Below are 1,153,433 nucleotides of genomic sequence, written 5' to 3'. Positions count from 1 at the left end.
GAAAGTTATAATGCTGCTTTATAGTGCAATGATCAGACCACACTTGGAATACTGTGTCCAACATTGGTCTCCCAACCTAAAGAAGGATATAAAACTGCTGGAGAGGGTGCAGAGACAAGCAACGAAGCTAATAAAAGGTATGGAGAACTTGGAATACAAGGAACGACTTAAGAGACTGGGATTGTTCTCCCTTGAGAAAAGGAGACTGCGAAGGGATATGATCGAGACTTTCAAAATACTGAAAGGAATCGACAAAATAGAACAGGAAAAAATTATTTACAATGTCCAATGTGACACGGACAAGAGGACATGGATTGAAGCTAAGGGGGGACAAGTCCAGGACAAATATCAGGAAGTTCTGCTTCACGCAATGAGTGGTGGACACTTGGAATGCTCTCCCAGAAGAGGTAATTGCGGAATCCACTGTTCTAGGATTTAAAAGCAAACTAGATGCACATCTCCTTACGAGAGGCATAGAGGGATATGGGTGACTAAAATTACGCCTGGCTGTGCCTCCGCGTGTGCGGATCGCAGGACTTGATGGACCGAAGGTCTGATCCGGAGATGGCAGTTCTTATGTTCTTATCACCATAATTACTCATGTAAACCGCTGTGAACTTCATGGAGGTATTAGCGGTATACAAATAAAGATTGTATTGTATATCTGTGTAAATTGATCCTAGTCTTTAGCATCTGGCTTGTTTTTCCAATGTAACACCCTTCTTTACAGTTTTTGCATTCAATGATATATACCACTTTAGAAGATGAGCATGTGAAGGATCCCTTTATGCTGAATGTTTTTCTCATGTGAGTAACTGTGGGGTCCTGTGAAATGTGTTGACATAGTTTATCGTTATCATTTATTAAACCTGATATACCGCCTTAGTTGCAGCATAATTCAAGGCGGTTTACAGTTTGTTATATTGCAGGGAATGTGTGCCATACTCTTCTTTGTGAGTTTGTGTTGGGAGTTTGTTTTTCACTAGTTTTTGTTTCAGATTCAGTGGCTGCCGGAAGACCAGGATGGGTGGCGCTGGGAATATTTCTTTCAGCCATTCATCTTCCTGGAACATTGGCTGTAGATCTTTTATCATTTTTCTCAGGTTTTCTAGCTCTGGATTGTATGTCACTACCAGGGGGATTCTCTCTGCGGTTTTCTTGTATGAGTAAATCTCCCTGGTAGTGACATACAATCCAGAGCTGGAAAAACTAAGAAAAATTATGTTTATGTTTTGTTTTATTTTATTTCTATATATTACCTTTACAAGTGGACTAACGTGACTACCACACTATTTTACAGTAAGATTGGAAAAATGTATGATTTCAATGTCAAACCTATGTTTAAGGAGGTGAGGCAATTGTTAGAGAACTGGTGGAGCTGCCATTTGCCCTGGGAGAAAAGTGCAATTAGTTAAAATGATACTTCTACCTAAATGGCTATATCTGCTGGATTGTTGATATTTGTTTTGAGTTTCCTGCTGAACTACTGACATGATCACAATGGGGCAAGGATAGGCTTGTTTAGCTGCTTGTCAAAAATTTTGACTATGACTGAATGCTTTTGCTTTCTTTGCCTCCCAAAGAAGCTCTGCTGGCCCCATATGCCCATGGGGCAGAAAACAAATGTATACAAATGAGGATTCAGCCCATTCAAGCCTGCAATCATTTGGTTTGTTTAAAAGTACATGAACCCATTCATTGTGCTATTCCATTCATCAGAAAATTAATTGTTCCAGTGAGCTGCTGAAGGGCTGGATGCTGATATATCTCCGTCGAGTTTTCCAGTAGGTAAACCTGGTGCTACCCACTATTCCCTCTTAAGTTGAGCAGGAGTCCTCCAACTGCATTGCTGCCAATGGTCAGTGGTGCTTCAAAATTGTATTTTCAATCACTAGGGATGGGCAGGTTCCCTAGAGTCCTGCAGAGCTTGCCTATCCCTCACTATTGAAAATGGGATAGTGAAACAGCCCCCCCTCCCCCACAGGCAGGACTGTAGATGGAGGACTCCTACTCAATTTAGGGGGAACAGTGGTGCCACTTTCTGCTGATGCTGGTTAACTGGGAACAGACCTCTCAACAAACAAGGTAAGTTTATGTTCTGTTTGGTTGTCTCAAAACCAAGTTTCAGGCAGAGCTACTGATCCTTTAAATGCCCTCTGTCAGACTTTAACATTTGTAACTCTGCCCATAATTCCCTCTATTGCTCCCTTTGTTACAGTTCCAAAAGACTTATCCAGTCTGGTCATAAACGTGACACAGGCTCAGTTTTATCCCAGAATCCACAACAATTTTTCTTTTTCCTGAGCACATATCTCATGTGTGGCAGCCTAGAAGCTGTTCTTCCAGCCTCACTGAGCTCACAATATAGACTTTCTAGTCAATATTCAGCTGGCAGCAGTCAGCGTTTTTTTAAAGTACTGCCTGCTATGACTATCTTACACTGGGATATTTAATGCAGGGCCATGTCTGGGTGCTTATATTGAATATTCAGGCATGACTAGACATCTGCTGGCCACTGGTATTCAACCAGGACATGCATAATAATAAGAATAATATAAACCACCATAGGCTTCCAGTTAATGCAGTATGTAATAATAATAATAAACCTCATTTCTATGTACTGGTTTACAATAAAATGATTCCCAAACTGAAAACTAGAAATATGTCACAGTCTTGACATTTACAATAACCCTTATAAGTTACTTAAGAAAGTTCCATTCATTAGGAAATTTAACAGTAATTCCCTTCATGTAAACATTTCTTAAAAAGCCAAGTTTTGAGCTGTTTTCTAAAACTGACTGTGAGGGAGTAAGGGGTTCTCCCTCACTAAGGTTGCAATTATACCACTCGGTAGCAGGAGGCGCTAGCCTAAGAGGGGGGGGGGGAGTGAACTACATGTCCCAGAATGCACTGAGCTTTGCAGATTAGAACTGAGCCACAAGAAGAAATTAATACAACCCTGCTGAGTCAAAGAGATGGGATTCAGATATATGCCCTAGTTTAGAGTGATTCCAAAGAGATCCCAGAGAGACCCCTGAGGAAGAAACTTCTCTGAGCAGAAAAGTCTCAGGGAAAGAAGGCTTCCCTAACAGAGCCCTAGGAAGGAAGAGACTGAGGCCTAGGTACTCAAAACTTTAACGCCGTCGCTAAACTGTTTTCCGGCGGTTTAGCCTGTATGCAGTTTAGTGACAGATTATCAAATGGGATTATCTCCCTCTTTAGCGAGGTTTCTAGTAGTCTCCGATACTGATATGCAAATGGGCTCTTCAGCATTGAAATGAGCCCTCCAGTGGATTCTTAAAAAATGAAGAGCCATTTTTAAAAAGCGGCATTGGTTTTTGGTGGCTGAAAAAAGTGACTGGGCCAGGGATGCCGGTCAGTGTCAAGACTGCTAGAAACCTCACTGCCACTAACCTGACCCCCCCCCCTCCCCCACTGCAGTGGGAGAGATGCCTATTTTTTTGGCCCCAAAATCTCATCCTATATTTGAGTATATACGGTACCTAAATAAGTAGTATGGAATGGGATCCTGCCTTCAGGTTTATTCAAGACATGATATACTACCAATCACAGTATACTGTACAGTATATCTGTTTGTGAAATCGATTACGGTACAGTTGTTTGCTGAGATCCTCAGTAATCTCTGGATCAGGACATGATAAACACTTTTCCTGAAGTGGATTTCTCCCAGGGCAGATATGTTTCTGACAGCCTTGAACTGGAAGGGACTAGTCTTTTGTTTTGGGGGGAGAAATCGAAATGCAGACTTGAAACAGATTCATTCGACTTTTGCCCATGACAGGTCTCTTGTATGCTTTTCAGGGAATGGAAGGGGGCTGAGTGTAAACTTATAATCAGTTAAGAAAAGAACTGTCCCTCCATTTTTTTTTTAATTCTCAGTAAAGGAATGGAAAGTAGAACCTGAATAGAGCTTCTCTTCAGTGTTAACAGTAGGGAAAATATCCTCAACAATAATTTAAGGAATTTTGCAAGAGCATATATCCAAGAGGGTAGAGGTCAGAGAACAATGACAAATGTTGTCTTGGATAAGAAGTGATATCCTAAATGCTCTACAACTAACAAATGGGCAGTGTGAGCAGGAACAGTGCATTCTGGAAGGACCTATTGGGTTTTTCCTGCCATTAGCTCCTCTTATGTTTAGTGTTACATCAAAAAGTTATCTTTAAGCATCACTTTTAGTACCAGTAGTTTGCATTTAGGGAAAAACAGTGCCGACCTGTTTTCTTTGGGCCTAAGATTTAACTATATTAGGAGAATAAATTGAATCTCATTCTCGGTTTGAAAAGTTTGTAAAGAGGCCCTGAGCTGCTCAGAATTAGTTTGGATTAGAGTAGCCCTGCACAACATAGGGCCCGTGGGCTACATGCGGCCCGATATGGCTCTCACTGCAGCCCGCGTCAGGGTGATCTCCTACTGTCTGCCCATCCACCCGCTTCCTGGTAAATCTTTGGGCAGCTGCTGCATCAATGAGCAAGCCTACCCCGGAGCACTTTATTCTACTTCCGGGACAGGCCTGTGCTGAGCAGTGGCTGCCTGAAGACTTACAAATTGGAAACTTCCTGCTGCTCTCGCGTATGCCAGGACTCCTACCTTCTGCTGCTGTCGTGTATCTGCCGGGACTCCTGCCTTCCTCGTCTTCTCTCCCCACTCCAGGACCAGCAGTAGCAGCACAACAGCTGCTGCTAGCATTAGTTTAGACGTGGTTCCATCAGGCAGCCTCGGGGCCTTTCTTAGGCCAGCCTGCTTTGATGATGCAAGGTGGGCCGGCCTAGCAAAGGCCCCGAAGCTGCCTGATGGAACTGTGTCTAAACTAATGCTAGCGGCAGCTGTGTTGCAAAGTTAAAAGCACACAGTGAGCTGCCACTAGGCTAGAGAGAGGAGAGGTATTTCTGAACAGGGGAGGGGGGAAAGGGAAAAGAGGAGAGTTACTGCTGGACAGGGGGGAGGGAAAGGGAAGGGAGAAGAGGTGCTGCTGGGCTGGCAGAAGAGGAGGGAAAGGAAAGGTGCTACACAGTGGAGGGGAGGGTGAGATGGTGCATGGGGAGATAGCATGTTGGGTTGGGGGGTGGGAAGGAGGGATGCCACCCAAGGGAAGAGGCAAGGACAGAGAGAGAAAGCATGCAGGAGGCAGAAAGTGTTGGATTCATGGAGAGGGTGAGATGGATGGAGAGGACAGAAAGGAGGAAAGGAGAAATGTTGTACTCAGAGGAAGGGGGAGAGGATAGAGAGTGAAAAGTTGGACTTATGGAGGGAGAGAGAGAGAGATATTGGTTAGAGGAGGGAAGGAGGACAGGAGGAGAAGCATGCAGGAGGAAGAGAGAAAGAAATGTTGGACTGGTGGAAAGGAGGGAGAGGGGCCAGAAAGGAGGAAGAGAAGGAAGATGGACTGCAGGGGGCGGAAAGGAAGAAAGGAGAGAGAAATGTTACACTGAGGGGGGAGGAGCGATGACTAAAGGAAGGGAGAGATACCAGACCAGACCAGGGAATGGAAGGGAAGGAGGGGAATCTGGTAGCACTATAGAAATAGTAGTAGTAATAATAATAATAGTAGTAGTAGAGAGAGATGCCAGATTATAGAAAGGAGAGGAGAGAGATGCCAGACTGGGAAGGGGGGAAAGGAAGGAGAGAGATGTCAGACCACTGGGAGAATGGAGGGAAGGAGAGAGATGTCGGACTACGGGGGGGGGGGGGAGGGGGAAGGAAAGAGATGTCAGACTACAGAAATGGGGAGGGAAGGAAAGAGAGATAGGAAGGGAAGGTAAAAAATGGAAAAGTAGATTTTGAGAAGAAAGCAGAAAAATGGAAAAATTGAATGTTAAGTTAATGCCAAAGATGGATGCAGGGCAGAAAGTGAAGAAGGAGAGAAAAAATGGATAAGAAGGCTCTGGAAACATAGTTAAAAGCACAGAAAAACAAAGTCACCAGACAACAAAGGTAGGGAAAATGATTTTATTTTCAATATAGTGATGGAAATGTCCCAGTTTGGAGAATTTATATCTGTTGTGTGTATATGAAAAATGAAAGGAAAAAATTGCATTACAATTAGTAAAGGGGGCAGGATCTGGAGCAGAGCTTGGGTGGGTTTAGGACAGAGCTTGGGAGATCTGTGGATGTCGACGTGATGATGTCATGCACTCACATGATGTCATCACGGCAACGTCCGCACACTTCCAGATGCCTTTAGCCATGGCCACTACCTGTAGCCTTTGCTATATTTTCTGACTTCATTACGGCCCCGGATCATTTTTGAGTTATGCAGGCCTGGATTAGAGCCATATAATGGGGTGCTGAAAAGTTTTCAGCCCAACCAACCAACTTCCTAAATTCTGAGCGTTATTTTGTCACTGTAGCTGAAAAGTGTGTCATCTTATTACGTTAAGTGCCAATTTGCAGAAATGAAATTCTATTTTTTTGACATTGTTTCAGATCATTGAATCATATCCATGTCATTTTCGTCTTGGTTGGGCTGAGAACTTTTTAGCATCCCTTCGTAGTTCATCATTGGATTTAATGGAATATGTTATCAGGCTTCTTATCCCTTTTCAAACATGCCAGTGCCTTCTGATGATGTCACAAACATCTGGAATGGGGTGGAGAATGCTTATTGTATTGATTGCTGTGCAAAGTAATGACAAGAATCCAAAAACTTTTGGCTACACTTCAGAAAGTGCTTAATTTCATTTGAATATCTTCCAAAGGATTTATAAAGCCATGCTGCCTATAAAGTTATATGGGGCGAGAAGAGGAGGGAAATTACATAAATATAAACATAGGAAATCTGTTATTTGATTTTTAAAAAAATTGCAAAAGTCTCAGCTTTATGAAGATGCTTTTCATTAACAGCCGATCTGTGTGTGACTTTGAAGGCTTTTTTAGTTGCATGTTTAGCTGTGTTTAAAACAATGATTCACGCTGATCTTCTTGGAGTCATATGACAGTTGTGCAGTTTCATTTTATAGTGTTCATTTTACTATTGAACATTGCATTGTAGTTCAGCACTTCCTTGCCTGGGTCTTCCATGTGGAAAAGTATTTTCTCAACCACACCTAGATCACACTGACCTGTGCCTCATAATATTGCTTCACTGTCTTTGCTTTTATTTATTTATCATGCTCCTTTAATGCTTTCTTTTCATTTTTTTGAAGCAAGCTTTGATGTGAAACATAGAAACATGATGACAGAAAAAGGCCAAATGGCCCATCCAGTCTGCCCACCCACAGTAACCATTATCTCTTTCTCACTCTCTCTCACTCTCTTTCTCTTTCTCTCTCTCTCACTTTCTCTTTCTCTCTCTCTCACTTTCTCTTTCTCTCTCTCTCACTTTCTCTTTCTCTTTCTCTCACTCTCTTTCTCACCTCTTTCTCACTCTCTTTCTCACTCTCACTCTTTCTCACTCTCACTCTTTCTCACTCTCACTCTTTCTCACTCTCACTCTTTCTCACTCTCACTCTTCCTCACTCTCACTCTTTCTCTCTCAGATCCCACATGCCTTTCCCAGGCCCTCTTGAATTCAGACAGTCTCTGTTTCCACCACCTCTTCTGGGAGACTGTTCCACGCATCTACCACTCTTTCCGCAAAAAAGTATTTCCTCAGATTACTCCGGAGCCTATCACCTCTTAACTTCATCCTATGCCCTCTCATTCCAGAGCTTCCTTTCAAATGACAGAGGCTCGACTCGTGCGCATTTACGCCATGTAGGTATTTACACGGTGTAAATACTGAGACTAACACTTTTGACTTCAGGGACGGCGAACAGAATCCAATTAAGCAGCTGATGTCAACTTGCCAAAGGCAAAAAACTTTTGAAACAAGAAAATCTATGAGCTCTTTAAGCAATCTTTGTTGTCACACGCTTAGCATTGCTAATCACTAGACAGTCATTGCCATTTAGAGTTAATTAATGTGTTCTTAAATACAACATGAAACAGGGCAAAACAAGATTCCAATTATAGGCTACAGACTGTTGTCGATTGTTAATGTAGAAGCACGGGGAATGAAATAGCCTCCCTAAATTTCATCATGCACTCCAGCTTGAAGTGCTGAAAAATAACAAAATCTTAATTTAACTAGAAAATTGTAGCAACAAGGCATGAAAGTAATGGAATGGAACAAAGGACATTCTTTATCATTCCATTACACACGCACATATCTACCCCATAAAAAAAATATAAAATAAAGCTCCATCCCTCCTCCAATGATGGCTCTCCCTGAAGAATTGGCACTGGCACCGTGAATTGACCCTTCCCCCCGCGGCAGCAAAAATAGCAGGAGGAATGCCCACTTCCTCCTGCCATGCCGACCCCACCTTCCCCCACAAAAGAAAATTAGCAGGAGAAAAGCCCACTCCCTCCTGCCAATGGATGCTCCTCGAACCCCCCCCCCCATACCTTTAGCTCAGTCGCCTAAGGCCCCTCCCTCCTCCTTCCAAAAGGTACGGGGGGGGGGGGAGCTCAGGGAGTATCCATTGGCAGGAGGAAACGGGCATCCCTCCTGCCAATTTTCTTTCACGGGTGGAGGTTTGGCATGGCAGGAGGGAGTGGGCATTCCTCCTGCCATTTTCGCTACAACAGGGGGGGATAGGTTCACAGTACAGGTGCTGGTTCATCGGGTAGGGCAGTCATTGGCAGGGGCAGAGGATGCTTTCTTTATTTTTTTTGTAATGGGGAAGATATTGTACATGTGTAACATGCATAACATCTGTGCCCATAAAAAAGAAAGGGGGGCTAAACAGGTAAGTGACTGGTGTTGGCCAGTCGCTTTTTTTGGATCGCTAAAAACGATTACTTTTTTTAGTGCATCCGGAAGCCATGTTAGAGCATCAATCGCTCTACTATTTTGCACGGCATTTTAATATTAATGAGCTTATTTGCATGGTCGGATTTGGGAATGAGCGATCGTGCAGAAAATCACGTGGTGAGCCGCTTTCTGCATCGGCTCGGCAAATGCGATCGCCACTAAAACTGTCAAAACAGTTTTAGCAATGATCACTGGCTTTAGTGCATCTGGGCCTCAGTGCACTAAGGAATCTGACCCTATTTGTTATAATAAGCATATTGGTGACTCTGTACTGATTTATTGTTCTTTTTCAATAAAACAGACTTAACATAAAATATCTTTTTGTCAATGTATCATTGTTGAGTGTGAAAATGTAAAAGTTATAGTTATAATAGCAAGAAATTTGCTCCATTAAGCAAAACTAATAGCACATTTTAAGAAAAATGGAGCTTTATGTAATAAGTGGCTTTGAGGGACCCCAGGATGGGCTTTAAAATTGCTTTAAAACTTATTTTCTGATTAACCACAATCAAATTCATGGGAACAACTTTAATTCACACAGTTTTCCAACTTTTGGTTTTTCTGGACCATCCTACCACTGCTGCTTATATATATACCACATGATCCACCCAGAGTACTAAGATCTACAAATCAACATCTATTTTTCAAACCCTCATTAAAAATTATTACTCATCATTCAACATCATTTTCAGTGACCGTCCCCACAATTTGGAACTCTTTGCCTCTACACATAAGATCGGAAACTAACTTAGAGAAATTCGAAGGTGCACCAAAATGATTCCTGTTTAAAGATGCTTTTGAACATTAATATCTCTTACTAAATACACTGTTGGATATTTATCCCTTTCTTTTCTCTTTCTTGTCTCCTCTTATCTTCTACTTCCTTCTTCCAAAGAGGTACAGCAGCAAAATATACGCTTCCCTATTCCTTTCGTTCTTTCCATCGATGTTATCTTTTCTTGACTATATTGCGGTCTTGTTTGTTTTTGGTCTTTGTAGTTAGATTGTATATGTCTTTGTTCTAAATGTTTTCTAAAAAGACCCCTGAAAGAACACTGGTATCATTCCCATTTGGTAACAAACCACAGGTGAAATCATCATTTTAATATATTTTTCATAATTATATAAGGAAGGGGGATATTATTATATTTTATGAGGGTTATTTATAAGATGTCAAGTGTATTTGAAAGTGAAATTGATATTTGTATTTATTGTACTTAATTTAAGATATGAAATGAATAAAGTATTAAAAAAAACTAAATGTTTTGTATCCCCCATTATATCATTGTATTTTCACCTAGAATAATCAAATTTTAAACAAACTATGGGTAGGGTTACCAGATTTTGCATCCCAACCCCAGCCCTACGCCAGCCTCGTCTCTTCGGGCCAGGTCTGGATTGCATCTGCGCATGCACAGATGCGACACGACGATGTTACGTGCATGCCGTGACTTCACTGCGTCGCATCCACTCCTGCGCTGATGCACGCCACACTTGTCCCCAATCTTACCAGCTTTTCAAAACCCAAAGTGCTGGGTTTTGAAAAGCCGTCTGGACGCCTGGACAGTCCTCTGAAAAAAGGACATGTCTGGGTAAATCTGAACGTCTGATAACCCTACCCCCGGGTGATGATCCACGATGTGAACCACTGTTTCCTCTAAACTGAGCAGGAATCTTCCACCTACAGTCCTGACAGTGGGGAGGTGGGGGGGGGGGAGAGAGGGGGAGCGGGGTGTTGTTTCACTATCACGTTTTCAATAGTGAGGGACGGGCAAGTTAGGAATCCAGGGAAGTTTCAAGTTTATTAGGTGTTTATATACCACCTATCAAGGTTATCTAAGCGGTTTTAAAATCAGGTACTCAAGCATTTCCCCCTGTCTGTCCCAGTGGGCTCACAATCTATCTAACGTACCTGGGGCTATGGAGGACTGAGTGACTTGCCCAGGGTCACAACGAGCAGCGCAGGGTTTGAACCCACAACCGCAGGGTGCTGAAGCTATAGCTCCAACCACCGCACCACATGCTCCTGGGTTTAGGTCTGGTGAATTTGCAGGCCAGAGGTCTGGACCAATGAAGCCTGGGGTCTCCCAATGTAGCAGTTCTATGGTGTCCTTTGCCAAATGTGCTAGGGCATTGTCCTATTGGAAGATAAAGTAATCTCCCAACATGCAACAGATTGATGACAAGAGCTTCTGCATCAAGAGGACGTACCAGTAGTATGTGCCATTGATATTGACCCAGGATCGATGAAGAAAAGTTCTGTGAAACCGAGTTTCAAGACTGCAACCAAGACCATGACTGAAGGTTGGGCAGGTCCGTAGTAGGCATTTGATATTGTAGCCGGCACGCTCCAGGCAGAGGGCCTGGGAATACTGGCCACAATTAAACTCTTGTGAGTCGCTGCGTGCCTCCCAAGGATAAGTTCTTTCAGTGTTTAGTGAAAGGGACAGCCTCCAAACAATAAGTTCAATGCCAAATAAAGAATGGTTTTTAATTGTTCAAACCCAAAAAAAACACAGTAACTTGCTTGTCAGAATTAAAATGGCCAAGCCAACGAGCTTCCCATACAAGGTATACACAATGTTCAATAAATAGTCTCTGGTTGAGAAACCAAAAGAGTCCAAACTTAAACAAAACTCTCTTCCTCAGAGGTAAGTTTTCATTTAACTCATTGTCCAGGTGGAGTTCATTACCAAAGGAAAAACTTTTCCACCAAAACAAAGCTACAAGACAGTGTAAAAATACTGGCTTCTTCAGCGACTGAAGGCTGGAAAGACAGTGTGCACCGTGTGGTCTTGAATCGCCAGAAATTAGGCCCGCTATCCCACCACATAACACGGGGCTAACCCCACTGTCTTAGCATACCATAGTACACTTGATTCAAAAGGGAAAGCGCAATTAAGCTTTCAAAAAATAGACAAACAAAACTTCAAAATAAAAGTCCTTGCTTAATTCAGCATAGTACAAATCCACTCTTTAACATGAGTTAGAATAATTTAGTCTGAGAAAAGTTAGTCCAAAACAAACTTGCCATAAACTTCAGCAACATTCAAATACTTGCTTTTATGAGGCAAACTTCCATAGGAGCATTCTCAGGAGTCAGCCCAACACTAGCTTCAGGGCTTGTTTCCAACTCCATGTCACATGGTTCCTCTTTCAGACTGGAAGGTGATTCTTCTCCAGCTTCTACATACTCCATGGTCTCAGGAGCTCCCAGCCCTGAGCCTTGTGACCTTCCCTGCTGCTGTTCCTCCCTGTTCTGATTTTCTAGGAGCCTAGTCTTTAGGGAGAGCAGCTTGCAGCCCCGCCCCCAACCCTCAGATGGAAAGGATTTCCGGTGATTCACCTTGTGATCCAGAGGGGGATGGGAACCTAGCACTGCTGCTCTCTTACTCCCTCTACAGGCCCTAGAAGGAAATTCGGTCTGAGAGGCAGAAAATGGGGAATAAGACAGATTATGGACAGTGTCTGGATTTGCACTGGAATCTGTGCTAGGGACACTCCTAGCAGGCATAGTCTGCTTATCACAACATTAATCTCATGCTTCAGTGTTGTTGAAGGCACATACATGGGATCATTCTGTGTGTTAATTGGTAGAGCTACTGTAAATATATTGTTATCTGTAAACCAGATGAAGCTGATGCTGATGCTGTGCTTTGGGTACTTGGTCAAAAACTGTTTGCACTATTTCAGGTGTGTGTCTTTGTTGTGTAAAGTTAACTCTTGGGCATGATACTTTTTAAGACACTTTAATTTCAGATTGTCATGAATTATCCTAACCTGGCTTATTCCTGTTTCTCTTGCTATTTGGCAAGTGGTTTGTTGTGTTCGCGACGTGTCCTCCTGGCTCGGTACAAGATCACGTACAACGTCAATGTGCTCTTGCCTGTGAATCGAGCACAGTTATTCACTATCTGGCTTACGATTCACAATGCCTGTTGCTCGGATCTTGCATAGCAGCACGTCACGGCTGATCTTTTCTACACTCGAAACTTTATCCTTTCTGTCACAGACTCTTCCCTCTGGAACGCAATCCCATCTCATCTTCGATCGGAAAACTTACTTGATAAATTTAAAACCAAACTAAAAACTTTTTTATTTCAAGATGCATACCAAAATCCTGGATAAGATCCTTTTTTCATTCAATTTTAAATTGCTCACAACAACCGCTTTTATGAAGTGAACCCCTTCCCTCTCCTTTTTGTTCTCTCCCTTTCTCTTCCTACCTCCCTTTTATTTTTATTTTGACTTCGATGTAATTTTAAATCTTCCCCTCCCTCATTCCTCTCGTATCTACACTGTCTTCCTCTTTGTCTTTGTCTGGTTTTTATGTTTCCCCATTTTAATTTTTAATGTATTTTTTTATTTGCAATTTTTTACCTCTAACTTTCGGAATTGTAAACCGTCCAGATATCTGTTTGATGGTCGGTATATCAAATTGTAAATAAACTTGGAAACTTGTTCCAACCCTTCTGTGGAAACTCTTTCAACAATTGTCGACTGCCGTAACCTTTTAGCAGTGCTAAGTTCTTTATCAGAATTCAGTCTTCTGCAGTGAAAACCATTTTGATGCAGATTGTTTACAAACTGTCGTCTGCTTCTGTGCATATCCCATCGCAACAATTAATTTTCACAAGGTAGTGTTGTGGTACGGTGGGCAATATTTACAACATTTTACATCAACTTCATTCAGGACACGACACACTAAATTTCATTAAGAATTGGCCGGTTTCTGTGGAAAATATGACAAAAAACATTTTGGTGTGGTTTTTTTTCGGTTCACAGTGTATATTGTACTATATCAATATGTTTACTGTTATAAAGAGAAGTTATAATAGACTTAATTTTATTCCTCCAATAACAAATGGTGCTTTGCTTAACAAGATATTAATTGCTGTGACTAGATCAGGCTGTTTTGATTTGGCTGTGAATATCTTGAGTGACTTTGGGAAATCATTGACCTCCATAAAAAACTATGATATCAGTCACATCTGATTGGCCAGAAATACACTATAGCATTCTAATTCAAGACTGCTGCTGCAAGTGAAAAAAAAAATAGATGTTTAAATAAGTAGCTTGTGGCATAATTCAAGGCCAGCTCTATTTTAGATAGAATATGGAAATTAGAATTGATATTTCCAGGTCAGAAAGTGTACAATTCTGGTATTATTTTAGAAAACGATCTGCTGGTGCTGAAAAGCAGCACTTCACAAAGACACACAGTCAGAATACAGCAATTTACACTTGAAGTGCTGCCATTATACTTGTTAGTTGGTATTTCCCAGTGTACACTTCAAAGTGCTGCAATTTTTCATGTGTTGCATTCAGGTCAATACTTATTTTCCTGCCCCCAGAGGGTTTACAATTTTAAGTTTGTATCTGAGGCAATGGGGAGTTAAGTCCATGGTCACAGGGCACCAGTCACATTGGGGTCTGGCCAACAGTGACATAACCACAGGTGGGCTCAGGCAGGGCCATAGCGAGTTATGTGCTAACCGAAGACCTCCCCTCAATGGTGACAAAAATTCTGCTCTCCACCTCGGCAGACTGTAACAACTTCCTCAGCTGCCGACACCAGCCTTTAGTTTCAGTGCATGCACAAAAACGAAGCATTTGTTGGTGGTTCAGGAAGCTGCCACAGACTGTCGAGGAGAGTAGCATTGTTTGTGCCATAAGGTGGGAGATCTTCATCTGGCAGGGCTTAGGATCCCTGCCAGCTCAAGTACATTTTAAAAGTTGAATGGGGTAGGGGAGGGGCAGATAATGGGAAGAGGGAGGGGACACTTGGTGCCCAATCACTTCTTGTATAGGCCCACCCAATATCTGTCTGTCAACAACCCAGCTAATCAGGCTCCCCTGGCTCTCACCCTGCTGCTCTAACCCTTAGTCTACTGCTCCACTTACAAATACGTATATTGCCACATACAAACCTACCACCAGTCAACAGTGTAGGTGGCCACAAACCAGGCGCTAATGTTGTCAACAGAAACAAACTTTATTAAATCAATAGTGTTATAAAAATGCCTTGACACGTGTCAAAATTGAAGTTCTGTTGATAAATCGTTATAAGTGATGCCAAATTGACACTATTGCTTTTCTGTTTTCTTCTTTACATATACAAACCTAAACATATAAATGCTGATAATTATCAAGAGGCCTCAGTCTTACTTATTGTCAAATTGGAGGGGGAAATAAGCACAGGGGAGAAGGGAAAGAACTATTTTAATTGTTTCTGTTAAAGATTGGTGCAAACAAGCACTTTTTATAAATATACATGTGCATGAGAGCAACTGTAAATCCTAACACTGATATGTTGGGACATACGAGACAAGTGCATTCCCTTTCTGAAACTGGGAATAAACATTTGTGGCAGATTCAAGGATTTTCCCTCCCCCATTCACATATTATATCCCTGGGCAGCAGGGGATGCTAATCAGAAAGAAAACGGACTACATGTCCCAGAATACCACTAAACCATATTGACTGATTCACCTTTATTAACTTGGTTATTCATGCCATACACAAAATTTTAATGGATTAGTTAGACATTATTTCTAGCATTTTGTCTATCAAAAGTGCCAAACTAAATAGCCTGTAGTTACATGGAGATGCTCTGGAGTCCTTTATGAAAATCAGCAATATATGAATTACCCTCTAGTCCTCAGCTATAGAAATAGATTTATATGATAGATTACGGATTACTTTGTAGCAGACCCACAATCTCATTTGCGTTCTGGGGTAAATGCCATCTCACTGTAACATAGTAAAAGATGACAGAAAAAAATCCGAATAGTCCATCCAGTCTGCCCAACCATACATGCTCCATAAATTAATCATTTAATTTAAATGGTCCTTTTTCTTAGATATTTCTGGGCCAGAAACCCAGAGCCCTGCCTGGTAGTGTGCTTAGGTTCCATCTACTGAAGTCTCCGTCAAAGATCACTCGAGTCCAGCCCATCTAAACCATCCCAGCCATCGAAGCTCTCCCTAGCCCGTCTTCAACTGAATGTCCCTATATGGGACACAGACTGTGCAAGTCAACCCAGTTCCTGGCCTTAGTTCCTTCAATATATACCCATATATATACTCCAGTGAATTACTAAGGGTACTATTTAGTTTGCCAGTTTGCTCAAGTACTTTTCCCAGATTCAGAATGATTTGAGTTCCTCTGCATCATCAGCTATCATGAATGGTTCCAGTATGACTCTCTCTCTAATAGTCACCACCTTAAAGACTGAAGCAAAGAATTAATTGACTTTTTCAGCTTCCTCCCTCCTGATTCTCTAGTAGCCCAACTGACTCCTCTTCAGGTTCTTGTTGCACTTGAAAATGTTATTATTATCTCTTCTCAAATTCTCTCTTGTCTGTTTTATTAATGTGTTATATCCAGTTTGCTAGAGATTATTGCACTGAGGATTTCTGAGGGAGAAGAGGGAGTTCTGTTGGTTTGGATGTGCCGACTGGATAGGTTGTATGACCTTTTTTGCTGGCGGGGAGTGGAGGAAGTGGCCTAGTGGTTGGAGCTGCTGCCTCAAAACCCTGAGATTGCAAGTTCAATTCCAGCCTGCTCCTTACGAGACTGTGCAAGTCATTGAACACTACATTGCTCCAGGTACCCAGTTAGATTGTGAGCTTGCTGGGACAGATAGGGAGTTAATAAATCCATTTTATAAGATAAAACCTTTATCAATACAAAAGGAACATAATAGAAAATATCAAAAGCCCCTCCATACCCTCACCAAGACTTCTTGAATGTGATTTTTGGAATATAAGAACATAAGAATTGTTATACTGGGACAGACTGAAGGTCCATCAAGCCCAGCATTCTGTGTGCAACACTGGCCAACCTAGGTCTCAAGTACCTGGCAGAAACCCAAAGAGTAGCAACATTCCAGAGCTCAGATTGTGATGTCATATTGCCTCATTCCACCTATGCCTAAGAACCAACCTCATCAGTGATGTCACAATGTCTTGATTGTCTTATACTTGGCTCACATAAAAATATAAAAGCTGCCATATTGGGACAGACTGAAGGTCCATCAAGCCCAGTATCCTGTTTCCAACAGTGGCCAACCCAGGTCCCAAGTAACAAAACAGATATGCTACTTATTGTAGGAATAAGCAGTGGATTTCCCCAAGCCATCTCAATAATAGCCTATTTTTACAAACAACTATACTAGAATAGATTAAATGAAAAACAAAACCAAAACTGTTCCAATGTTCAAAACCTCTAAACAGGTTCTCCAAAATTTCCTGGGATCTCCTATTAGCAACCCTTTTGTGTTTGCTGGGAGGTGAGAAGCTGATATGCACGGACAGGGAGAGGGACCTTGGGGTGATAGTGGCTGAAGATCTAAAGGCAAAAAAACAGTGTGACAAGGTAGTGGCTGCTGCCAGAAGGATGCTGGGCTGTATAAAGAGAGGAGTAGCCAGTACAAGAAAGAAGGTGTTGATGCCCCTGTATAGGTCATTGGTAAGACCCCACTTGGAGTATTGTGTTCAGTTTTGGAGACCATATCTGGCAAAGGACGTAAGAAGAATTGAAGCGGTCCAGAGGAGGGTGACAAAAATGATAGGAGGCTTGCGCCAGAAGACGTATGAGGAGAGACTGGAAGCCCTGAATATGTATACCCTAGAGGAAAGGAGAGACAGGGGAGATATGATTCAGACGTTCAAATACTTGAAGGGTATTAACGTAGAACAAAATCTTTTCCAGAGAAAGGAAAATGGTAAAACCAGAGGACATAATTTGAGGTTGAGGGGTGGTAGATTCAAATGCAATGTTAGGAAATTCTACTTTACGGAGAGGGTGGTGGATGCCTGGAATGCACTCCCAAGAGAGGTGGTGGAGAGTAAAACTGTGACTGATTTCAAAGAAGCATGGGATGAACACAGAGGATCTAGAATCAGAAAATAATATTAAAAATTGAACTAAGGCCAGTTCTGGGCAGACTTGCACGGTCTGTGTCTGTATATGACTGTTTGGTGGAGATTGGGCTGGGGAGGGCTTCAATGGCTGGGAGGGTGTAGATGGGCTGGAGTAGGTTTTAACAGAGATTTTGGCAGTTGGAACCCAAGCACAGTACCGGGTAGAGCTTTGGATTCTTGCCCAGAAATAGCTAAGAAGAAAAAATTTAAAAAAATTTAAATTGAATCAGGTTAGGCAAACTGGATGGATCATTCGGGTCGTTATCTGCCGTCATCTACTATGTTACTATGTTTTGCAATAAACCAGTCCAGATCCCTTCAGAAACTGAGGGGTCCTTTTACTAAGCTGCAGTAAGCAAGAGCAACAAAGCAAAGCACTTATGGGAACATTCCTTATTTATTCCATGCAGCTGAACTGGCACCCATACTGCTTGCTAAATTAAAAAAGTAAAAAAAATGGAAGAATGAAGCAGAGGCCAATGACCTATGAACTTGAATCCACAAATCTTGCCACTTCCAGGCCGATGACTGTGGAGTTTCCTCTGACAAACCACGCTTACCCAACCAGGACATGAGCACAGATTTGAACTGATAGAAACATAAGTACTGTCCTACTACTAATCATTTCTATAGTGCTACTATACATAATCATAGGGTTACCAGACGTCCGGAAAAAACCCAGACATGCCCTCTTTTTAGAGGTCTGTCTAGATGCCTGGAGGGATTTCCAAAACATGGAGGTTTATCCAAGTTTTGGAAATCCCCGAGTTTAGGGCCACATCTGGAGACCCTCTGCACGTTTGGATGTCGATGCGATTATGTAATATGCATGCGCACATGTGCGTGATGTCATCACAATGTCCGTGCATTCGCAGAGGGCCTCCAGACCTTGGAGAAGGAGACAGGAGGTTCGGCTGGGGACAGAGCTAGGGCTGAATGGGGCATGGCTGGGGGTGGGACCGTGGGGGGGGGGTCCAGATGTCTTTTTTTTTTTTTAGAAAGGAAATCTTGCAACCCTACATATGCAGCACTGTGCATATTATATACAGGTAGCTGTCCTTAGTAGGCTCTGTGCTGCTCTGATGCTCATATGAACTCTATGACCGTTGGAGCAGCACAGAGCGTTCAGCGCCGGGGTTACTTTAATACTTTGTTCAATTAAGTGGTGAAATTATCAATGTGATCAATTGCTAACATGTGTTATTCTACTGTTATTCCTAGTTATTAAGGACAAAGAAAAGGACTGCAGACAGGTATACAAGACACAGGCAAAATTTATTATGAACAAATAAACAAATTGTTGCGTACAAATAAACCACTTATAGCAATATGGGACCCAACACGGTCCGTGTTTCGATCAACACGTCTTCCTCAAGGTCCCATAAAAAGGTGGTATCAAATAAACGTAACAAATATGCCTGATCTGTATACGGTGTATTGCACAAACGAAACATGCTGCTGAAGAAAGCTATTAGCAACTAGGTTTCATTGAATGAAATGGGACCTGTAGTAAAATAGCATGAGTTAGTTCTACAATAATGCATTTTAATGGTAGCCCATGTTAATAACAACGACTAAGATTTTGAAATAAAAAATATGTATCATGAGGCAGCGCATGCATCATCCACCAAATATCCATCAGACAGATCTTGAATGAACCTCTGCTTGCACTTTGAGCATTTATCAGTGACAGGATCCAGACAAATGTTAAAATTCTAACCTCCAAAATTATGAGAAGATGCTGAAAAGTTCTCAGGTCAACCAAGAAGGGAATGACATGGAGCCATGAAACTTACAAGTTATTCCCCATATTCACCCCTAAGTTCAACACACTTGGCACATTGTATCTGAAATTTCAGTAACACTTCCAAAAAAATACTCTGATGTCTGGTCAATGAAATGCTGCTCTACTGCTGCAATCGCTTCTGAATCACTTGAAAAAAACTCTTTCAAACTCTTTTTAAGGTTTGGAAACAGAAAATAGAAAGGATGGAACAACATCTGGTGAGTAGGGTGGATGGTCTATGTACTGAAACCACAACTGCATCAGATCATCCATTGTTTTGTCAGCCCTGTGAACAGGTGCATTGTCTTGCAAAAAGAGAACTCCTTTCCATGGCTTCCCTCTTCTTTTTCTTCCAATGTCTCCTTTAATAGGCACAGCAAGTTACAGTAGTACATCTGCATCAACCGTTTGTCCCCTTGGAAGATAGTCAATCATTACAACACCTTCCTGATCCCATGACCTTTCCAGCTGACTTTTGGGTCATGAATTTCCTTGGCCATGGAGAACCTGAGTACCACCATTGCATGGACTGTTGCCAAAAAGTTGGCACCAGCTCACTGAAAATGCTGTAAAATTAACTTGGAAGAGACCACTCAATGTCATTTCTCATCAGCATTCCAACATTTGGGTACCCTCTTGGCTGACAGCTCTTCTGCATACCCAGCTGCTCGTGGATTACATATCCAACACATTCCCTTGGATATCTGTAGTGTCTCAGCAATTGTTTTATTCAATATTTGCTGATCTGCCAAAATGAGGTTATGGACATGGTCTACAATTTCAGGAGCTGACACCATTTGAGGCCTCCCAGACCTTGCTGCATGTTTGGTCTCAAAATCTCCATGTTGAAAGTTTGCAAACCACTTCTTCACTGTAGAGTATGATGGGCATTTTTGCATCATACATTCATGGATTTCTTTTGGAGTTTTCTTCAGCAGGAATAGAAACTTCATGACGGCTCGGAGTTCCACACTTGACAATTCCACACTTTTTGCTGTCATGGTTCAATCAATGATCTGAACAATGGCAAAACAGAGCATTACGATTCTGCAAATCGGCACTTTTCAGCTACAGTGGCAAAATAACGCTCAGAATTTAGGAAGTTGGTTGAGCTGAGAATTTTTCAGCACCTCCTCGTATTGAGGCATCCCCTACCAGGGTCAAGTGTGAAGCCAAAAAAGCCATTGTGGATCATCATTGTGGCGCAGTGGTTGGATCTACAGCCTCAGCACCCTGGGGTTGTGGGTTCAAACCCCGCGCTGCTCCTTGTGACCCTGGGCAAGTCACTTAATCCTCCATAGCCCCAGGTACGTTAGATAGATTGTGAGCCCACCGGGACAGAGAGGGAAAATGCTTGAGTACCTGATTGTAAAAACCGCTTAGATAACCTTGATAGGTGGTATATAAAATCCTAATAAACTTGAAACTAAAATAAGTATCATCTTCACAATTTGCACTACAGAGATCTCATCACCCTTGAGTCAGCATATGAAGAGATGATCTGCCCATGCAAAGCTATAGATAACAGAATAGCTACCCTGTTTTTTGTTTTTGCTTTTGGCTGCCGACTACAAGCGCTTTCCTTGACCCATCCTCTTTTAAGCTTCAAAGACACAGTCTGCCTACTTTATCGGTGTGGGCTACCTTGTTATTTGCCACTAACTTGTGCCATTTTACCACAGGTACCATTTTCTGCAATAAGACCTAGTTACTAATAACTGGGATTAACATTAAAATAACACATTATAACAATAACTTCCCCCTTAATCTGTCTGATCAATGTTCAGCTGGCAACAGCACTTTTTAAACACTGACTGCCAAGGCAGAATTAGGCACAGGCAATAAATATCTGGGGCCATGTCAACATGTACTGGCTGCTGAAGCCTATACAGGTACTTGCTGATATTTACCTGGGATCTGCATGAGATACTTATATGGGCCCCAGCTGAATATTAACCAGGATTTGCACAAGGAGATGCCTTCACCACATCCGATTCCCTTCTTCACTCCGGATCTCAATTCTCTTCCCCCCCCTTTCTCAGAAGACAAATTGAGTCCCCCTCAGAGCCTCTCCCACCTCCCATCAGCCACTCCTCCCACCCCCCGGCCTACCTGTAATATTCCTGGTGGTCTATGATGCTTATTTGCTCATCAAAAAGAGAAGCGATGACGAAGGAAAATCCAGAAAAGGGGAAGGATGTCGAACACTCAGCGATAGGTTATTCCAAAGTATATTTCATTGGAGAACAGCACTGTATCAAACAAGTGGACTCGACACCAGCAGTGTTTCGGCAATCCTGCCTTTGTCAGGAGTCTATAATAGCTGCTCTTTTTTCTTATAAATGCTTGTGTGGACACAAACAGAAAACGTGTGAATCATATGTGGCTACGGCAAGCTTTTGAGTCATAAATGGTCATTTTTGAAACCGCAAAAAAGCCTATTTTGTTTTTTAAATGATCTTTCTAGATGTATTCATCCTTAGTGTGTCTATCTTTTTTTGACTGTTTTCGAAAAATACATCCAAACAAAAAATGAACAAAACAAGTTATAGACATTTGGGAGGAGTCAGCATTTGTAGTAGACTGACTACACAGACATCTCAGCAGAGCAGTGGGGTACCTTAGGGGACACTGCTGTGAACTTCTCATAAAGGGTCCAGGTACACATCTTACCATAACCCCCTTATGGTAAGCCCGTCAAACCTACTAGACCTAACTGTACACTGCAATAGCCCTTATACCTATAGATGGGTACAGTGGGACCTGGGTGGGTTTTGGTGGGCTCACACTCGCCACTACAAGGTAGCAGATAGAGTGGGATGTGGGCCTGGATTCCTTACTCTGGAGTTCACTGCACTGACCACCAGGCTTCTCCAGAGACCTGCTTGCTGCTCTAACAGGATTGGCCATAATATCTGCAGCTGTCATACAAGCAGGTATGTGCAACTATTTCATTTACATCTTTGTGGGGTGGGAATGTATCAGTGACCATTGGGGGAGTATGGGGGGGGGGTATCATGCTTCCATCCCTTCAATGGTCATCTGGTCAGTCTGGGCATCTTTTTGGCACTTAATTCATTTTAAAAACAGATCTAGCCCCAAACGTCCAAATTGTGCCCTGGACGTTTTCAAAAATGTTTGATTGTGGCGGAAAAACAACCAAGTCATAAGTCTGACCTAGTCCTGCCCACACCATACCTCTAAACACGCCTCCTTGAGGTTTAGATGAACAGCATTAAAAAAACAAGTCTAGAAAATAGGTTTTGAAAATAGCGATTTAGATGGTTTGGCAATAAAAATGTCCATCTGACGCTTTATACTACTTTTTGGACATTTTTCTCTTTAGTAAATAAGCCCCATGATGTTTCCGAAAGCTTATTTTTATTTTTTACTATACTGGGGGTATGATTTCTGTATTTCTGGAACAAGTACCGTAGTTGTGCTTGTAACATTTGGTTAACTAAGAAAATAAAAGTTTCAAATTTAATTAATTTTAATATATCAACCATCGACGTGCACCTGGCCGGTTTACAATGCTAAAAATGAAAGGTTAAAATAAATTTTTGTAGGGGGGAATGTGAACTTTATATAGACAAATTACAAATATGAACATAAGCTTGAGGGTAAAGGGGGAGGGGAAAGTTAATAATTACATCATTAAAAACAAATTAATTAAAGGGAAGCAGCGGGAGAGGATAAAACACCAGGAATGGGCATCGCTTCTTAAAAAGGGTTCGTGTTTATTTTGCAGACTGTTGGAAAGGAAATATTTAGACGCTATGGTATGCGTCTTGGAATAAGAATGTTTTTAGTATAGTCTTGAATTTGTCGAATGAATTTTTGAGGCGGAGTTAAGATGGCATGGCGTTCCATATAGTTGGAGCTACAGCGGAAAAGTTAATTTTTCTAGTGTAGTAGAATTCTTTGATGGAAGGTATGGTCAGTAAATTCTGATCAGCCGATCTAAGGATCCGGGGAGGGCAAAAGGGGATGATGAGTTTATCAAGAAAAGATGGGAGACGCGAAAGAAAAGAAGCCACATAATCTCATAAAGATCATAATTGCTTATATATATATATATATACTAGTCGTTAAGCCCGTTACATTAACGGGTGCTAGAATATATGTGTGTCTGTCTGTCTGTGTTTCTTTATCTCTCTCTCCTTGGCCGCTGTCTGTGTCCTGTCTCCCCCCCCCCCCCCCGCCCCGAGCAAAGCTGTCTGCCTCCAGCACACCCCTCCCCCCAAAGCAGCCTCCTTTCCCTATGTCCCCCTGTATTGATTCCCCTGCTTACCCTCCCTGCATCCCGGCGTCTTCTGGCCTGCTCCAGGCCGCGATCGTAGTGTTAATTTTCATTTTTTTAAAAAAAGCTGTTTATGTGTATAAAACAGTGGTATCAGTAGATCCTAGTATCCACTAGTAAATACCAAGGGCTCCTTTTACGAAGCCGCGTTAGCGGCTTTATCTCACGCACATTTTTAGCGTGCGCTAACCCCCGCGCTAGCCGAAAAACTACTGCCTGCTCAAGAGGAGGCGGTAGCGGCTAGCGCAAACGGAAAATTAGCACGTGCTATTAGGCACTTTAAACCGCTAATGCGGCTTCGTAAAAGTTGCCCCAAGTGGTTAAGAGCACTGCTTTCTGAAGACTCATGGTACCAATGTGATTGTCATTTGTGCTATAAAGTTCCAGCTTGGAAGGCTCATGTCTTTAGAAAATCTCCACGTCTGGTTTTCCTCTAAAAAAACAGAACTGCCTGACTCATTGAAATATTCACTGAAATATTGCCAGCAGGTCAGCCTGTAACCTCAGTGGTACTATTTTGGTTCAGTCTCACAATTTCGGTCTGGGAATTTTTGTGACTGGGAAATGCTAAGCCCTTCATTACCAGCCCCACCCTGAAGTTTTGTATAGCTGTAAAAAAGAAAAAGGAAAGTAAATACTCTTTCAAGATTATCCTCGGCAGTGCAGCTAAAACGCAAAAGTACACTTATTGAACAAAAAGGGGTTAATTTTATAAAGAATAGGCCGAGAGATGTACTCACATGAAAGTATGTGCTACCTAAGAATAAACGTGTGAAAGAATGATCAGGGAGAGCCAGGGTTCAAATCCCACGGATGCTCCTTTTGAACTTGGGCAAGTCACTTAACCCTTTTTTGACTCAAGTACGAATTTAGATTGTGAGCACTCCAGAGACAGGAAAATATCTACTGCACCTGAATGCAATTTGCCTTGAGCTACAGCTGAGAAAGATGTCAACTAATATCCAATCTTATCAAATACACATGTACGCACTGGAAAGTAAGTAGAACTGGAGTATGTACATGCTATAAAAAGCACATATATGCACCAATTCTTACTAGCACATAAAAGCACAAGTTTACACTAACCTTGAGCAAGCGTATATTTATATTTATCGCTGTGGTATTCAGCCTATGCCTGCTAGGTCTGTCCCCCATTGCAGTGCACAAACCAGAAGCAGATGCACTAGAAACAGCTCAGTTTAAACCTCAAACTGACCATTTTGAGGACTTTTCTTCTTTGGCCTCTAGAGGGAGCAGGAGAGCAGATTTGCCTCTTCCACATCACACACACAGCTCTGGCTTAGTTCCCAGCAATCATGTGCAGGCTGAAACTAGAACCAGCAGGAAAGCCTTTGCACCTGAGGGTTTGGGGCATGGCTGCAGGCTTTTACTCCAGAAAGCAGAACAGTTAGACAAGCAGAGAGAAAAGAAGGAGCCTCAAGGAAGGCAGGAATGCTCAGGGCTGAGTGTTGGGTGGCAGTGAACCACTGGAATGCATGGACCTGGTAGAGGCTGGTTCAGAGCAGCTGGGGCCTGGAAACCAGGAAGTTCAAGCCATGGAGCTGGAGCCGGAGCCATACCACAAAATGCCCAATGGAACACTGCCTATGGAAGTCTGCTGCAGTAAAGGCAAATGAGTTAAAATTGCCTTATTGTTTGGCTGGAAGATTTTGCCTCAGTTTTTGCTTTGGATTTACTTGTGAAGAACTGAATTTTTTTTTTTTTTAATAAGCTTACTGAATGCTTATTGCTGTGTAATCCTGAGAAAGGTGGGATGCTTGGTGGAATCTGAAAGACCTTTAAAAGAACTATTTGGTGGAGTTTTCTGTCCCTCTGTGTGGGGGAAGGGCTGTTAATAGTCCCAGGAAGTGGGGACTGCTCTGTGTTTTTCTGTGGTGGGTTTTTGCATATTTTCTGTGGTGGGTTTTTGCATATTGAGACCACACAGAGCATACTCCCTGGCCAGCAAGTCATATACTGGGGCCTAATGCCATACCACTAGTGCAGGCTGAGTGATTTGATATCAGCTCAAGAAACTGTTTTGGATAAATTCAGAAGTGCTTTAGAGATAAGCTGTGGCGGCTTTGAAAAGCCAGACCTGTGAATTTTGAATTTATTTTGAATATTGAGAGACTCAGGATAAAAGAGTTTCAATGAACTTTATTGAACAGCAATAACACAAGGACTTATGTGCTTGGAACATTTTGACAGTATTGCTCTCTTTTTGAACCTTGAACTATTTAAACCTATTTGCAAGGCTAGTTTAAATGTGTTGGGGGGGTTGCCTGAATAAACTAGGTCTTTGCTTTATAAAACATACTTACCTGGTGCTCTGGTGTTTTTCTGCGGTTGCCTTTTCTTTTCCTTGTGTAGCCCACAGCAGCTCACAAGAGTTTTCTCTTGACACTTGTGCCCTAGGACCCATTGTCCTGAGGCTGCCGGTGACATCGCTTAGAAGTTTTATAGGTGATATTATCAAATTTTAAATAAGCCTGAAACCTGGATGTATTTTTGTGCTGCTGCAGCTGAATCTAGAAGCCTGTTTTACAAAGGAATATACAACCTATATTGCCTATATAATACACTCATTAAAAAAAAAAAGCCCTGAGCACAAAAAACTCAATATCTAAAGAAGAGAAACCATCCAAAAAGACTTTGCTTTCAGAGCATAATAACCATTCCTTTTTCAAAATCATCAACAAAAGAAATCCAATCATCATAAACAGAATAAACAATCACACTTATCTTTACCTCAGGCATTGGCAGCAGCCATGTGGGATGAGCGCACTATGAGGAAAGGAAAAAAGGGGTTCTCATAGGGAAAGTTTTTGTAAAAATATGTGTAATTCATCCTTCCTCTATTTTATTGTGTGTACTTTTTTTTTTTACTATGATCCACTTAGATGTAAGAGGATTACAGATTTTTAGAATAAATAAATATACATTTGCTGATTTTCACCAACTCATAGAGGCACAAACTTTCTGCAGCTTTCGGGGAGGTAATAATAAAACAGATGTAATGCATGCTCCTAAGTATCTTTCCAATCTAGATGCTGAAGTTACCAGTCCTAGGAAAACCTTCCCTTACAACAGCATATGAAATGACTTTGTATACATGGGGGAGGGGGGGGGGAGCAATTTCATATAATTGAAATATGAGTATATAAGTTAATATTCAGAGAAATATGAGTATATAAGTTAATATTCAGCTGCCATGGTCAGTGGTTTTCTTTTAAATGCTGGCTGCAATGGTCAAAAAATAGCCAGATCTTCAGTGCTGAATATCTGAATAAGGAGGCCAGCACCAGTGGCAACGCTCAGTTTGCTATTTGGATAATTTAGGATGGCCTGTTATCTGTCCTAACTTATCCTGCTAAATTAACCATATAGCAGAATGAATGTTGCAGCTTTCCAGATAAGTTCAGGGACCTCTCTGGCTCTGCCATGTAAAGAGGAACAGCAGCTGCTATTATCCAGAAAAGGACTTCTGAATATCGATCTGATAGAAAATGACAACAAGAAAAGACCATATGGCCTATCCAGTCTGCTCAGCCACACCAACTACTAAGTTCTACAATCCTTTTCTTTTCCTTAGAGATTCTCTTTGCTTGTCCCATACTTTCTTGATCCAAATACAGTCCTTGACTCCCCCACCTTCACTGGGAGGCTGGTCCAAATATCTACCAACCTTACCATAAAGTAATATTTCCTTAGCTCCCGAGTTCTTCTTCATCCTCATCCTGTAACTTCATACCCCAAGACTTCATTTTCACAGAAAGGTGTAACCTCCTGGAAGTACTTAAATGTTTCCATTATATCTTCTCTCCCATCTTTCTTCTAAAGTATTCCTGTTTAAACCTTTAAGTCTGTGCTCATATGTTTTAGGATGAAAAGCATTGATCATTTTAGTACCCGTCTTCTGAGCCAAATCCATCCTGTTTATATCTTCTTGATGGCGCAGTCTCCAGCAGTGGCGTAGTAAGGGGGTAGGGGGATGTTGGTCTGCCCCAGGTGCAGGCACTCATTCTCTTCTGCACCCACCACTCCTTCCCTGACCCCCCCCCCACTACTGCATGAGTGCGCCCCTTCCTTCGCACCTCTTTAAAGTTCCTGGCGTGAGCAGCAATCCCAACCTGCAGCTCATGCCAGCGTTGGCTCTTCCTCTGATATCACTTCCTTGACCCGTGTCTACCCAAATCCTTTTCTTGGGCGCTAATCTCCAAGGTGGACCCTAGCAACTGGTAAATGATTTGAGTTATTCTTCCCAATGTGCATCACTTGCATTTGTCCATATTAAATTTCATCTGCCGTTTGGACGTCCAGTCTTCCAATTTCCTAAGGTCTGCCTATAATTTTTCACAATCCGCATTCGTTTTAACAACTTTGATCAGTTTAGTGTCATCTGCAAATTTAATCACCTTACTCATTGTTCCAATTTCCAGATCATTTATAAATAAGTTAAATAGTGCAGGTCCCAGTACAGACCCCTGTGGCACTCCACTGTATATTCTCCTTCACTAAGAAAAATGACCATTTAACTCTACCCTCTGTTTTCTATCCAATAAGCAATTCCTAATCCACAACTGAACCTTTGCCCCCTATCCCATGACTCTTTAATTTTGTCAGGAGCCTCTCATGTGGAACTTTATCAAAAGCTTTCTGAAAATCTACATACCCTATATCAACTGTCTCACCTTCTATCCACATGTTTGTTCGCACCTTCAAAGAAGTCAAGTAAATTGGTGAGACAAGATCTCTCTCAGCTGAACCCATGCTGACTGTCTCATTAAATTATGTTTGTCTAAGTATTCTACAATTTTATTTTTTATAATTGTTTCTACCATTTTGCCCAGCACTGAAGTGAGGCTTACCAGTCTGTAATTTCCTGGATCTCCCCTGGAACCCTTTTAAAAAATCGGTGCAACATTGACCACCCTCCGATCTTCAGGTACTACAGACGATTGTAGCGACAGGTTACAGATCACTAACAGCAGGTCAGCAATTTCATGTTTGAGTTCTTTAAGTACTCTGGGATGTATACCATCTGGTCCAGGCGATTTATCACTTTTTAACTTGTCGATTTGGCTTAGTACATCTTCCAGATTATCTATGGCATTCGTCACTCCTCCAGTCATTAGACCAATTGCAATAATGGAAGTGTTGTCCACAGCTCCTGCCATTACTGCTCTCTCTCTTTTTCTCTCTACCTCTGCTAGTCCTCCACTAAGGATATCTCAGCTATTCACTATTGAAGCTGTGGCACTTTTCAAAGCATTTGCTGCACTACACAACTTTGGCCAGTCTCAAATTAAGCATAGGCAACATAGGCAAAATCCTAGGTTGCCAGATTTTAACAATATTATTATTAAGTTTTAAAATTTGTTATACCACCTAATCAGACTTCAAGGCAGTTTACGAAAGTAAAATACATAATCAAATGAACAGGAGACAATATCATAATAGAATACGATAATACACAGACACGACAGAAACAATAGCATAAAGGGAAGAATTACAATGTTTAAAGAAAAGGAGGAAATAGGGAGGAACGAAGGGAAGGGAAAACAAAACAATCAGCGATCATGCAGGATTAAAATGCCCAATTCTGCTGCTCTGAAGACCATGCTCTATGATTTCTGTGTGAGAAACTTCCCCTCCACATCACTCTCTAGCTATGCTTATGGGGGGGAGGGGGGGTGAGGAGGGGGCCAACATCTTAGACCAAAACCTGTCTCTAGCCCATCCCTGCATCTTATCACATCCTGTAAATGCAGTTTACTTTTCTGTATCCAGTCACTAGTTTTATTAAAAAAATAAAAATAAAAAGAGTATCTGTTTTAACTTTGGTTCGCAAGGTGTTAACATTTGTAAAATGTTGCTTTGCAGAAAAGAACCCCTTTGAGTAGCCACTTGAGACTTTGAAAATGGAAAACACTGCAAGATGGCGGTGATTCAGATGTTATTATTCAGAATTCAACATTCTCATAATGAAAGAATTTGGACCAGTTAACTGTTAACATGGAGAAAAAGAGCAAACTTTACTTTGCTGTTGTGAACAATTCTATTGGTACTAACTCTTGAACAAATGTTTCCAGCATATCCAGGGAGGGCTAATTTGTGTTGGGTTGAATACCACCTTCCCCCCCCCGATCATTTCAAAAAGTTAGCTCCCATGAAGAAATATATGGGCTATATTCCATTTTGATTGTGGGAGTATAGCTCTGCGGATGACACTGCTGTGCTGCAAATGCTGTTCCTGTTGCCTTTCTCGGGAGCAGAACGTTCTTGTGATAGCTTTCAGATGTTCATTTTAGGGCAGTTATTCCTGTGCTCGTAGAGCCCTCTGTGGAATTTCCTGTGCAGCCCCTGGGTGGGACTCGGCTTTCTCCAAGGACTCTCTCTCGTGCGTCATCTCATGAGCGATATGTCAGTTCTGAAAATATTCCATGGACATTTCAAGTGAAAGCTTAAAACTGGGTTTCTGTTTCACCCCTTTCTTGTGTGTCACCTTATAAGCCTAAATAGTCCCATTCTTCCAACATGTCACATTGATAGGAAAGCTTATTATTTAGCTCGTTTTTGGAAAATACAGTTACAAGCAGGTTGGAAATAATTGCATGTTGCTGCCGCTGCTATGTCTAAGACCATGTGGTAGAATTTCCATTTTAATCCTCCCCACAGTGAAAGGTTTATGATTCCACAAAATGTTCAGTAAGTTTAAATAAAATTTGCCATACTTTTGGATGTAAAAACTGAGCAGCGACATTTGAAAGGAAGTAGGCACTTCGTTTTTGTTTTGCTTGTTTTTAATTCGATTTAGGGCAAGGGTGTCCAACCTGCGGCCCTGTGAAGTATTTTGTGCGGCCGCGGTCGAGGGCGATGCAGTGTTTTCCTCTGCTGCCCCTGGGTGTTTACCGTCTTGCCAGCTCCCTCCTCTGTCTTGCTGCAGCGTTTGCGCAGCCCCAGAAACATTTTTTTCAGCCAATGTGGCCCAGGGAAGCCAAAAGGTTGGACACCCCTGATTTAGGGTATATTTTATCACATTTTTGTATTGGCCCGACCCTAATGTCTCCCTTTTCCCACCTCCCGCATGTGCAGAAGTCACTGTAACTATGGCTTGAATCGGCCAATGACTCGGTTCCTTACATAGCAGCTGTTCACTGGGGAGCTTTTTTTTTTTTTTTTTTTATATAACAAGTCATTGGACAGTGAAGGTTCACCAGGGTTTTGTTTCCAGCACTCTCTTTACAAAGCTCTTTCTTTCTCTGTCTGTGTAGCTCTTTCTCTCGCTAACAGCCATAGCTCTCCAAGAGGGGAGGGCCACACTCTCTCACACACAGAACCTTCAGTGACTGCAGGCATAATGCGCTCTGTTCGGATTCATTTCCTCCAGGGACTCGCTGATCAATGCTCTGATCTGACTTCCTTCTGTTTTTAATTTTTTGGCCAACTGTTGTTTTAACAGCTGTTAGGGGTTTGTAATCCCTTGGGTTCTGTAGAGCTCCTGAACTTCCTCTCCCTCCGCCTTTGTTCACTGTTTCTCGAGAGGAAGAAGGACAGAGCGGTTAGAGGTCAGAGCACAGGACTGGCTGTTAAAACCAAGGGGTTATGATCTCAGCTCTGCCACAGATTCCTTGTGTGTCCTCGCACTAGTGAGTTAATCTTTCTCAGCCTGCCCATGTGACATAAAAAAAGACCCGGTAATATAGTGATAATGATATAATACATCTCTGTTTTTATGTCTCTCTACTATATCCTTTCAAGAATTTGTAGTGTAAGTGGTCTAACATTTCAGTCAGTTCATTCCAGATATGGCTCCATGGCCTTGCATAAGTGGCTATCTCCTGCTGAATATTCAACTTGCCAGCTAGTCCGGTGACCGGCCATGACATGCAACATAAGAAGTTGACTGACTAAGACCCACAACCAGATAGAACCTCTTAAAAAGCAGATCTATTTTTGGCCCACTGGCCTAGCGAGGGTGAGAGGTGCCCGGGTCAGCAGTGCCCCTGCGCGTGTGCACCCCCTTCCCACATATATCTTTCTTTCCCGGTGCGAGCAGCATCACCAACATGCTGCCTGCATCAACATCAGTTCTCCCTCTGATGCCACTTCCTAGGTGTGGGACCTGGAAGTGATGTCAGAGGGAGAGCCGATGTTGGCGTGAGTAGTAGTTGCTGCTCACACTGGCAAAAAGCTAGAGGTATGGTAGGGGAGGGGGTTGGTATGGTGGTGGGGGGGAGAAGTGAAGGCACGCGCACGATAGGGGGAAGGAGTGGGAAGGCGCAGGGGACAGAGAGGTGGATGGGTGCAGTGCCCCCACATAGACGGTCCCGGGGCAGACCACTACCCCTTTACTCCACCATTGCTTTGGCCATTAGCCTTAGCTGGCCAGCCAAGATGAGAATCAGCTTGGCCAGCTAAGTGCAAGCTGCTGAACTTTGACCCGGATTTTCAATGCCAGTGGCCAAATACAGCTCTGGCATTGAATATCTGGGATTGCTACCGACCACGGGAGGTAGCCAGGCTGCCTCCCTCAGTTTCAATGCTTGGATAATTGATGCTCACCAGGGCCAGCCATTGATTCTGAGCAACAAGATAGCAATTCAAGCTTGGCTGTTTCATGTATAAGGCCCTGTATGGCCTCCTACCAAATAGTATGTTGGAAGTATTTGAGCTTACCTCCCCGGCCAGCCTTTTGATGCAAGAGTTTTATTCAAATTTGGTTGCATATGCTTTAAAGTATTATTCGGTTTAGATCCAGCTTATCTTGTCTCTCATTTTGAATTTCATAGAACAAACGTGAATACACGCAAATCTTACTGGTTTGCATTTCCATCACCTACAGCTTGTCGTTATACAAGATTTTTTGATCAAACTTTAGCATTCCAGGCTAGTAAAATGAACACCTGGTGGAGGATCTTAATTCCTTAAGCTCAATCTTACCATGCTTTTAGAAAAATACTGAAAACTTGCTTGTTTGATAAATTCATATCTTAATTTTTTTAGTATTGTATTTATGATATGTCATGTGGTGCATTTATAAGATTCGCTGATTGACCAGTTTTTCTTTTTATGTAAACCGCCTAGAACTCATTGGTATGGCGGTATACAAAGATAAAGTTTATTATTATTTTGCATTCCAAATCCATTTTCTCCTACCCCTCCCTGCAAGGAAGGTCTAAAAATGCTTAAGTCACAAAATTTATCCTACCAAGCAGCTCACTTAAGCCGGGAACTATTCCTCATCATACATGCATTTTAGGTGAAACTTAAAAACATACCTGTTCAATTAGTTCTAGCAGAGCATTAATGCCCGTGCTCTCGCCGCGAGTCACTCACATGCTTCCCCCAGATGGCTGTAAATGCTCAGATACATCTAATACTTACTATGTCCTACCCAGCCCCTTGCTACTTGCACTTGGGTTTTTCATAAGTGTATCTGATGCTGGCCTTGTCTTGCTCCTAAGCTGTTTATACCGCTTATGTACGGTCTTTAGTTAATTTTGTTAACTGCATCAAACTCCACGGTGTATCGCAGCATACAAATAGAAGTTTGTTATGTTATGTTCTAATTTCTGGTTCTGAATATCAGTAGGGCCTGGATAATTTCTGGCAGTGCCTTATCCCCCCCCCCCCCCCGGGATATTCAGTGGCAGTATCCGGGAATGTTCCAGTGCCGAATATCCAGGTAGAAATATTAAAGCTGCACTCAGCGTTTGACATCAACGCTGACCGTGGTGTTTAAATATCAGAGGATATATAATACCAGTTATTATGAACATTATTTTTACCTAAGCAAAAAATGCTGCTAATGAGGTACCTGCATAAGGGTTTGAGTCTCTGCTTTCCTCAATTAGCTAAATGCAGTGGTAGGCTTATCCCAGAACTAGCAGGTCTTGAGGTCGTATTCATCAACAAGATGTTGCTTTTTCCATTATCATTACAAATGATTCTTTTATCCTTCATGTTGCAATGTGAGATTAAAATTATTACTTATTTTTATAACATTAGATATATGCAGCACTGTGTACACACATGGAAGAGACTGTCCTTGCTCAACTGACCTATATTATATTTAAGGCAGACAAGCAGGACAAATAAGAGATCATGGGAATGATTAAAACAATATGGGGCTCATAATCGAAAGAGAAAAACATCCAAAAACCGGCCTAGGTCGGCACTTGGACGAACATTTCTCAAAAACGTCCAAGCGCCAATAATAAAACCGGGTTTTGGACGTATTTAAAAATGACCTAGGCCTTCATAGTGCCGCTCAATGTCCAAAGCTAAACGGGGCATTTCAGGAGGCGTGTCGAGGGTGGGAGTTGGGTGGGAAGTGGGCCAGCTTAGACTTAGTCGTACAGCATGTATAACCGAAAGTTTAACAACAGAGCCTAGAGGGAACTGGACGTTGTGACTTAGACCAGTGGTTCCCAACCCTGTCCTGGAGGAACACCAGGCCAATTGGGTTTTCAGGCTAGCCCTAATGAATATGCATGAAGCAAATTTGCATGCCTATCACTTCCATCATATGCAAATCTCTCTCATGCATATTCATTAGGGCTAGCCTGAAAACCCGATTGGCCTGGTGTTCCTCCAGGACAGGGTTGGGAATCACTGACTTAGACCATGTAAAACATGGTCTAAGTCATAAAAATCCACCTAAACTCACCAGATAAGCACTGCAAACACATAACACAGACCCCCCACACACTACCCCAGTGATCATCATCCCCCCACCCCCATAAAAATTTTATTCACAGCTTTAAATTTCAGCCTCCAGACCATCATCACCTGTCCGCCTGGCATAGAAAAGCCTAGTCCTCCAGCCTAGAGGCAGCTTAAGTCATCTTGGGGAAGGGTTAGGGACTCATGGAGAGGAGGACCCATGCCCATAAGCCCCTGTAATCACTGAATTGATACTGAAATATGTGCACTGCCCTATACACCCCCAAAACCCTTTTTTACTGGCATATAAGTGGCTCCTGCAGCCATATGGGCTATTGGGGTGGTAGATAAGTGGGTCTAGGGGATTCTGGAGGTGGTTTGGGGGGCTCACCATCACCTATAAGGGAGTTGTAGTGAGGAGAAGCCATGGTACCCTTTTTGTGAAGTTCACAGTGGTACCCTGTAAGGTACCCCACTATTTAGGTGGCATGTCTGGGTGTGCAGTCTATCACTTTGCAGACCTCTCCCACGTCCAACAGGACTTGTTCTAGGCGTTTTGGACTTGGACAGAATGTGGGACGGAAATGTGATATAAAGATAGACGATTTAGTGGCTTGGATGATCAGAAAGGCAGGAAATATAATTAGGCGATTTTCGAAAGTAAAAAAAAAGTTGGACGTATCTTTCGAAAATGTGTCTTAGGCTCTTTTTAACTTTGGACGACTTGCGATATGGACATAGACGTCCCTTTCGATTATGCTCCTCCACGGATATTGAACAAGTGAATACAGAGTTAAGATTTAAAAGTTGCCTCCAAAAGGTGAATTTTTAGCTTGGATCTGAATAAGGCCAGATATGGAGCATGACATGTTGACTCAGGAAGTCTTTGCAAGGTATATGGAGTAGAGAATTACACGGTGACTGTTTCCTGTGAAAAGCTGTGGCAAACCCACAGGAATGGGGAAAAAATTTGACCATTTGCCGCTGGTTCAGAAACAAGGCTTTTCACCACCCCATGGGTGCGTTAAGGGGCCTTGTTCCTGCAGGATGACTGCCGCAAGTCACCTCCCTCCCCGCCTCCCCTTTCTGCCAGCAGCCCCCTCGCAATCATAAGAACATAAGAATAGCCTTACTGGTTCAAACCTATGGTCCATCAAGCCAAGTAGCCCATTCTCACGGTGGCCAATCCAGGTAACTAGTACCTGACTAAAACCCAAGGTGTAGCAATAATCCATGCTACCAATACAGGGCAAGCAGTGGCTTTCCCCTTGTCTTTCTCAATAACAGACTATGGACTTTTCCTCCAGGAACTTGTCTAAACCTTTCTTAAGACCAGCTTCGCTATCCGCTCTTACCACATCCTCTGGCAACTTGTTTTAGAGTTTAACTATTCTCTGAGTGAAAAAAAATTTCCTCCTATTGGTTTTAAGAGCACTTCTCTGTAACTTCGAGTGTCCCCTAGTCTTTATAATTTTTGACGCATGAAAAATCGATCCACTTATACCTGTCCTACTCCACTCAGGATTTTATAGACTTCAATCACATCTCCCCTCAGCCGTCTCTTTTCCAAGCTGAAGAGCCTTAACCGTTTAGTTTTTCCTCATACGAGAAGAGTCCCAGCCCCTTTAACATCTTGGTTGCTCTTCTTTGAACTTTTTCTAGCACCACTATATCTATCTTGAGATAAGGAGACCAGAATTGAATGCAACAGGTATAGCAGCCCCTCTCGTAATCGCGGGTATGGTAATCTGCCACTGCCCCCCCCCCCCTTGTTGCAGGTCAAACAGCCTTCCTCCCTCCCTCCCAATCACGTGTCCAACATAAAAATAACCCCCCCCAACCCCTGCCGGGTCAGCCCCTTTGCACCTCCTGCCTCGGGCCTACCAGCCTCTTAGAAGCTTCATCAACGAAGAGGCAACATCGCAGGCCTACTCCTGGATCTTCCTCTGACTGAGTCCCTCCTTCTAATGTAACTTTTGGTTTCGCATGTTTGAAGGCAACAGGAACAGCTGCAGTAGAATATGTTAAGTTGAGGATATGATAAATAGAAAGGCTAGCATCGGGAGAGACAGAGCTGAGTAGATAGATGGAAATGGGATCAGAGAAACAGGTAAAGAAGACATTCAGTTTTCTCCTCCTATGATTTTAGAAGAAGAAGAAAGGGTGGCAGAGATTTAAAGAAGGAGGTGAGAATAAAATGGAGAAAGGTGAGATGAAAGTGTCCTGGTGGAGAACCTAGGATTAACCTTGTAAATCTTGTCATGGAAGCCATAGTCTGGGCAGAAGATGAAAGAGGATGATTGCAGTTGGAGGCCCTTTGACAAGAGTTTAGTGTGGCAAAGGGAAGATGAGGGTTGGAAGCAAGAGAGTTTTTTCAAATGAATATAGCATAATAGCAATGTAGAAGAAGATGAACAAGAATTTGAAATGTATAAAGTCAGCAAGGGCACAGGATTGAAGCCATAGGTGTTCTGTAGAGCTGGCAAAGGGCATAAATAATGGATTCTGAAGGTCAATCAAGGTGGGTGCCTTAAAGCAGTGGTTCCCAACCCTGTCCTGGAGGACCACCAGGCCAGTCAGGTTTTCAGGATAGCCCTCATGAATATGCATGAGAGAGATCTGCATATAATGGAGGTGTCAGGCATGCAAATCTGCTCCATGCATATTCATGAGGGTTATCCTGAAAACCCGACTGGCCTGGTGGTCCTCCAGGACTGGGTTGGGAACCACTGCCTTAAAGGACAGGGAATGGAGGTGTCCAAGCGGAAGAGAATATTGTATTATAGGAAGAGACTGTCTCATTGAAAGACTTGAATAACATAGTAGATGAGAGAAGCAATGAGACAGTGATGAACAGGGTACAAGGGTCAATACACATAAATTCCTAAATGTGTTGGTGGTGATTGAACGAGACTATGAAGGAGGGTGGTCAAGTATAAAAGCTATCAGACAATGGTTAGAGGGAGAGAACTGAAGTGAAGAAGTTTGAGAGTGAGCAGCTGGGGAACAGACAGTGGCCATGCAGGGGAGTATTGGTAGATCATAACTAGAAGCTGGATGAGGAAGTTAAAGCAACAAACTTTGAGGAATAAGGGTCAGAGGGGGAAGGGAAGGGAAAGACAGTTCAAGAAAGCAAGCAAGCTAGGATCCAAAGTCAGTGAGAAAAAAAGAAGGGGACTTAGGTGATAAGTGATACATGATAGTTTCTGAAGTGGAAATAAAGCGAATAGGTATATGGAGTGGACTTTAAAGGAATAAAAGGAGTGAGATTGAAGTGGAGGAAGGGATTGAACCTACAGCAGGAGAGAGAAGTAGACGTTTAAATATATCACAGGCCGTATTGAGGTGGAGGATGATATTTTCTTTCTTAAAGGTCCCTCGGCCACAAGAAAATCAGGCGTGGGAAATTTCATGGCGACACCAGGAAGTATTTCTTCACCGAACGGGTGGTTGATTATTGGAATGATCTTCCACATCAGGTGATTGAGGCCAGCAACGCGCCGGATTTTAAGAGGAAATGGGATACACATATGGGATCTCTAGGGGGGTAAAATCAAGGGGGGGTAGGTCATTGGAGTGGGCAGACTTGATGGGCTATGGCCCTTTTCTGCCGTCATCTTCTATGTTTCTATGTTTTTTATGTTAGATGCAGTGGCGTAATATGGGTGAGCGGCACCTGGGATGGTGGTGCCTCCCACCCCTTCCCTTTCCCCATACATTTTTACCTTCTCTGGCATGATCAGCAAGCCCACATCAGCGTTGGCTTGCCCTTTGATGTTACTTCCTAGGCGCAGGTCCCAGAAGTGATGTCAGAGAAAGCGTCAGCAACCTCGCGCCAAGGAAGTATAAAAATGTACGGGGGAAGGCAAGGGGTGTGCATGCGCGGCAAGGAGAGGAGCGGGATGGTGTAGAGGAGGAAGGATGCCACGCCCATAGGAAGACCACGCGCAGGGCAGACTGCCCCCTCCCCCATGCACCCCGTACTACGCCACTGAGTGGATGTTCTTTACTCTTTGGAATGGATGATGTTCTTTCTTCTGTCATTATTGGAGTTCTCCTTTCTAACTCATTTTAGAATTGTTTTATTGTAAACAGCCTTGAATTAGCCTTAAAAAAAGGCAGTATATAAGAGCATAAGAATAGGTATACTGGGCCAGACCAATGGTCCATTTTTAGCCCAGTATCCTGTTTCCACAGTGGCCAAGCCTGGTCACAAGTACCTGGTAAAAACTCAAATAGTAGCAATATTTCTTGCTGCTAATCGCAGGGCAAGCAATGGCGTCCCCCATGTTTGTCTCAATAGTAAACAATGGACTTTTCCTCCAGTAACTTGTCCAAACCTTTTAAAAATCCATCTTTGTTAACTGCTGTTACTGCATCCTCAGGAAACAAGTTCCAGCGCTTAACTATTCTTTGAATGAAAAAATATTTCCTCCTATTAGTTTTTAAAGTATTTCCCTGTAACTTCTTTGAGTGTAATTTTTGATGGAGTAAAAAATCAATTCACTTTTACCTGTTCTACACCACTCAGGATTTTGTAGATTTCAGTCATATATTCTCTCAGCCATCTCTAAGCTGAAGAGTCCTAACCTGTTTAGTCTTTTCTTATACAAAAGGAATATTTTATTTATAGATCACTTACACCCTAAGTGATTTACATGCGGGTACTTTTCCCTATCTGTCCTGGTGGGCTCATAATCTGATTGATGTTCCTGGGGCAATGGTGATTTGCCCAGGGTCACAAGGAATAGCACTGGGCTTGAACCTAGAACCTCAGGGGGCTGAGGCTGGAGCCCCAACCACTAGGCCACTCCTCCACTCCCAGTGCAGATCCCTGCGGCACTCCACTATTCACCCTCCTCCATTAAGAAAAATGACCATTTAATCCTACTCTCTGTTCTCTGTCCAATAACCAACTCCTAATCCACTACAGAACATTGCCTTCTGTCCCACGGCTCTTTAATTTTCTCGTGAATCTCTCATGAGGAACTTTGTCAAAAGCTTTCTGAAATTCTGGACACGCTATCTCAACTGGCTCTCCTGTATCCACTTTTATTCATACCTTAAAAGCAATGCAGCATATTGGTGAGGCAAGACCTCCCTTGGCTGAACCCATGCTGACTTTATCCCATTACACCATGTTTGTCTACGTGTTCCATAATTTTATTTTTTATAATAGTGTCCACTATTTTGCCTAGAACTGAAGTCAGGCGTACCGGTCTATGATTGGCTAGATCACCCCAGAACCCTTCTATAAACAATAAACACCACTCTTGTGCTCAACAGCGTGAAGTGTATGGGAGAAAAAGTAACCTTTATGACAAAGGGCTGCACCTGAGCCACAGTCCTTCAGTTCCCTGACACACATATGCTCTCCCATATGGTATTGAATCCAAACATATTCCGCATCCACAAGAACCTCCAGCAACTTTCCTAGCACTGGTGCACAGCAGAGTACATTTCCCCTTAAGGCAGGGGTAGGGAACTCAAGAGCCGTATTCCAGTCGGGTTTTCAGGATTTCCCCAATGACTATGCATGAGATCTATTTGCATGCACTGCTTTCAATGCATATTCATTGGGGAAATCCTGAAAATCTGACTGGAATACGGCTCTCGAGGACCGGAGTTCCCCATCCCTGCCTTAAGGCATAACGTACAAAAAAAAAAAAGAAAGTCTGATTCTACTGTCTCCTCAGCTCATGTAGCGTAGCCAGACCTCAGTTTCTGAGTGGGCTGGGGATGGACTGGGTGGGCAAGGACCAAGAATTTTCTCTCTAATCACTACTCCCTCCTGCAAATAGTGAAAAATGAATAACTTGGCTGGTAGGCATCCCCAAGCCCTGTCAGCTAAGGAGACTTCTTCCGAGCCCCCTCCAAACTGTCTCGGCCCAAGGCAGTTAGCGGCACATTTCCAGCCTCTGATGCTGGCAGCCCCCTCCGTGCATGCGCACTTCAACCAGCACCCCCTCGCATGTATGCATGGAGGCTGCAAGTTGAAATGAGCATCTGGGCGGGACTGCCAGTTTCTGCAGCTGGAAATACACCACTGACTACCCAGGGATTGAGATGGCTTTGGGGGGGGGGGGGGGGGGGGGGGTGCAGGGAGGCTTTGGAGAAGACTCCAGTTGGCAAAGTTTGAGGATCCCTCCAGCTAAACTAAGATGTGCGCTGCTGTTGAGTACTGCGCTGTTTATAGGTGTCACTAGGCATTATAGAGGTAGGTGCCAGTATATTAGGTCAAGTTTTACCTGGCCTAATTTACCAGTGCCTAACTCGGTTGCCTAGCGACACCTAAGTTTACCACACCTGCCCCTTACTACGCTTACGGCCTCTTTTACAAAGCCGCGCTAGCGGCTGCTCTGCGCTAATGGCCCCGAAGCACATAGAGATTTAAAGGGCTTGGGGGCGTGGCTTTGTAAAAGAGGCCGTTAGTTTTCACCCACAGATATCCATGCACAACCTTATCTGTCAAATTTTAAAAATTGTTTTTTCAATGGTTTGATCAATGGCCATGCCATTTAACCAATTAAAGCCGAATTGAGTTGCGTGTGAATTTTCATTAGGTGTTGCTAGGCGTTCTTGATTAGGGCGCCTAGCAGCACCCAAGCTAGGTGCCTTTAATAGATTCATGCCCTTTGGGTAGTAATAAAAAAAATCTCAACAAAAAATGTCGCTCAAGACTTTCAGCAAACTACTCCTGCAGCACTAGCTTCCAAAACTCACAAAAGGACCCAAGAAAAGTCAGCATCATAAATATTGCACTGGGCTCTAGACCATCAATGCACATTTTGGGAAAACTGAACACGCCAGATTGCTTAAGAGAAAATTCATGCTAAGTGAATAACTAGTATTGGTCATGCCCACAGTAACACAGATAGACCCTTACTAAATACTGAATAAGTGAAAATAAAAATATATGCAATTTAACTGAAACCGCAAGGCCACACTCTGCATGCAGTACAACACCAAAGAAATAGAAACAGCGATGTATTTTCCACATTCTTTGCAAAACATAATGATAGAAGATCTAAATTCCCCCCCAAAACCCTCTACAAATGAAAAATCAGAAAGGCATCATATGGTGCAAAAATACGACAGCTGATTGAAAAGTTATGAGACTGTTAAGATCCGCCCACATACTCAAACTATCTTTCCCCTCGTTAAAAGGTGTCATGTATGCAGGTAAATTAGGGAAATCCCTTTTCTTCAAATTCACTGAGCTTTGGAATAACCTCCCTGCCCCGCTGCGGAATCTGGGCTCATTCCAATTATTCCAAAAGCATCTGTAAACCTGGCTTTTCTCCAAAACGTAAAGCTATCTATTTAAAATGTAAAGCTAGCTATCCTCTTCATAACCTCTAATTTCTTATTATGTCCTTTCCTCATTTATTGAATTACCTGTAAACTGTGTCGAGCTCTATCTTTATGGAAATGATGCGGTATACAAACTTAAGGTTTAGTTTTAGTTTAGACTGCCTCTGTTTTTCTTTCCAAGAAGTAGACAAAGCAACGCTGTGCTGGTTCTTGTGAAGCTCATACATTGACGTTTCTGAACCTGCAAATGGACTGCCATAGTTTTCATTGTTGGGTCACAGTGAGAGGAAGAACTTTGTATTTTTCTTCACAGCAGATGAGGAAGATTTGTCTTCCAGAGGTGTGCGATTGAATTTTGTGTTAAACTTGGAAGAACAATAATGAAACTCTTTAAATGTTATGGCAAGCATACGGTGGTGAAACAATTGGCCATGCTGCAAACTTATGGGATAGGTGACAAAGTTCAGTTGTGGATTAGGAATTGGATATCGGATAGAAAAAGGAGGGTAGGGATAAATGGTCATTTTTCTCAACAGAGGAGAGTAAATTGTGGAGTGCCATAAGGATCTGTACTGGTATAGGCGTTGGAATGGGGGGGACCACAGGGGCCGTGGCCTTGTCCCAAATTGTCACTTACTCACTTACTTTTATCCCTGGTGGTCCAGAGAGCAGTGGGCAGGAGCCCGCTGCTAACCTGGTCAGTCGTGGCTGGTTTCTTTTGCTGCTGAGCAGCAATGAGCAGGAGCGCGCTTTGGCACTCCTCCTCAGCAGCTTCTTTGACTGGCTCCTGCGAATTCTCACAATTCATGAGAATTCATGGAAGCCAGTCAAAGAAACTGCTGAGCGCCGAACAAAAGCATCAAAGTGCACTCCCACTCATTGCAAATCAGTGACAGAAGAAACCAGCCGTGACTCACCGGGTTAGTAGCGGGCTCCTGCCCACTGCACCTCTGGACCACCAGGCCAGAGGAGGTAGGATGACGGAGCAGGGTGCAGAGTCTGACGGGAGGGGACTGGGTGCAGAGTGGAGGAGGGGAGCAGGGGTACAGAACCTGGCAGGGAGAGGCTTGGTGCAGGAGGTAGGGAGTTGGGAAGGCAGGGAGGAAAGATGCTCAGGGGGTTGAGAAAGACAGATTCTGCACATACTTGGAGAGGGATGAGAAGGACAAATGCACGGGCTGGGGGAGGAGAAAAGGAGGAAAAGAGAGATCCTGCAGAGACGTAGTAGTGGGAAGGGAGATAAAGAAATGCTGCCGGTGGGGGAGGGAAAGGAATGGAGAATTGTTGGACATAGGTGTGTGGCGTGAGAGGGAAAAAGAGATGATGTATATGGGGAAAGGAAGAAAGAGGGAGAATTGTTGGACATAGTGGTGGAGAAGAGGGAAGGAGAAATGTTACACTGGGAGGGAGGAGAGATGCCAGACCACAGGAATGGGAAGAAGAGAGAGAGAGATGCTAGACCACAGAATGGAAGGAGTGGAGAGAGAGAGATGCCAGACTGCAGAAAGGAGAGGAGAGAGATGTTATACCTCGGGAAGAGGGAGGGAAGGAGAGAGAGAGAGATGACAGACCATGGGAGAGGAGAGAGATTCCAGGCTATGGGAAAGAGAGGCGAGAGATGCCAGACCATATGAGGGGGGGGGAGGGGAAGACAGAGATATTTTAACATGTTTAATATTAATTTTTATTAGTTATATATGTTTACCCTAACTTTCTAATTTTTAGCTGTACATCGCTTAGAATCTGGAATAGGCGATTAATCAAATCTTATAATAAACTTGGAAACTTGGAAACTTGGGAGAGGGATGAGATAGTAAATAGGGATGTAGAGGAAGGGGAGACAGAGGGAGGAGATGGTGCTCAGCGATGGGTGTGACAGAAAAGAGATAAGAAGAAATGCTTCTTATGGATAGATGGGAGTTGGGGAGAAGAAAGAGGGAGGAGATGGTACACATGGATAGAAGGGAAGGCATGGAAAAGTAGATTTAGAAAAAAAAGCAGGAAAAAGAAAGTTGAATGTTAAAAGTTAATGCTAAAGACGGATGTATGGAGTCAAAACAAGACCTGACTATACTGGAACCTAGTGCTGAGAGAGTGAAGATGCTTTATAAGGTATGCTCAGAGAAGTGAAACTCTGAAGAGGGGGTGAAAACCCTCTCTTAGGGTAAGAGTTTACCGTCCAATCATTGCATAGGTAGTTCAACGTCACTCTCTGAGAACTAGTTAGTAAAAATATGAAAAAATTCCTATTTCAATACTATATCAATGTGATGTAAATTCAAAAATTCTGATATGTGATAAATCTCACTGGATCATAAGTATACTTGTCTTTTAGAAATAAACTTATGTCTCTAGGGGTCTCGATGTGGCCCCGTTTCGTGGTCTGCTTCAGGAGACCCAACAATCTTTAAAGCACTCTGTAGGCTGTAATGAGCTGTAATAAGCTGTGAAGCATTTCATTGAGAAAATTGTTTGCAGGATCAATGAGATGATCTGAAATACAAAAGTTTCTATCAGTGCATAGCACAGACAGTACTATAAAACAGCTGTGCTATGAATAAGTGAAAGCTTACTGACTAAAATGGCAAAAGGAAGACAAAAAACTGTAAATTCAAGGACATACCGATTGCAGGAGGTATTCAAAGGTTCCAGGCAACAAAGGACGCTGCCGATCCCGCCAAAACTTAACCCGATGCGGGAGGGGGGAGGGGAACCTCCGTGCAACGACGCGATGACGTCATCATGCCGGTACACGAAGGAAAATTCTGATGAATGATGTAAAAATGAATGAGCCTCTGTCAAAGTAAAAAACATTGAAAATACATGCATACAAACTGAAATTAAAGAAAAGCAATCCATTCTATTTTGTTGTTCAACCCATGCGGGGATAGTGTGTTCAGCTCATATATCCATTTTTGCTCTCTTCTCCAGAGCAGCTTAGCCACATCACCTCCCCTCGTGGTCGATATGGTGTCAATTACTGAGTATCTCAGGTCAGACGGGTCATGTTGGAATTGAAGCCAATGGGAGACCAAAGGGGCTTCTTGTATGTTGGTTCTGATCCTGCTGACATGTTCACTGATCCTGATCTTGACGCTGCGAGCTGTGCACCCTATGTAAAGTAAGCCACAGGGACATTGTATGATGTATACTACTTGTTTAGAAGTACAGTCTGTGTTCAAGGGGGTGTGTCTTCTTTTGATGTTAACATGCATCTGTTGTAGAGGCACACTGTACTGACACATTTTGCAACGTCCACACGGACTGTGGCCCCCTGTGGTGTGAACAACATTTGTAGATCTATTGATGAATTGTGAATGAACCAATTTTTGCTTTAAATTCTGATTTTTGGAAAATGCAAAGCGGGGCAGATCTTGAAACTCTTGGTGATATTGCAAGATATGCCAGTGACGTTTGATGATATGCTTGATTTGAAACGCAAGATGTGAATAAGGTAAAACACAAACCAAGGGTTGTTCTTCAGACTTCGGACGAGCCTCAAGTAACAATGAACAATTAGCATATAGTCCCCTCTTGTAGGCTTTATGAATAACTGAAGCAGGATATCCTTTCTCCTGAAATCTCTCCTTCATAACTACTGCTTTAGAGATGTATTCATTCACAGAGGTACAGAGTCTTCGGAGCCTTAAAAATTGCCCGACTGGGATATTGTTCCTCAAATGTCTTGGATGGAAGCTATCATACTGTAAGAGGTTATTACGGTCCGTAGGTTTTTGATATATGCTGGTATGGAAACTGCCCTCACTTAGAAAAATGTTAATGTCCAAAAAAGGAACCTGATGATGATCTTTGGTCATAGAAAAATGTAAATTGACATCACAAGTATTGAGCCATGCAAGAAACAAGTCCAATTCGTCTGCAGTGCCCGTCCATACTCCCAAAATATCATCGATATAGCGTTTCCAGAACAGGAGGTGTTTCCAATGTACAGACGAATACAAAAATTTTTTTTCAAATTTAGAAACATAAAGGCAGGCTACGGATGGGGCCATTTTGGCCCCCATAGCTGTACCCTTAACCTGTTTATAAAAAGTGTCTCCAAATTGAAAGTAATTCATGCTCAGTGCAATAAATGCAAGTTGTATCAAAAAATTAATTCTGGAATCGGGAATAGCCGATGTCTGAAGTTCAGCTTTAATAATATCAATAGCATCCTTTTGGGGCACATTTGTGTACAAAGCTGTAATGTCCAGAGTGAAGAGTATGGCGTGATCAGGGACATTAGTAAAAGTGGCCAAAAAACTGATCAGTAATTGAAAGTAATTCATTGATGTTGAAAGTAATTGCATCCTTTTGGGGCACATTTGTGTACAAAGCTGTAATGTCCAGAGTGAAGAGTATGGCGTGATCAGGGACATTAGTAAAAGTGGCCAAAAAACTGATCAGTTTTTTGGCCACTTTTACTAATGTCCCTGATCACGCCATACTCTTCACTCTGGACATTACAGCTTTGTACACAAATGTGCCCCAAAAGGATGCTATTGATATTATTAAAGCTGAACTTCAGACATCGGCTATTCCCGATTCCAGAATTAATTTTTTGATACAACTTGCATTTATTGCACTGAGCATGAATTACTTTCAATTTGGAGACACTTTTTATAAACAGGTTAAGGGTACAGCTATGGGGGCCAAAATGGCCCCATCCGTAGCCTGCCTAGTGGCTGAGAAAATAAAGGCGAAAGAGTTGGCGTTCATGAAATATAAAAAAACCCAAGAAGAGGAGAGCAGAAAGGACTACAGGGTGAAACTGAAAGAAGCCAAGAGAGAGATACGTTTGGCGAAGGCACAGGCAGAAGAACAAATGGCTAAAAATGTAAAAAAAGGAGATAAAAATTTTTTCAGATATATTAGTGAAAGGAGGAAGATAAAAAATGGAATTGCTAGGCTAAAAGATGCTGGGAACAAATATGTGGAGAGTGATGAGGAGAAAAAAAAATGTGCTAAACAAATACTTCTGTTCTGTGTTCACAGAAGAAAATCCTGGAGAAGGACCGAGATTGTCTGGCAAAGTTACACGAGAAAATGGAGTAGATTCTGCGCCGTTCACGGAGGAGGGTGTTTATGAGCAACTTGAAAAACTGAAGGTGGACAAAGCGAAGGGACCAGATGGGATCCATCCCAGGATACTAAGGGAGCTCAGAGAGGTTCTGGCGAGTCCTATTAAAGACTTGTTCAACAAATCTCTGGAGACGGGAGTGATTCCTGGGGATTGGAGGAGAGCGGATGTGGTCCCTATTCATAAAAGTGGTCACAAGGATGAAGCAGGAAACTACAGGCCGGTGAGCCTCACTTCAGTTGTTGGAAAAATAATGGAAGTGTTGCTGAAAGAAAGGATAGTGTATTTCCTTGAATCTAATGGGTTACAGGATCCGAGGCAACATGGCTTTACAAAAGGTAAATCGTGCCAAACGAACCTGATTGAATTTTTTGATTGGGTGACCAGAGAGCTGGATCGAGGACATATGCTATATGTAATTTACTTGGATTTCAGCAAAGCCTTTGATACAGTTCCTCATAGGAGGCTGTTGAACAAACTTGAAGGGCTGAAGTTAGGACCCAAAGTGGTGAACTGGGTCAGAAACTGGCTGTCGGACAGACGCCAGAGGGTGGTGGTTAATGGAAGTCGCTCGAAGGAAGGAAAGGTGACTAGTGGAGTCCCTCAGGGTTCGGTGCTGGGGCCAATCCTGTTCAATATGTATGTAAGTGACATTGCTGAAGGGTTAGAAGGAAAAGTGTGCCTTTTTGCAGATGATTCCAAGATTTGTAACAGAGTAGACACCGAAGAGGGAGTGGAAAATATGAAAAAGGATCTGCAAAAGTTAGAGGAATGGTCTAATGCCTGGCAACTAAAATTCAATGCAAAGAAATGCAGAGTAATGCATTTGGGGATTAATAATAGGAAGGAACCGTATATGCTGGGAGGAGAGAAGCTGATATGCACGGACGGGGAGAGGTACCTTGGGGTGATAGTGTCCGAAGATCTAAAGGCGAAAAAAACAGTGTGACAAGGCAGTGGCTGCTGCCAGAAGGATTCTGGGCTGTATAAAGAGAGGCGTAGTCAGTAGAAGGAAGAAGGTGTTGATGCCCCTGTACAGGTCATTGGTGAGGCCCCACTTGGAGTATTGTGTTCAGTTTTGGAGACCGTATCTGGCGAAAGACGTAAGAAGACTTGAGGCGGTCCAGAGGAGGGCGACGAAAGTGATAGGAGGCTTGCGCCAGAAGACGTATGAGGAGAGACTGGAAGCCCTGAATATGTATACCCTAGAGGAAAGGAGAGACAGGGGAGATATGATTCAGACGTTCAAATACTTGAAGGGTATTAATGTAGAACAAAATCTTTTCCAGAGAAAGGAAAATGGTAAAACCAGAGGACATAATTTGAGGTTGAGGGTTGGTAGATTCAGGGGCAATGTTAGGAAATTCTACTTTACGGAGAGGGTGGTGGATGCCTGGAATGCGCTCCCGAGAGAGGTGGTATAGAGTAAAACTGTGACTGAGTTCAAAGAAGCGTGGGATGAACACAGAAGATTTAGAATCAGAAAATAATATTAAATATTGAACTGGGCAGACTTGCACGGTTTGTGTCTGTGTATGGCCGTGTATGGAGGATGGGCAGGGGAGGGCTTTAATGGCTGGGAGGGTGTAGATGGGCTGGAGTAAGTCTTAACAGAGATTTCGGCAGTTGGAACCCAAGCACAGTACCGGGTAAAGCTTTGGATTCTCGCCCATAAATAGCTAAGAAAAAAAAAAAAATTTAAATTGAATCAGGTTGGGCAGACTGGATGGACCATTCGGGTCTTTATCTGCCGTCATCTACTATGTTACTATGTTTATGTTTCTAAATTTGAAAAAAAACTTTTGTATTCGTCTGTACATTGGAAACACCTCCTGTTCTGGAAACGCTATATCGATGATATTTTGGGAGTATGGACGGGCACTGCAGACGAATTGGACTTGTTTCTTGCATGGCTCAATACTTGTGATGTCAATTTACATTTTTCTATGACCAAAGATCATCATCAGGTTCCTTTTTTGGACATTAACATTTTTCTAAGTGAGGGCAGTTTCCATACCAGCATGTATCAAAAACCTACGGACCGTAATAACCTCTTACAGTATGATAGCTTCCATCCAAGACATTTGAGGAACAATATCCCAGTCGGGCAATTTTTAAGGCTCCGAAGACTCTGTACCTCTGTGAATGAATACATCTCTAAAGCAGTAGTTATGAAGGAGAGATTTCAGGAGAAAGGATATCCTGCTTCAGTTATTCATAAAGCCTACAAGAGGGGACTATATGCTAATCGTTCATTGTTACTTGAGGCTTGTCCGAAGTCTGAAGAACAACCCTTGGTTTGTGTTTTACCTTATTCACATCTTGCGTTTCAAATCAAGCATATCATCAAACGTCACTGGCATATCATGCAATATCACCAAGAGTTTCAAGATCTGCCCCGCTTTGCATTTTCCAAAAATCAGAATTTAAAGCAAAAATTGGTTCATTCACAATTCATCAATAGATCTACAAATGTTGTTCACACCACAGGGGGCCACAGTCCGTGTGGACGTTGCAAAATGTGTCAGTACAGTGTGCCTCTACAACAGATGCATGTTAACATCAAAAGAAGACACACCCCTTTGAACACAGACTGTACTTCTAAACAAGTAGTATACATCATACAATGTCCCTGTGGCTTACTTTACATAGGGTGCACAGCTCGCAGCGTCAAGATCAGGATCAGTGAACATGTCAGCAGGATCAGAACCAACATACAAGAAGCCCCTTTGGTCTCCCATTGGCTTCAATTCCAACATGGCCCGTCTGACCTGAGATACTCAGTAATTGACACCATATCGACCACGAGGGGAGGTGATGTGGCTAAGCTGCTCTTGAGAAGAAAGCAAAAATGGATATATGAGCTGAACACACTATCCCCGCATGGGTTGAACAACGAAATAGAATGGATTGCTTTTCTTTAATTTCAGTTTGTATGCATGTATTTTCAATGTTTTTTACTTTGACAGAGGCTCATTCATTTTTACATCATTCATCAGAATTTTCCTTCGTGTACCGGCATGATGACGTCATCGCGTCGTTGCACGGAGGTTCCCCTCCCCCCTCCCGCATCGGGTTAAGTTTTGGCGGGATCGGCAGCGTCCTTTGTTGCCTGGAACCTTTGAATACCTCCTGCAATCGGTATGTCCTTGAATTTACAGTTTTTTGTCTTCCTTTTGCCATTTTAGTCAGTAAGCTTTCACTTATTCATAGCACAGCTGTTTTATAGTACTGTCTGTGCTATGCACTGATAGAAACTTTTGTATTTCAGATCATCTCATTGATCCTGCAAACGATTTTCTCAATGAAATGCTTCACAGCTTATTACAGCTCATTACAGCCTACAGAGTGCTTGAAAGATTGTTGGGTCTCCTGAAGCAGACCACGAAACGGGGCCACATCGAGACCCCTAGAGACATAAGTTTATTTCTAAAAGACAAGTATACTTATGATCCAGTGAGATTTATCACATATCAGAATTTTTGAATTTACATCACATTGATATAGTATTGAAATAGGAATTTTTTCATATTTTTACTAACTAGTTCTCAGAGAGTGACGTTGAACTACCTATGCAATGATTGGACGGTAAACTCTTACCCTAAGAGAGGGTTTTCACCCCCTCTTCAGAGTTTCACTTCTCTGAGCATACCTTATAAAGCATCTTCACTCTCTCAGCACTAGGTTCCAGTATAGTCAGGTCTTGCTTTGACTCCATACATATATTTGGACTGACTTTTTGTTATAAATATTTTCCCTGAGCAGTGTGAAAGACGGATGTATGGCAGAAAGTGAAGGAGAGAAAAAGAGCAAAAGGATAAGGTAGCCCTGGATACACAGTTAAGAGCACAGACAGAAGGACATGCAGCCAGAAACTGGAAAAGATGGTTTGAAAACCAAAATCACCAGGCAACAAAAGTAGGGGAAATAATTTTATTTTCAATTTAGTGATTGAATTGTGTCAGTTTTGAGAAATTACATCTGCTGTCTATATTTTGCACTGTTCAGGAAGAAATGCATTTGTTTCTATTTCTCTGGGGTTGTATTGCATGCAGAGTTTTGCATCTTAGGGTTTTGTTTGTATTTATTAATACTTTTAGTTTGTGGTCCTGTATTTGCATAGGGGTTATCTGTGTTCTGCATGTGTGACCAAGGCCAGGTGTTCTGGTAGGAATGAATGTTGAGAAACATACAGTGTGCTTTGCGTAGTTTAATTTTGTGGTTAACCATTATGTATTGGTAATAAGATTATATTGTGTGTATATATGAAAAATGAATGAAAAAAGGTATTACAATTAATACTATTATGGGGGCGGGGTCTGGGGTAGAGCTTGGGCAGGTCTGGGGCGGAGCTTGCGGGCCTCCACCCCCAAACAAAAAAGTGTTCCACTGCCTAAGTGTACTGAGACCGTTGCTATTTAACTTATTTATAAATGATCTAGAAATTGGAACGACGAGTGAGGTGATTAAGTTTGCAGAGGACACTAAACTGTCCAAAGTTGTTAAAATGCATGCGGATCGTGAAAAATTGCAGGCAGACCTTAGGAAATTGGAAGACTGGGGCGTCCAAATGGCAGATAAAATTTAATGTGGACCAATGGAAAGTGATACATATTGGAAAAAATAACCATAATCACAGTTACCGGATGCTAGGGTCCACTTTGGGGGTTAGTGCCCAAGAAAAGGATATGGGTGTCATTGTAGACAATACAATGAAACCTTCCGCCCAATGTGTGGCGGTGGCCAAAAAAGCAAACAGGATGCTAGGAATTATTAGAAAAGGGATGAGTAACAAGACTAAGAATGTAATAATGCCTCTGTATCGCTCAATAATGTGATCTCACCTTGAGAACTGCATTCAATTCTGGTCTCTTTATCTCAAAAAAGATATAGTGGCACTAGAAAAGGTTCAAAGAAGGGCGACCAAGATGATAAAGGGGATGGAACTCCTCTTGTATGAGGAAAGACTAAAACGGTTAGGGCTCTTCAGCTTTGAAAAGAGATGGCTGAGGGGAGATATGATTGAAGTCTACAAAATCCTGAGTGGAGTAGAACGGGTACAAGTGAATCAATTTTTCACTCCGTCATAAATTACAAAGACTAGGGGACACTTTACGAAGTTACAGGGAAATATTTTAAAAACCAATAGGAGGAAATTTTTTTCCACTCGGAGAACAGTTAAGCTCTGGAACACGTTACCAGAGGTTGTGGTAAGAGCGGATAGTGTAGCTGGTTTTAAAGAAGGGCTTGGACAATTTCCTGGAAGAAAAGTTCATAGTCTGTTATTGAAAAAGACATGGGACAAGCCACTGCTTGCCCTGGATCGGTAGCATGGAATGTTGCTACTCCTTGGGTTTTGGCCAGGTACTAGGGACCTGCATCGGCCACCGTGAGAACGGGCTACTGGGCTTGATGGATCATTGGTCTGTCCCAGTAAGGCTATTCTTATGTTTTCTCACAGACACATCTTCCTCACCTGCCAGGATGAAACGTACGACGTTCATTCTCTCCCTGTGACCCAACAATGAAAACTATGGCAGTCCAACTGCAGGTTCAGAAACGTCGATGTGTGAGCTTCACAAGAACCAACAAAGCGTTGACACATCTACTTCTTAGAAAGAAAACAGAGGCAGTCTCATTACATTTCAGTCGTCCCTCGTATTCACTATAGTTGATGTTTGTCACCACACTTCTTATGGAGAAGGTTCTCTACCCATTCTGTGCAAACTGCAGGCAAATGGATGATCTCTCCTTTTGGAACCATTCTTTGGCAAGACATTTTTTTTAGACTGCTGTTTGCCAGGAAATACCTCGTAAACATATTTGCAGCATGTATTTGGCAAAGGTCCTTGGCAAGCAGAAGGCCTGGCCTTAGCCAGAAAGGGTGTGAACTTGTTTTTCAATGTTTCGCCATGATGCTGCTTATGGTATTTGCAGGATCAATTCAGCAGACTACTCATTAAACGGATTATGCTGCATTAGCTGAAAAGGGCACACACTAGACAATGTTTTCACACCGTGTTGCTTGTTTATAGCATCTTTTCAGGGAGCTCCAGTAACAGGTGGCAAAGGATATGCAAGAATTTGCTAGCGCTCCACTATTTTACAGTATTTGTATCATCTGCTTAACAAGTCCCTTGCAAATTGATTGTACTACTGTAGCTGTGAATGATGCATGTGTGTTTGCCAGTGGTTCGTTATTATGTTGCCTAATAGTATTTGCAGAACCTGTTCAGCAAAGCTTCTTGGTAAACCATCATCTGCTGCCTTAGTTGTGAAGGTTGTGTTCTTGATTCTCCAACCTTCACTGCCGTAATAGCCTAAGGGTTAGTGCAGTAGTCAGAAAACCCAAAGACCCAAGTTCAATTCCCACTGCAGCTTCCTGTGCCTCTGAGCAGGCCACTTAACCCTCCATTGCCCTAGATATAAAGACCTTTATGTAATCTGTTTGACTGTAACCTCAGAAAGACAATATAGTAAAATCTTGGATTGCAAGAGACTTGGGGGTAAATTCTCTATTACTGCGTTTATTTTAGGCGTGCTTTAGGCGTCTGATGTAAGTGAATAATTACGGAGTTAAGGGTCTTAATTAATGTTAATTGGGAAATAAACGACACATAGACGTCCCTAAGACGTAGTTGACGGACTGACGTCTATAGAAAGCATAGTCCCGTCTCCAGCTCTGGATGTGGGCGTTCCGTGGGCGTGCCAAATGGGGACGCTAGATGAGCGCTACCTGAGCGAGCAACTGCGTCTAAATATCGTGTATTATGTAGACGTAAGAAACCTTGGTCTAACTTGGATTTCAATGCCGTTTCAACTATCGTAATTGCGGCTCTTTGTTAGACGCGAGGCAGACGTCCGCTGTGTTTTTTCATCAATAATTCCAATAGTGAGTTTGAATAGGTAATTTTCATCTTTTCTCTGTCCTAATAAATATAATGACACCTAAGCAGTGATGAGAGGAAACCTTTCCTCTGACAGCAAGATGACATTTGTGGATCACCTGGTTAATGTGGGTCTACATGGTGGACTTTGCCATTTGTAAGGTGCACATTTCCTTTTCCAGGCAAACCTATTTTCAACTTACCATGGCTCGGACATCCTAAGCAGTGATGAGAGGAAACCTTTCCTCTGACAGCAAGATGACATTTGAGGATCGCCTGGTTAATGTGCTCTCATCACTGCTTAGGATGTCCGAGCCATGGTAAATTGAAAATAGGTTTGCCTGGAAAGGGAAATGTGCACCTTACAAATGGCAAAGTCTACCATGTAGACCCTGTTATAAGAGCTAATAGGAAAAAACTAGGACCTTATTAAAATGAGCAAAGATGAGTCGAACCGAGGAGTTTCAGAGGTCAGAGCTCGGAACAGGAGCATTACCGTGTTGAGCTACAAATGCTTTCTTGTGCTTATAGCAGTTTGGTGAGACAAAACACTGCAGTTGTATATTATTGTTTCTTCACCATTTCAGAAATGTATACTTTACCATGATATAAACTAACAAAGTATGCTATGTTTAAAAGGAGAAATATAAGATGAGTTGAACTCAAATTCTTAGCATGGAAGGGGGAAAAGTTTATTTTTCTGCTACACAGCAAAGTTGTACAGTAATGTTATATTCAACTCCTATAAGAAGTGGAAAGCATCATCAAAGTGCACCTGGAAGGTAGATATGCCACAAGTAAAATACAGGCTGGGATTTGAACCCTCAAAGGCCGGAAGATTGGTAGAGAGTGCCTTTCCTCACTGACCTACAGCTCCAATGCCGCTGGTTCCCTTGTCATATCATATCTTAGTGAAGTGCTAAGGGAAAAGGAGTTTAGCTATAATGTCATAGTAGGCTGAGACAAAAGAGTGGTAGCTCAATGGTTAAAAGCGCTGCTTTCACTGAGCCCCAAACCCATATTCCCAAGTGTGCTTGAATGCATGTGAGGTCTGTCCCAGTAAGGCTATTCTTATGTTTTCTCACAGACACATCTTCCTCATCTGCCAGGATGAAACGTACGATGTTCATTCTCTCACTGCCTGTTTCTATTCTGCCCATTTATTCCGTTTCATGGTCATTACAAAAAATATTTTTTTACATGGGGGGGTGTCAAAAAATGATGGGCCCCGGTTGCCACATACCCTAGGTACGCCACTGACTCAGAGACAGATGCACAAAGCTCTGATAAAAAAAAAAAAATACCAGATCTGGAGTGATTTTCTATAGCAGGTGCCTGGTGCCTGCTCAGAAGAGCTAATTAGTAGGCATAACTCTTCTGAGCAGATCCAGTAGTTCCCAGGCTCACCTGTCTCTTGCCTGCTGCCCAAACTTCTACTGATTGTGAAATTTCTTGCTGCCAGTGTCACCACTCTCCCCAGCCTGTAATCAGCTGAGCCAGCACAGAGCAACAATCAGCTGAGCCGGCAGGGGAAAGAGTGCTAGCTCACCTGATTGTGGCTCTGCTCTCCTCCCTGCTGGCTCAGCTGATTGTGGCTCTGGGGTTCATTTGCGCACGGGACGAAGCTGCGCCGACTGTATAATAAACTTCTACCCTGGTATAGTTTGGTACACACTTTGTGTTCAGGCATAGTTTTGAGGGTGGTCTTCATGCAAATGCCTCTGTACTAAACACCCATAAAATTTATGCCCTCCTAGCTATCCTTCTAAGCCTCTCCTCTACATAAAGGAGAGCAGTTTTAATACACCAAGCCTTTACCAGCTTCTCCCCCCTAAACCAATGTGTGGATTAGTGAAATTTGGTGCATAACAATGTTCTGGCATAAAAAGAGAACTGATTTTGCAGTCTATGCTGTGTGTGCCACACTTGAACCCACTGTTCTAGGTGAAGACCAATGTTGGTGTTAGTTCGCCTTTTGATGTCACTTCGTAGGCATGGGTCCCGGAAGTGATGTAAGAGAGAGAGCCGATGCTGATGTGGGCAGCAACCTCATGCCAGGGAAGTAAAAAAGGTAAGAACATAAGAATAGCCTTACTGGGTCAGACCAATGGTCCATCAAGCCCAGTAGCCCGTTCTCATGGTGGCTAATCCAGGTCCCTAATACCCACCAAAACCAAGAAGTAGCAACATTCCATGCTACCGATCCAGGGCAAGCAGTAGCTTCCCCCATGTCTTTCTCAATAACAGACTATGGACTTTTCCTCCAGGAATGAGAAACCAAACATGTCCTTATAGCCTTATACATTGCTAAACAAAACATAGCATAACATAGATTCTTATATACCACAACTACTTCACGGTTCTGTGTGGTTCACAAATCATGAAATACTAACCAACATAGTATGATTGCAGCAAATTAATCAAACTATTTGCCAAACAAAAATGTTTTTCAACATTTTTCTAAAAGCCAAATAGGACGTTTCTTTCCACATAGCCGCCTGGTATGCTAACATTTTACCAAAGAATCATCTATAAACACATCCCTTTACTGATGGAAAGTCAAAGAATCGTACTTTGCGTAAATGTTTTCTATTTACAAGAAAAATCTGCCCACAGATAAGCAGGAAATTATAGTTGCCTCTTCTACTCTGCCAAAAACAGATAGGGGCTTATAATCGAAAGAGAAAAACATCCAAAAACCGGCCTAAGTTGGCACTTGGACGAACATTTCTCAAAAACGTCCAAGCGCCAAAAATAAAAACGGGTTTTGGATGTATTTCTAAACGACCTAGGCCTTCATAGTGCCGCTCAACATCCAAAGCTAAACGGGGCGTTTCGGGAGGCGTGTCGAGGGCGGGAGTTTGGTGGGACGTGGGCTGGCTTAGACTTAGTCGTACAACATGTATAACCGAAAGTTATACAGCCCAGGATCGATGGAACTTGGACGTTGTGACTTAGTAAAACATGGTCTAGGTCACAAAACCCCACCTAAACTCACCAGATAAGCACTGCAAACACATAACACAGACCCCCACACACTACCCCAGTGATCACCAGCCCCCCTCCTACACCCCCATAACAATTTTATTCACAACTTTAAATTTCAGCCTCCAGACCATCATCACCTGGCCGCCTGGCATAGGAAAGCCTAGTCGTCCAGCCCAGAGGCAGCTTAAGTCATCTTGGGGGAGGGTTAGGGACTCATGGAGAGGAGGACCCATGCCCATAAGCCCCTGTAATCACTGCATTGATACTTAAACATGTGCATTGCCATATACACCCCCAAAACCCTTTTTGATTGGCATATAAGTGGCTCCTGCAGCCATAATAGCTATTGGGGTGGTAGATAAGTGATTCTCGAGGATTCTGGAGGTGGTTTAGGGGGCTCACTGTCACCTATAAGGGAGTTGTAGTGAGGAGAACCCATGGCACTCTTTTTGTGAAGTTCACAGTGGTGCCCTATAAGGTACCCTGTAAGGTACCCCACTATTTAGGTGGCATGTCCATGACTTTGCACACCCCTCCCACGTCCAACAGGGCTTGTTCTAGGCGTTTTGGACTTGGACGGAAAGTTGGATGGAAATGTGGTATAAAGATGGACGATTTAGTGGCTTGGATGATCAGATCGGCAGGATGTATAATTAGATGATTTTCGAAAGTAAAAAAAAGTTGGACGTATCTTTCGAAAATGTGTCTTAGGCTCTTTTTAACTTTGGACGACTTGCGGGATGGACGTAAACGGACTTAGACATCCCTTTCGATTATGCCCCTCATATCCTCTCAGTCCCTCCTGAAAAGACAGATTTCTATGAAACGAATCCAATCTGGACTGGACTTCTCCACCACAGTATCCATTATGCAGATTGCAGTCATCAGGCTGTTCTTCCTTCCTATAGAACATTTTTGTACAGGTATAGAATATGTGTTGGTTGGACATGGTTTCTAAGAATCAAAGGCTTCCATAACAGAATATTGTTCCTATTCAATTCTATCTTCTTCTTATGACAACAGTAGAGTACCTATGAACTTTCCCATCCAAGACCACATATGTCCTATTTTATGTTTAAATTTGTTTTTTATTAAAGGTCAATAAATGGCAATATGCAAAAAATACCAACCAAACAATGTACAATGCACAAGAAAGCCCCCATCCCCTTCCAACCCCCCCCCTGGAACAGCCACTGGTAAACATGCCAGTAAATAATCAATCAAGCAAACGAGCTTTCGCTACAGGAGACAGAGTAGAACAAAAAGGTCTCCAACAACGGAGAAATAAAATACCTTTTTTGGAATGCAAATCGAGAATAGCCTGTCGTTCATAACCAGCCCAATAAATCATTTGAGTCCGCCAGTGTGAGACAGTAGGTGTCTGCGGAGACAACCAACATTGTAAAATAGTCTTTATACCCACCAAGATAGCCCTTTGAACAAAAGCATTCACCCCTGGCTTAACTGGGTCCAGTGAAAATTTCAAAGTGAAGAAAAAAGTCGATGTCTGTGTCCAGGAGCATTTCCACAGGGACTGAATTAGAAGTCCTATGCGCCGCCAGTAGGCTTGAATACCAGGACATAACCAAAACATGTGTCCGAGGGTTGCCCTGGTAGCAGCGCATCTAGAGCAGCCTGCAGAAGGACTAATATGGGCTTTATAGGCTCGTGCAGGTGCAAAATAAGCGCAAACCAAGAATTTATAGTATCGCTCCCTTTCAATCGCTGCCACCGGGATAGTCGATCCCAATTTAAAACTCCGCTTTAACATGGATTCTGATACTGGTATTTGTAGATCCAAGGACCAGGAACCAGCCAAAGTTGTATAGTCCAATTCCCCAGCCAGCTCTTGCAGAAAACGATGGTAAATACGAAGCGGTGTGGGAACTTGCGCTGTTAAACAGAAAGCTTCTGATAATGTTTCTTGTACAGTTTCTAATAAGGCCTGTCGGGGGAGAGATTGAACATAATGCAGTAGTTGACCATAACTCAACCAATCATTAGCAGTTAATATATGAGCATCTAACAATATCCGAAATGACTGGAGTGTGCCGTCAGTTTGAAGTACTTGAGACAGGTAAAACACCCCCCCCCCTGAGCCCACTGAGAAGGGGCCCCCAGGTCAAAACCGGGAGCAAAGTCAATATTACCATGAATAGGCAGACATGGTGTCACATCCGATCTAATATGTAGTTGCTTGCATAATCGTTTCCAAATTTTCCGTACAGGGACTAGTAAGAAATCCCCATAATGTTGAGTACGCAAAGGCAATGTCGAGACGTGTAGCAAATAGCTAAAGTGAAATGGAGCAAATGCAAGGCACTCGACCCTGGCCGCCGAGAAATGGGAGGTCCCACAGAACCAGTCATTCATGTGTCTAAGTTGGCATGCTATATTCAGTCTCCCCAAATGTAACAGTCCTATGCCTCCCTGAGACACGGGTAAGGAAAGTGTACGAAGGGGAATCCGAGAGCGTTTACCACCCCACAAATACCCAGATAATGATTTATGAAGAACACAAAGATGATGATATTGTAGCAACAAGGGCAATGTCTGCAATAGGTATAACCATTGGGGAATGACCATCATGTTGTATAGGGCTATCCTGCCCAAGAGGGTTAAAGGATAAGAGCGCCAAGCTCGAAGCCTCTGTCCTGTCTGCTGAAGTAGGGGAAGAACATTAATCGTGTACAGTTGAGTTAAATCCTGCGGAATCCAAATCCCCAGATACCGTAAGGACGTAGAAGCCCATTCCAATGGGAAGGGACCCCGCCAAGAGGTCCGAATCTCCTCCTGTAGGGGTAGGACTAAGGATTTCTGCTTGTTTAAGATAAGACCAGAGAAAAGATGGAACTCGTCCAGTATCTTAAGGACTCTAGCCAAGGACTTCTGAGGATGAGCTAGCGTCAACAAAATGTCATCAGCAAAAGCTAATACCCTTAGTTGGGATGAGCCCTCCGATAGTCCAACTAAGATGTCATCCCTCTGAAATGTTCGAAGGAGGGGTTCCAAGTATACCAAGAACAGTAAAGGCGACAGCGGGCAACCCTGGCGCGTCCCCCTGCCAACCTCAAAGGACGATGTAAAAATCCCATTTACCAAGATTGATGCCTTAGGGGAAGAATATAATGCTCGCAATGCGGCCAAAAAGTGCCCTCCAATGCCCACATAATCAAGAACCGAGAACAAATAGGGCCAGAGAACCTGATCGAATGCCTTGGCCGCATCCAGGCTCACCAATATGCCCTTAGTGTCAGATGTTTGCGCTCTGGCCATAGCCAGAAGTGCCCGACGAACGTTAAGAACAGAGTGGCGGCCCTGAACAAAGCCAACCTGCGCTGGAGAAATAATGTGAGGTAAAAGAGGTGTCAACCGATTGGCCAAAAGTGAGATAGGATCTTTATATCTACATTGAGCAAAGATATGGGTCTATAGGAGTCGACCTCCTCGCTAGGTTTGTTCGGTTTTGGAAGCAATGTGATAGTAGCAGAGTTCGCATAATCTGGAAAAGCGCCAGTCTCCATCACCTCCTCATAGTAGGACATCAAGGACTCACAGAGCTGGGGTGAAATCATCTTATAGAATTCCGCCGAAAACCCATCCGGGTCCGGGGCTGTACATGAACGCAAAGTCTTAATGGCTTTTTGTATCTCTAAGCCCTGTAGGGGTCTGTTCAAAGTCTCCCGCTGTTGTTCAGTGAAACTAGGCAAGCCAGCGTCTACCAAATAATCTAAAACGTCCGGGCCAGAATATGGTCCAGGATCCGAATAAAAGGTACAGAAATGTCGGTAGAACGCGTCCGCAATGTCCTTCGGTGTGGTATGAAAAGTAGAGGGGCCATGCCTAATTTTCGAAATATATCTAGAGTCATGCCAATTCTTGGTTAAAGAAGCTAGCATCCGGCCCGGTTTATTTCCGTACCGGTGGAATTTGTATTTACGATAAATAAGAGAGCGTTTGGTACGATCGTGTATTAATGTATTAAGAGATACCTGAGCTGAGTGAAGTTCTTCCCACAATGCGGCATTAGGGGTACATAAATCTGCCTTCAAGGAAGAACATTTTCTCTCCAAGCTAACAATGCCCGCCGATATGCGTTTATTTCGTGCCGCTATAAAGGCGATGATCGCCCCCCTAAGGACAGATTTAGCAATTTCCCAGAACAAGCACGGGTCATTATGGTGTTGTGCATTATACGGTGTTGTGCATTATTCGTCAGAAAATCCTCCCAACAAGCCCGGAGGTAATCCCCAAATCCAGGGTCCTCGTGAAGATAAGATGGAAATCTCCACCGACGAGCTCCCAGAGGCCAGGTCCACCCAAATAGGACAGTGATCCGACACCTCCAGGGGACCGATGGTAGCCTCAGAGACTCGGACAAACAGAGATTCCGAAATCAGCAAATAATCTAAACGGGAGAAGGACCCGTGGGCACGCGATTGGTGTGTATAGTCTCGTTCCATTGGGTGGAGAAGTCTCCATGGATCTACCAATCCCAACGATTGACAGAGAAAGGGGATACCTTTGTTCGAATTTTGTGTGGACAATACTGAAGAGCCAGAGCGATCTAGAGAATTGTCCATCACTTGGTTAAGGTCACCCGCTATAACCAAGGGCAGTGAGGTGTCCCGAAGACCTAATGACACCAAAGTATCAAAGAAATCCTGGGAATAGGTGTTCGGCCCATATACAATCAGCAGCCGGAAGTCTGTGCCCTGCAAGGAAATTTTTAAGAGCAAGTATCTGCCTAAAGGGTCTTCAGAAAGTAACGTTACAGAACATTGTAGCCCTTTGCATATCAATATACATACCCCGGCTCTTTTCCCGGAGGAGGAAGCCGAATAAACTGAGCCCACCCAGCCCCTCTGCAACTTTTGGTGTTCTTCCCGGGACAATTTAGTCTCCTGTAGGCATGCCAAATCTGCCCTATGATATTTTATCTGTTTCAAGAGTTTAGTGCGTTTCACTGGAGATGAGATCCCCGACACATTCCATGACAGGATACGGAGGGAGTGATCACCCAGGGTCAAAACACCAACAACATGAAGTATCATGCCGCAAGTAACCGACACCCGGGCGCCCAGCCCCACCCGAGTTAACAGTAGAAAACCAAACACCTTTATACTGACTCCTATAGCAAATAATAAACAGGCAAAGATGAGTAAACAATATCCCAAATATCATGTCAGTAAGCTGTTCCCTACTCGTCTCCCCCCCCCCACCCACACCCCAAGAAAACCCAAAAATCATATCCCGGAAGGAATATGCAAGAGGTCCAAAAATGGCGCCTCACAGGACCCCACCCCTCCCACTATAAACAGAAAATCAACAGTGCTTCTCCCGCATAAAACTATAAAAACACTTCTGTGGTTTCCAACTAAATGGTTGCAGGATCCACCGACAGGTAGAAACAGCGCTGCCCTCTGACTATTCTCATGGAGGATCTGATGATGGTTGCAAAGTTTTATTTATGTAATCAGCAGCTGCAGAGGCCTCGGTGAACACATGCCAGGAGCCCCCATGGTGGATCTTCAAGACCGCTGGGTAGATGAATTGAAAACGATGTTTATTCTCCTCCAATTTAGAACACAATGGATAAAAGGCTTTCCTGCGTTCTGTGAGAGCTGCTGAATAGTCCTGGCTTATCCGGACAGCAGAGCCCCGAAACTTCAAGGTATCGCGTTTAGCACGATACTGCCGCAAGATCTCCATTTTGTGTCTATAGTTGAGGAATTTTACAATCACCACCCGGGGCCTGGAATCTCTGGCTGGGCGCGGCCCAAGACGATGCGCTCGTTCCAGGCATAGCAGGCCCAAGGACGCTGTGTCTGGAAATTCTAGCTCCAGCCAGCCCTCCATCTCAGCAATCAGGTGAGTATCCGGTATGTTTTCAGGCGATTCAGAAGATTCCCTCGGCGAGAACGATTCTCCAAATCATCCAGTTTAGCAGCTTGGAGTTGAACCGATTCCTGTAAGGCCGAGAGGTGAATTTAGGGAGTCCTCTGCTGCAGAAACGCGTTGCTCCAGTTCGGTGGTTCGGGCCGTTGTGTCGGACATAAGCTGCTCCAACCGGGTCATCTGGGTCGCCAAAGCATCCATCTGTGGGCCCAGGACCTGTGCTACCGCCGCTTTCAGTTCCAGCAGTGCCGCGGCCGAAAACTCCGTAACCGCCGTTCCGGAAGCGGCCACCATCTTGCCCGCCCCCGGGCTCGCACGCTCCTTATCTTTGCGCGCTGGTTTCATGTGCGCCGCCTCCTGGGACCGGGTTATATACCTGTCCATAAGATCCCGGGTCTGCTACAAAGTGATCCGCGGCGGCGTGTGAGCCGAAAACCGGCAAAAAGTGCGAGGGGAGGAGCGGGGTCCCGGAGCTGAGCAGGAACACGTCCTCACTCGCTCATGGCGTCAGGTGACCTCATGTCCTATTTTAAGGTTAAAGCAAGGATCTGTAATAATGGTAGCTTGTATGTCTTGGACAGTGTTGCAGTTTGTAATCTCCTGACAAGAGGAAGGAAGGTAATTCTCTAAAGCAGGGGTAGGGAACTCCGGTCCTCGAGAGCCGTATTCCAGTTGGGTTTTCAGGATTTCCCCAATGAATATGCATGAGATCTATTTGCATGCACTGCTTTCAATGCATACTCATTGGGGAAATCCTGAAAACCCGACTGGAATACGGCTCTCGAGGACCGGAGTTCCCTACCCCTGCTATACATGTATAAATTGCACACGTCAGTTGGTGATATGCCCATGACCTACCCATGTGGACCTTTTTAGAAAGCTTAGGTGCTAATTTATAGACTAACACCTGTGAATACCTGCCGTTTCACCCCCATCTTGGTGAATACCTACCATTATAGCCTGGAGATTGCTAACGTCAGCGCACTTTATAGAATTAAGGCGTATCTTGTTTAGATAAATGTATTCAGCAAGCTATGCTATCCTATTGCTGTTTTCAGAAATTAATTATTTGTTCGATAAGTTTATTACTTAGTGAGTTTTATTATTGAAATTCTATTTTATAAATATTTGTATTTTTTACTGTATTATTGTATTTCACTGATTGTCCAGCTCTTTTTAGTGTAAACGGCCTAGAACTTTTGGTTATGGCGGTATAGAAGAATAAAGTTATTATTATTATTATTGTTAATCATCCCTTTTCTATTAATTCCAAGCATCCTATTTGCCTTCTTGGCATCCAATAACTATGATTTCGATTATTCTTCTCAATGTGCATCACTTTGCATTTGCCCACATTGAATTTCATCTGTCATTTGGATGCCCAGTCTTCCAATTTCATAAGGTCTTCCTGCAGTTTTTCATAGTCTGCATGTGTTTTAACAACCTTGAACAGTTTAGTGTCATCTGTAAATTTAATCACCTTGCTTGTAGTTCTAATTTCTAGATCACTTATACATAAGTTAAATAGTACCAGTCCTAGCACAAATCCCTGTGGCATACCACTATTTCACCCTCCTCCACTAAGAAAAATGGTCATTCAACCCTACCCTCTTTTTTCTGTCCGATAACCTCCACAACAATTTAACCCCTAACCAAACCCAGTTATAAAGATCCACTGTTAAGGCCTAAATGCTGACCTCCTGGGTTAAGCATCAATGTATGGTAAAAACTTCTGAGCCAATCTATGCTTTAATCTGTTTATAGTTCAGCATTTTCATAGTGATAGCAGTGCTGAATTTTCATGTTTGCCATCAACATTTCCCTTCTCTGCCTTATTATTCCAGCAGCTCAATGAATGTGATATTTGCTTTGGATCGTATGGCAGACCTTTCATCTTAACATTTTCACCACATGAAAACATATGCATCCAGGGCCACATTTATTGTGACTGAAGAAAAAGGATTCATCTGTGAACAACGATTTTATGCTAATGACAGTCCTGCGCTGCTGCCTGCCAAGACATGCTACAATAAGCACTTCTCATGCTTTTATTGTTTTATCAAAGTGGAATTAGATAGATATTGTTTTACAATCATTTCATTTGTGAGCTGGCCTGTGTGAATCTAATGTTGCTACTATCATTCCTAAGATAGTTTTTTGTGTGTATGTGCAATGTGTATATCCATTTGGAGGATTCCACCTGCATGCTGAAAGAACTGTGACTCTAGCCAAGGAGGAAGAGGTTACTGTAGCCACAGAGGTCTTGTTTTCAGCATATAATAGACTGTTGTTGCCGCATATCTCCATCCTGAAGATAATTATTCTCTTCTTTTCTGGCACAATGGGGCAGAGCATATTCTTCCAGTAATGAAAATAATGAGCTGGTTTGTACACACGGTACTAGAATAAATTGCAAATCGCCTCTGCATCCATTATTTTCACATGGCGACCCTTGGGTCGATGATTGCCTCGATTCATCTAGGCAAGTTCCTGAACCTCCTTAGACCTATCTGCATATCCCTATTGGAGATCATCACGAGCGGTTTCTCCACTTTTCTGTGCTTGGGTGCCATTTTCAGGTTTCAAAATTGTATCTTCTGAAAACTCTTTGAATTCCTTACATAAACTGTGTGATGACAAAACAATTCATAATTAGTTCTCACAACCCAGAAACTGTAGACAAATAATCCTTCACAAACCAGTCCATTCTACCTCTTTATTTAAATCTCTAGAGATCATTGTCCTCCATTGAAAAAATAACCATTATTCTTTCCATAACAATAATTGCAACGTACCCCCCAGCTCCTTTTTAAGATTAATACATTCCAAAACTGTAAATCACAATTTCTTGCGTTCCATTTTGGCATTTTGCCAATATTGGGAAGGGGTAAAATGCGGACCTCATGGACCTTGCGAATCTAAAACTGCACGTCCTTAAAAAGCTGAGGTCTGTGCCCCTTTCTGGCTTGACAGACCTCGATGACAATTGAGCTCTGACGGATCCTTCTCACATGCCCATCGTATATTCCTCATGGCTGTAATGTATCCACATTATCCTAGAGTTTTCAGGGGTCCTTGTTTATGTTCTGTATTGGGTATGTTGTCACCCTTTTGTTTTGTGTTTTTTTGCATTTAAATTCCATAAAGATACCCAGACTTAAACAAATGAGTACCCGCGCTTGCTAACATCCTGCTAGCTGTCATTATCTGCTCCATTTCTTCCCACTCCTTAGATCGAATTCAGCGCGAGCCCTTCTGAGGCTGCGGACCTGGGAGAGCAGGGGCTGCAGGTGCCAGGGGGAAAGAGAATCAAGGGTGGCGTGTAACGATAATAAACACATGCATCGGCGCCCCCAGTCGGGGCAGAGATTGGGTGGCTCAGAACAGGTAACGGAAGCAGTTCCCTCGGCTTGGGCAGATTTCATGGACTGGGGGGTGGGGTGGGGAGAGCCCTAGAAAAGCGAGGCGGACAAAACTTTTCCGATCCACCTTAAGCGGTGGCAGTCGATTCCCCCCCCCCCCCGCTGGGATTCTCCCCCACTAGTGACGCGGCGAGGGTTCCGCGGTGAAAGTTGCTGTGTCGGGGCAGGAGCCTCACGTGCACCTCGCATTTGCATGCATCCTCCTCCGCGTGAGCCTCATTAGCGGATCTGATGGATCCGTCAGAGCTCAATTGCCACCGAGGTCTGTCAGAGCCAGAAAGGGGCACGGACCTCAGCTTTTTAAGGGCGTGCGGTTTTAGATCCGTGAGGTCTGCGTTTTACCCCTTCCCGCCAATATTCAAGCAGCAGTGCTTCCTTCTTATTTAAACATAAATTACTCATATGTTCAGCAATCCTAGATTTAACTTTGTGTTTACTGTGTCCTATATAATAAAGACCACATGGACATGTAATACACTTCCCCCTCCATACGAGAGGAGTTCCATCCCCTTTATCATCTTGGTCGCTCTTCTTTGAACTTTTTCTAGTGCAGCTATATCTTTTTTGAGATAAAGAGACCAGAGCTGAACATAATATTCAAGGTGAGGTCACACCATTGAGCAATACAGAGGCATTATAACATTCTTAGTCTCCAGCTTACCTTTTTCCTCATTTTGTGTTGCATAGACCATCAAGAGAAACTAGAAACTTCTACTTATTTGCTTATCCAAAAATTAATGGGTGTAGATATAAGACCTTCTTAGATAGGACCCTAGCATTTCAAGCTGGTAGGCAACAATCTTGGTTAGGTAAATGTATTCAGCAAGCTATGCTATCCTATTGCTGTTTTCAGAAATTAATTATTATTTGTTCGATAAGTTTATTACTTAGTGAGTTTTATTATTGAAATTCTATTTTATAAATATTTGTATTTTTTACTGTATTATTGTATTTCACTGATTGTCCAGCTCTTTTTAGTGTAAACGGCCTAGAACTTTTGGTTATGGCGGTATAGAAGAATAAAGTTATTATTATTATTATTATTGTCAATCATCCCTTTTCTAATAATTTCAAGCATCCTATTTGCCTTCTTGGCATCCAATAACTATGATTTCGATTATTCTTCTCAATGTGCATCACTTTGCATTTGTCCACATTGAATTTCATCTGTCATTTGGATGCCCAGTCTTCCAATTTCATAAGGTCTTCCTGCAGTTTTTCATAGTCTGCATGTGTTTTAACAACCTTAAACAGTTTAGTGTCATCTGTAAATTTAATCACCTTGCTTGTAGTTCCAATTTCTAGATCATTTATACATAAGTTAAATAGTACCAGTCCCAGCACAAATCCCTGCGGCATACCACTATTTCACCCTCCTCCACTAAGAAAAATGATCATTCAACCCTACCCTCTGTTTTCTGTCCGATAACCAGTTCTTAATCTACAATTGAACACTGCCTCCTATCCTATGAGTCTTTAATTTTCTCAGGAGCCTTTCATGAGGAACTATGTCAAAAGCCTTCTGGAAATCTAGATACACTACATCAACCAGCTCGCCTTTATCCACATGTTTATTCACACCTTCAAAGAAGTCAAGCAGTTTGGTGAGGCAAGACCTCCCTCGGCTGAACCCATGCTGACTCTGTCTCATTAAATCATGTTTATCTATATGTTCCACAATTTTATTTTTTATAATTGTTTCCACTATTTTGTCCTGCACCGAGGCCATACATACCGGTCTGTAATTTCCCGAATCACCCCTGGAACCCTTTTTAAAAATCGGTGTAACATTGGTCACCCTCCAATCTTCAAGTACTACAGACAACTTTAATGACAGTTTACAGATCACTAACAGCAGATCAGCAATTTTATGTTTGAGTTCTTTCAGTACCCTGGGATATATACTATCCGGTACAGGTGATTTATCACATTTTAACATGTCAATTTGGCTTAGTACATTTTCCATAGCTTCTGTAATTTGACAGGTTCTGTAGCTCCCTCTCTCCTTTCCCCACCTCCCAATTCTAATCTTCCCCTGCTGCCCAATCCTTCTTCCAAATCCCTATTTTTGATCTTCCCTTGCTGGCCTTTCCTTTTTCCAATCCCCCTATCCCCCATTTCTGATAGGAGCAATGGATGGAATGCGCTTGGAAGAAAGAAAAGTGAGCAGTAGAATGCTTCATGGACTGATTATGTTTAATGTCCTTGTGAAAGATATTGCTGAATGATTGGAAAGAAAAGTTTGGCTTCTTATGGAGGACAAAGATTTTAACAGAGTGAACACCCTGGCAGGGCTAGACAAAATGAGAAGTGATCTATAAAAATAGAAGCAGTTAAGTTTTAATCTGAAGAAATATAGATTAATACATTTTGGATGCAGAAACGCAAAAGAACTGTATGTGATAGACAGGAAGAGGCTGTTGTATATGGACCAAGAAAGGGATCTCAGGGTGATATGTTTGGAGATCTCAAGGTGAGGAAAAAATGTGACTAGGCAGTGGCCAAAATCTAAAAGATGTTAAGCTGTATAGAGAGGCAAAACTAGCATAAGGGAAGAGATGATAATACATCTGTACATGCTGGTGAGATCCCACTTGGCGTACTGTATTCAGTTTTGAAGGATGTATCTCAATAAGGATAAAAAGACTTGACATAGTTCAGAGAAAGATGACCCACAATTGCGAGGGGGGAACTGCCAAACCTGCAATTACAAGGGGGACTGCTGGACCCATGATCGTGAGGGGGGCTGCTAGCTAGAAGGGGAGGTGGGGAGGGAGGTGACTTGTGGCAGTCATCTTTTATTGCAGGAACAAGGCCCTTTCCCACATAAGTTCCCAGTCTCCTTTACAGAAAAGGCTCTTATTGTGCATCCTATAGGTGCCTAATTGTAGGTGCTCCGTTAAAGAATTGGCCCCATAGTGCTGCTGAAAATTCTTACACAACAAGTAGGTATTCTAGCCAATTAACCAATGATATCCATAAGAACATAAGAATTGCCATACTGGAAAGACCGAAGGCCAGTATCCTGTTTCCAATAGAGGCCAAACCAGGTCCCAAGTACCTAGCAAGGTCCTGAGTAGTAAAACAAATTTTATGCTGCTTATCCTAGGAATAAGCAGTGGATTTCACCAAGCCATCTCACTAATGGCTATCCATACAGCTAAACGATTTGATCTAGGTCAGAAAAAAGGCCTGTGCAAAATTAAACTAAGTTATACTGATAGCAGCTGAATATCTTTGTGACCAGTCAGACTCCATGCCTGCCTTGGTCCCTCTGGTTGCCCTAGTGTCTACCAGGGAAGACAGAGAGAAGCCCAGGTGAGAGCAGGCTTAGTCAGAGCAGGGCAGGCTTAGTCAGAGCAGGGCATGGCTTCCCTCTTGAAAAGCCTGTGGATTTCAGTAAGCTGTGAGGGAAGTTAGGGAGGAAGCTTAGGGCTCTCCCTAAGGAAGAGTTGGCTGGCTTTAGTGAGGGTAATGCCTGTGACCCAATGGAAGTGGAAGAATCTGGATCCTACTCCTGATACCAAAACATTGTAGCCACCACCAGAGCCTCAAAGCAGGATTCTTCAGTGCCCCTAGTGGTTACAGCCAAAATTGCACGAGCGTGTGACCCAGAAAGGATTCCAATGCCTCGTATGGATGGTGGGAGAAGTTTGTTGCCAACTGGGAGGGATTTTTGGATAGCTGGTTTTTTTCTGCTTTTCTAAAGACAAACTTTAGGCACTTCTCCTAAGCCCAGCAGTGCTGTATAATAGCTGGAGGCTTTCTTATTTGAGACTGTTTGGATGTTGGATTATTGCAGCAGTGGAGCTGAACTTACCTGAGACCTGCTGAGAACATTATTGAAAAGAAGCTGTGTGGAGGTTAAAACCTCAGTGAAGATTGAATTGGGTGTAGAAATCCTGAATGATACCCAGGTTTGTTTTTTTTTGTTTTGGAGTATTATTTTGCGAATTGCATTGTATTTTTGTTTGGCCATTTTGTTTTCCTTTGCTGGAAACATTCTGATTTTAAATTATCTTTGGGAATTGGAACCTAGAACTTTGTGCATTGTTTGTTTTACTTGTATTATTGCAGTCCCTGCAGGGTGACTCCTTTCTGGGTCACACGCTCGTGCAATTTTGGCTGTAGCCACTCGGGGCACTGAAAAATCCTGTTTTGAGGCTCTGGTGGTGGCTACAACTTTTAGCTCAGAAGTCATATGTTTACTTAGTGCCAATTAGTGTGTGCCGAACACATGAGAATAATTTAAACTCCACAGCTAGCATTTAAGAGAGCACCAATCCCTTCATAGTTTAAGTGAAATAAGGAAAATAGTTTATTTCTTTCTCAGGTTAGAGGGACCCTAAATGGCATGGTCTGGTGGCATTTCCTCACATGTCTCTTCTCCTTACTGTAATGTTAACATTTTCAGCAAGATTAACTTCAAACTAGATAATGTATATCATAAAGGCACTTCAGCGCTGCTAGACTTTGTTAAAGAACACAAATCATAATTGGATGACCACATTCAGATGAATTATGTACAGTGACTTGTATTTCACTGATCTCTGCAGTAGACACATGAACTCAAGGCCTTTCTAACAGAGAGACACAGGCTAGATCAACAATGAAGGCCATCTGGCTTCTCTATACACAACATGTGGAATTCTCATATGCCTCTGCAGTGGAAAGCAGTAACAGCTGTTAGGGCTAACTATTTCTCCAGTCTTATGGAAATCCTTTAGAAAAAGAAATAAATCTAGCCATCAATTCTGTTTCAGACCAGTATACTGTATCTTCAAAGCAGAAGGTAAAATAATCTTTTTATTTTGTAGCTACTCAATATATTTTTTAAGTTGCCATGTGGGGGCTATGCTGCTTCCCCTGATCCTCTATTTGTCTCTTGCTCCAGCCTCCACCTTCAATAAATATTCAGTATCTTTTATTTCCAAGTGTGGTTTTGCACTTTTGAATGGGAACATTTATCATGTGAAGCTGACCCATGTGGCTCTCATGGTGGTGGGATTAGCGTCTTTTGTACTGTGAATAACAGAACTCTTTTGAAAACAAATGCAAATAAGGCAGTCATGTTGTTGGTTCAGGCACCTGTCTTGCATAAAGTGGAACTTTCGTGACCTCTGATCTTGAAGATCTCAGTGCCTGTGAAAAGGCTCTATTCATAAATAGTTATGGCTCTGTACTGAACCAATTTTAGAGAATCAGTTTTGCATCTTGAAGCAACGTGATGTAACTTCATGTTTTGTTAAGGTAGATATTGAAAATGTTTTTCTGGTTAACTTTGGAAGTTACCTCACCTAGCTGACAGTCTAAATTTTTAGTAGCAAAAAAAGTCATAGAACTCACTAAAATTTACCCAGATAAATGAGGTGGGGCTGGAGTAGGTGTGGTTTAAGTTTGGATGATCTGTGTCTTAGCCAAGTAGAAAACAACTTTTCCAGTTTAATTTAAATTGGATATTCAGCCTGTGTGGATATGGTCTAATATACCATACAAAGTAAACTGGACAAAGCTGTCCAATTAACTTTTCCAGTCAGCAGCTCTTAACCATAGACTTCATGAACCCTAAACCTAATGAGGAACATTTTATTGCAGGGTGCCTAGGTTAAGAAGCCAAGTAGATGCCTACTTAGAGGCATTTTTCAAAGCACTTAGACTTACAAAGCTCCATAGTAACCTATGGAGCTTTGTAAGTCTAAGTGCTTTGAAAATGAGCCCCTTAGTTAATATTTTATAAAGATGCACTGGGGCCTTCTTATTAAAGAACAGTAAAGTTTTGAGCACAGTTTCTTAATAAAAGTCATGCAAATTCTCTCCTGCAAACTTTTACAACTCACGTGTTCTCTCACAGAAACACCTCCTGCCTCTTGAATTCCCACACATCACCCTATGACAGGGGTAGGCAATTCCGGTCCTCGAGAGCGGGAGCCAGGTCAGGTTTTCAGGCTATCCACAATAAATATGCATGAGATAGATTTGCATCTCAAGGAGGCAGTGCATGCAAATCCATCTCATACTTTTGAAAGCTAATCTGTTTAGCTTTGATTGAAAGTGTTGATTGAAAGGTTAAACTACTACTACTATTAATTATTTCTATAGTGCTACCAGATGCACGCAGTGCTGCAGAGTCACAAAGAAGAAACAGTCCCTGCTCGAAAGAGCTTACAATCTAAACAGCCAAGACAGACAAACAGGATGTCATGGATACAGTTAAGGGGAATGGTTAATCAGCGGGCTGGGTTGGAGGGCAGAAGAGTAGAGTTAAGAATTGAAAGCTACTGTATTTCAAAAAGGTGGGATTTAAACAAGGGAAGGAAGGGGCTTGACGGACAAACTCGGGTAATTTATTTCAGGCACAGGGGGCAGCTAGATGAAAGGAACAAAGTATGGAATTGGCAGTGGAGGAGAAAGGTAAAGCTAAGAGCGACTTATCTGAGAAACGGAGTTCTCTGGGAGGTATATAAGGAGAGAGAAGCGAAGAGGGATATTGAGGGGCAGCAGAAATAACACATTTGTAGGTCAGCAATAAGATCTTGAACTGTATGCAATGGCAGATAGGGAGCCAGTGAAGTGACTTAAGGAGAGGGGTGACATGAGCGTAGCGAGGTTGGTAGAAGATGAGTCGTGCCGCAGAGTTTTGCACAGATTGCAAGGGGGAGAGGCAATATTGTGGGATACCAGTTAGAAGTAGATTGCAGTAATCTAAATGTGAGGTTACGAGAACTTGGCCAAGGGTCTGGGTAGTGTGCTCAGAGAGGAAGAGGCGAATTTTGGTGAAATTGAAGAGATAGAAGCGACAGGTCTAAGCAGCTTGTTCTTAACTATTCTACCTCACTCATGATTTATAAACTTCTATTCTCTTTCAGTCATCTTTTCTCAAAGTCTAAGAGCCCTAGTCTATTTAGTCTGTTTCTTAAGGGAGGTATTCCATCCCCTTGATCATTTGTGTTACCCTTCTTTAGTTTCACTAAATCCTTTTGGAGAGGGGATGATTAGAAGAGTTAATGCTGGTGGGCATTGATGAGAAGCCTGCAAGATGGCTTCTTGAGAGATCTCTGTATGAACTTTGCTATAGAATACTGTATATTACCTCCATAATTGCCCCCCCCACTCCAAAATTTGCATTGTTCTATTTCCCCAAGTGAATCGCAGAGTCTTCAGTTAATATATAGAAATAAAACAAAACATATAAGACATAAGGTGATACCTTTTTATTGGACTAACTTAATGCATTTTTTATTAGCTTTTGAAGGTAACCCTTCTTCAGATCAGAAATATGCAAATGTTGATAAATTGCAGTACATATAAATGAAACATAAAAGCATTTCAATGACAGTATCACAGGAATAGAGAGGGGTGGGCAAGGTGAGAAACAGGAAGGGTTGGGTGAGTGAGTGAGAGATAGAGATACAGATGGGTAATAAGAAGATGACAAAGCAATATAATTTCATGGTTTTTGTAATACAATAGAAAACCAAAGTCTTTGTTAAGTCCTCTCTGGTGGGTGTCAAAATATTTTATCAGCTTGATGTCAAAAGTCTCCAGCCCACCCCAACACACACACATACACACACAAAAAAAAATCCATTATACTCAGCCGAGCCACATGATTACATTACATTAGTAATTTTTATTCCGCCATTACCTTGCGGTTCAAGGTGGATTACAGAAGAGGATTTCTGGACATGTCCAGAGGTGTTACAGCATAGAACGGGTTGCTTCAGAGGACTGAAATGTTTCATATGGTGTTAGTTAGTCTTCATGGATTTCTTGAACTGTAAATGTAATTCCTAGTTTTTAATTTTTTCCTTTCTTATGTACACCGCTTAGATACCACCATATCTGTGCTGACCGAAGAGACAGAGATAAACACCTCAAAACATTGACTGTATCTTTAAAAAAAAAGGATACAACTCCAAAATAATCTCCAAGAATATCGTCTCCTCCCTTGAAATACCCAGAGAAAACTTATTGCAGTACAAAAATGAACAAGCCATAAACAGAATCCCCCTGGTAGTGACATACAATCCAGAGTTGGAAAAACTGAGAACATTAAAAAATATATATATATACAGCCACCACTTCAGGAGGATGAATGACTGAAAGAAATATTCCCAGCTCCACCCATGCTGGCCTTCCAACAGCCACCTCCTCTGAAACAACAAGAAATAAAAAGCAAACTCTCACAACAAGCTCCCAAAGAAGAGAATGGAACGCGTCCCTGCAATATAACATGCTACAAACTAAGCCAACACATTTCACAAGACCCCACAGTCTCTCACATGGGAAAAACACTCAGCATAAAGAGATCCTTCACATGCTCATCTTCTAATGCGGTATATATCATTCAATGCAAAAAGTGTAAAGAAGGGTGCTACGTTGGCAAAACAAGCCAGATGCTAAAGACTAGGATCAATTTACACAGATATCATATTAAATATTGCAATGCCAACCTGAATATCACCTGTCAGATGACACTTCAGAAAAACAGAACACTGCATCAATGATTTTATGGTGTGAATACTAAAAGGAAATTTTAAGACAATCCAGGAATGTAAGACCTTTGAAATCAAAATGATAAAATATTTTGACACCTACCAGGCAGGACTTAACAAAGACCTTGGTTTTCTAAAGCATTACAAATCATGAAATTATACTGCTTTGATACCTTCTTCTCACCCATCCATATCTCTCTGTCTCTTGCCCACCCCTCCCTCTTCATGTGAGACTGTCATTGGAATGCTTTTATATTTCACTTATATATTGACATTTGTCAACATTTGCGTATTTCTGACCTGAAGAAGGGATACTTTTGAAAGCTAATCAGAAATGCATTGTTAGTCCAATAAAAAAAGGTATCATCTTATTTATTTTATGTTTGATTTTATTTCTATATATTATCTTTAAAAGTGGACTAACATGGCTACCATACCATTTTACTCAGGGCTCCTTTTACTAAGGTGCGCTAGCGTTTTTAGCGCACGTAGGAAATTACCGCACGCTACGCTTCTAGAACTAACGCCAGCTCAATGCTGGCGTTAAAGACGTAGCACGCGCGCTATTCCGTGCGTTAAAGCCTTAGCGCACCTTAGTAAAAGGAGCCCTCAGTGTCTTCAGTAAAATCCGGCAAGATGAAGATTCCTTTCACTGTTAACTCTTTAGAGTAAAATGTTCTAAACATGAGTCTTTGACTATGGTTAAATGGTGGCTAAGGAAAAGGAGGAAGAGCTCTTTAAAGCTATGTTTATGGAGGAGTTAATCTCAAAGAACTGTTTTCTATCAACATAGAGGTCCATTTATTAAGCTGCGTTAGGATGGTTATTGGTTATGGGGATGAGGAGGAGGATGTCATCGGCATAAGATAGAACAGTTTCGTCTTCCATTTTGATGTGTCCTACCGAGATGTGGCAGGAAGATATATGGGAAGAAAAGCAAAAACCTCCCAGACCCCAAGAAGTAAAACCAGATAAGGGGGAGAGATAAGAGCAGGAATGGTCAAACTACACAACACAATCTGCAAATAATTTTTATATATACACGGGAGAACCCTCAGTTACACAGCCACCTACTGGAAACTCCCAGCAGTACAGGCTGTCACTTGGCTTACACCCAGAAGAGAGCTAACTGTGAAACATCCCCGGGCTCTACTCCGTGTTTTTTAGTGATAAAGTGCACCCAACAGTGCTAAGTGTGAAAAAAGATATAAATAAATCAAAAAAACACACTCTACCATTTACTGCAATTGTCTCTACCCCTTATCCGGGGGGCCAAAATATCAAACGTCCATATCCAGCAAAGCAAAAAATGCCAACAGGAAGTACTTAGCTTTCCGTGGAAACAAACAGCCAGCAGATGTCTTAATTCGTCCGACGGGACTCCATTTCGGGGGTGCACACCCCCTTCCTCAGGAACAGCTGGACTGCGCTGTGACCCTCTAAATCATCCGGCACAGCTTAGATTGACAAAGCGGGAAATGGCGCTGAACCGAACAGAATGCCTCCAATTTAAACTGCAGACACTGGAACAACATTGAATGAGCGAGTCACATGACTCCCAAGAACCACAGGGGAAGGAAAAATCACTTGACCCCAGGTAAGCTGCAAAAATAAACTGCAAAAGAACTACAAAAAGATGTTGTATTAAAAACCAAAACAAAAGAAAAGAATAATGATGGTGAAATTAAAAGGTATATTGCCATTCAATGTAGTCATTGTGGCCAGTAGGGGCCAACGCTTGGAGTTCAAAAATCCAATACTGCTCCCTCCGTTGTAACCAAGATAATTTGTCTCCCTGATAATTCTCATAAACCTGTTCAAAGATAGACCAGCGTAGATCTTGGAAAGTGTGCCCCAATTGAATACAGTGAGGCACTAACGGAGAGCTCATCGATTGTGTGTTAATACGTGAGCGGTGCTCAATAAGACGAGTCTTGATCTTTCTTTGAGTACGGCCCATGTATACCATATGGCAGGAACATGTGATAACATATATTACCCACATAGATTTACATGTGGTGACCGATTTGAGGGTATATATTTTATGGGTCATAGGATGTTGCCATGTATTGCCCTCAATGGTAATTTTGCAAAGATCACAGGTATCACTACACTTTGAGTGTTGTCCCTCCTGGATGATATTACTACGATCTGCTGTGTATTTGGAATATTTTTAGCACGAGAATATGCTATGCGGGGGGGTTCTTGAAAGATGGAGTGGAGCTGGAGAATATGCCAGTGTTTCCTGATACTTTGGGCAACAGCCGCAGCTTGATCTGAAAAGGACAACACACAGATGGTTTTGACCTCTTCTTGAGATGGAACCGTAGAAAGCAAGAGGGTCATGTTGGCATACAAAGCTCTGTTGTAAGCGTTGTGAAGAACTCGATGCATATAACCCCGCTCCTTGAATCTGATGTAAAGTTTCCGAGCTTGAATACGAAACTCATCAAGATCCGTGCATAGCCTCCGAACACATAAGAACTGACTTATAGGCAATGATTGTTTGAGCTTGGTGGGATGACAGCTAGTGTAGCTTAAATAATTATTAACCTCCACAGGTTTTCTATATACAGTAGTAGTTAAAGTGTGGTTTGACTTGTAGACCCATACGTCCAAAAAGGATATTTGATGTTGATCGGACGCCATTGTAAATCTCAAATTGGTGTCCAAAGAATTAAGCCAGTCCACAAAATGATTTAACAACTCTGGGGGGCCCGTCCAAATACAAAAGATGTCGTCAATAAATCTGTACCACACTTTAATGTATGAAAACCAAACCGATGAGTACAAATGATGTTCCTCAAATCGTGAGACATATAAATTGGCGATGCTAGGGGCAGCAGCAGTGCCCATAGCCACGCCGTGTGTCTGGAGGAAAAATCGTTGGTCAAATTGAAAATAATTATGATTCAAAACCAGCTGCGCTAATTGGATGAGTAAGTCAGCTCTAATACAGTCGTGATAAATATCCTGCATGAAAATTCTAGAAATGAGTTCTAAAGCAGCAGTTTGAGGTATGTTGGAATATAAAGATTCCAAATCCATTGTGACCAAAAGATAGGTATCTCGGATGTCTGTAATCTGAGTAACGCATGACAGAAAATGAGTAGTGTCCTTAAGATAAGACCTTGCTTTGATGACTTGGGGTTTAAGAAACCAATCTATAAATTTGGACAAAGGCTCCAGAACAGTGCCTCTTAGAGACACTATGGGTCTACCCGGTGGGGGATTGATATTCTTATGAACCTTGGGGACGATGTAAAACGTCGGGCGGTGCATAAAAGACCGTTTTAAAAATCTTTTTTCCGTTCCAGTTAATTGACCTTCATCATAAGCTTTATCTACGATGGAGGCAATGGTGCTGATAAGGGAATCGGTAGGGTCCCCAGAGAGGATAGAGTAATAACGTGTATCTGACAGATGTTTACTGACTTCAGCAGTATATTGTTGATTGTTTAAAATGACAATCAAGCCACCCTTATCGGCGGGCTTAATCACACGTGGAGTGTCTCTGCCTAAAGCCAGTAATGCAGCACGTTCACGCGTGGTCAAGTTAGAATAGCTGCGCGATTTAGTACCGAGAGAGCCTTCAAGAACATGCAAATCTCTCAAAATTAACTCCCTAAAAGTATGGAGAGCAGGGTCTAAAGGACCCGGAGGGAGCCATTTAGAGAAAGGTCTAAATATGGAAGGATCCTCAGTATCAGGCTGCTTCTGGAAAAATAGCTTAATCTGAAGAGATCTAATAAACCGTTCGATGTTACAACGTGTGGTAAAAGCGTCATATCGCGTGGATGGAACGAACGAGAGCCCTTTATTCAACACCTCTAGTTGATCAGTGGATAAGGGTATCCCCGATAAATTGTTAACTAGGGATTGGCTGGACCGAACGATCGCGTTTGAGGACGTGTAGGTAGATTCGGACTGGGATATTGGCCTCTGTTGGGCCCCCTGCCTCTCTGCCTGCCTCCCCTTTGTCTCCGTTGCCTGCCCCGACCCCCCCTGGGTAAAAAAACCAGAGATTTAGACCTGGCACTGGGATCTTCCGTGCCGCTACTGGAGCCTGAATCCAAATCAGTAAAAGAATGAACTGGTGGTGTGTTATGTTCCGTTTCTTTAAAGGTCAGCCATGAGTAAATGTTACCCTTCGCGTAATCATCTGCATCGCGATGAAATTTTTTCATTTTGGATGCACGTGTTTTGGTTCTTAATTGGTCTAATGATTGTTGAATGGCCGGAAGGCTATCTTGTAATGCCTGAAAAGCCTCCGGCTCTTTACATATTTCTTCATGGATTTTATCTGCTTGTGTGGACACTTCTTGAGTAACTTCCTGAATCGTGTCAACTATGAGCATCATTAGGTCAATGGAGCATTTATTCAAATTGATCTCCACAAGTTGAGTATCAAAGGACAATAGAACAACAAATGATCCAGTGTCCCTATGTCAAGATGACAATGCTAGCATCTAATAGATTTAGAACCATCTAACTTCTGCAAACGAACTGGGTCCAAAAAGTTCTATGTAACAAGAAAAACCAAGTTTGTCTCATAGATGCTGACGCTGTACATCTCATCCTACAAGTATTTATTTAAACTATTTATAGACAGCTCTATCCAATATTCCTAGTCAGTGTACAAATTTTCGATATGACATCTAAGTCCGAGTTTGCACATTTTGCGACGTATGTCCAAAAATCGGGTAGAGAAAATGGTCATTTTTGAAACCGCAAAAAGTCTATTTTTTAAAATGACCTTTCTAGACATGTTCGCCCTTAGTGCATCTATCTTTTTTGACCATTTTCAAAAAATAAAACATCCAAACAAAAAATGCACAAAACAAGTCATAGGCATGTGGGAGGAGCCAGAATTTGTAGTAGACTGGCCACACAGCCATCCCAGCAGAGCAGTGGGGTACTCTAGGGGACACTGCAGTCCTGGGGTAATTTTCAAGGTGAAGTGACATGGTTGTTATATTTAGGAAGAGCATAGAGATAAATATGAGTTAAGAACATAAGAATAGCATTATGCTAGAGCCCGTGTATTTGGAACCCACATCACTTGAGAATTTGTGGAGAAGGATTTACTCGTGGGTTTCTCTCAATTATGTTGTATCATGTTATATATCGTGGTGGAGGAGACACCACACAATATATTTCTGACTTTTCTTCCTTGGAAATTGATACAGTAAAAGAAATAAGCTGCACACATCATTAAAATCCAGTGTGCTGTATTTATTCTATTTGTGCTTTAGAGAGACTTCTCTGTTTCTAATATTTATTTACCACTTATAGTCTAAGTGGTTTATATTTAGGTGTATAGCGGTATACAAGAAATAAATTATTATTATTATTATTACTTCTTTTTTTTTTTTTTTAATCTTTATTCATTTTGAAGCCATAAATAAGTGCAACATATTATACAATCATATTACACTATAAAAGCACTTAAGTTCAATCAAAATTGTAATCTATGACAAATAGATATATCACCCCCCCATACTCATATTCAAAAATTGCACTCAAATTAAAGAATTTAAAATATTTCCCCCCCCCCTAGACGTGCATGAACAAAGGGCAAAATCAACAATCACTCTTTGCAAAATTTTGTCAATGGTTCCCAAATCATCAGAAACTTCTTATAATGTCCCTGTTGTATAGCCGTAGTACGTTCCATTTTAAAGACGTGACACAGAGACTCCCGCCAAAAGGTATAGTTCAATCGATCCCAGTTTTTCCAATTCTGTAAAATAAGCTGTATGGCAACCCCTGTCATAATAAAGAGAAGTTTGTTACTGTGAGATGATATTTGGCTTTTAGCTCTCATCAAAATGCCAAATAGCACAGTGTCGTAAGTTAGTGCCATTGGATTTTCCATTACTTTGTTCACCTGATCCCAAATGGATCTCCAAAATCGAAGTATCAAGGGACAATAATATAATATAATAATTTTAGGTACGTCAAGCATTGTTCCCTCTCTGTCCCAGTGGGCTCACAATCTATCCAATGTACCTGGGGCAGTGGACGATTAAGTGACTTGCCCAAGGTCAGAAGGAGCAGCACAAAGGTTTGAACCCACAGCCTCAGAGTACCAAGGCTGTAACTCTAGCCACTGCACCACGCTCAGAAACGTTTATCCAGCTGCTATAACTGCACCAGTCATGTGAGCTTCACCTCAGCAGCGTCTCCGCGTGGAACAGCAAGCTAATAATAACAGATGGTGACCTAAACACATCATAACTCTAGTGAGAAGTCAACAACCGTACACAATTTTTCACATCGCTACCTTTCCGTTTCTTGAAAGATGTACGAAAAAAGTAGACATATAATTGCTTGAATGAGCCTGCAACGTAGTAACCCATTTCAATGGAGTCCATGGATGTAATTCAACAATGTGTAAGTGCTTAATGTGCGTCGGGGTCCAAAATCTGGGAAAGCTTACCAAAGTTCACAGTTAACTCATGAGAACTAGAAGTCTGCTAGCTGGATTGTGATAACAATGTTTATTCATTAAAAAAAAAAAAAAAATCTAAGTAGCCTAAACTATTATGCAGGATGCTGAGCACAGCTGTTTCAGAAAGTTTATGTTTTGGTTTTGGTTTGTGGTGGGGTACATTACCAGAACTATTCAAAAAGAAAGAAAAGGTAACATAAATACTGTACAGATTACTCGATTCTTTTCTCATTCACCAGAGCTTTATGCTGCTCACTCATTGCCATGGATTCAACGTCTGTCTGTGGCTGTTTTCTAGAATATATCAAGAGCTAATGAATATGAATAGATGTGGTAGACAGTCCTGAAAAGTATGTGGACCAGTGACGTCGGTTTATAATCTGTATCACGCTACTCCCAATGCAGTTGAATTACACATAAATAGAACTAAACTAAACCTTAAGTTTATATACCGCATCCTCTCTATGGAAGTGGAGCTCGGCACGGTTTACAAGAACTTAAAATATAAGAAGAGAAAGGAAAAGGTTTACATGAGCTTATATATAGAATGGAAGAGTAAGGGGGAAACAGAATTACATGTTAGAGAAGAGCCAAGTTTTCGGTTGCTTGCGGAATAGTTGGAGAGAGCCCAGGTTCCGCAGCGGGATAGTAAGGTCGTTCCAGAGACCTGTGATTTTGAAGAGAAGAGATTTTCCCAGTTTACCTGCATAGAGAATACCGCGTAGAGAGGGGAAGGATAGTTTATATCTTTTATTATATTACATTAATAACAATAATTCTACTCTGACTATTCTTAAGAAATATGTTATACTTTTGCTATTTGTATTTTGTACTTTGCTGATTGTCCAGCTCTCTTCAGTGTAAACCGCCTAGAAATCGCCTGATTGTGACAGTATAGAAGAATATGTTATGTTATAAATCAGTGGTCTCAAACTCAAACCATTTGCAGGGCCACATTTTGGATTTGTAGGTACTTGGAGGGCCACAGAAAAAAATAGTTAATGTCTTATTAAAGAAATGACAATTTTGCATGAGGTAAAATTCTTTATAGTTTATAAATCTTTCCTTTTGGCTAAGTCTTAATAATAATTTTGTAATTTATAGCTAAAGAGACATATGATCAAGAAACTGTTTTATTTTACTTTTGTGATTATGATAAACATACCGAGGGCCTCAAAATAGTACCTGGCGGGCCGTGAGTTTGAGACCACTATTATAAATACTCTTGAAGTTCAAGTTAGCTAAAAAAGCTTCTTCCTAGAAATTCTTAGTGAGTCTCGTAGTGTCCTCTAGACCAGTGGTTCCCAACCCTGTCCTGGGGGACCATCAGCAAGTCGGGTTTTCGAGATAGCCCTAATGAATATGCATGAGAAAGATTTGCATATAGTAGAGGTGACAGGCATGCAGATCTGCCCCATGCAGATTCATTAGGGCTATCCTGAAAGCCTGACTGGCTGGTGGTCCTCCAGGATAGGCTTGGGAACCACTGCTCTAAACATCATTTGACATCTCCTTGTGTGCTATGTGCCTTCAAGATGGTTTTAGTCATTTTGGATTCTACAGCCTTGGAGTTTTACCCACACTGATATTTGAATAAGACCTGCTCTATCACATATTGCATTTATTACCTTTAGTAAATCATACCTAAATAGGATAACCATCATATATTGGACCCCCGAGGAAGGCTATCTTTAGCCAAAATACAGACTGTGTAGGGTCCATATTGTCTTCATTTTATTCATTTTCATTACATACCAGCACTATTGTTTTTTGTATTTTTTGGACTATGGATGTGGATCTTTGCATATAGCAGCTACACTATTTGTATCCTTCTTGGATTATTTGCTACAATAAAATTTGTCATCTAGACCAGGGGTAGGCAATTCCGGTCCTCCAGAGTCACATGCAAGTCAGGTTTTCAGGATATCCACAATGAATATATATGGGATGGATTTGCTTGCACTGCCTCCTTGAAATGCAAATCTATCTCACGCATATTTATTGTGGATATCCTGAAAACCTGACCTGCCTGCAGCTCTCGAGGACCAGAACTGCCCACCCCTGATCTAGAACATCGGCTCAACAGTCTTTTTTTGTTTTGGACTCTAGATATCATTCCCACTATCAGTGCCACTTTATTTAGACAGTCTCTGGAAGGATAATGAAGGGAATAGACTAGTAGATAAAGACAGGTTGTTCACCCTCTCCAAGGTAGGGAGAACGAGAGGGCACTCTCTAAAGTTAAAAGGGGATAGATTCCGTACAAACATAAGGAAGTTCTTCTTCACCCAGAGAGTGGTAGAGAACTGGAATGTTCTTCTGGAGTCTGTTATAAGGGAAAACACACTCCAGGGATTCAAGACAACGTTGGACAAGTTCCTGCTGACCTGGGGGCTGCCGCGTGAGCGGACTGCTGGGCGCGATGGACCACTTTTCTGACCTAGCAGCGGCAATTCTTATGTTCTTATGATACTATTTGCAGATAAGTCTCTCTTTGCTGTAGGTGGTCAGGAATTTCTGCAATAAGGAGTTAGGTCCCATTTGCATACAGTGAATTCTATCTGGATGCCAACTTTGAGCAAAATGTGACAAAAGATATGTGCAGCTGTTCTTTCCATATGCAGATAAAGGGAGCTCTTGTAACAGTGCAGTTGTTTGTAATAAAGAAAAAAAAATATGTGTCGGGGATTTCCATGTTTCCCATGAGTCACCGGAATCGTTTGACTCCAATCACACCATCACTTCAGCATCTGGCCTCTGCCGTTTTGGGACCATATTCAGCGAGAGAGTGTTTATCAACAGTATTCAGCACTTGGCTTTACATTATGAGATGATCAACTTCCTTAACTATTACGGTTCTCAGCAGGAAATGAAGCAGGAGAAAAACACTTCCTTCAAGGATAAGACCTGCCAATTCATTTGAGTGATTTGATTGTACCATTAGCAACTCTAATGTTCCGTAGAAATGAAATGCCACTAATTACCCAAGACCTGACTACTTCCATTCAGTACAGGTACAGCTATAGTAATTCCTCCACGACAAAAACAAAACACCCTCAAAAACAACAAAAGATATTTAGTTCTACCTCAATACTTCATAGAAAATACAGCCCCAACAAAAGTAGTGTTGCACTGATATTAGATTAGTAAGAAACAGATTGATTCTGGTGTCCAGGAAGTGAATCCTACTTCCCAACTTTTTTGAAGCACACTGCTTTCTCCCCATACGTGTCTTATTTACTATCAACAACTTGTGTTTCTTTCCCCATCTTTTCCTTTTGTTTAATTAATTTTCCTATGAACTGTTTTCCTACCTTCTTCTACTCTATGTTTATAACCTAACTAATTTATTTTTCTCAAGTACTTTAGCAAGAATGTGAGCCTTTGGGACAGTCAGGGAACTCTAAGTACTTTCTCTTCATCTTAATTAATCTTACTTATTGCATTTCTTCTGTTTCTACTGTAAACCGCTTAGAACCTCACGGTACAGCGGTATATAAGAAATAAAATTATTATTATTATTATTAATATTTTTGTCAGGTTAGTTCTATTCGTTTGTTTTGTTTCCCCCAGAAATTTCTAATTTTATTGTTTTGTACATCGCTTAGAATTTTGAATAAGTGATTAATCAAATTTATAATAAACGTGAAACTTGACTAAAAGACTTTCCTGTATAGCTCCTGTCATAAAATGAGTGAAAAGGTGTGATGGCCCTATTAGTCCACTCGTCAAGGTAATATGTAGAAATAAAACACAAAGGGAAAAAAAATACCTCTTTTATGGGACTAATTTAGGGATCCTTTTACAAAGGTGCGCTAGCGTTTTTAGTGCACGCACCTGATTAGTGCGCGCTAGCTGAAAAATTACCGCCTGCTTAAAAGGCGTGGGGCATTTTAGCGCGCGTTAAGCGTGCACTAAAACCGCTAGCGCACCTTTGTAAAAGGAGCCCTAAATGCTAATGCGTCCATTATAGTCTATGGCCGTGTTAGCGTTTAGCATGCGCTAAAAAGGCTAGCGCGCCTTAGTAAAAGGACTAATGTGGTCACTTTCTGGGCTGTTCTTAAGCCTGTGTAGATAAAAGGCTCAAATAGCTAACACAGCATATGTGTCTGGACAATTTAAAGGCTCCTTTTACAAAGCTGTTATTTTACACTCTGTTATTTTAGGCATAAGTATAGAGAAGGGTGACAAAAATGATGGGATGACTTCCCTATGAGGAATGGCTAAAGCAGCTAGGGCTTTTCAGCCTAGAGAGATGGTTCAGGGGAGATACTTTTTTTATTTATTCAATTTTCTATACTGTTCTCCCAGGGGAGCTCAGAATGGTTTTACATGAATTTATTCAGGTACTCAAGCATTTTCCCTTGTCTGTCCCGGTGGGCTCACAATCTATCGAATGTACCTGGGGCAATGGGGGGGAGGGGGATTAAGTGACTTGCCCAGGGTCACAAGGAGCAGTGTGGGTTTGAACCCACAACCTCAGGGCGACGAGGATGTAGCTTTAACCACTGCGCCACACTCTCCCCAATGTGATAGAGGACTATAAAATATCAGGTGGAGTTTCTAGTGTTTCTAATAAGCGATTCATCAAATGTTAATTAAACTTGAAACTTGAGTGGATTGAGTAAATGTGAATCACTTGTTTACTTGTTTCAAAAGGACTAGAGGTCATATAATAAAACTACTAAGTAGATTTAAAACAAACTGGAGAAAATATTTCTTCACTCAGTGGGTAATTAAATGCTGGAATTCATTGCCAGAGAATGTAGTGAAAGTAGTTAGCTTAGCAGGGCTTAAGAAAAGTTTGGATAATTTCCTAAAAGAGATGTCCTCAAGCCATTATAAAGATGGCTTGGGGAAATCCACTGCTTATTCCTAGGATAAGCAGCATAAAATCTGTTTTTCTTCTTGGGATCTTTCCATGTACTTGTGACCTGGGTTGGCTACTGCTGGAAACAGGATACTGGGTTTGATGGACCGTCAGTCTATCCAAGTATGGCAACTCTTATATTCTTAAAACAAAAAGAAAAACCGTGGTTACGAGGTACTTGATGTTAGAGTTTATTATGGTAATACCTCACAAATACTCCAAATAGAAACATGATGACAGATAAAGCCCAAATGCCCATCCAGTCTGCCCACCCGCATTAACCATTATCTCTTCCTCTCTCTAGTCTAAGAGATCCCATGTGCCTATCCCAGGCTTTCTTGAATTCAGGCACAGTCTCTGTCTCCACCACCTCTTCTGGGAAACTGTTCCATGGATCTACCACCCTTTCTGTAAAAAAAAGTATTTCCTTAGATTACTCCTGAGCCTATCACCTCTTAACTTCATCCTATGCCCTCTCATTCCAGAGCTTCCTTTCAAATGAAAGAGACTCGACTCTTGCGCATTTACGCCTTGTAGGTATTTAAATGTCTTTATTATATCTCCCCTCTCACGCCTTTGCTTCAAAGTATGCAGATTGAGATCTTTAAGTCTGTCCCAATATGCCTGATGACAAAGATCACACACCATTTTAGTAGCCTTCCTCTGGATCGACTCCATTCTTTTAATATCTTTATGAAGGTGTGGTCTCCAGAATTGCACACAATATTCTAAATGAGGTCTCAGCAGAATCTTATACTGGGGCATCAATACCTCCTTTTTCCTAGTGGTCATACCTCTCCCTATGCACCCTAGCATCCTTCTAGCAGGTGCAGGTAAAGCGATATCAATCTATACAGATAACACAACTGTATCTTCTCCAGGGTGAATAGCTCTAGCTGCTTTAGCTTTTCCTCATAGGGAAGTTATCCCATCCCTTTTATCATTTTTTGTCACCCTTCTATGTACCTTTTCTAATTCTGCTATATCTTTTTTGAGATGCGGAGATCAGAATTGCACACTGTATTCAAGGTGTGGCTGCACCATAGAGTGATTCAAAGGCATTATAACATTTTCATCTTTGTTTTCCATTCCTTTCCTCATAATTCTAAACATTCTATTTGCTTTCTTAGCCGCCACCACACATTGAGCTGAGGGTTTCAACATATGCTCAACGATGACACTAGATCTTTTTTTCCTGGGTGGTGACTCCTAATGTGGAACCCTGCATCACGTAGCTATAGCTCAGGCTCCTCTTTCCCCCATGTATCACTTTGCATTTGTTCACATTAAATGTCATCTGCCATTGTGATACCCAGTCTCCCAGACTCACAAGGTCCTCTTGCAATTTTCACTTTCCTCTTGCAATTTAACAACTTTGAGTAACTTTGTCATCAGCAAATTTAATTACCTCACTAGTTATGCCCATTTTTAGTTCATTTATAAATATGTTAAAAAGCAGAGGCCAGCTAGCCTACCTCTTCAAAATGGGCCTTCCCTTCCCCGGTGCATCCTGGGATGCACAAGGGAAGGGCCTGAGGCTCTGATTGGCCCAGATACCGCTAAGGCCTCTCCTATGGGGCATCCAGGCCAAGCTTTTTCTGCTTGTAAAGTCTATTTTAAATGCTGGAAAGAACTTTTACAACTGCATACATGCGTCAAGTGTACATGCATAAAAAGTATACGTCTATGTTTACATGATCTGCCTGTAGGGGTTCCTAAAGGCATAGTTGTAAAATACATGCATATTTTATAAAATGTGTGTTTTGAATAGCGTAAATGTACATCATTATTTGTGTTCTAGTTTATTTATGAGTTACAGTAAATCACTCTGGTGCCTTAAGTGTAGCATAGAATATAAAGTAAATATTAAAATAAAATAATGGGGATGGATCTGAAATAAGAATTAGCACCAATAATGGCAAATGCAGTATGATTAATAAATGTTTAAAGGAAGAAACCTATCCGGACTAATTAAAAAGGGCTGTAGTTAGACCTTTGAAGAAGAATGGGAAACTAGTGAGAAATCTGTAGACAGTTCATATCCTGTTTCCTCTCTTTTGTTCTTGACCAAGATTTATGAAAAATTAGTATTCTATCAGTTACAGGATTATTTGGAGGAGCATCATCTATTGGATGATTTCCAATTTGGATTTTGTCCAAAATATTCTATAGAGACATTGCTGCTTTCAGTTTGTGATTAACTTAGAGCAGGGTTTGATAGAGGGGCTGACTATTTACTGGTCATACTTGAAATTTTGGCTGCTTTCATACTGTTCATTATGCACTGTTACTTGCTCATTTGAGATCAATTGGCATTAGAGGAAAAGTTGGTTTTCTTCTCTATCCAATAGGAGTTTGAGTTCAATTAGGTGATGATTTTTCTTCTTAGATGTGTCTCATTTCCGAGGTTCCCCAGGGATCAGCACTCTCCCTAGTTTTCTGTTTAATATTTACATGATCCCCCCTTCAAAGATTGTTTTTCTGTCTAGGAATTCAATATAGACTTTATGCAGACAACATTCAATTTGTTCTTCCGGCATCTGCATAACAAAGTTACAGTCAAAACTACACAGGAGGAAAATAACTTCAAAAATCAAACAGCGTGAAAAGATTCAAGAAAATAAACAAAAAACACTCTAGTATAATTGCTGTAACTTCTTAAAAGTCCTCTTGAAACTCCATATTCCTTATACCTTAATCAGTGGATAGATTGTGCTCAGAGACATGGAGGAAAAAGGGGACAGAAAGTCCCCCAAAAACCTCACCACCCAATCATTGCAAAACTTCCACCTTAACACACTTTTATATGTGCATGACTTGAAAGATTGTATTATTGAAAACGTACTTATCTTTTGTGTATAGTTCTTTGGCCTCGATGTGCCACGTTTCAAAATTTCTTCAGGAAGCCAAATGGTAACAGCGAAAGACTTAAGTCTTCCAGAATGAGTGTCAGTTTCTGGTCTAGCTTGCAATTCAGCTTTTAGTGAACTTCTGATATCTGCTGACAGCAGCTGACACCCATTCTGGAAGACTTAAGAGTCTTTCGCTGTTACCATTTGGCTTCCTGAAGAAATTTTGAAATGTGGCCTTAAAATATATGATCACATAAGCCCCTATTATCTAAAGCTCCATTGGTTGCCATTCGAGGCTAGAGTTTTGTTTATATTTGGTTGTATTTGTTTTAAAATTTTATTTGGATTGACTCCAACCTACCTCTCTTCCCACTTTTATGTTCCCATTGGTAAAAGCATGTCATAGCAAGAGATTCTTAGGAAAAACTTTTGCATTTCAGGCTGGTGCAATGAATTCATGTTGGAATGTTCTTATTTCCCAAGCTCAGTCTTATTATCTATTTCAGAAAATTCTTAAAACTTACCTGTTTGATAAATATGTGACTTAATTGCAATTTGTATTTTCTGAGAAACATTTGATGCTTGTGTATGTAATTCACTGTTTGTCTAGCCTCTGGTTGTGAACCACCTTGAACTGATGGTTTGGCTGTATATAAGAATAAATTATTATTATTATTATATGTGATAGAAAAACTGAGTCACACAATTTCAACCACTCACAATAAAAATAAACTAAAACACATATTCTATTCAGATACTCATTTTGAAAGTTTGTACTAGCTTCCTATTAAGTGAAGGATAACAAGTTCAAAATTCTAATACTCATTTTTGAGATCCTGAGTGCTCTGGCTTCTGTTTTACTTGCTCCTACTTTAAGGATTTACCAACCTGAACTGCGGATGGAATAGTTTATACATTTTTAAAAATAAATAAATCTGAGGGCCTGTTTTATAAAGGAATCCATACAAAACAACCAATGCACTAATATGTGACTAACTGCCAAAATAAAATACAAATCTGTCAAAAATGGAGAGAAAAAGAGACTTCTGTGGCCTCAAATCAAAGCAACACAGACCTCAATGAAAAACATGTACTCCGTCTTTCTTTAAAGGGTCCAATTGACAAACATGAGTCTCAAAAAAACTCTCCATTTGAGAAGTCTTTACCACAGACTTTCACTGAAACTTCCTCAGGTTTTTACTGTAAAGCAGGGCAGTGGTGTGCCAATAAGGGGGGGAGAGATAGAAGTGGGCAGTCCGCCCCGAGTGCAAACCACAAGGGGGTGCTACCAGGGTCGGCATCATGGTTCAGGAACTTCACTGTTTTGCTGGTGTCAGGACCTTCCTCTCTGCTGGGTCCTGCCTTCGCAGAAGCGGGAGAAAAGCCCAATGTCAGCAGAGCAGCGAGTTAAGGCAGCTAACAATGAAAGAATGCTCTACCTTTTGTAGCCCACCAGGGCCTTCCCTCTGTCATGCCGCTAATGATGTAACAGAGAGAAGTCCTGGTGGAGCAGTCTGCAAAAAATCTCACTGGGGGGTGTTGTATAGGGGGATGAGAGCAGGGCTGGCAGTAGGACCCCCATGGCTTGGGGGGGGGGGGCGCGCATCGGCATGCCTTTCCCTTTCTTTTGGCGTCAGCCCGCCATCGCTCTGTCTTTTGTGTCCTGCTGACAAACTGACCAAAAGCTGCCCGCAGACTCCTCTGTGCTTTCTTTCTGCTGTGGTCTGAGCCCAAAAGGAAATAGGAAGTTGTATTATTGGGGGTGAATGGAATACGTGGAGGAGGCTACGAGCAGCACTTTGGTCAGTTTGTCAGCGGGATGGAGAAGACAGGACGATGTCTGACCGAAGGGGAAAGGCCTCTGGACCAGCTAGCTTTTTTTTTTTTTTTAAGTAGAATAGGGAAGGAGTTTAAAAAAGTTCCAGACTGGGGGTGGGGGAGGTGACATGAAGAGGAAGAACTTGAGGGGCCCAGGAAAATGAGATTTAGAAAGATGGTGAACAAAGGCCGGGAGGGAGAAAAGGAGAGAAGTTGGACGTGGAGTGGTGTGGTGTGGAGGGAGAGCCATTTGAAGGGAAGACAGTTGGGAAGAGAAAGGGATAGATGGTGGACCTGGGGAAGGGAGGGACAGATATAGGATGGGAAGGTAGGGTAGTTGGGAAGAGAAAGGTGGAGATAGTGGACGAGGGAGGGAGGGAAGGAGATAGGATAAGAAGATGCTAAAGTTTGGGGAGAAAGGATAAGAGAGCTACATGCCTGATGGGTGGAGAGAGGGAGGGGGATTCTGAAAATGATGGAGCCATGTGGAAGAAGTCAAGAAGATGAATGAGACAACAGTGAGAGAGATGTGAGTATAGTAGTAGAAATGTACCGTAGATAGAAACAGGAGGCTGGTAAAGAAGTGAGATGGGAAATGGGAGAGCTAGAGCAAGAGAAATGGAGATGGAAAGTTGGTAGGTAGCAGCTAAAAAGTAAAAAAAGGTGAAATTTGAGTGGATGGAGAGGCAGAAAAGAAAAAAAGGTGGGAAAAGCTAAAAAGGAATGATCTATATTTCAAAGGTATAGAGAGGGATTGAAATAAGACATGAGTGAGGAGAAGAAAAGGTACATGGACAGCAATCATTGGGAGAGAATTATCAGAAGACACAAGAAAACAGAAGTTACAAAATGGGACCAACATGATGGAAAAATAAAATGTCCAGACAACAAAGCTAGAAAAAGTGTTTTAAATTTATTAACCGGAATATGTTAGCTTTGGGATAGCTTTTGTGTTCAGTGGTTTAGCAGACAGCTGATGGGGGAATGGGGGAGGATGGAGGGTGGGCAGTGGCCCTGAGCCCAAAATGGATGACCACCAAATTTTCTCCCTGTCCTTCCCTATGCCCCTTGTCCAAATGGAAAATATAAATAACTAAGCAGATGGGGTTTCCCAAAGCCCTGGTGGCAGATGACCTCTTCCTTCCGTCCATTAGCCAGAACTCTCCAAGCTCTGCAAGTGGCAGCTCAGGGACACTGCTGCAAGCTGCAGAGCTTTGAGATTTCTGGCTGCCAGACCAGAGAAGGTGGTCTTTAACTGGTAGCGCTTTGGGATCCCCAGCAGCAAGGGAGGTGGCTAATTTTACGAGATTCTGGACCCAGAACCCCTATGTGTTCAGTACAATAAGAAACCCAAAAACAAAATTAAAAAATTCACAACCAACAGTTACAAAAATCAAGACAAAAATATTCTTCAAAATGTAAGATTGGATAAATGGAAAAATTATGTTCTTACCTGTTAATTTTCTTTCCTTTAGACGCAGCAGATGAATCCAGAGACTAGTGGGATAGCACATATCTACCAGCAGGTGGAGATAGAGAAACTGATTAACAGGTGGTCCTATTGGCAGGCACTCTTTCCTGTATCTTCAGTATCACTCCTTGCCCAAGCATCCGGAACCAGTAACATCCTTAGTATGTAAAAAACTTCTTTCCCATAGCACCTTTCAAAGAGAACCATACTGAACACAACTACCAACCCTAAGAAAACATCCCAAATCTTGGAACATAAACCGACCTAAACATCCACAAAGGGCTCTGGATTCATCTGCTGCGTCTAAAGGAAAGAAAATTAACAGGTAAGAACATAATTTTTCCTTCCTTAGCAACGGCAGCAGATGAATCCAGAGACTAGTGGGATGTAGCAAAGCAATCCTCAATCAGGGTGGTAAGCAAACGCCGCCTCCACAATAACCGAAACACCAAATGCAGCCCCCACATGCACAACCACTGCTAACCTGGAAGGCATAGAGAACCTACAAGTCTGGAAGATCAAGTAGCTGTATAACCAATCTCCTTTAAGGAAAAAACCTCTGGACTGAGTCCAAGGAGTCCTCACTCAGGCAGAATGGTCATGAAGGTCTTCCGCCAACCGCTTCCTTGCCATCAAGTAAGTGGAAAGAATGTCCTCCTGGACCCTGTGAGCAATGGAGGCATCGGACGTCGCCATAGGTTCGTAACTTCCCACGAAGAAAACAAAGAAGTGATTTAAACAATCAAAACCTACTGATGGCGACAAACGCCACGCACCTGGAAGAAACACAATGAAGAAAAGCTCGCCTCCCCATGTCTCTTTCCCAGAAGAAGAAAGGAAAAGTGAGAGCGGCAAAAAAGAAAGGACACCAAATTAGAAGAAAAGTGGTACTGACCAAACTGACACCCCAGAAGTTTGAAATCAGAAAGAGGAATCCCCGCCTTACAAGGCCTGCAACCCAGAAAGCTGCCGAGCTGAAGCCATGGCCACAAGAAACACCATGCTCAAAGTCACAGCCTTTTAGAGCCGCAAAAGACAAGCTTGAAACGGAGCCGTTCGTAAACCGCGAAGAAGTACCTGACGACTGTACTCCAGACAGGGCTTCTTAAGGGGTGTACGACTATACTGTACACCGATTAGGAACTGAACCTCATGAAACATAGAAGTAAGCGAAGAGAAAGATACCTAGGTTATGCAACAAGCCAAGATTGCCACTTGAAGCTGAAGGGAATGGAACACTAAGCCCTTGGCAGTACTCTACCGCCCAAAAAAGAAAGAACATAAAACATAGAAGCCTGGAAAAAAACCAATGTTGAGAAGTACCCAAGAAAGGAAAAGCCCCCCCCCAAATGGGAGTATAAGCCACAGAAGAAGATGTTTGTATCGCCTGGAGGGTAGAAGAAAGAACCTGCTTCGCATAACCTTCACATGTCAGCCATGACTCACCAAAATCTAGGTCATAATTCCAAAGTAAGACGAATATCCATGTTGATCGGACCCTAGGTGAGTAAATCCAGAGACACCGGGAATCTCAACAGATTGGCCTTTGAAAGCCTCATCAGATCCACATAGCAAGGATGGTGCAGCCAATCCGGAGATTCTCTAAATACTTAATCCAGAAAGTGAGCATGAGATGGCAAATCCAATCCTCCGTCCAGGGAAAACACTCAAAACGAAAAAGAGAAACCAGAGGTGAGAAAGAAGCAATGCTGCTACCCCCTGCGGCTGCTGAAGAAACCAGGAATCTGTGAATTTCGAGATGAGGCCATGAGGTCTAGGCTAGGAGATCCAACCTATATACAAAGAGCTGGAATACCTGAGTGAATAGTTCCCAAGCTCCAGGATGTAGAAGAGTCTACTACTACTACTATTTATTATCTCTAAAGCGCTGAAAGGTGTACGCAGCGCTGTACATTTAAACATACAATCGACGGTCCCTGCTCAGATGTTGAGGTGAGAAAGGCCAGCTAAACCCTTTTCCTGTCCAGGAAAACTATGCACTGACAGAAGAGGAAGTTCCACCCATCGAAGCAGAACCATTACTTTACTCGCCAACAGAGGACATCAGGTACTTTCCAGGCTGCAGAGACATACCACCGTAAGAGCACTGGCCAAAAAGACCATCATCGTCATTCCAGAAGAATGGTCAGAAATTCCTGAAGCGGCAGCCTGACCATGCTGCAGTCTAGAAGAATGAACAGTGGATTTTTATACATTATTTATATACTATAATGTGTAATTTTGCACAGCTTGATTTTTGCACATTAATTGAGGGTGGTGGAGGAAGGCCAGTGATTGAAACTGTTGTCCACATTGGCTGAATGGCCATTGGGCTGGTATGTGAAAACGGGCATATGGTCTGAGGCCTTTCCTCTCTGCCAACAGTCATCTAACCTTTTATGGAATGTGTTAGATAATTAATGTATTTATCCAGTGTTACATTTTGAAGAATATTTATGTCTTGATTTCAGTACAAAAAGTATTTATTTATTTATTTATTTAGATCTTTATCCCGTCCACCCAGTAGCTCAGAACGGTTTACAAGTAAACATTCACAATGGAGTGAATTGGACATACAAGATTATACAGTAGATTTAAATACTTGTACATACGAGACTGTGCAGCAGTTTAGATATAGGGACTATACAGCAAATTAAGAACAGTAAGTTAAATATAAGTAGTTTAGTTTAGAAACAAGTTATTTGAGTATAGGCTGAGAGTGGACTATACAGAAATTTAGGCACAAGATTAGAATGGAGAAAGAAGGGTAGAGGTGGGGTTTAAGGGGGTTGGGTGTAGACTGAGGGTGACCTTTAGTTGAAGAGGAGGGTCTTTACCATTTTCCGGAATGTCATTAGTGAGTTCTGTAGTCTGAGTTGAGGAGGGAGTTGGTTCCAGAGTTGGGGAATGAAGAGGCTGTAGGAGCGTTTGTGGGCGGTTTCTGAGAGGAGGGACCTTCCGGGGGGAATGCATAGGCGTATCTCCTTTTCTGAGCGGAGGGTGCGGGTGGGGATATAGAGGGGTAGCTTGGATTTTATGTAGGAGGGGGTGGTGGCATAAATTCTTTTGTGTGCTATTGCCAGGGCCTTGAATGCACAGCGTTGGCTAATTGGGAGCCAGTGTTCAGCGCGGAGTGCTGGGGAGATGGGATCATGGTAGTTGAGGCTGTGTAGAAGGCGGATAGCTGCATTTTGGACCCGTTGGAGGTGCTTGAGATCTTTTTTGGTTATTCCATTAAATAGGGAGTTGCAGTAATCCATTCTGGAGAGGACATATGCGTAGAGGAGTTGGGCTAAGTCAGGTGTGGAGATGTAGGGTTTGATCCTTCTCAGTTGGCGAAGGTAGTAGAAAGAGGTAGAGACTACTTGGGATATGTGGGTGGATAGGGATAGGTGTCCGTCTAAGGTTACTCCTAGGCTGCGTACTTGATCTGTTGCCGTTAGTAGAGTGGAGTCCCATGATAGTGTTGGGCGTGTGTATTTGGTGTTTCTTTTCCTGATCCATAAGAGTTCGGTCTTAGAGGTGTTCAGTTGTAGTTTGTTGTTTGTCATCCAGGTTTTCATGTCAGAGAGGCAGTGTTGGAGGTTAGCAATTTGGGACGATCGGTTTTCGCCTAGAGGGAGGAGCAGCTGGATGTCATCGGCATAGGAGTGGATTTTAATGTTGTACTTCTGCGCTATATCAATGACAGGTCTGATGTAGAGGTTGAATAGGAGGGGGGATAGAAGGGCGCCTTGGGGAACACCATATTTGATAGGCTTGGGGTTAGATTTGTGCATCCCTAGTAGGACAGTTTGGGTCCTTTGGTGGAGGAAGGAGGTGAACCATTGGAGGGCAGAGTCCTTGATTCCAAGGTCATAGAGCCTGGATATGAGGAGGTGGTGGTCGACCGTGTCAAAGGCAGCACTGAGGTCAAGTAGGACTAGTACATATCTGTTTTTCTTTCTCTTGCTGAGTTTAATTTCTTGGAACTCCCAGTTCTATATTTGGTAAAGGTCTGTGTTTTGTGTGTGAAAAAGTCATTTAAAGTTGTTTTTATGTGTGGTAGTAATCGCAGGAGAAGAGAGCAGAGGGAGGAGGCAAGGAGAAGAGAGGATCAAGAGTCCCCTCCTTAATTTCTGCCCTGGGCCCCAACATGTCTACAACTGGTCTTGGATGGGAGGGAGAGATGGAAAACTGCTACACAGGGGGATAGGAGGGAGGGATAGAAAGCTGCTGTACATGAAGGGGGAGGGGGAGAGGAGAGAGGAAGAATTGTCACACTGCTCTGAGTGCCGCTGTTGAACTCTACAGGTTCATACTGTTCTGAGCGTTGAGGTTTATCTCCATAAGAGTGAATCACACTCAGCTTTTGCAAGCAAAGTGTCCCCTGAGGAAGGCGTCTTCGATATGCCAAAACTTGTATTCTTGTTGGGACTATTGGTTTAAATAAAGTCTTGATCATTGGTTGAAAAGATTACTACCTTGCCTTTTGTTAAACTGTCTACATACGTTAGGTGCACCACTGCTTCCGTGACATAGGCCAGCGACTGAGACAGAGTCTTCATGGCAGAGCCAGGTTTCAGTTAGTGCAAGTAAATGGAAAGAATGAGAGATAAAGAGATCATGAATGTAAGTAATCTTGCTGGAGATGGAATGTGCATTCCACAGGACACATGAGAAAGGTGAAGAAGAAGGTTAAGAGGACAGGAACAGCGATAAGGCTGGAGGTTGCGGTGAGGTCTGCACGAGTACAGAGAGAGTTGATTAGGACGACCAGGATTGGGGTTGATTTCCCCTAAAGTGAGCAAAAGTAGGAGCAGGAATCTGTGGAGCAGAGTAGGAGAAGTGTGATGATGACGATGCCAGCAAGATGCAATCAGATAGGATGGGGAGGGTTGAATGAGGGGGAGATACTGTTGAAGCCTTAGAGCTGTGAAGAAGGTGAGTGTTAGAAGGAATGATGAGGTGGTGAATTCAGAAAGTGGTCCATGAGGAATTGAGAAATGCAGTGGTTTGAGGTGAAAGGAGAGATTGGGTAAGGTCAGTAACAATAGAAGAAGGTGTAGTGAAACCATAGACTAGGAGAGGGAAATGATATCTCTGGAGAGGTAGATTTAGATGGGTCAGGGATTGCTAAGGTCTGATTGGTGAGAAGAATGGATGTGTTACAAAGATTACTTTGAAGTAGCAGTTATAAGTACGAGACAGTGAGGAGAGGGAATGGGAGTTGTGTGGGCATGCCAAGTTTACACTTAAATTTCCACCAGAAATTGATTTTATTTTCATTTTTATTTAAAGTATTACTGTATTTCTTTGATTTTTTTTCCTAGTTGCTTGATAGTTCTGGTTGCTTGAGTTCCGGTTACCAGAGAGTCTACTGTAATCATATGCAAAACCAGGTCAAAGTTGACTGACTATTGGAGTAAAATGAGCCAAATGTTTGCAGACCTGAGCCTGGATTTACATCCGAATTAGCTCCTTTCTAAGTTAGAAACCATATAAATGTTTTCTCAAGTTTCTAGTTAGTAAAATCTTGTTTGAAAACCAAGTATACTATCTCCATTTCTTAGAAGGATTTTATTCTATGGTTGTAGAGGGAAGGAGTAAGGCTGTTCCCTTACATAGCCTTAAAAACAGGAGATTCGCCCACATAATCACCTGGGACAGACTTGGCTAGTGCAGGCAGCCTGGAAGGTTATAGGAGCCTGGGAATGTTTAACATCAAAAAAGTAATTACAGCCCACCAAGAGTAGAGGGAATTACACAGGAAACGTGAAGACTAACCCTTTCGTGGCCCAAAGAAGGAATTGAAAACTTGCACTTTCTAAAGAAGGAAGATGTCTAATAAACCAGGCAATAACCAATTGTAACCAGGCAAAATTATACAGCAGGAAAAAAAAGCTGAATATTTGGTCTTCGTCATTGCTGTTATGCACTCTGTAATATTAACTTACAAATTGAAACGTGGCATTGCAGCAAAAGCAATGTTATTGAAGTGCACCATTTGGAAGGGTGTGCAGCCAACAGGCAAATCAAGGATCTGGGAACGTGGTCTACGTAGGTGGTCGCCAGAATGTGTTCTCTTAGTGTGCACTAGATCTGAAGGGTTTTTCTTTCATCAAATATATTAGCCAGAAAAAGAAAGACTAGCTCTTCTTCTCTGTCAGTTAAACGAGGAGTACCTCCCAGTTTCTAATGTAGTGACTTGCTGCAGTGAGTTAAATAAACATTCAGACCTATAAAGCACTGGAGTAAATTTAGGTGTAGAGCATTCCAGGCAAAAGCAAAAAAAAAAATTGTGTAGATAATCTTAACTGGCAGCTGAAACAATAAAAACATTAAGGTCCCCCTTTTATGGTTCCATTTTTTTTTCTCATTCCTAAGGTATTATTTGTGGCTAATGTTCTCAAAAGCTCTTTTTACATAGTCACCCTTGCCATCAAGAAACTACGGAGTTGATATTCAGCATGGTTTAAGCAAGCACAAGATGCTCCTACTCGCTTAACCCACAGAGCATTAAGTGGCAGTTTGAGCAGTGCCATTTAATATCAGCTCTGACCACTGTAGCACTGTTCATTTAGTGTCAGAGCAGTCCATGGGTAGTTCATTGTCTAATTAAGTAAGAGCATAGTTAGGCCATCATAAAGGCTGGGCCTAATTGGGCATAGTGGTGTAGCAAGGGTAGGAGGTGTCCCCCACATCCTCCATTCCCCCTGCTCCTTCCGTGCCCCCTGCCCCCATGGCACACTCACACCCTTCCCCCTCCCCATACCTCTTTAAATCTTCACCAGCGTGAGCAGTTTCTCCAGCCTGCTGCTTTTGCTGGCATAGGCTTTCCCTTTTAAGTCAACTGTAACCCAGAAGTGATTTCAGAGAGGAGCTGGGATGGTGCAAGCAGTAGGCTGGAGAATTTGCTCATACTGGTAATGATTTAAATAGATATGGGGAGGGGGGAAGGGAGAGTGCAAGCGTGGCATGGGGCGGAGCCAGGGAGGTGCCAGTGTCCCCACCAAGATGGTGCCCAGGGCGGCCCCCCCTCTTACTATGCCACTGACTGGGCATCAGATCAAAAATCAGCCACTGACTGATTAACTTCCAGGTGACTGCGCTTACCTATGTAAGTCTCTTGTCTGCACACCTAGGCAGTTGCCTGGTGTATGCCCTGGAAGCTGGGTGGAAGGGGCAATCATCAAATTTGTTGGTTTGGGACTAGGGGCAGGACTAGGATTTATCCTGGGAGGCTACAGCAAGCTGCACTAGATTTTTACTCAAATAATTCACTCTAAGCAGTTTTTCTGTCTGAACCAAACTTTACTGTCCTTTAAATAATGTAGGTACAGTATACTTTATCTTCAATGATCAAGTAGTACAGTTCTTTGCTCCTCTCTCCAGACACAGATGAAAATGCAATAATGGTTACTTTACTCTCTGGCAGTGTTCAAATCTAGGCTAAAAGCCCATTTTTATAAGGCTGCTTTTAACTCCTCTTACCAATGTCTGTTTCATTACCTCTGAGAGAAATTCCCTAACCCTATTTGTCCCATTTGTTTTTCGATTAGATTGTAAGCTCTATCAAGCAGGGATTGTCTCTTACATATTTAATGTACAGCGCTGCATATGTCTGTCAGCACTATAGAAATGATAAGTAGCAGTAGTACTTCCCTTAGATGGTTAAACCTATTCACCAGAATGATGAGGGCCTTTCGAGCATACAGTTTAGGATATCTAGTGTTCATATTGACAGATATTAAACATATAGCAGTGCTCAGTTAGTATTCACTTAGGTTTTCCCAATCTGCAATTGTTGGGAGGTGGCTCCAGTAAATAAGAAGGGAATAAATACCCTTCAGCCCTGTATTGTATAGATGGAAAATGGCACACCTGGTTGTTGTAGCAGAAAGACAAACTGACCTCCTGCTTCTTTCCTGTAGGATTTTGTATGGATGGACAGGTTCCCCATCCCTGTCCACTACAACAAGGCAGCAACTGTTTTAGTTCTGCTTCTCGTCCCTGATCCTACTTGAACCCTTGCTTTTCCGGCAATTGCCTTTAAAGGCCAGTCTGTGAAGGTATGAACTGGCTGATTCTTTCAGTCAGGCTTGTGCTTCAGTCATATGTGAAGGGTGAAGGGACCTCCCTGCAGTTGCAAAGCCAGAGTCAGAAAATGAACCTAAGACAAAGTGGGATAGCAGAGGGAAGGGTTCCCCTGCTACCAGAACCTTCTCTCCTAACATGGTAAGGCCCTCCCAGGCTTCTTTCAACTTCCAACATCTTCCAGAATTTTCCTATAGTGCATCCTTCCTTAGACTAGCTGGAGCCTTTTCTAACAGGTGCAGGATGTAAAGAGTTCAGCAAGAGGCCATAGAATAGGCCTCAGAAACAGTTCTGAAATAACTTGCAGGGCAGGCATCTCTCTCCTATTGGCTGGCTGATCTCTCTTTACTACCACAGCCAGCTGTAAGAACACACTGACACCAAATGGACTTTTAGGGAATAGCAATGAGAATTCAGGCAGATTTACCCTGCTGAACATCTCATAATGTTATATCTAGAAATTTAATACTAGAGCCTGGGCATGATCAAGCACTGAAAATTTGGGCTTAATCCAGCCTGCAGCTGTGAGCGGCTTAGAAACTGCTGTCTGCCACTGGCTGAATATTACCCCTTAAGTAAACTAGGGTGTTGCTGTGTTGATTCTCATTTTTCCTTCTACGTATACACCACACTGATATATGGATGGTTTATTAGAAAATGAACACTGAAGGAACAGATCTGGGGGAGGAGACATTAAATATTTGCTTTACAGCAAGACCTGAATATCTTGACATTTACCCTCCAAACCCTTCTTCCCCCTATGCACTGCATAAAATGTGAAGAGAACCCACTGTTAGCAACAAAGATTATAGCCAGGTTTACTTTAATCACCTCTTAGTGTTTAAATCACCTGCAGAATTTATGTAAGGCAGCTTTTCCAACATAGAATATATTGCCCAATGAAATGAATTTTTAAAAATAATTATTCCTGAAAATATTGAGAACTATCCTTGACGAAGCATGATAATATAGCATGGTCATGGTTGAACTTCTCTTTTTAAAAAAGTTGTACCAGCAAAAAAAAAAAGTTACAGTGGTAGTTAAAAGAAATTAAATCCCTAAGATCTCCCTTTTTCATTCTGCTTATTTCATTCCTGAGGAAATATTAGTATTTAAGGTTTATGATAGCTTCCCCCTACATAGCCTTTCCCACCGTTTCAAATCTGGGTAAATTGTGAAGCTGCTGTGCCGTTCTTTATGAGAATGCCATATGTGCTCTGTGCTATTGTAAAGCTATGAATGTGGCACGAATAAGCGAAGCCTGAACTTTTTTTTTATTACACATACAGCCAGGTGAAAACAATAAGACAAATAATACTGGATGACATAAGGTGACCCAAGAACAAGGCCACAATTGGAACCAAGAGAGCAGAGGAAGGAACAAGCAATTAAATAGTTTGAGCTATCAGTACTCTTGCTCAGTAACAGGCATTGATTCATTAAACCCAGCAGCAAGATTGCTCAATTCATCATTACAAAGAAATAAAATAACTATTAGTCTTCTGATTGAGTACCCTGCTACCAAATCTATGAAGTTACCGGAAATGGCCAGGCAAGGTAAAGAGTCCTGAGATGTGAAGGATGAACCACAGAGTTCAGCTAGGCAGCAATTTTTCACTATTAGGATGTATGTTAGGAAAAAAAATAATAAATTTAGACTTGATTTTCTGAAGTAGTCTGTGAAAACTGTAAGGCTGTTTTTAAAGCAGTTCTGCATGCTGTTTTAGATTCTTTAATTTGTATTTTATATTTCTTATCTCTTCATTACTTTTTATTCTTTCAATTTTTTTAGGGCTGCATTTCAATTAAAATTTGTAATCACGATTAATCACATGACTAATTGTGCAATTAAAGGTATGATTTTCCCCCTCCCCCACTGCATCTCCTTTAGACTTTGGACAATGACTTGCCTGGAGTCACAAGGAGCTGCAGTGGGGAAAAAAACATACCTCTAATCGTGCAATTAATCATGATTAAAATTTTAAACAAATGCAGAAATGTACATTTGCTGCACTATTGCCTACGCTCATAATAATGTGCTCTATATCACTAGTGTTAACTTTGTGTACAGGCAGTACTCGTAGCTTTTCAAAATGATGTTTTGTATATTTATTTATCTATTGGGATTTATTAGTTGCCTTTTATGAAGAGATTCACATAAAACATGCATGCAGCCTTCCAGTAGGCAAAGGGTTAACAACAGATTATAGTATTCAGACTCCATGATCTTTCCACTTCCTTTTAATAGGCTGATAAGTTCTCCTCCTGACATTGAAAGGCACATCAGTGTTGGCTGAATGTGATGAAATAAGCAGATAGAAAAGGAAAGCAAAGGAACCTATGTACAGCCAGCAAAGGAATGCTGTGGATAGATTCCAGGTCACTTTGGATCACTGCTAGTCATTCAAGTCACATCTGTTTACTTGGGTCAACTCTGGTCACTTCAGTTGCCTTTGGCCAAGCTCTGGCCACTCAGGCAATCCTTGGTCATGCTCTGGCCACTCAGGTAGCACTCAGCCACGCTCTGACCAATCAGGGATAGTTTCTGGTCCTTCAGGCTTACCAGTGGTTAGGCTTACACACACATTCCTCCCACCGAGGTTTGCCTGTGAGTCAGGTCCTGTGAGTCGAGTTCTGATCTTTATTAAAGTTTCCCTTCAAGATTGTATATAGTTTGGTATGGAGGTGGTGTCTTCATCTGGCCCTTTCCAAGTGTCTCCAAGGAATCTAATGCATTCCTGGAGGATCACCTGTACATGAGCTCAAATGGAGAGAAGCCTAAGGAAGCTTGGGGGCACTTCTTGATATGTGAACAAGAGATAAGGGACTGCTTTGTCCCATTCAACAATGTTCTCCCCGAGGCATTTTTTAAAAATCATACTTAGTAACGTCTAGTTAAATTGTTCGACCAGATCATCAGGCAACAGTATTCAAATGCTTGATCCCAAACATCTTGAAGATTCCCTCTAAAGTCTTTGATAAGAGATTTTACCCTCTATCGATCAGTGTTTCATTAAGGAATCCAACCTGACAAAATTCCTGGGCAACCATGTTCTAATCATTGATCCTCGCCACCTCCATAAAGCTTAAAATGTACAAACTGCAGCACTGTATTTTAAGTGTGCAAAAATGCAAATCTTTAATTATGCAAAAAGTTTTTTTTATAAATTGTATTTTTTAAAAAACATTTTCTTATATATGCACTTGCATAATATTCATTAGCCAGCTGCCAAGGCCACTTATTCTCAGATTCAACAACATAAGAATCAGCATTATAAGATAAGTGGCCTTGGCAGCTAGCTAATGAATATTATGCTCTTTTGAATATAGAAGAAAGTGTTTAACAAGTGCAAATATAAGAAAATATTTTTTTTTTAAATACTATTTATAAAAAAACTTTTTGCACAATTAAAGATTTGCATTTTTGCACACTTAGGGCTCCTTTTACGAAGGTGCACTAGCGTTTTTAACGCACGCACTTGATTAGCGCACGCTATAGTGCACACTAACAGAAAAACTACCGCCTGCTCAAGAGGAGGCAGTAGTGGCTAGCATGTGCGGCACTTTAGCGCACGCTATTCTGCGCGTTAAGACCCTAACGCGCCTTCGTAAGAGGAGTCCTTAAAATACAGTGCTGCAGTTTGCACATTTTAAGCTTTATGGAGGTGGCGGAGGGTCAATGATTAGAATATGGTTGCTTTAGCTGAACAGCAATTCCAGCTGATTTGTATGCATCAACAACCTTTCTGAGATCCTTTCTCCACAACTCTTGGGGCTTATTTATTGATAAAGTTGATTGACTACTAATAGTGAAAATTCATTTTCTTAAAATTTTCAGTTTTTTGGTTAATTTTTGTCTAAGACCCACTTCTGGTTTTGCACTTTGATTTTTGGATTGTGGTATCTTTCCTACTATTTTATATCCATAGCCACTCTTTCCAGTGGATTATGCATAGGCAAGGAAATGAGTGGGTCTTTCTCGGGAGTCTTCTGAGGCACCTTTTGGCATTCTGTACAGGAACAACAATAATCGAATACATATTTTGTAAATTCTCGGCCGCAAGAATCATGCTGTCAGTCTGTCCCTGGTTCAGCCATATGACCAGCCAATGTAATGTATGGGGATGGGACATGGTAAGCAGGGGGTTTCTAAATACTGTAGAAATCATAATCTGTCTTATTTCCCCATCAGTGCTTTCATCTTTTATGACCCCCATGTAACAGATTAGGAAAGACTTCATAGTGTCCAGAGAGTTATTCTCTATTCTATTGGCCTTCTCCCAGAAGTCCTGCAGAAAGGGATTGTTTTGTTGCTCCTGGGGAAATTGATTTAATCTACCCAAGATGTTCTCTTTTATGGTTTCTATCTATTTTGAAGGGACCAATACCCTCCATTTCTCCTTATGTCTGGTGGACCTTGATTTCCTGTCTTTTTCCTAGTTTGCCTATCACAGCTTGGTTAAAGAAGGGGGAATATGTCTCTTAACTGGAAAGGGCCTGTTTCGTCTGCCGGGTAGGTTTCTGCTTGCATGGAACCCTGACTAATCTGGCTGCTAGTGTCTCTTTCATCCCCTTCCAGTCTCGTCCCAAAACGAATGTAAAGGACAATTTCTCTACTATTGCTACCCTTAAGGTTTGGGCCTTTCCAACTGTTTTTTTTTTTAAATCTTAATAGTATATGTATGTATCAACTTTACATCCCTGTGTATGCAATGGACATAAATGGTCCCACTTTAAAAAACCTTTTGCCCTCCCAATCCCCAATTTCTGGGCCAACAGACCTGACATTAGGGTTTGATTACTTTCCTTGTCTACTAAAGCAACTATATCTACACTCCTTTTTTTAAGTCTGCTGTCCCTTCTCTTGGTCTGGAAATACTTCCTGTCCTGCCCCCGAGCACTCCCCATCCTGCCCCATCGAGCACTCCATTTGTGGGTAGTTTCATTGGAAGTGGCCTATCTTTCCTCACATGAAATATCTTAGAGGGGGGCCGCAGACTTGGGCCCAATTTTTTCCAAGGGATTCTCTCCTCCCTAGGTTAGGGCCTTTGTCCCTTCTAGATTCTGGTAATTTCTCCATCTCGTAGTTCCTCCCATATTCTTGGGGTCTCATGGGCCAGGATTCCCTGTTCCCATGGACTTCCCAGGGTCTGTTTTCTCCCACCCCTTCAGCTTCAAGGAAGTACTCTGCCAGCTCAGTGACCTTGCTTAGTGATGCCGGGACCTGTCAGGAGATCCAGATTTACATGGGAAGTGGTAGAATTTTAAAGAATTGTTCTGGGACCACTATACTTCTTGCATGGCTCTCCATTCTGGCTCAAACCAATGTGTAGCCCAGTCCAATAAATTCTGGGCAACAGCCCTGGCCATTCACCTTTCTGGAATTGTTTTGTTTGGAATATTCAAGTGACACTCCCAGATAATCTTGTATTGCTGCCTTGAGCTATTGATAGTCTAATGCCTTAGAAGCATCCAATGCCCTATAGGCTGCTTGGTCAGTTAGGGGGCTAACCTGATGGCCCATTAGTCAGGTGGCCATCTGGCTATGGTGGCTATTTTTTCAAAGGTTGCCAAATAGACTTCCGGATCATCCTCCACCCCCAATTTGGTCAGTCTGAGGGTTTTGGTCCAATCTCCTGACTCCGCATTAGGGAGTAAATTCTCTATTAGTACGTCTAACATAGGCGTGCTTTAGACATCCAGCAAACGCAAGTGTCAATCAAACGGTACTTAGGCGTGCGGTAGATGTCCCTACAACCTCTTCGCGCAAGATAGACGCAGGTTTCTGAAACGTCATTAAGACGTCTCCAATGGACCCGTGATAGACGTGGGTACGGTTGTTTTTTGTTTTTTTTTAGATTATACTTTATTTATACTCTTTATTATCACTCATTCAGCATTGTAAGTATAGGATGATGAAAAAGATAACCAAAACACAGTATACCATTTTATAAACTATATATTAGTTGATCTAGCAATATCAGTGAGGTAGGGAATGGCAGACAGAGAACACTGCTGTGTTGTATCTTTTTCCTCTAGGATATCAGAATTGTACAGTTTACCATTAATACAAGGAAAAAAATATGTTATGTTTCAAAGGAGAACTAGAAGATGAAACGTACCGAGTGGGTGTTGAACTTACATTATCAGTATGGAAGGTGGGAACCGGTAGATGTATGCTATACAGAAAGCTGTACAGAAATGTCATACTCTCCTCCTATTAGAAGTGGAAAGGATAGGACTTTGAACACCATATAAACTTCGTTTAAGTTCCACAAAGACTGGCAGGAAAGGCACCCTAAGTCATCCAATAAGCTTTCTCTCGATTTCCCAGAGACATTATTTCAGAGAGGATAGTTTAGAAGTGATATCTTGCTCGAAAGAACACTCTCCTGGTCTTAAAACATTGCAACAATCAGCTCATTCTTCAGAACAAAGGTAAATCCCATAACTTACACTGGCCCAACTTAGAAACAGAATCAAAACACAGATTAGACCTGAATGTGGCTTCTAGTTCACAGGAAGAGGAAGTAGCAAGCAGCACAATGCTGACCTCATTGTGACATCATCAAGGTGCACCTGGAAGGTAGATATGCCACAAGTAAAAGACAAGCCAGGAGTTGAACTCACAACCTACAGATGATCAATATAGTGCTTTTACTCACTGACCTACACCTGTGTCTCTGGTTCCCCTGTCATAGCATACCTTAGTGATGTGCTAAAGTATACTCTACTTAGCTATCATATCATAGTCAGTTGAGGCAAAAGACTGGTAGCTCAATGGTGTAAAGCACCGTTATCACGGATGCAACACCCATATTCTTAAGTATGGTTCAATAAATGTAATACAGAGTCAAAATTATGCTATTTATTTTATCAAACCCAAGCTCAACTTTGTAATGTATTGTGTATAGTCTCGCTAATGTGTTTGTGATGAAAATGAGATGCGATAGGTGTATATCCTATATAATAAAACCCTAGCCGCGCATGCGCACATACCTGCGTGCTTCTGTGATCTCTGCTCTGTGATCAGTAGGTCTGTGGCCAGCAGGAGTGCAGATGCAGCAGCCAGGCGACTCCCCCCTCCCGCCCTCACTCACCACCAAAACCACCACCGCCAAAGCCTCCTCCTTCTGCCCAGCCGGGAGGAGGGCTCCGAGTCGCTGAAGACTGTCCCAGATCAGCTTACACAGTCCCTAAAAAATTAACCTTTTCATCTGAGGCGCGAGGCTGCGGTGTCCTTCCTCCCCGGCTCACTAAGGTTTCATCTTAAGAAATTCAAATGCATTGTTGAAAATGCAAGTGACTATTCTCTGTCATCCTAGACCTCCTGCAACACCCCAACAACACCCCAACAACACACTCCTGCAGCATAAACCCCTCATGTTATAATCAAGTAAAAGACAACCCGGGAGTTGAACTCATAACCTATGGATGATTGGTACAGCGTGTTTACTCACTGAGCTACCAAGCTACTTAACTGTAGCCCTAACCCTAACCATAAAGTAGCATCTGACGTCATAGAAACCGTTAGAATTTTGAAATCGTTTTGGACGTTCATTGGGTGTTCTCAGATCAAATACACCTGTAGATACTTGCAATGATTACCCCTTGTCAAAGCTTGTACCTAAAGCCATTTCTGGAGACTCCCATTCCCAAGTCCCCAACATAGCTCAGTGCTTAAAAGCACTGCATGTATCTTTCAAAGGTCAGAGGTTCAAGTCCTGACTAAGATTACCAAAGACATAATATTTTTTTTTTTCCACCCACCCAAACATGCATAGCTAAGCATGTGAACCTCACTTCCCAATCTTCATGTATTTAATTTATAACTTGTCATTGTGTTTGGGGGAGGTGAAGTTTCATTAGGTTTACATGGTAAGCTTCTAAGCTTGTACCTAAAGTCATTTCTGGAGACTCCCATTCCCAAATCTCCAACATAGCTCAGTGCTTAAAAGCACTGCATGTATCTTCCAAAGGTCAGGGGCTCAAGTCCTGATTAAGGTTACCAAAGACATAATATTCTTTTTATTTTCCACCCACCCAAACATGCATAGCTAAGCATGTGAACCTCACTTCCCAATCTTCATGTATTTAATTTATAACTTGTCATTGTGTTTGGGGGAGGTGAAGTTTCATTAGGTTTACATGGTAAGCTTCTAAGCGTTGTGCTATACTTTTTTGTATAACAGCGATATCGGCGTGCTTTAGGGTGTAATCAACAGTGTTGATGTAGCGCGGAGCGGCCGCTGCAAGCACGCCCAAGCGGCACAAAAACATCATCGCGTTTTTTTGCGTTGTGACGTCATAGAATCGCCCATTCTTCATACGCAGTTATTTCTCATAAAATGGCTGCCAGAAGACAGCCAAACTTTTCCACCCAGGACTCCAGGCTGCTGGCCAGGCTGTTTCTCTCCCGGGAGCACCACTATTTTGTAGTGCCTGGCCATCGCAGGTCATACCTGCAATTCAGGGACTCATGGACCCGCCTGACCCGGCGGTACAATCGTAGAGCCTCCTGTCCCAGGGAAGTAAGTATTCCAAGTCAGGCCCTCACAATTAATCATGTAAAAAGTAATTATGATGGAAACCTGTCTCGATCAAATTGGTCATGTTTTTTGTGATTCCTTTTTAAAACTACAATTGTGCATAATAAATATTTTACATTGAATAATAAAATTAAAGAACATCCCAAAGGAGCAGTAGTAGGATTTCAAAGACAAATTCAGCTCCTACAAGGCATCTATTCCATTCACAACATGCACACAACTAATTTTTGTGTCACCAGCATCGCATTTGTAATAGAAACATCTTGAAATCAACTTTGCCAAAGGAAAACAAATATATTAAAGTGCTGCTATGTCATTTCAAATACCTTCAACTTTCCTGTATCAATCTGCTGGTCTAGGGAGATAGTGGCATGACGTTTAAAGTGACAGCGTCAGTACCCTGACGTCAGGGGTTTCAAGCCATGCTGCTCCTTCTGACCAAACTATTTTATTGCCCCTGCTGCATGATTGTAAGCTCACCAGGACATGCTGTAATGTGGGGCAGTGCTGATAGGCTACAGCCTCAGCACCCTGGGGTTGTGAGTTCAATCCCACACTCCTCCTTGTGATGCTGGCCATGTCACCTCACCCCCCCACCCCCCATTGTCCCAGGTACAGTAGAGAGATAGTGATGCCTCCAGCACAGAAAGGGGAAAATGCTGGAGTACGTGAATACATTCATGTAAAACATGAGGCAGAAGGGGGTGGAGGCAGGCAGCAAAGCGGATAGGGGCTCTTGGAGGGCAGCATACTCCATTTTTATGTGCTTATAGAGGTCAATACTTAAGTAAACATGTTATGCCACAGTGCTAGATGGCACTCATCATATCCCTCCCTCTCTGTTCTTTCTCTCTCTCTCTATTATCCAGGTTGAGGATCTCAGGAAAAGGGGGCGGCTGCTGAGGCGCCAGGAGCGGGCCTTCCTTGAGGGGGTGAGGGAGGAATTGCGCGCTGAAGCCGGTGAGTAATGAGTCCAGCGTGTGTTTCTTTGTGATCAGCCTACCAGAATAAATAGATGAAAATGCTTGAGTAGCTGTAAACCATTTTTAATCATAAAATCTGCAGTAAAGCTGCTATTGTGATATCATGTCACAATGGCGTTATGGTGTTCTACTTGCCTCACTTACTTACGCTACATTTTGATGTTTACAGTGGAGTAGGTGCTTTGCATCCTGTTATTAGCATTTGAAGAAAATAACGTAGTAAAGAATGTCATGTTCAAAAGTGTTGTGGACATATCTGACTGTATCCTATTTCTCTCTTGTCAAGCAGCAGCGCAGGCACCCCCTCAGGAAGCCCCGCAACTAATGGAGGGAGCCCCACCCTGGTCCTCGGCGGAGGAGGAGGAGGAAGAGGAGAGGGAAGAGGAGGAGGAGGCCTGGCAGCCCTCAGGACCACCCACACCGCCTGCCCCACCACTGCCCCCTGGACCTCCACCACCTGCCCCACCACTGCCCCCTGGACTGCCTGCCCCACCACTGCCCCCTGGACCCCCACCGCCTACCCCACCACTACCTCCAGGACCATCACCACCATCCCCTGTTGGACCTTCCCCTTCCCCCACCCTTAGCCCTTCCCCTCACTCTCCTGCCCTTCCTGTTCCCATCCCACCCCCTTTCCTTGCTGTTCCCCCCCAGGAGCAGCCCGACCAGCCTCAGGAGTGTGTGGTCAGGGAGATAGAGCCCTACTCTGCCCTCTTGGAAGAGGTGCAGGTATTGAGAGGGTGTGTTGAGAGGATGGAACATGCCCTCTTGCGGCTGGTAGCCGAAAGAGGGCATGGTGCCAGCAGCCATACACCCTCTCAATAACTGCACCTCTTCCGCCCCCCTCACCTGAGGTAGCTCAAGCTGCTCTTGGGGGGCACCCACCCTCTTTCCCTGCGTTATGTGTTATGTAAATAGTTATTTTGTTCAAAGGTTTAAATTTAAAAAAAAGTTTTATATTTGAATAAAAAAATTGTTTAAACTTTCCTGTGTGGTTTTAACCTTGTAGCATCAGCAGTTTAGTGGACAGAGTCCAAGGTAGATAGGGGTTCAGGAGGGACTGCTGAATGGGCCCTTTTCAATATAACAACAAGGTGACATATAGAAAGTTTGACAATCTTTATTGGGGTCTGTCATTCATTCTATTACCTGCTAGCCACTCTGATGTCAAATCCTTGCAGAATCTAGGAAAGCAGCAAGTGAATGCAAGGGTATATGCAACTGTAGGTAGATGACGACATCTCAGCTATGATGTGCAAAGTAAGCCAGTCCCTGTTCCAAAGTAAATGGCTACATAAGGAAGAGAATATAAGTCACTGTGGTAGATTTGTTGTTGAGGAATAGGGTTACTGCTAGTAAGAGTTGGCTCTCAGTACCATGGTCAGATCATACTCTTATCACTTGGCAACTTGAATCTCCTCGACACCAACATCTTGATCAACAAACAACTAATAACTTTATTACCAGCGATTTCAATAAAATAACACTTTCCGATATTCAGTCTTCTTTTGACTTAAATCTTAAAGATTTTTCTTCCCTTCCAATCACTGAACAATTCCCACTCTGGGAAACTTCTACCACATTCCTACTAGATTCCTTGACTCCAAAATCTGATAAGAAGCCCACCTCTAATCAATGTTCTAAAAAAAACAAAACAAAAAAACAACAACATCACCCCTGGTACAATGAAAAATTAGCCCTTCTCCGACGCCAACTTCGGTCAGCCGAAAATAAATGGCGTAAGACACGCCTTAACAACTACCTAATTCTATTTAAAGAACAATCTTACCAGTATAAAAAAACTATTCTACAAACAAAAAAAGACTACTATTCCAAGCTCATTTCAACTACCCGTAATACATCTACCCTCTTCAGTTTAGCACAGTACCTTTCAAAATATTCCAAAAAAAAACAAAACCCCCCTATCTCTTCTTTACCATCAGCAATAGAACTTTCACAATTCTTTGACACAAAAATCAAAGATATAAGATCACTATTAGGTCCCTCATTATCTATTTCTTCCTCTCAAATTTCAGATAACTCAATACAGCTACCTTTTAGCTCCTTTGCTAAATTCAAAATGCCCTCTTTATCTCATCTATTTCTTATATTACAATCTCTTAATTCCTCTAATAATTCTATGGAAAGTATTCCTCCTTTTCTACTCAAAAAATTCTATTCCTTTTTCGGGCCATATCTGTGGGAAATGATTTCCAAATCTTTCTCCGATTCCTCCGTTCCATCCGCTTGGAAAACAGCTCTTGTCTTCTCAAAGCTTAAACAATACAATACAGATCCTACCCTACCTAAAAACTATCGCCCTATAGCCAACCTACCTCTAATCTCTAAACTTACTGAAAAAATTATTCACTCTCAATTAACAGAATTTTTCGACAAAACTCACGCTCTTCATCCTTGTCAAACTGGATTTCGCTCTTCATACTCCACGGAACTATCTTTACTAGGTCTTATTTCAACTATACACTACTATCATGAACATCAGAAATCTGTTATTTTAATTTCTCTAGACTTATCTTCAGCCTTTGATACGATTGACCCTCCTCTTCTTCTGTCCAGATTAAAAGACTGTGGTATCACAGGCAGTGCCCTTTCCTGGTTTTCATCCTATTTTCATGAACGCTTCTCCAAAGTCCAAGTAAAAAACGAAACCGCTCCAACCATACCACAAACATTTGGAATTCCACAAGGTTCTATTTTATCTCCCTTACTTTTCAACATATTTCTATCTCCTTTTCTTACTTTGGCACAGTCTATAGGATTTACAATATATGCCTACGCCGATGATATACAGCTTCTTCACCCTATCAATACCTCCAACATCTCAGACATAAATCAAATAAATAATAAATTAAATACTATAAGTGACTGGCTATATTCAAATAAACTCTCACTTAATGTTGAAAAATCTTGCGGGCTTCTTCTACCAATAAAAAGATCTGAATCACTTTTAGGAACAATATCAATCAAATCTCGACCTCTCCAAATGGAAAACAAAATAAAACTCCTTGGCGTTATACTTGACAGTGAACTTACTTTCCATGACCACATAAGTTCGGTCGTAAAAACTTGTTTTTTTAAACTCCGTACCATTAGATCATTATGCCCTTTACTAGACACTGACTCAATTAACATACTGATACATTCTCTAGTCATTTCCCACCTAGACTACTGCAATTCTCTTCTAAATGGACTTCCTCAAAAAGAGCTCCGACGTCTTCAATTAATACAAAATTCTGCTATAAAACTAATATACAAAAAAGGAAAATTTGAACATGTTACTCCTCTACTCAAAGAGGCCCACTGGCTCCCTATCACTCACCGCATAACCTACAAAATCATTCTACTCTCATTTAAAATTAAACATTCCCATCAACCACTATTCCTCGATAAATTACTGATTCCACAATGTTCCCCTCGCACACTTAGATCTACTGACCAAAAACTCCTTTTCATTCCTTCTCTCAAAGATTTCTACTACACCCGAAAAACTAATTTTGCAGTAACCGCTCCTACACTATGGAACTCTCTTCCACAATACCTTCGGGACGAACAAAATCTAATTAATTTCAAGACTGGCTTAAAGACCTTCTTATTCCAAGACGCTTATGACCGTCCCTAGATCCCTTTCTCTCTTTTTTACTTCGTTTTTTTAATGCGAGTAAGTAATCGCTCCAACAATGCTACCATACCCCACTTGTTCAACCCTTCCCCCACCCTTTCCTATCTTAACTAACATATGTAACTTCTCCCTTCCTTCCCCTCCTATCCTCACTTTCCAGTTAGTCTAGTTAATGTCATTTTCGTTCACTTCATTGTATTTAATTATTATTTACTTTTACTATATTTTGTAAACCAGCCAGATATTCATTTGATGGGCGGGATATTAAAAAATTAATAAACTTGGAAACTTGGCTCCACCCCAGGAGAATCCAAATGAGACATGTGGGTTTTTCTTCCTTTCACGGAAGGTGATGGAAGTAAAGGCCAGATACCTCAATCTATCCTCCTGGTTCTTGAGCTGCACTATTTTGGTTAAGCAGGTGTGGAAACCACAAAGATGCTCACAGCTACACTGCTCTCAGTAATACAAAACCCCATCTGACAATACTGCAGGAACAACTACAGTTGCCTGAAAACAGAAAAGAGAAGAAGCTGGTTTACACAGGTTCACAAACAGGGGGTTCAACCCCCAAGGTCCATATCTGTCCTCCCTTCCCTGAAGCAAAGTGTTAACCTCATTTATGTTGAGCTGCTTAGATGTCACTGTGGTATAGTTGTTAAAGCAATAGCCTTAACTTACTGGTTTGTTGCCTTGAGAATGAATATGACTGTTGGGCAGACCGGAAGGACCACATACCGTGTTTCCCTGAAAATAAGACCTACCCGGAAAATAAGACCTAGTCCCGGGATTCGCTGGCAACTCTTCAACCTGGCCCCCCCACGCACTGCGCAGCTGAACCCATGCTGGCTGTCCATCCTTCCTTCCCCACCGACCGTGTGCGAGCCCTACCTTCAACCAAGGCAGCGTCGGGCTGGCAGCACTTTAAACAGACTGCTTGGCCTTGTCCGTCAGGGATTTCACTCTGCTGTGAAGGATGGAGGGTCAGCAGGGGTTTGGCTGCAAGGTGGGGGCGATGCTCAAGGGTTTTGTTGCACAAGGGTTGGGAGGGAGGGAGGGAAGGATAGAAGCTGGGCAAGGGTTATGCTGAACAGGGGGAGGGGAGGGGAGGGGAGGAAAGATGCTGCACATGTGGGGGAGAGAAAGGAAAAAGGAAGAAATGGGGTGAAGGAGAGGAAGGAAGAAATGATCTTGTGCATATATCCCGAAAATAAGACCTAGTGCCTTTTTTGGAACCCAAATGAATATAAGACAGTCTTATTTTCGGGGAAACATGGTAGGTCTTTCTCTGCCGTCATTTAAACTAAACTAAACTAAACCTTAAGCTTATATACCGCATCTTCTCTATAAATATAGAGCTCGACATGGTTTACAAAAATTAAAAGGAAAGTACAGTGGGAGTTGGTGGTAAGGGGAACATTTACTATGTTACTTCCTTAGGCAGAAATGGGAGACTGGATATTGCACAGTAAATCAGAGCTACGGAACTGGTGAACTTGATTTTGAAATCATTTTATTCTATATCTTACAAATAAGTCTTACAAAAGTACTCTCTAGTGGGGTATTTTTTTCCAGACCCTAATGTTATATGAAATCCCAGTGCATTAGCAACTGACAGTTGAAATCGGCACTGTGTTTTTCCCCTGGCAACACCCTTTCCCATTTATCCTGAGTTTGCCAAATGGCTCTGCAGTTCCTGGTATTGACTTTCTGTGCTTACGTGCAGTGTACTTTAATGAGGTTTGGCCTGCACTCAGTACAGCAGCACTTTTCAATTTAGAGCTAACACTCTTATTTCCTGTCATTCCGATCTGATCCTAATGCTCCTATTTGTGCATTTCATTTTCTTGCAGGTGGTCATCAGAAATGTGCTATTTTAATTTTTCTCTGCTACTACATGTTAGTAAGTTTTTTTAAATTAAACTTTTTAGGTAAAATAATGTAGATGCTGACGGGTGTTTAGACTTAGATCCTAGTAACTACGGGCTTCATCCACTCATACTCAGGACCGTAAAATAAATTTACTGTAATTCATCAGTCTTATCGTGCAGCCACAGAACTCAAAGATGAAGGACAAGAAAGATAGTAGAAGCCATCTAGTTTGTTCATTTTACTTGTTATAATATAAAGCTTGTGTACTACAATCTAGGAAAGCAAACTAGTATATGCAACTTTGTAGGCTGTCTCCTGCTTAAAATTGTGCAGTATATTATCAGTTTTATTAAAAATAATGATCTCCACGACCTTTTTGCTAATATGTGTTGTCTCTTGACATCACCAACATCTGGAATTAGAAAGAAGACGCCCAAGTGGCATGCTTACTGCATGAAATCAGCTTGAATTAAGGACAAGAAGCAAATATACAGTACTTCTTTTGCACTGCCTCATTGAAAAGCACTGATGCAGCACTGCTTTGTAAAATTCAGTAGAGGACAGGAAACAAGTCCCATCTTTTAGCGCGCGCTAAACGCTAACAAGTCCATAGGCGATCATGCACGTGTTAATTCGATTAGAGCGCGCTAATCGGTTAGCGCATCTGAGTAAAAGAGGGCCAAAATCTTTGATTTTTGTATGCTATCAAGAGGGGCATTATAGCAATTAACTTCCTTCATAACTTAATACCTGTAGGTAGAAAAGATTATCAAAAATAGTTGTATGATACTACTATGAATTAGAAACATAGAAACATGACGGCAGATAAAAGCCAAATGGCCCATCCAGTCTGCCCTTCCACACTATCCACTATCTTCTCCTCTCCCTAAGAGATCCCACATGCCTGCCCCATACTATCTTGAATTCAGATACAGTCTCCACCACCTCCACTGGGAGACTATTTCATACTTTCTGTAAAAAAGTATTTTCTTACATTACTCCTGAGCCTATCACCTCTTAACTTCATCTTATACCCTCTCCTTCTGGAGTTTTCCTTCATTTGTACTCAATCTGTAGCATCTTTTAATCATTGTAAACCGCATAGAACTTCACGGTCCTGTGGTATATAAACTGTTATTATTATTATTATTTGGAAATGACTCAACTCCTGTACATTAATGCATGGAGATACTGAATTGAAATGTTTCTATCACGGCCCCTCTCTCCCATCTTTCTTCCAGCGTAAACATATTAAGTTCTCTAAGGGGTCCTTTTATCAAGGCGCGGTAGGGATTTAATGCGCGGAATACCGCACGTTAAACCGCCTGCCGCACTAGTCGCTAATGCCTCCATTGACCAGGCGTTAGTTTTTTTGCTTGTCGCAGGGGTTAGCGTGTGATGAAATGTCCGACGCGCTAACCCCGCTAGTGCGGCTTGATAAAAGGACCCCTGAGTCTGTTCCCATTTGATTTATGACAAAGGTCAATAACCAATTTTGTACCAGCCCTCTGGACCGACTCCATTTTATTTATATTTTTTTGAAGGTATGGTCTCCAAAAATAATAATAATCAGTTTATATACTGCAAGGCCGTAAAATTCTATGCGGTTTACAATAGTTAAAAAAATAAATAAATAAAAGAAGTTGAATAGAACTAAAAAAGTTAAAAGCCAATAATTAGAGACACTGAAATGATCAAAACAGTGCATAATAAAATTTTTACGAATTAGCTGCCTAAATACTTTGAAAACAGATGTTTTTAGATGTCTCCTAAATTCCCCATAAGTGTCAGTAAGCAAAAACAATTGTTCTAAATCCTTACCCCATAACGCTGCTTGATATGAAAAAAGATTTTGATGATTTTTTTAAGTTTACATCCTCTAACAGGCAGAAAAACTAAATTCAGATGTGAGTTTCTCTTATGTCTGTTGGTTGCAAAAGAGAAAAGCTCAATTATATATTTGGGAGCTAAACCAAACAAGGCCTTAAAACAGAAGCAACCAAACTTAAACTTAGTACTCGATAGGAGGGTGTTACGTGATCACATTTCTTCGACCTAAAAATCAGCCTGACCGCCGCATTTTGTACTATTCACAATCATTGCATATTCTTCTGGGAAATTGCCAAATAGGCAATATTGCAGTAATCAAGCTGGCTTAGTATAAGAGACTGTACCAAAACTCTAAGGGCTCCTTTTACTAAGCTGCGTTAGGGCATTAACGTGCGGAATAGTGTGTGTCACAATGCCCCGTGCGCTAGATGCTAATGCCAGCATTGAGCTGGAATTAGTTCTAGCCACGTAGCGCAGGGTTAGCTTGCGCTAATCTGCTGCGTGCGCTAAAAACGCTAGTGAACCTTAGTAAAAGAAGCCCTAAATGATGAAACATCAAAATGCGCCCTAAAGAAGCTTCCAAAGAGTAAAGAAACCCTTTCTGACCAGTCTACCTGGTCCAGTATTATTCCCAAAACCTTAATGGTAGATTGACTAGGATAGCTTATATAATGGCATTATCACCTCCCTTTTCCTACTGACCATTTCTCTCCTTATGCACCCAAGCATCCTCCTTGCTTTGACCATTGTCTTTTCTACCTGTTTTATCACCCTAAGATCATCAGACACAATCACCCCTAAATTCCGCTCTTCTTCCGCACACAAAAGTACTTCGCCTCCTATACTATACTGCTCTCCTGGAATTTTACAGCCCAAGTGCATGACTCTGCATTTTTTTAGCATTAAATCTTAGTTGCCAATTACCAGACCATTCTTCAAACTTCATCAGATCCCGTTTCATATTATGCACACCCTCCGGGGTGTCTACCCTATTACACACAGGTGTCAAACTCAAGGCCTGCAGGCCGAATCTGGCCCACCTGGCCATTTTATACAGCCCACGGTGTGATGCAGCTTTTTCATTGCCGTCCCTGGTGTTATCTTCTGGCCAGCTCCATCCTCCTCACTGTCACAGTGTGCACAAAGCCGAGGGCAGCAGCACTTATGCGCATCCTGCACCTGAACAAGAAGCCTTCTATCTGATGTTGCAGTGTCAAAGGGAATGCTTCTGGATGAGGTGCGGGAACATGTGAGGAGCCGCCACCCGCGGCTTTGTGCACACTGCGGCAGTGAGGAGGAGGGAGCCAGTCAGAAGATAACACCGGGGGCGGCAATGAAAACCCCACATTGCACCACAGGTCGCATAAAACGGCCATGCGGGAGCCGGTCAGAAGGTAAAACACCTGCCAGAAAGAGACACCTTGTTGAGGCACAGCATGGAAGGAGGGAAACAACAAAGGCAGGAGGAATGATTTTATATTCAATTTAGTGATTGAATTGTGTCAGTTTTGGGAACTTACATCTGCTATCTATAATTTGCACTGTTCAGGAAAAAATGCATTTGTTTCTTTTTCTCTGGGGGTTATACTGCATGCAGAGTCTTGAATCTTAGGGCTTTGTTTGTATATATTAGGGGTTATCTATGTTCTGGTAGGAATGAATGTTGAGAAGCATATAGTGTGCTTTGTGTAGTTTAATTTTGTGGTTAACCATTATATGTTGTTAATAAGATTATATAGTGTGTGTATATATGAAAAATGAATGGAAAAAATGGTGTTATAATTAGTACTATTATGAGGGCGGGGTCTTGGGTGGAGATTGGGCGGGATCTGGCCCGCGACTTAGCCTGTGCTTTGGATTTCGGCCCCTTATGTGACTGAGTTTGACACCCCTGCTATTACAAAAACTCTCATAAAAACACAAAATAATACTTCACAGAAAAACTATAATAGGAGAATATACAGACTGAACAAAAATTGGAAGGAAAAAGTCTCAAAGTTCAGTAGCAATTATTGACTAGGATTGATGAAATAATGTAATTGGCTGAAAAAAAGCCATCCTTATTTGTATCAAGTCTCAGTAGCAAAAACAAAATATGAAACTTATCTTAAAAAGTAATATTTTCTGGAAGAGCAAAAAACTTCCATTGTTCTACTTTTCTGTGTTGAAGAACTCAAATCTAATAGTCCAGATTCAATGAGAGCCAGTGTTTTATTTTACAGTGTTAGGAACCAAAGGTCTGTATATTTCTGAAACAAAGGGAAAAAATGAAATTCAAGCATGTGCATTTCAAAAATAATAAAGCCTTCTGAGTAAATAAATAAATAAATAAATAAATAAATAAATAAATATATATATATATATATATATATATATATATATATATATATGTACTGTATATCCTTTGGAGATGAAGCAACTAGATCTTTTTGGAGGCCAGTATGAATCTACAAGAAATGCTGCTTTTTTCTTTCTTGGTCCATAACAATAGAATAATTTGCTTCCATCATTTTAATCTGAACTTTTGTTCCCCATATGTAAATCTTTTTAATTGACTCATTTTTTCAGCTGGGATTTGGTGACTCTGCATCAGCTACAGGTTGCAATGGGACAATGTGTTCTTTCCTGTAATCACTGGGTCTAGTTCCCTTTTTTAGTGTGTTATCTCTGTGTGTACTACTCCACCCTCAGTATGATAGTGATGTATCCTTTTTTGTCATTCTTTTCAATATTCTGTTTTACTGTATTTTTATAAGTTTTGCAGAATAGACAGTGTATGAGTATCAAGCTAGTAATTAAACATAAACATAAATATATCCTATATTGTTTTCAGTTCTTTTCTTGATAATTCATAACATACTGGGGGTAATATTCAGCTTGTGGTGGTCAGCTATTTTTAATCATTGTCCACCATCAGTGAAATGCCTGGAAATTCAATCTTGGGTAATGCTGGAGGGGATAGACACAGAGGAGCAATGCTAGACATGAAGGCATATTATCACAGAGGAGCAATGATGGGCATGAGAGGAGGATATGGCCATAGAGAGATAATTCTGGACACAGGAGACACAGGGGAGATGCTGGAAATGGGGGGAACATAGGGATATGGGTGATGCTAGACTCCAAGGGGTAGATAGGGACGCAGAGAGATGATGCTTTGCAAGGGTGGGAGGATAGAGACACAGAGGGGTGATGCTGAACATGGTGACAATAGGGTCTCCGAATGGTGATGCTGGAGATGGGAGAGCCTAGGGACAGGGACACAAGAGTGATTCTGGCCACTAGGAGGAGAAGGATACAGAGGGTTGATGCTGGACACCAAGGCTCCGATTCTGCAAAGTGCGCCCAATGGCGTCTAAGTGACAACTGCTGTTTAGGCATCTGATTTAAGTAGTTAATGAGCAATTTAAAGGAATTAACAAGCATTAATTGAGACTTAGACAAAGTTAGGCGCTAGCTAGGCATCCTTAGAATATAGTTGAGAGCAAATGAATGTATCTGATGCACAATGTTGACCTCATTGTGAGATCATCAAGATGCACCTAGATGGCAGATTGTGAACAAAAACTTGAACATGTTTTGGGTATCCAAACATCATTTGGATTTGACTTTCAGAGGATGGGAGAGGTGCCATTAACTGTTGAGCCACAGCTACTTCCTTTGAGTTAGGGGTTTCTTACCATGAGAGCTTAGGATATCCTAGCCATGGCAAGATCAAAATAAGTGTGCCTGCAAACTGTACAATGCTGATGAAAAACAGCAAAGTCTACCATGTATACTCCTATGAGAGCTAATAGGAAGGTGTTAGGAAGCTGTTAAAATGAGTGAAGGTGAGAGGGGAATTTGAACTGGTGAGCTTGAGAAGATGGACAAGATACAATAAGGTGCCTTAACTTGGTGAGCCACAAATGGCTTCTTTCTGTAAGGAAAGAAGTTTCCTACCATGACAGCTTAGGATGACAGTCCTAGCCATGTGAAGGTGAAAATACATTTGCCTGCAAAGGGAACTGTGCTGATGAAAAATGTCAAAGTCCACTATCTAGATTCTCTTATGAGAGCTAATCGGAAGCTGTTAGGAAGTTGTTAAAATGAGTGAAGGTGATGGTGGGATTTGAACCGGTGAGCTGGAGAGGATAGAGGACATGTATTAACTTAGTGAGCTAGAAATGCTTTTTTTGTGGTGACTGTGATATAATTCCTAAGCAGATGATACATAGGCAGGTCAATAAGCTATGATATGACAGGGAAGTGAGATCCACTTGATTAGAAGTTGATGTAGTTCAATGTGTTAAAATCCTGTGCTGATCTTGCAGAGGTTGTGAGTTCAACACCCAGTGCATCTTTTAATTGAGGCATTCTACCTTGCAGGTGCACCTTGATGATCTCACAATGAGGTCAGCATTGTGCAGCTGCACACCTCCATTTGCAATGAAGGAAAATGCATTTTAAGGTCTGTATCTGGTTTTTCTATTTTTAAGCTTTGAGAAATGAAGTAATTTCTTTCTTTGCTTTCAAGAAACAGCTGATTGCAGCACTGGTTGGTGAAAAAAAGGAGTGCTGTAATTAGTAAATCATATTGCTGTTTGGGCAGAAAAGTACTATGTTTTGCATGCAATATGTTTGTATTGATGTGCCCTATTGATATGGAGGCTTATTAAATCTATTAGGAGGGGAAAAAAGAGGAAAAAACATATTCCTGAACTCTATGTAGAAAATATCATTTCGGAAACCCAAAGTACGCCTAGGTTTCACCCATAGAAAGTCGCATTCAGCACAAGCTAAAACCACACTTAGACTAGCTTTTCATTCGCCTACAATTTCCACGATGTATAGACGCGGTCTACCTCCCAACTAGCGTCTATCTCAAGCCTATCTCTAACCACGCCCAGGTCACACCCAAATTATGCCCATGTCTACATACTTAGACGCGACTTTTCATGAGAACGCTTACAAATATGGAGACGTGTCTGAAAACTCACGTCTACCTCGCGTCTACATTTTAAGGATGCTTAGCTAGCGCCTACCTTCGTCTAAGTCCCAATTAACACTTGTTAAGACCCTTAAATCGCTCATTATCCACTTAAATTGGACACCTAAATGGCGGGCGCCACTTAGGCGCCATTAGGCGCACTTTGCAGAATCTGAGCCTAAATGTTAAAAAACCCATAGGTATAATTTCATTAGCGTTCACTAAGTTTTAGTGAAAGGATCCCCTAAGTTTGTACCTAAAGCAATGGAGGATTAAGTGACTTGCCCAAGATCATAAGAAGCTCCAGCGGGATTTTGAAGCAAGCTTTGTTGGCTGTCAGCTTGGTGTTCTAAGCACTGAGCTACTCCTTCACTCCTTATTTAACAATCTGTGGTAATTCGGTTTTTTTTCCCCCCCAATAGATGCATTGATGTATAGGATCCACGTTAATATTTAGGACAGTGGTTTTTTTTTAGGTAGGGTTCATTTCTATTACTTTTGGGCCTGGTCAGGTGTGAGGCAGCGACAGAGAGAGGCCTTTTAGGAAGGAGAGGTAGAAGAGATAAAGTATAGGGGTAATGAAGTACAAAGAGGTGAGTGTGGAATTAGTTTGGTTTTAGAAAGACAAGAGAGAAGGAATAGTGTAAAAAGGGGTTCAGAGGGGTAGAATTTGTGATACAGAGAGGAGAGTGTAAGGTAGCAATAAGGGAAGAGAGACTTGGTCAGAGTCAGAGCAGGATATGGGGTAATAGGAAAGGAAGAAAGAGTGGTGGGCAGAGTAAGGGAAGCTCAGAGTACAAGAAGGGATGAGAGAGAGAGAGGTATAGGGTGGAGTCAGGATAGGGAGAGAGAGGGTATGGCAACAGGAGGGGAAGAGAAGGCAGTGGGGATGAGAAAGAGGCAGAGGAAGTGAGGGACTGTGGCTGTGTGTGAAGGGATGAGAGATATAACTGATGGGTAATGCAAGAGTAAGAAAGAGAGGGAAGCTGTTGAGTATAGTTTTTAGGGGAAAAGAGAATTTGGAAGGGATTTGGGGGGTGGGGGGAGTTGAGGGATGGAATCTGTTTTGTCTTGGTCACTGAGTCCCACTGTCTCCATTGGGGGGTGGGAACAGTTATGCTGGGGCTGCTAAGACTTCTTACTTTTATTGGAGTGGGTTTTATGTTGAGGTCACCAAATCCCTCTTGTTGACCTTCTTTGGAGTTGGAGGTGTTAAATTGGGCCCACCATGATCCTCTTGGTGTTCTTGCTGGAGTTTTTCTTTTTAATAATTTATATTTTGCTTATCCTACAATTCTATGTGGATTACAAATTATTCAGGTACAGTACTCTCCCGATATTTGCGGGGGTTCCGTTCCAGAAACCCCCGCGAATCTTGAAAAATCACAAATACGGTTTTCAGTAGAGGAGACAGAAGAGGGCAGCCAGAGCGGCAGGAGAGAGCAGCCAGAGCACCGGCGAGTGAAGGAAATCACTTGCGGTATGCTCCGATCGCCTCTTCCTGCACTAAAGTCGGGCCTCACCAATCAGGAGCTGCTTTGACACGCAGCTCCTGATTGGTGAGGCCCGACTTTAGTGCAGGAAGAGGCAGTTGGAGCACACCGCGAGTGATTTCCTTCACTCGCCGGCGCTCCGGCTGCTCTCTCCTGCCACTCCGGCTGCCCTCTCCTGCCCGGTCATTCGCGGTCAGAAGATACCGTGAATGACTGGGACTGCGAATTGCTGACCGCGAATGACCAGGGGAGCACTGTACTCAAGCATTTTTCCCTAACTGTCCCAGCGGGCTCCTACTTTATCTAATGTACCTGGGGCAATGGGAATTAAGTTGGAGGTATTGTGTTTGGGCTACAGAGCCCCTCTTGTTGTTTTTGTGGAGGTGGCCATTGTGACCCTCTTGTCGTTCAACACACTTACTGAATCCCCTGTTTTAAATGTTTCCACACACCACTGCTATTGCCTCTGTGTCTCATGCCTACCTGCAAGTAGTGTTAGGCAAGTTTCAATAAAGATGGATGAAAATCCTTTCTGCCAAAGTAGAAAATTTCTTCACCCATTGAGTTTAATTGGACCAAATGAAATAAAACAAAGATTTTCAGGATCCAAAACCAAATGCAAGGATAATTGATCTGAAAATGAACAAGACCAAATATGTTTCCCATGCACATATCTACCTTGCAGAATGGATAGGAATGTGTGAACAGATTAAAGAGACCAGTTTGCTTTATCCTATGGTTCTATTTTACATTTACTGTAAATTCCTCCCAAATAACTGTTTTTTGTAATAGTTCAGGATTTGTTTTATATTTTCCTGCACCAAGTTCTTATTTGCACTTTGTAAGCTGGATACAACACTACAAAAACTACCTTTATAAATGCCGAGAGCATTTGAAAACAAAATGTTATTAGGATTAACTTTTACTTTTACTTTTAAGACCAGCTTTTAATGATGCTGAATCTAATTTCTCCAAATGCATCTTACTAAAAGAATTTATATAATTTTCTTTATGCATGTGGTTGAAAAATCTGTTACAAATTATGATGGTAAGAAAATGTTCCAAAGTCTTCTGATATACAATAGACTATTTAAAGCCTTCCAGGAAAATCATCTAATTTTCTGATCATTTCCTAGATAAGAAGGAACATTTTTAAATAGGTTTTCTTTAAATATTTCTGTGATAAGTGAGACAATCCCTTTCATATTATTTTCAGAGCAGCTGAGAAAATGAACTTGATGAGAATGTTAAAATATTATTGCCTGACAAATTGCTAGCACATGGATTTCTACAGCTTATGTTATTGTAAAATAATATTAGCTTTGGGCAGTATGCATTGTGTTTATTATGTTAGTGGTAAGGAAAATACTACAAAAATAATTCACAAATATACAGCAGCAAAACTGTTGTTATTGATTGAATGTTTAGAATAAAGACTTGTAAAACACTGATTCTGTAACCTTCTCTACCACTCACTGTGACCCTGAAGGCTCACGTGTATGCAGAAATCCAAAAATTGAAAATAAAATGCCTTGTCTTATCAAATTGAGTACATGGGCTGGAGATGCACTAAAAGGCTTTCCCATTTTGTTGGATTGGGAAAAAAGTTAAATACATCCTAGAAAAAATGCAACATTAACCCCCCCCCTCTCCTTTTACAAAACCATGCAAAAGGTTTTTAGCGCTAGCTGGTGCGCTGAATGCTCTGCCCTGCTCTGACGGTCATAGAGTTCCTATGAGTATCGGAGCAGCGCAGAGCATTCAGCGTGCTGGCCGGTGCCAAAAAAACTCTTGTGTGGTTTTGTAAAAAAAAAAAAAAAAAAAAGGGGGGGGCGGGTGTTTAAGGGCTTCTTTTACGAAGGTGCACTAGCATTTTTAGTGCACACACCGGATTAGTACGCGCTAGCCGAAAAACTACTGCCTGCTCAAGAGGAGGCAGTAGCAGCTAGCGCGTGCTATTCCGCATGTTAAGGCCCTAATGCGCCTTCGTAAAAGGAGCCCTAAGGCCCTGATTCTCCAAAAGTGCGTCCCGATTTTAGGCAGCTGTAGGCTTCCTAAAGCTGTCTAATCAGCCAATCGGGATGCACGTTTTTTTAAAAAAATGCTCCCCAGGCAGGCCTGAAGGCGCCTCCGGGACCTAGGGAGACCGCAAGACGCCTAAGCTCGCCTAAGGGCCTTAGGCGAACCTAGGTGGCCCTACGCGTCTCCCTAGTAGAGGAAGAAACCTTAAAATGTAGGCCAGCAAAATGCTGGTCTACATTGTAAGTAGACGCAGCCGCTATACTTATCGCGGCAAGAGACCTCTCTGCCGCTATAAGTATAGCGGGCCACGGTCTGTCCGATCGGATGCCCCCCCCTCCGACACTACTGACCGCCCCCCCCCCCGACACTACCAACCGCTCCCCCCCGACATTACCGATCTCCCTCCCACCCCGACACTACCGATCACTGGCAGGAGGGTGCCCAAACCCTCCTGCCAGAAGATGCCCCCCCCGACAATATGGATCGCTAACAACCCCCAAACCTCCAAACTAACCTGTTCTTCAGGCCAGACGGTTCTTGCCTGTCCAGCTGGTAGGCCCGCCTCGTCGAAATAAGGCGGGCCCGCCCCTTCCCGGCCCATCCCGCCGAAGCCTAAGGCCTGATTGGCCCAGGCTCTAGAAGCCTGGACCAATCAGGCCTTAGGCATAGCGGGTCCGCCCATCCCCACTAAGTCTAAGGTCTGATTGGCAGATGATGGCATATATTGTATTAGAACATCCTTGGGATATACCTAGCAGTTAGGTTTTAAGGAAACCCACAAGTAATAAGCATGAGATAGATTTGCATCAAATGGAAGTAGTGCATGCAAATTTATTTCATGCATTTTTATTGTAGGTTTTTTTTAAAACTTGACTGGATGTGACCCGAGGACAGGGTTGAGAACCCATGCTCTAGAGCAATCGACTCGCGTTGCCTTTGCGTTCTCTCTGTTCCCTGATGTAACAGGCCAGCAGCAACTATGGCGCCGGGCAAGCCAGCCTCTCTCCCCCCAACTTCAATTCTGACGTTGGAGAGGAAGTTCTAGGCCAGCCAATCACTGCCTGGCTGGCCTGGAACTCCCTCTCTGACATCAGAATTGACGTCGGAGGGAGGGGAAGGCTGAGGCATCGGGAAACAGGGAGAACACGGCGGCAAAGGCGGTAGTGGTTTGGGGGCCTGTTTCCAGACGTCGGCGGTGGCTTGGGTGTGTGTTTCCAGATGACAGCCCTGATGGTGGCTTGGGGAGAAAAAAAGGAAGACGGAAAGACAGAGAGGCAGAACGGGGAGACAGAAAGACAGGGAGGGAGAACGGGGAGACAGAAAGACAGACAGGGAGACAAAAAGAAAGAAAGGGCGGGGCAGGGAGACAAAGAAAGGAAGGGGCAGGGAGAGAGGAAGGAAAAGGGGGAGGGAATGGAGTGTGTTGTGTGGCAGGGGGCAGACAGGGAGAGAGGAAGAAAAAGTTGGACTCATGGAAGGACAGAGATGTTGGTTGGGGAATGGAATGAGGTCTGGAGGAGACGAAGCATGCAGGAGGTAGAAAGGAGGAAAGAAATATTGCATGCACAGTCAGAAGAAGAAAGTGCAACCAGAGACTCATGAAATCACCAGACAACAAAGGTAGGAAAAATAATTTTATTTTAAATTTAGAGATCAAATTGTGTCCATTTTGATAATTTATATCTGCAGTCTATATTTTGCACTATGGACCCCTTTTACTACACCGCAGTGGCGAATTTTAGCGCAGAGAGCCTATGAGCATTGAGAGCAACGCGGGGAATTCAGCGTAGCTCCCTGCGTTAAAAACTTCTATTGCGGTTTAGTAAAAAGGGAGAGGGTATATTTGTCTATTTTTGTATAGTTGTTACTGAGGTGACATTGCACATTTTAAAGCCATCTGCCTTGATCTCTTTGAAACCCCCCCAAAATTATAAATGATAATTAATATTTTCTCTGCGTACAGTGTGCTTTGTGTTTTTTAAAATTTTGTTGTTGATAGATCATTTTGACTTGGTCATTTTAAAAATAGCTCGCAAGCAAAAAAATTGTGAGCACCCCTGTTCTAGAGTATTCTCAGATCCATCATTATATGACACTACCAAGACCAGGGCCAACATTAGGGGAGGGGGCAAACAGGGCAGTTGTCTGGGGCCCACAACTCCAAGGGATCTCCGTGGGCCGGCATGGCACCTCTTCTCTCCTCCCCATCTGGCAACTTCCTCACTTTCCAAGTTTCACTTTAAATGCCTTTTGCTTTGCAGGGTGTTGCCAATATGCTTCCTGGGGCCTCCTCTGTGCTTTTCCTCTGCCACAGTCCACCTTACTCTGACTTCCTGTTTCCACCTGGGTGGACCGTGGCAGAGGGAAAGCGCTGAAGAGGCTCCAGGCAGCATATTGGGGATTGCTGTCATACCAGCTACACCGTGCAAAAGGCATTTAAAGAGAAATTAGGAAGGTGAAGGAGATGCCAGATGGAAGTAGAGAAAAGGGGAAGCCATGCTTGCCCACTGGGGATCCCCTGGAGTAGCTGTTTGTGAAGTAGATTGAGGGAGGGGTTCAAAGAGAGGGGTAAATGCTGAACTGGGAGTGGGGAGAGGTGAAGGTAAAGATAAAAGGGGATAGATTCCGAACAAATGTAAGGAAGTTCTTCTTCACCCTGAGAGTGGTAGAAAACTGAAACGCTCTTCCGGAGGCTGTTATAGGAGAAAACACCCTCCAGGGATTCAAGACAAAGTTAGACAAGTTCCTGCTGAACCAGAACGTAGTCTCAGTTAGGGTACTGGTCTTTGACCTAAGGGCCGCCGCATGAGCGGACTGCTGGGCACAATAGACCACAGGTCTGACCCAGCAGCAGCAATTCTTATGTTTAAATGATGGAGAGGGAAAGAGATAGTGAGGAAGGGAGGGAGGGAAGAAAAAGGGAAAGGTATTAGATCCAGGGGTGCAGTGAGGGAGAGAGATGGGATGGGAAGACATTGGATGGGAGGGCAGTTAGTTAGAGAAAGGGAAAGATTGTGGACCCAAGGGTGATGGGGAGGGAGGAAGAGAAAAGGAAATATGGTGGAATGAGGGTTTTGAGGAGGAAGATTGAGATGCTGACTGGGGGGGCATTTGAGAAGACAGAAGAAAAGTTTCAAGTTTAATAAACATTTGATTTATGGCGGTACTTGGAGAGACTTCCCAGGGAAGGGACTTGGGAGTTCTGATAGACAAGTCGATGAAGCCGTCTACACAATGTGCGGCGACAGCGAAAAGGGCGAACAGAATGCTAGGAATGATAAAGAAGGGGATCACGAACAGATCGGAGAAGGTTATCATGCAGCTGTACCGGGCCATGGTGCGACCTCACCTGGAGTACTACGTACAGCATGGTCGCCGTACATGAAGAAAGACACGGTACTACTCGAGAGGGTCCAGAGAAGAGTGACTAAGATGGTTAAGGGGTTGGAGGAGCTGCCGTACAGCGAAAGATTAGAGAAACTGGCCTCTTCTCCCTCGAACAGAGGAGATTGAGAGGGGACATGATCGAAACATTCAAGGTACTGAAGGGAATAGACTTAATAGATAAGGACAGGTTGTTCACCCTCTCCAAGATAGGGAGAACGAGAGGGTACTCTTTAAAGTTGAAAGGGGATAGATTCCGTACAAACATAAGCAAGTTCTTCTTCATCCAGAGAATGGTGGAAAACTGGAATGCTCTCCCGGAGGATGTCATAAACACCCTCCAGGGATTCAAGACTAAGCTAGACAAGTTCCTACTGAACAAGGACGTACACTGGTAGGGCTAGTCTCAGTTAGGGATGTGGTCTTTGACCAAAAGGGCCGCTGCGTGAGCGGACTGCTGGGCATGATGGACCACTGGTCTGACCTAGCAGCGGCAACTCTTATGTTCTGTTATCTTAATTCTAAGTGATTGTACAAAGTGTAATAAAATCAGGGGGATTCAATAACAGCCGAGTAACATATTACAAAGACAGGGCAAACTAACGGGATACAAGAAGGAAAGTGGTGAATTACAATAAAATTAAGAAAAAGAGAAAAAAGAAGGGTAAAACAGGAGGATGGGGGGTATTGTTCATACTGCCTGGAAATTCAAAGAGGAAAGAAGGAGTACTCATGTTAATGCTCGAAAGCATCTTTAAATATGAAACTTTTTAGAGAACTTTTAAATTTATCTAAATTTGATTCTTCCCTGAAATTGGTGGGCTTGGGGATGGTGGGGAGGGAGATGCTGGATGGGGGGTCAATCTGGAAGAAAGAGAGAAAAGTTGGAGCTGGGGATGGGAGGGAAGAGAGAGGGAGAAATATTGGGTAAGGGGTAGAAAGGAAGGAGAGATGCAGCATCTTTCCTTCCTCAGCCCATTGTTCATCATCAAAGGGTGAAGGTAGGGGACAACAGAAGAGAGGGAATAATGTTGGACTATGGAGGTGAGAAGAGAAAAAAATTAGAGATGTGTCCATGGGCGGTGGATATGTGGTCAAGGTTTGAAGAATGAGGTTACCCCAAGTCATCTATTAAGAAAGCCTACAAATGGGCACTGTATGCTCAGAGATCTCTGTTGTTACAACCTTCTAACCATCAGGGTACTCAATTTCAGGGGCACTGACTTCGCACGCATGGGAGATTTCGTCTACCAGATGCTGCAGGTTCAAGAAGTAACTGATAATGTGGAAGCTATGTGGTCAACCTTGAAATCGATCCTACATGAGGCAACTATCCGCTACATAAAATCGGTAACCAAACAACAAAGAAAAAGGAAACCCCAATGGTTCACAGATGAGGTATCATACCTCGTCAAGGAGAAGAAAAGAGCATTTCTATCATACAAACGCATGGGGGAAAAAGAAGCAAACATTGAATACAGGACAAAGTCTGCAGCGGTCAAAACAGCATTCAGGGAGGCCAAACTTCGTATGGAAGAAACTCTAGCGAAGAACATCAAGAAAGGGGACAAATCCTTCTTCAGATACATTAGTGACAGGAAAAAGAACACAAACGGGATAGTACGCCTTAGAACGCCAGACGGGAATTATGTGGAAACTGACTCCGATAAAGCCAAACTACTGAATGATTACTTCTGTTCAGTCTTTACCTGCGAGGCACCAGGGCACGGGCCTCGGCTGGATGCAAAGCAAAGCATGGATGACCCATTTCAGAAGTTTGAGTTCACACCAGCTGATGTTTACAAAGAACTGTCAAGACTCAAGGTGAACAAAGCCATGGGGCCGGACAATCTGCACCCAAGAGTGCTCAGAGAGCTATGCGATGTTTTGGCGGAACCGTTAGCCATGCTCTTCAATCTCTCCCTAAGTATGGGGAGAGTCCCCCTGGACTGGAAAACTGCCAATGTTGTTCCTCTGCACAAAAAGGGTTGCAGAGCGGAGGCTGCGAATTACAGACCAGTAAGTCTCACATCAATAGTGTATAAACTCATGGAAACTCTACTTAAAGGGAAATTAGACACGATATTGGATGAGGGGAATCTGAGGGATCCCTGTCAACATGGATTCACTAGGGGCAGGTCATGCCAATCCAATCTTATCAGCTTCTTTGACTGAGTGACAGGAAAGCTAGACTCGGGAGAGTCTCTGGACATAGTGTACTTGGATTTCAGTAAGGCGTTTGACAGTGTCCCACACCGTAGACTATTAAACAAGATGAAATCGATGGGGTTAGGTGAGAAACTAACGGCATGGTTCAGTGATTGGCTGAGTGGAAGACTTCAGAGGGTGGTGGTCAATGGCACCCTCTCTAAGACATCGGAGGTGACTAGCGGAGTGCCGCAGGGATCAGTCCTGGCACCATCCCTTTTTAACATATTCATAAGGGACTTGACCCGAGGGCTTCAGGGAAAAGTAGTGCTGTTTGCCGACGCCGCCAAACTGTGTAATATAGTAGGTGAAAGCGATCTCACGGATGGTATGGCGCAGGATCTGATCAAGTTGGAAAACTGGTCCTCAACATGGCAGCTGGGCTTCAACGCAAAGAAGTGTAAGGTGATGCATCTCGGCAGCAGAAATCCATGCAGAACATACACCTTGAATGGAGAAACACTAGCTATGACCTCAGAAGAACGGGACTTGGGAGTAATCATCAGTGCAGACATGAAGGCTGCCAAACAAGTAGAGAAGGCCTCATCCAAGGCAAGGCGGATGATGGGATGTATCAATAGAAGCTTCGTCAGCCGTAAACCTGAAGTCATAATGCCACTGTACAGAACCATGGTGAGACCTCATCTGGAGTACTGTGTGCAATTCTGGAGGCCACATTACCGTAAAGATGTACTTCGAGCTGAGTCAGTCCAGCGAATGGCCACTAGGATGGTCTCCGGACTCAAGGGTCTCTCATACGAGGAAAGACTGAGCAAGTTACAGCTCTACTCTCTAGAGGAGCGCAGGGAGAGGGTTGACATGATTGAGACATTTAAGTACATCACAGGTCATGTCGAGGTGGAAAACGACATATTCTTTCCTAAGGGACCTTCAGTCACAAGGGGGCATCCGCTCAAACTCAGAGGAGGGAGATTTGGTGGTGACACCAGGAAGTATTTCTTTACAGAAAGGGTGGTGGATCACTGGAACAAACTACCGGTGCAGGTGATCAAGGCCACTAGCGTGCTCAACTTTAAGAATAAATGGGACATCCACATGGGATCTCTTCATGGGTCGAGCAGCACTCTGACTTAATGGGGTGGGACAGTAGAGTGGGCAGACTTGATGGGCTATAGCCCTTTTCTGCTGTCATCTTTCTATGTTTCTATGACTATGGTGTGCATTTTACAGAGGCTGCCACTGCAAAATGATAGGCCTTTCCCTTCCCGGTGCATCATGGGATGCATGGTGTAAGTGCATGGAGATTAACAAACAGCACAGACATCCTTAAATTTACAATCCCTCCTGGAAGGGACCTTAGGTGTTTGAGCCACTTGGAGCTCCCCCTTGTATCCCAGGGTGCATCAGGAAGGGGAAGGCCCACCATTTTGCAGTGACGACCTGCGGAGCAGGGGGACTGGGCATCCCTCCTGGGGACTGGGCATCCCATCAAATTACAAGGTAGGGGAGAGGTTCGGGGTGTGTGTGGGGAGGGGGTTTCAGGGGGCAGGAGGCATCCTGTGGCAAGAGGGAGTGGGCATCCCTCCTGATGAATTTTTTTCAATGAAGGGGAGCGGAGAAGAGGAGGAAATGGCACAAGGGGGAGGGGTCCACTGGCAGGAGGGAGTGGGCATCCCTCCTGTGATTTTGGATGGCATGGGGGTTTTTATGGTGGCAGGAGGGAGTGGGCATCCATCCTGTCTCTGGGTGTGTTCCTGTTGTAGGGGCAGCCATCATCATTGGTGGGTTCATGGACCCGTGGTTGTCATCAAGGGGGTGCAGTGCCTCATCATTAGGGGGGTGACGCGACTCTTTTTTTTAATGGGGCAGATGTGCGTGTGTAACACACGCACAACATCTGTGCCCATTAAAGAAAAAAAAAGTATGGTATGCTATAAATATATTAATTTCAGGGCTGAACTAAGGGTAGTATAGGTAAGCAACTGGTCTTGACCAGTCGCTTTTTTCAGATCACTAAAAGCAATCACATTTTTTTGTGCATTGGGAAACCATCTTAGATCATCATTCGCTCTATTAGTTTACATGGCATTTTAATATTAATGACCTTATTTTCATGGTCAGATTGGAGAAAACCATGCGGTGAGCTTTTTTGTGCATTGTGTAGGCATATCCAATCGTCTCTAAACGGTTTAGTGACGATCACTGATTTTAGTGCATCTGAGTCTCAGTGGCAGCATTTCAATCATTCATAACCAATTATTCCTTTTGATTATGTTTCTGTTAAAATAATTTCTTTTGATCTATGATTAATACAGCTATCCATTGTATAAACAATAAAATAAACAGTAACATGGTAATATTTGAACAGTTTAATAAATTGTTCATTCCAATTATATCATTTTGCCATATCTGTACTGCTAATTTAAACTGTTTAATTAAGCATGAGATAATAAAAATAAATAGCTTGATTGAACAACTCCATTTGAGTAATCTGTAATGAATTTAGGTGTAATTTAAAAATAGAAAAGGAGAAGCTTATCTTATCAAAATCACATGGTTCTGTTTACAAAATTGGTTTATTCAGGTTCACGGTACTTATTTTAATGGAATGCCAATCAAAAGTGCCGTAATTGGTTTCAGACCCTCTCTGTCTCCAGGAGTATAAGGGTTTCTAGATTTTTATGTCTACTTAAGGCTCGAAAGCGACAGAAGAATTAATATCACAACATTTAGAATAGATCATGTTTATACTCGTAGTTTCCCAACCATTACCTTGAAGAACTGTGTGTAGCACTGGAACACCTACTACGTAAACCACTTAGTGGGGCAAGGAAAAATTAGGTTAATTGGGTTCACACTTCCTCTGCCAGGCATTAATTTCATCTTCGGCAAGAAGAAATTATTTTCTTCATTATAGGAGCTAGCTTCCAAATTATAAACTGAACCTATCTTTTTGTATCTAACTTGGGGCGTTTCATGAACTGCTTCCGTTATATATATATTTTTCTTTTGTTCTGAGCCTTTAATCAGTTTGCTCTCTAACTCTGGAGACGGTTGCTCTATGACACCCACCTGCAGGGAGGAGTCCTTAGCCATTATGAATGTTTCCTCTTGCTGATCTCATGCATGTTTTCTTTTTCTCTGCTATTTCAGTGCTACAGACAGTGATGAGCAAAATCCCCTTTCATGTTGGCTATGTTGGGATGACCCTGCTTACCTTTTAACCTCAACCTTTTCCCCCAAGCTTATATTGTTCTTGTACAGAGGTTTTATCAACTGGAAATCCCTCTGCAAATGTGTAATGGGTAACTGGGAAAGAGATTTCAATATTTTTTCCTTTCCCCAGGTCCCCTGCATTTCAGTCGTTTGGATAACGATCTTTACATAGAGAGCTACTCCTCCCTCCCTTTTGACCATCTCTGTCCTTCCTAAAAAGATTACCTTATATCCCAGTATGTTTGCATCCCATCCATGGGATTCACTGAACCATGTCTCATGTGATGGCAACAATATCCAGGTCTGCTTCTAACATCAGATCTCGCATTTCATGAACTTTGTTGCTTAGACTGTGGTCTTTACTTTCCAGCTATTTTTTTTTCAGTGGTAATCTCCTTTTTTGTATAGTTTTTTTTGTTTTGTTTCGCTTCCTGTTGCATTGCTAAGAAGTGAGTAGCTAATATTGTTTATGTTGCAATCTATGCTACCATCACATCTTGTCTTTTGCTGGGGGTGGCCTCTTTAATTGTCCTTCATACATACGCCACTGCACCGCAATTGTGAATGAGTAACCTTGAGACATTTCACAACATTCACAGACTTGTTTCAACATGCTTGCTACTTTTTTCATACTCAGAGAGCGTAATAGGGCAGAGTACGGTACTGGGGTTCAAGAAAAGATTGGACAATTTCCTGCTGGAAAAGGGGATAGAGGGGTATAGATAGATGATTACTGCACAGGTCCTGGACCTGTTGGGCCGCCGCGTGAGCGGACTGCTGGGCACGATGGACCTCAGGTCTGACCCAGCAGAGGCATTGTTTATGTTCTTATTTCACCCCTTGTAGAAATGGCATAGTGCTGGAATCTGCACCCAATTTTTGGCACAAGGACTTACACCAACTGAAACCTAGTGTAAATTCTGATGCGTAAATTAGGCACAGATCCCTCCCCCCAAGTTCTATATTACTGTTTGCATCTGTAGTCCATTTTCACTTATAATTGTATGCTGTTCTGTGCAGGTCACCCATCATGTCTTTTAAGAATGCTATTCTGTTATGATGGTTAACTTTATACAATCCTTTAACTCATAGTTATAAACATCCAAATCCAACAAAATACTATGAGAGATAATGTAAACTCTTAATAGCTTGGGATATTTTTCAACCAAAAGTCTCAGTTACACCCCCTCCTCCGCTGCATTAGATGTTTAGCTGGGAGTTTGGGTGGTAAATCCTCACCGGCTTTTTTGATCAAAACGCCGTACTTTTAGTGGTGAATTTTATAGGTCTTTAAATCATTTCATTTCAGGAATAAGCAATATAGAAAAACTGCTCTGAGCACAGGGACTTATAAAATTCACCACTAAAAGTACGGCGTTTTGATAAAAAAGCCGGTGAGGATTTACCACCCAAACTCCTAGCTAACCATCTAATGCAGCAAGGAAGGGGTGTAACTGAGGCTTTTGATTAAAAAATATTCTAAGCTATTAAGAGTTTACATTATCTCTCATAGTATTTTGTTGGATTTTAAGAATGCTGTGCACTAGGGAAAGTGATTGGGGCTTGCATACCACCTTTTTATAGTTTTGCAACCACACTCAAAGTGATTTATATACAAGTACTTCAAGCATTTTCCCTTTCCGTCCCAGCAGGCTCACAATCTATCTACTATACTTGGGGCAGTGAGGATTAAGTGACTTTTCCAGGGTCACAAGGAGCCGTGTGGGTTTTGAACCCACAACCTCAAGGTGCTGAGGCTGTAGCTCTAACCACTGCGCTACACTAGGTTTCCTAAGGTTTATTACATTGGTCTCAGTGGGATCACACAGAAAAAAAGATGGAAGGGGTGGTTGTGTATGTGTGAGAGAAAGAAAGAAGGAAGAAAGAACATTAAAGGACTGAGGGGCCAATTCAGAAAGCTAGAATGGGCAAAAGCACAGTTAACATTTTTGGTACTGGTCGTATGATGGAGAAAGGATTTCAGCATAGTAGTTAACTAGCATGGTAGACCTCCGCACATAGCATATTAAAATGTTTGAGAAGATAGCTATTAACTAAAATACAGCAATGAAGAGAGGCTTTAAAGTTATGACCCCCCTGACCAGAACTCTCTGTCCCAAAATAGCTTTTTACATCAGCCTCAAATCTCTGGTAGTCTAGTGGCCCCCCCCCTTTCTGCTAGATTAGAAACATGACAGCAGATAAAGGCCAAATGGCCCATCTGATCTGCCCATCCACAATAACAATTATCTCTTTCTCTCTCTTAGAGATTCACAGCCCAATCCAATCTCCCCAACTCCTGCTTTAAAAATAAAATTCTAAGTTGTAAAGCAGCATCGTCATCTCAAACTCAATCCCTGGAACCCCAAGCTCACCCCTTGGGGAATATCTTGAAGAGGCAGAAGTGATGCTCCTTTGCTCCTGCCATCTTAGAAAATTGCAGCACTTGACCCCACTCAATGGAGGCAAAGTCACTCTGCCAAATAATGATGATCACGTATTTAGTAGTCTAGGCCCAGCCTTCCAATAAGAGAAAATTGCATTATTTGACAGACTGACTCCCCACTAGGTGCATCCCATTTTCCAAGATGGCAGAGCTGGAAGCAGGAGCAAGTAGGCATTGTCTGGCGCTACCTCATTTAGAATACTGCGTACCGTTCTGGAGACAGCACTTTCAATAAACAGGATGGAATAGGTCCAGAGGGTGGCTACTAAAAGTGGTCTTTGTCATCAAAGCATATGGGGACAGATGCAATGATTTCAATATGTATACTTGAAATAAATATGAACTAATCTGCACACAGGTGATTATAACACACACCTTCTAAAAAGTGTGAGAGTATTATACTTAAAGATACTACAGGGGCCAGTGCAATGATTGAGAATTGAGCTGTATCAGTGGTGGGCTAAAATTGAGTTGACTCAGGGTTTGGGGAAGGGGGCTGCTGGACTATCAGGGATTTGGAGACTGATGCAGACTGCCAGTGACATTTAAATAAAATGCCCCCCTTCCTGTCAATGCATGAGCGGCCATTGTCTCACACACTGACAGGAAGGGGGACATTTTTCAATGAGCTGTGGAATACTGCGATGATTTTTTAAAAGCATTATTTTACATGCTGATTGAATACTGCATGCTGTGTATACATTTTTTGCAGAAAACACGTGTTTGAATCTACGCTGTCTGGTTCTAACATGTTAGTTTTTGCATTGACCCTTGAAAAAGGTAAGGAGAGGGAATAAGCAAGGACAATAGTGACAATCAGAGAAAAGGAAATGCTAACAAATCTCCAACAGACACCTCATCAAGCACCATATCAAAAATGACAAGCTTCTGAGAGTTTGTATGTGATACACAGCAAATGTAAATGCCAACATTTAAATCTGGTTTCTTGATCATACAGTATATGACCCTTCAGAAATACAAAGCGCATGTATAATCTGAAGGAATGTCCTGACCACACCTACTCTGCAGATGTTTATAAGCATGCACAGGGTAGACCACAGCAAAATACTGGCTTGGGAGATTTTTTTTCAATTCCAACCTATCCCTGCCCAGCCTAGCCTTTCTCTTCATTTTATCTCCCTTCTGGCAGCCTATCCTGTCCTGTGAAGGTACAAAAAAGACACAGGCTTCTGAATTAGTGAAGGGCTCAAGGTCCTGCATATTTGTTTCTATTTCCTCTTTGTTTCTTCAGGGACAGTGTAGTTTTCATGCACATGCCAACTCTCAGCAGCATTCAGCCCAACAGGATATGCTCATATGCCAATTTGCCCTGGAATGTACATCACGCCAGCCATATGTGAGAGAAGGGCCGTGTCTAAAATCACTACTTTCATGTATATTCCAATTGACATGGATAAGTCTGCTACGTACATGTATAAATGACGTGCAACTGTTCCAAAATCGCCTCCAAAATCATTGATATAATAAGCAACAGTTAACAGGGAAAGAGTATTGGACAAACTGAGTGTATATCAATGCCAACACAAACAAATTTGGAGGCAGAATTGCTTCGAATCTGCAATTAACCATGTAAATGTGTTTCGTGTTATCAGATCTCACTTTGTCAGAGCCCTGCTGCCTTTGTATGATTAGCATAAATGCAGGTGCAAACAGCATTTATGTACTTTGATAGGAAACAGTTGGAGACATCTCACCATGGGACACAACACATTCAGATTGTGTACATCTGTTCAAATTATGTATCCAAGCCCAGAGACATGAATGCAAGGATGGAAACATCTGTCCCGAGACCATTTGCCATACAACAGATGCTAACATCTTTATTTATGCAAAGAGTTTGTGTGATGAGCTGAGCAATGATGGGAAAAAAAGTTTGACAGAGATATTTCAGGTGTGGACAAGAGAATGGAAGCTAGCTGGTTTTACTTAGAGCAATAAAGGTCATAGAAACTGAAAACCAAGTATTTTTTCTCAAATGAATTTTTGCAGATATAACCAATCACTGGCGAATACTCATTTTGGTGCCTCAAATGTTAACATGTTTCTGGGTATATTGGACCTGCTGGCTCCAAAAATGGCATCAGTTTTCTCCTATCAGCTCTAGATTTTGAGATAAAGAACATGTGCTATATGCCACTCTTCTCTCTGTTCGCCCATTAAAAAATCAGGATATTTTAATGTAGTGTTTAAATTACTATCTTTTAAGCATGAAGGAAACATTAAAAATTAAAAGAAAAGTGTACAACATGAAAATCTACTTATTTCATACCAAAAGCACAAGTTTATGATACAAACTTTCCAGTCATTCGACACACAAGAAGCTCCTCTTGTAAGACTTCCGAAAGTGGGATCTGCCAGGACAGAACCGCATAAGATTCCATCAATAGTTTGCCATCATGCATGCATCTCATCTTCCTTGGTACCTGGCTTCCATTGTTTTTATGTCTTGGTGAAATATTTCACCCTGCTCTTCGCTTAAGTCACCAAGGTTCTCTGGAAAGCGATCTAAGTCATTGTGCAGATAATGGATTTTAACACTCACGTTATAGCCAAGCCTGTTGAAATGAAAGAGCATATCCTCTACTAATTGTGTGTAGATGTCTGTCTTCTTGTTGCCAAGAAAGTTTTTCACAACAAGAACAAATGAAGACCAGGCACATGATTCGATTTCATTCATTGATGCTATGAAATGTGGGTCATTTATAAGTTACCTGATCTGTGGACTATTGAAAATTCCAGCCTTCAATTTTTCCATGGTAAGTCCAGGTACCATAAGCCCTATGAGGTTCATAATCAAAAGAAAAATACATCTAAAAACCAACCGGTATTTGGACGACATAAGGGCCAGGTCGTCCAAGTACAGACAATTGAAAGCTGACCTTAGCTATGTCCAAACCCGCAACACGTCTATCTCAGGTCATACAAAATGGGGCGTTCTGTGGGCATGTTTATGGTTGACACGTACAAGTATGATAATGGAAACCAAAGCAGTTTCTCCTGTACATTCTAAAATCCGCCTACATTTAGACCTTCTTTCAAAGCGTATAAGCTGCTACCTAAAGTGTGTTTGAGCCACTAGCAATCCAGTACTGCTAGTCTGAATCTGCACAGGTGGGGAGATACATTGGCAGCGTTTGTGTACTCGTCCCTATCTCTATCTCTACATGACCTGGCCTGCTTCTTTTGTTCACCCATTTCTCTCCCCACATCTCACGGACACCTGTCACTGCCACATCCCTCCTACCTCACAACTGCATCTGCACATTTTTACCTGCCTTCCTACTTGCTTACCTTGCTCTCTGTAGCTGTGGTATGTCTTGTCAGTATCCTGTGGCAGGAGCTGCACAGTGACTGATGAGTTTCCCACCTGTCTTTGTCTTGGTGGTGGTGGCGGCTTACTGAGGACTGCTAGGATAGCAATTGCCTGTGCTTTGTTTGGTAGATGGTAGTGCACTGCACCTCTGTCTGAAATGGCTGAACTGAATGCACTGGTGGTAGCAGAGGTTGTGCTGCAGGAGGAAGAGAGGGATCATGAAGGGCCGCATCGGAGACACCACCGCAGGAGAGTCTTCAAGGCTCGTAGCAGTGTCTAGATACCAGTCTGATAAGGCCACTGTACTGGATATCTGTGTGCAGTTTAAACCCCTCCTGCAGGCACCCACACGTAGAAACCCCATACCTGTTTACCTCAAGGTCACTGCTTCCCTCACCTTCCTAGCCACTGGGAGCTTCCAGTCGGTCCTAGCAGCCAACACAGGACTCACCCAGCCTGCCATCTCAAAGTGCTCAAAAACTGATTCAGATGCCTTGAATGGTCAGGGGGCCAGTTGCTTTACCCACCTGAGAAGGTGGCTCAGATATTCATGGCCTGCTGCATGCATCATAACCTTGCTCTCAGAAAAAGGCAGCCACTCCCAGAGCCCCCACAGCAACACCATCAACAGCCACCAGATGTAGAGGAGTCTCCCCCCCTCCAATTCAAATAGCTGACCAGGGTGCATTCCAGGAGGGGGTCAGCACTAGGCAACATTTAATTCAAGCAAACTTCTGTGAACTGAACAGCTTATCCAAGGCAAATGACTTACAGTAAAGTTTCAGTGAAATTAACAGCTTTATTTGAACATGTTGTAATCACACCAAATGCACACACCCCCCCCCAACACAAGTTAGCAATAGCAGAATAAAAATAGTCTAACTGTCTGACTTTTTGGAGTGAGAAATATATTTATTTTAATTCTTATGGGTCTGTATTTTTGAGACAGGTACATTGATACTATCCAGCTTGAAGGTGTTATCACCATTTTTCTGTTCTTGCTCCTCCTTTCCTCATGGAGAATTAGTTAGGGTGGAATTATCCATTTTTTAAATGACCCTGAAGGATGGGATTAAGGGGAACAGCAGTACAGTATTCTCCTTTAATTTATGTGTACCCCAGATGATGTGGAGATAACTGAAACACCTGACCCTTGAAAGTAATCCTGGATACTGTGAAGCAGGACTACCCTAACAAAATAGCCTTTTATTCTGTTACGTCCCTTCTGGATTCCATACACTAGGCAACATAGCAAGGGAGGGACAGAAGAACCTGCCCTCAAACTCAACGTCCCAAAAAATGGCATCAGAATGCGCTGCCACAACTCAGTAAAACCGGGCAACAGTATGAAGAGAGGACCAAGAAACTGCCTTGCAAATTTCATCAGGATGAATCATGTGAGATGTCCCCCAAGACACAGCCACACTTCTCGTCGAATGCTGTAAATGAGATTGGAGGCTGCTTGCCGCGGGTGACGGAAGTCGTGGAAATAGCCATTTTAATCCATTCAATGATTGAGGACTTGGACACTGGCGTACTGCAGTGAGGCGCAGCAGTGAGAACAAAAGGGTGATCAAACAGCCTGAACTCAATTGTCCTTTCCAAATAAAGAGCAAGACCCTCCGGACATCCAAATTGCGGAAGATCTGATCTGTGAACTCTGACCTGTGGGATGAAATATTGGCAACTTAACTTGGAAAGCTGAGACCACCTGCGGCAAGAAGGCAGGTACAGTATGGACAAAAACACCAGCGTCTAAAACACAGAGAAAGGGTTTCTGCACAAAAGAGCAGAAACTCCAAAATATACCGTGCTGAGACAACGGTGACCAGAAAAACCATCTTTCAAAGGGTGCCTCACCAAGGCCTTGTAAAATGTTAAGATTCCAAGAAGGGAAAAGAAGATGCAAAGGAGGACGAAGACGAAGCACCCCCCTGATATATCTGGTCACATCTGAAAGAGCAGTAAACACTCCTCAAAAATTGCATGTGGCTGGTCTTGCTCCCTCAAATAAATGTTGGAATTGTAAATCGTTATCAGGTACCTTGCTACATATGGTATTTGAATGTTCCTCATTAAAACGATTTTGGACAGATGTCTGGTCCATTTTCCAATTAATATTCCAATTACATTCTGATTTATCTTCAGATATCATAATACTAAAATCAGAGGCTCTAAAACATGCAAGGCCTCTAACTAGAACTTTCAGGGAGGCCACTGCCAGACTTCTGTCTAAGCCAGGACTACCTAACTGGGAGCCTTCTTAATCTCCACTCGATTCCTGGCACCCAACTATGAGAAAGCCATAGTAGAGGGAACTTTGAGCGCAAGAGTCGAGAAAACTACCTCCAAATAACTGCTCATCAAGGCTGAGCGCTCAAGTCATGCCGTAAGAACAAAATGCTGAGGGTTCTTCATGGACACCAGTCTCTGACTGAACAAATATTAAACAAAAGGGAACCGGAGCATCTTGTCCCGCTAAAGACTTATGAGAACCGCATATCACGGGCGGCAAGGCCAATCCAGATTCACTAGAGACACCAGGCTGGGATGCTTGGCTGTCTGGCGGAAGACCCGACCAACCATCATACAGAAACTCATGAGCCAGCTAGGGCTAAACCAAGGCATCCGGCCGTAGCTTTCACACTGTTTTTCAATTGAAAAGGCGCCCGGCCTTCGAGATCTCTGCCGAAATCAACAAGACACTCTGGAGCAAACCCCAGCTCTTGTAAGAGCATATGGAACGGCTCCTGTGAGAGGAATCATACTTCTGAGACCAGGAACTATCGTCCAAGGAACACTGCCAGAACACAGTCGACTTCAGCCCCATGGGCCACCAAGAAAAACAGAAGCTCTTCCACCAGAGGAACACCGCCGAGCTTTCTGGTCCAAGAGAGAGAGCATCAGAGCACCCTCATGAAGTGCATATGTCACCGCCGTGGCATTGAAGAAATAATAATAATAACTTTATTTACATATACTGCAATACCACAAGCAGTTCAAAGCGGTTTACAGAGGAAGAGACTGTATACAGAAAGCATTACAAAAAAACTTACACCGCTGGTCTTTCTGATGGGGCTGGAGAGCGAGTAGCACCATCCAAATTTCTTCTACCCAGAACATTTGGCAGGCAGAGATAGAGTATGCTGACACCTTTGCCAAAACTCTCATGAGGTCATACAATGCATCTGCCATATAATCTGTCCCAACCATCAGAAGTTGAGAAGGGGGATCCACTGCTTCATTCTCTAGGGTGCACAGTTGAGAGAGGTGCATGCCAGAAAAGACATCGCCAAAACAGCCTTGATAACTAAAGTTTCCTGAGGACCACATCCACCCAGTGGTCCTGCATGTCCTTTAACACAACACCACTCTCACTGGGAAGAGACGTACGTTTAGTCACTTGCGCCACCAAAGAATCCACCCAAAAGCTGCTGACACTCCTATGCCACAGGATATAAGCAAGACATAGCCCTAACAATTTTCAGAAGCCCTGCGGAGAGTCAAACTCTTCGAAGACCAAAATACTCATATCAGAGTGCAAGGAAAGGGTAGCTCACTGGGAGAGCACACCACAGAGCCAGGAGGAACAAGTGGCTGGCTGAGTGACTAAATTAAATTCCTGCAATGACTCAGAAATAAGGTCCGGCAGAGCCGCAAACTTAAATAATCGCAGGAAAGTAGAATCATGCACAGAATCTAAGACCCTAGAAGAATCCGCAGATCCAGTGCACAACCCCTGATCTCCCACTCCAGGAAATGCTGTACCTGCAAATAAGGGATCAGTCAGTGAAATATCAGGATCTGGATCCCCCAGATCAAGATCAGATAGTGCAAAAGTCGCAGCAGACTGAAGTGAGGCTGTGCCAAAAAGGCACCACACCACTAAGATGCTGCAAAGGCGGATTGAGACTGTTCACGGGAGAACACTTGTTTTGAAACTCTGACCACAAAAATTTCATAAATTTAGAAAAAAAAGTGTCCGGCTCTTGGAGCAGAAAGTCACCCTTAGATGACTTGCATTTGTTTCTTAGGTAGCGGAGGGTCCACAGCCTGGCTGACAGAAGTACCAGCTGTGATAAGCCCCAAAAGCAACGACGGCCATCCTGCTGGGCTAGCTGAGCATTTGGTCACCTGTTTCAAGGATGCTCTAAAAGTCCTATATTTGCACAATCCTGGCAAGAGTCCACAAGAACAGTCTAAGGACTCCATCACAGCAGGTTTCCAGGCAAAATTTGTAGTTTTGAAGAATAAGGGAACTTTAGAAAAAAAAATTACTAAAAATCAAAGATGGCCGCCTTTAAAAAATTAAAGCCCATATCACCATATTTTTTCACACTTCTCAAACTGTAAAAATGGCAATTTTAGGATTTTTAAGGAGGGGGAAAGCAGGCGAACATCTAGAAACACTCAAACCCCTCTTTTCCACCTCAACCGATGTCTCTCACAGGCTGCTAGCCTGTGTACTCACTGTGACCTGAGAGGATCTGTGCTGCAGCCTGCTTTCAGCTCTCTCACGGTAGTTGGATGAGAAATTTAACTGCCTCAATGCTGGGAATGCTTCTACAATGCTGATCTTTGGGCTGCCAGTCAGACTCCAATGTTTAACTACACTTCCACCCCTGCAGACCAACGGATGCGCACCGGGGCGGAGGAGCGACGATGCAGCCGACACCCTACGAGACACCGCCGAGCCTCCTAAGGGCGCCTAACAGCCTGTGTTCGACTTCTGATTAACAGTAGGTGAGACCACTTCAGGGATGGCCCTGAGCTCTAGAGAAAACTATGTAGGTTAGTGCTGCCCGATTCACGATTCGAATCGGTTCACCGATTCACTTCGGATGAATCGATTCGAATCGGTTCAAAACAAAAAAAAAACACGGCTTCCTGATTCGCCTGACCCTCCCCCCTCGCCCCCTAAAACAGGAGTGGCAGCTGCCGCACCTGCTTTAGAAGGCGAGGGGGGAGGGTCAGTCGGGAAGTGCTGCTGTCGGCTACTCCCCCCCCTGGCATCCGGCTCCCACCCCCTCGGCCTTCCGCTTCCCCCCCTCCTCTGACGTCAGAGAAGGGGCAGGACCGCGATGGAGGACCCATCTCCGAAGCGGTACTAAGATCGCTAACACCACGATCTTGTTTGCAGGCTGTTCTGGCTGGAAGGTAAACAGTGTGGGGAGGCCAGGGGAGGAAGCGGAAGGCCAGGGGAGTGGAAGCCGGACTCCGGGGGTGTGGAGAGTGAGCAGTCCTTCGGGGTGGGACAGGCAGGCAGGCCTTCAAAGGGGGGTGGAGAGGCCTTCAGGGGTGGGATAGGCCTTCAGGGGGGGAGGCAGGCCTTCAAAGGGGGGAAAGGCCTTTAGGGGGGACAGGCAGGCCTTCAGGGGTGGGATAGGCTTTCAAGGGGGGATAGGCTTTCAAGGGGGGATAGGCCATCAAAGGGGGGGACAGGTCTTCAAGGGGGGACAGGCCTTTAGGGGGGACAGGCAGGGGGGATAGGCTTTCAAGGGGGGATAGGCCTTCAAGGGGGGGGACAAGCCTTCAAGGGGGGGAGGCAGGCCTTCAAAGGGGGACAGGTCTTCAAGGGGGGGACAAGCCTTCAAAGGGGGGACAGACCTTCAAGGGGGGACAGACCTTCAGAGGAGGGGGCCCTGGTATAGAAGTACACGGAGGGAGGGAAGGGGGGTTCAAAGAAATGTGCATATGCTGGACTTTGGGGAGGAAGAAATGGGTCTGAAAATAGAGGAGAGGGAGCGAGGGAGAGAGATGATGGACAATGGGATTTAGGGAGAGAAGTTGGACGCAAGGAATGGTGTGGAGGGGTGATAGAGATACTGGATAGGAGGGCAGTTGGGAAAAGAAAGGGAGAGATGGTGGACCCTGGAGTGTTGGGGAAGGAAGGAGAGATGAAAGGTAGTTAAGAAAAGGTGGATCTGTGGAGGGAGACGAAAAAAAAGGAAAGATGCCAGACCTCCTGGGGAGGGAAGAAAAATGGAAGGGGAGGACAGAGATGGAAGATGGATGGTTAGCAGGGAGAAAGAAGAAAGAAGGAGACCCTGGCAAGCAAGTTATCAGAGCCTGAGACCAACAAAATTTGAATAATGACCAGACAATAAAAGGTAGAAAAACTAATTTTATTTTCTGTTTTGTGATTACAATATGTCAGATTTGAAATGTGTATCCTGCCAGAGCTGGTGTTAGACCGCAAACGCGAGCTAGGATTTAACAGAGAGAGGAAAAGTCTTTTTTGTTTGTTTATTTTGTTTATACCACAGTGCCAGTGTGGTTAGGAGAAGGCAAAGAGGGTGAAGAGGCTGTAAAATAAACCCACCAGGGTGTTTGAAAAAAAACAAAACACCCAATTGGGCAGGAAAATCGAATCGAATTGAAAAACCAATTCAATAGGCTGAATCGAATCGAATCAAATCGAAATTTTTTTTCCTGAATCGGGCAGCACTAATCCTGACACATCCTGTGTTTCTGACGGGGGAGGAGTGCAGGGAATGGATGTTTCCTATCTTATAGGTGGTGAAGGGTGCTAAATCCAGATAGATACAGCCCTTCCTGGTGTCAGAATTGCAAGATCCTGACACATCCTGCAGGATCCTGGCAAGTCCTGTGCTTTTGATGGGGAAGGAGTGCAGGGAATGGATGTTTCCTGCCTTATAGGTTGTGAAGGGTACTGAATCCAGATAGATGTAGACTTTCCTTGTGTCATTATTGCAAGATCCTGACACATCCTTCAGAATCCTGTACTTTTGATGGGGAAGGAGTGCAGGGAATGGATATTTCCTGCCTTATAGGTGGTGAAGGGTGCTGAATCCAGGGGTATACAATTCTTGCTAGGGTCAGAATTGCAGGATCCTTTTGATGGGAGTGTAAGGAATGGATGTTTCCTGCCATATAGGTGGTAAAGGATGCTGAATCCAGATAGATACAGCCCTTCCTGGTGTCAGAAATGCAGGATCCTGACACATCCTGCAGGATCCTGGAAGGCCCTGTGCTTCTGATGGGGAAGGAGTGCAGGGAATGGATGTTTCTTGCCTTATAGGTGGTGAAGGGTGCTGAATCCATGGGGATACAGCCCTTCCTGGGTCAGAATTGCAGGATCCTGCTGGATCCTGGATATCCTCCAGGATTCTCCACATCCTTCAGGATCTTGGCAGGTCCTCTGCTTTTGATAGGGAAGGAGTGCACGGAATGGATGTTTCCTCACTTATAGGTTGTGAAAGATGCAGAATCCAGGTGTATACAGCCCTTTTTGGGAGATCCTTCTGGATACTGGCAGATCCAGTGGTTTTGATGGGGAAGAAGTACAGAATATGGATATTCCCTGCCACTGTACCCCTCATCCCTTCACTTCACTTTGTCTACTATTTATTTTGCTTCTTTCTGGAACATATTCTATGCCTCTTTAAGTCCCCCACAATCACTCCTTGCAGCAGCTTCCACTATCTTACCAACCATTTAGGTCTGCTACTTGCACCAACTGTTTTGACTCATTTTCTGTCATTCTGCAGGAAGTCCCATGCTCTTATGTTGACATCATTGGTCGTTCTCTGCCAATCCCACCCACAGAAGAAAAGTACTGCATCATAGGGGGCGGGACTTTACAGAGACGTGTGAAAGAGCATAGGGATTCCCTATTGAAAGACAGCCTGCTGCTGTCATAAAAGAGCATTCCATTCTTAAGGTGGCCTGCCCGAGATCCTGGAAATCCCGGTTTTACCCAGACCCTAATTTACCACAAAGATCAAAAATCTCATTTTCTTCCTACATTCCGTTTCTTTTTTAAACGCAAAGCAAATAACAGTAAAAAAGCGGAGTAGGAGAGAGGATGTATGTCTCAAATAGCCCTGCTATACTCTTTTCCCCCTAATACATTTTCAGAATTTTTTTTCACAATTTATATATTTCACATACGACACTTCGAAATTATTCTTTGTGAATACCACAGCAGTAAAATCGCAATATTACTACTGTAGTAAAAACCCACTGCAATTTTGGCAACCTGCTCGTTTCACTATGTATTTTGGAAAGCTTAAAAAAAAAAAAAAAAAAAATTTCCAGCAAAGTAAACTGCTTCTGTTTGGGATGGGTAATATTTAATACTAAAAGGTCATCATCTTTCCTTCAACAAATCTGCAACCAGCAATTCGCCCCTGAGCACAACACAAAGGTCAAGCGTCACCTCGGAAAACCAAACCAAAACAACAGAGCGTGAGCACGCCGGGGACACAAAGAGCGGAAGTGGCTTGAAAAGTTCTCGCGATATTTGTGAATTGAGTGCACGCGGGACCTGCAGCCGTCGTCGCCACTTCGTCATGGGGGCGCGCGTTCTCCTGGCAGCGGAAGAGGATGGCGCGTTGGTGGGCGTAGTGCAGCCGAGATCGTGGTGAGCGCGAGCGCTAAGGTTGCATACGAGTCGTGTGACTCGTCTGTTGTCGCCGGCGGGGGAAGGCCATTGGCGAGGAAGCAGTTGTAGGCTCAGTTTGATTTTGCTGCCGCTGTTGGCAACCCCTTCTGGGTCGGGGGTGCTCGCTCGGCTCCCTCCAGTGTCATGTAGTGAGTCTTCTGTCTAAAATTTCTCGGCCAGTGCCCCTCCCCCGCCTTTCACCTGCTGTTGCGAGTCAGCGGGGCAGGGCCGCCGTATTTTCCCCTCAGTGTTTAAAAAAATAATGCCCTTTGATGGAGAATGTGGGTGGGCTGAGTCAGTGGGCGTAACAATAACAAACCATTAAAAAAATATATAAGCGTTAATTGAAAAAAAAAAAAATTATTTCATCCTATTTCCAATTGTGGTTTATTTGCCTTAAAAGTGACGTTTTAAAACTGTTCTGAATCCGTTTTTTTCTTTTTTTTTTTTTGCATGTTAATCCTACAGAGAAAATTGTGGTCCAAAAAGCTATGTTGGATCAGCAAGCCCAAGAAATTTTTGCTGGAAAGAAAGCAGCCCCAGGTACATGATATGTTTTAAGTTACATTGAGAGTGGCTGATTAGAATTCAGATGTGTTACAAATGTTTTATGCCCCCCCCCCCCTAAACAAAATACCTTATTTATACAAGTAACTGCAAGGCTGGAAAAAATAAAGCAGATACCAGTTGCCACCCCTCAGCTGACCCAACCCAATTATCTCCACACAGCTTTATTTGTGGGAAGAAGCAGATAATTTAAAATCATGTATATGGCTCAAATCTATCCTCTTTTTTTTTTTTTTCCTAATTTTCTTCCTAGTGTCCTGTCACTTCCATCCTTCTCTCTACATCTTAGTAGAGAATGACACGGTGGCTGTTACCCACGGCTAGTCAGCCAAAATGGTGAGGGCGGAAAAAGTGCTCACTGCGGGTACAGGGACAAGGCCATCCACCACCCTGTGGGGCGGCGAATGGCCTTGTCCCCGCAGTTAAGGGAAGGAATGCGCGCGGCCCCCTCCCTCCTTCCTACCTACCTGAATCTATCTATCTCCCTCCCTCCCCCTTACCTTTGCGGCGCATTTTGAGTAACTTTCACAAAGCCATCGAAGTCTGCAAGCAGTAGCGTGCATGTGTGGGCGGAAGCTTCTCCTCTTGACACAACTTCCGTCCACACACGTACGCTACTGTTTGCAGACTCCGACGGCTTTGTGAAAGTTACTCAAAACGCGCTGTGAAGGTAAAGGGGAGGGAGATAGATAGATTCGGGTAGGAAGGAGGGAGGGAGGCCGAAGGGCGGTGAGGTGGCGAGAGGAAAGGACAGGCGCTGAAGAAGGGTAGAGAGGAACAGACGCTGAAAGGACATGGGGAAGACAGAGTGGGGAGAAGACGCTGAAGGGAAATTGGTAATAGAGAGTGGGGAGAAGATGCTATAAGGGAAGAAGACAGAGATGCCAGACAATGGGAGAGTGGAGGGAAGAAGATGGGTGCCAGACCAATTGGGGGGTGGGGGTGAAGGGAGAGGCACAGTCCAGAGCAAATGGAAGACGCAGAGAGAAGACAGACTGGATGGAAGGAATTGAATGAGAAGATGAGGGAAGCAGAAACCAGACAACAAAGGTAGAAAAAAAATTTATATTTATTTATTTATTTTTTTGCTTTAGGATAAAGTAGTATATTAGTTGTGTTTATAAAAATTTATAAACAAAGCTCTGCCAGCTGAACATCTTTTTCTCTAGTTCAGCAGCCAGAAATTTGATTTATAAGGAAGAAATAAGCTAAATATTGAAGTGCTGAAGCTTGTAAGGATACTACGGGGACGGGGCAGGGACGGTGGTCACGGGGACAAATTTTTTCCCTGTGTCATTCTCTTCAACTTTGATCCTCTATCTTCTCAGAGCTATTTTCTCAGCTTATCCCCTCTATTTGCCCTCCCTCCTGAGTCCCATACAGTAGTTCTCCCTGTCCTCATTTGTTTCTCTTTCTTAAGCCCACCCCTTTTTGTATTACAGCCCACGCACGCATACCCTCACTGCACTTCGGCTTGCACTACTGATTTCAATTCTGTTCTCCCTTTCACAGCCCGTCTCTTCTCTTGAACTTGTCTCCATTCACAATCCATGTCTTCCAACTCTCAATGCCTATTCTTCTCCTTCTTCTTCAGTTTCACTATGGTATTATTCTCTTCTGTATCCTTTTCCCCCTTTCTTAGCCAGGATTCCTTCTTTTGGCTATAATACTGCTGTGAGAGTCTAGGGGAGTTATCTTCTAGCCAGTACCCACTTTCTACCGCTAGCCTCTCTTCTTCAAGTCCCTCTAACATTCCCACCAACAGTTCTCTTGCATCCCTCACATGTTCTCTGCCCCTCCATGCAACCTCTCCCCACCCCTGTTTTGTCACCCTTCCCCCCCTGTTTTGTCACCTTTCTCACTTTGCCATTCCTTTCCCTGCAATTTACTCCAAATCACTTCTTTGCTTGGCTGCTTCCTCTCACCTCCTGCTCTCTGCCGTGCTCCAGTGCATGCTGTTCCGGTCTCGTCATCATTGGCTCACTTGCCACGTACTGAATTTTCATTGTTTCAGCTGGGACACAATGAACCAGTCACAAACGACCTGAGTCCCTGAGGTCATTTGTGATACAGAAGAACCAATGAAAGAAAATCAGGAAGTAAGCTAGCACTGCAGTGTGGAGAGGAGAACTGATGATACGAGTAGCAAACCTGCCCAAAACAAGCCCAGTTCCAACAAAAACTAGCCCATGAACCACTGAATATGTTGCTGTCCCAGTACATCCATCCAAGAACCCTGCAGGTTCATTATTTGATTGAATTTGATCCCCCTTCATTTTGACTGAGCAAGTAAGCTCCTTCATTTTGACTGAGTAAGTAAGCTAAACAGAGTTGGTGACTATGCATCTGCTCAAAATGTTATCTTAACTCCACCTGTATCTGATTGTCTGTAGCAAATCTTGACACAATGTTTATTCTTTCAATATTTGGATAATTGAAATGAAAAATCTAGGAGTTCTCAAAATATGCAAATTCTCAATTCAAGGTAAAGGACCAAAAAGTTAAAAAGGATGAGAGAGAGTGACATTAGTCAAATTTTGCAACCACACATACAGGTTGGAATTAAATAATAATCGTAGGTCAAGAAACTCTACTACAAAATTGAGCTCTCACTTATCCCCCCCCCCAAAAAAAAAAATAAAATAAATTTGTCACAGTAATTCTACAGCCAACATGGGAAGACTCAAAATATCAAAATAACACTTATCTTCTTGATTACTCACTACCAAATGTTCATCATGTCAAGTCTGATCAAAGCTCAAATTTCCCAAAAGGGGCACCCCTGTTTTGCTCTAGCTGCTTCAGGGGAATCATCGTGTCTTAATCTCAAGGCTGATTCCAAAATGGCTGCAGAGATAGAAAAAGCCAACATTGTGTTTAAAGACTCACTATAGTAGTGTCATAAAACCACACACCAGTCATATTTAGAAAAATAAAGCAATATGATTAGTAGATAATTTTTTTAAAAATTTATATACTTTCTATTCAGTAGCAATATTCAGCCCATAAGTTTATACTGTATTCTGCCTGGCTTTCAAGATCATTCATGGCATCCTTCTGCCCCTAATCCCTCTATTCTTCCTCGCCCCGACACCAACTACCACCAGATCTGCACACAGACATAAACTATCCTTCCCCTCTCTACACGGCATCCTCCACGCAGGTAAACTGGGTAGATACCTCCTCTCCAAAATCACCGGCCTCTGGAACGATCTCACTGTCCCGCTGCGGAACCTGGACTCCCTCCAACTATTCCAAAAACAACTGAAAACCTGGCTTTTCTCTAGCATATAATAATCTCTTCTCCTGATTGCATCCCCTCTTTTTATGCTTTGTAAACTCTTTCTCTTCTCTCTTCCCATATTTTTTAAACTCTGTAAACCGTGTCGAGCTCCACTTCAGTGGAGAAGATGCGGTATATAAACCTAAGGCTTAGTTTAGTTTAGTTTATTCAACCAAAAAGTCCATTTTGTTCTTTTTGCCTTCAAAAAATACAACAATGCTCATGGAACCCACCTTAAGGAATCAAAAAGAATGGTTAATATTTTTTTACAATGAGGAACCAAAGGTTCAAACAGTTTGAATATTGATACCAATGTTCTCTAGGGTAGGTGAGGTTTGCCCCGCATAATGGGGTTCTTTTATTAAGGTGCATTAACCGATTTAGCGTGCAGTAAATCCTAAGACATCCATTATATTCCTGTGGGCATCTTAGCATTTAGCGCTATGCTAAATCGGTTTGCACATCTTAATAAAAGGACCCCAATATAATCCATAGGGCATATTGCCAATCATATAATGTATATTTGATAATCAGTTGCAAAGTGTAAACTTGGCTAATGTAGTAATCATATGATGAACATTGATAGAAAATATTCATTTGAAGATAAGTGCTATTTTGGCCGCGTCTTCTATGTTGGCTGTCGAATTACTCTGAAGAATAAAATATTGTTGTCTTTTTAATAAGTGAGAGCTCTTCTATTTTGTATGTAGAGGGTTTTTTTTTTGTTTGTTTTACATCTATGACTATATAATTCCAACTTGTGGTTGTGAAATTTTTGACTGAGGTGTTTTTCTTTACTTTGACATTTTGCCTTGAATTTAAGACTTTGAATGTTTTGGGAAGAGCTAGCTGTTTTATTCTGACTCTGAGTAGCAATTTTTTTTATATTTATCTACTCAATTTATCTTTTTTTGTGTGACCTGGTAGGCGACAGTTTACTTACCAATATTCTTTTCTCTTCATGTGTGCAGTCCTTTGGATAGAAGTTATGTGGTACTATTTCCTGTTGAATTTTTATTCTGGTAGACTCAATTCATTCTTTATCATATAGTTCCACCCAATTATAGAGATATAGGGCTCCTTTTACTAAGCTGTGCTAGCGTTTTTAGCGCATGCTGAAAATTAGCGTGCGCTAACCCCTGCACCAGCTTTATAGAGGTGTTAGCGTGTAGTGCGTGCTAAAACCGCTAGCTCAGCTTAGTAAAAGGAGCCCATAATTTGTATTATGGTAAATGTCCCATGATTTAGCCTCCTCCCACCAGGTCTCTGAGATGTCTATTATATGTATACACTTCCACCTCCGTATTCGTGAATTCCTTATCTACGGATTCGCTTATTTGTGGCTTTAAACCTAAAAATACTTTTTCTTTTTTCTGGCTATCATAAGCCCTGAAAGCCCCCCCTTAAGCCTTACCTGGTGGTTTTCGGCACAGGAGCGATCTTCCCACGCTCCTGCCCCGTGCAGATCGCTCACAGAAAATGGCTCGAGAGACTACAGGAGCTCAAGGCAGCCATTTCCTGTGAGCAATCTGCACGGGGCAGGAGCGTGGGAAGATCACTTCTGCCTGAAAACCCACTAGACCACCAGGTAAGGCTTAAGGGGTGGCTTTCAGGGCTTAAAATAGCCGGGGGAAGCGGGGCTTAGGGGCAGAACCGGACCGAATATTATTCGCGGTTTTTTAATATTTGTGGCCCGGCTCTGCCCCTAACCCCCGCGAATACGGAGGGGGAAGTGTATCTTCATTCAGGGCCAGTGTGCGTTTGATTTAAATCATGGTCTTCCAAGTTTATTTAAAATTTGTTAATCCGCTTATCAAATTTCTAAGCAGAGTACATAGGCTATAAAATTGGGTTGTACATAATAAAATAATACAGATAGACATACTTTAATGTATATTCAGAAAGGAGGGGAGAACTACATTGGTAAATAGGACAGAGAGACATATAGGCTTAACACGGGAGGTAAAGGGATCCCAAGTGTTAGAAGGCTTGAAGATAAAGAATTTACAGATCAAAGGCATGTTTAAATATAAGAAAGTTTTTAACTTTGACTTAAAGCGGTCTAATGTTGTTTCTTTTCTTAGAGATTGGCATAGAATTCCAGAGTTGTGGGACCATTATTGAAAAGATGGTTGAGCGAGTTGTATTTATGTAGCATAATGAGGGAATCAATAGCAAGTGTTGGGTGTTTGAACGGAGGGATCTTGTAGGGGCATATGGAATGAGGAATCTATCTATAAATTCAGGGCAATTGGTTGCCCTTGCTTTAAATAGAAACATGATGGCATATAAAGGCCAAATGGCCCATCTAGTCTGCCCATCCACAGTAACCATTATCTCTTTCTCTCTCTAAGAGATCTCACATGCCTATCTCACTCGTTCTTGAATTCAGACAGTCTCTATCTCCACCACTTCTTCTGGGAGACTGTTCTACGCAACTATTACCCTTTCTGTAAAAGTATATACTTTGATTATTCTGAAGCCTATCACCTCTTAACTTCATCCTATGCCCTCTCATTCCAGAGCTTCCTTTCAATTGAAAGAAACTCGACTCATGCTCATTTACGCCATGTAGGTATTTAAGGAAATTGTCAAAGAAATTACTTCACGTAGGTATTTAAACGTCTCTTATATCTCCCCTCTCCCGCCTTTCCTCTACAGCAGGAGTGTCAAATGTTGATCCTTGAGGGCCACAATCCAGTTGGTCTTTCAGGATTTCCCCAATGACTATTCATGAGATCTACTAGCATATAATGAAAGCAGTACATGCAAATAGATCTCATGCATAGTCATTGGGGAAATCCTGAAAACCCAACTGTATTGCGGCCCTCGAAGACCAAAATTTGACACCCCTGCTCTCAAGTATACATATTGAGATCTTTAAGTCTGTCCCTATACACCTTATGATGAAGACCATGTACCATTTTAGTAGCCTTTCTCTGGACCAACTCTATTCTTTTTATATCTTTTTTGAAGATGCGGTCTCCAGAATAGTACACAATATTCTAAATGAGGTCTCACCAGAATCTTATTCAGGGGAATCAATACCTCCTTTTTCCTACTGGCCATACCTCTTCATATACACTAAATCCTTCTAGCTTTCGTCATCATCTTTTCAGCCTGTTCGACCACATTAAGAGCATCACATAAAATCACACCCAAGTCCCGCTCTTCTTTCGTGCCTTTCTTAGCATTAAATTTTAGCTGCCAAGTTCCAGGCCATTCTTCAAGCTTCGCTAGGTCTTTCTTCATGTCATTCACACCATCCGGTGTGTCTACTCTATTGCAGATTTTGGTTTCATCCGCAAAGAGGCAAATCTTACCTGACAGCCCTTCAGCAATATCGCTTATAAAAATGTTAAAAAGAACTGGCCCAAGAACCGAACCTTGAGGCACACTACTGGTAACATCCTTTTCCTCAGAGCAATCTCCATTGACCACTACCCTCCGTCGTCTTCCACTTAAGCAGTTCCTGACCCAGTCACTTTGGGGCCCATCCCAAGAGCACTCAGTTTATTTGCCATCTGTGTGGTACATTGTCAAAGGCTTTGCTAAAATCTAAATACACCACATCTAGCACACCCCCTCTATCCAATTCTCTGGTCACCCAGTCAAAGAAATTGATCAGATTTGTCTGACAATACCTAGTGAATCCATGTTGCCTCTGGTCCTGTAATCCACCAGATTCCAGAAACTTTACCATTCTCTATTTTAAAAAGCATTTCCATTAATTTGCTTACCACAGAAGTAAAATTTACTGGCATGTAATTCCCTACTTCTTCCTTCCACTTTTGTGTAGAGGGACCACATCCGCCCTTCTCCAGTCCTCTGGTATCACTCCCAACTCTAGAAAAATATTGAAAAGGTCAGTCAGCGGAGCTACCAGAACTTCTCTAGATTCCTTCAGCATCCTCGGATGTACGAGTACATCATCTGGCCCCATCGCTTTGTCTTTCTTTAATTTAGCTAGCCTCTCATGAACACAACCCTCTGAAAATTGATCAGGGTCTACCACTCCACCATCCCTATTCACATTTGTCTTCTGCAGTCCTGCTCCCAGATCTTCAGCTGTGAACAGAAATATTTGTTGAGTAATTCAACCTTTTCTTCTTCAGCTTCTACATATTCTGACCCCTTCACTTTTGAGTCTCATAATGTTACTTTTGTACTTCTTCCTATCACTGATATATCTAAAAAAATGTTTTGTCTCCCCGTTTTACCATGTCAGCTATTTTTTTCTTCCATTTGTATCTTTGCTTTCCTGACTTCTCGACCAGCCTCTCTTAACTCTTCCAGATATTTTTTGCCTGTCATTCTTTTTCTTTGATCTTTTGTAGTTTATGAAAGCTAACCTCTTATTCCTTACCTTCTCAGCTACCACTTTTGAGAACCAAAGCAGCCTTCTTTTCCTCTTACTTTTACTTACTTGCCTCACAAAAAAATTTTTCACCTTTACAGTAAATCCTTTCAGTTTTGCCCACTGCATTTCTACTCCTTCCAGATGTTCCCATACAGACAACAATTCCTTGATATAATCTCCCATCCGAACAAAGTTAGTTTTAAAAAAAGTCTAGAACCTTTACTTTTGAATGAGCCCTCTCTATACCCATCTTAATATTAAACCGTACCATGCAGTGATCACTGGATGCCAGATGATCACCAAGTATAACATCAGAAACACTTCCCCATTTGTAAGCATTAAGACCAGTATGACACCATCCCTCGTGGGTTCCATTACCAACTGCTGGAACAGTTCTTGTAGAAAATCCAGGATCTTTCTACTTCTAGAAGACCCTGCAATAGGGTTAAATCAATCAACATCTGGCATGTTAAAATCACCTATTAGTAAAACTTTTCCTTTTTTAGATATATTCTGAACGTCTACTATTAAATTTCTGTCTACTTTTTATTTCTGTGAAGGAGGCCTGTATACCACACAATGTAAATATATTTACCATTCCCTCTTTCTAAATTGATCCACAGTGCCTCTTCCTTGCCCTGCAGATCCTGCAATTGTATGGCTTTAATATGATCTTTAACATATATGGTACTCCCCCCTGTCTTTCCTGAACAGATTATAGCCCAGTATAACTACACCCCAGTCATGGTTCTCCATGAACCATGTCTCTATGATCACCACTATATCCAACTCATCTTTTTCCATCACTGCTTCTAGATCCAGAATTTTGTTTCCCATACTTCGAGTATTAGTATATACTGCTTTCCAGACATTTTCCCCTTTTTCCATCCATGTAGAGGTATTCAGTGATTTAGCTGAGGGCTTATACTCACCATGTGGCTTTGATCACCCTTCCCCATCACTTCTAGTTTAAAGCCCTCTTCAGTAGATTAGTCAGCCTGCCGCCAAAGACACTGCTTCCCTTCTTTGATAGATGTATACCACCCCTGCTCAACAGCCCTTGGAAAAATCATCCCATGGTCCAGGAAGCCAAAATGCTCTCGAAGACACTATCCACATAGCCACTCATTCACTTCCAGGAAGCGTGCTTCTCTGACCTGGCTCTTACCCTCGACAGGGAGGATGGATGAGAATACCACCTACACACCTGACTGCTTCACCTTCTCTCCCAGAGCCAGAAAGTCACTTTTGATATGTTTGCAGGGGGTACCTGGCAGTATCATTAGTGCCAGTGTGGATGAGCAGCATCGGATAATAGTCATCAGGCTTAATGAGTCTTGGTAATCTCTCTGTAACATCTTGGAGTTTAGCACCAGGCAGACAGCATACCTCACGGGACATCATGTCTGGTCTGCAGATAGATGCTTCTGTACTCCTTCTGTACGCCAACCACCACTACTTTACGCCTCCTAGTGATCATGGATCCAGAAATATTAGGGATTTTAAGCTTTGGTCCTTCATCTCCCAGGGATGCTCTCATTTCCTCCACTTCCAGGGCAGCATACTGGTTCTTCAATTCAAGGGCAGGTGGTGTAATAGTACCAATCTTGCAAGATTTCATAATCTGAGTCCAGTTGTCTTCCCTCAGCACAGCCTCTTCCCCACTGCTAGAAATCTTTAAAACCTCATGAACCATTTTATCGATATACCTCTCATTCTCACGGATGCTTCTCATTCTTTCCACCTCTTCTCTCAATTACTATACTTTCTTAATGAGGGATTCAAGCTGAAGACAGCTGGCAAATGGAAACACTCCCTCTGCCTGGGTAACATTTTCTGTCTGCAGAGAAACAAGCTGTAACCTGAGCAGCAACTTTGGTGACATGATGTTTCCCAGCCATAATGTGTTTGTAGAAGTAAACTAAACTAAACCTTAAGTTTGTATACCACATCATCTCCACAATCGTAGAGCTCGGCACGGTTTACAGGAAATGGTGTAGAGAAGGAACTCCAATGAGGGTAATAAGACAGTGAAGAGAAAGTTTAGAGGGACTTAGTATAGCAAGGAGGAGGACATATTACATTTTTGAGAATAGCCAGGTTTTCAGATGTTTTCGGAAAAGTTGGAGGATGCCCAGATTCCGAAGTGAGGCAGAAAGGTTATTCCAGAGTTCAGTGCATCTGAAGGAGAGGGATGAACCTAGTTTTCTTGGATGGGATATGTCTTTTAATGAGGGGAAGGATAGTTTGAATTGTTGGGTGGCTCTGGTAATGTTGGGATTCGAGGAATTCCAAGATAGTGGGAAAAGGGGAGGAAGGATACCATGTAGGATCTTGAAGGTTAGGCAGGCGCATTTAAAGTTGATCCTATGAAGGTTAGGCAGGCGCATTTAAAGTGGATCCTAGAGACTACTGGAAGCCAGTGAAGTTTGGACAGGAGTGGGGAGACATGGTCAAATTTACTCTTTGCGAAGATTAGTTTTAGCCGCACCTGGAAGAAAAAAGAAAGAACAGAAAAATCCTACCAAAGCGGTGTCCTGTTCTGGTTGACTGAAGAGCCCAAAAAAGCTCCATTTTGGGGTGGGCGAGTAGGAATTAACCTCAAGTGTCACCTCTGGAGTCTAATCTCTAAGAAAGTCTTTAGGAGTAATATTTTATATGTGACTCAATAAGAAATCAGCAGCCAATGTTAATTGATCAGAAGTGGTGTCACGTGGTCAAATATTTTTGCTTTTGTGATAAGTTTCATCGTTGTATTTTCTACAATCTGCAAGCATCTAAGTTCCTTTTTTGTTATTTCTTTGTACAGTGTATTGCAATAGTAGAACCTCGAGATGAGTGAATCAAAATGTTAACTGATGAAGGTTCAAGGAGGTTTGTAAGGGAACATATGATGTGTAGCTTATAAAACCTTTTTTGTACTACAGCATGGATCTGTTGGTGGTAAGTTAGTTTGTTGTCAAAGATGACACCAGGGAGTTTAATGGATTTTACTATTTGAAGAGGAGTAGATTCAATGTTAATGGGAGTATTTAAAACGAGTCCTTCCTTGTAGGGAAAAAGCATCGTTTTGGTTTTAGCGATGTTCAGCACCAACATGTTATTTAACCATTTGCTTATTTTTTCAACTGTTTGGTTGATGTCTTGAATGTCGTCAGGATTATCAGGATCTATCGGGTGGATTAACTGGATATCAGTATATGCATACATCATTAATCCGATTGATTGTCCGAGAGTCAGTAGGGGTGACAAAGATATTGAATGGAAAAGGCAATAGGATGGATCCTTGGGATATACCATATTCATTGGTATAATAATCTGATGATGTGTTATTTATTGTGACTTTAGAGGAATGGTTGGAAAATATGAATTGAACCAATCGAGCTCTTGATTGCTGATTCCTATTGATCTGAGTCTTTGTAGTAATAGGTTGTGGTCTATGGTATCAAATGCTGCTGAAAGGTCCAATGAAATATGTAAAACAGATTTGTGGTGATCTAGATCAGTGTTTCTCAACTCGGTCCTAGAGTACCCCCTTGCCAGTCAGGCTTTCATGACATTCACAAAGAATATGCATAAACTTGATTTGCATACACTGCCTCCATTATATGCAAATTTCTTTCATGCATATTCATTGTGGATATCCTGAAAACCTGACTGACAAGGGGATATGCCAGGACCGAGTTGAGAAACACTGATATAGATAGGTCTAACCATGAGCATTTTATACTATTAAGGAATATACTTTGGAATGATTTTGTCTGAATCTTGTTTGGTTTGGGTGTAGAACTTTTGTTTTTTCTATGAATTCTGAAATTTGGCTGAAGACAATTTTCTGTTTGGTCGATAATCGGATTTATCAGTTGTTTTTTTCCTTAAAGTCTTTAATTATGGGATGATTGGTTGCCTCTTTCCATGCTTTGAGAAATGTTCCTGATGTTAGACTGGTCATAATCAACTTGTGGATATAGATACCAAAGGTAGAAAAGTAACGTTTCTTTCTTGCTGGTATAATCTTATTCTGTTATATATGCACAGTAATCCGTACTGTAGTTGTTGAATCCCAATAGCCACAAATCTGCAGAAGGGTGTCTCTCTCCTTCTGCAGTGGAAAACAGCTCCCTCTTCAGTTTTTCCTTTTCTAAGTGAACTTAGAAGGTAGGCTCTGCTTCTTTTTGAGTATTTTTCCCATCATATTTCAAATTTCTTTGTGACTTCAGTGCTTGGATGTCCCCTTTTTGTGCTTACTCTGCTAGGGAAAGGACGCAATCCCGCATGGCCAGACTATTGCTCCCAGATCAATCTCCTTGGAGTACCTGTGGAGCCAGCCTGTGTAGTATCCCTTAGGAGCTTGGGGGTCTGTTCTCCTGGGAGCTGCTCGCCTACTAATTTATCAGACGCTGAGTGCAGGCTGTGTGGCCCTTCAGTACGAGCCCCCTAGCTATTGGGAAGCTGGCTGCATTGTTTCTTCCCCCCCCCCCCGTTGTTTCATGCAAATTTTCAGGGGTGGAAGTCCGTGGTCAGGGTCTGTCCGACCAGCAACCAGTAGATCTCCATCAACAGTCAAGTTCCAGACAGTCTTTGAGGCAGAAATCCTTTCTCTAAAGGCAGGCTGTTGCAGGGCAGACAGGCACCAGAAGTCACAGTGAGTACTCCCATTATTCATTATGGAGAAGTTTGTGTGTGTTTAGGGGGGGGCCTAGAAATTTTGTTTTTGAGGGGTTAGGTTCCCCACCTCCAAAACCCTAAAATCACTTTTTTTATTTTTGATTTGACCCCAACGGCCCTGTCTGTGGTGCAAATTTTCTGATGATGTCCATCTTGGATTTTTAGCAATCTTTTTAAACTTATTTTTTTCTGCCCCAAAACTGCTTGTTTTGCTCAGAGATCACCTTATATGGATGCCCCAGACCAGGTTAACCCCAATTCCTGCATTTTTTGCGTAGATTTACTGGCTCAGGAGCAGCCGTGTTCCCCGTGCCACAGGACATGAAAGGAAGGGGCAAGAGCTTTGGGCTTAGCCCCTATTCAGTCCTCCAAGGCCTTGGAACCCCCCAAAACCCGGAAGGTTTGGTCTACGGGGAAAGAAATCTCACTCAGAATTCATGAGCAGCGTCCACGGTGGTGGAAGAAACTTTAATTCAGTCTTTTGTTGCGCCATGATCCGGACTCTTATGGACAAAAATCTCCAGCTTTTAATGACACAGGTGGATTATGTGGCTGATGATCTGTATGTCCTTTTCAGAGTCTTGAGCAAAATGTCAGTTTACTCCATTTTCTTCTGCAGGATGCTATGGATCAAACAGTAGGTGGGGGATTCCTCCTCGAAGGCGACCCTGAGTAAACTGGCATTCAAGGAATAGTTAATTTTTGTGAAAGGCTTGGATGATCTTATGGCCAGTGTGCAGGACTGTAAGGCAAAATCCATGCCCAACACCAGACCTTAAGTGTAATTTTCAGACCTCCAAGCACTACTGCCAGTTCTTTGGGGGGGGCGGGGCCTTCAGGCCAAAAATCATTTCAGAACTCTAGACAAAGATTTTAAAGGGCCAGGCACCTCCAGTCTTCAGGATCTCACTCAGCCACAGCTCCCAAGAAGCAGTTATGATGCTACAATGTCAGCCAAGCCACCATGTATCAGAGGGAGCTGTCTGCCTATTTGGGAACATGGGAAGAGATCACCACAGATCTCTGGGTAGTGGAAATTATTCGGGAGGTGGTACAAGCTCGAGTTCTTTCATCCCTTCCAAGACCTTTTTATAGACTCCCCAGCAGGGAAGCCAGAAAAAGTGGCCAAAGTCAGAGCGAACATGCAAAGATTACTGACGCTGGAAGCCATAGAGCCCGTCCTAGAGGAAGATTTGGGCTCCAACAGATACTCAATATACTTCATCGTGCCCAAGAAAGGCTCTGAAGACTGGAGGCTTATTCTGGGCCTCAAAGCGATGAATGCGGCTCTCGGGATATGTTTCTGAATAGAGGCGGAAAGGTCGGTGACTTGCATCGGTGGCCACAGGGGAATTTCTTGCCTCCCTGGATCTGACATAAGAACATAAGAATAGCCTTACTGGGTCAGACAGTGGTCAAGCCCAGTAGCCCGTTCTCACGGTGGCCAATCTAGGTCACTAGTACATGGCTAAAACCCAAAGAGTAGCAATATTCCATGCTACCAAATCAGGGCAAGCAGTGGCTTCCATGTCTTTCTCGATAACAAACTATGGACTTTTACTCCAGGAAATTGTCCAAACCTTTCTTAAAACCAGCTATGCTATCCTCTCTTACCACAGCCTCTGGCAATGCGTTCTAAAGCTTAACTATTCTCCGAGTGAAAAAATATTTCCTCCTATATTTCCCTGTACTTCGAGTGTCCTCTAGCCTTTGTAATTTTTGATGCAGTGAAAAATTAATTCACTTGTACCCGTTCTACTCCACTCAGGATTTTGTAGACTTCAGTCATATTTCCCCTCAGCTGTCTCTTTTCCAAGCTGAAGAGCCCCAACCTTTTTAGTCTTTCCTCATACGAGAGGAGTTCCATCCCCTTTATCATCTTGGTCGCTCTTCTTTGAACCTTTTCTAGTGTCGCTGTATCTTTCTTGAGATAAGGAGACAAGAATTGAATGCAATGCTCCAGGTGAGGTCGCACCATGGAGTGATACAGAGGCATTATAACATTCTTAGTCTTGTTAACCATCCCTTTTAAAATAGTTCCTAGTATCTTGCTTGCTTTTTGGGCCACCGCCGCACATTGGATCTTTGATTCTGGCGGCAGGCTCAGCTGTCCCACCCTAAGCCTGAGGGACTGCTCTATTATGTCCCACAGGTTCAAGAGTAGAGTATCTGTCATATTAGAAGGAAATATTAGGTTCTTACCTCAATAATCTTCTTTCTAGTAGACATAAATTCTATTCCTGAAGCCCGCCTTGTCAACTGTAAATTTGCCTGCTTCTTGCCCCAATAAGGTCTGACAATTCAGATATCTTGTTTTTTTTGGTCTACTGCATTGAAATATCCAAGGGGTTTTGGTCTGCTGCATTGAAGTATCTATACAAATCTCCCACACTCTTGGTGCAGTTGCGCTCAAGTTGGTGACTTGTTTGTTTTTTTCATCTTGTTATATATTGCAAATGTTTGAATTTGGTTATATGTTGCTGATATGAGCAGAACAGACATGTTTCTGGGGAGTGTCCTGTACTAACTCAAATGTATGTCCTATTGGAAACACCCGGGGAACCCACCGAGACACTACAAGATACACTCACAGCATTCATACACAGACCCACTCGCTCAAACCTCAGTCAGAAAAAACAAAAAATTGTGGAGAAAAAGCCTCAGTTTGACTTCATCTGGCAAAAAACTCCACTTAAAGACCATAAGCAAGTGAGGTCCAAAATGTGTTATTCAAAACAGCTGTGAGAAACACAGTAGTAGCCCTCGTAGGAACCACCACAAAAATTTAAGCATGCCAAAAAATTCAAAGCATTCAAAGATGTGAGCACAGTATACAACACACATCAAAGTCTCAAATACAGTCAGTGGTAAGCAGGATAAACACAAACACTTAGCTGCAAAGGGTGTCCAAGCTGTCTTCCAAGCACCCAAACGGTGACAGCCCACTCGGCCCCGCAGCCACTCCTGCCCGACGGAGAAATCACCGTTTCTCTGAGCTGCGTCAGGGGACAATTCCAGCCTACTACACCAGTGACCGATGAGGCTTTCCCAGTGCTCAAACTGCACACATCCAAAACACGTGAAGGCTCAGGCGTGGGATTACTCTGCAACGGACATCTTGAAAAAAGAAGTCCAAACTCCGCCCCATCCCAATCAAACCAATCCAGGGTCAGCTTCACCCGAAGAACGCCGCCCCTCTATCCGGGCATTCAGCTCAGCTGGATGAATGGTCTGCAGATTGTAGATCCACCTCTGTCCCCTCTGACGCAGCTGACGTCTCCAGTCACCACGCCTCACTGAACAGGGGAAATGTTAAATTACCGCACAGCATATTAAAAACGTGTTGAGCTTCAAGGCAGTGCACCACCAGGGGTTCCTCCACTCTCCTGGTATGTATACAAGACTTGTGCTCCAGCAACCTGATCTTTAATTTCCTTGAGGTCTGTTCTATGTATAACATAGAACAGGGGCAAATGATGATATAGATAACCCCCTTTGTAATACAGGACATCTTGCTCCCGAGTTGGTACTTATATCCAGAGGCTGGATGCACAAACTCCGTGGTGTTTATCATCATGGAGCACACTGAACAACTCTCACAACATTGGTGACCCCTCTCCTCATTCTGAACACCCTCCACATGTGCTGTGGGCAACACATTAGGACTCAAAATGTCACACAAGTTTCTATTCCTCCCACATGCGAACAAAATCCTCATCTCCTGGAAACAGGGGTGGATCCTTAAAAGCCCAGCAAGTGTCTGTATTACCCGTTTCACCCGAGGGGACATCTGATTAAATTTTGAAACATTAGTTTGTTCACTCCAGTATTCCAGCAAGGTCTCCCTATGATTGTAGAAAGCCCTTCTGGCTGCTCTCGACACAATAGTATCTGGGTATCCTCTCTGGTGAAACCTCTCCATCAGTGTGCTTGACTGGTGCTGATATTCAGCATTAGAGCTGCAAATACGACAGTATCTAAGAAACTGGGCAATGGAATGCTCGTCTTAGAAGAGAAAGGGTGCATGCTGCTAATTCAAGAAGGGAGTTGCGATCAGTCTCTTTCACAAAAACGTGGTGTTAAAGTGGCCCTTCTGGATTTCCAATCTAACATCCAGAAACGAGATCAGTGTCTGATGATATGACATCTCAAAGCGCAAGGTGGTATGACAGGAGTTGATGTAATCTCTAAACTGGAACAGCTCCTCCAGGGATCCACTCCAAAGACAAAAAATATCGTCGATGAAGCGGGTCCACCCCAGGATCTCTTTATAAAATGTAGATGAATAAATGAACTGCTCCTCAAACTGTCCCATGAAGAGATTAGCAACCGTTGGGGCAAAGGTCGCACCCATAGCTACCCCAGATAGTTGCATAAAAAATTGATTCTCAAACAAAAAATAATTCTTCATGGCTAGAGCACACAAGTCAATCAGGAAATCAGGTGGAATCAACCAGGGACGTGGAAGTTGACATAATGCTTGAAATAACACTTCAAGCGCCTCATCTTGAGGAATTGAGGTATATAGGGCAGCGACATCAAAGGTCACTAAAAAAAGTAATCCCTGATACCTTACAGTCCCACTCCTCCAACAGTCTCAAAAAGTGAGTAGTGTCCTTTAACAGAGATCTCACATTCAGCAAACATGGTTGTAAATGAATATCAGCATACTTACACACCCTTTCAAGCATAGAATCCCTCCCCAAAACAATAGGCTTACGGGGGGGGGGATGTTACTAAGATTTTTATGAATTTTAGGGAGAAGATAGAATACAGGTACCCTAAAGTGCCTACATGTAAGAAAACTGTATTCAGCAGCTGTCACAAAACCTAATTGTTTGCCCTTGTTCACTAACTCCAACAATAACCCAAAAATCTCCATTAGATGGGTCCTGTTGAAGGGCTAAATAATGTTGTTCTTGCCCCAACTGAGCATAAGCTTCAGCCAGGTACTGTCTCTGTCCCCAAATTACAATAGCACCTCCCTTGTCCTCCCTCCGACCACCGATGTAGCAGAGCGCAACCTAACTACTGCATCCCGCTCAGCCCGGGTAAGATTATGATGAAAACAGCCATCAGCCCTTTCCACCACCTCCATATCCTTTAAAACAGCCAGGCGAAAAGCAGTCAATACAGGACCAGGGGGGGTCCAAGCAGATCTATTCCTCACAACCGAGCGGTCCAAACAGAACGTCCGATTGCGAGAAATAGAGACGCAACTGAAGTTTCCGGATAAAAATCTCTAAATCAACCCAGAACTGAAACGGAGAATGTTTCTCCGTCTGGACGAAAGACAGTCCTCTTCCTAGATTTGTTTGGAGTGTCCTATACCCCACCCTCTTATGTTTCCTCTCCAGGGTTGACTGTCTACTTTGTGGTCTAGTGGTCTCAAACTCGCGGCCCAGCCGGGTACTATTTTGAGGCCCTCAGTATGTTTATCATAATCACAAAAGTAAAATAAAACAGTTTCTTGATCATATGTCTCTTTAGCTATAAATTACAATATTATTATTAAGACTTAGCTAAAAAGGAAGATTTATAAACTATAAAGTTTTACCTCATGCAAAATTGTCATTTCTTTAATAAGACATTAACTATTTTTTCTGAGGCCCTCCAAGTACCTACAGATCCAAAATGTTGCTGTGAAAAGGATTTGAGTTTGAGACCACTGTCTTACCCAAAGGTAAGGAAGGAGGAGCAAAAATAATGCAAATGAAGCTCCATACAGGAGTTCTCGCGAGAAGAGGTCGACTAACCACCGGTTCAGGAGCAGAGTGTATGTCTACTAGAAAGAAGATTATCGAGGTAAAAACCTAATCTTTCCTTACAGACTAGTAGTTCCTGACATGGAAACTCATCATACTTATGTCAGTCCCTTTAAGCCTTTCACTACATGGTATTTGTACATGTGCATGGGGGACCAGAGAGAAAATATAAACTAAGAGTGTACATTGACGTATTTAAGTGCTTTCTAAACCAGCTAATGGGTTATTGCAAGAGCGGTTTTAAATTACAGTGGTGCCTCACACAACGAACTTAATCCGTTCCAGGAGCAAGTTTGTTATGTGAAACGTTCGTTGTGTGAAACGCGTTTTCCCATAACAATACATGTTAAAAAAAATAATTCGTTCTGTAGCATAAAATATGCTAAGATGACATAAAAAAAGATAAATTTTTGGTTATTATTTTTATTTAGATACATCTAAAAACATAATTGTTTTTTAAAACAACACACATTTTTTAAATTTAAAGACAGACTAAGTAGAGTCTAATTTTACAGTGAGAGAGGGCAGAGTCTCAGCGGCAAAAACTGGGACTTAACTGTTCATTTTTTTTTTTTTCTACCGTGTTTCCCCGATGATAAGGCAGGGCCATCAAATAAGACAGCCCCCCCTTTTTAGAAAAAAATGTAAAATAAGGCACCCCCCCGCAAATAAGCCACCCACCGATACCTGCGCTTACCCGAATCGGGTGGTACGGTGGGTGACTCCGTGTGGTCCCTGGCACCCCCGACACGATCGGGGCAAGAGGGAGCTCAAGCCCTTTTGCCCCCCCGACTCCCCGACACGATCGGGGCAAGAGGGAGCTCAAGCCCTCTTGCCCCCCCCGACTCCCCGACACGATCGGGGCAAGAGGGAGCTCAAGCCCTCTTGCCCCCCCCGACTCCCCGACACGATCGGGGCAAGAGGGAGCTCAAGCCCTCTTGCCCCCCCGACTCCCCGACACGATCGGGGCAAAAGGGAGCCCAAGCCCTCTTGCCCCGCCGATTCCCCAACTCCCCGACAATATCGGGCCAGGAGGGAGCCCAAGTCCTCCTGGCCACGGCGACCCCCTAACCCCACCCTGCACTACATTACGGGCAGGAGGGATCCCAGGCCCTCCTGCCCTCGACGCAAACCCCCCCTCCCCCCAACGACCGCCCCCCCCCAAGAACCTCCGACCGCCCCCCCAGCCGACCCGCGACCCCCCTGGCCGACCCCCACGACACCCCCAACCCCCTTCCCCGTACCTTTCTGTAGTTGGCCGGACAGACGGGAGCCAAACCCGCCTGTCCGGCAGGCAGCCATCGACGGAATGAGGCCGGATTGGCCCATCCGTCCCAAAGCTCCGCCTACTGGTGGGGCCTAAGGCGCCTGGGCCAATCAGAATAGGCCCGGGAGCCTTAGGTCCCTCCTGGAGGCGGGGCCTGAGGCACATGGTCGGGTTGGGCCCATGTGCCTCAGGCCCCGCCCCCCAGGAGGGACCTAAGGCTCCCGGGCCTATTCTGATTGGCCCAGGCGCCTTAGGCCCCACCAGTAGGCGGAGCTTTGGGACGGATGGGCCAATCCGGCCTCATTCCGTCGTTGGCTGCCTGCCGGACAGGCGGGTTTGGCTCCCGTCTGTCCGGCCAACTACAGAAAGGTACGGGGAAGGGGGTTGGGGGTGTCGTGGGGGTCGGCCAGGGGGGTCGCGGGTCGGCTGGGGGGGCGGTCGGAGGTTCTTGGGGGGGGGCGGTCATTGGGGGGAGGGGGGGTTTGCGTCGAGGGCAGGAGGGCCTGGGATCCCTCCTGCCCGTAATGTAGTGCAGGGTGGGGTTAGGGGGTCGCCGTGGCCAGGAGGACTTGGGCTCCCTCCTGGCCCGATATTGTGTGGGGAGTTGGGGAATCGGCGGGGCAAGAGGGCTTGGGCTCCTTTTTGCCCCGATCGTGTCGGGGAGTCGGGGGGGGCAAGAGGGAACCAGGCGGAGAGAGGGCAGTTAAGCGCAGTGCCTGCGCGGAAGGATGCAGCTCGGGCGACTTCGTTGTGTGAAACGAAGTTCGTTGTACGGATCAAGACATAAAGTTCGTTGTGCGCAGCGTTCGCTGTGCGAGGCGTCCGTTATGCGAGGCACCACTGTATATAGAAAAATTAAAGGAATGCCAATTAATTGAAAGGACAGAAAATACAAAACAGATGACAACAAGGAATGAGAGCAGGTCTTAGCTCTCAAACAGGACAGGGTGCACTAATTATACCATAAAGGAAAAGTTTTATTGATCAGAGTTTAACTGTACTTTTCCTACATACTAGATAAATTTTCTTATTTGTATATGTTAATCTTAAACATTAGCTTTTTCTTAAATACCTGTATGTTTTATTTGCTGCAGATGAAAAACTTGTCTCTGGAGCATTACATGGGAGAAAAGGTGTACAGAATAAAATCCAATTCAGGAACATTGCTCCAAAACTTGATCCTACAGTTATAACATCAGGAATGTTGTCCTGCCACCTAACCTCTCTGCCTAATACACATAGTCAACCAGTTTCAGGAGTAAATGCTAAACCTCTTGTTGTGCCAACCCAAAATTATGCACTGATGCAAGTTGCTGGTCAGGAAGGAACATTCTCTCTTATAGCTTTGCCACAGATTAGCTCTGCAATGGCAGCCCAGCAGATCCAGCAGCCTAACAGATCCCTTTCAGAAAATCTTAAATTACCAATTCCAAGATACCAGCCTACAAGACGCAAGAAGAATGAAAAGAAAACAACTCGGAGCTCCAATTTAGATATAGCAAGCAATTTTATTACATTTTCTCAAACATCTACACAGACTCATCTATTGGCTACTACTCCTTCTCTCCAGTCTGAAGTCATTTCTAACCCAGATGTATCTGAACAAGTGATACTAATAGACCCTGGTTCAGCTGAAATCACAGTTACTACCTTACTTACTGAAGGCTTAGAGAAAGCTGAACCCCCATCACTAAACCAAACAGAAACAGCTGAAGCAAGGAGTTCAGGTTCAGTTATCTTAAAAGAACTCTTCTCTGAACCACTCAATGCAAATAATTTTGTGAAAAACAGTCTGGATAAAGTGGATCATAATAGGAGTACATCAAATGATTCTGCTGTAGAATGTGAGAGATCCCAAGAAAATTGTGTTGATTCCACAAATATTACGGTTCTGTCACCATTAGTTTTTGGCAATGCAGTTCAATCGATTCCATCAGCAACACCGAAAGGAAAAATTCCCATTTTGCCATGCTCAAAAATGAAAAGTGCAGTGTGTTCAAAACCTATTCAAAAATCTAATATTGTGGATGTGTCTGCCTCCTGGTCAAAATCAGAATCTGGCAAATTAACATCATTCCTGAAAACCTCAAATATAACCACTAAGGTTTCAGATAAGCTGCTGGCTCTGGCTCTTGCACAAATCTCCAAACAAACAACATGTGAGAGTGTGTGCTGTCCAGCCACAAAATTTGATATGAACTATCTTAAGAAAATTAGTAGTAGTGCTGCCAGGAAAAGAGGAAGAAAAAGAAAACTACCTGATGAAGTCTTGGCTTTTCATGCTAAAAGAAAAAAGTACGTTAAACTGAGAGAGAGCAAAAATAGCATTAGAGTTGATTCTCAAGAACCTAAGGCAGCGACTTTAAAAAAATATCGGAGCATTATGCCCAAGCCTGTAGTTATTGAGGCTTTAACTGCACCTGTTGTACAAACTCAAACTCCTCAGTATATGGAGCAAAAGTTGGTATGGAATAATTTGCCAGCAAGCAAACATTTTAGCTGCAAGCAAAATGTTGGTACAAAAGTAGGCAGTGTTTGCCAAAACCTGTCTGCTGTGTCAAAGTTATGGCATAAATGCCATGTGTGTAGTCATAACTTTCAGTTCAAACATCATCTCCAGGACCATATGAACACACATACAAACAGAAGACCTTACAACTGTAGATTGTGTCACAAAGCATATATGCACTCTGGAAGTCTCAGCACACACATGAAGCTCCATCACAGTGAAAGCAGACCCAAAAAATTGATGCACTGTGCGTTCTGTGCTAAAGTATTTGGACATATAAAAGTATATTTTGGGCATTTGAAAGAAGTTCATAGGGTTCTCATTAGCACAGAAACTTCAGTAGTTCCACAGGAACAGCATGAGGGAAGTGAGAAAACAGTATTAAAGGTGGAAGAGGAAAGCATCATAGTAGAAAGGTGAGTGCATGTATTTGTGTTCTACTTCATAAATATTCTTTCAGATTGTAATTTTCTTTATTATTTATAGATGATGAAACTTTATAGACAAGCAAACACTTGTTTTAAGAAAAGCAAAGCTAAATACAGAAATATATAAAGAAAGAGAATTACTCTTCACATATTAAGAAAACTTAAGCTCCTGATTAGACCATTCAAATCAGAGGGACAGAGCAGCATTAAGGAATATAGGCAGTCCTTGGTTTACGAACGAGTTATGTTTTTAAAGGTGTTCTTAAGTCAGATTTTTATGTAACTCAGAACTTGTAAATTTTAAGATTTTTGCTACTTACCTCTGCTCCCAGCTGACAAAAGGGCCAATTGCCCTTATTAGTGTTCCCTCTAAGGTGCAACATGCACAACCACATACTGTTCTTAATGTGGCCATGTATCATTCCTGAATCTGCTAAAGGAGAAGTGTAGGAGTATATGCCACTGGCAATACTGCTCAGTGAAATCAAATGAAGCTGCAACTGCGTTCTTAAGTATGCGTCGTACTTAAGTCGGGCATATGTAACTTAGGGACTGCCTGTACACTGGAGCCACTTAAATAAGCATAATTAAAAAGAAAAAGACTATTAACATCATAAATCCGTGCTCAGTTACTACTTTCTGCATTAATGGTAATCTTCATGTCCAAAAATCCTTTCAACTGATCGGGCTCTGAAAACATGTATTTAATCCTTAAATATTTTAGCAAACATTTACTGGGGTAAGATAACAAAAAGGAGGCTCTAAGATCTTTAACGTCTTGTTGTTGAGAAGAGGAGACTGCGAGGGGATCTGATCAAGACTTTCAAAATACTGAAAGGATTCGACAAAATGGAGCAGGGAAAGCAGTTATTTACAATGTCCAATGTGACACGGACAAGAGGACATAGACTGAAGCTGAGGGGGGACTGGTCCAGGACGAATATCAGGAAGTTCTGTTTCTCGCAACGAGTGGTGGACACCTGGAATGCTCTCCCAGAGGAAGTAATTGAAGAATCCACCGTTCTAGGATTTAAGGGTAAACTAGATGCACATCTCCTTAAGAGTGGCATAGAGTGATACAGGTAAGTGTAAATTAGATGCACATCTCCCTTGAGAAGCATACAGTGATATGGGGACTAAAACTATGCCAGGGTACACCTGGCGGGGCCTCCGTGTGTGCGGATCACTGGACTTGATGGATCCAGAGTCTGATCCGGAGATGGCAATTCTTATGTTCTTATGTCTATAGGAAAAAAAAAAATTTTCCTTCTCTCCTGAGTTTTTTCATTATATCAGGAAACATCCAGATCTTCTGATCATAGAAAAGTTCTTTTGATTTCCTAATTATCTTAAAAGATTGTTCAAATCCTGTTCTATGACAAACATTACTAACAGTGTTGATCTCTCCAATTGGTCTCATTGAGAATTCTTAAGAAAGTCAAATTATTTAAATCTGGTATTGCTTCCTTTGATGTCTGGATATTCTGTGCTTCTTTAAAAACAAGTGGTATAAAATGCAGCGGTCAGACTGATAATGGGAACGTCGAGATATGAACATATTACACCTTATCTTCGACAGTTACACTGGCTGCCAGTTGCATTTAGAATTCAGTATAAAGCAGTGATGATTTATCATCAGTTCTTATACAGTGCGATCCCTCAATTCTTTAAGAACAAGATGACTAGTTACAACAGAAAAGATCATTGCGCTGCTGAGGGTGAATGTTAATCCAAAATACATGGAAACCTTTTGTTGTGCAGGGGTAAGATTGTGGAACTCCCTTGTTGGGCAAATATGGAAATGTAGTGATAGGAGCACATTTAGAAAATTACTTAAAACACAATTATTTCTTTAAGTAGTGATTTTCCCTGTTTGCTGATTTTCCGAAGGATTTGATTATCTGTGTTCATTTGTTTTATTTGTTGTAAAATTTTATGTATTAAACTGTTTTGGTTTAAAACAGTATAGAAATTTTTTAAATAAATACATTTTTTTCGCTATTTGCTGGCATATTCTGGAGCTTTTTTCAAAGATGAAGGTATATAATACTGTTTAATGGTGGAAATTGATTGGGGGAATATTTCAAATTCTCTGTCAAATATTCCTTAAAGGCATCTCCAGATGTAAGCCCTACAAATTTGGGAAAGTTTATTAAGCGCAGATTTAACTGCTAATTAAAGTTCTCAAAAAATTCCAGTATTTTTTATGAATTACAAGGTTATCTTGTACCAAAGTTGATAGAACTTCTCATACAGCTTTTACCTCTTCCTTAACTTGTTGAATTTGTAAAACTGTATCTTAAGAGATTCCACATTTTCTTATAAGTCAATTTTACTTACTAGTGTTGATCAGTCTATTGTGTTTTTAGTCATGGAAGCTTCCATACACACCAACATCCTCCAAATCCCATTAAGCATTATCCCACTCGGAGGCATAGATGGAACAACACCTTCACCGACTGGATTCAAAGCAGTAATGGAATCTAGAAGGGAAGTCTTCTCTAAAGGCTTAGCAATAACACCTTCTGTAGTTGACACCACTGCTGACTCTTCCTTCAATTCTGCTGGACAAGGAGGTTTCGTGCAGACTTGGAGAGATAAATCTAAGGCCCACTACTTCAGGTGCTCCTCCTCTTGAGATATTCACAGGCTCTCCAACTCTGGACCCAAAAGCAGGGTCCGCAGCAACAAACCTCTCAAATTGTCTGTTGCTGTGGAGTGGAGGTTCGACTGGCAGAGGCTCCAGCCTTCACCACTCCCAAGAGACAGCATTGCGGCTCATGTCACAATCCTGATTCTGCCACCTCCCGGATTGTAATTTTCAAAGGGGATATATATGCATTAGCTGTTACTCAGTTAAAAACCTGTTGACTTTGTAGCCCATTGTTTTCTAACACTGCGGAGCTTGGCAGTAAAAGCATGTCTTAATTTGTTGGCTCTGTGCTTGTCAGCTGAGCAGTGTAGGGGCCATTGAGGACACTCCTTGAGATTGCACATGCTTGCTGTTGCATATATGCACAATTTGCTGACCAGTCCCAAAATCACAAATTTTTGAACATGTGTTGCTCCCCTGGGCCATTTTTCGTGCTAAATTCGCTGCCACATCCCAATTTGAAATGAAAAGCCTCTATCTGCCTCGAAACCCCTTGATTTTGCTCAAAAACAGGTGTGATGGACTCCTCTGGCCAAGATTCATTGGATTCATGTCAGATTTGCTCTGGATTGCTGTCTGAGCTCGTGTCTGCAGAGGCCATCTAGACTTCCTGGGCAAGGATTTCCCCCTGAATTCAATATGATGTTTGAAGCTTACATGATTAATAAGGGCACATGAAACCCTCAGGGATCATGGCCATACTGGCAACAGGGGGGGGGAGCACAATTCCCCAGCAACAGTGCCTTGCGCAAGACAGTGAAGTTTAGTCTGAGGAAGACTGGGATGAAGAGGGAGCTCTATCAATGCCTTTACTGTCCCAGCCGGAGTTCTCTATAGCAGGTGTAGCCTATTTCACGCATCTACCACCCTTTCTGTAAAAAAATGTTTTCTTACATTTCTCCTAATTTTATCCTATGCCCTCTTCATTGCAGAGCTTCTTTTGAAATGAAAGAGATTCGCCTCATGACATCATATCTCCCCTCTCCCACCTTTCCTCCAACAGAAAGGGAACTGGGCAGAAGCCCAGGAATACTGTGGTAGTGATGACCTGCCCTGCAGCGGCACCATGGGTATGGAAACTGATATTTTGGTATCGCTTCATTGATGGGGGAAGTCATGCCAACTGCCCCTGAGCCTGCATTGGCCCTCTGGAGACCTACCTTATGGTCCTGGTGCTCTAGTGGCCTCCGGGAACAGAAAAGAACCCCCACTCTTTCTTGCCCCTTGCTTCTGCTGTAGCCGCTGCTAATGTTATATTCAGAATGTCTACCGTGACTTCATGGGGCAGCCTCGCATTGGTTCTCAACACTTCTCCAGTACAAAGTTTTGCCCTTTGGACTGGCTTTGGCCCCTTGAGTCTTCATGAAATGTCTAGTGGTAGTTGTGACAGTCCTTCGCACATGGCTGTTTCACGTATTTCCCTAATTAGATGACTGGCTGATCAAGGCTTCATCATTACAAACAGCTCAGCATGCCATCAGATCAACAATTTCTCCTTTGGATCTCCTCAGGTTTGCCATCAATTACTAAACATCATATCTGCACCCTTCTCAGGTGCTCAAGTTCATCGGGGCACTCCTGGATACTACTCAGAATTAAGCTTTTCTACTGAAACAGAGAGTAAAGGGGATGGGATTTGATACAAAACTTTTACTTCTGCTTAAGCTGACGTTAGATAGGAAGGCACAGGGAAATGCACGATATGAGCACTGCTTAAAGATTTTAAATGATAGTATACTTGGCAATGTCCATACCAGGTTTCTTGAATGACATCACCCATGTGAGAATATATGCCTGCTGTTCTCAGAGAACATCTGCTACAGTTAAGTAAGTATCTTTGCTATTTTAAAATAAGCAAAGATTTTAGATTGTACTTTTCTAAGTTATATCACTTATTAAGAAATCAAAGTAGCTTAGTTTTACTCTTTAGGAAAACACAGTAGCACAGGTTAGCTGATTTTTTTTAATGATTTTAATATGTATTGTCTTATTTTAGGTAAACATTGTTGACGAGAATAGTCAGTATGTGGTCATACAAATAGCATAGTTTAGCCCTTTTAAGAAAGTTAAAACACAGCTCAGTAGTTTATTTGGAAACATATATAATAGGTTTTTAAAAAAAATTCATTCTGATAAGTGCATATACGGTAATTGGCAAGACATTACTTAGTAATGCTGTTAACACTCTACTTGAAGGTTAGCAATAAGCCTGTTAAACTCTTAATAAGAGAATCTAGTGGAAAATGCTGTTGGAGGAGCCCCAATGTTTTTTCTATGTAGATCAGTGTCTCTCAAACTGTGTGCCACACAGCAAGTGCTGTGCCACGAGAGATTCCAGAATTTTACTTTATTTTTAAAATTCCCTTTATAAACATACTCTAGAATAGATGACATGTATGTCGCATACGTGAGAGTTTGTCAAATGTTATTAGCGTCTTGTGTGCATAAGGATACAACCGCCCAGACAAGCATCATTCTTTGACATAATTTGAAAATTAATGGCAAGTGATTTTATTTTTTATGCAGTAGTTATCCTAACTTGGGCAACAAAGCAAAAAAAGGCTTTGTTACCGTTTGGATCTTCTTATCTTTGTGAACTTGGATTTTCAGCTCTGACAGAAATTAAATTTTAAAAAAAGAAAATGATTGGAGATGATGGATGATGAAATATGTGTTTACTTGTCGACTATCGAGCCACATTGTGAGTTAATTTGCGCTCAAAAACAAGCATATCCATTGCATTAATTAGCAATTTTATTCTTCATCGTTGTTACAATTACCCATACATAGCCTAAAGAGCTTTAAATAACTCTCAAATTTTATTTTTTGTTGGTTTTGCAATTTTATCATTTCAATTATAATGTGCTGTGAAAAACATTTGCTCCGTTTAGTGTGCCAGAGCTAAAAATGTTATAGATTATCTCTATTATAGCTGTTTACATGTAATTTGATATGTAATTACTTTGTTTTTTGTTTTTTTTGGGGGGCGGGGGGTGATAGGGAAGAGAACTTCCATGCTGAAGAAGAGATGTTTCATAATCCAACAGATGACATCAGACTGCTAATCAGATGTGGACTGTGCCAGATCACAACACCCACTTTCTCTGATATGAAACTACATTTATTTTATGTCCATGGGGAGAACATACAGGGAAGTCTAAATGAAGGCAGTCTTCAAAACAGTAGAGGGTCTCAGGAGGAGCTGGTCAAACATGTAGCTCACTATTGGAAACAGCTGAATGAGAGACGAAATTTTTGTGTGTGTGGCAGCCATGAGGATGAGTTTTATTCTGTTTCAAAGCTGAGGAAGCACCTATATCTCTGTCATCAGAATAACAGTGGCATGTTTCCTGTGAGCAAGGCCACACAGTCAGGAAACCAGATCCAAGTAACGGAACTTCAGAATGGCTGTCTTGCCACACAAAAAGAGGAAGTTCACTTCAGGTGTAAATCTGGCTTCAGTTGTGTCTTGTGTAAACAGATACTTTCAGACAAAAAAGAGCTGTTACTTCACTGGCAAAAACAGCATAACTGTGAAGACCCTTCTTTCCTTTGGACTGTTTTTAGTTTATTCTTTAAGTAAAATAATTGAAGTTTACCACTGTCAAAATCTGTTACACCTGGGTATTTTTTTTGTCAGAGTACAATGTTTTAGTATTTTATATAGTGGAAAAATTCAGCCCATAAAATTTAAATGCTGCTGATTATTTTATTGATAAATGGCTCTGCTTGTATGTACAATTGAAGTTTCATTTTCAGCAAAGCAGAAGCTTTTACTTACCTTCAGATGACATATATGGTCATTACAGATTAATATTACCATCTAGAAATACATTTGAAAACATTTACCTGTGGCCTCTTTATATATGATCACAAAACCTGTTGAAAAAGACAACATTTTATTTTGCCTACTTAACTGTATGTAGGCTTGTATAATGATGAATTGGCAAAGATAAGAACAAATATTCTCCATTTATGAAGGACATGAGCAATGATAGTTCCAACTTCTTGCCAGTCCAGTATCAGTACAGTTTCTTGAGGGACAGTCTTTGGTGGTAAAGGATAATTTACTTTCAGTCTCAACCAAATGAGCATTTAACATTATTTTATCTACATTGAAGTAGCTATCTGAAGGTTGCAGTGGTTATTTTTCTGATGATATGGGAACTAGTTAGTTTGTAACACCACAAGTCAAGGCAACAGTTTTCAGATGCTAATGATGTTTGGTCATTCCCACACTGAGGCATTTTATTTATGCCCCTATTCCCAACATTAAAGTAAGCATTTCCTATAACTTAGCAAGACATCTACTGATTTATTTTTTATTAGGAAATTGATATCTGTGTATAAGAAATGCTCTTTAACCCCTCTATTTAAAATAAAATACAAATGTAGATTTATAGCAACAAACTAGATATACCTGGAGCACTTTTAAAAATAATTTGTTTTAATAGCAGACTCAAAAGAAAGTGGTTCATATCGCTATAATTTTACATAGATGGGTCTAAATATATACAGATTTTCTGCAGTTTCCTTAGGATTTGTATCATGTGATTTCCCTAATGTTCATTTTGCATCTTTATATTTTGGTTTAATAAAAATATTTTTGCAGGAAAGTTAGTTTAAAATAGTAGCTGATGGCAGTTAAAAGTAGAAACAGCCCATCTAGTTTGCCCTGTAAAATTGTAAAAAATGATAAATTTCATTCCTTGAGTGTTTCCTTCATGTCTTGGAAATGCAAAAAGTTATTATTCGCTATTTTGAACTGAAATACTCAATGCATGATTTTCATCATCTTTAGAGATCCCCACACATCTCTTTTTGTGTTCCAGTAGTGTTTAAAAATGGAGGAATCTATTTACTATGGTGTTAAAAGTGCATTGCTAGAAAACAAACTCCACTGATATTGGTGAAAATCATGTTAAAATCCACCTACTAGTGCACTATAACAACATATTAATAGGTGGCTTTTACTTAGATTAGTAAATCAGCCTCAGAAAGATGGTCTTTAGTGATATAAGGCCACTGTTACATGTTAAAGGTTAATTTCAGTAAATGATGCTGAAAATTAGGCACCTGGGTAATTCACTCTCTGTGCTATTCTACAAAGAGCACTTTGGGCTGAGCACATATTCTTATGCCCTGCTTTCATTATGAGGATATACCAATTGAAACCTGGTGTAAATTCTGGCATGTGACTTGGTCACACAGCCCCCACATTCTATAGCCCCGCATGCAATTCTTAGGCATGCATCTGACCTGTTCATGTTTTCCCATAGCAATGCCCCCTTTTGGGTTATGCGCGTGAGGATTTGGGTGCACAGTGTTATAGCACTCATCCACATGCACAGTGTTATAGCACTCATCCACGTGCAAAATCCAAATTAGAGCCAATTAACATCAATAATTTATTAACAGCTAATCATTGATTGATATGGCTTGTTAACTAATTTGCTCCCCTTTTACAAAACCATAGCGCCGGCCACGGCAGTAACAGCTCCAATGCTCATAGAATTCCTATGAGCATCAGAGCTGTTTCCGCCATAGCTGAAGCTAAAAACTGCTACAATTTTGTAAAAGGGGTGAGGTTATTTATGTGTGAATCTAAAGATTGTGCACAATTTTTGGCACCATTTATAAAATCTGGATTGTAGATTCCCATTTTTCTATCACAAATAAAAATGTTATTTTCAGTTTCTTTGAGGCTGCTCTGGATTTTCAGATATCGGTGTGATGTGCTGCAGCCTTCATTTTAAGTAGTGTTTGCTTATAAATATTGAATTTTTATTTTTGGGGGGAGGGAGGGGGTGGACTTAAAAAATAGTGTGTTTTGTCTAACATATCAAATTACTGATAGAAAGGAAGTTTCCTGTTACCATTTGTCACTCCAAGATGGTTAAATACATATATTATTTAGAAGAATGTTGAAAGATTTTTTGAAGTTCAAGAGAATTTCTTAAGTTAATTTGTGTTACAGGTTATTTGTACAAGAAGATAGAAGACTAAGAAGCTTTTTCCATAAGCAAGTCATTACTGTTCAAATACAGATCTGTGTTGGTACTTTTGATAGTTTTTCTTTTTGTTACCAAGAATTATTTGGTTCAATTGTACTAACTAATTTAAAGAAATATTCAAATACTTAGTGAGTTTAAATATTTAAGTGCCCAGTGCTTCCAAAGAAACCATTCTTGAATAGTCAGCAAATACTTATTGCAATTAATTTGTAATGATGGTTGATAGGATGATACAGTAGCTCTTCATCATAGTTTAGGACTCTGTTTTAACAATGCTATTGAGTAACAAGTAAGTACACTTGTAAAGGCCCTATTTTAGGTATATATTTGAGTATTCAATGTCTTTATTAGTTTTACAACATACCTGCATTGTTTTAAAATGTCAAAATGATCTTACATTTTTTTTTTGATTTGTTTCACAAATCAGAAAGTGTTGCTATCCATTATAAAGTTTACAGAATACAGAGCTGCTGTTTTCTGATTAGTTTCATCATTGAGCCTACCTTACCCTCCCCCCCTTTTACAAAACCATAGCGTGGATTTTAGCGCCAGCCATGGTGCTAAAACAGCTCCGACGCTCATAGGAATTCTGACAGTGTTGGAGCTGTTACTGCCGCGGCCAGCACTAAAAACTGCACTGATGTTTTGTAAATGGGGGGGATGGGGTTTAGTATCATACAGAGAAAATATATATAATTCTATGAGAGGTAGGTGCAGCATATTCACAAAAATAGAAAAACCCTGGTTTATATCTGGTGAGTTTTTGGACAATAAAAATCTCATATGGGTTAAGATGTGGTGACGATCATGCAAATCAGAGACACCACTTCACAACTGCACTTTAAAAGTTCAAAAAGATTCCACAGTTTTAAATTGAAAGGTCTTATAAATCACAAAATTAATTTATCTTGATTATTTAAATATTATCATTAGTCCACAAGTAAGAAGGTTCCAGCATGGTCTATTTCGCAAGCTGCTTCAGGAAATCTGCTGTACAGTCCTAAACAGGCAAAGGAACAGTCTTCTCACAACCTCAATAAAATATTAAACTTTTATTTCAACATACTTAATTGACTAAAATTTATATAACTCAACACAGCAACATATATTTTTCTTTAGGTACAATCATGGATGGAATACCTCATGTCTTATTGCTCACAGCTAAACAAAGCCATATTATTTTAAATAATTCATCCTTAACATTGAACATATTTCCTGTCATTTAGGGCCCCTTTTGCAAATCTGGTAGTGATGCTGCCATTGTAAATACACTGAAGCCCATAAGAATTGAATGAGCTTCGGTGCATTTACCGCAGCTGCATCGCTACTGTGGCTTTGTAAAAGGGGTCCTTAGGTTTTGATTTGAGCACTTATGGTCATTCAAATGCTTCACCCAGATATCTGCCAAATATGCTCACCATTCTACCTCACAATTCCAACCCATTAGAACTGTAGTTTACCAGTTATATATCCAGTGGCATTCAAGAAAGAATGGATAGCTATTCATATGTTTAGCTAAAGATTTTTTTTTTAATCATTATTAAGCCTGCTGATAAAGGGAGTGGTAAATTATCCTTGATAACTCAAATATATGTTGTAGAAGTATCAAGGCAGTTAAATAACATATACAGGCAGTCCCCGTTTTACGAACATCGGACTTACGACGGACTCGTACTTACGAACGGTAGTCCTGCTCTACCTTTGGTGTCCCAACGCACCCCTCTCCCTCCCGAGTCCCAGTGTGCTCCTCTCCCGAGTTCCAACATGCACCTCTATCTCTCCCCTCCATTCTGTGCCCCAAGTACATACCTCCTTCCGGTGGGTGTTTACCTCCTGGCTGGCTCCTTCCTCCTTCCAGCAGCAGTTTCTATGCACAAAGCTGTGGGCAACAGCTCCTATGTATGTCCTATGACTGAGCCGGAATCCTTCCCTCTGACATGGGAGGAACTTCTGGCTTAGCCATGGGTTGCACATAGGAGCTGCTGCCGGCGGCTTTGTGCAGAGAAATGACTGTGGCTGAAAGAAGGAGGGAGCCAGCCAGAATGTAAACACCTGCTGGAGGGAGGCACGTACTTGGGGCACAGAATGGAGGGAGGAGAGAGGAGGATACGTTGGGAGTGGGACATGAGAGAGAGGGAACACAAACTTCAGACAGGATGGAAAGAATGAGGGGGAGGGCATGAACTTTGGGACACAGAATAGAAGGGGGGGAGCATGAGCCATTGGATGGAAGAATGGAGGGGGTGAGGGAGGGAATAGAAAGGGAGAATTGAGCGTCTGAGTGAGGGAAAAAGAGAGTACACATGGGGAGATGAAAAAAGGAGAATTGTTGGGCATTGGGAGGGATGGAGAATTATTGGATGTGGTGGGAGAGGCATGAGTTAGAAATGCATGGGGAAGAGAGACAAGAGGGAGTAATGTTGAATGTGGTGGTGGAGAGGGAACAGTGAGATGGATGGAAAGGGATGCAAGAGGGATCTCAAGGTGGGAAGAATACTAGGATCTGAGTTACATACAAATTCAACTTTAAGAACAGTTTAAAAAACGGAATCCTTTAACCTGGGGACTGCTTGTAGTATTATCAGCAATTAACCAAGGATCCCATTCAATATTCGTTAGAACGTGTTGTAAATGTTCTAGTAGCTACTTTATGACAATACAAAGAAAGGGATCAACTAATACACAAAGAAACTAATATCACCAAAAGAGTGTACAAGCCTACAAAACTGGGACCGAATGTTCTTTATTGACAGAAGATCAGACACTGCCAGTGTTTAGGTCAATGGCCTGCATCAGAGGTCTTTAAGATAATCTCTATATGTGATTCACACAATAGACTATCTCAGTATGAAGTGATGCTTGTGTTTGCGTTCAACATACGTCAATAAGCAAAAAAGTACCACTTCATATTGAGATAACCTTCTCTATATGTGATTTGCATGAAAGACTATCTTAAAGACCCCTGATGCAGGCCATTGACCGAAACACTGACAGTGTCGGGTCTTCTGTCAATAAAGAACATTTGATCCCAGTTTTGTAGGCTTGTACACTCTTTTGGTGTTACTAGTAGCTGCTTAGAAATGAATGTTATTGCAAATAACAAAATTTTTTGGTTAAATATCTTATTGTTATTTGTTCCAAAGTTTCATAAGTCTTTAATAGCTCCTTCTGGTTAATCAATAGTATCAAGCATTGACCCTAGTTTAGAGTAGTTATCAAATTTTTTTAGATCAATATCTGACCATGTGTGTCAAAGGGTAAATCATGTGTAAAGGATTTCATTGAGATTAACTTTTTCCACAGTTGTGATTTTTAAGATGTTTGTATACTGATATTTGTGAATTTAAACAGGCTGGTGAAATGTGTACCCAATTTTTTGCTAGAGGATGTCCATAATCTGTTTAAAAAAAGGATTTTATGCACAGGCTCTTCTTGTCATCATGACAAGAATGCACCATTTCTCTGATGTGTGAACTTCTCTAATAAGGCATTTGCTGTCCAAAATAATTAAAAAGTAATGGCACATATCTCTTCATTAAGCGTTCTTAATTCTCATTTTGTACTTAAATATGGTAGGAATTTGAATGACATCTTAAATCTTTTTTTTTTTTTCCTTTCAAACAAGAGGTGATATTTATTTGGAGGTGGGGAGAACGTTGTTATCGCCAGTGTGGAAATTGTTTGACCTTTTAAATATTCTGTTGAGATAGATGCAGTGAAATATCTAGGTTACCACTACAATACTGTTTATACCACCAGTTGACTGCTTGTAGTACTTGGGGGAAGGTTATATATTTAATCACGTGTCCATGCCAGTTTTTGTACATTGGATATGCTAAATAACCAATGTGCATCTGATTTTACAGTAGAACATTTAAGTCAGATTACATGTTCAGTAACAAATTACCTTTCCAGGCAACATTTATTGAGTGATTTTGGAGTTTGTTATTTTGGATGTACTTTCTTTTAAATGGCAAAACAACATTTTGCAAATGTTATAGTAAAGAGAACAATGCTGGATATGTAGGTAATGGCCAACCATGGTTCTAACAGGTTGGAATTGTGAGGTGGGCATATCTGTAAAATAGCCAGGTGAAGTATTTGAATGACCAAAAGTGCTAAATTAAAAATCTATATAATATAGTAAACATGTTCAGTAATAAAGGTGGTTTTTTTTGGTTTGGGGTTTTTTTGGGTTTTTTTTAAAACCCACTATCCCCCTCTTTTATGAACGTATAGTGTGGGTTTTAGCATTGGTAACTGCTCTGATGCTCATAGGAATTCTGTGAGCGTCAGAGCAGTTACCGCCGCTATGCGTTCGTAAAAGAGGGGGATAGTGGGTTTTTTTTAGCTGTTAGAAGTAAGAGGACATAAATGTATCCCATGCATGCCTTTTTATTTAAAAAAAACTTATATTCTGCTTATAGCTTGCCCCTAAAGAAAAATATATTGTGTTAAATGCTATATTTTTAAGTTTTGTTGAAAATATTTTTGCTTGTTTGGGGTTATACAGTGGGTTCCCTGTGCTGGAACCCTCTTACTTGTGGACTGAAGAGTATTGTAAATGATCAAGATAACTGAATTTTATGATTCATGTCATAATCTTAAATCTTTAAAATTGTGGAATTTTTTGAACTTTTCAAATACTGTGATTGTAGCAATTTCTCAGCCTATTTGAACACAAAAAATATATCTTTAAAATATTTTTATTCAAAATAAAGATGTAAATTGTGAAACATTTTTCTAACTATAGTATCAGGAAAATTAAAAAGTCCGGTTCATTGTGTTTTCCAAATATGGATTCCCCTACAATATATAGATAGTTGTGAAGTGGTAAGATGGATTTTCAGCTTGCCTCTGTCCATATAGTAGGTGAAAATCATTAGATAGGAACGTTATATATTGATGGCAGCCAGTAAATATTTAACTACTTTTGACATTTGGCTTCACTGTATCTTGAAATATTTTCACTTTAAAAGTACCAGAGAGCAGTGTTGGACGGAACACCTGCAGCAGACTGGTAGGAAAGTATTGGGGGAAGGATTTTTATGTATTCATGTATGCCTTGGATGTTTTGATACCTCATAGATCCTTTTATCTGATAAGTTACCAGCTTCTATTCTAAGTTTTGCTGCTTAATTAGCACCTACACTTTTTCAGGTTCAGTCCTATCTCTGTATCTTGCAGTATAGTGTATGAAAGACACAGTATAATGTATGAAAGACAATGTAAGTTGTCAGGATGTGGGTTTTGACAGGAGAATGTTTTAATTGCCCAAATGTTATTTGCCATGAGGTTCTGAATGTTAATATGTAGTCATGTTTTGGGTTTCTAAGGATAATGGAGTGTTGAAGTTTCTCCATAATTCTGTAAGGAAAATATTTAAAAGGAAACTATTTTCTTCAAATAACTTAAAGGAGCAATAATAAAAATAACAAACCCATAAAGTTTTGCTTTTTATAAATTTACTAGTGTTTAAGCCCGTTATATTAACGGGTGCTAGAATATGTTTGTCTTTCTTTCTTTCTTTCTGTCTCTCCCTGCCCCTGTCTCTTTCTTCCTGTCTCTCTCCCTCCCGCTGTCTTTCTTTCTATCTCTCTCCCTCCCGCTGTCTATCTTTATTTCTGTCTGTCTCTCTCCCTGGCCCCCTTTGTCTGTCTGTCTTTCTTTCTGTCTGTCTCTCTCTCCCTGCCCGCTGTCTTTCTGTGTGTGTGTGTCTTTCGTTCTCGTGCGCTGCCTGCATGTCTTTCTGTCTCTCTCCCTGGCTCCCTTTCCCTCTCCCCCCCTTCCCTGTGCAGCAGCAGCATTGCCCACCTTTCCCTGTGCAGCAGCAGCATTCCCCCCACTTCCCTGTGCAGCAGCAGCATTTCCCTTCCCTGTGCAGCAGCAGCGTTCTCCCCTTCCCTGTGCACACACCCCTTGCCTGCTCCCCCTGTCCTGCAGTAGCCCTTCTCCCTTTCTTTTACCTCCCTCCTGTCCAGCAGCACCCATTCCGTTCTCCCTGTCCTGCAGTAGCCCTTTTCCTTTCCTTTTACCTCCCCCCCGTCCAGCAGCACCCCTTCCCTGCTCCCCCTATCCTGTAGTAGGCCAGCCATCAGTAGCGTTTCTCATCCCCCCCCTCTCCTCCCGGGTCTCTCACAGCCTCTTACGCGCTGCAGATCAAACTGCCACAGACTCCACCGCCACGCACGCGCTGCACATAGAACACGGCCACGGAAGCAGAAATCACAGTGGCAGGGATCACACCGTTTCAACTATGCATGCGCGGGTAAGGGTTTTATTATATTAGATGCAGAATAAATGTCTGGGAAATTCCATGTTTAGCTTGCTCATTTGTTTTCTATTTATTCTAGCCCTAGCCCACAAGTTTTTGATTTGCATGTAATTCCTGGACATTTCACCATTCCTTTCTTAAACCCCTTTCTGTTTTGAAATATTTTTTTTACAGTTTTTACCCTTGAATAAATTACTACAAGGCCAGAACTGTGTAACACAATAGACTTAGGACTTGATTATTCAAGGTGGGGGGGGTTCTTCCCAAGGACAAGCAAGATACCCCCTCTTCTACGAAACCGTGGTTTTGTAGAAGAGGGGGTTAGTCCTCATAAGGAAATGACATCCAGGCTGCAGAAAAAAATAAGCTAAGCTGGTTATGTTGGTGGTGTTGCCCAGGGACCACCTTGGTTCTCTTTATTATGTAGAGACCAATACTCTGTTTTTGTGGGTTACAGTAGTTGGTGTAATTGTTTTCCTCTTTTTTTCCCTTAGAAAAGCTACTTAGATGTTTCAAGCTGTGAAGTCGTTCAGAGATAATATGTCCAATAAAATCATCATTACCGAGACAAATGATAAGCTGTGTGTGAATAAGCAAGGAAAAACGGGATTATACCTTTTTGTTGGGACACTTAGGGTGTGGAATATCTTGCAAGAGATGACTTCGCAAACATGAATGTGGCAGCAACAGACAATATTCTAATGAACAAACATGGCTCAAATTCTGTAACCACATTCTCTCAACAGAGCAATAGAAAACAAGATATTCTGTGAGTGGGGGACATTAGAATAGATCAGTTTGGGTCAGATTCTAGTAATGGGGCCATAAATTAGGTGGCATTAGGTATCCTAACCCTGCCTAACTTAATTGATTTAATGGGTTAAATTGGTGCAGTAATTGTGCCGATTAAAAAACCAATTAAAATGCCATTAAAAAATTAAATGGAGCTGCTGTTCGCCCGTCTAAGACAGCACCTTACATCACCTGAGGCCACTATGGACTTGGTTAACGCTGAAAGTGGCCTTAGGCACTTCCTTAGACACACAATTCTTGCAAAAGGTAGGTGCTGGAAATGTAGGCCTTTAAAACCATGGTCTACATTTCCAGTGCCTATATTTCATATAGCTGCAATTCTGCAAATGGTGCTATTGCATGATTGACACAAATGGAACCGTATTGGGAGGCACCATTTGCAAAATTCAGGCCTTTGTGCCTTCTCTGAATAAAAAGGTTCTTAAGAATAGGTACCTGATGCAAACTAGCTGCAGATGTCTTCTCCATAGATTAGGGAGGAGGTCTGATTTTGTCTAGTAACAAAGACTTCTGAATCTCAGGAAAGTCTAGGGAACTATGATACTCATAGGTTCTTTGTCGACTAAGACAGATTTACTGTATATACTCAAATATAAACTGACCCAAATATAACCCAAGGTGACCTTTTTCCCTCCTAAAAGGAGGAAAAAAGGTTGACTCAAATATACGTTTACTGAGATTAGAAATTTGGGTGATCCTGGTGAGAGTCGGCAAGATAAGATTTAACAGTATTTTTAAAACTAAATATTTTTATTAGTGCAAAAACCCAATTTATTCAAGACTTTTTCTTAAGGTAAAAAAGCCCAAAACACAAAATCTTCCAGCAAAAGACTAGGCCAGTCTGAATAATCTTTACTTTCCATGACTGAATACTAGCCGGTTTCACAATGTCTCTCTCACTTTTTACTTTTTTTTTTCCAATTTAAATCATAAATCAAAAATGGGCAGTACAATATGGCAGAGCAAACAAACCAAAACTGCAGACTTGTACACGGTGCAGGCAAATTTTATTGTCAAAATAAAATTTGCCTGCACCGTGTACAAGTCTGCAGTTTTGGTTTGTTTGCTCTGGTCTGTTTTTTCACTGCAGACGAAGTTGGACCTCTGGTTCTTTTGTTGTTTTGTTGCAGTACAATATGGCAACAGCACTCTCCTTTTTATCTCAGTGACTTTTAAATTTTTGTACATCACAGAATGTTAATATCTTGCTTTAAGATCACAATCTGAAAAAATGACTTCTGATCCTGAAATGTACAGTACAACCGCCCTCTCACAAAAATAAAAAATCAATTTTCTCCTGTTTTATATTCTGCATTACTGTAAATCCATATTATTTGTCTTCAAAATCACAAGTATCTGAAATAGAACTTTAATTTCTTTTCTTAAAATTAATATGTCTTTGAACTCATTCCCATGCTGCCCAAACAAGAAGAGGGGTCCCATCCTATTCTCCAGAACTCGTCTCAGTTGCTAACCCTACTCAGACTTTAGGATCCCTGCAGAACCTGCATTGCACTCCCAGCATTTCAATGCCTCTTTTCCACAGGCCCAGCACTGGCAGGAACGGTCCATGTTAAGAATGCGGCTACCGAACACACGTGTATTTGAAAAAAAAAGTATCCCCCACCTCCCCCTGCTCACCTGTCACACAGAAGGGAGAAGAGAGGACCGTCAATACAACAAAGAAATGAAGGCTTCCCTCTTTAATTCTGTAGGTTGTTCGAAGAAGGCACTCAGGACTCCAAGAACAAATCTGTAGAGCCACAACTGCCGATGATGTATGCAATTCAAGTGTGAGGCCTTGAGCACTTACACTTGCTCAAGGCCTTCGGCTTTTGCCTTTGAGATTTTTGGAGGGAGATGGAGCTGGAGGTGCCAGGATTTAGCTTTGAGAGAGCCTTTAGACAAGGGGTGCCCACACTTTTTTGGCTTGTGAGCTACTTTTAAAATGACCAAGTCAAAATGATCTACCAACAATACAATTTTAAAAAAACCACAAAGCACACTGTACGCAGAGAAAATGTTAATTATCATTTGTATTCGGAGTTTTTATCAGAGGTCAAGGCAGATGACTTTAAAATATGCAATGTCACCTCAGTAACAACTCTACAATAATAGACAAATATACCCCTTCCCCTTTTACTAAACCGCAATAGCGGTTTTTAGCGCAGGAAGCTGCGCTGAATGCCCTGCACTGATCTCAATGCTCATAGGCTCCATGTCCTCAAAACCACTATTGCGGTTTAGTAAAAGGGGCCATAGTGCAAAATATAGACAACAGATATAAATTTTCAAAACGGACACATTTTGATCACCAAATTGAAAAAATAATTTTTCCTACCTTTTTGTCTGGTGATTTCATGAGTCTCTGGTTGCACTTCCTTCTTCTGTAAAGCCAATATTTCTTTTTTACTGCCTTTCTTTCTCTCTCCCCCTGCCCCCCTCTTTCTTTCTGCCTTTCTTTCTCTCTCCCCCTGACCCCCCTCTTTCTTTCTCTCTCACCCGGACCCCTCTTTTTCTGCCTTTCTCTCTCCCCCTGCCCCCCCAAGCCATCGTGCCAATTTCTCCACTTCCCCGAATCTTTCCCTACCCCCAAGCCACCAACACGATTTCTCCCTGCTGCTTCCCCGGGCCAGGCCTGGCGCGTACAAGCGCCGTGTCCACAAGACTTCACTTCCGACATCAATTCTAACGTTGGGGAGGAAGTTCCAGGCCAGCCAGGCAGCGATTGGCTGGCCCAGAACTTCCTCTCTGATGTCAGAATTGATGTCGGAGGTGAAGTTTTGTAAGTCCGGTGCTTGTACGCACCAGGCCTGGCTTAGGGAAGCAGGGATAAAAAGATCACAAAGGCAACGCGATCGCCTCACGTTGCCTTTGCAATCTACTGGTCAATCGTGATCGACCATTTAGGCACCCTGCGTTAGAGCTTGCAGTGTTGGAAACCTCACTGAGTGCCATGTGCACATCCCTCCCCAGACCCGGAGATTCAGGAGATTTCAGACATCAAGGAGCAGCACTTGATGCCAAAGTTGCTGCCAATCCTGTGACCTTGGATGGATTGCTTCAAAATGGTGAGTTTGTTCCTTAAGAAGAGTCTTCACTGTGTGCTGATGTAAGTCCATAGGGAGATAAAATTGGAATAGAGCTGGCTTCTTCTAAACATGAAGCAATATGAGGCGAGCCTTTAATTTTCACTGGAAAAAGAATAGCCTCTGATCCAGAATCCATTTTCTTAAAGGAGATTTGGGCAGCTTTGGGAACTATGGACAAGTCCCTGCTAAAACAAATTGATAAATTATTGGCAGGACCTGACTCATTATCTGTCAGAGTGGTAACTGAGGGGGAGATATTGGTTAAACATGAAGAAAATATTAAAGAACTAGAGTCTACAATGAGATCTGTGAAAATGGTTCAGAGTGAGATTATTAAAGATAAAATGAGAATGCATAATAAGATTGAAGCACTTGAGTACTTTGAGCATCATTTGAATCTGCATTTTTTTGAGCTTCCCAAAGTCTCCTATAATTTTTAATCATTGTCTATCTTGAAGAAGTGTTTTAATGAGGTGCTTTGGGTACCAATGGATTCCATGCCTCCTATTACCAGAGCTTACTTATTACATTGATGGAAAGAATCAGAGACTTGTGCAGGTCTGGTTGAGGAACTCTTGTAGGAACTGGTTGAGGCAGTTTGAGATGGCGGGCTGGGTGAGTTCTGCATTGGCTGCTAGGATAGACTGGAAGTTCCCAGTGCCTAGGAATGTGAGTGAAGGGGTGACCTTGAGGTGGACAGGTATGGGGGTTATTGCTGCATGTGCATGCCTGCAGGAGGGATTTTAGCTCCTAACAGAAATACTGTATAGCTGCCCTGTCAAAGCAATTAAGTTTGAAATGAAGTTTCATCAGAGTGAGATCTATTTTTGAATGTAAAAGTGAACAGAAATCAGGATCAAATTTAACACTTCAGTTTATACAAAAGACACTGATCGAAACACTTTACTTCAATACTTAAGCATGCATCCCACACAGTTAAAGACTAGTTTGCCGTTTTTGCAATTTGAATGTACCGACGAATATGTGGGTCTCTTGATGATTATGGTATTCAGTCTCAAAAATTGAAACAGAAGGTTTTTTGATCAGGGATATCCAAGATCAGTAGTATGGAAGGCAGAAAAGAGAGCCCGATGTAACCCAAGGGAAAAACTGTTGGAATACAGGAGTTCTGCTAGAAATATTCAGAATTTTACATGTGTATTGCGTTACTCTCCAGCAGCCCCAATTATAGGGAGAAGTATTAAAAAATATTGGAGAGGGTTACAGGGTCATCAAAATTTCAAGGATATTGACTGTATGATCGCATACAGTAGGGATCTGAATTTGAAGGATCATCTGTGTAACTCGGATGTTTGGACATTGCCCTATGAAGGAGTGCGAGGTCACTTTAAGTGTGGCAGATGTGGAATGTGTGAAAATATGTTGGAAGGAGCTGAAATATTGATCGTCCTGCGTCAACAAGTATTTTTGAAAAGACTGTGACATCTTGTGTATCTGCTGGTGTCATTTATATCCTGATTTGTCCCTGCAGTCAGCACACACCACCTCCTGGAATGCACTCTGGTCATCTTTAAGAGAGGGGGGGGTTACTTACCCTCTGCATATATGACTGGGTTGTTGTTTTTTTTAGAGGGGCTACCTTTCTAGAGGGCTAGGTTGTGGAGCATGCAGCAGGTCATATAGCACAAACATTTTATCTATATGTTATATAGGACAAACATCTTGGCCCCTTAAAACACACTTGTTTGAACATCGGTATAATATTAATCACAAGCAGAAGGTAGATGTATTGTGTCAGCATTGTATCCAGGCAGAGCACGGTTTTCAGAATTTACAATGCACGGTGTTGGACTCATTGTCTCCTTCTCAGTGGCGGAGGGGGGGGGTGGGGGATGGGCAGAGCCTGGCAGCGGCGGCCTGCAATAATTTTTGGAGGGGGTGTATTGTAGGCTTGAATATAAACTGGGACCTCCATTTTTGGGCCAATTTTTTTGGCCCAAAAATCCCGGTTTATATTCGAGTATATTCAGTACCATCAAAAAGAACAACACAAATACAAGGAGATTTCAAAACAAAATTGGCTCCCAAAACATTCGCTCTTGGTCTACAGGCCAGGAATGACTGGTGCCTTTTTTATGTATCTCTAGATAAATCAGGAAAAATCTGAATACATGATCCCATAAACTGCTGATTAATATTACAGAAATATAGACGTAAAACATTACATTACATTAGTGACTTCTACTCCGCCTGTACCTTGCAGTTCTAGGCGGATTACAAAAGAGCTAACTGGACATTTCCAGGATAGTTACAATTTTTGGTTACAAGTGAGATAAGAAAGCTGGATATTTCCAGGAGATATTGCGAATTAGATAACAAATAAGAATTGGACATTTCTAGGCAATATTACAAATAGGATAACAACTAAGAAAGCTGGACATTTCCAGGATCTTTACATTTTAGGGAACTGTATTCTCATCCAATTCCAAAGCAAATGTTGCAATTAGAGTCAGTCTCTGGGTCACTATTTGAAGAGATGATTTAAGAAAGTCAGTAAAGTTCACACCAGCTCTTCTTGTTTCTTTCCCAGAAACATATTGAGCTTTTATAATCGGTGGAAGGGCTTTATCCGGTATTCTAAGAACCTCTTTAAAATAACATCTTACCAAGTCCACGGACAATATCAATGGGGACTTGGGAAATTTTTTTTAAAAAAATGCAAGTTATTCCTCCTTAACTGGTTTTCCAGATACTAGACCTTCCACTGAGTTAAGATCTTATCTTTCACCAATACCACTCCCAGGTTTTGTACTCATGTTGTGGGCGTAGCATAGAGTGATACAAGGGCATTATAACATTTTCATCTTTGTTTTCCATTTCTTTCCTGATAATTCCTAACATTCTATTTGCTTTCTTAACCTCTGCCGCACATTGAGCTGAGGGTTTCAACATATCGCTGTATTTCAAAATAGATATAGCGGAATTAGAAAAGGTACAGAGAAGGGTGATGAAAATGATAACAACTTCCCTATGAGGAAATGCTAAATCGGCTATGGCTCTTCAGCTTGGAGAAGAGATAGCTCAGGGGTGATATGATAGAGGTCTATAAAATGCTGAGTAGAGTGGAATATAGAATAACATATAGAATAACGTTTAAAATCATATTACTAACATTCAAAATTCAACAATCACATGAGCCGTTATTCTTGGATCGACTACTAATACCTTATTCCTCACTTAAGACACTAAGATCGACGCAACAAAATTTATTAACTATCCCTTCTTTGAAAATAATTGGGACCAGAAGAGCAACCATTTTTTCAGTACTAGCCCCTCAACATAATAATAATAATTTGCCAATCTATTTACGTAACAAATCATCATTAGACAAATTTAAACATAGCTTTATAAAGATGCATTTAATATATAGACAGAACATTCTAATAAACATAACACCTAGTCCCCAAAGAATTAAACGAATAGGACGTCAATTTGAAATTATAAGCGTTTTTCTAATCTTACTCTTCTTATTTTTCTTTTCCTTTAAAAGGCCATTAATATTTAAACTGCTTAACTAATCCAAACATTATCTTCATATTCTGAAAGATTTCAAAAAAATTAAAGTATTTTTAATCAATTTTTATTATATTCTTTCTTAAATGACCCCTTCCTTGTGTGCAAACCTTAAATGTTTCTTTTTTTCTATAAATTGTAATTCTACCCATTGTTCCAGTTTGTATTAATTTATAATAGAACAAAAATGATCAGTATGTATTATTTTATCTTATTTGTATTTGTCATCCCTGCCTTTTTTCTATATATTAGAAATATGTAATATGCGTTGAAATGTTGGATATTGCATAAAAATCAAAATTTATTAAACTTGAAACTTGAACTTGAAAGGGTAGATGCAAATCGCTTGTTCATTCTTTCCAAAAATACTAGGTCTAGGGGGCATGTGATAAAGCTACTAAGTAGCACTTTTAAAACAAACGGGAGAAAATATTTCTTCATACATTGTGTAATTAAACTCTGGAATTCATTGCTGGAGAATGTGATGAAATCAGTTAGCGTCGCGGGGTTTAAAAAAAGCTGGGATTCTTTCCTAAAAGAGAAGTTCATAGGCCATTATTGAGATGGCTTGGGGAAATCCACTGCTTATTCCTAGGATAAACAGCATAAAATTTGTTTTACTACTTGGGATCTACGTAGCTAGGTACTTGGGACCTGAGTTGCCGCACTGAAATCCCTGAAATCTCTCTGCTCTCTGCGAGCCAGTGGTTTTAACCCGCGGGTTTAAAGCGGGGCTGCACTACGGCATGTTCTGTTCCGTGTTGTTCCAGTTTGGCTGCAAAGTGTTTTCTGTTCTATTGAAATTATTCCTGCAGTCCACTCGTGGGGCCAGCGAGTGCAGCCACCCCTCTCCCTTTCGTTTTGACCTCAAGCTTGTGCGAAGAGCAAGCGCATGCATTGATCACATCTACAAGCAAAGAGGATGGTCTGCGCATGCGTCTGCATCGCTCTGCAGTGATCTGTGAGGTCACAAAGGGGCATGCATCCGATCACTTCATTTGCATGAGGACTCTGTAGTGAATCGGTCACCCGGCAAGAAGGATCGCCCAGATCGGTGAGTTTAGTGAATCTAGGCCTATGTGGCTGGTCTAGTACAAATGCTGGCCCCTCTTATATTACAATGGCTTGCTCTGTGCATTTTTCATTTGCCCGTGTTTGTTTTCAAAAATGGTTCAAAAAGGTAGATGCGCAGAGCACATTTTCAAAAAAACCAAGATAAATGTTTTACAGTTTTAAAAATGGTCATGTTCGCTACTGAATTTTTGTACATCTTCCGCAAAACGTCTAAGCTTGGATTTAGATGTCATATCAAAAAATGTCCCTCGATATCACTTAGCGCTCATTGATGAATTTCCCCCTGTAATTGCCTGAGCAGGTTTTTGGAGTTAAGCGTGTGCACATCAGACACTCATGAATGTTGCAACAAAAACTCTTTGTTCAAAGGTAAAAGTCTTAAAATGGGCCTATTGCTTACAGGGCCCAAGATACTGTTTGTGGCTAGTGACTGCCAAGCCCCAAACACACATTGCATTAGTCTTTCTGTAGTCAGGCATCATGGTCAGGCCCCAGAGCAAAATTCAGCATCAAAAGTTGCCCTACCTTAGCCAAGCAGAGAACAAAGGGCTTACCTTGATATTCTTTCTCACAGTCCTTCTACTTCCCCTGGCTTGTACTCAACCCTTAGCTAGGGATTATCCAGCTTCACACCCAGGCTTGCCCTCACTCAGCCTTCTACACATAACATTAAAGTCTTCAAGTAATTGACAGGTGTCTCACCTTACCAGTTTTTCTCACAATCGCTTGAGGGCCACTCTGCTTCCCTGGGCTTCTCCTTAGTCCACAGCTAGGGAAGATCTCTCCTTCTGGAGACCTCTTGCTTCAGGGCCTCCCTGAATGATTCCACTCTAGGTCATATGAACTCTTCGCTGCCAGAGTCACACCCCCATGACACAGCAGGATTGCCCTGCTATCCAGTGGTGCAATAGCAGTACCAGGAAGCTAGCACCTCCTGCTATATAGTGGTTTAATTGCAGTATTAGTGAGGGAGAGCCCCTCACTCCCTCACACTCCCTAAATTTTTTTTTTTTTTTTAAGATTATTTAATAAAGGAATCATGAATTTTTAGCAGATAATTGATGTTTTAATAATATTCTTCCTGGTTTATTTCCAGCCTCTTCAATCTGCACTGAGCTATTAGGTATTGTGCAGGATATAAGAGCTAATGTTTATTGTGTTTCTAATTCTTCATTTTCACAAAGTTCTGTTATTACAGAAGGGAAAGAAAAACATTTTCAGCACAAGGTAAACCATAGTATAAAGCAGTGGTCTCAAACTCAAACCCTTTGCAGGGCCACATTTTGGATTTGTAGATACTTGGAGGGCCGCAGAAAAAATAGTTAATGTTCTATTTTAAAAAATGACAATTTTGCATGAGGTAAAACTCTTTATAGTTTATAAATCTTTCCTTTTGGATAAGTCTTAATAATAATATTGTAATTTATAGCTAGAGACTTTTTTATTTTACTTTTGTGATTATGATAAACATACCAAGGGCCTCAAAATAGTACCTGGCGGGCCGCGAGTTTGAGACCACTGGTATAAATGTTCCCTAGCCTGAATAAATGGTCTTCACATACATACAGATATTTGTATTCTTTGTCTGCAAATATATGTACCTGATTTGTAACCCATTCTGAGCTCCTTTGGCAGGATGGGCTAAAAAATCAAATAAATAAATGCATTTCTTATTCATTGGACAAAAATATGAGAAATCAGTTCTTCGGGCAGTTTGTTGAGTAAACAGGCCTTGTTTTGCCACACCAAGTAAATTGCTCCATGGATTTTTCCTTTTTTTCCATCAGCAAATTCAGATGAAACAATAAATGATCCATTTATTTAATGTAGCAGTCATCCCACTTTCAGTGCTTTGCTAGATACTTGAATTATTTATGGTCAGCATCGCAATTGCAGGTGGGATTACATTAATATATTTTGTCCACAGTGAGATTATAAATGTGGCTTTCTTTCTTTCCTTTTTAATCATTTTTTTATTTGTGAAATGGTGAGCATATGAAAAAGCAATCCTATTTCCTGATAATATTAATGGTAAGAGACCTCTTCAGAATGGAAAACTGTAGCATGGTTATTGCTGAAAGAGAAGGCTCCCTATTTCAGGGACTACAAAGTGTTCAAATTGCATTCTCTCTAATGCAATGAATTATTTGCGCTAGAGCTACAGCATAATGACAAACATCACTTTATATAAAATAAAGTTTCAAAGTGCATGTATGGCTAAGTAAGTCAAACAGTGTCAGCCAAGCAGATGGTGTAGTGGACCACCCAAGGTGAAGCATTAGTTAAGGCTGACTAAACCCTTCTGGGGATTGGCAAGACTCCACCATAAAGCTCAGACTCTTGTAGAAATGCCGCTTTGCCCCATAAAGGTCTGATTGCAACTCAAAACAATCTTCAGGCAGCTCACAGTGAGTGAAAATTATATCTTCTCACATAAGATGGTAGCGGTATAGCATAGAAAGCGGTATAGCATGGAAACATTTTTTTTTCTGACTAAGCCTACCCCATATTATTGAAGCTCTTTAGAGTGGTAGAATTAATGTCCTCAAACCCCTGAGCTTATATGATGCCAATTCCTGAACACAGTGCAGACTCGGCGTCTTATTTACAGTTACATAGAAACATAGAAACATAGAAAAAGACGGCAGATAAGGGCCGCGGCCCATCTAGTCTGCCCACCCCAATGACCCTCCCCTATTTAACTTTCTCCAACATTCATCGGAAATTGTTCCCCATAAAGGAAACAACATTTTCTAGGTTGTACTGCATTGTCTTTTTAGAAGCAAGTAAAAAAGCCTGACTAGAAAGCTAATTTCCTCTGTGATTCTGGGAGCTCAACAGGTGAATGTCCTTCGGTTTCCACCTCTAGGCTCCCAAAGAAAGCCTAAACGAAGAACCTCTAGAGCAGTGGTCTCAAACTTGTCGCCCGGGGGCCACATGGGGTCTGCCAGGTACTATTTTGCGGCCCGCAGTCTATACTAGTGCTGTTTATACTAGTGCTGCCCGCTCGTTGCAGCGTCCTCTGGCTTCCCCCCGGCCTCCTGCTCTTACCTTCAGATAATTACTGCAGCCTGCAGAGAGGATTGCCAGTGTTGTAGCGATCCTTGCAGGCTGCTGTCGTCCTTAGCATCACGTTCCCTCTGCCACGATCCTGCCCCTGACATCAGAAGAGGGGCGGGATTGCGGCAGAGGGAACGTGCTGCGGAGGCCAATGGCAACCTGTGAGGAATGCTACAGCACCAGCAATCCTCTCTGCAGGCTGTGGTAATTAGCTGAAACTAAGACCGGGAGGCCAGGAGGGAAGCTGGAGGACGCTGCAAAGAAGGGGGGGACTTGAAGACCTTCGGGGGGGGGGGGGGGAAGGGGTAGATGGATAAACTATTAAGAGTTTTACCTCATGCAAAATTGTCATTTCTTTAATAAGCCATTAACTATTTTTTCTGTGGCCCTCCAAGTACCTGCAAATCCAAAATGTGGCCCTGCAAAGGGTTTGAGTTTGAGACCACTGCTCTAGAGCACAGTTCTTCAACCACCGGTCCATGGACCGGTACCGGTCAGCAGGAAATTTTTGCCGGTCCGCGCAGGGCCGGCAAGATTGACTCACTTCAACTTCCTGCCGGTCCGCGCAGGGCCGGCAAGATCAACATCTGAAGTCTGCGCTGGGCCGGAGAGATCTTGGGGAGCCTCCGACAGTGGCTTTCTCCCCTCTCTGCAGCTCTCCTTTACTTCCCAGCGCAGCGATTCACGAAGGCAGCCTCGGGGCTTTTGCTGAGTCGCGGCTGCCTCTGATGATGCAACTTCCTCTTTCCTCAGAGGTGGCGCGACCCAACAAAGGACCCGAGGCTGCCTTCCTGAATCGCTGCGCTGGGAAGTAACAAGAGCTGCTGGGAGGGGAGAAAGCCACTATCAGAAGCTGCTGGGCAAGGGAAAAAAAGGGACAGCTGCTACTGGAGAGGGAGAAGGAGAAGGAGAGATGCTTCTGGGAGGGGAGGAGGGAAAGGAATCTGGGAAGCTGCTGGGCAAGGGAAAAAAAGGGACAGCTGCTACTGGAGAGGGAGAAGGAGAGATGCTGCTGGGAGGGGAGGAGGGAAAGGAGTCTGGGAAGCTGCTGGGCAAGGGAAAAAAGGGACAGCTGTTACTGGAGAGGGAGAAGGAGAGATGCTGCTGGGAGGGGAGGAAGGGAAGAGAGTTACTGCTGGACAGGAGGAGGAGGGAAGGGAGAATGAAAAAAGGAAGGAAACAGCTGGCAGAGGGATTAGAGGAAGGGAAGGGGAGACACAGGCATGAGAAAGTAGAGAGATTGATGATAGGAAGGGGTCAGTAGAAAAATAAGCAGAGAGGGACACCGATGCTAGATCTGGTTTAGGAGAGATAAAAATGAAGAGAGCAGTGAAGCTGGAATGAATCATGTAAAAAGGAGAGAGGGGGCACAAGCTGGATGGAAAGGGGAGAGGGGCATAGAAAGAAAACAGATACCATATGGAAGGGGGAGAGGACAGACAGTGGATGGAAGGGGAAGATGCTGGATTGAAGAGACAGAGAGGGCAGACGCTGGAAGGAAGAGAGTGAAAAGAAGACTGAAAGCAGAAACCAGAGATGACAAAAGGTAGAATAAAATAATTTTATTTCTATTTTGTGATTAGAATATATCAGATTTGAAATATATATCCTGCTAGAGCTGGTGTTAGACATAACTGGGGACTGCAAAACCCAGGCAGTGCTTCTTTAGCTTCCAGCTGGCTTAGGACGCTCTCTGACCAGGGGGCAGTTGCCCTAAAACTATTCCTGTCATGTGTGACTGCAGTATTCTGTTAGCATGATATTTCTGTGTTGCATTCTGTAATAATTTGGCTTGTTCAGTTTTCTTGATAGTAGAGGGGATATATTTGAAGAGGAGGGGAGACAGGGGTTTTGTTGATCCTTGCTCTGAATTATTTGTATTTATAAAATGACAATTGTACAGAATATTGTTTCTTTTTATACTTTAATAAAATACATTCAATATAAAATCATAACCGAGGCTTGTGTGGATGGGATCAGATGATTTGTGGGGACCGAGTTCGCGGAGATGGGGCGGAAACGGGGTTTTTAAATTTTAGTCCTAGTAGTTTGCCGGTCCACAAAATAATTCTTTTTTTTCTGCCGGTCCACAGGTGTAAAAGGGTTGAAGAACACTGCTCTAGAGAGTATTACAGAGGGAAATTCTTTAAAGGGTGCCTATTTTGAGGTGCCAGAAAATGACCATTTGGAGTCTATTCTACAAGGAAAAATAGGCGAATAAGACAAAAATACACCTATATTTAAACTCAGTCACTTATGCCTAGATTGTCAAAGAATGAATTTTGTAATATTTTGCAATGTAAATGTGTATTCTATTCATAATCTGCCCAAAGTCCACCCATGTGATTGACCTCCTGCAAAGTACAAGTACATGTCATCAAACATTAGCACATACTTACATAGAACATGTAGCAGGAAAATGGTCACTTACAAGTGTATGTTTCAACATTTATGCACAAAAAAACCCCAAATAACTTAAGCTACTTTTCTTAGTCTCAAAGCAACATTTACTTTGCAGCATCTGAGGCGTTTTCTCCTATTTAGTTATAATGGCTTGAAGTTAGTTTGCAGTTAAATGTTCATGAGGTGATAAGGTACTGAGCATTTTCCACCAGTGTACATTCAAACTGGAAATATTGTTTTGTTTTTTTGTGGATTTCTTTTCCAGTTCCTCCAATTTTTGTTGTTCAACATTTATGCATGCATGGTTTTAATACCGACTTTATGTACCTATTGTACATCTAAGTGGCTCCTTATAAAATTACCCCCTAAATGTATGGAAGCATCTGATCACACTATGCCATGATTAACTTGGTAATTCATCTGCCTAGTGCAAAGATGGTAAAGCCTCACATGTTGCCCAGATAATACTTTTAGACATGCTGGGGAAAAGCTAGCTGTCTTGGTATATGTGAGTACGGTTCCAATGGCAAAGGAAGGTGCAACAGTTTTTTGAAGCCAAGTTCAAGATTTTAGGTAGAAAGTTGAAATTCAAAATCTCTAGAGTAGGATTACCAGAAATATTCCGTTTCACACATAGGATTCCCAGACAAGGCAGTAGGGGTGAGCTGTTGTTAGAAATGACATGGGACTTGTCAAAAAAACATAAATGTCATTTCACATCATTATAACCCCCAAAATGGATAGGAGAAATCAATATGCCATTGTATAGATCCATGGTGAGGCCCCACCTGGAATTCTGTGTGCAATTCTGGAGGCCGCATTATCGCAAGGATGTGCTGAGACTGGAGTCGGTGCAAAGAATGGCCACCCAGATGGTCTCGGGACTCAAGGATCTACCATACGAAAAACTGCTTGACAAATTACAGCTATACTCGCGCGAGGAGCGCAGAGAGAGGGGGGACATGATCGAGACGTTCAAGTATCTTACGGGCCGCATCGAGGCGGAGGAAGATATCTTCTTTTTCAAGGGTCCCATGACAACAAGAGGGCATCCGTTGAAAATCAGGGGCAGGAAACTACGAGGTGACACCAGGAAATTCTTTTTCACTGAAAGAGTGGTTGATCGCTGGAATAGTCTTCCACTACAGGTGATTGAGGCCAGCAGCGTGCCTGATTTTAAGGCCAAATGGGATCGGCACATGGGATCTATTCACAGGGCAAAGGTAGGGGAGGGACATTAAGGTGGGCAGACTAGATGGGCCGTGGGCCCTTATCTGCCGTCTATTTCTATGTTTCTATGTTTCTATGTTTAATATAGCAAAAAAGAAAACCCTATAAAATATATAGCCAATAAAAACTATAATCAAAATACTCCTAGAATTGGCTAAATCCCCTTGTGCCTGAACTCATTGCAGTTACAGACTTCTGGCTTAGGCACAAGGGGATTTAGCCAATTCTAGGAGTATTAGGAGAAATCAAAACATTTGTATCATGTTGTCTTCAGAAAATAAAGAAGAACACCAGATTCATCTGGTGTGATATAACATTAGCTGTGCTGATGTCACCAGCTGGTAATATTTATTGAATGATGGTGTGGGTAAAATGGGAGGGGGACAGAGGGTGAGGGGAATATACGAGGTGTTGTCAAGGGTCTGTAGAATAAAGATTGACAAGTTTATAAGAGGAGGTAAGAAAGGGTTAATAGAGCTTGTAAGAAAGAAAAATGATTAGGGAGGTTTCTAAGGTGATGGGGGTGGAGCAGTCACATGATTGGTTGGATGTTGTGGCAGGCTGGAGTGAACTCTGTGAGGAAAGGGGAACAGTAGAGTAGTCTCTTCAGGAAAATATTATTCCTCCCTCCCTCCCATTTGTGCTGGTGTTATGTTTTGTGTCAGTGCTGTGGGGTGGGGTGGGGGGTGTACATGTTATATATCGACTTGGGGGGTTTGGTGGAGCTTATGGGGTTGGGAGGAGGTGGTCGTAGCTTTGGGTGGGGCGGAAAATGGGGTTTGGCCCAGTTGGATCTGGGAGATGAGCAGTTAATAAATTAATAAATGTAACACCGTATGCATATACTGCTGCGAGGGGAAGCATGGCCTTGTGTCACTGTGGATCATGTTTGGGGGGAGGGGAAGCATGGTCTTGCATCACCGTAGGTCATGCTTGGGGGGAGGGGAGGGGAAGCATGGCCTTGCGTCACCATGGGTCGTGTTTGGAGGAATGTTATAAATTTAAAGACTTAACGGGAGCTAGTTTCGACACCGAATAGCTCCCTGGGGATGTGTGAAATATGCATTGGGGGTTTGTTGGTTTTTGGACACAGATTGTATTGTAAGTGGAGATAATATTCAGATAGATAATAAAGCTGCGGCCAAATATTTATTCCAATAAAACTGAGTTGTGTGATTATTGATTGATTAGTCTTTAAGCCCATTATATTAACGGGTGCTAGAATAGATTTGTGTGTCTGTCTTTCTTTCTGTCTCTCCTTGGCCGCTGTATGTCTGTCTGTCTTTGTTTTAGTGTCTGTCTCTTTTAATCTGTCTCTGTAGCCCCTGTCTTTTTTTTCTGTTTGTCTCTCTCTCCTTGTCCAAATTTTTTTTCTTTTTTCTTTAAATCTCTCTTTAAACCCCTGTTTTCTGTGTGGTTTTTTGACTGTCACCTTCTGTCTATCTCTTTGGCTGCTGTCTGTATTTCTTACTTTTGGCCTCTCTGTCTGTGTTTGTTTTGGTGTTTGTCTCTTTGGCTGCTGTATGTGGATTTTTTTTTTCTGTGTCTCTCTCTCCTTTTGTCACCTACCTTTTTTTGTGTAATAACGGAAGTTTCACAGAGTAAGTTGTTTGAATTATTTCCCCTCCATTTCCCTCCCCCCACACTACTTCCCTGTGCAGCAGCAGCATTTCCCCTACCCCCCTTTTCCCTTCCCGCGGTCTCGACAAACCTGCGACTCCAGCAGCGTCTGCAGCACTCTACACACTCTGCTTTGGGGCCTTCTACTGCCCTGATTTGCTCTGCTGCATCTCTGATGATGTCATCAGGGACATGCCAGAGTAAATCAGGGCAGTAGAAGGCCCCGAAGCAGCGTGTGTATGGTGCTACAGGCTGCTGGAGTTGGCAGGTTTGGAGGGGGATGGGGGGAGCGGGAAGGGCCTAAGGGAGCCGGTCGGATCGCGGGAAGGAAGGAGAAACTGATTAGTCTGTACTGCCAACTCTCAGCTGTGCTGGAGCTGGATGAACCTGAAGCCGCGAGTGTGGGGCCGTTTCTGCAGCTGTGAAGTGGAGAGGTGGAGAGCAGGGAGGCTTGTCTGGCGCGGCTTCATAAAACAGGCCCTTAATTTTTTTGTTGGCGTGAAAGGGAGTTGGGGAGGAACACTGGCAATCCTATGCTGTATCAGGGTTCTTTTTTTTCTTTGTAAGCGCAGAAGTATGGTCATATAAGCATGCTGACGCTGGAAATCCTGTTTTCTGAGGTGCTTGCAAGGGAATGATTTCACAATGCATGCATACTGTTACAAACTGGATCTGTCAATCAGTGTGTAGTAGGGTTGTTGTTTTTTTTATAAGCTGACATACAACATTATCCCCCTCTTTTACTAAGGTATGTTAACCGTTTAAGCACACGCTAAATATTAGCACTGTGGAACGCTTTACCTCTGACCCTGACACAAGAAAAGAATCTCAACAATTTTAAATCTAATCTTAAAACATTTCTTTTCAGAGATGCTTTTGAGATTTTTTATTTTTTAATTCAAAAACCTCAGACATCAGGCCTTACATTAAAGATCCCCTTTTCTCCTTTTGTCTTTTGCCTCCCCTTTCTTTTATTTTAAGCAATGTATCCCCCCCATTTGACAATGTGTATCATGTTATGTCTGTATCGTAACTGTGAATTTGTTCCCTTTATTTCATATTTTTAAAACTTTTTAATACTTATCCCACTTTGGTTTCAAACTACAGGCCTATCTCGCTAATCAATGTTGATGGAAAACTTTTAGCTAAGACATTGGCTTTACGCTTAGCTAAGGCTCTCCCTTTTATTATTGATATGCACCAAACGGGATTTGTTGCTAAAAGACATTCCTCCAATAATACCAGATTGGGCTTTTCATATGTTAAATTTAACAAAAGCCATAAAAGATCCGGCTTGCTCTGTCTCTTTGGACATGGAGAAAACCTTTGATCGGGTTGAGTAGACTTTCATGTATCAAGCATTAGATTGGTTTGGTATAGGTTCAGGATTTATACAAATGGTTCAGATGTTGTATAGCTCCCCTTCTGCAAGATTGTATATTAATAATAATTTATCAGAGCGTTTTAATTTGCAGAGGAGGGTTAGACAAGGCTGTCCATTATCTCCTTTGCTTTTTGATATTGTATTAGAACCCTTGTTATTAGCCATTCAACAAGCAAAGGGGATACACGGTATTCCCTGTACAGATTGGGAATATAAAGTCTCTGCATATGCAGATGATATACTGCTTTATTTGAGAAATCCAGAAACTACCATTCCATGCTTGCTAGAGTTGATAGATAAATTTGGAAAATTTTCAGGGTATAAGATAAATTGGAGTAAGTCTGAAATTCTTCCACTTAATGTGCATTGTACTAAAGGCTTATTTGATTCTCATTTGTATGGAAGGAAGATGGACTAAAATATTTAGGTATTAGGATAAAAAATACACTGGAAGACACAATGAAAGAGAATGAAAAATTTTTTGTTTTTTGTTTTTTAAATTCTTTATTCATTTTTGCATGTTACAACAAGTGTAGCAGTTAAACTCATATGCACTTAAAGATACACACTTGATTAACTCTCATATATGCTTTAAGTATAATGTTTTATAACAAATTAATATTCTGTAATATTTTAATAATTATGTAAGAAATCTAATATTTAAATTATTCTTATTGAATAGAATAACCTCCTCTCCCCTCCCCTCCCTACTCAATAATACATAAAAGTATCATTACTGTAAAACTATTCAGGTAGTCCTGTATTATGAAATAACAACAAGTAAAGCCCACCCATTTCCCCCCTAATCAAATGAAAAATTTTTATTAAAAAAGTAACAGAAATGTGCAAGCAATGGAATCCTTTACATCTTTCTTGGTGGGGGAGAGTCTAAACTATTAAAATGATCGAACCATCCCTAGGAAGCGCAGGGTGATTGTCATAGGAGATTCGCTACTGAGGGGCACCGAGGGACCAATCTGCAGACCAGACTTGCAATCAAGAGAGGTTTGCTGTTTGCCAGGGGCCAAGATCCGGGATGTAACCGCTTGCCTGGATAGACTCATCAAACCTCAGGACCACTTCCCCATGATCCTTATCCACGTCGGAACAAACGACACCGCCAGGAGCACCCAGGATAGCATACCAGCAGATTTCAGAGCCCTGGGTGAGAAGCTGAGGAGGATGGATGCACAGGTGGTCTTCTCCTCGATCCTCCCTGTAAGGGGCAAGGGCAGAGCCAGGGAGGATCGCATCCAGAGGACTAACGACTGGCTGCGAGATTGGTGCAAGGAGATGAACTTCGGGTTCCTGTAACATGGAGAGACACTACTAGGACTACAGGGACCAGATGGACTACACCTGACCAAAAGAGGGAAGAACGTCCTTGGACACCGACTGGCCCGCCTACTTCACAAGGCTTTAAACTAGGTATGTTGGGGGAGGGTACAAGCACAAACACAAACAACCTATCTGACGAGATATGTCATCAGTATTTCTCTGAGACTGGGGTAAGCAAACACCGCAATTCTGGGCCTGGGAATGTGATGAGTAAACACATTTCTAATTATGGGGCGAGTACACACATTTCTAAGTCTAAGGTAGGTTCACACTGTAATTCCGGGTCTAGGGAGGGTACACACATTGCAAGCTGTACTAAAAGAATTAAAGTAGCTCAAACAGTTATTCCCCCACAGAGTACAAACACTTTTGAACCTAGGGTAGGTACACTTTGTAATACTGGGTCTAGGGAAGGTACACAAACTACAAGTAGTACTGAAAAGGTCCACGCAGCTCAAGCAGGAACAGTCCCAGGGAGGCATAGCAAACATGCTACATGGAGGGCTATGTACGTCAACGCCCATAGTTTGGGCAACAAGATCCTGGAACTTGAGACTGAAATGAGAAACGCTGACCTGGATGTGGTGGCGATATCTGAGACCTGGCTCACCGACTCCCATGGGTGGGACATGGTGTTACCAGGATACAACCTCCTTCGCCAAGACAGGGAGGGCAGAATGGGAGGTGGTGTAGCATTATACACTAAGGATGATATTAAAGTCACCAGAATCACAGATATCAGGCACACAGGGGAATCCCTTTGGGTAAATTTGGCCAGGGGGAATGACAAATGCCTGTATCTTGGCATAGTTTACAGACCCCCAAGGCAACAGGATGACATAGATATAGAACTAATCAGTGACATAGAGAATATCACCTTGCGTGGGGATACAGTGTTGTTAGGAGACTTCAACATGCCTGATGTGGATTGGAACACACTTTCCTCTGCATCCAGCAGCAGCAGGAGACTATTGAACTCCATGAAGGGAGCTAAACTGAGGCAACTGGTATTGGAGCCAACGAGGGAACAGGCAATACTGGACCTATTGCTTACAAATGGTGGAAGTGTCACTGAAGTCTCAGTGGGCGACAAGTTGGCCTCCAGCGACCACAATATGATATGGTTCAAGCTCAGGAAGGGTTTCACCAAAACTAACACATTGACCAGGGTCCTTAGCTTCAAGAATGCCAACTTTGAGGGTATGGGGGATTTCATCCATCAAGCACTACAAAACCAAGCAGGAACAGATAACGTAGAGGAACTGTGGTCAACTCTGAAAGCTACCATTCAGGAGGCGACAAATCGCTATATAAAATCAGTGAGTAAACGGCGTAGGAACAATAAGCCACAATGGTTCTCTGCGGAGATCTCGGACCTCATAAAAGAGAAGAAAAAAGCGTTCATCTCCTACAAACATAAAGGATCTCAGGACTCTAGAGATGTCTATTTGACTAGGGCAAGAGCCGTCAAAACAGCAGTTAGAGAGGCCAAAATCCAAATGGAGGAAACTTTAGCAAAGAACATCAAGAAGGGCGATAAATCCTTCTTCAGGTACATTAGCGACAGAAACCGCAGCACAAGCAGGATAGTACGCCTCAAGAAACCAGACGGGACCTATATAGAAGCAGACTCGGAAAAAGCTGAACTGTTAAACGAATACTTCTGCTCGGTATTCACCCGCGAGGCGCCAGGTTCCGGCCCTCAACTACAAAAAAAGGATGGATCAGTAGACCCGTTTAGTAACTTCAAGTTCACAACAAGCAGTGTCTACTGTGAGTTGTCAAAACTCAAGGTTAACAAAGCAATGGGGCCAGACAACCTACACCCCAGGGTCCTCAGGGAGTTAGGGGACGTCCTGGCGGAACCACTATCCGTGCTCTTCAATCTCTCCCTTAGTACAGGTAGAGTCCCGTTGGACTGGAAAACGGCTAACGTCATTCCACTCCACAAAAAAGGTTGCAGGACAGAGGCTGAGAACTACAGACCAGTGAGTCTCACATCAATAGTGAGCAAACTAATGGAAACTCTAATCAAACATCAATTAGATATGATCCTGGACGAGGAGAATCTGCGGGATCCCCGTCAGCATGGATTTACCAAGGGGAAATCCTGCCAATCCAACTTGATCAGCTTCTTTGACTGGGTGACGGGGAAGCTCGATGTTGGAGAGTCCTTGGACATTGTATACTTGGACTTCAGCAAAGCATTTGATAGTGTCCCCCACCGCAGGTTATTGTGCAAAATGAGTTCAATAGGATTAGGTGACACTTTGACTAAATGGGTTGGGGACTGGCTTGGTGGTAGGCTTCAGAGGGTTGTGGTAAATGGCACCCCCTCTGTAACGACGGCAGTGATCAGCGGAGTGCCGCAGGGCTCGGTCTTGGGCCCAATCCTTTTCAATATCTTTATAAGAGACTTGACTGAGGGGCTTCGCGGCAAAATAACGTTATTCGCCGATGACGCCAAACTGTGTAACATAACAAGCAAGAGCACAACGGACAATATGAAACACGACCTACTCCTATTGGAGCAATGGTCTTGGACCTGGCAACTGAGCTTCAATGCCAAGAAATGCAAAGTCATGCACCTTGGCAGTCAAAATCCATGCGAGACTTACACCCTAAATGGTGAGATCCTAGCAAGGACTGTTGCAGAACGGGACTTGGGGGTAATCATCAGTGAAGACATGAAGGCTGCCAATCAAGTGGAGCGGGCTTCATCTAAGGCTAGGCAGATCATGGGATGTATACGTAGGAGTTTCGTCAGCCGCAAGCCTGAAGTCATTATGCCATTGTATAGATCCATGGTGAGGCCCCATCTGGAATACTGTGTACAATTCCAGTTGCCTCATTACCGCAAGGATGCACTGAGGCTTGAGTCGGTCCAGCGAATGGCCACCCGGATGGTCTCGGGACTCAAGGATCTCCCGTACGAGAAGCGGCTGGATAAATTACGGCTATACTCACTCGAGGAACGCAGAGAGAGGGGAGACATGATCGAGACGTTCAAATACCTCACGGGCCGTATCGAGGTAGAAGAAGATATCTTCTTTTTCAAAGGTCCGACGGCGACAAGAGGACATACATGGAAAATCAGGGGCGGGAAATTGCACGGTGACACCAGGAAATACTTTTTCACCGAAAGAGTGGTTGATCGCTGGAATGGACTTCCACTTCAGGTGATCGAGGCGAGCAGCGTGCCTGATTTTAAGAAGAAATGGGATCGTCACGTGGGATCTCTGCACAGAGATAAATAGGGGAGGGTCATTGGGGTGGGCAGACTAGATGGGCCGCGGCCCTTATCTGCCGTCTTTTTCTATGTTTCTATGTTTCTATATTGCCTGTGGTTTGCTATCAAATGAGTATGATACCAGTTTTTTTTCAAGGGTCCTTTTATAAAAAGTTAAATGATATTCTTACAAAATTTGTTTGGCTGGGTAAAATGCCTAGAATTGCTTTAGTATCTTTACAAAAACCAATTGTGGGGTAAATTTTCCAAACTTTTATAGGTATCATCAAGCCTATATTTTACATCAGGGTATGTATTGGGTCCTCCCAGAGCTCATGGAAAATACCCCAGATTGGTTGTATTTGGAATGGCGACTCATGTTTCCTTTACATTTATCTCATGTTATAAGAGAACAGAATATTGATGGATACATGGAAAACATTGCATTATATCAGTAATTTAACACCTAACCCAATACATAAATCAACAAATCAATCTATATGGCTAAACTCCAAGATTCAAATTGGCGGATTTAAAATCATATGGAAGCATTGGATTATTGCATGTATACAGACTTTAGATGATGTTATTTTAAATGGTAAACTGCTTGATTTTTCACAGGTGCAACATAAATATGGTCTTAACAAATCACAAAGTTTTAAATAGTTGCAGCTGAAGCAGGCTATTCAGAAGTGGTCCCTGAATGGAAAAATCTTAATAATCAGTATAGTCTGGAATTCTTATGCTTTCAGGCGGATTTCTTGGGACACCAGGCCGCACAGTAGTATAAATTAATAACTGGATATATGAATAAAAAAAACCAAAGAATGGTCTTAGAGACATTTGGAGCATTGAGATTAAGCATCATATTTCTGCATCTCAATGGTCACGAATTTGGTCTTGGAGAATGAGATGTACAATGTCTGCATCTATGAGACAAACTTGGTTCGTTTTGTTACATAGAGCATTTTGGACCCCAGTTAGATTACAAAAGTTGGACAGCTCTAAGTCTAATAGATGCTGGCATTGTAATCTGGAAGTAGGGACTCTGGATCATTTAATATTCTATTGTCCCTGCATCATGGCCTTTTGGAAATCAATTTGGTCTCAAATTAATTGTTTATTAGAGAACCATGTAGCTCTATCATATGATACAATTTTATTCGGTACCTCAATGAGAATAAAAAGTCAAATTTCATCAAGTAATAATAAACTTTTATTGATAATGACAGGAGTCGCCATTCAACATATCACTAGGAATTGGAAAAATTACACTAGATTTAATTACATCTTCTGGTGGAATTCGTTGTGCCATATATACAAAATGGAAAGAACAATTGCAATACAAAAAGGGAATTATAATAATTTCAAAAAGATTTGGGGGCCATTGATAATTTGTTGTAATGATTAGACGCCATTTTACACTGAAAGTACATTTATAATTATGGGGAAGGGGGTGGTATATAGTTATACTACAGTTTAATCAATATTATGAATGTAATGTTTATATGATATTTTTGATTACAATATTTGTGGGAAGGGTGGGTGGTGGAGGGAATAAATTTATGTATTTAAGATGATAATAGAAGTTCAAGTGATGTGTACAAGTTCAAATGATGTAATATTGTATACTTGATGTAAGATGAAAAAATGAATAAAGAATTTGAAAAAAAAAACTTTTTAATACTTTGTATAAAATGGAAACTGCTTTGCTTATAAAAGCGGTATATCAAGACCCGAATAAACTTGAAACTTAAATGCTAATGCATCCATAGAATATAATGGACGTGTTAGTGTTTAGCGCACGCTAAAACAGCTTATGTACCTTAGTAAAAGGACCCTTATAAGTGGAGGCATCTCTTTGTGTGTCGGATTCTGAGGAAAGGCAGACCATAGGAGAGGGGACTAGAGACAAAGAGAATTTTTTTTCTTTACAAGAGTCAGAAAGAGTAATGCAACTATTTGTTTAAGTTGTATGCTTGAATCAGTGGCAGTCAGATGACCAGTGTCTGTGCATGTGTCAGGCAGCACAAGGAGCCTTCAAAATTGGGTAGCATCAAATGTTTATTGAAGGATCTTTGATGCTACCCAGTTTTGAAGGCTTATTTTGCTTCTTGTTGCTTGCACTTTGGATTCCCTTTCCTTAGTCTGCAAGATTTAGGAAATTAAGGCATTACATTCAACTCTATATATGCATTTTTTTAAATTCTATTTTGTAAAAAACAGACAATAATAATCTGAATAGGAAGCCAGTATATGAAAACAATAAAGATATATATTTAGATAGATACATACACACATTTTCTAAACCTGAAAATTAGCCCTTTCCCTCACTCCATCCTCCCAAGGTCTGACATCTATCTCCTCTCCTTTCCTTCCCTCCCTCCCCCTCCCCTACCTTCCCTCCCCTCCCCTCGTATGGCAACTCTGTCTCCTTGCCTCCACCCCCATTTTCTGGCTTCTCTATCTCCTTCCCTTCCATTTTCCATCCTCCCCCTCCCCCTGTGGTTTGGTATCTGTCTCCTGTCCTTTCCTCCCCCAGGTCTGGCATCTCTTTGTTTTCTTCCCTTCCTTCGCTGCTCAATTTAAAAGAACATTGGTGGATTTCTTTAGCTTAATACCCTTGCCCCCATGGGGTTGAATGAAGATCTGGATTGGATGGTGTATGATATTTTTTCAAAAAAAATTTTCTTTTAAATTCAGCATTTTAGCACTTGGGAGACTGAATGAAATCAACGATCGGGAATACTTTGATTAGAATGAACATCACATTCTGAAGATCACCATTGCTCTTTTCTGATTGGTTCTTTGTACTGATGACGACAGGAACAGCTGTTATTTAAAGAGCAACATTAGCAGACAATGCAGCCATTATGAATTGAGTGCAATGTAAGTTAGGTAAGCAACATTTCTCTGTGGGTTTTGTGGAGGTAATTTTTGGTGTATACCTTAATGAATTTTGAATGTTCAGTGAGATATTTTTTTATAGGAGAAAGTTGAGAAAATATTTTTATTATTTCAGTTATGCTGCAAAAGCATACAGCCTCGACCCTGATGAAGCTATTGAAACATGAATTTGTGTTGGGAGAGGTGTTACTGATCAAAGATTTTCAGATAAGTTTTAAAGTATTTAAATGACCTTGAATGTAAAGTTAAATGAACTCATGGATGATGAACGATTAATGAAGAGAATATGTAAAAAAGTGGATCAATGAGGAGTTAAGCTGGAGGATTCAAAGTTACTGTATCTAATAGCATTAAATTGCAATGATATGCTTCTTAGAACAGTATTTATACATTGATAATATGTGTTGGTTGATTGGTATATGTTAGTATTTAGCCATTCAAGCTCTCAAGAATGTATTGCTCAATTAGCTGAATTGGCTTGACAGTTTGATCTCCTCTAGGAGTGAATTAAAATATTTGTGGATTTTGTTTTCATTTAGACTCATGCTTAACATCTAAGCTCAGGACTATTGTAAATCTTTCCTAGTTTATTTTATGTTATACAAGTTGTATTTCAAAAACACCTACTCAGTTCATTGCAGATTACAAAATAAGAAAAGCTGAACCAACAATTGTTCAGGAATTACAATATAAGGGCTCCTTTTACTAACCTGTGGGAACAGCTTCTTACCGCGGGCCGGCAAGGTAAATGCTCCGACGCTCATTCAATTCCTATGAGCATCGGAGCATTTACCTCGCTGGCCCAGGGTCAGAAGCTCCTCTGTGGTTTAGCAAAACCCAGTGTAAAATTATCTGACAGCTCCACCGTAAAAAAAAAACACCAAACAAACCCAACCACTTTACAAATCATTCCAATCACTAAATTTTCAAAATAAAAACAATTTTAGAATCCTTCTGAACATTAAATAATTCCCATTAGATCAGAAAAATAGATAAAGGGATAGAATTCCATGCAAAAACAGCCTGATAAGACAGTGAGGATGTCAGCAACATTACAGATGCAATTTTCCTTACTGAAGGACAGCATTGTAATGATTGATCATGCAGACCATAAGAATTACAACTAGCTAAAGGGTGTATTAGATCAGCCACATATGGCGGCATTTCTCCATATACTTTTTTAAAGGTCATTATGTACAGCTATAAATTGGACGCTGGCTTCTATTGCAGTGGTCTCAAACTCGCGGCCCGCCAGGTACTATTATGAGGCCCTCGGTATGTTTATCATAATCACAACAGTAAAATAAAACAGTTTCTTATCATATGTCTCTTTTCCTATAACTTACAATATTATTATTAAGACTTAGTTAAAAGGAAAGATTTATAAACTATAAAGAGTTTTACCTCAAGCAAAATTGTCATTAACTATTTTTTTTCTGAAGCCCTCCAAGTACCTACAAATCCAAAATGTGGCCCTGCAAAGGGTTTGAGTTTGAGACCACTGTTCTATTGGGAGCCAGTGCAATTCAAAAGGCGTGGATGATAGCTGTGCACTGCTGTGCAGCCGTGTAGAGCACAGAACTGGATAGGATCTGCTATTTTCAGTTGCTACTTTAATCGCCTACCCTGAGGCATGTTAGGCAGTGGCATCCAAACCCAAACCAAACTGCAATCTAGCTGCAAAAGTATCTGATCCAGGAATTTATTTTTTTAAGCCTTATTTTTTTTTTTTCCATGACAGCTTTTCATTTCCTGCAATGTAGAGCTGGAAGATTTGCTGGAATACTGCATGGTTTCACTTTACAGAGAAAATCAGCTGCAGTTGTGAGAAGATAGCCCACTGGCTTAGCATTCAGGCGAGAAGAGAGGGGCCGAGAAACACAAGGACTAGGAAAGAGATGGATCAAAAGGAACAAAGGGAGAAATCGAGCAACGCCGTGTGGTCCTTCTTTCTTCTCACTTTGCCCTCTCTGTTGTGTGCCCTCTGCTTTTTCGATTCCGCAGAGCAGCTAATGTGTCTCTGGCACTTCCTGATTTGTGCTCTGTGTATGATGTAGTGAAATGGCTGGCTGCCCACAACTTGTTAAAAGGTAAGGGCTGCAGTCCATGAGGAAGAAGGGGAGGGAGTGGCATCCCACAGCTGCGGCTCTTTCTCTAAAAGGAAATATGCCAATTGAAATTTCAAAATGAGGTCATGGCTCTCACATTCAGACTAACAATGGTAGAAGCAGGTTTCCCTCAGAGGGTATGCAAAAGTGGCAGAGAGAGCATTGGCATTATTGCTATTTTGAGAGCTTTAGGGGTGGGAGGGGACAGATGCGGAATGTTAATTACTTTTCCAAATATGTTTTCTCCCTATCCTCTGAAAAAAACCTTCTCCATCTACACTTATCCATAAGGTAGAGATATTAAATTTATAAGTCAAATAAATAGGAAGCCTACAAACTCTGCTATTACTAATGATTGCCTGTTAATTAAAATAATAATAGGTGATGCTTTTTTATTGGACTATCTTAATACATTTTTATTAGCTTTTGACAGTTTAAATTCTCAGGTCAGGACACTCTGTGATGGAGAGGGATCCCTGAATACCCTGATATAATGAGAAAGGTTCAGATCGCCTGTGGAGAATGCCACAATGCGTCTGTTCTCAAAAGGTAGCCCAGTGAAACTTGTAGCTCCTATATTACCATTATTGTCCTGCAGTGACTATACAAACAGTTGCTCGTGAAGGACTTCTGAATCCTTTAAAGCAGAGTCCCACAAACTTTCTGAAGCTGCGGCACACTAAACTCAGTGCTGCAGCTAGAGGGCAAATGGAAATGCGCGGACACCAGCGCAATGATGTCACATGCATGCGAAAAGTTATCACGTTGATGTCCATGTATGTGCAGAGCCTGCTGTTACTATGCTGGGGTGTGTGTGTGTATGCAGGGGGGGGGGAGGGGTGCTGGGGGAGGGGTGCGGAAAAGAGAGGCACTGGCTGACTGCCTACAAGATGTGCCTCTCAACAGGAGAAGCGCATTCTGTAAGCAATCAGCTGGTGCCGGTGCCTCTTCTCCTTGCCAGCATCTCGTGGTACACCTGAAATCTCGCTGCAGCACAAAGTTTGCTTTAAAGGCTGTCAGCAGGTTACAACAAGAGTTATAAGGTCCCAGAACAGTCGGTGAGAACAATAGCTTGATAGCAAGTGACTTGCCTGAGGAAAAGCGCCTTAAGGATGGAATCTTTTCAGCTCTATCTTTTCCATCTGTGAATACAAACATACACTGCAGTGCAGTGGCATACGTGGCAGAGCGAGAACCCAGGGTGGGGCTCCTTCTCCTTTGACCAGAGAACTCTCCTCCTCCAGGCAGTGGGAAGGTGTTTGGATCGGTGGCAGAGTTGTGAATTTGCCTTCATGTGGCTGTCAGCTCTGCTGGTCCCCCGTCATGGAACAGGAAGTTGACAACTGACGGGGCAGGGGCCGGCAGAGCCGACAGCCACACACAGATGGACCGCAGACCTGTGACTGCTCCAGCACCCTTGAGCTCACTGCACCCGGGTCATACTGACCCCCACCCCCACCCCGCTCTGGGTACACCACTGCTAAACACAGATGCTTTTGAAGCACGCTATGGAAGCACGCCTACAGTGGTGTTAAGCAGTGGCATAGTAAGGAGAGTGTGTGTGTGTGTGTGTGTGTGGGGGGGGGGGGTGGTCCTCCCTGAGTATGGTCTTCCTCGGGGTGCTGGCATCCCTCCTGCTCTCCATCCCCCATTCCCACTCCTCACCCCTGCCACGTGTGCACCCCTTCCCTTCCCCCATACCTTTTAAACTTCAGCATGAGCAGCCACGAACTTGCTGCTGCGTTGCTCTCTCGAACGTCACTTCTGGGAAGCACCAGACTTTTTGCATAAAATATCTTTTTATCAATGTATCATTGCTAAGTGTGAAAACATAAAAGTCATAGTTATTCAAGTTAGACATGTATTAATTTTTTTTCTTTATTCAAGTATTTATGTACCACTTATGGCTTAAGGGGCTCATAATAATAATAATAAAAAAAAACCCGTCTAAAAAGTGGCCTAAATGGGTACTTGGACAATCAAAAAGCCTGATTGTCCAAGTACCCATAATCAAAGCTGGTTTTAGACGTATCTAAAACTAGCTTAGGCCTTTCCCCTGCCTCTAAACGCACAGAGAGAAAAGAGGCGGTTTTAGAGGAGGGGAAAGGGCGAGCGGTGGGCGGGAGGTGGGCCGACCTAGACCTAGGCGTGCAGCAGGTATAACCAAAACTTTAGGCAGGTTGCCTAGTCGGCACTTATACGTTTTGACTTAGACCAAGTCAAAACAGGTATAAGTGCCGAAAAGGGGCCGCTAAGCTGATCATGGCTGCTGCGATCAGCTCAGCGGCCCCAGCAACCTGCCTACCCCCTACAGCAATGATCACGGCAGGAGAGATGGCTCATCTCCCCTGCCGTGATCCACCCTTCCCCCCCCCCAATGATCAGGGCAAGAGGGAGACCAAGCCCTCCCGCCCCACGGCACCCCCAATGAAGATCGGGGCAAGAGGGAGCCCAAGCCCTCCTGCCCCATGGCACCCCCGAACCCCCGATGAAGATCGAGGCAAGAGGGAGCCCAAGCCCTCTTGCCCCGCAGCACCCCTGAAACCCCCCCCCCCCCCCGACACGATTGGGCAGGAGGAAGCCCAAGCCCTCCTGCCCTCGACGCAAGGGCCCCCCCCGAATCCCGGATCGCCCCCCCGCTAACCCGCGACCCCCCCGCCGACTCCCCCTCCCCATAACTTCAAAAAATTTGGTTGGACGGACGAGTGCCAAACCGTCCGTCTGACAGGCCAGCCATCCGTTGAATGGCTGGCCTTAGGACCTGATTAGCCCAGGCGGCTCAAATCCTGCCCACAGGTGGGGCCTGAGACGCCTGGGTCAACTGGAATAGGCCCAGTAGGCTTAGGCCTCTCCTGTGGGTGGGACCTAAGGCATATGGGCCGGGTTTTGCTAATGGACATTTTCCCTACTTCTACTTTCAACGTTTAAGGCCTTAGGCCAAAAGGGGACTTACACGTTTTTTTTTATTATGCCCCTCCACGTGATTTACATTCAGGTTCTCAAGCATTTTCCCTTTCTGTCCCAGTGAGCTCACACTCTATCTAATGTACCTGGGGCAATGGGGGATTAAGTGACTTGCCCAAGGTCACAAGGAGCAGCATGGGATTTAAACCCACAATCTCAGTGCGCTGAGGCTGTAGCTCTAACCACTGCACCACAAGGGAAGTTTTCAAACAAATGCACATCCTTAGTAATCATCTGTAGAGAAAAGTTGCAGAGCAGCTACTACTATTACCGTAATTATTTCTTTAGCGCTACCAAGACACACGCAGTGCTGCACAGAGTCACAAAGAAGAAAACAGTCCCTGCTCGAAAGAGCTTAGTTAAGAATAAGAAGCAATCTTTTCATTACTTTTCTGAGTATATCTTTTATAGTGGTGGTTTAGGCATAGGAGGGCCTGTTGGGCAAAGGCCCACCTACGTTTGGTCCATATGGTTGGTGCTGCTGGTGAAGATGCCCTGTGCCCAAGGCTCCCGGGACATCTGAACAGTGGAGAATTCAGCGGTATGCTTCTTGCCACCAACACCAGCATTTCCTGCACATGCTCAGACGGCAAAGGGGGGGGGAGGGGCTTGGCAGAGGATATCAGGAGTTGGTAGGTCTTGGGCATCCCCACCAGCCAAGGTATTAATTTTAGCATGAGGGAGAGACCGAGAGGAAATGCATGGGCCCATCTGAGCCCACCTAGAAATGGAATTCTGGCTACAGTACTGTTTTACACTGGAATCACTAGATCAGTGGGACCTCGGCCACTTGTATTTTCAGGATTTCCACGAAGAATATTCATAAGATAAATTTGCATGCTGACTTAATACTACTACTACTTATCATATCTATAGCGCTACCAGACACACGCAGCACCGTATTTTAAACAAGTACCTACAAATCCAAAATGTGGCCCTGCAAAGGGTTTGAGTTTGAGACCACTGGTCTAGAGGAATACAACTAAAATGGTTGGTGGTCTACATTATAAGATGTACGGGGACAGACTTAAAGATCTAAATATGAACATAAGAACATATGAATTGCCATACCGGGACAGACCAAATGTCCATCAAGCCCAGCATCCTTTATTCTAACAGTGGCCTACCCAGGTCCCAAGTACCTAGAAAGGGCTTGCAATCTAATTCCGACAGACAAACGGGACCAAAAGGGTGAATCAATCCAGCTGCTCGGGTAGGGAATTAGAAAGGGAGTGAGAAGGCAGATAGGGTAGGGGACTTCCTTACCTTTTGCTTATTCACTGTGGCTATCCTGAGAACCCAACTAGATGAGGAACTCCTGGGACAGGATTGAGCACCATTGAACTCGTACATCCTTAGCAGTTCATTCCAAAGAAGGCTACAGTTGGATTAAGCCAGTGTGCATTTTAGGCTGGAAGCTCTGTGTATATAAAGCCTAGTAAACTGCTACAACCTGTAAAGTTACTCTCTCCGCCCAGGAGGATTCAGTTAAAAATTGAAAGTGAAAATAAATTCTGAAGTCGAACTCAGACCTAGAAGCAGGAGCTTAGAAATATTCTGGAAGACTTCATAGAGGCAGGATAAACCAAGATGAGAGAGCCAAACTAAGGGGTGTGCACGCCGCTATGTTTCATTCCAGTGAAGGGAGGGGAGGATTCAGTTGTTTCATTTCATTCCATTTTCTTTTCAATGCTAATTTTAATATCGTTTCATGTTTAGCCCCTGTTATTTGTAACTAATGCCTATTATTTGCAAACATCATATGCAAAGCCAGAGCATAAAAGCAGTCAAATTTCATTAGGTTTGTTCCCCCCCCCCCCTAGTTCATTTTCAAATGAAATGAAATAAGCTTGCTTTATTGCATTTTGGATTCATTTCAAAATTAATGCACGTCCCTAATTTAATCAGTGATGTGTGAAACTATTCTGTGGAGGCTTATGGACTGTTTATATAGAGTTCAGAGCTAGGTGCGTTATTATTCTTGTGGTGCGTGGTTTTATTATATATGGCTACTGTGTTTCAGTCTGTAAATATATCTAAATATCAAAGTGAACTGTATAGTGATATCTTTCTTTCTGGACTTAGGAGAGCTGAAAAACTTTAAAAAAAAAAAAAAACCCTCGGTAAAGGTCCCAGTATACACCAAAACTCTATATAAATAAAGATCTATAAATAATCAGCAATTGTGGTGGAACAAGATAGCCCTTCTGCTCTGCTCCTGAGGTCTAATTAGGTGTCACTCGGTTAAGCACCTGATATGAAGTCTTATTAAAGTCTGTAATTCATTTTATATTTCTTTAAAATAATAGACCAAATAATTGCAAATGCTGCAAGACAGAGGAAAACTATTCATTATTTCAGAAGCTGAAAAGAAACCCCGTTATACGTGCAATACGTATTCATCTTTCTTTGTTTTGGCATACTAATACCTTCAAAGACCCTAATTCAAACTACCACAACCAGACACAGGAGAACCCAGACACCATTCACATACCCTCCAATCAGAGACATCAAAGGGAAAAAACTGTACGATGGCCTTCTAGCCACACAGGCAGCAAAACTAGACCACCAACTCTCCAGTCGCGACCCCAGACTACAAAACTTTCAGAAAAGAAATAAAAACCCTGCTATTCAAGAAATCCATGAAGACTAACACACACCGTATGAAACATTTCAATCCTCTGAAGCAACCCGCTGTACTCGGTAACACTTTTGGACATGTCCAAAAGTAATCCGCCTTGAATTGCAAGGTAATGGCGGAATAATAATCACTAATGTAATGTAATTCTTTTCAAAGGAAAGAAGATGCTTGGATTGCATGTATAAAAAAGGAATTCCTGGGAAAGGGAATGGGATTTGATATACCACTTGGACAAGGTGTATTACGCGATTTACAATCAGGTACTTAAGCATTTCTCCCTCTCTGTCCCAGCGGGCTCACACACAAGTATCTGCCCTTCCATCAATCCCTGTAACAAATACAGTAAACAAATCATTGTCAACCTGTAACTCAACCCGCCAACCTGTGACAACCCCCCCAAACCCTAAAGCAAACATCTACGCCCTACACCCCAACCCCCAGCGGGACAGGGTGGGTGGGCAAATAATATTTTCTACACTCCCTTCCTTCTACCTTTATTACCCTCTCACCACTACCCTACCCATCCTCACCTCCCCTGAATTTCCAAACTAAATAATTCCTCACAGCTCCTCATTCCCGCCAAACGCCCCACCAATCACAGTCCAGCAACATTCCACCAATCAAAATCTAACTTTTCCCCAACAACTACCCCCACCACAGACAACTGCCCTTCTCATCCTTCCCCCCCCAAAAAAAAAAAACCTATCTTCTCATAACATACTCTTCAAATGGTTCAGCCAATGTTACTTGCCCACGTCTTAATTCATGCGCCCTTTTTCCGGTTGTCCCAGTAAGAAGGAAATGTAGGCAATGCCATCTTTAATCGCGGAGCCACCGACGAGAGGTCTGAAACCAGCTCCCGCTACCACCGCGTCTCATTCTCTTTCCCACTGCCAGATGCAAAAGCAGACTCAGCAGCACCGCAGCTCCCCATCACGAACCCGCCCGCCTCGGGCTTCTCCCGCCAGTCCATATCACTCCTTTTTATCAGAAACTTCATTGGTTACCGATAGAGTCTAGAATTTTGTTTAAATTCTCTTGTATTTGTTATAAATCAGTTTTTTGGTATGTCACCTGGATATCTTGTTCCTCACTTTTCTCTGATCACTCTAACAAGAATACACGAAGAGTGTACCTGTTTACATATCCCCCTATAAAATCTTGTCGTTACAAGAAGTTCTTTGAGAGAACTCTCTCATTTCAGGTTGCTAAACTGAATGCATGGCTTGGAAAAATTATGTTAGAGGCTTCTTCCTATTTTGATGTCAGAAAACTGTTAAAGACACAACTATATGATAGGTTGGTATCTTAATGCATCTTGTTTTAACTTTAATAAGTTTTTTTCTTATTTTAACCTGATGCATTTTATCTGCTTGTACTTTTTATCTGCATTGTATGTATTAGCTCTACTTTTTGTGAACCGCCTTGAACTTTCCCGGTATGGCGGTATACAAGAATAAATTATTATTATTATTATTACTATAAAAAGCATTTGCAATAAGCCATTTTTTCAGGCGCTACGCCTGTGTTACGACTAAGCACACTTTTCTTAGCACCGCTGCCTCTTCCCTCTCTAGGATTGCATGCTATGAATTCCTGCTGTCTCCCGTGGATTCTGTAGCACTGCTCAGCTACTCGACATCCTGAACTAGATTGTAAGCACATTGTCATTTTAATATGCATGTATTCCAGTCTCATTAAAAATAAACTGCTGGTAATGTGCCAGGCTGTGGTATATAATGATGTTGTTTAGGAGTAACAGTGTCATTTGGTGCTGTTGACATTTTATGAAATTAACATAATAAACATAATTGGTTCAAACAGCTAAGTATAAACAGATGGTGAAAACATTTTGGCAGGACCTGTTTGTCCAGGATTACATATATGTTTAAACAATCATTCTGAGACCCGTGCTACAGATGCGCTGTATATTCCTTTCTGTCCTGCTTTCCAAAACATGACATACTGGTACTTCTGTTTATTTTTCCATTTGAAAATGAAGGGCGGGGAAAAGGCAAATGGGTGAAGATTTTGTAATTGTACCGTGAACAGAAATGATTTGCTTTGTTATGTTTCAGATAAATTTCAGGCAAAGGTCCAGGAGGATACAACCTAACACAAGAAAGAATAGTTGGGATGACACTAGAACTAGCATCTTTGTATACTGACATACATGCACCTGTTTGGCTAAACAGTCTGTCGTTAAGATTAGCTGCTACGCAGATTATATTTTTCCACCCTTGCTTGCACGTCTTCAGTGTAAAAGGATTCCAGCTGAGCTGTAAAGACTTCAAGCCCCTAAGCTCAGATAGAATTAAAATTCAGATTTTCTCTTATACGTATCTAACTCAGAGGTATTTTTAATATGACAAACATTTTCCCTTCCCCACCCAAAAAAAACCCAATTTCTTATTGTTGAGCAAAATAAAAACAATTCACATTACAGTTACTTGTTCAGCGTTTGAATTCTTTTTATTGTGAATCTTCATAGTATCTGAATATCTCAGTGAAAAAGGATGACTGATGTGGTATGACACATACATAGGAGCTTCCATTATTGTGCTTTGTACAGTGAAATGTTTAGAAACATGATGGCAGATAAAGGCCAAATGGCCCATCTAGTCTGCCCATCCTAAACTAAACTAAACTAAACCTTAAGTTTGTATACCGCATCATCTCCACAGAAGTGGAGCTCGACACGGTTTACAGGAATTAATATAGAAAGGAACTCCAATGGAAAGAAGTAGGGCTTAGTAAAAAGAAACAAAGAGGGGACTTAGTATAATGGAGAGGGAGGGAGTAGTAACCATTATCTCCTACACTCTCCGAGAGATCCCACGTGCCTAACCCAGACTTTCTTGGATTCAGACACAGTCTCTGTCTCCACCACCTCTTCCGGGAGACTGTTCCACGCATCTACCACCCTTTCTGTAAAAAAGTATTTCCTTAGATTACTCTGGAGCCTATCACCACTTAACTTCATCCTATGCCCTCTCATTGCACAGCTTCCTTCCAAATGAAAGAGACTCGACTCGTGCGCATTTACATTACATAGGTATTTAAACGTCTCTATCATATCTGAGCTACATTGACATATGTGTACATAACACACAAGCTCCTCGTGCATCTCCACCAGGCATTGCTACAGTTGCTGAGGTTTGCCACATCTAGTACCTCTTGACAACTCGTTTGCTAGAAACGTTCACTAGCGCTTCTGCTTTACAAAACTAAAACGAGAAAGTTTAAATCCTTTACTTTTTTGTAGTAGGGAATCAAGTGTCTTCAAGAAGTACCCAGACTACAAAGATGCGCTTATGCTTGCCTGAAAAAAGACCAGTATGTGAGGCAAAAGGACCTTTGAAATTCACTTGAGGTCAGGAAATAGCAAAATAGGGCTCTAATGCCAGAACACTGTTCTAGTGTGACAGACACCCTATTCCTGAACCTGTGGGTAGCCAATTCCTTCTCACAAGAATTCTTAGAGAGCCTCTTAAGCATTCTTTTGCTTCCCCTCCCATCCCTCTGCAATGTCCTCCAATTGCCCAGTTGTCTCTACAAATGAGATTGTAGGAGCTGGTTTATTCTGCTCATGTTTATTTTTCAATATGGGTTTTTTGGACCGTGTGTTAGGTTTTTCGGTGCTGCAGAGGATCCCAATCTTGGGACATCTCTGCCTGTGGGAGAGCGCAAACTCTGAGGTCGACTGCTTTGTAGTGCACCCCCTAGAGAATGACACGGAACTCAATTTCCCCATCCCCTCCCTGTGAGTTTTGTCACTGTCCCGTTCCTGCATGTGCTGCCATAACCACACAAGAATTGCCTCGGCTGGGCCAGACCAGTGGTCCATCGTGCCCAGCAGTCCGCTCACGCGGCGGCCCTCTGGTCAAAGACCAGTGCCCTAACTGAGACTAGCCCTACCTGCGTACGTTCTGGTTCAGCAGGAACTTATCTAACTTTGTCTTGAATCCCTGGAGGGTGTTTTCCCCTATGACAGACTCCGGAAAAGCATTCCAGTTTTTTACCACTCTCTGGGTGAAGAAGAACTTCCTTACGTTCGTACGGAATCTATGCCCTTTCAACTTTAGAGAGTGCCCTCTCGTTCTCCCTATCTTGGAGAGGGTGAACAACCTGCCCTTATCTACTAAGTCTATTCCCTTCGGTACCTTGAATGATTTTAAAGTGTTTAAGGCTTGCAGGAATGGGGCAGAGACAGGAAAAGAACTCAAGGGCACTACCAGTTCGTGGGCTCAGGGACTGTTCTCTTGTGAACAGTGCTCATCCCAAGTTCATCTGCAGTGGGCTTGAGTGCAGACTAAGTGGTTGTGTAGTGTTTTTCCAGGATTGGGACTGACTGCTTCCTCCCCGTTCATGTGTATGAGGTCTAGTGGGAGGTTGAGGTATCTGGCCAGTTTGTTGGGCCCGAGAAGTAGACCGGATTTATGGCTTGTTGAGGCAGTTCTCCCTGTAAGCTGTTTGCAGCTTCCACACGTGCACGTGCTATATTAACATTCACAGGGAATTTAATTCGGCTACAATCACAGGAGCCAGGCAGGAAGGGACTATCCCTGTCAGCAGTAGAAAGGTCTGATTCAGGAATGGTTGGTCCAAGAGATCTTTGCATGACAGCAATAACAGGGTCATATTTTCAGAGCAATGGGCAAAAATAAACAATATACAGGGGGACAGGCAGTCACAACAGGTTTAGCAGGTGAGGCAGTATCACCTGCAGGGCACCTGAGCTGTTTCTGGCAGCCACACAAATGACTGGAGTTCCTTATGGATTGAAATGAAGATATGTGAACCAATATTTACTCCTGGGGGGGGAGGGGTGGGGGAGGATTTTATGCAAAAACTCTGAAAATTCTGTTTTATTAAAATTTTATTTCTACTAATAAAGGACTGGACCTCCCTGCCTCAGATCTGACACCCCCTCAACTTTCTTCCTGCACAGGCTAGACACCCCCTTCTTGCAGACTCGCTTCCCGATTTGGCCTGAAACCGACATTAGGCTTAATCCCCAGTTTTCTCAACGATGGAAACTCTCCAGGGCCACCAACAGGTGGGGGTTCCAGAATATTTCTAGGGAATATGCATCAAACTATCACTCGTTGTGGGCAAATATCAATAGAGCGTCAAACTTTAGAATGTAATTAACAATTCTATTGAAGCTCAAACTGTAGAGCCACAATTTTGCGTTCAATATCAATCAAAAACAGATACTTCTCTAAAAACATTTATATTTAAAAATAGTTTTATTATACAGTATATCTCTCATCAGTGCTATATTAAATATCCACTGTAATCACAATAATTAACAACTTTCTTCAACACTCTTCTTCCTCTAAATTCAAAATATACCTAATTGTGAAATTCAGTGCCAGTTCATGTGATGTCAACAGTCCTGCAAAGGTTTTATTACAAACAAGCATAAAAGCCTGTGATCTCCAGTTTCACCATATTTATCAAATGTTCTCAAATATCTTCATAATATGGTATCCTCAAGAGCAATTCCAGATACTGATTTCCAACCCGACATAAATCTGTTTCACTGCTTCTTTATCAGGAGGTGAAATTATGGCGCAATACCATTTTAAAATCTTTTAAGAGCATAAGAATAGTCTTACTGGGTCAGACCAATGGTCCATCTAGCCCAGTATCCCATCTTTACGGTGGCCATTCCAGGTTACTAGTACCTGTCAAAACCCCAAATAGTAGCAACATTTCATGCTACCAACCCAGGACAAGCAGTGGCTTCCCCCATATCTGTCTCAACAGCAGACTATGGACTTTTCCTCCGGGAAATTATCTTAACCTTTTTTAAAACCAGCTATGTTATCCATTCTTACCACATCCTCTGGCAATACATTCTAAAGCTTATCTATTCTCTGAGTGAAAAACATTTCCTCATATTTGTTTTAAAAGTATTTCCCTGCAACTTCATCAAGTGTCCTCTAGTCTTTGTGATTTTTGATGGAGTAAAAAAAAAAAAAAATCGATCCACTTGTACTCATTCTATTCCAATCAGGATTTTGTAGACTTCAGTCATATCTCTCCTCAGCCATCTCTTTTCCAAGCTGAAGGGCCCTAACCTCTTGAGTCTTTCATCATACGAGAAGAGTTCCGTCCCCTTTATCAACTTGGTCACTCCTCTTTGAACCTTTTCTAGTTCCGTTATATCTTTTTTGAGAAAAGGCGACCAGAATTGAACGCAATACTAAAGGTGTGATACAGAGGCCTTACAACATTCATAGTCTTGTTTACCATCCCTTTTCTAATAATGCCTAGCATATTGTTTGATTTTTTTTGGATGATGACACACATTGAGTGAAAGGTTTCAGTGTATTGTCCACAATGATATCCAGATCTTTTTCTTGGGCACTGACCCCCCAAGACAGACCCTGGCATCTGGTAACTATGATTTAGGTTATTCTTCCCAATGTGCATCACTTTGCATTTGTCCACAATAAATTTCATCTGCCTTTTGGACACCCAGTCTTCTAATTTCCTAAGGTCTTCTTGCAATTGTTCACAGTCTGCATGCAGTTTAACTGCTTCTGATGTACCTAAAAAATTGTTATTATGAAATGTTGCCTCTTTGGCAAGTTTCTTCATATTCCTTTCTAGCATTCTTTATCAATACTTTGCATCTAACTTGCCAAAGCTTATGTATCTTCTTACTTTCTTCATTTGGATCCTTTTTCCATTCTTAGTTTAAAGGATGATTTTTTTTTGGCTCTAACAGCCTCTTTCACTTCACCTTTTAACCATGCCAGCTCTCATTTTCTCTCCTTTCCACCTTTTGTTAATATGTGCAATACATCTGGTCTGGGCTTCCACTTTTGATCTCCAGTTGCTCTTAAAGCCCAACTACTACAACAACATGCATTAAAAGACATATTAACTCACTTTAATGCTAATACATATTAATTGAAATCACACAATATTTAAAATTAAATTATCTTTATCATAACATTTTTCTGGCTCAAATATCAGGGACAGGAAAACCTGTCAAAATGCTGCCACTCAACCCAACCGCCAAAACACATCAACTTCTAATGCTACTGCACAATCGCTATATGATTTTTGGCATAAAAAAATGGGATCATATAACCCCCTACTATCAAAAACTTAATTGGCCACCCCTAGAAGCAAGAGTGCTATTCAAATTTGCCTGCCTTTGTTTCAAATCTATTCTCGGTATGGTCTCCCATTTTAAATTGGAGAACTCTACCAGGCCTTCACGCAGAATTCATATGTTCAGCCACCCTATAATAAAAACCTGCCGATACAAAAGATTCCATGACAGAACACTAGCCTTCCAAGCAAGTCAACAAAACGGCTGGCTAGGCATCATCATCAAGCACTCCTCATCCTATCTTAACTTGAGCAGCCAAGTTTGCTCATGGGTGGATAAAATGAATATGACAAATGGCACATGATGTAAAAGGTTCCAAAATATTATTTTTTATTAATTATTCATATTAATTCTCAAAAGGTTATTACGTCACCGGGAGGTCTTTACAGACGCCAAACACTGGCATTCTGACAAAGATCTCAACTCAATAATTCGTTGATCCTCAATATGTATCTTTTGTTCTGCATTTGCATCATTACTTGTCAGCCAATCCATTAACAGAGGCTGTCCTTAAATTTGGACAAAGAACTTCCTTTTAACATGGAATAAAAGTTTCAGAAATCATATTTTTGTTTACATTCATTTCTGAATATACATAACCATTTTAAAACATAGCCAAAACTTTAAATATAAACTGCTGCAAAGTTCTTGTCCCTATCAGCATCATAGGAAAAAAAGGAGGAGGGGCTGTTCCCCCTCCTGCTCTGTTCTTTACAAGAACTGACAGTTTCAAATTTCACACAAACTCAGAAACCCCAGATGTTGCCTCCCAGGCTCCCTTTAAGTTTCTTTAGGTTGCAAATATATAAAATATGTTTTTCAAAACCCACTCTCATGTTTGTATACCTTCACACATCATTCATATATCATTCATTCGGTCATTCGTTCGGGGCCCCTTTCATCCACAGATCCACACCATATATTTCATTCATATTTAATGCAAGAAAGCTTTTCTTTTATGCCCAGTATTGGAATGTAAAATCAAGCTATCCAGCCCAAGCACATCTGGTATCAATTAGACGCACGAGGCTTAAGGCAGGAAGCTGAACAAAGAACAGACAGAGAGAGACAAAGGCCGAACACAAAATGGAGTAAAGCCAAGCAGAGGCCACAGAAAGACAGAGAACAAAATGGAGTCATTAATATTTCTATGTATGTATGTTATGCATTACCTAATTTCCTCTATGATTCTGGCTTAATAGCAAAGTACATAAAGAGAATATTATTATGCTTTTCCTTAATATTAATCTATAGTGTGTTTTTCTGGCCTTGGCTACATCCATATTCAGGTTTTTATTCACCAACTTTTTGTACGCTTCTATTGGGCGTGGCCTTAACTAACACATATGCTTGTATCTAACTAGAGTTACCCAGGACCATACGAAAAGCAGGCGCTTTTGTAGAAAAACTCCACAAAATACTCCACAAACACATCTTATTCATTATCCATTCCATAGCGCCCCCTAGAGTGCCACTTCAAACTTCAGAAAACAAGTTAAAACCAACCTGTTTAACCGATTTGTAACCAAGAACTCTTAAACCTTCTCCTGAACTCTTATTCACATGTACTCGATATCCCCACATTGTGACTTTATGTAACCTAAGGCCATTGTAACTTCTTCGACTTTATATTGTAACTACTTCAATCACTTTATATTGTAACTACTTTGCTGATTGTCCAGCGCCTCTTGTTGTAAACCGCTTCGAACTATCATGGCTTTGGGGGTATATAAAAATAAAATTATTATTATTATTATATACTGTCCCTGATTGGCTACTAAAATTTAAAGTGACAGCCACTTGATTTATTTGTGTAGTCCCCCCAGTTCAACTGTGTTCCACTCATAAATTAACCTCTGCTCCCTCCTAAGTAATATAACTGATATATCACTACCCTAGGTAAATTCATTTGTTGGGGTACCAAAAACCTTAAATCCTCTACTTTATGCTGCAACTGTGCCAATGTTGAACTAATGTCACCTCCCTTTTTTTTGAAGCTTGATATTACTGAGGTGCTGCACTATACTTAGCTTCACTGCTTTGTTTGTTTGTTCTATATAATACTGTGTAAGGAACAGCTAATGGCATGCACAACTTGCTTTGTAGAGCAGTCCGTATAATAAGTATTTATATAAAACATTTTTCTTGTGCTAGGATTTCTAATTTGAGCTAGCTCTACAGAATGTTTGCAATACACACATTCACCACATTTATGATGCCCTTTATCTTGTGTTATTACAAGGCTTTTGATCCATTTCTGCCATATTTTTGCCTCTCATATATGCAAATCTCGGTAAAGATTGTAATTGAGAATGCAGTTCCCCCCCAATATTTCTTAATTATCTGATACCTTTTAATTGCTTGTAAGGAATAAGGTAACACACAGGTTATCGTGATATCATTAAATGGTTTGAATAACCATTCTCTATGGGTATATTTAGCTCTCCTATAAGCCTGTCGTACCACTTGTACAGGATACCCTCTCTGTATAAACCTCTGAATCATTTGCTCTGAATGTTGTTGAAAATCAGTTTGTGAAGAACAAATGCATTTTAAGTCTTTAAAATTGCCCTACGGGTATTGCGGACTGTAGATTTTCTAAATATGGAAGTGCACAAACTATTATTCTTGTATTTAATATTTATATTCCCCAAATTTACGGAACTTGAAGAGCCCACCAAATGTAAAAATTCTACTAATGACTCATCTTCACCTGTCCAAATGAAAAAAAGATATCTATAAATCTCTTCCAACATAAGCAAATGATTAGTAGAGAAATATCTGTTTTTGATTGATATTGAATGCAGAATTGTGGCTATGGAGTTTGAGCTTCAATAGAATAGTTAATTGCAATGAATATGCATGAGAGATCTGGATGTCGTCTATCTCTATAAGGGGTATCCAGAAAAGCTGACCTGTTCCTGACCCTGGAAGGCTAGGTATGAAAACAAAGGCAGTAGTGCATTTTGAAAAGATTTTACAGCTACTCGCTATAAAAGACGAAAGGGATGCACATCTCAGAATTGCAATGCCCTGAGTATTTTCCACTGTGCTGAACCTTGAGCACACACACATAAGCCAATGTTCAGCTAGCAGCCAACATTTTTTAAGTGTTGACCACTGCCTGGTAAATTAGCCCCAAATGCTAGGTTTAGGTTTATTGACACTTGATATACAGCTATTCATAAACAAGTCTTAGTGGTTTCTGGCATTAAATATCCAAGTCTTCGGCAAGTTATATGGGTGCTGGTCAATATTGAGTACCAGAACTCACATACAGGCTGGATTAACATTATATTTGGCCCTAGACAAACATATATCTGTGGGCCCCGTACTGGGATTTCCCTTTCTCTCAATTTACTTCTTTTCTCACTCTTGCTTCCTCTTCAGAAGTACCAGGCAAAGCCTATCTGTGGGCGTTGTGGCAGTAATACTTTGTGATTGAGCAAGAGGACCCTCTAAGCGCATGCCTCAAACGGAGAGGCTTAGCTGGAGAGCTGCCAAATCACCCAGGTCCAGGAGGCAGATTCTGAACTAATCCTGGATTTCTGCAACTCTAGTATGTCATGAGAACAAGAACCAGAGAAGGTCTGTATGAGTCATTTTCACCCTCCATTGCCTCTACAAAGCTGATGTACCATGGGACAATGTGTCAGGTAAGTATTTACAAAGAGAGGACGAGATAATGATTACTGCAGATGGGCAGACTAGATGGGCCATTTGGCCTTTATCTGCCATCATGTTTCTCTGTTTCTATGAGAGTAAAGCTTCACAAATGGAGGTAGCAAAATTTTTTAAAATAAAAATCATATTTTTTGGTGCTTATGAAAGAAGGCAGTATTAGATAGGGTTACCAGATATCCAGGTTTCCCTGACATGTCCTCTTTTTGAGAACTATGTCAGAAGTCCGGGTGGCTTTTTAAGTTTACAAATTTTGTCCAGGGAAACCTGACATCTAATAACCCTACAGCAGCTCAAGTTTCAAGTTTTATTAAAAATTTGATAAAACGCTTATAACAAATTTCTAAGTGATTTATATTAATAAAAATAGGCATCTAGAGACATATAAGAGACAAACGTAAGCCATGACTAACTTGAATCTATGGTAAAGGGTAGAACTACAATATGATTTATATTGCTTCTTTTCTAAGATGGGTTGGTAAGCCATTCCATAATTGGGGAGCGGTAAGTAAAATATATATCTGCACACCTTGTATTAATGACCTTTAGTGGACGGATTGAACGGAGATGTTGGTTTGTAGATCTTAGTGTCCTTGGAGTGGCGTATGGAATGAGAAGCTTATCCAAGAATAGTAATTTTGACTGTCGAATTTTAAAGGTGCAAGACCGAAGGGTTAGGACTTCGATGGGAAGATAGGACTCAATGGGAAACCAAGGTGGCAAGGGGGCCCCTTCTAGTGATTCAGACAGGTCGTGACCTGTTTGGGCCGCCGCGGGAGCGGACTGCTGGGCAGGATGGACCTATGGTCTGACCCGGCGGAGGCACTGCTTATGTTCTTATGTTCTTATGACTATTTTAAAAGTAATTCTATGGGGAATGGGTAACCAGTGAGCATTTGTAAGAGGTGTGACATGATCAAATTTTCTTGAATTTGTAATAATTTATATTGCCCTGTTTTGGATTATTTGTAAACGTCTTATTTCTTTTTGGGATATGCCTTTATACAGGGAATTGTGGTCAAAAATGGCCAAAAAAGTTAGGTGTCCTAAGGTTGGATGTCCTGATGGCCAAGACTTCTAAACAGGCGATTTTCGATAAAAGAAGATAGATGTCTAGTGGTTTCAAAAATTGATGTTTCCCCATCTCGACTTTTGGACGTTTTGCGGAAAACGTCCAAAGTTGAACTTAGATGTCCTGTCAAAAATAGCCCTTCACTTGTACACCAAAGTGGTTCAAGTTAGGAGTGTTAAGTGCCATTGTCAGAATCCTCAGTGGCACTATCCATATAGGATAGTAGGTTTATATGTTTAGTGGCTGCCACAATACATATAAAACCCTTTGAATATTGGGTCTTAAATTTATTTGCAATAATAATACATCTCCAGCCTTGTATGCGAGTGCTTGACCAGCACCCACATAATTTATGGGTTTGCCGAAGACTTGAATATTTAATGCCAGAAACCACTAAGACCTGTTTATGAATAGCTGTATATCAAGTGTCAATAAACCTAAACCTAGATTTTGTGTCTAATTTATCTGGCGGCCAAAATGTCTTAAGTAATAATAATAATAATTTTATTCTTATATACCGCCAAAGCCATAATAGTTCGAGGCAGTTTACAATAAGAAGTACTGGACAATTAGTGAAAAACAATACAAATCATCAGAAATACATACAGGATAAAAAGATTAAAAAATTAAAACAATGAATCCTTAGGTTACAAATCAATCAAACAACTGCGTTTTTACTAGTTTCCTGAAAATAAAGTAAGATGGAGCATGCATAATAATATTACCCAGCCAGTCATTCATTTTACCTGCCCGAAAAGCAAGAGTTCTATCCAGAAATCTTTTAAAATGACAAGTAGGCGATTTAAAAAAAAAAAAAAAAAATTAAAAAAAATTGGGGCGTCTTGCGGTGTTGCTGGTTTTGAAAACGGCCAATTCTCTGCCTTTGAACTTAAGATATCCTATCAAAAATGCTCCTCATTATCTCATAAACTATGTGTGTTTCTTGATTTGGCTCCATGGCGTTCCTCCTGTTTAATTGCTGAATCCTTGCTCCCCTCTTGATTCTTGGTAAAACTCTATAGCTATCTCCCAGGTCTCAACCTGGCTCCGCGAGCTGGATTGCTTGTTCCTTTGCCACTGGTGCAAGCAGCCCAGAACACAGTAGCTTAGTATGAGTGCATGCTTCTATGCCCTGGGCTGCTGGAATATGTTTTCATACTCAACATGTAATCTCTAAGGCTTCAAACTGTAATCCTCACTGGACTCCCAGAGCTCATGGTAGCAAAGAATCTCATATAGACTCTACAGACAAATGGTGGCCATTGACCTAGAATCTGTGCATACCACGGGAAGTGCTGCAATGCAAAAGGGAATAATAAAACTGTCCCAGAAATCAAGAATGCACTTGGAACCAGGGAGAGAAGATCAGGGAAATGATCTATCACAAATTGAAGAAAAGGAAGTCTCACCTGTAGAGGAGAGTGAGAAGTGGGAAGCAGTGAAAGGATGGTTAGGGAAAAGTACATTGGAGCTGACTGGGGGAGTGTAGGGAAATAGAAGTCAGGGTCAAGGGGAAATGAGAAGCAGAACAGGCTAAAAAGATTTAAGGAGTTAAACAGGAAAAGAGCTATTAAACTCTCCAACCTCAAATATAAAACATAAAATTATGCCTCTGCAAAAGGAGAAAAAATGAAAAAGCATAGAGGAAGTAGGGAGGGGAGAAGAGGGAAGGAGGAGCGAGAAAGAAAAAGAAATGAGGGGAAGTGAAAAATCTTGAGGGAAAAGAGTGTGGTGTAGATGATGAGCTGAAGGAAGAGAGGGACTAGGTAGAGAAAAGTACTATGAATGGCTAGGAAGGAGGGAGAAAGAATATGATGCTGACAAGATATGAGGGGGGAGAAGAGAATGGCAAGACCCTAGCTTTTGATTTGTCCTTATTACCTGCCCTTTTCTTGGCATTTAGATTTAGGCTGGTCATTCACTACCAAATGCATTTTATTTTTCCTTTTTTTATTTTTCTTTGCTGACTGAGGGGAAATTTGTTGTGAATTATAAGTTCAGTACCCCAATAATTTTCCAAAGTTAGTTCATAAGGTTGCGAACAGTATATAAAGCCTGTTTTTACTTTTACTGTACTTTTACCAGCTCATCACAGGCCACATCTTTGCAGGGGGATTCCTTCCACCACCTTCTCTTCCCTTCTCTCAGAATTTTGGAGGGCTAGCTCTCTCTTAGATGGCCCTCATTTTCACTTCTCTGCTATTCCTATATGATAGCAATGGAAGAGATGACTCATGGGTACTATTCTTCTAAACTGAACTAGATCCAAAGTAAAAATCCAAACCAGATTTGGTTTTCTGCAGGAGACAGAAAAGGAGGCCGTGGCGCAGTACCAGTGAAATTGGGCCAATAAAATGTGTCTGCTATTACTTAACAGCACATTCTTTTGACAGAAAATTGTTACTCAGCCCTCTTCTTGGTGGATTTTCCTGTATCCATAAAACAGAGAAAAATATTTATGTGACAGAAATCCTGAAAGCATCTGCACTAACTGGTCAAGCCCAGAGAAAGAGAGCGTACATTTAATTTTCTTCCGAGTGAAAACTGAGTGGAGACTCTCCTGTGCATAAGGCATGGCACTCTGTGGCAACGCAGGATGATCGGAACTAAACCACCACACTCCTGTACCATCTCAGTTCAGAAGGTGCATGAAGGTTATTTGAACTGGTTCGTGTAATTTATGCAATCAAAACTAAAATGGGCTATTTTTAAGCTATAGTTTTTATGGGGTCCATTTACTAACCCCCCTCTTTTACAAAAGCCGGCAGCATTTGCCGAAGCGGTAAATGCTCTGACGCCTGTAGGAATTGAATAGGTGTCAGAGCATTTGCCGTGTGGCTTTGTAAAAGGGGGCCTCTGCTGTGGTAAAAAGTGGCACTAAAGCTATTTTTTGTATTAATGGCCATGCACAAAAAAAAAAGGAGAAAAAAAAACCACTTTACACAAAATATCGATAAAAACGAAAAGAGCAGAGATGACCACAGGTATCAAGCTAGAAACAAAACTTTAATCAAAGTACAATATATACTTCAAATTAAAATATCAGGGGTCCAACACTTCATTAAAATAATATCTCAATTTAAACTGATAGACCCGTGGAGAATCACTCATATGGATGAACGTGATTATACATTTTATTCAGCGCCACACAACTCATACTCTATTTCCTTATAAGTCAATCTCTTGTACAACATACTCATTCTTCTGACATAAGAGAGATTAGTGTATCAGATCATGCTCCAGTGTTACTATGCCTCAACATCACATAACCAATGGAGGTTTAATGGAACTCTGTTACAGGATAATGATTTTAAAACACACATTATCAAAGCCATCACTGAATATTTCTCCATTAATAAACCCGAAGATGCAAACTGGATTATGATATGGGACGCCTTTAAAGCCTATATATTGGATGTAATTATTTCTTAAGAACAAAAGAATTGCCGCTGCTGGGTCAGACCTGGGGGTCCATCGTGCTCAGCTGTCCGCTCACGCGGACGCGGCAGACCTCTGGTCAAAGACTAGCGCCCTAACTGAGACTAGCCCTACCTGTGTATGTTCTGGTTCAGCAAGAACTTGTCTAACTTTGTCTTGAATCCCTGGAGGGTGTTTTCCCCTATGACAGACTCCGGCAGAGCGTTCCAGTTTTCCACCACTCTCTGGATGAAGAAGAACTTCCTTATGTTCGTACAGAATCTATCTCCTTTCAATTTTAGAAGGTGCCCTCTCGTTCTCCTTACCTTGGAGAGGGTGAACAACCTGCCCTTATCTACTAAGTCTATTCCCTTCAGTACCTTGAATGTTTCGATCATGTCCCCTCTCAATCTCCTCTGTTCGAGGGAGAAGAGGCCCAGTTTCTCTAATCTTTCACTGTATGGCAACAACTCCAGCCCCTTAACCATCTTAGTCGCTCTTCTTTGGACCCTTTTGAGTAGTACCGTGTCCTTCTTCATGTACGGCGACCAGTGCTGGACACAGTACTCCAGGTGAGGGCACATCATTGCCCAGTACAGCGGCATGATAACCCTCTCCGATCTGCTCTTGATCCCCTTCTTTATCATTCCTATCATTCGGTTTATCCTTTTCACCACCGTCGCACATTGCGAGGACAGCTTCATCGACTTGTTGATCAGAACTCCCAAGTCTCTTTCCTGGAAGGTCTCTCCAAGTACCGCCCCGGACGTCCTGTATTCGTGCATGAGATTTTTGTTACCTACATGCATCACTTTACACTTATCCATGAGGAACCTCATCTGCCATGTTGATACCCATTCCTCGAGCCTGATTATGCCATGTTGCAGATCTTTGTAATCCCCCTGTGTCTTCACCACTCTGAATAACTTCGTATTGTCCGCAAATTTAATCGCCTCACTCGTCGTACCAATGTCTAGATCGTTTATAAAGATGTTGAAGAGCACGGGTCCAAGCACCGAGCCCTGCGGCACCCCAATTGTGACGCTCTTCCAGTTTGACTGTTGTCCATTTACCCCACTCGCTGTTTCCTTTGCTCCAGCCAGTTTTTAATCCACGTGAATATTTCACTCTCGATTCCATGGCTCGCAATTTTCCGAAGTAGTCATTCATGAGGAACCTTGTCAAACGCCTTCTGAAAATCCAGATACACAATGTCTTCCGGGTCGCCCCTGTCTATCTGTCTGTTTACTCCCTCAAAGAAGTGCAGCAAGTTCGTCAAACACAATCAGCCTTTGCTAAAACCGTGCTGACTGGTTCTCATTAGCCCGTGTTCGTCAAGGTGATCAATGATGCGGTCCTTTATCAGCGACTCTACCATCTTTCCCGGTACCGAAGTCAGACTCACTGGTCTGTAGTTTCCTGGATCTCCCCTTGAACCTTTCTTGAAGCTCGGCATAACATTCACCACCTTCCAGTCTTCCGGAATCTTTCCCTATTCGATCAACAGATTGGCTATTAGTTGAAGCAGTTCAGCTATAGTCCCTTTCAGTTCCTTGATGAACCTCGGATGGATGCCATCCGGTCCAGGGGATTTATCGCTCTTAAGCCTATCAATCTGTCTAAACACCTCCTCTAGACTAACCGTCAATCCTGTCAGCTTTCCGTCTTTGTTTCCAGCATATAGCCTGATGGGTTCTGGTATGCTGTGTAAATCTTCTTTGGTAAATACAGTTGCAAAAAATGTGTTCAGTTTGTCAGCGATTGCTTTGTCCTCCTTTAGCACTCCCTTTATTCCATGGTCATCCAATGGTCACACCGCTTCCTTCGCAGGTTATTTCCCCTTAATATATCATAAGAACGGCTTGAAGTTCTTCGCTTCCTTGGCTATTTTTCCCCATAGTCCCTTTTGGCCCCTTTTACCACCTTATGGCACCTGCGTTGATGTTGTTTGTGCTTGTTCCTGTTTTCGTCCGTTTTTGACCTTTTCCATTCCTTGAAAGAAGTTTTCATGTCTCCTTCACCTCTACAGTGAACCACGCCGGTTCTTTGTTCTTTTTCCTCTTGGATACCTTGTTGATGCACAGTATATATAGATTTTGCGCCTTGACTGTGTCTTTAAAAAGGGACCAAGCTTGCTCTAGTGTTTTTACAGTGTTTATCCTCTTCTTAATATTCTTCCCTACCATGAGTCTCATCCCTTTGTAATTCCCTTTTCGGAAGTTCAGTGCCGTAGCTGTTGTTTTGGACCGATGTTTCTCCCCTGTATCCAGATCGAAGTGGATCATATTGTGATCGCTGTTTCCCAGAGTCCCTTCTACTTCTACATCTTGTGCCGGTCCTTGTAGGCCATTTAGAATTAAGTCCAGAATTGCATTTCCTCTAGTATTTTCCTTGACAAGTGGTTCCAGGAAGCAATTGCCTACAGCATCCAAGAACTTGGTCTCCCTAATGCAGCTGGAGGTGCCTAGGTTCCAGTCTATCCCTGGATAGTTGAAGTCACCCATGATAACTGTGTTGCCTCCCTTGCAGTTGCGTTTAATCTCATCCGTCATTTCTCCGTCAATTTCTTCAGACTGCTCTGGGGGGTTGGTAGTAGATGCCAATCTTCGTTTCCAGGCCATTTGTTCCCGGAATTTTGACTCATAGAGACTCTAACTTATCCGTCAGTTGTGGCGTGTTCTCTCCAGTAGATTCAATTCCCTCTTTGACTTATATGGCAATGCCCCCACCTTTTTGGGCCACTCTGTCTCTGCGGTATAATTTGTATCCCCGTAGCTCAGTGTCCCAGACGTTTTCCTCAGTCCACCATGTTTCTGTGATGCCTATGATGTCAATGTTATCTTTTTGTGCCATAGCTTCTAATTCACCCATCTTATTCCTAAGGCTCCTTGCGTTCATGTACATACACTTGAGTTTGCGGCCTGTTCTTTTCTTGCATTTCCTTCCCTCTTGTGTCCTTTTCGATCTGTCTTGCCTGTGATCCAGTGAGTCTTTCCCTCTATCTTCTTGTACGGTATCCTCCAGGTATACCGGTTCCCGAACCATCGACTCTCTCTCTCGGTCGACTGTCGGCTTTTCCCTTCTTCCTAGTTTAAAAACTTCTCAACTTCTCTCTTGATGTTGCTTTCAAGTAGTCTCGTTCTGTCTCTGCTGAGGTGGAGTCCGTCCTTCCTGTATAGCTTGCTCTTCCCCCAGAATGCCAGATGTTCATCAGAATGTTTGCTGGTCTTGTAGATCCTCCGCTGGAACTTTAGACCACATGATTTTCTACTGTGATTTAGTCAAAACCTACTGGATGCGAATTTGGGAAACCATTTGCAATATCACTGGCATTCAGGAAGAGTTAACCCTGGCTATTGTGATATATGGAAAATACGGTTTGGAAAGTATCATCAATGACAATAAAGCTAAACTACTCAAAAGTCTTTTACTTATTGCCATTAAAACTATACTTACCAACTGGAAAAATACTTCTAACTTGTCTTATAATGTATGGTGGCACAATGAATGTATGATTGTGAATTATGAAAGAACTTATGCTGAAAGAAATGGCCATATCCATACTTATGAACAGATATGGCTTCCTATTACCCAATACTGTGAGTCTATGAAATAACTGGCAATGTTTTCTGACACTAATTTGGATTTATGTTACCATAGGAAACTATTCTGTGTACTGTATGTATATATCATAACAGACTGTCATCTGATTTGTTCCATTTTGATTGTCAATGGTTGTGACTTTGTCTTTGTAATTGTTAATAAGATGTAATTCTAATAACCAATAAAAAATATTGACTTAAAAAAAAAAAGATAGGTGAAAGGATATAAAAAACCCACTGTGAGAATTTAAACGCCAGCTCTAAATGTTTCCGTTCCAAATTGCAATCTGAACACGTTCTGAACGTGTTTAAAGCGCAAGTAAGCAGTAAGAGCTTCATGTACTAATCCCCCCCATACTTTTACAGAACTGTAGCGCAGTTTTTAGTGCTGGCCGTAGGAATTCTATGAGCGTCAGAGCTGTTATCACCATGGCCAGTGCTAAAAAAACCCACTATGGTTTTGTAAAAGGGGGGGGGGGAAAGGGATTAGTGCATGGTAATTTAGCTGCGTTATCTAGTTAGCCCACTCTGCTACCTGACATGTCCCTCGAAAATATATATATTTTTTAGCATGCAGTAAGTATGAACACATTTGGCAGTTATTTCAGGATGCCTGAGTGGAGTAGAACGGGTACAGGTGGATCGATTTTTCACTCCATCAAAAATTACAAAGACTAAGGGACACTCGATGAAGTTACAGGGAAATACTTTTCAAATCAATAGGAGGAAATTTTTTTTCTCTTAGAATAGTTAAGCTCTGGAACGCGTTGCCAGAGGATGTGGTAAGAGCGGATAGTGTAGCTGGTTTTAAAAAAAATTTGAACAAGTTCCTGGAGGAAAAGTCCATAGTCTGTTATTGAGAAAGACATGGGGGAAGCCACTGCTTGCCCTGTATCGGTAGCATGGAATGTTGCTACTCCTTGGGTTTTGGCCAGGTACTAGTGACCTGGATTGGCCACCTTGAGAATGGGCTACTGGGATTGATGGACCATTGGTCTGACCCAATTAGGCTATTCTTATGTTCTTATGTTCACATCCCAATTTTAAGCTGCATTAGGTGCGCATTAGCGCCCAATGCAACTTAAGAAAAGGGTACCTATGTTGGTTGTTATTTTGCTTTCGCATTAGAGCTGCTGCTGAAAAAAAGGTGTCAGCTAAATCCAAACTAATAAATAAATGAAGTCAACATTGAAACTAGTGAAGAGAAATATTTCTGCAGTTCATCATATATCAGGTAGTGGAAGCTGGATTAATTGCTATACCTGACTTCTTTCCAGAACAAGATTTAATTTAGGTTTCCATATTTTAAAAGCTCGCTTTTAATTTCCTAATAGCTCCTGAACTGACACAAGCAAAAATGTTCTTACGTGGTTGATTTCAGAGGAACGAGAGGAGCTGGGTTGGCTTTATAACACAATGGGGATGATGTTGAACGTGACTTAGCTTGCCAGAAGCAGCCGGATTTTCTAAATGGCGCTGCTGTCAGCGGCTGCCGATCGTGGGTCAGTCGTGCGATGGCGCCATTTAGAGAATCGCACCTCTGGCAAAGATAGGGGCTGAAAATATAGGCCAGAGTTTTCTAGGCCTACATTTACAGCATCTTCTTTTGATGTGAATTGCGCCTCCGAAGGCGTCTAGTGGCGCCTAACGCGACTTCCAGCATTAGCCACACCTATAGTGGTGTTAGGTACCTTAAAGTGCCTATGTAGGTGTGATTCCAGTGCTTTGAATTTTTACTTATAGTTGAAAATAGCATTTCCCTCTTAACCTAGGCACCGTTTATAGAATTTCCTCCAAACAGCTTCTGGGTGGAAAAATCACCTGTTCAAGGCTATCTGCTAACTTTCAGTGGCACTTAACAGTTACTGCCACTTAAAATGACCAGTTAGTGCTTATAGCAGAGCCATTTTTTGGCAGGGCATTCCAGGGGCAAAGTTGGCACTTGGCCAGTTAAGTAGCCAAGGTCATCACATAAATAGGACCACATAAAAGTCAGTCCTGTCTATGTGGCATTGAATTTCTTGGCATAATGTCTGTGGCAGTCAGCAATTGGCTGAGCGCCGCTGGCTGAATATCAGCACCGATAGACATGGCTCCTTTTCCTATGGGAGGGGTCTTAGGTGCCTGGGCCAATCAAGCCCTTAAGTCCCTCCCTGGTGTATCCCAAGATGCACCGGGAAGAGGAAAACCCACCATTCTGAAGAGGTGGGCCTGCTGGCCAGAGTTTAGGCATCCCTCCGGCCAGCTTTGCTTATAAAGGTACAGGGGGTGGGGGTGTCATGTGTTTAGGGAGGGTGCCAGCAGGAGGGAGTGGGCGTCCCTCCTGCCGGGGATGTTGGAGAGGGGGGGGGGTGCCTGCAAGAGGGAGTGGGCGTCCCTCCTGCCGGGGATTGTTTTGGGGTTTGTGGCAGGAGGGATTGGGCATCTGTCCTGCTTGTCGACTTACATTCGGTTTGGGGGTTCCCTGCAATGGTCGCACAGCTGATCATGGCAGGGAGATATCATTGCCACGATCAGTTTTTTGCTGGCCTACATTTCAACCACCTATCATGGTCCTAGGGAGACACCTAGGGCCGCTTAAGCTCGCAAAACCATGCCCTCGCCCAGTCTTGGGCAAGCCTAAGCATCCCTAGGTGACTCTCTGCACCCGCAACAGATACCTACAGTATAGGTAGCCTGCCTCGGGTGGTTTATTTTAGAAAACGTTCAGACTGATTGGCCGGTTAGACAGCAGTAGGACACCGACCGCCACCAACAATTGGGACACCATTTATAGAATTTGGCCCTAACTACACAAGTGACAAAGCACAGTAAGTATCCAGCAGTAACTTGAATTTGTAGTCCACACCCATTTTATTGCCTATAACCTGTCCAGTTCTTGTCCCCTAACACAGCATGCCATTAAATTGTGAATTAGTGCACTGTCAAGCAACTACAGTAAAAGTTACTGAGCTATTGCAGTAACAGCACACACAAATTTGCCCATTGACTGCTTAATGTATGTTAGTAAAAGATTCCTATAATCTGAATTCAAATCCCCCAGTAGTTGAGGCCAGCTCAACCCACGTGCACTAAAGAGATGATGCACTCAAGATGTAGAAAGGAGGGGAGATAGCGGTCACTGGTGTGTTCTGCTTTCATGAGAACAAATAGCACTGATCCAGTGTAAAGTCCCAGAACTGCATACTGTAAATATGCCAAAGATGGACACATGAAAAGAAAAAGACAGAAAAAAAATAGACACGTCACCTGATGCAGCAGAACAGAGAGATTTTTCTGCCTATGGTGGGGATGGTGCAAAGGTAAAATTTGAGGGAAGTGTCAGGTCCTGAAATGTAGAGGATTTCTTGTCCAGAAATCTGACTGAATCCATGCAGCAGCCTTAGGACTTTCTATAGTACTTGACTGCCATCTGTTGCATGTCATAAAACCTTTGTAAAGAATATGATTAGCTGCAACATGGATGACCTGTGAGATCATCCACACATGCGTGGCCACTGCGGAAACGATTGTAAAACACAAAGCAGAAATATTCCCACAGGATATTCCTGTCAAGGAAGCAGGGTTTTTTTTTTAAAGTATGGGGGTCGAGTTACTACTGACCTAACAGCAGAAGCATCTGAAACGACTCAGTTTTTTAAGACAGCTTTTATACATCGAACTGTGTAAGAATTAGAAGTTGTTGGGTTTTTTAAAAAATTTGTAGCTGTCTTTGTATTTTGAAATTCACAAGAATTCTCAGCCTTGCAAGTACAATCCTTTGTTGTAATTACAACTACTTATTTAGATGTTATTTTAGATAAACGTGGCATGACTACAATATCTGATAAGGGCGAGAGAAGTAACGATGCTTCCCTAATTCACAAAACTAAGAAATATTTACCTCCATCCCATTACTTTGTGGCATCTATTCCCCTGGCAATACCCATGTTCTGTGCATAAGAATAGATTGCACAAATCAGTCTTAATTAACCTACTTAGGCCCTCTTTTACTAAGCCTGGATGGACCATTCGGGTCTTTATCTGCCATCATCTACTACGTTACTAAGCCACGGTAGAGGTTTCTACCGCAGCCTGGGTGCTAAATGCTCTGATGCTGGTTAGGTGCTCCCTCCCCGGATTAGGTGCACCCCTTTCCCACCCACCCCATAAGGCAATAGAGGGCTGCACCAGTCTCCCACTCACTTCTGTAGGCTCCCTCAGGCCTACCTAGGGTTACAATATGTCCGTATTTACCCTGACATGTCCTCTGTTTAGAGGTCTGTCGGGTGTCCGGTTGGATACATACACAATTTAATTGCTTAACGAATCATTAACAATCAATAATTGGGTGCTAACTAATTATTGATATTAATTGGTGACAATTATAAGCTGCACATCTAAATTTCATAGTGCGCAACCCAAAAAGAAGGCATGGCTATGGAAGGGGAATGGGTATGTCAGGAGTGTTCCCCCCAAAATTATGCAAATCCCTACAGAATAATGGCTCAGCGTGCCTAACTTGGGCATCCAGATTTACACCAGGTTTCAGCAGGCATAAGTTTGGCACCCAAAGTTAGGACATGGGTTTGGCACTATAAATGACGCCTAAAGTTAGGCGCCTAGATCAGTGCGCCTAGCCGATCTTGGTGCCTAACTTAATTGTTTAAAAGGTTGAATCAGTGCCAATAATTAATCATTAGGACCTCGTAATTGACGAAAAAATTGCACATAATTACAGTAGATGGTAGGGGACATGATCGAAACATTCAAGATATTGAAGGGAATAGACTTAGTAGAGAAAGAGAGACTGTTCATCCTCTCCAAGGTGAAGAGAATCAGAGGGCACTCGCTAAAGTTAAAAGGGAAAAGATTCCGTATAAAGGTAAGGAAGTTCTTCTTCACCCAGAGAGTGGTAGAAATCTGGAACGCTCTTCCAGAGGCTGTTATAGAGGAAAACACCCTTCAGGGACTCAAGAAAAGGTGGGATAAGTTTCTACTGGGACAGAACATACACAGGTAAGGCTAGACTCAAATAGGGCACTGGTCTTTGACCTATGGGCCGCCGCGTGAGCGGACTGCTGGGCACGATGGACCACTGGTCTGACCAAAAACCAAAAAAATGACCCCAAAATATCTACCGAGAAGAAAATCCAGAAGAAACCAAAAGAAACTCTGTGGAATGACGATGTTCCTTAATGGACTTTATTTGAAAATGTCAAAGTTCCAAAGGTACACTAAAATCATCCACATAAAAGTAAAGTAATCCACATAAAAGCCTTAAAGGACCTAATCCGCTAGGGATGCAGGACCCAACATGGTCCGCGTTTCAACAAAAAGTCTTCTTCAGGGGTTCCTGGGGGTCCTATAATGGTGAATACGTGGGAAAGCTAATATGTGGTGAGCCGGAAGTGAGACACTGCTTGCATCTGCAATGGATAGGCCTGGTCTGACCAAGCAGCGGCAAATCTTAGGTTCTTATGTTTTACAGAATCATGCTAAGTGCCATTCTGGTCAGTACTGATTTTTTAGGCACCATAGATGGAATTTTGGGGTTAGAGAATAAACCCCCTCCCCTCCATGTGCCTATCTTGAATAGACAGGAGAAACACTGTGGGTTCCTGCTCCAGAGTATTGCCACTCAAACATAACGAAGATTGCACTAGTTTGGCAGGTCCTCTGCAATAGATGTCCTTAGATTTGGAGGGAAGTAAGAAACGGAATGTTTTGATGAGTAAAAGGAGGATATCTCAGAGTGAGGTTCCCCTAACACAGAAAGGAGAGAGGGGAACTAAGCCCACTTTAGCTTAACCTAGGCCCTATTTTGTAACTAGGATCATCAGGGAGATCCTGGAGATATGAATGGAATAAACTGCAGTGTTCCATTCTTAGAAGGGAAGGGAGGTGGAACTGAAGAGGCAAAGGTGAGTAACCCCCTGTACAGTGGCACAGTAAAGGGGGGGGGGGTTTGGTAGTTGGCCCGGGCACCATCTTCCTCAGGGTGCTGGCACCCCTCCTCCTCCACCCCCTGCCACGTGTAGGCCCCTTCCCGTCACCCATACTTTTTAAACTTTGGTGCATGCAGCCACCAACTTGTTGCCCACATTGGCTTCGGTGCTCTCTTTGACGTCACTTCTGGGACCAGTTACAAAAAGTGTTTTGATAGAACCTTGGCCTATCAAGCGGGTAAAGTCCAAGCTTGCATCCTATTGCACTTTCAGGAAATTAGTATAGACCTATTTGTTCAAGAAATTTGTTACTTGATTAGTGACTACATCATAGCATTCACACTATAATAGTATAAAACTGTATACAGTACTCCCCCGATATTTGCAGGGGTTCCGTTCCAGTTTTTTGCCTGGGAGAGGGCAGCTGGAGTGAAGGAAATCACTCGCGGTATACTCTTCCTGCACTAAAGTCAGGCTTCACCAATCAGGAGCTGCTTTGACACGCAGCTCTTGTTTGGTGAAGCCCGACTTTAGCCCAGGAAGTCAGTCAGAGAATACCGCAAATGACCAGGACCACGAACGACTGGGGGAACACTGTATTGTACTGTTGCTTCTCATATGTTCTGTATTTCATCACTGAATTGTTTAGTTCTCTTATTTTGTGAACTGCCTAGAACTCTTTGGGTATTGGCGGTATAGAAAAATAAAGTTATTATTATTAAGTTATTAAATATGGAAAACCTTTGGCGCAATAGCCAGGCAAAGCCTTCTTGGAGCAGTGGAAGGCATTGTCTACAGGGCATAGCAACTCATCAGCTTTCCTCCTCCCAAATCTATCTGACTTGTAACCAAACAATTCCTGGCTAAGGCACCTTGGTAGCAGAAACCCATGCAGAACCTACACTCTGAATGGTGAGACCTTATCCAGAACTGTGGCAGAACAGGTCCTGGGAGTAATCACTAGTGAAGATATGAAGACAGCCAATCAAGTAGAGAAAGCCTCATCCAAGGCTAGACAAATGCTGGGTTGCATCCTGAGAAGCTTTGTCAGCTGAAAGCCCGAGGTGGTAATGCCGCTGTATAGGTCCATGGTGAGACCGCATCTGGAATACTTTGTACAATTTTGGAGGCCACACTGTCGGAAGGATATGCTAAGAATGGAATCGGTTCAACGATTGGCCACCAAGATGATCTCAGGGCTCAAGGATATCCCATATGAAGAATGTCTAGGTAAGTTGCAGCTTTACTCTCTCGAGGAACGCAGAGAAAGGGGTGACATGATAGAGATGTTCAAATACGTTACTGGTCGTATTAAGGTGGAAGAAGACGTCTTTTTCCTTACAGGCCCTATGGCGACAAGAGGGCATCCGCTAAAACTCAGGGGCGGGAAATTTCATAATACACTAGGAAGTACTTCTTCACCGAAAGGGTGGTTGACCGTTGGAATGATCTTCCACTTCAGGTAGTTGAGGCCAGTAACGTGACTGACTTTAAGAATAAATGGGATCAACACGTGGATTCACTTCAAAGAAGAACTTAGAGGGGAGGGTTATTTGAATGGGCAGACTTGTTGGGCCAAAGGCCCTTTTCTGCCGTCATATTCTATGTTTCTATGTTTCTACTGTTAATAGATAAATTACATATTTTCTTGACTTCAAAAACATATTTTTCAACAAAGTAGCATGAAACAAGTATTAGAGATTAATATGGGTTGTACTAATCTTTGTAGGCACTTCTTAAAATTTATGTGACTTTAATTCAGCTACATTAGAAAGCACCAGAAAGCAAAACAATGATTACCCCTGAAGTAAAGAATCCCGTGCTCGTTTCTTTCCCGTTCTGCAGTCCTGCATGTGCCTTTTCTTTGGAATATATATTTCTAAGGTCTCCCTCTTTCCCAGACTTTTGCTTGCTTGTATCAACAGTGGTACCCAGTGGCCAAATGCATCTGGTGCATGTGTTTTCTCCTGGTTTCTTTGCATGCTGTTAAATTACGAGTATTCTACTGTAAAGGAACAGAGGTATAGTGATAGCAAAGAGAGGTTTGTAGATCTAAGTAGTCAAATAACTGCCACTACTACAAGAAACTAGCAAAAGATCTCTCGAGTACCATAAGTATAAAAAAAAATATGTAGCGATCCCGGCAGACATAGGGATAATTTTATAACGGGACTGCTATGTTGGAAATCCAAGATGGTGCTTATTTTATCACTGTTTATATAGGCAATGTGGTAGCCCAGTAGTGCACAAATTTATGTCTATTTTGAAGATAGTGAAATTGTGTGCATGTGTTCTACATATGTGGCTATATATTTTATAAAGTATACATGTACATTGCAGCTCCACACACCCCCTCAAAGAATGCCTAGGTGTGGTCTACGTAAACATGTATGTGGGCTCTCAGTGCATGCGCTTTTTATTTATTTATTTGATTTTCAGCCCATCCTACCAAAGGAGCTCAGAATGGGTTACAAATCAGGTACTCAAGTGCTTTCCTTATCTGTCCCAGCAGCCTATCAACATGCACCTCCATACTGTCTAGGCTTTCAGGGATCGAACTGTTATCTGTCTTGGAGCATTTGCCTCGCAGGAGAAACCTCTACCACGGCTTTGTAAAAGGAGCTCTTAATGTTACCACTTAGTGCAATAGTTTTAAAGTGGTTTATAGCAGCGGTTCTCAACCCTGTCCTGGAGGACCACCAGCCATTCATGAGAGAGATTTGCACATAATGGAGGTGACAGGCATGCAGTTCTGCTCCATGCATATTCATTAGGGCTATCCTGAAAACCTGACTGGCTGGTGATCCTCCAGGACAGGGTTGGGAACCACCGGTTTACAGAACTAAAACAGGATTCGGTACAGTAGCTTAAAATGATACAAAATAAATCACACTAAAACATACTAAATAAATTCTACTAATAAAACTCAATACAGTAATTCAATATAATACAAAGTAAATCACAGAACATTTACAATAAAAACATTTTTAAAAAGAGATATATAAAATATGAAGAACCAAATGAAACCAGCTAGATTGAAAAAGCCAAGTCTTCAAAGCCTTTCAAAACCAAGATAGCTTAATAGTTAGAAACATAGAAGATGACGGCAGAAAAGGGCCATTGCCCATCAAGTCTGCCCACTCTAATGACCCACCCCCCTGACTTTACTCCCCTAGAGATTCCACGTGAATGTCCCATTTTCTTTTAAAGTTCAGAAATATTAGCAGGTAAAATATTCCACAAAGATGGACCGCCATAGCAAAAAAGCTTTTTTTTTTTTTTTTTTCCTCAGCGGAAGTTAATTTAACACCCTGAAGGGAAGGAAGTTGCAGTAAACAATGCCGAGATGAGCGCGGAAGATGACAATCTTGTGTATGTAATTTGTACAATCCCCCTCCTTTACTAACGCGTAGCGGGGGCTTTAGCACCAGCAGTGGCGGTAACTGCTCCAATGCTCATAGGAATTCTAGGAGCATCTGCTACCGCCACTGCCAACGCTAAAACCTGTGCTCCGCGTTAGTAAAGGAGGGGGTAAGATACAACAGTGTCTTTAAATGAAAAGCTTTAAGAATCAATGCACAATAATTTGAATGTTTGGTTTTTAAAAAAAATATCTTTATTAAATTTTCCAACTACAATTGTGCATACAAATAATTCATATACATATAATATTACAAGAAAAGCACAATAAACTTACATATAGTAATAAGCAATGATTTTCCCCCACCCTCCCACCTATTAATCAAGAAAGTAGATACCCACAAGAAACTATTTAAAAATTCTCCAAAACAATTCCAGTACAAACCCCTCCCCCCTCCCTCCCACCCTGGATGTGTATGTTTAAAGATCAGTAAAATAAAGTCAGTTATCATGCCTTACAAAATTTACGGTGTCTGCATCTATGAGACAAACATGGTTTTTCTTATTACATAGAGCATTTTGGACCCCAGTTCGTTTACAGAAATTAGATAGTTCAAAGTCTAATAGATGTTGCCAATGTCATCTTGAAGCTGGGACTATGGATCATTTATTATACTATTGTCCCTTGATAATTAAATTTTGGAGATCTATCTGGGATCAAGTGAACAATCCAGTGGCATTGATGTATGATACCATCCTATTTGGTATGTTAATGAGAGCTAAAAGTCAAATATCTGCTAGGAATAACAAACTTCTCTTTGTAATGACAGGGGTTGCCATACAACTTATTTTGAAGAATTGGAAGAATTGGGATAAGTTGAATTATACTTTCTGGTGGGGATCCCTTTGTTATACTTTTAAGATGGAGCGTTTGATGGCTATACAGCAGGGAAGGTTCAGGAAATTTATGGATGTTTGGGAGCCGTTGACTAAATTTAATAATTTGAATGTTATTCCGCCAGAAACTGTTAGCCAGTGCAAGTCCTTCAAGCATGACATAGCACAACTAGTTCTGTTTTGTTGGTTATTAGACAAGCTGCTATTTTCTGGGCCAGTTGAAGCCTTTTCAGACTGGTTTTTGTATGACCTGCATATAAGGAGTGGCAGTCCAGCCTACCGGCGACAAGGGCATGGACCAGTCTTAGTTGAAAATAACAATTTTTACAGCATTACTAAACTGTTTGTCAAATTCCAATAAATAATCCCAGAGTATGAATTTATTTCTCTTGAGAAATAGGTTTTTCCTGTAATATGGGTGGCACAGTTAATGAATGACTCCTATGAGAAAGCCAAAGCACAGTTGATATGCCTGTGTTGAAGAGCAAATCGTGCTCAGTTAACCACTTAGCCAACAAGTCTAACTTGCAGTTTAAGTCAGACGGCACCTGAAATTGATCAGCAAACATGTGGAACTTGTATTCCCAACTGTCTAAAACAGTGGTTCCCAACCCTGTCCTGGAGGAACACCAGGCCAATTGGGTTTTCAGGCTAGCCCTAATGAATATGCATGAAGCAAATTTGCATGCCTATCACTTCCATCATATGCAAATCTCTCTCATGCATATTCATTAGGGCTAGCCTGAAAACCCGATTGGCTTGGTGTTCCTCCAGGACAGGGTTGGGAATCACTGGTCTAAAACAGTGATTCCTAACCCTGTCCTGGAGGAACACCAGGCCAATCGGGTTTTCAGGCTAGCCCTAATGAATATGCATGAGAGAGATTTGCATATGATGGAAGTGATAGGCATGCAAATTTGCTTCATGCATATTCATTAGGACTAGCCTGAAAACCCGATTGGCCTGGTGTTCCTCCAGGACAGGGTTGGGAACCACTGGTCTAAAAGACCGGCCAAAGGTATCAAATACATGTTGAAAAGCATCAGGGAAAGGAGTGATCCTTGTGGAACTCCTTTTTCCAGAATCCATTTTTCAGACTTATCCCGATTCCAATATATAAATTGAGCATGGTTACAAAAATAAGATTTAAACCACTGCAAGACATTAGAATTGATGCCAAATCTATGCATCAGATCAAGCAACTTGAAATTAGAAGCAGTATTGAAAACAGGAGTTAAACCTAACTGAATCCACATAGCATCATAACCTTGGTTGCTCTTGACAAGAATATCATCAGCAATGGACAGCAAGAGAGACTCCATGCTATGATGGTATTTATAACCAGGCTGACATTTGTTTAGAATTTGCCTTTTTCCCACAAAGCTCTGGTGCCTCCACTGACTGATCTTTTCAATTCTTCTCTAGATTCGGGAGTTGTACCGGAGGAATGGAGCTCAGCAGATCTATTGTCAACTACTAAAGCTATATTTATATAGCAAAATGAAATACAGCAATTGAGTATTCCATTATATAATTGAGTGCTGGATGCTGACTAGCTTTTAGTAACTGTTTGTTTTATGGACGTTTGTTACTTTTATTATGTATGTAATTGTTGTGATCCGCAGTATATAAGGTGGGATACAAATGAATAAACTATAAACTATAGTCCCTCTCCACAAAAGTTGAAGTAAGGAAGAGGTAGGGAACTATAAGCCAGTAAGTCTGACTTCTATGGTAAGTAAATTAATGGAAACACTTTTAAAACAGAGAATAGTGATGTTTCTGGAATCCAGTGTATTACAGGACCCAAGGTAACAGGGTTTCATTAGAGGTAGATCTTCCCAGACAAATCTGATCAATTTCTTTGGGTAACCAGAGTTGAATCAGGGCCGGCGTTAAGGGGGTACAAACAGGGCAGTTGCCCTGGGCCCCAAGGCTCTAGGGAGCCCTTTGAGCTGGCATATCCTCCCCCTTGAAGGACCTGCACCTCATTGCGGCTGCCGGTCCACCCCCCTCCGACGTACTTATTCCGGAGCAGAATCGGCAGCCGTGCTGAAGTGCAAGAAGGTCCCGCAATGACTGCATCTGCCGGCTCTGCTCCAGAAGAAATAAGTGACGTTAGAGGGGGCGGACCAGCAGACGCAGTCATTGTGGGAACCTTGCTGCAATTCCCTGCGTCTGCTGGTCCACCCCCATTTAACGTCACTTACTTCTTCCTGAGCAGAGTCGGCAGCTGCAGTCATTGCAAGACCTTGCTGCATGGCATTGGTTTGGAGGGAGAAAGGAGCATGGAAGGTTGGTGGAGGGAGAGAAAGGGGGCAGGGTGGTATAGAATTGCTGTGTAGGGAAAGGGGAGAGAGACATAAGGGGGAAGGATACTGTATGGAATTGGGTTGGTGGGAAAGAAAGGGGGCAGATGCTGATGGAAGTGTGGGGGGGGGGAAGGGAGAGGAGAGAGTGAAATGCCAGACCATGGGGGTGTGGGAGAGGGATGGGAAGGGGAGGAGAGAGATGCCAGACCATTGGAGGAGGGAAGGGAAGAAGATGGATGCCAGACCAATGGAGGTGAAGAGAGAGATGGAAGGGGGAGGCAAACAGTTTCTGGAATGGGCACAGAAGGAGAGAAGATGCCATATAGAAGGGGCAGAGAGAGGTTAGATAGTGGATGAAAGGAAGAGAGTGACAAGAAGATGAGGAAAGCAGAAAACAGAGAAGATGAAGATAGAAAAAAATTTTCTATTTATTTATTTTTTTTGCTTTAGGGGACATACGTCACTGTTTCTGTGGTATTGCATTGTATGCAGAGTCCAGCTTCTTGGTGGTTCAATTTAACCTTTGTCTAGGCATTTCTATTTTATCCTCCTTTTTACAAAAAAATGATGGTCTCCGGGTGTCACATATGAATGAAGAAGTCATTTAAAATTGTTTTATGTATATATGGTAGTAATGGTGGATATGGAAATTGGGAGAGGGGCCCCCTCCTTAATTTTTGCCCTGGGCTCCAGTATGTTTAAAACTGGCCCTGAGTTGAATAGAGGGTGGGTGCTAGATGTGGTATATTTAGATTTTAGTAAAGCCTTCAACACTGTTCCACACAGGCATCTAATAAAAAGACTGAGTGCTCTTGGTATGGGCCTCATAGTGATAGACTGGTGTAGGAACTGTTTGAGTAGAAGGCAACAAAGGGTAGTGGTAAATGGACTCATTCTGAGAAAAGGGATGTTACCAGTGATGTGCCACAAGGTTCGGTTCTTGGGCCTTTCTGTTTAACATTTTTATAAGTGATATTGCTGAAGGGCTGTCAGGTAAGATTTATCTCTTTGCAAATGATACAAAATCCGCAATAGGGTAGACACTCCTGATGGTGTGGAAGAACCTAGTAAAGCTTGAAGAATGGTTGGGAAGTTGTCAGCAGAGCATGGTCCTGCATTTGGGCTTCAAAAACCAGAGCGTTTCACAATGCTTTGCTGCCTCGGGGTGTAGCCGCCAGTCGATCCTCTTTGGGGAGCTCAAAGCAAACTCAAAGCATGCTCTCCTGAAACGCCCCAGGAACACCTGAGAGACGTTTGTTTTGAGCTCCACGAAGAGGATCGACTGGTGGCTACACCCTGAGTCAGTAAAGCATTATGAAACGCTCTGGTTTTTGAAGCCCAAATGCAAGACCAGGCTTTTCTTAGCATTAAAGCTGGCCATCATTGTTGCGCCAATCCTCTGCATAAAATAAGTCGTTTTTGCACTATTATCGGCTCCTCGTTCTTTGCATTGCACAGAGTCATTTTGAATTTGGCAAAAAGGAGGGTGTTTTTAATGCCCATGAGGTTTTGTTGGGGCAGGCCTTGAGCCGCTGTGGTGGCTGGCTTGTGCTACATTTTCTGAGGCTTTTTCCTTCTTTTTTGCATTTAAATTAACTCGTGTAGGCTAAGTTGGTTTGGTTTGCGATTGCTGGATTCTGGTGAAGTCTCCATTTATTGCACTATATTTGGTGAAAGTGTTATGTTGTAAATATAGAGATCTCACATACCGGAGTGCATACCATATCAGAAATTCTGTGCTCCCAGTGCCCGTGATTGGCCAGGCCATTTAGGCAACCCCTGTAGCCCACTCTAATATGTTTACAGGTTAACTCGCTTATAAGTGGCTATCTGGTTATTTTCAGTGGCATTTAACCAGCTAGTGCCGCTGAAAATGTCCAGTTAGTGCCAGACTGGAAGCTGGCTATGTCGAGGGTGTTCCTGTGGAGTTTCAGGTGTGGAGTATTTTAGGGTTAAGTGACTTGCCCAAGTGGCGGTGGGATTTGAACTCAGGCTTCCCTGATTCTCCACTTGCTGCTCTAACCATTAGGGTATAGCTAATACAGATAACAAGTACCAAATAAACATAAACATATATTCCAAATATATTTGGTTACTCAACAATAAACTAAAAGCTGGTACATCCAAAGGCTGGTGGCCATTTGGCAATGTACTAAAATAAAATTGATAAACAAATCATTTTATGATTGCCCATAACCACAGGATTTATGTTACAATGCTGCTGAACGCATGGAGGGGCATTTTCAAAACATGCGTCTAAGTCCGACATATGGAGCTAGAAGTCAAAAGTTGGCAGTAAGAAAATGGCTATTTTTGAAAGGCAAACCACTATATGTCTAGAAATAATTTTGGGCGAAACTCCTCTATCTGGATGTCCAGGCCATTGAGATGCCCAGACCACCAGGATGTTGATCTTTATGCCACATTTTTGACCAAAATTTTGTCCAAGTCTGAAATGCCCAGAACAAGACCATTTGGACATGGGAGGGGCCAGCATTGTGATGGACTGGCCACCTAGACATGGCAACAGAGCAATGGGGTACCTTAAAGGGTACTGCTTTGAACTTCACATAAAGGGTGCCAGATAAACATCTCACCAGAACTCCCTTATAGGCTATGGTGAGCTCTACAAAATGCCCCTAAAAACCACTCTATCCACCTGTCTACAACCCCAATAGCCCTTATGGCTGCAGATGGCACTTATATGGCAGTAGAGTAGGGTTTGGGGGGTTTGAGTGGCTTATGGGACTTGCTACTCTTCTCAATGGTTCACTAGCCCACCCACCAGGCTACTTAAGACACCTGTCTGCAGCTCTATACCAGGTGATGATGTTCTGGAGATATGTACAGTCAAACCTCGGTTTGCGAGTAACCCTGTTTGCGAGTGTTTTGCAAGAAGAGCAAAACACTCAGCAAACTTTTGACTTGCAAACCGAGTGTTGACTCGATTTGCGAGCACCCCCCCCCCAATAACCGGCATTGCTTCCCCCTGCTCGCAAAGGCCCCCTCGCTCCAACCAGCACCCCCCCACTGCGCGAACCGGCCCCCCCCCCGCCAGTACAACTTAAATTTACCCACCTCCCCGTCTAGTACCAGCACCGGCACGCAGGCACAGCTTGTGTGCCTAGAAAATCTTCCAGCTTCTGGCTTCGGTTCATAGACAAAGCGTGCCTTTGTCCCGGCGCGCTTTTGACCCGACACCTCCGGCTTCTGCCTGCCTGCCTTGAGCATGCATCTGAGCATGCTCAAGGACTTCTAATTCTCCCTCTCGCCAAGAATCTCGGCGAGAGGGAGAATAGAAGTCCTTGAGCATGCGCAGATGCATGCTCAAGGCAGGCAGGCAGGCAGAAGCCAGAGGTGTCAGGTCAAAAGTGCGCCGGGACAAAGGCGCGCTTTGTCTATGAACCGAAGCCGGAAGATCTTCTAGGCACACGAGCTGTGCCTGCGTGCCGGTGCTAGACGGGGAGGTGGGTAAATTTAAGTTGTACTGGTGGGGGGGGGACGGTTCACACGGTGGGGGGGTGCCGGTTGGAGCGAGGGGGCCTTTGCGAGTGGGGGGGGGAGCGATGCCGGTTATCGGGGGTGGGGTGGGTGGGAAAGTATCAAAGCGAGTTTCCATTATTTCCTATGGGGAAAATTGCTTTGATAAACGAGCATTTTGGATTACGAGCATGCTCCTGGAATGGATTATGCTCGTAATCCAAGGTACCACTGTATATACATTTGTATTCTGATCTTTGTGGGTCAGTGAGCACTAAGAGAGTGTCTTACATGCATGCCATGGTTATCTAGTCAGTTTGGACACCTTTGTGGCAATTAGACCCTTCTAAAACAGGTCTCGTTCCAAATGTATGTTCCATCCACTGCAAGACATCCATGTCTAACCCACCCTTGAGACCGCCCAAAGCCCACCCATAACACGCCTCCACCATGCCCATCTCGTGCTCTGAACATACAGAGGCTGGAACACCTCACTAGACATATAGAAAGATGATTTTGATTATCGGCACGTGGACGTCCTGGCGATTAGGACGTCCAAGTGCCAATTTAGGATGCTTTTTGGTCGTCTATGTTTTTTTTGATTATGAGCCTGGGTCAACAGAAAGAAGCTGGACTGGGAAGCTAGAGCTGATTGAGAACCAAATGTTAAAATATCAGCATATATTTCCAGAATCTGCAAATATTGTTCCGTTTATTTTTTTTTTTTTTGGGGGGGGGCATTATTTTTATTTTTGGCACATAATTCCCTGGAGTGTTTTAGTGTGCATATTACCATCCATAACAGAGGTTCTAGCAGAGGGGGAGGTGGCTGAAGGCAGCTGGTACATTTGCAACTGAGCCACATAGTGAAAAGATCCTTCTCAGCTATGTTCAAAAGTGCCTCTACTGTCCCTTTAGTGCTGATATGTGTTGCCCCACCCATAACTTGCCCTGCAGACTGCATTCCACTTTATCCTAGCTCCCCTAGTTTAGCCTCCCCAAACAGCCGAGTCACTCACTCACCACTTTATAGGAAAGACTAAAAATAGAAGAATGTCCTCATGGCTGGGTTCCCACAGAACTGGGTTTTGTTTTCAAGGCTGCAAGGGACATCAGGCACAGCCAACTTGCTTCGTAAGAAATGATTCTCCTAGAGCAGTGTATCGCAAACTGTGTGCCATGGCTCACTAGTGTACCTCCTGAGATTTCAGGAGTGCCGCGGCACACTGGGGAGGAGGAGAGGTGCCGGCTGACTGCCATAGGACATGCCTCTCGTGGCGAGAGGCACATCCTGTAGGCAATCAGCCGTCGCCAGCGCCTCTCCTTCTCTCTGGCCCTCTTCCTTGCTGGCACCCCCCTCTGGTGTCTCAGGGCCCGTCTGAAGAGCCTTCGCGCATCACGGCGATGCCCATGCACTTCCGGGCGCCTTAAGCTGCAGCTACCACCTTTAGTGTGCCGCAGCTTGAGAAAGTTTGCAGGACACTGTCCTAGAGCAGTGTTTTTCAACCTTTTTACACCTATGGACCGGCAGAAATAAAAGAATTATTCTGTGAACTGGCATCAGTCCATGGACCAGCGGTTGAAGAACACTGGGCTAAGTTGTGGGCCAGACCCCACCCATCTCTACCCAATCTCCACCCCCATAATAGTACTAATTGCACCTTGCATGTCCCGTGCCTCATCTGGAAGCCTTCCCTCTGACGTTGCAACGTCAGAGAGAAGGCTTCCAGATGAGGCACGGGATGCCCATAGGAGCCACTGCCCGTGGCTTTGTGCACTGAATCAGTTAGGAAGAGGGAGCTGGCTCAAAGATAATGCCACATGGATCGCACCGTGGACCGGCGGTTGAAGAACACTGTTTTGGGCCTGATGCAAGTGCTGGCCCTGTGGACCGGCAGGAAATTTCTGTGGACTGGCACTGGTCCATGGACCGGTGGTTGAAGAACACTGTCCTAGAGGAACTAGAATCGAGAGAGGAGCTACGATTTATACTGCAGCAGTCATAGAGCTTTAAATAAACCCTGAGCATGCATGTCACATGGAAACCTATTCAGCAAGTGATACTATTAGCCCATGGCTGAAAGCGGTAATGTTTTCAACGGAAGAAAACTGGGACATGATGAGCAGAGCCATGGAGAAAGAAAGAGAGTGACTGGACTTCAAATGAAGAAGTAGATTGCGTGAGTCTGGTTGAAAGACCAGGCTATAAGACTTGTTGAGAAATACCAGGAGTGGCTGTCAACTAAAGAAGCATAAAGTGAGCGTGTGCGTGCTCTCAGCCAGGCTTGCAAACTAGAGGTCTGTAAAGTAAAACAGATTTTGGGTAGGTGAAATTTCCAAGTCTGGAAGAGTGTGAAAGATTTGGTGCCTGGGAGAGAATTGCAGAACAGTTTTTAAAAGTAGACCAGAGGATCTAGAAAGAATAAAACCTCAGATCTAAAAGCATTCAAAACTGCCATTATGTGACGTGCTCGCCAGTGAAACAGACATTCTATATGTAGTCTGTGAAAACGTTAATTCTTTCCCCTTCATTCTGTAGTTTGCTGCCTATATTTACACAAGTGCACATGAATAGAATAGCAGCACTTACTGTTACAGTCATAGGCAGCTGAATGGTTTTTTATTTGGGGGAGGCAAAAGCTCCGCCCTAGACCCCACCCCAGACCTGCCCAAGCTCCGCCCCAGACTCCACCCAAGCTCCGCCCCAGACTCCACCCACCCATAATAACAGTACTTATAAATGCCATTTCTTCCATTCATTTTTCATATACTGTACACACAATATAATCTTATTAACAATACATAACGGCAACCACAAAATTAAACTACACAAAGCACACTCTTTTTCCCCTTCCCACCCCTGCATAGCATTTCTTCCTCTCTGCTCTACCCCCATATGCAATGTCTCCCTCTCACTGTCTCTCTCTCTCATTCCCTCCCTTGCTGCAAAGGGAGTGGGGAAAGAGAGAGAGAGGGATCCAGGGTACATCTCTCTAGAAAATGACATGGGGACAAATTTGTCCTCATCCCCGTAGGAACTCCTTTTCCCTATCCCATCCCCAAGAGTCTTGTCACTGTCCCTGTCCCATTCCTGTAAGTTCTACCTTAACCGCACAAGAAGCCAGGCGGCAGGGTGGCATTGAGAAATCTGTTCCTCCGCCCAGCAATGTTTATAAGAAAGCCCTTTAGAGGGTTTTGTTAAACAGTATGTGAGATAGTGTGAATGACCTGCCAGACAAATGGAAGGGAGAGAGGGTGGGAGGGTGGGAGGTGGGGTTTGGGTAAGGGAGAGATGGGGGGGATAAGATATTGATGTGTTATCATTAATAATTTCCTATTGTAAGTATAAATATATGATATAATATTTGTTTGTTTTATTTTGTAATGTGTTAAAATTGAATAAAGATTGAACTAAAAACAAAAAAAGAAATGTAAAGTAGATGCATGGTGGAGGTGAGGTGGGGATAGGGGGTGGGAAGGAGTAGATGCTGAGGAAGGTTCGTGGCAGAGAGCCGACCAGCATGTACACTGGCCGGCAGCAAGTTGCCACTACCAGGAGAGTGCTGACAGTTGGCCCCGTTACCACTGGGAATTTTTGGGGAGACCTTGGTCCCCCCATATCAACGTCTATGGTTACAGTTACATGTGTAACTGCAGGTTGGGCACTAAATGGCCAGTTAGATGGCGATGGGATGCCTACTGCCACCTACAATTGGGACACTGTTGTGAGAATCAGGCCCATATTCTGTAATGAAATTTGGGCTCCCAGATGTCATTATGGAATTAGCACTCAGCAGCTTCATCTAGACGCCAAATTTGAGATGCCCAGTTATAAAATTGCCTCTTTTGTATGTGATTCGCAAGGGAACATATATTGTACCTGTCTGAATATTGGGAACAACAATTACTACCACTACAACTAATCATTTCCACAGTGCTATTAGACATACACAATGCAGTACACATTATCTGCAGGTATTTTCTCTGTCCCTAATGGGCTCACAATCTAAGGGGGTCTTTTACTAAGACGTGCTAGCCGATTTAGCGCATGCTACATATTAGCGTGTGCTAAATCCGCTAGTGCCTTAGTAAAAGACCCCCCTAAGTTTTTGAACCTGAGCCAATGGAGGGGTTAAGTGACTTTGCCCAGGGTCACAAGAAGCTGCAGTGGGAAGTGAACCAAGTTCCCTAGGATCTCAGTTCTCTGCACTAACCATTAGGCTACTCCTCCACTCCTCCAGGTTTGCCTAAAAGACGGGAAGGCAGATTTGCAGGCCTGTCATCTCTATTATATGCAAATCTGCCTCACTCATATTCATGAGGGATAGTTTGAAACCCGACTGGCTGGGGGTCCCCCAGGACAGGTTTAACAACCACTGGGGTAGGGGACTATAGAAGGAATGACATCAGTCCCCTCGTAAATGCCTACCTGAGCAATATGTATAGATTTACTTTTTGTCCTACGTGTCTGTCTTAATTAGATTGTAAACTCTTTCAAGCAGGGACCATCTCTTAAGAATTTAATGCACAAAGCTATGTGCGTCTGGTAGCACTATAGAAATAATAAATAGTAGTAGTACTATAATATATACTGTTATCTGAATATTTTTTCCATTAATATTGTCTCTTGGCTATGTCCACATTAGTAATGTAATGTAATGTAATGTAATTTATTTCTTATATACCGCTACATCCGTTAGGTTCTAAGCGGTTTACAGAAAATATACATTAAGATTAGAAATAGGAAAGGTACTTGAAAAATTCCCTTACTGTCCCGAAGGCTCACAATCTAACTAAAGTACCTGGAGGGTAATAGAGAAGTGAAAAGTAGAGTTAGAGGAAAAATAAAAATAAAATAAACATTTTAACAAGACAGCATTGATCTAAATACTTTGGGAGGTAGAAGAGAGGAGAGAAAGGAATAGAAGCAGAAGGGGGAGACGTTGAACAGTAGAATTCTGGAGAAATTTAAATGATAGAAATAGAACAAAACAAAGACAAAATGCAAAACAATAGATAAGATTAAAGATAAATCATAAGCTGGAAAGAAAAATAAAATAAAACTTTGTCTTCAATCCACGGTTTCAGCGTCAGTGATGAAGTGGAGCAAGTAAGTTTAGGAGGAGCGATGACGTTTCCAGAAAAAGGGCTTCTTTAGGGAAGAGACTTGACCGACAGTCCCAGGATGTCTATGTCTCCTCCCCTGCGATGTTCTCCCATCCATGCATTCCCTCCCAGACACACTACCCGTGCCCCAGCCGCTCCAAGGAAGCTGCCCCAGATGAGGCCCACGGTGAATGCAGGATTCTCTCCTCTGCGGGAAAGCCGCCCGGAGCCGACAGTCGATCTTCATAGCGGATTGCAGGGGGGGAACATTAGTCATGTTGTATACCATTTTGCCACAATAGAGGAACTTCAACAGAAAAGGGCCACAGCTGATCGAGCAACTCCCAGCCCAGGGACCGCCAAAGAATTACCACCCTGCAAATGCAGCCACCCCTCAGGTTCATACGGTTGCAATTTCCACAAAAGAAAAACCTGGACCCAGACCTGCTATAATTTTAAAAGCCAACATCAAAGCTGTAAACTGATGTGCTCCTTTTCATCAGAACTCCCTGCAGTCGTCATGCTGATAACAAGCAAATCACAAAAACAACAGGAACAACTGGATAGGGGTCTGAGAAGATTTTTTTTATATATAAACAGGGATATATGGCTACACTAAATTATCTGCACTTTTTATTTAAAAAAAAAAGATCAAAGAATAAGATCAAAGTAAGCAATAGGAACCAGAGGAGGCAAGCTGGTACCAGTAATCTGATTTACACACACACACAAACATAGATATAGATATATATATAATATAGTTGCTTTTAATGTCACTTTTAATAGCCGCTGCAAAGGAATGGCCCTTGTATTCCCTGAGCTAACTTCAAAGTATTCTTCCTCTGCATTGGTTGTGCTGTTTCATGCGTTAAGACAATGAAAACTGTGGAAATGCTAAAGCCAACAAAACCTAAAGCAAAGCCCAGCCCTGCAGCTAGAGACCTTTTTTGGCAAGAAAAATATTCTTGCATCTTGGAACAAGAAAATTATGCTGCATTTTTATGCCGTGTGTCACGCAGCTAATTCCCAACTTATTCTATCAAAACTGAGGGCAAAGAGAGGTCAGGATTGTCCCCATTTTATTTCAAAATGTTAACATATAGCATTGCAATATTAGTGACATGTGGCTCATTTGTAAGCAGGAAGTAAGCAGGAAGCAACCTCCCCCCAAGTAACATTCAGTGCTATTTTTCCTCAAAACACGGAAAGTCCATTTGAAGCTTTCAAAAAAATGAGCAAAATAAAACTTTATTTATATATCATTTTTTATTGAGATCAGATAATATCTAGAAATAAACCTAAACAAAGGGAATAAAGATGATATCTTTTTTATTGGACAAACTTACCTGCTCTTTTACTAAGCCACACAGTTGAAGGTTGTGCGGCAAATGCTCCAATGCTCATTCTATTCCTAAGGGTGGCAGAGCATTTACGGCATGCACTCAGCTGTGCGGCTCGGTAAAAGAGGGGATTAGTACATTGATTAGCTTTTAAAGTTAACCCTTCTTCTTCCGATCAAAAAAGAAGCAAATGTTGACAAATACCATCACAGTATATATAAGAGAAACATAAAACCATTCTAATGATAGTCTCCCAGGAGAAGGGAGGGGTGGGCAGGTTTGAGAGAAAGGTCCAGATGCACCAAAGCTTTCCATGACAGTAAGGCTTATTAAAGCAGTCTTACTGTCATGGATAGCTCCTCTCCCAATGCACAAAAGGGTTTTCTGTGGCTGCTACCAATGGTCCTAGCAGCCACCGTATTCGAATGAGCTGTCCTTGTAATGCACTAAAGAGAACGCCTCCCGTTCAACGAAGAATTGGGCCATAATTTACCCGTAGCTGTTGTCCTTGTGTTGTGCATGCGCATAACATATGCACAATAGCTAAGCCCATCCTCTATAATAATCCTCTAAGCGCGCATGCGCACTTAGGAGGCTATGCTACCTGACATCATGCTGTGTCCCTCCGTGGCCGTATTCTATCTGTGGCGCGTGGCGGCTTGAAGCGCATGCGCTGGCTGGCAGCACGGGCAGGAATTTGACCGGCGGTGGCAGTTTCACATCAGATAGCTGAGAGGAACGGCTGGAGGGTGTCGTGCGGGTGCTGCAAGGGGTCCCAACCAGTGTTCCCTCTAAGCTGCGCTGGCGTGCGCTGGCGCACAAAATATTGCCTCGCAGCGCACAATGTCACGTCACAGCGCACGGCGTACGGAGATGGCAGGCCGCGGCGAGAGGAGAATCGGGCGAGTTGGTGCTGGCGCCCGATATTTTTAGCGCACGGGGAAAAAATTTTGCTCACACCACCCGCCCGCTTAGAGGGGACACTGGTCCCAACCTGGTAAAAATTCACAAATGCTCAGGGAAGTGGAGGGGGAGAGGGAAAAGGGCTGCTTTGGGGGAAGGGGGGGGAGGCAGACAGCAATCATGCTTTGCTCGGGGGGGGGGGGGAGACAGAAGGGGGCCACGGAGAGACAGTCAGGCATGGCACAATAGAAAAATATAGGCAGGCAAGGGCCCAGAGAGAGACAGAGAGACATACAGAAAGAAAGACAGGGGGCCAGGGAGAGAGACAGACAGAAAGACTAACAGACAGACAGCAGCCAAGGAGAGAGGCAAAGAAAAAAAGACATACAGACAGCCAGCGTCCAAGAAGAGAGAGAGAAAGGAAAAAAAAACCCCAGACAGCGGCCAGGGAGAGAGAGAGAAAGAAAGAATGACACAGAAAGAAATACAGACAGACAGCGTCCAAGGAGAGAAAGAGAAAGAAAGAAAGAAAGACGGACACACATATCTATTCTAGCACCCGTTAATGTAACGGGCTTAAAGACTAGTATAAAATAAAAACCCCAAGAGTCTTAATTTTAATGGGCTCAGCTGTTATATGTGCATTGTGTGCTCACACAACACACACACAGCAGCTGGTGGGGGGGGGGGGGGGGAAGAGCCCCGCCACCCCACCCCCGCCGAGCCCCACCACAGACAAACCTGGTGATCTAGTGGGCTGGGCTGGATCAAACCCTTCAAAGGATCTTCAACGGCTGGGATCCCCACCCCAAAATACACTGGGCTGACCCCAAGACCCTCCTCCCCCATCTAGATGAATCATTGGTCTGACCCGGTATGGCTATTCTTATGTCCTTATGGCATTGCTTGGGGACACTCCTTGTTTACACTGCTCAGTTTGTCAGGTAAATGTTACAACAAAGGTGTTTGTTCATCCAATGTTGGGAGATAAATATGAACTTAGCTTTAAATAAAGGAATTATACAACTTCAGAGTGATATAAGGAGAAATTTTATAGATAAACCATTAGTTGAACACAGGCTGGATAAACAATATAAATTTGATGAATTACTCTTTATTGTTTTATATAAGGTCAGTCCACATTGGAGAAGAGGTGATATTGACAAAACCTTACTACAGGTTGATCAGAGATTCATTTTTAAGTATGATACTGTGACTCCAAGAGGTCTTAATCAGGAAACAGATTTAGCTGTCTTTTTATGAATACCAATGTTTTACATTAATGTTTATGTGATATTTGTTTTAGATATATGTGATATATCGTTATTTATTTAATAATGTTTTGCTGTATAGAATTTTTTAAATTAAGTTTTGAACATTGCTAATTATTTACTAGCTATGTTTCATGCCTTTATTTATTTGTTACACTCTTATGAGTACGAGTGCATTGCAGTCTTTTATCACACAGTCGGAGGTTTTAAAACTTGGTCTAAATCAGGGGTGTCCAACCTTTTGGCTTCCCTTGGCCGATAAAAAAATTTTCTGGGGCCGCACAAACACCAACACTAGCTGATGAGCAAAAAAAGGTTGGGCAGGTCCCATATTTGCAATCACTAATATAGAAGATGTACATATCTAATAATAAACCTTCATTAAAGGGACACTGTGGAGAGGAACCCCAAAAAGCAGTAATGCTTACCCTGACTGAGTGGTCCTTCATGTGCACCGCTGACAGTGGGAGCAGCCACAGGCTTCTGCATCCCCACTTAACTGATCCCTAGAACCACGATTCATTAGTATTAGCTTGTCAATTCCACTCAATTTGTACTATTTTTAATCATTGTAAACCGCATAGAACTTCACTGTCCTGCGGTATATAAACTGTTATTATTGTTATTCTGATGAGCAGGGATGCACACTCCTGGTTCTCTCATTTATTTCTATTACAGCTATGGTGAGCCTCTTCAGAGGTGAGCCTCATCAGAGCGGGGATGCTGAATCAGCTGTCAGCAGCACTCGTGGATGATCGTTCAGTCAGGGTAAATATTACTGCTTTTTTGGGCCTCCCACTTTGAGCTTAAGCTCCTTCAAAATGAATATCTCCCCTGATGTAGCTAGTAGGGATCCCCAAGACTCAACAACTGATAGCCAGCTCCTCCCCCTCCAACTTCCCAAATTTTGCAACTGGCAGCAATATTGCAGAGTGGCTACCTTCCCTCCCCCCCCCCCTTGGCTTTCATGCATGCATGGAAGCAGGGGCAGCTTGAGGATATTGCCAATGGCTGCAATGCTTGGATATTTTGAGTTGCCAGAATGGAGGAAGATGTCTTCAGTTGGCAGGACTTGGGAATCCCCACTAGCTCAAGTATTTATAAATTGCACTCAGGCAGGGAGAAACTTTGGTGCCCATCCACTAATTTTGGGCTCCAGTCCCTCCCCCCAATCAGCTATATATGACTATACCACTGAATACAAAAACAATTGTGATGCACATATCCCAAAGCTAACATATTCCAGTTAATAAATTAAAAATTAAACAATTTTTTTCTACCTTGTTGTCTGGATGTTTTGTTTTTCCAACATCTTGGTCCCAGCTTCTCTTTCTGTTTTTTGTCTATCATCAACTAATTCTCTTTCCAGTGTCTGCTGTTCATTTCTTTTTCTCCTCCTCTCGTTCCATTTCCTTCTTATGCCTGTCTCCAGCGTATTGATTTTTCCCTTTCAGCTTTCTTAACTTTTTTTTTTCTTTTTTGCCTCTGTCCACTCAAATCTTGCCTTCTTTCTCACCCTTCTTCTTTTTAAATGTTCGGCTACCTCTCAATTCTCCATCTTCTCTCAGTCCCTAGCTCTCCCATTTCCCATCTCAGAGGGAACGCTTCCGGGTCAGCCGCATTAGACACGTAGGCACCGCTGCCTGCGGCTTTGAGTGAATGCTGCAACAAGACGGAGGAGGGAGCCGGCAAGATAGTAAACACCCGAGGGCAGCAGAGGAAAACAACGCATCACCCTCGAGCAGGCCGCACAAAATACCTCATGGGGTCGCATGCAGCCCATGGGCCACAGGCTGGACACCCCTGATCTAAATTGTATTGCATGCATTCCTGGCTTGGTTTCACATTATCTTCAGACCTCTAATATTTTGATGCTCTGATGATGTCATCAGTGTCCATGGAATGCAGAGAAGAGGGCCGTTAAAATGCATAGATTTAAAATTAATTTTTTTTATAATTTCTAAGTTTATGTGAAGCATTTTAAAAGAAAAATAGCATTTTGAGGTTAGCAAGCGGTATAGTTTTTAATTCTGCCTTCAGTTTTTACAAATCACAATTTTTAGAGTCACCACAATGTTTTTAAAGTGATTTCTGCAGCTTTTACACCCCCCTTTTTTTTGAAGCCACGTTAGGCTTTTTTATTGCCGATTTTGGCAGTAAAAGGACTCTAATAGAATTCCTATGAGTGTCGGAGCAATAAAAAAAGCTTAACACAGCTTCATAAAAGGGGCCTTTTTGTAATATAATGTAGAAATATTTGTACCATTTTTATACTCCTTAAATTTAATAATGTTTGGAAAGAATTCTGAATGTTTTAGTCCTGGCCTCTGACCTGTGTTGAGAGGTATAAATCCACCAGCTGAAACAAGCATGGCAGATTTACTGGTTTCTCCCTGTGAGTTGAAATGCTGCCAATAATCTGTTTCTGCTCCTTTTTTGAACATTGTTTGGTTTCAAGATCTCATCAGGGTTTGTTGTGAGTTCTGCAGTTTGTCTTTATTTAGTAGGTCCTCAAACCTGATTGGTTGAGGCTTGAAGTGAATGAGAGACTAACTGATTTTCCCACCAAAATTCAAATTGCTGACCAACAGACTTTCCTGCCTCATTCACTTCAAGCCCCAACCAGCCAACTGCAGACCTCACAGCATTCTCTGAAGAAAGCCATAACATGATGGCTGAACCAACATTTCTACCTGACAAGACGCAGATGCCAGCAGCAGAAACCCTGAGAGAACATATAACCCAGCTTCACAGGAAGAACATCTTTAAATCCACCAGAGACACTTCTATTCTATGGGAAAAGAGACCAACTAACTTTCCCACCAAAATTCAAATTGGTGACCAACAGACTTTCCTGCCTCATTCACCTCAAGCCCCAACTTATTATATAAAGATAGGGTTACCAGATGTCCGGATTTCCATGGACATGTCCAGGTTTTGAAAAGCCTCCTCAAATCATGTCAGGCAGGGAGGAAGTCCGTTCATGAGCAGACTTCCTCCCTGCCTGACAAGAGCAGGCAGCTGGGGGGAGGGGGGGGCTAGGAGTGGGATTAGGGTGTTATAGGATGGGGATGGGTGGAACAGGGTAGGTCTGAGGGTGGGTCTAGGGGTTAAAATCACGGGCTCCAGTTAAAATTTAAAAAAAAAAAAAATCTATGGCGGCCCAGAGGTCCAGTAAAAGTGTTTTTTAAAAAAAGAATGCGGCTCCGACGGGCATGCGCAGACCATCTACAGATGGTCTGTGCATGTGTGGGGATCGCAGAAAAGCGATTCGTGCAGGCAGATGGGGGCGTTCCTCCAATTGCTCCCATCTGCATATTTTACTTTGCTGAATTTGTCAGACCTGCCCGGATCGGGCCTGATCGGGCAGGTTGGTGAATCTGGCCCATAGCCAGGAAAAGAGGCTATAATTATTTATAGCAACAATTCACAGTTTTATGTTCAAGTGATTGATTTCTTATAGAGCTGGAAAGGACACCAAGAGATTATCTAGGCAAGGTCTCCTGAGCCTAGATTAACCCAAATACTTTTTTCAGATCTCCAAGAAGAGACTCTACTACTTCTCTAGGTAATTTCTAAATCCCATTGTTAGACAGTTCCTCCAGGAGGCATTTAATCTAATCATATCACCAGCAGTTTAAGAGAACAAATAGAAGAAATGTTGCTTGCATGGTTATCCTGAAATGTTGTGCTTTGCCACTTTTTAAAGTTTCCCTTTATTGGAGGGGGAAAAAAAAGTTAACTAATGAACTACGGAGCTCAGACTGATATCCTTAAGACAACACAATGATTTTGGACCTTAAGACCCAATGCATTTTACTGCACAGCTAATGAATGCTTAAAAGATGTAACTATTAAACAGAACATAGAGCATATGTGAACTCAAACAGTTGCTTTCAAGTGGGTAATGTTAATGTCTCACTGTTTGTGGAGTGACTTTCTGTCTCCAGAGGCTCTCTAGACATCTGGAGAGATCTGATTTGCATACAGCCCTAAGAATCTCTTACTTTCCAGAATACTGTTCGGGTAAAACTTATGAAGATGCTTTCTGGGACCCCCCCCCCTAGGTTCTTACCTTCTATTTTCTGTGAATCAGTAGGTGAGCTGGATGTGTTAATTGGGTCTGATTAAGAGCAAATTACAAGACAGTGAGAGCCAGTCTGATTTGCAGTCTGTGGCCTAGATTCATGAAGCTTATTGATCGTGTCCCGACCAATTTGCGACCCCGACCCGATTCACTAACCTTCCTCCCGATCCGATCCGCACATGCAAATGAGGGGAAATGGCATCCAAAAGTAGGAAAGCGATTCACTAAACAAATTTAGGAACTCTGACTTGGCTGGCCGATCAAAAAAGAAGCAACTGCCGAGGACCAATTGCTCATGTCCTTTCCGACTGTCCTGCTCTCTGCTGCCCTGAAATCAAACATCTCCCTTGTGCAAAAACCCCCTTGGCTTGGTTTTAACCCGTGGGTTTAAAGCGTGGCTGCACTACGACGTGTTCTGTTCTGTTCCAGACTGGAACAGAACACGTCGTAGTGCAGCCCCGCTTTAAACCCGCGAGTTAAAACCACGGACTCGTGAGTAACCGGCAACCTTCGTTGGTGCGTTTCTGTTATTCTCCGGGCATAGGAACAAGAGAAATTCCATTGCTTGTAGGAGTTGAGAGAAAGAAGAACCCCATGCATCTCTATCGTGAGCCAGATTGCATGCACGGAAGAAGTGTGTTCTGTTCCAGCCCCCCCCCCCTTGTATTGACCTCGCTTGTTGTGTGGCGAGCCAGCGTATGTGCGGACCGCATCTACAGGCTAAGAAGATGGTCTGTGTATGCATCTGGATTACTCTGCAGTGATCTGTGGGGTCGCTGTGAGGCATGCCTCCGCTCGCTGAAATTTGTATGAAGACGCTTTGTGAATCAGTCACCCGGAAAGACTCGGCCACGGATCGGATCGCTTAGGTGAGTATAGTGAATCTAGCCCTGTGTTGCTGCGGCAGAAAGCTGTTAGATCAGGCTCATCCAACCTTTGTCTATCAGGGGCCACATTTTATATTTTGTAACATTCAGAGGGTCGAAACATGCACCGTTGTAGTTTGCCATATGCTTTGTCAACCAGTGGCAAAATACATGTCATCCCCTCCCAGCCAATCTCTCTCTTTGTCTCATCTATCCACAGTTTTCATGCAGTTGACTTGCTCTCTCTCATGTCCCTTCATCCCCTACCCCCCTCCCTTACCCAGTCTCTTTCCCTTCCCCTTGTTTCAGCTGCAGAATAAACAATGGACTTCCTGGTTTTACAAGTCTGAGCTGCACGGTGCCGGAAGTTCAGGTTGTTCTCATGGTTTCAAGTTTTACAAAAGCAATCTAAACTTCCCGCACTGCTCGGCTCAAACTTAGAGGGAAACAGGAATCTTGCTATAAGTACCACATGAATTACCAAGCTTCTGAGGGCCAGAAAAAAGGCACACGGAGGGCCAGGTTATGGCCCCAGGGCCATAGGTTGGACAAGCCTGTGCAAGATTATGTTGACTGAAGGGATGCCAAAGTCTGCTGCAGCCTGCAATGCATAGACTGCATTTAGACTTGACAAACAAATGTCGGTTCCTTTGCCTTGTTTCCAACTTATGTACTAGTATATTCTTCTTCTTCAGACTACAGTCTTTTCTCCTCTCCACTGGGCCTCACCAGTCTGCGTACGTTTTTTTGAAGGGGGTGAATAAAGGTGAGCCAGTTGATGTGGAGGGCTGAAATTAGATGTCACCCTGATGATGGACAAAGTCTAATAGCGATAATAATAATAATTTTTTAAAAACCATCAAAAATATATGGCGTTTTGAGAATCACAGAGATAAACGGCCATCAAATTAGCATCCACAGATGGCATAAATCGTAGTGCAGAAAACCTTTTAACACATAGCAGCATGCAAACTGTTAATTAAAGGCATGCTGCAGTCCATGATAGCCTTCTGCATTGGCCCCATAATATGGTAGAATTTTTTTTCCATAGGCCCTGAATGGCTTTGGTAGGTTTTGCAATGGTAAAGGTGAGCTTCATTTTTCAGTAGTAGCTCAAGGTGAATTAGATTCAGGTGGGAGGTATTTTCCTATCTCTGGAGAAATTAGGGGGTCCCCTGATGGTGTGAATTACATGAGGAAGGACCTATGGAAGCTTGAACAATGGTTTGAAATTTGTCAGCTAAGATTTAATGGTAAGAAATGCAAGGTCATGCATTTGGGCTGCAAAAACCTGAGGGAACGGTACAGTTTAGGGGGGTGAAGAACTTTTGTACACGAAAGAGAAGCGGGACTTGGGAATGATAGTATGTGATGATCTTAAGGTGGTCAGACAAGTCAAAAAGGTGATGGCAAAAGCTAGAAGGAGGCTAGGTTGCATAGGGAGAGGTATGGCCAGTAGGAAAAAGGAGGTATTGATGCCCCTGTATAAGACTTTGGTGAGACCTCATTTAGAATATTGTATACAATTCTGGAGACCACACTTTCAAAAAGATAAACAGGATGGAATTGGTCCAGAGGAAGCAGATCTGAAGCTGGGTACTCATTTGCCAACCTACTAAAAATATTGATAAATCATTTTATAGTTTCCAGTAAGTGCTTCTGAACGTGTTGCATAGTGAGGGTAGAGGGCTCCCTTCTGCCCCCCCTAATGCACCACCTTCTGATCATCCCTCCCCTCCCATAAAATCCTGGTGGTCTAGTGGGCTGGATCAGACCTCCCTCAGCTCAAGAACCCTCCCTCCTAACACCCTCTTCCCAGTGCATCCTGGATGCACTAGACCCCTCCCAGTGCATGCTGGTGATGCACTAGGAGGAGCCTAAGGCCCCTCCCCTGCCTTTTTGTTGCTTTGGCATTTCAAAGCTGACATTTAAAGTGGTGGGCACTGGAGGATTAAGTGACTTGCCCAGGGTCACAAGGAGCAGCACCAGGATTTGATCTCATAACCTCTGGGTACAGAGGCAGCAGCTCAACCAGTGAGCCACAGCCCTTCCTCCATAGAATACTGCAAATATTGTTCTATTTAATATGTTGCATTATTTTGGTGCATTGCTTCGATTTATTTTGTACAGTTTCATACTGTGTATTGTCGCACCCCCGATACAGGGTTGTCAGAATGGATACCGGGCAGTGCGCAAAAACACAGTCCCTGGCGTGCCTTCACGGGTTGAAGGCCCTGCTGGTGCTAATATGAGGAGCCAAAATAAAGTTCAGAACAGCCTGGTTCTCCTCAAAATAATAAGTCTTTAATGCACAACCTAGCTTAATTCAGCCATGTGCTTAATGCTCAAAAGTTTAAGGCAAAACAAAAGAAACAAATACAAACAAAACTTGGTCTTGCCCAAGATTACACTCAGCCTTTCCTCAGGTAAGTATAACAGTCCTTAGTCAGCTTGTTCACACCAGAAAAGGATAACTGCAAAAACAGGAGTGGATTAACTAGCACAGTCCTTATAGCAGTTAATCCTAAAAGTTCATTGCTCTCAATAAAGCACACTGAGATTGCCTGGCTTCAATCAGGCCTCTCCAACCAGCTTCAGTAAACTGGGGAAGACGGGGAATTGCTGAATCCACCATTAAATGCTTCCAATCAATACTGGCCCCACAATCCCAGCCCAAGGATCTTCTGTGGATTCTCCCCTCAATTCCCACTAACATTCAGTGGCACAGTTCTCCAAACAGAGGAAAGAAAAACAAAACATACTTCCTCTGAAAGTTTGCACAGCCCCTCAGTAGTGAGCTTGGTAATGCTCACTCTCCCAGCACAAGTCTCAGCATTCAAAAACAAAACACAGTCAGTAATCCAAAAAGCCAAAATCAAACTTAGCTTAGTTCCATGGGCGCTTCCTCAGGTTCCAGGTAAGTGTCCATCTCTTTCTCAGACTGAGAGCAGACCGGCTGGTTCACCAAGGGGACAGCTTCCAAGTCTTCCATCTCAATATCATTTGTTGGCCAAGAGTCTCCTTCCACTGCTGGATCCAGACTGCCTCTTCCCAACTTGCTCTGCTGGCTTTTACCAGACCTGAGAAAGCCACGCCCTAACCTGAGTGGGGGATGGGCTGGCTTTTGCTGAGCCTTCTGTTGCTGCTCAATTAGCCTCAGCAGCTGAGTGCTAGCCTGATTAAGAGCCTGCCTACTAGGGTGCATTTTGCTAGGGGCTGCTCTAGGCTTAGAAAAGTTACTAAACTCATTCTGCCTCCCCTCCTCCCAGGGCTCCTGTTCTTGGACACTCTCACAAGGTCTAGAGTCTTGCTGTCTGCTGCTGGAAGTGCTGCCACATTGATCAGCTCTCCTAAAGTTTAGAGGTTTATGTCTTTTTCCTGGCACAAACCTAACTTCAGTGCTGGGTTTGTGACAGTATTCAGTATATACATTGCCATCAGTATGAAAAGTAAGAGGGAGATATAGCTGGTGCAGCTGCGTCAGAAGCATAAAGTAAAACATGATTCCCAAACTTTTTCTATGGAAGAACCTCTAAAATATTTTTCATATACCACAGAACCCCAATCATCCCCACTCCTCCAACACAGGGAGTTCTCCTTTCCCAGAACTGCATGTAGGCCCCCAGGCTTACAGTATTGTCAGTGGTCTAGGGAGGCAGAATTGATTCCCATTGCCCTGCCCATGACGGCTCCACTGACAAAATGGCTGTTGGGACCTCCCAGGCAGTGGTGGGACAAGTAATATATTACAAAGCAATATCTTATGGTTTGTTAATATAATTTAATACACTTCCCCCTCCATATTCGTGGTTTTTGTATCTACGGATTTGATTATTCGCGGATTTAAAACAAAAAATGCTTTTTCATTTTTCAGGCTATTTTAAGCCCTGTAAGCCTCCCCCTCCCTAGCGGGTTTTTGGGGCAGGAGCGATCTTCCCATGCTCCTGCCCCATGCAGATCGCTCACAGGAAATGGCTCGAGAGACAATGGGAGTTCAAGGCAGCCATTTCCTGTGAGCGATCTGCACAGGGCAGGAGCATGGGAAGATCGCTCCTGCCTGAAAACCCGCTAGACCACCAGGTAAGGCTTAAGGGGGTGTTCCGCCACTTATTTCTGTCAGATGGGATGATCAGTGACACTCAGAAAAGCACACAGACAATATAAAAGCATAAACAATAACCCTTTATTATATATATATATATATATATATATATATAAATATAAGAATAAAATAGCTTCACTGTGATCCCAGGCAACGATCATCCTTCACAATTGGGAATCCCTGCAATTGATAGGTGGGTGGACTGTCCCATGGTTGCAACGTCTTGGATTCTCATGTTAGGGGCAGAGTCCCGTCCTTATATAGGGTGAAAACTGCTGAGTTCATAGTTATACAGCTGATCCTGCAGTAACCAGCGTCCTTCACTATGATTCAGGCACACCCGGTCCTGGTCTTTTGTTCTTTGTTTTGGCAGCACCCAGGTCACGGAGGTCAGGATTCACATAATCCTGCTTCTACAGACCACTCAGTGGCCATTAATTTACCTATACTGTCATTCCAATCCGGAATGGAGGGATTGGGAGCCTGCTCCTCAACCCCTTGTTTTCTGGGTAGCTTTTCTGACCACATTGATCAACCCTACTTCTGGTACCAATATGTTCCGCCACTTATTTCTGTCAGATGGGATGATCAGTGACACTCAGAAAAACACACAGACAATATAAAAGCATAAACAATAACCCTTTATTATATATATATATATATATATATATATATATATATATATATATATATATATATATATATATATATATATATATATAAATATAAGAATAAAATAGCTTCACCGTGATCCCAGGCAACGACCATCCTTCACAATTGGGAATCCCTGCAATTGATAGGTGGGTGGACCAAAGGACTGTCCCATGGTTGCAACGTCTTGGATTCTCATGTTAGGGGCAGAGTCCCGTCCTTATATAGGGTGAAAACTGCTGAGTTCATAGTTATACAGCTGATCCTGCAGTAACCAGCGTCCTTCACTACGATTCAGGCACACCCGGTCCTGGTCTTTTGTTCTTTGTTTTGGCAGCACCAAGGTCACGGAGGTCAGGATAGCAGATAAGCAGACTTGTTGCAGAAACCAGCTGTCTTCATTCGGACACCTGGTCAATCTGGTTTTACTGTCCTTTTTTTGTTGTTTTGGCAGCACCCAGGTCACGGAGGTCAGGATAGCAGATAAGCAGACTTGAGGAGACATGTCACGTAGTATGCTGAGTTTCAGTTACCCCCTGGCCATAGGCATAACAGGGGGGCTTTCAGGGCTTAAAAGAGCCGGGGGAAGCGGTGGTTAGGGAAAGAACCAGCCAGACTACGGAGGGGGAAGTGAATACCAAATAGTAAGAGAAAGAACCCACTCCAAAGGACATACTATTTGGCAAAGAGGCAACTACAACCTCTCCACAGTGAAATTGCTATGGACTGACCACTATTTAGTACGCTTCAGCATAAAACAACCAAACAGTAAAAATCAATCAGAAGCCTCTGAAAAGAAACCAAAAATGGGATGAAGCTTCATAGACAGTACCAAATTCAAAACCAGACTGGAGACCCACCTCAAAGAAATCAAAACCGATAGCACAGACCTCACAAACGGCTAAGACCCTGGGATGAAGCACTGGACTGCAGTCTTGAGGAAGTGGCACCGTTAGAATTACGCAATCCTAACATAAGAAAAGATGGATTCACCCCCTCAGATGAAATCCTGAAACTTAAGAGAAAACTTGAAAGAAAATGGAGGAAATCGGACAAAGACGAGGAGACTAGAAAAGCCTGGTACGAAATCAACAGAACCTATATTACGAAAATAAAGAATACCTCTCAAAAAAGATCCTCGAAGCTGGAAACTCAACAAAAACACTATAGGTAAAAAAACCAGAAAGAGACCACCACCACTAAATGCTCCCTAACCAGTAAAGAATGCTCTTTGAAAAAAATTCAGATGTACACTGTCGTACCCACTTCTTCACAGCTACTTTCACCTCATCTGTGTCATCAAATTGCTTTGCCCAGAGACAGGGTTCCAGATCTGGGCAGTACGGTGGATGGAGCACCACTGACCAGCCCAATTTGCTGATTGCCTGATTTACATAGTAAATGACTTCAGATAAATATCTGAACGGTCCATCCAGTCTGCCCAATAGTCATACTCATTATATATTCACATTTAAGCTGTCTTTTCTTTAATATTTCTGGGCAATAGACCATAGAAGTCCAACCAGTACAATCTGTAGGTTCTCACTGCTGGAGTTGTCATTGAAGTCCACTCCAGCCTATCCTAACAATCCTGTCAATGGAGCTTCTATCAAATCCCTCTCTAGCTCATCCTAAACCAAATCACCATATATGAGACACAGACTTCAGGATTGCCCAGTACCGGTCTTAGCTTGTTTTATACCATTAATTTTCTAATTAAAGATTCTATGTGTTCATCCCATGCTTTTTTTTTTTAATTCTGTCACTGTGTTTATCTCCACCACCTCCCTCAGGAGGGCGTTTCAGGCATCCACCACCCTCTGTGAAAAAGAATTTCCTAACATTACTTCTAAGTCTGTCACCCCTCAACCTCAATTCATGCCCTCTAATTTTATCTTTTTTTTTTTTTTCCTATGGAAATATTTGTTTCTATAGTAATACCCTTCAAGTATTTAAACGTCTGTATCATATCTCTCTGAAGGTTGCCTGGAAGGATGGCGTCTCAGAAAGTGGCAGAACTGAGTTTCAGGCCATTCTTCCAGAAATTAAGCCCTTCTGCAATGATTGTGAAATCCTTCTACTATAAAACTTGATTTCATGCCTCCAGTTTATAACATGATACCCTGGTTAAGGGGCTGGAGGAGTTGCTCTACAGTGAGAAATTAGAGAAACTGGGCCTCTTCTCCCTTGAAAAGAGGAGACAGAGGGGACATGGTCAAAACATTCAAAATACTGAAGGGAATAGATTTAGCAGATAAAGACAGATTGTTCACCCTCTCCAAGGTAGGGAGAACGAGAAGGCACTCTCTAAAGTTAAAAGGAGATAGATTCCGTACAAACGTAAGGAAATTCTTCTTCACCCAGAGAGTGGTAGAAAACTGGAACGCTCTTCCGGAGGCTGTTGTAGGGGAAAACACCCTCCAGGGATTCAAGACAAAGTTAGACAAGTTCCTGCTGAACCAGAACGTACGCAGGTGAGGCTGGACTCATTTAGAGCACCGGTCTTTGACCTGGGGGCTGTCACTTGAGCAGACTGCTGGGCACGATGAACCAGTGGTCTGATCCAGCAGCGGCAATTCTTATGTTTTTACTCACATAACATATAATTTTGAGACAGCAGCCACTCTAAGAGGTTAGCCTAATAAATCTTGGAAGTTCAACAAGCTGTGTAGCCGAACCAGTCCCTTCCCCATTTCTATTCTCTCCAACCACTTTAATTTTCTATTTTGTATTATATAAATTAATCAGAGGGGGCCAAATGTAACAAAATGTTTGATAGGAATGCTGCACTGTACAATCCCTTTTTAGATTAACTTGCACTTTTGTTTAGCTGTTGAGTTGTGCCTGCTAAAACAAATATGAAACGTGTTTTCTTGCTTTTGTCAAGCTGCTCGGCAAACCACTTGGCATACCTTTAAAAGGGGAAAAAAAGAAAATCAGACAGCTCTCTTGATTAGTTTGAGGCACCATCTGCTGGCAGGATCTGGTAATACAGCTAGGCATCTGCCTTCAAACTGTAATCAAACTTTACACTTTCTTTTAAAATAATGCACATCAAAAGTAATCTTCCATGAATGTGATATGTTGATGTGTATACTGTAGCTTGATGTTTCAGCACATAGGAAAGTAGAGGCAGACTAAGGGTTTCTCCATTAAATTCAAGCAAAACCTCTTCTGTTCAATAGGAGCAGATCATGATGGTTTAGGTATGGATCTGTGTAACAAATGGAGCATTAAGGGCGTTAGTTACTATATCATTAACCTGTGGTAACTCAGAACCACAAGCTAGTAATTCCTGCAGTAGATTAATGCATGGAATCAACTCCACAAACTGCATTATTTTCCTCCCCAGGAGCACAAGCCACACATTACATCAGGGCTACTCAAATGGGTCCATAGGTCAGTCAGGTTTTCAGGATATCTCTAATGAATATGCATGAGAGAGACTTGCATGCCTGTCACCTCCATTCTATGCAAATCTCTCATGCATATTAATTAAGGATATCCTGACTGGTCCGCAGACCCATTTGAGTAGATCCACAAAACAGAAAAAAGGAGTGGAATTAAATATCGACCATAAATACTCCCTCAATTATTTAGCTCCGAAGAGTTAACACGTATATATAAGGTCATATATAAAAGGAGGAGAAGATTCCAATCTGTCACCAAGATTAGATCTGAAAAACAGATTATAATTTAGGGAGATACCTCATTAGCATAAAAACCTCCTTCTTAGACCCGATTATAAATAATCAAAATCTTTTGGTGACCGGTTGGACATAGCGCGAGTAAACAAATGATTGAAATGTAGTTGTTAAGGCACTTTCCCCGTCCTGATGAAGATACAAAATGCGTTGGTGGGGCATAGTGTAATAGCGACATTGAACAAATAAGCTAAGTTATTGTTCTTTAGGGGAATGAAAAATTAGAAAATCCATCGAAATGAATGAAATGACAAAGAACCAACATGGAATAGATAATTTATGATGAATTTATGATGAATTGAAATCCTAGAAATTATTTTGATACATACTATTAAATTATTTATTTATTTATTTATTTATTTATTTATTAAGTAGTATATGAAATAGTATGAAGAGCAGAAATATTAAGCAAAGACAGTAAAATATAACTTAGAAAAAAATATAGGTTAATAAATACATGATTGGGCGAGCCAGTGATGATTGCTGCCACACTGTACTGCATGACATGATAGCGGACAGGTGGCATTCTGCGATTCCCCACGTGTGGTTTAAATATAGTATAAAAGGCATGATATAACTTTAAACAGTATTTGAAGTTATTTAGATGTAGGTTTGAGTGTTTATATAATTTAGAGCAGGAGAGAGCAACCTCAGTGCTTGAAGGTCACAACCCAGCAGTTGAATAGCAGACAGGAGGCGGATGGGGTGGTGTCCTCCTTCTCCTTCTTTGCCAACCCCCTGCACCCTCCTCAACGTCCCTTTCACGCCACACTTGCGCCCTTTCTTCTTACCCCTGTACCTCTTAAAATCTTTGCCAATGCAAGTGGCTTCTCCAGCCTGCTGTTCATGCTGGCTTTTTCTCCAATGTCACTTCCTGGCCCTGCGACCCGGAAGTGATTTTGGAGGGAGCCAGGCCAGCCCGAACAGCAAGCTAGAGTAGCTGCTCATGTTGGCAAAGATTTTAAAGAGGTACAGGGAGGCAGGGAAGGGAGGGTGCAAGTGTGGTAGAGGGGGTGGGGTATAGAAGTGCCAGCGCTCTCACCAAGATGGCGCTCGGGGCAGTCCAGCCCCCTGCCCCCCCCTTACTATGCCACTGCAACCCAGTCAAGTTTTTAGGATTTCCTCAATGAATATGCATGATTTCTGTTTGCATACATGTGGAGGCAGTGCATGCAACTAGATCTCATGCATATTATTGGGAGAGAGTGTGGCACAGTGATTAAAGTTACAGCCTCAGCACACTGAAGTTGTGGGTTCAAGCCCATGCTGCTTCTTGTGACCCAGGGCAAGTCCCTAATCCCCCCATTGCCCCAGGTACATTAGATAGAGTGTGAGCCGACCGGGACAAACAGGGAAAAATGCTTGAGTACCTGAATAAATTCATGAAAACTGTTCTGAGCTCCCCTGGGAGAATGGTATAGAAAATTAAATAAAAACCTGACTGTGTTGTGGCATCTGAGGTTGCTGATTTAGAACCTGTGACAACTCCTCCCTCAATAACAGTCCCCACTCCATGAGAAATACAATCCCTCCCCCCCCTCCAGAAGAACACTCTTTATTCTCCTAAAGATCCACTTGGACCTAACTACTGCCACTTTCCTTAGTGTTTAGCAGAGGGGCACAGGAACAATCTCCAGTTGCTACTGCCTTCTAATCTCCTGGCTGTAAACGGCGTCATCAACCCCCTACTGGTGGTTTCATGGTACTAGTAACAGAGGTCAAACTATCAAATACACCAAGGATTATAGCAAAAGATCTGGGGATCTGTTTGGGGGAAGGGAGAATTTGAGGGCTGGGATCTTTGCTGAGAGCAGGAAAATTTGATGATGTTCTGGGAGATCTGTATTTCAGGGGAGCACTGATCAGAGGATGTTTGTTGGAAGGAAATAAGGGGAAGAGAAATACCTATGGGCCCATGAATAACACAGGTTGCATTAATAAGGTTCTTAGCATCTCATTATTATAGCATGCACAGGAGTATGCTAATGTGTGTTACAGTAAAATAATATAGTTTGCTAATTACTGTGTACTAAGTGGGATATAATGAGGCCTCCTATTGCAATTGTTAGGTCACTTACCTACTATACTCACAATCTGAGTTCAAATCCTGCACTAGGATTTAGGTCAGGTAGCCCAGAACCGATAATGGGTCAAAAATATTGGATGAGTCGTGTGGGTTATAGGTCAGTGTCTATAAAATTATATTTATTTACCTGCTTTCAGGAGCTTGCTTTGCTCTCTGGAGATTAGTGATACTGATGATCGCTGTAGTGTGTTCTTGTGGCTTGGCCCTCCTACAAAGCCCATTGAGCCATGGCGGGGAAATGGAGTGCTGCTGCTACTGGAGACCTGAGCTCTGTTGCCTGCTTCAGAATGTAGCTGCCTGCAACTGCAGGGAGACAATTTACTGCGGATCCACAAAGCTGCCATGGGAAATGCCTGCAGAACTTAGATGTGCCGGAAGGGAGAAAAAAAAACTGCGATGAGATTGAGCAGGTGCAGCCCAATCCCAACGCGGACTCCCCAGTAAAAAAAAAAAAAAAACCCACCTCAAAACCCCTCCAAAACAGTTGTGAATTGGTGGCTGTGTGCAGCTGTGCAGGACTGGAATGACTGCAGGTAGGAATCTGATTGTTGGTCTGAGCTGAGACTGGGTGGACCTGGGCGGCCCGGGCCTTTGTGTAAGAGTAGTGAAATATCAGTCAAGATGCCTAAGAATGACTGAACTATCTCAATCGTGGACATCAGACAGTTTGTATAATGCTCAGAGTGAGCTCCATTTACCACTCCCTTTTTGTCCCCTCCCACTCAATGAGCATTCAGTGCCCATACCTAGGGTTACCAGAAGTCCGGATTTCCCCAGATATGTCCTCCTTTTTGTGCATGAGCGTGAGGTCATCGCATTGATATCTATGCATGTGCAGAGGCCCTCTAGACCAGTGGTTCCCAACCCTGTCCTGGAGGAACACCAGGCCAATTGGGTTTTCAGGCTAGCCCTAATGAATATGCATGAAGCAAATTTGCATGCCTCTCACTTCCATCATATGCAAATCTCTCTCATGCATATTCATTAGGGCTAGCCTGAAAACCCGATTGGCCTGGTGGTCCTCCTGGACAGGGTTGGGAATCACTGCTCTAGACACAGCCCAGAGCTCGGGGAAGGAAACATGAACTTTGTGAGGGGGACAGAATGGGGCGTGGCCAGTATAGAACAGGGCGGGGCCAAGTGCCCTCTGGTTTTTGTTTTTTTAAGAGGAAATCTGGTAACCCTAGGAGGAGCAAGCTTGATCCTTTTGGGGGTGGGCAATCTGGAGCTGGAGAGGGCTGGAGACTATCAGGTGTGGAGGAGTTAAAAGTCAGGGAGGGGAGCCTGTTCTGCCAGCCTCATGCAAGCAGTGCTATTTTAGTGGCCCAGGCGCAAGGTGGCTTGCAAGCAGTGTTCTTCTTTTGCTATAAGGATTTAGCAACCTGTGGGACTGAAATCTCACAGGTTGCTGAAGGTACAGTAAAAGAGGAGGAGGATAAACAGAGCTCTCTGTCCTCTTGCACCCACCTCAGCTGTTGGCTATCTAGCACTTCAGTCAGTGTACACAGTGATGTAATAGACCATTCTTAAAACTGTCTTGCCATTGGTTAGTATCTCATCACCACTGACTTCATTCTTCAACAAAGTACACTTAAGACACAGAAATTTACATACTGATAATTACAACCATATGCAAATTTCTATATCAAAATTAAGAAATTAAACATCACAAAACATTTACCATCTTGGGGGTTTCTTTTTTTTTTTTTTTTTTAATGTGATCATTCAGAGAGACTTTGCATTCCCACATACTGCAAAATCTGCCTCCTCAGCTGAAACCTCTGCTCCAGTGCTCCATGAAACAAGCCAGACTTGCCTTTAGAATACTTTCAGAATGCCCCAGTACAATAAATCTTCACCTAATGTTTAATAATGTTAATTTCTTCCTTCTATGGCTTTGCCACATACTTACATCTGTGATTTATCTTGGTCAGTCAAAGGATCTGGAATCCAGAGTCACAGGCATTTTCTTACATTTTGTAAGAAAGGCCATCTCATAGTTATTCTTCTTGCTCTCTGGTGGGGAATCAGGTCCATATACTGTACATCAGTGGTCTCAAACCCTTTGCAGGGCCACATTTTGGATTTGTAGGTATTTGGAGGGCCTCAGAAAAAATAGTTAATGTCTTATTAAAGAAATGACAACTTTGCATGAGGTAAAACTCTATAGTTTATAAATCTTTCCTTTTGGCTAAGTCTTAATAATAATATTACAATTTATAGCTAAAGAGACATATGATCAAGAAACTTTTATTTTACTTTTGTGATTATAATAAACATACTGAGGGCCTCAAAATAGTACCTGGCGGGCCACATGTGGCCCCTGGGCCGCGAGTTTGAGACCACTGATATACCTCTCTTTTCCTCACCTTCAACAGTTCTTTACAAAAGTGGCAATGTTGATGTCATAGTACACACACGTCTTTGGAGTGATGGACTTTCATTGAATGCACCCTCCCCCCCCAAAAAAAAAAATGCTGTGAATCTTATTTTGAAAACACAAAGGAGTCCTTTAACTATGTAGCACTAAAAAGTGGTTAGTGCTATACCCAGCATATTTCTATCCTGCGCACTAAGGCCACTTTTAGTGCAGTAGTAAAATGGACCCATTTTCCATTACTTTTCTGTTAATGGCCATGTGCTAATTTTCCTATTAATAATTGAGTGCTATCAATTACTGGAATTAATTGGCAACAATTTGGATTTTCATGCACACCTTCTTATGCACTACTATATAAAGACGCACAACTGAAAATGGGGCAGTAAAATCTGGCATTATGCCTTGGTAACTGCAAATGTTTGCACATTTTAGTAAAAGGCCCTTACGATTCTAAGCATCCCCCTTTTATAAAACCGTGCTAGCCGCTGCAGTAACAGCTCCAACGCTCATAGAATTCCTATGTGCATCGGTAGCTGTTACCACCATGGCCAGCGCTAAAAACTGCATTACAGTTTTGTGAAAAGAAAATAAAAGGGAGGTGGCGGTTAATGAATGAATACTTTAGTGGGAATACAGAGCAATTATGATGCTCATTTCTACAAAGCCTTGAAAATTATAACTACTCATTGTCATTGGAATTAGAGAATGACACAATGACAAAATTCATCACCGTCCCCGTCCACGCGGATAACCGCGGGAAATAATCCCATGTCATTTTCTAGTGTCTATTTCATCCTCAGTCCTTCTACACCAGCATTCTTCAAAGCAAAGCTTGAGGGTCAGTGGTTTTGGCCATTCATACTCTGATTCTTATGTGAGCCAAGGATAATGAAGCCATTGTGACATCATTGATGTGATTGGCTCTTAGGCACTGGTGGAATGAGGCATTTTGACATCACAATATCTGCTCTGGATACCAGAGACTGTCATTCTGTAGTGTCTGTTTCAATCTCAGTCCTTCTACACCAGCATTCTTCAAAGCAAAGCTTGTGGGTCAGTGGTTGTGGCCATTCATACTCTGATTCTTCCCTCTCTCCTTAAAGAATGACATGAAGATGGTTTCCCGCGGTTATCCGCGGGGACAGGAACGGTGATGAATTTTGTCACCATGTCATTCGCTAATTGGAATCTCCAACAGTAGATTACTAAGAAGTCACGGAGCAGTGACCACACTGTCTCTTGCTTTGGTTGGGCTCAAATTTGTCAAACCTGCAGCGCTTCCCAGAAAAAGAGCAAACTAAAATGGGTCACAGCAAAGGGATATTGAACTAATTACGAAGAGTTTATTGAGAAGCTTTTACTTGAGCTTTATCACAAAAGACGCATTTAATGTTTACACCAGATATTAGAAACCAAGATATTTTTATTCTAGTGTTATAAAGTACAATAATTTTCTTAATCCATCCTTAGAATGCAGACTAATATTTTTCTGTATAGAAACTGTACACAAACACAAGGCACTATACATATGTTTTGGGGATATTAAAGTATAAAGGTCGATTTGCATAGTTTTGCAAGAAACCCATGCCATAAATACAATGCTGTTTTCAACTTAGCACCTGCCAGAGCATTGAAAACAATGTATTACTTATTGCAAAGAGAAACGCTGCAAGATGCATATATAGATCCATGGCATAGCTTAGAACCTACTGCCTTCATCGTCTGCTCCAGTCTTACTCTGTCACAAAAATCTTAAAAAGTGAATACACGTTGCAACGTTAATACTTATTCCATACTTGTTTTATATAAATATATATTCTTCTGTAATTCACAAACAAAAATAACACTTATAAGAGAACCGACTGAAGACAGGCAAGTCTGCAGGAAGAGGACATACTTGCAGGAGCTTGAACTACTGTTTAAGTGCACAAGGAGAAGAAATATCTCCATTATCCTCTGAGTCAATATAACAGCAATGTGTGCATAGGGCTCTCCAGCACATTCACGATGCTATGCAGCTGAAGAGCAGGCAGTATCGGCACTAACCGCGAATTAGGCCAGTTTTGGTTCTGAATCTCCTCCCAATGTAATGTAATTTTCCGGTACAAAAGGTATTAACCCGTAACACCAGTCTTTAAATGACGTCTAATTAGCTAGAACAGTCCTTTTGCTTTCTTGATGTTCACTTGTTTCCAGGAAGGCAGAGCATTGTACTCTTCTCTCGTCATTTCCAGAGCTTTCTGAAGTTGAAAAGGAACATTACATTACTAGCATTCTGCAAATACTGTAAATTTATATGCAGATCTCAAAATCAAGACAGGCAAGCGATCTCTTGAAAGAGCATTGTAATAATAAGATACAACATTCAACATCTTGCCTACAAATATATATTTTTTTAAAATAGAAAGATTTTCAAGCTTTCCGATTTCCGATTCATATGGAAGCCAGTGAAGTTTGGCCAGCAGCGGAGATACATATTCAAATTTGTCCTTATCAAATATCAACCTAGCCGCGGCATTCTGAATCAGCTGTAGTCTTCTTGGTTAAACTTAAATAAATTGAATTGCAATAGCCTAATCGTGAGAAGATAGATGCGGTATATAAGCTTAAGGTTTAGTTTAGTTTAGTGAGAGAATAATAGATTGAACAAGAACAGAAAAATGCTGCTGATGGAAACAGGACCTGACTTTTCTTAGCATATGAAGGTTGAAAACACATTTTTTTAACTAGAGAGTTAATTTGTTCATTAACCCCCTCTTTTACTAAGGTGTTCTAGCTGATTTAGTGCACGCTAAACGCTAATGCAATCATAGAATATAATGGACGCATTAGTGTTTAGTGCGCACTAATATTTAGCGTGCGCTAAATTGGCTAGCGCGCCTTAGTAAAAGGACCCGTAAGTGAGAAGTATGATAATAACACCCAAGACTTTCGGCGCTCAAATTTGGACACTATTTATAGAATCTGGTCCTAAACTATTTAGGTCCTAAAATTACACAGCATATACAAAGGCATGGATTAATGAGACTAAGCTAATATGGATTTAGTCAAGGAAAATCTTGTCTCACCGATCTATTATATTTCTTGGAAGGGGTGAATAAACATGTGGATAAAGGTGAGCTGGTGTATCTGAATTTTCAACAGGCATTTGACCAAATATCTCATAAATGGCTCCTGCGAAAAATATAGTACTGGGATAGAAGGAAATGTCCTAGTGTGGATTAAGAGCTGGTTAAAAACAGAGTAGGGTTGAATGGTCAGTATTCTCAATGGAGAAGGGCAAATAGTGGGGTTCCCCAGGGGTCTGTGCTGGGACCGCTGCTTTTTAACATATTTATCAATGATCTGGAGATGTGAATAACTAGCGAGGTAATTAAATTTGCTGATGACACAAAGTTATTGAAAGTTGTTGAATTGCAAGAGGATTGTGGAATATTGCAAGACTCGTTCTCCCTACCTTGGAGAGGGTGAACAACCTGTCTTTATCTACTAAGTCTATTCCCTTCAGTATTTTGAATGTTTCTATCAAGTCCCCTCTCAGTCTCCTCTTTTCAAGGTAGAAGAGGCCCAGTTTCTCTAATCTCTCACTGTACGGCAACTCCTCCAGTCCCTGGTTGACTGGAAGGCAACAGAGGGTAGTAGTCAACAGAGATCGCTCTGAGGAAATGGATGTTATCAGTGGTGTGCTGCAAGGTTCAGTTCTTGGATCAGTTCTTTTTAATATTTTTGTATGTGATATTGCTGGTAAGGTTTGCCTCTTTGTGAATGATACCAAAATCTGTAAAATTTAATGCTAACAAATGCAAGGTAATGCAAAACCCTGAGGGAATGGTGAAGAACTTTTGTGCATGAAAGAGGAATGGGATTTGGGTGTGATAGTATGTGATGATCTTAAGGTGGCCAAACAGGTTGAAAAGGCGATGGAGAAAGCTAGAAGGAAGCTTGGGTGCATAGGGAGAGGAATGGCCAGTAGGAAAAAGGAGGTAATGATGCCCCTGTATAAGGCTCTGGTGAGACCTCATTTAGAATATTGTTTACAATACTGGAGACCACAAATTCAAAGAGATATAAAACAGGCTAGAGTCGGTCCAGAGGAAGACTATTAAAATGGTCAGTGGTCAATATGTATACTTTAGAAGAAAGGCCTAGATAAAGACCATATTGCATCTGTTAACAGTGTGCAAAATGATTTTATGTTCTTAGTTTGGGGTTTGGTAAATTATAGGGTGTTTCACGGCCTTAATGTCTCTAGTTTAGAGCCTTTAGCTGCAGTAAAATTGTAAAAGGTGAGCAAGTCATTCTTTCTATTTTCTTCTAATTTACCTCAAAGTCTTCATTGGAGAGGTAAATTTCAAGCCTCAGTGGATCAACCCCCTCTGGAAGAGGCCTGGCCAAAAGATCTGGCAGGGGATACAGAGTTTTACAGAGTTTGGCTAACACATCTTCCACAAGGATTATACGATTACATACTTCTGCATCCTAAAAAAAACCAAACACAAAACAGACCACAAGATGTGTTATTCACATAATGCTATTAATAAGCTAAAATACTAAGAGGGTGATTCTATAACTTGGCACCTCCAGTTATGTCACATGCTGTAAACCAATTTGATCTGTATACCAAGATGTCATTATAAGATTCTAACAAACCCAAATTGACATGCCTAAATTTAGATGCCATTTATGCCAGGCCAATAGTGGGAATAAATGGGTATACCTAAGTTACAGCTGCCAACTGGGTCCTGGGTTTGTTCCAGTGCATGCTGGGATTTGTAGTTTTTCTTTTCTTAGGGAATGCAATGGGGAAATCAGGACTACAAGTCCCTGCATGCAAGGGGACAAACCCAGGACTGGGAACCTGGGGCCAGTTGGCAGCTTAGCCTAAGTGCACTTTGCAGCATACATTATTTATAGCACGCATGGCCAACTTCGAACAGGAAGTGATCCACTTTTTCCGGCCAAAAGTTCCGGTGATCTACCACCATGAAAATTATGTTTCAAATTAAATTTTAAACCAATAAAGTTGGAGGATTCCCTCCCTCCATTTTTAATGAACCTTCTATCATTTACTTGGATGTGATCAGCTGTTAAGCAAATTAAGCAAAAACAAAACAGAGAGACGAAGATCCAGTAAGAACTGCGAGAGGAAATGGAAAGTGCATTTTTTCTTAAAATTTTACCGAATAATAACTTTCTTTAACTGTCTTAACTTTCTTTAACTTTTATTGAGTAATTTGTGTTAAATTTAGGTCGAGTATTGATCCAGGCTGATCTTGCACAATCTTTAATATTTCGCTCTGGCTCATTAGTGAGACGTCTGAGAATGCATTTCATCCACCAGCTTTTTGACGTTAGGTGAACATTGTGTGAGGGCCAGTCTCAGGGAATCCTGGAGATGTTCATCTGTCATGCTGGAACGTTGGGTACTCTGTCATTTTCAGATGGGAAAACACAGATTCACACAAATAAGTTGAACCGAAACTGGAGTGTACAGCTTCACTGCATCTTCTCAAGTTGGGAAATTTGTCTCTAGGCACTAGCTTCCAAAACGATTCTTGCTCAGTACGGGTCTTGAGAAAAATGTCATTTTTAAGGGTTAATATTTCGTTTTCAAGAGATGGCTTGTTCAATGAGTAATTTTTACTGATAGCAGCTGAAGTTTCTTTCAACAGGAAAGAATACCGTATTTTCACGCATATAACGCGCGCGTTATACGCGTTTTTACCTACCGCGCATACCCCTCGCGCGTTATATGCGTGAGCGCGGTATACAAAAGTTTTAAAACATAGTTCCCACCCCGCCCGACGCCCGATTCACCCCCCCCAGCAGGACCGCTCGCACCCCCACCCCGAACGACCGTTCGCACGCGCTCCCACCCGCACCCGCATCCACGATCGGAGCAAGAGGGAGCCCAAGCCCTCTTGCCCGGCCGACTCCCCGACGTCCGATACATCCCCCCCCCGGCAGGACCACTCGCACCCCCACCCCGAACGACCGCTCGCACGCGCTCCCACCCGCACCCGCATCCACGATCGGAGCAAGAGGGAGCCCAAGCCCTCTTGCCCGGCCGACTCCCCGACGTCTGATACATCCCCCCCCCCGGCAGGACCACTCGCACCCCCACCCCGAACGACCGCTCGCACGCGCTCCCACCCGCATCCACGATCGGAGCAAGAGGGAGCCCAAGCCCTCTTGCCCGGCCGACTCCCCGACGTCCGATACATCCCCCCCCCCGGCAGGACCACTCGCACCCCCACCCCGAAGGACCGCCGACTTCCCGACAATATCGGGCCAGAAGGGAGCCCAAACCCTCCTGGCCACGGCGACCCCCTAACCCCACCCCGCACTACATTACGGGCAGGAGGGATCCCAGGCCCTCCTGCCCTCGACGCAAACCCCCCTCCCCCCCAACGACCGCCCCCCCCCAAGAACCTCCGACCGCCCCCCAGCCGACCCGCGATCCCCCTGGCGACCCCCACGACCCCCCCACCCCCCTTCCCCGTACCTTTGGTAGTTGGCCGGACAGACGGGAGCCAAACCCGCCTGTCCGGCAGGCAGCCAACGAAGGAATGAGGCCGGATTGGCCCATCCATCCTAAAGCTCCGCCTACTGGTGGGGCCTAAGGCGCGTGGGCCAATCAGAATAGGCCCTGGAGCCTTAGGTCCCACCTGGGGGCGCGGCCTGAGGCACATGGGCCCAACCCGACCATGTGCCTCAGGCCGCGCCCCCAGGTGGGACCTAAGGCTCCAGGGCCTATTCTGATTGGCCCACGCGCCTTAGGCCCCACCAGTAGGCGGAGCTTTAGGATGGATGGGCCAATCCGGCCTCATTCCTTCGTTGGCTGCCTGCCGGACAGGCGGGTTTGGCTCCCGTCTGTCCGGCCAACTACCAAAGGTACGGGGAAGGGGGGTGGGGGGGTCGTGGGGGTCGCCAGGGGGGTCGCGGGTCGGCTGGGGGAGCGGTCGGAGGTTCTTGGGGGGGGCGGTCGTTGGGGGGAGGGGGGTTTGCGTCGAGGGCAGGAGGGCCTGGGATCCCTCCTGCCCGTAATGTAGTGCGGGGTGGGGTTAGGGGGTCGCCGTGGCCAGGAGGATTTGGGCTCCCTCCTGGCCCGATATTGTTGGGGAGTCGGCGGTCCTTCGGGGGGAGGGATGTATCGGACGTCGGGGGGGGGGCATCAGGCTTTCAGGATGGGGACAGACCTTCAAGGGGGGACAGTGCACGGAAGTCAGGGGGGGTGAACGGAGAGTCGGAAAGTCAGGGCGGGCGAAAGGAGCGTCGGGCAGCATGCGCGGTATACCCGTGAGCGCGGTATACCAAAGTTTTTGTACATATCATCGTGATTTCTGCGCGCTATACCCGTGTGCGCGTTTTATACGGGTGCGCGTTATTTGCGTGAAAATACGGTACTTGCAAACAGAGGCCTAAGACTGCAGCTTGAATTCATAAAATTGCACAAATAAACACTAACATTTGTTTACAATCTAATCACTTTAAAAAGTTGGGAGTTTTATGAATTCTGCAAGTCATTATTTTAAACAAACACACTGGTGTGTTAAAGGAGGCAAAATTCACTAGACATGTGTATAGTTCATTTTCTATTTTTCCCCCAATGTTTTCCCCATTTGGTGGTTTTCTTTTTTTCTTTGCCTCATTTTGCAGCTTTCAGAGAAGTTTGCTATGTGCCTAGTTGACAACATGCTTAATTTGTAAATCAGTGTGAATTAAATTAATTAAGCGTGCACTAACATTTTTCAGGCACACTAACGTGCATTTCTGAAATCAGGTTTCAGTACATTTACAAGAAAATACAACGATGGTTAATTGTTTTAAAAGATACCCAGTGACAGTACAATGCATAGCATCAGGAACAAAACTTGCTCAAGGAACAAAATCTGCTCACTCTTTCAGGTTGGAATGAATTCACAATCTGTTGATACTCCAACTACAAGATACTAGATGGAAGTGCTCAGCAATTATCTAAACTTATTATAACCAACCGTCTGATTTCCAGCAGGTTTTCATAATGAGAGCTTGTTATGCCAGGAGCTGAGGCCTTGGTTTATTCCTGTACCAAATACTCTATATAAATTACTGTGAACAATACAACTTCAATTTGTTGTACCCCAGGACAAAAATGATGTTTTTTTAATTAACAAAAATATACCAAAATTATATCAGCATTGTGTTCAAAGATCATGTTGTTCGTTGTAATGTTTTTCTACATTTACTAGATATAATTAAGCACAGATCACCACTGAGCTAGGTATTTATGAGCGGCTAACGTCCTATCTGACTCACTCACAGGCGCTCGCTGCAATTACCTGTTAAAATCCGATCATTTCTGTATTTTTGGGGTGTTGGTACTGTATGTTTAAAACATCAATACAGTGGTGCCTCGCATAACGGACGCCTCGCACAGCGAACGCTGCGCACAACGAACTTCAGGTCTTGCTTCCCACAACGAACTTCGTTTCACACAACGAAGTCGCCCGAGCTGCATCCTTAACTGCCCTCTCTCCGCCTGGCTCCCTGTGCAGTGGCGCTACATATTTTAAACCCCCCTGCCGCCGCTGCTGCATATTTTTAAGCCTCTGCCGCCACCGCATATTTTTAAACCTCCCCCCGCCGCCACATATTTTTTAAAAAAAGCCACCACTGCTGCAACTTTAATCTCACCCGCTCACTCGTAACTGGTGGTCTAGCAAATTTCCCAGCCAGAAGCGCAGAGATCAAGAGCAAGCCTTCTGTGCTACTGCGCTGATCTCTGAATGGCTACAGTCAGCTCTCGCGGGACTCACAAGAACTAACTGCAGCCATTCGGAGATCGGCATGGGCCCACACAGGCGTGCAGAGGAATTGCTCCTGATCTCTGCGCTTCTGGCCTGTACGCCACTGGCTGGGAAAGATGGGAGGAATTAAAAAAGGTACCGAGGGGGGATGATTAAAAAGGTACTGGGGAGTATGTGGGGGGTGATTATAATACACAGCAAGGATCAACAAAACCCCTGTCTCCCCTCCCCTTCACATATAGAATGCTACACAGAAATATCATGCTAACAGAATACCGCAGTCACACATAGCAGGAATAGGGTTAGGGGAGTGCAACTAGGGCAACTGTCCCCCCTGGTCAAAGAGAGCCGTAAGCCTCTGCCTGGACTTTGCAGTCCCCAGTTGTGTCTAACACCAGCTCTAACAAGATAAATTTATCTTTTTTTATGTCATCTTAGCATATTTTATGCTACAGAACGAATTATTTTTTTTTACATGTATTGTTATGGGAAAACGCGTTTCACATAACGAACTTTTCGCATAACAAACTTGCTCCTGGAACCAATTAAGTTCGTTGTGTGAGGCACCACTGTATTCCAAACTGTTGCCAATTACTGAAACTGTGTATTAATGCCCTATGTTCCCACTGTTTAAATATCCATACTTTCGATCCACAAACTCCATGGATTTAGCTAGCAACAAGTTTCATCCTGGGGGTGAATCTGATGTTTGGCATTCATGGATAACCACAGCCCTCATGCCTCCACCCTTTAAAAAGCAAAAACATTTTCAAGGGAGGTTCGCTACACAGTAGTTTGTCAGAGCTTGGTAGAGAGAATATGTTGGCCTACTCAGCCAGCACAGTTGCTCTCACATAGGGTTACCAGACAACCTGAGCAGGTCCTCTTTTTAGAGGACTATTTGGGCTCCCAGATGGGCTTTTCAAAACATGGCATTTGTTCGGGTTTTGGAAAGCCTCGACAAACTTCGGCCACATAAGGAGGGCCTCTGAGCATGCGCGGATGACATCACACACATCTGTACGTGCTCCAGGGCCCTCCAGACGCGACCTAAGCTCATTGCAGAAGAGAGAAGGTATGTGGGGGCGGGGCTGGAGGCAGAAATGGGCGGGGCTATGTGTCCAGGGTTTTCCTTTGTAAAATATGGTAATCCTATTCTCATATGAGACTCCATCTCTTCCCCTGACAAAGGCCTTTAGACTGTGTCCTAGGCTTGCTTGCACTCTCTCTCCACTTTTTCTTATCTCTGCAGACAGACTCTCCCAGGCATCCACTAGCCATACCTGTTCTGTTATCTGAGCGACGTCTTCCCTGTGTTCCCAGCTCGGGAACATATTTGTAAACGTCAGTGGTTCCAGACCAGCATATATTAGGTAGGATTTTGGAGATTTCTTTATATTTTTCCCTGAAAAATGAAGATGCATAAAGAAAACATACAGCAAACCTTGGCAGTTTTCTAAGTTTTTTTCTGATTAATGATTAACGTTATCACCATTTAGGATTTTAGTTTTTAATTTTGGAACTAACTACTTAAGTGGATATGGCTGGTAAGTATCTACAAACTGGCAATGCTTGAAAGGGAAAAGTATACATAGTTTCCCATCCCCCCCTTCTAAAACCACCACACAAGTGCAACCAGAAAACACAGGCAGACATATTTACACCTATTGGGAAGCAAACAAATGCATATGTTTATGTCCACATGCAAAATATACATGTATATTCCAAACTCTGCCTCTGGAAACACATGTAGGATCCCTCTCTGCTTATATGAGCACTTAAAATACATGTATGTGTCAGCAAAGTTTGCATAGAAAGTGCTTTCTGCCCATAAAAAGGTTTATTAGTTTGACAGACTACCTTTCATCACTGACAACAAAAAATTGTTCAGGGTCAGCTAAAAATGATAGAAGATGGCACAAAGACACAACAAAGTCAACCAGAAAAACACAGGGGAAACAGTAAACCTAGCAAATTGCAACAAATAAAAAGTATAAAATAATATGGACATAAATATAAAACAAATAACAGGAGGATAAAACTCTCTAGTCCTGAGAAAGCCGTAGCCCACCAACCATGGGCTCAGGCCCATCAAGCGGTAGCACACCCTTAAGGTAGCTGGGGGGGAGGGGGTCTCTGTTTTATGTTGAATCTTATCTTATTATCTATGCCAGTGTCTTACTGGAATAGGGTGATCAAGCATCCGTCATCACATGGCAGCTGCACATGCGTGGACTTCCTCCCTGCCCGACAAAAGCAGGCAACAGGAAGGGGGGGCAGCACGGGACTGGAGGGCGGATCTAGGGGGGGGTCCAGATTTTCCATTTGGAAAAATCTGACAACCCTACCTTGGAAGGAGTGGAAAATATGAGGGATTTTGTGAAGCTGTAGGAATGGTCTAGAGTCTGGCAACAAAGATTTAATATTAAAAAATTTCAGAAAAGAAAAGATTGCAATAGAAGAAGACATTCTATTAAAGTATGGTCATTATAGCTAAAATTAGGTTTTATTAGTACTGCTGCTTCAATAATATATACTCCAATTGCCAAAGGATTGACATTTCTATTACCATTTGACATATGTAGATTAATGTGGCCTCACTAGAGGCACGCCACATCATTTCTAAAGCAAGTGATGAAGGTTGCACGTACAACACTGGAGTGTGTGGCGTAGGGTTAGAGCTACAACTTCAGCACCCTGAGGTTGTAAGTTCAAATCCCTCGCTGCTCCTTGTGACCCTGGGCAAGTCACGTAATCCCCTCATTGCCCCAGGTACATTAGATAAGAGTTTGAGCCCACCGGGACAGATAGAGAAATATGATACAGTACATGAGTGTAAACCACTTAGGCGATAAGTGTTATATAAATAATAAAATAAATAAATTAGTGGTTAAAAGAGGCAGCTGAGAACCAGGGAAGCCAGGGTTCAAATCCCACTGGGCAAACCACTTCACCTGTGTTATCTCTGGGGAAATACCTGGTGTATCTAAAAGAAACTTTCCTTGAGCTATCACTGAATGTGCCTGAGGGGTGGAAGACTCAAGAGCAATGTAAGGAAATTCTTCTTTACGGAGAGGGTGGTGGATGACTGGAATGCGTTCCAGAGAGAGGTGGTGGAGAGGAAAACGGTGACGGAGTTAAAAAAAAAAAAAAGTGTGGGATGAACACAGAGGATCTAGAATCAGAAAATAATAGTGGTGGAAAACTGGAACGCTCTTCCAGAGTCTGTCATAGGGGAAAACACCCTCCAGAGATTCAAGACAAAGTTAGACAAGTTCCTGCTGAACAAGGACGTACGCTGATAGGGCTAGTCTCAGTTAGGGCACTGGTCTTTGACCAGAGGGCTGCCACATGAGCGGACTTCTGGGAATGAAGGACCAGTGGTCTGACCCAGCAGCGGCAATTCTTATGTTCTTAACTAAGGCCACTACTGGGCACGGTCTGTGTCTGTATATAGCAGTTTGGTGGAGGATGGGCTGGAGTGAGCTTTGACGGAGACTTCAGTGGTTGGAACCTAAGCAAAGTACTGGGCAGAGTTTTGGATCCTTGCCCAGAAATAGCTAAGAAGAAGAAGAAAAAAAATTAAATTGAATCAGGTTGGGCAGACTGGATGGACTATTCGGGTCTTTATCTGCCGTCATCTACTATATGTTACTATGTACTATATGGGTTCCTCTTTCCTACATGTCTCACTTTGCACTTCCTCACATTAAATGGCATCTGCCTTTTGGATGCCCAGGCTCCCAGTCTCATAAGGTCCTCAAGTATCAGAATATATAAGTGAAATATATAAACATTCCAGTGATAGTTTCATACGGAAAGATGGAGGGTAAGAAAATAGGGTGCGGTGGATGGTGGATCAGAGGAATGAGGCATACATTTACAATTTTATCACATAATTTACATTTTAGTGAAACATCTTTTACATTTGGGAGCTGTCTTTTATATATTTTCCATCAGTATGGCTTTCCATTTTATCAGTTTATTCTTGGATTGTAAGAATAAGTTATTTTGTTTAGTTTTTTTAAAGAACTATACCCCTAATGCAAGCATCTGCTGAAACGTCAGTACTGCATTCCCTCAATAAAATTATATGCGCCATACAGGTGTCATAATTATTTTTTTTCCCATCTTGTTGACCACTGTGTTTATTTTTACCTCTCTTTATGACCATAAACAAACTTTAAGAAAATGATTAAGCTCTAGATCACAGGTGTCAAAGTCGGTCCTCGAGGGCCGGAATCCAGTCGGGTTTTCAGGATTTCCCCAATGAATATGCATGAGATCTATGTGCATTCACTGCTTTCAATGCATATTCATTGGGGAAATCCTGAAAACCTGACTGGATTACGGCCCTCGAGGAGGGACTTTGACACCCCTGCTCTAGATAGTAAGGATACAGATATCAGTACAAATGGCATATCCAAAGGTATCACCTTTACAATACTGAAGTACTGTCTCCATGGCACATTTCCTGTCTGTATCCCATCGAATACGCGCAGATCCAGTAATAATATTTTCTGCAGGCCACCAGCCTTGCCAAAGGTACACTTCATGATGATTATCAACAAGGAATAGTGCTACAAGTAAGAAAAAAAATAATTACATATACAGTACATATTTTTATCTATACTAATTGGTTTGATTACACTACAGCTTTGTCTGTTCATCAGAGGATAAACAATTTAGTCACAATCATCCTCATTCTATAACAGGTCGCCTAAATTTAAGTTGTGCAACCCACTACTATAATGATGTGCTTAGCTCGTAATTGTAAGAAGGGGTGCATTCCCAAAGGAAGGGTATGGCTAAGGCAGAGAGGCAGGACCAACATTTACACTCTTAACTTATAGAATACTACGACTTATACACAACTGTTGCATTTAAACCTGGTGTAAATGTTGGTGTTTATGATAGTATTCCATAACAGCATATATGTGCACATGTGCCATTAAGGAGTAGACTGATAGTCCATATAAATTAGGCACATATATCATGCTGTATCAGAGGATAGCTGGAGAGCCGACAGTTCTATTCCATTATCTTGGTTTATTAGCAAAGGTTGGGGTTTTCATGGGGCCAGTTCTGTAACTGAGCGCCACAATTTCTGCAGACTGGCCAAGGCTCCAAAACCTTCTAGGAAGCTCTCAGTCCCTCCTGGATCCATTGCAATCTTTCCTAGACTATGGCATCAGGAAAACAGTGAGCTAAATGACTAGGGAACATGATGAGACCAGCAGAAGTATAGTCACATGGGCCTGGGCCCACCCTCTTTAACTTCCTTTCAGAAATTTCTTTCTACAAAGTGGCAGAGAGTCCTACTCGCTGCCTGCAGCCGACACGGAAGTCTTCCCTCTGTCACAACTTCATGTTTCTGCCTTGGAGGAACAAGGAAGAAGGAAGACTTTGTGTTCAGCCACAAGTCGCAAGGAGACATTATTGTTACTGTCCCTTTGAAGGAAGAAGCTTCTGAAGGGAGGGAGAGAGGGAGATTCAGGGCCACAGAGTTTCTCTCTCTCTTGCTAGCTGTCAGGTGTACACCATTGCTGAGTGGGCCTCAGCCTTTGGAGAACCTCGTTAAGGTAGACTGAGGTGGGGAAAGGAATGCTATGGGAAGGCTGGACAATGGGAAGTAGAATTGTAGGACATGTAGGACATGTGGAGTGAGGAAGAGATGCTACAAGGAGGGAGAAATGTTGAACATGGCAGTGGAGGGGAGAGGGAAATACTGAACCTAAAGTGCAAGGAAGAGTGGAAGAGGGAGATGGTATACAATGGGAGAGGGGGAGGAGGGAAGAGGGAGAGGTGTTGGATATGGCAGTGGAGTGAATAGTTGGAGAAATGCTGGACCCAGGGTATGAAAGAGAGGGACAGAGATGGAGAACAATGGGAGAGATGCACAGGAGGGGGAGGGGAGAAAGGAGGAAATTTTGGATCTAAGGGTAGACGAGATTGAAGGAGAGAGGCTGGACAATGGGAGAGTGAAAAGTGAGAGAAATGCTGATCCATGGGGGAAGATGAACAGGAGGGAAGAGAAAAGGGACAGGAAATTGCTGGGGTTGGGAAGTGGAGTGAAAGAACAGGAAGATAAGGCTATTAGGGAGGGGACACAGAGGGAGCAGATGCATAAGGGAGAGGCCGGCTTGTATTGTGTTTTAACATTTTATGTATGATATGCAGATAAAGGACAGAGCTTGCAGGAATGGGACAGGAACAGGGACAGAACTCATAGGGACCGGAAGGGGACAGAGATAGATCCTGTGGGGAAGGGGACAAATTTGTCCCTGTGACATTCTCTAGAGCAGTGTATCATAAACTGTGTGCCTCCTGAGATTTCTGATGTGCTGTGACACACTGGCAAGGAGGAGAGTCGTCCATGCTAGCTGACTGCCTACAGGACATGCCTCTCATGGCGACAGGCATGTCCTGTAGGAAGTCAGCCAGTGCAGATGACTCTCCTCCTGGCCAGCGTCTCTCCTCCTCTCCCCGCACCTCCCGGATCCCTCCTTCAGCGGGCCACGGTCAGATAGGCCTCCGCGCACGCGCGTGACATAATTACATCGACGTCCATGCACTTCCATGTGCCTTCCGGCTGGATTTAGTGTGCTGCCAGCCAGAAAGTTTGCAAGACACTGCTCTAGAGGGAACTTCAACTCCCCACAGCATCCTCAAAGTCACCTTCACAGGCGTGATCCATTTGACTTTGAGAGACTTAATCTTCCCTTACCAGTGCAATTCAAATTAACGCTGATAGTTTATGAGTGATAACTTAGGTGGCCTTCACCAACCTCTGACTAGAGAGAGATCAAAAGAAGAAATTGAAGGCCAAACTTATTCATGCTCAGAAATTCGGAATACATCTGCTCCCTAATCATTGATGATCTTGTCATACACAAATGGCTCTTCCTGGATTCCAGACAACAGCGTCTAGGTTCACTCTAACTTTAAGCAGCAGTATTCTGATCATATTACATTTCTCAAATCTTGTGTTAAAAACGTATCTGTTCACATTAAGAATGAAAACACATACCTGGTTGGGGTGCGGTGTAAAGATCTTCCTGCAGGAATGGCATAGAGTTGACTACAGTAGGATCCCTTGATGGGTACATATATTCTGTGGCTGTGAAGTCCCCAGATGAGCTACTGAGTATGAAGAGGCGAGGAGTGAAGTTGAATTTTCCAGGATCTAAAGCAATATATAAACAAAGTAAATTAATAAGCCAGGTTTTTACTCTTGCACTTCCTAGTTAACATTTCATTAAGAAATATTTACAACAGCTGCAGAACGATGACAGGGTTTTTTTTCTTAATTATAAGGTTTTGAAAAATATGTAATAAAGGTTTATTTCACAAATTTTGAAATATGAAGTCTGATAATCAAAACAATCACCACAAAAAAAAAAAGAAATTATGGACAACCATCTTCCTCTCTTTGTGCCTCAGCACATAATGGTGTAATTTTCTTCAGGAGTCTCTCTCTCATGCTCTTCCCCCTTGTCTTTTTCACCAATTTGTACCAAGGTCTGCAGGATTATTCATAGTCTGGTAGGAATCTGAAAGGAGTTATAAGGTCACTGCTTTTCCTATGATGGAAGGTTTTGCCTTTGAAAGCTCATCAAAAAAATATTAGTAAATAGGTAAATCCAATAAAAAGGTATCTTTGTGTACATTCTCTCCTTATCCCACCCCATTTCACATAGGCCACCTTTTAAGCCCTTAAGCTTGATTTGAACTAATGATCCAGAGGTGAAAGGTCTTGTAATGCCGTAAGAATTCCCTTAAGTCATCTAGATCACACATAAGGTCAATTTTCTGGTTTAGGCAGACTGGAAAAAAAACCCAGCTGGCAGAAGTATGAAGGAGTCAAATAATGTAAAATGTTTTGCTGGAGGGACCAAGATGGCGACATCGACCAGACATTGAGATCAGGCTCTCTCTGCTTCGGGAGTTCTAGTCGCAAAAAAAAAAAAAAAATGCCCCATAAGAGGAAAGGGAGCATTAAGGCACCAGCTTCTTCGACGCCGATGCCCCCAGCTTGTCAGCAGACGATTGAGCAGTTGTTACGTGGAATCTGCATCCAGCGAGGTGAAGTTACTCCGGCGGTGGGGGAGAGTAGAGAAGGCTCCAGCCCACAAGGAAACGAGATCTCACTTTCACCTCCCTTCACTGAACCTCCTACCTGCCCGGCCGACTCTGCTGCTTTGGCAGTAGGAACAGAAAGTGTTGCTGAAGTTGCACACCGAGTTCCTATGGGGGAAGCGCCTTGAGCAGATGAGCTTCTGCCGATGATAACTAACATTGGGGAGCTTATCCCCTCCGGTGAGGTGAGGCTAGCAGCGATTTGGGGACTGCTACAGAAGATGGACTCTGAGGCAACGAAGACTTCTACAGAGGTAAAATTCTTGGCTAGTAAGATGGACGATTTAACCAAGGCCCTGGAATATTCAAATACTGAAGCAAAAAAAATCTTCAAGGAAGTTAAAGCAGAAGTGAAATCCCTTGTGGATTTTAAAAATACGGCAATTAAAGATTTAACGACTCTACATCGTAAACTTGACAATAAAGAAAACTTTAATCGAAGGCTGAATGTTAGGATTTTGAATTTCCCCAAAGTACCCGGGATATTAGCCTATGATATGTTCAAGAAATATTTAGTGGAAATCTTAAAGTATACCTCGGATAATATACCTCCTTTAGATAAAGTTCATTATTTGCCTTGTTCACCTAAAAAGCGAGATACAATGGGGGGGCCGGAGAACAGACTCCACAATTGGACCTAAATAATATTTCAGCCATCTTAGAGGAATCTATTACAGATACGACTCCAAGAATGACTCTTTTGGCTTCTTTCATTTTCCAACAGGACATTGATTCCTTCATGAAACTTTACTTTTGTATTTCTAAAGAACTGTTTTATGGAAAAAAGATATGGGCATTCCTGGATGTAACTAAGGTTACCCAGGAAAGGAGGAAACTTTTCCTAGCTATGCGACAGGACACTAGGGCTTTGGGGGCGTCCTTTTTGTTCGCATATCTGTGTAAATGTATTGTTAAATATGCTCAAGTTAAGTATGTCTTCCTTCAACCAGAGAAGTTAAGATCTTTTCTGGAGCTGAAGAAAATAGCTGCTGCTCTATAGGTGATAATTTGAATTAGAATGCAGAATGTTATGTTATAGCCTTTCATAGTACTTTTTTTTTCTTCAACATGATTTATTAACTTCCTGTTTACCTGCTTAGCCCCCCTCAACAGCTTTTTGTGGTCTAAGAAAGCATATCTATATTGCCTTTTTATTTTTTTCATTTCTTGTAAAATGTGATGTTGAACAATTGAACATTTATTCCTGCTGTATTTTCCTAAGCATGATGTACTTTTTTGTAAAGTTATAAAACTGAATAAATAATAAAAAAAATAATAATAAAAAAAGTTTTGCTGGACTAAGTGCTCATGCCCTCTAATTCTATAAAGCTGCTTGCCCAACTTGCGACTAGCATGAAAAACAGAATTTACACTGGTCAGTTGGTGGGTTCAGAACAACGACAAAATGCCCAAATGCAGTCCCTAAATCTCCTCTAGAGTGAGGTCACAAACAGAGACCACCCTCGCCAGGAAGTCCCAAGAACTAGCTGGGCTTCTCAGTGGGGTTTCTCAGGCTTCTGGAAATGGCTGGAATCCTTGTCCTGAGTTCCTCGCAGTTTGTAGAGGTGCCTGCCTTTCTGGATGTTATCTGTGGTTCCCATGGAGACCCAGTTGCATGAGCTTTTTTTCAAACTCCCTAGGTCACCAGACAGCTCTAAACTGCATATGGCTGCCCTTCATACACCAATATACAGCACTGATAAACTCCAAGCTTGTATCTCTGGGAAACAGATGCATCCCTAAGCTCCTCACTAGTGCATACTATTTGCTCAGGCTACATTTGCATATACAATGTATAGACTAGGGTCAGTTATGTGCATCTAATTGATGTTAACAACCAATTATAATGGTATAAAAGATAATACTATCCACTAAAGGAGGTAAATATGATTTATTTTTTCAAACCAGGTTTCAAAATTGTCCTCCCCACCCCTTTTTTAAAAAATAAATAGAAGAGACACTCATTACTCCCTCTGAAGACCGCAGATACTTTAATGTCAAAGACTTATAGCATTTTAAAACCAATGTTTTATTTTTGTTATAGAAGAGAAAGCTATCACCAGAGGGAAAAAAGGCATTAAAAAAACCAAGCATGTATCTATAGTTCACTGCAGCAAAATGACCTCTTGAAGGCCCGATTATACATGTACAGACAAACTAGCATTTTGATCCCTTCAATCTGTGTTATACACTATTTCAGTCAATAAATCGTATATATGTGTACAGCGAGGTGTAACATACATTAAGTTACTGCTGATAACGAGAGAGGCCGATATGCTGATATTTAGGATTCCAAGCACATTACCTTGCAACATACAGTCGTATGCCTTTCGATCTCTTCTTCCAAGGGCGTCCCAAAACCCTAATGGCTCCGACCCTTCATCGCATTCGTGTATTGTCACTTTGCTGCTGCTGTGCAGTCCTGCTTCCAGAGGACACCTGCCATAAAACAAAGACGCCTTGTCATTAGCAATTACAAGAGCCTGAAATGCATTTAGAACACGTTTGATCATGAAAGAATACTAGAAACTCACACTACTACTACTTATCATTTCTATAGTGCTACACACCAAAACATGGACAAGACAATCCCTGCTTAAAAGAGCTTATAATCTAGTTATAACAGCCAAACTGAACAAAAAGGTGCATTTATACACAGTGCTCAGGTAGGGGAATTACAGAGGGAATGATAGGACGGATATGGGTGCTTGGCGGGTGAGTAGGCATTAGGAAACTAATCTAATCATTCCTCTTGTATACCGCATCATCCCCAATACAATGGAACTCGATGTGGTGTACAAGATTTAAAGACTAAGCTAACAAAACATTGAACAGAGAAGTCTTTGTTTACGAAAAACTGAAGAACTACTATATTTTCTTAAATTTAACGTAGATCATTCCACAAAGCAGTAAAGAGAAAAGGAACAGAATGAGAGACCAGACCCTTAGACTGAATAACTTTAAAAAATGGAAAAGCTAATGAATATAAAGAAACAGATCTATGACTACTATCTCTCGTTGCATGGAATATCAAAGAAACAATTAAATTACTTAATTGGCCATACATTATTTTATAAACTAAACATACACATTTGAATTTCACTCTAGATCAGAGTTCTTCAACCGCCAGTCCGCAGAAAATTCCTGACGGTCCGCGCAGGGCCGGCGAGATCGGATTAGTTAAGTAGTATCAGGCGGGTCCCCGAGCTTTACACTAGCTCATCATTTAAGTGCTAAACTCTTACAAACATGCACTGTCTGTCAATTCTACCAACCAATTACAGTTGAGGGGGGGGCAGATGAGCCTGTTCCTGCCACGCCTTCTTCTCCCCTTCCCAGTCTTTTGAGCTTTGAATCTAGAAGGAGCGACACGCTTACTTAAGCGCAGCGTCTGCCTAGCCTGTCAGACAGTCAAGGTAGAGGGGAGGGGCAGGTGAGCCTGTTCTTGCCATGCCTTCTCCTCCTCCCGGCATTTCGTAGCTATGACGTTAAACACGTTGAGGTTTGAAGGACTGAATGTCGGGTACGTCAGACGGCCAAGATGGCAACCACCGGTGGGACTTGCAACTTGGCCGGAGTGAAGAAGACTCATTTTGGGCATCTTCGAGGCGGTGTTTTTGGTGAGTGTGCTATGAGGGGACATTCTTCTGGAAGGCTCGGTTGTCGGCCACCTCTCGCTCTCTCCCTTCCCCCACCCCAGTCTGCTCCGGGGGCGGTAACCGCGTGGTTACCAAGTGCCTCCATACATGGCAGTTAGTTGCTGCGGCTCGGGCTGCTCGTGCGAGACCTTAGATGCATTTGGTAGACACTTCTCTTCTCTTCCTAAATGCGTCCGTGGTTCTGGGAAATGGTATGTCCCACTTTGGCAGGTTGGGCAGGGCGTTGAGTATCATAAAAAAAAAAAGCGGTCGTTGAGAGGAAAGCATGTGTCTTGTGTCCCTGTTAGTACTGCTGAGGTCGTAATTTTGATTGCCCTGGGATCTTTCAGCTTTGTAATTTAAAAAATAAGTAAAAAGAAAACTAGTTCCTTCTAATGAGTGTAGTGCTTTGTTTCGCTTGTTGTCAGTTTACGTTTAATTTGTGGGGACCGAGCTCGCGGAGATGGGGCGGAAATGGGTTTTTTAAATTTCAGTCTTAGTTTGCCGGTCCACAAAATAATTATTTTATTTCTGCCGGTCCATGGGTGTAAAAAGGTTGAAAAACACTGCTCTAGATTGTACAGGTAGCCAATGTACAGTTTTCAACAAAGGAGTAACATGTTCAAATCTATTTTTATTAAAAAAAAGAAAAAAATCAGTCTAATCAAAGTATTTTGTATCAGCTGAAGATGTTTCAGATTCCCTTTACCAATGCCATAATAGACTGAATTACAATAATCTAGTTGGGCTAGAATAATTGAGTGAACAAGAATGGCAAAATGGTTTTGGTAAAATAACATAAGAACTGATTTTAATCTGCATAAACTTCAGAAACGTTTTATGATCAGATTGCTTATCTATTGTTGGAAAGTTAAACTAGAATCTAATATGCCTACTATCCTAGACGATTTCTCAATAGATAAAGCTTCATCAGGCCCCAAAATGAGATCCCGAGAAATTACTTTAACAATCTATCACTGTGCTTCTTTTTAATCTTTATTAAATTTTCAAGGCTAATACAAAGTACATAAAATTATACATACATTAATAATCAGAATCAGCACTTACAATCCATCAGTAACAATATAAAATTAATTACCCCCTCCCTTCCAGTACATTCAATCAAGGAATAAAACAAAGTAGATAACCCCCCCCCCCCCACCCTTCCCTGGATGTGCTTCAAATTATTCATCAGTGCATTCAGTTAACAGAAGACTGCCTTTTTTAATTATTTTTAGACTACAGTAGCACTGGCAATGCTTTAGGCACAGATTACTCACTATCAAAATGGGGAGAAAAAATAAGTTACTTACCAGAGGTAATCCCAAAATAGCCACCTAAAAACATCTGTGTAAACACCTCTAGTGAAAAATGTTTTCCAAATATTACAATTGCAATACAGTGGTACCTTGGAATCCAAACTTAATCCGTTCCAGAACCCCGTTCGAGTTCCAAGACAATTTTTCCCATTGAAAATAATAGAAACTGGATTAATCCGTTCCTTGGTCCCACAAACTCAGATTTTCCAATAAATTTAACAGTAAACACACTGGATTTGGCAGAGACAGTAAGATCGTGCCCACGTGGCAGAAACAGCAAGATCGGGCCCATGTGGCAGAAACAGCAAGATTGAGTCTCACTGGCAGAGACAGCAAGATCGGACCCACGTGACAGAAACAGCAAGATCGTGCCCCTCTGGTATAGAGAGCAAGATCGGGCCCCCCTGGCATAGACAGCAAGATCAGATCCCCCTGGCAGAGGCAGCAAGATCGGGTCCCCCTGGCAAAGGCAGCAAGATCGGTTCCATGTGACTGAAACAGCAAGATCGGGCCCCTCTGGCATAGACAGCAAGATCGGGCCCCCCCTGGCATAGATAGCAAGATTGGGCCCCTGCCGGCATAGGCAGCAAGATTGGCAACGTCAACTGCAAGCGGTGCTCAGCCCAAAGCTTCCCTCCCAGGCGGAAACAGGAAGCTGCGTCAGAGGGGAAGCTTTGGGCTGAGCACCGCTTGCAGTTCCTGTACGTTCGGATTCCAAAGCAACGTTCGGATTCCGGGACAAAATTTAATTTAAAAAAAAAGTTCGGATTCCAAGTTGTTCGAGTTCTGGGGCGTTTGGATTCCGAGGTACCACTGTATATGTTTTTTTTGTTGAATATGTGCTCAGAGACAGAAGTTAGCTTGACTTTGTCTGCTGATCACAGCGCATAATATAATAATTGCACATGAATCTTTTTTTTTTTTTTTCTTATTGCTTTTCTATTTGTGCTTCAGCATTAAATTATTTTATAAGGAAACAATTTCTTTCACTTAACTTATGCATCGAGGGTCCTGAGAAGGATCATGTTTTGAAAGACTGCTTTAGGGAACCCGGCTCATCTTTTCTGAGATCCATATTGTGACATTTCCATTCCTAAGGAGGAACCTGTCAGGGTTAAGTCCTGTACTAAATTCATTCCCCGAGGCAGGAATCTGGTTGAAAGTAGAGCCTCGGAGGTTGTTGAGGCCAGGGCTGCCTATTCTGAGGAGCATGAGCATGACCATGACCTAGAACTCATGCTAGAGCCAGAGCCTGCTAAGAGAGTAAGCTCCCTTAGGAAATTCAATCAGTTCTCCAACAGCAATATACCTAATGAACTGAGAGGGAGCCAGAGAGCATTCAAACCTGTGCCCCAGCCACGTAAGATAGGGAGTGGTTTTAACTCCTTAAAACAGCTCTCAAAGGCGGTGAAGCAGGCAGCACAGGAAGACCTTGCAGATAGGGCTCTTCTGGCCAGGCAAAGGCAAGGCACAAGCCAGGAACCCATGGAATGGGAAGGCTCCACACCCCAGGGGACTATAGAGCTGGCAGTTCCAGAGGAATGCATGGACACAGCAGAGTTTGAAATGCCAGAATCTGAAACCTTGGAACCAATGGACGCGAGTTTGGCAGTTTCTTGCCAATGATTTAATTTGCTCTTTTTGAATCTTTTTTGTTGGGACAATTTACCAAGGAACTGTTTGTTTTTTTTGAAAAGTGTTTTGTGTTGCACAGCTGTGAGGGCTGGGCTGAAAGAAGTGCTGGAGTTGTGCACAGCACTAATTAAGCTGCTACACACCAGCTGTGACTGAGCCAGGAGAAAGCTGGTGTAGTTTTCCTTTTGTTGGCTGTATTGCAAGCCAGTGACTTACAGGATTGGGGAGGGTTCCCCGAAGACCAAGGGTTGGGATTTTGCGGGTGCTTGGAAAAGCCATTATTGAAAGGGGACCCAGCAATTCTGTTCCCAGTCTTCAGAGGCTGGAGAGTTGCTGTATCCTACAGAGGCAAAGTCTATAAAAATGCATTTATCTGAAGTTTCATTTTGAGGATTTATTGGGTGAAAGCCTGGTGAAGAACAGAACTATATTATTATTGAAAGCCCAGGTCTCCAGGAATATGTGGAAAGTGTTTCCTTTGTTTTTTTGTTGTTTCTGGTTTGAAGCTGTGTGAAGCTGCCAGAAGAATACCTAAAACTTGTGCTTACTTACCTGGGACAAAACTTAAGTTTATTTGCTGGACTACAACTGGCTTCCATGAACTGTTTGTAGAAAGAGAAAAAGCCGGTGAAGTAGTTTTTGTGGTTTTTTTTTTTGTTTTGATAGATTAAACTATTGGTAATGATCTGAGCACGTGTTGGCTTATTATTATTATTGTGAAGCCAAGGAATTTAGGGTCTCCCCCCCTTTGGGAGCCGCGCCAGGGTCGTGCTGCCACCTGTTGGCGGTCTCCCGCAATTTCCTTGCGGGCCCGGCAGGTGACAATATGCAATGAGAGACTGAAGGTCTCAGAAAAGTTGAATTGGATTCCCTGAAGCCGTCTCTCAATACATAGGCCATGTTGGGATATCTAGCTGAAAAGTCCAAAAAGACACATAGATGCTTAAATGCCTTTATAAAAAAAGGTTCCCAGGACTAGCTTCAAAAATGCATAAATGCAAACGCACAAATTTATACTGGATGTAATAAATTAGTAAGTGTGCCTATATACTGTAGGAGCAGTTCTATAACTGGGCACCATGATCTAAGGCACCTAGATGCAGAGCACTGAATGCTAATGGGGGAAATCTATAAATGGCATTCAGAAATTGACACCAGAAAAAAATAGGCGCTAAATGCTCCAAGATGAGATGCAGAAAAGGACTTTTATGATGTTTCAGGACTGCATATGTGCATACAAAGCTATGTGCCCATAAAACCTGCTTATTTGTACATGATCTGTGCCTAGGTGTTCCCAGGGGTGTAGTTTAGGTAGAGTGGAGTCACAGAATAGGACAGCATTTCTATAAAAGCCTATTTATGCTTATAAAGTCCTGCTTTATTCACAGAAATGGCTTTTAAAATTGTCTTCCCGTTCCCTAATCGGTGAAAAGTGCCTACATTGTTTGCAGTGCAAGAACATAAAAAAGCACACCACATGCAGATCAGAAAATGCCAAACCGTCTTCTCTCCGGCCAAATGCACCCTTTCAAATGCTTCATCTACATGCAGCTAGACATAATCTGTGCTGTTCAATAATGCAACATCTTAATCTATATTGAGGAAGAAATGGCTCTCAAAAAAATCCATAATGAAGTCAGGTGCTCGCAAATTTCCAAAATAAAGGCCCCGGATACTTACTGCTCTTTAATCTTGTTGGCTGCATTTCTTCCTACCTCCTTTGTATGTCTTTGAGCCTTGCAGCCATGCCACAGGTAGATGAGGGCTTTGGTCACATTGAGAAGAATCATGGATGTCCTGGACCTCAAGCTGCTGCAATGACAAGCAACCTCAAGGAGATTGCCTTCTATGGAAACTTCCCCTCGTACACAGTACAACCTCCAGTCACCTGCAGGATGCCGGGGGGGGGGGGGAGGGGGAGGGTCACATTTTTATCATCACTTCTTAATCTAAACCTCTAACATAAGAGATATTATTTCTTAAACATCATAATTTGTACTAAGCATCTAGCACTCTTTAGAGAACCATCACAGGTAGCCTATAATATATCAGTTTCTAATACACAAGCCTATCCCCCCAGCCCTCAAATCTCAGAATGGTCTAAACCTATTTTCATAACCATAAAAGGAGCCATCTGACTGGGCATCAGCAGCCCTGGGGGAGAGTCACCAGTCACACCCATATGGCCCATCCACTATACAGAGCTGGAGCCTGCATTAGCAACTGAACCAAAGCTCATCATTAATGCTTGACTTTTTACAAAGCTGCGGTAGAGGTTTCTAACCTCAGGCGGGCCTATGAGCGTCAGAGCATTTACTTCGCTTGCCTGCGGTAGAAACCTTTACTGCGGTGTTGTAAAAAGGAGCCCTAAGCATGCAAAGCATTAATAATAATTAGCACGGGCCCTATCTCTTTCCCTTAAAGAGTAATCTTGCGCAAAGAAGGGGCAAAACTAAAAGTCAAACAATTACTTTGAGTATTTTCTTCCTCTTCTTCCCTTCGTCCTGAATGCACAATCATTCCTCCCTGGAAACACTGAAAGAAACATGGCGGTTCTTTCCCTTGAAGAACTTGTACCTGAAAATTCAAATCATCCCGTCACACACTTTTCATTATTTATTTTCCCTCCTAATATTTTCACACTGAAAAGCAGCTTGTGCTCCATGAACTCAGCAATACGAAGGTAATACAATTAACATTTTCCCTTTAGTTTTATAAACTTGCAAGGACAAAGTTCTGCAACCAAGTTATAGAATATTCTATTTATTTATTTTTCTATACCATTTTCCCAAGGGAGCTCAGAACGTTTACATGAATTTATTTAGGTACTCAAGTATTTTTCCTTGTCTTTCCCGGCGGGCTCACAAGGTATCTAATGTACCAGGGGTAATGGGGGGATTAAGTGACTTGAAAAATTACAAACAGAATGCCAATCTTTGCTTATCTTTAAATGATGAAGGCAGCAAAAGGCCTATTTTGCTGGCAATACCAGCTTTATCAAGGGTTCAAATTAGCTGTTGCATAATTTAAAAAAAAATTTTGCACAGTAAAGATTGACATTAGACACAAGTTTTAGAGAAAATTGAATAAAAAGTTTTAGATGGAAATAAAGAAAGGAAGAGGAGGGGTTTTTTTGGGGTTTTTTTTTTAGAATCAATGAATGAAACGTGGAACCTTGTCGGTCTTGGCTGAGGTTTATTCCTGATTACCAAGCAGGTTTCCGAGATCCTTTTCCTCTTCCATTTATATACTCAAGCATTGATAAGTGAGATTTGTTTGTATTTTTTGGAGTGTTTCCGTTTATTTATTTATTTAAAAAAATTTCTATACCGTTTATAACTAAACGGTTCACAAAGTTACATACATAATTTAAAAACAGAATCATCATGACATACAAATAATTCTAAAAAATCATGTTAAAACATTATTAGAAACTAAAACCATAATAAGAATGATCGTGAACAGTTCATCAGCTTTGCCAAAAAAGGCAATTATTAACTAGAAGAAAGCATCTACAAATAGCTGTGTCACAAGGAGCAGGGTGGGATTGAACCCAGAACCTCAGGGTGTCGAGGCTGTAGCTTTAATCACTGCACCACATTCTCCCCTAATGCCAGTTATGTACACAATGGCCAGTTATGACCAAATTGTGCATGCAACTTAGGGCTCCTTTTACGAAGCCGCATTAGTGGCTTTATCGCACAAACTTTTTAGCGTGCGCTAACCCCCGCGCTAGCCGAAAAACTACTGCCTGCTCAAGAGGAGGCGGTAGCGGCTAGCGCGGCTGGCAAATTAGCTCACGCTATTACGCACGTTAAACCGCTAACGCGGCTTCGCAAAAGGAGCCCTTAATTGTTTAAAGAGCCAATCGGCACCAATAACTGGCCACTAACAAGCAATTATCGGCACTAATTTACACCGGGATTTAGCTGGCTTAAATGGTGGCGCCTAAATTTAATCACAGGACCGGACACTTAAGTATATTCTATAAATCAGGCCTAGCTTTAGAAAATAGCACTAAGCGTGCCTTTTTTTTTTCAGTGCTAATTTTTGCAGCACCATATATAGAATTTGATCCTGAGTGAGCAAAATCCAGCGCATGAGGGGGGGGGGACCCGGGAGGGGCATGCCTAGCACTTATGGGTTGTAGGTGCCTAACTGCTACATTTAGACGTGAGCATTTATGCCAGTCGTTGAGCTAGCTTAAGTGATTGTGTCTAAAATTGTGCTAGTATTCTATAATGCCAATCGTGTGAACAATTCTCATTGTAGAATCCAGGTTCAGTGTGCATCACTTCGGTGCCTGTCTTTAGGCAATCTACAGAGAACTACCCCGTTTATGTTTAGGTGGGAACAAAAATGGCTGAACATGGCAAATTAAACTGTGTTTATTAATTGATTTTGCAAGGCAGCAATAGATCCTGTTATTCGAGGATCACACAGATATATAAATGATCATTTCCCTCTTCTAGAGGACTCGGATCTGTTGAGAAGCTTAGCCATTCTCTGGCGTTTAAACTGGTAGAAATTTGGAACAACCTTCCAGATTCTGTAAGAATGATAGGTCAGTTGCAACAATTTCGAACAGATCTAAAAACTTGGCTGTTCACACAATTCCTTAGGGCACCTTTTTATTAAGGTGCAGTAGCATTTTTAACTCACGCAGGATTTTAGCGCGTGCTATACCCGCGCTATGCTTCTAGAACGAATGTCAGCTCAATGCTGACGTTATGGTCTAGCGCGCACGGCAATTCAGCGCGTGCTATTCCATGCGTTAAAGCCCTAATGCACTTTGTAAAAGGAGCCCTTAGTGGTTTGCCTACTGAAGTGATGTACCAATAGCCTTTTTACTCTTAGTTTTATATTCCATCACATATACTGGTTTCAGTCATTTCTGAATTCACTGAAGCGATGCACTAATAGCATTTTTAGTTTTTAGATTTATATTTTACCATATATTCTGGTCTTAAATACTTGTGAACCGAGTTGAGCTCGGACAGGAGATGACCCAATATATCAGGGGTGTCCAATGTCGGTCCTCGAGGGCTGCAGTCCAGTCGGGTTTTCAGGATTTCCCCAATGAATATGCATGAGATCTATGTGCATGCACTGCTTTCAATGCATATTCATTGGGGAAATCCTGAAAACCCGACTGGACTGCGGCCCTCGAGGACCGACATTGGACACCCCTGCAATATATAAACCGAAGACTAGATTAGATTAGATAAGGAATACAAACTAGGGAGACTGCAAGCTCGGAGAAAAGTATCTTGTGACAAGAGAAGAGAAACCAGTTTTAGTTCTAGAGATGTCTAGGGCAGAGCCTCACATACAGTTTATTCAGCTAAAAAAAAGTGCAGAGTCTCTTCAATTGCACACTGCAGTCTCTCAGACTCGCTTTCTCCAGTTCCAAATCCATGACTCACTCTGCTGCTCTTTGGGCTGCAGCCAAACACAGAAAGAACAGAATAAGCCAGTTCATTTTCCTGTTTTTGACCTGATAGTTTCCCCCTTCTTTATTCTTCTACAAAAGTCAGAACCAGGACTGTGAAATAACATCCTGAGCCCTCGTTTGCAGTTATTTAGAAAAGATTCTGAACTGACTGATCCTTTTCTTTAACAGCAAACAAATTTTGCATGTCCTGAGGTCAGGACGTCTTAATTCTGAACTCTCTCCTCCATGTAAAATGGGGGCCATATTTTAGCTTCCCCCGCCCAACAAAAAACAACAACAAACAACCAACTTATTCAGGTGGGTTTTGGGTGTTTTGTGGGTTTTTTTTGGCAAATTGAAGCTTGTGAAGCAAATTGTATACATTACGTTGCTATGTGCTATTTAAGAGCGACTTGACATGATTTTGTGGCTTATTCCATTAAACTGTTAACTAGACTGACATTGCTCAAAATGTGAATGAAATTTTGGTCTTTGCAATGTTCCGTTCAGGTACTAAAATGTCAAATAGTGATTTTGGGTGCTTATTTTCTAAGATCCATATTCAGAAAGAAAATAAGTCTTCCAAAAGTAGAGATGAGAAATGAACTACTATCTTAAGTGCAGCCATCTTGGATTCCCCACCCCTTTGAGGCTGTTTTTAACCCCTTATTTGCCTATTTAATACACATGTTGTTTAAATCAATCCCATTATGATACTCCCTAATCTCTTCTTTGTCCTGTTGTCTGTCTTAAACAGATTGCAAACTTTGTTGAGCAAGGATAGTCTTTGACATATTTCTATACAGTACCGTCTACCATACAAATAAGTTGGAGCAGTTGTAGGAATGTTGCCTTTTTTAAAAAGGCTTTCCCCACTAGTGTCCTGTTATAAAACTGGGCCCACTATGTATATAAATGCAATGAATCCTTACCTGTAGGGTACGCATTCTAATTGGATGCCTACAGCACTGGAAAATGAAGTGATTTACCACATGACAGAGTGAGTGTCTGCTGCAGAGCGAGGATGAACTCAGGTTGTCAATGTATTACATAGAAACATGATGGCAGATAATGGCCAAATGGCCCATCCAGTCTGCCCATCCACAGTAACCATTCTCTTTCTCTCTCCGAGAAATCCCACATGCCTGTCTCAGGCTTTCTTGAATTCAGACACAGTCTCTGTCTCCACCACCTCTTCTGGGAGATTGATCCACGCAACTACCACCCTTTCTGTATAAAAGTATTTCCTCAGATGACTCCAGAGCCTATCACCTCTTAACTTCATCCTATGCCCTCTCATTGCAGAGTTTCCTTGCAAATGAAAGAGACTCAACTCATGTGCATTTACATCACGCAGGTATTTAAATGTCTCTCCTCTCCCGCCTTTCCTCCAAAGTATACAGATTGAGATCTTTAAGTCTGTCCCCATACGCCTTATCACGAAGACCACACACCATTTTAGTAGCCTTCCTTTGGACCGACTCCGTCCTTTTAATATCTTTTTGAAGGTGCGGCCTCCAGAATTGTACACAATATTCTAAATGGGCTGCTCCACTGACATAAACGATACAGAACTGCCAGCTCTTACCTGGGCTCCTCTCTCTTCATCCAACTCCACAGTCATCAGGGCCGACGTCCCTTTCTCGCTCACAGTCGAGTGCCGCCCTTGCCAGAAGAAGTAGGCGCATTTGTCTTTTCCGGCAACTCTTACTTGCTCTGCCTTCTGCCTGTGTCCAACTGGAAAAACAATATGCACAGCAGAGAGAAAGAGACCTAAAGGATATTGCTGTAAGAAGCGGAATAAAACTTAAATTTGGTGCATGATCTAAGTATCATATTACTTTTCTACGCTCATGCTGTCTTTTTTGAAGGTAACATTGCGAGTTAAGAGTGTGATGGAGCTTAACACATATGACATGCCTCCTTTTTAAAATAAACTTTCTACCCAAACATGCCCACTGCAGTTAACTGGTGAAGGTTTCAAGTCAAATTGAAACTGCTACAGTCCGGAGACAGACTAAACAGGTCTAGGGGCAGGGTGGGTGCCCATAGGAAGAGCAAATCAAATGTAAGAAGCTGTAGAAAAGAAAACGATAAAATTTTACATTTAATCACGGTAACCGCCACAAAAAAATTAACCCCCTCCTTTACTAACGCGTAGCACGGGTTTTAGCGCCGGCAACGGCAGTAACGGCTCCGATGCTCATAGGAATTCTACGAGTGTGGAGCAGTTACCGCCACTACCGGCGCTAAAACCCGCGTTACGCATTAGTAAAAGAGGGGGGTAAGTTCTGCTACCATTTTCCACATTTTATCATTCTTCGGCAAGATAACCAGTAAGTTGGCTGGTTGTTCCTGTGCAAAAGGAACAGCATTTAGGTCACCTGTAGGCAAAATCCAGCAGGCCATGTCCCTAAAATTTACAGCTTTAAGAAAGTGATTGCAGTAGAGCAAGAAAACGCAAGGCTGAAGCCCATCTGGAATCGCCTCAGTCCAGCTGGGTTTATTTAATGGCGTGCAAAAACAGATAAAAATCTAACGCTAACAGCATGAGGACTTTAAAAGGACGGAAGGCTCTGTTCACGGATGCTGTCAGAAAAAAATATTTAAAAAGCACAAACATTTTATTGTATGAAAACCAGTCATAAAAGAGTGGCTGCCCAAGTATAAATGCCCAATTTGCTTTATTCTAGGCGGTTTACAACTTGACATACAGAGAGTAGGCTTATAAAATTAACACGTAAATCAGCAAAACATAAGAACATCCAAAACAACAAGGCATCAACATAACATTAGCACAGAATGAAATTAGCCTATTGAACATCACCAATATGAAAGCAATGATACAAAATCAGTCAATGAACAACGGCCTCCTTAAATAAACTAAGATATTTTCTAAAACGATTTCATCTGTTGGGTAGTATGCAAAGCCAACAGTAAAGCATGCCATAAAATTGGCCCTGCAAGTCAAAATAGAGAGGAACGATATTCATCCAATCGAATCTGATGAAAAGAAGAAATGTTTACAAAGCGTTTATCCAGAGACTGCATACAGGGCTCTGGACAGATGGAAGACTTTCAGCAGAGAAGCTCAACGCACAAGTCCAGCTCCATTATTCAAAGCTCAAGTAACTAATAAGAACATAAGAATTGCCACTGCTGGGTCAGACCAGTGGTCCATCGTGCCAGCAGTCCGCTCACACGGCGGCCCTTTGGTCAAAGACCAGTGCCCTAACTGAGTATGTTCCGGTTCAGCAGGAACTTGTCTAACTTTGTCTTGAATCCCTGGAGGGTGTTTTCCCCTATAACAGCCTCTGGAAGAGCATTTCAGATTTCTACCACTCTCTGGGTGAAGAAGAACTTCCTTACGTTTGTACGGAATCTATCCCCTTTTAACTTTAGAGAGTGCCCTCTCGTTCTACCTTCTTTTCTCCTTTCAATTTTATCTTTTATATAGGTGATGGTTTTCTCCTACGCACTTTATTTACGGGTCCTTTTACTAAGGTGCGGTAGCCGATTTAGCACGTGCTAAATCAGTTAGTGCGCGGTAAAACACTTAGGTCTCCTTTCACTAAGCTGTGCGCTAAATTTCCACGCATGCTAGACGCTAACGCCAGCATTGAACTGGCATTAGTTCTAGCCACGTAGTGCAGGTTTAGCGCATGTGGCAATTCTGCGCGTGCTAAAAACACTATTGCAGCTTAGTAAAAGGAGCCCTTAGTGCACCTTTGTAAAAGAGGGGGTTTGAGCCCATCTGGGACAGGGAGGGTAGTTCAATGTACCTATTCTATTTAGTTCTGTAAACCGCTTAATACTCATGTACAAGCAGTATATCAAATACAATAAATACAATACAATACTTTCTCTGTCCCTTGTAGGCTCACAATCTAAATTTTTGTACCTGGGGCAATGGAGGGTTAAGTGACTTGGTCAGGATCACAAGGAACCATAGTGGGAATCAAACCCAGTTCCCCAAATTCTCAAACCACTGCCTTAACTATTAGGCTACTCCTCCACTCACTAGTGTACAGGCAGTCCCCGAGTTACAGACGCCCGACTTAAGTACGATTCATATTTAAGAACACGGTCGCTGCTTCATTTGATTTCACTGAGCAGTATTTCCAGTGGCAGAGACTCCTACACTTCTCCTGTAGCAGATTCAGGAATGATGTATGGCCACATTAAGAACAGTGTGTGGTGGTGCATGCTGTACCTTAGAGGGAACAATGATGAGGAACAGTTGGCCCTTTTGTCAGCTGGAAGCAGAGGTAAGCAGCAAGAATCTTGAAATCTACACGTTCTGAGTTACCTACAAATCTGACTTAAGAACAGCTTTAAAAACGTAACTCATTCTTAACCTGGGTACTGCTGTATAGAAATAATCAAGCTATTGTGACATCACTGATGAGGTTGGCTCTTAGCCATTGGTGGAATGAGATATTATGACATCACAGTATCAGCTCTAGAATGTTGCTACTCCTTGGGATCTTGCCAGGCATGCTGTACCTTAGAGGTAACACTGGTAGGGACAGAGGTAAGCAGCAAGAATCTTAAAATCTACAAGTTCTGAGTTACCCAACTTAAGAACAGTTTTAAAACATAACTTGTTCTTAACCCAGGGACTACCTGTACTGTATTCTGTCAGCTGTGTGCTTAAATGGAAGCCCCACACATTTGAACAGCCCCCTTGCATTTATCTGCTCTGCTACTTGTGTGTGCCCTTATAAAATAGGCAATAGAATGCAACAAACATGGGCAGAACAAAAAAATGTCTAACCAAGATTTAATGTTCTTTTGTTAAAACATGAGGAAAAGGACCTCAAACACCCAAACTACGGGTTCGGGTGTTTGAGGTCCTTTTCCTCACGTTTGAACAAAAGAACGTTAAATCTTGGTTAGACATTTTTTGTTCTGCCCGTGTTTGTTGCATTCTATTGCTCATTTGGCTACGGGCAGTATATCAAGCTTCCACTTTGGTTTGAATAGATTGCCCTTATAAAATGGCACTCGGCTGCACACACCTGTAAGTGTCCGGTTATAGAATTGCCCTTATGGTGGGGTACCGTATGTCATTCAAGTTTGCGCCGTGCTTCTACAGAGAACACAAAGGAAAAAGGAATCCACACAAGAAAATAATCACTTGTTTACTAACCTGTAGTGCTCACCATGTACTTCCATTTCACCACATACGTGTCCCCCTCGTGAAACTGTCCAATACTCTGTTTAGGAAGTCGACTATAATCAAATTCGAGTATGTGCCAAACGTCCACCGAAGTGGAGACAATTTCAAACTGTCGTGAATCATCTCCTTCAATGAGTCCATAGCCACGGCCAACATTCAACCCATCCAGGACAGTGCCAACAGCAGTTTTGGGAACTGGTACCATCAGCATGACATCGTATGGCTTAATGTCACTTTTCTGCTCTTCCTGTAGCAAAAATGTAGGACATACTTATTTCTACACCTATTTTACATAAATAACACAACTGTTTTCTAATTGTAGCAATATTAAATACTAGTGTTTAAGCCCGTTACATTAACGGGTGCTAGAACATATGTATGTCTATCTTTCTTTCTGTCTGTGCTTCTCCCTGCCCCTGTCTCTTTCTTTCTTTCTATCTCTCTCCCTCCTACTGTCTGTCTTTCTTACTGTCTGTCTCTCTCCCTCTGGCCCCCTGTTTGTCTGTCTTTCTTTCTGTCTCTCTCCCTGTCCGCTATCTTTCTATCTCTGTGGCCCCTTGCCTGCCTGCCTTTCTTTGTCTTTCTCTATGGCCCCCTTCTTTATCCTCCCCAAAGCAATCCAAGATTTCTCCCTGGCCCCCCAGCACACCCCTCCCCCCAAAGCAAAGCACGTTTGCTCCCTGGCCCCCTTTGTCTTCCCCCCCTCCCTGTGCAGCAGCATCATGTCCTCCAACTCCACTTACTTGTGAAGCAACATTGACCTACCCTCATCCCACTTCCCTATGTAGCAGCATTCCCTCCCCCTTTATTAAAGATATAGACACACTCCTTCTTGCCTCATTCAACCTGTTCAGCCTCAGCTCTCTATCCCCTCCGGGGCCGATTTTGTATATTGGGTACCATGGGAGGTGATCGGGGCTATCGGAGGTGGAGCGGCATGCAGGGCTACTTTTGGGATTGGCCGTTTTTGCAGCGTCGGATCCTTTGCTTTGGCTGGCCGACTTAGGCCTGTGCGCGTCGTGGGCCTGGAGGAGCCGGTCAGGGCGGTGCTCCCATGCGCAATGGGTGATCGGCCATTTTTCGAGCGTGGGTTCTGGGGAAGGACGGCAGCGGCAAACTTACAGGAAGGGAGGCTTTATCCTTCAGACGGCAAGAGCTGCCGCGGCCGACAGGCTCCACGCCGCCGCGTGCATGCGCACTCCTACCTGCGGGTCCCTACAGTTCACGGAAAACGGGAGCACGCAGGTGGGAGTGCGCATGCGCGCTTAGGACTTTATTATATTAGATTTAAATGTTTGTTGTAGACTATTCTCAGTGTGGGGACGCTGTATGCCAAATAATTGAATCTGTTAATACAATGATTAGAAGACTAACACACTAAGAGACCTCACAGAAAAAAAAGCAAGCAACTGTAGTGAGCAGTTTCTATTCTAGCCAGTAGCGATATTCAGTCCAAAAATCTGGATAAAACTAGGACAGCAAAACGGCCGTGCTAACTTTATCCGGGTAACTATCTGGATAGGATCTGAATATTGCCACTCTCTGGAAAGCATCATCAGTCAGCACTGAACCCAGATATTCATCACTGGTACCTATCCATTTACTGACACAGAAAAACTAGATTTAATTTTAATTTAATTAAAAAAATTTCTTATGTTCCGCAAATCTACAAGTCTAAGAATATAAGAATTGTCGCTGCTGGGTCAGACCAGTGGTCCATCGTGCCCAGCAGTTCGCTCCCGCGGTGGCCCTTAGGTCAAAAGATCAGTGCCCTGAGTCTAGCCTTACCTGCATACGTTCTGGTTCAGCAGGAACTTGTCTAACTTTGTCTTGAATCCCTGGAGGGTGTTTTCCCCTATAACAGCTTCTGGAAGAGCGTTCCAGTTTTTTTCCACTCTCTGGGTGAAGAAGAACTTCCTTACGTTCATACAGAATCTATCCCCTTTTAACTTTAGAGAGTGCCCTCTCGTTATCTCTACCTTAGAGAGGGTGAACAACCTGCCTTTATCTACTAAGTCTATTCCCTTCATTATCTTGAACGTTTCAATCATGTCCCCTCTCAGTCTCCTCTTTTCAAGGGTGAAGAGGCCCAGTTTCTCTAATCTCTCACTGTACGGCAACTCCTCCAGCCCCTTAACACTTCTCAAAACATTCAGAAATACATAGTCAGTGCTTTACACCTGACATATTAAAAACATTTTCTATCTCATAAGAATGCCTGAGCAAACATATGTTTTTAAAGATTTTCTACAAGTACTTAGAGACTGAATGAATCTCAGTTCCTTTGGGAGTGCATTCCATAACTGGTGTCCCACAACCATAAAAATTGAGTCTCTGTACATCTCAAGTCTTGTTTGTTTAAAATCTGGATCATCAAGCAACGCCTGATTACTTGACCATAGAGGGCGTCCTGACACATGAACCTTTAAGGTTACAGCCAAACAAAGGGGTTGTTGTTCATGAAGAATTTTAAAGATCGCCAAAATCGTAAATTGGATATGCTAATAAATGGGCAACCAATGTAATTGTTTAAGAATCGGTGTAATATGCCCATATAGAGGGCACCCTGAAATTAACCTAGCAGCAGCATTTTGAGCTATCTACATAGCTCTTAAATCCATTTTTTGGAAAACCAACAATGAGTTACAGTAATCAAAATGTGTATATATATCCTATATAATAAAACCCTAAGCGCGCGTGCGCTCTTAGGGTTTTGTGTTCCCTGCTGCCATGGTGTGTGATCCGTGGCCGTGTTCCATTTTAGAACCCGGCGGCAGGGAACACTTTGGCCACTCCCCTCCTCCCGCCCTCACTCACCAACCGCTGCTGCTGGAGGAAGCGCAGGCAAGCTCTCTCCCAGCAGGCCAGAACCGCATCATCGTCGCCCGATTGCCAGCCGTGGTGGCCGCCGCTGCTGTGAAACTGCCCAGAACCTCTGCCGACGCCGCTCTTCAAAGGAGCCTGGTGAGGATAGCGGCCACCTGTAGCAAACTTCGCAGGCCGCTCAGCACCTCAGTAGCACGTTTCCTCTGACGTACGTGATCACGTCAGAGGGAACTTGCTATTGAGGTGCATAGCGGCCTGCGAGGTTCGCTACAGCTGGCCACTATCCTCACCAGGCTGCAAACGAACATGCTTAACAGGTAAGGGGTGCTGATGGACCGGGAGTAGGGAAGAGGGACAGGGGGAGCATGGAAGAGGTGCTGATGGACCGTGGGAAGGGAAGAGGGACAGGGGGAGCACAAAAGAGGTGCTGATGGACTGGGAAACAGGGAAGAGGGACAGGGAGAGCACAAAAGAGGTGCTGATGGACTGGGGAGCAGGGAAGAGGGACGGGGGAGCACGGAAGAGGTGCTGATGGACGGGGGAGCATGGAAGAGGGACAGGGGGAGAAGGGAAGAGGTGCTGATGGACGGGGGAGCAGGGAAGAGGGACAGGGTGAGCAAGGAAGAGGTGCTGATGGACGGGGGAGCAGGGAAGAGGGACAGGGGGAGCAGAGAAGGGGTGCTGCTGGACATGGGGGACATAAAAGGAAGGGAGAAGGGCTACTGCTGGACAGGGAGAGCTGGCGAGGGGTGGTGGTGGATAGTGGAGGAAAAAGAGACAGAAAGAAAGACAGACAGACACATCTATTCTAGCACCCATTAATGTAACGGGCTTAAAGACTAGTGTGTGTGTGTGTGTATATATATATGCCTATACGACTGTTTGAAAACTGACCAGACTCAACAATTCCTTCAAAAGTTGCAACAATTTCAGCTTCAAGAATATTTTCTGAATAACTGATTTAACATATGGCTTCATAGATAGCGAAGAGTCAAGAAATACTTCAAGTTATTTCATTTCTCCTAAAATAGGGATTTCAGTATTCTCAAAAGAAAAAAAGATGCAGGAAAATGAAAATTCAGTTTACCTTAAAGCAATAATACCTGAGTTTTTGTTGGCGTCAACTATAATTTATTAGCAAAGAGCCAATTGTATTAAGGCATAATGTCAAAAATGAAAATGGAGCAGAAATCAACCCATGAACTGGCATTTAAATAGAAAAACCAAACCAAAACAAAAAACATTGACTCAAACATGTTTGTGTGTTTGTAATTCCAGTTACCCATAATAACCTTTTGTTTTTGATGTATATATGGTGCATCTAAAAACATATCTATAGTAATTCTCTTCTCTATGGACTCCCCCAAAAAGAACTTCGACGGCTGCAACTTATTCAAAATACCGCTATTAAACTCATTTACAATGTCGGCAAGTTTGAACATGTCACTCCTCTTTTTAAAGAGGCTCATTGGCTCCCCGTCACTCATCGGATACTTTATAAAATCATACTACTTACTTTCAAAATCAAACACTCTCACCTGCCCCTATTTCTTGATAAACTTTTAATCCCCCAAAGTTCTTCTCGTTCCCTAAGATCATCTGATCAAAAACTCCTTTTCATTCCTTCTCTAAAAGAATCCTTTTACACCAGGAATACTAACTTCGCCATAACTGCACCCACATTATGGAACTCTCTACCCCAAATTCTTCGGGACGAAATTCAATTACCAAAATTTAAGACTATTCTTAAAACTTATCTATTTAAAGACGCCTATGCCAAATCTTAATCTTTTCCTCGTCCACTTGTTGTTTTCTTTTTCAATCCAATTATCATCCTAAGAGCATATCACTCATACCAGGCACCCCGCCCCCTGTGTTATATCCCTTCCCTCTATCTCATTTCTCCTAAGATTATGTAACTTTTTCCCAACCTTCCCACTTACCCTCACTGTCAGGTCTGTCCATACGTCTTAAATGTTTCTATTTTTCTCACTAATCTCTCTAAACACATTTAAATACTTCTTTCTTTCCTATCTAAATTTTATTGTTAACCGGTCAGATATTTGTTTTATGATCGGGGTATAAAAAACCAATAAACTTGAAACTTGAAACTTGATATCTTATTTTTCTGACTTTCTCTTATGTATAGAATGGGCTCGTATCAGGCGATAGCAATGTCATCTTCCTTGCATTGCTACATTGCAGACTGCCAACATTTCCTCACTAATAGTGATAATTCTGCTTTGTTGGTCAACATTATTCTCACTTCCCCTCCCCATTGCCCTCCTAAATCTTTCTTCTCCCATTGCATTTTAACAGGCGACCACAAAAACTTAAGACATTTCCAACACAGCATCCTATCGACTCAAGTCTACATGGACAGACCCTTTTCCAAGGGATAAAGGGGAAGAACAGTCCCAATTTCAAGCTGCTTCCAACTAATGTGTTTCAAGCAGGCCAGCACAGCATAGCTACCTGTGCATGGGGAACCATCTGAGATGAACCAGTTTTATGTAATATATTACAGAAATATTTTGCAATGTTAACTAGCCAGCAGTGGTGTAGCGAGGGTAGGAGATGCACTTCCTCCCACCCCGCTCCTTCTACACCCCTACACCACACTCACACTCTCTATTCCCACCCCATTCCTCTTTAAATCTTTGCCTGCTGCTCATACTGACTTTCCCTCTGACATCACTTCCTGGCCCCGTGACCCGGAAGTGATTTCAGAGGGAGCCAGGCCAGTGCGAGCAACAGGCTAAAGTAGATGCTCGTACTGGCAAAGATTTTAAAGAGGTATGGAGGGAAGAGAGGGCATGAGTACGGCTTGGGGGTTGGGGGGTGGAAAGGTGCCGGCACACCCATCAAGAAGGCACCGGGAGTGGTCTGTGCCCCTCTCCCCTTACTACACCACTGCTAGACAGTAAAGCTTGGGGGGCAAATTGAACAAGGGAAGTTGTAATCCTTTGTCCATTCTATCAGCTTTTCATGCTGCCTCTCCCCTTCCTCATCAGCATAATTCAACCTACTCCAGCAATGAAAAACTACCAGAAACCTAGTGCAAGTACCATCTGAGGAAGATCATCTTCGTGCAATGCTTTCTCGGCTGGCTTCTTCATTTCAGTCCAGTCGAGGAATTTCTCTTTGAACAATATCGTCTCGTTGTGCTCAGTTAGTCTGCCGAAGATGGCCCAGTCAGGCCGGCCCTGCCCTTTCCTGTGCAGTTTCAATAGAAAGAAAAGGGATTAACACAATATGAAAAACTGAATCGGACATTTGATAAAAATAAAAGATTTACTCTGTACAGATTCCTGAGCATTCACTACCCCAGGGCAATACACACATGGGTATATATTTAGACACATCCAAAACTGGGAAATACCGCTGCAATTTACAGTATATGATGATTCAAAAGAGAAAGCTGATGGCCTCTTTATATTTTTTTACGCTCATATTTGTGTTCCATTCCTACTCTCTATATAAAGTACAACACACGCAGCATACTCTAGGCTAAAGATAACCTGACAAATATTGACACAGTTTCCAACTAAAGTGGACAGTAGCCAGCACATTACAATAATTTTATCTTGGCATGGAAGAGAAACTCCCCTTACCCCAGCACTCATGCCCCTGCATCATTTCCACTTTAACCCCCGGGGGGACTACAGACAGAGTTTATCCACACTGTGCTTCCTCTTAACAGGAGATGCTTATTTCCGCTCGTTTTCAGGGAACAAAGTCTCTCCGAGCTCCTTTAACATGACAAACATGAACAATAATAAGCTGTACACACCCGAGCTATATAGGAAAAAAAATCTACTGGCCAATATTCAAAACTATTTAACTGGCCAGGAATGGCTCCAGTCCAGTTAAATGGCATTTTAGCACCTAACAGCAGATATTCAGTGGTAGAAAACCAATTACACTCCTTCCTTCATATTCGCGGGGGTTAGGTGCAAAATTGGCCCGTGAATAAAAAAAATAATTGCAAAAATGGGAAATTCTATGTTTCTGTGTTCTATTGAATAATCATTGGGTGGGTGGGTGGGAGAAAATGGTTGGTTATGTATATTTGTAAGTTGAATGTGCTTTTATAGACTTATTATATGTTATATATTTGTGTATTGCACTATTGAAGTTTGGAAAAACAATAAAGAATTAAAAAAAAAAAAAAAATTACAAATAAGTTTAGGGTCGACTCTGACCCACTCCTGCCTCCCAGACCTCTCCACTTACTTACTTTTTAAAGCCTGGTGGTATAGTGGTGAAGCGGGGCAAGAGCAATCTTCCTAGGCTTCTGTTCCATGCAGAGCTGTGAACAAAAATGGCTGCCATGAGTTCCTGCTGTAGTCTCATGAGATCGCGGGAGCTCATGGCAGCCATTTTTGTTCATGGCTCTGCACCGGGCAAGAGCGTAGGAAGATTGCTCCTGCCCCGCTTCACCACTAGACCACCAGGCTTTAAAAAGTAAGTATGTGGAGAGGTCCAGGAGGTGGGGGTGGGTCAGTGAGGTGAAAAAAACAAATAATCAAAGCCGTGCGTGCCGAACCCATGAATATGGAGGGGGACCTGTATCTCCTACTGAATATCTGTGGTTAGTGGCTAGCAGCTAACCGGCTATAACCCGCAACATGGCCAGCTAGGCACAGATATTCAGCACCAAACTGTCTACGTTTAGCAGTTAAACTAGGCTGTATAAAAACAGGTTTATTTTTAACCGCTAAGCACTTAGCCGGTTAGTTCTGAATACTGGCTTAGCTGGATAAGTTGCAGCAGTTAAAAATGAAACTGGATATTCAATGCTGGTCACCAGATATGGTTTGGCACGAATATGCCAACGTCGGGCAGTCCTCATGCAGCCTGACGCTGGCTGAATAAAAGAGGGTAGGTACCAACTGTGGTCCTCAGGAGTTCCTGAGAGCAACGTTTCCTACCTTGGTATAAGAGGATTGCATTCTCCGGGGTCTAAAGGATTGATGTCACAATTGGCATAGTCAAACGTTCCGTTCCACAGGTGCTTCGCTAGCTGAAAGGCCACTTTCCTTTGTGCCAGTGTGACCTCTTTTCCATGCCACACATACACTTCACTGCCAAAATCAAACACCAGAACCTACAAAAACATAATCAAGGTTGAGCGTAAAAACTCTCAACTGCAAAGTTTCAACCAAAACTTTTTTGACCCAGACTCCTCCCCCTTCTCCCCCCGAAAAGTATGCCAAATGTCAAGGTCATTTGCCAGAAAGCACTTTCATGGTTTAACATGTGGCCCAAGCCATGACCTAAACTCACTGCACTCTTCTCTCCCTAACCTGCAAGTGACCTTTCCCTCACTTTCTGTGACTAAAACCATGGCCAATACCATTTTTTATGACATTAGTGGAAATAAAGGCCATAGCTTCATTTAACACGAATAACCACAAATTACAATAAGAATCCAACTTTTTAACATAACCAGATATTGAAAAAGCTCAGCAAAAGGGTACTTGTATGCCTTATAAATGCAACTCTAAACGTGGTGGTATTGCAGAAATATGACAGGTCAGCACAAAATATGTAATGGGCTGTTGCAAACTAATTGCTGTACTATGTAGTTTATTTACTTATTTTTAGCATTTATATACCACTAGGTGGTCTACATTCAGGTACTCGAGCATTTTTCCCTATCTGCCGCAGTGGGTTCACATTCTATCTAATATACCTGGGACAATGGGGGATTAAGTGACTTGCCCAGGGTCAAATGGAGCAGGGTGGGATTCAAACACACAACCTCAGGGTACTGAGGCTGTAGCTCTAGCCACTGCGCCAGACACTCCCACCCAAATGTTAAGTGACTTGCCCAGAGTCACAAGGAGCTCCAGTGGGAATCGAACTCACAACCTCAGGGTGCTGAGGCAGCTGCTCTAACCACTAGGTCACAACAGCACAGTTATCTTACCTCCTTGCCATAGCCCCTCCCAAGCGCTACCTAATGCACCGCAGGCCTAGATTACAAACGCCATCCCAGATCTGTTCCCCTTCCCTTAAGAATCTGAGCTTGCTTCAATGCAACAACTAGTATCCATCTGCTACCTTGTTTAAAAAGCACCTCCTTTTAGATTCCTTGTGAAAGAGGCAAGCGGAACCTTACTTGGGCCCATCTTTCCACCCTGCTGTGCCAGCACTTGTTAAGAAGCTGTCTGCAGTGTCACAGTTAAGATAACAGGGTCTATGTCAGCTCGGTGTTACCCATCTGGAGGAGGGGAAGGAGTGTGTCATTTACTAACTAAGGGCCGGATGCACAAAACTCACTGTTCGTTGGGTAACGATCATCTTTAAACCAGTTTTAACAGGTTTAGCGATGAAGTATTGCATCTATCGATGCATAAAACAGCAAATCACGGTCTTTTCTGTGGTTTGTAGCAGCCTTCGATAATCGTATGTAAATATATTACAAGCTCATCAATATTAATGTAATGTAATTTATTTCTTATATACCGCTACATCCGTTAGGTTCTAAGTGATGCCCAACATGAAGCTTGGAAATAAACAGGAGAAAATGCCTTCACACCAGTGAAGAGCAAACACAACAAAGGTGACCAATTGGTGTTCAGTCTCTTTTATTATGATGGACTCGACATGATCGTGTTTCGGCCCTTAAGGGCCTGCCTCAGGAGTCTTGTAAAATCAATTTGTGCAGACGCTGTTCATCAGAGCTGCAGTCTACTAAACCATGTGTTGAAAAGTTTATGAGAATTGCACAAATTGATTTACAACAATACTCCTGAGGCAGGCCCTTAAGGGCCAAAACACGATCGTGTCGAGTCCATCACAATAAAAGAGATTGAACCCCAATTGGTCACCTTTGCTGTTGTGATTGCTACCCAAAATGAAGCGCCATTTTTTAATGCTCCGAAATCTCCAACAAGTCTGGAGGTGATGGCAGCGTTAAAAAAAAAAAAAAAAAAGCCCTGAACAGCAGCTTTTTTTTTTTTTTTTTTTTAATGGGCATAGATTTTGTCACACACAATATCTGCCCCCATTAAAAATGTAAAAAACTTGTGACAGGATCACTCACAATGGCCCACAAGCCCCGAAGTTAAAAAAAAAAGTCAGCAGGAGGGAAGCCCACTCCCTCCTGCTTTAGCTACCTGGACCCTCAACACCCCCCCCCCCATTAAACGAAAGAGCAGCAGGAGGGATACCCTCTCCTTCCTGCCACTGGGACCTCTCATGAATCCCCAATACCCCACCTTTAGATTAAAGAGTGGCAGGAGGCCCCTGTGAACCTCCGACACCCCCTTAACCTTTGACACTCCACCCTGACACCCCCTGAATCCCCACAACCCACCCTGTATGTGCCAATCATTTTCTCCGACAAATGATCAGATGGGATTACGGTGGAATTTTTGGAAACTCATTTGCATGCAAAATTGTTTGAACATCAATTGCCGTTTTCAAATCGGACAATTAATTGGCCCCACAGCAACCCACATGATCTTAATGATGATTTTTGTGCATCTGGCCCTAAGTATGCTAATGCTGTTCTATTCACATGGATTAACTTTTAAGTTAAAGTCCCCATCTGGTCTATTAAGGTACCAATTTTCATAACTATGTATTTCAATGTGAAATCTGTGGGTAGCTACCTGCAAATTTTGTACAACTGAAAAGTAAAGTAGGGAAAACACACACATTTTCCTGTTCAAAACTGTACTAGAAAATGTACCATTTCCCGTGGGTACATTTTCCATGAAAAATAATGCAAATAGCTTTGAAAATGCAATCACAATTTTTTTCCCCATAATCATAGCAGATCTCAGACCACCTCTACAAAAATGCAACTAAAAGGTTTATCCACATATTGGGTGGGCAATATTCAAATGGACCTTTTATACACATAAGTAGCTATTTACATGGATAAATGGCTTTTGAAAATTGTCCTAACAGATTTGAAGTCGGTACCTAAATCCTCATGCCTTATAACCTGCTCCCTGTTATCTTGATGAAGTAACAAGTTTCTCTCTCTCTTCACTCATTTAACATCCCACTGTATTAATCCAGGAATATCATATTTTCACGCATAACACGCGCGCGTTATACACGATTTTACAAACCGAGTATAACCATGCGTGTTATATGTGTGAGCGCGTTATACAAATTTTTTTTTCCAGTGCGATCCGGCATCCCCCCTGCGAACCGGCATCCTCCCCCCCGCTCGCGTCACCCCCCTCCCCCGCGAACCTACATCCCCCCCCCAGCACCACAAAGACATCGGTCGCTTACCCGATTGGGCACCGGCACCAGCACCAATGCACAGGATGTGCCAGTGCCCGAAGATCCTCCCTCGTTGGGCTGGGCTGGGCTGGGCTGGGCGGTGCGAGGGAGATCCTCCCTCTTCCCTGTGCCGGGCTGGACTGGGCTTTGAGCATTTGCGCATGTTCAAAGCCTTCTGGTCTCGCTCTCTCCGAGATTCTCAGATTCAGAATCTCGGAGAGAGCGAGACTTGAAATCAGTTCTTCAGTCACCTTTTTCAGGGCACGAATATATTTACTACCTGATCCCAACACATTCTTCATTCTAAGCCAATGAACCTCTGCCTCGTAAACTGATATTTCCAATCTCTCTCCATATTGTCTTGATCTTTTTTTGTTCTGAGCCAAAGTATGAATAAAGGGCCTGGAATCCACAGTATAATCCAAGATGGCCATCTTTTCATATGTTAGGTATGATAGGTAAAGCTATTGAAATCCTAAAATGAAAGATTATACTGGATGCTACAGAACTATCTGGCATCTTAACTAGACTGGCTGAACATTCCTACCTCCCCTTGGAAAAGTAAGGCAGTCTCTTTCAGTTGAACAATTTGACAGCAGAGTTTCACATTAAGTGAAAGTGTGTGAGGTAGTCTTTTGTTTTAATCTTGGCAACTCATAGAGGTTTATGCTAGCCCAGTAATCCTCTTGGAAATTCTAACTGAACTCAAATAACAGTATATCTTGTTACAGATATCCACTTATTTATTATCTATGTAAAACCCCATTTTTTGGTTTCATTCAATGAAATATATCAAACCACCATGATGTTGTTTAAAAATTCCTTTTTGCAGATTTGCAGACCGATGGTCGCAGCATAGAAGGTCCCATACAAGCATTTTTTGCATTTGGTCAATTTATAGGGAGAGGCGGCCACTTTTCACAAATCCCCCAAAGAAGATCTGTGTAGGATTGAAACGCCCTCACCAACAGGGATCAGGAGTTTGAATCCAACATACTAGCATGGGTGGTGGCTGGTTCCACCCAAGATAAGTGTTGCCTTCTTTCCTAAAGGAATTTTTAAACAACATCATGGTAGTTTGATATATTTCATTGAATGAAACAAAAAAAAAAAAAGGGGTTTTGTATACATAACATAATAAAAGGGTTTTTTCATAGATAATAAATATTTTTAGTATTTGTGGATAATCAGTTTAAATGGTGGGAAGGAGGGTTAGAGCATAAATGATTACAATATCAAATTCAGGATGCGGATCTGGAATGATATATAGATCATAGGAGGTCCTATAATCTGATCATCCAACATGTTATGATATGCTCACCTCCAATCCCAAGTGAGAAATTTAAATAGATCTTTTAAATGCAAACTCTAACTAATAGAAAATGACTTTTTGATAAATTCCGCTAGAATTTGTGTGAAATAGAATCAAAGTAGTAGCTATTGTCTAGCACTTCTAAGAAATCTTTAAAGTTCTGGCACATAAAGTCCTACATAAACATCGTGTTACCCATATTTTTCTATATAGCTTATATCAGGTGAGATGGAATTTTAGGTCTAATCTCTTCAATAACTCCTTGAGTTTTGGCCTGGTACTAGTGACCTGGATTGGCCACCGTGAGAACGGGCTACTTGGTTTGATGGACCATTGGTCTGACTCATTAAAGCTATTCTTATGTTCTTAACACATGTATACGAGTTTGCAAATGGAGAAACAGAAAACTCTCCATTTTGTCACACCATAAATGTGCACTTTTCAACTTATTATTATGTTTTTAAATATTTCATCAAAACTAACATACAAAAACAGCATGCATCACACTTAGGAATGAATTCTATAAATGGCACCAAAAAATCCGCACCAACTACAAATCACGCTAAGCACTATTTTATAAAAGGTGTTCAAAGTAAGGTACCATTTACAGAACTGTGTTTACGCCGGGAACTGCACCTAATTTTAAGCGTGGCAATTTACACCAACTAAACCCTGGTGTAAATCATCACACCTAAATTAGGCATGGATCTCCCTTATTCTATAACAGTGCATATAAATTAAACACTCCTGATATGCCCATGACCCTCCCCCAACCACATCCCCTTTTTGGAGAGATGCATAAATTTTAATGGATGTGAATTAGCACTGATAATTGATATTTAGAGCCCATGCTATAGAATGGTTTTGCTTTCTTTGTTGATAGTAGGGGCCATGGATGGTGTCCTCAGAAACCAGGAGTATGTGAAGCATCTCATAGTCACTTCAGAGTTCTTTAGACTGGAAACGCCACACAGGATAAGGCCATTTTTGCCTATGTATTTGTTTCAGCTGGTAGTCTAGCACACTGATTTTCAACTGCCGGTCCGCAGAAAATTTCTGCCGGTCTGCGCAGGGCCAGTGAGATCGAGTCAGCAGTTAAATTTCCTGCTGACTGCGGTAAGTGTTGGCAGAAGGCTGCTGTTCCTCCCAGCCTCGGGCGGTCAAGACAGGCTGCCAACGTCGGGGCCTTCCCTCTGTGAGTCTCGCCTGTTCGGAAAAAGGAAGTTGAAACAAATAGGCGGGACTCAGAGAGGGAAGGTTGCGACATTGGCAGCCTGTCTTGATCGCTGCCCTTGCCAAGTTGCTGAAGAGGGCCACGGGGAAGCTGCAGGTGGAAGGGACAGAGCTGCAGGTACAGATACGGGTTGAAGGGAGATGGTCAGCATGCGCAGAAGCAAGATCCTAGGGAGCCTTCGACAGTGGCCGTCTCCCCTCCCAGCAGCTCTCATACTTGCCAGGGCAGTGATTCACCGTCAACTTCCTCTTTCCTTAGAGGCGACAACGGACCCAAGGTTGCCTAAGTATATCGCTGCTGCAGGCAAGTACTAAGAGCTGCTGGAAGGGGAGGAAGCCATTGTTTGAGGCTGGGAAGCTGCTGGATAAAGGAAGAGCTGCTACTGGATTTGGAGGGAGGTAGAAGGAGAGATGCTGCTGGGAGGGGAGGAGGGAAAGGGATGGGAAGAGAGTTACTGTTGGATAGGGGGAGAAGGAAAAAAGGAAGGTAACAGCTGGCAGGGAGATTAGAAGAGGGGAAGGGAGGAAGGGGTCAGGGTGGAATGGAGATATCATATGAGAGAAAGGGGAGAGACAGAGGAATGAGAAAGAAGAGAGAGATTGATGCTGGAAAGGGGGGCAGCAGAGAAATGAGAGAGGGTAAAGATGCTAGATCTGTTGTAGGAGAGATAAAAATGAAGAAAGCAGTGAAGCTGGAATGAATGATGTAAAAAGGAGAGAGGAGGCACAGGCTGGATGGAAAGGGGAGAGGGCATAGAAAGAAGTCAGATACATATGGAAGGGGGAGAGGGCAGACAGTGGATGGAATGGGCAGATGCTGGATTGAAGAGACAGGGCAGACACTGGAAAGAAAAGAGTGAAAAGAAGATGAAAGCAGAGACCACAAAAGGTAGAAAAAAATAATTTTATTTCTATTTTGTCATTAGAATATATCAGATTTGAAATATATATCCTGCTAGAGACATAACTATGGACTGCAAAGCCCAGGCAGTGCTTCTTTAGCTTCCAGCTGGCTTAGGGCTCTCTCAGACCAGGGGGCACTCCCCTAACACTATTCCTGTCATGTGTGACTGCAGTATTCTGTTAGCATGATATTTCTGTGTAGCATTCTGTAATAACTTGGCTTATTCAGTTTTCTTGATAGTAGAGGGGATATATTTGAAGGGGAGGGGAGACAGGGGTTTTGTTGGTCCTTGCTCTGAATTATTTGTATTTATAAAATCACAATTGTACAGAATATTGTTTCTTTTTATACTTTAATAAAATACGTTCAATATAAAATCATAACTGTGGCTTGTGCAAATGGGATCAGATGGTTTGCGGGGACCGAGCTCGCGGAGACGGGGCGGAAATGGTTTTTTAAAAATTTCAGTCTTAGTAGTTTGCTGGTCCACAAAATAATTATTTTATTTCTGCCGGTCCACGGGTGTAAAAAGGTTGAGCACTGGTCTAGCAGTTTATTCATCCAGTTTTAGATTATTGTAATGCTCTATAACTGGGACTTCCTAGACCAGGGGTGCCCACGCTTTTTCAGCTTGCGAGCTACTTTTAAAATGACCAAGTCAAAATGATCTACCAACAATACTGTACACAGAGAAAATGTTAATTATCATTTATATTCCGGGTTTTTTTCAAAGAGGTCAAGGTAGATGACTGCAATGTCACTTCAGTAACAACTATACAAAAATAGACAAATATACCCCCCTCCCTTTTTACTAAACCGCGATAGCAGTTTTTAGTTCAGGGAGCTGTGCTGAATGCCCCGTGCTGCTCTCAACACTGACAGGCTCCCTGTGCTAAAAACCGCTTTTGCGGTTTAGTAAAAGGGGGCCATAGTGCATAATATAGACAGCAGATATAAATTCTCAAAACGGACACATTTTGATCACTAACTTGAAAATAAAATCATTTTTCCTACCTTTGTTGTCTGGTGATTTCATGAGTCTCAGGTTGCACTTTCTTCTTCTGACTATACATCCAAAATTTCTTCCCTTCTTTCAGCCTACTGTATGCTTCCTCTCCTACAGACTTCATTCCCTTTCTCAACTTTTCCTTCCTCTCTTCCTGCCCCCCTTCTTTCTGTCTGTCTTTGTCTCCCTGTCCCTTTTCTTTCTTTCTCTCTCCATGTCCCCTTTCTTTCTGTCTGTTTCCCTTCTTTCTTTCAGTCTCCCTGCCTGCTCCCTTTCTTTCTTTCTCCCTGCATTCCCCCAAGCAACTGCCGCTGCCATAGGGGAACAGGCCCCCAAAGCCACCGCCGCCCCAAGGTCTTTTTGCTTCCCGACGCAGAAGCATTGGGCCGACTAGCATTCCTCTCTCCGACGTCAATTCTGACGTCGGAGAGGAAGTTCCAGGCCAGCCAGGCAGCGATTGGCTGGCCCAGAACTTCCTCTCCGACGTCAGAATTGACATCGGGGAGAGGAAGGCTGATTGGCCCGGAGCTTCTGCATTCTGTTTACGGCGTCGGGATGCAGGTAGAACGCGAAGGCAACGCAAGTCCTATAACGGAGCACGGGATGGGCTCCGTGATTGACTCGTGTTGCCTTTGTGATCTATTTGTCGATTGCGATCGACCTTTTGGGCACCCCTGTCCTAGACTATGATTGTACCACCTTCAGGTCATCCAGAATGCAGCAGCACATCTGATTTAAGATTCCTTGATGATTTACTGCTTATTGGAAAAACTACATGGACTCCCAAAGGAATCAAGGACCAACATTTACACATGTAAACTACAAAATACTTTAATTTACACCTTTTTGCCTGCTACTGATATGGCATATCTGAGAATGCCTAAATGTAGGCATGTCAATGCCAATTCTTACTACTATTCTTTAATGAAATGCCAGTATAGAATTAACACACAGCATGCTGCATTTACATGCTTAAATTGTGACATCCAGTTATAAGAACTGTCCCCTTGGAATGACCCTGGGCAAGACATCTGACCTTCTGTTGCTCCAGTTACTAAAATTTAGACTAGGGAAAATGAAAATGCATTATATATAATAAAATGTAAACTGCTTTGGTTGTACTACAGAAAGGTGATATATTAAATTCTATTACCTTTAGCACCAAAAAAACCATGGCTTGATGTTCCAATCAGCATCTAGCACATGACCACTTATTTGAACTGTAGATGCATCGTGAGATTTTAACCTCTGGTCCTCGAGATCTACTGGCAGGCCAGGTTTTCTGGATTATCCACAATGAACATGCATGAGAGAGATTTGCATACCAAAAGGCAGTGCAAGCAAATCTCTCTCTTGCATATTCACTGCGGATATCCAGAAAACCTGGCCTGCCAGTAGATCTCGAGGACCGGACTTGGGCAGCTCTGCTTTAGATGGTGTGGGAGTTGTTTTCAAAGCCACTTCTACAAATAATTGCTTTATCCACAGAAATGAGCCTTTAGAATAATTACAAACCTACAGTATATACACTATACCAGACATGGGCAACTCCGTTCCTCGAGGGCCGGAATCCAGTTGGATTTTCAGGATTTCCCCAATGAATATGCATGAGATCTATTTGCATGCACTGCTTTCAATGCATATTCATTGGGGAAATCCTGAAAACCAGACTGCATTCAGCCTTCAAGGAGGGACTTTGGGAACCCCTGGAGTAGACAGTCACAAGGATGTTGTCTTAATCCCCCAAAAAATCCCTCGGCTTTCTGGTGATTGTGTCAATACGATAAAACAACTGTTTGCAGCCTCCCTGGTCCTGAAGCCCAACTCCAAGTCATAGAGCTATACAACAGGCCTAATCAGGATACCCAAGGGCCTAACCTGCAAAATTCTCAATTAGATATGAGAGTTCTATTATAATACACAGGAAGTGAAGTTGCATTTATATAATGCAAAATCTTGCAGAAAAGCGGCCATATTACTCACCTCCTTTGAATGGAGCAGAGAGCATCGTGGCATTTTCCCCCAATACTCATCAATGGGAACAAGTTTGTCATCCACTAAACGGTAAATGCAGTTTGTTTCTATTATTGCACTTTCGTAGTTTTCGTCTTCTTCAGGGCGTCCAGCATCTTATTTGCACAAAGAAAAAAAAAAAGAGGAAAACTTGAAAACTTGCACTTGCCCTCCTTTTCCTAATGGTTATAATGTCACGAACACAGCCAGTCAACACACTCTGAAGCTTCACGCCCCAATTACAAGCACAGCTAGGACACATTCATCAGAAGAGACTCAGGAAATGATTTTACAACTGCATTATCAAAATGTAAAATCTGGTCTGCTCTAGAAAATTTTCTGGCTATTCAACAATGATCTCAGCATATTAATCCATGCGTCAAGGTTACATTTATTTCTCCCCGTTTAATATTGTTGCATTGTTTGTTATTTATATTGTATTTTTGCAATGTATCTTTTTCAATAAAACTCAATAAAAATTCATAGACAAAAACAACTGTGCATGTAAAACATACGAGATCATCCATTCCCTGTATGGGCTTTGCTCAGTTTTCAAGATGGAAGAGGCAATATTTATAGTAGAAATAAAACAAGGTGATACCTTTTTTATTGGACCAATTTAATATACAGTGGAACCTTGGTTTGTGAGAATAATTTGTTCCAGCAGCATTCTCATAAACCAAAGTGCTCGTATATCAGTGGTCTCAAACTCGTGACCTGGGAGCCACATGCGCACCCGCCAGGTGCTATTTTGCAGCCCACAGTCTGTACTAGTGCTGCCCGCTCTTTGCAGTGTCCTCCGGCTTCCCCCCTGGCCTCCCACTCTTACCTTCAGATAATTACCGCAGCCTGCAGAGAGGATTGCTGGTGCTGTAGCGATCGTTGCAGGTTGCCGTTGTCCTCAGCCGCACATTCCCTCTGCTGCGATCCTGCCCCTGACGACAGAGGAGGGTCAGGATTGCAGCAAAGGGAATGTGCTGCGGAGGCCGATGGCAGCCTGCAAGGAACACTACAGCACCAGTGATCGTCTCTGCAGGCTGCGGTAATTAGCTGAAACTAAAACCGGAAGGCCAGGGGGAAGATGGAGGACGCTGCAAAGAGAGGGGAACATGCAGGCCTTCAGGGAGGGGGGGGGTGAGAAGTTTATAAACTATAAAGAGTTTTACCTCATGCAAAATTGTCATTTCTTTAATAAGATATTAACTATTTTTTCTGCAGCCCTCCAAGTACCTACAAATCCAAAATGTGGCCCTGCAAAGGGTTTGAGTTTGAGAACACTGTCGTATATCAAAGTGAGTTTTCCCATAGAAAGTAAGGGAAACTTGCTTGATTCATTCCACATCCCCACTCCCCCCTCACGAGGCCACTAGCGTTGCTCGCTTACACCCCACCATATCCCAAAAAGACCCCCACCCTCGAGGCCACTGGTGCGCGCTTCCACCACACCCCCGAGAACCGGCTTCACACATCCCCCGCCCGCGGGCTCCCACCCCCGAGAACCAGCATCGCTCGCCCGCCCAAACCCTTACTGCGATCTGGCACCGGCACCAATCCACAGGACATGCCGATGCCGGAGAAGCCTGCCGGTTGCTGCTTATCTCTGCTGGGCTGGGCCTTGAGCATCTGCGCATGCTCAAGGCCTTCTGGCTCCCGCTCTCTCCGAGAATCTCATTAGAATCTCGGAGAGAGCAAGAGCCAGAAGGCCTTGAGCATGCGCAGATGTTTAAACCAACAGGTTTGCACACAGAAAGGTCAATACAAGAAAAACCAAGAGGACAAATCTTCACCATGAGCAAAACGGACACAGCAAAGATATAGTAACCAGATATATTGAAACCATATACAAGATGGGCATAACCCTCAAATCAATTGCAAAATGCACCAACACAAAATGGGAGCTAAAGCTCAGTCTACTGGAGGAAAAAAAAACAACCTCAATGATAATCCATTCGCTCAATAGAAGAGATTGGACATAACTTACAGACTTTCAATAATTGGTCCAAAAAAACTCCTATTTATCAATCATTCAACATTTTAACTTTTTAAGATTTAAACATCTTAATGTATGTTAATTTTAATTAGTGCCAATAATTGATTAATAACAACCAATTATTGATGCTAATTTACTTGCACATACCCAAATATCTGCATGCATTTTTAGCACATATATAGAATTGGGCTGTTAATATGCAATCTGATTCAAATGATCAAAGGTGTTCCAAAAGAATTTACCTTGGTAAGCTGTCTGGCCACTCAAGAGTTTCCAAAAATCTTTGGCTGCATGGGTATGAGTGTTTATTCCTTCTTCTATGGGCTGCACATATGACGCTCTGCAGCCCAGTTCTCTCTTTGTCTGAATTAAAGATGCAAGTTCGGATGCCTATGAAAGTTACATAATTATCTCAGCGGTGCCCATTAATCTTCCAGATATTTTTACACATTTATTTCTAGCCTTCTTGCAAATAGTGCTAAGGTGAGGTACAGCACAAACACCACAAAACATAACATAAAAATGATGTGTAAACTTTCAAAACATCATAACACATTTGCTAAAAAAGCAAAGAGTAGTTTATGGGGCTATATTCCAAAATAATTAGAAATCATAAGCAAGGTTTTAAAATAGCTCTTACACATTTTTCCACTAAATGAGCTCAAAGCAAGGACAAGATAGATTACAAATAATGTCTCAACAATGAAAATGCAATCATAACAGAATCATAGAATACAAACATATTAATAATAATACAATAATATAAAAAGATAATCATAATACAATACTCTGGTTATTTGTTTCTTTTGATATTTTAGATATAATTTGTGTAGGATGATATGCCCTTTAAGATGTATTTATTCTGTTCTGTGATGTATGGTCTTAATGTTTTATGACGGCATATTATGTTATGATTTTACTATTTATTTGTCAAACCTTTTGAATTAGAAAATGGAAAAAAGCCACCAAGGACCATCCAGTTTCAGGAAATGAGTAGAAATTTATTCTTGGACCTGACATGAGTCATGTTTCAGCGAAAATCGCCTGCTTCAGGGGTCTGCCAGGATTGAAGAACCCAATATAGGTAATCAACAGTAATGAACACTTTTTGAGATATAATACTTTACAATTTCTTATACTCCACAAGATTCAACAAGGATTCATTGTGATTTACAATAAGATCCCTAGATATTCATTGCTATTACAATAAGATTCTAAGTTATAACTGAATGTAACATATAAGAATTATAAACAGGAGATGAGAATTACAAAGAGAAGAGATATACCTTTAACAATCTCCTGAAGTGATAATGAGAAGGGAGCTGATGGGCCTTGATATTCAAAGATAGTCTTGAATAACTTTTTCCGGTGAACTTGTCAAGGAGAGGGGGGAAAGGTAGCTTAAAGCGTTGTGTTGTTCTTGGACTATAAAAAAAGTTTGTGACCTTAACAAAGTATCAGCTACTAGTCCATTAGAGTTCTCTCCATATATGGCTTTATATACCATACAAGCCATCTTGAACTGAATTCTTATTTTCATTAGTAGCCAATGTAACTCTTCCAATAGCGGACTAACTCTCTCAAATTGACAATTAAAAAATTAGTCTAGCTGCTGTGTTCAGAAGTAGTTGAAGTCTCTTATGCTCCTTTTCTGTGATACCACAGTACAGAAAATTGCAGTACAGTAATCTAGATATGGGAGTAAAACAACCTGTACAACTACCCTGAAACTGGTCTGGCTCAGGACAGGTCTTATTGTTCTTAATTGTCTCAGTCTGAAGAAAAAAAATTTGAACAAGGAATTAATCTGGTCAGCAAAGGAATCCAGAATGACACCAGTACTTTCAATCTTTTCTTAATTCTAAGTTCCTTTCCTGTAGTCAACACTAGTTCCGTATGTGGTGGCGAACTATAATCACCAAACCAGAGCACTTCAGTGTTTAGTTTGTTGTTTAAGGAAGTTTTTCTGTGTCCACATACTCAGATCTTCAATAATCCTTGTTAAGAAATATAGTATTTCTTCAAAGGATTCTTTGGCAACCCAAATGAGAAAGATATCATTTGCATAAGAGAATATGTGAACTAGAGAAAGGAGAGATTCTTACCCAAGGTTCTTAAATACCCATTAAACAAGGAAGGAGAGAGGGGAAAGCCTTGTGGTGCACCACAGAAGGCATTCCAGTTTTGAGACTTCCTGCCGTTTTTTTATTACCTCATATAATCTATTTCCTAAGAATTCTGAGAACATTTTAATACTGCTCCACGTAAGCCTAATTCACTCAATTTTAGAAGTAATAGTGAATGGTCCACTGCATCAAATACGGCTGAGATGTCAAACTGTAACAGAACAAACTGTTTATTTTTATTTAGATAAGACTTCGCCTTTGATGTTAATTCAAGCAATAGGTCCTGAAGCCATATTATCCATCTGCCTGGCTTTGAAAATCTGATAATTGTGCAGTAACACAGAATTCTAACAATTTTGCAGCTACTAGCCTGAAGTTTTCGACTTTAGTTAATTCTAATTCTAAAGCCTTAGGTATAGGAGTTAGCGCAATAGTTGATATTGTATTAGAGTATATACCCTGTTCCAAGCATATATTAAAGTCTGTCAACCACAACAAAAGAACATGCTCCACCATATCTGCTAGAAAAATATCTAGGTAGCAAAGTTTTTTTGAGGGTCTTCTTAGCCAACCAGACACTTCTTCTGCAGTAATATTAGAGAATTCTTCCAACATCTATCAGCTGAGTTATAGCCATAATGATTGCCATTTTCTAGGTGAAACAGAGCATGAATTTATCTCAAGGCGTGCTCAGAACAGTCTGACTTATTTCATCTCAAGAAGTGTCCATTACTGTTGATTACCTATATTAGGTTCTTCAATCCTAAGGCAGGTAATTTTTGCTAAAACACAATCCGTGTCAGGTCCAAGAATAAATTTCTACTTATTTCCTGAATCTGGATGGTCCTTGGTGCTTTTTCCATTTCCTATGAGCGCTGTACTCAGTGGCGTAACTAACATATGTGACACCCGGGGCACATCATTTATTGACACCCCCCACATCTGTATGAAAAACATGATTTTTAGTAACAATCCACACGTCACACATGAGTACCTAGGAAAAGGCAGCATTGATGTACTGCAGTGAGCAGTACATCAATAAACCCATTGTAAAACTAAACAAGCCAGACTAGTACAGATCAATCCTACACAGCCAATCCTAACAGAAAACCATGTCTTTTCGAACACACAGAACACAGAAAACACCTTTGCCTAGTATGTAATCACAAACTAACTCCTCCCCCTTTTACAAAACTGTAGTGTGGTTTTTAGCCACGGTGGTAACAGCTCAGATGCCAATGCTAAAAAAACGCTCTACAGTTTTGTAAATGGGGAGATAGAATAAAAATACGTAGACAAAGCACCAAGAAGCACCAAGAAGCTGGACTCTGCATACAGTGCAACATCACAGAAACAGCGATGCACCTCACCTAAAGCAAAAAATAAATAAATAAATAGAATTTTTTTTCTACCTCGTCATCTCTGGTTTCTGCTTTCCTCAACTTTTTGTCACTCTTTTCCTTTCATCCACTGTCTACCCTCTCTCTGCCCCTTCTATATGGCATCTTCTCTCTTTCTATTCCAGTTCTAGAAACTTTATGCATCCCCTTTCCATTTCTCCCTTCACCCCCATTAGTCTGGCATCCATCTTCCTCCCTTCCCTCCTCCAATGGTCTGGCATCTCTCCTCTCCTCTTCTTCCCTTCCCTCTCCCACACCCACATGGTCTGGCATTTCACTCTCTCCTCTCCCTTCCCCCCACTTGCATCAGCATCTGCCCCCTTTCTCTCCCTCCAACCCAATTCCATGCAGTACCCTTTCCCCTTATATCTCTTTCCCTGCAATTCCATCAGCATCTGCCCCTTTCCCTCCACCACGCTTCCATACCATTCTGACCCCTTTTCTCACCCTTCACCATGTTTCCATACCACCCTGACCCCATTTCTCACCCTTCACCATGATTCCATACCACCCTGACCCCTTTTGTCATCCTCTACACCCTTCCACCACCCTGAACCCCTTTGTCAGCCTCCACACCCTTCCAAACCACTCTGACCCCCTTTGTCACCCTTCACCATGATTCCATACTACCCTGACCCCCTTTGTCACCCATCACCATGATTTCATACCACCCTGACCCCCCCTTTATCACCCATCACCATGATTTCATACCACCCTGACCCCCCCTTTATCACCCTTCACCATGATTCCATACCACCCTGACCCCCATTTATCACCCTTCACCATGATTCCATATCACCCTGACTCCCTTTCTTACCCTCCACACCAGGGGTAGGGAACTCCGGTCCTCGAGAGCCGTATTCCAGTCGGGTTTTCAGGATTTCCCCAATGAATATGCATGAGATCTATTTGCATACACTGCTTTCAATGCACATTCATTGGGGAAATCCTGTAAACCCGACTGGAATACGGCTCTCGAGGACCGGAGTTCCCTACCCCTGCTCCACACCCTTCCATGCCACCCTGACCTCCTTTCACCATCCTACTATGCTCCTTTCTTTCTCCATCCTAAAGGTCCCGCGATGACTGCTTCTGCTCCGGATGGAAGAGGTAAGTGACGTCGGAGGGGGCTAGGCCGGCAGACACAGTTAGTTGCGGCAAGATCCCGCGATGACTGTGGCTGCCGGTACACCCCCCCCTCGATGTCACTTACATCTTCCGGAACAGAGGCGGTAGACGGCGCAGTCATTGCGGGACCTTCAGTGCAGCTGCTGACCCTGCTCTAAGTACAGCAGCCGCGCTGAGGTGCTGTTTAGAGCAGCGCAGGAGGTTCCGGATCCGGCCGGCTGTGCACCCCCTTGGAGCGTGCACCCAGGGTGGACCGCTCTCCCTCACCCCCCCCCATTGGTAAGCCACTGGCTGCACTTTGACCCTCTCCTACATTGCAAACCTTTTGGATTAAGCAGGCAATAAAAGCAGTATTGGAAACAGAAAAATGTAATATTTCCCTCTCTATTCATAATCTGGCTTACTCTCCGATTTGTGGTCTGATTGGGGATTTCCAGATGTTAAGCAAATTTGCTTCTTTTGATGTATTTTTTGAACTGCTTTTTTTCCTTTTACTGATAACCACATTTTTTTTCTGATCAAGGATTTTGCTTAGAAAATTTATAAATGTAATTGTGCACATCTTTAATTAACAAGAAATTAAGAAAAAACCAAATCAAACAATTGAAAAGTCTGCAAAAATCTCTAAAGCCTGCAAAATCTTTTTTTTTAAAGATTTCTCTTTGAAAAGAATGTTATAATTGCAAAATGCACAGGAAAACTGTTGTATGTGCACTTTATAATGTTTGTTAATGTTTCCTGCTGTGAAAATGTATTAAAGTAGTAGATACTGAAATGGGTTAAGCAAGCAGGAGACTCCCATCCACTTATATATCATCTCCAGACACTCAGTGGTACTTAACACCACAGTGCCACTGAGGAATATCTCCTCTGACTACTGCAACACTGCCACAACCCAGGGTGGTCCTTGAGCAAATTCAGGAAGCAACAGTCCCTTATGAGATACTGGCGTTATTCAGTGCTGGTACTTCCATAGCTAAATGGGCAGATAGGCCTGCCTTTTATGCAGTCCCATCCTAGTTAGTTAAGCCAATGGTGGCACTGTATATTGGCCCGCACTCGCCTATCTTCTGGGTCCTTGAATATCCATGTTAGATTCAGCCATGATAACCGTGGGTGTTGTGAAGTGAAGTGAACAGAGTAACCACCAAACCGATCAGGCTGTTTTGAGCGATTAATGATTTGTTTACTTTGACCTGAACATTTTCCTTATAAGAGGACAATTGTGATATGGTGTTCTGCATTGGGAATCAGACCCCTGGGCCAAAACACGTGTCGGGTCTTGACTGTGAATAAAGATATTGAGCACCATTGGTCGCCTCTTTTGTTTTCCTTTGTTCTACTGTGACGAGGTAGAATCTCCTGTTTGGGTGTATTACATAAAAGGACTGCAGCCTTGTGAGATATCTTCATGTTCCAGGACACCAACCTTTGCTTTTTCGATGACATTTGCAAACTCTCCAGTCCACAGGAAGCAGTGTTGGGGAGTTAACAACAGGAAACAATCTCCACTGTTTAACGAAGAAGCCCTTGGCTCAACTAATCTGGTTTGAACATGTCTTCTTCCTAAGGGAAAAAAGTGGGAAACCCTAAATGGTAAGAAAATAAATATAGCACATGCACAATAACCACTGCCTGTTCATTTTGAATAAGTCACAATTGCAGTAACAAATGCTACTAAAATTTCCATTTTCCACTGAGCAATAATTACATTATACTGTATTACAAATATTCTTGTATTCTGCACTGTGAGATTCTATGTGGACAAAACTCTGAGAATACACAATTAATGGTAAATAATAATAAAAAAAAGTTCCATGACTGGAAATATTTCTTAAAAAGAAATGTTTCTAAAACCTTTATAAACAATGTATAATTTTGTACTCTTCTAACCAATGCTTAGTACATAAAACCTAATGTAAAATCAGAATGGAGTGGAAGTATATCCCCTTATGGTCTGAGATTCGTGTTAGGTTCTGCTATTAATTGGCAAATGAATCAGTCCCGTCATATAAGTAGGAGCATGACCATACAGTATTTCAAAAATCACAGGGCAAAATTTAAAGGATACCTGAGCTTCTATGGAAGGGTAGTCCAACGTCGGTCCTCGAGGACCACAATCCAGTTGGGTTTTCAGAATTACCCCAATGAATTTGCATGAGATCTATTTGCATACACAGCTTCCATTATATGCAAATAGAATCTCATGCATATTCATTTGGGAAATCCTGAAAACACAACCTGGCCAGGGCCTCTGTTTTATGGGCAACCAATGCAATTCCACCAACAATAGGATAATTCTATCATACTTATGAGCTGAATAAACTAAATGGATTGTTGTATTCTGAATTGTTTGTATTTTCTTTTCTTAAACAAATTCTTATGGACTCCCTGCATCTAAGATGTTTACTTTAATCAAGGTGAGACAGCAATAAGCTCTGTACCACTAGATGGAGCAGCAATACTTTGACACAATAAATTGCGCAATATGTAGTTAAAATGAGAAGTAATCCTATAAATAGGCATCCAACATTGGTCTCCCAAGCTAAAGAAGGATATAAAATTGCTAGAGAGGGTGTAGAGACGAGCAACAAAACTAGTAAAAGGGATGGAGAACCTGGAATACGAGGATCGACTTAAGAGACTGGGATTGTTTTCCCTTGAGAAAAGGAGACTACGAGGGGATATGATTGAGACCTTCAAAATACTGAAAGGAATCGACAAAATAGAGCAGAAAAAATTATTTACATTGTCCAATTTGACACGGACAAGAGGAAACGGAATGAAGCTAAGGGGGGACAAGTTCAGGACAAATATCAGGAAGTTCTGCTTCACACAGAGAGTCGTTGACACCTGGAATGCTCTCCTAGAGGAGGCTATTTAGGAATCGACCGTCCTAAGATTCAAAAGCAAACTAGATGCACATCTCCTTACGAGAGGCATAGAAGGATATGGGTGACTAAAAATTACGCCAGCTGTACACCTGGCAGGGCCTCCGCGTGTGCGGATCGCCGGACTTGATGGATCAATGGTCTGATCCAGAGATGGCGCTTCTTATGTTCATCTCTTTTTAGGTGCCCCATTGCCAGGGGAGCACCTATCTGGGTGCCCAGATGCTGTTACAGAACACTAGTGTATGTCAACCTTGGCATGCCTAAATTTAGGCATGTCCATATATACCATATCTATGGCAGGTGTAAATGGGTACACTTAAATGCAGCAGTTGCACGCTCAACTGTATGCAACTGCTCTTGTACATGCATTGCAGGTTACACAGAATTCAGCTGTTCGGATGTTGATGGATTTTGACCTGATCTCACCTATACTGAAGCAACTTCATTGGCTTCCAGTCCAATTTCGCATAAAATATAAGATAATAACATTGGTACAACAGGGGATATATGGAAAATTGCCCAGATACTTTAATTAAATCTTACACATATACAAGCCAGGATATACATTGAGATACGAAAGTCGAATGCTGTTAGATGTGGGAAGATGCAAAGAGGTACATTACGTTGATGCAGCAAAATCCTCTTTTTCAGTGGCTGACCCAGTTATATGGAATGATATGCCTGGGATTTACGTTTATTATTTATTTATTTAATCATTTATATACCACTTATATCCTAAGTGGTTTACGTTCAGGTACTTTATCATATTTCCCTATCTGTCCCGGTAGGCTCAAACTCTATCTAGTGTACCTGGGGCAATGAGGGGATTAAGTGACTTGCCCAGGGTCACAAGGAGCAGTGAAGGATTGAGGTTTGGGAAATTGTTAAAAACTATAAACTTGGAGAGCTTTCTGTGTCATTATTACAGATTATGGGTGATGTAAATGATGTGGTATTTGGATAATGTTCGTTTGTTCAGCTGATTACAAAGGTTTTATTGTAAGCCGCCTAGGTTTTAGACAGATAATATTTTTTTAAATAAATAAATAAATAACTATTAGATACACCTCTAGTCTGCCCTTGTTCCTCCCCATGCCAGTGCTTCTCATCCCAGTCCTTGAGGAACACCAAATCTGCATGTGCATACATAGATCAGTGATGTTCTATAATTGCAAGGGTGCACCAGTCTTTGAGGCACACCTAGTCCCATCAGGTTTTCAGGATATCCACAGCGCAGTGCATGCAAATCTATCTCTTTCCGCGAAACACTGGTTTAATTAATAAGGAATGAAGTTCAGCTATATATGTTCGAAGTGGGTTTTTAAAAATTTTTCTACGTTTTCATTTCTTTGCCTTTACCCGGTACTTACCAAAAGACAAAAGTTTTTATGTCAATGATGACAGGTTGGTAAAGCTGATTATGTATGCTTATTAGAGAATGACACGGTGGCGGTTTAGCCGCGGGTAACCCGCCAAAAACGGGGAATGAAAATTAGCAGCCTCTGCGGGGACGGGGACAAGGCCATCACTGCCCCGTGGAGCGGTGAATGGTCTTGTCACCGCAGTGAGGCATAAAGGATCGTGCGGTCCCCGCAGCGCCCACCCGCACGTCGGCTCGATCGTTTAACCAGCTTCCTCTCTCCACCTCACCTTAGTTTGCCGGCTTTCTTTTTCGGCGACCGGAACGCTTTCAAAAGAGCCGCGCATGCGCGGCTGCTCAGTATTCAATCTTCTGCTCTGACCCAACCGGAAACAGGAAGTTGTAGCAGAGCAGAAGATTGAACTTTGAGCAGCCGCGCATGCGCGGCTCTTTGAAAGCGTGCCGGTCGCCGAAAAAGAAAACCGGCAAACTAAGGAGAGCTGGAGAGCAGTAGCGTACCAAGGGGGGGGGAGGGGCGAAAAAGGTAATGGCACCAGGCCTTGGAGCACCGAGGCAGACCACTTCTCCCCCCTCCCAGCTGAACCCTCGCTGACCCTCCTATCTCTCCCCCCCCAGTGAACCTTTCCGACCCTCCCAGCGAAAGCAGCAAACCTCCCTCCAGTAGCGTCGGCTTTCTCCTCCCTCTGCCGCATCACTGATGACGTCATCAGTGACGCGGCAGAGGGAGGAGAAAGCCGCGAAGGAGGTTTGCTGCTCTCGCTGGGAGGGTCGGAAAGGTTCACGTGGGGGAGATAGGAGGGTCAGCGGAGGTTCAGCTGGGAGGGAGGAGAAGCGGTCTGCCTCGGTGCTCCATTACCTTCTTCGGGCAGCAGCAGCGTTTACAATTTGCTGCTGTTGCCGGCTTCAGGCATTGTTCTCTGCCGGGTCATGCCTACTTCCTGTTTTCATGAAGACAGGACCCGACAGAGAGAAAGGCCTGAAGCGGGCAACAGCTGTGAATTGTGAATGCTGCTGCTGCCCGATGAAGTTCAGGACATCAGGACATCGGGGAAGGAGCAGGGAGAAATCGGCTGCTGGCTTGGGGGTGAGGGTAGGGAAAGAATCATGGAAGTGGAGAAATTGGCACAATGGCTTTGTGGGGGCTAGGGGGAGAGAGAAAGAAAGGAAAAAATAAAGAGGGGTCAGGGGAGAGAGAAAGAAAGGCAGAAAGAAAGAGGGGGACCAAGGGGAGAGAGAAAGAAAGGCAGAAATAAAGAGGGGGTCAAGAGGGAGAGAAAGAAAGGCAGAAAGAAAGAGGAGGGCCAGGGGGAGAGAGAAATAAAGAGGGAGGCCAGGGGAAGAGAGAAAGAAAGGCAGAAATAAAGAGGGGGGCCAGAGGGAGAGAGAAAGAAAGGCAGAAATAAAGAGAGGATCAAGGGGGAGAGAAAGAAAGGCAGAAAGAAAGAGGAGGGCCAGGGGGGAGAGAGAAATAAAGAGGGAGGTCAGGGGGAGAGAGAAATAAAGGCAGAAATAAAGAGGGGGGCCGGGGGAGAGAGAAAGAAAGGCAGAAATAAAGAGGGGAGCCAGGGGGAGAGAGAAAGAAAGAGGGGGGGGGCAGGAGAAGAAAGAAGAAGGATCAGAAGAAGGACCTGAGACTCATGAAATCACCAGACAAAAAGGTAGGAAAAATGATTTTATTTTCAACTTAGTGATCAAAATGTGTCCGTTTTGAGAATTTATATCTGCTGTCTATATTTTGCACTATGGCCCCCTTTTACTAAAACGCAATAACGGTTTTTAGCGCAGGGAGCCTATGAGCGTCGAGAGCAGCGTGGGGCATTCAGCGCAGCTCCCTGCGCTAAAAACCGCTATCGCAGTTTAGTAAAAAGGGAGGGGGAATATTTGTCTATTTTTGTATAGTTGTTACTGAGGTGACATTGCATAAAGTCATCTGCCTTGACCTCTTTGAAAACCCGCGGAATATAAATGATAATTAACATTTTCTCTGCGTACAGCGTGCTTTGTGTTTTTAAAATTTTATTGTTGGTAGATCATTTTGACTTGGCCACAAAGGTAAGGGGGAGGGAGGAAGGGAGGGGAGCTGCAGAAAGACATCTAGTAATCCTTGCAGGCTTGACTGTGCAGGGAATTATTTTTGTAAAATCATGTTTTGTTATGTGACTGGCATTATCTAGACTTTAATTTCTATGAATGAATAGAATGAAAATGATATAAAATTACTTGCTTGCGGGGACCGCATGTTCCAGCTCACACAAGGAAGGAGGGGGTGAAAGGGAAAAAGTTTCTCTTCCTTGAAAATAGATTCTGAAGTGACCTCATCAAAGAAGACCAGCGCCAAATGTACAAGAAATCCCTTAAACAATGTCAAAAGAGCCCAAAATAGAAAACTGCTACTGCCTTGAGACTCCATTATTGAAGGAATCAACTTGAAATCACAGAAGAGACAGGAAAAGGTTAAATGCCTCATGGAATCCTCAGGTACAAAACACAAACCAAATTGTGAATGAAATCAGAGCAGACAGTAAGAATTATAAAATTGATGTCATTATCCATCTGGAAAAAAAGGCGTACTAGAAATAATGCCTCAGCAATACAATTTTCAGAAGTTCTATTTTCTCATGGTAAGGGAGAAGAGAGACTGCTAGTGATCGTGGGGGGACTGATAGAAGATATGAAAGAAGGGTGGTAGAAAGGAACAGATGGTAAAGGAGGGAGGGAAGGTGGTGGTGGAAAGGAATAGAACAGACATTGAAAGAGGGTAGAGAGGAACAGGCCCTGAAAGGAAATGTGGAAGGCAGAGTGGGGAGAAGACGCTGGAAGGGAAGAAGACAGATGCCAGACTATGGGGGAGCGGAGGGAAGAAGATGGGTGCTAGACGGGGACAGTGACGGGGCGGTGAATGGGATGGCAGTGGCAGTGACGGGGCGGTGAAAGGGATGGCGGTGACAATGATGGGGCGGTGAAGGGAACGGCGGTGACGGGGCGGTGCAGAGGATGGTGGGCCGGGGACGGTGCAGTGACGGGGACAGATTTTTTCCCCGTGTCATTCTCTAATGCTTATCTGAAACCTGAGGCTTTTTCTTTTGTCTATGGTGATAACTTGGATGTAATGTTTTACTTTATTTAAATGGAGAATGGTTGTTTTTGTTTTTTTGTATTGGTATAGTTGCAAACAAAAAAGTCCACATAAAGATCAACAATGAAGAAATAGAAATGGTTGACAGCTTCGTTTTCCTTTGGTCCCTCATTAATCACAGTGGTAGTTCTATAGCAGAGATCAAGTGTCGATTAGCATTGGGGTGTGCAGCCATGGTGAGCATGGACCAAATATGGAAGTGCAAGGATGTCTCAGTCACCATCCAACAAAGACTGCCCACTGCCTTTGTGTTCCCAATTGTGACATATGGCTGTGAGACATGGACGTTCATGAAAGCAGATAGAAGAAAAATTGACGCCTTCAAGCTGTGGTGCTGGAGAAGACTTCTATGAATCCCATGAATAGCTAGGATCACCAACAAAGATGCTCTTGATGATATAAACCCAGAGTTGTCCCTGGAAGGTAAGATTACCAGACAGAAACTGACCTATTTTGGACATGTGATGAGGGTGAATTCACTAGAAAAGGAGGTGCTACTTGGAATGATCAGTGGTAAAAGGAAGCAGGGGAGACCAAAGGCCCATTGGCTGTATACCATCAAGAATGACACAGGAATGAACATCAAGCAATTGAAAGAAGCCGTAGAAAACAGGGAAGCATGGAGAGGACTGGCCTACAGGGTATCCAAGGGTTGTACATGACTGAATGGACAGCAGTAGTATAGTTGCAAATCTATCTCCTATTGTGGATATCCTGAAAACCTGATGGGATTAGGTGTATCTCAACAACTGGTGCACCCATATAATTATAGATGAGAAAAACAGTAAAAGAGAACTGTGATGCTCAATCCCTTTATTGTATCATTTAAGACTTGACACATACATGTTTCGGCCACTATGACCTGCACCAGGAGTCTCAGTCTCACAGTCTTTTAGAGTATGCTTCATTTCTAAAAATATAATCTACCAGCAACTTTCAAGAGCTAAATGAAGGGGTATTTAATCCTCTACTTAACACAAGTCACGGTTCGATCCAACATGATTAGGACTAGTGGAGCTTGCCTAACATGCTGCCATGAGCACTACAGAACCATTACTGCACTATAACACTGGCATTTGCATCACCCCCTCGCATTCATACCTGCCTTTACAGTTCTACTGAAAAATTAGATTTATTGTACGGCAAAGTAACTGGCCGCAACTTTATTAACAAGAATTTTTAAAACATGGTATCAGTTTTCTGTTCCTCCCCCCAACCCCCAGCTAGTTGATGCTGACCTATGTAGCTGAAATCATGAACTTATCCATTAACTCCCCCTTAAAGGCCTGCAGTGATCCCAGCCTTTGCCATAACCCACTGTGGTGACACACGCAAGCATATAAATAGCCTAGTAACTTCCAAACCTTTTCTTGCTCCCCAAACACCCAGCTAAATCTGTGATAACGATGGTGTTTCTTACTCTCTAGTTGTGACCCTATGCCCCATAGCCAAACAGGAGGACTGGATATGGGCAAACATTTTTATCCATACCAATCTACCTTTCTAAACCTCACCCCTCACCATTAACCCTCCCAGAATTCTTTGCACACCCAAATCTTCTCGCTAGCACGCGTCTCACACCTTTCCTTTGCTATACCAATTGATCATCAACTGTTACCTCATCCTTCACAAACCAAACCCCCCTACATTCTCGCCCTCTTATTTCTTAATCCTCTTACCTTCCATCCCTTCTCTCTTTTTATATAGAATTCTATATTCAAGAGTGGGCTCCGCCATGTTATAAGACCTCAGTCAAAACACTGAGGGCAGTCTTTAAGGCTCTGGAAGGGATCATCATAGGTCCAAAGAGTAAAGAAAGAACTTTTCACTTGCATAGGAAAAAGTATATCATGCTATATGTATCCTATCTCTTTACTTTCCTATCTTTCATAAAATATTTGTATTGTAAACTATTTAGATCTGTCATAGGCTAAAGCAGTATAACAAGTTCTAATAAAACTCAAACATATTTAACAGCACCGTCTGCCAAAGGTGCCAATGCAGAAAAACCACTCTGAGCAGATTTTGGGATAGTTTTCTTCTACCATTCGCTTTTAAGCCACAGTCGTACCTTTAATTTGCAGCAGCATTAGTTTCTTGTATGGTACGGCACTGTTGTTGGAACTCTGCTCCGTTAGATTTACGCTTCGTAAACTGACATTGCTAAAGTTCTCTTTGCTTGCCAGTCCAGCAAGTGCAACCTCTGAGAAATTTGAGTTTTTGGAAACTGTAAAACAAAAAAACCACAATAATAATACTAAAAGTAAAAAACAACAACAACCAAAAATAAAAACCTCTCATCGTACAAGCGTGTAGGCTTCTCCTGCAAAATTCCCAGGATACAATGAAATGTGAACTTCAAAAGTAGTGATTAGTCACTATTGGAAACAAGAGACTGGGCTAGATGGACCATTGGTCTGATCAGTATGGCTGTTCTTATGAATTACAAATTTTCTGGTGTGTCGTTTTTTATACTGAACATTAAAAAAATGAGTAGGTGGAAGTTCTGACTGGCCTAAATTATAAAACTTGCTGAAAGCTAAATGTACAAAATGGGCCTACTATTCATGCTAGAACATCCAGTTCTGTCTGGGTTAGAATGGGAAAAAAAATTGGTGATTTGAAAACTTTAATAAAAAAAGCTTGCTTTTAAAAAAAAAAAAAATTTATATTGGAGTTTACATTTTTTAACAAAGCATTTTAAGAAAATAGTACTTAGCTCAGATATCACATATAGTCATCATAACTTCTAATTACACTGTGTAAGCATGCTTGTTAAAGATTAGTATCTGGAGATGAGACATAATAGACCTGATCTACGGTCTGTAGCCTCTTTAGCGGTTGATTTAACCCTCTATTTTCTCCTAGGCATTGAGATAGCTAGTTGTTCCCCAACCAAGCATCCTTCTCCAAAATCTCAAATTAAGGAATACCCAAGGATACCCCTTTTATGTCACATTGACTGCCAGGCCTAGAATAAGGACAATCTATGTTCACCACTTTGGTGATGGCAGGGGTGGGATGTGGTAGAGGGAAGAGATCTACTGCTGGATTGGGTGCCCCTAGGTGATGTCATTTGGTAAAATATGCCCCCAATTTGTCAGAAAAAAGGACTGCTAATACAGTGACTGTGCAGGATGGAAGATTACAAGAGAGGTGAATAAATCCTAAATAGTTGCAAATAAGAGCATATAAGTCCAAATAAATGTCAATTATAGCGGAGTTGGAAGTTCAAAGGAACAGAAGACAACTACTAAGCGAAAGTAATAATAAAATTGTCCTTATGAAGCACTGGACCATGTTATCCTTGTGTGATTTTGCGAGGAAGGTACTTATATTTATGGGGGGGGGCAGACGGAGTATTTATTTATTTGGTTTTATATCCCATCCTCCCAGAAGAGCTCAGAACTGGTTACGAGTTTATTTACATAAAGCATATTTATACAAAGTGATGGCAAACACAGCATGGCAAAACATTGTCTGACAAAGATGGCAAAACATAGTTAACAAAGCATAGTAAAATATAATATGACAAAATATGGTGTGGTGAGACACAATATGGCGAGCATAGTATGGCAAAACATAGCATGGCCAATATGGTATTACAATAAATGTTATGCCCTGTAAACAGATTAAGGGGTTTTTCCCTCCCCCATGCAAATATTATACCCCTGGGCAGGAGGGGACACTAATCTGAAAGAGAATAGACTACATGTCCCAGAGTATCCTGAACTTTGGGGCTTAGTGTTGAGTCACAGGGGTGGAACTCACAGGAGAGAGCTATTTCTACCCAGGCTGGGTACATACTAGGGAGATCCCTGAGGGAGAAAAGAGGAATTCTCAAGTTTTCCCTAGACAAAGGCGGAGACAGTACCTGGGAAAATAGAATGATGCCTGTAGTAGCTGACTGAGGTAAGCCACGGCTATATTTTTGGGTTAGTGTGAGGCAAACATTAAAGCAAAATGCTTTTGTTTGTGTGCTAATTGTTCCTAGCAGGCCAGGTTAGCCTGCCAAACCATGCTAGTTTACCATATATGGTGTTTCTTGAAGATTTTTTTTAGCTTCTGCTGCAGAGAAGCTAACCAGGGGTCTGTAGAGGCTGGGGACCTCATTACAGAAAGTTGGGGGTTTTTTTTTGGAACAGCCTAAGGAGATCAACTCTGGCTGAAGAGAAAGGAAATTTATAACACGTATTTAAAGAATAAATGAATATAATCGTAAGGGGCAGAAGAAAAGGATGGAATTTTAGTTTATATGAAACCAGAAATTGAATGGGGAGAACAATAATAGAATGATACTTTCTGTGGAAGAAAATCTCCAAAGAGCCGCAAGACCTGCTGGAGTCATAGACATGCTTTTCTGAAAATTACTTATCTCTTAGATAGCCTATAAAATCATGTCTCTGAAAAGCACAAAAGCTACCGGGAATAATCACCCCTGCAAATCCTACTTACACTTTTCTGCTTTCAAGCGCTTGGATTCCATAAATGCAATATTTAGTCGCTGTTCTGTGTATTCTTGAAGGATGTCCTCCCTTGCCGCCAGCATTTTAAGGGGGTTCCCAGAAGACTGCACATTGCGGGTAGGTCGCACTGAACGCCTGTGCTCAGCTACAGCAGAAGTTAATCTAAATGAGCAAAACACAGGTTTTAGAGATTTTGCTGAGCTCACAATACATCACAGGCTTTGTTTACTGGGACAATAAGATTTCAGATACAAAAAAACAACGGTAGTAAGGCATTTGCAAGGGCCAATGTAAGAGAAAATAGTTGCCATAGGCAAACTATCCCCTTTGAGCCACCCTCAATTAACATTTAGACTCTTTCACCCACTCCACTTGAGAATTTGATAAACTGAATAATGACCATCCCAACACCTCCACTCCCACAGGAAGATACTGAAATGCATAATTGATCATCAATTTTAACTATTAAGCTATATTTCCTACATATATAAGATGAAAGTTCTTTTCATAATCACTTGTATAACCAAATAAGAGGTAGGCAACGATGTATACATTATTATGCCAATAACAAGCTTTGCACTAATATAGATGCCACAAAAAATATCTTCAATATGACATCTCACCAAGCTCAAATCTTTGAAGATGTCTTCAGAATCATCTGATGGTGTAAGAAGTATAAAAATCAATATTGCAACCCAAGCCTGAATAGTTTTACTACTTCTCTATAGCAGGGTGCTGCAAACTTTTTAAATCACACGATGCACAAATTTATAATATGACTCAAGGGTGCTATATCAATAATGTCAATCTTCAAACCAGATATAAACTTTTACTATCATTTGCTTTGCAACCCTATATTTTTCACTTTTTCAGGATCCTCAGCACCACCACTCAGAGCTCAAACAATTCTCATTGCTCTAAGCTTTATGTGCCAGCTCGTCATCGGGTCCTTTTTCTGCTTATTTTCATATATATAAACTTATTTGCTTTTGTATGCTCTACTCATTTTGTTTTTTGTCATTATTTAAGCATGAACTTAGTTTATCTTGTGGTCTCTGGCTAGGGGAACATCACGCCAACATGTTTAGCTATTAAAGCTTTGTCAAATGTAATGTAATGTAATGTAATTTATTTCTTATATACCGCTACATCCGTTAGGTTCTAAGCGGTTTACAGAAAATATACATTAAGATTAGAAATAAGAAAGGTACTTGAAAAATTCCCTTACTGTCCCGAAGGCTCACAATCTAACTAAAGTACCTGGAGGGTAATAGAGAAGTGAAAAGTAGAGTTAGAGGAAAAATAAAAATAAAATAAACATTTTAACAAGACAGCATTGATCTAAATACTTTGGAAGGTAGAAGAGAGGAGAGAAAGGAATAGAAGCAGAAGGGGGAGCCGTTGAACAGTAGAATTCTGGAGAAATTTAAATGATAGAAATAGAACAAAACAAAGACAAAAGGCAAAACAATAGATAAGATTAAAGATAAATCATAAGCTGGAAAGAAAAATAAAATAAAACTTTATTATTTAAGGCTTACTATTTAACCGCCAGAAACTGCGATCACTCTGTCCTCAGATATTTTAAAGCCATAGCACACTAAATGTGGGACTGCGGCTGGAGGGCATCCGGAAGTGCGCAGACGTCGACATGATGACATCACGCGTAAGTGTGACATTATCATGTAGACATCTGCGCATGCGCGGCTGTGCTCCGGCCATAGCCCTGCGAATCTTATTGCTGCTGGTGGTGGGATTCTGGAGGGAGAGGTACGGAAAGCAGGAGAGGCACCAGCGCCGGCAGACTGCATATAGGAAGTGCTTCTTGCCGCGAGAGGTGTGTCCTGTAAGCAGTCAGCTGGTGCCAACGTCTCTCCTCCTCGGGCGTCTTGTGGCACACCTGGAATCTGCCGTGGCACACAGTTTGCGGTACACTGGGTTATAGCCATCAGCAGGACAGAGAAATCTCTCTTCCCCACATAGCTTACAATTTTCTACACAAACAAAGCTTCAGCTGCTGATGTCTGTGTGTTCTAACAGCTTCTTGTGTATAAATTATTTAGGAAGGAGAAAGATAGAAATAATTAAGTGTCTATCCTATTGTGTAGTGCTATCATTACCAGGTGACATCACATAGGTGCTATACTGGCAGCAGCAAGATAGTGCAACAAGGGAGAGGTTGAAAGCATGGAGGCAGAGGGGATACACCTCTCCCAGCTGCCTCACCCCATCCTTGCCGGGTAGATGTGTGCAGAAGTGCAGTTAAATGATGATGGATAATTGCCCATTATGAAAGAGGAAAGAAAACAGATCTGCTTCAGAAAAGAAAGAAGATACTCATGGGAGACACGGTTTCTTACTTTGGCGTGCCAGAGTCAAAAATAGCATCAAAGTCATCATCCATTTGAAAGGACAATAAGGTGGAGGGGTAGTCTACGGTTGGGTAAAATCTGGCAAAGGTTTCGTCATCATCTGGCTTCATCACCTCTTTCACCGATTTCCCCGTGACTGTCAGAAGGGTATCTTGCATTCCAGCTGTAGATTATAAGCAGAATACAGCACACATGGGAAGGCTCAATATGACATTCTCCAGTCTACAGAGCAATCCAAGTACCTACTAGTGCTGCTAAGTTTTTACCACTAGACGTACACAGTGGTGGAAAAAGGTGGACAACAAAGAGTCTCTGCTCTAAACAGTCTGCATACGAGAAAAATAATTAGTTAGCACCTAAGACATCCACAGTTAAAATGATCAGGTACTTCCGTCCAGTGCAGGTAATTTGAGAATTGTTGTGTGCGTGCGTGTGTGTTGTAAGACCAGATGTACTTTTTATCTGCAGGCACTGAACCAGCCCTTAGAAGCATATGCACATGTTTGCTTTGAAACTAGCCACAAGCACAGTAGCCATACAAGCTGGCTTTCCATCATACCTCTCCTCCTGTATCATCCCCTATATCCCATCGCATACCTTACGCTCTGTACATGATCATCAGCTACTCCTTCTGGCGCCATTCCAAGCACAACTTGCCTCTACATCAGAGGTATCAAAGTCCCTTCTCGAGGGCCACAATCCAATCGGGGTTTCAGGATTTCCCCATTGAATATGCATGAGATCTATTTGCATGCACTGCTTTCATTGAATGCTAATAGATCTCATGCATATTCATTGGGGAAATCCTGAAAACCCGACTGGATTGCGGCCCTCGAGGAGGGACTTTGACACCCCTGCTCTACATGCCCTTGGGATCAGGATGTGACATCAGAAGAGAACCGAGGCCAGCGTGAACAGCAGGTGGAAGATGCTGCTCGCACTGGCAAACATTTCAAGACGTATATGTGTATGGGTGGGGGGGGGGGCGCGGGCGCACAGCACGGCAATGCAGGGTGCCACTGCTCTGGTAGCTGATCTCCCTCACTAACATTACTGTTTAGTGTGTAAATGCAAAGGCATGTACACAAGTGTGTCTCTGGAGTAAAGTTTCAAGTTTAATAAAAATTGTACACCGCCTATCAGTCTTCTAAGCGGTTTGTACATAATAAAATAGGGTAACATACATTAAAACATACAGGACCTACTAGAATGATAGGATTAAGGTAAAGAATTACATTATAAAATAGGAAAGAGAGCCATATAGGGGAAATACAAAAGGAAGGGAGATACCATCTGATAACTGAAGCAGAAATGAAGATGTTTCATAAGGTAAGTGCATTAGAGGTTGAATGCATCTATTAAAAGAAACATTTTTAGTTTTCATTTGAAACGATCTAGCAAGGGATCATCCCGTAGTTCTGGGGGTAATGGGTTCCAAAGAGATGGGGAGAGAAAGTAAAATGAGGAAAATGGTAAATAAGAAATTTAGAAGAGCAGCTGCAAAGGCCAGAAATTTACATCAGGCACGTATGTTATTCAAAAATACCATCCTGGAAGCCCAGACTAGATATATTCCATGTATTAAAAAAGGAGAAAGGAAGGCCAAATAAAAGCTGGCATGGATAATAAGTGAGGTGAAAGAAGCTATTAGATCTAAAAGAAAATCCTACAGAAAGTGGAAGAAGGATCCACCTAAAGATAATAGGAAACAGCATAAGGAATGACAAATCAAATGCAAAGCGCTGATAAGAAAGGCAAAGAGCGGCCTTGAAAAGAAGATTGTGTTGGAGGTAAAACATATAGTAAAAAGCAAGAAACTGAGAAAAGAATCAGTTGGGCTGCTAGATAACCAAGGGGGTAAAAAGGACACTCAGGGAAGACAGGACCATTGTGGAGAGATTAAATGAATTTTTTGCTTCAGTCTGCACTGAAGATGTGGTAAAGTGCCAGAAATGATATGCAGTGCATAAGAGGCACAAAAACAAACAAATATAACACTGGAAGATGTAATGAGGCAATTTGACAAATTGAGAATAGCAAATTGCCTAGATTGGATGGTATACATCCCAGAGTACTGATAAGAATTGAAAAAATGAACGTGCAGAGCTACTGATAGTAATTTGTAAATCATCTTTAAAATCCAGCATGGTATCAGAAGACTGTAGAGTAGCCAATTTTTAAAAATGATTCCACAGGCGATCTGGGAAATAATGTAGACTGGTAAGTCTGACATTGGTGCCAAGCAAAATGGTAGTGACTAATATAAAGAACATGAATTAATGAGAGCCAACATAGATTTAGTCAAGGGAAATCTTGCCTCACCAATCTACTACATTTCTTCAAAGGGGTGAAAAAACATGTGGATGAAGGTGAGCCGGTCGATATTGTATATCTGGATTTGCAAAAGGCATTTGACAAAGTACCTCATGAAAGACTTCTGAGGAAATTAGAAAGTCATGTGATAGGAGGTAATGTCCTATTATGGATTAAGAATTGGTTGAAAGACAGAAAAGAGAGTGGGTTTAAATGGTCAATATTCTCAGTGGAGAAGGGAAAATAGTGGGGTTCCTCAGGGGGTCTGTGCTGGGACCGCTGTTTTTTTAAACACATTTATCAATGATCTAGACACAGGAATAACTAGTGAGATAATTAAATTTGCTGATGACACAAAGTTGTTCAAAGTTGTTAAATTGCAAGAGGATTCAGAAAAATTGCAAGAGGACATTGCGAGACTGGGCATCAAAATGGCAGAAGATGTTTAATGTGAGCAAGTGCAAAGTGATGCATGTGGAATAGAGGAACTCGACCAATAGTTACGTGATGTTGGGTTCTGTGTTAGGAGTCACTGCCCAGGAAAAGGATCTAAGTGTCATCATTGAAGTTATGTTGAAACCCTCAGCTCAATGTGTGGCAGCTGCTAAGAAAGCAAATAGAATGTTAGGAATTATCATGAAAGGAATGGAAACCCAAAGATGAAAATGTTGTAATGCCTTTGTATCGCTCTATGGTACAGCTGCACCTCAAATACTGTGTGCAGTTCTGGTCACTGCATCTCAAAAAAAGATATAGCGGAATTAGAAAAGGTACAGAGTAGGGCAATGGAAATGATAAAAAGGAATGGGATGACTTCTCTATGAGGAAAGGCTAAAGCCGCTAGGGCTCTTCAGCCTAGAGAAGAGATGGCGTGCAGAGATATGCTAGAGGTCTTCAACCGCCGGTCCGTGGACCGGTGCCAGTCCGCAGGAAATTTCTGCCGGTCCCCGCAGGGCAGGCAAGATTAAGGTGACCATAGGTCCCGTTTTCAGACCTCCTGTCCCATTGTCCCCACACACATGTCCCTCTCACTGCCTTCCACACTTTGTCCCCCCCCACCCCCAAAGCCAGCCTGCCTGCAAGTCTACCTCTCTCCCTCCCTGGCCAAAGGCAACCTGCTTGCCTGCCTACATCCTTCCTTCCCTGCCGCGCAAAAAAAACAAGCCTCCCTCCTTCCTTTCCCCGGGTCGGCTGCTATCTTACCGCCCTGCTGCTACTGCTACTGCTAAAGCCGACAGGAAGTCTTCTTTCTATCGTCAATTCTGACATTGGAGAGGATGTCCTGGGCCAGCCAATCACTGCCTGGCTGGCCCAGAACGTCCTCTCCAACGTCAGAATTGACGTCGGAAAGAAAATTTCTTGTTGGCTTTAGCAGCAGCAGCAGCAGGGTGGTAAGATAGCAGCCGACCCGGGGAAAGGAAGGAGGGAGGCTTGTGTTTTTTGCGCGGCAGGGAGGGAAGGAGGTAGGCAGGCAAGCAGGTTGCCTTTAGCCAGGGAGGGAGGGAGAGAGGTAGACAGGCAGGCAGGCTGGCTTCGGGGGTGGGGGGGACACAAAGTGTGGAAGGCAGTGAGAGGGACATAGGAAGGAGGCACTGGGGGCACTAAAGACATGGGAAGGATGCACTGGGGGCACCAAAGACAGGAAGGGGCACTAAGGACATAGGAAGGAAAGAGGGAGGGAATAGAAAGGGACAATTCTTGGGCCTGAGTGCAGAAAGAAAGAAATGAAAGAAAGGATACACAGACAGAAGGAAACGCAACCAGAGACTCATGAAATCACCAGATAGCAAAGGTAGGAAAAATGATTTTATTTTCAAATTAGTGATCAAAATGTGTCAGTTTTGAGAATTTATATCTGCTGTCTATATTTTGCACTATATTTGTCTATTTTTCTATAGTTACTGAGGTGACCGAGCTCGCGGAGATGGGGCAGAAACAGGGTTTTTAAATTTTAGTCCTAGTAGTTTGCCGGTCCACAAAATAATTATTTTATTTCTGCAGGTCCACGGGTGTAAAAAGGTTGAAAAACACTGGTCTAGAAAATACTGTGTGGAACGGGTAGATGTGAATCGCTTGTTTACTCTTTCCAAAAATACTAGGACCAAAGGGCATGCAATGAAGTGACTAAGTAGTAGATTTAAAACAAACTGGAGAAAATATTTCTTACTTAATGGGTAATTAAACTCTGAAATTTGTTGCTGGAGAATGTAGTGAAAGTGGGTTAGCTTAGCTTAGGAAGAGATAATGGTTACTGTAGATGGGCCATTTGGCCTTTACCTGCCATCATGTTTCCATGTTTCTATTAACAGGGTTTAAAAAATGGTTTGGATCATTTCCTAAATGAAAAGTCCATAAACTATTAAGGGGAAATGGAAAGGGAATGGGGACTTGTATAGCGCCTTTTTGCCGCTCTGGCATTTCGAAGCTGACATTCAAAGCGGTGGGCACTGGAGGATTAAGTGACTTGCCCAGGGTCACAAGAAGCAGCACCGGGATTTGATCTCACAACCTCTGGGTGCAGAGGCAGCAGCTCAACCAGTGAACAACAGCCCTTCCAATCCATTGCTTATTCCTAGGAGAAGCAGCATAAAATATGTTTTACTCCTTGGGATCTTGCCAGCCTGTCCATTCACAGTATCCACTATTTCCTCTTCTCCCTAAGAGATCCCACATGCTTTTCCCACACTTTCATGAATTCAGACACAGTCTTTGTCTCTACCACCTCTACCGGGAGACTATTCCACACATCCACCACTCTTTTCTATAAAAAAGTATTCCTTAGATTACGCCTGAGCCTATCACCTCTTAACTTCATCCTATACCCTCTCACTGTGGAGATTTCTTTCAACTGAAAGAGACTCACCTCATGCGTATTTATGCCCGTAGGTATTTAAACTTCTCTATCATATCTCCCCTCTCCCGCCTTTCCTCCAAAGTATATATATTGAGATATTGGGGTCCTCTACTACATAAGATTTTCCTTATGACGTAGACCATTTTAGTAGCCTTCATTTGGACCAACTCCATCCTGTTTATATCTTTTTGAAGATGAGGACTCTAGAATTGTACACAATATCCTAAATGAGGTCTCTCCAGAGTCTTATACAGGGGCATCAATACCTCCATTTTCTTACTGGCCATTCCTCTCCCTATACACCCAAGCATTCTTCTAGCTTTCTCTGTCACCTTTTCAACCTGTTTGGCCACCTTAAGATCATCACATACTATCACTCCCAAGTCTCGCTCCTCTTTCATGCACAAAAGTTCTTCACCCCTAAACTGTACTGTTCCTTTGGGTTTTGCAGCCCAAATGCATGGCCCTTATGCAATATCGCTTACAAAAATGTTAAAAAGAATGGCCCAATCTAATCTGAATCTAATCTAATCTGAATTTCTGGATCACTCTTATCCAATACTGGTTCAAGGCAATTTACTATTTAAGATGCCCAAAGGTAGGGAGGGAAGTACAGTATTAGATACATCTGATCAGTTGGAACCGAACCTTGAACCACACCACTGGTAACATACCTTTCCTCAGAGCAATCTCCACTGACCACTACCCTCTGTTGCCTTTCACTCAACCAGTTCCTGGTCCAGCCCATTACTTTGGGACCCATACCCGGGGCATTCTGTTTATTTATTAGACACCTGTGTGGAAGTTACAATCCATCTTTGCTTGCACACTTATGCCAATATTCTATAATAGAATTTGAGTGATTAGATGCAATTATAGAATACAGCAGACCCTCAATATTTGCAGAGGTTAGGGGCAGAGCTGGCCCGCAAATATTGAAATATCGCAGATAACTTTCAGGGCCGGCTCTGACCCACCCCTGGTTCCCTCCTGTGTCCCGGACCTTTCCCAGACTTTACCTGGTGGTCTAGTGGTGATGCGGGGCAGGATCAATTGTCCTACGCTCCTGCCCCATGCAGAGTCATCATCAAAATGGCTGCCGCGAGTTCCCATTGTAGTCTCGAGACTACAACGGGAACTCGTGGCAGTCATTTTGATGACGGCTCTGCATGGGGTAGGAGCGTAGGATGATCAATCCTGCCCTGCGTCACCGCTAGACCACCAGGTAAGGTCTGGGGAAAGTCTAGGGTGCAGCGTTTCTTTAAAATAATAAAAAAAAATTACGAATAACCGAATCTGTGGGTACTGAAACCACAGATTTGGAGGGGGTAACGTAGTTGCTCACCACACAGCATTGAAGTGGTTAACAGGGGGCACTCAGTTCTAGAATTGCCCTCCAAGTGTTTAGAACCACCAACCTCCTGCTGTGTGAAAGTCAGGGCTGAATTCATGGATGTGAATGGCAACAAGAAACACAAAGAGTGTGTGTGGAGGGGAGGGGGAAGGGGGTACTTTTTAAAACAAACCTCTATTATGTAGCCTTCCCAAGAATGATTCCAGACTATCCAGCTTTTTATCAGATTCCAAATGCATATCTGGCCTGGCTTCAATATCTTAAAAGAGAAAAAAAAAAAATTGCAAGTCAAAATGATAAAAGTCGAACTTCATAAAGCTTCCTACCTTGCTCAGTTGCCTACCTTCTAAAGGTTTTGAAATTGGTGTGCTGCTTTTGATTCTTTGAGAAAGAGGTGATGCTACAGGTGTTATGGTTCCAGGCGTTGCCAGCCCTGAAAGATAAAAGTGATGGTTTGGGTCAAGGTGATAGTGCTAATATGTGATTTCTCAACAATATTTGATTTCTCAACAATGACAAATGTTGAAATATCAAACTGGATGATGTATCAGTGTACAATAATTTAATATACATAAAAATTCTCATCATGATCCTTGTTCCCACATTTTGAGTAGAAAAATCCCAAACAGTGTAATATAATTGAGTTGGCAAGGGGGGAGAAAGAGAAAGGGAGTGAAAGGGAGATACTGAATGAGGGTGGGGAGAGGACATGCTGGGGAGAAAGAGAGAGAGAGGATATGCTAGATCGGGGGGAAGAGTTAGTGAAAAAATAGGGAATAAGATGGAAGAATGGATTGCCAAGTGAGGGAAAGATGGAAAGCTTAAGTAGATGCAACAAAAAGGAGGATACTGAAGACCAGATAAAAGGAGGAGTGAAATCTGAAAGGATAGTGACAAAGAAAAATAAATGATAGCTGAAGGTTGGGGGGTGTTGGGGAACTCAAGGGGAGGAAGTGAAGGCAGGAGACAAGAAAGGAAATTGGCAAATAAACCAAAAACCATATATAGAGTTAAGAGGAGACAGAGAAAGCAAAAAACAGAGAAAATGAGACTAACAAATTAAAAAGGCCATACAACAAAGGCAGAAAAAAAAAATCTCTTTAGCAAATGGAATACAATGCATAAGTTCTGTAAATTTACATCTACCATCTTTACATTTTACAGAGTGAGAGGGAAATGGATCACTGTTTTCTATTTTGCTGGTGTTGTACCAAATACTGGCATCTTGGGATTTCAGTTTAATGTTTGTCTACATACGGTATTTTTATTTTTAGTTTGTGGTTATTAATGCTTGGTGAAGGTTTATCCATACTGAGCATACACGGCTGAGGCCAGGTGTTCTATTGGCATTGGATGTCTGGGTAGGGATCGGTAATAATCCTGCTTGTTTAGTTTTCAAACAGGTATTGATGCTCTTGAACCCACTACACTGATTACGGTTTTGCCTGTTCCTATGGGTTTTGTTGTGCAACTCTGGTTGATTTGCTCTATAGCTTCTGAGTGACTTTTGTAGTGTTTTATATTACTTCACAGGCAGGCAGCTTATACTGAGATGATACTAACATCTGATTTTTTGTATTATATGGCGAGTTCTCTGAGGAAATGTCCTAGTTATACTCTGCATCCTCTGCTGGTGGAATGGCCACAGGGATTTCCGAGGTTGTAAAATATGTACTTTAACAACCTAGTACATAATGACAGGGGTTAGTATGTTTTTAAAGAGCCACAGACTAAACCCCCCTCCCCTTTTATGAAGCCACATTAGCATTTTTTTTATTACCGGCGGCAGTGGTAAAAGCTCCAATGCTCATAGGAATGCTATGAATATTATGAGTAATGGTACAATTTGGATGTTTATGGCTATGAGTTAAAAGATTGTATAAAGTTTACCATCATAATAGAACATAGGAATTCCTAATGTGACTTCATTTAAAAAAAGGGGGGTTGTAAATTATTTTATTTCTGTTATAATAGAATTTATATTTTGAAAAATGATACCAGTTTATTACTGTTTTATTTTTTAGGAAAAAAAATATAAGCTTTTAAAAAATATATATCTTACTATTGCTCACTAAGTGGGTATCTGAGGTGTTTGGTGGGGATTGTTTGTTTAATATGAATTTCATCGTATCCCAGTTTGCTGGGGTAGTAAATATAGCTCTGGGTTTATTTAATCTTGTGGCTTTAATGGTGTTGAAATCTTGGGGGGGGGGAGGAGGAGTTATTTTGACCAGTACATGCAAATCCGTTTAATTTAACCGACTGCCAATTAGCGAATGCTGCTATGCCAATTATTGCTGGGAAAGGTATACTGAGGATGTCCTTTCTTCTCAGAACTGGATACACCCAATGTTATCTTAAAACCCTATACAACCCAATTTATCTACCTCATTTGTTAAATCAGCCCAGGTCTCCCTAGGTTATTTTACTACTAGATCTATAAAAAAATAAATATGATCTAATTAGGGATCTTATTCAAGTTAAAGGTTTGATTTGGAATTTGTAGTAGAATCCTGGTTTGATGAAGGCACTGCTATTCAGAAATTAGTGTGTCCATCTCTCAACTTTATTCATCGAAATCTGACTCCATTATGAATAAAGGTCTAGAGGGGATTTTCCTAAAAGTTAAAATGTCATCATCTACCTCTGGGCTCTGGCTTTGTAATAATTTATTGACCTCCCGGGATAATGTTGCCGATGATTTGTGTTCATTTATACTTCAGGCAGCGGCACTGACTAGCTCCACATGTACAGTATAGTAGGTGCATTTAATGTACATTTAGAACAGCGTCTCACAAATTTTCTGGAGCCATGGCACAATAAACTTGGGGCTGAGGCTGGAGGGCCTCTGGAAAAATGCGGAGGCCCTCCAAACGGGGTCCTGAGCTGCCAGTTGGGGGGGGGGGAGGTTGCTGGAAGAGGAGAGCCATGAAGAGGATAACAGGTGCCGGTGAGGAGGACGTGGCTCTTGCTGCGAGAGGGACGTCCTGTAGGCAGCCAACCGGTGCCTTTCCCTCCTCACCAGCATCTCGTGGCACACAGTTTGCGATACACTGATTTAGAAGGTGATACAAATCCTGAGATCCAATCCTTTTTGTGTTTTTTTTTAGATGAACTTGAATAACTACTCAGAACATTGCAGGACAGATGCAATTAGTTTATCAAAATCTTGGTTGGAGCAGCTGAAACAAACTTGGAGGACTTTTCTAATCATCTGGTCATACCATTTGTTGCAAGAATTTATTATTCCTTTCACTGCCTCTGAAATGAGAACTGTGCAGAGGTATGATGTCAACCAGGGGAAAAATAGATTTTGGAAGTTTCTGGGACAAGGTCAGTTTACACCTAGAAAAAAACACCTGTTCCCTCTCCTGCCAAGCAGTAACTTACTGGAATGATTCAAGATAGCTCCAGTTCAGGAAAGGAAAACACTTTACCATCCATCTCAGTTTAAAAAAAAAAAAGATCTGGGATTAACTTGCGATACATGTAGGAATTGTTGCCTTTGAAAAAGTCTTGCAGGCGATTAGAGAGAATTTGCATAAAACCACGTGAGGAGCAAGCTAGGGAGAACAGATTTATAAGGATTTAATATGACCTGAAACATTATTTTTCTCAAAAAAATTAAGGAGCACTCCAATTTATCACATGAGATTTTTAAACTGATAAAAATTGTTTACTCTTTCTTCACAGCCTGCACAGGAGCTGAAATTAACAACTCAAGCTACTGCGTACTTTTGTCAATCTTAAATGGCTAAACCTCTTGACAGCTATTCCAAATTCTTATTAAAAAGTGGCTACTCTAAGGTTTAAGGTTCAGAGTTACATGAGATTTGCTTAGCAAACTAGTTCTGGTCCTCTTTGTACAAACTGATTTTCCTACTACCTGTCAGCTGGTGTCTAAATTTGTTAAAGGTTCTTGTACACTGGACCCATGCCGAGCAGATTTGTTTAATACTATGCCAGAGGTTTAGTGGCTTTACGTAAAGGCCTTAATTTACTGCTGCATGAAGGATGCTTTCCAAAACCCTAGGAGGTATAGTGTTAGTTTCCCTGCTGAAAGGAGATAATCTGGACAATTATCGACCAGTAGCAAATATTCCCATGACAGCTAAAATCAGAGGCAGCAGTTGCTACTCAAGTTTCAGAATTATTTAGAGTGTCAGCGACTCTTAAGAGTCGATGCAGTCAGGATTTTGCCCAATTTTTAATACAGGGACAGTTTGGACTGGATTCCTTTCAGAACTTAGATTAATTTGGATGAGTCACCAGATTTTTTCAGTGCAACTGGATCTTTCTGCTGCATTTGACCTGGTAAATTATGATGTTCTGTTTGCCAAACTGTCAGAGGTTGGGTCGTCAGACAAGTCTCTGACATGGTTTTCTGGGTCCCATAAAAACAGATCTATCCAGATCCATTGGTAAACTCTGTCCTCCTCCTGGTGTATGACCCATGGGATCCTCCAGGGTTCACTCTTTCCCCATGGTTTTCATGTTCACTTCATGTTTGGGAGCTAAATATTTTTCTTATGTGGATAACACTGTACTGTTGTTTTTATGGTCTTTTACCTTGAAATTGGTTTACTCTTTTATGAATATGGGTTTTGATTGACTATTTTATTGGATGTGTTCTCAAATCAGTCCACTACATTGTAAACTACAACTATTACCAAAATTGGCTGGTGTAGAGATCCCTATTTGTGATGAAACTGAATTGTTTGTTAACCCTGAATTTATCGGGATACCCATTGTCCTCTCAAACAGTGTGACTTGTAAATCATTTCTTAAACTTAAAGATATTGCACTGAATTCAGGTGTTTTTAGGCCCCTACTCTTTTTCAAGTTGTTATTCAGGTTACGTTTTTGTCAGTTATTGATTATTTTAAGGCCGAGATAGGCAAACAATCGAAAAGATTCTAAATTATATATAACGTGTAACCAAACTGATATTCGAGGTATCCAAGTTTATGCATGTCCCCGCCCCACCCACCCATTTTTAAAGTTTAACTTCACTGGCTTCCTTGTAAAGCAAGAACCGAGTTTAGATTATTTATACCGACGCACCTACTTCAGATGTACGAAGACGCATAGCAACGCCTAAGCACACGTAAAGCAGGCGGAGGCATGGTTTGCATCAGAAGTTGCCTTATGCATGCTTAGGCATCACTTTGCATTTCTGGAGGCGCGAGATAGGTGTCTGAAATGTAGGCCTGCAAAAAGCTGGTCTACATTTCACGCGCCTATATAAAACTGTATGCGTAATTCTACAACACGCGCCTAGCTGTTGATTGACAACCGTGCGCCTGCACACCTACAATGTAGGAGCACTAAGGTGGCATTGTGTCTGACTCCTTCTTCTTTGCTGGTTTTGCATGGGGGCAATCATTATTACCCTGCCGAGAGGGGGGGAGGAGGGACACCTAAGATCTGCGTGGGTATGGTTTGTGCTGGAAGTGACTAAACTAAACTAAACCTTAAGTTTATATACCGCATCCTCTCCATAAAGATAGAGCTCAGCACGGTTTACAGGAACTTTAATATAAGGAAGGAAAGACATAATAAGAATTAGTGATTATAAAGAGGGTAGTGAGAATTACATTTTTGAGAATAGCCAAGTTTTCAGATGCTTTCGGAATAATTGGAAGGAGCACAAATTCTGCAACAGGGCAGGAAGGTTATTCTAAAGCACAGTGATTTTGAAGAAAAAAGATTTCCCCAATTTTCCCACATAGATGACGCTTTTTAACGAGGGGAAAGATAGTATAAGTTTTTAGGTGGATCTAGTAGTGTCAAGTTTCGAAGAATTCCAAGATAGAGGAATTAGGGGAGGAAGAATGCCATGAAGGATCTTGAATGTTAGGCAGGCACATGTAAAGTGAACCCTAGAAATTATTGGAAGCCAGTGAAGTTTTGACCGAAGCAGGGAAACATGTCCATAGGTATCCCTTTGCGTCTCTGTAGGCACGAGACTGGCACCTTAAATGTGGGTCTTTAAAATGCTAGCCTACATTTAAGGCGCCTATGTTACAAAAAAAGATACGATTTTGGACACGGTGCCTGCTGGTGATTGACACGCAGCAGGCACCACTTCTAGAATTAGGCCCTTAGTAAAAATGTGGCTATTTTTAAAATTTTTGTGAGAATCTCAGACCATTTTTTGTAACAAGTGATTAAAATCTCAGATCAAAATGCTGAGGCAAGCTGATTTTTCATCTCATGAGTTCATAAGCAGTCTGCAAAAAGTTACATGTATTAACTCCTGTAACTATTTTTTTCTTTTCTTTACATAAAAGGAAGGGCTTTCAACTGTTTTATTATAACAAACCGCAAGTATTTTTTCCTGCCCAGCAAACTGCTGTAAAAAAAAACAACCTTCTAAATCGGCAGTTAGTTTTGCTTACGTCGGTTGCTAGGACTGCGAATACATTTTCTTCAATGTCGGTGCAAGGGAAAGAATCTGCCAAGTGTCCCTTACTTTCGGAGGCAGCTGGGGCAGGGCTCGCTGTAGGCTCCTTTTGTAAGTGGGGAGCCGAGCTGAAGGGAAAGCCAGCAGCTACTGCAGCGCGAGTATTCTTTTTCACACGGAGGCTGTTATTTGGCTGGAGTTTTTTTTCGGCGCTTCCCTTCCCGCCCCTTGAGGTGTCACCTCGGCTCCTCTTGATCCCCGGCAGTGTCGGAAGCCTTCTCCGACGCTGGTGCGGCTCATGAGAGGAGCCGACAGGAGAGCAGGATGTCCAGCGCTGGGGTCCATGGTGGCTCCGTGCTCCGTGCTTAGCCGCGGTGGCCTGCAGCTGCTGACAGCCGCCACGGCCTGCAGCCGCCGACAGCCGCCGGGGCTATTAGGCTTCCACCTCTGACTTTTGTCGGTCTGGTCTGGCCTGCTCGCCTTGCCGTATTTTTTTTTTTAGTTGAAACACGCGGCGGTGGCTCCTCTCATGATCCCCACCTGCGTCGGAAGTCCGACGCAGGCGGGGATCGTGAAAGTAGCCACCGCTGCGTCTTTCAACTAAAAAATGCAATACGGCAGAGAGCAGGCCAGACCGCAAGCCACGCATGCGCACTTCCTATGGGTTGTTACAGCTCACGGAAAACCGCCGTATGCATAGGAAGTGTGCATGCGCGGCTTACCGTTTTATTATATTAGATTGTTTGCTCTAACAAAATTCATTCAAACCTCATTTTTTGATTCTGGCAACTTTAGTCACATTATCTGAAAATGTGTGTTATCATAATGCTTTCTAGGTATTTAACTTAGTAATTGTGTATTTTATATATTTTTTTAATTCATTATGGGGTAAGAACCATCTCATCCCTCACCTCAGGGATAACATTGTTTGAGTTGCCCCTGATCATAGGATTTGATTTTCTCACTATTTAACCTTGTGCAATACATTGAACTACCTAGGACTTGTATCCTATGGCAGAGGTCTCCACGCTTTTTCATGTAAAGGGCAACATTGTGAATATGAGAAAGCTTTGAGGGCCACCAAAAGATTTCAAGTTTACAAAACTACTAATTTTTCAAACTGCCTTGACCTGCTTGTTCAGACTGGGTATTAAAAATTAAGACTAATATTAATCCTACAGCATTTCAAGAATACAGTGGAACCTTGGTTTACGAGCATAATTCGTTCCAGAAGCATGCTCGTAAACCAAATTGTTAGTATATCAAAGCGAGATTCCCCATAGAAAGTAAGGGAAACTTGCTTGATTCGTTCCCCCCCCCCCGAGGCCAGCAGCACTGGTCTATCCCCCCCGAGAATCAGCATTGCTCCCCCCGCTCACGAAGGCCCACCCCCGCAATCCCCTCCCCCCCGTGATCTGGCATCCCCCCTGCGATCTGGCATCCCCCCACCGCGATCAGGCATTCCCCCCCCCCCCCCGCTGCAATCTGGCATCCCCCATGCACCCATCCACCCACCCAAACACATCACTTACCCTCCATCTGGCACCGGCACCAACGCACAGGAGATTGAGTGCCAATGCCCAGCTAATTTGGCAGCCAGCCTTTAGATAAATTCCCCCGACTCGCATTTCTGCCTTGATGTACAGTGGTACCTTGGATTACAAGCATAATCCGTTCCAGGAGCATGCTCGTAATCCAAAATGCTCGTTTATAAAAGCGAGTTTCCCCATAGGAAATAATGGAAACTTGCTTTGATGCGTTCCCCCTCCCCCCCCGAGAACCGGCATTGCTCCCCTCGAAGGCCTCCCCTGCGATCCGGCACCCCCCCCGACGCGATCTGGCACCCCCAGACATGAATTCGCAGGCCTTGAGCATGCGCAGATGCTCAAGGCCCAGCAGACGAGGAGGCTGATCTTCGGGGTGCCCAGATGAGGGTAAGAAGTGGTGGGGGGGTGCCCAATCGTGTGGGGGGGTGCCCAATCATGTCGGGGGGGGTCCCGGATCGTGGTGGGGGTGCCCAATGGTGTCGGGGGGGGTGCCGGATTGTGGCGGGGGGTGCCGGATCGTGGGAGGGAGGTGCCGGATTGCGGGGGGGGGAGGGGGGCGCTCGTAAATCGAGCCATGCTCGGTTTCTGAGGCACCGATTTTGCAAATGTTTTGCTTGTCTTGCAAAACACTCGCAAACCAGTCCACTCGTAAACCGAGGTACCACTGTACTTCTAAAACACTTCCAGGAAAAATTTGATTAATCTTACCGTGCTACTGTAATTTTGAAAGTTTTTGTAATATCGCTGTCTGTATACTGTCTCTTCCTCAGTAAACCGCTCTGAACTGTTTGTGGTATTGTGGTATATTATTATTATTAGAAAAGCATCGACTACCACTGGCTGGATAGGACAACCAGCTCTTCACCATCTTTTCTCCAAAAACAAAAAGAAAAATAGTGCCCTAACCTATTCAGTGCAGCTATCAATACAAATATCAGAACTGAACATATAGATTAAGCGCAGCTGAAAATCAAGCACAATCGAATAATCTAGGTGGCTACAGCACATGTAGAGCAAAGCAGATCTGTACCATTAAAACAGTTAAATCTGTGGATTTCTGTACAGACCTTTCTTTACCATTCGGCCAGCGACGGTGAACTGCGTAGAATCATTGGCAGCTCCTCTGCCTTTTGCTTTCCAGGCCTCCTCCCTAACCGTAATCAGCTGCTTTCTCTCCTCTATAGTCATGTGTGTCTCGTGGGCATCTGGTGTCCTCTGTTTAGAAAAAGCAAAGGTAGTGGATAAACCCTGATCTTGTTTAATAAAAGTACTAAGACGACAAATTAGATGACATTTAAAGGGCAAGAAATGAGTAGTAGTTAGCAGGCTGGAATAAAATCCCTAAGGTAAATCCAAAAGCCCCAGTATTAGGCATCCCTATGGAATAGCATTATGGACTTGAAAAACTCAACACTTCTCCTAGTCCTGCACTTCATGTTTCTGGAACTGAATCCTGCCAGTGGTAGTTTTCAGGAGGTTATGCCAGTTTGCTGACCTGGAAACTTGTCACTCACACAGAGCTTTTCTTAAGTTGCTTCCTCTTCCCCAATACAACTGTTAACCTTTTCTTATGAAAATGACTACTGCTATCTACCCAGTTCAATAGCACATGAGTGAATGAGTGAGAGAGAGTGAGTGAGAGTGAAAGTGTGAGAGTGAGTGAGAATGAAAGTGAGAGAGAGGGTGAGTGAGAGTGTGAGAGTGAAAGTGAGAGAGAGAGTGAGTGAGAGTGAGAGTGTAAGTGAGAATGAAAGTGAGAGTGAGTGAGAGTGTGAGTGAGTGAGAGAGAGTTGTAGTTTTCTTCTCAGCTGAGGCATATATCTCTTGCTCAGTAAGGTAGGATGCTGACCAAGGCCCATACAGAACAGGAGCTGACAGAAACCTTCATACCAGTAAGGGAAAACTGGAGGAAGTACTAGTGCTGTGCCCACACCTAGGGTCTCCAAGTGTTCTGAAGGACAGAACACTTAAGTGCCTTTTTTTTTCTGACCCTCGAGCTCAGGGCCAGCTTTGTCAGTGAAAATTAAAATTTCCCTTCCAACCATCAACTCCTGCTATCACATAACTCTGGCACTCCCAATAAAATTACCAACACGCCAAAAATAACAATCCAACCAATCAGCAGTAAAGGAGTCAGATGACAAAACAAAGGGAAACACTGCAGAATCGATGTACAAGGTATAGCAGTCTTATCTTTATCAAAGAAAATGCAATGTAGCTTTTCAAACAAATGGTCCTCTTGTGCGAGTGCATGGGACCCAACACGGTCTTTCGTAAAACACTCCTTTGTCAGGGATCCTAGGGGGAGAAATGTGTTGATGACGAAGTGAAAACTGAATGAATGTGAAAATAAAATTGAAATGAGTGTGAAGTGATATAAACCTATATATGATGACTGACTTGTGGAAATTTTTCTGAATGATAAAGAAAACCAAAGTAGTATAGAATAAAGGAAAGGAGGGAAGAAAACCACCTAAAACATACGTAGATCTAAATGACCATTGTAAATGGCGAGAGTGAACCTGTATATTGTCCGTCACTGCTCTGTTTTTCACCCTCAATTATTCTTTTGAAGACTCACCCTCGCCATTTACAATGGTCATTTAGATTTTGGAGAGGCAGGCCAGCTGGTCAGAGGGAGTAGGGGGTTGGCTGTGTTTCTTGTGTGTTGATTGGCAGCAGGAGAGTTTGGGGGGGAGGGTTCGTTTATTCTGCGCATGTGTCCGTCACTATAACCAGTGATGGACACATGCAAATTTTGCGAGTCTTTGCTACTCTCCACCAACCTCATTTGTCTGAGCGTTTTTTGCAGAATGACTCTTTTTTTAAAAAAAATCGGTACTATAACGGCTGGGACAGCAGCCTGTCAGTTTTTAACACTTTTTTTTTTGAGAATCTAGCTCTCAGTAGGACAACTCTTGCGCTCTTATCTTCCTCCAGTGAAACCATGCCAGTTTAGATAATGCATAATAAATTTATGATACTTTACTGGTGTCAGCAGAGAATGGAGGCTATGTACCTCTATTCATTGCTTTCCAAGCTACAAATTCATGTTTGTTTACTAAGCATTAATGGCTTATTTGATGCTTATTTGTAAAATTTAAACTTGTCAAAACAAACATTAGCAAACAGCCAATGTCATTTCATTCTTGCTAGCACCGGTATGAGGCTAAATAAATGAACTCCTTTATACAGTTTAATGAAGTGTTTCCCCAAGAATTAAAATACATCTGCTTATCCTTTCCAACAACAGAAAAACCAAGAGGACACTCCATGAAATTAATGACCCAGCAGATTAAAAGGAATATAATTTTTTTTGGTGGAGGAGGTGACCCAGTCAGCTAACATAACAGGTTCAAAAGAGGTTTGAACAAGTTCTTGATGGTACGTTAGATAGATTTTGAGCCTGCCGGGACAGTTAGGGGAAAATGCTTGAGAACCTGAATAGAAACCATTGATAGACGGTATATAAATGACTAATAATAGCCAGGTAGAATTGGCAGAGTCACTGCTTATCCCTGGAAATGACCTTTAAGAAGCAGGTACACCAGACCGTCCACTGCTGGAGACAGGATGTTGGGCTTGATGGACCTCAATCAGACTCGTGCATAACTGTTTTACGTTCTTCTGTAATTCTTCTCATTTCTTCCCAAAGTACTGCAGATTTTTGTCAGTATTTTAATGAGAGATTAAACCTTACTATTAGGATGTGCATAGGCAAAATGTTTTCAGTTTGTATTTTGAAATTTTTCTTGATTTTGGGGCAGTTTTTCTTGGTTCATTTCACACATTCTTGACATACAAATTTAACATGTGTTAGGACAAATTGATTTTATGCATGTTAAATCCATTTTGTGCACACTAATATTTTTAAGATGTGCCAAAGAACTAAGGGCATGCTAATCCCTACTTACTATAACTAAGATTCAAACTGTTAATAATAAATAATAATAATCAATGTATATATTGCAGGACCGTAAAGTTCTATGCTGTTTACAAAAAATTTTAAAAATTACAATTAAGAGAAAAAGTTAGATAACCAAATAATTAGAAATAATACTATAATGATCTAGATGGTTCATTGCAATATCCTTGCCAGTTAGCTGAGAAAGTGAATGATTCCCCAAAATTCAAAGGAATCTGGGGGTCCATTAGATTCTTTTGTTAAATAACTTTAATAGTATTCTTGAACCTGCCAAAATAAAGATTTTCTATTCTACATACAAATCCAGAAAGGGAGGGAGGGAGGGAAGGGGGGGTTGTTTATTTTGTGTTTCATGTATAGTATATAAGTGCTTTTAAGGAATGTTTTTGATGGTTAATTTGTTGCGCTTTTTGTGAGATATTTTTATAAAATCAATAAATAGTTTAAAAAAAAGTGGCGTGAAGTGTAAGATTTTTTCATGGTGTGCTTCCAAATGCAAGGTCTGGATGACATTTCACCTTCAGTCTCCAGGGGTGTCGCTCATCACAAGTCAAGGGGCTTGCTTCTTTCATACTAGGATCACTGACCTTAGAAGGCAAAGAAACAGAAAATAGGAGCAGGTGAGGTAGCGAAAGAAAAGAAAGACATCGGTGGTAAATCAAACTCAAAATAAGCAAAATAAATATATTAAGGCAGCAAAAGAAACACAGGAAAACACTTCAGAGCAGCAGCAGCAGCTTAGCAGATGAAGAAAGCCTTTGTGTTATAGATTTCCCACCATCCCCACCAAGGTCCTCTAAAGCAGGCCCAGATTTTAGACCATCTGCCTAGACCAAGAAAATCTGAACCTACCAAATATTAGTGCTGCCCGATTCAGGAAAAAAAATTTTGATTCAATTTGATTCGATTCAGCCTATTGAATTGGTTTTTCGATTCGATTTTCCTGCCCAATTGGGTGTTGTTTTCAAACATCCTGGTGGGTTTATTTTATTGCTTCTACACCCCCTTTGCCCTCTCCTACCCACACTGCCGCTGTGGTGTAAACAAAATAAAGAAACAAAAAGGACTTCTCCTCTCTCTGTTAAATCCTAGCTCACGTTTGTGGTCTAACACCAGCTCTGGCAGGATACACTTTTCAAATCTGATATATTGTAATCACAAAACAAAAAATGATTTTCTACCTTTTGCTGTCTGGTTGTCTTCTGATAACTTGCTTCTTTCTTCTTTCTCCGTGCTAACCATCCATCTTCCATCTGTGTCCTCCCCTTCCATTTCCATTCCTTTTCCCTGGTCTGGAATCTGACTCCCCCCCCTCCATGCCCTGACATCTCTCCCTCCATGGTCTAGTATTGCCTTTCCTTTCCCTCCCTCCCTAGTCGGCATCTCTTTCCTCTCCTCTCCCTTCCTGGGCTTCCTTATCCCTCACTTCCCTCTCTCCCCAGTTGGGTGCAGCAACAGCATTTCTCTTCCCCCTTCCCCTCTCACTCTCTTCTTCCACTACTCTCCCCTCTTCCCCCATCCACTCTCCTCCTCTACTGTTCTCCCCTCAGTCCTGCTGCAGCTTTCCCTCTTCCATTTTAAGTCTCCTCTGTTCCCAATCCAGCAGCACCTCTCCCTCTCATCTCCCTCTTCCACTCAGCTCCAACAGTACCTCTCCCTCCCCTCTACTCCCATTTCCCCCACCAACTAGCTGCAGCACCTCTCCTTTCCACCCCCAGGGAAAGCAGTACCTCTCCTCTCTGACTAGCAGGGCTCCTCTCCCTTCCCTTTCCCTCCCCTCTGACTAGAAGCAGTACCTTACCCACTCACCTCCCAGGTCAAGCTGCATCACTCCCTCCTCTCCTCGCCTCCTAGCAGCCCCCCTTCCTCTTGTCTCCCAGGTCCATTGGCACCACACACCCCTCCCGATTAACAGGCTCTCACCGGCTTGTGGATTTCCTGGCCTGACTTGGCACAGCCTGAAGTTGTGTTTGACTATGGTAAAGAAAGTACAAAAGAAAAAAAACCAGGCGATTTTTCAAACCCTCCCCGTAACACTAGCCTGTATTAGCAGCTGCACCGCTCTCCTTCCGCAGCTTTAGCGAGTCAATTCGCTTCTGCAGCCTCAGAGCCTCTGCTAGGCCATCCCGCCTCTGAGGAAGAAGGAAGTTGCATCATCAGAGGCGGGACGGCCCAGCAAAGGCTCTGAGGCTGCAGAAGGGAATTGATTCACTAAAGCTACGGAAGGAGAGCGGTGCAGCTGCTAATACAGGCTAGTGTTAAGGGGAGGGTTTGAAAAATCACCTGTTTTTTTTTCTTTTGTACTTTCTTTACCGGAGTCAAACACAACTTCAGGCTGTGCCGAGTCAGGCCGAATCCACAAGCTGGTGAGAGGGTTTAAAAAAAAAATGTTTTGAGTGGCAGGATTCGTGAGCGCGATGACAGCAGGGCACGGGGAGGTTAGGCCCCGAATCGGAGAGGCCAATTTTAAAAAAATACACATCGATTCGAATCGATTCAACCAAAGTGAATCGGTGAATCGATTCGAATCGGAAATCGGGCAGCACTACCAAATACCCATTCCAAAGAGAAATCTGCTGTCATTTGCTTTAGATTTTTGGAAAATCCTAGTGCTATCTGGCATCCCTCCTCTCCTTGCTAACATGACTTCCCCAAAACTAAGCAGGCAAGCTATATGTATGCCAGAGAGGTCTTTTGCCCTGCTTGGCCACCCCTCCCCAGGGTGCCAAAAATCTTAAACCCAGCCCTGTTCCAAAATTCACTAAGTAGATCCAATTATCAAGGTGCCCAAAATAACCAATCTTCACTGCTTGATAGAACAAATAAACATGATGAAAATTCACTGTGGATATCCCGATTCATTTGAGACTCAATTACATTTGAGTATCCTTGCTCTAGCTATTAAAAATGTATCTTTGAAATTTCAGATTTAAAAAAAAAGACTGCATAGATGCCAGACACCCAGTGGCCAAGGACGAGAAAGAAAAGCTACAGATAACCCTTCAGTCTGTTGTAAGGCTGATCATACAGTGCTTCAGGTTACCTGGTCTGTGCTATCCAGCTGATTAGCTTGTGCTAGTATTTAATATAAAATCTTCCACACCCCGTTTCATTAAGAGATTCAAATGCCCATATAGGGGGCTTTAACATCTGAAAAGGAAATGCTTAGCCACAACAGCTCTTGCCAAGCTTCAGGCTCAGGTGTTTCTGCAGTTCAGCTTTTATTAACTGTCCAAGAGAAAAAGTGGCGGAAAAGCGTTATAAGTAGGTCAGCGCTCTAGTGAGGCCCGGTAAATGTCGGCATGCTTTTCCTCACCTGATTAATGGGTACAAAATACTGGCATGTACGAGCAGCAGGTAGTGCAGGAGAATAAGTGGAAGCATAGACAGGTTCCTAGAGACAGGGGCAAAGGCAATGCGAGAGAATTAAAGGGAGCAGTAGAGTCTGATCCTGCAAAGATCTGTGCAATCTCCAGAGTCGAGATTTACCCACGGAAACAAAGCCCATGCCGAAGACATGCCACCGCAGGTGCCTGAGTGCCGTTTCATGCAGTTATTAAACCAATTAATAACACCTGTTGCAGAATTAAAGGTGAAAAGGCCGATTAACCTTTTTGGGGGGCAAGTCTTTATTTCTAAATTAAGAAAAACATTGAGATTTTGTCCCTCCCAATCATGCCATGCTACTAAGATATGAAACCAATGCTTCAACGTCAACTTCTTGTCAACTTCTTTCTGCTAAGTTTATAGAGGTCAAAACAGAAAAGTGCTTCCAGTTGTTTAGCATTAATAAAGTCTCAGTACAAAGCCAGAGAGGATTCTCCGAGCCGCTTTGACACAGACAGCACGCAGACATCTAATCCAGAAAGATCAAATTTGAGCACTACATTTGATTTTTTAGCAGACAGCAATAAGCAGGGAAATCACCCGCTCCCCCAATCCAATTATTTCCCTTTATCCCAATTGCTCTTTTAGTAGTCAGTCATCCCTGCTCCTTCCTAAATGATCACACCCACCAATCAGGGATCCCTTTTTTAGCCCCGGGGCTGGCATGGCACCTCCAACCAAGATACACGCCCTGACGACAAGGTTAGAGCAGCAATCGCTTTTCCTCCCGTCCTCCATAGACCTGCGTGTATCACTACCACTGCGGGAATAAACTAAAAGGGAGGCTTTTACTAAACTGGGGTAAAAAGTGGCCTTAGCACGTGCTTACATAGACATTGTCATATTCATGATCACTTCAGACCATTACCAAGTCATCATTGGTCCTCCAATATTTCAATAGTTTTGATGCCAACTTTAAAAAACGTATAATATGAATTTTAATTTTACTTTATAAAGTTTTTGTTTAAAATTCTGTAACAATAGCACTTACCTTTAGCTGGAGGCTGTTTGGCACTTTTTGAATGGCTACACATGCTTATTGATACTGAATAAAAAAAAAGTTTATAAAGTAAAATTAAAATTCATATTATACGTTTATTAAAGTTGGTATCAAAACTATTGGAGGACCAATGATGAATCGGTAATGGTCCGAAGCGATCATGAATATGACCATGTCTAGGTATTACTCTGTCTGATGATCTTCTTTTGAAAATTGAAATAAGATATATCATTTTTTGATGTCTGTCCCATAATTACTGACCATTGTTTGTGGGTGCAGCTTTAAAGGTTATTGAGATCATTTTATTTTAAAATTACTGCAGGTCACCATAGCATGCCTCGTAGCAAGGCGTTTCATGCTGCGGTAAGCACGTGTTAATGCTTACTGCACCTTGGAAAAAGGACACCCAAGATAGAGAATGACATGGGGGAAAATTTTTCCCTGTCCTCGCGGGAACTCCTTTTCCCTCCCCATGAGTTCTTTTCCTGTCCCCGCCCCATTCCTGCAAGCTCCGTCCTCATCTGCACAAGCTTCAAACACTTTAAAATCATAAGTGTTTGAGGCTTGCACGGTTAAGACAGAGCTTACAGGAATGGGGTGGGGACAGAGACAGTGACAAGACTCATATGGACAGGACAGGGAAATTGAGTTCCTGTGGGGATAGGGACATATTTGTCCTCGTGTCATTCTCTACCCTAAGAGTTAGAAAAGGGAAACAAGCGAGTGCTCATTCTTTCCTTTCTGCCACCATTCCATTTCTCAGCATAGCTTTTGCTCAAAGAAACCCTTTGGAGGCATGACACAGCAGCTAAGGGAAAAAAAAGAAAGACATACAAAAAGAACCAGGAAAAGCCCCCAGGAGTGCCCCATCGCTGTAACTAAAGCCTTCATTGCATGGCATGGCTTACCCAAAGCTGATTACACATGGCACTATCATCTTTAATTCCTCCTTCTTCCTACAGGTTAAAACAAATAGGAAACATTGCCAAATGCTAGAAAGGTGTACAGTGAGGTACGAGAGAACATTCACATTCCAGGAGTTAGTATTTCAAGTCTTATTAGGACGACAAGCCTGCAAAAATCACACCCACACACTCAATGGGACACATGCCAATATCTTCCCTAGACGATGAAGCCGGAGCATTACCATGGCAGAAGCTCATTTTCTGTTCAGAGTCACCTACATAAAACAATTTTCCTACAGGGATGTTTTGTGTGCGTCACCCTGACAGTTCTACAGACTACAAGCAGCAGGAAGCTCCCTTGAAATAAATAATTTCATGCGCATCGTCAACATGAGCACGTGTGTGAAATTAACAAAAAAGGTGGTGCTTACTACAGTCAAGAGCACAGTGGACGGGAATGTTGGGCTCAAGAATTTTTACAGAGTAACCCAGTTAGGGAACATAAGTTGTAAGCTACAGAAACTATTTCATTTTGACAATGAGAATACAGCTCCAGGTCCGTTTCCTTTTTAAGGAGATTGAGATCTTTGGCAAACAGTAAGCCACTAAACACAGTTGGACACTGGTCACCCTTAACTTCTTCCAGTTAGTTTTAAGGCCAAGTGTCTGACAAGGTAGGATTAAAGCATAGGCAAACTAGGCACATGCCTAGGGCACAGATGTTTAGGAGGGGCCCTCCAAGATGATGACTGAATTGCAGACCACAGCCTTATATTAACTCCCTTAATGTTTTAAGATGTGTCAACAACTTCAAAACTAGCAGGTGTAGACTTAAAACCACAAAGGCTACCTAGTCCACATTGTAGATTGTCCAGTAAAACCATCTTATTAAAAAGGCGGCCAATTCCAAAACTACCACCATCATCCTATATCCTCTACAGGCCCTACAACCAACGCCATATTTTGGGTGCACCAAAATACAAAAAAGTACAATACTATGGTCAAGGACATATAAACACCTTAAACATCTAAGCATTACATCTTTCTTGGTGGGGGAGAGTCCAAACCATCAAAATGATGATTCTGCCTGTAGTTTGCTATCAAATGAGTATGTTGCCAGTTTATTTTCAAGGGTCCTTTTATTAAAAAAATTGAATGCGATCCTTACAAAATTTGTTTGGCTGGGTAAAACTGCTAGAATAACCTTATTATCTTTGCAAAAACCACAATCGGTGTGTGTGTGTGGGGGGGGGGGGGGAATTTCCAAATTTCTATAGATACCATCAAGCTTTCATTATGCGGCAGGATATGTATTGGATCCTTCCTGAAGTCTTGGAGCATCTTCTAGACTGGTTGATATTAGAATATCAACTCATGTCCCCATTACGATTGTGCCATATTTTGAGTGTCAAGCTGCCAAGGATTTATAAGGAAAGTGCTGTTTATGATTTTAATTGTAAGTATGCAGTGATGTACTTTCTTTTTTATTTTGAATTGGGAGGGGGGAATGTTTTGTAGTATTTCTTTGATCGATTGTAAGTGCTGTCTTGAAATCAATTGTATGTACATTTTAATGCACTGTTTTTGAATGGAAAATCAATATAGATATAAAAAATAAGCAGTTTACAGACAAATATATGTACAGATATAGATATGTTTTCTGAGACATTTCTTTTTCTAACTGTAAGAGCGTAAAATTTAGGAATCAAAATCTATAATATATGCATCCCTTTTCATCCACTTTCTCCTACCTAACTGCAAAGTTATGAGATGAAATGCTTTAGTCTCTCAAAACTGAGGTAAACTATTTGTTTTTTTCATCATAAGTTGAAAACATTTCTTTTTACTTTCAAAACTGAGGTAAACTATTTGTTTTTTTCATCATAAGTTGAAAACATTTCTTTTTACAGCTATGATGGCTTTTAAAGTTGGTAAATTCTCTGTTAGTTTGTTGTAAGTTAGATAATTTCCTTGTTTTACTGAATGATTGTCTATTTTTTGGTGATCACTGTAAAACCCCCCAGAAATGGCCGCTCTTTATCTTTTGTGCATCTGCGCTGAACTAAATTATTTGGTTTCTGAAGTATAGAATGTATTGTATTTACAGTGGTCACCAAAAATAAAGTAATTCCATTCCCTTTCATGGAAATGTATATTCTAATTAATTTGTACATCAGCCCCTCTTTTCTCAGACCAGCACTTGCACAAACAGAGAAAAGTATCAGGCCAAACGCTTTTCCCTAAAATGGCCACTCTCACCTTCTTCCTAAGTGTCTGCTCGATCTCCTGCAGCTGCGTCACCTTGCTCAAGTCCTGCTTTCTGTTAAGTCGGTTCTTCCAGTCTTCCTCGCCACTCTTCTTCAGCAAAGCCAACCTAAGAAGGTAGAAAAATGCCAGTCATGCCTGCTGCCATGTAAAGCAATTTGCTGTTTGCTTGTGCCGCATAGAAACCGAAAAAGATAAACACATGCAGACAGATAATGTAAATACATTGTACAACAATTTGTAAACTTAATAAAATTCTTCAGTATAAATCCTAGCAGAGGTGCGATCTCGCTGGCTGTAAAGGGTTACATTAAGAACGAGATACTTCATTGTCGGACTGCACTGGGTTTATCATATGAAAACCTTGCCACAGTTCCTTGGGGGCAAAAAAGACATTTTTTTTTTCAAGTTATCAGCAGGAAAACAGTACTGCATATTTCTAAAACCTCATGCATAGAGGTCGCCTGTGGGCTTAGAAAATAAATTTCTCTACCATGTAATGAGAATGTCCACTGAGCACCTATTCATTTATCAAAATCAAACCTTTAACCATGCAACATTGAATGAAATTAGGGGGCAAACAGGTCACATTAGTTTTTATATGTGCATTTCTCAGTTTAATAGCCTTATAAGAGGCAGTTTACACCAGAAGTTACTCTTGTGATCACCATTAAATGCTCTCTGTGGCTTGGGACACCCATCTCAGTTCATGGGTACAACCTGGTACCAGATCTTAATTATTCATTTACTCTGTGGCATAATATGTTTAAGTAACACTGTTGAATATACTTTTAAGTTAAGCTTACTTTTTTTGCTGCATTAACTTATGCATATAAGCTCTCCGGTGTATGACTGGATATATTACCACTGTCTGCATAACTTTTGTGCCAGTTCCTCCCCTCTAAACCCCAACCCCTTTGTCTATAGATAAATGCCTGCACCAGCGGATTTAGCTAGCAACATTTATGCCATTGCTGCCCCTTCTGTGGTAAATGGCTTGCAATATCAGGCCCTATATTTTTTTTTTACAATTCATTGATACCTCACCTTTCTGACATGCTATCAAGTTATTCCGTGGAAGGTGTGGCTCACTGGTAGAGCTGTTGCCTCTGCACCATGAGGTTGTGAGATCAGATCCCAGCGCTGCTCCTTATGACCCAGGGCAAGTCACCGAGTAAGCTTTGCAATGCCAAAGCCACAAAAAGGCGGTATACAAGTCCCCATTCCCTTATTCTGCTAGGGACAGTATGCACACTGCCAGTACTGAGCTGGCAGGCTACAGCTGAACACTCAAATGCTCTCCTTCTGTCTTCCCTCCCCAAATAAATTCCTTATCACTCCGGGAAAGACCCAAGCAGTTTGTATTTTTTAAAGCAAACTTGAAAGTTAGCTCCATTCAGGAGCTCAGGGTTAAATTCTTGTATTCCTCACTAGCTTTCCCAAAAACAAAAACCAGGAATAAAATAGGAGGCCTTAAGTACAACGTAAACTATATTGTATGAGGAAGTATGGAAATAAATGTGGTACACAGAATGCATAAGAAAGCTGGCTGCAAAATTACCATATATACTCAAATATAAGTTGAGATTTTTAGGTCAAAAAAAGGCCCAAAAATGGGGGCCTCAGTTTATATTCGAGTCCTCGGGTCTGCCCTGCCCTGTTGCAGGCCTCTTGTGGGCCCAGCAGTGAGCTGGGACAGGAGCAATCCTTCTCGTGTCCTGTCCTGGCCAACTCTAAACCACCCCGCCCCCTGCAGACCTTAAAATCCTGGTGGTCTAGTGATGAAGCAGGGCAGGAACAATCTTCCTATGCTCCTACCCCATGAGAGTCATGATCAAAAATGCCTAACTGCGACGGGAACTTGTGGCAGGCATTTTTTATCACGGCAGGAGCATAGGAAGATGGTTCTTGTCCCGCTTCACCGCTAGATTACCACGGCTTTAAAGGTAAGGTCTGCAGGGATCAGGGAGGTTGGAGGGAGGCGGGGTGGTTTAGATTCAGCCAGGACAGGACACTAGAAGGGTCGCTCCTGTCTTGATTCGCCGCTGGACCACCACAGCTTCAGGCAGGCCCAGAGTGGACATCGGGGGAGGGAAGGAAGGAGTGCTGGGTACAAGACAGGACACTTGAATATAACCCCCACCCCCGGTATATATTCAAGTTAACATTTTATCCTCCTTTTTTGAGGGAAAAAAATTACCTCAGTTTATATTCGGGTCAGTTTATATTCGAGTTTATATGGTAGTTTATTAAATACACTCATGTTTTGGCCAACTTCACTGTGAATTAGTTTAAGCCCATAAAGAGTAACTTCTACTACTACTTACACACAGTTCCCACTCTTTTCCAGTATCAGATAAACTTTGCTGTCAGAGCATTCAAATTTCCCTTTATTTTTATCTATATATAAACTGTGGCTTATAACTGGAGAGAATAATTCCAATAAACCCAAGGCCAAATTTTTCAGTAGCACTTTGTGCTTCATTCTCATTCTTATTATGAACACTCTTCCATAGCTCAGCCAAATCCTTAAGACGTCTGTTTCTTTCCACATTCCAAATCAGAAAAAAAAAACCCTTAAGCCAGTGTAAATTTAAAAAAAAAAAAAGTCCTGTTAATCTAGTCCTGAGGCTTCATTTTGCCCCTGTTGTTTCATTACCTTTCTCTGATTGACATGGCTTTGGTGGGTGAATCGGGAGAGTCTTCGGTTCCCGGAATTTCAGACTTGCTCTTAGCAGCAGAGATGAGCTCCAAAGTGCTTGTATCGCTTATCCTCCTCGTCTGCTCGAAAGTCTGCTGCTGCCCACAAAATGCCACAGCTGCCGCCTGAGGCATGCTCTTGGTTGTCGGACTGCCATACAGTTCAGCGGTAGGCTCCACCACCTCTGCTCATTGAAAGTAAAGTGCAGCATTAGCAGAGTGTGCTCTAAATTACCACATGATAAACATTTCATACAGTCATGCTGTTGTTAACCCTGCACTAAACTAATGTTCGCTCTCTAGAATTCAGAGGAGGAGATTTTCTTTTCTTTTTTTTTTTTTTGCAGTTTTGCAATATATAATACACACCGTTATAACCATGGACAGCTAATATTATGGTTAAATTATCATTTAAACTACTTCTCCATCGCAGTATTTAGCACATATGCACATTCACTAACAGAAAACAGCAGGAATTTTATGTGAGCTCCTAAGTATTATAGAGCCCAAAAGCTAGAAAGTAACCACCACCGCTGATGAAACATTGCCAGCTCCTGTTAGGAGCTAAACCAGTATATTCCTCAGTTTAAAGAAGCCTGCTATCCTGAGCCCCAATAAGATCAAGGTTGGGGGAGAAGCTATGCTGAGCCAAAGCTCCAGAGTAAGACTTTCCCTGATTTAGGAGATTTCAGGTGGGGGAAGGGAAAGTTGCCCTTTACAAACACCGAGAAACACCTGACATCTGGTGGCCAAAGGAGGTTGGGTGAGTCAGGGCACACCCTTAAAAGCCAGGCACTTAAATTCAGCTCTTGGGATTCAGGAGGGGAGGAGTTGGCCAGCACAACTGCCTCCAACATCCCTCCTGATGTAGCACCCCCCCTCAAAAAAGACAAAATAGTATTTGTGGCGCCATTGTCCTACCCAGGGTAAAAGTGTGAGAAATCCTGGTGTGCAATGTTAATGGACTAATGGTGTAGTCTGACAACAAGAACAATAAGAAGAACAATAAAAGGGGGGAGTGGATAAGATGGCGGCATTGACCAGACGCTGAGATCGAGCTCTCGTCTCTGTTAACTTTGGACGCTAAAGAAAATTATGCCACACAAGAGGAAAGGGAGTGTTAAGGTGCAAGTTTCCTCGACGCCTACACCCCCGATACGCCAGCAGATGATTGAGCAGTTACTGCCTGGAATCTGCATGCAACTTGGCGGAGCTAGCCCTGCGGTAGGAGAGGGTAAAGAAATCTTGCTCTCGCCTTCAAGCACCGAACCACCTCCTTGTCCGGCAGAAGCAACTACCTCAGGGAGTGGGAACAGACAGAGCTGCCGAAGTTGCACCGGGAGTTCATAAGGAGGACACGCCTAGGGCAGATGAGCTTCTGCCGATGGAAGTCAGCAATGGGGAGAGAACCCCCCTCTAGTGAGGTGACCCTAACAGCAATTTGGGGCATGCTCCAAAAGTTGGACAAGGCTACTTCTAAGACATCAGAGGAGGTAAAATCTTTGGCTATCAAGATTGACAATATTTCCAAAGCCTTGGAACATTTGAATATTAAGGTAAAAAATACTATAAAAGAAATGCATTCAGAAATCTATGTGCATGTACTGCTTTCAATGCATATTCATTGGGGAAATCCTGAAAACCCGACTGGATTCGGCCCTCGAAGAGGGACTTTGGAGACCCCTGAGTTAGAGTCTCTATGGGTCAAAATTCCAGGAACAAATAGATTGGAAACGAAGATTGGCATCTACTACCGACCCCCAGGGCAGTCCGAAGAAATTGATGGAGAATGATGGACGAGATTAAACGCAACTGCAACGGAGGCAACGTAGTTATCATGGGTGACTTCAACTATCCGGGGATAGACTTAAACCTAGGCTGCAGCAGGGAGACCAAATTCCTGGATGCTGTAGGCGATTGCTTCCTGGAACAACTTGTCAAGGAAAATACGAGAGGAAATGCAATTCTGGACTTAATTCTAAATTGACTACAAGGACCAGCATAAAGTGTAGAAGTAGAGGGGACACTGGGAACTATTGATCACAATATGATCCGCTTCAACCTGGATGCAGGGGCGAAACACCGATCCAGAACGACTGCCACGGCACTTAACTTCCAAACAGGGAATTATGAAGTGATGCGACTCATGGTGGGGAAGAAGATTAAGAAGAGGATAAGCACTGTAAAAACGCTAGCGCACACATGGTCCCTTTTTAAGGACACAGTCACCAAGGTGCAAAATCTATATATACCGCGTATCAACAAGGGATCCAAGAGGAAAAAGAACAAAGAACCGGCGAGGCTCACTGTAGGGGTGAAGGAAGTGATCAGAGAGAAGACTTTGTTTAAGGAAGGTCAAAAATGGATGAAAACTGGAAAAAGCACAAACAGCATCAATGCAGGTGCCATAAGGCGGTAAAAGGGGCCAAAAGAGACTACGAGGAAAAAATAGCCAAGGAGGCAAAAAACTTCAAGCCATTCTTTCGATATGTTAAGGGGAAACGACCTGAGAAGGAAGTGGTGGGACTGTAGGATGACCATGGAATAAAGAGAGTGCTAAAGGAGGACAAAGCCATCGCTGACAAACTGAACACATTTTTTGCGTCTGTATTTACTGAAGAGGATATACACAACATAATGGAACCCAACAGGCTATACACTGGAAACGAAAGACAGGAAACTGACAGGGTTGACAGGTAGTCTAGAATAGGTATGCAGGCAGATTGATAAGCTTAAGAGTGATGAATCCCCGGGACTGGATGGCATCCATCCGAGGGTCATCAAGGAACTGAAAGGGACTATAGCTGAACTGCTTCAACTAATAGCCAATCTGTCGATCAAATTAGGAAAGATTCCGGAAGACTGGAAGGTAACGAATGTTATGCCAATCGTCAAAAAAAGTTTGAGGGGAGATCCGGGAAACTACAGACCGGTGAGTCTGACCTCGGTACCGGGAAAGATGATAGAGGTGCTGATAAAGGACCGCATCATTGATCACCTTGACGGACATGATCTGCATGGCTTCAGCAAAGGCAGATCTTGCTTGACGAACTTGCTGCACTTCTTCGAGGGAGTAAACAGGCGGATAGACAAGGGTGATCCTGTCGACATTGTATATCTGGATTTTCAGAAGACGTTTGACAAGGTTCTGCATGAACGACTACTTCTGAAAATTGCAAGCCATGGAATCTAGGGTGAAATACTCACGTGGATTAAAAACTGGATGGCAGATAGGAAACAGAGAGTGGGGGTAAATAGACAATACTCAGACTGGAAGAGCATCACCAGTGGGGTACCACAGGGCTTGGTGCTTGAACCCGTGCTCTTCAACATATTTATAAACGATCTGGAAATTGGTACGACGAGTGAGGTGATTAAATTTGCAGACAATACGAAGTTATTCAGAGTAGTGAAGATGCAGGGGGATTGCGAAGATCTGCAATGTGACATAAGCGTGCTCGAGAAATGGGCAGCGACATGGCAAATGAGGTTCAACGTGGATAAGTGTAAGGTGATGCATGTCGGTAACAAAAATCTCATACACGAATATAGGATGTCCGGGGTGGAACTTGGAGAGACCCCCCCCAGGAAAGAGACTTGGGAGTACTGGTCGACAAGTCGATGAAGCCGTCCGCGCAATGTGCAGTGGCAGCGAAAAGGGCAAACAAAATGCTAGAATGATAAAGAAGGGGATCACGAACAGATCAGAAAAAGTTATCATGCTGTTGTACCGGGCCATGGTGCGCCTTCACCTGGAGTACTGCGTCCAGTACTGGTCGCCGTATATGAAGAAGGACAAGGAAAAGAGAAGGAGAGGGGACATGATTAAAACATTCAAGATATTGAAGGGAATAGACTTAGTAGATAAAGACAGGTTGTTCACCCTCTCCAGGGTAGGGAGAATGGGAGGGCCCTTTCTAAAGTTGAAAGGGGATAAATTTCATACGAAAGTCAGGAAGTTCTTCTTTACCCAGAGAGTGGTAGAAAACTGGAAGGCTCTTCCAGAGGCTGTTGTAGGGGAAAACACCCTCCAGGATTCAAGACAAAGTTAGACAAGTTCCTGCTGAACCAGAACGTACGCAGGTGAGGCTGGACTCATTTAGAGCACCGGTCTTTGACCTAGGGTGTGCCATGTGAGCGGACTGCTGGGCACGATGGACTACTGGTCTGACCCAGCAGCGGCAATTCTTATGTTCTTATTTACAAATAACTGCATTTTGGGTAGTTTTCTAAAGCTGCCCTTTTCATGACATTTGTGTAATTGACTGACAAGTGAGTTTCTACGGAAGGTCATATTACTGGTCTCAACATATCTTGTGCTAAAATTTGTTTTTAATAAGGCTGAGATTTCGGAACGCAGAGATCTAATTGGTAATTAATTGGTCATCTTGCTCTTACATAATTCTGGTATAGTACCATAAAAGAATTGATGACAAATCATTACTGCTTTGTACTGGATTCTAACAACAACATCTTACCTGACACCGGGATCTTTTGTTTTACAATATTCTCTGAGTCAATCGGCTCTTCCGGCAGTTGCACGTCTTTAAACCCCAGCCTTCTTGGCAGAACATCTTCAGACACTTGCTGTTCCCTCAGTTCACCATGCCAAAGCAATGCTTGTGCTTCAACAACCTGCCTAGACAACTCCCGGTCCTCCTCTTCCTCCTCAGTTATTCCACGAACAGGAAATGCGGTTTCCCCCTCAAAGGAGCCAAACTTTCTGCTGCTGCCTTCAGGCGTTGGGACTGTATTTGCATCTCCCAAAACATGCACTTGTGGTTCTCTTTTGCTTTCAAAGTCTTCCAGTGGTGGCTGCCACAGGTCTGGTTTCAGAATACCTTTCCCTGAGAAGTCAGGCTTTTCTGGGGAGGGGTGAGACACCACAGAGGGCTTCCTGGGAATACCAGTTGCCAATGACCTAGCAGTATGCAGATCCCCGGCGTACGAAGGTGAAGCTGTGGATGCCAGAGTTGTTATGGACGTTACAACACTGGGTGACAATGGCATGACCTTTCCACCTCCACTCTGAAACTTTTCACGAGACAATGAAACACAGGAAAGAAGAAAAAAAAATTTGATCTCTTCAAAGATCTAACAAAAACAATCATAAGCATGTTAATTTTAAAAAGTCCAGCCTGTAAAATTAAATACCTACTAATAAAAATTAAATGACTAATTAACATTGTCACGTTCATAGAGCAAAATATTGCTAATATAACTGACATTAGTTCAACTGAATGCTGAAAGCATAAATGAGACTAACAAATTCCTCTACTTTCCCGAAAAAGGCCAGTCTCGATACTGAACTTTGTTTTGACAGGTTTGGCTTGACTTTTGGGACAAAAAACACTGCAGGCAACAGATTCAAAGCCTCAGATGGGTACTGTCATGTACACTGAATGACTAAGCCCTAGGAGAGGGCATGAAATTACCGTATGCCAAGCTAGTAAACTTTTACTGGCAAAGGCAGAAAAAGTGAAGCTATACCAGGTTAAGAATCTCTCTGTATTCTATAGTCGGACAACAGTCTTGTGTAATACTTAGAAAAGAAGCAAAATAGATTGAGAAGGGTGTATAGTTCCTTAACTGACAGATGCTTATTTGAACTCTACATTTGTGGTCCAAATGAAATGAAAGTATTAAGGGCTAGAAAGGGTAAAAATAATTACAGATATTTAAGAATGATTTAACAATGGCAGGAAGTATCAAAAGGCAGGAAAGGACATATTCTGGAAGGACAAAGGTTTGATAAAGGCCTTAAAACAGGTCTTAAAAGGCGTTAACAAGAAATAGAGGAGCTGAGTTTTCTAACAAACCTACTTTATAATTATAGCTTTTATATATAATCTTACCAAATTCTCATTCAAATGGGTAACTTAGAAGCTCTGGTATTGAGTGTGTGTGTGGGGGGGGGGGGGGGAGGAGGGCAAAGAAGAGAGAGCAAGAGTTTGTATTTATGAGGAGTACATCAAGGATTAGTGGGTCAAGAGTGTGGGGGGCGGGTGGGCAGTATGAGAACAAAGAGTATATGTGTGAGAGAGGAATGAACAAGAGGCAATACAGATCCAAAAGAGTCTTTCAATATAAGTCCACTGGGGAATATTAACAATAAAAGGATGATTCTGTGTCAGTTGGTTTAAACCTTTATAAGAGGTTATATATGTTCATTTTAAACACATAAGCAGAATTCTAATTCCAATACTTTACAAAATGTGGCATACAACCGTCGAACATCAGTTACAGTATTTAAAGCAACCCAGCCCGAGTACAAGCCACTTAGCCCTGGATTCTCTAGGTAGGCGCTCAAGCTCAGTAAAAAAAAAAAAAAAAAAAAGCCGTTTAAAGGCAGTTTCAAGGCACCTACCGTTGCCTAAAAATATCAGTGCTGGAATCATACCTCTGTAGGTGCTTTAAATTGCCTAATGCCACTGAGGGTGTGGCTAACCTAAAGCATCTACATTTCTGGCGCCTTCCTTTGCCAGTGGCATGATCATATGATTTACACACGATCCGACCTGAAATATTTCTGCAGTTATGGCTGCTCGATGTGCCACCACCATAATCCTAGAAGTCAGCTACAAGTAACTGATAAATATAAAACCTTTCCCATCAAAGGTGTGTGGCCAGTGCAAGCTGCTGGCCTATGTAACTACCCACTGGATTTCTCTCACAGTCACAAGATCTTCTGCTCCTCCCCCACTGAACACATACCTGCTCAACTTCAACAAATGTGACTGGTTGTGTTTGGTAACGGGCGTTCAGCCTTCTCTGTCTTATATCTCCTCTGTTCCTTGAGCAAACTGTTCTCGTTACAGGCTGTGACAGTTTGTTAAACAAGGCCATTTTCTCTGCCAAGCTCAGGGTTGAGGAGTCTGGCTCGACCGGCTCACTCTCCTGCTCACTGGCTTCTTTACCTGGCTTTGGCTGTTCCTTTTCTAGGGATTTTTGGTATGCAGATGCCTGCAGACTTAAAAATATCAAAGTGAAAATTAGAGCCCTACAGGAGAGCTGGTGTCCTGTTCAGCTATGTTCAGAAATGCAGGGAATATAAAGCAATGACTGAAAGAAACAATGCACAAATACCAATGCCAAATCAAAATGTGAGCAGATCACTGAATTACACAGGTGACCAGGAGCTGTGTTAATGAGATTAGATGCACATTTTCTGAACACAATTATTGTTATTTCTAAAGACAAAACCAGTGAAAAGACTCATAAAGGCAAGAGCACAAACGATATATAAAACATGCTTCTTCAAACTCATCTCTCACAGCTCATAAAAATCACTTTATGTAAGTAGGCAACACCATGTTGAACATTCAGTTAAATTAATTGTACAGGCATTTCACTGTCCCCGGGGAAACAGTAACATTTTTTTGTACCACTATAAGCTGAACACACATTTGGTTTTAGCTAGAAAATTAAATAGGACTTTGCCACATGAAAATGGTACATATTATATAATCTAGTGTGTACTTACACAGTCCAGGGGTGGACATTTATTCCTACTCAGAAGCACCTGGGAAGTGCAAAGTAGGCACGATTTCTGCCGTTTGCCCTCTTAAACTGGGCGACGAGATGGCAGATGAAAAGAAATGTAAATGAAAATGTAGAGAAATGTAAAGTCTTGCACGTAGGAAACAGAAACCCAAAGTACAGCTATACAATGGGAGGACTGGTAATGGGTGAAAGTACCCTAGAGAAGGACTTGGGGATAATAGTGGACAAGACAATGAAACCGTCGGCACAGTGCGCAGCGGCCTCTAAGAAGGTGAATAAAATGCTAGGTATTATCAAGAAAAGTATTACAACCAGAACGAAAGAAGTTATCCTGCCATTGTATCAGGCGATGGTGCGCCTGCATCTGGAGTACTGCGTCCATTATTGGTCGCCATACCTTAAGAAGGATATGGCGTTACTCGAGAGGGTTCAGAAAAGAGCGACACGATTGATAAAAGCTATGGAAAACCTTTCATATACTGAAAGATTAGCGAAACTGGGGCTCTTTTCCCTGGAAAAGCGGAGACTTAGAGGGGAAATGATAGAGACTTACAAGATCATGAAGGGCATAGAGAAAATGGAGAGGGACAGATTCTTCAAACTTCTGAAAACTACAAGAATGAGAGGGCATTCGGAAAAATTAAGAGGGGACAGATTCAAAACCAATGCTAGGAAGTTCTTCTTCACCCAAAGGGTGGTGGATACCTGGAATGCACTTCCAGGGGGTGTGATAGGACAGAGTACGGTATTGGGGTTCAAGAAGGGACTGGATGATTTCCTGAAGGAAAAGGGGATAGAAGGGTATAGATAGAGGATTACTAATACAGGTCCTGGACCTGATGGGCCACCGTGTGAGCGGACTGCTGGGCACGATGTACCTCTGGTCTGACCCAGCAGAGGCACTACTTATGTTCCTATGCAATGAATCCGTTTTAATATTCTTTAATTAATACTGAATGTCAGACATCCTAGTAATTTAAGTACAATTTAGGAGTGTGTACAGTATGTCAAGACTCTTAGAAGTCTAAACTCTCAAATGTAAACTTCAAGAAGATCCCACCCCCATAAAACTGTTATTTATGGTTGCATACTCTTGATATTTCTAGCATTAAACTCCTTGGGTCAGGATGCATAAAAGTCTTAGGCTTCTATCAAGCCATCACTTAAATAAGAGAGAATTTATCATCATCATTTCTCTGGTCTTATACACTCTCCTTCATCACAAAGAACGTAAAAGATATAAAGGCAATTTTTTAATGCTGGAACAAGACAAGACACAAACAGCTCACGTGTTTTCCTTGTTTCACTAATAGCTAGGGATCGTGATTGCATTATCTGCTCTGTGGAAAGAGCATAATTTTTCTCTCTCTCTACGTGGGGAGATGTGTGCCAGGCATAAACAGAAAAAGTTCATTGGTGTTAAGATTAAGATTTATATGCCATTCACATAATGGTTTCTGAATTGTAAAATAAGCATTACAGGACATATGATGTCTGAAAATCAAATACTTTCACCACTGGATTTTGGGAAGCTATTCTCACAAAATAAAAATATTTTTTTTTATGGCGGTTAAGCCTGGTTTTTAAGTCTAAATCAAATTATTTTGAATTTCTGTTGCAATTTGGTTAAAGATGGCAGGTATTGGTTTATTCAATTTGCTCCAGGGATTCAAGACAAAGGGGTCCTTTTACAAAGGCGCGGTAGCGGATTAACGCGTGGAATACCACGCGTCAAACCGCCTGCCGCGCTAGTACCTAACACCTCCATTGACGAGGCGTTAGGATTTTAGGCTGCCGCGGGGGTTAGCGCGTGATGAAACGTCCGACGCGCTAACCCCCCGTAGCGAGCCTTGATAAAAGGAGCCCAAAGTTAGACAAGTTCCTGCTGAACCAGAACGCACGCAGGTAAGGCTAGACTCAGGGCACTGATCTTTGACCTAAGGGCCGCCGCATGAGCGGACTGCTGGCCATGTTGGACCACTGGTCTGACCCAGCTGTGGCAATTCTTATGTTCTCAGGTATTTGAAACTCTCTGGTCACTGAAGAGTAAGATGCAAATTTTCTCCACATAGATCTGATATCTCCTTTGAACAGAAGAGGAAAAATCTGAATGGGGAGATTCAACAGAAATAAGTTGCTTATTGTTAAGGCTCAGTTCATTCATACAGTATTTCTTATTTTGGACCACCAATGAAAATGTGGACTAATAGTATCATTGTATTACTAGTAAGAACATAAGAACATAAGCAGTGCCACCGCTGGGTCAGACCACAGGTCCATCCCGCCCAGCAGCCCAACAGGTCACGACCTGTCTGAATCACCCCTTGGTTTCAGTACCCTACGATCCCTTTGTCCCTCAGGAATCCGTCCAATCCCTGTTTGAATCCCTGTACTGTATTCTGCCTGATCACTTCCTCCGGGAGTGCATTCCATGTGTTCACGACCCTTTGGGTGAAGAAAAACTTCCTTGCATTTGTCTTGAACCTATCCCCCTTCAGTTTCTCCGAGTGCCCCCTCGTACCTGTTGTCCCTCTCAGTCTGAAGAACCTGTCCCTATCCACCCTCTCTATGCCTCTCAGGATCTTGAAGGTCTCTATCATATCTCCCCTGAGCCTCCTTTTTTCCAGAGAGAAGAGACCCAGCTTATCCAGCCTCTCGGCATATGGGCAGTTTTCCAGCCCTCTTACAAGTTTCGTTGCTCTCTCAAATTTCTAAACACTCTGTCTGGTCCCTACCATCATTCCAAAATATCTCTCAGCGCAGCAAATAGGGTCTGACAACTCTATCAATGGAGGCATCGTGCGGAACATGAAAGAGGCAGACGTAAGTTAATTTTCTCATTTGGCTTTTCATCTTAAGACTAAAAATGTAATAAGCAGAAAAGAAAACATATGAACAAGAAAGAAATACTAGAAAAAGGGCTGTTGGGAGAGGGGTTGAGACAATAGGAAAAAAAAAAAAAAATAACCAGATTTTTTTTCCTCACCAGCATTCAGGAAAATTTGAGACAGACTGCACAAAAGCTAGCTGATTGAATATACTGTACATCGCAGAAAGAGAGCTGCTATTGATATCACCGTTAGTAGTGTTGTTGATCCAGAAATGTTAAGAGTGGATAACATAGTGGTTTTAAGATGGGTTTGGACAATTTCCTGGAGGAAAAGTCCATAGTCCTGAGAGGAGGAGGAAGATGGAAAGAAGGTAAATCATGGAAAGTTCTGGCATGGAAAGATCCTTGTAAGTCCTGACATTAAACCAGGTGAAGTGGGATAAGGAAAAACCAGAAGCTCACAGAAACTTCTCTCTCTCTCCCTGCAACTGGTATCTATTTCTGCAGCTGATAGAAACAGTAGATTAACTGTGAAAAGATATTTCACACCATTTACCAGAGAGCATGCAAACATGGGGAAATGCCCTGTTTTTAAGTTAAGTTAACTACTGTATCAGTGAAACTTGAGAAAAAAGCAACAGGTCCTGATGCTGTGGTTTAGCACCAGGGCCCACCCAGCCAGATATCATGAAAAGATAAACACAGACCATGGTCCGAAGATAGAATTCTCAGAAGATAGAATTCTCAAGAATTACCACCTAATAGCAGGTATCAGAAATGTGTTACAGTTGGGAGGGGGTTTGATGCTCGGAAATGCTTATATGATATAGGGAAGAGGCATTTCAGGGAAAAGGTTAGGTCTTACGGTAAACAGAGCGAACGTATAACATGACGCAGGTAAACCAGCCAATAAATGAATGTAGTTAGGCAGTAATGTATAGGGAAATAACCAATAAGGATGTATCATGTGATTTAGGACAACGTGGTGTTGGCCACTAAGAAATGTATAAAAAACAGGCCTTTAAGAGGAAGTAAACAGAACAGACATCAGAGGACCCTCAGGCCTGAGGATCACATTATTCTGTTACGCTATATGCTAATTACTTTATTGCTGTAAGCTGTTATTGATTGACTAAATAAATATATACTTATTGAAATCAGCATATAACGTGTGAGGTCTCCTTGGAGGTAGGCTTGGACAGCAGCCTACTTCAGTCCGTTATTGAGAAAGACACGGGGGAAGCCACTGTTTGCCCTGGATCAGTAGCAATGGAATGTTGCTACTCCTTGGGTTTTGGCCAGGTACTAGTGACCTGGATTGGCCACTGTGAGAATGGGCTACTGGGCTTGATGGACCATTGGTCTGACCAAGTAAGGCTATTCCTATGTTCTTATATTCAGGTTCATAGGCCATATGTCTTTGTTATCCCAACTACAAACAATTGCAAGTATCTCTCATTTTCCTATCTGTGGGTCTAAAGATGGCTGATATGGCCAATCTGGGGCTATTGGTCTCTGCTGCTGTTAATGCATGAAGGAGTCTGTAGACCCTGTATGGTTAAGGGTAAACTTGTTGCTGCTACTTCCAATTTTCTACTACCTGTCACCATTTTATGGTTTTGCAGGGTATGATCCTCATAGTGCTTTCTTCATCAATGGCTTCTCAAGGCAGCAATTATCTCATGAGCCGCTGTTTATGTCATACTTCTTTATACCTTTCCTGCCATCCTCTTGAACACGCACCTTGACTGACCTAGGAATTGAACGCTCAAATGACATAGCCTGCCTAGCAAAGCTGTTGCAAGATGACCGTGCCCAATGCCTACGCTTTGAGAGAAGACAAATGATTGTGGATATCTAATTGGATTTTGAGGACCTTAACTCCCGCTCTTTGGTACCCTGTCCCTCTTTATCTTCCTAGCTCCTTTCCTATAACCCTTCATTGTAGCTCCTTTTCAACCTAACCCTGTAAACCGTGCCGAGCTCTATGCTTGTGGAGATGGCGCGGTATACAAACCTAAGGTTTAGTTTAGTTTAATTAGGGCAACATTAATGGTACTGCTCCAGCATCTTCAAGTACCTCTTGTATGTGGTTCACATCTTAGTGGGGGAGAGTGTGGCACAGTGGTTAAAAGCTACAGCCTCAGCACCCTGAGGTTGTGGGTTCGATCCCACGCTACACCTTGTGACCCTGGGAAAGTCATTTAATTCCCCCCCCCATTGCCCCAGGTACATTAGATAGCTTGTGAGCCCACCAGGACAGGCAGAGAAAAATGCATGAGTATCTGAATAAATTCATGTAAACTGTTCTGAGCTCCCCTGTGAGAACAGTATAAACACAACCTTACTTGGACTTATCTTTAAGGGGGTGAATCATTTTATGAGAATCATCATCTGCACAGTATTGTGAAAAAGGTGAAAATGATGTTAAACTGTGGAGGGCCTCCACATTTAATCATCTACAGTGCTTCTCAGCCGACACGAACAAAAAGCTTTCATGGAGGTCAAAGGTAACCATAGAGAGATTTAAGCTGTCTGATATTTCTTCTGCAGCTGGCAAGGGATTGGAACTTGTATACCGTCTTTTTGTAGTCATACAACCACACTGGTTTAGATACAGGCACTTCAAAGCCATGAAAATTGTGTTGACTGCACTTTCTGAAGGTCTAAACCATTTTGGATTTGTAGGTACTTGGAGGGCCTCAGAAAAAAAAAGTTAATTTCTTATTAAAGAAATGACAATTTTGCATGAGGTAAAACTCTTTATAGTTTATAAATCTTTCCTTTTGGCTAAGTCTTAATAATATTGTAATTTATAGCTAAAAAGACATATGATCAAGAAACTGTTTTATTTTACTTTTGTGATTATGATAAACTTACCGAGGGCCTCAAAATAGTACCTGGCGGACCACGTGTGCCTCCCTGGGCCACAAGTTTGAGACCATTGGTTTAAACCTACACTTACTGGAAGTACTCTTCTCAAATAATTCACCTCTTCTCCTAATGGACAAATCAAACCATAGATAGAAATGGAGGACAGTTTACATTTTCCTAGCTTGGTGTGGTGTTCCTCTGGAGCCTTCTTATCCCCTCTTCTGTTTAATATTTAAATGTCACCTTTAGTTAGTGTTTTAAGTGATATGCACTGTTGGTGGATTTCTCCTGGTAGAATTCTGGGCAAAAATTTTAAAATTCTGTGCACAATATTTCAAAATTCTGCAAAATTTATTTGTAGTGTTTCACATAGAATTCTCCTATCCTGAGGCCTGAAGTTTCTTCCTGCCTTTTCCTCTCTCAGGTTCCAGCCTCCTCAGTTCCCTCTCTCACTCCAACTGCAGTTCTGTCTCCCTCTAAATCCCACCCCTCTCTCACTCACACCCTGAATCTCCCTACTTGGCCCCCATAGTCTGGCATCTCTTTCTCCCTCTCTCCACTGGCTAAGAATCTCTTCCTCCCTACCCACCCAGTTTCTGGTCTTGTCATTCTCTCTCTCCCACCTCCCAACCCCCCTTTGCGGGTCCAGCATCCATGTCCCCTCACCACCTCCCTCGCTTGCACCCTGAATCCCTTCCCCATGGTCTGGCATAGCTCTGTCTCTCGTATGGGGACAGACTTCAAGATCTCAATCTGTATACTTTGGAGGAAAGGCGGAAGAGGGGAGATATGATAGAGATGTTTAAATACCTACATAATGTAAATACGCATGAGTCGAGTCTCTTTCGTTTGAAAGGAAACTGCAATGAGAGGGCATAGGATGAAGTTAAGAGGTGATAGGCTCCAGAGTAATCTAAGGAAATACGTCTTTACAGAAAGGGTGGTAGATGCATGGAACAGTCTCCCTAAAGAGGTGGCGGCAACAGAGACTGTGTCTAAATTCAAAAGGGTGTAGGATAGGCACGTGGGATCTCTCGGAGAGAGAAAGAGATAATGGTTACTGCAGATGGGCGGACTAGATGGGCCATCTGGCCTTTATCTGCCATCATGTTTCTATGTTTCTTCTCTCTACTATCAAGCATCTCGTCCTTCTCACACACACACACACACACTCCTTTCTGGCTTGGGTTTCCTTCTCATCCCCTTTCCCCTCTACTTACTGGTCCATCATTCATGCCTCCCCTCCCCTCTCACTGCAGGTTTAGCATCCATGTACCCTCCTCCCCCAACTTTCAGTCCAGCATCCATGTCCCCCTCCTCTACCCCCCCCTCCCAACTTGCAGTCCAGGACCCATACCTGCAGGCCTCCCAAAGCAGCAGCAGTGGTGACAGCTGGCTGGCAGAGGCAGCGCTGTGAATAGGCTGCTCACAGCTGGCCCTGGCAGGTCTTCTCTCTGCAGTATCATCCATCTACAGAAGTGATGCGGCAGAGGGAAAGCCCTGCCGGAGCCGGCTACATGCTGCCTGTGCATGCTACCGCCACTGCTGCTTTTTTGGGAGGCTTTAGGTACGTTGGATCTCACTGTGAAGGGGTGGGGGTGGGTCAGTCGAAGGGACAGAGACTAAACATGAGTGGGGGAGGAGGAGGGGACAGGAACAGAAGCAGAACTGGAGGTTTCTGCAGAATTCTGCGCAGATGGGTAATTCTGCACAAATTCTGTGCTACACAGTTGCGCAGAATTCCACAAGGAGTAGGGGATGAACAGACTGAAGTTATGGCGAGGCAAATCAGTTGTAGAATTTTTAGAACTAACTACTCTCAGACATGGAATGGCTGAAATTCCCAAGAAACTATATCTGTTAGTTTCTAGCATTATTGAATTCTCAGTTTACTTGAGACAAAATTGAAAGACATTTATGTGATAGAGAAGGGGGAAAAAAAATCATTTTACCAATATATTAAAAAGCAGAAGGCAGCATAAAGAAAGATAATAGAAGTTAAACAAGGAAGAGCTCAAAGGACCAACTATGAAAACATGGTGAAAAAAACATAAAGCAAACTATTATCCTGTTATAACCCAATATCATTTAGTAGTTATCACACAAGGGGGGGAAGCAACCCAGCAACCTTAATATACTGCACTGCTGTCTCCTGCATGACCATGCATTCATTTGCACAAGTGACATCATAGGCACAGCAAGGTTAACGCATTTCCTGCAATAAGTACTCTGTCAGGACAAAATACATAAACACAATGAAAACTATCATGCAGTTGCAGAAACAGCTGATGCCCTGTGCCTTAGAGAAAAGAAAAAAAACATACACAATAATTTTGCCATCTTAACTAAAGATATGCAAAAGGTATTGTTGGTTCTAAGAGATGCTTGTCATCAGAACTCATTTCTGCAGCACAGCATGCAAGCCTGCCTTCTTCCACCCCTCCCCCCAGGAGTACCTGGTACGCTGCACCGAGCTCTGAACTACACTGGGGATAGGTATTCCTGCCACTACAGTGTGGGTAGTCACAATAGGAGGAGGAGGGGCAGGTTCACTTTAGAAAGAAAATGCAAAAAGGAAACAAAGAGAAAGGAGAAAAAGAATGGAAAAAACACAATTATGAGTTTGAGTTAAAGTCCAAATCACAGACTTGTAATGAGCAAAGTATTCACCAGCATTATGTGAAATCAAGTTGGAATATAATAGTAGATGGTTTAATATGTTGCTCGTCAATGTATGCTTTTGTACAGGGAAGGGGGGGCATGCAATTACATGGTGTATGTAAACCTTCCCCCCCCCCCACTCCATCCCACCCCCGAGCACAAAATAATAGAGTAAATCATACAAGAAAGGGAAATATGAAAAATAGTTCACAGCTGGGAAATATTTTTACTTATTCATCATCTAAGGAATATATTAGCTAAAGGTGAGGACAGCCCTGAAACAAAAAGCTGTGGGAAACCTCACAGCCAAAGAATTGGCAGTAGTAGCTCTTTCTGCAGCAGGAACTCCCCCCCCCACAAAAAACACACACACAATCAGCAAGCCAGTGGGACCTAAATCCCTACTGGCTGAAGAGCAGATAGCTCTTGGGGGGAGTTAATCGGTCACAGTCAAGGGAAGTCTGGTCTCACCAAATTGCTTCATTTCTTTTGAAAGTGTGAATAAAAATGTGGATAAAAGTGAGCCAGTTGACATAGCGCATCTAGATTTTCAGAAAGCTTTCGCTAACGTTCCTTATTAAAGGCTCCTGAGAAAATTTTTAAAATCATGGGATAGGAGCACCCGGCCAATCTAAGGATTGGCTGGGTGCGTGCAAATTTTTTTCTTATGTGAGCAACAAGTTACATAAATTGTTTTTTTGTGTAAGCAACAAGTTCTAAAAACAATTTTCCAGATTTGCAAATATTTTTGTGAATGACCATGTAAAATCTGTGAGTGACCAAGTAAAATCTTTGAAGCTCCTAGAATATATAAGCAATTGCTCATGTCCTCATCTTAGAGGGAAACCCCCCCAAAACACTGTGAAGTGATGATGTTCCTGAAGTGGACTTTATTAGAAATATAAAAGTTCCAAAAATACAATAAAGCAGGGTAGGGAACTCCGGTCCTCGAGAGCCGTATTCCAGTTGAGTTTTCATGATTTCCCCAATGAATATGCATGAGATCTATTTGCAAGCACTGCTTTCAATGCATATTCATTGGGGAAATCCTGAAAACCCGACTGGAATATGGCTCTCGAAGCCCGGAGTTCCCTACCCCTGCAATAAAGCAATCCACATGAAAATAAAATGATCCACATAAAAACCTAAAAGACCTAGTACGCTGAAAGCATAGGACCCAACACGGTCCGCGTTTTGACAAAACAGTCTTCTTCAGGGGTCCTATAAATAATGAGGTACATTAGAGTGATGTGCAAACAGTTTGAGGCAGTCTCTGTGATGGTGAATCTAGGGATGTGCGTGACATCACGTACAAAAGTAGTGTGGTGCAAAAGGGCTGGTGGAGTGATAAAGTGATGAAGTTAAAATGAGTTGGCGAAAGAATTTGGCAATTGTGAATAAAAAGAAAATAATGAATTGGATGACACAGATGAAAAGATGGAGAGTGACTCCAAAGTCTTAATGCGTGTAAATAGTAAAAATATTGTGATCAATACAAAATGCAGAGATAGGGGAAGAAAAACTCTAGTGAGATAAAGATGGTGACCATAATGTAATATATATATATATAATATATATTGTAGAATAAGGAAAAAAAACTGAAGAATTGCTCTCAGTCCCCTCATTAAAAGTCATAGGCACTAGGCGAAATGATATATTTTCTGTAAAAGCCCCCACATTGTGGAACTCCCTTCCAAATTTCATTAAAAACGAAACTGACCTCGTTGTTTTTAAGAAAATTTTAAAAACTTACCTATTTCAAGACGCGTTTGACATATGAAATACCACCTTTTAGGTCTAATATTCTTTCTAACCCTTTATTACCCGATGTGTTCTCCCTTCGATGTCAATTTCTAACAAAGAACAAGATTGTAACTTTTCCCCTTCCCTCCCACCCCCTCCTGTTCGTCTAATTTTGTCTGTCTTAAGAGTAATTACTGTAAACTAATTGTATTACCACATTCTGATGGTTTTTAATACTGTACATTGCTTAGATGTTATTATAAGCGATTCATCAAATAAAGGTCAAACTTGAAACTTGAAACTTGAAGAAGAGGAAAAGAAAAGAACTACCGTACAGGACAACATACGTACCCTGAAAGTCCTATGGTGGTAGATATGTTGAAAAACGAATTGGTCCAGAAAAGACATAAATTAAAATGAAAATAATTAAAAACCTTATACAAAACATCCAAATCTAATAAAAGAATAGATAGGTTAAAATTAAAATTCATTTTGGTATTCAGAACACAGCCCTTAGACTAATTTACTCACTCGGAAAATTTGACCACATCACCAATGCCTACCTAGACTCACACTGGCTACCGATTCGAGCCAGAATTCAATTCAAACTATACTGTCTACTCTTCAAAGTAATTAACGGTACTGCACCCACCTACCTAGATGACCGCCTAAACCGTAACCTTCCAACCAGAACAAGAAGAACACTGACATCATTCGCATACCCACCACTCAAGGGTACTCACCGCAAAAAGCTTTACGATAGCCTCCTGGCAACACATGCTGCAAAACTCGAACCCTCCATCACCAGATTGTTAACCACAACATCAGACCTCAAGACATTCCGTAAAGAAATCAAAACACTGCTGTTCAAAAAGCATATACAATCTACCTAACCTCCCTCACCCCATCCCCCAAGAAACCAAAACACTGCCGTCCAAAACACCTTCCGATGTTACTAAGTCTTTACTATCATTCTGTTATTAAGTCTCTATCCTCAAACTGTATTCTCTATTGTCATGTACCATCCTGGAAATGTCCAGTTCTCTTCTTATGTAATCCGCTTTGAACCGCAAGGTACAAGCGGAATAAAAATCACTAATGTAATGTAATGTAATGTAATGTATTATTTAGTATCCCTAATTTTTAAATTTGTTTTTATGTAATTTTTATATTGTACACCGCTTAGAAACCTGATTATGCGGTTTAAATTTTTTTTTTTAATAAACTTGAAACTTATCTAAAAAAAAGGGGTTAAAAACATAAATCTATCCTCACTTGTAAAAAAAATTGGAAAAGCAGACACTACACTTTTCAATTTACAAGGCGCATTTTTATCTTGTCCGTCTATGATTCATTTGTTAACAGTTCGCTTGGCTTCAATAAGATTTCTTTTTTACCTTTCCTCTTCATGCATTACATCTTTACCTATGCTCTTTTCTCCTACTCCTTTAATGATATTTTAGGGCTCCTTTTACTAAAGTGCGCTAGCGTTTTTAGCGCACGCAGGAAATTACCGCGCGCTACATTTCTAGAATTAACGCCAGCTCAATGCTGGCGTTAAGATCTAGCGCGCGGGGCTATGTAGCACGCGCTATTCCGCGCGTTAAAGCCCTAGCGCACCTTAGTAAAAGGAGCCCTTAGTATTTTTTCTTCTTAAATAGTTATGTTACAATGTTTTGAAAGATGGACTTACGGCCTTATTGTAGTGTCTGCTTTTCCAATTTTTTGACAAGTAAGGATAGATTTGTGTTTCTAACCCCTTTTTTTAGATAAGATTATAATAAATGAATTTTAATTTTAGCCTCTCTATTTTTTTATTAGATTTGGGTGTTTTATATATGTTTTTTAATCATTTTAATTTATGTCTTTTCTGGACCAATTCGTTTTTCCACTTATCTACCACCATAGGACTTTCAGGGTACATATGTTGTCCTGTACAGTAGCAAAACATGTCCCAATTAGATTGAAAAGTTGCTAGGGCTCACGCATTAGCAGGACTTACGTGGCTGCGATGACGACTTCCTCAGTAGTGACCGGCTGTGTACGCGACCTGTCCTGCATGCGACGCATTCGCCTCTCTATTGCCGCATTTCTGGAGTGTGGCTTGGGAAGAAGTTTTGTCTCCAAGGATTTCTCCATTTCCTGAAGTCAAACACATTTCACAAGTGTAAAGAAATTTTTTTTTTTTTTAAAAAGGAGAAAGTTGCTGCTTTGCAGGACTCCAGCAGATCGACTGATGCAGGTTTAAAGACTGTTTTGCATTCGGCATACCTCTAGCTTTACAATACTTAAAGCACTCCCAGAATATGTAGTTCTCTGACTGGTCTATGACGTATATAGTAATTCAAAGTCTGATCACAGAGTTTCAGGTTTTGCTATTGAAGATGTGCCAACGGAAGCTGATATTTGCAAAACAGTGATACATGAGAACACAACAGACCCATTAGAATAAATATATTTCAGATAGTAGTACATCATAGCAACTTGTATAACTATACAACACTGTCCTGTGAATGAATTCACAATGAGCCCACTGCACGCTGCATTCAGGCCCTGGCTTGTAAGCAACTCATAGCCACAGACCTGGTTAAGACGGCCTTTTTGCTATCCTAACTTTATGCCCTTACTTAACCAGTTAGTGGACCAAAGGTTGGCATTAACTGGTCGAGTTGTCACTCTGCCCAAACTCTACCCCGAACCATAGTGTTTTGGTCTGTGTAAAACGCACCGAGAAGACCGTTCTTAATTGGTTCTAGTCTGAGCCCCCTAGTCTGTTGTGCTATTCAACAAACTGAATTCACATCATCTTATATATATATAATACAAACATTTTAATGCTTTCTAACTGCACAGAACATGCACTCTTCACTTCACTTCTGTGTTCATTTGCCGTACAGTCCAAACATGTACATCATAGAGCACATGTGGCCTTATCAGACCCTGTAGGGCCTCTTTTCTTTTGCCACTTACTGCCTTTCCCTATAAACTACCTCCCCGTACATTTTGCCTCCAGTCAACTAACTGCATACATTTTTATTAAACTACAAAGGCCTGTTAGGTCCACTTTGTTGCCTCTATCTCATTTCTTTCCTCTACATCAAAGTTCATCCCAATGGGTTGTATTTCTCTAATGCATCTGATGCGCAAAGAAGATCAATAAATCATTAGATTCTCAATATTCTAAAGCAGTGTTCTTCAACCACCGGTCCATGGACCGGTGCTGGTCCACAGAAATTTCCTGCCGGTCCACAGGGCCGGCATGTGCATCAGGCCCAAAACTGTGTTCTTCAACTGCCGGTCCGCGGTGTGATCAATGCGTTGTTAATAAGATTATATTGTGTGTACATATGAAAAATGAATGGAAAAAATAGTGTTACAATTAGGACTATGTGGGCAGGATCTGGGATGGAGATTGGGTAGAGATGGGCAGGGTCTGGCCCACGACTTAGCCCAGTGTTCTTCAACCACCGGTCTGCAGACCGATGCCGGTCCACAAAATAATTCTTTTATTTCTGCCGGTCCTTAGGTGTAAAAAGGTTGAAGAACACTGTTCTAAAGCACTTTTCCATATAGCAGTTGTCATTCTATGGATAAGTTCTCTATAGCAGCACTATTGTTTATTGCTTAGACTTGATATATCGCTTTTTCCACTAATGAGTCAATGTGGTTTACATTTCAAAATTTAACCTATAAGAACACCATTAAAATCGGATAAGAAAAAGCCACATTCATTCACTTCAGACAACAAAATACCTGCAGGTCTTGTACTGCCCACATCTGGGTGTGATAGGGATGTGTCAAATATTGTCTAAATCGAGTTTGTCCAACGTCGGCCTTCGAGGGCCGCAATCCATTCGGGTTTTCAGGATTTCCCCAATGAATTTGCATGAGATCTATTTGCATGCACTGCTTCTGGTCTGGCAAGGACCTAGGTTGGACAAACTTGGTCTAAATGAAAGGCTATATGGAAGAGGTGGGCTTTCAGAAGGGACTTGAATTTAGGAACGGTCTGTTCAAGGTGTAGAGTAGGTAGAAGGTTATTCCAGAGTTTGAGGGCAAGACTAGGAGAATATCGTCAGTATAGAGAAAACCACTAGGAGGAAATGTTTTTTTCACTCAAAGAATAGTTAAACTCTGGAACTCATTGCCAGAGGATGTGGTGACAGTGGTTAGTTTAGTTAGGTTTAAAAATGTTTTGGACAAGGGGCGGGAAAGGAGGCGTGTGGGAGGGGCGGAGAAGAGGACGGGGGAGGGGCGCCAACCTTTTACTAAGGTGAGGTAGCCGATTTAGCACATGCTAAATGCTAACACGCGCCAATGCGCCCATAGGATATAATGGATGCGTTAGCATTTAGCGCGCGCCTTAGTAAAGGGACCCCTATAAGGGTAACTAATAGACTGAAAAAGATGTTAAAGAGAATTATAGATTGCTGGAGGGGCTGTGGGGAGGTGGGTACCTACTTCCATATGTGGTGGCAATGTGGGAGGGTGTGTGGGTTCTGGACTGGGGTTTTCTCTCGAGTGTCCCAGATCCTGGATATCCAGATTCCGGTTGATTGGCGTCATGCCTTGTTGTTCTGGCACCAATTGGATCTGGCTTGGGGGGGATTCTCTGTTTTGCAAGTTGGCATTTACTGCTGCTAGACTGGCAATAGCCTCCTTGTGGAATCAACCGCACCCTCCCACATGGGACATGGTGGAGCAACGCTTGCTCAATTGGCAGCTTCTTTACCATTTAACGGCCCTACGGCATGGCAAATTTCATGGCTATGCTCACATTTGGCGTAGATTTCGGGCTTCTGTGGGGGTTTGTGGCAGGGGTGGCTTGGGGCTTTGAGTTGAGCTTGGGGCTGGACTGGAATGACTGGGATTAGGGGGAATTTATAATCATCTTTCTCTTCCATTTTTGGTTTGCGTATAACATTGGATGCATCTCAATCTATTGGTTGCTGTGGGTTTGGTGTTTTGTCCCTGGGGGGAGGGGGAGGGGGGTATGGGCTGTGTTCTGGTGGGTGTTTTAGTCTGTTTTTGTTGGACTGTAGGGATTGCATATGTCTTTGCTCTGGGCTTCACTTCGGACGTTTTCTGGAGTGGGGTGTATTGCTTGTTGTTTTATTGTTATTGCATCTCCTATGTATATGTATTGCTTGATGTGTTTATTGTTAATAAAAGCTTTTATTTAAAAAAAAAAAAAGAGAATTATAGATAGCAATGAACCATGGGGGACACCACAAGACTGGAAGATGATGCGGAGAGATGAGTTACTATGAAAGTTCTGCCAGAAAGAAATGAAGAAAACCAAGACCAGACAGAGCTGGAGAGACCTATTTCAGTTAGGCGAGAGAGTAAGAGTTGGTGATCTACTAAATCAAATGTGATAGATAGATCTAACAAGACTATCAGAGTGATTTTACCTGAATCTAGTGGCAGGCAGCTTGCTGAGAAGGGTGGCTAGGATGGTGTCTGTGTTATGTAATGGACAGAAGTCAGCCTGGAAGGGATGAAGCACAAGTGAATGTGCGATATGAGAAGAAAGTTCCTGGGTGAAGTTAGAGACTGGTCTATAGATCTAAAGAGGCTTTTTTCAGCAGTGGATGGATGGACTGTCAGCAGCCAATTAGCTGGTGGCTCTGCATGGGCAGGAGCTAAGGCAGGTTGCTCCTGCCAAAGTTCACCGCTGGACCACCAGAGACTTAATAGGTACACAGAGAGTGCGGGAGGGAGATAAAAGTTGTTTAAAGTCGGCCAGTGCAGGAGACGGGAGGGATCGCTCCTGTCCTGGCCCACCAGGTCTTACCACAGGCCCAGCAAAGGCCTGCAACAGGTTCGGGAGGGGGCGGATCAGCGCTGACCCAAATATAAACCAAGATCCCCATTTTGGGGCCATTTTTTGGGCCCAAAAATCTCAGTTTATATTCGAGACGGTATGTTTGAAGCATTAAAAAAATATATGAAAAGAAGTGTAGAAAAAGACTTTTCTATTTATAAGATATTTAATAGAAAGTTTTTATGCCTAAGATAAGAACTATTAAGCATTGTGACAAAAGAGTGCTAAAGATGTATTTTTTTCCGAGGCTATTTCCTCCTATTATTTCAATATGATATACACAGAGTAATTATAATTTTTGAAGCATGCTTAGTATATTTTGTGGAAAACTGTGCCAATCTGAGGTATTATCTTTGATACATCTCAAACCTCTCAGTTATATTTTTTACCACTAGGGATTAAAAAAAAAAATTCCTGTTACCCTGAAAAGCAGCCGTTTTGCAGCAACGCTTAGTTTAGCTCGATCATCCATCTTTTCCTCATCTGAAAGCAGAAACATTGAAAAGTTAGCACGGGGGAACAGAGCACTTAAACAAAGATTACTGTGCAAAAGATTTCAGGCTAAGTGCAAGTAAAAACAGAAGTCTAAATTTTACTCATCAGATTAAAAAAAAAAAAGACAAACCACATCTCATCAGAGAGTTGACAGGTAGCATAATACAGCAAAATAAGAAGCAGAAGTTACTTTTGGATCAATATCCAGACATCATGGTTAGCGTTTCTTTTCAATGCTAACTGCGGCGGACATAAACTATCCAGACATTCAGAGTCATATCTGGATAAAGCTATCAGCACAGAACTTATTTAGACAGTGGCAATATCTGGATAAGTTATCCATATAGCAAACTGAATATTGCCCAAATCTAGAGAAGTTTCAGAACTACCCTGGTTCTGCCCTCTCTCTGCCTCAACATTACCACACAGGACAGAGGTGCCCTGCAAGAATATTTATGGGCCCTGTCTGGACCATCGCTCTAAATATCCCGGTTATCTGGATAAATGCTTTGAACACTGACCTGTTTATTTGAACATGAAACAATTATTTTACTGAAATACAGCAGGTCTTTTTGCCTAATTAATAGTAACATAGTAAATGACAGCAGATAAAGACCCGAGTGGTCCATCCACTCTGCCCAACCATATATGCTCCATAAATTAATTTAATTTAAATGGTCCTTTTTCTTAGATATTTCTGGACCAGAAACCCAAAGCCCTACCCAGTAGTGTGCTTAGGTTCCTTCTACTGGAGTCGCCATATAGTTTTAAGACCCACACAGTAATAAACAGACATAACTTCTATACACTGTCCGTGGACTTCATCTCTATCCTTACCCTTCGCTTATCTCTAAGAGCATGAGTCATCAATATAAAATTTTCTTGATGTGAGTTGCATTGATTCCATATAGAAAATTGTGGGATACAAGAAGTTGTATTGTATTGTATAATGTATGGGAAGGGGCATTTTCCATAAGAAAGGAAATTCAAGGACTAGGATATGGAGCTGTAGGAGGAAAGTTCAGAGGAAACATGATATAGTAGACATCTGAAAAGCCTACTACAGACAGCGCCATGAACCTGTATTGGAAAAGTGCGATTAAGATATCCTGATTAGATTAGATTACATTAGTGCAGCACCAAAATGAAGATGGTAGCTCAAGTTGATTGAAGTAGAAACAAAGCACTTTGATAACAGCAGGAAGCTGATGACAGGTGGAAAAAATGAGAAAAGTTGAGTGTTTGAGAAGTTGCATGGAAATTTAAAGGGACTAAGTGGGAAGCATGCATGTCTATAAACAGAAGACGGTGGTATAGCCATATCAGACTTCCAAGATGGGTCATTGTTATACACCCAATATTGATGAGTAGAGAATGACTGGATGTTCAGAGACAGCTTCACAGTTTGAGTGTTACTACCAAGTCTGGGTGCAAGACTTGGAAGGAGACCAAGAGTTGGATTGTAGAAACCAAGAGAAAAAAGAAAAACAATTATAATCAAATGTTTACAGGTGACAGCTGAAATTCCGTAGTGGGGTTAGAAGGGATGGTTTGCTTTTCTGCAGATGACAGTGAGACATGCAACACTGTGGCATAATCAAAACAAGATAAGATCTGAGAAAATCTGAGGCATGATTAATTGATTGGCCATTAAGATTCAATATAAAACAAATGCAAGATCATGAATTTGGGAAGCAGAAATCTAAGGGCTCATCACACAGTGAGATCTAAGGTAGAGAATGACACAGGGACTGTCCCCATCTGCACAAGTCTCAAACACGTATTTTATATTCAACTATTGTTTGTAAATCACACATAGAGCCTTACATGTCAATCTGTCAGTCAGGTTTTCAGAATATCCACAGTGAATATGCATAAACTTAATTTGCAAACACTGCCTCCAATGTATGCAAATCTCTCATGCATATTCATTGTGCACATCCTGAAAACCTGACTGGCAAGGGGGTGCTCCAGGACCAACTTGGGAAACACTACTCTAACCTACTGTAGGCTTCATACTATAAAAAAAGAACCAGGGGTCCTCAAATCCAATCCTTGAGGTCCAAGACTCAGCCTGGTTTTCAGGATTTCCACAATGAATATGTATGGTATTTACATGCAATGGGAAGCAGTGAATACAGACAGATCTCATACATATTGATTGTGGAAATCCCAGACTGGGTTGTAGACCTCTACCATAAAATCACCCCCTGAGAGGTTAATGGCTCCATTAATGGCAATAAATATATCAAGAACCATGAACTGTAGTTGGTGTTTAATCACTGATTACTACAAAGCACCCATCTTTCGTTAACAGATGCACAGGGAGGAGGGGGAAGAGTATATAAACAGACTCGCCTTCAACAGCTGGCACTTCAGGGCTCAAAGGAGACCTAGTGAAGATGGAAAAATGAAAATATGTATTAGATGAAATCAAGCTACAAAGACTTAGCCAAAAATACATTTTTCATACAGTGATGCCACGTGACAAATTAAGCAAACCATCAGATATTTCGAACACCGTTCCAAATATCTTCTTATTTACTAAATGCAGTGTCACAGCAGAAAAAGTAAAGCACGAGACATGCCAGTTGCACACAAACCTTACAGAAACAACTAGAGGAGTGAGTGAATGGAGCTGTGATAAGACAGGGCACCAGCAGCTCTAGAGTACTTACCATTAACCTACACATTGATTAACACTTTTGTCACAATCCAAAAACTGTAGACTCACTCAACCAAACTTGACATGCAAAAATCATAAAACACTTGGTCTATTTTTGGTACACGGATACTGGACTCAATTGATCACATATATAAGCTAATGCATCCTTAATACACCAAGTAAACAGGAAGCAAAAGAAGAATGTTTGCCTTCTAATGATTGGTGTGGTTATCTACTAATGGGCTGCATCAGTAAATGATATAACGTATCTTATTTTGACATGGCTGCAGTATTTTCTACTTAAGGTGTATGAATATGCTATATAAAACACTGTACAGGTTAGACATCTTGTTTGGGTCTTCACAACTCATACAGCAGTCCGCTTTTATAGGACTTTGCCAATCTTGTACTGTGTTATAGCGTCATTAACCCTGGGTAAAAGCGATCGCCTACTTCTACACACGTAAAAGCACTTATGTGAAGCAACAGAACACGTTGCACAAACACGAGGGCCTACCTATCTGATTCTTTTCGCTCTGCTGAGGTTATAGGTTGAGTTCTAAACCTCTCAGAAGTCTTTCTACTTTCACCAGGTGCAAAATAGCGCCTTGGCCGTCGAGGACCTCTTTCCCGGTCAGTGCTGGCAGACATATCAAAACCTGATGTAGGCTTTTCAACCCGAGATTCCCTTTCAAACCATAGCATATCACAGAAACGCAGAAAGAGAAAACAGAGAAAAGAAGTAAAGTATACAATACAGATATACAAGCATGTCAAACCAATTCACTGTAGCTACCGCAGTCCTCACTCAGCATGCCCATTCCAAGCAAAGACAGGCTAGAGGAAAACCATTCTCATTATGACAGATCCTGGTGTTAGCAAAGCATGAGGATTGCAAGATTTTGCTCATTGTATTAATAGCCTCCTGTGTGTTCTAGCTGCTAGCTAAGCTTTGTGAATTAATACAGGAAAATCCCACAACAAACACTGACATTATGTGTCAATTGACAAGGCCATGCAAGTGTCACACTCAAATATTTTGGAAACATCACCTACGGGTCAGTTTTCCTGTCAACATTTGCTGTGTTCAGAAAGGTACTACGGAGTTGAGCAACAGAGACTTTTGTGTTGAGCATGCCAACCTCGCCATTGGGCAGGTGTGCTTCAGAACTCTTAAATTCCATTTCTTTCTTCAGCTCCGGTTCCTTACTTTTAAAAACCTCAAGTTTTGGAGAACCCATGTAATCAGACAGTGAGCGAGTAAGAACTTTATGCTTCATTGTGGACACTTCACGGGTGAGACCTCTGGTCTCTCTTGCCTTGGCGAGTTGAGATACAGATGTATTTTGTAGGTATGTCATAGGTTCATTTCTTGGCTTGAAGACAACAGATGAATTACTTGTAAATGTGTTTTCTTCATGACCTGTACAGGAATCATCATTGATCCTTTCCAGTCTACTTACATCAGGTGGCAGGACTGCTTCTCTGCTTTTTAAAAGACTGCGTTCGCCCACGACTGGATTATCCAGTTTAGATCTAGGATTCTGATGCAAATGAACATCTTCTTCCACTTCAGCCTCCCCGGCTGCTGGGAATTTCTTTACAGAGAAGATGCTGGCTGGTTCTACAGGTTTACTCAATGAGGCACTCTCTGGCTTGTCCAGTGCCACCGTCTTAGTGGTATGTAGAAGGTCAGAAGGTTGAATGTAGCCATAAATTGGTTGACGAATGGACGTAACTGGTTTGGAAACCCTATCGAAAGCTGAAGTTTCAGACTGGAGAGGTGTGTGGTAAATTGGCACTGCGTGATATTTAACTGGTTCCGAGACAAATTCCGGACTTCCATAAATGCCTTCCTCCTTCACCAGTCTCTCTCTAATTTTTACTCTTTTGAAAAAGGGAAAAGGATTAAACAGCAATCATCAAGAGCTGTTTAGGAGAAAAACTGATTGCCCTTATTCTTAAAGCAGTGGTACCTCACAGTGCTGAGTTATCTCAGTGTCTTCTCTCATACACAGTAGTGTATTCCTTCTCTCTGAATTTCATATTTAAAATGTTTCCCACTAGAATTTAGAGCTGCCAAGCTTCTTTTTCTGTAGAGCTACATTTTTGATAGATTTCGGGCCATACCCTTACTGCTCAGCCAATAAGAATGGATATTCTAATATGATGAACTACAAATTGGAAATTTGTCTGGATTGTTTGGTCTGCAGAATTACTTACTGCTATTATTTACTTATTCTGGATCAGAGTAGGAGGCACCATTGCTTTAAAAAGAAACATGCCCCAAGTTAATGCACAGTTTAGAAAATAGGTATAGAATGTCATATACAACAAGGTTCTGTGTTTTGCATACTGCCTGTTCTTCATGGTTATATCAAAACACAGGAAGCACAATTTCAATACTTAAGATATGCAAACCAGCCTAGAGCGTGTCAGCTAGCACCGGGAAATCTTAACACATTTTCTTAGGAAAAATGTATGCAAAGCTGAAGAAACTGCCTTTCTTTCACAAGACAACAAACAGCCACAGATCTTCGAATATACGGAAGCCTATATTCACGACTTACACACACAAATTGAATAAAATGTTGAAAACCCAGTTTAAGAAAGCCTGGATTCACATGAATAAAATGGCAATACATGCATATGGCAAGGGGCACGGATTGGTCAGGGGGACGCACATCTATGACCACTGATCAACATAGATTTACAGCTGCTTCCAGTTACTTATAGGTTTTGTAAAAGTGCTAAGCGCTGTACTGGGGGGGGGGGGGGAGGAAAGAGTGGATTAAAGAAAGCTGCCCCCTTATGTCCCATGTGTTCTCATGTCCCCCCCCAAAAAAAAATGAAGCATGCTGAATGATCGCAGGTTCTATGCTTACCTTGGGAGCATTTAGGCATGTATATTTCCAAAGGAGTTGACATAAATATCTAAGGGCTCCTTTTATCAAGGTGCGCTACGGGGGGTTAGCGTGTCAGACATTTCATCACGTGCTAAGAAAAGACTACAAAAATCTTAAATCAGGGGCAATCAAGTAAAAACATGGCTGCGGGCATGTGGAGTCAAGGTATCCAAAAAGGGTGGCCAAATAGTGAGCAACACTCATCCTTGCTTTGCATCCCAGTCTGACAGATGCATGATCTCCATAGTCAGAAGGGTATAAAATGGGAGTGCCAGTGGCCCTATCCAAAGAAAAAGTAGAACCTTTGGACCCGAGAGAATTGCTACCTAATATTGGTGTTTAAGGCAAATGTTTTGTATTTAATTTAGTGTTAAGCTTTTTTTTCTGCTGGAGTGCATTTTATTTATTTATTTTTAGTATTTATATACCATTTATTACCTAGGTGGTTTACATTCAGTTACTCAAGCATTTTTCCCTATCTGTCCCAGTGGGCTCACACTCTACCTAATAAACCTGGAGCAATGGGGGATTAAGTGGCTTGCCCAGGATCACAAGGAGCAGTGTGGGATTTGAACTCACAACCTCAGGATGCTGAGGTTGTGGCTCTAAACACTGCGTCACACGCACTGCAGTTTTTTCTGGTTGCTGGTCTGCTGAGACCTTGGTCAGTATAAACTGTTGTGGGAAGTTTAGAGAATCTGAAACTATTTGTGGGGGGCTGAATGTTCTTTTGAGAACTGAGGGTCTGGAGCCTTGGGAGTGATCTATTATATTGAAACTAGTGTTTAAGCCCGTTACATTAACGGGTGCTAGAATATATGTGTAAAATTTCTTTTTTTCTGTCTCTCTCCCTCCCGCTGTCTATCTTTCTTCCTGTCTGTCTCTTCCCTGCCCCCGTCTTTCTTTCTTTGTTTCTCTCTCTCCCTGCCCCCTCTATATTTCTCTCTCTCCCTGCCTCGTCTTTCTTTCTGTGTCCCTGTAAGTCTTTCTTTCTTTCTTCAGTGGCAGCGCTGTAAACAGGCTGTTCGCGGCCAGCCCCAACAGGGCCTTTCCTCTACCACATCCGAAGTGATGCGGCAGAGGAAAGGCCCTACCAGGGCTTGCCGCGAACAGCCTGTTTACAGCGCTGCCATTGCTGCTTTGGGTAAGGAATGGGAATTGGCAGGTCAGGACTGCTGCCACTGCCCTGAGACGCTTCCCTGCTCAGCAGTTCCACTGCGCTGAGACATTTCCCTGCTCGCCGTTTCCTGCTGCCACTGCATTGAGATGCTTCCCTTGCTTGGCGGTTCCTCCCTACTCGGCGGTTCTATTCTACTGCGCATGTGGAGGTACGTGCTGAAAACCACCACCCGCACACGCACTGCTATTACCATGTCTCTGCCTACTCTGCCACGGAGCTACGGATCACGGAGTTAGGGATCACGGAGGTAGGAGTGCACATGTGCGCTTAGGGTTTTATTATTACTGATTCTAGGAAGTTCTGTGGTACAGAGCTGTTTCCAGTTAGTATTCTCAGAAGTCAGAAGGCTTAAATTTCTAAATAAATAAATTTATAATTGATCAGTAACACTGTTTATACAACAAGATGGGACTGAAGAAAACAAGATGGGAGAGAAGAAAATTGGTCCTGTGCTTTCTTCTGAATGGATAATCTAATCTAATCTAAAACTTAAATTTATATACTGTATCATCTCCCGAAAAGGGAGCTTGACTCTGTTTACATAACAAGTTATAAACAAGATGAATATAGTTGGATTAGACAGAGATTAGTTTGTTCAGAAAGAGCTTTCTACCATCTATAGAATTCCCTACCATCTTTGGGCTATGTCCATTCGGTAAATGAGGTAATTTAAACCACCATATGTCTGTTGGAAAATGCTGAAACTTTAAAACACCCTTTGTCCACCAAACCTGCATCTCCAAATCTGTATGTTATTTCCCACCAAAGTTTATCTTGTGTATACTGTGAATGTACTCTTGTAACCCGTTCTGGGCTCCTTTGGGAGGATGGGCTAAATAAATATAGTATCCCTTCTATCTATAGAATTAATTTCAGTATTCTTTAAGAGAAGTCTCTAAGAACCGTTGAAATAGCTATGTTTTGAAGGACTTACGGAAAGTTTGGAGAGAGAAGAGAGTTCCAATACAAGAGGAAATTTCATTCCAAATTGCTGTAAAAGTGTATAAAAAAAGAACGGGAAACAGGAGTCCTAATGCTAGGAGTCCTGGACTACTGTTACAGTAGTCTACTATAATATACTATTCCTGTCATGCCCTAACATGCTAAAACAATTACAAGCAGTCCAAAATGTAGCTCTTAGATTGATATACTCGCTGAAAAAATACGACCACATTACCTCAGCTTTCCAAGACTCACACTGGCTCCCAGTACAAGCACGCACACAATACAAATTCTACTGCACCCTGTTCAAAGACCTAAATGGAAATGGACCAAGCTGTCTGAATAACCGCCTAATCAGGAATATTCCCGATTATATTCACAAATGTATCCTAGATTATCAGCTTCTAAATTACTTTTTTTCCATTTGTGTTCTAGCCTTTTACAACCTTGTTTTAATTCCCGATGATAAGAATACCACGATGCTTTTCCAAGTTTATTTAATCTTTGATATATCGTTTATCAAAACATACCTAAATGGTTTACAATTATCAAATATTATTAAAATAAAATAAAAGTAGAAAATAAAAATAGAGGGGTTAACAAAACATTGTAGACTTACAGGTACAAAAAGGAATAAGAGGGAAGGGTGAGAGAGATTAACTACATAAGACACTGTTTTAGATGTAAGAGGTACCAAGGAGTTAAAAATTATTTGATTCCTCTTTCCAAGCATTCCAAATCTCTTCCAGACTACAATCTTTAGGAAAATGGGGTAAGAACGACAGTAATTGAAACCAAAAGATTTCCATTGTTAATCTTTTTCCTCACGGTTATTGTTTTCTGATGGGAAATATCCTTAAGTTTTGATATAAAGATCAGTAGATTAAAGTTGCCCACAAAATGGTCAGACCAGGGTACTCTTTGCCATCCTATACTATCTTCCTCCCCGAGCCAGGCCGGGCACGTACAAGCACCAGACCCACAAGACTTCACCTCCGATGTAAATTCTGACATCAGAGAGGAAGTTTTGAGCCAGCCAATCGCTACCTGGCTGGCCTGGAACTTCCTCTCAAACGTCTGAATTGACGTCGGAGGTGAAGGCTTGTTGGCCCGGCGCTTGTATGCGCCAGGCCTGGCTCGGGGAAGCAGGGAGAAATCGGTGTGGTGGCTTGGGGGAGAGGGATAGAGAAAAAGAATCGGGGAAATGGAGAAATTGGTACAGGGGGGGCAAGGGGGATAGAGACAGAAAGGCAGGCAGGGGGAAACAGAAAAAAACCAGAAATAAAGAGGGGGCAATTGCGATGGCTTGGGGGGCATGGGGAGAGAAAAAGAAAGGCAGGCAGGGGAGAGAGAAAGAAAGACAGGAATAAAGAGAGGGCAGGGAGAGAGAGAAAGAAAGAGAGACAGAAAGAAAAGGGGAGGGGGCAGAAAGAAAGAACTATTGGATTTACAGAAAAAGGAAGTGCAACTAGAGACTCATGAAATCACCAGACAAAAAGGTAGGAAAAATGATTTTATTTTCAATTTAGTGATCAAAATGTGTCTGTTTTGAGAATTTATATCTGCTGTCTATATTTTGTACTATGGCCCCCTTTTACTAAACTGCGATGGTGGTTTTTAGCATTGGGAGGTGCGAGGGGCATTCAGCGCAGCTCCCTGCACTAAAAACCGCTATCACGGTTTAGTAAAAGGGGAGGGGGTATATTTGTCTATTTTTGTATAGTTGTTACTGAGGTGACATTGCATATTTTAAAGTCATCTGCCTTAATCTCTGGGGAAAAAAACCCCCTGAATACAAATTATAATTAACATTTTCTCTGCGTTGTGTGCTTTGTGTTTTTTAAAATTTTATTGTTGGTAGATCATTTTGACTTGGTCATTTTAAAGTAGCTCGCAAGCCAAACAAGTGTGGGCACCCCTGAGCTACAGTATCCGTTCTTACCATCTGCCATCATTTGCTATGTTAACTGGAAGGATGAGAGTAGCATCCATAGGGACATTAAAAAATGAGGGAAAAGGGACTTGAGTTTGGTGAGAAAGATTCTCTTTTGGTTGTGTTTTAATAAGATGGAGGCAGTGGCTAGGCAAACTATTGGAAGCATTAAGCATACCCTGAAAGCATAACTGGTATGTATGTGTGCACAGGCCAAAGTTTTTCATTTTGTTTCATTTCCTGGATCATTTGCAAGGTTTTGGTTTGTTTTTTTTTTGCTTGTTTGTTTAACTTATTTTTTTTTTTGTTGGGGGGGGGGGGTGCAGTGTTGTCAGTAGAATATACTGTACTGCTAAGCAATAGGGTGCACTATTGACAAAGGAAAAAAAAATTGGATCTTGTTCCTGTTGTTTTGGCTTAAAAACCAAAATGAAAATGGTAAATGACACCAACATTTCCCATACAGATTTCTCTTATTGGTTGTAGCCCTCAAGGACCAAAACTAGATATCCCTGATATAGACTAAAGAGCAATTATTAATCCATAAGCTAAGCTAACTTAGAAAACACTGAATAACCAAAGCCTGTGTGATCAACAAATGCTTATTCATTAGAGCTCAAGCAAATATAATCACCTAAGGAATGGATCTTAATCTCAGTCGGCTAAATAAATTACATTACATTACATTACATTACATCAGGGATTTCTATTCCGCCATTACCTTGCGGTTCAAGGCGGATTACAAAAGGTTAGTTTAAGGACAGAATTACAATGAATAAAGAATTACAGCGTTACAGAATGACAGAATTATATGAATTGTAGAGCATAGCTAGAGAGGTAATATGAAGATCTTGAGGGCTTTTAGTGGTTGTGTTGTTATTTCTGTTTTAGGAATTTCTTGAAAAGTGTGGTTTTTATTTCTTTTCTGAACGTCTTATAGTCTGGGGTGGTCATCAGAAGGTTGGAGATTTGGTTATCCAGTCTTGCAGCTTGTGTGGCTAGGAGGCCGTCATGTTGTTTTGTTCTTTTCACTTCTTTGGATGGGGGGGGTATGAATGGGGAGTGCGTTTTTCTGTGTCTGGTGCTGGTTGCTTGGATGAGGCGATTATTCAGGTATGATGGGCTGTCTCCGTGTAGTGTTTTAAATAATATGCAGTAAAATTTAAATTGGATTCTTTCTTGGATTGGGAGCCAGTGTGAGTTGATGTAGGCTTCAGTGATGTGGTCGTGTTTTTTCAATGAATAGACGAGTCTTAAGGCTGTATTTTGGATTGTTTGGAGTTGTCTTATCGTAGTCGCCGGACATGGGAGGAAGAGAATGTTACAGTAGTCCAGTATTCCTAGTACTAGTGATTGTACTATAAGTAGGAATTGTGTGCATTCAAAGAATTTTCGGACTTGTCTCAGGTTTCTCATGATTGCGAATGATTTTTGAGTTGTTTTGTTTATTTGTGGCTGCATTGTGCAGCATCTGTCTATGGTCATGCCTAGTAGTTTTATGGTTGTTTGGATGGGATATTTGGTTGCGTTTATGTCTAGGATGGTTGTGGTTTGGATCCTGTCGTTTTCTAGGAGGATGAATTTGGTTTTGTCTTGGTTGAGTTTAAGTTTGTGATTTTCCATCCAGGTTGTGACTGCTTCCAGTGTGTGGTGAAGTTCCTCTGTCATGGTATGTTTGGAATGATCGTATGGGATGAGGATGGTGATGTCATCTGCATAGCTATAGGATGTTATGCCTAGATTATCCAGATGGGTTCCTAGAGAGGCAGTGTATAGATTGAAGAGGGTGGGGGACAGTGGAGATCCTTGTGGTACACCGCATGGGTTTGACCAGGATTCTGATTTTTCTTTGTTTGATTTTACACTGTAGGTTCTGAGTTTTAGGAATCCTTTGAACCAGGAGTATACTTTGTCTGAGATGCCTATTGCATCTAGTATCTGTAGAAGGATGTTGTGGTCTACTAGGTCGAATGCTGCCGATAGGTCCAGTTGTATGAGTAGCATTTTTTTCCCTATACTAAGTTGTTGTCTGACGGTATCCATGAGGGAGCCTAGTAATGTCTCTGTGCTGAAATTTGTTCTGAATCCTGATTGCATGGGGTGTAGTAGGTTGTGGTCCTCTATGTAATTGGTGAGGAGTTTGGCTACTAGGCCTTCTGTTATTTTGACATATAGCGGAATTGAGGCTATAGGTCTATAGTTGGAAGGGAGGTTTTGTGGTGCCTTTGGGTCTTTTTGGATTGGGGTGATGACAATTTCGCTGAGGTTGTCCGGGAATGTGCCCTCTGTGAGCGTGAATTGGATCCATTGTAGAATTATGGTGCGGAACTTTATACTAGAGGTGGTAAGGAGATATGGGGGGCAATGGTTGAGGTCACAGGAGGCATGGCTGTATTTTTTGTATAATTTGTTAAATTCTGGCCATTTTATGTTTGGGAATTGAGACCAAGTTCTGTCTGCTGCGATTGCTTCTTTTCCTGTGGGGTGGATTGTGATTGGATTTTGGTTGGATGGGTTGAGTATGAGTGTGGCTCTGGTGTTGGTGATTTTATTCTTGAAATGTTCTGCTAAGATGGTGGGTGATGGTGGAGGTGTGTTGGTGGTGGTAGTGTATGGTTTGGTGTCTGTTAATTCTTTTAGTATTTGGAAGATTTTTTTGGAATCTTGTGTTTCTGTGCCTATGAGCTTGGTATAGTAACTTTTCCTCTTGTCTTTTAGTAGATTTTTGTATTGTTTGTTGATTTTTTTCCAGTCGGTTTTTGTTTGTTCTTGATTCTTTTTTCTCCATTTTCTTTCTAATCTTCTACACTGTCTTTTGAGTTGGAGTAATTCATTATCAAACCATTGGTCTGATTTCCTTCTGATTCTGGTTTTGGTATGTAGGGGTGCCAGATTATCAAGTATGTTGGCGGATACATTTTTCCAGTGGGAGATGAAATTTTTTGGGTCGCAGTCTTGGATGGTTTCGTCTACCTTTGACCAGAAGATGGTTGGGTCGATATGTTTGCGTGAGGTATATGTGGTTTTTTTTTGTTTGAGGTGTGTGTTTGGTTTTGGTCCAGTTGATGTTGAAGTTAAAGATGTAGTGGTCTGACCATAGTGATGGGGACCATGTTCCGTTAGGAGTTTGGATTTCTTGATTGGTTGGTTGGTGAGTCATGAATGCTGCAATGTCCAGTTGATGACCTTTTTCATGAGTGGTTTGTGGGTTTAGGATCTTGAAGGATAATGCATTGAGGAAGGATAGACAGTTGTTTGCTGGTGTGGAGGTTTGATCTTCTAGGTGTAGGTTTAGGTCTCCTAGTATGAGGTTGTAGTCAGCTGTTAGTGAGTTTTGATAGATGAAGTTTTCAAATTCGGGCTTCACTGTGGTCCAGTTTCCTGGTGTTATGTAGCAGAGCAGGCAGTTTAGAGAGTTTTTTAGTGTTGTGTTTGTGAGTTGGCACGCTAGGAAATCCAATTGTGGAGTGGATACTTTCTCGAGTATGTTTAGAGTTATGGTGTTCTTGAATATTATTGCTAGACCTCCTCCTCTTTTTTTCTCTCTGCAGGTTACTGTTATTTTGTATCCCGGCGGGCATACTTCTTTTATTCTAGGGTCTGTGTCTGAGGTTAGCCAGGTTTCAGTGAGGAATAAGCAGTCAAGTTTTTCTGTTGTTATCCAGTTTTTTATGTTTTCTGTTTTGGGTCCTAGAGATCTGATATTGACATAGGCACATGTAAGGGAGGTCGTGTTGGTCTGTGGAATGTAAGTTGTTTCCGGGTATATGAGTGGGCAAAACTAGTCCTGCACACAATGCCATCTTTTATAGAGTTCCTCATGTTCTCAAGAATTCAGAAGGAGACCACATCAGCGCCAAGTCTACGGAAAATCAAATGTCTGGCATTCTGTTTCCCACAGTAATTTGTACACAGGACAGGCTTCATTTAACTTTGCCCCAAATGAGTGAAAAAGCCTTCCAGCTGTGTTTCAAACCCATTTGGTCAAATTAGCTGAAGTTCGATCCAATCTGTAGGAAAAGGCTATACACAGACACACCAGTTACGCTTTCAGGGTCTACTTAATGCTTGCTTGTAATAGGACCCATGCTCCTTGTGAATAAATCACTTTCAAATGAAGCTGATTCCACAAACCAAAGCAAAAAAAAAAACAACCAACAGATTGTGACTGCATTCAAATGAAGTACGTAAGAAAACTGTCTAAGTGTTCTAGGTAAAAGGGCAAGACTAACAAAACACGACACAACATTGTACACCAAGCTACATAAGATCTCCCACCCCATTCGTTAGAATTCTGAGAAAATTCACATTCCAGCATATTAAGACTACACATTTTTCAGTTCAGATTATGAGTATGCATTTAATTTGCAATGGGTACACTGGGCATTTTACCTTAAGAACATAACAATTGCCGTTGCTGGGTCAGACCAGTGGTCCATCGTGCCCAGCGATCCGCTCCCACAGCGGCCCTTAGGTCAAAGACCAGTGCCTTAATTGGGTCTAGCCTTACTGCGTACGTTCTGGTTCAGCAGGAACTTGTCTAACTTTGTCTTGAATCCCTGGAGGGTGTTTTCCCCTATAACAGCCTCCGGAAGAGCGTTCCAGTTTTTTACCACTCTCTGGGTGAAGAAGAACTTCCTTACGTTCGTACGGAATCTATCCCCTTTTAATTTTAGAGAGTGCCCTCTCATTCTCTCTACCTTGGAGAGGGTGAACAACCTGTCTTAATCTACCAAGTCTATTCATTATGCTCTTTCGAGCAAGGACCGTCTCTTGCATATTTAATATACAGTACTGCATGCATCTGGTAGTGCTATAGAAATAATAAATAGTAGTAGTTATAGCTGGAAGAATGCAAGGACATTTTTTGATCATTTAGAGCAGTGTTACGCAACCCTGTCCTCGGAGCACACTCAGCCAGTCGGGCATGAGATAAATCTGCATACCATGGAGGCAGTGCATGTAAATCTTTCTCATGCATATTCATTGTGGATATTCTCAAAACCTGACTGGCTGGTGGTCCTCTAGGACAAGGTTGGGCCAGGGAACTGCTCAAAGAAAAGACAGCAGAAATTATGCAGCTTAGAAGACTGCAGGTAACTCGGAGCATCAACTGCAGCTAATGTAAACCTTGATGTGGAAATATCTTAATAGAAAAGGTACAAGGATCTCTAGAGCAGTGGTAATGAACCCAGTCCTCAGGGACCACCTGGCCAGTTGGGTTTTCAAAGTCTCTGTCATCCATATTCATTGTGGATATCCTGAAAGCCCAATTGGCCAGGTGGTCCCTGAGGACTGGGTTCAATACCACTGCTCTAGAACATTATAAAAGCAATACCTTACAAAACAAGGACAGTTTCTTTAAAATTCATTTTATTTCCATTGCAAAAAGCATGATAATATCTCTGAAGTCTAAAGTTTAATGATCTCTGTAAGGATGGAAATGGAATTCAAGGCTTTGCTTGCTGAAACCTGCAACTCTTAAGGGAAAAGGAAGGGGAAGGGGTTTTTATATATTGCTTGGACAAGGGGTATTATGCAGCTTACAATCAGGTACTCAAGCATTTTCCCTATCTGTCTCAGTGGGCTCACAGTCTATCTAATGTACCCGGGGCAATGGAGGATTAAGTGACTTGCCCAGGGTCACAAGGAGCAGAACCCACAACTTCAGGTTGCCAAGGCTGTAGCTCTAACCACTATAAAATTAAAAAAATCCACATTTGTGATAGAAGGACCTTTCTATCACAAATGTGGATTTTGTATTTTAAAGGATTTGTTGAATAAAATGAATGAATGAATTAACTTATTTATTTAAATTTCTATCCCGTTCTCCTGGGAGCTTGGAACGGGTTACAATTGACATTCACAATAAAATTATAGGACAAAGTTTATAGGTGGTTGTAGAAAGACGGGAGGGGAGCAAAGAGGGAGGGAGAGCAGAGGAGCTAGGAGCAAGGAGAAGGCGGTCCGAGGGGGATGTTCACTTGAAGAGGTGAGTCTTCAGTGTTTTTCAGAAGGTCATCAGCGAGTCTTGTGATATTATCTGGGCAGGCAATTGGTTCCAAAGATGGGGGACGAAGTGGCTGTATGAGCGTCTTGATGCTGTTTCCATTTGAAGGGATCTTCCTACAGGGATGCATAGTCGTTTCTCAGCCTCAGAGCGGAGAGGATGGGCAAGAATGTGTTGAAGTAGTTTTGATGTGATGTAGGCAGGGGTGATTTGGTGGAATCTCTTGTAGGCCATCACGAGGACTTTGAAAACATAGTGTTGGAACTGTCCTCTTTTCTCCTGTGGAGAAATTTGGGTCATCTTCTTTTGTTGTGACTCTACCACTGTGCCACACTCTTAAATGATGTTTTCATTCCCACTTGAACTTAAATCCCCCCAGATTTTCAAAATTATACAATAAAAAATTCTAGCCATAATTGTATTTTCTGAAAGATTATAGACTTCATAGTGAAATGTCGCACATTAACAACAGCCATTTAAGAATATTGATGTAGCAATCTGATTATTTTTTAAGGTATAATTTTCCCAAATGTTTCATGATGGTACTTTTTTTCAGGTGTTGAGTGAATGCTCACAGAATTGGACCAAAGAAATGAAATCCTCATAAAACAGTGTTGTTATATTTTGGATGGGCTCAGAAGCAATACCATGAGGAAGGTCACCAGTTTTATCACCAAGTAAGGTCTTTACTCAGAACTGGCAAACTGAAAAGTAAGTGTGTGTAAATGAGTGAGTGAGTGTCCAGCCTCCCCAGTTCCCTCTCTCAATCCTATTAGTTTTCTCTCCTCTAGCTCTCAAAACATACCCCAACATCCGTCTATCCCCAAGATCTTCCCCCTGGATGAAATACTCCCACCTCTGATCCTCTCTCTTCCCCTCCCATATGGCACATCCTCAAGTTTTATCCCCATATACAATGGCACACTCTCCGCTTGCTCTTCCTCTCCACTTCACTCACCATCATGCTGCACCACAGCCTTCTCTGCCTCTTCCACACACCAAGGCATTCTTCTCAACCTTGCTTTCTCCCTTCCTTTGTGGTAGGGTTTCCAGATATCCAGGTTTCACTGGACATGTTCTCTTTTTGAGGATTTTGTGGGGAGTCCAAGTGGCTTTTTAATTTTACTACTTTTGTCCGGGGAAACCGGACATCTAGTAACCCTACAGCATGGTCTTCATTGCAAGGTCCATGAACCAATAGCAGCTCCCCTCCCACCAGTGAGATCTGGTGCTTGTTCACCATTCCCGTTCCTAGCAGTGCTGCTCTAACACTCCCGGCCACTGGCAGTCGGCAACCCAGAAGCTTTTCCATTGCTACTGCTTCCTGTTCTGGCATAGACAGGAAACAGTAAAAGAGAGAAAGTTTCTGGGTCACCGAAGGCAGTGTGTTTACTTCACTCACACTGCTGGTGGCTCGAAGAATTACAACAGCGCCACTGGGAAGAATGGTGAGCAAGCACTGGATCCCATGTGGGGGGGGGGGGGAGGAGGGGGGGAATAGCATAGGCAGGGTAAGAGAGATGCTGAACTATGGGGAAGGGGAAGAAAGGGGGCAGAAAGAGATGCCAGACCACGGGAGGGGGGAGGGAAGGGAAGGAGACCACTGGATAGAGGAAGGGGGGGGAAGAAGAAAGATGTCAGACCAGGGAAAGGAGGGACGGATTCCAGAATAGGGGAGAGGGTAGGTGGGGGGGGGGGGGGGTAGGGAAAGGAAGGTGATAAACAGGGATGTAGGGGAGGGATAGGAAGGACATGGTGCACAGGGTTGGGGGGATACGGAAGGAAAGAGGGATAGAAGAAATGCTGTTTATGGATAGGGAGAAGAAAGAGGGAGATGACGACACACATGGATGGTGGGGGAGGAGATAGTGTGCATGGATAGATGGGCAGGGAAGACATGAAAAAATAGATAGATTTGAGGAGGAAGCAGAAAAATGGAAGAAAGTTGAATGTTAAAAGTTAATGCCAACGATGGACGTAGTCAAAAATGTGAACTGACTTCACATTACAATAGTAATCTATCTGTGGTGTGATCAAGATTTTTCAAGTTACTCAGAGGCATGAAACTCTACAAGGAAGGGATATACCCTCCCAAGAATGATACAGAGTTTACCTTCCAATCATTGTAACTGTTTCAATAAAGATCACACTTCAAGTTAGGATACAAAAAGTGATAAATAAAGAATGTATCACAGTCTTTCAAATGCTTCAATGTATCGTGGTTTTCTTTTCTTCATAAACTGTATCAAATTAACATCACTGAAGCTGGATGAGCTATAAAATAATAACTTAGCTTTATGAAGGGTTTGGGGTCCTAACGTGGCCCCGTTTCGCTTTCTTCCTCAGGAGACCCGATCATAAATTTAGTAAAAGTCCTTTAAAACTTTGAATAGTATTAGAATTGGTGATGTGTAAATACTCCGCTGCTAGAAAACGCTCTCACTTCACAAAGTTATTTTCAAACTTCAGCTTCAGTGATGTTAATTTGATACAGTTTATGAAGAAAAGAAAACCACGATACATTGAAGCATTTGAAAGACTGTGATACATTCTTTATTTATCACTTTTTGTATCCTAACTTGAAGTGTGATCTTTATTGAAACAGTTAATATGATTGGAAGGTAAACTCTGTATCATTCTTGGGAGGGTATATCCCTTCCTTGTAGAGTTTCATGCCTCTGAGTAACTTGAAAAATCTTGATCACACCACAGATAGGTTACTATTGTAATGTGAAGTCAGTTCACATTTTTGACTAAAGCATTTTCTGACTTCTAGTCTTTACTAGTATTACCCCTGTGATTTCAGAAAGAAAAACGATGGATGTAGGGCAGAAACAGCACATGGATAAGGCGGCCTTGGAAACAGATTTATGAGCACAGGATAAAGTACTGAGAAAAGATGAGCAGAAAAATAATATCACCAAAGGTAGGATAAGTGATTTTATTTTCAATTTAATGATTGAAATGTGCCAGTTTTCAGAATTTATATCTGCTGTCTATTTTTTTATACTAATCAGGAAGAAATGCATTTCTTTCTATTTCTCTGGTGTTATACTGCATGCAAATTCTGGCATCTTAGGGTTTCATTAGTGTATATTAGGACTTTTAGTTTGTGGTCCTGTATTTGCATATGGTTTATCTATGCTCTGCACATGTGACCAAGGCCAGGTGTTGTGGTAGGAATGAATGTCATGAAGCGTTATTGGTGTCATGGCCCCAAGAAGGAAGAAATTTGTTGGCAGTTTGTCCAGGTTCTGGAAGGCCCCAAGCTCGAGGCTGCGACTGGAGGGCCTCTGTGCATGAATGTATGTCGACATGATGGCATTACATGCATGTGTGCATCAGTGTGATGTCATCACATTGACATCCACACGTACACCGAGGCCCTCTAGATTTAGTCCGGAGTTCATGGAAGGAGACATAAAGTTCATGTGGGGGTGGCGCCAGGGGCAGAATAGGGCAGGGCTGGGGGTAGAACAGTGTGGGGCTATGTATTCTCATATATATATGAAATCTGCTAGCCCTACCATGTGGCACCCTCTATCCCTCAACCAGTCTGCTCCAGCAATATCAATCTCTCAATGTCTCTTACCGAGCTTCTCTGCCTTCCTTCTCTGACCTGATCACATGGCAAGAAGGTGGCGGTAGTAGTCCATGTCCTTCTCCTTCCTCAGCCTAGGCCCGACTGTAGAGTCAATCAGGCAGGGGCGGATAACACAAAGCCCCAGCCTGTCTTTCTGTTTCAGCTATCATGTTTTAGCATAGGGAGCAGTGGACACACTTTGCATATACCATCAGCCACTGAGCCTGGAGTCTACTGCACCTTGCACCCTTTTGATGTCACTTCCTGCTTCCACAAGGGCAGTATGCAGCAGAGAATAAGATCCAGGCTTTGTGGCCGAAGGGATATGCAAATCGTTCCCACTATTGTTGCCCACTGCTTTCAATGCTTACTAAAATACAGATGTTCATTAAGGTACTAGGAGGAGGTTCTGAGAGCAAGACAGAGGACAGGCTACCAGAACTGGACAGTGGGGGGTTGGGGTGAGGGGAGTGAAAGAGAGAAAAAGACTTGGGGGGGGAGATAAGATTGGGGATATTTTGGAAATCATGGGGAAGGGAGGGAGGGCAGATATGTCAGATCATATGGGGTGGAAAAGGGAGGGGAGAGACAGGGATATAATACTAGCCTGCCTCTGGGGTGGGGGCTGGGATAGGAAGGGGTGTAGGAGGAAAGAAAGAAGAGAGACAGGGACACAATACATGGGTAGGGGGGCATTAGGGACAAGACTAAAAACAGTGTGAGAACGAGGTAGGGACACAAAGAGGAACAATGCTGGAAAAGGAGTAAGATAGGGGAACAGAGGGCCAAATGTAGGAAAAGAAGTGAGGTAGTGGCAAAGAAAGGCAAATGCTGGATACGGCAAAAAAGATAAAGGAATGGAGGGGCAATTCTGGACTGTGACACGGAAAAGAAGATAGCAACTCCGTGGGTGGTTTGTTTTCTTTTCTTAATTTATAAACTGAAATATGTTGGCTTTGTGAAATGTGTATTACAAATGGCTTCGTAATGTGTTCAGTATAAGAGGAAATATTTATTTCCGTTGTTTGTTTGTTTTTTTTCATCCAGTGTTGCCAAAGTTTGACTTCTTTGGGTTCCCAGTTCATTTTATGACTTCCTAATTCCTATTTCTAATTTTGTGATTCTTTGATGTGTATTTGGTGAGGATCTATCTGTGTTTGCCCTGTTCTGTTGTGGTAGGTGTATTGGTGTCCTAGGGCTCAGCGTAATAGTTGTTGTGTTCCTACATATTCACATTCTACTGTTGGATGTATTTTTTTTTTTTGTATTATTTCACCATTTGTCTCGTAGTGAAAAGACTTGTGTTGCTATTGCTCAGATGATGGAGAATCTGAATGTTTTTATATGGTACTTTCCATGGAGAAATTTCCTAGTTCTGATCTGCATTTGTTGCTGGAAGGAGGTTGGATTTTTGTGAATGCGGAGCCTGTTAACATTTAACTCATAAGAGCTGTTATACTGGGTCAGACCAAAGGTTCATGAAGGTCTGCAGTGTGTCACATCATAAGAACGTAATTGCCATACTGGGACAGAGGGCCCCAGAGAGTAGCAAGACTGCAACACAGCAGTGCGGGCTGGTGGAGCTTAGCTGTGTCATCTCACCCCCCTACTTGTCCTGTTTGTGCGATTAGATTGTAAGCTCTACTGAGCAAGGACTGTCTCGTCAATGTTTTAATGCACAGCGCTGCATACGTCTAGCAGCGCTGTAGAAATAAGGACTTTCAGGCAGGATAATTCTATAAGGCATCTAAAAAATAAAAAAGGCATCTACTTTAGACAAACAACATAAATGTGTGAAAATAAGAACATGTGAACATACGAATAGCCTTACTGGGTCAGACCAAAGGTCCATCAAGCCCTTTCTCACAGTGGCCAATCCAGGTCCCCAGTACCTGGCCAAAACCCAAAGAGGAGCAACATTTCAGAGTTGAGATTGTGATGTCATAATGCCTTATTCCCCAGTGCCTCAGAGCCAACCTCATCAGTAATGTTACAATGGCTTGATTGTCCTATACTTGGCACATGTAAGAGCATAAGAATAGCCTTACTGGGTCAGACCAATGGTCCATCAAGCCCAGTAGCCCATTCTCAGGGTGGCCAATCCAGGTCACCAGTACCTGGCCAAAACCCAAGGAGCAGCAACATTCCATGCTATCGATCCAGAGCAAGCAGTGATTTCCCCCATCTCTTTCTCAATAACAGACTATGGACTTTTCCTCCAGGAACTTATCCAAACCTTTCTTAAAAGCAGCTATGCTAGCCGCTCTTTCCACATCCGCTGGCAACATGTTCCAGAGCAGTACTATTTTCTGAGTGAAAAAAAATTTCCTCCTATTGGTTTTAAAAGTATTTCCCTGTCAAGCGCCTGCAAATAATTCAAAATGCCACCATCAAGCTTATCACAAATTCAAATAAATTCAATCATGTGAATCCTCTGTTACAGAAAGCACATTGGCTGCCATTAAAACATAGGATCTTTTACAAAATTTCTTTATTAACCTTTAAAGCACTACAAACAAAAGCACCTGAATTTATTGAAAAATATCTTATTCCTTACGAAACCTCACGCATCCTTAGATCTACAGACCACGGTCTAGTAACCGTTCCCTCATTGAGAATAATCAGTACTAAACGTCAGGACCTTTTCTCAGTAGTTGTCCCCCAACTCTGTCCATTCTTTTGAGAGAAGAAAAAAAACCTAGACCGCTTTAAAGGCCTTCTCAAGACTCATTTATTTAAAACAGCATTCTAACTTAGACCCGGTATTTTTCTTCTTTCCCATTTCTCTTTTAAACTTCCATAAGAAACAATTTTAAGCCACCCCCTGCCTCTTGTATTTTCCTTTATTGTTCTCCTTTACTATTTCAATTGTATTTTCTCCCATTTACCTTTTGTCACATGTTAGTTATTGTGTTAAAATGATTGTCATAATCTTTGGTATTTTAAGAATGTTAATTTTATCCCCGTTTTTTCTTATTTGTAATTCACTTAGAATTTCTGATAGACAATGGAATCAAATTCTAAATAAAACTTGAAACTTCAGAACCAGCTGCAATGGCTGACAAATTCACGTGTACAAATTTACATCTGTCTTAAGAACATAAGACTTGCCATACTGGGACAGACAAAAAGTCCATCAAGCCCAGCATCCTGTCTCTAACAGTGGCCAACCCAGGTCCCAAGTACCTAGCAGATCCCAAGTAGTAAAACAGATTCTTATGCTGCTTATCCTAGGAATAAGCAATGGATTTCCCCAAGCCATCTCAATAATGGCCTATGGACTTCTCTTTTAGGAAATTAGCCAAATCTTTTTTAAACCCTGCTAAGCTAACTGATTTCACCACACTCTCCAGAATTTAATTACATGTTGTGTGAAGAAATATTTTCTCCGGTTTGTTTTAAATCGTCAGTCAGGTATGTCCCAGTTGCAAAAAGAATAATTAAGCCCGAGAGCTTGTCTCGACGGGCGACCCTAACGCGGGGCTGGGTGGCCCGCTGAGTCGCCCGTTGGGCTAGCCAGGCTAGAGGGAGGCAGAATAGAAAGTTTTAAGAGAGCAGGGGGAGGGGGAGGGGGAGGGGGCGGTCCATGGTCGATGGATCCCTTTTACCCTTGCATTGGGTTGTCGCGGCCGAGGGGGATTGTGGGTGGGAGGGGTTAAATAGGAAACGTGCTTGGAGGACCGAAACGGTTTGGTCCTCCGAGACAACTTTGCTAACCTCGTGCGGGTCCGTGTCTGAGTGCGCGGCCTACTAATTCGGGTCGGGTTGGATTTGCTGCGGGGCTTCCTCTGTCGGTGCATCGTTTGGGCTGCTCGATGGCGCGCACTCCTCCTGCCTCGACTGTGGATGCAGCGGAGCTGTCCCTCTTGGCGGGCGACTCCTTTGATGAAGGAGAATCTGCTCCGGTGAGTGCGGCTGCGGGGGTGGGTCGAGCATTGCCTCCCAGGCGATCCCGTTCGGCCGCCCGAACGGCGATTGCGCTGGAGGTAGGGAGGGAGCTGCCGTTAGTTCGAGGGTGCGCGGGTTCGACCCGCAGGGGTAGGGGCCGACTTCCTGGGTCGGGTCCACGTGGTGGGGCCGCAGCGGGGAGGGCGGCAGCGGTTTCCTTGCCCATTGCGGCTCCGGAGCCCAGGGAGGTGTCTCGGGAGGCCGGGGAGGTGCCTGATGCGCACGTGGAGGTCCGGCCAGTTGTGAGTGCTCCTTCGGGGGGGTATGTGTACGGAGCGAGTGGGTTTCCGGGGGCTCACATTCTCCCGTCTACTTCAAGTGCATTTAGTGGCCCGCAGAGTGTCCCGACGGGGGGTTGGTCCCCGTGGGGTATGTGGGGATCACCTTGGGCTATGGGTCCGTGGGCCTCGGTCCCCCCTTCTTTTCCGGTTATGGGACCTTCATCTCCTTGGGGACCGGGTTTTGTTGGGGGCTCGGGGGAGGGCGGGATCCGTGGTGAGGCTACGGGGTCTGCGGGGCTAACTTACCCTCCTGCTGTTCAGGTTGCTGGCCCCTGTCCGGATTTCTCCCCACAGGTGGTCGCCGATGGACGTGTTGCCATGGCCGGGCCATCTTCTGCGGGACCAGTTCGAGAAGGCCAGGCGGGAGCCGCGCGGATGAGCGTTGAGGACCCTGCCCGGACTGCTCAGCGTCCTGCTATGGCGGTTGCTGCGGAGGGCGCCGCTTCTGAAGATATTGATGGCGGACGTGGACGTGGAGATGACCGGACTACGGGTAACATGGCCCTAGGGGCTGGGGTTACTAGCCGGGGTAAGAGGGGGAGAAAGAAGGGTAAGGGTAAGAAGCGCCGTAGGGACAGGGATTCTTCTTCTTCCTCTTCCTCTTCTGTAACATCCTCTTCCTCTTCTTCGTCGTCTTCATCTTCTGGGTCCCAGCGGCAGGTAGCGAGTGGGGGTCTGGTGCAGGGGGGTGATGATCGGGGGGCACCGGCCTTGGTTGCGCTGTCGGAACTGTGGGAAAAGGTCCCGCGGTCCCTGCGACGTAAAATTAGGAGGCGGACCTGTGTTGATGTCTTCGCGCTTCTGGAAGGTCGGGTACGCAGTAGGAAGAAGAAGGGTAAGAAGGAGGGTGGGAAACCCAAGGCGGGGGTGGTGTCGCGTAATGTTGTCAACTGGACGCGCGCGTTTTTACGGTTGGCTAGTGTCTGGGGGAGGGAGAGGCCTCAGGACTATGGTCTTCTATTGGCGTACGCGGACTCCGTCTTGGACGCGTATCAGCGCTTCGGGGGTTGGGCGTGGCTGAATTACGACGAAGCGTTCCGTGACAAGATGGAGGAGAATCGGCATATGTCCTGGGGTACGCAGGACATTAATCTCTGGCTCACCCATATGGCGAAGCCGGGAGGTTCGGGTCCTGGACCTTTGGGTAAGCAGGTTCAGCCGTCGGGAGGTGGGGGGCGTTCCTTTCGTCCGCCCGGGAATGCTGGTGCCGGAGGAGGTCCAGGCCTCTGCTGGCAGTTTAATAAATCTACCTGCTCCTTTACAGACTGCCGTTTTCGACATGCCTGCTCCATGTGCGGTCAGGGTCACTCGGCACTCAAATGCCCCAAGAAGGGAGCAGGTGTCCCTCCTCCCCCGGTTAAGTGAGGCGGGGTCCCATGGGTTGCCCACTCCGGTTACGGTGGGTGCCATGCGTCCGTGGCTGGCTCAGTATCGGGATGCGAGGGCGGCGGACGTTTTATTGGGGGGGTTTAGTGAGGGATTTGTGATACCGTGTGTGTTGCCTTTAACTAATGTTCAGGCTTCTAATGCTTCCTCAGTGTCTCATCTTCGGGAGGAGGTTCGCCGGAAGTTGTCGGAGGAAATCGAGCTGGGACGGGTGGCGGGGCCTTTTCGCGATCGCCCGTTCCCGGTGATGGTACTGTCCCCCCTGGCTATCATTCCCAAAAAGGAGCCGGGTAAATATCGCTTGATTCACAACTTGTCCCGGCCGGCTGGACGTTCTGTGAATGACGGCATACCGCGTGATTTATGTTCGGTCCGCTATGCGTCCTTCGACTGTGCCCTCGGTCTCATTCGTCGGGTTGGCCCTTTGGCTCTGTTGGCTAAGGTGGACATTGAATCGGCCTTTAGGTTGCTGCCGGTTCACCCGTCCTCGTATCCTTTGTTGGGTTTTAAGTTTGAGGGAGCCTTTTATTTTGATAGGTGCCTGCCTATGGGATGCTCCATTTCCTGCGCCTTTTTTGAGTTATTTAGTTCCTTTTTGCACTGGGTCACGATTCGGCGTGCGGGGAGGGATTCGGTGGTTCACTACTTGGACGATTTCCTTTTTGTTGGGGGAGCGGCTTCTGGTGATTGCTTCCTTTTGAAGTCCACTTTTGAGACCATGGCTGAGGAATTTGGTATTCCGTTATCTGTAGATAAGTCCGAGGGTCCGACTACGTGCCTCACGTTCCTGGGGATTGAGATTGACACCGTTGCAATGGTCACCCGTCTTCCGCAAGGTAAGGTGCAGCAACTGTTGGATTTGCTATTGTTGGTCGGGGGTGCCCGTAAGCCAACTTTGCGATTGGTACAGTCACTGTTAGGGTCTCTTAATTTCGCCTGTCGGGTCTTGCCCATGGGTCGCCCCTTTTCCCGTCGTTTGGCGGCGGCGACTGCTGGGGTTCGTGACCGCAGACATTTTGTGCGGATGTCGGCCGGGATTCGGGCTGATTTGCGGATGTGGTCCCTTTTCATCGAGCGTTTCAACGGTTCGCTGCACATTCAACTGCCTGAGGTTACTAATCTGGATCTCGAGCTGCAATATGATGCGGCGGGTGGGGTTGGTTTTGGTCTTTATTTCCAGGGCGATTGGTGCGCGGCGGCTTGGCCGGAGGCTTGGAAGTTGGCGGGCCTTACCCGTAATGTCACGCTGCTGGAGCTTTTTCCGTTGCTGGTGGCTTGTGAGTTATGGCCAGGCAGGTTGCAAGACAGGCGTGTTGTGTTTTGGTGTGACAATATGGGGGTAGTGGAGGTAGTCAACAGGCACAATGCAAAATGCTTGCGGGTGACTGCGTTGATGCGCGAGCTCGTCGTGCGCTGTTTGAAGCTTAACCTGTTCATTCGGGCGCGCCACGTTCCTGGAGTGCAAAACAGACTTGCTGACGCCCTTTCTCGTTTTCGCTTTTTGCAGTTTCGTCAGCTGGCGCCGGAAGCGCAGCCGGAGGGATTGCGGATGCCGGAGCATTTGTGGAGCCTGGTGGGGAGCGGATCTGGTATGTCTTACAACGCTCGGTAGCTCCGTCTACATGGGTCCGGTACAACAAGGGTTTCGTAACAGTATCTGGCCTTCTGCAGTCTCGAGGATGGACCCCTGGACCTGTGACCGAGATGCTGTTGGCTGACTTCTTGGCCTCGTCCCAGCTTCGGGGTTGCTCTCGGAGTGCGGCGGCGGGTCATCTGGCGGGATTCGCATTCTTTTGCAGGGCCCTCGGGTGGTCTTGCCCTTCGTCAGGGTTTTTGCCACGTCGGATGCTGGCGGCTTGGGGTAGGATGGCTCCGCGAGTTCCTGACTCTCGTTTGCCTATTACCCATGCCTTGTTGGTTAATCTCGTCAATGTGCTGCCTCGGGTGACGAGATCCGGTTTTGAGACGTGCTTGTTTCGGGCTGCTTTCTCCTTATCATTTTTCGGAGTGCTTCGGGTGGGCGAGTTGCTGGTCCACCCGTCCGATGTACAGGGCCTGCGTGGCCTACTGCGCAGTCAGGTGTGTATCTCTGGTTCCACGTTGCGAGTCTTCATTGCTCGTTCGAAGGCGGATCAGCTGGGCAGGGGGCGTACGTTGATCCTGCATCAGGTGGAGGGTTGTCCGTCTTGCCCCGTCCGATCGCTCGATGCCTATATGGCGATCCGTCCTTCCTCTGCCTTGGCGTTGTTGGTGCATGAGGATGGTGCGCTTCTATCACGGTATCAGTTCCTGGCGGTGTTGCGTCTCGCTTTGGGTGTGTGTGGGGAGGACCCGGCTAGTTACGGCACTCACTCGTTTCGCATTGGGGCGGCCACCAGTGCGTTCGCGGCGGGGGTTCCGGACGCGGTCATTAGACGACTGGGTCGGTGGTCGTCGGAAGCATATCGTGGCTATATTCGCCCGTCGAGTTCCACTCGTGTTGATTCGCGGTTGGGGGGATTGGAATAGCAGGTAGCCGGTTGGGGCATGGGTTCAGGGCAGTGATATGTTGCGGGTGGTAGGGAGGGGGGGGGGTGGTCCCTGCATGGCTCCCATTTTACTAACTTTCGGATACTGGTGGTCTGTGTCTCACAGCGGGGTTTCCTTGCAGGTGCTGTGCAGCGGGTCCTGTCTGTCTGGATTATCGGGCATTCCTTCGTCCACTGGGCCGGGGAGCGTGCTGTGGTCCGGCCTGATGGTCGACACTTGGGCCTCGGACATCGCGGCGTGTTTGTCTCCTGGTGGGGGCAGCGGGGCATGCGTTGGCACCAGTTGCTCCCTCTGCTGAATGATCTTCGGAGGCGCCCTCGTCGTCCGGATTTATTGCTTCTTCACTTGGGGGGCAATGATGTTGATGCTCTTAGTGGCAAACACCTTATCGATATGGTGATTGGGGATTTGGGAGTGGTCCAGGGTTGGTTCCCCGAGGCGCGGTTGGTCTGGTCTGATATCATTCCTCGACCCAGCCGATTGGCGTCTCGGCGGTGGACCAGGGGACTGGTCAAGGTTAATAGGCAGGTTGGTCGATGGGTGGAGTCCCGGGGTGGTATTCAGGTTAGACATGACTGGGTGGATGTGTCTTGCACGGGGTTGTTTTATAGGGATCGGGTACATTTGTCCGATATTGGTTGTGATTTGCTTTTAGATGACTTCGCCTCATGTTGTGAGAGAGTGTTGGTCTCCTAGCCGCAGCTCTGTTCCTTGTGGGGTGGGGCCTGTAACTGGTTACTGGCCTGTGGCGGTATCCCGAGCTACTGGCTAATGGGGCTCATCAAGGGATGAGCGGTGGGCCGGCTGGGAGCCGTGCCTGGTGGGTCGGTTGACCCTGGATAATGGGGCATGTGTGGGACATGCCACCCCTCAGACCCTAGCTTAGATGGCGGGGTCGGGGGCCAATTACTTCTCATGTAGCTCGGGATCAGGTAACAATGGTGATACCATTGTTATGGGGTTTTTTGTTAATGTTTTAATTGTGGCTGTTAACTTATTATATTTAATTGTGTTAAATGTTTCACGAATATGTTATTATTCAATAAACAGGGCTGCGGCCAGGTGTTTACCAACTAGGTGTATATTGTCTTATTGGGATTGGGAAGTGGAATGCTGGTGGGAAGGGGTGGGGTTTAAGTGTAACAGGAAGCGGGTCACTCCAGGTACCGCTGTTATAATTAAGCCCGAGAGCTTGTCTCGACGGGCGACCCTAACGCGGGGCTGGGTGGCCCGCTGAGTCGCCCGTTGGGCTAGCCAGGCTAGAGGGAGGCAGAATAGAAAGTTTTAAGAGAGCAGGGGGAGGGGGCGGGGGAGGGGGCGGTCCATGGTCGATGGATCCCTTTTACCCTTGCATTGGGTTGTCGCGGCCGAGGGGGATTGTGGGTGGGAGGGGTTAAATAGGAAACGTGCTTGGAGGACCGAAACGGTTTGGTCCTCCGAGACAACTTTCCCGCCCTCCCGCCCTTTAGTTTCGGGGTGCGTAAGGTTGGTTGGGTAGCGGTATCCCGAGCTACTGGCTAATGGGGCTCATCAAGGGATGAGCGGTGGGCCGGCTGGGAGCCGTGCCTGGTGGGTCGGTTGACCCTGGATAATGGGGCATGTGTGGGACATGCCACCCCTCAGACCCTAGCTTAGATGGCGGGGTCGGGGGCCAATTACTTCTCATGTAGCTCGGGATCAGGTAACAATGGTGATACCATTGTTATGGGGTTTTTTGTTAATGTTTTAATTGTGGCTGTTAACTTATTATATTTAATTGTGTTAAATGTTTCACGAATATGTTATTATTCAATAAACAGGGCTGCGGCCAGGTGTTTACCAACTAGGTGTATATTGTCTTATTGGGATTGGGAAGTGGAATGCTGGTGGGAAGGGGTGGGGTTTAAGTGTAACAGGAAGCGGGTCACTCCAGGTACCGCTGTTATGAGAACCACTGTTCTTTTTTTTGTATTTTTTATTTCAAATAATGTTTACTCAGAAACATAACATTCTTTGTGAATTACATGATCAGAATCTATCTTTTACATATGGGACTGATCTTTATGGACAATTGGAAAGAAAAATATGTCTACAACCATTCCAAGACACGTTCACCATGTGAATTGTTGCTTTATGATCAGCACTATTCTGAATCTTTCATCCCACTAAGCACAGGGGCTTTTAAGTGCCTGACAAGTTCAAATCTTCCCTTTCTTTTCCATTTCAGGGAAGGAAGCATGCCACCAGTTCTACAGATACTTGTAGAAGTGATTCAGAATTTAAGGCCAGAATGTCTGACATGGTGACCTTTCTCAGGGACTGCATAAGGCTACAATAATTATGAGGCAGAGGTGCATATAGCTTTCTTCAAGGACCATAAACAGATCACGTTTTCAAGAAAATGATAATCTGAAAATTAGCCAGGTTCTTACACTTATTTGAGAAGCCCTATTCATGATTTACAGGTGTGAATCTCAGCAAATTTTAAAAAGCTAGAATTCACATGTGTAAATCCGTAATGCATGCATATGGTGTAAAAGGTGTGGCTTGGACAATACTACAGCCAAACCAAAAAAATGCACATGCATGTCCCATATCAGAAGGGAAATGCACATCTAGGATCACTATGATTAACATTGGGATTTACAACTGCTTCTGGGTACATATTAGTATAAAAAGCCTTGCATCAAACTCTGCTGAAAGTAGTGGCTACAGTACTTTACTGGTCTCAATCTAACCAATTATTGCATGCGTTCCTTCTATACTATCTATAGGTAAGGCAACCTATTCACTCTCTTGTTTTTGGAGTGGTGGGTCCTCAATTATGGAATACCCTCCCAGATATTCTTCATCAGATTGCCTCCTTTTTATTTTTTCAAAAGTGTTTAAAGACTTATTTTTTTTTTTTTCAGAAGGCTTTTCAAAATTTTTGATAGGGAGCTGCCTAAGTCCCCTTTTGGCCTAAATGCTGAAAGTAGAAGCAGGAAAAATATCCATAAAAAAAAACCCCGTCCAAAATGAGGTATTTTTTGAGAATGGCCTACCTCTACGTTCAGCTGTTTAAACGCCCAGACCATCACTACGTCTACACTTACAACACATTACCAACCAAAAAACAGCCTAATTCCCAAACACCCTAAACCAGACCTTTTAGGTGAAGGATGGGCCAGTCCTTCGCCTAAAAGCTGGATTCTGTAACCGGTGTCTGTCAAAAAGAACACCGGGTACAAAATGCACCCCCTCCCCCAAGCAACGATCGCGGCAGGAGAGATGGCTCATCTCGCCTGCCGCGATCCTCTCCCTGAAGTGCCGCAGGTCAGGGTGTGGGGGATTGCCATCGTGGCAGGAGATAGCCAATCTCTTCTACCGAGATGCGATCCCCCACCCCCGATCCGATCTGGGCAGGAGGGAGCCCAACCCCTCCTGCCCCAATGCACTCCCCTCCCACCCACCCCTGATCGGATCCGGGCAGAAGGGCACCCAACTCCTCCAGCTCCGGCGACCTCCCCCCGAACAGATCCAGGCAGAAGGGAGTCCAAACCCTCCTGCCCCGGCGACTCTCCCCCCCCCCCCCCCCCAAACCGATCCGGGCAGGAGGGAGCCAAACCCCTCCTGCCCATGACGAACCCCCTCACGACGAACCCCCGATTGGCCCCCCCTGAACCCCGCGACACCCCTCTCACCTGGTGACCCCCCCGACACCCCCCTTATCTAAAATCCGTTGGACAGACGGACGAGTCCCAAGCCCATCCATCCGGCAGGCTCACTATCCGCCGAATGGCAGGCCTTAGGGCCTGATTGGGCCAGGTGCCTATGGCCCCGCCCACAGGAGGGGCCTTAGGTGCCTGGGCCAACCAGAATTGGCCCAGTTGCCGTAGGCCCCTCCAGTAGGCGGGGCTATAGGTACATGGGCTGGGTTGGCCCCAGTTTACTTAGAAATGTTGGTGCTGCCATTGGGTGGTTCGGGGGAAGAAACCCCCCCATACAGAGGGAAGTGTAATTTTTCCCTTTTTTAGGGAAAAATTACATTTTCCTCTCTAAGTGTGTGTGTGTGTGGGGGGGTGAACCCCCCCCCCCAGCATCACCAACATTTCTAACACAAACCCTCGGAGCGCTTTAACTTGAACTTTTACTCCAGCGCGTTGGCATCCTGCAACGCATTTGTCTGAGCTCCTTTGTCCGCGCGCTTTAGTCCCATCACCCTAAATTTGCAAGGCGTCAGACGTCTTCACTCCCAGCTTTACACTGCTCTTATGAAGAAAACAACCAGAGTGAAACAAAAAGAGGAAAACACTATTGAATATTCTTTTGCTGCAAGGTATGTTTTCCATTTCAAAGCGATCTGTTCATTAAAGATTTTTGGTAGTAATTTTCAGATGCACAATATGAATGCAAAGAGCGCTCCTTTGAATAATACACACTTCTAAAATGCAAGTCACTTATATCAGTCATGGATTTGCAACTAATAAGGCCACTTGCAAACAGGATACAATAAAATGCCATAATTACCAGTTGCCTTTTTTTCACATTTTACATTCCAAAGTTCAAAACGTACTGCATGCCTCAAAGAAAAGGGAATCAAGTGTACTTGACCGATTAAAGGATAAGATCAAAAGCCCTCTGGGAATCAAGAGTGCTATACAGTTGTAAAGAACAGTTAGCCACGGTTTTAGTTTGTTTCACAGAAACAAGTAACGGTTTGGTTAGTTGCAAATATAAATTAAAAGCATATGCTGAGGATTAGGTGGTGCTTTCGGAAGCCGTTTGCTCGAAGGACCCAAGTTTGGGCTGCACTAGGGTTAGAAAAGGGAAAGGTGGCACAGTGTTATGAGGGGGCAACAGGAATGATGTGATTATCAGCCGCAATCCAGGATACCTTGAGGGCCAGTTGATCATAGAAGGCGTGTCCCCATCTGAATCTTTCTGTAGAGACCACTCAGACTTTTGCCTCCCTGTGCTGTTATACAGAAGATAAAACTTCAACAAATGGTCTTTCCAAATGTCATCGAACATCAGTTCCATTCAAAACATAATGCATGTACCGAAGCGTTATTAGAAGACACATTTCACACAAAAAAACCCCAAATCATTTCCAATAAATAATTATTATTATATTCCTCCCAAAAAAATTGAATCTGCCCAGGAGGTGGACCATCTGGCCACACCAGAGGTAAATTTGACTGAATTTCTTGGAGATACACAGGATGTGATCCAGAGTCGGTCCACCCTGGTGATAACATGCATGAGCGAGATGGATAAGATGTTATTAATGAAACTTTACTTTAAAAACAGGTTAATGAAATTTTGTGGGGATTTAGTCAGGATTTTTCGGGATGTCTCTAGAACCACTCAATTGAGAAGGAAAGAATTTCTGAAGTTGAAGGATAGAGTTTTGGCCCTAGAGGCATCTTTTTACCTGAAATTTCCCTGTAAATGTTTGGTTAAATTACAAGATATTGAGTATGCCTTTTGGGAACCTGTACAGCTACAACAATTTTTAGTTGCGAGAGAACAGAAATGAGTTTGTCTCATCTGAGCTGAGAATATGAGGAGAATTAATTTAAAATAATATCCCATTTAGTAAGGAATGATTCAAGGTTCTTTAGTGTGAACTGAGAATTATTGTCCTTTAGTTTTCTTGAATTTATTTGATTAGAAATAGTAATATGTGCTCCCCATTAATGTGGGCTTAAAAGGAACTATGTATGTATGATTTGATTATGTATTGTTTGTGTGATTTTTCCTTTTTTTCCTTTGGAATTATTGGATATTGTAATGTATTCAAAATTATAAATTAAAAAAATTTTTTTAAAAAAAAACCCCAACTCACACTTTACAATAATCTTGTAAAATAGTGACCAACATTAGATTAAGGCTTTCAGGAAATCCCTCCTTCGCACTGAGCAAGTCATTATTTTATATGATTGCTCATATCTGATTAAAATGGTACAGAAAATTCAAGGTTATATTATGATGAAACATACCATACAACAGGGGCGTCCAACTTCATCCCTCGCCAGGTCAGGTCTTCAGGATTTCCCAGATGAATATGCATGAGATCTATTTGCGTACAATGGAAGCAGTGCATGCAAATAGATCTAATGCAAATTCATTGGGGAGATCCTGAAAACCTGACTAGATTGTGGCCCTCGAGGACCAACGTTGGACAAACCTGCTATACAAAGTCACAAGGAGGACACACACAACCGTATCAACAGTGCAAAGCTGGGACTAACCAATGTATCTGTCCATTCAAAATTCACCTGCTGCTGGTAAGCAGATGGGGTAACATAGAACTAATATATCCAAAACGGGAGAACAAGTCAACATTTCCAGGTTAATTTCAACACAAGTCTCTCACTCCCAGAATAATGTTTAATTTTTCATTTGGCTACTGATTTTAAGTGCTGTTAAAGTGTAAAATGTTTGTAAAATATGTTGCACTTAAAGATTTAAAAAAATACTATTTTTATTTTTATATTGAAATGTCAATTTAAAAAAATGATAAATTAAACATTATTCTGAGATTGAGAGACTTGTGTTGGAATACAGAACTGACAGAGGGACAGATGTCCAAATGTAGCAGGGACATGCGTCCATTTTCTGTAGGTCCAACGTATATGATGTGGGAGCCCTGTCTTCATCCCACCTACGCACTGCCTGCCCTCCCCCTGCAAGCATGTGCTATATCAGTTATGTGCGTATTTGCAGAAAAGCGCCAAGGCGCCCTACAATATTCCTAGCATTTATACATGTTTAACTGTGGGCTTCTGGGTAATAGAAATGCTCTTTATATGTTGAGGAAGGGACATCTGTCCCTCTGTCAGTTCTGTATTCCTGTCCTGTTCTTATTTTGTAATGAATAATAATGTGATTTAATGTAGAATGTACTCTTCTTTATTACAATGTGGAGGGCGTTTCCTGCCCGTAGATGGGGGGGGGAGGGGACTGGCCTTTTTTTTTGTGTGTGTGTGTGGGGGGGGGGGGGCGTAATTTTGCAGTTTGGTGTTAGGAAAACCTGCCTAACAATGGCAGCCCAATGGAGGGAGCTCACGGAACCTCTGAGGTAGGGTTACCAGATGGCTGGGAAAACATGGACATGTCCTCTTTTTAGAGGACTGTCCGGATGCCTGTAGGAATGTCCAAAACCCAGCAGTCTGTCTGGGTTTTGGAAGTCCCTGAGCTTAGGGCCTCACCTGGAGATCCTCTGCACATGCTCAGTCGTCAACGAGATGACATCATATGCAAGCGCATGCACGTGATTTAACTGCATTGCCATCCATGCATGCGCAGAGGCCCTCCAGACGTGGCCCCAAGCTTGGGGAGGTTTGTGTGGGAGCAGAACAGGGTGGCGCCAGGTGCCTTCATTTTTAAAGAGGAAAATTTGGCAACCCCACTCTGAGGAACAGCAAGAGGAGCTACTTCTCTGGATGACCAACTAGGCCTCAGAGAAGGAGGTAGTTTCTCTTCTAGGCCGAATAGATTTAAGGGAGAGAAATGAAGGTGTACAGAACCTAGGGAGGGTCTGAATGTAAAATAAGTAGAATTTTGGTTACTGAAAGCATAGAAGTTAATGCTACTCTTGCATGGTAGGTTTGCTACATATTTTTTTAAGTTAGGATTTTTTTCAGGTTTTGTATTATTTCTCTGGTAGTGGTTTTGAATTATTTTTCTGGTAATGGAAAGATTTATATTGCTATTTCTAGGATAGCATGAGAAACAGAATGAACACATATGTGTTGGTATGTTTGTCTACACAATTTTTTTGTATTGTTACTTCCATAGAGAAAATGTGCTTGTTATTGCATTACATTAGTGATTTTTATTCCGTCATTACCTTGTGGTTCAAGGCAGATCACAGATGAATTGTCAGGACATTTAGATGTACATAAGAAGTGGTCTGGATATTTCTAATTTGCAAAGGAATGAACCGTATTGCAGGTGATGTTTGAGGTAGATCTAGGTGTGTTAGTTTGGTTTTATGTATTTTTTGAATAGTAGAGTTTTGGTGTTTTTTTTGAAGGTTTTGTAGTCTTTGGTCAAAGTCAGTAGATTGGAGAGTTGGTGGTCTAGCCTTGCTGCTCGGGTGGCTAGGAGGTTGTCGTACAGCTTTTTCCGTTTCACATTTTTGGTTGGAGGGTGCATGAATGGTGCATGGGTTCTCCTGTGTCTGGTTGAGGTGGAATGATTTAGTCTGTTGTTCCAGTAGGTTGGGCTGTCTCCGTTTATAGCTTTGAATAGTAGGCAGTAGAAGTTGAAGAGTACTCTCGCTTGTATTGTGAGCCAGTGTGAGTTGCGGTATGCCTCTGTAATGTGGTCATATTTCTTCAGTGAGTAGATAAGTCTTAGGGCTGTGTTTTGTATTGTTTGTAGTTGCTTCATCATGGTTGTTGGGCAAGGGAAATATAATATGTTGCAGTAGTCCATTAGACTTAGGATTAGAGATTGTACCATGAGTTGGAACTGTTTCTTTTCGAAGAATTTTCGAACTTGTCTTAGGTTTCTCATGACTGCGAACAATTTTTTTATTGTTTTGTTGATTTGTGGCTGCATGGTGCATCTTCTATCTATCAGCACTCCCAGGAGTTTTAGAGTGGGTTGGATGGGGTATGAGATTGATTTTATTACTAGGTTTGTTGCAGTTGGTGTTTTGCTATTTTCAAGGAGGATGAAGTTTGTTTTGTCAGGATTTAGTGTCAGTTTGTGTTCTTTCATCCATGTTGCTACTGTATCAAGTATTTTGTGTATTATGTCTACCATGGAGGGCGCTGGTTGGTCGAAAGGAAGTAGAATTGTGATGTCGTCTGCATAGCTGTAGGGGGTAAGGCCTAGTTTGTCTAGGCAGGCGCTGAGAGCAGCAATGTATAGGTTGAAGAGTGTGGGAGATAGTGGTAATCCTTGGGGTACGCCGCAGGGATTTGACCATGGTTCTGATTTTTCCTTGTTTGTTTTAACTCTGTATGTTCTGGATTGTAGAAATCCTCTAAACCATGATAGTACCTTGCCAGTGATTCCTACTGAGTCAAGTATTTGCAGGAGGATGTCATGGTCTACCAGGTCAAAAGCTGCGGAGAGATCTAGTTTAATAATCAGCATTTTTTTGCCTCTGCTGAGATGTTGTCTAGTAGTGTCTATGAGTGATCCTAGCAAGGTCTCAGTGCTGTAGTTGGTTCTGAAGCCGGATGGAGTAAGTTGTGGTTTTCCAGGTATAAGGTTAAGATTCTAGCTACAAGGCCTTCCATTAGCTTGACATAAAGTGGTATTGAAGCTATGGGTCTATAGTTAGAGGGTTGATCTGTCAGTCCTTTGGGGTCTTTTAGGATCGAGGTGATGGCGATTTCACTGAGGTCTTGTGGGAAGAGGCCGTCTGTGAGTAAAGTTTGTATCCATTGCATAAGGAGGGTGAAAAATAGTGTACTGGAGTTTTTTAACAGGTGTGGTGGGCACTGATTGAAGTCACAGGCTGTGTGACTGTATTTATTATAGTTTGTTTAGGTCTGACCATTGTATAGGTGGGAAGTGGGACCAGGTTCTGTCTGCTGTGACTGATTCTTTCTCTGTGAGGGGTGTTGTGGTCTCCAAGGTGTGTAGGTGTTCCATTAAATGTGGACCTGATAGGTGTGATTTTGTTTTTGAAGAATGTCGCTAAGAGGGTGGCTGAGGGCAGGGGGTATCATTATTGGTTAGGTAGGGTTTGGTGTCTGTGAGTTCTTTTAGTAGTTGGAAGAGCTTTTTCATGTCTTGGGCTTCTTCTCCTATTTGCTTTGTATAATATGTCTTTCTTTTTTCTTTCAGTTTTTGTTTGTATTTTTGGTTTAGTTTTCTCCATGCTGTTTTTATGGAGTCTTGACTGTTTTTTCTCCATTTTCTTTCTAGTTGTCTGAATTGTCTTTTGAGCAGAAGTAGTTCGTTGTCGAACCATTTGTCTGATTTCCTATAGATTCTGGTTTTTGTTTGTTCTGGGGCTAGCTCATCTAGGGTTGTTGAGCTTAGAAGGCTCCATTGTGAAAGGGGGGGTGAGGGAGTTGTGCATGCAGTCAGGTATGAAGTGTGTCATGCATGCGAGCATTGACTGTCAGGTGTGTTCCTACTGAAAAAAGGTTGAGAACTACTGCTCTAGAGGCATATTTTAATTAAGTCCAGGGTAGAGAATGACCAAAATCAAACCTGCAGCTAAATTTGCTGTGTGGTTTTAGCTAAAGCCAAAACTGGCTGCTAGGGTCTGGACCCTGCATTGAACGAGGCCTCCACCCTGTGCACAGAGCAAGCTCCCATTCCCTCCCTTCCTCTCCTCACACGCACAGAACAAGCTCCCATTCCATTCCAAGCTACCCATAAGCCCCCACCACCACCCCCGAGCCTAACCTTCATCCCCTTGTGATCCAGTGGGTAGTCCGGGCAGGAGTGATCCTCAGTCACTCCTGCCTATGCTGGTTCCAATCCACTATAGATCACAGCAGACATTTTGACAGCATGAAAGAACATGAGCAGTAGCAACTGAGAATTACTCCTGCCCTGACCACTCACTAGATTACAAGGAGGGTAGGCATATGGATGGGTCTGGTAGGGAACATGTTCTTTGAGGGGTGGAGAGGGAGGGAGAGGGATTCTATTAGTCGGGGGAGGTGGGAGAGCTACAAGATCCAGTATAAAGTTTCAGTTTCAGTTCCAGCTGAAAATGCACCAGCATGTTCGACCTAAACCAAAATAAAGTGAAACATATTTGGGGACAGTTTTGGTGCCAAAGCCTGAACCGAAATTAGATGGACTCTAGTCCAGGACATAGTATCAATCTGGTACCTAATAAAAGATGAAATTTGGATGGTGTTTATTTCTAGGCAATGAACAGCCTTTTGGGGCATCTGCCTCACTTTTCATTTTTTTCTCAGTTTCTAAAAATACTTTAATGTACCCTTTGTGCAATCCTCAACCAACTGAAAGGCTATCTATCTATCTATAAACTACATAAAAAAGTGAAAAGTGAGGCAGATGCCCCAAAGTGCTGTTCATTGCCTAGAAATAAACACCATCCAAATATGATCTCATAACAAGTATCATATTATCAATGTCGGTAATTCTCTCACCAGTACGGACCACAAGGATTCCCCTCCATTACAGTGCTGAGATAAATTACTTTATCTTGCCACCTTTTATACACTCCAACTATTTCTATAAAACTTGGTACTGAAAAATATTAACATCCATATTACTATAGCTTTAACTAGTTAACAAGCCAACAAAACCCAAAATAGTTAGCTTAGTGGAATTAACAGAACAAGATAAAAACCAAACTCGTTCTTTAGTAATCTCATGCTGCTGTAATGACTACTGAAAAGACATCACAATGTCTTTTTTGGGTAGTGGGAAACAATGCAGCTGGATGTGCATTCATGAATTCTGGGAGACATAATGGCCTAGTGGTTGAAGCAGTGACCTAGGAACCTGGAAGCCAGCGCTCAAATTCTAATGCTGCCATGGTCTCTTCTTCTGACCATGGGCAAGTCACTACATCTCTCATTGCCCCAAGTACCCTGTTTGATTATAAGCTCTTAATACTTATCACTATCATACCATACTAACAACCTTTTCTGCAGATGTTGCAAACTTGGGACCCAACGTCCCTCCTACTGCAGGCTTCACGTTGTTCTAATTACTTAGAATGAAAGAACTACCCTATATACTTGAATATAAACTGATCTGAATATAAATCGAGGTGAACCCCCTCAAAAAGAAGGAAAAATAGGAGGAAAAAAGGAGGTTGACTCGAATATAAACCAAGATTAGAAATTTGGGTGATCCTGGTGAGAAAATCTACAAAGACTAGACATCCTTGCCATAAGATTTTTCAGTGGAATTTCTATCACAAACTAACAGTACTACTTCTACTTCCTTGGGAAGTCAGAGGGATGCTACCACCTGGCAGTCAACTTCCAGGCTGAGAGAGCCAGAACATTTAAGAGTGGAGTGCAGTGTTCTTCCCTGATCTTGAGCGATTATCATAAGAGGGAAATACCCAAGAGAGAGAGCCTAGCAACAATCACAGCATGAATATAAAAGATCAGTGAGGGGCCATTTTGCTGCAGAAATTTAATCAGTATGAATGGTTTCGAAGTGAACACTAGAGATACCCTTTCAATCTGATTTACTTTGTGCTCTCTTGAAAAATGACAGGGTGCTAAAGGAAATGGTCCTGTCAACAAGAAGAGGGAAAAGATGGAATAGAATCTTTTGTATATTTCAGAATGGATTGACTCAGAATTGTTTTATATTTCCATTCGTTAGGAAAGGGATGGTTAATAAGACCGAGAATATTATAATCCCTCTGTATCGCTCCATGATGCATCCTCACCTTGAGTATTGTGCACAGTTTTGGTCGTTGTATCTCAAAAAAAGATATAGTGGAATTAGGAAATGTTCAAAGAAGAGCGACCAAAATGATAAAAGGGGATGGACGCTCCTCAGCTTGGAAGGGAGACGGTTAAGGAGGGATATGATTGAGATCTACAAAATCCTGAGTGGTGTAAAACAGGTAAGAGTGAATTGATTTTTCACTCTTTCCAAAAGTACAAAAACCAGGGGACACTCAACGAAATTACATGGGGATATTTTTAAAACAAATAGGAGGAAATATTTTTTTACTCAAAGAATAGTTAAGCTCTGGAACTTGTTGCCAGTGGAGGTGGTTACAGCGGTTAACATAGCTAGGTAAAAGAAAGGTTTGAACAAGTTCCTGGAGGAAGAGTCCATAGTCTGCTATTGAGACAGACATGGGAGAAGCCACTGTTTGCTCTGGATCATAATATTTGCATGGAATGTTGCTACTATTTGGATTTTTGCCAGGTACCGTTAGATGGACCATTGGTCTAACCTAGTATGGCTGTACTTATGTTTTATATATATATATATATATATATATATATATATATATATATAAAAAACATATATACATATATACATATATATACATATATATATATATATATATATATATAAAACATAAGTACAGCCATATAAAAAAGTGAAAAGTGAGGCCCAAAGTGCTGTTCATTGCCTAGAAATACCATCCAAATATGATCTCATAACAAGTATCATATTATCAATGTCGGTAATTCTCTCACCAGTACGGACCACAAGGATTCCCTTCCATTACAGTGCTGAGATAAATTACTTTATCATGCCACCTTTTATACACTCCAACTATTTCTAGAAAACTTGTATAAAAATAACCTTTCCATCAATAAATTAAAAACAAGTAACGTTGAAATCATCTTACAGACAACATAACAGTATGAAATAATAAAAAAATATTTAGAAGGAACACACACAGCTGACAGATTCTGATGTTTAGATCTGGTTTGGTAAAAATGTACAGTGCTCCCCCGGTCATTTGTGGTTGGCAATTCGCGGTCCCAGTCATTTGTGGTATTTTCCAACTGCGAATGACCGGCGAGTAAAGGAAATCACTCGCGGTATGCTCCGACCGCCTCTTCCTGCACTAAAGTCGGGCCTCACCAATCAGGAGCTGCGTGTCAAAGCAGCTCCTGATTGGTGAGGCCAGACTTTAGTGCAGGAAGAGGTGGTCGGAGCATACCGCAAGTGATTTCCTTCACTCGCCGGCGCTCCGGCTGCTCTCTCCTGCTCTCCGGCTGCTCTCTCCTGTCTCTCCTGCTAAAAACCGTATTTGCGGTTTTTCAAGATTCATGGGGGTTCCTGGAATGGAACCCCCGCGAATATCGGGGGAGTACTGTACACTCAAATATGATCAAAAGTCCCGGACAACACTAATGGTTTGTTACTTGGATTGCATATTTTGTTTACCAACTAACATATATTATGTAATCTCTATGCTGCAATTTAGTTGAAGAAACATTATTTTGGCTTCTTTGATATATTGTAAACACAAAAACGCAGTAAAAAAAAAAAAAGTTGAAGCTACCATGCATTCATTGTGAAAACAAATGCACGGTAGCTGCAAAGACTGTGATTACGTGCCAGATTCTGTAACAGCGCCATGATCGGCAGCTGCTTCACAAAGCGGCGCTGATCGCATGTCAATCACGCAATGTCACTATTTGCAGAATCGCAGCTTAAGTTTAACATAGGCACCGGTAATGTAGGACAGGGTTTTAAAGGCCTAAATTACAAGAGCCTATGTTACACGTGAATCTCATCTACAGAGGTGCTCAATGGTGCCTAAGGTCACATTTGGCCAAAATCATGCCTAGTGTGACCTTAAGCGCTGCTATGAGCCTCTGTAGACGCGGTTCTGGCACTCTTTTGGTAGGCATCTGCATGCACCTACATATATTTTTTAACAAGTATTTAATTAGGTTTAAATGATACAGCCAATTATTGCACCAATTAAAACCAAATAAATTAAGTTAGGCAGCAATATGGCACCAACCACCATCTAACTTACAGCGTCACTTCAAGAATTTGAATCTGTGTTTGGGACATACCCAACATCTTCCTAGAGAGTTAGTTTGGAGAGAATGCTTGATCTTGACGTATTGCAGATAAAGTGGGTGCACTAATACCCCCTATTAAGTAATCTGTGTTATCTACCCCAGTACGTTACCTTGTACTGGGAGGTACAGTCCCTGCCAGTTTCCTACCCTATTCCATGCTAAAAAAAAAGCCAATAAAGCAAGCAATATACTAGGAATTGTTTTAAAAAAGGGATGTTTAACAAAACTAAGAATGTTATAATGCTTCTGTATCGCTCCATTGTGTGACCTCACCTGGAGTACTGCATTCAATTTTGGTCGCCTTATCTCAAAAAAGCGGAATTTGAAAAGGTTCAAAGAACAACAACTAAGATGATAAAGCGGATGGAATGCCTCTCATATGAGGAAAGACTAAAGAGGTTAGGGCTCTTCAGCTTGGAAAAGAGACAGCTGAGGGGAGATATGATTGAAGTCTACAAAATCCTGAGTAGTAGAATGGGTACAAGTGGATCAATTTTTTACTCCCTCAAAAATTACAAAGACTAGGCAACCCTCGAAGTTACAGGGAAATACCTTTAAAACCAATGGGAGGAAATATTTTTTCACTCAGAGAACAGTTAAGCTCTGGAATGCGTTGTCAGAGGATGTGGTAAAAGCAGTTAATGTAGCTGATTTTAAGTAATACAACAACATACCAACCATAATGAACAAGACAAAAAGCAGAAACAGTCAGGTCATTCGCGTTTTCCTTCACGAAGACCCACAGAAACCAACCCCCCCATACCACCAGAATCCCCACCCCCACCCCACCCCACCCCACACACACCAGTGTCAAAAGTTCAATAAAGAACTACGAGCTCTAGGGGACAAGCCCTCCCAAGATGGGAAATTCTTAATCTCAACAACGTTGATGACAACTACTTTATGAAGAAAATTGAATTATAGAGAGAGCATATAGAAACATAGAAACATAGAATATGACGGCTGAAAAGGGCCGTCGGCCCAACGCGTCTGCCCACTCAAAAGAACCCCTCTCCCTTAAAAGAACACTCCCCTAAGCAATTCCCCGAAGTGAACCCACATGTTTATCCCATCGCTTCTTGAAGTCAAGCACATTGCTGGCCTCAACTATCTGACGTGGAAGGCCATTCCAACAATCAACCACCCTTTCGGTGAAGAAGTACTTCCTGATGTCACCATGAAATCTCCCACCCTTGAGTTTGAACTGATGCCCTCTTGTTGCCATGGGACCCGTAAGAAAAAGGATATCTTCCTCCATCTTGATACAGCCTGTAAGATATTTGAACATCTCTATCATGTCTCCCCTCTCTCTGCGTTCTTCGAGAGAATATAGCCTGCTTAGACGCTCTTCATATGGGAGATCCTTGAGTCCTGAGACCACCTTGGTGGCCATTTGCTGGACCGATTCCATTCTCTTCACGTCTTTTTGATAATGTGGCCTCCAAAACTGAACACAGTACTCCAGATGAGGTCTCACCATGGACCTGTACAATGGCATTATGACTTCAGGCTTTCGGCTGACAAAACTTCTTCGGATGCAACCCAGCATTCGTCTAGCCTTGGCCGAAGCATAGGTAGTATCAGTATTCTATTCTTATCAACGTTAAACATCAAAAAAATGGTTATAGTCCATATGTAAACCACTATTTCATTCAAAATATAAATTGACACATTTGAGTATAAACCCAAAATAAACCCCGCCTTGGAGAAAACCTAAAAATTCTTCATAGAGTTCACCACCACAACTAGTAACTAAATAGCAAACATGAGGTAGAAGCATCAGACTTTTGACTGTAAAGGGATCGTGAGGCCTCTTATAGCTCCTGCTAATGCAGTACCCACTTCACCGATCCTCATAGCTATCTGGGTTTTTGCCAGGTACTAGTGACCTGGATTGGCCACAGTGAGGACATGCTACAGGGTTAGATGGACCATTGGTCTGACCCAGTAAGGCTATTCTTATGTTCTTAATGAACTTGGCAAATTAATTACCGATTACCAGTAGCACATGCTACATGCCAAGTGTCAAACTTGCATTGTAAGGGCCTGATACTCTATATAGTACCCAAAAATTCAGCACAGACTAAGATGGCACTTAACGCTGTTCTATAAAAGCAGTAAGCCATATATAGAATTGCACTTAGCAGCCATGTACATCAACATTTAGACACACCCATTTAGATCAAGGAAAACCAGGCTTAAATACCTATGCCTAAGTTGTGCATGGATCGGGCATATTTTATACCAGTATGCTTAAGAAATGCTCACTATCCATTCATGCTCCTCCCCTGGCCACACCCCCTCTTGAGATTTATGTACTAGAACTGACGCACACCACATTATAGAATGTGCCAAGCTGTACACATAATTTCTAATTAGTTTCAATTAGCAGAAATTATGAGGTGTTAATTGACAATTATCAGCACCAATTGGTCTTGTAAAACACTTAAGTTGTGCAATGTATACAGAATTTGGGAGTAAGTGTTAGCATGGCATGTGCTAAGTTAGTACGTGCTATTCACTAGCTAAATGCCTAAGGCACTTTAGTTAAAGGTCCCCATTGTTTAACTGGAATGCAGTGTTTTTACCTAAAAAATGCTACAGGTGTGTGTAAATTGCATGCTATTGAAATATGAACATATATGAACATTTACTTTGTCTCATAGATGCTGACGCTGTACATCTCATCCTCCAAGTCCAAATCTGTGGTCATTGAGTAGCAGAAATATGCTGCTTTATCTCAATGCTCCAAATATCTTTTAAACTTGTACCACTTGGCAGCCTGGTGCCCTTGGAAATCTGCCTGGCCCGGCAAGCTATACTGATTTTGTAAGTTGCGCCAATCAGGGAACCCTTTCTGAATGGCCTGTTTCAACTGCAACCATTTATAAGCTTGAGACTTTGATTTGCCAAATGATTATTGCAGTTGTAATAAATTTAGCATTTTCCCATTTGAGATCACGTCATCTAAAGCAGTGATTCCCAACCCTGTCCTGGAGGAACACCAGGCCAATCGGGTTTTCAGGCTAGCCCTAATGAATATGCATGAGAGAGATTTGCATATGATGGAAGTGATAGGCATGCAAATTTGCTTCATGCATATTCATTAGGGCTAGCCTGAAAACCCAATTGGCCTGGTGTTCCTCCAGGACAGGGTTGGAAACCACTGATCTAAAGTACGTATGCCTGCCTGCAGCCAATGTTTCCAGAGGATTTTAGACTCGCCGATTTGTATCTTGGAGTTTAACCATAGAGATTGACACACGGATTGCTGTTTTGGAGTAGATGTTAAATTATTAATAAACTGTAATGTCTTCCAGGTATACAGAAGAATACTTGTTTTTTTTTTGTTGTATAGAAGTTTTTGGACCCCTGTTCGTTTGCAAAAGCTAGATAGTTCAAAGTCCAATAGATGCTGGCATTGTCATCTTGAAATAGGAACACTGGATCATCTGTTGTTCTATTGTCGCTTGATACTCAATTTTTGGAAGTCTATATGGGGGAAAAATCAACATGATATTGGAAGCTGCAATTCCATTGTTCTATGACATGGTGTTATTTGGAACTGTATTAACACCTAAGAGTCCAATTCATGCAAGCAAAAAGGTTATTTCTCATTGTGACAGGAGTTGCCATGCAGCTAATTACAAAAAAATTGTAAAAACTGGGACAGACTACATCATGTCTTTTGGTGGGAAACCCTGTGCCAATTTTATAAATATGAGCGAATGAACTCGGAACAATTGGGGCACTATAAAAAATTTAATGAGACTTGGGGTCCATTAGCAAAATTTGTAAAAACTGATCAATAGTATAAACCTTTAATTTCAGAATGAGTTTCACACACATCCAGGGAGGGTGGGAGGGAGGGAAAGGGGTGTGCGATATGTACTTATATTGTTATTTGTTAGATATAAGTGCTGTTTACTGTACCAACTGTTTGTATATTTTATTGCACTTTCTGTCTATTAGGTGGGGTTATAAGTTTAAAAAAATAAATGAATATATGCTCCCAAAGTAGATTTTGCGACGCCATTTGGGGTCATGAACTATAGTGCTCATAGTGGTGGTTTAGAACATTCTTCTATTAGATATGTAATCTGTTTTGCAAATTCCATGGTCCTTTCTGCCACCAATTATAACCTTCCTGTTTCCAGAGAGATCAAAATCAGAGGTCCAAGAAGGAACATGTTATGACAGGGGGCTAAGGGGGGGAGGGGGGAGTGTTAGCGCTGGTCAGGCTGCATGTACTTTGCATAGAAAATGAACTGCAGACGTCTCAAAATTTGGCAGCAGGTCATCTTTTATTCCACTGTACATGGAAATTGTATTAAAAGAGGCCTTTCAAGAAATTCCTCAACAGCAGGAGAGTAAGAGCCACTTCCCTCACCAGCTCTCTAGAAAACAAAATAGCTTTCTCCGCTACACTAGACACCTTGAACAATTGCAACAGGTGTTTCCAGAGTCTTGTTTAATATGAATTCTATAGTATAAAAACAAAACAAAAACACTTTCATTATATGAAGAAATATGGAAAGAAGAGTTTAGTGATTCCTTTTTACTGGACAACTTAATGTTTCTGTGACAAGCTTTTGAGAGTTATCCTCTCATCAGTCAATTAAGGAACAGTGCATTTATTTATTTATTTTTTACAGAGGTTTATGAATTGCCTCTATGAAAAGATTCACCTAAGACAGTGAGTTCACTGGGTAAAACAGTATATATAAACCAGCTTTGTTTTAAAATTTGAAAAGGTATTTGGGGGATATACTGTAGATGCTCTATGGGCTTATGAGTTATGACAACTTAAATTTTTAGATTTCTTTGGTATATTCGAGATAAAAAAAAAAAAATGATAGAGCTAGGTTAGGAGTTTTAGGTGAACTTCCAAGCCTTGCAAACCCACTCCCCAATACTATGACTCCCAGGCAGCTTTTTTCTCTATGATAAGGAGAGCTCGGTGATTGGATCACATAGGAGCAAACTTTTGAAAATGATGGGGGATGCTCAACTCATAAGTTTCCCCTTACCCAGCAAAAAAAAAGGAAAAACAAAATACACCTGGTAGTGAATGGCATAAGCAGCGGAATGCTTTTTTGTTTGGGAGGCCCCAAAGCTCCGGCCTAGACCCTCCCAAGCTCCTCCTCAGACCTTACTCCCATAATAATAATACTAATTGTAAACACCATTTCTTCCATTCATTTTTCATATACACACAATATAATCTTATTAATAATACACAATGGTAACCACAAAATTAAACTACACAAAGTGCATTCGTTTTCCCATCCCCACCACTGCACAGCATTTCTTCCTCTCTCCTTCATTCCCATGTGCAACGTCTTCTTCTCTCTCACTGTCCACCATCTCTCACTCTCATTCCCTCCCTTGCTGCAAAGGGAGTGGGGAAAGAGAGAGAGGGATCCAGTGTGCCTCTCTTCCACCCCTATTGCCACATCCAATATTTCTTCCTCTCTTATTCCCCGGACTGGTGTGCAGCATCTTTTGCCCCTGCCCACCAGCCCCATGTCCAACATTTCTGCTTCTAACACCCCTCTCCAGCTCCATGCCACATCTCTTCCAACATTCCCTCCATCAACATGTCCAACATTCCTCCCTCTTGCATCCATTTCCATCTGTCCCATTGTTTCCTCTCCACCACCACATCCAACATTTCTCCCTCTTATCTCTCTCTACCTCACTCCTCTCCCATCACCATGTCCAATAATTCTCCTCTTTCTTCCTTTCCCCATGTACACCATCTCTTTCCCTCTCACTCGCACCCATGCTCAACAATTCTCCCTTTCTATGCTCTCCCCTACCTCAGCATCTTTCCCCCATCCTTCCATCCTATGTCCCAAGATCATGCCCCCTCCCTCCCTTCTGTGTCTCAAGTTAGTGCTTCCTCTCTCCTTTCCAGCCTTTGTCCCAAAGTTTGTGCTTTCTCTCTTGCTTCTGTGTCCTAACATGTCCCCTCTCTCCATTCTGTGTCCCAAATTCATGCACCCCTCCCTCATTTGTCCCAAGTTCACACTTCCTGCTTTCCTTGTTTCAATGTGTCCCTTCATCCTGTGTCCCAACATGCCCCTCCCTCCTGTGACCCAATGCACCTCTCTTCCTCCCTTCCTTCTGTGTCCCAAGTTCATGCCCCCTCCCAAGAGTGTGTACCTGTGGCCTGGCTGGCTCTAAAACATCCAAGTAGGTCTCCTCCTCTTTCTTTCCAGATGCAATTCTTTCTTCACAAAGCCACAGGCAGCAACAGCAGAGTATGGCCAAAGGTCCTGGTGTGCTCCCAAGTATGATATCTCTCATCTCTCCTGGTCCCCAGTCCATATCCCCTCTGCCTTTTCCTAGCCATGTCTTCTTTAACCTTTTCTGCTTTCCCCGAGTTGTCCATCTCTCCCTCCCCCTTCTGTCCCACTTGTACCCATTCTACTCCACTCAGGATTTTGTAGACTTCAATCATATCTCCCCTCAGCCATCTCTTTTCTAAACTGAAGAGCCCTAACCTTTTTAGTCTTTCCACATATGAGAGGCATTCCATCCCCTTTATCATCTTGGTCTCTCTTCTTTGAACCCTTTCTAGCGCCACTATATCTTTCTTGAGATAAGGAGATCAGATTTGAATGCAATATTCCTTATGATATTGGACCATGGAGTGATACCATCCCTTTTTTTAATAATTACTAGCATCCTGTTTACTTTTTTGGCCACCGCCACACATTGGGCGGGAGGTTTTATCGCATTTTCTACGTTCTCAAGTTGGCTCGGCATTCAGCAAATCAGCACTTAGTGCAGTATTCCACCAATGACGGCCTTTGCCTGCCCTCTCCCCACAGCCATGCAGGAGGAGACTGGCAGTGTGTGAACTGGACAGTCAAGTACAGGGTGAGCACACACTCTCACACCAGGAAGGAAACTGCAGAGAGAAGTTGTGTATCGTATTTACACTGAAGAGACTGCAATCCCCAGAAGGTAAGTGAAGTGATATAGAGAGCCCAAGTAGAAAGGTTTCACTTTTTTTCACTTGCAGCGAATATGCCAAGGTTTTTTTTAAAGTTACCTCAGTTGATATCCTCAACACCATTAAAAAGTTATAAAGGAGAAAAAGACATGTTGACTTGCTCTCTTTGGCTGTTCTCCAAGCATACTCTTAGATGGCTTCAGGTTCTTGTTCAACTCACACTATTTCTATTTTCTCCATTTCCATTTATAATTGAAACGGCTGCCTCAGGATGTGCAGATTCTCAGCCGCTCGATTCTCCTCTGCTCCTCTGATAAGATGGTGCCCAAGATAGTCCATTAGTAAATACTGTGTGGCCCTCAAGGACCAAGGTGAGGCCGCATTGGAGCAGAGGAGAATCAAGCGGCTGGGAGTCTGCACGTCCTGAGGCAGCCGTTTCTGGCGAAACGCTGGGCACTGCACTGATGTGATATTTACTCCATATACCTACTTCAGCGGGGGATAAGTATATTTTTTTCTTTATGCGTGCTAGAACTAAGATAACATTGATTTTATAGCGTTATAGCATAAATCTTTGTGTCTCTCCGTGCATTGCTTAAGGCTTAGACAATCCTTAATGTGAAAGGTTTTTTATGCCGACGAGGAGATTAATTATATAGGTAATTTTCCTACACTTTGGTCTACTCAAGGTGGTGTGGGTGGGGCTCCGAGGCTTTTTCCCTTTGCATAAGGTCTTTAATATGTCTATTTAGGCTTTGCATGGACAGGGATTGTGGCACTCTTCCTTTTTTGTCCTCCATTCCAGAGAGTGTGTTATTGGGTGGAAGGGTGTTGTAGTTAATATAGGTAAAATTGTCATGACAATAAAGTTATCTGAATCTGCTGGGCTTGCAGTGGCATAGTAAGGGGCGGTGGCACCCCCTGCGCGCTCCTCTCCATGTCCCCGCTCCTTCCCATCTCCACTCCACTCTCATGCTCTCCCTTCAATCCTCCCCGTCCCTTTAAATGTTTGCCAGCATGGGTGGCTTCTCCAGCATGCTCCTCGTGCCATCGTTGGATTTCCCTCTGATGTCACTTCCTGGCTCCATGACCCGGAAGTAATTCAGGGGGGGAACCAGGCTGGCGCGAGCAACAGGCAGGAGAAGCTGCTCGTGCTAGTGAAGATCTACAGAAATATGGGGCGGAGGGTAGGGATGGCATGGTGCGGTGGGGCAGAGAGATGCCGGTGCCCCACAGAGCCTGGGGCAGTCCGCCCCCCCCACACCCCCGATTTATGCCACTGTGCACTTGCTTTCCCTATTGGACAGGCTACAGAGGGAGGCAGGAGCAGTACCTTGGACACAGAACCACTTCCTTCCTGCCCCAGATCTCTAGACTTACAGGGAAAAATATGGGGTGCTCAGGCACCCACTGAGCTGGTATCTACGGGCTGGATGGAGGTTAGAGTAGGGTTACCAGTCGTCCGGATTTACCCAGACATGTCCTCTTTTTTTTGAAGAGGATTGTATGGGCGTCTGGATGGCTTTTCAAAACCTGGCACTTTATCCGGCTTTTGAAAAGCTGTTGAGATCGGGGGGCTGTCTCGAGTGCGGATGTGGCGTGTTGATATCACATGCCTGCACGCAAACATGCAACATCATCACGCCGCATGTGCGCAAGTGCAGATGCACTTCAGACTCAGCCCGAAGAGACGAGGTTTGCGCGGGGATGGGGTGGGGAGACAGAATGGGACGGGCTGGGGGCAGAATGGGGTAAAACAGGGCGGGGCCACGTGTCCTCCTTTTCTAGACACAAAATCTAGTAATCCTAGGTCAGAGGATAATTTTATAAAATGGTGCCTAAGAGCGTAAGAAGGTGTTATTTTATTTTGTAAAGTAGACACCTACTTCTCTTTATAAAACACTAGGATAAGTAGCTTAAAGGCAGATTTTTGAAAGGAGGCACAAATTGGAATTGGGACTTCTAGGTCAGGTCATGGTAATTCCTACTAGTATTTTGGAAAAGTTTTTACCAGCATAGTGTCGAGTCTTTTGTGAAATCCCTGCAGGAATGGAAACGTACATGCTGGCTTTATGCAAAAGCCCTCTTTTTTTTTTTTTTTTGCAATTGTCAATGTCTTACAATATCAACAGGGTCAACATGGTGTGTGTGTCATTTAAAAAAAAAAAATTATATATATATATATATATCTTGTTTCACCAAGCTGTCAAAGAGCCCAGTATTGCGTTTTCTTGTGTTTTTTGGGGTGGGTGGGAACACAACCTACTAATAATACCTGAACTACAGCACTATACAAAATGAACACTCCTTTCTAGAACAGATCAGATGTCCTCGGGAACAGGCATAAATCCCAATGTTGATCTGGGAAAGGAGGGGGGTGGGGTGGGCAGACAAATATGCATTCCCCCTCTGAAATGGGGAATATGCAACAATTATGTATTCATAGTTTGTATCTGCATATTCCTGCTTTCTAAAAATCAGTATTTAGATGCACATACAATATACATTCTTAAATGCTGGTTTATGCCTACCCAAAAGTGAATAGGGTTTCCCCCCACTCAAATCCTGCCATAATGCTTACTTAAAACTGCAGGCTCCGATACTTACAAGAGCTCGAGAACAGGTATAAATGTGCCAACATTTGTCAAGGGCATGTGCAAATTATTGTATTTCAGAATCGACATGTGCACTCACTCTGCCTGTGCCCTGCCACGATTGTGTCCCTAGTATCATCTACTAGCAAAGTACACAACATTATATGGACAGGTGTATTTTTCCACAAGCTGGTGTTTTTTTTTAGGAAATTTATATGCATATGCGATCACAGACACATGTACATGACTAAAATACCTTCAAAGAAAGCATATACATTACTGCTTTATGTACATAGCTACTTATACAATTACCCTCAGTATTAAATTTTTATGACTTTTGTCATCTTACAACCACATTGCATGGTCCTTTTCTACTAGGTGGGGCTATAAAACAAATCAGTTATATGATTGATATCTTACTCTTTCAGCTTCCCCTCCTGCTTCATCAACCCTCAATCTCTCCTACAACAGCATTAAGTCCTTTGTAACCTTGAATGGCTTCTACTCTTGCATATGAAGCCATGAGTTGCTTCCCCTCCCCCCCAATATATAAGCCTGGATTTGGTCAGATCTGTCAGCCTGGCACTGGCCAGGAGACTCTAGTTGCTTGGCTAGCTGGCACCTCAAGTCTTTGATTCTAAACTGTTATGTTTAAGCTAAGCCTGCCAAAGCTGGATAGTTTACTTTTCTTAAACTAACTTATTAAAATGTTATTCTAGCATCAGAAACATTTTTTCCAATTGTAATGTATTTTTCTGCCAAGTAGTATATCTGCTACCTAGACAGATTCCCAGGCCTTGAGCCAAGGAAGACAAGAAGAACTCCTGAAGAATACACTGGAGTGTCCAGGATGAGGATTGTTTTCAGTCATACCACTATTAAATTCTCATGAGTGGCATATAGATATATAGTCTGTTATTCCTGTTGTGTGCTTAGATGTAGACAGCGAACCTTTGCTGAAAATGCAAAATCTTTATGGACAGAAAATCCTCAGACTGTGGTTTTCCTAACAGACATATGGAGAAGAGTTTAAATTTAGCTTCCAAAGATGAAATACTAACCTGAGGTTTCCATCAATCTCTCATCTCTTTCAAGTGGCACACAACTAAATAATAAAATGGATGGTCTCCAGTAATAATTCTCTTTTTAGTAGCATTCCTTCCAAAATACATTGGGTAATAAGTACTGTGCATGAATACAGCATAGCTTCTAAAAGCCTGTTTCAACTAAAAGTCTAGTGCAAAGATATCACTTATAGCCTATTTGTTGGCCTTTGCATCTACGCACCTAAGCGGACTAAGATAGCAACCACGTAACTTAATCCATATGCAGATCTGGCTACATCTCCCATAGCTTGCTTATGATTACTGGAAAATATTAAGGAGCTTCTTTCAATTATCATCAATTACAGAATATAATATGTAAAGCTTACCCTTGTCTGATGTCACTGTGATCGCTGTGCACGTAACTTGGTGAAGGTTGCTTTGGTGGCGTAAGTGAAGCCCTGCGAGGCTGCTTTGGTGATCTTGGCACTTCATCAGCGGAAGGCTCTTGCCCACCTATAGACATGGGTGGAATGTCTTGGGCCTGTCCTCCAGCACTGAGCTCATGCGCTCTCTTATTGTTTTCCAGGTTCTGCAATACCTCCATCTCTTGCAAGTGGTCATTTACATGAAATCCATATTGCTTGGAGTCGTAGGACAGTGTGCTCTTTGGTTCCTTCCTCTCAGTCCTCAAAGAGAGGAGGTAGCTGAAATCTTTGCTTTCATCCTCTTTTTTGTCATGTTTTACTCCCAGCTTTTCAGAAGCATTACTATCCTTCCTTGGCCGTGTATATTTGGATAAATATTCAGAATCGACATCAGAGTCAAAAGCAATTCCATACTTTTCTGCAAGTTGACGTCGTCTTTCTGCTTTGTATCTAGCTATTCTTTCTGCTTTTGACTCGAATTCCTGAGTATCCATAGCACCAGTAGCATAAGACAGCTCTGTGTGACCTGTAGGCTCTGCTCTATTCTGTGATCTCTGCTGAGCTTCTATGGATGAATCGGATATCTCCTCCTCTTCATTTGATCGTCCTACAACAAGAGATTCATGCTGAGAAGAATAATTCTACACAAAACACTTTTATGTTTACTGGTAAGGTCAATATTCAATAACTGAAGACACATTTTGAATAGAAAGAACAAATAGAAACGTGCCAGCAAGTTCTGAAACAGACTTGATTGTCTGGTATGACATCATATAGCAGAGTTTGGTAGTATTTTACAAGAAAACCCAGGGCATGACAACATTTCGCATGGACCAAGAAGGAAAATGAAAACAGATGAGCTCAAACAAAGCCTGTATTTGTAAGTTTGGGTCAGTCTGTAAAGCTTATAGTCAACAAACAAGGAAAGAAAACCCCAAAAGGTTCCACAGTAAGTTGGTAAATCCAAGAAGCAAAAGAACTGTGGATAAGATATTCCTGAAGCAATCTTTTATTAAGTTAATCGACTGTAACAATATATTGTTCACAAAGCAGAATCCAATGTAAGGTGGTATGGACCCAACACAGTCCGTGTTCAGGCTAGACCCCCTTCCTCAGTTAAATGGATATGGATAATATAGAACCAACCAGTCTGAAATCAATGCAGGAAAAGTTCCTCAAAAGATTGCTAGCACTTCTGAGGAACTTTTCCTGGTTTATTTTGGACCAGTTGGTTCTATATTTAGAGATTATCCACATCCATTTACCCACTTGGACCCCTGTAAAACTCATAGGAAATAAAAAATGCTTCTCCACATGCAACTCTCCAAGAAAAGGACAGCAAATAGGCAGATATCTGCCCTAGACAGGACTTTGAATATTATCATCAAAAGTGTAGAAGGGATTTCCTGGGAGCTATAGCGAAAGATATAAGGCCACTGTTTATAGTCTAAGTACCAAGAGAACCATTTAGATTAGCTGCATGATGGGATAGCATCAGAATATACTGTAGCGTTACTAAGCATAAAGAAAAATGAGGTACTGATGCCTACTAAGTCTAAGGTCTGATTGGCCAATCAGGCCTTAGATTAAGTGGGGATGGGCGGACCCGCTATGCCTAAGGCCTGATTGGTCCAGGCTTCTAGAGCCTGGGCCAATCAGGCCTTAGGCTTCGGCGGGATGGGCCGGGAAGGGGCGGGCCCGCCTCATTTCGACGAGGCGTGCCTGCTTGCTCGACGTGCAAGACCCATCTGTAAGAACAGGTTTGGTGGAGTGGGAGTTGTTAGCGCCGGGGGGGGGGGTGCGTCTTCGGGCAGGAGGGATTGGGCACCCTCCTGCCAGCGACCGATATTGTCGGGGGGGGGGTCGGTAATGTCGGGGGGGGGGGGCAGTCGGTAGTGTCGGGGAAGGGGGTGCGTCTTCGGGCAGGAGGGTTTGGGCACCCTCCTGCCAGTGATCGGTCAGGGGCCACGGCCCGCTATACTTATAGCGGCAGAGAGATCCCTTGCCGCGATAAGTATAGCGGCCGCGTCTACTTACAATGTAGACCAGCATTTTGCTGGCCTACATTTTTAAGCTTCTCATCTACTAGGGAGACGCGTAGGGCCGCCTAGGTTCAGCCTAAGGCCCGCCTAAGGCCCTTAGACGAGCTTAGGCATCTTGCGGGTCTCCCTAGGCTCCCGGAGGCGCCTTCAGGCTTGCCTGGGGAGCATTTTTTTTTTTAAAACGTGCATCCCGACTGGCTGATTAGACAGCTGTAGGACGTCTACAACTGCCTAAAATCGGGACGCACTTTTAGAGAATCAGGGCCATACCGTTCAAGTCTGCCCAGTACTGGCCTTAGTTTTTCAATATTTACTATTATTTTCTGATTCTAGATCCTCTGTGTTCATCCCACGCTTCTTTGAACTCTGTCACTGTTTTCCTCTCTACCATCTCTCTTGAGAGCGTATTCCAGACATTCCTTACATTGCTCTTGAATCTACCACCCCTCAACCTCAAATTATGTCCTCTGGTTTACCATTTTCCTTTCTCTGGAAAAGATTTTGTTCTACATTAATACCTTTCACGTATTTGAATGTATGAATCATATCTCCCCTGTTCCTCCTTTCTTCTAGGGCAGGGGTAGGCAATTCTGGTCCTTGAAAGCCGGAGCCAGGTCAGGTTTTCAGGATATCCACAATGAATATGTACGAGATGGATTTGCATGCACTGCTTCCTTGAGATGCAAATCTATCTCATGCATATTTATTGTGGATATCCTGAAAACCTGACCTTGCTCCGACTCTCAAGTCTGGAATTGCCTTCCCCTGTTCTAGGGTATACATATTCAGGGCTTCCAGTCTCTCCTCATACATCTTCTGGCGCAGATAGAAGTTTTTATTTTAAAATTGGGAAATCCAAGATGGTCATCATGGCAGCAATTTTAACACTGAAAATGGTCTGTGAGAGTTAAATAAGGAACCTTGTCCCTAGCCACAGAAACCTTTAAAAATGATTTGTAAAAGTGACCAATGTTATCCTGTACTTCTTTACAAGTAAAAAATATCAAAACATTTACTTAAGTACAATAATTATTTACATTTACTTAGTTACTATATAACACTGCGAGTAATGCAGTCTCTGAGAACTCTTTTCCCCAGGCCAGCAACAGAACCAGTAGATGCTATGGCTAGTTCACTAGGAATGAACAGGGAGAAATATAGTGTCAAAGGGTATATGGATTAAGTAGACACAGATGTGCAAGCAAGCAAAACTAAAGAACATGGAGAGTTTGGTTATTTATGGTTATGAAATACTGTTAGACCATTTATCACTCAAGTTGCATAAAAACTTTGACATAAAATATACTCTCTGTGCATGATCAAATGAGCAGTAGGTTCATTTGCAATGGTGGAGTGAAATCACAGAAAAGTCTTAAATGAGATTAAACAGCCCTGACTTCATTGCTTACTGAGGACCAACTCCTCAAAAACAAAGTACCTCAACCACATAGAATGGGACAGAAAAGAAAAAAAAAGTACAGTAAATTACCTTTTTGCCAAACGTTATCTAAGAAGGCTGCAACTGAAGCAATAACAGAATTTAATTCAATGGACCAAGTTCCTGATTGTTATTTTGCATAATATTTCCCTAGAGGTGTGGAGGGACATAATCAAAAAATATGTCTAAGTCCGTTTTGGGCCTAAGTCGCTAGTCGTGCAAAGTCGGCAGTGTCCAAAGTCCATTCTCAAAAAAATACGCCCCCAATTTTTTTTTTCCCTGAGAATCATCTAATTATACGTCCAGCTGTTTGATCTCCCAGACTGCTAAGTCATTTATCTTTATACCCCATTCTCATCCAAAAAATCACCTAAGTCAAAAACGCCTAGAACAAGACCTTTTGGATGTGGGAGAGGCCAGCAAAGTGATGGACTGGGCACCTTACAGGGCACTGGTGCAAACTTCACAAAAAGGGTGCTACATAAACATCTCACCATAACTTCCTTATAGGGAGCCCCCCAAAACAACCTCAAAACCAACTAGACCCACCTGTCTACAACCCCGGGTGCTACATAAACATCTCACCATAACTTCCTTATAGGGAGCCCCCCAAAACAACCTCAAAACCAACTAGATCCACCTGTCTACAACCCCAATAGCCACCTGTGTGCTGCTCTACTAGGCTTTCCTATGCCAGTCGCAAAGGTTTTTTCATACTTAGCATACAAACACAGCATTTTCCACCAAATGTTATAATCCAATTTAGAGAAATCTTTCCAATTGATTAATATAGATTTAACAGTTATCATTAGTAAGTTTTGGTAGGCTACCCGGTCCAACACCAAGCAGGCCAGTTTTGGAACATGACAGATTTTGCACATAACCTAATCCTCTGAGTCATGCATCAGTTGAGATCTCTTTTTTTCTTTTTGCCAAAAATATACACCCCAGGCTCAGCATTTTTCAATTCTGATATACCATTGATACTGTAGCAGCAATTAATGTGAACATAATACATAATAAAAAGGAAGTATCTAGATTCATCCAGTCTGCTTAGAAGCCTTTCCTGTTCACAATGCTAGCCACAGAACATGAGCATCTGTAAGATTTCTTCTTATCCAGAATGGTCTTCTCTTTTCTTCCACTATACTCTGTCTTGGGTAGAAAAGTACACAAGACCCTACTTTCATCCCTCCAGAAACTACCTTCCCCATTCCTAATTACAAGGTTCTGTAACCTAAATCAGTGGGTTTCAAACCTGGTCCAGGAGGCACCCCAACCAGTCAGGATTTCAGGATATCTGCAATGAACAGTCAGGAGAGAGATTTACATGTAGTGAAGGCAATGCGTGCAAATCTCATGAATATTTGTTGAGGATATCCTGAACACCTGACTGGCTTGGGCGCCTCCAGGACCAGGTTTGGGAACCACTGAGCTAAACAAAGCAATACTGGAGTGGTTGTTATCCAAACATCTCACCACCTAGGTACCCTGCTTAGCCTAACAAGCAGACCACGTTATGCCCTTTTACTAAGGATTAGTGCGTCCTATCAGATAATTATGTGTGTTGACTGTGCAGGGTAAAAAAATTTTTAAATAAATAAAATTAGTGCGCGCTAAGTGCCATGTGGCCCAATGATATAAAATGATGTGCAGCTTTGGGACACTTTTGTTGTGATGATTGGTCTCCCTGCATCTCGTTTTCCTTTGCAATAGGAGGTAATGTCCTATTGTGGATTAAGAACTGATAGAAAACAGAGTAGAATAAATGGTCAATATTACAAAGTAACACAGTAGATGATGTCAGATAAAGACCCGAATGGTCCATCCAGTCTGCCCAACCTGATTCAATTAAAAATTTTTTAAAAAAATTTTTCTTCTTAGCTATTTCTGGGCAAGAATCCAAAGCCCTACCCAGTACTGTGCTTGGGTTCCAACTGCTGAAATCTCCGTTAAAACCTACTTCAGCCCATCTACACTCTCCCAACCATTGAAGCCCTCCCTAGCCCATCCTCCACCAAACGGCCATATACAGACACAGACCGTGCAACTCTGCCCCGTCTGCAAGTATAACCAGTACTGGCCTTAGTTCAATTTTTAATATTATTTTCTGATTCTAAATCATCTGTGTTCATCCCACGCTTCTTTGAACTCAGTCACAGTTTTACTCTCCACCACCTCTCTCGGGAGCGCATTCCAGGCATCCACCACCCTCTCCGTAAAATAGAATTTTCTAACATTGCCTTTGAATCTACCACCCCTCAACCTCAAATTATGTCCTCTGGTTTTACCATTTTCGTTTCTCTGGAAAAGATTTTGTTCTACGTTAATACCCTTCAAGTATTTGAACATCTGAATCATATCTCCCCTGTCTCTCCTTTCCTCTAGGGTATACATATTCGGGGCATCCAGTCTCTCCTCATACGTCTTCTGGTGCAAGCCTCCTATCATTTTTGTCACCCTCCTCTGGACCGCTTCAAGTCTTTTACATCCTTCGCCAGATATGATCTCCAAAACTGAACACAATACTCCAAGTGGGGCCTTACCAATGACCTGTACAGGGGCATCAACACCTTCTTCCTTCTACTGGCTACGCCTCTCTTTATACAGCCCAGCATCCTTCTGGCAGCAGCCACTGCCTTGTCACACTGTTTTTTTCGCCTTTAGATCTTCGGACACTATCACCCCAAGGTTCCTCTCCCTGTCCATGCATATCAGCTTCTCTCCTCCCAGCATATACGGTTCCTTCTGATTATTAATCTCCAAATACATTACTCTGCATTTCTTTGCATTGAATTTTAGTTGCCAGGCATTAGACCATTTCTCTAACTTTTGCAGATCCTTTTTCATATTCTCCACTCCCTCTTCGGTGTCTACTCTGTTACAAATCTTGGTATCATCTTCAAAAAGGCACACTTTTCCTTCTAACCCTTCAGCAATGTCACTCACAAACATATTGAACAGGATTGGCCCCAGCACCGAACCCTGAAGGACTCCACTACTCACCTTTCCTTCTTCCGAGCGACTTCCATTAACCACCACCCTCTGGCGTCTGTTCGACAGCCAGTTTCTAACCCAGTTCACCACTTTGGGTCCTAACTTCAGCCCTTCATGTTTGTTCAACAGCCACTTATGAGGAACTGTATCAAAGGCTTTGCTGAAATCTAAGTAAATTAAATCTAGCAAATGTCCTCGATCCAGCTCTCTGGTCACCCAATCAAAAAATTCAATCAGGTTCATTTGGCACGATTTACCTTTTGTAAAGCCATGTTGCCTCGGATCCTGTAACCCATTAGATTCAAAGAAGTACACTATCCTTTCTTTCAGCAGCACTTCCATTATTTTTCCAACAACTGAAGTGAGGCTAACTGACCCATAGTTTCCTGCTTCATCCCTGTGACCACTTTTATGAATAGGGACCACATCCGCTCTCCTCCAATCCCTAGGAATCACTCTCGTCTCCAGAGATTTGTTGAACAAGTCTTTAATAGGTGTCGCCAGAACCTCTCTGAGCTCCCTTAGTATCCTGGAATGGATCCCGTCTGGTCCCATCGCTTTGTCCACCTTCAGTTTTTCAAGTTGCTCATAAACACTCTCCTCCGTGAACAGCGCAGAATCTACTCCATTTTCTCGTGTAACTTTGCCAGACAATCTCAGTCCTTCTCCAGGATTTTCTTCTGTGAACACAGAACAGAAGTATTTGTTTAGCACATTTGCTTTTTCCTCATCACTTTTCACATATCGGTTCCCAGCATCTTTTAGTTTAGCAATTCCATTTTTCATCTTCCTCCTTTCACTAATATATCTGAAAAAATTTTTGTCTCCCTTTTTTTACATTTTTAGCCATTTGTTCTTCTGCCTGTGCTTTTGCCAGACGTATCTCTCTCTTGGCTTCTTTCAGTTTCACCCTGTAGTCCTTTCTGCACTCTTCTTCTTGATTTTTTTTATATTTCACGAATGCCAACTCTTTCGCCTTTATTTTCTCTGCCACTAGTTTGGAGAACCATATCGGCTTCCTTTTTCTCTTGTTTTTATTGATTTTCTTCACATAAAGGTCCGTAGCCATTTTTATCACTTCTTTCAGCTTAGACCACTGTCTTTCCACTTCTCTTATGTCCTCCCATCCTAACAGCCCTTTCTTCAGGTACTGTCCCATTGCATTAAAGTCCGTATGTTTGAAATCTAGGACTTTAAGTATTGTGCGGCCGCTCTCCACTTTAGCCGTTATATCAAACCAAACCGTTTGATGATCGCTACTTCCCAGGTGAGCACCCACTCGAACATTAGAGATACTCTCTCCATTTGTGAGGACCAGATCCAATATCGCTTTTTCCCTTGTGGGTTCCGTCACCATTTGTTTGAGCAGAGCCTCTTGAAAGGCATCCACAATCTCCATACTTCTTTCCGATTCCGCAGACGAACATTCCAGTCCGCATCTGGCAGGTTGAAATCTCCCAAAAGCAGAACCTTCTCTTTCCTTCCAAACTTTTGGATATCCACAATCAGATCCTTATCAATTTGCTGCGATTGAGTCGGAGGTCTGTAGACTACACCCACGTAGATAGAAGTTCCATCTTCTCTTTTCAGAGTGATCCATATCGCTTCTTCCTCTCCCCAGGTCCCTTGCATTTCGGTCACTTGGATATTGATCTTTACATAGAGAGCTACTCCTCCACCTTTTTGACCATCTCTGTCCTTCCTAAAAAGATTATATCCCGGTATGTTTGCATCCCATCCATGTGATTCACTGAACCATGTCTCTGTGATAATGACAATATCTAAATCTGCCTCTAACATCAGGACTTGCAGATCATGAACTTTGTTGCTTAGACTGCGAGCATTTGTGGTCATCGCTTTCCAGCTATTTTTCAGCGGTAATCTCCTTTTTCGTATGGATTTTTGTTTCGTTTCACTTTCCGTTGCAATACTAAGAAATGAGTTGCTGATATTGTTTATGTTGCAATCTTACTACTATCACATCTTTTCTTTTGCCGGGGTGGTCTCTATAATTGTCCTTCATACATACACCACTCCCACCTTCTAGTTTAAATGCCTAGAAACATATTGTCTAAATTTCTCTGCAAGGTTTCTTTTTCCTGATGTAGTAATATGTAGAATAACTTATAAGGTGTCACCCAAAGTGGCTCAAAGGATTCAACCTATTATATATGCCAAAACATACCACTTATTAGGGACAGGCACCTACTACCATCAGCTATTATAGTGTCTTATAAGAACTAAACTCAGGAAAAGGCCTCAGAATCGGAGCCTACGCACAGTCTTGAACACAGACTGAAGTTGTCAGCGTAGTTTTTTTAGCTCCTTAGCTCCAGTCATAGGCCAAAAACCTGAGAATGTGTATTAGTATTTTTTAATAATTTTTATAAATATTTTTAATAAATAATTTTAAATATTCTAAGTAACTGAATGTTATTTTAGTAGATGCAACTATTCCTAAGTTTTGAAAAAACTAGCAACTGAGCACTTATCTCAATCTTCTTTCATGTGCTTCAGTATTGCCTCAGCTTCAAATGATTCATTGTTTGCTGTTAGATTGCTGCCACTGCCGTTTCGTGGATACACTACTTTTTCCACTGCTTCAGGGCCACCGGCAAAATCAATACAACATTTTGCTCTTTCACCCAGACGCCGAACCAAGACAGAGAGAACGAGGCGGCCAGGTTCTCTCTGTCTTGGTTCGTTCTCTCTGTCTTGGTTCGGCGTCTGGGTGAAAGAGCAAAATGCTGTATTGATTTTGCCGGTGGCCCTGAAGCAGTGGAAAAAGTAGTGTATCCACGAAACGGCAGTGGCAGCAATCTAACAGCAAACAATGAATCATTTGAAGCTGAGGCAATACTGAAGCACATGAAAGAAGATTGAGATAAGTGCTCAGTTGCTAGTTTTTTCAAAACTTAGGAATAGTTGCATCTACTAAAATAACATTCAGTTACTTAGAATATTTAAAATTATTTATTAAAAATATTTATAAAAATTATTAAAAAATACTAATACACATTCTCAGGTTTTTGGCCTATGACTGGAGCTAAGGAGCTAAAAAAACTACGCTGACAACTTCAGTCTGTGTTCAAGACTGTGCGTAGGCTCCGATTCTGAGGCCTTTTCCTGAGTTTAGTTCTTATAAGACACTATAATAGCTGATGGTAGTAGGTGCACTGTCCCTAATAAGTGGTATGTTTTGGCATATATAATAGGTAGTAATATGTAGCCCATCAGTGCAATATAGCTTCTTGTCCTTTCATGTATTTCCCCATCCTCCTATGTACCTGAAGCCTTCTTGATGACACCAGGCTTTGAGCCATCTATTAAAGTCCTCTGTGTTTTTCACTCTTTGCTCTCCCTTTCCATATGCACGCAGTATTTCAGAAAAAACTAAAGTCTTTACAAAAGGTTTCAAGCCCTCACCAAGCTCTTGAAAAGCTTTCTGTGCTGCAAGTGTGGAGTTGTTGGCCAGGTCATTTGTTTCCAGATGGATAACAACATCAGTGTTAAAATCATTAGTTTCTTCCTTAATTATAGTCTGTATTTGCCTGGAACTCCTGGTAGCTGAGGATCCTGGAAGACATTTCACTATTTTGTTCTCCTCACCTTGTGTTCCACAGTTAATGCCTATGATGATGGAATCCCCCAACAGTAACAGTTTTCTGTTTTTGGCTTTTTTATTTGTGCTTAAGGTGCGCTTGTTCTCTTGAGTTACCTTCATTGGTTCCAGTCCCACCTCCCTTCTGTTTTCTTGAGTATTGCAGTGCACTAGTGAAGCGAAGGAATTCTCTTCTCTTGAAGAAGGGGAATTCTGTTCTTATGAAGAAGGGGAAAGTGGAACTTCCAAGGAGTCTGTGCTGGGGCCACTATTTTAAATATGTTTATAAATAATCTAGAGATGGGATTAACTACTGAGGTAATTAAATTTGTGGATGATACACAGTTGTTCAATCACAAAAGAATTGTGAAAAATTGCAAAAGGACCTTGCAATACTAGGCACTAAAATGGCAGACATTTAATATGAGCAAGTGCAAAGTGATGCATTTGGGCCAGAGGAGTCCAAACAATAGCTACATGATTCATCATTCCACATTAGGAGTCACTGCCCAGTAAAAGGATCTAGGTGCTATTATTCAGTGATGTAGTGCAGTGAACAACTAGAGGTTTGGGGGAAGGGAAGAGGGCATGCATGAGGCAGAGGGGATTGGGGAAGGAGCGGGGGAGGGGGTAGAAAAGAGGGTGGGAGAGGGGATGCCACTGCCCCAAACCCTCTCACCCTCGCTAAACCACTGCTATCGTTAATAAGTTGAAATTGAAACCTTCTGCTCAGTGTGCATCAGCAGAAAAGAAAGCCAATAGAATGTTCAGAATTATCAGGAAAAGAATGGGAAGACAAAAATGAGAATGTTATCAAGCCTTCGTATCCTACCATGATGCAACTGCACCTTGAACACTGTGTAGAATTCTGGTCACTGCATCACAAAAAAGATACAGTAGAATTGGAAAAGGTACAGAGAAGAATGGCAAAAATGATAAAGAGGATGGGATGACTTCCCTATGAGGAAAGGCTAAAGCAGCAAGGGCTCTTCAGCCTGGAGAAGAGACAGATCAGGGGAGATATGATAAGAGGTCTATAAAACACTGGTAGACGTGAATCACTTGTTTTACTTTTCCAAAAATACTAGGACTTAGGAGTACGCATTGAAGCTACTAAGTGGTAAATTTAAAACAGACCAGAGAAAACATAATTAAACTGTGGAATTTACTGCCAGAAAATGTGGTGAAAGCAGTTAGTTTAGTAGGGTTTAAAAAAGGTTTGGATAATTTCCTAAAAGAAAAGTCCTTAAGCCATTATTAAGGTGGACTTGGAGAAAATCTACTACTTAGTTCTAGGATTCTTCTTCTTTAGGTGCCATCGACTCATGCTCGAGTCCCAGTGACTTGATGAGTTAAGATCTAAAAAGAAATCAGTTTTGTACTAGTCCAGTAAGGTTCTCCAGCGTCATCCCCATGGTTGTTTTCAATGTGTCCAGCCATCTGATTGCAGATGGCTCTTCGTCTGCTTCCTTTGATCTTCCCAAATATGATGTCCTTCTCCAATGATATTTCTCATCATCATCATTTCTAGGATAAGTAGCATAAAAGTTGTTTTACTCTTTTGGATCTTGCCAGATACTTGTGACCTGGATTGGCCACTGTTGGAAACAGGATACTGGGCTTGATGGACCTTCGGTCTTTCTCAGTATGGCAACTTTTATGTTCTTAGTGAATGCTTTTGTAAAAGGGCCTCAACTCTAGGACCTCTAGTTAATTACAGATAGACCAACCCAGCTGCTAGTTTGATTTTATTTTCACAATATGATGTCTCCTAGGTCCTATGTGTAGTCTACCAGACAAGCCCAGCTTTGTGAGCATCTGTGTGTTCACTAGAATTTCCAATCACTACAAAACATGAAGCTTGCTGGGGAGACCCAGCTGCCAATTGATTCTGTCATCACAGATTGTCAATATAAACTGGTAATGTGAATGCCTCTGTCACCACTAGGATTAACATTTCAGCCTAACCTCGTCATATTCCTAATTACATTTCAAGTATCCAACAAAAATGACTCTTGCCCATGAAAGCTGATGCCTGAATAAACTGATCAGCCCATTAGATCACACCAGCCTTCTGTCATTTTTGTTACGCTAACATGGCCACCCCTCTGGTACCTTTCGGTGCTGAGTGCTACATTAGATTCCTCTGCTTATTCACACACAAAATTCAATCATTAGAACTTAAAGCTTTGAACAGGGTTAGACCAAAGTGTCTGAGTGCCAGGACTTTTACTTTCTTTTATGAGGACTTAAAGATCACCCCAGGAATCATTTATAACTGTGCTGCTGCTAAGATGGAATAAGAGAAGACTTGGTTCTTTCAGCAAGTTTTTAAATAATGAGCCATTCATTTTAGTTATTTCAGATTAGGATATTAAGCTTTTCTTTTTGGGGTAAAATGTTTTATTTTACTATTCCTTTACTATTTGTTTTATTTAATTATCGTAATGAAGATTAAAACATTAAATATCTCCTGTTTTTGATTATTGCACCCGCTTCCATTCTAAAAGCAACATGGAATAAATCTGAAAAAGTAAACTGCATATCATCAAGCTTAGTACCTTTTTTAAATAGTCCCATTTCATTTTTCAGTCATACAAATGATTTTCTGTAAGTATCTTTATGATAGTTTCCTCACAATATTCCTGTAAAGATAGGTTTCATGTACAAAAGGCTATTTATATGAGGCAATGAGCTCACTGAAGTTTAGACAAGCATTTTTGGCTCCTTGCCATTAGCTTATACTGACATCATGCTGTGAACATACCCTTATTCTACTGAATTCCAGATGTACCCAACACCATCAGATTGATTTTTCTTGTCTGAAAAATGATAAAAGAGTCTCATGCGTATTTTGATGAAACTGATAATGTAGCAGAAGATTGTGGTAGGCTACAACCTTGCTTAAAAGAGGTTTGAGAAATGCTGACAGAGGATAATGTGTTTCTAGGCTCCATTTGTCAAACTTGGATCCTATGTAGTGATGAATTAAACCATATAGTTTTATTAAGAATCAAACTGTTAGCAATTGCTGGGGACAGAATAGCTATTTTGGAGAGATCTAATCTTTTAGAGACATCTGCATGTCTGACTTGAAATTTCAGTTGGCCACACAGGATAGAATAACCCTGCAACTGGGGGCGCTGGTGATGGTAATGAAAGAGAATAGCTTCTGCTGAACCCTGAAAATAAAGGTTCAAAATACCTCTAAAAGAATATCAATTTCACCAAGATCATCCCACAAGTTACCTTATATATGGTCAGCTCAAAGCGTTCCAAATTGGAGTTAGGTTGCCTGATGCTAAATATGAGTTATCAATTACTTAGCAAGCCTGCAATTGATAAAGATAAACATGACGCTGCAATGTTAGCTTAGGAAGAAATATATTAGAACAAAATAATGACTTGCAGCATCTGTTAAACAAACCTATAGAATTAGAGACACAGCTGCAATCGCATGATGTGCAACTTCAATTAGTGGACTGTGTCTAAAACATGGTGGACCTAGAGTGCAATTATGAAGATTTAAACAACTGGAGCTGCAGGAACAACATAAGAAATTTAAGTCTAATAGAGGGCTTTGATATATCTGAACCAGATAAGTTTTAGAAACAATACCAAAATGTCTGGATCTGGCTTTCAAAATGACTGTTTAAGCTACAATGGGCCCATTGTGAATGCTGATCAAGTATTACAAGATGGTGATTTCCTACTCGCATTAAAAAAAAAAATTGCTGGGTCATTATGGCATGCTGAACATTAAAATATATAGTGCAAAGCCAATTGTCAGGTTGATAATTTGTTTTACTGACCCTATATGCTCGTAATGTAGCTAATATTGAGAGCTGGGGGAATGAATCTGTAACACTGGGGAGCAACTACAGTACAACCTCCTATATTAGGCAAGAATGCAGACAAAATTTATAGCCACTAAGGCTAGGGGCATCTTATGCAATACAATGGAGAAATTTGAGCTAGCGGTTATATGGAGACGGCAATACCCCTTGTATTTGGACTATACTTATTTCTCTCCAAGAGCTAATTCCAACAGTATCCTCCTGCAATATTATCTGATCATGCCAGTGTTTATATTACAATCAATCAATCAAAGAAAATGGGCAAATCTGCTGGAGATTCAGTGCATGAATACTGCAGGAGGAGGATTTAAAAGATATGATCAGGAATAAACTGGCCTCCTACTGAAACATCCTTTGGGGGCAGAATCATAAGCTACTCTATCTCCTTTCATAGGAAACAAAGAATAGGATAAAGAAAATTGGGAGTTTGGAAAGAATATCACCAATGGCAACAGGTGAATGTAGTGCAGGGAAGACTTCAATAGCTAATTATTTACAGCTTCTAGCAAACTGAGGGGCTCCAGTTTTCTGTATCATGTGGGGGACATTAAAGAATGACGCGGGGATAAAATTTGTGCCCATCCCTGCAAGCTCTATCCTATCCCCAGCTATCTGATAGGGCTCACTATATGGAACCAATCCATCACCAAGACGTCTCTGCTACCAAAGACGCCAAGAGCCACTAAGGGTAAGAGAATGGTTTGTGGTTTGTGGTCTTAGCTTACTGTCATTAGCCTGTAAAGGGACATGTTTGATTCTTAGGTACATGGTCTATAAGCATAAATATAATCATTACATGTCCTCCTGCTTGTTTTATTTGCTAATTATTATTATCCTATAATAACTAAAATATATTTCCACCTTGGCAATTTCCTTCATACATGCATACAACACTTGAACCACTAGAGCCAAAAATAGGTGCATATCATAGCCATAGCAAACGTGACCAGGGTAATTACTAATCTGAGTGGTTTTCTGACTTCTTTATGTGCCTACCATATTTTTCCGCTCCATAAGACACACCTGACCATAAGACGCACCCTAGATTTAGAGGAGGAAACCAAGCAAAAAAACATTCTGTTCCTGGTTCTCCCTGCCAAGCTCTGTGCCCAACCCCACGCTTCTTGACAGGCTCTGTACCCTTTCCCCCCTATGGTGGTCCAGTGGCTAGCAGACAGGTAGGGACAAGGAACAGGGCAGGCATAAGATCATAAGAAGCCAGTTGGGTTGGTCGTTCCCATTGAGTTGTTCATGTAATGTGATTTAAATACTTTTTGAGGCAGTTGTGTGTGTAAGACAGAAGTCTAACACACACAAGAAATCCAGCACCCTGTTTCTTATGAATTTTTTTATGATTCCATACACTGATTGTTTCCAATATACAAGTCATAATGCTGGTTCCACTTTGGGTGAAGTGTATTCTTCACAGTGTATGTAGAATGGAACTGCCCTGATCTATCAACTACCACCTTGGTGAATGATCAGGAAGCCGGAAAAAATCTTTTTTCACCAAGTTCTTTTCACATAGTACTTACTGTCAAGCGCAGCTTGATGGGCCCGTTCCTCCTGGAGCCCTGGTTAGACATGTCCCGCCTGCTGCAGGGGCTGAGGCAAATGCGACGGGAACAGTGGTGGAGGTGGCTGAGGCCCGGATGTGCCTCCCAGCGCTGCCATGGGGGGAGGAGAATGGGAGGCCAGAACCCCCCGCCACCACTGCTGTTGTAGCCACTTGCTCTCTTGTCAGGGCTGCGCAGCCATGACAGGATCCTCAGTGGTTTCCAGTTTCAATGGCGGCTGCTGCTCACGCTCGGCCCACAGGGAAGCTTCTGCTCATGTGGTAAGCAGGACTCGGTGTCTACAGCTGCCTCTCTAACGGCACAGCAGCACACAAGGCTGCCTGCCAGGTCCCGCGCCACTTCCAATGAGAACAAAAGCAACGTGGGACCAGGCAGGCACGCTTGTGCACCGCTCTGCTGCTAGAGAAGGGGAGAAAGCCACGTCAGTTGACCAGGCAGGAAGACAGGCAGCCTTGTACGCCGCACTGCCGCTAGAGAACAGCTGCGTCCAGTGAGGGAGGGTGCCAGAATTAAAATAAGGTAACTGGGGGGTGGGGATGGGCGGTCTGGGTATTCGCTCCATAAGACGCACCCTTATTTCCACCAATTTTTTTTGGGGAAAATAAGTGCATCTTATAGAGCGAAAAATATGGTAAAAATGTCATAATGCCTAGCTAAAAGGGGACATACAGATGGGTGAAGCATGGGCATGTCTCTCAAATTCTATATATAGCATCCACAATATCAGTGCAAAATAGAACAGCATGATTCTACAAAGTGCACATACTCTTTATAGTATCGTGCTTAGCGGTTATGTGGAAAAATGCATCCTTGTGAATGTAAATTAAATTACAGTGAGCAGCAATGGATCTTTGCTTTAAATACAGTGGAACCTTTTGGGTTAACCCAGGAAATATAGTGGATGTCCCTAGTTTGAATTCTGATTCGCTATTTAGTATCTCTGATGTCAGTGAAGTGGGAGGATTAAATGTAGGACTAAAGAACGCTGCAGCCAGAGGGAGAGACGCTAGAGTTGCGAGGAGCACGTTGAAGTTTTTACTCATGGCGGTGAACAACTAGAGGTATGAAGGAAGGGAAGGGGGCACATGCGCAGCGGAGCGGGATCGGGGAAGAAGCGAGGGGGTGGAGGCAGGGGAGGGGCACCTCTCACCCTCGCTACACAACTGGTGCCAAGATACCATTATACTTGTAGAATTGAGGCGAAACACACAGCACAAGAACGCCTAAATGGAGGCAGCAATTATAGAACTGTCCTGTGTGCATTTGCCTTGGGATTCTTACACCCAGACTCCTGTATTGAAAACTGCTCATTTCTTGACCAGTTTGAGGTGGTCACCAGTGGCATAGTGAGGGTAAGTGGCGCCCCTCCCCCCACTCCTTCCCGACCCTTCCCTGCCATGCGCCCCTCTTCCCCGTACCTTTTTAATATTCCAGGCGAGAGCAACAGCACAAACTTGATGCGCGCATCGTGTCGGCTGTCCCTCCAATGTCACTTCATAGGCGCAGGGCCCAGAAGAGGCAGATACCGAGAGAGGCAATACGAATGAGGGCAGCAAAAATTAAAGAGGTATGAGGGAAGGGGGGGGTTAGGGAGGACGGACAGGTGCCTACGCCCTTTACAAAGACCGTGCCCGGGGCGGACTGCCCCCTTCCCCCTGTAACCCTCTTATATTTTAAAAAAAGTTGAGGCTCTCTTTACATGCCATCAAGAGTGCGTTACTAATCAGTCAAGATGTGAGAAGAATATGGGATGAGAGGCTTAAAACAACAATTAAAAGATTTTTTTTTTTAGTTGGTGCACATTTGTTGAAGTAAAATTCTTTCAGCTTAAGATAAACAGAACCAAACCACAAGAGGTGAATAAATATTTGAAAGAACAGTCTGGCAATTTGAAATGAAGGTATGGAAAATAAAAAATGGATATAGCAGGCCTTCTATTCAGATGAAGCGAAGCAGTTTTATGATTAATGTGGCAAAATGTTTGAAAGTAGCATTACACCATTAAACAAAAGATAGGCTTGCAGAAGTGCTTGCAGGTTTTGACATGACCAAACGTACAGTTTTCATTAAAAAAAAAAAAAGTGGAATGCTTGCAGGTCTATTCAGATCTTACCTAAGTGTGGGTTAAAAGAGTCTGTAGCACGCATATACCTCGGTGTATCCTCTTCCATTAAACGATGTGTAACCAATCCTGGACAGGTCTGTAACAGGATGGGCTGACTGTCATTTTCAATGCCTTCCAAACGTCTGGCTATCCTCTCTTTTCTGCATTGTATACAATGTTATATACAAATAAAATTAAACCAGAGGGACATCAAGCAGCATTTATTATTAAGAGTGATTAAATAAAACAAGGCCATACGAAATTTTCAGGGGGCACCAAAGTAATCTTTACCTACCTTTTCATTTCCAAATTAAAGTTCTTGTTTGGTTCAAAAAGTTTTCTTAATTCTGAAACTGAGAAAGAAACCAGGGTTACAATATAAAATAATGATTTGCTGGGTGGATGAATTTTGGAAATAATGACAAGTTTTTTTTTTGTTTAAAAAAATAGTCAAAGCTTTGAGAAGCATTTCTGCATCCCCAAAATAATGGGACATCAGAAAGTCTTACCCAATACAGGTGACTGAAGAAAATGTTAAAAACTCAATTGTTAGTGCATTCCCGTGTTAGGGTTTCTCCCCCCCCCCTTTTTTTTATGAGAGCTGTTTGCAATCATGTTTTTATGTGGTGTTTAACTTGTTATGATTGCAATCTTTGTAAACTGTATAGTTAATATACAAATTTTTAAATAAATAAAGATATAAATTATAGGTTTATCATTTTACATATTTTCATTTAAACAGAGTTCCACAGTCCTTGCTTTCATCTTAGCTTCTATCACTACTTGGTAAGCAGAAAAAATCAAGAGTCAGGTACAACTTCACTGCAGAAGTTTGGAAATTTTAAAAGTGCACAAATGAGCCATAATATAGCTCTTAAATATGCCTTCAAGGACTCGTGAGGACCTCCCTATGTGCATACTGCACATCTGCTGAATGAATTTCAAAGCCAGTTAAGGAGAGACATGCATCCATAACCAGGGCTTCTATTCTTAGGTATTTATAGTTTGTTGGGTTTTTTTTTTTTAATTTAGGTGTTTGTTCTGTGGGATCTCTTAGAGAGAGGAAGAGATAATGGTTACTGCGGCTGGGCAGACTGGATGGACCATTTGGCCTCTATCTGCTATCATGTCTCTATGTTTGAGAGTATAACAAAATATATCAGTGTATTGGTGTTCTCACCACAGGGACTATTCATTCACTGGAAAGTCTGTAAGCATTATATTATCAGTGTGTCAGCAAAGCACTGGGATCATGACCCTAATAGAATTGTGAAAAACAAAGAGGTTATGATCACCAAAAGACATCCCCATCCTGACTGATAAAAAGCTGGATGTCAGATAAATCAGGTATAATAGTAAAAGAAAACACCACTAGAAAAGCATTGATTACAGAGGGGTCGGTGCCAACCGATTACTTGGTAAATTATGTGGAGGGAGAGAGGGAAGATCCTAAAGTACTAAGAAATTAGAATCATGAAACCATTAAATCCTCAATCACATTTAATGTTCTTTAATTTGTATGCAAACTTGCTGATTTCAGCAAATACATGCTAATTTCATACCAGTTTACTGTACAGTTCCAAAATTGCAAAGTGCTTTATAAATACAACCACTGAAAAAAACAGACTTCTCTTTCTCTTGAGTTCCCAGGAGTGTTGACCTCTAATGAGATGCTTTGTGATATGACGGGACAGAATCAAAAAGTCTCCCCTGACCCAGCAGAAGGGAAGAAGGGTAGAGGCTGCTCATTCACAGTCTTCCCCATTTTGGGTTTTTGTCTTGTTCATTGTGATATGACGGAGCATCAAACTGAGCAAATGAACAATCGTTATGTGCTTGACAGAAAAATCATTCTCTATAGGCTGCCTGGGATGTGTATTTAGACAACCTAAATGTAACATCATTCAGCTACGCAGATGACATAACTATTCTCCTCCCCTTCGAAATCCAAGACCACACCTCAACAGGACACCTGGAAATAATTCTGGATGAAGTAGAAAAATGGATGACAAACCACAAACTGAAACTAAACTCGGACAAAACCAAATTCCTAATGCTAGAAACGGACAAAAACCCATCCATAACAGACCTAGAAATTAAAGCAACCAAATACCCAATCCAGACCTCACTCAGAATCTTGGGAGTGCTGATAGACAGATGCTGCACTATGCAGACCCAAATCAACAAAACTACCCAAAAAGCATTCTTCACAATGCGCAACTTAAGAAAAATAAGGAAATTCTTTGACAAAGAACACTACAGGATAATTGTACAATCCCTGGTACTAGGTCTCGTGGACTACTGCAATATCCTTTATCTACCATGCCCCACAAACATGATCAAAAAACTTCAAACTGTTCAGAACACAGCCCTTAGACTAATTTACTCACTCGGAAAATTTGACCACATCACCAATGCCTACCTAGACTCACACTGGTTACCGATTAGAGCCAGAATTCAATTCAAACTATACTGTCTACTCTTCAAAGTAATTAACGGTACTGCACCCACCTACCTAAATGACCGCCTAAACCGTAACCTTCCAACCAGAACAAGAAGAACACAGACATCATTCACATACCCACCACTCAAGGGTACTCACCGCAAAAAGCTCTATGATAGCCTCCTGGCAACACATGCTGCAAAACTCGAACCTTCCATCACCAGATTGTTAACCACATCATCAGACCTCAAGACATTCCGTAAAGAAATCAAAACACTACTGTTCAAAAAGCATATACAATCTACCTAACCTCCCTCACCCCATCCCCCAAGAAACCAAAACACTGCCGTCCAAAACATCTTCCGATGTTATTAAGTCTTTACTATCATTCCGTTATTAAGTCTCTATCCTCAAACTGTATTCTCTATTGTCATGTACCATCCTGGAAATGTCCAGTTCTCTTCTTATGTAATCCGCTTTGAACCGCAAGGTACAAGCGGAATAAAAAAATCACTAATGTAATGTAATGTAATGTATTCACATGCCTGTCTCACACAAAATCAGCATTCTACAACGTTAAAACAAAATATATATATATATTTTTTGAATCTTTATTAAATTTTCAAAGCTAGCAAAAGTGCAAAACAATATACATACATATATTAATAATCATAATAAGCACTTATAATCAATCAATAACAATACAGAAAAATAAAACCCCCCCTCTTCCATCCAATTCTCATCAGGGAATAAAACCAACGAAAGAGATACCCCCCTCCCATGGATGTCTGTGTGCTAAAACAACGAAAAATAAAATAAAAGACAACTATAACAAAACCACAAACAAAGTTGGGTTGGCCACTTTTGGAAACAGGATATTTGGCTTGATGGACCTTTGGTCTGTCCCAGTTTGGCAACTCTTATGTTCTTAAGTTCTTAGCCATTCATAGCAAGTTGGGTTTTTTTTTTTTTCATTTTATATAATCACGTGATCATCCTACAGTTCTTCCAGGATGCTTAGCTCATTTACCTTCAACTATTCTTGCATCCCGACTTAAGAACTACACTTCTCCCTCCGTATTCGCGGTTTCAGCAATTGCGGCTTCGATTATTCATGTTTTTTAGCTTGCTGGCTCCTCCCCCCCAAATTACGCCAGCTTGCATAGAGAAATCGCTGATTCCAAGCGTTTACAGAGAAAATCGCCCATTCCCGGCACTTTCTTGACCGTGTTTTGCCTCTCCTTCAGGAACAGGCCAGGTCTCCCACCATGTTATTTGCGGTTTCACCATATTCACGATGGTTTTTCATAGAAAACAGCGAACGTATGAAAAAGTTATTTGCAGTTTTTCCGTATTTGCGGGTCTGTTAATCCCCTATCACAGCGAATACGGAGGGAGAAGTGTACAGCACTGCATTCATCAATTTAAAATAGACAGACCGAGTTCTACCAGTATCTCAGAAAAAGTGTAGAAGTGAGTCTCAGAATCGGTATATTGACAGGATAACAAGTCACGCTGCTGTGAAGAATGAAAATATCAGTAGTCATCAAAAGATTAAAAACATTGTACAGCTTTCCCATATGACAGGGCAGTCTTCTGCCAAGAGAGGGAGGGAAGGAAGGCAGCTGTTTTAACTGTAGCAGCCCCTGCTAGTCAATAGGTGATACAGATCCCTTGGAGCAAGCGTGGACAACATGTCAATGAAAATTGCAAGAGTTACTGGCCAGCAAGGATGAAAAAATAAAGGAAAATAATGAAAGCCTAAACCTGGATCACCAAAACCAAAACATACTGCTAGACATGTCTGGCTCAACTTCAGCTTCTCCTTCTAGCAAAATGTTTATGTCAGTGCTGGCAAAAATAAGGCTTTACATCCTGGGACCAATAATCAGGAAACCCATTATATGCAGTCTGCTTCCCTCCTCCAAACATGACCAAGCTGTCTCACATTTCAGAACCTGAAGCTCTGGAGAGGCACAGAAGTTCATGCACATATGGCTCAAAAATGAGGACTTCTTTTATAGAAACACCACCATTATTTAGTAACTTATACCCCAGAGAAAGTAACTTTTTTTTTTTTTTTTTGCAGGTGGTAAATCTGCCATCATTTTACTTTATGCTAAGCATAACACAGACAAGACTTCTTTAACAAAAGTAACCCTCGTAGCCAGTCTGTCAGACAGCAATTCATCAGTTCTGTCTAGCAACAGCACATTATCACCTTGGGCATTGAACTGTAGGGGGTATCACAGGGATCCATTGCATTACCTTTCTCATTTAATATTACATTAGTGATTTTTATTCCGCCATTACCTTGCAGTTCAAGGCGGATTACATAAGAATTGTCATGAAATTAGGTAATACATGATGGGTAATTTGAACATTTTAGATTTGACAAGGAGTAGATAGTATAGTAGGTGGAGCTTGGGATGGAACTGGTCGTGTTAAATAGGTTTTATGTATTTTTTGAAGAGTAGGTTTGTTTTTTTTTCTTTTTTGAAAGTTTTGTAATCTGTGGTTGAAGACAGCAGATTGTTGAGTTGTCTGTCTAGTTTTGCTGCTCTGGTGGCCATTAGGTTGTCAAATAGTTTTCTTCATTTGACATTTTTGGTTGGCGGGTGTATGAATAGTGAGTGGGTTCTCCTATGTCTGGTTGAGTGTTTCGATTGATGAACACAAGATACTACAGTATATCTATGCTGATGATGTGCGGCTACTCATACCCATTGAATCAGATTTACCTACAGTTTTAAGTAATCTGACTGCCTAACAGTATAGAAACAGAGAAAATAACATAATAGTATTTTAGCATCTTAGTTTACCAGATTTTATACTTGTTATAATAGGTAGGTGTGTGTGTTACCCTTGATTACAATCTAACTATGAAACATCATGCTGATATTGTGATTCGGAAGGGTTTCTCCATGCTGTGGAAATTGCATACACTGAGATCCTATTTCGAAGTCCCAATATTCAGATCTCTGGTTCAGGCTTTAATTCTGAGTCAACTCAATTACTGCAACATAGTATATCTTGCAGGAACCAAGAAAAACATCCAAAGAATGCGAATTAATCAGAATACGGCAATTAAACTTATATATAATCAAAGGAAGTATGACTATGTTACTCCACTGTATTGAGCGCTGCATTGGCTCCCAGCGGAGGTGTATTTAAGCTAGGCTGTTTCAATTATAAAGTCGCTACTAGTCAAACTCCACAATATCAGACCGATTCATTTGTCTTTTCAACTCGGAAAATCCCTTTAGTTAGTGGATGGAAGTATAAAAAAATTTCATGAGCAACAACTTTCTTTTCAAGTTGCATTGCCATAATAGTGACTTTAAGAATCTTTTCCTAACATCTTCAATTTAGAAAGCAGTTGAAAATGCAACTTTTCAAAAAATTCATAGGCAACTAATTCTTTAACTATTTCATCCCGTACATATTACTAATCTTTTGTAAACCGCATTGAACTACCTGTCTAGAAATTGATTTATTGTATTGTATTGTGTGCGAGTGATTGTGTGCGTGTAATTGTGTGTGCGTTATTGAGTGTGTGTTATTGAGTGTTTTGACCTTTCCTGTTTATTTATGGCATTTCTTTCCCCATGTTTTTAATATTGCAGGACGTTCTCACCTATTGCATTAATGAGATATTGAGTCACTATTAAGCATAAACATAAAAGGCCATATGGCCTATCCAGTCTGTCCATCAATATCATTCACTATCTCTTCCTCCCTTAAGAAATCCTACATGCCTGGCCCAGGCTTGCTTGAATTTAGATACAGTCCTCATTTCAACCACCTCCACTGGGGAGGTCGTTCCACGCACCCACCATCCTTTCTGTGAAGAAGTATTTTCTTAGATTACTTTAGAGTGTATGCTCTCTAGTTCCAGAGCTTCCTTTCAGTTGCAAGAGACTTTTCTCTTGTGCATTTATGCCATTGAGATATTTAAATGTCTCAATCATATCTTCTCTCTCTCATCTTTCTTCTAAGGTAAATATATTGAGGTCTATGAGCAACTCAGGAATGGGCAAAAAATAAACTCTGTCTGAACCCAAATAAAACACAGCTTCTGCGGGTTCCTAACAGTGGACTCGTTTTTGGATAAGTCCACTCCCATGGTTCAACATGCTAGGCAGGACGGAATTTGCATTATTAAGTTTATGTGCAAACTTAGCTTGGAAGATATGTGGAGGCTGTTTAATCCTGGTGGACTGAATTACACTTTTTTTTTTTTCTTATTTACATAGATTTTATACTAGTATATATCTTTGGCTATGGAGACAGCTGATGTACTTCAGTTAGTGGGGCTATGATAGAGCCTAGGGGTAATGGGTATGGTCAGACCATGCTCCAATATTGCTGAAATTGGCTCACTGGTGCCATTCGGGAGAGTGCTGTTGGGGGAGGTTTGCATCCTTCCACAGTTGAAAAACAACATATGCAAATTTTTTTGCCACTAATGACACAGAAGCAGTGATTTCAGTTGCACTTTGGGAAAGTTTTAAAGCTTATATGAGAGGTCAATTACAGTGACGTACCTAGCATATGTGACACCCAGGGCCCATCATTTTTTGACACCCCCCCATCTGTATGAAAAACATGATTTTTAGTAACAGTCCACACGTCACACAAGAGTGTACCTAGGAAAAGATAGCATCTTACATACTGCAGTGAGCAGTACATCAGTACACCCATTGTAAAACTAAACAAGTCAGATTAGTACAGATCAATCCTACACAGTCAATTCTAACAGAAAACCATGTCTTTTCGAACACACAGAACATAAAAAACACCTTCGCCTAGTATGTAATCACAAACTAACCCATCCCCCTTTTACAAAACTGTCGTGTGGTTTTTAGCCATGTTGGTAACAGCTCAGATGCAAACACTAAAAAATGCTCTACAGTTTTGTAAATGGGGAGATAGAATAAAAATACGTAGACAAAGATTAAACTGAAGCACCAAGAAGCTGGACTCTGCATACAATGCAACACCACAGAAACAGTGATGCATCTCCCCTAAAGCAAAAATAAATAAATAGAATTTCTTTTCTACCTTATGTTCTCTGATGTCTGCTTTCCTCATCTTCTTGTCACTCTCTTCCTTTCATCCACTGTCTACCCTCTCTTTGCCCCTTCTATATGGCATCTTCTCTCCTTCTATTCCCCTTCCAGAAACTTTATGCTCCCCCTTCCATCTCTCCCTTCACCTCCATTGGTCTGGCATCCATCTTCTTCCCTTCCCTCCTCCAATGGTCTGGCATCTCTCTCCTCTCCTTCCTTCTTCCATACCCCCATGGTCTGGCATTTCACTTTCTCCTCTCATTCCCCCCACTTCCATCAGCATCTGCCCCTTTCTCTTCCTCCAACCCAATTCCATGCAGTATCCTTCCCCCTTATGTCTGTTTCCCTTTTTCCCTGCAATTCCATCAGCATCGGACCCCCTTTCTCTCCCTCCACGCTTCCATACCACACTGACCCCCTTTTTCACCCTTCACCGTGCTTCCATACCACCCTGACCCCCTTTCTCACCCTTCACCATGCTTCCATACCACCCTGACCCCCTTTCTCATCCTCCACACCTTTCCTTACCACCCTGACCCCCTTTTTCTCCTTCCATCACCCTGCTATGCTCCTTTCTCTCTCCATCCAAATCAGCAAGGTCCCACGATGACTACTTCTGCTGCCTCTGCTCCAGAAGAGGTAAGTGACATCGAAGGCGGGTTGGGCCAGCAGATGCAGGGAGTTGCAGCAAGGTCCCACAATGACTGCGGCTGCCGGTCCGCCCCCCCCCCCCCGACGTTACTTATCTCTTCCGGAGCAGAGGCAGCAGAAGTAGTCATCGCGGAACCTTCCTGCACTTCAGCGTGACTACCGACTCTGCTCTGGAACAAGTACGGCAGCCTTGCTGAGGTGCCATTTTGAGCAGTGCAGGAGGTTCTGGACCCGGCCGGCTGTGCCCCCCCTTGAAGCGTGCACTGTCCCCTCTCCTTGGTACGCCACTGGTCAATTAAAATCTAGAGGCTCTTATAGGACAGGGTTCATTAGGTGTGTAAACTGAAGCTGGAACATGCTCATAAGCAACATCTTCATTCAGTTGGAGTAAAGGAGGAGGGACCTTAAAGATCTGGAACTGGAGGACATTACTTGGGCGATGCACAGAATACAGCAAGTCTATTTTGAGTGGGGTGATAAAGCAGGGTGCCTCTTAGCTCAAAAACTGAATAAGTGCCAAGCTCACAATCTGATCTTAACTACTCTCCCCTGAGGATTCACAAGTGATGACCGCATTAGATCGGTCTTTGTTATTACCAGAGTCTCTATTTGTCTGAATATGAGCCCAATGAGTTGGAGATTAACCAGTATTTGCAGCATGTATAGAGTTGCCTAAGTCAGGGGGAGATGAAGCAGCTGTCCAGGCCTATTGAGGTTGATAAGACAGTTTCAGTTATTGTGTGCCTTCCAGCTAACAAGACTCCAGGACTGGATGGTTATACTAATCAGTTTTATAAAATGCTTGCCCCCCTTATGGCTGAATCCTTGACTTGCATGTTCAGTTTGCTTCTAGCAACTGGGATACTACAACTCTCTCTATGGCAGGCTGGTATAACTATATTAAAGACTGGACTAATGTGCACTATATCACCCTATTCCTTTGTTGGGATGGATTATAAGATCTGTGAAGGGATATTGGTGGCTCACTTTCAGAAGTATCTTTCTGATCTGACCCATGGTGGTCAGGTTTTATTACATAAGAACATAAGAATAACCTTACTGGTACAGACCAATGGTCCTTAGTCACACTCCTGTGCTCAGAGATTCTGGTTTTAAGTTTCCTATTAGGTTCAGAAACATAGTACAGATCCCTGGGGATGCCTGAAGACATGTACCATGAACTTTCAAATTCTCATATTCCTCTAGCTGACCAGTCCTAGGATCATACTCTGCAATATAACAAGATGATGGAGTCGTCGTCTAATAGTTAGTGCAGTGGACTGCAATCCTGGGGAACTGGGTTCAGTTTCTACTGCAGCTTCTTGTGATCCTGGGCAAAATCACTTAGGGCTCCTTTTACGAAGGTGAGCTAAGCATTTTAGCGCATTCACCAGATTAGTGCTCGCTATAGCATGCGCTAGCTGAAAATCTACCACCTGCTCAAAAGGAAGAGGTAGCGGCTAATGCGCGCTATTCCGTGCATTAAGGCCCTAACGCACTTTTGTAAAAGGAGCCCTTAACCTTCCATTGCCCAAGGTACAAAAATTTAGGTTGCGAGCCCACTGGGGACAGAGACAGTACCTGTATATAATGTGTACAGTTCTGCATACATCCAATAGTGCTATAGAAATGTTTAGCAGTAGTACTGTACCGTAATTAGTTTGGCTCCTTACTAAATTTGAACAAAATTGTATATTCTGAGGGGCAGCTCTACATAGAGCAATGTCAAATCTCTTGTGTTCATTTTGTAGCTTTCTAAAAACAATATCATATTTTGACAAGAAAGGGAATATTTCAATTATTACCTTTTGGAAGGACAGCTAGCAGGTTGGCATCAATATCGTTTTCACTATTGCAGCGTTCTTCTTTGACTTCAGGTGAAAATGCTTTCTGAAAACTGAAATTAAGCCACGCATTATCCAATTTGTAATTTTTTTTCCCCCTACAATATTAAAAATAGCAAATCTTTGGAACAGCGAGACATTCTGGATATATCTGCATCGTGTGGAATAGCAAAGTTGTAAAGACGAGCCCTTTGAGAGTTATGCAGCACAGTTTGCGGGAAAAAATATTTTGAGGCCTGGAGGAAGGTTTTGGTAATGCCTTTGGCTTCACCCACAAAGTTATTCACCTTCACTTATACCAGTGGTTCCCAAACCTGTCCTGGGGGACCCCCAGCCAGTCAGGTTTTCAAGATATCCCTAATGAATATGTATGAGAGAGATTTGCATACCTGTCACTTCCATTATATGCAAATCTCTCTCATGCATATTCATTAGGGATATCTTGAAAACCTGACTGGCTGGGGGGTCCCCCAGGACAGGTTTGGGAACCACTGACTTATACCCTGAACCCAATAATCCCCAAAAATATTCGATCTGGCATCAATTAGCCAGCAACTAAGAATTCCATCCTCTCCCCAACACTGAAGCGCAAGCAAGTTGAGGTCAGCTGCAAGATCTTTAATATGCTGCTACAAAGCACACCTGCTCTTTGCCTCACTTGTTACCACTAGTTTCACCCTCTTGTCTCCACCTCCTCTCACCCTATCAAAATCTTCCTCCCCTGAAGCACAGTTTCTTTCTTTATTTAAAAAAATGTATATACCGCCTTTAAACAAAGAAGTTTCCATAAAAATAAACATACATAATTGCTTAGTATAAAACAAAATTACATTTCTAAATTAAAGCTAAATTACAGTACCAAATAAAATAAAAAAAGAAAGAACCCACCCAAAAAAATACCCCATTTGCTGGATTATGTCAAAGATACTGATGTTTATGATATCAGACATACCTCGTTAATAACCAGGCAAGGCATAAGAAAGGTGAACACTGAAGGGAACTAAGTAGACATTGTGAATACCCTTCTACTCAAGATGGTGGAGAAATAAGAAGAAATTACAAAAGAAACCCCCCCCATAACAAAAACAAACTGTCCTGGATAAGGAGAAATCTTGTAGGCAGTTATATTGGCAGCTGAGATGAATTCCTTAGCAGTATCAATGGTATATATGGACAGAACAGATAGGCTGGATGGTCTTTTTTCTACCATCACTTGCTATGTTATAGTCTCAACATGGGCAGTGATGGCTGAAAATGACCAACCTGTCATTGCCTTCCATAACCAATCGCAAGTGTGTACAGAAACTCCTCACAGGACTGGTTCAATTTGTAGACCAACACTAATTTAACCATCTCCTTTAACTGTAACCCCTACCTTGGCATCCTGTGTCTGTCTTGATTGTTTAGATCAGGGGTGGGCAACTCCGGTCCTCGAGGGCCGGAATCCAGTCGGGTTTTCAGGATTTCCCCAATGAATATGCATGCGATCTATCTGCATACACTGCTTTCAATGCATATTCATTGGGGAAATCCTGAAAACCCGACTGGATTCCGGCCCTCGAGGACTGGAGTTGCCCAGCCCTGGTTTAGATTGTAAGCTCATTCAAGGAGATCCATGCTCTAATCCTTGCCTGAAAGTTGTGCACTGATGGCTTTGGTATTATGCTTGAAACAGAAGCTGTGAGCAAACTTTATGCAAGTAGAACTTGCAAACCTTTTGCATTAAATCAGGCAGAGCACACCAGACGCATGCGCACAAGGCTCTGTGCTTAGGGCAGCTAGTACTGAGCAGAAAAATGTGTTGGTTCACATCGGTATATATTATTCTGTGTGTACAGGTTTTGTATTGCCAATCTTTATGTGCAGAACACCACCGCAGCACATATGCACATATGTGCCGATACAAATTTTTTTCTGCTCAGACCTCCAAGACCTTATAGCTGCCTTCAGGGCAGAACTGCCACCTTCCCCATTCTTTTTTTTTTAACCCATGCTCTTCCTAGAGCCCCCCCCCCCCAAAAAAAAAAAAATTTTTTAAAATATTGGCAGGTCTCTCATGTTTGCAGTAAAAAGAAGCTCTGGAATGAGAGGCCATAGGATAAAATTAGGAGTAATCTAAGGTAATACTTTTTTTTTTTTTTTTTTTTACAGAAAGGGTGGTAGATGCCCAGAACAGTCTTCCCAGAAGAGGTGGTGGAGACAGAAACTGTGTCTGAATTCAAGAGGGCCTGGCATAGGCACGTGGGATCTCTCAGAGAGAGGAAGAGATAATGGTTACTGCGGATGGGCAGACTGGATGGGCCATTTGGCCTTTATCTGCCATCATGCTTCTATTAAATTCTCCCAGACGCTACTGCAGAAGAATAAGCTATCTCTAAGCCACCTCAGTATTGGCGTTAAAGCCACAGCATGATGTTCAGCTTTCCATGCATTTCTCTGCATCAGGACCGAACAGTTAAGAGCCTCATTACCATGATTTTAATATGCTACACACTGGTGTCTAATGCAAAGCTCCAAACAGGGTGTTAACTTTTGTGCAAAACCCTTTTGTGCATCGTTCACCCACAAAATTGGGCATCAAGTGCCTGCACAAGCTTTCTGTCACATTACCATAATAAGGGTACCAGGGCTAGCCCTTCTCGACTTGATAAGACTTAACTACACAATTAAGAATGAAATCATGGCTGCCTAAGCTTTCCATGGGAACTGGGCAAAATGACAAATGCACGAGCCCATCTTTTCTACCACCATTCCTCCCTTATAAATAAGCCTTAACTTACTTTATGACTTACACAGCCATGTAGGTATTTAGTGTGCATTCTATGTAATTACACCAGAGGCAGCTAATTGCTTTTCCCTCTTCTAAATCAAAGTCCTGTTTGTTGGTATCCAATTGTGTTTTACTTCCCTTCCTCGTTTGGTACTACAGTAAATCAGGAAGCTCATTAGCTAGCGAGCCTAGTAATTGGATATTAAACGACACCATGCTCCCATCTGGTAGTTTGATCAAAATATTTTCAGAAGACTCTGTATTTACCAGGTCTTTATTTTAGTTTCTAAATAGAAAAACAAACAAACTCTATAGTCAATTTCAGCAAGTAAAGCTGTGTTTTATGCCCAAAACTAAGGGCTAGATTCACTAAGCAAACCGATCGTGTACCAATTGGTTTGCGACCCTTTTGCGACCCAATTTTCCTCCGACCCGATTCACTAACCTCTGTGCCGATCCAGTTCCGATCCATGCATGCAAATGAGGGGAAACGGCATGCAAAGCAGGAAGGCCATGATTCACTAACAAAAAGCAGGCACACCGACTGGACTGGCTGATCCAAAAACAAGCGACTGCTGAAGACCAGTCGCTTGTGCAAAAACCCTGTTCTCAGCCCCGATTCTCCTGCCTTTTGCCGCCCTGTTCAGCCCCGATTCTCCTGCCTTTTGCTGCCCCTACACTCTCCTATTCTGCCTCCCTTCCCTGCAGCGTGAGCCCTTGGTTTTAACCCACTTTAAACCCGCGGGTTAAAACCATGGGCTCGCGAGTAAAAAATAAATAAAAAAGCATGGACTGCAAACGCATGCGCAGACCATCTACAGGCAAAGTAGATGGTCTGCGCATGCGTCGGGATTGGTCTCCAGCGATACGTGTTGTCGGTGGGGGCGTGCCTCCGATCGCCCCCATTTGCATGCAGAGGGTTGGTGAATCAGTCGGCCTGCCTCGGATCACCCATGGATCGGACACGGATTGGAAGGTTAGTGAATCTAGGCCTAAGTACTTATAAAACTGCATATACAATGTGTGAGTAAACATACAGCTTTACCTTGAGGACTGGAAAGGCAGAGGTGGGGGAGGAGTCTGAATTTATGTACATATCTTTGAAAACACATATGTAGGCACGTAACATGACCCCAAATCAGCAGGATATAGGATTACAATTTATAGTGGTAAAATCACCCCCCCCCAAAAAAAAATAAAAAATAAAAATAAAAAATGTATAGCTATGCATAGAAAATCATATTATTAAAAGCTTCTCTGTCTGGAAATTTTTATTAATGATCCGAAATATGAACCTGAAATTAGCCTAAGTTCTAATGTACAGGGAAGGATGGCAGAAGCATGAAACAGGCTTACAAAGGATCAGGCACAACAATACCCTGCATCAGAAATTAGAATTCCACAAAGAATGGAACACAGGGGGCATTCTGCTGAAGTTCTGGCCCAGTTGGCAATCGTGTAAGGTCTTGCAGGACTAACAGTAAGGGGAAACTGGCCTTGCAGTCATCATCTGATCATTAAAATAGCCTGGGGTGAGTAGTGATAAAGAATCAAGAAACCCACCAATAAAAATGAGGCAAACTGATAAATGAAAGGAAATCTCTATTAGACCGGAACAGAAACATGTGAATAGTATGAAGAAAGAAGCGGCATAAATCAGGAAGCTAAGTTGTGCTGACTGCAGTGTGCACAAAAACACAAAGGTATTTACTGTACTGTAACTTACAGCACTGCAGATTTGCACAAAACATATCACCACCATGTACCGTATTTTCGCTCCATAAGACGCACCGACCATAAGATGCACCCTAGATTTAGAGGAGGAAAACAAGAAAAAACCCATTCTGAACCAAATTCTTCCTGCCAGGCTCTGCACCCAACCACACACTCCTTGCCAAGCTCTGCATCCTGTCCCCCCTCCCTGCCAGACTCTGTACCCTAGCCCACCCCCCTCTTTTGGTCTAGTGGTAGGTTGGGGGACAGGGCACAGGGCAGGCAGGGACAGGGCACATGGCAGGCCAGCTGACCTAGTAGCCTAGTGACAGGCAGGCAAATCCCATACCCCATGTACCCCTCAGTACCTTAAACCATACCCCAGACCCCACATCCATACCCCCCCATATACCCCCAGTACCTTAAAATATCCCTCCATGCCCCCACGCAGCCTTTTAAACACTCCCGTATCTTTTAAATCATACCCCATACCCTTTAAAACACCCCCACCCAGTACCTTTTGAATCATACCCCCTGTACCTTTTTAAAAAAAAAAAAAAAAAACCTGTACGTTTTAAATCGTACACCCACTCTACCCCATAACCTTTTTTTTAAATCCCTCCCTCCTTCCCTCACTAGACGGCTCTCATACTCAGGTCAGGAGCACGGCTGTCAGAAGCAAGCATTATGCACTCCTGCTTGGGCCTGCCTTTGCATTCTGAATGGCTGGCGTCAGTTCTCGCGAGTCTTGCGAGAACCGACGCCACCATTCAGAAAGCAGCAGCGGGCCCAAGTGGGAGTATGTAATGCTTGCTCCTGACATCTGCGCTCCTGACCTGAGTACGAGAGCCATCTAGCGAGGGAGGGATACCGCTGGACCATCAGGCTATTTAAAAAGGTGCCAACAACAGCGACGACGACCATGCTGGCGGGGGGGGGGGGGGGGGGGGCGTTTTGAAAGGGTGCAGTGGCAGTGCTGAGAGGCAGAGGGGGGTGTTTTAAAAAGGCGCAGCAGTGGTGGGAGGGTGTTTTACAGCACTTTTGGGTGGAAAAAAAGTGCATCTTATGGAGTGAAAAATACAGTATTTTACTGTACCATAGTTCATAATAGATATGCTTATCATTACTTGACCATGTTTGCTCTGGGCTAATGCAAGAGTATTAGAAATAGAGAAAATGAACATAATAGCCTTTCTGGGTCAGACCAGTGGTTCATCTAACCCAGTATCCTGTCTTCACGGTGGCCAATACAGGTCACTAATACCTGGCAAAAACCCAAATAGTAGCAACATTTCAGGCTACTGATCCAGGGCAAGCAGTGGCTTCCATCATGTCTGTCTCAATAGCAGACTACGGACTTTTCCTCCAGATAAAGACCATATGGCTTATCTAGTCTGCCTAACTAAGCCATCTACTGTTCCCTCTTCTCCTTTAGAGATCCAACACACTTCTCCCCAAGAATTCAGATACACTTTTTATCTCCATCACCTCCACCGGAACACCATTCCAAGCATTCACAAACTTTTCCATGAAAAAGTATTTTCTGAGGTTACTTCTGAATGTATCCTCTTTCACCTTCATCCTATGCCCCCTCATTCCAGAGTTTCCTTTCAATTGAAAGACTCACAATATGCATATTTATGCCACGTAGGTATTTAAAGATCTTTATCATATCTCCCCTCTCCCAAAGTATACATACTATGCAAACCAGGGCTATAACCTACAAAAATGGCTTCTGCTTGTGTTTACAATACAATATCAGTAAGAAGCCTTTTGGGCAATTTCTAATAAATTTATTGTCAATCAATCAGTTTTTCAAGCTTTTTAAATTACATACATTTATAAATAAATGTGACTGATGTTTTACTTTACGAAACACAGCGGCTTATCCACCAATGGAAAACAGTAGAGCCTAGAGGACTCAACAAGGAAGAAGAATGGCACGCCTTGTGACTTTTTAGACACGGGTGATTGTAACTCAGATTGAGGAAGGGGAGGTTCATATAAACCAGGCCTGCACAACTTCGGCCCTTGCCAGGCCAGGTTTTCAAGATTTCCCAAATGAGTATGCATGACATCAATATGCATAGAATGGAAGCAGTGCAGGCAAATAGATCTCATGCAAATTCACTGGGGAAATCCCAAAAAACCGACTGGATTCGGCCCTCGAGGACCGGAGTTGTGCAGGCCTGATATAAACCAAAGAATGGAAGTGTGGTAGTATTTGTCTTTTGGCTCCAGTATGGGAAGTTGACATGGAGGCTTTGAAACTCATGTTGATGCAGCTATATGATAAAACAACAGCATGACTCGGTAAATATTAAAAAGTTTTATTTGCATTTGAGTTGATTTACATGATTTAAGAAAGTATTAAGTATGAATGAGTCCACACTGGTAAATTGATATTTATTATGTAGATGAAATAGTGCAATGAAAACCCGAAGCAGTTGCAGCTCCTGAAGACGCTGGTTCAGCGAAACACAGTGTGGTGTCACCATAGTGCGGCGTTGAGCTGGCTGAAGAAAAATTTTCATTAAGGATTGGAGTGGTGGGGAACCAGGACATCAGTTGCAGCTATGATCATTGGAAATTTTATCACTGAGGCAACATACAGCATACAATACTGAGACATTCGGGAACTGTTAGTGGCAAAGTGAAAGGAGCAGTGGTTGAAACAACTTAAATCCACTCCGGGTTTTCTATCTCATTGGGGATCTTTTTTCTTGAATTTCTCCTTTGAGTTTTATAAGAAATATATGAATTTATTTATGTGTACGGTGTGGTTATATAAATGGTATTTATAAATGTATGTAATTTTAAAAAGCTTGAGAAACTGATTGTTTGACAATAAATATATTAGAAATTGCCCAAAAGACTTCTTACTGATATTGTAAAGTACACATACTGAGATCATTAAGCCTGTCTCCATATGCCTTATGTCGTAGATCACTGACCATTTTAGTAGCCCTCCTCTGGACCAATTCCATTCTGTTTATATCTTTCTGAATATGCGGTCTCCAGAATTGTACATAATATTCTAAATGAGGTCTCACCAGAGGCAATCATCGTAATCTCATCACCATCCCTCCTGAACAAGGCTGTAAACACACAATTAGACACAGGCAGGCCAATTTTCATATTTCAGCATATCACATCCCCCATCCCCAGTTCCATTTCTCCCCCTATCAATTCTCACCCCTCTCCACCTTCCAAGTGTACCTTAAATCAGGCCTTCTCTTTGTCCCTAGCAACTACAGCAATATCATTTACTACTTGGGTGCTCACTTAGATTATAAATTCATCTACATATTTGATTGATTGATTTGGGATTTATTAACTGCCTTTCTCATGAAGAGATTCACCCAAAGTAGTTTACAATACATTGAACGGTTCATAGTCAGTCACGTGCGAGACACCAGCTTGCCGACAATCGAGTGCTGACAATTTGGCGCAAGACAACAGCGCGCCACGGAAAAACTTAGTTTTAAAGAGCTCCGAAGCGGGATGTGAGTGGGAAACCCACCCACTTTACTGCATAGTGTTCGCGCTGCTATTGGGGGTGGGGGTTGGGGGGTTGGAGCCCTCCATTATAGAGAAAATGGAACTTATATATATATATATATATATACACACACACACACACACACACACTTCTCATAATTATTTTTTAAATTCTACTGTGTGCATAATCAAAAGATATAAATTATGTATTTTTAATCTCAAAAGACTAAGGGCTCCTTTTACGAAGCCACGTTAGCGATTTAACGCGCATAATAGCGTGCGCTAAACTACCAGCCGCGCTAGACACTAACGCCAGCATTGAGCCGACGTTAGTTCTAGCCACATTGCGCGGGTTTAGCATGCGTTAAAATGCTGCGTGCGCTAAAAACGGTAATGCAGCTTAGTAAAAGGAGCCCTAAATCCCAGAATTTTTACAGCTAAGACACTGCACAAGTGCTAAGAATACAAAATCAGCCAGTACTTTATTGATATGAAGCAGAGGAAATGATGACCGATTGGTCCTGCAGAGCCCTGCTGTTCTGCCCACTCCAGAAGCTTCCCTTCAAGTTTACCTCATCTCAGGTTATGCTCATCCCATGTCTTCCTGAGATCTGTTATTGTTCTGGTTTCAACCACTAATGTGTAGAGATTTCATATATCCACCATCTTTTCTATGAAGGCACTTGTCATTATCGCAATCAAAGTGTTATGTCTGCCTCCCCATAATTACATCCTTACTTTCAACAGCTTGCCAACTCTTTCAAAACCAAAATTCCTGTCCAACAGCACTTCTTGCTATTTCTCTAGGCTACAGTACTTTACACATATCTGCTACTCTCAGTCAATCATGCTGTCAAACCACACCTAGACTACAGAAAACCCCAATTATGATGTACCTCAAAGATCATAGTTGCCGCTTTTTCAGTATTTGGAAAGGCATCAGACTGAATATTTGCTAAAACTTCAAATCTGTTTGACATGAGTACTCAACATCTGCGTTCTGCTCATCCTTCTGCTTATTAATGTTGCATTTCATAACATCGATTGACCTCTATGCCCCTTTTAACCTTGACCTGGTTTTTATGACCACTAGATAGTAGTTGCTGCATATACTAGCTCCTCTATAGTATCTGATGTCATGTAGTGATCTGACTCATTTTCCTCCAATTGCCTCATGATCTATCTGGTTGCCGTATTGCCTAGCAGGCAAGTGCCATGGGATTTAATGAAGGTCTTTATGCTAAAACTTTTGCCATCAATTGCTAAGTTAATCAGTTAACACAGCTGAACAATCGGTCATCATGATTTTGCATTACGATGCCAGCGTTTCCATTGTCTTTTCCCAGCCGCTGCTTTATTTTTCAACCGTGGCTTTTTAGATCACCCATCAATATCAATACTTCATGTTTTGGGACTTGGCTGATGGTGTCTTATACCATGCAGTAGAAGCTGTGCAACTTCTGTAGGTGCATAATCGACTTCCATGCTGAGTTACATCTTGCTGTAATTAGTCTTTCAGTAATTGGTTTCCATTCTATTATTATCTTGGCTGTAGCCGATGACAAGAAGAAGGCAACAGCCTGAGAGTGCACCCTATCTTTCCTTCTGAACTGTATTATTGTTCCATCGCTAGACCTCTTGTTGAAGCCTATCTGTCTTATTTCACTTATGCCAGGGATGTCAAGGTGATACTGTTTCATTCCCTTAATCACAGACAGTAAAACTACATGTTGAAAATATGTAGAAAAACAAAGGAACTAGATGACACCTAATTGAATACAAGGCAAGAAAAGAGAAAAAGAAAAAATGTATAAGGAAGCAAAAGTAAATACAGTCATTAATAAAAAAAACTGAAAAGAAATTATATTTCAGCAGCAAGTTAGCAAGATATAGAAGAGAAAAAGGTGCAAGATGAGATATGAGAAGATGGATTAAAGAAAAGGCTCAAAAGGCAGCAACAGCAGGCCTAAAAGGAGATTTGAAAAGTGTGTTGCACAATCAATACAATACAATCTTTATTTATATACCACCAATACCTCCATGAAGTTCATAGCAGTTTACAGAAATAATTATGAAGATACAAATTATTAAATAGTATTACAATATTTAGCCATTATTAATAACAAATTCTTGAGATAGATAGTTCGTAGGTCTTTTTTGAAAATCTTAAAATTAGACTGTTGGTTAATAGTCAGTAATGTTGTCCAAAGTTTTGCTGCTTGATAAGCCCATGTGGAGTTAAAAGATCTATTGTATCTTATATTCTTAATGACTGGATACCAAAAAGTGTTAATATTTCTCAGATTCAAAGATGGATTATTAGAAAAATTAAAGAGTTGAGGCATATAATGTGGAGTTTCTCCAAAATGTATTTTAAATAGTATACAATAGAATTTATAAATTATTCACCCTTCTATAGGTAGCCAGTGCAGTTCACGTAGGTATGGTGTAATCTTATCACTTTTCTTCAATCTGAAGATTAATCTAATGGCTGTATTCTGTAGAGTTTGGAGGGGGGGGGGGGGTTATTATAAATTTCAGGCAATCTACGAAGGTGACATTGCAATAATCAGTAATCATAAGAATATAAGTATAGCCATACTGGGTCAGACCAGTGGCCAATCCAAGTCGCAAGAACTCGGCAGAAAGCCAAATAGTAGCAACATTCCATACTACCAATCCTAGGGCAAACAATTGCTTTCCCATTGTCTGTCTCAACAGAAACTTGTCCAAACCTTTTTTAAATCCAGCTGCGCTAACTGCCATCAAGAGCAGAAGGAAGAAATGCACTATCTATTAAAAATAACAGTTGAAAAAGTCATTACACACTAAAATGCCCAACACTGGGAAGAACATTTTAAGGAAATACTAACCTGTCCAAAGCCTGAAACAGTATTAGACCAGCTGAAACGCTGACAGAGCTACATATAGCAGACACCACAACATTCACAATGGATGAGAATCAAAGTTTATAAAGGGGCTACAGAATGGAAAATTTCCAGGATTAGACATCTGTATAGAACTTGAAGAGAGAATTAAATCCAATGACAGAATGGCTACTATGATTTGTAATGCAGGAAACATATCAGATGATGGGAAGAATGGTATAACAGTAAAGCTGACAAAGAAAATGAGATTTATTGGAGAGGGATTGTTATCTGTATCTGAAAGAGTTTATAGTCGAATGATACTTAGCCAGCTTAAGGCTCAAGTGGACAAGTTACTATAAGAACAACCAGCAGAGCTCAGGCCTAAGTAGATATTTTATAAAACAATTCTCGCATCGATACAAAGTTTTTCCTCTGTTCTTGAGTTTCTTCAGTAACATCAGGATGTATCCAAACTTTTTCTCCTCCGAGTGTCCATAAGTTTTTAAAGAATATTCTCAAAATCATATTCAAATCTTGCTCAAACACAAATAACACCAACAAAGTAGCCCATTCAGTTTTGTTCCATAATAGCTTGTTCCGAAATAGCAGATATATTTTCAAGCTCAATCTGGTCTACTTCTCTGCTTACATTCTCCCTAACCTCTTGCTGGCATTTCTTAGCTGGTAAATAGTATATCTTGTTTATTGGAAGAATAGTTTCAGAGGTAAATTTTAATTTTTTTTTTAAATTAAATACCTCTTGAATAAGTCAGTAAGCAAGGTTGTGCCAGAATTCACCTTTTAGGAAGTCTGGTAATAGAAGACAACACTGAAAAAGAAATGAACAAAATAAATAAATAAGCAGCATCTGGAAGAATCCAAGATGGTGACAGTGAACAGAGGTTTCAAGTTTCAAGTATGGCGTAGGTCTGTGGTCTCTTATTTTCCTCTCTCTCTCTCTTCATTACTTGAGATGTGGAATGAAAGGGCAGTCAGCCAGGCAAACCAACGCAACCCATAGCTGTACCCTTGCCATGTACCAAAAGCATTTGAGACCTGACTTGGAAAGCAATCTGGAGGTCCAGGTGTCATCTTGCTTGGATAGGAACCTATTAAGACCAGTCCTATGGGACAAAGCCACCTTGAGCCCGGACAGAAAAGCCACCCTATACAGCTTAGAGCCATGAGTCCCCCAACCTCAAAATGGTGGCAACTTCCTATGGAGGTTGAGAAGTATGCAGCTGGAGGAATTAGTGCATTGGCACTTGGATCATCAAGGGAGACCAAAACATCCGAAGATCATAGCGTAGATGTGGACAAACAGCTTCATAAGGAGGAAAGCAGTTTCAAGGCTCCTGAGTTCAGGATTGCAGTTCTGATAAGCCAGTCAGTTTTGGAGTGCTACAATTCCTGCATCAATTAAGGAGAAACCAGCAGTAATGCCCTTGGAAACAATTTGATTTGCAATATCAGACTTGGGTAAGACACTTATTAGAGCACTTAATTCTTTATTTTCTCAAGTTATTATTACAGAGCAGCAAATTGAGATTGCTAGAATTAATTCTGAAAAGTTTACAACAAACCAAGTCTATTCAAAAAAAAAAATAAATAAATAAGATGCTAAAACTGTGTTAGTTACTGACTTATCCTGGCAACTGACTTCAGTGAAGGCCACTCATACTTAAACTATAATCACCTCGGCAATCTCACTTGCCCTCTCAGCTGCATTTGAGCTAGTTAATCAAAAATTATCATTTTCCCGATTGCATGACACAGGTGTGACTCACACCGTCTTGGGGCTATATTCACTAAGCAAACCGATCGTGGACCAATCAGTTTGCGACCCCTTAACAAGCAAATTTCCCTCCGGCCTGATTCACTTACCTCTCCTGCGATCCGCTTCGAATCCATGGATGCACATGAGGAGAAAGGCATGCAAATTGGACAGCGACCCGATTCACTACACAAAATTTCACATCGGACAGGGCTGGCCGATCAACGGAAGAAGCGACTGCTGGGGACCAGTCGTTCAGTGGTTTCCAACTGCATATCCTGCTTTCTGCCCCAACTCAAGCACAAATCTCCTGCCCCAAAATCCTGCCACCCTGCACTGCCCCGAAGTCCTGCTCTCTGCCCCGAAGTCCTGCTGCCCTGCACTGCTCTGAAGTCCTGCTCTCTGCCCTGAAGTCCTGCCACCCTGCACTGCCCTTCTCTGCCCTGCGAGCCCGTGGTTTTTAACCCGCGAGTTTAAAGCAGATTAAAACCACGGGCTCACAGGGCTCAAAACTACTAAAAAAAAGTTTAAAAAAAAAAAAAGATTGCGGGTCCGATGGACCAAAAGTTGGGAGCAGGAGGGGTGCTCGGTCTCTCCTGCTCCTTAGGCTCACCAACCCCTCGGCTGGGCCGGGCCCGACACCCCCCCCCCCCGACATCCAAGTTGGGAGCAGGAGGGGTGCTCGTTCTCTCCTGCTCCTAGGCCTCCCACCCCCCGGCCTGGTCCTGGTTGGCCCAGACGGTTGGGCCCGGCCCACTCACCCCGGTACCTGTAAAATAGATGGGAGCAAGAGGGGTGCCCGGTCCCTCCTGCTCCTTGGACAAGGCTCCCCAACATATTTGGGAACAGGAGGAGTGCCCGGACTCTCTTCCTGCTCCTACGCATTACCAAAATCTTCGGGAGCAAGAGGAAACTCCTCCTGCTCCTACTCTGCTGCCCGCTGCTGCCCAATAGCAGCCTTAGGCCCCGCCCCAGCACATCATCTGATGCGCAGGGAGAGGCCTAAGGCACTGATTCGCTGAGGCACCTCAGGCTCCTCCCTTTGGAGGGGCTGGGGCACCTCAGCCAATCAGGGACTTCCTTAAGGAGGAGTCTAAGGAAGTCTTTGATTGGCCAAAACAAGGGTGCATTTCTATAACAGCACTGCGATACCAACTCTTATATACCATGTGGAAACCTAACCAGTAATGAAAACAAACTAGATGGTTTTGATTCACACAGCTAAGCAGAGTCCTACATATCAAGAAACAAGAAAAAGTTTAAAATGGAAGCGATATATAGTCAACGACACAGCCATCAATTGGTAAATACTAAAGCAATGACAACAGATGGTTGGAGCACCTACAAGGTATGGATAAACAGGGCGTGCTAAATTTGCATTGATTGCCTGTTGAGGCTCGTGTTAAATTTAAGTTTGGGTGTTTTTGTTATAAAGTTCTTTTTGGTACGGCTCCTATTTATCTTGTAGATTCATTCTCCATTATTGGATCCAAACATCAGGAAGGTACTCATGGCTTGTTTAGCGTTCCTTCAACTAAAGGATGTTGGTATAAAAAATTTCATCACCATCTGCTTGCTTAACAAGTGGCTCTCTGGGACAGGGAACTAAAACATCTGCTTCGTTGTTCTAAGTCTTATTATGATTTTGGAATGGAATTGAAAACTCTTCTGATTAGTATTTAACTAATCTGTTCCTTTTGTATGGTATTTTTAAACTTTATGTAAACCGCATTGACCTTTTTGGTTATGGGGTATAGAAATGAACTATTAGATTAGATATTAGATACAAAGGCAAGTCACGAACTGGAAACAGGAAGGCCAGACTGACATGATGTCAAACTGGTAGAAAGGACCTTACCGGGCTGGATATCAGTTGGTCAGAAACAGTTGACAAAATACAAGACTGACAAGTATGGAAGACGCATTTGTCTGCCTTATGCATCAACGGGCTAAAGACAACATAATAATCACCAAGAACCTAAAACTTTATAATTCAAGCTATAAAAGTTACTTGGAAAAAAAAAAAAAAAAAGGATGCACGGCAACTGATGGCCACTGTGAGGGCCTGTCCAGCTTTGGTGCGCAATAGGTCCCAACTCCCCTTTTCCTTTTAGGATGACAAAATGAGTGCCAGTACCATCAGAAAATGTCCAGCACAGCTACTGTTTTTAAAAGGCAACAACTCGCTTATTTTATTTTATTTTTTTTTTTTAAGTGCTCCCTATTAACCAAACTAGAACACCCCAAAGCTGTCCTGCCAATTTCTTGGACCTGCCTTCACTTTTAAAGACAATGTTGAGTAGAAGGGTCAAGGGCAATAATCAGCTCTAAATACCAGCAAATGTCATCTATTGTGTGCTGGAGATGGACAACACTGCAGTAACCCGACACTCGCTTGCACGTTGCACTACTAGGGATCTTCAGCATAAAACGGATTGTAATCTACATTGTTGGTCCATAACTCACAAAACACAGCTACAGCAATACACTAACAGCAACTAGGATGAAAAACGGCAGGTATGGATGGATTTTGCTTCCACCCAGTTGTTTACGGGAACAGAGGGGAAATTTAATAGAATCTGAATGTCTTTTACCTTCTGAAGGGATAGAAAGTTTTTCAGAGAGGAATATATCTGAAGATTAATGAGGCAATCTGCACTATGGAAGAAGAAGGGATGATGTAACTCCACCCTCTCCTTTCTCCTGGAAGAGATCTTGTCATTAAAATCACTGAAGCCTACTCAAGAGCACAGGGCATCAGGAGGCGACACATATGAACAAGGCCAGAAGGCACTAGTTTAAAAAGTTTTACATACGTTTATTTTATTTTTAGCATTTATACACTGCTTTTAGCCTAAGCAGTTTACATTCAGGTACTCAAGTATTTCTCCCTATCTGTCCCAGTGGACTCACAATCTGCTTAACGTACTTGGGGCAATGAAGTGTTAAGCGACTTGCCCAGGGTCACAAGGAGCAGCACTGAGCTTAACCTGCAACCTCAAGGTGCTGAGGCTGCAGCCCTAACCACTAGAACAGAAAAAGGTGGAAGTCCACACAGCAGTATAAAGATGACTCAGGAAAGTGTATAATTGTTTATTTAAAAATTTTTTTTTTTTTTTTTATAACCCACATATATATATATATATAAAAAAAAAAAAATCCAACTGGAACAGTATACAAAAGAAGTTGTAAAACTGGACCCGACACGGTCCATGTTTCAACGGACGCTACCTTCTTCAGGAGTTCATGTATCTTCTATGTGATCCTGTTTGAAAATAACTTACTTCTCCTTTCACAAAACCGCACCAAGAGGTTTTTAGTGCCAGCCAGCGTGCTGAATGCTCTGCACTGTTCCAACGGTCAGAGTTCCTATGAGCGTTGGAGCTAGTGCAGAGCATTCAGCACGCCGGCTAGCGCTAAAAACCTCTTGTGCAGTTTTGTAAAAGGGGGGAGGGGGGTTAGCTTGTTAAACCAATTGTGGCAATTACCAGTGATACAAGCTAAGTTATTTTCAAACAGGATAACATAGAAGATACATGAACTCCTGAAGAAGGTAGCGTCCGTTGAAACATGGACTGCGTCAGGTCCAGTTTTACAACTTCTTTTGTATACTGTTCCAGTTGGATTTTTTTTTTTTAATATGTGCTTTTTAATATTATTTTAAATAAACAATTCTACACTTTCCTGGGTCATTTTTATACTGCTGTGTGGACTCCCCATCTTTTTCTGTTTTGGTTTCTGCTCTGTGATGGACTCAATCCCCGCCCCCCTTTTTTTGGGGGGTGGAGCTAACCTCTAAGCCACTCGTCCACTAAGCCATCTCTCTTAGGAAATGCCCTTTAGGCATACTATGTAATAGCACTCCTCTTTCAACATCGTCAGCTCCTGATTTGTGGAATCAGAAATTTCTGCTTACCGCTAACTTCACCACAGCCTATAAATTCAAAGTCAAAATGAATTCAAAATTTGTTCAGATCTTTCTAGAATAAGGTGCGTAATCTCTCCAGAGATACCATTTAGTACAGGTTACATGTGTAGAGTTCACGTGCACGTCGGCAGGGAATAACTGATCATAAGGACACAATAATAATAAACAATACTGTAAGCAAATTAGATAGTTCCAAAGTTTTGAAATCAAACAGGTTAACAAAATGAAAAAAGGTCTCTCACCTGAATGCCTTTCTCTGAAATAGTGCTGAGGTTTTCAATCTTACTGAAGGCTCTCTCCTAAAACCTAAAAGAAAACAAAATATGTTGAGCATTTGGCGCATTTTTTGTTTGCGAGTTAATATATATGTTAATATATATGAGGATTCTGCTTTGTGACTGTTATATTGCTACAAGTGATGACTTAATAAAAGACTGAATCAGGAACATCTCTTTTACAGCTCCTTCTGTTTTATTTCTTGTTTTTTACCATTTCACTGTGGAAGTCTTGAGTTTTCCCTTGTTTGTTGCAAATAATAATACATCATTCTTATATTCAGCAAATAATCATAAAAAGTTCAACACTGATCACAGACTAAAAAGACAAGGACATTTACCTTGGAATTGCAACATTATTATTAAAACAAATTAAAAGTCCCAATACATATCATATTTTCTTAGTTACATATTGCAAAAACAAAACTGTCGTCTTCAACGCCTTCCTAAAACGTAAAGAATTTGTATAAGAAGTTATTTTTGTAGGTAGAGCATGCCACATTTTTGAAAAAGAAGAGACCAAAATCTTCAAATATCTCATACCCCTTGGGCTAGGAATGGTCAGTCTTATCCAATTTCTACAAGGTCTGACAATTAAGTTCGCTTAAGTTAGCAGCAATGTATTAAAAAACTCGGTAAGGTTTCAAACCTTGGTGTATCAGTGTCTCCCAACTGAGTGTCTTCCTGAGTGGCGTTCAATATTGTTGCACATTTTTGTGTGCCGTTGCAGAAATGTCAGAACTTGAATTACAGCAATGAACAAACATTAAATTTCTTGTTAAACCTCAGACTAGAAGGAAAGGGTTCCTGCAATTGAGACAATCCGTACTGTCTTTGGGTGCTAAATTTCAGCTTAGATATTCCTGTAAATGTTTGATCCTTTTGGATCAGCATTTATATATTTTTTCGACCCTCCTCAGTTACGGTTTTTCCTAGAGGGGAAAGGAGCAATCCCTCCCAGTACCTCTACATGGACGTAATCCTTAAATATAGTAGAAGATGTAATACCGCCTTATTGATATAGTTGTTTTTGTATATTACCTTGATATCTATCAGATCCCACGATAGAATATGAATTGTTTCTCCATAATGTGGACTTTTTTTTAGAGAGAGATTGTTAATTTCATATGGATTTTTATTTATCCTTTGATTGTATTTCCTGTTTAATTGTGTGCAAATCTCTCTCTTTTCTTTATATATATATACTCGAATTGTATATTTATAAATTAAATTAATTAATTAAAAATTAAAAAAAAATTCCTGTTAAACTTAGCAAGTGTGGAAATAAAATCAGGGACATGTTAGTCCAAGTTTATAGGGATAATGCCATGAAGAAAACAGCAGTGTACAAATGGATTAAACCAGTGTTTTTCAACCTTTTTACACCCGTGGACCGGCAGAAATAAAAGAATTATTTTGTGGACCAGCAAACTACTAAGACTGAAATTTTTTTAAAAAACCACATTTCCGCCCCGTCTCCACGAGCTCGGCCCCCGCAAACCATCTGATCCCATCCGCACAAGCCTCAGTTATGATTTTATTTTGAAAGTTTTTTATTAAAGTATAAAAAGAAACAATATTCTGTACAATTGTCATTGTATAAATATAAATATACAGAGCAAGGACCAACAAAACCCCTGCCTCCCCTCCCCATATATCCCCTCTTCTATCAAGAAAACTGAACAAGCCAAATTATTAGAGAATGCTACACAGAAATATCATGCTAACAGAATACTGCAGTCACACATGACAGGAATAGTGTTAGGGGAGTACCCCCTGGTCCGAGAGAGCCCTAAGCCAGCTGGAAGCTAAAGAAGCACTGCCTGGGCTTTGCAGTCCCCAGTTATGTCTCTAGCAGGATATATATTTCAAATCTAATCTAATCTAATCTAATCCTTAGGTTTGTATACCACATCATCTCCACGTTCGTAGAGCTCGACGCGGTTTACAGTAGGAGAAATAGGAAGGAACTACAACAGAGGGTTAGAGGTAGAAGTGTGAAGAAAATTTAGAGAAAATTTAGAAGAAAATCTGATAAATTCTAATGACAAAATAGAAATAAAATTATTTTTTTCATCCTTTTGTTGCCTCTGGTTTCTGCTTTCATCTTCTTTTCACTTTTTTCCTTCCAGCGTCTGCCCTGTCTCTTCAATCCAGCATCTGCACGTTCCATCCACTGTCTGCCCCTTCCAGAAACTGTCTGTCTCCCCCTGCCATCTCTCCTGTAGACCTCCCCTTTGGTCTGGCATCCATCATCTTCCCTCTGTTCCCTCATGGTCTGGCATCTTTCTCCTTTCATCTCTCTTTCCCTCCCCCCTGTGGTTTTTAGCATCTCTCTCTTCTCATTTCCTCTGCTCAGATCCGATATCTCTGTCTCCTTCCCTGTTCTCTGGCATCTCTCTCTCTTCCCTTTCCTTCTCTGGTCTTCCTTCTTTATTTTCTGCCTCCATCTAAATTAAATTATTTCTTACTGTGCAGTCCTCAGTTTCCCTCTTTTCACTGTGTCTACCCACAGCATACCATCCCTTTTCTTTACCCCTCCACTATCTCACTAACTCTATCTTCTTCCCCATCCAGCATATGTCCTTTTTCTTTATCCCTCCTTCCATCCAGTATGTGTTCTTTCTCCACTTCCATTCAGCATTTGCTCTCCCTTCTCCCCATTTCCATCATCTGCCCTCTTCTCTCTCCCCCTTATCCCCACTTCCATCATCTGCCCCTTCTCTTTCTTTCCCCCACTTCCATCATCTGCCCTCTTCTCTCCCCCCTTCTCCTCACTTCCATCATCTGCCCCTTCTCTCTCTTTCTCCCCACTTCCATCATCTGCCTCCTTCTCTCTCTTTCCCCCCACTTCCATCATCTGCCTCCTTCTCTCTCTTTCCCCCCACTTCCATCATCTGTCCCCTTCTCTCAATCTCTCCATCCACCACAGGCCCATCTCTCTCCCTTCCTCTCACCTTTCTTTCCAATTTTGGCAAAAAGATCGGCAATGCCCCCCTCCACCCCCACGATGACACTCAAGATCGGCAATGGGCCTCCTTCTCCCCCCGGCATCAACAGCACTTCAGATCAGGTGCAGTCCAAAGCTTCCCTCTGACTCGAACTGTCTGGGCAGAAACAGGAAGCTGAGTAAAAGGGAAGCTTTGGGCTGAGCACCGCGTTGCCGATCTGAAGTGCTGTTGATGCCGGGGGGAGAAGGAGGCCTGTTGCTGAACTTGAATTGCGTCGTGGGGGGGGGGGGGGCGCCGATGCCGCTCATCACCGTTGCAGCCCAGATGCTGCCGAAGGCCCCAATCCGTTCTTGCCAGCCCTATGTGGACCGGCAGGAATTTTCTGCGAACGGACCGGCGGTTGAAGAACAGTGGATTAAACGTTTTTCTGAGGGAAGAGAAAGTGTCACTAATGAAAAAAAGTCAGCTAGCCAATAATGAACAGAACTGACGAAAACATTGCAAAATTCCAACGAATTGTGCATCAAAATTGTTGGCTGAATATAAGAAGCATAGCCAAACCAAGTAAACATCGCTAGAGAAACAGGAAAATCTTAACTAAAAATCTTGGCATGAGAAAGGTCTGGTAGCGCTATAGAAATAATTAATAGTAGTAGTAATAGTAGTAGTGTGTGCAAAAATGGTCCCAAAGAGCTCACCGATGAACAAAAGCAAAGGAAAGTCGAAATTTGCTAAAACCTTTTGGAGAGGCAAAATGATGTTTTGGACTATGTCAGTGGTCGGCAAACTCATTAGTCAAAAGTGCAAAGATCAGCAGTACAATGATTAAGATTTCTTTTGCAAGCCAAATTTCTTTTCAAGAACCATGTTTTTAGGAGTCGGTTTAAATTAGCTACTAACATTAAATAAAACCAGATATCATAATAATAATGATCTTATTTATTGACATAAAAAAATATTTTTCTACCTTTTGTCGTTTCTGCTTTAATCATTTTGTCTTCACTCACTTCTTTCTAGCCAGCATCTGTCCTCTCTCTATCTTCCATGCAGCATCAGCCCCTTCCATGTCTGCCCTCTCTCTCTGCCCCTGCCAGCCACTGTTCGCCCTCTCCTCGTTCCATATGGCATCTTCCTTCTTTCTATGCTCGTTCCATAAACTGTCTATCTTGTGCCCCTTCTCTCCTTTGTACATGATTCATTTCAGCTCTGCCACCTCTCCATTTTTCTCTGTCATCACCCCCTCCCCTATGCTCTGGCATTTCTCTCATCTCCTTTCCTTCCCACACCACGGTCTGGCATCTATCTCCTTCCCTTCCCTGATTCCCAGGCATCTCTCTCCTTTCCTTACATCTCTCCCTTCTCATCCATGCTCTGACATCACTTCCTTCCTTTTCCCTTAGTCTGACATACCTTCCTCCTTCCCTGCATGCCCTGGCATTTCGGTAACCAGAATGTTCCTTTTTAGAGGGGCCCCAACACGGCAACTGTTCTCACAAGCTGCCAGCAGCTGCCCCAAAGTTTTTCTTCTGCTGCAACTTCCGTTTCCAACAGGGCAGATCAGTGCAGAGGGAAAGCTTCGGGACAGTCACCAGCAGTTTGTGAGAACAGCTGCCATGTCAGGGCCCCTCTGAAAAGGAAAAGTTAGGTGTTTAATAAAGAAGTTTAGACCGCAGGACCCCCTCATCTGTGGGGCCCAGGACAGCTGCTCTGTTTGCTTTTCTGTTAAAAATAAAAATGTCCAACTGATGTCTTTTTTGGGCTTTGCTGGATCAGGGACAGAACTACTAATCTTCTTTTGTCTTACAATTGTGAGACAAAAGATTAGTATTTCTGTCTCTGATCCAGCACAGTTCAAAGAAGGCATCAGTTGGACATTTTTATTTTTAACATAAAAGCAAATAAGTGGACAGCACATGAAAATAAGAGAAATAAGAGAACATTTTTTTAGATCCACAGAAGATGATTCTGTTTCCTAAATAAAAATAATTTTTTTTTGAGGGGGGGGGGGAGGGAATGGGGAGAAATGTCAGGGGTTCTCAACCCAGTCCTACCTACACAGTCCGGTACCTGCAGAGAGGAGCTAACAATAACTGTCGTTTTCAAGTGGGTTTTCTCTTTCCCACCACTCTCCTTCCACCCGACAGAGGAAACTCCTAGTAAGTCTGCGCAGCACAGCATGTAAAACAAAGCGCATGCACTACGTTACACTGGTGACATAACTCGTGCGGTGATTAACCATTAAAAGAAAAGGGGGGTTCAATAGGAGACACTGCCGAAAGAAGGTTATATTTTAAAATCTTCGGTACTTGTTGCTGTATCCTAACTCTCTTTGTTTTGCCGGGAGCCAGACCGTGAGTATTGTGCAGACAAACTGACCTGCTGACACAGCCAAAGAGGGAGGAAGGAAAACTGTTGAATTTCTTGGGGGAAAGATGAGGAGTTCCGGCCAGCAGGGGAGGGAAAGCTGGACAGTACGGGGGAGGAGGAGCAGTAGGGAAGGCAAGCGATTGCTTTCCCCCCCCAGCCAAAATTTTCCTTTACAGAAGGGCCCCAACACAGCAGCTGTTCTCACAAGCTGCCGGCGGCTACCCCAAAGTTTTCCCTCTGCCGCAACTTCCCATTTCTGATAAGGCAGATCGCCATAGAGGGAAAGCTTCAGAGCAGCTGCCGGCAGTTTGTAAGAATGGCTGCCATGTCGGGGTCCCTCTGAAAAGGAAATTGTAGGTGTTTAATAAAGAAGTTTGGATCGCAGGGCTTTTGGGCCCTAGGCACTTGCAAAGCCGCACTCAAGTGACTAAAGAGCCGTATGCAGCTCGCGAGCCGCGGTTTGCCGACCACTGGACTATGTTATCACTGGTGATGAAACATGGGTGCACCAATACGACCCTGAAACAAAGCATCAGAGTGCACAATGGAAGTCAGCCAATTCTCCATGATCAAAAAATTTCTGCCCGTCCAAATCAAGAGTCAAAATGATGTTGATAACCTTTTTTGATATCAGAGAGATTGTTCACTATGAGTTTGGGTGTCAGGTTAAAAGCGCGCAGGGACAAAGGCGCGCCCAGACAATTGAGTGCAGCGCGGATGTGCGCGCCGCTCAAAATTAATGTTTTTAGGGCTCCGATGGGGGGGGGGGCGTGGGGGGAACCCCCACTTTACTTAATAGACATCGTGCTGCATTGTGGGGGCATTGTGGGGGGGTGTGGGGGGTTGTAACCCCCCACATTTTACTGAAAACTTCACTTTTTCCCTGTTTTTAGGGAAAAAGTTAAGTTTACGGTAAAATGTGGAGGGTTACAACCCCCCCAAACCCCCCATAATGCCGGCGCGATGTCTATTAAGTAAAGTGGGGAGGGTCCCCAACAAAACCCCCTGTCGGAGCCCCTAAAAACACTAATTTTGAGCGGTGCACGCCCCCCGCGCTGTGCTCAATTGTCTGGGCGCGCCTTTGTCTTTCGCGCCGTTGTCTATGAACCATGAATTTGTACCAACTGGACAAACAGTTAACCAAGTTTACTATTTGGAAGTGCTGAAAAGGCTACATGAAAAAGTTAAGCCAAAACAACCTGAACTTTTCACCAACTCGTGGCTCTTGCATCACGACAATGCACCAGCTCACACGGCACTGTCTGTGAGGGAGTTTTTAGCCAGAAAAGAAATTACTGTATTGGAATACCCTTCCTACTCATCTTTACTTGTTCCCTTTGCCTTTTTTCTATACCCGAAGGTAAATGAAATATTGAAAGCAAGGCATTTGATGACATTCAGGACATCAAGAGTAATACAACGACAGTTCTGACGAGCATTCCAGAAAAAGAGTTCCAAAATTGCTTTGAAGGGTGGACTAATTGCTGGCATTGGTTCATAGCTTCCCAAGGAGAGTACATCGAAGGTGACCATAGTGATATTCAGCAATGAGGTATGTAGTACTTTTTCTAGGATGAGTTCAGAAACTTAATTGTCAGACAGTAGAAGACCTTTTACATGTTTGATTTGTGACTTTGATCCAATCATTCATATAAGCAGGAGCTATCCTAGATCACTCACATGTTGGCCAGAGAATTAAGTGATCTGCATTTTAATCAATTAACTGTTCATGCCTGTGTCCTTAAAATCAGGACAGCCCCATCTCAATAAATCAATATAAAACCACCCATGTAAGCAGTAAAACTCACCGCACTGCAATTTATTTACAAAAGCTCATTCACATCAATGTTACTTTGTTAAACCAAATGGAAATGGAGTTCAAAGCTTCTTAAAATAATAGAAGGGCAATCTGGATGAGCACCAGATTCACATGATATAAGAACAGCTGGGAAAATTGTTCCTATGGAAATCACCCACACCCGCTCCAGACCAAACTGTACCGAGTTTAATCAAAATCACGTGTGTGTGTGAAAGTTCTGACAATTACAATGGTACATGACTTCTCATGGGTTTGGGCACGCAATGTGCTGGTCTAGTAGGAAAACCACAAGTAGATGACGTGAATAAAGCTTGTAGAAAAAAAAAAACAAAACACACAAATGCAATTTTCACCGCTTTGGAGACAAAAGGCAAAAAGTGCATGCTGTGATGCATAGTCAGTCCTGACTAAGGCAAACAATTAGAAGAGTACAGAGAGGTCACATTGTGCACTGAAGAAAGGGGTCACACAAACATAGAAAAAAAGCAAAAATAGATCAAGCAATGAGGTCAGATGGGATGCATATTCATTTGGGAGATTTGGGAGTTCTCACCTTTCCAATCGTGCTCATGTCAGCTTAGAGCACTATAATATTCACTTAGGGAGAAATTCTAGAAATGACGCCAAAAGACGCCTAAATGCAGCCAACTATGATGAACTAGGCCACACAAAAATTATATGCAGAAAAATGTGCCAACCTCCTCACAAACCCTCCAGAAAAGTAGACTAGCACTGGGGTCAAACAGGGAAAAAAGCAGGGTACCAATTCATCCTGTGTAAGTAAGCATCTGAGCAAAACCTCAGTTCAACAGCAAAGGGATACCTGATGTGCCTGTGTGCAGAGGTCCACCACTTTAAATGTGAACCGAGTATCAAGATTGATATTCCAGCCCTCTACAATCTCTTCTTTTTTCCCCCGAAAGGCCTTTTATAATCAACACATCTGTTTATCTCTATCCTTGCCAGACTGACTGGGGTCTCTCAAGTAGTGCTGCCCGATTCAGGGGAAAAATTTTTGATTCGATTCAGCCTATTGAGTCAATTTTTTGATTTGATTCACTTTTCCTACCCAATTGGGCGGTTTTTTTCAAATGTCCTGGCAGGTGTATTTTGTAGTCTTCCTACCCACTCCCACCCCCCTTTGCCCTCTTCAACCCCACACCGGCGCTGTGGTGTAAACAAAATAAAAAATACTTTTTATTTCTCTGTTAGGTCCTAGCTCATGCTTGCTGTTAAAAACCAGCTCTGGCAGGATACACATTTCAAATCTGACATGTAGTAAGCACAAAATAGAAAATAAAGTTATTTTTTTCTACCTTCCACTGTCATATCCAACATTTGTTTCTTTCTCACTGTCTACCATCTCTCTTCTCCCTCCCTCTACCTTGTTCCCTGGGTTAAACCTCTCTATTCCCCTCCATGCAGCATCTCTCCCTTCCTCCCCTCCTTTATCATGTGCAAAATTTCTTTCTCCCCATGCACCATCTCTCCCTGCCCTCCACCCTTTGTCCAACATTTCTTTCTTTCTCTCTCTCTTTTCCATGCATGTCTCCCTCCCCTCCACCATATCAAGGATTTCTTCCTCATCCCCTTCTAACTCTTTGCTTCATCTCTCCCTTCTTCTCCTCCACCCCAATTCTTCCTCTATTTCTTACCCCATGTGCAGCATCTTTCCACAACTCCCATCCACCTGAGCAGCAGCTTTCCTCCTCTCCCACCCATTCCCCTGTACAGTAGTTTTTTATCCCTCCCTCCCATTCCCCTGTTCAGCAGCACCCCAGCAACCCTCCCACTGTGAGACCTGAGATACCTCAGAGGACTCCTAAAACAGCAGCAGCAGTGCTCTAAATGGGCTGCTTTGCAACCTGCCCCGCTAGGGCTTCCCTCTACAGCATTACCAATAACATCATCAGTAATGCAGCAGAGGAAAAGCCCTGACGGGGAAGGCCGCTAAACAGCCCATTTAGAGCACTGTCGCTGCTACTGTTTTAGGAGGCCTCAGAGGTATGTCAGGTCTCACCAGGACGGGGGTCACTGAATTGGTGAGTTCGATTTTCTCAGACAATGACTCAGTTCAAATCAATTCACCAAAGTGAATCAGTGAATCGATTCAAATTGGCAAATCAGGCAGCACTACTCTCAAGCTGCCTAGTCCCAGTTATTTCCCTGGGAGGCAGAAGGGAACAGCAGCTTTGAGCACTTAACCCCCACCCCCCTCTACTACCAAGGGCTGATTGAAAAGTAACGCGACTGCCTCTGGGTTTTTTTTTCCCCAAAGAAGTAGATGTGGCAACATTGTGAAGCTCAAACATCAACCTTTCTGAATCTGCAAGTTCTTTCTTATAGTACTGCTTACTGTGTTTTGGTTATTGTTTTACTTGATTTGCTCATTTTTGTTGTACTTCATTTGATAGTTAATAAAGATGATGTTAAAAAAACAAAAAAAGGTATGACAGGGTGGGGGGTGTTTTATAAAGGTACTGAGAGCACACCTAACTTTTTGTTGATTTTGTTTTCTCTCCGTTTGCTGTATCTTAATTGTAGTTTAGGGGGGGGGGGTGCTGGTACGGAGTTGGGTATTTGCCTAGGGTCAAATATTCTCTTGTTGGTTTTCTCTAACCCTTGGGAGGGTGAAGGGTGGTTTTTCCTCAGGGACCATAAGAGTCCAGGTCCTTGATGGGGTTAATAGAGTTTTTGAATATTTGGGGTGTATGGGGTTTGGGAGGGTGGGGGGATTGAAGTGCTCTTTGTATAACATAAAATTATGATGGTTCTTTCACCACATTGTTATTGTTGCTTTCTGGTTTCTTGTGGCTTTGGTTGTTATCCGGCTCTGTTGTCATTTATTGGATTTGTTTTACCATCAATAAAAATGTTTATACTTAAAAAAGATTGTGGGGGGGATTTAAAAAGGTACCAGGGGGGGGAAGGAAAAAATTGTTAGTCAGCTGGGATGGATCCCTCCTATCCCAGCGTACCACTAGACCACCAGAGGTGAGGGTGGGGTTACAGGGCAGGGAAGGGGGGACAGGGTGCAAAGCCTAGCAAGGAGTGTGCAGAGCCTGACAGTGCACAATTTGGTTCAGAATGGTTTTTTTTCTTGTTTTCCTCCTCTAAATCTAGGATGCGTCTTATGGTCAGGTATGTCTTATGGTGCGAAAAATACAGTATGTACTATTTTTATTCTTCTGTGTGTATTCATTATGTACATAATTGTGGTTTTTGTTCCCCGCTCTGGAAAACAGTGGGTTATAAATTAATAAACTAAACTAAATACAAATGTGTAGTAAAGGAGGGGGAGCTCAAACTCCATGACAGTGATTGGCTGGAACCGATTCATCCACCTAAGCTGACCTAAAAACTACAAACCCTAGATTTGCCACAGTTCCATGTCAAGCAAGACTGTACACATTGCTGAGTGTGGGATTTTATGAAGGACTGGGATTGGTGACATGCTTTTAACACCTCTACCCCTCCCATTCATTTGCAAACCATCCATCATACCTTTAATGTATAAGTTATACAAAGTTCCTTCTATAGATTCCCTAGACTCTGAGCACATTCAGACTCTAAATGTCCATTTTCTAACCTATACAAAGTCTAAGAAAAGGAAACAATTCAGGTCTATACTACTGCAAAAGAGAGGGAAAGTGTCCAACCAAATGGACCTTATGACACAAAGAATATGATGGCAGATTAAAACCATATTTATGTGCAGACTGAAATGCTCCATTTCTAGCATATTTCTGGTCTGAAAATAGTAATATAGAATCCTTAGTTCTAGTATTATATACATGCGTTCTAAAAATGCCCACAACACTGGCATCCAAAAGTACAGGCCCTACAATCACACACTTTTTAACACGCATGTGATGATGGCCTAAAGGAGGAGGAAGAGAGGTGGGGAGCAGCAAGTCAATTGGTGGGGGTGACAGGGGCATGACAGGGCAAAAGACAATTTGCAAAGAGTGCCCAGAGAAAACAGAAACAGTAAACATTTAAACAAAAATTTAAAACCCACATTAAACCAAGAAAAATGTATTTGAGAGGCCAACTGGGATGATGCTCTCAAAATAATTTAACATTCTAAACCAAAATTAAGGGTATGTCTTGACCCATTCCAGACATTTTAAAATTTGATCCAGGCAAAACAGATGCAGTACACATGCTTTTGGTTTAAGATAGGCCACCAGAGGGTTATTTTTATGTTTTTTCCTTACTCTGGTCAAGATGACTTGCCACACTCACTTGTGCTTCTCAAGTGCGCATTTTCACCAAAAAGAGTTTAAAAGGAAGTAGCATAAGATCCAAAAGCCAAAATGATTTCCATTAACATATATGAATTAATTAATTAATTAATTAGACCACGTTATTGTGTGCTTATATTCAGTGACGTACCTAGCATATGTGACACCCGGGCCCATCATTTTTTGCCCCCCCCCTCCCATCTATATGAAAAATATGATTTTTAGTAACAATCTACATATCGCACAACAAGAATGTACCTAGGAAAAGGCAGCATCTTAAACACTGCAGTGAGCACTAGAACACCTGAAGAAAGCACTAGAAGTACCTGAAGAAAGAGCTGTTAGGATGGGAGGACATAAGAGAAGTGGAAAGACAGTGGTCTAAGCTGAAAGGAGAGATAAAAATGGCTACGGACCTTTATGTGAAGAAAATCAATAAAAACAAGAGAAAAAGGAAGCCGATATGGTTCTCCAACCTAGTGGCTGAGAAAATAAAGGCGAAAGAGTTGGCGTTCATGAAATATAAAAAAAACCAAGAATAGGTGAGCAGAAAGGACTACAGGGTGAAACTGAAAGAAGCCAAGAGAGAGATACGTTTGGCGAAGGCACAGGCGGAAGAACAAATGGCTAAAAATGTAAAAAAGGGAGATAAAAATTTTTTCAGATATATTAGTGAAAGGAGGAAGATAAAAAATGGAATTGCTAGGCTAAAAGATGCTGGGAACAAATATGTGGAGAGTGATGAGGAGAAAGCAAATGTGCTAAACAAATACTTCTGTTTTGTGTTCACAGAAAAAAATCCTGGAGAAGGACCGAGATTGTCAGGCAAAGTTACACGAGAAAATGGAGTAGATTCTGCGCCGTTCACGGAGGAGGGTGTTTATGAGCAACTTGAAAAACTGAAGGTGGACAAAGCGATGGGACCAGACGGGATCCATCCCAGGATACTAAGGGAGCTCAGAGAGGTTCTGGTGAGTCCTATTAAAGACTTGTTCAACAAATCTCTGGAGACGGGAGTGATTCCTGGGGATTGGAGGAGAGCGGATGTGGTCCCTATTCATAAAAGTGGTCACAGGAATGAAGCAGGAAACTACAGGCCGGTGAGCCTCACTTCAGTTGTTGGAAAAATAATGGAAGTGTTGCTAAAAGAAAGGATAGTGTACTTCCTTGAATCTAATGGGTTACAGGATCCGAGGCAACATGGCTTTACAAAAGGTAAATCGTGCCAAACGAACCTGATTGAATTTTTTGATTGGGTGACCAGAGAGCTGGATCGAGGACATATGCTAGATGTAATTTACTTGGATTTCAGCAAAGGCTTTGATACAGTTCCTCATAGGAGGCTGTTGAACAAAATTGAAGGGCTGAAGTTAGGACCCAAAGTGGTGAACTGGGTCAGAAACTGGCTGTCGGACAGACGCCAGAGGGTGGTGGTTAATGGAAGTCGCTCGAAGGAAGGAAAGGTGACTAGTGGAGTCCCTCAGGGTTCGGTGCTGGGGCCAATCCTGTTCAATATGTATGTAAGTGACATTGCTGAAGGGTTAGAAGGAAAAGTGTGCCTTTTTGCAGATGATACCAAGATTTGTAGCAGAGTAAACACCGAAGAGGGAGTGGAAAATATGAAAAAGGATCTGCAAAAGTTAGAGGAATGGTCTAATGCCTGGCAACTAAAATTCAATGCAAAGAAATGCAGAGTAATGCATTTGGGGATTAATAATAGGAAGGAACCGTATATGCTGGGAGGAGAGAAGCTGATATGCACGGACAGGGAGAGGGACCTTGGGGTGATAGTGTCCGAAGATCTAAAGGCGAAAAAACAGTGTGACAAGGCAGTGGCTGCTGCCAGAAGGATGCTGGGCTGTATAAAGAGAGGCGTAGTCAGTAGAAGGAAGAAGGTGTTGATGCCCCTGTACAGGTCATTGGTGAGGCCCCACTTGGAGTATTGTGTTCAGTTTTGGAGACCGTATCTGGCGAAAGACGTAAGAAGACTTGAGGCGGTCCAGAGGAGGGCGACGAAAATGATAGGAGGCTTGCGCCAGAAGACGTATGAGGAGAGACTGGAAGCCCTGAATATGTATACCCTAGAGGAAAGGAGAGACAGGGGAGATATGATTCAGACGTTCAAATACTTGAAGGGTATTAACGTAGAACAAAATCTTTTCCAGAGAAAGGAAAATGGTAAAACCAGAGGACATAATTTGAGGTTGAGGGGTGGTAGATTCAGGGGCAATGTTAGGAAATTCTACTTTACGGAGAGGGTAGTGGATGCCTGGAATGTGCTCCCGAGAGAGGTGGTGGAGAGTAAAACTGTGACTGAGTTCAAAGAAGCGTGGGATGAACACAGAAGATTTAGAATCAGAAAATAATATTAAATATTGAACTAGGCCAGTTACTGGGCAGACTTGCACGGTCTGTGTCTGTGTATGGCCGTTTGGTGGAGGATGGGCAGGGGAGGGCTTCAATGGCTGGGAGGGTGTAGATGGGCTGGAGTAAGTCTTAACAGAGATTTTGGCAGTTGGAACCCAAGCACAGTACCGGGTAAAGCTTTGGATTCTTGCCCAGAAATAGCTAAGAAAAAAAAAAAAAAAAAAAATTTAATTGAATCAGGTTGGGCAGACTGGATGGACCATTCGGGTCTTTATCTGCCGTCATCTACTATGTTACTATGTTACCAACACATACATTGTAAAACTAAACAAACCAGATCCTGCACAGTCAATTGATCCTGTACAGTCAATGCTATCAGAAAGCCATGTCCCTTTCATACACCAGACAGATACACCCTCGCCCAATATGGAATAATCACAAACTAAAAATAGAAATATGTAGATAAAAGTTAAACTGAACTGCCAAGAAACCAGACTCTGCATACAATGTAACACCACAACACCACAAAAACAGTAATACATGTCCTCTAATACTGTGCAAAATATTAAGACAGTAGATATATATTTGAAAAAACTGATACATAACAATCACCACTTTACAAATCTATATATATAAAATCGGAGGTATGTATGTGTGTGTGTATGTGCCGCGATCACGCAAAAACGGCTTGACCGATTTTAACCAAACTTGGTATGCAGATCCCTCACTACCTGGGATGATATGTTCTGGGGGTCTCGTGGCCCACCTGCACACGTGGGCGGAGCTACAAGCATAAAATCAGATTTCACCCATTCATGTCAATGGAAAAAATGTAAAAAGCTGCCATTCTCACAGTAATTCAAAAACGGCTTGACCGATTTGAACGAACCTTGGTATGCAGATCCCTCACTACCTGGGGTGATATGTTCTGGGGGGTCTCGCGGCCCTCCTGCACACGTGGGCGGAGCTACAAACAGATCATCAGATTTCTCCCATTCATGTCAATGGAAAAAAATTAAAAAGCTGCCATTCTCACAGTAATTCAAAAACGGCTTGACCGATTTGAACGAAACTTGGTATGCTGATCCCTCACTACCTGGGGTTATATGTTCTGGGGGTCTCGCGGCCCACCTGCACATGTGGGCGGAGCTACAAACAGAACATCAGATTTCACCCATTCATGTCAATTGATAAAATGTAAACAGCTGCCATTCTCACAGTAATTCAAAAACGGCTTGACCGATTTGAACGAACCTTGGTATGCAGATCCCTCACTACCTGGGGTGATATGTTCTGGGGGTCTCGTGGCCCACCAGCACACGTGGGCGGAGCTACAAACAGAACATCAGATTTCACCCATTCATGTAAATGGAAAAAATGTAAAAAGCTGCCATTCTCACAGTAATTCCAACTACCTGGGGTGATATGTTCTGGGGGTCTCGCGGCCCACCTGCACACGTGGGCGGAGCTACAAACAGAACATCAGATTTCACCCATTCATGTCAATGGAAAAAATGTAAACAGCTGCCATTCTCACAGTACATCAAAAACGGCTTGACCGATTTGAACGAAACTTGGTATGCAGATCCCTCACTACCTGGGGTGATATGTTCTGGGGGTCTCTTCACCCAAGAATTTATATGTTCTTGCTCCTGGAGGTGAAACTAAAAATGTTGTTTATAATCAAGTTTTGTGTTAGTTGTATTGTATTCATTTTGTCAAATATTTCACATTATAATTTGAATATTGTACTTTTTATAAAGCTGTAAAAAAATAATTTCATTCACCACTATAAAGTATCTTTATTTGAATCCATTTACAGTGTTATTGCTATAATTAAATACCCGTGCAACGCCGGGGCATCAGCTAGTTAACAAATACAAATAAAACAAATAATGAGAAAAAGAAAATACAATTTTATTGGACTAATCCCCGTAAGCTCGGTCCTCATCCCCACAAACCACCTGATTCCATCCACACAAGCCTTGAATTGTTTTATACTGAACTTATTATATTAAAGTATAAAAAGAAACAATATTCTTACAATTGTCAATTTATAAATCGTCTTCTCCCCACTCTCTCTTCCCCATTTTCCTTCAGCGTCCTCAGCCCACTCTCTCCACTTTCCTTCAGTGCACGCACATAAAAACAAGCAAGTAATTTTATATCATTTTCATTCTATTCATTCATAGAAATTAAAGTCTAAATAATGCCAGTCACATAACAAAACATGATTTTACAAAAATAATTCCCTACACAGTCAAGCCTGCAAGGATTACTAGATGTCTTTCAGCAGTTCCCCTCCTTCCCTCCCCCTTACCTTCGTGGCCAAGTCAAAATGATCTACCAACAATAAAATTTTAAAAACACAAAGCACACTGTACACAGAGAAAATATTAATTATCATTTATATTCCGCGGGTTTTCAAAGAGGTCAAGGCAGATGACTTTATGCAATGTCACCTCAGTAACAATTATACAAAAATAGACAAATATACCCCCTCCCTTTTTACTAAACCGCGATAGCGTTTTTTAGCGCAGGGAGCTGTGCTGAATGCCCCACGCTGCTCTCGATGCTCATAGGCTTCCTGCGCTAAAAACTGCTATTGCGGTTTAGTAAAAGGGGGCCATAGTACAAAATATAGACAGCATATATAAATTCTCAAAACGGACACATTTTGATCACTAAATTGAAAATAAAATCATTTTTCCTACCTTTGGTAATTTCATGAGTCTCTGGTTGCACTTTATTCTTCTGACTGTGCATCAAATATTTCTTCCCTTCTTTCAGTCTCCTGTATGCTTCCTCTCCTCCAGACCTCATTCCCTCCCCCAACTTTTTCTTTGTTTCATCCTGTCCCCTTCTTTCTTTCTTTCTCCATGCCCCCTTTCTTTCTGTATGTCTGTCTTTCTCTCTCTCCGTGCCCCCTTCTTTCTTTCTCTCTCCCCATGCCCCCTTTCTTTCTCTCTCTCTCTTCATGCCCCCTTTCTTTCTCTGTCTGTCTTTCTCTCTCTCTCCGTGCCCCATTTCTTTCTTTCACCCTGCCCCCTTCTTTCTTTTTCTCTCCATGCCCTTTCTTTCTCTGTCTGTCTTTCTCTCTCTCTCCATGTCCCATTTCTTTCTTTCTTTCACCCTGCCCCCTTTCTTTCTTTCTTTCTCCCTGCCCTCCCCCATGCCACCGCCATTGGGAAACATGCTGCTGCCACCGCCGCCGGAGAAAGGCTGCCACTGGCCATCGGAAACAGGCAGGCGCCGAGTTTGCCCTGCTTCTCTTCCCCGCGGGCCGACCAACTCTCGCTGCCCGACGTCAATTCTAAGGTTGGAGAGGACTTTCCGGGCCAGCCAGGCAACGATTGGCTGGCCCAGAACGTCCTCTCTGATGTCAGAATTGACGTCAGATGGCTAGAGTTGGTTGGCTCGCGGGGAAGAGAAGCAGGAAGGGAGAACTCGGCACCGGCTTGTTTCTGATGACGGCAATGGAAGCCTTTCTCCGGCGGCAGCCTATTCCCCGGTGAGTGGCCAGTTGTGCACCCCCTTGGGCCGTGCACCCGGGGTGGACCGCCCCCCCCCCTTGGTATGCCACTGCTTATATTAAATATATATCACCCTTGCAAAGGCTTTGGCAAACTTCATCAGCGTCTGGAAATCATATATTTGTCTATTTTCTCCTCTGAAATTGCACAAGACATAAAACCATATAAAATCTTCTCTGAAGCAGTCTGGAAGAAGATAGACTATTTCTCAATATAATAATAAATAAGAAAAAAAATTATAATAATTTAATCCAAACCCAAGAATCAGTTCCAAGAAGTTGTCACACATCAGTAGACAATAAAGCAGCTACATACTAAGCTAATTAAAAGCTTTGTTTAACTGCCAGTGGAGGAGAAATGCCCTTTGAGAAAATTATGCACTGAAGCTTGTTAGTCATGACCGCAATTAGAAGCGGCCACTGGATTTTAGGCATCCAGCACACAGGGATGTATTTCAAGCTAGCACAGCAAAGCAATTATTTTAGCACCCTTACCTGGTTCCTCAGGATACTTCATGGTTCTTACATAGCCGGAAACCTGTGGATTTCTGAACATGGTTGCACTACCAAAATATTTCAGCAAATTTAAAAAATAACTTCCTGTTGTTTTTTTGTTTTCTGTGGATTTTTTTTTTTAGTGGCCACAGTCCTAGGCCTTTCTTGGCAGCATTGTGCAAAAGGTTTTTCGTAAGAGGACTGGAGCTGTCAGGCTCTGGCGTCTCAGGGAGTACAGTAAATGCTTAGCAATGGGCTGCAAACTGGGGCAGCTCACACAGTAATCAGATTACAAGCAGAAATTAGGCACACAAAACGTTAAAACAGACTGGAGAACAGCGACTGGGAGAGTTACAATACTGTGGCTTCAAACCTGGACAAATCAATCCATATTCTAACAGAGAAAAGAGAAAACAGGCACAATATTCAACAAGAAGGGAAAGCTTCTCTTTATCTCAACCTCAGCTAATCAGAAAAGTACAAAGATTGTCTGAACAGAAAGTAAAACCGGATTCTGAACTGCTAATAGTACTTCAACCAGTCAAAGCATTCCACTGCCCATTCTGCTTATCTAATAAGGAGTCAGAAGAGAGACTCAACAGCCAAGATTTATGGGCAACATCTGAGAAGAATTATAAAGAAAGAAAAGAACTGATATATGAATGGACCAAATACTTTTAAGACATAAGGTGTTAGGTGAGCTGCATCTTACAGTTTTACAAGTAGAGATTTCCAGCTGTTCTAACCTATAAAAAGCAAGTTTCCAAGATTTTATTGTAAATATGTATTTTACTTTACACTATACAGTTACTTTGTACAAAATATTTAACAGGTTGAATAGTTGCAGGACAGATTTAAGTGTGGTGGGAAATCAGAGAAAAGATAGCAATAAAAATTATGCTACCCGGATAGTAATTGTCTTTCCTTGAGCTTTGCCAGACCAGTCTAGCTAAGAGCGATTGTGTCTCTCCGCTCCCCCCACCACAAGATGAAGGCAGAGTAAAACTGTATGGCTTCTGTATATAGGTCTCATACTAATACCCTTGCAGGGCCACATTTTGGATTTGTAGGTATTTGGAGGGCAACAGAAAAAATAGTTAATGTCTTATTAAAGAAATGACAACTTTGCATGAGGTAAAACTTGTTATAGTAATTATAACGAGTTTTACATCATGCAAAGTTGTAATATAGTTTATAAATCTTATAACTATAAGTTTATAAAAATAAATATAATAAAACTTTCAGCTGTGTATAGCTGACTTATAGTCATAAGATTTAAAAACTTATAGTATAAACTTTATCATATAAGTTTAAACTATAAGTTTATAAATCTTATAATTATAAGTCAGTTATACACAGCTGAAAGCAGAGCAGAAAGTTAAAAACTATCAAAGTATTAACTGCAAGAGACAAGATTTTGGACCAACTATTTTGAGGCCCCTCGGTATTATAAAGAATGATTCTTTATGGAAAACTTGTGCCTTAAGTAACCGGCGGTCACGTCCGCAACCACCTTCAGCTCTCACCTCCTCCAGCACCGGACACATGCACAAGCTGTACTGCCTTCAATGGTTACCTTACGTTCTGGAACGTTGCCCGCCTCTCTGCTGTAACCTCACGCAAGCGCTTTCCTGTGTCTGCACGTGATTGGCCTCCACCTCACAATCGCTTACAGATGCAGGAAAGTGTTTGCGTGAGTTTACAGCAACCACCAGACGTGACTCCTGGACAAGTTTCCCATAAAGAATGATTCTTTATAATACTGAGGGACTCAAAATAGTACCTGGTGGGCCGTGAGTTTGAGACCACTGCTATAGGCTGTTGCAGCCAGCAAATCAGTTAGTATTATTGTATCATAGCTACAAACTGTTTCCTCTTGCTTTTACAGGTGATGTTCTCCATCAATTCCAAATCCTCCTTTCTTCCCTTTGAATGCCAGTTCCTAGATAAAAACAATATGCATCCCCCTCTTTTTTTATTATGCCTTTCAGTTAATTAAGGCTGAGCCACTTAAGATCTCTGTCAAGTACTTCCCCAAATGTCACGGTCTTCTGTGGCGTGTTCTAGTCTGGTAGGACTCAAGAAAGTTAAGTGATCATAAGTTAATTTTTTTATTTACAGAATTTATACAATACCAATCCTGACAAAATTCTGGAACATCTCATCCCAACTTAAAAAAACTGATAAGAGCCTAATACCAGAAAACAAAGCACCATTTCATAACCTTGCAAATCAAATTTCTATGCCACCAATAAGAATCACCATATTGCAAGATTTAGACAATGCAGGCTAAATCTACTTCTAAACTGAAAAAAAGTTTTTAATTTTCAATTTTTTTTTGGGGGGGGGGAGGGGAGCCAAAGATCAGACTCATTTCTCAGTGCCAAAAGGAGCAATTTCACATCACTGGTGCACTCCCTGAAAAAATTCATGATTGCCAACAATCCAACTGCTTCCATGATCTAGGGCAGGATGGGCAACCTCAGTTCTCGAGAGCTGCAACTTTGTTGGGTTTTTAGGATTTCCCCAATGAATATGCATGGCATCTATTTACATTCACTACCTACATTGTATGCACAAAGATATCATGCATAATCATTGGAGAAATCCTGAAAACATGACAGGGTTGTGTCCTCAAGGACTGAGGTTACCCATCCCTGATCTAACTAGCTAAATTTTAACAAACTGAGTTGTTGATACTAAACAACTCTTTCCCTAAACTGCGCAGGTTTATCTGTATTTAGCACTAGAACCAGCAGCTTAAAATTATTTCTGAAATGGACAAATGCAAGTCAGCATATTTCATTAAAGTGGCAGATTATTTTGGAAAGAGACACACTCTTTCCTGAACGTGTACAAAGGTTCATGCATGCAGTCAGAAAAGAGCACACTGTTAAGGATATTGCTCCCCTCTCCCCCCAAAAAAATCCCACAAATAAGAAGCCTTGAACAAAAGAAACATTCCTATAAGTGACAAAGGAAAATACAAAAATGAAAGTTTTCTGGCAACACACCCCTTACTGAAAGCCAAACAAGAAGAAATCACATCATTATTCTTGAGAATTATCTGCAATGTAAGGTGGCAAGACAACATTTCAATACAAAATCTTTGATAGGTGTCCAATTTGGAGCATGTCAAATGAAGAACATCAGAATTCCCAAATACAGGATGAGGCCAAAATGGCTATTTGCTGGTGATGCTCAGCCAATTTCTGGAGTATTTCTATATTTCCCAGTTTTATCTATTTTACCTAGGCAGCCTTTATCATTTTTGTTGGTTTTGTGCCATTGACCCACACTTGTTAGGGAGAGTCAAGTGATGTGCTGGGCTGGAGGCAAGCGGTCTCCTTTCATGGCTAGTAGAAAAATCTCTAACTCCGAGTTCATGATCCCCCTCACCAGCAGATATGAGGAGATCAGAACTTTTTTGAGGCCTCAGCAATATCTTTAAGGGCATCATGGCAGGGGCTGGTGTCTCACAGCAGCTCTTGTGATGGTGAAGGCAAAGAAGGAACAATTGCTCACTGGCTTGTATTATGGAACAAGGATGGAGAATTCAGGCATGTAATTTCTACTAATTGGATTGGATTTATTGCACTTGAAATACCGCTAAGACCAATATATTTAGTGGTTTATAAAACTAATTCGATGAAATTACTGTACAATTATAATACAAGATATCTCAGTAAATAAATACAGTACAGTTGCAAGATCTCTCAATAAAAAAGTAAAACAAAGTGGGAATGGGTTAATTTCTTCAGTTTCTATGACATCTCAGAGTTCAATGTTAGCCAGATCCATAATATTGTTGAAAAAGGATGGACTTCAGTTGTTTACGAAAAATATAGTAAGATACCCCCCTCTTTTCCGAACGCATAACGTGGGTTTTAGCGCTGGACGCGGCAGTAACTGCTCCAACGCTCCCGCCCTATGCGTTCGTAAAAGAAGGGGATAGTCCATCCTGAAAGCCTTCCAGCAGTGAATTCCAGAGACAGGAGAAAGCTCTTTTTGGAGTGGACTCCAGTTTGACTTCTTTTGAACCAGGCACCCTAAAATGGTCTCTTTGCAAAGAACGCAAGGATCTTCCTGGGGAGTATTTGGACAACTTCTTGATTAAATATTCAGGGGATGAAAGGTGCCATGTTTTAAAAACCAGACAAAGCATCTTAAATTCGATGTGCTTAGTTACAGGCAGCCAGTGCAGTTTGAACAAGACTGCGGTGATATGATCATTTTGATGCACAAGCTATAAGCCTAGCAGCTGTGTTTTGAATCAGCTGTAGATGATGCAAATTGACCTGACTTGAACCTAAAAACTGTTCATTGGTGTTGGAACAGTATCTTCTTGTTCCACTTACTGTTGAGTAGAGGAGCATGGAGCCTGGTAAAGGGAGGTACAGCCTTGAGAAAATCGTTTGGTGAAACATGTCGGCCAAGCTATCCCTGAAATGATGACCACATAAAAGATAAGTCACTAGTCACTTTAATATAACCCTAAGCTGGACTATATATTTATTTTATTTATACTATAAAACACATTTGGAGAGGGCTAAGCTTTTATAATATGCCCCGATGAGGAGACAGCACTTAAAGCCTAAGACAATGAATGTTATGAGTCTCAGGTGGTGTTTCTGAGGGTCATTAGAAGCAAGCTGATTAAGCATAAAATATTTGAATGAGAACAGTAAGTGGAACAAGAAGATACTGTTCCACCACCAATGAACAGCTAATAGATTGCTCTCATTATAAATAATAACAGATATTGATAAATACTGTATTGAACCTAAAAACAGCACATCTTTGGATTGGCCCCTATGTACCTGGTCTCCCACTTCAATTTGGGTTGCACTATTAGGCCCACACGTAAAATCCACATATTTACACACCCAACAATAAAGGCCTGCCATTACAAAATATTCTTGGACAGAACTCTAACCTTCCAGGCAGGCAGACTAAACGACTGGCTGGGTAACATTATCATGCTCTCCTCATCCTATCTAGGTTTTAGAAAATTAGTAAAAACGAAACTGTTCAACCGATTTGTCACCCAAAAAATTTGTTGTTAATTATCTCTCATATTCTGTATACTGAATTCATTGCTTCTACACTGTAACTATGTCGCTGACTGTCCAGCCTTTCTTATTTGTTCTTGCATTCAATGTACTTGTATTCATTAATTCTATATTGCAACTATATCGCTGACTGTCCAGCTCCTCTTATTGTAAACCGCCTCGAACTACCATGGTTTTGGCAGTATATAAGAAATAAATTATTATTATTATTATTACAACAGTCTAAACAGCTTGTAATAAAGGCATGGGTCAGTTTAATGAGATTCTCCGAGGTCAGAACTGGCTTTAACTACTATAATAGTCTCAAATGAAAAAAAATAAAAAATGATTTTACGATATATGACTTATTTGAGGTTCAAAACTCATTTCTGAATCACAGCGAACCCCCCAACGCTGTAATTTCAGTTTGCCATCTATCTCTGGTAATGTTCTCAAGTCAAGAGTTACTATGAGAAATCCACATTGTTGTAGACTTTTCCACATTTAGAACTAGATGATTCTCTGCAAGCCAATTAAATAGATGATTCAATTTGGCATTAAAATCAGATATCACCTGCTCCTGATTTTTATCAATGAATACCAGCAGTTGGACGTCATCTGCAAAGTTGTGAAACCTGATGTCCCAGGTGACTAACAATTTTGCTAGAGGAACCAGACACATATTGTAAAGCAGGGGTGTCCAACCTGCGGTCCCATGAAGTATTTTGTGCGGCCAGGGTCGAGGGCGATGCAGTGTTTTCCTCTGCTGCCCCTGGGTGTTTACTGTCTTGCCAGCTCCCTCCTCTGTCTTGCTGCAGCGTTTGTGCGGCCCCAGAAACATTTTTTTCAGCCAATGCGGCCCAGGGAAGCCAAAAGGTTGGACACCCCTGTTGTAAAGAGTTGAGGATAGCAGTGATCCTGAGATATTCCTGGAATGACTGTGTCCTTAGTTGACAGCTATTTCAGTAAACTGAGCATGAACCGTTGGAAAAAGAGGTGAACCATTGTAGAACTGTAGAATTCAAGCCCACTTCTTTATGTGTCTGTAGCACTTTCAAATGGGAGACAGCGTCGAAGGCTGCCATCAGATCGAGTTGCACTTATAGGGCATCGAAGCCTGACTCTGCTTTACACAATATTTCATCTGTCATTTCTAGTAGTATGGACTCTGTATTAGGATTACTCCTGCAACCTGATTGTTGAGAACGAAGAATTTGATTTTCTTCTAAGAAATCAGTAAGTTGTCTCGGAACAACCTTTTCCACCATGTTCACTAGTAAGGCAAGTTGGAGATTGGCCTGAAGTCTGTATAGTCATTGTCACTAAACTTATTATTTTTTTTTTTTGAGTTTCAATGGCTTCTTGCAGGCAGTCTGGAACATTTCCTGTACTCAATGATGTGACCAATAAAGGGGGGCCATAGTCTTCCTACTTGCAGAAAAAATCTGGAAAGGAACCAAGTCTAGCTGAACAGCAGATGAATTGATCACACTGACAATCTTCTCTACTTCCAGAGCTGAAATGGTTTTAAAATGGTCCCATCAATGGAGAACTATGGGAATTTGTATTTGCAGGTTAACTGCTTCCTCTAATTTTCAAAGACTTTATATTGTCTGAGGTCTTGATCACTAACAGAGAAGGAACTTTCTCAAAAGCAGACTTGTACGGTCTGTGTCTGTAGATGGCCGTTTGGGGGAGGATGGGCTGGGAGGGTGTAGATGGGCTGGTGTAGGTTTTGACGGAGATTTCGGCAGTTGGAACCCAAGCACAGTACCGGGTAGAGCTTTGGATTCTTGCCCAGAAATAGCTAAAAAGAAAAAAATTAAAAAGATTTAAATTGAATCAGGTTGAGCAGACTGGATGGATCATTCGGGTCGTTATCTGCCGTCATCTACTATGTAACTATGTTAAAGTATGTAAGAAAGCCTGTGACAGTCAAGGTACTCCCTATACTGACAAGTTTTTTTGAGGGGGCATCGACTAGATTGTACATAACTTTAAATATGATGAGAATTATGTCTGACTTCTATTAGTTTCTTATTGATATATCCTCTCTTGCTTTACAGTACCTCATCGTAATAGTGCTTAGCTTTCTACATCGTAGTCAAAAGTCTTCAGTTGGACTTTTTTGCCATCCATGTTCCAGATGGCGCAGTTGCCCACATAAGATAGAAAGACATGAATAGAACCATTTATTTATTTAACTTGTCAAGAAAAGTGATCTACTTATGGTCCAGTTTCTTGTCAGCTATAATTGACAAGACTCTGGACCATTCAGAAATACTAGCAGAGAGATCTAAAGACTCAAAGGATGGAATTGCACATTGGACAATGTTGATAATATTAGTGATGGTAAGATTTTCCTATGGGCAAGCAAAAGAATAGTTAAGAGCGGTGAAGCAGGGTGCATGCATGAATTGGGATAAGCAGAATGAGTGAAAAGCTTTGAGACGTTAAGTAGCTCCTGATGAAGCAGTTGTGAAATGGACGCTCCATTGAGCATTGCTATCTGTCTGAGTCACTGCTGAGATTTAAGATAAATTGAAATAAATCCCAAATCAACCATTGTTTCAAGAAACGCTCTCTGATGACTATTCATTCCTCAATTACTTGTGAAGTTATAATCTGTGAGATTTTGCTAAAGGGGTACTACTTAGGACTCAGTTTATCAACTACGAGTTTATATAGGAGAACTCTGGCTTTGTTTGTGTACATTAATGCAGCTTTCTAAGTAAGAAATGGAATCCTCTCACGTCTTGCGCTCCACTGTCTATGAACCGACTACAAGCAAGCTCAAGAGGTTATTTTGTAATATTGGCAGTGCATTTCAGATGCTACAGGGTGCTAGGTTTCACGTTAGGAGTCGCCACCAAGGAAAAGGATTTAAGTGGGTTCATAGACAGTGGAGCGCAAGATGTCAGCGCGCTGACAATCCAGCACTGACAATTTGGCGCAAGACAGAAGAACGTGGGGGAAAAAGTAATTTTTAAAGAGTTCCGACGGGGGGTTTGGGGTGGCAACCCCCTCACTTTATTGGTTAGTGTTTGCGCTGCTGTTGGAGGGGGATTTGGGGGGTTGGAAACCTCCATTATAGCGAAAACGGAACTTTTTCTGGTCTCCTTATCTCAAGAAGATATAGTGGCGCTAGAAAAGGTTCAAAGAAAAGTGACCAAGGTGGTAAAGGGGATGGAAGTCTTCTCGTATGAGGAGAGACTAAAATGGTTAGGGCTCTTAAGTTTGGAAAAGAGACGGCTGAAGGGAGATATGATTGAAGCCTAAAAAATCCTGAATGGAGTAGAACGGGCACAAGTGGATCAATTTTTCACTCCATCAAAAATTACAAAGACTAGGGGACACTCGATGAAGTTACACGGAAATACTTTTAAAACCAATAGGAGGAAATTTTTTTTCACTCGGAGAATAGTTAAGCTCTGGAACACGTTGCCAGAGGATGTGGTAAGAGTGGATAGCATAGCTGGTTTTAAGAAAGGTTTGAACAAGTTCCTGGAGGAAAAGTCCATAGTCTGTTATTGAGAAAGACATGGGGGAAACCACTGCTTGCTCTGGATCAATAGCATGGAATGTTGCTACTCCTTGGGTTTTGGCCAGGTACTGGTGACCTGGATTGGCCACCGTGAGAACGGGCTACTGGGCTTGATGGACCATTGGTCTGACCTAGTAAGGCTATTCTTATGTTCTTTTTGGATTCTAATTATATTTTTTTGTTTATATATTTTTCAGCATAAGAATGAGTTCTTCTCTAATTAGAAAGTTCACATGCTTCACAGCGTTAAGGATTGGATTGGATTTATTACGCTTAATATACCATTAAGACAAATGTATTAAGTGGTTTACAATACTACAATTTAAATAAAACTACAATTCAACCACATCACAGACATCAACTGAACAAGAGGAGGAGGTTTTTGTTACAAAACTCACGGTGCTGAAGCTGGGTTCCCTTTATGGCTCAACTTTCTTTGACTTTCGGCATTAAGAATTTGAATAAAAATAGGCTTTTTATGAACCGAAGCAGTTAGTTAGATTCTTGACCAATAAAGTCTTTGAATCCTACAAGGATGAGGTAATGGAGAGGCTAATTGCACATGAGCTGCTAACAAGTCTGTTTTCTTCTTCTTGATCAGGGATACTTAGGGCCTCTTCTACTAAACTGCGCTAGCAGTTTTTAGCGCAGAGAGCCGCGTTGAATGGCCTGCACTGCTCCCAACGCTCATAAGAACTCTATGAGCGTCAGGAGCAGCGCGGGCCATTCAGAACGGCTCCCCGAGTTAAAACCGCTAGCGCGGTTTAGTAGAAGAGGGGGTTAATGTCTTTTTCCTGAAACTGAGGATTCCATCTCCTTCCTAGCCTCTGTGGACTGTATGTGATCTTTGCTATGGTTTGTTTTCTGGAAGATGTGTGGTTTGTGAGGCTGATTTGGACATTCTGTGCCGTTTCCTGTACAACAACTTAAAAATAAATTAAAAATAAAAAAAAATAAACGAATATAAATTTTTTAAAAAACAATTTTCCTCAATTTAAAAGTGGGCATGGATCATGGGGAGGATACTATTTTCAATTCAAAGATACCCTTGAGCCTAAACTTAATCTGGAAGACAGCCACCAATAGCATGGTCAGATGGAAGCAACTACCACTTGGCCACCTGAAGACTGGAAGCCAAGTATACACAAGCAAAAAAGGAAAAGAACGAAAGAGGGTGAAGGGCAGCTCTGTATCTCCAACGCAGATTTCCAGGTAAAGGATCGATATATAAAGTCAAAGGAGTTGCTATAAACTTGACGTGAGATTCCAGATGAACTGTTAATGACATCTGAAAAAGGCACAGGCTCCTGAAAGTTGAAAACAGAACATTTCTTAGAAATCCAATTAAAAATGACCACGACCTGCAAAGAACAGTTTCCAGAATTAGTACAGCTGCCAGGTAAGTAGATAACTAAGAACATTTAAAAAAAAAAAAAAAAACCCTTACATTTTGGAAAGTAAAAAGTTGGAAACAGAGGAATATGGAAAAAGATCAGAGGCAGTAGAAATCAGACAAGGAAACGGAGCTGAGCTGAATGTAGGTTCCAAATCGGACAAAATCATTATTCCAGGCACGATCCACACGGCATCCTGCAAAATCTATGACCTCCAAATGTGAAATGCCGGTGGCACGGTTTTTGATGAATTCAAAAGCAGAGTATCATCACGAGGTAAGCGTACATTATGTCTCGAGTCACTACCTTCAAACAAAATAGGAAAAGGATAAAGAAAAAACTTATTTAAGCAAACACAGTGATCTTCAGTGCACTGGGCAAGGCACCTTCCGTGTTCGGCGGCTATTATCTCATAGTCTTCTTTCAGCATATACAACATGGGAATGTGGTATTCTCAATTTGCTCTCTACATGACATATAGCCTTTCATCTAGTATAAGCATGAGTTCATCTTTCTAATGTGGGATGCGTTTGATCCTATTTATGGCCCTTTCATCGCTGCTGTGTTAATGGGTAAAAGTCAAGTTGGAGACATCCACACTGATCAGCCACTAGCAAGGCTGATTCATGTAAATTTAAATAGAACTTGGCTCACATTTACTGCAGGTATACAGGAATAGGTAACTACAGCTACTGATCACTAGGACAAAACATAAATCCAGCTCATTGGGCCAGACCAATCCAAAGGTCAGGCTATTAGTGAATTTTCCACTTGACAATATGTTTATAAATGGGACTTCATAAAGTTTTTCACAGACATACCTTTGGACTAAAACACAACACCTTGACAGATCTGCACCAGAATCCAAAGGGAAGTTAACCATTTACTTCATCATCAAATGAAGGAAACATTTTCCTGACATCCTAACATCCCCTGAGCATCAGTCCACATCCTCAGATCAAGACTATGCCCAAGGCTATCAGCTCCCTCAGTGGCATAGCAAGGGGGGGCAGTCTGCCCCGGACACAGTCTTCCAAAGGGCGTGGCACCCTCCTCATCTACCGCCCCCCCCCCCAGTTCCTCTCCTTACCACTTGCGTGTCCCTTGCCTTCCCCTATACCTTTTTTTTTTACTTCCTCGGCACAAGGTTGCTGCCCACATTTGTATCGGCGTTCTGACGTCACTTCTGGGACCTGCGCCTTGGAAGCGACATCAAAGGGTGAGCAGACACTGATGTGGGCACGCTGCTCACACCAGAGAAGTTAAAAAGATACTGGGAAAGGGAAGGGGGAGTGCATGTGGCAAGTGGGGGATGGGGGGTGGGCGAGGAAGAGGTGCCACCGCCCTGGGCGCTTCTCACCCTTACTAAGCCACTGAGCTCCCTGATCCTACTTTTTATCTGAACCTATTTATATCAGAGTACACATCACAGCAGGCCGAAACCAAGCAAACTCCTGTGCCAGATCTGCCACCATAACGAGGCGAGCAATTGTGCTAGACGGAGACACTGCTTCTCCTGATGTGAGCAGTAATAGCCACAGCAGGGAGGGCGGTGGGAAAAAAAAATTACAGCTAGCACCTTCCCTCGCCTCTTAAACTTCCTTTCTATAACAGGAGCACGGGAATGACAGCGTGCTGGTGCGAAATCATTACAGCTGTGAATGACAGCGTGCTGGTGCGAAATCATTACAGCTGTGATCTGAAGCGCACTCAGGGAGGATCTGCTCTGCCTGGTGCCAAAATCCACGATAGAAACATAATGGCAGATAAAGGCCAAATGGCCCATCCAGTTTGCCCATCTGCAGTAACCATTATCTCTTCCTCTCTCTAAGAGATCCCATGTGCCTATCCCAGGCTTTCTTGAAATCAGACACAGTCTCTGTCTCCACCACTTCTACCGGGAGACTGTTCCATGCAGCTACCATCCTTTCTGTAAAAGACTATTTCCCTATTTCCTTAGATTACTCCTGAGCCTATCACCTCTTAACTTCACCCTATGCCCTCTCATTCCACAGCTTCCTTTCAAATAAAAGAGACTTGACTCGTGTGCATTTATGCCATGTAGGTATTTAAACGTCTCTATCATATCTCCCCTCTCCCGCCTTTCCTCCAAAGTATACAGATTGAGATCTTTAAGTCTGTCCCTATATGCCTTATGATGAAGACCACACACCATTTTTGTAGCCTTCCTCTGGACCGACTCCATCCTTTTTATATCTTTTTGAAGATGTGGCCTCCAGAATTGCACACAATATTCTAAATGAGGTCTCACCAGAGTCTTATACAGGGGCATCAATACCTCCTTTTTTCTACTGGCCATACCTCTCCCTATGCAACCTAGCATCCTTCTAGCTTTTGCCGTCACCTTTTTAACCTGTTTGACCACCTTAAGATCATCACATACAATCACACCCAGGTCCCCCTCTTCTGTCATGCACATAAGCTCTTCACCCCCTAAACTGTAATGTTCCTTTGGGTTTTTGCAGCCCAAATGCATGACCTTGCATTTCTTAGCATTAAATTTTAGCTGCCAAATTTCAGACCATTCTTCGAGGTTCACCAGGTCTTTCTTTATTCACATCATCTGGTGTCTACTGTATTGCAGATTTTGGTATCATCTGCAAAGAGGCAAATCTTATCACATCTAGCACACTCCTTCTATCCAATTCTTTGGTCACCCAATCAAGAAATTGATCAGATTTGTCTGACAAGACCTACCCCTAGTGAATCCGTGTTGCCTCCGGTCCTGTAATCCACAGGATTCCAGAAACTTCACTATTCTCTGTTTTAAAAGTGTTTCCATTAATTTGCTTACCACAGAAGTCAGACTTACCGGCCTGTAATTCCCTACTTCTTCCTTACATCCACTTTTGTTGGAGAAGGACCACATCCGCCCTTCTCCAGTCCTCTGGTACCACTCTCGTACTCTAGAGACTCATTGAAAATGTCAGTCAGCAGAGCCACCAGAACTTCCCTAAATTCCTTCAGCACCCTCGATAATTTGTAAAGAAAGGTTAAAATATTTCCAAATTCTAGGGGGGGATGGTTAAAAAAACATAAGGAATGGAAATAAAGATTTCTTCAACAAAAGAAAGAAACTGAATCATTAGAAGGAAAAGGAGAACTTTTGTGTTGAAGGCCTGCGAGAAATAATAAGCTTTTAACTGGACCTTGAATCTTGAGAATGAAGTTTCTGTTCAAAGATAAGGGGGGAAGAGACTTCCATAAAACTGGTGCCATAACCGAGAATGATGAATTTCAGTGAATGTCAAGAAATAGTTGCCTAGAGGAACGGCTAACAGGTGCTTCTGGGAGGAGTGAAGGGTTCCCTGTGGGGAGTACTAAACCGTAAAGTTAAACAAAAAGGAGAGAAGACCTGATTGGATCTGAAAAGAGAGAATATTCTATTTAAAAGGAATATGAAATGCAACCGGAAGAATGTATTCTGCTTTAAAAAAAAAAAACCAACTCCACTTCACTGGACTAATATAAATAAAAGCTTCCTCTCTTTATGATTTATACTCACTATACAAAAATAGAAGCTTTGCCTGAATAAATATTTATTATATCAAAACATCATTATCAACACTTCACGTACAATGTAATTAAATGGATCCACACTACACATGTAGACGATAAAACTATTAAATCACTAAAGCTTTCATAGCAGTAGTAGAAAACCTGGAGTCTTTAAAGTCCCTCTCAACAGTACAATATTTCATGATGATTTTCAACTCTTTTGTTACTTGTTTCTCTCCTTAGATGAAAACTCCTGTCATGGATATAGCAGGACAAAGTTGGTAAAATGCCTTCTCTGTTTTTTATCCAAACTGTGACCAGTCAGCCCAACACAGCACCATGTTTCGCTATTCTAGCGTCTTCAGGTTTTCAAATCTCAACCATCTATATCAGTGGTCTCAAACACGCGGCCCGGGGGCCACATGCGGCCCACCAGGTACTATTTTGAGGCCCTCGGTATGTTTATCATAATCACAAAAGTAAAACAAAACAGTTTCTTGATCATATGTCTCTTTAGCTATAAATGACAATATTATTATTAAGACTTAGTCAAAAAGAAAGATTTATAAACTATAAAGAGTTTTACCTCATGCAAAATTGTCATTTCTTTAATAAGACATTAACTATTTATTTCTGAAGCCCTCCAAGTACCTACAAATCCAAAATGTGGCCCTGTAAAGGGTTTGAGTTTGAGACCACTGATCTATAACATAAACATTATTTTACTATGGGATCCATTTTTAACGACACCTAACCCTTTAATCACCCTAATAGTATCCAAAATTATTTGAATATAAATACCTGAAATCCTTTATGTCATCAAATATCAACAGCAGCATGGGTTCACAAGCCACCGCACTCTCTTGAAAGGAACCAACACCATATTAACCCTTCTCACTATAAGCCTGCTTTTAAAGGGCCTTAGCCCCTCCCCCTACCGGGAAAACCTTTCTAATCCAACCAATCACATCAAATGCCACTCAATTTCTTTAAGACCAGTGGGTTCCATAGTACCCTATTGGTATATCATTCTTTGCTCTTTTTGTATTACAACCTCCGATACATTGCCCCCCATGTTGAGGCATACCTGTATTAATACTACAAACTTCACATCCTCCACCCTATGTCCCACCTCCACCCAGTGACTGACCAATGGTGTATCCAACTTAACCAGCCTCAGATTACTAAGATGTTGAGCAATTCGCAGTTTTACTTTCCGTACAGTTTGACCTATATACCACCTATCACAGGGGCACACTATGCCATATACTACATGATGGGTGTTACAATCTGAATAGGACCTCAGCTTGAACTCTCCTCCCCCCACCCCGTTGAAAGCACAATCACCCGGTTACATTCAAGGGCATGATGACAATACACACAGGCATTACATTTATTTCTTATTTCTAATCTTAATGTATATTTTCTGTAAACCGCTTAGAACCTAACGGATGTAGCGGTATATAAGAAATAAATTACATTACATTACATTTATGATGCCCCATAGTTAAATCACACTGGGGCATACCATGCCTTTTAACAGATACCACTTCAGCCAGGTTTCTTCCCCCAGGTAAAAGCAAACCGGGGAAGATCTTGTAGAACAGGGTGAAGACTTAAAATGGACCAATGGTTTCTTATTATTCTGCAAAGTTGCTGAGCTTGAGGAGAATGGGGCAATACAAAGGTGAATTTTATTCTCCCTGTTGCGGGATGACCTTTTCAAAAGCCACTCTCTGTAGGTATATTTGGCCCATTTGAAGGCGCTATTAATGACACGATAGAGATACCCCCTGACTTGAAACTGCCCACCCATTACCTGGGCTTGCCTGCAGAACTCATGAGAATCCGAGCACAGCCGTTTCAACCTCAAAAATTGTCCTACGGGCACATTGTTTTTTAAATTCTGAGGATGGTTGCTCGTATAGTCTGTTTGTTTCCTAAATATTGTTGTCTTGAACTGGTTATCAACTGCAGTTATCTGTAAATCCAAAAATTGAATCATTGTATCAGACACCGTGGTTTGGAATGAGATATTAGTGTCACAGTTATCTAGATAGTGAAATAATTTCTGCAACACTGTGACGACCCTAACCAAATCAGCAGCATGTCGTCAATATACCTCTTCCAAGCCATGATGCCTGCCTGATAACTAGAATTCAGAATATATCGCTGTTCAAATTTGGCCGTGTATAGGCACGCAATGGACGGAGCCACCGTCACGCCCATTGCGACTCCTTTTGTCTGCAAATAATATTCCCCTTTGAACTCAAATAATTACAGCTGACAACCAGCTCACCAATTTCTCCCCAAAACTTTTTTTAAACCTTCCGTAACCTCCAATTGAGATACTACTTCCTTCACTACCTCAATAGCCTCACACTAGGGGATATTAGTATAGAGGGTTGTAACCTGATTCAATTCATGGATTAAAAGGGTGGAAAATTCTTTAAACGAGGGTATTTGATGCACCTCTTCCTGGAGATAGAAATCAAGATATTGAGACAAAGGCTGGAACAACAGCTCCCTGCTTGATACTATAGGCCACCCGGGGGGAGGGGGGGGGGGCCCTTAGGCTCAAATGCACTTTGGGAATGAAATAAATACTGGGCGTAACTGGATGTTGAACTGCAAGATATTTATGTTCTTTGAGGGATATGACCCCCATTCTCTCTAGCTGTATTTAAACACGCTAACACTCAAGGCCAACATTCATGCTCAGGATTACATTCCAAGGCCTGAAATTATTCATGCTCTGAAAGTTGTCGATGGGCTTCCTGATCATATGCAGCTCTATCAAGTACAACTAAAGCCCGACCTTTGTCGGCCCTAATGACAACAATAGTGTTGTCATTCTGTAACTGATTGTTGACTCCTCGAAAGGTTTCTATAGGTCACCTATGTATTAGCCTCAATCGCCTCAAGGTCTCATAGTATAGTACGTTGAAAAGTTTCTATTATAAGGTCATTGGGACCCAGTGGGAGCCAAATGGACCTGGCCCTGTATTTATCAAAAAAACTCTTTATCTTCAATATTGCTGGGAACCCTATCGTTATCTCCAAAATGAACCCGTAACCACAGTTTTCTAAAGAACTTATATAAATAAGTACATGTCATAAATGCATCACAAGAGTGGGTCGGGACAAAAGAAAGACCACACTGGAGCACAGATTGTTCCATGGAGGTTAATTCCCTGCACGATAAATTTATTATATTTACTGATTCCATGCTTGGCATCTCAGTCAGGCAGTTTTGGGGCGATCTATCACTCCCTTCTGGCCCTGTTTTTCCAGTAACCATAAAAAAACCGGCAGACATTTTCTGCCCCTGATTACTACTGGATACCCCACTGGAACTATCACTGGATGGAAGCTCCTCCACCGAGGACACACTGGAGGAGTTTATATACGTGACTTTTTTACCCACTTGTTGTTATAGTCAAATAATTTTGGATACTATTAGGGTGATTAAAGGGTTAGGCTTCGTTAAAAATGGATCCCATAGTAAAATAATGTTTATGTTATAGATGGTTGAGATTTGAAAACCTGAAGACGCTAGAATAGCGAAACATGGTGCTGTGTTGGGCTGACTGGTCACAGTTTGGATAAAAAAACTGAGAAGGTTCATCTAAGGAGAGAAACAAGTAACAAAAGAGTTGAAAATCATCATGAAATACTGTACTGTTGAGAGGGACTTTAAAGACTCCAGGTTTTCTACTACTGCTATGAAAGCTTTAGTGATTTAATAGTTTTATTGTCTACATGTGTAGTGTGGATCCATTTAATTACATTGTATGTGAAGTGTTGATAATGATGTTTTGATATTATAAATATTTATTCGGGTAAAGCTTCTGCTTTTAAAAAAGGGATAACAAGGTCATATTTTTAACAGTGATAAAGAAGTTTCACTACAGTGTTCTGCACGTGCTGTAAATCTGTGAAGCTTATGGTTCGGGAGACCTACGAGAATGGAATTGCAATAGCCGAGTTTGGTGAGTAGCAGGGAGTGCAGAATATGGAAGGAATCTGTGTGAAGTTTCAAGTTTCAAGTTTATTAATATTTTGATATACCGACCATCACAAGTATCTGGTCAGTTTACAATAATAAGAGATAAAAATTATTAAAAAGTTGTACAAAAAACCCCAAAATATAAATAGGGGGATAAGACTTGATTATGAAGGGTATGAGACAAAATAATAATAATAATTTTATTTCTTATATACCGCCAAAGCCATAGTAGTTCAAGGCAGTTTACAACGAAGAAGGGCTGGACAATCAGCGAAAATGGTACAATGGTACAATAGGTGGCAGAGAAAAAAAAGGTTTTTAAATTACATTGTATAAATAAAAATAAAATGAGGAGAGGAGGGGAGGATAAAACAAGAGGAAAAAATGGGGTATCGCTTCCTGGAAGCGTTTTTGTTGTCCCGTTTTTATTTGGGACCTCAGTTGGAGAAGTGGGCGAATGGAACGAATGCGACAATGTAGAAAGATGAGGAAACCACTTTGGAAATGTGGGAGTGGAAAGATAACGTATTATCCAGTACCAGTTTGAGGATCTTGGTGGATGCTTGTAAATTTGAGCACCTTCCATAGAGAAACTGTGGTGGCCTTGGGAATGGAGTTCCAGAGGAGAAAATCATTGTAGCAGTTTTTTGCGAATTGATTTTTAGTTTATTTGCTGTCAACCAATTGGCTACATTGTCTAGTTTTTCAGAAATGAGAGAAAAACTAAAGGGGGGGGGGGGGGGGATGGGAAAGAGTCCAGAGTTATAATGTTTAGATTGTTTCCAGTGAATGAGATATGCCACCTTGTGTCTTTCTGTACAAACATTTTCTACAATCAGCACTTTGCAGCCTGTTACTAGATAAGAAGCCATTTCCAATTGTCTCTTACACCATTTACAAATATGTGTTGTACCAGTTTTTCCCATGCTCACTGTGAACTACCTTGTTTGCAATCTCCTGCAACTCTCTCTCATCTTTTTTTTTTTAATTTTAATTTTTTATTAATTTAACATATCTTACAAGTAAATCTACTTGTTACAGAAATTCAGAATCGTATCCAAACTTAAGCAAGACTTAGAAAAGCAAGATTAAACAATAAAAGAATTCAATTCTTCATTAGACCTCAAAAATTAAGAGAGAGAAAAATAATGGAATATTAAAGGGAGAAGATTATAAGAATTAATTCAAGGTATAGGCAATAATACGGTTACATCCCTCAGTCTTCAAGTTTTGGAGCCTCCTCCCTCACCACTGATTAACCCCTTGAGGTCCAAAAAAGATCTTAAATGGTCCAGAATGAATAAAACATATTTTAGACCCAAGTATTTAACAATACATTTACAGGGGTAGACCAACATAAAAGAAGCACCCAGCCCCCTCGTTTCATCTCTCATAGTTAGAAACTGTCTTCGTCTATCCTGTGTAATTTTAGTTACATCAGGATATATCCATATACGTTGTCCACGAAAAAGAGTTGCAGATTTCCTGAAAAACAGTCTCATAATAGCATTGAGGTCTTGTTCGAAGGTGAAATTTACTATCAAGGTAGCTCTCTCCTTGACCTCAGTAAAAGAATTCTCCAGGACAGCTGTCAAGTTTTGTAATTCATTTTCAGTAACTACTTTCTCACCAAGAGGAATACCATTAGGTGTAGGATTCTTTTTGAAACCGGTAAGAAATATGCTTAATTTATTGGTGGAATCTGGTCAGACGGAAAATTCAAATTTTCTATCAAGAGTTTGTTTTTTTAAATCTCTGTCTCCGCTGGTATTTTTGGACAGTTGAAAACTCTAAGATTCAAATGGCGGTTGAAATTTTCAAACTGTTTGATCTTGCGTGCAAAACAAGTTTTGTTCCTTAACCACCAAAGAAATAGAGTTTTTTAAAGTAGTAAATTCAGTTTGTATTTTATCTAGACATTCCTGTTTAACTTTTTCTACTGTCAAAGAGAAAGCATCACTTTAGCCACTAGTACCTCAATGTTTTGAGCTGTTTTCCCGAATTTCTCATCCATTTTCTTTATGGCCTCAAAGAGTATCTCAAGTGTAATGCCAGGACTTGCTGCAGGCACTCCAGGTCCCACAAAGCTCTTCTTCGGGTCCTGGTCTCCAGCAGAAGGTGTAGCTCCTCCAAAACTCAGCTCCGGGATTACCTCCTCCTCTGTCCTGGGGCTGTAGTCTCCGCTCTGCATCCCTGCTGGGCATGGGGGGTGCAGAAATCATCGGTGGAGATAAAGATGTCAACAGTTCCATTGATTCAAGCGCTCCCTTGCTTGAATTTTCAGCGGAAATCAATCCACGCTGGGATAACTGAGGTTCAGCAGAGGTCTGCCACCCAAAGAAATGCTGAAGCATCGGCTGAGCTGGGGAGGATGTGAGAGCCGAAGTTTGCATGGCTCTCACAGTTCCCTTCCTCTTCGTATGAGGAATACCGGTTTGTAAAAAAGGGAAAGAACGAAGAGAAACCACAGGACAGCCTGAGCGTCACTAAAAGTTAAGGTAATCAATCAAGGAAATCGGAGTGATCAGAGCTCTGCTAACTGCCATCCGCCATCTTGATTCTCTCTCTCTCTCTCATCTTTAAGGTTTCAGTCCATCTCTTCTTAATCATTTATGTCTCCAGACTTGATCCATATAAACTATTTCCCTTCTATGCTTATGTATGTGCCACTCGTTTTTTCTGATTTGCTAATCCACCTCTTTAAAGAGCTTTTTCTCCTGTTTTGCATATTGGTTCCATTCCTGTATTTACAGGTGGATTCTTGCTCATTCCTTCTCTCACCGGAATGCCTGTCCAAGCTTAATGATGGAACTATATGCAAACCATTCCGAGTTCCTCTGGGAGAACAGTATAGAAAATTGAATAAATAAATAAATAGATTCTGGAAGAAAATATTAATTTCTGTAAGGTGACTAGAGTGGAGATTGAATCATCAGATAGGTCTAGACAGGCATGAGTTTAAAGGATGTTCCTCCTTGATGTGTAGTGATACTGGTAAAATGAGAACAAGGAAAAGTGTTCAATGTACAGCATTATTACTAATCTCTTCCTAACCTTCTAACACAAAATGTTTCCCTCCTGATTACAACATGAATGGCAATTTATTTTCTTATTATCTCTTTCCCCAGTTTCAAAGGAAGTTAATACATTTTAGCACCTACAAATCTCTGTAACAATGGGTCAATTTAACAAACTGAACAGTAGCAAATCACCTGGACCAGATGGTATACAACCCAGAGTGCTGATAGAATTGAATAATGAACTTGTAGAGCTATTGTTAGTAATTTGCAATTTTTCTTTAAAATCCAGCATAGTACCAGAAGCCAGTTTTAAAAAGGGTTCTAGAGATGATCCAGGAAATTATAGACTGGTGAGTCTGACGTCGGTGCAGGGCAAAACGGTAGAGACTATTATAAAGAGCAAAATGACAAAACATATAAGTAAGCATGGATTAATGAGAAAGCCAACATGGATTTAGTCAAGAGGAATCTTGCCTCAACGATCTACTGCATTTCTTTGAAGGGATGAATGAACATATGGATAAAGGTGAACCGGTTGATATTGTGTTTTTGTATTTTCAAAAGGCATTTGACAAAGTACCTCATGAAAGACCTCTGAGGAATTTAGAAGATCATGGGCTAGGAGGTAGTGTCCTATTATGGATTAAGAACTGGTTGAAAGGCAGAGAGAGAGAGAAAAAAAAAAAGAGAGTAGGTTTAAATGGTCAATATTTTCAACTGAGAAGAGTAAATAGTGGGGTTTCCCAGGAGTTTGTACTGGGACCGATGCTTTTTAACATATTTATCAGTGATCTAGAGATGGGAATAACCAGTGAAATAATTATATTTGCTGCTGACACAAAGTTGTTAAATCACAAGAGGATTGTGAAACCTTGCAAGAGGACCTTGTGAGACTGGAAGACTGAGAATCAAAATGGTAGATGACGTTTAATGTGAGCAAGTGTAAAGTGATGCATGTGAGAAAGAGGAACCTGAACTGTAGCTACGTGATGCTGGGTTCTATGTTGGGAGTCACTGCCCAGGAAAAGGATCTAGGTGTCATTGCTGAGGATACGTTGAAACCCTCACCTCAATGTGTGTCAGCAGCTAAGAAAGCAAATAAAATGTTAGGAATTATCAGGAAAGGAATGGAAAGCAAAGATGAAAATGTTATAATGCCCTTGTATCACTCTATGGTATGGCCATACCTCGAGTATTTTCTGCAGTTCTGGTCGCTGTTTCTCATAAAAGATATAGTGGAATTAGAAAAGGTACAGAGAAGGGTGATGAAAATGATAAAAGGTTTGGGATGACTTCCCTATGAGGAAAGGCTAAAGCGACTAGGGCTCTTCAGCTTGGAGAAGAGAAGGCTCAGGGGTGATATGATAGAGGTCTATAAAATATTGAGTGGAATGGAAAGGGTAGATGTGAATCGCTTGTTCACGCTTTCCAAAAAACACTAGAAGACATGAAATGAAACAACTAAATAGTAGATTTTAAACAAACTTGAGAAAATATTCTTCACACAATGGGCTCCTTTTACTAAGGTGCGCTAGCGTTTTTTTAGCGCGCGCAGATTAGCACGCACTAATCCCGCGCTACATGGCTAGAACTAACACCAGCTCAATGCTGGCATTAGCATCTAGTGCGCGTGGCTTTGTAGCGCACGCTATTCCGCGCGTTAAAGCCCTAACGCAGCTTAGTAAAAGGAGCCCAATGTGTAATCAAACTCTGGAATTCATTGCTGGAGAATGTGGTGAAATCAGTTAGCTTAGCGGGGTTTTAAAAAAAGGCTCGGATAATTTCCTAAAAGAGAAGTCCATAGGCCATTATTGAGATGGCTTGGGGAAATCCACTGCTTATTCCTAGGATAAGCAGAATAAAATCTGTTTTACTACTTGGGATCTGGGTTGGCCACTGTTTTAAACAAAACATTGGGCTTGATGGACCTTTGGTCTGTACCTGTATGGCAATTCTTATATTCTTATTGGGGGGGTTTTAAATGACATTTTATGATATACAGCACTTTGATCTGCTCAGTATAGGGAGGCTGATGTACAAAGCAATGAAAATGAAAAATGAAATGCATTGCAAAGTGTAACATTACGACAAAATGCAACAGTTGCCAAACAGGGAAATAGGATATATGCGCATAAATGGACTAACGTTGAGTGTTTAAAACGTTGTGACAGCACATGGCTTTCATCTCTAACATTATATCTTAAACCAGAAAATGTCTCAAACCACTGGAATGTTTCTTTTTTTTTTTTTTTTTTAACACAAATAAAATTTCAGTATAAGTCACTAGTAGGTTCCAGTGTATAATCACTCACATAAGCAGTTCATAAGTATTTATAATATACTCATAGCATGTGAGAAAATGAAACCCTTCTGCACAAAATCCAAAGGAAAATATATACTTCCCAGACAGGCGTATGGAAAAAAACTTATAATTCTACATAGGAAATCCAATCACGTTTTAAAATTCTCCAGCCTCTTACAAATGCTATTCCACCACGGCCGAAACAGATGTGCTCTCCACAGAATACTGGATAAAATGCTCAAATACACCAATACACCCCCCCGGGCAGTCTTAGCAAGACTACTGAACCAGATTCCACTCTGACCATTTCCTTAAAATGTGGTCAGAGCGAGATCTAGTTACACCAACGCCTTTAACAATCTGGCAGACTCTAAAACCTCTCGGCACATTATTTACACCAAAGTATTTACAAAGTTAAGTGGATATCAGAAATGTATGTAAGAGCGGCCTGCCCAATTTAATGATATAATGGCCTGCGATAAAATAGAATGATATGGAGTAGCGGGAAAGAAAAATGCCTTCCTGGAGCAGCTGGAGAGGCGAAACATAGCGTTATGTCGAAGGCTTTTTGAAACATAGCGTTATGTCGAAGGCTTTTCAAAACATAGCATTATGTCGAAGACTGGGGCTCTTCTCCCTGGAAAAGCGGAGACTCAGAGGAGATATGATAGAGACCTACAAGATCATGAAGGGCATAGAGGAAGTAGAGAGGGACAGATTCTTCAAACTTTCAAAACATATAAGAACAAGAGGGCATTCAGAAAAATTGGGATAGATTCAAAACAAATGCTAGGAAGTTTTTCTTTACCCAGCGTGTGGTGGACACCTGGAATGCACTTCCAGAGGGCGTAATAGGACAGAGTACGGTACTGGATTTCAAGAAAGGATTGGACAAATTCCTGCTGGAAAAAGAGATAGAGGGGTATAGATAGGGAGCTACTGCGCAGGTCCTGGACCTGTTGGGCCGCCACGTGAGCGGACTGCTGGGCATGATGGACCTCGGGTCTGACCCAGTGGAGGCATTGCTTATGTTCTATGTTCTTATAGTGTTATGTCGAAGGCTTTTCGAAACATAGCGTTATGTCGAAGGCTTTTCGAAACATAGCATTATGTCGAAGGCTTTTCGAAACATAGCGTTATGTCGAAGGCTTTTCAAATTAAAACATTGAAGACTTTCTGAAGGCTCCTTGTGATGAAAAATATTGACTTCAAGTCCCTTGAAAAGATAAGTCTAAGGGCTCCTTTTACAAAGGTGCGTTAAGGCCTTAACGCATAGAATAGCATGCGCTAAATTGCCCCCCCCCCGCGCTAGCCGCTACTGCCTCCTTTTAAGCAGGCAGTAATTTTTCAGCTAGCACACGCTAATCCTTTGTAAAAGGAGCCCTATGATTTTCATTTTTTGGATAACAAAAGAGGAAGAATTTTATAATATTGTACTATGAGAAGAATTTATAAGATGCTGTGCTGAAATAATATTTATGAGGTTTTGAAAAAGAAAAAAATACAGATCAATGAATATGTGCACTGGATTTATATTGATCTATGTTTGGATCAGAAAACTCTTAGGGCTCCTTTTATCAAGGCACGCTACGGGGGTTAGCGCATCGGATATTTCATCACGCGCTAACCCCCGCGGCAGCATAAAATCCTAACGCCTCGTCAATGGAGGCGTTAGGTACTAGCGCGGAAGGCGGTTTAACGCGCGGTATTGCATGCATTAAACCGCTACTGCGCCTTAGTCATCTGAAGTGAACAATACTGTTTTGGAGACTTATTGATGCAAATACTAGTTAGAAGTTATAGGCATTTTACACTGCCCAAATTAATGGCATCTATCAGCAGAGAAGCAGAATTTGAAACCCGATTTCCTGCTTTATAGCTCAGCATTTTAAGCAATGAGCCACTCATATACAACCAGGTTCCAGGATATTTTAATAATGTGGTGTGATATACTGAAGTGGGCTTGAGCACGGGTGAGTTCTTGCTCTCATTCTGAACGGACATCCCAGCAGGAACAATCTTACGGCCTCTTTTACAAAGCCGAGCAGCAACAGCCCCGAAGCCCTTTAAATCTCTATGGGCTTCAGGGCTGTTAGCGCAGGGCAGCCGCTAGCGCAGCTTTATAAAAAGAGGCCGTTAGAGGCTTTCGTCTGCTCAGTTTCAAGGGCTGAAAGGCAGGACAGTTTGGAATAATGGTTTATAAATATGTTATAGACCCAGAAAAGGAGTGGGGAAGGGACACGGCAGACCAACTGCAAGGATAATTAATTTATTGAAAATATATAAACAGTTAAAAAATATATAACATATACAAAAAATAGGAAGCCTAACAGAGAGTCCTTTGATCCCTTTTGTACTGGACTCCAACACGGTCCATGTTTCGGCTTGAACAGCCTTCCTCAGGGGTATATAACTGAAGTCCAGTAGATGGCACCAAAGTACAGGTTATAAAACCAAAAAGGAAAGCTCTCAAAGCACAATTTAGACTAGCCTGCTGCTCAACGCGGTTCCAAAGAAACACTGCTATTCAGTTCATGTGGAAACGCCTGATTGGATGGGAAAAATAAATCGAATTAAAAAATAGATTCAATAGGCCAAATCGAATCAAATCGAAAATTTTATCCCTGAATCGGGCAGCATTAGTATATGTACACCATATTTTCCTACACTCCCCACCAGGAGAGACTCGGACATCAGAGTATATTTATATGTCAGTTGTTTATGTAGCCTATTCATGCTGAATTTACTGTAGACGTTTGGTAGTAACTTTGCTCTGCACTGAGATCACAGGAATATGTATTTGCAAGAAATGAAAGGCCATGCATTTGGGCTGCAAAAACCCGTGGGAATGGTACAGTTTAGGGGGTGAAGAACTTATGTGCACGACGGAAGAGGGGACTTGGGTGTGATTGTATGCAATGATCTTAAGGTGGCCAAACAGGTTGAAAAGATGATGGCAAAAGCTAGAAGGATGCTAGGTTGCATAGGGAGAGGTATTGATGCCCCTGTGTAAGACTTTGGTGAAACCTCATTTAGAATATTGTGTACAATTCTGGAGGCCGCACCTTCAAAAAGATATAAAAAGGATGGAGTCAGTCCAGAGGAAGGCCACTAAAATGGTATGTGGTCTTCATCATAAGGCGTATGGGGACAGACTTAAAGATCTCAATCTGTATACTTTGGAGAAAAGGCGGGAGAAGGGAGATATGATAGAGACGTTTAAATACTTATATAATATGTAAGTGCGCATGAGTCGAGTCTCTTTCATTTGAAAGGAAACTCTGTAATGAGAGGGCATAGGATGAAGTTAAGAGGTGATAGGCTCCAGAGTAATCTACGGAAATACTTTTTTTTTTACAGAAAGGGTGGTAGATGCATGAAACAGTCTCCCAGAAGAGGTGGTAGAGACAGAGACTTTGTCTGAATTCAAAAGGGCCTGGGATAGGCATGTGGGATCTCTCGGAGAGAGAGATATAATGGTTACTGTGGATGGGTAGACCAGATGGGCCATTTGGCCTTTATCTGCCATCATGTTTCTATGTTTCATCTAATGGACTACATATGCACCACAGTTCTATCTAACCATTCCCCACGCTACATACACACACACGCTATCCAAAATGTTCTCTCCCACTCCATCTCTCCCCCCCTGCCATCACCTTACCCAGTGGCTGTAACAAGTTATAAAAACCTCCTGAAATAGCACACATCCCCACGCATAATGTAAGATCTCCAAAACCACCGTGGAAAGCATTCTTGGAGCCATGCCGCTACATGTTTTCTCCATTTGTTAGATTTTCTGTTATTTAGAACTGTGGTGCATGTCAATCTCCGATTTTCTTTCAGAAGGCCAAGTTTAGAATTTCAAGGATGAGTCCAAAACCAAAAGCAACATCTTGGTATTTTCTGTAGATAAAGCCCTATAATCCCCATTGCTTTAGCAGGTCAGGCAGTCAGAAGCTGCAGAATGTTGACAGATTGGGAATGGGCAAGAGGGGACTGTGGTAGCCAGCAAAAATAGATGGCACGTTTTGACTCGTCACCAACCTTTAAAGCCACTTCCTGACTCTGCCTATATTATCCGACCAAAACTCCATACCCCCTTCAACTGGTACTCATATGCACTTTCCTCTGAGATAAATCATACCCATGCACCCCTGAGGAGAGGGGTAAAGCTGATTGGGACTATTAATAGGATGATATATAGGGGAGAAGGGTAAGAAAAAAGTTAGAGGAAAAAGAGGGAGTGAAAGATTAGAGAAACTGGGCCTTTTCTCCCTCAAACAGAGGAGATTGAGAGGGGACATGATCGAAACATTCAAGGTACCGAAGGGGATAGACTTAGTAGATAAGGACAGGTTGTTCACCCTCTCCAGGATAGGTAGAATGAGAGGGCACTCTCTAAAGTTGAAAGGGGATAGATTCCGTACAAACGTAAGGAAGTTCTTCTTCACCCAGAGAGTGGTAGAAAAATGGAATGCTCTTCAGGAGGCTGTTATAGGGGAAAACACTCTCCAGGGATTCAAGACAAAGTTGGACAAGTTCCTGCTGAACCAGAACGGACGCAGGTAGGGCTAGTCTCAGTTAGGGCGATGGTCATTGACCAGAGGGCTGCCGCATGAGCAGACTGCTGGGCACGATGGACCACTGGTCTGACCCAGCAGCGACAATTTTTATGTTCTGGGATCAGGCAGGTATATCCCTTGTTCCTCCAGAAGGGATACCTAATATATTCCTCATAACTACAAAACACAAACACACAGTATTCTTCTGCGATGCAACACATACCCTCTGTAGCCTTAATTCATTTATGCATAGCATAAAAAATATCAAAATGACTTTCCAATAATTTTCAATGCTTTGGCAGACAAATTCCTGGTCTATATGTTATAAGAACCCCCAAAGCTCCCTTCTATAAATGTATGTTAGAAAACAAGACCCAAGTCATTTCTCTGCATGCATTCCCCATTGTTTTCTTTGACAGTATATACACATTTTTTCTCTCTCTTTCTTTTTTTTTTAAATATCTTGTCAAAGCTTGCCAGAAATGTTTAAAGTGCTTTATGGGGTTGAGTTAAGCACACAACAAATTTAGGCAGTTAATACACTGCTCTAATTGTACCATATTACCTACCAACGCCTGGAAAAGATTTGATATGTAATGTAATATAACTGCTTTCATCCAATGTTACTAAGACTATACTCATTCTGTTACTATGTCTTACCCTAAATGTCATGTACCCTCCTGGAAATGTCCAGCTTCTTCTTATGTAATCCGCTTTGAACCGCAAGGTACAAGCGGAATAGAAATCACTAATGTAATGTAATGTAATGTAATATTATTCAGCTGTTATTTCCGCACAGAGGAAATGCTACAATTCTTCTCTTTGAGGGACCCTTTCACTAAAGTTTAGCACATGCTAATTGCCACATGGCCTAGAGGTATAAAATAGAACATGAAGCATTTAGCACACCCTAATTCTATTAGTATGCACTAAGCTTTAGTAAAAGAGCTCCAAGAAAATAAGAAAAAAAAAAAATCAACTAATGTTATTGGCAAAACATTTTAATGTATTTGTTAGCTAGGCTTCCTTAACTATTTCAATGCAAAAATGAGCTACCGCATTTTTCGCTCTGTAAGACGCAGTTCTGGGCTGATCTGACACTACTTAGCTCAGCCGGAGGGAAGGGCAGGACCGACTAAAATAAGATACAGGGGGAGTTTGGTGGGGGAGAGCCCTGCCTGCCTGATGCCTCGGGGTGGGAGGCCCTGCCTGCCTCAGGGTGGGGGGCCCTGCCTGCCTGCCTGTGGCTAGACCACTAGGCCTGCCTGCCTGTCACTAGGCCACTAGGCCTACCTGTTTGTCACTAGGCCTGCCTGTCACTAGGTCACTAGACCTGCCTTCCGTGTCCCTGCCCACCCTGTGCCCTGTTCCTGCCTACCACTAGACCATCAGATGGGGAACAGGGTACAGAGCCTGGCAGGGAGGGGGATAGGGTGAAGAACCTGGCAAGGAGTGTGAGGTTCGGTGCAGAGCCAGGCAGGGAAAATTTGGTTCAGAATGTCTTTTTTCTTGTTTTCCTCCTTAAATCTAGAGTGTGTCTTATGGTCAGGTGCATCTTATGGAGCAAAAAATACGGTAACAATGAAGTCGAATTGTGTTGTGGGACAGTGGGGGAGGTGTTGATGTGTCTAAACAGTGGCGAGAAAGCAGAGGAGTCAGACAAAAGAACTGAGAGAGACGGAGTGAAAAGTTCTTGTTAATAAGTTAGAATACTAATGTCCTTAAACAAATCACTTTGTTTTAGAGTATTTGACATCCTTGTAACAATACAGGCAAACAAAGAATGTCTGCAAATGCTTAAACCCAGATAGAATACTGCTGGAAATACTTAAATTCAGAAATGCACAAATCGAGGAGCACTACCCAAACTATTTAACTTGATCCTACCTCTCTGGCATGAGGCATGTCTAACACTACAAACCTCTAACCATTGGGATACCACTAATCTTAACAGTCAGAGGATCTGTGCCATGGCGTAGCGAGGGAGGTCGACCCCCCAGAGCGGAGATGCCCAGCATTGCCACCCCATGCGCCCCCCCCCACTCTTCCCTGCCACTTGAGCACCCCCCGCGTTACCTCTTGGTCCCGCAAACATAAGAAGGAAGCCGAGGCCAGCGCGAGCAGCAAGTGGAAGATGATGCTTGTGCCGGCGAACATTTATAGAGGTACACGGGGGGCAGAGAGGAGGAGAGGCACCAACGTCGGTGTGTGTCCCCCCCACCTTATTACGTCGCTGGATCTGTGTGCCAACAGTAGCACTGTACAGAACACTACAGAATGGTTTAAATAAAAAAGGTCCTTTTACTATGCTGTGCTAATGATTTAGCATACGCTAATTAATTACAATGGCCTACATGGCATTTAGGGCTCCTTTTACGAAGGTGCGCTAGCGGTTTTATTGCATGTACCTGATTAGCGCACGCTAGCCGAAAATCTACCGCCTGCTCAAAAGGAGGCGGTAGCGGCTAGCTCATGCGGCAATTTAGCGTGTCCTATTCCGCACATTAAGGCCCTAGTCTGCGTGCTTATTGTTAGCGTCTAAATCCATTAGACACACCTTAGTAAAAGGACCCCTAAATTTCTTAATGAACACAACAGTCTGTGAGGAAATCTAAACTTACTGTGCCTTTAACATTCATCGCTAAACCAGTTCTAACTGGTTTAGCATACAAGCATTTTAGTTTCTGATGCACAAACTGGCTCTTTGTGGTTTTTTTCCCGTGTCCCTTAGTAGCCTCCAAGAATAGTAGGAAATGAAGTACACAAAGCTCATTAATATTAAAATGAGCACTCCGGATGACTTACAAAATGAAGAGCCAACCTTTAATGCTCAAAAATTACCAGCAGGTCTGGAGGTGCCGGTAGTGTTGAACCGCATGTGTTAAAAAGTGTTTGCAGCAGGCCTGGGGCTGCCGATTGCAGGAGAGGTGGACGTTTAAAAAAAAGAAAAAGAAAAAAAGTATAGGATACATGCATCTCTGCCCCCCCCCCCCCCACCCAATGACGCACTACAATAAGACACGCCTATGATTTGCTTGCCTACAATAGCTTTTCCTGGTGCATGTGCACATTTTTGTCTTTTTCAATGAACCATTCTGCGCATCTGCCAGTTGCTTTCTCCATCGACTGATCAGATGGTATTTCCGTGGACCTCATTTGCATGCGGTTTTTAGAGCATCACTCATCATTTAGAAATCAGAAAATTTAACAACACTACAACAGCTCATAGAATTTTAACAGTACTTTAGAGCATCGGGGCCCAGGTTCCTTCCAAAGCACCCTTGGGGAAAATTCTATAAATGGCATCTCGACTGTAGGTGGTGGTAGGTGTCCTACTGCTGTCTAATCAGCCAATCTGGATGCACATTTAATAAAACCACCCTAAGGCAGGCAGCCTACATTGTAGGCATTTTCTCAAGCCTAGGGAGATGCGTAGGACCATCTAAGCTCACCCAAGGCTAGGCGTGGTTTCACCTGGAAGTGGCCTTAGGCAAGCTTAGGTGGCCCTAGGTTTCTCCCTAGAGCCACAATAGGTGTCTGAAATGTAGGCCATCATCCCTCCTGCTGTTGATCTTCAGGGAGGGGGGGGGGGTCTAGCAGGAGGGACTGTGCATCCCTTCTGCCGATCTTCGGGGGATAGCGGCAGGAGAAATTGGGCACTCCTCCTGCCAAGGACATTTGGGAGGGGCTTTAGGGGTTCTGGCAGGAGGAACTGGGCATCACTCCTACTAGCCGACTTCATGACTGGGGGGGGGGTCCTGCCGTGACCACTGAGCTGATCACAGCAGGGAAATTCCCTTGTAGTGATCAGCTCAGCGGCACTGTGATTCTCTAACTGGCACCTGTGATATGGACACCAGTTAGAAAATTGGGGTGGTTAGGTGTCTGTCCAACAGGACAGAAGCGATTCTATATAAGACGCCCATATGTGATTCTCAAAAACCGCTTAGGCGGCTGCCGAGACCGGGTGTCCAGCCCCAAATCTCTAACCATATCTGATTAACAAATGTGTTAAAACATAAATAAATAAAACACCTCTTCAGGGAGAATATTTGCATTTTTGGGTTTTTTGTTGTTTTTTTTTACATCACGAAGTACTTGATTCTATCTAGCAGCTTGGCCTCTACTTTCAACCACTGCAAACTGTAATGGGATTGAATGGAATGGAACAGGATGGCAGTGGGGGGGGGGGAGGGGGGGAGTCCTATGATGTTAAAAATATCTGTCATGTTTACAAGTTTATTGTTATGGACTCCTACTGAAAATAACACATACTGAAGAGTAAGACGATTAAGAATGAGTGATGATTTTCATGTTATGTGGAGTTGTTTTTTTTTACAGACCTAGGTTCTGGAGGAAAGGGAGGTGGGCTCCAACACCCACAGGATTTTCACAGGTGCCTACTTTTCAAAATAATTGAGGATGCGAAACCAAAAGGACATTACCTTTCTTTGTACAGACAAGGAGTTTGCTCAATTTTAGGGGTGCTGAAACACCCATAGCATCCACAAAACACCTATGATGGCTTTCTGTAAAAGACCAAAAAAGCCTTCAAAGCAATTTCAAATTCTTCATGAGTGAAGTGGTGTATGTGGTCTTAAAAAGCATATCTCCTTCTGTAGCAGACCAATCATAATTCTTTTGTAATCCGCCTTGCTTGAACCGCAAGGTAATGGCAGAATAGAAATCTCTAATGTATTTATAGAGCACATACTTTGGCTTGAGATAATCTGCACCTAAAAATTTTAAACTGGCTATTAAGACACTGCCTGAAGGGGCCGATGCTCAGAACTGTGTCTATTCCTTACTCCTCAGCTCAGGTCCTGAGATCCTTGAATGATCACCCTATGGCAGTGGTCTCCAGCTTTTTTCATGTCAAGGAGTGCAGTGTGAATATATGAGAAACCTCTGAGGACCACCAAAAGATTTCAAGCTTTCACAAAGTACTAATGTTGCAGTGGTTAGAGTTACAGCCTCAGCACCCTGAGGTTGTAGGTTCTAACCCCACGTTGCTCCTTGTGACCCAGGGTAAGTCACCTTAATCCTCCACTGCCCCAGGGACATTAGATCGATTGTGAGCCCACTAAGACAGCTAGAAAAAAAAATGCCTGAGAACTTGGTTGTAAGCTGCTTAATGCACCTTAGCCACCTTGACCTGTTTGTTCAGAGTGGGTATTAAACATTGATTCTACAACACTTCAAGGATTCATTTTAAAAATCCACTTTATTTTAGATTGCCAACAGTAGCAAATTCCATAAATGAGACAAGCTGAGTAACACAATTCCATAAATGAGACACCTGGTAACACACTTTAAGAGATTATTTGCAGTTACTATACCAAGTGGGCAAGATTGAAATTAACGCATTTACAGGATTTGAGTAGCCAATTGTTTGAGACGTGCAATGCAGGCCTTCAAGGCCACACATTGTAGACCATTGCCATATGGTACTGCCAGAACCATAGTTTGCACAGGGCTTTCTTTTCTTGCTACACCATCACTATAGAATTCTATGCCATTACCTACATAAAATAAACTCATTTATTTTAAAAATTTAATAGTACACACATACCTACGCAGATTACATCATTACACATATGAATCAATAATACAGCACATAAGACTCAGACAATAATAAAATCACTGTACATTCCATACTCCCACACCCTCAAAAATCTTGTACAAATAGGTGTGTTTTCAACAGTTTCTTGGCCGCCAAGTGGTATAAATTAATATCTGAATATTTGAATAAAAAACCTAAAACAAGCCTAAAAGACATTTGGAGCATTGAAATAAAGTAGCAAATTTCTGCTACTCAATGGCCACGGATTTGGATTTGGACTTGGAGAATGAGATGTACAGCGCCAGCATCTATGAGACAAACTTGGTTTTTTCTGTTGTATAGAATTTTTTGGACTCCAGTTCATTTGCAAAAGTTAGACAATTCAAAATCTAATAGATGCTGACACTGTCATCTTGATGTAGGCACACTGGATCACTTGCTATTCTATTGTCCATTGATACTCAACTTTTGGAAGTCTATTTGGGGTAAAATCAACCTGATAGTGGAAGCTTCGATTCCATTGTCTTATGAAATAGGTTTTAATAAAGTCCCAAATAACACTAAGAGTCCAGTTACTGCAAGCAAGAACAGACTTCTTATAATGACAGGGATAGCTTTGCAGTTGATAACAAAAAATTGGGAAAACTGGGACAGACTGAATTTCAACTTTTGGTGGGAAACCCTGTATCAATTTTATAGATACGAGAGAATGAATTCAGAACTGGGACATTATAAAAAATTTAAAGGAACTTGGGGTCCATTAACAGAATTTGTAAAAACTGATTGAACAAATAAGCCTTTGATTCCTTATTGATTTTCACACACATCCAGGGAGGGTGGGGAAATGTACTTTATATTATTATTTGTTTGGTTGTAAATGCTGATTATTGTATTAATTGATTATATATTTTGTGCACTTTTGTATGCGATTTGAAAATTAATAAAGAATTTTTAAAAAAAACAATTTCTTAAAATTACATTTAGACACACACTGCCATAATCATCCCAAAAGTATTGAAAACTTGGTTATTTGTACAGGCTTTTGCTTCCTGGTTTAGTGCACTGTTCACACCATCAATCAGACACATTTACTTTAAAAGGGTTTATTATGGAAGAGGGCCATGCTATTTTTTTTCTGTGATTGCTCTAGTATGAAGGTGTATCTTTCCTATTTTATTAGATACTTTCTTTACTTTTATTAGCTTGCAAACCGCTTTGCCCTACTAGACAGTTTAAGTGTAGCGTGATTTGCAAATATCTACCACGCTCCGTACACAAATTGGTCTCTCTGTATACTATCTACCACACTCTGTACTTAAATTCTCTCTCTTTTCCCCTCCCCCTCCCCGTCTTTTCCTTTCTCTTCCTTTCTTTCAAGGTTTAATAAGTATTTTGTATATAGTATATAGTAGATTGTGTACTTTTATTCCCAATTATTATAGTAGTGTTGGAGGTAAATCATTTAAGTGCTTGACATTATGGACTTAAAGTAAAAATAATTTCTAACTGGAATTCTGAAAAGTCTGGAGTCCACCCCTGCTTTATACATCTTATCCAGGTGCTGTGCTAAAAGCACCTATTCCAAAAGACATGGCCAGACAGAGGCAGCTAAGGCGAATACACAAAAGCATGGACCCCTGCCGTGCCCACTGTCTGCCAGAAAATCTAATCAGATATCACCGAAATAAAGACTGCCCTGCTCTGTGAGGTACTACTTTATGATTGGATGTGGGATAGAGAGCCCTGCATTTTGATGCATCCTGGGAATCCTCCCCACATCTATAAAGCATGGATACTATGTGGGGTCCACTCTCTCCTTCCTCACTCTTGCCATCTTCCTTTGGACCAGTACTGGACCAAGTTGCAGCCTCTGAAAACATGTGCTGTTCTGCAAACATGTGCTCGGCCTTCTAAGGACTATATCAACCACCATTGTGAGTAACTTTGAACATTGAATCTTAAAGAAACTTTGTCTGTGTATGTCTGTTAATTCTTGCTTGAAGATCCCATTTGTAATTACTGCTTACCTGCTTGATTAAAGTTTCTGTTTGCTTATATATTTTCTGTGTCTTAGTCTTGATTAAGTAATTGTTATTACAGAGCTGTTTTAATCAAGCGAGCTAACTCCCCCCTCCCCCCCAATTAACAGTGCTTTAAAATATATATCTCTCTAAGCCAGAGAGGATATATATTATTGAAGAATAATAATAAGTATTAGAACATATTTTAGTAAAGAGAATGTGGACAGTAATTATAACGTAACATAAGCAGCATAGTAAGTTTGGAATAACCACAGTAATTGAATAAATAAATAAAGTAAACAGTACTTACTCCATACTACAGCAACAGTGCAGAAATGTAGCTCATCAATGCTCAATGCTAACGACGTGTGCATTATTTAATTTAATGTGGTATCTTATAAGCCACTAAATCTCTCAAAGGATTCAAAGCGGTTTACAAAACAATTAAGATCATAAGAATTGACATACTGGGTCAGACCGAAGGTCCATCAAGCCCAGTATCCTGTTTCCAACAGTGGCCAAACCAGGTCCCAAGTATCTAGCTAGATCCCAAGTACTAAACAGCTTTTATGCTGATTATCCTAGGAATAAGCAGTGGATTTCTCCAAGCCATCTCAATAATGGCCTATGGACTTCTCTTTCAGGAAATTATCCAAACTTTTTTAAACCCCGCTAAACTAACTGATTTCACTACATTCTCTTGCACGTTGTGTGAAGCCATATTTTCTTTGGTTTGTTTTAAATCTACTACTTAGTAGCTTCATCGCATGTCCCCTAGTCCTAGTATTTTTGGAAAGAGTGAGCAAGCAATTCACATCTACCCTTTCCACTCCACTCATTATTTTATAGACCTCTATCAAATTACCCCTGAGCCGTCTTTTCTCTAAGCTAGAGAGCTCTAGCCACTTTAGCATTTCCTCATAGGGGAGAAACAGAGAAACATGATGGCAGATAAAGACCAAAAGGCCCATCCAGTCTGCCCATCTGCAGCACCCACTATCTCCTCCTCTCCCTAAGAGATCTCACGTGCCTGTTCCACGCTTTCTTGAATTCAGACACAATCTTTGGTCTCCACCACTTTATTGTATGTCCTCTCATTCCACAGCTTCCTTTCAAATGAAAGAGGCTCGCCTCATATGCATTTATGCTACATAGGTATTTAAACGTCTCTATCACATTTTCCCTCTTTCGCCTTTCCTCCAAAGTATACATATTGAGGTCTTTAAGTCTGTCCCCGTACGCCTTATGCCTGGCACATGCACACATGCGCAGCTCTTGTGTGCATGCCCATGCAAACCTGGAAGGGAAGCACACATCAGTGCTCTTCTTCTGTGATTTTAAATAAAAACGTTTCAAATTTTTTTCACTTGAAAGGCTTATATTAAGAAAAGAAAGCAGACGTCAACATATTCATTCACTTCCATATTGCTCGGAGTCGCATACATTTGTTTCCAACCAATAACACATAGAGGTTTGCACCGGCTTCCTTTCACTTCCAAAACAAATCAAAAATTGCAGAATTTAGTCAAAAACTCCAAAAGAAATCCTCTCTCCAAACCCCTTAATGCCACATCTGAGCTGCTGGTAAGTGCTCTGTTCTCTGAGAGAATCCTTGGAGGGAATAACAAATGATCTCAGTTAACGTCTGTTTGGCTACATTTAAATACAATTGTGGTCATGTTCTCTTAGGCTTCCACGGCTGGCACCGTGATTGCTGTAGTTGTCTGGGTTTCGCCACATCTGGGTAGATAGAACCGATGTTTCAGCCATCATGTAGCTTCTTTCAGGGCGTTCTGGGAGGTCTCTTATATGAGATTAATGTCAAAATGCAGACCTCACAGTATACCCTGAAGAAAAGGCACAGCCTGATGGCTGAAACATTGGTTCTACCTACCCAGACGTGGTGAGACCTGGACAACTATTTCTATTTCTTGCTTTCTTGGGGAACACCTGTATACAAGGATTGTGACCAAGCTTTTGTTAGGACCAAAGCATCGGCTTTAAGAGCCACTTTCAAATATTTCTATATATTGATTGTTAGTACCTTTAGAACAGTGGTCTCAAACTCAAACTCTTTGCAGGGCCCATTTTGGATTTGTAGTTACTTGGAGGGCCTCAGAAAAAATAGTTAATGTCTTATTAAAGAAATGACAATTTTGCATGAGGTAAAACTCTTTATAGTTTATAAATCTTTCCTTTTGGCTAAGTCAATAATAATATTATAATTTATAGCTAAAGAGACATATGATCAAGAAACTGTTTTATTTTACTTTTGTGATTATGATCGACATACTGAGGGCCTCAAAATAGTACATGGCGGGCCGCATGTGGCCCCCCCGGGCCGCAAGTTTGGGACCACTGCTTTAGAAAAATCAAATGGATACCCTCAATCAGATTTTCAGACTCCTGAGGCAGGCCCATTTGGGCCGAAACACTATCGTGTCGAGTCTTGATATTAATAAAAGTGACTGGGCACCAGAATCTCCTTCGCTGTTTGTTTCCAACTTTCCGAGACCTGGACAACTACAACAATCAATTTGTAAGGTTATCAGATTTTACTCCTGTTATGATCCGGACCCATGGCCTTGCCCGCAGGCCTGTCCAGTTTCACCCAGCCCCGCCCCATTCTGCCCAAGTCACGCCCCAGCCTCGCCCCCTCAACCCTGTTCTCATGCTCGGAGTTGCTTCAGAAGAGAATCTGCGCATGCGCGGGAGTGACATGATGTCATATACATGCGCACAACATCGACGCGTTGCATTCGTGCACATGCAGATACCCTCCCAACGCGGTCCCGAGCTGGAAGCTTTTCAAAACCAGGACAAAGTGCCGGGTTTTGAAAAGCCGTTCGGACGCCCAGACGCGTCCTCTAAAAAGAGGACTTGTCCGGGTAAATCCGGGTGTCAGGTAACCCTATAAATTTGTGGTCCTGTTCGGTGTGCATGTTATTTCCTACACCCTCTGAACATTCTGCACACATTAACACCAGTGTTCGTCTGAAGTTAATTGCCTCTAGTGCCAGTGTTATGTTCTGAGCATAGGGGCCTAAAAGACATACAAGCCCCACTACAACTACTACTAGAACTGTTTGATTGCACTATTCAACTAATCCTTCAACATGAGAGTAAGGTCAGGACTTGTCTTTAAGCAACTCTATGCTACATTCATTAGAACTCCCAAAGAAATTCTATACCTTCAGTTCTGCAAACACATACTCCAGAACCACAGACCCCCCCCCAGTCCCACTCCTACAAAAAGCACCACCACAGAATTAGGATGTTTCTCATTACTACTCACCCAACTAAATGAATATTTTGAAGTTAACTTAACAGCAATGACAAAGACTCCTCCACTGCCCGACACTCTAAAGTCACAAAACCAGAAAAAGCAGCAACCCTACCCTATTAAACCAATAGTAACACCCAGAGCTCTAAACAGCTAAAAATCCTGGCCTATGAAAAGGTTTGCACTGCAGCCAGCCCTAGACCACTTGCACACTTCCTACGGGGAAGGGCAGATTGAAAAACACAACCAGCTGTGCTGCTACAGATTCCTATGCTAAAACTATACACTAGTAGAATACCTCACCTGATTCCCACTTGCCAAGCGCAAAGAGGTCCAGAACGAGTGACCTAGGCTAGAAACCGAAATATGCAGACTACAACTAAACAGTACCTGAAACCACTAAGAGTCACACTCTGCATGCAATGCAACTGGGGGAAAAAAGAAACAGAAATATATTTCCTCATGCATTCTGCAAAATATAGGCATCAGGAGATATGCATGTCCCAAAACTAACAGAGAAAATCAAAGACTTACCCAGGAAAGGAGCAGGAAAAACTCTGTATTATCTCAAGGGGAAAGAAGAGAAACAGCAGCTTGCCATCCGGCAACAAATGTGACTTGATCAGAACCTGTGTGTTCCTTTGTTATTGTCCTGTCTGTATCATCTAATATATTTTAGTGTTACTATCATTATTTTGTATATTATTTCATCCCACTTTAACCAGAATAATGTATTAAGTTTGGCAACACATACGAGTATAAGACTGTCATGTCAAAGTTCTCTGAACCATCTAAATTTCAAAATATTAGTTCCAATATGCTTTTGATGGTTTTTTGTTTGTTTGTTTGGTTTTGATTTTTTTTAAATTTTTTTTATTATCCTGATCTAAAAAGCTAGTCACAGATATATTTATTCCAACAAACAGGTACTGCCCACAACTTAGCTATTTGATCTTTATTTCTATATATCCAGGTGAACACACAACAACATACACTTTTCCTAATTTAAAATTTAAAGAATGCTGTCAGCTTCATTCTGGAAGAATATGCTCTTGTTAAAAGCATCAGTAATGAGCTTTTTCTAGATCTTTCTTCAAACAACCTTTAGAAAAAAATGTTTGATGCTATTGTGAGGTATGACACACTAAAGGATCCGTCCATTTGACAACATTCATTTATAGTTTCTTACCTGGTACTGTCTCTTATCTTAGCACTGGGACTAACGACTAAGAACATAAGAACTGCCGCTGCTGGGTCAGACCGGTGGTCCATTGTGCCCAGCAGTCCGCTCACGTGGCGGCCATTAGGTCAAAGACCAGTGCCCTATTTGAGTCTAGCCTTACTTGTGTATGTTCTGTTCCAGCAGGAACTTATCCAACCTTGTCTTGAGTCCCTGAAGGGTGCTTTCCTCTATAACGGCCTCCGGAAGAGCGTTCCAGATTTCTACCACTCTCTAGGTCACATGTGTCAAACACAAGGCCCGCGGGCCAAATCCGGCCCGCCAGGCCTTGCAATGTGGCCCGCACCGCGCTGTCATCACTGCACGCCGCTGCGTTCCATCACAATGACGCGCGGTGACATAGGAGGCTTGTGATCTCGCCGGCCGTACTTACTATCTATCTCCCCCCATCGACCGCCCCCCCCCCAAGAACCTCCGACCGCCCCCCCAGCCGCCCCGCGAACCCCCTGGCCGACCCCCACGACACCCCCACCCCCCTTCCCCGTACCTTCCTGTAGTTGGCCGGACAGACGGGAGCCAAACCCGCCTGTCCGGCAGGCAGCCAACGACGGAATGAGGCCGGATTGGCCCATCCGTCTCAAAGCTCCACCTACTGGTGGGGCCTAAGGCGCCTGGGCCAATCAGAATAGACCCGGGAGCCTTAGGTCCCACCAGTAGGCGGAGCTTTGAGACGGATGGACCAATCCGGCCTCATTCCGTCGTTGGCTGCCTGCCGGACAGGCGGGTTTGGCTCCGGTCTGTCCGGCCAACTACAGAAAGGTACGGGGAAGGGGGGTGGGGGTGTCGTGGGGGTTGGCCAGGGGGGTCGGAGGTTCTTGGGGGGGGGCGGTCGATGGGGGGAGGGGGGTTTGCGTCAAGGGCAGGAGGGCCTGCCCGTAATGTAGTGCGGGGTGGGGGTAGGGGGTCACCGTGGTCAGGAGGGTTTGGGCTCCCTCCTGGCCCAAACAACTAGCGGGGGGGGGGGCGCCAGGGCCAGGAGGACTTGGGCTCCCTCCTGGCCCGATATTGTCGGGGAGTTGGGGAATCGGCGGGGCAAGAGGGCTTGGGCTCCTTTTTGCCCCGATCGTGTTGGGGAGTCGGGGGGGCAAGAGGGCTTGAGCTCTCTCTTGCCCCGATTGTGTTGGGAGTCGGGGGAGTCGGCGGTCCTTCAGGGTGGGGGTGCAGGTGCGTGCGAGCGGTCCTGCTTGGGGTGAATCGGACGTCGGGGGGGGGGGGGAACTATGTAAAAAAAATACACAGCAGAAGCTGCCAGTTCCTGGCATAAAGTGTAGGCATAAAAATCGCAGCAGAATCTGCTATCTGTACCCAGCCAGGCATTTATTGATTGACTTTTTCATTCTAACGCAGATTTCCAATAAACTACATCTTTTACTGCCAATATTGATCCCAAAATGTCCAGGAAAAGAAAAGTTGACGGTGAAGGCAGACAATTTAATGACAAATGGGAAAATGAATACATGTTTGTGCTTAGTGAGGGCAAACCAGTGTGTATATTGTGTTATGAGACAGTGTCGGTGATGAAAGAGTACAATATACGTCGTCATTTTGACACCAAACATAATGTTAAGTATGGCAAATATACTTTGGAAGAAAAGCATAAAATTGTTAAAGAACTAAAAGGCAAACTACAATCACAGCAGCAAATGTTTACAAAGGCTACAGCGAAAAAATGATGCTGCAGTGAAAGCAAGCTTTATAGTGGCTGAAGAAATTGCCCGTACTTCAAGGTGTTTTTCAGAGGGTGCCTTTTGAAGCAATGCATGCTAAAAGTGTGTGAGAAAGTATGCCCAGACCAGATACAGAGTTTTCAAACTGTCAGTTTGTCAAGAAACACCATTGCAGACAGAGTTCAAGAACTCTCAGGAAATCTATCATCACAGCTGGCCGAACAGGCATGCAGTTATCTCGCTTTTTCACTTGCTATCGATGAAAGCACAGACAACACTGATACAGCGCAGCTGTCCATCTTTATACGTGCTACGAAGACCGACCTCTCTGTCACTGAGGAACTTTTGGATGTAGCTGCCATGCATGGGACGACGACTGGTAGAGATATATTTGAGGCTGTGGAGAAATCTATAAATAATTTTAAATTACCCTGGGAAAAGTTGGTGGGGCTAACTACCGATGGCGCACCTTCAATGTGCGGAGAAAAGAAAGGCTTGGTTGGACTAATGAAGGAAAGAATGCAAAAAAGTCACTGCCACACACCCTTGATTACTTATCATTGCATTATCCACCAAGAGGCTATGTGTGGAAAAGTTCTGGACATGAATGACATAATGACCACAGTCATTAAAACTATTAACTTTATAAGGGCACGTGGCCTGAATCATCGCCAGTTCCAGCAGTTTTTACAGGAGGTGGGTGCAGAGCATGGAGACGTGCCATACCACACAGAAGTAAGATGGCTGAGCAAGAGCGCAGTCCTCAAAAGATTTTTTGAGCTCAGAGAACAAATTGCTCTTTTCATGGAAAGTAAAGGAAAGCCCTTGCCTGAACTGTCGGATCCCGCCTGGCTATGTGATTTTGCTATGATATGTGACATATGCGAGCATCTCGCCCAACTGAATCTGAAGCTGCAGAGACGCAAACAAGTCATCACGAAGATGTCTGACATGATCACAGCATTCCAGCGTAAACTTCAACTATGGAAGTCCCAACTGGAACAGGACAATCTTGCCCACTTTCCCGTTTGTTTGAGTATCTCAATCACTATTTCTGGTACTTTTCCTTGCAGTCGGCTGGCTACCAAAGTTAGCCGTTTACTAAGTGAATTTGAGCGGCGCTTCTCTGACTTTAGAACACAGCACTCAGGCTTTGACATCTTTGCCAATCCTTTTACAGTTGATGTCAACAATGTGCCCCATCACCTTCAGATGGAGATAATCGAGCTTCAGTCTGACAGTGGCCTGAAATCAATTGAGGACTTCTACCCTCTACTGCCCCCTGACTCAATGCCAGAGCTCCGACTTCATGCTGCCCGTATTCTATCCATGTTCGGGAGCACCTATCTTTGTGAACAGATGTTTTCAATAATGAATCTGAACAAAAACAAGCACAGATCACGCATTACCGATGACAACCTCCATGCTGTTTTGCGGGTTGCTACAGCCCAAGAAATAAAACCGAACATTGACTCATTGATACGGGGAAAACGGTGTCAGACATCTAGCCAGAAAACAAAACAATGAGCATTTTAGGTACAGTGGTGCCTCGCACAGCGAACGCCTCGCACAGCGAACGCTGCGCACAACGAACTTTATGTCTTGATTCGTACAACGGACTTCGTTTCACACAACGAAGTCCGGGGTTCCTGCGGGGTTGGATCGCAGCGGGGTTGGTCGAGCCGCGAGGGTAGTCTCCTTCTCCTTACCTGCCCTGTCGCTGCACACAGCCGAACGGAAATCTTCCCGATGTCAGCGCTGACGTCGGAGGGAGGGCTTAAGCAAAGCCCTCCCTTCCTCCGACGTCAGCGCTGACATCAGGAAGACTTCCGTTCGGCTGTGTGCGGCTGCGGCAGGGCAGGTAGGAAGAAGGCAATGGCGAACGAAAGAGGGGGGAGGGGGCGGTCCGCCCCGAAGAATGTGCACAGCTGGTCAGGTCCCCCGATCGACCGACAACAGGCCCGGCCGACAAACCTCCCTGCCCTGTAGCCGCGAATCTAAATTACCTCTTACAGCAGCTTCAATAATCCAGCTGCTGTAAGAAGGTAATTTAGATTCGCGGCTACAGGACAGGGAGATTTGTCCGACCGGGCCTGTTCTGTTGTCGGTCGGGTGCAAAAGCGCCACAAAGGTGGAGGCAGGGAGGGAGGAAAGGTGGAGTGGAGAAGAAAAGGACGCTTAAGGGGGAGAAGGCCGCTGAAAGCACATGTTGGAGCAGGGGATGAGAGGGAGGGAGAGAAGGGGAAATATTGGACAAGGGCAGAAGGGATGCTAAATCATAGGGTGACAGGCAGAGAGAACAACAGGAAAAAGAGTGGAAGCAATCTTGAACCCTGAGGGTGAGGGCAGAGAGAGGTGGTGAGATGATTGATCATGGGGAGAGGGACAAAAGGGAATAGAGATGGGATAGGAAGATAGTGGAAGTAAAAGGACAGGGAGATGTATGTTTTTAGATGTATCTAAATAAAAATAATAACAAAAAATTTATCTTTTTTATGTCATCTTAGCATATTTTATGCTGCAGAACGAATTATTTTTTTTTACATGTATTCCTATGGGAAAACGCGTTTCACATAACGAACGTTTCACATAACAAACTTGCTCCTGGAACCAATTAAGTTCGTTGTGTGAGGCACCACTGTACATTCCAATATTACTGTTTTGCTTCATACCAATATTACTGTTTTGCTTGATAGCATGTGAGTTGGTTAACAGCACTGTTAAGGAAAAGATTGTTCCACTCATTTTAAATTCACATTTCTGGTTAACATTGTCAGTTTATGACTGTTCAGTAAACCATTCGGCCCGCGATTTAGGCTGGATTTTAGATTTTGGCCCCTTCTCTGATTGAGTTCGACACCCCTGCTCTAGGTAAAGAAGAACTTCCTTACGTTTGTACGGAATCTTTTCCCTTCTAACATTAACGATGCCCTCTCGTTCTCTACTAAGTCTCTCTTTCTCTACTAAGTCAATTCCCTTCAATATCTTGAATGTTTCAATCATGTCCCCTCTCAGTTCTTCTTGCCTCCCTCCCTTATCTGATGATATCATTTTCTGTCTAACAGATATTGGAGAAGGGATTGAAAGGTGCATGGCATTAGGCCCCCTAATATTTCACCTCAGTGGCCAGCTATTTTGAGGTTGGAAATTAAAGCAGGAGATGAACCATTAGAATTTTTATCCATACCCCAACTATGCTAATGCAAATTTATTTTTATTTCCTGACAAAATCAGCCCTTGTTGCTACAATGTTTTCTGAATAAGAAAGTCTCACTGGAGGCTGTAATGTTGACTTTTGCCAAAGCAACTTCAGGATGTGCAACCCTCTCCTGGACAATCAGCGATTACATTTGCCATGTACACAGTGGAGGGCAACTAAAATCCTAGTTTTTGGTTCTGGCTAACAAATCTGCGGCCAAAATTAGCTGCTCAGTTTCAGATAAGTTGTAAGTTGAATGTGCTTTTCTTGACTTGTTATATGTTCTTATACCTGCGTGTTGCACTGTTAATATTTGAAAATTAATAAAGATTAAAAAAAAAAAAAAGTACCATGAACTTATGCTTTCGTATCAAGACAGCAATTTGGGACAAGGATTTCAAGCCGTTATTATTTGTTTCATTTTCATATTTAGAATTTAGGAGACACTTGAAAACCTATTTGTTTTCTACGTTTTTAGGTAATTAATCTGCATTCAGCTATTCCATTTGTTGTATTTCAATTTTAGTCTTTTGTAAACCGCATAGAACTCTCTGTAAGGTTATGCGGTCTAGAAATTGATTTTATGTTATGTTATCACTCCTGTTCTGATTCCATTACACCCCACCCCCCAGGAATAGCTAGATAGGTGTGGGGGGGGGGAGGGGAGGAATTAGCACCACCAGCTTCTTCAAGAAGTGGTAGAGCGGCACTGAGACTTTACAGCGCAATGATCCCAGGATGCAAAAATACTGCCAGCACAGACAAAGCGCATGTTAAAGTATTATAATGCGCAATATTAATACTAATATTAATACTAATATTAATACTAATATTAATACTTTAACACATAATAAGGGGAAATGATGCATGTTTTAATGATATCCCTCCCTCGCCCAAGCATGTCTAATCAGCGCATCGTATAAAGTGGCTCTTCAACCAAACTCACATAGGAGCAGTTTCCTCTGCTGATCTTACAGCTCTTTACACAGTCTCCCCTGGTTCTGTCTCTAGGCACCACAGCCCCAGTGCTTTCCACTGGACAATTCTTTCAGCGAGGGATAAAATGTCTCTCTGAATAGGTCCCACCAAGCTGCATGCTTGCTGTTTACTTAAACCCTCTAGCTGCTGCAGTGCTAAACTTAGATCCTGACTCAATGTCAGATTCCACAGGGGATTATTTCATGGTGAAACTTGCTGGTTGCTATGTGCAATCCCTCGAAAAGACAACCTGCTGCAGACGATATTGAGGCCTTCTCTGGGTACTCTTTCTAAAGGGGATCAGAAACAAGCATTCCCTTTAGGGACAACAATTTATCCTCGTTTTTAATATTTGAATACAATAACCCAATAGGTAAAATAAAAAGGGGAGACGCTGAGGGAAGACTGATTAATCTTTGAAATATTTTGGGCGCAATCTATGGGCTCCTTTTATGAAGCGACATTAAAGCATTTTACCGCGAGCCAACGAGGTAAATGCGCTCGAATTCCTACGAGCGTCAGAGCATTTACCTCGCCAGCCTGTGATAAAAATGCTCTAAAGCTGCCTAATAAAAGCCAGCATATATAATTAAAGGGAAAATAGTTTATCTTAAAAAATAGAATAAAAAGACAAAGACAGGATAGTTTTAGGGTGAGAGAAAAAAAAAAGAAAAAGTTCCCCTACCACTGAATTTTCCAATACTTTGTGCTTTCAAAGGTGAAGAGTTTGGGGATTCTCCTAGACTATCATAGTAAAGTTGTTCCTTCTGTAGTAACCAAAGAGCTAGGGGTAGACAGATTAGACATGTTTGTGCCTACTGTACTTGCATCCTCAGGGCTTTTATTCTGATGTGCAGGCTGTGGGTCCTACCCCATCTGGATTACTGTAACTCCATCTATTTAGGCCTGCCAATAGTTAAGGACTTCTTTTGAAAGCACTTACTATAGACACACAAAGGTCTGGATGCACTAAACATAATCGCTAATACCAACTGGATCGCTGTTGGCCGGTTTTCTGGCCAATTGCAGAAGAGCGATCGATATACCAAAAAATCTGCATGCAAATGATTCACGCGGAGGCTAGAGTCTCTCTTCTCCTATTGATCAGTGTGAGAGTGACTCACACATGCGCAAAGCAAGCAAAGGGAAGCCTGAACAGCTGAGATGCAGGGGAAGCCCCGAAAGCAGCTTCTTGCTATTCAGCCATTCGGGGCAGGAAACCATTTTTTTTTTTTTTTTTTTTTAATAAATCTTTATTGATTTTCAAGTAGTAACAGTGCATTACATATGAAGCTGAAGATATAACAAATCAAGAAAAGCATTTTGAACTTACCTTTAATTGAAAGTAATATTTTCCTCCCACTCCTTTATTTAATCAATAATAAAAATGCAATTCTTCTTCCAATAACCCATTCTTATTTAAAATAGATGTTAAACGTGTGTTAAACACGCATATCTGCCCCATATAAAAACCCCTCTCCTGATATCCCAGCACCGGGAACCAACTAACCCCCCTCCTCTTCAACTAATAATCCAGCCGCTATCAATCCCTCTGACCCCTCCTTACCAACCTCCACTAATTGCCACTCTTTCCCTATTCCCTAATTGAATCCTTTCCCTATTCTCCCCTAAGGAATTCCCTCTGAATGCCCCTTCCCAAGCAGACCGTAAGACACCACTCTTTCAAGCTAGGGCTTAAGATACTACAGTGTCAACTTTTCTAACCAATATAATCTCCCGATATACCCCCCTCCAAGATGTCCTCTAATCACTCTTCTTTCAAACTTGTACTTAAGTTGCTGTATTGTCATTTATACTGTCCAATGTAATCCACTGTGAACGTTGACTTGTAACCCGTTCTGAGCTACTGAGAGGACGGGATAGAAATCAAATTAAATAAATAAATAAAATACACACACAAAGCAGCGAAAATGGCAGGAGGGATGTCAACTCCTTGGATTTAGCGCTGATTGTGGCTGGTTCTACCGTAAGATAAGTGTAGCGTTCTTCACTATCGTTATGGCGACATTCAAGAAACCAGCGTTTTGATAAAAACAAATGCTATATAAGAAACTAGCGATTATAAGTTTTTTTAATTAAAAAACACAGATTTACACCATAGATCATGTTTTAATAACACAGATAGCACATATAATTAATTTATAGGGTAGGAGGAGTGAACATATATGATTAAAAAATGGTTCAACGGATGCGGACCTGAAATGATATTTAATCATAGGAGGTCCTGTGATCTGAGTTCCCAAACTTTATGATACGCTCATCTATCTTAGTAATATTCGGAGTTTAAAAAGAGATTTTTTATGTCAAGATATTGTGGGATAAAAATCATTTTTGGATAATAAGATTAAGGGCGCCTTTTACAAAGCCGCGTTAGCGGCTTTAGCGCACGCTAACCCCCACACTAGCCCCCAAACTACCGGCAATTATTACATTTTCTTGAATAATGAGATTATGATACTTCTATAATCATCCTATTACCCCTTTTTTTCTCTAGCAAGTACTTGTTGGAAAACAAGATACCAAGATTGATGGACCCTTGGTCTGACCCTGTATGGAAATTCTTATCTTACCATTCAAGTGCTAAATTTTATGCTGCTATAGACACAATGATGATTCAGAAAGCTTTCAGATTTTAGCCTATTAAAATTAGAATAAATCCACAAGAAAATATTTTTCATTTTTTTAATATTTCTTCTCAGTTTAGTTTTGATGCATCCTTCCTTAACTCTAAGAAGCATACTAATCAAAGTTCAGTGCCAGCAGAGTACAGGATCACTAAGAATCAGAAGCAAAAGCCGAGAGAGACCATAATCAGCAAACCTCACATTTCACAAGACGTGCCATAAACTGGAGGGAGTCCAAGCCCTTGGTCAGCAGGCCTCACACAGACAGCTGTTCCAGAACCCCTGAGTCGCTGCCTGACCGAGGTCAAGAGACCCAGCTGTGAACTTTGTTTTCATTTTTTGGCTACACAAAGTCTGGGAATCACCCACAAGTGTATATTACAGACCAGCTTTTACCAGGATTTTGATCCTTCAGGTTTTTGTTTTTCTTTCTGCAGAAGATTACATGGTTTCTGGTTTTCTTGGAAGGGAAAGAGAGTAATTTTCAGATCTTTATACTGTCCACAGGATGCATAATAAAAGGATCCCTTTAGATATCAGTTGTTCTGCTGTTCAGTTTGTGGCATGAGAAGATGCCTCCTCACTTACAGTATTCAGTACAGAGCCTCAGGATTCTACCCCAGAATCAGCAACATATCCATGTAATCATGTAGTCTCTTCTATATTGTATGACAAAGTGAGGGCAATCATTCAAAAAACAGTTGAAATATAGGGAACAGACATCACCAGACTTACCTCTCCTTTTTACAAAAGTACAGGAGAGGTTTTTAGCGCTATGACTGTTGGAGCAGTGCAGAGCACTGAGCGCACTTGCACTGGCCAGCGCTAAAAACCTTTCCATAATGCTTCTCCAGCCCTCCCTCTGTGCTGTTTCTCCAGCCCCCTCCCCTCCTGATGTTGATTCTTCAGCCCTCCCTGACCTCCGATACTGCTAACTGCCCCTCACTACCTCTTTCTCCAGCTCCCAAGTCCTCCATCTACCTCCTTCTCACTGCTGTAATTGGATCTTTGAGCAGGCTGCAGAGGCAACAAGGTAAGTCTGATGCCATCAGCCTGCCCTGGAAGACACCTCTCTGCAGTGACTTCCTGTTCACTCTTAGGTGGGACCTGCAGAGAGACAGCTTCTGGGGAAGCTCAATGGCAGCAGGCTCACCTCCTTGCCACTGCCGGCTGCCCGAAGATTCAATTACAGAGGCTGGGGAGGAGGTAGGTGGGGAGTCGAGAAAGCCGGCTAAACCCGGGCAGAACCCCTTATTTGAAGAAAGCCATCTGGACACTCAGACAGTCCTTTAAAAAGAGGACATGTCTGGGTTTTTCTGGATGTATGGTAACACTAGCTAGATCTTGGAGAAACAGGAGACAGTGACTTCCTAGAACTTGGAAAGCAAGAAACAACAACAAAGGTAACTCTTGGTGCCCAATCACTTTATTATGTAACAAGACTCGACACAATCATGTTTTGGCCTGAAGGGGCCTGCCTCAGAAGTCTGAAATGCTGATTATAAAGAGACACTCATAAGCGGTCAATGCCTGCATTTTAATGTGTGTCTGTGTCATCAGATAAAAAGTAAGGTGCTACTATGAGGATATTGTAATGCTTAGCAGCAGAGAACACAATCCTGGTTCCAAAGTACACCGCTGGGCCATGAGAACTCGAGGCTGCCACTCAGTGAGGGGATCAGCATGGAGCAGGTGTGCAGAAAGCTCACTACTGCCTGGTACACTGCTGGACCACCAGGGATTCAAAAAGATACACAGGGGGAGGCAGGAGGGAGGAAAAAAATTTTTAAAGAACATAAGAATTGCCGCTGTTGGGTCCATCGTGCCCAGCAGTCCGCTCACGCAGCGGCCCTTGGTCAAAGACCAGCACCCTAACTGAGACTAGCCCTACCTGCGTATGATCTGGTTCAGCAGGAACTTGTCTAACTTTGTCTTGAATCCCTGGAGGGTGTTTTCCCCTATGACATACTCTGGAAGTGCGTTCCAGTTTTCTACCACTCTCTGGGTGAAGAAGAACTTCCTTATGTTCATACGGAATCTATCCCCTTTCAATTTTAGAGCGTGCCCTATTGTTCTCCCTACTTTGGAGAGGGTGAACAACCTGTCCTTATCTACTAAGTCTATTCCCTTCGGTACCTTGAATGTTTCGATCATGTCCCCTCTCAATCTCCTCTGTTCGAGGGAGAAGATGCCCAGTTTCTCTAATCTTTTGCTGTACGGCAGCTCCTCCAGCCCCTTAACCATTTTAGTCCAGGAGGGGGGTAGGTGGGCAGGCGCTGACCCAAAAGCCAAGACCCCCATTTTTGGTCCAAAAATCTCACCCCAGTTCTCTTTATCTACCCTGAATTTTTTTGGCCCAAGGTTACTGTGAAGGAAGTATGAAAGTCCAGGAGGCTGGTGAAGTAAACAAAAATCTGTACCTCATAACTTAGTTTTCCCAATGCTCCTCCCTCATCACTACCTCATACAGAAGAGTTAATCTTTCTCAAGCCAGCAGAGAGGGATCATCTCAAAATTCCAGTCTGTTATCCTTGATGTCACACCTATTACCCCAACTGCAAGTAAACTATGGTATCAAGGACTGTGAGCAACTGGATCTTCAAAACATAACTGCAAACATAGAAGGGGGAAATTTATAAGCGGGTAAAGCCTGTTCTACATGTGGAAAGGGCTTTTAAAAAAATGCACGACTGCATACACTCGTAAATGTGCACAGGAATGCACTTATATAAATAGACAGATTTACACTTTGGGCCTATTTTACACAGCTGCGGTAGCGATTCCCGCGTAACAAATGTGATGCAGACCATTCAGTTCCTATGGGCTGCATCTCATTTACTGCAGCTTTGTAAAAGGAGCTTTTTGTTTGGAACAGGGTAAATATATCCCAAATTCTGAGTGCATTTTTATTAAAATGCACATAAGAGTTTAAGAGGTCCCTTTACTAAGTAAAAGGGACTCTATGTTACCTTTACAAAAACATTTGAAAATATAAAATCTGCAAACGGCTATTACATTTTATACTTAAATTTATAAAATAGGACCATCACATTTACAGGGAGCTCTCTATTTCTTTAGTCAACACCAAACAGTTTATTTTTTCAAATTTGTATTCAGTCTTTTATGATATAATTAAGGAAAGCTTAACTGCTTCTGTTGAAAAGCAAGCTTTACTTGAACACTACCCCAAGGCTGGCAGTGTTTCAAACCGTTGTTTATGTCAACCGAAGCATTACAGATCATTCAGGTGGCTTCTCATAAGAGTTGCCATACTGGGACAGTGAAGCCCAGTATCCCGTTTCCAACAGTGGCCACTCCAGGTCAAAAGCCCCCCCCCCCCCCCCCCCCCCAGCAAGGTCCAAAAGAGTACACCAGATTTTGTGCTGCTTATCCTAGTGGATTTTTCCTAAGACCATCTTAATAGCAGCTTAAAAAGGGTCCACATTTCGCAATGCTGCTTTGTCCTTCCTATCTGAAGGAGTGAAACAATGGAAACATCAAAACATCAGGCAAAGATGTGTCATCCGAGAACTGTGTAGTGTAAGGAGCGTGCATGTTGTGCACTCCTAGGACGCCATCGCGAAAGAAAAAAAAACCCCACAATGAGTTCTTCTCATTGAGTTTGTGCTGCTGGGAAATTTGGAACCCAGGTGCTGTGAGGGCTTCTGTTTGGTCTTAAATTATAGGAGCTTTTTGTTACTCAGCTGTTTTGTGTCATTTCCTGGCCTTTTACATAAAGGCCAATTTTTTTAACGTGATGACATCCTTTTAGAATCTGAGTGCAGGGCACGCCCTGTACCACACAGCCTTTTGTATCAACCTTTCTGCCTAATTAGTTTCCTCTTTGGTCCTTCATAAAAGGAAGGCCGTTTTGTGTAACGTGGACCCTTTTTTAAGGAATGATGAGGGAATTAACTGCCATACTAACCTTCAAGTAGACAATTGTTCAAACACCGCCAGAGTCAGGAGATAGGGGACATTTCTTCAACAGCAACAGATCAGGGTTAAAAAATTTTTTTTTAAAATACTTTTGTAATGTAAACAATGCATATTTTATTTTTAAACCCCAAAATCCCTAGAATCACTGCACTTGGACTCATGATTACATTATTTGGGGTGTGTTATGCAGACAACAAAACAACAGTTTAAGAGAACTTATATGGGTCGAAAGTTGTTTTTTTTTCTTCAGGTACACGATTTACTATTAACTTATTTTTTCCTTCATTTTATACTTTGACATTTCACAAGTGTGTCCTTTCTGAACTTATCCCCCCAAATGCTTAGTACACAGGCCTTCCCTTTCGTGGTTTATACGGGAGGGTCTGGAAATAATGAAATAGTGGCACTTGATAATCAGCCCTCCTAATTCCTCCCGATGGCAGCTGAAATGGCACAAGTCACCCTGTCAATATAAACTAGAGCATGACACGGGGACAAATTTTTCCCCGTCCCCGCAGGGATTCAATTTCCCTGTCCCGTCCCTGAAAGTTTTGTCACTGTCTCTGTCCCATTCCTGTAAGCTCTGCCTTTACTGCAACAAGCCTCAAACACTTATGATTTTAAAGTGTTTGAGGCTTGAGCAGATGAGGACGGAGTTTGCAGGAATGGGACAGGAAAAGAACTCGCCAGGACGGTACGGGAAAATGAATTCCTAGCGTCGACGATTCGGAAGAAGGTATCCCATGAAGATACTAAGGGGAAAAAAGGCTGGGAAGAAGCAAGGGACAAATTACAGGAGTCGACTAACCCAGAAGAGGAAGTTAGAAAGAGTGCAGCAAAAGAGAAGACACCAAGGATCGAAGCACAGGGAAAGGTAGTGAAGACAACAAAATGCCAGGACCTAAATTGCATATATACTAATGCAAGGAGCCTAATCAACAAAATGGGGGAACTAGAGGCTTTGGCCAATGCAGAGGACATAGACATCATTGGAATCTCTGAAACATGGTGGAATGAGGAAAGCAAATGGGATACAGCACTGCCGGGGTACAAGCTCTATCGCCAGGACAGGTCAGGACAGAAAGGAGGTGGAATAGCCCTATACATAAAAGAAAGCATACAATCGACAAGAATGGACACAGTGGAGATGACCAACAAGCTGGAATCGCTATGGATTAAAATACCGGATAGGAAAGGACATGAAATAAAGATGAGCCTATACTATCGTCCACCCGGGCAAACCGGAGATATCGACAGAGAAATGGAAACCGAGATGAAGCGAGAATGCAAAAGTGGTTACACAGTTATTATGGGAGACTTCAACTACCCCGGGATAGACTAGAAACTTGGAAGCTCCAGATGCGCTAGAGACACAGAATTTCTGGAGGCTACACAAGATTGCTTCATGGAGCAGCTTGTTAGAGAACCGACGAGAGGAAATGCCACTCTGGATCTAATCCTAAATGGGTTAATGGGCCCTGCAAAGGAAGTGGAAGTAGTGGGATCGTTGGGAAACAGCGATCATAATATGATCAAGTTTAAAGTTGAAGTAGGAATACCGAAAGGAAAGAGAACCATAGCAACAACTTTCAACTTCAGGAAAGGAAACTATGAAGCAATGAGGGAAATGGTAAGGAAGAAACTTAGGAACACTTCCAAGAAATGGCAAACGGTAGAACATGCCTGGCTTTTTTTCAGGGACACGGTGAGCGAGGCGCAAAATTTGTACATACCCAGATTCAGAAAGGGGAGAAAAAAGAGTCGAACAAAAGACCCGGTATGGCTGACTAAAATAGTGAAGGAAGCGATAGGCAATAAGAAAAATTCATTCAGGAAATGGAAAAAGGACAAAACTGAGGGGAACTGGAAGGAGCACAGGAAGTATCAAAAAGAATGTCACCGAGTGGTTCGAAAAGCCAAAAGAGAGTATGAAGAGAGGCTAGCCAGGGAGGCACGAAATTTCAAACCATTCTTCAGATATGTTAAAGGGAAACAGCCAGCTAGGGAGGAGGTGGGACCGCTGGATGATGGAGACAGGAAGGGGGTAGTGAAGGAGGAGAAAGAAGTCGCAGAAAGACTTAACATGTTCTTTTCGTCTGTATTTACGAACGAAGACACAACCAACTTACCGGAACCTGAGCAATTCTTCAATGGAAATCAAGCAGAAAAATTAACATCCATGGAAGTGAGCCTTGAAGATGTGCGCAGGCAGATAGAAAAACTAAAAACTGACAAATCCCCGGGTCCAGACGGAATCCATCCAAGGGTTCTGAAGGAATTAAAGGAGGAGATAGCGGAACTACTGCAGCAAGTTTGCAACCTATCCCTGAAAACAGGTGTGATACCAGAGGATTGGAAGATAGCCAACGTCACGCCCATCTTCAAAAAGGGATCAAGCGGTGACCCGGGAAACTACAGACCTGTGAGTCTGACCTCGGTTCCGGGGAAAATGGCAGAAGCGCTGATAAAAGAAAACATCGATGAACATTTGGAAAGAAACGAACTTCTGATACCAAGCCAACATGGTTTCTGCAGGGGGAGATTGTGCTTAACTAACTTATTGCACTTCTTCGAAGGAATCAACAAACGGACGGACAAAGGAGACCCCATAGACATCGTATACCTAGATTTCCAAAAAGCCTTTGACAAGGTGCCTCACGAGCGTCTACTTCGGAAGCTGAAGAACCATGGGGTGGACGGAGATGTGCATAGATGGATCAGAAACTGGTTGGCGGGTAGGGATGAAGGGCCACTACTCGGACTGGAAGAGGGTCACAAGTGGTGTTCCGCAGGGCTCGGTGCTCGGGCCAGTACTATTTAATATATTCATAAATGATCTAGAAATAGGGACGACGTGTGAGATAATAAAATTTGCAGACGACACCAAACTATTCAGTGGAGCTCGGACTAAAGAGGACTGCGAAGAATTGCAAAGAGACCTGAATAAATTAGGGGAATGGGCGACGAGATGGCAGATGAAGTTCAACGTTGAGAAATGTAAAATACTGCATATGGGAAGCAGAAATCTGAGGTACAACTATACAATGGGAGGGATGTTATTGAATGAGAGTACCCAGGAAAGGGACTTAGGGGTAATGGTGGACATGACAATGAAGCCGACGGCACAGTGCGCAGCGGCCGCTAAGAGAGCAAATAGAATGCTAGGTATAATCAAGAAGGGTATTACAACCAGGACGAAAGAAGTTATCCTGCCGTTGTATCGGGCGATGGTGCGCCCGCATCTGGAATACTGCGTCCAATATTGGTCGCCGTACCTTAAGAAGGATATGGCGATACTCGAGAGGGTTCAGAGGAGAGCGACACGTCTGATAAAAGGGATGGAAGGCCTTCCATATGCTGAGAGATTGGAGAAACTGGGTCTCTTTTCCCTGGAGAAGAGGAGACTTAGAGGGGATATGATAGAGACTTATAAGATCATGAAGGGCATAGAGAGAGTAGAGAGGGACAGATTCTTCACACTTTCAAAAAATAAAAGAACAAGAGGGCATCTGGAAAAATTGAAAGGGGACAGATTCAAAACGAATGCTAGGAAGTTCTTCTTTACCCAACGCGTGGTGGACACCTGGAATGCGCTTCCAGAGAATGTAATAGGGCAGAGTACGGTACTGGGATTTAAGAAAGGATTGGACAGTTTCCTGCTGGAAAAGAGGATAGAAGGGTATAAATAGAGGATTTCTGCACAGGTCCTGGACCTGTTGGGCCGCCGCGTGAGCGGACTGCTGGGCATGATGGACCTCAGGTCTGACCCAGCAGAGGCATTGCTTATGTTCTTATGAAGGAGAAAAATTTGTCCCCCCTGTCATTCTCTAACTGCAAGCTTTGTCCTCATCTGCACAAGCCTCAAAACACTTTAAAATCATAAGTGTCTGAGGCTTGAACGGTTAAGGCAGAGCTTACAGGAATAGGGCAGGGACAGCGACAAAACTCGTGGGGACGGGACAGGGAAAAAATTGGCCCCGTGTCATTCTCTAGTGTAAACTCTCCCAGTTCCTACTGCACTCAGCCCTTCAACTGGTAAAGTAAAGCAGCTGCATCTGACAATGACCCAAGATAAAAGTAGGAATTTTTTCTTGACTGGTTTGAACATCATTTTAACAATTGCTTTTTCCACTCCTATTTCAGGTTTAATGAGCACTTTCCCAGAGTACGTAGGAGGCTTCAGTAGGGTTAAGTTTTACTAGCACAATATGGGCTCCTTTTACTAAGGTGCGCTGGCGTGATTAGCGCGTGCAAACCCAGTGCTAAACGGAAAATACTAATGCAAGCTCTATGGAGGCGTTAGTGTCTAGCACGTGCGTCATTGTAGCGCGCGCTAAAACCGCTAGCGCACCTTAGTAAAAGGAGCCCTATGTGATTTCGTCAAACAAAGTTTTTATCAATCCCTATGCATTTCTAAGTACCTGATCTTCCATAAAATAGTTACTGGCTCTCTTGCTCCCTCTCCAGGCTTCATTTTTTTTCTTATCTTCTACAAGACATACACTACTCCCTCCGTATTCGTGGTTTCAGCATTCCAGGGTTTGATTATTCACGGTTTTTAGCTTGCTGGCTCCTCCCCCAAAATTACATCACCTTGCATACAGAAATCGCTGATTCCAAGCGTTTACAGAGAAAATCGCCGATTCCCAGCACTTTGTTCACCCTGTTTTGCCTCTCCTTCAGAAACAGGCCAGGTCTCCCACCATGTTATTCGCGGTTTCACCATATTCACGATGATTTTTAATAGAAAACAGCAAATAACATATAAAAAAAGGTTTTTTGCGGTTTTCCAGTATTTGCGGTTCTGTTAATCCCCTATCACAGCGAATACGGAGGGAGAATTGTACTGTGCATCTAATTGTATATTTAAAAATAACAATGTGACATTATAACCTTGTTTAAAAAAAAAAAAAAATTAGGGCATTCTTGAGCAAGCTGAGATTATCCTAGGCCCAATAGTCAAAGGACTTATTGCTCCTAAATTGGCCTTTCTGAAGATTTGCCAAGGCTGAGTACCTAAATTTATACTCAAATTTTTACTAAACTCAGATTCAGAAGTATAAAAACCGGTAGCAACAGGGGCAAATTTAGGGCAGGGGAAAAAAAGTTAGGAGCTTAGCATTAGGCTCATAAACCTATATTAATCCCCTTTTTACCAAGCCAACCATTCTAATCTTATGAGCAGTTCGGCATTTAGCTTGCATATTTCGACAGCGCAGCTTGATAAAAGTGGTGTTATGCTTCTGCATTCAACTGAAAATTGAGCAGAAAATTAGGAGCTAAACTTAGCTTACTTTTATTTTTTTTTTGGGGGGGAAGGGATGGTGAGAACAACAGATCCCTTATCTATAACATAGCTGTCCTCTAATTTACAAAGATCCAAGGAACTGAACTTAGCTTTGAAGGAAATACTATTACAAATTCAAAAAAAACCAAAAATCAAACATCAAATATCATTATCTTAAGGATTTAATAATGTTAGTTACATATATGAGGTCTGACAATTAAGTTCATGAATCTGTCACTGTGTGCTTGGCAGTGCTGTACAAACAGCTCAGTAAGGTTTCATAACCTGGGTATACAAGCGTATCACAGCTATGTTCGTGCCAACGTCTTGCTGAGTGGCGTTCATTTCTGTCGTTATGTGTTTTTGTGTGCCATTGCGAGAATGTTGGAGCTTGAATTAGAGCAACGGACAAACGTTAAATTTCTTGTTAAAATTGGCAAGAGTTGAAGTGAAATCAGGGACATGTTAGTCTGAGTTTTATGGGGATAATGCCATGAGGAAAACGGCAGTGTACAAATGGATTAAATGTTTTTGTGAGGAGAGAGAGGTCAGGGTGAGCAGAACTGATAAAAAAAAAACATTGCAAAAAATTTGTTGAATTGTGCATCAAAATCGTCAGCTGACTGTGAGAAGCATAGCAGATCAAGTAAACATCAATAGATAAACAGTTAAGAAAATCTTAATTGAAAATCTTAGCACGAGAAAGGTATGTGCAAAAATGGTCCCTCGTGTCTCTTGCATCATGACAATGCACCAGCTCACACGGCACTGTTCATGAGGGAGTTTTTAGCCAGTAAACAAATAACTGTATTGGAACACCCTCCCTACTCACCTGATATGGCCGCCCAATGATTTTTATCTTCACCCGAAGATAAAGGAAACATTGAAAGGAAGACATTTTGATGGCCTTCAGGACATCAAGGGTAATATGATGACAGCTCTGATGGCCATTCCAGAAAAAGAGTTCCAAAATTGCTTTGAAGGGTGGACTAGGAGATGGCGTTGGTGCCTAGTTTCTCAAGGGGAGTACTTTGAAGGTGACCATAGTGATATTCAGATGTAGGTAGGTATGTGTGTGTGTCTAGGTTTAGGTGTGTGTGAGAGTGGGAAAAATGCTGGACCTAAGGGGAGAGTGCAGGAGGGAAGAGAGAGGGAGATGATGCTAGGCTATAAGGGTGGAAGAAGGAAAACGCCAAGAATGGTAGAACCCCGTGGGGGAGGAGAGGGTGGCAAGAAAATGAATGACAGGATAGATATTACAGATGGTAGAAATATGGTAAGGGGCGAGGAGTTACATTGGGGGTGAAAGGGAATGGAGGGCTGAGAAAGGACTGATGGGGAATGGGAGAGAAGATGGAAATTTGATAGGTAGCTGAAAAGTGAAAAAGAGAAGGGTAAGAAAGGCAGAAAAGAGCCAAAAAAGGAATGATCAATGTCAAGATGTAGTTGTAGTGAGGGAATAGACAGCAGAGAAGAGAAAAGACAAATGGATAGTAGCCGCTTGAAGGAGAATTAGCAGACGACAGGAAAGCAGAAAAAAGAAACTGGAACCAACAAGATGGAAAAATAAAACATCCAGACAACAAAGGTAGAAGAAAAAATTTTTATTTTAAATATTTTAAATAGAATATGGATAAAAATTTGTAAAAAAAATTTGTTTAAATTTTGCCAAATAAACTTGCAGAATTTGCTAATTTTGTGCACAGGATTTTGAATTTTTTGCGCAGAATTCCACCAGGAGCAATTATTGCAGAAAAATATTAACTACTCCTTCCCTCCCCACTAACTTGAATGCCAGTAGAAATCACTAGGACGCAAACTGCCTAAGATTTTACACAGCAGCAGTAATGTTCCTGTCACCCTCGATCTAGATTTTCTAGACTAGGTAGCGGAGTTTTATTGCGTAAGGATGAAATGGCTGATGAGCTGTTGCTCCCCCAATTTGTACCAGTGTTTTAATGACTGAATACATCACAGCTGTGCATGCATTAAATTCTCCACGAGATACTTAGGGCTCCTTTTACTAAGGTGCGTTAGCGTTTTTAGCGCACGCATGAAATTATCGCATGCTACACCACGTGGTAAGCTTCTAGAATAACGCCAGCTCAATGCTGGCGTTAAGGTCTAGCGTGCGCTATTCCGCGCGTTAAGGCCCTAATGCACCTTAGTACGTGGTGCAGGTTTTATCACATGTGGAAATACGGCAGCTTCAACTACAGGCCTCATTGAAAAATCCACTTTTTGTCACTGCCCATTACCCTGTAAGCAAGTCCAATGTACTTCATGACAATGCATCCTTTCCCAGCTTCCTTCTAAGATTACAAATAAAGAAACACAAAACAGAGATACACACAGACACACAAAAATCTGACTAGTGAGTAACTCATTCCAAGAAATGAAAACAGACCTACCTTTCTGAAGTTCCATTTTGTAGTTCACAGTTTGAGGCCCAGACATGTCTCAGTCTCCAGAGTTTGCACAGGGTTACTTATAATCACAGTGCCGCAGCAACCACCCCTTAGATTTCTGCATCATTTGAAACTGCACGTCCGTGCTTCACTTAGCAAACCGTTCACAATGCTGTCTCTGGCCGGAACAAATGAGGCCTTTGTTTCCCCCAAGATCTGGGAAAAGTGTTTCTTTTTGTCCAAAACATACAGCAAAAAAAACACATTAATCTTAAATCTATATAAAGTTTCTATAAGTACTAGAATGGTTTCAGGCAAAAGAAAAAGTTCCCCACATAACTAATTCCCTTCATGTGGCTCAGGGTATAGGACCCAGGGAAGGTCTCAATGGTGGGCTTAAGAGCTCAGTCTCTTGTCTTCCCAGACATGCCTTTATTTGGAGACAGAAAGTCAGCAGAGCTGCTTTCATAAATGGTATTCAGGGGAGAGAGGCCAGCTAAACTAGCTACTACTTGGTCAAATGATTGGCACCTTGGCACAATTAATAGGGCTCTGAATTAGCATGGTTAATCATTTGGCAAACTAAGAATGATGGATCATCCAGCATCACTTCCCTTCAAGAACACACTCAGTCAGAAACAGGCGTGTGCCTGTGTAAAAGAGGAGGGCTACAGCAAAAAGTACCAGCTATCTTACTCCTCTTTCTGACCTTCAAAGTGTACTTGCTCTGCAGCGCCTCAGTATCTCTCCTCTCTTATTGCTCCCTATACTCCCCTCCAGGAACTCTGCTCGTCAGACAAGTCCCTCCTCTCTGTACCCTTCTCCTTTCACAACTCCCGGATGGTGTGGCTCACTGGTAAAGCTGCTGCCTCTGCACCCAGAGGTTGTGAGATCAAATCCCGGTGCTGCTCCTTGTGAACCTGAGCAAGCCACTTAACCCTCTAGTGCCCACCACTATGAATGTCAGTTTTAAATGCCACAAAAAGGCGGTATGCAAGTCCACATTTCTTTTCCTTCTGCCTTGCTGCACCACATGCTTGGAACAACCTGCCTGGCTCACTATGTCAGGCTCCATCTCTGGCGGTATTCAAAGCCAGACTGAAAGCCCACTTATTTGAAGCTGCATTTAAACACTGACCCAACCTACATATCAAATTCACTGACTAAAACAGACCACCCTATCTCTCTCTGATATTCCCCTCTGTAAACGCTATTACAATCTCTCAGGAAGCTCCAATTTTCATGTATTCTTTACCCATGGAACTTAAATTAGTATGTAACTTTTCTATTTTAGGCTTCTTGCTATTCGCTGACTGTCCAGCCTTCTTTCAATGTGAACCGCTTAGAAGTCGCTTGACTATGGTGGTATAGAAAAATAAAGCTATTATTATTATCTGTCATTCTCTTAATCGTCCCTTTCCCCACCTTTTGGCCCCCTCTGTGTGTCTGTCATAATTAGATTGTAAGCTCTTCTGAGAAGGGACCGTCTCTTGCTTGTACAATGTACAGCACAGCATGCAACTGATAGCACTATAGAAATAATAAATTGTTGTTGCTGCCATCTTTAAACGGCAAATTTCCCCGCCCTCTTGTTTACTTATCTTTTCTTGTGGTCCTCTGTTTCTTTAAGGATCCTTATTTTCATATACTTGGATTGACCAAAAGGTGCACGCCTGCTTTTTAGCCTATGTTTTTATCATGCACCCTCCCCGCCCCCCCGCCCCCATCATGGAGAAGCTCCTACCGTTGTCCTGCTGCTTCCTCTGCCGGCGGTCCCAGCCCTTCTGTGAGCCCTGCGCTGCTTCCTCTTCCGGCGGTCCCGCCCTACCTCTGACATCAGAGAAAGGGCGGGACCGCCGGAAGAGGAAGCAGCACATGCGCAGGGCTCACAGAAGGGCCAGGACCGCCGGAAGAGGAAGCAGCAGGACAACGGTAGGAGCTTCTCCATGATGGGGGGGGTGGGGAGGCTGTGGGGGTGCGAGCGGTCCTTCGGGGTGCGAGTGTGAGCGGTCCTTTGGGGTGGGAGTGCGAGCGGTCCTGCGGGGTGAATCGGATGTCGGGGGGGGGGGGGGGAAACTATGTAAAAAAAAAGTTGTAAAATGTGCTCACGCCTATAACGCGCATGGTTATGCACGGTTTGTAAAATCGTGTATAATGCGTGCATTATATGCGTGAAAATACGGTACTTTTCCAACTATCAAGCCCTGTTGATACAAGAGATTTTTCGATAGATTGCTCGGTTTCCAGGCAGGTACAATGGATCAATGGCTAAGTACCATTATTTCTCAAGCTCATTCATATATGTCCTTTAAGAAATTACTAAAAACTGATTTATTCAGTAAATTCGTAAACTGACATCCCAGATTACTGACTGGCAATATATAGATTGATCTTAAAGCTAGTATATTTTTTTGTGGAATTTTACTGTTTTCTAGTACATTGTATTTTATTCACCTATCGTATAGTTTTAGTTCAATTTTTTAGAATGATCCATTTTATTCACCGATTGTATAATTTTAGTACTGTATGTGAACCGCCTAGAACTATGTGGTAGGGTGGTATATAAAAAATAAATTATTATTATTACCTTGAGTTACTTGCATTGACTAGGGTGCTAATGATCAAACACGAGGCACATATTTAATGCCTGCGCAATAATTTATTTTAAAAAAAAATTATCAACCGCCTATTCTTAGGCGGCATTTCAAAAGTAACATTCACCGAATGGAAACAGACTAGATTTATACAAACATCTCAAACTACAAATCATTCCATGTAGACGGTGGGCTCACAGATCCTAAAGCCAGCATTGAGCAAAACAGCTATTATTAGAATGCCTCTATTTAAAAAAAAATGTACTTTTAAGCATTTTTTTTGAACTTCTGAATATCAGATAGAGCCCTTTGCGGTCCAGTTAATTTGTTCCACAGAGTTTCTCCTCTGATGGAGGCTCTCGTACTCTCAGAATGTATTTCTGAAAAGTCCATCAGTGACAATTGTTATCGCACCCTCAGATCTCAGAATCCAAATTCAAAATGAAAATTAAGGAATCAGATTTAACTGCTAATACTGTTATGTAAATATTCATCCTAATGCTGCTGCAAAATCCAGGGGGGAGCAGGGATAACTGTCAACCTTTCCTGTATTAACACTATTTACCCTTCAAGCAGAAGGGTGGCTAAAACCAAATAGAATGTTAGGAATTATTAGGAAAAGAATGGTGAGCAAAGTCGATGTTATAATAACTTTGTATAGCCCCTTGGTGTGACTACACTTTGAATACTGTGTGCAAGTTTGATCACTGCATCTCAAAAACAATATAGCGGAATTAGAAACGTAAAAAGAAGGACAATAGAAATGGTAAAAGATGGTACGACTTCCTTATGAGGAAAGGCTGAAGAGACTAGGGCTCTTTAGCTTGAGAAAGAGACAGATGAGGGGAGATGTGATAGAGGTCTATAAAATACTGACTGGAGTGGAAAACGTAGACATGAATCACTTGTTTAATCTTTTCAAAAATACTAGGACTAGGGGGCACCCAACAAAGCTACTAAGTAGTAAATTAAAAAAAAAAACAGAGAAAATATTTCTTCATTCAACGTATAATGAAACTCTGGAATCCATTGCCAGAAAATGCAATAAAAGCAATTAGCTTAACAGAGTTTTAAAAAGGTTTGGATAATTTCCTAAAGCAAAGTCCATAAGAGGGACTTGGGAAAATCAACTGCTTATTTCTGGGATAAGCAACATTAAATCTGGTTTTACTCTTTTGGGATCTTGCCTGGTACTTGTGTCCTGGATTGAATAATGTTGGAAACATGATACTGGGGGGCTTGATGGACCTCCAGTCTGACCCAGTATGGCAATGCTTATGTTCTTCTGAGGATACAGCTAAATTTAAAACACTGAAAATAACCTAAGGATTTTATTTATTAAGCTTGCTACACTGCCTTTCAATAAAATATGACAAAGCAGTTTACACACAAGCTATTATAGGAAAATGATAGAATATATGAATACAGTTCCAACGACAGGTACAAAGAAGGAAAGGACAGGATTTATTGATTATACACCACCACATTGTGTGGTCATTTGTTTTGAAGATCTGGCTAAGCCAGACAAAATAAGTATGTTTACAATGCTGCTTTAATTTTAAAAAAGTAGCTTTCAAATGCAGATCACAAGGGAGAGAATTCCAAAGGGAAGGTGCAAGAAAAAAAGGCTGAGTGTTGAGCAGAATCCAATTGGGCATGTGATATAAGAGGGACAAAATAAATAAGCAACTATTAGGTAGTTAGTGTATGAAGAATTAACAAAGGAAGACAAATAAAGAATAAAAGGTCATGGACTTGATATACCGCCTTTATATGATACAACCAAAGAGGTTTACATACATACTCTGCAATGAGAGGGCATAGGATGAAGTTAAGAGGTGATAGGCTCTGGAGTAATCTGAGAAATACTTTTTTACGGAAAGGGTGGTAGATGCGTGGAACAGTCTCCCGGAAGAGGTGGTGGAAACAGAGACTGTGTCTGAATTCAAGAGGGCCTGGGATAGGCACATGGGATCTGAGAGAGAGTAAAAGAGAGTGAGAGTGTGAGAAAGAGAGTAAAAGAGAGTGAGAAAGAGAGTGAGAGTATGAGAAAGAGTGAGAGTGAGAAAGAGAGTAAAAGAGAGTGAGAGAGAGTAAAAGAGAGTGAGAAAGAGAGTGAGAGTGTGAGAAAGAGTGAGAGAATGAGAAAGAGAGTAAAAGAGAGTGAGAAAGAGTAAAAGAGAGTAAAAGAGAGTGAGAATATGAGAAAGAGTGAGAGTGAGAGTGAGAAAGAGAGTAAAAGAGCGTGAGAGAGTGAGAGAGAGTAAAAGAGTGAGAAAGAGAGTAAAAGAGCGTGAGAGAGTGAGAGAGAGTAAAAGACTGAGAAAGAGAGTAAAAGAGAGTGAGAGTGTGAGAAAGAGTGAGAGAATGAGAAAGAGAGTAAAAGAGAGTGAGAAAGAGTAAAAGAGAGTGAGAATATGAGAAAGAGTGAGAGTGAGAAAGAGAGTAAAAGAGAGTGAGAGAGTGAGAGAGAGTAAAAGAGTGAGAAAGAGAGTAAAAGAGAGTGAGAGAGTGAGAAAGAGAGTAAAAGAGAGTGAGAAAGAGTAAAAGAGAGTGAGAAAGAGTAAAAGAGAGTGAGAAAGAGAGTAAAAGAGAGTGAGAAAGAGTAAAAGAGAGTGAGAAAGAGAGTAAAAGAGTGAGAAAGAGAGTAAAAGAGAGTGAGAGTGTGAGAAAGAGTGAGAGTGAGAGAGTAAAAGAGAGTGAGAGTGTGAGAAAGAGTGAGAGAATGAGAAAGAGAGTAAAAGAGAGTGAGAGTGAGAAAGAGAGTAAAAGAGAGTGAGAAAGAGTAAAAGAGAGTGAGAGTGTGAGAAAGAGAGTAAAAGAGAGTGAGAGTGTGAGAAAGAGTGAGAGTGAGAAAGAGAGTAAAAGAGAGTAAGAGTGTGAGAAAGAGAGTAAAAGAGAGTGAGAAAGAGAGTAAAAGAGAGTGAGAAAGAGAGTAAAAGAGAGTGAGAAAGAGAGTAAAAGAGAGTGAGAGTGTGAGAAAGAGTGAGAGAATGAGAAAGAGAGTAAAAGAGAGAGAAAGAGATTAAGAGAGAGAGAGAGATAATGGTTACTGCGGATGGGCAGACTGGATGGGCCATTTGGCCTTTTTCTGTCATCATGTTTCCATACTATGCAGGTAATTTTTCTGTTCCTTCTGGGCTCACAATCTATTTTTGAATCAGGGGCAATGATTTGATTCAATTAGTTAATATACTGCTTAATACAATAACCTCCCCCCCTTTACAAAAGCATAGAGTGTTTTTAAGACAAGCCACAGTGGTAACAACTCTGATGCTCATATAATTCCTGTCGTTGGAGCTGTTACTGCTGCAACCGGTGCTAAAAACTACACTATGGTTTTGTAAAAAAAAAATAAAAATAAAATGGGGGGTGGGGGGGCGGAGTAAATGTTTAAAGCGGTTCACAAATATAAGACATTTTAACAATAAGCAAATATAACAAAATCAACTAAAAATCAAATATAGAAACATAGAAACAGAAAATGATGGCAGAAAAGGGCCATTGCCATCAAGTCTGCCCAATCCATTAACCCTTCTCTAACTACCCTCCTAGGGGTCATGCTCTGATGGCATCACCTCTACACTACCCTCGTAGAGATCCGACGTGGGCATCCCACTTTTTCTTAAAGTCTTGCACACTGCTGGCCATGATCACCTGTACTGGGAGCACGTTCCAGTGGTCAACAACTCTTTCTGTGAAGAAGTACTTCCTGGTGTCACCATGAAATTTGACAGGTTAACAAATTTTAAATGGAGCATTGTGACTTGCCCAAGAAGGAATACCACTGTGAAAAACCTTAGATGTGAGCATCGTTGGCAGAGGGAGTAACGCTGCGTTTTCCCTACGAATACGGTGGGAAGCTTACAAAACTACACTTCGGGGGGGGGTGATTAATTATGTTGCAGGGAGAGTGAAAGTAGGAGGAGGAGATTTTGCAGTTGGAGCAGGGCTGTTTAGGGTCGGGGGGTTCAGCTGGTTGCAAATTTTGGGGTAAGCGCTTGGTGCAATTTAGTAAAGAGGCCCCAAAGTTTGCAAAATGGGCCTGTTCTGCTCCCACAGTTCTGTGTGCATGTTTGCAATGAGGGGATGATTTTATAAGAGCACCTTGGCATGCTAAGTATTAGTATTATTATTTTGTTCCAGCCTAGTTCTTCCTCTTGATAAAGAAAGTTAACGAAACACGGCCTGTGTTGAGGAGGAGTGAAAAGACCGGTTGTATTGTTGCTTTTGTGCTTATGCTTTGGGACATTGCTGAATTTCTCATTGAATCTGCACCTGCACTTTATTGACTTTTGATGATTTTCGGACCAACTGCACACAAGCTCTTTGCACTCCATATACTTTCTGTGCGTGTTTTTTGTCCCGCTGGATGGCTTAGGATTTTCACAGATGTTATTCAAGCCGAAGTTTGAATCATTTTGAGCTAAGTGACTTATGAACTATACAATCATTCAATGAACAGAGTGAGTTCCTTTGTCTGTCTCGATATATATATATTTTCTAAGCACATTGTTTGTTTATTTTGTGTGTGTATGTTTTTTAATGAATTAATGATGTTAGTAATAAAATGCTAAATATATTTATAAATTATATTACATATTTATAGTGTTTTATTTTGTTACATTAACATAATGTCAGAATGAATTTAGAGTGTGATTTTTAGAGAGGATTCTTTGTGGGGGTACATGCTAAGTATTAGTTCCATAATGACCTCTGGGGACCCCGATTCCATTCTAGAATGTATTTATTTTAGTATTTATGGCCTCAGTGGTTTACATTCAGGCACTCAAAACATTTTTCCCCGTCTGTCCCGGTGGGCTCACACTCTGCCTAATGTACCTGGGACAATGGGTAATTAAGTGACTTGCCCAGGGTGGCAAGGAGCAGCGTGGGATTTGAACCCACAACCTCAGGGTGCAGAGGCAGTAGCTCTAACCACTGTGCCACGCGCTTCTACTGTACTCGTAAGTCAGCATTAAGCACCAACATTTAGGCAAGCCCACTTATACCATGTAAATTTAAATACGTGAACCTTAGCTTACAGTGACATGCAGAAAAGTGGGACCTGCCAAAGTGTATGACCCCCCCCCCCCCCCTTTGAATTTATACACTAGGTGAGCTTGGAGTATATTATAGAATACTACTGAGCTCTCAGCTAGCACGTACCCCTGAATAAATTCATGTAAAAACGTTCTGAGCTCCCTGGGGAGAACGATATAGAAAATTGAATAAATATGCACTTTAGCAGTCACATGTGCGTTACTATTCTACAACTTATTCATTAGGGCTATCCCAAAAAACCCCGACTAGTCTGGTGGTCCTCCAGGACAGGGTTGGGAACCACTGTGCTAGAGAAAGTATCCTCTTCACAGATGCCACATATCCTTCTTTCAACAAACCCTGCATCTTATTCAGTCAACAGACATCCCCATTCCCACTAAGTTTAACTTCAACCACTGCAAGAGTTTCGATCCATCTCTCCAGTCACTCGAACTCCACTTCGTCAGCATCCAGCTCCGAGGACTCATTCTGCCTGGACAGAACTCTTGTTTTCCCAAGTATCAGCATGCAATAAGTTATCAGTTTCAACTATGTGCCATAAACAGCTGGAATTAAGAAAGCGAGTCTTCCTTTGAATGCTGGATTGCTTAAGCTGGCTGTTTAATAAAATGCATGGAAACTTCAATTGTTTTGAAGAAGTGAGTGAAACGGTAATCTGCTGAGAAAAGGAAGCATTTGCATAGCCCAAAACCATCATGTTGGAACATTCCGCTGCACTGTTGCTGCTGGAGACAGAAATGACCGTCTCCGACTGCTCTGAAATTCAGATGCCTAGTACGCAACAGGAAATAACCACCTTTGTTTCAAATGGTAAACAAGGGTGAAAATATGAAAGACCAGCATAATTTTGAAGATGAATTATATAGTGAAACAAAAATAACTCTGAAGGAGAAATAAATATGCTTGAATCTATTTTAAAAAAGGACTCGTTTCATTTCAAAAAGTAAAAGGTAGCTTCTTAGGGCTCCTTTTACTAAGCTGCGCTAGCGGTTTTACCGTGCGCTACAATGCCGCGCGTGCTAGACCCTAATGCCTCAATTGAGCTGGCGTTAGATTTTCCACGTAGCGTGGGGGTTATCACGCGCTAATCTGCAGCGTGTGCTAAAAACGCTACCATGGCTTAGTAAAAGGAGCCCTTAGTTTTTAGGCAAGATGATAGAAAGGCTCTATAGATTGACATGGGGACAAATTTGTCCCTGTCCCCATGAGAACTCATTACCCCTGTCCCATTCGTGCATGCTCTGCCTTAACCTTGTAGGAATTGGACAGGGGCGGGGGATAGAGAGATCTTGTGGGGATGGAGAAAATTTGTCCCTGTGTCATTAGTACTAGAGAATGACACAGGGACAAATTTTTTCCTGGCCCCACGGGAACTCATTTCCCCGACCCGTCCCGGCAAGTTCTTTTCTTGTCCGTGCCCCATTTCTGCAAGCTCCGTCCTCATCTGCACTAGCCTCAAACACTTTAAAATCATAAGTAGCAACATTCTACAGCTCAGATTGTGATGTCATAATGCCTCATTCCACCAATGCCTAAGCTCCGTCCTCATCTGCACAAGCCTCAAACACTTTAAAATCATAAGTAGCAACATTCTAGAGCTCAGATTGTGATGTCATAATGCCTCATTCCATCAATGCCTAAGCTCCGTCCTCATCTGCACAAGCCTCAAACACTTTAAAATCATAAGTAGCAACATTCTAGAGCTCAGATTGTGATGTCATAATGCCTCATTCCACCAATGTCTAAGCTCCGTCCTCATCTGCACTAGCCTCAAACACTTTAAAATCATAAGTAGCAACATTCTACAGCTCAGATTGTGATGTCATAATGCCTCATTCCACCAATGCCTAAGCTCCGTCCTCATCTGCACAAGCCTCAAACACTTTAAAATCATAAGTAGCAACATTCTAGAGCTCAGATTGTGATGTCATAATGCCTCATTCCACCAATGTCTAAGCTCCGTCCTCATCTGCACTAGCCTCAAACACTTTAAAATCATAAGTAGCAACATTCTAGAGCTCAGATTGTGATGTCATAATGCCTCATTCCACCAATGTCTAAGCTCCGTCCTCATCTGCACTAGCCTCAAACACTTTAAAATCATAAGTAGCAACATTCTACAGCTCAGATTGTGATGTCATAATGCCTCATTCCACCAATGTCTAAGCTCCGGTCCTCATCTGCACAAGCCTCAAACACTTTAAAATTATAAGTGTCCGAGGCTTGTGCAGTTAAGGCAGAGCTAACGGCAAAACTCACGGGGATGGGATGGAGAAATTGAGTTCTGTGGGGAAGGGGACAAATTTGTCCCCATGTCGTTCGCTAATTAGTATCTGACCTATCATTCTAAGAGCATAACTTCAATTCCAAAAAGTTTATACTTTAACGAAAAGAAGAAAAAAAAGGCTAGTCATGCTAGTCACAGACCTACCACCAAATTGAGGCAGAGGCCTCCAAATTGTGTTACAGATCATAACCGCAAACTCAGACTTCAGTGACTCAGCATCTGCTTTTTATTCCCACCGTGCTGAGGTTACCCTGTTGAAAGTAGAGCTGGTAACGCAGAAAGCCAGTCCAGCAGGCAATTTATACTCATTGGTTAGGCTAAGCCTCATAACAATCTGATAAGCATCAATTTTTGAAGAGAGAAATTAAGTTTAAATGTCTTTATTGAATTTCACAAAATACAGTAATTCAATACAACAATTAATCTAATGACATTAAAGCCCTTCCCCCTCCCCCCAACAAAATTGTAAAAGTAGACGAATTGGGAGTACAAACCAGAAAAAAATGTCAATTAGCACGTATCCTACAATAGTCATCTAAAAGAGCCTAAACCCTCTTAAAATATAGAACTGGACATCGCCTAACAGCAGCTACTTCTTCATATTTACACGCAAGACAGACTCCCGCCCACCATGCAGTTCTTTCTGAAAAGAGAAATCAAATGAAAGAAGTTTTATTTCAAAATTATGGGGAAAAGGGAATTAATTTAAGAAAATTCTATGTGACTGGCATCAATTTATCATCTTGCTTCCTTCTGCTTCATGTTAACTTTCAGCATAAAAGGAATGAAACGGGCACAGAAGCCTTTCACGTTGAAATTGAATGGAATACTCTACAGGCCGATCAGATCATGACTGGTATCCCCCACCCCATCCCCAATATCTATACAGATTAAGCCGTTAGGGGAGAGGTCCGAGTTTGCGTCTGCTGATTACCTGACGTTAAGAAAGGGTGTACAAGGAAACAATTTATAAAAGAGTGGCCCTGCTATGGCGAAAAATATTTTTAAGTTTTCGGTAAAAACAGAAGTGCTCTTGGGTATAATTTAGGAAAGAGCTAAGCATGAAACAAGCCATTAGGGAGTTACAGACTGTACATAAAAGTCGATCAGCCAGAGAGAGAAAACTGTATCATGGCCTCTGGCAGTAGCTGAGATGTTTTTCCCATGGAAGTTATTTAGTATAAAGTAGGAAGGATGGAGATTGGGTGAAGATGAAGCAAGGGAAGGGGGAGAATGCATAAGCTGGGTAGAGCAATGGAGTAGGAAAATGAAAGAGATCCAGGAATTGGGAATGGTTATTTTGATTATCAAACTGATGTTCTGTTAACTGCTAATTTGGATTGGAAATGCATATTATACACGAAAAAAACAAAAAAACTAATTCATGATAAAGTTATTGCATTATTTAATATTAATTCATAGGTCAATGCATATCAAATATATGTAACGTGCACTAATTATTTTTAAAAGCACAAACAGATGTACATACCTATTGCTTGTATTTTTTTGTTTTAATTTTAGGGCATGCTAAGGTTTAATGATTTCTGTACATTTACTACATTTTAAGAAAATCACTTAAATGATATGACAAGGTTTTCATTAACTTTATGTATCATTCCTAATGGAGGATGGCACAAAGGCCCAGATTCTGTAAACGGTGCTGTTATTGGTGGCCGCCCAGAAAAATGGCGCCATTCGCATGTCAATCACGCAACGGCACCATTTACAGAATCGTGGCCACGTTGAAAGTAGGTGCCGCAAATGTAGGGCCAGGGTTTTGCAGGCCTACATTTCTAGCGCCTACTTTCAATGAGAATCACGTTCATAGTGGTGCCTATCTCCACTTTAGGCATAAACCGTGCCGACTTTCAGCGTAGACGCTGGTAGGCACCTCTATGGACAGGAGATGGCCTCCATTCTTTGCCAAGTTTCCAAGTTTATTAAAATTTGATATACTGCTTAAAATTTGTCAAAGCGGTGTACATTATATTAAAAAATATATATAACAGTTGGGAAAATATAATTAATATTTAAGACCGAGACAAGACAAACTGAAACATAAAGGAAAGAGAGGGAGAAAGGGATGACACGGTTGGGGGAAGGAAGCTATGCTCTTCCTTATTTATTTTATTTATTTATTTTTGTAATTAATCTAGGACGGAAAGGATATCATATGTCATAAGGGTCCTTAAATAAAAAAGTTTTTAAGTTCATTTTAAATTTGTCAATATTTTCTTCCTCTCTTAGATAGAGTGGTAATGAGTTCCAATGTACGGGTGCAGTTACTGAAAAAATACGCTTACGGGCGGTGTCTACATTTACGGGCAGGTGCCTACAATTTTCTTCTAATTTGTTTTTAAGCAACACAGTCAATTACCACAGCATTTATCACCAGGAGTAGTACTTGCCTCCCCGATCTTCCTGCTCTGCGGTTTCGCCGCCGTAAAGTTTCAGAACCTTAACAGCTAAAACAATTAAATTAGGCAGTGATTGGCTGCCTACCACCAACCAACTTAGAGTGCCGTTACGAAAATCAGGGCCAAAAGGTTTTTAAATTGAATTTTTTTTTTAACTGCCTCTACAGGAGAGTGCTAGAACTAGAGCACGCTAAATGCTAACGCGTCCATAGACTAACATGCACGCGTTAGCGTTTAGCGTGTGCTAATTCGATTAGCATGCGCTAATCGGTTAGCACACCTTAGTAAAAGAGGGCCTTAGATTCACTGTAACCCAATAAAGAAATAGCATTCATATCATACCAAGAAAAATGTTATGTAGAGAAAAAAACAGCAGTTTTGAAAGTCGTCGCAATTACACACATACATTTGTATGCGCACATGACACTCCATCGGGTCACAATCTCTGCACTAGATACTGATATTTCTGCGGCTAATGCCTTACTTATACAATAATCTGTGCACGCATTAATGTGGCAATTCAGTGCGCTCTTTCACTTTTGCATACTTTGCATCCATTAGCTTACCGCTACCAGAAGTAAAACTTTTCTTTTAGCGCACGCATTAGGAAACCGTGCACATGAGTTATTACAACTGCCCCCTCGGATAGCAATAAAAAGCATTTCCAACTGTGTTGATCTGCAGCAGATTTTAAATGTTCTTCCCTTCCTACCCCGCTTTATTAATTGTAAGCACTGAAGTGTAGCTTTTAATGCATCAAATCGGAATCAGATCTTAAAACTAAGACATGCACTAAAATTTCTTCTCCCAACCATTTGGAATCCGTATTGGAGTAGTGGGGTGGGGGGGGGGGAGAGAGGGGGAGAGGAGCGTAGTTCCATCCTCTGACCTTTGCTTGGAATATTACTAGAGAGAACGCAGACTTGAAGACTAGGAAAAGTGCCAGCTCCTCTTAAAACCCGACACGGCCCTGAATGCACAAGAGCTGATACGTTACAAATCAGGGGTGTCAAAGTCCCTCCTCGAGGGCCGAAATCCAGTCGGGTTTTCTGGATTTCCCCAATGAATATGCATTGAAAGCAGTGCATGCGCATAGATCTCATGCAGATTCATTGGGGAAATCCTGAAAACCCGACTGGATTCCGTCCCTCGAGGACCGACTTCGACACCTGTGCGTTACATAAACCAGTATCAAAGTACCAGAACAACATATAAGAAATTTCAGTAGGGAAGCTGAATGCCCAAGCATTGCTTCCAGATGAAGCAGACGGAAAGATTTCATCTGCTCAAAGGGGATCCATTGTTTCGCACTTCACTGTTGTAAAACCAGCATCAGTCAACTGACATGTTAACTATACTAACGATATCGTTTTTATAAAGCTGGAAAAACAGCACTCAAGTTAATTGTCAAGTTTCTTATTAATTATTACACACCACTTGAGGCCAAAAGGATGCTGCCTCCCAGGGTAAATTCACTTTCTTATTTGTATTTCTTTGAGTACAAGGTATGTGGTACAGAGAATGACACGGGGACAAATTTGTCTCCGTCCACACAGGAACTCAATCTCCCCATCCCATCCCCGTGAGTTCTGTCCCTGTCCCATTCCTGTAAACCAGGGGTGTCAAAGTCCCTCCTCAAGGACCGCAATCCAGTCGGGTTTTCAGGATTTTCCCAATGAATATGCATGAGGTCTATTTGCATGCACTGCTTTTATTGTATGTTAATAGATCTCATGCATATTCATTGGGGAAATCATGAAAACCCGACTGGATTGCGGCCCTCAAGGAGGGACTCTGACATCCCTGCTGTAAACCCTGCCTTAACCGCACAAGCCTCGAACACTTATGATTTTAAAGTGTTTGAGGCTTGTGCACATGAGGACAGAGCTTGCAGGGATGGGGCAGGGGCAGGAAAAAAAAACTTACTGGGACGGGAAAATGAGTTCCTGCGGGGACAGGGGAAAATTTGTTCCCATGTCATTCTCTAGTATAGACCTCACAATCACACCGGTTATCTTGGCAGAGTTCAAATCAGCAAAAGCATAAGAAAGAAGATGCAGTAAACAGTAGCAGGTCTCAAAGTCACATGACTTACTGGTGTGCTGTATCTCTCACATCTAGCTTTCAGGGTTTGCTCTTCTACTCTTCGGCTACTCTAGGGATAGGCAAATCCGGTCCTCGAGAGCCACAGGCAGGTCAGGTTTTCAGGATATCCACAATGAATATGTATGAGATGGATTTGCTTGCACTTCCTCCTTGAGATGCAAATCTATCTCATGCATATTTATTGTGGATATCCTGAAAATCTGACCTGCCTGTGGCTCTCAAGGACTGGAATTGCCTCTCTTGGGCTACACCAAAGCTAATTGCCACACAGAATGGAATGAAGGGCCCTGTATGAAGCAGAGATGTATCCATATAACACTAGGGAAAAAAGTGGTCCCAAGTGTTGTAGGAGGTAACAAGAAGGAGACCGAAACATACAGCACTCCAATACCTCACTTGTTGGCATCAGCAGTAGCCACTAGTACTGCCTGATTCACGATTCAAATCAGTTCACTGATTCACTTCGGGTGAATCGATTTAAATTTGAAAAAAAATCAGCTTCCCGATTCGGACCCTCTCCCCTCACCCCCTAAAGCAGGAGCGGGCAGCGCTGCTCTTGCTGACCGCTGTCGCAACTGTTTTAGAGGGCGAGGAGGGAGGGTCAGTCGGGAAATGCTGCGTCTGACTTCCCTCCTGGCCTCCCCGAAGGACTCCCCCCCCCCCCCCCGAAAGACTGCACACACCCCTCCCCGGGAAGGCCTTGTGGAGGGGCGGGAACGCTGCAAGGGAAACAGCTCAAAGCAATGCAGTGCAAAGAGCTGTAACCGCGATCTTCGGCTGAAGCTGTAAGGTAAACGGTTCAGGGAGGCCACGGGAAACATGGAGGCCTTCCCGGGGGGGGGGGGGGCAATCCTTCGGGGGGCCAGTCCATCGAGGGGCAGTCCTTCAGGGGGTGGGACAGGCGTTGGGGGGGGTGCAGGCCTTCAAGGGGTGAACAGGCTTTTAACAGGGAACAGGCCTTTAAGGGGGGAACAGGCCTTTAAGGGGGGGGACAGGCAGGCCTGGGGGGCAGTCCTTCAGGGGGTGGGACAGGCCTTGGGGGGTGCAGGCCTTTAAGGGGGGAACAGGCCTTTAAGGGGGGGACAGGCCAGGGATGGTGGCATAGGCCTTCAGGGAGGACAGGCAGGTCTTCAAGGGGGGGGACAGGCCTTCAGGGGAGGGGGCCCTGGTGTAGAAGTACACGGAGGGAGGGAAGGGGGGTTCAAAGAGATGTGCATATGCCAGACTTTGGGGGGGGAAGAAATAATGGGTCTAAAAATAGAGGAGAGAGATGATGGACAATGGGATTTAGGGAGGAAAGGAACAGAAAGGGAGAGAAGTTGGACACAAGGGATGGTGTGGATGGGGGACAGAGATACTGGATAGGAGGATAGTTGGTAAAAGAAAGGGAGAGATGGTGGACCCTGGGGTGGTGGGGAAGAAGGGAGAGATGCTGGATGAAAGGGTAGTTAAGAAAAGGTAGATCTGTGGATGGAGACGAAAAAAAAGAAAGATGACAGACCTCCGGTGGAGGGAAGGGAAACGGAAGGGGGAGGACAGAGATGGAAGATGGATGGTTAGCAGGGAGAAAGAAGAAAGAAGGAGACCCTGGCAAGAAAGTTATCAGAAGACAACCAGAGCCTGGGACCAACAAGATTTGAATAATGACCAGACAACAAAAGGTAGAAAAACTAATTTTATTTTGCATTTTGTTATTACAATATGTCAGATTTGAAACGTGTATCCTGCCAGAGCTGGTGTTAGACCGCAAACGTGAGCTAGGATTTAACAGAGAGAGGAAAAGTCTTTTTTGTTTGTTTATTTTGTTTACACCACAGCGCCAGTGTGGTTAGGAGAAGGCATAGGGGGTGAAGAGGCTATAAAATAAACCCACCAAGATGTTTGAAAAAAGCACCCAATTGGGCAGGAAAATCGAATCGAATCACCAATTCAGTAGGCTGAATCAAATCGAATCAAAAAATTTTTTTCCTGAATCGGGCAGCACTAAGAAATGCTGTCTTAATAGTGATTTTAAAAAAAGGAGGCTGAATCCTAAAGTGTCATAAGAACATTTAGCAGCCCATTCGGGCTCCAATATTTTAGGAACTGTACTACCCTAGAGAATGCTACCGCCGTTGGGTAAAAAGACAGCAGCAGATCATAAAGCACCTCTCCAGCCTACATTTAGGCTAGGATACACCACATCCAAAATAGAATTAAAGAAATCTTTTAACCTTATAAAATTTGCTTCCCTTTATATGAAGCATCCCCACACAGAATAACATGCTTTTTCTCCATCACTTAAGTCATCAAACTTAGAAGCTGCAGGCCAGATTGGAATGTTTAGGACTTTGGCTTCTATGTCTATGTCTGGTAAATGTTTTTCAGGATGTAATAAGGTCTGGGGTCTTAGCCAATAGAGTGTCACCACAATCACATATGAAGTGATTTTTCATAGTGTTGGGTTAAATCCATAGCAACTGCTTAACTCTCTTATGAACGAAAGTGCACAGCGTTAGATCTATTAACATGCAGCAGTCAAATCCTTATTAAGCTGTGAAATCTGTTGCCAAAGGACATTGGCCATAGCAGTCCTTTTGAGGACATGTCCATGGGTCCAGACGGCTTTTCAAAACCCGGCATTTTGTCCGGATTTTGAAAAGCCTTCCTCAAAATTGCCATTGGGCAGGAGGGCAACGTGATGACATCGCATGCATGCGCTGTCATCACTTCGCATGCCCAGATGCCCTCCTGCCCGACTAGAGCAGGCAGAAGGGGGCAGGGCTGGGGTTGGGACAAAGGTGTCCGGATTTCCCCAACGGAAAATCTAGTAACCATACATAGTAGCTAACATTGGGGGTTCAAGAGGCCTGAACCAGTTCCTGTAGGAAGAGTCCATATAAGTATAACCCGGACTTGGGAAAGCTATTGCTTATCCCTGGACCTGAGGTCTAAGAACCAGACCTAATTTTTAGGATCTGCTAGGTAAGGATGATTTGGGCTGGCCACTGTTTGAAGACCAAATACTGGGCTTGGAAGGACCTTGGCCTTAGCAGAGTTTTTCCAACATTCTTTTGTCACGTGCTTACACCAAATCAGATCTTAGAAGGATACCAAACAACAAAAAAGTTTTTAATTTCAGGACATTCATGCAACTGGCCTTGGGATATCACAAGAGAAAACCTCAGCCACATCAAAAGATTTTTTTTTTCTAAATAAAAAAACTCAATTATTCATAATATATTTCTGTGTTTCAGCTTCTAAACAGCCTCTAAAAGTTGTTTTTTTTAAAGTATAAACATCAGTCATTATATGAGGGCTGTCCTGAAAGCAATGCTAAAGTGGCCATAACTTCTTTTTATTAACTGATATAAGTAACTCTTCCTCAGTACAAAAAGTACTACCCAAATATACTCTCCATCACATTTGTGCCATTGTTGAACCCAACTCTTGAATCCTCTAAAAAAATTCAGACATGCACTGTTGTACCCACTTCTTCACAGTCACTTTCACCTTGTCTGTGTCATCAAATTGTTTTCCCCAAAGATTATCCTTCATTGGACTGAAGGGTGCAAGATCCAGGCTGTACAATGGATGGGGGACCAATAACTAGCCCAATTTGCAGATCGCCTGATTTGTTGCCAAAGATGTGTGTGGTCATGCATTGTCAAGGTGAATGTGTATCGTTTCCAGATTCTTGTTTGGTCTCTTCCTCCTAATGGCTTCTCTAAGCTTCCTGAGTGTCTCACGTACCACTCGCTGGTCATGGTACGGCCACGTTTCAGAAAATCATAGATAATCACATCCTTGTCATCCCAAAAAATAGTCACCATAACTTTCTATGCTGATGTTGGCTCTTGAACTTCTTTAGCCTTGAAGAGGTGTGACACCATTCCATGGACTGATTCTTCATTTCTGGATGTTTCTACTTTGTATGTTGCATGTACACTGCTTTGGTTTAAAGCAGTATATAAATTTTTAAATAAATAACGATACACCTATGGTTTATCCTCTGTCATCAGATCAGAAAAACAGTGTCTTCATTGGCTTCAAATGCTTCTAGCAGATCAGAGTAGACTTCCATCCTTCTCTCTTTCAAATCGGGTGTCAACTGCTGAGGTACCCACTTTGCACCCACTTTCTGATACCCTAAGGGCCTCTTCTATTAAATTACGCTAGCAGTTTCTAGAGCGGGGAACCGTGCTGAATAGCCTGCGCTGCTCCCGACGCTCATAGAGTTCTTATGAGCGTCGGGAGCAGCACGGGCCATTCAGCGCGACTCTCTGCGCTATAAACTGCTATCGAAGAGGGGATAAGTCTTAATAGAAGAGGGGATAAGTCTTCCACCATCTTCTGTATGGCATTGTGACCACAGTCCAATTGTGCAGCAAGTTCATAGATTGTGATTCATCTGTCTGCATGAATCAATTAATCCACTCACTGATATGTGTCAGTAGTTGCAGTTGATGGTCTCCCACTGTGTGCTTTGTCCTCAATGCTGGTTTTCCCTTCTTTAAACTTTTTCATCCATCTATGCACATTGCTCTCGTCAATGGTGCCATCTCTGTAAACATTCTGTAGCCTTCTGAGGATGTCGGACAGCCTGCACCCTTCCATCAAGAATTCAATAGTGGCAAGTTGCTTCTGCAATGAATAATATTATTATCCTATTATTCTTATTATTATATCCTATTATTATCCTAATATTATTATCCTATTATTATTATCCAATGAATAATATTATTATGAATAATATTATCCTATTATTCATCTGCAATGAAGAAAAAGATTCTAAAATGCCTGTACAAAGGAAGAGTTACTCTACCAACATAGGCAATTTGAATGACCCATGCCAATTAATAAAAAAAAAGTTATGCCCACTTTTGCATTGCTTTCGGTAATATACACACGCAAGCTACCACTTCATCACTGTGTAGAGAAATAAGGAAGCTCTATCCACTACAATACACAATCATGTGAAAAAAAATTTCTTCCCTTCATGTTTTCCCTGATTATTATTGCACCTGTGTCACACTGAATGATTTTTGATCTTTAAACAAAATGTAGCATTAGATTAAGGGGACCTAATTAAATACAAAGAGCTCTTTTTACTAAGCTGCAATAGCGTTTTTTAGCACGCGCTAAACCCGCGCTACGTGGCTAGAACTAATGCCAGCTCAATGCTGGTGTTAAGGTCTAACGCGTGCGGCAATTAAGCGCGTGCTAAAACCGCTATCGCAGCTTAGTAAGAGGAGCCCAAAGAGAAAAACTTAAAAACTGCATTGAGGAGCAAAGTTATTCAACATTCATATTACCTATGTGAAAAAGTAACTACCTCCTAAACTTAACTGGTTGCATCACCTTTATTTATTCACAATTTGATATACTGTACCACAATAAATGCTTTCTATAATTTGATATCCGCCTTTCACATCACTATTCATGCATCTTATAGAAGTACAAACATAGGAAAGCAAATAAAGACTATGGGCTCCTTTTACAAAGGCGCGCTAGTGTTTTTAACGCATGCACCAGATTAGCGTGTGTTATAGTGCGCGCTAGCCGAAAATCTACTGCCTGCTCAAAAGGAGCAGCTAGCGCACAGGGCAATTTAGCGCGTGTTAAGGCCCTATGGGTCCTTTTACAAAGGCGCGCTAGCATTTTTAATGCACGTACCGGATTAGCGTTTAGTAATTTCGAGTTTACACCCAGCAGTGTCTACTGCAAGCTGTCAAAGCTCAAGGTTAACAAGGCAATGGGGCCTGACAACCTACACCCCAGGGTGCTCAGGGAGTTATGTGATGTCTTGGCAGAACCGCTATCCGTGCTATTCAATCTCTCCCTTAGTACAGGTAACGTCCCGTTGGACTGGAAAATGGCTAACGTCATTCCACTTCATAAGAAAGGCTCCAAGATGGAGACAGCAAACTACAGACCGGTGAGTCTCACATCAATAGTGAGCAAACTAATGGAAACTCTAATCAAACACCAATTGGATACGATTATGAACGAGGAGAATCTACGGGATCCCCGTCAACATGGATTTACTAAGGGGAGATCCTGCACATCCAACCTGATCGGCTTCTTTGACTGGGTGATGAGAAAGCTGGATATTGGGGAGTCCCTGGACATCGTATACCTGGACTTCAGCAAAGCATTCGATAGCGTACCACACCGCAGGTTGCTGAGCAAGATGAGTTCTATAGGATTGGGCGACACGTTGACGAAATGGATTGGGAACTGGCTTGAGGGTAGGCTTCAGAGGGTAGTGGTGAATGGCACCCCCTCCGAAACGACGGAGGTGATCAGTGGAGTGCCACAGGGCTCCGTCCTGGGCCCGATCCTGTTCAACATCTACATAAGAGACTTGGCAGAAGGGCTCCGAGGTAAAATAACATTATTCGCTGATGATGCCAAACTAAGCAATGTAGTGGCCAAGAGTACAACAGACAAAAATTCAATGCCCGACAACATGATGCACGACCTACTACTACTGGAGCGCTGGTCTAGGTCCTGGCAACTCAGCTTCAATGCCAAAAAATGCAAAGTCATGCACCTGGGCAGCCAAAATCCATGCAAGACTTACACCCTAAATGGCGAGATCCTAACAAGAACAGAAGCAGAACGTGACCTAGGGGTGATCGTCAGTGAGGACATGAAGGCTGCCAATCAAGTGGAGCAAGCTTCCTCCAAAGCAAGGCAAATCATAGGTTGCATACGCAGGAGTTTCGTCAGCCGTAAGCCTGAAGTCATTATGCCATTGTATAGATCCATGGTGAGACCACACCTGGAGTACTGTGTGCAATTTTGGAGGCCGCATTACCGAAAGGATGTGCTGAGACTAGAGTCGGTCCAGAGAATGGCCACCCGGATGATCGCGGGTCTCAAGGATCTCCCGTACGAAGAAAGGCTGGATAAATTACAGCTCTACTCTCTCGAGGAACGCAGAGAGAGGGGAGACATGATCGAGACGGGTCGCATCGAAGTGGAAGAAGATATCTTTCTTCTCAAGGGTCCCAAGGCAACCAGGGGGGCACCCGTGGAAAATCAGGGGAGGGAAACTGCACAGTGACACCAGGAAATTCTTTTTCACTGAAAGAGTGGTTGACCGCTGGAATAGTCTTCCACTTCAGGTCACTGAGGCCAGCAGCGTACCTGATTTTAAGGCCAAATGGGATAGACACGTGGGATCTATTCGCTGAGTTAGGTGGGGGAGGGTCATTGCGGTGGGCAGACTAGATGGGCCGTGGCCCTTATCTGCCGTCTATTTCTATGTTTCTATGTTTCTATAGCACGCGCTAGCTGAAAATCTACCACCTGCTCATAAGGAGAAGCTAGCATGCGGGGCAATTTAGCGCGTGTTAAGACCCTATGGGTCCTTTTACAAAGGCACGCTAAGCATTTTAGCGCATGCTAAATATTAGCGCGTGCTACCCACCCGCTAAACGCTAATGTATGCATGTTAGTCTATGAGTATGTTAGCGTCTAGCGCACGTATATTTAGCGCACACTAAAATGGCTAATGTGCCTTTGTAAAAGAGGGGGTATATGGCCTAGTCTGCCTACCCATGCCATCTACTATCCTCTCCGTTTCCTTAGAGATCCAATATTCTTATCCCAAGCTTTCTTAATTCAGATATATTTTTCATCTCTACCACCTCCAGCAGGAGGCCATTCCATGCATTCACTACCTTTTTTCTGTGAAAAAGTATTTTCTAAGGTTACTTTAATCTATCCCCTTTCACCTTCATCCCATGCCTCCTCATTCCAGAGCTTCCTTTCAAATGGAAGAGACTTGCCTCATGTGCATTTATGCCACATAGGTATTTAAATGTCTTCGACATCTCTCTCCTCTTCCACTTTTCCTCCAAAGTTTATATATTGAAATCTTTAAGTCTGCCCCTATATTCTTTATGATGAAGACCACCGACCATTTTAGTAGCCTTCCTCTGGAACAGGGGTAGACAATTCCGATCCTCGAGTGCTGGAGTCAGGTCAGGTTTTCAGGAGCTCCACCATGAATATGTACGAGATGGATTTGCATGCACTGCTTCCTTGAGATGCAAATCTATCTCATGCATATTTATTGTGGATATCCTGAAAACCTGACCTGGCTCCGGCTCTCGAGGACCAGAATTGCCTACCCCTGCTCTGGAACAACTCCATCCTGTTCATATCTTTTTGAAGGTCTCCAGAATTGTACACAATATTCTAAATGAGGTCTCACTAAAGTCTTATACAGGGCATCTTTACCTCCTTTATCCTACTAGCCATTCCTCTCCCTAGGCATCCAAGAATCCTTCTAGCTTTTGCTGTCACTTTTCCTACCTGTTTGACCATCTTAAGTTCATCACATACGTTCACACCCAAATCTCGCTCCTCTTTCGTACACAGCAGCTCACCCCACTATTCTTTACAGAAATGCTTTAATTCAGACACTTCGTAGGTTTTCATGCTTGTTTCAGGTCCTGCCTTAGTATCTCTATTAGGTTCAAGGTAAGACTGACTAGGCCAATCCAAAACTAATTTAGATGTGGACTTGCTTTTGTGTTTTAGATCATTGTCTTGCTGCATAACCCAATTACGCCTCAGAATTTTCTGGTCAGGTTAGAATTCATGGCTTCTTCAATAATGGCATGCTTTCCAGGTGCTGAGGCATCACGCCATGTGTTGACTGCTGGTGATTTCTTACTGTTGAATGCTGTATTTGCTTTATGTCAAGTATAATAGAAAACAAGAGTCTAAATCCCACAAAACAGAAGACAATGAAGAAAGTGGGAATAAAAGTTGGGACAGGTCACTGGAGCATCCAAAGAGAATAATGCATTGTAACAAGATGATTTGATGTCCCAATAGCAATCTTTATTGACAAATGGTGTGTAGACCAGACACAGTCTGTGTTTCAGCCCAAATGGGCCTACCTCAGGGGTGATAAATGATATCTACAAAAAAACATATTTAATACACAAATAGACAGTAATGAAAAAAACCTTAAAAAAAGGCATGAACATAAACACTTAAATTTGGATTTCGCTTTCATTGTAGAGGTGCTGATCTGGCTTCATTTCTGAAAACTGTATAGAAAACCAGAAACCAATAAAATAGCAAATAGTAAAAAAAACAATTTATAAACTGATAAAAGATAGAATGATAAATTGTATGTAATAATATAAACAAATTGATAAAAGCAATGATGGGTAAGTGTAAAAATGAGTCTTCTCATGGGAAGCGGCGTGGGACCAGGCAGGCAACCTGGTGCGCCACTATGCCACAAGAAAACAAAAGAGGAAGCAGCTGCATCAGCCGGCAGTTCTCAGAGGAAGCAGCGGGAACTAGGCAGCCAGACAGCCTTGTACGCTGCTCTCAGTGAGGTGCCACGTCCAGAAGTTAAAAAAAAAAAAAAAAAGGTACGCGCGGGGGGCGGCGGAGGAAGTGGGCCAGGGCCTGCCTGCCACCTGCCTGGGGGGTGAGAAGGGAGAGGCCGGGGCCTACCTGCCTACCCAATTAAAAATAGGGAGGGAGGAGGGAGAGTCCGGGGCCTGCCTGCTGCCTGCCTGGGGGGTGGGGAGAGAGGAGGGAGAGGCCAGAGCCTGTCTGCCTGTCCACCTGCCCTGCCAAATTAAAAATAGGGAGGGAGGATGGAGAGGCCGGGGCTTTCCTGCTGCCTGTCTGCCGGGGGGATGGGGGAGGGGGGAGGAAGAGGCCTGCCTGCCTACCTACCTACCTACCCGTCCGGTGCCGTCCCTACCTGCCTACTTGTCCTGTCCCTGCCTAACCTGTCCCTACCTGCCTACCAGTCACTAGGCCTGCTTGCCCTGTCCCTGCCTACCACTAGACCACCAGGGGGGAACAGGGTATAGAGCATGGCAGGGAGGGGGGACAGGATGCAGAGCTTGGCAAGGAGTGTAGGGTTGGGTGCAGAGCCTGGCAGGGAGAATTTGGTTCAGAATGTTTTTTTTATTGTTTTCCTCCTCTAAGTCTAGGGTTCGTCTTATGGTCAGGTGCGTCTAATGGAGCAAAAAATACGGTATACATCTCCCAAAATATTTTTTACTTATTTTAAAATATATTGTACACCGCTTTGACAATTTTTAAGTGGTATACCAAATTTCAATAAACTTGGATTAAACTTGAATGTTTGATAGGATAACATTTTTGTGTTTGTGTGCGAATAAATCAAAGGATTCCCAAGAGTGACGGAACACTACATTTCCCACATTGTTTATATCCTACATCTTTGATTGTTCAAATTAGAGAATGACACGGGAACAAATTTTTCCCTGTCCCTGCAGGAACTCAATTTCCCCGTTCCCGCACATTTTGTCGCTGTTTCTGCCCTACTCCTGTAAACTCTGCCTTAACCGCACAGACCTCAAACACTTAAAATTGTAAAATGTTTGAGGCTGGTGCAGATGAGGATGAAGCTTGCAGGAATGGGGCAGGAAGAGGAAAAGAACTCACCGGGATAGAAAAATGAGTTCCCGCAGGGACGGGGAAAAATTTGTCCCTGTGCCATTCCCTAGTTCAGATCAACCTGTTGAGCAACTGGAAGAAAGGAAGGTACATGGTACAAGTTTGTCTTTTAATATTTTTTCTTTTAAGTAAGCCACTGTTAGGCACTTATCCTTAAAACATGAGTGCCCCTCTAAGATATGCCTCCATATGATTCTTTGGATATCTGTTAAAATTTCAGTGTGCAAATGATGCCTGGTGATCTCCCTCTTTTTTTCTTTCTTTTAGTAAGTCTTTGGCCATAGGATAGATTCTGTGGCTTTCCTATATACTTTAGTCACAAAACAATATGTGTCTTTTCTAATCTTAAAATCCAAAAAAATCAATCTCTTGGTAATGTTGTGTAATCTTGAAAGTAAGATTAGGATTCCTAGTATTAAGCCAGGTAAAAACATTTAATCCAGCTAAATCACCCTACCATAATAGGAAGATATCATCTACTGTATATATATGTCTTATAGAATTTAATATTGTCCTTAAAAGGATGGTCTGACAAAAAAGGTTTTCTCCAAAGTGGGCTACATATAGACTTGCAATGCATGGAGCTTATATTTGCTCTTATCTCTATGCCCTTGATTTTTTGGTAAAAAGAATTCTGAAACATAAATAAAGATTGCTATTGGAAGATCAAGTCATTCTGTATATTATTCCCTTTTGATGCTCCAGTGACCTGTCCCAATTTTGCTTTATGTCAGACATAATGGGACCTGTGTTGTCCACAGAATTCTACCTCTGAAGGCTTGTCTGCTCGTAGGTTATTATCCCAAAAGGCTTGTGTATTCATCTATGTGTGTTTTTACAAATGTGAGACAAGCATTGATGCTACTTTTGTATACCAGTGGTCAAATCTTCTAAAGTCAACTGTTTCCAACCAGTATCAGTGATTTCAAATTTTTTTATTTTTTTTTTAAATTCTTGCTTCCAAGCTATTTCAAAATGCTCTGCCACAATTATTCAGTATTAAGACTAGCATTAGTAGAAAAACTGTGGAGGGGTTGAGCCCCAGAAGTTCAATAACTGACTCTTGTTGGTGCATTACAAGCTTTCAAAAGGTAATACATATGCCCTGAAAAGTCAACGTAATTCAAATTTTTGTCAAAACTAAGCTAACTCGCCAGATGTCCTGTAATCACTCCATATTTCTTGAGAGAAGTGCTGTGGCAACCGTGTTAGTTTACTTTTCAAGCTTTGTAGAAGTAAAAATAAACAAACCAAAATTTTATTGGACTAACTAGAGTAAGGTTAGATTATCTTTCAAAGGTAATCCTTCTCTGACGCTAATCTTCGAAAGCTAATCTAATTATGCTCAAATTAGTCCAATAAAAATGGTATCACTTGGATTCTTTTTGTCTTGTTTTATTTCATTTTATTTCTACATATTATTCATATTTCTTAATATAGAAGCCATTTAACATTTGGATGCATTTTCAAGCTTGTAGCAGAAGTCTAAAACACAGTATCTTGATAAATGGGAGATATGTTAAGCCAGAACACTGCACTGTATTAGTTTCGGTCAAGAATTACATCATGAGGATTTTTTCAAAGAAAATTAAGGGTTTCTTTTTTTGTTTGTTTTTGGAGCTCTCATATTTACATTCTCAACAGTTAAGAACACCAGATTCATCTGGTGTGATATAACATTAGCTGAGCTGTCACCTGCTGGCAATATTTATTGAATGGTGATGTGGGTAAAATGGGGGGGGGGGCAGAGGGTGAGGGGAATATATGAGGTGTTGTCAAGGGTCTGTAGAATAATGATTGACAATTTTATAAGAGGAAGTAAGAAGGTGTTAATAGACAGAGCTTGTAAGAAAGAGAAATGATTAGGGAGGTTTCTAAGGTGATGGAGTGGAGCAGTCACGTGATTGGTTGGATATTGTGGCAGGCTGGAGTGAGCTCTGTGAGGAAAGGGGAACAGTAGAGTAGTCTCTTTAGGAAAAGATTATCCCTCCCTCCCATTTGTGCTGATGTTATATGTTTTGTGTCAGTTGCGGGGTAGGGGGGGGGTTTACAGGTTATATGTGGACTTGGGTAGGTTTGGTTAAGCTTATGGGATTGGGGGGGAGGTGGTTGCAGCTTTGGGTGGGGCGGAAAATGGGGTTTGGCCCAGTTGAATCTGGGAGATGAGCAGTTAATAAATAAATAAATGTAACACTCATTTGCGATACCGCTGCAAGAGGAAGCGTGGTCTTGCGTCACCGTGGGCCATGTTTGGGGGGAGGTGAAGCATGGCCTTGCGTCACCGTGGGTCATGTTTGGGGGAATGTTATAAGTTTAAAGACTTAACGGGAGCTAGTTTCGACATCGAATAGCTCCCTGGGGGGGGGGTGAAATATGTATTGGGGGTTTGTTGGTTTTGGGACATGGATTGTATTGTAAGTGGAGATAATATTCAGATAGATAATAAAGCTGCGACCAAATAGTTTATAACTGAGTTGTGTGATTATTGATTGATGGTAATTAGCTTTCAGTTGCAGGTGACGGGAATGCAAATGTTAATGTTATTGTGTTTTCGCTTTTCAGGGCAGTAAATATCTAGTTGTAACATCTACCCTCTATCTATATACTAAAGAGAGGTACACAATGGCATGTTTAAGCTATGTTTAGTCCATTAGCCAACAAGCATATGTTAATGAGATTTTATTTTCAATTTAACTTCAATATTTGTTCTCTCATTTACAAAATTAAATGTCATATCATTCCATCCATTTTTATTTATGTTTTTGTATCTACAAATTCTAAACAACTTAAGGCTAAACATCCATATTAATATCCATATTAATAAAACAGACCAAGCCACTTATTTCCATGCTCTAAAAACACCCAACTAAACTGAATTCATCAAAAGACAGTTAAAAATAAACATTCTACCCAGAAAAGTACCAAATTCATTTCTTTTCCCTTGATACATTCCGTTTTCCAATATAATAAGCAAATTATCTCCCATCATGAACCAATACTATTCATTAACAATTTCAGTGGTTAAATGATCAACCAATGCCCACAGGAATGCTTGTCTTGTATCCCTTTTAAACCCCTCCCTTTTCCCTCCTATAGCCTCCAAGAATTTACATCCACATTCACTCCCTTCTTCTAAGCAACTGTTCCTTTCCACTTTGTTGTAAGGCCAATCTTTCATCAGCAATCCATTAAAGATTCTTCATATACTAGTTAAGTGGTATTGAACCCTTAAGACCTAAATTTAGGTCAAAGGATGAATGAGATGATGTAAAACGCTAATGGAATCAGTGGGCCATAAACTCTCCTCAAAAGGTACTAGAAGAGTGCATTTTTCTATGTTATTGAGCAGTAAATCTATTTAATACTTTCTAAAAGAAATCACACACCTTTTCCTGCTGTTTATTAGCTGTATCTAATCCACTTAACATTTTTAACCTGAATAGCATCCTGAAGACGACCTTCATTCTGTTCACCTATTTCTTTCATACTTCCCTCCTAGTAAGCAAGACTTCTCAGTTCAGTCTCCCTTCTCCAGTGTCATAACAACACTGACCTTCAGCAATCTCTGGAATCTCATAGATTAGTTCCACACAACTGCAGTAACCCACAGGATCATGATGACTTCAAAGAACATAATGTGGAGGATAATTTTAGAAAGATTTTCCAATCCATCATGCTTGTTTAATGTGTAACATATGAGGGTATAAGAATGTGTGCCAACAAGATGAAATTTGGTTATTACACATGCCATCCCTAGTCACTCCTGAAAATGGTTACACTGTATGTGCTTACTTTATAAGAAAAATAAAATTTGTGTGCTACTGGGTAGAGTTCTGGGTGGCTATTTTATAAAGGGAGGGAGTCTATAAGAAATTACCACTCACCCTTAACTGCACTCCCTCACAGTTATACAGCCATCTTAAAAGGCAGGCCGTAGAGAAGGGAAGAAATAATTCAGTAGGAGCAAAGCAAGGAGCCTGTGGTCAAGCAGGATTAAAAAAACAACAACAAACAAACCTCTCAACACAGATCAAACAGAGAGGCCCAGAGGAGAGAAGAATAGTCCACCACTGTAGATGTGTAAGCCGTAGAAGTTCTACTTAGATAAACCAAGTTTATCTTACAACCCTGTGGAACTAAGGACCAAGCCTGGTGCCACTGTGCTGAATACTGGATGACAGAATTTTAACAAGCCATCTGTGCTGCCTTTAGAGAGAAAGACTAAAGCATACTGTGGCCCTGCCAGAACAGGCCAAGGACACCATTATAAAGAGCAAAATTACAGAGCATATTATAAACATGGATTAATGAGACATAATCAATATTGATTTAGTCAAAAGAAAATCTTGCTTCACCAATCTACTATATTTCTTCGAAGGGGTAAATGAACTTGTGGATAAAGGTGAGCCGGTTGATATTGTGCATCTGGATTTTCAAAAGGGCATTTGACAAAGTACCTTATGAAAGACTCCTGAGGAAATTTGAAAGTCATGGGATAGAAGGCAATATGCTATTATGGATTAAGAACTGCTTAAAAGATAGAAGACAAAGATTAGAGTTAATGGTCAATATTCTCAATGGAGAAGGGTAAATAGAGTCTGTGCTGGGACCACTGCTTTTAACATTTATTTATAATCTAGAGAAGGGAATAACTAGTGAGAAAATTAAATCTGCTGATGACACAAAGGTATTCAAAGTTGTTAAATCACAAGAGGATTATGAAAAATTGAAAGAGGGCCTTGCAACACTGGGCATCAAAATGGAAGAGGCTCCTGAGAAAATTAAAGAGTCAAGGTTGGGGTGGAGGTAGTTGGGGGGGGGCTGTTACCCCCGAATGTTGAGATAGCCTGGCTGTCACTTTTTTTTTTTTTTTTTTGTCAGTGGTGGGGGGGGGGGCATTGTCAGTGGTGGATCTCTGGGCCAGTACCGGTAGTTAGGATCTAGGGGGTCTAAGAATCCAGATTCCCAGGTTCCTCCTTTATGACCGTGTAGTATGGCCTTCTGGATCTATGATATTTTGGCTTGTGTAATGTATGGGGGGGGGGGATTGCTGGAGGGTGTGTGGGCTGGTTTTGTGATGTATTTGATGCTCGTTTGTTGCACTTTTGTGTGCTATATAAAATTTAATAAAATGTTTCAACACTAAAGAGTCATGGGATAGGAGGCAATGCTCAGTTGTGGATTAGGAATTGGTTATCGGATATAAAACACAGGGTAGGGTTAAATGGCTATATTTCCCAATGGAGAGTAAATAATGGAGTGCTGCAGGGATCTGTTCTGGGACCGGTGTTATTTAACTTATTTATAAATGATCTGGAAATTGGAACGAGTGAGGTGATTAAATTTGCAGATGACACTAAACTGTCAAAAGTTGTTAAAAAACGCATATAGACTGTGAAAAATTGCAAGACCTTGGGAAATTGGAAGATTGGGCATCCAAATGACATGTAATTTAATATGGACAAATACAAAGTGATGCACATTGGGAAGAATAATCCAAATCATAGTTACCAGATGCTAGGGTCTACCTTGGGGGTCAGCACTTAAGGAAAAGATAATAACTAGTCTCTATTAGGTTCCCCTAGGAATACTCTGTCTTGCTTGGTTCCCTAGTGAAAGACTTTACACTTTGTAGAAATGTAAACACAAATGGAAGATGAAATTTAATGTGGACAAATGCAAAGTGATGCACATTGGGAAGAATAACCTGAATCACAGTTACCGGATGCTAGGGTCCACCTTGGGGATTAGCGCCTAAGAAAAGGATCTGGGTGTCATCCTAGACAATACGAAGAAATCTTCCGCCCCATGTGTGGTGGCAGCCAAAAAAGCAAATAGGATGTTAGGAATTATTAAAAAAGGGATGGTTAACAAAACTAAAAATGCTATAATGCCCCTGTATCGCTCCATGGTGCGACCTCATCTGGAGTATTGCGTTCAATTCTGGTCTCCTTATCTCAAGAAAGATATAGTGGCGCTAGAAAAGGTTCAAAGAAGGGCGACCAAGATGGTACGTTGTGATTTTTGCGCTTCAGAGTTGTTGTCATCATTCAGCTAAGTTTGTCATTTTTGATTTTTGTTGGGGAGTCAGCTGACTCGGTTCAGGCTGGGGCCACTCTGTGGTTTCACTTGGTTTTCACTGCAGTTTATTTATTTAATTATTTGATTTGTAATATTTTTCACCCTTGATTTATTGCACCCATCGGGTGCCCTATGATGGTGTGCGGGTGGGGGTATGTTACCTCTACCTGACTTGTGAAGCGTTGGAGCTTGTCTCCTGTCGCTGCTCGTTCACACTGAGGGCACCTAATATAGGGTATTGTCCTGTCCATCGTCACGTTGTATTACGTGGGGTGTTCAGTTTGGTCCCCGAGTGGCCCCTCCTGAACCTTTTGACTATTCTGCCTTTTTGTGGTTTCTAGTTTAGGTTGTAGCAGTCCTTTTGGAGTGTTTTTTGCGTGCCCTGTATTGATAACATGGAATATTGCTACACTTTGGGTTTTGGCTAGGTACTAGTGACCTGGATTGGCCATCGTGAGAACGGGCTATTGGGCTTGGTGGACCATTGGTATGACCCAGTAAGGCTATTCTTATGTTCTTAAGTAGTACCACTATAGAAATAGTGTAAGTATTACAGTAATAGAATAAAAAGATTGTGGAACAGAAGATAGGATGTTTGTACCAGTTTGTAGTTTAAGCAGCATCCAAATAACTTAAAAGCAATAATCTTAAAAACAATCCACAAGGGATGTATGTAGTCACAAGTGATCCACAAGATAAAAAACAAATAGAGGGGCATAATTGAAAGGGATGTCTAAGTCCGTTTACGTCCATCTCACAAGTTGCCCAAAGTAAAAAAAGCTTAAGACACATTTTCGAAAGATACGTCCAACTTTTTTTTCATTTTGAAAATTGTCTAATTATACCTCCTGCCGATCTGATCGTCCAAGCCACTAAATTATACCACATTTTCATCCAACTTTCTCTCCAAGTCCAAAACGCCTAGAACAAGCCCTGTTGGATGTGGAAGGGGTCTGCAAAGTGATGGGCTGCACACCCAGACATGCCACCTAAATAGTGGGGTACCTTACAGGGCACTGTTGTGAACTTCACAAAAAGGGTGCCATGGCTTCTCCTCACTACAGCTCCCTTATAGGTCATGGTGAGCCCCCAAACCACCTCCAGAATCCCCTAGACCCACTTATCTACCACCCCAAAAGCCCTTATGGCTGCAGGAGCCACTTATATGCCACTACAAAAGGGTTTTGGGGGTGTATAGGGCAGTGCACATGTTTAAGTATCAATGCAGTGATTACAGGGGCTTATGGGCATGGGTCCTCCTCTCCATGAGTCCCTAACCCACCCCCAAGATGGCTTAAGCTGCCTCTGTACTGGACGACTAGGCTTTCCTATGCCAGGCTGCCAGGTGATGATGGTCTGGAGGCTGAATTTTAAAGTTGTGATTAAAATTTTTATGGGGGTGGGGGGGGGGGTCATTGATCACTGGGGTAGTGTGTGGGGATCTGTTTTATGTGTTTGCAGAGCTAATCTGGTGACTTTAGGTGGGTTTTTGTGACTTAGACCATGTTTTACCTGTTCTGAGCTCCTGGGAGAACGGGATATAAATCGAAAGAAAGGAAGAATTGCCATTCTGGGACAGACTGAAGGTCCATAAATCTCAGTATCCTGTTTCCAACAGTGGCAAACTCAGGTCCCAAGTACCTAGCTAGATCCCAAGTAGCAAAACAGAATCTATGTTGCTTATCCTAGGAATAAGCGGTGGATTTCCCCAAGCCATCTCAATAATGACCTATGGACCTTTTAGGAAATTATACAAACCTTTTTTTAAATCCCACTAAGCTAACTGATTTCACCACATTCTCTGGCAACAAATTCCAGAGTTTAATTACACGTTGTGTGAAGAAATATTTTCTCTGGTTTGTTTTAAATCTACTACTTAGCAGCTTCATCGCATGTCCCCTAGTCCTAGTATTTTTGGAAAGAGTGAACAAGCGATTCACATCTACCCTTTCCACTCATTATTATTTTCCACTCCACTCATTATTATTTTGTGAAGATGGTGGATGCCTGGAATGCGCTCCCGAGAGAGGTGGTGGAGAGTAAAACTGTGACTGAGTTCAAAGAAGCATGGGATGAACACAAGGGTCTAGAATCAGAAAATAAGATTAAATATTGAACTAAGGCCAGTACTGGGCAGACTTGCACGGCCTGTGTCTGTGTATGGCCATTTGGGGGATGATGGGCAGGGGAGGGCTTCAATGGCTGGGAGGGTGTAGATGGGCTGGAGTAAGTCTTAACAGAGATTTCGGCAGTTGGAACCCAAGCACAGTACAGGGTAAAGCTTTGGATTCTTGCCCAGAAATAGCTAAGAAGAAAAAATTTAAAAATTTAAATTGAATCAGGTTGGGCAGACTGGATGGACCATTTGGGTCTTTATCTGCTGTCATCTACTATGTTACTATGTTACTATGTGAAGTACCCCGATTAGGATCTCTATATAATAGCCAGGGGGAAAAAGCTGGAAGTATAGGTTTGGTTTATTGGATCATGATCACAGACTACAATAAAATCTCAGGAAATGAAGGAATGACAAATGCCCCTTATACAATGGGCGATTTAGATATTCCCAGATTTTAATTACTGTGATTTGACTGCAGCTAAGTGTAACCATGGGTTACAAAAATAAGTTTGAATTATGTTATAGTTTATAGGGCAGAAGATCTGATAGAAGTTTTTATTTTGAAGTGAAAAGTTTTGTTTGTTAGCTGGGTAATTAAATGCTGTATTTGCCTTCCTGAGAGTGAGAATTCTGGAATGTTATGTCTGCATCAGCTCTGATGAGATCACGTAGCAGTGAGCAGGGCAGGTCAGGATTCTATAACTACGAGAGAGAGGAAAAAAAAAGAGTTGGGAAGAGTTCAGTTTTGAAAGACAGGTTGGTCTGGGGTTTGTTTGAGAATAGTTTAAAATACATCAGGGTTGGAAAAGTTAGGGAATTTCAATTATTTTTTCTTTTCCATGGGTAGTTAGAGAAAATTAAAGCAACAAACATATTTTTCAGGGTGTTAGGGTTTTGCTCCCTTTGATTTCTTTAAGTTAGGAAGTAGGTTTGCTGATGATCAAAACTGAATCTCAAAAGAAGAAAAAAGAAGCGCTGGTACCCAATGGCTGTGAAAAATAAACAACGGAGTCCTGTAAGAAAATTTGCATTTGAAATCTGTGAGAAAAATCTTTTGAAAGGACTAAATTCTATGAGGAAAAGTTTATTTGGGATTTTATGTTAAAGTTATTTGGATATATATCTTTTAGAATTGTAATAATAAAATAACAAAAACTCTTACTTCTTGTAATTTTTTTTTAAAGGTAATTTTAGATTTTATGTTTAACTTTTCCCTCTTAAGAGATTGAAAATAGGGAGTTTTAAAAGAGGGAGGGGTTACATAAACAAACTCTGCCTGCAGCACTTACTGAACAACAAATAGATTACTGGTAGAAATTCAGGTAAATTTTTCAGCCTCTCTGTACTTTTTCTTTTTAACATATGAACTATTAAATAAACCTGCAGAAAGCAAAATACGGATTTTATTTTCATTTTACATCCTGGTGAAGAAACAGCTTCAGACTTAAACTTGAGTGACAGCGTTCTATAATAAATGCCTGGAATAATTAGAATGAACAATGATGTACACTAGAGAGGGTGTAAGAGGTAACAAGGTCATGATAAACATTTAAGTACTTGGCTGCTACAATGCTGAAAATATTTCTGTAGTAAATTTTCAGCATGTTACATGCAATAAAAGCAAGAAGCTGACTCAGCTTATTCACCAATTATTTTCCTCTTCATCCCCTGTCTGCCAACACTCCATATTCTTCCATCAAACTTCCTGCTGTGACCTGAAATCTATTTCATAGGAAGGCGACAGACAATGAAGGGCCATCAAGGAGGATATGAATGTGAGGAGTAAAATTTATAGTCATGGTACTCCAAGTTTCCTTGAAACTTTTTTATGGAAGAAAAAATAATTTGCTTTTTATAGAGCCATAAAAATAAGGGCTCAAAAGATCACAGTATAAAACCAGAATAACCAAGTTAAGCAAACAAGGATAGAGAAGACAAGAATTTGCAATGCATAATGGGATAAAAAGGAAGCCATTGTCAAAGAGATGGTTCATCCAATATTTGATGTAATGGGTATCCCTGTAAAAGTCTTGAGCTTGTATTTGGTACAACAAACTCTTAGCTCAATTCTTTCAGGTACAAAAATATTGGGGATAAAAACCTTATATATCTTAGTAAAAATGTATTTAAAACATATTGTAAACTAATACATTAAGTGGAGGAGGAGCTAATGGCTAGTACAGTGGCCTAAGATTCAGGTTCAATTCCTACTGCAGGTGATTCTGGGAAAGTCACTACCCTCCACTGCTCCAGGTACAAAATAAGGGCCGGATTTTCTAATATCACCAGTAAAATTCAACAGGCCGCTATCACGGCCGTAAATGTAACCGTGCAAGCAAATGAGGTTCTTGGAAGCTCACAGGGGGTTGCCAAATTTATATGAGATGAGTCGCTGGTGATGGCGATCAGCACATGTGCAGAATAGTCCACAGAAAGAAACATAAATGTGTGCATGTGCCAGGAAAAGCTACGCCATAGGCACATACTTCGTGGGTATGCCTTACTGGAGCGCAATAAATGCACACATCATAGGCATGTGTCACATGTGGCTGAAGTCGTTAGGTGCTCGTGCTGCAAAATATTTAAGTATGTATCCTTTCTTACCCGCTTAGGATTTAAGCAGGATAGAAATTTCTAAAATACATAAATAAATAACTGAAATAAATAAATAAAAACTCAATGCTTTTATAGAAATTTCCTTTCGTGTTAACTTCTGACTCTTGTATTTGAAGTAAAGAATCATTTGGTGATTGATTTCTAGTCAAGGGTTTTCATTCGTTTATGTGAATAGTGTATTTTTTTTTTATTTTATCATGAGCCACAGCCAGAAACATACCTGAGGCGCGCTTTCACAGTACCGGCACCCTCGGTCCAGCTGGTAAATTTTGGTGGTCAAAAGCCAATGCCGCGCTTGGAGAATTACCCGGCGATAAGAGAATCATCCGGGGTGTTTGTTTAAATACTAATGAGCCCATTTTACTACCATTTTAATATTATTGATCTCATTGTAATACATTTGCATGGCCGAGTTGGAGGCTGCTAGGAAGCTCGGAAAAGACCACGGCGAGTCGTTCCGATAATCAGGCGGTAAAATCCTGCCACACTAAACTGTGCTTGTTAACCGTGTAACCGTAAGTTCAACGCGGTTTACAAAAGATTATAAAAGTAAACATGATACAGGGAATAGAATAAATTAATTAGTCAAGTGCTTGTGTTCCAAAATGTTTGCAGGAGTAAGCCGTGAACAGTAGTTTTCGAAATTCTTTATCATGAGAAGCTGCTTGAAACGCTTAAGTATGATTAAGAAATTTCTTGCTGAACAGAAGGAAATGGGAAGTTTTGAGAATCCGGCCCCGAAAACCTATATACAATATACAAACAGCTTTGATTTAACTACAGAAAGGCAATATATCAAATTCCAATCCCTTTAAAGGACAAGGAATAAAAAGCTTGGTTTTAATTCCCCTGCAAATATTTTGTCACTGTTGTACGTATTCTTGCTTGAAAATGCTGCATCCTGCCCTCTCTCTGCTTTAAGAGGGTGAGTGGTTAACCAGTGGATTGACTCTGTTAGTGCTTTTTAAAAAAATCTCCTCTTTGCTACTAATTGTTTTGATTCAGCATATACAGAGGTTTATTTTTGATTTTTTAAAAATCTTTATTAATTTTCAAACTTTGTCAGTGCCATACGATTAATTTCGACATAAACACTATGAAGAAGGCACTTTAAATACACAATTAATACATAAAACAATCATTGCCCCCCCTCCCCAAACTAATAGATGAAGACATATTATGGAATTAAAATATTATAATTAAGTAACTTTAGTAATCAGAATACCTTTCCCTCCCCCCACCCACCCTGGATGTGAAAGGAAATCTAATACAAGGAGAGATACATGACGGTTAGTGCGATTCAACAAATGCAGTCAATGGGCACCACACCCTATTAAATGTATTACTCCCAAACACTCCACATTCATTCTTTCATACTTAGAAGTAGTGCAAACATTTGCCCACCAAAATGTGTAATTAAGTCTGTCGTAATTCTTCCAGTTTCGCGTAATCATTTGGATAGCTATTCCCGTCACAATCAAGAAAAGACGGCTTTTATATTTATCCAAAGAAGGCTTAAGATGTAATATCGTACCACAAATTATAGCTTCATAAGTTAATGGAATTGTTGATTCAAGAATCAGATTAATTTGTTACTTCCAGAAATTAAGTATCAATGGACAAAAATAAAACAGATAAGCCAAAGTCCCTATGCCAGCATCTATTATACAGAGATTTAAAGATGCTCCACATAGTAACATAGTGCATGATGGCAGATAAAGACCTGAACGGTCCATCCAGTCTGCCCATAAGTTATATCCATTTAAAAAAATACATGATTAGATGATTATCTTGTCTCTTCTTGACATAAGTTTCTTTTCTTATTTCCTGAACATGTGTATTCTTCAGCTCAACATATTAGCTCAGTATTTTCCCAATGCAGAAGCCATATTATCATCGTCATCAATAATAAATAAAATCAGTTCTGTATCCAAAATGAGTATACATAATATTTTACATAGAATGTGCACCATAGTCATAAGAAAAGGCATGCTGAGTTGGTACTATGGGGGGGGGGGGGGATTAATATGAGAATGAACCTGCACACCTCCATTAAGATTTTAATGATACCTTGTTTTTGATTTACAGATTACTTCCCTGAAAACTATCCTGCCTTGTTATCTATGTTGCAATCTTGAACTCTGGGCTTTGTGTTGTATATAGCTGTCGAGGCATGCCCCTCATTACAGACATTTCGTTTCTGCAATGCTCACTAACCTCAACCCTGAGGATTCAATAAAGTTGATGCAGAATTGACTGATCTACTATGGCAATCCTCCATGAGGTGAAAGCATGACTTTTAAGGAACAATGATGCCCTCAAATCTCTAGCATGAGGCCCTATGCATTACCCAGGCTTTCAGCCCCTAAAACAATCATTTAAGCGCCATATCCTCAACTTGTCAGCTCAGATTTTATAATTAGTGTTCAATCAAAATTTTAATAAACTATGAATCACACTGGTCAGCTTGGAGAAAAGATACAATACAGCTAAGTCGGTAATTTCTCCTGTTACAAACAGGGAGAGAAAAAGTTAATTTTTTTGTTTAAACTCCTATGGCTATGTTTTGTTTAGGAATGTACAGCACATTTCAAGTCGGGTGCAACTTATGAGAATTTGTGCATGACACTTTTGACTTTAAGATAAGTATATTGAATTTTTAAAACAATTTTAATGGTGTTTGATAAGTTCATGTTATTAAAATAAAAGTTAAAAGCCCGATGATTAATATGGGGAAATACTAATGAGCAGTCAGAGCTCTTTTTTGGTCAGCAATGTAAATTGCAGAAAGCTCACTCTCCCTCCCCCCTCCCCCCCGTTTGAGATCTCAGTAAATGTACTCAAACAGCAGCAAAAAAATTTGTGAAAAGTGTCATTCTGTAAAAGGCACTCCAAGCTGCACACCATTTATAAAATAGTACGTACAGCCGATTTCCATTCCAAAACTTTGGGCGTCAGGATTTACACCAACGGAAGCCCAGGGTAAATCCTGGTGCTTAAGTGAGGTGTGGATCCTCGGTATTCAGTAATGCTGCAAGCATCTCTAGTGGCTGCCCTTGACCCGCTCATACCCCTCCTATGGCCATTCCCTCTGCACTCTATAAGATCTGTGCATGGATCTTTATAAAACAGTGCTTAGCAAGATGCATGCACAACCTCAAAATGTTGCCAATTAACACGAATAATTAATTGATAGCACTTAATTATTAGCATCAGTTGGCTTATTAGCTACTTTAGTTGTACATGCATTTCAAGACAGCGTACAATTTTGCACATGGCAATTTGTGAGCCATTTACCGAATCTGGCCCTTAATACTTCAAAAAACCAAAGTGCTGGTTTCTTGGTTCAAAATAGATAAACTAGTGTGATCCCTCCAGTTAGACCACTCGGATATGCTGAAATAAAAGATCAAAAAAAGCCAACACATTATTGGAATAACTTCATGTGTGTCTGTTGCGGCTTAGAGGAGAAAGGCTCTTTTCTCTAAGTGAAAAAAAAAATGTGAGGATGGGCATTTACATAAGAACATAAGAGTTGCCATACAGCAGTGATTCCCAATCCTGTAGTGGAGGAACACCAGGCCAATCGGGTTTTCAGGCTAGCCCTAATGAATATGCATGAGAGAGATTTGCAAATGATGGAAGTGGTAGGCATGCAAATTTGCTTCATGCATATTCATTAGAGCTAGCCTGAAAACCCAATTGGCCTGGTGTTCCTCCAGGACAGGGTTGGGAACCACTGCCATACAGGGACAAATCAAAGGGCCATGAAGCCCAGTATCCTGTTTCCAACAGTGGCCAACTCAGGTCCCAAGTACTTGGCAGAAACCCAAAAGAGTAGCAACATTCCAGAGCTCAAATTGTGATGTCATAATGCCTCATTCCACCAATGCCTAAGAACCAACCTCATCAGTGATGTCACAAAGGATTGACTGCCTTATACTTGGCTCACATAAGAACATAAGAGCTGCCAAACTGGGACAGACCAAAGGTCCATCAAACCCAGTATATTTCCAACAGTGGCCAACCCAGGTCCCAAGTAACTGGAAAGATCCCAAGGAGTAAAACAGATTTATTTTGCTTATCCTAAGAATAAAGCAGTGAATCTCCCTAAGCCATCTCATCTCAATAATAGCTTATGGGCTTTTGTTTTAGGAAATTATCCAAACCTTTTTTTTAAATCCTGGACATGAAGACTGGGGATATGGCCTTCATTCAGCCTCAGATGTAAGGCAACAAGCTAGGGAGGGAAGGACGGTTTATGGTGGATATCTACTATTCAAGTTCTGGCAGACTGTGGGGGTCTGGAGAACAGGAAAACATCACATGCAAGCCCCTATAAGTTCAGTGCCCGGAAACAGGAAGGGGAGATAGTTGGAGAAGCAGATTTGTGACACATTGTACAAGAACAGACAGCATATATTCACCCTATGGAGTGTGTACTGTGCATCTTTCATAGTTAGATTGTAAGCTCTTTCAAGCAAGGACTGTCTCTTGTGTGTTTATTGTACAGTGCTGTGTATATCTGGTAGCGTTATAGAAATAGTTAAGTAGTAGTAGTAATGTTCTGGGAAAAGGGGATCTTTAACAAAAGTACCCTCCATTACAATGGAAAATACATCATCTCTAGGTGAAATCTTTTATTAAACATTCAGAGCCATCAAGAGAAGGCCTAATAATATTCATTTCACCAAAAAACTATGGTGTGTTTCCATGTTATACCCTTGAGAGGCATTGTGAGCTAATGCCGGGATATACACTGTGCCATGCTGTTAGCAGTGTTTCCCTCATTTGAACACTTAGGCCCTGATTCTGCAAAGTGCTCCAGATTGTAGGCAGCTGTAGGCATCCTACAGCTGTCTAATCAGCCAATCGGGAGACACATTTTCTAAAAATAAAATGCTCCCCAGGCAGGCTGCCTATATTGAAGGCACCTCCAGGGAGCCTAGAGAGACCTGCAAGCCCGCCTATGCTCGCCCAAGGCAGGGCGGTAGCCTTAAGTGAATCTAGGCGGCCCTACGGGCCTCCCTAGCAGAGCGGGAGATGCTTAAAATGTAGGCTAGCAAAATGCTGGTCTACATGGTAAGTAGACGCGGCTGCTATACCTAATCGCAGCAAGGATCTCCCTGCCGTGATTAGTATAGCGGCCGCGGTTACAGCCGCCAGTCTCCCCCTCCCCGACAATCACAGCAGGAGGGTGCCCAAGCCCTCCTGCTGACAAAATCCGCGATCGCCGGCAGGAAGGTGCTCAACCCTTCCTGCTGACAGAACCCCACCCACCCCCGAAGATCGCCAGCAGGAGGGTACCCAACCCCTCCTGCCGGACCCCCCAATGGACCCCCCCCCAAGGATCGCCAGCAGGAGGGTGCCCAACTCCTCCTGCCAGACCACCCCTAATGAAACCCCCCACCCTGGAAACCCCCCCCCCCCCTTGGGCTTACCTGCAAGCTGGCCAGACGGCTCCTCGCACCGTCTGGCCAGCAGGTCTGCCTCTGTCCAAATGAGACAGGCCCGCCCCTCCACTGTCCAATTCACAGGATCTTAGGGCCTGATTGGTTCAGGCACCTAAGGCCCCTCCCGCTATAGAAAGTTTCCCCTGTTTGAGATCTCAGATATGCTGGGTGTTTTGCTGGGCTGTGATTATAAGTACCGATTTTGCAATCTGATTTTCTTTAAAAGCATTTCTTGTTCTTTAGCTAGTAGACTAACTAGACAGCTTTTCAGCTTAAATTTACCTAGTCAAAGTTTTCTGTTTATACTTCTGCTTTCCTTTTTATTCAACTGCTCTGTCAACTGTACTCAATTTTTCTAAGTGTGTTTCTTTTTGTTAAAAAAAAAAAAAAAAAAAAGAAAGTAATTAATCGGACGGATCCCTCTCATAGAAGAGGCTACTTTAATTACATATTTCATAGACCTGTGCAAAGAAATAGGCCTTAAGCTACTTCTTATAAAGTAGGTATATCAGATATCAATCGCAGGTATGTCGCAAGGCAATTCCATTCCTCCAGCCCTGTAAACGTTTGACCCTCCTAAGAGTCGAAGGAATCAAAACGGAGGCATGCAGATTATGCCCAAAGCAGGTAGTGTTACTTCTCTACGGAAGCTGTGAGGAAAAGAAGCAGGCTGTTTGTCTACTTAAACATGAGAATGAAAATGCAAGTCATTCTACCTCTGCGTTACAATGGAGTGGCAGGACATGGCAGACTTTACAAAGTAATTGCAGATTTGATTCAACTATGTTAAATATTTGTTTGGAATCAAATTGGACACATCTGTGTGGCAGCAAAACAGGGCCCACTTTTGGACTTATGAGTTATGTAATGGTAGTGACACTTTGAATTCTTACCATAGGACAGTTAATGAAGGATCAGTGACAGCCTCCATAGAACCTAAAAAAAGTTGTCTACAGGTACTGTGAGTGTGCATTGTTCAGGGAGAGGTATACATTATATAATACGAGAGCGAATAGAACATCTTTTTGGTTGGAGAAGCCAAACTAATACATTTCCAACCCTGACCCCAAGCTTTCTAATTGCTATGCTGAACTTGGCAAAATGGATAATCTAATGGCCAAGTGGGCTAACCCATTTGTCACACCCTTTGAGATATCTGAAATGGTTGGCTCAGTTGTCCAAGTGATCAATGGGAGTAGCAGCCCAAAAATCTACAGAAATCATTAGCTTTAACTTAATCCATTTGGCCACAGGTAAATAATGTCTTGATGTACTAGATCTAAAATGCCACAAATTGGCAAAATTGAGGGGTAACCTACTTGTCCGTAGACCATAACCCTAGAGATCTACCCTTTTCTGCTACTTACAGGGTACAAGATAAAGAAACACCAGCTTGAAACTACCTTTTAAAGACTGGTACTGTCAAATCTAAATTCTGGACAACACACACACACCACCAAAGAATTTGTTGTCACAACACAGTGATGAGTTCCACTGTTCAATGATATCACAAAGCCTTCATCTTCTAATTTTAGAATCTGTCTTGAAAGTCAAGATCATAAATAGATATTATTAGGTCACAGGACTGTGAAAACTAACATATGTCACCAAAAATCAAAGACGACTATGGCACTGTACAGAATTGAAACTATAAAAAGGACTTTGCCACATTCAAAAGCAAAATAAAGATTAATGTCTCCTAGTACAATCCCTAATCTTGGGAATGCTGGATTATTGCAACATCTTGTACCTACCATGTCTGGCATCAGTGATAAAAGAGCTGTAAACTGTACATAATACAGCACTAAGATGAATCTTATCCATGAACAAATATGACCACATAACACCAGCCTACCTACAAAACACATTGGCTCCCAGTTCTGAAATGGTAAAATGAAAGAACCTAGTGAGCTGTGATGAGAGAATTTTAATCTATCACACACAAAAAATATTTTCCACAGCAATCGAGAACAGTCAAGTTATAGAATAGATTAAAAATCAATACATCTCACAGTATGAACTCAAAATAGGACAAAAAGTGCCAGGGCTCAGCCTGGGACTAGTTGTCCCCAAAGGCATAAAATCCTGCTACCCATTCTTCCTTACCCTTAAGTTTAATATTCAGTTCACTTCATACAATATTTTAAATTTAAACACACTTATCCTGTTGGTGCTTTGTAAAGCACATTGGTTACCCATTACCCATCGTCTCACCTATAAAATACTCCTACTAACCTTCAAAACAAAAAAAACTCCAAACAACCAGCCTTCATTGACAAACTTCTGATCCTCCAGGGCACTCCAATCCAACAACCAAAATTTACTAACCATTCCATCGATACGTGAACTTTGCTACAACAGTACTCGCAAATCCATTTTCTCGGTCCCTGCACCATCTCTGTGGAATGCCCTCCCAATGGATCTCAGATTAGAAAACTCTCTAGAAAAATTTAAAACTAAACTCAAGACTTTTCTTTTTAAAGATGCCTATACTCTCTAATCCCAGTTTGCTCAAATAATTCTCTTACAACTCTCCAAAGTCATTTGGAAAATCAAAACGCTTCTTTTGAAGCAAGCCCTACCCTAATATATTTCTCCTTCTCCACTTGCCTCCCTTTTATTTTTATTTTCATCTAGATGTATTTACTAACTTACCTTCCCTTCCCTCCCCCTCGTCTCATGTATGTCAGTTTGATTCTGCCCCCATACTTTTTAACTCTAGATATGATATATCTTTTATTTTGACATTTTATTTTTAAATCTCATTTTATTGTAAACTGTTTAGATATCCGACTGATAAATGGTATATCAAAAATAAATAAAGAAACTTAGAAATTAGAAACTAATTAATTTATTAGAAAAATTAACTAATCCTCCAGGATGGTCCACAGAACACCTATCAATCTATGTTGATTATTTTTTTTTCATAAGTGTATTTTATATAAGTGTATTTTTTACATCCATTTAAAGTTTACTTTTCCCTATATTAGGGATTTCCATACAGTTCTTGTCTGGATTCTGTGAAGTTTCATCAATCTCAATTATTGTTACCTTTAAAGTGAAATCGCTTTATACCATTATTCTACAGGATGAGGCTTTGAAAGTATTTGAAGATTTTTAAAAAAATGATATTCCAATGAACGTGACATTCCCCCATCTTTTTTGAGGGAATTAGAATCTATTGTCATGAAGAAGAAGAATTATTTTTATCATCAAACTATTTTTCCAACAAATTTCACTATGGCCCCTTCAATTGCCAATCTGTTTATGAGTGCTTTTGAAGAAGAGTGGACAAAGAACATATCATATCATATCTGAAAACTGGGGCTCCGATTTATAGATGATATTTTGGTCCTATGGTCAGGGTCAAGGGATCTTGAAGATTTTTTTTTTTAAATTGGCTTAATACTAAGCATCCATCTATAAAATGTGTGATGATAGCCGATAGTATAAAGATTTAATTTCTAGGCATTTTCTTTGTGAAGGAAGAAACTAATTTGAAAACTACGGTGTTTAAGAAAACTACTGACAAACACATTTTTACGTTTTAATAGCAGTCATTCACCCTCTTTGAAAAGAAGTCTCCCTTTCAGCCAGTTTCTGCATTATCGCAGGATCTGTTCCGATATGGAAGATTTTAAAATGCAAGCCTCTGGACTAAGGGATTGTTTATTAAGGAGGCCATATTATATTATTAAGGCTGCCTATACGAGGACAACATTTTTTTGAATTAAGAAATATTTATTGCATGGCCCTTTGAACAGGAAGCATGGAAGACCACTGTGGTTTTAAAGTATGCTCCTGGGATTGAGAAAGTGGTGCGGGTTTAGAAGAAACATTAGTAAGTCCCATCCTTTTCAGGATAGAACCCGGAGAGTAACATTCTAGAGATCACAATTTAGAAGTCATCCTCTGCAACACCAGGAACGTTGAGAAGTTAAAGAATGATTTTGGCTGTAACAGACGTTGTGGAGCAAACATTAGAATTGGATGGCTAGTTTATACATCCTGTTATCAATAAATACTTTCATTTGAGACACAGAACCATAACTGTTGTTCGGACCATGCAATTTATTTACTTGCTTGCCTATGTCTAAAAAAAAGCGTATGTGGGTCAGACTTTTTGCCAGAGAAGAATTCAGATATGTGAACATAAAGGGCTCCTTTTACAAAGGTGCGTTAGGGCCTTAACGCACGGAATAGCGCATGCTAAATTGCTGCACGCGCTAGATCTTAACACCAGCATTGAGCTGGCGTTAGTTCTAGAAGCATAGCGCGGGTTTAGCGCGTGCTAAAATCCTGCATGCACTAAAAACCGCTAGCACACCTTAGTAAAAGGAGCCCAAAAGCTACTTAAAATGTAACAGAGTTGAAGAGCCTATTGTCCAACACTGCAAGGTCTGAATCATGTCTTTCTGGGTCTAAAATGTGTAATTGATGTGGCCCCCCCGAAGATTTTTGGAGGAAGGGACTGAAAAGCACCTTCCAGTTTAAAAATCTAAACTTGAGTGGCACCATTTTTTCTAAGAATGAGGGTTTCCTTTAAGTGTCCATGAAGGGAAGGCCATTTGTCTTTGAGAAGGTGTGACATCAGACGCGACACATATAGCAACCCATTTTTGGGCGGGAGCCATGTTTGTTCGAAAGATTGAGCATTGATGATAACAAGTGAATATTTGAACACAAGTTTTGGTAAAGTGAGGTTTTATTGGCGCTCTGGGTAGTTGTAGGGTCCCTCTAGTCCTGTAGCAACAGAATTAGGAAAACACCATTTTTTTTCAACATTATTCTTGAATGTAGCACTAATGGAAGAATTTTCTGTACTCTGCATTTTCTAATTTTGAAGGCACCAACAAGATTAATGTGTTACATTTAAAGTACTGTATGACGTGAACTGAATTTTAAACTTTTTTTTTTTTTAATAGTAAGGAAGACTGGATAGGAGATTTTTATGCCTGTGAGAGGGCACTAAGAGGTCTGTGATGACAACTGGTCCCAGGCTGTCCCCGCTTTACCTCCTATTTTAAGTTTATAATAAGAGATTAATTGAGTTTTCATCCATTCTGTAATGTGACTGTTCTCGACTGCTGTGGAAAATATTTTTTTTGTATACGATTGGAATGTGTTCCACAAGTTTCTGACCATTGTTAGAAATTTAATCCATCTGAAAATGGATGGCGTGTGGTGTCCCCCAGAGGCTGATTTTGTCATCATTTCTACTTAACATTTGTTTAAGACAACTAAGAGACATCAGACAGTTTGGGCTTAGGTTTCAGCATTTTGTTAATGATAATTATATACTTCACTGGAGCTGAATGCGAACTCAGGAATGGAGGTTACTAATGAATGTCTGGTAGAAGAGTGGTAGTGAGCCACAATTAACGAGCTGCAATCATTCAGAGGTCTTGGCAGCAGATAGGCTGACTCTTTTAACGGAATAAAATCTGGTGATAAGTGGAGATACACTAACTACATCATCAGAGGTTTGTAACTAAGATCCTATTTTGACTCTGCCCTTGACTGACTCCCAGATAGTCAGGGCACCAAAAAGCCTTTTTTCAGGCAAAGCCAAAAATCAAATCATGTTTTGGATTGGAAACACTGAGTGACCGATTCAAGCAATTGCAACATCCCAAATTGATTGTTCCAACTCCTTTTGTGTGTGGGCTGCCAAAAAAAAATAAAAGAATGAATGAATACAATTTGTTTCAAATCATGGCTGTGCAGCTCCAGCTGACGTACAACCAGATAGCATTTCTCTAAGCCATGAGGCAGTTGCACTGCCTACCTATGACTTTTAGGATTCACTGGATCAATCTATTGTGTTTGGTGTTCAAAGCCCTGGGTCCAAAGTACTTCTGGGAAAGTTTGTATCCGTACACGCCAGTTCGGTGTTTTAGATCTAGCCAAGATGTCTGTCTTGCGACTCAGACAGTTAAATAAGCCTGACTCCAGACAGGATAGCTGAGAGAAAATTCCCATTTCTATCTTTCTTTTTGCTTGCTGGCAGGTACCTATTTCTAGTGTTAAAAACCGTTTTGGAAATTAGAGTCTGTTGCTAGATTTAACATACTTTTCTTTTTCTCTTCTTTTTTTTGTGCAATTTATTCTATTGTGGCTAGATAAACATCTCCTACTAGGATTTAAACACAAGTTATGAATTCCCATCCATCTACCCATCCCACTTCCTGTTCCTCTACATACATTCCTTAAATATTGTGATAAGCAGGCTTTCCTATCTTCCTACTGTAGGAAATTTAATGTGGAAAAATGCAAAGCGATGCACACAGGGAAGAATAATCCAAATCATAACTACCTAAGGTCTACCTTAGAAATCAGCAATCAAAGAATCAGATCTAGGTGTCTTTGCTGGAATCTTCCACCTAGTGTGTGGTAGCAGCCAAAAAAGTAAACAGAGTGCTAGGAATGATCAGAAAAAGACCAAAAACAATATAATGCCTCTGGGACTGGTGCTATTTAACTTACCGGTATTTATAAATGACCTGGAAATTGGAACGACGAGCGAGGTGATTAAATTTGCAGATGACATTAAACTGTTCAAAGATAGGTACCCACTTATGTGCATCAAAGGTGTCAACAAATTAACAATTAGGTGCTATTCTATAAGATAGCACCTAAGTGCCACAGGATCTAACTATAAGTGAGATGCATGCAACAAGGCAAACCCCAGGATTAGATCTAACCATCCTGTCAGCATGGCATGAAGATGTATTTTTTTTGTGAACCTTTCTTGATATTCAACTGACTTACCACATATATGCAAATATAAACCCATCTGAATATAAACCAAGAACAATTTTCCCACTTTTTTGGGGGGGGAAAAATGTTACCAAGAATATAAACAGAGGGTTTATATTCCAGCACTCTTCCCCTTCCCTCCCTCTTTTTCTGCCTCCACCCCCTCTAAACCAGCAGAACTCACACTAACTTATATCTTCCCTTCCCCTCCCCCCAAACAAATGAAACCCTCTTCTGGGCTTACTGATAGGTCTTCCCCAGACCTAACATACTGCCCAGGTGGTCTAGTGGTGCATTGGAGCGGAACGATCCCCACTCGCTCTGGACCAAGCTACTTCTGTAACAGCTGCTGTGACCTCCAATAGCAGTCTTGTGAACTTGCCACTGGAGATGTGGCAGCCATTTTAGAATCGAAGCCGGAATGGGCACAAGTGATTTATTTATTTTTTTGTGACTGCTTTAAGTATGTTTTTAAATGTAATGTTTCTAGATATAGTTGGGATATAAATTAAAAAAAATAAGTCTTTCTCTGCCTCCACCTAAAATTTTCACCATTCTTTGCTACCCCTCTCACGCCTCCTGAACACATCAATCATCCCTATCCCTCTCTCTTCCTATTGCTGTTCCTTATGAAATTTGTTTGCCCTCGCTTACTTCCAATTATCTGCCCACTGAGGCCCAATCATAGCTCCAGGAGTGCTGACTTTATATCCTAGCTACAAGTGCACAACTGCCATCTGCAGCAAAACTGGAAGCAGCTTCCTCTCCCCTCTTTGACTGATCAGACAGGCCCCATATGTCTTCGTAATCCATGCAGTTAGCACACTGCGGGGGATCATCTAAGAACCATGCATGTTAAATAGGCCTTGCAGTACACAACACATGATAATGGAGAAAGGGAAAGGGTATGGGACTTATATAACGTTTTTGTGTGGTTACACATTCAATGCATATATACAGGTACTTATTTTGCACCTGGGACAATAGAGGAATAAGTGAATTACCCAGGGTGGTAGTCTAAGGCAGTGGTTCTCAACTAGAGAATGACACGGTGACAAAATTCATCACCGTCCCCGTCCCCGCGGATAACCGTGGGAAACCATCTTCATGTCATTCTTTAAGGAGAGAGGGAAGAATCAGAGTATGAATGGCCACAACCACTGACCCACAAGCTTTGCTTTGAAGAATGCTGGTGTAGAAGGACTGAGATTGAAACAGACACTACAGAATGACAGTCTCTGGTATCCAGAGCAGATATTGTGATGTCACAATGCCTCATTCGACCAGTGCCTAAGAACCAATCACATCAGTGATGTCACAATGGCTTCATTATCCTTGGCTCACTGACCCGCAAGCTTTGCTTTGAAGAATGCTGGTGTAGAAGGACCGAGGTTGAAATAGACACTAGAAAATGACATGGGATTATTTCCCGCGGTTATCCGCGGGGACGGGAATGGTGATGAATTTTGTCACCGTGTCATTCTCTATTCTCAACCCTGTCCTAGGGGACCCCCTAGCCAGTCAGGTTTTCAAGATATCCCTAATGAATATGCATGAGAGAGATTTGCATACCTGTCACTTCCATTATATGCAAATCTCTCTCATGCATATTCATTAGGGATATTTTGAAAACCCGACTGGCTGGGGGGTCGCCTAGGACAGGGTTGAGAACCACTGGTCTAAAGATTTCAGTACCCTCAACAGTGATTTTCATTTTAACTTCACCTATAAAAGTTATGATTTCAGAGGAGATGAATGTGGTCTGCAGAGCTCATGATCATCAATCACCTTTTGATAATTGTTTTGCCTATCCAAATGTTGCACTGGCTCAGGTCACCAAAGCTCAAGGGCACCAAGTCTGCCTCGCTGGCTCGGCCCTTCAGAACAGCAAGTGTGTTTTGCTGTCACCACTGTGCTCACTTCCCTGTATGACCTCTGCACTGCTGCAGTTTGAATGTGAGAACAGGTAATTCCTGTTTTTGCATTTAAGCCTGAGGTGGTGCAGGTGGCTGAGCATTGACTAGAGCATAGTAATGACAGAAAAATGGCATGCTATCACTCCCAGTAGATTCAGTGCCCAAAGGGCATTGATAGAGACAAGTTGGGGGGAGGGAGCAGAGCAACAATAGGCTCAGGACATTCGAGCCCATGCTGATGGACAAACTTAGATCAACATCAGACTCTAGGTGATCACAATATATTGAAATCAACGATATGAGAATTCAAATGCATAAGAAAATTAAGAAACTGGGGGGTTTGTATAAAGGTGGTGACATTAGCCGCAATATATGTTTAATAAACCCAGCCTGCAACTTCTACCCTTGTCTGCAGTTTTTTCTTTGTTTGGGTAGACTCTACTTTGAGTATACAGGGACAGGTGTTGACTGTGATCAGGTCTGCTTTCTTCCAGATGCGAGTGCTTAATAGATTAAAAATGATGTTGCCACACAATGATTTTAGAATTGTTCAAATTGTTATCATTCAAAAATTATTATTTTATTTAAAAAAATTTATATACCACAGTTTCCATACCACATACATAAAATCTTGTTTCCCTCCGATTATCACAAATAACATAGACATGTCTAAACAACATCCTTAAATCGTCCCTGTTATAATAGGGATAGAACACAAATTCAATCAATTCAGAATTACAAGCAAGCTTTAAATTATACATTAATGTCAGAAAAATTAGATTATTGCAATACATTGTGTCTGGGGATAACAGCTATTAGATGTAAAGCTTTGCAAGTTGTTCAAAATGCAGTAACTCGGTTGATCTGTGGAGGCGGCAGATTTGATCACATCATACCTTTATTGAAACAGCTTCATTGGCTTCCAGTGAAATATCACATTGTTTATAAAATTCTTCTGCTGATCTTTAAAGTGACAGACCTTAATATCCCCTGGTATCTGACTAAAGCGTTTAAAGCAGGGGTGCCCAATAGGTCGATCGCGATTGACCGGTAGCTCGCCAAGGCAAAGTGAGTCGATCACCCAGGACTTGCCTTGGCGATCTATCGGGCCGATCAGACTTCCTCTCCCTGACGTCAATTCTGCCGTCGGAGAGGAAGTTCGGGCCAGCCAATCGCTGCCTGGCTGGGCGGAACTTCCTCTCTGACGGCAGAATTGACGTTGGGGAGAGGAATTCTGTTTGGCCTGAAGCAGGGAGAGCTTGGGGTGGCGGCTTTGGGGCCTGTTATCCATTGGTGGCGGTTTGGGTCCTGTTCCCCGATGGCAGCGGCAGTGGCAATGGCTTGGGGAAGGGCAGGGAGAAAGAAAGAAAGGGGGCAGGCAGAGAGACAGAAGGAAAGAAGAGAAACAGAAAAAAAGAAAGGGGGCATGAAGAGAGAAAGAAAGAAAGGTCAGGGAGAGAGGAAGAAAAAGTTGGGGGAGGGAATGAGGTGTGGAGGAGAGAAAGCATACAGGCTGAAAGAAGGGAAGAAAGATTGGATGCACAGTCAGAAGAAGAAAGTGCAACCAGAGTCTCATGAAATCACCAGACAAGGTAGGAAAAATGATTTTATTTTAAATTTAGCAAAGTGGAGGCAGTATTACCACGGTTTTCAAAGGAATTTGCCCAAATAACTTAATAGTTAACTGGGTAAATTCCCAGAGATGAAAACTTCCCTTCACTTACTATGCACAGTTCTGAATTTATATCTGCTGTCTATATTTTACAATATGGTCCCCTTTTACTAAACCGCAATAGTGGTTTTAAGCGCAGGGAGCCTATGAGCGTCGAGAGCAGCGCTGAGAATTCAGCGCAGCTCCCTGTGCTAGAAACTGCTATTGTGGTTTAGTAAAAAGGGAGGGGGGTGGGTATTTGTCTATTTTTGTATGGTTGTTACTGAGGTGACAGTGCATAGAGTCATCTGCTTTGACCTCTTTGAAAAACCCCCAGAATAGGAATGATAATTAACAATTCTATGCGTACAGTGTGCGTTGTGTTGTTTTTAAATTTTATTGTTGGTAGATCATTTTGACTTGGTCATTTTAAAAGTAGCTCGCGAGACAAAAAAATGTGGGCACCCCTGGTTTAAAGTATATCAACCAGGCGAAGCCCTGAGGTCAGAGGGAACATTGCAGGTAGTTAGTGAAAGGTTAATAAGTGTACATTATGCAAAAATGAGGGTATCAGTAATCTCAGTGGCAGTGGTACTATTATGGAATAATCTGTAAGGGTCACTTAAGATGCTCTGATATTCAGAGATTTTTTTTTTTTTAAAGTATTTAAGACAACATTATTTGTAGAGGCCTTTTCTCAAAAGTCATTCAATTTTAATAATATTATTGGAGAGATTTAGGGCATTAACGGGTGGAGTAGCGCGCGCTACAATGCCGCACGCGCTAGACCTTAACGCCGGCATTTAGCGCCCGCTAAAATCCTGCGTGCGCTAAAAACGCTATCGCAGCTTAAATATTAAGGAGCCCTTAATATTTATTAACATTTGTTATATCGTTTTTAAATTGTGTATGTACTTTGTGAACGGCTTAGATCTTAAGCGGGGGTATGAGTTCTTAAATAAATAAGAACAAGCAAGCAACCTCAGTGTTTTCTGGATAAACCATCTGAAAACTAAAGTCCTAAAACAGTGCACTTTTATTATATTACAGAGTAAAATGAAAGGCAAGATGAGGAAGAGAAGCCTAACCCATTCCTGTACACACATGGGGATAGCAGCCTGCCACTTATATTTCATCTTCATTTTATGGTGGGAATTTGCTACGAATGTGTGTGTGTGTGTGTGGCATATAATTTGGAGCCATTTCCCTGAATTTGAAAAGAGTATTTGATCTATTTTTATTTGCCCCCTGGCTCCTTTTCAGCACGACAGGCAAACCCAGCGCCAGTCTTATGGAACCGCGCCTATGCGCGACTACTTCGTAGTTCCTCCATAAAAGTAAGATTACAAATTTCTGCATGCAACAAGGTAAACCCCAGGATTAGATCTAACCATCCTGTCAGCATGGAGCTATCTGGTCACCCAAAGTTTCATCATCTCCTAAAATTATCTTTAACTCCAGTTCAGGCACAGCACCTGTTGTCCTTCCCTCTCCCACACTAGGGCACTGCTAATAACCAGCCAACTTTTATAAGGGCCAGCTCAGCTCCATAGTACAGACTAAAAGAAGGCAATTTCGGTGCTTGACTGGCAACAGACAGACTATTTACTTTCTTAGTAGGCGGCTACAGTCTAAAACTATTGTACCAAATTTATTAGTGGTACCACTGTTTTGCCTCTCACTGCATGCCATCTTCCAGTTCTGGGCAGAGTGCCATCACTTGCAATGTGGTTGTTAAAAACAGAAGGCCACTTAGCCCTCTGCCTCTAGGCCCAGGCAGAAACAGAGGCGTGCAGGCCTTGAGTGCACAAACAGGTCAGGTTATCAATATGCACGAGATTGATCTACATACAACAGAGGTAGCATCCAAGTAGTTCACTCTCATGCATATTCAATAGTGATATCCTGAAAATCAGGCCCTATTTGTAGCACTTGTATCTCTGCACCAGGTCATTTCTCTTCAAACACTGCATTTTTGCTGTCAAACAAATCATCAATAAGTTATCAAAAAAATACCTCAGATACCAAAACACATGAGGGGCATGACTTTTCTTTTGATGGAGAGCTGTCGTACTTGAGAACAACATAAAAATCAGGGCTGTGGAGTCGGAGTCGGAGGAAATTTCGGGTACCTGGAGTCGGAGTCAGAAGTACAAAAAACTGAGGAGTTGGAGTCGGAAGATTTATCTACCGACTCCATTTTTGAACTTGGCATACCAATCACGAGCGATTCTTTCAGCTATAGCACCCACTATATACACAGCAGAAATGTTGCGAGCAGCTTCTGCGGCCTTAGAACCGTGATTAAAAGCAAAAAGAAGGTGGTGTCGAAAATGCTCATTTCTCTCAACTTGACATTCCATTTTAACGATCTGAAAATTAACCAGTGCTGTGGAGTCGAGGAGTCAGAGTCGGAGGAAATTTCGGGTACTGGAGTCGGAGTCGGAGTCTGAAGTACAAAAAACTGTGGAGTCGGAGTCGAGGAGTCGGAGTCGGAGGAAATTTCGGGTACTGGAGTCGGAGTCGGAGTCTGAAGTACAAAAAACTGAGGAGTCGGAACATTTATATACCGACTCCACAGCCCTGATAAAAATACAGCACATTAAAAGCTTTGATCATCAGAGCATAAAAATAACTATTTCCCCCCCGCCCCCCAACTCCAAAAGCTTGATTAAGCCCATAAATACCAGTCATTTAGGACAGAAATGGGTAGCAGATAATGCACCGAACAGTACTCATTAAACTTCTACCTGTGCGAGCACACTTAAGTCAAGGCAATATCTTAAGACTGTAGCCACATAAATGGATTACCCAGTCAGCTCCTCATCAGATGTGCCAACATGAATGCCACAGACAGAATAGCATCCCGGTGTACCAGCCCGGCACAGGCAATGGGTGTACTAGCCCAGGAGATTCACTGTGCGACACTGCTTCTGACAGGAACTATCTTTCATTATATGAACTCCGATGCAAAGGCCTCTCAAATCAAATCTACACTACTACTATTTATTATTTCCATAGTGCAGAAAGGCATACGCAGCGTGAATACATTATCCAGCACCACAATCGAAGAAGGTTAAAGCTTGCACTAAGGTCCTTTGGTCTCAAGATGCACTATTTCTTGCCGTTTTCAAGCACTAGAAGCTATTACTTTAGAAATTATAAACACGGGCCTGCATTCTCAAGTGTCTGAAGAACTTAAACCTGTTTTAAGCGCTCTGCATCGGACCTCTCAGTTTTGAAAGGTTCCATCGCCGCACAAGCTGCAGGAGTCTGGTTTCACATTTGTATTTGCACTTCTGAAAATAAATCCTTTGCACGTTAGGTACTTAGCTTAATCTAACAGGACTGCTAATTTACATTGCATTGAGAAAACTAGAGCTCCTCTTCTGGTTTAGTCGGCAAGGGATAATAATAATAATAATAACTTTATTCTTGTATACCGCCATACCCAGTGAGTTCTAGGCGGTTCACATTAATTAAACATGGTTACATGCAGTTAAGTATTAATTGGACAGATTTACATTATTTAAACATAGTTACATGCAGTTAAGTTTTAATTGAACAGATTTACATAGAGTTAAGTGTTAAATTAAATAGGGATGCAGGCAACGAAGTAGATGAAATTGGGGGGTAGGACAGAGTGGATGTGGGGGTGGGGGCGAGATAAAAAAAGGGGGGGAGGGGGGTTCTTTGAGGAGGGGGCAATTAAGTGTCGTGGCGTTGGAAGAGGTGTGTTTTGAGTAATTTTCTAAAGCTGAGATAGGTTGGAGCCTCGAAGATTAATTGGGCTATCCATGGGTTTAGTTTGGCAGCCTGGAAGGCGAGGGTTTTGCCGAAGAATTTATTGGAGTGACAGAGTTTTAGGGAGGGGAAAGCAAATAGCTGGATTCTGCAGGAGTTCTTGTTTCTGTGATTCAGGAGGAAGTGTGGGTTGATGTAGTTTGGGGCTAGGCCGAATACTGTTTTGTAGCAGAAACAGGCGAATTTAAATAGGACTCTGGATTCCAATGGTAGCCAATGAAGTTTGTGGTAAAAAGGGGTAACATGTTCCCATTTTTTCAGGCCGAATATAAGGCGGACAGCGGTGTTCTGGATCATTCTGAGTCTTTTGGTAGTTTTCTTCGTGGAGCTCAGGTAAATGATATTACAGTAGTCCAGTATGCTGAGAATGGAGGATTGCACTAGGAGGCGGAATATATCTGGATAGGAAAGCTCAGCAGTAAAATTCTTCCAATCCACTTTGGTGAGCCACCCCTTAGTCACTTTGGTATAGAATAGGGTTCTCAACCCAGTCTGGTTTTCCAGATAGCCACATATTTACATACAATGGAGGCGATACATGCAAATTTCTCTATTCATTATGGATATTTCAAAAACCAAACTGGCTTGGTGTGCCCTGAGGACTGGGTTGAGAACTCCAGATATATAGTACCTTTTATGATTCAATACTACATATTGATAAGGAAGGGTACATTTAAACACTCAACAGAATATACAAACACTGGGTCTAAGAAAACACTTAATTTTACCAGGGTGTAACTGCACAGACCTGGAAGCACCCACAGACTTACTGGAAGTTTTCTTAGAAGAGGATCTGACTATAGCAATTCTTACATTCTTTATGATTAACTTCAAGTATAAGGATTCACAAAGGAAGGCAGTTTGTGATGTGGGATTTGGAACTGGGCAGCTGATTTGTTACATGGAGCTGAGAATATAAGAATTGTCACTGCTGGGTCAGACCAGTGGTCCATCGTGCCCAGCAGCCCGCTTACGCGGTGGCCCTCTGGTCAAAGACCAGCATCCTAACTGAGTATGTTCCGGTTCAGCAGGAACTTGTCTAACTTTGTCTTGAATCCCTGGAGGGTGTTTTCCCCTATGACAGACTACGGAAGAGCGTTCCAGTTTTCTACCACTCTCTGGGTGAAGAAGAATTTCCTTACGTTCATACAGAGAGGGGAGAGCCTGTCTAAACCCACCAAACCTGGACAGACTCCTATAATTTAAAAAACCCGTCCGAACAACCCGAAAGTCCTCTAAAAAGAGTTTTAGAGTCTTCCTGGACAAATGAGCAGTTCACTATAGTTGCAAAAGCCCTCTCAAGTATGAAAGGGCCTGATCTTCCAAAACTCGGTCAGCACAGTCAGGCGAGGAGCTAGAAAGAAACTGGAGATAACTTAAGCCCAGGGATAGTAGAAAAGAAGGAGTGGCAGGACAAAAACTGTTACAGCTTTTTGGGCTTATTTGCACTCTCCCCTCCCCCCAACCTCTTCCTCTGGCTTCCAGTTTTCCCTTTTATCTTCCTTCTCCTCCCTGAATTAAGTACTGTACTGACCTCCTTATCTCCTGTCTCCTAGCCCTGAGCCAACACCAGATGCAAGTGTCAAATTTCAGATTTTTTTTTTTAATCCCAGGCCTTTAAGGCAGAATATGGAGAGAAATGTTACCATAAAAATGAAGCCTTCATGTAGTTTATACAATTTTAACAGTGTGATTTATAGTTCAAACCTGCTCAGTTTAAAAGGTCCAGCACAAAATATACATTATTATACAGCAAAAATGCATTATAATGCATTAAATGCAGTATAATTACAACTATTGTTTATATACTGCAAATACCTGTGCAAAGTTTATTGCAGTTTACAGTGCTGAGTGGAGACAATCCAGAATAACAAATAAAATGCCTAATCTTAATTTAATTCATCTTTAACACATATTTACTAAGATATCTTCAATGCCCTTTTAAAGAAGTAATAAGAACTGGCAAAAGTTGCAGTTTACAGCCTGGCATATTTCTTTCCTTTCATATCTGGAAACTGGAATGGGGATTTTGTCCTTAAATGATACTTCCCAACTAGAGAATGACACGGTGACAAAATTCATCAACTTTCCCGCCCCGCGGATAACCGCGGGAAACCATCTTCATGTCATTCTTTAAGGAGAGAGGGAAGAATCAGAGTATGAATGGCCACAACCACTGACCCACAAGCTTTGCTTTGAAGAATGCTGGTGTAGAAGGACTGAGGTTGAAATAGACACTAGAAAATGACATGGGATTATTTCCCGCGGTTATCCACGGGGACGGGAACGGTGATGAATTTTGTCACCGTGTCATTCTCTATTCCCAACCACCAAAAAATATGGTAAATAGGTCATATACTCCCCCTCTCTTTCACAAACCCATAGTGCGGGTTGTAGCATCAGCTGTGTCAGAGCTGTAACAGCTAGATCTGGAAAGGCCCCTCGGTCTCCTACCCCCCCCTTATTCCACACACACCCAAGTCTCCTACCATATATATCCTTAAATAAATCACGCAACAACAGTTTGAAAAAATTCGAGTCGCAGCTCTGTTTATTATAACAACAAATAACAAATTATACAACCATCAAGCTACCACACAGTAACAAAAACAGCTTTTTGGCCCCGTGACCCCACCCCTGTCAGCAAGGGTCTGGGGGTGGCAGGTGCTTCCCTGCCCTTTCGGACGGGTCACCAGCCCACCTGGGACCCGCTTTCGAACCAGCTGCCCTTCTGCCGCTCATCTCCAGATGTGCCCCGGCTTTTGGTAGCTCTAACCCCGCCTACGACTCTTGCGCTTTCAAACTGGGAACCAACCAAAGCTTCACAAAAGGGAGGGAGGGCGGGAAAAAAATGTCTCTGAGGACCAGACAAGCTCGACCTCTGTGGCTGTCCACTATACAAAATTACAAACCCCGCCCCGCATTCTATCCCCCCACCATCAATCCCTAATTCCCAAACATGGAGGGGCAGCACTTCCCCCAATCGCGAGTCCTATCTATTCGCCTTAACCCTCTTCCCTGCCCATCAAGAGCCAATCCTGATAGGTCGCCACGAGGGCCCTCCAGCCCCATGTTACACACGCCCATCGAGACTCGCTCTCGGGCTAACTTTTACTGCCATGGCTGGCGCAAAAAACTGTGCTACGGTTTTGTAAAGAGGAGGAGGGAGAGAGATAGCTTGGCGCATCTCCATAACAAATTTTAAACAACAAACAAAAGAACTTAAACCATATTCTGGCTTCTACTGGAAGCTAATGCAACTTCTTCAAATATGGTGAAATTCTATTTTCCTTTCGTCAACCAAAAAGTACAAAACACAGCAATCCAATTGAATGTTTGCAATCTATGTAGCAAAGTTTGGGGCAATCCAAATAAACGATGTTACAATAGTCTATCAATGACAAGAATAAAGATTGTACCAACAATCAAAAGTGATGTCCTCCAAAAAACTTTCCGATTCCCCTTAATTTCCAAAATAGACCAAACAACTTTTTAAATCACTAAATTAATAAGATTCCAAAGATAGATTTCTATCTATATGAACACCGAGAATCAACTATTATAAATTTTATTTTATCTCTATTTTCAGTTGGAATTCTTCCATCCATTGATCTATTATACTCAAAGTTAACAATATCACTCATTACACTTCTTCTATAATAAACTTCTCCCTCCATATTCACAACTTCAGCACTCGCGACTTCGGTTATTTGTGTTTTTTGACAGATGGCTCTGTCTCCCAAATGACATCATCCTGGAGTACTGAGAAAGTTCATCATGTTTTGTTTTTTTTCGGCGTGGTCTGGCAGACGGCAAGCCGGCTTACCTGGCGCTATCGACCCCGAAGGAGGATCAGGCGGTGTCGATGTGGTCGGTGCCGATTTAGGCGGTGCCGTCGACGTCGGGGCCTGATCCATGGTAGAACCGGTACCGAAAAGAATATTTTGCTGTATTTGCCGGTTCTTAAGAGTGCGTTTCTTGAGAGTAGCACAGCGGGTGCAGGTGTCAGCCCGATGCTCTGGACCCAAACACTGAAGGCACCAGTTGTGTGGGTCAGTTAAAGAGATCGGGCGTGCACACCGCTGGCACTTCTTGAAGCCCGGTTGAGGGGGCATGAAGGGAAACACGGCCTCCGCGAAATCAAACCCGGAGGCTTGGATGATTACAACAGGCCCCGCTGGGGCCGGCTGCAAAAATAAGGAAAAAGACACGAAAAGAATTTTTTTTTTTTTTTTTTTTAGAAGAATGAAGTCGAAAGACAAAAATAGAACCAAAATTGGATCAAAAATCGCGAGCGGGAAGGCAAATTGAGAGTTTTCAACGGCCGTTGAAAAGCACATGCGTCTTCTTCGCTCCGCGGAAACGAAGAAACTGGAGACCACGCACTCCTCCGTCGGGCGGGAAGGCACCCGCGCATGCGCGGTGCGGCCAACTAGAACTTTCTAGTTAAAAAGGTCCGTACCGGGGCTCCGTCGGTGACGTCACCCATACGTTAAGAATATGCTGCCTGCTTGTCCTGGGATAATCACAACTTCAGCACTCGCGACTTCGGTTATTTGTGTTTTTTGACAGATGGCTCTGTCTCCCAAATGACATCATCCTGGAGTACTGAGAAAGTTCATCATGTTTTGTTTTTTTTCGGCGTGGTCTGGCAGACGTCAACATCAGAGAAAAGTGTGCAGAGATAAAATTTTAGCACTTGCTTCAGTGAGGTGGGGCAAAGTGTGGCACAGCAGTTAAAGCTACAGCCTCAGCACCCCAAGGTTGTGGGTTCAAACCTACGTTGCTCTTTCTGACCCCAGGCAAGTCACTTACGGCCTCTTTTACAAAGCCGCGCTAGCAGCTGCCCTGCGCTAATGGCCCCGAAGCCCATAGAGATTTCAAGGGCTTCGGGGCTGTTGTCACGTGCCAGCCGCTAATGCGGCTTTGTAAAAGAGGTAGTTAATCCCCCCATTGACCCAAGCACATTAGACACTGGGACAGAAAGGGAAAAATGCTTGAGTATCTGTATAAATTTATGTAAACCATTCTGAGTTCCCCTGTGCGAGCAGTATAGAAAATTGAATAAATAAATACATTTATTTATTGATATTTATTAACTGCCTTTTCATGAAAAGATTCACTCACAGCCGTTTACAATACAGTGAACAGTAATCAGGTACTCAAGTAAGTTCCCTATATGTCCTGGCAGACTCATAATCATAACTTTGGTACCTGGAGCAATGGAGAATTAAGTGATTTGCCAAGAGTCATAAGGAGCAAGCTAGGATCCAACTCACAACCTCAGGGTCCTGAAGCACCTGCTCTAACCACTAGGCCACTCCTCACCTCAATTACAGACCAAATAGTTCACAGCAAGCAGAGAAAAAGCCAGTAGGATAGATATCTGTAGATTGTGTAAGAAAGAGTTAGAAACTGTTACTCATCTATGAAGTGAAGTTTTGATGGCAGAATATCTGTATAAGGAAAGGCACAATAAAGTGGCCCATTCATTGGAAACTTTGTAAACATTGCATCATTGCTGAACTGGAAAAGCACTAGGATCATGAACTTAAGAGAACTGTGGCGACTGAAGAGGGACACCTGAGGCCGTCACATTCCAGTGGATAAAAAGCTAGATGCAATGAAACTGCACATAGTAGTTAAAAAGAAAACCAGAATGGCACTGATCAGAAACTCCCTCACATCAACATACAACTTTATCCTAGGTGATCTTAACCTGCACCTTGAAGACGAATCTTCCAATCAAACAGAAAGCCTCCTCTCATTCCTCAAAACCCTATCCTACAGAATCCTGGATGCACAAACCACACACGAGAAGGGCCACCAACTCGACATAGCAGCCTTCATGTCCCAACAACCCACCACACCAGAAATTCACACCACAAACGGAACATGGTCACGTGCCCTTGAAAATCAACTGGACACAGGGCAAAACCAAACAAAATAACCAAAGCTTAACATACGAAGCACACAAAAAGATAGAACAACCTAAATTCTGGTACAAAGTAGACACCATGATCCAAGATGGAAACCCCAAGGACTTCATTAACCACTGGCACACCCTAAGTACATCCATCCTAGAAGACATGACACAACGGCAAAAAAAAAGAAAAAAACAACAACCCAGAATCTGCAGATGCTCAGACAAATGGTTTGACAACGAACTGCTGCAACTCAAACGACAATGCAGACATCTTGAAAGAGAATGGAGAAAAAACAACTGAGAACACACAAAAACAACCTGGAGAACATTGAACAAACAATACAAACAAAAGAAAAAAGAAAGTCATACTACACCAATCAAATAGGCACAGAAATCCAAGACACCAAAAAAAAAAACTTTCAAACTACTAAAGGAACTCACAGACACCAAATCCTACCTGGCCACCAAAACCGCCCCTCCCCCCACAGCTAACCAACTGGCTGAATTCTTCAGAAACAAAATCTCAACAGCTAGAAGCACCTTCACTGGGACCCCAAACCACCTCGACGAAATCTCGATACCACCTATGGAAAAAAAGAGTCCTACACAGCAGACAGAAACTGGTCAGACTTCCCAGACATACAATGGCTTGACCCAGACAGACTCTACAAAAAATACAATCATGTGGTTTGCAATCTCAACCACTGTCCCCCATACTTGTTAAAAGCTGCCAGCACTAGATTCCACACCCACCTCATGTGATGGATTATTTACATGCTCACAGAGGGCCAAATCATCATAACCTGATTCTGAAAGACCCAAAGGGAGCTAAGGATCAGGCATCCAATTACAGACCTATTGCCTCAATATCACTATACATAAAGCTAATGGAAGGCCTCATAGCAAAACTTCTCACCGAATACTTACAAAACCACAACATATTTATTTATTTATTTAGATTTCTATCCCGTACTCAGAACAGGTTACAAAAGGACATTCACAGTGTAGGAGGAGGACATGAAGTTAAGGACTGGGACTACAGAGGGCAAAAGTATTAAAAAAGGAAGAGGGGATATTGATAGAAGCATACAAGGAGACAGTTTCTTAACTATATAGGGGTGAGAGGATGCAGATAAAAGCTTTCAAAGGAGTCAGTTTACAAGGAGCCTGTATCTTTGGTAAAAAGGAAGGTCTTTGTTGCTCTCCGAAAGGCCATTAGCGAGTCCAGTGATCTGATCTGACTAAGCAAAGGATAAAGTGGCTGTATGAGCGTTTGCTTGCTGTTTCTAGATTGTGAGATCTTCCTGCGGGGATACAGAGTCATCTCTCCGAACCTGAGCAGAGGGAGCGATTGGGAAAGTATGGTTGTAGTTTGGCTGCTATGTAGGTTGGGATTTTCTGGTGGAAACTTTTATGTGCTATTACTAGGGCTTTGAAAGCACAACGTTTATTGACTGGTAACCAATGTGCATCACAGAGCGCTGGAGTAATGGGGTCACGGAAGTTGAGATTGTATAGGAGACGGATTGTCGAGTTCTGTATCCTCTCACAATCAGGCTTCAGAGGCAACTACAGTACAGAAACATTACTAGTCTCTCTCCTAGACACAGCCAAACACCACCTAAGCAAAGGCGAAAAAAATGCTGCTCATGCAACTCGATCTCACAGCAGCTTTTGACCTAGTAGATCACGACATCCTACTACAAACACTGGAGGCAATAGGAACCACAGGCAAAGTCTACAATTGGTTTGAAGGATTCCTCTGCTCAAGAAGTTACAGAGTTAAAGCAAACAATGAGCAATCAGAATCCTGGATCAACCCCTGTGGAGTTCCCCAAGGCTCCCCAATATCTCCTACACCTTTCAACCTTTCACACTTGGCACATGCTTGGACAAACTAGGCATAACTTCATAAAGCTATGCAGATGATATCACCATCCTCCTGCCTTTTGACCAAACCACCCACAACACAATGAACACATTGCGCTCGAAACAGTGTCACAATGGATGAGAGACCACAAATTAAAGCTGAGCCAAGACAAAACCAAATTCTTACTTCTAGAAAAAAACGCAAAACCCCAACCATAACAAATCTAGAAATAAACTCCATCATCCCATACAACCCAAGCTAAAACTGCTGGGAATAATGATAGACAAAGGCTGCACCATGCAACTTCAAATCAGCAAAACGGTAGGCATTCACAACCATGCACAACTTAAGGCAAATCCAAAAATACTTCAACAACGAACAATTCAGACTCATAGTACAAGTGCTAATCCTAGGATTCCTGTGGCTGTAACATACTATGCCTGTCATGCCCCGCCAACATGTTAAAACAATTATAAACAGTCCAAAACAATTTTCCCTCTAAGCTGAGCACATGAGCGATCGCTCACTATTTTCAGTGGCGCCGCTCATACGTTTTCTCATGTCGCTCAGCTCGTGTCGCGGGCGGAGGTGAGAGGAAGCGGCGACGGCAGACTGTCCTGCTTGCCTTAGTGTATTTTAGGTGGAAAGATGCAGTGGCGACTCCTCTCAAGATCCCCGACTGCATCGGACTTCTGATGCAGGTGGGGATTCGTGAGAGGAGCCGCTGCCACGTCTTCAGTGACGTACCAAGGGGGGGGGGGGCGGTCCGCCCCGGGTGCAGCCTGCCCCGGGTGCAGCCTTAGGGGGATGCACAGCCGGCCAGGTCCGGATCTAGCTGGCTGTGCAACCCCCCTAAGGCTGCCGTCGGAGAGGAAGTTCAGGCCAGCCAATCGCTGCCTGGCTGGGCGGAACTTCCTCTCCGACGGCAGAATTGATGTCGGGGGAATGCTGGTCGGCCCGACGGTGGGAAGCAGAGAGCTTGGGGCAGCCACGGCGGTGGCTTTGGGGCCTGTTTCCCCCGATGGTGGCAGCAGTGGCTTTGTGGAGGGTATGAAGAAAGAAAGAAAGAAAGGGGGCAGGCAGGAAGACAGAAGGGAAACAGAAAAAAAGAAAGGGGGCATCAAGAGAGAAAAAAGAAAGAAAGGGCAGGGAGAGAGGAAGAAAAAGTTAGGGGAGGGAATGAGGTCTGGAGGAGAGGAAGCATACAGGCTGAAAGAAAGAAAGGAAGAAAGATTGGATGCACAGTCAGAAGAAGAAAGTGCAACCAGAGACTCATGAAATCACCAGACAATGTAGGAAAAATGATTTTATTTTAAAATTTAGTGATCAAAATGTGTCTGAATTTATATCTGCTGTCTATATTTTGCACTATGGCCCCCTTTTACTAAACCGCAATAGTGTTTTTTAGCGCAGGGAGCCTATGAGCGTTGAGAGCAGCGCTGGGCATTTAGCGCAGTTCCCTGCGCTAAAAACTGCTATTATGGTTTAATAAAAAGGAAGGGGGGTATATTTGTCTATTTTTGTATGTTTGTTACTGAGGTGACAATGCATAGAGTCATCTGCCTTGACCTCTTTGAAAAAAACCCAGAATAGGAATGATAATTAACATTTTCTCAGCGTATGGTGTGCTTTGTGTTTTTTAATTTTATTGTTGGTAGATCATTTTGACTTGGTCATTTTAAAGTAGCTCGCAAGCCCAAAAAGTTTCTATTTATTTATTGCTTTAGGAGACATATGTCACTGTTTCTGTGGTGCACTGTATGCAGAGTCCAGCTTCTTGCTGGTTCAATTTAACCTTTGTCTGTGTATTTCTATTTTATCCCCCCTTTTACAAAACTGTGGAGCGTTTTTTAGCGCCAGCCGTGGTGGTAACAGTTCTGATGCTCAGAATTCTATGAGCGTCAGAGCTGTTACCACCGTGGCTAAAATCCACACTACAGTTTTGCAAAAGGGGGAGGGGTTCATTTGTGATGACATATTCCATACTAGGCGAAGGTGTTTTCTGTGTTCTGTGTGTTCGAAAGACATGGTTTTCTGTTAGGATTGACGGTGTAGGATTGATCTGTGCTGGTCTGGCTTGTTTAGTTTTACAATGGGTGTATTGATGTACTGCTCACTGCAATATATAAGATGCTGCCTTTTCCTAGGTACTCATGTGTGACGTGTGGTTTGTTACTAAAAATCATGTTTTTCGTACAGATGGGGTGGGGGTGTGCCAAAAAATGATGGGCCCCGGGTGTTACATATGCTACGTACGCCACTGTATGTAAAGATACCAGAAAGCTGGCGAAGCAAAAACTTTAAGTAAATTGTTATTCTTCTAAGTTTTGAGTATTTAACCCTCCCACAATCTCACGGGCACTCGTCCTCCGCGCCTGCTCATAAATTTGTGGAGTATGCAACTTGTCGCTCATGCATATTTTTTTTTGCATACATCTCATCAATCCTTAGAGGGAACATTGGTCCAAAATACAGCCTTAGACTGATATTCTCGCTGAAAAAAATACAACCACATTACCACCGCTTTCTGAGACTCACACTGGCTCCCAGTACAAGCACGCATACAACACAAATTCTATTGCACCCTAATCAAAGCCCTATATGGAGATGGGACTAAGCTATCTGAACTACTTCTACAACTATTTATTTTTTCTTTAGTGCTGAAAGGCGTATGCAGGCTGTACATTTTAACATACAATAGACAGTCCCTGCTCAGAAAAGCTTGCAATCTAATTTAGACAGGACATTTCAGGGTTAGGGAGTTGATGGTAGAGGAAATGATACAGTGGGTCTAGGTATCTGACAGCAGTGAGTGGGAGTTAAGAAGAAAAATACAGCCAGACCAAGGAGGACTCAAGCACACTTTACCCTCCCCCAATCAAAGGCATGCAAAGCAAAAAACTATATGACAGACTGCTAGCCACCAGAGCAGCAAGACTAGACCGCCACTTCTCCAATCTGCTGACCACGATGGCCAACTACAAAATATTCAGGAAAGAACTGAAAACTATACTATTCAAGAAATATGTCAAATGATCTAACAAACGTTATCGACCCTCCCCAGAACCCGACGCATACTTTACCGATCAACCTTGTAATCTCCCTGGGAATGCCCAGGCCAATTCTTGTTGTAAACCACCTAGAACTGAAAGGTACTGGCGGGAGAGAAGGCACTAATGTAATATCATATGGAAAGAGAAAAAAGAAGATCCTCAAGTACCAAGAAATGCAGACAGAGCCCAAGAAAAGTTGGCAGTAAGATACAGAAATATTTCCCATCCTTTTGGGTGCGACAGGCTCAATTTAAATGGAATTTTTCTACAACCTGGATAGGCTGCCTGTACACATTATGTCTTATGAACTCCAGGAATTTTTTTTTTTTTTTAAAGTACTTTGGCTTGATGCAAGTACTAAAGCAATCATTAGTAGTACATTTGTGAGACTGAGGTCATACTGCATATATCCTGGGGCTTAGGAGTGAGGTTCATTACTACTCTGGTATGTGCAAAACTAAACAAAAAGGGAGAATATTCCAAAAGGACTACTGCAACCAACCACTCGGTCTCAATGTGAGTCTCTGGTGACAAGTGTGAGCTAGAACACTAATGTGCAAAACTAACTCATTTGGAGACATTTGCTTCACAGTAATTGAGCATTTAAGAAATGATGCATTTTGCCACACAGCCATTTCCTCTTTAGGCTCCTTTATTTTCAGTTTGAATAAAGATGCTTTCCAAAAAAACAAAAAAGCCCCTTATTTTACAAACCCCCCCCCCCAAAAAAAAAAAACTTAGAAAATTAGGATGAAAAAAATAGCATACATGACTGGCATTCAACATGCAGAACTTTGGGCTCCTCTCCAATCCAAGAACCAAATCATCAACCACACATCCTTGCACGATTCCTGCATCTCTCCACCTTTACAGGAAGGAAAGTTGAGTGCCAGCTCATTCTTGTGCCAACCCCAACATTTACTCAGAAAACTGGGATTCTTTTGTTCTTATTTTTATGAAGGGCCGCTGAAAAGTTCTCAGCCCAACCAAGAAGAGAATGATGTGGAGCCATGAAACTTATAAGTTATTCCACACTTTTCTTGACACACTTCATTTTAATGATATGAAATGAAACACAAATTGGTACGAAAAGTGTGGAATACCTTGTAAGTTTCATGGCTCTACATCATTCTGCTCTTGGTTGGGCTGAGAACTTTTCAGCGGCCCCTTGTATTGTGATGTCATAATGCCTCATTCCACCAGTGCCTAAGAGCCAACCTCATCAGTGATGTCACAATGGCTTGGTTTCCCTATACTTGTGTCAAGAAAAGTGTGGAATAACTTGTAAGTTTCATGGCTCCACATCATTCTCTTCTTAGTTGGGCTGAGAACTTTTCAGCAGCCCCCTCAAACCAATCTATGTATTATAGTAATGAAAACATTTAGGTTGAAAACAATTAATTGAAAATAAATAGTTCTCTTTTGCATGCACCTTCTACTGATCAACACTAGTAAATATTTCCTGCAAGGTGCCTCCTAATCCAGAACTTCACTGTTATATACTGCGTTCCAAATGTTAATGGCTCTGCGCTTCCATCCATTCCACATTTAATAATGAACGTGCTCGTCATGAAACAGCCATATAACCATGGTATAAAATGAAGTCAATACTACACATGCAGAGTTTAGGGACCTCTGGTGGTAATACTGTGCAAATAATCCACCTAAGACTGAAAGCAAGATCTTAGACAGAGCTAAAAGCTGAAATCATTTAGATATACAGTCCCTCAAAAACAGAAAATCTCCATATCTTTCTACAACACTCTGCCATATAAAAAATACAATTTAAAAGTAAGAGCTTGCTACAGTGACCTCACAACAATCTGTCTGTACAAGGGGTAAATATAGAAACACGATGGCAGATAAAGGCCAAATGGCCCATCTAGTCTGCCCATCAGCAGGAACCACTATCTCTTCCTCTCTCTAAGAGATTCCACATGCCTATCCCATGCTTTCTTGAATTCAGACACAGAATGTCTCTATCACCTCTTCTGGGAAGCTGTTCCACAAATCTACCATCCTTTCTGTAAAAAAAAGTATTTTCTTAGATTACTCCCGAGTCTATCACCTATTAATTTCATCCTATGCCCTCTCATTCCAGAGCTTCCTTTCAAATGAAAGAGTCTTGACTCATGCAATTTATGCCACATAGGTATTTAAATGCCTCTATCATACTGTATCTCCACTCACCTGTCTTTCCTCTAAAGTATTAGATATTGAGATCTTTAAGAGTGTCCCCATATGCCTTACGACGAAGACCACGCACCATTTTAGTAGCCTTCCTTTTTTTTTTTTTAATATCTTTTTGAAGGTGCAGTCTCCAGAACTATACACAATTCTCTAAATGAGGTCTCACCAGTGTCTTATACAGGGGCATCATCCTTCCAGCTTTTGCAATCACCTTTTCAACCCGTTTGGCCACCTTAAGATCATCACATACAATCACACTCAAGTCTCGCTCTTCTGCCGTACACATAAATTCTTCACCTCCTAATCTATAGTGTTTCTTTGTGTTTTTGCAGCCCAAATGCATGACCTTGCATTTCTTAGCATTAAAACTTTAGCTGCCAAAATTTCAGACCATTCCTCTAGCTTCGTGAAGTCTTTTTTCACGATATTCACACCATCCAGGGGGTGTACTCTATTGCAGATTTTGGTACCATCTGCATAGAGGCAAATCTTACCTGACAGCCTTAAGCAATATCACTTATAAAAATGTTAAAAAGAATAGGCCCAAGGACACAACCTTGAGGCACACCACTGGTAACATCCCTTTCCTCAGAGCGATCTCCATTGACCACTACCCTCTGTCATCTTCCACTCAACCAGTTCCTGTCCCAGCCCTTCACTTTGGGGCTCATCCCTCACTTTCAAGTTTCTTTATTTTTGATATACTTTTACTACTCTTCCTCCTTGCCTACCTGGAACCTTCTTAATTGAATCCTCTCAATCAAGTGCTTCCTTTCCTCCCCCCTTTTTTAGCCGCAAAGCGCCACTATTCCATAACAAGCTTAATGGTTAAAAGAGGCTTTCAGTGCCAACCCTAGACATGTTCAATAGTCTAGCACAGTGGTTCCCCTACCCTGTCCTGGAGGATCACCAGGCCAGTTGGGTTCTCAGGATAGCCCTAATGAATATGCATGGAGCAGATTTGCATGCCTGGCACCTCCATTATATGCAGATCTCTCTCATGCATATTCATTAGGACTATCCTGAAAACCTGACTGGCCTGGTGGTCCTCCAGGACAGGGTTGGGAACCACTGGTCTAGCACAAAGGGTAAAGATACCTCCCTGCCCCAGTACCTCTGTATCGCCAGTAACCTCTACAAGTGGTTTTAACTAGCAAGAATGTGACGCATCCCAGACATGCCATTTTCAGGATAGATTTTTCCAGGCCAGCAGACAGCAGAGAAAGTTAAAAGCATAGACAGACAGAATGTGGCAGAAACCAGATACTGCTGCATGCCAAAAAAAAATACCCTGCCCTTTTTTTTTTTTTTCCCTCAGCACCAGACAATATAGGGGAAATTCATCTTCATGTTGGTAGATGAATTGAGAAATGCAACAACTTGTCATTTTTACATAGGATTAAGAGAAAAAAAAAAAAGCCATGCATGAGCAAAGGAAAAACAGAGAAACTGAATCACCATACAGAAGTGAAAATTTTAAGGTGAAAGCTGAATGACTGACGAAATGCAGAGAGAAAAGCAAGATAAACTAACCCAGGAAGCAGAAGAAAGGACAGCACGCAAGGCAGAAGGAATCAGACCCCGATGCACAATGCTCTGATACCATGGTAAAAAAAAAAAAACCCAAAAAACCTACGGTGGGAGCGATTTTTCTTGACCGGGTGGAGCAGTCCCGGTAAAAGGGGGAGGAACTATATCTTGCACTTGCTCAGAAGAGCAATCACTAGACACATCTATCGCCTCCTGCCTGCAGCTGCCATGCTCCTTCAAGTTTAAGTTACAAGTTTCTTTATTTTTAATATATCGTTTATCATACAGGTATCTAAACGGTTAACAATAAAAAAGAATTTAAAAATTAAAAAATAGAAATAAAAACATGTCTAAGCTAAAAGGAGGGAAGCACTTACGCATTGACGTACGTACATGATACGAAAGGGGAAAAAAACAGGGAGAGGAAAATTATTAAATACATTGAGATGGCGGATCCAGAGCCGTGATCAGTGAGCTAGCAGAGCAGCAGCTGCTGGATCAGCTGATTTACGGCTTCCCCTGCCGGCTCCGGAGCTGTGATCAGCTGAACCAGCAGCCCCTGCTCTCCCAACAAATTTTTTTTTTAAAAATGGATGCTGCTTTTATGCATGTGTTTAAAATTTTGCCCCCGTAAAAAGGGGGGCATTCCGTTTTGTAAATGGCAAGGAGAACTCATTTAAATACTTATGAACTCCTTGTGATGCATTTGCATAGGGTTCTCGGTGGCTGCTTGGAGGATCGGTAGCAGCCACGGAGAACCCTTTTGTTCTCTGGGAGGAGAGTTTTCTGTGGCAGCAAGACTGCTTTAAACAAGTCATGCTGTCACGGAAAGCTTTTGTGCATTGGGGCCTTCGGTCAGCAAAAGTTAGGAGGAGGAGTTTAAATCTGATCTGGGGAATCTGAGGAAAAAGGTTGGTAGCAACTGTGGATTATCAGTTTAATAGGGGTGTATATGGCAATAAAATAGAATTGGTTTGTGCTCCTTTTAAAAAAAGTAATTTCCAGATTTCCAGGCTTTTGTTCATATTTGTTTCACATTTCTTTCTTTAAGCACATACAGGGAAATTAAATAACAAGCGCCTAAACTTAGGCGTTGGTAGGCGCCCTGCCGCTGCCTAAGTTAATTGAAAAATGCCATCAGAAAGGGCAAAAGACGGAAGTGTTGAAGCGCCTACCAACACCTAAATAAAAGGCGACTGGCAACGTGGCTGGTTAGCCACTTTAAGCTGTGGAATGCCAAAGTAAGCACAGTCAACGTTGGAAGTGGAGGTCTTTGGCCCAATCAGGGTCTTAGGTCCCTCCCTGGCTGTATGAAGAGGCGAGTCTGCCCGCCAGAGGGTGTAGGCATCCCTCCAGCCGGCCTTACTACAAAAGGTATGGGGATGGGGGTGTCGGGGGGGGGAGGGGTTTGAGAGTATAGAAACATAGAAACATAGAAATAGACGGCAGATAAGGGCCACAGCCCATCTAGTCTGCCCACCCCAATGACCCTCCCCTACCTGCCCACCCCAATGAATCATGGGTTCAGGGGGGTGTCAGGATGGGGAGGTTCGAGGGTTTCAGCGGTTGGGGCGGGTCATGGGTTCAAGGGCCTGCAGGCAGGAGGGAGTGAGCATCCCTCCTGCCTATTGTGGTTGGGGGAGGGGGTCCCCGGCCAAAGCCACTCAGCTGATCATGGAAGGGTTTTTCTCCCCTCCCCTATCAGCTGAGCCAGCAGGCCTCCCCAAAGCCATGGCTTCAAGGAGCACTGCCAAGAGCCGATCAGGGATAACTTCCCCTGCCACAATCAGCTTATGGCTGCTGTGGACTGACTTTAGGATCCCATGGTGGCTTAGATAGCCAGCTAATATGTAGGCCCGGGTTTTCCGGGCCTACATTTCAGCCGCCTATCTTGGCTGATTTTAAGTGTGATTCTGTAACCGGTGCTGTCGAATGATTGATACATGATAAGTGGCTACTTTTAAAGCAGACACAGACAGACGCCAGTTATAGAATCCGGCCCATATTGTATATGTGAACACACTTTATATTTTTAGGAGCCCAAAAGTACCAAGCTCGTGCTCACAACTGTCCACCCCTATCAGTTCAAGTCACTTCTTTCAATGCAGTGGACCCAAACAGAACAATATCTTCCTTCTGAAATCAATATGGAGGCAGTCTAAATATAAATGGAAAAAAATGTGAAAGGACAGCTAAGCACAATATTGGGGGGGGAAAAAAACCCCCAAAAGGAACAAATCTTCTAATTTCTGCTTTACTTGGGGGCCTGCACTAAGATGGCATCAATATTGCAAAATCCCACCCATAAAATTTCTGAATACAGACAAACCAGACCTGTATACAAAGGAAGATGCCATACTTCAATCCTAAATAAATTGAGAAGCTGTTATCATTCAAGTGTAATTTAATAGTTCAGTGAGCATATGATTGGTAGAATGCCTTTCTCCAGAAATTAGTTCATATAACCAAACAGATAGATCAACTGGTTCAAGAGAGAATAAAGCACCACAAACTGCAAATAATACAACTATACTAATCAAACTATTTAAAAAAGAAGAAAAGAAAAAAACAACCCTCTGGTCTCCAAAAACAAAGGAATGAACATTTTCAAAATTATGTGAATCTGAGGGATCTATTAAAACCAATGAGGATAAACAGGCAAGAATACTTTAACAAGGAAGTATGCCCCACTGGCATCAACAAATCAGAAAGAAGAAATGTCAAGCTGAAGCAGGTTCAGGAACTCATCCCAACACGAGGCTTTGAGCAGTCGCACAAATATACACTTACTTTGAAATTCCTGTGAAAACGCTTGCTCTCCCAAGGAAAAGTGGTCGTCACAGTTCTAGTTGGATTCTGTATATCCTCTTTCCCCAAACAAAATTTTCAAAACTTCTGTAGCAGCTTTGGAAAATATATATATATAAGCTAACTTACACTAGCTAAAAAAAATTGTGCTCTCTTTACTGGCAGAACAAGACTTCCAGGTGCTAAAATGAACAAACCATGACACATATTACCCAAGATCAACATGCAAGCATGGCAGCTACATCGGCTGTCAAGATGATTCAAAGCTGGCTAATATTAGAATGGTGCTTTCCTGTAGAATATGCACACCTACAAAAAAAAAAAAATTAAAAAGCTAGAGCTATATTCCAAGCGCCACTTTAGAAAGCCTCAAAGGAAAAGGCAGAGGAAGTTTCCTTTCAAAAGTTCCCAGTCGGATGATGTCCCGAGTGCTGTAGTTTCCTGCTCTGTCTTTGGCGTTTTCATCCATCACTAGATTCAGCCACATGAAAAAGTAGAGCTTCACTTTAGTCTCGAAGGACTCCAGGCCAAATGCAGAATGGCAACCTCGCATAACACCAACCTTTTATGGTTGGAAGAGTAGAGCTTTGATACAGCTAATCTACCATAAATAGCTCTTGACACTGAGACGGATCAGATCAGCTGTTCCAACAACAGCTCCAGCCTGTAGTCTCTTGACCTGCAATTGCTGTGTCCATTTGTTAAAAAAAAAACAACTAGAGAGGTCTATACTTCTAGCAAGCCGCTCATCACAAAATCCCAAGAAAAGTACCAACATGACTTCCGAGGATTTTTTTTTTTTTTCATTTAAAACAGTAAGAATGACAAAATATCACATGAAAGAACAAATTACTGCAAGCGCTGAAGGCTACATAGTAAGAAAAATGTCTGCTTTAGGCTCTAAAGAGATTCAAAGACCGACAATCATGACAGTATTTACAGTCTGAATGTTACATTAAAGATCCAGAGCAAAAATAACACAGATATAGTGAAAATTCAATAGTGTCAGTATATAACTCTTTCGTTTTGTGAGATAAGTTGATTTTTTTTCCATCTATCTTTAAAGCTTTGATTCTTGTTTGCACCGCACAGAGCCAATTTTATAATGTCGAGGATTGGTTTTTTTTTTTGTTTTTTTTTTAATGCCTATGAGGTTTTTAGCCTGAACACCTTAAATCCCATCTGTGGATGGTGGGAGGGTTTGTCGTCTGAGGCTTTTTCCACCCTTGATATACTAGTCCTGGCCTGTGTAAAAGCACAGCTTTTTACTTTGCACTATCCATGTGAAAGAGTTATATACTGACATTAGAAATCCATGCCACTCAAGGCTGGTGCAAGGGTATGAAACATCCTGTCCTTCAGCCTATCTCCCTGCACCTCCTTCCTGTTAAATTATTGCTCAGATATAGAGCTTTCTGTCATGGCAGTGGTGGCTGGTGCACAGCACCTCCCTTATTTCTCTGCAGCATCTGCCATTATCCCAATCTCTCTTTCTCCAAAACCTGCATTAGTTTTATTCCCCATTATTTGCCCCAATTTGTTCCTTATCTGCTCCTTTCCTTGGCATCCATCCCCTTTAATTAATCGCTTAATTGGTTGATTCATTAAATTCATTTTATATCCCATCCTGCCCAGACCGCTCAGAATGGGTTACAAGGTAACATACATTAAAATAAACAAATGAGATACAGACAATTAAGGCAATACGGGCAACAGTGGCATTCCGTCTAGTACAGTTATTCATCCTAAATTATCAGGCACAGAAAGTCCTCTGCATTTGCTGCCACCCCTTCACAGCACCTTTCTTCCCTACCTCATCTGCCACTTGTCTCTCTTATCCATCTTTCCTCTTAGCATCTGCACCCCTCCCCCTCCTTTCTGCCTTCATTACTTAGGTCAACTTAGCCTGCACCACTGCATCCCATCATAACAACAGACAATTCCCCCTGCTGATCTCAGGGTACATGAGATATGCATTGTGAAATGCTGGCCCTGGAGTTTTAAATATGCTCGCAAAGCTGGTGGGGCAGTGAGGAGCCACGGCAGAAGCCTCTTGTGCTCTGGCTTCTGGTGGCTCCTTTCATCCTTCAGCTAAGTAACTCCTTCCTGTGGATCCCAGCAGTCACACTGTGCAGTCTTGCAGCACCTCCTGCTAGTTTTTCTACTAGCATCTAAAGTGCTGTATTTTTGTTGGTGCAATGAAGGGTTGAGTAACTTGCCCAGGATCACAAAGAGCTACAGTGGGAACCGAACCCACTGCACTAACCATTAGGCTACTCCTCCACTCCATGAAGTAATACATGTTAATTCATAGGTTAATATGCATTACACTGACTGATGCGCACTACGTTTTTAAGGAGCACTAACAATTCAAATACATACTGAGAGAATGTAAATCCCATGACCATTAGTAATTGGCAAACAGCAGTGATGGAATGAATGCTGCCATAACCGTCCATCGGTAGCCTCAAACCAATAAAAGATTGACAACACAGTGCATTTTATATTCCTTCAATGATAATTTAATATGCTGAAGTATCATACTAAGAAATTGGGCCCTTCCCTTCTCCCCACCCTATTCCAAAGCCCTCCCCCCTCACCTCTTAAAATGTAAAGGAGTCGCTGGCACAAGCAGCAATTCCCTCGACACTGCTCCCCTGCTGCGGTCCATCCTGTTTCTGTTTGGGCAGACCTTAGTAGAGAAACAGTGCCGAGGAATCCACGAGCAGCACCAGGATTTGCAGCCACACCGGCAACCCCTTTGAATTTTAAAAGAAGAAGGGGGTTTTGAAACGGGGTATGAAGAAGGGAAGGACATCCTAGCCCAAGACAGCCCCCTGAAGCTGTGAGGCTCAGGGCAGTTGCCTGCTTGCCCCTCCCCCCTAAAGCCGGCCCTGTGTGGATATCCTGAAAACCCAGACTGGTTGAGTTTGTTCCGAGAACTGGGATGAGAATCCCCATTATAGGCTGAAGATCAGATTTGTGGTGTATAAAATTCAACGTCACCAATTAAGATGGATTCTTGCCCTCAAAATTTATATTTCAATAGATCCGTCTGTCTATACGTCAGACTTTGTCATTTTTGCCCTTACTGACTAGCATGACTAGTCCCTTGTGAGCTATTTAATATCAACAGATTAAAAACAGAAACCTAAATTTATACTTTTATATCATTAATATTTAATGACAGGTAATATGTCTAGTTTTTTTTTTTTAAATCAAGTCTGCTAGTATTTAGTTAAAAAGAAATAATATTTCAGAAAACTTCAATGCCTTGAACACATAAATCTACAATTACTATCAAAATATGAAGTACACAATACATAAGAACATAAGAAGTGCCATCTCCGGAACAGACCCTAGGTCCATCAAGTCGGGCGATCCGCACACGCGGAGGCCTCACCAGGTTTACCCTGGCATAGTTTTAGTCCCCATTTCACTCTAAGCTTCTCATAAGGAGATGTGCATCTAGCTTACCCTTACTTATGTCACCTTATGCCACTCATAAGGAGATATACATCTAACTTACCCTTAAATCCTAGAACAGTGGATTCTGCAATTACCTCCTCTGGGAGAGCATTCCAGGTGTCCACCACTCATTGCGTGAAGCAGAACTTCCTGATATTTGTCCTGAAATTGTCCCCCCTTAGCTTCAGTCCATGTCCTCTTGTCTGTGTCACATTGGACAATGTAAATAATTTTTTTCCCTGCTCTATTTTGTCGATTCCTTTCAGTATTTTGAAAGTCTGGATCATATCCCCTCGCAGTCTCCTCTTCTCAAGGGAGAACAATCCCAATCTCTTAAGTCGTTCCTCGTATTCCAAGTTCTCCATGCCCTTTATTAGCTTCGTTGCTCGTCTCTGCACCCTCTCGAGTATTTTTATATCCTTCTTTAGGTATGGAGTACAATGAATTAAAATCATAATAAAGCCAATCCAATTAATACATAACAGGATGTCAAGCTAGTATATATTAGCTTGCCATTGCTCAAGTATTTTAAACCTTCTATGCACTTTATAAGTATCCTAATTACATTAAGGCCCTCTTTAACTAAGGTACAGTAGAGTTTTCTACCACAGCCCAAGGTGCTAAATGGTCTGATGCGTTGGAGCATTTAGCGCTCCAGGCTGCAAAAGAAACCTCTATGGCAGCTTAGTAAAAGGGGGCTACATGAGCAGTCATGAAGGTGAGACTTACCGATTAATTTAATCTAATCTAGTATTTTTGAGTCGCGCATACCTAAACCGGCTCTAATCCATGTCTAAATAAGATAATCCTTTTCTTACGACTCCATCGATCTTTTTCATGACAACTAGCCAAACATTTTATATGATTGAAGGGAAGATCTCAAACAAAAGTATGAAAATAAAAATGTCTGCCCTTCAGATTTCTCAAGTACTTAAGGGGGAGAGGAGGCATCAAAAATTCCAAGCCAGCTGTGATTCCAGTAACTCAAAAGATTACACAGTACTAGGTCAGGGGTAGGCAATTCCGGTCCTCGAGAGCCAGAGCCAGGACGAGGTTTTCAGGATATCCACAATGAATATGTAGGAGATGGATTTGCATGAACTGCCTCCTTGAGATGCAAATCTATCTCATACATATTCATTGTGGATATCCTGAAAACCTGACCTGGCTCTGGCTTTCGAGGACCGGAATTGCCTACCCCTGTACAAGGTGAAAGACAGGGAATAAAGGCAGTGGTGTCTACATTTCCAGTGAAGACTAGAAGACATGGTGATGGACAGATAGATCCTAGAAACTGAATTACTGGCAATTAACCTAGCTGTTTACAAGTAAGGTTTGAACTATGATGCCAAGAATTATTTTCCTTAGGCTCACCTTCCAACACATGATTACAGCACTTCCGTTTACCACCAGAAAATAACAACAAAAAAGCCACAGGGATCATTATCCTGGGTAAGGCCAAAGCTCCATCAAGCCCAGTATCTTGTTTCAGATACAGTTGCCAATCCAGATCACAAGTACTTGGCAATACCCCAAACAGTAGTAAGATGTTATGCAGCTCGCCCTTAGGGACAAGCAATGGTTTTCTCCAGGTTTACCGTAACCCTTTATTTGGCATTGTTGCTCAGAAGCAACATGTGTTTCTATGGCTCATATCGGAGATCTGCATCTCCAAATGCTTGCTACCTTAGGACTGTTGCTCTCATTCAACACCAAGTTACGTAAAGCAGCCATGTCACCATCTGCCAATTAAAGGGTTAACGACAGTTTATGGACTTCTTTTCTCGGAACTAGTCCAAGGTTTATTTTAAAGCCACCTACGCTAACTGCTTTTACCACATCCTCCACAACTAATTCCAGAGCGTAAATCTGTGGCAAATGAAAAAATATTTTCTCCTATTTGTTTTAATCGTACTGCTTTGTAACCTCATGGCTGACCATTAGCCTTTGTACTTACTGAAAAAGTAAACAGTCGAGGCATATTTATCTGTTCCACTCCGCTCAGGATTGCACAACTACACAGAGCAACATTTTAAATGCAAAAAGCTCCTCTGCAGTAAAAGAGAAATTACTGAAGATAACCTGAGGGCTTTAGCTTATGAAGTCATGATGAAAGAATGAGAAAAGGGGACACTTAAGGGATACAAAAGACAACTTTAGACCAGAGTTTCCCCAACTGTATCCTGGGGGGAAGGTTTTAGTATATCCACAAAGATAAATTTGCAAGATGTGAGACCCAGTGCATGCATTCTAGATAGTCCAAAAATCCAACTACCATGTTTCCCTGAAAATCAGACCTACCCCGAAACCGTGTTTCCCCGAAAATAAGACCTACCCTGAAAATAAGCCCTAGCATGATTTTCAGGGTAGGTCTTAATATAAGCCCTAGTTAGTTCGATCCCAGAAGCCCCTCCCAAATGTCCCCGACTCCATCCCTTGATTCGCCAGCAACAGCGATTCACCCGCCCCCGTGCAGCAGAACTCCGTTGACCCTCCCACCTTGAGACCGACTTACCTCCCCTCCAAACAGAGGCATCAGCAGCATTCTAAACAGGCTGCTTCACGGTCTTCTCCTGCCAGTTCTTTCCCTCTGCCGCATCATTGATGATGTCATCAGCAATGCGGCACAGAGAAGGCTCCAGTGGGAGAAGGCTGTGAAGCAGCCTATTTAGAGTGCTGATGATGATGCTGTTTGGAGGGAGGTATGTTGGTCTCACAGTGGGAGGGTCAGCAGGGTTCAGCTGCGTGGGGGGGATGGGAGGGAGGGATAGAAAGATGCTGCTCACGGGTTCTCCTGCACAGGGGGATGGGAGGGAGGGAGGGATAGAAAGATGCTGCAGAGTGAAGGCACAAGGGGATGGGTGAGAGGGAAGGAAAGATGCTGTACTTGTGGGAGAGAGAAAGGAAAGAGGAAGAATTGGGGTGGAGGAGAGGAAGGGAGAGATGATAATTGTTCATGGAAAAAAATAAGACAACCTCCGAAAATAAGCCTTAGTGCATTTTTTGGACCCAAAATTAATATAAGACAGTGTCTTATTTTTGGGGAAACACAGTAGTTATATGGACACAAGTTAGGTCTGGGCAGCCATGATTTAGCCCAGTTTGTATTTTCAATATTTTTCTTATTTAGACACCTGTCAGCCCTGCCTTAACTTGCTGGCCTTACCAATGTCAGCAAAGGCCTATGGGAGATCATATCATTCATGTCTGACCTTAGGGAATGTCAATGAAAACAGCCTTAGCCAGCCTAAATTAAATCAGTGCTTACAGGACCTTGCAGCTAAGAGGTGCTAAGAGGTGTTAATGTCTGATGCTTAGGATGGACAGCTTAGGATGTACAATGGGTCCAGGTACACAGATAGTTAAGGTAATCAGAAACCAGTGTCAGAGGCATACTTGAAATTACATTTGACTCCAGTCTGATCTTCTCCAGTCTCGCACACCTCACTCACCTTCCTTATCAGATCAGTGAAACTAACCATTGTTTCAAACAGTTTACAAAAGATAGGGATACTTAACTTCAATAGATTTTATTGAAGTTCAATAGATTCTATTTTTTTTAGAATAAAACTCCAATCTATAAAAAGCCCCCTCTCAACATCACCCCCCCCCCTTCTTCTTGCTCTCCCTGGAACATCATGTTTCTCTGTCTCAACATTACCCCTTTCCTGTCTCTCTTTCCCTAGGATTCTTTTCTTTGTCTGTTCTCTCTCATTCACAAGAGCACAGAAGCAGTCTCTGTATTTGTAAAACTTATTCCTTAATTGTAATCTTTATGAATCTTGCTTTCTGTAATATTAAACCTACTTCTATATTATATTCTTTATGTAATCACTTCTGGCTGTGCCTGTCATTTGATTTTACTTCCTAATGAATCTTCTGCGAGGGTATTGAACCCAGGACCTAGCGGATTGTAAGGCCGCTTCACATTACCTCTTCAAACCTTATAACAACATTCTACAATTTTGCACAATGGGCTTGTCTTCATGACAAACATACTAACATACTAGTAAGGACATTAAATAAGGGCCAAGATGTCTCGTCAGTCTGACGCATACATCTACCCTTGGGCACAGGCCCATATAAATTCCAACTTGCAATTCTACAGCAGCTCCTCCATTGCCCATGCCCGTTACCTAAGCTCAATCATTTTCCTAGATCTGCCTTCCATATTCTACATATTCAACTCTCAAAAAAACAGACACCCCTTTCCCGTGCCTCGTCCCCAGCAGTCTCAGAATGTAACCTCTTATCCTAAACCCTTTCCCATGATGAGCGTTTACTTTTAGGGTCCAATTTATACCTTTAGAATGTAATTCTAAAACCACTTTTTTAAATATTTATGGAAAATCTTTATTTAGAATGTATCCAGAAAAATGAGGCTCAAACAGTCCAATACTACAAACATTGTCACTTAAGGAGGAATTCATTAAGGGACGCTATGAGATTTAGCACACGCTAATGATTAGCGCATGCTAAATGCTAAAAAATCTATTGCAATATAATGGGCATCTTAGCATTTAGCTCACACTAATTGTTAGCATGCACTAAATTGGTTAGCGCCCAATTCTCTCTTTAATCCATTAACCATTTTTATGTATACTGATCTCTCATAGAAGACCAACCAATTCATCTCCTCTTTATATTTTACCTGTGCTGCCTGCCTGTCAACCTTTAGCTGTAACCTTTCAAGAAGCAAGGCCCACCTCTTATGAATATCTACAGTGCTGTGCATGACTGGAAGTGCTACACATGTAGGGTCAAACGGTTCATAGACAAAAGCGCACGCCGACAAAGGCGCGCCGAGTCAACTGAGCGCCAAAGAAAAACAGTGTTTTAAGGGGCTCCAACGGGGGGTGTTCGTGGAGAACACCCCCACTTTACTGAATACGGATTGCGCCGGCGTTGTGGGGGGGTTGTAACCCCCCTCATTATACGGGAAACCAGGGCTGTGGAGTCGGTAGATAAATATTCCGACTCCGACTCCTCAGTTTTTTGTACTTCAGACTCCGACTCCGACTCCTCAGTTTTTTGTACTTCAGACTCCGACTCCGACTCCAGGTACCCGAAATTTCCTCCGACTCCGACTCCTCGACCCCGACTCTGACTCCACAGCACTGGTTAATTTTCAGATCATTAAAATGGAATGTCAAGTTGAGAGAAATGAGCATTCTTGACACCACCTTCTTTTTGCTTTTAATCAAGGTTCTAAGGCCGCAGAAGCTGCTCGCAACATTTGTGCTGTGTATATAGTGGGTGCTATAGCTGAAAGAATCACTCATGATTGGTATGCCAAGTTCAAAAATGGAGTCGGTAGATAAATGTTCCGACTCCGACTCAGACTCCTCAGTTTTTTGTACTCCTGACTCCGACTCCGACTCCTGGTCCCCGAAATTTCCTCCGACTCCTCGACTCTGACTCCACAGCCCTGCGGGAAACTTCAGTTTTTCCCTGTTTTTTTTAGGGAAAAAGTGAAGTTTTCAGTATAATGGAGGGGGGTTTACAACCTCCCAAACCCCCCACAACGCCGGCGGGATCTGTATTCAGTAAAGTGGGGGGAGGTCCCCCCTGCACCCCGTCGGAGCCCCTTAAAACTCTGTTTTTCTTCGGCGCGGGCTTCCACCTTGCACTCAGTTGTCTGGGCGCACCTTTGTCGGCGTACGCTTTTGACCTGTCACCGGGTCAAACACCTCAGTGACGACAATAAAAATCTAAACACAAGAGTCGTGTGGAAGAGAAGCCACCAACCAGGAATACGTCATCAAACAAAATCTTTATTAGGTCTGGACTCAACACGGTCAGTGTTTCAGCACCTATGTGCCTTTTTGAAGACTCAGCCACTTACCTTTAGTTTCATGTTGTCAAGCTTTATTAAAAATTTAATATACCACCTATCATACTTCTAGGCGGTTTTACATTATAAAACATTTTAAATAAGTAGAGCTCTAAAAGGGGGGAAACAAACATGAGACCAACAAGATTGACTTACGCAAGAGGGTAGAGGGTTAGAAATCCATCATCAGAAAGAAAGCAATCCAAGGAAGGGAAAATACGAGAGGGAAAGAAATCTCATCCGAAAAACCTGAGCTAGGAGGAATTTGGGAAACTAAAGCAGAAAAGATTTAAGGATTAAAAGCATCCTTACAGAGGAATGTTTTCAGTTTTCCTTTGAATTTGTCAAGAGAGTTTTTGTTGCGTACTCGATGGTTATGTAATTTATAATATGCAGTTTTTTTAAATAAAATGTTGTACACAGTGCAACTGAGTCGATGGTTAGCCGAGAAGAATTGGCCAAAACAATTGCCGTGTTGAGTCCAGACATAATAAAGATTCCACTTGATGGCATATTCCTGGTTGGCGGCTTCTCTTCCTTGAGATGTCAATAAGTTAATACACAAGGCACTGCCATATCACTGCTTCACTACCTCAAGAAAGAGTATTGGACAATTTTACCTTGAAGTCTCTCTCCTGCTCATTGCATATTGACTTGTCACTCACTACTCCCTTGGATTCCTGTATATTTTATTAACTTGGACAAGTCAAACATGAGATCACTTCTTGAGCTTTTCTTCAAGCTCTCTCTCATTCTCATGTCATCTGCAGAAAAGCCAAACCTAACTCCTCTGTAATACAGTGGTGCCTCACACAACGAACTTAATTGGTTCCAGGAGCAAGTTTGTTATGTGAAACGTTCGTTATGTGAAACGCGTTTTCCCATAGGAATACATGTAAAAAAAAATAATTCGTTCTGCAGCATAAAATATGCTAAGATGACATAAAAAAGATAAATTTTTTGTTATTATTTTTATTTAGATACATCTAAAAACATACATCTCCCTGTCCTTTTACTTCCACTATCTTCCTATCCCATCTCTATTCCCTTTTGTCCCTCTCCCCATGATCAATCATCTCACCACCTCTCTCTGCCCTCACCCTCAGGGTTCAAGATTGCTTCCACTCTTTTTCCTGTTGTTCTCTCTGCCTGTCACCCTATGATTTAGCATCCCTTCTGCCCTTGTCCAATATTTCCCCTTCTCTCCCTCCCTCTCATCCCCTGCTCCAACATGTGCTTTCAGCGGCCTTCTCCCCCCTTAAGCGTCTTTTCTTCTCCACTCCACCTTTCCTCCCTCCCTGCCTCCACCTTTGTGGCGCTTTTGCACCCGACCGACAACAGAACAGGCCCGGTCGGACAAATCTCCCTGTCCTGTAGCCGCGAATCTAAATTACCTTCTTACAGCAGCTGGATTATTGAAGCTGCTGTAAGAGGTAATTTAGATTCGCGGCTACAGGGCAGGGAGGTTTGTCGGCCGGGCCTGTTGTCGGTCGATCGGGGGACCTGACCAGCTGTGCACATTCTTCGGGGCGGACCGCCCCCTCCCCCCTCTTTCGTTCGCCATTGCCTTCTTCCTACCTGCCCTGCCGCAGCCGCACACAGCCGAACGGAAGTCTTCCTGATGTCAGCGCTGACGTCGGAGGAAGGGAGGGCTTTGCTTAAGCCCTCCCTCCGACGTCAGCGCTGACATCGGGAAGATTTCCGTTCGGCTGTGTGCTGCGACAGGGCAGGTAAGGAGAAGGAGACTACCCTCGCGGCTCGACCAACCCCGCTGCGATCCAACCCCGCAGGAACCCCGGACTTCGTTGTGTGAAACGAAGTCCGTTGTACGAATCAAGACATAAAGTTCGTTGTGCGCAGCGTTCGCTGTGCGAGGCGTTCGCTGTGCGAGGCACCACTGTATTACTAACAAGATGATGAACAAAACTGGCCTAAGGACCAATTCCTTATTTACGCCACTAAATAACCTTTTTTTTCCTCAGAGTGAATTCATTTACCACAACTCTCTATTGACCATCACTCAAACAGTTGCTGTTCGGAAAAAGATCAGTGTATCTGTTACAAGTCACAGTGCTCCTGACTATGAATCGCTCCATTGGTTTTCAATTGTGCAGAGAGTTAAGTTTAAGATTTGTTAGCTTTCAAGGGTTTGAAGGGGGTGGACAGAGTATTTCCTCTCCTTTGATTGACTCTTCTATGCTTGAGTGTTCTTTGCAGTCTTCTTCTGCTTCTTTGCATCTCTGACAGCAAGTACAAGTAACAGTTGTCTGTTACGTGAGCTTCTCCCTGTTTTCCAAGTTTCCAAGTTTTATTAGTGCTTGATAAATCGCTTATTAAATACCTAAGCGATGTACAATTCAAGTAAAATAGAAATACAAATACACTGACCTTTAAATTATAAAAAAAAACATACTGGGTTAACACACATGAAACAAGAGGGTAGAGGGGGAAAGATCATGGAACTCTTTACCTCAGAAGGGAAAGGGAGGGATGGGACTTGTATAACACCTCTTTGCTGTCACAAAATGAATTATACAAATGTAACTGTACTTAGAAACATGAGCCATATAATGAAACAAACATCAACAATAATGGCATTTTAAGGCTCCTTTAACTAAGGTGCGTTAGGGCCTTAACCCGCGGAATAGCATGCGCTACATTGCCGCGCGTACTAGACCTTAATGCCATCATTGAGCTAGCGTTATTCTAGAAGCGTACCACGTGATAATTTTGTGTGTGTGCTAAAAACGCTAGCGCACCTTAGTAAAAAGAGCCTTTAATTCTACCCCCCTACATGCTCTCCCAAGCAAATGGTCAGATTCCTTCTTGGAAAGTCCTTCCATAAGCGATCCAATGACAATCACTGTGAGAGCCTCTTAATTTTCACACCACCCATCAGAACAAAGATCCACAAATCAAATATTCAGATCATTCAATAAAGCAGAACACACTCATATTGCTGCAATGCTCTAAAAAGGAGGGGGGGGCAGAGTTTGTAAATCTCTTCTCTGCTTAACAACCCATATTTTCAATAGTAAGTCTCTGGATAAACAAAGGAGCAGAGAAGACCAGACCTTCAAACTGAAGCTTTTAATGTCACCAATAGGAAGTGGAACAAGAAAAACGGACCTGACATGGGCAATGTTTCGGCTACAAAGCCTGTATCAGGAGTCCTCAGGTTGTCCACTCAACAATCAGACAATAAAAATAAGCCTATGGAGCAATCATATTAAAGGAAAACTAAACATCCAAAAGCACAGTCCGTGTTGGATCCATTTATCTTGTTCTGCTTCCTATTAGCGACATTAAAAGCGCCTTTCTTTATCTATTTAGTTTTGTGGAGAGTTTTGTTCTTAACATAGAAATATGATCTATTTATATCAGATTTACCTTTTCCTGGAGCGGGAGAGGGAAAGGGGCCTGCTTTGGGGGAGAGGTGTGCTTGGAGGCAGACAGCTTTGCTTGGGGGGGGGGAGACAGAAGGGGGGCCACAGAGAGACAGGGAGGAACTGGAGAGGGAAAGGGGCCTGCTTTGGGGGAGGGGTGTGCTTGGAGGCAGACAGCTTTGCTTGGGGGGGGAGACAGAAGGGGGGCCAAGGAGAGACAGTCAGGGAGGAAGTGGAGGGGCAGAGGGAAAGGGGTCTGCTTTGGGGGAGAGGTGTGCTGGGAGGTAGATAGCTTTGCTTGGGGGGGAGACAAAATGGGGGGCCACAGAGAGACAGTCAGGGAGGAATTGGAGAGGTAGAGGGAAAGGGGTCTGTTTTGGGGGAGGGGTGTGCTGGGAGGCAGAGAGCTTTGCTTGGGAGGGGAGACAGAAGGGGGGCCACGGAGACCCTGTCAGGGAGGAATTGGAGGGGTAGAGAGAGGGAAAGGGGGCTGCTACGGGGGAAGGGGTGTGCTGGGAGGCAGATCGTTTTGCTTAGGGGGGGAAGATAGAAGGGGGGCCACGGAGAGATAGTTAGGGAGGAACTGGAGGGGGAGAGGGAAAGGGGGCTGCTTTCTAGCACCCGTTAATGTAACGGGCTTAAACACTAGTATCATAAATTTTATGTATCACTGGATGCATTATTGTATCACTTGCACATTAGCCAGTGACTGTTCTGCTATATTTACATCCTAGATATTGTTATAACATCTACTTTACATCTGGTGTACACTCCTTCTGTTCTCGTTTTTTGAATGCCAATAAAAATTTCTTGAACTTAAAAAAAAAAAACATGATGGCAGATAAAGGCCAAATGGCCCATCTAGTCTGCCCATCCGCAGTAACCATCATCTCTTTCTCTCTCCAAGAGATCCTACGAGCCTATCCCAGGCCCTCTTGAATTCAAATAGAAAGTCTCTCCATCCTCAAAAGATCTTGCAGCTGATTGTGCCAGTGTATTAAAGTTGGAGGAGAAGTCTAGAGCCACTGAAGCAACATACGACGGGGTTTTTTTGTATTGTTTGACTAAAAATCTGCTTTATCAATTTTTCAATGGTATTTTGTACTCTACATAGGATGTCTATTAAACGATGCAGGATATTTTTTAAAATATACACCTGAATTTATTCCTTTGACAAGCACAATTAAATTTCTAAAGCCAGATGCAAGGACTGAAAGGCATATATTTCAAAATAACACAAGGACATATTAATGCAATGTGCTTGGATGAGGGATTATGGGAATCTTTCTTGGTGCTCCAGTCAAGTAGTGGAACAGACACCCTTGTAGCTCCAACAGAAAGCAAGTCCTCTCCCACCCTCCATCCCCAGAGAAGGCAATAATCTAATAGCCCCCCCCCAAAAAAAAAGTGGAAGGGGGCAGTAGCTTTTATATTACATAATTATAAAGAGGCTTTCTTATGCAATAAAGATAATATGCAATCCTCACTTTTATTCATTAAACTCAAGATCCCACCCAAGAGGTTTTGCAGTGGTTGTTTAGAAAATGCAAAAAGAAAAGAAAAAGACAAAAATGTATGGATTTTAAAAATATTATATAGCATTGCAAAGACATTGAAATGCTCAAGTACCCTCACATTTCTCCTATCCCTACCATGAAACTCTTCAGTTTTGCATGCACTGCAAAACCTCTTTGCCTCCATGACATAGTCCACGAGTATAATAATAATAATAATAAAACAGACTTTCCAGTGCTACACAATAAAACCACAAAATGTCCAATGCAGAGCCCAAGATTTTACTCACACTTTTGGATGCTTTTTTTGTTTTTTACATAACTACATTTTGTGGTATTCGACATTTGGACCCCAGAAGGTGATTATAGCCGAAACATGGACTATGTCAGGTCGGTATCACAATTTTTATTGTGTGTTATATGTACTGACTTACATGTACTGACTATTTTGATTTCATCACTTGGACTAGTTTTGTTCTGTGAATTATTATTGCAATTAAAATTTTTACATCAAGAACTTCATTTCCACAGTACTGTTTTGGCTTCCCCTTGGTGGTCTGTGGAACCTATTGGTGCTTATTTTGTTGCAGAACACAAAAGAAACCATTCATAACATTAAAACAAAACAAGACAAAACAAAAATGGTTTTGTAAATTGTTTTAACTACACTTCTCCCTCCGTATTCGCGGTTTAAGCAATCATGGTTTCGATTACTCATGATTTTTTACTTGCTGGCTCCTCTCCCCCAAATTACATCAGCTTGCATAGAGAAATCGCTGATTCCAAGCATTTACAGAGAAAATCGCCGATTCCCTCTCCTTCAGGAACAGGCCAGGTCTCCCTCCATGTTATTTGTGGTTTCACCATATTCACGATGGTTTTTAATAGAAAACAGCGAATAACATATGAAAAAGTTATTCACGTTTTTTCTGTATTTGTGGTTCTGTTAATCCCCTATCACAGCGAATACGGAGGGAGAAGTGTAGAATGCTAAGTTCTACATATTACGTATATTTTTATTCTAACCCAAAAGGACCTGGAAGGAATTACAGAAAAGGGATCAAGAACATAAGAAGTTGCCTTCACTGGGTCAAACCAGAGGTCCATCGTGCCCAGCGGTCCGCTCTCGCGGCGGCCCATCAGGTCTATGACCTGTGAAGTGGTTCCTGACCACTTCTATAACCTACCTCTACTTCTATCTGTACCCCTCAATCCCCTTATCTTTTAGGAACCTATCTAGACCCTCCTTGAACCCCTATAGCGTGCTCTGGCCTATCACAACCTCCGGAAGCGCGTTCCATGTGTCCACCACCCTCTGAGTGAAAAAGAACTTCCTAGCATTTGTTCTAAACCTGTCCTTTTTCAATTTCTCCGAGTGCCCCCTTGTACTTGTGGTTCCCCACAGTCTGAAGAATCTGTCCCTGTTTACCTACTCTATGCCCTTCAGGATTTTGAAGGTTTCTATCATGTCTCCTCTAAGTCTCCGCTTTTCCAGGGAGAATAGCCCCAGCATTTCCAATCTGTCAGCGTATAAGAAGTTTTCCATACCTTTTATCAGTTTAGTCGCTCTTCTCTGAACTCCCTCAAGTACTGCCATGTCCTTTTTGAGGTACGGCGACCAGTACTGGACACAGTATTCCAGATGTGGGCACACCATTGCCCGATACAGCGGCAAGATGACTTCCTTCGTCCTGGTCGTGATACCCTTTTTAATGATACCCAACATTCTGTTCGCTTTCTTTGAGGCTGTCGCACACTGTGCTGATGCTTTCAATGTTGTGTCCACCATCACCCCCCAGGTCTCTTTCAAGGTTGCTCACCCCTAGCAATGATCCCCCCATTTTATAGTTGAACATCGGGTTCTTTTTCCCTACATGCATGACCTTGCATTTCTCAGTGTTAAAAACTCATTTGCCATTTTCTTGCCCAGTCTTCCAATCTCATTAAGTCCCTTTGCAGGTCTTCACAGTCTTCTGTGGTTCTAACCCTGCTGTAGAGTTTGGTGTCGTCCGCAAATTTAATAACCTCACAGTTCGTCCCTGTCTCCAAGTCGTTAATAAATATATTGAACAGGAGCGGTCCCAGCACCGACCCCTATGGCACTCCACTCATGACCCATTGCCATTCTGAGTAATGGCCCTTTACTCCAACCCTCTGTTTCCTGCTTGCCAGCCAGTGTTTGATCCATCGGTGGATATCCCCTTGCACCCCGTGGTTCCACAGCTTCTTTAGCAGCCGTTCGTGGGGTACCTTGTCGAAGGCTTTTTGGAAGTCAAGGTAAATGATGTCTATGGATTCCCCTTTATCCATCTGACTGTTTATTCCCTCAAAGAAGTACAGCAAGTTCGTGAGGCATGACCTTCCCTTGCAGAAGCCGTGCTGGCTTGCCTTCAGCTGCCCATAGTTTTCTATGTGATCGCAGATGGTGTCCTTAATCGGTGCTTCCATCATCTTTCCTGGAACCGAGGTCAAGCTTTTCTTGAAGATGGGCGCGACATTTGCTATTTTCCAGTCCTCTGGGATCTCCCCGGTTTCTAAGGATAGGTTACATATTTGGCGAAATGTTTCTGCTATTTCGTTTCTCAGTTCTTTTAGTACCCTTGGGTGGATGCCGTCCGGACCTGGTGATTTGTCGCTCTTCAGTCTTCACTTAGGTACAAAACACCTCTCCAAAACTTTTAACACAATGGGATGAAACTAGACATGTGACATCAAATTCAAAACCATGCATATTGGACTGAGAGTTCCACAAAAAACGGCACGATGCATATCTGTGAGACGAGGAGATGTTCCAGTAGCACAGAAGCCAACTGACAATGAAATAAGAGATTTCATCCTTTCAAACTCTCCTAATCAGGGATGTAGCCAGACACTCTCCTAATCAGGGATGTAGCCTGAGCCCAAAGTGGGTGGGCACAACAACCCTGCTCCCTGTCACCTGGCATCTCTCCCCCTTCCGCCTAGGCAATCAATGGGGGTCATTTAACTCCATTCCCCTGACCCCTCCTGGTATCTTTAGGTCTTTGCTAGTAGTGAGTGGCAGCTCATTCCTCTTGCTTGCACTGGCTCTGAACCTTCCCTCTGATGCTTACATATAGACAAACACACACAGGGATTACAAATAATTTCCTAGCTCAGATGCATCACATTTTAAAGTTTTTAATGAGATGGATATTTAATTTTCTATGCTCTTGTTTCCATGAGCCATACTTTTCATGCTTTCTCCACTTGATAAGGTGGTTCCATTTTACAGAAGGAAGGGTCACAATGGTTCCGCCTTCTCCAGGAAAACGAAAGGAATTAAAAACATATTATACACTTGATGCCACTGTTCCCCCAAAGAGAACCCATAACATGCTTAGTAAACATGAAATCATTCCAGATAATCTACTTAAGGCACACTTAATTCATGGACTATACTATCAATTTATTATACAAGTTCTTGTGTGAGAGTAATTCAGCAATTGCCCAATTGATATCACCTCTTTTGGGCAATTGAGGCACAATTAAGTCATCTAAATTTAACTGGCCTTTATAAAAATATGAGTATATCAAATATCTACCAAAAGGGAAGCATGGATGTAGAAGTGTAAAAATTACTGACATACATACAATTTTGTTACAAAACCAAACTAATTCTTCCATGCTGTTAGAGAAGAGCAAAATCTGGATAAATTCAAAGGTGGATTAAAATGTTTCCTTTTTAAAGACGCCTTCGAACATTGACCTTTTCTTTTCTGATTTTCTGGTTCCAACAGTAAACAAGTCACTCCCTTCCCTCCTTTTGTCATTCCCTTCCCTCTTTTGTCTTTTCCTTCAATGTTATCTTTTCTACAACTTATTGTAGCTCTCCCCTTTTACCTCTCGTTTAATTGTTCGTTAATACTATGTCTTGATTGTATAAGTCCAATGTTTTACTTTTGTCCTCCCCTTTTATTATTGTAAAACGCCTAGAATTTCAAATAGGCATTTAATCAAATTTTAAATAAAACTTGAAACTGAACATGAATCTGAAGTACAAGGTTCTTTATTACAAAGTAAAAACTTGTTGCGAGGTCTGAAGAAAGCCCAGATTTCTCTCATGCCTTTTTTTTCCATCCCAGTCAGTAGTAATTCTTGACAAGCTACTTTCACGCACAGTAGATATAGCATTTTCTGTCCCTAGAGGACTGACAATCTAAAAGGAGCCCTTCAACTAAAATGCAGCTAAATGAAATTTAGACTTAGCACATGCAAATGCAGGATGTTCCCATGTGTTAAGCCAAAATCTACTGGGGCACTTTAGGGCACTATTTTCATATTTTCAAGTCATAGCTGAATGTTTGAATTAACATGTGATATGTGGATAAAGTTAATAAGGGAGTGCCTGCCATCTCCTATTTAGAAGGGGCTTTAACCAGTCATAGTACATGGGCTTGGGTGCATCTATGAAGCTCAAAGCTATGCCATTGGCAGTTTCATTACCAGCCGGGTCTACTACTACTATTAATTATTTCTATAGTGATCTCTATATTGCACTATACCAGAGGTAGGCAATTCCGGTCCTCGAGAGACAGAGCCAGGTCAGGTTTTCAGGATATCGACAATGAATGTGTATGAGATGGATTTGCATGCACTGCCTCCTTGAGATGCAAATCTATCTCATACATATTTATTGTGGATATCCTGAAAACCTGACCTGGCTCCGGCTCTCGAGGACCAGAATTGCCTACCCCTGCACTATACAGAAGGAAATGTGAGGGGGCACTTTATGCAATTAATTGTGCGATTAAAATTTTTAAGCGACGTACAGTCCTAATGCCAACACAAGTTATACTTCTGCAAAATCACACATACAGCACAGGTCAAACTAGTACAGCAGTTTCCTTTGCCCACGTTTGATGCATTTCCCTCCCCTAAATGTATTCTATACCATTTGCTCTCATTCACGTCATACAAGTTCTTGTGCTCTTTCGCCGTTAAGTCTTACATAATCTTTATGGTGTTTAGTTAACCTTAGCTTGGAAACTATCAAAGCTTGTTCTTTGAGATTTATTTTTTTTTTCTGAACCACAACCACTTGTATGCCAGCCAGTTATTTTGATTTAGTTTCTTCCTTAAACTATTGACATGACAAACAAACACACCAGAAAAGGAGCAGAGAATAGTGAAGCAAGTCTGATTAAGAAGAAAGGTGCAGCGCTTAAAACGCAGATAATCCACGCACTTTTGTTTAGGTAATCCAGGGTCGGATTGCACCCACTGCCGCACACACTAAACTTTCAATGCTCTCACGCCTTTGCAGAGGCAATGCCTGGCAACGACAACCAAAAAGTCAAGATTAAACACATCCCTCAGATCCTTGTTTGCCTTCAGCGTGATTTTCAGTTGCTGTTAAGAAGCCAGAAGGGAAATTATTTAGCAAAGCTTTGCTCCGGTATTTGTCCTAGTCGGTAAACTGAGATGGCTTCATCAACAACCTTGAAGCAATTCTCGTATGGGCAGGGAGCAGCTGCTCTGTTCCCCCAAACCCTTTCTCCTACTCTGTTCCCCAAAGACCCAGTGCTCATTTAGAAATTCTAATTATTGCATCTTATAACCAAACAAAACCAAAGTTTCATAGCCAGAGTTAAGCATCCTTTTCTGCCATTCGAAATAATACTTTGCAGTGCGTTTTGTTGGCTCTTATCCTTCCATGGTCTTCCTTCTTATGCCCCAGTTTAGCCTCTTGTCCTCCCCACCCTGCAACCACTTCTGGATGTGGTCTGGCAGCAGAGCTATGACAGTGAACATCAGATGCCAGATGCTGCTAATACATGGCCAAGATGTAGCAAGAAGAAGCAAACAGAGATAAACTGAAATTCAAGAAAGACATTGAACCATAAGACAACAAAACAGCTACAGATTACTGGACTTAAAAAAAGTGACTTAGAGATGGCATTTTTATTTATTCTGCAGAGTTCTGGGTAATTTACAACTTCACAGTTTTCAGGCATTAACTACCATACACACTATAAGTCGAGAAATTTTGACTTCAAAATCCCATCAAATGTCACCACTATGTGTGACTATTCCACGGTTTTATAATCAAATATATTTTATTGAGCAAACAAGAATGCAACAATGCAACACAACAAAGTACAAACCCAGCTCAACAGTTTTGAAATATCCCCTAAAGAGCCCCATCCCCCCATTCCAACTCAAACAACCCTCCCCCCCCCACACTCCCACCCCTGGGTCCTCCTTCCAAATACACAGCAGCTAAGGATTAGAAAAGAAAGTTAATGCACCAATCAACCAAAAGGAATACAATACAAGAATCAACAGTTAAGTACCCGTATTCCACGGTTTTAAAGGATGACAAAATGTTGCATGGAAGAATTCTCTTTTACACATATATAGAAAGACTATAATGCACTAAGGTTTTTTTTTTTTCTCAATTAAAAAGTAAGCAACTTACCTTGAATATTCTTTTCAATTACGGTAAGTCCAAACACTCTTCTTTAATGTTAATGTGGAAAGAAACTCATGATATCTTCCACCGACATAACGTTACACTCCAACCACGCTCTGCCCTCAAGGATACCTGTGCACAGATGGCAAAAACTGAGGCAAACTTTCCACATGTGTGCTTTTTACAATTTTATAAAAGCTCTTTTCTGCAGGAAAAATATTTGCTCCCTGATAGTCCAAAGTTATCAGTTCTCAATAGCATGAACTGCTCATCACTGCCTAAATGTTTTGGTTGGAGGATGTGAAGTTCATGGCTCTAACAATGACATAACTATCTGCACCTGCTAAAATATTTTAAATGTGATCAGAATTTGTTCACTAGGTTCTATAGCAGACATGGGCAACTCCAGACCTCGAGGGCCGGAGTCCAATCGGGTTTTCAGGATTTTTCCAATGAATATGCATTGAAAGCAGTGCATGCAAATAGATATCATGCATATTCATTGGGGAAATCCTGAAAACCCGATTGGATTCCGGCCCTCGAGGACCGGAGTTGCCCATGTCTGGTCTATAGCATGACCGAACCAAGGATCTCAAAATTGGCCACTTGATTTCAGCATAAATCAAAACCATAATTACGCCCCCCCCCCAAAAAAAAAACAAAAACAACCCACATCTGACCAAAAAGTTCCCCTTCTGAGCCAAGCTGACTCCCTCCCCCCCCCAGGGGTAGACTCCCTTCTCCTGCAATCACAGGCTTTTTCAGCCAAAGTCCAAACCCAGATGTGAAATTCAGTCAGCCTTTGCTGTAGTCCAAGTACTTAATTATCTGGAAATCAGTAGAAGCAAAAACAAGACTGATCAGTGCTCAGTGTTCATGGAACAGTTTCAACATTATACATCCAGAGCACAAAGGGGCCAAGTCCCAAAGCTACCGCAGGCTGCAACATGCAGTTTATCTGCTTGATAATGGTTGCAGTATGTAAAAAAGGGTTTCTTTGCAAGGTTAGTCCTGCAGTACAGAGCACACAACATATTAAATTGTAAATATAAATAACTTATTAGCTACCATACTACTGCCATGTCTGAGAAAGCATAAAGACCCCCCTCATCTGCATCAGCCTCTATCTCCCTCCCCTCTGTCTGACCCCCTGTCCCATCAACATTAAAAAAAGAGTCCCTCCAGCACCCTATCTCACACTAACAAAACCAGTACCCCTCCCCCACCGCTACTGACAGCGACAGCTCCATCTCTTCCAACTTGAAAAGTTATCAAAGACCCCCCCTAGATAAATATAAATATAAAAGAAGTCTCTTATTAATTATAACAAGTACAGCTATACAATTGATTACACGTAACTGAAAAAACTGTGATCGTCTCAATTTTACATTCTGGTGGGCAAGTTTATGTCAAATATATAAATATGAAAAAATGAGAGCTGATCAGTTAGGGAATTTTAAAAACTTTAATCTAATATGGGGTCCATTGGCATCTTTTGTAGATTTAATATAATTATACATTTGTTGTTAGAAGAATTGCACATTCAGGGAGGGGGGAGGAATATATAGGTTATAATCAAATATTATTATGGATGGGGGCAGGGTGGTTTATAAGTTTAAAATATGTCTAAGTGGATAAATGTGTAATTTTATGTTTAAATTATGTAGTGAATTATGGAATTATGATAGATCTATAGATTCTTGAATGATAAAGAATAATTTGGGTGTGAGGGTTATTGGTCTGTAAGAATATTGTAATATTTTAAGTGTTGTCTATAGTGTAAATGTTTTATTTATTGTTCACTTATTGAAATTATTTTAAAATGAATAAAGATTATTAAAAAAAAAAAAAGTTATCCTGCTGACTAATGGTACTCTTCACACTGTACTTTAAATAATTGCTCATGTCTACTGATACTCTTCCCAACCACCCCCACCAAATTTTTGGGGGAACTCTGTGGTGTCTACTGGGGACCCCTCATTCACTCACCCAGGCTCTCCCACCATACCTGTACCTTACATATGGTAGAAACAATGCCCATTTGCTCTTGCCTCCAGTGCCATCATCTTCAAAACAGCAGTGATCAGCCCTGAGCCATGCACCCTGGGATGTACCAGGTAGGTCTAGTCTGCCATATATGGGAAAAATTCCCAGGATGCACCACATGGGGCAGGGCATCACCATTTTGACGATGATGGCAACCAGAGGCAAGAGTGAGTGGGCGATGCTCCTGCCTCATTCAAGGTATGGATCCGAGGTATTCCCAGTAGACACCAGGGACATTTTTTTGGTCGGGCAGATAGGTACCACTCAACCATCAAGGGAACTCAGATCAGCAAATACACTAATATTAGAGACTCCCTCTTTTCATAGGTTCAAATTAGAGTGTTATAGAAAAACTCTGTTCCAGGTTGCAGGACCTGTGCTGTGGAATGCTCTTTCTTCTGAGGTTTGCGCTATTACATCTTTTCAATCCTTTCAAGAAAGAATTAAAAACAACATTATTTCTGAAAGCGTATGGAATTTAAGTATGGACCTAATTGGAGGAGGTATTTGATATTAGAAGGTAGATAACAGACTGTTTGATTTAGGATGACTTCATTTTTATGCACTGTAGTTTTTATTAGATATGTTTGTGTTATTGGAAACTGCAAAGAATTTTGGATCATAAGGTATATAAATAAATAAATATTTAAGTCTGTATGAAGAGAGGAAGACCAGGGCCCAGTGCAAACCAATCAGCACTTTTTTTCTTGTTTTAAATATCACCCTTCCTGTCAGTGCCTGAGCCAAAATCACCACTCAGGCACTGACAGGAAAAATAATATTTCACAAGAAGGTATGGATTACTGCCACAATTTTAATGTAGCGGCAATTTGCATGCTCACAGCATGTGGTGGTATTTTTGGATCACTAATTTTGCAGTAGAGCTGCACCGAGCCAGCTATACCATGAGTCTTTCTGCATCGGACCTAAAGTCCGAATGCAGTAATATCTGCATACTCCATCATTCAGTCAGAGATGCATCAACTAAAGACAATCAATCGGATGCTGCAGAGCGAATTTGAAGGGGGGACTCGTTCTTTAAAAAGCCTTCGAGCGAAACATGTCGAGCTGACAGGTCCTCACCCGACATCTAAGGGAAATTAAAACAATGCTCATGAGGGCTAAAGCACTGCTGAAGCTAAGTACAAAGTTTTTCTTCCTTTTTAAAAATTAGAATACGTATTTATGCATTTGGAAATAATACAAAGGCTATACGTAATGAGCACAGAGCACTAAAAAATAAAAAAAATAAGTCTGATGAAGACAAACACGCCGATTGAGTGACCGAGCCTAAAAACTATTTGGCTGCTGGTTGACATATTCTGAAGACTTTTATATACAAAAGAATTGATTACATTGAATACTTTCAAAAATATATCACAGACGCTGTCTTTGCTATAGTGATTTAATATTGTTGACAGCAAAAATGATTTAGGCTAAGTTTTAATACAGTTAGTCAACAAGAACAAGAGCATGGCACTAGTATTTAAATGGAGTAAGTCACACTAAGACAGAGAAAAACCAAACAAAAGCTATCAGGAGAGCCAGTACAAACAAAAAGCATCACAGCTGTTTCCTCTTACATAACAGCTGCAATACATTCCTATAAATATCGAGGGACCCAGTTAAATATTTAAGTTTTTGGGCATCAAAGAATTCCAAAGTCTCTGCACTTCAGAGTATTTTACATAATTATGGAAATAATTTAATTAAAAAAAATCCACACATGCATATGCAAAACTCTCCAACCATAAAGATGATTTATGTTATTACCTGATCACTTTCTTTCCTTTAGTTACAGCAGAGGAATCCAGAGATGAGTGGGTTGTGACCATCTACCAGCAGGCAGAGATGGGGAGCACCAAAACTGAGCTCTGTTCATACATAGGACAGTAGGCTCACTGGTCAGCCGGTATTCTTCGGAACAAAGCAGCAGGATGAACATGAAAATTCAGTAGCAAATTACTCCCTCCTCACAGTTGCCGAATCCACATTCAAGCTGTCCTCTGGACCAATCACTATGCAGCAAAGGCAAAACATAAAGGAACATAAAGGGTGGAAACCAGCATCCATCTGCTGTGACTAAAGGAAAGAAAATGATCAAGTAATAACAATTTTTCTTTCCTTGCCATCAGTAGCAGACAAATCCAGAGACAAGTGGGATATAGCAAAGTCGTCTTTAGTAGGGCAGGATCTTGAACATAATGTAAGAAGAAGATATCAATCTGCTATCCCCAAGGAATTGAAGGAAGGGCTAAATGAGAATCACCATCTCCAAGAACAACCTAAGGAATGCCACACCAAAGGAGATGTACCTGGAAGGAATCATTTGCCCCATTTCAGGAAGCAGCAGAAACAGCTCACGGGTTCCCCAGAGACAGCTGCTCCATGAGGCAAAGATCTAAACCACGAGATGAAGCCTGCCAAAGTTCGGTGCTGCCCAAGCAAGAAGAGGAGACAAGGAAGCACACTCCATGATGGAAAGGATGAGAAGTGTCCAAAATCTAGACAAACATCAGAGAAGATGATGCATACATTCCCCCTAGGGATAGAGCTCCACCATAGATACGCACTCAACAGCCAAGGAAGGCACCTCGCTTGACTGCCAATAAAGAATGTGCGTTCGAGAGATGGCCAAAGCCAGCTCAGGGAATGCGCTCAACGCTGGAAATGGAGCAGCTCTCAACAGCCCATGACCAAGCTGTGCTGTACTAAGGAGTCCCACACAGTCCTAAGTGATGGCTCAGTGCATGACCTATAATGATGGAGCAGTGCAGGGCAAGTAGCAGTGGAGCTACTGCCAACTGGAACCACTTCCACAACCAGCGATGGAACCACAACCAGAAAAGGAGCTGTACAGACAGCCCAATGAAGCCATGTTCTATCCCCAGAGAAGGGGTGGTATCAAGCAGGCAGCTGGAGCTACTATGTACATTCAGAGGATGAACCATACCAAACCAAACCAGCAGCTGGGGCAGCATCCCACATCCCAAGATGGAGGTGTGACAAACTGGCTGCTGGAGCAGCGGTCTACATACAGAGATGGAGCCGTGCTAACAGGCAGCCAGAGACGCACTCTGCATCCAGAGATGGAGCCATGCCAACAGACAGCCAGAGCCGTGCGCAATATCCAGAAATAGAGCTGATGCCAACATGCAGCATCCAATAATGGAATTGCATCAGACAGCCAGATGTAGTTGCACTCTACATCTAGGATATGGAGCTGTGTTGAACAGACAAAAGGTGTCCCGCTCTACACCTAGAGACAGAGTTCATCCAGAAATGGAAACCATATCGAGAAAGCAGGAGGCACCTTTTTATACATCCAGAGATGGAGCTGATCCATAAATGAAGCCAGAAAGGTAGGAGATGCCCTGCTCTACATCCAGAAATGGAGTTGATTCATAGATGGAGCTGTGCTGAACCTCTACATTCAGAGATGGAGTGGATCCATATATGGAGTTATGCTAAACAGGCAGGAGGCACCCCATTCTACATCCCTAAATGGAGGTGATCCATCCAGTCAGGTGATGGAGCTGAGCTGAATAGACAGGAGGTACTATGTTCCACAGCCAGAAAAGAAGCCTATCCAGAGATGAAACTGAACTGAACCAGCAGAAGGCACTATACACTACTATCAAAATGGCCCCTATGCCAAACCGGCAGGAGGCGCTATGCTCTATCATCGGAGACAGAGCTATGTTACAGAGGTGAGGTGCTAGGGCCTATCTACAGGGATGTAACTGCCAAAGAGGCAGGCGGTACCAGGGCTGAGCCATACGGGTCCGTCAGGAGGAGCTACCACCCCCTTCAGCAAAGTCATTATGCTGGGCTGGCAACGAAACAGCCGTCATGCCCAGAAGTGGAGACATATCAATGTCCAGAGGCCAGAGCTGTGCTCGGCACCCAGAGCTGCGCAAAATATCCAGAGATGGAGCCTGTGATGTTGTTCAACTCCTTGCAACAAGGCCTCACGCTGCAATGGGTCTGTGTGATGCCAGTGGCAAAGTCACTTGTTTAACACCTCACTTGGCTATCAGTTAATCACCTCACCGTGTTGGCAAACTGTTCAGCAGTATGGAAGTTTGGATCTTCAGACCACTTGTCCACTGGCTTTGCCAACCTTCACTGGCAATACCAAGAGTATGAAAACAATAAATGTGACTCAGGTCCAACCAAGTCTCCCAGTGATGATAAACTTGGTAAACCAAGAGCATCTTCAGCTTCGTAGGTGTTTCAACTTCTAGTCAACATGCTCAGTTACTAATGAAATGTGCTACTGTATTTAGAAACTTAAAAAATATACCATAGTACCATAGTAAAACTCTAACACTGTTTTGAATAAAAGTGAACATACACTTATGCGCTACTAGGTTTATACAGGTGCTGGCACTAGATGCAGCAAGTCATTCTTGCCCACGCAAGTTCAGAACATACCTAGAACTCGAACTAAGTGATGTTTGAGTAAAGGTGTGGGCACTCACAAGCATTTCTCAGGCAGCAGATCAGCTGCCGATGTCATACTTGCTCAGATAAGCCCAATCAGCCCTGTGATAGTCAAACATTTAGTTGTTCTATGTATTTGTTTGATTTCTATATGACATCATAATCCAGAAATTCTTTCACAAATGTCTTGTCAGATTTACTTATATTTACATGTTTAATATAAATAACCTGTAATATGCAGATGATACAACACTCATTACCAGCAGCAAAGAAGACATGCTGTATCTACTGAGAAAAGTCAAAGCAAAAAGTCATAACATGGGATTAGAACTAAACACATCATTATGTTTTTACAAATTTAGTCAATGGGCTCCAAATTTTATTAAATAGCTCATTAAAACCCCTACACTCTGCGTTAATTCATTCGTATCTGTATGTAGTACACACATTCACCCATCAAAATGTATAATAATAAATTCTATCATGGTTTTTCCAATTACTTGTAATCAATTGAATGGCTATACAAGTTTTATACCTGTTAGGATCATAAATAGACGACTCTTATATTTATCTAGAGTGGATTTCACATGTAAAATTGTTCCAGAAATTATAGCCTCATATGACATTGGAACATTTGAATCTGGAACTAAATTTATTTGTCCCCAAATTGACTTCCAATATATTAATATAAACAGACAAAAATACAACAGATGATCCAAAGTCCCTATATCAATATGACAATGGCAGCATCTATTAGACTTAGAACTATCTAATTTATTTAATCGAACTGGGGGTCCAGAAAATCCTATGTAACAAAAATAACCACATTTGTCTAATAGATGCTGACGCTGTACATTTCAGTCTCCAAGTCCAAATTCGTGGCTGACGAGACACAGAAATATACTGTTTTATCTCGATGCTCCAGATGTCTCTAAGACTATTTTTGGGCTTTTTATTCAAAAATCCAGAAATCAATTTGTACCACTGAGCAGCCTGATGTCCTACTAAATTAGTTTGGTAGCAAAGGATTTGCAGGCTAAAATATGTTTTAAAATTTTTCCATTCAGGGAACCCACTCTGAATAGCCTGCTTCAACTGCAACCACCTATATTGTTGAGATTTTAAAATTCCAAATGACTGTTGCAATTGTGAAAAATCAAGCAGATTTCCATTAGACATAACGTCATCTAATGTCCGAATATCTGCCTGCATCCATTTCTTCCAAGTGATCCCAGCACCGCCTATTTGAATCTTGGAGTTTAACCATAAGGACTGCAAAGTAGACTTCATTATGGGAACATCTGTTAACTTATCAATAAATTTAATTGTTTTCCATGTGTCCAATAAAATCACATTATCCTTAGCGTATCTAAGTATTTTAATACTTAATATATGAGACAGTCTCATCGGGGACATGATTTTCCACTCAAGATATAGCCAGTCTGGGTAATGTTCTAAGAGCTCAGGGAGGATCCAATACATACCTTTTCTTTGGTTTATTTATCTTTACATATCCAGGGGGTAGGGGGGGTTGGTGGGAGGGGAATAATATTGATAGTGATATTTGGGTAACTTTATTCTTCATTTGTGTTATTATATATTAGGATATTATTATATACAGGAAAATGAAATTATTGAATGATATTTATGTTACCTGTATAGATAATAGTGTAATATGTGTAATACCTACTGTTCTTTCATTTGTATGACACTGTTTTTTGATTAAAAATCAATAAAGAATTTAAAAAAAGAAGAACTAAACGTAAACAAGACAAAGATCAAGCTCAAAATCTTCATAATGAAACATAGAAACATAGAAAGATGACGGCAGATAAGGGCTACAGCCCATCAAGTCTGCCCATAACATTGACCCCCTTTTAAGTCTACAGGCCTCCTTAACTCTACTGACCTGCTCTATTAAGTCTATATCCTAGCGACCCTATTCATTGGTATGACCCTCGCAGTGATACCTATCTGTCCTTATCTGCCGTCATCTTTCTATGTTTCTATGTTTCATTATGAAGATTTTGAGCTTGAAGGTGATAGAATAGAAGTTGCAAAGGATTCAATCTCATGGGCTCTTTCGTAAACAAAGAAGCAACTAGCAGAGAAGAAATACTCCGCAGAATAGCACTCCTTTGCTTCATCCCACTCATCTCTGGATTCATCTGCTACCGATGGCAAGGAAGGAAAAATGGTTATTACCCGATCGTTTTCTTTCCATTAGTCACATCAGATGAATTGGTGACAGGTCAAAAGCACGCACCGACAACCCAGTGCAGACAACTGAGTGCAAGGCGGAAGCGCACCGAAGAAAAACAGTATTTTAAAGGGCTCCAACGGGGGTTCTGGGGGGGGGGAACTCCCCCACTTTACTTAACAGAGATCATGCCGGCATTGTGGAGGGTTTGGGGGGTTGTAACCCCCCACATTATACTGAAAACTTCACTTTGTCCCTAAAAGAAAGAGGGAAAAAGTTAAGTTTCCAGTAAATGAGGGGGGGTTACAACCCCCCACAACGCCGGCGTGATCTCTGTTAAGTAAAGTGGGGGGGTTTCCCACCAACACCCTCCATCAGAGCCCCTTAAAATACTGTTTTTCTTCAGCGCGCTTCCGCCTTGCGCTCAGTTGTCTGCGCTGGGTTGTCGTCGCACCTTTTGTCGTCGCACGCTTTTGTCTATGAACCGATGAATCCAGGGTCCCACCCTTTATGTTTTGCCTTTGCTCCATAGGGATTGGTCCAGAGGACAGCTTGGATACGGATTCTACAACTGTGAGGAGGGAGTAATTTGCTACTAGATTTTCATGTTTATCCTGCTGCATTGTTCCGAAGAATACTGGCTGACCAGTGAACCTACTGTCCTATGATTCACGGTCATTCGCACGCGGGACAAAGCTGCACCGACATTTGAGCCCAGACAATTGGGCGCAAGACTCCAGTGCGCCGCCGGAAAAGTTAATTTTAAAGAGCTCCAAAGGGGGGGGACCCCCCACTTTACTTAATACTGTTCACGCTGCCGTTGGGGGAGCAGTTTGGGAGGTTGGAACCCCCCCCCCCCATTATAGAGGAAACTTAACTTTTTCCCAATTTTTTTAGGAAAAAATTAAGTTTTTTGTATAATGTCGGAGTTGCACCCACCACACACCCCCAACATCAGCCAATGGCAGCGCGAACAGTATTAAGTAAAGTGGGGAGTTCCCCCCCAACACCCCCCGTTGGAGCTCTTTAAAATTAAATTTTCCAGTGGCGCGCTGGAGTCTTGCGTGCAATTGTCTGGGTCGAAATGTCAGTGTGGCTTTGTCTGGCGCGTTTTTGTCCCGTCACCCTATCTTATATATGACAGAGCTCATTTTTGGTGCTCCCCATCTCTACCCGCTCATCTCTGGATTACTTTGCTGTGACTAAAGGAAAGAAAATGATCAGGTAATAACATAATTTTTCCTTAAGGTTGGAGAGTTTTGCATATGCATGTGTGGAATTTAAAAAAAAAGTATTTTCATAATTATGCAAAATACTATGAAGTGCAAAGACTTTAGAATTCTTTGATGTGAAAGCTGGACACTATGGAAACAAGACAGAAAGAAGAATGACTCTTTTGAGCTTTGGTGCACAGAAGGATTTTGTGTGTGCTGTGGACCGCCAGAAGACCTAACAAATCAATAAATATACTGGACAAATTGGCATATGCTATATCTCCAGTTAATGCAGATTGATCGCATGTATATTCATTACAGATATCTTGAAAACCCATCATCTAGGGCTCCCTGCAGGGCAGGTTTGGAGACCACATTACCGGAAAGATGTGCTGAGAATTGAGTCGGTTCAGCGAATGGCCACCAGGATGGTCTCGGGGCTCAAGGATCTTCCGTATGAGGAAAGGCTGAATAAATTGCAGCTGTACTCACTTGAGGAACGAAGAGAGAGAAAAGACATGATTGAGATGTTTAAATATATCACGGGCCGTATCGAGGTGGAAGATTAAATCTTCCTTCTTAAAGGACCCTCGTCCACAAGAGGGCATCCGCTGAAAATCAGGGGAGGGAAATTTCATGGTGATTGCAAAAAGTATTTCTTCACCGAAAGGGTGGTCGATCATTGGAATTAACTCCCGCTGCAAGTGATTGAGGCCAGCAGCGTGTCAGATTTTAAAATTAAATGGGATATTCACGTGTGATCTCTAAGGGGGTAAAATCAGGGGGGTGGGTCATTAGAGTAGGCAGACTTGGTGGGCTGTGGCCCTTTTCTGCCGTCATTTTCTATGTTTCTATGTCTTGCTATGGAGAAACCAGTGCAACCTAGGAAAGGATGAGGGGGAAGAAAGTGGGGGATTAAGAGATTCCTAGTCCCACCAAAACAGCTGAACAAATAAGTTACGAGTCCATTAACTATGTGACTCTGATTTATCTAGCAAGACTATAAAGATCAAAGACACTTTGATAACTTTGTTTAAAAAAACGAAATGATTTTCATTCCTTCCATAAAATACTTTGCACCACACCAAAGCTACTACCAAGCTGAGAACCAAATGATCTGTTTCATAAGCTACAGAATTTGCAAGCAAGTGAAAGTCTTTGATGAATCTTATGAAGAACAGAAAAAAGGAACCAAACCATTTACTTATGCAACCTGTAATAATAATTTTTTTAAAAAACCACCATACATTTGTTATATTGACATAATAGTAAAATGAGGTAAATTTGGAGAGAGGCAAATTAAATCCTAATACTGTAGTATTATGCTCCAGAAAAAGGTGGATGGATTGAGACATCTGAGTTTTACTTCCATGCACTAACCCTATCCCTAAGTTCCTTCAGTACCCTCAGATATACACTTTCTGGCCCCCATTGCTTTGTCCACCTTCAGTTTCACTAGCTCATCATGAACACAATCCTCTGGAAATTGATCAGGGTCTACCATACTTCCAGCCTTATTTGTGTTTGTTTTCTGTGGTCCTGCTCCCGGCACTTCAGCTTCACAGAACAGAAATATTTGTTAAACAATTCAGCATTATCTTTATCCGTTTCTACATATTTCTCCCTTTCACCTTTTGAGTCTCACAATACCACTTTTGCATTTCTTCCTATCAGTAATATATTTAAAAAATGTCTTGGCCTCCAGTTTTACCATATTGGCTATTTTTTCTTGCATTTCCATCTTTGATTTCCTGACTACTCTACCAGCCTCTCTTAACTTTTCCAGATATTTTTGCCTGTCTTCTTCTTTCTGCAATCTTTTGTAATTTATGAACGCTATCCTCTTTTCCATACCTTCTCAGCTATTACCTTTGAGAATCAAAAGTGTCCTACTTTTCCTCTTACTTTTACTTACTTTCCTTACAAAATGGTTTGTTGTCCTTACAATAGCTTCTTTCAGTTTTGCCCACTGTTTTCCTACTTCTTCCAGATGTTCCCATTCAGACAACAATTCCTTGATGTAACCTCCATCTGAACAATGTTAGCTCTTTAAAGTCTAGAACCTTTACTTTTGAATGATCCCTCTCTACACCTATGTTAATATTAAACCACATAATGCAGTGATTGTTGGATGCCAGATGATCACCCGCTATATCAGAAACACTTTCCCCGTTTGTAGGCACTAAGTCCAGTATGGCCCCATCCTACATGAGTTCCATTACCAATGGCTGAAACAGTTCTCCTTGTAGGTAATCTAGGATCTCCCTACTTCTTGAAGACACCACAATAGGGATACTCCAATCAACATCTGGCATGTTAAATCATCTATTAGTAGTATTTCCCCTTTTACAGCTATAGTTTGAATGTTTACTATTAAATCTCTGTCCACTTCTTTTGCCTGTGTAGGTGGCCTGTATATCACACCAATGTAAATACATTTTCCATTCCCTCTCTCCAGACTGACACACCATGCCTCTTCCTTACCTTGTAGATCCTGTAACTGTGTGGCTTTAATATGATCTTTAATATATAATGCAACTCCCACTCCTTTTCTTCCTACCCTGTCTTTCCTGAATAGATTATAGCCCAGTATAACTATATCAAATCATATCCATCATAGTTCTCCGTCAACCACATCTCTGTGATCGCCACCGTTTCCAACTCAAGTCTCTACCATCACAGCCTCTAGATCCAGATCCTTGTTTCCAATACTTCAAGCATTAGTATATACTGTTTTCCAGACAATGCTCCTTTTTCCATTTGTGTAGAGGTATTTAGTGATTCAATTACCTGAAGGCTTATGCTTATCTGGGGGCTTTGATCACTCTGTCCAATGATTCTAGTTTAAAGCCCTCTTTAGTAGTTTAGCCAGTCTGCTGCTAAAGACCCTTCTTCTCAGCAGCCCTTGGAAAATCATCCCATAGTCCATGAAGCCAAAACACTCTTGATACCATCCATGCAGCTACTCATTCATATCCAGAATGCAAGCATCTCTGCCTTGGCCTTTTCCTTCAACAGGGAGGATCGATGAGAACACCACCTCTGCACCCGACTACTTCACCTGCTCTCCCACAGCCACAGTCACTTTTGATACATTCAGAAGGGTACCTATCAGTATCATTAGTGCCAATATGGCTCAGCAGCATCGGATAACAGTCAGGCTTGATGAGTCTTGGCAAGCTCTCCTAACATCTTGGATTTTGACAGGCAAACAGCATACCTCCTGGGACATCATGTCTGGTATGGAGAAGAACACCATCAACTACCACTACCTAATACACCTAGTGGTCATAGATCCAGCAACTTTGGCGATTTCAAGCTTTGGAGAAAATAGATAAAAGAATGAATTAAAAAACACATTGTATAATCATGAAGTTGTGAAGGGGGCGGGGGGGCGGAGAGACATGAAAAACAGCAGCTAAAGCAGCAAAACATATCCTGCCACCGGACAAAAAAAAATATCTAACCCTAGACAGACTGCCACTAAATTGTCACTATCTTTTATTCTTCCAGCTTTTTATATTACTTTGGCAACAAATACATGAAGTAGTTCTTAAATCAAAGTTACAGAGTTGAGGGGGGAGGGGGTAAGGGGAATTACAAGAATGCTCAAAGGACAGTGATAGAGCTATTGCATTCATTGTATGAAAGGCACTTTAAGGCTGAGCTGGGATCAAGCATTTCTTTTTAAAGGCTGCTGCTGCCAGCTGCTGCAGAAAAAGCAGTATGGTCGCATCAAGTAGTTCTGCCATTAAAAAAAAAAAAAGTACAAGCCTGGTTTAGAGAGTAGATGGGAGGTGATAAAAAGATCACAAGGCTCATTTCAGCTCCAGATTTTGCCATGATAACTACAGCAAACATGTTTAGATTTTTGTGTTCAGGACAGCAGAGAAAATGTTAGACAGACAGACAAATGGCTTCTCCTGGGCACAGCAATGAGGGTCAACAGAACATCTTTGGTGGCGCATCCCCTCTATGCCCCTCTTTGATTTTTGAGAATCTACCTGCATTTGCCTCTATGCTATTGAAACCCCAAATATCTTCAGATTGTCATTTTCTATAAGCATAAATCCACAGGTCATAGAGAAGAGAATCAAGGCGTCGGCAACTTGACCAGCTTTTGAGATGTATGTTTCAGTATTTCAGGTTCCAAGTATGTCCTCGCCCACAATTGCTTTCAGGATAAACCGATTGGAGCTTTCACTTCAGACTGTAATGACATACTACCATGAACATTTTGCAAGACCCTGCAGAAGTGTTCAGGATACCACAGTGTCCAAACAATGGGGTGCAAGGTCAGAGGTGGTCAAGCTTGGAAGCGTGTGCAGAAACCGTATTTTTTCCATTCATTTTACCACAAACAACTTCATAGGAAAGAAGTAGATGGAATTCCTGAGGGACAAAAGATAAAGAGCTGCCATGAAAGCAGATTTCCAATGGAATTGTTTCAAATAATGGGTCAAATGGAACTATTTCACAAGACAGCCACTTTCTTGAGTAAAACTATGATTTAAGTCTCTTTTTGCCACTTATCCGAAGCTCCTAAAAATGTTAAGTTACAAACAATGTACAAAAGTTAAAGTAATTATGAGCTAAGTTCATGAAAGATCACCAGTTGCATTAATAAGGTTAACCAGACAGCACAATGCTCAGTGACCATCTTCAATTCTGAACTAGTGTCCCAGCTCCATGAGCTACAACACTAAGGGATCCTTTTACTAAGGTGCGCTAACGTTTTTAGCACATGCAGGATATTACCACTTACTACACCGCGTGCTACATAGCTACAATTAATGCCAGCTCAATGCTGGCGTTAAGGTCTAGCGCGCGCTATTCTGCACATTAATGCCCTAACACAGCTTAGTAAAAGGAGCCCTATGTATCAAAATTTTATTTTATACTTCTCCCTCCGTATTCGCGGTGGTTAGGTGTGGAACATAACCGCGAATACGGAAAATCACAAATAACTTTTAATGTTATTTGTGATTTTTTTGTAACAGCCACCATTAATATATTGAAATCGCGAACAACAAACAATGATCATATTTGTGATTTTTGTGGTAAACAAAGTTATTTATTGCATAATAATACAATAGTGCACAGTAATAAAAATACAGTACTTTATATTTCTTTGCACTATCTCAACAAGGTATAAAAAAAATTCAATACTGGAATATATAGTACTAAAAAAATACTCAGGCAGTGTCTTCATCCTCATCATCCTGAGAAGCAGCAATTTTGAAAGCTGGGAAGCAGCAATTTTCTCTATGCATGCTGGGAAGCTGGGAAGCAGAAATTGTGAAAGCTGGGAAGCAGTGATTTTCAGGGTGAAAGCTGGGAAGTGCCAAACTTTTTATCAGTACAGTACTTTACTCATGATATAATTTGGAGGAAGGAGTCAGCATGCGAAAAATCGCAAATAAGCGAAACCGCAAATGCTGAAACCACGAATGTGGAGGGAGAAGTGGTATTTCTGTTCCTGGGTACTAAACCGGATTGGTTGGGCCTCGAGGTGAATGAGGCAGGAAAGTCCGTTGGTCGCGAACATTGTAGATCCGGTTTACAATATCAGTGGTGCAGCTGATGAGAGAAACCCATACCACCCAAACCAAAAAGAACTCAATGGCTTGATCAGAGATCTTGGTCTCATCAAGTCTAATGCCAAGCTTTTGACATCTAGACTCAAGCAGTGGAACTTGTTGGATGAAAGTGTGCAAGTCATAGATCGGAGGAAGTGCCACCACGCTTGTTCAACTTTCATCACCCGTCAAGACAGGCTCTGCTTCTGCCACAATGTGACCAGTTTTGAGGCAATTGTTATTGCCTGTAATCTGAAAGAGTGGCATTTCTTCACTGACAGCTCATCCGGGAGCATCAAAGCCGTGCTGCTCTATAACAGGAACAAGCACCCGTCTCTTCCACTGGCTCACTTAGTATACCTCAAAAAGGATTACAACAGCATCAAGACCTTACTAGGTGCTAAGTACAGTTGGGAGGTCAGAGACTTGGGTGGCTTTCCTAATGGGTCTCCAAGGCGGTTTTACCAAGTTTCCCTGCTATCTCTGCCTTTGGGACAGCAGGGACACAAAGACGCACTACCAAAGGTGGGACTAGCCACAGTGGAATGAGTTCTCTATGAGGAGAAGCAGCATCAAATGGGAACCACTGGTGGACCTCCAGAAGGTGCCGATGTCACCACTGCATATCAGATTGGGCCTCATAAATCAATTTGCCAGAACGCTAGATAAGGAGTCGGCAGCCTTCAAGTACCTTCAAGACATCTTCCCTAATCTGACCGAGGCAAAGGTCAAAGCTGGTGTTTTCATCGAACCACAGATAAAGACGACACTGGAGTGCAATGAATTTCCCAAGAAGATAACTAGGAAAGAGAAAGCAGTTTAGAATAGCTTTGACAAAGTGTTTGGGGGAATCCTGGGCAATTACGTGGAGTTGGTTGAGAATCTGTTGAAGAATTACAGTAAAATGGACTGTGAGATATCTCTCAAAATCCATGTCCTTAATGCTCAGCTTGAGACGTTCAAAGAGAACATGGGAACATACAATATATAGAACCACCAAAATAAACCAAAATGACACTGGATATAATCTCTTTTCTCTATTTTTCTCTATTTATAGACGGGGACAAGCCTCAGAATATTGAGTATTAGATTTTCACCCATTCAGGGTTCTTTCAAAGAAAAAGACATTTCTTTTCTCTTACTCACATTCACATCACAGGCTTGAACCCATCCTCCCTACCTTTTTTTTCTAACATTAAGTATAAATTTTAACAGAACAGGAAATAATTTGAGGGAGCCACATCAGAACTGTAGGGTGGATGGTTCAGCTTCTGAAACGCACATTTTCGGATGGTAGCCTGTGATTTGTCGTGATATGTGCATCGGCACATTGTTGTGAAGATGCAGCACACCTGCAGTGAGTTTTCCTCATCTTTTCTCCTTGATTAACTCCCACAAAGCAATCACTGTGTTGATGTAACTCCTCCTGGTTATGATTGACTTATGTGGCATGAACTCCAGAAGCAAAAGTTCTTCATTGTCCCAGAAGACAGTTGCCATGACCTTGCTTGAAGATTTTTCTGTTTAGAACTTTTTTGGGGTGGGGGATGACTTGTGCTTCCACTGCATTGATTCCATTTTGGACTTAGGATCTCTGTGATAGACCCAAGTCTCATCTCCAGTCACCAAACAATGAAAAAAATTCACTTGGTCTTCACAGAGCATATCCAAGTTCTCCTGACAGCACTGGAGTCTCGTGGCCTTCTGACATGGCATCAGCATTCTTGTAACCCATCTTGCACTAACCTTGGACATGCCTTACTTTTTATGAATTATTTTCTAAACTGTACCTGCTGAGATGCCTATTTCTTCAGCTATTCAGGAAACCTTAATTCATCTGTCCGAAAAAATTAAATCCTTGACCTTCTTGCACATTTCTGTGGAAGTTGTTTCTACAGGTCTTCCAGTGTGAGGGTCATCTTCAATGAACTCTCTATCCCACTTAAACTGCTTGCTTTAAAATTTTAATTTGTAGGATGATAGGGCAGACTTACCATAAGCCGCAGTCATACGTTCATGGAGCTCCTTTGGCTTTTTCCCTTCTTTTGTGAGAAATTTTATCACCGATTTGGTGCTCCAAATCTATCAGCTTCTTACTTGATTCGCACAAGGACTCTCCTGACATCCTGTCTCTTGGACTGTTAGACTTGCAACTATGCATACTCAGATAGACAAATTATTGAACACCCCTTATATGTTTCTTGTTATAACTTCACCTTGCGTTGTTACACCACTGACTCTGCAATGCTGCACTCACAAATAGACAATCTAATCTAATCCACAACTTATTAATGGCACTTTACCAAAAAAGTTCAAGGCGATTTACATTCAAAGAGGCCGTAAAATCTATGGGAAAATACAAAAATAATCAATAATTAAAATATCATCATAACATGAATATTACAACAAGTCATATAAAAAAGTTTTCAAGTTTGTATGAAACCTTAAGGAACTGATATCTGTCCTCATGTAAACAGGTAGATTATTCCAAATTGTAATGGAAGAAATACAATGATGGTAAGACAGAGAAGAATGAAATTAGGAAGAAGGGAGGATTGCATCGACGATCTAGCTTTTGCTTTTATTTAATTGTACACTACTCGCAAAGGTGTCTCTCAAGCAACATATCAAATATGAATAAAAATGTGCTATTAGACAAAGGGAAACACTTTCACGGGAAAAATAATGAATGATGTCAAATATTATGTGTAGACAGTACTGCTTTAGTCATAGGGAGAAAGTTCAAGCTGAACTCGAGGAAAAGCCTCAGATAGGGGCCCTCCCACCGCCACAATGGTGGATAAAGGTGGTTGGGTGATAACCTCACTGGCAAAAACCTCTGTTAACTCCCAGTTATAAATGACTGTAGGCAGGGCTGTCTAAGCTTGATAGAAGAAAAACTTTTCTACTTATCTTTCAATTGACCGGTACACCGACGATGGCCAGCGTTTCACTAACTTGCTGCCTCAGGGTGTAATCAAAGTCCGATCAAAAAACTGAAACCAGAAAAGAATTATATCAATATCTGGAATTGAAGCAAACTTCTCATATATTTACAGAAGCCACTTTGACATACCTTTTAGTAGGACGCCGCAACGTCTCAAGCGATCGTGGCTACGTTTTATAGATGATATTTTTGTGATCTGGGTGGGCTCTAGAGAAGAATTAAATCAATTTCATGTGCGGTTAAACTCTAGGCATCAGAAAGTTGAATTCAGCATGGAGTGTCATCCTGATTCCATATCTTTTTTAGATGTCAAGATTGTCCGAGACAGAGGTTCCATTCGAACCACTGTCTATAGAAAAAACACGGATAGAAATACTTTCCTCAGTTTCTCCAGCAATCATCCAGCAGCGCTGAAACGTAGTTTGCCCACGTCACAGTTCTTTCGTTACAGACGTTTGTGCTCCAACATGTCAGACTATAAAGCTAATAGCAAACAGCTATATACCAGGTTAACAAACAGAGGTTATCCCTCCACTGTATTGAAGAAAGCTTACAAAAGAGCAAAATTTATGAATAGAGATCTTTTATTTACCTCAAGCAATAAGGATAAGGAAGATGAAGATGACATTGTCACATGTGTTTTAGAATATTCTCCTAGTACTAACTACATCACCAGAATTTTACGTAATCATTGGGACATAATGGCATTACAACCCACATTCAGAGAGACCCATTTAAGAATAGCATATTCCCGGCAAAAAAACTTTAAGGAACTTTTAAGCCCGTCGGATATTACAGAACCTGTTTCAGCTAGAGATCAACCTGCAGGCCATTTTAAATGTGGTAAATGCTCCACTTGCTCAATCACACGTGAACTTAAAGACAATTTTGTGCATCCAAGCTCAGGACAAATATTCGAGCTCAAACATAATACCTCATGTAATTCGATCTTTGTGGTATATGTTTTTATGTGCCCCTGTCCAAAATTGTACGTGGGACAAACTATCCGTCCCTTTAGAACACGAGTGACAGAACATAAAAGTTGTATTAGAAATAATCGACTTCAAGCTCCCATGGTCACACATTGTTTGGAATACAATCATGATTTTACTGACTTACAATGTTGTGTCATTGATCACATCAGGGATAATTGTGTAGATAGACAGCTACAACTCTTACGGGCCGAACAAGCTTGGATTTTTAAACTGAACAGTGAAGAACCCGACGGGCTAAATCAAAAACTAGAATGGAACATTTTCTTTTGATCTATTGTGAACCTAGGATATTTTTTGTTGTCAGCTCTTTATCACATACCTCATCTAAATCATTTAAAACATCGATTTAAAATAAAAGATATAAAACACAAAATACAAAATTTAAAATTAAAACTCAAGCTTTCATCGAGCGGGGTTTTTTGCAATTTTTGACCGCGGCTCTTTTGAGTCAGCTGTTCAGTCAGCTGTTCTATTACTCAGCCACCTCCCGGGGGTTTGACGTCATTCCCCGGGAGTTCATAACCCGGCACAGTCATGGAGTAGCCATCTTTTTCGATCTTTGGATCGCTTGAGACGTTGCGGCGTCCTACTAAAAGGTATGTCAAAGTGGCTTCTGTAAATATATGAGAAGTTTGCTTCAATTCCAGATATTGATATAATTCTTTTCTGGTTTCAGTTTTTTGATCGGACTTTGATTACACCCTGAGGCAGCAAGTTAGTGAAACGCTGGCCATCGTCGGTGTACCGGTCAATTGAAAGATAAGTAGAAAAGTTTTTCTTCTATCAAGCTTAGACAGCCCTGCCTACAGTCATTTATAACTGGGAGTTAACAGAGGTTTTTGCCAGTGAGGTTATCACCCAACCACCTTTATCCACCATTGTGGCGGTGGGAGGGCCCCTATCTGAGGCTTTTCCTCGAGTTCAGCTTGAACTTTCTCCCTATGACTAAAGCAGTACTGTCTACACATAATATTTGACATCATTCATTATTTTTCCCGTGAAAGTGTTTCACTTTAATCCTGATTTTTTCACGGCTCCGAGTATTTGTGCTATTAGACAAAGGGAACATGAGTGTACACATAACACAGTCTGTTCCATGAATAAATGAAGTAATTTTAAAACTTAGCCAATACCCATCATGCATGCTCCCTTTGCAGTTATGCACCACAGCCTTTGTATACTAAGGGCTCCTTTTACAAAGCCGCGGTATCGGCTTTAACGCACGCGACGTTTAATCACGAGCTAACCCCTGCGCTAGCCCAAAAACTACCGCCTGCTCAAGAGGAGGCGGTAGCGGCTAGCGCGGCCGGCGGTTTAGCGCGCGCTATTACGCGCGTTCAACTGCTACCGCGCCTTCGTAAAAGGAGCCCTAAGTTTTTATAATAGTGACCAAATGCTGTTAGGTGCGTTAACGACAAATTAATGGCACTTAACTCCAGTTATTAGTGATTGTGCCAATTAACACCTAATTTGCCAATTAATTTACGATATGAGAAAATGCTAGCAGAAAAAAATAAATGAATCGCAAAAATTCATAGGAATCCATTAGATTCTTTTGTTAAACAGCTTTAATAGTACTGTGAACCTGCCATATTACAGATTTTATATTCTACTTACAAATCCAGAGAGGGGGGAGGGGATTGTTTATTTTGTATTTCATGTATAGTACATAAGTGCGTGGCGCAGTGGTTGGATCTACAGCTTCAGCACCCTGGGATTGTGGGTTCAAACCCCGCGCTGCTCCTTGTGACCCTGGGCAAGTCACTTAATCCTCCCCAGGTACGTTATCCCCAGGTACGTTATCCCCAGGTACGTTAGATAGATTGTGAGCCCACCGGGACAGAGAGGGAAAAATGCTTGAGTACCTGATTGTAAAAACCGCTTAGATAACCTTGATAGGCGGTATATAAAATCCTAATAAACTTGAAACTTGAAACTTTTAAGAATGTTATTGATGGATAATTTGTTACACTTTCTGTAAGATGTTTTTATAAATCCAATTAATTAAAAAAAATAAAATGAACTTATGCACACTACAAGAATTATCCTATAATCTGTGCAAGCAATTTTGGGCTAGATTCACAAAGGACACCGATCGTGTCCCAACCACTTTGCGACCCGATTGTTCCCTGACCCAATTCACTAACCTTCCTCCCGATCCGCACCCGATCCGATCCACACATGCAAATGAGGGAAAAGGCATGCAAATTTTGAAAGGCAGCGATTCATTAAACAATTTCTGGAACTTGGGCTTGCCGATCAGAAAAGAAGCGACAGCTGAAGACCAGTCACGTCTATCCTTGCCAACTCTCCTGTCCTTTAAAACTACAGGCTTGCAAAGCTTTTAGCAAAATATATAAAAAAAGGGATTTTTCCTTTTTAATATATTCTGCAAAACACATTGAGAGTCTGTGGTTTTAACCTGACAGCGCCCCCCCCCATCCCTGAACCAAAAAAAATGTTCCCTGCACTGAAATGCCTCACCAAACCGATGCCTGCCATCGCCACTGCCATCAGGCCCACTGCTGCCCACCCACCTCCTCCCTGTGCAAAAATAAATATGGCAGGAGGGATGCCAACTCCCTCCTGTCATTGCAAACCCCCACCGCACAGATGCACATCGCCGCTGCCATCGGGCCCGACGCTGCCCACCCCCTCCCCTCGCACACACAAACAAATGAATATGGCAGGAGGGGTGTGGCCTACGGACGCAGTTCATCAGAGGCCTGGAGCAGGAGGGACTGAGCACCTCTCCTGCTCCCAACTTTTTAAAGGTATGGGGAGGGGGGTGAGCTCGTCCTGGCCGGGTTTGCGATGGCAGGAGGGAGTTGACATCCCTGCCATGTTTAATTCATGTGCATGCACAGGGAGATGGTGGGCAGCGTCGGGCCCGATGGCAGCGGCGACAGGCATCAGTGCGGGGGGGGGGGGCATTTCGGTGCGATAGGGAATTTGCGAAGGCAGGAGGGTGTTGGCATCCCTCCTGCCTTTTTGTCTTTGGTGGGGCTGTGTTTATGTGTGTGTAGGGGGGGGGGCATTTTGGGGGGTTTGGGGAGGGAGGAAGCACTTTGTCGGAGGGGGGCTTTTTTATTTTAAATCGAGCAGTTATTTTGCATGTGTAATACAGTACATGCAAAATATCTGCTCGATTTTAAAAAAATTTTACAAAGCCAGCAGAAGCCCTGACAGCTTCTCCAGTCACTACTGTCAAGGCTCTGCTCAGACTCAATGGGGCTTTTGAGACAGAATGTGCATGCAAACTTGATAGTTAATCAATTGCTGTTTTAAAATCAGCCAACACCGATTGACTCACTATCCTTTAGTGAATCTAGCCCTCTGTATACTAAGTGTGAAAATATGAATGCAATGGTAAGAGGTTAACATCTAGTACGACTCAGGTTTTTACTATTATTTTAAAACGTACTCTCGATTTCAAAAGAGAAATATAATGTCAGACTGACAAGACACAAATTCTTGCTTTGCTGGCTCATCTCAGTTCTTAGGGGAAAATGTCATTTTTCTACACGGAATAAGTTGGATAAAGGGGATTAGTTCTTAATCCTGTTTTATCTGCATTTAAGTGTCAAGTCTAGGGCACAGAAGCAATGCTGCATATAAATCAACGTTTTTTCCAGTGTTACTTGACAAGATTTTACTGGAGTGCTTACCAACACAAAACAGGTCATTTGTCACCAGCGTCCAAGTCTTTTTTTTTTTTTTTTTCTTTTTTCCATGGTTCTAGTTTCCTTATTCCCATGTCACCATGGTTCCTGTCTCCTTGGAATTACATTACCCATTGACTTTCTGGCCCACTCTGGATCCCTATTAGACTAATGTGTTCTAGCCAAAGGAGCCAGTAAGGAAGCCACTCAGCGCTGAGCAGCAGCGCCAAATCACGCTCATGCCGCTCAGCTGAAGAAACCATCTGCGCACCCAGTTAGTAGCGGGGCAGGAATTCGGAAAGCTTGCTCCTGCCCGCTGCACCTCCACCAGGGATTGGCAGAGGAATGAGGATAGGGCACGGAGGAGGAAGGCAGAGCCTCGTGGCGGTGGCGGGCTGAAAAATTCTGGTAGGGGACGTTGGCTTAAATATAAACCAGGACCCCCATTTATGGGCCAATTTTTTGGCCCCAAAATCCCAGTTTATATTCGAGTATATATGGTAAGTGTTTGCTGATCCTCCTCTAAGATACACTTACGGTACTAGGGTTCTTCTTTTAGGAATCTCTTCTTTGAAGCAAAGCTGCAAAAGACTGAGAATACCAAGGCCAAGAAGGACATTTTGATCTCTTAGCACACACAATTAAAAACAATATGGACCGCCCAGGTCAAAAGCTCTGAAATGAAGCAAATTAAACTTGTTTGGGTTAAATATGCCACGAGAGATCTCCATCTTCTCTTCTACCACAATTGAGTAACATTTAAGCCAGAAAACGTCCACTTTATTTGGAATTCATGATACACTCACTAGGGATGTATGTTGTTTATAACAAAATGTCATTTGTTGATACCAGAATGTATATCAAAGAAGGCACACTTTTCCGATCGTGCACTTATGTGCAACGGTGACTCTTTGCACACAGAGCAAACTTGTGTGTGCACTCTCATAGCATTCATTCTGGAACAAATTTTTTTTTTAAAAACCCTATTAACACTAACACTAATTTTCTGGCTGCCCAAGCTTATACTCCACCGGCAAAGCTCATGTAAAAAGTCCTGAAGAATTTACTGTCTGCTGATCTGCTTTAACCATGGTCCACTACGCTAATGAATGGACGAGCATCTCTCTGTGACAGCACATAACCCTTGTTATTCGACTGTCTCTTCCAATGTGATTCCCAACTAACCCAGCTATATTTACAAGGAAATTTTATATTTAACAGGCATTCTAAGGGAACAATGGAGTTTCTCACTAAACTGAGCTAGGAATTTCCCCATTCAGTAGAACAATCATTGGCATAGGATATACCAGCCTCCCATTTCTTCTGCAGGAACACTAGGGATTTATTTTTTTTTAGCACTTTGTTCATCTGTCATCCCTAAGACCTTTTACTCCCTTTTGGTAAGACATACAGCACTCTTATCTCCAGCTTACTCATACTGCTAGAGATAAAAATCAGTCATTTACTCACACTGCTGGGAGTTAATTCAGGAAAAGTCCTTTTGGGGGGGGGGGGGGGGGGAATTCCATTAAAGTAGAAAGCAAGAATCTCTCTAGGGCACGGGGTCCAGCTAGACACATTTCATCCATTCCATACTCATCTGGCTCTGGATTGTCCTCACTTTGGTGACCTCAGAGCAGCTCTTTGCTTTCCGTCTTCTTTAAACTGTGTTCCTGAACTCCTGGAGCATGCCCAGATCTACCGTACTCACTTACTACACAAAGGGGTCTCGATCAATAGGGATGATGCAAGGCTGTATACTGGCATTCACCTCACTGCCAGGTTTCTCATAAGACAGCCACTGTTTCAGATGCTGTCAAACTGGTTTAGCAATACTGTACAAATTATATTAGGCCTGAAACTATAGCATACATACAATGGACAAAAAAAAACATTGATGAACTTTTGAACAGAAGCTTTGCAGTGTCAGGAAACACCGATCCAGTCAACAATTCCATATGTATCGTGTTTATATATAGAGCCCACCTGCCTTTAAATATTAAATTTTGAAAAAAGTCACTGGAATCCATTGAACAACTAAAACAACTGGCATACAAAGTACCTTTTAAGCTTAGTAGAATATCGCCCTCCAACAGAAGTTATTCAATAAATTAAGAATTGATTTGTATTTGGGATTCTAGTCCATCTCCATTGTAGCAATTCAGATTCAGATGTGCCTTACGAGCCTATTAGATTTTTTGGGAAGGTATTTAAAACCATATAGAAAGGGGCGAGTCAGTTAAAACAGAGGCTCGTTTTCTTTTTTTTTCTTTTTTTTATAATTCTTTATTCATTTTAAAAATCTTACAACAAGTGAATTACACTTAATAAAACAATTTTCGTACATCACTTGTATTTACATTCATATATACCTATTTGTCTTAATATTACCCCCTTCTTTTCCAATAATTCTATTTCATATGATAAATATTCCCACACTCATCCCACCCCATCCCTATCCCACATATCTATTATCCATGTGCTAAGATATCTGATCATTAGAGTAACTAGTCAATGGCCCCCATATTTTATTAAAATTATGAATATTCCCTTGTTGTAACGCTATCATCTTTTCCATCTTATATATGTGACACACTGAATTCCACCAAAATGTATAATTTAATTTTGTATAATCTTTCCAATTCTGAGTAATTTGTTGCATGGCGACCCCTGTCAATATTAATAATAACTTGTTATTATTTGCAGAAATCTGACTCTGAGTTCTCATTGCTGTACCAAATAATATTATTATGAAACTCTTTTTTATTGGTAAATAGAATAACAACTCACAACCACAGAATACAGAAAAGGATTGTAACAGTTACAAGAAAAGTCAAAGGAGGTCACCTCCCCCCAAAGAGGACTGGACTCTGATGTCCTCTCAGGGAACAAAGAAACCCAAACACCCCCCCACAAACCCATACCCCCCCCCTTCCCCCCCAAACCCCTCCACCCCCCCAGCCCCAACAGAAAGAATCCCAGGTCAGACAGGTGGAGCAGAGTACAATTGCAACCCATTTACAATTCGACTACGACTTCTTGGCGGCAAACTGTCCAAGTATGGAAGCCAAGTACGAATAAAGTCACTACTCTTTCGGCGAGAGGAACAAGCCAGCCGGGCCTCCCAACACATCAGCTCATGTAGTTTGTTCCTCCAATACCAGAAGGAGGGAGGAACATCGGCCAGCCAATGGTTCAAGATACACTTCTTCCCTAAAATATAACATTTACTCAAGAACAACTTTTCAGCGGAAGAAAAAGCAGAAAATGCAGGGAAGTAAGCAAACAACATGTGGAAAATAGAAAGAGGAACAGGAACCTGAAGGAGATCCTGCAGGAAGGAGGCCAGAGCCCCCCAGAAACCCTGTATACTCTCACAACTCCAAAAGCCATGAAAATAAGAGTTCACTTCAGTGTTACAGGTGAGACAAACCTGGGTATCCACACAGCCCATATAGAAGGCCCGGCTCTGGGAGGTATAGGCCCGCAGCAAGGTCCTGTAATGGCACTCTCGCAGCTCAGCATTTGAGACTAGGGCCGGAATCCGGCGTATAGCGTGGAGCAACCAACCTGCCTTAAGCTCCCGCCCCACATCCCTCCGCCAAGCCTCCAAAACCAAGGAAAAGTCATGGGGAGGCTCCAGGGCTACAAGCCGCCTTTGAAAAAAGGAAACTGAAATCTGAGGCTCCGGATCCTCCCCCCCCTCCAAAAAAGCTCTAAACCGTAGCCCAAAGGATAAAGAGAGAGAATCTCTAGGAAGCGAGCGCACATAGTGACGCAGCTGACAATGCGCGAAATCAAGCCCTTGAGAAGGAAGACCCCCCTGTCGCAAGTCAGCGCAGGATTGCAGCTCCCCGTCATCCCGCAGAACCTGAAAGAGAAATTCACAGCCCTTAGCCCGCCATCTTCCGAAAACTGAAGGCCCGAATCCCGGAGGGAAAGAAAGATTACCGGCCAGGGGCAACAACACACTAACCCGCGAGTCCTGATGCCACATGGGAAGAATCCGCCGCCACACCTCCCAAAGGGGGCGAAACAAGACACTACGTCTACCAGGAGCAGGTACCTCCACCAACCGTGCGTGCAAAAGAGACACAAGGTGGGTAGGATAAAAATAATCGCGCTCGAAGGAGATGTCCGTATACAGAGCGGTACCCAAAGTCCAATCTCGAATATGCCGCAATAGACAAGCCCAGTTATACAACTTAAGATTCGGCACCCCAAAGCCACCCCGGTCCCACGAACCCACCATATAGCGCCACCGTAGCTTAGGCTTGCGGCCTCCCCAACAGAACCTCGAAAGCAAAGAGTAAAAAGTCCGTATGTCCCGCTGCAAAAGACACAAGGGAAGCGTCTGCAGGACGTACAACCATCGAGGAAAGAGCACCATCCGAAAGAGATGCACTCTTCCCATCAAGGAGAGCGGCAACTCCCGCCAAGCAGCCAGAACCGATCCCATAGAAGACAAGAGACGCGTAACGTTCAACCGGTAAAGTTCCCGCACATCCATAGAAAGCCGAATTCCCAAATAGCGAAAGGAAGAATCAGCCCATTTCAAAGGAAAAGTCCCTCCCCAAGACGCCCGGAGCCCCGCCGAAGAGGCCAATGCCTCAGATTTAGTCAGATTCAATGCAAACCCAGAAAAGTCCCCAAATTCCCGAACACTCTCCAAGAGAGTAGACAAGGAGCGGTGTGGATCAGACAAAAAAACCAAAAGATCATCAGCAAAAGCTGCCACCTTAAAATGAGTGGCACCCAAATGAAGGCCACAGATGTCCACATTAGCTTGCAGCTCCCGAATCAACGGATCCAAGTAAAGAGCAAAAAGCAAGGGCGATAAAGGGCAGCCCTGGCGGGTACCCCTCCGAATCGGAAAGGAGGCCGAAAGGTCCCCGTTCACCGAGATCTGTGCCGCTGGATCACTATATAGCGCTTGGAGAGCATTGAAAAAGAAAGGGCCAAACCCGTACGCACGAAGCACAGCAAAGAGGAACCCCCACCCCACTCGATCAAAGGCCTTTTCAGCATCAAAACTAACAAGTAGGGCGGGGGTGCCCTCCACACCAGCCTTCTCCAAAGCCAACAGAATACGACGAATGTTTTTAGACACCGGTCGAGCACGTACAAAGCCCACCTGCTGGTCAGACACCAACGAAGGCAACACCCGGGCCAAACGATTGGCCAGCACTTTAGCCATCAATTTCGTCTCAAAATTCAGCAAGGAAATGGGTCTATAGGATTCCGGCAAAACCGGATCCCGATCCGGCTTGGGAAGAACAATAATCTGCGCAAGATTCAAATAACGAGGCAAAAAACCTTTAGCAACGCTCAAATTAAAAATCTCCGACAAAATCGGGGCAATCTCGGAAGCGAGCAACTTATAAAACTCCCCTCGAAAACCATCGGGCCCCGGCGCCTTGCCCAACGGGCACGCATGAATCACACTCTCCACCTCCTCAGCAGTAAGAGGACAGTCCAACATATCAGAGTCAAAAGTCGAGAGGCGGGGCAAATCCAAACTATCCAAATAGACCTTACCATCAAGGAGGTCCGGGTCAGGCGAATCATACAAAGCGGCAAAAAAATCACGTAAAATACGACTAACATCTCCAGGCTTATGGTGTAGAACCCCCCCCGAGTCTCTCAACGCCGCCACACCGGACACCCCCCGATGAGAACGGGCCAACCGAGCCAACAGCCGGCTACTCTTATTGGCAAACCGAAATAGTTGGAATTTATAGTGATCCCGTGATCTCATCGCTCCCCGATGTAAGAGCTCATTCAAATCCTGCTGAGCCTCCAAAAGCTGCGTCCGGAGCTCCAAGGAGCCACCACCAGCATACTGTCTCCGCAAAAGCAAAACCCGACGCTCCAGCGCCAATACTGCCCGGTGCCGCAGTTTAGTTTCGTGGGCCACAAACGCCAAGATCTCCCCGCGCAATACGGCTTTCGCAGTTTCCCAATACAGGATAGGATCGTCTCTATGCTCCAAATTGGTATGCTGGAAATCCCCCCACTTACGCAACAGAAAATCATGAAATCGAGTATTCCGATATAAATGACAAGGGAACACCCACCGGGCGCCACCCCCTCTAGAGGGCCGCTGTACCAAATAATATAGTGTCATATGATAGTCCAACATTTTCATTTTCAAAGCACTTAGACACAAAAAGTATCTTTGGTTTCTAGGGTACTTTGTATTTCAAGTTTTTTTTAAATTTCTTATACCGCCTAATCAGAATTCTAGGCGGTTTACAAAGGTAAAAAAAATACATATGAAGGTAAATCCATCCATTAAAACATAGTAAATTAAACATAGACAATGAGCTCCTTATACGAAGGTGCGCTATGGGTTTTACCGCATTCACTGGATTAGCATGCGCTAGCCAAAAATCTACCGCCTGCTCAAAAGGAGGCAGTAGCAGCTAGTGCGCATTATTCCGCGTGTTAAGGCCCTAGCGCGCCTTTGTAAAAGGAGCCCAATGTCATTTATAAAAACCAAATTATGCAAAATGCCTTGCTACACAAAATACATCCGTGCTCCACCAAGGCATTTGCTCCCTTGCATTTATGTAGTCTAACTGTGGGAAAGGCAACACTAATATTTTGTGAGCAAGCCTCACAAAATTTGTACACATGCTTCGTACAGGATAGTTTTAAGACTAAATTCAGTAAATAGTGATCAATAAAGCCACACAGTGTTATTATATAAATGGCGCTCCAAGTTCTGTGCAAAAGACCAAGTACGCAGCCTGGGAATACTTCTCAATGAAAACCTTTCACTCTTGTTACATCTTTTTCCTCGTTCTACTATCTCTGGAAGCTCTCGAAAATAAGAAGCTACTTCTCCGAAACTGACTTCACCCAACTTCTCTATGCCTTCGACCTGTCCCGTATGAACTACTGTAACACACTATTCAATGGATTGACAGAAAAAAATCTCCAGTGCCTACAACGCGTACAAAACTCCTGAAAAACCTCCACACCCACAATTCCGTCTCAGAAGCATTATCATCAGCACACTGGCTACCCATTACCAAATGTTGTATCTACAAGAACCTAGTAATAACATACAAGTCCCTATACAACATGGCACCCAGCTACATATCAACCAAACTTCCTCCATATATCCCAAACAGACCACTCCACTCCCAGGAGGAAACACATCTGCAAATACCTCCTGGTTACGCCCTCCAGCTCCAGAGCGCAAGACGCCGTTCCTTCTTCTACTTCCTACCAAGTTATTGGAGTCAACTGCCTCCTCACATCAGATCCTTCAGGAAAGCAATAAAAACTTGTCTCATCCCATAAATCCAGTCACTCTCTTCAAACCATATTTATTATAATATACGCTGAACTAGATCCACTCTGGTTGTTAACTGAAGATGGAAATAACCGTATGTTAACTTAAAGACCAAATTGTATGATAAAGTTGACTCTGTATATCTAACATTACTATACAAATGTAAATTCATAATTGTTTGTCTATATTTTAATAATAATAATAATAACTTTATTCTTGCATACCGCATTACCATGGAAGTTCTATGTGGTTAACAGATGAAGAGACTGTACAGTTACAGCGAAGTTACAATTTCGTTGATGTTACATTTACATTTTAGACGATATTCGGTCAAGTTACCTTTACATTCTAGACAATAAATATACAGTGAAGTTATTTTGGCAGCTAAGTTATATGTTCAGAGTAGTTACATTTGCTATAAGTTCGATATAGCGGCACTACAAATAGCAGTGTTACATGAGGCGGTAAGGGTCTAGGGGGGAGGGTCAGAAGAGAAAGGGGGAGGAGGGAGGATAAATCAGAGGAATTTTATATATGCCAACCTTGTTACCCTGTTTTGAGTTCATTGGGGAGGACAGGATATAAAACCAACCAAATAAATAAGAGACTTGTCCTACTGTGCATTGCAAAGTAGTTAAAGATGGAAAACAGAGAAAGAGATTATATAATCAGTTTCTCCCCCCCCCCCAAAAAAAAAAAAAAAAAGAGGTAAATAGTAGTGCTGCCCGAGTCGCATTTCGAATCAATTCACTTCTGATAAATCGATTTGTATTGAGAAAAAAAACAAAAAAAAAACAAATTTACCAATTTATCGGTCCCCTTGCTAGAGACCTGTTCGGGCTTTCCCTCTGCCACTGGAGTCCTTCCATCTAATGTAACTTCCGGTTTCTCCTCTCCTCCTCAGGCAGGCAAAAGTGGCAGTAGCGAATGTGATTCACTACCCTACCACTACTCCAGGGCATCTTCTTGCCATTCAGCCGCACATGCGGAAACAGGAAGTTTTCACTGAGGGCGAGCAGCAGTTGAGAGAAGACGCAAGGAGTGGCGGCAGGAGTGAATTGCTAAATCACTACCACCACCGGCAACATGTTGTAATGTCAGAATAAAGGTAGATGGGAGGAGAGGGAGATGGACTTGGGGGAGTTGGTGGACTGGAGAAGGAGAGATGGGGAGAAGATGGATGGGCAAGCGATGAGGATGAAGACACTGCCTGAGTACAGTATTGAATAAATTTACTCTTTCAAACAGAGAAACTGAGAAAAATGAAGACAGATAAAGGCTATTTGGCCTATCCAGTTTGCCCTTTCATGTCATCTACTATTCTTTCCTCTCCCTTAGAGATCCTAAGACTAGAAGACAGTCTGTGACACTACCATGTTGCTTGTGTAAATAAAATCACTGAACAATTAGGTTGTGAAATTTATGCCAGAGAACACATTCAAGGTAGCATAGATGGCTGGAAAAAGTTTTGATAAGTTTCCAGATAAAACAGAGGCATCCTTAAGCAATTATTAGATATATAAACTTCAGAAAAATCATCATCAATCCCTGGGAGTGAGCGTCAAGATGTATATGTCTACCCCTGGACATTGTAGGTTGGACTAGCCATTGTCAGAGACAGATGGACCTTTGGTTTCTCTTCTAAACAAAATAGAAAAATAAGACATTAAAAAAAAAAAAGACTAATAATATGCAAAAAATAAAAAAATTGGGGAGTGAAGCAAAGGAGTTTTCCCCTGGCTTCTAAAGAATTTTTGGCTGGCACCCAGGTCTTAAAATAAATAAATAAATTCCAGCTTTAGTTGTACTCATGTTTCCCAATAGCCAACATTTCAGTTCCCATTCTGCTGAAAGTTCACTAACAGAACCAAAACGCTTATTGGGAAATGTGAGCTATAACTGACTATATTCTCTTTCCATACTGCCATGCCAGAATATTTCAATGCTCAAAATTTGATAGATATTTTTTAATGATTTAATTTCGATTGCAGTTTGCTACAAAAAGAACTTGAGCTGCTTTTCTCAAAACCAAATATTGAAAACGGTTCGTTTAATTCCAGCCTTTTACACCATATTTTCCAGTCTAAGTCATTCTAAAGTGGTTAGACATTTCTACTTAACCAAGATTAGTAAGAAAAAAAGGCAAGCATATGACATCTTCAAAAATTAGAATACTTGGGTTGAAAAGAACATATTTACAAGTTTGTTTACTGTACATTATACAAAGCCACAACTTTCTCAGTTGATCATGATGACCACACAGCCAGTCAGGTTTTCAAGTAATCCACAAATGAAACACGGATTTGAGTGGCATATACTAGGGACCCATACATATCCTTTTTCAAGCATGCTCATAAGTTGGCTTCCCCTACTTTCCAACTCTCATATCTTATCACTGTCATCGCTCTATGACAGCTGTTTCCAGTGGAGTCTAAGATGGCTGAAAGTTCAGTTTTATATACGCTTCAAATGTAACCTCAAGCAGTAGATAATCAACTGGTCCAAATCCCAGCCAAATCCTTTACAGGGCCTGTTTCATCTTTCAGCAAGCTTTTGGACCTTGGCAAAATAGTAGTCCGGCGCGCTAAGGGCAAGGTCGCTGCCGTAAAGTGATACTTAGCAAAACACTGCTTGCTCCTTCTGGGACTGAAAGTAACTGCCATTTAGAGGGCTGCCTAAACTCAGACAGTACAACCTACTACAGCAGCCAGATTTACTCTAATCTGAGCCCAACGAAGTAAAATCATTATATTTACTGCACAACTACCATAAGCATTTTATACTTTATAATTACAATCGGGGTCGGTGTGGGGGGGGGGGGGGGTCAGAGCTGTTACCACCGTAACTGGTGCTAAAACCACGCTAGTTTTGTAAAGGGGGGGGTTAGACAAGATGGCAAAACATAGCTAAGAAAGCATGGTAAAAAATGAAACGATGAAACAGCACGGTGAGCATGGTTTGGCAAAACAGCATGGCAAACAGTTTTACAAAGAATGGTTAATATAGTATGACATGGCTTGGCAAAATGGTAAGGCAAGCGTGCATAACAGACATAGCATGGAAGACATGGAACGGCAAACATTGTGTGGCAACCATGGCTTGAGATTGTAGCATAGCAGACAGTGTGGCAGACAACATGGCATATAGTATGGTATAGGATGACATTGGTGAAACAATATAATGTAGTGTGGTAGAACATTGTATGATAGAATGTGGTATGGTCAGATATAGAATGGAGATATAGAATGGAGCTCATCGGCTTGTGAGACACAAGATAATAGAGCATTTAGGGCCCTTTGTCAGAGGGTCCGGGACATTTGGATTGGCACAGGATCAGGGGAAGAGGTGTTTTTTTTATAGCTTTACTGAAGTTCAGTAGGCCTTCTTTTTTTATGTTCAATCATCTTTATTGACATTTATATTTTTATAACAAACAACCAGCAATAATGATTTTATGCTGGTAGGTAGTTTGTTCCAGAGGCATGGTAGGTAGTGTCAGTAAGATCTTTTTCGGACATTCTCAAGGCAGAGGGCGTGTCCCAAGGGCATATGTAGTACCTGAATGTAAACCACTTAGGATATAAGTAGTATATACATAATAAAATAAAGATAAATAAATAAATTCAGGGCATAGAGCGGCAGTTTGGATGCTATATAAGCTGGCACAATGTCATGGAACAGTTTGTAGGCCATCAGTGGGTCTTTGAATATATATATTGTTTGTTGATCGGCAACCAGTGGGCAGCACGTAACGCCGGGGAGATCAGGTCTCATATGTGGAGATTCTTCAAGAGTCGGATGACGGTATTTTGTACTCGCTGCAGTCAAAGGAGGTTTTTTGCAGTAAGCCCATTTAGGACCACCCAAACCTACTTGATCATCATTACAAGGTTCATGTTAAAAAAAAATGGCAGTGGTGGCAAAGAATGGTTGTTTGGGGTGGGTGGGGGATAAAAGCAAGACTGGTACTTAGAGGGGGAGGGGGGTCGACAGACGCAGGGACCACTTGGGAGTGAAAACTCCACGCTCAAAAAACTTCAGCACTGACACTCAGCAATCTGTGTTTCAAAGGAGGTCAGCAATTCTACACTGACCGAGCAAAAGTACTGTATGTTTTGAGAAACACTTTCCCTAAAGAAATATTTTAAGTGATACGGTTGAGCCACCATTGGATTTTAAGCTAAGTGTTTTAAAAGTACAAATTTTTTTGCAGAGCTGCATTTAATTGTGAATATCAGGCGTTCTTTGACACATCAGTTTAATATAACAGCGAGGGTATTTTGGGACCAATGATTTAATGTACAACCCCAGTCAAGACACAGATGATACAATTGTGTCTGGGTTTCTGGAGATCCCTCTTCTTCTCAACTATTATTACATTTAATACAACTCTACCTTTAGAAATTATTTTCGTAATTGCCCATTAGGTACTTCAATCTTAGAAGAGAAAAATATTCACAAAAGAAAACAACTGGAGAGGCAGCGTTTCCTAAACCTGCTCCGGGAACCTCCCAGCCAGTCAGGTTTTCAGATGTCCACAATGAATATTCATGAGAGAGATTTGTATGCACATCTCTCTCATTAATATTCATTGTGGATATCCTGAAAACCTGACTGGCTGGGGATCCCTGAGAATGGTTTGAGAACCATGTTAGAGATTTTGCTATTGATGTAGATTACTGCAAGCTGTGATCCGGGGATGTTTTACTGATTTAATTCTTTTGCACCTGTGTGTCATCGGCTACATTTTGTATATAGTACTCCCCCGATATTCGCGGGAGTTCTGTTCCAGGAACCCCCGCGAACCTTGAAAAACCGCAAATACGGTTTTTCATGGGGGAGACGTGGGGATAGGCAGCAACATAGCAGTGGCAGCCACTGCCCGGTCCGTCAACGAGTCTGAACAGAAAAGCACCCGATTCGGGCACCTCATAGGAGGCACATGCGCTCCAGCGAGGAATCTCGGACCAGCTGTGTGTGCACGAGGCAGGAAATCCAGTGGTTGAAGTCACTTCCATAGGTGTTTTTAGTGGGGGAGACAGGAGAGAGCAGACGGAGCGCCTGCGAGTGAAGGAAATCACTTGCAGTATGCTTCGACCGCCTCTTCCTCCTGATTGATGAGGCCCGACTTTAGTGCAGGAAGAGGCGGTTGGAGCATAACACGAGTGATTTCCTTCACTCACAGGTGCTCCGGCTGCTCTCTTCTGACTGATCATTCGCGGTCAGAAAATACTGCGAATGACTGGGACCACAAATCGTCGACCGCGAATGACCGGGGGAGGACTGTATTTTAAAGAGATGCTACTGACAATGTAATTGTAGATTAAAAAAAACAAAAAAAAACTACCCTCCTTAACACATTCTATAAAATGTAAATATTTGCAAATCTTTCAAATAAACAACAAAAATATTTCAGTTAGTCATTCATGTTTGGCTCCTAACACTAGACAATCCAGCTGAATATCAGGTCCATCTGTTTGTTTAGTTTTTTCTTTTTCTTTTGAGACCAGCTCCTCTCTCTGCTTTAAGATTTTAAATAAAAAATTTCAAACAAGCTTTAGTTTCAAAAAAAAAATTAAAATAACCAAGCCTTCCCAAACTTAAAAAAAACATGGAGGCAGCAATAGTTTGTTCTATTACAAGAGCATTATCCCTTCAAAAAATCTGCAGACACACACAATTCAAGATTCTAGTCTGCTGTGAAAAAATATAATTAGAAATAGCTTTTTCTTCAGCTCAGTAAAACAGACAAATATTGTGAAACCAAAATCAGAAAAGAGAGCTGCTTAACCACAAACCTTGACTGCATCAATTCAGTCCCTCATTTACTTTCATATCTTCTTCAGCTGTATGGATAGAATAAAAGTCAGTACGTCACTAAACTACAATGAGAAACACCTAAACAGTGTCACAAGATAGATGCAAACCTGACACCCGTCACTTACTGTGGCTTAGAAATTTCTGAAGTTTGGGCAGTGAGAGACCCGGTATTGTTATCTTATGGGCAAATGCTATATACAAAACCCATCTCTCTCATTTTAGGGTAATAAATATACAAATATGAAATTCTTTAAATGGCTTTTGTATATTAGAATGTAGGGTTATTTGACTTCTTTTAATGTCTGGTTTCTGCTTCATGCCTCACTTTGGCTTTCTTCATAAGGAAGAAAATATAATATTTAAATGGGGGGAGAGGGGGATTTGTCAAGCAGTGTTAGGGTTTCATGCATCTTAACATACATTAAAGAGAAGGGGTAAAACGCGGACCTGCCGGACCTCGCGGATCTAAAACCGCACGTCCTTAAAAATCTGAGGTCCGTGCCGCTTGTAGTTAGTTTCTGGCTCTGACAGACCTGACAATTTAGTGCTGACGGATCCGTCTCAGCATAGGGAGGGAAAAGTATTAGGATCTGTCAGCGCTACAATGTCATCGAGGTCTGTCAGAGCCGCGGACCTCAGATTTTTAAATTTACTGGGGCTGCAGGAAACCGGTTTAAAGAATTTGTTTTAGAGCCCCTCCAGCACTAGTCTCTGGCTCTGACAGACTTCGGTGACATTTTAGCGCTGACGGATCCTAATACTTTTCCCTCCCTACGGTGAGATGGATCCATCAACACTAAATTATCACCAAGGTCTGTCAGAGCCAGAAACTAACTACAAACCGCACGGACCTCAGATTTTTAAGGACTTGCGGTTTTAGATCCGCGAGGTCCGTCAGGTCCGTGAGGTCCCCGTTTTACCCCTTCCCCACATTAAAGGCCCCTTTAGCAAAGCCACAGTAGCTATTCCCATTCAGCAAATATGATGAAGCCCGTTCAGTTGCTATGGGCTGCGTTGCATTTGTAGCGCCTGTACTCGCTACCATGGCTTTGTAAAAGGGGGCCCTAAGGGAATTAGCATGCATTAAAGACTAATAGCCCATAGATATGGCACTCCACACCATCTGTTTCCCCACGTGTGTGTAACTATCCTAACCTTCATTCTCCTCTCTCCCTTTTTCATGTGCCCTGTGGAATGCTCATTCTGCCTCCAACAAACTGCCCTACATTCATGACCTCTTTATCTCCCAGTCCCTCCACCTGCTCACTCTAACTGAAACATGGATTTGCCCTGAGGACTCCACTGCAGCTGCTGCCCTCTCCCATGGTGGCTACCACTTCTCCCATACACCTCATCCTATTGGTTGAGGCGGAGGTGTTGGGCTTCTTCTCTCTCCTTATCTTCTCCCTCCTCAATCCCACAGCCTCTCATTTGAAGTCCACTCCGTGCGACTATTCACTCCTCTACCTCTGTGGATAGTGGTCATTTATCATTCCCCCCAACAAGCCCCTTTCCTCCTGTCTCACTGAATTTGACTCCTGGCTTTCAAGCTTTCATGATTCATCTTCTCCCTCCCTCATTTTGGAGGGTTTTAACTTTCACCCTGATGATCCCATCGACACATATGCTTCCAAGTGTCTTACATTTGACCTTCAGCTATGCTCCATTACCTCGACGAAGCAGTTTTGAAAACCAGCCCAATATAAAAATGACCTATGATCACAATACTTACAGGAAAATTAAAATAATCCAGTAACTGTACTGTTAACTCTGGATTATTGTAATATTGTTTATTTGGGGCTACCAAAAAAAGATTCTATTAAGGCTTCGATTAGTTCAGAATGCAGTTCGTTTCATCTTTGGTCTTAAGAAGTATGACCATGTTAGTCCTTTTTATGCAAGACTGCATTGGCTGCCTTTTAAGGCCAGAGTATTTTTTAAGTTTGGGTGTATCTGTTATAAGGCTCTTTTGGGTTTATTACCTTCCTATTGGGTTTCTTACCTGAAACTGTTTAATTCATTAAAATGTACCAGAAATTCAGGTATGTTCCTCTTCCCTACCCCAATGGCCTGTCGCTATAAGACTTTTTTTGGACAGGACATTGGAATATCAGGCGGGAAAGTTGAACTCCTGAATGATTATTCAAGCCTATTCTTATCTTACATTTAGGAAATTATTGAAAACTCACCTATTTGATAAACAAGAATGTTGCTATTTAAGAAGGTATTTTTTTTATAAGGCTCTGTATTTTAAATGTATTTTTATCTGATGCTGTATTTAATGGATATAGTAGTTATAATAGTTGTGTTTTTTTTAATTGTATTTTTTAACTGAAATGTTTCAGTTCTTCTGTTGTGAACTGCCTAGAACTGCTGTTGGGGCAGTATACAAGAAAATAAAATTATTATTATTATTATTATATTGATCAGACGCTTCAAAGCTAATAAGAAACCTAGGACTTTTGAACACCATCTCACTGTGAGCTATAACATTCTACTGAATTTTTACCTCATCATCATCTGTCAGTGTGAAGGGGGGGAAAAAGAAGAATATCACTGGAATACTTATTAGAAGAAAGGATAAGTGAATCATATCATCCTTGATTAATCATTTAGGCCTGACCTGAGGAAGGATGCATCAACTCCTGAAAGCTAGCCAAGAAATACATTATTCCTCGTTAAACCTTTATTAGTATGCTTTCATGTACATTATAAAAAGGTAATATGGTTTCCATGCTGGGCCTTTATCACAATTTTGGCAGCACTCCTCTGAACTACTTCTGCTATGTATCCCTAAAACCCAAGGTCACCAGAAGTAGTGCTGCCCAATTTGCGATTGGTGAATCGATTCGAATCGGTTTACTATTATTGTTTGAACCTAAAATACCAAGTGGAGTGGATTGGGTAGACATGAATCACTTGTTTACTCTTTCCAAAAATACTAAGACTAAGGAGCATGCAGTGAAGCTACTAGGTAGTAAATTTAAAACAAACCAGAGAAAATATTTATTTACTCATTGTGTAATTAAACTCTGGAATGTGTTGCTTCAGAATGTGGTGAAAGCTGTTAGCTTAGCAAGGTTTTAAAAAGATTTGGATAATTTCCTAAAAGAAAAGTACATAAGATGAACTTGGGAAAATCCACTGCTTATTTCTAGGATAAGCAGCATAAAATCTGTTTTACTCTTCTGGGATCTTGCCTGGACACTGGTTTTAGGCCAAAGGAGGACTATTAAATACCTAAATCCTGGACCTCTAGCAACTTCAAGCCTACAGCACTTTTTGTTTCATATTCATCCCCACCCCACTGAGGTAGCCCAGGAAATTGGAAGGACGCCATTAAAAAGTAAACAATTATGCAGGGGAGCCACATGGGCTAAAGACTTGTCAAGTCTTCTTGCTCACTTACAGCAACTAAGACGAGTAATTTTAGAAGAGAGAAAATTGTTGTTTTGTTCTTACACAAGTAGAAAAAAGGGGAAAAACTGTAAAAATAACACTGGCCTGCGTAATAAGAATGTGAGGTTTCCTGTACAGGGACAATAACTTCATCTCCTCAAGATGGAACTAATTTGTGCATGGAAATTGGTTTCTTCTTTTCATTTTAGGCAGCAGCTGCAATTCCCAGAGACTTGGTTTCCAGAAATCTCTGGCACCCAAATGCATTTCTAACTGCCTGGCAAAAAGGCGAAATTTCTTAGGCAGTGAGCTCTTTAAAATGAAACAAAAACAGAGGACTCGCATGGAAAGTCCAGCACACTCTTAACAGGACCACCCAGCAGACAGGAGAGGTAGGTTTCAAACTGCAGCTCTGTACATTGGAATTTCTACTCTCAGAGCCATACGTCAATATGGGCTGTACCAAAGGCTCTATGGGATGTGTTCATCTTTATCCTATGTTTTACATGTATATGGTACAAACCAGTGGTTCTTAAATCTGTCCTGGGACCCCCCAGCTAGTCAGGTTTTCAAGATATCCGTAATAAATATGCAAGAGGCACATTTGCATATAATAGAGGTGACAGGTATAGACATCTACCTCATGCATATTCATTAGGGATATCTTGAAAACCCAACTGGCTGTGGGTCCACCAGGACAGGTTTAAGAACCACTGGTATAAAACAATTATAAATATTTCCTCCCATGATCTTCAGAAACGTCAGGAGGACAAAAATTAGCTTCCCAGAATTTCTCCAGGACAATGGTCTTCACTAATTTTTTAAGTGACAGCCACTTGATCCAAAACAGTTCAAGGAGAACCAACAAAATTTTCCTATATGGGTGCACACCACCGCCAATTGATGCATGCCAATGATATGCTATCTCCCTTTCTCTATTACCCTGAACACCTTGTGTTCCCAGTTTAGTTCCTCATACACAATTCTGCTATCTTTTGCTACAAGAGTTTAGGGAGGGGAGTTTGACAAACACACATATACAATCTTTCCCATAAAAAGATATAAAACCCCCAACACACGCAGCTTGCAGGAAGGCATGAAAAGAGAGAAAAAAAAAAACCTGAACAGGGAACCGAAACTTCTTTTGGTCCTCCGTGTCTGCTGGTGAGCACTGGAGTGATAGAAGGAGTTCTTGAATCCCTGGTAGAGTGTGAAGAGGAAAGGGGCCTCATCCTGGAGTCGCATACTGAAGTCAATGGTGGTAAGAGCATTCTGACCTTTCTGCTCCTGGGCCCATGGAATTATGACTAAAAGCAGCAAGAAGCCACCAGGGCATGCTCCATTGAGCCAGAGTCATGGAGCTACATTTAGGGAGGAAGGTCAGCAAAGCAAGGATAAGGGACTGTAGTAAGGTGGTCACTGTACAGATGTATGGAGTAGAGGAGAACTCACAGTACTCAGCTATTACAACAGAAAGGGTGCCACCAGAAACAGAGCCCAGAAGAAAACAAAGGCTTGTGTAAATGTTCCTGCAGACAAATCTCTTGTTTTTATTTTGCTAAACTGCACATCATCTTCTTACCCCCCCCCCCCCCCACACACACACACACACAAATAACCCTATGACAAAGAGTGATGGTTCTCTCCATGAGGCAGGGAAGACAGAAAGACCTATAGGAATGTGTATACACAGGGGGATGAGATTTGGGCAAAAAGAATGGAGACAGAACTTGGAGCAGGGTGTGTAGCTCAGGGACAAGTGGCATATCAAACTCACATAAAATTAAAAAAAAAGACTTGCCCCCCACCCTTGGGAGAGAGATACTGGGGAATTGATCTCCCTCCCCCCAAGGAGAAAATTTGAGGCGGGGGACTATCCACAATAAATATGCAGAAGATAAATTTGCATGTATTGCTTTTTGGTATGCACGTCTCTCCCATGCATATTCATTGTGGATATCCTAAAACCCAACTGGCCCGGTGCTCTTTGGAGATAAAAATTGAAAATATCCTAAAAACCCAACTGGCCCGGTGCGCTTTGGAGATAAAGATTGAAAACTACTGTTCTAGAGTATGAAAAATAATTCATACCTGCTAAAGCTTGTAGAGCCCATGAAAGATTTCTGTTGAAGTGTTACATTCAAGAGCGGCCATGCCAAAGTGTCTCTTGTTGTCGTCTGGGTCAGCAGTAATTAGAGCTTCTCGCCAAACCAGGCACTTTTGGTTGGACCTGGGGCAGTATCAGGCAATGAATATTAGACTCCTGGTATTATGACATCTGTGATTTTTCCAGCTTTCCATAACCATACCAGAGGTGGCTACATGTGTGTGTACATGTGTGTGTGTGTGATACATGTGTGTGTGTGTGTGTGTGTGTGTGTGTTGGGGGGTGCATGGAGGCACCAGCACCTCTTCCCCTCTCCACCCCTTTGTATCTCTAACTGTTCGCCAGAGCGAGCATCATCTCCAATGCACTTCTTGCGCTGGCTTTACCTCTGATGTCACTTCCTGGTCAAGGCACCAAAATATAAGTTGGGCATGCCCTAGGACATTGCAGGAAAGTTAACTCCCTAGACTCCACCAAAAAATATATAAACCTCAAATCTAGATAAGGAGCACCCTCAGCGTGAGTTTGAAAGCTTTAAAGAGCGACTCAAAGAGCAGCTCTAGTGCTTAGAATAGCAAAGCCAGCAAACACTGAGCAGAGATTACCACTCACTACATCATCTGGGTGCTCCTGTGTGCTTTAAAGTGGTCAAGGGACATGGAGGACATGGATAAAACTGCTACAGAAAAACGACTCTACAGCCAGCTGTGGGAAGAAGATGTACCCTCCAGTGCTTCTGTTTACAGTTAGAAAAAATCTAACCCATTTTTTTTGAAAAGTGCACCCTTGCCAACTTGGAAGATAAATGTGCATCTGGAGATGCACAACTTAAAAAGTGAGGAAGTGCAACACGTTTTTCTACCATACACGGCTCATTACTACTTAATAGGGGGAAAATATAATTTTCTGTGTGATCTTGTTTAATAGAATAAATGTCTAAAGCAAACTGGTGCTGGGGAGGAAGGAGAAATGAAGACTAGATGCCATGTCAATCTACTGTACAAGAGGGAGCGTTTTCATTTGGCAGTGAACGTGACAAAGGCTGTTGGTATCGTATAAAATTAAACATCTTCGGAAGTGAACCTCTTCTCCTCCGATGCTTGTACCTCAGTAAAACGCAGTTCATAAGGTAGCACCAGGCTCTCATTCCCCTCTGCTTTGAATATTCTGCACAAATTTGCATAATACAAAGTACAGAATCTTCTTCATTCAGCCAAACATTCACTTTATGGGGGTCTTTTACTAAGGGCTCCTTAGCGACATTGCCATGATAAATGCACTGAAGCCCATTCAATTCCTATGGGCTTTGGTGCAATTTCCCTGCCAGCATCACTACCACAGCTTTGGAAAAGAGACACTAAGGATTGTTGTATTTTGTTGTCCAAGTCACTTAACTGCATTGCCCCGGTACAAAATACGTACTTGTATAACAGTGGTTCTTAAACCTGTTCTGGGGGACCCCCAGCCAGTCAGGGTTTCAAGATCTCCCTAACGAATATGCACGAGGCAGATTTGCATGCCTCTCACCTCTACTACATGCAAATCTGCCTCGTGCATATTCGTTAGGAAGATCTTGAAACCCCGACTGGCTGGGGGTTCCCCAGGACAGGTTTAAGAACCACTGCTGTATATAACATTTAAACTGCTTTGATTGTAGCACAGAAAGGCGAAATATTAAGTCCCATTCCCATTCCTCCCCCCCCCCAACTGCAGCAGGGCCCAGAGGAATAAAATGGTCCTTGTGACAGGTAATGGGCTAATCTGGACATTCAGTTGAGGACGGGACGGGGAGGGCTTTGATGGCTGAAATGGTTAAGTTGGGCTGGGGTGAGCTTTGATGGAAACTCCAGTAGATAGAACCTAAGCACACTACCAGGCAGGGATCTGGGTCTCTGGCCCAGAAATATCTGAGAAAAAGGACAATTTTTAATTAAATGAGTGATTTTTATGGAGCCTGTGGGGTTGGGCAGGTTGGATGGACCATTCAGGTCTTTATCTGCCATCATTTACTATGTTACTATGTAAAAAAAAAAAAAGGCTCCGTCTTTTCAAACAGTATGTCTACACCATCGGGAACAGACATTCTAGTATAAATACTAGAAATAATATCCTGGGGACTGAACTAGATAGATTTTAAATTCTGGTATGAGGAATGTAAGGATGTGTAATAGGGAAATAATATACAGGTTGAATTATATAAATAGTTTAGGTCTGTCCTATTTTATGTGGTCTTCTTTTTTTTCACCTTGAATGTTTAGATTGTATTTTGTGAACTGCTTTGATCCAGTGAGGGCGAGTAGTACCACTGATGTAACGAGGGCGAGAGACACCTGGGGTGGTGGTGCCCCTCCCCCAACCTCTCTGCCACCCCCCCCCCACACCTCCATCCGCTCCTTCTGCCACGCGTGCCCCTTCCCTACCCTTCCGTTCCCCCATATCTCTTGGCATTGGATGTTCCTCTGATGTCATTTCCTAGGTGCAGATCCAGGAAGTGACATCAGAGAAAGAGCCGACGCTAGCGTGAGCAGCAGGTTGGGGTTGCTGCTTGTGCCGGGAATATTAAAGAGGTTTTGGGGAAGGGAGCACGCACGCAGTAGTTGGGGGGAGGGAGGGGCAGAGATGATGATGACAGTGTCTGAATTCATGAAAGTGTGGGGCAGGCACATGGGATCTCTTAGGGAGAGGAGGAGATAGTGAATGCTGCAGATGGGCAGATTGGATGTGCCATTTGGCCTTTATCTGCCATCATATTTCTATCTATTATAATAAAACGCTAAGCACGCATGCGCACTCTTACCTGCATGATCCATGATCCGTAGGTCCCTGGCCGGCAGGAGTGCGCATGCGCGATTACAACGGCCCCACACTCGCGGACCCCAAGGTAATGTTGTGCGGTCTGGCAGCTACCTTACACTGCACATCCGAAGTTCATTTTTTAAGTTCAAAGCTGCCGCCGCGGCTCCTCTCACGAGCCGCACTTGCGTCGGAGAAGGCTTCCGATGCAGGCAGGGATCGTGATAGGAGCTGCTGTGGCAACTTTAAACTTAAAAATAACTCCGTCAAGGGCCTAAGGGAGCTGGCCAGACCACGGAGGGGGAAGGGGAAATGCTGCTGCGGCAAATATTCCTCTTACACCATGAAGCAAGCAGCTGACTCCGAGCCACAGCCCAAAAAGCTCAAGCTGGAGGAGAAAGGGCAACTGCCAAGGTAATTCCCCTTCACTTCAGGGAGTGATCAGGTATGGTGGGGAGACAACCAACTTCAGGGGGCTGCCTCTCTCCCTTTGGCATCATTGTCCAATTGGACAGAAATACCCACTAAATAAAGCTCATATAGCTGTCGCTTCACCTCATTTAGCTTCGTAGCACAATCATGTTTAACTTGCCCGGTTCTAAGGTCGCTTCACCTCTTTTAGCTTCGATTCCCCCCCTCACTGTAAAGCAGTTTGTCGTCGTTGCCTCCCCCGGCCGCACCCCTCCCCGGTGCACCCGAACCCCCGTTGAGCTGAACCCTCCCACCGCGAGACGACCATAAACCTCCCGGCTCCAGCAGCATCCGCAGTATTCTAAACATGCTGCTTTGCGGCCTTCTACAGCCCTGATTTCCTCTGCCGCATTCCTGATGACATCGAGACAGAGATGCGGCAGAGGAAATCATGGGCAGTAGAAGGCCGCAAAGCAGTGTGTTTAGAGTGCTTCAGACGCTGCTGTAGCCAGGAGGTTTGTAGATCGCGGTGGAAGGGTCAGATGGGAGGGCCCTGGGCCTGCTGCACGGCAGCAGTAGTGGCCGGGGAGGGTGGGGTGGGGATGGAAACATGCTACACAAACGTTCTACTGCACAGGGGGATGGGAGGGAGGGAGGGATAGAAAAAGCGGCACTGGGGGAACTAAGGACATAGGAAGGAGGCACTGAGGCACTAAGGACATAGGATGGGACACTATGGACATAGGAAGGGGGCCACCGAGAGACAGGCAGGCATGGCACAACAGAGAAATATAGACAGGCAGAGGGCCAGGGAGACAGAGACAGTAAGAAAGGCAGACAGACAGGGGGCCAGGGAGAGACACAGACAGAAAGAATGAGACAGACAACGTCCAAGGAGTGAGAGAGAGACAAAGAAAAAAACCCCAGACAGACAGACATCTACTCTAGCACCCATTAATGTAATGGGCTTAAACACTAGTGTTTCTATAACCATAAAGCTCTATGACCTCACAATGCAAGTGTTAAGAGCCTTAGCCAATAGAAATAGGGGGAGATAGTAAATGCTGCAAATGGGCACACTGGATGGGCCATTTGGCCTTTATCTGCCTTCGGGTTTCTATGACCCTTTAGAGAGGTCCTGCCTAATTTACTCCTTTTTGAAAGAATTCACTCAAGGTGGTGTATAGCAAGCAAGAGAGCTCCCCTCAAAATAGAATAAAAAAAGTGTAACAAAACAGATATCTTACTGTCCTGTAAGCAGCTGGTAGGCTCCTTCAGCAAGAGCACGGAGCAGCTGGGGGACAGGGAATACATGTGCACAGCTTGCTATTCGATCCAAAAATTATGCTAAAACGTTTATACCCAGCACGATGGCGAGCGCAGGTCAGTCACATGCCGAGCAGCTGCTGCATTCTTCACAGACAGAAACCAAAAAGGACAACCCTGCGCTCAGATTCATTACATCTTGTATGTTTCAGGCCCCAACTGGTGAAGCATTAAACAGCAGAGCAGGAAATGGAGCAACCCAGCTTCACAGGAAAGACAGGCTTTTACTGTAGGGCTGCATTTCAATTAACATTCTAACTGTGATTAATTACACAATTAAAAAAAAAGATTCTGTTATTTATTTTCCACCTCAGTTCCTTGGGACTCTGGCCAAGTCACTTAACCCTCCATTATTCCAGGCACAAAGTAGATACCTGTATATAACTATGTAAACTGCTTTGAATGTAAACACAGAAAAGCGTCATATCAAAATCTCACCCTCCACTACCCCAAAGGGCTGATAATCTCCCTTGCTCCCACTTCCAAATCCAAACATTTCTCCCCGCTCTCCTTCCCCTAGGTCCATTATCGCTTTCTTTCCTGGGATACATTCTCTCTCTCTTTTTCCCTTCCTCCCTCCCCATGAACGGTGACACAAACTTGGTGGTGAGCAGCACTAAGCTCTTCTTATGGCTGCTGAAACTCAAATAGAATAATTGGTAAAGAACCCCTTTGGCTCCCAACAAGAATGACACCTACAGTTTAAATTCAAACCATCCAAATAAAGGGATTTCAGTATGGGCTCAATTAACCCTCCGAATCACAGAAAGCCCTGGTCAGGTGTTCATAGGTGACTAGCACCAGACCAGAGGTCTAAATAAACCCTGCCCCGTATGTCCATCCTGCCCAGCAGTCCGTTCACGCGGCGGCCCAACAGGTCCAAGACCTATGCAGTAATCCTCTATCTGTATGCCTCTATCCCCTTTTCCAGCAGGAAATTGTCCAATCCTTTCTTGAACCCCAGTACCGTACTCTGCCCTATTACGCCCTCTGGAAGCGCATTCCAGGTGTCCACCACACGTTGGGTAAAGAAGAACTTCCTAGCATTCGTTTTGAATCTGTCCCCTTTCAACTTTTCTGAATGCCCTCTTGTTCTTTTATTTTTCAAAAATTTGAAGAATCTGTCCCTCTCTACTCTCTCTATGCCCTTCATGATAAGTCTCTATCATATCCCCTCTAAGTCTCCTCTTCTCCAGGAAAAAGAGTCCCAGTTTTCCCAATCTCTCAGCGTATGAAAGGTTTTCCAAACCTTTATCAGACGTGTCGCTCTCCTCTGAACCCTCTCGAGTATCGCCATATCCTTCTTAAGGTACGGCGACCAATATTGGACGCAGTACTCCAGATGCGGACGCACCATCGCCCAATACAATGGCAGGATAACTTCTTTTGTTCTGGTTGTAATACCCTTCTTGATTATGCCTAGCATTCTGTTTGCCTTCTTAGCGGCCGCTGCGCACTGTGCCGTCGGCTTCATTGTCATGTCCACCATTACCCCCAAGTCCTTTTCTTGGGTACTCTCCTTAAATAACATCCCTCCCATTGTATAATTGTACCTCGGGTTTCTGTTTCCCACATGTAATACTTTACATTTCTCAATGTTGAACTTCATCTGCCATCTCGTCGCCCATTCCCCTCGTTTGTTCAAGTCCCTTTGCAATTTTTCGCAGTCCTCTTTAGTCCGAGCTCCACTAAATAGTTTGGTGTCGTCCACAAATTTTATTATCTCACACTTCGTCCCTGTTTCTAGATCATTTATGAATATATTAAATAGCAACGGCCCGAGCACCGAGCCCTGCGGGACCCCACTCGTGACCCTCCTCCAGTCCGAGTAGTGGCCCTTCACTCCTACCCTCTGTTTCCTACCCGCCAACCAGTTTCTGGTCGCCGTACCTCAAAAAGGACATGGCGGTACTCGAGGGAGTGCAGAGGAGGGAGACTAAACTGATAAAAGGTATGGAAAATTTCTCATACGCTGACAGGTTAAAAACGCTGGGGCTGTTCTCTCTGGAGAAGAGGAGACTTAGAGGGGACATGATAGAAGCCTTCAAAATCCTAAAGGGCATAGAGAAAGTGAATAAGAACAGATTCTTCAAACTGTGGGGAGCCACAAGCACTAGGGGTCACTCGGAGAAATTGAAAGGGGACAGGTTTAGAACAAATGCTAGGAAGTTCTTTTTTACCCAGAGGGTGGTGGACACATGGAACAAGCTTCCGGAGGAGGTGATAAGCCAGAACTCTGTACAGGGTTTCAAGGAAGGTTTGGATAGGTTCCTGGAGGATAAGGGGATAGAGGGGTACAGATAGAACTTGAGGTAGGTTATAGAAGTGGTCAGAAACCACTTCACAGGTCGCGGACCTGATGGGCCGCCGCGGGAGCGGACCGCTGGGCAGGATGGACCTCTGGTCTGACCCAGTGGAGGCAACTTCTTATGTTCTTATGTATCTATGTACGTTTCCTTCCACCCCATGGTTCTTCAGTTTCCGGAGTAGGCGTTCATGGAGCACCTTGTCAAAGGCTTTTTGGAAATCCAGATATATGTGTCTGCTGTGTCTAAATGTGTAAGCGGCCTGCAACACCAAAGGCACACAAGGATGCCATGCCAATAAACAGCAATATATGTCTATAACCGTATTACTCATACAAAAGAAAAATGCATGTTTGTTTGAAGATTGTAAAAAAAAAGTGTGTGTGGGGGGGGTCACATTAAACCAAAAGACATTCATAAGGGCAGAATTGAGCCGTCCCCTAGGCTTTCACAAAAACAGCTCACTCTCTAGCTGCCTAAAATCATGTTAGGTCATGCCTTTAATATTAAAAATAGAAGTTTTGCAGTAAGTATAATTATATAATATTCTCAGTGACAACAGCCTGTTGAATATCTGAGACAGATGAGAGTAGCAAAAAAAAGTACTGAAGATAATATATATTGATTTTACCTATGGCTATATTCCATGGCACAGCTTCATGTTTTACAATATTTTGGGCACAGAGAGAACTATTACACTGGAATGTGTCACACGTGAGCAGCGACACTTGACACCTAGGGCTCCTTTTACGAAGCCGCGTTAGCGGCTTTATCGCACGCACATTTTTAGCGTGCGCTAACCCCTGCACTAGCCGAAAAACTACCGCCTGCTCAAGAGGAGGCGGTTAGCGGCTAGCGCGGCATGCAAATTAGCGCGCGCGTTACACCGCTAACGCAGCTTCGTAAAAGGAGCCCCTAGTCGCCTGCAGAGTTTTCATACAGGAAAAAAATGCATGGGCACAAGGGGGAGGGTTGTGCTTAAAGAGAAACCAGCTCTCCCAAATGGTTCTGTGTCCATAATATAGACTCCATATGTCATTAACCAGGTTTCTGAACAGCTATTACTGGCTACAAGTCTCTTCCATTCTTGATTCTACTAAACCACTCAAAATTAGCAAGTGCATTTTTTGAAAAGCAAAACGTATCAACCGCATACAGCTCCTGCAAGCCCATGAGGCAAACTGAAAGAATTATGTAGCTTGTATCACAAACCACCAAAACAATCTTAGGTGTCATCATATCCTGGGGAAGCCAACCAGCCCAGTGCACTAGAGAGAGAGAGAAAAAGTCATGACACTTTCTAACAGGATGGCTCCTGGGAACCTAAGGGAAATTACCAGAGACACGATAACCATTTGAATACAGTAGGAGTGCAGAACAGATACTTCTGAAACACTGTGCCATTTAACCCTTTCAGGACCATAAGGATCGTAGGCCAATTTTTGTGGTTTTGACGACATTTTTATGGTAAAAAGGGCTTGCAGATGCCAAAAAATTGATTTTTTTTTGTGAAATATCATTATTTTTATTTAAAAAAATCACACTTCTGGCTTATGGACAGTGTGGCAAGTGAATCTTCTCGTCAATCTGGCAACGACGCTAATGAATGAATGTCGGAACCAGTTTGTTTACATAAAGGCAGTATCATATGGAATCCGTACATATCAAATTTAGAACTGTAGACTATCCCAATCAAAATTTATAGGATTTTAAAGTTATGGGACAAATATGTCCCTTGGTCCTGAAAGGGTTAAAGTGGCTTCTGCTTCTATGAATGTACCAAAAGCTTTTTATCTCTGAAGGGTATGAATTGGCAGGAGAGAAAATGACACCAGTATGTACACATCAGATCCCTGCTTACATCAGCCTCAAGAGTCAAACACAGTCCCTGTCATTTTTTAAAACGATATGAACAAATTACTACTATAACTAATTATTTCTACAGCGCTACCAGACGTATGCAGCGCTGTACAGAGTCACAAAGAAGACTGTCCCTGCTTGAAAGATCTTACAATCTAAAACAGACAAGACAGACAAACAGGATGACATGGATACAGTTAAGGGGAACGGTTAGTGGGGAGTGGGCATTGGGGAGTAGGGTTACGGATTGAAGGCTATATCAAAAAGGTGGCTTTTCAGTCTGCTTTTAAACAAGGGAAGGGGCTTGGTGGACAAACTCGGGTATTCCAGGCATAGGGGGCAGCTAGATGAAAGGAACAAAGTCTGGAATTGGCAGTGGAGGAGAAGGGTACAGCTAAGAGCAAATTATCTGACGAACGGAGTTCTCTGGGAGGTGTATAAGGGGAGAGAAGAGAGGAGAGAGATTGAGGGGCAGCAGAATGAACACACTTGTAGGTCAGCAACAGGAGCTTGAACTGTATGCGAAGGCAGATAGGGAGCCAGTGAAGTGACTTAAGGAGAGGGGGCAACATGAGTATAGCAAGGTTGGTAGAAGGCGAGTCGTGCAGCAGAGTTTTGCACAGATTGCAGGGGGGAGAGGGGGGGGAGACCAGTTAGAAGTCGATTGCACTAATCTAAGCATGAGGTTTACGAGTGTGGGCATAGTGAGTTTGTTTTTGAGAAGGATACGGGCAGCAAGATCTAAGAATTTAGTTTAGAAGTTGGGATTTAAATATTTCTGGGGGAAATCAGATACTGCAAAGTTATACAAACATCATGAAAAGAGTGTTAATGCGCAAGCACACAATTCTAGATTGTCCTCAACTTATCCCAGTAATTATTATTATTTAAGTCTAATGTTCTTATACGTTGCTTGTGTCCAGTATTCACCATTAGGCTGACTGAGTTCCGGCACATTAGGCCTTTCTTTACGAGTAGATACAAATTTATTACAGTATTTTCACGCATATAACGCGCGCGCTATACAAGATTTTACAAACACGGAATAAGTATGCGCATTATATCCGTGAGCGCGTTATACAATTTTTCTTTTACATTGCTGATACCACATTCAGCAACACCCATATGGCAGAGACGGCATTTGCCACCCCGATAATGCCTTCCAGCTTGTATTTTTTTTTTTCAAGTGGAACTCTATGGGGTGTAACAGCAGTTGCATTGTGCAGGTCCTGACTGAGAGCCTCTGAGGTAACCTGACAAAAGGTCAGACATGTGGGACCCTTTCTATCAAGTTAACTCTCGCTCCTGAAGGTAAAAGGTATAGGGAATAATTGTAATAGGGAGTTTTAGCTGCAAACTGGTACATCTAGGTTTACTGCATCCCAGCGTCGCCGCCACACGGATCACAACAGCATCGACTGTATTGTCTACGAGGACTGCTTGTTATTAGAATACGTTTGGCGATTTTTTGTACAGGTTACATAGTCATGCGCGGTATACACGTGGGCGTGCTATAAGGAAATTTTTTTACATAAATGCTTTGTTCCCGCGCGCTATGCGCGTGGTCACATTATACACGTATGCGCATTATATGCGGAAAAATACAGTAGTTTGAATGACACTCAACATCCTGCTCCTAATAATGGAGGGGTGGAGTAGTGCATATCAAAAGGAAGAGTTCATGGATGCTTCTATGGTCAAAGGGTGTCAACCACCTTGTTGCAAGAAGCAAGTTGTGATGGGCGATTTTCACACACACTGTGCGTGAAACACGTTTGCGACTAATCCCCTTTTTCTAAACATGCAATCTGTTTTGTCTTTTCACGTGCTGCCTGCGTCTATCTAGCATTCTGATGGGACAAAGTTACGGGGTGGGGGAGCACCATTATGCACCACACTGCTCCTTCTGACCTTGGGCAAATCGCTTAATCCTCCAGGGACCTGGCTATGTTAGACTGTGAGCCCACTGGGACAAATAGGGAAAACGCTCGAGTACCTGATTCTAAACCGCTTAGATATCTTTGATAGGCAATATATAGATACCTAAAATAAAATAAATAAAATTAACCTCTTATATACCCACCAGAAAAGAGAAAATGATGGCAAGACCATCCATACCAACCATCACTCATGTGTCTACCCTTTGAGTACACCTTTACACATATGAGCCATTTCTGATATCATTATGTTTTTATATGCAATACCAGTTTTGGTCACAGTACACTGCGTCAACAGTTAAGAAATTAAACACCTATATATTTTCATTTTTTTAACCTTATCACAGTGAGAAACTGCTGCCAAGTCAGCCCCCATGAGCCATCTTTCTTTCCCCTCTGTTCACCTCCCTCTAGCAGCTCCAGTAGATGAACTGTTGAGCCAAGGTCGATGATGAAGCCTTGATCAACCAGTGAGGCAGCAGATCCGTGGGACAGAGTCGACATATGCTTCTAGACCCCACCTCCTGTACAGGCATGAGACCTAACGGCTTTAAATCAGTTGATTCTCCATCCCACACCCTCTTACAATTCAAATGAGTGGGTGGACAGACCATGGAGTTCACTGTGCCGACACCTCTAGTCAGTGCGTGCACCAACATAGGTACACGTGCACCAGCATATACACATCTCCCTCATTATTCGCGGGGGATAGGGGCAGAGCCGGACCGCGAATAGGGAAATAGAAACATAGAAAACAGAGAAATAGACGGCAGATAAGGGCCAAGGCCCATCCAGTCTGCCCACCCTAGTAACCTTCCCCTACCTTTACCCTGTGAATAGATCCCTGAGGTGCACTCTATTGAAGTAGTCTTTAAACCTGAGTCAGAGAGCTGTATAAGGTAATCCAATACCGATGACAGGGGACATGTATCTGGAAGTAAAACTTGCTGATTACAGCATAAAATGAAGTGAGTCCACTTTAAGTCATTGTGTGCGTCAATGATAGCTGAAACTCGAGTGGAGAGATGGATATCATTTAGTCATTGGAAGAGCCAGCGAAAGTAGACTGAGGTGGAGTATGGACACTTTCTTTTGAATAATAAGAGTTGAGTAAATCTGCAGAGGGATGGGCTCCCTGGCATCGAGTTGAAGTAGAAGAGGGAACCAGAGCTTTCTTGGCCATCTTAGAGCAATGAGAATCATTGTAGCTGGCTCCCGTTTGAGTTTGAATAGAATTTTCCCTATTAAGGGTTTCAGAGGAAAGACCTTAGGTGTCTGAGCCAATCAGGGCCTTAGGCTCCTCCCTGTGTATTCCAGAATACACCAGGAAGGGGAAGGCCTGCCATTTTGGAGTGTAGGCCTGCGAGCATGAGGGACCAAGCATCCCTCCTGCTGTCATCATAATTTAAAAGTTTGGGGGAGGGGACAGGGGCATCCCTCCTGACAATTTATGGTAAAGTGCAGAAGGGGAGGGAGGGGCCAGTTCGGGGGGGGGTCCTCGTAGGGAGTCAGTTTGGCAGGGGGTTTTGTGATGAGCATCCTTCTTCCTGATTTTTATTGAAATGCAGGGGAGGGGGTCCTTCAGGAAGTGCAGTTTGGCTCAGCACAGGGCAGTTAGTGACCGCAGGAAGGAGTGGGCACTCAACTTTTTTATATGGGCCAGATATGTGTGTGTTTTACACACACACACCATCTGTGCCCATAGAAAAAAAGAATGAAACACAGACTTGTTGGTTTTTTCGGATCAGTATTACTGATCCAATAATGAGATTGTTTGCACCAGAATCAGAAAATGTAGGACCACAAGGAAAACCACGTGGCGAGCCGTTTTCAACATCAAGTCAGCAAATTCCGACGGTCACTAAACCAGTCAAACTGGTTAAGCAACCATCAGTACCCAATTGGAGTGTTTAGTGCAGGGGTAGGGAACTCCAGTCCTCGAGAGCCGTATTCCAGTCGGGTTTTCAGGATTTCCCCAATGAATATGCATGAGATCTATTTGCATGCACTGCTTTCAATGCATATTCATTGGTGAAATCCTGAAAACCCGACTGGAATACGGCTCTCGAGGACTGGAGTTCCCTACCCTAAACTCTGGTTTAGTACATCTAGCCCAGAGTTTCTTTATTTTACTTGTAAAGATGTACAGGACATTTACTGAAGTACAGCAACTAGTTACATTTATACAAAAGATGACTAAATTAAACTAAACTTTAAGTTTGTATACCGCATCATCTCCATAAAGATAGAGCTCGGCACGGTTTACAGGTAAATTCAATAAATGAGGGAAGGACATAATAAGAAATTAGAGGTTAAGAATAGGATAGCTAGCTTTACATTTTAAATAGATAGCTTTACATTTTGGAGAAAAGCCAGGTTTTCAGATGCTTTTGGAATAATTGGAATGAGCCTAGGTTCCGCAGCTGGGCAGGAGCATTAAAAGCACTACAGATAATCCAGAATACAGCCACACACTTACTGCTGGGAGCATCCCAGTACGAACGAATTTCCTCCCATTTGTCAGAATTACATTTGCCTTTCAGTGGTATGGTGGGTGAAACTTAAAACTGTAATCTTAATTCAGCGAGCACTGAATGGTAGTGCCCTGTCAACATATAAACACATTTTTGATTACTTACAGACCAACATGTCTGTTACAATCTGAAAGCTCTCGTCAGCTACACGTTCCTTCGATTTGACACCCACCATCTAAACGCGGCACAGGACTGTGTTTCAAGTTTATTATGGATTTGATTCATCGCTTATTCAAAATTCTAAGCGATGTACAAAGGAGTAAAATAATAAATTACAAAAATCAAGGGGAAACAAACCAGATAAATACGACCGACTTGTCAAAACATATGGTACAAAAGGAAAAAATAGGGAAAGAAATACAAGTTAATGATAGTAAGTAAGACGAGTAAGGGAAAAAACAATAGGAAGGGGGAAAACAGTGAGCTTCAAAGAAATTAAGAACTAAGGTTCAGTTGATGCACCTAATCTGATTTTCTAGTTGATATACCCAACCTAATTTACTAGTTGTCAAATGCATCTTTAAAAAGAAAGCATTTTAACTTGCTCTTAAATCTATCTAAATTATGTTCTTCCCGTGCCTTTTCAGCAGCAGGATTGGCCAAATGGAAGTCACAGGTACAGGAATTGAGAATGTCATTGATTTTAAGAAAAAGCTACAAAAAAAAATATGCATGGTCGTTTCAATAGGCATTTGCGTTATGACAAGCACAAAACAGGAGGAGCTTAACCTTGCTGTGTACTTTCAACAGATGAGAATTGTTATAGCACATGTATTGTATATTTTTATGTTATGTACATAAACTTTGTTTCCCCCACCCAGAATTGTGGATGGAGCAGGCTGTAAACATTTTTATATAAATAAATACAAAGTTTCCTTTCAAATCACTCATCAAACCAAAAAAGGGGAGGACACTCAAACAAAAATCCTTTAAACCGACGAAAGTGCTCAGAACCAGAATGATGGTAAAAGAAAATCACAAATCGGGGACAAGCCCCTATAAGCGTTTTCAGTAGCCTATCATTGCACCATCTTCAATTGGTAAAAAGGTTTAAATTGTGTCCCAAAAAATGTTTTTTTCCAAGTGTTCATTCTTTATAACAGCAATCTTCAATAAGTTAAGATGCAAATCAATATAGTGACTTAGCTTGAAATGAAGGTAAGGTGGTTAAGAAGTTGTCTCACTCTAGCGGGTTCTGATGTGTTTCGCCAGTGGCTTCCTCAGAGAACCCCCCCACCCTCACGCTGGATGCTGAAAATGAGTAAAACTTCTTCCTTACTCTTCTCCCATGATTACTTCACTTCCTGTTGACACAATTTAAACCTTTCTACTGATTGAAGATGGTGCAATGATAGACTACTGAAAACATGTATAGGGGCTTGTCCCCCATTTGTGATTTTCTTACCATCATTCTGGTTCTGAGCACCTTTGTTGGTTTAAAGGATTTATGTTTATGAGTGTCCCCCCCCCCTTTTTTTTTGGTTTGATGAGTTGTTTTGCACATTTTTCGTTTAAAATACTTACCCAGTAGTGTGATTGGGAATCCTTCCAAAAATCACACTATTAGCACTTCGGTTCTGCCTTAAATTGGTTTTCCTACTATAGAACCAGAATAGAGGCAGCCAAGAGCAGAGGAGGGCAATCTAGGTCATTGAAGGTCACAACCCAGTTGGGTGTTCAAGATTTCCAAAACACAGCAGTCAAACTGATTTTTAGAAAGAGGAAATGGGATCACGTGTCTCCTCTTTTGAGGGCCCTTCACTGGCTTCCAGTTCTTTTCAGAGTCCAGTTTAAATGTGCCAGTGTAGTATTTAGAATTCTATATGGAATTTTTTTTTGCCTTTAACTCTTTACGAACTATGAGATCAAGAACTTCTCAATTATATAAACTTTCTTTTCCTTCATTTAAGGGAATAAAGGTACCAGGCTATATTTCTCGTTCCTTTATATACCCCTTCACTTCAATCTGAAATGAGTTTCCTGTAGAGATCAGTTCGATTTCTTCTCTTTTAGAAAATCTCTAAAAGCAATACTTTTTCAAAAAACATTGTATAAATAAGTTCTGCTAGAAGATTTAGGATTGTACTTCATTATTAACAGAGTCAAGCTTCTTTTTAAGAGGATGACCCATAATAAAAAAAATAAAGGATTGGATTGGAATATACACGAGATTGATTTGAATACAATGGAAACAGCCCGTGGAAATTAATCTCATGCATGTTCATTGTAGAAATCTTGAAAACCTGACAGGGTTGTGGCCTCCGAGGACCGCGATTGCCCACCTCTGCCCAAGAAATACCAAGAAGCTAGCAGCTCCCACCATGGAACAACTACTCTGGCAGGTTTGACAGTTTTGCCAGAAAATGAAAATTAAGGGCCCCTTTTATCACGCTGTGCTAGAGGTTTAATGCGAGATCCTAACAAGAACGGAAGCAGAACGAGATTTAGGGGTGATCGTCAGTGAGAACATGAAGACTGCCAATCAAGTGGAGCAAGCTTCATCCAAGGCAAGGCAAATCATAGGTTGCATACGCAGGAGTTTCGTCAGCCGTAAGCCTGAAGTCATTATGCCATTGTATAGATCCATGGTGAGGCCCCACCTGGAATACTGTGTGCAATTCTGGAGGCCGCATTACCGTAAGGATGTGCTGAGACTGGAGTCGGTCCAGAGAATGGCCACCCGGATGATCTCGGGACTCAAGGATCTCCCGTATGAGGAACGGCTGGATAAGTTGCAGCTGTACTCACTCGAGGAACGCAGAGAGAGGGGTGACATGATCGAGACATCCAAGTATCTCACAGGCCACATCGAGGTGGAAGAAGATATCTTCTTTTTCAAGGGTCCCGCAGCAACAAGGGGGCATCTGTGAAAAATCAGGGGCGGAAAACTGCACGGGGACACCAGGAAATTCTTTTTCACTGAACGGGTGGTTGATCGCTGGAATAGTCTTCCACTTCAGGTTATTGAGGCCAGCAGCGTGCCTGATTTTAAGGCCAAATGGGACAGATACGTGGGATCTATTCACAGAGAAAGGTAGGGGAGGGTCTTTGGGGTGGGCAGACTAGATGGGCCATGGCCCTTATCTACCGTCTATTTCTGTGTTTCTATGAGCCAACACGGTGAACGCTCATAGAATTCCTACGAGCATCGGAACACTTTCCTTGCCGGCCTGTGCTAAAAACCTGTAGCATAACTTGATAAAAGGGGGGTGGAGGTAAAAGAGTAGTAGAATATCTTTCCTAGGTTATAATCGCTTTGAATTTTATTATAAAAAAGTGTTTTATAAAATTTAAATTAAAAAATAATAATAATAATATGCACAGCAACAGACCATCCAAAGGTTCTCCCGCCCCAAGCACGAGTAAACAAATTTCAAATGGCACACAGTCAAATAGGCAGATAGGATGATAAATCTGCTGCTTTTCCAAGCTGATTCATCTGCCATAGTCCAAACCTCATGGGTGACGCAAACCCCAGATTAAACAGAAAGTTACTATTACATCATTGTAATCTAACACAGGTTAGGGTTTAATCAAAACAAAACCGTATCCACCAAGAAGCATGTGAGGGACCAAAAACGACCTGAAGGCTTTTTCTACTCTGCGTGCATACAGCATTCGTATTTTCATGCCTGCTATATATTACAAAACATTCAAAGGTAGTTTTGTTAGAAAAAGTTGTCGGGGTGAGGTATCAATAGGCATATAATTCTGTGTATGTTGCTGTGGAATATTTACAACTAATGCATCGCCATCACACAGAACAGTCTAGAACGAGCTCCTTGGAAATCAGCTTCAGAATGCGAAGTCCAACATCTGCTTCTGCTTTATGGAACTTTACTGCCATACGGCTAAAAATCCACTGCTTTAGGAAGTAAATACAGATTTGAAAATCGAAAGGCAATTTCCAGATTTGATAGCTTAAAGATGGTGCTAGTGTGTCACACCCTTTCATACCACCACCTGACATTTTTGTGTTCTTTTTACCCAAAGTTTGCTTTTTTTAAAAAAAAAAAAAAAAAAAAAAGGACCCCCTCTTGCTCTCCCATCTCTTTCAGTCCTCCAGCCCCTGCTCTGGATTTATCCTTCCAACTCTCAAAATCTCAACACCCTCCCACCTCAGCCACCTCTCTAATCTGTCATCCAGGTCTCTGTCCTTCCTCAGTAAGCAGGCTAAACCAAGCCTTCTGGCAGCATGCTTAAAGTGGGACACTATTATCCCTTTGGTGGACCCTAGGCAAAACCCAAAACTGTGGGCCCCTTAACTCCTACCCTATCACGATAACAGATTTTTAAAACCTCCACAAATTTAGAGGTTAACATACTGATGATTATACATTTAACATCACTAATGTGAGGGGTTAAAAATACCACACAATCTCATCAAGCACTGTCCCCTCATCTTTCCCCCATTTCTGCAGCTTCAATATTCCCTGCATTTTTTTTTTTTTTTCCACCTACTGTTTCTTATACTTTTGGGTACTTTTCAGGTTGAAGATGATAAAAAGGTTAACAGGGTCCCAAAGATACCTTGGAGAGAAAGGGCGGGAGGAGCAATACAATGCAGCAACAAACACTACCTCCTCTTAGAATCCCAACCTTGTGACAGGGTGGGATGGGGGGAGGGGGCATGGAAAGGGGTACCACTACATAGAACTGGATGCTGACAGACACTACCACTTCCTGTAAAGACCAGAAGCCATGATTATTTGTTTATTTATTCAATTTCCTATATCTTTCTCCCATGGGAGCTCAGAACGGTTTACTTTAGTTTATTCAAGTTCTCAAGCATTTTTCCCTGTCTGTCCCGGTGGGCTCACAATTTATCTAACGTATCTGGGGCAATGGGGGGATTAAGTGACTTGCCCAAGATCACAAGGAGCAATGTGGGTTTGAACCCACAACCCCAGCGTTCCGAGACTGTAGCTTAAACCACTGCGCCACACTCTCCTCTTTCCTGCACAAGGCCTTGGTAGAGCCAGATTAGGGCATATCCAACAGGGCTCACTTCAGGCTCTCTCTCTAGGTCTTTGGATGTTAGGTAGCTTCCTCCTGCCTTCATCCTGCTCTGAATGCAAGAAAAAAAATATAGCCTAGGCTAGAGGACTTCTAGGAATATATTGTGATAGCTATCAAAACTTGTATTTTGTCAGATAGGAACAGGGAGAGAAGAGACGGGAAGAGGGGCTATCATGTAAGAAAGAAACCATTTGTTCTGTTTCACAGTACCCACAGCCGAAATTGACTACTTGCTTCCCTAGATCGCACATATGGATCCTGCAGCTCTGGACCTGACAGCGGATGCAAGAGGGCAGCTGGACAGGCCCAAGCTTGTCGAGAGAAACCCAAGTGAGCCTATAAACTTCAGAAGACAACCCCAAATTGTGAAAATAAAAGGTTGGTAAGCTTTGCCTAAAAACCTTCTGAATTTTGAGGATTGCGATCTTTTGAGGCTGCCACCTTTCCCTCTGTTTATTAGCGCTTTCTGTGCATTTGGTCACACTGTCATTTCCCCATGTTTGATGGGAAGAAATGAACAGGCACCCCTTGTGGCTTTTATGGCACAGTGCAACTGCACTTCATGCTAAGTGCTGTGGGGTGCTGTTTGCACTCCGCTGTTCTAGTACTCACTCTTATTTAAATTTTCACTTTTGTGCAAATCATAGTTTTTGACTACATCTTCTCTGCATGCCTTGCAATGTGCTGAAGTCCAGGCTTGGAACCATTGTGCTGTAACCTATCCATTATTTTGGGTGAGGAGCAAGAGTGGAAAATTATTGTGAAAATTTGTGTACCAGACAAATATTTCTCTTTTTTCTTTTTTTTTTTTTCAGGAGACAAATAAATTATTTCCTTCTACAAAAATGTATGTGGTGGGGGGAGGGGTTTTTTAAATGTGTTTTTGGTCTTGTTTTCCTTTTTTATTTTTTGAAGCTTTGCTTTCTCTCTCGCACTTGCTCCTCAGCAGGGTGGGAGGTGGCTCTGAAGGGATTGAGGAGCATCATCCTACCTACCACCTCTCCATCTCACAGTAGTCTGGGTGTGTAATCACACATTTTAATGCCGTATCACTCCAGATTACAGCAAAACCGTGCATAATTAGTTATTTGTTGTCCATTGCTTTAAAAGCTGTACTTAAATCTGTCAAGTGGAAATGTATCAAAATGTTTAAAAGAGGTTACTGGACAACTATGTACCCTCACAAAATTAGATTAGATTTACATAACTGCATAAAATACGCCCCCCCCTTTATGAAGTGGCATTAAGCTTTGCTTTTTTTTATTTATTTATTTCCGGCCACAGCGGTAAAAGTTCTGATGCTCATAGACTTCCTATGAGCATCAGAGATAATATCGCCTGGGCCAGCAATAAAAAAAAAGCGTAACACGGCTTCATAAAAAGGGGCCTCAGTGTCAAAGTTTTACAGTTTCAAAACAAAATATTATAGAAAAGCTTACAAAAGGTAAAATAAGAAGCTGTTTTTCCAAAGGTTCCTCAGACTGAGAGTCCCAGATAAAACATCCAGCATATGAAAAACACTTTTAGTTGTTTTAAGCTTAAAATCAAGACCAAAAAAGTTAAGAGATTTTTTTGTGAACCACATAGTTCCAGCTGAGAGATATTTATTTTTGATAACCTGCCAGAACAATAAACTGGATATCCCAAATGATATAATTTATACACCAGATACATCATCTTGAAGGTAATATGAGGTTTGAAAATTAATTGAACTGTGCATCAAAATCATCAGCTGATGGTAAGAAGAATAACAGACCAAGTAAACATCGATAGAAAAACAGGAAAATCTTAACTGAAAATCTTGACATGAGAAAGCTGTGTGCAAAAAATGGTCCCAAAGAAGCTCACCAATGAACAAAATCAGTCGAAGTTTGCCAAGATCTTTTGGAGAGGCAAGACAATGTTTTAGGCCATGTTATCACTGGTGATGACGCAAGGCCAAGAGTCTGGTTTCTGGCTTCTGCTTTTTTGAGTTCTTCGAGTTCCTGCCAGAAACCAGACCTCGCTGGGTTTATGGCCAGAATACTGCAGGAAAGGAGAAGCAAGGCAGGTACTTGGTGAAGCCTAAGACTCCTGAAGCAGGCCGGCCTTGGCCGAAACATGTACATGTCGAGTCATTGAGTTTGAACTATCAAGTTGTTTGATGAATTAAAGGACTTTCATGAAATAAATTGAGTTCACTAGTCTTTTTAGGACATTTCCACTCTTGACCATGCGACTTTGAGCTTGTGGATTTGGTTCTCCTGTGTTTCTCTCTATCACTGGTGAGAAAACATGGGTGTACCAATACGACCCTGAAACAAAAGTGTCAAAGTGTACAATGGAAGTCAGCCAATTCTCAATGACCAAAGAAGTTCCGCCAGTCCAAATCAAGAGTCAAAACGATGTTGCAAACCTTTTTTGATATCAGAGGGATTGTTCATTATAAATTTGTACCAACTGGGCAAACAGTTAACAAAGTTTACTATTTAGACGTGCTGAAAAGGCTGCATGAAAAAGTTAGACTTGCTTTGTTACCCAAAGATAAAGGAAATATTGAAAGGAAGACATTTTGATGACATTCAGGACATCAAGGGTAATACAAAAGCTCTGATGGGCATTCCAGAAAAAAAAAAAAAAAAAAAAAAATGTGTTCCATGATTGCGTTGAACGGTGGACTAGGTGCTGGCATCAATGCATAGCTTCCCAAGGAGAGTGCTGAATACCACTACGGTCACTTTTGAAGTCATGATATATGTAGCGCTTTTTCTAGGATGAGTTTGCAAACTTGTCAGACTCCATATGTGCTAGCACAGGCAACCAGTACAGATGGTACAGTCAGTACTGGCTTAATATGGTCAGTTCTCTTGGACCATGTTATCAAATGAACAGTTGTATTTTGACCAACTGCAAGTACTGAAGGCTAATTTTCCTCAATGCAAACAAAAGTTACAATAATCTAGCCCAGTGGTTCCCAACCCTGTCCTGGAGGACCACCAGGCCAATCGGGTTTTCAGGCTAGCCCTAATGAATATGCATGAGAGAGATTTGCATATAATGGAAGTGACAGGCATGCAAATCTCCTCCATGCCTATTCATTAGGGCTTGCCTGAAAACCCGATTGGCCTGGTGGTCCTCCAGGACAGGGTTGGGAACCAATGATCTAGCCCGTTAGTGACGATAGCATGCACCAGCTTTGTTAGATTACCTTCAGTCAATACAGTTTTCAATTGTTGCATTATCCGAAGATGAATAAAATCTCCTCCCCCCCCACCCCAGAATAAACTGCAAATTACTCTTCAGTGCAAAATCACATCAAAAACTCAAGGTTATTATGTCTTGCAGGAGCAGAAGAGCTCAACCGCATAATGCTTTAAGTGTTTTTCCAGAAGTATGTTTACATGAAAGCCACATTTGCTGATGATTTATCAGCATTTAAAATTAGATTATGCTTTACACATTCAGTCTGTTAGAATCTGAAGGTTTTTTGTTTTTTTTTTGTTAAAACTCAGAGATGACATCTTGATTATTTTTTCTAACAATAATGAACTGAATATCAGCAGAAAACTACTACTACTACTTATCTTTTCTATAGCTCTTAAAGGCGCACACAGCACTGTACATTTAATATTCAATAGACGGTCCCTGCTCAAAAAGAGCTTACAATCTAATATGGACAGACAGGGTTGGGGAGTTTCTGGTAGAAGGAATAATACAATGGCTATAGCATCTAACAGTGAGTGGAAGTTGAAAGCAGCTTCAAAGAAGTAGGCTTTTAGTTTGGATTTGAACTTGAGAATGACACGGGGACAAAATTTGTCCCCGTCCTAGCAGGAACTCAATTTTCCCATCCCATCCCTACGAGTTTTGTTGCTGTCCTTGTCCCTGCCCCCATTCTTGCAAGCTCTGCCTTAACCACACAAGCCTCAAACACTTATGATTTTAAAGTGTTTGAGACTTGTACAGATGAGGACAGAGCTTGCAGGAATGGGGGCAGGGACAGGTAAAGAACTCACGGGGACGGGGAAAATTTTATCCCCGTGTCATTCTCTAATTTGAACACTACTAGGGATGGAGCATGACGTATTGACTCTGGCAACCTGTTCCAGGCATAAGGCATGGCAAGAAAGAAGGGAAGGAGTCTGGAGTTGGCAGTGGAGGTAAAGGGTACAAATAAGAGGGACTTACTCGATGAATGACGTTTACGAGGGGGAGCACAGAGGAGAGATGAGTAATGAGAGATTCAGGGGCTACAGAGTGAATGCATTTGTAAGTCAGTAAGAAGAATTTGAACTGTATTTAGAAACGGATGAGGAGCCAATGAAGTGACTTGATGAAGAGGGTAATGTGAGCATGGCAGCTCTCACAGAATATATGAGTCATACAGTAGCATGGATTGAATGGGTGAGAGGTGGATGAGCAGAAGACTTAAGAGAAGTACATTGCAGTAATATAAGCAAGAGTGTGGATAAGGGTTTTGGTAGTGTGCTCAGAAAGGAGAGGTCAGATTTTGGTAATATTATAGAGGAAGCAGCGACAGGTTTTAGCGGTTTGTTGGATCTGAGCGGAAAAGGAGAAAGAGGAGTTGAAGGAAACCCCGAGTTTGCAAGCTGATGAGACAGGGAGGATGAGAATGTTATCCACAGAAATAGAGAACAGCAGGAGGGGGTAGTAGGTGAGTTTAGGCATAAAAGATAACGAGTTCAGTTTTAGCCATATTCAGTTTTAGATGGTAGCGAGACATCCAAGCAGCAATGTCGGACAGGCAAGCTGAGATACGGGCCTGAATTTCTGTAGCGATATCAGGTGTGGAGAGGTAGATCTGGGAGTCATCAGCATAGAGGCGATATTGAAAACCATGGGAGGAGTTTAGTGTACCAAGAGAGTGGGTATATATGGAGACGAGGAGAGGACCTAAGACAGAGCCTTGAGGTACATCGATAAGACAGTGGGATGGCAGCGGAGGATCCACTGTAATATACACTGAAAATGCAATGTGAAAGATAGGAAAAAAACTAAGAGAGAACAGAACACTGCAATCCCAGCGAGGACAGCATGTCGAGGAGCAAGTGGTGAGCAACGGTATCAAAGGTAGCAGACAAATTGAGAAGGGTGAGGATAGAGTAGGGGCCAAAGGATTTGGCCAGGAACAGGTCACTAGAGATTTTAGCAAGAGCAGTTTCCATAGAACTGTTGAGAACTAAAGCCCAATTGAAGTGGGTCAAGAATATCATGAGAAGAAAGAAATCCAGGTAGTGACAGTAAAAAGCTCATTTGAGTAGTTTGGATAGGAAGGGGAGGAGGAAAATTGGGCAACAGTTGGGGTATGAAGGTCTAGTGAGGGTTTTTTTGATGAGAGGTGTAACTACGGCATGTTTGAAGACATCAGGAACTGTTGCAGTGGAGAGAAATAGGTTGAGGATGTGACAGATGGGAGGGATGACAGTGGAAGCGATAGAACCAAGTAGGCGAGTAAGAATCGGATCAGAGGAACAGGTGGTGAGTTTGGAGAAGGAGAGAAGATGAGTAGTTTCCTCTTCTGTGACTTCAGAAAAGTAGGAAAAGGTGTCAGGGGTTATTAAACGGAAGTTGGCAGAATAGACAGCTGGAAAGGGTGGTGGGGGAGGTGACTTGGTTGAGAATTCATGGTGGCTCTTGTGAATCTTAGAATAATTCTGCCATTGTCTGGGGGAAGTGAGGAGGGGATAGAAGGTGGGGTTACTTTGAGTAGAGAGTTAAATGTGACAAAGAGATGGTGAGGGTTGGCATGAAGAGAGTTAGTTAAATGGTTGTAGTATTCTTGTTTGGCAAGCGAGAGGGTTGATTAGAAGGATGTCAGCATTAATTTTAAATGTATGAAGTTTGCATGTGTGCGGGATTTAAGCCACATACATTCAGCAGCTTGGGCACAGGAGCACAGGTAACAGATGTTGGGGGATCAACCAGGCCTGGGGTTTGGCACATCTTACAGGACGTGAAATGGGAGGGACGAGAATATTAATGAAAAAACAGAGAATGGAGTTATAGGAGAGGACAGCTTCATTGACAGACTTGTGCAACATAGTAGTTGAAAGGAGGGATGAGACAGCATGGGAAAGCATGTTAGGGTCAATAGCCTGAAGGTTCCTAAATGTATGGGTAGTGATCATCCGGGATTGTGCGAGGGGGTGATGAGTTGTGACGGATAGCAGCTTATAGAAGCATGATGATAGATAAAGGCCAAATGGCCCATCCAGTCTGCCCATCCACAGTAACCATCATCTCTTCCTCTCTCTAAGAGATCCCATGTGACTATCCCAGGCTTTCTTGAAAACCAGACACAGTCTCCACCACCTCTTCCAGGAGACTGTTCCAAGCATCTGCCACCCTTTCTGTAAAAAAGTATTTCCTTAGATTACTCCTGAGCCTATCACTTCTTAACTTTATCCTATGCCCTCTCATTCCAGAGCTTCCTTTCAAATGATGGTCAGAGATAGGAAGAGTCAAAGTGCAGAATTCAGTGATAGAGCAGTTGGAGGAGAAGACAAGGTGAAGGAAGTGGCCTTTCTGGTGCTCAGGGGTGGTAGAGCACAGCTGGAGATTGTATGAGGATGTTAGAGCGAGAAACCTTGATGTATAGGAGTCAGAGGAGTCATCAGCAAGGATGCTGAAGTCGCTGAGGATGAGGGTTTAAGAAAAAAGGAGAGCCAGGAGTCAAAGTCAGTGAGGAAGGAGGAGAAGGACTTATCGGGGGGGTAGGGGGGGTTGGTAAATGACTGCTACTCCGAGAGGTAGAGGAGCGAATAGACAGGTGGAGTAAACTTCAAAGGATGAAGAACAGCGAGACTGAGGAAGGAGAAGGGGTTAATATTTACAAGATGGTGAGAGTAGGAGTCCAACAACATGTCCATGACCTTCTGGGCAAGATTTGTGTGAGAAGACAAAAAGTACCCTCCATGACACAAGGCAACAGCTGAAGCAGAGTCTTCAGAGTAGATCCAGATTTCAGTTAGTACTAGCAGGTGGAGCTTTCTAGAAATAGAGGTCATGGATGAATATAAATTTGTTGGAGAAAGAGCGGGCATTCCACAGAACACATAAGAAAAGCAGGGAGGATGGGGGGGTGGAGAGAAATAGAAATAAGATTGGTCACATTGCAGAATGATCTCCTTCAGCCTGAGGGTTGATTGGGAAGACCAGGATTCGGATTGATGTTTCCAGCAGAGAGAAGAAGGAGAATATGAGTGAGTGTAGGAAAGGCATGGGGGCTTCGCCGTGGCAGAGATGTATACAAGTAGAGTGGGAATAACTGACTGAAAGGAATAAAGTGTAGTAGTTGTAGGGCTAAGAAAAGGGTGGGGGACAAGAGGAAGGGTGAGATGGTGTGGTTGGAGTGAGTGGTGTGGAGGGGGGGGTTAAGTGATTTGGGATGGGGAGAGGAGATAGGGAAGGTCAGTAGAAGCAAGAGGAATTGGTATATGGGGGTCATTGAGGAGGAGCAGTGAGAAGTAAATGCCTTTTAAATTGTCATGGATATGATGGTGCAAGACAAATCAGTGAGATCTGTGAAATAGTGGTGGCAAGTCTCATAAGATGAAAAGGAGAGTAAGTTGGTAATGTAAAATCACCAAGAAGAATCCACATGCAAAGGGCAGGGCCTTGTGAATGTCACAGGATAAGGCTAAAAGAGTAAAAAAAATGTTCTGCTTTCCCCATTGTAGGCCTATGCCTGTATCACCATTTTTCCCTTCTGTCAGCATCTTGGATTTTCAAGTTGCTCATCTGTTTGCCAAAGAGGCTTACTACCTGAGGAATGTGAGATAACAAGGATCCAGCATGGACCGGTGTTAGTCCGAGTCTGGATATCTCATCTCCAGGACAATTTACAAGGTCACTGGATCTTGGGAAGTTAATGCAGGACACTTCGGTATGGGAGAAAGAAATCTGCCTGGCAGCAAGGATTTTATTGAACAGAAATTACCCTTTTCGGGGATGGTCTGAAGACAAGAAAAAGAGAGGACATGGCCAATGTCAGGCAGAGTGGAAGATCGAGGAGATGGAGGCGGAGAAGGTAACTTCAAGTGTATACAGGAGCGGAGATTGGATTGTTGGTGTGAAGAGTCTAAGACAGCCTGGTCCAGAGCCTAAGCACAGCCCAGGTGCACACTCATGCTGTCCTGAATCAAGTTACTGGAACAGTTTTCCTGGTGTCTCTCTGCACTGGAGAGAGAGACCCAGTCTGAGAGTGTCTCCTACCAGAGTGACTGCACTTCTGGTCATCAAAGGACACACAGCCGTTGGTACCCGCTTGTATCCTTCCCAGAACGGAGCCCTGAGACAGGCTGTAAGCAATCCGACGCCCTGCAGAGCAGAAGACGCGGACTACCTATCCAAGAAAGAAATCCTCACGTTGGAGATGTTCCTCTTTCTCATTGGTGAACAGGCATATCTTCATATATATATGCTTTAGCTGGGGTAGACAGACAGATTCACAACTATTCTTCCGTGCTTTGAGTAGATTTATGGGATTAGAGTGTAGTAATCCTTGCTGTGTGTTTTTTGCTCTTAGTAACTTAATTTCTTTGCATAATCTGAATTAGCATTATTATTTGTGTGCATTTTTCTGTGTTATTGTGTTCATTGATGAATATCTACATATGCATGCATGTAACTGAGCTGTGCTTTCCTGTATGCATGTGTCAGCTTGTTTGCTGTTGGAAAAACCATATAATTGCTTTCAGGACAGTGCAATCATTGTCAATAAGCGAATAGACAAGCTAGAATTCTGTTCTCTGGGACCACAGGATGCTGTGCTAAGAGAAAGAAATAAACCCCTAGACATACGAGATTTTGATATCAGAAATTGCATAGCCCTAATCATCCTACACCACCAAAACAGAATGAATGAATGGAGCTAAAATGAGCCTTTAAATTGCTATTTCATTGTGGTTGGAGGAGGGACTTTGGCAGGGAATGAGTTGTCATGGGCTAGTGAGGAGCCTGGTTTGGCGGAGATCTTGTCAGCAAAGAGAGAACAAGTGGGGAGTGGGATAGAACATGTCAACCTTGAGACAAACAATCTTTTATTTCTATAAATTCAAAAAGAATACAGGAACACATGGATAAAAACACATATAAAAAGTCATAGTTTCATAGTTTATTAAAAATTTGATTAAACACTTAACATAACATTCAAAGCATTGTACAATTAAAAGCTAAAATATAGAATATAAAATGGGGGAACCAACAACAGATAGCAGACATAATCTTCATACAATTGGACATACTTGATTGGGAAAGGGTGATTGTTAACAAGAGGGGAAAAAGGTAGAACTACAAGTAAACATGAAAGGATAATACAGTAGGATAAGAAAAAAAAAAAGGGATTGGCTTCAAAATTAAGACTAGAGGAATTGAGAACTCATTCGTAGGCATCTTTAAACAGAAAACACTTTAAACTACTCTTGAATTTGTCCAAACTGTGTTCTGCTCTAATAAAAAGTGGGAGAGAATTCCAGATTAAAGGATCAGTAACCGAAAAAAATGGTGGATCAACGAGTGCCAATTATTTTAAGAGAAGGGACGTTGAGGCTATGTTGTGAGGCAGACCTTAGTGTTCTGGGAGGATCGTATAGTATTAAAAGTCTGTTCAGGAAAGTGGGGGCTTTAGTCTTTTGAGTTTTGAAAGTTAATAAGGCAATTCTATATGTAATTCGGTGCCTGATGTTCTAATGTCTAAGTATCCAGTTGATGATCTAATATTGAAAGGATCCAGTTGATGATCTAATGTTGAAAGGATCCAGTTGATGATGGATCCAGTTTACATGGGGTTTCTGATCCCTTTACTTTGTTTTATAGGAGATCTTGTCAGTCAACCTGTGGAGACGGGGCAGGTCTTGGATTAAACAATGAGCAGAAAAGCCATGATTGTAAAACAGAAGTTACAGAAGGGTATAAAAGAGATTTTCATAAACATTCCAAGGTACATCATTACTGCAGAGAGAGATTGTTAAGAAAGAAGTTACAGACAAGACAAAGGCACCAAATATCAGTTAAAAAGGATAGGTGAGAGAAGTGATCCTTTTGAACCATCTTCTAACTTTCTTAGTAGAAAATGATTGATTCCAATAGAGCAGGGGTTCTCAACCTTTCATCTGATGATATGCATGAACATTCTGTCAGGTGTGTTACACACCAAAAGGTAAAATTCACAGCTGGACAAAGCATGCCTAAATATTTCATTGTTTAGTTATAGTTTAGAATGAATTTGACTATCACATATCAAAAAGCTGTATGCAATAAATCACTCCCAGATTTCTCACTTGTCATACAACAAAACAAATTATTATATATTAAATGCATTATATATATATATATATATATATTTCTTTCAAATTCTGGTGTCACCTCAGTAACAGCAACACAAAATCCCTCCACTACAAGATACTATGAACCAAAATGCCTGCAAATATGCTACTCAAAGTATAAAATAGTACTAAAACATAACAGTTTTAGTGGATATATTTTAGAAATGTTAATTTATTTGATGCTCTCAAGCTCTGCCAGTGATGGATCTGTGAAGTGTGCTATGCCGGGAGTTGTATTAAGACCTGTACTACAATAGGACTGTTTGCTATCAGGCCGCTTCAGAGACTTTTCTATCTCTTAAAATTATTTTATTTTTAATCTTCTTTCACTATTTTTATTTCTATTTCTTTGATTTTTGATCTTGGAAATGTATTACATATTTTTATTTTAATCAGATACTTTAGCTAGATTGTGAACCTTCAGGACAGAGAGGGAAGTTTTTCTCAAGTACCTAATTTCATTTTAGTTTGATACATTGTATACCGCTTAGGTCAGTAAAATGCTGGAGCGGTATATCAAATCTTAAATAAACATAAGCAAACATAGACCCAACACGGGCCGTGTTTCGGTTGTAGAGACAACCTTCTTCTGGGGTCATAAAACAATAAATTGTACTGCTATACAACATCAATATAAGAACTGCAAGAGAATACCACAGATAACTGTGCACTTACTAAAAGAGCTTAGTCTTCTAGTCGAGTACCATTTTGCACCCTGCTCAAATAAAGATCATCAGTTCCACTGGTTTGTGTTTTTTGCCTGGTTGTGTTTCTGTGGTACATATTTGCTGGACTTTTTTTTTGTCTCACTCAGAGTATAAAGCAAACAGCAGACTGACAATATGTTTGGCCAGGGCTGGAGGCAGCAGTTATTATTAGGAGTAGTGGGGAAGCAGAAAAATTCTTGAAATGCCTGTAACTGGTTCCTGACTCTCAAGATTGCTGGTCTTCCAAGCTTGTACATAGTGATGGTTATAAAGGAAAACACAGGCTTGCTGCGTATACCAAATTTTTTTATGACATATCTCCCATCTCTTGGGGATACACCAGTATATACACCAGTGTATCCCAACACATTGGTTGAGAACCATTGCAAAAGACTGACTGTGTGCGATGAGAAAAACAAAGCACCAAACCACCTCAATACCACCGATTTTGAAGCCAAAATGTATTTCAATGTTTTAATTCTCTTTTCCACTAAGGGGTGGTATGGATGGCTGTGGCTGCTGGCCATAAGGGAAGTAAAATTCTATGTGTCTGGTGTGAGCTAGTCCTAAGGCTTCAGAATAAAACCCAGACTATAGGAGTGGTTCCTAAACCTGTCCTGGGGGACCCCCAGCCAGTCGGGTTTTCAAGATATCTCTAATGAATATGCACGAGAGAGATTTGCATATAATGGAGTTGAGGCATGCAAATCTGGCTCATTCATTTTCATTAGAGATATCCTAAGCTTGTAATGGCAATGTACAACCAGCAAGCAAGTCACCCATGAAGGACGTCTTTATAAAAAGGTTTCAACAAAAACACTTGTTTAAACAGAAGCTTTAATTCTCCCGGCTTGGTTCCCACCCAGTTTTCTGTCCACATCTGTGGAACAGAATCCCCTGCTAATGCAGAGTCATTTCACAGTAACATTTTGCCATTACCACACATTAATGGCCAAAATTAACATACATTAACTGTATGAGAATACGCTGGGCTTGTTTCCAAAAGTTAACAGACTCAATATGGATGCTCTTAGTGTCACCTACAACTGCATTATCTGCTGCGTTAATATTTAATGTCCGTACAGTGCATTAAGTGTAAGGAACAATCCTTGTCCAGTCCCCATTTGTCAGTTAACACAGGAATTAGTGTACACTGTGTCATTCTGCTATATTAGGCTTAGCACAGGCATGTGAATGTTTGAATTACCTTGAATAATTTACATTATAAAATCTCATGCCAGGTTATATACACAAAACGATAAAAGCCATGTTTAAAAATATAATGCAATAAAAAGCAAACATTTAAAAGACAGATCTTCAAAATTATTTAAAAGACATAGAAACATGATGACAGATTATAAAGGGCAAATGGCCCATCCAGTCTGCCCATCTATCTCCTCCCTTCCCTAAGAGATCCCACATGCCTGTCCCATGCTTTTTGAATTCAGACAACCTACCACCCTCTCTGTAAAAAAAAGTGTTTCCTTAGATTACTCCTGATTATATAACCTCTTAACTTCATTTTATGCCCTATAAACTGGCTGACGGGCAGGATTGGAAATGTTCTATGGAAACCCAAACCCTGCAGCACAAAGAAATACTGCCACTCCTGTGGTGAAAACTGAGGCACAGTGCACTGCAAGGACACGACTCAAATCAGCACAATAAAGAGGGGGAGGGGAGGTAAAAATGAAGTTTACAGGGAGGGAAGACAGACAAGCAGAGGAGTGAGAAAATCTCACAACTCCACCCTCTAGGCCCTTTCTCACACCACTCCATCAAAACTCTCTTATTTCATTTATTTGTACATGCATGTAGCTTCATGTTTATAATATACACCCCCCACTTCCACCACTCCCACCAAACCCTCCACACAATCTTACACTCTCCACACCATCCACAGAACAGAGATTCCACTGAATAGCCCGATATTGGTAATCATTTTGCAGAGTAAAATATTTCCGTTTAATTTCCTCCTCTCACCCCTCCCCCCAAATTGAGAAATGCTCCTTCATGTCTCTCCCCACCAAATTCTGCAGACAGTGTTAGGGTTAGCAGACGTCCGGGAAAAAGCCAGGCATATCCTCTTTTTAGAGGACTGTCCAGTTCTGGAGGGATTTCCAAAACCCAGGTTTTGGAAGTCCCTGACCTCGGGGGCATGTTTGGCGAGGTGACTGTACATGTGTGGCCGTCGACGCGATGACATGACACGCATGCATGTGATGTCATCGCGCCAATGTCCAGGCATGCGCAGGCACGGTCCCGAGCTCAGGAAGGTTCGCGTGGAGGCGGCGTGGGGGTGGAATAGGGCAGGACCAGGTGTCTTCTTTTTCATAGAGAAAATCTGGCAACTCTAGGCAGTGTGCACTTTTCAACCGGTTCTTGTTTTACTTGCTCTGTTTTACCTACTTCACCCTTAATGTTTTCTGCCCTCCCCTTATCACCACTTTCTATTTCCCTGAATCAGCAACAGCTTTTGCTGGGCTGGGGCGCAAGGAAAGTGGCTCTTTCTAGGCCTGGCTCTGCCCCCCCCCCCCAAACAAAAGCATCTCCCCCTTCTGGCCAGGCTTCATCACAGCAAATGCATGTCCTGAACCAGCAGCAAATTTTTAGTCCTAGGTCAACCTGATGCCCAGAAATATTCCACCCCTGAGAGGTGAAGCTGCCTTCTCTGCGAAGTCATGCTGCCAGCTCAAGATACACTTAGCACAGGACAGTCTCAAGAGAGAGAGAGGGGTTTCAAAATTGTAGCCACTACGTGCAGTATGCACACCCTAGTGAGCTGAAACCTATTTCATACCGTACGATGGAGAGAGACAGCAAAACAGTTGTCTGTGCAAATTCTGCAATGGCTTGGTTTAAGAACAGCAGCATACCGCTCCGGCTTCATATGACCCCCCCCCGACAGCTGCGATACAGTCAGATAACAAGCAAACGGAATTGCTAAACATTCCTTCCTACCCTGCTGCCAGCATCACCAAGATGTGAACCCCATGTAATCACTAGTTTGTTGCTACAAGATATCTGTTGCAATATCCCCTAAAAACTCTCCGGAGACTCCATCTACAATTACACTGCACAAATTAGCAGGCCTTCTAGGCTCCACCCTGCAAACAACGTTGCTTGAACAATAAGCGGCAAGAAACCTGGCAGTATACCATGCACATTAAGTCCAGCAAACCTCCTGCTGTACAAACACAGAGAGCACTATGAAGTAGTATTGTTTAGGTTCCGCTCTTCTAACCATAGCCTTTGAATAACCCACAGATCCCATTACTGTATACCAGAACGGAGGCAGCCAGGCCTATGGACAGCTAAGTTTTCCTTCTGCTGTGGCCTAAGGGGCCTAGATTACAAGTGGGGCTTCGGGCACTAATCTTGCTCTGTTTCAAAATACCTGTACACACACTTTCTGATTTTTTAACATATCCACATTCCATGGGCCCTTTTTTTCATACCACCCCCCTCCCCTCTAAGAGCATAACTTCCTGACTAGAACATTTTTCAACCACTTTGCTGCAGAGTCTGTGGGGATCCCGCGGGCATAAGGTCGTTACACGCTGAAATTCCTCTGGCAGTCTGGCATCATCTCCTTACCACCCTTTCCCCTGTCTCTCCTACAGGTTTGACATCGTTCTCTTATCTCCTTCTGCTTCCATAGGCCTCCATACTTGCAGCATTAGTCAGCATTGCCAACAGTGATTACAGCAGGGATTTTCTCTGGCCAGCTCCAGGGATCCTTTCCTCTGTCGCAACTTTCTGATGCCACATGGGAAGGACGCAGGAGAGGGAAAGCTTTAGGCCAGCTGGAGGAAGCTAAAGGTATATCACTGAGGGCAGGATGTACAAAGCTCCAACACCACAGTAAAAAAAATACTGTGGTGGGAGCAATTTTTGTTTTCCGGGTGATGCTTTGCACGAATAGCATGCAAATTAAACTCACGCTATTCGTAGGAAGCTGCCCCAGTAAAAGGAGGAGAAACTGTGCCTGGAGCTTGCTTAGAAAAATAAATCGCTAGCACCTCCCCACCATCCCTCCTGTCACAAAAATTTCTTCTGACGCCGCTGTCTCAATGCCAGCTGAGCTGACTGCAGGAGGAGAATTCCTGATCAGCTGAGCCGGCAGTGCTCCCCGATGTCACTGGCTTCAGGGCTTCCCACTAAGCTATTTGGGGCTTCCCCTGCTGATAGTGGGACCAGGAAGTGACATCAGAAGGAGAGCCGAGGCCAGGTTGAAGATGCTGTTCATGCCGGTGAAGTTAAAGAGGTACAGGAGAGGGGAAGGGAAGGGACATGTGAGGGTGGAGTAGAGGGTGGGAAGGCTGCCATCGCCCCTGTCACCTCACACTCTTGCTACGCCATCCCCACTTGTCCCCAGTCAGTTTTGATCCATCCCCGCTATAAAATGGATATTTTATCACCAATACCACAGATTCTTACAGACTTCCTATGGTCTACATCCCCATCCACACTTCTATTCTCCACCCAGTCCTTGGGACATAGCTAGCCATTTTGAATTTTAGGATATCCACCATGGATACGCACGAGATGGATTTCCGCAGAATGGTGGTATTGTATGCAAGTTTCTTTCACACCCATTCACTGTGGATATTTGGAAAAGTTGACTGGCTAGGTGAATCCCAAAGAATGGATTGAAAATCCCTGGTCTAGAATAATAATTATCCCGCTATACCTTTCCATCTGAATTGTTTTGTAGGAGCCTGATGTGCTAACCCTGTGATTTCCCTCGGGTGGCAGTCCATTACAGAGAAAAGCTTGCTGCAGATGTTTGTTTTTAAATTTATATTTAAAAGGATCCCTCCCGCCCCTCCTGTGCCTTTCTTTACCTCCCTCTCACCTCCTCCGTGTACCTTTTACAATCCCTGGTGGTCCATTGGTGAACCAGAGCAGAAGCGGACTTCCTGCACACCTGGATATAATTGGAATTACAGAAACATGGTGGACAGAGGAGAATCAATGGGATGTGGCGCTGCCGGGGTACAAGCTCTACAGGAGGGACAGGACCCACAAGAAGGGGGGAGGCATAGCACTATATATAAAGGACTCTATCTACTCGGTCGGGATGGATATGGCAAAGAAGGCAGAGGGGCTGGAATCGCTATGGGTCAAATTGCCGGGAAACAAGGGTGCAGGCATAAAACTGGGGCTGTACTATCGCCCGCCTGGTACGCCGGAAGGAGTCGGACAAGACTTGGAAGCTGAACTGAGACAAGAATGCAGGACTGGAAGTGTAACAGTGATGGGGGACTTCAACTACCCGGGGATTGACTGGAGTATGGGTCACTCCAACTGCACTAGGGAAACAGGATTTGTAGAAGCTGTGAGGGACTGCTTCATGGAGCAACTAGTCAGGGAACCGACGCGAGGGAGTGCTACTCTTGACCTCATCCTAAACGGATTAGGGGGGCCTGCAAGAGGGGTGGAAGTGGGAGGACCACTAGGCAACAGTGACCACAACGCGATCAGATTCACATTAGAAAGGGGGACACCCACAGTAAGGAGGACCGCAACAACTGCGCTCAACTTCAGGAAAGGGAACTATGTTGCTATGAGGGAAATGGTGGGGAGGAAACTCAGAAACATCCTTAGGATGGAGACTGTAGGAAGCGCCTGGACCCTATTCAGGGACACCCTGCAGGAAGCACAAAGAATGTACGTCCCCAGTTTCAGGAAAGGCGGCAAGAACAAGCGGTCAAAGGACCCGGTTTGGATCTCAACAGAAGTAAAGAGGGCAATAAATGACAAAAAAGTATCCTTCCGGAGATGGAAAAAGGACCCAACGGAGGAAAATCACCAGGCGCACAGGAAATGCCAAAAGGAATGCCACCGAGAGGTTAGAAAAGCAAAAGGGAAATACGAAGAGGGGCTGGCCAGGGAGGCGAAAAACTTCAAGGCATTCTTCAGTTACGTAAAGGGGAAGCGGCCAGCGAGAGAGGAGGTGGGGCCATTGGACGATGGGGATAGGAAGGGAGTGATTAAGGAGGATAAAGAGGTAGCTGAGAGATTGAACACGTTCTTCTCGTCGGTTTTCACGAGAGAAGACACATCTAATATACCGGACTCAGAGGAGCTCATGAGTGGGGAACAGGCTGAAAAATTGGAACACATAGAGGTAAGTAAGGAGGATGTCCTCAAACAGATAGACAGGTTAAAATGTGGCAAATCGCCGGGCCCAGACGGGATCCACCCAAGGGTTCTAAAGGAACTAAGACAAGAAATAGCGGGCACAATCCAGCATGTTTGCAACCTATCCTTGAAAACTGGAGAGGTACCAGAGGACTGGAAATTGGCGAATGTCACACCTATCTTCAAGAAGGGATCGAGGGGTGACCCCGGGAACTACAGGCCGGTGAGCCTGACCTCAATTATAGGGAAGATGGTGGAAGCTATGATCAAGGACAGTATTTGCGAGCACATCGAGAGGAATGGCCTACTGAGAACAAGCCAGCACGGATTCTGTAAGGGAAGGTCATGCTTAACGAACCTTCTGTACTTCTTTGAGGGAATAAGCAGTCGGGTGGACAATGGGGAACCAATAGACATCATTTACCTCGATTTTCAAAAGGCTTTCGACAAGGTGCCACATGAAAGGCTGCTTAGGAAGCTGTGGAACCACGGGGTGGGAGGGGATGTGCACAGATGGATCGAGCACTGGTTGTCGGGTAGACTGCAGAGGGTCGGAGTAAAGGGACAATATTCTGACTGGCGGGGAGTCACGAGCGGTGTACCACAGGGATCGGTGCTGGGGCCGTTACTCTTCAACATATTTATCAATGACCTGGAAAAGGAGGCAAAGTGCGAGGTTATAAAATTTGTAGACGATACCAAACTGTGCGGCAGAGTTAGGTCCAGGGAGGAGTGTGAGGACCTACAAAGGGACCTGGACAAACTGGAAGACTGGGCAAACAAATGGCAAATGCGCTTTAACGTGGAAAAATGCAAGGTCATGCATATAGGGAAAAAGAACCCGTTGTTCAACTACAAATTGGGGGGGGCATTGTTGGGAGACAGCAGTCTTGAGAGAGACTTGGGTGTGATGGTGGATGCATCACTGAAGCCATCCGCATAGTGCGCAGCAGCCTCGAAAAAAGCCAACAGGATGCTGGGCATCATAAAGAGGGGCATAACAACCAGGACGCGGGAAGTCATCATGCCATTGTATCGAGCGATGGTGCGTCCACATCTGGAATACTGCGTTCAATATTGGTCGCCGTACCTCGAGAAGGACATGGCGGTACTTGAGAGAGTCCAAAGGAGAGCAACGAAACTGGTAAGAGGGCTGGAACACTGCCCATACGCTGAGAGGTTGGATAGGCTGGGGCTCTTCTCTCTGGAAAAAAGGAGGCTCAGGGGAGATATGATAGAGACCTTCAAGATCATGAGGGGCATAGAGAGGGTGGATAGGGACAGATTCTTCAGGCTGAAGGGGACAACAGGTACGAGGGGGCATTCGCAGAAACTGAAGGGAGATAGGTTCAAAACAAATGCAAGGAAGTTTTTTTTCACACAAAGGGTCGTGGACACTTGGAATGCACTACCGGAGGAAGTGATCAGGCAGAGTACGGTACAGGGATTCAAACAGGGATTGGACAGATTCCTGAGGGATAAAGGGATCGTGGGATACTGAGGGAGGAGCTGGGATGTAACACAAGTATAGAAAGCTAACCAGGTAATAAGTATAGAAACCCAACCAGGTCGTGCATGTGCAAGACCGGAGGGTTAGGACTTCGATGGGAAGATAGGACTTCAATGTGAAACCAAGGTGGCAAGGGAGCCCCTTCTGGTGATACAGACAGGTCGTGACCTGTTTGGGCCGCCGCGGGAGCAGACTGCCGGGCAGGATGGACCTATGGTCTGACCCGGCGGAGGCACTGCTTATGTTCTTATGTTCTTATGCCCTGTGGAGAGCCGCTAGTGCTTGGTTGCCATGAGTTCTCGCATGCCTCATGAGAACTCATGGCAACCAATCACTAACTGCTCTCCACAGGGCAGGAGCGTGGGAAGTCCACACCTACTCCAGTTCACCACTGGACCACCAGGAATTGTAAATGTACGCGAGAGAGGCGGAAGGGAGGTAAAGGAAGGCACAGTCAGCCGGGACGAATCCCTCCTATCCCAGCCCACTGCTGGACCACCAGGGATTTTAAAGGTATATTCAGGAGGCAGAAGGGTTGGCAAAAATTTTTCAAGTCAGCCAGGACAGGAGGCGGGAGGAAACCTTCCTGTCCTTGCCCACCAGGTGTTATGGAGGGCCCAGAGGAGGACTGCAACAGGTTTGGGAGGGGGAAAACCAGGGGGGTACTGACCTGAATATAAGCCAAGACCCCCATTTTTGGCCCCAAAATCTCAGCTTATATTCGAGTATATATGCTAATATATACATTCAGGCTTATTTCTATAGGAAGACTATTCCAAGTCTGAACTGCTGGTAAGAAACCAATTGTACCAGTTGACTCTTCCTAACTACGCTAAAAACAGAAACTGAATTTTAAAGTTATAGTTACTCCATGTAGTAATAAAATTAGCTGGAATACATAAGAGATGTTAATTGGTTGAAGCACATTTCAGATAATTCAGTGCCTCTTGCTACTTGATATGTTCTTCCTTCCAAAAGTCCTTTCAACCATTGAAAAACATTACCATAAATACCCAATTCACTCAACCTATATAGCATTAATGAATGATCCACCATCTCAAACACAGTGGAATCAAACTGCAGTACCACTGCCTGTCGCCCCTTGATTAAGCGCTCCCGCACAGCTGAAACCATCTCTAACAAGAGTGTCTCCAGTACTCTGAAAGGCTCTAAAACAGGGGTGGGCAACTCTGGCCCTCGAGGACCAGAATTGCCCACCCCTGCTCTAAAACCATGTTGAATATAATGTAGTACAGTATAATCTCGTTATAACGGACTTCAAGGGACCTGGAAAAACAGTCCGTTCTAGCCAGAGTCCGTTATATCCAAAGTTGCATTTTTTTAAAACTTTATTTAGGTCAACTTGAAACAATGTACAATCATTGAACAACAGTCACTGCACAAGCATTTCAGCAACATCAATAACAAAACTTAGCAAAACATTGGTATGGCACGAAATGTTTGCAAAACCAGAACACTAAAAGATGTTCTAAACTCTAAAGCATTATGTCGTACTGTACTGGAAAGAAAAATAATCTGTCATTTTCTTCTGAGCTGCATTTTGATACTATATCACCAGCATGCCACGTGCCTTGTAAGCGGAGCCTGCATGTCCGTTATAGCCGAACAAAACTACAGCTAAAAGTGGCTCTGGGGACCAAATTGGCTGTCCATTATATCCGAAAGTCCGTTGTATGCGAGTCCGCTATATGCGATGATTTTCTGCATGTTTATAAAAGGCACACAGCCGGGACCAGCGGACCTTGTCCACTATAGATGAGGTTCTGTTATAAGCGAGTCCGTTATAACAAGATTATACTGTACTCCAACTTGAACAACAAATTTATTCAATTGATAATTAACCAGTGATTTGAGCAATTTAGCAATCCATGGCATACTTGCTATTGGTCTAAAATTTTCAAGTTTAGAAAGATCTGCCCCTGTTGTCTTAGGAACAGGAGTTAACAGAAAATATTTTTAAGGGTAGTAACCTTCTTGTAATGTGACATTAACAAACTATGTTAACCAATTCACAAGATGTGATGGTATTGTCCTCAACAAATATGATGGTCAAGAGTCAAGTGCACAATAATTTTTAGCTAACCTTTTCAATAATTGAATAATATGCTTATCTTTATTGCAAAAAAAAAACAAAACTAGTGTGCAAAGACGTTTTCATGAACTTCAAAAATCAATGAGCTGCTCTACATACTTTTGCATCACAGCAGCTACTGCAGTTCTGGAGTTAAGCTTTCACACATAACCGACCATGCGCAGATGTTCTACACCAGTGGTGTCAAACTCACGGCCTGCGGGCCACATGCGGCCCACCAGATACTATTTTGAGGCCCTCATAATGTTTATCATAATCACAAGTGTCAAATAAAACAGTTTCTTGATCATATGTCTCTTTAGCTATAAATTTTAATATTATTATTAAGACTTAGCCAAAAGGAAAGATTTATAAACTATGAAGAGTTTTACCTCATGCAAAATTGTCATTTCTTTAATAAGACATTAACTATTTTTTTTCTGAGGCCCTCCAAGTACCTACAAATCCCAAATGTGGCTCTGCAAAGGGTTTGAGTTTAAGACCACTGTTCTACACTGAAGAGCAAAATGTTTCTCATAATTTGCCAAATAGGGCTTTACTCGCTATAGGGGTGCAAATACACATTAACTTTTATCAGAGAACCTCGTTTGTGAAATAAATGTCACAAGCTAGAGTATTAAGATCAACCTCAACAAGGTTTTATCCCTCTGACACAGAATGTTAGTAAGAAGCCAGTCAGGCACTAAATAACGATCCAGGGTCTTATCTTTTCTATAAGCACAGAAAGGGGGAGGGGCTTTATTCAAAGAGCCTTTATTCATGAAAAGAATAGAGCACCCTCTGGGGAATCACTGCCAAAGGACTTTGAATACACAATTCAAAATTCTTAACCAGATATCTTTACGTTCCACCACAACAGCAAACTGGAGTGGATGACAAACAAGGGCAGTCGCCGTTTTATTTCCTGGAGACAATACAACAATATCCATCACTGCCAGAGACCCAAAGTTGGCTTCTGAATCTTATGCATCACGACCTGGAATAAGTTGCTGCTTGCAATGAGAAATAAGGCAAATATTTTCCTAGCTGTGCCATGGATGGCCAGCTCTCAACTATGATTTAAACTAAGACAGTCAGTGCTCTATGATGGAAAGTAGAGATACTACCAGGCTCCTATAAAATGCACTGGGTTGCATTTTCTTTTCCAGGACACACCAGAAATGACAACTTTTCCAACTTAATTGAAGGCCTGTTCTTTCAGAAAAAAGCATAAGCAGAAACCTTACTTGTCACTAACAAAATCCAGCTTCCTCCTTGAAAATCTCATTACATACACATTATTCTTTCTGCATTACATGCTGGTGGGGTTTTTGTTTGTGTTTTTTGCAACAGTCACAGAACACAAAAAAAGGGCACTGCAAAGATATTAAAATACCCTATTAGGTCTCTGGTTCCCAAACCTTTTCCTGGAGGATCTCCAGCCAGTCAGTCAGCCCCCCCCCCCCCCCCATTACAGAGAAAACTGTAATTTTTCCCTACAAAAGAAGGAAAAAGACTATTTCCTCTTTAATGAGGGGTTCCCCCCCAACGGGAGCGCCAACAGTTCTAAGTAAGGTGTATGTGTGGGGTTTCCCCTCACACCTCCCCTCAGAGCGCTTTAAACAAATGTTTTAATCCAGCACACTAACATCCTGCGCGCGATTGTCTCGCACGGTTTAGTCTATGTACCAAATTAGACACTCAACGATGCTGATCTTTTTTGTGTATAAACTATGCTCCTGCATTGAGCAACAGGGTAACCAAATCATGTGCTATGCCTATGCCAGACGCGACAATTATTTGTAGAACTTATGTGGTCAGACTGTATCATGTATCCCCTTATTACACCCCTTACCTGTACCGCTCACTTGAATCTAAAGTGACCCTATCCAGGATTGCTCTAAAACTGTACAATGTTTAGAGAATTTCTTTATCCAATCTTATAATCTCATAAATTAGTTTAGTCGTAACCCTTCACGATGTTCAGAAATTAACCTCATGTAATGATTTATTGTAAATCTATGAATTCAATCTGTATATTGTAACCCATTCTGATCTCTTTGGAGAGGACGAGATATAAAACACAAACAAATAAATAAATAATTAAGAGTAGTAGTACAGATACAAGATCCTTTGCCCGAAATTCTGAAAACCAACAAGCTCCAAAAACTGAAATTTGATGTAAACTGGAAGTAGTCAATTTCCCCGCCATGACACACGCTGAAACCAACGCAAGTACATGCATTTCTCCTGTTCTCTGTGCAATTGAAGTCAGAGGGCTGGGGAAAAAAATGGTAAAGACAGCGGCAGATTTCATTTGGGTAGCAATTTTATGGACTTATGATCTGTCTTTTTCTGACTTAACGTTACCATTCCAAAATCTAAAAAGCTCCAAAAACCAAAATATGCCTGGTCCCAAGGATAAAGTATCTTGTACCTGTAGTAGTATATTCATTGTAGATACCCTGAAAAATGGATTGGATTGGATTGGAGGGGACCCCCCCTCCCAGGACCAGGTTTAGGAACCACTGCCCTAGATGAAATTTTTGCAATCTGTCTCCACTTCCAATGCACACCTTGCTGTAGGCAACAGTTCGAGCATACATTACATTCACAAGTGGAAGCTTGGCTCTTCAACCAGGCCTTTAATGGAAGTAATGGACATGCTAGTCACACACAATGAGTGACACCAGCTGCACATACTATAGGACATGTTTAACCTCTCCTTGATAAAATGAAGATGAACAAAGCAATGGAACCAGAGGAGATCCATCACAGGATATTGAGGGAGCTCAGAGAGGTTCTGGTGGGTCCTCTTAAAGATTGGTTCAATAAATCCTTGGAGATGGGATAAGTTCTATGGGATTGGAGAAGAATGGTGTGGTCCCTTTTTACAAAAGCAGTCACAGAAAGGACTGAGCACGTTACTGAATACTATGTGAAGCTATACTGGCTGAAATTAGATCAAATACATTTCAGGTTGCTTGTGATGGTATATCTGTGTTTGAATTGGTTGGCTCCTGCAAGTTTGGTGGGTACTATTCATGCTTATGTCCCCTTGTCAAAATTGTGTTCTGTTCATCATGGCAATTTGTTTGTGCCATCTATAAGGGACCTGAGATTGAACTCCTCATGTGTGACTATGTTCTCTTGTAGGGGGCCCCAGGAATGGAATCTCCTACCTTTGTACATCAGAAAGCAATGTAATCTTGCTGGGTTTAAGAAGCTACTAAAGAGGCATTTATTTTGTCATATGAAGTATGGATATTAAGTTTGCTGTTTAGGTGTAAGCGCTGGTCACTTATTTGTGTGATTGTTTTATATGTATTTTATGTATTTTTTATTATGTATGTTTATACTTGTGAGCCACTTTAGGAAAAGCGGATTATAAATAAAATAAAACAAAAAACAGAGATGAAGCGGGAAACCACAGGCTGGCAAGCCTCACTTTGGTTATTGGAAAAATAATGGAAGTGTTACTTAAGGAAAGGACAGTGAGTTTCCTAGAATCCTAATGGGTTACAAGATCCAAGGCAACATGGTTTTACTAAAGGTAAATCATCCCAAACAAATATGGTTGAATTATTTGACTGGGCGACCAGAGAACTGGATCGAAGATGAGTGCTAGATGTAATTTACTTAGATTTCAGCAAAGCCTTTGACATGTTTCCTCATAAGAGGCTCTTGAATAAACTTGACAGGCTGAAGTCAGCACCCAAAGCGGTGAACTGGATTAGAAACTGGTTGATTTACAGACACCAAAAGGTGATGGTTAATGTAATTCACTCAGAGGAAGGAAATGAGTAGTGGAGCACCTCGAGGATCGGTGATGGGGCAGATTCTGTTCAAAATGTTTTGTGAGCGACATTGGCAAAGAGTTAAGAAGGTAAGGTTTATCTCTTTGCAAATGATACCAAGATTTGTAACAATGTGGACAACCCAGAGGGAGTGGAAAATATGAAAAATGATCTGCAAATGTTAGAAGAATGATCTGTGTGGCAACTAAAATGCAATATAAAGAAGTTCAGAGTGATGCATTTGGGGGTCTAGAAATCTGAGGAAGCCGTATGAGCTGGGAGGTGAGAGGCTAATGTGCACAGATGGGGAGAGGGACATTGTGATGAGTGTCTGAGGATCTGAAGGCATAGAAAGTGCAACAAGGCAATGGCTGTAGCTAGAAGGATGCTAGGCTGAATAGAGAGAGACAAAACCAGTAGAAGAAAGAAGGTGTTGATGTACAGGTCCGTTTGCGAGGCTTCACTTGGAGTACTGTGTTCAATTTTGGAGGCCGTATCTGGTGAAGGATATAAGATGACTTGAAACGGTTCAGAGAAAGGCGCCAAAAGATACAAGAGAAGAGACTGGAAGATTGAATATGTATACTCTAGAAGACAAGATGGTGGAGAGAGAAATGGTGATGAATTCAGAAAAGTGTGAGATGAATACAGAGGATCTCTAATCAGAACATAAAGACTATAAATTGATGAAATAAGCTGGTACTAGGTGGACTTGCACAGTTTTGAATGGGCTATTCGGTTTTGGATGAACTGGGGAGGGCTTCCTCAGAACTCTAGTAATTTGGAGATAGGCTGGAGTGAGCTTCAATGACAACTCTAGTAGTTGGGTTCCAAGGACTACTACTACTATTTATTATTACTATAGTGCTGAAAGGCGTACGCAGCGCTGTACATTTTAACATACAATAGACAGTCCCTGCTCAGAAGAGCTAACAATTTAATTTAGACAGGACATTTCAGGGTTGGGGAGATTATAGCGGATATAGGTATCCCACAGCAGCAGGGTTGGGGAGATTATAGCGGGTATAGGTATCCCACAGCAGTGAGGGGGAGTTTAAGAGTTGAAAGCAGTTTCAAAAAAGTGGGCCTTTAGCTTGGATTTGAACACTGCCAGGGACGGAGCACAACGCATTGATTCAGGCAACCTGTTCCAGACATACGGCGCCACAAGAAAGAAGAGGCGGAGTCTGGAGCTGGCAGTGGAAGAGAAGGGTACAGATAAGAGGGGCTTGCCCGATGAGCAGAGATCACAGGGGGAGGGTGCATAGGGGAAGATAAGCGAGGAGAGATATTGTGGGGGGGGGGGGCCTTCATAGCGAACGCACTTGTAGGTCAGCAAGAGGAGTTTAAACTGTATTCGGAAATGGACGGGGAGCCAATGAAGCGACAATACCAGGCAGACTTCTATGGTCTGAGGCTCAAAAATATCAAAGAAAAAAAAGACATTTTAATCATGAATTTATAATGTGTGTAACTGTTAGGCATACTGGATGGACCATTCAGGTCTTTTATCTACTGTCTACCTATATTACTATGTTACCCTAGCTGCGATAACTTTCAAGCACCATTCTGACGTCATATGCAACTTCTTTAAATTACTCTCCTTATTTACTTTATCTTATCTACAGTATATGCTCCACCTTTGCTTACATCTACTGAAGTATGTTTTATTGTGTTTTGTGTTAACATTGTAATGTAGCTTTGCATTGTAATTTGAATATTTTTACTGCTGTAATTGTCTATTGCTTAGGTTTGACTTATTCTTAAGTGAATTCCTTAACAAAAAAAAAAAAGAAGCAGTAAATAAACCCTAATAAATAACTAACTAAATAAATAAAATGTCTCAATTGTATGGACCTTCTGACCGCAGCCAGGCACAACGCTACCGGTTGCTTAACTCTTCGTCGGTCCAGCCTTTATTAAATATCCTTAATGTATTTATTTTAACTCATTTTATCATTTTGTCTTTTAATTTACAATTTTTCAATGTTTTTAATATCAAACAGAAGAATGTCACTTAACTTTATAGTGATCTGTCCTTCATTCACCTCTCCCGACATGCATGTTTCAAAATGAAACTTTTCTTCAGGGTCGAGGGAAACATTTTAGGGAGCCTATTCAAACTTTCTGCAGTCAGAAGGTCCATACAATTGAGAATATTGATTGCATCTGTCATCTGCCTTTTGGTGAGACACTAGTAAGACAAAGTGTGACACAATTTGATTGAACACACAACAATGGCTTATATATACAGGACCTCAGGTACAGCAACACAAATACTCCACAACAGGCACATTTGGAGCTAACCCAAAAGACCTATCTTTCAAACTTACACCGGAGGCCTCCCATACCAAAACCAGCACCAACTCAAATACCAAGACACTGTGTTATGCGCCTCCGACTCAAAAACAAAACAGGTTGGGAAAGCTAAAGATCTTGGGGGAGGAAGTGACTTCACTGGGGTAGATGGAAGCTTAATCTCAGAGCTCCGTCTGCAGCCCCGAGAAATCCCTGGTTTTTTTTGTGGTTTGACTCACCATTTGCTCTATCTACGGGATGGCTGCTGGACCGTATCCACAGCGGGTGCAGATGGCATCAAAGAAGCATCCGGAGACAGATAAACACCTGAGCCGTGGCAGGACATGTGCCACACGGTGCAGAGAGTCTTTAGCCTTGCACTGGTTGCTATTAGAGAATGACACAGTGACAAAATTCATCACCTTTCCCGTCCCAGCGGATAACCGCGGGAAGCCATCTTCATGTCATTCTTTAAGGAGAGAGGGAAGAATCAGAGTATGAATGGCCACAACCACTGACCCACAAGCTTTGCTTTGAAGAATACTGGTGTAGAAGGACTGAGGTTGAAACAGACACTACAGAATGACAGTCTCTGGTATGCAGAGCAGATATTGTGATGTCATAATGCCTCATTCCACCAGTGCCTAAGAGCCAATCACATCAATAATAATAATAATAATAACTTTATTCTTATATACCGCCAACAATCTTGCGACTTCTAGGCGGTTTACAATGAAGAGAAACTGTACAGACAGCGAATTACAGAGTATAGCATTGAACATCAAGTAATAGTAACAGGAGAGTATGTCACAATGGCTTCATTATCCTTGGCTCACATAAGAATCAGAGTATGAATGGCCAAAACCACTGACCCTCAAGCTTTGCTTTGAAGAATGCCGGTGTAGAAGGACTGAGGTTGAAATAGACACTAGAAAATGACATGGGATTATTTCCCGCGGTTATCCGCGGGGACGGGAACGGTGATGAATTTTGTCACCGTGTCATTCTCTAGTTCCTATTTTACCAAATGTCTGCTCCCTTGACAACAAATCTGCTACACTTCTAAACTGCATGCTTTGTGGTAAAGCCAGGGATGGATCCGTTTATCCTGAAACTCTGGAGCAAGCTGCCAAAGCTATCCCGAAATAAAGGATCTACATATTAGGAATAGAAATCCCAATAAGCCAGGCTCTATATGTAGAGAAAAGAAATAAATCTATTTCTTCAAGTACTGTATAACTACTACTAATAATAATCATTTCTATAGCGCTGTACACATAATATGAGGGTACTTTCTCAGTCCCTAGTGGGCTCACAATCAGTTTTTGTACCTAAGGCAATGGAGTGTTAAGTAGAGAATGATATGGGGGCATATTTGTCCCCATCCCCGCAGGAACTCAATTTCCCCGTCCCCGCGAGTTTTGTCACTGTCCTGTAAGCTCTGCCTCGAACACTTATGATTTTAAAGTACTTGAGGCTTGTGCAAATGAGGACAGAGCTTTCGGGAATGGGGAAGGAACAGGAAAAGAACTTGCCAGGACGGGACAGGAAAATGAATCGCCGCGGGGAAGGGGGGAAAAATTTGTCCCCATGTCATTCTCTAGTGCTAAGTGACTTGTCTAGGGTCACAAGGAGCTGCAATAGGAATTGAACCCGGTTCCCTAGGATCAAAGTCCACTGCACTAACCAACATACATCACTACTGGTACTTTCTATAGTGCTACCAGGCATAGGTAGTGCTGTACACCAAAACATGGAAAAGAGAGTCCCTGCTCAAATGAGCTTAGAATCCAGTTAAGAAAGACAAACTACACAAAAAGGTGGGGGAATTACAAAGGTATGGGTGCTTAGCAGGTGGGCTGGAATTTGGAATTGAAAGCAGCGTCAAAGAAGTGGGCTTTGAATCTGGATTTGAATACTGCCAGGGACGGAGCGCAACACACCGAGTCAGGCAGTTTGTTCCAGGCATATGGTGCTGCAAAGTAGAAGGGATGGAGTCTGGATTGGCCATAGAGGAGAAGGGGTACAGATAAGAAAGACTTACCCGATAAGTGGCGTATAGGGAAGAGATGAGAGAGGAACGATACTGAGGAGCTGCAGAGTGAACGCGCTTGTAGGTCAGTAAGAGGAGTCTGTGGAAATGGATAGGAAGCCAATGAAATGACTTGAGGAGAGGGGTAATGTGGTCATAGTGACATGATTGAGACGTTTAAATATATCACGGGCCGTATCGAGGTGGAAGACGATATCTTCTTTCTTAAAGGACCCTCGACCACAAGAGGGCATCCGCTGAAAATCAGGGGCGGGCAATTTCATGGTGACACCAGGAAGTATTTCTTCACCGAAAGGGTGGTCGATCGTTGGAATGAACTTCCACTGCAGGTGATTAAGGCCAGCAGCGTGCCAGACTTTAAGAAAAAAATGGGATACGCATGTGGGATCTCTAGCTGGGTGAAGTTATGAGGGTGGGTCATTAGGGTGGGCAGACTTGATGGGCTGTGGCCCTTTTCTGCCATCATTTTCTATGTTTCTATTGGCGGAATATGAGGCATGCAGCACAGTTCTAAACTGATTGAAGGGGAAAGGATGGTTTAGCGGAAGGCCAGTGGAAACAGGTTGCAGTAGTCTAGGCGAGAGGTGACGAGAGTCTTAGCAGTGTACTCAGAAAGGAAGGGCCAGATTTTGGCAATGTTGTAGAGAAAACCGACAGGTTTTGGTGGTCCGTTGGATATGTGAACAGAAGGAGAAAGACGAGTCAAAGATTACTCTGAGGTTATGAACCAACGAGACAGAGTTGATTAGGGTGTTATCCACAGACATAAGAAAACAGAGGAAGAGGAGAGGCAGGTTTAGGAGGAAAGATAAGGCACTCTCTCTTAGCCATGTTTAATTTTAGATGCTGCATGTTACCAAAGCTGACATAATTCAAATCAATGCAGTTAAAATCAAATTTATTTTTATCTTTGTTGTCTGAGCATTTTCTATTTCTAATAAAAAAAATCTGCGTATAATGTGTATATTTGCGTATGTCTAGTAGCATTATGGAAATTATTATTAGTAGTAGTAGTTCTGTTCTTTTTATCTGCTTTCAATATCTTCCTCCTTTTAGAATCTCATTTTCAATTTCTGTTGGCTTCATTTCTTCCCCTACATCTCCCTTGTCCAGTCATCCCTAGCTCTTCCATTCCTATGTTTTGCTCCACTCCCCAGCTTCCTCATTTCTACCTTCTGTATGCACTGCTTTCCAAGCCCTCATCCAGTCTTCTGCAGGACTGTTGCATGGGTATTGGGTGCCTCGAACAATCTGCCAGCCTTATGCCCTCCCTCACTCAAATTTCAGGCCCCTAGTATTTGCCCCACCCCAGACATCATCGCACATGTCCAGTGTGTGCGGGTGTCACCCACTCTTCATGCAGGTAAATGCATGTATTAAAATTGTTTTCATATTTGTGTGGCTGTCAGGTTCTATTGTTTTGCTCTAACTGCAGCTGCTCCCCTAGGCAACCATCTAAGCATGTCTAATGGTTAGGCTGGCCTTGGTCTTCTACCTCTCGTCCTCTCTCTAGTCTAGTGCATGTTCCTTTCCTGTTGCTCAACTTCCCTGGTTCTGGCTCCTGTTTTCTGTCATCCTAGTTAGCTCCTCTTTCCTGTTTCATGCCCTTATCCTCCCAGATCATCATATTCACCCCTTCTCAGGCCCTGTCTCATACTCTTAGTGTCCCTATAATCTTTATCCAGTTTATGGTTTATTAATCTTGTTATACCGCTCGTTCATTTTACTGGTCCAGGTGGTTTAAATGTCTCCTTCTCCTTGCACCCCTCCCTATGTGATGCTTCCTTCTCCCTAATCATTCATTGTAGCCCTCACTCTTGCTGTCCCCAATTTTTAAGTCTGAAGAATAGAAAATAAGAACGAATTTAATCCAAACCTCTCTTTTTCAGTACAATAAAATAATAAAAAACATAGTTCTAATCTCACAGTCATGCTACAGAAAATCCACATCCAAATTGTTAGGCAAACATTTTTATGTAATGAGAAAAAGCATGCAACACCTATAAATACTAAAAAAAGGAAAAAAAAAAAAACCCAACCCAAACCTTCATAACCCATAAGGCTATCACTTTCTTGGTGTTTGTACACCATGAAAGTGATAGATGCAGGCTAGCAATGAAAACTCAGCACTGTCCATAGGACCCCTCCACTAAATTCTGCACATATATTATTTTCCTTTACTGATGCTCTTCTTTAGGGCTGCATTTCTGTGGAAACGTATAGTATATAGGAAAATAAATGCTGTCGGTCAGTGCTAGTGGTATATCTCAACTACCTACAGACTGACCCCCTTGGCGTCATTTCCTTACTAAACAAAAACAAATAAAGATCTAGAAAAGCTACGCTTAGAATTTAGATTATTTTGTAGATAAATGATCCGAAAACAAAAACAACCCCCCTCCAAAAAAAATCACTTTCTATGGAGGATTTAGAACAGCTGACACTGTAGGGTGGTTTTTTAAAGGGTTGGGGGAAGGAGCAGCGATCCCCAGTAGAACCAAAAAAGCTCTCTGCCCACTTTCCAGCACAGAAAGAAGGCAGGAAGTGGCCGTGATATAATTGCAGGATATTTAATTTGGGGACGGGGAGGTTAGTAGAGAACCTCAGACTGCAGCCACCACTCTTTACTAATGTGATTCCAATCCACAATCTTTAGACCTCTGTTATTCCTCCCAATCAAATGAGATCTGTCCCATTCCCTTCCTCTCTAGCCAAACCCTAGAAAAAGAAGCACTTTAAAAAAAAAAAAAAAAAAACCCACCAACCTGATTGTTTGTAAATCTAACTCCCAACACAGTTTCGCAAGGTTCCTGGTAAGTATTGTATGTAAAGTAAACTGGAAGGAAATGACTTTAACGAGAAGTCCCAGATGGGCTGGGAACCTCAAGCTATACCCCCGAGTTATTACTTTCCTCCTCCCCATATAAGGTCAGTGATATCCCCCTTTGTGTCTCTCCTGCCCCCCCTAAATAAGGAACACAGTTTACCTACCTTTGGAAAAGCTGCTTGTTGCTCTGGAGTTCTTTCCCCCTCAACAACCAATGAAGGCTCAAAACACTTTCCCAAACCGTCTGTTAAGTGTGTGAAGCAAGCAGGAAATGGTTGGGATCCAAGTCCTGGATCTCTGCTGGGGCGAGCGTGGTCATGAGGACCCGAGCTTGTATAGCAAGTCCTTATTCAGAAGAGCCACTCCAAAATCGTAGAAAGTTAAAAGCACTTCCTCCTATAATACTAAAATAAACCTGGACCTGCTTGAGGGCGAGACAATCAACTCCTCCCAGGTAGTACCCAAGGTCCCTCCCTCCCTCCCTTACAAGCCCAGCAGAAGTTAAAGTTTTTACCGTATATCACCTAGCAGCAGCCCTTATGATCACTGGGGAGACAGTGTCGCTGCGCCGGCATGTTGCAGATGTGACCTCGCCGGCGTCCAGTTTGTGTTTTGGGAATCTCACTTAGCCTTGGACGTGCAATTCATGCCTGCTCTGTGCAGCCTGCTTCGGGTCCGCGCTATGTTCACAACTGCGGTAGGCATTAGAAAATGTACGGTAACGGCCTTTCCTTCTCCGGGGTTGAGGAGGAGGAGTGAGATCGCCAATCCTGTGCGAGGGGAGGGGCAGTTTCGACCTAAGTAAAGCTCGCGGTCCCGCCCCCTCGCCTTCTACCCGAAGAACACAATGTCCATAGTCCTTTGCTAGCAGTAGATGGGGGAGAGACTGTTGCCGGAAGTCTGAGCCGCACATGGGAGCTGGATTTAAGACTACAGGGTCCATTAGCACAAGGGTGGAATTGGAAACTCCACGCTCCCGGAGGACAAGGCAGGACGGTGATGCGGGAGAAAGCTCCGGTTTTGGCTTTCTCTCTCTATACTAGGGTTCCTCCCCTTTTGCTCCCAGTATTAGAGGTGCTGCAATTGCCTGTACAACAGAAAGTAGTCTTCTGCGAAGCTTTCACAAACTTTTTGCATGGGGCGGGGGGGGGAGGATAGAGGGACAAAGAGGCGCAAACATAAGGGAAAGTAGAAGGTTACAGGGGGTGGGAGGATGGAGGTTTTACCCACGGATGCTGGAATTTGATCTAAATTGCTTGATTGCCAGAGAAATGGCCAACTTTTCTGGGTGCAGATAGTGTAGTAGCAACAGCACAGCATAGCATAGGGTGGCACTAGGAATGTGTGTACTGTATTCGTTAGTGTACCATAAAACAAGAGTGTGTGCGAAACTGATTTTATGTATTTATTTAGAATTTAGCTCATGCCTTTCCAGTGGTAGTTCCAAGCAAGTTACGTTCAGGTATAGTAGGTATTTCCATGTCTCCCAAGATCCATGCGTTGATGTGTAAACTCATGGTTTTCATACCATGAGCATAATAGCACGCCATGCAGAAAGCTTTTATGCATAGAGAACTTGCACATTAATTGCGAGGAGCCTACCAGATGTGTGCACACAAATACTTTGTGGTAAGCATGGTTTCTTCTGCACATGTTGGAACAAAAATGAAACTGTCAGCACACATCAATGCCTGTTTTGTTTGGGGTTTTGGGGGGGTTTTTTGGGGGTGGCATATTTAAATATTAACATTTCTAAATTTCTTGCACATAAAATTTTTGCAAGGCTGATATTAATACACAGAACTAACTTTCATTTTTGTTCTGTCATGTGCCCAAGCTCTGTTACCTCCTGTCAGTCTTACAGGCACTTTTTCTGGTTGCAAAACAGGGAGTTAAATCTTATAATCTGGCTTTAAATCCTCTCTGCTAACTGGACCTAGTGAAAACTTTCTTGTGTTGTCATTACCTCAAAAGCCACGGGTTTCTTCTCTGTATCCTTACTGAATACTTAATGATTCCATTACCATACATTTTAATGCAGTGTGTCATCTTTGGCACTCAACCCCTGTCTGCACTATAAGGCTGTTAAGGAGCATGTGCAATCCTCTGTAACCCCTGAGTTAGGCTTTTGGTAGCTTTCTGCATCAGCCTCTAAGTTTGTACCAACATCTTAACCTATGAATTAATGTACATAAAGTCAATTAGCATGTGTTAAAAAAGTTTTAATGCAAATTAAGTTTATAAATTAAAATAACTTTATGAAATTAATAAAAATCCGAGAAAAAAGTCAAATAATCCAAAATGTTTTTTCCTGTGTCTTTGATAGGATCCAACAGGCAGCAGAAAGTGTGGGATACTCTGAACATGGGGTGGCAGGCACATGTCCTTCCAAGGAAGGAGCCATCAGTGACAGAAGTCCAATAACTGAAGAGCCTGAATTGAGACCTTTTGGAGGAGATGGGAGTCAAAAAAAAAAAAAAAAGAAACAATTAGAGCCAAGGAGAGCAGTTATTAAAGTCACCATTTGAATCCTACCCATTCACCCAGGCATAATCTTTATTTTATAGGCCTTAACCTACATTAGCTATTAATTAGCTCTTAGAAATACAGGCATTGATATTCAAAAAGCTATTTACACAAATTAGAAGAATGGTCTAAGAGTCGGCAGTTAAAACTGAATGCAGTGTATAAAGTGATGCACCTGAGGTGCATAAATCTAATGGAGATGTATGAGATATGGGGTGAGACAGAGGGGATGGGAGCATTAGAATACATAGCACCAATGACATAGCGGGAGGGGGGGGGGCAGGCAGAGGACATGGGATGCCCCGGGCACCCGCTCACCTCTTCAATCTTCACTGGCATCAAACAGCATCTTCTACCTGATGCTTGCACTGGCCCCAGCTCTCCTTCTAATGTCACTTCCTGATTGTGGGACCAGGACATGATGTCAGAGAGAGTACGGAGGCTGGCGTGAGCAGCAGCTAGGAGGTGCTGCTCACTGATGCCGAAGAATTTGAAGAGTTATGGAGGGTGTGTGTGTGCATGCATGATGGGGAAGAGTGTGGAGGGGGGCGAATGGCACAGTGATGCTTGGTGTCTTTTTCCCTCGCTATGCCACTGTATAGCACCATATAAAAAGGTAGATATATTAGGCATCTTAGAGACCTGATAGAAGAAGGATTGAAAAGGTGATGGCGAAAGCTAGAGGGATGCTAGGTTGCATAGGGAGAGGTATGGCTAGTAAGAAAAAGGAGGTATTGATGCCCCTGTATAAGACTTTGGTGAGACCTCATTTAGAAAATTGTGTACATTTCTGGAGGCCGCACCTTCAAAAAGATATAAAAAGGATGGAGTTGGTCCAGAGGAAGGCTTCTAAAATGGTATGTGGTCTTCATCATAAGATATATGGGGACAGACTTAAAGATCTCAATCTGTTTACTTTGGAGGAAAGGCGGGAGAGGGGAGATATGATAGAGATTTTAAATACCTATGTAATGTAACTGCGCATGAGTCGAGTCTCTTTAATTTGAAAGGAAACTCTGCAATGAGAGGGCATAGGATGAAGTTAAGAGGTGATAGGCTCCGGAGTAATCTGAGGAAATACTTTTTTACAGAGAGAGTAGTGGAGATAGAGACTATGTCTGAATTCAAAAGGGCCTGGGATAGGCATGTGGGATCTCTCGGAGAGAGAAAGAGATAAAGGTTATTGTGGATGGGCAGACTAGATGGGCCATTGGGCCTTTATCTGCCATCATGTTTCTATGATAACCAGTGGGTCACTGTCATACCTGTGTACAAATTATATCTTAGTGACAGATGCATCAAATTGGATCAAAGGCTTTTTTTAACTTAGTACCAAGTTTATGGAGCCAGCTTTCAAATCAGAATCATTTGGAATTAAATTTAAAGACTTTTAAAAATGTATTTATTTAGTTTAGTATTTGGACATGATATTCCTCAGAATGATCATATTTATTGATCTTTAATTGGGTATTATTCAAGGATTAACCTGCAAACACAGCAAGATAAAATTATATTTCTAAACTTATATAGGTCTGTTCTGTATTTAATGGAGTTCTTTTCTATTTGCTTGATGTATGTTTTTGTTGTACACTGCAGTGAACAGTTGTATGCTATGGTCGTATATCAAATTTTAATAAACATACTTTATGGTAAAGAGGGCCTTGACTTAAAATTCTGCATGAAACAGAAGACTCCTTAGAATCCTTATAGATAGACATTCCAAGTGTAAAGGTTATTGATAGGAGTATATTATCATCCTTCATATGGATAGAAATTTCATATATAAAGGTAAAAATGTTAGTGATAGGCATATACTACCATCCTCCTTATTTATTAACTGCCTTTTCATGAAGATATTCACCGAAAGTGATTTATAATAGAGTGAAGAGGGAAAATACTTAAGAGTACCTGTCCTGGCTGGTTCTCAATCTAACCATACAAAAGAAGCAAGTTAAAGTGACATCTCTACCTGGAACTTTTAATGTGAAATTCACTGTCGTAGCTCTTAGACTGCCCCTCTGCTCTCTAGGCTCAAATGACTGTGTTAACACCCGAAGCTGCTTGGGCTGAGAACTTTTTAGCACCCCCCTTCTAATACAGGCCAGAATGTACTGGTTTTTAAATAGCTTTGGGTGGTGGGAGGCGATCGGTGACCACTGGGGACAGTAAAGGGGTTCATGCCTTAATCCCGCCAGTGGTTATCTGGTTAGTTTGGGCACCTTTTTAGCATTTAGATGCTTTTCAAACAGGTCTAGCTCCAAACGTCTCAAAAAAAAAAAGCCCAGAACCTTTTGTTAAAGGTTTGATTATGCCTGAGGAATGTCCAAATCTTAAGCCCACCCAAAACATGTCTCTAAGACGCCCCTTAAGATTTGGATGTACTGGAGACAAAACAACCAGAAAGATGTCAAGAAAGTTTGTCTAGTAAGATTTTGACTAGTAAGATGCCCAAGTGCTGGTTTATGCTGTCCTTTAGACATCTATCTTTTTTTGAAAATGAGCCCCACAAAGTACTATAGGTTTCTCACAGCCATAATCAAACAGGAAATCTAGATGATTTTCCAGTTTGACTATGGCTGTAAGATGGACCTTTTTGGGGATGCTATGAGCAGTACATTTCTTTGATAATTGTCCTCACAGCCTTCAAAACTGAACACAAATATCAAGTGGGGCATTAACACCTCCTTTTTTCTGCTGCTTACGCCTCTCTATGCAGCCGAGCCTCCTTTTGGCTATGGCCTCCACCTTATCAATTCTTTTTGCCACCTTGAGATCTTCATTTATTCATGAGCATCCTAAGAGAAACTATATCAAAGGATTCATTCTAGCATGGATCCTCAATACAGTTGTCTGGTCACCCAGGCAAAAGAATCGATTAGTGCCATTTGACACAATCTCAGATCTTGTAACCTGTTGGATTCCAGAAAGTTCACTATCTTTTCCTTCAGCATCACCTCCATTATTTTTCCAACCAATGAAGTGAAGCTTACCAGCATGGAGTTTCCCACTTCTTTTGAATCGCCACTTTTGTGAAGAGGGGACTGTATTCACTCTTCTCCAGTCCCATTGAATCTTTCCTGTCTCCAAGGATTTATTAAGCAAATATTTTAAAAGGACCCATCAGAACCTCTCTGAGCTTCCTTAATATCCTGAGTGGATCTCTTCCGGCCTTTTTCAGTTTCTCAAGCTTTGTTTAAACACTTTCTGCTATAAATGCTGTGATATCCCACATTTGATTTGATTTATTTACTTGATACAACGCTTGTCACAAAGGACTCCTTTTACGAAGGTGCGCTAGCGTTTTTAGCACGTGCTACACAGAAAATACTAACGCCAGCTCTATGGAGGTGTTAGCGTGTAGCCCAAAGTATCAAAGTGGTTTATAATAAATTATTAGTAATATACTACAAATTTGTCAATATACAATAATTAAAAATAAAAACAATGATCTCCAAAACAATACAAATTAAAATATATTTTTACACTCATCAATGAAATGAATTTGTGAAGAGACAAATTTTCACAGCTGTACAAAAGCAGAGATAACTAGAAATCTTAGTTGTTTTATCAATCAAAGAATTCTATAACTTAGGGCTCCTTTTACTAAGCTTTATTAGCGTTTTTAGCGCACACTAAACCCGCGCTTCACAGCTAGAACTAACACCAGCTCAATGCTGGTGTTAAGGTCTAGCGTGTGGCAATTTAGCACACGGTATTCCGCGCGTTAAAGCCCTAACGCGGCTTCGTAAAAGGAGCCCTTAGGCTCATTATAACAAGGCTCTGTTCCTAGTAGACGCCAATTAATCTGCAACAATGCAGGAAGTTGCAACAATAAACATGAAGAGCAACGTAAAGCCTCCTTTTACAAAGGCGCATTAGCCGTTTTGTCACGTACTAAATCTACACGCACGCTATAATGGCTAGCGCGCCTTTGTAAAAGGGGGCCTAAGTGTTGAGGAACATACTGTTTCAACATATCAGAAAGATATTTTGGAGCAACTAATTTCAAAGCCAATTTTAAACGTAATTCTTTGTCAGCCAACTGAGGTCCTTCTCCAGGAATTTTTCTGTGAACACAGAAGTATTTGTTTAGCTTATCCACCTTTTCCTCTTCAATCTCCAAATATTGGTTCTCAGCATCTTGTAGTCTTACAGTTCTATTTCTAGACTATCTTCTTTCTCCAATATAGCTGAAAAATGTCTTGTCACCTATCTTTACTTTAGCCATTTTTCTTCCATCTATGTGTGTGTTTCTAATTGCTTCACATTGAGTTTATCTGGAATTCGTTTCTTGTGTTCTGTATTTCTTGAGCACCAGCTTTTTTACCTTTATTTTTCCAGCTACTTGTCTGGAAAACCACATTGGTTTTCTTTCCTGTGTTTTTTCTTTCTTTCTTTTTTTAGCTCCTTTCAGCTCTGACTGCTACCCCCTTCCCAACCCTCAGCTCTTTCTTAAGATATTTCCCCATTTTAGGGCTCCTTTTACTAAGGTGCATTAGGGCATTAACGCACGGAGCAGCGTGTGCTACAATGCCGCGGACACTAGACGCTAACGCCTCCATTGAGCTGGCGTTAGTTTTTGGCGTGTAGCGTGGGGTTAGCGCGTGTGGCAATGTAGAGTGCGCTAAAAATGCTAGCGCACCTTAGTAAAAGGAGCTCTTAGTGGTCACCTTTTCTGAAGTCCAGGATTTTGAGTCCTATCTGCACTCTGATTTAGATCTTATATGAAAAAATGGAAATGACACTCAAATGCAAGAGAATATGTGGACACAGAGTCCTAAACTAAACCTTAGGTTTGTATACCGCATCCTCTCCACAATCGTAGAGCTCGGCACGGTTTACAGGAATTGGGAGAGAAAGGAACTCCAATGAAGGTTAAAGGATATAGTGAGAAGAATATGTGGGAATCAGAGTTTTGTAAGGTCGATATTTATGGCTCATCATCATGACTGTGGTAGGTGTGCACATTGTTATTTTTTGTTTCATTTTGGGGGGAGGGGGAGGCAGTTCCAATTTTTGTTTCAATGAAAATTCTTTTTTTCCTATTTCATTAGTTCATTCTTTGCAAGCAAACATGCTAAAAGCAACAACAGTTGTTACAAGTATTTTTTCTGCTCAGTTCGAAGTAAAAAAAAAAAGCAAACTTCTTTTCAATACAAATGTATATCCCTAATAATTGGGAAGAGTGGGGGAGGGGGGAAGAATGGAGAGATCACATGCCCATCTCTGTATTCATACGTTGGCTCTGAGGAGGTGAAGATTGGTGCTGTGTTTAATCTTGCATCATTGAAATAAACTTCTAGCTATTTCACTGGTTGGAAAATTAGGCCTAGGAGATTGTGGCTGTTCTGGCATGTCACTAATCAAATTCTGTTGCTAGAATATAGATTTTGGTCCCTGGCATTTTTGCAAGATTATCTCAGTCAGTCCTACCATAAACTTTCACAAACTCGTGCTGTCATCTTTGTCAAACAGAATTGTAGAGTTTGAGATTTCTCTTGCATTCTTCAGTCTCTCCTTACCGGCTACCAATGTCACTAGATGCTAGTATTTTGAGCACATTATTTAATTGTTGGGATTTAATTAGACAAAAATTTTTTGCTACAGGCATAGAATGAGAGTAATCTTGTATTGAACAGAACTCACAGTCTAGACAGGCTTTTAAACCATTTTAGTTTCCGGAATTTCTCTGAGCTTTCCATTCCTGAAACAAAATATTGTTCTCAATTAGATGCCCCTGGGGAGTAGCTCCTACTATTACAATTTTGTGAACATATTTCATGAATCCTCCTTGCATAGGATACTTTAAGTATGTGTGTTTTTGTGGGTCTTGGAGTATAATGTGCGTGGGGAAGGGTATCCAATTTGGATCTACTATCAGTTTGTTTTTTTTATAATCTTTATTCATTTTAAAACATTTTCAATTAGTGTAAATAACATAGATTATACATTTGACACTTTAGACATCACTTATAAATTTACAAGATTCATACAGAACATTACCCTCCCCCACCCTTCCTAATCAAACCTCAACAAAACCACCCTTCTTTCCTATTATCATCTTCATCTTTATAAATAATCAATTAAAAACCCTTATAATCCTCCCCCCTTCCTGGTTGTGCATTTTATCTAAGAACAAAAATCATAGCTATAATAATTCTACAAAAGATGACAATGGGCCCCAAATTAAGTTAAAGTTTTTTGTATTCCCTAATAAATCAGCGTTCATTTTATCATATTTGTAAATTAGACATAAACTTGCCCAACAGAATGTAAAGATGAGACGATCCCAGTTTTTCCAGTTTCGTGTAATCATTTGTATAGCTGTACTAGTCATAATTAATAAGAGACGTCTTTTATATTTATCTAGGGGATCCTTGATATGTAAAATGGTACCACAAATTACTATTTCATAAGTTAACGGAATCTCGGATTCTAAAATATTATTAATATGTCCCCAAATTGATCTCCAGAAAATCAATATCTTAGGCCAATAAAACAGTAAATGATCTAATGTACTATCAGGTTTTTAATAAAAACTAGCAAACGGTTTTAGAATAAAATTCAGCATGAGCAGAAAGGGAAGAGTTTGCCAGGACGAAGCACGCTAAAGGGGAAATTCTATAAGGCACCTACACCAATAGAAACCCGTTTCAAAATTAGAGTTAATGGTGTCGTTAATGATCTTTAACAAGTTCATAATGATAAAAAAAAATAAAGGTTAATTAGGTGGTAGGCGCCTGGGTGTAGACATGGTTAGGGGTGGATTGGGGTGTTTTTTTTAAAGTTAGGCATTGGTAGGCATCTTTAACAGAATCACGCTTATATTGTTGATGCCTACATTGTAAACGTTGTAAATCCTGGCCTACATTAGAGACACCTACAATTTATTTATTTATTTATCTAATTCGTTTTCTATCCCGTTGTCCCCAAAAAGCTCAGAACGGATACATAATTTCCGTACAAGTTTATGATACCCTTACTGGGTCAGACCAATGGTTCATCTAGCCCAGTAGCCTGTCCTCATAGTGGCTAATCCAAGTCACTACTACTAGGGGCTCCTTTTACGAAGGTGCGCTAGCGTTTTTAACGCACGCACCGGATTAGCGCACGCTATAGCGCGTGCTAGCCGAAAAACTACTGCCTGCTCAAGAGGAGGCGGCAGTGGCTAGCGCGTGTGGCATTTTAGCGCGCCATTCTGTGTGTTAAGGCCCTAACGCGCTTTCGTAAAAGGAGCCCTAGTACTGCTTTATACATGTGATGTTTCCTGTGCATATACTCAAGGGATACGCCTAACGTGTGATTGACACATCTAGATGCCTACATTGTAGGTACCTACAGATGTAGGTGTCATTAACAGAATCTGGCCCCAGTGGCATAGTAAGGGGGTGGTGCAAAGGGAAGCGGTCCATCCCGGGAGCCATTTTGCTCAGGGTGCCGGTACCCCTCCTTCCCACTCCTCCCCCTGCCGTGCACACTCCCCTTCCTTTTCCCCATACCTTTTTAACTTCGGCATGAGCAGCCACCAACTTGCTGCCTGCGTCAGCTTTGGCGCTCTCTCCGACATCACTTCTGGGACCGGCGCCTAGGAAGTGACGCCAGAGAGGGTGCCGAAGCCGATGTGGGGGTAAGTTGGTGACTGCTTGTGCCAAAGTTAAAGAGGTACAGGTGTGGCCACCAGTATTACCCAGAGCAGGGCTCTGTAGAAACTTGATGGCTACAAACAATAATGCAATCGCGTGTGACCCGGCCTGGAGTCACCCTGCAGGACTGGAGTTTATAGTAGCAATGAAAAATTCAATCAAACACAAATAAAGTTCCAACAAATGTGGCTTGTCAGGATAAAGTTCTTTTTACTTAATTCCTTAAGGCAGGTAAGTACTTTTTCAGACTTTATAACCTCAGTCAGGTTTCCACACAGCCTTAATAACCAAAAACCAAAAAAAAACAAACTGCCAAAAGAGAAAAAGGCAGGAAAATAAAACCACTCACAATACAGTGCAACTTTCTTTCTGTGTTTCTTAAGTCCCACCTATCCCTGAGACCTCAGCTCAATACCGAGCTTACTCTGCCTGCTGAAAAGCAGGTATTTCACTTCATCAAAAAAAAAAAAATACAGTTCAGCATTCAAGTTTTCCTTAATTTATAGTCCTTGCAGCAAATGAAGGAAAGCCTCTGACAATCAGAATATGGTTGCCAGGAAAAGGAGAGAGTCATAGGTTTTGCCAAAAACAAAGGCCTTCAGAAAAGGCTTTCAAATTCCCTCCCAGAATGGAAGCAAAACCTCTCCCCACTCTCTCTAAGCTTTCTCCCAAAACCAGCATTCAAAAACAAAATACACAGCACACAAACAGGTCCAAAACACACTCACTGTTTGTGACTCAAAGTCAGGTTCAGCTGCATAGGTTCAGGCAAATTACACTCACAGCCAACACAAGACTCTTGGAAGTCCATAGGTTCTTCAAACAGGTAAGACAAATCCTCCGGCTGTTCAACCTCCATCGGTTCCATAGGTTGGGGCCTGTTGTCCCTGTTTGGCTCGGCAGGGTCCCTAGGGAGGCAAGGCCTAAACTTCCTCCCTAAGCGGCTTGCTGGTCTGAATGCCACTGCTGGCTTATCTACCTTAGGGGCGTGCCCTGCTCTAGGTGAGTCAGCAGTAGCCCAGGGTCCCCTAGAGCTCCCCTGGTGGTGAGTTGTACATAATTCACCTATCTCATCCCCAGATAAGTCAGGCTCCACCTGGTGGTCACTGACCCTGTTTCTCACAATAAATTCCTGAGAGATCCTGGAATCTTTCTTCCTGGGTTTTATTGTTACTTTATCTTTTACCTTAGCTGGGACCTTGACAGGCCTTGTGTCTGTTTGGTCACACAGGGAAGGACGCATGTGCATCACAGGGGGATGGGGAACAGGGCAAGGGAGGAGCTCCACTGCCCCGGGTGCCGCTCACCCTCACTACGCCACTGTTTGGCCCTAAGGGCCTCTGTCATACAGCCACAGTAGTGATTTTCCCGCGGCAAATGAAGCCCACTCAATTCCTATGGGCTTTAGTGCATTTGCCGGCAGGAGAATCGCTACCATGACTTTGTAAAAGGGGCCCTAAGGTCTGAATTTTATATACTGTGCCTAAAAAATCAGCTATTGCTCCCCAATGTTTCCATATTTTGGCTTTTCTATGGAGATATATCCTGAGATGGTCACATCTTTGTCCTTGTTTCTATTACATCAGTATTTGGTGATTATAGACAAATCCAAGCTTTCCTCTTCCATGATGGCCTCTAGGTCAATGATTTTAACAAGAGTCTGAGCACTTACACATATGACTCTCCAAGCTGAGACTCTGGAATTCCCTCCATTTCTCCTTCCTCTTTATCCCTCATTAACCATTTCTTTATCACTTCTCAGTTTCGGAGTTGTGCTTACCATTTATTATTCCTTGGTTATTTTGTTCTTTTATACCTTCAGACCCAGATTCTATAAAAGGCACCTAAAGTTAGGTGCCTAGATTGGCGCACCTAGCCAATCTAGGTGCTTAATTATTTAAAAAGCTTAATTGGCACCAATGAGCAATTAGCAGCTCATAATTAGCAAAAAGTAAAATTAATTGGATCGTAGCCACCTAACTCAGTAGGTGCCTAACACTTTCTGGTAGATGCCTAGTCCGAAGTAGAGATCTGCACAGGAACGGGGATCGCGGGAATCCCGCGGGAATCTCCCCCTAACCCATGGGTCTCCCATCGGGAACCCTCTCTGGCCCATGGGACTCCCACAGGGATGGAAGGCTTTGGAAGCAGGGTTCGTCCATATAATATAATGGACATGTCAGCTTTAGTAAAAGAGGGGGTTTATAAGTTAATTACCTGAATAGAAAACAAAAAAAGGTTTCCACCAAAGAGATTCCACAAGGAAAACAACAGCGCAAACACAAAAGAAACTGTAGAATTATGATCCTGTCAGAAGTAATTGCTGCTTTTTATGGGGACGGGCGGGGATGGAGGTAATTCCTTGCGGGGATGGGTGGGGATGGAGAGGATCCTGACGGGGACGGGTGGGGATGAAGAGGATTCTGGCAGGGACGGGTGGGGACAGAGAGGATCCTGGCAGGGACGGGTGGGATTTCTGTCCCCGCGCAACTCTCTAGTCCGAAGCGCCTACTAGAAAGTAGGCATGGTTAGGGGTGAATCGTGGTTAGATCTTGGGTATATTTTGAGTGTATAGGTGCCTAAACTGGACTTAGATGCCAGTATTTATGCCATGAAAACCCTGGCATAAGAATTGCCATTTTGGGACAGACTGAAGGTCCATCAAGTCCAGTATCCTGTTTCTAAAAATAGCCAACCCAGGTCTCAAATACCTAGCTAGATCCCAAGTAGTAAAACAGATTTTATGCTGCTTATCCTAGGAATAAGCAGTGGATTTCCCCAAGCCATCTCAAGAATGGCCCATGGACTTCTCTTTTAGGAAATTATCCAAACCTTTTTAACCCTGCTGAGCTGACTGATTTCACCACATTCTCTGGTATTGAACATAGCATAACAACAACTTTCTATACCGCATAACCATTAGTTCAATGTGGTTAACAAAAGATTATGCTATGAGTATATACATGGATAATACAATATACAAAGGTTTAACTAGCCAAAAATTTTGAGGAAAAAAAGTCTTCAATAGTTTTCTGTAATGTTTATAAGTTGTTGATGTGGTCAATAATGGGCAGAAATCTTTGTCGAAATAAGCTGCTTGATAAGAAAGACAATGCCCATGATGGACAGTGCCCATGATGTTTCTTACTTTTACAGCCCTTAGCTAAAGGGAACGTAAATACGACATGGGATTTTCTACTGTTCTTGGTTGTCATGATAACGAATCTATCCACAAGATAGAATGGGGCAACACCAAAGGTGACTTTATAATACAAGTATCCCAGAGTTTAATTGGTTCATAGTCAGTCACGCGCGAGACACCAGCGTGCCAACAATGGAGGGCAGACAATTCGGCGCAAGACACCAGTGCGCCGCGGGAAAACTTAGTTTTAAAGAGCTGCGAAGCGGGGTGTGAGTGGGGAAACCCCCCCCCCACACACACATTTTACTGTATAGCGTTTGCACTGCTGGGGGGGGTTTGGGAGGTTGGAACCCTCCATTATAGAGAAAATGGAACTTTTTCCAATTTTTTTTCAGGAAAAGTTCCATTTTCTCTATAATGTGGGGAGTTGCACCCCCCCCACACACACCCCCAACGGCAGAGCAAACAGTATGCATTAAAGTGAGGGGGGTTCCCCCACACCCCCATACCCCCCCATCGGAGCTCTTTAAAACTAAGTTTTCCTGCGGCGCGCTTATGTCTTGTGCCGAATTGACAGCGCTCAATTGTCAGCGCACTGGTGTCTGATGCGCGATTGTCCTGTCACCGTTTAATTACACCTAAAGTTAGGGTGCCAACTGACGCGTAAGTCCAGTTTAGATACCACTAAGCATGATTCTATAAATGGCGCCTAACTTAAGAATGACGTGATAAGTGCCACGTTTCTCATAGCCTATGTTTTAGCCATCGTCTATAGAATTGAAGCTCAAAGTTCACACCACAAGTGGTTTTTTTTTACTATGCTCGGTTTTAACATTCATTTAAACATATTATAATTTGAAACAATGATTAGATGGAGACTTCCTTATCCTCTCATATGTGTCCTTTGCCCCATTATACCCCCAAACACCCTCTTGCTACTAACATTTAATAATGAGTAAGAGTTCTCTGGGAGGAGAGCTCTGTGTTTTCTCGGTATTCAGGCAGCACTTCTGAGATCATGAGTTTCATTACTTGCCAAGTTCCATTCCTAAAATCAACTGGCTTGAATCTTTACTAAGGCATCATTAGTTAGGTCATGGTTTCCAAGCATATAATGATACTTATTTCAACATCTCTACCACGTTCTGGCTCAACACTTTCATATTTCTCTATCTAAGCTCTGGATCTTCTGCCCATCCCTGCAGTTTGTGGTATTTGGAAAGCCCTACAGTAACTTCCCCATGTGTATTTCTTAGTTCTATTCCTATCACTATACTACCAGAATTTAAATATTTTTGCTCTGGATTTCTTTGCTATCTCATTCAGAATCCTTGCTATTGAGGGCCTTAAAGCCTTAATCTGTGTGCTCCCAAATAGACTGAATGAGATCAGCAGGGAAACAAGGAAAACAGTCTTTAAACCCTACCGCTTCCACTTACATGCAGGGCAGGATTAACCAAGAGGCCAAGTAGGCACGTGCCTAGGGCCCAAAATGGTCAGGGGGGCCCGATGAAGGAGGGCATCAATATTGTTTTTTCCAAACGGTGAGGACCCTCCAGCATCGATTGGCAACATGGACCCCCCCGATCAGCAACACAGGCCCCACCCCAATCGGCAACACAGCACCCCCCCCCCCCCATCGACGGAAAGTAAGACAAGCAAGCAACGCGGGTAAGAAAGGCAACGGGAACTGTAATTGTGCAAGCGGTGCTGCTTGCCCAAAGCTTCCCTCTGACGCAGCTTCCTGTTTCCACCTGGGCGCATGGTGGGGTGGGGCGGGGCAGGGGGCCCAGTGAACTTGTGTGCCTAGGGGCCTTCGACAAATTAATCCTGCTCTGCTTACATGCCTTGGGTAAATCACCTTCCATTGCCTCAGGTACAAACTTAGGGCCCCATTTACTACCATGTACTAACATTTTATAGCATGTCCAAGTTCAATTGCAGATATTTTGGTGAAAAAGTCTAAAATTCTAATCCTGAATCTTCCAATTTTCAAACTGGAAAGACATCTATTTTTGTTTTGAAAAGCTCTAATTTTCAGATACTTTTGTACTTAGCATTTATTTCTTTTGGTACCATTTTCCAAAAAATAAAAAATATCCTATGGAAAAATGCATAAAAAGAAGCGATAGAGATGGCTGTGTGGCACCATTCCTAGTTGACTGGTCACATAGAAATCCCAGCAGGGCAAAAGAGCAGCCTAGAGGTCAATGCAAATCCCACCTTAATACCCTTATTTTGTATTATGAGTCCTCCAGGAACAGCAAACCTACTATACCTGATTATACACCACTACAAAAACCCTCAGGTCTGCAGGTAGGTTCTAGGTATCTAGGTATAATTGGTATTTTGTAAGTTTTGGAAAGCTCACAATTTCCACCACAAGTATGCTAGTTAGAGTGGGATTAGAATCTGACCATTATCCTTCTCCTGGGACTATCTTATTGTTCTAAAAGGAATAGCAATAATATCTGAAGCTGTCACAGAGCCTGTACTGTAACTGTCACATCTTTGGGGGGTGGACTACTATGGGATTAAGGGGGGGATTATGCCTTAATTCCTCTAGTGGTGAGCTGGTCAATTAGAGTACCTTTATGTGACTTAGGGCCTGTTTTACAAAGCTGCGCAGCAACAGCCCCGAAGCCCTTTAAATCTCTATGGGCTTCGGGGCCGTTACCATAGCGTGGCTTTGTAAAACAGGCCCTTAGTCATGTTTATAATAGGTCCAGATAAAATATTCTAATTTTTGCCCTAGATGTTTTTATCTTGTTGCATTATTCTGGGAAAACATCTAAAATGTGGGCCCACCCAAATCAGGCCCCTAACATGCCCCTTTGCAATTTAGATGAACTATGGAGAAAACCTTCTCAAAACTGAGTTTCAAAATTTACAACTTGAATGCTTTCCCATGAAAAATGTCCAGCTGGCGCTTTGTGCCATTTTTGAGACACCTCTTTTGAAAATGAGTGCCATAGTAGATAGGCCTCATTAAGAATAACAGAGCTTGCATTAGAAACATAGAAACATAGAAAATGACGGCAGAAAAGGGCCATAGCCCATCAAGTCTGCCCACTCCAATGACTTTACTCCCCTAGCGATCCCACATGAGTATCCCATTTTCTTTTAAAATCTGACACGCTGTAATGCAAGTTAATTTGTTAATGCAGGTTAAATTTTAAGAGATCTGGGGAAAGGTAATACCTATTGAATTTGAAAATATAACTTAGGCTCAGGTTTGGAAAAGCCAGCAACTACATCTAAAATCCAGGAGCTACTTCTGTACTATTTTGTAAACCCCTCTCCCCCACCCCCTTTTACAAAGCTGTGTTAGGCATTTTTATCGCCAACCATGGTGGTATAGCTCCGATGCTCATAGGAATTCTATGAGCATTGGAGCTAATACCAATGCAGCCAGTGATAAAAAAAATCCTAACATGGTTTCGTAAAAGGGGGGAGGGGGGAATTTGGTAGAGGAGCTGGATGTCTCTTATGTATTAACATAGAAACATGATGGCAGATAAAGGCCAAACGGCCCATTTAGTTTGCCCATCCGCAGTAGCCATTATCTCTTTCTCTCTCCGATAGAAACATACATAATAGATGATGGCAGATAAAGACCCGAATGGTCCATCCTGTCTGCCCAACCTGATTCAATTTAAATTTTTTAAATTTTTTCTTCTTAGCTATTTCTGGGCAAGAATTCAAAGCTCTACCCGGTACTGTGCTTGGGTTCCTACTGCCGAAATCTCCGTTAAAACCTACTCCAGTCCATCTACACCCTCCCAGCCATTGAAGCCCTCCCCAGCCCATCCTCCACCAAATGGCCATACACAGACACAGACCGTGCAAGTCTGCCCAGTACTGGCCTTAGTTCAATTTTTAATATTATTTTCTAATTCTAGATCCTCTGTGTTCATCCCACACTTCTTTGAACTCAGTCACAGTTTTACTCTCCACCACCTCTCTTGGGAGAACATTCCAGGCATCCACTACCCTCTCCGTAAAGTAGAATTTCCTAACATTGCCTTTGAATCTACCACCCCTCAACCTCAAATTATGTCCTCTGATTTTACCATTTTCCTTTCTCTGGAAAAGATTTTGTTCTACGTTAATACCCTTCAAGTATTTGAACATCTGAATCATATCTCCCCTGTCTTTCCTTTCCTCTAGGGCAGGGGTCTGCAACCTTTAAGACATAAAGAGCCACTTGGACCCGTTTTCGAAAAGAAAAAAAAAACTTGGAGCCGCAAAACCATTATAAAACAAATCTAACACTGCATATATTGTTTCTTATCTTAATGCTATATACAGGATCACTAAATTGAAAATAAAATCATTTTTCCTACCTTTGCTATTTGGTGATTTCATGAGTCTCTGGTTGCACTTTCTTCTTCTGACTGTGCATCCAATCTTTCTTCCTTTCTTTCAGCCTCCTGTATGTTTCCTCTCCTCCAGACCTCATTCTCTCCCCCAACTTTTTCTTTCTGTCTCCCTGTTCCCCCTTCTTTCTGTCTCCGTGCCGTCCCCCAAGCCACTCGGTTTGCTGCCACCGCAATCGGGGAACAGCCCCCAAGCCACCGCCGTCCCAAGCTTTCCCTGCAGAAGTGTTGCGCTGACCAGCATTCCGCTCCCTGACGTCAATTCTGACGTAGGAGAGGAAGTTCCGGGCCAACAAGGCATTTCTCCTCATTCCATCCAGCCTGAGCCCCATCTCTCCTTGATCCAGCATTTCCCTTCTGTGTCTGTCAGAATTACCATTCCACCTATTTTCCAGCATCACCCTTCTTTGTGTCCATCTCATCTATATCCCTATCTCACCACTTTTTCAGAATCTTCATTTGTCTCTGTCCTTATCTTTACGCCATGTTCACCATTTGCCCTTTCAATGTCTTTATCTCCCCCCACACACTTTTTCAGCATTACTTCTATGTCTCTATTTCACCTCCTCTTCATGTCCCCTCTGTATCTCTATCCTTATTCAGTAGGTCCGGCTTACCCTTTCTCTTCTTTGTGTCACTATCTCCATTTTCAGCTTTCCCCCCTTTTCCTTTGTTACTGCACCCTGTAGCTAGAATCTTTCCACCCTCCCTCCACTCCGGCCCAGCCCAGTATGAAAGATTTCCTTTTGTTTCCCTCCCCTCTCTCTTTCTCTCTCTCTTCTCCTCCCTCACCCACGAGTCCTGCATCTGGCCCTCTCCCTTCTACCTGCACCTGGCAACACCCCCCTGCTCCGCGGCTCTCTTCAGCAACTCGTCAGCAGCAGTGATCAAGACAAGCTGCCGACATCGAGGCCTTCCCTCTACGAGTCCCGCCTTTGTGGAAAAAGGAAGTTGAAACAAGCGGGACTCGCAGAGGGTAGGCCCCGACGTCAGAAGCTGCTGCTGAGTTGCCGAAGAGAGCCGCGGAGCAGGGGATGTGGCCGGAAGCAGGTAGAAGGGAGAGGGAGATAGGAAGGCTGTAGATCTCCGGAGCATGATACCGACCCCGGCCAGGATGATTTCTTTTTCAGGCACCTTACAAGTCCAGCGTCGCGGCGGGAAATAGCCATGCTGAGCAGTGAGCTCAGCACTACACAGATGAAAGCCTTGCTTGCTGATTGGTCCGGCGGCACGGCGGGGCGGGGCTGCAGGACCAATCAGCAAGCAAGGCTTTCATCTGTGTATGTGCTGAGCTCACTGCTCAGCATGGCTATTTCCCGCCGCGACGCCGAACTTGTAAGCTGCATGCTTGCGTGACACACTACCGGAGCCGCAGCAAAGGTGGAAAAGAGCCGCATGCGGCTCTGGAGCCGCAGGTTGCCGACCCCCGCTCTAGGGTATACATATTCAGGGCTTCCAGTCTTTCCTCATATGTCTTCTGGCACAAGCCTCCTATCATTTTCGTCGCCCTCCTCTGGACCGCTTCAAGTCTTCTTATGTCCTTCGCCAGATACGTCTCCAAAACTGAACACAATACTCCAAGTGGGGCCTTACCAATGACCTGTACAGGGGCATCAACACCTTCTTCCTTCTACTAGCTACGCCTCTCTTTATACAGCCCAGCATCCTTCTGGCAGCAGCCACTGCCTTGTCACACTGTTTTTTCGCCTTTAGATCTTCAGACACTATCACCCCAAGGTCCCTCTCCCCATCCGTGCATATCAGCTTCTCTCGTCCCAGCATATACGGTTCCTTCCGATTATTAATCCCCAAATACATTACTCTGCATTTCTTTGCATTGAATTTTAGTTGCCAGGCATTAGACCATTCCTCTAACTTGATATCCTTGAGCTCACATTAAGATAGACTTTCATCCTTTTCAGAGATCTCTGTTTTGAATTGAAGTGAATATTTAATTAATTTTCTCCAGCAGTATATTTTTAGTAATAATCCACGAGTCACACAACAAGGGTGCACCTAGAAAACGGCATCTATTACTCACTGCAATATGTAAGAACATCAATACACCTATTGTAAAACTAAACAAGCCAAATTAATGCAGATCTATCCTGCACAGTCAATGCTAACAGAAAACCATGGGGTCGTCTATGGACGCGTTAGTGTTTAGCACGCACTAAAATGGCTTGTGTGCCTTAGTAAAAGGATCCCCATGTCTTTTTCAAATTCACAGAACACAAATACACCATCACCCAGTATGGAATAAATAATCACAAACTAAAAATAGAAATATGAAGATAGAAGTTAAACTGAACTGCCAAGAAGCCAGACTCTGCATACAATGCAACACCACAGAAATAGTGACGTTTGTTCCCCCCAACACTGTGCAAAATATTAAGATAGCAGAGGCCGTAAGGATAAATTACTTTGCAGTGCTTCACAAGCAATTAAATTAATTGACTCTGTTCTTCCGGTGTGTTGGGCTAGTACAATATTTGTTCCAATTTGGAATAATGCCTTTTTTAAAATAGAAAACAAAGTTGTTAATTGGAAAATGTGGCAAGCAGCTGATATTTGGACTCTTCAACAACTAAGGTCTGATCTGGTTGGTTATCTTTCTCAGAAATTCAGGAAGAATATAGGTGTCTCTTATGTAGAATCATGCCTAAGAAGATATGTGCCTATCACCCAATTAATTTTTATTTTTTTCAATTATGAGCTTATTAAAGCTCATAATTGAAGCCAATATACTAATTAAATTAGATGCTTATTTATATAGGCGCCTATAGGGCACCTATCTTTAGGCACCTTTTATAGAATTTCCTTCAAATGACATAGCTGTTTCTCTAAAGAAAGAAACAAGAAAAAAAACCCCTAGTTATGTAGAATATAAAAAAGCAATACTTTACCAGATCCCTAATGAACTGCATTGTCATCTTTCATCACATGAAAAACAATCTGGAACACCATTAGGAAGTACGATCTAATATTAAGAGCTTTTAGTTACAGTACATAATATTTTCCATTACGTAAACTCTATATTAAAGTATATTTAACTGTACTGCTTTTTCAACAATGCTCATTTATTTTTCATACTTCAAGTTAGAATTTGATGCCAGATTTAGTTCCCGCAATTATAATGGTCAGCAAAAAGCTTGTTTCTTGACTTTAATCTACTATAATAAAACGCTATGCACGCATGCGCACTCTTACCTGCGTGATCCATGATCTGTGATCCGTGATTTGTAGGTCCGTGGCCGGCAGGAGTGCGCATGCGCGCATACAATGGCCCCTCTCTCGCAGACCCCAAGGTGATGTGCGATCTTGCCGGCTCCCTTACACTTCACGCCTGGCCGAAGTTTATTTTTACGTTTAAAAGCCGTGGCAGCGGCTCCTCTCACAAGTGGCACCTGCATTGGAGAAGGCTTCCTACACAGGCGGCGATCATGAGAGGAGCCACTGCGGCACCTTTAAACTTAAAAATAAACTCCAGCAAGGGACTAAGGGAGCCGGCCAGACCGCGGGAAGGGAAGGGGAAGCAGCAAGTGACTAAGGGAGCAGGCCAGACCGTGGGAAGGGAAGGGGGGTTAGAAAAAACATAGAAACATAGAAAATGATGGCAGAAAAGGGCTACGGCCCATCAAGTCTGACCACTCTAATGACCCACCCCCCTAACTTCTTCCCCTAAGAGATCCCACATGCCTATCCCATTTTTTCTTAAAATCTGGCATGCTGCTGGCCTCAATTACCTGCAGTGGAAGTTCATTCCAATGATCAACCACCCTTTTGGTGAAGAAATACTTCCTGGTGTCGCCATGAAATTTCCCACCCCTGATTTTCAGCAGATGCCCTCTTGTGGCCATCTTTAAGAAAAAAGATATCATCTTCCACCTCGATACGGCTCGTGATATATTTGAACATCTCAATCGTGTCTCCCCTCTCTCTACGTTCCTCGAGTGAGTATAGCTGCAATTTACTCAACCTTTCCTCATACAGAAGATCCTTGAGTCCTGAGACCATCCTGGTGGCCATTCGCTGAACCAATTCAGCTCTCAGCACATCTTTTTGGTAATGTGGCCTCCAGAATTGTACACAATATTCCAGATGAGGTCTCACCATGGATCTGTACAACGGCATTATGACTTCGGGCTTCCGGCTGATGAAACTTCTACGGATACAACCCATCATTTGTCTAGCCTTGGATGAAGCTTTCACCACTTGCTTGGCAGTTTTCATGTCTTCACTAATGATCACTCCTAAGTCACGTTCTGCTGCAGTCCTAGCTAAGGTCTCACCGTTTAGGGTGTAAGTTCTGCATGGATTTCTGCTGCCAAGGTGCATGACCTTACACTTTTTGGCATTGAAGCTTAGTTGCCAAATCGAGGACCAATGTTCCAGTAAGAGTAGGTCCTGCGCCATACTGTCAGGCACTGTGCTTTTGCCCACTATGTTGCATAGTTTGGCGTCGTCGGCGAATAATGTTATTTTACCTTGAAGCCCCTGATTCAGGTCTCTAATGAATATGTTAAATAGGATCGGGCCCAAGACCGAGCCCTGCGGCACTCCACTGATCACCTCCGACATTTCGGAGAGGGTACCGTTAACCACCACCCTCTGAAGTCAACCTCTTAACCAGTCTTTGACCCATGCAGTTAATGTTTCTCCTAATCCCATCGAACTCATCTTGCTCAATAACCTGCAGTGTGGGACGCTATCAAAAGCTTTACTGAAGTCCAAGTACACGACGTCCAGGGATTCTCCCATATCCAGCTTTCTTGTTACCCAGTCAAAGAAGCTGATTAGATTGGATTGGCAGGACTTTCCCTTTGTAAATCCATGTTGATGGGATCACGTAGATTCTCCTAGTTCAGGATCGTATCTAATTTATGTTTAATTAGTGTTTCCATAAGTTTACTCACTATTGATGTGAGACTCACTGGTCTGTAATTCGCAGCCTCTGTCCTGCATCCCTTTTTGTGGAGTGGAATGACGTTAGCTGTTTTCCAGTCCAACCGGACTCGTCCTGTACTTAGGGAAAGATTGAAAGCGCGGATAACAGTTCCGCCAGGACATCACTCAACTCTCTAAACACCCTGGGGAGTAGATTGTCTGGTCCCATGGCTTTGTTCACTTTGAGTCTTGATAGTTCACTGTAGATGCTGCCGGGCATAAACTTGAAATTCCGAAACGGGTCTTCCGAGCTTTCCCTTGTCTCCAACTATGGACTGGACCCCGGCGCCTTGCAGGTAAAGACGGAGCAGAAGTATTCATTTAGTAGTTCGGCTTTATCGGAATCCAATTCTACATAATTCCCGTCTGGTTTTCTAAGGCGTACTATCCCATCTGTGTTTGTTTTTCTGTCACTAATATACCTGAAGAAGGATTTATCCCCCTTCTTAATGTTCTTTGCTAGATTCCCTCCCCCTCTGCACAGGGACGTGGAGGGGGAGGGAAATACCGCTGCTGCTGCACAAAGAAGTGGAGGGGAGGAAAATACTGCTGCTGCTGCTGCACAGGGAAGTGGGGTGGGGGAGGGAAATGCTGCTGCGCAGGGAAGTGAAGGGAGAGGGAATGCTGCTTCAGCTTCTGCACAGGGTAGTCGGGGAGGGAAATGCTGCTGCTGCACAGAGAAGTAGAGGGGGAGGGAAATACTGCTGCTGCAGCTGCTGAACAGGGAAGTGGGGGAGGGAAATGCTGCTGATGCACAGAGAAGTGGGGGTGGGGGAGGAAATGCTGCTGCACAGGGAAATGGAGGGGGAGGGAAATGCTGCTGCTGCACAGGGAAGTGGATTGAGGGGAAATGCTGCTGTGGCTGCTGCACAGGGAAGGGGGGGAGAGAAACGCTGCTGCTGCATAGGGGGCAGGGAGAGAGACAGATAGAAAGAAAGACAGACAGACAGCGGGAGGGAGGGAGAAAGAAAGAAAGATAGACAACGGGAGGGAGACAGAAAGAAAGGAAGAAAGCCAGAGGGGCAGGGAGAGAGACAGAAAGACAGACAGACAAAGGGGGCCAGGGAGAGAGACAGACAGAAAGAAAGACAGACAGTGGGAGGGAGAGAGACAGAAAGAAAGACAGAGAGACATATATTCTAGCACCCGTTAATGTAACGGGCTAAAAGACTAGTTCTAAATATTCAAGAGGAATCAGAGCATAAGAATTGTCATACTGAGTCAGACTAAAGATCCATCTAGCCCAAATATCTTGTTTCCAGCAGTAACCAATCCAAATCAGAGTCCCAAAAAGTGCAAGATTCAATCCCAGCAGTGATTTTCACCAGGTCTACCTTAATAATGGTTTCTTGACCTTTCCTTCAGGAATTTGTCCAAACCTTTTTTAAACCCAGCTATGCTAATTGCTTTTACCATATCATCTGGCAGTGAGTTCCACAGCCTAACTATGCATTGCATGAAAAACAAAACAAAACATACTTCTTAATAACTTCATGATTTGTCCCCTAGTTTTGTGCTTTTTGAAAGCATTCTGGATTTGGTAGACCTCTATCATATCTCATTTCAACTGTCTGTTTTCTGGCCTCTTTAACCTTTCCTCATATAAGAGTCATTCCATTCTCTTTATTGTTTTGGTCCCCCTACTCTGTACCTTTTCCCAGTTCTACTACATTTGTTTTGATATACGGCGACCAGAATTATACACATATACAAGGTGTAATCATACCTTGGCGTGATATAGAAGCATAATTTTTTTTTCTTTTGATCTCTATTCCTTTCTTAATAATTCCTAGCATTATGCTTGTTTTTCTTGGTTGCCACACAATGAGTAGAAGATTTCAACATACTACCCATAATAACACCTAGATCCTTTTCATAGAAAGTGACTCTTAATGTGGAATCCAGCATTATGTACTTATTAGGGTTTCTCTTCGCTAGGTACACATGTCCACACAACTACCCTGCTTTATTCTTAAATATAGTGGAAAGGCCCTGGAAAATACTTAATGAGAATATATGGCATCCCCATGCCATTCTCTAGTGGTGATATCAGAGCCTAAAGGCACCTGATTCACAAAGAGGTGCTTAACACAAAAACACACTCATGAACTGCCCCTAGCCACACCCATTTCTAGTTTGGCCACTCTGGGTTAGGTGCCTATTTTTTTAAAGAATTGAGGTTTTCAAGTTAGACGCTTCACTTTCAATTCTGTCCAATTAAAACCAATTGTGAGCTGTTGAGTGCCAAAAATATCAGCACTGATTAAGCCCCTCATTAATACATGTGCTGCTAATTAGTGCTAATTATTGAAAATTAATGGCAGTTATGTTCCAATTATCCATTATATTACACATGGAAGTGTATAAAATGCATTCATATTTTCACAGGCAACTGTGTGTACCATTTATAGAATTAAGGGGGAGGGGGGGACATTCCACAGAACATATTACAATAAAAAGAATAAAAACTTATTTTAAAAAAGCATAAATAGATGTAAAGTTTGCTGGATTTGACCCCATAAACTGTGTGCCAAACACTGCAAATGTTTATCTAAGCTACAGAGGTCACTTAATTTGTATGTTACAAAATTAAACATGAAATGCATTCCCACCCCTTGGACCAGCAGGAGGTGTGTCTAATCAATGATTATATATAAGGAGAGCTAGGCAGACATTCCCTGATAACAGTTCTAGGTGGGGCTGCCTCATGTGTACTGCTTTCCAGTAATGCACTGCTTAATAAGTTCTACCTCACTGTGCTTTTCTTTTAATTCCTGGTTTAATTCCTGGGTACTTCCTGCCCAGGAGAGGTTCTTACAATAGACAAGTAAAGCAACACTATAAAACAGTAACCCGCTTACCCCACTGCAGTTCACAAAAATACCCATCCATGATTGATATAAGAGATAAACCAATTAATAAAGTTGGCCTATGAAAGGTGCAATCACATTTTCACAAATATGTGAAATTCTTCTCAGCCGCATAGCTGAGGGCAGAGAGTTCAATATCTTCCAAATGTGCAAAAGCTCACTGACAAGCGCATTGTAAATGAGCCTGTTGGGAACAGTGAGCAACGCTTGCTGAGAGAACTGAATAAATCTGTAGGGAGCATAAGGAAACATTACATCTGCTTCATAATATGGTTTATTTATTCATAATGCCCGAAAGACCAGACATACCAAAAACCAATGCAACAGCTGCAACACCCTAGAGATGTTGTCAAAGGTCCGTTTGTCTGTCGACGAAAATGATAGGAGGTTTGTGCCAGAAGACGTAGGAGGAAAGACTGGAAGCCCTGAATATGTATACCCTAGTGGAAAGGAGGGACAGGGGAGAGATTATTCAGATGTTCAATACTTGAAGGATATTAATGTAGAACAAAATCTTTTCCAGAGAAAGGAAAATGGTAAAGCCAGAGGACATAATTTGAGGTTGAGGGGTGGTAGATTCAAGAGCAATGTTAGGAAATTCTACTTTACGGAGAGGGTGGTGGATGCCTGGAATGCGCTCCCGAGGGAGGTGGTGGAGATGAAAACGATGACGGAGTTCAAAGAAGCGTGGGATGAACACAGAGGATCTAGAATCAGAAAATAATAGTAAATATTGAACTAAGGCCATTACTGGGCAGACTTGCACAGTATGTGTCTTTTGGTTGAGGATGGGCTGGGGAGGGCTTAAATGGCTGGGAGAGTGTAGATGGGCTGGAGTGAGTTTTGATGGAGACTTCAGCAGTTGAAATCCAAGCACAGTATCGGGTAGAGCTTTGGATTCTTGCCAAGAAATAGCAAAGAAGAAAAAATTAAAAAAATTTAAATTGAATCAGGTTGGGCAGGCTGGATGGACCATTCAGGTCTTTATCTACCGTCATCTACTATGTTACTATGTTAGCTGCAAGCATTACATACAAGCTGTATTAATAATCCAGGCAAATTGTAATTAGTGTAGAAACATAGAAACATAGAAATAGACGGCAGATAAGGGCCCACGGCCCATCCAGTCTGCCCACCTTAATGTCCCTCCCCTACCTTTGCCCTGTGAATAGATCCCATGTGCCGATCCCATTTTGCCTTAAAATCAGGCACGCTGCTGGCCTCAATCACCTGTAGTGGAAGACTATTCCAGCGATCAACCACTCTTTCAGTGTATGGATCATAGTAACTACATCATCTTGTTCAAATCAGTGCTTGGTAAATAGCAGGTGCAGGAGAAGATGGAATGAGGACATGAATCTGATTACAACTAACTTGTCATCCAGTAAGAAACCTAAGCTTTGTATCACTGGTTGAACCATTAAAGGGTTATTGGTTTGTTTGTTTGTTTTTTAGCAAGAATGGACTGGACTCCAAAAGTCCCCTTCTTTCCAAAATGCATTCTGACTTTGTGGGGTTAGCTTTACTTAAAAGAAAATAAGAACAGCATTAGCTTACTCATAAATACAGGATTTCTAGGGTTTATGAATCAAGAACTAGAGGATTCTAGTTAGATGCTTAAACTCCAACCTGTCAAAGTTATCATATGTGGGGTAATTTTAGAAAGGGTTTTCCATATGTCCAGTCTGTTGTATATGCAGGAAAGGCCTTTTATAAAATTGCATAGCAACAAGATGGCATATTATACCCATAAGGAAGTAAAGGAGAGTAGTAGAATGCCTCAAGGATTGGTGCTGGGGCCAATTCTGTTTAATATGTTTGTGAGCGACATTGCCGAAGGGTAGAAGGAAGGGTTTGCCTTTCTGCAGATGATACCAAGATTTATAATAGAGTGGACATCCCAGAGGGAATGGAAAACATGACAAAGGATCTGCAAAAGTTAGAAGAATGGTCTAACATCTGGCAACTACATAAAATTCAATGCAAAAAAGTGTAGAGTGATGCATTTGGGGAGTAGGAATCCAAGGGAGCAGTATGTGCTGGAAGGTGAGAGGCTGATATGTATGGAAGGGGAAAGGGACCTTGGGTGATAATGTCTGAGGACCTGAAGGCGACAAAACAGTGTGACAATGTTGTGGCTTGGCTAGAAGGATGCTGGGATATATAGAAAGGAGTTGTTGATACCTCTATATAGGTCATTGGTGATGCTACATTTGGAGTACTATGTTCAGTTTTGGAGGCTCTATCTGGCAAAGGATATAAGAAGACTTGATGTGGTCAGAGGAAGGTGACAAAAATGGTAGGGGGTTTGCACCAAAAGATGTATAAGAAGCGAATGGAAGACCTGAATATGTATACTTTTGAGAAGAGGAGGGACAGAGAAGATATGATACAGACATTTAAATATTTGAAAGATATTAATATAGAACCAAATCTTTTCCAGAGAAGGGAAAATGATAAAACTAGAGGACATAAAGCTCTGGAACATGTTGCCAGAAGTTATGGTAAAAGCAGATAGCTTAGCTGGGTTTAAGAAAGGTTTAGACAAATTCCTGGAGGAAGTCCATAGTCTGGGGCAAGCCTCTGCTTGCCCTGGATCAATAGTTTGGAATGTTGCTACTCTTTGGGTTTTGGCCAGGTACTAGTGACCTGGATTGGCTACTGTGAAAACGGGCTACTGGGCTTGATGGACCATTGGTCTAACCCAGTAAGGCTATTCTTATGTTCTTATAAGGTTGCAAGGTGATAGACTTAGGAATAATGTTTGGAAAATCGTTTCCACAAAGAGGACTGTGGATGCCTCCTTTTTTAAAACCAGCTGCATTAAACAATCATCACATCCTCTGGCGATGCATTCCAGAGCTTAACTATTCTCCGAGTGAAAAAATATTTCCTCCTATTGGTTTTAAAAGTATTTCCCTGTAACTTCATTGAGTGTCCCCTAGTCTTTGTAATTTTTGATGGAGTAAAAAATTATTCCACTTGTATCCGTTCTACACCACTCAGGATTTTGTAGGCTTCAATCATATTTCCCCTCAGCCATTTCTTTTCCAAGCTGAAGATCCCTAACCTCTTTAGTTTTTCCTCATATGAGGGGAGTTCCATACCATTTATCATCTTGGTTGCTCTTCTTTGAACCTTTTCTAGTGCCACTATATCTTTTATGAGATAAGGAGAATAGAACTGAATGCAATACTCAAGATGAGGTCACACCATTGAGCGATACAGAGGCATTATAAGATTCTTAGTCTTGCTTACCATCCCTTTTCTATTAATTTCTAGCATCCTGTTTGCTTTTTTGGCTGCCATCACACATTGGGCAGAAAGTTTTAGTGTATTGTCTTCACTGACACCCAGATCTTTTTCTTGGGTGTGACCCCCCAGGTGGTAACTATGGATCCCCATCTGGTAATGATTTGGGATATTTTTCCTAATGTGCATCACTTTGCGTTTGTCAACTTTAAATTTCATCTGCCATTTGAATGCCCGGTCTTCCAATTTCCTAGTCTTCCTGCAATTTTTCAGTCTCCATGCATTTTAACAGCATTGAACAATTTAGTGTCATCTGCAAATTTAATCACTTCACTCATCATTCCAATTTCCAGATCAATTTATAAATATGTTAAATAGCACCAGTACAAGTATAGATCCCTGAGTCACTCCAGCTCTTTATTCTCTTCCATTGAGAAGAATGGCCATTTAACCCTACTCTCTGTTTTCTGTCCGATAACCAGTTCTTAAACTACAACTGAATATTGCCTCCTATCCCATAACCCTTTAATTTTCTCAGAAGCCTCTTGTTAGGAACTTTGTCAAAAGCTTTTTGAAAATCTAGATACATTTAGGCCTACATTCACTAAACTCACCGATCTGATCCAATCCATGGGCGATCTGTGGCCGAGTCTTCCCAGGTGACCAATTCAATACGAGATCATGCAAATTAATGCAATCAGAGGCATGTCCCACAGCGACCCCAGGAATCGCTGCAGAGCAATCCTGACACATGCGCAGACCATGTTCTCTGCATAAGCAAGGTCAAAACAAGGAGGGGCTTTAATGGAACAAAATATGCTTTAGCCAGAGCTATATGCAACAGAACACGCTGCAGCCAGAAACAGAACACACTTTTAACCTGCGGTGTAAAACCATGGGCTTGCACTACAAGGGCGGCAGAGAGCAGGAGAGTCAGCAGAGCATTTCTTCTTGTGCTTTTTTACACAAGGGAGATGTGTTTAAAATGTTTTATTTTGTTGGTTTTATTTTTTGTTTTGATACTGGGATTTCAGGGCTGCAGGGCTGGGATTTAGGGCGGTAGAGAGCAGGACAGTCGGCAAGGACGTGCTTTAGCAGTTGCTTGTTTTTGGATCAGCCAGCCCAATTGGTGTTCCTTCTTCTGTTTAGTGAATTGCTGCATTCCTACTTTCCATGCCATTTCCCCTCATTTGCATGTGTGGATCGGGTGCATATTGGATCGGGCAGAAGCTTAGTGAATCGGGTCAGGGTTGGAGAAGGCTCGCAAACTGGTCAGGACACAATTGGTGAGCCTAGTGAATCTAGCCCTATGTCAGCCAGCTCACCTTTATCCACATGTTAATTCACACCTTCAAATAAGTCAAGCAAATTGGTAAGACAAAACTTCCTTTGGCTGAACCCATGCTGACTCTGTCCTATTAAATCATGTTTGTCTACGTTGCATGTTGCTGAGGCTGGTTCCAAGTGCCTAATTTATAAAAGCACATAAGAGTCGATGTTCCATTTTTAAACTTCTCAAATAGGTGTACATTCAAAGGGGAGCCAGTTAGGGAGTCATGCTACAAACCTCCATTTATTTGGTATTTAGAATGAGCTCCCGTGGGGACAGGGATGGGGAAAAATTTATCCCCGAGTCATTCTCTATGCTGAATTTCACTTCCAACTTGAATTCTTTGTATAAAAATCATTTTCCTCTCACTTTTCAGGTTACTATACCAGGAGACTGAACTCAGATAAGTTTATTTTCAAAATTTCTAAAACAAATCTCTCTGCATGTCAAATTCCCCTTTTAACTAATCTAATCTAATCTAATTCTTAGGTTTGTATACCGCATCATCTCCACGTTCGTAGAGCTCGACGCGGTTTACAGTAGGAGAAATAGGAAGGAACTACAACAGCGGGTTAGAGGTAGAAGTGTGAAGAAATTTAGTTACTTGGGATGCCTAGATATAAGAGTTTCCTTGATTCCTAAGTTGGAGGGAGACTTACATTTTTTGAGAAAAGCCAGGTTTTCAGATGTTCGTGGAAAACATGGAGAGAGCTCAAGTTCCGAAGAGGGGGGGTAAGGTTGTTCCAGAGCTCAATTATTTTGAAGTGGAGGGAGGTCCCTAGCTTTCCTGTGTGGGAAATGCCTTTTAGCGAGGGGAAGGATAGTTTTAATTTGTGGGAGGATCTGGTGGTATTAGGGTTTGAGGAATTCCAAGAAAGAGGGATAAAGGGAGGGAGGATACCATATTGGATTTTGAAAGTTAAACAGGCGCATTTATAGTGGACCCTGGCGATTATCGGAAGCCAGTGGAGCTTGGCCAGGAGCGAGGAGACATGGTCAGATTTACTTTTAGCGAAGATGAGCTTGGCCGCGGCATTCTGAATCCGTTGGAGTCTGTGGAGGTTTTTCTTAGTTAGGCTTAAGTAGATAGAGTTGCAATAGTCCAATCTGGAGAGGATGAAGGATTGGACAAGGAGGGTAAAATGTTTTTGATGGAAGCAAGATCTAACTTTCCTCAGCATGTGAAGGCTGAAAAAGCATTTTTTTTAACCAAGGATTGGAAGTGGTCATTGAAGGTCAATGTGGAATCAATGATGATGCCCAAGACCTTGTCTATTGTCTTTCAGGTCAAGTATAAATCAGAATACAGAATGACATGGGGATACATTTTTTTCCACTCCCCGCGGGAACTCATTTTCCCGTCCCGTCCCCGCAACTTCTTTTCCTGTCCCCATTCCTGCAAGCTCTGTCCTCATCTGCACAAGCCTCAAACACTTTAAAATCATAAGTGTTCAAGGCTTGTGCAGTTAAGGCAGAGCTTACAGGAATGGGAAAGGGACAGCGACAAAACTCACGGGGACGGGATGGAGAAATTGAGTTCCTGCAGGACGGGGACAAATTTGTATCCGTGTCATTCTCTAAATCAGAACTCGGCTCAGGTAACTTTTCTTTAAAAAGAGACAAATATCCTTTTAAAATATAGTGTCCTTCCTTCACAAACAAGTGGAGGGCCATAATTGAAAGAAACGTCTAAGTCCAATTTGGACATAGGGTTCTAGTCACCGAACGTCGGCAGCCCAAAAGTTTCATTCTTGAAAAGTATGTCCAAAAGATTTTATTTTCTTCGAAAATCGTCTCTTTGTAAATCCAGGAGTTTAATCATCCAGACCACCAGTATGTCTTTCTTTATACCACATTCTTGACCAAATATTCGTCCAAGTCTGAAACGTCCAGAACAAGACCTTTTGGACATGGGAGGGGTCAGCAAAGTGATGGACTGGCTACCCGGACATGGCAAAAGAACAGTGGGGCACTTTACAGGGCACTGCTGTGAACTTCACAAAAGAGGTGCCACATAAACATCTCACATAAACATCTCACCAAAACTCTCTTATAGGTCATGGTGAGCTCCACAAACCCCCCTGTCTATAACCCCCAAAGCCCTTATGGCTGCAGGTGCCATGCCACCTATATGGCAGGAGAGTAGGGTTTGGGTTTTTTTTGGTGAATTCACATTTTTCACCATAAATACAGTGGTTAGAGTGGCTTATGGACCTGGGTCCTCCTCTATATGGTTCACTAGCCCCCCCCCCCCCCCCAGGCTACTTAAGCCACCTCTGTACAGCTGTACTAGGCTTTCTTATGCCAAGTGCTGATGTTCAGGAGGCAAAACAAAGAAGAACTGCAGACAAACGTACAAGATGCAGGCTATGTTTATTATATCAATTAATGATTGCGGTTAATGTTACCACCTATACACAAACCTAGGGACCCGACACGGTCCGTGTTTCAGTTAACACGCCTTCATCAGGGGTCCTAGGTTGGCACAAGTATCTAATTGAACCACAAACAGAAAAAGAACAATAGCCTGTATGGACTGAAGGTAAAATCTCTGTGGGAGCTGGTTACCAAGTGAAAAAAGCTATTACTCAATTACGCAAAATTACACAGTCTGTAATCAAAATTCAGACTTTAATAACTGTATGTAAGCTCATCCATACAACAGCAACCATCTCTTTCCCAGTCCTGAGCCCAACTGCCAAAACTGTTTTTTCTCTTTTCAGAACTCACCACACACACACAATTCCAAGCTTGAAACATTCACACACACTCGTGTATGTACCACACAAACTCTCTCACACCCAGTTAACAGCTGTGCCTGCTCTCCCTCCAGCTGTCCCCAGCCAAAGAACTGCTCCTGAACCATTTTACAGTCCATTGGTCTTAATAAATTTCTGCCAAGTTAAAGCTGTGACTGCATCTCTGCTCTCTCATGCCCGGAGTTGCTGAGGTATGAAAGTTTTTGTGCTTATGTGGGCTGCCACCCCCCCCCCCCTTTGTCTCTAGGGTTCTCCTCCAATCAGGAGGTGTGATTTCTGCACCTCTAAAACATCTGGGTCTCCTGCGTCTGGGCTGTGTCTGCCTTCCCTTTCTCTTTGCTCTTGCCAGCCGCTCCTGCAGATTCACACCAATGTGCATGCACCCACAGTCTGCGGCCTTAATAGCTCTCTCTGGTCCTCCCAGACCAAGGCCTGGGTCCCACAGGACTTCCTCTGCCCACTGCGGCTTTAAATAAGTCCCCCACCTCAGTGCTGGGCCAGGCATGCCCCTGTGCCTCCATCTAGAGTAGACCCCCTCCAGGTCGGCCTCAGCTACTCTTCCCGGCCCTCTTTTAATCTTCAGTATGCTCCCACGCCATTAGGCCTCATCTCCTCAGCCGGGCTCCCCTTCATGCATGCGCTTCTGGCTCTTCATGGAACTCCCCAGCGGCTAGCATAACAGCTGATTGCTGTACCGCCAGAGAACCAGACTTGCCTACCTCATCTCTGGGCCCAGTCCCGGTCCCACAACTCTGCCCTGAGCCACCCTGGGATCGCAACAGGACCACAACAAAGCTGGCCCTTCATTGTCCTCCAAGCCCCTCAGTCAGGGCCCACACCACTGGGACCCACATTGCAGGCTGCAACCCCTACAGCCTGACCTTGGCACTGGAGCCCCACAGGAATAAGGCTCCAGCACCAGGACTCTCCTCCCAGGTGTGCAAATTATTAATTTTTAACTGGTTACATTACCTAGAAGATATCTTACAATTCTATGCAGCAATCAGCTTTTATAAATTGCCTAGACAATAAGACTCATTTTAGATAGACATTGAAACATTCAGGATGGAAAGTGTTTCATTTCCTCTGTGTTTTATAAAATGATATGCAAAACACAGAGGGCCATATTCTGTCACTGGCATTTAAAATAGATAGGCGCCTAAAGTTAGGCAGCCATTGTATGCCAGTCTCACTCAGGTGCCCATTACAGAATCACGCTTAAAACTTAGGCGCCTGTAATGTAGGCCAGGGTTTTAAAGGCCTGCATTATAGGTGCCTAGAAAATCATGCCTAAGTCTTTCTCCACCCTGCACCATTTTGAATTTCCAGGTACCACTTGCACACGTAGTGCCTATCTGCTTTTCCATCCTTGAAGGGATGTATCTACAAGAGATTCCTTGATAGATCACTCTCATTCCAAGCAGGCAAATGGAATAAATGTCTAACCACCTTCATTACAAATGCACCCTCCTATCAAACCTTCAGGAAATCAATTAAAACCTATCTCTTTGATAAATTTCTCTGACTCCTTTCCTGCCTTGCTGTATCTCTGAAATGCTTCCGGATAAACCTTGACTACTCTTGGCTTCCTAACGTAATGTGAAAGTCTTTTTCTGTGACATCGCTGTCTGTGTACAGTCTTTTCCTCTGTAAACCGCTCTGAACTGCTTGTGGTATTGCGGTATACAAAAATAAAGTTATTATTATTATTATTATTACTTTGGTGTTAGGTGCCAATAGGTGCCCATATTTTGTAACATAGTAACATAGTAGATGACAGCATCCTTTCTGCCCAACCTGATTCAATTAAAAAAAAACATTTTTTCTTAGCTATTTCTGGGCAAGAATCCAAAGCTCTGCCCAGTACTTTGCTTAGGTTCCAACTACTGAAGTCTCCGTTAAAGCTCACTCCAGCCCATCTACACCCTCCCAGCCATTGAAGCCCCCAGTCCATCCTCAACCAAACGGCCATATACAGACACAGGCCCCCCCCCCCTGTTTTACTAAGGTGCACTAACCGATTAGCGCGCGCTCATCAAATTAGCGTGCGCTAAATGCTAACGCATTCATAGACTAATATGCACGCGTTAGCGTTTAGTGCTTGCTAAATTGATTAGTGCGCAGTAATCAGTTAGTGCGCCTTAGTAAAACAGGGCCAGACTGTGCAAGTCTGCCCAGTACTGGCTTTAGTTCTTCAATATTTACTATTATTTTCTGATTCTAGATCCACGTATTCATTCACACCTAATAAGATAGGTGCCTATCTCCCAATTAAATTTTTTTTTTCAATTATGAGCTTGTTAAAGCTAATTATCGAAGTCAAATTACTAATTAAGTTAGATACCTAAATTTAGGCGCCATTTACGGAATTTTTTCCAGAACATGCGCAGAAGTGCATATTTATTTGCTGACACATACATTTTGCAAATGTACATGTGCACCAAAGGAGCAGCATCAACCCAGCAGCTTCCAGGTAAAAGTGCGGTCATTTATATAAACATTGGGACATAAGAACATAAGAATTGCCACTGCTGGGTCAGACCAGTGGTCCATCGTGCCCAGCAGTTTGCTCCCGCGGCGGCCCCTAAGTCAAAGACCAGTGCCCTAACTGAGACCAGCCCTACCTGTGTACGTTCCGGTTCAGCAGGAACTTGTCTAACTTTGTCTTGAATCCCTGGAGGGTGTTCCTGTAAACCGTACCGAGCTCTACGATTGTGGAGATGATGCGGTATACAAACTTAAGGTTTAGTTTCGTTTAGTAGTTTTCCCCTATAACTGCCTCTGGAAGAGCGTTCCAGTTTTCCACCACTCTCTGGGTGAAGAAGAACTTCCTTACGTTTGTACGGAATCAATCCCCTTTTAACTTTAGAAAGTGCCCTCTCGTTCTCCCTACCTTGGAGAGGGTGAACAACCTGTCTTTATCTACTAAGTCTATTCCCTAACAGTATCTTGAATGTTTCGATCATGTCCCCTCTCAGTCTCCTCTTTTCAAGGGAGAAGAGGCCCAGTTTCTCTAATCTCTCGCTGTACGGCAAGTCCTCTAAGATGAGTTCTATAGGATTGGGCGAGACATTGACGAAATGGGTTGGGAACTGGCTTGGAGGTAGGCTGCAAAGGGTAATGGTGAATGGCACCCCCTCTGAAATGACGGAGGTGATCAGTGGAGTGCCCCAAGGCTCGGTCTTGGGCCCGATCCTATTCAATATCTTTATAAGAGACTTGGCAGAAGGGCTCCGAGGTAAAATAACATTATTCGCCGATGACGCCAAACTAAGCAATGTAGTGGGCAAAAGCACAACGGACAAAAACTCAATGCCCAACAACATGATGCACGATCTACTCCTACTGGAGCACTGGTCTAGGACCTGGCAACTCAGCTTCAATGCCAAAAAATGCAGTTATGCACCTGGGTAGCCAAAATCCATGCAGGACTTATACCCTTAATGGCGAGATCCTAACAAGAACGGTAGCAGAGCGAGACTTAGGGGTGATCATCAGCGAGGACATGAAAGCTGCCAATCAAGTGGAGCGAGCTTCATCCAAGGCAAGACAAATCATGGGTTGCATACGCAGGGGTTTCGTCAGCCGTAAGCCGGAGGTCATTATATCATGGTGAGGCCCCACCTGGAATACTGTGTGCAATTCTGGAGGCCGCATTATCGCAAGGATGTGCTGAGACTGGAGTCTGTCCAGAGAATGGCCACCCGGATAGTCTCGGGACTCAAGGATCTCCTGTACGAAGAACGGTTAGATAAATTACAGCTATACTCGCTCGAGGAGCGCAGAGAGAGGGGAGACATGATCGAGACGTTCAAGTATCTCACGGGCCGCATCGAGGCAGAGGAAGATATTTTCTTTTTCAAGGGTCAAGAGGGCATCCGTGGAAAATCAGGGGCGGGAAACTGCGAGGTGACACCAGGAAATTCGCTTTTACTGAAAGAGTGGTTGATCGCTGGAATAGTCTTCAACTTCAGGTGATTGAGGCCAGCAGCGTGCTTGATTTTAAGGCCAAATGGGATCGACACGTGGGATCTATTCACAGGGTAAAGGTAGGGGAGGGTCATTAGGGTGGGCAGACTGGATGGGCCATGGCCCTTATCTGCCATCTATTTCTATGTTTCTATGTAACCATTTTAGTCGCTCTTCTCTTCCCCCTTAATATATCAAAAGAACGGCTTGAAGTTTTTGACTCCTTGGCTATTTTTTCCTCATAGTCTCTTTTGGGACCTCTTAACGCATTATGGCACCTGCTTTGATGCTATTTGTGCTTTTTCCAGTTTTTGATCTTTTCCATTCCTCTTGCCTCTTCCATTCTTCTTGCCTTTGTTCACTTCCTTCACCGCTACAGTGAGCCATGCCGTTTCCTTGTTCTTTTTCCTCTTGGATCCTCTTTTTCCTTGTCGATACGCAGTATATATATATTTTGTGCCTCGATGACTATGTCTTTAAAAAGGGACCATGCTTGTTCTAGCGTCTTTATAGTGCTTATTCTTTTTGCAAATTTATACACCTAAGTCCTGCCAATTAATTTGACTGTTGAGATATTTTTAAGCTGTGGAAGGTTGTGTCAGCCAGAGAAGGCTATTGATGTTAAGTTTCTATTTTTACAGAAAGGGTAGTAGATGCTTGGAACAGTCTTCCAGAAGAGGTGATGGAGACAGAGACTGTAGCTGAATTCAAAAGGGCCAGGGATAGGCACATGGGATCTCTCGGAGAGAAAAAGAGATAATGGTTACTGCAGATGGGAAGACTAGATGGGCCATTTGACTTTTATCTGCCATCATGTTTCTATGTATGTTTTATAGTGTGACTTGCTCAGAATAATAGGATGTAGCGAGTAATAAATTTTTAAATAAATAAACTAGTGCGGCTGCAATTTTTTTTTATTTGGAGATGGAGTTAAAAAATGGAGTTTTATTGAGAATGACTTTATTAGGAGTGTAGCTATCAATGTGGGCTACTATTAAGATGCATTATTTTATCATGAACGCATGGTATTATAGCACAGGTCCTATTTTATGCAATGATAGGGTTACCATATGACTCCAGAAAAAGGAGGACAGATTGAGACATCTGGGTTTTACTTCCGTTGCTTTCAGTCAAAATAAAACTCAACCCCCCGTACCCTCCTCTCAAATCTGTTGACCATGATGCCCAACTACAAAACATTCAGGAAAGAATTGAAAACTATACTATTCAAGAAATATGTCAAATGATCTAACCAAAACGTAACGACCCTTCCCAGATCCCGACGCATACTATATCTATTAACCTTGCAATCTCCCTGGGAATGCCCAGGCCAATTCTTGTTGTAAATCGCCTAGAACTGAAAGGTATTAGTGGGATAGAAGGCACCAATGTAATGTAATATAATGTCTCAATACATCCTCCTTTTTCTGGAGCCATATGGTCAGTGGCATAGCCAGGGTGGGAGGTGCCCAGGGCAACGCCAACCCCCCCCCCCCCGAGCCCTCCTCTCTTGCCCCGCTCCTTCTGTGCCCCCACACCACACTCGTGCCATTCCTTCCCCACACCGTACCTTTAAATCTTTGCCAGTGCAAGCAGCTTCTCCGCCTACTACTCGCGCTGGCTTTCCCTCTGATGACACTTCCTGGTCCCATGACCCAGAAGTAATTTCAGAGGGAGCCAAGCCTGTGCGAGCAACAGGCTAGAGTAGTTGTTTGCACTGGCAAAGATTTTAAAGAGGTATGGGGTAGGGAAGAGAAGGCATGGCGGGGTGGGGTGGGGGCAGAGAGGTGCCGGTGCCCCCAGCAAGACATTGCCTCCCCTTACTATGCCACTGCATATGTTAACTCTATGTAATGAGGCTTAGTTACTAACAAGTTAACAGTAAAATAACACATCTTAAGGGTAACCCACATTGATAACTTCCTTGTATAAAGCCTAACCAAAAGCAGTACTTTAAAAATGCATCTGTGCATGTCTCTGAGCTAGTACAAAATCTATCAGTAGAATCTGTTTGCATAAACATGTATTCCCATTGTAAGACAAAGAATACAATCCAATCCAAACTATACCTCTTGCATGGCCTTATGAAATTTCTGCATTTCAGGAATATCCACTATTTATACATGGAGGAAGCTTTTAAATGACCTCCTACATGCACAGAAATTTAACTGATCTGAGCAGAGATGTTCCCAGGACAGGGTTCCAGAGAGATTAGCATTTATAGATACTGCTACTATTCATTCAGTCATGTCCAAACCTTGGATACTCTGTAGGTCAGTCCTCGCCATGCTTCCCTGTTTTCCATAGCTTCTTTCATTTGCATGATCATTCCTGTGTCATTTTGGATGGTATCCAGCCAACGGGCCTTCGGTCTCCCCTACTTATCCTTTTACCATGACCATTCCATGCAGCACCTCCTTTTCTAGTGAATTCGCCCTCATCACATGTCCAAAATAGGTCAGTTTCTGTCTGGTAATTTTGCCTTCCAGTGACAACTCTGGGTTTATATGATTAAGAACATTTTTGTTGGTGATCCTAGCTGTCTTTTACAAATCCCATGGACAGTTAGGATTTACAGATATACATTATAAAATATGTAAAATGCATTGTGGGTTTCATGGTGAGCTATGGGTTCTATGAGGGTAATTTTATATGATGATATTTAGGTTAAGTGGGATGGAAGGTGCTTATTTTAAAAAGACAGGATCACACTTACATTGCAGGTGCTTACATTACATAATTCCCACTGCAGATTCTTGTGACTCTGGGCAAGTCATTTAAAACGTCATTGCCCCAGGTACAAAAAAAAAAAAAAAAAGAAGAAGTACCTGTCTAAAATATATAAACCACTTTGATTGTAACCCTACAGAAAAAGTGATTTATCAAGACTCATCCCCTTTACCCTTTATAATTGCTGATAGATTTTGGGAATGGCTGACTGCCCATAAGCCACAAAATACTATAGATACTGTTCTCCTAGGACCCCTTTTATAAAGCCATGATAGTGATTCTTCCATAGCAAATGCACCAAAGCCCATAGAAGCCGAAAAAGCTGTGGTGCAGTTGCTGCAGGAGAATTGCTACCACAGCTCTGTAAAAGGGTCCCTTATCTAATAAATTGCTGCCATCGTTGAATGACATTCCTAAGAATCATGTGTATTTGTATGGGACTGTGACAGAGTATATGAAACCCTGCTATTTCCCCTGCTTGACACTGCTGCTCAGACTCAGAATAAACCTCAGGAAAACCCGGCACTCCCGCTCTTGGCTAACTTGTCTCACAACCACAGCAGCAGTGAGAAAGAGGTTTCCTCAGGAAGGGGGGGAAGGGAGAAAAGTGGGAAATCAGGAAGTGACTCAGGGGAACTTAAAAGGCCGAGCCAGACCCAGGAGGAGGGATGTGTACTAGAGGGAACCCAGGAGCTGGAGAAGCTGGTTGAAGGGCCTGGCACTGACTGAGTTTGTAGGAGATAAGACTGTACTATTTACCAACCCCACCTTTGTTCTGGTGCCTGCTAAGACCTGGGACATAATGCACATGGAATAACGACTGTTTGGGGCATGGCACGCCCTATGGAGAAGGGGAGTGGTGTTTGAGAAAGACTGGGGAAAAGCCTAACTGTTTTATTTGAAGAACAAAAACCTATAGGAGCCTGTGATGAAACAGGCTCTGCACTGCTGTTGAATAAGAGCTTTTTTTCTTGAATGCCCAGAGTGTGGTCTGTCTGTATGGCTATGCAACCCTTCTCCTGAGCAAGCTGCCCCACTCTTATCAAAGGGACACATTGGAACAATTCACTTTGGCATGTAGATGATATTGCTCCTTTGTATGAAGTTGAATTTAAATCTAAGGAAGATTTTAGAGCTTGGTTTATGACAGTTCGGGGGGGGGGGGGAGGTGGTGTTATCAGTGTGTGTTACCATTAAGACACTGTATTTACTATTAATCCTAGTTATTAGTGACAAGGTCTCATTTCATAAAATAGAATCTGTACCAAAATTGCACAAATCAGTGCAAAATAGTCCATTTTAGAAGAAGCTCACCTTGATAGTGACACAAAAGACCCTGATTCTTTGGGAAGTAATACCACCAAAAACTGTATCAATATTAGACGGTGACACAAAAGGCCTGACATGGTCCGTGTTTCGGCTGTAACACGAGTGTTTTTACAGTGTCTCTGTCAGATGAAGATTTTGTGAGGCAAGTGCAGTTTGGCACAATTCCGTATTGATTTCATTTTTGGATTTGTGATATCTATTTACTTTAATAAGGTCATTTTCTGGACATGTCTTCTTTTGGAACGTGGAGGGATGGTAGCCCTAAAGAAAATGTATTGTATCTTCAATGAGCAGGTAGAACTTGTCTGTGTATAGTCTCTTCCTCTGTAAACCGCTCTGAACTGCTCGTGGTATTGCGGTATACAAAAATAAAGTTATTATTATTATTAATAAATTGAGACTGGCTCAGAATACGGCTGTTCGCCACATTACTCCTTTTTATCAAAAACTTCACTGGTTGCCGGTAGAGTCCAGAGTCGTGTTTATGTTTTCTTGCATCTGTTATAAAGCAGTCTTCAGGATGTTACCAGACTATCTCGCTCCTCACTTTTCCTTGAGTCGCTCCATCAAGAGTACACCTAGGATTAACCTATTTAATTATCCCTCTATAAAATCTTGTCATTATAAGAAGTTCTTTGAGAGAACTTTCTCATTCCAGGCCACCAAACTGAATATGTGGCTTGGAAAAACTGTGTTAGAGGATTCTTCATATTTTGATTTTAGAAAACTGTTAAAGACACACCTGTTCAATAGGCTGATATCTTAATGCATTCCGTTTTTAAATTACCTATGGGCTCCTTTTACGAAGCCGCGTTAGCGGCTTTATCGCACGCAACTTTTTAGTGCGTGCTAATCCCCGCGCTAACCGAAAAACTACCGCCTGCTCAAGAGGAGGCGGTAGTGGCTAGCGCGGCCGGCAAATTAGCACTCGCTATTACGTGCGTTAAACCGCTAACACAGCTTCATAAAAGGAGCCGTATGTTTCTAATTGATATATTTCAAGTTTAACTGCTTGTTTTTGCCTTTATGTTATTTTATCTACACTGCATATATTAACTTCCCTGTTGTGAACCGCTTCGTACCTTTGGTATAGCGGTATATAAAAATAAAATTATTATTATTAAAATGAAAACCAGAATGATCATAATTTCAAAAACAAGTTGGTGAGCTCATAAGTGTCCTCAGGAATAAAAGCTCTTTTCCTGAGAATTCAAGTTTGTATAAAGAAATAAAACAACAAAAAAACCAACAACAGAAATAAGGCGATACCTTTTTTATTGGACTAACTCAAAGCATTTTATGATGAGCTTCCAAAGGTAATCCTTCAGATGAGAATTCAGAAAGCTCCATATACCATGTGTGATTCACCACAGGTGAATTTGGCTCTTAACAGCTGGTTATAGCATATGCTTAAAGCACAGAACTGTCGGCCATATATGATAAATACCTCCCGGTCGCACCCTCCAACTCCAGAGCAGCAGACCCCGTTCCTACTCCCACTTCCTACCAAGTTATTGTAAATCAACTGCCTCCTCACATCCATTCCCTTGAAGGGCTTCTGAAATTTAGGAGAGAACTAAAAACTCACCTTTTCCCGTGAATCCAAACACTCCCTTCTAACCAAATAGATCCACTTTATACATATTAACTTAAAATGACCAAATTGTATGCTAAACCTGACTCTCTATGTACGGTATATCAACATAAGCCGTCTGTACACATGTAAACTCATAATCTGTTCTCTATGCACTATGTATGTCAGCCTTGTAACCAGTTCTGAGCTCATTGAGGAGGACGGGATATAAAATGAACCAAATAAATATTGATTTCCTGTTTTACAGTTTGTATACTAAAACAAACTAGAGTGTATCATTTTCTGTCTCACAACTACTACAGTTTGAAAATATTAAATACGGAGTCAGAGGCCAGCCTTCAGAAGCATAAACATTACATACAGTGTTAATTAAAGCTTAATGATCTATGGAAGCATGAGGGCTGATTTATTAAAAGTGAATTACAGCTTGTAATTAACAATTTAGTAAATAGGCTCTAGGGATGTGCACTCATTAGCATTCAGGCAAGTTTATTAATATGCCTTAACATTTTTTTTAATGTATGCTACATCAATGTGTTTATTTGGATTTATTAACCACCTTTTCATGAAGAGATTAACCCAAAGTGGTTTATAATACGTGTACCCAGGTACTCTACCCCTCTCTTTTACTAAGGTGCGCTATGCTTTTGAGCGCGCGCTAATCATTCGTTAAACGCTAAAGTGTGCATGTTATCCTGAGGATGCGTTAGCGGTTAGCGCACGTGTTGATTTAGCGCATGCTAAATGCGTGCTAAAACGCTTAGCGCACCTTAGTAAAAGAGGGCCTAAGTATTTTCCCTATCTGTCCTTGCAGGCTCACAATCTGTGTGTATTAAGCTAAGAATTAACATGCCTTAACCCCCGCCTCCCCATTTTACTAAACCGCGATAGCGGTTTTTAGCACAAGGAGCCGCGCTAAATGCTCCGCGCAGCTGCCGACGCTGATAGAGTTCCTATGAGTGTCGGGAGCAGCACGCAGCATTCAGCGCGGCTCCCTGCACTAAAAACTGCTATCGAGGTTTAGCAAAAGGAGGGGTAAGTCAATTATAGGACAATTCTATAACCTAGGCACCCACATTTATGTACACATTTCCCATGGAAGTGTTCCATGGGAAATGTGTACATAAATACTAGCACTTAGTCCCGGATTCTCGAAGCGGTGCCACCTTAAAAGAGGTCACTGATCGCGGGTCAATCGTGTGATGGCACCGTTTAGAGAATCGCGCTTCCGGTAAAGGTAGGCCAAGGTTTTCAAGGCCTAATTTGACATGAATCGCACCTCCGGAGCCCTTGTAGCCCCAGTAGGCACTCTCGGAGGTACGATTCCTGCGCCATTATTCAGTCCACTTTTAAACGGCATTTTGGATTTAACTTAGGTGCTGCTAGGGCACTGTGCCCTACCGGCGCCTATGTTAAGGTCCCATTTATAGAATATGGGCCTTAATGCGTGTACAGATATCCAAGTAAGTGCTAGCAGGGCACCTAGGCACAATCCTGCAAAGAACTACTTAAGTTACATAGGGTCCTTTTTACAAAGCCGCAGTAAGCACTAATGTTTGTTTATTTATTTATTTGGTTTTATATCCCGTTCTCCCAGGAGAGCTCAAAATGGGTTACAAGTATATATACATAATAAAGCCTGGTACAATATGACATGACAAACATGGTACAGTGTGGCACAGCATGACGAACATTGCACGCACACTAGAGAGTTGCACGGGGACAGAAATCCCACCCATCCCCGCCTGTCCACGCCAGGATCCTCTCCATCCCCACCTATCCCCTCAAGGAATTACCTCCATCCCTGCCCATCCCCATAAAAAGCAGCAATTACTTCTGACAGGATCATCAATTCCAGTTTCTTTTGTGTTTGCGCTGCTGTTTTCCTTGTGGAATCTCTTTTGGTGGAACCCTTTTTTTGTTTTCTGTTCAGGTAATTGACTTATAAACCCCCTCTTTTACTAAGTCTGACGTGTCCATTATATTATATGGACGAACCCTGCTTTCAAAGCCTTCCATCCCTTGGGAGTCCCGTGGGCCAGAGGGGGGGTCCCCGTGGGAGTCCCATGGGTTAGGGGGGATTCCCGCGGGACCCCCATGGGACCCACAGGATTCCCGCGATCCTCGTTCCCGTGCAGACCTCTAACGCACACACAGAATCAGAGTGGAATTGTCCCAATCAGAATGGTGCGCGCCAATAAAGTGTCCTTCAACTCATCTGATCGTTCAAATGCCTTTATTCATCCAAAGACTCCTTTTTTTTTAGCTGCAGTACGTTCGGTTTGTGATCCGGTGTTTGAGCACTGCTCTACGAGTTCTGATTTAGCAGCCGCTATTAGGGTGTGAGCATCTTCATATATTATGTTTTCTGATACACCTGCTGAAGACTCTCAAGACTCCTGAGGCATGCTGGTTAGGCTGAAACATGTAAACATGTACGTGTTGAGCCATTGGGTAATTGGATGAATTTATGAGACTTTGGATGAATAAAGGCATTTGAACTATCAGATGAGTTGAAGGACACTTTATTGGCACACGCCATTCTGATTGGGACAATTCCACTCTGATTCTGTGTATTTGAGTTTGTGGTTTTGTTTCCCTTGTTTTATTCTGAACATTACACGCAACCATAGGATGGCAGCTTAGCAAGGCAAAAATATCCAGTTTGAAAACACCAGAACAAGAATTGTCTATACACACAACATTATAAACACCTATTTCTTTAGTGCTCAGAGATGCTTTGTAGTGAGACCATTGAGTGAGCAAAGAGTGCCCGCTTTTAAACGGCTCCCTTCTCAATTATTGCACTTTTTGCTATTGATTGTTAGTCTTAGTTAAAGCACTTAACGTCTATGAAGTATCTTCAAATGCAGGGTCCTGATGCGTTTTGCATATCGCTGCCTCAGAGAACCCTGGTAACTGTGGTAATTTCACTAGGCTTTTCACTTCTGGTCTCTGCTTTTATCTTGTTAACGTTCCAGAAACATTCCATGCTAGGTTATTAACGTTCCAAAAATGTTTTTGGAACCTTATAATAAGATAAGAAGCAGAGACCATGAGTGAAAAACCTAGTGAAAAAAACCGGCAGAAACACCTTCGGTGGCCCTTTTCAAAAGGCTGAAGATCTTGAGCAGGCCTTGGGGGCAGAGTCAAGGCCCGATGCTGGCTGCTGTGGTCGGGTCGGCAGGGCAGGAGAGGGAAGATGGCGGAGCTTTCCTCTCTGTTCTGCAGGCTGAAGAAAACCGGCAGAAACACCTTCGGTGGCCCTTTTCAAAGGGCTGAAGATCTTGTACAGTCCTTGGGTGCGGAGTCAAGGCCTCGATGCTGGCTGCTGTGGTCGGGTTGGCAGGTCAGGAGAGGGAAGATGGCCGAGCTTTCCTCTCTGTTCTGCCGGTTTCACAGCCTTCCTTTCAGAGTTTCACATCTCTGAGTATTTTTATACATATCTCTTTGATCACCCTCCATAGGCTAGACATTAACACAGGCCAGTTCTGTGTTTTGTATTTATAATGGCTGAAGAAAACCGGCAGAAACACCTTCGGTGGCCCTTTTCAAAGGGCTGAAGATCTTGTGCAGTCCTTGGGGGCGGAGTCAAGGCCCCGATGCTGGCTGCTGTGGTCGGGTTGGCAGGTCAGGAGAGGGAAGATGGCCGAGCTTTCCTCTCTGTTCTGCCGGCTGATGTGCAGACTAGATGGGCCATCAAGTTTCTATGTAAAGAGTATTGGAGACAACGAAGATCCTTGTGGAACCCTACAAGTTGATTTCCATGAAGCTGATAATTCACCTTCCATATTTACTGTGTAAGAATGTAATGACAAAAATATAGTGAACCATTCCAATACTATCTGGTCAAGACCTATATCAGAGTAGTTAAATCAAGATGTCATGATGTACTATATAAAAGGCTGCAGATAGGTCAAACTGCAGTAGTATGGCATACTTATTGCGCAACTGTAATTGCTGAATTCTTGAGAGCAAAGAGATCAAAAGGTTTCGGTGCTAAAACTGGAACGGAAACCATGCTGAAATGGCAGTAGGACAGAAAATTTCTCTAAATAAACAGAGAGTTGACTGGCAACAATCGATTCAATCAATTTTGTTAGTGGTGGTATATTAACAATGTGAAGAGATAGTGGGGTCCAGATCAGCTTTTTTCAAAAGCGGTGTTAGAACAATTTGTTCCATATTAGTGGGGAAAAAATATTTTCTAACGCATAATTTACTAGAGTAGTTAACCATTTGATAGCTTGAGGAGGAATATTTTCTAGGATACATTTGCATTTCGTCAATTTGCCCCATAGTTGAGCAACTTGTGATTCAGTTACTCGTGGCGTACCAAGGGAGGGGGCGGGGGGAGGTCCGCCCCGGGTGCACGCTCCAAGGGGGTGCACAGCCGGCCAGATCCGGAACCTCCCGCGCTGCTCCAAAGGCACCTCAGCGCAGATGCCGTACTTACAGCAGAGTTGGCAGCCGCACTGAAGTGAGAAGGTCCCGCGATGACTGCGCTGTTTACCGCCTCTGTTCCGGAAGCAGTAAGTGACATTGGGAGATGGGGGGGATGGACCGTCAGCCGCAGTCATCGCGGGATCATGCCACAACTAACTGCGTCTGTCGGCCCAGCCCCCTCCGACGTCACCTACCTCTTCCATCCGGAGCAGAAGCAGTAATCGCGGGTCCTTTGGGATGGAGAAAGAAAGAAGCATAGTAGGGTGGTGAAAGGAGGTCAGGGTGGCATGGAAGGGTGTGGAGGGTGAGAAAGGGAGTCAGGGTGGAATGGAATCATGGTGAAGGGTGACAAAAGGGGGTCATGGTGTATGGAATCATGATGAAGGGTGACAAAGGGGGGTCAGGGTGGTATGGAATCATGGTGAAGGGTGAGAAAGGGGGTCAGGGTGGTATGGAAGCATGGTGGAAGGAGAGAAAGGGGCAGATGCTGATGGAATTGCAGGGAAAGAGACATAAGGGGGAAGGATACTGCATGGAATTGGGTTGGAGGGAGAGAAAGGGGGCAGATGCTGATGGAAGTGGGGGGAAGGGAGAGGAGAGAGTGAAATGCCAGACCATGTGGGTGTGGGAGAGGGAGAGTGAAGGGAAGAAGAGGAGAGGAGAGATGCCAGACCATTGGAGGAGGGAAGGGAGGAAGATGGATGCCAGACTAATGGGGGGTGAAGGGAGAAATGGAAAAGGGATGCATAAAGTTTCTAGAACAGGAATAGAAAGAGAGAAGATGCCATATAGAAGGGTCAGAGAGAGGGTAGACAATGGATTAAAGGAAGAGAGTGACAAAAAGATGAAGAAACCAGAGAAGACAAGGTAGAAAAAAATTCTATTTATGTATTTATTTTTTGCTTTAGGTGAGATGCATCGCTGTTTTTGTGATGTTGCATTGTATGCAGAGTCCAGCTTCTTGGTGCTTCAGTTTAACCTTTGTCTACGTATTTTTATTCTATCTCCCCATTTACAAAACTGTAGAACGTTTTTTAGCGTTGGCATCTGAGCTGTTACCACCGTGGCTAAAAACCACACTACAGGTACAGTTTTGTAAAAGGGGGGCGGGGGTGTTTTCTGTGTTCTGTGTGTTCAAAAAGACATGGTTTTCTGTTAGGATTGATCTGTACTAGTCTGGCTTGTTTAGTTTTACAATGGGTTTATTTATGTACTGCTCACTGCAATATGCAAAATGCTGCCTTTTCCTAGATATTCATGTGTGACGTGTGGATTGTTACTAAAAATCATGTTATTCATACAGATGGGGGAGGGTCAAAAAATGATGCTAGATACGCCACTGTCACATATGCTAGATACGCCACTGTCAGTTACTAAATCAAAAACGCACCAGAGTCTACCTGATGGAGACTCCAAGATGTTATTATCAAGAATCATAGAAAGGTTATTAAAATTCACTACAGGACGTAAACAATTTCTTCAATATAAATCTCGAGTAATTTTTTGGGTGCAACTTTTTTCCTAAAAATTTCCAGCCAAATGTTTGATTACTTATCTTAATATATCATACACTTTTTTTTGAACTGGATCAGCTAGAAAGCGTACTGTTAGATAAAGAGACGGTGGTCTAAATTAACTTAAGATGTTGCAATACAGGCAAATTATTTTCTATTTTCTTTTTTCCCTATTGATTAATATGTATGAAGATGTCCCTTTCTCTCCTTGATGTGGACTCTTATTGTATGTATCATATACTGTGAAGTTCAAATAAATAAAAAAAATTTTTAAAAATTTACTACAGGAAAAGAATTCCTTATAAAGGAAATTTTATCACTGAAAAAGTTTGCTAGTTCATCATCAGTTGGAAGGGAACACTGGCTCCCTCTCAGCATGCATTTCCTATAAGATACTCATTATGGTTTTCCTTTCAGGACTTCTAACTGTGCCCACATATCTTAGAAAACTCATCATTTCCTACACTCCATCTCGATATCTTCATTCTGCTGACTCTAACTTTCTCTGTCTCCCTCCTTTATCAGAAATACGTCTTAGCTCTTCAAGACATTCAGTTTTCTGTTATGTTGGTCCTAAATTGTGGAACGACCTCTCCCCCCCCCCCCCCTCACTTTAGGAACATTACCTCAATTTCTAAATTTAAGAAGGTAGTTAAGATACATTTCTTTGTTCAGTAGTTTGGTCACTAATCCACATTCCCACATTTTATGCCTTATTATTGTATTAGTGATACTGTGTGTAGTAGCTTAGCAATTTTTTTGTGTATTTTTTTGTACATTGCTGTGATGCCAAATAGGCCACCCAGCGGTATATCAAGTTTTAATAAAGATAAGATCTTGGGCAAATCACTTAACCCTCCATTGTCTCAGGTGCCAAATTAGTTTGTGAGCCCTACAGGGGCAGAGAATACTGTACCTGAATGTAACTCACCTTGATCTGCTACCAAAAAAAGATATGCGCAAAATCTAAATAAATAATAATATTTATTTATTTATTCATTTTTCTATACCATTCTCACAGGGGAGCTCAGAACAGTTTACATGAATTTATTCAGGTATTCAAGAATTTTTTCCTGTCTGTCCCAGCAGGCTCACAATCTGTCTAATGTGCCCGGGACAATGGCGGGTCTAGGGGAGCTTGGGGTCAGAAGGAGCAACATGAGTTTGAACCCACAACCTAAGGGTGCTGAGGCTGCAGCGCTAACCACTGCACCACATTCTCAGACATAGCATGGCAAACAATGACCGAGATAATAATAATAATAACACTTTATATACCGCAGGACCATGAAGTCCTATGCGGTTTACAATGATTAAAAATGCCACAAACTGAGTGGAACTGACAAGTTAAAACTAGCGAATAGCGGCTCTAGAGATCAGTTAATGTGGGAAAGGTTGTACAAATCAGTTCCCTAAGTACTTCAGGAATAGATATGTTTTTAGGTGTCTCCTGAATTCCCCATAAGTATTAGCAAGCATAAGTAATTGTTCCAGGTCTTTACCCCATAATACTGCTTGATATGAGAGAAGATGTTGATGATGACTTTTGAATTTAACGGTGGAGATACAAAATTCAAGTGTGAGCTTCTCTTATGTCTGTTGGTTGGGAAGGAGAAAAGGTCAGTTATATATTTAGGGGCTAAACCGAACAGTACCTTAAAGCAGAAACATCCAAACTTAAACTTCACACGTGCCTCCATTGGCAACCAATGTAGGAGTCGGTAGGAAGGAGTTACATGGTCAAACTTCTTCAACCCAAGATGGCACAACATAGTTAACAAAATATGGTATGGTAAGCCATAGCATGGCGAATATACAAGTTTGGCAAAACATAGCACGATATCCAAAGGAACAGGGAAACCGCTGGGCCAACATCTGTCCTCACAGTCAAAATGACTTGAGCACCTTTATTTTTAGACAAATATTGCCTTAAGGGTTCAAATTCTAGAAGTTAATTTATGCATGCACCTTTATTACACTGGATTTAATCAAGAGTAGATTCACCCTGGCAGATTAATCTTTGCAACCTGAGACTTTCATCAGCATAATGTGTTTTGATACGTACTTCAATCAAGGGAAAATATGCTTTACTTGGCATTGTAAACTTGATTTGTAAAAGTTACTGGAACTGTAGTCATTCCACTACATTTTGTAGCAGTTTTTTTTTTAAATTATTATTATCTATTATGAGAGTTTCTTTGGCACTGGAGAGACAATCGCCTGTCATATGGTAGGCAGTTAATTTTGTTGAATCATTCTTAGTTTATGAACATAAGAGTTTACGAAGATCATCCTACATTTCTGTGGTCATAAGGGCAGCAATATTTTTTTCCAAATAAGGCTATGCAAACCATCAAAGTGGTAGAATTAGTCCAAATCTTGTGATAAGGAATGCGCTATAAGATAAGCATTTGTTCGTACAGCCAGTGCTAATGTTATTTATGCAACATTCACTTGGTCAAAGCTCATGCAAAAACAAGCATCTTGAAATCGTCACCTAACAGGAACAGATGTATCTAAAGTTTTGAAAAGTTTTATGAAAAGCCAATAAAGTTCAAATATCTGTGACATTGGTATATTAATTTAAAAGGAGGCAATTCTCCTAAGCCTGGGCAACATCTACATTTTCTGCTTACCGTATATACTCAAATATAAACCTAGATTTTGGGGCCAAAAAATGATGTCTCAGTTTATATTCAGGTCAGTGCGGATCCATCCCCCTCCCTAGCCTGTTGCAGGCATCTGCCAGGCCTGCCAAGAGACCTGGTGGTCCAGGAGATTGAGCGACTGGGAAAGTCCTCAGGGGTGAAAGGTGAAGAACTTGGAGAGTCCTCACAGAGAGAGAGACTGAGTAACTGGAAGGAGTCCTTAGGGAGATTCCTCAGGGCATGCATCCAGGAAAAAACAACTGAGGGCTTGGGAGAGTCCTCGGGGCATGTGTCCAGGAAAAGATGACTGAGTGGGAGTGGGTCAGGAAGAAGGAATAACCAGCGCGGTAGAACTTGGAGTCTGGGATGGCTCAAGCTTGACAACCAGCGGAGGGACCAGTGAACAGTATCTAGGACCCATGGTGACCCAGAAGGCTGGGAAACAGAGGACCAGCAGTGGCCCCACAAGCTGTTAGAAGAGTTTGAGGACCTAGGCTGAGGGGGACTGGAGAGTGACTGGCAGAGGGGCCAGCAGGGCTGGTGGTGACTGGTGGAGAGACTGGTAATGGTATCGGAAGCTGTCAGAAGACCCAGTGGGAGGCAGCCTGTAGACCCAGAGAGTGTTGGCCAAAGTTGACTTGAGGATGGTGGAGAGACTGGTAATGGCACCGGGAGCTGCCCGAAGACCCAGAGGGCCAATAAGAGTTAGAGAGGACCTGGAGAGACCAGAAGAACAATGAGGGCCAGGGAGGACCCAGTGGTGACTAGGAAGTGTCTGGAGGGACCTGGTCATGTGTTTTAACAGAGTGTGTGGATGAAGCGTATTGTTGTTGTTTTAGCAGAGTCCAATGAATGAGAAGGAAGATCAGAAGTGCCTGGGGACAGATAAGGGTCTACCACACCTCTATCCCTATTTGCGTTTATCTTCTGCAGTCCTGCTCCCAGCACTTCAGCTGTGAACACAGAACATAAATATTTGTTAAGCAATCTAACCTTATCTTCATTAGCTTCTACATATTTTTCCCCTTCAACTTTGAGTCTCACAATGCCACTTTTGTACTTCCTCCTTTGGCTAATATATCTAAAAAATGTCTTGTCCCCCTGTTTTACCATGTCAGCTATTTTTTCTTCCATTTGCATTTTGCTTTCCTTACTACTCAACCAGCCTCTTAACTTTTCCAGATATTTTTGCCTGTCTTCCTCTTTCTGCGATCTTTTGTAGTTTATGAAAGCTAACCTCTTTTTCCTTACCTTCTTAGCTACTACTTTTGAGAACCAAAGCGGCTTTCTTTTCCCCTTACTATTACTGTCTGGAGATAATACTGTGTTTCCCCGAAAATAAGATAGTGTCTTATATTCATTTGGGGCCCAAAAATGGCACTAGGTCTTATTCTCAGGGTATGCACATGATCATCTCTTCCTTCCTCTCCTTCACCCAAATTCTTTCTCTCTCCCACATGTGCAGCATCTTTCCTCCCCTCCCTCCCATCCCTCGTGCAGCCTTGCCCAAGTTCTACCCTTCCCTCCCATCCCTTGTGCACCAGAACCCTTGAGCACACCCCCGCCCCCACCCCCAAACGAACCCCTGCTGACCCTCCATCTTTCCTTCCCTGCCGACCTTGATTGAGCCCTACCTTCATCTGAAGCAGCGTTGGGCCGGCAGCACTCTATACAGGCTGTTTGGCCTTGTCCGTCAGGAATTTCACTCTGCTGCGTTACATCATCAATAACTATAAATATGATAGGATTGTGCTCAGAAACCTGGAGGGGGAGTTGGGGGGTTCCAACAGGAGGGAGTGGGCATCCCTCCTGCTGCAGGACTTCGAGGGGCGGGGGTTTGGGATTTCCAGCAGGAGAGACTGGGCACCCCTCCTGACGATGTTGGGGGGGGGGGGATCCCCTGCTGCAGCCACTCAGCTGATCATGGTATTTCCCCCCGATCAGCTGAGTCGGCAGGGCTCCCCGAAGCCACTGCTTTGGAGAATCTGCCAGCTCAGCTGATTGGGGATAACTACCCCTGCCGTGATCAGCTTATGGCTGCTGTGGGTTGGCTTTAGAATCCTGCGGCGGCATTGATAGGTGGCTAAAATGTAGGCCAGGGTTTTCCGGGCCTACATTTCAGATGCCTATCTTGACTGCATCAGGCGCGATTCTGCATCTGGTACTGTTGAGTTATTGCCACCCGATTGGTGGCTGCTTTTAAAGCCAACATACTGTAGGTGCCAGTTACAGAATCCGGACCTTAGTCTTAACTGGTTGAACAGGTGGAAGAGGTTGGTGTCAGTGAGATTGTAAAAAAAATCTGAGTATATGTGTGTTTTGTCATAAGTTGTTTGTCCCATTGAAATGGACTGATAGAAAATAACTGAGCTGGGGAGATTTATATTGTAGTAATCAATTCATTTGCTTGAAAAGTATCCAATAGGAGGTTGCACAGCACATGCGGTTCTGATTGCAGCTATAAAGTGACATTGTTAAACTAGGTCTTCTCTTGGGGAAATTGTGCAAGAGGACTGGTGCTCTTTCGCTGAGGTGCTGCCATTAGAAAATAAAGTCATCTAGCATTTTTTATGCAAGCTAGTCATCGTTCTGTGTTTGGGTACTGAGTTTTACTTGTTCAAGTCCATACATGGTTAGGATTTATGCGAATTTGTATTTCTGCTTTCATTAGCTGAGCTCTGCATGATTTCAAATGGAAAAGAGTTCTACCAACAACTTTCTTCTTAAAAAAAAAAGACAAATAAGAGATTCTTAGCATCATTTTGTCTAGACTTATATTTAATTTGGCATTTATATTACACTTTTACATGGAGGTATTCCTCATTCAAGAAGGAGCAAAGATGTTGTGCCCAATTTCATACAAGTTGCCTAGCTCCATAAAAGGATGCCCAAGTTGGTATTCTCATAATTTGCAGCATATTATACAAAAGGAAAGCATGTAATTTTTTATAAAATATATGTAAGGTTGTGGGAACAATACATGTATTTATGTAACCAGAGTGAAAATTCAATTGAAATACCTGTGTGTGGGGGGGAGGGGGGTGGGGGCTTAGGGAATGACCCAGGAGGGCAGACACGAACCCGATTACGGGTCCGGATGTGGATCCGGCAATCACGCCGGATCTGCAATCTTTGCAGCCAATTAAGGGCTGCTGGAGTAAGGGAGAGGCAGGCAAGGCCCTGCAGGAAAGACCCAGGCCTGTATTGAGGCCTGGGCCAGACTCTAAAATGCTGCTGTGCACATGCGTGGTGACGAGAGTGCATGATGATAGAGTCCTGAAGCCATTTAAACCACTGTGTCACTAGTGAATAGAGTTTTGAAGGTAGTGGGAGAGTGAAGGAAAGTCCAGAAGGACAGAAAAAGGGGGCCCCATAGGAGGGACCTAGGGGATTAGGCCAATCAGAATCTTAAGCCACTCCCAGTGCATCCCAGAATGCAATGGGAGATGGGCCTAACATTCCGGTTGGCACAGGTCCCTAAGGCCCCTCCTACAAGAGAGGCCTTAAGCGCCTGGGCCAATCATGCCCTTAGGCCCCTCCCCAGTACATCCCAAGATGCATTGGGAAGGGGCAGGCCTGCCATTCCTTCGAAGGCGGGCCTGCCGGCCAGATGTAAGCGAGAGCCATCCATCCAGCCAACGAAACAAGGTTAGAGGGGGGTCCTGGTGGGGTTAGAAGGGGGGCGTGGTGGGGGTGGGTGGTTGGGGTGGAGGGCTCTGGGGAGGGTGGTAAACTTTTAGGGGGGCCAGCTTTCAGGGGTGGGGGTGTCGGCAGGAGAGATTGTGTATTCTTTCCGCCGGGGAACATTGGCGGGAAGGTGGGGGTGTCGTCAGGAGAGATTGAGTTTCTCTCCTGCCTGCGATCGTTGCAGAAGGGATCAGGGGATCCTGGCAGGAGAGATTGGGCATTTCTCCTGCTGGGGAACATTTGGCAGGGGGGAGGGGTTTGCGGCAGCTTCGGGCAGGAGGGACTGGGCATTCCTCCTGAAGGATCATTATGGGGGTGGGGGAATGAGTTGCCTGGGCCGCTGAGCTGATCGCGGCAGCCCAATCCAGAACTTATACCTGTTTTGACTTGGTCTAAATCAAAATGCAGAAGTTCCGTCTAGGCAACCTGTCAATGTTTTCGAATATGGCTTCAGGATGACTAAGTCTAGGTCGGCCCATATCCCGCTCACCTCCTGCCTTACCTACTTAAAGGAATGCATTTACAAATAATTGTGTTTTAAGTTTAGTGTCATCTGCAAATTTCACCTCACTCGTCGTTCCAATTTCCAGATCGTTTATGAATAAGTTAAATAGCACTGGTCCCAGTACAGATCCCTGTGGCACTCCACAGTTTACTCTCTTCCATTGAGAAAAAGTACCATTTAAAAAAAAAAAATCTTTATTTTGTTTTCAAAGCCAATAAAAATTGCAATACAATATACGTACAAATAATAATCAAATAAGCACTTATAATCAATTAGTAGAAAATTAGTATTAATTAGTACAAAAATAAAACTTCCTCTCCCATCCAATATTTTCTATCAGGGAATAATACCAAACAAAAGATATACCCCCCTCCCCCCTCACCTGGATGTGTGGGTGCTAAAACAACAGAAAATAAAGATAAAGGACAACTATAACGATTCCACAAAAGATGTCAATGGACCCCAAACTAATTTGAATATCTTAGCATGCCCTAGCATGTCATCATTCATTTTCTCATACTTATAACTTAAGCATAAATTCACCTACCAAAATTTTTCCAATTGCGAGTAATCATTTGCATGGTCATAAGGAAAAGCTGACATGACCATTTAACCCTATCCTCTGTTTTCTATCCAATAACCAATTCCTAATCTACAACTGAACTTTGCCTCCTAACCCATGACTCATTAATTTTCTCAGGAGCCTCTTGTGAGAAACTTTGTCAAAAGCTTTCTGAAAATCTAGATTCACTACATCAACTGGCTCACTTTTATCCACATATTTATTTACACCTTCAAAGAGGTCAAGCAAATTGGTGAGGCAAGATCTCCCTCGGCTGAACCCATGCTGACTCCGTCTCATTAAATCATGTTTGTTTACGTGTTCCACAATTTTATTTTTCATAACTATTTCCACCATTTTGCCCGGTACTGAAGTCAGGCTTACCGGTCTATAATTTCCCGGATCTCCCCTGGAGCCCTTTTAAAAAATTGGCGTAACATTGGCCACCCTCCAATCTTCAGGTACTACGGATGATTTTAGAGACAGGTTACAGATCACTAACAGCAGGTCAGCGCTTTCATGTTTTAGCGCCATATTACATTTCTCCCTGTTGCCACTAAGCTTCTAGAAAATGGATTTCTATAAACCCCATCCCCCCAAAAAAATAAAAATTTGAATTAGAGATTTTAAATGAAGAGATGATATGAGTAGCCACTGAAGGAATAGTAAATTATATAAAGTTAACTTTGATTGTTGCGGTTCTCCAGGTCTTACTCATTTGAATACAGTAAGTGGAACTGTTTTAGTCATTGCACTGTGGTTTTCTTCAGAAAAATCTGATGCTGGGGCTGGGATTAAAAGGAACCAAGGCCAAACTCTGAGGTTTGGGGATGATCTGTAGAGAAAGGTCTGATTCTGAGGCTGAGATAAATGGGCTGAAGGCTGACCCATGCGCTGGGGACTGAATTGAGAGAAGGGAATTCTAAGTGAATGGGGAATGTATGGGCAGATAGGGGTGAAAGAAGGGGTTGATGCTCAGGGTGTGAGAAAGAAGAGGAGGGCAGAGAGTATGGCAGGGGTGAAAAAGTACATGTGCAGTGGAAGGTGGAGATGGAGGGCTAGAAGGATTGATACCAGGGCAAATAGAAAAGATGGTAAATTAATATTGGAGGAGGAGGCAGGTGAGTATAAGAACATAAGAATTGCTATACTGGGACAGACCAAAGGTCTATCAAGCCCAGTATCTCATTTCCAACATTGGCAAACCCAGGTCCCAAGTGCCTAGCTAGATCCCAAGTAGTAAAACAGATTTTATGCTGCTTATTTTAGGAATAAGCAGTGGATTCCCCCAAGCCACCTCAATAATGGCCCATAGACTTCTCTTTTAGGAAATTATCCAAACATTTTTTAAACCTTGCTAAGCTAACTGATTTCACCACATTCTCTGGCAATGAATTCCAGAGTTAACTACACGTTGTGTGAAGAAATATTTTATTCAGTTTGTTTTAAATCTACTACCTAGTCCTAGTATTTTTGGAAAGAATAAACAAACAATTCACATCTACCCTTAGTATTTTATAGACCTGTATCATATCACCCCTGAGCCTTCTCTTCTCCAAGATGAAGAGCCCTAGCTGCTTTAGCCTTTCCTCATAAGGAAGTTGGAAACATGTTCTGAGCATGCTTTTGGCGTGCTTAGACTTTGATGTCTTGCAATATTAATCAAACCTTTCCCAAGATATCCTGGATGGATGCCTAAAAGGAACCCAAACGGACCAGATGATAACCATAGTGTATTAAGTTATGACTACCCCACACTTCACTAGTAGTCACCGAACCCCTCCTACCTCACCAAGATCTGAATGAAACAGTAGAACAGCAGCACCTTGTATTCTTTTTTTTTAATATCTTTATTGATTTTTAAAGTAAAACAGTGTCATACAATTGAACAAACAGTAGCTATTATATAAATTACACTAATATCTGTACAGGTAACATATACAACATTCAAGATTTACAGTTATCTTATATATAATAATAACATAATATATATTATAAATAAAGAATAAAGTTACCCAAATGTCCCCATCAATATTTATTCCCCTCCCTCCACCCCCCACCCCTCATGGATGTGTAAATGTACATGAACAAAAGGAAATATAAGATAAATACATTATTATAATTTCACAAATTTAGTCAATGGGCTCCAAACTTTATTAAATACAGCACTAAGTCCCTTACACTCTGCATTAATTCTTTCATATCTGTACGTAGTGCATATGTTCACCCACCAAAAAGTGTAACTTATTCTATCATGGTTCTTCTAATTACTCGTGATCAATTGCATGGCTACACCTGTCATGATCATAAATAGACGACTCTTATATTTATCTAAAGTGGGTTTTACATGTAAAATTGTTCCACAAATTATAGCCTCATATGATAGTGGAATATCTGAATCCAAAATTAGATTTATTTGTCCCCAGATTGACTTCCAAAATATAAATATAAACGGACAAAAAATATAGCAGATGATCCAAAGTCCCTATATTAATATGACAATGCCAGCATCTATTAGACTTAGAACTACTTATTTTATTTAATCGAACTGGGGTCCAGAAAATCCTATGTAACAAAAATAACCATGTTTGTCTCATAGATGCTGACGTTGTACATTTCAATCTCCAAGTCCAAATTCGTGGCCAACAAGACACAGAAATATATTGTTTTATCTCGATGCTCCAGATATCTCTAAGACTATTTTTTGGCTTTTTATTCAAAAATCCAGAAATCAATTTGTACCACTGGGCAGCCTGATGTCCTACTAGATCAGTTTGGTAGCAAAGGATTTGCAGGCTAAAATAAGTTTTTAAATGTTTCCATTCAGTTTGTATGATAGTGGAATATTTGAATCCAAAATTAGATTTATTTGCCCCCCAGATTGACTTCCAAAATAAAAATATAAACAGACAAAAAATATAACATAGTAACATAGTAACATAGTAGATGACGGCAGATAAAGACCCGAATGGTCCATCCAGTCTGCCCAACCTGATTCAATTTAATTTTTTTTTTTTTTTTTTTTTTCTTCTTAGCTATTTCTGGGCGAGAATCCAAAGCTATACCCGGTACTGTGCTTGGGTTCCAACTGCCGAAATCTCTGTTAAGACTTACTCCAGCCCATCTACACCCTCCCAGCCATTGAAGCCCTCCCCTGCCCATCCTCCTCCAAACGGCCATACACAGACGCAGACCATACAAGTCTGCCCAGTAACTGGCCTAGTTCAATCTTTAATATTATTTTCTGATTCTAAATCTTCTGTGTTCATCCCACGCTTCTTTGAACTCAGTCACAGTTTTACTCTCCACCACCTCTCTCGGGAGCGCATTCCAGGCATCCACCACCCTCTCCGTAAAGTAGAATTTCCTAACATTGCCCCTGAATCTACCACCCCTCAACCTCAAATTATGTCCTCTGGTTTTACCATTTTCCTTTCTCTGGAAAAGATTTTGTTCTACGTTAATACCCTTTAAGTATTTGAACGTCTGAATCATATCTCCCCTGTCTCTCCTTTCCTCTAGGGTATACATATTCAGGGCTTCCAGTCTCTCCTCATACGTCTTCTGGCGCAAGCCTCCTATCATTTTCGTCGCCCTCCTCTGGACCGCCTCAAGTCTTCTTACGTCTTTCGCCAGATACGGTCTCCAAAACTGAACACAATACTCCAAGTGGGGCCTCACCAATGACCTGTACAGGGGCATCAACACCTTCTTCCTTCTACTGACTACGCCTCTCTTTATACAGCCCAGAATCCTTCTGGCAGCAGCCACTGCCTTGTCACACTGTTTTTTCGCCTTTAGATCTTCGGACACTATCACCCCAAGGTCCCTCTCCCCGTCCGTGCATATCAGCTTCTCTCCTCCCAGCATATACGGTTCCTTCCTATTATTAATCCCCAAATGCATTACTCTGCATTTCTTTGCATTGAATTTTAGTTGCCAGGCATTAGACCATTCCTCTAACTTTTGCAGATCCTTTTTCATATTCTCCACTCCCTCTTCGGTGTCTACTCTGTTACAAATCTTGGTATCATCTGCAAAAAGGCACACTTTTCCTTCTAACCCTTCAGCAATGTCACTTACATACATATTGAACAGGATTGGCCCCAGCACTGAACCCTGAGGGACTCCACTAGTCACCTTTCCTTCCTTCGAGCGACTTCCATTAACCACCACCCTCTGGCGTCTGTCCGACAGCCAGTTTCTGACCCAGTTCACCACTTTGGGTCCTAACTTCAGCCCTTCAAGTTTGTTCAACAGCCTCCTATGAGGAACTGTATCAAAGGCTTTGCTGAAATCCAAGTAAATTACATCTAGCATATGTCCTCGATCCAGCTCTCTGGTCACCCAATCAAAAAATTCAATCAGGTTCGTTTGGCACGATTTACCTTTTGTAAAGCCATGTTGCCTCGGATCCTGTAACCCATTCAAGGAAATACACTATCCTTTCTTTCAGCAACACTTCCATTATTTTTCCAACAACTGAAGTGAGGCTCACCGGCCTGTAGTTTCCTGCTTCATCCCTGTGACCACTTTTATGAATAGGGGCCACATCCGCTCTCCTCCAATCCCCAGGAATCACTCCCGTCTCCAGAGATTTGTTGAACAAGTCTTCAATAGGACTCGCCAGAACCTCTCTGAGCTCCCTTAGTATCCTGGGATGGATCCCGTCTGGTCCCATCGCTTTGTCCACCTTCAGTTTTTCAAGTTGCTCATAAACACCCTCCTCTGTGAACGGCGCAGAATCTACTCCATTTTCTCGTGTAACTTTGCCAGAAAATCTTGGTCCTTCTCCAGGATTTTCTTCTGTGAACACAGAACAGAAGTATTTGTTTAGCACATTTGCTTTCTCCTCATCACTCTCCACATATTTGTTCCCAGCATCTTTTACCCTAGCAATTCCATATAGCAGATGATATAGCAGATGATCCAAAGTCCCTATATCAATATGACAATGCCAGCATCTATTAGACTTAGAACTACTTATTTTATTTAATCAAACTGGGGTCCAGAAAATCCTATGTAACAAAAATAACCATGTTTGTCTCATAGATGCTGACGTACATTTCAATCTCCAAGTCCAAATTCGTGGCCAACGAGACAGAAGTATATTGTTTTATCTCGATACTCCAGATATCTCTAAGACTATTTTTTGGCTTTTTTATTCAAAAATCCAGAAATCAATTTATACCACTGGGCAGCCTGATGCCCTACTAGATCAGTTTGGTAGCAAAGGATTTGCAGGCTAAAATAAGTTTTTAAATGTTTCCATTCAGTTTGTAGCTCTATGTGAGTTACCTTAAAGTAAATCTCTTTCTTTGCATTTTGTATGGGTTTTCTCACATGTCAGTTGAGTATCTGCTCCTTCCTTCTCTGGTGTATATACATTTCTTCCTTAAAATAGAATTCTGATGTAAAAGTTGTCCTATAGGCAAATGGACTTTCAGCTTTTTCCCACTGCTCCACTTGAATGACAGACTGGACTCACAAATGACATGAACTAACCCATGTTTGGTTTAGTGGTTTATATTCTAACCTACATTAAAATGGAAGGTCAATATGCATTATTTGTTGTTTGTAACTGGCAGTATACCAGGTTTAAACACCTAGTTTACTAAAATATTGAGATGTACCACAAGGTAGCAATAATATGACCAAACTCACAGGCAGCAGCCATTTCTTACAAGACTAAACTGGGCCACTTCCTTCCCCCCCCTCCCCAAGTTCCAGGTTTCATTTTTCCCCTCTGAAAGTCAAAATGGGGCTTCAAGTCTCTCAAGCTCCCACTCATTTCCTCAATATGCTGTTTATACCTTCAGTGGCAGGCTGAAGTCAATTTCCCTTCTGATGGCATTGGTGTCAAATGCATATACCGTATTATCTCGTGTATAATGAGCACCCTGACCTTTTGAAAATAATATAATACAAAAAACTGTACTGTATACCTATGTATAATGTGCAGGCATAATTGTCAATGTCCCTTTAATGTAAATGCGGCACAGTATAAGCTATATGTTAAATCTTTGACAAGTACTACGATTACTGGATAGGGAATTTAAATTCAGAATACATTGAACTACCTGTAGGTATTAGATATGTGTTCTAGACATTATATTCTATAAATTACAAACGTTGAAGTAATACCATAGGTAATTCAATACCTTCTGACCGAGCCCAGTTATCACAGTGTATATACCTATGTATAATACGCATCCAGAGTTTGACATTTCTTTGGATGGAAAATAAGTGCGCATTATACACAAGATAATATGGTATGGGGCTCATAATCGAAACAGAAAAACATCTAAAAACTGGCCTAAATCGGCACTTGGATGATCAGTAACAAAAAACGTCCAAGTGCTGATAATCGAACAGGGTTTTAGACGTATTTAAAAATGACTTAGGCCTTCACAGTGCTGCTGATTGACCAGAACTAAAAGGGGCATTTTTGGAGGAATGGTGAGGGCGGGATTGGGGTGGGATGTGGGCCATCCTAGACTTAGTCGTACTACATGTATAACCAAAGGTTTTACAACACTACCTAGACAGAACTTGGACGTTGTGATTTAGGCCATCTAAAACCAGGTCTAAGTCCAGAAAAGATATCCAAAGTGACCACATAAGCACTGCAGATACAAAGTATAGACCCCCCCACACACACATACAGCCCCAGTGATCACTGACCCCCCCCCATAAAAAAACATAATAACAACTTTACATATCTGCCTCCAGAACATCAGCACCTGGCAGCCTGGCATAGGAAAGCCTAGTAGAGCTGCAAAGAGGTGGCTTAAGTGGTTTTGGGGGTGGATTAGTGAGCCATGGAGAGGAGGATCCAGGCCCATAAGCCATTCCAATCACTGCATTCATGGAGAAGCATGTGCACCCCCCAAACCCTTTTGTACTGCCATATAAGTGGCTCCTGCAGCCATAAGGGCTATTGGGGTGGTAGGTAGGGTCTAATAGATTCTGGGGGTGTTTTGGAGGGGCTCACCATGACCTATAAGGGAGCTGTTGTGAGATGTTTATGTGGCACTCTTTTTGTGAAGTTCACAGCAATGTCCTGTAAGGTGCTCCACTACTCTGTTGCCATGTCTGGGTGTCTAGTCCCTTACTTTTCTGGCCCCTTTTTCTAGGCGTTTTTGACTTGGATGAATTTTTGGACAAACATGGGGTATAAAGATGGACAATTTAGCGGTCTGGACAATCAGTTGGATGATTTTTTAAAAAATAAAATGCTGGACGTATTTTTTTGAAAATGGACCTTTTCCTGTGTCCGACTGGACGACTTGTGAGTTAGGCCTAAACAGACTTAGACATTTCTTTTGATTATGCCCCTCCACGTGTACAACTACTACTACTATTTATCATTTCAATAGCGCTGAAAGGCGTATGCAGTTCTCTATATTTAACATTCAATAGATGGTCCCTTCTCAAAAGAGCTTACAATCTAATTTCAACAGGCAGACAGGACATTTCAAGTTTGGGAGTTTTTGGCAGAAGGTATAATACAATGGGTATAGGTTTCTGACAGTGACTGGGAGTTAAGAGTTAAAGGCAGCTTCAAAAAAGTGGGCTTTTAGTTAGGATTTGAGTACTGTTAGAGACGGAGTATGACATACTGACTCTGGCAGCTTGTTTCAGGCATACGGCGTGGCAAGAAAGAAGGGATGGAGTCTGGAGTTGGTGGGGGAGGAGAAAGGTACAGATAAGAGGGACTTACCCAATGAACGGAGTTCACAAGGGGGGGGGGTCATAGGGGGAGATAAGCGAGGAGAGATATTGAGGGGCTACAGAGTGTGCATTTGTAAGTCAGTAAGAGGAGTTTCAAATGTATTTGGAAATGGATGGGGAGCCAATGAAGTGACTTGAGGAGAGGAGTAATGTGAACATGGCGGCTCTCACAGAATATGAGTCATGCAGCAGCCTTTTGAACAGATTGAAGGGGAGCGAGACAGATGAGTGAGAGACCTAAGAGAAGTACGTTGAGGTAGTCTAAGTGAGAGCATGGATAAGTGTTTTGGTAGTGTACTCGGAGAGGAGAGATCAGATTTTGGTAATAATATAGAGGAAGAAGCGACAGGTTTTAGTAGTTTGTTGGATATGAGTGAAGAAGGAGAGAGAGGAGTCAAAGATTACCCCGACGTTGCTAGAAAACATGACAGGGAGGAGGAGACTGTTATCTACATAGAGAATGGTAGGAGGAGGGATGTGGGCCTAGGGGGAAAGATAAGGAGTTCATTTTTAGCCACATTCCGTTTTAGATGGCAGTGAGACATCCATGGGGCATTGTTAGTTAGGCAGGCTGAGATTTGGACCTGAATTCCTGTAGAGATATCTGGTTAACTGAATAGAACTATCTGGTTATGCAGTCTAGAAATGATGTATTGTATTGTCTAGAGCAGTGTTCTTCAACCTTTTTACACCTATGGACTGGTGGGAAAAAAAAATTATTTTGTGGCCCGTCAAACTACTGGGACTGAAATTTAAAAACCCCGTTTCTGCCCCATCTCCGCGAGCTCGGTCCTCACAAACCATCTGATCCCATCCATACAAGCCTCAGTTATGATTTTATACTGAATGTATTTTATTAAAGTATAAAAAGAAACAATATTCTGTACAATTGTCATTTTATAAATACAAATAATACAGAGCAAGGATCAACAAAACCCCTATCTCCCCTCCCCTTCACATATATCCTCTTTAATATCAAGAAAACTGAAGAAGCCAAATTATTAAAGAATGCTACACAGAAATATCATGCTAACAGAATATCGCAGTCACACATAGCAGGAATAGAGTTAGGGGAGTGCAACTAGGGCAACTGCCCCCCTGGTCAGAGAGAGCCCTAAGCCACTGCCTGGACTTTGCAGTCCCCAGTTATGTCTAACACCAGCTCTAGCAGGATATATATTTCAAATCTGATATATTCTAATGACAAAATAGAAATAAAATTATTTGTTTCTACCTTTTGTTGTCTCTGGTTTCTGCTTTCATCTTCTTTTCACTCTCTTCCTTCCAACGTCTGCCCTCTCTGTCTCTTCAATCCAGCATCTGCCCCTTCCATCTACTGTCTGACCTTTCCCCCTTCCATATGGTATTTGTCTTCTTTCTATGCCCCTCTCCCCTTTCCATCCAGCCTATGCCCCCTCTCTCCTTTTTACATGATTCATTCCAGCTTCACTGCTCTCTTCATTTTTATCTCTCCTACACTAGATCTAGCATCTTTGTCCCTCTCTATTTTTCTGCTGACCCTCTTCCCATCTCACTCCTGTCTCTCCCCTTCCCCTCCTCTAATCTCCCTGCCAGCTGTTTCCTTCCTTTTTTCTTTTCCCTTCCCTCCTCCCCCTGTCCAGCAGTAACTCTCTTCCTTTCCCTCCTTCCCTCCCAGCAGCATCTCTCCTTCTCCTTCCCTCCAGGTCCAGTAGCAGCTGTCCCTTTTTTTCCCTTGCCCAGCAGCTTCCCAGACTCCTTTCCCTCCTCCCCTCCCAGCAGCATCACTCCTTCTCCCTTTCTCCAGGTCTAGTAGCAGCTGTCCCTTTTTTTTTTTTTCCTTTTTTTACCATGCCCAGCAGCTTCCCAGCCTCTAACAGTGGCTTTCTCCCCTCACAGCAGCTCTCTTTACTTACCAGCGCAGCGATTCAGGAAGGCAGCCTCGGGTCCTTTGTTGGGTCGCACCGCCTCTGAGGAAAGAGGAAGTTGCATCATCATAGGTGGCTGCGACTCATCAAAAGCCCCAAGGCTTCCTTCCTGAATCGTTGTGCTGGTAAGTAAAGAGAGCTGCTAGAAGGGGAGAAAGCAACTGTCGGAGGCTCCCCATGATCTCGCCGGCCCTGCGAGGACTAAACTCGTCGATCTTGCCGGTCTTGTGCAGACCGGCAGGAAATTGCAGATGTTGATCTCGCCGGTCCTACGCGGACCGGCAGGAATTTTCTACAGACTGGCACTGGTCCGTGGACCGGCGGTTGAAGAACAGTGGTCTAGAGAGGTAGATCTGGGAGTCATCAGCATAGAAGTGATATTGAAAACCATGGGAGGAGATCAGTGTACCGAGAGACCAGGTATATATGGAAAAGAGGAGAGGGCCCAAAGCAGAGCCTTGAGGTACACCGATAGACAGTGGGATGCCAGCGGAAGAGGTTCCACTCTAACATACAATGAAAACACGATGGGAGAGATAGGAAGAAAACCAGGAGAGAACAGAGCCCTGAAATCCCAGTGATGACAGCGTATCGAGGAGAAAGTGGTGATCAACAGTATCAAAAGCAGCAGACAGATCGAGAAGGATGAGGAAAGAGTAGAGACCATTGGATTTGGCTAGGAGCAGGTCATTAGAGATTTTAGCAAGGGCAGTTTCCATTGAATGGCGATAGTGAAAGCCCAAATGAAGTGGGTCAAGAATATCTTGAGAAGAAAGGAAGTCTAGGCAATGGCGGTGAACAGCACGTTCAACTAGCATGGGTAGAAAGAGGAAGAGGAAGATGGGGTAATAGTTGAAGGGAGATGTGGGGGGTCTAGTGATGGTTTTATGAGAAGAGCTATAACTATGGCATATTTGAAGACATCAGGAACTGCTGCAGTAGAGAGTGATAGGTTGAAGATGTGACAGATGAGAGGGATGACAGTGCACAAATGAGAGTACTGGTGGTACCATTTTAGATACTGACTTTCTACTATGATGAAAAATTTCACCAGCATTTTGTGGAAGCTAATGTGGTCTGTGGTGGGGCTTAGTTGGAAGGTGGGTGCTAGAAGGTTCTGAAGTCCATTTGGACTTCCAGGGGTATAGGGATGGGGTTTATTGAAATGTCAATACTATAGTTCCTCTTCGTGTTAAGGCTGGATAGTTCATCCTATCTAAACATCCTATTGAGGCAATTTTTATTTTATTTTTTTTTTTTTTGGGGGGGGGGGGTAGAGTGGTATCATCTGTATGTGTGTTTTTGTTATTGCTGGATAACTAAATTGTAAGTGCCATGCATTAATGCTGGCCAAACATGGCATAAACCCCCAAATGTATTGATGCCTAGTTTACAGTCAGTGGAAGGCAGCCCCCACAAATGCTATTTTCTGATACCATTAGAGCACTTTGAAAGTAGTTTTCGTTAGCCATTGGCTTTGTGCTACATTTTGCAAATGATTGAGCAATTGGCTTTTTACATTCTTCTCATAATCCAGAGGAGCACTTAGAGTTTTAACAAGAAATAAACAGTTTAGAAAACTTTGCTTAATATCCTCTAGCAGTTTATTTATTCCTGAAATAACAAATCTTAGGAATTCTTTTTTCAAAGTAGTAAACACTCTTTTATGGGCATGCCTTGTCTATCAGTCTGGCTGTGATCTAGTACCCCCAAAACTACAGCATTACAGTCCTCTGGTTTGTGGTATTTAGGAGCTGTAGCACTGGACTCGCACATCCTCATTTGTAGAATTGTGGGTGATGTATGTGGGGAACAGAAAGCTTGGAAAAATTGGGACTGCAACAGATATTGGAACGGAGACCCCGCAGGAGCCGGAAACCAATGCTACTGACACTGCAGTTGCAAAGATGTTTCAGTGTTGGATGAGATAATCCATGCTGGAGGTACAATGCTGATGGACAGTCACTGTATGGAAAGAATAGAGAGTCTAGCACTGCCACAATGAAGAGGCGGGGAAGCATGCACAACAGCGCTGGAGGTGATGAGGGAAACAGACAAGGGTAGGCATTGAAGAATGCTACTTCCAGACATATATACCCTCAGTAGGAGGATGCTTTTTGTTCTTGTTATATGTTGGCTGTCAGATCCACATAAACATTTTTACTATTAGCAGATTTTGGTATCTTAAGCCAAGGTGCCTGACAGAATTAAACAAAGCAGCTATACAACTGCAAGCAGCCTGAGCCAAGCCATGCCAACCTCAGGATATTATGAGGTGGTTTGGTATGGGTTTAACTCTGCCCCAAACACATTAGATTATAAACAATACTGCACCCAGAGAATTCCCAATAAAATGGGTTTAGGAAAAACAATTTCAATTTGTGATCTCATAGCCACTTTCTAGATTCACCTTTCCCTTTCTTTTTAAGACACTTCTCGAGCAATGCCAAAAATTACGTAGGCTTCCACAACTTCCGGATCTTATACCAATCTGAGAGCGAATTACAGGCAGAAGGGACAGATCGGAAGACCTTGTCCAAGGGGGAGAAAAGGGGCAGTTGTGAGTTCCTTTTAGACTGGAACGAGTTCTGGGATGCAGGGAGGGAGGGAGGGGGAGGATGGCGAGATTTGGGGGGAGAGGTGGGAGGTGTAAGGTTTAGCCCCCCAAATGTAAGGTTTGGAGGGGTAATGTTGAAGCGGCCTTACAATCCGCCAGGTCCCGGGTTCGATACCCTCGTTGAAGATTCAGTAGGAAGTAAAATTACTGACATAGGCCACTAAGAGTGCTTGCATAAAGAACATATATATTGTGCAGAAATAAGCTTAATATTACAGAAAAGCAAGATTCATAAAGATTACAATTAAGCATTACAGTTATAGATATAAGTTTTACAAATACAGAGACTGCTTCTGTGCTCTTGTGAATGAGAGAGAATAAATGTTGTGAGGACAAAGAAAGAGATAGAGGTAGAGAGAAAAAGGGAGGTGGGGAGGGTGATGTTCCAAGCTTCGGGTTCCAGAGAGAGAGAGAGAGGGTGTTGCAGAGAGGCTTTTATAGCTTAGAATCTTATTCGAAATATAGAAACTATTGAATTTCCCAGTATCTTTCTGTTTATAATTTGTAAACTGTTAATGGTTAGTTTAATTGATAAGGAAGGTGTGATACTTGCAGGCATGGTAGATGGGATTAGTCTCTGGCTTTTTTTGTCCCATTCAAGTAGCCTATCTTCTTGATAAACAATCCAGTCTGGCTGAATGCTTAATGTATGTGAATTCTGTGCAGGAGCCTTTAGGGTCTATCTGCATCAACATTCCAGAGTCAGATTGATATAATTTCCCATAGACCTTTGCTGACGTTGGTTAGGCCAACCAAAAATTCTGAGGCTGACAGGAGGGAGTGTGAATTGAAATTGGAACATGCATAGGGGTTGGTTGTATCATTGATTCCGACAGTTTGTATTGTTCAATGTTATTGCACTATATTATCCTTTGATACTTGTTTTGTACTACTTGTTTATTACTTCTGTGCAATGTTCCTTTAATAAACATATGTAAAAAAAACAACAAAAAACAAAAGTCACGCCTCAAATAAGGTTCAAATATTTCCTGTAGGTGTGTATTTCCCACATAAAGGGGAGATATGTGCCAGGAATTTTCCAGTCCACTGGTCTGTTTGAGTAATTCAGTCCTGCCCATCTCAGATTTCTCTGCTTTGGAAGGCATAGGCACTCACAACAAAGATCCAAACTGTGGTCTCCAAAGTATATCTGCTTAAAAAAAGAGTGGGACAGATGTTGAGTTCTTTATTAGTGTAATCCAAAAGAAGAAGACAAACAACCCAATGGTAAATATACAGAGGAGGAGAAGTGGGGAGGGAACCGTACACATCAACCTGAGATAGAATTGAGTTTGAATGCAATCATTTATTGAATATAAAACATCCATAATAATAAAAGGCTAAGCGCGCATGTGCTGTCGAAAATCTGTGAGTCCTGGTGGCGTGAGCTGTGCTTCTGTGCCAGTGCTCACGGCGCCTGCGCTAGCACGTGTGCCAGCGACTCCTCCCTCCCACTGCCGGTCCTCTTCAAAGCGGCCTGCTGAGGTTCGCCAGCCACTGTAGCGAACCTTGCAGGCCGCTCTAGCAAATCCAGGGAAGCGAAGGCGGGACGGAGGCAGCAATCGGCAGCGGCTGCTGCTACTCCTCCAGCCGCCTAGCTCCTCTCCGCCGGCCCTGGCTGGCAGCCCCCTCTGCCCAGTCCTCTCTACTCCGGTGGCCCGCGCAGGAGAAGGAGCGGATGAAGCAGGGAGACTGTGCAAAGGGAAACAAGGGGGTTGACGGGACGGGAAGGGGAGAGGGAGGGGGAGGAAGCCAAGAAATCTCTAGCACCCGTTAATGTAACGGGCTTAAAGACTAGTGTATAAATAATCATCAGTCACTTCTGGGTGGGCTTTGGGCATGCTTAGACTTGGAGGTCTTGCGGTAGTAATTGGACGTTTCCCAATATGTCCTGGATGGAACTTAGACCTGTTTTAAAAGCATCTAAGTGCCACAAAGGTACCCAAACTGACCAGATGATCATTGGAGGGACCTCCTCCATTTCCCCAGTGGTCACTGATCCCCTCCTATCCCTCAAAAATCTGAATGAAATAGTACATACCTATCTCCAGAACAGCAGCACCTGGTATGGGAAAGCCAAGTAGAGCTGCATACAAGTATCTTAAGTAGCCTGGTGGGTGGGCTAGTGAGCCACAGAGAGGAGGATCCAGGCCCATAAGCCATTCTAAACACTTTGGGCTCCTTTTACAAAGGTGCGCTAACGGTTTTAGCGCGGGCTAAAATGCCGTGCACGTTAGCCGCTGCTGCCTCCTTTTAAGCAGGCGGTAATTTTTTCAGCTAGCGGGCGCTAATCTTGTGCGTGCGCTACAAACGCTAGCGCACCTTAGTAAAAGGAGCCCTATATTTCTGGTGGAAAGTGTAAGGCCATCAAAACCCACCAAAACCCTACTATACTGCTATATAGATGCCATCTGCAGCCATAAGGGCTATTGGGGTGGTAGACAGATGGGTATAGTAGGTTTTGGGGGAGGTTTGGAAGCCTCAGTATAAATTATAAGGGGGTTATGGTGAGATGTACATCTGGCACCCTTTATGTGAAGGTCACAGTAGTGCCCTCTAAGGTGCCCCACTTCTTCCATTACAATGCCCACTTTGATAAATGAAGCATTCTGTGCTTGTTAGTGAATAAACCAACAACATTGGCTTATTCATCTCTTCTTTATTCCTTACATTTGAATTTTAAAAGCACTGCCTGAGAATCTGGAAAATCCAAAAATCTGGACTAACCCAATCACCAAGCAGTCTAAATTTTTGGACGTACTGTAAAAATGTGCTTTCCTTCAGTGACCTGAACACACCTGAAGAAAAGTACATGTTTGCCCTGCTTCTGACCAAAAACAACTTATTTTGACATCACTAAACGTGAAAGCATGCAGAAGTTCTAGAGTAGAGTAACTTTTCTAAAAACACTCTTCAGACTTTATGGAACTGCCATAAAATGTGTGGGGACTGGACATGTAAGTTACTCAGACACTTTGACAACCAAAACACTTCTTTTGAAGTGACCCCTCCCCCCCCCCTTACCAATTGTCATTCCCTCCCCTTTTTGCCTCGCTTTATTTTTTTTATTTTCCATTTCAATGTATTTAATAACTTTCCTCTCCCCTTATTTCCCTTCCGTATCATGTATGTATATGCATAAGTGCTTTCCTCCTTTTAGCTTAGCCATGCTTTTATTTTAAATTTTTATATTCTATTTTATTGTTAACCGTTTAGATACTTGTATGATAAATGGTATATCAAAATTAAAGAAAACGTGAAAAAAAAAACCTGAAAGTTTAATCATGCAGCAAGTTATCGCTGACATTGGGACAGAGTAGCCAAACTTCAGTGGCAAGTCTGAAAATAACCAGCTTTTTACATAAGGATCCAACAAGTCCATAGTCTGCTATTGCAAAAGACATGGGGGCAGCCACTGCTTGCCCTGGTTCGGTAGCATGGAATGTTGCTACTCTTTGGGTTTTGGCCAGGTACTAGTGACCTGGATTGGCCACTGTGAGGACGGGCTACTGGGCTACTGGGCTTGATGGACCATTGGTCGGACCCAGTAAAGTTATTTTTAAGTCTTAGCAAGTCTTCTACACAAACCCATTCTACTTCTTCAGCCAGAAGGCACTGCCTTTCATTGCATGCGAAAAATGCAAAGACTAAACCAAACTAGGAGACTATGGCTTGCAAAGGAAGGATATATACCTCTTAAAACCGGACTAGAAAAATTTATTATTTTTTTTTTTAGTATTTATATACTACTTATAGCCTGTGGTATATATCTAGCATTTTCCCTATCTGTCCCAGTGTGCTCACAATCTATCTAATGTACCTGGGGGTAGTGGAGGATTAAGTGACTTGCCCATGATCACAAGGAGCAGCACAGGGTTTGAACCCACCACCTCAGGGTACTGAGGCTGTAGCTATAACCACTACACTACACTCTCCTCCACACTCTTGGTTTATTCTATTACTGGTTGTTCTGTAAAAAACATTCTGACAGGGGATTTCTAGAGGCCACTGTCTGCTCTTTTGAACTCCTGAGCTGAGCGTAGGAGTTTTTTTTAGGTGGTTCGGAGCAGTGTGAGAAGCTGGTGACCTCTGGTAGCTCCCTATAATCATAGCCCACTGGGTATGACCAGTGGGTAGCAAATAATGTGACAACATCTCCAGTCTTTACCACTGAGGTAATAAGAGAAATAGTTACTGTTCCCTCAAAAGGGTTTCAATTTGCTCTCAAAAATTATATATGTAGTATACACACATGGATATGTTTACACAACATCATTGAATAATGAATATAATTAGAACATTATGTTGGCAGTACTTACAGAAGCTGCATTAGAGTGGGAAGGTTGCAAATATGATTAGTTTAATTCTTGGAAGAATGCAACAGCCCCATTGTTTTCCAGTGCTCACTATAATATTGATGGGCAGCAATGATGAATGGTGAATGGACCTATTAAGATGCATTTATCTGAATGTAAGTGGGGAGAGGGCTTTGATTATTGCCCTAAAAGCAGTTTACAAGATAATTATAGCTTAAAAGTAAAAATTCAATAAAATAAATAATTGAATAAATAATACAATTCAAAATATAACAATGCCTCTAAAATGATCCTTATGGGAACTCTCTCTCTTAGAGAAGAACAGGAACTAAAACCACTCTACCACAGCTACAAAATAACTGGCCGGTTTTCAACCTGCGGCAGTCAGCATTTTTATAAAACGTTGACTTCAGTGGGCATATTTGGCCCTGGATATTAATGCTGGGCCATAGCTGGGCACTGGCATTGAATAGCTAGGGCTAAACAAATTTAAGAAAGTCACTAGAACTTATGCGGATCCCAGCCGATATTCAGCTGGTACCCACTTAAGGTGCCGACTCCTCCTTTTTCCTCCCTCCCACACAACCCTGAGCCCTCTTCACTGCAACCTCACATGTATTTAGGAACTGACCGAGGCCCCCCCACGTACCTTGAGTTCCTGGTCCAGACAGTATATAAAATTGCTATTGTATTGTATTCCCAGCTACATAAGCAGGGCCAGATTTTCCTATAGACTAACTAGGCTTCAGCCTAGGGCCTCAAGATCAAGAGGGGCCTACATTCAAATTGTTAGCAAAATTAAAATTACACTATTCTAAAAACAGTGAACACTAAAACATTGAACCGAAAATAAGGAGAAATTCTACGCTTCGGGATCAGAACCGGCTCCGGCCGCAACGGGGCGCCGACTCGGCTTCTCCCTTTCTTTTTCTCGCCCTGGGAGGAGGATTGGGGAGGGAAAGACGTCAGTCCGGAAACAGCTGGGCAAAGCCCAGCCCCGCGGGAAGAAAGGCAAAACGTGGATCCGTCAGGACAGGGCGGCCCAGACTGGCATCGGGGGTGGGGGGTTTCAGTGGAAGGGGGATGGGAGGCAGGCAGGCTGGCATCGGAGGGGGGTAGGGGGGTTTAATGGAAGGCAGGCAGGCAGGATGGCATGGGGGTTGTTCAATGGAAGGGGGATGGGAGGCACGAAGGCATCAGAGGGGGGGTGAGGTGAGGAAGGACGCACTAGGGGCACTATGGACATAGGAAGGGGCAATGTTGTGTGTTATGTTTGATTAGTTATTGTTACAAGTACTATATATGGTGCTGAGAATAAATGTCCAAATAAGTGTTCTCGACTTTTTTTTATTTATTATCCGTGTCACATTTTTTATAAAGGTTAGTACCAATAACAACATGTTTCATTTAACATATTGATATATATCACAGTAATGATGTATTTTATTATCTCTCATGTAATTTACAAACTTAAAAATGGGAGGTGAAAGGACCTCATAAGTGGAATAGCCTAGGGCCTCTTTTCATCTAAATCCGGCCCTGTACGTAAGTAGTAAGGTTACATAGCTTTTGTCAAATGTAATTTCCATATTTTTTGCAGGTGGTCACACCCACTTCAGGTCCCATCAGCCAATCAGAAGTGAGGATCTGCCCAAGCCCCTTTCACTCTAGCCCTCCCCACCCCCCTTGATGATGTCTCCGGATAGGAAGTTGTGGCATCAACCAAGCTCCAAACCATTTGCCTAATCCCATGCCCATTTTATCTGCATGAAAGTGCCCTCAAATCACACCCTTTTTCTCAGATAAAATATTTAATATCTCCATAGAAACATGATGCCAAATCAAAGGCAAAAGGCTCATCCAGTCTGCCCATCTGCTACATCCACTGTCTCCTCCTCTCCATATGAGATCCCACGTGTCTGTCCCACCCTTTCTTGGATTCAGGCACAGTCTTTATCTCCACTACCCCTACTGGGAAACTATTCCACACATCTACCACCCTTTCTGTTAAAAAAGTATTTCCTTAGATTACTCCTAAGCCTACCACTTACATTCTTAACTACATCCTATGCCTTTTCATTCTGGTGCTTCCTTTCAAATGAAAGAGACTCAGCCTCATCTGCATTTTTGCCACTTAGGTATTTTAAGATCTCTATCATGTCTCCCCATACATATTGTGATTTACCTCTGGACTGAATCTATCCTGTTTATATCATTTTGAAGGTGAGGTCTCCAGAACTGTATACAAGTCTTATACAGTGGAATCAATACCTCCTTTATCCTAATAGCCATACCTCTCTCTATGCATCCTAGCATCCTTCCAGCTTTTGCTGTCGCATTTTCAACCTGTTTGGCCACCTTAAGATTATCAAATGTTATCACATCCAAGTCCTGCTACTCTTTCCTGCACAAAAGTTTTTCACCTCCTAAACTGTACTGTTTCCTTGGGTTTTTGCAGCCCAAATGCATGACTTTGCATTTCTTAGCATTACATCTTAGCTGCCAAATTTCAGAGCATTTCTTAGCATTACATCTTAGCTGCCAAATTTCAGACCATTCTTCAAGCTTCGCTAGGTCTTTCCTCATGTTAATCATGTTGGTATCATCTGCAAAGAGGCAAATCTTACTTGACAGCCCTTCAGCAATAAAAAGTTAAATAGAACAGGCCCAAGAACCGAATCTTGAGGCACACCACTGGTAACATCCCTTTCCTCAGAACGATTTTCATTGACCACTACCCTCTGTCACCTTCCACTCAACCAGTTCCTCACCCAGTCCATCACTTTGGGGACCACATCGAGAGCTTTCGGTTTATTTTTTAGAAGCCTGTGTGGAACAATGTCAAAGGCTTTGCTAAAATCTAAATACGCCACATCTAATGCACTCTCTCTATTCAATTCTCTGGTCACCAAGTCAAAGAAATTAATCATATTTGTCTGACAAGACCTACCTCTAATGAATCCATGTTGCCTCGGGTTCTATAATCCAGTGGATTCCAGAAACATCACTATGCTCTGTTTTAAAAGTGTTTCCATTAATTTACTTACCACAGAAGTCAGACTTACTGGCCTGTAATTCCCTACTTCTTTCTTACTTCTACTTTTGTGGAGAGGGACCTCATCCGCCATTCTCCAGTCCTCCAATTACCTTCGCAGGTGATGTAAAAACATACACAACTGAATCTTTGGGAAGGTTGTACCAAAACCAGATCAAAATGATTCATATACAGTTAACAGATTATTGTCTCTTTCTTTACTTTATTATTAAGATTTAAATATAAAATCATAAGTGTTCGAGGCTTGTGCAAATGAGGACAGAGTCCATGAGGACAAAGAAATGGAGATGGAGTTCATGGAGGGTGGGATGGGGACAGAGCCTGTGGGAACAAGGAGGGGATGGGGACAAACTTTGTCCCTGTGTCATTCTCTACTAAGCACTAAACCTGCTCCATGAATTATAAAACTATAAAAAATTACATAATTAAATATATACAGTAGCTTCAAAAGTAAAGGCCTACATGAGTTTTCAATGAAAGGAAAATAGTTTATGAAACATAATGCAGTGCTTTCTGTATTGTGTTCATGGCATATGTTTTTAATTTCAGTCTTTAATATGTTTAAAGGACATCATAGATAATGAACACATGTTTTCTTATGCCCATATGTTTGGTATTATAGAGCTGTGATCTGTATTGGTTTTGAACCCAATTCAATTCTTTAGTACTTGTCTTAGATAATGACCACTGTGTACTCTTGGAATTCTTTTATTCTGTTTAATCTTGGAAGCTGAGGCATAAATATCAGATGCCGTCGGGGGTGGGAGGAAGAGATTAGACTAGGGGCCATTTAAAGTAAATTCTATGACCTAGATGCCCACATTTATATGGCTCTTGCCTGCATAAATAACTAAACTTCTAGCACTTGTACATATGAGTGTACCCTTATTTTAGAAGTCGTTGTATAAGACTCTGTTGAGACCTCATTTAGAATATTCTGGAGACCGCACCTTCAAAAAGATATAAACAGGATGCAGTTGGTCCAGAGGAAGGCTTCTAAAGAGGTCGATGGTCTACATCATAAGGCGTACGATGACAGACTTAAAGATCTCAATATGTATATTTTGAAGGAAAGGCAGGAGAGAGGAGAGATGTTTAAATACCTAAGTGGCATAAATATGCATGAGGCGAGTCTCTTTCATTTGAAAGGAAATTCCAGAATAAGAGGGCATAGGATGAAGTTAAGAGGCGATAGGCTCAGGAGTAATCTAAGAAAGAGTGGTAGATGCATGGAATAGTCTCCTGGTAGAGATGGTGGAGACAAAGACTGTGTCTGAATTCAAGAAAGCATGGGACAGGCATGTGGGATCTCTTGTGGAGAGGAGATAGTGGATGCAGTGGCTAGTCAGACTGGATGGGCTATTTGGCCTTTATCAGCCATCAGGTTTCTATGTTACTCTTGAAAATGTCAGCAGGACACCTAACTACTGTTCTGCAAATACTTGCTTAACTTACATAGCCTGTAATTTTAAAGGGGGGGGGGGGGGTTGCAGAGGGATTGAACTAGGATGGGGCTTCCAGTTATGCACATAACCTATAAAATACTATAAGTTATATCCATTCCTGATGCCTTCTGGCACCCACATTTATGCCAGGTCTAAGGCTAGTGTAACTGCTGGTGTGTAAATGTTAGGCACGCTGATTCTGGGTTATGCTAATGGAACCTGGGTGCTCAGTTTCTGTAATAAAAAAGCTTCTATTGTGTGTCCTCAGAGTGCCTAAATGGAAGCACCGAGCTGTGGAATTGTTTCATAGTCCAGATTCAAGGCCTACAACTGTGCATGGTCCATGGCCCCTAGTCGAAGACTGACACTGCAATGATTAGACTAAATGTGTTGGGGAGTATCTGATGGAGCTATGTTCCTCCTCAGGGGTGGTTCAAGGCCCTGCTCATCCTGGTAGTTCAGCATTTCCCCTTCCTTTCTCTAACTTGTCCTCATGATGTCCATCATCTTATTTTCTCTTCCCCTGCCTACACCCTTTATAATTCCTCCCAGGATATCTAGAATCTCATCTCCCCTTCCCTTTCCCCTGCTTAGGGTAACCAGATTTATCCAGACATGTCCTCTTTTTAGAGGGCATGTTCGGGTATCCGGACGGCTTTTCAAAACATGGCACTTTGTCCAGGTTTTGAAAAGCAGATCGCGTCAGGAGGGGCTTCCACGCATGTGTGGATGCAGGAAGACTGGAGGGTGGCCAAAGTGAATCCGATTTTTTAATGGATTCTAGGGGTGATCCAGGAAATTATAGACCGTGAGTCTGAGACCGGTGAGTGCCAGACAAAATAATCAGTGCCATTATAAAGAACAAAATGGCAAAACATATACATAAGCATGGATTAATGAGAGAAAGTCAACATGGATTTAATCAAGGGAAATCTTGTCTCACCAATCTACTGCATTTCTTTCAAGGGGTGAATGAACATTTGTGTAAAGGTGAGCCGGTTGATATTGTGTATTTGCATTTTTAAAAGGCATTTGACAAAGTACCTCATGAAATACTTCTGAGGAAATTAGAGAGTCATGAGATAGGAGTTAATGTCCTATAATGGATTAAGAACCGGTTGAAAGAAAGATGGTCAATATTCTGAATGGAGAAGAGTAAATAGTGGGGTTCCTCAGGGGCCATTGTTGGGATCACTGCTTTTTAAAATATTTATCAGTGATTTCTAGATTTGAATAACTAGTGAGATTATTGAATTTGCTGATGACACAAAGTTGTTAAATCGCAAGATTATTGTGGAAAAATTGCAAGAGGATCTTGTGAGACTGGGAAACTAGGCATCAAAATGGCAAATAATGTTTGATGTGAGCAAGTGCGAAGTGATGCATGTGGGAAAGAGGAACCCAAACTATAGCTATGAGGGGGGAGGGGGCAGAAAAGTTCTCAGCCTAACCAAGAAGAAAATGACATGGATATGGTTCAATCAATGATCTGAAACAATGTCAAAACACTCTTTTTTTATTTATTTATAAATTTTCAAACTATTTAACAAGCATATCATCTTGTACAGAAAGTGCAATCAAGAAAACATAGTATTAATTACTTTCAATCCTGAAAATAAATCAAAACTTCATAAGAAATATATTCCTCAACTTAATCACACACTAGTCCTCAAAATTGGATCCAAGACTTAAGAATTAGGAGTGAATAAAGTACAATATACAATCAAACCAAATCACATTATCTGTTGCTGAAAGAGAGCTTAAATTATTATTTGGACACAGATATTTCTCCTTTTTCAAGGCGCTTCATAGAAAGGAAAGCCGCCAGATGAGCCGGTTCAAAGAAAATATATTTAAAAGTACTATATCTGATTACACATTTACGAGGGTATCTAAGGAAAAAGAAACCCCCTATCTGGGTCACTCCTGGTTTCAATAATAAAAATTCCCTTCTTCTCTTTTGAGTTTCTCAAGAAACATCAGGAAAAATTTGAATACGGACAGGAAGTCTCTAGATCTATTTTTGATTTACTTCTTTCTTTAATGAACGTCACAACATTGTATGCGTAAACAACGCTACCTCTACTGCCACAACACAATCTTACGGTGTCCCCCCAGGGTTCTATTCTATCCCCACTATTATTTAATATTTTTCTATCACCTCTCCTCACACTAGCTCAATCCATAGGATTTACTATCTTTGCATACTGTGGCCATCGGTATTACCCAGAGCAGGGCTCTGTAGAAACTTGATGGCTACAAACAATAATGCAATCGCGTGTGACCCGGCCTGGAGTCACCCTGCAGGACTGGAGTTTAAAGCAGCAATGAAAAATTCAATCAAACACAAATAAAGTTTCAACAATTGTGTCTTGTCAGTATAAAGTTCTTTTTACTTAATTCTTTAAGGCAGGTAAGTACTTTCTCAGACTTTATAACCTCAGTCAGGATTCCACACAGCCTTAATAATCAAAAACAAAATAAACAAACTGCCAAAAGAGAAAAAGGCAGGAAAATAAAGCTGTTCACAATACAGTGCAACTTTCTTTCTGTGTTTCTTAAGTCCCACATCCTTGAGACCTCAGCTCAATACAGAGCTTACTCTGCCTGCTGAAAAGCAGGTATTTCACTTCATCAAAATACAGTTCAGCATTCAAGTTTTCCTTAATTTATAGTCCTTGCAGCAAATGAAGGAAAGCCTCTGGCAATCAGAATATGGTTGCCAGGAAAAGGAGAGAGTAATAGGTTTTGCCAAAAACAAAGGCCTTCAGAAAAAGGCTTTCAAATTCCCTCCCAGAATGGAAGCAAAACCTCTCCCCACTCTCTCAAAGCTTTCTCACAATAATCAGCATTCAAAAAAAAAAACAAAATACACAGCGCACAAACAGGAACAAAACACACTCACTGTTTGTGGCTCAAAGTCAGGTTCAGCTGCATAGGTTCAGGCAAATTACTCTCACAGCCAGCACAAGACTCTTGGAAGTCCATAGGTTCTTCAAACAGGTAAGACAAATCCTCTGGCTGTTCAACCTCCATTGGTTCCATAGGTTGGGGCTTGTTGTCCCTGTTTGGCTCTGCAGGGTTCCTAGGGAGGCAAGGCCCAAACTTCCTCCCTAACCGGCTTGCTGGTCTGAATGCTACTGCTGGCTTATCTACCTTAGGGGCGTGCCCTGCTCTAGGTGAGTCAGCAGTAGCCCAGGGTCCTCTAGAGCTCCCCTGGTGGTGAGTTGTACATAATTCACCTATCTCATCCCCAGATAAGTCAAGCTCCACCTGGTGGTCACTGACCCTATTTCTCACAATAAATTCCTGAGAGATCCTGGAATTTTTCTTCCGGGGTTTTATTTTTACCTTAGCTGGGACCTTGACAGGGAGACTACCTGGCTGGTCACAATACGCCGACGACATACAACTTCTTCACCCAATCAACACCTCAAATATTTCTGACATAAAAGACATCAATAACAAATTAGACATCATATATGATTGGTTGTTCACAAATAAACTCTCCCTCAACCTAGATAAATCCCGAGGCATGTTATTCTCTATTAAAAACACAGAATTCCTACTAGACAACATATCAATCAAATCAACACCTATTCATATGGATACCAAAATAAAACTCTTAGGCGTCACTATCGACAGGGAACTTTCTCTCCATGACCATATAAGTTCAGTCGTTAAAACCTGTTTTTTTAAATTACGTATTATCCGATCTCTAACTTCTGTACTAGAAACCAGTTCAATTATTATTCTGATTCACTCATTAGTAATTTCCCATTTAGATTACTGCAATTCACTCCTCAATGGTCTCCCTCAAAAAGAAATCAGACGCCTACAACTAATACAAAATACTGCAATAAAACTTATATATAAAATAGGTAAATATGACCATGTCACTCCTCTTTTAAAAAAAGAACATTGGCTTCCTGTCACTCATCGCATCACCTATAAAATCATTTTACTTTCCTTTAAAATAAAACTCTATCATCTGCCCTCGTTCCTAGATAAACTTCTCATTCCTCAAAGTTCTCCACGCACACTAAGATCAACCGACCAAAAACTTCTTTTCATCCCCTCCTTAAAAGATTTCTATTATACACGAAAAGTAAACTTCGCAGTAACTGCACCTGCTCTCTGGAACTCCCTACCACAGCATCTCCGTGATGAACTACAACTTGACAAATTTAAGACTGGTCTAAAAACTTTCCTATTCTGTGATGCATTTAATAATCTTTAGAACCATTATTCTTCTTCTTCCTATTCACAACAATCTCTTTGACAAAGCAACCCCTCCCTTTATGTATTACCCAAACCCTACTATCTCCTTTTTTCTTCTTAAATATGTAACTTTACCCATCCCTTTATTCCACCCTCACTTTCCAGTACGTCTGGTAAATGTTTTTTTTTATGTTCACACACTATTATTAATCTACCAATTTTTATTTTTCTCAGTTTTCCCTATCTTTTTAATTCGATTGTTAACCGGCCAGATATTAATTTGATGGTTGGTATATCAAAATCAATAAAACTTGAAACTTGAAGAAAAGTTTAAGGATCCAGTCTTTGTCTGGAGCCTAAGCCACAGTCAATAAGAGAGTGGCTGGACTAGCCACCTCTCTATCAGATTGTTCCAATAAAGCTGTAACATCCAGAGAACTTTCCTGTGGTTTTCCATCATCATCTTTCTTTTGAGAATCATTCTTTATAGGCAAATAATACACTCTTGATAATGGTGGTAAAGAATTCTCAGGAATTTTAAGAATTTCCAGAAAGTAACGCTTTATCATATCTCTTGGAGAGATTGATGAAACCTTTGGAAAGTTGATTAAACGCAAATTGTTAATCCGACTGTTATTTTCAAGTATTTCCAATTTTCTCCTCATAATTAGGTTATCTTTTACAAGTGAGTCTTGAGTACTTTTAACCATTTTTAAATCCATCTTTTCTTCCTGAATTTCAGTCTTCATTAATACAATATCTTGTTTCAAGGTATTAATTTCTTCTTTCTGGATTTTTAATTCCTTTTCTAAGTTCTTTATTTGGGGATTAAGGGAATTTTCCAAAGTAGAAACTAGATCCTAAAGCGAATCTAGAATGACTTCTGGGGGCTTTACAGGAGGAAAAGAAGTTATTTGTGCAATACTAGATTGCTCAATTGAGCGGTTTACCTCCCCAGTGCCTTGTTCCTCCTTAGGTAAAGTTGACCAGGTCGCAGGTCCTTCCAAAAGGAAAAAATCCTTTTGTGTTGTTCCCTGTAGTGAGCCCTCCAATACGCTGGCCTCTCGAGAGGAGAACACTGCCTCGTCGGACATATTCTCTTCTCGCGGAGAGCTGGCTCCCAGTGGCAACGGCTGGAGGGGAGGCATCCTGACGTCGGGGCTCAGCATGACATCTAGCCTAGGGGTATCCGCCGAGGCACTCCTCACTGCCGATGCTCCCAACGGGCGATTCCCCGAACGATCTTGCTCGCTTTGAAGGCGCCTGAAGATGTCCTCAACTGTAAGCACCATAGGTCCCGAGAGCTGGGAGGCACCACCAACGCTCTTGCCTCTTCTTTTCTGCATTTTTCAATGTGGTAAGGGAGACATTCTCAGGCGTCCTGTCAGCAGTCAGATAGCGACAGCCATCTTGGATCCGGTCCTAAGATAACACTCTTTTCAGCTACAGTACCCCCTTGCAATTTATAAGCAAGTTTTACTGGTAAAAATGAAATAATAGGGCCTTCTCCATAAAGATTGGCAGCCAATGTATTTTAATCAAATGCAGTGAAATTATGTCTTCTTTTTTCAGGGAGAAGATAAGGTGTATTGCTGTATTTTACAAAGTTTGTATTTTACAAAGTGTTAATCTGATGCAATTTACATAAATGATATAACAATAATCCATAAGACATAGAAATAATGTTTGTTCCAGAAGCCAAAAATGATATTCAGAAAAAAAAAACCAAGTTACAAGAAGATTCCTACATAAATAAATTAAGCAAAAATCCAAAATTTTAAAGTAACAACATTTTTCAACCTTTTCCATACCACAACAGATTCTTTGTCCTTTCATAGCCATCTCTAACACCTATATACAATCGTTTTTATCCTGGTTCTAATTATATAAATTTAAAATAGGTGTCAGAGCTGGACTCCTTAGACAATAATGCTCAGGTATGGGTTTTCATACTAATCTTGGGCTCTCTTTACTTCCTTCCAGTTTCTCAGCATTCTCTGAGGTAGTATTCAGGCAAATGAGTGATGAATCGCACATACTTGAATTTGTGATCGTGTCATTTGTTATACTCTCATGGCTCATTTAATGCCACCATCTTTTGGGCCTCTTCTGACCCTCTAGTGTCTTAAATAATTAAATTTATAAATTTTAGAAACCCCTAAATACTTTGTAGGCCTTCTCAATACTCTGGGGTGCCTCCTTCCATTTCTGCACATGTGGGCTGTGACATCATCACTGAACATATAGAAACATGATGGCAGATGAAGGCTAAATGGCCCATCCAGGCTGCCCATCCGCAGTAACCATTATCTCTTCCTCTCTCTAAGAGATCTCAAGTGCCTATCCCAAGCTTCCTTGAATTCAGACACAGTCTGAGTCCATCACCTCTTCTGGGAGATTGTTCCACGCATCTACCACCCTTTCTGTAAAAAAGTATTTCCTTAGATTACTCCTGAGCCTATCACCTCTTAACTTCATCCTATGCCCTCTCATTTCAGAGCTTCCTTTCAAATGAAAGAGACTCGTCTCATGCACATTTACGCCATGTAGGTATTTAAACATCTCTATCATATCTCCCCTCTCCTGCCTTTCCTTCAAAGTACACAGATTGAGATCTTAAAGTCAATCCCCATACGCCTTATGAAGAAGACCATGCACCATTTTAGTAGCCTTCCTCTGGACCGACTCCACCTTTTATATATCTTTTTGAAGATACGGTCTCCAGAATTGCACACAATATTCTAAATGAGGTCTCACCAGTCTTATACAGGGATATCAATACCTCCTTTTTCCTACTGACCATACCTCTCCCTATGCACCCTAGCATCCTTCTAGCTTTTGCTGTCATCTTTTCAGTCACACCCAAGTCCCGCTCTTCTGTAGTACACATAAGTTCTTCACCCCCTAAACTGTAACGTTCCCTCGGGTTTTTGCAGTCCAAATGCATGACCTTGCATTTCTTAGCATTAAATTTTAGCTAACAAATTTCAGACCATTCTTCAAAATTCGCTAGGTCTTTTTTCATATTATTCACATAATCCGGAGTGTCTATTCTATTGCAGATTTTGGTATCATCCGCAAAGAGGCAAATCTTACCTGACAGCCCTTTAGCAATATCACTGATAAAAATGTTTAAAAGAATAGGCCCAAGAACTGAATCTTGAGGCACACTACTGGTAACATTCCTTTCCTCAGAGTGATCTCCAATGACCACTACCCTCTGTCGCCTTTCACTCAACCAGTTCCTGACCCAGCCCGTCACTTTGGGGCCCGTCCCATGGGCACTCCATTTATTGTGTGGAACATTGTCAAAGGCTTTGCTAAAATCTAAATACACCACATCTAGCGCACTCTTTCTATCCAATTCTCTATCCAGCTGTCTTCCAGAAGGTGACCCAGAATACCAGCAATTGTGCAAATCAGATGAATTCTGTGGCCACCTTTATCACTGTCATCCAGGGTTTTCACAGTCCTGGGACACACCCCGTCAGATAAAAATTAAAATATGTAACCTCTGGTTACATAACGAAGGTAGATTTATCTCATGCCCATTTATTAAGATATCCTGAAAACCCGTCTGTTGTCCTCGAGGATTGAATTTGTGTACCCATGAAGTACTGGGATGTTTGAGTTTCTTTGAATGCACCTGTGTTTAATATTTCAGTCAGAATAATGATTATGGGATATGAGACGAGGGTTACATTTGACAGCACAAGTCACCAAGGCAATGGTGGTAGGGCTTTAGAGCCTAAGTTTCAACGCATGGCATTTCATTCAGGTTGACATCTAAGATATTGGACCATCTGTTGCTTAATATTTGCATTCATGGATGACATCAGTGCTGACCAATAGCTCCTGAAAAAGCAGCCTGAGGCTGTAAAAACTGCTTGGAAAATAAGAATTGGCTCCTTTTGTATTTATTTTTTAAATTACTTTTATTGGCTTACATAATTTCCTGAGTTGACTGCGTGCAATAAAAAGCTCAATGCGTACTCTTCTGATTTTATGAACAGAACGCAATTGTTTTTTCAAGCCAAGGACCTACCTTTTGAATAATTTACAGTATTCCCCCTCTCAGATTTCCTTAATTGCCTGCATGAACAGTTGGTTGTTGACTCAGCAGGAGATAATATATTCAGGGTCAGATAGCAAATTCCCTGCAGTGCTTGCAGGAGTCCAGGTTCTCTAATGTTTTCAGTTACTCATGGCTTTCAGAATTGCCTTTGTGACCCGCTGCTAATGATGCGTCACGAAGAGGGGGTTATAATGTAAAGTATGGGGACTTTTTTTTTATTACTTAAAATATATTAAACATACCATCTGTCTAACACCTTGAGGTTGAAAGGTTAAACAGCCTGTGTACTCTAAGAACTGGCATGATTACTTCTTTACTTGTTCATTTCCCCAGCCGTTTTATTAAGAAACAAAATGCCCCTCGTTATTCATGTTTCCTGCAAACTCGGGGCCTTTGACCTCTTAACATATATAAATTGTATTACTACAATAGAGCAAGGATTTGGCTAACGCTCTGGAGTGATCACTCAGGACAAATGCAGTCTGTTGTTTTAAAATATTGCTACAGCTAAAAAGTAACCCCCTCTTTTACTAAGGTGCGCTAACCGATTAGCTAATGCATCCACAGACTAATATGCACGCGCTAGCGTTTAGCGCACGCTAATCGGTTAGCGCACCTTAGTAAAAGAAGGCTTAAGTTCTATAAATATGCATCAAACCTTGGTATGTTTTATTTTAGTGAAACCCCAATGCAAATAAAAGTAAAGGCTAATACCAAAATAATCTGCTGAAGGTCACTTCACTAGCAGTGCAAACTCTAATCAACTCATAATAGAAGAAGAAGGGATATGCAAGGGAAAAATGATTTCGTTTTTAGAATTTTCACTGCTTTTCAGCTTGTTTTACACATTTGTGTTAAAACATTTTTAATTTATGTTAGAACGTTTTTAGGTTCAAACGATTTTGTTGTTGAAAACAGCAAAACATCAGAAGCAAACAAAGGATATCAAAGTCGAGTAAAGAACAAGGAAGCAGCTTCCACAACAAAGCGAACAGTCTTCAACATTTTGTATGAACGTGGAGGGGCATAATCGAAAGGAACGTCTAAGTCCGTTTTCGTCTAAGTCGCAAGTCGTCCAAAGTAAAAAACAGCCTAGGACACATTTTCGAAAAATACATCCAAAATTTTCTTTGTTTCGATAATCGTCTAACTATACGTCCTGCCAATCTGATCGTCCAAGTCGCTAATTTGTCCATTTTTATACCAACTTTTTGTCCAACTCAAAAACGCCTAGAACAAGCCCAGTTGGACGTGGGAGGAGGCTGCAAAGTGATGGACTGAACACCCAGACATGGCACCTAAATAGTGGGATACCTTACAGGGCACTGCTGTGAACTGCATAAAAAGGGTACCATGTCTTCATCTCACTACAGCTCCCTTATAGGTCATGGTGAGCCCCCCAAACCACCTCCAGAATCCCCTAGACCCACTTATCTACCACCCCAATAGCCCTTATGGCTGCAGGAGCCACTTATCTTCCAATACAAAAGGGTTTTGGGGGTGTTTAGGGGAGTACATATGTTTAAGTATCAATGCAGTGATTATAGGGGCTTATGGACATGGGTCCTCCTCTCCATGGGTCCCTAACCCACCCCCAAGATGGTTTAAGCCGCCTCTGTGCTGGATGACTAGGCTTTCCTATGCCAGGCTCCCAGGTGATGATGATCTGGAGGCTAAATTTTAAAGGTGTGATTACAATTTTTATGGGGTTGGGGAGGGTTGGTGATCACTGGGGTAGTATGGAGGGGGTCTGTATTATGTGTTTGCAGTGCTTATCTGGTGACTTTAGGTGGGTTTTTGTGACTTAGACCATGTTTTAAATGGTCTAAGTCACAACGTCCAAGTTCCGTCGATCCTGGGCTGTATAACTTTCGGTTATGTAAATGAGTCAAGTCTCTTTCATTTGAAAGGAAATTCTGCAATGAGAGAGCATAGGATGAAGTTAAGAGGTGATAGGCTCCGAAGTAATCTGAGGGAATACTTTTTTTACGGAAAGGTGGTAGATGCATGGAACAGTCTCCCGGAAGAGGTGGTGGAAATAGAGACTGTGTCTGAATTCAAGAGGGCCTGGAATAGGTACATGGGATCTCTCAGAGAGAGAAAGAGATAATGGTTACTGTGGATGGGCAGACTAGATGGGCCCTTTGCCCTTTATCTGCTGTCATGTTTCTATGTTTCTGGTGCTGAATTTTTATGTTTGCTCATGCTTGGCATAAAGAATCAGGAGGAAAAGGGTCATCTGAGGTGGTGTGGCAATTCACCTCAGATCACTCAAGATTTCTTGCAACCCAATTGGCCCCTAGACCCTCAACACCATAAAAAAATATTTAATTTGGAACCAGAGGAATACTCCAACTCCCCTGACATCTTCCCTCACAAAAATAAATATGGTTCTAATAGTAAGCAGATCCCTCCTCCCACTCACCTCTAAATGCTAGAAGACAGGAGTAATGCTCATTTGCTTCTGTATCTGGCATTGCCACCTTCCAAAATGGTGGTGTCTGACCACTAGCAGTGTGTTCCAATGCACTGCTACATGTCAGTTTACAAAGCAAACCAAATTTTCCCATGTATTATCATAGAGTCAGTGGCGTACCAAGGGGGGGAGGCAGTCCGCCCTGGGTGCACACTCCAAGGGGGTGCACAGCCAGCCATATCCGGAAGTTCCCATGCTGCTGAAAACCGCACCTCAGTGCAGCTGCCGTATTTATTCCAGAGCAGAGTTGGCAGACGCGCTGAAGTGCATGAAGGGTCCATGAGGGCTACTTCTGCTGCCTCTGCTCCGAAGAGGTAAGTGACGTTGGAAGGGGGTGGATCGCAGCCGCAGTCATCGCGGGACCTTGCCGCAACTCCCTGCATCTGCCGGCCTAGCCCCCCTCCGACGTCACTTACCTCTTCTGGAGCAGAGGCAGCAGAAGTAGTCATTGTGGGACCTTGCTGATTTCGATGGAGAGAGAAAGGAACATAGCAGGGTGGTGGAAGGAGAAAAAGGGGGTCAGGGTGGTATGGAAGGGTGGTGAAGGGAGAGAAAGGGGGGTCAGCGTGGTAAGGAAGGGTGTGGAGGGTGAGAAAGGGGGTCAGGGTGGTATGGAAGCATGGTGAAGAGTGAGAAAGGGGGCAGATGCTGATGGAAGTGGGGGGAAGGGAGAGGAGAGAGTGAAATGCCAGACCATGGGAGTGTGGGAGAGATGGAAGGGGGAGGCATAAAGTTTCTGGAAGGTGAATAGAAGGAGAAAAGATGCCATATAGATGGGGCAGAGAGAGGGTAGACAGTGGATTAAAGGAAGAGAGTGACAAGAAGATGAGGAAAGCAGAAACCAGAGAAGACAAAGTAGAAAAAAATTATATTTATTTATTTTTTGGGGGGCTTTAGGGGAGATGCATTGCTGTTTCTGTGGTGTTGCTTGTATGCAGAGTCCAGCTTCTTGGTGCTTCAGTTTAATCTTTGTCTACGTATTTTTATTCTATCTCCCCATTTACAAAACTGTAGGGCGTTTTTAAGCGTTGGCATCTGAGCTGTTACCACCATGGCTAAAAACCACACTACAGTTTTGTAAAAGGGGGAGGGGCTAGTTTGTGATTACATACTAGGCGAAGGTGTTTTCTGTGTTCTGTGTGTTCAAAAGACATGATTTTCTGTTAGGATTGACTGTGTAGGATTGATCTGTACTAGTCTGGCTTGTTTTACAATGGGTTTATTGACGTACTGCTCACTGCAGTATGTAAGATGCTGCCTTTTCTTAGGTACACTCTTGTGTGACGTGTGGATTGTTATTAAAAATCACGTTTTTCATACAGATGGGGAGGGGGGGTTAAATAATGATGGGCCCGGGTGCCACATATGCTAGGTACACATATGCCACTGCACAGAGTGAACATTTTTGGTGCCTTACTATACTTTACTAAATTGCCACAATGAACATGCATGAAAGAGATTTGCATACCAAGAAGGCAGTGCAGGCAAATCTCTCTCATGCATATTCATTGTGGATATCCACCGGACATGGGCAGCCCTGGACTAGATGAACCACTTTGGACTTAAAGATCTCGATCTGTATACTTTGGAGGAAAGGCGGAAGAGGGGAGATATAATAGAGATGTTTAAACAGGATGAAGTTAAGAGATGATGGGCTCAGGAGTAATCTAAGGAAATACTTTTTAACAGAAAGGGTGGTAGATGCATGGAATAGTCTCCCAGAAGAGGTGGTGGAGACAGAGACTGTGTCTGAATTCAATAAAACTTGGGATAGGCACGTGGGATCTCTTGCACTGGAAGAAATAATGGTTATTGTGGAAGGGCAGACTGGATGGATCATTTGGCCTTTATCTGCCACTGTTTACTATGTAACTATTACTTTGCATTCTGTTACTGTTTTTGTATCCACTGGAGGACTCTTTCATGCATCTACAACTCTTTACTGTGAAAAACTGTTTTCTGAAGTTACTCTATTCCTTTGGCTTTCTTCCCATGACATCTAATTTTCAGAACCTCCTTTCCACCAAAAAATGTCACCGTGCAGTCATCCACTGCTCCTCATATCTGCTTTCCTCTAGGGCACACAAATATGTCATATCACTATTTTATAAGGAAGTGACTGTGATCCTGCAACTGTTATAGTTATGTGATCATTTACTTGGGGGGAGGAGGGTTCAAGCAATAAGTACTTTCAGAAACACAGAAACAATACTATTGCCATGAAAAATCCAAGACTATAGAGTAATACTAAAAGGTAGAACTGCATGCGAGCCATCTGACCCCTGAGGGAAAAGAAGCCTGAGTTTTCACTTTTTTTTTTTTCCTGGTATGGAAAATTGTGCATTCTCCCCCAGATTCTGCATAGGTTGCTCAGAGCTGTGCACAGATCCCAGATCTGCTTGTAAATGAATTAGCTAATTTACCACCTTTTTTTTTTTTTTTTTTTTTAACAAAACCGCAATAACTGTTTTTAGCGCAGGCTGGTGCGCTGAACGCTCTATGCTGCTTCTGACACTCATAGAGTGCCTATGAGCGTTGGGAGCAGTGCAGAATAGTGCTGCCCGATTCAGGAAAAAAAATTTTGATTCGATTTGATTCAATTCAACCTATTGAATCGATTTTTTTGATTCGATTCAATTCAATTCGATTTTCCTGCCCAATTGGGTGTTTTTTTAAAAAAAACATCCTGGTGAGTTTATTTTATAACTTCTTCACCCTTTTATAGTCTCTTCACCCCCTTTGCCTTTCCTAACCAGGGTGAGCGGGTGGGCCGTGCTGGGAGGGGGGTGAGGGCCGTGCCTTGCCATGCGAGGACGAGGGAGAGATCAGGGCAGAGGAGAGCAGGCAGGAGAGATCGGGGCATGGGGGGGGGCGGGGTTCAGGCAGGGCCGGTGTGTCAGGCTGGTGGGTGGGGCTAGTTTAGGCTCTCCTGCCTGCCCTGCTCTGCCACGATCTCTCTTCCCTGCTTGCCAGACTCTCCTGCTCTCTGCTGCCGTTCCCCACAGTGCAGGGCCACTTTAAAACCACGGGCTTACACTGCAGGGAACAGCGGCAGAGAGCAGGAGAGTCCGGGAGCAGGCAAGAGATATCTGGGCAGAGTAGGGAAGGCAGGAGAGATCAGGGTTGAGCCCTGACAGCAGTGACAGGAGGCTGCTTCTCCTGTCACTACTGTCAGGGTGTATGCATGAGCAGGAATCGTTCTCTACTGATCCTGGCTATGGGTTGGGAGCATGTTAATGATCATCCCCATTTGCATGCAGGCCTTTAGTGAATTCGTCAGCTGGCATGCAAACGGAAATGGATCACACACGGTTTGGAGGGTTAGTGAATTTGGGCCAAAGTCCTATGAGATAAAACCTGCAGTGTTTGCGAAGCTCCAAGGGGCTCCTGAAGATAGCTTGGAGTTATGCTGAAGATTTCGGCTTTGACAGCTGAGTGTGCAGTACCACATGAAGGGCATGTATGAGTTAATTGGTATCTAAAAAAGGGTTTGAAGTTTTTGGCCTCTTACGCTATCTTTTCCTCATAGTCCCTTTTGGCTTCTCTCACCACCTTGTGGCACTTCTTCTGGTCGTCTTTGTGGCTGTTCCAAGCCTTGGTTGTTTTCTCGCGTTTCCATTTTTTAAATGAGTCCTTCTTTTCCCTTACTGCATCCTTCACCTCTTTGGTTTGCCTTTATTTTTCATTATCTTGAATGTTTCTATCATATCCCCTCTGTATCCTCTTTTCAAGGGAGAAGAGGCCCAGTTTCTCTAATCTCTCACTGTACGGCAACTCCTCCAGCCCCTTAACCATTTTAGTCGCTCTTCTCTGGACCCTTTCGAGTAGTACCGTGTCCTTCTTCATGTACGGCGACCAGTGCTGGATGCAGTATTCCAGGTGGGGGCGTACCATGGCCCGGTAGAGCGGCATGATAACCTACTCCGATCTGTTCTTGATCCCCTTCTTTCTGTTTTGAAAATGAGACCCTACATGAAAGCAGATGAAGACCTGAACGGTCCATCCAGTCTGCCCAATAGTCACATGGTTAAATTGTCTTTTATTCTTTAATATTTCTAGTAGAAGTCTGCCCAGTACTGTCTGTAGTTTCCCACTCCAGCTCACTCCAGCCTATCCTAGCCATCTTATCGTTTGTGGGATCCTGTCGTTTGGGTGAAGCAACAGCAAACTTGCAATACATAGTAACATAGTACATGATGGCAGATAAAGACCCTAATTTAGGACAGTACATGAACACATTTCACACCTTCTTTAGAGTAGGTATAAATTTGTGTGCAACCATGTGTGTGTGACCAGTGGTCATTGCAGGAACATATTTCATAAAGGCACATATTCAGCCTTTATAAAATGGAGGTTGTCATGCCGCTGTACCGGGCCATGGTGCGCCCTCACCTGGACTACTGTGTACAGCACTGGTCACCGTAGATGAAGAAGGACACGGTACTACTCGAAAGGGTCCGGAGAAGAGCATCTAAAATGATTAAGGGGCTGAAGGAGTTGCTGTACAGCGAGAGATTAGAGAAACTGGGCCTCTTCTCCCTCAAAAAGAGGAGACTGAGAGGGGAAATGATGGAAACATTCATGATACTGAAGGGGATAGACTTAGTAGATAAGGACAGGTTGTTCACCCTCTCCAAGGTAGGGAGAACGAGAGGGCACTCTCTAAAGTTTAAAAGGGATAGATTCCATACGAATGTAAGGAAGTTCTTCTTCACCCAGAGAGTGGTAGACAACTGGAACGCTCTTCCGGAGTCTGTCATAGGGGAAAACACCCTCCAAGGATTCAAGACAAAGTTGGACAAGTTCCTGCTCAACTGGAAAGTACACAGGTGAGGCTGGGCTCATTAGAGCACTGGTCTTTGACCTGGGGGCTGCCGTGGGAGCAGACTGCTTGGGCACGACGGACCACTGGTCTGGCCCAGCAGTGGCAATTCTTATGGACATAGAATAGGCATTTCTACAAATGCTGTTACAAAAGTAGCCCAAACATAAGCAAGTATCCCATGGGCATTAATCAATCTATCAATAAATAAATGAATAGATAAGCCGTCCTTAATAAATTAATGATGTGGCTTTTATTTGAACCTATACTCATGGATAATTTGGAAAAATTCTTAACATTTTCCTAGTAAACCTGCTACTAATCACACATGTATTGACAGAGGTTTATAGTACCATCCGCTTCCCTACGACAACTTAACGTATTTGATTAAACTCTGATTTTGTTGGCTGAACTTCAGAGTTCTGAGGGATGATATCCTTTCTGATGGCACTATGCAGTTAAAATGTGAATTCCCACTTTAATCCAGATGTTTCTCTGGTGTTCAGATAAAAGAATAGTTTAGAAGATCTATGAAGCTTCTCCGTCCTGCTCACTGTTTTTATTTCCTTTGGCCATTGATGAAAGGAAGTGACATAAATCCAGCCTCTAATAATACAATCTCTATCTCCAGAGTTACTTGTATACTCTGAATTTTCTTTCGCTGTGTACCACATGTACTCAATATGAACCCAACTCTCCAAAGCTTTCTAATCTCGCAAAGTTTAAGGGAGCTGCTTCATTTAGTTTAATGAAATGTCAACATAAACACTGTGTATAGTTTCATGTTTAGTGCACAAAGGGCCCCTTTTACAAAGCCACGGTATTGATGCTGCCTCGCTAAATGCGCCAAAGCCCGTTCAATCCCAATGGGCTTCGGTGCATTTACTGCGGTAGCGTCGCCACCACGGTTTTGTAAAAGGGGCCCTAAAAGGAGAATACTAAAATCTGAACCCCCCCCCCCCCCCAGGAACAAAGTAGAACAAAACCTGCAATGTCTCCATTGTAAAGATCATGAAGAAAAGTATGTAAATGAACCCTTCAGCATGACATTTTGCGGAAAGGCTTGGCATTCACAAAGCACACGTTTGTGAAGCATAACTGAACGCAATATTTCTTTATATGTTAATAGGCTTATGTGACATTTTGCTGTGCTTTGCTTTATGATTGTCACACAGAAAGGACACTAGTGAGAGAATATGGGACTAACTCCTTAGGACTTTTCTTCCATTCTGTCTGTGGGGGGAAAAAAAAAAAAAGCCTCAGCCTTTTACTAGAGTGTGGTAAAGTTTGGCAACTACCAGACATTATGAGGAGCCGCTGAAAAGTTCTCAACCCAACCGAGAAGAGAATGATGTGGAGCCGTGAAACCTACAAGTTATTCCACACTTTTCTTGACACTTTTCATTTCATTTCATTGAAACAAAAAGTGTCAAGAAAAGTGTGGAATAACTGCCGGTAAGATTTATTAGTATTGTAAAGATTAATTTGAAATTGTTTCCCTTATATTTATCAACTTAAGGTGTAGGGAGGGGGGAATTTTATTATTATATGTTTTATATGATAATGGAATATATGGATGGGAGGGATGGAAAAGGGGAAGGGATAAGAATTTATGAAATGTATCAATGATTGTTTGTAAGTGATGCATTTATTGTTAATGTGAATGAATATATTTAACACAATGTAATTTTGAAAATGAATAAAGAATTTTAAAAAAAATGATTTATTAGTTATTAGCATAGTGATTTTTACAGCCGTGCTTCTGCCTCCCAAGAAAAGCCCACTTTAACCAATTAATGCAGTGCGTTGGCAATGGCTCAGTCCTATGATCATCAGAATGCTTTCTGGTGCTGGATGACCACCAGGCTTACCTGCACCCCAGAGAACTGGGCAGCAACCCTGGAGCAGCCCTAGGTGTTCTGCAGCTCCTGGCACAAGTCCCAGCACAACAGAGAAACTGTTCCATCCCTCCCTCCCCCCCTTTCAGCTCTTCTGGGCATGCACCAGGAATGTTTCGAGTCCTTTATTGACCAATGCTCAACACTAACAATGTGCATATAATATGCATAGTTAGTATTGAGCATTGATTGCTAAAAAAATTGGTGCCTCACCTGGTGTTTTCTGTAGCTGTAGAGAACAACGCCAATGGTAAAAGAAGAGGACATTATATAAAGTTGCTGGGTGGTAGACTTAGAAGTAATAGAGAAACACAAGGAATCCAGCAGAATACAAACTCACACAATCAAACAGGAAAAGTGTGACGGTACAACGGACCTTCCACTAATCCAAGCAAAGCCAATAGACCATAAGGAGCCAACAAGATGCTGTAAAGTAGTTTATTAGGGTCCAAAATAAGCAATCAAGACCCAACACAGTACTGAGTTTTGATGTGAAAAACACGTCTACATCAGGGGTAATGGCTGTAGTTGACAGGAAAGGAAGCCACGGCTCCCCTCCTTCACTCTGCATATGGCTCCTGCAATTGCCAGTAATTTTGTTTATGATGCAAAGGAGTTCCCCTGCAGTGGGGAAGTGAAGCTAATACCTGACAGACTTCTACGGACTTAGTCCCATATAAGTCAAGACAGATTGGGATGGGCTGGAGTTAGCTTTGATGGCGACTGGCACTGGGGCAATGTGGCCGATGCCAGACGGACTTCTATGGTCTGTGTCCTGTAAATGGCAAGACCGATCAGACTAGTATAGAGAGCCTTAGGATTATATTGTATGCTTATTTATTTATTCATTTTTATAGCCCGTCCTCCCCAGGAGCCCAGAACGGGTTACAAGGATACATACACAGTCTTCAAGATCAGCGATACATATGTTTCATGAAAGGAATTATTAACATGAGATTTGACAAAGAAGGAATACAGCAAGGAAGTAAAACCCAGATGTCTCAATCCGTCCTCCTTTTTCTGGAGCCATATGGTAACCCTATGAGCGGGCACGGCCAGAGTGGAGGAAGGCAGAGCTGACCAACAGTGCACAAAAAACGTCTATTTGAATCACATTTGGCTTATGCTGCAAACTATTCTGCTGTTAAGCAGGTGCAAAGTCTATGGGAACGTATGTTCCTGCAAAGGCAGCTTCTGTTTTGAAAGAGAAACTATACTGAACTTCCACTGAGGTGCCACCTCCCTGTCTTTTCAATTATCGTTCTTTCTTTGCTGTTTATTTTCCTTGCTGTTCTTGTCTCCTCTTTTCCCATAATTGCCCAAGAAGAAAAATAAACTTAGATTTATTCTTGATGTCTTGCAGTGGCGTAAGATACGTTTAATACCTTGAAGGCACTCATCAATGACCTTTCCTTCTCCATAATATTTTATCTATTTCTTGCTTCTGAAGCCAGAGAAATGTATTACCCTTTGTTGACATTTAATTGAAGATTAGCTTACATTCATTTCGGCAATTTCTACGTAGCAGGCAAACAAGGGAATGAAGCTCTTCAGTGAAAGTGGAAAAAAAAAGAGACCTCTCTGTTGACCTTTTGCGCTGCCCGTGGTACCATGAAGAGCAGGATCCATTACACATTGTATACATTGCGAACAGAACATCTGCAGCCAGCAAGCCACCTCTGAAATTTATTACTCTGACCTTTTCATTCATATTTGGAGGCCAAGTACATTACGGTCATATATGCATGGAAACAAGGCTACAAAGTGAACTGTCCTTGATGGAGCATCAGGTTTCAACGGTGTGTCAGGTGACAAATTCCTGTTCACTCTAGCAAATTCCACTTGAAATGTCATCTGTGATTTCTAATATGTGTGCGGCAATAACAATTCCTTAACTTTATTGGAAGTGCTTAACAGGTATTGGAGCAAAGAGACGATGAGCCATTCATGCATGCAAAATCTTTCTTCATCCAATTGTCAGAATTACAGTTTCATAGTTTTAATTTCTCTGAATCCCAGATTTGGCATTGTACAAGTAAACTAAATTCCCAAACTGGTGAACTGGGTGAATCGAGGGAACTGGCACGGTGTTATAGAGCCTTTTGCCTCCAGGTCACTAATTTGATTGGAGAATGTGAAAACCTGCTGCGGTCCAGATGAATTCCTAGTCTCACTCCTCTTCTCACAAATACCATCATAGTTTGTCCCTTATTAGCACCCACTTTGGCAGCGTCAAGTGAGAGTCTAGAAATTAAAAGAAAGAACCTCATGCTATATTAATCATCTTTCCCTGAATTTTCTTATTCTTTTTGTCCTATCACCTCATTCAAGGAACTGTTCTGTATACATATCTGCAATAAATGTTTTGATGTGGATGATTAAAGGTCCTGGGGTCACTTCCCAGTGACAGTGGGTGTGGCAAAATAATACACAGAAACAGGTGTAGAGCAAAGGGTATTTTGTCTAAGAGGGACGCTTCTAACAGCCCTTGGCCAATTACAGAGCAGCTGCTTTGGGGTAAAATTCTAGTCAACACTGAGGGCTAGATGCACAAAATAAGGTCACTAAGACTGTGCAGGTCACTGTGGGCTGTTTTTTGGGCTGATTCTGAAACAGTGGCCAATGTTCCAACAAATTTGCATGCAAATGATTTTCACAGAGGTTCGCCGTAATCCCGTCCGATCGGTCGCTGTGAGAGCGACTTTGACACATGCACAGAGCCAGTTTAAGCCAGGACAGCTGAGCAGAAGGGGAAGATGTGCAAATGTTACACACGCACAATATCTGTCTCCATTAAAAAAAATTGCCAGCTGTGCATCCAGATGACGGTCCCCACCCCTGACAACCCTCCTAATGACCCCCAGAACCAAAATAGGGGCAGGAAGGATGCCCACTCCCTCTTGACGCCGCGAACCTCCCCTCCCTGCATCAGTCCAACTGCCCCCCCACAGGACCACCCTCCTTGCACTTGAATAAAAATCAGGAGGGATTCTCACTCTCTCCTGCCACCACGGAGCCCCCTACCAAACTGTTCCCCCCCGAACTGACTCCTCCACTTCCCCCTTTTACCAAAAATCTGCCCACTCCCTCCTGCCACCAGATGCCCCCTAGCCTCCCCTGAATCACCCCACACACACCCCAAACCTCACCGTACCTCTAAATTATGATGGCAGCAGGAAGGATGTCCAGTGCCTCCAACTCACAGGCCCACAGGCCTTCCCCTTCCTGGTACATCCTGTGATGCAGAGGAAGGGGCCTAAGGCCCTGATTGGCTCAGATACCTAAGGCCTTTCCCAGGTGAGCCAATCAGAGACTTAGGCTCCTCCCTGTGTATCCCGGGATCCAACATTGCTGGACCACCCTCAACATCCCCGAACTCTTCCCAACATTGCCCCCATACCTGCCAATGACAGAACGGCAGGAGGGAAGCCCACTCCCTCCTGCCTACAGGGTTGTGTGCTGCGAATGACAGGCCTTTCCCCTCCCAATGCAGCTTGGGATTTTGATCCAATCAGGGCCTTAGGCCCCTCCCATTGCATTCCAAAATGCACTGGGAGGGGGGAAGACTTGTCATTCTTAGCACATGGCCCTGTAGGCAGGAGGGAGTGGGCTTCCCTGCTGCTGATCTGACATCAGCAGGTAAGGAGAGTCCACAATGTGGGGGGATGTGGGGGAATTTGGGGTTGATCCAGGAATGTTGTGGGATGTGGGGGAGGGACGGGGATTCAATGTCTCTGATAGTCCCTAAGTACAAATCTATCTCATGGATATTAATTGTGGATACCTGTGGCTCTTGAGGACTGGAATTGCTTACCGTTGCCCTAGATGATACCAATGATAAATGTTCTTTCAGTCAAAAAAAAGAGAGTAATGAAAAAGGTTCCCAACACAAGAAGCGCAAAAATAGTGGAGCCAAAAATATGATGTACTTGGATGATAGGACTGATGTATGAAATAATCCAAAGAAATAGAGCAATATATTACATATACTTTTTATTAAAAACAAGATAGTACTCTGTCATAAAAATATATACAGTAATTAAAAAAAACCCCAAGGGCCAATTATTCTTCAGATACCTATGCGCATGTTGCAGTCTTTTTACTTATATCTGAGGCTGTAGTATTGCAGTGTGTACATTAGATGTACTTTCAGGCTCCATGGACTCATGAGGAAGGCCTTTTGTGGAATCACGGAACATGCTGGGTCCTTATTTTTTGTAATATATTTTTATGACAGAGCACTATCTTGGTTTTTTATATATATATTGCTCCATTTCTTTGGATAATTTCATATACTGGTCCTCTCATCCAGGTGTGTCATATTTTTGGCTCCAAATGTTCTTTCAGTATCAGCCCTTTTTGGCTACGCTCTGTTTATTGTGAGATTCTCATGTACTATTATTTCCAACGGTTAGATATTTTCTAATGGCTACAGTGGTTTTTACATGTCATTCTTATGCCATGTTCCTTTCTTTTCCATGCTCTGCTCCAAATTGCTCCACTTCCAGCAAAGTGCAGGCCAGACCCTCTCCTTAGGACAGTGCTCCCCAAACACTTCTTTGCCTACCCCTCACAGGGATCGGCTCATGCTTTTGGAGATCTCAGCAATGGTATTGGCAGTTAAAGCCAAGTACAACTTTCACAAATCCACTTTTTTTCACTCCTTATTCCAGCCTACCAGAACTTTTTGGGCTGATTGGAATTTATCCTCTGGTTTACTTTTTCATGGTATCCCCAAAGTGCTGACTTCATTTTTCTCACAGAAACTCACTGACTGGACCACCTCAGTTCTCAGGAATTGCTTCCCTCAGTCTTTGCCTCTTCTTTCCTTTTTCTCTGATTCTGTGGCATTTTAACTTTTCCCCGTAAGCTCTCTCCAGTGTCCTGTTTCCAACAGTGGCCAATCCAGTTCACAAATACTAGTAAGATCCCAAAAGAGCAAAACAGATTTTATGCTGCTTATCCTAAAAATAAGCAGTGGATTTTCTCAAGTCCATCTTATTAAAGGCTTATGGACTTTTCTTTTGAGACAGTAGCCAAATCTTTTTAAACCTTGCTAAGCTAATTGCATTTACATTCTCTGGCAACAAATTCCAGAGTTTAATTACACATTGAGTGAAGAAATATTTTTTCCATTTTGATTTAAATTTACTGCTTAGTAGCTTCATTGCATGCCCCCTGGTCTTGGTATTTTCGGAAAGAGTTAACAAATGATTCCATTCCTTCATATCTCCTTAGCCATCTCTTCTCCAAGCTCAAGACACCTAGCCACTTGAGCCTTTCCTCATAGAAAAGTCAACCCATCTCCTTTATCATTTTCATCGCCCTTCCCTGTACTTTTTCTAATTCTGCTATATCTTTTTTGAGATGCGGTTGCACCATGGAGCACTACAAAAGCATGATAACATTCTCATCTTTGTTTTGTATTCCTTTCCTGATAATTCCTAACATTCTATTTGCTTTCTTAGTCGCCACATCACACTGAGTGGAGGTTTTCAATGTATCTTCAACAATGACACTTAGGGCCTTTTCCTGAGCAGTGATTCCTAACATGGGAACTCTGCATCACCGTAGCTATAGTTTGGGTTCCTCTTTCCCATATGCCTCACTTTGCACTTGATCACATTAACATTTGCCATTTTGATGCCCAGTCTCCCAGCCTTGCAAGATCCTCTTGCAATTTTTCACAGTCCTCTTGTGACATCAACATATATAATTACCTCTCTCGTTATTTACATCTCTAGATCATTGGTAAATATGTTACAAAGCAGCCTTGTCCTCTTAACGCTGGATTATAATTTGATGTATGATCAGTTAATAGCTGAGAATGCCCCTGAGCTATAGCAAACTGTTCCTCTTATCACAATATTTTCTGGAATTTGCTGGGAGATCTGTCTTTCCAAAACCAGATGAAGAAGGTGCTTTGGAAGCAAGCCACATTAAAGACAGGCTGTAGAATGCTGGGTGCATGCCGTGAATTCTGACTAGTAACTGAAACTCACATTTCCTGGCAGCACATTCCTGCTTTATCAGAAGAGGAAAGCCATGTTCTTCTACCTGTTACAGAGGTCCATCATTATAATCTCTATTGTGGGCATTTCTAGTGCAGAATAGATTTTACCTGAGTGCGTCCAGTCACCAGGAGCAGCTCAAGGAACTGTGGCGCCCTAACACAATTTTTGCATGCAATCTGGTATCTCTCTCCTCCCCCACCACCTCCATCTCTCAAGTCTTCCTCTCCTGCTAGACCAGGTGAGGCACTGACTCAGGACCCTGATGATAAAGAGTGCCAAAATCTCAGTCTGGCATTTATCTCTCTAGAAGTCTGAAGGTAGACTAGACTGTAATTTTGGTGTTCTTTATCACAGGTGCACTGGGCCAGGTCCTCACCTGGTCCATAGTTTGAGACGGCCTTGCCTGTCAGCTATCTGTGATCAAAGCACATGATTTTGTTGAACATACAGTAATCAATGCTGCTTTGGGCATTTCTGCTATTTTTTTTATTTTTTTTTTTGAGTGCTGTTTTAGTTTGTGCCTTAGTGTTGAATGCTACTCTACGAGGGGCCACTGAAAAGTTCTCAGCCCAACCAACAAAGTTGGGACAGTCTCGATCGAGGGCTATACACTTAGTCCAGCAATTTTCCACTTTTTTCGTTCCATCAGAAAAATGCAGAATGGAAAAAAAGTGGAGAATCGCTGGACTAAGGGCTCCTTTTATCAAGCCGGGCTAGCGGGGTTAGTGGGCGCGACTTTTAATCGCGGGCTAACCCCCCACGCTGGCCAAAAAACTACCACCTGCTCAAGGCAGGCGTTAGCGGATGGCGCGGCCGGCGGTTTATCACGCGCTATTACGCGCGTTAAACCCCTAGCGCGGCTTGATAAAAGGAGCCCTAAGTGTATAGCCCTGAATGGAGACTGTCCCGACTTTGTTGGTTGGGCTGAGAACTTTTCAGCGGCCCCTCGTAACATTTCTTAAAGGCCCTTTTTAAAAAAAAAAATTCACTGGTCTTTGGTGGGTTGCTTTGGCTTTTAGAGCCCTCCTGGTTTTATTCAGTCAGTGAGCTGGAAAGAGGGGTGACCAAGAGATGATAATTTGCAGCCACCCACCAGTTTCATCTGGTGTCCTTCTGTCAGCAGGATGTCTATCCTTTCTTTCTTTCTCTCCAGGTTGGTAAATAATGGATTGTATGAGTGGGAGTAAATCCTGACCATTCTATTCACAGCAGTGGTGTGTCACTTATTGGTTTTATAAAGAAGGAACATCTGGCAACATTATATACATCCTGCAGCCCATTAATTCCTTTCATACAAGGTAACTTTAGCTCGTACAGTCGAATAAAATACAGCAGATGGACGAGATAATTGTTGCTCAATTACCAACCACCTGTAGGCAGATCAGTTGATGTTAAAAAAAATAAAAGCTTCTGGCACCTGTTTTGAACTGCTCCATATGTAAGGATAATTGGATTCCTTGTTAAGTATTGCGTCTTTTGTACAAAGGACATGTTTGTGTACTCTAGATAAGTGGACAAACAGTATCTCCAGGGGAAGCTCCTGGAATGTGTAATTCTTAGTTAAGAGGGCCCTAGAGTTTTCTGGAAGGAGTAAGCAACGGTTAAGACTAGAATATGCATCCAGCTGGAGAGGATGCAGTCCTCTTCCTTTCTGCCCTTGCATGAGAATTACAGGCGAAACAGTCTGTTGAATTTGTGTTGCGTTCTGAGAGTGGCTACAGCCAGCTGAATAGGTTTGTCAGTTATGTCTCCTTTCTTCAATTTTTGGAACCCATATTCTGAGGAATGCAGTTCATAAAATTCCACCCTTGGTGGGGGGGGGGGGGAGAGTGTCTAAATCCTAAGGTCTAGGAACCATGAAGATGTGAGATCAACCCAAGATTAGATGATAGCTCTCACACTTGATCCTGCTAGGGTAGCTTCCCATTTTTGTGTTCAAGAGAGTGTTCATATTTCTTTTCTAGCAGAATATCTGGATACTAGTCAGCTGTTCACTGACAAGAGTAAATAGATGGAAGTCCAGCATTCAGTGGTATGGCTAAGGCATAGCTTTAAAAAGATAAATCATTAATTTTAAAATTATTCCTACTACTTCTATGTTCAGCTACTCTCCATATAACTGATGCATTCAAAAGTCTGAATTTCACTGATCCCTGTGGTACCTTTCAACCCTGCCCCTGGTGATGGGAAAGCTTCCCATTCAACATCCATCAAGGCCTCTCCAATCCCAACATGGTCAATATACAACATGCTTTTAGACTCTCTGAAGAACCTTAAAATTTCTTCCCAAGGTAGCAGATTGTAACTACATTGCTCTTATTTGACAAGATATTCTGATTTCAGGATATCCTTAGTGAAAATGCACTAGATAAGTTGTCGTATATTGGACACCTGTTCACTTCAGTAGTTAACTGGATACATGTTCATTTGTAAATTTCATGGGTCTTCAAACACTTAACCTTTTGCTCAATATTTTGACATTTGATTGTAAGTTATCCATTTAAAATGAGGAAGAATTGGAGATATTGCAGAGACAGTTTCAAACGCAAGCTGGACAGTAGTGCTATTCAGCTACTATCCAGTTAAACTTATGCAGATAAGTTGGCTTCAGATATAAGAAAACGGAGCTATCTAGTTACCTTCAACCAGCTAAACTCTGTGGTAGTGGCTTATCTAGAGATCTTGATAAGATTATAGGCCTACCAAATTGACACAAAATCCACATTTGACCTTGTTTTGGTTTTGGCAAAAAAATGTCAGTGTAACTTCCTTGTTCTTTTTCTCAAGCAGGAGCAGCCCCCCACTTCCTCCCTTGAACATAAGTAGTCCCCTTCCCAGACATTCACTCATCTGCAGGGACCCCTGGGTCTATCTTACAATCATTGGTGTGGTAGTCAGGATAGAAACATCTCCAGTTACTCCTGCCTATGCCAGTTATACTGTCAAAATAATACTGCAACCTCTAGAGACAATTTTAGAAGACCACAGTCTAGTTAAGATGCTGTTGGGCTAATTATTAGTTAGGGCACACTCTTCAAAACTGAGAAGGCAACACCACAAAGCTTCACCTGAATTAAGAACCAGTCTTCAGGACCTTTTAGACCCTGACTAGTTCAGCAGCTCTTTCTCAGGTAGCTCAGAAACAGAATTGGTTAGCATTGGTGTACTTATCAGAGGTCTTCTCATACACTCAGGGTGACTCCATCACACTCCACTGCTTTCTGCCAAATATCCCTTTTGACTCATGGGAGGCTTCCTCATGAGCTCCACCAGCTCACCTGCTCGCTTGTTCTCTCTCCCCCACTGGAGAGCAAGGGTTATACAGATAGTTCACTTAGCATATGCAACTGACTTTACTCTCAGCTTCTGGGAATCTTCCTCTATGACAGATTGGAATTTTTTTTCCTTTTCATTATATGCCTCCTTACCTTGAATGACACAAACTCTTCACAATGTTTTGCATATATGTCATCCTCCACCCCCTTAGATCATGATCAAAAGGAAATTCAAACAAAACTATTGAGGGCTCTTCACTTTCCACAGCACTGCTGCATTCCTACTGCAAGTATTTACAGCTCAGTCCATATTCCTGTCATGATGTATTTATGCTTGCAGAACTGTGTTCCTTCAAGGACTTTCTAGCTGTTTACATGCAGGCTTCCTTCTTTCCTCAAGGCTTGTGCTCTGGTAGTTCCTTCCATATCCTCCCCTTCTCTAATCCAACTGCTTTTAGAGGATGAGAAAGTTCTGGAGCCTCCCCACCCTGGGACACAGCCCTGCCTCACAGGATTCCTGCCTCAAACTTTCTCCCAGCACACTAGAGTTCTAAAGGACTGCCCCCCCCCCCCAGTCCCTAAGCCTCCTGGGTATTGTATTTTTTAATTGATACCAGATCCTCCTCTCTGGACTGGTGCCCCAAAACACCCCTTGGTGGCTCCATGATGTACAATGCCCCTTTTTACCAGCCACCCATGGACACTATGCTCCTTCTAGTGGTCACTGCCTTACATAACATGTTCCTAGCCCTGTCACAGTATCTACAAATCTATCTCATGCATATTAATTGTAACTAGTTTAGTGCATTTCCACTACAGAGATGGGAGCCAGTGGCATAATATATTGTAAAGCTAGGAAGGAAGCCTCTCAGTGCCACAGAAATTTAAAGGCCAGTGTTTCTATTAGCCAAACTAAGCAAGCTTCAAGTTTATTCAGACTTGATATACTGCTTTTACATACCAAAGCGGTTTACAACTTTACAATCTTAAAAATTAATTAATAACCTGTAAGCAGTTGCCTACAGTACTAAGATTTGGTGAGGGACTGTAAAATAGCTTGCAGTCTAGGCAAGTGTTACATTCTGCTTCTCAATCAGTGACTGCTTAGGTTGTATTGTAGTATGAGAGCGCTTTGCCCTCTGCTGAAGAGTTGGTAGATGTCATTTGTTAGTGAGGCTAGAACTGACTCTGTGCAGAACAGTGGCCAAAAGCCAGATTGGGAGTCTTGAAGAATATCATGCTCTTCTAGGTAGGTGAGCAATTGGTGGTACACTAGTCCTTCCAGTAGTTTCACAAAGAAAGGGATAGAGGCAATGGGTCGGTAGTTAGAGACAGAAGAAATAGGTTCCTTGTTGTTCTTGGTAATGGGGGTTATCATGATATGCCCTTTGTTCTCTGGGAATGTTCCCTTGATTGAGTCCAGTTGAAGAGTAGGTCCTGGAAAGCAGGGGAAGCAAGTTGAAAGATCTCATGTGGTTAGGTGTCTAATGGGCAATGTCTATGCACGTATTTGGTGTAGAGTTTCTGAAACAAATTGATATCTGCGGGGTCATATGATTCCCAGATTAGGTCTGCAGTGTGGTTCTGAGGGGAGATAGCACATGGGTGGTTTTCAGGTGTGTTTGGGGGGGGGGTTTAAACTTAATGTGGAGGGACTGGATCTTGAAGCGGAAGTAATCAGTGAGGTTGTTAACTGGAGGTGGTTCTTCCAGGGGCACTAAAGTTATTATGGTAGTGTTGGTCAGTTTAGATACTATCCTGAAGAGTTCCTTGGTATTGATGGTCACCCACCAGCTTTGAGTAGTAGGCTTTGCACTTTTCTTTCAGCATTTGTGTACTTAGTCGCACCAGTGGCATTTGTTGACCTGGGTTTAGTCTTTGCACCATGCCCTATCTGGGTGGCGGACTTTGCGTTTCTGGTTGCGAAGCTCAGTGTCAAATCATTTGGCGGACTTGCGGATCCATCTTTTTCGTAGGGTTTTGAGGGCAAGTCTGTCGTAGATGTCGGAGCTGACCTTTTCCCAAATATCATAGAAGTCTAGCAGGTCTGAGAATTCTTTGAATTCAGTTCAGAAGGAGGGTGCTTCAATGTGACTTCTGTTTGTATAGGTTTTTATTGACTTGGGGGCATGTTGTTTGGCTTCCCGCCAAAGTAGGTTAAACTGGATCGAAATGGGCCACGTCGGAACCCCTGACTAAGATAAGGCTCTTATTTAAAAGTTCATAGTGACATAAGAACTGATTTTGACTGTTGTGGGCAGCGAAGAAAAGCATATTTATACTATTGAAATATATGCAATGATTGGGTGGTGAGGCGACATTCTTGGGGCCTCGGCCCCTTGTTTTTGCCTCCGTGTCTCTAAGTATATTTTTTCACGTTTAAAAAATGATTGCTAAATGTGTATAAGAGAGTTTGACAGTCTAAAGCAGTGATTTTTTTGTTTTTCTCAATGCATTCTCTTTAATCACTCTATTGAGATAGAGCACCAAGTTGTTTTACACCCTAATTTGTTTGACTTATTCAAATGTGATTGGCATCTTTCTGGAGCAGGGGGCCAGAATGGTCTTCCTGCAACTTCAAAGGAAAGAATATTTAGGCAGCATGCAACATCTCACCCCCAGCTGTAAAAGATCTCTTACTGCAAAGTAGCAAAATTGACCCCTACGCAGTAAGAAGTACATTAACTTTTGTGATACACCACAAAGTTCTCTCACTCCTAAAACCATGCTCTTATTTAAAGAGGACAAAAATGGAACCCTACAAAGAGTGGAGGTGTAAGTACACAAAAATCTGAAGCCCTCCCTCACCCCAAGAAGGCAAAATGATTAAGGGAAAGAGATGAGGTCTTCTGATGGCTCAAACTAGCCAACTGTGTATTAAATTTTGATTATTTAACGGGAGAACCCTCAGTCACACAGCAACCCCTGGAGAATCCAGGGACAAGCTGCCGCGGGTTTACACTCAAAAAGGTGTTAACTGCGAAACATCCCCGGGCTCTCTCCGTGTGAATAACTAATGTGCACAACAAAAAGTGCTATGTGTGAAAAACAATATATGAAAAAACACACATCAATTATAAATAAAGATAGAATTCATCTCTTTCCCCTAATCTGGGGGCCAAAAGGAAAATTAGTGTCCAAATCTAACCAAGCAAAAAAAACACAACTGGAAGAACTTAGCTTCTCCGTGTGTGTGCAGTCAGCAGGCAGTGTCTTCGTCCAACGGGACTCCGTTTCGGGGGTGTACACCCCCTTCCTCAGGAACTGAACTGCGCTGGATATTTCATATTTGTTGATAAAGCTGGTAAGGCAAGGAAGAAATGGCACTAAACCAGAGAGGACGCCTCTGATTTAAACTGCAGACTCAAATGTGATAGGTGGAAAAAGTCAGCTGACGCGTCAGCTGGTCAGAGGTCATCGGAAGGAACAATCATGAACATCATGGTGTAAATGTAAACTGAACTTAAGCTTCCAAAGTCAGTAAGTATGTTGCCATTCAATATAATCATTCAGACCTTTTGGAGACAAAGTTTGGAGTTCAAAGATCCAAAATTGTTCCCTGCGCTGGAGCCAGATTAGTTTGTCCCCCTGGAAATCCTCAAACGCCTGCTCCATGATAAACCAGCGTAAGTCTTGAAAAGAATGATTAACCAATATGCAATGAGGCACTATAGGAGCATTCATAGATTGAGTATGAATGCGTGATCGATGTTCTATTAAGCGGGTCCTGACTGATCTCTGTGTTCGTCCTACGTACATCAAGTCGCAGGGACATATTATGACATACACAACCCACTTAGACCTACAGGTGGTGACTGATTTAAATTTGTAGCATTTGTTAGTGCTGGGATGTTGCCAGCTCCGTCCCTCAATGGTAAGTTTACAAATGTCACATACTTCATTGCACTTGATGTGCTGGCCTATATGACTAGATGTCACTGTACTGCTGGAATAATTTGAGTGAACCAAATGGTCCGCTAAATTTCTGGCGTGGGAAAATGCGATCTGGGGAAAATCATGAAAAATGGGGTGTAACTGGAGAATATACCAATGTCTGCGAATACTCCAGGCAACCCTCTTAGCATGTTCGGAAAATCCCAGAACACAAGTGATCCCAGAATCACCTGGAGTGGGGGTATTGGTGGAAAGTAACAGGTCCCTATTAGCATATAGGGCCCGATGATAGGCCTTTTGTAGAACCCGATAAGGATACCCCCTCTCTTGGAATCTGGAAAATAACTTCCGTGCCTGTTTTCGAAATTCATTTATATCAGTGCATATCCTCCTGACCCTTAAAAACTGACTCGTGGGAAGTGACTGTTTCATTTTGGTCGGGTGACAACTGGTGTAGTCCAGGTAATTGTTAACCTCAACTGGCTTTCTGTATATAGTGGTAACTAAAGAGTGTCCTGATTTAATGACACTCACATCCAGAAACGATATTTGATTGACACTGGATTCCATAGTAAATCTCAAATTGGGATCCAGGGAATTGAGCCAGTCAAGGAAATGTGGTAATAAATCTGCAGGACCAGTCCATATACAAAAGACGTCGTCGATAAATCGACGCCACATCTTAATGTATGAAAACCAAATAGAAGCATATAAATAACGCTCCTCAAAACAAGAAACGTATAAGTTGGCGATGCTAGGGGCAGCAGCCGTGCCCATCGCCACTTTTTTTTGTTTTTCTTATTTAAAGAGGCACACATTTTAATTCAGAACCCTAATGTATAAAAAAAATTGCATTAACAAAATAAAATTCCTTGCTGAATTGCTTGTTACTTCAGGTATTAATAGCATTCAAAAATCAAATGCATAGCAGGATATCATTGGTGTGTAAATAAACCTAATTTTCTATAAGTATGCATCAACATATTCCACAGCCAATATTAAAATAAACCAGTACTGGAAGAAAATTGTTAAATTAGTAAACATTAACTATGAGGTAGTGAAGTGTTTTTCTGATGTTTGTTAGGCACTTCCAGTAAAGCTACAAAATGTCTGCAGCATAAGCTAGCTCAACATTCCCATCTAATGGTACTTGTTTGGTACTGCATGCAATATCCAAAGTTCCATATGAGTAGAGAATGACAAGGGAACAAATTTGTCCCCACAAGTTTTGTTGCTGTCGCTGTCCCTGCCCCATTCCTGTAAGCTTTACATTAACTGCACAAGCCTCGAACACATATGATTTTAAAGTGTTTGAGGCTTGTGAAGATGAGGATGGAGCTTGAAAGAATGGGGCAGGGACAGGAAAATAACTTGTGGGGATGGGGCTGGAAAATGAGTTCCTGCGGGGACAGGGAAAAATTTGTCCCCATGTCATTCTCTACATATGAATCCATTAGTCACAGTTGATTTTCTGCTGTGAAACTACAAGGCTGCAATCTTGCAGATCCCAAAATAGTGCCTTTTTTTTCTCACCTGCATCATTTGACTTTTAGGGATCCTGGGCAGTGTTGTTACTGACGAGTTTATAATGATCACATTTCCTTTATATTGTGTAAGATTCATAAAATATATAATGGTATTTATATGGGCAAATTTTGTTTTCTATTTAAAAAAAAACAAAAAAAAAACCCACATGAAAATTAGGTAATTGATCCAGTGGCGTACCTAGGGTATGTGGCACCCGGGGCCCATCATTTTTTGACACCCCCCCCCCCCCCATGTAAAAAAAATATTTTTTGTAATGACCATGAAACGGAATAAATGGTCAGAATAGAAATAGGCAGTGAAAATTTTCTTATATTCCAAACATAACATAACATAACATAAATTATGTCTGAATTGTCATGACATCAGAAGTACATATGGAGTAGTTGCAGGTGATGCTTGGGACAGTTCTGATTGTGTTAGTTCGGTTTTATGTGTTTTTTGAATAGAAGGGTTTTTATTTCTTTTTGAAGGTTTTGCAGTATGTGGTCGATGTCAATTGGTTGTAGGGTTGGGGGTCGAGTGTTGCAGCTCGAATGGCTAGGAGGTTGTCGAACAGTTTTTTTCTTTTGGTTGGAGGGTGTGTGAATGGTGCGTGAGTTCTCCTATGTCTGTTTGCAGTGGATTGAATTATTTAGCTGAAGAAATTAGTTACCCCCTCATCCCACACACATTAATTCTCTTCCATTTTTGTTCCCATTATAAAAAACACTGATAAGTTCCCAGAAAAAAAATACATTAAAATAAGAAGTGAAAACAAAGGCCCCTACAGATGAGAACATAACATAAGAATAGCCTAACTGGGTCAGACCAATGGTCCATCATGCCCAGTAGCCCATTCTCATGGTAGCCAATCCAGGATACTAATACCTGATCAAAACCCAAAGAGTAGCAACATTCCATGCTACCGATCCAGGGCAAGCAGACACTTCCCCCATGTCTTAATAACAGATTATGGACTTTTCCTCCAGGAATTTGTCCAAATCTTTCTTAAAACCAGCTACACTATCTGCTTTTACCATAACTTCTGGCCACTTCATTTTTAAGTTTAGATCTTTCCTTTCAAACAGAGACCTTGCTAGATGTCAAATACAGCACAAGGTAACTTCACATGGACTTAGCTGTGCAGGAAATGTGAATCTCCTCATACACCCACCATATAGTGCAAAAATGTGCAAAGGTCTGTTTTTTTCTTTCGATCACTACATAGCCTAATGCCACACAAGCAGCGCTGTTACAAACATATTCTGTAGGTCAATGCTAAGGATAACAAAGTTTCCTTCCTTGGACCAGAAGGAGATACTGATAAACCACTGGAAGAGATCCCAACACAACACCCAATGACCCACTCAGTGTGTGAACCAGTTGAGTGGAGTGGACTAACTGGGGGGTGGAAATGGGCCCGGAGTTTGCTCAGCAGAATTTCCCAGACCACCTCTTCCTCTCAACACATTGACACGCTGCCACCACCACCACTAGAAACACCTCACTGGGTAGGCCAGCTATGCTATAAACTTTATAAAACACATTATTATATTTTCTTATAAAGCACATATTTTAACTGAACTCTCTGACATCCTCAGCCTTTCCATTCACAAAAATAGAAGGAAGAAAAGTTCCCATTTCCTGCTGTTTCATGTCCCCGGCCTATACAATATTTTTTTTCTGCAGACCCTTCAAAAGTCTGACCAAATCCTCGTTTCACTTGCATTATAAAGTACTGAGGATGCCATCTCTCCCCAATCCCAGGTCCTAAAGTCTAAGACAGTAGCGCAAACTAATGCTGCCAGATTCAGGAAAAAAAATTTCGATTCGATTCAGCCTATTGAATTGGTTTTTCAATTCGATTTTCCTGCCCAGTTGGATGATTTTTTTCAAAACTCCTGGTGGGTTTTATAGCTTTTTCACTCCCTTTGGCTTCTCCTAACCACACTGGCGCTGTGGTGTAAATAAAATAAAGAAACAAAAAGGACTTTTCCTCTCTCTGTTAAATCCTAGCTCACGTTTGCAGTCCAACACCAGCTCTGTCAGGATATACATTTCAAATCTGACATATTATAATCACAAAACAGAAAATAAAATTAATTTTTCTACCTTTTGTTGTCTGGTTATATTTCAAATCTTGTTGGTCCAAGGCTCTGGTTTTCTTCTGATAACTTGCTTGCCAGGGTCTCCTTCTTTCTTCTTTCTGCGTGCTAACCATCCATCTGCCAACTCTGTCCTCCCTTTCCATTTCCCTTCCCTCCCCAGGAAGTCTGGTATCTTTCCTTTTTTTCATCTCCCTCCACAGATCCACCTTTTCTTAACTACCCTTTCATCCGGCATCTCTCCCTCCTTCCCCACCACCCCAGAGTCCACCATCTCTCCCTTTCTTTTCCCAATTACCCTCCTATCCAGTATCTCTATCCCTCCTCCACACCATCCCTTGTGTCCAATTTCTCTCCCTTTCAGTTCCTTCCCTCCCTAAATCCCATGGTCCATCATTTCTCTCCCTCTCCTCTATTTTCAGACCCATTATTTCTTCATCCCCCCCCAAAGTTTGGCATATGCACGTCTCTTTGAACACCCCCTTCCCTCTGTGTACTTCTAAACCAGGGTCCCCCCCAAAGGCCTGTCCCCCCTTAAAGGTCTGCCTGTCCCCCCTTGAAGGCCTGCACCCCCCTTGAAGGCATGTCCCACCCCCTTGTAGGCCTGTCCCCCCCCCCCTTGAAGGCCTGTCCCTCCCCCTTGTAGGCCTGTCCCCCCACCTTGAAGACCTGCCTGCCTGTCCCCCCCTTGAAGGTCTGCACCCCCCCGAAGGCCTGCACCCCCCTGAAGGCCTGTCCCCCCCTTGAAGGCCTGTCCCACCCCCTTGTAGGCCTGTCCCCCCTCTTGTAGGCCTGTCCCCCCCTTGAAGGCCTGTCCCCCCCTTGAAGGCCTGCACCCCCCCGAAGTCCTGCACCCCCCCTGAAGCCCTGCACCCCCCCTGAAGGCCTGTCCCACCCCCTTGTAGGCCTGCCCACCCTCTTGAAGGCCTGTCCCTCCCCCTTGTAGGCCTGTCCCCCCACGTTGAAGGCCTGCCTGCCTGTCGCCCCCTTGAAGGCCTGCACCCCCCCGAAGGCCTGCACCCCCCCGAAGGCCTGTCCCCCCCTTGAAGGCCTGTCCCACCCCCTTGTAGGCCTGTCCCCCCCCTTGTAGGCCTGTCCCCCCCCTTGAAGGCCTGCCTGCCTGTCCCCCCCTTGAAGGCCTGTCCCCCCTTGAAGGGCTGTCCCCCCCTTGAAGGCCTGCACCCTCCCCGAAGTCCTGCACCCCCTCTGAAGGCCTGCACCCCCCTGAAGGCCTGTCCCACCCCCTTGTAGGCCTGCCCACCCCCTTGTAGGCCTGTCCCCCCTTGTAGACCTGTCCCCCCTTGAAGGCCTGCCTGCCCCCCCCTTGAAGGCCTGTCCCTCCCCCTTGAAGGTCTGCACCCCCCCCCGAAGGCCTGTCCCCCCCCTTGAAGGCCTGCCTGCCTGTCACCCCCCTCCCCCTTGAATGCCTGCCTGCCTGCCTGTCACCCCCCCTCCCCCTTGAATGCCTGCCTGCCTGCCCACCCGCCCCACCCCGAAGGACCGCTCGCCCCCCTGGCCTCCCCGCACCACCTATGAAGCAGCACTACCTATGCTCCCGGCCTTGCCGTTCAGTCCCCACCACCCCCGAATGACCGCTCGCCCCACTGACCTTCCTGCACCACCTATGAAGCAGCCACAGCAGGATCGCGACGTCAGCTATCCCTGCGCTGCTTCCTGCGCCGCGTTCCCGCCCCTCCTCTGATGTCAGAGGAGGGGCGGGACCGCGGCGCAGGAAGCAGCGCCCAAGCAGCTTAGGGATAGCTGACCTCGCGATCCTGCTGCTTGCTGCTTCACAGGTGGTGCAGGAAGGTCAGTGGGGCGAGCGGTCCTTCGGGGGTGTGGGGGGACTGAACGGCAAGGCCGGGAACACCCCTTCAGGGCTGGCACCCGGGGCGGATCGCCCCTCCCGCCCCCCCCCTTGGTACGCCACTGAATTGATCGAATGTGTACTGTGCTTTTTGAACTTAATGGTGGATCTCTTCCTATAGGTGGAGGGGCATTTTAGATGTGACATCTAAATCCAAGACTGTGCTCAGTGTGTCTCTTTTTGAACCATTTTCAAAAACACAAAAATTCAAAAGAAAAACACAGCCAAACAAGCATTCTTAGTAGACCGGCCATACAGACTTCCCAGCAGAGCAGGGGGGCAACCTAGGGGGCACTGCAGTGGACTTTTTATGTACAGTCCCTGCCATGCATCTCACCATAACCCTCCAAAACCCAACTAAAACCTACTGTATACCACAATAGCCCTTATGCCTGCAGGTAGGCGTCACCTATATGTAGGTATAGTAGGTTTTGGGTGGGTTTTGGAGGGTTCACATGTTCCACTACAAGTGCACTTGTTAGAATGGGATATGGGTCTGGGTCCCCACCTCTACAGTCTATACACCAACCAGTAGGCTTCTCCAGAAAACTGCTTGCTGCTCAAATATGACTGGACATAAATCTGGGCACACAAGTTTTTAGAGAGTGGGGGAAAGTATATGGGGTTAGTTAGACTTAAAGATCTCATTATGTATACTTTGGAAGAATAGTGGCATAAAGAATATGAAACAGACATTTAATACTTGCATGACATAATACACTGGAGGTAAATTTCAATCTAATGGAAGCTCAGGAATGAGAGGGCAGAGGATAAAGGTCAAAGGAGTCAGATTTGGAACTAATCTAAGGAAATACTTCCTTACAGAAAGGGTGGTGGAACAACCTGCTGGTGCAGATGGTGGAGATAAAGACTGTGCCTGAATTCAAGAAAGCATTGGACAAATGTGTAGGAAAAAAGTTGTGAGCCTTTGGGATTTGATCAAGTTTGGAGCTGGGTAGCTGAAGAATATTACAAAGGGAGAGAGTGGTGCAGTAGTTAAATAATAATAATAACTTTATTTTATATACCGCAGTACCACAAACAGTTCAGAGCGGTTTACAACGTAAGAGACTGTACATTTACAGCGAAGATACAATGAGAACTGTACATATTCAGTAAAGGTGTTTAAACAGCGAAGAACAATGTAGATTTACCATGCAGGAGATTGTACATATACTACAGAGATATATATATATAATAGAGAGGCAATGCGAGAGGCTTATAAAGAACAAAGCAGTGTACCAAACCAATACAGGGTGGTGGATGTCAAGAAGCCAACCAGTAGCAATTACAGGATAGAGGTATTTGATTATTTGGTGATGAGGGGAGTTCAAGAAATTTGTCGTAGAGGAAAGATTTGAGAGATTTCCTGAAGGATGAGTAGGATGGGGCTGATGAGATGAGGGTGGTCAGGCAGTTTGTCCATCTGCCAGCTTGATATGAGAGTGTCCTATTGAGGAATCTTTTGTGGGTGCATCCCTTTGGGGAAGGGTAGGTAAACAGGTTGGCATTGCGCGTGCGAGTGGTTCCAGGGAACACGAAGTGGTGAGACAGATATATCGGGGACGAGCCAGTTAGGGTTTTGAAGCAGAGGCAGGCGAATTTGAAGATGACTCTCGCTTCTATTGGCAACCAGTGCAGTTTTCTATAGTAAGGGGTGATGTGGTCTGACTTTTTGAGGCCATAGATTAGGCGGACTGCGGTGTTTTGGATAAGTCTCAGTCGTTTGATGGTTTTCTTGTAGGAGCCCATATAAATTATATTACAGAAATCCAGTGTGCTTAGGATTAGGGATTGGACCAGCAGTCTGAAGGAGGGGAAGTCAAAGTAATGTTTGATGGTACGGAGTTTCCAGAGGGTATAAAAGCATTTTTTGACCTGGGCGTTGGTGTGGTCTTCGAAGGTCAAGCAGCGGTCTAGGATGACTCCAAGGATTTTGATGGTGGGGTTAATAGGGTAAGTTTGGCCGTTGAGTTGTAAGGTGGTGTTCGTTAGTTTGTGGTTGGGACTAGCTAGGAAGAGTTTGGTCTTTTCTGGGTTTAGTTTCAGTTTGGACTGAGTGGTCCAGTGTTCGACCATGGTGAGTACTGATGCGATGTGTTGCTCTGTTTCTTGTGAGAATGAGTAGATGGGGATGACAATTGTGATGTCATCTGTGTAGATGTAGGATTTCAGCTTTCGGTCAGATAACATGTGTCCCAGTGAAGTCATGTAGATATTGAATAGGGAAGGTGATAGGGGGGAGCCTTGTGGAACTCCACAGGGGTTGGACCAGGTGTGGGAGGAGGTTCCTTCGTGGTGTACTTGGTATGTGCGGTTTTTTAAGAAGCCTGTGAGCCAGGTTAGTACCTGTCCCGAAATGCCTAAGGTATCGAGGTAGCTGAGCAGAATGTCATGATCTACCAGGTCAAAGGCACTACTGAGGTCGAACTGGAGTATTAGGGCACTGTTTCCCTGTGAGAATTGTTGGAGGAGGTAATCAGTTAGAGATGCTAGAACGGTTTCCGTGCTGTAGTTAGTGCGGAATCCAGACTGGGAGTCATGAAGGATGTTAAATTTTTCGAGGTAAGACATGAGCTCCTGGTTTACAAGGCCTTCCATAATCTTGAGGAAGAAGGGTATGTTGGCAATGGGTCTGTAGTTGGTGGTTGTGGATGGTGGTTCTTTGGGGTTTTTGATGGTTGGAGATATGAGGATGTGGCCAAGTTCCAGCGGGAAGTAGCCAGTGGACAGGCAGAGGGTAATCCAGTTGAAGAGCTCCACTTTGAAAGGGGGGGGGCTATTTTCATGATGGAGGGAGGGCAGTTGTCTAGAAGGCAGTTTGATTTGGCATATTTTGTATATAGCTCTAGGAATGGGTTCTCAAAGCGGTTCCAGGTCATGTCGGTGGTGATACCTTCATTGTTTGGGGTAGGCAGAAGGGTTGATGGGGTGGTGCTTATCGTTGCAAGAGAGGTTTTTAAGTTATGAATTTTGTTGGCGAAGTAGTCAGCTAGGTTTGTTGGGGAGGGTGGAAGGTCTGTGGGGGAGCTTTTATATGAGTTGATATCAAATAAGGAGTTGATAAGTCTGAAGAGTTTATTGCTGTTTAGGGTTGGGGTGTTGATTGATTGGGCATAGTATTTGGAGCGTTTCTCCTTGATCATTTTTTTATATTCGATGATTTTAGTACGCCAGGCATATCTATCTGTATCTGTGCCAGATTTGCACCAGATTCTTTCTAGTTTGCGTACTTCTCGTTTCAGGGCTAGTAGGTTGGCGTCAAACCAGTTGGCAGATGAGCGGTGTTTTTTCTTATAGGGTTTCAGTGGGGCCATGTCATTTAGAACTTGAGTGCTGAAGTTGTTCCAGCCTGGGAGGAAGTTGGGGTTAGGGTCTGTGGTGGTTGTTGGGTTGTAGTGGGACCAGAATTTTTCAGGGTTTAGTTGACCTCTGGTCCATGTTGTTGTTTTTTCTTTGTGAGTAGTTCTTGGAATCCTTTGGCTTTGTTTTTTGAGCCAGTGTATGTTAAAGTTGCATCGGAGGTGGTCTGACCAAGGGGTGAAGGTCCAGGTTTCGTCTTTGAAGCTTATGCTGGGGGGGGGGGGCAGGGGAGGAAAGGGAGGAATTGGGGAGGAATGAGATCAGGTCTAAGTGATGTCCTTTGGTATGTGTTTTGGTTGGGAGTGGTTTAGAGTATCCTAGGGATGTTAAGAAGGAGAAAAGATCTGAAACGTTGGAGTTCTCTGCCTGTTCCAGGTGTAGATTTACGTCGCCAGCAAGCAGGGTGTGGGTACTGGCAGTGGAATTTACGAGGAGGAATTCATAGAGATCTTCTTTAGCTTGGTTCCATTTGTTAGGGGGGGTGTAGAATACTGTTATAGTCAGGTAGTCTTTGCAGTCTGCTTTGGATAGTTTGCAGGAGAGGATTTCCAGATCTTTGGTCATTTTGGAGTCTAGGGTTTGGAATTGGAAGTGGTCTTTGAGGATTATAGCTAGGCCACCTCCTCTCCTGGTATGTCGTGATAGCGGAATGATTTTGTAGTTTGCTGGGAGCAGGTCTCCAATGATGATGTCCTGATCGGAAATTAGCCATGTTTCCGTTAGGAGAAGAATGTCGAGTTGGGTTTCTTCGAGCCAATCTTTGATTAGTTGGGCTTTGTTTCTAGCTGAGCAAATGTTTAGATAGGCACCGGTGATTGTGTAGTGTTCTGGGGGGGGTTAAGTGTTGGGTAATTGGTAGGCTTTTTAGGAGTCGGTTTCTTTTTTGTGATGGTCTAGGGAAGTGTCTGGAGGTATTGACCACGGAGATTGGGAAGGGGCCTGATTCCTTGTAGTCATGGAGGGTGCTGAGGGATAGAGATGGTTTGCCTGGTTTGGCGATTCTGTTCCAGGTGTGGTAGGTGGGGATGGGTTCGAATGCTGAGGCTTTGGGGATCCATTGTCTTGAGCTAAGAAGATAGAGGAGGAGGAGGGCTAGAAGTTTTTTTGTGAAGTTAGACATGTCGCTTTTTTGGGTTGGTGAGGGAGCTGGGCGAGTGGTGTGGAGGTTTAGATCCATGAGGGAGGCTGGTTGAGAGGGATTGGGGGTAGGTAGGAATGATTAAGTTAATAAAATAGTCTGTAGATAGTAGTCAAGTGTACCAGGCTAGAATTTACTTGGTGGAGGATAATATTGGCTGGTAATAAATTGATATCCTGGTTGGTTTGTAGCATGCGGTTGGTAAGGCATGCAGGGGGGTTGTGACATGCAAGAACTTGGTGATTGGGGCGGACCAGGTTGTTGGTAATAAGCATGCAAGCAGATGGAGTCATGCAAATACTTAGCTGATGTCAGTCCGGGCTGTTGGTGGAATATTCTGGTTTGGGTTGAGGCGTTTGAAATTTGTTGTCTGCAGGAGGTTTCCTCTTTTGCTGTGAAATCTTAAAGGATCAGTTGTGGCGGTTGGGTTGTAAGATGATCTGTTTGTGCTTCACTCAGCCGCTTCGCAAAGGCGCGAGCTAAGGCGCACGCGCCTTTGCCGTGCGCCTTAGCTGGCACGCCGAACGGCTGCGTGCCGTTGAGCAGTCCAAGTTTAAGTTTTCCCGGCAGGGACTGGGGGGCGGAGCAAGCTCGCACGCCCGGCCCAGCAGTAAGATCGGCGTTGGTGCGGTTGACTAGGAGCAGGGCAGGCTGCCGCTGAGGTGAGGTTCTCCCGGCGGGCTGGCTCGGGACTGCGGGGTGCAGGCTTTTTTCTAAAGCAGCAGCGGCTGCAAAATGGCTCCTCTGCCTGAGCAGTCCAAGTTTAAGTTTTCCTGGCAGGGGCTGGGGGGCGGAGCAAGCTCGCACGCCCGGCCCAGCAGTAAGATCGGCGTCGGTGCAGTTGACTAGGAGCAGGGCAGGCTGCCGCTGAGGTGAGGTTCTCCCTGCGGGCTGGCTCGGGGCTGCGGGGTGCAGGCTTTTTTCTAAAGCAGCAGCGGCTGCCCCCCAAGGTTGTGGGTTCAAACCCATGCTGCTCCTTGTGATCCTGAGCAAGTCACTTAATCCCCCCATTACCCCAGGTACATTAGATATATTGTGAGCCCACCAGGACAGAGAGGGAAAAATGATTGAATACCTGAATAAATTCATGTAAACTATTCTGAGCTTCCCTTGCAGAACAGTATAGAAGGCAGCACAAAAGCAATCGCAGGAGTTGGATATTGACTATCAAGAGGAGGAATTCTTAGATAAGGTGGTAAGGGGAAATGAAAATGACTAATTGCAAGAAGTACATTTTAAGATGCTGCATAGGATGTATATACATCTGAGAGTGCAAAGTGATGCATGTGGGAAAGAGGAACCTGAACTATAGCTACGTGATACTGGGTTCTATGTTGGGAGTCACTGCCCAGGAAAAGGATCTAGGTGTCATTGTTGAGGATATGTTGAAACCCTCAGCTCAATTTGCAGCGATTGCTAAGAAAGCAAATAGAAAGCTAGGAATTATTAGAAAAGGGATAAAAATGTCATAATGCCCTTGTATCGCTCTATGCTATGGCTGCACCTCAAATACTGTGTGCAGTTCTGGTCGCTATATCTCAATAAAGATATAGCGGAATTAGAAAACGTACAGAGAAGGATGACAAGAATGATAAAAGGGATGGGATGACTTCCCTATGAGGAAAGGCTAAGGCGGCTAGGGCTATTCAGCTTGGAGAAGAGACGGCTAAGGGGTGACATGATAGAGCTCTATAAAATGAGTGGAGTGGAAAGGGTAGATGTGAATCACTTGTTCACTCTTTCCAAAAATATTAGGACTAGGGGACATGCCATGAAGCTACTAAGTAGTGGATTTAAAAGAAACTGGAGAAAATATTTCTTCACACGTGTAATTAAACTCTGGAACTCGTTTCCAGAGAATGTGGTGAAATCAGTTAGCTTAGTGGGGTTTAAAAAAGGTTTTGATAATTTCCTAAAGAGAAGTCCATAAGTCATTATTGAGATGGCTTGGGGAAATTCACTACTTATTCTTAGGATAAGCAGCATAGAATATATTTTGCTACTTGGGATCTAGCTAGGTACTTGGGACCTGGGTTGGCCACTGTTGGAAACAGGATACTGGGCTTGATGGAGCTTCAGTCTGTCGCAGTATGGCAATTCTTATGTTCTTATCTCCCAGACCCAAGGCAGAAATCTCCACCGTGGCATTGTAGAAGGAGCCTTAAAAACAGCAATAAGATATCTAGTCTCAATTAAATTAACTTTTAACAAATGGAGGGGCATTTTTGAAAAAAAAAAAAAATCACCATTTTGAGCCAATCAGGGCCTTAGGCCCCTCCCACTGCATCCCAAGATGTATTGGGAGGAGGAAGGCCTGTCATTCTCATCATGCGGTCCTGTAGGCAGGAGGAAGTGGGCTTCCCTCATGCTGATTTTGCATCGGAAGGTAAGGGTTACCAGGTGATGTGGGGTGATGTTGCCTCATGTCGGGTGATGTGTGTGTAGGGGGGGGTGTTGCCTGATATCAGAAGTGTCAGGTGATGTGTGTGTAGGGGGGTGTTGCCTGATGTCAGAAGTGTCAGGTGATGTGTGTGTGGGGGGGTGTTGCCTGATGTCGGGTGGTGTCTGGTGATGTGGGGTGGTGTTGCCTCATGTCGGGTGATGTGTGTGTAGGGGGGGGGTGTTGTCTGATGTTGGGTGGTGTCTGGTGATGTGGGAGGGATGTTGCCTCATGTCGGGTGATGTGTGTGTAGGGGGGTGTTGCCTGATGTCAGAAGTGTCAGGTGATGTGTGTGTGGGGGGGTGTTGCCTGATGTTGGGTGGTGTCTGGTAATGTGGGAGGGGTGTTGCCTCATGTCGGGGGTGTTGGGTGATGTAGGGGGGGTGAATGTGAGAGGATCTGGGGGGATAGTGAGGGGTCTGTTTTTGAATTGCGTAATGCGGCATTGTAGTTTGATTGATTATGCTGCACTCTCGAAGTTAGGAAGGGATTATATTTATTGACATCTTATAATTGACTTAAGCCCATGGGAGTTCTCGCGGAACTTGCAGCAGCCATTCAGTGAGCAACTCAGCACCAGGCAGGAGCGAGGAAAGCTTGTTCATGCCCGGTACACTGCTGGGCCACGAGAACTCGAGGCAGCTATTCAGGGAGGGGCTCAGCACGGGGTAGGAGCTTGAAAAGCTCACTCCTGTCTGGTACACCACTGGACCAGCAGGGACTGAAAGAGATACTCAGGGGGAGGCAGGTAAAAAATATTGGCAGAGTTGGCCAGGACAGGAGATAGGAGGGATCCCTCCTGTTCCAGCCCACCAGGTCATACAGCAGGCCTGGTGGGGGCCTGCAGGACATTGGGAGAGGGGGAACAGGGGAGAAGGCAGGGTGGGGGGCTGGGTGCAGAGCCTGGCAGGAAGGAGAGGACAAGCCTGGCAGGGAGGGAGGGGGAACAGGGTAGAGACTTGCCTGGCAGGGCGGGGGGCTGGGTGCAGAGCCTGGCAGGGCCCAAACCCCCTCCCCTGTCTTATATTTGAGTCAACCTTTTTTCCTCCTTTTTGGAAGGATAAAGTCCTCGTCTTATACTCGGATCGACTTAATATTCGAGTATATACTATAATGCAAAATCACCTTTCTTGGTTTTGTATTTTGTCTGTCAAGATGAAATTATTTGGACACCAGAAAAGAGAACATGTTTGGCATATACCAAATTCAGCATTCCAGGAAAAGAACCTCATATCAGCTGTGAAGCATAGAGGTAGAAGTGTCATGGTTTGGGGATGCTTTGCTGCAATAGGATCTGGACAGCTCACCATCATTGAATCCACCATAAATTCTACTGTGTAACAGAAGGTGCTATAGGAACATGTGAGACCATCTGTAAGAAAATTAAAGCTGAAGTGGAACTGAACCCTACAATACGATAATGCCCCAAAACATACCAGTAAATCTACCAAGGACTGGCTGAAAACTAAGAAATGGAGAGTCCTGGAGTGGCCAAGTCAAAGCCCTGATCTTAATCCCCTTGAGCTGTTATGGGGTGATTTGAAATGGGCTGTACATGAAAGGAACCCCTCAAACATCTCACAGCTGAAAGAATTCTGCATCTAGAAGTGGGCCAAACTTTCCTCAGACCGATGTCAGAGACTGGTAGATGGCTACAAGAAGCGTCTCACTGCAGTTATTTCAGCCAAAGGGGGTAACACTAGCTATTAGGGTGTAGGGTGTCTTAATTTATTCCTGCTAGAATACACATTTTTGTGGATATCTTTTGTTTTATGAGTAAATCAAGGAAATTTTGTGTTTTTTACCTGCAATTATATCACTTTTTTTCCAGAGACAAATTAAAAAAAGATTTGACATCGATTTGTGAACATTACTTAAGAAAGAACTGAATATTTCATGGGATGTCCTAATTTTTTCACATGACTCTATGTACATAAATGCCAAATTTTCCAGTAGTTGTTCCCTGTCCCTGGAAAGTTTACAATCTAACACCGGCATTTGCAAAGCCACGGGTCAGCAAGGTAAATGCTCCAATGTTCATATGAATTATATGAATGTCGGAGAAAGCTCTACTGTGGCTTTGTAAAAGGAGCCCTAAGTTTGTACCTGAGGCAACGGAGGGTTAAGTTATCAGGGATTTGAACACTGATTTTCCTTCAGGCAAAAACAAACACCCCCCACACACACACACACCCACACCCACACCCACCAACACCACCACACACACCAAAAAAAGCATAAGCAGTGTGTAGATCTTTAGAATTAAAAGCAGAATATGATGAAAGAAAATGACTTTTAGATCCAAGTGAAGAGGCAAGGGAAGGACAAAAAGTATGGGAGAGGGAGGTGCAGTGGACAGCAAAATAGGGAGAGCACCCAGAAACACCCCCCACCCTCCCACTGTACTTCAGCAGCTCCACTCCGGCCTCTAGCAGTAGAAAAAGGTTGCCATTAGGACTGTGAGTGCCACATTTCAGCTGACCCATGAAAGGTGAATGGTGAAATCCCTAACACATCTAAAAAGAAACAAACCTAGGGCAGAAGGGCAAAAAGGAAATAGAAAAATCTGTGGCGGTCAACTGCTTACACTCAGTAATGGATCGCTTCAGCAAAGTTAACTTGCAAGACTAGCAAGCCCAAACACTATATAATACAGCAACCCCCACCTCTTCAGCGCTCTCCACGTCCTACGGAAATCTGCTAATCACCAAGCGAGCACAAGCAGGGCCGCTGCTCCGCCCAAGGCATTACTTCGCTTAAGGGAACGTCAAATCCATTAGCATAGTGAGGCCCGGCATCCTTTGCTGAATTTTTTCTATGCAGTGATGAGAACGTTCATCGTCAGCTATGAAAATCCTTGAGTTTTAATGCGCGACTGTGCTAGATCACTGTTTACTAGTGTGGGAGATCCGTAATTGGGTGGTGGGAAAAGTTCAAAGAAACAGGTTACCCTAACTAAAAAAAGGTTTCTAATGGTAGGGGATGGCAGAGAGATCCAGTCTTCAATATAACTACATGCATTACAATTTCATGATTGAATTCTTTTCTTTTTTTTTTTTCCTGGTTCTTCTGGGTCACACACCTTAAAAGTCCAACCTGTACTGTCCTTAGGTTCCAACTACTGGAGTTGCCATTGAAGCTTACTCCAGCCTATCCAAGCCATCTCCTTGTCAGGACATAAGAAGACTTGAAATGGTCCAGAGAAAGGTGAAAAACTTGGAATAAACAGAGGATCTCTAATTAGAATCTGAATGGGAAAACTGTTATGGTCTGAAACCTGCCAAGGAGATGGTTTGAAATAGGCTGGAGTAAGCTTCAACGGCAACTCCAAGATTCGCTAGACCATTCAAGTCTTTATCATCATCATTTGCTATGATACTCTGGTCATTTACATTTTGTTTTGAGACTATCCTCTTTCTGTATAGATATCTTCTGTATTTTTCCCTTGTGCTTTTTGCATTCCATCACTATTATTTCCTTCTTCTCCCTCCTCCTGGAGGATATTCTAACCATACACCACAGGTGTCAAAGTCGGTCCTCGAGGGCCAGAATCCAGTCGGGTTTTCTGGATTTCATGGCATCCTCTTCTGTGATAGGGTAGACACCCCTGATGCTGTAGATAAGCATGAAGAATGTCCAGAATTTGGCAACTAAAAAATAAACAGCAGGTTTGCTGCTCCGCCTATGGTGTTACTTCGCTTAAGGGGACGTTGAAATCATAAGCATAGTGAAGCCCAGCATCCTTTGCTAATTTTTCTCTGTGCTGTGATGAGATTGTTTATCATCCTCTATGAAAATCCTTGAGTTTTAATGCGTGACTGTGCTAGATCAGTGTTTACTAGTGTGGGAGATCTGTAATTGGGTGGTGGGAAAAGTTCAAAGAAACAGGTTACCCTAACTAAAAAAAGGTTTCTAATGGTAGGGGATGGCAGAGAGAAGAACAGTTCAATATCTTTGCGCAGTGGCAGTATCGTAGCCAATGAGGTTAATCCGAGGCGTGATTATTGCTAATTGAAAACTTTTCCCAATACCCTGCTGTGTCAACTTGCAATATAGTTGACATTGGCAATTTTTGATAGTCTCCACGGAGACTGATATTTTTGTTAAATAATAGTACTGTATATTGTTTTGGTTGCTGAGCATGTGTTGTTTAAAAATTGTCCTAGACTTAGAAGTAACATCAGGATGGATATACTTTATCACTGAATCAGAAAATAAAGGTAGATAAAGACCATAAGTGGCTTATCCAATCTGCCCATCTTGTGTGCCTAGTATCCTAAGTTTTCATCTCCACCATTACAATTAGGATGTAGTTCCACAAATTCATTACCTTTCTGTGAAGAAGTATTTTCCTTTCAGCTTCACCTCATGCCCCTGCATTCCAGAATTTTCTTTCCATTGAAAGCAATTTTCTTCCTGTGCATTTATGTAATACAGATATTTAAATGGCTATCGTATCTCCTGCCCTTCTTCCAAAGTATACATATTGAAATCTTTACGCTTTATGATAAAGAATGCTGACCATTTTAGTAGTCACCCTCTGGACCGACTGCTTCCTGTTTATATCGTTTTAAAGATGCAGTCTCCAGAACTGCACACAATATTCTAAATGAGGTCTCACCAGAGTCTTACACAGGGGCATCATCACCTCCTTTTGCCTACTGGCCATTTTTCTGCCTATGCACCCAAACATCCTTCTAGCTTTCACCATCACCTTTTCCTGTTTGGCCATCATCAAGTCGTGTTCCTCTTTCATGCACAAAAGTACCTTGCACCTGAAACTGTACCACTTAGGTTTTTGCAGCCCAAATGCATGACCCTGCGATATTTTTAGCTGCCAAATTCTGGTCATTCTTCATGCTTATCTACAGCATCAGGGGTGTCTACCCTATTGCAGGAGAGGATGGTGTATGGTTAGAATACCCTCCTGGAGGAGGGAGAAGAAGGAAACAACAGTGATGGAATTCAGAAAGCACAAGGGATAAATGCAGAGGATCTCTATACAGAAAGAGGATAGTATCAAAACAAAACTAAAATGATCTTCAGAGTAACATAGCAAATGACTTGATCGGTCTATCCAGTCTTCCCTATAACTATATGCATTACAATTTCATGATTGAATTCTTTTCTTTTTTTTTTCCTGGTTCTTCTGGGCTACAAACCTTAAAAGTCTACCCTGTACTGTCCTTAGGTTCCAACTACTGGAGTTGCCATTGAAGCTTACTCCAGCCTATCCAAACCAACGGCAACTCCAAGACTCGCTAGACCATTCAAGTCCTTATCATCATCATCATTTGCTTTGATACTCTGAAGGTCATTTACATTTTGTTTTTATACTATCCTCTTTCTGTATAGAGATCTTCTGTATTTATCCCTTGTGCTTTCTGAATTCCATCACTGTTGTTTCCTTCTTCTCCCTCCTCCAGGAGGGTATTCTAACCATACACCATTCTCACCCTGATGCTGTAGATAAGCATGAAGAATGTCCATAATTTGGCAACTAAAAAATAAACAGCAGGTTCGCTGCTCCATCTACGGCGTTACTTCGCTTAAGGGGACGTTGAAATCATTAGCATAGTGAAGCCCAGCATCCTTTGCTGATTTTTTTTCTGTGCAGTGATGAGAGCGTCCTCTATGAAAATCCTTGAGTTTTAATGCGTGTCTGTGCTAGATTAGTATTTACTAGTGTGGGAGATCCGTATTGGGTGGTGGAAAAAGTTCAAAGAAGCAGGTTACCCTAACTAAAAAAAGGTTTCTAATGGTAGGGGATAGCAGAGAGAAGAACAATTTGATATCTTTGCGTAGTGGCAGTATCGTAGCCAATGAGGTTAATCCGAGGCGTGATTATTGCTAATTGAAAACTTTTACCAATACCCTGCTGTGTTGACTTGCAATATAGTTGACATTGGCAATTTTTGATAGTCTCCACGGAGACTGATATTTTTGTTAAATAATAGTACTGTATATTGTTTTGGTTGCTGAGCATGTATTGTTTAAAAGAATTGTCCTAGACTTAGGAGTAACATCAGGATGGATATACTTTATCACTGAATCAGAAAATAAAGGTAGGTAAAGACCATAAGTGGCCTATCCAATCTGCCCATCCTGTGTGCCTAGTATCCCAAGTTTTCATCTCCACCATTACAATTAGGAAGTAGTTCCACAAATTCATTACCTTTCTGTGAAGAAGTATTTTCCTTTCAGCTTTACTTCATGCCCCTGCATTCCAGAATTTTCTTTCCATTGAAAGCAATTTTCTTCCTGTGCATTTATGTCGTACAGATATTTAAATGGCTATCGTATCTCCTGCCCTTCTTCCAAAGTATACATATTGAAATCTTTACGATTTATGATAAAGAATGCTGACCATTTTAGTAGTCACCCTCTGGACCGACTGCTTCCTGTTTATATCGTTTTAAAGATGCAGTCTCCAGAACTGCACACAATATTCTAAATGAGGTCTCACCAGAGTCTTACACAGAGGCATCATCACCTCCTTTTTTCTACTGGCCATTCTTCTGCCTATGCACCCAAACATCCTTCTAGCTTTCACCATCACCTTTTCATTTTTGGCCATCATCAAGTCGTGTTCCTCTTTCATGCACAAAAGTACCTTGCACCCGAAACTGTACCACTTAGGTTTTTGCAGCCCAAATGCATGACCCTGCGATATTTTTAGCTGCCAAATTCTGGACATTCTTCATGCTTATCTACAGCATCAGGGGTGTCTACCCTATTGCAGGAGAGGATGGTGTATGGTTAGAATACCCTCCTAGAGGAGGGAGGAGAAGGAAACAACAGTGATGAAATTCAAAAAGCACAATGCAGAGGATCTCTATACAGAAAGAGGATAGTATGAAAACAAAACTAAAATGACCTTCAGAGTAACATAGCAAATGACTTGATCAGTCTATCCAGTCTTCCCTATAACTTGTGATATGGAAGGTGTGCCTGCTAGTTCTGGCCCTAGGGTTAGACTTGTATCAAAAGCAGACAGTTCCCAACCTGCTCAGGTTAAACCACAGTATAGCATGTTGACTGAAGTACCTTCAGTAGGGGGAGCCCTGGGGTTAAGCAGCAGTTTTCCCTTCCCCCAAGTAATCCCAGAGGAAGGAACCGGATATCTTTTACACCTGAGGGTTTGGGGCGTGGTTGCCAGCTCTTAAACCAGAGGTCTGACCTGCTAGAGGGACAGTTGGAGGGAACAGAAGCAGTTGCAAAGCTCAGGGCTGGGAGCTCTGCAAAGCTGTTCTTCACCTGAATGTATGGAGATTACAGAGGCTGGAGCAGAGCTACCTTCTGACCATTTTGAAGAATCCCAAGCCATGGAACTGGAGCCGGAGCCAATTACTGAGGTACCTAACGGTGTTCAGCCCATAGAAATATGCTGGTCCAATTCATGTGTTTAAAACTCTCTAAAGTGGATTACAAATATCCAGGTTTTGCAATTGGGACTATTTTTGCAGTTGTGCCTTGTGAATCTTGCTAAGTTTAAAGCAGGATAGGATTCTTTTGACAAGGGCTGTGCTGGACTTATCCTGTTGTGGATTAGTTTTACTTTTCTTCCTTTTTGAAGTTTGACTGTTTTGTAACTAAGGTGGTGGGGTTTGCCCCACATTCATGCGGTGGGATCGAGGGCCAAATTTTGGAAAATTATCACCACGTGAAGCACCGGACCTTGCCCAGCACTACTGCTGCTTTAGGAATCAGTGCTGATACAAGCACAAGTCTTCCTGAGGAAAGTAAAGACTTATGTTTTGGATTATTTTTGGTTTGAGTGAAACCTTACTGACTGGAGCTCTTGATTATATGAAGAATCCATTTTTGCTTAAAAAAGATAAGGTTTCTTGTTTTGGGTTAAAAACCCTTTGAAGTTTTTGTACAGCAATAGGACTTTTAGGCTATGCCATACCTTATGTTTTGGGACTTTATTATTTACTGCTGAATCCTGACAAAGTTTATGTTTGATTTATTTGAGGACTGGGTTAAGAACAAAAGAGTGAAGCAACTGTTTTATTTTGTTCTGAAGAATAAATCCAGTCCGGGTTTTGATTTTCACTTTCCTAGTTTGTTTTTGTGTCTTCCATTAAACCTGACTTTCTTTCTCCTTGTGTTGCCCTCCGCGGCACACAAGAGTATTTCCTTGTCCCAGCGGCCCGGGACCCATTGCCCTGAGCCCGCTGGTGACAAACGTGGTATCACTCATGGGATTTCATGTTACTGCCTTTAGTGAGAGACTGCGAAGGGAAGAACACAGAATCAGGATTAAAGTTTTATTTGTGATTATTCATTTGGAGTTCTTTACACCTGTTGGAGTGGATCGGGACCAGAACTACAGCAAAGTGCAATTGGCAGCTGTGGGAGTGACTGGACCGGTGAAGTTCGTGGAAGGAGGACGGAGGAACCGGACCAGAGCGAGCCCAGCTGAATTCCAGTGTGCCAAGCCCAGTTACAGATACCCTAAGGCTAAGACTCATCAATCTGTCAGGTAAGAGTACTCTGGGGACAGCTGGTAGAGGATAAGGATGTGGTAAAGACTCTGGCTAGCGGAGGTTGGGTTTAACTTGCGGGAATGGGCCAAGAGAAAAAAAAAAAAAGGTCGCACTTGGGTTTCCTTTTCTTGTTTTTTTTTCTTCCAGGATTCGCCATGGATCTCCAACAGCTGTTCACCCTTTTGGTTTTCGAAAGACTGAAGCAAACCGAAGACCTGAAGGTCGTGCTGCAAAGCAACCAGGACCTTTGGCATGCGAGTCAGTCAGAGACCGGTCAGAAGCATGACGAATTGATTCAAGCTATGGGTGACCAGACGCGGACATTAGCCCAGTTGTTCCAAGGGACTAGTGGAACCTGTGCTGGGTTACCAGCACCCGTGTGAGCTCCAGTAGGACCGTCTTTACTTAATACTATGTAAGTGTGTAAGATGGGTCCAACTGATGCTCCAGATGACTTTCTTTTGGCATTCGAGAGAATGGCGGTAGCGGCCGGCTGACCTGAGCAACAGTGGGCGACGAGACTGATCCCGTGCCTTGCAGGAACAGCGCTCACGACATATCAGACTCTCAGCCCTGAGCTAGCCAGCAATTATAGGGCTATAAAAAATCATATCCTAGACCAGCGATGGCGAACCTATGGCACCTATGGGACAATGCCCGGTCCTCCCAATGGCCAGTCCGGCCCTGTTGCCAGGTGAGCTGCAAAGCAGACACCAGCACACTCGCCTCCTGCCGCGCCACATATCTTAATTGCGGACCTTCCCGCGTGCCAGCTGCAAGGCCTTCGCGTGCCACAGCTGGCACGCGGGAAGGTCCGCAATTAAGATATGTGGCGCGGCAGGAGGCGAGTGTGCCGGTGTCTGCTTTGCAGCTCACCTGGCAACAGGGCCGGACTGGCCATTGGGAGGACCGGGCATTGTCCCGGTGGGCCGCGGCCCATCCTCCTGTGCTGGCTACAGTCCTGTGAGTGGATGTTTAGCCTGCCTGTCTTCCCCTTAGTATCCTATGAGCCAAGCAGTGTGTGAGGGGGAAGTGGGGGGAGGAAGAGAAGCGTCACACTGAGTCTGTCACAGGAACTCAATGAGGCTGTAGTGTGACTCCAAATGTGACATCTGTAATCAGGAACAGTTCCTAGTGCTCCCATGCTAGAGAGGTGAGGATATGGGGGGATGTTAATGTGTCTAATAATGTGCTCCTCTGTAAAAACCTCTGTATCTTCCATGGGGGACATGCTAAATTCGAGGAAATAAAAAAGCTGCTTATGATGATTGCATAGAGAAGTTCAGTAAGCTGAGAGGAGGGCTGGGCTCTCTGTGAACAACCAACACACTAATCCTCTGCGCTGTTCCTTATGGAAAAATCAATATAGCAAAAAACAGTAAAGTGTATATATGGCCCTTCACAGTGCTTTTGTAAACATCATAATAAAATAACAAAGGCTCCAATAATGAAAAATAAAAGACTTTTTCCCATACACTCAGGTCACCTCTTAATTAGTTGTTATTGTGATGAATCCAATGTTGTATAGTCATTAATGCGATTAATCCAGTTTGCAGGTCATTTTATTTGGGGAATCGCAGTCACTTCTTATTAGTGGCTTGCCGTGCTTCTGCATTTTAGCCCTGCCCCTGGACTTCAATGGGCGGGGCCTGCGTGAGGTCATGTGATTGGGCTGCTCATCCTAAAATGCCCGGGCCTATTTTTTGTCCCAGTCCGGCCCTGCCTGGCAATGTGTTCCTCGCAGCTGCCGCGGGGCTGTGAGACAGTATATTTTTTGACCAAAACGGATGTCTACAATTAGTAAAATTCCCCAATCACATATTTTTTTATGGGACGGATTTGTATACAGCACTTCATTAGATTTTTTTAATTATACAAATTTTATCTTTTTGTAGACTTGAAGTCTTGAACAAAGAAAATGAGTACAGCAAAAAAAGCAAAAACAGATAGTGGAAGACCATTCCAAGAGGCCTGGACAGAGACATATGGAGAGATTGAACGCAGTGGGAAAGCATTGTGTATTATGGTCTCGCACTTTGAGACCAACCATAACAGTGTTGCTGAACTTGGTTCAGCTCAAAGAAAAGAGTTCCTTGTAGGAAAATTAAAGAAATATCACTCCCAGTCTCTTAGTTTTAGCAACTATCTTTCAAAAACTAATCATCTTACAGTTGCCAGCTTTCAAATTTCACTGTGCATGGCAAAACATGGTAAGCCCCTCTCTGATGGAGATTTTATCAAAAAGGCAATTTTGGCTGGGAGTAATTCACTCTTCCATGATTTCCAAAACAAGGATAAAATTGTGCAGCGTATCTCTGAGATGCCGCTAAACAGAAATACTGCAAAAGATAGGGTTCTGCGAATGGCTGCTGATGTTAGTCAACAGCTTACTTGCAACTTACAAAAAGCACCCTTCTACTCCATGTGCTTGGATGAAAGTACAGATATTACTAACCATGCAAGACTAGCGCTCATTTTGCGTTATGCTACTGGTGACATCATGAGAGAAGAGCTGGTAAAACTGCTGTCTTTGCCTGGAAGAACACAAGGGATAGATATCCACAATGCTGTGATGGAGGCTTTTTCATCACTAGACATAAGTCCAGAAAAAGTGGTTTCAGTTACTAGCGATGGAGCACCTAGCATGGTGGGGACAACATCAGGATTCATTCATTTCTTTGCTAAGGAAGCAAAACATTCACTGATTCAATTTCACTGCATAATACATCAAGAGGCTCTCTGCGCCAAAGAAAGCAGCAAAAAAACTTGACGATGTCCTCAAAGATGTAACAAAAATGGTGAACTTCATCATGGCGCGTGCTCTTAATTTTCGACAATTTCAAGCCCTTCTTGATGAGGTTCAGGCACAATATAACACTTTACTGATGTACAATAATGTCCGGTGGATGAGCAGAGGATGAGTGTTGGAGAGATTTGTGGCCTGCTTGGAAGAAGTTAGGCTATTTATGAACGAAAAGGGGGAAGACTATCCTCAACTCACCAACATGGCCTGGCTTACCAACCTCATGTTCTTTACAGATTTTACTAACCACTTTAATGTACTAAACAAAAAATTACAAGGCATGGGAAAAACAGCAGAAAGCATGTTTAGTGACATCAAAGCTTTTGAGAGAAAATTGCATGTTTTTGAAAAAGACCTTGAGAGTGGACAGCTAAAATATTTTCCCAACCTAAAAATACATTTGGATAATTCTACAACATTTGTGGACAGTCATAAAAAACACCAGGAAATCCACAAAGCATATTCCACCATTGTAGCCGAAGCAAAGGAGAATTTTAGTAAAAGATTTTCTCAGTTCCGTAAGATGGAGACAACCCTTTCATTTATAACTTCCCCAGAAAAGTCCACATTTGAAGATCTTGATCTTTCCTGCTTACAGTGGTTGGATATTCAAAATTTGGAAATGGAGCTACTGGAATTTCAAGAAAGCTCTATCTGGAAAAGTAAATTCAATGACCTGCGTGCGGCTCTTGAACGTATTGAGTGTGAAAGGGTGACAAATGAAATCACTGCTAGTAGTTCTGAAAATGAAATCCTAAAAACGTGGAATTCTCTGCCAGACAATTTTAAGTCCATGAAAGCACTTGGGATTGCTCTTCTTACTTTGTTTGGGTCATCCTATGCTTGTGAGCAGCTGTTTTCGGCTTTGAATCATATAAAATCTGATGCTAGAAACAGATTAACGGATGACATGAGTGCTGCATGTGTTGCTCTGAAATTAACGCACTATGAGCTAAGGATTGACAAGTTATCAGCATGCATGCAACAACAAAAATCACATTAATTTTTGTCAGAGCATGCCCAATGCATATGTTTACATGAAGCAGTGTTTTCAGTTTGTAGTTAAGACACTTTCTAAGTTATTTAAATATTATTTAAAGATGTTATTTAAAAAAGGGACTTTACATGGCCCTGTTGTATTCCAATCTGGAATTTCCAATATAAACGGTTGGTTTAATTGAAAGCTCTTTTGTTTTCTTTACATCATATTATTAGAAATGTAATGATTTAACTATTTTCTAATTTGATTGTAAATTTTACAAAAAAACATGTATAGACTCTTTGGGAATACACACCGAGTCTTGACACAGTTAACAGTTTTAAGAAGTTTATCTTTTTTTTTACTCAGGATACATTTGACATGTTATGTGAATAATACATTTAAAATATATTGTGTAACTGAATCAAATTCTTCCTAAATTCATTAAATTGAATGAAATCATTAAAACATTATAAAATTGCCAATAAATTGAAATGAAAACCAAAGGATTGTGAATCAAATTGATTCTCTGACAATACAAAGATTCTAACCTTTAAAAATGATGTTACATAGTTCAGGCAACTTTATAAAGAGTTTTTAGATACTAAAATCTTGTTATTAAGGTTTAATTGACGTGCTGGCACTTTGAGGAAATTCTTTGGTTTTGTGCGGCAGTTTGGGCACTCGGGCTCAAAAAGGTTAGCCATCACTGTCCTAGACTATCTAGGCTTCACTAGGGAGCACTACCGGCAAGAGTTTAGGGGTGCCCAAATGGGGGGGGGGGGAAAAAGGCCCAAGGCACTCTTACACCGGCTAAGAAAATTAGCCGAAAGGTGGCTACAACCCTGTCTTGGGGATTCCCAGGCTTTGCTCACAGAATTGTTGCACGAGCAGTTTCTAGAGGCTGTGCCTAAAAGTTTGAAGGCCTGGATCCAGAGACAGGGTAGTCGCTCCTTAGCCCAGGTGATCGTCCTAGCAGAGGCCTATTTAGACTCCATGACCACTACCACGCCTGTGGGAGATACACATGGGAGTATGTGGTCAAGTAGGGGGCAAGCAACACAGGCGAGGCCCCATAATAGGTCTCAGGAGGGTATACCCCAACCCTTGAGAAAGATTCAGGACCCTCTCACACCCGGGAAGAAAGCTTTCACTTGTTTTAGGTGTGGGAAAGCCGGGCATATGCAAAAGCAATGCAGGGTTAAATTGACGCTTACCACCTCCTGTGGCGAGGCAGGTAATCATCTGGGTCCCTATGAAATACAGGTCCACATACAGGGCTTGCCGATTAAGGCTTTACTGAACACAGGAGCAGAACAGTCTGTCATGTCTAGGCTTACTGGGATCAGGCAAGGAAAAAGGTCCTTTTAGCAAAATACCAGGCAAGGTGAGTGTGGTCTGTGTCCATGGGGGAAAAACGGCCTATCCTAGATATCTCATCCCGATACAGTATGAGGGGGAGGTGCAAATCCTGAGGGTGGCCGTTATTCCTAGTGCTCCTGCCGCTCTGATTCTGGGTTGCGATTGGACAAATCTGGGAGAAGGCATCCAGCAGAGGAAATTCTCTGGAGCCCAGGGGGTAGGAGAGAGACCCAAGTGTACCCTTATGGCGAGGGACAGTTCTAAGGAAAGGCCCAGGAGAAAGGTTCCCGTAGATGGTATCCTCCGCAGGGAAGAAGGGCCCATTCTCGCTGGCGCCCCATGATTAGGTGGGTTCCCTTGTCAGAACATGCGCAAGCACCCACGTATGCATATGATAAAGCTGTGGGGTGTGATATTTATGCGGCTCAGGATGCAGTGGTGGAGGCTAGAGGTAGATTGTTGATACCGACCGATATTCAGGTATCACCGGCACCAGGGTCTTACTTGAGAGTAGCCCCACGTTCAGGACTAGCCTCACAACATGCTATTGATATAGGGGTGGGAGTGATTGACCCAGACTATCGAGGTAATGTGACCGTCCTACTGATAAATAATGCTGAGGAGGAATTTCAGGTGAAGAGAGGTGACCGCATTGCACAGTTAATTTGTGAGCGGATTTGGCACCCTGAGCTAGAGCAATGGAGACAATTGTTGCCCACTCGTAGAGGAGTCAAAGGCTTTGGGTCCTCTGTTGCTCTGGTGGAAGGGGAAATCAGCTCTCACCAGACTGTGACAGCACAATCTAGCCCTGACCCACTGGCAGAGATAGAGAAAGCTGTGGAGCAACAGTTTAGCAAATTACACTAAGAACTGGCTCAAAGCCAGGAAGGGAAAGGGTAGTACAAGAAATACAGGGTAGCTTAGGCCAGTGTTTTTCAACCTTTTTTGGGCAAAGGCACACTTGTTTCATGAAAAAAATCACGAGGCACACCACCATTAGAAAATGTTAAAAAATTTAACTCTGTGCCTATATTGACTATATATAAAGTAATTCTCTTGAATAGGAATCAAATAAACACAAAGAAAGTATTTTATAATTACTTTATTATGAAATATTAAGTAAACAGAATAGTGAAAAATTATAAAATACTTTATTCAGTGCGAAACCTGGGCCTGTTTGGCTGAACACAAAGCTGATATTCTGGCTGGAATCGAAGAAAGACACACACGTAGCTCTTCGTCAACAGCTCTCAGTCTCTCTCTGTATTTGGTTTTTATAGCATACAAAAATAGACAAATATACCCTCCATCCTTTTTATTAAACCACAATAGCAGTTTTTAGCGCAGGGAGCTGCGCTGAATGCCCAGCGCTGCTCTTGACGCTCATAGGCTCCCTGCGCTAAAAACCACTATTGCGGTTTAGTAAAAGGTGACCATATTGTAAAATATAGACAGCAGATATAAATTCAGAACTGTGTATAGTAAGTGAAGGGAAGTTTTCATCTCTGGGAATTTACCCAGTTAACTATTAAGTTATTTGGGCAAATTCCTTTGAAACTGTGGTAATACTGCCTCCACTTTGCTAAATTTAAAATAAAATCATTTTTCCTACCTTGTCTGGTGATTTCTGGTTGCACTTTCTTCTTCTGACTGTGCATCCAATCTTTCTTCCCTTCTATCAGCCTGTATGCTTTCTCTCCTCCACACCTCATTCCCTCCCCCAACTTTTTCTTCCTCTCTCCCTGACCTTTCTTTCTTTTTTTCTGTTTCTCTTCTTTCCTTCTGTTTCCCTGCCTGCCCCCTTTCTTTCTTTCTCCCTGCCGTTCCCCAAGCCACTGCCGCTGCCATCGGGGAACAGGACCCACCAATGGATAACAGGCCCCAAAGCCGAAGCCGACGCATGCTCTCCCTGACGTCAATTCTGCAATCGGAGAGGAAGTTCCGCCCAGCCAGGCAGCGATTGACTGGCCCGAACTTCCTCTCCGACTGCAGAATTGACGTCGGGGAGAAGAAGACTTATCGGCTCGATAGATTAGATTGCCAAGACAAAGTGAGTCCTGGGTGATCGACTCACTTTGCCTTGGCGAGCTACTGGCGCCCCTGCCTCGGGCCCCCTGTCAGCTCCGGGCCCCTGAATGCAGGACTGGTAGTACTGCCCTGATGGCAGCCCTGTGGCACACCAGGCAACATCTCGCGGCACACTAGTGTGCCGCGGAACAGCGGTTGAAAAACACTGGCTTAGGCAACCGATTAAATGAAACTATTTCCCAAACTGATCAGTTGCTCAGAACTGCCCCGGAGGAGAATCTGCAACAATGTCAGAAAGATTTGCAGGAATTAAAGTCTAGTACCCAAGGCCTCAAAGAACAGATAGGGCATATTGAATGCCATGTTGAGGAACAACCGGACCCCACAGCCGAAGTAAATAACATTTCATGCGCGGTTAGTGAGGTACGGGAGGAGGTTAAAAAAGTACAGGTTCAAGTGGAACAAATAGGGAGCAAAGATTTTAAAGGAAATGTGCAAATTAATTGATGGGTTTGAAGCCCGATTAGGTTCCTTAGAGGAAGATTACCTTCCAGTAATGACGGCGCCAGCAGAAATATCTCAGTCGCAGGAATTATATTGGGACAGAGACTTCTTTACTGCTGGTCCCATTCACCCTCCAGGGAGAAGGAGGGAGGTAAAAATAGGAAACATTAACGCTGACGCCTTATCTCGGATTGAAAAAAAAAAAATCCGGATAAGCATAGGCCCACCCCTAGCAGTCATTTAAGGGGGGGGTATGTGATATGGAAGGTGTGCCTGCTAGATCTGACCCTAGGGTTAGACCTGTAGCAAAAGCAGACAGTTCCCAACCTGCTCAGGTTAAACCACAGTTTAGCATGTTGCCTGACGTACCTTCTGTTACCAGTAGGGGAAGCCCTGGGGTTAAGCAACAGTTTTCCCTTCCCCCACAGTTCAGGAAGAAGGACTACTAGCTTGAACTAGGCTTTGTCCTCCAGGAGGGCCCTGATTTCTTTAGACTGAAAATTGCTTTCCATAAATTTATACGCAAGTTACAAATTTAAATCTTTTTCCAGCAACAACATATGGATGATAATGATGGATGATAATAATGAAAATAAGAATATTAATGAAGAAAGGGATTGTTCTATCTGTATGGCTAAGTCATCTTGGACCCCCCCTCCCCCCTATGGACCCTGCTGTTTCTATTTTTTGAGATCTAGTTTTGTCTGATATTACAAGTTTGGAAATGAGTTATAATTTTAAGAACCAAAGATACAATTTAACTTATGGCCAGTACAAAGCATTAAAAGATTTAGCAGTGAGTAGTGGCTCGTGGCCAGCAGGGGGTGCTGGTTATGGGACGGAAATGGGAATGGATGTTAGGACATAATAAGTGCAGTATTTTTTGTGGAGTTTTTTTTCTACAAAAGGCCAGTTTTTCGTATGATTCTGGGTAATTCTAGTTAGACAAACATCTGTGTTAGTTAAGGACCACGCCCAAATAGAAGCGTACGGAAAAACAGGTGAATAAAAATTTAAATATAATGTAGCTAAGGCCAGAGAAAAACACACTAAGGATTAATATAAGGGAAAGCATAATAATATCTGTTTATGTACTTTGCTGTTGAGCCAAATCATGGTGGAAATCATGAATACATGATTATATGGAGTCCAGTTTGGGTTCTCTGTGTGTACTATATCTGTCCTGTCTTCGGACACCATCTTGGGCCAGTGAATAGTTTTCTGTCTTCTTTGTCCTCTCTGAGTTTTTCCCGCTCCCAGCAGCGTGGTGTTAATTAACACCAGATATGCTTGCTTTAGACTGGTAGAGAAGGATAGCGTGTCCCCAAACTGAATTGGATGTAGTTTTGAATGAAAATTATGATTTATTGAATGTATGGAGGCTTGGCCAAGCAAAGTATAAATGAATATGTGTGACTGTGTTGAACCTCATAGGGTTTGAAAAACATAAAATATATTTGTCTAGAGAAATCCTGAGGCAACATCTGGGAGTGATTAAGTCAGAGACTACTCCTGCGCTTTGTGTGTGAGACTATCAGCTCAGGCAGCCCAAGAGTTTTTTCCTTTAAGGCTCAGAACTTGTCAGCATGGAAGGGCTGAGCATTTCTCAGCACCCTGTTAATAATTGTAGAATTCTTTTGAATATGTTATAATGTTAATTCAGAAATCAAATGTACTGTTCTAAACTTTTAAACATGGAAACATGAAGGGATTTATTTTCCTTTGTCAAAACTTTTAAGACCACCTCTTTCGTTGTTATACTGATGATGTCACTGAGCCAAAAGTTATATAATAGAATGACCAGAGATAGGGGTTCGAGACCGTTGTGAGAAGGCCAGTATTTGGCACCTCTGACGATCTCCCATTAGCGCAACCGTAAGCATTAATTATGCTGATGCTTTTGATCTAATAATGGAAAAATAGAAACAATAATTCAATAAATCTTGGTTATAATTTTTTTTTAAAAACCTTGTGCTGGTTTCATTTTGCATGTATTATTATTTTCAAACCGGAAGCTTTCACAAAGGCGTCGATGACCCTTGCTCAGCAGATAGGGATGATATTGTTATAAAGAAAGCAGATAAAGGAGGGGCGCTTGTAGTCCAGAACCGTTCCAACTATAGGGCTGAAGCTAGTCGCCAGTTAGGTGATGTAACATCTTATAATATATGTAGTCAACATCCAGGCGAGATATTGATGAGAGATATATTTAACTTCATTACTACGACATATGAAGAGGGTCAACTTACCAAAAGTGAATATAAATTTTTAATAGAGAAATTTCCTAAGACACCTAAGATCAAATTTGTTCCGAAGATTCATAAGGACCTGAAAGCTCCTCCAGGGATGCCTATAGTGAACACTAGAGATATCCTTCTGGAACCTCTTTCTAAATTTTTAGATATTTTCTTGAAACAGGCAGCCATCAAAGTACGTTCTTATTTGAAGGATTCTTCTCATTTTTTGAGGTCCCTGAGTTAAATCCCGGAAGTTCCTGAAAATTGTCTTATGGTCACTTTGGACGTTGTATCTTTGTACACTAAAATTCCACAACAAGGTGCTCTTGACATCATTAGAGATACCCTACTAGCAAGACCAGCCCCTCAGAGGATTACTACTGAATTCCTGTTAATGTTATCTAGATGGGTCATAAAAGAAAACTTCTTTGAGTATGAAGGCACCTATTACAAACAGGTTCAAGGGGTGGCTATGGGAGCCTCGTTGGCCCCATTGGTTGCCACCTTATATGTGGGAAAGTTTGAGGAAGAAGTAGTATACCCCTCTTTACAATATTCTGCCAATATCCTATACTGGAAATAGTTTTTAGATGATATATTCTTCCTTTGGAAGGGAACAATCATGGATCTTCAAACATATGTTAGCTGGTTAAACACTATTAATGAAAACTTACAGTTTACAGTTACGTACAGTACTACTAAAATTGAGTTCCTTGACATTCTAATATCCAGGCAAGATAATAAATTAAACACTAAATTATTTAGAAAGCCAGTTGCTTGTAACACCCTGCTGCATTTCTCCAGTTTCCACCCCCATAGGCTAAAGTTTAGTCTTCCGGTGAGTCAGTTTTTAAGAGCCAGGAGAACCTGTTCTGATCTGAATGAGTTTAAAAAGGTTGCTGCAGATATGAAGGAACGTTTCCGTTTGAGAGGGTACCCTCAAAAATCTATTAAAAATGCATATTTGCGAGCAAGGTTCGCAAACCGAGAGTTGTTGCTACAGGAGAAGGAGGGAGTTGATTATCCTGATGATAAACCTTCTAGACTTGTATGTGTTCTCCCTTATTCAGATGTTACTAAGGGAGTGGTGAGCTCCATTAAATCCCACTGGCCCATTTTACAAACGTTAAGGGGCCTGGAAGAGCCACCTATGATAGCTTACACTAAGGGGACAACTATTGGACAGGTGTTAGAAGGACGAGGTTTTCTTGAAAACATGGTTGGTACACATACAAAATGCTCTCGTTGCCAATGGTATCCTAATACCATCGAAGGAGACCGTTGGCAGGATCCCCAAACAGGTAGAATTATTAAAACTCGAGAAAATACATACTGTAAATATGATTGGGTGATTTACATAATAGTGTGCCCATGTTCTTTAGTATATGTGGGCCGGACTAAACGTCCGGTCCATTTACGCTTGAATGAACATAAGTTGCGGATCAATACTGAATCTCTGTCAGCCCCCCTTGTCCAACATTGGATAGCAAAAAAACATAGGGTGGATCAGATTAGGTGGCAAATAATAGATAAACTAATAGTGCAAGGGGTGGAGGGGGATCTGGAGGCTAAACTGAATTTCTTTGGCCTTAAAATCAGGCACGCTGCTGGCCTCAATCACCTGTAGTGGAAGACTATTCCAGTGATCAACCACTCTTTCAGTGAAAAAGAATTTCCTGGTGTCACCTCGTAGTTTCCCGCCCCTGATTTTCATCCGTTGAAAATCAGGGGCGGGAAACTACGAGGTGACACCAGGAAATTCTTTTTCACTGAAAGAGTGGTTGATCACTGGAATAGTCTTCCACTACAGGTGATTGAGGCCAGCAGCGTGCCTGATTTTAAGGCCAAATGGGATCGGCACATGGGATCTATTCACAGGGCAAAGGTAGGGGAGGGACATTAAGGTGGGCAGACTAGATGGGCCGTGGGCCCTTATCTGCCGTCTATTTCTATGTTTCTATGTTAAGAGGTGGATATATCGCTTGAACACTGTTACCCCTCTGGGTTTAAATCTGGAATTAGAGTGGCTTATACTTATGAGGTTTTGTCTGATTCATTTTCATCCCCTAGTAATCTAATGGATAAGTAGGGAGTGTTTTAAAAAATTTATAGAATAGGCAGCTGACCCGATTCCTCTGGCAGGGCAAGAAGTCTCAGATATCGATCTCTTATTTGTTCGGTTCGGGGAGGATCGGTGGTGTGGGACTCCCGGATATCGGCCTCTATAATCTGGCTTGCTTGCTGCGATTCTTGGGTGACTGGTGCTTACGGAGAGATGACTATCTTTTTCGGGACTTTGAAAATGCTCTTTTCTCTCCTTGGCACTTGTTTTCGTTGACTCAGTTGCCTGTTCGTCTCTTGCCCCCCGCGCTCCGATCCAGTTTTATTCTGCGGTCGTGGCGTTTTTCTTGGAAGGCCTTGGTCGGGTTGCTGGGGGGAGACCATCAGGTTTCGGATCAGTTGTCTATACGGGGGAATCCGCAGTTCCTGCCGGGCTGTGATAACCCTGTCTTTGTGCGATGGACTGGAGAGGGGTTGCTTCTTCTTGAGCATTTATTGGACGAGGAGGGTGCTATAAGACCTTGGGGAGATTTTCCCCTGCTTCATTCCTTGGGTGTGGGAGGTCTGTTTGCGTATCAGCAAATTCATCATTATGTGAGGTCCTTGGCACGCCCGGGCTTACGGTTTCGATTGGGTCACCAATTTCGTCTCTTTTTTGCCCAATTTGATGCTTGTGGCTTGACGGTGTCTGCGTTGCATGGGGCGTTGCGGCAGCTTACTCCTCAGAAGTCTTATACGGCTTTGGAGTACCACTGGGGTAGAGATTTGGGCATACCTGGTGAGTCCTTGAACTTTCCTTCCCTAATTGGTCGTATCTCTTCTATTTCTATTAGTGCAGAACTGAGGGAATGCCAGTTTCGAGTGGTTTATCGAGCATATTTTTCCCAAGAGCGGGTCCACAAGGTTGGGGGCATTTCTTCTCCAATCTAAGTGTACGTTGGGTTGTAACTCCTTTTTTCATGCATTTTGGGGATGCCCTCAAGTGAAAGTTTTTTGGAGAGCCATACTCCGCTTCTTGGAGCGGCTTGTTGGTCACGCTATTCCGATGTCTCCGGTAGGCTTGCTTTTGGATAGATATGAATCTTTGCGAGTGCCTGCTCGGAGACATCGGTTGTTGATCCGGAAAGGTGCTGTTATAGGAAAGAAGGTCATTCTTAGCGTTTGGACGCAAGACATAGCACCTGCTTACTGGGCTTGGAGGAATCGATTTCATAATTTGATGCTCTTGGAGCAGCGCCATGCTAGATTATCTGTCAGGCGGTCGAAGATTTTCCTGCAGACCTGGGACCCCTATATTGCCTCGCTTTCCCCTAGGGCCAGAAGTCTGGTCTTAAATTCATTTCGTTGCTGATACCCTATGCTCTTAGCTGTTTCCCTGGGTTGGTTGGTGGGTGTTTGGGTGAGTGTGACTGGGGGGTATGAGTGGTGGGAAGTATGTGGAGTTAGGTGGTTAGGGGGGAATCCATTCTGTGGGAGGGAGGATGGGATTCGGTTGTTTTGTTTGCTATGTGTTGAGCGGCATAAGAAAACAGCTTGCTCAGCATACTCCTTTCTTGCTGGTTTTTGGGTATGGGTTGGGTTTCATGGTGTGGGTTCGGGTTGGGAGTGGGAGTTGGGGTGGTCTCATTGGGTGGGGTGAAAAAGTGTTTGGTGGTACGTTTGGTGTTTGCGACCTTGTTGTTCTGTTGTGCTGTACTGTATATTTACTGATAGTGCACCAATAAAACATGATTTATACTAAAAAATTTATAGAAGCCTCCTTTAGGGAGATTTGACATAAACATAAAAGTTTCCCTTCCTAGTACAGCTGTCAGCCCGCCCTCTTGCTGATGTCAGCATAGACTCTGCTGACCCAGCTTGGAGGCGGTCCGGACGTCACCTGACTTCCTGGAGGGGAGGTATTTAAATCTTGGCTGTAACACACCATGGCCATTTTGAAATCTTGGGAGTGGTCGCGTTGTGGGAAACCAACTCTAACAGAGGTAATATTTTTACTAAACTTGAAGTAAATGGTTTTCAAAATTTGAATGAGTTTAGTCTTTACACAGATTTAGTGTTTAATATGGGTTTTAATGTTCTAGGGATTACAACCCTGATAAAACCGGAGCAGGGTGAAACATGTCGGTGACAGGATCCCTTAGAAAGGACCACCTAAGCTAAGCTAAGTATTAGCTTTATATTTATAAAAAGTTTTATCTATGCACTGATGCACTTTTTGAAAATCATTAATATAAAAAATTTAAAAAATAGTTGGATTGACCCAGTGAGGAATTAATGTATAAATCGAACCACTATGATATGCATTTGAGTAGCTGGTGGCATTTCTGAGGGTCTGTGAAAAGATACTATATATAAATAAGAATAATTGGGAAAATTACAAGGAGGTCTCAATATTAGCATAGTGAAGCCCAGCATCCTTTGCTGATTTTTTTTCTGTGCGGTGATGAGAACGTTCATCGTCCTCTATGAAAATCCTTGAGTTTTAATGCGTGACTGTGCTAGATCAGTGTTTACTAGTATGGGAGATCTGTAATTGGGTGGTGGGAAAAGCTAAAAGAAACAGGTTACCCTAACTAAAAAATGGTTTCTAATGGTAGGGGATAGCAGAGAGAAGAACAGTTTGATATCTTTGCGCAGTGGCAGTATCGTAGCCAATGAGGTTAATCCGAGGCGTGATTATTGCTAATTGAAAACTTTTCCCAATATCCTGCTGTGTTGACTTGCAATATAGTTGACATTGGCAATTTTTGATAGTCTCCACGGAGACTGATATTTTTGTTAAATAATAGTACTGTATATTGTTTTGGTTGCTGAGCATGTATTGTTTAAAAGAATTGTTCTAGACTTAGGAGTAACATCAGGATGGATATACTTTATCACTGAATCAGAAAATAAAGGTAGATAAAGACCATAAGAGGCCTATCCGATCTGCCCATCCTGTGTGCCTAGTATCCCAAGTTTTCATCTCCACCATTACAATTAGGAGGTAGTTCCACAAATTCATTACCTTTCTGTGAAGAAGTATTTTCCTTTCAGCTTCACCTCATGCGCCTGCATTCCAGAATTTTCTTTCCATTGAAAGCAATTTTCTTCCTGTGTATTTATGTCATACAGATATTTAAATGGCTATTGTATCTCCTGCCCTTCTTCCAAAGTATACATATTGAAATCTTTACGCTTTATGATAAAGAATGCTGACCATTTTAGTAGTCACCCTCTGGACCGACTCCTTCCTGTTCATATCGTTTTGAAGATGCAGTCTCCAGAACTGCACATAATATTCACCAGAGTCTTACAAAGGGGCATCATCACCTCCTTTTTCCTACTGGCCATTCTTCTGCCTATGCACCCAAACATCCTTCTAGCTTTCACCATCACCTTTTCCTGTTTGGCCATCATCAAGTCGTGTTCCTCTTTCATGCACCCGAAACTGTACCACTTAGGTTTTTGCAGCCCAAATGCATGACCCTGCGATATTTTTAGCTGCCAAATTCTGGACATTCTTCATGCTTATCTACAGCATCAGGGGTGTCTACCCTATTGCAGGAGAGGATGGTGTATGGTTAGAATACCCTCCTGGAGGAGGGAGGAGAAGAAAACAACAGTGATGGAATTCAAAAAGCACAAGGGATAAATGCAGAGGATCTCTATACAGAAAGAGGATAGTATCAAAACTAAACTAAAATGACCTTCAGAGTAACATAGCAAATGACTTGATCGGTCTATCCAGTCTTCCCTATAACTATATGCATTACAATTTCATGATTGAATTCTTTTCTTTTTTTTTCCTGGTTCTTCTGGGCCAGAAACCTTAAAAGTCCACCCTGTACTGTCCTTAGGTTCCAACTACTGGAGTTGCCATTGAAGCTTACTCCAGCCTATCCAAACCAACGGCAACTCCAAGACTCGCTAGACCATTCAAGTCCTTATCATCATCATTTGCTTTGATACTCTGAAGGTCATTTACATTTTGTTTTGATACTATCCTCTTTCTGTATAGAGATCTTCTGTATTTTCCCCTTGTGCTTTTTGCATTCCATCACTATTATTTCCTTCTTCTCCCTCCTCCTGGAGGGTATTCTAACCATACAACATCCTCTTTTGTGATAGGGTAGATGCTGTAGATAAGCATGAAGAATGTCCAGAATTTGGCAACTAAAAAATAAACAGCAGGTTTGCTGCTCCACCTACGGCATTATTTCGCTTAAGGGGATGTTGAAATCATTAGCATAGTGAAGCCCAGCATCTTTTGCTGATTTTTTTCTGTGCGGTGATGAGAACGTTCATCGTCCCCTATGAAAATCCTTGAGTTTTAATGCGTGACTGTGCTAGATCAGTGTTTACTAGTGTTGGAGATCCATAATTGGGTGGTGGAAAAAGCTAAAAGAAACAGGTTACCCTAACTAAAAAATGGTTTCTAATGGTAGGGGATAGCAGAGAGAAGAACAGTTTGATATTTTTGCGCAGTGGCAGTATCGTAGCCAATGAGGTTAATCCGAGGCGTGATTATTGCTAATTGAAAACTTTTCCCAATACCCTGCTGTGTTGACTTGCAATATAGTTGACATTGGCAATTTTTGATAGTCTTCACGGAGACTGATATTTTTGTTAAATAATAGTACTGTATATTGTTTTGGTTGCTGAGCATGTATTGTTTAAAAGAATTGTTCTAGACTTAGGAGTAATATCAGGATGGATATACTTTATAATAATAATAACAGCTTATATACCGCAATACCGTGAAGTTCTATGCGGTTTACAAAGATTAAGCAAAGGTACAAATTGATTGACTTTAAGAGTGGAGGAAGAAAGAGGGTTAATAGGACAGGAAATCCATTTTTGAGGAGAGAGTGATCAATAGAACAAGTTAATCGCTATAGAGGGGAGAGAGAAGAGAGGATCAGTTGTCTAGATACTTTAGGAACAGGTGTGTTTTCAGACGTTTCCTAAATTCCTCATAAGTAGTGGGCGAAAGCAATTGTTCTAGGTCTTTACCCCCATGATGCTGCTTGGTGCGAGAGAAGATGTTCATGGTGTTTTTTCAGTTTACAACCTCTCACTGGGGGGGAAACAAGGTTGGAATGTGAGCTTCTCTTGTGTCTGTTGGCTGAGAAGACGAAAAGGTCAGTTATATATTTAGGGGCAAGTCCATGTAGTGCTTTGAAGCAGAAGCAGGCAAATTTAAACTTTACGCGCGCCTCCATTGGCAGCCAATGCAGCTGCCGGTAGTAGGGTGTCCTCAGCCCAAAGATCAGTTTGACCGCTGCATTTTGCATTAATTGTAAACGCTGCATGTTCTTTTGGGAAATTGCTAAATAGACTCAGTACGAGGGATTGGACTAGGGTTCTGAATGCCGCTATATCGAAATAAGCTTTAATGGATCTGAGTTTCCAGAGAGTGAAAAATCCCTTTCTGATCAAGGAGTCCACCTGGTCTCTTATGGTTAGGCACTGATCCAAAGTTACACCTAGTATCTTTATGGTAGGTTGGATAGGGTAATTAAGATTATTGATACATAGTGGTGATTTGGTGTCAAGCGGATGTGGCGAAGCAACGAAGAAAGTTGTCTTTTCTGAATTAAGTTTGAGCCTAAAGGTTGTCATCCAGTGCTCCATCACGTTTCTGGCTTCTGAAGCTTTAGGAATAGTTTCAGAGATAGAATTAACGAATGGGATGATGATCGTAAAATCATCTGCATTATTAAATAGTTTTATCCCTAACTTGGTTAGCTGCATGCCTAGTGAGGACATGTAGACGTTGAAGAGCAATGGAGATAGCGGAGACCCTTGTGGCACACCGGATGGATTGCTCCAGGTATCTGAAAGTTCATAATTAAAACGTACTTGATAAGTGTGGGACGTAAGGAAGCCACGGAACCAATTCAGTACCTCGTCCCTGATACCAATGGTGTCTAGGCATTGCAGCAGTTTCCCGTGGTCTACTAGATCAAAGGCAGAACTCATATCGAATTGCATAACCAGGGCATTAAGGCCCTTACTAAACAGTAGGCGCAGATTGTCTAAAATAGCCGCAATTACTGTCTTAGTACTGAATAACAGTCTAAAACCGGATTGAGTTTCATGTAGGAGAGAGAACTGATCCAGATAATCCATCAGTTGGGTGTGTACCAATCTCTCCATAATTTTTGCAATAAACGGAATGGATGCTACTGGTCTGTAGTTGGATATTATAGCTGAAGATTCTTTTCGATTTTTTAGAATTGGGGTTATTATTATGTGACCATTATTAGAGAGGAACTTCCCAGTTTTTAGGTTATGAGCCAAATATTGCATCAACGATAGTTTAAATACTAAAGGTGCCGCTTTCATGATTTCTGGGGGGCATGAGTCCAGAACCAATAGGATTTAGAGTATTTGTTATATAGTCTGTTGTAATTGTTCCACTCTAAATCTTGAAAGGAGCTCCAGATCAAGTCTGCCGGTGTATCATTTCCTTGGGTGATTGGTATCGGATGATCACTAGGGTCGTTTGTTGAACAATGAATTCTAAGGTTTTTAATTTTCGAATCGAAGTGTAGTGCTAAGTCATTTGCAGAGGGTAACTTAGAGTTGTGTGTGGGTGTGGTGTAGCGAGCGGTGTCAAATAAATTTGTGATCAGGTTGAATAGCTCTTTTGTGTTGATTCCTTGTGAACCATTACAAGATGAGTTGATTTTAATTGAGTAGAATGCTTTACGTTTGTCTTTTATCATTTGTTTGTAGATTTTTATGTTAGCTCTCCATTTGTTACGGTCTGTTAGTTCTCCTGTTTTTTTCCAAGTTCTTTCTAGTCGTCTAGCTAGTTGTTTCAGTTTTAGAAGTTCGGTGTCAAACCATGTGTTATATTTATTTGCATTGCTTTTGCTATTGCGTATAGGGGCGATTTTATCTAAAATGGTTGTGCTGGTTGTCATCCAGTGATCCCAGAAATCGATTCCTTCTTCTATCTCTGATTGCAATTCATATTGTGACCAGAAATCTATTGGATTAATATAGCCTCTGGTGTGATGTTCTCTTTTTATTATTGGGCATGTTTTAGATTTAGAATAAGACCAGATTAGCTTGAAATAATAAGTAAAATAATCAGACCAGATATCATGACACCAGGTGCCTTTACATATAGAGATGGCAGGGTTTGGGATGTCCTTTGTGGACATGGTTACCATATCTAACTGATGGCCTTTTTCATGTGTTTGTGTGGGTAGAGGGAGGTTGTAATTGAGTAGGAATAGAAAGTTTTTAAACTCTTTCGCGTTTGTATTGTCCTCTTCATCTAGGTGTGAGTTTATGTCTCCTGCGATGATATTGTAAGAAGAACCGAGTGAATTGTGTAGGACAAATGCACAGAAGTCTTCTTTGGCTTTTGGCCAGCTTTTTGGTGGGACATAGAATAATATGCATGATAAGGATTCTTCTAGATGACGGTTGCTAATTTTACAGGCTAGAATTTCTAGTTGGTCGGTCATTTTGGAATCTAATAGTTCGAACTCAAATCCATCTTTAAGAATAATTGCTAGACCTCCTCCTTTTTTTCCCACGTGGTTTAGCGTAAGGATTTTAAAATTGTCTGGTAGGAGGTCAATTATTATTGGATCATCTTCTGATAGTAACCATGTTTCAGTTAGTAAAAGGCAGGCTATTTGCTTGTTAATGATCCAATCATTAATTAGGAAGGCTTTATTCCTGACAGATCTAGTATTAAGGTATGCACAGGGGACAGATGTGGGTGTGATAGGTGTCAGCCTAGAGGCCTCTGGGAGATTATATCAATCTGACCCTGGCATGGGAAGGCAGATAGACCCTTAGTGCAGGGAAACTGTTTTAAGTAGCCCTGATTGATATATTTTAAGTTTCAAGTAGCCCTGATTGAATCATGGCTAGCTAAAAGGTGTTAATGCCTGATTAAGAGGGTGCTTAGGACAAGGGTGCACAGATCAAGCCAGAGACTTAATCCCATCAGGTTTCTCACCCTCCTTTGTTAATTAAATTAACCATTGTCTCAAACAGTTTACAAATTCTAAACAGAAAGATACTGGGAGATACAATATTTTCTCTATTCAGAATAAGATTCCAAGGTATAAAAGCCTGCTCTCTGCTCTATCAAGTTAGCTCTCTTTTTCTATCAAGCTATAGCTCTCTCTTTTTCTATGGAGCTATCTCTTGGCTCTTTGCTCGGCACTCTGGTTCTGTCTTGGCTCTCCCTCTCTCTGTCTATCCTTCCCTTTATCTATGGAACACGAAGCTTCCTAGAACTGCAAGCTTTTATGTCCCTCTCTGCCTCTGACCTCTGTAAGGCAGTGAGACTGCTTGCTCTCTGCTTAAGTGTAATGCTCTCTGCTTAATTGTAATGCTTATAAATATTACTTTTCTGTAAGACTATTTCTATAATATATTCTTTATATAATCACCCCTGGCTGTGCGTCTTATTTAATTCTATCCCTAATGAAACTTCGGTGAAGGAACTGAACCTGGGACCTGGCGTTTGTCAGTACGCCTTTCACTTAACCCCTACCACCTAATATTGTGGGGACCACTTTCAAACTGACAATAGGTTTATTGGTTTTGATGGGTTTTACTTGTCTTATTCTTTTTTTATGGGTTCGTTGGTGTCTTCTTTTATTTGAGATAGCAGTAATGTGATTTGTTATGTTTTCTTGTGGAATAGAGATGTGTAAAAGTGAGAGATCCGGGTAGTTGATTGATTGTGATTGTGGGTGGAGGAAGTTAACATCTTTGATGTTGCCAATTAGCAGACAGATCAGGAAAATCAGGAGGAGATTCATGTTTGCAGGGTATGGTATTTCTTACTAGCACAGAAGTGTAATGGTTTCCCTGTAAATTCTTGAGTTATTGTTTGTATGGTTGTTGACTGGATTGGTGTAGGTTTTGAAGGTGGTCCAAAGGGATATAGATCTTAAGCAGTTCTACGACAAGTCTCTAGTAATTATACATGCAGCTATCAGTTACTCATGCATTTAACAGCTATTTGTGTCTCTGATGATAACATATGCCTCAAAAATTCCTAAGTAGTCCTAATTCAAGACTTTACCAATTACACATACATCTAGTGGTTAAATTTTCATCTAGCAATTGTATGACTCTGATGGTAACATATGCCTAGCAGTTACATATGCAGGCAGGCAGTTCTTAATCGCAGGATTGGGTCGATGGGCTCTCTGTAGTGGCGATGACTGATCCCGCTGCTTGGAAATAAAAAGCAGATAGTTATTGGGCGGAGCATAGATACTTGGCAAGATGAGGTCGATGGTCTCCCGATAGTGGTGGCTGATCCCTCTGCTTGTTTATAAAGAAAACAGGCAGTTGATTCTCCCCAGCGGACTGCGGGGGGGGGGGGGGGGTACGGAGCGCTCAGACACCCGGCAGTTTTGATACTATCCTTTTTCTGTATAGAGATCCTCTGCATTTATCCCTTGTGCTTTTTGAATTCCATCGCTGTTGTTTCCTTCTCCTCCCTCCTCCAGGAGGGTATTCTAACCATACACCATCCTCTCCTGCAATAGGGTAGACACCCCTGATGCTGTAGATAAGCATGAAGAATGTCCAGAATTTGGCAACTAAAAAATAAATAGCAGGTTTGCTGCTCCGCCTACGGCGTTACTTCGCTTAAGGGGACGTTGAAATCATTAGCATAGTGAAGCCCAGCATCCTTTGCTGATTTTTTTCTGTGCAGTGATGAGAACGTTCATCGTCCTCTATGAAAATCCTTGAGTTTTAATGCGTGACTGTGCTAGATCAGTGTTTACTAGTGTGGGAGATCTGTAATTGGGTGGTGGAAAAAGTTCAAAGAAACAGGTTACCCTAACTAAAAAAAGGTTTCTAATGGTAGGGGATGGCAGAGAGAAGAACAGTTTGATACCTTTGCGCAGTGGCAGTATTGTAGCCAATGAGGTTAATCTGAGGCATGATTATTGCTAATTGAAAACTTTTCCCAATACCCTGCTGTGTTGATTTGCAATATAGTTGACATTGGCAATTTTTGATAGTCTCCATGGAGACTGATATTTTTGTTAAATAATAGTACTGTATATTGTTTTGGTTGCTGAGCACATATTGTTTAAAAGAATTGTCCTAGATTTAGGAGTAACATCAGGATGGATATACTTTATCACTGAATCAGAAAATAAAGGTAGATAAAGACCATAAGTGGCCTATCCAATCTGCCCATCCTGTGTGCCTAGTATCCCAAGTTTTTATCTCCACCATTACAATTAGGAAGTAGTTCCACAAATTCATTACCTTTCTGTGAAGAAGTATTTTCTTTTCAGCTTCACCTCATGCCCCTGCATTCCAGAATTTTCTTTCCATTGAAAGCAATTTTCTTCCTGTGCATTTATGTCATACAGATATTTAAATGGCTATCGTATCTCCTGCCCTTCTTCCAAGCTATACATATTGAAATCTTTACGCTTTATGATAAAGAATGCTGACCATTTTAGTAGTCACCCTCTGGACCGACTCCTTCCTGTTTATATCGTTTTGAAGATGCAGTCTCCAGAACTGCACACAATATTCTAAATGAGGTCTCACCAGAGTCTTACACAGGAGCATCATCACCTCCTTTTTCCTACTGGCCATTCTTCTGCCTATGCACCCAAACATCCTTCTAGCTTTCACCATCACCTTTTCCTATTTGGCCATCATCAAGTCGTGTTCCTCTTTCATGCACAAAAGTACCTTGCTCCCGAAACTGTACCACTTAGGTTTTTGCAGCCCAAATGCATGACCCTGCGATATTTTTAGCTGCCAAATTCTGGACATTCTTCATGCTTATCGAGCCAGCATGGTTTCTGTAAAGGCCGATCATGCCAGACAAATCTACTGCATTTCTTTGAGGGGATAAGTAAGCAATTGGACCAAGGTGACCCAGTAGACATTATATATCTAGATTTCCAAAAAGCCTTTGACAAGGTGCCCCATGAACGCTTACTGAAGAAACTGTGGAGTCACGGGGTGGAAGGGGACGTGTACAGATGGATCAAAAATTGGCTGGCGGACAGGAAACAGAGGGTAGGAGTAAAGGGGCACTACTCTGACTGGATAGGGGTCACAAGTGGTGTTCCGCAAGGGTCAGTGCTGGGACCATTGCTGTTCAATATATTTATTAATGATCTAGATACGGGGACAAAGTGCGAAGTTATCAAGTTCGCGGATGACACAAAACTCTCCAGCAGGGCCAGAACTGTTGAGGAATGCAAAGAATTGCAAAGCGACCTGAACAAACTGAGTGAGTGGGCAAAAAAATGGCAGATGAGCTTCAATGTGGAGAAATGTAAGGTCTTGCACATAGGGAAGGGGAACTCCATGTACAGCTATACGATGGGAGGGAGGGTACTCGGGGAAGGCAGCCAAGAAAAAGATCTGGGGGTATTGGTAGATAACACAATGAAGCCGGCGGCACAATGTGCAGCGGCCTCAAAAAAAGCGAACAGAATGTTGGGCATTATCAAAAAAGGTATCACTACCAGAACAAAAGAAGTTATCCTGCCACTGTATCGAGCAATGGTGCGCCCACATCTGGAATACTGCGTCCAATACTGGTCGCCATACCTCAAGAAGGACATGGCAATACTCGAAAGGGTCCAGAGGAGGGCAACGAGGATGATAAAGGGTATGGAGAACCTTTCATATGCCGAACGGTTAGACAGGCTGGGGCTCTTTACCCTGGAGAAGCGGAGACTGAGAGGGGACATGATAGAAACTTATAAAATCATGAAAGGCATAGAGAAGGTGGAGAGGGACAGATTCTTTAGACTAGCAGGGACAACTAAAACAAGAGGTCATTCAGAAAAACTGAGAGGAGACAGATTCAAAACGAATGCAAGGAGGTTCTTCTTCACTCAGAGGGTGGTGGACACCTGGAACGCGCTTCCCGGAGAGGTAATAAGACAGAGTACAATTCTGGGGTTCAAAAAGGGACTGGATGACTTCCTGGAAGCGAAGGGGATAACAGGGTACAGATAGAGGTTTACCGTACAGGACATTGAGCGAATAGGGTATGGATATTTTAGGTTAGGTAGGGAACACTTTCAGGTCATGGACCTGGGGGGCCGCCACGGGAGCGGACTGCCGGGCACGATGGACCCCTGGTCTGACCCGGCAGAGGCAACGCTTATGTTCTTATGTTCTTATGTTCTTATCTACAGCATCAGGGGTGTCTACCCTATTGCAGGAGAGGATGGTGTATGGTTAGAATACCCTCCTGGAGGAGGGAGGAGAAGGAAACAACAGTGATGGAATTCAAAAAGCACAAGGGATAAATGAAGAGGATCTCTATACAGAAAAAGGATATTATCAAAACTAAACTAAAATGACCTTCTGAGTAACATAGCAAATGACTTGATCGGTCTATCCAGTCTTCCCTATAACATTACAATTTCATGATTGAATTCTTTTCTTTTTTTTTTCCTGGTTCTTCTGGGCCAGAAACCTTAAAAGTCCACCCTGTACTGTCCTTAGGTTCCAACTACTGGAGTTGCCATTGAAGCTTACTCCAGCCTATCCAAACCATCTTCTTGTCAGGATATAAGAAGACTTGAAATGGTCCAGAGAAAGGCGATGAAAATGGTAATACGTTTGAGCCAAAAGACATACAAGGAGAGACTAGAAGAGCTGAATATGTATAGAATAGAAGAGGGACAGGAGATATGATACAGAGGTTTAAATATTTGAAAGGAATTAATATAGGACCAAAACATTTATTCATAGAAAAGAAATTGGTAAAACTAGAGGACATAATGTGAGGTTGAGTGGTGGTAGACTTAGGAGTAGTGTTTGGAAATTCTTTTTCATAGAGAGTAGTGGATGCCTGGATTGCCCTCCTAAGGGAGATGGTAGAGATGAAAATGTTGACAGAATTCAAAAAAGCTTGCGATGAAACACTGAGGTCTCTAACTAGAATCTGAATGGGCAAACTTTCATGGTCTGAATCCTGTCAAGGAGATGGTTTGGATAGGTTGGAGTAAGCTTCAACGGCAAGACTCCCTAGACCATTCAAGTCATTATCATCATCATTTACTATGTTACTCTGAAGGTCATTTAAGTTTTGTATAGAGATCCTCTGTATTTATCCCTTGTGCTTTTTGGATATAATAACTGTTTCCTTCTTCTCCCTCCTTCTGGAGGGTATTCTAAACATACACCATTCTGTACTGATGTAGATAAGCATGAAGAATGTCCAGAATTTGGCAACTAAAAAATAAACAGAAGGTCCGCCCACGGCATTTCTTTGCTTTAGGGGAAATCAAAATCATTAGCATAGTGAAGCCCAGCATCCTTTGCTGATTTTTCTGTAAAGAGTGATAAGAACATTCATGTCCTCTACAAAAATCCTTAATTTTTAAAGCGTGGCTGTGCTAGATTAGTGTTTTCTAGTGTGGGAGTTCAGTAATGGGGTGGTGGGAAAAGTCCAAAGAAACAGATCACCCTAATTAAAAAAGATTTCTATTGGTAGGGGATGGCAGAGCGAAGGCCTAGCCAGTTGCTTTGTGCAATGGCAGTATCATAGCCAATGAAGTGGATTTGAGGTGTGATTATTATTAATTGAAAATTTTTCCCAATACTCTACTGTGATAAATTGAAACATAGTTGACATTAGCCATTTTTGAGTTTTCACAAAGATTGATATTTTTATTAAATAATAGAAAAATGTATTTGTGTAAGTTTAAATCTGAAAACATTTTGTTTGGGATTTTTTCAGCATAGATTGTTTAAAAGAATTATACTAATATCAATCTGAGTGTACAATGTTATAGTGGTGTGAGAACTAAACAATTTTTTTTTCTCCAAACTTTGCTATTTGGTGTTTCTAGTGTAGAAGAAGTTGCAGCCAGTATACCAATCTGAATTTGCAGTTTTATAGGTGAGGCTGCAGTTTTATTCTGAACTCTGGCTAAGCTTACGCGTTGGTGTTTTTAGTGGTGCTCCACCCCCCGCCTTCTTCTCCACCTTCCCACTCCCCCTGCTACGTGCATCGCTACACTCCCCTCCCCTCTGTACCTCTAGCTCTTCACCAGTGCGAGCAGCAATGCCAAGCTGCTGCTCACACCAGGTCGACTCTCCCTCTGACATCACTTCCTAGGCGTGGGACCCAGAAGTGACATCAGGGAGAGCTGACACTGGCATGCAGCTCACAATGGTGAAGAGCTAGAGGTGAGGTAAGATGGTAGTGAAGGCATACATGCAGTGTGGGAAAAAGTGGGATGGAGTGGAGTGGAGAGGAGGAGGGCTGCTGGTTGCTGGTGCCCTCACCAAGAGGGCGCCCAGAGCGGATTTCCTCCTCTCCGTCCTACACCATTGGCTGCAGCTAATACTAGAGACCCAAAGAGTAAAACAACTGGAATTGTGTTCTGTGCCCCTCCAGCATTTATATGTCTCTTGTATCTATAAAATTGACACAGGGTTTCCCACCAAAAGTTGAAATTCAGTCTGTCCAAGTTTCCAAGTTTTCAAGTTTATTATATAGTTTGATTAATCGCCTATTCAACATTCTAGGCGATGTTCAAATTGGGGCAAGAGGGAGCCCAAGCCTTCTTGCCCCGTGGTACCTTGACCTTCCCCAACTCGATGGGGCAAGAGGGAGCTAAGAAAGACTACTGTAGATATAAAATATTCTCACCCTGAGATATAAAGGAGACAGTGACAAAGACCTGTGGACTGGACACGCATTTTGTCAGAATACTAGAAAATAGGGAGCTTTCTAGGTGATCCTTAAGCGAGCGAGCGAATGAATGAATGAATGAATGGAATTTTTGTAAACCCACAATGCAGAAAATTAATTTGTTTATAGGGTTTGACAGCAGAAATATTTATTTACATTACAAACCTACTTCTAAGCAGACCCACAACTATATGATCAAAATTACAGCAAATCTTAAGAACCTGCAAAGCATGTTGTCTTAGTTGAAGAAATCAGCAAGATGTAATGGAGCAGTAATGGGGGTCAGGGCATGGTGATCCAGATAAGCAGGAGCAGAATGCAGAGATGATTATAGGCCGGGTTGGAATGGCAGGCATGCTGGGAGCAGGAGCCAGGACAGGAAATAGATGACAAGTGGGTATAAAATAGTCACACACACACAAAAAAAGAAGCAGGTAAGTAAGCTGATATTAACCAGAAAACAATAGTGAAAAAGCAGAGCTGGATACAAGCGTGCCATATAGTGCAGCAAGAGGTATACTAGGTAGACACACCCCTTGCTGATCCAATGGATTTCCTCTGGGAACAGGACCTCATTTCACAGCCTCTTCTGCTCCCTAGTTTTCTTTGTTGGAAGGCAGATGCAGGCTATTGCTTGCATGGTCTTCCTATAATTCTGTTCAATATGGAGAGGGGAGTCCTCCTGCTCCATGAATGACAGGAAATTTAACTTCAATTACATCATATGAGCTGGGTTTAATTTAGGAGCAGAGACTCCAGAATGTTCTTGTTTAAGGTTATAAAGCACAGACTTCTGAGGCTCTAGCTACACAGACAATTTGTCTCTCCCCCCCCCCCCCCACCCCCTGTTCACATACAGTAGCCAGCAAAAAATGAAAGATTTTCATTCTGAGACAAGCAGCTGGATGTATACTAGTCATCTGAAAATGTAACTCTGGAAAAACAGAATTATTATTATGGCTGGGGAAATACTGACCACTCAGCAGAGCTGTCTTTTTCTGGAGAGTATGCACATTATTCCTAAGAGCAAAATCAAGTGTGCTGGTTTTTCTTTGCTCTTCAAATGAAAGATCTGCAGGGCTTTTTCTATTCTTTGACTAGTGTAATAGTCTGTCCTAGAGCCATCTGGTGATCTCACATCTGGATTACTATTCTGGGCTGGTCTATCTATTTATTTCATGTTTCCAGCTAATCCTAAACTATGTTGATAAAATAGTGCTGAAATGTAATAGATGGGATAGAATTATGCTGCTGTGCAGCTCTCTGGCTGGCTGTCAGACCGCGGGTGCTGTTTAAAATCCTATGCTTTGTCTTAGCATTTAGGGAGGTGTGCATGCAGAAATCTCATGCATTCAATAGGTATGGCTAATATAATGGATAATGCCAAAGTGGCAAATGTATTGTGGAGGATGGAGTATAGAAGTAGGTAGGCTTTTTATTATCGCTGGCTTTTATAAATTCTTCTGTGCTTGTCCCATATTTTCTTAAATTCTAATATGGGCCTTGTCTCCATCACTACCACGTTTATTGAGGGGTTGTTCCATGCATCCACCACCCTTCCTTAGTTTATTTCTCCTTAATAAAATGCTGACTTATGTTTAATTGCAGACCTGACTTATCTCATGTTCTAGCCTGCCTACACTGGGTGGTGTAGCTTGGGCGTTTTAGCCTCTTATGGTTTTCTCAGCATACACAGTATTGTATTCCGCCCTCCTGAACATGTAACAGAAAGACTGCAGGGCTTAAATAAGTGACCTGCTAGTGACCTACTTAGGACCAATGATTGTTAAGAAAACTAACACTTGAGAAGTTTTTTCTAGCATTCAGTTGTATAGCCAGAAAAATGTATAAATATCACTGTAATTCCTGGTTTCGGGACTTCTGAAGCTGCCAGCTTGGGGGCTCAGGAGTCCGCATATGCTGAATAAAATATACCTGTCGCTTTCTTCAAGTCTCTAAGTTTTGTGGCTGACCAAAGTGACCTTTCAATAGAACCTTGAGTGGAGGCAGTGGAATGAGGTCCTGTTCCCAGAGGAAACCCATTGGATCAGCAATACCTAGTATAACTCTTGCTGTTTTCTGGTTAATATCTGCTTACTTACCTACTTCTTTTTTGGGGGGTGACAGAACAAACAGCATAACCCCCCCAACCATGTTTGCAGCCAGAGCTGGTGCTGAGAATTGAATGTCCTAAACCAGTGTATCTTAAATTGTGTGACTCCTGAAATTCCAAGTGTGCCGTGGCACACTGAGGAGGAAGAGAAGTGCCTGCCAGATGAGTTCCCTACGGTGGTACAGCGTCAGTGCTGCCCGATTCGCTGAAGGCCTGCATGTTACCCCCCTTCTCTCTAGCTCCTCTAGCTTCCCCCTAAATTATTTTATTTTCAATATAGTGATTGAAATGTGGCAGTTTTGAGAATTTATGTCGGCTGTGTATATTGTGTGTATGTGAAAAATGAATGGAAAAAATTGCCTTAAAATTAGTAAAGGGAATGGGATCTGGGGCAGAGCTTGGGTGGGCCTAGGGAGATCTTTGGTTGGGGTACTTAGTTGATATTTGTTAGACTTAGCGGGTACTTAGCTTGAAGTAGTTGAGAAACACTGCTGTAGGCAATCAGCTGGCACCAGTGCCTCCCTTCTCTCAGGCCCTCTTCCCTGCCGGCACCCCCTACTGGCGTCTCAGGGCCCATCTGGAGGGCCTCTGCACATGCATGGATATCGATGTGACGATGTCACGCATATGCGTGATGTCATCACGGCGATATCCGCACACTTCTGGGTACCTCAAGCCATGGCTACTACCTTTAGTTTGCCCCAGCTTGAGAAAGTTTGAGAGATACTGTCCTAAACAAATCTTCAGATGTAATCCTAACCCCTCCCCCCCACCTCTATTTTTCAGATTTTCAGATGAAGATTTATTTAGGACATCCAATACTCCTACAAGCTCAGGCTCCTAATCTACCCTCAAGAAAATATTTAAATACTATGTTGGGGGTGGGGGGGGGTGGGGGGTGGAGGCTAACAAGGATGATAAAATAACTGCCATATTAACCCCGTTTTATTTAGTGGCAGAGACAACTGTTTGAGGTCTGTTTCTCTTAATTACTTTGTATTCAGATCAAGAGTGGTTTGAAGTTTTTGGCGGGGGAAGGAGGAGAGATGTTTATTACAGTAAGGAAATACTGAAGGAAAGCTGGGAGCTCATGCTGTGAGGAAAGGGAATGGATGCAGTGTGAGGGGAAGAAATACAGTGTGGAACATAAGAACATAAGAACATAAGCAGTGCCTCTGCCGGGTCAGACCACAGGTCCATCCTGCCCAGCAGTCCGCTCCCGCGGCGGCCCAAACAGGTCAAGACCTGTCTGAATCATCAGAAGGAGCTCCCTTGCCACCTTGGTTTCCCATTTAAGTCCTGCCTTCCTATCGAAGTCCTAGCCCTCCGGTCTTGCACATGCACGACCTGGTTGGTTTATACTCATTACCTGGTTAACTTCCTATACTTGTGTTACATCCCAGCTCCTCCCTCAGTATCCCACGATCCCTTTATCCCTCAGAAATCCGTCCAATCCCTGTTTGAATCCCTGTACCGTACTCTGCCTGATCACTTCCTCCGGTAGCGCATTCCAAGTGTCCACGACCCTTTGTGTGAAAAAAAACTTCCTTGCATTTGTTTTGAACCTGTCTCCCTTCAGTTTCTCCGAATGCCCCCTCGTACTTGTTGTCCCCTTCAGTCTGAAGAATCTGTCCCTATCCACCCTCTCTAAGCCCCTCATGATCTTGAAGGTCTCTATCATATCTCCCCTGAGCCTCCTTTTCTCCAGAGAGAAGAGCCCCAGCCTATCCAGCCTCTCGGCGTATGAGCAGTGTTCCAGCCCTCTTACCATTTTCGTTGCTCTCCTTTGGACTCTCTCAAGTACCGCCATGTCCTTCTTGAGGTGCGGCGACCAATACTGAACGCAGTATTCTAGATGTGGACGCACCATCGCTCGATACAATGGCATGATGACTTCCCGTGATCTGGTTACTATGCCCTTCTTTATGATTCCCAGCATCCTGTTGGCTTTTTTCGAGGCTGCTGCGCACTGTGCAGATGGCTTCAGTGATGCATCCACCAGCACACCCAAGTCTCTCTCGAGTCTGCTGTCTCCCAACAATACCCCCCCCAATTTGTAGTTGAACAACGGGTTCTTTTTCCCTATATGCATGACCTTGCATTTGTCCACGTTGAAGCGCATTTGCCATTTGTTTGCCCAGTCTTCCAGCTTGTCCAGGTCCCTTTGCATGTCCTCACACTCCTCCCTGGTCCTAACTCTGGAGAATGTGTGGAAGGTAACACGGAACAGATAATGGAGACAGGGTTGGCAAAACAATAAAAAGTCATTACCTAATCAAAAAGTAATCACCACAAACTGGTCTGAAGCATACTACAAAAAGAAGTGGGTGCTAAATGTAAAAGTGAGACTTAAAATCACCAAGCAAGGCTATTGGAGCATCAAAAAACATCTAACTATATATCCTGCTGTTCTGATTGGCCAAGTTGCTAAATCATCCATCTTTATACCACATTTTCATCCAAGTCAAAAACACCTAGAACAAGCCCTGTTGGACATGGGAAGGGTCTACAAAGTGATGGACTGAACACCCAGACATGGCACCTAAATAGTGAGGTACCTTAGAGGGCAGTGCTGTGAACTTCACAAACTGGGGGCCATGTCTTCTCCTCACTACAGCTCCCTTATAGATCATGGTGAGCACCCCAAACCACCTCCAGAATCCCCTAGACCCACTTATCTACCACCCCAATAGCTCTTATGACTGCAGGAGCCACTTATATGTCAGTAAAAAAGGGTAGGGTAGGGGAGTGCACATGTTTAATTATCAATGCAATGATTACAGGGGCTTATGGGCATGGGTTCTCCTCTCTAAATGCCAAGCTGCCAGGTGATGATGGTCTGGAGGCTGAATTTTAAAGGTATCGCAAATAGAGGTAAGCCAGGAGGATGCCCTCCAACAGATAGATAGATTGGACGGAATCCACCCAAGCGTACTAAAAGAACTAAGAAACGAAATAGAGGAAACACTCCGACAAATTTGCAGCCTATCTTTGAGAACTGGGGAGATCCCGGAGGACTGGAAAATAGCAAATGTGTTACCACTATCTGTAAAAAGGGATCGAAGGGTGACCGGGGAACTACAGGCCGGTAAGCTTGACTTCAATTCCGGGCAAGATGGTAGAAGCACTGATAAAGGACAGCATCTGTGAGCACATAGAAAAAAATGGACAATTGAAGGCGAGCCAGCATGGCTTCTGCAAGAGAAGATCGTGTCCAAATGAACTTACTGCAATTCTTTGAAAGGATAAACAGCCAGATGGACAAAGGGGAACCCATTGACATCATTTATCTCAACTTCCTAAAAGCTTTTGACAAGGTAATAATAATAATAATAATAATAATAACTTTATTCTTCTATACCACCACAATCTTGCGACTTCTAGGCGATTTACAGTCAAGGATGCTGGACATTCAGCGAAATACAATTTGCAGATATTCAGAAGGAATAAAGAGAGCAGAGACCTTAAGAAGCAATAGTATAGAATACAATTTGCTGATCAAAATATAAGATGTACATTTTAAGCAACGTAAAATTGCGATTAGATGAAGATAACAGATTATATATATCACAGTGATGCAAAATCAGGGAGATAATTGATGGGGGAGAACGGGTCAATTGTTTAGGTATTTCTGGAATAGGTATGTTTTTAGGCGTTTCCTAAATTCCCCGTAAGTAATGGGCGAGAGCAGTTAGTCTAAGTCTTTGCCCCATAAGGCTGCTTGGTGGGAGAGAAGGTGTTCATGGTGTTTTTTCATTTTGCAACCTCTAACTGGAGGGGAAATGAATTTTGAGTGTGTGTTTCTCTTGTGTTTGTTATTAGAAAAGGAGAAAAGGTTGGTTATGTGCTTGGGGGTAAGGCCGTATAGTACTTTGAAGCAGAGGCAGGCAAATTTAAACCTTACTCAGGCTTCCATTGGCAGCCAGTGCAGCTGTCGATAGTAAGGTGTCACGTGGTCAAATTTATTCAGCCCGAAGATAAGTCTGACCGCAGCATTTTGCATTATTTGGAGACACCTCATATTCTTTTGTGAGATTGCTAGGTAGGCGATGTTGCAGTAGTCAAGTTGACTCAGTATGAGAGATTGTACTAGGAGTCGGAATGTTGACGTATCAAAGTATGATTTAATGGTTCTGAGTTTCCAGAGAGTAAGAAAACCCTTTTTGAATAGGGAGTCCACTTGTTCCTTCATTGTTAGACATTGGTCTATAGTGACACCTAATATCTTCATGGTGGGCTGGTTAGGGTAGTTGAGTTTATTGATGCATAATGGGGTTTTATTGTCAAGCGCGTGAGGAGAGGCAACAAAGAATTTTGTTTTTTCTGGGTTGAGTTTGAGCTTGAAATCAGTCATCCATTGTTCCATCTCATTTATGGCAGCGAATGCATTGGGAATGGTTTCTGAGATAGAGTGGGCGAATGGGATAATGATTGTAAAGTCATCTGCGTAGCTACTTAGGAAGCTGTGGAACCACCGGGTGGAGGGGGACGTGCACAGATGGATTAAACACTGGTTGGCGGGCAGAAAGCAAAGGGTTGGAGTGAAGGGCCACTACTCGGACTGGAGGAGGATCACGAGTGGTGTTCCGAAGGGGTCGGTACTCGGGCCGCTGTTGTTCAATGTATTTATAAATGACCTAGAAATGGGGACGAAGTGTGAAGTTATAAAGTTTGCGGATGACACTAAACTCTGTAACAGGGTCAGAACAGCGGAAGAATGTGAAGACCTACAAAGGGACCTAAACAAACTGGAGGAGTGGGCAAATAAATGGCAAATGAACTGGAGAAGCGGAGACTCAGAGGAGACATGATAGAGACTTTCAAGATCATGAAGGGCATAGAGAAGAAAGGGACAGATTCTTCAGCCTATTGGGACCAACAACAACAAGGGGGCACTGGGAAAAATTGAAAGGGGACAGGTTTAGAACAAATGTTAGGAAATTCTTTTTCACTCAGAGGGTGGTGGACACCTGGAATGCGCTTCTGGAGGTTGTGATAGGACAGAGTACGCTCCGGGGTTTTAAGGAAGGACTGGATAAATTCCTGAAAGATACGGGGGCTGAGGGATATATAGAGGGATAGATAGAGGTTAGGAAAGGGTATAGATAGAAAGATAAAGGGGATCAAAGGGTATAGATAGAAGGATAAAGGGATCAAAGGGTTAGACAAGGATCACCTTACAGGCCTTGGACCTGATGGGCCGCCGAGAGAGCGGACTGCTGGGCGCAATGGACCTTTTGGTCTGACCCAGCGGAGGCAATTTCTTATGTTCTTATGTGATGAATATTTTTATGGGGGGGTCAGTGATCACTGGGGTAGTGTGTGGGGGTCTGTTTTATGTGTTTGCAGTGCTTATCTGGTGACTTTAATTGGGGGGAGGGAAGGGATGCATGCAGCAGGGGGGCAGGGAAGGAGTGGGGAGGTGGAGAAGAGGGTGGAGGAGGGGCACCACCACCACAGATGCCTCTCACCCTTGCTAAGCCACTAGCTGCAGCTATTTCTACACTAGAGACTGCAAAGAGTAAGCTTAGCCAGTATTCAGAAAAAAACTGTGCAACCCCACCTATAAAACTGCAAATTCAGATTGGTATACTGGCCGCAACTGCTTCTACACTAGAGATGCCAAATAGCAAAGTTTGAAGAAAAAAAACCTGTATAGTAGCACCCCTCCTCCGCTGCTATAAAACCACACACTTGGATTAATATTGGTATAACTCTTTTAAACAATCTGCTGAAAAACCCAAACAAAATGTTTTCAGGTTTACACTTACTTATACAAATACAATATTTTCCTATTATTTAACAAAAATATTAGTCTCTATGAAGATTATCAAAAATTGCCAATATCAACTCTATTTCAAGTCATAACAGCAGAGTATTAGAAAAAGTTTTCAATTAGCAATAATCACACCTCAGATCAACCTCATTAGCTATGATACTACCACTGCATAAAGCTACTGGTTATACCTTCCCTCTGTCATCCCCTACCAGTAGAAATCTTTTTTTAGTTAGGGTAACCTATTTCTTTGGACTTTTCCCACCACCCCATTACTGATCTCCCACACTAGAAAACACTGACCTAGCACAGTCTCCATTTTAAAATTAAGGATTTTTGCAGAGGACAATGAATGTTCTTATCACTCTGCACAGAAAAATCAGCAAAGGATGCTGGGCTTCATTATGCTAATGATTTTGATGGCCCCTTAAGCGAAATAATGCTGTGAGCGGAACAGCGGACCTGCTGTTTATTTATTAGTTGCCAAATTCTGGACATTCTTCATGCTTATCTACAGCCTATCACAGAACAGGATGGTGTATGGTTAGAATACCCTCCCAGAGGAGGGAGGAGAAGGAAACAATAGTGATGGAAATCAAAAAGAACAAGAGGATCTCTATACAGAAAGAGGATAGTATCAAAACAAAACTTAAATGACCTCCAAGGTACGATGGACCTCTGGTCTGACCCAGCAGAGGCACTTCTTATGTTCTTATGTTAGACAAGTTCCTGCTGAACCAGAATGAACTCAGTTAGGGCTAGTCTCAGTTAGGGCTCTGGTCTTTGACCAGAGGGCCGCTGCGTGAGCCGACTGCTGGGCATGAAGGACTACTGGTCTGACCCAGCAGTGGCGATTCTTATGTTTTTATGTTAGGAGTAGTATAGCAAATGATGATGATAAGGATTTGAACGGTCTAGCGAGTCTTGGAGTTGCCGTTGAAGCTTACTCCAGCCTATCCAAACCATCTTCTTGGCAGGATTCAGACCGTGAAAGTTTGCCCATTCAGATTCTAGTTAGACATCCTCTGTATTTCAGCCCATGCTTTTTTGAATTCCGTCACCATTTTCATCTCTACCATCTCCCTCAGGAGGGCATTCCAGGCATCCACTACTCTCTCCTTGAAAAAGAACTTCCTAACATTACTCCTAAGTCTACCATCACTCAACCTCACATTATGTCCTCTAGTTTTACCAATTTCCTTTCTCTGAAAAAGATTTGGTCCTATATTAATATCTTTAAAATATTTAAACGTCTATATCATATCTTCCATCCCTCCTTTATTCTATACATATTCTGCTCTTCTAGTCTCTCCTTGTATGTCTTTTGGCGCAAACGATTACAATTTTCATCGCCATTCTCTGGACCATATCAGGTCTTCTTATATCCTGCCAAGGAAATGGTTTGGATAGGCAGGAGTAAGCTTCAATGGCAACTCCAGTAGCTGGAACCTAAGGACAGTACAGGGTGGACTATTAAAGATTTGTGGCCCAGAAGAAACAGAAAAAAAAGAGAAAAGAATTCAATTATGAAATTGTAATGCATGTAGTTATAGGGAAGACTGGATAGACCATTCAAGTCATTTGCTATGTTACTCTGAAGGTCATTTAAGTTTTGTTTTAATACTATCTTCTTTCTGTATAGAGATCCTCTGTATAAATCCCTTGTGCTTTTTGAATACAATCACTGTTGTTTCCTTCTCCTCCCTCCTCCAGGAGGGTATTCTAACCATACACCATCCTCTCCTGCAATAGGGTAGACACCCCTGATGCTGTAGATAAGTATGAAGAATGTCCAGAATTTGGCTGCTAAAAAAAACGCAGGGTCATGCATTTGGGCTGTAAAAACCTAAGTGGTATACAGTAGTTTCGGGGGCAACTTAAAGGTACTTTTGGGCATGAAAGAGGAATATGACTTGGTGATGGCCAAACAGGAAAAGGTGATGGTGAAAGCTAGAAGGATGTTTGGGTGCATAGGCAGAAGAATAGCCAGTAGGAAAAAAGAGGTGATTATGCCCCTGTATAAGACTCTGGTGAAACCTCATTTAGAATATTGTGTGCACTCTAAATTAAAATATATCATCCCAACCCCCTCCCACCTATCCACCCTGGATGTGTATTATCAAAAGGGGAAAATCAACAATCACTCCTTACAGAATTTTGTCAATGGCTCCCAAGTATCCATAAACTTCCTATAATGTCCCTGTTGTAAGGCCATCATACGCTCCATTTTAAAAGTGTAACACAGAGATTCCCACCAAAAAGTATAATTTAATGGATCCCAGTTTTTCCAGTTCCTCAAAATAAGTTGTATGGCAACCCCTGCCATTATAAAGAGAAGTTTGTTATTCCAAGCAGATATTTGGCTTTTAGCCCTCATTAACGTACCAAATAGGATGGTATCCTATGTCAATGCTAGCCATTTAAATATCTCTGTGGCATAAAAGCACAGGAGGAAAATTGTTTTCAACGGAAAGAAAATTCTGGAATGCGGGGGCATGAGGTGAAGGTGAAAGGAAAATGCTTCACAAAAAGGTAATGAAGTTGTGGAACTACCTCCTGTTAGTAATGGTGGAGATGAAAGCTTGGGGTACGTAGGTACACAAGATGGGCAGATTTTAGTAGTGCTTTTGATCTGCTAGATCATGAAATATTGAACTATTTGGATGCAATGGGCCTCTCAGGAAGAGTCTGGACTTGGTTTCAGGGTTTCTTGACCAAACGATCATATCAAGTGATTTATGATGACAATTACTCTCATTCTTGGAGCAATCCCTCTGGGGTACCTCAGGGTTCCCCACTATCACCTACGCTATTTAATACTTATGTTTCATCACTAGGACAGTTACTGCAAAATTTAAATTTAACTTTTTATATATATGCGGATGGCATTTCCATTCTAATTCCTTTAAATGATTTAACAAATGATATTTTAAAACAAATTTCTCATATCATGACTGAAATAGAGCAATGGACAATCAATTTCAAATTGAGCTTAATATAGAGAAAACTAAGGGCTCCTGGCTGGGGCAACAAAAACTAGAGGGCACTCAAACAAATTGAAGGGGGATAGGTTCAGAACTAATGCTAGGAAGTTCTTCTTCACTCAGAGGGTGGTGGACACCATGAATGCGCTTCCAGAGGAGGTGGTAGAGCAGAGTTTGGGTTTCAAAATGGGATTGGATGAGTTCCTGAAGGAAAAGGGGATTGAGGGATACAATTAGAGGGTTACTATATAGTAGAGTAATAGATCTCTTACAGGTCATTGACCTGGGGGGCCGCCGCGGTAGCGGACTGCTGGGCGTGATGGACCTATGGTCTGACTCGGCAGAGGCGATGCTTATGTTCTTATGTTCTTTTACGAAGCCGCGTTAGCGGCTTTATCGCACGCACCTTTATAGCGCACGCTAACCCCCGTGCTAGCTGAAAAGCTACCGCCTGCTCAAGAGGAGGCGGTAGCGGCTAGCACGGCTGGCAAGTTAGCGCGTGATATTACACACCTTAAACCGCTAACGCGGCTTCGTAAAAGGAGCCCTAAATTCTGTTTAGCCCTAAAGATAAAATAATCAGACCATCACTCTCTTTTTTTTGTTTGTTTTGTTTTGTTTTTCATAAGTTGTTAACAATTTTTGTTTTTTAGTTTTTAAATTTTTTACTAATAAGATTGTTAGTCTCCCCATAATTTGTTTTTAATTGTACATCGCTTAGAATGTCTTATATAGGCGATTTATCAAATAAACATGAACTTGAACTTGAACTTGAACTCTTTAAATGGCCATGACTACCTGATCTCAAAATCTATAAAAATACTGGGAGTCACATTTGACTCTCAGCTAACCTTGGTAGAACATACGCATTTAGTGGTAAAGAAGTGTTTTTTTGCACTATGGAAATTAAAGACCATAAATAAATACTTTGATCCACTAGCTTGTAGACTATTGCTACTGGCATTGATCTTGTCCATACTGGCCTATTGCAATATTGTTTATTTGGGGGCACCAAAGAAAATCCTGAGAAAATGAAGAATAGTACAGAACACAGCTGTTCGACTGATATTTGGACTGAGGAAAAACGACCACATTAGTCCTTATTATCGTTGGTTACATTGGCTCCCGATAGAGGCACGAGTGCTATTTAAATTTTCCTGTATCTGTTTTAAGCTGATTTGGAGAATTGCCCCAACTTACCTTTTAACTCATTTTGCGTTGTTTAGCCCAATGAGAATAACTAGGAGTTCTAATTTATTTGTCTATCCAAAAATTACTGACTGCAGATACAGGACTTATTTAGATAGGACATAAGAACAAGAACATAAGAAGTTGCCTCCGCTGAGGCAGACCAGAGGTCCATCCTGCCCAGCGGTCCGCTCTCACGGCGGCCCATCAGGCCCAATTGCCTGAACAGTGTCCCTGACTAATTTTGTAACTGCCTCTAATCATCTAATCCTATCCCTAATACCTACCTCTACTCCTATCTGTACCCCTCAATCCCTCTGTCCTCCAGGTACCTGTCCAGACCCTCTTTGAAGCCCTGTAGCGTGCTCCTGCTTATCACATCCTCCGGTAGCACGTTCCATGTATCCACCACCCTCTGAGTGAAAAAGAACTTCCTGGCGTCTGTTCTAAACCTTTCCCCTTTCAATTTCTCTGAGTGCCCCCTTGTACTTGTGGTTCCCCGTAATTTGAAAAATCTGTCCCTGTCTACTCTTTCTATGCCCTTCATGATCTTGAAGGTTTCTATCATGTCTCCTCTAAGTCTCCGCTTTTCCAGGGAGAAAAGCCCCAGCTTCTTCAGTCTGTCAGTATATGAGAGGTCTTCCATACCCTTTATTAGCTTAGTTGCTCTTCTCTGGACTCTCTCAAGTACCGCCATGTCCTTCTTGAGATACGGCGACCAGTACTGGACACAGTACTTCAGGTGCGGGCGCACCATTGCACGATACAGTGGCAGGATGACTTCCTTCGTCCTGGTCGTGATACCCTTCTTAATGATGCCCAACATTCTGTTTGCCTTCCTTGAGGCTGTGGCGCACTGCGCCGACGCCTTCAATGATGTGTCTACCATCACTCCCAGGTCTCTTTCAAGGTTACTCACCCGTAGCGGTGATCCCCCCATTTTGTAAGTGAACATCGGGTTCTTTTTCCCTACATGCATGACCTTGCATTTCCCTATGTTGAAGCTCATTTGCCACTTTTTGGCCCACTCTTCCAGCGCTGTCAGATCTTTTTGGAGATTTTTGCAGTCCTCCTTGTTTTCAACCCTGCTGTATAATTTGGTGTCATCCGCAAATTTAATAACCTCACATTTTGTTCCTGCTTCCAGGACCCTTGCATTCCACACAAGTAAGCAGCAGTCTTGGTGGGGTAATTACATTGGCGGAGTCATGATATCTTATGGTGCATTTCGAAAAGTAATCAAAACAGCGTTGTTTGTTACATTTATTTCTTAAGTGGATATCAGGGTTAACAAAAATTATATATTGAATATTGTTAAGTAAGGTGTAGTATTTTTAACTATCTGTATTTCGCTGTTTGTCCAGCCTTCTGTGTAAACCGCCTAGAAATTATTTGATTATGGTGGTGTAGAAGAATAAAGTTATGTTATGCTATTGGATAGCTTCTCTCAACAGTAAATGAACCAACTTCTGCCCTGAAAATGAAACCTGTATTTATATTTTAAATATTCTAGGCTTTTCACTATTTTTATCTCTATTAAATGAGCCTCAGCCCCACCACTCACCGCATATGCACTTTCAAAAACAGTTTAAAAAGAAATAAAAAATAATTGTTGTAAGGAGCCGATGAGGAAAATACCACGTAAAGCTTGCCGCGATGAAAGGATTTTGAGGCGGTGAGTGGTGGGGCTGAGGCTCATTTAATAGAGATAAAAATAGTGAAGAGCCCAGAATATTTAAAATATAAATACATGTTATTGGATAGGCTACTTATGGTTTTTATCTGCCTTTATTTTCTCTGATTCAATGATAAAGTATATCCTGATGTTACTCCTAAGTCTACTGTATGCAACCTCAATTCTTGTCCTCTGGTCCTACTGATGTCCCATTTCTAAAAAAAAAGATTTGTTTGTACTTTAATACCTTTCAAATATTTAAATGTTTGTATCACAGAATTAACACCATAATGTACTTTACTGCATATTTGAACTGTTGCTCAGTAAGGGACACTGTTAATCAATGATTGCACTCTTGAAGAATAGGGTACATTATTGTTCAATAATATACACCATTGATTACAATATCCTTCTAAACTTATAAAAATTAAAGAAATGAAAAATCCTACCAATGACATGGGAAACTAAGCATTTTCATCAGCTTATTATTTGCTTTGATACTGTTCCTTATCATTTTTCTTTGTTTTGAAGATGGTCTTTCTCACACTTGCTTGGATTCTTTTTTTTTTTTTCTATTTGAAATGTCATTTATAGGTCCTGGCTTTTCAGTTTGCTCAAGTTATCTATGCCTGGCTTATGTCAGCCAATTCGCTTGTGTTCTGTCTCTTGTAAGAGCCTCTTTCTAGCTTTTTTTTTTTTTTTTTTTAATCTTTGATCTCCCTAACTGTTCTGGTTATAGTCAGCAAATCCTGTAAAACAACATGACTAGCTTTTAAGTTTAAACTCTTAGACTGACTTTACTTCCTGATGTATTTTGGAATAATTTTTCCATTCATTGGATTCAAGGTTTCCAGTCCTGAAACAAGCTTTGCGTTTTTAGCAATCGTTTGCTTCTCTTGATAAAGCAGTGCTGTTACACTTAGATACACAGAAATAAAAGTCAGTAAACAAGATGTAGGTGAGATCTCTTTGAACCAAAGGCCTACAATGTCAAAACATGACAAAAAGCTTCACGCTTGGGCAACTTCATCCCTTGTGTTTATCAATTTAATTTGCTTTCACCCAATGAAGGGAGAGTGGGTCTAGAAAAATCACTAGAAAAGCATTGTTAATCCAGTTGTTATCACTTATAACATTTCAGTAAAATCTTGGTTTGCAAGCATAATTTGTTCTGAAAACATGTTTGTAACCCAAAACACATATATATCAAAGCAAAGTTCCCCATAAGAAATAATGGAAACTCAGACGATTCATTCCACAACCCATAAACTTTAATACAAAATACTATACGTACTCATATTGCAAGACCTCGCTCATTTAGAACAGTCACATACACTCCCGCAGCGTCAGAGAGAGAAGAGCCATCGACTCAGTTGTGATGTGTGTATACTGTATGCACTTGTATTGCAGACATTGCTTAAAAATCAAGTTAAAATGTAATAAAATGTTTTGCTTGTCTTGCAAAACACTTGCATACCAAGTTACTTGCAATCCAAGGTTTTACTGTATTTCTTCATTTGTCAGCTGAGAGATGCTAGAGAGACTGAAGGCATGGTCATCTGTTATATTGTCAGACAAAATGTAAGTTCTTGTCAAAGATGTTCATAAGAACAAAAGAAGAGGCATGTGGAGTCAGACCAAGGTCCATCCAGCCCAGCGTTCTGTCTCCAGCAGAGTCCAGTCTGGGTCAAAAGCATCCAGCACAGCCCAAAATGTAAGATCTATGTCTCATAGATCATTTCCAATTAGTACAAACAGGGCTTTAAATCACTTAAAATGGCTTCAGCTAACTCAACAATAAATACCCACTAACTTTAAGAAGCCTTCTATTGCACTTATCATTTTTTTATTACCACATAATAAATATATTTATATCACATTGATTATATAACATACAGGGCTCCTTTTGCAAAACCGCGCTAAGGCCTTAACACATGGAATAGCGCATGCTATATTGCTGTACGCGCTAGCCGCTACCGCCTCCTTTTGAGCAGGCGGTAGATTTCCAGCTAGGGCGCGCTAATCCGGTGCATGCGATAAAACCGCTAGCGTGGCTTTGTAAAAGGACCCCACAGTAAAATCTTGGTTTGCGAGCATAATTCTTTCCAGAAGCATGCTTGTAATCCAAAGCATTCGGATATCAAAGCGAATTTCCCCTTAAGAAATAATGGAAACTCAGACGATTCGTTCTATAACCCAAAAACGTTAATACAAAATACTATATGTACTCGTATTGCAAGACCTCGCTCATTTAGAACATACAGTCCTGCAGCGTCAGAGAGAGAAGAACCATCGGCTCAGTTGTGATGATGTGACGCGTGTATATTGTATGTACTTGTATTGCAAGACATTGCTTAAAAATCAAGTTAAAATGTAATAAAATGTTTTGCTTGTCTTTACATTACATAGATTGTGAGCCCACCGGGACAGAGAGGGAAAATGCTTGAGTACCTGATTGTAAGAACCGCTTAGATAACCTTGATAGGTGGTATATAAAATCCTAATAAAACTTGAAACTTAAAACTTGAAACTTGAAAACGCTTGCAAACCAAGTTACTTGCAATCCAAGGTTTTACTGTATTACCAAACCACATTCTCTGTGGTGAATGCCTGGAACGCTCTCCCAGAAGAGGTTGTGGAGGAAACCACCATTCCAGGATTTAAGGGCAAGTTGGATGCAGATCTTCTTGAAAAACACATTGAGTAACTAAGGTATTCGCCAGGGTAGACCTGGCTGGGCCTCCGCATGTGCGGATCGCCGGACTAGATGGACCCATGGTCTGATCCGGTGCTGGCATTTCTTATGTTCTTATGTTTTTATGTACTACACAACTGTTTTCTTTATAAAATAGCTGAATGGGAATACCCCATTGGGCCAGAAAACCTGGACTGGAACAAAGCCTTTTCTTTCAAAACCACATTGTCCCATTTTTAAAATTATCACACGTTCTCTTGCTATATTGCAAATTGTTACCACAGTCTCATGTCGCTCAACCACAGTGATTATAGTTTATACTTTCTGATATCACCATTGGACTCTATAATCATGTTGCTCGGTCGGCAACGGATCATTTCCAGGGATAAGCAGTGGCCCTCTCAAGTCTACCAAGCTAATAATTTTTTTAATGGAATTTTCTTCCAGGAACTTGTCCATTCCTCTTTGAAATCCTGTTTGTCATCTTGACCATATCCTTCAATAACAAATTTCACTGCTTGAAATAAATCTTTCTGTGTAGAATTTGTTTTCAGTTTTCTGGTCATTAATTTCATGGAACGTGTGTAAAAGTTAAACAACCATTCCCTGTGAAATATAAACCTCTATCAAATCCCCTCTTACTCATCTTTTCTCCAATTGAACTCTAACCTGTTCAGTCTTTTATCATTTTGCTGCCCTTCTTGGGAGCTTTTCTTCCTCTTTCACTACATTCTGCAGAGGTTAGTTCCAATACCAATCATATTTCATTTTACCTAAGTAAACTGCAATTTGACTGAAAATACCATAATTTCTTCAAGGTAAGCAGTGAAGATTGAAAATAAGCAAGCTGCAGCTTGATCGAAAAGGCTTCAACCTGAAAACATTGTTAAACAAACATAAGTTAGTTTATCAAACTGTGGAGACAACAGAAAAGGAGGTGTCAGCAAATTCATAGACATGATCGCTGAAAACAAGAGCTGAGAGTGAAAGCAAAGTTAAGTGCTCCTTTTACAACGGTGCACTAGCGTCTTTAGCGCACGCACCGGATTAGCGCGTGCTAGCCGAAAAACTACCGCCTGCTCAAGAGGAGGCGTTAGCGGTTAGCGCGCAGCATTTTAGCGCATGCTATTCCACGCGTTAAGGCCCTAACGCATCTTTGTAAAAGGAGCCCTAAGTGTTTGAAGCCCTGCAACTGGGTCCAAACATTTCTACATGTTTGTACTAATGGGACAGGAAAAAGTGACAAAGGTTATAGAGACAGTAGGAAATGAGACCCTGCTTGAAAAATGAATTGAATATAGAGCAATTTATATGTTGCACTTATTCTTGGCTTTAAAATGAATAAAGATATGAAAAAAAAAAAAAAGCAGAAAAATACGAATAATTCCAATTTAATTACCTAAAACAACTCATAATAATAAAGTTGCATCAAAGTCTAAAAAATAAGATTGAACATTAAGCATGTATAGTACTCAAACCACCATTTACTAAACTGCATTAAGGTTTTTGCAGTTAATGTGTGCAGACTTCAAAAGGTAATCTCTCTCCTTCCCTTTCCCCTTTCTTGTGATCTGTTATTTCTCTCCTTCCCTTCCTTTCTCCTCCCTACCCTATTCTGGAATCTCTATCTCCTCCTTCCCTTCCCTCATCTGGCAATTCTCTCTCTCCTTCCCTCTCCCTCCAGTAGTCCATCTCTCTCCTTCCTTTTCTCCCTTCTTCTGGTCTAGTGTTTCCTTTTCTTTCCTTCTCCTCCCTCCGCTGCCTCCTATTCCCTACCATGGAAGGGGAATGAACTCCTAACAAAAGAAAAGCTAAGTTATACTATTTATATATTTATTAAAGAAATAGTAACAGAAAACAAATAGTAACAGAAAATAAATTATATATAAAAATACATAATAAAAAATGGATAAGTACATATGAACTAAACTAAACTAAGCCTTAAGTTTATATACCGCATCATCTCCACGGAAGCGGAGCTCGACACGGTTTACAAAGCTTAAAAATATAGGAAGAGAGAGGAAAAAGAATTACAAGAGCATATGAAAAGAGGGGATGTAAACAGGAGAAGAGATGTTATATGTTAGAAAAAAGCCAGGTTTTCAGTTGTTTTTGGAATAGTTGGAGGGAGCCCAGGTTCCGCAGCGGGATAGTGAGATCGTTCCAAAGGCCCATGATTTTGGAGAGGAGGGATCTTCCCAGTTTACCTGCGTGGAGGATGCAATGTAGAGAGGGGAAGGATAGTTTATGTCTGTGGGCTGATCTGGTGGTAGCAGGCGTCAGGGCGAGGAAGGATAGAGGGATTAGGGGCGGGAGGATGCCGTGAATTATCTTGAAAGCCAGGCAGGAGCATTTGAAGTGAATTCTGGAAAGTACTGAGAGCCAGTGAAGATTGGTAAGTAGTGGGGAGACGTGATCAAATTTGGGTTTAGCAAAAATCAGTTTGGCTGCAGTATTCTGGATAAGTTGGAGTCTGCGAAGACTTTTTTTTGTTAGGCATAAATAAATGGCATTACAGTAATTGAGTTTGGATAGGATGATGGATTGTACAAGGACGGTAAAGTGTTTTTGGTGAAAATAGGATCTAACTTTCCTCAGCATGTGGAGGCTGAAAAAGCATGATTTTGCCAAGGAATTCAGGTGATCGTTGAGGGAGAGAGAGGAATCGATAGTAATGCCGAGGACCTTGCTTGAGAACTCAAGATGAAGAGCAGGACCTATGGGTAGAGTGAAGAGGGTGGGCAGGTGTACTAATTTTGGGCCGAGCCAGAGTAATTTAGTTTTTGATTCATTTAGTTTCATCTGTACAGAGAGGGACCAGGCGTGAAGTCTCATTATGCATGAAGTAATGTTCTCTTGGAGGTTTGTAAGGTTCTGATTTGTTTCGAGGAGGATAAGGATATCATCTGCATATGTGTATATTGTTTCAAGGGGGGATAGTTTGAGAAGCTTCAGGGAGGTCATATACATGTTGAGGAGAATAGGGGATAGGGGAGAACCCTGTGGGACACCACAGGATGGTGTCCATGAAGCGGATTTGGAGCCGTTTTTGTTGACAATGTAGGAACGAGCGCGAAGGAAATTTGAGAACCACTTTAGGACAAAGGAGTCTATTCCTATCTCAGAAAGTTGGTAGATTAGTATGTCGTGGTGCACGACGTCGAGAGCTGCGGAGAGATCGAACTGTAGAAGAACAGCAAATTTGTTTCGAGCGTGTAGTTGTTGCATCTTTGAAATTAAGGAAACTAGGAGGGACTCAGTGCTGAAATTGGGCCTGAATCCGTATTGGAAGAGTTGGAGGATGGAGAATCTTTTTCAGAAGAGGGGATAAGGCAATGTGTCCCATTTCTGTGGAGAACAGGCCCGATAGTAAAACTTTATTTATAAGGTTAGTAAGGGAAGAAATGGCCTGCGCAGGGATGTTTTCGTAGAGGTAGTATGGGAAAGGATCTAGGATGCACTTGCAGGATTTAAGTTTGAGGCAAAGTTTAGAGATCTGGGGCTCGGATACAGGTTCGAAAATAGTCCATGATCTGTCAGCAGGGATAGGGTCGGAGTCTTTCGGAGGAAAAGAGTTGTAAGAGATAGCTGGGGGGAACAAACTCTTTATGGTAGTGATCTTCTCGTTGAAGAATTTGGCTAGGTCATTTGGAGATGGGAGGGGGGGAGGGGGAGGAGTCGTTTTAAGAAGTTAGGTTTCGCCAGATGTGGAACAGTGTACTGCTTTGGTTTTTTGACCTGGAGATTTTATCTCCATATAAGTTCTTCCTAGCTTTTTTTAGTACGGAGTTGTAGAATTTGATGTTTTCTCTCCAGGATTGCCTATCTGAAGGGGATTTCAATTTTTTTCCATCTTCGCTCTAGGGCCCGACATTTCTGTTTTAATTCCCTGTGGTATGGGAGATACCAGGGAGCCTTATGAGAGTAGGAGATGGATTTAGTGGCTAGAGGGGCAAGAGCATGGTATGTGGTTTCGGAAAGAGTCATCCAGTTGTGCCAGATTGAGTCTGGGTCCGTGTGATTGGGAAGGGAAGGGAGTTTGTTGAGAAGCTGGGACCAGAATAGTTCGCTAGTGATTTTTTTGCGGTAGGTGATGGAGTTTGTGGCTCGGGTAGGGGTACCAAGGACTGACATGAAGACAGGGAGGCAGAAAGAGCCTAGGAGGTGATCAGACCAGGGGATATGTTCCCAATGGGTTTCATCAGTGGAAGTCTTGTGCTCAGTCAGGTCAAGAAAGCTGATGATGTCAATGGAGTGCCCCTTTTCGTGAGTAGGGGTGGGCGGTGGAGCAGTGAAGCCTAAGGAAATGAGGAAGTCTTTGAAATCAGTTGTGTCCTTGTTGGTGTTGTCGTCTAGGTGAAGGTTTATGTCGCCAATGATCAGTAGTCTTTGGAATTTTAGATAGGCCCTTGTTATGGTCTCAAGAACAAAATCAGAGGATTTATTCCAGGGGGTACTAGGAATGGTGAAGAATCCCACCACCTGTATCTGTGTGATAGGGGTGGAAAACTGAATTCCCAAGAAGTACTCTCTGTGCTGAACCTAACCAAGAATGAGTAAAGAATAATACAGACGACATACCCAGCATTATTGTGTTTTGGTTTCGGTTCAGGAAGCAGCACTGTCAGAGTAGGGCAGGAGGTTCTAGACCCAGTGGGCTGGCTGTGCACTTCCTTAGAGCATGCATCCAAGGCAGACCCCCCCCCCCCTTGGTATGCCACTGGTTAGAGGTCCCTTCTCACTGAACTCCTTAGTGTAGTGGGGGGAGTTCAGTGTAGTGCTATAGACAGCTGGCAGTTGAGGTGTGTGCACTGAGTTTGAGGAAATAGAGTTGTATGGAAGAGTGACAGTAAAGAATTCCAATACTCCAATACTCATTTTGCCTAATTTCCAGGAAATCCCATGTTATATGTGATTTGTCTCCATAGCTATTAGTGGTAAGTCCTGCCATTGGCCAATAACAGGCTAACATGAAAGGTAATGCAGCTTGGCAATTCATGGCTGGTCCAGCTTAATGAGGAATTGGGAATTGGTCCTATGATGCAAAGGCATTGTTACCACATTTGAGAGGTTTTACAAGTTTGGATTAATTTGATTGACCCCTGACACAGGTGTTTTGCACTGATACACAGCCCATATCGGGTTCATCAATAAAGGACATTTGACAATCCCATGCTTGATGGCCCTTGGTGCTTTTTCCTGTTCTAAACCTACAGGTACCCCAGAAGTGACCATGCAATGCACAGACTATGGAATGTGAACCATGGAAATATTCTCTTCTATCCTCAGCAGATTTAAAAATTAGATCAAGGGTAGGTTCACATATATGGATAGGAGATATTATTAATTGGGCAAGTGCTAAATCAAATAAGACAAAAGATTTGGGGCTGCTCCACTGTCTGGGGCTTCAGCCTGGCTCATCCCATGCTATCAAAGGATTCTGCTTTAGAATAGTATAACATAAGATAAAGTAATTTACTACTGCTTCTACTATTTATCATTTCTATAGCACTCAAAGGTGTGAGTAGCACTGTACATTTAATAATGTAATCGTAATAAACAGTCCCTTCTCAGAAGAGCTTACAGTTTAATTTGAACAAACAGGACATATCATATAGAGGTTGGGGAGTTTCTTGCAGAGAGAATGATAGGGTGGACATAGCTATCTTTCATTGAGTGGGAGTTAGGAGTTGAAAGGGCCTCAAAAAAGCGTGCTTTAGTTTGGATCTGAATACTGCTAGAGACGGAGTATGACATAGTGATTCAGGCAGTCTTTTCCAGGAATACAGTGCAGCAAAATAGAAGGGATGGAGTTTGGAGTTGGCACTGGAGGAGAAAGGTGTGGATAGGAGGGACTTACCCAATGAAAAAAGTTCACAGGAAACACAAAACAGAGTTAGATAGCAGAAGATACATTACTGATAAGGTCAAGAACTCTGAACTTTAAGGTATTCTGTTTTATTTTTCTAAAAAGTGCTAATTAAACTATTTCCTGAAAGTTATACTGTTTCTTCTCATGCAAAGATACCGTGTGTACATAACTATTCTAGAGCTTTTCCCTTTGGATGCCAGAAGGTGGCAATATAACAAAACATTTATGTTTGGACAGCATGACCTGAATATTTGTATTTTCACTATAGGATGCCCAAAGTGCTGAATACCCTGATAAGACACAATTCTGAGGAAATAGCCTAGAAATTTATTATAGAATTTTACAGCAATCTGATCAGACCACCATAGTATGAACCTCCACTTCACTACAGCCTAAGTAGACCCTCCCCCATTCCTCCAGAATACAGATCCCATGTCCCTGTTCTTTTCAAACTTTCTGCTATGCTGACTCTCACTCCCTCATAATTCAGAGTTTCAGCTTGACTGTTTGAACTGTGCAGTGCTTGCAGATAAGGTGGAAACTAGAAATTCTGGACAGATCTAAATCTGCCTCTTTGAACTGGATCACTTGGCCAAGACATACTGATAAAGAGGCCCAGTGTTGCCAGATACTTTTTTATAATCCCGCCTAATTACCTTGAAAAACTAACCCCAAAACAGCCCAGTGTATGAGGGGGTACTGAAAAGTTCTCAGCCCAACTAATCTCAGCTGGGACAATCTCCATCAAGGGCTTAGTCCAGCGAGTTTCCACTTTTGTCATCCAGTACTTTTCCAACGGAAAGAAAAAAGTGGAAACCCACTGGACTAAGTGTATATAGCCCTTGATGGAGATTGCCCCAACTTTGTTGGATGGGCTGAGAACTTTTCAGCACCCCCTTCGTATTTCTTCATATTCCCAAGAATACATAACATAAAAATTGCATAATCAGTTATAATTAAAGTAATTGCATACCTTATTCATCTGCAAAATATTCATCAAGTAGAATGTATTGTGACCACTTACCCATAATGAGTGAAAATTTCATGCCGCTCTGGATCTTCAGTGAGGTTTCAAATTAACCACAGGGCTGGAAGCAGCAGTGTTTCAGCTGAAAGTGTCACTGGTGCCCAAGATAGTCCACTCTCCCATTAGTAAGTACTGTGTGGCCCTTTGTGTTCACGGCAGGAAGTGACATCAGTTGTGGCTCTATGGTGGAAGGGTTAGATGTTGACTGTTGTTTTCAATTTTTCCCCATTTTTTTCTCATCTTGATTCCATACTTAGCTGTGGCAATAATTATTTTAATATCTGGGATTTAAGTTTTGCCTTTTCAGTCGATGCTCAAGGTGATTTACATTCAATTACAGCAGGTAATTTCCTGCCCCTAGAAGCATTCCAAATTTGTGCATAAGGCAATGGAAAGATTAAGAGATTTGCCCCAGATCACAAGGAGTCTTAGTGAGATTTGAGCCTAGGATCCTTGATCATATAACACTCCAGTAAGCAGAGACACAAGCTTTAATTCCATTATTCCCTTAAGTACTTACTAGAAGGCTCTGCTAAAAAAAAAAAATGTCTCCTATCCTGCTCCTTGCGGTGGGGGGGGGGGGGGGGGGGGGGGGGAGGGGGAATGGATAGAAGTGAAAATTAAACCCTATATTTTAATATATCAACAGTGGAAAAAGATAGCACCAGAGGGTCCAAAACAAGTTCAATCCAGGTCTCACATTCCATCACATTCCATGTTTTAAGGTTCTATTTGGTTTGACTCCCAAATATATAAATGAACTTTTCTCTTTTACAACTAATAGACATAAAAGAAGCTCACATTTGATTTTTGCTTTTCTGCCTGTTAAGGGATGCAAACTTAAAAAATATCATCAGCATCTTCTTTCATATCAAGCAGCAGCATGGGACAAAGACTTACCCCCTCTTTTACGAAACTGCAATAGCAGTTTCTAGCATGGCGAGCAGCGCTGAATAACCCGTGCTGCTCCCGACGCTCATAGGAACTCAATGAGCATCAGGAGCAGCATGGCAGCAGTTTCGTAAAAGGAGGCATTAGATCAAATGCTCCTTTTTACTGAAATTTATGGGGAATTTAGAAAACATCTAAAAACACATTTATTTTTGAAGTACTTAGGTAGTTAATTTGTAAAAATTTTATACTATGAGGCTCATAATAAAAAAAACCCAAAAACGTCTGACAAGTGGCCTAAATGGATACTTGGACGATCAAAAAGCCTGATCATCCAAGTACCCATAATCAAAGCTGGTTTTAAATGTATCTAAAACCAGCATAGGCCTTTCCCCTGCCTCTAAACGCACAGAGAGAAAAGAGGCGGTTTTAGAGGAGGGGAAAGGGCGGGCGGTGGGCGGGAGGTGGGCCGACCTAGACCTAGGCGTGCAGCAGGTATAACCAAAACTTTAGGCAGGTTGCCTAGTTGGCACTTATATGTTTTGACTTAGACCAAGTCAAAACAGGTATAAGTGCCGAAAAGGGGCTGCTGAGCTGATCGTGGCTGCTGTGATCAGTTCAGCGGCCCCAGCAACCTGCCTACCCCCTACAGCAGGGGTGCCCAATAGGTCGATCGTGATCGACCGGTAGATCGCCAAGGCAAAGTGAGTCGATCGCGGAGCCCATCCTGGGATCCAGGGAGTTTCATTAACATGCTTGGTGGGATCAGTACTGAGCCAGTGCAATGACTGCATAAATCTAAGTTCCTGTACGAATGCTTAAATTAATACATATATTCAGTACCATTATCTGGTAGGTTATAGTACTTAATATAGGGATAGTGCAGTCAACATGCTGGTATGATGGGGGCTATTTTATAAGTGGGCACCTCCAATTAGGTTTTGAAGAGTGCTCAGTAGGAGCTTTTTCTATGTAGGAACTTAGGCTTCATTATAGAATACTGGAGAATAATGGTTATCAATGCAGCTAAAATATAGGTGCTCACACCTATGCCAGCCTAAGAGCTAGTGGAAATGTGTGCCCTAAGTGTGGAACGATATGTGCAACATATTCTGTAAGTTAGGTGCATAAGTGGGAGCCCCACCTACGTCTTGCCTATGTCCTGCGCCTGTGTACACTTCTACCCCCTATGTAAGTTATATAGGTATTTGCAGAATTGTGCTTAGGCAACATACTAGCATGTATGCACATACGTGTGCATATACATGCACAAATGTTAGTATTCTAAACATTTGTGTACAAAACACACACACATAGAAGTGCAAGATGTCTGCAGCTTGAATCCTTCATGAAAGAAATGGAAGAACTGAGAGGAGAGGTGGCAAAGTTGAGGAGCATCTGTGACAATGAGAAATTCTTCATGAGGCATCAAAGATCTCTAGCAGTGGGGAAGAAGAAGCTGTGCTGAAAAAGGATACAGTAGAATCTCAGTTAACCAGTATTCAGATAACCGGCATCCTCAACCAACCAACCAGCAAAAAAATAATGGTCTCCTGTGCTTCTAAGACAACATCCACAGTGGTGCTCCTGACCCAACAACTTCCCCTTCCTCCCTCCAGCCCCAGAGGCTACAGCAGCAGTTACAAATCTCCCTCCCTCTAACTCCCAAAACATCTCAGCAGCTACAAATCTCCCTCCCTCTGTTCCTGAAGCAGCAGGTCTTGACAACCCCCTCCCCCATCCTCTCTCTCAGTGGGGTAGTAAGGAGAGGGCTAGGGGAGCTAAGGGCACAGCACCCCTCCTCCTCTCTGCCCCCCTGCTCCTCTCCTTGTCACGCATCTGTGCCCCATATCTTCCCTGTACCTTTTTTACTTCCCTAGCGCGAGGTTGCTATCTCTGTCAGCATTGGCGCTTTCTCTGATGTCACCTCTGGGACCTGCACCTAGGAAGTCATGTCAAAACGGCGAGCTGACACCGATGTGGGCATGCTGCTCACACCGGAGAAGTTAAAAAGGTATGAAAGAAAGGGAAGGGGGCATGCAAGCAGCAGGGGGGAGGGGTGCCACTGTCCCAGTCATCACTTACCCTTACTATGCCACTGCTCTCTCTGTTCCCAAAGCCATAGAGCTGATCCTGACAACCCTCTCCCTCCCTCTTTTCTCAAAGCAGTAGAGCCAGTCCTGACAACCCCCTTCCCTCCTTCATCACTTTATCACTCACCTGATGCTGTAGTGGCAGCTGGCGAGCAGAGGAAGTGCTGGTAAACAGACAGCTTTTGGCCAGCCCCACCAGGGCCTCTCCTCTGCCGCATCGGAAATGAAGGAACTTAGGGAAGTACTGGTGACTCCACTGGCTGACCTTTTCAATGCTTGTCTAGAGTCAGGAGTGGTATCAGAAGACTGGAGAAGGGTGGATATGGTCCCTCTCTGTAAAAAATGGAAGTAAGGAAGAGATAGAGAACTGCAGGCCAGTAAGTCTGACTTCTAGAAACACTGGAAATTAATGGAAACACTTTAAAAATAGAGAATAGTGAAGTTTCTGGAATCCAATGGATTGCAGGACCAAGACATCATGGTTTTACTAGAGGCAGATCTTGTCAGACAAATCAGATTAATTTCATTGGGTGACCAGAAAGTTGGATTGAGGGAGAGTGCTAGATGTGGTGTACTCAAACTTTAGCAAAGGTGTTGACCCGTTGACACAGTTCCACATAGACAACTAATAAATGGAGTTCCCTTAATATGGACCTTAAACTGATTGACAGGGATATAAGCCAGATGAGTGAAGGCAACAAAGGTAGTGGTAAATGGAGCTCACTCTGAGAAAGGGGTTGTTACCAGTGGTATTCTACAAGGTTCGGTTATTTTTGTAAGCGATATTGCCTTTAGCAATAAGGGCTGTCTGGTAAAGCTCATCGCTCTGCAGATAAAACCAAAATCTGTAATAGGGTAGACACCTCTAATGGTGCTGGGTCCTTCCTAATGTTATCCACACCATTAACATTAGGAAGGACCTAGCAAAGCTTGAATAATGGTCCAGAATTTGGAAGGTAAGATTTAATGCTAAAAAAATGCAGGGTCCTGAATTTGCTATGTAAAATCCAGAGGGAATGGTACAGTCTAGGGGGTAAAGAACTTTTGTGTATTAAAGAGGAGTAGGACTTGGGTGTGATCATGGTGATCTTAAGGTATCCAAACAGGTAGAAAAGGTGATGGCAAAAGCTAGAAAGGTGCTTAGGTGCATAGTAAGAAGAATGGCTAGTAGAAAAAAAAGAAGGTAATGATGTTTCTGTATAAGACTGGTGAGATTTAGAATATTGTGTACAACTCTGGAAACTGCACCTTCAAGAAGATATAAACAAGATGAAGTCGGTCCAGAAGGAGGCTACTAAACTGGTCAGTAGTCTTAATTATAAAGCATATTGTGTTGTGCCCCCAACAGCCTTGCACTAGTCCCTTTCTCCATGGGACTTTATGATGTAGTCAGTGTGTAAGCAAGGCATTGTGTGTAATGTAGTTTCATACAAACTGCAACCACTCCTGCTTACCTGTATAAGCTTTGTTCTAGTGGTCTTTCTCCTAAGACCCCTCCCTTTTTCTCTCATCTTTTGTCTCACTGCAGTATTTCCTGGTCATCTGTACAACCCTTACTCTGATGGGTCTGCAAAGGTATGACCCTTCTCTATTACCTGTTGCTAAGCTATGTCCCTATTGGTTTCTTCTGTTCCCTCCCCCTGCTTTCTAGGTACTCCCTGAGAATATTTTGTCCTCATCCTCAATAACACTTATGCCTCTATCCTGAGCATGTGGCTGTATCCCCATCAAAGCACCAGTATTGTACCTTAAGCTATCCAACCACAATAGCTCAGCATTTCAACTATGAAACTTAGAGCACCTTTCTATCTAACTTTTTCCTCATCTCTGACCATCCTCCATTCTTCAAATCTACATCTTCTCCAGCTGCAACATCTAGGAGATTCATCAGTTGTGAGTACATCTACCTTATTTACTCAATAAAATATATTTCAGAAAATTATGACTGCCTATGTGTGAGTTGGTGTGCTAAGGTTTAGCTTTCTGTTGAATATACCGCATGCCTGCTTAGAGAGTTTTTGACTGAAGCATCATGTATATGGCAACAGAACATATGGGGGACAGGCTTAAAGATCTTAATACTTTGAAAGAAATATGAGAGAGGGGAGATCATGATAAAGATGTTTAAATATCTCCATGGCAGAAACACATCTCTTTTAATTGAAAGGAAGCTCAGAAATGAGGAGGCATAGGATGAAGGTGAAAGGGGACAGACTCAGAAGTAACCTGAGGAAATACTTCTTCATGGAAAGAGTGGTGTATTTATGGAATGGCCTCCTGGTAGAGACGACAACTGTATCTGAAGTCAAGAAAGCTTGGAACAGGTACATAGGATCCCTAAGAAAGAGGAAGGGATGGTAGATGGCATGGGTTGGCAGACTGGGTAGGCCATCTGGTCTACATTGACCTTCATTTTTCTCTTTCTATAAATGTGAGCACCTAGTTTATAGAATTGACCATTTTCTGTTTAACTTAGCCCTGCTAAGTTTAGTGTGCACTAAATGCTAAAGATAGCCATAGGAATATAATGGACATCTTTAGTGTGTAGTGCACTCTTTGATGAATTAATTCCCCCTAAGTCTCTATTTTATGGGTAGGTTTCTTATCCTTGGGGACTTTATAGGAAATATACCCTGAGTGAACAAACATGAGAGAGAAATAATATATTATTTATGCAAATTATCTTGCTAAATGTTTATTTCTGACTTAACCTGTTTATGGCTGTCCAGTTTCTTCTGAGCAATCTGTCTGTTTTCATGGCTTCCTCAGGCTGTGGTCTTGTGTATTGTGACGCTGCTTGATAAAGATTCTGAACCCAATTTAGGAAGTCCTTGAAAATTTTCTAGTAGTGCAATAGAAATGATAAGTATTATTAATATTCCCTCCCCTTTTATCAAGCTGCGCTAGAGATTTTTAGCATGGGCCAATGAAGTAAGTGCTCTGATACTCATAAGAATTCTATGAGCTTCGGAGCAGCATTCAGAGCATTTAGCGCTCTAGGTCAGAGAAGAAACCTCTACCGCGGCTTAGTAAAAAGGGGGGGGGGAGGGGTTAAATTATTTAACAATGCTGATTGGATTCTAAGGACTTTGCAAAACATTTCTTAGACAGTGTGCAGTGTGGCTGCAGTTCCAACAGATGTTCTTTCCATGCGTAATAGTTCATGCATGTGAGTACACCATACCAATTAAGGATGTTGTACCTAAAAACAAAGTAGAGACATGTATTCTGTCAACCACAACATTCATCATTTCCAGCAAATTTCTATAGATTATATCAAAATGCTGGCCGTACACATTCCCAAATGTGTCCATACACTTCTGGGCATTCGCACGTAGCTTCTTCACGTCCACACTAGGTACATCTCTCATCTGGCAACAGCTCCGTTTCACTAATCCGGGATGGGTGCTATGTGCAAGTGGAGATGTAACCTAAAGTGGAGCTCCCAAAGTTGGCTGATTTCTACTAAATCTGCTACAACTTGTTCAGCGCTATAGAAATGATAAGTAGTAGTAGTTCTCTCTGAAGATCCTCTGCAGTATAATCCTCAAAGTCCGACATATAAATGTGATAAATAATGAATGAGGCCCTCTCATGTGATAGAGGTTTCTACCACAGCCCAGGGCGCTAAGGCCCGGATTCAGTATAGGGTGCCCGTTCTCAGAAGCAGCTTTTGAGAATCGCCCTAAGCCACCTAACCACCACCCTAACCGCTGCCCATGTTACAGGTGCTGGTTAGAGAATCGCATTGCCGCTGAACTGTATGAAACAGTACATATCTAATCTAATCTAATCCTTAGGTTTGTATACCACATCATCTCCACATTCGTAGAGCTCGACGCGGTTTACAGTAGGAGAAATAGGAAGGAACTACAACAGAGGGTTAGAGGTAGAAGTGTGAAGAAAATTTAGAGGACTTGGGATGCCAAAATATAAGAGTTTCCTTGATTCCTAAGTTGGAGGGAGACTTACATTTTTTGAGAAAAGCCAGGTTTTCAGATGTTTGCGGAAAACTTGGAAAGAGCTCAAGTTCCGAAGAGGGGAGGTAAGGTTGTTCCAGAGCTCAGTGATTTTGAAGTGGAGGGAGGTCCCTAGCTTTCCTGTGTGGGAAATTGCCTTTTTGCGAGGGGAAGGATAGTTTTAATTTGTGGGAGGATCTGGTGGTATTAGGGTTTGAGGAATTCCAAGAAAGAGGGATAAAGGGAGGGTCTCTATGACAGCTGAAGATACTATGGCCAGTCCTAGTAGAGCTGTAAGCAGGTGTCTGGAGTACCCTGGTGAGCAGTGCAGTGGACTGCAGAGAAGGGGACCCAGGCCCATATGCTACCCTAAGTAGTACACTTGTGAGAGCCCAACAAAACCCACTGTATTGTCATATAGGTGATACCTGTAGGCATAAGGGCTATTGGGGTGGTAGGCAGGTGGGTACAGTAGGTTCTAGGGGAGTTTTGGAGAGCTCCCCCAACACTGTAAGGGGGTTATAGTGAGATGTGTACTCTTAATGTGACTGTGATAGCAATGCCCCCTAGAGTGCCCATTGCTCTGCTGGCATGTTTGTGTGCCCAGCCCAGTAAAAATACTGGCCCTCTCCTACATGCAAAAGGCTTGTTGTGGACATTTTTCATTTGGATTTTTTTTTTTTTATAATGACAAAAAAATTAGACGTCTAACTGGGCCAAATTTGAAAAAAAAAAAAAAAGATGGACGCCTTGTGGGTTCAAAAATTGACATTTTCTCCACTCAAGTTTTGGACTTACAGTAGTTGTCCTATGAAAAATGTTACTCTACAAATGAAAAAAAGCAGCATGAAATATTTGCTTTCTCTAGGGCAGACGTAGACAGACAGGAACTTGGTTGGAGCAGGGTCAGTGTTGGATGTAGAAGGGTCTCACAAGTGGGTACAAGAAAGGGCAGTATGGGAGAGGTTTGTAGTGGCAGACAGGGCAGAGAGGTAAAAGATGGACTCCAGAGGGATTGTGGCAGGGGTGGGACCAATGGGGTAAAACAGAGACTACAGTTGGGTTCATAGACTTGCATATCAGCTCTCCTTCAGTCAGCACCAATGCAGGCAGTCACAAAAACATTTTGCAATAGCACTTATTCACCCTTTATAGCAGGTATAAAGTCCCAACTTTTTATTATTTATTTATTAAACTTTCTATACTGTTCTTCCAGGGGTGCTCAGAAAGGTTTACATGAATTTATTCAGGTACTCAAGCATTTTTCCTAGGGCTACCATATTTCAGGCCACAAAACCCTGGACACATGGCCCTGCCTTGTTCTACATCTGGACCTACCCCAGTCTGCCTGGCCCCGCTCAGTTCTGCTTTTGGTTCTCCCCAGCCCCGCCCAGCTCAGCCTCCAGACCTGCCCCCACAAATCTCTCTTCTTCCCCGACAAGCTCCGGCCATGTCTGGAGGGCCTGGAGCATGCCCAGATGTGTGTGACATCATCCGTGTGTGCTTGGAGGCCCTGCAGATGCAGCCAGATGTGTCGGGGTTTTCCAAAACCCAGACATACCGGGCCAGATGCGTTGGGATTTCCAACACCCAGACAAACTGCCGGGTTTTGGAAAGTCCGTCAGGGCACTTGGAAAGTCCGTCTGGGCAGGCTCACAATCTATCTAATGTATCTGGGATAATGGGGAGATTAAGTGACTTGCCCAGGTCATAAGGAGCAGTGTGGGTTTGAACCCACAACCTCAGGGTGCTGAGGCTGTAGCCACTGTGCCACACTCTCATTGCTGTTTTCCTGCACATCAAAGTGCTACCCAGATTTGCTGATACACATTGGGGATGGTGCACTGCCCATGATGCCACACATCTGGCCATTTTTTAAAAATGTTTTCTCCTACATTCTTGCTTTTCAAATTGCCCTTTTATACATTTGGGGGGTTTAGATGTGGATGTGTTCGGATATTCATTGTTCAGCGAATGAACAGCATTTCTAAAATGACCACCACAGTAAAACATAAAAAGCATCCCGATGACAGTATAGAGAGAGAGGTGGGGGAAGGGGATACTTGTCATCCCTTATTGCAATCCCTCAATGATCCTTTTGTCTTCCTTTTTTTATCTTCCCACCTTCTTCCCTCATGGCAAAATCTATTTTCTGCACATTTTTCCTATTTCCTTTTTTTTTTTTTCTATTCTCTTTAGGCTATTGCCAGGAAATGCTTGGCTTTCTAGCTCTCCTCAGTGGCACCTTTGGGATCTTCCTCACACATTGAAATGTAACAGCTTCCTGTGTAGCTCCTCTGTTACAGACAGGAAGACTACATCCCACCCTTCGATCATATAGTGAACCCGGATTCCCCCAAGTCCTTTCCCTTTACCACACATAGGTTCGGGAGAGGGGGGAGCTAGGAAAAATGGTGTAAAGACCAAACAAAATGGACAAAATGTCTACTCAGGATGCCCCATTTTTCCTCTTTTTCACCCTAGTCCATGAAACATTTTATTTCATGGAATGTGTCTGTTTTGTTCAGAAGCATCTCAGAGCCATGTAGTGTAAGTGACTCATCCATATTGGAGTGAATCATTTCATAGAGGGTGACTGGGGATAGAGTTAGATAGAAATGTAGGATATGCTACAAGTAGCAGAAAAGGATGGAAGGATCCATCTAGTTCACAAACTGTCTTCCTGTTGCAATTTCATATATTCCTGTTAATGTCTGATGTTCCCAGTACTTCCTGCAACCGAGGATTCTCTGTATCTGTTCCATGCTCTCCTAAACTGGCTTCTTTCACCTTTAATGAGCGAGTGTTCCATGTATCCCTTCTCACGGCCCGGTCCCAAGACTCTGGACAGTCCCGGTGGCCCAGCATGTTCCCAACCTTCTCGCCTGTCCGGTCCGATGGCTTCGGCAGTGATTCACCTACGTTGCCCACAGCTCACCTTCCTGCTTTCCGTGTCTGCCAATGACGCAACTTCTTGTTTTCACCCAGGTGGATTGTGGCAGAGGCAGACACGGAAAGCAGGAAGGGGAGCCGCGGGGGATGTAGCTGAATCACTGCCGAGGCTGGCTGTTTTTTCAGCTTCATGGAAGGTAAAGGGCCATCGGACAGGAGAGAAGGCTGGGAACACGCTAGGTCATGGGGACTACCTAGAGCCTTGGCACCAGGCCGTGAGAAGGGAAATTCCCAGACCATGACTCCCAGGCTGGGAACACCCCCTTCATGGCTTGCACCTGGGGGAACATTACTAAAAATATACATTTTTTACATTGATAGGGAGGGGGGAGAAATGATGGCAGGAGTGTCAAAAAACAATGGGCCCCAGGTGTCACATACCCCAGGTACAGCACTGGTGTAGTGTTCTTCAATGCAAGGCCCAAGGGTCGATGGCAGCCCCTGGAGTCCTCCGGAGTGGCCCTCGTCATCATTCTAGATATTTTTCTGCTACTCTCTACCTCTTTACCCAAGCTCATAAAGGGGGAAGAAGAGCTGCATTTGTGAAGAAGAAGGTATTTTTCATAGAGTATGTACTTAGAAATGCCCAGAACCTAGAGCAGTGGTCTCTATCACACGGATCCTGAAGTCCTCCATGGAAGCCCTCAACCAGTTGGCTGAAATGCTCTTCAAATCCTGCAAATGTGTTCATTTATTTTCTTTTTTCTATTATCTTTATTAGCAATTGCAAAAGGGAACATACAAACTTGCCCACTTGCTACAGTAACTGCAAACAATCTCTTAAGTGTGTTACTCAGGTGCACTGGGAAAGGGAAGGCCTGCCATTCTAAAGAGGTTGGCCTGCCGGCCATCCGGCCAGTGGTACTCCAAAAGGTAGGGGGGGTTGGGGTGTCAGCATGGGGGGGGGGGGCCTCTGCTCTTAGGGGTGCTGGGGTAGGGGCTGTGTTCTGGGGACACTGGGGTTCTGCAGGGGTGTCAGGTTGTGCTCTAGTGGGGGGGGACCTCTTGGAAGGAGGGAGTGGGCATTTGTCCTGCCTATCGTGGTGGGGGGGAGGGGGTTTGGGGCTTCTGGCAGGAGGAATAGGGCACTCCTCCTGCTGCAGACGGTGTCGGGGAGGTCCCTACCACTGCGCTGATCATGGCAGGGAAAGCCCCTTGCCACAACTAGTTCAGTGGCAACACGATTTTCTAACTGGCGCCTGTGACATGGATGCCTGTTAGAGAATCAAAGTTTTTAGGCGGGGTTAGGCTTCTGTCCGTTACGACGGATGCGATTCTGTGTAAGATGCCCGTGTGCAATACTCAAAAGTCACTTAGGCAGGTGCTGAGACTGGGCGTCCTATACAGAATCAGACCCTTAGTATATGCTAATGTCTGTTAGCACTTGGTAAGGTTTAGTAAAATCATAAATCATAAATAAATCATAAATCATAAATAAATCATAAATAAATTCTTATGAAAGAAAACTGTAGTACAATAGAAAAAAAAACTACACAGACACAAAATCTTTTATGATAGATTTAAAAAAATATTGTATAGTTTAGTTCAATAAACAAAGTTAATGCATATGTTCTGAGATTTTTTTTTTTTTTAATGAGGCATATATGTGATGCCTAAAAACAGTGTGCAGGTTGCATGAGCAGTAATACAAACAAATTAACATTATAAAGACCTTTTACTATACAGTAGTTTATAACAACTGCTCGCAGTTATATTGAAACAGAAGGACCAAAATAATTAGCATGGTTTAAGTAGGCAGGGGAGGTTCCTACCTGTTTAAACCACGCTGAGCAGTCTGGCCACCGCTATTTAGAAGCATTTAATCAGGCCAGTGCTGCAGAATACTGACACTGTCCAGGTAGTGCTGGGGCATTCCATGGGTGGAGTTGGGGCAGGATTCTGCAGTTATGTGGGCACTGGCCATTTGATGCCAGTGCATGCATGGTTAAGTGGGCAGACATGACTGCAGGAGCTGACCCTGAATATCGAGCACTTATCACGAATGTCCTGTGGCTATCAGTGGCTTAAATACCACTGACTGCCATGGGTTGGATATCAGTCCCGTTATTTTTATTTTTTTTAGGATGGGCAAAATATCTAAGTTGCTACCTGGCCACTGTTTTGAGTACTACACCATCAAATCCCACTCACAATAGTTGAAGGGTGCCTAGTTACTCGGCACAGTAAGTCTTATATTTTATCTTATTTTGTTCTATTTTACTCCCCGGGGGGGGGGGGGGGGGGGGAAGCCTCAGAACTTGGAGCCATACGCAAAGCAAAGCCTCACTGTTTTAGCGTTTGCTTAAGTCATTGGCAAAAACTTAAGCAAGGAGTAGATTTGATTGAAATACCCTAAAACAGTGAGGCTTTGCTGTGCGTATGGCTCCAGGTTCTGAGGCTTTTTCCCCCTGAAGGTAAAATAGAACGAAATAAGATAAAATATAATAAATACTGTGCTGAGTAACTAGGCACCCTTCAACGACTGTGAGTGGGATTTTGTATTTTGGACCACTTGGTCAGATAATTTTTTTCTGTGTGCACTGGTTTGAGTAACCAGAGCAAATAAATTGCCTAAGGCTGCCCACACCAACCCTAGAAACTGGCTGTACTGCACGGAGGTACCAACAGACTAATGGCAACCAGCTGATCTGAAACTGGTAAGCAATAACACCCCCCCCCCAAAAAAAAAAAAAAAAAAAACCCACACATACCCTGCCCCTATATTTTCCCTACTTCATTCTTTTGATTTCCTTGTGCTTAATCTGCTGATTTAGGAATAAAACTGTTTTTAAGGTACCTGTGGACAAGCGTGCAGTCCATGCTGCTTTCCTAGCTGGCCAAAGAATGTCTCATCCTCGCTTTGGCACTTCTGCTATGCACAATGTCATAGGCAAGCCACCAGAAAGTCACTTGTAGAATAAGAGCAGACAGCCTATCCACATCTGAGCATAATACTGAATAAAATAAGCCCAGTGTAACATTTCCATCGACTGTTCTTGTCAGAAGGACATCCCACTGATAGTTTGCTAGACTATGCTCTTTGCAATCAAGAGTATAATTGTAGATCCTCAAAAAAACTTCACTGGAGGCGATAAATACTGCATGTCTTATCTTTGTGTCTAATAATAATAATAGTACATCTTTAATTTGCCACATAAAGACTGTATATGTAATAGAAAAATAGACAGCATTTTGCAAAAAGTAATAATTGTCTTGTTAAATTGGGTCATTTTTTTTTTTTTAAGACCAGCAGTAATTATTTTGGCATATAAAGTTTTCTAAACAGCAATATAGAAAATAAATTTGGCAATACTGAGTGCAAACCAGTCAGCTGAGCCATTGTTCAAATCTGACTTAAATATTTGGTTGCCAAGAATCTGAAATGCAATAAGATATATGCTTATTATACCATCACGTAATAACTGCCTGTTCGAAGCAGTTTGTAGGTATTTCTTTTATGCTTTATAAATAATAAAAAAAAAGCATTGTGACTAACCTAAAAGTTCACATAAAAGTTGGAAATGGATTTCAGAAATGATTTGACCAGAGGCATATTTTTAGCAATAGTAATTATTACTGCTGTTCTCGTAGGATTACATTTGAATATACAGAAAGTGTCAAAAATTAGCATCAAAAACCATATTTCTCTTTACAGATCTTTTTGACATTCTCCTGTATAAAGATTTTACATAAGAGACTCATATCTTTGTGTGATCCAGTTCACTGTCCCAGCTGAGAATTCATAGTATGGTTTACATGAATTGGATCGATGCCAAGTATTGGCACACTCTCTTAACAGTGCTACAAAAACAGATGGACTCAAAGGAAAATGTCCGATTTTTCTGCTCTCTGTAGCAGGTAGGAATAACATTTCCTCCTGGCAATGGCAAAGTTTGTACCAGAACACCATTTACAAGCAAAGAATATTTTAAAAGGTCACAAGTGTGGGAGAGCTGTCTTTGCAGACCCGAGTCCGGGTTCGACCTTCTGTGGCTGGAAAAACTGACTCCTCTTCCTGCAGTCATCCATCTGCTTTCACATTAGACCCTCTCCACCCGAGTGGGATCATATGCTTCTGAGAAAGTCAAAAGAGGAAAATGATTGATTAAACACCCCTGAGCAAAGTCTGCACCTTTTCCCCAAATGATTCAGCTTAAAGTGGAAGTAGAGTTCATTTGGGAAGACATAATTGATGTTAACATTTTCCATGTAAAACTGTTGACCCCATTTTTATTTACAGAATTTGAATACGAGTTGATAAACTACATACAGAACCATGCAGTATAATGTTTCTTTCAAAATACATGTATTTTTAGGTGGTTTCCAGGTAATTAAATTTAGTTTCAGCATTTCTATCTAACTTACTCTCCATTTCTTTTTGTAGTGAACATAATCAGTGACAGAGCCAAAGGAGGTCCTGGGCCCAGGCCCCACTAAAATTAGCCACTTCCTTTACTATGGCTGGCGGGGATACCGAAGCCCTGCCAGCTGGAGACCACCTTCTCATCGTCTTTCTCCAGTCTGGCAGCCAAAAATCTCTTAGCTCTGCAGCTAGCAACAGTGTCCCTTAGTTACCATTGGCTGCAGAGCTTGGAGAGATCCAGCTGTCAAACCGAAGGAAGATGACTTCAGCTGGTGGGGCTTGGGTAGGGGTACCAGATTTCCTCTTTTTAAAAAAAAAGAGGACTCTTGGCCCTGTTCTGCCTCTGTCCCCATCCCGTGGTGTTATCTGCTGTGCTAAACACCTAAAATGGAAAATCATATCAGGGGCAGGGAACGTGACTAGCTGTTAGCGTTGGGCGTCAACATTAACTGCTAATATACATTCCACTAATATGTTTTCTCCCTCAACAGATGAGAACAACCTTAACATTCAAAGAGGTTTTGCAGGTACTGTGGGTAACTTGTACAGATAGTTCATTAACTACAAAAGTTTATTGTGGATTAGTACATAATCTCCACAGTGAATGTTGCCAGACTGACAACACTTCAAACTGACATCCTTCGTTTATCCCTAGAGTAGATACTGTAGATGCAGCTGAGGTACAACCATCCGCACACCACCTGCTGCTGATCCGGAGGAACCACCTCTAGTAACAGAGGGTAATTGAGTCTCTGTGCCTGTGCGATCTCTCTGTTGAAGCAGTCAAGGTGCTAGCTATATTGCCAAATTATGATTGTGGTTTTACTGATGTGGAAACTTGCCTACTGGAAGCTGAAATGAGGCCAAATCATGAGTCCTTGTCAAATTCTTTCCATGCCACTTCCCGTGAACCATTCAGCTGTAGAGAGGAGAGCAAGGAGAACGGCGACTGCAATATATAAGCTGCAACCTTACTTTTGTATGTTGGAGCTTGTTCCCATGCTTCCTATCATTAATGCAGAGCTGTAGTAGCTGTCTTGGTTCTGGAAAGAAACTGAATTCTTTGCAGGTTGTGGCCACCTTGATTGGATGCATCGAGAAATAATCAAAAAGATGTTACTCTGCGTTAGTGCTGCCCGATTCAGGAAAAAAAAATTTCAATTCGATTCAGCCTATTGAATTGGTTTTTCGATTCGATTTTCCTGCCCAATTGGGTGTGTGTTGTTTTTTCAAACACCCTGGTGGGCCTCTTCACCCCCTTTGCCTTCTCCTAACCACACTGGCGCTGTGGTGTAAACAAAATAAAACAAACAAAAAAAACTTTTCCTCTCTCTGTTAAATCCTAGCTCACGTTTGCTGTCTAACACCAGCTCTGGCAGGATACACGTTTCAAATCTGACATATTGTAATCACAAAACAGAAAATAAAATTAGTTTTTCTACCTTTTGTTGTCTGGTCATTATTCAAATTTTGTTGGTCTCAGGCTCTGGTTGTCTTCTGATACCTTGCTTGCCAGTATCTCCTTTCTTCCTGCTAACCATCCATCTTCCATCTCTGTCCTCCCCTTCCGTTTTTCTTCCCTCCCCAGGTCTGGCATCTTTCCTTTTTTTCATCTCCTTCCACAGATCCACCTTTTCTTAACTATCCTTTCATCCAGCATCTCTCCTTCCTTCCCCACCATCCCAGGGTCCACCATCTCTCCCTTTATTTTCCCAACTACCCTCCTATTCAGTATCTCTATCCCCCCTCCACACCATCCCTTGCGTTCAACTTCTCTCCCTTTCTGTTCCTTCTCTCCCTAAATCCCATTGCCCATCATCTCTCTCCCTCTCGCGGTCTCGCCCCTTCTCTGACGTCAGAGGAGGGGCGGGACCGCGACGGAGAAACCAGCTCCGAAGCAGTACTAAGATCGCTAATACCGCGATCTTGTTTGCAGGCTGTTCCGGCTGGAAGGCAAACAGTGCGGGGAGGCCGGGGGGGAAGCGGAAGGCCAGTGGGGTGGAAGCCGGACGCTGGGGGGGTAGCTGACAGCAGCATTTCCCGACTGACCCTCCCCCCTCACCTTCTAAAGCAGGTGCGGCAGCTGCCGCTCCTGCTTTAGGGGGTGAGGGGGGAGGGTCAGGCGAATCGGGAAGCCGTTTTTTTTTTTTAACCGATTCGAATCGATTCACCCGAAGTGAATCAGTGAACCGATTCAAATCGTGAATCGGGCAGCACTACTCTGCGTGTACTTTCAATACCACATAGATTCCATCTTTGTGAAAATCGTAAAAGCTTAATATTCTGGTATGCACCACTGTAATGGTGACTTTGTTTACAGGTTTGGAGCATTACACAATGGGGTCTAGAAGAATCCATCGCAGCCATTTCATCATGGCCAGTTCAACATGGCCGTTTCAGCACTGACCTATCCCGGATCACGTCAAATCAGTGTTTGGGGGGAGCGATGCCTCCCAACACCCCCCTAAAATTATTCTCTCCCCCTCCATATCATGTCAACCTCTGCTGGTTTCTTGAAGCTAGGAGGTAACCGGGCAATAGCTCTGCCAGGCTGCCCTCCCCCTCTCCCAGATCACATCAAATCAGTGTTTGGGGGGGAATGATGCCCCCCCAACACCCCTCCCAAAATTCTTCTCTCCCCCCACCACCCGATCGCATCAGCATTTTACAGGCCTACAATTAAGGCATCTGTCTTGCACCTATGGAAATGAATAGGGTTGCTTACGGGCTCAAGGCCACTTCTGGTGGAAACCACATTAATGCTAGCCTTGGGCATCGGTAGGCATGCCTAGACGTCTCCGTAGGCACAAGTCAGATGCCTATGTTGTAGGCATCCTTTACAGCATGGATTTTAAAAAAAGATGTGCATCCTGATTGGCTGGTGAGATGGCGGTAGGACGTCCACTACTGCCTACAATCAGGACGCCGTTTGTAGAATTAGCCCCTAATTGCTTACATTTCAGCTGATGTTGTATATATATATATATATATATATATATATATATATATTGTCTGCTGCATTCAAGGCTGACAATTGCTAATAAAGGTCATCTAGATTCTAAGCTTTACCTGACTCACTCCTTTTTGCGATTTGGTTACAAATGGCATCCCATCCCTAGTACTTGATGGCACAAAATGACTAATTAGATCTCTCAGTCTACCCACTATTCCCCCTTATAAGCTTGACCCCCCTTATAACGCGTCACTTCAGAATCAGACAGAATATTCTAGATGACGTTTCACCAATGACCTATACAGAGGCACTATTACTGCCTCCATTTGTGTTGGGTATGCCTCTCTGTGCAGGTCAGTATTTCTCTGTTTCCGGATACTTCCATATTATACTCTTCTGCAAACCTGGAGCTCACCACACTGTGTACTGCTTCCTTGGATTTCTGAACCTCAAATGCACATTTTTCAACTGAATCAAAGCTGCCAAGCAAATCTACTTCAGTCAGTCTGAAAATATAACTTCTAAATTTTCATGCATAGATCTTGACTAAACTTTTGAAAAGTTAATCCTTAAGGCCTACAATGTATACAGTGTACACAGTATGAAACAAACAACTTGGGCGTTCAGGAAATGATTGCTGATTTATTCCGAGAGACTGAAGACTCCAATGAATAGTTGTGGTTTCTTAATTATACCGTTTTCTTAAAACATCAGTACTGTAGTTGAAAGGAAATGCTAAAGTTTTCCCTTTGATCATCCTATATAATGGATTTCCTCCCTTGCATCTTGTAAGACCCAAATGATTACAATTAGTGCAATTTTAAGTTACTGCTTGAGACACTGGTAGCAAAGGTACAGCCTAGAGCATATCTGTAAACAGATAGACAGGAAGGAATCATTCACAGAGCTCTGCATCAGCCATTTCCTGCTACAAAATGGCATGCATTCTGAGGGTGGGGATAAAGGAGAACCCCCCCCCCCCCCCGAAAGATGCAAGAAAGACACAAAATGTGGGAACAAAAAAACAAAAGGCCACTGATAATTGCTGAAAGTATGAACAGTCTTTATTTTCCCTGGAAAATAAAGACCGTTCTCACTTTCAACAATTATCGGTGGCCTTTTGGGTTTCATTTCCCACTTTTTGTGTCTTTCACACATTCTGAGGGCACCTAGTCACATAAGTGGTGCAAACATATTTTGCATCAATTTTCTAAAGGGAATATATGCACCTATATGGCTTTATAAAATGTCCTAAGTCAAAAATATTAATGCCAAGGAACTAATCACTTATAATGTGGCAAAGATCAAAAGTGAACTGTGAACTTGAATCAATGACCTCTTGTGAGGAAACTTTCACTTAATACGTTCGTTGGTGCTCTTACATATTCTCAATGACATGAAGCCCTACCAGGGACAAAAGTCCCTATTGAAGGACTCACCACCCAATCATCGCATATGTGGTAAAATATTGTGAATCTCTCTCAATATTTGTGTATTATTTGACTTGAAAAAACTAGAAAAAATCTTAAGCTAAACACTTTTCTCAGAGGGTCTTGGGGGTCCTGACAAGGACCACGTTTCGCCGTCTTCCTCAAGGAACCCAATGAAAAAGATGTTTAAAACATGTTTAACTCAGAAAGCAGGATGGAGAGCTGATTCTTTAATTTGAAATGGAACAAATCTGTCATTAAGTTAGCCATTTTTTCTACTTCTCTCCGCTTCAAGAGTTTTATAAAATGGCCTGTCAGAAAGCTTCTGCATAAAGTTACACGTACTCTGAGACAGGTGTCACTTTGTGGGTGGGTGCGTAAGTGAGAATTGACACATATGAAGGCACTGTATAAAAAAAGACATATAAAAGGTGATCCTGTCCCCAGAAATGCCTTCAAAAGTAGGTGCCACTTATATCATGGCCCTCCTGGTTTCATCTAGGTATCTGGGACATTGGATCCTTATGTCACCCAAATGGGACCTTACTCACGTTCCAAGAGCTGATGAGTTCCTTCTCTGTCAATGCTTCCCACTTTTATAGATGGCTTCAACTTCGATCCTCACTCAAAAAATCAGGTCTATATCCGATCTTACACACTACTGCTCCTTCCTTATTTACTCTCTCACACCAATTTCTATCCCTAGGTCACTCTGCCTCACACTTTTACAAATTACTTAAATCGCTCCTCCCTGACCCCCTAACTCAATTACAATCCTCATGGGAGAATGACCTGGGTACCCCCATATCCGAAGAAGCTTGGTCTCACATCTATTTTTCCACTTTTCACACATCTCGTTCAGCCTCGAACCTTCAACATATGGTCTTCCTACTTCATAGAGCGCCCTGGACTCCCCTCAAATCCCATAAGATTAATCCCGCAGAGAAGTTCCTTGGCAGACAAAACTGGTCAGAATGGGGTTGGCGGCGGCCAAATGTTTAATAGCATTATATTGGAAGAAGTTAGCTGCTCCACCAGAAGAGGAATGGGTAGAGAAATTGCGAAAACTTGCACAGATGGAATGTATAGCTGCTAAGCATTATGGTTATTATGACTTACAAAGGCGAACTTGGGACAAAATATTTCAGCACATTTAATTATTTACTCAAGTGGGGTGGGAGGGTGGGATAGAGGGTGAAGGGTAGTGTGGTTCTTTGGGAGTCTTTTTGAAGGAACAACGAAAGGACTCCCTCATGGTGTTTATTCGATGGGGGATAGTATTGATTATATTGGTTTACTTTATGTAGGGTGGTGGGATTGAGATATATTTATGTTTGGGAGTTTTTTCCCCTTGTTTTTCTTTTTTTTTTTTTTTTTATTTTATATGCTTTGTTGAAAGATTGTAACATTACGAATTGGTTTACAAATGGTGTTTGTATTGTTTATCACTATTATAAAACTCTAATAAAAATTGATTAAAACAAAAAAGATTAATCCCGCTTATTCTAACCAATGTTGGACTTGCCACTCAGAGGTGGGCTCTCTCAAGCATCTTCTCTTCTCCTGTCCAGCTATTTCCTCATTTTGGTCCACCCTTTGGGATACTGTCTGTTCCATCTTCCACATAAATATCCCTTTGACATATCAAATGTTACTTTTGAAATCCTTTTCTGTTTCCACCCTAATCTCTGACTCAGATGCTTTTCTATTTGACTTGTTGCTATCCCTAGCCTTGAAAGTCCTTCTTACATGCTGGAAGGACTTGTCTCAAGCCTCTTGCTCTCAATGGTGGAACTTAGTATGTCTTACTTACCGAACTGAAGCCTATTTGGCCAAATCTTCCAACAAATCTCTGAAATTTCATCTGAAATGGTCCTTATTAAGGTCCTATTTACATACCACTTCTCACCAATAGGACAGCTACTCGCTTCCACCATTCACACCATCCACACATACTTTCCTATTTCTCACTTCTTACTCCTCCTCCTTCCCTCCACCCCTTGTCATTACATTCTTTTCCACTGTTCTCATGCTTGCACACACATGGATGGACATCCAATTTTGTTATATACAATTTGTTTGGACGATTGATATTATTAATTGTTTAATTGCGCTCACTATGCTGAACTACTTAGAAAGCTATTTGTTTAACGTTGAGCATATCTAATGCTATTCACTTCATGTGTATGTTCCTTCCTTGTTCTGTATTTTATAAAAAAACTAATAAACAAACCTTGACTAAAAAAAAAAAAAAAAGTAGGTGCCACTTGATCCTAGCACTGACTTTTGTGCATGTATATCACGGGCAATTTAATATGAGCAGAGCTGACAATGTATGTAGAAAGCTGCAATACACAGAAGAATTCCTTGTAAGATTTAACCCTCAATGCACAAGTTACATTTAGAAAAAAAAGCTTACCTTCAGGTATCTTCCTGCCTTTTGGGCTTAAAGGTATACTTTCACTGAGGGATATTATTTGTTTGGAAATGAATCCAGTGTGTGTTACTTGATAGGATGCATCATTGCCATCCAAAGTGAATGCGTGTCCTTTCTCTTCCTGCATCTGCCGTTGCTTGTCATCCTCTGCTTCATCTCCAGAATCGGTGCTTTTGCAGCTCAGGCGCCTCATGCGGGACACTGAATCCACTTCTTTCATTCGAACCAGGCGATCCATGGCCGTTCGACTTGGGATAGAAGCAAGCTTGCCTTGTAAAGTTTCAATCTTCTTGGAAGTCCCCCTAGCTCTCTTTTCAGAAGCGGGCGCAGCTCTCGGTTTGTCCAGACTGCGTGCAACTGATTGGCAAAGCAGATTTGGACCCTGCTCCTCTTTTTTGAAATGTCTGAGGTGATCCAAACCTTGCTCTCTCTCAGTGGCCAGGTTATCCCTAACATTTTTGTCAGTGTTTTGGCATTTGATGTGGGCAGTTTTCTTTGATATAATGTGGACATCCTCTTTAAGGAAGCTTTCTTTCAGGTTTTGCTTTTCACTGATGAAAGATGAATTCTCCTGTTTTCGTACATCTTTTTGCACACTAGCACTTATTCTTTCTGTTGTGGGTAATCCAAGGACAAAGGCAGGCTTGGGATGGTGGTTTTCTTCATTACTTGTATTATTAGAGATTAAAAAATCCATTCCTACTTCAATACCTAGAATTCTTGTGGCCCTTGCCTGGACCGATTCATTTTCAGGTATTTCAGGGGCATTTTGCTTTCCATAGAATGAACTGATTGTATTTGTATTGAGCTGTTGGCCAATATCAAATTCCAAATGGCTCAAATCTTGTTCAGGAAGACCTTGTTTATTGACAGGCAAATACGTTATAGGATCTATCTGTTCAGATTGGCCAGTATGGGGGACAGTGGCTTTACTTAGCCTAGTTAAATCCAACAATAAATCATCAGTCTTAATTTTGCCTTCATTAATCTCCCTCCAGTCGAAATCAGAGGGCATCTCGTCTAAATTTGCTCCATTCAAACTACTTGACAATCTAATGTGAGATGGGCTTGCAGTTTGTTTATTTGTTGTGTTTCTAGGCTCTGTAGCTCTTTTTTCTTGCATGTCTACTGGCCAGACCCATTTACTGCTGGGATCTTTCTCCTGCAAAGAGTTCTGTTGATCACCACACAACCTAAGGACATCAGATTCATATAGTACGCTCCAGCTTTCAGACTTACTGTCACCTGTTTCTGTTTTAATGATAGGATCCTCTGGACCTTCTATTTTTTGCTTATTATAGTTTACCTTTACTTGCGTGGGTCTGTGTTTAGCCGGCATGGATGACATCCCTATAAAAACACAGCCCTTCTGCTGCTTTTCCTCATTCTCTACCCTATCTCCATTCATTTCACTTTCTTCCTGGCCTTGAAACTCTTTGTTCAAACTTTCTAATTCACTTATTGCATCCCAGGGGCGACGGCTAACAGGCTTTAAGAGAAACTGACCAAACAGTTCTTTATTGTCAGAAGGAGCCGATACACCTCCCTTCACCACGTCAACCTTGCTAATTGGGCTCTGTTGCTTTTCTCGTATATTTCCGTAAGAGGTCCCATAAGTTTGGTTTTGTTGCAGCTTGGGTAACTGACTTAATGAGGAGGATGTCCTCATAAATGCATTTTTGCTAGGTGGGCTGAAATACATTTGTCCATTTATATCATAAATATTTTTTTGCCAATTGTCAAGGGGCAAGTCTTGCTCCTTTAAGCCAGAAAGTGTAAATCCAAGATCATTTGAATTAATACATTTATTATTTGGAATATTCAGTTTTGAATCATGGATAAATTCTGATCCTTTGAGACGTTCCCTGTAATTGGTCTGTGTTTTCTGGTCTCTGTATTGATCCCCTGGCCAAGAACCTGAGTATGTAAGTTCCTTGTGTTTAGCAAATTGAATTAAGCCGAGTCCTGTAGTTTCCTTGTAATCCAGTTGCCGACACAACTCCAGATTTTCCAGTCCATTTTTATCTGGCATACTTGCTGTGAAGCTTTGTAGTTCCAAGTCAGTGGAAGAAGTATTCAAAAGATTTTGTCCAGGCAAATCACTTTCGCTATCATTTGACCAACTTGCCTTGTCCATGTCTCCTGGTAAATTATTGTTGTTTTTATCTGTGGCTGAAGCATCTGACTCTGATTTAACTGGGATGGAAACTAAGCAAAAAATTGTTTCATTCACTTTTCTTTTTGAATTACATCTACTTTGGGCCACAGTTTCAGGTTCAAGTTTTTTAACTTTTGTTATGATTTCACAGGCGCTATCTGATTGTGTTTTTTTCAAAGGAAGTTTGCCATTTGTCTCCTTCTGATTGGTTTCATGATCAATTGTGTGAACATTCATGGCAGAGCTGTCTGTCTGGTTAGATAGGGCACACCATTCATGATCTGCATTGGATATGGCCAACCGACTGTTAACGCCAGCAGGCTCAGAAACAATGTTCTTACATTGTGCAGCACTCGATAGATTTGGTGAATCCAAAAAGGAACAGTTATTTTGTATTCCTTTGAGATTCTTGTCCTGCCAAGCAGTAGGGCTTATTGTACTTGCATTTTCTCTTTGCTTCATACCATAGTGGTGGCCTTCATTCTGTTCTAATTTAAAATGTCTTATACGTGGATCATCAAACGGAATGTATTGAACAGAATGGATGTAGTCACCTGTGTACTGATGATGGCCTTGCTTTTCGCAAAGAAAATGACCATCTGTGCAGAATTCATCCTCTGGCCTAAAGATGTTAGAGAGTGTCTCTTGGCTTATGTTGGGTTTTTCTTCCAAGCATGACTGAACATTACTGAAACACACATTATAATGAGGTACTTCATTCAGGGAATCAGCACTAAGGTTCTTCTGAGATGGAGATTTGTATGATGGAGGTGGTACATAAACAGGAGGCTCCAAACTAGAGTCCTGGATGTAAAAATCCTGTCTGGGTTCATTGTTTTTTGTGAACGGTGAGATGTACTTGTCTTTTAGGAGGTTCTCCTGACCTCCTCCACTTCCTTCCGCTGTTCTCCAAGCTTGTTGGTGCAGTTCATAGGACGGAGGCTTCAGAGGCCTACCATACTTAGGCTTTAGCAAATAATGGAAGTCACTTGCAACTTTAGAGTTTTTATGGGAATTAAAATGCTCCACATTTTTGGGATATGACTGTAGCTTATCACCATTAAGCGAGTGATTATTATTGGTCAATACAGGTATGTTCTCATACCTCTGAGGTAAAAGAACTCTCGGCAATGATTGTGATTTTCCTTTCTTTTGAGAATTAAGTGAATTGTCTCTTAGGGTAAATGAATAAAACTCCTGAAGCAATTTTCCCCCATCACCATCTGACATTTGCCTTGCTAATTTATTATCAATTTCTGTGCCCTTTCTGTTTAAGCTTGACCACTGGTAATCAACTGATTGTTTCCAATTCTTATCCAAAACATTTCTCCTCAACAGATTTTCTCTGTCTTGTCTTGTGTCTTTCTGATTTTCTTTAATGTTTTGGAATGCAACATTTGATTCTACCATATTTTCTAGCTTAGCAGTGTTGCTTCCCTTGGCTTCCGAGTGTCCTTTGTCAGTATAATTGAGTAATATGCTAAAATCTTGTCCTCTTCTTCTCCAGGAGGCAACATCTTTTTCTGCCTTATGGCAAGACCTCTGCATTGGTGCTGTACTGGGAAACCTGGAATATAAAGGAAGAGAGAGCACCATTATATTTACAAACATAATCACAGCGGCTTTCTTTTGTACTAGTCGAGATCTCCTATACACAGATTAAAGACAAAAAGCAGATGACTGATTGATATGAATATCAAAATTCAATTGATTCAGTACAAAGCAGAGTCTAGTCCTCTTAATTATTCTATCAGTGTCATAAAAAAAAAAAGAGATCCTACGTATCAAACACAGGGGACCTTTTACCAAACTGTGGTAAAAGTGACCTTATGTGGGCCTTTCTCGTGTGCTAAGGCTGTTTTTACCACAGGGGTAAAATAGCCAATTTTTCTATTTTCGGTATTAATGGCCATGCTCTAATTTTCCCATTACCGCATGGCCATTGGCCCCCCCACTTCCCCTACTTATTTTGTAGGCAGCAAATGGCGTTGAGTGGCACCTACATTGTAGGCGCCGCTCAGCGTGGTTGTCATAAAAAATACCAGCGGTGCCTAAGCGGACTTAGATTCTGCAAAGATCGAGTTTGTTTCAGGAAACAACTGAAAACTCAGTTGTGTGTTGATGCATTCATGTAGTATGTTCAGTTTGGCACAATTCAAGTAAGTTGCGAGAACTTCCAAGTTCTATATCAGGGGTCTCAAAGTCCCTCCTTGAGGGCCGCAATCCAGTCGGGTTTTCAGGATTTCCCCAATGAATATGCATGAGATCTATGTGCATGCACTGCTTCCAATGCATATTCATTGGGGAAATCCTGAAAACCCAACTGGATTGCGGCCCTCAAGGAGGGACTTTGAGGTCCCTGTTCTATACGATACAGATTGACCTCAAGCAATTATAATTTGACATCATAAGACCCCTTTGTGTCAATGTATGAATCTTGTAAGAATTAGTAGGAATGGAATCTAGATGATTCTGCCATGTTGACATTATTTTTATGCTGTATGTGTTGGATGTTATTCATTATGGTATGTTCATTTGTGCACTGCTTTGATTTAAAGTGGTTTATAAATTTTCTAAAATAAATAAATAGGTGCCTTTTCCATTAGGTCAGTTTTTCACTCACCTAATTTGGCAGCAACTATGCCAGATGCCTAAGGAGTCCGACACTTTATTTATGCAGTGCCTTTGAAATTTGTAGGCACTTTAAATTAAATTTGCCATTTTGACTTTGCAGTGCCGTCGGAATAAACAGTGTTGGTATTCGGCACTTTTCCTGATGAAGCTCTTTCATGGTTGATGGGAGCAAAACGGAGATCTTCCGTTGTTCTTTTTTGCCCTAGTTGGCTCGGGTTAAGAATCCACACAGGAGCTAAGTATCTTATAATTATAACTACAATGGGAAAGTAATTGCATAACAAAATTAAAATTACTAAAATTATTTAAATTATGAAAATTATAGGAACTAGAAAACAATAACAAAGCAGAAAGTTATCATAATAAAACAGATAGTATATGTTAAAACAAAGCAATCATCAATATAAAATCTACTTGTCTATAAAGGACATAGGAACTGGATACTTGTTTATAAAGGACATAGGGACTGCAAGAAAAACCTATGGGTAAAAAATACACATTAATACAGATTTTGCAATGCTGACAAAGGTATGAATCCATATTATAGGGAACAAACATGAAACCAGCTATTGAAAAAATGCAAGGCCAAACCAGCCATGGAAAAATGAGGGTACATACTTAAATAAAAATCCATATTATAGGGAGTGAGCATAACAGCACATAAAACAATTACAAAACCAAACCAGCTATTAAAAAATAATAATTACAAAGCCAGACCAGCCATGGAAAAAAATGAATCACCAATAGGTGAAAATTGGAAAGGAATGAATGTGAAACACCAGTAAAACCTCTAAAATAAAAAGAAACAAAATAACAGCATTAGATAACACTCAAAAGGTGTGTCACTGTGAGAACTAATAGCATAAGTCCCCACTAACAGCTGTAGGCACTTTTAGAGTGAGTCAAATAAATCAAATGCTGACAAAGGTAAAAAATATAAAATATATTTAAAACCAAACCAACCATTGAAAAAAAACAGCCATAGACAAATTAGGATACGTAGCTAGGTAGTGTATAAAAACTGAATCACCAACAGGTGAAAGCTAGGAATTAAAAAGAGAATAGTACAACTAAGGGCTCCTTTTACTAAGCTGCGATAGCGTTTTTAGCGCACGCAGGATTTTAGTGCACACTAATCCCGCACTACGCGGCTAGAACTAATGCCAGCTCAATGCTGGCGTTAAAGTCTAGCACGTGGGGCAATTCAAAACCGCTATCGCAGCTTAGTAAAAGGAGCCCTAAGAGCAGACCTGATCTGACTTAGGAAAATTTAATAGACTGAGATTCAGGGCTCCTTTTACGAAGGTGCGTTAGAGGTTTAACGCACGCTAAACCGCCGGCTAGGTTGGCCGCTATCGCCTCCTCTTGAGCAGGTAGTAGTTTTCCGGCTAGCGCGGGGGATAGCGCGTGATGAAAAGTCTCTCGCGCTAAAGCGGCTCCGTAAAAGGAGCCCTCAATCTCTTAGTATCATTTTGCAAATCTTCCAAGTCCAGGTCAGATCCTTCACAACTGCTGCTTCTCAATTTCCTCCATATTTTTAACCAGTTAAATTGTAGCCACAAAAAGATCAAGTAGGCATATGTAGTATCTTGTTGGGCAGAATGGATGGAATGTACAGTTCTCTATCTGCGAATTTACTAAAAGTTAATTGGTGTGTGATCCTGAACTTTCATGTTTAAAATTTATTTGGGTAATAATTTCCAGTTACCTGGACAAACTTCCTATTATCAACTTCTTTGAGTATAACCATAGAGGGTCCTGAACAAGACCCTGAAAAAAATGCAGTCTAGTGAAGGGCAGGGGTAAAAATGAACAGGTAGATCTTGCAAATGTGAATCTAATATAATAAAATGCTAGGCCGCGCATGCGCACTAAAAAAAACGTGTTCCCTGATCCGTCCCGAAAACACGAGTGCGCATGCGCACGTTTTACGTCATCACCTACTCTCCACCTCGCGCCACCTATCACTGTCATCACCTGCTCTCCACCGATCACTGTTCCTCCTGCACCATGCCACGCCAGACATGTCCGCAGCCGGCCTCGAGCTCCTGGGGGCCAGCGGCGCTGTGCTGAGGTCCCGCCTCCCGCTTCCGCACTACAGGGCGCCGCCAGACCCGGCCCTACACTGAGATCCGCGATCGGGTTGCCATGGAAACCCCGCCGCAGCCTCGCAGCTAGGTAGGGGGACAACAATCGCGCTTATGTTCAAGCCGCTGCCACGACTCCCCTCTCGAACCGCACCAGGATCGAGAGAGGAGCTGCGGCGGGGGCTTGAGCATAAGCGCCATTGTTGTCCCCCTACCTAGCCGCGAGGCTGCGGCGGCCTTCCTCACCCGGCTCACATTGAATCCAAGTAAACAACCGGGGCTGCCTAAAGAAACAAAGTTTCACGGTGCTTGGCCCGCAAAACAATTCCTGCCGTTGCCAAAATTTGGCCCACCGTTCCTTCCCTTCCTCCATCAGGTACAGTTCATCTCCGCCTATGTTAAAAGGAGTTGCTTTGAAATTGGAGCCCTGCCGCCACCGTAACACATTCCCTCTGCCGCGGTCCCATATGTCAGAGAAGGGGCGGGACCAAGGCAGAGGGGAATGTGCTACAGCAGTGGCAGGCCTCCGATTTCGACGCGGCTCCTTTTAACATTGGTGGATTCACTGCACCTGATGGAGGGAGGGAAGGAAAGGTGGTTGTGTGCTGTTGAGCCCCTCTTTGCCCTCAGACCCTCTCCTAACTGCTCCCTCCTGTCTCAGACCACTGTGGGGAGGTGCCTGTCTTCAGCTGCAGGGATGGAGGGAGGGAAGAAGAAAGAAGGGGCCCTGGCAAGCGAGTTATCAAAAGCCAACCATAGCCTGGGACCCCTACATGATATGAATAATGACCAGACAACAAAAGGTAAGAAAAATAATTTTATTTTCTGTTTTGTGATTACAATATGTCAGATTTGAAATGTGTCTTGAGGGAGGCTTCCGCCGCGGCTTTGGACAGAGGGGTACCATTTTCGTGGGAGCCGGCCTTCGGAGAGGCTTGGGACACGGGGACGGATGCGGGAGGGGCTGCCGCTGCAAAGGGCTTTGGTGGGGGAGCCAGCCAGACCACAAGTGTGGGGACGTTGTAAGCGCGGATTGGTCAAGGAGCCGCCGCTGCTGAAACTTTGAAATTGCTCTCCCACCGTCACTCCCTCCCGCCCCGGCTCTGCCTCTGCCCCTGCCCAGGTTCAAAAGCAGGAGACATCTAGCACCCGTTAATTTAACGGGCTTAAACACTAGTATTCTATAAAAAGCATAAAAAATTGCATGTGCAGTTTTGGTCATGTACCCAAATAACATGCAAAATTTAATTGAATAACAAGCTAATTAGAGCCAATAAACGGCTTCTTAACAAGCGATTTATTGGTGCTAATTAAAATTAATTACAAGTTGCATGCATAAATTTAGGCATGGGATAGGCACCTAAATTTTAAAGGGGGAATGGAAATGGGCTGATCAGGGCTTTACTTTGAGTTACAAACATAATTATAGAATACAGACATCTGTGCAGTGGCGTATTAAGGGGGGGGGGGAGCGGGAGGCGGTCTTCTGCCAGCATTAAAATTTGATTCAGTCGCTTATCCAATTTCTAAGCGAGATCCAAATTAAAAAATAATAGGGAGAACAAAAACATAACAAAATAAAAACACCACCAATAACAGGATGATTAAAATAATTTAAGTGAAACAACATTAAATAAATGGCGTACTACAAGTTGACATGACATGACAAACATGAGTCAAAAAGGAAGCTGGGCTGGAACTACAAGTTATATAGGAAAGAAGGCCAAATAAGGAACAAACAAAAGGAAGGGGAACATTGCCCCCCATTTCCGTATGCACGCACCCCTTCCCACATACCTCTTTTTAACGTTCCCTGCATGATCAGAAACCTCAACCTGCTGCTCCTGCCAGCATTGGCTCTTCATCTGACTTCACTTCTTGTAGAAAGTGACGTCAGAGGAAGAACCGACACTGGTATAAGCAGCAGCTTGGGGTTGCTGCTTGCAACAGGTACGGGGGAAGGGAAGGTACATACGTGCGCGTGGAAGGAGGCACTGGGATTTCCTTGGTGCAAATGGTTATACCTAAATTTAACAGCGAGAAAAAAACCCCAAGACAACCCAGTGTTCCACAGTAAAAGGAACAATCCAAAAACAAAAAAAAAACTGTGGACAAGGCACAATGTTCTTGACTTTCCTTTATTTCTTCAATCAATGTTAAGAAAATGTCCACATCAACCGTATTAAAAACTAACGGACCCAATAGGGGCCATGTTTCGGCTAACAAAGCCTTTCTCAAAGGTCCGGTCGTTAAATAATACGCTAGTATAGTGGAGTAGGTTTCCAAAACGCAAAATACGATGGGGAGTGTATAAAGATTTATGGTCCACTAATCAGTTACATAAACAAATACGTGCCTGTTAGTTTCTAGGGAAGACCATAATATCTAATCCAGGTTCAACTTTCTTGCCTATTTACACAACCAGACCAAGGCTAATGAGAAATACTTTTATTATGAAAATAAAAAAATATAATTCACAAGCCAGCAGCAATATCTAAATATTGTTCACAAAATATCCAATTACATATATGAAACTAAGTACATAATTATCACAACACACTTGCTAGATAACTAAGTACAACTAATTCTTACATACACTAAACAATTCCTTATAATAATAATCCCTGATTAGCAGCAATCTATTACAGTTATCACCAAAAGTAGCTTTACCAGCCTTATCCTATATCACAATCGGATGCACTTATCTAACCCCAACTGATAAGATAATAAGTTCCTTATCTCACCATCCAATTAGGCCTTGGCACAAAATCAGGTGAAATGAAAGACGTTGATCCTCAGCTTAGCAGATCTAGAAATCCTTCAGTTACAGGAACAAGTGTTCGTCAGCCACTGGTAAAGCTGTAATTTAGGTTGACAGCAAAGGTCTCCTTGAGGTGATGGAATTCAGATCTGTTTAAGGTCCGATTCACTCTCTCTCAGACAGAGAGTCACACGAGGTAACTGTTCAGATCTTAATTATTATAAAAGAGAGGTGCGTGCAGAACACCTGTGATGAGATGTGAGTTCACCCACACCTAAACACAGACTAAATTATAATTAGCACCTTTTCACTTGGATCTCGTCAGATGACTTCCTCGGACCAATCCAAAAACAGAACTTAGATGAATAGCCTTTCTGTGTAAAGTCTCATACAGGCTGGGAGACACAGGCACCTTTCGATAGATTCACACAGTCTAAGCATGAAGGCACAGATGGATGTCCTTGACTAGAATACAATTCTGGTACATACCCAGAATGCATCAGGCAGAAACAGCCAAGATGTGTTCTTCTTTCTCTTCTTGCTAGGTTCAGGCTGGAAAGATTTCTTGCAGACAATGGTTCAGGCTTGATGATGTCAGAGAGGCCTAACCTTCAGGTGCAAATAAGGAAACACCCTTACAGGAGAAAGGAGCTAGGCAAAACCCTGATGCTCAGTGCTCTGCTGTGGATAAGTGAAAAGCCTAGCTCCTTTCTCCACATTGGTTTTTGCAATTTGGAAACCTACTAATCTAATCTAATCTTCTATTTGTGAATCGCACAAATGGAAGATTATACAAGCTCCACTATACTAGCGTATGAGGACAAATTATACTATATATCACTTTAAATCCCATAACGTGATATATGATATAATTTGTCCTTGTAGTCTGATATATATATAGGAAGAACAAAGAGACCCGTTCACATTAGGCTCAGTGAGCATAAATCCCAGATTGTGAACAATGTCATGGAAGCACCGCTCGTACAGCACTGGCAACAACAATCTCATGAGTTACAGGATATCCAATGGCGGATGATAGATCATATAAAAGATGGGTGGGAGGGAGGTGATTTTGAACGTAGACTAAGGGCCTCTTTTACAAAGCTGTGCTAGCGGCTGCCCTGTGCTAACGGCCCCGAAGCCTGTAGAGCAAGCGTGGCTTTGTAAAAGAGACAGTAAATTTTTATGAACAGTTCTGGATCTTCACTTTAAATACAGTAGACCCATGGGGTTTTGTCATTGATTTGATTTCTGATTCACTACCTTTCTCTCTGACGTCAGTGAAGTGGGAGGTTTATAATTAGAGCAAAAAAACGCCGTGGCCATCTTTGTCCAGAAGCTATTATTGATCGGGATGGTGCAGAACGAAAATAAAAGGGAAAACTACCTAACTAAATGTTATATGGTGGAGCAATTATCCTTGTAAGAAGATTATAAATGAATAGATGTTTTTAATAAAATGAAGTTTCTATTAAAGGGGACTTTTCTTGATATAGCCTTCGGGCGAAACATGTCAGAGTGACAGGTCCCTTCTGGAAATGAGCAACAAAGTAAAAAACAACAAAAAAGATAAGTTAAAAATTTATATATATATAAAAATTTTTTAGCACGGAGCACTGAAAGCACTAAGAACACTTTATAAAAATATACAAACGGGTCTAATGAGGAGGCCAGTGCCAAAACAGTAGTTTAGCCATTGATAACACTTCGCTAATACTGGCACTTCTGAAGACCTAAGAAGAGAATTAGAAAATGATTGAAATTTTGTAGGATACTATTAAGTTCCAGAACAAGCCACAGTGCAGCCCCCGCTTTAAACCCGCGGGTTAAAACCATGGGCTGGCGAAAGTAAAGGAAAAAGTTAAAAAAAAAAAAAAATTGCACCGAGAGCAAAAAAAAGCATGGAGAGAAAGTGCATGTGCAAACCAAGTACAGTCAAAGAAGATGGTCTGCGCATGCGGCAGGATCGCTCGCCAGCGATCCGTGCGGTCGGTGGGGGGGGGGGGGGGCGTTCCTCTGATCACCTCATTTGAATAAGGACCCATTGTGGATCAGTCGGCCTACCACGGATCACACACGGATCGGACACGATAGGGCAGGTTAGTGAATTTAGCCCCACGTCTCCAATCAAAGCAGCAGAAGCTGTTATCATTTTGATCTCTGATCCAGTGTTTCCCTAAGAGTGAGTCCTCCCATGTTGATATTTCCAGTCTGCACTGACAAGTCTATTGCATCACTGGAGCTCTCACATTGCTGCTTTCTCTGCATAACCAGAGGAGGAGAGCATGACACTTGCTCTCCCAAGGACCCATATTTCCCATAGCTGAAGCTTAGATAAAGCCACTGATCATAGATTGCCACAATGCAGGAATATAGGAAGATGTTTTGTTTTGTTTTTTTTATTCATATTTAAAGGTAGGAATACGTTCTAGGACAACAATCTAAGACCGGTAGCTCAGGCATTAAAATGAGGATAGCACAGCGAATATATACAGTATATATAAATATAATTGAAAAGCTTATCTGAAAATTGAGTATTTAGAATGTAACATACAGTATGCTGCTTGTAGTCTGGCACATTCAAGTTAGGCAGGCTAAATCCAAATATAGTCTTTTGCAATCTATGCACTAACATAGGGGTAACCTCCCCCTCTTCAGAGTTACAAGTCTCTGAGCTACGTTACAGTACAACGGGTCCTTCTCCTATGTTGGTTTAACTGACTTGAGTCAGTCTCTTAATTATAGCTCTAACATTTTTACCAGCAATGTGCACATTTTCGGCCTTATGCCTAATTTTCCTTATAGAAAAGCCTTCAAATAGGCACTTTCCTACAGCATAAATCTAGGCACCCACTTATAGAATTATACTTGGTGTTCTTTTGAATTTTATAAGAGAGTGGCTTGGTGATTTTTCTGTAGTAAGACGGTCGATGATTATATCCCTCTAAGCTGCAAGGATTTGTTCTGGCTAAATTGAATGGACCAGGCTTTGAGCAGCATTAATATATGATAGGGATAGGAGGTCAGAAAATGTTCGTGTCAAGTCGTTTTCCATTTCATTGATAGGGATTTTCATTTTATTCTTTACCTGGCCATTTTGATTTTTTGTTGGTTGCCAATAACAGTGTGCAGTTTTTGACTGTAGTGTACACCAGTATCTCACAAACCATTTTTAGCCACTAAACTTGGGGCCATATCTAGAGGGCCTCCGAGCTTGCGCGGATGTCGACCAATGATGTCACATGCATGTGTGTGACATCATCACGTCAATGTCTGCACACTCTCAGAGGTCCTCCAGACACAACCCTGAACTCAGGGGTTTTCCAAAACCCGGAGAAATTGCCAGGTTTTGGAAATTCCTCCATCTAGCAACCCTAAAATTCTGGCACCCTAAAATTCAGGGGGGGGTGGGGGGGAGGAGGCAGAGAGGAGAGGCACCAGTGTCTGTGTCGGCAGTTACAAATGCATATCTCATGGCACACCCAGAATCCCACCGTGGCACACTATCGTGCCGCAACATACAGTTTGCGACACACTGATGTACCCTTTGTGGAAAGAAGGCGCACTGTTTCAGAAAGAGGGCGCAGTCTTTTCCCAATGGAGTGTGAATGTATGCACAGGTCTGCCCATGTGCTATAGGTTGCACATGCGTGGGTGTCCCAATATTGGGAAAGAGTACACCCTCTTTTTGAAATAGTGTGCCCTTTTCCTATATCATGTGCACTATTTCCAAAGACCAATCGGCAAACAATGAATCACAAAATGTTGTAGATTTTCAGCTCTTCTCAGGTCAAAAGGTGTCGTGGGTGAAGGAAGATGGCAAGAACATAGCAAGACACCTTTTCACCTGAGACCAAAGTCTAAAATTGATTGAGTACAGTATATAGGTACTGGGGTCCCTGAAACAGCAGTGGATCGATTTTTTACTGCATCAAGATTTACAAAGACTAGGAGACACTTGATGAAGTTACAGAGTAATACTTAGGAGAAGATGTGTGAATGGGGGAAGGGGAGGCTGTTGCCCACTGCTTTTAGATAGATGTTGAATAGGGAGGGTGAGAGCAGAGAGCTTTGTGGGACCCCACAGGAGGATACCCAGCACTGGGATCTTTGGCCACTCTGCCAGACCTCATAGGACCTGTTTTTCAAGAATTGTGAGAACCAGCCTAGGACTGTTCCTTGCATACCCAGTTCGTTTAATCTCAGGAGCAGGAGTGAGTGGTCCCACAGTGTCAAAGGAAGTAGAGATGTCAAACTGCATCAAGACTGACTGTTTGTCCTTGCTCAGACAGTGCTTGGCTGTCGAGGTTAGTTCCAGTAGGAGAGTTTCGGTGCTGTGCATGGCTCTGAAACCGTGTTGGAATCCATCCCATTGGTTAATGAAGTCTGTTAGTTGTGTGTTGACACAGAACTCTAACAGTTTTGCCAGCCAAGATATTCCTGCTATGGGTCTGAAGCTCTCGAGGTCTGGGGCTTTCAGTACAGGTGTCAGTGTAATTATCAATGCTGCACTGGGGTAGGTGCCTTTGCTTAAGCACGTATTGATCAGGTCTGTCAGCCAGAGGAGGAAGATGAGTAGCACCTGGCACAGTAGTTTCGCTGGACATATGTCTAGGCTAAATGTTTTTTTTTTTTAAAGCCTTTTTAGCCAGTTTGAGATCTCTTTGGGTGTGACTGGGGAGAAGTTTAACCAGCATCTGTCAGCAGGGATGCCTTCCTCAGAAGTGTGCCTGATGCTTTCTTCTAAAGAATGTGTGTCAAAGCAGCTCCTCATTGGTGAAGCCTGACTTTACTACAGGAGGAGGTGGTCGGTGATGACCACGGGTGATTTTCTTCACCCGCTGGTGCTCTAGCTGCCCTCTCCTGTCTTTTGACAGGCAAAAAACCGCATTGACGTTTTTTTTTAATTCGCAGGGGGTTCCTGGAATTGGGGCGGGGAGTACTGTAGTGTGCCAACTGCATTGCATCTAGTTGATTTGAGGCTGAGCCACCACAGATGGCCTGCATTGCGGTCAAGGAGTCAAAAATCTTGAAGAGGCTTAAAGTGGAGTTTTGTGATTGGCTTAAGAGGTTCTCATAGTATGCCTTTTTGGCCTCAGATGTGGCCTGTTGGTATTGTTTTATTTTCTTCTCCATTGGATGTGTCAGTCCTGTGTCTAGTTCTTCTTCAAGCCCTTTCTAGTCTCCTGTCTTTGGTTCTTAAAATAAGTAGTTTGTTCGAGAACCATGACCTTTTTTTCCACTTGGGGACTATGGTCTTAAGAGGAGCTATCTTGTCTAAGATTGTCGTGACTGTGCGGTGCCAGGATTCGAGGGTCTCATCCATGCTGTTACTCACAGGGGAGAGATAGAACATGCTTTTCTCCCAGAAAGTCTCTGCTGGAATCTTGCCTCGCTTCATCACACATGTTGTTTCATTGGCTTTGTGTACAGATGTTTATAAAGTCATCCCAGACCCAACTTAAGTTTGCCTGTTCTAAATCGTCACTGTTTTTCTATACCCTACTATTTTTTTCCTACCCTCTTGGCTTTACCATCTCCCTTCTATGCTTCAGAACAGTTCTTTACCTTCACCGATTAGTTTGGAATGAATGTCTTCTGTCCTATCATTATTGTAGTTCCTTTCAATTTCTTATTTTGTTTTTAGTTTGTATACCTCTGAGATCTATGCCTTAGGCCTATGCAGTATAGCAAGTTTTAATAAACCACAAACCTATGTCTACATATCCCCTATCCCCTGCCCTCCATCAGTTAGGGCCTCATGTGCAGCCAGCCCACCACTCTGCTCCTCAACAGCTAGCATGAGTCCCCCCACACATTCTTGTCCGCAAACCTAAGAATCCCACTCTTAAATTCCAATCAAGCCATTCTTCTGGGTTCCATGCTATGTCATCTCATTGGTGCCCCCCCCCAAACCTGTTCCCCTGCTCTCAAAACAAGGCTGCACATCTATCCCCATCCCTGCTTCCTGACCCTCACCTCAGGTGCACCATGATGCAACCCATCATGTTGTGATCCAAATGGTAAACCTTTCACATACACAAGCCAACTTGAGGAGCAGCAGGGGGTGGTCCAGGAGCAGTCCACCACACCCTAGTCACAGCTTGCTATACCCTAGTGGCCCCAGGAGCAGCTCACCATTCCAGAGGAGGAACAGAGACAGGGCAGGAGACCAGGAGAGGAGATAGAGGTGGACCCCAGAGTCTGGGCGGTGCCACTCCAGGGGCAAATTGTAGCCAATGAGCAGGAGGAGGACCCCCCTTGAGTGACATGTTTGCCCTGGAGGGTGATGAAGGGGAGGAGGAAGAGGAATATTACCCCCCAATGTTGACCCAAGCACCAGCCTCAACTGCTGGGCCTAGCCACCCTGAACTCCTCCTGCAGTAAGTCCCACTCATCAAACAGAAAAAAAACCAGCAAACCAACAGGCACAAACAATTTATGTCCATTGGTTTGCATTTTTTTCTGTTTGCTGTGCTATCTGCCTGCAGATCAACACCTTTCTGCGTGTTTCAGCAAGTCTCCTTCACCTGGGTGATCACAGGCAGTATTCATTGGTACTGCCCAGTGAAGTGCAACTGATTCTTGGCAGATGGCCAGCTCACTGAGGTTTAACTGGGTATGAGCCTCTCCTTCCCAGTTAAACCCTTTTGAATATTGTACTTTTTTTTCTGTTATTTCTACCAAACCTCAAACACCTCTTCTCATATGTGTTGCATATGAAGCCATGAAAAACTGCCCGGCATCCAGCTCTGCAGAAAGCAATGACTTTCATAAAAACATGAATTATACAATATATTTATTAATGATCTAGAAACAGGGACGAAGTACGAAGTTATCAAGTTCGCGGATGACACAAAACTCTCCAGCAGGGTCAGAACTGTTGAGGAATGCAAAGAACTGCAGAGCAACCTGAACAAACTGAGTGAGTGGGCAAAAAAATGGCAGATGAGCTTCAATGTGGAGAAATGTAAGGTCTTGCACATAGGGAAGGGGAACTCCATGTACAGCTATACGATGGGAGGGAGGGTACTCGGGGAAGGCAGCCAAGAAAAAGATCTGGGGGTATTGGTGGATAACACAATGAAGCCGGCGGCGCAATGTGCAGCGGCCTCAAAAAAAGCGAGCAGAATGTTGGGCATTATCAAAAAAGGTATCACTACCAGAACGAAGGAAGTTATCCTGCCACTGTATCGAGCAATGGTGCGCCCACATCTGGAATACTGCGTCCAATACTGGTCACCATACCTCAAGAAGGACATGGCAATACTCGAGAGGGTCTAGAGGAGAGCAATGAGGATGATAAAGGGTTTGGAGAACCTTTCATATGCCGAACGGTTGGACAGGCTGGGGCTCTTTACCCTGGAAAAGCGGAGACTGAGAGGGGACATGATACAGACTTATAAAATCATGAAAGGCAGAGAGAAGGTGGAGAGGGACAGATTCTTTAGACTAGCAGGGACAACTAAAACAAGAGGTCATTCAGAAAAACTGAGAGGAGACAGATTCATAACGAATGCAAGGAAGTTCTTCTTCACTCAACGGGTGGTAGACACCTGGAACGCGCTTCCCGGAGAGGTGATAAGACAGAGTACAATTCTGGGGTTCAAAAAGGGACTGGATGACTTCCTGGAAGCGAAGGGGATAACAGGGTACAGATAGAGGTTTACCTTACAGGACATTGAGCGAATAGGGTATGGACATTTTAGGTTAGGTAGGGAACGCTTTCAGGTCATGGACCTGGAGGGCTGCCGCGGGAGCGGACTGCTGGGCACGATGGACCCCTGGTCTGACCCAGCAGAAGCAATGCTTATGTTCTTATATCACCAAAGTCCCAGAATGAACACATATCGAGGGGATGTTTATAGCAGGATACGTATAAAAACTTGAAAAAAGGTGCTTTTATAAAACGGGCTCCTGGAATAATCCCCCATTTCACACACATGTCCTTGCTCTGACGCAGGAGCAATTTCCTACATGGATTCTGCTCATATTTTTTTAACTCCAAGTCCATCCAAAATACATCCCCCAGGAACCGTTTACAAGTGGAAAATGTCTTATATAATTACCCCTTTAACCTATATTTGTGAGAAGAAACACAGACTTTATTTTTGGAAGAGGAAAACAAAACCCTATTTATTTGCTGTAACAAAATAAGCTACAACTAGAGGCCAAAACCAGATATGTTTGGGAGAAAATGTTTACCTCAAGTATTATAGTGTTTTTCTTCATATAATTGATGTTCACTCTTCCATTTGAATTATGAAAGATGCTTAACCACACAATAGTAGGTAACCATTCAGCCTGGACTTTGTCAACACTAGCCACAGAAGACAGAAGAAATGGATAAAAAGGAACGGCTACAAAAACTCACCTGCCATCTGAAGTTTCAAAATTCCCCAGATCTTTCTGATCTCTGTGGTAACTGCCTACTGTGATCTGCCGGCTCCCGAGACTTGCTTCGTTCTCACGGAAGTAACCTTTTGCCGGTGGCTTCTTGCCAGAGTCTGTCTCGTACCCATTCAGCGTTTCAGGACCAGATCCAGCCTCTTCGCCTTCTTGCTGAAATGTATTATATTTGTTCTCAGAGGATGAAGTGACATTTTCTGACAATTTGTATCCATGAGAAAGGAGGAGGTCTTCCACGCTGAACATGTTGCCCCCTTTTCACTCACAGCCATGCCAGATGAAACATCTCTATAGCTGCATCTTACACTGCTGAAAAAGAAAGCACTAGATTAGACTCAGAAATGAAATACTTTTGACGGTTCATAGACAACCCCGCGAAAGACAAAGGCGCGCACCGACAACTGAGCGCAAGATGGAGGTGCGCGCTGAAGAAAATTACAGTTTTTAGGGGCTCTGACGGGGGGGGGTTGTTGGGGAGCCCCCCCAGTTTACTTAATAGAGATCGCGCCGGGAAAAAGTGAAGTTTTCAGTAAAATGTGGGGGGTTACAACCCCCCAAACCCCCACAACGCCCCCACAACGTGGCGCGATTTCTATTAAGTAAACTGGGGGTGTTCCCCCCCACACACACCCCATCGGAGCCCTAAAAACAGTAATTTTCTGCGGCACGCACTTCCGCGCTGCGCTCAATTGTCTGCACGTGCCTTTGTCCCGGCGCGCTTTTGACCTGACACCATTTTGACTGGCATTGGCAACATGCAGGTGATGTTATATATTATTTTATTTAATAAACTACTTTTCATAAAATATTTTGTGGGTTTTCTGCTGAAAAGTTCCTTAGCCCAACCAAACCAACTTCCTAAATTCTGAGCATTATTTTGCCACTGTAGCTGAAAAAAGTATTATCTTATTTACCACCCCCTTCCCTTTTATTAAGCCGTGGTAGAGGTTTCTACCATGGTCCGGAGCGCTAAATGCTCCAACGTTCATAGAATTCCTGTTGTTCTGTTTTGGACTTATACATGTAAACGCTTGGAGGGGCATTTTCATGAGGACATCTAAGTCTGAGGTTGGATGTTTTGGGCAAGACATCCACAAAACCAGCAGAAAAATTGTCCATTTTCAAAACTGCCAGACGTCTATCTTTTATTTTTGAAAATGACCAATGTATAAGTTCTGGTCCTTAGGACGTCTATCTTTTTTTTTTTTTTGGCCATTTTCAAAAATAAAAACGTCCACATGAAAAATGCACAAAAGCAAGTTTTACAGATGTACCCAACTACCTTGTCTGATGGTGGCAGAGGAATCCCCATCAGCTGAGCTGATTTTGGGGATTCCTGCTAGCCCAGCTGATGGGGATGTCCCCTGCCAGGATCAGCTGAGCCGCAGAGCCTTACACCCTGACAATTTCCTGGAGGAACATAAGAATAGCCTTACTAGCTCAGACCAAAGGTCCATCAAGCCCAGTAGCCCATTCTCATGGTGGCCAATCTAGGTCACAAGTACCTGGCCAAAACCCATAGAGTAGCAACATTACATGCTACTGATCCAGGACAAAAAATGGCTTGCCCTATGTCTTTCTCAATAACAGACTATGGACTTTTCCTCCTGGAATCTAAATTTTAAAACCTGGAGGAAAAGTCCATAGTCTGTTATTGAGAAAGACATAGGGCAAGCCATTTTTTGTCCTGGATCAGTAGCATGGAATGTTGCTACTCTATGGGTTTTGGCCAGATACTTGTGACCCAGATTGGCCACCATGAGAACGGGCTACTGGGCTTGATGGACCTTTGGTCTGAGCTAGTAAGGCTATTCTTATGTTCCTCCAGGAAATTGACAGGGTGTAAGGCTCTGCGGCTCAGCTGATCCTGGCAGGGGACATCCCCATCAGCTGGGCCAGCAGGAATCCCCAAAACCAGCTCAGCTGATGGGGATTCCTCTGCCACCATCAGACAAGGTAATTGGGTACATCTGCAAAACATGCTTTTGTGCATTTTTCATGTGGACGTTTTTATTTTTGAAAATGGCCAAAAAAAAAAAAAAAAAGACAAACTCTTTTTAAAACCAACTACGTTATCTGCTCTTACCACAACCTCTGGCAATACGTTCCAGAGCTTAACTATTCTCTGAGTGAAAAAAATATTTCTTTAAATTTTGTTAACCCGCCTTTTCAAAATTTCAAAGCGGCTTACATTCATAATACATTTGAGTAGGGTAAAAACAATTAAGACAAAATAACAAAATGACAAATATTAAAATAACATCAAAGTTTAAAAAACAAACAAACAAACAAACAACAAAAAAAAAACCCTAAACTTTAAAATAGACAAATATCCTGGCACAAAAAGGAGGGGGAAAAACTACAATATTTTTGAAAAGAAAGAACAAAAATGGAAAAAACAAAAGGTAGGGTGGACACTGCAGTTTTTTCTTGAGCAGAAAGGCTGGCCAGAAAAAAGCCTCAGCCTCAGCACCCTGGGGTTGTGGGTTCAAACCCCGCGCTGCTCCTTGTGACCCTGGGCAAGTCACTTAATCCTCCATAGCTCCAGATACGTTAGATGGATTGTGAGCCCACCGGGACAGATAGGGAAAATGCTTGAGTACCTGATTGTAAAAACCGCTTAGATAACCTTGATAGGCGGTACATAAAATGCTAATCAACTTGAAACTTGATTTGGTTAAGAGAGAACATCCTTAAAAGGACGGTTGCACTGCAAAAGCATCTTCAAGAAGCATAGTTTTTAGGCTGGATTTAAATTTGTCTTTTAATAAATGGCCTTTGTGACTAGATAAAAAAAACCCAAAAGAAAACTGCAGGGGAATGTACAAGGTGCAGGAATTTATTCAATAAAATCAATAAAAAATCATAAAAACATATATAACATGAATACATTAACTGCAATAATTATATCAAAAAACTGGTCCTAATATTCGTGTCTAAGATACAGGAGATTTTTACGCCTATTCAATTTGATTTTGTTTATTTAATCCAATCTGGTTTTCTAATACTATATGTACCAACATTCGGGCCCCTGAGGAAGAAGTGTTTTTCGAAACATAGACCGTATCAGGTCCCTTCCACATGAATATTAGGACCAGTTTATCGATATAATTATTGTAGTTAATATATTTATTTTATTTATTTAATAATTTTTTTTATTGATAAAGCAGCCAAAACCGTAACAAGAAAAGAGAGGCATGGTATAAAATAACCAGCAACAATGCAAACTATCACAATCTAAATAAGTCCGGAGGGGCAATGCAGAGACAACCAGTAAAGAGCAGAAAGAAAAACCAACCAACAAATGCCAGGCCTCAAGAGGAAAGAGCATCATCACAGTTTGGAGTTGAGTAAGTATAACCTCCAAGGGCATGGACCAAAATTGGTGCCCTAGAAAGCACCCCCCAGGATAGCTAGTCAAGGCTGCAATAAACTTTTTGGGAGATAAGTACCCCCGTCCCCACGCACACAGAAGGGCTCTGGCCCCGTACTGTACACAGCTGCACTTCCGCGGGATCAAGTTTGCCCTGCAATACCCTGCTATGGTTCGGATCCAACATTCCAACGGAACCATCACACTGGATACACCGACGGACCTCCAGGTATTCTTGGACAAATTGCCTGCCCCATGAATGGGAATCCTGGCCTTCAGGGGTCTGGCCGTATTCATTTTATTATTGCTATATATGTTTTTATGATTTTTTTATTGAATAAATTCCTGCACCTTGTACATTCCTCTTCAGTTTTGTTTTGGGGTTTTTGCTTTGCATTTTTACTCAGTTTTTGTTGGTTCCTTTTGTTTTGCTTTGTGACTAGATAACATTGAAATCTCTACCACAGAGGCAGCAAAGTCATTTTTAAGATGAATGCAAAAAGAGAAGGATGAAACAAGACTATATTTACTCAGCGTCTCTGGTTGTATTTTCTCTTTCTGGGGACAGACCCTTCTGATTAGGGCAATTAATCCTGCATGTGTAATGTTTCTAATCTGAGCTAAGATCAACAATGCCTCACACAGTTTGTTTTTCCAGGCCACATTGGCTTTGTTTGCCAGTGACATCATCCTGGTAATACATGTTACTTCCTGAGGATATGGGACTATCACCCCGGTTTCCGCCTTACACACAATTAACCATTCAACTGCCAGACTGATGGGAAGAAGGCTACAGAGGGGCTCTTTACAACAAAGTAGTTAAGGCCACAATAGTTGAAATCATTAAACAACAATTAAAAAAAAAAAAAAAAAAAAGTTTTCCAGTTTTTTAAACTTTTTTACCATACTATATAATAAAACGCTAGCCGCGCATGCGCACTCAGATGACCTGCGTGATCTGTGATCCCTGATCTGTGATCCGTAGGTCCGTGGTCAGAGTGCATATGCGGCGGCCAGATCGGGAAAGCACAGCCGGCGACTCCCCCCTCCCGCCCTCACTCACCGCCAAAACCACCACCGCCAAAGCCTCCTCCTTCTCGCCGGCTCACCCGCGTTTAAATTGAGAAAAGCGCTGCACCGCGCTAACGCTGGCTTTGCCGTCTTCTGTCCACTACGGCCCACCCTCTCTGACTACTTCCCGTTTCCGCTAGGGTTGGCTGCAGTGGATAGAAGACGCCGAAGCCAGCGGTAGCGCGGTGCAGCGCTTTTCTCTCAATTTAAACGCGGCGGCTGGGAAGGGGGCGGCGGGAAATGCTGCTTCTGCACAGGGAAGTGTTTCAAGTTTAATAATGCATTTGATTAATCGCTTATTAAAATTACTAAGCGATGTACAAAATCAATAAAAAGCAATAAAACGAAACTAACAATATACATATTATACATACATGAGTCGGGAGGAGAAAAGGTAAAAAGTTACAATTTTTAAGTTTTTATAGAAATAATGGAAAATACAAAAGGAGGGGAAGTTTAAAACCATAGCATTATATATACAGTGGTGCCTCACACAACGAACTTAATTGGTTCCAGGAGCAAGTTTGTTATGCGAAAAGTTCGTTATGTGAAACGCGTTTTCCCATAACAATACATGTTAAAAAAAATAATTCGTTCTGTAGCATAAAATATGCTAAGATGACATAAAAAAAGATAAATTTATCTTGTTAGAGCTGGTGTTAGACACAACTGGGGACTGCAAAGTCCAGGCAGAGGCTTACGGCTCTCTTTGACCAGGGTGGACAGTTGCCCTAGTTGCACTACCCTAACCCTATTCCTGCTATGTGTGACTGTGGTACTCCCCAGTACCTTTTTAATCATCCCCCCTCGGTACCTTTTTTAATTCCTCCCATCTTTCCCAGCCAGTGGCGTACAGGCCAGAAGCGCAGAGATCAGGAGCAATTCCTCTGCACGCCTGTGTGGGCCCATGCCGATCTCCGAATGGCTGCAGTTAGTTCTTGTGAGTCCCGCGAGAGCTGGCTGCAGTTAGTTCTTGTGAGTCCCGCGAGAGCTGGCTGCAGTTAGTTCTTGTGAGTCCCGCGAGAGCTGACTGCAGCCATTCAGAGATCAGCGCAGGCCCAGGCAGTAGCACAGAAGGCTTGCTCTTGATCTCTGCGCTTCTGGCTGGGAAATTTGCTAGACCACCAGTTACGAGTGAGCGGGTGAGATTAAAGTTGCAGCAGTGGTGGCTTTTTTAAAAAAATATGTGGCGGCGGGGGGAGGTTTAAAAATATGCGGTGGCGGCAGAGGCTTAAAAATATGCAGCAGCAGCGGCAGGGGGGTTTAAAATATGTAGCGCCACTGCACAGGGAGCCAGGCGGAGAGAGGGCAGTTAAGGATGCAGCTCGGGCGACTTCGTTGTGTGAAACGAAGTTCGTTGTGGGAAGCAAGACCTGAAGTTCGTTGTGCGCAGCGTTCGCTGTGCGAGGCGTCCGTTATGCGAGGCACCACTGTATAAAAAAAACAAATCCAAGAAACGTATGAATTTCAGTTATTAAAAGCGTCTTTGAATAAATAAGTCTTTAATAATTTTTTAAATGTAGAAATATCTTTTTCAATTCTTATATAATGTGGTAGGGCGTTCCACCATTGAGGTCCCATAACGGTGAACATGTCCGATCTACGTGTTCCAATAATTTTTAAAGAAGGAACAGTAAGTAAATTTTGTCCAGATGAGCGTAGTGGTCGTTGTGTAGTATGTGGGATTAAATATCTAGATATAAATAAAGGTTCGTTTGTTAATAGTGATTTAAAGATGAGTAATATAATTTTGTATGTAATCCTATGACTTATTGGAAGCCAGTGAGCGTCTATTAGCAAAGGTGTGACGTGGTCATATTTTTTTGCGTTAAATATTAATTTAATAGCTGTATTTTGTATTAGTTGTAATCTCCTTTTTTCTTTCTGTGTGATATTGAGAAGAAGAGCGTTACAGTAGTCAAGTGTAGATATCAAGTGTGTGTGTGTGGGGGGGGAAATGCTGTTTCTGGACAGGGAAGGCCAGGAAATGCGGCTGTTGCACAGGGAAGGGTGGTAAATGCTGCTTCTGCACAGGGAAGTGTGTGTGTGTGGGGGGGGGGGGAATGCTGCTGTTGCACAGGGTAGGGTGGGAAATGCTGTTTCTGCACAGGAAGTGTGTGTGTGGGGGGGAGGGGAATGCCGTTTCTGGACAGGGAAGGCCAGGAAATGCTGCTGTTGCACAGGGAAGGGTGGGAAATGCTGCTTCTGCACAGGGAAGTGTGTGTGTGTGTGGGGGGGGAGAAATGCTGTTTCTGGACAGGGAAGGCCAGGAAATGCTGCTGTTGCACAGGAAAGGGTGGGAAATGCTGCTTCTGCACAGGGAAGTGTGTGTGTGTGTGGGGGGGGGGGGGAAATGCTGTTTCTGAACAGGGAAGGCCAGGAAATGCTGCTGTTGCACAGGGAAGGGTGGGAAATGCTGCTATATTCTAGCACCCGTTAATGTAACGGGCTTAAACACTAGTCCTAAATAATACCACTTGATATGCACATACTAGTAAGAAAAATTAAAACTTGGGGGAAAAAAACCCACCCTGGAAAAAAACCATTTGAATAGAATTTACAACATGCACCGGAAGCATGAGTGACTTAGTCATTTTTATATTAATCGAAATATCTTAAAACCTATTTAACCCCCCTTATTAAGAAGCTGCTTTAGGCGTTTTTAATCACTGGCCGTGGCGGTATTAGCTCCAAAGCTCATAGGAATTCTATGAGCGTCAGAGCTAATACTGCTGTGGCCGGCGATAAAAAAGCCTAACGCGGCTTTATAAAAGGGAGGGGGGGGGGGTTATTGAAATATTGAAATATTTCACTTAAAGACAACATGTAAGTGGAGATGCTTTACCATGCTGTGGTCAGTTTTCAAAGACTTAAATATGGTAAAATTGAGTTATTTCATGTAAAACAGTTCTATCTGGCTAAGGAGACTTTTAGCTTCCAGAAATTGCTTTTTTACTTTAGGCCATTCTCAGTGAAATATCCAAGACTGCACATTTCAGTTTCAAAACTATCTGCAGGTAATACATATGCTGCTAATGCACATTTTATGCCATTATATGACACCATATAAGTGTCCTTAACTATGTCAACTATAACATATGAAACTAAACAATATGGAGTATATTGTTTAAACTTTCCTGTGCTTGTAATTCAATTTACTGTTTGTACACGGGCTGTTTTCAATATATATTTCAATCAATTACACTAATATTAGTGATATAAGTGCTGTGCTCAGATCCGCTTACCAAAGTGCTCTAATAACGTTGTGGGCAGTGGTAGCTGACTAGGACCATCATGACAACAGCTAGTCCCAAAATGCCAATGTTTAAATACTAACAATAAGTGTATTACTCATCTGAAAACGAGGCAGATTTCTCCGTGCAGCTTCCACTGTTAGTGAAAAATCCAGTGTGCTATAAACACCTGAACATGAACAAAACCCGGTTCTTCGACTCAAGTTTCGCTATTTGCACAGCACATATATCATATATATCTAGGCACAGCACTTGTATCACTAATATTAGTGTAATTGATTGAAATTAAATCATCTATTTTAGACATATATACTGTATATATTGGATACAACCTGTGTACAAATAGTAAATTAAACTATAACATATGCAAATTCTTGTATTTGAAAACTGATTGGGTTTTTCTGCACCATTTCTAGTTAAGTATCTTTTGTAAATTTACTCTAATACTGGGCCTGTTTACCAGTGTGTGCTAAGTTCTGCACCTAAAATGTGCTAACAGTTAAAGTTAAGGTGTGTTAAATGCAAAGCCACTATGGCCGAGATTAGGGGTGGGCAACTCCGGTCCTCAAGGGCCGGAATCCAGTCGGGTTTTCAGGATTTCCCCAATGAATATGCATGAGATCTATTTGCATGCACTGCTTTCAATGTATATTCATTGGGGAAATTCTGAAAACCCGACTGGATTCCAGCCCTCGAGGACCGGAGTTGCCCACCCCTGGCCTAGATTCACTAAGGGCACAGATCCAATCCGATCGGGATCCGATCTGATCCACGAATCGCCCTCATGCAAATGAGGGTGATTGAAATCACGCCCCCAACTGGCCACCAGGATCGCTCTGTAGTGATCCCGACGTATGTGCAGACTATCTGTAGATGGTCTGCGCATGCGTTGAAAAGCAGCGATTTTTTTTTTTTTTTACTTTTACTTATCCCAGCAAGCTCGTGGTTTTAAACCACGGGCTCACACTGCGGGGGAAGGCAAGGGCAGCACTTGGGGCAGAGAGCAGGAGAGTCAGGGGCAGAGCAGGGCGGCAGGAGAAAAAGGCAGAGAGTCGGGGCAAGAAACAGGAGAGGAGACTCAGGGCAGAGCAAGGCGGCAGGAGAAAAAGGCAGAGAGTCGGGGCAAGGAACAGGAGCGGAGACTCAGGGCAGAGTAGGGCGGCAGGAGAAAAAGGCAGAGAGTCGGGGCAAGGAACAGGAGAGGAGATTCAGGGTAGAGCAGGGTGGCAGGAGAAAAAGGCAGAGTCGGAGCAGAGAGAGTAGGAGAGTAGGGGGCAGAAAGCTGGAAAGTTGGGGCAGACAGCAGGCAGAGAACAGAAGATGCAGTCGGAAAGCAGTGAACGACTGGTCCCCAGCAGTCGCTTGTTTGTGATCAGCCAGCCCAGTCAGTGTTGCAGGGTTTTTGTTAGTGAATCGCTGCCTGCCATCATTTGAATGCCATTCCCCCTCATTTGCATGTGTGGATCAGAGGATGATCGGAACAGAGGTTAGTGAATTGGGTCAGAAGGGAATCAGGTTGCAAGCTGATCGGTACACGATCAGTTTGCTTAGTGAATCTAGCCCTATGTTAATTGTTGGGAATATTCCCAGTGCTTTGAGGAAGGCAGCTGTGCTGAGAAATGATCGCTAATTTGCATTAATGACACGGACTGCACTCTAGGGGTGGTGCTAAGTGTACTGGCCCAGATTCTCTAATCGGTGCCATTGTCAGTGGCTGCCTTAAAATAGGCTGCCAATCGCATGTCAAACACGCAATGGTGCCGTTTAGAGAATCACACTTCCAGCAACGGTAGGCGCTGGAAATGTAGGCCAGGGATTTTCAAGGTCTACATTTCCAGTGCCTTCCTTTGATTGGGGGGGGGGGAATGAAAAGAGTTGGAAGGAGGGGGAGGGAGGAAGGGAAGGGGAGAGAGAGGGGAGATAATGAGGGATTATGGTTTATAATATAAAATGTTTGAAGGAATGATAATATTTCATAATATGTATTACATGGAATGGAATTTTTTATTTGTAAATATGTGATTTCATTTGTAAGGAATATCTTTATATATTATCTGAATGAATTTTCTTTTGTTCCTTCAATAAAATGTTTAAACTACAGCACCTAACACCACTTCCAGCATTAGCCATGCCGACAGTGGCATTAGTCATCGTAAAACTCCTACGTAGGTGCAATTTCAGCACTGTTTTATTAGGCGCTGAAAATATCTTTTAAAAGCACTTTTAAATGGCATTTTTTCTCTTAACTTAGGTGTTGGTTTACATAATAAAATAATAATCATAATTGAAAGGAATTCCACATGATGATAGGAAAGAAGAACATTTAAACAAGGCCTACAAAGGGTTAGATTCACTAAGCAAACCAATTGTGTACCATTTGGTTTGCGACCCCTTTGCGACCTGATTTTACTCCAGCCCGATTCACTTACCTCTGTGCCGATCCAATTCTGATCCATGCATGCAAAAGAGGGGAACGGCATGCAAAGTAGGCAGGGACGCGATTCACTACAAAATCTTGGAAACCGACTGGGCTGGCCGATTAACACAAGAAGCGACTGCTGGGGACCAGTCGCAAATGTCCTTTCTGACTGTCCTCAGCCTGAAATCCCAGCCCGGCAGCCCATCTCTGCCGCTCTGCTCTGTGCCCCTTCCAGCTGAGCCCTGCTCTTGCTGCCCTGACTCTCCTGCTCTCTGCCGCCCTTCCCCGTAGTGTGAGTCCATGGTTTTAAAGCGGAGCTGCACTGTGGGGAAGGGCGGCAGAGAGCAGGAGAGTCAATAATTGCCTGCTTTTAAAAGTTCCTTGCAGTGAGCATGTGTCAGCGAAGGGGAAGAGGCTGCTGCCGCCGGGGATCGCCCATCCCTGGGAGAGCAGGAGAGTTGAGGCCAGTAAAAACAAAACAAAACAAAACCACCCAGCAAAAACGGACACCAAATGCATGCACAGACCATCTACAGGGAAAGCAGATGGTCTGCGCATGCGTCAGGATCGCACACTAGCGATCCGTGCGATCGGAGGGGGCGTTCCTCCGATCTCCCTCATTTTTATTTTTTTTATTTCAAGAATTGGTTGGGCCTGCACGGATCGGTCACGGAGAGTCAGGTTAGTAAATCTAGCCCAAAGACCTCCATGAGACCAGGACACATTGGATCTTAATCCAAGGCTAAATTAGTGGCAAAGAACTGCTGAAACAGCCAAGTTTTCAACATAACCTTAAAAGATTTCACCGAGTGCTCACATTGCAAGGTTAGGGGCATGGAATTCCACAAAGCAATAGCTACAAAGAAAAAAATGCTTCAAGGGGGTCCTGAAAAGTTCTCAACCTAACCAAGAAGGGAATGATGTGGAGCCATGAAACTTACAAGTTAGCCCACATCTTCACCCCTAATACACTTGGCACATTGTGACTGATGTTTCTGTAACCCTTCCAAAAAATACTCTAATATCTGGTCACTCGAATACTGCCCCACTGCTGCAATCGCCTCCTAATAACTCAAAATTTGTTAGCCTTTCAAACTCTTTTCAAGGTTTGGAAACAGAAATTAGTCAGACGGAGCAAGATCTGGTGAGTAGGCTGGATGGTCTATGTATTGAAACCCCAACTGTATCAAAAACATACATCGTTTTGCCAACCTTGTGAGCAGGTGCATTGTCTTGAAAAAAAGAGAACTCCTTTCCGCAGCTTCCCTCTCCTTTTTCCTTTCAATGCCTCTTTTAATCTTCACAGCAAGCTACAGTAATATTCTGCATTAACTGTTTGGCCCTTTGGAAGATAATCATTACATCTTCCTGATCCTAAAACACTGTGGCCATGATCTTTCTTGATGACTTTTGAGTCTTGAGCTTTCTTGGCCTTGGAGAACCTGAGTGCTGCCATTGCATGCACTGTTTTTTCTCAGGTTAATAGTGGTGTAATCATGTTTCATCAACAGTAACTAGTCATTCCAAAAAGTTGACATCAACTTGCTGAAAATGTTGCAAAATCAACTTGGAAGTGTCCACTTGATATTGTTTCTCATGGATTATACACCCAACACATTCCCTGGCTATCTGTAGTGTCTCAGCAATTGTTTTAGATGATATTCACTGATCTGCCAAAATCAGGTCATGGACATGGTCAACGATTTCAGGAGTTGACACTAGAGAACGACACGGTGACAAAATTCATCACCGTTCCCGTTCCCGTCCCCGCGGATAACCGCGGTAAACCATCTTCATGTCATTCTTTAAGGAAAGAGGGAAGAATCAGAGTATGAATGGCCACAATCACTGACTCTCAAGCTTTGCTTTGAAGAATGCTGGTGTAGAAGGACTGAGGCTGAAATAAACACTAAAAAATGACATGGGATTATTTCCCGCGGTTATCCGCGGGGACGGGAACGGTGATGAATTTTGTCACCGTGTCATTCTTTAGTTGACACCATTGAGACCCCCCAGACCTTGTTGCGTCTTCGGTCTCAAAATCTCCATGCTGAAAGTTTGCACACCATTTCTTCACTGTGGAGAATGATGGGCATTTGTCACTCAGTGTTTGTATCATGCATTCGTGGATTTCCTTTGGAGTTTTTCTTCTGCAGGAATAGGAACTTCATGACGGCTTGGAGTTCTACACTTGAAAACTCCACACTCGTCGTTGACATGGTTCAATCTATGATCTGAAACAATGTCAAAACATAGCATTACGATTCTGCAAACTGGCACTTTGCAAAGTAAATAATACTCTTTTCAGCTAAAGTGGCAAAATACCACTCAGAATTTAAGAAGTTGGTTGAGCTGAGAACTTTTCAGCACTCCTTTGTACTTCGGGCACTCTCCAGCTATGCCAAACAAGGCCCTGGCAGGATCATTCGATGGTGGTCCAGAGATCTCAGGACATGTACTGGAGAGTACAGAATGGTTAGTGAAGATAGATAAGATGGAACACCCTGGCCTTAAAAGTCAGGAGGAGGGTGTTTAATTGTATTTGAAAGGACACATGGAGCGATATGATCCATATGCTGTGAATAAGAAGCTGAATAATATGTTTTGCAAAGTCTGCAGCTTCTTCAGTAGTGCCTTATTTATGCCAAGGTACACCACATTACAGTAATTCAACTGAGACACAAGCAGAAACAGTATCAGGGAATGTAAGAAAAGTAGGTCAAACATAGATCTGACAGTACGAAGCTGTCGCAGAATAAAGTAGGCTTCAAAGAAAACAAAAAATATAAATACCAATACTCTGAAAACTTCTGCTATGTAAAATTTGTAAAACCCTCCCTTTAAACCCAATGCAGGGATGACGGTTGCACCAAAATTTCCAAAAATTAAATAAAGGGGTTTCAGTACAGGCTCAATTATCCCTACGAGTGACCAAAAGCCCCGGCAAGAATTCATAGGTGACTAGTACCAGACCCGAAGGTCTAGATAAACCCTGCCCCGTACATCATGATTACCCTTATTTAAGACATTTAATTGATAATATTAAATAAATATGTGTAAAGTGCAAACGTGCATCTGAACAGGGAGTAAAAACAGGAGAAGATGTATTTGAAAACCCCACAAAAATCAATGTAAAAAGTTATCAAAAAATCAATGCAATAAGTTCATAAATTAGTAGAATAGTAACATCATAAATTCATAAATTCATTGATTCCAAAAGTTCAAAAAATTCATATCATATCACTGTTGTATCTCCGTTCATCGATTAATAGAGTGAATAGTGAAAATCATCATCTCTGCATTGGGTTTAAAGGGAGGGTTTTACCAATTTTTCATAGCAACAGAATAAAGTAACCAGTTTTGCAAAGACAGGAGATTTGTATCGTGAACGTTAAATGGGAGTCAATAATGATGCCCAAATAATGGAAATTAGGAGTCGGGTGGGGGTGGGGGTAGATAGAGGTCCCAAGCAAAACAATAGGCTGAGTAGAAGGGGGTAGGTGACCAATTAACCAGCAGGACCACCGTTTTATTACAATTCAGGATCAAGCAGTACCGTAATCTTCTAACCACTCAGCCTCCTTTTCCAAGCACTGTTCAAGTAGGGACAAGGGAATAGTAGTATGATGAAGCAAAAGAATATCATCAGCATAAATGTGAAATGAGATGTTACAATCCTGGATTGGCTTAGGAGGGCTTAAGAAAATGTTAAAGAGCAAAGGAGACAGAATAGAACCTTGTAGTACACCACATGGCAAGATCTAGAACAGGGATGTCAAAGACCCTCCTCGAGGGCCGCAATCCAGTCGGGTTTTCAGGATTTCCCCAATCAATATGCATGAGATCTATTAGCATACAATGAAAGCATTGCATGCAAATAGATCTCATGCATATCCATTGGGGAAATCCTGAAAACACGACTGAATTGCGGCCCTCGAGGAGGGACTTTGACACCCCTGATCTAGAAGAAGAAGAAGGCTGATTGTAGGAATGAAATAAATCTGGTACAGTATACGTCAAACCTATCTCCTCTAAGCGGGAAAGCAGTAGATTATGGTCAACCAGATCAAATGCCAACGGAGAGATCTAAGAAAATTGCCAGGTCCGGACGGCATTCACTCAAGGGTACTCAAGGAACTGAGGAACGAAATAGCTGAGCCACTTCGACAGATATGCAACCTATCCTTAAAAACTGGAGAAATTCCGGAGGACTGGAAAATAGCAAATGTCACGCCCATCTTCAAGAAAGGCTCAAGGGGAGACCCGGGAAACTACAGGCCGGTGAGCTTGACCTCGGTCCCGGGAAAGATGATGGAAGCGCTGATTAAAGACAGCATCTGGGAACACATCGAAAACAATGGGCAGCTAAAGTCGAGCCAGCATGGCTTCTGCAAGGGCAGGTCATGCCTCACAAACTTATTATACTTCTTTGAGGGGGTAAACAGCCAGGTGGATAAAGGGGAATCCATAGACATCATTTACCTTGACTTCCAAAAAGCCTTCGACAAGGTACCACACGAAAGACTGCTAAGGAAGCTATGGAACCATGGGGTGCAAGGGGTGGTCCACCGATGGATCAAAAACTGGCTGGCGGACAGGAAACAGAGGGTTGGAGTAAAGGGCTATTACTCGGATTGGAAATGGGTCACGAGCGGAGTTCCGCAGGGGTCGTGCTGGGAAAACTTCTGTTCAATATATTTATTAACGACCTGGAGGCGGGAACAAAATGTGAGGTTATTAAATTTGCGGATGACACTAATCTATACAGCAGGGTCAAAACCATGGAGGACTGCGAAGACCTCCAAAAAGATCTGACAACGCTGGAAGAGTGGGCCAAAAAGTGGCAAATGAGCTTCAACATAGGGAAATGCAAGGTCATGCATGTTGGGAAGAAGAACCCGATGTTCACTTACAAGATGGAGGGATCACCGCTAGGGGTGAGCAACCTTGAAAGAGACCTGGGAGTGATGGTGGACACAACATTGAAGGCATCGGCGCAGTGCACCACAGCCTCAAGGAAAGCGAACAGAATGTTGGGTATCATTAAGAAAGGTATCACAACCAGGATGAAGGAAATCATCCTGCCACTGTATCGTGCAATGGTGCGCCCACACCTGGAGTACTGTGTCCAATACTGGTCGCCGTACCTCAAGAAGGATATGGCGGTACTTGAGAGAGTCCAGAGAAGAGCAACTAAGCTAATAAAGGGTATGAGGGACCTCTCATATACTGACAGACTGAAAAAGCTGGGGCTTTTCTTGCTGGAAAAGCGACGACTTAGAGGAGACATGATAGAAACCTTCAAGATCATGAAGGGCATAGAAAAAGTGGACAGGGACAGATTTTTCAAACTATGGGGAACCACAAGTACAAGGGGGCACTCGGAGAAATTGAGAGGGGAAAGGTTTAGAACAAATGCCAGGAAGTTCTTTTTCACCCAGAGGGTGGTGGATACATGGAACGCGCTACCGGAGGATTTGATAAGCAGAAGCACGCTACAGGGCTTCAAAGAAGGTCTGGACAGGTACCTGGAGGACAAAGGGATTGAGGGGTACAGATAAGAGTAGAGGTAAAGGTTATAGGGATAGGATTAGAGGTAATTTGTAAAATTAGTCAGAGACCACTGTTCAGGCAGTGGGCCTGATGGGCCGCCGCGAGAGCGGACCGCTGGGCGAGATGGACCTCTGGTCTGACTCAGCGGAGGCAACTTCTTATGTTCTTATGTGACAACATGCTTATCAAGGAAAGAGTGAACTTTACCGATGACAGATGCAAGGATAGTTTCAGTATTACAGAAGGTGCAAAAGTCCAATTGGTGAGGTTGGAGAACGAGCTCGGATTCTATAAATTAACGTAGAAAGGGCATGAGACGGAAAAGGACAACACTTTTCAGTTAATGCAGAAGTAGTTAATACCCATTAACATGACAAGTAAATCAGTGCAGCTAACACCAAATCAAAAGTGCAGTTAACTATATTGTGCTATCTGCTATGATATTAAGGACATGGGTACGCAAACCAGAGATAATGATAACTGAGCATCAAAACAGTGGTAAAATAGCACTTGGGTGCTATTCTATGACTGGGTGCCCAAGCATTCTTGTGTGTAACTTCAAAGGGAAGGGCATGGCAGGGTCATGGGTGTCCCTATTATTTTAGCCTAAGCTTTATAGAATACTTCTATTACCATGCGCAATTACAGTAATTAGGCAAATCCATTTATACCAGTCATAGACATGACATAAATGGTTATATCGTGTTTCCCTGAAAATAAGACAGTGTCTTATATTAATTTTGGGTCCAAAAAATGCACTAGGGCTTATTTTTTTCATGTACAATGATCTCCCTTCCTCTCCTTCACCCCAATTCTTCCTCTTTCCTTTCTCTCCCCCACATGTGCAGCATCTTTCCACCCCCTCTCACCCATCCCCTTGTGCCTTCCCTCTGTAACATCTTTCTATCCCTCCCTTCCCCCTGTACAGCAGAACCCTTGCACAGCATCTTTCTATCCCTCCCTCCCATCCCTCATGCAGCAGAACGCTTGCCCAGCTTCTATCCCTCCCTCATTCCTTTTTCCCCCGCGCAGCTGAACCCCTGCTAACCCTCCCACAGCAGAGACTGATATACCTCCCTCCTAACAGCAGCATCGGCAGCACTCTAAACAGGCTGCTTCATAGCCTTCTCCCACCGGGGCCTTTCCTGTGCCGCATCGCTGATGACATCATCAGTGATGCGGCAGAGGGAATCAGTGGCGAGAGAAGACCACGAAGTTGCCTGTTTAGAGTGCTGCCGACGCTGCTGTTAGGAAGGAGGTATGTCGGTCTCTGCGGTGGGAGAGTCGATAGGGTTCGGTTGGGAGGGAGAGATGGAAAGATGGGAGGGTCAGCGGGGGTTCGGCGGCAAAGGAAGCTCTGCTGCTGGCGAATCCAGGGATATTCGGGTTAGGCTTCCGGGGTCGATATAACTAGGACTTATTTGGGGGGTAGGACTTATATTAAGACCTACTGCAAAAATCATGCTAGGGCTTATTTTCAGGGTAGGTCTTATTTTCAGGGAAACACGGTAGTTAAAGCTGGATGCCTAAATATTGCCTTACACTAGTATTCTATAACAGATTAGGCGTGCTAATGTGCCATTATAGAATACTAGCTGAACGCCTTAAGTTTAAATGGCTAAGTTTGAGTGTCCTTTATTGAACAGACACCTTAAACCCCAATGAAATATTTATTCTGTATTTAGAGAATCAGAAACAGCAGGGAGCGCCTCCAGCTGTTACCACATTTTTATTTATTTTTATTTTTTTTACAGTTAGCACAGGCTACTTCTGCTAATTGCTAGAGCTCCTACAAACAGTTTATTAAATAAGGCCCTGTATGTGCACGTGCACTGTTCAAGCCAGCTATGGACATCTTTGGCCTTCCACGAACATTACCGATTATGATGTACATTTACAATCGTGCATCTGCTATTTTACATTACCAACCAGTAACATCTTCCAAAAGGGAAAATTTGCAACCAAAAAAAAAAAAATGCAGGTTAAACTCACTGTGGTCCAGCAGAGTGATCTATACATTGGAGTTCAATGAACCCAATATACTAAAGCTTTTCGCTAACATTGTTCTTAAAAGAAATGCTTCTTACATCTGGCTCAATGTGCTCACCGCAGGCGTGCCTTTAATTTCTCTCCCCGAATTATCCAAAGCATCATTAGAGCGTGCAGACTGATGAATCTTGACATCAGCTTCATGGTCTAGACTTTGTGCAGTGCTCTGCTTTGCCAAGATCTTAAGCAGTACATTCTATCATTTGTTTTAAAAGGAGACAGGCATGTTATCCTGTTCATTAGACTCTCTCTCTCCCTCCCTGGGACTGTGAATGTCTAAGAGCCTGAGCATGCTCGTCTGTCTCTTATCCGTTAAAATGTGACGAAAGGAAACTTTCTGCAATAAAAAAGGGTAATTGAATCATTGTGCCATTGTACTGAACAACCTGGGTACAACGGCCTGAAGAAAACTGTAAAAACGAAGAGCATAGGTTTGGCATAACTCGCGTACAAAAGATACATTCATGTGAAGAAACGTGAACCAGAATATGCAACTCATTATCAATACACAGCCCTATATATTGAATTTCGAAAGGGCAGAGACTTCTCAACAAGAGCAAACTGGTGAAACAGTAGAAATGCGAGCCTTTAAAATATTAGTTGTGGTTTCCAGACTCTGTGAAAGACGGTTTAACCAAGGAATGCAAATGTCACCACTGAAGAGGGCTGGCATTCCACTCTGAAGAGGTAATTAGTTCCTATATCTGCTGGCAGGACACTGCACATATTTCCTCAACAGACAACTTTGGGGTCTGGTACTATGATTTCATCCTTATTTAAAGTATTTTCTATTAAATCAGATGCAGACAGCTGAAGGAAACAAACACAAGCCTCTAAATGCCATGTGCATTGTATGTTCTGGGCAGCTTGCTTTCTAGGGTTGCTCAGATCTGCCAGGCCTTGCAAGAGCTCAGGTTTCTTCTCCTAATCTACACGTTCCGCTTAAAAGATCTAAGGGCAAAACTCTGAGATACCAACCCAAAGAAACTCAGAGAGTTGGGCCCCTGTGCTATATGCCAGTAAGAACGGATCTCAGGTCTGTAAAATTAGAAGCACTGTAATTTGCAATCCATCACACTACCAGACTTCTTTCAGGGAGATAACATAAATGTTTATTTATATACTGCATTAGCCTTTCAAGTTTCAAGTTTCTTAGGATTCTTGATTAATCGCTTAATCAGACTTCTAAGCGATGTACAAATTAAAATTTACATTTTTAGGTAACAATACAGTAAATAAAAAAAGACAAAATTACGCTCAATTTAACATATTCATATTTCAGTTCAAGGTGGTGTACAGGGTAGTAAAAAAACATCAGGAACAGTAATGTTGAACAAATTAGAATAATACAGTTCTACAAATGCATAAAAAACAATAAACTAAAAATTGAGGTTTTGTGATGGGATAAGATGATGAGTGAAAGTTGTCTAGTCTTGGGTCAACAAAGGTTAATTTAAAACTGGGTCAACAGGTTTGGGGAAGAGGTGTGTTTTCAGGAGCTTCCTAAAATGCATGTAAGATGTAGAACGGACCAGATGACTTCATTCTGGATCTTTAGAAGCTGCTTGGTAGGATAAGAATTTATTGATGAATCTCTTATGCAAGATGGGAAGGAAAAGAGTGACTGGGATCAAGAGGTCTGCCCAGGTCTGGAAAATAAGAAATGATTGGTGAGGTAATCAGGCAATAAACCATATAGGGTCTTATAGAAGAGACAGCCAAATTTAAAAAATACCCAATTCTCAGTTTTTATCCAGTGGAGTTTGTTGTAGAAAGGGGTTAAGTGATCAAATTTTTTCAAGTTAAATATCAGCCTTACTGCGGTGTTTTGATTTATGCTTAAATTCTGGAAATGTTTGCAAAGTCCAGATAGGTAGATGATGTTGCAGTAGTCCAAGATACTTAGAACTAGCGATTGGACCAGGAGAGTAAAAGGCGCTTGGTCGAAGAATTTCATGATGGATCTAAGTCTCCAAAGAGTGGAAAATCCTTTGTGGGTAACATGATTGATTTGAGCAGTCAACGATATCTGTCTATCCCAAGTGCACACCTAAGATTCTTATTGTTGGTGATAAAGGATATATGCACCTTGGGTTAGGTTCCACGATCAAAACCATGTTGCGCATTGGTCTTCTGCTAATCCCTGCAGACTGCACAGTTCTTCAGACCAGGATTCAAGACAATCACTTTTGTGTACTCTCACACATTTACTTTTTGTCTCTGCTTTGTCCTTTCCTTGACACCACACATGAAACTGCCCTTTTGCCAAATAGATGAAATGTCAAACCAGTATTCAGATAGTATTTCATAGGAGATATGCTCTGAAGAAGTGTATGCTCAGAGACTTTGAGACCAAATGGGACCAGGTCTCAGTGCGAGTAGATGGAGAGATTGAGAGATGACAAGGTCGTGGATGTAGGCAAGCTTATTGGAGACAGAGTAGGCATTCCACAGGGCACATGAGAAGGGGTGGGGGTGGGAGGAGAGGAACAGAAATAAGATTGGTGACATTGGGGTGTGACCTGCATGAGTAGGGTGACAATTGGTTGGGAGGACCAGGGGTAGGGTTGTTATTCCCAGCAGAGTGCACGAGAAGAAGCAAGAAGATACGGGTGAGGCCTGCTGTGCTGCAGGTGAGATGCACACAGGAAAGTGGGGATGGCTAAACGAGAGGGAGAAAGTGTTGAAGCTTTAGGGCTGAGAAGAGGATAGTGGGCAGATCTTGCTCTGATGTCTCTACTTCAGCTGTTACACTGTGTCATGGACGCTACCTTTTCTCCCATATGCCTTGCCCAGTTGGTCGTGGAGGTGGTGTTGGGCTGCTACTCTCACCCTCCTGTAGATTCCAACCCATTCTCCCACCTCAATCTAACCACTTTTCTTATTTCGAACTCCACTCCATCCATCTATTTGCTCCCTTGCTCCTCCGCGTAGCTGTCATTTACTGACCCCCTGATAAATTCCTCTCTTTCTTCCTCACTGATTTTGCGCTCCTTCTTTCTTGAACATTCATCTCCCTCCCTCATTCTTGGTGATTTTAACATCCATGCCAACAACCCCTTCAACTCTTATGCTTCTAGGTTTCTAGCCGTAATCCTCATTCAATCTTCAGTTGTGCTCCATCACCCCTGTCCACAAGAATGAGAACTGCCTTGTTTTGGTCCTCTTCTCCAACTGCTCTATCACAAAGTTCTCCATTGCAGACCTGATGGGCTGCCGTGGAAGCGGACTGCTGGGCGCGATGGACCTCTGGTCTGACCCAGCGGAGGCAACTTCTTATGAAAAAAAAAAAAAAAAAATCTATCAAACAACATCGTCTTAATTACTTTCCGAAAAGTACAGTAGTTCGACATGGCTTGCCCAGCCAAGACTGCCATAACTTTCACAATCCCATCACCTTCCCCCTAGTCCTGGCCAACCTTCACCTGTACATTTAGGAATCTTCAGGTCAGTGGCGTACTAAGGGGGGGTCCGCCCCAGGTGCAGCCTTAGGGGGGGTGTACAGCCAGCCAGGTCCGGAAAACTGTACTGGGCCGATCAGCCTGCCTCTCCCCGACGTCAATTCTGCCGTCAGAGAGGAAGTTTGGGCCAGCCAATCACTGCCTAGCTGGGCGGGACTTCCTCTCCGACGGCAGAATTGACGTCGGGGAGAGGAAGGCTGGTCAGCCCGACACAGGGAACACGAGCTTGGGGTGGCGGTGGCTTTAGAAGGTGTCACTGAAAAAAAAAAAAAGGATGCCAGAACTGGGTCACTGAAGGCAGCATGTTTACTTCATTCATGCTGCCGGTGGCCCGAAGAGTTGCAGCAGTGCTGCTGGGAAGAACAGTGAGCAAGCACCGGATCCTGCCGAGGGGGAGGGGGGAGGAATAGCATGGGGAGGGTAAGAGAGATGCTGGAACGCAATGATGGGGAGAAAAGATGCCAGACATCCAAGAGAAGCAAGGGAAGGGGCTGATAAAGATGCCAGACCACGGGAGAGAGGAAGGAAAGGGGGGAAGAAAGATTGGATGCACAGTCAGAAGAAGAAAATGCAACCAGAGACTCACCAGGCAACAAGGTAGAAAAAATGATTTTATTTTAAATTTAGTGATCAAAATGTGGCTGAATTTATATCTGCTCTCTTTATTTTGCACTATGGCCCCCCTTTTACTAAACCACAATAGCGTTTTTTAGCGCAGGGAGCCTATGAGCGTCGAGAGCAGCCCTGGGCATTCAGCACAGCTCCCTGCGCTAAAAACTGCTATTGTGCTTTAGTAAAAAGGGAGGGGGGTATTTGTCTATTTTTGTATGGTTGTTACTGAGGTGACAGTGCATAGAGTCATCTGCCTCTTTGAAAAAACCCCAGAATAGGAATGATAATTAACATTATCTCAGCGTACAGTATGCTTTGTGTTTTTTTTTTAAATTTTATTGTTGATAGATCATTTTGACTTGGTCATTTTAAATGTAGCTCACAAGCCCAAAAAGTGTTGGCAACTCTGAGCTAGAGCATTGAAGTTGTGTGTTTCTGCCGTAAAGGTCATCTCTGATGCAACCGGAAGTTGCATCAGAGACAACCTTTACAGCAGCCATATCAACTACAACACTCCGGCTGCTGTAAGAAGGCAGTTTAGACATCGCCGGCCACAGGGCAGAGAGATTTGTCGGACCAGGCCTGTTGTCTGGGCCGGGGGGGGGGGGGAGAAAGCACCACGAAGGTAAAGGGCAGGGAGGGAGAAAGGAAGAAAAGGTGGGGTGGAGAGGAAAACAGGGTAAAACAGAGGGGGGAGAAGTATGCTGAAAGCACATGGGGAAGACAGAGTGGGAAGAAGATGCTGAATGGAAATAGGGAACAGAGAGTGGGGAGAAGATGCTTAAGGGAAATGAGGAACAAAGAGTGGGGAGAAGATGCTGCAGGAAAATGGGGAAGAAGAGTGGGGAGAAGACGCTGAAGGGAAATGTGGAAGAGAGAGTTGGGAGAAGACACTGGCAGGGAAGAAGACAGAGATGCCAGACTATGGGAGGAGCGGAGGGAAGAAGATGGGTGCCAGACCAATTTGGAAGGATGGAGAAAGGGAGAGGCATAGTAACAGAGCAAATGGAAGATGCAGAGAGAAGAGGGACAGTGGATGGAAGGAAGAGAGTAACAAGAAGATGAGGAAAGCAGAAACCAGAGAAGACAAAGGTAGAACAAACATTTTCTATTTATTTATTGCTTTAGGAGACCTGTGTCACTGTTTCTGTGGTGTTGCATTGTATGCAGAGTCCAGCTTCTTGCTGGTTCAATTTAACCTTTGTCTATGTATTTCTATTTTATCCCCCCTTTTACAAAACTGTGGAGCATTTTTTAGCGCCAGCCGTGGTGGTAGCAGCTCTGATGCTCAGAATTCTATAAGTGTTGGAGCTTTTACCACCGTGGCTAAAATTCACACTACAGTTTTGTAAAAGGGGGAGGGGTTAGTTTGTGATGACATATTCCATACTAGGCGAAGGTGTTTTCTGTGTTCTGTGTGTTCGAAAGACATGGTTTTCTGTTAGGATTGACGGTGTAGGATTGATATGTACTAGTCTGGCTTGTTTAGTTTTACAATGGGTGTACAGTATTGATGTTGTACTGCTCACTGCAGTATGTAAGATGCTGCCTTTTCCTAGGTACTCATGTGTGACATGTGGCTTGTTACTAAAAATCATGTTTTTTGTACAGATGGGGTGGGGTGCCAAAAAATGATGGGCCCCGGGTGTCACATATGCTAGGTACGCCACTGCTTCAGGTCATTGACCCCTGCACTCTCTCCACCGCTGTTTTGCCCCCTCCTCTCTACCACTTTGCTACACAAGTCGTTAAACAAGGCTGCCTCCTCCTATAATACCACTCTCTCCTTTGTAATAAATACCCTCACTTCCCCTACCCCAAGCTCTGTAAGGTGTGCCAAAACCCAAACTTTGCTAAACTCTAAAATCCGCTACTTACACTCCCATGCCAGGTCTGCTGTATGTCTCTAGCTCAAATCCCACACTCATGCTGACTTTATTCACTTCAAATTCCTCCTGACCTCCTTCCAGTCTGCCCTTTCATTTGCCGAACAAGACTACTACACCCACCTGACTCTCTTGGCTGGGGTACCTCAGGTTTATGTCCTTGGACCACTTCTTTAGTAGAAACTTTTTATTCACCAACATGAAAGATATACACAGAACAGAGAGAACACAATTATTTTCTCAGTACAATGCCTCAATACAGAATATCATGGTAACACCCAACTAGAAATCCCAGATAACAGCGAGAGTCCAGGCCTGTACTCTGATAGCCTGGAGCCCTCCAAATCCAAACTAGAAACAACCCCCCAACCGCTCCATCCCAACCCCTCCCCCCCCCCAACCCCTCCCTCAACCCACTGGCAATACGGGGACAACTGGCTTCCGCAAGCGATTGACCACCTGGCTCTTTATCACAGGGGGCAGAGTATCCAAATAAGAAGCCCAAACGGACAGAAAAAGCTTGCTCCGAGATCCAGAAAACCGAGCGGACATGGACTCCCAGACCATTAAAAGATGCAATTTATTGCGCCAATACCAGATGGTGGGCGGGGAGTCCTGAAGCCAATGAGTAAGAATACATTTCTTTCCCACAATATATCCCTTACGAATGAGCTGGCTATCACCTGCAGAAAGGCCGCCTAAATAGCCCTCCGCCAAAAAAATAGTCCCTTCCACCGATGAGGGGAGCCGATAACCCACCAAAGATTCCAAATAACATCGGACCTCCATCCAAAAGGCAGAAATAGATGCACACAGCCACACCCCATGTGCCAAAGAGTTATCAACCCGGTGACATTTCAGACAAATAGCCGTAGGGGCACATCCGAAATAAAAAGCCCGCTGCTGAGAGACATGGACCACTTCTTTTTTCCATCTACACTTTTGCCCTTAGTGCTCTAATTTCCTCCCAAGGGTTTCAATATCACCTCTATACCAATGACTCACAGATCTATCTTTTTACACCTGAAATCTCTACAGACATTCGGGCCTGGGTCTCAGCCTGCATGTCCAATATCGCTACCTGGATATCTCACTACCATCTAAAACTAAATATGGCCAAGACTGAACTCCTTATCTTTTCTCCTAAACCCACCTCTCTTCTTCTCCCATTCTCTATTTCTGTGGACAACTCCCTCATCCTCCCTGCCCCATCGGCTCGCAACCTCGGAGTAATCTTTGACTCATCCCTCTCCTTCTCTTCACAAATTGAACGGACCACCGAAACCTGTTGTTTCTTTCTCTACAACATCACTAACATTCAACTCTTCCTTTCTGAGCGCACTGCTAAAGACCCTCATCACCTCTTGCCTAGACTACTGCAACCTGTTTTTCTCTGGCCTTCTGCTAAACCAGGGGTGCCCAACACATCGATCGCGATCGACCAGTAGCTCAGGAAGGCAACGCGAGTCAATCGCGGAGCCCATCCCGGGCTCCGTGATAGACTCGTGTTGCCGTCCTGATCTACCGGGCCGATCAGCCTTCCTCTCCAGTGTTCTCTCTAGGGCCTTTTAGCTGGGCGGTCCGCCCAGTTGTCATCTGCTGCTGCCGCTGCTGTTGAACATAAAAAAAAAACAAAAAAAAAACCGGCTTGGAGATTTCAGCCCGTAGCGAACTTATGCTCCGTGGCTCTAACATGTGCGTGCCGGCTTCCCTTCTCTTCCCTCCGAAACCGGAAGTTATGTCCGGGGGGGGGAGAAGGGAAGCCGGCACGCACATGTTGAGAGCCCTGAAGCAAGCGTTCGCTATGGGCTAAGGCGGGAGACAGGTTAGTGAAGCATTTGCTCTTCTTGCTGCCGGGTCCTGCCTACTTTCTGTTTCCGCGAAGGCAGGACCCGGCAGCATTTCCCCCAATAGGTCGATCGCGATCTTGGGCCAATCAGCCTTCCTCTCCCCGACGCCAAAATTGACATCGGGGAGAGGAATGCTGGTCGGCCGAAGCAGGGAGAGCTTGGGGCAGCGTCGGCTTTCGGGCCTGTTATTGGTGGCGGTTTGGGTCCTGGTCCCCAATGGCAGTGGCTTGGGGGAGGGCAGGGAGAAAGAAAAAAAAAGGGCAGGCAGGGAGACAGAAGGAAAGAAGAGAAACAGAAAAAAAAGAAAGGGCAGGGAGAGAGGAAGGAAAAGCTGGGGGAGGGAACGAGGTCTGGATGAGAGGAAGCATACAGGCTGAAAGAAGGGAAGAAGGATTGGATGCACAGTGAGAAGAAGAAAGTGCAACCAGAGACTCATGAAATCACCAGACAAGGTAGGAAAAATGATTTTATTTTAAATTTAGTGATCAAAATGTGTCTGAATTTATATCTCTATATTTTACATTAAGGTCCCCTTTTACTAAACCGCAATAGAGTTTTTTAGCGCAGGGAGCCTATGAGCGTCGAGAGCAGTGCTGGGCATTCAGCGCAGCTCCCTGCGCTCTAAAAACTGCTATCGTGGTTTAGTAAAAAGGGAGGGGGGTGGGTATTTGTCTATTTTTGTATGGTTGTTACTGAGGTGATAGTGCATAGAGTCATCTGCTTTGACCTCTTTGAAAAACCCTGGAATAGGAATGATAATTAACATTTTCTATGCGTACAGTGTGCGTTGCGTTTTTTTAAAAATTTTATTGTTGGTAGATCATTTTGACTTGGTCATTTTAAAAGTAGCTCGCAAGCCCAAAAAGTGTGGGCACCCCTGTGCTAAACCATCTCTCTCTTCCCTTCAATCTGTCCAGAACTCTGCTGCACACCTCATATTCCACCAATGTCGCTATGCCCACACTACCCCTTCTCCTCAGGTCACGTCATTGGCTCCCTATCCGTTTCCGCATGCAGTTCAAACTCCTCTTACTGACCTACAAGTGAATTTGCTGTACCGCTCCTCAGTATCTCTTCTCTCTCATTTCTCCCTGTACTCTTCTCTGGGAATTCCGCTCATTGGGAAAATCTCTCTTCTCTGTACCCTTCTACTTTACATTCAGCTCCAGACTCCAGCCCTTCTACTTTACTGTACTGCATGCCTGGAACAAGCTCCGTCTCTGGCAGCATTCAAATCCAAGCTCATTTCTTTCAAGCTGCTATCAATTCCTAACTCCAACTCCATCTGTCTTTCATTCCCTTTGTAATTCCCCATCTGAGCACTGTGCATTAATGCACCTTTTTTATCCAGTTTGTCTGTCATAACTAGATTGTAAGCTCTTTTGAGCAGGGACTCTCTATTCCCTGTTTGGTGCACATGCCTAGTAGTGCTATAGAAATGATAAGCAGTAGTACTGTGTATGATAGACCAGTGGTCCCCAGCCCTGTCTTGGAGGACCGCCAGGCCGATCGGGTTTTTAGGATAGTCCTAATGAATATGCATGGAGCAGATTTGCATGCCTTTCACTTCCGTTATATGCAAATCTCTCTCATGCATATTCATTAAGGGTAGCCTGAAAACCCAATTGGCCTGGTGGTCCACCAGGACAGGGTTGGGGACCACTGTGATAGACTACTAAATGCTCCAAAGAGGGAAGGTTAATACTGACCCACCTTTCCCTTCATAGCTGGAACTAGTGACTAAGATTCCCCCCTCCCCTGCAGCCAAAATCACACAGCCTCTTAAAACAAAGCACAATAGTGAAGTTCTAGCAAATGAGATAACCTTTTCCACTTAAGAGGTGGAAAACATCTGTTAAAACCAAATAAACCAGTATAATGGGTTCAGCAAGAGACCCAGAGGATTTCAAAGGCAGGTTGGGTCAACAGTTTCTTTAACGAAAATTACAAGAGAGGAATTGTTTCAGGCTTGAGTTCTCCAACCTCAAAATCTCTTGAGATTAATTAGGATGGACAGCGGCCAAATTCACTGATACAGAAAACTGGGGGTAGAAAAGTTTACTGCACTTACCACTGGCCCAAATCTTTAAAAGACATTTGCAAAAAAAAAAATAAATAAATAAAATAAAATGCGGCAACAGAAATAAAAACAAGTTTGGTTGTCGTTTGCCAGGCGGGTCCCTCTTTCTAGAAAGCTTCCTTTCCAAGTAGTCGTTGTTTAATTAAGCAGTGTGACAGAAAATATTTTCTCTTCCTTTCAAATAATAGATCCCTTGTTTTGCTTACATATCCTGGGCCACGATGACATACCAGCCAAATTATGTATCTGAATAGGGAAACAATACACGCCAGTGTAGTCCCTGTACAATGAAAGGTAGACATGCATCAAAAAACAAACTGTATATCAGCCAAAAAAGTTCTTTTCATCACAAAGAACATATTGTGCATTACCAGCACTTTCTCCTAATTCAAAATAGACACTAACAAATCGCTCACTTAGCAAGTGAATTTAAAATTTTTTTTTATTTCCTACAAAGGTTAAATTCCCTAAAAGCTTCTGATCCCCTATAATCTGTCAGCTCTGATATTCCCCCTGCTACAACAGGCAGTGAGAACACACAGATACCCAGAGGAGGTCGTTTAGCCCTATGTGATGACATGCCATTAAAATCTGACATCTTCCTGGTAACAGAGCAGCACTGGAGTTCTTAAAAAAAAATCAACTCACTGGGTCTGTTTGTGCTCGTTTCCTCTCAGTCATGTCTCTAGATCGCTTTCACTCTGCACCCCTCTCCCCATCCCACCCTCAGTATTTTTTTTTTTGGTTTTTTTTTAAAGCTGCCGTACTTTGAGTAGCTCGTCTTGTGTTTATACATCTTTATTATACATTTTACTGATATCGTGTTGCTTGCTTGAGCGTCTGACACCCCAATTTATTTAGATAAATGAGGTCTGGAGTAGCTACACTGGAGGAAGTTTCTCAGATTTCAAACGCTCCTATCTGCCCAGGACTGAAACATAAATCAGAGGAGAAACATGAGGTATTTCAGCCTCACAGGCTCAAAAATTCAGTCCAGTGGTTTTATAGTATTAACACACAGAACCATATACCTTCAAAAGGGGATTGTGAGGGGCCGCTGAAAAGTTCTCTGCCCAACCAAGAGTAGAAGATGTGGAGCCATGAAATTTATAAGTTACTAGCTGATGCCCCGGCGTTGCACGGGTATTTAATTATAGCAATAACACTGTAAATGGATTCAAATAAAGATACTTTATAGTGGTGAATGAAATTATTTTTTACAGCTTTATAAAAAGTACAATATTCAAATTATAATGTGAAATATTTGACAAAATGAATACAATACAACTAACACAAAACTTGATTATAAACAACATTTTTAGTTTCACCTCCAGGAGCAAGAACATATAAATTCTTGGGTGAACCCAACCTTGAGCAAGCAACATAGAGTTGTCCATGGGAAAAACAGGGGGATCTTAAATCCACTCCACAGTATGTAATAGTCTGTCCCTGTGATTTGTTGATTGTGATAGAGAATGCAAGTCTCACTGGAATTTGCAATCTCTTAAACTGAAAAGGAAGATCTGTTGGAATAAGTGGCATCCAAAAGTTTCAGTATTGATTTAAACAACTCAATATGTGGAAACTCAGGTTGAAAAGAAACTCCATGCAGTTTTTTCCCGGTTCAGAATGGAACCTGTGTTCCTAGTTCAGCATATGTGAGTACTCATGTAATGTAATAACATTATGAACTGGGGTGCATGAAGGAAACAGTTACAAACACAGTTAGAACATACAAACTCTATATGTATGGTGTCTGTGGTAGAATAGAAACGATGTCCCTAGTGGTTATAGTGTCATAGAAAGTGTTTTATAGTTGGAATTACTGTGAGAATGGCAGCTTTTTACATTTTTTTCCATTGACATGAATGGGTGAAATCTGATTTTCTGTTTGTAGCTCCGCCCATGTGTGCAGGTGGGCCGCGAGACCCCCAGAACATATCACCCCAGGTAGTGAGGGATCTGCATACCAAGTTTCGTTCAAATCGGTCAAGCCGTTTTTGCTTGATCGCTGCACATACACACACACATACATACACACATACATACCTCCGATTTTATATATATAGATTTCACACTTTTCTTGACACTTTTCATTCATTTCATATCACTAAACGAAAAGTGTCAAGAAAAGTGTGGAATAACTTGTAAGTTTCATGGTTCTACATCATTCTTTTCTTGGTTGGGATGATCTTTTCAGCGGTCCCTTGTATTGTGATGTCATAATGCCTCAATCCACCAGTGCCTAAGAGCCAACCTCATCAGTGATGTCACAATGGCTTTGTTTCCCTATACTTGGGCCCATTTGCTAGATACATTTGCCTCATTGAAACAAAGGACCTGTTTTACAAAGCTGTGTGGTAACGGCCCCGAAGCCTATAGAGATTTAAAGGGCTTCGGGGCTGTTGCCACGCGGCTTTGTAAAACAGGCTCAAAGTGTCAAGAAAAGTGTGGAATTACTTGTAAGTTTCATGGCTCCACATCATTCTCTTCTTGGTTGCGCTGAGAAACTTTTCAGCGGACTCTTATACTGTATTTGAATTTCCAAACAAACATGTAACTAAAAGCAGGAATTTATAGTCAAGCAGCATCCTGATGAAATAATTCTCATTCTTTGCTTTTTGCCTTTTACTGCTTAAGGCCATACTTTCTACTGTTATTGAATAATGGGTGATGTTATTATTACAAGCAGGAAGGGTGTGTCCAGCCTGCAGTGTTTGTTCTAGGCCAGTCCTCTTTTCTGGAAGCATCCAGTAATACAAGCTTGAACTTCGTGTGTGGCCCTGACCGTCCTCAGAGAAAATAACTTTTCATTCATGAGTTATTCAAATGTTAGTGTATAGTGTAATATTTCAGTGGTCTTGGCCGTGCGGTATTATTTTTATTGTTGGGTAGGTTGAAATACCACTGCAATAATCTAAATGGGTATGAATTGTTGAATGAACCAAAGGCTAAAATTCCTGCTTTAAGGACTACTGCGTGAGCAGACTGCTGGGCAGGATGGACCATTGGTCTGACCCAGCAGCGGCAATTCTTATGCTCTTATGTGATTTCATTAGATTTTTCCCAGACTGGTCCTGTGTTCATTTCTCTTTGCAAAATTGTGGGGAGGGCAGTTTTGAAAGCTGATCTTTGCAGGTAAGATGCTTTATACTCATGGAAACAGGTTTCTTGAAAACTGTCTATTTTTAGGGCAGGTCGGCTGTACAAGCTGTCTTATAATAATAATAATAATAATAATAATTTATTTCTTATATAACACCAAAGCCATAATAGTTCTAGGCGGTTTACAATAAAGAAGGGCTGGACAATCAGCGAATGGGTACAATCAGTAAAAGGGTACAATCAGCAGATACAGTCAGCGAATGGGTACAATCAGTAAAAGGGTACAATCAGCAGATACAGTCAGCGAATGGGTACAATCAGTAAAAGGGTACAATCAGCAGATACAGTCAGCGAATGGGTACAATCAGAAGATACAGATACAATTAATATATATAAGCAAGGAACTGGTACAATAAGGGTCAAAGTAAGGAGATCGGGAAGGAAGGTACGGAGGGAGGTCTTGGGAAGCAAGGGTAGGGTACTTCTGTGTTTAAACTCAACAGGGTCACCATTTTGTCAATGAAGTCATGGGTTTTTGGTGAGAATCCTTGTGCCAAACTTATACATTTGAACGCATGAGTGCGATATAATTGGGACATTATAAAAAATCCAAGGAGGTTTGGGACCCATTGACAAAATTTTGTAAAGATTGCATATTAGTTTTAGCCCTTTGATTATACACATTTAGGATGGGCGGGGGGGGGGGGGGAGGGAGTTATGCCTTTAACATATTATTTGATTGTAACTTTGTTTGTCTTGATCACTTGTAGAGTTGGTCATCTTTATGCTGTATGGAAGGGTGGGTGGATGGGGGGAAGGGATATGTATTTATTATAATAATTTGATGGTATTTAAGTGCTGTTTATTTTGTACATGGTTTGATAATATGTTGCACTTGATGTTGATTTTTAAAATGAATAAAAATATGGAAGTCATGGGTTTAAGTTAAAGACAGTGTTGACATTTAGGTAACGAACCGGAACATCAACCCCCCTCGTAACATCACCACATACCGGAACGTGCAAACTGCTAATCCCAACCCCTATTCGCTAAATATGAACACTCTATGAACTTACGGAATATTTCTACTTCTGTGTAAACAACTTGGCACTTCCTGGCCTTGCAACACACAAACTAACGTTAACATGATTAATGTTATCAGATGTACACTGCTATATTCTCTAATTCGTTGTACGAAATATACACTTGATTGTATTTACTTGATTGTATTCACTTGATTGTATTCACTTGATTGTATTTACAGTTTCTTTTATTGTAAACCGCCTAGAAGTCGCAAGATTGTTGGCGGTATATAAGAATAAAGTTATTATTATTATTATTTATCATAGTCCATATTTTCAACACCGCTATCTGTGACCATACCATTTATTTAGGCCTGCTATTCAGCAAACCTACACTAAACATGTGCCGGTCAATACTGAAAGACCACAGTTGGCATTTATTTTAAAAGGGCTGCTGCAGTGTTTAAAAAATATTCCAGGTGTTCATTCCCGCTATCCTTAACATAATTCAGATAAGTTTAGGACAGCTATTTTGCCAGACTGTTATCTGGATAGTGGGTTGACTATTTCTGCTCTCCAGATAACGTCTTCCTCTCGCACTCCACAGTAGTACTATTCTCATTCTGCCAGGGTGGTCCGGATAGATATTCAATGGCACTATCCCTAAAGAGTGTAATTTTCTACAGGTCAACTACTACTATCATTTCTATTGTGCTACTAGATGAATACAGAACTATACACATTATATGCAGGTACTTTCTCTGTCCCTACCATAAGAGCATAAGAATTGCCATACTGGGACAGACCGAAGATCCATCAAGCCCAGTATCTTGTTTATAAAAGTGGCCAACCCAGGTCTCAAGTACCTAGGTAGACCCCCCAAGTAGTAAACCAGATGTTATGCTGCTTATTTTAGGAATAAGCAGTGGATTTCTCCAAGCCATCTCAATAATGGCCTATAGATGTCTCTTTTAGGAAATGACCCGGCTTTTTTTTAAACCCCGCCAAGCTAACTGATTTCACCACATTCTCTGGCAACAAATTCCAGAGTTTAATTGCATGTTGTGTGAAGAAATATTTTCTCCGGTATGTTTTAAATCTACTTATTAGCTTCATCGCATGCCCCCCCTAGTCCTACTATTTGAGCAAGCGTTTCACATCTACCTGTTCCACTCCACTTAGTATTTTAAACACCTCTATCATATCGCCCCTGAGCCGTCTCTTCAAGCTAGTGGGCTCACGACCTAAGTTTTTGCACTTGGGGGCAATAGAAGGTTAAGTGGCTTGCCCAGGGGGCACAAGGAGTTGCAGTGGGAATTGAACCCGCTTCCCCAGGATCTCAGACTGCTGCACTAACCGTTAGGCTACTCCTCCACTCAAGTCAGGCACTGGGATGATGAGCACCAAGGCCCGGATTCTCTAACCAGCACCCTTGGCAGCAGCCGCCCACTGCATGTCAGTCACACGACAGCGCTGTTTAGAGAATCGCGCCTCCAGCATAAGATAGGCCAGGGTTTTCAAGGCCTACATTTATGACGCCAGTCTTTGACGTGAATCGAGCCCATGTAGACGCTTTAAGGCACCTAATGCCACTTCCAGTGTTATAGCCACGCCTATAGTGGCGTTAGGCATGATTCCGGCACTGTTTGCTTAGGTGCTGGTAGGTGGTGTTTTAAATTTTTACTTAAGTTCCGTTTCAAATGGCGTTTCTCTCAACTTAGGCACCAGTAGGGCACCTACCTTCACCTGTTAAGACGCCATTTGTAGAATTTACTCTTAAGTGGAATTCTATAGTATATGGGCAATTACATGAACAACTGCATTATAGAATAGCATAAGTTCACAGTTATGCACTTAATTACAGGTGTGAGCACTTGGGCTAGCTCGAAGGCTGGTGTAAATGTTTGTGCCTAACCACTGGCAGTTAGGCGCGTAACTGTTAGTATTCTGTAACCCACACGTGCAAGTTCTTGGCACTCCCTTGACACGCCCATGCCCCTTCCAAGTCCATTATTTACTCTCTCCAACAAATATGATGAGTCCTAGTCTTATGCTCAGAAACCAATTGATAGTATTCCACCAGCAGCTGAGCATTCATTACACCTTTTATATTATTTAGAAGACAGTTTATAAGAATCTTTGAGCCTCAGCCCCACCACTCCACAGCATCAAATAACTTTCATCGCGGCAAGCTTTACGTGGTCAATTCTTCATCGGCTCTTCTTTAGTTTTTAAATCTTAAAAGTGCATGGTGCTATTGCTACAACTCCCTTATCATTTTCCTATAAAAGTGCTTAGTGCTTAATTTCATTTAGTATAATCGTGATTCAATTCATCCAACGATTGCTTTTTATAAAATTTTTAAATATATAAATATATTCAAGAACTTAGCTTTTGTTTTAGAGTTCATATCATCTCTCTTCATAGCATACTTAGCATAATCAATTTTTTTGGTTTGGGAAGGTTGGACTCGACATGTTTCGCCTATTGCTTTTTCAAGGGTCTACCCTAAAAAGACAACTCAGTCAGAATACCTTTACTTCCTGAAAATATAGAAGCCTAAAGCCTCATCCTTTATACATTCTATTTTTATCTATATGCTAAAGGGCATATTTGCCAAAACCGCCAGAGTCAATAGGCGAAACATGTCGGGCAAGGACTTTCTCTTGCATGCTGAATGTACAGCACTGCATGAATCTGGTAGTGCTATAGAAATAATAAACTGTTGTTGACAATCTGAACAGTAGCAAATTGCCTGGACCAGATGGTACTAGTAAATTATAAATTGGTGGAAGTGGGTTAATAAATAACATACATATAAAATTGCTCCCCTTAAATTTTATAACGCAGTTATTAGTTTTGCTATTCAACATCTCAGTCCCACACTAAAATTAGCTTAGTGACAATTGGTTATTCTATACAGAAGTTTCTTCAAGCCGATGATGTGGGTGGAGGTGGTTTGAGCATTTATGCTCTACCAGAATAGACCTGGGGCTTTTTCTTCCGTTAGAATAAGCCTCTCAGCCCAATAAGTGGAGCAATTTTGTATGGACCAGATGGTATATATCCAGAGAGCTGATAGAATTGAAAAATGAACTTGCAGAGCTATTGCTAGTAATTCGTAATTTTTCTTTTAAATCCAGCATAATACCAGAAGACTGGAGGGTGGCCAACATGACAGTGATTTTTAAAAAGGGTTCCAGAGGTGATCCAGGAAAGAATAGACTGGTGAGTCTGATGTTGGTGCTGGGCAAAATGGTATAGACTATTACAAAGAACAAAATGACAGAACATATACAGTGTGTAAGCATGGATTAATAAGAGAAAGCCAACATGGATTTAGTCAAGGGAAATCTTGCCTCACCAATCTACTGCATTTCTTTGAAAGGGTGAACGAACATATGGATAAAGGTGAGCCGGCTGATATTGTGTATTTCGATGTTCAAAAGGCATTTGACAAAGTACCTCATGAAAGATTTCTGAGGTGTAATAGCACTAGCCTCCCTCTTCTATAAAACCACGCTAGCAGTTTCTAGCGTGGGGAGCCGCGCTGAATGGCTCGCGCCGCTCCCGAAGCTCATAGGAACTTAATGAGCATCAGGAGCAATGCAGGCCATTCAGCGCAGCTCCCGACACTAGAAACTGCTAGCGTGGTTTCATAGAAGAGGGGGTATGAGGGGGTATAAAAATGAGTAGTAGTAGTAGTAGTAGTATGTGGTGATCTTTTTACATAGTCATGTGTAGGCCACCACCTACCTGCTCATAAGTGATGGAATTTTGTAAGCCTTTACTCTGAAAGGCTGGTACTTAAGATACTTTCCTATAAAGCATAATTTAAGAACAACTACTTATACTGGCCACAGAGCCGATGTAAATGATTGCTCCTTGAATGCTACAAAATGTACAAAGAACCTGCCCAGACTCTGCCCAAGTGTAGGCCCACCTTCAAATTATGCCCTATTGCATGTAGGCACCATTTTATAGAACAGTGCATGAATGCCAGTAATCTAATCATGTTTGAACATTCTTGGCATCTTCTTTATAGAATTAGCCCTATATGTGCAAAAAGGCATAAAAATATAAATAGTTGTTTTTCAAAGGCTATCTTATAAGCTAACACCTAAAATTAGGTGCCAATAGTGCACCTAGGATCACCAGCAAAGACGTTCTTGATCAATTGTCTCTGGAAGGCAAGATTACCAGACAGAAACTGACCTATTTTAGATATGCGATGAGGGCGAATTCACTAGAAAAAGAGGTGCTACTCGGAATGGTCCATGGTAAAAGTAGGGATAACAGGTTTTACTATTGTAAAATACCGACCCCTGGCCCTGCCTCCAGGCATGCCCAGTTCTACCCAGCCCCGCCCTTTTCTGCCCAAGTCATGCCCCATTCCGCCCCAGCCCTGGCCCCCTCAATCTGTTCTCATGCTCGGAGCCAGGACGGGAGGGCATCTGTGCATGCAGGTGTGATGTGATGATGTCACCTGCATGATCGCATGCGTGCGACATCACTGCGTTATCTCTGCGCATATGAAGATGCCCTCCTGACACGGTCCCGGGCTGGAAGCTTTTCAAAACCCAGAAAAAGTGCCAGGTTTTGAAAAGCCACCCAGACGCCCATGTTAAATCTGGATGTCTGGTATCCCTAGAGGTAAAAGGAAACAAGGGAGACCAAAGGCTCATTCGCTGGATACCATCAAGAATGACAAGGGAATGGACATCAAGCAATTGAAAGAAGCCGTGGAAAACAGGGGAGCATGGTGAGGACTGGCCTACAAGGGTTGGAAACAACTGAATGGATAGTAGTAGCAGCGTACCTAGTTTATAACATAGAAGCGCTTATGTGCATGATTCATGCCAATAATTGGAAGCTACACATAAGTACTAGGTGCTATTCAATATACAGTATAGAGTATCTAAATCATTTAGCACACAATTGTCAGGGGGAATATATGTGGGCAGGGTATCGGTGTGTCATGGACATGTTGCCAAGAGATACATGCAACTTATAGTATACTATCAGTTATGCACATTGCATGTATATTTAAGCACGCCTACTTACGCCAGCCATTGTAGGCATACCTTACTGTTGGCACTTCAGTGTGGCTTTGCACTATAGTTTACAGTTTATTCAGAACATAAGAATAGCCTTTCTGGGTCAGACCAATGATCCATCTTTCCCAGTAGCTCGTATTCATGGAAGCCAATCCAAGTCACAAGTATTTGGACCTCCCCCCACCCCCAAATAGTAGCAGCATTCCATGCCAGCAATCCAGGGCAAGCAGTGGCTTCCCCCCAAGTCTGTCTCAACAGCAGGCTATGGACTTTTCCTCCTGGAACATGTCCAAACCATTTTTAAAACCAGCTACATTAAGCACTCTTACCACATCCTTTGGCAATGCATTCCAGAGCTTAACTATTCTCCGAGTGAAAAAACATTTCCTCCTACTGCTTTTAGAAGTATTACTCTGTAACTTCATTGAGTGTCACCTAATCTTGATGCAGTAAAAAAAAAAAAAAAGATGGATCCACTTGTATCTGTTCTATACCACTCAAGATTCTGTAGATTTCCATCACACCTCCCCTCGGCCATCTTTTTTCTAAGCTGAAGAACCCTAACCTCTTTAGTCTTTCCTCATACGAGAGGAGTTCCATCCCTTTTATCATCTTGGTTGCTCTTCTTTGAACCTTTTCTGCTGTCACTATATCATTTTGAGATGAGACCAGAACTGAATGCAATACTCAAGGTGAGGTCACACCACTGAGCAATACAGATGCCATTATTTTATTATTTATTTATTTTTATTTACAACATTTATATCCCGAATTTCTATGCAGGTTACAACCAACATGCATAAGCATAAAGTTTCCAGTTTATTAAAAATTTGATTAAATCGCCTAATTATATATTCAAGGCGATGAAGAATACTAAAATTATTTTTACAACTTATAAGGGAAAATACAAATGCTACAGACATGACTTACAAGACTGACTGAGCACCCTAATGTATATTTTCTGTAAACTGCTTAGAACCTAACGGAATTAGCGGTATATAAGAAATAAATTACATTACATTACATTAGAGAAGGCAGGGATAGAAATATATTAATTGATAGTAAATAAGACAATTAGGGGAAGTAAATAGACAAACGACCAAATATGTACATATTAACAAAATTAATTCCAAAATGTTCTCTTATAACTCCTCTAAAAGGAAACTATCTATAAAACTGTAATATCTCCCCTATACACTACCAAAGACTTCCTGAAAGTAATAAACCTTCAGGCACTTACGAAAAGAGAACAATACAGGAATCTGACGAATCTGCTCAGGAAGTACCTTCCACAATCGTGGACCTGTAACACTAAAATCTTCATGCACGGATCGTCGTCTTTGCAATATCTGGTAAAGGCACTACTAACAGGTGCTGAGATCCAGAGTCAGACCTCAACAAGCCAGAAGGAGCATAAGGGACAATCAAAGTACCCACAGCTCTTGGCAATTCCTGCTATATGTCTCGAAACACTAGCACCGGTATTTTGAACTGGTTTCTCCAAGCCACTGGTAACCAATGCAACTTAGCTAGCAAAAGTATCACATGCTCTCTACAAGGGAGACCTCTAATCACTCTAGCTGCTGCATTCTGCGTGACTCGCAATGCCCTCAAAGCTTTTTTTGGAAGCCCACAAAACAGACCATTACAATAGACCAAATGTGATAACATAAAACATTGTACCACCTGCCAGAAATTTTTCTAGTGAAAGCATTTTTCTCAAATTCAAAACCAGATGAATCTTTAAAAAAAAAAAATTGTCTTAATTACCGAGGCAAAGTGGCTTCGAAACGTTAAACTTGAGTCTAACAACACTCCTAGACTTTTAATATCCTGCTGAATTGGGGTCAACGCCCTATTATAATCAAAATACAAAGGGACATCTAGAAATTCTAGTCTTGTTTACCGTCCCTTTTCCAATAATTCCTAGCATCCTGTTTGCTTTTTGGTTGGTTGCTAAAACACATTGGATAGAAGGTTTCAGCATATTGTTCATGATTTTTTTCTTGAGCGCTGACCTCCAAGGTGGACTCCAGCATCTGGTAACTATGATTTTGGATTATTCTTCCCAATGTGCATCACTTTGCATTGATATACTGCTACTTAGTGTACTGTCCAAGAGGTTTACAATACTTAATTCAACAGAAAAGTCAGAATGAGACAAAGAACTCCACCATCTATTTAAAAAAAAAAAAAGAAGGGTTTACAATACTTAATTCAACAGAAAAGTCAGAATGAGACAAAGAACTCCACCATCTATTTAAAAAAAAAAAAAAAAGAAGGGTTTACAATACTTAATTCAACAGAAAAGTCAGAATGAGACAAAAAAAAAAAAAAGAATAGACAGTAAAGGGCTCAATTAAAAAAAAAAGAAGTCTAAAAAGTGGCCTAAATGGGTACTTGGATGATCAAAAAGCCTGATTGTCCAAGTACCCATAACCAAAGCTGGTTTTAGACATATCTAAAACCAGCTTAGGCCTTTCCCCTGCCTCTAAACACATAGAGCGAAAAGAGGCGTTTTTAGAGGAGGGGAATGGGCGGGAGGTGGGCGGGAGGGGGCCAATCTAGACATAGGCGTACAGCAGGTATAACCAAAACTTTAGGCAGGTTGCCTAGTCGGCACTTATACGTTTTGACTTAGACCAAGTCAAAAGAGTTATAAGTGCCGAAAAAGGGCCCAATAAGTTGATGGCGGCTGCTGTGATCAGCTCAGTGGCCCGGCAACCTACCCACCCACCCCCCAAAGCAACCATCACGGCAGGAGAGATGCCCTATCTCTCCTGCCACGGTTTGTCGCAGTTCGGGTAGAGAGGTGATCGCAACGCAGCAGGGGAGATAGCCAAGCTCTCCTGCCGCGATGTATCACTCCCCCTCCTACAAGATCGGGCAGGAGGGAGCTCAACCCCTCCTGCCCGGTGAACCCTGCTTCTACTTTCAATGTTTAGGGCCTTAGGCCAAAGGGGACTTAGACTTTTTTTTTTTATTATGCCCCTCCACTTCTATAATAGCTTAGGCAACACCTTATGCCGTTATAGAACTGTTCTAAGCGTATTTCTTTGTGGTGCCTAAAATGAGACACCAAGGATCTTTTTAGATCTGTAATTCATGAAGTCACTAGGACTTGAACACAAGTCGATGGCACCCAGTGGTGTAGTAAGGGTGAACGGTGCATGGGGCACCGCCGCACTCACGCCCTCTTCCCTTTCCCCAAATCTTTTTAGCTTCTCCCGGGTGAGTGGCATGCCCACGTCGGTGTTGGCTCGCCCTTTGACGTCACTTCCTAGGCACGGATACCGGAGTGGATGTCAGCGAGAGCGCCGAGGCAGGCAGCAACCTCGTGCCGGGGAAGTAAAAAAGGTATGGCAGAAGGCAAGGGGTGTGCATACGCGGCAAGGAGAGGCGTGGGGGGGGGGGAAGAGAGGAGGAGGGATGCCGCACCCTTAGGAAGATCATCCCTGGGGCGGCCTGCCTCCCCACACACCCACACACACTCTCCTTACTACGTCACTGATGGCACCTAACTCATAACTCAACCGCGGATAATAGAATACAGGAATTTAAATGGGGAAAACGGAGGTGCATTTTGGCCTTGATTTAATAGACGGTGTCTAACTGCTGGGCACCATTTCTTTCAGTTGTCAATCAACCACTAAGTGACATTTATAGAATCATGCCTAGTAGTGCCTATGGGGCTCACGATCAAAAAACAAAAACGTCCAAAAAAACCGCCTACGTCAGCACTAATCGCCGGTATGGCCAAGTGCCAATAATCAAACCCCTGTTTCTGGATGCCTAGCAAGATGTTTCTCCCGATGTACATCCAGAGTTCCAGGGGTCAAGCTGGGAGACGCGCTTTGGGCAGGCTTAACTTGGGCATCTTGTGGTGATAATCGTACCTTTTCTAAGACGTCCTAGATGGAACTTACACAATTTGGGCTAGGCCTTTTTTGGATGCGTCTAAGTACCCAAACTGACCAGATGACCACTGGATGGATTAAGTAATGACCCTCCCCCCCCCCCCCAAGTGATCAGTGACACCCCTCTCACCCCCCAAAAAAACTAAATGAAAGATTACATACCTGCCTCTGGAACAGAGCATCTGATATGGGAAATCCTAGCAGAACATCAGACAGGGTGACAAGATGCTGTTTTTACCATTCTCCAATTTATTATGTATGTAAAAAAAAAAATTTTGCACACCGCTTAGTGGTAGGCGGTTTAGAAAGGTAGTAAATAAAAAAAATAATTCACGGAGGCTTACATCCTATTCTTTGGGCTCCTTTTACGAAGCCACGTTAGCGGCTTCACGCACGCGACTTTTTATCACGCGCTAACCCCCGCGCTAGCCGAAAAACTACCGCCTGCTTAAGAGGAGGCAGTAGTGGCTAGCGCGGCCGGCAGTTTAGCGCGAGCTACGACGCGCGTTAAACCGCTAACGAGGCTTCGTAAAAGGAGCCCTTTGTCTATGGAAATAAAGCACAGCGACTCAGGCCCCAAGCACCCATTAGAGATCGGAGAAGGGCAAAAATTAAAATACAGGGGCCGATTTAGTCTGCGCGTAAATGCTAACGCATCCACAGAATATAATGGGCACGTTAGCATTTAGCGCCTGCTAAGTTGGCTAGTGTGCCTTAGGAAAAGGACCCCATAGTTAATCCACCTAAGTCAGACACTTGTGGAAAGTAGATGCTCAGCCATACTTTCGCAATATGAATAACAAGGAAAGCAAAGGGGAGAAATATTGAGAGGGCAGCCATTAGAATTATGTATGTAACTTAGAGTCTGCACCCATAAGAACATAAGAATAGCCTTACTGGGTCAGACCAATGGCCAATCAAGCCCAGTAGCCAATCCAGGTCACTAGTACCTAGCCCAGGGGTGTCCAATGTCGGTCCTCGAGGGCCGCAGTCCAGTCGGGTTTTCAGGATTTCCCTAATGAATATGCATTGAAAGCAGTGCATGCACATAGATCTCATGCATATTCATTGGGGAAATCCTGAAAACCCGACTGGACTGTGGCCCTCGAGGACCGACATTGGACACCCCTGACCTAGCCGAAACCCAAGGAGTAGCAACATTCCAACATTTCAAACAGCAAGATTCTGGAACCCCAATGAGAGCAACATTCCAGAGCTGAGATTGTGATGTCATAATGCCTCATTCCCCAGTGCCTTAGAGCCAACCTCACCAGTAATGTTACAATGGCTTGATTGTCCTATACTTGGCACACGTAAGAGCATAAGAACAGCCTTACTGGGTCAGACCAATGATGTTCTCATAGTGGCCAATCCAGGTCACTAGTACCTGGCCGAAACCCAAGGAATAACAACATTCCATGTTACCAATCCAGGGCAAACAGTGGCTTCCCCATGTCTTTCTCAATAACAAACTATGGACTTTTCCTCCAAACCTTTCTTAAAACCAGCTCCGCTGTCCGCTCATACCACAACCTCTGGCAACGTGTTTCAAAGATTAACTATTCTCCGAGTGAAAAATTTTTTTTTTCCTCCTATTGGTTTTAAAAGTATTTCCCTGTATCCAGACCGAAATCCCTAACTTTATGACTTTATTTCACCTCCTCTAGATATAGAGACATACATTAAGCCACAACACAATCCACTTTTCAAGCACATGATTGTACCTGAAAACCGGGCTGGCTGGGTGTGTCCCGAGGCCTGGGATTGAAAATTTTTGTATTAGAACTGCATGTACCATCTAACTCAGGTGCCATAATAAAAATTTACACCAGATGACTACTTGACATCTATAAACAGTGTTTGTTCACATAAGATAAGGAAAGGCTCTTTAATTCTTGCCTCAAATGAAACCGTTTAGAAGATTAAATAAATAGCTACGTTGCAGGTTTTTAATCAAATTCATAAAGTGCAAGCTTCAGCTCACAGTGACCACCTCAAAGGAATCCGGCTTTTTCCCTTCTCTGTTATTTACGTTTTGTAACTGAGTGACAATTATAGTCTTAAGGATTATGAGCCTTAATATATGATTTTGTTGCAGGACGAAAAAAAAAAAACACCCAAACACAGTGACGGTGTAGGGCAGGGGTTCTCAAACCTGGTCCTGAAGGCACCCCAGCCAGCCAGATTTTCAGGACATTCGCGATGAAAATTCATGAGAGAGATTTGCGTGCAGTGGAGGCAGTGCTTAGAAATCTCTCTCATGACTTTTCATAGTGACTGTCCTGAAAACTTGACTGGCTGGGGTGCCTCCAGGACCAGTTTGGGGAGTCACTGGTATAGGGCAGGGGGTAGGCAATTCCAGTCCTCGAGAGCCGCAGCCGGGTCAGGTTTTCAGGATATCCACAATGAATATGCATGAGATAGACTCGCATCTCAAGGAGACAGTGCATGCAAATCCAGTTCATACATATTCATTGTGGACATCCTGAAAACCTGACCTGGCTGCGGCTCTCGAGGACCGGAATTGCCTATCCTTGGTATAGGGTGAATATGGCTGAATTTGATCTACTCCAGGGGTCTCAAAGTCCCACCTTGAGGGCCGCAATCCAGTCGGATTTTCAGGATTTCCCCAATGAATATGTTTGAGATCTATGTGCATGCACTGCTTTCAGTGCATAGTAATTGGGGAAATCCTGAAAACCCGACTGGATTGTGGCCCTCAAGGGAGGAATTTGATCTCCCTTCTCTACTGTTTATAAACAGAATAAATACCACTTTTTATCCCTTCCTCGCCCCCATTCCAGCTGTCAGGTAGGAATTTGGAACCTGGCTGCTGTTCTTTACCAGACCAGGGGTAGGCAATTCCGGTCCTTGAGAGCCACAGCCAGGTCAGGTTTTCAGGATATCCACAATGAATATGCATGAGTTAGACTTGCATCTCAAGGAGACAGTGCATGCAAATCCATCCTGAAAACCTGACCCGCCTGTGGCTCTGGAGGACCGGAATTGCCTACCCCTGCATCAGACCAACAGTTTCTTAAATTATATGTAAATTGGGGCTTTTTAGTAAGGTCTCATTCTACCCACTGAATACTGTGTGTTTCTAATTCACAATACAACCTTCTTAGCAGTACGTTTAAAGTGATACCAGGGAATTTTCGGTCATTTCCATTCTCTCTGTGTGCATGCTGACACAGAGTTGGTAGATTCCGGCTACCATCTGCCTGTACCCTTTCTGCAACACAGGCAGAGATCAAGAGTTACAGCTCCCTACACTGGCGAATTATTTCAGGAAGCCCAGGGCAGTGGAATCCTTTATGGAAAATCTGGGGGTCCCTATATTATAGTTTACCATCACTGTATGCGACACTGCGCAATACTATATACTCCATAATGCAACTGCATTTAACTATAAGGAAATCACTTTGTAGAGGTTTCCTGGAATTTTTTAAAAAAGTGTTTGAGCATCATAGAGTTGAAAATGAACCTCCCCCCCCATAAAAAAATAAAAGGATAACAAATCTATAAACTGCCAGCCCTAATCAGTTCAGATCCTGAATTACAACAATATACAGTACTTCCCTTTAGCGGAACTAAAGGCTCCTTTTACGAAGGCGCGGTAGCGATTTAACGCGCGCGCTAAATTGCCGGCCGCTCCATTTAAGCAGGCGGTAGTTTTTGGGCTAGCACTGAGGTTAGCGCGCGCGTTAAAGCCGCTACCGCGGCTTCGTAAAAGGAGCCCTAAATGCAGTTTGCTTTTTTTTTTCTTTTTTTTTTTAGCAGTCCTGGGAGAGGGGAGGAGGGGTTGGTTATATTTTGAAACGGAATTGATACAATGTTTATTTTATAATGATTAAATAGTTATAATATTTGCATGGTTGCAATGTTTTTTTCATTTGAAAATTTGGGAAAACTTTTAAATAAATATATATATATTAAAAAAAAAAATACCTCGGATTTACAACCAACATGACCTTCAGGAGCTCAAAGTTTGTTTCAAGGTACAGATGCCATCCTCTTGACCCGATGCCTGGCAGGCCACCAAACGTCCACTTCCCTCCGCCAAGTCCCCAGACAAACAGACGGCAACGCCGCCACCAGGTTAAGCGCGTAACACGTGATGCCAGAAGGCACGAAAAAGATCACAGCCCAAGTCGAGCCCCGGCTCGAGAAGTCTCCCGACGCCCGAGAGAGGCCGGTTGCGTCTCTGCTGGAACCACGTGCAGAACCTTTGCAAGGACGTATAGAAAGACGGGCGTGTGCTTGACGTTAGGGGAGAAACGGAGTTCATCGCCTGCAGCTGGCAGTCTCTGCACTTTTTTTTCTTTTCCTGGTTGAATTAAGCAGCGTTTCACTGGCGAGAAAAGACCTTCAAGATTCTTATGTCACGCCCCCCCCTGCTGGCACAGTTTCCCCTTCCCGATGTTCAAAGAATGGGGGTTAAATACTCACCGGGCAGAGCCCTGCTGCCTCCCATCTCTCCACTGCACTGAGCTGCTCCAGGACTGTGAAGCCACAGCCGACTACGCCTAGACCAGACTCCAGACAGCCCCTTGGAAAGGAACTGAAGGCAGGCGAAGCTTTTCCTCACTAGCTTAATGACCTTGAAGTGAGCCTGAAAGTTAGCAAGTCTTAAACCTCCCTGCTCTGCAAACCTCTTCTGGGCATATTTTTTTTTAAAAGGAGGGATTATATATATATATATATATATATATATATATATATATATATATATATAATATGTTGGTGCAGATGTGTTTTCACTTAATAATTCTGTATGATCTGCATCCAATAGCAACCCCCACCCATTTCAGGAACATTGTGCTCATGTGAAGTAGCTTATCCAGAGGATTAAAAATGGCTTGTTGTGTGCGCCACTTGACGTGACCTTCAAAAGTTAATCTTTTTTTGCAAACAAGGTCACTGTAATTCCTGGAAGAGCTGGACGGAACCACTTCCAAAAGGACGAAAGGGGAGCCATGGACTTTGAAGGTCAACTCTTCTAAATGGTGCTTCAGGGGCCACGCCAGTAGTTAAAAATTAAGACCAGTGCCAGGCAGATTTCTATGGTCTGTGTCCCCAGAGTGGCAAAAGATCATATCACATTCTGATCATATGCTAAGAGTGCAGATGTGTGACAAAGTGGGGGAGGGGAAACTATCTTAAGGTTGAACTTAGCAAGAAAAATATTATAGTAACATAGTAACATAGTAGATGACGGCAGATAAAGACCCAAATGGTCCATCCAGTCTGCCCAACCTGATTCAATTTAAAATTTTTTTTTTTTTCTTCTTAGCTATTTCTGGGCGAGAATCCAAAGCTTTACCCGGTACTGTGCTTGGGTTCCAACTGCCGAAATCTCTGTTAAGACTTACTCCAGCCCATCTACACCCTCCCAGCCATTGAAGCCCTCCCCTGCCCATCCTCCTCCAAACGGCCATACACAGACACAGACCGTACAAGTCTGCCCAGTAACTGGCCTAGTTCAATCTTTAATATTATTTTCTGATTCTAAATCTTCTGTGTTCATCCCACGCTTCTTTGAACTCAGTCACAGTTTTACTCTCCACCACCTCTCTCGGGAGCGCATTCCAGGCATCCACCACCCTCTCCGTAAAGTAGAATTTCCTAACATTGCCCCTGAATCTACCACCCCTCAACCTCAAATTATGTCCTCTGGTTTTACCATTTTCCTTTCTCTGGAAAAGATTTTGTTCTACGTTAATACCCTTTAAGTATTTGAACATCTGAATCATATCTCCCCTGTCTCTCCTTTCCTCTAGGGTATACATATTCAGGGCTTCCAGTCTCTCCTCATATGTCTTCTGGTGCAAGCCTCCTATCATTTTCGTCGCCCTCCTCTGGACCGCCTCAAGTCTTCTTACGTCTTTCGCCAGATACGGTCTCCAAAACTGAACACAATACTCCAAGTGGGGCCTCACCAATGACCTGTACAGGGGCATCAACACCTTCTTTCTTCTACTGACTACGCCTCTCTTTATACAGCCCAGAATCCTTCTGGCAGCAGCCACTGCCTTGTCTCACTGTTTTTTCGCCTTTAGATCTTCGGACACTATCACCCCAAGGTCCCTCTCCCCGTCCGTGCATATCAGCTTCTCTCCTCCCAGCATATACGGTTCCTTCCTATTATTAATCCCCAAATGCATTACTCTGCATTTCTTTGCATTGAATTTTAGTTGCCAGGCATTAGACCATTCCTCTAACTTTTGCAGATCCTTTTTCATATTTTCCACTCCCTCTTCGGTGTCTACTCTGTTACAAATCTTGGTATCATCTGCAAAAAGGCACACTTTTCCTTCTAACCCTTCAGCAATGTCACTTACATACATATTGAACAGGATTGGCCCCAGCACCGAACCCTGAGGGACTCCACTAGTCACCTTTCCTTCCTTCGAGCGACTTCCATTAACCACCACCCTCTGGCGTCTGTCCGACAGCCAGTTTCTGACCCAGTTCACCACTTTGGGTCCTAACTTCAGCCCTTCAAGTTTGTTCAACAGCCTCCTATGAGGAACTGTATCAAAGGCTTTGCTGAAATCCAAATAAATTACATCTAGCATATGTCCTCGATCCAGCTCTCTGGTCACCCAATCAAAAAATTCAATCAGGTTCGTTTGGCACGATTTACCTTTTGTAAAGCCATGTTGCCTCGGATCCTGTAACCCATTAGATTCAAGGAAATACACTATCCTTTCTTTCAGCAACACTTCCATTATTTTTCCAACAACTGAAGTGAGGCTCACCGGCCTATAGTTTCCTGCTTCATCCCTGTGACCACTTTTATGAATAGGGACCACATCCGCTCTCCTCCAATCCCCAGGAATCACTCCCGTCTCCAGAGATTTGTTGAACAAGTCTTTAATAGGACTCGCCAGAACCTCTCTGAGTTCCCTTAGTATCCTGGGATGGATCCCGTCTGGTCCCATCGCTTTGTCCACCTTCAGTTTTTCAAGTTGCTCATAAACACCCTCCTCCGTGAACGGCGCAGAATCTACTCCATTTTCTCGTGTAACTTTGCCGGACAATCTCGGTCCTTCTCCAGGATTTTCTTCTGTGAACACAGAACAGAAGTATTTGTTTAGCACATTTGCTTTCTCCTCTTCACTCTCCACATATTTGTTCCCAGCATCTTTTAGCCTAGCAATTCCATTTTTTATCTTCCTCCTTTCACTAATATATCTGAAAAAATTTTTATCTCCCTTTTTTACATTTTTAGCCATTTGTTCTTCCGCCTGTGCCTTCGCCAAACGTATCTCTCTCTTGGCTTCTTTCAGTTTCACCCTGTAGTCCTTTCTGCTCACCTATTCTTGGTTTTTTTTATATTTCATGAACGCCAACTCTTTCGCCTTTATTTTCTCAGCCACTAGGTTGGAGAACCATATCGGCTTCCTTTTTCTCTTGTTTTTATTGATTTTCTTCACATAAAGGTCCGTAGCCATTTTTATCTCTCCTTTCAGCTTAGACCACTGTCTTTCCACTTCTCTTATGTCCTCCCATCCTAACAGCTCTTTCTTCAGGTACTTTCCCATTGCATTAAAGTCCGTACGTTTGAAATCTAGGACTTTAAGTATCGTGCGGCCGCTCTCCACTTTAGCCGTTATATCAAACCAAACCGTTTGATGATCGCTACTACCCAGGTGAGCACCCACTCGAACATTAGAGATACTCTCTCCATTTGTGAGGACCAGATCCAATATCGCTTTTTCCCTTGTGGGTTCCGTCACCATTTGTCTGAGCAGAGCCTCTTGAAAGGCATCCACAATCTCCCTACTTCTTTCCGATTCCGCAGACGGAACATTCCAGTCCGCATCCGGCAGGTTGAAATCTCCCAACAGCAGAACCTCCTCTTTCCTTCCAAACTTTTGGATATCCACAATCAGATCCTTATCAATTTGCTGCGATTGAGTCGGAGGTCTGTAGACTACACCCACGTAGATAGAAGTTCCATCTTCTCTTTTCAGAGCAATCCATATCGCTTCTTCCTCTCCCCAGGTCCCTTGCATTTCGGTCGCTTGGATATTGATCTTTACATAGAGAGCTACTCCTCCACCTTTATGACCATCTCTGTCCTTCCTAAAAAGATTATATCCCGGTATGTTTGCATCCCATCCATGTGATTCACTGAACCATGTCTCTGTGATAGCAACAATATCTAGATCTGCCTCTAATATCAGGGCTTGCAGATCATGAACTTTGTTGCTTAGACTGCGAGCATTTGTGGTCATCGCTTTCCAGCTATTTTTCAGCAATAATCTCCTTTTTCGTATGGATTTTTGTGTCGTTTCACTTTCCGTTGCAATACTAAGAAATAAGTTGCTGATATTGCTTATGTTGCAGCCTTTACTACTATCATCTTTTCTTTTGCCGGGGGTGGTCTCTATAATTGTCCTTCGTACATACACCACCCCCACCTTCTAGTTTAAATGCCTGGAAAAATATTGTCTAAATTTCTCTGCAAGGTTTCTTTTTCCTGCTGTAGTAATATGTAGCCCATCAGTGCAATATAGCTTCTTGTCCTTCCATGTATTTCCCCATCCTCCTATGTACCTGAAGCCTTCTTGATGACACCAGGCTCTGAGCCATCTATTAAAGTCCTCTGTGTTTTTCATTCTTTGCTCTCCTTTTCCATATGCAGGCAGTATTTCAGAAAAAGCTAAAGTCTTTACAAAAGGTTTCACGCCCTCACCAAGCTCCCGAAAAGCTTTCTGTGCTGCAAGTGTGGAGTTGTTGGCCAGGTCATTTGTTCCCAGATGGATAACAACATCAGTGTTAAAATCCTTAGTTTCTTCCTTAATTATAGTCAGTATTCCCACTCTCCCCCCCTCCACACTTGATCTCACACTCGCTAGCGCGTACCAACCCTTCCTTCTGTCTTACCACTACCCCTGCTAAATCTCAGCTATAGTTTTTTTCCTCTCGCCCCCCCCCCTCTTCATCGCTTGTAATTTTTTGTTACAATACTGTAATTTTGTAGTTTTGACAGTTCTGTAACTTCGTTACAACTCTGTAAATTTGTAATTTTGTCAATATTTTGTAATTTGTGTAAATTTGTAATTTTGTCAATATATTGTAAATCCGTGTATCACCGCGGACTGTAATTAATGAATGTGAACCGCCTAGAACTTTTTGGGTATGGCGGTATACAAGAATAAAATTATTATTATTATTATTATTATTTGCCTGGAACTCCTGGTAGCTGAGGATCCTGGAAGACATTTCACTATTTTGGACTCCTCGCCCTGTGTTCCAAGGTTAATGCCTCTGATGATGGAATCCCCCAACAGTAATAGTTTTCTGTTTTTGGCTTTTTTATTTGTACTTAGGGTGCTCTTGTTCTCTTGAGTTTCCTTCATTGGTTCCAGTCCCACCTCCCTTCTGTTTTCCTGAGTATCGCAGTGCACTAGTGGAGCGAAGGAATTCTGTAGAGGTAATATTAGTGAAGGTGGATGTTTCTGTGTTACATGTCGCAGTCTTCCTGAGCCTACTGTGACCCATTTATTCCTGGGCTGTTTTATTCTTTGAGGTAGAGGTGGTAAGTTGGTATGATTTTGTGGAGTGATGGAAGCTGCTTTAATTGTATTCAATTCCTGTTTAAGTTTGCAGAGCTCCTCCTTAATACTGGCAAGTTGAAGACAGATGGGGCAAGCCTTAAGCCTCCAAATAGTATGTCTTGGAATTAAAGCACCACAGTGATTGCATAGAATAAAGGTCATCTTGATTGGTTGTGAAGTCCTGATTATATGGGTCTCTATATATGAATAGTGGTCCCTGGGGTTGGTGGGACTATAAGTAAGACTACTAGTAAGGCAGAAATATAGGCTCTATACCACCTAAAACACAGTATTTTAAACAAAACTGCAGGAAGAAGAAATAAGATTTAACAGAGGAAAGAGAAGGATTTTTTTGTGCTTTTTTATATTTTTTTTTTAGTAAGAAACAGGGAGGAGAAGAGAAATTAAGCAGATATAATGCTGAAAACCAGTGAAAAGAGCAGAATATGAAATGGTGAGTAACTTAGCTTTTAGAAGTTCACAGGGCAGCCTTGTTTCAGCAATGTCCCAAAGATAATGCAATTAACCTTAGAAGTAAAACAGAACCCCTCCCTTCTCCACCTAATCAGCAGAAAACAATGGCTGAATACTGGTAAGACAGAAATATAGGCTCTATACCACCTAAAACACAGTATTTTAAACAAAACTACAGGTTCTATCAGTGCTACCCTAAAACACAGGATTTATAACAGGATTTTCCCTACTTTAGTCACCTAAAACACCTAAAACACAGTATTTTAAACAAAACTGCAGGAAGAGGAAATAAGATTTAACAGAGGAAAGAGAAGGATTTTTTTGTGCTTTTTTATATTTTTTTTTAGTAAGAAACAGGGAGGAGAAGAGAAATTAAGCAGATATAATGCTGAAAACCAGTGAAAAGAGCAGAATATGAAATGGTGAGTAACTTAGCTTTTAGAAGTTCACAGGGCAGCCTTGTTTCAGCAATTTCCCAAAGATATTAGCAGTATTGCTGGATTAATCATGTATTGCCAGCTGTCCTGCTAGTGATACCCAATGTTTAATCAAAAAGGAGTGTAACCCAGTGGTTCCTAACCCTGTCCTGGAGGACCACCAGCCAGTCGGGTTTCTGGGATCGCCCTAATGAATATGCATGAGAGAGATTTTCATATAATGCCGAAAGACAGGCATGCATATTCATTAGGGCTGTCCTGAAAACCTGACTGGTGGGAACCACTGGTGTAACCTACATGGTTTGGTACGTACAGCTCTGGCTGCTTTGTTGGGCAGTGGTTAGAGCTACAGCCTCAGCACCCTGAGGTTGTGGGTTCAAATCCCTCGCTGCTCCATGTTACCCTCGGCAAGTCACTTAATCCTCTCATTGCCCCAGGTACACTGGATAGAGTTTGAGCCCGCTGGGACAGATAGGGAGATATGATAAAGTACCTGAATGTAAACCACTTAGGATATAAGTGGTATATAAATAAAAACTTAAGGGACATATAGGTCTTTTATCTGCTGTCATTTACTAGGTTAAGTTCTAATACTGTACTATCAAAACCTGCCCTAGTATACATTTCAAGTTAAAATATATGTTTTAATTAAGCATTATGGTGATATAATCTCTATTTACATTCCTCGCCTAAATGTATAGGGGAAAAGGGCAGGATGGATAAAATTCCATGAATGAGAAAGTATAACAGTAGGGGTAAATTATCATCCACCTGACCAGAATCGTGAAACATTGAAATATCAACAAAAGATTAGGCATTAATGGAAGATTTGAAATACTCCATTATAGAATGAGTGAATGTTACTTCATAGGACATGTGAGGGGGGGGGGGAGTTTCCACAAGTCATAAATGACTCCCTTGGTCCTGGAACCAATAAAAAGCTTGCTCTCAGTAGAACACAGGACTTGTTGAAACCAAGAACATGAATGAGATTTGATATAATCGCTGAAGAGAGAATAATACAAAAATGACTTTGTTAGATTTACCTTTAAAACGGGAGATTAAGTGCTCCTTTTACAAAGCCATGGTCGTGATTCTCCTGCGGAAAATGCACCGAAGCCCATATGAATTGAATGGGCTTCAGTGCATTTATCTGACGTCATCTACTATGTTACATGAGGAGGTTAAAAGGAAACTGAGAGGAGTGCGTGCAAAGTTAGAGGTCTGCATGAGGTGTGGCGATCATTCTGCATGCACAATTTTGTACACAAGGTTGCAGTCTATTTGCTTAGCAGAAGAGTTCTTGGTACATTTGGATCATTTATCTTGGAAACAGAGATAAAATATAATTTACAATGTTTGAAAGAAGACACAATGACTGCCAGCATTGCTATATGGGGCTTTGAAAGAGGCTATTAACGCCATAAAGATTAAACCCCCCCAAATAACCAGGAAAATTGGTAGAAGAGAGCTCAAGAACTGGTAAAATCTGTTTTACTTTTGGGGATCTAGCCAGAGTACTTGTGACCTGGATTGGCAACTGTTGGAAACTTGATAGGCCTTTGGTCTGTCCCAGTATAGCCATGTTTATGTTCTTATGTTTTAATGTACTTATGAATTGAAATGATCTATTAGGTGTTATAGATTACTCATGACATTTTTCTACAAAGAATGGCTGTGGTTTGTGAAGGCTTTTGCAGAAGGGAGCAAAGTAAAAAAAACACACACACAAAAAAAAAAACCCTATACAAAATTCCAGAATTTAAGCATTTTTATAATTTCCTGGATATTTGGCACATTTTCTCATGCATTGCATCCTTTTCCAAAAACAACTCACACTTTAGTGCTTCGATCTCTAAATTATAGCAAGTCATCAAGACTGATGGTATTGTACAGTGGCTCCCAACTTTAAGGCTGCATTTCCCACATGACATTGCTTCTCTCCCTTCACCTCCTGCTCTTCCCATCCCGCTTTCTCTCGTATCTCCAACATGCATCCTTCAATCATGCTGATCAGTGTCAGTGATTGGCAAGGAACACTGCTAATCTAATCTAAGGATAGATATTCTTGCTCATGTTTGCAAGCAGTAGCATAGTAATGGGGGTGGGGAGGCAGTTCACCCTGGGTACCATCTTCATGGGGGCACCAGCACTCGTTCTCCTTTCTGCACCCCCCCCTCCCCACTCCTGCAAACACACATGCCGGCTTTCCTTCCCCCATACCTCATTAGCGTTCACGGTGCAAGCAGTAACCCCAACCTTCTGCTTGCACCAGCATCAGCTCTTCCTCTGATGTCACTTCCTTGACCCACACCTAGGAAGTGACATCAGAGGAAGAGCCAACGTTAGCGAGGGAAGGGAAGGGTGCGCTCGTGCATGGCAGGAGGAGGCAGGGAAGGAGCGGATGGGGGTGGGGAGGGTGTCACCACCCCAGGTGCCTCTCACCCTTGCTATCCCACTGTTGGCAAGGTTAATTCAAAAGCTATGCAAAGCTGTTATGTATAGCTGCTATGTGAGAAAACATTGAATAAAGATATTTATTTTAAAAATTTATATACCGCCTATTATCAAGCGGTTTTCAATTAAGACAAATATCAATGATATGAAAAGTGTGGAATAACTTGTAAGTTTCATGCTTGCACATCATTCTCTTCTTGGTTGGGCTGAGAACTTTTCAACATTATAATATGACTGTTTCTTAACTCTTGATATGTTTTTCTTTTTTTTTTATGTGAATACAGAGCACATGTGATAATGTTTTTGTTGAATTATTAATGTTTATGTGCAATATATATTTTCAAAACTTTTTAATAAGATCTCAAGAACATACACCAAAAACCACATTTTTCAATGAGAGATCCAGTTTCTGAACGCTGATATGAATGCTACAATTTACTTAATATTTTTGTAGGATCCCAGCCTACAACTTAGCGCAAGGATAGAGGAAAGACTGGTCTCTATTTCCGACCACTGCAGAGTGCCGTCTTCCATATCCACAGTCCACCTTAATCAAAATGTGCATGCACTGCGACACTGAATTGAAATGGAATCACTAAGCCTGTTTTTTCTTTGTTCATTTTTCATTTCTGTCCTCGATGTGGAGGTTACTATTTCCAGAGTAACTCAGAAAACATGCTGGCACAAGTCTTACTTACCACAATAGAGTACAATAGATCCCACTGTAAATTAACTTTTATGTTTGAAACAGTTTTATTGAACCATTAAAAGAGGACAAGAAAAAAAGTTACATAACATCACAATGATAAACAATGGTTCCAATTTTTTTCATATTCCCTCCCCATCACCCTTCTACCTTTCCCCTTACCCATCTTATTTATTATGTATGGACAACATTCTATAAAGCAAAAAACATATGCAACAGCACCCTAGTGAACAGTGATGAAATCAGAAACATAATTGCTTTGATCATATACAAAACTTTGGGTAGCTCTCTTCTGCCATCAACCACAAATATTTCTCACTGAACCTTAAAATTTCAAAATACTAAAATAAAGACTAATAAGAGGTTGCACTCTTATATCTCTGTTTCCTAATAAATATATATATATTTTAAACTCCTGAAAACGCTAGGGTCAAACAAAGCAAATTCCAGTAAACTAATTTTTTTAAATGAACCTTCACATTTTCCACATTAGGGAAGATCATCATATGTTATCCAGCCATTTCTACTGAAGCGAGTAAAGATCTACTGTAAATTAGCCTTTGTACAGTGAATAGAAGGAGGAGGACATCTGGGTTTTTTTTTTTTACATATTGCCATAATCTGATAGATCCAAATGCAAGCATCTGATCATTTGGGAATGGCGACATCTCACGGAGACAAATTAACATCATGTGTAGAGATTTATGATCAGCCTTTGTTAAGAGAATCATTCAAGGTGGCATAGAGCAGGAACAACTTACAAATTTGTTAGCAGCATAACAATATAAATGACCAAATATAAGCATAAGAATGGTCCATTTAGCCCAGTATCCCGTTTCGAACAGTAGTCAGTCCAGGACACAAGTACCTGGCAGAAATCCAAAGAGTAACAACAGCAAGCCGGAATCTCTATGGGTTAAAATACCGGGAAGGAAAGGGCCTGAAATAAAGATGGGCCTATTTTATCGCCCACCGGGGCAAACCAGAGATATCGATGAGGAAATGGAAGCTGAGATGAAGCGTGAATGCAAAAGCGGCAACACGGTTATTATGGGAGACTTCAACTACCCTGGGATAGACTGGAGGCTTGGAAGCTCGAAATGCACTAGAGACAAAATTCCTGGAAGCTACACAGGATTGTTTCATGGAACAGCTTGTTAGAGAACCGACGAGAGGAAATGCCACTCTGGATCTAATCCTAAATGGGTTAAGGGGACCTGCAAAGGAAGTAGAAGTAGTGGGACCATTGGGAAACAGCGATCATAATATGATCAAGTTCAAGGTTGAGGTAGGAGTGTCAAAAGGCAAGAGATCCATTGCGACAACTTTTAACTTCAGGAAAGGAAACTATGAAGCAATGAGGGAATTGGTAAGGAAGAAACTTAGGAACACTTCCAAAACATGGCTAACGGTAAATCATGCCTGGTCCTTCTTCAGGGACATGGTGAGCGAGGCGCAAAATCTGTATATCCCCAGATTCAGGAAGGGGTGTAAAAAGAATCGAACAAAAGACCCGGCGTGGATAACCAAAACAGTGAAGGAAGCGATAGGCAATAAGAAAAAATCATTCAAGAAATGGAAAAAGGACAAAACTGAGGGGAACTGGAAAGAGCACAAGAAGCATCAAAAAGAATGTCACCGTGAGGTTCGGAAAGCCAAAAGAGAGTATGAAGAGAGGCTAGCCAGGGAAACAAGAAATTTCAAACCATTCTTCAGATATGTTAAAGGGAAGCAGCCGGCTAGAGAGGAAGTGGGACCGCTGGACGACGGAGCCAGGAAGGGAGTGGTGAAGGAGGAGAAGGTAGTGGCAGAAAGGCTTAACATGTTCTTCTCGTCTGTATTTACAAACGAAAACACGTCCAACATACCAGAACCTGAGCAATTCTTCAACGGAAGTCAGGCAGAAAAATTAACATCCATAGAAGTGAGCCTTGAGGACGTTCGTAGGCAGATAGAAAAACTAAAAACTGACAAATCCCCGGGTCCGGATGGCATACATCCAAGGGTTCTGAAGGAATTAAAGGAGGAGATAGCGGAACTACTGCAGCAAATTTGCAACTTATCCCTGAAAACAGGCGAGATCCCGGAAGATTGGAAGATAGCAAACGTTACGCCCATCTTTAAAAAGGGATCAAGAGGTGACCCGGGAAACTACAGGCCGGTGAGCCTGACTTCGGTTCCGGGGAAAATGGCAGAAGCACTGATAAAAGAAAACATCGATCAACATTTTGAAAAAAATGAACTTCTGATAACCAGCCAGCATGGTTTCTGCAAGGGAAGATCGTGCCTAACGAACTTATTGCACTTCTTCGAAGGGATCAACAAACGGATGGACAAAGGAGACCCCATAGACATCATATATCTAGATTTCCAAAAAGCCTTTGACAAGGTGCCCTATGAACGTCTACTCCGGAAACTGAAGAACCATGGGGTGGAAGGAGACGTACATAGATGGATCAGAAACTGGTTGGAGGGTAGAAAACAAAGGGTAGGAGTGAAGGGTCACTACTCCGACTGGAGGAGGGTCACGAGTGGTGTCCCGCAGGGCTCGGTGCTCGGACCCCTGCTATTTAATATCTTCATAAATGATCTAGAAACAGGAACGAAGTGCGAGATAATAAAATTTGCGGACGACGCCAAACTATTTAATGGAGCTCGGACTACAGAGGACTGCGAAAAGTTGCAAAGGGACTTGGGCAGCGAAATGGCAGATGAAGTTCAACATTGAAAAATGTAAAGTATTACATGTGGGGAGCAGAAACTCGAGGTACAACTATACAATGGGAGGGATGTTATTGAATAAGAGTACCCAGGAAAGGGACTTGGGGGTAATGGTGGACATGACAATGAAGCCGTCGGCACAGTGTGCAGCGGCCGCTAAGAGAGCGAATAGAATGCTTGGTATAATCAAAAAGGGTATTACAGCCAGAACGAAAGAAGTTATCCTGCCGTTGTATCGGGCGATGGTGCGGCCGCATTTGGAGTACTGCGTCCAATATTGGTCGCCGTATCTTAAGAAGGATATGGCATTAGTCGAGAGGGTTCAAAGGAGAGCAACACGTCTGATAATAGGTATGGAAAACCTGTCATATTCTGAGAGATTGGAGAAGCTGGGTCTCTTTTCCCTGGAGAAGAGGAGACTTAGAGGGGATATGATAGAGACTTACAAGATCATGAAGGGCATAGAGAGAGTAGAGAGGGACAGATTCTTTGAACTTTCGAAAAATAAGAGAACAAGAGGGCATTCGGAAAAGTTGAAAGGGGACAGATTCAAAACAAATGCTAGGAAGTTCTTCTTTACCCAACGTGTGGTGGACACCTGGAATGCGCTTCCAGAGGACGTTATAAGGCAGAGTACGGTACTGGGGTTCAAGAAAGGATTGGACAAATTCCTACTGGAAATGGGGATAGAGGGGTATAGATAGAAGATTACTGCACAGGTCCTGGACCTGTTGGGCCGCCGCGTGAGCGGACTGCTGGGCACGATGGACCTCGGGTCTGACCCAGCAGAGGCATTTCTTATGTTCTTATAACATTCCATGCTACTGATCCCAGGCACGCAGTGATAAATACAATGAATGAAGGAATCAATGGAAGGTGGCAAATTGAAACCTAGTAATAGGACTAACACAATACATTTAACAGCATTAAAAAACAATCATAACAGGAACACGATAAGTCAGAATACAAATGATACCATAATAGACCTCAAGAAAGAGCATTTAGATAACATAGATATGATATTTACAATGTCAGCACAATACAAATGAAACACCTCAATAAGTAAGCTACTTGGTTAAAAGGGCCATAAATGGGCATGACCACTTTTCCAAATACGCAAATTAAATATCATAAAAGCTATGCAACTACTAACTACCCAGTCCCTTCATAACTTCACATCTAAACAATGTCATTTAGCACTAAGCAAATATGTTTCCTTAGTTTGTCTAACAGCAATTGCTAATAAAAAAAATTTAGATACAAGGGGCATCCTTACCTAATACTTTGAGCAAATGGATCTAAAAAATTATTCACCAATAATTTTGCTTCCTTCTGCTGTCAAGGAAACCAGCTGCCCTCTGAACTGTAGTGAGATGTTGCTCTCTAGCTCCCTCCCTGGCAACAGAACGGATTAGCACATTGCTGAGCAGGGATTCTGAGGTCGTCAAGGAAATGACAGAACAGCTGTGGGAAGCTAAGGTCTTCAATAAAATGATTTGAAGGTAAGTGGATGATTAGCGCAAAGCATTTGAATATCACCCATATGACTATGAGCAGAAATGATTTTCACAATAACACAAGAAGAAGACTAGTCATCTCTTAAAGTGAACTGTTTTCTCTTTTCTGTGTGCCACATGGAATTGACCTTTCAGGCCTAGCAACAAGGAGCATGATTGTCTAGTTAAGTCTAATCTTCAGTTTATATACTGGGTCATCTCCTAACAGAGCTAGACTTGGTTCACAAATAATTAAAGACCAGAATACATAAAAAGATGTGAACATGAAAAAGAGAATGTTAAAGTGCTATCAATTTGTCAGTTCAGTAGGTAAGCCATTATGATATTGTGTAAACAACAGAGTTTTTAGGGCTTTACGGAAATGTTGTAGCTGACCTATCAATCTAGCAGAGTCAGGGAGTCTGTTCCAGCTTTGTACCAGTTTGAATACAAGAGATTGGCTAAGCTTCCTGACATATGATTCCCCTAAAAGAGGTGAACGATAGTTTATATTTTTGTGTAATCCTCGAGTGGCAAGATATAGAAGTATTTCAATACTAGTCTTATAGCCCGTTACATTAACTGGTGCTAGAATATATGTGTGTGTGTCTGTCTTTATTTCTTTCTCTCTCTCTCTCCTTAGCCGCTTTCTTTCTTTCTTTTTCCTTGGCTGTCCATCACCACCCCTTGCCTGCTCCCCCTGTCCATTCTCCCTTCCTTTTACCTCCCCTGTGTCCACCACCACCCCTTCACAGCTCTCCTTATGCAGCAGCAGCCCTTCTCCCTTTGTTTTACCTCCCCCCTGTCCAGCAGCACCTTTCCCTTCCTCCATACCAGTTCCCTGTGCACCTGCCCCTGTGTCTTTCTGTCTCCCTTCCTCCCTCTGTCTGTCCAAAGCAGCATTCCCTCCCCCTCCATTTCCCTCCCCCCACACCAGTTCCCTGTGCACCTGCCCCTATGTCTTTCTGTCTGTCCAAAGCAACATTCCCTCCTCCCACACCAGTTCCCTGTGCAGCAGCATTAGCGTTTCCTCTACCCCCTTTCCCTTCCCACAGTAGCGACTACAAACGCGGGCCCGAGTCCTTTGGCGGCCCCCCCTTTCCCTTCCCGCAGGTCCGACTACACATGGCGATTCAAGCAGCGTGTCCAGCAGTCTTCACACGCTGCTTCGGGTCCTTCTACTGCCCTGATTTACTCTGGCACATCCGGAGCAAATCAGGGCAGTAGAAGGGCCCGAAGCAGCGTGTGAAGACTGCTGGACACGCTGCTTGAATCGCCAGTCGGGGCAGCGGTAAGGGAAGGGGGGGGCTGCGGAAATCTTCTTCTACCTTGCCTCTCCTCCACCGTCGGGAGTCAGCGCCAGGAGCTTTAACGGCTGGTGGTTCCGCGTTGAAAGAATCCCACGCCTCTTTGAAAACTGTCACGCCGCTGGAGGCGGGAGGTGATGGAGAGGGCAGGGGGTGAGCCGCGCATGCGCACTTCCTAGCTACAGCTCACAGAAAACGGACGCACGCTTAGGAAGTGTGCATGCGCGGCTTACCATTTTATTATATTAGATAAGGGGACTAAAGGGTCAAATATAACAGAGAAACTTAAAGATAATACATGCACACTTAAACTGGATCCTAAAATGAACTGGGAACCAGTGAAGCTTTCTCAACAAAGGAGAGACATGGTCATACTTTTTCACGAAAACGAGTTTAGCTGTCGTGTTTTGTATTAACTGTAGTCGTTTCAGATTACCCTACATGATTCCCATATAAACAGAATTACAATAAACAAGCACAATGGACTGTACCAACACTGAATAATGTTCTTGATAGAATAATGATCTAACTTTTCTCAACTCTGGCACTTTTTTTGCCAGAGAGTTTATCTGATCATAAAAAGTGAGTGTTGAGTCCAGGATAATACCCAGGATTCTGGAAGAGAAATCTATGTGTAGTGAAATACCTGTTTTCAATGTGACAGCGGCAGGGAGTTTTTCCAATCTAGGCCCAAATCCAAAGCAATTTAGTTTTAGCAGCGTTCCTTCTTGCTGGTTTCTAGAATCAGCACTAAGATCTGGAGCTATGAACCTTATTTTCTATCACCACCCAACTTGTTTACACTTATCTAAAATTTTAACCTGATTTTCCAATTTCTTAAATGAAATTTTTGGGCCTGATTCTGCAAACAGTGCTGTACGTTGGGTAGTGGTAGACGCCCTACTGCTGACTAAATTAATTGCTTTAATCGGTGTGTTAATTGACTGCGCTGTTATAAAATAACTAAAAACTCATTACTAAAAGTAGGCATCATAATCACATCTACATGAAGCCGCCTAACAGTGTCTAAGGTCAAAGCAGGCATGGGTAAACACAGAAATGACCTTAGGCGCTGTTAGATGCAATTTTCAAAAGAACTTAGGCATCTGCAGTGTATGCCAGTAAAACCCTGGCCTACATAGCAGAAGTCTTGCAGTAGGTGTTAGCCACAATTCTTTAAATGGTGCCTAAGCGTGATTGACATGTTACCGGCACCATTTTTGTAATTTCCTGGATATTTGGCACATTTTCTCATGCATTGCATCCTTTTTCCCAAAAAAACTCACACTTTAGTGCTTCGATCTCTAAATTATAGCAAGTCATCAAGACTGATGGTATTGTACAGTGGCTCCCAACTTTAAGGCTGCATTTCCCACATGACATTGCTTCTCTCCCTTCACCTCCTGCTCTTCCCATCCCGCTTTCTCTTGTATAAGAACATAAGAACATAAGCAATGCCTCTGCTGGGTCAGACCTAAGGGCCATCGTGTCCAGTAGTCCGCTCATGCGGCGGCCCAACAGGTCCAGGACCTGTGTAGTAATCCTCTAACTATACCCCTCTATCCCTTTTTCCAGTAGGAAATTGTCCAATCCTTTCTTGAACCCCAGTACCGTGCTCCAACCGTATCTCCAACATGCATCCTTCAATCATTTTGATCAGTGTCAGTGATTGGCAATGAACTTTTTATAGAATTTGGCTTTTTATGTATAGAGGTTTTTTTTGTTTTTTTTTAATCTTTCAGCACTAACTTGTACTGCAGGCACACACACAAGATAAATTACACCAGTTTGAGGTATATATAAGTATACATCAGTTTAGGTGGGTGAATGTGGAAATGCATGAGGTGCTGTATGTGAATGGCAAGCGGGTGTAGGGAGTGGGGAGGATACGAGTGTGTGAGTGTCAATGAGTGATGTGGGTGTTATTGAATCTGTAGGTCATGTTTTTTGGCGCTATTATTTATCCGTTGCTTCAACTCATTTTCTCTCTCTCTCAACTATGTTGCTAGAGGTATTTGGGGAACAGAATGCTGATCAACATTTGCTAGAAAGATACTTGGAAACTATTCAAGGACCGAGGAGTGGGCCATAGCTCAAATTAAGTCTAAGATTTATAAAAATGAACTATATCAAAAAGTCTTGGTCTTTCTGATTTATGAGTGTATATACCCTTTGGGGATTGAGGATAGAGTTGTCCTTCTATGAATCCAGGAGACAGGAAAGGACATTCTGCTCTTATTGCATGCTATAGAATATGATTATAATTTACAATCTTCAACTCTATCCAGCCATCTCTCTTTCTGTCCACACCCTTCCATCAGCTAGATCTCATACATAAGAATGGCAAAACTGGGTAAGACCAGTGGTCCATCTAGCCCAGTATCCTGTTTTCACAGTGGCCAATTCAGGTCACAAGTACCTGACAGAAACTCAAATAGTGGCAACATTCCATGCTACTGATCCCAGAGCAAGCAGCGGCTTCCCCCCATGTCTCTCTCTCTCTCTTCTTCTCCCCCCACCCTCCACCTCTCCCAAATAAACCATCAAAATCTCCCCTTGTAATTACACCTTCCCGCCCCCCTATCTGCCCTCCATTCCTCCCTTGGTATGCAAGTATACTGTCCTTTGTATATTGTCATTTATACAATTTGTATAAACCACTATTAACGTACATATTTCGCACATACAGCTTAATATACAGAAGACTAAAAAATGACTACAGTCAAACCTCAGTTTGTGAGTAACGCGGTTTGCAAGACGAGCAAAACAGTCCTGCAAATTTTAACTCATAAAGCGAACATTGTCTCGATACTCGAGCGCGTATGCGTGTCATGCACGCACATCGATGAGCGTGATCCTGCCTGGATCCTGACTTGGCTCAGCAGATTCCCCCCCCCCCCCCCAAAGTCGGCAGTTGCAGTAAAATCTGTTTGGGAGAGGGAGAGAAAGATGAAAGCTAATGCAGTCGCACAACTTCTCCCTCACACCAGCCAGTTTTTGGGATGTGGAATGAATCATCCGAGTTTCCATTACTTCCTATGGGGAAATTCGCTTTGATATACGAGCGCTTTGGATTACGAGAATGCTTCTGGAAGAATTATGCTCGCAAACCAAGGTACCACTGTATATTTTATTGAGGAAAAAAAGCACACAGTGAAAAAACCCACAAAACTTTACAAAAAGAAGATGAGATATTTTATTTACATTCTCTATTGTTGATAACAGTTTGAATTATGTTCTGTCTCGGAAATTCTCTGTAGAACATCGAACAGATTAAAACAACAAAAGTGTAAAGTGTCAAATAGTGCTAACTGTACAAATCAATAGAAATAGTTCAAACTTTTTCATGCCAAACTGCAGCTGGAACAGGAATCTCAACTTGGCTGAAATTTGAGGCTGGAGGGATCAGGACAATTTGTCGATGTAAGAAAACAAAAGGGCATCAGGAGTAGGAAAACACATAATGGGCAGAAGTTGGCATGGCAAGAAAAAAATAACCAAAGGGCACCAGAGGGGTACTGGAGGTTGGTGGGGGTGGGGGAGATTACTGAGAGGAGAGAAGGTATAGTCAGGACTTATCATGCCATACTGAAGTTTCATGTTTATTAAAATTTGATGCAAACGCTTATAACATAGTTTCAAAGCAAATTACAAATATAAAAAGGGGTAACAGGAATATTTTCACACATATGTTAACAAAAATAGACAGACTTACAGGACCTAAGACACAGGGGACACACAGGACCTAAGACACAGGGGAAAGATGGCTGAGTGGGGTTGGTGTCATGTTGCAGAACTGCACAGACAGAACAAGAAACAAAAATTAGAAGGATATGTTTGTCCAAAAGAGGGATGAATTGTACATTAGAGACGAAGCATGCCACAGTGTTGTAGGTAGGGGAGAGTCCTCCAAACGATAGAGCAGGCTGGGGCCTAAACAACAAACAGCTGTGTGTCCAATGCTGGGGTGTTGAACGTTGGAGAAATGGGGGGGGGGGCACAAATTTACCTTGTACACTGGGGGTCTGCCAGTCCATTACAGAAGCAGAGAAAAGGCATTACAGGTGGCCCTCCTGCAGAAACTGCAGGCAGCAAGAAGGAACAAACCTTATGATTCTCCTCTTTGGTGCAGGATGTCCGCCAACCTCCACACCTCATTGGTGAGATTCTTAACCCTATCGCTCATGTCTTTGAGCCCTGGGTGCAGGTCTTTGTGCATTTCTTTCATATCTTTCCTCAACTGTTCACAGATTTGCAGGCAAGACATGTTTCCTGATCAATTGCCTGAAAGAATCACCTGTTCAGTTCCACTCCTCTTGCTTTTCAAACATGTCATTGAAGGACAGGTGAAGAGGATCTGAAGCCACAGACACTGCCAATGCTTCAGGGGTCCCAGTACTGCCCCCCAGGCTCTGTTACTTCCATTTCAGCATACGACTCCCATGTCAACGTGATGGTCACTGACTCCTCAACCTGTGTGAGCACAGTCTGGGACACATCTGGGGGGACAGTCAGGGACACCTTTTCTTCCTGTCCTTCAGCAAGCAGTGCAGCAGGATTCCCCTCCTGTACACATGAGAAGCTGAAAATTCAACATTATATTAACATAATGCCACCTCCAAATTGATTAAAGGACAGGAACTACCCCCTATGACTCATCATTTTCTAGTACCTCTAAAGCAGGGGTCTCATAGTCCCTCCTTGAGGGCCGCAATCCAGTTGGGTTTTCAGGATTTCCCCAATGAATATGCATGAGATCTATGTGCATGCACTGCTTTCAATGCATATTTATTGGGGAAATCCTGAAAACCCGACTGGATTGCGGCCCTCAAGGAGGGACTTTGAGATCCCTGCTCTAAAGTCTACCACTGTTTCTTCCTGGATAGTGGAGCTTACCATGTTTTCAACTTAAGAACATAAGAATAGCCTTACTGGGTCAGACCAATGGTCCATCTAGCCCAGTATCCCATCTTCACGGAGGCTGATCCAAGTCACAAGTACCTGGCAAAAACCCAAATAGTAGCAGCATTCCATGCCATTGATCCAAGGCAAGCAGTGGCTTCCCCCATGTCTGTCTTAACAGCAGACTATGAATTTCTGTAATTTTATGTCCGAGGGAGGCCCCCCCACCAGTTTTTTTTGTGTGATTGAATTCTGAAACTGCCTTTTACCAGTGATGTTTAGCACTGCGCTTTGCTATTCTGAGCACACTGACTTCCTCCGCAATCTGTTCCCATATCCTACTTCTTTCACCAATACTGCCAAGTGCATGTGCTCGTCCTTGGGGGAATGATTGGGAGCCTCACAATTGGTTCATTTTTTGCCTCACTAAAATGCGCGACCAAGTCTAATCAGACTTATTTATTTTGGTGTCTTTCACTTGCCCACCATTGGACCTGGATTCCCACTCCTGGCTCCCCTCCATGCCTATTACAGATCAAAACAGAGAAAAAAAAGAGTTAGTAAAAACAAAATCAGCATTACAGAAACATCACCTCAGTAATGGAAAAATCCAACAAATACCAATGCAAATAAGCAAAGACAATGGGATTTTTCTGACAATACAAAGAAAGAGGTTAGCATACTTAACATGCATAAAAAGCACACAATTCATCTTATACTCACCTGTGCCAGAGAAAAAAAAAACCCAGGCACCAGTGAAACATGCCTATAGAACATGAACAAAATGGATGCTAATTCAGTATGCCTGTAAAGCAGCACTTTTCAGCAATAGCTTCTCCTTTTATGGCATGCATATGTAGTATGGACAGATGACAATACGCACATTCATCACAGAGCTATTTTCAACAACTCCTATCTTTTCAGGCAACTTCTTGTGATAAAGAGTTTGTAAATCTGTGAATTAGCTCTGTCTCTTACCAGCAGCTTAGGAAATGATTAAACCTACTTATTTAAGATTTTTTTGTAATTTCTAGGTCACTTGTTTTTTTTTTTTATTTATTTTAAGTATTTATATACCGCCTATCAAAGTTATCTAAGTGGTATATAATCAGGTACTCAAGCATTTTCCCTATCTGTCCTGGTGGGCTCACAATCTAGGTAATGTACCTGGGGCAGTCGAGGATTGAGTGACTTGCCCAGGATCATAAGGCGGAGCATGGGATTTGAACCCACAATCTCAGGATGCTGAGGCTGTAGCTCTAACCACTAAGCCACTCCTTCCTCATTTTATTGTCACTGTTTCAATTTTCTTTTGTAAACCGCATAGAACTCCTACGGTACTGTGGTATATAAATAAATTTTTATGTTATGTTATATTATGGTATTCATGCCTGCTACCGGTGCATGAAAGACATGCACATGCATCCTACCTCCTTTGCATTTTCTTGGCGTGATTTCAACGCACATCATGGGGTAAAGATCTAGAACAATTGCTTTCGCCCACTACTTATGGGGAATTTAGGAAACGTCTAAAAACAAACTTGTTCCTAAAGCATCTAGATAACTGATCCTCTCTTCTCTCTCCCCTCTATAGCAATTAACTTGTCCTTTTGATCACTCTCTCCTCAACAATGAATTTCCTGTCCTATTAATTCTCTTTCTTCCTCCCCTCTTAAAGTCAATTCAATTTGTTACCTTTGCTTAATCTTCTGTAAACCGCATAGAACTTCACGGTATTGCGGTATATAAGCTCTTATTATTATTACTAGTCTTATAGCCCATTACATTAACGGGTGCTAGAATATATATGTGTCTGTGTCTCTCTTTATTTCTCTCTCTCTCTCTTTAGCCATTTTCTTTCTTTTTGTCTTTCTTTTTCCTCTTGCCTACTCCCCCTGTCCATTCTCCCTTCCTTTTACCTCCCCTGTGTCCACCACCACCCCTTCACAGGTCTCCTTATGCAGCAGCAGCCCTTCTCCCTTTGTTTTACCTCCCCCCTGTCCAGCAGCACCTTCCTTCTCCCCCTGTCCAACATTAGGCCTCCATTCCTTTTTCTTCACCCCCCCCCGTCCATCAGCACCTCTTTCCTTCTCCCCCTGTCCAGCAGTAGGTGTCCCTTCCTTTTTCTCCCCCCCTCCTCCTTCTTATCCCTATGATACACTTACCTTGCTCTGCCCCTGATCAGAGGCTCCCGACAGCCGCCCAGTTGCACCCATTGGCAAAGTTCCCTCTGTGGCATCCCGCACCCCTCCTGACGCGACTCCCGCTGTCTTTCTTTCTGTCTGTCTCTGTCCCCCTTTGTCTGTTTGTCTTTCTGTATATCTCCCTGCCCCTGTGTCTTTCTTCTTGTCTTTCTGTCTCCCTTCCTCCCTCTGTCTGTCTGTGCAAAGCAGCATTCCCTCCCCCTTCCATTTCTCTCCCCCCACACAGCAGCATTAGCGTTTCCTCTACCCCCTTTCCCTTCCCACAGTCGCGACTACAAACGCGGGCCCGAGTCCTTTGCTGCCCCCCCCTTCCCTTCCCGCGGGCCCGACTACACATGGCGATTTAAGCAGCGTGTGCAGCACTCTTCACACGCTGCTTTGGGTCCTTCTACTGCCCTGATTTACTCTGGCACGTCCGGAGCAGCGTTTGAAGAGTGCTGCACACGCTGCTTAAATCGCCAGTCGGGCCCGCGGGAAGGGAAGAGGGGGGGGGGGCGGCAAATGACTCGGGTCCCGGGCAACAGAAAGTTGCTGAGTGGCTGCGATCCCTCTCCTCCCAGAACCCCCCCCCCCTCGGAGGAACGGAGATCGGCGGCTACAGCCGCTGGCTTCGGTGTCTTCTATCCACTGCGGCCAACCCTAGCGGAAACAGGAAGTAGTCAGAGAGGGCGGCTGCAGTGGACAAAAGACAGCAAAGCCAGCGTTAGCGCGGTGCAGCGCTTTTCTCTTCATTGAAAAGCGGGTGAGCCAGCGAGAAGGAGGAGGTGGTGGTTTTGGCAGTGAGTAAGGGCAGGAGGGGGCAGTGAGTGAGGGTGGGAGTCGCCGGCTGTGCTGTGCTTTCCCGATCTGTCCGCCGCATACGCACTCTGGCCACGGACCTACAGATCACGGATCAGGGATTACAGATCACGCAGGTCTGAGTGCGCATGCGCGGCTAGCGTTTTATTAAATAGGATAACTGGCTACCTAACTGGCTGCCATCTTGTTGGAATATTCATTTCTATCTCTATCTCTACCTCTGTCTTTGTATTTTTATCTTTACTTTTCATAAATTGTTTCTTCAGGTACTTTAGTTAGATTGTGAGCCTTTGGGACAGTTAGGGAATTTCCAAGTACCTATCTTATTTATTTTTATTTATTGTGTCTTTTAATGCATCATTTTTGTAAACCGCTTAGAAACCTCACGGTTATTAGCGGTATATAAGAATTAAATTAAATATTATTTGCATGCAATTATTTCTGAGCATTGGAGTGCTATTTTTTGGCACTGTTCTCTAGTACTCTTTGTTATAGAGCCCAGGTTTTGAACATTGGCCTGCCAGTACATCTGCAGAATGCTGACCTCTGCTAAAAAAAACCCACAACAAATCACTTAGGGCTCCTTTTACAAAGCCGCGTTAGAGCCTTAACGTGAGGAATAACGTGCGCTAAATTGCCGCACGCGTTAGCCGCTACCACCTCCTTTTGAGCAGGCGGTAGATTTTCGGCTAGCGCACACTAATCCGGTGCGTGCATTAAAAACGCTAGCGCATCTTTGAAAAAGGAGCCTTTAATGTGTGCAAAGAAGAAAAGCAAAATATTGGATTTATTTCATGTGAACTAATTATCTTTTTTTTTTAATGTTCTTTTTATTCAGTTATACATATATTACAAGTACAACTACTTGTTAAAACAATATAGAATTATATCTAACATAAAACATATTAAAAAAAGAAGAAAACAATAATAGCTTAGATTCTTCCTTAGACCCCCATAATATTTTGTGTCTAGAATTTAAAGAGAGAATAACATAAAGTACATTTTAACTTAAAAAAAAGGCTTAAATGACTTTATCTCTCAGCATTTTATTCTGTGCTTCTAACCATTCCACTGGATAGATTCTAAGGTCCCGATTCTGTAAACTGCGCCTAACTTTAGGTGTGCTTTAGGCATCCATGTGACGTGAAGCAAAAACTACACTTACATAGTAACATAGTAGATGACGGCAGATAAAGACCCGAATGGTCCATCCAGTCTGCCCAACCTGATTCAATTTAAAAAATTTTATTTTTTTTTTTTTCTTCTTAGCTATTTCTGGGCAAGAATCCAAAGCTTTACCCGGTACTGTGCTTGGGTTCCAACTGCCGAAATCTCTGTTAAGACTTACTCCAGCCCATCTACACCCTCCCAGCCATTGAAGCCCTCCCCTGCCCATCCTCCACCAAACGGCCATACACAGACACAGACCGTGCAAGTCTGCCCAGTAACTGGCCTTAGTTCAATATTTAATATTATTTTCTGATTCTAAATCTTCTGTGTTCATCCCACGCTTCTTTGAACTCAGTCACAGTTTTACTCTCCACCACCTCTCTCGGGAGCGCATTCCAGGCATCCACTACCCTCTCTGTAAAGTAGAATTTCCTAACATTGCCCCTGAATCTACCACCCCTCAACCTCAAATTATGTCCTCTGGTTTTACCATTTTCCTTTCTCTGGAAAAGATTTTGTTCTACGTTAATACCCTTCAAGTATTTGAACGTCTGAATCATATCAAGGTTTCAAGGTTTATTAAATATTTGATGAATCGCTATATCTTTATACAAAGCGATGTACATAATAATAAAATACAATTGAGTTAAAAAACATACAGTATATATAAACAATAGAAATACAACATGACCAACAACAATTGGGAGGGAAGGGGGGTTAAAGTTACATCTATTGTGTTGAGAAATACATTTAAGGAAAAAAACATTGGGGAATAAGGGAATTTTAAAAGCGAAATTGATAAACTAAAATAAATTTTAGATATTAAAAGCCTGTTTAAAAAGAAATGTTTTCAAGGATTTCTTGAAGGATAAAATGTCTTTTTCAATTTTTATGTATTGAGGCAATGAATTCCACCATTGGGGGCCAACTACAGAGAACATATCTAATCTTCGAGTGCCTATTATTTTTAAGGAGGGAACAACTAATAGGTTTTGGGAAGATGATCTAAGTGTACGTGTGGAACTATAGGGAATTAGCATTTTAGAAATGCATTGAGGTTGATTGAATATCAAATTTTTAAATATAAGTAATAAGACCTTAAATTCTATGCGCTGGCAAATAGGAAGCCAATGTGATTCGATGAAAAGAGGAGTTACGTGATCAAATTTTTTGGCATCATGGATTAATTTAATAGCAGTGTTTTGAACAATTTGCAGTTGTCGTTTTTGTTTTTGAGTAATATTAAGTAACAAAGAGTTACAATAGTCTATTTTTGCTATTACTAGAGAATGAATTAAAATATTGCGGGATTTGGATTCAAGGAATTTGGATATAGATCTAATCAAACGTAATTTATAGAAACAGACTTTAACTATGTTGTTGATATGATCTCTATATTCTAATTTTTCATCAATTATATCTCCCCTGTCTCTCCTTTCCTCTAGGGTATACGTATTCAGGGCTTCCAGTCTCTCCTCATACGTCTTCTGGCGCAAGCTTCCTATCATTTTCGTCGCCCTCCTCTGGACCGCCTCAAGTCTTCTTACGTCTTTCGCCAGATACGGTCTCCAAAACTGAACACAATACTCCAAGTGGGGCCTCACCAATGACCTGTACAGGGGCATCAACACCTTCTTCCTTCTACTGACTATGCCTCTCTTTATACAGCCCAGAATCCTTCTGGCAGCAGCCACTGCCTTGTCACACTGTTTTTTCGCCTTTAGATCTTCGGACACTATCACCCCAAGGTCCCTCTCCCCGTCCGTGCATATCAGCTTCTCTCCTCCCAGCATATATTGTTCCTTCCTATTATTAATCCCCAAATGCATTACTCTGCATTTCTTTGCATTGAATTTTAGTTGCCAGGCATTAGACCATTCCTCTAACTTTTGCAGATCCTTTTTCATATTCTCCACTCCCTCTTCGGTGTCTACTCTGTTACAAATCTTGGTATCATCTGCAAAAAGGCACACTTTTCCTTCTAACTCTTCAGCAATGTCACTTACATACATAATGAACAGGATTGGCCCCAGCACCGAACCCTGAGGGACTCAACTAGTCACCTTTCCTTCCTTCAAGCGACTTCCATTAACCACCACCCTCTGGCGTCTGTCCAACAGCCAGTTTCTGACCCAGTTCACCACTTTGGGTCCTAACTTCAGCCCTTCAAGTTTGTTCAACAGCCTCTTATGAGGAACTGTATCAAAGGCTTTGCTGAAATCCAAGTAAATTACATCTAGCATATGTCCTCGATCCAGCTCTCTGGTTACCCAATCAAAAAATTCAATCAGGTTCGTTTGGCACGATTTACCTTTTGTAAAGCCATGTTGCCTCGGATCCTGTAACCCCTTAGATTCAAGGAAATACACTATCCTTTCTTTCAGCAACACTTCCATTATTTTTCCAACAACTGAAGTGAGGCTCACCGGCCTGTAGTTTCCTGCTTCATCCCTGTGACCACTTTTATGAATAGGGACCTCATCCGCTCTCCTCCAATCCCCAGGAATCACTCCCGTCTCCAGAGATTTGTTGAACAAGTCTTTAATAGGACTCGCCAGAACCTCTCTGAGCTCCCTTAGTATCCTGGGATGGATCCCGTCTGGTCCCATCGCTTTGTCAACCTTCAGTTTTTCAAGTTTTTCAAGTTGCACTTAGACCAGCTTTTCCTTCGCCTACATTTTCCACACTGTTTAGATGCCGCCTAACTAGCATCTATGTGGTGCCTATCCTTAACCACACCCATGTTATGCCCACGTGTACAAACTTAGACGCGACTATTCCCTAAATCTGCGTCTCTCACGTCTGTGTTCTCAGAACGCTTAATTGACGCCTGACTCAGTCTAAGTCCCAATTAACGCTTGTTAAGACTCTTAAATCGCTTATTATCCATTTAAATCAGACTCCTAAAGCACGCCTAAAGTTAGGCACGGGGCCTTAATGTCGAAAAAGGATCATAGGTGTTCGGGCTGGAAAAACGTACTTTAAACCCGATTGGAAAATCTAGCAACCCTAGCTGCGCCTGCTCCTCAGCTCTTGTGTGCAGACACTAGACGCATTCCTCTCCCTTTTACCTCTGATTCTCAACACAAACAGCTCATCTAACCTAGCTCCACAGGGAGAACATCTCTTTTAAAAAATGGCAACGCACGAAAACAACCGAAGCTTGGTACAAACATAAAGATGATCAGAAGAAATGTCACAAGGCAGTGAGGAATGCCAAAAAGGACTATGAGGAGAAAATAGCACAAGAGGCCAAAAACTTCAAGCCATTCTTTAGATACATAAAAGGAAAAAAAAAAAACCACATAAGAGGCGGTGGAACCGCTGGACGACCAGGGAAGAAAAGGGTACATCAAGGAAGACAAATAAATTGCAGACAGGCTAAATTCCTTCTTTGCGTCCGTCTGTACGAAGGAGGACACCGCAACGATACCAGAATCAGTGGAAGTGTTTAAAGGAGTAATAGAAGACAGCCTCAACACAGTAGAAGTAGACCTGGACCAGATATACTACCAGATCGACAAACAAAAGTGACAAATTCCCTGGACCGGATGGAATTCACCTGAGAGTCCTAAAAGAATTGAAGGTTGAAATCGGAGAGCTATTGCAAAAACTTGCCAACCTAACAATTAGAACTGGACAGATTCTGGACGGCTGGAAGATAGCAAATGACACGCCAATTTTCAAAAAAGGATCGAGAGGAGAAGTGGGCAACTACAGACCTGTGAGCCTTACGTCTGTCCCTGGAAAGATGGTTGAAGCACTGATTAAAGATAGCATAGTCCGGCACTTGGATACACACGACCTGATGAAAGCCAGTCAACATGGCTTCAGGAAAGGGAAATCATGTTTAACAAATTTACTTCAATTTTTTGAGACCGTGAACAAACAAATTGATAATGGAGACTTAGACTTCCAGAAAGCATTCAACAAAGTTCCACACGTAAGACTTCAAAAAACTATATAGCCATGGAATAGAGGGAGATATACTAAGATGGATAGGCAAATGGCTAGAGAACAGAAAACAGAGAGTGGGCATAAATGGGAAGTTCTCCGATTGGGAGAAAGTGACTAGCAGTGTAACCCAGGGCTTGGTACTTGGGCTGATCTTATTTATTATTTATATCAATGACTTAGAAGAAGGAACATCCAATGAGATCATCAAGTTTGCAGACGACACAAAGCTATGCCAGACGATCAGATCACAGAAGGATGGCGAGGAACTCCAGAGCGACTTGTGTCATTTAGAGAAATGGGCAGAGAAATGGCAGATGAAGTTTAATGTGGAGAAATGCAAAGTAATGCATTTAGGCAGAAAAAATAAGGAATACGAGTACAGAATGTTAGGTGCAACTCTGGGTAAGAGCGAACAAGAAAAGGACCTGGATATACTGATAAATAGGACCCTGAAACTGTCAGCACAATGTGCGGAAGCCGCAAAGAAAGCAAATAGGATGTTGGGCATGATAAAGAATGGAATCACGAGTAGATCGGAGAGGGTCATAATGCCGCTTTATAGAGCAATGGTCAGACCCCACTTGGAATACTGTGTCCAACATTGGTCCCCCAACCTGAAGAAGGATATAAAACTGCTGGAGAGGGTGCAGAGATGAGCAATGAAGCTAGTAAAAAAGGTATGGAGAAACTGGAATACGAGGATCGACTTAAGAAACTGGGATTGTTCTCCCTTGAGAAGAGGAGACTGTGAGGGGATATGATCGAGATCTTCAAAATACTGAAAGGAATAGACAAAATAGAGCAGAAAAAAATTTACATTGTCCAATTTGACACGGACAAGAGGACATGGAATAAAGCTAAGGGGGGACAAGTTCAGGACAAATATCAGGAAGTTCTGCTTCACGCAGAGAGTGGTTGACACCTGGAATGCTCTCCCAGAGGAGGTTATTGCGGAATCGACCGTCCTAGGTTTCAAAAGCAAACTAGATGCACATCTCCTTACGAGAGGCATAGAAGGATATGGGTGACTAAAAATTACACCAGGTGTACACCTGGCGGGGCCTCCGCGTGTGCGGATCGCCGGACTTGATGGACCGAGGGTCTGATCTGGAGATGGCACTTCTTATGTTCTTAAACCTACCAGAGAGTTTTCCATTCTATGGACATTGACAACAAAATTCAAATTTCTGACCAACTGACTTTCCCACCAAAATTCCAAATTGGTGGACTGGCCCTATTCCCAATCAGGTCAGTGAACTCACTATTTCCAAAGTCAAACTGTAAACTTCAGAGTATTAATTATGGTTTATTGAAATTTGATTGTTTATTAGAATTGTTATTAGAATTATTAGGATGGAGATGTTGATTGCTTAGTATTTTAGAAAAAATTTTTTTTTAAACTTTTGCTTTTACTCTTTGCTATCCTATTTTTAAATGGAGTTCCTTTCTTGATGAATATGTATTATATATTGTACACTGCTTGGATCCTTTTTTAGGTATAGAAAGTTTTTAGATATAGAAGGTTTTTAATAAACATAAACATACCCTGAAGAAAGCCACAGCATGATGGCTGAGGCCCGGAAACCTGCAATAAGCAGCTCATGTATAATTTGCATGTCATTTGTATTGAGCTTTGCCCAGTGGCATAGTAAGGATAACCAGTGACTAGAGTGGTGGCGCCCCTCCCTTGCCCCACCCTCTGACACACACACGCCCCCTTCCCTTTCCCCGCATTTTTTAAACTCCTCCAGCATGAGCAGCATGGCCACATCGGTGTCAGCTCATCCTTTGACATCATTTCCTAGGCATGGGTCCCGGAAGTGATGTCAGAGAGAATGCCAGCAGGAACCTTGCGCCAGAAAAGTAAAAAAGGTACAGGGGAAGGCAAGAGGCATGCGCATAGCAGAAGAGGAGTGGGGGCAGGGGAGGTGGAGAGGTGACGCACCCTTACTAAGACCGTGCCTGGGGCAGATCACACCCCCTTACTATGCCATTGACTTTGCCCAGTAATCAAAAAATAGTCCTTAACACGGTGTTTTGCATCAGTTTGCAGAGTTCTGTGCATTGGCCCCAGAGAGAGTACCTGCATATAATAAAGATAAACTACTTTGGTTGTACCACAGAAAGGCAGTATCTTCTTCTACGAAACCGCGCTAGCGTTTTTTTAGCTCAGAGAGCCACCCTGAATGGCCTGCGCTGCTCCCAACGTTCATTGAGTTCCTATGAGTGTCGGGAGCAGCAAGGGTCATTCAGCGCAGCTCTCTGCTCTAAAAACCACTATGCGGTTTCGTAGTAGAGGGAGGCAAGTCTTTGACTCTCCCTTCCCCCAGTTGGTCATGATGCCTAATTGCTCGTGTTCATTTCCTAATTGCTTCACACCGAGAGACACAAAATGAACGCTGGGAAAGAAAGAATGTGAACCAATTGAGCACAATCCCTTTCCCGAAACTCAAAGTGCCTACCAGTACCTAAACAAAAGGTGCCAGAATCGCACCTCTTGCGGTGCCTACTGGTGCCTTAACGCCACTATAGGCCTGGCTAATGCCCGACGTGACGTTAGGGGCCACAAAGCGCCTAAATAGGAACGATGCACGTCACAGATAGGTGCCAGCTTACATTTCTGGCACCTATCTTTCCCAGATATCCAATGGGTTATTGTTTGAGCTTGTATGTGAAAAGCCAATCTGCAATTGCATCAAGGTTGGTAATAGTGTTAGGTCCAAACTAAAATGGTGTCAGGTCCAAACTGGGAAGAGAAGAAGGATGTTATCGGTGCATAAGTAAAATCGGATGTTAAATGATTGGGTAAGTGTTGCAAGGGTACTGATGAATATATTGAACAGCAAATGGGGAAAGCACCGATTCCTGTAGACCAGGGGTCTGCAACCTTTAAGACATAAAGAGCCACTTGGACCCGTTTTCGAAAAGAAAAAAAAAACTTGGAGCCGCAAAACCATTATAAAACAAATCTAACACTGCATATATTGTTTCTTATCTTAATGCTATATACAGGATCACTAAATTGAAAATAAAATCATTTTTCCTACCTTTGCTATTTGGTGATTTCATGAGTCTCTGGTTGCACTTTCTTCTTCTGACTGTGCATCCAATCTTTCTTCCTTTCTTTCAGCCTCCTGTATGTTTCCTCTCCTCCAGACCTCATTCTCTCCCCCAACTTTTTCTTTCTGTCTCCCTGTTCCCCCTTCTTTCTGTCTCCATGCCGTCCCCCAAGCCACTCGGTTTGCTGCCACCGCAATCGGGGAACAGCCCCCAAGCCACCGCCGTCCCAAGCTTTCCCTGCAGAAGTGTTGCGCTGACCAGCATTCCGCTCCCTGACGTCAATTCTGACGTAGGAGAGGAAGTTCCGGGCCAACAAGGCATTTCTCCTCATTCCATCCAGCCTGAGCCCCATCTCTCCTTGATCCAGCATTTCCCTTCTGTGTCTGTCAGAATTACCATTCCACCTATTTTCCAGCATCACCCTTCTTTGTGTCCATCTCACCTATATCCCTATCTCACCACTTTTTCAGAATCTTCATTTGTCTCTGTCCTTATCTTTACGCCATGTTCACCATTTGCCCTTTCAATGTCTTTATCTCCCCCCACACACTTTTTCAGCATTACTTCTATGTCTCTATTTCACCTCCTCTTCATGTCCCCTCTGTATCTCTATCCTTATTCAGTAGGTCCTGCTTACCCTTTCTCTTCTTTGTGTCACTATCTCCATTTTCAGCTTTCCCCCCTTTTCCTTTGTTACTGCACCCTGTAGCTAGAATCTTTCCACCCTCCCTCCACTCCGGCCCAGCCCAGTATGAAATATTTCCCTCCCCTCTCTCTTTCTCTCTCTCTTCTGCTCCCTCACCCACGAGTCCTGCATCTGGCCCTCTCCCTTCTACCTGCACCTGCCAACACCCCCCTGCTCCGCGGCTCTCTTCAGCAACTCGTCAGCAGCAGTGATCAAGACAAGCTGCCGACATCGAGGCCTTCCCTCTACGAGTCCCGCCTTTGTGGAAAAAGGAAGTTGAAACAAGCGGGACTCGCAGAGGGTAGGCCCCGATGTCAGAAGCTTGTGTCGATCGCTGCTGCTGAGTTGCCGAAGAGAGCCGCGGAGCAGGGGATGTGGCCGGAAGCAGGTAGAAGGGAGAGGGAGATAGGAAGGCTGTAGATCTCCGGAGCATGACACCGACCCCGGCCAGGATGATTTCTTTTTCAGGCACCTTACAAGTCCAGCGTCGCGGCGGGAAATAGCCATGCTGAGCAGTGAGCTCAGCACTACACAGATGAAAGCCTTGCTTGCTGATTGGTCCGGCGGCACGGCGGGGCGGGGCCGCCGGACCAATCAGCAAGCAAGGCTTTCATCTGTGTATGTGCTGAGCTCACTGCTCAGCATGGCTATTTCCCGCCGCGACGCCGGACTTGTAAGCTGCATTCCTGCGTGACACACTACCGGAGCCGCAGCAAAGGTGGAAAAGAGCCGCATGCGGCTCTGGAGCCGCAGGTTGCCGACCCCTGCTGTAGACCTCCCGCACTGCAGAGGATAATCTGAGGACACTTCATACCAGTAGAGCCACGAAATGAACACTTAGAAAGAAAGAATGTAAAACAATTGAGCACTATGCCAGAGATATCAATTTGAATGAAATGATTGCGAAGAAGAGTGTGATCGATCAAGTCAAATACGGCCGATGAATCCAAGGAAACAGTAAGAATTAGATGACCATTGTTCAGCGTTCTATGTAAATCGGTCAGAACCATAGTTTCTGCACTATGACGTTGTCTAAAACCAGACTGATAGGGCTGCAAAATCTTGGTTTTAATAACAAAATCCAGTAACTGGGTATAGACAATTTTATCAGTGATTTTTGAGACAAAGCAAATGTTCGATACTGGCTGAAAACTGGCAGGTTGAGTAGGATCAAGAGACTTGTTTTTTTAAAAAATAGGTGTTACCCATGCCCTCTTCCGTAAAATAATCATAAAATAACAAAAAAAATCCACATTATGATTTGTTAGACAGTGTCATGTGATTATGTGCTAGTGCAGTGGCCCCCAACCCTGTCCTGGAGGACCACCAACCACTCAGGTTTTCAGGATAGCCCTAATTTGCATGCCTGTCACCTCCACTATATGCAACTCTCTCTCATGCATATTCATTAGGGCTATCCTGAAACCCGACTGGATGGTGGTCCTCCAGGGCAGGGTTGGGGACCACTGTGCTAGTGTATTTCAGTCAAGATGCACTTAGCAATACCTGGCTGCACTGAAATATACAGTAGATTTGCTAAACCTACAGATCCTGGCTCAGTTCTGGTTCCATTTGAGATGACTCGTTTTGCCTTCCTTCCATTCTTCTATGCTTGTTTTTGCAGTAGAGAAATGATAGCCTGTTTGGATCTGTTCCATGTCTCTGTGGTGACACTGTGGGAACTGTTATTATTTCATGGAGGCTGCCTGTCTGTCAGTGTTTGCATTCTGCCTCCTGTGCTTTAAATGCACCAGTAATTAAGCAGCAAGAGTAATGAAAAGAACCAGAGATAAACATGACAAAAGAGTAAATAAGAATCAGATTAATGGAAAGAACATATCCAGGCCATTATTCAGCTGCTACCATCCAGATAGTGGTCAGCTCAGTACCTGGATAACATGATCAGCATCAGAACTGGAAGTGGGGATATTTAGTCTAGAGAATGATACGGTAACAAAATTCATTACCATTCCCGTCCCTGCAGATAACCGCGGGAAACCATCTTCATGTCATTCTTTAAGGAGAGAGGAAAGAATCAGAGTACAGTATAATTGGGCACAACCACTGACTCGCAAGCTTTGCTTTGAAGAATGCTGGTTTAGAAGGACTGAGGTTGAAATAGACACTAGAAAATTACATAGGATTATTTCCCGCAGTTATCCGCGGGGACGGGAACGGTGATGAATTTTATCACTGTGTCATTCTCTAATTTAGTCCACTATCCCAGCTTAGGACATCTACTATTCAGATATTGCCACTATCTCGATAAGTTCTGGGAAAGCATTATAGGGTCTGTAAGGATATTCAGAAGCACTACCAAAGGTGATGCTATCTCAGTAGGTGGTTTGGAATACTGACCTGACCATTTCTAAATTGGATCCTCTATGCCTTTGTGGTTTTCAAAATAAATGTGAAATACAAATAGGTAAAAATATGTCAGAAGATGTAGGGAAATTGCTAGGATTTTCTGGAAGTGGCCTTCCTAACCACTGAACCCTGTCTCGCTGTTGTATGTAAGTAAGAATTCTATTATTAGGTATTTATTTATTTGTATTTATATATATTTATTGGGATTTATTAACCATCTTTATGAAGAGATTCACTGTATAGCAGGTTACAGTGTGGCATAAAAGATATTATTTTAAAAAATACAATTGTGGAAGCCCAGACCAGATGTGTTCCCTGTATTAACAAAGATGGAAAGAAGAGAAAATGAGAGCCAGCATGGCTAACAGATGAAGTGAAAGAGGCTGTTAGAGCTGAAAAAAACACATCATTTAAAGAATGGAAAAAGGATTAAAATGAAGAAAATAAGGAGAGACATAAGCACTGGCAAGTTAGATGCAAAACATTGATAAAGAAAGCTAAAAAAAGAATATGAAGAGAATCTTGCTATAGAGGCAAAATATCATACTTTTTCAGGAACATTTAGAAGCAGAAAACCTGTGAGGGGATCTGTGGGACCATTGGATGATAAAGGAGAAAAAGGGATGCTGAGGGAGGATAAGGTCATAGTGGAGAGATTGAATGAATTCTTTGCTTCAGTCCTTATGGAAGATCTACTTAAATTGGAAATGGGTTTCAAAGGTGATGATGTGGAGGAACTGAAAGAAATCTCATTGAACCTGGAAGAAATACTAAGCTAAATTGACAAGTTAAAGAGTGATAAATCACCTGGATCAGATGGTATAAATCCCAGGGTTCTGAAAGAACCAAACATAAAATTGCTGATCTGCTGTTAGTGTACCTGAAGATTGGAGGGTGGCCTCCGTTAATTCTGTGCTTACATGGGTCAAACAAGATTACTGCATCCAACTAACTCTCTTCCAATTCCCATCATCTCTTTGCCATACTGGACTCCCTCCTCAAAGTGCTCCCACCTCCTCTCTCTCCCCAGACTATGGCAGATTACTTCCAGGACAAGGTCCACAAGATCACTCTTGAATTCACTACAAAGTCACGTCCTTCTCCCCTACCCACCATCCACTCTCCTGAACTTGAAACTCACACCACCCCTTTATCCTTCACCCAAACAACTCAGGAAGCTCCCCTTGCCTGGTCCCACCCTCTTGACCTTCCGTCAACTACCAATGACTTTTCTTCCTTCTCTGAAATCACAGAAGAAGAAATCGCACTTCTGTCCAGCCAAGCCTACTGCATGCCCCTCAGACCATATTCCCACCCCTCTATTTGACCCCCCTCCCATCTGTCATATTCTCAACCTATCCATTTCCACTACAACTGTCCCCACTGCCATCAAACATGCAGTGGTAAAGCCGCTTCTCAAAAAACCTCCCTGGACCCCCACCTGTCCGTCCAGCTATTACCCTGTCTCCCTTCTTCCGTTCCTATCCAAGCTACTCGAGCATGCTATCTTTGATACTGTTAATCACAGCTTACTCTTTGATAAGTTGTCCTTGCTTGGATTCCTCCTACCTCTCCTATCGCACCTTTAGTGTATGTATTGGTGAGTCCTCTTCTGCTGCTACTCTGCTGGTGGTTGGCATACCACAGGGTTCTATCTTAGGACCTCTTCTTTTCTCTCTGTATACCTCTTCCCTCGGTGCCCTGATCTCCTCCCATGGCTTCCAGTATCATCTATATGCTGATGATTCCCAGATCTACCTCTCTACACCCCAAATTTCACCTAAAGTCCTAGAAAAAGTCTGACTGTTTGGCTGACATTGCTGCCTGGATATCCTGCTGTCATCTGAAACTAAACATGTCCAAGACTGAACTACTCCTCTTCCTCCATTCTCCATCTTTGTAAATAATATTGTCATCGTTCCAGTCTCCTCTGCTCGCAATCTTGGAGTTGTCTTCGATTCTAACCTCTCATTTTCTACGCACATCCAACAAACTGCTAAGGCCTGTCATTTCTATCTCTACAACATCATCAAAATTCACCCCTTCCTCTCTGAGCACACTACCCGGACCCTTGTCTACACTCTGATAACCTCACGCTTAGATTACTGCAATGTACTTATAACTAGTTTCCTGCAGTGCTGCCTCTCCCCCCTGCAATCTGTGCAAAACTCTGCTGCACGACTCATCTTCTACCAATCTCGCTACACTCATGTCATCCCTCTCTTTAAATCACTTCACTGGATCCCTATCTGCCTTTGCATATAGTTCAAGCTCCTATTGCTGACCTACAAGTGTGTTCGTTATGCTGCCCCTCAGTATCACTCCTCGATTCCCTCTCCTTATACACCTCCCAGAGAATTCTATTTCTCAGATACGCTGCTTTTAGCTGTACCCTTCTCCTCCACTGCCAATTCCAGACTTCATTCCTTTCATCTAGCCCTATGCCTGGAATAAATTACCCGAGTTTGTCTGCTAAGCCCCTTCCCTTCCCTTGTTTAAAAGCAGTCTGAAAAACCAACTTTTTCATATAGCATTCAGTCCATAACCCTATTCCCCTCTGCCCACCATCCCAGCCAGCAGATTAAATGTTCCCCTTAACTGAATCCATGACATCTTGTTTGTCTGTCTTGCCTGTTTAGATTGTAAGCTCTTTCGAGCAAGGACCGTCTTCTTTGTGATTCTGTACAGTGCTGCGTATATCTGGTATCGCTATAGAAATAATAGTAGTAGTAGTAGTTTAAAGGTGTGAATAAACATATGGATAAAGGTAAGCCGGTTGATGTAGTTTATCTAGATTTTTAGAAAGTTTTTGATAAAGTTCCTCATGAGAGATTCCTGAGAAAATTAAAGAGTCATGGGACAGGAAGCAATGTTCAGTTGCAGTGGCGTACCAAGGTGGGGGGGGCGGTGCGCCCCGGGTGCCAGCCCTGAGGGGGTGCTCCCGGCCTTGCCGTTCAGTTCCCCCCATCCCCGAAGGACCGCTCGCCCCACTGACCTTCCTGCACCACCTGTGAAGCAGCCCGCAGCAGGATCGCGACGTCAGCGATCCCTGAGCTGCTTTGGCGCTGCTTCCTGCGCTGCGGTCCTGCCCCTCCTCTGATGTCAGAGGAGGGGCGGGACCGCGGCGCAGGAAGCAGTGCAGGGATCGCTGATGTCGCGATCCTGCTGCGGCTGCTTCATAGGTGGTGCGGGGAGGCCAGGGGGGGGCGAGCGGTCCTTCAGGGTGGGTCAGGGCATCAGGCCTTCAGGGTGGGGCGGGCAGGCAGGCAGGCTTTCAAGGGGGAGGGGGGTGACAGGCAGGCAGCCTTCGGGGGGGTGTGCAGACCTTCAAGGGGTGCAGGCATTCAAGGGAGAAGGACAGGCCTTCAAGGGGGGGCCCTGGTTTAGAAGTACACGGAGGGAAGGGGGTTTCAAAGAGACGTGCATATGCCAAACTTTGGGGGGGGGGAAGAAATAATGGGTCTGAAAATAGAGGAGGGAGAGAGATGATGGACCATGGGATTTAGGGAGGGAAGGAACAGAAAGGGAAAGAAATTGGACACAAGGGATGGTGTGGAAGAGGGATAGAGATACTGGATAGGAAGGTAATTAGGAAAAGAAAGGGAGAGATGGTTGACTCTGGGGTGGTGGGGAAGGAGGGAGAGATGCCGGATGAAAGGGTAGTTAAGAAAAGGTGGATCTGTGGAGGGAGATGAAAAAAAGGAAAGATACCAGACTTCCTGGGAAGGGAAGGGAAATGGAAAGGGAGGACAGAGTTGGCAGATGGATAGTTAGCATGCAGAAAGAAGGAGACCCTGGCAAGCAAGTTATCAGAAGAAAACCAGAGCCTTGGACCAACACGATTTGAAATATAACCAGACAACAAAAGGTAGAAAAATTAAATTTTTTTTCTGTTTTGTGATTATAATATGTCAGATTTGAAATGTGTATCCTGCCAGAGCTGGTGTTGGACTGCAAACGTGAGCTAGGATTTAACAGAGAGAGGAAAAGTCCTTTTTGTTTCTTTATTTTATTTACACCACAGCGCCAGTGTGGTTAGGAGAAGCCAAAGGGGGGTGAAAAAGCTATAAAACCCACCAGGAGTTTTGAAAAAAAATCACCCAACTGGGCAGGAAAATCGAATTGAAAAACCAATTCAATAGGCTGAATTGAATCGAAATTTTTTTTCCTGAATCTGGCAGCATTAGTTTGTGCTACTGTCTTAGACTTTAGGACCTGGGATTGGGGAGAGATGGCATCCTCAGTACATTATAATGCAAGTGAAATGAGGATTTGGTCAGACTTTTGAAGGGTCTGCAGAAAAAAAATATTGTATAGGCCGGGGACATGAGACAGCAGGAAATGGGAACTTTTCTTCCTTCTATTTTTGTGAATGGAAAGGCTGAGGATGTCAGAGAGTTCAGTTAAAATATGTGCTTTATAAGAAAATATAATAATGTGTTTTATAAAGTTTATATCATAGCTGGCCTACCCAGTGAGGTGTTCCTAGTGGTGATGGTGGTAGCGTGTCAATGTGTTGAGAGGAAGAGGTGGTCTGGGAAATTCTGCTGAGCAAACTCCGGGCCCATTTCCACCCCCCAGTTAGTCCACTCCACTCAACTGGTTCACACACTGAGTGGGTCTTTGGGTGTTGTTTTGGGATCTCTTCCAGTGGTTTATCAGTATCTCCTTCTGGTCCAAGGAAGGAAACTTTGTTATCCTTAGCATTGACCTACAGAATATGTTTGTAACAGCGCTGCTTGTGTGGCATTAGGCTATGTAGTGATCGAAAGAAAAAAAACAGACCTTTGCACATTTTTGTACTATATGGTGGGTGTATGAGGAGATTCACATTTCCTGTACAGCTAAGTCCATGTGAAGTTACCTTGTGCTGTATTTGACATCTAGCAAGGTCTCTGTTTGAAAGGAAAGATCTAAACTTAAAAATGAAGTGGCCAGAAGTTATGGTAAAAGCAGATAGTGTAGCTGGTTTTAAGAAAGATTTGGACAAATTCCTGGAGGAAAAGTCCATAATCTGTTAAGACATGGGGGAAGTGTCTGCTTGCCCTGGATCAGTAGCATAGAATGTTGCTACTCTTTGGGTTTTGACCAGGTATTAGTGTCCTGGATTGGCTACCATGAGAATGGGCTACTGGGCATGATGGACCATTGGTCTGACCCAGTTAGGCTATTCTTATGTTATGTTCTCACTTCTTATTTTAATGTATTTTTTTTCTGGGAACTTATCAGTGTTTTTTATAATGGGAATAAAAATTGAAGAGAATTAATGTGTGTGGGATGAGGGGGTAACTAATTTATTCAGCTAAATAATTCAATCCACTTCAAACAGACATAGGAGAACTCACGCACCATTCACACACCCTCCAACCAAAAACGTCAAAAGAAAAAAACTGTTCGACAACCTCATAGCCATTTGAGCTGCAACACTCGACCCCCAACTCTACAACCAATTGACATCGACCACAGACTGCAAAACCTTCAAAAAGAAATAAAAACCCTTCTATTCAAAAAACACATAAAACCGAACTAACACAATCAGAACTGTCCCAAGCATCACCTGCAACTACTCCATATGTACTTCTGATGTCATCACAATTCAGACATAATTTATGTTATGTTATGTTTGGAATATAAGAAAATTTTCACTGCCTGTTTCTATTCTGACCATTTATTCCATTTCATGGTCATTACAAAAAATATTTTTTTACATGGGGGGGGTGTCAAAAAATGATGGGCCCAGGGTGCCACATACCCTAGGTACGCCACTGTTCAGTTGTGGATATGGAATTGGTTATCAGACAGAAACAGAGGTTAGCGTTAAATGGCCATGTTTCTCAATGGAGGATGGTAAATTCTGGAATGCTGCAGGGATCTTTACTGGGACAGGTGCTATATACCATATTTATAAATGATCTGGAAATTGGAACAACAAGTGAGGTAATTAAATTTGCAGATGACAACTATTCAAAGTTGTCAAAACACATGAGGACTGAAAAATTGCAGGAAGCCTTAGGAAATTGGAATACTGGGCAACAAAATGTCAATGAAATTTAATGTAGACAAATGCAAAGTGATGCACATTGGGAAAACCTGATACTAGAATCCACCTTAGGAGTCAACACTCAAGAAAAAGATTTGGATGTCATTGTAGACACTACCCTGAAATATTCTGCCCAGTGTGCAGCTGCGGAAACCCCCCCACAAAAAAACAGGATGCTTGGAATTATTTGAAAAGGGATGGTAAATATGACTGAGGATATTATAATGTATCTGTCGCAGTTCATGGTGTGTCCTTACCTTGAATATTGTGCACAGTTTTAGTCACTGTATCTCAAAAAAGATATAGTGGAATTAGAAAACGTTCAAAGAAGGGCAAGCAAAATAATAAAGGGGATGGAATCGGGGCTCTTCATCTTAGAAAAGAGGTGATTAAGGAGGATATTCTCATGCCTACTACTTATAGGGAATTCAGGAAACGCCTAAAAACACATCTGTTCCTGAAGTACTTAGGTAACTGATCTATACAATCTTAGTCCTCAACAAATGATCTTTAGAACTGTTATTCACCAACTCTGAACTTTGTTTATTCCACTCGATCTGTAATACCTTATAATCATTGTAAACCGCATAGAACTTCATGGTCCTGCGGTATATAAACTGTTATTATTATTATATGATTGAAGTATAAAAAATCCTGAACAGGTATGAGTGGATTGATTTTTCACCCTTTCAAAAAGTACAAAAACCAGGGGACATTCAATGAAATTATATGGGAATACTTTTAACACATATAGGTGGAAATATTTTTTTACTCAATGTAATGTAATGTAATTTATTTCTTATATACCGCTACATCCGTTAGGTTCTAAGCGGTTTACAGAAAATATACATTAAGATTAGAAATAAGAAAGGTACTTGAAAAATTCCCTTACTGTCCCGAAGGCTCACAATCTAACTAAAGTACCTGGAGGGTAATAGAGAAGTGAAAAGTAGAGTTAGAGGAAAAATAAAAATAAAATAAACATTTTAACAAGACAGCATTGATCTAAATACTTTGGAAGGTAGAAGAGAGGAGAGAAAAGAATAGAAGCATGATGAAGTGATGAAGTGGAGCAAGTAAGTTTAGGAGGAGCGATTGACGTTTCCAGAAAGGGCTTCTTCAGGGAAGAATAGTTAAGCTCTGGAACTAGTTGCCAGAAGAGGTGGTTACAGCGGTGAGTGTAGCTAATTTTAAGAAAGGTCTGGACTAGTCCCTGGAGGAAAGGCCCATAGCCTGCTATTGAGAGAGACAGAGGAAGCCACTGCTGGCCCTGGATTGGTAGCATGGCATGTTGCTACTGTTTGAGTTTCTGCCAGGTATGGTGACCTAGACTGGCCACTGTTGAAAACAGGAGACTGAGCTAGATGGACCATTGGTTGACCCAGTATGGCTATTCTTATGTTGTTTTGTAACTTCATTGTATTTCCTGATAGAATACACAATCAACTCACATTTACCTATTCCTTTCCATTCAGTATTTTAAAGATTTTGGAGAACTTAGGGGTATTTTTACTAAGCTGTGGTAAGCACTAACATGTACTTACCACAGGTTAAAATATACTACTGCAGTAGCGAGTATTCTGGACTCCTATAGTATGCTGCCACACAGTGGCGTACCTAGGGTATGTGGCACCCGGGGCCCATCATTTTTTGACACCCCCCCCCCCCCCCTCATGGAAAAATTTTTTTTTTTTTTTTTTTGCAATAACCATGAAATGGAATAAATGGTCAGAATAGAAACAGGCAGTGAAAATTTTCTTTTATTGAACCTCATTTATGTAACCATTATTCCAAACATAACATAACATAAATTATGTCGGAATTGTCATGACATCAGAAGTACATATGGAGTAGTTGCAGGTGATGCTTGGGACAGTTCTGATTATGTTAGTTTGGTTTTATGTGTTTTTTGAATAGAAGGGTTTTTATTTCTTTTTTTAAGGTTTTGTAGTTTGTGGTCGAGGTCAATAGGTTGTAGAGTTGGGGGTCAAGTGTTGCAGCTCGAATGGCTAGGAGGTTGTCGAACAGTTTTTTTCTTTTGACGTTTTTGGTTGGAGGGTGTGTGAATGGTGCGTGAGTTCTCCTATGTCTGTTTGAAGTGGATTGAATTATCTAGCTGAAGAAATTAGTTACCCCCCCCCATTCCACACACATTAATTCTCTTCCATTTTTGTTCCCATTATAAAAAAACACTGATAAGTTCCCAGGAAAAAAATACATTAAAATAAGAAGTGAAAACAAAGGCCCCTACAGATGAGAACATAACATAAGAATAGCCTAACTGGGTCACACCAATGGTCCATCATGCCCAGTAGCCCATTCTCATGGTAGCCAATAGTGCTGCCCGATTCAGAGAAAAATATTTCATTCGATTCGATTCACCCTGTTGAATCGATTTTTCGATTAGATTCACTGTTAATGACACCGCTTTTTAAGTTTAAACAAAGTATAACAATAAATTTCACAACAACAATAAATTTCACAAAGTACTTAAAAAAAAAAAATCACATTTTTCCATTAAAGCAGTTCTGGAGACATTTGCTTGAACAGTCTTTTTTCCCAGTCCATAAGCAAGCAATATGAAAAAGATTTCCTTAATTATCTACTCAAACATTTTTGCTATTTACTTTCATTGTACCTAGACTATTATTCAGTAGAAAAAATTTAGTTTGTTCAATCAAGCAGAACATTCACTCATAGAAGTCCAATGTCCACACAGGATTTGATTGAACAAACCATATTTTTTCTACTGAATAATAGTTTAGGTATACTGAATAGCAAAAATGTTAAAGCCACACAGAAAAGCAGTAAAAGTCAATAGGTTCTCCAAGTGGGAACAACCTGATGTCTCAGCACTTGAGGAAAAGACCACGTAATAACGCTTCCCCCATGTCTTAATAACAGACAATGGACTTTTCCTCCAGGAATTTGTCCAAACCTTTCTTAAAACCAGCTACGCTATCTACTTTTAACATAACTTCTGGCCACTTCATTTTTAAGCTTAGATCTTTCCTTCTAAACAGAGACCTTGCTAGATGTCAAATACAGCACAAGGTAACTTCACATGGACTTAACTGTGCAGGAAATGAATCTCCTCATACACCCACCATATAGTGCAAAAATGTGCAAAGGTCTGTTTTTTTCTTTCGATCACTACATAGCCTAATGCCACACAAGCAGCGCTGTTACAAACATATTCTGAAGGTCAATGCTAAGGTTGACAAAGTTTCCTTCCTTGGACCAGAAGGAGATACTGACAAACCACTGGAAGAGATTCTAAAACAACTACCCAGAAATAACACCCAAAGACCCACTCAGTGTGTGAACCAGTTGAGTGGAGTGGACTAACTGGGGGTGGAAATGGGCCCAGAGTTTGCTCAGCAGAATTTCCCAGACTACCTCTTCCTCTCAACACACTGACATGCTACCACCACCACCAACACTAGGAACACCTCACCGAGTATGCCAGCAATGCTTATAAACTTTATAAAACACATTATTATATTTTCTTATAAAGCATATATTTTAACTGAACTCAGCCTTGCCATTCACAAAAATAGAAAAGTTCCCATTTCAAGCTGTCTCATGTACACTTTTCAAATCTAACATATTGTAATCACAAAACAGAAAATAAAATTATTTTTTCTACCTTTTGTTCTCTGATCAATATTCAAATCTTGTTGGTCCCAGGCTCTTGTTGTCTTGCTTGCCAGGGTCTCCTTTCTCCGTGCTAACCATCCGTCTGCCATCTCTGTTCTCCCCTTCCGTTTCCCTTCCCTCTCCCGGAGATCTGGCATCTTTCCTTTTTTTTGTCTCCATCCACAGATTCACCTTTTCTCAACTCCCCACCACCCCAGGATCCACCATCTCTCCCTTTCTGTTCCCAACTATCCTCCTATCCAGTATCTCTATCCCCCCTCCACACCATCCCCTGTTTCCCAGTTCTCTCCCTTTCTGTTCCTTCCCTCCCTAAATCCCATTATGCACCATCTCTCTCCCACTCCTCTGTTTTTAGACCCATTATTTCTAACCCCCAAAGTCTGGCATATGCACGTATCTTTGAACCCCCCCTCCCCTCTCTCCCTCTGTGTACTTTTACACCAGGACCCCCCTCCCCCGAAGGTCTGTCCCCCCTCAGAAGGGCTACACCCCACCCCTGAAGACCTGCACCCCCCGAAGGACTTTACCTCCCACCCGAAGGTCTGTCCCCCTCTGAACGCCTAAACCCCACCCCTGAAGGCCTGCACCCTCCCCGAAGGATTGTACCCCCCCCCCGAAGGTCTGTCCCCCCCTGAAGGCCTGCACCCACCCCGAAGGCCTGCACCCACCCCGAAGGCCTGCACCCACCCCGAAGGCCTGCACCCACCCCGAAGGCCTGCACCCACCCCGAAGGCCTGCACCCACCCCGAAGGCCTGCACCCACCCCGAAGGCCTGCACCCCCCCCGAAGGCCTGCCTGCTTGTCCCCCCTTGAAGGCCTATCCCCCCTTAAAGGTCTGCCTGTCCCACCCCCTTGTAGGCCTGTCCCCCCTTAAAGGTCTGCCTGTCCCACCCCCTTGTAGGCCTGTCCCCCCCTTGAAGGCCTGACCCCCCCTTGAAGGCCTGCCTGCTTGTCCCCCCTTGAAGGCCTGTCCCCCCCTTGAAGGTTGGCACCCCCCCAAAGGCCTGCACCCCCTTGAAGGCCTGTCCCACCCCCTTGTAGGCCTGCCTGCTTGTCCCCCCTTGAAGGCCTGTCCCCCCCCTTGAAGGCCTGCACCCCCCCTTGAAGGTTGGCACCCCCCCCAAAGGCCTGCACCCCCCCTTGAAGGCCTGTCCCACCCCCTTGAAGGCCTGCCTGCCTGTCCCCCCCTTGAAGGCCTGCACCCCCTTGAAGGTCTGCACCCCCCCCGAAGGCCTGCACCCCCCCGAAGGCCTGTCCCCCCACTTGAAGGCCTGCCTGCCTGTCCCCCCCTTGAAGGCCTGCACCCCCTTGAAGGTCGGCACCCCCCCTGAAGGCATGCCCCCCCCCTGAAGGCCTGTCCCCCCTTGAAGGTCTGTCCCCCCCCCTTGTAGGCCTGCACCCCCTTGTAGGCCTGTCCCCCCCCCCTTGTAGGCCTGGCCCCCCCTTGAAGGCCTGCCTGCCTGTCCCCCCCTTGAAGGCCTGCACCCCCTTGAAGGTCTGCACCCCCCCCCGAAGACCTGCACCCCCCCTTGAAGGCCTGCCTGCCTGCCTGTCACCCCCCTCCCCCTTGAAAGTCTGCCTGCCCGCCCGCCCGCCCCACCCTGAAGGCCTGATGCCCCGACCCACCCCGAAGGACCATTCGCCCCCCTGGCCTCCCCGCACTACCTATGAAGCAGCCGCAGCAGGATCGCGACGTCAGCTATCTTTGCGCTGCTTAGGAGCTGCTTCCTGCGCCGGGCTACCTTAAGCTACTGCCCCCCCCACGCCCGAAGGACCGCTCGCCCCACTGACCTTCCAGCACACCTATGAAGCAGCCCGCAGCAGGATCGCGACGTCAGCAATCCCTCAGCTGCTTGGGCGCTGCTTCCTGCGCCGCGGTCCCGCCCCCTCCTCTGACGTCAGAGGAGGGACGGGACCGCGGCGCAGGAAGCAGCGCCCAAGCAGCTGAGGGATTGCTGACGTCGCGATCCTGCTGCGGGCTGCTTCATAGGTGTGCTGGAAGGTCAGTGGGGCGAGCGGTCCTTCGGGCGTGGGGGGGGGACTGAGCGGCAAGGCCGGGAACACCCCCTCAGGGCTGGTACCCGGGGCGGGGCGGCCCGCCCCCCCCCCCCTAGGTACGCCACTGCTGCCACAGTCCAGGACTCTCCAAGCAGACATACGCTATCCAGAAAGTTAAACCTTAGTACACATATTGTCACCACCACTATAGCCCAGGGCTGGGCTCTATAGCAATCCCAGTGGTTAACATAAACAGTGCACCAGCGTGTGACCCGGCATGGAGTCACCCTGCAGGACTGGATTCTCAGCAGTAATCAAGATTAAAGCCAAATAAAATAAAGTTCCAACCATTGTAGTGGATTATAGAAATAGTTCTTTTTACTCAATCCTTCATGCAGGTAAGTAATTCATTAAACTTTCACAACATTGGTCAGGATTTCACACAGCATTAAAGGAATACTGTCAAAAATGGCAAGAAAATAAAACAGTCCAAAATAAAATCCAAAACTTTCTTTTACTCTTGATAAAGTCCCAATGGCTCTTGAGACCACAGCTCTCCACAGAGCTAGCACTGCCTGCCACAAAGCAGGTAATTCAGCAAAATCAAAATTGCAGTTCAGGATAATAGTTTCCCCAATTCTCAGTCCTTAAGGAAAATGAGGAAAGCCTCTGGCAACATTTATGACTGCCAGGAAAGGAGAGTGTACAGGTTTTGTCAAAATACTGCCACAGAAATGGCTTTCAAAATCCCACCCAGAGTGAAAACAAAACCTCTCCCCCACTCACTCCTAGCTTCCCCAAAACCAACATAAAAAAAAAACAACACAGCAAACAAACAGTTCCCAAAAATTCAAACTCACCGTTTGTAGCTTGAGGCCAAGTCCACCTGCCTAGGCTCAGGATAATTAACTTCACAACCTGCACAAGCTTCTTGACATTCCATAGGCTCTCCATTCAAGAGTGGCAAGTCTTCATCTTGTCCAGCCTCTGTCAGCTCCATAGGCATAGGGTTGTTGCTCCTGTTTGGCCCAGGTGGATCTTTAGGGAGGCAAGGACTGAACTTCCTCCCTAACCGGCCTGCTGGTTTGAATGCCACTGCTGGCTTACATACCCTAGGGGTGTGGCCTGATCTGAGTGAGTCAGCAGAAGTCCAGGGGCCTCTTGAGCTCCCCTGGTGGTGACTCGAATAAAGCTCACCTACTTCCTCCTCAGACAAATCCAGCTCCCTCTGGTGGTCAATGGCATTATCTCCTGAAACATAATCTTGGGAGATCTTGGAATTTCCCTTCCGTGTTTTTATTTTTACATTTTTCCCTGGCTTAACTGGGACCTTGGCAGGCCCCGTGTCTGATTGGTCACAATATACTTTATTGAATAAAGACCCCCATTAGGTTATAAGACTCATTATATCAGATTTCAGCAGGGTTACAGTTTACAATCATAGTTCTGCAATATAAGTTACATGCGTAGTGTTGCAACCTCATATTACAAGTATATTCTGTCTAGAAAATGCATAGATTAAGAGACATCTTGGATAGGGTCACTTGAATCGAGTGGTATGGGTAAGGTAGGAGAAGGGGATAAAAGGTGCAGCCTAATCACATAATATCAGCAATTAACAATGGCATCTAGCATGTGTGGGACATAAGGTTTGAGCATCATATTTATCAATGCACGGTGTGACAGGGAAGCCCCTGTGAACCCAGGTTTAAAGCCATAGGTGCCAAATACTGGCTGTGTTAAACCTGTTACCAAGCCTAGACACTTGATAGGAAGGAAACCAGAGTGATAATTCCTATTTATCTTTCTCCAAGAAGGCACCAGAGGTGGTAATTTCAAAATAATCAGGTTTAAGCCAACCAGGAAAAAGTAAAATTGGGAATTTCTGAATTAAAACCCAGTGCTAGTATCAGGCAGAAAGTTAGAGTTAGCCAGGCTGACATACCTCACAGAGCTACACCAATTAGAGTCAGGTATCCACCTAGGATTAACCTTAATTATCCTTCCCAAAAATGCCTCTCTTATTAAAATTATTGGCTCTTCTTATGCATAGAAACAGTAGTAAATGCTTTCTATTAAAGTTGTCTCTGGTAATTAGATGTTAAACAAATTTTATAAGAGGAAGAAGCCTCAGATCCCCCGTGCGTTGCCAGTATGTTAACTCTGCAACTGCACTAGATAGAGAAATAACCTCATCAGCCCCACTCCCCCTCCTGCCTAGCGATTTGTCTAACAGTCTTATGGTTTATCAGATCAAACATAGAACTTAGTTTAAGCAGGGTAATGCTGCAGGCGTATTTTAAATGTCCTGCTGTCTTTGCTGGTCCAATGTCACCAACGTAATGCCAGCAGGCATTTCGCTGTAAAGCTGCGTCAGGGCGATGGACTTGGACTCTCGGCGATACAGTTAGTGCTCAAGTCGGCAAAGTTCTATTTTTGATTGGCATTAACCTTAATTATCCCAGCAGTTCAAGCCAGAGAGAGGCAGACCAAAGCAGGAGTTCTAAGGTAAAGCACCTTTAAGCCAAGCCATGCTGGACTTATCCCAAAGATAAAGATAAAAGAGCTCAGCAGTACAGGTATTTCTCTGAACCAGAAGTTATTTTCCCTGACTTAAAATATCAGGAAGATCAAGAGTTACAAGGTTTAGAAATGTACAGAATGGAAACTGAGGGTGAACCTATGGAATGCAATGGAGTTTATTCTGAGCACATTCCCATGGAGATTTGAGTGCACTGAGAAAGGAAATGGTGTATAACCAAAAGCTCCAAGAAATGTTTAAGACTCTGAAACGCAGTAGCCAAGTTTCACTAGGGCACGCTGAAGAAGTTTAAACCCTGCTTTGCTGTGGCATCTGTGATTCTAAGTTGTTTATGAAAATAAAGAGGTTTTCTTTCTTTTGAAAGCAGCTAAGGGGAACTTTACTGGAACCTTATTGAAAAGACAAAGTGTACTGAAGAAGATATTTCCTTGGGGTGAAACCGCTGAAATCTGATGTAGTGAGATATAAATGTTGTGCTATAACCTGATGGGGTCTCAGGCGGGTTCAGTACATCAGGAAAATTCTGGGAGACAGAACTCCACTCCTTTGAGCAGTGTGCCAAAGGGCTCAAAAGGAGCAATTCAGGTCTTTAATAGACTGCTAACAATGAAGGAGTGGTGAAGGATCTTGCAGAAGTAGTGCTTACCACTCACATAAGATATATAAATTTTTTCAAAGGGGTTGCAGCTAGGCTGCAGCCTATATAGAAGCTTGAAGAAGAATAGTATGTCCCAGGAAGATATTAAGGGCAGAGGAAGGAGGGACTGTATAATTCCTGCTCCTTGCTAGAACCCATGAATTGGGTTTGTGCGCTGGACATTATTGCTTTAAAGATCTTTTTGTGGACTGCTATGAAAAGGTGCACAAGGGTGAGGAGCCCATTGGCATCATTTATTGAGTCACAATAGTGGTGTGACTCCAGTGCATCTCTGCTCAATAAGATCAGGATCTTGGAGTCTAGATCTAGTGGTGTGAGTTGGTTGGCTATGGGCCTCAGGTGAGGATGATACCAAGTAGATGTCTTCCCTTCCTCTGACTTGCCACCATGACTCAACTCTGGTGTAGAGGGTTCTGGGAAATTTGGTTTCACACTATCTGGGTGAAGAGCATCCTTGAATTAATCTTCCCATGATCTATAATGTTCAGGAAGTAGCAGCAGTGAGACAAAGGACTCAAGCTTAGATGAGAGGAAAAGGAAGGAGGTCTTAGGAGAAAAGACTTGGCAGTGAAGCCTATATAGGTAAGCAAGAGTAGCTGAAGCATGCAGTAGACTATATTACACACAATGCATTGCTCACACACCATAGCAGGAAATGACTGCAGCATTAAAGTTCTATGAAGAGAGAATAACATTAAACACATCATAGAGTCATGTCATAAAACTAGCATGAAGCTACAGGGGGCAGAACAGTGAGTGCCACGTGGCAAATGCACCAAAGCCCATTCAATCCCTCTGGGCTTTGGTGCATTTACCATGCTAGCTTGATAAAAGAGGCTCTAAGTTCTCCAGATAAGTTATCTGGATAGTGAAATGAATACTTTCACAGGAAGGGTAAAACGCGGACCTCAGGGACTTGACGGACCTTGCGGATCTAAACCCGCACGTCCTTAAAAATCTGAGGTCCGTGCCACTTAGGGAGGGAAAAGTATTAGGATCCGTCAGAGCTAAAATGTCTTTCCCGCGCCCGAGGAACCAGAGGCTTGCCAGAATAAGTAATCAGTCAGTGTAAGTTATTCAGGGATGGGAAGACAGATCGCCAGAAATAGATGTGTCTGCTACAATGTCTGAGGATATTTCAATTAAAAGCCGCAGAACTGTTTGGGCTAATTCATTCCTGCCACTGTTTTTCGCTTACACACTGTCACCCCTGGACGGCAAAGCTCTCCCATCCCCACAACGATAGTCTCTGGCTCTGACAGACCTCGATGACAATTTAGCTCTGATGGATCCTAATACTTTTCCCTCCCTATGCTGAGATGGATCCATCAGAGCTAAATTGTCACCGAGGTCTGTCAGAGCCAGAAACTAACTGCAAGTGGCACAGACCTCAGATTTTTAAGGACGTGTGGGTTTAGATCCGCGAGGTCCGTGAGGTCCACGTTTTACCCCTTCCCTACTTTCACTATCCAGATAAGTTCCAGCTTGGGGAAAACCACTGCTTGCTCTGGATCAGTTAGCAAATAGAAAAATAGTTTCTGCAAACTATATTGCCACTGGGGAGGCTCAGATTCAAAATTCAACACTCTAAAACAATAAAAATTTGTAGACAATTGTGTGAAGGTCGTCAGTATTCACTACTCTCAAATCAAGAAAAACCTGTAGTAGGAGTTGAGCTGTAGTCACCCATTGGGGTAATCAAGCGTGAAACATCATCGGACTGAGGATCAGTATCATGGAATGTTGCTATTAATTAGGTTTTTGCCAGGTACTTGTGACCTGAATTAGCGACTGTGAAGACGAGATACTGGGCTAGATGGATCTTTGGGTCGGACCGAGGATGTTTCACGCTTGATTACCCCTTTGGATAACTACAGCTCACAACTGCTACTAGAGGTTTTTCCTGATTTGAGAGTAGTGAATACTGAGGACCTTCACACAATTGTCTACAAATTTTATTGTTTCAGAGTGTTGAATTTTGAATCTGAGCCTCCCCAGTGGCAATATTTTTTGCAGAAAGTATTTTTCTATTTGCTATCTATTCTGATATTCTTTCTTTTGGGTTTTACGTTGTATGAAAGTGCTCTGGATCAGTAGCATTGAATGTTGCTATTAATTAGGCTTTTGCCAGGTACTTGTGACTTGAATTGGCGACCGTGAAGACGAGATACTGGGCTAGATGGACCATAGGTTTGACCCAATAAGGCTATTCTTATGTTCTTATGTGTTCTTAACTGCTGTTATTCAGATAAGAGCTTTTGAATATTGACTCAAAATGTTTTGCAGCTTAATCTGTTTAAGAGATAAGATAAAACTATTTGGCATATCCATGTGAATATTAATTAGACACACTTCTGCTCTCCTATAGTAAAGCAATTAGTAGTAGTGTAACAGATATGCCAAGCAGTAGACATTTTTGGAAAGATGCTTTTAGGAAACCCAGATCTGTGTAATCTGCTCTTCTCGGTCTGGTGACCTGGTCTGCAGTTTGCAGAACTTTAAACTGTAAAAGGGCTGAACTATTTAACAGGCTTATGTCACCCCAAGTGCAACCAAAGGATTCTTTACCATTACTCAGGCTGGTACATGATCTGGTGAAAAGGTAGCTAAATTAGAATTACATTGGCAAAGCCCTATTTGTTGGGTTGCCCATAAGTCTGCAAATGCAGAATATATTTATGTTAAGACTTACTTTTGCAGACTTAGGGGCCTTTTTTGTGTTGAGCATAAACATGTGCTTTCTGCAGCAAAAATTGGCATACTGGAGGTGCTCTTAGGCATTCCGCAGTAATTTCGGGATGTGCATATACTACCCATGCCTTAAAATATTTTTTAAGTTTTTTCACTGTGGGGACTTGTCAGGGGGCAGAGAGTGGTGTGTTCTATGTTAATTGGTTAGCGCAGCTACATTGCAGTATGCTAACTGATCACCAGGCCCTTCAGGCCTGCTTCTAGAAACGGTGCCTGCAAAACAGGCGCCTACTGCGTCTCAATCATTGGTAGGTGATGCATTCAGAATTTTGCCTATTTTTAGTACATACACCTTTTAATGTAGGCCAGCGTTTTACAGGTCTACATTTAAGGTGTCTGATTCGTGCCTACGGAAGCGCCTAGGCACGCTTACTGGCGCCTAAAGCCACTCCCAGCATAAGCGATGCCTATGCCGGCCTTGAGTATCTGTAGGTGTGCTTAGATGCCTCTGTAGGTGCGTGAATGATGCCTACATTGTAGGCATAATTCACTGCATCCTGATTGGTCCATTAGATGGTGGTAGGATGCCTACCACCACCTACAATTGGGATGCTGTTTTTAGAATATCACTTCCTCCAGTCCAGTAATCCACCGGATTCCAGAAACTTCACCAGTCTTTGTTTTAAAAGTGTTTCCATTAATTTGCTTACCACAGAAGTCAGACTAATTGATCTGTAGTTCCCTATTCCTTCCTTACTTACCCTTCTCCAGTCTTCCTGTACCACTCCCAACTCTACAGAAGCATTGAAAAGGTCAGTCAGTGGAGCCCCCAGAACTTCCCTAAGTTCCTTCAGCACCCTCGGGTCCCATCACTTTGCCTATCTTTAATTTAGCTAGCTCCTCACAAACACAACCCTCTGAAAACACAAGTCAACACATCATTTTCATCAGAGTTAATGTTGGGTGGGTTTTGTAGTATTTTTCATGCTGATTTCAAATCTGTGTTTAGGTTTTCACTAGCATGTCATATTTTTGTAATGAGGCTCATTATATATAATTATAAATGTTAATTGGGTGATATATCATGCGTTTATAGGATAAAGGGTTCATAATTTTTTAAAAAACGTCTAAAAGGTGTCCTAAATGGCTACTTGGACGATCAAAAAGCCTGATTGTCCAAGTACCCATAACGAAAGCTGGTTTTTAGACGTATCTAAAACCAGCTTAGGCCTTTCCCCTGCCACTAAACGCACAGAAATAAAAGAGGCGTGTTTAGAGGAGGGGAAAGGGTGGGTGGTAGGCCGACCTACACCTAGGCATGCAGCAGGTAAAACCAAAACCTTAGGTAGGTTGCCTAGTCAGCACTTATACTTTTTGACTTAGACGAAGTCAAAACAGGTCTAAGTGCCGAAAAAGGGGCTGCTGAGGTGATGGCCGCTGGCACGATCAGTTCAGCGGCCCGGCAACCTACCCACCCACTCACCGCAACCATCGCGGCAGGAGAGATGCCTCATCTCCCCTACCGCGATGCAATCACCCCTCTACCCGAACTGCCGCAACCCACGGCAGGAGAGATGCGCAATCTCTCCTGCCGTGGGTTGTGGCAGTTCGGGTAGAGGAGTGATTGCATCGTGGCAGGGGAGATGGACAATCTCTCCTGCCGTGATACATCACCCCCTCCCCCCGACAATATCGGGGCAAGAGGGAGCCCAAGCCCTCTTGCCCCGCGGCACCCCCGACCTCCCCGATGACAATCGGGGCAGGAGGGAGCCCAAGCCCTCCTGCCCCGCCGATTAACATCGGGCCAGGAGAGAGCCCATGCCCTCCTGGTCCCAGGGATCTGCGCCCACTCCCCCGCCGATTACGTTCGGGGCAGGAGGGAGCCCAAGCCCTCCTGCCCCGCCAGCTGCGACACCCCGCAACAACATCAGGGCAGGAGGGAGCCAAAGCCCTCCTGCCCCGCCGATTAACATCGGGCCAGGAGAGAGCCCATGCCCTCCTGGCCCCAGCGATCCGTGACCTCCCCCCCCCCGATGATTACGTTCGGGGCAGGAGGAATCCCAAGCTCTCCTGCACCGCGGGCCCCCCCCAATTACGATCAGGCTAGGAGGGAGCCCAAGCCCTCCTGGCCTCTCACCCCCCACCCCCCTACACGATTGGGCAGGAGGAAGCCCAACCCCTCCTGCCCAGGTGGACCCCCCTATCCCCTACCCCCACTACAATACGGACAGGAGGGATCCCAGGCCCTTCTGCCATCGACACCCCCCTCCCCCCAACGTCCACCCCCGAACCCCCGATCGGCCCCCCCGCTGACCCGTGACCCCCTCTGCCGACCACACTACCCCCCCACCCCCTTCTCCGTACTTCAAGTCGTTGGCCAGACAGATGGGTGCCAAGCCCGCCCGTCTGGCAGGCCAGCCGGCTCCAGAATGGGTCAGGATTGGCCCAGGCGGCTGAAACCCCGCCCACAGGTGATGCCTGAGGCGCCTGGGCCAATCAGAATAGGCCCGGGAGACAGGCTCCTCCTGTGGGCGGGGCCTTAAGCACATGGGGTCGGCGGGGGGGTCGCTGGTCGGCGGGGTTGGCCGATCGGGGATTCAGGGGGATGGACGTTGGGGGAGGGGGGTTGTGTCAAGGGCAGGAGGGATCCCTCCTGCCCGTATTGTAGTGGGGGGTGGGGGATAAAGGGGTCCGCCTGGGCAGGAGGGGTTGGGCTCCCTCCTGCCTGATTGTGTAGGGGGGTGGGGGCGAGAGGCCAGTAGGGCTTGGACTCCCTCCTGGCCTGATCGTAGTCGGGGGGAGCCCGCAGGGCAGGAGGGCTTGGGCTCCCTCCTGCCCTGAACGTAATCAGCAGGGTGTGGGGTCGCGGATCGCTGGGGCCAGGAGGGTTTGGGCTCTCCCCTGGCCCGATGTTAATCGGCAGGGCAGGAGGGCTTGGGCTCCCTCCTGCCCCGATGTTGTCGCGGGGTGCCTCGGGTGCCTGGGGCAGGAGGGCTTGGGTTCCCTCCTGCCCGACCATAATCGGGAGGGGGGGGTTAGGGATCACAGGGCAGGAGGGCTTGGGTTCCCTCCAGCTCCGATGTCGTGGGGGGGGGGTTGGATTGGGTTGGATTCTGTAACCGGTGTTGTTTTTGACAGACACCGGTTATAGACTCCAGCTTTTAGGCGAAGGACTGGCTCCTCCTTCGCCTAAAAGCCCTTGTGTTGGACGTTTTGGGCTTAGGCGTTTTTTTGGTTCATTATGGGGTATAAGTGTAGACGTCGTTTGGGTACAAGTGTAGACGTAGTGGTGGTCCGGGCGTTTAAACAGCTGAATGTAGAGGCAGGCCATTATCAAAACAAGGACGTTTGTTTTGGTTATGGACACTTTCCCTGCTTCTGCTTTCAACGTTTAAGGCCTTAGGCCAAAAAGGGACTTAGACGTTTTTTTTTATTATGCCCCTCCACACGTATAAGGAGGGTTAACAGTTGTCTTTGTTTTCTATGCTACAGACAGTGATTAATATTAGTCTTTATTATGCCAAGACATTGTACTAATCATCCAGATAGTTTCTGTTAAGTCCGTGGTTCATTCATGACGAAAGCACATCACCCAATTACCATAGATCTGAATAAGGTATACAAATCGTGCTTTGGCTATCCACTGGGTGACTAGGATAAGTCATGAGCTCCACATATCAGCTGCACCAGTTGCTCCAACGGACTTCGTGACTGGCTCACTCGATGAAAGGCAGCAATGCCATTTGCAATCCCAATGATAGGGAGGGAACCGCGAGACCATATTAAAGATTGCTACTTTTGCCTTGTGAACACAAGTGGATTCTCAGCTACAACTAAGCACAAACTTATATATCCTACTCTGGATTCTGCTATTAGGCCTGTTCCTCACGATGACTCACTACCTGTCCCTGTACTTCCAAATGATGGACTTGTTTCTGTGGAACATGATGAGGAATGTGATGATGATGCAGCAGCTGGTCACAATCCATTATCTGATCCTGATTATGTGACTGATGAAGATTCAGAACCAGAGACCATTACACAAGCTGAGCTCAATGATCTTATTTGTGATCTAAATCTTTCAAAAGAAAAACCAGAACTTCAAGACTTAAGCAAAAGCACTTGCTTGCAAAAGATGCTAATATAACTCATTACAGAAAAAGGAATCATAACTTAACAGCATTTTTCATTGTAAATGGCTCATTTTGCTTTTGTCATGACATCAACGAGCTCTTCAACAGTTTGTCACAAGTGCATTGTCCAGATGAATAGTATCTCATTGATTCTTCACTGAGAAGCTTGAAGGCAGTGTTACTACACAATGGAAATTCCAAACCAAGTATACCAATTGCCCATTCTGCTCATCTAAAGGAGACTTATGAGAATATGAAGAATTTACTAGAAGCAATCAGTTATATAACACACCAGTGGAACATCTGTGGTGATCTGAAGGTCATTGGCATGCTAATGGGAATGCAAGGAGGATTCACTAAATACTGCTGTTTCCTGTGCTTGTGGGATAGCAGATCTGCAGCTGAACATTATGTCAAGTATGTCTGGCAGCTGAGGGATACCTATAACCCAGGGACAAGCAGTGTGAAATTTATGCCTTTGGTGGATCCTCATAAAATATTTCTTCTACCTCTTCATATCAAGCTGGGGTTGATGAAGAACCTGGTAAAGGCCATGGGTAAAGCAAATTCACCGGGTTTTCAATATCTTGTTAAGAAATTTCCAAAAATCAGCATTGCAAACCTGAAGGAAGGGATATTTATAGGCCCACAGATCAAGTTCATTATGCAGGATGAAGATTTTAAGCAATCACTCTCAGCAGCTGAGCTTGAAGCTTGGGAGGCATTCAAATGGTTAGTGGAAAACTTTCTGGGAAACCATAAGTCTCCTTCATACAAGGAAGGAGTTCAGGAAGGGATCCAAGATGGCCACTGATGCCTGACTGCTACTGAACGCTCCAGATTACCTCGCAGTCTTTCCCTCAATAATTGACTTGGAAACCTAGATGGATGCCAAAAAGACGGGGCAAAAGTGGAGCCTCCCGACGCTCAGAAGCTCCTCTTTTGACGATTGACGAGTTTCTCCGAAGATTACAGCCGGAACCCTCACTGTCAGGAAGTTGCCCGCTGGACATGCTGCCAGAGAGTAACGTGGCAACATTGGTTCCTGGGCTCGACGTCACTTTCAGCCCCGACGCAAGAGTGCCTCCCACACAACCTACACCACAGAGAGCCAGCTCACCGCGAGAAAAGAACACACCCGGAGAGGAAGTGCTCTCGACTCCTGAGCATGGCATTGGAGACCTCTCGGTCTGAGTTTTCTCCCGGAGATGAAGCTATGGCGGGAACATCACAAGCAGGGGAGATGAGAGCTGTTTCTGAGGTAAAAATACTGGCTATATCCTCACTAACTATGCTAAGCTCTTCTTTTGAGCCTATTAAACTTCAGGAAATAACACTTGAAACTATTTGGGACTTAGTTGTGAACTTAGGGAAATCCTTTACTCCCCAAATAAAAACTTTGGAAAAAGAAATGAATACTCATAAAGAAGAGATTAATACCTTAAAAAATGAATTTATAGTGCATAAAACGGACATTCAAAAAAATAGAAAAAGAGGTTACATTATTAAAACAAAATCAAGAATTAGTGGTCAAAGATAATATCTTATTGAGATGGAAACTTGAAACTTTTGAAAATCATAATAGAACTAATAATCTACATTTAATAAACTTTCCTAAGATTTTCTCAATATCACCCAGAGAAATGATAAAACAATATTTTCTTGAGATTCTGCAAATTCCTGAGGAATCCTTGCCCCTGCTTACACGAGCGTATTACTTGCCAACATTGCAGCAAAATCAAGAGACAGAAGCAAATGTGCAAAGACAAGCTTCATTAGATATATCTACATTGCTGGAAGCTTCTGATCGAGAGTTAGTTACTCCTGCTATTCTGTTAATCACAATGGCACTATCTCCGGATAGAGATTGGCTCTTGAATATGTTCTTCAGGAATAGAAGGAAAAAATTCCTGGAATTGAATATTCAAGTTTTTCCTGATATCTCAAAGGAAACTCAAAAAAGACATCGTCAGTTTCTTTTGTTAAAACCTGGGGTGACTCAGATCGGAGGAATTTTTTTCCTCCGTTATCCTTGCAAATGCATAGTTAGATATAATTCATTCAAATATGTTTTCCTTGATCCGAGCCATTTGACATCATTTATATCTCAAAAACGAGCAGAAAAGGAAGGAACTATAACAACAATTACTCATGAATAAATTCTGGGTTCCTGGTTTAGCAGCGGACATTTAAGTTTTTTATTATAATTTGTATTCCTGAAATTTTGTTACTCTGTAACTCTTGGATCTGATAGTGGACTTGAGTGTGATTAATTATTTGTAACTATACTATTTTTTAGTATGGTACTCTTGCTGTTTGTTTAAGAATTGTACCTTAATTTTAATTTGGTTAACCACACTATCTGTACAAGATTATTAAGCTTGGATGTTTATGGAAAATTGAATAAATATATATTTTTTTTTAAAAAGGAAGGAGTTCAGAATCTCGACTCATATCAGAATATTGGCTGTCGCATGTCATTAAAAATACACTTTTTGCACTCATATCTTGACTTTTTTCCCAGAAAATCTTGGTATGGTGAGGGAGAATTTTTTCACTAGGACATTCAGTTAATGGAGCGTCGCTACCAAGGTTTCTGGAATGAGAGTATGATGGCTGACTACTGCTGGATGTTGTGCCGTGACAATCCAGACACAACTCACAAAAAATAAATCATACTTAGCAACCAAATATTGCTAAGTGACACAGTCCAGTATATAATTATGCTATGCTGTGTGCTTATTTGACTTTGGATTGAAGACATTGCAACATTTCTTTAAATTGATGCTGCAATTCTTAAAACCCCATATGCTAAAACGCTATAAACTAACATTAGTCATAACTTTAAAAGTTTATGTGGCTGAAAAAAACTAATAACAGATCTAAAATCGACATGAAAAACTGATTTAGAAAAATGTGCTGTGTTGTCAGATGATTCTGAAAAAAAATTTTTGTTGCCTTGTGAAATCGATCAGGGTCTACCACTCTTCAATCCCTATTTGCGTTTATCTTCTGTGGTCCCGCTCCCGGTGCTTCAGCCAGGAACATAGAACAGAAATATTTGTTAAGCAATTGAGCCTTTTCTTTAGCAGCTTCTACATATTCTTCCCCTTCACTTTTGAGTCTCACAGTGCCACTTTTGCACTTCTTCCTATCACTGATATATCTAATAAATGTCTTGTCTCCCCATTTTACTGTTAGCTACTTTTTTTTCCATTTGCATCTTTGCTTTCCTGACTACTCAACCAGCCTCTCTTAACTTTTCCAGATATTTTTGCCTGTCTTTCTCTTTCTGTGATCTTTTGTAGCTTATGAAAGCTAACCTCTTATGTCCATCAAGCCCAGCAGCCCGTTCTCATGATGGCCAATCCAGGTTACTAGTACCTGGCCAAAACCCAAGGTGTTGTAATATTCCATGCCACCAATACAGGGCAAGCAGTGGCTTTCCCCGTGTCTTTCGAAATAACAGATTATGGACTTTTCCTCCAGGAACTTGCCCAAACCTTTCTTAAAACCAGCTACGCTATCTGCTCTTACCATATCCTCTGGCAATGCATTCCAGAGCTTAACTATTCTCTGAGTGAAAAAAAATTTCCTCCAATTGGTTTTAAAAGTATTTCCCTGTAACTTAATCGAGTGTCCTCTAGTTTTTGTAATTTTTGATGGGGTGAAAAATCGATCCACTTGTACCCATTCTATTCCACTCAGGATTTTGTAGGCTTCAATCATATCTCTCCTCAGCCGTCCCCTCCTAAACAGAATATAGCCTGGTAGAACTATATCCACATCCCAGTCATGGGTCTCTATGAACCATGTCTCCATGATCATTGTGGTAATCGCTATATCCAACTCATCTTCTTCCATTAGAGCTTCTAGATCTAGAATCTTGTTTCCTATACTTTGAGCATTAGTATTTACTGCTTTTCATACATTGTCCCCTTTTTCCCATCTGTGTAGAGGTATTCAGTGATTTACTTATCCAATAGCTTATACCAGTGGTCTCAAACTCGCGGCCTGGGGGCCACATGCGGCCCGCCAGGTACTATTTTGCGGCCCGCAGTCTGTATTAGTGCTGTATGTACTAGTGCTGCCCACTCTTTGCAGTATCCTCCGGCTTCCCTCCTGGCCTCCCACTCTTACCTTCAGATAATTACCGCAACTTGCAGAGAGATTCGTCGGTGCTGTAGCGATCCTTGCAGGCTGCCGTCATTCTCAGCAGCATGTTCCCTCTACCGCAATCCTGACCCTGAAGTCAGAAGAGAGGCAGGACCGCGGCAGAGGGAATGTGCTGCGGAGGCCAATGGCAGCTTGCAAGGAACGTTACAGCATCGGCAATCTTCTCTGCAGGCTGCGGTAATTAGCTGAAACTAAGACTGGGAGGCCAGGGGGGGGGATGCTGGAGGACGCTGCAAAGAAGGGAGGAACATGCAGGCCTTTGGGGGGGGGAATATTTATAAATTATAAAGAGTTTTACCTCATGCAAAATTGTCATTTCTTTAATAAGACATTAACTATTTTTTCTGCGGCCTCCCAAGTACCTACAAATTCAAAATGTGGCCCTGCAAAGGATTTGAGTTTGAGACCACTGACTTATACTCTCCCGGAGACTTTGATCACCCTGCCCCATCACTTCTAGTTTAAAGCCCTCTTCAGTAGATTAGCCAGCCTGTTGCTGAAGACACTTCTTTCCTTCTTTGATAATTGCATATCATCCCTGCACAGCAGCCCTTAGAAAATCATACCATGGTCCAGCAAGCCAAAACGTTCTTGACAATACCTTCCACATAGCCACGCATTCATCTTCAGGATGCGAGCTTCTCTGCTTGGCCTTTTTCCTCGACAGGAAGGATGAATGAGAATACCACCTGCACACCTGACTGCTTCACCTCCTCTCCCAGAGCCACAAAGTCACTTTTGATACATTTGCAGGGGTACCTGGCAGTATCGTTAATGCCAGACAGCAACCGACTGTTGCAGTTTTCCGGGTCTTGCCACATCTGAATAAGCGGAACTGATGTTTCAGCCTTTGGTTATACGGCTAGACCCAGAAAACTACAACAATCATGACGCCAGACATGGAAGCCTACGAGAACAGACAGCAACTGCTTGTTCAGTTATTCTTCATCTGCTTATCGCACACCATATTTTTTTTTTTTTTGCATGCTTGTTTCCAACATAAGTAAAGATAACTGTGCATTTTGCCTGTTGATTGTGGTAATCACTGTATAGCTGTGAAGTACGTTTATCTAGTTCAAAGTCTTTGCCTATGGTGCTATCATGCAGGCTTGCTTTCACTAGAAAAGGACACTGGACTCCAGTAGGCAAAGGTGACCTAGGGTGCTTCTTTTTCTAAATTCAGCTACACTCTGTGTCCCAGTTAGCTTTATGGCAAAGTCATCGGCTCCACTTTTGTATGAACACTGACTTATTTAGATGAGATAGATTTAGTGGGTAGAAATAAAAGACACATTAAGTTAGTGAAAACCAGATGTGAGAACTGAACTGCTCTCCTCCTATTTCTGCCTTTTCCTTCAATACAGTCTTTCCATTAGAGATGCGCATTTATTAGCACTCTTTAGTTCATAAGTGCTCTTTTAAAATTTAGATCCTGATATATGAGTTTAACACAAATTACCCTATGAATTAAAAGGCAGTTAGCACTTATTGAAGGACTGTAGTCTGTGCTAAAAAATATTTGTTCAAACGAACATGTGAAATGAATTTTTAAAAAGTCCAAAATTTTTTTTGGGAGGAGAAAAGCCCAAATGAACCTTGCTCCATGCTCATCTCTTCTTTATATGAGACAATGTGGCACATTCTATGATTATATCTTACTCTTGGATAGAAGATTAGATCATTTCATTCACCTGACATAGTAACATAGTAGATGACGGCAGATAAAGACCCGAATGGTCCATCCAGTCTGCCCATCCTGGTTCAATTTAAAAATTTGTTGACAGGTACTCATTCTAAATTTAGTCTGGACACCAGAAAGGCACCAGCTATATAATAATCTTGACATAATTCACAATGCTATGTAACTTTATCCTCCAGGTCTGGAACTAGTAAAAGTTCTCGGTTCTGCCATATAAATGTATCACCAATTATGCCTATTTCTTGTATTATATTTCTCATTTTTAATTTGAAAGCCATAGTAACAGCAAAAGGAAATTACTTTTTTGCTTGTAATTTTAGTTTTACCAGTGTTTGTCTCCAAATTTTTACTAATTCTTTGCAAGTGAGGCTAATAAGTGGAATTTCAGCTTTTGAAGATATTGGATATCTTGTGAATGCTCACCAACCTGATAACGGTTTAACAGGTAAAAGGTGAAATCCAAGTAAAAGATCTGCGATTGTTTCATTATGAAAGCAAAGGCTGACAAATCCTGCCTCTGGAGTCAGTGAATTGTAGCCTGCCACACAATCCATTGGATTCTCTACAAGTGTTTTTCAACCTTTTTACACCTATGGACAGGCAGAAATAAAAGAATTATTCTGTGGACCGGCGGTTGAAGAACACTGGGCTAAGTCATGATCCAGACCTTGCCCCCATAATAGTACTAATTGTAACACTATTTTTTCCATTCATTTTTCACAGATATACAATATAATCTTATTAACAACACATAATGGTTAACCACAAAATTAAACTATATAAAGCACACTAATAGCAGATGTAAATTCTCAGAATTGACATAATTCAATCACTAAATTCAAAAATAAAATCATTCCCCCCTACCTTTATCTCCCTCCCTCCATGCTATGCCTTACCTTCTGGCCTGTTCCCGCCTGACCATTTTATGCCACCTCCGGTATTATCTTCAGGCCGGCTCCCTCTTCCTCACTGACGCAGTGCACAAAGCTGCGGGCAGCAGCTCCTTGCGCATCCTGTGCCTCATCTGGAAGCCTTCCTTCTGATGTTGCAACGTCAGAAAGAAGGCTTCCAGTTCAGGCGCAGGATGCGCGTAGGAGCCACTGCCTGTGGCTTTGTGCACTGAATCAGTGAGGAAGAGGGAGCTGGCTTGAAGATAACGCCGCATCGATCGCACCGTGGGCCAGCGGTTGAAGAACACTGTTTTGGGCCTGATGCATGTGCTGGCCCTGTGGACCGGCAGAAAATTTCTGTGGACCGGCACCGGTCCATGGACCGGTGGTTGAAGAACACTGTGTTCAGTTTTGGAGACCACACTACCGAAAAGACGTGCTGAGGATCGAGTCGGTTCAGTGAACGGCCACCAGGATGGTCATGGGGCTCAAGGATCTCACGTATGAAGAAAGACTAAAGAAATTGCAGCTGTACTCACATGAGGAAAGAAGAGAACGGGGAGATATGATTGAAACATATAAGTACATCACGGGACGCATCGAGTCAGAAGATGATATCTTCTGGCTCATGGGACCCTCAACCACCAGAGGGCATCCGCTGAAAATCAGGGGAGGGAAGTTTCATGGCGACTCCAGGAAGTACTTCTTCACCGAAAGAGTGGTGGATCATTGGAACAGACTCCCACTCCAGGTGATAACGGCCAGCAGCGTGATGGATTTTAAGAAAAAATGGGATACTCACGTGGGATCTTTAAGGGAGTAAATTCAGGGGGGGGATACTTGGAATGGGCAGACTTGGTGGGCTATAGCCCTTTTCTGCCGCTTTTTTTCTATGTTTCTACAAGTCACCTATATTTGGGCAAAATCCTTAGTTTTGTGCACAATCAAGGACTAAATGGCAGTAGAGGTTTCACTTTCTCAGATTCAATCAGAAGGGGTGATAAATCAGTCTGAACCTTATCACAAAAACCAACCTATAATTCTCCACGTTCTGGATCTGTGAAGACTTCAAGCTGCATGTAGACGACACAGCATGTCAAAAAGCCCAACAGATAGTCTAACAACTGGAATGACTAGGCCTATACCAAACGGTGAGGGGGGAAAACACTCTAATGAACACACCTTAGATGTATTTATTTATTGATTATTTATTTAATTCAATTTCTATCCCATCTTCCCAGTAGCTCAGAACGGGTTACAAGCCAACATTCACAGTGGATTACATTGGATAGTACAAATGACAATACAGCAACTTAAGCACAAGTTTGGAAGGACAGTGATTTGAAGACAGCTTGGAGGGATGTATTTAAGGGGACTACATCGGTTAGAAAAGTTGACAACGTAGTATCTTAAGCCCAAGCTTGGAAGTGCAGCGACTTATGGTCCGCTTGGGAGGGGGTATTCAGAGGGCAGTGGAGAGGAGAATATAGATGACTACAAACCCTCCACTGTGAAATTGCTATGGACAGATCATTAGTTGTTACGTTTCAACATAAGACAACTAAAAAGTAAAAAATCAAACTGAAGACTCTGAAACAAGACCAAAAAGGGAAGAGGTTTCATAGATGGCACCAAACTTAAAAACAGACTGGAGACACACCTCAGAGAAATCAAAACAGAAAACGCAGACTTCATGGATCAGGTAAGACTCCTGGACAAAGCTCTGGACTGCAGTCTAGAGGAAGTAGCCCCATTAAAACTACAAAAACCTAACAAAAGTAAAGAGGGATTCAACCCCCCCCCCCCACACACACACACACAAATGAAATCATGAAACTTAAAAAGAGAAAAGAAAACTACAAAGAAAATGTAGGAAATTGGACAAAGATGAGAAGACTAGAAAGGCCTGAATCAAAATCAACAGAATTTCCATTAAGAGGATAAGAAAAGAAAGAATACCACTCAAAAAAAGATTCTCGGAGAGGAAACTTAGTTGTTGTTTTTTTCTTTTGCATCTCCCTCAAATCGATTGGCAGAAAAAAATCTACTATGCGGTGATACTTATCCTATTGTATTGGAAATTAGAATTTTAGGTGTGTACTGTCACCGTGTATCACCTTCTTTGCTCTTCAATGAACCTTCCCTGCCTGGCTGTAGTTCTGGGCTGAGGTGTTGGTATGGGTAGTGTTTTATCTCTTTGGGCGAATATTTTCCCTTGCCTATCCCTAGGCATAGGCGTCCTTTCACTACCCTGCTCAGTCGCAGGGCCTACCCTGTGACAGTACTTAGATAGGAATCTGTCTATGAAGGCATTTACTTCTGTTTTTTTATTTTATGGAAATTGCGTACAATTAAGTCTTACTTTGACCCTATGACATTCAGGATTTTGGTTCAATCTTTGGTACTTAGTACTCTGGATTATTGCAATTCAGTTCATCTTGCTGGGCAATGTACAAATGTATTCCCTCCTTTACTAATGCGTAGCACCGGTTTTAGCGCCGGCAATGGCAGTAATGGCTCCAACGCTCATAGAATTCCTGCAGAAGCTCATGTACTGTAACCCTTTTGCTGATGCTGTAACACCTTTGCTGAAGCTCCTTTAAACCGCTCTGAATTGACCCACCCAATCATTAGTAGCAGTATAGAAACCGTCAATAAACAATAGCCCCAGGTACATTAGATAGATTGTGAGCCCACCGGGACAGATAGGGAAAATGCTTGAGTACCTGATTGTAAAAAAACTGCTTAGATAACCTTGATAGGTGGTATATAAAATACCTAATAAACATGAAACTTGAAACAATCAATCGCGGATCCAACCATGGCTTGCTCTCTCCCCACTTCCCCACATCTGCAGATACTGAAGTCTACTCAGTGTACCTTTGCAGCCAGTCTCAGCCCTACAGCAACAGCTGTAGCCATATTCAAAGGTGTCTGCCCCTTCTGATGCAACTTCCTGGGTGGGTAGGGGTCAAAGGGTAGGGGTCAGTGGTGCTGGGCGCAGGTAGTCTTTGAGCACAGATACTGCTGTAACTGCAGAGCTGAGACTGGCTGCACAGGTACACCAGGTGGACTTGAGCGTCCACGGATTTTGAAATTTGCAGGGAGTCCTGGAACCAATTCCCCTTGGATACTGAGGGCCAACTGTATTTTACATTTTTGCTTATTTATCTACCAGCTGAATACAGGTACAAGTTTCATCTGAAATTTCAAAAATTGAAAAGTTCTTAAACTCGAAATTTGATGAGTTTAAGAACTTTTCAATTTTTGAACCGAAAGTAGTCAATTTCCCGACATGACACATGCTTGAAACCGATACAGGTGCATGTTTTTCTTCTGACCTCTGCCTAATTCAGGTCAGAGGGCTGGAAAGTGGCAAAGAAGAGCTGCAGATCTCACTCAAGATGGCAGTGAGAGGCAGAAAAGGTCAAAGGGCAGACTTATCATTATTCCAAAATCCAAAAACTGAACTATGTCTGGTCCCAAAATGTTTGGATAAAGGATCTAATACTTGTACTGTGTTAAAAAATGTGGATATTTTCTTCATAAACATCAAACAGGATTTACATATTGACATGCCAATAATGATCATGAATATGATTCTGAATTTAGTGTGGGTTAACTATCTGTCCTCGTATTCTTTAAAATCTATATCAATTGTTGCATCTTTTCCACATCCTTTCCCAGTTGTTCTTTCCCAAATATTAGTGCATTTTTAAGTTGTTTCTATTCTTTATTTATATTTGCTCTCTTATATCTTACATTACCTTTTGAATGAAAACCTTAATTTTATGCTTATCATTTAATACAGCTCTCTTTTTCTTAACTTTTCTCTATCACCAACCAAATTTTTTGCTGCACATTTGCTGCTTTAAATTGAATGTCTGCTCACCACATCAAGTGTTTCAATATTTTAAATGTGAAATTCTTTCCATAATTTCCTCTTCCTGCTCTCTCTCTCCTATTCAGAGCCCATAACATTAACACTAGATCCCTTTTCTCTCAGCTTCATATGAAAACATCAGTGGCATACTTAATAATCTTTGAGCTCTGCACTACTGCAGAAATATGGTAAGGTGTGTCCTTCAAACACTGTTGCATTCTCTTGTGCTCTCAGGATAGAACCATCTCAACAAGCAACGAATGAGCAAGCAAAACGACTGCCCTGAGTACCAAGTTCTGGGAGGGGGAGAAGGCACCTTACAACTCCTTTGAACGTCTATGAGTCTGTGAGCAGGCAAACCCAAATGCAAGGGAGAGGCGGGGCTGAAAGCAAGCCTTACCCCGGGTGCCTTTTTGTCCAGTGACTGCCCCAATACCAACTCTGCAACTGCACATCTTTCTGATACAGCAGCCCACAAATTATTCAGATCCTGTTGCACATCTGCTTTCCTGTCTTCCTTACTGTACTCGGCCTACTTCTTTCATTTCATTGTGTTGCTGTTTACCCACATCTGCACCCTCTTAATCATCATGTTTGTCTTCTTCTAGCTATCTGTGATCAATTGCTCAATTAATACGACACTGGTCAAGCCTCATCTTATTTCAGAGCCTTTTCCCTTCTAACAGCAAAGCCCTGAATCACTTTCTCCTCCTAATCAATCACATTCCAGTTTACATTTTGGTTCTTTACTAAAAACTCATCCGTTGAAAGGAGCTTTCCCTAATGGCTACCACTCTATGTTCCAACACTATCTACCTTCTCTCCTCTTCACTCCCATCCCACCCCCCAAAATGCTAACATTGCGTGTACCATATTGTCTATCCTCAATATGCTAACATACCTTGTTCTGCTCTACTCCCTAAAGTGTCAACATCCCGTGTTCCACCTTGCTCCATATGCATTAGCATTTCTTGTTAATATTTTTACATCCTCACTGCCAGTGTGCTTTAAAATCTAAATCACAGTACTTAGCCATGATGCTCAGATCCAAATAATCATATTCATACAAATTCATTATGGGATGCATTGTTTGGATTTGAATCTCATTATTTTCCTGGGTTTTGAACTCTTTTTTTTTTAGTTCGGATGCAAATATTCACAGATAAATGCTAATGTTCAAGGTAGTTAAAGACTCAATTTTCAATTCTTTGAATAAGGAGATTGATAGGTTATTTTCAGAAAATCATGACCTGGGCTGTGGAGGTGATCTGGTAATGATTTGGAGGAGACCGTTTACAGGAAATTCAATCTGCATATCACAATCCACAGTTGATTATTTCCAGTTTCAGTCTGTACTTAGATCTAGCTGATGAACTCTATTGATCATTTCCGTAAAATGTCAGTCTCTCTGTTTTGGGACTGCTTAGCACAACACTTCTATCTCTGTTATTCTAGAGAAGCTCTCGGTGAGGAAGGCCAGGCTTGACAGCTCTGTGTACCCTGAGAGGGAAAATAGGAAGCTGAAAAAAAGCAAGACATACAGCAAAGCCGAAGAAAAGAAAACAGACAATTTAAAAAAAAAAAAAAAAAGGCAGAACAGACACATAGTTAACTGCTTTGGGGGTCAGCTTAGAAGCTGTATGAAAACTATGAGCTCCTTTTACGAAGGTGCGCTAGTGTTTTTAGCGCACGCACCGGATTAGCGCGCACTAGCCGAAAAACTACCACCTGCTCAAGAGGAGGCGGTAGCGGCTAGCGCGCGGGGCATTTTAGCGCACGCTATTCCACGCGTTAAGGCCCTAACGCACCTTCGTAAAAGGAGCCCTATGTTTTGCAGTGTCCCTGGCCAAATCTAGGCTAAAAGCCCACTTTTTTGAAGATGCTTTTAACTCCTCTTACCAATGTCTGTTTTATCACGCCCACTGTGAGTACTTCCCTAACCCCTTTTTGTCCCATTTGTCTGTTTTATTAGGTTATAATTTCTGTTAATCAGGGATTGTCTCTTACATGTTTAATGTACAGCTATAGAAATGTTAAGTAATAGTAATAGAGTCTGGGACCAGCCTCAGGCCTAGGTATCACACATTCCCTTTTTCACTCCACTCCAAAAATAGTCCACAGTCCAAGTATGTGTTCCAAATCAGAAGTTTACTGATAAAAATTATTAATAACTCAGTATCCAGTAGACAGGAAAAAAAAAAGATAAAAGTGAGAGTGACAATCCAAGTCAATCATTTCACTACTTGAGTTCTTCAGAATAATCCTCTAAAGAAGAATAAAACACAGAATCCAAAAAGAATCCAAAGTCAAATTTCTTGAGCCCTCGCTGAAATAAGACTTGGACTTCTTTCTGTTCATTCTGACATTTCATACAAACATAAGTATAGGCCCGTTGGGTCAGACTAATGGTCCATCCAGCCCAGCATACCATCCTCACGGTGACCAATCCAGATTACAAGCACCTTGCAAAAACCCAAATAGTAGCAACATTCCAAGCTACCAATCCAGGGCAACCAGTGGCTTCCCCATGTCTGTCTCAAAAGGAAACTATGGACTTTTCCTCCAGGAACTTGTCCAAATCTTTTTTTTAAAAAAACTGTTACATTAACCACTTTTACCATAACCTCTGGTAATGTGTTCCTGAGCTTAACTATTCAATGAGTGAAAAACTATTTCCTTTTATTGGTTTTAAAAGTATTTCCCTGGAATTTCATTGAGTGCCTCCTAGTCTTTGTAATTTTTGATGGAGTACAAATTGATCCATTTTATACCTGTTCTACAACATTCAGGATTTTGTAGATTTCAATCATATCTCCCCTCAGCCGTCTCTTTTCCAAGCTGAAGAGCCCTAACCTCTTTAGTCTTTCCTCATACGAGAGGAGTTCCATCCCCTTTATCAACACGGTTGCGCTTCTTTGAACCTTTTCTAGCTCTCGTATATCTTTTTTTGAGATAAGACGACCAGAATTGAGCACAATACTCAAGGAGAGGTCACACCATGGAGCGATACCAAGGCATTAGTCTTGTTTACCATCCCTTTTCTAATAATTGCCAATATCTTGTTTGCTATTTTGGCTGCCGCCGCTGCACATTGAACAGAAGGTTTCAACGTATTGTCTATATCCCAGGGCAACTAAAGAAATTCCATGTATCCCTCTCCATATACCAAAATCTAATTTTTTTTTAAATGGACAATATTCCAGGACCAAGCTCTTCTTCTTCTGGCATAAGTATTCTCAACCTCTTTGATATTCTTCCTTCACCTCTTTTTCAAAGCTCTCCAAAAGGCACTCTAGAGCAGTGTTCTTCAACCTTTTTACACCTATGGACCGGCAAAAATAAAAGAATTATTTTGTGGACCAGCACCGGTCCGCGGACCGACAGTTGAAAAACACTGGTATATAGCATAACTCTTGTCATAGTCCTGATTTGTAGACTTAAATTTGAAAGTAATTATGTAGTTTATTACAACAAAATCAATCAAATCTCTTAATCTACAAAATCACTTTAAATCTCCTTTATTTTCCCCCCCCCCCCCCCCCCAGATATGTGTTTGCTTCTGTATTGCACAGACATAGCTTCTCTACTTTGGTAAGGTCTATTGCAGGGGTGTCAAACTCAATCACATTAAGGGGCCAAAATGCAAAACACAGGCTAAGTCGTGGGCCAGACCCTGCCCATCTCCTCCCCTTAATAGTACTAATTGTAACACTATTTTTTTCATTCATTTTTCATATATGCACACAATATAATCTTATTAACAATACATAATGGTTAACAACAAAATTAAACTACACAAAACACACTGTATGCATCTCAACATTCATTCCCACCAGAACACAGATAACCCCTATGCAAATACGGGACCAAAAACTAAGAGTACTAATAAATACAAACGAAACCCTAAGATTCAAGACTCTGTATGCTGTACAATCCCAGAGGAAAAGAAACAAATGCATTTCTTCCTGAGCAGTGCAAAATATAGACAGCAGCTGAAATTTTCAAAATTGGCACAATTTAATCACTACATTGAAAATAAAATAATTCCCCCTACCTTTGTTGTCTCTCTCCCTCCATGCTGTGCCTCAATTAGGTGCCTTACCTTCTGGCCTGTTCTTGCCTGGCCATTTTATGCTGCCCCCGATGTTATGTTCTGACCATCTCCCTCTTCCTCACTGCCACAGTGCACAATGCCGCATGCAGCGGCTCCTCACGAGTCCCGCGCCTCATCCGGAAGGCTCCCTCTGATATTGCGATGTCAGAGAGAAGGCTTCCAGTTCAGGTGCAGGACACGAGTAGGAGCTGCTGCCCATGGCTTTGTGCACTGTGGCAGTGAGGCAGAGGGAGCCAGCCAGAAGATAACGCCGCATCGAGCGCACTGCGGACCAGCAGTTGAAGAACACTGTCTCGGGCCCGATGCACATGCCAGCCCTGCACGGACCAGCAGGAAATTTCTGCAGACTGGTGGTTGAAGAACACTGCTCTAGAGAGACATCCTTTGTTCAATTGGAAAGGAAAAGCTCCTTTTTTCCTGTTCCGTGGAGCATCTGAGACACAGCCCCTTGAATGCCTACTGTTGCTCCTTAGATCAGTGACATCCTAGAACTTAAAATGGTCCTTGCTCCTTAGATCAGTGACATCCTAGAACTTAAAATGGTCCTTGTTCTGTAGTCTGTAGTCCCTTTGGGATGGGCTACTCCTACTTCAAATCTGTATTACTAGTATAGTAATATACTGGAAAATATCCAGTATCAACATAGAGGACATTAAAATATACCCTATATACCCGAAAATAAACTGAGAATTTGAGGTTTAAAAATGGCCCAAAAATTGTGGTCTCGGTTTATAATGGGAACCGACAGGCTATACACGGGAAACGAAGATGGAAAACTGACAGGGTTGACAGTCAGTCTAGAAGAGGTATGCAGGCAGATTGATAGGCTTAAAAATGATAAATGATGGCATCCATCCGAGGGTAATCAAGGAACTGAAGGGGCTATAGCTGAACTGCTTCAACTAATAGCCAATCTGTCGATCAGATTGGGAAGGATTCCGGAAGACTGGAAAGTGGCAAATGTTACGCCGATCTTCAAGAAAGGTTTGAGGGGTGATCCGGGAAACAACAGACTGGTGAGTCTGACCTCGGTACCGAGAAAGATGGTAGAGGTGCTGATAAAGGACTTCATCATTGATCAGCTTGACGACACAATCTGATGAGGAGCAGCCAGCAAGACTTCAGCAAAGGAAGATCTTGTTTGACGAACTTGCTGCACTTCTTCGAGGGAGTAAAGAGGTGGATAGACAAGGGTAACCCGGTCGACATTGTATATCTGGACTTTCAGAAGGTGTTCAACAAGGTTCCGCATGAACGACTACTTTGAAAAATTGCGAGCCATGGAATCAAGGGTGAAGTACTCACATGGATTAAAAACTGGCTGGCAGATAGGAAAAAGAGAGTGGGGGTAAATGGACAATACTCAGACTGGAAAAGTGTCACCAGTGGAGTGCCGCAGGGTTCGGTGCTTGGACCCATGCTCTTCAACATATTTATACACGATCTGGAAATTGGTACAATGAGTGAGGTGATTAAATTTTCAAACGATACAAAGTTATCCACAGTAGTGAAGACACAGGAGGACTGTGAAGATCTGCAACGTGACATAAACACGCTCAAGAAATGGGCCGCGACATGGCAAATGAGGTTCAATATGGATAACTGTAAGGTGATGCATGTCAGTAACAAAAAATCATACACACGAACACAGGATATCTGGGGCGGTACTTGGAGAGACCTCCCAGGAGAGAGACTTGAGAGTACTGGTTGACAAGTCGATGAAGCCGTCTGCACAATGCAGAGAAAAGGGCGAACAGAATGCTAGGAATGATTAAGAAGGGGATCACAAACAGATTGGAGAAGGTTATCAGGCCATGGTACGCCCTCACCTGGAATACTGCGTCCAGCACTGGTCGCCATAAATGAAGAAGGAAACAGTACTACTCGAAAGAGTCCAGAGAAGAGCGACTAAAATGGTAAAGGGGCTAGAGGAGTTGCCGTACAGCGAGAGATTAGTGAAACTGGGCCTCTTCTCCCTTGAAAAGAGGAGACTGAGAGGGGGCATGATAGAAACATTTAAGATACTGAAGGGAATAGACATAGTAGATAAAGACAGGTTGTTCATCCTCTTCCAGATAGGGAGAAAGAGAGGGCACTCTCTAAAGTTAAAAGGGGATAGATTCCGTACAAACGTAAGGAAGTTCTTCTTCACCCAGAGAGTGGTGGAAAACTGGAAAGCTCTTCCATAGGCTGTTATAGGGGAAAACACCCTCCAAGGATTCAAGACAAAGTTAGACAAGTTCCTGCTGAACTGGAGTGTACGCAGGTAGGGCTGGTCTCAGTTAGGGCACTGGCCTTTGACCTGGAGGCCACCGCAGGAGCGGACTGCTGGGCGCAATGAACCACTGATCTGACCCAGCAGTGGCAATTCTTATGTTCTACCATGCCTGCTGTAAGACCTGGTGGTCTAGCAGTGGGCCGGGACAGGAGAGATCTCTCCCACCTCCTGACCTGGTCGACTCTAACAACTCTTACCTTCCTGATTAGTAATAAGCATACTTTTAAAATCCCTGATGGTCCAGCGGGGAGCTGGGGAAGGAGCAGAAATGAATATTTTCAGTAAACTTAACAATTTACCTCCTTCTCCATGACAAAAATCTAATGAATGTATTCTACCCTTGCTGCACATGTTGCTGTGTAATTATAGCAGATATCTAAACAAAGTATTTCAGTTAAAAAAAAATCCAGTAACTTGTTGTTTAAACTTGCAAATATTTATTTACAGAGTAATTGAACAACTAAGAATCTACTATAAAGAGAATGAATTAAAGGCAGCTGTATGAGCTTGAGTCCATAGAACTATGATGAGTCTTTTTCTTTGGAAAGTGATTGATTACAATTCACTGTGAGAAGGAGATGTATTTAAGGGGTGCCAGTGAGATGGTTGCTGCACAGGCAACTCAAGCCCTGGTCTGCAGTGGAGACATAGAGTTGGAAATGTTTGTTTCCCCAGCATGCACTGCTTCCAGAGGGCACCAACTAGAAAACAGATTACATCATGACTTGGAGAATGGATATAAAGTAGGCCAGTGGAAGAAAGGGAAGTGAGCCATATGTGTCTTCCTAAGCAGTTGCAGAAGGAAAATCTTAGGTCTGTGCTGCAGAGAAGGGTGCCAATCACACTGAATACGGTCGTAAGAGTTTATGGAGAGCAGTATAGGTAGGAACCTAATTAAAATGGAGGTGCCAAGACTTTTCTCCCTAGAGAGTGTCCAACAAGGAGCATGCAGAGGAGCAGTAGGTGAGGAACCCCACCTAAAGGCCCACCAGAGCCATGGAGGGGCATTTTCAATAGGACATCTAAAATTCCTGTAAAGAAATTGTCCATTTTTGAAACCGCAAGCCGTCTTTATTTATTTATTTTAAATGACCTATCTAGACATTTTAGCTCTTAGTGTGTCTATCCTTTTTGGCCATTTTTGAACACAACAGAAAAATGCAAAATGCAAAAGATCCAAATGAAAAATGCAATCGATCAGTAGCATTAAGATCCTTGGGGTTATTTTCGATTGCAAACTAACCTATCATGAACATATCAGTAATATTGTGAGATCTACCTTCTTTAAACTACGTCAGATTCGTTCAGTTTCTAAATTCTTATGCCCCAAGTCACTTAATACACTAATTCATTCCCTGTTGATTTCAAAAATCGACTATTGCAATGCGCTATTTAAAGGAATTGCCCAAAAAGAAATCTGACGTTTACAGATCGTTCAAAATGCTTCAATTAAACTCATAGGGAAAGCTAAAAAATGTGACCATGTGACACCACTACTTAAGGAAGCACATTGGCTTCCAGTTGCGCACCACATAACTTATAAATTAAGTCTACTGACTTTTAAATCTCTTCTCTATAAAACTCCCGCCTTTATTCATAGACTATTGATTCCCTATACCTCTCCAAGATTACTCAGGTCTACTGACCAACATCTATTAATAGTTCCCTCATTTAAACCATAAATACACAGCGGCAATTTATTTTCTCCGTCACAGCCCCCATATTTGGAATTTACTCCCAATTCACGTACGTGAAGAACTTAATCTAGATAGATTCAAGAGCAAGTTAAAATGCTTTCTTTTTAAAGATGCATTTGACAACTAGAAAATCTGATTAGATGCATCAACTAGAAAATTAGATTACGGTAAGTGCTTCAACTGAAGCTTAGTTCTTAATATCCTTGAAGCTTACTGCTTTCCCCTTGCCTATTGTTTTTCCCCTTACTAGTCTTATATATTACATTACATTACATTACAGATTTCTATTCCGCTATTACCTTTTGGTTCAAAGCGGATTACAAAAAGAGTTATGGAAGAAGGGTTACAAAGTTAGATCAGAGATCGTTTCCAAGAGAGGGATAAGAAGGATCAGGGGTTGGGGAGGGGATGGTAAGAAGGGGTATTCATGGTATTAAGCTTTAATAAGGGATTTCTTGAAGAGTATAGTTATTATTTCCTTTCTGAACATCTTGTAGTCTTGTATCTTGTATTTCTTTCCCCATTTTTTCCTTTTGTATCATATGTTTTGTCAAGTCAGCTGTATTTATCTGGTTTGTTTCCCCTCGATACCTGTAATTTACTATTTTACTGTTTTGTACATTGCTTAGAATTTTGAATAAGCGATTAATCAAATCCATAATAAGCTTGAAACTTGCACAAAAACAAGCTATTGGGATGGCCAAGCAGCCAGCATTCTTAGCAAACTGAACACACAGACAGCCGAGCAGAGGGGCACTTTAGGGGGTATAGTAAACCCCTGTGAATTCGCAGTTCGCAAATCACAGACTCAGTAATTCACTGTATGCTTCTTCCTGGTACTAAAGTCATGGTTACACCAATCAGGAGCTGCTTTGACATGCTATCTGGCATATCAAATAAGCTCCTGATTGGTGTAACCATGACTTTTGTACCAGGAAGAGGCAGTCAGAAAATGTGCCCGGCTTCGTAAGTACAATTTAAGCACCCGCCAGCGCCCCAGCTACTTTCTCCTGCCTTCGATGAGCTGAAAAACTGTATTCATGGTTTTTCGAAATTCGCAGGTGTTCCTGGAATGGAACCCCTGCGAATTTCGGGGGAGTACTGTATTGCAGTGAATGTCACATTAAAAAAGTCCCAGGTACACATGTTTTATTTATTTAATTTGTTTTCTATCCCGTTCTCCCCAAAGAGCTCAGAACGGGTTACAGGTTGACATTCATAATATACAGTTAACAGATTACAATTTGCCATAGTTACAGTACAAGTTTTTATGATACACGTTTTATCCCAATTCAACAAATTCTAGCATTCTAATACTAGGCTTATTTCATCATGTCACTATAATCTGCTTATACTCTATGGTGAGCCCTCCAAAACCCACCCAAAATTTACTGTACCACTCATGTACACCATAACAATAGCCCTTATGCCTGCAGATGTCACCTTTATGTAAGTACAGTAGGCTTTGGGTGGGTTTTGTAAAGGAAAGATCTGGAAATATGGTGGCCTTCTGGGAGGAATTAGTAAATGAAAGGTGGGCAGGTTGCAAACCTTATGTGGAAGAGGAAGCAAGGTATTTAGAGGAGAGCACTGATTATGCAGAAGATGGGAAATGGAAGCAGACCTGTTGGATGAATCCTATGAAGAGAAAGAACACTGACTAGGAAGACAGCCAGTCTAGCTTATGAATTTACAGTATAAGACAAAACAGCCTTTATACAGAGATGGTACAGGCACAAAAGCAGTAAGGTGAGGTCCCTTTCCTGGAAATCATTTCAAGCTGTGTTTGTTTGGGCTTGGGACTGTCTACAGAGAAACTTCCAGAAACTGTTTTGAACTATTACTGGTGCCAGACTTCTCCTTTTATTGGAATGTGACAAACAAAATGTGCTTGCCTGTGTTTAGGGAGGGGCAGAAAAGAAGTTTCTGAACTTATTAATGCTATTATTGGAGATTTAAACTTCTGTCAAAGTGGTTTGTTTGCTGTTCTTGCTTGTTTTTAGAGGGAGAATACTGCTAAAGAGGTGCCCAAGCTTAAAGGTGAGCTACCCTCACAGCAGTGGAGCACTCTGCTCTGCTCCTCCAAATCCTTCGCTAACTGTCCTCACTGTATTGGGGTAGTTTGAAACAGTAGATGAAGCACTTGCTGCTTCTTGCCAGAAGTTTCTGTCTAATGTTTCAGAACAGCCCAGTGCAGGCATCTGGTAGTGGTTGTAGAGGAACACAGTGAAGTAACAAAGCAACAAGCTCCCATTGCTATGTCCAGCATTTTCATGAGGCTGGAATTGATGGCTAAGGTTGGATTTGGGGCTAGTGCTAGAAAGGAGCTGATATTGTTGATATTGCTGGTGCTGATATTGGGGCTGCAGCTAGGAAAGGTCTGATATGAGCAGAGACTGAGATGATAGAGTAAGAATGAATGGCAGACACTATTTGGAAGGCAAGAAGAATGGACAGGTACAGGGGTTAGACAGGGCCAAAGAAACCGAGCAGAGATTAGGAGGACATTGGAACTAGCTGATTGGGTGAGGGTTTTTGAGTAGAGTTGAGACTAAGTACAGAAAGATGTGGAGGGGAGATGATTTGAAGGCTCTAGATTGAATGTGAGGCAGTTGATGACATACTGGGCAATGATGAGGGTGAGAAACAAAGGAAGGAGATCGGTCTTTGAAGAAGGCCAGAGAGGATAGAAATGAGGGAGGTATAAGAAGGCTTAGGAATCTAGATAGTGGTAGTAGTATAATCGGTACATTACATGTCAAACTGATTGACAGATGAGATAAGATCAGGATCAATCAATCAGTATTCACTTTTGGGTTAGACCTCGCCCATGCCCTACCCATTCCCCGCCCATACCACATTTACCACTACCCAAACCCCTCCCATAGGAATGAATGGTGACAGCTCCACCCAACTAAATTAGTTTGCCATTGTGCATCTACATCTGACACAATCATTTTGTTTCTTTTAAAATGGACCCTAGCAGATCTGTGTAAATTATAAGCATCTTGGCCTGCGACCCATCCTCCTACATCTTCTCTGCTTCTCTGCTAAATGCTAACATCTGACAACACGTCCATAGGATATAATGGATGCGTTGCCACATGTTAGCATTTAGCGTGCACTAAGATGCACTAGCGTGACTTAGTAAAACGACCCCTTAGTCGTACTGCAGCAATATCAAAAGCTTAACGAGACTGCCTAGACAGAACTTATACGTTGTGACTTAGGCGATTTAAAAACAGGTCTAAGTGCCCAGAAGGTATCCAAAGTGACCTGATAACCACTGCAGACACAAAGTACAGACCCTCACACACTCTCCCAATAATCACTACTCCCCCCCCTCCCCCACTGCCATAAAAATATCTGCTTCCAGAACATCAGCACCTGGCATAAGAAAGCCTAGTAGAGCTGCATAGAGGTGGCTTAAGAAGTCTGGGGGCTGGACTAGTGAACCATAGATAGGAGGACCCAGGCCCATAAGCCACTCTAACCACTGCATTCCTGGTGGAACATGTGCACCCACCAAAAGCCTATTGTACTGCAATATAGGTGCCACCTGCAGTCATAAGGGTTATTAGGGTGTTAGATAGGTGGGTTTTGGGAGTCTTTTGGGGGGCTCACCATGACCTTTAAGGGAGTTGTGGTGAGATGTTTATGTGCCCTGTAAGGTGCTCCACTACTCTGTTGCCATGTCTGGGTGGCCAATCCATCACTTTGCGGACCCCTCCCATGTTCAAAAGTTTTTTTTATCTAGGCATTTTGGATGATTTTTTGGATGACAGAAGAATTAGTGGTCTGGACAATCAAATGGCTGGACATAGAAGTAGACGCTTCTCGAAAAAAAAATATATTGGATGTATTTTTCGAGAAAGGACTTTGAATGCTGCTGACTTTGGACTATTAGCGCCTTAGGCCCAAAACGGGCTTAGATTTTTTTTTAAAATTATGCCGCTCCATGTCTTGTAAAAGGGGGGGGTAACATATTTCTGTTCTCTGTTTTATTTGGCTGCTTCCTGTAATGACTGTGTACTCTGATAGTAGTCACTTGCATGTCTGGTGTTAGACAAAACCTGTTTCCACTGACATCATCAGAAAGTGCATTTCCATGGGTGTCAGACACCCCGTTTCTACTGACATCATCAAAAAAATACATTTCCGGGGTCAGACAATCCTGTTTTCACTGACGCCATCAGAGAGTGGCAGGGGTTCATTTCCAGTAACATAGATGGGGGTGTTACTTTGGGAGTGGGCAGTGGGTAGGGAGCGTGATGGGTATGGTTAGGGCAGAGAATGGGTGGATCATTAGTATGGTATGAGCATGGGAGTATTGGTCGACAAGTCAATGCAGCTGTCCGCGCAATGTGCGGGAGTGCGAAAAGGGTGAACAGAATGCTAGGAATGATTAAGAAGGAGATCACGAACAGATCAAAGAAGGTTATCATGCCACTGTACTGGGCCATGGTACACCCTCACCTGGAATACTGTGTCCAGCACTGGTCGCTGTACATGAAGAAGGACACAGTACTACTTGAAAGAGTCCAGAGAAGAGCAACAAAAATGGTTAAGGGGCTGGAGGAGTTGCCGTACAGTGAGAGATTAGAGAAACTGGGCCTCTTCTCCATTGAGAAGAGGAGACTGAGAGGGGACATGATCGAAACATTCAAGATAATGAAGGGAATAGAGTTAGTAGATAAAGATAGGTTGTTCACCCTCTCCAAGGTAGAGAGAATGAGAGGGCACTCTCTAAAGTTAAAAGGGGATAGATTCTGTACAAACGTATGAAGTTCTTCTTCACCCAGAGAGTGGTAGAAAACTGGAACGCTCTTCCAGAGGCTGTTATAGGGGAAAACACTATCCAAGGATTCAAGACAAAGTTAGACAAGTTCCTGCTGAACCAGAACGTATGCAGGTAGGGATGATCTCAGTTAGGGCACTGGTCTTTGACCTAAGGGCCGCCACATGAGCGGATTGCTGGGCATGATGGACAACTGATCTGACCTAGCAGCGGCAATTCTTATGTTCTTATGATCCTTATATCACTTGTCAATCAGTTTGTCATGTAGTTTACCCATTATACTACTGAGGGTACAACATAAGAAAGGGATGGGAGATGGGATGAGTGGCAGGGAAAAAGCAAGGGTTGGTGAGATGATAAGCAGATGAAGGTAGATGAGGTTGAGAAAGCAATAAATTTTGTGGGTAGAAATGAGGGACTAGAAATAGGGAGTGATGGGGGAGATAGAAGGTTGGAAAAGGAGTGGAAATGGGTGGACAAGAGAAGGAAGAGTGGGAAATAGAAATCTGGTAAGTAATTAAAATGTGGGAAAAAGGAGAGTAAAGACTGAATGGGAGAAAGCGGAATGGAATCTATCTAAAGGTAGATAAAAATCAGATGAGAAAAATGAAGAAAAAAGATGAAAGGGAAGGATGAATGCCAAAGATAGAGATAGAGGTAGGAGTTGGAGGGAAGAATAGAGTGAGAGTGAAAAACAAGGATAACAACAAGAGGAAGAGATAAAAAGAGATAAGGACCAACCCAACTTGAAAAATGATCAAAGATACAAAAAAAATTCATATTTTTTCCTTCAATCTCCCAAACTGGGTAAAGCAATAGTATTTAAGCTACAACTCGTATAGTGTGGGTCCATTCTCACAGTATACACCTCCATATCTATACAATTCATACTCCAAGATTGGCTCCACGACAAGAGTACCAAAACAAAAGTTGGCTCAGAGCACCTCAACCCTTTGAGCCAGCCTGAACTTGTCAGATCTGCTTTAAGTGATTTAAGGCAGCCAGTGTTTCTCCTTGGGTATATTGCTATAGGCAGACTACATTGGCCTGTATTGAAAGGTAATAGAGAATTTCTAAAGGTAAACTGAATTATTAATATACAGTAGATATTATTATGTGCCACTAGTGAGATCCTAAAATTTTATATTGTTTGTATGAATGCCAGATCCATCCATTGGACTTTCTTTGGGAGTTAATCAGGCCTGAGCAGCTCATTCTGATTTGTAGGCAGGTCACATGACTCGCAAAACTCAGCTGTGGGATACTACAGTATTTCTCAACACCGTCCACCCTCCCTCACCGTAACAATGAGTAAAATCCATGGTTGGATTGGATGGTTTAATCAAGTTTTGACAATTAATGTGACTTGACTACAGTCAAAATGATAAAATCACTCTACCAAAATTGCATCACATATAACTTCCTTGAGGTGCTTTGCATTGTGGTAAATTGATGACTGCCCTGATTGTGATGCCCATATTTCATCATGGAGTGTCACCTGCATAAAGTGGCAGGTGCTACTCTGGTCGTCTTTTTGGGCAGACTGGATGGGACCATGCAGGTCTTATCCGGTCATCATCTACTAGGTTACTATGGATTTTAACATTAATAATAATTGCACTAAGTTTAACATTATATTACATTACATTACTGTTTTCTAGCCTGCCAATACCTTTCAGTTCTAGGCAGTTTACAAAAAGAATTGGTCTGGGCATTCCCAGGGAGCTTTCAAAGTTAAACAGTTAGAATGAGCTTACAAGAATTTATGGATAGCATGATCGATGGGATCTGCGGGTGGGTTTATAAGGTTTAGTTAGATCATTAGAAAATTTTTTGAAAAGAATAGTTTTCAATTCTTTCCTGAATGTTTTGTAGTTGGTCGTCTTGGTCAATAGCTTGGGCGAAGTAACGGTCTATTTTCGCTGCTCTGGTGGCTAGTAGATTGTCGTATAATTTTTTGTTTTGTATACCTTTTACTCGGGGATGAGTGAAGAAAGCTTATGTTCTCCTTGGTTGTGATATGTTTTTTTTCTGATTAGGTGTTTGTTTGGGTTTCTAGAGCCAGTTCCATTTAGGGCTCTGAATAGGGTGCAGTAGAATTTGTATACGGGGTATACGGGGAGAATTTGTATACGGGGTACAAGGGGAGGTCCACCGATGGATCAAGGTCTGGCTGGCAAACAGGAAGCAGAGGGTTGGCGTAAAGGGCCACTACTCAGACTGGAAAGGGGTCACGAGCGGAGTTCCGCAGGGGTCGGTGCTGGGACCGCTCCTGTTCAATATCTACATAAACGACCTAGAGGCGGGAATCAAGTGTGAGGTCATTAAATTTGCAGATGACACCAAACTATGCAGCAGGGCTCAAACCAGGGAAGACTGCGAAGATCTTCAAAAGGATCTAACACAGCTGGAAAAGTGGGCCGAAAAATGGCAGATGAGCTTCAACGTGGGGAAATGCAAGGTCATGCACGTGGGGAAAAAGAACCCGATGTTCACATACAAAATGGGGGGAACATCACTAGGGGTCAGCAACCTGGAGAGAGACCTGGGAGTGATGGTAGATGAAACACTGAAGGCATCAGCACAATGCGCCACGGCCTCAAGGAAAGCAAACAGAATGTTGGGTATCATTAAGAAGGGTATTACAACCAGGACGAAAGAAGTCATCATGCCGCTATATCGTGCAATGGTGCGGCCGCACCTGGAGTACTGCGTCCAGTACTGGTCGCCGTACCTCAAGAAAGACATGGCGGTACTTGAGGGAGTACAAAGAAGAGCAACTAGACTGATAAAGGGAATCGAAAAACTTCCATATACCGAAAGATTGAAGCAGTTGGGACTTTTCTCCCTGGAGAAGCGAAGACTTAGAGGAGACATGATAGAAACCTTCAAGATCCTGAAGGGCATAGAAAAAGTAGACAGGGACAGATTTTTCAAATTAAGGGGCGCCACAAGTACAAGGGGGCACTCGGAGAAATTGAAAGGGGACAGGTTTAGAACAAACGCTAGGAAGTTCTTTTTCACTCAGAGGGTGGTGGATACGTGGAACGCGCTTCCAGAGGCTGTTGTAGACAAGAAAACATTAAATGGTTTCAAAGAAGGTTTGGATAGATTCCTAGAAGAAAAAGGGATTGAGGGGTATAGATAGGTATAGACCATTGCTCAGGAAATGGGCCTGATGGGCCGCCGCGGGAGCGGACCGCTGAGCAGGATGGACCTAGGGTCTGCCTCAGCGGAGGCAACTTCTTATGTTCTTATGTTCTTATTGTATGTGAGCTTGCATTGGGAGCCAGTGTGAGTCTCGGAAAGCAGTGGTCCTGTGGTTGTATTTTTTCAGCAAGTAGATCAGAAGTGTGATTATTACTGTGACCAGTGGCCTCTATATACAGGGTCAGTGGCATAGTAAGGGGTGGCCATGTTGATGGAGGTGCCGGCACCCCCTCCCTCCTCTCCATCCCCATCTCTTCCCACTCCTCCCCTCGCGCGTGCTCCCTTTCCCTTCCCCTGTACTGTCTCTACCTCTGTCTGCTGGTAGGGAAACACAATCCATCGGTCTGGACTAGTGCTGCCCGATTCGCAATTTGAATCGTTTCATCGATTCACTTCGGTTGAATTGATTCGAATTGATTTGTTTTTGTTTTTTTAAATCAAACTTACCGATTCGTCAGCCCCTTTGCTAGAGACCATTCAGGCTTTCCCTCTGCCACCAGAGTTCTTGCTTCTGCCTGATGTTTGTGCCAGCCTGGTTCCCCTCTGAATCACTTCCTGGTCATGGGCCAGGAAGTGATGTCAGAAGGAAATGCAACGTTGGTGTGAGGAGCATGATGCCAAAGCCCCTTGTGCTGGTGAAGCTTTAGAGGTACAAGGGGGTGGGGAGAGAGAGCATAAGTGTGAAATGGGGGGGTGGGAAGGAGCGTTGGGGGGCATAGAAGGAGTGGGGGGGTGCAAGGGGCACCACAACCCTAGGCGCTTCCTGCCCTTCCTACACCAGTGCTAGCTAGATCCCAAGTAGTAAAATAGATTTTATGCTGCTTATCCTAGGAATAAGCAGTGGATTTTCCCAAGCCATCTCAATAATAATAATAACAACAAAAGAGGGAACTACGAGTAAGTGCTGTTGAGAGGAGCAAAGAGCATGTTGAGGAGTGTAAGGAACAAGAATACTAGTTTTGAGTATTGAATCAAAATGTTGGGAGCCCTTAATGTATGATCTGATAAACAATGATAGAATATTTGAAAAGAATCTAAAAAGAAACTGGAAGCCAATGTTCTGAAATGAACAACGATGTAAGATGTTTCTTCCCATGTAATAGTTTAACAGCAGTATTCTGAACCAACTGGAGTCAACAGATTTGAGAAATTGGTGCACTGTGATACAGAGTTTCTTAAGGAAGAATAATCAAGCATGGAATGAACAGATCATATTTGCTGAAGTGTAAAGAAACTGTGCTGAATAACCGAGGAAATTTGTTCATGCAAAGTAAGGGAACTGTCTAGGTGAACCCCTAGAATTTTTAAAGGTAATCTGTTCTGTGTTGTGTTTGGTGGGGGAAGTACATATAGAGTGGCAAGCTTGATGGGGAGGGAGTAATTTCTACCATGTAGGGGTAGTTATGAGGGACTAGCTTTGCGGTTTGGGCAATTCGAGGAATGTTGAGGTAGTTGCAGTTGGTTTATTTTGTGGGACATTGTAACAGTTGTGGATAAGGCAGTTTTTGGGTGGGAGTAGTCTGTAGGAAACTAATCTTTAGATGTGAGGCAGTTTTTAGGGTAGTGGGGTAATTGTAGGGTACTTCTGGAAGTAGGGCAATTGGGCAGTATGCAGGAGGCAATTTAAAGGAGTGAGGCACTTGGAAAGGAGATTTTTGGTGTATGAAGATAGTATGTAAAGGGGGATGGTAGTTGCAGAGGGTACTTTTTGGGAGCATAAGTAGTATGTGGGCTGGGATGGCATTGTAGAGGGGGGTTTTAAGTGTGGGTCAGTTGCAAGGGGATAGTATATAGAGATGGGGCAGTTTTTAGGATGGTATAGCAGTTAAAGAAGGGGAAAAGTTTTGAGGTGGAATATGTGTGAGGACAGTACATTTTCTGAGGCGGGGGTGAGGTGAGTTTGGAAGTATAGGGAATTCTTCCTTTGGATCTTCCTCATCCTGTTTTTTTCAGTGGGCTTATAATGTAGTAAAAGTATGTTTAATTGTTAGCCACATCCATGTTTGATTTTACAAACAGCTGAGAGGCTGTCACACGATGCAGACTGCCACTTCTAACCCTCAACTCTTGCCCTGGAGCGAACGTGATGTGAGTACATGTAGAATCTGCCCTGAGCTACAGGAATATGAACAGGGTCTTTGCATAGCTAAAAAAAAAGAGTAGACAATTCCTAATAGGTGAAACAGAAATGGCCACAGACAGCAAAAGCAACATTCCAGTGTAAATTGCCCATCTATTGGACATCCTTTCCTTTATTTCCCTCTTCCAGTGGAAAAGCATGAAATAAACAAATCATGATGATGATAATGATTCCAAGTTTAATTTCTGCTCTCTATTTCCAATTGCAGTGTTAAGAGGTGTCTGTCCCTTGCCCTGGGCATTGTGCAGCAATCTAGGAAAGCGGGTTCAGTGTGGCCTGCAGCCTCTGATCTCGTTCTCAGGCCTGAAGCTGCAAATGCTTGGACAGGTTTTCGTTTATATCAGCAGAAGCTGGTGGTACCAGGCATGCCTCCACACTGGGGAAGGAAGATACCAGCACTCTGAGGCATATGTATGTGATGAGATAATTCACATCTGGCTCTGACCAGCTGCTGAAAGGAGCTTAATAATAAAAGAGCATTTTGTAGCTCTGTCTAAAATGGGCCTAAACATAATTCTCGGTCTGCCATGCTACTTTACATTTCTGCTTGTACTTCTAAAATTTCATCGAATGCTTGAAGTACCTGTACGTAAACTGCGTTGAGTGTGATTGTGAAACTACAAAAAGGCAGTGTACAAGTCCCAGTTCTTTTCTCCCATTAAACTTCAGCAAAACTAAACTGGAGAACACCAGACTGAATATATCAATATATTACTAATGAACAGATTACGTATGTGATCCAGATCCTCACTATTTGCCTTGTAGAATACATGTTGTGATCACTTATGCGTGTTCTTCAGAGCATGAGAGCTGTCTGAGCACCTAATACTCTCAGTTAACCGGCACCCATGGGGATTGATAGATGCCGGATAAATGTAGTTTCTGGTTGCTTGAGAATTACTATTACAAATAGGCCTAAACTAATACTATACCCCATACTATGCCATACCATAAACTGTTCCAGACAAACTATCGGACATGTGGCAAGCAAAGCATGGATGTACTCAGCTGTGGCATGCCAAAATTTCCACCAGAAATTGATTTTATTTTCATCTTTATTTAAAGTATTACAGTATTTCTTAGATTTTTTTTCTGGTTGCTTGAGAGTTCTGGTTAATTGCTATTGAGTGTATCCTAACAGCGCAGAGATTTATATTCTTTATTTTAATCCACAAGTCTGCATTTAGGACCAATAGGGATCCCTGAAGAAGACCATAGTGTCGAAACACGGACTGTGTTGGGTTCATATGTTCTCAGAGGTTCAGGCCCTAGACATTTTTATGTGGATTATCTATTTGTTATAATAAAGCCTTCATCTTGGACATCAACTCTCCACAATACCTTTGCTTTTGCCATCTCTGTCTGACAATGCTTGCCATGCTATCTCCTACCACACAATATCTGAGAGTGTGACACAGGGCTTATAGCTACAGCCTCGGCACCCTGAGGTCATGGGTTCAGTCCTACACTTCTCATTGTGACCCTGGGCAAGTCACTTAATCTCCCCATTGCTCCAGGGACATTAGATAGATTGTAAGCCCACTGGGACAGACAGGGAAAAATCCTTGAGTACCTGAACAAATTCATGTAAACCGTTCTGAGCTTCCCTGGGAGACTAGTATAAAAAACTAACTAATCTAATCTAATCTAATCTAATCCTTAGGTTTGTATACCGCATCATCTCCACATTCGTAGAGTTCGACGTGGTTTACAGTAACTAACTAAATAATTTGGGCGCATGTATACTGCAGCTAATGGAGCTGCTTCTCCCATGTTTAGAGGGGATCAATTTATCATCATCCTTCCATCAAACACAGAATCTTCACTTATATCACACAGAAACTTTCTCCAGGTCACTTTCTCCTTTCTTGCAACTAAAGCTGCATTCCAGTCCACCTCTCTCGCTTTCTTCCCCTTGGCTGGGGCTGATTTAAGGGTCCTTGCTGCTGGTTACAATAGAACAATGGTCTCCAATCTTATTTTATGTAAAGGGCTGCAGTGTGAATACGAGAAAGCTCCGAGGGCCACCAAAAGATTTCAAGCATATACATACTATTAATTTTGTAAACTGCCTTGACCTACTTGACCTACTTGACCTAATTTTGTAAACTGCCTTGTAAACTGCCTTGACCTACTTGTTCAGACTAGACTTGACCTACTTGTTAGATAGACCTACTTGTTCAAACTTAAGCAAAAAATAATTCTAATATTGATTCTATAGTGCTTCAAGAATATATTTTAAAAACTCACTTTATTTTGGATTGTCAACAGCAACAAATTCCATAAATAAGACACCTAAGTAACACACTAAAGAGATTGTTTGCAGTTACTATATCAAGTGATTATTAAGCATGAAATATTGATTCTACAACACAAATGGGATACAGTTAAACACAGTTAACTGTAGCAAATATCATTAATGAAGTACTGGGGAGAGTGTGGCGCAGTGGTTAAAGCTATAGCCTCAGCACCCATACTGCTCCTTGTGACCTTGTGACCCAAATCACTTAATCCTCCCCATTGCACCTTCATGGGCTATTGAAGTGGGCAAGATTGAAATTAGCACAGTTACATGAAGAGCATTTCAGCCAACTGTTTGAGAGCCACAATGAAGGACTTTGGAGACCTCATGCAGCCCCAGGGATGTGCGCTGGAGACCACTGCAAGAGTGGCAGGCAAGGTAGGCTCACTCATAAAAGAGGGTACATGGCACAGGGCTGGAGGAAATTGAAGACTACAGATAAAGAAACATAGAAACATGATGGCAGATAAAGGCCATGTGGCCCATCCAGTCTGCCCATCCGCAGTAACCATTATCTCTTCCTCTCTCTAAGAGATCCCACATACCTATCCCAGGCTTTCTTGGATTCAGACACAGTCTCTGGTCTCCACCACTTCTTCCAGGAGACTGTTCCACACATCTACCACCCTTTCTGTAAAAAGGTATTTCCTTAGATTACTCCCGAGCCGATCACCTCATAACTTCATCCCATGCCCTCTCATTCCAGAGCTTCCTTTCAAATAAAAGAGACTCGACATCACTGAGGTATTTAAACGTTTCTATCATATTGCCCCTCTTGTAAACTCAGAAAAATGTCTAGACAGACTGTATTACCCATCATTCTTTCTTTTGGACTTTAATGTAAAATTCTGCTGACTTTTTAAAAAGCCAGACAGTTGGAAATTCTAACCTCCTGAGTCCTAAACACATGTCCCTTTAAGCATGTGGATATAAATTAAATGCAAATTTTGCCCAATGCTTAATTTTGCTTTGTCCATGGCAATAAACATAGCAACCAATATGAATACTATATAATTCTTGAAGTTTTCAGAGTAAAATTAAAAAAGAAAGAGATAAAGGGATAGAGAAATATTAATATTTCCTGTGTGTGCATCTGTGAGATCTGCGTGTATTTTGTGTGTATGTATTTTCCCTGTTCTGTGTTGTATGTGGGGAAGAGGAAGCTGGGGTTAGGGGCACTTGTGGGATGCCAAAGTTGAGGGGGAGGGGCAGTTTGGTCTGTGTAGGGTTAAATGGGGAACTAGTTTTGGGGTGTTATGGCAATTTTTGGCATAGAGGGATGATTTGGGAGGCTTAGTTTATGGGGTTGGGCAGTTTGTGGGATGTTGTGACAGCTGCAGATAGGGGAATTTCTAGAAGGTTATTTTTTGGATGTGGGACTGTTTGCAGGGTGGTGAAGTAGTTGCAGGGGTTATTTTTGGGATGGGGCAGTTTTATAGTGAGGTGGAACAGTTGGGGTAGGTTTTTCTTAGATGGGGCAAGTAGTTTTAGGGGTTGAGCAGTCGCAGTAGATATCTGGGTATGGGAGTAGTATGTGGGGTAGAGTGGCAATTGCAGACGCTAGTTTTTAGAGATGGGGAGCTTTGAAGGGTGGTGTGGCAGGTGTTGGGGTAGTTTTTAGATTATAGTGGCAGTTTGGGGAAGGGGTATCTGCAAAGAGTGTAAGTTTTATTGGTGGGGGGAGGCAGTTTGATGATTTAGAAGATTAGGGAATTCCATCTTTTAAATTGCCTTGCTCTGTTCTCTTTCTGTTACATTTTACTCTTAAGTATCTATGTTGCAGAAGTTGGAACTTCTCCCATATAAATGCGCTGGGTGATTTTTTTTTATGGGGGGGGGCAAGGTTGTGATAGCAGGGAGGTTATATCTCTGGAACCCTTAATCTATTTTGGCCCATTTACAAATTCATTGGGCTCCTTTTACTAAGGTGCGCTAACGTTTTTAGCGCACGCAAAAGATTAGCATGCGCTATCCAAAAAATTAACGCCTGCTTAAAAGGAGGCAGTAGCGGCTAGTGTGCATGGCATTTTAGCGTGTACTAAAACCGCTAGCACGCCTATGTAAAAGGAGCCCATTGTGTCTTTTTACCAGCTTTTGCCTCACGCCAAGTTTCATCCCATTCTGTTAATTTTTGGAGCTACTTTGCATCCAGATAGATCGACGGATATTTTTTTCCCTTTTGTCTAATTTTTTCCAACATCTGTAGGGTTCGAAAGAATAAAAATATACCAACCCAGCCCATGTGCCTAAGGCGCCACCCACAGGAGGGGCCTAAGGCAACTGGGCCAATTCAGGTTGGCCCAGGCGCCTAAGACCCCCACCTGTGGGCGGGGCTTGAGGCGCCTGGGCTGGGTTGGTATATTTTCATTCTTTCGAACCCTACAGATGTTGGAAAAAATTAGACAAAAGGGAAAAAAATATCCGTCAATCTATCTGGATGCAGGCCCTAAGGTCCGCCATTCTGAGGATGGTGGGCCTGCCAGACGAACAGGCTTGGGACCCGTCCGTCCGTCCAACTTTGTTAAGGTACAGTGGGGGTTTTTGGGGGGCCGTGGGGGGGAGGGTTGCTGGGTTCGGGGGGCCAAGTGAGGGTTCGGGGGGGGCGATTGCAGGTGGGGGGTGCGTCAAGGGCAGGAGGGCCTGGGATCCCTCCTGCCTGTATCTTAGTGGGAGTGAAGGGTGAGGGTTTCAGCAGAGCAGGAGGAGTTGGGCTCCCTCCTGCCCCAATCATGTCAGGGGGGGGGTCACCAGGATATGAGAAATTGGGCATCTCTCCTGCCACGATGGCAATCAGCCACCCCATCAAACCGTAGCACTTCGGGGTGAGGATCACCCAGCTTTGGTAATGGGTTCTTGGACAATCAGGCTTTTTGATCGTCCAAGTACCCATTTAGGCCACTTTTTAGACTTTGGGTTTTTTTTATTATTATGAGCCCCTTAGTGTTTAAAAACACACTGATCACCACCAATGAAATATCGTGTGGATAGGATTTGAATATAGCTCACACCTTTTCAGTAGTAGTTCAGGGCTAGTTATATTCAGGTACTGTGGGTACATCACTGTCCCATGAGTGCTTACGATTTAAGTTTGTTTTTAGGCAGTGGAGGGTTAAGTGATTTGTCCAAGACCACAAAGAGCAACAGTGGGATTTGAACCAGCTTTCATGGTTGTCAGCCTGGTGCTCTAATCATTTGCTTCGTTGCCCTTATACTCGTATTTTTAAAATTACACTGGACAACAAAGTTTTTGCTTCTTCAACACTTTTGGGTGTATCGTGCTGATTTTTGGCTGCTGATCATGAAAATCATATTTAAATTATGTATCAAATACCTTTTTAACAAAAAAAGCACATTTTTACAATTTCTTGTTATACTTTCAGGCTAATGCAAAGAATAATTAATAACTGACCCCAAGATTATGCAAGGCAATTTTGTCAGTCCACAGATTAGACACATGAACAATGATGAGAGATTTAAAGATCTGTTGGTTGGCCCAGAGAAAATTGCTTGGAAAACATTTGTTGAGAATTTTCTTGGCAGTTACAGGGTACCAAACTATATTCAACTGGTTGACAAACTTCTCAGAGCATACAAAACCGTGAAGTGCAACATGTCACTGAAGATGCACTTTCTACATCCACACTTAGACAACTTCCCCACAAATCTTGGTGCAGTCAGCGACAAACATGATGAAAAGATTCACCAGGACATTGCTACTATGGAAAAAAGATATCAGGGCAACTGGAATCCATCAATGATTGCTGACTATTGTTGGACACTGCGAACTATCACAGCCTATCAGAAACTTTGTGCATTAAAAAACATGTTATAGTTGATTAAAGATACCATCGTGTTTCTCAAAATTCCTACATGATACAGTCAGTGGGAAATTATATTGTGTTAATTTTGAAGGGGTCTATCATAATTACCTGTTTGTTTTTATTTTATTTATTTATTATTTTTTTATATATGTATTTATTGAAAATTGCAACAAAGGTTAGACAACCAGCAAGCAAAACGTTTGGAAAAATTTGTTGCCCGGTGTTATTGTTAACAATCAAAGAGCAATGATGGTTTATAATGCTAAAGTTTATCAAGCATAGAAAGTATCTGAAAAAGAGCTGAAAAGAATGGGTTGTTAAAAAAATCTAATGTATGTATTCTGCTACACAGCATTTAACTGAATCATTGCTGTTAACTTATCAGGAATATTTACAGTAGGTGTTTTGACAAGATATAAATTTAAGTACAGAGAGGATCAGATTTCACAGGCATGCTTTATAAGAACATGATGTACCCATCTGTCTTTATGTCCAAACAACATTATGAGAGTAATTTAATATAACCGGCTTGTTCAGGGGTCTCACTAAGGCTTAACTGGCTCGTACCACTCGGACTGCTGCCAGCAGGTTTCCAAGATCCTTTTCCTTTCTGTTGGTTTTGCTTGCTGTGCAGTGCAGGGGGATGGTGTGTAGTTATGGCTTGTTCAAGAGTATTCCACATGCCATCATTTTTTTAAATAGTGAAAGGCAAGACATAAAATGAATCAGAAGTGCCACAGTTGTACATGGTTTGAGGTACAATTTACCCAGATTTACATAAGAACGTAAGAATAGCTATACTGGGTCAGACCAATGGTCCATCAACCCCCTTTTTTACGAACGCATAGCATGGGTTTTAGCACCGGCAGCCATGGTAACTGCTCCGAAGCTCATAGGAATTCTATGAGCGTCGGAGCAGTTACTGCCGATGCCTGCGCTAAAACCTGCGCTATACGTTCATAAAAGAGGGGGGTAACAGTCCATCAGTTTGCATCTTATTTGTATATTGATCAGCCATATTTCATTTCTAGCTATTTAAACATTATTCTTTATTAATATAGCTTTCATTCCAGCGGCAGAATTTTTTTTTGTGTTGGAAATCATTCTTTCCCGGAAGATTTTAACAGGTTTGAAGGCACCTTGAAAGAAAAACAGAAATTATGGAACAATCATTCATGGCGCACCCCATCGCTTTTTAGATTTAAAATCCTAGTACATCATGCAGAATGGTGCTGGCTGAAAAAAAGAAGTTTTAAGTGTAATCTTCAGAATTGTAAGAAACTACACAAAAATTGTACAGGCTGTAGAAGAGTTTTGAAAGAGGACATTTAGGGCTCCTTTTACAAAGGCGCGCTAGCGGTTTAACACGCGCTAAACCGCCGGACGCGCTAGCTGCTACCGTCTCCTCTTGAGCAGGCGGTAGTTTTTGGCCAGCGCGGGAGTGAGCACGTGATGAAAAGTTGCACATGTTAATCCCGCTAGCGCAGCTTTGTATGAGGAGCCCTTAGACTTTTTATGCAAAAAAGCCCAGATCCTAAGACATTTTTTTTACAAATGTTAGGGTGGCCATATCAGCATATAATATTATATTTTATATATTATATCTCCACCTCCTGATCATGATGATTATAGCCCATCAAAAAATATGTAGAACATCAATGGTGATGTCTCAAAATGCTGGGATGTGACACATATAAATGCAGAAGTTTACTAAAGAGAGTCTGTGATGCTGGAAACGACCCACATGAACCAAGAGAAGCTGCTCTGCCCTCAAAGGAAAGTTGGTCCTCAACCTGGCAGCTAGGCTTCAATGCTAAGAAATGTAAGGTCATGCACCTCGGAAGCGGAAATCCATGCAGGACGTACTTCTTGAACGGAGAAACTTTAACTAGGACTTCAGCAGAACGAGATTTAGGAGTAATCATCAGTGCAGACATGAAAACTGCCAATCAAGTGGAGAAGGCTTCATCTAAGGCAAGGCAGATATTGGGTTGTATCAATAGAAGTTTCGTCAGCCGAAAGCCTGAAGTCATAATGCCGTTGTACAGGGCCATGGTGAGACCTCATCTGGAGTACTGTGTGCATTTCTGGAGGCCACATTACAGTAAAGATGTGCGCAGAATTGAATCGGTTCAATGGACGGCCACCAGGATGATCTCAGGGCTCAAGGGTCTCCCGTACGAAGAGAGACTGAACAAATTGCAGCTCTACACTCTCGAGGAACGTAGGGAGATGGGAGACATGATCGAAACATTTAAGTACCTCACGGGACGTGTCGAAGTGGAAGATGATATTTTCTTTCTCAAGGGACCCTCGGCCACAAGAGGGCACCCGCTCAAACTCAGGGAAAGAAAATTTCATGGCGACACCAGAAAGTATTTCTTCACAGAAAGAGTGGTTGATCATTGGAACAAGCTTCCAGTGCAGGTGATCGAGGCAGACAGCGTGCCAGACTTTAAGAATAAATGGGATACCCATGTGGGATCTCTACGAGGGTCAAGATAAGGAAATTGGGTCATTAGGGCATAGACAGGGGGTGGGTAAGCAGAGTGGGCAGACTTGATGGGCTGTAGCCCTTTTCTGCTGTCATCTTCTATGTTTCTATGTTTCTATGTACCTTGTATCTGCAAGGTCCCTGTAATATGCCAGATGTCCCTTCAATTAGAGCGAAAGGCATCATTAGTGAGCTTTAACAAGCTGATAGTGACAAAAAAATTACGGTCAATTGGGTGGTAGGCAATAGGCATCTAAGTTGGTAGGTGCCCAATACCATGCAGGCATGGTTACGAGCATTTTTTTTTTTAAAGTTAGGCACTCTAGCATACTGTACATAGGTATGTGCGACGCAGAAATAGAAGATTAGATGCCTACAATGTAGGCGCGATTCTATTAGCGAGACCTAATATGAGATTGACACTAGAGAATAACACAGGGACAAATTTTTCCCCATCCACGCAGGAACTCAATTTCCCCTTACCGTCCCTGCATGTTTTGTCGCTGTCCCTGTCCCATTCCTGTAAGCTCTGCCTTAACTGCACAAGCCATGAACACTTATGATTTTAAAGAGTTTGAGGCTTGTGCAGATGAGGACGGAGCTTGCAGGAATGGGGCAGGGACAGGAAAAGAACTAACGGGGATGGGAAAATGAGTTCCCGCGGGGATGGTGAAAAATGTGTCCCCCGTGTCATTCTCTAATATTTTCCCTCTCAGTGGCTACTGATGCAGCTGCCTCAACAGCTTCTCCTCTGATGCAATGCCTCCCCCCCCCGTGATGCCGCTATGCTCCATGCACACAAACCTTCGCCACCGTCACTCTCCTCCATGCATGCTCCACTCCCCATCACTGGAAGCCTGCTGCTGCCGTCAGTGCTGTATTCTGATCTGGTGTGCGGCCTTGAGCATCTGCTCCCTCCTTCTCTGAGAATCTTGGAGGGAGCAGCAGCAGGTTTGCAGTGCTAATGGTAAGCGCGATGGATGGGGAGTGGGGCATACATGGAGGAGTGTGGTGGCAGCAGGGATTTGTGTGCATGGAAAATAGCGGCTTCAAGATTTATCTCCAGGGGGGGGGGGGGGGTTTCAAGTACTCAGTGGAGAGAGTGGGGGGGATTGTTCTATTGAAGATTACAGCCCTGATGGTCATTGAGAGTTGAATGGGGGACAGCCACGCCATCAGTCAGGTGGTGGCTCAAATATAAACCGAGACCCCCATTTTTGGACCAATTTTTTGGCCCCAAAATCTTGGTTTATATTCAAGTATACACAGTATATGAATCAAGAACTAGCACTTACACATTTAAGTGCCCTAAGCACTATTCTGCAAAACTTGGATTGTGAGCCAATTAGGGACAGAGAAAATACCTTAATATACTATGTAAACCACTTTGGTTGCAACACAGAGAGGTGGCCTCAGTCAGGGCAGGATTAATGCATCGAGGGCCCCTAGGCACACAAGTACACTGGACCTCCTGACCCGCCCCACCCCATCATGCGCCCAGGTGTAAACAGAAAGCTGCATCAGAGGGAAGCTTTGGGCAAGCAGCACCGCTTGCACAATTACAGTTCCCATTGCTTTTCATACCCACGTTGCTTGCTTGTCTTGTTTCCGTCGATGGGGGGGGGGCCGCGTTGCCGATTGGGGGGGGGCCCGTGTTGCCGATCGGGGGGGGGGCTGCGTTGACAATCGATGCTGGAGGGGCCCATTGCCATTTGGAATAAACAATGTTGATGCCCTCCTTCATCGGGCCCCCCTGACCATTTCGGGCCCTAGGCACGTGCCTACTTGGCCTATTGGTTAATCCTGCCCTGGCCTCAGTGCTCCAGCCCTTTAAAGGGCTGTTGAGCATGCCGCCGAACAGACATCACCAGATCAGCGATCTTCCTGGTGATGCTGATCCTACCCCCATCAGGCTTGATCGCTGCTGGAGAATCTACCATAAAAATATAAGTCACTCACATATTGTGCTGCAGTCATCTATATTCAATAGCAATGTCATAGAAAATGTACTTTAGCAGGCAGAGGACACAGAAATATAAAAAGAAACACTGCCTGAGAACTAACTGATGTTCATCCTTCAGTGTCAACCAGTAATCCATGCATCAGGTTCTAAAAGACAAATTACTTGAAATTTAGGTGCCTTTTGGTAGGAGGTGTAAATGCACATGGCTCTTATAATATGACATAGGCTCGGGGTAGGCAATTCCGGTCCTTAAGAGCCACAGACAGGTCAGATTTTCAGGATATCTAAAATTAATATGCATGAGTTAGATTTGCATCTCAAGGTGGCAGTGCATGCAAATCCATCTCTTACATATTCATTGTAGATATCCTGAAAACTTGACCTGCCTGTGGCTCTCGAGGACCAGACTTGCCTTCCCCTGACATAGGCATATGCATATATTATAAACTATGTACCTCCCCTCCAATATTTAATCACTGCAGGCAGCAGTTATTCTATAAATTCTGCCAGCTGCAGTTAAAGATAATCCAGAATTTACACTGGTACCCGAATAACAACAGGACCTGAATATCCAGCCTTTTTGCTGTTCTATCTTTATCTGGATAGTGATTTGATTAGCAGACTGAATATCCCTGCTAACTAGATAACTTCCAGCTCTGCCTATGCCCCATCCTTGGACCACCCTAGCACTATCTAGATAGCGCCACTGAATATTTTCTCTGTAGTGGTGCTATCGGATTAGTGCCACCAAATATTCCATTGGCTACCCCATTTCCAGTTAGCAGCACCTGCTAATGGGATACGAGGGGGTGCAGAAAAGTTTTCAGCCCAGCCAAGAAGAGAATGACATGAATATGGTTCAATCAATGATCTGAAACAACATCAAAACATAGAATTTTATTTCTGCAAATCGTCATTTAATGAAATAAGATAACAATCTTCTCAGCTACAGTGGCAAAATAATGTTCAGAATTCAGGAAGTTGGTTGGGCTGAGAATTTTTTAGTACCCACTTATACATTTACTATGTTGCCATCTTCCCTACTCCTGCCCTATTATCCACCTTATTTTTTGAAGCATATGGATGTCTCAAAATGCCAAAATGGAAAGCCTGATTTTGCAAAGAGAGAAAAGCAAAGTCCAGCACTGCAGCGGAAGCTACGGTGGCAAAATAATGCTCAGAATTTAGGAAGCTGGTTGGTTGGGCTGAGATGATTTCAGCACCCCTCATAAGTGCCTTGAAATACTGACCGTATAGTACATGTCTACATAAGCAACCCATCCAGTATATGCCCTTACCCAGTAAGAACAGGTGCCACTTGTGGGCAAGTACTTCTCCAGATCATGGCCCGTGTATGTACAAAAAGTGCTGATGATGTTGAGCATTGATCAATAAAGAGAATTTAATAAATTAGTACTGAATTCATAACCATCTATAAACATGTTACATGTGGCCATTTTTAGATGCATAATTGTTGCATAGATTTTATAAAATTACCTTCTATTGGGAACATTTGAAAGGTACTACCATGGGTAACCTCTGATTTACCCACAAGAAAAGAGCCTGTAAAAATTGCCCCTTTTTAAAAAAAAATCTTTATTCATTTTTAAAACTCACAATAAGTGTAACATAAAATACAATCATTTAATACTTTAACATCACTTACTATATCATCAAATTCTTTCAACAAATATACCCCCTCCCTTATAACCAACAATTATTCATAAGCAAAAGAAATCATAAAATATTCCCACCCCACCCTGGACGTGTAGGAAATCAAAATTGCCCATTCTTTATGTGAGAGAAGGGGGAGAAACGGGAGGGTTCAAACAGATTAGATGAAATATGCACAGAAATTTAATTCTGTAATCTGCAGTATATGCACCAGCCACCATGGGATACACAAAGGGAAACTGCAGTTGGGCCTCCTTTTTTTGAAAATTGATTTTCAAGTCCTATGGGAGGCTGAAAAATACCTCACCCCCCCCCCCCCCCACCCAGCATCCATTACCAATGCTGAAGACCGTATGTATCATGAATTCCCAGAGGGACCTGCACAAAATGAACCAGCTTTGCTGAAAAATAAATATGACCTCTATAGTGGGCGTGGCTTGAGAGAGCTGAAAATGGACGTGTGATTAAGAGGCTCCTCCATTCCAGGCTTTATTTATTGTTATTCCTGGTAGATATTGTGGAAATTACCCTAAATATGGCTTTTCAACATCTATGCAAAGCGGTATGGAGTCGCTTAGTGGTAAGCCAAAAAGACAAAAGCAGGAGCAGACAACGCCGTCAAAGATCTCTTTACCTAAGGAAATCCTGGACAACGCGGAGCTAATGGAGGAATTGAGACGGATCAGTCTGCTATTAAGAGGGAACTCGGAGAAGCTGGCAGAGTTAAGGGAAGAAGTATATAACTTAATAAGACAAAACGAAATAGCAAATGTAAGGATGGAAAAGATGGAAAAAAAGATTGGAAAATATAGAAACTGGTCAGGTTCAAATTCAGAAGGATCATAAGAAGATAAGCGCTCACGTAGAAATAATGTGAGACTTTTAGGTCTGGAGGAAGGGGCGGAAGATAAAGACACTATTGCTTTTTTAGAAGCCTTTCTTCCAAAAGTTTTTAAGTTCAATTCAAAGTTTCCGTTGGAGATAGAACGTGCTCATAGAATACCTCTGATTTTTCGCATGTTACAAAATCAGCAGGCCATAGAAATATTAAAATTGGCTAAAGAAAATAGGAACATAGAATATAAAGGGAAAAAACTTTATTTTGTTCCAGATTTTGCCAGCATGACTGTTAATCTGAGAAAACAAATGTTATCGCTCAGGCCACAATTAAAGCAACTCGGGGCAAGATTCGGCCCTTTTTACCCAGCTGTCATGAGAGTTACTTACAGGAATATAACTACTCAATTTGACTCTCTGGAAAAACTTAAAGAGGAACCCATGAACTAATGAATAAAAAATTCTGAATTCTATGTTTCTATGAATGGGGAAAATATATTTAAGTTTGGAAAGAAAAGAAGAAAGGTGTGAAAAAAAAGGATAGAAGAATAACTTATATGGGTTATGACTGTTACACTCGTTTTCCATCTCATTTGAACTAAGTTTAAATTAAAGACTTCTTTTACAGATACAAGACTACAATGGCTGGCTAACTCAGCTGACTAAGTTTTGACAGTTTATTGACGTAATGAATGGTTACCTTGAACAACGAGGACTACATTAGATTTCATGTTCATGTCAGCGGTTGGAATGCTCGATGGACTCTGATTTGCCTACAAAGGGACAATGTTGTGTGGTTACTAATGACAACCACGCAAGACGTATATAGCATTAAAGACAATGTCAACATCAACGTCGGAAGGACAGCAGTAAATAACTACGTCAGAGAATGGTAGATGTTTTCCGGAAGTCCTCTGTTTCATTTCTGGTATAGAAGCTTTTAACATCTCGCCAGATGGTTCAATGATATTTTAGTTAAAAAAAATGTCTTTAAATGTTATTTGAATACTGGAAATTGAAGAGTCTCGATGGTCAAAATGACAAAGATGAACGGCTTTCAGGTTTTCAGTCGAGTCACAGACAATGCCATTTTGACTGGAATCGCCAAGTTGTAAGAAGAAGAAATTAATAGGGAAAATGGGTTGGATTTTATGGCTGGCATGAGGATTTTTTTATATAATAAAAGACTGATAAAGTTATGTAGAGTACATAAGTTGTAAGGTGGTCACTGGTACATGTATATTAGTTGGTAATATGCTGTGCTATAAATTTAAATGTATAGGCAATTAGGGAAACACATGGAATGAAAGGGTTATATTATAAAATTATATTATAAATTAATATAGATATATATTAAAAAGATCCTGTATTAATGAGGAATTTGAGATGGTTTTGATACCAGTATATCTTAAATGTTTCAAGATATTTTACCTTTTATTATTTTATACATTTGAGATTCTTTTTTGATGACATTAGGTAAAATATAAGTTAGGTTATGAAGTGGAAATGGATCTAGATTGCTGATTGCATTAAATGATACTGACTATGACAGTGTCATCTATAATGGGGATGTGGGTTCTTTGTATGAGTATATTTTTCATATGGTTCTATATTGTTTGATAAGGGTGATTGTATGATGATTATATAGAAGGGGGGGAACCCCCCCAAAAACAAAAGATATGATGTTAAAGAACTAGTAAACAAGGGTTAAATAATATAGAAGATATTATTATATATAATGAGATATAGAATTTATTAGAGAGATATTGAGATTGATAAATTGATTTGAGTGGTAAAGGGATATGAATTAGTAATGGGGGTATATCTCATAATTCTATTTAATAATTTTATTGATGTATATGAATATAATAATATATATAATGTGATCTCTAAAAGATTAATTTAAATGATCAATCTTAGGTTAGGGTAGATGAAATTTTGGAATTTTATTGGAAATTATTACTTAAAGATATGAGATATGAGATTGGGGAATCTTTTTAAAATAAACTTATAAAAGATAGGAAATTATTCTTCTTCCTTATGTCTTGCAATTTGTGATTTCATATTGTTGATGATAAATTTAGGTACATTTATTTGAACTATCATTAGTGAAGATAATGAAGAATTGCCTGGAGGGAGCAATTGATTACTTGTCCTGATAAGCATTTTCAAGTGTTCGTATTTGTTTAAGGGGATGGGGAAGGGAGGGAGGGTAATATTTATTTGGGGGGATACTGGATGTGTATACAAAATGAATTTTCAAAATTGATAAAGTGTACTTTTTATTTACTCAGTAAGAACAATTCTATTATAATTTACAATGTAGTTTAAATTATTTTCACTAAATGTTAATGGTCTCAATCATCCCATTAAGAGAAAAAACCATTAAATTTCCTTAAGAAACAGAATACTGACATCTATTATATTCAAGAAACTCATTTGTCAGAAATTGAATCAAGGAAATTGGAAGGAGATTGGGTGAGTCATTGCTTTTTTGCACCTGCTGTTGGAAAGAAGGCAGAAGTAGCTATTTTGATAAATAGGAAATGCTCTGGTGTATTTAGTCTGATGTTGGCGGATCCATTAGGAAGATGGTTACAGGCGAACATGAAATCAGGGAATGATGCCTTGATGCTTTTTAATGTATATGCCCCAAATTCTAAGCAGGCTGAATTTTTCAAAAACCTTCAGCAGATGATTTTACCACTGGCCACTACTAATTTAGTGGTGGCGATGGACTTTAATGATGTTCTAGATCCATTTTTAGATAAAAATCATAGTAAAAATTTGAAATCATTAGGGTTAGAAAATATGATACAATCTTGTGGTTTAAAGGATATATGGCAGATCCTGCATTTTAATGATTGGGAATTTACTTTTTGTTCTCAGGTCCATAAGTCATTTTCACATATTGATTATATTTTTGTTTCAAATCAATTAGTGCAGCAAGTTCAAAAAGCGATTAAAGATCCAATAATATTATCAGATCATGGTAGAATTTGGATTGAGTTTACGTTACAGATAAAGACTCTAATAGACCTGTATGGAGATTTAATAATACATTGCTTTCAGATTCAAATTTTCTTGAAGAGTTTCAGTTAAAAATAAATGATTACTTTCAATTAAATGCCTCAGAAGAGATCTCCATGGAACTTTTATGGGATGCTTTTAAAGCAACTTTAAGGGGGCAAGTTATTTCATATTCAGCACTTTTAAAGAAACAACTAAATAGGGAGTTTTCTAAATTGGAACAAGAGATTAAACTATTAGAGTCAAAATTGGTAATAAAATGGAATCAATCTAAGTTACAGGACCAATTAATCTAATCTAATCTAATCTAAACCTTAAGTTTATTAAAAGCTAAATATAAATAAAATGAAATCTCATCACAAATGACCAGGAAGGATTTGTTTTCTAAGCAAGCTTTGTATTATGGAACCTCGAATAAGGCGGGAAGATTATTGGCAAATTATCTCAAGGCTAAGAAAAGGAAAGTAAAAATTGTTGGAATTAGAGATGAAAAAGGAGAATTATATTCTCAAAATGGAACTATTTTGAAACAATTTTTAAATTTTTATACTGCCTTATACTCTTCCGATTCTTATTCAAATAAAGAAAATGATGGGTTAGAAATTTTTAAATTAATTAAGGTACCTAAAATTCCTGAACATTTAAAGGCAGGACTTGAAGAACCTATATCATTAAAAGAATTACAAACAGCATTGAAGTCCCTTAGAGTTGGATCCGCTCCAGGTGGTGATGGTTTTACTGTAGAATTTTATAAAGCTTTTCAAATTATCCTTCTACCCCCATCTTCTAAATTTATATCAGGATCAACTAATTAAAAGTTGTGTATCGGGTACTATGGCAGAATCTCTATCCATTGTCTTACCTAAGCCAAATAAAGATCCTATGTTGTTTCAAATTACAGGCTTATTTCTTTGATTAATGTAGAAGGGAAATTACTTGCTAAGTTATTGGCTTTGCGCTTGGCTAAGGCTCTCCCTTAAATCATTGGTATGCACCAAACGGGGTTCATTGCTCACAGACATTCTTCAAATAATACTAAGCTGGCTTTTCATATGTTAAATTTATCAAAAGACATAGTTGATCCAGCTTTTTCTATATATTTAGAAAAGGCATTCGATCGTGTGGAATGGCCATTTATGTATCAAGCAATGAATTGGTTTGGTAATGGGTCTGGATTCATACAAATGATTCAATCCTTATATAGCTCCCCTTATGCTAGATTATACATTAATAATATGTTTTTGGAACATTTTTGATTGGAGATGGGGGTTAGGCAAGGATGTCCATTGTCTCCTCTTCTTTTTGATATTGTTTTGGAACCCCTTTTATTGGCTATTCAACAAGCTGAGGAGATTCAATGTATCCCCTATTCATGTCGGATATATAAAGTCTCTGCATATGCAGATGATATATTGCTTCATTTGAGGAATCCAGAGTCCACCATTCCACAGCTATTAAATTTAATAGATAAATTTGGGAAGTTTTCAGGATATAAAATTAATTGGAATAAATTAGAGATACTCACATTAAATGTTCATTGTCAAAAAGGATTATTTGATTCATTCCCTTTTATATGGAAGGAAGAGGGTATTAAATATTTAGGTATATGGATTCATAAAACAAGAGAGGAGACGATGAAGTTGAATGAAAAGTCTTTATTAATAAAGTTCACAGAAATGTGTGAGCATTGGAATCCTTTACATTTGTCTTGGTGGGGGAGAGTTCAAGCTGTCAAAATGATGATTATGCCTGTTATTTGCTATCAAATGAGTATGTTACCAGTTTTTTTTCAGGGGTCATTTTATAAGAAAATAAATAGTATTCTCACTAAATTTATTTGGCTGGGGAAAGTTGCGAGAATTGATATAGTTTCTTTGCAAAAATCAATTGAGGAGGGAGGGGTAAATTTTCCCAATTTCTATAGGTATCATCAAGCCTATATTATGTGTCAAGGCATGTACTGGACCCTTCCTGATGCTTTAGAAAATTTTCCAGATTGGCTTGTGTTAGAATGGTAACTCATGTTCCCATTGAGATTAGATCATATTTTAAGTATCAAGATGCCGAGGTAATATAAGAATAAGAATATTATTAGACACGTGGCAAACTTTAAAATTTGTTAATAATTTGACACCTATACCAATTCACAAATCCACGTGTCAAATGATCTGATTGAACTCTAAGATTCAAATTGGCGGTTTTAAAGTCATCTGGAAGCATTGGATGAAGGCAGGTATACGTATTTTAGAAGATGTTATTTCAGAAGGTAAACTGCTTGATTTTTCACAGTTGCAACACAAAATTATAGATGGTTGCAGTTGAAGCAGGCCATTCAGAAAGGGTTACCTGAATGGAAAACATTAGTAAGTAGGTATAGTCTGCCATTATTATGTTTTCATGTGGACTTCATAGAGCATTAGGCTGCTCAGTGGTATAAATTAATATCTGGATTTTTAAATAAGAAACCAAAGACTGGTCTACGAGACATCAAATTACTGCATCTCAATGGCTACAAATTTGGAATTGGAGGATAAGAGGTATGGTTTCAGCATCTATGAGACAAACTTGTTTTTTTTTGTTGCATAGAGCAGTTTGGACCCCAGTTCGTTTACAAAAGTTAGATAGTTCCAAGTCTAATAGATGCTGGCACTGTCATCTTGAAGCTGGGACATTAGACCCTTTACTGCAACGCCAGATCCGCATGCAACAAGACTCAAATTCTGAAGGACCTCCTCGAAGATTTTGACCCTGGATTCCTGTGCATCACAGAATCATGGATTTCAAAAGATGACCTCTTCACACAAAATGAACTCTGCTCCAATGGCTACCAAGGCCTCTTCTCATCCAGAATCAACCGCAAAGGAAGTGGCTTGGCACTCCTCTACAAATCCTTCTTTGATGTCCAGCTCCTCGAAAGAGGCAGCCACGCTTCACTAGAATATATGCTAGCCTCAGTCAATGATGAACTCCGCCCTCACCCACTGGGCATCCTGTTACTATACCGTCCACCTATCCCTTGGTCCAAATCCTCCGACCTCGTCTTCGAGACTATAAGAACATAAGAACATAAGAACTGCCATCTCCGGATCAGACCCATGGTCCATCTAGTCCGGCGATCCGCACACGCGGAGGCCCTATCCGGTATATACCTGATGTAGTTTTAGTCACCCATAACCCTCTATGCCTCTCGTAAGGAGATGCGCATCTAATTTGCCTTTGAATCCTAACACAGTGGATTCATTAACTAACGCCTTTCTCAAATTCCAAAGATTACTAATCATCGGAGACGTTAATCTCCACCTTGACGACACCACTAGCAAGGACACGACTGAATTCAATGACTTCCTCACCTCCCTAGGTTTCTCCCCCCCGCATCCGCTCCTACCCATGAAAAGGGGCACACCCTAGACTTCATCCAGTTCCTCGACCTCACCGCTTATAAAACTTCTGCCGAAGACACCCGTTGGGAACACGTCCCCTGGTCTGACCATTTCCTAGGGGCCTTCTGCCTCCCCATCTTCATGTCTCATCTTGGATCCCCACCCCGCTCCCCTAATTCCATTACCTTCCAGAAAAAAATCTCGAGCGATCTGTTCTGGACCAAATTCCTCAACCATTTTCCCTCCACTCCCAAGCTTGCAGACTCTGAAAACAATTGGCACAACTGGATCGCCCTCTCCAAGTCTACCTACCACTCCCTTGCCCCTCAAACCACTAAATCCATTACCTACCTCCATAAAGCCCCTTAGTACCTTCCACTCCACAGAGACCTGAAACAAAAATGTCGAGCTTTAGAGCGAAAATGGAAAAAATCCAAATCCCCTGCTGATAGACAGGCCTGGAGAGTCAATATCAAGCTCTACAACTCAATATTAAAAAAAGCAAGGAAGAACTTCGGAGACAAGATCTCCAGATCCAACAACCAGAATAGCACACTGTTCAATATTTGGAGCTCCCTAACCACTAAAAACGACTCCACCCTTCTCCCCTCATCTCCTTCAGCCGAGGTCCTAGCAAAATTCTTCAATGATAAGGACACTACCTTAAGACGCTCCTTCCCGCCCGCAGTCTCCTACAACTCTCTGGTGCCCTCCGAACCCAACCCTACCCTAGCTGCTTTCAACCCCATCCCTACCGACAGATCCTGGACTGCCTTCGAGCTCATATCTGATTCCCAGATCCTTAAACTCTGCCTCAAATTAAAATCTTGCAACTGCATCTTGGACCCATTCCCCTCCTACCTATTTGAGAAAATCCCCACACAGGCCATCACATCTCTTACCAAACTCATAAATTCTGCCCTACTATCGGGCTTATTCTCTACTGAAATGGGACACATCGCACTGACCCCTCTACTGAAAAAAGCAGACCTAGGCCCCTCCATACCATCTAGCTATCATCCAATAGCAAATATCCCTCTCCTCACCAAGCTACTTGAGTCTATCATATCTACCCAGCTCTCTTCCTACTTAGAAAGATTCTCTATTCTTCTACCTTACCAATATGGCTTCAGACCCAACTTCTGCACCGAATCCCTATTGGCCTCACTAATTTCTAAGGTTCAGCAACTGCATTCTCATAACAAGTTCGCTGTTCTTCTACAATTCGACCTCTCCGCAGCTTTTGACGTTGTCCACCACGACATTCTAATTTTCCAACTCTCCGAGATAGGCATTAGCTCCACAGTTCTAGATTGGTTCTCCAAATTCTTGCGCTCCCGCTCTTACACGGTTAACATGAGCGGCACCTCATCCTCCCTCTGGATCCCGACTTGTGGTGTCCCGCAAGGCTCACCCTTCTCCCCAATCCTTTTTAACATTTACATGTCCTCCCTGAAACTCCTCCAACTATCCCCCCTTGAAACTCTTTACACTTACGCTGATGACATCCTCGTCCTCCTTGAGACCGACTCGAACTTCACTAACCTCTCTACGAACATATCCTCATGCATAACGAACCTCCAATCCTGGGCATTCACAGTACAAATGAAACTGAACGAGGCCAAAACAAAACTCCTTTGGCTCGGCCCAAAATTAGACCATTTACCCTCCTCCATCCCATTGTCCTCCGGCTCCTCACTACAGCTCAAGTTTTCAAGCAAAGTTTTGGGTGTCACCTTGGACTCTTCTCTATCCTTCAACGACCATCTCCAATCCTTGGTAAAAAAAATGCTTCTTCAGCCTTCACATGCTAAGGAAAATCAGACCCTATTTTCATCAAAAACACTTTGCAGTCCTAGTACAATCCATCATCCTTTCCAGATTGGACTATTGCAATTCTATCTACCTCAGCCTAACCAAGAAAAGCCTCCATAGACTTCAGCGGATTCAGAACGCCGCGGCTAAGCTTATTTTCGCGAAAAGCAAATTTGATCACGTCTCGCCACTCCTGTCTAAGCTTCATTGGCTCCCAGTAATCTCCAGGATCCACTTCAAATGTGCGTGCCTAGCCTTCAAGATCCTACATGGCATCCTTCCTGCCGTTATCCCTCTATCCTGGAACTCTCCAACTCCTACCTCCTCCAGATCCTCCCAAACTCTTAAACTATCCTTCCCTTCCACAAAAGGTATTTCTCATGCAGGCAAACTTGGGTCATCCCTCCCCTTTAGAATCACAGAGCTTTGGAATAACCTTACCTCTCCGCTCCGAACCTCAAGCTCCCTCCAACTTTTCCTTAAACACCTAAAAACCTGGCTATTCTCAAAACTGTAACACTCCCCCCCTCTTAGGCCTCTCCCACCCATCCTCACCCTTTTACACCTAATCCTTAAACCCTCCACTGGAGTTCCTCTCTCATCCTATTTCCTGTAAATCGTGCCGAGCTCTGCTTCTACGGAGATGGTGCAGTATATAAACCCAAGGTTTAGTTTAGTTTAGTTTAGTTTATTCTATTGTCCTTTAATACTTAATTTTTGGAAATCTATATGGAATCAGGTTAATACTTTATTAGAAAATCTAGTGGCATTGTCATTTGATACTATTTTATTTGGTATGTCAATGAGAGTTAAGAGTCAAATATCATCTAATAATAATAAACTCTTACTCATAATGACAGATATTGCCATTCAACATATGAAAAATTGGAAAAATTGTGCTTGTTTAAATGACACCTTTTGGTGGAATTCCTTATGTCATATCTACAAAATGGAACGTATTTTGGCCACACAGCAGGAGCATTTAAAAAAATTTAGGATGATTTGGGGACCTTTAGAAAAATCTTGTAATGATTGATAAAACTTTTCTTTTCATATGCAGAGGGAAGGAGGGAGAGGATGGGATTTTTAAGAATTTTGAATGAGAAAATGAAGGTAGGGGAAGGTGAATCAGTGGCGTACCAAGGGGGGTGCCGTCCGTCCCAGGTACACGCTCCAAGGGTGTGCACAGCCGGCCGGATCCGGAACCTCCCGCACTGCTGCAAACAGCACCTCAGCGTGGCTGCCGTACTTAGAGCAGAGTCAGCAGCCATGCTGAAGTGAACGAAGGTCTGCGATGACTGCGCCGTCTACCGCCTCTGTTCCAGAAGAGGTAAGTGACGTCGGGAGGGGGGGGTGGACTGGCAGCTGCAGTCATCGTGGGATCTTGCCACAACTAACTGCGTCTGCCGGCCCAGCCCCTTCTGACGTCACCTCTTCCATCCGGAGCAGAAGTAGTCATCGCAGGACCTTTGAGATGGAGAAAGAAAGGAGCATAGTAGGGTGATGAAAGGCGGTCAGGGTGGTATGGAAGGGTGTGGAGGATGACAAAGGGGGGTCAGGGGACTATGGAATCATGGTGAAGGGTGACATGGGGGGTCAGGGTGGTATGGAATCATGGTGAAGGGTGACAAAGGGGGTCAGGGTGGTATGGAATCTGGTGAAGGGTGACAAAGGGGGGGTCAGGGTGATATGGAATCATTGTGAAGGGTGAGAAAGGGGGTCAGGGTGGTATGGAAACATGGTAAAGGGTGACAAAGGGGGGCAGGGTGGTATGGAAGGGTGTGGAGGGTGACAAAGGGGGGTCAGGGTGGTATGGAATCATGGTGAAGAGTGACAGGGGGGTCAGGGTGGTATGGAATCATGATGAAGGGTGACAGGGGGGTCAGGGTGGTATAGAATCATGGTGAAGGGTGAGAAAGAGGTCAGGGTGGTATGGAATCATGGTGAAGGGTGAGAAAGGGGGTCAAGTGGTATGGAGACATGGTGAAGGGTGAGAAAGGGGGTCAGGGTGGTATGGAAGCATGGTGGAGGGAGAGAAAGGGGCAGATGCTGATGGAATTGCAGGGAAAGAGACATAAGGGGGAAGGATATTGCATGGAATTGGGTTGGAGGGAGAGAAAGGGGGCAGATGCTGATGGAAGTGGGGGGAAGGGAGAGGAGAGAGTGAATTGCCAGACCATGTGGGTGTGGGAGAGGGAAGGGAAGAAAAGGAGAGGAGAGATGCCAGACCATTGGAGGAGGGAAGGGAGGAAGATGGATGCCAGACTAATGGGGGTGAAGGGAGAAATGGAAGGGGAATGCATAAAGTTTTTAGAACGGGAATAGAAAGAGAGAAGATGCCATATAGAAGGGGCAGAGAGAGGGTAGGCAGTGGATGAAAGGAAGAAAGTGACAAAAAGATGAGGAAAGCAGAAACCAGAGAAGACAAGGTAGAAAAAAATTATATTTATTTATTTATTTTTTGCTTTAGGTGAGATGCATCGCTGTTTCTGTGATGTTGCATTGTATGCAGAGTCCAGCTTCTTGGTGCTTCAGTTTAACCTTTGTCTACGTATTTTTATTCTTTCTCCCCATTTACAAAACTGTAGAGCGTTTTTTAGCGTTGGCATCTGAGCTGTTACCACCGTGGCTAAAAACCACACTACAGTTTTGTAAAAGGGAGAAGAGTTAGTTTGTGATTACATACTAGGCAAAGGTGTTTTCTGTGTTCTGTGTGTTCGAAAAGACATGGTTTTCTGTTAGGATTGACTGTGTAGGATTGATCTGTACTAGTCTGGCTTGTTTAGTTTTACAATGGGTTTATTGATGTACTGCTCACTGCAGTATGTAAGATCTAATCTAATCTAATCTAATCCTTAGGTTTGTATATGCTGCCTTTTCCTAGATATTCATGTGTGACGTGTGGATTGTTACTAAAAATCATGTTTTTTATACAGATAGGGATGGGGGGTGTCAAAAAATGATGGGCCCCGGGTGTCACATATGTTAGATAATTGTTTTTTGAAGGAATTTTGTAAGAATTCTAAGTGATGTTAAATGAAATTGATTATATTATTGTATCACACTTATTGAACATAAGAACTGCCATCAAGTCTGGCGATCCGCACACATGGAGGCCCAGCCAGGTATACACCTGGTGTAATTTTAGTCACCCATATCCTTCTATGCCTGTTGTAAGGAGATGTGTATCTAGTTTGCTTTTAAATCCTAGAACGGTGGATTCCGCAATAACCTCCTCTGGGAGAGCATTCCAGGTGTCCACCACTCGTTGCATGAAGCAGAACTTCCTGATATTTGTCCTGGACTTGTCCCCCCTTAGCTTCAGTCCATGTCCTCTTGTCCGTGTCACACTGGACATTGTAAATACATTTTTTTCCTGCTTTATTTTATCGATTCTTTTCAGTATTTTGAAAGTCTCGATCATATCCCCTCGCAGTCTCCTTTTCTCAAGGGAGAACAATCCCAGTCTCTTAAGTCGTTCCTCGTATTCCAAGTTCTCCATACCTTTTATTAGCTTCGTTGCTCGTCTCTGCACCCTCGCCAGCAGTTTTATATCCTCCTCTAGTGTGGGAGACCAATGTTGGACACAGTATTCTAAGTGGGGTCTGACCATTGCTTTATAAAGCGGCATTATAACTTTCTCCGATCTACTCGTGATTCCTTTCTTTATCATGTCTAACATTCTATTTGCTTTCTTTGCCGCTGCTGCGCATTGTGCCGACAGTTTCAGGGTCCTATCTATCAGTACACCCAGGTCCTTTTCGTTCTTACCTAGAATTGCACCTGACATTCTATACTCGTGTTCCTTGTTCTTTCTGCCTAAATGCATTACTTTGCATTTTTCCACATTAAACTTCATCTGCCATTTCTCTGCCCATTTCTCTAACTGACACAAGTCACTCTGGAGTTCCTCGCTATCCTTCTGCGATCTGATTGCCCGGCATAGCTTTGTGTCGTCTGAAAAACTTGATGATCTCACTGGATGTTCCTTCTTCTAGGTCATTGATGAAAATATTAAATAAGATGGGCCCAAGTACTGAGCCCTGGGGTACACCGCTAGTCACTTTCTCCCAGTCTGAGAACTTCCCATTTATGCCCACTCTCTGCTTTCTGTTCTTCAGCCATTTGCCTATTGAAAGTTTCAAAATGAATAAAGATTAAAAAAAATATAAATATGACCTCTATAACCTGCAGTTGTAAGGCTAAGAAAAGGTTCATGTTTATTCTAGTAGCCTTAAAATCTTCTAATAAAGTGAGACAGAATGTGACATATTCTGTGTTTAGTCTATAATAGTATACCTTAAATTTGCGGTGAGGTTCGAGGTCAAAGTTAAATGACTTCAATCGCGTAAGCAGAATAAATGTTAAAGTAGCGGCACACTCCCACTATAATTAGGAGCAGCAGATTTCTTAGGCCTTGTCAAAATTTCTTTCAGTCTAGGAGCCTGCTCAAAATCATAGAAGCCAGCAGCTGAGACTTCTGCCTCTGCCTCTCCCCCTCCAATCCCCCACTGTACCCAGTGAAGTTCAAGAGAGGGGCATCCGCCCAGAAGTCCACCACTGTTCATTTAAGACCTTTCCCACTCTGTTTCCAGGAGAAAAGAAAGCTTAATAAACTAGCCTCTTAATGTACTACTGCACAGCCCTAGCAGCTGGCAGCAGCATGCCCTCATCTTCACCAGAGGTGACTTGCTTTGGTTCACTTATCAACTGTAACATAGGACCCTACTTTGCCATCTCTTTGCATGTTTTCTGTATATCCCTTTTTCTTATTCCCAAGATCTGAACCTCAGTCTTTGCAGGGGTGGGGGAAGGGTGGGTGGGATGAGTTCACTGAAGGGGTCACTAAACTGATCGTGGCAGGGAGATTCCCTTGCCGTGATCAGTTCAGTGTCCACGCCTATTTGGCTGCGACATGGCAAATGAGGTTTAACGTGGATAAGTGTAGGGTGATGCATGTCGGTAACAAAAATCTTATACACGAATACAGGATGTCCAGTGCAGTACTCGGAGAGACCCCCCAGGAAAGAGACTTGGGAGTACTGGTCGACAAATCAATGAAGCTATACATGCAATGTGCGGTGGCGGCAAAAAGGGAGAACAGAATGCTAGGAATGATTAAGAAAGGGATCACGAACAGATCGGAGAAGGTTATCATGCCGCTGTACCGGGTCATGGTTCGCCCCCAACTGGAATACTGCGTCCATCACTGGTCGCCGTACATGAAGAAGGACACAGTACTACTCAAAAGGGTCCAGAGAAGAGCGACTAAAATGGTTAAGGGGCTGGAGGAGTTGCCATACAGCGAGAGATTAGAAAAACTGGGCCTATTCTCCCTTGAGAGGGGACATGATCGAAAAATTCAAGATACTGAAGGGAATAAACTTAATAGATAAAGACAGGTTGTTCACCCTCTCCAAGGTAGAGAAAACGAGAGGGCACTCTCTAAAGTTAAAAGGGGATAGATTCCATACAAACGTAAGGAAGTTTTTCTTCACCTAAAGAGTGGTGGAAAACTGGAACACTCTTCCGGAGGCTTTTATAGGGGAAAACACCCTCCAGGGATTCAAGACAAAGTTAGACAAGTTCCTACTGAACCAGAATGTATGCAGGCAAGGCTAGTCTCAGTTAGGGCACTGGTCTTTGACCTAAGGGCCGCCGCGGGAGCGGACTTCTGGGCACGATGGACCACTGGTCTGACCCATCAGCGGCGATTCTTATGTTTTTAAATGTAGGCCAGCATTTTGCCAGCCTACATGTCAGACGCCTATCGCGGACCTAGGGAGACATCTACAGCTGCCTAAGCTCGCCTAAGGCTACTTCCGGGTGAAACCACACCCATGCCTAGGCTTGGGCGAGCTTAGGCGGCCATATGCGCCTCCCTATGCTCGCAAAGATGCCTACAATGTAGGCAGCCTGCCTCAGGATTTTTTTTTAAACGTGCATCCTGATTAGCTGGTTAGACAGCGGTAGGACACTTACTGCCCTCTACAATCAGGACACCGTTTATAGAATATACACCCTAGTGCTCATTCAGAGGAAACCTTGGAGTTGGGGCCAACACAGTACATTGAAAATAAGAGCATAGTCAATGGCTCAGATCAAGCAGTAGGTAATAGATATGCAGAAAAATCCAAAGCAGAAAGGAGAATTTTATCATTCTGCTCAGACAGAGCCATAAAATCTGGAATGGAGCAGAGAAAATCCTAGAGAATATTCAAACAAAAAAACTGATGTACTTCTACTACTTATCATTACCAGACCTTCACTTTTTTTGGTCAAAGTTCTGAAATTGGTGATATTAGTATGGGAAAAGAACAGATAACACTCTCAAAAGGTGGGGGGTGGGGGGAGACACAGGAATACTGTGTTTGGCAAAACTGAAGTGCAAAGGTATGGTAAGGGTCCTTTCTTCTCCCCTCTTCCCCTGGTGTGCTGGAACGTGAAAGGAATGCGTAGGCAGTGGAAAATAGGACCTTAGCTAAAAAGGCCTGGGGCTTGAGAAAATAAATTCATAAGATTTTTTTTATATGGAAGTGTACAAAGAGATTTGTTTATGCAGCAATTTTGCCTAAGAACTGAGAGGCAGAAGGAACCTAGAAGCAGAATGTCAGCTGGAAGTGGATCAGAAGTGAGGAGCAAATTTTAATGTCTAAAAGCACTTGGTATACTGCAGTGGCATAACCAGACAGCCAATTTTGGTTGGGCCTAAGCTCAAAGTGGGTGGGCACAAAATTTTCTTTCAGCTTTCACCCTCCCCCCACTCTCCTGAAGACTTCCTCCAAAATCAGCCAGAACTCCCTTTGCCAAGTATGGCAGACATCAGAAAGGTCCACGAGCCACCAATGTTAACACTCCACGCATGCTTAGTTGTCGGTGGCTCAAGGATGCTGCCGCCAACTGCAGAGCCTGACAGAAGAGAGCTCTAGCCACCTTTGGATGAGGTCCTTAGTTGGTGATGCTTGGGGATCCTCACCTGCTACAGCGAGGGTCAGGGTCGGTAGTAGAAATGCTGGGGCCCAGGTTAGAAAATAAAGGAGGGGGCCCCCCCAGATCCCCTCTCCTCCCTGTCTCCCCTCTGATCTCTCCACCTGCCATTACAATCACAGCACTATCATGCAGCCAAATGTGTTGATATTATTTTTCAATCAACTGTTCAAACCACAATAATATCATAAAAATTCATTATAGCAAGGTCCTCAGAAGTGTCAATATCAGCCAAGTGTTTTCAATGGCTACAATACCTTCGGCACTGGTCTCCAAATTGGGCCTGCAGTGAATTCTTTTAGTATTTTAATTTTTTGTAAAGTGCTATACTATAACTAACAGATTGGAATGGTGCAGATGCATGTGATAAGGGGGGGACAGTTCTTGATACAGCCTATCGGTGAAACATGTCGAATGACAGGTACCTTCCCGATATGAACAACGAAAGAAAAAGAAAAAACAAAAAAAATAAGTTTTTAGCTCATTGAGCTTTTAAAACTGATGAAATTATTGAATATAGCACTTTAGCAAATAAGCACTTTGTGGTATATAAAGCACTTTATAGTATAACACTTTACAAAAAATTAAAATACTAAAAGAATTCACTGCGGGCCCAATAAGGAGGCCAGTGCCGAAAGTATTGTAGCCATTGAAAACACTTGGCTGATACTGGCACTTCTGAAGACCTTGCTATAATGAATTACGATCACAGCGGCATACCCTCATCCAATACAGAACAAGGGATCACAAATTAGAAATAAAAATAGGTAGACAAAAATTGAACTGGGAATCCCAAGAAGTTAAACAGCATATACTGTAACAGTGGAGAAATAAAAAGGGAAATGCATTTCCTTTTCTATTGAACACAGTATAAAGACATCTGCTATGTACATTTCCCAAAGCTAACATATTTAAGGTAATAAATGAAAAATAAACCCACTCCTTTACAAAGCCGCAGCGGTAACAGCTCGGACGCTCATTGGAATTCTATGATCCTATGGAACCCATCCAGCCTACCCACAATCCCAACACACACCCCTCCCACCTTCACAACCTCCCCCTCCCCTCTCTATATCTAAACCTTGCTGTAATCTACCTGCTCTCTTCACTTGTATCGATACCTGCAGTATCTACACTGTATTTCTACCATCTTGAACTGAAAAGGTATGATGGGATATAAATAAAGCTATTATTATTATGAGCATCGGAGATGTTACCGTGGCGGCCAATGGAAAAAATGCTAGTGCGGCTTTGTAAAAGAAGGAGAAATGCTTTTTTCTACAGTTGTTGTCTGACCAAAGCAACTGCACTCTTCTCAGAATGCAATAAATATGACATGATGATAAGACTCTCAGGGTTTGATTCTCTATAGCGCACCTTATTGGGCTTACACTGTAGGCGTGCAGGTGCGTGGTTGTCAATCAACCACTAGGCCCACGTTATACAATCACACCTATAGTTTTGTATAGGCACATGAAATGTAGGCCAGCATTCTGCAGGCCTACATTTCAGACGCCTGCCTTGCCCATCCAGAGGTGCATAGCGACGCCTAAGCATGCACAAGGTAACTTCCAGCACAAACCACACCTCCCTCACGTGTGCTTAGGCGTCGCTTTGCACCTTTGTACACCCAAGACAGATTTGCATACAATAGAGGCAGTATATGCAAATTTATCTCATGCATATTCAATGTGGATATTCTGAAAACGTGACTAGCTGGGTGTGTCCCAAGAACGGGGTTAGAACCCCTGTTCTATCCCGATCATTGTCCTCCTGGCTAAGGTTACCATATGGCTCCATATGTCTCAATGTGTCTTCCTTACTTCCATTGCTTTCAATGGAAGTAAAACCCAGATGTCTCAATCCAGCCTCCTTTTTCTGGAGCCTTATGGTAACCCCACTCCTGGCTACACCTCTAGCTTGGCAACTGAGGATCTATTCAGTAAAACCATACCTGGAAAGATCTGGGATCATTATGGCCTTTGGATTTTGTTCCACAAACCAATTCAACAGACAAAATTTTTGCTAATTATCTTTACTTTTCTAAGCAATGTCACAAATGCAGAGACATCCCTCTAAGTATCTGCTAACAAAATAAACACTGTGTGGAAATGTACTGAGGTCAATGCTCAAAACTGTTCTATTGCTTCTGCAAGCATGAACATTCATTAAGAGCGCTGTTAACACTCATCACAATTAATTTATGTAATGATGTAGAATGAAGTGATACATACTGAAAATTCACAATAACATAAATTAGAAATGTCATTTTCATTATAATATGTATATTAAATATGACATATTCAAAAAGCACATTGATACATGTTAGAATGAGATTAGTCAACTAGATGATTTTAAAAGGTAGAGTGTAAACATAGAAACATAGAACATGATGGCAGAAAAGGGCCACAGCCCATCTAGTCTGCCCACACTAATGGACCACCCCCTAACTACCTCCATGAAGAGATCCCACATGCCAATCCCATCTTTTCTTAAAATCTGGCACGCTGTTGGCCTCAATTACCTGTTGTGGAAGATTATTCCAGCGATCAACCACCCTTTCGGTGAAGAAATATTTTCTGGTGTCGCCATGAAATTTCCCACCCCTGATTTTCAACGGATGCCCTCTTGTTGCAGTGGGTCCTTTAAGGAAAAAGAGATCCTCTTCCACCTCGATACGGCCTGTGACATATTTGAACGTCTCGATCATGTCTCCCCTCTCTCTGCGTTCCTCGAGTGAGTACAGCTGCAACTTACCCAGTCGTTCCTCATACGGGAGATCCTTGAGACCCGAGACCATCCGGGTGGCCATTCGCTTAACCGACTCAACTCTCCGCACATCGTTTTGATAATACGGCCTCCAGAATTGTACACAGTATTCCAGATGGGGTCTCACCATGGATCTGTACAACGGCATTATGACCTCGGGCTTACGGCTGACGAAACTTCTACGGATACAGCCCATGATTTGTCTAGCCCTGGATGAAGCTTTATCCACTTGATTGGCAGTTTTCATGTCTTCGCTAATGATCACCCTCAAGTCACGTTCTGCTACAGTCCTTGCTAGGATCTCACCTTTATGGTGTAAGTCCTGCATGGATTTTTGCCGCCAAGGTGCATGACCTTGCATTTTTTGGCATTGAAACTTAGTTGCCAAGTCTTTGACCAATGCTCCAGCAGGAGTAGGTCCTGCGTCATACTGTCGGGCATTGAGCTTTTGTCGGGCACTGTGCTTTCATCTGTTGTGCGGTTGCCTACTATGTTGCATAGTTTGGCGTCATCAGCGAATAATGTAATTTTACCTCGAAGCCCCTCAGCCAAATCTCTTACGAAGATGTTAAATAGGATCGGGCCCAAGACCGAGCCCTGCGGCAGTCCGCTGATCACCTCCGTCATATCGGAGAGGGTACCGTTTACCAATACTGATACTGGTTCGGTATCATAGGGAGAAAATATATTGTTATTGGTACTTACCTGTCAACCTCTGAAAAAACTTAATTGTAAGAGTACTTATGATATTAATATTAGTATTATTATGATTAAACATTCTACGAGAATGAGAAACATAGAAACATAGAAAATGACGACAGAAAAGGGCCACGGCCCATCTAGTCTGCTCACACTAATGGCCCACCCCCTATCTACCTCCATGAAGAGATCCCACATGCCAATCCCATCTTTTCTTAAAATCTGGCACGCTGCTGGCCTCAATTACCTGTTGTGGAAGATTATTCCAGCGGTCAACCACCCTTTCGGTGAAGAAATATTTTCTGGTGTCACCCCTGAGTATACCAAATATTTAGGCCCTCTTTTACAAAGGCGCGCTAAACATTTTAGCACGGATTTAATGCATGCTAAATCAATGCGTGCACTAACTGCTAACGCATCCATGGGATAACATGCACGCGTTAGCGTTTGGCGTGTGCTAAAAAGCTTAGCGCTCCTTTGGCAAAGAGGGGGTTAATTGTACAAGATATGTGCAAAATCCTCCATTACATCGAGGATCTTTAGGAGCCCTTCCCAATATATTTAGCTCAGAAAATAGTGTAAGAGAGCATTGTTGGCACAAAAGTAGCCCAAAAAACATCACCTTTATACTATCCGCATCGACATCAAGATTTGCTAGCATGGTGCAAGTAGCATATATAAAATACGGTAGATTGCACATGATAACAGTGGTTTTCAGGCATGTTTATTAATTCACTAGCGTTGTCACACAAAATCAAGCCTTGTGCAACATGCTGCCTGGCATCTCTGCTCCATCCACTGTGCCATGCCCACGAAGAGGAGACAGTAGACAGTGAGAAATTTTGAGACTGAGATCAACCCAACGTACCCTGGCTTGGGAATGAGCTTCATTTGCAGGGTTTGCAGTGCGTTAACCCTTTGGGAGACATTGCCTCTGACAGGAACCTAAGGAAATGAGGTAAGGATATAAAACTATGCAAAGCAGCTCGTCACCTTATAGCACCTAGACAAATAGCGTGGCTTTCACCTTGCAAAAGTGAACTCAGACCTATTAATGCAATCAACTCACCTATATACCCAAGAAGATGTGGCTACATTTTTTGTGATAATTTCTGCATGGCAACACTAACTCTTAATGCTAGCAAATCAATGCGGGTTGTTTATGCACGCTGATTAACACACGTTAATGCATTTTAGTAAATTGACATCTAGGTCCACTCCCTGAGCCTGTACAAACCCTATCCAGCCTCCACTAGCATTGAGATGACAAAAATCCATGTTATGTATAAAATAATAGTAATGAAATTTCCAAAAAGTTTAACAGTTTCATGTTCAAAACATGTACCCTTCCTAATCCTTCTTGTAACCTAGAATCTTACTTAACATGTACATAATAAGAGGTCTTTGATAAGAACACCGAACTGCAGAATCTCAGTTTAGCGGTGGATTTTGAGCTGTTGAAGCTTGTAGCACTTATCTGTATTTTTATATTTGATGGCTTTAAAAAAATACACAGAGAGCATAAAACCTTTACCTTGCTAACAGCAGTAATTGCAATGTTTTGTAATGGATCAGGAGGAGACGATGTTGTACAAAGAGTTCTCTAAATCCCAAATCTGAAGTAGCCAGCAGCTGCAATTTTAGCTCTGAATGAAGGCAATGTTATTTTAACCACAGGATACTGAATCATAGGGGAGGGCGGAGAGATGGATAAGGTACATTCAGAATCCAAGACTCACATTTACCTCCGGCGAAAGGAGCTGATTCCTGGTCCGATATAAATAATGGAACACTGCCCCCATCCCACCACCTTCTAAGATATGTTTCAAGAAATTTCCACCCTCATCCCTCCAAACCAACTATATTTCAAACTAACATGTTAAATAACTGGAAAATTCCAGAGGCGAAAGATAACATACCCTTGTGTTGAAAGGCATGTGTGGAATTCTGTGTCAGATACTGATACAAATAAGGCGCTGTATGAAACCCAGCACATGAAAACCCTACAAAGCAGCCTTCAGCACTTCATGCTGCAGAGACTAGCAGGCACCTGTGAAAAGAATTGGGCTCAATTAAAAAAACAAAAAGTAAGCTGGTTGACTGTGAGCACTGCAACATAGATTCCTCTGCCAGATTCAGAGGGCCATTTTCGATATGATGTCCAAATCAGAGTTTGGATATTTTGCAGAGGACACACAGAAATCCAGTACAAAAGATGGCCATATTGACTTACAAGTGCATTCACTCTGCAGCTCCTCAGTAAAGTGCACACTTGGCTAGAAGGAATTTTTAAAACAGAACATACAGTGTACAAAATGAATGGAAAAAGATCGGAAGAATGGTCAACATCAAGCGCAGTACCCCCAAGACTCACCACTCTCTCCAATACTTTTCAGTATACCGATGTCAAAATTAGGACACTGCTAAGACAAGAAAGACCTCACTTACTTCTCCTACGCAAATGATATTACAATATGCATTCTTTTCTACAAGAAAGAAAACAAGATCGACAAATCAATAGAGGAAGTCACTTGTCTAGTTGCTGCCTGGGCTGACAACATGAAACTGAAACTAATTAAAGAAATTAAATAGTTAAGTGGGAGGGCAGGGGGGAATGGTCTGCCTTGGGCACCGTCTTGGAGGGGGCACCAGTACCTGTTCTCCTCTCTGCTTCCCTGCTCCTTCCCCACCCCCTACTACCCCTACTACCACTTCCATTCCCCTGTGCCTCTTTAATGTTCACGGCTGCTTCCTCTGATGTCACTTCCTGGACCCGTGCCTAGAAAGTGACATCAGAGGAAGAGCTAAAGCTGGCGTGAGCATCAGGTTGAGGTTTCTGCTTGTGCCGCAAACGTTAAAGATGTATGGGGAAGGGAAGGGAGGTGCATGTGCGGCAAGAGGAGGTGGAGAAGGAGCGGATGGGGGTGGGGGTGGCGGAGAAGAAGATGGGGGGCACCTCTTACCCTCATTATTCCACTGGATAAGCCCACCCAGAATCACCAACGACACTCAAATAGCACTGTGTAATGCCCCACTGAGTCTGGAATCAGAATCCTAAGGATTACAGTATATTCGACAAGAACCTATACTGGCGAAGAGGTATAGATAGATTGTTTACAGGTAATTTTATGAGTTGTTGGTCATTTGGAAAATGGGTGGGGGAAAATAAGTATTGTCATTATTTCTATTAAGTTTATTGTGCTATAATGTTTATATTTTATGTAAATGTATCATCTCTTGTGCACAATTGTAATTTTAAAAGTGAATTTAAAAAAAAAAAAACCTATACTGGGAGACACAATCACAGACATTAACCAAGAAAATATTCACAACACTGAGAAAACTGAGATGAGTTTAGCATTGTGTCACCAAAGAAAACTTTCAGATCTTAGTTCACTCACTGGTATGATCCCAACTAGATTATTGCAGTGTCCTTTATGTAGGATGCAAAGAAAATATATGGGAAAAAAAACTTTAAACCATTCACAATGTAGCAGCCAGACTTATTTTCTCAGCAACCAAATATGATGAAGTGACACCCCTATACCTCGAACTACACTGGTTCCCCTTCGAAGCGAGGCACATTTTTAAACTATGTACACTGATCTTTTTAATCTTCCATGGCGAAACACCAGACTACATGTTGAAATTAATCAAAATACCACCCAAAGATAAATACAGCCCGATCAGCACAAACAACAGGCTACAACCACCAGAAACCAAACAAGGCACAAACCACCTTTCCCATCTTGATAGATGGCCAAGCTCCCTACAAATTGGGCATGTGGCACCCATACCAGAACCCATAATATCAAGACAATACCGGATATAGCCAATCTTCTCTTCAAACCATATGTCATAATCAGACGCCTCCATGAACTCAAACCAAGTTATCTGTGTCATGAACCCTAATGAAATAATGTAATTCCTGTTTATGGCCAGGCTCTTCGAAAATGCAAATCACTGAACATCTTCTGGCGCATATTAGCAATCCATAAATACTAATATGATGTAATCTCTCCTCTTTTCTCTCTCTTTATACTCCTCCCCAGGTGCTCAATTCATTAGGTAAATCTCTCTTACCTGTATCCTTCTTCTCTACTGCCAACTCCAGCCTCTGTCCCTTCTATGCCTAGAACAGACTGACTGGGTCAGTACATCAAGCTCCGTTTCTGGCAATATTCAAATCTAGGCTAAGGGCCCACTTTTTCAAGGTTGCTTTTAACTCCTAACTCCTGCTTGTAAAGTACCCATGCCTGTTTTATCATTCCTTCTGTGAGAAATTCACTAATCCCTATTTGTCTTGTTTGTCTGTTTTAATTAGATTGTAAGCTCTATTGCACAGGAATTGTCTTTTTCAAGTTTAATGTACAGCGCTGCATACATTTAGCAGTACTACAAAAATGATAAGTAACAGCAGTAGTAGACTTTTGCCTAATTAAACTATAGGAGCCCCTGAGAACAAACCCAGACCGCATCCATTTTGTTTCAATGGGCGATATTGGTCATCTACAAGTGAGGAACACGTTTCAGTAAAAAGAACAAGCAATGCCTGAATTGACTTTAATCTGTATGTATGTAGGTATGGACATAGCCTGATTATTCTTCTAAGGGGTAATATTCAACTCACAGTAATAAACAGCTTGTATGCCACTTCTAGCCATGGGCTGTCCTAATCCCAAATATTTCAATGCCGGGACTTGCGTGGCTTCTGGCACTGAAGATCAGGGTATGTCTGCTGACCCAGAAGTTAAGCCTTGTAGGAGTAAAGAATGCCTTTAGAAATTTTTGGCAAAAAATTTAGCGGTGGCAGAGAGTACTTAATTCAAAGCCCCATGTGTATACCCCCTTGTTGGTATATTGTATATCAGCCCGGTAGAAAATTAAGATCTGAAGGAGGGATGAGATTGATTTAGGTAAAGAAACACAGTGTTCAACATGTAAGATCAAGAGCATCAATGCTTTCCATAGCTGGGGTGAAGCTCTGGAATTCCCTCCCTGGAATCCTGAGGATATGGCCTGCAATTTTAAAAAAATGCTGAAAACACAATTATTTATTGACGCTTTTTTAATGAAATAACACTGAAGAATGACTCAGCGTTGGTACATATTGAAGAGAACTCTGATGGTTTTGCACTCTTGCACTTTTTTAGCGTGTTATGTTCATGTGTGGCATAAAGGGATTTTTAGTTTGATTTTATCTTAATTACATTTTTAGATTTTAAATGTTATAAGAAATAATATGTGCAATGTATTATTTGATTAAATATTATGTATGTTTTGTATGGAAACTACTTAGGTTTAAGTGGTCTAGAAATTTTAAAAATAAGAACATAAGAATTTCCACTGCTGGGTCAGACCATTAGTCCATCGTGCCTAACAGTCCATTCCCGTGGTGGTCCTTAGGTCAAAGACCAGTGCCCTAATTGAGTCTAGCCTTACCTGTGTAGGGATGTCACACAGGAAACACACACATGCAGTTTTAGAATCGGGATGGAGGCGCTACCAAGGACTAGCTCCGAGTTCCTTTTATTGAGTTTCTTATGCTAATTCCATCAAAGTAACTCCTTTGATTACATATCTAATGATTGGAGGATTCAAAGTTCATGCCTTTACAGCATGGATACAAAGAAAGGTACATGCTTTTACATCTTGATCACCTGCCCTTTGCCTTATGCTTTACCTCGTGATCACCTTCCAACTCAGCACTTAGACAAGGGCCTGATTAACACGTGGACAGAACCTGAGTCTTTGCACGTCCTCAATGCCTGTCAGCTGATGTCTTTTACAAATAAGGACTGTTTGATTAAGATAAGGGTTAATATGTGACAGGGGTCTTGTGACAAGAAAGGAGGGGGGAATGCCTCAGCATCTGTCACAAAGTTTCCTTGCTATAGAATGTCAACGTAGCAGGAGGAGGGGAGAGGGAAATGAGAAAGGATTCATACTTCCACAGGGCCTCAGATCTTCACACAAGGATCAGTGTGCTGACCTGGTCTATGTGCTGACCTTGCCCTGATTCAGAACGACCTTGCCCTGGTTCAGAATGGCAGAATGGCGTCCCTACATACCTGCGTATGTTCTGATTCAGCAGGAACTTGTCTAACTTTGTCTTGAATCCTTGGATGGTGTTTTCCCCTATAACAGCCTTCGGAAGAACATTCTAGTTTTCCACCACTCTCTGGGTGAAGAAGAACTTCCTTACGTTTGTACGGAATCTATCCCCTTCTAACTTTAGCGAGTGCCCACTCATTCTCTCTACCTTGGAGAGGGTGAACAACCTGTCTTTATCTACTAAGTCTATTCCCTTCATTATCTTGAACATTTCGATCATGTCCCCTCTCAGTCTCCTCTTTTCAAGGGAGAAGAGGCCCAGTTTCTCTAATCTCTCACTGTACGGCAACTCCTTCAGCCCCTTAACCATTTTAGTTGCTCTTCTTTGGACCCTTTCAAGTAGTACTGTGTCCTTCTTCATGTACAGTGACCAGTGCTGGACGCAGTATTCCTGGTGGAGGCGTACCATGTCCCAGTACAGCAGCATGATAACCTTCTCCAATCTGTTTGTGATCCCCTTCTTAATCATTCCTAGCATTCTGCTTGCTATTTTTGCCATCGCAGCGCATTGCGCGGATGGCTTCATTGACTTGTCTACCAGTACTCCCAAGTCTCTTTCCTAGGGGGTCTCTCCGAGTACTGCACCGGACATCCTGTATTTGTGTATAAGATTTTTGTTACCGACATGCATCACCTTACATTTATCTAGTTAAACCTCATCTGCTATGTCGCAGCTATTTCTCGAGCGTGTTTATGGCAGGTTGCAGGTCTTCTCAATCCTTCTGTGTCTTCACTACTCTGAATAACTTTGTATCGTCTGCAAATTTAATCACCTCGCTTGTCGTACCAATTTCCAGGTCGTTTATAAATATGTTGAAGAGCACGAGTCCAAGCACCAAACCCTGCGGCACTCCACTCGTGATGCTTTTCCAGTCCCAGTATTGTCCAATTTACCCCCACTCTCTGCTTCCTATCCACCAACCAGTTTTTAATCAACGTGAGAATTTCACCTTTGATTCCATGGCTCGCAATTTTGTGAAGTAGTCATTCATGCGGGACCTTGTTGAACGCCTTCTGAAAATCCCGATATACAATGTCAACTGGGCCGCCCTTGTCTATATGCCTGTTTACTCCCTCGAAGAAGTGCAGAAATTTTGTCAAGCAAGATCTTCCTTTGCTGAAGCCGTGCTGGCAGGTCCTCATCACATTGTGTCCATCAAGGTGATCAATGATGCGGTCCTTTATCAGCGCCTTTATCATCTTTCCTGGTACCGAGGTCAGACTCACCGGTCTATAGTTTCCCGGATCTCCCCTCGAACCTTTCTTGAAAATCGGTGTAACATTCGCCACTTTTCAGTCTTCCGGAATCCTTCCTGATTTGATCAGTAGATTGGCTATTAGTTGGAGCAGTTCAGCTATAACCCCTTTCAGTTCCTTGATTACCCTCGTATGGATGCCGTCTGGTCCCGGCGATTTATCGTTTATAAGCCTATCAATCTGCCTGAATACCTCTTCTAGACTGACTATCAACCATGTCAGTTTCCCGTTTTCATTTCCTGCATATAGTCTGTCGGCTTCTGGTATATTGTGTATATCCTTTTCAGTAATTACAGACGCAAAAAATGTATTAAGTTTGTGTAAGTTAAGTGCATATTTACAAGACAGCACTCAGGTAGAATTTTGGTATATACTTTATATGCATATGTGCCATTATTCTAAACATTTATGTATGTATGTGTAATGAGTCGGTAAATGTTAATGTCTAAGTTATATAATATCTTTAAGAATGTTGACAAGTAATAGGATTATGAATGGATTTCTGGTTAAATGTCTATCTTTCTGGATGTGGTTAGATCTTCCTTATTATTTTAATGGAGTTCCTTTACTTCTTAAAAAAATTTTTTTTTTAAAAACTGTGGCGGAGGTGAGGAGTGGCCTACTGATAGAATTGCTGCCTTTGCACCCAGAGGCTATGGGATCAAATCCCAGGGCTGCTCCTTGTGACCTTAGACAAGTCACTTAACCTCTGTTGCCCCAGGTACAAAATACGTACCTGTATATATGTTAAACTGATTTGAGTGTGGCTGTATTAAAACAAATTACAAAAAGGCTATAGACAAGTGCCAATCCTTTTCCTTAAACTGCCGTGATCCAATAAGGCTACGTAGTATATAAAGCTTTTAAATAAAACATAATGTAATAGAATTGCCCCAGACATAGGTGGGGGACATTTCCAAAAGGATGTCTAATCAGTATAGGGACATCCAAGTAATGGTGTAGCGAGGGTGAGAGGCATCAGGGTGGTGGTGCCTCTTCTCCACCCCCACCCCCATCTGCTCCTCCCCCTGCTGCACACATGTGTCCCTTGCCCCGTACCTCTTTAACGTTCCTGGTGCAAGCAGCAACTCCAACCTACTGCTCGTGCCAGTGTCGGCTCTTCCTGTGACATCACTTCCTAGGCACACAGGTCCAGGAAGTGATGTCAG

At 42.5% G+C, this 1,153,433-nt stretch overlaps 3 protein-coding genes, 1 long non-coding RNA gene and 7 other non-coding genes across 35 annotated transcripts; 8 read left to right on the top strand and 3 right to left on the bottom strand.

Annotated features, from left to right (window-relative positions):
* The first annotated feature begins 148,266 nt into the window (after positions 1 to 148,266).
* On the top strand, positions 148,267 to 179,643 carry ZNF438 (zinc finger protein 438). Of its 2 annotated transcripts, none has more exons than XM_033931479.1 (4): positions 148,267 to 148,424; positions 148,914 to 148,988; positions 169,450 to 171,280; positions 176,946 to 179,643. In XM_033931479.1, exons 2-4 carry the CDS (start codon positions 148,937 to 148,939, stop codon positions 177,526 to 177,528), a joined length of 2,466 nt encoding a protein of 821 aa, XP_033787370.1. In that variant the 5' UTR covers positions 148,267 to 148,424; positions 148,914 to 148,936; the 3' UTR covers positions 177,529 to 179,643. The 2 variants fall into 2 exon arrangements, with proteins under 2 accessions (XP_033787370.1, XP_033787371.1); XM_033931480.1 differs by lacking the exon at positions 148,267 to 148,424 and adding an exon at positions 148,442 to 148,594.
* A 102,769-nt stretch (positions 179,644 to 282,412) lies between these two features.
* On the bottom strand, positions 282,413 to 766,335 carry SVIL (supervillin). Of its 20 annotated transcripts, XM_033931470.1 has the most exons (43): positions 766,037 to 766,335; positions 710,403 to 710,450; positions 674,219 to 674,344; positions 503,438 to 503,501; positions 486,601 to 486,692; positions 476,925 to 476,982; positions 476,639 to 476,790; positions 458,975 to 459,620; positions 438,393 to 438,473; positions 409,896 to 410,726; positions 409,357 to 409,527; positions 408,533 to 408,567; positions 406,101 to 406,162; positions 401,855 to 401,994; positions 397,905 to 398,000; positions 388,956 to 389,211; positions 386,720 to 387,275; positions 382,201 to 382,426; positions 379,536 to 379,650; positions 377,280 to 377,327; positions 375,301 to 375,378; positions 372,503 to 372,571; positions 369,127 to 369,274; positions 360,450 to 360,539; positions 360,279 to 360,365; positions 353,574 to 353,748; positions 351,203 to 351,375; positions 348,819 to 348,974; positions 340,766 to 340,902; positions 334,925 to 335,072; positions 332,663 to 332,808; positions 322,906 to 323,081; positions 321,040 to 321,187; positions 315,116 to 315,392; positions 311,552 to 311,700; positions 307,001 to 307,106; positions 306,210 to 306,417; positions 300,243 to 300,376; positions 296,829 to 296,984; positions 294,235 to 294,378; positions 291,082 to 291,203; positions 285,333 to 285,488; positions 282,413 to 283,249 (listed from the first exon to the last, which is right to left on the bottom strand). In XM_033931470.1, exons 6-43 carry the CDS (start codon positions 476,930 to 476,932, stop codon positions 283,163 to 283,165), a joined length of 6,693 nt encoding a protein of 2,230 aa, XP_033787361.1. In that variant the 5' UTR covers positions 476,933 to 476,982; positions 486,601 to 486,692; positions 503,438 to 503,501; positions 674,219 to 674,344; positions 710,403 to 710,450; positions 766,037 to 766,335; the 3' UTR covers positions 282,413 to 283,162. The 20 variants fall into 20 exon arrangements, with proteins under 20 accessions (XP_033787361.1, XP_033787360.1, XP_033787363.1 ...); XM_033931469.1 differs by lacking the exon at positions 710,403 to 710,450; XM_033931472.1 differs by lacking the exons at positions 674,219 to 674,344; positions 710,403 to 710,450.
* A 377-nt stretch (positions 766,336 to 766,712) lies between these two features.
* LOC117355624 lies at positions 766,713 to 768,354 on the top strand. The gene is made up of 2 exons (XR_004538419.1): positions 766,713 to 767,501; positions 768,199 to 768,354. It is a non-coding gene; the product is annotated as an uncharacterized LOC117355624 (long non-coding RNA).
* Positions 768,355 to 889,843: 121,489 nt separating this feature from the next.
* On the top strand, positions 889,844 to 889,984 carry LOC117356110. Its single transcript, XR_004538550.1, has one exon. It is a non-coding gene; the product is annotated as a U4 spliceosomal RNA (small nuclear RNA).
* Positions 889,985 to 891,686: 1,702 nt separating this feature from the next.
* On the top strand, positions 891,687 to 891,827 carry LOC117356113. The gene has a single exon (XR_004538553.1). It is a non-coding gene; the product is annotated as a U4 spliceosomal RNA (small nuclear RNA).
* Positions 891,828 to 908,984: 17,157 nt separating this feature from the next.
* LOC117356112 lies at positions 908,985 to 909,125 on the top strand. Its single transcript, XR_004538551.1, has one exon. It is a non-coding gene; the product is annotated as a U4 spliceosomal RNA (small nuclear RNA).
* A 1,689-nt stretch (positions 909,126 to 910,814) lies between these two features.
* LOC117356114 lies at positions 910,815 to 910,955 on the top strand. Its single transcript, XR_004538554.1, has one exon. It is a non-coding gene; the product is annotated as a U4 spliceosomal RNA (small nuclear RNA).
* A 5,279-nt stretch (positions 910,956 to 916,234) lies between these two features.
* LOC117356115 lies at positions 916,235 to 916,375 on the top strand. The gene has a single exon (XR_004538555.1). It is a non-coding gene; the product is annotated as a U4 spliceosomal RNA (small nuclear RNA).
* A 3,483-nt stretch (positions 916,376 to 919,858) lies between these two features.
* Positions 919,859 to 919,997, top strand: LOC117356119. The gene has a single exon (XR_004538558.1). It is a non-coding gene; the product is annotated as a U4 spliceosomal RNA (small nuclear RNA).
* An 8,967-nt stretch (positions 919,998 to 928,964) lies between these two features.
* On the bottom strand, positions 928,965 to 929,105 carry LOC117356116. The gene has a single exon (XR_004538556.1). It is a non-coding gene; the product is annotated as a U4 spliceosomal RNA (small nuclear RNA).
* Positions 929,106 to 956,785: 27,680 nt separating this feature from the next.
* Positions 956,786 to 1,146,522, bottom strand: JCAD (junctional cadherin 5 associated). 5 transcript variants are annotated; one of them, XM_033931454.1, is made up of 4 exons: positions 1,146,428 to 1,146,522; positions 983,459 to 983,802; positions 965,427 to 969,169; positions 956,786 to 958,336 (listed from the first exon to the last, which is right to left on the bottom strand). In XM_033931454.1, the coding sequence occupies exons 2-4, from the start codon at positions 983,737 to 983,739 to the stop codon at positions 958,302 to 958,304; spliced, it is 4,059 nt and encodes a 1,352-aa protein (XP_033787345.1). In that variant the 5' UTR covers positions 983,740 to 983,802; positions 1,146,428 to 1,146,522; the 3' UTR covers positions 956,786 to 958,301. The 5 variants fall into 5 exon arrangements, with proteins under 5 accessions (XP_033787345.1, XP_033787343.1, XP_033787346.1 ...); XM_033931452.1 differs by lacking the exon at positions 1,146,428 to 1,146,522 and adding an exon at positions 1,028,655 to 1,028,855; XM_033931455.1 differs by lacking the exon at positions 1,146,428 to 1,146,522 and adding an exon at positions 1,028,655 to 1,028,855 and having other exon boundaries at positions 983,459 to 983,799.
* Positions 1,146,523 to 1,153,433: the final 6,911 nt, after the last annotated feature.

Source organism: Geotrypetes seraphini, chromosome 2, assembly GCF_902459505.1.
Source record: "Geotrypetes seraphini chromosome 2, aGeoSer1.1, whole genome shotgun sequence".
NCBI classification, from domain to species: domain Eukaryota; kingdom Metazoa; phylum Chordata; class Amphibia; order Gymnophiona; family Dermophiidae; genus Geotrypetes; species Geotrypetes seraphini.
Note: the sequence above shows the minus strand (reverse complement) of the source record. Positions and strands in the feature narration are given on the sequence as shown.

Coding starts and splice junctions, on each gene's coding strand:
- SVIL (XM_033931457.1), bottom strand. CDS start 580,931: ATGTCTGGGCCTCAAACTGTGAACTACAAAATGGAACTTCAGAAAG. Junction 476,983..486,600: donor GCTAGCTGTCCTTCCAAAAG/GTAATAATTGAA, acceptor TTTCTTTCTCAG/TTTCAGAATTAAGAAAACTT. Junction 438,474..458,974: donor CACAGTGACATCAGACAAGG/GTAAGCTTTACA, acceptor TCTGTATAACAG/CACAGGGAGGCAAAAGTCTG.
- JCAD (XM_033931454.1), bottom strand. CDS start 983,739: ATGTTCAGCGTGGAAGACCTCCTCCTTTCTCATGGATACAAATTGTCA. Junction 969,170..983,458: donor TTTGAAACTTCAGATGGCAG/GTGAGTTTTTGT, acceptor TTTATATTCCAG/GTTTCCCAGTACAGCACCAA. Junction 958,337..965,426: donor AGGCAGGAAGATACCTGAAG/GTAAGCTTTTTT, acceptor TGACTTTCTCAG/AAGCATATGATCCCACTCGG.
- ZNF438 (XM_033931479.1), top strand. CDS start 148,937: ATGTTGGATCAGCAAGCCCAAGAAATTTTTGCTGGAAAGAAAGCAGCC. Junction 148,989..169,449: donor TGGAAAGAAAGCAGCCCCAG/GTACATGATATG, acceptor TATTTGCTGCAG/ATGAAAAACTTGTCTCTGGA. Junction 171,281..176,945: donor GAAAGCATCATAGTAGAAAG/GTGAGTGCATGT, acceptor GGGGGGTGATAG/GGAAGAGAACTTCCATGCTG.